Source organism: Arctopsyche grandis, chromosome 13 (genome assembly GCF_051622035.1).
Source record: "Arctopsyche grandis isolate Sample6627 chromosome 13, ASM5162203v2, whole genome shotgun sequence".
Taxonomy (NCBI): domain Eukaryota; kingdom Metazoa; phylum Arthropoda; class Insecta; order Trichoptera; family Hydropsychidae; genus Arctopsyche; species Arctopsyche grandis.
Genome location: NC_135367.1, coordinates 20,533,881 through 21,687,313, shown reverse-complemented (window position 1 = coordinate 21,687,313; position 1,153,433 = coordinate 20,533,881). Strand labels below are relative to the sequence as shown.

The following is a 1,153,433-nucleotide window of genomic DNA, read 5'->3' as shown; positions in this document are numbered from 1 at the left end:
ATTTGTAAATCAACACGCCAAGCAGTTATTATTTCCAACGATTCAAGTATCATGACCATACAAGAGACCATTTTATATTATAGGCGACATATTTTAACCGACCTTATCAGAACCTATCATACACATGAGACGAACTTAAATTGAAATCTACACATGAAACTGCCGTAAATTTCACGGGTCAAAAGCACGGCAGGTCAATCCGCAGGTCGATAAATTTGCATACACATTTCTGCAATTGCGAAAGTACTTTCGTATACCTACTTAACGCGATATGGCGTGTCGTTTTATTGCTCGCGCCATTTTACGGTTCGCCATAAATCCGTTGCACCGCGGAAAGGCGGAATTTATTGTCGAAAATTGCACGTGCGGCGGGGCCATGATTGGTTGAGTTTTAATTTGGAGGTGTGGTGGGCGAACACCTCATCATCAGCGTCATCGCAACAACACGGTAGCTCCACGGCGTCGGCCATCTTTTAACCCATAAACGTACCCACCCGCCAACCCGGTCCAGTTTCCTTTCGCGTCATCTTTCATATGACCGTTTGATTTTTTTTCGTTTCATCTCAAACGTGCGTGCAAGATATTGCATCTGCATCTATATATGGTACATTTCGATATGGCGGCCTCGAATGTATTATTATAGAAACGACGGGATCTTTAATGTGTGTATAAAATATAATACATACATGTGTAGGTATAAAATGTTCGAGCCGCTTCAATTAGCGATGTCGAACGCTATTAAATACGTATAAATCACTCTCTATCTCTCGCTCTTTCACGGTTCGGATGCTGAATTGAATGTGTATGTTGGTTTTTTTTTTAGTTCCATAACCGTATAATATTATGATGAAAAAGGGATTTAATATAGTTTGTCTTTTTAAGTGCAATTGCGCTCCTTTTAAGGATAATGTGATGAAAATCCGATGTAATTATGTTGAAGTAATGAGTGGTTTAACATTTTATAAAATAGTGAAATATAAGGTTCAGATTAAGGAATTGTAAAATCGCCCACATATTCATATTGTATATTTTGGATTTTTTACTTTATCTATGTACATACGTAGTAACAATATGTAGATGAAGTTTTGTGATCATGCGACATTTCAAACTCGAGATTTTGACTGATTCGAATTCGAAATCGATCACTGATCACGTTTTCATGGTCTAGAAAAAAATTGTGTGTGTGTGTGTGTGTCTGTTTAATTTGGGGATTTTTTGAACACCATTAATCCTATGGAACTGAAACTTAGTATTGGTTTCTTAAATGCTAATCGATACAATGTAAATTTTTTTCAACTTTTTAAGTTGACCGGAAATGGTACCTCCACTGGGTGGTACATAAGTGTCCTCTTGTTTAGGTTTTTTGATTCTTTTATCTCCAAGCCACTATAAAGATTCGAATTTTTTTACATGTAATAGAAATTATAAATTTTATACAATAATATTTTTTAACTATTTTTACCAAAACCGGAAGTGGTACTTCATTTATTAAATTTAATTAACCGGAAGTGGGATTTTTCCCTCATAGAAAAGTCAAAAATGTTGTGACCACACGATTTTTTCCACACCCCTGAACGTATCAAGCTGAAAATCTATAATTGTATTCTTTATGTACTAACTTAGAGTTGATAAAGTTTTAAGGTTGATAAGAAGTAGTACATAGTTTCTTTTAAAACAATATTTCATTATTTTATAAGTAGATAAGAAGTATTTGACCTTTTCAGTTATTTTTGTCTTCTTGATATTTCATGTCTATAATATACATACATATATGTATGTAAAGTGATTTTAAGCTATCAAAAAAATTGAACAAAATCCGACAACCGGAAGTGGAACTTTTCTCTTGTATAAGTTTCCCCACATTTTCGCTCAATTTGTATCGGAAATGGTATCATAGCCGGTATATGTGTACGTGTATATATGATTAATTATCGAATTTTGTTTTTTATCCTAAAGTCATTGGTTGGTCACATCCGAATTTTTTTAGTTAATTTTAATAAAACTGCCTACTTTTTATAATAAATGTATCTAAACCTTATCACAATACTTCTTCTTCTGTCTCGTATTGCTCGATGCTGAGCGTCGTGGTCATTTTCTGGGATTCGGTGGATGATCAGCCTCCACTTATCCTGGTCCTGTGTCAAGTTAAAAGCAGGTCGTTTAGAAACGATCCTGCCAGTTAATTGATCTGATCTGACCATTTTGTGGAAGACTGTCCTCTCGCTCGCCTTCCCTCTACTGTTTCGGTGATCAGCTTGAAATTCCCCACATTCTACCTGGAAATACGGTCAAAGTAGGAAAGAATCCATTTCTACAGGTTGTGGAGAGTATCTCTGAAACTGCCAGCTCTTTGAAGATGGAGACATTCGGGCGTCCATGGAATGCCCAACATCCGCCTACAGAACTACATTTCAAAGGCATCTAACACGTCCCTTTTTCTCTTTTTTAGCGTCCATGTTTTGACTCCATACAATGTAATGGGGATCACCCGAGATTGCACGAGACGGATTTTCGTTTTCCTCATCATAGAACGATTTTTCCACATATTTGTCAGAATTATCATCGCCCAATCCGTCATTCCCATTCTTCTGCGGATTTCTGATTGGCATCCTCTTTCTCTTAAGATCAAGGCACCTACATATGTAGGTAAATAAAATCATTAACTTCCTCATAATCTTTTAAAGTATTGGACTTCATGAGAGACTTGAATCTGTCAACGAAAAGGATTTTTGTTTTATTTTTGTTTATCTCTAGACTCAACTGTTTACTCTCTATTTCTATTGTACGAAGTAGTTACTTCATTTTATTTTATTTCATATAACATAAACACTCGTATTTACATATGGCTCCAAAGCGACGAATGCACTTATACAGATACAATACAATCAAACAATACAGTCAATATACATAAGCATTTATACAAATGCGAATTCATACAAGCATCCACAGTGACATATATGGAGAAATTTTTGCAGTATTTTTATAATAAAATTGGCGAACCTCAAGACGCTGAATAACTTGATATTAGCAAGAGATAGAAAAGGGGCTGCCAATTTTACAGAAACCGTTTCAATGAAAATCGGAAAAATTGGCAAACCTGATAAGAAACGATCGACCTGGAATCAAAAACCAAGATCTGGCCAGCAGTGGGATTTATTTATATAATATAATATACACTGGCCAGTCTAGTGGGACTGGACTCCATGACCCCTCTGCTCGAAAACATAATATATGTACACTAGTCCACGCCACTAGTTATGTATGTCATTTTATATCATTTCATTCCGATTTCTGACCATTAACTTCGAGTTGTCCGAGGATCTTATATTATATAGAAATCTTACTGTCGCCTTGTGGTTTAATATTCGATCATAATATTATACTAATAAATGGAAAATTTTAATCTTTGTATATATGTATATATATATATATATATGTATATATATATATATATATATATATATATATATATATATATATATATATATATATATATATATATATATATATATATATATATATAAATGAATGTCTGTGTGTGTGTGTCTCGAATAGGCTCCTAAACCACCGAACCGATTACGATGGAACTTTCAGGATTTGTTGTAGGCATGTCCGGAAAGATTACTGTGAAAAAAAATTCGGGAAAAAACGAGAACGGAAACGGGAAAAACGGGAATGAGTGTCATTGCAAACGCGATAATTTCAAATGTGTTCGCTGCCTGCGTTTTTCCGACAATTGGGAACGGGAACGGGAACGAGAACGGAAACGGGAACGGGAATCGCATGCGTTATTGTGGCATTGCAACGCATGCCGGGCTCAGCTAGTTTTAATTATAATTTATTTTTATATTATTATATTATATTTAAGTGTCCAAAGGTTTTTCACCAAATTTCTTCCATTTTTTTTTATTTCTGTTAAATTAGCATTATTGAAACGTATTTTTTAATCCCAATTTCATATTTAAATGAAAAGTTTGACATTTTTGCACGTACATACATACATACCAGTCGCGTTCGCTGAAATTCTCTCTCTTTTTGTCGCACAGCCTTACTTAATGTGCACGAACGGGATACAAGAGGAACAGCCTGTTCCTCTTGTATCCTGCTCATGCACATTAAGTAAGACTGTACGACAAAAAGAGAGAGAATTTCAGCGCACGCCACTGATACATACATATGTATATTCAAGTACAAATGCACCCCAAATAAAAATATTCTTTAAATTAAATATTCAATAATATTCCACGTATTATACATATGTATGCATGTTCATACGTACATACATACATACATACATAACATATACATATATGAATACTTTCTGACCGTTGCGTTGAGTAGATACGTCGCCGAGGGATTTGCGACTTTTCGCCAGGCAGTGTCGCAATCCATTCCGAAATCCGATTAGCTACCGAAAGAGAAAATGGAACGACTCGAAAAAAAGCAAAAAAAAAAATGAAAATAAATAAATAGAAAATCCTCAGTACTACTGCTGTTTTATCTCGCAGACGTGATTTGTTGGGTAGCAGTATTATACCTAATATATGTATGTACATATGTACCTATGTATATCAGAGGCTCTTTACCTTTTCTATTCAAACAATTACACAACGAACTATGTGTAAGAAAATCGTTATGGTGATTTTTTATTTTATTATTTTTTATTTTTACATAGATATATGTATGTATGAGAGTTCGGTCTTTCGTGTCATGCGGGGAAGACGTGCTTCTGCGTTCTTCCCGCTATTACTCGCTTAAACCCGGCTATTGCACGAAATTTAATCTAAAAACGTAACCATCTAATCACTTATTCTACTAATTGCATCCTAGTATAATTTAAGTGTAAAAATAAACAGCAAATCGGTCGTAAAAAGCGGTTTTATATCAGTTATTTCGAAAAATTTTGTGCTAATTTTTGTGTCAAATCTGAGCAAAAAAAAAAATATACGAACGAGATACATCTCCTTACCTGAATACAAAAAAAGGGTCCTTCAGTCGGTCCCACAGAAGCAATAAATCTTCCACATAATTGCTTCCAGCCAAAAATCTTTAACGAACTTTACTTAATAGAATAATAGCAAACAGAAACGGTGTTTCCCAACTGTCTATCAGTTCTTTTTTATATTTAAATTATATTAAAGTAATTCGTGTAATTTTATATTCTTTACTAAAGTTATTATTAAAATATTAAATTGCAAACCGCACTCACATATATAAATCCGTTGTCTCCAAAGAGGCGTCTCACGATAAAGATCTATAAAAAAGTAGTATAACAATTGCTAATCTATTATTATCATAACTAACTACTTTCACTTACAAAGTAACCCTGTTAAATGGCATGTAATAATTCATAAGTGATCCAAGTGATACCTAGGATGACTATCTGTCAAAGCTGACCACAGAGAAGAGTCTATGGCGGTAAGAACTCACTCCTTGAATGGAAATCTCTCTCAGGTACCGCCTTTTTCTCAACACATCTTGGATAAATGCGAGAAAAATAATATCCAAACCTCCAACAAGGTAAGAGTGACGATGGATGATAGCTTAGCTAATAGAAACCTGTATTTAGCCACGTACAATGTAAGAACGTTATCGAGTGAAGGAAGTGTGCTTGCATTAGAGAATGAATTAGAAAATATCAAATGGGATATAGTAGGACTTAGTGAAGTAAGACGAAAACAGCAAAACCAAATAATCCTAAAAAGTGGTAACTGTCTCTACTGGAGAGGGCTACCAAATGGTAGAATAGGAGGAGTAGGGTTTCTTATCAATAAGAGAATAGAAAGAAATATTATAGAAATAAGCGACATATCGGAACGTATATGCTATATAGTATTAAGAATCTCGAGCAGGTACACTTGTCAAATCTTCCAAGTGTACGCCCCCACATCTAGCCACCCAGACGAGGAAATAGAAGACTTCTACGAAAAAATACAGGACGCATACGATAATAGCCGTCACCACTTTAAAATAATCATGGGCGACTTTAACGCAAAAATAGGACAAAAGGCAAATACAGAAAGAGCAGTAGGCAATTTTGGTACCGGCCAAAGAAACGACAGAGGCGATCGCCTCATAGAATTCGCAGAACACAACAGGCTCTTTATCACTAATTCATTTTTCAGGAAAAACACCAACAATAAGTGGACTTGGGAGAGTCCTAAAGGAGACAGAAACGAGATCGATTTCATCCTAACAAATGCCCTGCACTCCGTTAAAGACGTTAGTGTTTTAAGTAAAGTAGATATAGGTAGCGATCACAGATTAGTCCGTGCCAAGATGGCCATTAATATAAATTGCGAACGAAGGAAATTAATAAAAGGATGCAGTAACTCTCCAGATTTCGCTCAACTAAGGTCTAGGAAAAAGGAATTCGAACTCGAACTTGGAAATCGATACGGGAAATTAAACCCAGAAGCAGACATCGAGGAATTGAACACTGTAATTAGTTCGGTTCTAACCTCAACAGGTAAGAAATTAGGTGGATTCAGGAAACAGATTAAATTAAGCAAAATTTCAGCGGAAACAAAAAACCTAATTAAGCATAAAAGGAATTTAGATAGGGATAATAATAAGCAAGAATACAATCTAGTAAATAAGGAAATTAAAAAGAGAATAGTCAGGGATGTCAGGGATTTTAACAGCAAGCTAATAGAAAATACCATTAAGAATAACCGTAGCCTGAAAAAGTGCAAACAGGATCTTTTCTTAGGCAAAAACCAAATGATCGCAATCAGATCAGAGAGCGGAGTAATAATTAGGAATAGAGAAGAAATCATAGACAGAGTTTACACGTTCTATGCAAAACTATACGAGAACGACAACGGCCAATTCCCCGCTCTGGAATCGACACACGGCCAAAGGGTTCCTGCAGTATTGCCTAGCGAAGTAGAGGCCGCGCTAAAAACTGCAAAGAACGGTAAAACCCCAGGGGAAGATAATATTCCCATTGACTTACTAAAATGTGGCGGCCCCCCCCTAATTAATATCTTAGCTAGGCTTTTCAGCAAATGCATCCAGAACCAAGCTATACCAGAAGGATGGAATAACGCAACTATCATTTTAATACACAAAAAAGGCGACAAAAGCGATATCAAGAACTACCGACCCATTAGTCTACTTTCAGCGGTCTACAAGCTCTTCACGAAGGTTATTACAGAAAGGCTGAAAAATATCCTCGACGAGAACCAACCTATAGAGCAGGCAGGGTTTAGGGCAAATTTCAGCACAATGGACCACCTCCAAGTAGTTGGCGAACTAATCGAGCGCGCCAACGAATATCAACGGCCATTGTGCCTAGGTTTCGTCGATTATGAGAAAGCCTTCGATACAGTTAGTCATAATGCAGTACTTAACGCTCTAAAAACACAGGGAGTGCCGGAACCCTATGTGGGACTGTTAGCTGCAATATATAAGAATGCCACAGCTTCGGTTAAAATTTTTTCAGGTACAGATAGATTTAGCATAGGAAAAGGAGTAAGACAAGGAGATACAATCTCGCCCAAGTTATTCAATGCGGTGCTTGAGGGAGTTTTCAGGAAATTGGATTGGGATACAGCCGGAGTAAGCATCAATGGTCGCTTTTTGAGTCACCTTCGGTTCGCAGACGATATAGTTTTAGTAGCTCGTGATTCAGCTGACCTACTTATCAGACTAACACAGCTGGACAGGGAAAGTAGAAAAGTAGGATTAAAAATTAACGTAGATAAGACTAAACTAATGTTCAATAGTTATTGCATGCCTGATAGCATCCCCTTAGATGATAAACCAGTAGAAGTAGTAAATAATTATTTATATTTAGGTCAAATAATTGACATGTCTGGTAGTAAAAATGAAGAGATAAAGAGACGTATGAAATTAGGGTGGAGTGCATTTGGACGGATGAATGCTGTTTTTAAATCAAAAATGCCACTCTGCCTGAAGAAAAGGATCTTTGATCAATGCGTTTTGCCAGTGATGACGTATGGATGTGAAACTTGGACACTGAACGCCAAGATGCAAAATAAAATCCAATGCACTCAAAGAAGTATGGAACGCTGTATGCTTGGCATAACGAGGAAAGACAGGAAGCGGAACACGTGGGTGAGAAATATGACAAGGGTAGTGGACATAGTGGATAGAGTGAAGAGATTGAAATGGCAATGGGCGGGTCACGTAGCTAGGAGGATGGACGAAAGGTGGACAAAAGAAGTGCTTGAATGGTACCCGAGAGAAGGCAAAAGAGTAAAAGGAAGACCGCAAGGAAGATGGGTGAACGAAATTAGGAAAATGTGCGGAATGAGATGGATGAGTGTTGCGCAAAACAGAGACGAGTGGAAGCGTGTTGGAGAGGCCTTCATCCAGCAGTGGATGGCGAATGGCTGTAAATGATGATGATGATGATATGTATGTATACCAGGAAGGCCCGACAGGAAGACCCCAATGCGCCTTCCTGGACAATTGATTACAAACAATGCAGCATTTTATTAGTACATAACACGAAATAACAATTAATCAATTAATTAATTAATTACAGAATTAATCCATTGAGACATTTATGAATTTAGATTTTGTACATAATTTTTACAAATTATACACACAAAAATACAGAAGATTTGTGACAACAGGAAAGATGATTTTTTGCCAATTTTGAGGGACCGTTTCAAAAATGATCAGATAAAATTGGCAAACTCTGATAAGAAACGATCGATTTGGAGTCACAAATACCCCCAAATCTAACCAACGGTATGGCGGATCGAACCCACTGATCACTTGGTGCTAAACATACATACACGCTACCATTAAGCCATACTGCTGGCTAATGTGTTAAGGTAGGAGTTGACGTTGAAGTAGATTTGAAAAGAATATAATTTTTTTAAATTTAATTATTTATTTTGGGTTTGGATTCAAGCTATTAGGATTAATTTACTACTAGTAGTACCAGTTTCTACCTGTATATCTATATTTTTTTAATTTCATTTTTATATATGTACCACCACAGGAATTATCCCAAGGCGACATATTTGGTTAGATATATTTTTGTAATACAAATAGTGAAATCAACAAAAATTTTGTTACAAGGTAAATTGGTGAGAAATGCACAATAATTTAGATAGGTAGCATTTTATAAGATTAAAAAAATTCGACATGCTAATAACTCGAATTTGCGAGAAACTGAGGGTGAGGATACCGATGTATTAGATCCGTCACAACTATTAAGCTAGAAAAATCAGAAAATTCTAGCAGAAGACGGTCGATCTGTGTTTTTACTAGACTCTTCTACGTTTCACTTCACTATCGATTCAGTCGCTACAGTCTTACAGTCTTCCAATCGTTTTTAATATCCTATTTTCAACAGCCTATTTGGCCGGGAATTGTTAGGTTAGGTTAAGTTAGGGTTGGTTTTATTTATTTAAGACTACATAGGTTGTTAGGGTTGGTAGGTCGTCGTAATTCGAATTCATACGTTGTACTTACATATATTACATATATATAGCCAGCAGCGTGGCTCGGTCGTTAAGCTTCTGCTTAACACTGAGAGGCGCCGAGTTCGATCCCTTGAGCTGACCTCGATTGAAAAGAATTTTTCTGAGTATATCTGTAATGCTGCTGGTCAGACCAGGATTTGTGACTCCTGGTTGATCGTTTCCTATCAGAGTTTGCCAATTTTCTCTGATTTCATTGTTGAAACGATTCCCGATTAAAAATTGGCTAAAAATCCTTCCTACCCACTATGTCACCACTATTTGAGTATGATTAATGTAAATATTACAATAAAAATGTATGTACAATTCATAGATGTCTCGTTAATTGTCGAGTTTAAGTCAGTGTCTCGTAATTTAGCGACTTATATAATAAAAAATGCTGTATTGTTTGTAATTTGGCCAGGAAGGCGCATTGGGGTTTACCTGTAATGCCTTCCTGGTATGAAATAAATAAATAAATAAATTAAATTAATAAATTAATATTGCTATGTATGTATACCCGTACTCATTGCTTGATAACACTGTCACTGTAACGTATACACACCTCTTACAATTTTTGAACATATTAACCCTCCCCTCCCCCCTGGAAAAAGCTTATATGTGAAAGGAAAGGCCGCAGAAGAAGAAGGACATCCTGGCTGAAGAATTTGAGGTAATAATTCAATCATAATACCACTGCACTGTTCCAAACACAATTGCCGAGTTTCAATAACGGATAAGTCATTAACTAGAAGAAGAAGTACCTTCAAGAAGTTCATGAACCGTAAGTTAAAATTTCTGACCTGTTTTTACATACATGTATATATATATTTTTTTGTTTTTTTTTTTCGGTGAGGGTGTTCGCGCACAATGGCACGACTTGAGTGGTCGGTTGTGCGGCCGACCTTCGCGGTGCCACGAAAGTCCGAACGCTCCCCGGCATCCCGAGAGCAAGATTGATGAACCCGTTGTCAACCCGGTGCGGTTGTGTTGACATGCCACCGTTGACAGCGACAGATACAGACACAATGGTGGATATATAATATATAGAGAGGATGAGCGGGCGAAGGGAGCGAGGCGGGAAGGGGGATGGTGGGCAGGGCTCGTTACAGCATCACGCTGTTTGTTATCCGCTCCCGAGGATGTCCTCAATATCCATCAGTCAAGAGACGGACGTCCGGTGAGGAGAGCACCTGTTTGCATCAGACCCTTCCGCGTGGAACGGTGCACCTTCGATTCGTCCTTGACCGAATTGGGGCTTCGATTCGTGAAATGTGATGGTGTTGGTGTGGATTGAGGTCAGCATGGTGTTCTCTGGACCGACTTCGTCAAATGAGTGAGGATCGCAAACTGTGTTATTCGATATGTACTTCCTGAAAAGCAGGTTAGCGTGTGATTCGATATGTATGTACTTCCTGAAGAGCTGCAGTGAGGTTACAGTCGATTAACTCTTTTATACATATTATGTTCACCTTTACTGTTTTCTACAAACCCATTGTCCATTTAAACTTTTTAAACAATTTTAATTCCTATCCTCGCACCTCTTTCAGAGTCAAAATCAAAAAAAATGCAGAACAATTTCATAATTGTCTTCCACTATTTTCATACAAATAATTTGATTTTTATTTGTAACTGTTTCTTACTTTTCAAATGCTCCACTAACCATTTTTTTATTATTAAATCTATTATATGATATTATAATTAAACTATAAAACACATTTTAGACATTACTTTTTTTATATAAAAAAATATTCATATGCAAATAAAAACAAAGGTTGCTAATTTAAACGCTTAAAGTCATTTCACTTATTGAATTTTCCTTTGGATTTAATAAAGCTGTATGTATGAAAATTAATAACTTTAAATATTAATAATGAAAAATTATGTATACAAGTAACTAATATTCGAATACTTTTTATACGAACTTATTTTAAATTTAGAGCTTATTTAATTCCATCTGACGTACCAGATTGGGATTCACTGAAAATTTTAATAATATCTTGAACTTCCTAAAGTTTCATCCAAATAATTTATAGCTACACATGTATGTACATACATATATACTACATACTATTCGATATTCGGTATACGAATATATTCGAATATTTGGTCGCCCTAATCATCATGCAATTTGAAATGTTCTGTAATGAACAAGAAGAAATATGCCGAAGTATTTTCAAATGTGTCTATTACGATTATTTTTCACCGTCGTAATGGCGGACGTCAATTCCACATACATATATTGATGACCAAACCGAGCAAAATGGCAAAGTTTGCAAACGATCGGATAAGAACCCAAATTTCTTCAGACTACAAATCGTAAGTGAAAGTAAGAAGAGCTTAGTAAAAACAACCCTTTTTTGCATTTCAAAGTAGAACCTATTTTTCATATTATCAGTAAGTAGGTATATCTACTGGTTACCTGACAACTCGTTCACAGATTTTCCGTAAACCGAGGATGCGCTTCAGGCATTACGTATACGGCCATCTCTTTCTCACCCCGTCTGCTCACCAAGATCTCGTTTACTATGCCATTGCGTATGCAGCCATCTCTTTCACAGACCGTCTGTTCACCGATAACAGACGGTCTGTGAAAGAGATGGCTGCATACGTAATGGCATAGTAAACGAGATCTCGTTGAACAGACGTGGTGAGAAAGAGATGGCCGTATACGTAATGCCTGGAGCGCATCCTCGGTTTACGGAAAATCTGTGAACGAGTTGTCGTGTCACCATATCTACAATACAAAAAAGTCCAAACTGAATCACATTTTACCAGAGCTTTGAAGTCAAAATTGTAGTCAAAGATCTTGGGTATTTTTTACCCAACTTGGAGAATTGCATTTGTTTTTTGCAGTCCTGATTTCAACATCCATTTTCCTATTATGTATCCATCCTCCTTCTTATCTACATATTAGTCATTAGCATTTTCCTGTGTGAAAAATCGTGCTATTATTGTAAGCACGATATTAAGTATCCTTATACACCACGATTCAATCAATCAAACGTGCGTATGTACATACATAGATACACATTCATACACACAAAGTGCATCTAAACTATCGTCTGTTGCCGTTCGGACTTTCTTCAGATGTTTCGCGGGATATATGTAGTATATATACAATGGGGGCACACATCGAATAACACGTCGGTTCGTCGGAACCGAGGAACCGAGAGCCACCACCGGTTTTCGAGATCAAACACAGACACACGGGGAAAACCTCTGACAGGAGGGATACCGATCGAGAGAGATACGCCCGTTACACCGCAGGCTTGACAGACGTAAACAGGCCGAACAGCGCGAGATAAAGCGAGAATTAAAACGGGATCCGTTTATTCTTAAAATGGCCTATCCTTATGTGCGTAAGTATACATGCATGTATGTTATGTGTGCGTGTTTGTTTATTTACAAAGTTTCAACGTCACTCGTCGTCGGCGAGTTTATTCGCGAGCGCATTCTACATATGGCCGCTATCGACGCGCGAAACTACTATCGGATGTGTATATTTGAGTTCAATTATAAATTCGCCAGTTTATAAGTAAATGACGCGATTTCGATTGTTTCGTGTTACAAGTTTCGACAGAATAATAATCACGTGTCATGCGATGTACATATGTATTGTATTTATTTATTTATTTATATACATTTTAGCTATCAAGCTAATTTAAAAATACATCTTAATTATTATACTTAACTCTAAAATTTATAATTAACTTATATGTACTGTCCCTCACAGAGGTGACTCTTCGCACCTCGCAGGAATGCATCCATGTTTTTAGCAGACCTGATGCACTCAGGGAGGGCATTATACATGAGCACACCCCTGTGAAAAACACCCCCAGCCGTTTTATTCTTTCTTACTCTACTCACAACTAGTTTGTCCTTATTTCTAGTATAAAAACTATGTTTATCTCTATCCCTTATTATATAATCATCAAAATACTTATCTAATCTAACTTATGAACAAAAGACAATGTACTAATATTTAGACTAATTCTAATACTCATCCATCCTAATTCATCTAACATACTTCCAATACTCTTATATCTACTCACATTCAAAATACATCTCATAGCTTTATTCTGTATTTTTCGCATTTTTTCTAAATCTTGGCCACTAAACAAATTAAGCACAGTGGCACAATAAATATGTATGTACATATATGTGTGGAATTCTGGGAAACTGTTGCAGATGCGTTCGAAAGTTCAAGCTTGGCCTAGATTTGAATAGGTGGATGGATTTATTTCACTGCTTCGACAAATTAAATTTGCGTCTTGTCATAGTTATGATATCATCATCATCTACAGCCACTCAGCATCTACTGCTGGATGAAGGCCTCTCCAACAGTCTCTGTTTTACGCAACTCTCATTCATCTCACCCCACACATTTTCCTAATTTCGTCTACCCGTCATCCCTGCGGTCTGACTTTCACCCTTTTGCATTCTAGCACTTCTTTTATCCACCTTTCGTCCATTCTTCTAGCCATGTGGCCTACCCATTGTCATTTCAATCTTTTTACTCTATCCACTATGTCCACTACCCTTGTCATACTTCTCACCCACGTATTCAGACTTCCTGTCTTTCCTCGTTATGCCTAGTATACAGCGTTCCATACTTCTTTGACTGCTTTGGATTTTGTGTAGCATGTTGCCGTTCAATGTCGAAGTTTCACAACTATACGTTATCCTTAGCAAAACGCATTGATCAAAGATCTTTTTCTTCAGACAGAGTGGCATTTTTGATTTAAAAACAACATTCATTCGTTCAAATGCACTCCATCCTAATTTCATACGTCTCTTTATTTCTTCTTCTAATAAATATGTATATACCTACTACTTTTGTCCGCCTTTCGTCCATTCTTCTAACCACATGGCCCATTTCAATCTCTTTACTCTATCCACTATGTCCACTAACTACCTTTGTCATACTTCTCACCACGTATTCCAAGAGATGATATATGCATAGCAAATTCCAAATTAAGTGATTTTTTCAATGATATAATGATTATAAAGTAGTATGTATTATTAAAAACGAAAATTTATAATACATACTACAAGATCTTCAAAATTTGGTTCAAATTATTTTTTAAATGTTATGACAGAATTTTATTTATTTTTATGGCTTACATTTAACAAAGATATAAATAAAAGTAAAATTAGTAAAAAACAGAAAAATTAGAAAGCAGAAAACATGGTAAAATAAAATAATAATAAAAAAGTAACAAAAGGAAAATAATAATACAATTAAATAGTACATAAAAATGTACAAAGGAGAAAGAAAAAGTAAAATAAAACAAAACAAAATATGAATAAAAAATAAAATCACAGCGAGACCCAAATGGATTTTAATTTCTTATAGGTATAATTTTCAATAAAAACTTCCTAAGGATAAAATATTATGCGTGATTCGTTTAGATATTATGTAGTATCATATAAGAAATTTAATACTGTCTTGTGTCTAAATATTTAAATATTAAATAAAGTTTGATACAAAATAAAAAAAGCTTTTGGCTATCAAAAATAAGCAATTTAATACTTTATCATCATCACCATTTACAGCCTTTCACCATACACTGCTGGATGGAGGCTTTTCCATTTGTCCATCCATTCGTTTTGCACAACGGTCATCCATCTCACCCCACACATTTTCCTAAATTCATCCACCCATCTCCCGTGTGGCCTCCCTTGCACCCTTTTACGTTCTCTCGGGTACTATTCGAGCAATTCTTTAATTCGTCTATTGCCCTTGTGACCAGCCCTTGTCACACTTCTCAACCAAGTATTCCGTTTTCTCTCCACGTTATGCTGAACATACAGCGTTTTATACTCATTTGAGTGCATTGAACTTAATTGGAGATGCAATATTCTGGGGTCTAATCTTCAAGTTTCGCATCTAAACGTCATCAAATATAAGAACCTAGTATCTTCCTTCCTATTATCTTCAGCACTTCTCTTGCCCACCTTTCGTGCAGTTTTCTAGTTCACCTTTCACCCATTGCCATTTCAATCTCTTCACTTTCTCCGCTATATCCACTATCCATACGTCACACCCACGTATTCCGTTTCCCATATATCCTCGTTATGCCGAACATACAGCGCTCCATACTTCTTTGGGTACATTGTACTAGATTTGTATGATATTTCACCACCAAAAAACCTGTCATATCTTAGTATGCATCTCATAGAATAGTGCAATAAATAAAATACGCACATATTTTACGCTCAGTGTTGAAATTTTAACACAACAATCATTGTCGATTTTACATTACATATGTACATATGTACTTGCAAAGTTGTAGTCAATTATTACGGGACGCATCAAAATGTTTTATGTACGAGTGCGTGTCTTATACATATTTATGCAATAAATTTATAAACAGTATAATATAATATCTTCGGTCGCATTTCATTTCATTGTTGTTTTTTTTTTATTATTTATTTATTTTCGCTGAAAATTTATATGAAAAGAAATGTCGTTTTTTACGACGCGTTCGCAATTGACATTAAGTCGAGTTAAATTGACATTTCTATGGTCGGCCGCGGTCACTTTGAAGAATGCTTTATACGTTACGATGTTACCGTATGACTTTCATAAATTTATGGAAATGTCTTGTGGAAATCGAGCCGAGGGAATGCCGTCGTCCGTGCGCCTCCATTTTGGCATTAATTCACATTTTTTCAAACGAAAATTACCGATAAATAACGCTGATTGGGTGCGGCATAGTGGCGGGCGATTATGGCACGTTCGATACAGCAATCGATCAAAAAATTTATGTAAATGGCTCAATTTTTACATGAATCAAATTCAAACACATACTATATTACGATCACTGTAATATGTAAGTAGTTTTAATGCTTTAATTAGATAAATAGAAAATATAATTAGCGAACTTTGTATGATAGCGTTACATTAGTTAATCAGCCATTGCAAATTTTCCGTATAATTATTAAAAACAAATAAAAAGACATACCTAAATATTAAATGGCATATTATCTTATTTCATAAAATTTGTTTCAATTCTTTAAAAACTATTATTTTAAAGCAATATTTTACATTTTAAAATCGCCTATTTCTATGCCGCACCATATTCGTTCGTACTTATTGATGCACCATCTATTGACTTGATAAGGAAATTTTTGTTTGACAGTAATTAAAATTAAGTCGATAAATCAGGTATCTGTTTTACCTTTTTTCATATTGTATGAAAGTTTTGAACTTTTTCTTATGATAAAACTATACAATATTGAATTATAAATTCAATAATTAATTTTAAATATTGTAAAATAAATTCAAAACTTAGCCCAGGCAGTATTGCATTTGAGTCAATTTTGATTGGTCTACTGTATAATTGAATCAACTTTTACCAGCTCACCAAATTAATCGGAATCTACTGGATTTTTTAGATTATTCAAATCTAACCTAATCTATTATATGATACACACATATGTATGTTACAGTTGAAGTGTACCTTCCAATTGTAATATATTTTGTCTAGTTGGAATATATTCCATCTAACCTGGTACCAACTACCATTTTAGTTAAAGTGTATTTTCAGTTGTAAGATACTTCGACTAGCTGGAATATATTCCATCTAACCCACGTAAGTTGATTCATATAGCGAATTACAGTCCAACTGATCAAAATATATTACAACTTAAAAAATAGTTCAACTATAAGTTGGTACCAGGTAAGATGGAGAGCTTAGGTTTTTGTGAAAATGTCACTTGACTAGTAAATTAAGTTAGAAAGTCACAATTTTGTTTTGAAAACATTCTTAGAGTTATCGTAAAACGATAGTCATTACTATGTATAATTCGTAATACCTAGCAAATATTAACGCATTATTGAATTCTAAAACAATCTTTAAAACATCAAAACTGTCAAAACTCAACTGTTTTATAACAACTGGCGTACATTGTTGAAAGTGTATATGCGCTTGTAGAGCTAAAATTTACTAGTTGAATTGTATTCGAATATGAATGACCTAAAACGGCAGTCAATATATATTACTACTGAAAATACACTTCGACTGTAACATATACACATTCATAAAATCATATCATGTATGTATGTAACTTTTACTTGCACAAACACTATGATCTGATTTTATAAACGTGTATATGTTACAGTTGAAGTGTATTTTCAGTTGTAATATATTTTGTCTAGTTGAAATATATTCCATTTAACCTGGTACCAACTACCATTTTAAATGAAGTGTATTTTCAGTTGTAATATACTTTGACTAGTTGGAATATATTCCATACAGTTCCATCGTTCATACAGTTAAAATGAACACTGATAGTCTCTCTTATTCTTTCAGATCAATTTTAAATATCTACATACTTGATACTTAAACCCTATTAAATGTGACCGATACTGTACAATATATGCGCATACATTGTACAGTATCGATCTCATTTAATACGGTTTAAGTATTAAGTATGTATATATTTAAAATTGATCTGAAAGAATAAGAGAGACTATCAGCGTCCATTTTACTTATCATTACTTCCGCAAAATGGCCGCCTCCCGTTCAAATTTATAAGTAAATCATAATCACCTGTCGAATGATTGATTTCTACGTATGTTTGGGGGCACTAGTGTCACCTTTCGTACATAATTCGATCGGGAATAGCCGAGCCGGTGTGTAGTACGACTTATTTATGTGAACGAGACCGTCGAATTGTAAGTCATGTGGAAGAATGGGGGCGCACTATAAATTTCAATACAATAAACTCTCTGCGTCAGAAAAAATGCGTCCATCGTCGGCGAGGGGACCCGGCAAAACACGACAAATAAAAAAAATAAAAAAAAACAGTGATACCAAACGCGCGGACCAACTCCAAAAAAGTCGCAGATGTCCGTAAGAATTTCGGGACTTCACAATGGTTCGGTGACTTTTTTCCCTCCCGATTCACCGGTAATGTATGCCGGGGAGTTGGAGAAAAAAATAAAAAATTGAGAGACACAAATGAATAAGCCGAAATCTCATTATGCGTATCCTTTTCGGGACGCATTATTCATACGATTATATCCCTCGTTCGATGATGATGAGTAAAAGCAGGCCATCGTCTCTTTTATAATAATAATAATAAGCGATTCAAAATGTGGCCATTATCCAATTTTGGGATTTAGTCGTATAAATCGCTCGGTTGTTTATTTTTATACATAAACATAATAAATACGGTGTTTAAGAATATGTACATTAATCATTCTACTTACATATTTAATTCATTGGAACGAAACTTTAGTACTGATAAAATTATTAAACTAAATTTTCAATATTCTTTTGTTGTTTTTTTTATTTGAAAATTTTTTTGTTGTATAATATAATACACTACTGTTTTGGCCAAAGAAATATCATCGCATGGGCTATGATATATGAAGTTATTAAATAAAATTAAAATTAAAATAAATTTGTCGGTGCTGTGATCGATCCGCTCGCGGTCTTATTTTTTTCAAATATATTTAATTATTGCATATGAAAACAAAGGTAAAAACTACCTACCTACCGACATATAAACCATATAAAACACCAATAGAAAAATTAATTAATTAAATAAATATTCAATAGATGGCGCTAAATGCTCAGAGACTTTTAATATAGCAAACAGTATATATAGAAGTTTTTTATTTTGTTATTATATTCGTACATTTTGTTGGCAGTGTTTTAGCTGTGACGTACATATGTATGTATGTCGAATCAAAACGACTATTATAGTACGGCGAGCGTTATCTTACACAGACACACAGAATAGCGATATTATATATGTATGTATATGATGATTGCATATATCATCATAATACAGCAATTTTCTGCAGAAATTGGGCCTAATAATTTTAATGAAATTAAAAAAAATCATTTATTATAAAAGAAATATTTCAAGGGTCTTATTTTGGTAAAAAAACAGTATTTTTTTTATTATGGCAGTGGCGGATCAAGTAAATGGGGACCCCAGGCGCATTTGAAATTTGAGGCCCCCACTTCAGTAAAAAGAATGCTATCATCGTTTTTTATCATGCTTTTCAGTATATGGTTTTTCATTAGGATTTTACAAAACCATATTTTTTTTATTTATGTACTGTGTACTTGAAACACTAACAGTTTTTGGAATAAAACAGGTACTATCTTAAAATACTATGTTAAATTAGGTATTAATTTCATTCATTCTTGGCTTACGAACGTATTGTAGACAACGATAATAATTTGTAAGTTGTAAATTTTGGTGGCAAAGGCGATTTCGGGGCCCCAAGCGCGCGCTTATTTTCAATGTATGATATGTATGACCGCTGCTGTATAACGGTATATATGTATATTTTCGGAATAATATTTTTGGCACGGCTGTAAAATAAATTACACGCCAAATGTCAAAACGACATTTAATGTCAAATTATGTAACATCTCTAAAATACACTCACCGAAACGTCAAATAAAATTCGACGTTTCAGTGAAATCATAATCAGTCTTTTTTAGTTTTTTTACTAGTTTTTTTGTTATAACATTTTCAGTGGGTATAGTTCAGTGAAATCAGGTCTACCTCACGGGACCGAAAGAGAAAAGGTCGAAAAAGCAAATATCGGAAGGCAAAGATTGAAAATCAAAAAAAAGATATAAAAAAGCAATGTCGAAAGATCAAAAAAAAGGGTGCATGGTAAACGGTACTATGTATATATAATATATATCAGTGGAATGCGGTGAAATTATATCTCTTTTTGTCATACAGCCTTGTTTAATGTGCGCGCGCAGGAAACGGTAGGAAAAGCCTGTTCCTCTTGTTCCTGTTGTATCCTGCTCGCGCAAATTAAGTGAGGATGTACGACGGGGGGAGAGAGACTTTTACCGTACGCCACTGATATATATGTATGTATACTAACCGTTTTTCATATGTATGCATGATAAACGAATATTTTCGACTTTTTCACAGTCACCCAGTGAAATCATATCCAATTACATTTTCACTGGCCCCCATCACTGAAATTATAATTTTTGACAGTTGGATGAAAGCGCGTCGCCCCGCTCCTGTCCATTCCCACTCTTCTCATGGTCCACACATCGTAATATCCATCCAAACACATAGTATCTTAGCAGCCAACACTTATATATTAAAGGGTTAGGTTAGGTTAGGTTAAGTTAGGGTTGGCCTTATACATTTGAGATTAGGTTGTAAGATTCGGTATTTGTTTTTGTTACTGGCAGCCCTTTTGAACGTTTGATTTTTCAGGCGAAAATCGAATCTGTCGTACTAGCTATTTTGGAGAGGGGCATTCTTTTTATTTGCCGTGCCGATAAATGGTACCCTATATTTGGAGCTACTTTAGTATGAGGTCTACCTTCACGTTTTTACTTTAATATGCGGTCTCACTGTCTCAGTTCTCGCGTGTGACACAGACTGAGTAATACCGACCCTTACAACCTAATCTTCAATGAATAGGGCCAACCTTAACTTAACCTAACTTATCCTGACCCTTGAATAAATAGGTGTTGGCTGCTAAGATATATTTTTTTTAAAGTTTTATTTCATCAATATTTTCACAAAAAAAACAATATATCTTAGCAGCCAAAACCTATTTATTTAAGGAAGAGGATAGGTTAGGTTAAGTTAAGGTTGGCCCTATTTATTTAAGATTTGGTTAAGAGAAGCTTCGACAACATTATGGGGCGGCAGGAAAAAACAAAAAAATTGTAATAAACATTTCGTTGCTACGTAACAAATAAAAAAAATAGTCGAATGCGATTCAAAGGTAGATCGCATGCTAAGTTAGACCGCATACTCAAGTAGCACCCTATATTTTTTATCAAAAACTAGTAACTTTATACTTAATTGAGTCAATAGCACTTTAAATGGAGACCACTTATTTTCAGGAATATCCTTTAGCATTTCCGCAAAATGTAAGATGTGTAGATCAATTACCACGCATTTCAGTGACAGCTTTGCAGCTGCCGTTGTATGTGCTAAAGGTGTTTCGGCATATTTTTTATATTATTTAATTAAACTTTCGAAATAAACATTATTAATTTGTCAACATTAAAGAATTTGTCAGAACATTAATATAATTTAAATAAACTATTCTTATACATTATGTATGAGAGAGCCGTAAACTTAATATCATTATGTAATTCATGCTTCGAGTCGGTTCGAATACACGTGAATTTTATCGTTTTGATTTAAATTATTTACATTATTGTTAGTCATTATTTAGGTTATGGAGTGGGTAATTTGAAAGACAAAACAATAGTGTCCATAGACGAAAGTTTAATAATTTATTGTCCATAATAATTTTTTTATCGATTAATATCGAACCTCATTGGAAACATTAACTAGGTTCTTCACATCATAATGCAATTTGTATAAAATAATTCTTTATCAACTAATCGTGTGATATTTTATCAAATAGACAAACATTGTAAATTTTATATAAAATTCACTTTTTTTTTCAACATCATTCTTTGTATCATTCCGTGTTTGTTCAATAAATTTTATACATAAATTAATCGTTAAGTACAAATACAAATAACTACAATAAAATGTCAAAAAACATTCGAATTTTTTAAACGTCTACGTTTCTAAATCACATCCTACGAATTGAAAATAGATTTATTCATTTTGTTTTAATCTCAACGTATAATAATAATAACATACACAATAACTAACGAAATTACGAAAATTTTAAATAACCATCAAAAATTATTTACAAACAAAGTACTTCACAATTTTTGATTAAGTTAAAACAAAATAATCAACAAGTAGCTATATTTGAGAAAATTGTAATATCAATGAATGACTCAAAACAGAAATTTTAGATTATTTGCCATTTTTTAAGACATGTTATTATTGTAAATAATATAAAAACACAGCATTTAAATTTATTTAAGATGATTATGATGATAAAGAATTAGGATCAACTATGAAAAGATAAAAATTCATTAAAACACAAATCGGAATGGCAAGACTACACATGAAAAAATACATGAGAAGCTACGAAGTTGTATCTTTGATTTAGTCTGTATGTATATTTGTACGAATCAATTTTCAATTTGATGAACATTCTATTGATTTCCATACAGTCAATATTAGTTATACATTGTTAATATATTATATATCTTTTCATGAACTGATGTATAATTTTTCACAGCTCTAATATGTTCTTTAAAGACTGGCATATTTTCAGATAGTACGATCACAAAAATCTAGTTAAAACAATGTATAAAATTCAATAACACGGTACTCAAGTGAAATAAATAAAATTATAAATAGTATTACACATATTCTTAAAATATTTCACATGTAAAAATTTGTTCGGCGAAATCTACACATTTCAAAATATAATATTTAATTATAATTTTCACTCCTTCCACAATATACATTTCAGTATAATATAAGAAATACATTTCAGTATAATAAACAAAGTTTTCTCTTCATTTCTAAGACCAAATTACTTACATTGTTAAACATTTATATAAAATATATTATTGTAAATGGCACAAAAATACTGTTTAAATAAATTCCAAATATAATCGAACGAGTAATTCAATGGCAATCAATGCTCAACGGAACAAATAAATAAAATGACAAAGAAAAGGCAATCGAAACCTGAGACTAGACAAATACATATACATATATATATAATACATATACACACATCAATATATATAGTTGTATATTACGGGACACCGCTACCTTCATCAAATTATATTTGCACTATATTGATCAATCAAACACACTAATGACTCAACCGTGAGACCATCATAAATAGACACACCTACGCCGATCAAGGAAAATCTCACGATTCAGCCACCGTTGCATAAACAACCACATGTGAGTAGTCGATATTAATCTCTGTCATTTATTAAACATTAAAAACTTAATTCAACGCGTATCATAGTACTAGTATAGTATACACACATAACACCAAGAGTATACACAGAACCAGTGTTTGATGAAAGTCCAGTCGAACTACATACAAAACACTGTGCTAAATTTTACATTTTCATATGTACATTATATAATAATATGTATAGTAACACTCACGATCAGATAACGATTTGCATTTGTAACACAAGCATGATAATCATTAGTAATATAATACTTTATATTTATTACATAATCCAAAAATTCCATTGAGATGTGAAACATGCACACATACATATATTTAATATAGGATATACTTTACATATGATACAAGTTGTAACCGTTAAGATATGTTAAAAGTTATCAGGCATTCATTCAATCTATGATATCTACACAATGATTTAACTATTCACGATTTACACATAATAGTAGCCTTCTTTTTGTGATTACATAAGTATATTATGATACATGATAAGTAACAATATTAGGATGCCTATACCATTCACTATGTATCCGAATTACGATAGTTCTACATACAAAAATACATTATATTTTGCTAAATTCAAAAAAATAGTATGATAAATAAAATTTGATGGCAACTGAGGAATGTAAGATTTTTTTAAATATAAAATTATATATATATATATATATATATATATATATATATATATATATATATATATATATATATATATATATATATATATATATATATATAAATAATAAAACATTAAAACTGTATACATATGTATATGCATATAGGATAATTCTTGTTGTTTATACTTTAAAATAACCCTCGGCAACCTATTCCAAGAATGTCAATAAATAGTATGCAAGAAAACTTCTTCAGGTCTCATTTTTACATACCTCCTTTACGTTTCACATGGCTTTCGTGTCATTAATACTTCACTTCTTCATCGTGAGTATGACTGAAGAAAATTATGACTTTAACTTCAATTATCAAAGCAAAATTGACCCTAAATACATTTGATTTTCACATATACATATGTAGGGTTGGAATTGAACGAAAGGCTGATGTATGGGCTATGGCTGAGAAAGGGTATGTTACGACTGATCGTGAGAAGGAGATGAAAAGGGGCAGAGATATAACGGTTAGTCGCAGTTGAACCTGTGCTCCGCGCGGTTGGTCGCTAAACCTCCGCACGTATCGTCTTAATAAACAACATGACTGAAAATTCACGTGTTTGATCTCCACCTCAACCGCCACATCCCAACCGTGGTCCTGAACAGCGTCATCTATCAGGATTCTCTACCACATATATGTATAACACTCTACTGTAAAAAGGTTGCCGACTAATACTTTAAAACAATACAAATGTTCTATAAATTTCGCCTTGTATCTTTTGACATAAATTTCTGGTCACTGAATTAGAAATACAATACAAATAATCCACAATCTTATCATACTTACATTCAATTGTCCGATACGTACATATGAGAGAAGTTCACTGACCCATTTTTTGAATAGAACAGTATAAAATAAATTCATTTAAAAAATCATACGCATATTATTGTATTTGAGTTACGTATATCAACCATTATGTATATATCCGGCAGTCTCAAAATGCATTCAATAAATAAAATATCAAATTTAGGCATCGTAAGCATTCGCAATTCATTACAGTGGTTTCACCATCAAACTATTAACAATACATAAATAACTTAATACGGCGACATTATATTAATTTACTATTCACAATATATTCAGATCGGCACATTTATTAAATAGAATACTTAAAAATGTAAGCTACAAACAGGCATTTTACTATTAGACACACATATATGTAATTAAAAAAAGTCACGGGCCTATGACGCATGTATTATGTTTATGAGAACAGTTGCGTGTAAATCAGTGTCAAAGTATCACTAATGTTTTGATAAACACACAGAATGTAAATGTGAAAGCGTTATCAGCTTCACATACAACGTTGCTATGAAGGCGTGGATAGGTCGTCCTTCAACCAATGAGGAATAGTCCTATTGCCAAACTTTTTCAACAGTTTAACGAGAGCTGTGTTGTGAGACATGTAATATCTTTGTAGGAATTTCGACGACTTTTCCTCCATGGCAGGGTAATTTCTGCCTTTCGATTTGCCAAGACATTTGGTATGATCGCCGTTGACGAGCTGGCAGAAGAAGCCTTTCTTCGGATCGTACCTGTAATATTCAAAACGTTACAACAAATTCACATTATGAGCACAGGGATGACGGTTACAATTCTCACTTTAACATTTTGGAATAATCAATGCATGGAGTGATCTTCAAAAATCGTTGCAAAGCGTTCATCACTTCGGCGGGATCAGAACGAAGAGCGGAACCGTCGATTATATGAAGCTGATTTGGAGCAAACTCCATCAGCCACCTGTCGAGATGATGGCTGTATTTTCCCGGATTTAAACACCGATTTCTGAAAAAAGAATTATTCAAAATGAAATTAAATCGTATATATTACAGTACTGTCGTATATATTCACTCCGGTTTGTTCACAAACATACTATTTTGTTCATACAAGTACTGGTTTTAATTTAAGTGTTAACAATCAAAAGCTATCTTCAAATATACTAATAAGGTGTCGCAAGAAACTTTTAGCCGTTAAAGACATTACAACATTACTATAATTACTGTTTCCGCTAGTATTAAAAATATTTCAACTCTGGATAAACATACATATGTTACAGTGAAAGCATATTTCAAGTGACAATATATTTTCACCAATTCAAGCAGTAACAATGTATCAAACAATGAATTTACAACGTTTAACTCTATAAATTTAACATTAACAACCCAATCTTAAATGAATAGGGCCAACCCTTACTTAACCTAACCTATCCAAACCCTTAAATAATATCAACCCTAACAATATAATCTTAAATGAATAAAACCAACCCTGAAAATGTAACTGGTTATGATTTCACTGAAACTGTGACACATACATATAGGATAGGACAAACGATTAAGAGCGAAATCACACAGAGAGGCACGCGTTTTTTTTAGATACTCTTTAGCATGCAAAAAAACCCAAGCATGCCTAGCCATCCCTGAAGCACGCAGTCCTAAAAATCACCCCCTGGAGTGTTTTCGGTGATATTTTATCCTTGTATTTTTATAAGCTTGACAGTGATTGATAACGGCTAAGCCCATATTTGAACAAAGGTAGGAGAAACTTGTCGAAATAATAAGATCGTACGAATTAACAATGAACTGACTCGAAACCAACACTTTCTTGACTCGAAACCAAGACGATGTTCCTTGCCTTTCATCTCAATCTGTTTTCGCCCTAAGAATACTCAAACTTATGCCTAATATAGGGCTGCCATAATCGTCGAGATGCTGACGGGGACTTTTGGAAATTGAATGATAGAATTGAAAAACTCATGATTTCAACTACAATCAACAAACTTGCAGTTTTATTTCAATATTCTTAGCTCACGAGCAATTTAGACTAAACTATGGGAGCACTTTTTGTATTTTAATTTTGGTATCATAGGAAAAGGAGTGCTGGAATGGTATTCGAGAAAATGTAAAAGGGTGAAAGGAAGGCGTCAAGGAAGATGGGTGGACGAAATTATAAAAATGTGTAAGGTGAGATGGATGGAAACCCTCTGAAATGGTTACACTGTGAAATAACCGAGCGCGGGGACGAGGATATGAAAAGCTCTGACAACTCGCATTCGCACTTATCCTTGGCTCCACGCCGCCTTCTCACCTTTTATTTTCACATTCACTTGTTTTTGTCTGACTAACTTATGACTAACTGACTGCTAGATAGAAAACCCGGACAACTGACTCATGGGCCAAGACACGGGAACACAGATCTATAAACCGGAACGTATGGCAGCCCTAGCCTTATAGTTTATGCATGAATAAACTAGTTAATTTGTCAATTTGTTCTTTTGTGTACACCATAACTGGTCAGATTGGTTCGTATATTTTATTATATTTTATATAGATATATACCAGGAAGGCCTAGCAATGCGCCTTCCTAGACAATTAATTACAAACATTTTTATTACATAAATCGCTGTATTTCGAGAGGCTAAAGAACACGATATTAAAAATAAATTAATCAATCCATAGAGACATCTTGGGATATAGACTTGTACATAAATTTTTACATATTGTAAATAAATCAAATTCAGATATTTGTGACATAGCGGGTAGAATGATTTTCGCCAATTTGATGGACGAACCGTTTCAACAAAGAAATCACATAAATTGGCAAACTCTGATAAGAAACGATCGACTTGGAGTCACAAACATCCACGTCTGACCAGCAATATTAAAGATTAGAATGGGATCGCACCTGGTAACCTCTCGGTGCTAAACATAAACGCATACTGCTGGCTAACAAACTGGTATGTTAATGAACGAACGAAACATACACTTGTAATGTAACATTTACGTGTATGTACTCTACTCATTCACAAATACATAAGATAGGCAATTATAACTGCGCAAAAACAAATTGAATACTACCTCAAGTCTCTGAGAGGTTTCGGCGCAGTGTCATTTGCAGTGATGACCTCATGAAAACTGTAATTGTTAGCCACAATATCTCCATGATATTTTATATGCTGATACCACGAATAAGCCCTAAATAATCAACAATAAAATATCAGCATTATAAAGATCGAAAACAACACGAAACTACATAGATATAACATGTAGATACCGTTTAGCAGGTGATATTAGTATAGTGACTAATTTTGCATTCGGCAACAAAGCATGAGCTCGCTTCGGCACTAGCTCACCGTCGAAATATGTAGCAGATTTTTCAAACGTGTACCGACTAGTGTTTCCTTGGATTGGTGGGAAGAAGTTCATATACCTGAAATTGATAAACATATAAATATTATGAAGCAACCAAACAAATACTTCCAATCAATGAGTCTCGTATACTAACCAATCTAAGCCTTTATAGTAATTATTGGCGTTGAAAAATTGAATTTCTTCAAAGGTCGTAGGACTAGGGATATTACTAGCTAAAGCAGGATGTAAACTAAGAAAAGAATACAGTGCTGTGGTTCCTGTTTTTTGAGGTCCAATTACCAAAAAGTGTGGCAGAGCCGAACACGATTTGTTACGAGACCAAATTCTTTGATGGCGAACGTCGTCACAAGGATTCTAGAAACAAAAGCAAAAACAATATAAACCATTAATTTCAATACTTAATACTATGCCATAACAAATATAAAGTATGATTACCCCCCATACAGGATCCATCTCTTCAGGATGTAACTTAAAATACTTCTCGGCAAGCTGTACGGGAGGTGAAGAACTCAGTCTTATGTTGGTCCAACATCGAAGAAATTTCAAAACTGATTCAAATGTATACAGAGCGAGACGATCGTTGCCATAGTTTGACATGTGAGTCATAAAAATATTGATCTAAAATTATAAAAAGTCCAGATTAGCGGTAAAATATATTAATTTTTTTTTTTTGTATAAATTTTGACTTACAGAATTATAGACAATGGTTTGAAACAATTCTCCTCCTTGGATGGATTCGTCAAGTTTATCTCTACCTCCAGGATAGCGATCAATCAACATCGTATGAGTGAATAATCCACAAGTTTGCCGGGGTAAGACCATTATGCTTCGGTGAATGAATCCTCGTCGTAATCTGAAATTTAAATTTGAATATGTATTCCAATCAAAGTATTATTAGAAGCGTAAGAAGTGTTATGAGCGTACCTGGCTGGCCGTAGATGAGGATATTCTTCAGTGCTCGTTACTCTCACTCCCCAGACTTTTTTCCATGCAGTATATAAAAGCTCATGAGCCGGATATACTCCAGAATGATGGGGAGATACTGAGTAGCCTGAATCTACTGGAATGCCGTGTGCTAATGCAAATTCTCTGTTCAGATTCATATCCAGTTCTAACTGGGTCAGATTGTCGTACAGATGCGGCTGCTGATGATTCCACATATGAGAGAACCTGAAGTAATATTCGGTTATTAATTCTGTATTTAATTTACAACTTGACTTTGCAAAAAGTACTAAATGCTTATTATATTTAGATACATAAAGACAACAATGAAACATACCACATAAACTTATCGACATTTTCTAAAATCATATCATCTCCTTTATTCTCTTCATCGATACCATGATGGAAATATTTTCCACTAAATCCAAGATTGAATTTAAATCCTGGTACATAATGACGAATCCTCGATTGAGTTGAAAGCAACGCTTGAACATCATCGGTACGTAATCGTGTACCTGAAAACGTTAAAAAATCAAATCAAACAAATGTTTAACTACATCATTAGCACTGTAAATTAATAACAAACCTCTCTCCCCAACAAAAATATCATCAATATCAACAAGAATCATCCTATCTAAGCTAAGACTCAGTTGACCATGACTGAGATAACTAAGGGCATCTAAAAATAACAGTCGGTGTAGCCAAAACCGAAGGCCAGATCCAAAAATCACTCTTTGTATGGAGTCCAGTCGGCCATGATCTTGAATAACCGTAGCCAATAATGTTTTATTGCCTGAGAAGAAAAAAATTAAAACATAATTACACACTCGACTATGTATTTCTTTTGAAGTTTGCGCGTAAAGATTCGACGATTACCTTCAGGGTAATCTGGTATGTATCTGGAAGCCCACTCGACAGGCTCATATGTAGAACTATTAGCTTGAAATATGGTCCAATCGTCTCCGGGAAGCGATCCCCACGCCGTTTCACCGGGCCGTGTCAATCTCAACACAGGACTAGCCGGATTCAACGTAGCATCCTAAAAATTAATACAAAATTATAATGCATATTTCAAAATAAATATAAACATATTGTAATTATTCGAACAATACCTTAAGCCTAAGATTTGTGTGAATAAACAAAGGAAACCCTTTGAGTTGAGCTCCGACGAGAGTATCTTCAGTAGGACTGACGAAGCCGACGATCCCCACCGAATACTCTCGACAGTATTTGTCCAAAAGTTCACGGTTCCATTTGTCCATCGTCAAGTATTTGGATAGGTTCTCAAAGACTATGACGCCGTAGCGACCTTTATCCAAATTGGTCAAAACGGGCAAACTCTTCCCGGATACTTCTACTTTGTATCTGGAAAAATTAATTTGAAAAAATTGTTTAATAATAATTATAAACATATTATACATACGTAGTGATAGAAATTTTCAAAAATTCAGTAATTTTTACAAATGGTATACCATACATATTATATTCCAAAAATTAATTAATATTAGTTGACTATTTCCTTCAATTATACGATTAATTAATGAGTAAATAAATTCTACTCAAATAAATGAAATTCCTTTCTTTTGTAGAAATAAAATAACTACATGTACATATAAATGAGTTTGAGGAATTCAGAGAGGGATAACGTTATATAACTTACATGTATGAGAATTCTTTTCCTGCTAAACACAAATGTGATAAAATTAAGGACAACTAAATTGTGATAACAGTTTTTTATATGAATCATTTGGGTCTACGTGACGAGCCAGAATGTTAAATTACAGAAAACACAAATATCGGAAGGCAAAGATCGAAAATCGAAAGATCTTCAGTCGAAAGATCAAAAAAAAGGGTGCATGGTAAACGGTACATACTCACGTACATACATACTCACTTAATTTGCGCGAGCAGGATACAACAGGAACAAGAGGGACAGGCTTTTTCTCCCGTATTAATGTGCGCGCGCAGAATACGGGAGGAAAAGCCTGTTCCTCTTGTTCCTGTTGTACCCTGCTCGCGCAAATTAAGTGAGTATGTACCGTTTACCATGCACCCTTTTTTTATCTTTTTGATCTTTCGATTTTCGATTTTTGCCTTCCGATATTTGTGTTTTCTGTAATTTAACATTCTGGCTCGTCACGGAGACCGGAATCATTTATCCAAATTTTTATCTAGACGCATTCATTAGAATTGTATAAATACTCCAAAAGTTTTATTTTATATAAAAAAAATAAATATTTTCTCATGATGCCATTAGGGTGTTGCTCCTTAGTGACACCTATAGTATTAATGTTGTAGAAATATAAATTTGAAATCATATTCAAATAGTGGTGATATTGTGGGTAGGATGGTTTTGCTAATTTGATGACAAACCGTTTCAACAATGAAATTAGATAAATTAGCAAACTCTGATAGGAAATGACCGACTTGAAGTCACAAATATCCAAGTCTGACCAGCAGTACTTCATAAATACTTCCAAATAAATCATTTTCAATCTAGGTCGACCCAGGGCTTGAACCAGAGAACTACTTGGTGGTTGGCATTAACACAACCACCGAGCTATACTGCTGACTAATTTTGATTTGTATGTTTAATTCTAAAAGTAAATTTTAAAGACGTTGAAATTAATACAATACGAGATCATGGGCAAACTTTAAATTTGGGTACTCTGATGATATACGTAGAATGGTTCGATTAAATTTGTATTATAATTATATTTTGGCAATAGGCGGGCCACGTGGGCTAGAAGAATGGACGAAAGGTGGACAAAAGAAGACGTGCTAGATTGATACCCGAGAGAATGCAAAAGGGTAAAATAAGATAGGTAGATAGGTAGACTAGAAAGATAGGTAGACTAAATTGGACATTGAACGCCAAGATTCTACACAAAGTCCAATGCACTCGAAGAAGTATGGAACGCTGTATGCTCGGTATAATAGGAAACGGAATACGTGGGTGAGAAGTATGACAAGGGTTGTGGATAGAGTGAAGAGATTGAAATGGCAATGGGCGGACCACGTGGGCTAGAAGAATGAAAGAAAGGTGGACAAAAGAAGTGCTAGATTGATACCCGAGAGAATGCAAAAGGGTAAAATAAGATAGGTAGATAGGTAGACTAGAAAGATAGGTAAACTAAATTGGACATTGAACGCCAAGATTCTACACCAAGTCCAATGCACTCGAAGAAGTATGGAACGCTGTATGCTCGGTATAATAGGAAGCGGAATACGTGGGTGAGAAGTATTACATAGTGGATAGAGTAAAGGAAGGTTTGAAATGGTAATGCGTGGGCCACGTGGCTAGAATAATGGACGACAGGTGTACAAAAATGTTAGAATGGTACTAGAGAGAATGCAAAAAGGAAAAAGGAAGATGGGTAGTCGGAGTTAGGAAAATGTGGGGTGAGATGGATGACAGTTGCGCAAAACAGAGACGAGTGGAAGCGTGTTGGAGAGGCCATCATCCAGCAGTGGATAGCGAATGGCTATAGATGATGATGATTTTACTTGGCCTAATTTTTACCTCGCGTTCTTTACAATTGTAAAACTCCTAAAATATTTTTAGTTTTGATTTTTAAAATTGTATTTATTGCATATTTGAGTTGTATTAAACGCGTCAATATTTATAAAACAAATATAACTCTTGTGAATACTGACTGACAAACGACACAACACACCCGGATAAGAATAAGCAAACGTTCATCGACAACTTTTAGCTCAACGTGATACACCATACAGAAAGTATAGGTATAATATATAAGCATATTTTTTTGTGTATTTTTACAAAACACATAAAGCGACATGAAAATAATATCTCCGTACATATATAACGTATAAAAAAGTTGAATAAAAATCTGACTGAAATGAATTGAACGAAACGCACAATTTTTTACATTTTCCTCCCTTCATTTATACGACATTTCTCCAGTTGAATAATGTCACATATAAATTCCCTTTCGCCGTTCTGTCCTTATCTTTATTTATGAGGAAAATAGACATGGGGGGGAGAGGGGAGACCGACGGTTAAAGTTATCCATCTTTCACCGTCCAATCACCGGTCAGGTCATGGTGATTAATACGACATTACACCACTCGAACAGAAACGAGCCCACTAAAAACCAGAGAGAGTGGACACCTTTATAACACTAACCCTACAGTCGGGCACAATTTGGCCATTGTTTGTTAAAAGCCCAACAACCCATTTCCTCCTTTTTGAGCAGTGGGTGGTGGTGGGGGGTTAGAAATCAAGACGGTAGTAAAAAGCCTGGTGACTAAGATGGATACGACGTCAGGTATTTGGCAGGGGTTGTGGGCGTCACAGACAGCTCGTCCCGTCAAACAAACGCTGGCTGGTGATTGATCGCTGCTTGATCGTCGCTTTAATACTCCTGTGTAATGGATTTTTAATGGTGAGACCGACAGGTGTCCAGGCGTCCTCGAAGATCACTTTCACAATGGAAACTCCGCGTTCTTATCGCGGGGAAAATTATCGGTCAGATCGTACTCACTTGATCCTGTTGTGGACCAGAAGCTCCGCTATGTCCCGGCATAGTTTCGTGTAGGCCGACTCGACGAAGACCAGCACTTTTGGGTCTATCCTGAGGCGAGCTTCTGATCGGTGATCTGGAGCTGGAACGTCAGGAGGTGAAGCACCCCCAGAACTCTCCCCCAGCCTGCAGTGAACCATAGGCATTGGTCTAGTGTCCCGGGGCATAAAGCTGAAATCAAAAATAAAAACGGTTTCACAAATTTGAAATTGATTTATTTGTTTACACATTTGCCACAGTGACATTAGAGAATACTCTAACGCAGTGGTTCTCGGGCGAAATTTAACGTGGCCGCACAGGTGATAATAGTGGTCCCATGGAAATGTCTGGTGGCCGCACCAAATTTAATCAAATAAATTAAAGTTACAAAAAAAGTGAATCAATTTATTAATAAAATGAAATAAATTTTAACATTTTGGTATCTATTTATTTAATAATAATGCAAATGGAAATTGCTCAATACTCCTTTCTTCCAATGCAAGCCGCATTGCTGCTTCTAAGTTTGCGTCTGTCAACTGGTTTCTAAATTTGTTTTTAATAAAGTGCATTACACTGAATGATCTTTCGCAATATACGGTAGTGGGAAAAATAGACAATATTAATAAAGCAATTGTTGCCAAATCTTTATATTGGTTTGTTTCATTCGTATATTTCCAACCAAAATTTTTGAACCGAAATATTATTAAAATGGTTATTAAGAGGGCTGGACAGCAGCGCCTTGTCCATACAAACTTACTAAACTTCTCCCTTCCTCAATTATGGCACTAGAGAAATTATTTTTTAATATGCTATGGATATCCACCATTGGGGTGCATCTATCGTTTTATTTTTTTGATTTATTATTTTTTGTAGGAGCTAGGAGCCGCCAAACATCTATAAAATCGCCTCTTTTTTACACCCACGAAAAGAGTCCAGCGTGCTTATTTAACGGTCGATTTTAAAAAAAATACGCTGATAGATGCACAGAAAATATCTTTCTCATACCGATGATGAAATTTTTTTTAAAATTGGTTCAGTTTTGGAGGAGAAAATAGTTGATTAGGAAAGCTGGATTTTGTAAATTTAAAAGAGGTAGAATCTGTTGGACGCGCATCTGTCCCTTTTACTCAATATATGTGCGGGGGTCGGGGGGGGTCCGAGGCTAGTACACGTACACGTACACTGTACACACACACTCGCACTCACATACGACTCCACTGTTCACATGACAAGTTCATACATACGATATACAATTCGCTCGAATCGTAACTACACAATATGTACGTATTACATATTTCGATACATAAGTACTATATTCGCGCACACCAAATTGCAACTTCTGACTTGTCGATTTCTTTTTATTTCTCCAGATTGGTGTGTCTATGTATGTACGTGACACTTTTATACGAACTTCTAAAATAAAACAATGTGTTATGTAAAGTAATTATTGAATTTATTCAAAATATTTTTTCATTTTGTTTGCGGAGAAAATGAAAATAAAATACTAAAATCTATTTTCTACATATATATTAGTGAAATATTCACATTTTTTAAAATACAGGAAAAGATTATAGTAATTAAACCCTTTCACGGGCAAATTATTTTAAATTGATATATACGATTTTTTTCTTCTTGAATATTGTTCACAGGTACAAACAGAAGGCAAATATATTTTTTATTAAAACAATTAGTAATAAAAGTGGGAAGTATATTTTCCAGGGATCTTTCCTTGGTGCAGTTTTGAAAAATGAAAATGCATTTACAGATAACAAATATACTGAACATAAAATAATAAATGAAAATAAAACACACATTATTAAATAAAACATAGATATATTTAAATAGACTTATCAGCTTCCATGACATTAGCGCTGTCACGCCAATTTTTAAAACACTTGTGCTCAGTTGCATCTATATTTAATTTTGTAGCTCTGGCACATATGCAGCGGTAAGGGCGGTTTCAGACTAGCGTTTTATTTCTGCGCGTATACGGTCATTTCGCCATACGCGCTTACACGCGCGCTACTTTTTGCGCTTCAAAAAACCGAACGCGCGTACACGGGCTTATTTCGGCGTTTTCGCTCGAACCGGTAGTGGTGATTTAGTATCAACATGGATAATACGAGCTTATAAGCGCGTCTACGCTCGTACGAGTTGCGCGTATGGAAAACGAAGCGCCTATACGTGCCTACATGCACTTCAAAAAACGAGATTATACGCGCGTATAAAACGCTAGTCTGAAACCGCCCTAAGAGTTTCGTACTCCGAGATATAAAACTTTTTTAGTTCGGAGCCCTACTATGCACGCTGCACCAGACAAGGAGTTAAACCCACTTTTATATGATCTCTTTGCCCAAGAACCGTCTGCAATGACTGTCAGTAAGGGATATCCTTCCTCGTCTATGTCACCATTTAAAATGGCGAGCCTTTTTTCTTCTTCACCAACGACAATCATTTCATCAAAGGCACATTCTTCGATTGTTGGCGCTAAATGTTGTTCTATGCTTGTGTAAGTTCCACGACTCAAATTTCATTTAATTGTGAATAGCCATTACCTGTACAAATAATTCCTTCTACGAAAGCAGTATTTGCGGAAACTTGCAGTTTCGGATCTTCGGAGTATACAGTTTCCTTTGCTAAGCACATTCTACACCGAAAAACATATTCGCTGAGAAAACCTTTTCTTATTTCTTTCACAAAATTTAAGTCAGATAATGTACAATTAGTGTGTTCATGCTAAATTTTTGAAAGCGCTGAAAATAAATATTTAATATCTACTATTCTGCGCCCTTCTAATTGTTCATGAATATCTGTTTCGTTGGGATTGTCTGCTTCTGCTTCTATAACTAAATCATCAAGCCTCGTTGATGACGTTGAACTAGCTGTTTCTGATAAATTTTGATCGAATAAATCTCGCGGAACTGTATACAAAGATGTCGGTCCAGAACTTGTGGAGGCTACAGCTAAGTTTCCAACAGCAGCAGCATTGGCGACATCGATGTTTATCTCTTTATCTCTTCATTTTTACTACCAGACATGTCAATTATTTGACCTAAATATAAATAATTATTTACTACTTCTACTGGTTTATCATCTAAGGGGATGCTATCAGGCATGCAATAACTATTGAACATTAGTTTAGTCTTATCTACGTTAATTTTTAATCCTACTTTTCTACTTTCCCTGTCCAGCTGTGTTAGTCTGATAAGTAGGTCAGCTGAATCACGAGCTACTAGAACTATATCGTCTGCGAACCGAAGGTGACTCAAAAAGCGACCATTGATGCTTACTCCGGCTGTATCCCAATCCAATTTCCTGAAAACTCCCTCAAGCACCGCATTGAATAACTTGGGCGAGATTGTATCTCCTTGTCTTACTCCTTTTCCTATGCTATGCTCACATCACTACATTTTGCATAATAAATAATAGTTACTAAGTCACAAGAAAGCATTATTACCTGGTGGTCGAATGTGTTGTAAGATGGATATTTCGTTTAAAATATCGTTTTTGTCTTTTAGTCGACTGGAACATACGTTATTTCTTCCCTTTTCTTCCATCCATTGTAAGTACTCAGTTCTTAGACTTTCGTACAAACAAACGCTGAACGATATGCATATGACACGACGGAAAGGAGAATTCAAAGAAGCGGGACGCGTAAATACATTCATAAGCGCGAGCGACCGAAACAGCATATTACGAAAGATGCATGTTCCCAAACGTTGCAAGTACAAATATTTCCCGCTCGCATCAATAATACATCAATAATATTCGATGTTTGGGAATTTGTGCTCGATGCAAAACGCGCGCGCACACACACACTCTCACTCACTTTCGTGGTAGTTCGGGCTGTAGCTCGAAGACAGAAACAAAAACAACATTTTTTATAAAGCGATATTCAAAAGTGACGCTGCTATCCAACCCTCTTAAGAGGGCTGTACACCCGAAACCTTAATTTTGTTACCGTTCCTTTCTTCGAGTGAATGCGACAATATATATCAATATATATATTGAGTGAATGCGACAGTTGCGCTTCGACCAGATAAAACGTGTTTTAAATTGACAAAATCGAGGTTTCGTATTCTACTATTTTCTCCTCCAAAACTGGACCAATTTTTAAAAAATTTCATCATCGGTATGAGAAAGATACTTTCTGTGCATCTATCGGCGTATTTTTTTTTAAATCGACCGTTAAATAAGCACGCTGGACTCGTTTCGTGGGTGTAAAAAAGAGGCGATTTTATAGATGTTTGGCGGCTCCTAGCTCATATAAAAAATAATTAATCAAAAAAATAAAACGATAGATGCACCCCAATGGTGGATATCCATAGCATATTAAAAAAATAATTTCTCTAGTGCCATAATTGAGGAAGGGAGAAGTATAGTACGTTTGTATGGACAAGGCGCTGCTGTCCAGCCCTCTTAAGTACTTGATCATGACTAATTTCTAATAATGCATATTTTAAGTTATTCCAGTTAATTAATCTCAATACTGAAAATGATTTTAATATATTTTGTAGTACTATGAAATTTTCATTTGTCATCATAATAAAAGGGGAAGATACAAAAAAACCAGTTTTAAAAAAATTCAATTCTTCAAACCTTTTATCAAGTTCCAGATTCAGAGATTTAAGAAACTCTATTATTATAAGTTTTAATTTTAATTTTGAAGTTGTGTCTGTCATCTTATCTATCAAATCACTAACAGAAGATAAAATTAAAAAATTGTTATATTCAACTTCTGTCACAAGGCTTTACGCTATATTTTTTAGTTTGTCAATGATGAGCATGGTTTCTATTATTGTTAAGTTACTTTTTTGCAGTTTTTAAAATATGTTTAATTTTTTTTAAATATTAGTATTATTTACTATTAAGTCGCTGGTGGCCGCAGTAAAATCCACTAGTGGCCGCACTTGAGAACCACTGCTCTAACGCGTCACTGTGACCAGACATATAGGCATAATAAAAATACTATATACCTATAAGAATACAGACATATAAACATAATAGAAATACTATTTTATATTTTATCTTTAATTTATGCCAGGAAGACAGCAGAACAGGTCACCCTAAAAAGCCATCTTAGCCAGAAACATTGTAAATTTTATGCAAATATTATTAGTATTATACAAAGTACATAAATCAGAGAAATGTTATAATAATACATAGAAGTGCCTTTACCAATGTTTTGCTTGTGTCAATAATACGCGGTACGTCTCCATAACTAAGCAACGACGCACGGCATATAATCAGGGTCATCACATATTCACTACAGAAATTAAAGTTTTATTTTGATATAGATTTATTTACAATTTGAGTATATGGTGGAGATGGGCGTTGGTGGCCACTTTTTTTGTATTTGTCCTATGTCCTTGGGAACTTTTCAATTAATGTGTAATGTATAGATTCAACAAAAATATGTATAATATAAAATGAACAATATTTATATTAATTAAACTTAAATAATTGGTTATTAATACAACCGAGTATTCGGCGCCACAAAGAGAAATGTTTTTACATTTATTTAAAAATAATTTTTACATTTCTCTGGTGCCACCCTTGAAATTTTATGTAGAATGCGGGCGATCGCCATGACACTTTTAAAAACTGTCAAACTACGATGTTAATTGAATAATATGTTACTTAAATGATCAATTTATTTATAAAAATGTATCCCATGTTGTTTATTGTATGTTTTAAAAATCATATTCAAATAGTGTTGACAGTGGGTAGGATGTTTTTTTTGCCAATTTGATAGAGGAACTGCTTCAAAAATGAAATCAGATCAATTGGAAAACTCTGATAGGAAACGATCGATCTGGAGTCGCCAGGTCTGACCAGCAGCGTTTTAAGATTATACTCGGAATAAATCCTTATCAATCGGGGTCAGCTCACGGGATCGAATCCGGCGACCTCTCGGTGCTTATTATCAACGCAACCACCGAGCCGTGCTGCTGGCTGAAATGTAACTTATTATAGGATTATTCTGTTCAAATAATCTCAAAATAATCTCAAACTAATGATCTATTCCACGTTATGTTTATCAAACGACTTGCTTCGTGCTTCATCTTCATCTCACCAGTTTGGGATGCGATGCTGATCAATAAACAGAACATAGCAAACACAATGCTCGATTGAAGTACAGAAATGAAATGGTTTTACTTTCACGCGCATACTTAAAATTCCGCTCGTCGACAAACCAAAACTACAGTCAGGATTCAGGATTAAAGCTAAGAAAGTTGGAAAGTTTCATAGTATAGAAACACGACTTAAATTGAGAGTAGGCAGTTTTACAGGTAGTTTGACTGTTTTAAAATATAATATGATCCTGCAGCGTAACTAAATGTAATGAGTGTAATGTTTTCAACTGAGGGGTCAAGGGTTCATTCCCTTTCCCGGTTTTGCTGCCAGATCTTGAATATATGTGACTTTAGGTCCTATCAGAGTTTGCCAATTTATCTGATTTATTGTAAAAAAGTTCCACCAAAATTTGAGTTAATAGAATCTCAAATTTGTTGATTATGATATAAATATGCTACATACTCTGTTAAAATGTATAGATTTCTCGAAATATTAACATGACCGAATTTTTCCATAGATGTCTCTATCATATTGTAAAGATATTATTTTTTATCGATGTTTATAACTGGCCAGGAAAGCGTGTTGGGTTTATCTGTTAAGCCTTCCTGGTATATTTTTATTTTATTTTTTTCTACACACATATCAGTAAGGCCTTACAGGCAACCCCAATGCACCTTCCTGGTCAATTAAAAATATTGCAGCATTTTTTATTCATTATATAAGTCGCAAATCAATGAGACATCTATGAAATTGTACACAAATTTATTTATTGCACATTAATGACTTTTAAGGACTTTTAAGCCAATTTTTACCGGGAACCATTTCAATAATGAAATCAGAGAAAATTGGCAAACTCTGATCAACCTGGAGTCACAAATCCAGGTCTGACCAGCAGCATACTCTTAAAAATTCATTTTCACTCGAGGTCAACTCACGGGATCGAACCCGGCACCTCATGACGCTAAGCAGAAGCTTAACGACCGAGCTATGCTGCTGGCTATATGAGCCGTTATATTTGAAAGTGGCAAAAATCAGTTAGTGGTTAGCATATTATGCTTTCGACCAGAGTGGTCACGGGTACGAGTCCCACTAGAGTCCCGCTGCTGGCCAGACCTTGGTTTGTGACTCCAGGTCGATCGTTTTTTATTTGAGTTTGCAAATTTTTCTGATTTTCATTGAAACGGCTCCTGTAAAATTGGCATCTCCTTTCCTATCTATCTTGCTAATCTCAAGTTATTCAGCGTCTTAAGGTTCGCCAATTTGATTACCAAATGCTGCAAAAATTTATCCATATATGTCACTGTGGATGTCTGTATGAATTCGCATCGTATAAAATGCTTATGTATTGATTGTATTGTATCTGTATAAGTGCACTCATCGCTTATATGAATAGAAGAAGTGTTCGTGATCTATGAAAATTAGTGAATTAATTCATACACAAATAGTTTTTTTGGAACTGAAAATTGGACTTCCACGACTTTCAAATATAACGGCTCATATATAAGTAAAAATAAAATATAAAAATAAGTAACCAAACGTTGAAAATTGATATAACGAAAAAAGTTTATTAAAAACTTTTGAAATTAGAGCATATAGAGACAAGAATTGTGTTCAAAATCGGTTTATAGTGCTAGTCTTGGCCTTAACAAGCTTCAAATTGAACTGCTGCTTGCTTTTATTTTCTGAGCTGGTTACATAATAAATTCAAAAATATGAGACTCTGATATAAATTTCCCATTTTCTTATGAAACGTTCGCCTTTCTGAGTGTGTTATATAAATTTGAGCTTGAATAAGTAAATTTAACTATGATGGTGAGGTATAAAAAGTCGTATTTTCTAGTTCACAAAATATCTCACACAAACCTTATCGTTGAAATTTACATAACGGAAAAATTTACTTACCATATTTCTATAAAAATGAAAAATGTAAATCGAAAAACATATAACTAGTCGTAGGTTCGATACGTTAATATTAAAACTAAAAATATAAAATCTACATTGACCCTTTATGTGCTGAAACAATATTAAAAATAAATCTATTTATTATTAATGGAAAGAACACAATCAAAAGTGCGACACGGAACGCGTGTGTGGACTCAAGCAGCCAGAGGGGTATCTTCCTGTCATTATTAATTCCTACAATCTTATTATTTCGACAAGTTTCTCCTACATTTCTTAAAATATGTGTATCGCCGATATCGATCACTGTTAAATCTATGTCAATACAATGATACAATATCACCGAAAACTCTCCAGGGGGTGAGTGAGGCGTGCGAAGGAACGCGACAGTATAAATTTGACGTACTGGGGTACGTCTAGCCTTTTTTTGCATGTACAAAACTATCTAAAAAACAAGTGTGTATTTATATTAGAAAAGACTATTTTGGATTAATTGTGAAATTAACTGGATTATAATCGGACTAATGGAAGTTGCGTTTTGCATGTTGTAAAGATCTCCATCTACGATATTTGTATCGATGTTAGCAATTTTACAACACAAAATCTCTCGACTTGATTGTTTGATTTATTACAAAAAAATTCTATCAAATGTAATATTGAGATCGCATTGACAAAAACTAGACCATAATAAAAAAAAAATAGAAAAAATAAAAGTGACTATAATAAAGCTGAAGCGTGCGGTACATCGATTAATAATAGTTTGAGTCCTTGCGAGACCTAGAACCTACTACGCTACTAGTCTTAGCGATAAATTTCCCAATTTATTGTAAGACATTTGGACATATGATTTTGCTATGCTGTGTAATCATATGTATTTCATCACACAATAATAGATCATTACGTGGATTTTTCACCTTTATAAATATAATAATAAACAAATATTCTAGTCGAAATAGACAAAACGTTTAGCGACACGTCTACGACAAAATGACTACGCGAAAAATTTTTTACGGATATTATTATACTCGCAGATAAAAAGCTCACGCGACATCATATTCACTGATAAAACGCTCACGAAATTATTCGTATGTACAAAAACGTTATTTTATACAAAAAAATTGTACCATTTTTTTAGTCATGCTCTAATTATCACTCCACACTCATATTGATTGAACTGACGAGTGAGTATATGTACATACTTCTGCTATTCGTCAGTTCAATTGTAAATAACAATAGACCGTTCCATCAGTGTTTAAAAAGCTTGTAAAAATATTTTTTTTCTAAGAATAGTCCCCGAACGACTAATCGACGTCTACTCGTGACTTGACAGTTGAGTAAAAGAATTTCACATTTGAATTCACTATTTTTTGGCAGTTTTTATTGCTCAGGGTAATATCTAACAAAATTTACGTCAACAATAACAACTCTTTTCGTCACGGTCGCTGTCATCACTGTAGTCACCGGAGCCTGAGGGGGCCGTGTATTGTTCAAAGGTTGTAAATGCATTGTTAAAGGTTTGCCGAACAATGGATAGCACTGTGACTATCCTACCTCTAGTCATCAGATTGACTAAAAATATAACAATCATTTGAAAAGCCAATGAAAGGGGATGTTTCTCGTTATATATTCTAGGAATGACATACTCAACCAGGCCCGACGAGAGGGGGTGGTAAAGTCCCAGGGCCCGGACTATTCGAGATATCCGACTGACCGATATTGATATTTTATATTTTTCTACATACATAAAAACACACGTATTTATTTAATGACTACGTTTATTATCGAAGCAAGCATTATTTTTGTCCATGTGAAATCGTACCTGTTATATCATTATTTATTTAAAAAAAATAGCAACCAACATATGCATAGGTATTTTTCTAATAGTTCTTATTGATTTTTCGCATATTAAAAATATATCTATATAGTTTTTTTTAGTTTGTCTTAGGGCCCGGGATTCCTGTCACAACTACCTGCAACTATTGTTTCTAATGTGTTGCAAAAGTGCATACAAATCTGGGGTGCTTATTGGTCGAGACTGTACAGTGAAGTGTTAATTTCGTTGAAACGACCGCACTCATACAAACATGGCAATTTTACATCCAATTAAAAACGAATATTACTAAAAACAATCGCGCTAATGTTTTTCGCTAGAATTAATGTTTAGTTTTAGGCATTATGCACATTACAACTTTAATCTAATACCTCGCTAACGAGTTGGGGCATTCCGCAGAATGCCGCAGATTACGTATGTTAATTTTCCCATAACACATGTAATGTTACGACAGTACTGTAATCACGTAGCGACGGGCAAATATAATATACATAACATAATACGTACCATATGTATGTAGGTATACGTATGTATGTACATACATATTAACGCACGTCAAAGCGGCTTTCACATTATATTATTATTATAATAATAAATAAAGTTGGAAGCGAACATTTGCGGCGCAAACTTTTAAAAGAGTTAAATTAATTTGAAACATCGCAGATGGCGTCGCTTGTACTTTGAATTAAATTAAGAGGAGACGACGGGAGGCTGGTGGGGGGGGAGGAGATTCTAGCGGGTGGAAAACGGGGACAAAACATTTGTCAAAGGCTTTGAAAGTCTTTCGCTCAAGTGTAATGATCAATTAACTAAACTGTACATGCGTATTGAGCTCACCGTGTAATTATTTATATTATACCCGGTGTGTGTGTGTGTGTGTGTGTGTGTGTGTGTGTGTGTGTGTGCACGCACGCAAATGAGCGGATCCCTAATGGGCGAATTAAAATCGAATCTTCAATTAAAACCTCAATTTTGGACCATCCCGTGTGTGGAATTGAGAATAAAAAGACAAGGCACACGTCTAATTACTCCCTGTGTTAGTATGTATGTATTTAAAATTTAATAGGACAGACATTTAGTAACATTTATTGTTTAATTATGCAATTCCATATGTATATAATATGTATAGGTACATACGTACTAGTAACAATAGATGAGGTTTTGGGATCATGTAAAAATTCAATCTTAAGAGGGCTGGACAGCAGCGCCTTGTCCATACAAACGTACTATACTTCTCCCTTCCTCAATTATGGCACTAGAGAAATTATTTTTTAATATGCTATGGATATCCACCATTGGGGTGCATCTATCGTTTTATTTTTTTGATTAATTATTTTTTATATGAGCTAGGAGCCGCCAAACATCTATAACATCGCCTCTTTTTTACACCCACGAAACGAGTCCAGCGTGATTATTTAACGGTCGATTTAAAAAAAAATACGCCGATAGATGCACAGAAAGTATCTTTCTCATACCGATGATGAAATTTTCTTAAAAATTGGTCCAGTTTTAGAGGAGAAAATATGAGAATACGAAACCTCGATTTTGTCAATTTAAAATACGTTTTATCTGGTCGAAGCGCAACTGTCGCATTCACTCAATATATATATCGAAGAAAGGAACGGTAACAAAATTAAGGTTTCGGGTGTACAGCCCTCTTAAGATTGTGAATGATTTGAACACGGAATCGGTCATTGATCATATTTTAAAAAAATGTACATTGGTTATACATACATATGTACATAGAACGTGTCTGTAAAATAATATGGTAATGTAGCCTATATAAATAAATTAAACGATCTCCACTTTACTAAAAGCTTTATCTCTTATACATATCTATACATAGCCAGCAGTATAGTTTAATGGTAGTGTGAATGTTTAGCATCAAGTAATCGGTGGGTTCGATCCGCCATACTGCTGGTTAGATTTGGGGGTATTTGTGACTCCAAATCCAGAGTTTGCCAATTTTATCTGATCATTGTTGAAACGGTTCCTCAAAATTGGCAAAAAATCATCTTGTCATAAATATTCTGTATTTATTGTGTGTATAATTTGTAAAAATTATGTACAAAATCAAAATCCATAGATGTCTCAATGGATTAATTCTGTTATTAATTAATTGTTCATAATTAATAATTTCGTGTTCTTCAGCTTCTGGAAATACAGTGATTTATGTAATAATAAAATGCTGCATTGTTTGTAATTAATTGTCCAGGAAGGCGCATTGGGGTCTTCCTGTCAAGCCTTCCTGGTATATATCTATGTAAAAATAAAATAAAATAAAATATGTATATAATGTAAACACTGTTTTTTTTTTCGGAATTTCTATATGTATTTCATTTCAGTTGTCTCAGCAGTAGGAATAAATTGCGCTACTTATATTATACAGCTCAAATGTTCTGACTAATAAGAATCGCGTATGGTAAAGAAGAAGCTCGTGGCAAAGCTCGTCGACCAATACGAATCCAAATCTAAAGTGTGGCCACAGCCAAATTAATTGAATTGAGGTAAGGTAATTTTTTCCTATTAAAATCATTTACTGTCCGAATTTGTACATTTAGATAAAAAAAAACATAGATAAAGATACAGAAATAATAAAAATAATTATTATGAAAATAGTGGAATATAAAACTGACCAAATAAATGCATAATAGCACAGGAAAAAAATGTGTATAGATATTTTTAACTCTTAAAATACACTTTTAAACGTATTTTAAAGCAATAAAAATCACAATCAATAGAAAAAATATATGACTATTGATTTCAATACTCATTTCGAGTACAGAAATAATATTTTTTGGGTTAAAGACCGCAAAAGCCAACAAACTGTAAAAATTGCGAATTTTTTTAAACGCTCATATTTCATAAGCGAGCTAAAAAAAATCATTATCATATTCGAATTTAATGGATCAAAATTAGTAAAGATTGTTTAGTCTCCGCTCTGGTAATTTAAAAACGTGATTTTTTAAATATAAAATCATTCGACAATCTAATTGCTAAATGTTTTCACTAGTTGCTAAATGTTTTCGTACAGAAGTTTACATAAAAGTGAGGCGAGAACACTATGTTGCATTGAAAGTGCAACTGGGTCAAGTGAGATAAAAAATCTATGAATTTTTCAGTGAATGGATCTCCACAAGAAAATTGAGTACTATCGAGTAACTATAGTACTCATCTCTACAAGAATATTGATAGCTATTGAGTGACGGATTATTCCCCACAATACACACGAGTATTGGATGTGGTTTCCATAGGTTTTATTCATATTTTTCGTTTTATTTTACTATGGTGTCAACTTTGTGTGTACATATGTACTATAAATAAATTAAAAAAAAGTTAAATTTTATAAATAAATATTATTATAAATGTGAAATAAAATTCAAACAATGGTGATGAAGGAGGGTAGATGGCCCGTTTAGTAGGAACCGTTTCAACAGTGAAATCAGATAAATTGACAAACTTAAATAGGAAACGATCGACCCGGAGACACATATGTATATCCAAGGTCTGGCCAACAACACTGAATCAGGATCGAACTCGTGACCCCTCAAATGTTAGCTAACCACTGAGATATGCTGCTGGTAATTGGTTTTATTTTTATTTATTATTTGTTTTCTATGTGAGCAATACTTACATGAACGGTACTTGTGTAGGCAATCCTTTTGCGAGGAATAATCATTTATAAATCAACAAATATGGCCATATCAAGGCGAACAGGTTGGAAGACACGTGACGAACGCTTATTAAACGTCAGGAAGGTTTACGGGCCCCGTTTTTAAAACGCGTTGTATACGATATTTTATCTCCAACATACATTAACGTGTATTGATGACCAAAATGAGCAATATGGCAAAGTATGAAAACGATCGGATAAGAGATAAAAATGACCACTAACACGAAAGCCATGTGAAATGTAAAGGAGGTATGTATGTAAAAATAGAAACAGCTACGCAAATACATAGTAAAGCGATGAGACGAGACACAATGCAATGTACGTATATACTAATATCAAGCAACGAACTGCTATCAACAAAATATGAGTTTTTCGCTTCCTTGCATTTAACATCGCGTCGCATCTACAGCATCCTTCTGAACATAAAGAACAATTTGGGTGACGTCGAGTCGCGTCGCGCCACTATCTATCCCGAACAAAAACGACGGATTCAACCACTCAGTAAGACTTGGGCAAGTATGACGCACATCAGGTGTAGGCTTCTATCGCGGGATTAAAATGAAATAAAGCAGGAAAGCTTAATAGTAACCCCAGAGAGATTAGCCGCAACCCCCAGGGTAAATATTCCGTATATATGTATGTATATATATATATATATATATGTACACATAACCGTATAATGTAGTCGTTTTCACACGAACAAGTATGCGATTTTTCGTTTGTATAATATTATATTTTATCGTAGACAAGACGTTGCCTAAGGCAATGGTATACCGTAGAAGTACATACAGACGCACATATGTAGTAGTCGAAGAGCTTTCATGCAAAAGCAAACATGCAGAAAAAAATGTGTTTTTCGCAAATGACGTTTGCTATGGTTATCTGAAACCGAACCAGTTTCCAGCGAGTAAAAAAAAGGGAAAAGGAGGGTCACGATAAACCCCTCTGATAAAGTCTGAAAAATGCGTATCGTACGCCGTACGCTCTTGAAATTCGAGTCTCTGAATAACACAGTGCGAAAGTACATAGTAGTGTAGTCAATTCGGCACTCACTACGAGGCATGTTTATACGAATATATAAAATCTAATAGTCACTTGTGTGTTATGTGAGTATATGAGAGCCGAGCTAAGCCGGTCGGACTATACTTCCGCCTGACAAAACACCACGATATGTGCACATTCAATAAGCTATGAACATATTCTCGTTACAGTATATATTTATGTTGGCTTTTACATATGTACTACACAACTTGTATAGTATGTATGTAAAAGCCATTCTACATGTATCGATATGAAGAAAAGGGGTCTACGTGACGAGCCAGAATGTTAAATTGCAGAAAACACAAATTCGAAAGGTAAAGATCGAAAATCGAAAGATCTTAAGTCGAAAGATCAAAAAAAAAGGGTGCATGGTAAACGGTACATACTAACGTATATACTCACTTAATTTGCGCGAGCAGGATACAACAGGAACAAGAGGAACAGGCTTTTCCTCCCGTATTCTGCGCGCGCACATTAATACGGGAGGAAAAGCCTGTTCCTCTTGTTCCTGTTGTATCCTGCTCGCGCAAATTAAGTGAGTATGTACCGTTTACCATGCACCCTTTTTTTATCTTTCGACTTAAGATTTTTCGATTTTCGATATTTGCCTTCCGATATTTGCGTTTTCTGTAATTTAACATTCTGGCTCGTCACGGAGACCGGAAGAAAAGATACACTTTTATGAGTCATACTATTGGAAAATTATTCAATAAAGAAAATTCAGGAGCTTCTCCGAAAAAATACCTAGTCAAGAGCCAAGAAAGATATTGTGAAAGCATATTCAATCCTAGAAAAAGAAAAACTACTAGTGGAATTAATCAATGTAGAAGTTTATTTTTGAAAATAAGTAATTTATCCAAAATATTATGTGACGACCGCAGCAAAATCGGAACGGTACTTTTCTTTATTAAGTAGAATAAGAACATTTTTAATTAAGATATACTAAGAATGAAGACAGTTTGACCATCTTGCTATGATTTCCATACAAGAAAATGATATTCATTATGAGTAATTTTAACGAGAATAATTGACTTATTTTCAATTTTTTGAATTATGTTTATATTTATAGCTCGTGCAACGAAAGCTGGCACGTACCAATACAAACACGTATATTGTATCCGTGAAGATATGAATAAGATTTTTTGTATCTGTTTTCTAGGACAATCAGTTGGTCCCTTTCATACGCACCCACTTTCCGAGCATGACAGAAACAACAATTATTTTTTGTATTGCTCGGTGATTTTTGCTCAGTGATCAAGTGTGCACTACAGGGTGATTTTTTCCAGTTTCACTGGTCAGTCACCGATCAACCCCCACAAACTGACGTAACGCGTTCTTATATTGTTTGCTAATTGGTTAATTGGAGTTAGTTCATTAGAATTAGTGGATATATGATAATAAAATGCTTTGTAATAAAATTGGATCTGGGAAAACACTAACGGGACAATCTCGCGAAATTGTGTATAATGTTTTCAACTATTTCATGGATTGTGTATTGAATAGTGAAAGTGACGAAAGAAATAGTTTTATGAAAAATTTATATGCTTCAACTGCGGAAGCAACTGGTGTTTCTAAAAGAAGTGTTCAGCGAATTGTTTGTGAAGTACGAAATCAATTTGTGGTGGCTAATAAACCGCCAACATCGCAACCTTCAATATCGGAGCCATCAACGACACAACCTATATCCTATAATAAAAAACAATAAACAAAATCATCAAGAGTTTGTACTTGATAAAATCTTGGAAGCTCACAAAATCTTGGAAACATGAAGAAAAATTTATTGAACTGGAACCAAAACTCGATAATTTAACGGACAATTTCATTGACATTATAAAAGTAGAATATTCTGATAGCGAATATATGGATTCTTCAAGTGATGGAGAATTAAGTGGCGTAGAAGAATTATGATACGACATTGTATAGAAACAGAAGACTATCCAAAACGAGCAAAGAAGTAACGAATTAAAGAAAATCAGAAAAGGTTAGTAAAACTAGAAGTACGTTTAGTAGTAGAGTAGTAAAAGTAAAGTCTTATAATAGAAAAGTTTGAAATTGAAATTCAAAAATAAGATTATAAAATGAACAATGTATTTATTTAGATTAGAAACACTTCCGGTTCGGGTAGACTTTCTGGGTGTAAATGTACTGCGGCATTATCCAAAGATCGCCGCAATATTTTTTTTGTAAGTTTATTTTATTATTATTTATGACAAGTTCTGACTTAGCTACAAAATTCTGAAGCCGACAAACAATTCTATGCAAAATAATGAAAAAATATTTTGATGGTCTAGGCACCCAACAGTAAACAAATTTGAAGTGAGCAAATAAACAACAAAGTGTAGCGCTTTCTTTGCGAATTTATTTTATTATATTTGTAACGGTCGGGACTTAATACTAGCCGACAAAGAAGAATGTCTATACATAATAATGAAAAGGACTGCATTATTATCAAAATTCGAACACTTTTAAAATCACTTATTTCCTGTTTAATATAATTTATATCCTATATTTTTTTCTCATTTTTTAATTCGTATTAATTTTTGCATACGTACGTTTGTTTTACTTATAATTTAAAAAAATGCTATTTATCATTTTATTCGTGGTACGTATTAAAATATTAAATAAATATGCCACCCAAATTATATCATAGATCTTAAAAACATTACACGATCGGTTGAAATAAAATATATAAATAACAGCCTGTATATGAAAAATGCATTTGTATGAGTACTGTGCACGCGCCTTCTGTAGCTAATAGACCTGTACCTAAATATTTATCTATATAATTTAAATTGGGTTGACTTTTGTTGATTTCATGCAAACGTCTTTATTTAAAGAGATTGAATTGGAAATGGGTGGGTCACGTAGCTAGAAGAACGTACGGAAGAAGTGCTTGAATAGTACCCGAGATAATAGTGAAAAAAAGGTGCAAGGGAGGCCAGAAGGGAGATGAGTGGTTGAAATTAGAATTATAAGATTAATAAATAAAAAAAATAGGCGTCTAAACAATTAAAATCTGAAAAAATGAAAGGATGGCGGAAAGGAAAATATGTATATAAGGTTACTTACCATAAGACGTCACATTGTAGCATATTTTAAACGTGTCAATTACGATTATTTTTCACCACCGTACTGGCGGAATTGATTTGAATATCTATTGTTGACAAAACCGCGCGAAATGGCAAAGTTTCAGAAAAATCGGAAGAATGTAAGATATAATAAACATATTTTTTCAGACCAATGAGCGAAGTGAAATATAGAAGAGCCTTGTAAAAATGTGTGGGATAAAGTGGTTGAAATTAGACCAAAGCAGAGACGAATGGAAGCGTGTTGGAGAGGTTTTGTTTAATTAGTTAGTAGTGGATGGCGAATGGTTGTCAATGATGATGATGATAATGACTTAACATTAAGATTTTATACACGATTTTTTCTAAATATTACAAAGAAATATTTTGTAATATTTCTTTAAGAATTTATATACATATAATACGAACATAAGTCAAAGCTTTATGACATACTATAAGCATATATGTATATACGACCGATTCCTAGTTTTTATCCCGTTTTCTTAGCGCTTCCTACGCATCCCATCACCCCATTCCTCGTTCGGGTTTCTTTGCAATATGTACGTGATTCAATTACGTATACATAACCATCAAAGTACACACAATACATACATACATAGGATACTCGCCGAATGCCAGGTAAGATGAAATAGATCTCTACATACGTACGTACATATGTATATGTGTATGTATATGCGAGTACATACGCATGTGCGTACGTACGCCTTTTTACAAGATGAAAGCCTCGCGAGAACATAATATGGTATTTTGGCGAAATAAAGGCACATACTGCGAATATCGTCACTCTAAATTTAACGCTCGAGCGGCACCGCAAAGTGCTCATTTCGGCAAAACGCGAAAATCATCTCGTCTCCGCCAAATTATTTTTATCGCACGCGCAATCACTTTATATACTTACGTGCTCGCTCTTCCATTTCGAAGGTACGATTACCCGCTAGAAATCGCAAATATGTGTGCCTACTTTATAGGTATGTCTGTGGCAAGTCTTGGGAAAAGTGACACATGGTCACAATCGGCAAATTGTCGAGTTTGCGTACTGAATTGAGTCTTGATCATGTCGTGTGTCGATGTTACAGTTGATGTGTATCAACCCCCAGTTGTAATATATTTTGACTAGTTGGAATATATTCCATCTAACCTGGAACCAACTACCGTTATAGTTGAAGTGTATTTTCAGTGGTAATATATTTTGACTAGTTGGGATATGTTCAGTCTAATCCACGTAAGTTTATTCATACGCCGAATTACATTCCAACTGGTCGAAATATATTACAACTGAAAATACAGTTCAACTATGAGTTGGTACCAAATTAGATGGAAAGGTAAGGTTTTCGTGAAAACGTCACTCGACTAGTAAATTGAGTTAGAAAGTCACGTTTTTGTTTTGAACACATTCTTAGAGTTATCGTAATACGGTACTCATTACTTTTATTCATAATACCTAGCAAATATTAACGCATTGTTGAATTCTTAAGCATTCGTAAAAAACTTCAGCTGTTATATTACAACTGGCGCACATTGTTAAAAGTTTATTTGCGGTTTTAGAGATATATGTAAGTTACTAGTTGAATTGTATTCGTATGTACATATATGAATGACCTAAAACGCCAATTGGAATATATTACAACTGAAAATACACTTCGACTGTATATAACATCGGTACTGATTTTTTTTTGTTTGAATCTTTTGATTGATACTTATTTCTTTCGATAGACAATAAAACTTGAATATTTTTCTTGAACCTTTTATGATATGTAGAAAGAATTTTTTTAGAATAAGTGAAGTTAGTCACCATTAAAAAAAGTGTTTTTGTTGTTATCATATTAAAAAGATAAAAAGATAAACTACTGAATTGATTCCTACATATATTTTCAATCAGCAAATATTTTGCCCGATAAAATTTTTATACCAAAAAGATTTCCAACAGATTTTCAAATATTTCTATAGACGACGCTATATCAAAGAAATGTAAAGTAATTCGCAGTGATTGGAAGTGATTCACAAAGTGTTGCAGTTATGAGAAATTGAAGAAAAAATCCAATCAATTTAAATGAAATTTCACGTTGTGCGGCAGCTGTTACGTTCTTTTTTTACAAAAATTGTGCAATTTAAGCTCAAAACGATCTAAAATAATTTGTAAAAATAAACGTGCCCTTAAATAGAAGAACTTTTTATTTTATTATTGTCTCGTAATTTTAATCAAATATCTACATACATACATATGTTAGAAAAACATATAAATTGGCGATTATAATTTAAAAAAATGAATATATATATAGACGATTTTACAATATTTTTTGGTTTTAATTTTTTTATTATGATATTTATATATATTTATAATAATCTTACGTCATTTTTCATAATTCAAAAGTATCATAGATATGTATGAACGATGTAATTCGTTATATCAAATAATTTATTATAAAGAAAACACTAACGAGAAGATGTAATAAATCATTAGTTTAATTTAGTTGACAGGTTTAAATACGTGTTTGGAAACATGAGGATTTATAACACGAAAAAAATATACGAAGATACGATCTTAATTGCCTATAAAGATAGAAACAGACACGGAGAACTTCGTCATTAAAAAACTTACCGAAGATAAATTTGCACGGAAAGTATGCACGCTTAAAACATTTTCCGTCAACGTTGACACTATGTTTCGGACTAGGAAAAAAATTAAGATGTGTCCATTTGCTCTAGAATTACCCACCATTAGATCCACGACATGAACCGAGCAGGAACGCCATAAAATGTACGTTAGATGCAAAACATTAGCACGAGGCGCGAACAAGGAGTGTAGACGAGGAAGAAGAGAGTGCAGAGGCCTCACAAAGCCGCCGGTAATGGGGTTCGAATCCCGCGAAAGCCTCTTAAATAATACAAGTTAACACTCCTGCCAGGGTCGTCGGATGCAAAATAAGGGAAAAGGAAGTCGTGGAGAGAGAGTGTGGGGACGACGGGGATGTTACGAGCTACGAAAGTGCTGGGGCATCAAAATGTACACGGACGCGAAAATGCAACACTATAATAATTATAAGACTCGTACATAGATGGGTGTATGCGATATGGTATTAGGAGAAGGTGTTTGATGTGTATGCATATACGTATTATATATGTACATATATTCATTTGAGACGTTGGAACAGAATGCAAAGCATATTAGCGTCGCGTTCAAAGAATTTCATTTCATGATGTTATTATGTAAAACAGCAATTTAGGATAAAATTGTATGCCCGGTTCCGGTTTTGAAATGAGCGAAATTTGTGAAGTTTCATACTAAGGTTGTAATAAACGCGCTGAAATGCTACGCTTTTGTTTGATAAAGTTCGACCGAAAAGATGGGCGAAATAGGGGAGGTATGTATAATATGTAGGTGTCTTTCCAAAGTTTTTTTAATTCGTTCAATATGTGAAAAAGAAAATTTTGTATTTAAATTGTGTACATTTTATTAAATTTAGTGCTAGTGTTTCATTTAACACATTCGATGCGGGACGGGTATTAATACCCTTTACGCCGACTGATACTTACTTGCGGGAAGGGTATTTTTACAAACCTCTTCTTACTTTCACTTACAAGCATTATTCAAGAGAAATTTTGGCTCCTATCCGATCGTTTTCATACTTTGCCATTTTGATCGGTTTGGTCATCAATATAATAGTGGAAGTGTCATCCATACATGGTGAAAAATAATCGTAATAGACACGTTTGAAAATACTGCATCGTATTACAAGGTGACGTTTATATTTCACATTCATCATTCACATCGGTAGTTTCAGCCTCTTCTTATTACTTTTCGCCTCGCCATCTTGCTGTCAGATTTTAATTGTTTAAACGCCTATAACTTTTTATTATAAAATTTGCTTTATTACTGATTACATAGTCTGGTGGTTATCGTCGGGTAAAGTATAAATACTCTTTTTTTTCTTTCTTTATTTTGTTAAGTTAATTGGATCTTGATGTTCGGCTGCTTCTGGGATTTGGTGAATTTGATATTGAAAAAAATATTGAAATATGTTAAATACTTTGAAATTTATGACATTTTATGTAATTGCAGGATTACGCTAATATGTAATTGCCCGCGGTAGGTCGCAAGCGATTAGTCACAGCTCCCCGCATACATGTGTTAATATTCAATAATATTTTTCATAAAAGTTCGCTTCTACATATATAGTGTAATGTTAAATACACAAACATTTTTATTATAGTATCTAAAGAGTGTCCTTATCTTTAAATGGTTCAAAACAATGCTGAAAAATATATATGTATGGTTTAAAATTCGTACCATTTTATTGACGAGTGATATTACATACATAAATTTTCATACCATAACAGGAGAATGAATAAAAGTGGAATACTGGACGAAAAAATACGATAGTTGAAGATGATAGTGAATTGCGATAAGTCTATCGGGGAAAATTGCGTGCCAATTTCGGTGGAATAATTTGAAAGTGCGAAACGCGCGTCTTCCTTCCGTATTGGCGGCAATAAAACGCGACGAAAGTTTCGTCAGGTAGGTATATGATATCTGTTTGAAAGTTACAGGGAAAACTTTACAGGAAATAGGCGTGTTTGTAAGCGGAATACCAAATAAAAGATGGGTAAGGGTCTCACGAATCTACCGCCATTGTTCCGCCAATGAGGGAAATTCTAAAACGACAATCGCTTTTCCGCAAAAATAAAGCGCACTAACGGCCAAACTGACGTGAAATGCAAACATTCAAAACTTACATCATAATTATCAACATTTTCTTTTATTATTTTAAGCTTTCTATTCGGGACTGTTTGCGCCATCCTTTCCGGAAAATGATAATAAATCATCTTAGTATATGTTTTCAAACTAATTCAATTATGACGTTAAATTCCGTCTATTCGTGAGATTATCTCTCATATAAAAATAAATAATACAATATATATATATATATATATATATATATATATATATATATATATATATATATATATATATATATATATATATATATATATATATATATATATATATATATATATATATATATATATATATATATATATATAAAAGAGTTAATTTAAGGAAATTTGCAGTACCACGTCAAAGTTAGATTCATATATGTAGCTGTTATTAGACTTGGACTATTCGTCAAGGCAATGATAAATAAAAATAGACTGTTACATTAGTGTTCAAAGCAAGACAAGCTTGTAAAAACATTTCTAAGAAAGTAACAAAAGTGCCCAGACCTCAAGCCTAGTTAGTCATTATCAGAAATCAGCGTTGGGTGGATGCTTTTCAAATAACAATAGATTGCACTATTAGTGTTCGAAGCAAGAGAGCAAAAAAGCATGAATTTTCAATTGTGAACTATTTTTCAAGAAATTGACAATTGTGAACTATTTTTTTGTGTGAAAAGCATCCATCGAACGTTAATCTTTGGCCATTATAGCAGGATTGAAAAGATAGTCACTTCGGGCGCCGAACTGGGCAATTGCTCTATATTTTATATTAATCAATAAAACAAAATAATTACAATCAATAAAATAAAAAAAATATATATTATAACCAGAAGCACAGACAAATGTACATATGTAATGAAAGCATAATGCTTTCGAAAAAAGTGGTCACGGGTTCAGTCCTACCGGTTGCTATTGACTAGACCTTAGATGTGTGACTCCAGGTCGATCGTTTCCTATCAGAGTTTGCCAATTTATCTAATTTAGATTTTATGAAAACTCGTAAGCCATTCATGATGCCATTACGACACATATCAACTTGTACATCGTATAAAAATTTATAGATTATAAATTTGAAAGCATATTAAAATAGTGGTGATATATTGGGTAGGGTGGTTTTTGCCAATTTAATAAGGAACTTTTTCAATAGTGAAATCAGATGAATTGGCAAAATCTGAAAGGAAATGATCGACTTTGAGTCACAAATATTCAAGTCTGACCAGCAGTCTTGCAGAATACTTCTTAATAAATTTTATTCAATCGAGGTCAACCCAGGGCTTGAACCTAATTTCCACAAATCAAACGTAACAACTATGAAATAAATGAATTTTTGTATCGTATGAAAGTATCAACTTTGGTACTTTCATTCCTGCAAGAAATCCTTTTATAAGGCATTTCTTCAAGAAATCCTATTATAATTCTAAATTCAGACATGGCAAACGAATCCAATTGTATTATTTAAAAGAAAGTGGCATGTAATTGAGTTGATTAGTCGGTCGCTTCAGGAAGACTTGAATTGAAACATTTAAAAATCAAATTGGCGAGCGGAATCAGTCCAGCGACAGGTATTCACTTAGAGAACATGGAGAGCTTTGCGAGCTAAGAGGGTTAACCGAAGGAAGCGTAAAACTGTGAATAAAATTACCGGTGAAGTAATTCGAGCGAATCAAACTGAATAAGAATCTGCGCATAATTTAATTTGCCGAAAGCGAAAGTAGAATTAATCGCCACCGCACGACCGCGCACGACAAAGCCGTAAATCAAACCATTAAAACGCATTTACGCAAAATAATTATTTTACGATTTGGACCGCAAATTAGCCCCGACGTGTGCAAAAATGTCGCGCTAAGATCTAATGTGGGAATGATAAGAATTAATCAGACACCGGAATACAAATTCGCAAGGTCGTAACAATTAGGGGATGTGCGATTGGTATCGTGGAAAGTTCAGCGAGACGGGAAAACCTGTAGTTTACGTAAGTCTCGAGTTGCGCCAGTCGGGAAAACAATACGAAACTCGAGATTCGTCTAATCGAAATTTCGCCACTCTTCGGATTATTTCGCGCGTGTTTCAGACTTTCAACGCACGTTCTCTAGCTATTATGGATAAACTGGAGAGATACCCAATGCCGTGATTCATATGTACGCATACATATGTATTTATCTATCTATATGTATTTTAAAAGTAGTTGCCTAATCTTAAATGAGGCGTGAAATTTTAATTTAAACTAGCCGAATTGCCCAGGGTTCGATCCATTCCAGTTTTAGGTCTAAATTGGGGTGCAAATAAGTTGCGTAGGGGTGAGTGGAGGATCCAAATGAAAAACCAAAGTCGCTTCACAGCATTTATTGGATGATTTAAGAGGTCCACGCACAGCCAGTGCGTCTTTCAGAATAATCTGATATGGCCTAAGTTCCTGCTTATAAAGGGCAGGCCGCTCATTGCATCTTCCACGTCCATTTGTTTATCTATTGTTTAGTCACGTACGGTCTCAGGGACGCATAGTCTCACGCTTTCATCAGGATTCTGGGAACTAGCGGAGATGCCGCTCGGTCTAATCCGGGGGTCTCCATTGTTCCCCTCGAATACACTTAAGGCGGCTTAACACTTAATAATCCCGATTGCACTTAACCGGCAGCGTGTTGAAACTATGTTGAAACTTGAGATACATATGTAAATACACATACATCTAATATATAATTTAGAAAGAGACTTTGCATGTAACTATTGTTGGTTCTTAGAAAAACAAATGAATATTCAAATAAATTTGAATAAAATAAAACTTTTCAAATAAATTTAATAAAATGTTTACTGTTAGATTGGCCATGTTTAAGCAGTTTATATTACAAATACCGAGCGAAGCCGGGTAAATATACTAGTATAATATAAGGTAGGTGATATATGTACCTAATAGGTACACTTTATTTTAGAATTTGATATTTGATATGAACTACTTAATAAATGCTACTACATACATATGTTTAAGTCAAGTTATTGAAATGGTTTATATCATTTTTAGTCTATCGTTGTGCTTTCCTTTGTTAGTACATACACTCGTCTGCTTTTAGATTATATAATATGTAATAGGATACTATTTGAAAGCATTTTTCCTAGAATGCTCAACATAGCAGACGTTAAAAAAACTGAGTAAACAATGTTTAAAATTAAATACGTGCGTCTCTTTGAGAAAAAGTTTCTTTGTCTTCACCGGATCATATTCATAAAAACATAAAATACTCATGAAAAACGTCTTATATAAAAATTTGAGAAAACAAAGTTTGAATGGAAGTTTATCTTCTCTCTCCATCCACTAACCTATCCTTCACTATTTCCTCTAGATAATGAAAAATGGTTACGTCGCTATGAAAATATATTTATTTATTTAAGTTTGGACCATTGTGACATTACAGGAATCCCTAATGCGCCACAATGGTCGAAAATATAAAAAGAGAAGTGAAAGGCAAAAAAATGTATACATATGTATATACTGACAAATTAAAAATATTAAATAACAGAATTTCTTGCATACACAGCCAGCACCAATATATAACCAGCAGCGTGGTCTAGTGGTGAATGTTGAATTATTTCGTACTTGATGTTACGAGTTCGATTCCCCGCTAAGTCTCGCTGTTGGCCAGACCTTGATTTGTCTAGGTCGATCGTTTCTTATCAGAATTTGCCAATTTTTCTGATTTTCATTGAAACGATTCTTGTTAAATTGGCGTTTCCTTCCCAATTTTCTGTTGCGAACCTTTAGTTATTGTTATATCTTAGGTTTCGCAATATTGCTCACCATAGATGTCTCTGTGGTTGTTTATCGAATATAAAATTCGTATTGTTACGTGAGAGTTATTCATCGTTATTTATCGTATTAATACGATGTTTGTAATATATGTATACTGACCATAGATGTCAGATATTGTATCTATGTAATATAATAATTATGTCGACCAGGAAGGCGCATTTGGGGTTTACCTGTTAAGCCTTCCTGGTATATTTGTAAAATAAATAAATAAATATTAAATAAGAACTAGTCGTTAATACAAAACATCCCTGCGAGGCCGAAATGAAAGAGAGAAGATGACAATTTCACTCATTCATCACATACAATTATAAAAATAATGATGAGCGCAGGCTACCAGACAGAGAGGTATTCCAATTAAATTAAATTAAATCTTTACACTACCGTTTTCCTACCTACGCCCATACTACTGTTCCCGATATTTTAAAAATCTTATCCTTAAACAATATTTGTCAGGCGACAACTCACTGATGCTACATTCTTTTTAAGATCCTAAGTGGTTTCCTAGATTGTTCCGATTTACTGAGTAAGGTTGGTTTCAGGATCCCATTTAGGAAATCTAGACACTTAATCCTTTCAAAACCAATTCCCTAAAATATACAGTGTGTTTATCGTATGCTTAACGGGGAGCTGAATGAGGTTGATCTATTCGGTATTTCCTTACATCAATTCAGGACTGCCATCAGGAGAGTTGATTATTTATGCTTGATTATTGATTATTGAGTTGATGATTGATTAATCCATTTCTATTATATATTATTTATTCAATTATATTATATTACCTTATGTTTATCGAATTATATTATATCGCTTTATGTTTAATTATGCATTGTCCTATTTAGTCATATTTTAGTTTTTATTATTTTCTTTTTCATTTGTTTGTCTATATCTACTAGATATATGTATTTTGTATTTTGTAAAAATATATAATTGGGCTCAGATGTTATTTTGTTATATTTATTCTTTATTTTTATGAATTTATAATGTTAATTTAAAATATTACATAATGCTTTCAGAGCATTGTGTAATATTTTGGCGTTTATTGTCCAAGTTTCACATCCATACGTCATCACTGGCAAAATTCATTGATCAAAGATTTTGGCATTTTTGATTTAAAAACGCGTTTATTCGTCCAAATGCACTCCATCCTTATTTCATACGTCTCTTTATTTCCACTGTACTACCGGACATGTCTACTATTTGTTTTAAATATAAATATAAATAATAGATGAGGTGCTCAATTCACAAATTACGTTCAAAATATAAGAACGAAATTCTCCCCGATGCGACATTGAATGGAAAAGATCATGTTTATGCAATGTGTACGATAGTATAGCAGAAACAAGAGGAAGAGGCAGATTCCCAACGCGCCCAGCCAATCGAAATCATTTCACGACACGATCGACTCTAATGATAACTTAACAATTTCACAAGCAGAGATAAGCCCTATCCAATCATAAGGGACTCGCTTGCATGACAAAACAACGCAACGCGACAAATCTTTCTCGTATATATTGAATACATACATGTACATATACTATCTGCCCATTGTGTTTTATATATGTACATACGAGTATATTGTAGTCGACGTACTTAATTTCAATACTCGAATAGGTAAATATATATATTTTGAAAGCCACACATTTGCGGCCGGTTTGTATGTGTGTGTTTTTGCATGCTCGGTGGCAATTTACATATTCATATCCGATACGAAACGCGCAAACTGAGGGAACAGCGCGAATAACGAGGGAGGAAAAAGTCGACTCGTAAACTGCCCGGTTTACGAATCCCCACCTCTGCCACCAAAAAAAAAAAAAAAAACGATTTGCATAAATTTCCAAAATAACATTATCTGCGCCACCCCCGACAAATAAGACCTCATTGTGTGAAATATTAAATATTGAACGAAATAATGATTTTCGCGTATTCTATAAAGGTAAATATATACTAGATAAATTACCCGGCGTTGCTTGGAAGAGTTAAAGGGGTAACCAACCCCTTTCAACAACCGGCTACGGTCTGATTTATAATGCCATAAGATAGTATATGTACTAAATTTGGCGGTTTTATATTGAAAATTGTAGGATTGCATAGCAAATAGATACTTTCCCGGCATTGCCAGGTATTGTATTGAAAGCTCAATCCCTAGTTCGAAACCATTTTGAAATCGATCTGGGTCTAATCTAGGGGATCTTGGGATAATTTAGTGAATACAGTTTTTGCACGGGAGTCTTTCGATCCAGGGCTCCGAGCCCTTGCATAACCCAATAAGGTTAAATTGGGGTACTATGATATATGTATGTATGTAAATATGTAATATACCGAGTCGAAAACTGTAGCCATGAAATGCCATTACATGTAGAAATATTCAGTACCTCAGTGGCAAGCGTGTAATTCTTTCAACTAAGAAGTCATGGATTCAATTCCTGGCCCGGTGTTGCTGGCCTGACCTTGGATATTTGTGACTCGATCGTTTTCTAACGGTGTTTGTCAATAAATATGATTTCATTATTCAAACGGTTCCTCGCCAAACAGGCCATTAGTCACCACAATTTGAATATGATTTTAACATTTATAATATGTATATCAAATTTGGTTCGGTGATTATTGCCCACAAAGCGCACGTCCAAAAGTCAATCCGAACGGAAAATCTGGCAGCCAAAAAGTTCATCATACTAACGAGAACTCGAGTGCCAAATATTCCGTATTCGCGATTTCCATGGCAAAAATTGTCTTTTTGGCGATCGCAATGTGCGTAATAATCCAATAACCATCAAATTTATATATGTACAATTTAAATTACATGTATGTACACTTTGGGGCAACCCCCAAAAAATGTAAGTTTTCAACAATAAAATGTATGTATGCAAACATTAATTTATCTATTTAAATATTTGTAGATACACGATCTGCCGATAGCAAAAAAATATACAAAACATAAAGTTTCCATTACACTTTTTCGAATGGAAAATATCGGGAAGCAGAGAGGAGCTGCGACGTTAATGACCAAAAGGGGGTGGAGTATGAAAGAGGAGAAATGCAAAATACGCCTTAATTACGAACCCCCTCTTCACGGTTAGAGGAAAGGGTGGATGAGTCCAAAAACATTTAGGAAAAGCGAATATACCGAAGGAGGATTACACCATCGGATTCTGATGTAAGCGGATTTCCTTTGATAACTTGTAGTCCCTCGTTACATCGCTCGTGACTCGCTCGCTTCTTTCATACTCCTATGTAGATATTTCGTGCGAGCGATAAAGAACAATATTTTGCAAAGTACAAACGAAAACATTTTTATCCAGAAGAAAAAAAAAGTGGAAAGAAAAAATCGAATAACAAAAGCACCCCCCTCGGGAGATCGTTCGAGATTCTTATTATGTTAAATTCGAGCACTTCAATGCGGATTATTTTAAATTTGTACAAAGAAACGGACAATCAACGCACAATAATACCCCACTTCTAAATGCAGAGATAAGGCGACAATACGCTAAGAGACGAAGGGAATTGAAAGGATCAGAGATCCCGCTCAAATTTTCCCGGCTTGAAGAAAACTGACCGAAATACGTTTTCTTCGCTGTCAAAATTTCTCTCTTGTGACTTGAGTGTAACACGTCCCTGACGAACAAGTCCTATTAAACTTATTATATTCATAAAAAGTTTCGTGATGAAATAAAAACTAATAATATCTATATTACCGCACATACATACATACGTCCGTAGTTCAATTACGGTTAGTTTTACTGAGCATTTAATTGTTTCAATTATTTAATAACCAGCCATATCAAGCAAACTAGAGAATAATAACGTATTTATAGACCAATTAGTATGATTACATATATTAATGTATATATGTATATACCACTTCTTAAAAAGGATAGACTACTTCGGTTTAAAAAAAAAAACGATTTAGTACCGAATTTTAACAAGGCAGCAACATACTAGTTACAAAAAAAAATAAAGCACACTTTTAAATACTTTCGACTGAATATTCATAGCTCTCAATTTAAACACAGTTGAAAGGAAGTCCTTACTTTTCATTTAAACTTAAATATACCGCACAATTAAAAAAAATACATTCAAACCCATTCACATTTCTAAAACGGAATATTTATGCTCAATTAGTTAACAATTTGCAAAATTCTACTCTATTGAAATTCATGAATGTGGAATTAAACAAAAAACACACAGATATCGACGAACAGTTTTACGTATGAAAAAAAATAAAATCGATCATGGATGCCAACTACGTCCGGCTCTAAGAGCCGGGCCACACCGGGTGACTTTTTTTCCTAAACCTATGTACATATGTACATACATACATACATATGTAGTTGCTCGTGATCACTCTTGTTCACCCAAATCAGGCAACCAGAAGCGACGTAGAATCCGCTAAGTAATACCTATAAAAGTTTTCAATACGTGACGATACAGTCACACGTGTTCATAGTTTTTCACTAATCACCAAGTGTGACACCCTTTAATACAACGCTATATGTATGTACATTTTGAGGGATCGAGAAGGTTGCTCAAGTAATAAAATTAACGTGACTACACCCAATGCCAGCAACCGATCTCAACGGCCAGATGACTTTACGACATGGGGAACCGGTGAGTTGCCTGATGTGACATACTCAATACAACTACATACATTTGATTTGGTCGCACAACAAAGTCAACCATCGAATCGCGTGCAAGTCGCTCGGTGTGGGCGGGTTTCTAACCCCCTCGGGTACTTGCACAACCCAGTCGATCCTTTCACGTATGTGTTTGTCCCTTTAGAATCACTATCTTTCGATTCCTTTCACAAAGCAAAGAGAAAACAAGTCTTTTACAAGAAATCAATGCCACTACTAGACTACAAATTCACCAAACATTCTTATTGAAGAGTATATTATTTTTATATCCAATCTCAATGATTTTATTATAATTTTCAATACGCTGTCTTCGATTTGAATACATTGTTGCGTAGGGGTGGCGGGTTCAGAGATCCAAATTCGATTCACAGCATTTATTCTACAATTCAAGAGATCCACACGAAACCGCCACTCGCTCAAAAGTGTCCTATCCAGCGTTTCCCTCCTTTTAAAGTAGATGAGTGTTCGGACACGCAGTAGTCCGAACAGACCCAGCATTCCCCATTATCGTTATTTCCCACAAACTCGAAATACCCTACAATTCTCCACTTTACATCGGTCCGGAAATCCTACGTTACAATATCTGCATCGTGATAGATATGTATTTATTTATACAAAACTAGCTGAACCCGGCATGCGTTGCAATGCCACAATAACGCCTGCAATTCCCGTTCCCGTTCCACAGATATTCAATTGTATATATATATAAATTTTCTAAAAATTTATTTTTCTAAAAATTCTAAGGGGTGAATGTCATCTTCCTGAAGTTCTGTGTAATCTTAAACTTAGAGTACCTGAGAAACTGAGAGAATCTCGCTCCAGAACTCTATTCCTGCCTATTCGGGCCAGAACTAATGTGCTTGATGACTCACCCCTTTCAAGAGCCATTCGACTATTTAACCTGCTTTCTGGGAGCCTTGATGTTTTTACTTCATCATACAGTTCTGTCAGGCAGCATATTTTAAATGACTTCTAGCTACATACATATTTACACATGTTGTTTTCATTTTGTAATTTTATTATTTAGCATAATGTGTATGTATGTTGGTTTTATCTTTATTTATATATGTATGCTATTTTTTATTTATATATGTATGAGTAATTTATCTTTATTTATGTGTATTTATGTGTTTGTGTATATGCATGTATAATGTTTGTATGTTTATGGATATATGTAATGTATGTGTATGTGTATGTGTATATGTATATGTATATGTGTATGTATGTATATGTGAATATATATATATATATATATATATATATATATATATATATATATATATATATATATATATATATATATATGTGTAGGTGTGTATGTATGTATATGTATATATGTGTATTTTTATATTTATGAATGTATGTATGTGTATTTGTGTATACGTGTAAGAATTTGTGTATATATGGATGGTGTACATATATGTTTATATAATTGTCTTTGGCCAGGAAGGTGCATTGGGTTTACCTGTTAGGCCTTCTTGGTGTAAATTAAATAAAAAAATAAATAAAATAAAATATAGGTATAGATATGTATATTTGTTGACGTGAGCCATCCGCTGTGTGTCTGTGGTACAGCCCTGAATGGTCAGTACATTCAAGTGCGAGGTAGGCGCGGCGCGATTATGGTCACACTCGCGGCGTGATGCGTTGAGGGCGGGAGGATAACTTAACATTCGCGTCAATAAAATCGTAATTCCGAATATTATTATTAAGAGGTTTTTTTCCCGTTTTTTTTTCACAGTAATCTTCCCGGATATGCATACCACAAATCCTGAAAGTTCAATCGTAATCGGTTCAGTGGTTTAAGAGCCTATTCGAGACACACACGCAGACATTCAATTTTGTATATATAGATAGACCGTAGTGGAATTATGGAGTTATCTAATGAGCCACTGCAGTTTTATAACATTTCCCCATACAATCAAATCGTATGATATTTGAGTACAAATGAAAAGATAAGACATACCTTGCAAACGTCGACGACGGCACCAAGTTGATGTAGACAATCATAAGTAGAAAGGACAGGAGTATGATGGCGATGACACACTTCTTGACGTTGACGTGCTTGAGCAGCCAAAGGCAACAGCACGGGATGAGGGTAGAGCTCCAGTTTCCAGTGTTTCCAGCCTCCACGTCTCTCCTGAGAGCACCCCTGCCCAATAGGGACCTGCTCAGGGACGACGCCTTGTACACAGACTCGGTCGACATTGTTCCATTCAAACGCGCATACAACTAGTCAAAAATTGGCACTGCCTCCACTTGCCGTGCTTCCACACCCCGTTCCTCCGATCAACGCGTCCCGGCAAGATGGCGGCGCGGCTGCTGATGGCGGCCATCTTGTTGCCGCCACTCTGTCAATCTGTCGGCCAGGCCGCGCCGCGCCGCCGAAATCGTCATCACGGCTTCAGCCTCGCGGAAGCATCCTCCTGGAGGTCCTCATCTCTGGAAACGAGCAAACAAATGTGGTTCATTAAGCAGAAATGTGTGTGTTACGGTTTAGACCTACACGATAGACCTGGCATTAGGACGCAATTAGTGTTCAACGAATGCTAAACAAGCGTGCCTCGGGCACATCGGGTTCATCCACCAAATAGCATCCCCTTTAATAATGGAAATATTTACATTCGGAAAGTTTGCATTAAGTATTTTCTTGGTAAATGCAACATTAAAGTATGTACAACAGAAATAGGTTTCATGACTATGAAATTTATAATACACTTTTGGTGCTACCTCGGTTTTGCTCGGTTCGACTTTTGACGATATATGTACATATATAAATACTACCATATATGTAAATAAGTCAATTATTACCAATCAATATCAATTAAATCATTCAATCCTTAACACGTCATCTTCTATTAAGGATCTTGGTGTAATACTCAATAATAAACTAGATTTCTCTGAACATATTTCTTTTATTACCAACAAAGCATTTAAATCTCTTGGATTCTTACTCCGCTCAACAAAACCCTTTAATGATCCTTATGTACAAAAATTACTTTATTTTTCCTTTGTAAGGTCTCACCTTGAATTTGCCTCAATTATCTGGTCACCTTTTTATTTATCCCATATTAATTGTATTGAGAAAGTTCAACTTAAATTTATTAAATCCTTACGCTACCTTTTTCCTACCTATACCCATTCTACTGTTTCCGACATTTTAAAAATCCTTTCTTTTAACAATCTTTCTGTCAGGCGACGACAAACTGATGCTATATTCGTCTTTAAGCTCATAAATGGTTTCCTTGATTGTTCTGATTTACTGAATAAGGTTAATTTCAGAATCCCAGTTCGGTACTCTAGACGCGTTGCACTCTTTTCACTTGATCCTTTCAATACTAATTCCCAAAAATATTTTTATCTGCAGCGCGTTTATCGTATGTTTAACGGAGAGCTGAATGAGGTTGATCTATTTGGTATTTCCCTACATCAATTCAGGTCTAACATCAAGAGAATCTTGACCGATTGATTCATTTCTTCTCCTATTCTATTATTCCAATATTTTTATACTTTAGTTTGGTTATGTAATGTGCTATTTAATCATATTATAGCTTTCATTCTTTTCCTTTTCATTTGTTTTATATTTGTAAATTTCAATTTCTTCTTATATTCTATTTTATAACCTTTTCCAAATATTTTAATACTATAGTTTAATTATGCAATGTTCTACATATTTTGTCATGCCTTTATTCTTTACTTTTTAATTTGTTTTCCTTATATTTATCTTTTTCATTTTTGTAAAAATCTATTATTGGACTCGGATGTTACATATATTATTTATTTACTATTTGTTTTTTTATACATATCTATGTACATCCTGACTGTTGATTTTTCAATTAATAAAATAAAATAAAATAAAAAATAAAATATGTAATTTCAACGACATATGTCGAAAGTGTCGTTTTCTAAGGACGTGTTCCGCCGACTGCCATGCATGCGTGCCATGAACGTCACATTTTTTTTATATACATACATATGTTTAAAACTAACTAAAAAAAAACAACGTGCCACATTCACCGCTGTGTGCTTTCGCTTTAGCACGGATATAATAAAGGTAGATTGGAATGGAAATGCAGTTTAGCAGTAAGAATAAGAAACCATGAAAAAAATCTTCATTTGTTTTTTTATTAAATTAATTTGAATCGAATTAAATTAATAATATTTGACGACCCAACAATCACAAACGTCTTTGACCAATCCAGCCAATTAGGAACGACTTTGATGACAGTCAATCAGAAACGAATTACAGACGCCCTTTCGATTTTATTTATAAGACATTATTCAAATATAAACCTATACGCAAAGTATACAAGAAAATCTCACAATAAAGTCGTGAACACACTGTATCGTACGGCACGGGCGCGTTTTTGACCTCCTACATTACTTCAAATGTGGGAATCACCGTTATCGATCACTGTCAAACCTATGTTGTATATCTACATATAACAAACTATGTCAATATATCTATAGGATTTTTGGCCTGCGTTTTTTTTTTGTACATTGCAAAACTATCTAAATCGAAAAAACCTCTCTGTGTGTCTTTTTTTATGCTTTTTAAACACAAGAGGCCAAGAACGCGCCCGTGCCGTACGATTCAGTGTGTTTGCATATTTTATTGCATTTTCTGGGTTGCTTATTATTATCTTCCGAAGAAAACTCACCAATAATAATAGAAATATTTTAAATCGAACATAACACCCGAACCTCTCTGTGTTGTCTGCGCCTTAATATTAAATATATGTAAGCTTGTAGCTATAAGAGTTATAAGAGTACAAAAATGCACTTTGCGATTCATCCTGTAAACATACCAAATAATAGACTGAAGAATTCTACAATACTTGTAATGTAGAATTCTACAGTACAGTATATGTAAGTACAACTCAATTACATATGTATGTAGGAGAATCATAATAGTGTTAGTGACGCGCTCGAACAGCAATCTGATTGGTCGTTGATAATGACATATATTAGATGACATCAATGGAATATATGTACATAAATAAGACTATTGATAGACACTCAGACTCATAGATAGACACTCACTCACACTATTATGATTTATCTACTTAAATGACTTACTAATACTCGACTTATAAGTCTTATCGTAGATATTGCAATTAAAATGTAGAATTATTAAAATGTAGATGTGTATTGCAATTTCATCGACAACACATTCAAGTCAATTTAAATTACATGAACCATTGTTCAAAATACATAAAATTATAAATTGGGACATATGTACGAAGACGGGTCAAATTAAACCTCTTCTACAATTACGCAAAGATATACACAAGTTAGGGAATTGCCTTTAATAAACAGCCCCGATTATCCGATGGTTCAATTAACCGAAATGTAGTACATGTTTCGATGTTTATAAAATACATATGTATGTATATTTCGATAGTGAACTATTTTATACAAGACCGTGTTGTGCTACTAACAGTATCCGATTTCGAATAATAAAAGTTATAAAAGAATTGCAAGTACCCGGCTCGGACGCACCCCCACCGATGTATAAATGGCTCTAATGACGCAAGCGACGAAATCAAATCGGTAGTGAAATCGCTCAACGCCAAAAAAGGCCGCTTTTTAGCTTTGCGTAGACGCAATGGCGGATCTCTCGCTTTTGGCCACACAGTCAAGACTAATCGCCTCAATTCCGACAGTTTTGCGGTCGCGACCTAATGAACGTTTCAGCCGAGCTATCTATCTTGCTTAAGAAGGGGGAGATATGGTAGAGGGGGGGGCGGGTCCAGGGAGGGTCCTTCGTATCTGCATTATTTAACTTCTTCGCTTTGCGCGATATCTTTCAATTAAGGATCTATGGAATTTCGACCATCAATGGGATATTGATATTGATGGTGATCTGTCGGAAGTTTGACCACTGTTTACCTGTTGGCTTAAATCGTCTATGTAAATTTCAAACAATACATTAAAATTTAACATACAACTAGCGGCGTAGACTAGTGGTTAGCATATTATATTACCATACTATAATCTGGAATCCTTACACTAAGTCTCTATCTGTGAAGTTTGAACTTGTCCACAGACGATTTCTCAGACTGCTCTATAAGGAACAATATGGGATCTACCCATACTTATTTCCTTCAAAATTCGTCATGGGTATGGTCAGCTACACTTCTCTTGACCACAGGAGGAGTGTTGCCCTCATCAAGTTCTTGTTTTCCATATTTAGAGGCTGTATCTCCTGTCCGTCTATCCTGGCTGAATTGGGCCTTCATGCTCCAGAGAGTGTGATATGGACCCGCCATCGTCCCCTTTTTCACACTCCTTTGGCTAGAACTGTGGCATTTAGTTATTCTCCCATTCCTCGCGGCCTCCGTTTCTTAAATTCACTGGATGGTGCCATTGACATTTGTCACGTCTCTCTTCATTCTCTGCACCAATTCCTAAGTAATGTAGGTCGCGACCATTAAGAAAGGTTGAGTTAGTGTTTTTAATTATGATTTTATTATGATTTCATGTTTTATTTAGTTATCCTTTCCTTATTTAATTTGTATATTTGTATATATAATTTGTTTATTTAACTTGTATTTTTTCCTATTGTACTTCTTAATCTTTTTAGCACACTCGTCGCTTTGGAGCAATCTGTTAGACGAGTGTGCTTGATTAATTGATTTTGAAAAATAAAATAAAAATAAAAATTATGCTTTCGAGCAGAGTAGTTGCGGGTTCGAGTCCCACTAGAGTCCCGCTGCTGGTCTGGTCTTGGTTTGTGACTCCAGGTCGATCGTTTCTCATCAGAGTTTGCCGATTTTCCCGATCTTCATTGAAACGATTCCTCTAAAGCTGACATGTATTTTCCTATTTCTCTAGCTAATCTTAAGTTATTCAGCGTCTTGAGATTCACCAATTTGATTAAAAAAGGCCGCAAAAATTTCTCCATAGATGTGGCTGTTTGTATGAATTCGTATTGTATAGAATACTAGTTGTTTTACCCGGCTTCGCTAAGTATTTGTAATATAAACAGCGTAAATATGGCGAATCTAATAGTAAATATTCATTTGTTTTTTTATTAAATTTATTTGAATTGAAAAAAAAAATCTACTAGTCATATAAATTTTAACTTTTTTACGAAATTCCTAACGAAAGATACATATACATATATTTACATACTTACATACAAAGTCTCTTTCGAAATTATAAAAATATATAAGATTGATTGTGTTATGCGAATTTGTTGGAACCGTTTCAATGAAATCAGATAAATTAGCACTCTTACTAGAAACGATCGATCTTCAAGTCACCGATTCAAGGTCTGGCCAGCAGCACATCCCAGGATTGAACCCACGACCACAAACCATTGAAAGCATTATACGCTAGCCATTGATCTATGCTGCTAGTAATTAAATTACACAAATAACTCTCCGATTCTTTGAAAAAAAATTCAACAAGAGGAAGAAGCCATCCACAGATATTGGATTTATGTATCAGATAAAGATTAATTTCAATAAAAAAAAATGAATTCATGAGGTTTAATGAAAATGATCATTGGTTTTCCACTATATGCTAAGTAAAAAACAATTAATTTGAATTTCAAGTAATGACTTTCAGTAACCGATACTAAGTTTCGGTTCGATAGGACTAACGGTGTTCAAAAAATCCCCAAAATACACAGACACACACACACATTTTTTTTTAGAACATGAAAACGTGATCCGTAATCGATTTTGAGTTCGAATCAGTCAAAATCTCGAGTTCGAATCAGTCAAAATCTCGAGTTCGAATCAGTCAAAATCTCGAGTTCGAATTTTCGCATGATCACAAAACTTCATCTATTGTTACTACGTACATAGATAAAGTAATAAAATTGCGTACTCAATTCTAAGCGTTAACTTGCTGATTTTAATTATTATTTTAAACAATTGTATTGATGTTTTCATGAAAAAAATATGCTATGGACATAAAAACATAATGGAAAGGAAAACGATCGTTTATATAAAAGTCTGTTATAGAAAAGCTTTCACAAAAGCCTGACTTTGAATATTTCAAAAGGCATTATATATATGTATATAAATATTTTCCGGTATTCTAGAAGGCTAAAAGGAAAATCAAATTATATATGTATATAGAAAACATTTCAAAAGAGATCAAATATATAAAATCAGAATATGTTGTGTCTAATTGTTTTGAAAAATTAAAGCTCCCAAAGCTTTTCCTGCTACACTAGAATATACATAAATCACATCAAACATATGTTTAATACAACCTAAACAGCGAGCCTGAGTGCAAATATCAATTCCGTGTAAAATTTTTGGACCACACAGCGCACATATGAAGGGATTAAGATCTAATTCGAGGTCACCGTCTCAGACACAGGTATGACACGTAACAGGCACGTAAGACGCGTACGCCAAAAGCATTTTGGGGTTGATTAAACTCCACGGGTATATCTCAAAAGGAAACCCCGCCCACCGAGAACCACATCTCAGAGTATTACATTCGAGAAAGAGGCACCCCATACGCAACCCTAAATTTCCAAAATTAGATCGCAAGCAGATTCAAAGATAGGTCAACGTTCGATAAATGGGGGGCGGGGGGGGGAACTTCGTACATATATAGGTATATAATGAGGATAAGTTTTGGGACAATTTTCACGGGTATGACTATGGGAGAGTCTCCTGACCTGACCGTAAATCATACGAATAACGGTCGCCCGGTAATTACGAAAACAATACTAACAAAATAAGGAGCCCTTTGCTTTACATAACCGTCGCACCCTCATAGTGCTAGACCTGCCGAAACGGGTTTACCCAATTTACTATAACCCAAAGTTTAATCAAGCGAGTATCTCGCAATTAACGCAAACGCAGCGATAGGAATCTTTTATGCTGTACCTGAGCGGAATCGAGGACCATTTTTGGCTATCGACTGACCGAACGAAATTCATTTTTACACCGTTGAATCAACACTATCGATGGTATCCGATTGAGCAGTTTTTGGCTCGATTTTGTAATTTATTCCATTTTTTTTTACAATAGTGTATAAATGTGTTGATTACATTGGCTTGTTATTAAAACAAGATAGGTCATTTCCTGTTAGTAAGTGCGAATTTTATCTCGATACACTTGACATAGTGTATGTAATTACTAATAACTCAATGAAAACATTTTTTACAATCCTTCTATATCTTGTATATCATATATCATATATATGTATAAAGACGGTAATCTGTGTGTGTGTATGTGTCTTACTCCCGACGAACATAATGAATGAATCGATAAAAATCGATAAATTCATTTTTCGACGAGACGACTTTGTCGCGACTCGAACCGATCACCCCAATAGCCTAAATATAGGTCTAAATTGAGCTAATGGTCACGGACATCACGCCAAATCCAATTCTTCATTTCGCCTTTTTTTTTTTAACATTAATTGAAATATTCTTTCTCGCCATATAAAAATACGTAGTTTTAATAATTTCATTTAGCGAGGTTTTGAACCATTTTTTTTATAGATTTATTTTCAATTAAATTAAAATTATAATTTAAATTTAAATTATTTATATTTTGACGATATTCGAGAAAAAAATTGATTTCATTCACCGCGGGCGCCGGGAATCGAACCTCGGACCCTCCGATCCAAACGCAATGTCCTCACGAGCTCGCGTCGCACACCATATCCTCGCCCAGAATACGTGTTGTAAATACACATCATATGTATATGCACGTAATTTGTTATGTGTAATAATAATATTCAACGTTACGAGGTCAATGACCGTTTGTGTATAATCGGAAAATATTACATTTTGTTAACGTTCACTTAAAGAATTGAAAATTATTACAAATAAAGAATTGAAAACTATCTATGAGAGTCTACGAAAATAATGATTCCGGTTCCGGATTTTTTTTTAGTTTTATACCCATGCGATGATATTTCATCGGGCTATTCACTAGTGTATAATAAAATCCGATCATATTTCATGAGCTTGAAAGAAGATTCATTATCATCATCATTTACAGCCATTCACAATCCACTACTGGATGAAAGCTTCTCCAACACACTTTTATTCGTCTCTGTTTTGGGCAACTCTCATCCATCTCACCCCACACATTTTTATAATTTTATCTACCCATCTTCCTTGTGCCCATTTTTCACTCTTTAAAATTCTCTCGGGTACCATTCCAGCGCTTCCTTTGTACACCATTCTTCTAGCTATGTACGTAACCAGCGGCATGAACTAATAATTAGCAAATTATACTTCCGAGCAGAGTGGTCACGGTTCGAGTCCAACTAGTCCCGTTGCTGGCTAGACCTATATATGTAGGTTAGTGACTCCAGGTCGATCGTTTCTTATCAGAGTTTGTCAATTTTTCTGATTGTATTTGAAACGGCTCCTGTAAAAATTGGCATCTCCTTCTTATCTGTCTTGCTAATCTCAAGCTATTCACCGACTTGAGGTTCGCTAATTTCATTATAAAAAAATGCTGCAAAAATGTCTCCATAGATTGCACTGTGGATGTTTGTATGAATTCTCATTGTATAAAAATACTTATGTAAGGTATATTAATTGTATTTTATCGGTATAAGTGCACTCGTCGCTTTGGAGCGACCTGTAAAGGCGAGTGTTCCTGTTCTGTGAAATAAAATAAAAATAAAACCCGTCCATTCCCATTTCAACCTCTTCACTCTTTCCACTATATCAACTACCTTTGTCATTTTTTTATTTAAAAACGACATTCATTCGCCCAAATGCACTCCATTCTAATTTCATTAAAGAAGATTGTATTTATATTTTTTAATCACATTAAAAAGCAAGTTCACACAAAATTCAAAAGGCATACAAACAACCTTTTAACCTGTAACCCTTCAGTTTTCATAGTTAGTAATAAGGTACATACATTTGGTAGAACACAAATTACTAGTTTTTTTACTGATTCGGCCACGAGCGTGTATAAATAGACAAAAATCAGTCTGTCCAGGAAAAGCGTATTACATATTCATAGCTGCATCCGTAACACGTTACGTAATTTGACTTTTTACTGGACGAAGTACGGATACAGCTATCAATATGTATAAATGAATCGATACACTGACATTGTAGTGATTATCTATTTTGAATATTCTTGTTTACATGTCGATAGCCATTAAAATATCATATATGTATATATAAAATGATACATAATAGCACGTTTCGAGAATGGAAAAGGAATACACATAAAAAATGTAACGATGTTAATAAATGCAAAATGTTTTACGAAAGTTTCTAAAAATTCACACTCATCCAGTGCCAAAAGATATTTACTTTTGGCACGGTATTTCCATGTACATATGTACATATTACACAAGAAGAAGCCTTACAGTTAAGTACTCAACCGTAAAAACATTTAATGAATAGATTCAAAATAATAGATTTATTATATTTTGTTCATAAAACGAGTATGCAAACACAGTGCGTAATATTAATCGAATATTTATTAACTTGGTAAATTTACATATGTATACACATATTCACTCAATTATTTCAGGCTTATTTCAATCTTAATTAGAGGCTTCTTTGATACGTTCCAAAGCACGTTTGAAATGAAAGTGTAATCACCCGCCAATCACTATTGACAAATTAACATATGTTACACATAACAATATGTACATAATAGCAACGTTACATAATAAATGAAATCGAGATTAAAACGGACGTATGTATGTACACACATGTGTATAATATATTTGTACGCATGGAAACTTAGAATAACCATTTTCACAATCTACGAAGTGGGAAAATTTTAAAAAGATTGGAAAAGTCGTGTGTACTTTTCACCTTTCCGTTTTCGCTCAAAATATTTTCAAGAAAAATCCATTTACCCGCGACAAAAAATCGAGGCTTTCAACGATGAAATATTTCGATGATTTCTATAATACATATTGAAGGTAAAATTTTAATTAATAATGAAATAATATATAACTGGAGGGGATTATGTTAAAGATAATTAATGGGCGGCGAGCGTTTTTGATTATCTTTACAAATCTTTCGATAAAATTTAATTTCTTAGCGAAACGTAATCCGGCGCTAATGGCATTTTAATGCTTTTTCCGCGAACGTTCATATTTTTAATGCGGACGATAAATCATTCGAATTTTGCACATACAAATCGCAATCGAACATTAACCGAGCCATTACAGTGGGTACAATTCATAGCTGATGTTATGACCTAGGCGTGAAACGTCGACTTGAGTAGTTCGTGTTTGAATATCACAAGCATTAAAGTCAGTTTTATTGAAGTTTTATCTTTTAATACATTATATAATTATAATGTCACATTTTTATTGCTAAATTAAGTCTCAGTTTAGTAGTAGTAGCGCAAATAATTTGTCGTAAACCGAATTGGGCTGTATTTATGCCAACGTAGCATGCAGATAATACCAGTAGTCATTAAGCATCAAATGAGCATGTTTTAATGTATGAAAAAAATATATATATTGGACAAACCCTATCTATTTATATGAAATTGAAACGGTTCGGTGATTACTGGTCACAAATCACTCGTCACAAAGTCACTAAAATCTCTATAACGGAACATCTGGCAGCCGAAAAGTCCATCATAGTAACGAGAACTTGAGTGCCAAATATTGTGTATCCGCGATTTTCATGGCAAAAATTGTCTTTGTGACCACCCCAATGTGACGAATAGTCCAATTACCATTGAAACAGTTAAATACATGCGATTTTGTAAATTTATTTTTATTTCTACATATACACCAGCAGTCACATAAAATGGAACGCTTGTGAATTTTACGACTTCGAGGTCATTAAAGGATAATCCCTTTATGTGTAGGGTTTTTAACGACCAAATATTCTAAATATGATTGTTTTCTAAGATTTGAGTTCAGTTTAGTGTGGGTTTTCGAGGAGAAAGCATCAAATTCGAATTTTAACACGTCAACATGAAAAAACGAGCTCAGTTATCATTGCAGAAGAGTGTAAAAATCGTGACATTGGCGAGTTCAGGATTTTCCTTTCGGTCAATTTCCAAGAAAATGGGATGTTCTATATCGACTGTTTCGAGAATACTGATAAAAAAAAAGAGAATCTGGAAGTTTTGATCGTAAGAAGGGGACCGAACTGAAAAGATGCACATCGGAGAGGCAAGACCGTGTAATAACCAGATTATCTTTACAGCAGCGATTCAAAACTGCTGTAGAAATAAGAACAGATGTATCTTCACAATTTTCCATAGAAATCAGCGACTCAACAGTAAGAAGGCGACTCAGAGAAGCTGGACTGTACGGTCGGAAAGCTGCAAAAAAACCACTACTAACCAAGAGAATGAAAAACAATCGATTGGAATGGGCGAAAGCACATGAAAATTGGAGTCCATCAGATTGGCAACGAGTGATACTTTCCGACAAATCAAAGTTTAACCTCTATAGTCCTGATGGTTTTCCGTATGTCCGAAGGAAAGTTGGCGAAAGGTATAATGAAAATTGTACCCTTAAAAATGTTAAGCATCCTCCAAGTCAAATGGTCTGGGGATGCTTTTCGTACCATAGCATTGGACAATTGGAGTTTCTACAAGGTGCCATCGATGGAAAAAAATATAAAAAAATTTCAGAAGAAAGCTTTGTCCCATCGATGGAAAACCACCTTTCATATACAGATGATATAATTTTTCAAGATGACTCTGCCCCTTGTCATCGAGCTAAATTGGTGAGAATTCATTTTATTTGATAGCATTGAATATAAATTATAAAATTTCAATCAAAAAACTGATTTTTTTTTTTTACTTTTTTTTTGGTTCGGGACTATTTACAAGAAATGGGTGTAAAGACACTACCATGGCCTGGCAATGGTCCCGATTTAAATCCAATCGAAAATTTATGGATGGGTATCAAGTACAGGATAAGGAAGAACAATGTTACTACTCTTAAATCGTTGAAAGAAATAATAGAAAAGATATGGTACGAAGACTTCCCAATCGAAAATTTAAAAACTTTAGTAGATTCCATGCCAAACCGAATAAAAGAAGTTATAAAATCGAAAGGAGCCGCTACAAAATATTAATTTCTTTTTTATAAGTTGTAAATAATAATATGTGACTGTAATAAAATTAAAAATGTATATGTATAGTGTTATTTTCATTACAAATTTCATTTAACCGTGAAGTCAACGCACGGTCGTAAAATCTGCCCTCCATTAAATTTCTCCCCAACTCATTTTTGTCAACTTTTTTTTTTCACGTTTGGTATTACACGAATGCACTATGGTACAACCTATCATTTAAATGACTTTCGGTTTTGGTTTTATATAAGATTACCGAAATTTCACGCAAAAACATGTTTCGCTTAAGCGTTCCGTTTTATGTGACTGCTGCTGTACATATATATAAACCAAGAAGGCTTCCTGGAAAATTAATTACAAACAATGCAGCATTTTTATTATTACATAAATCACTGTATTTCCAGAAGCTGAATAACACGAAATAACAATTAATTACAGGAATAATCAATTGAGACATCTATGGATTTTAGATTTGCACATAATTTTTACAAATTATAAACAGAATAAATACAGAAGATTTGTGACAACAGGAAAGATGATTTTTTGCCAATTTTGAGGAACCGTTTCAACAATGAAACGATCGATTTGGAGTACCCCCAAATCTAACCAGCAGTATAGCGGATTGAACCCACTGATTACTTGGTGCTAAACATACACGCTACCATTAAGCCACACTGCTGGCTAATACAGCGTAACTCACTGGAAGAGCTATTGTTTACCAATAGAGAGGTCGTGGGTTCAAGTTCTGGCCAAAATACGCTGCTGGCGATATATTCATAGTTATTAAAAACACAGGTCGACCGTCTCCAGTTATAATTTTCCAATTTGTCTGGCCTAATTGTTATTTATTTATTCTAAACAGACCATTGTGGCATAACAGGGATTCCTAAAGCGCCACAATGGTCAAAAAAATGACGGATACAATAAATTGGTATCCTCCCAAACATTATAAAAATATATTTCTCATAGATTTGCTGTATATAAAATTTGGATGATTGTACCATAGATGTCTCTATTGTATTCTATATATGAGCCGTTATATTTGAAAGTGGCGAAAGTCCAATTTTCAGTTACAAAAACACTATTTCTGTTTGACTTAATTCACAAATTGTTATCACTTTTTTTAATTCGATATGTCTAGAATCTCGGAAAAGCAGAACATATTCCAGGCCACCAGTATTTTTAAATATTGTTAAACCAAAGACATAACATTTAATGTTTTGGGAAATATTCGCGAAATAAAGAAACGTGGACTTACGCCGCTTTCAAATATGTATAACGGCTCATATAATTGTACTATAATTTTTGAAATTATTAGTACTTATGTACAAAATAATCTAACCTAATGTATCGCCTTGAGGTAATTCTTCTCATTGCACCTATGATAGAAATGTATGTAATAAAAAATAAATAAATAAAAAATTAGCTATCAATTCAAATGATAAATAATATACTGTTGTGACGCCAATAATTCAATCCATGGAAAAATAGCACCTTTCACAAGAATGGTAGACTTTTTCGTAGCCGATTAGTTAGTGAGGCAATATTACATACAATTATTCCATGAGTGTTTCAAAAAGTTTCTTAGTGAATATTCAACAATACGAGAACCACTCTACTGCATACAAACAAGATTGAATACTTTCATTATGGAGATTATGTACGTTATTGACCTATTTTTGAAAATCTATTCCAAAAGGGTTAAAATGAAGTCAAACGAGCCAAAAGTAAATTTAAAATAGGCACACGTAACAAAGTATGGCGACGAAATTCGGGGTAGAAAAATGGACGAAGGCCACTAGTCATCACTCACGCCAGGGAACAATCCATTCTAGCGTAAACAACAGAAATTAACGTTGAACTTGAGCTTAATTAATGATTCGTCCACTTGACGCAAGACTGGAGGGGAAAAAAACCAATCCGAAAAAAAACTACCCAAGGAAGAAAGACGAGCGAATAACTGTTGGGAAAATCTCAACTGCTCTGGCGACTAATATGTATGCGAGAGAGTGCAAGCGACAATTTAGTTGACAACAATTTCCATCGAAAGCGACACTGATCCCCCGAAACTGACTGGAATTTCAATTAAAAACATCTCCGAAGCATTCCGAGACGCCTCGGCGCAAAAACGGAGCTATCCCTGAATCAGATTTGGATCGATCAAAATTTAAATTCCGTAGTACGGACACGATCCCAATACTAATCTCGCGCTTAGTAATATATGTAAAAATTCTACCTCTCGTAGCATGAAATACGGGTTGCGTAACGTTATATCAGCGGCAATGGATATAATTTAGTATTTCCCATACCAAATGATACTCATGGCAGTCTAATTTGATTTTCCATGAGGGAGAAAAACCCCATCTTATATCTCGGCCGCGGATATTGCCGCGTGGAAGATAAGGTGTTGATTAATTCGTTCACATTGTACCTGCTGGTCATTTCGCAGAGCACAAAGGAAATGTGCCCCAGAGAAAAAAAAATACATAAAACCCATTCGTGAAGCAACAATTATTACCCATGATAAATAAAAGCATTCATAAACACACGAGGTATACAAAGCCTTAATATAAATCCATCAAAAGCATGTAGAGGAAAATATAAAAAGCTACCTCCGAGTCTAAAAATGTTATTAAATAAAATATTTTGCGATGCAACTGCATAAATAGAAAATTCAGCTGTACCGGGCTATTTAAAGCTTGTCCGTACAAAACAACAATAGTGTTCAAAACAATAACCCCGGAGAAAGTGTATATGTACAAACATTTCGGAAAATGAATGTGAATTTTTGACACGAATTGTTTATAAAAAGTGTTAAAATGCTCAATTTCACCCAGGTTAATATAGCTGATTCGATTTCAATTTATAAGTACATACAATTATACGTAAAAGTATAACATTATAAAAAGTGTGGTGTTCTATTCATTTTGGCACACCTCTATATGCATCATCGATCAAATAGATAAATTTGCAGATGATTACATTTCAAGGACACTTGAAATAATAATGAAAAAAATTAATAAACTCGTAATATTACGACGACTACAAACAGATTTCGATTTGATGAAATAATTTAAAAAACGCTCAAAACAACATGTTCTACGATGAAGTTTGCTCACGAAAGCTCACCCTATATGTATGTTGATTAGTTTGAATATAACGAAGTCTGTATTTACATAGTGTGATTTAAAAGGGTTGAAATAAAATAAACATATTAATTACTAGCTAATGTTGCCAGCGTTGTTCGGCAGATCCAAGCATTTCCGGGTTTCGCCCTGCGTTGCCCGAGCGAATGAATGCGAATAAATGAAACCCTGGAGTGTTATTTTTCGTGTACATATTCGGTGAAACTTGTTTACGATCTTAAGATCGTAGAAACTAACAATTACATGAAGATACACCTATGACATCTGAATTGCACCTATTTATCCCGTGCCGCACTTTTAAGTGTGTTCTTAAGAGTTGTGAGATAGTATATAAGTTAAAAAAGCGAATAAAACTTTAATTTATATATAGAAAGCCATGGTCAGGTTCTGTTTTGAAAAGTCCTTAGATTCATTTTGATTTTTTTATATTATGTCAAGACACAATCTTATTTCTTCCGAGTAAGCAATGTAGAAAAATGAAGGAATACCTTAAAAGTAATCTAAACTACCATTTAGTCAAAAGTACTCACCCAAGAGATCACGTCAACTACACCCAAGGCAATATAAGAACCTGCAGTTATAAAGTTTAGCATTTTAGTAACTTTATTTAAAGTATCCACTGTTAACCCTAATCGACTTACAATCACAATCTCCATACTCTTTTTGTCCTGATGATGAATAAATTCAACGGTTTTCAAACTGATAAATTATGATATCAGGCCCAGTCTAGACGGGCAACCCCTTGAAGCAAACAACACGCAAGCTGTCAACACGACCTTTATGCATACCCAAGAATTTAAAATAGGTTTGAAGTGAGATTTAAATGCAAATTCTAGCCAGAATGACTGTCATGCATATAAACATGGCGCCTACTATACCTCACAACTAAAATATTAATAGACCCACGTATGTATTCATTCTCCTATGTAAGTATTTATCTGGCCCCTTTGGCGTCCAAAAGAACCAAACATAAAATGAGATACGATGACAATAAACAAGGGAACGTTCATTTATTTTATTATCCTCGCACATATTGGGTTATAAATATGACTCGTATTATTACGAAATATTCCCAGTAATAAATTTTCGGTTCAATTTAATTAAAATATGTATAATTGCTGAGATTCGAATGCTTTTCGATTGCAGATAGCTGTCGTTAAATTTATGACGCTCAAGATAAAACGTAGGTATGGGATTAAATTTTCATCTGTAGTTGTGTATAATTCAATTATATTATATATTATTTGTATAGTTGTGGTTTGTGAAAATTATCCCCGAATACGAAGGGGAGGTGTGGGGTGTTCATTAAAATGAAGGGAGGACAAGCGTGGAAAAAATTAAATTGTCGGGTAAGAAAATTTTCGAAGACGTTTGCGATTTTCCGGTCGACGTGTTTTCCTAACGACCGACGCTTTTTATCGCTCGCTTTTTGTTTTCCACGAAAAACCGGATATCACCTCGTGTTTCCTTACAAATCGCATGTCGTTTTCCGCACAAAATCTACATAGATATTATATGTACAAAATGTATAATAATTATTATACTGAACTCGTTTTCCACCTCGTCCGAAAATGGTGATAAATTCGCTAAGGAATACTTACTAATATAAAATGATTAAACCCAAAAAAAAATTCCATATAAATTTCTATTTTTAATATTCATTTTTTACTTTGACGTGAATAAAATTGTAATTTTGTAATAATGTTTCACAAGGGAACGAAATAGCACCAGAGATTCTATTCTTACCACAAGATATGCATTACGCCGAAAACAACAATTTAAATATAATACACACATATTTTTTTTATTTTTTTTTTATTGTTACAAATCAATATACACTCGTCATTACAGATTTGCTCCAATGCGACGGGTGTACGTTAACGAAAAACAGAATACATAAACAATCAGAAATACAGTAATACATATACAATCAGAATATATAGCATATAACAATTAATCAGAAATAATAATCATAGAGACATCTATGGATTATTTTTAGATATTTTTTTTGTGTACAATTTTTATACATATAATAAATACGAAATTATAGAGATATCTATAGATTTCAGGTTACTGTGTATAATTATTACAAATTATACACAGGCAGATTTTGTGACAACAGGAATAGATCTAATACCAATTTTCAGGAACCGTTTCAGCAAATATCAGATAAAATTGGTAAACTCTGATAGAGAAACGATCGATTTGGAGTCACAAAACCCCCAAATCTAACCAGCAAATGGCGAGGACTCGAACCTTTGACCTCAGTGGTGCTAAATATATACGCTACCACTAAGCCAAACTGCTGGCTTTTGTGGAGATTTCATTTTTTTAATAACTTCATTGTCACACGTTTTTGTAGATATCTGTAGTGCTGCTGGTCAGACCTGGATATTTGTGATCCCAGGTCAAACGTTTCCTATCAGGGTTTGCCGATTTTCTCTGGTTTCATTTTTGAAATGGTTCCCGATTAAAAATTGGCTAAAAATTCTTCCTACCTACTATGTCACCACTATTTGAGTATGATTAATGTATAATAAAATTTATGTACAATTCGTAAATGTCTCGTAATTCAGCGACTTGTATAATAAAAATTCCGTATTGTTTGTAATTCGCCAGGAAGGCGCATTGGGGTTTACCTGTAAGGCCTTCCTGGTATAAAATGTAATAAAAATAAAATAAAATAAATATATGAAGTCAAACTGCAGTGAATAATTTTGTTAAATCATAGATCGTATTGTAACGTTACATAGAGAGACGCCCCGTAGACCGGTGACGTCATGGTGACGCCGACCAATGGTGGAGTCGGGCGTTGCGGCCAATGGCTGCACCCGACTCCTTGACCAATGATAATACGTGTATGCGCTGAGCGCTCTATGATATAAGAATGGTACGCTCTCGATCGGGGGTATTCGGATCCTGACCTCCACCGGACGAGCAGCAATAAAGACTTGGAACCTGCCTGCGTGTTTTCTTGTACCTCGACCTGACTCCACTTACCTTTGAATACTCTTCAGTATTGTTCTAGGAAGTCTTAGGACCGCCCACATCATGCTTTGTATTGACATGTAAAGTAACATCGGAAAAATTCTTACCTAGTGATGAAAAACGCCTGTCTAATCTACCGCAGTCATCGTAACCAAATTTTCCGGAATCCACAGGTTGGAACGACCGATCTACCCGTAGAAATTAACACTACAATAGAAAAGTGCTTATCTACAATCTGCGCCGTGTTATTATAAATTTTATTCCAAAGCAGGCGTAGTACACAACAATGATTATAATAGTGTAGCTTGCGTAAGTGAAAATTAATATAGTTAGGGTTTTTCGAGGGGGGGGGTGCTTTTGGCGTCGCGTTGGGTATGATTATGCCCATATCTAGTCGGGTTATGGCCTCTCCCCATGCAAGCTAGCCGGCCAATTTCATTTTTATGGCGCAATTAATAAACTCGGAATCGCTCACTCGGAATCTGCCGTATTCTTGGAACTTGGACCATTCGCTTTAAGGGGGGGGGGGGGTGGTTTCGACAACCCTCCCCCCACAAATTACCGCGTCAATTAATCCCCCTTGTTTGCAGATATGGATTTTTATTTTGCGCGTTACGTCATCGCAGATTTTAAATTTATGTATTCTGTTAAAATGTATCGATCGTGCGTGTAAACTATGCTGTGCTTTTGTGCCGTTGAATTATTAAATGCTACATTTTTCGCCGTGTTAAATTCAGCTAATGTGTTTTGTATGTTTTTATTATTGAAGCGATAACTATACAGACTAAGGCTAGGAATCGGGGCAGAAGTTTTGCTATTGTTATTTTCGTAGAAAGACCATTTATTTATAAGCTTTTTTGCTCTCTTGCTATGAAACTGTTGGAACGGTCTATTTTTATTTGCAATCGCCCTTTTTGTTTAGATTTAAATAGTACACAATTGATTAATACAATTTTTTATTTATTATTAGTTGCTTAATCAATTAAGCATTGATCTGAATTAGTAATGGAGCTCGCCATTTTAAATATAAAACTAAAATTTTCACTCGAATTAAGAAATGAAAATGTTATTATATCCTTGTTAAAACGGAAGAAATTGTCAAAGGTGGAACCGAGCAAAGCCGGGTACCACCACTAGTAGATTATAAATTTAAAATCATATTCAAATAGTGGTGACATGGTGGGTAGGATGTTTCTGCCAATTTGATGAGGAACCGTTTCAATAATGAAATCAAATAAATTTGCAAACTAATATATTAATAAGAAATAGCACACGTATTAAATAATAGGAAACGATCGACTTGCAGTCACAAACATCCCAGTTTGACCAGCAGTACTACAGAAATACTTCTATAGTAATTCTGCAAACACCGAGCTATACTGCGGGCTAATGTTGGTATGTTCGTTTATTAAAAAACAAATCAAGTTTTATACATAATATTAGAATTCATGTTTCCTAACTGGATGACTTCGCCGTGCGCCCACCGATGGGCGCTTGAGCTAGGTTCGAAATAGTCACGCGCTCATCTCTACAGAAACTTAAGCTACATCTTAAATTAAGCTGAAATTAATTTTGATTTATAATACGACATATATAAATAGTTTTTAAAACTTTGAAAAAATGTGTATATTTTTTCAACTCCGAATAAATTCCTTTCAAACCAGGAATCAAACCCGGTATCTCTAGTTGGTTAACATTAACGCAACCACCGAACTGGATAAGCAGTTTTTTTAAACAAATGGAGATACTTTGGTGACAGATGAATCGAAAAAGTGGTTACGAAAAAATTGCACGCCTCCTCCCCCACTCCCATCGTTATTTTTTCTTCATGCTGCAGCATAGACTAGTGGTTAGCATAAAATGCTTTCGAACGACGTGGTCACGGGTTCGAGTCCCACTGATTGCTGCTGGCCAGGCCCTGGTTTGTGACTCCAAGTCGATCGTGTCCTCTCAGAGTTTTCCAATTTATCTGATTTTAATTGAAACGATTCCTGCAAAATTGGAATCCCTGTCCATCTTTCTCGCAAAAATTTGAGTTATTCAAGATTTCGATTTTTCGCTGGTTTGCATAAATTCTGGAGCGATCCGTAAGACAAGTGTGTATGATTGATTGAATAAAAAAAATCCCGACTTCAACTTCTTTCATTTAAATCTGGCATACCCTTTTAATGTTATATTTCGGCTTAGTTTTCTGGATTCAAACACTTACAAGTGCAATTCGGATCAATACTTCGTGGAATGTTGACAGGTCAACCATTTATAACTACTTCCTTTTTCTGCTTCAGCTTTTTTTCTTTTTCTACTACATTTTCTGAAGATACGTATATATGTATGTACATATGTATGTCTTTAGGACGAAAACATTCCTGATTCAAATAAGACTTGATTTGTGAGCTTTTAACTGCTATTGAAGTCGAAAGTTTTCAATTATTGAATTATTTACTTGTGGACTGCTTTAGTCAGCACGTCTTTAATCTTTCGCGCCTGACAAACAATATTCGTTATGTAAATTTTAAACATTTCTAACCAAAAAATCTTATATATGTATGTATATCTTACATATCCTCGGAAACTAGTCTTATCTTGGGGTGCCGGTATTAAATAGAAATTAGCTCAAAATATATTTCAGAAACGGTTTTATACATTTTACTAAAGCATATCGCACTCCTGTCACAACTACGTATTAAACATAGAACAAAGGTTAAAATCCACTGATACTTCATATACAAACATATAGCTGAAAGATTATACGAGGGAGAAAGTGAGCTCGACGGTGGAATTTTAACCGCAAATCTTCAGGTTCAATGCCTTCAGCGCGAAATGCACGAAACAAACAACAAACAAGTTAATCAAATATTAATCGCACTTATACGTAGACAGATGGAGAGTGAAAGCGGAACCGCATTCTTCGCATACTTCCCAATCTTCCGGCATTAACCCCAGTGATTGGATAATGAAAGTATGGGATCGATAAGAGACAATACGGGCGATGGGGTAGGTGGATGACACCCTCGAGACATGATAAAAAAGGGTTCTCGGAGTGTGAACAACACGCAACATTCATTTTAATCAGAGAATCAATTTACAAACGTACATATGTTTGATCGTTTTATGTAGAAATATACAAACATATGTATGTATGGAGTTATAATGCCGCATAAAATAGAAAAATCCGAACCAAAAATTGTATTATTATGCTACCACATTTATTCAATGGAGACTAAATTGTGTGTAGTTAGTTACTCACTACGATTCTAATCCAGACCTTATCGTATAAATGAGGACTCTAACAGCATAACCAATTTAAACCTCAATCTTATCGATTTTGATAGTGTACATTAATACACACCAAAACAGATATGAGTTTATTCAAAATTTACTATCATATACATATGTATAAAATAGGTAAATACTTACTAGGGATTCCAAAAATAATGACATTTGTCACTACCGATATTACCGAAAAAATTACTCCCATTACCGGTGATTCCGATTTTTCCCTGGTATTGATTTATTTAAACAATTCTTTTTATTACACCAAATTCCTTCTTTTTAAAACAGCGCGAATGCAAAAAAAAAAATGTTTGTGCATAAAGGATAGTTTTAGCTCGTAAATATTATATACAAATGTATTAAATAATTGTCAAATTAAAAAAGATATTATCCAAAAAAATTGAACGGCGACGAGGCTTCTCATTGAACAGTTAGTTTTAAATAAATATATGTATTTGAAAATAGTCTCGGGTATAAGTATGCTATGTTTGGCATACTTTATCTTTGATTTTAAATTTATGATACACTTAGCGGCTCCTTTGAATAGCAGATCAAAAAGTTTGTTGACACATTCTTCGACCAATCCATACAAACCAGCCGAAACAACGTTTTCTTCAAAATTCAACCAACATAAAACACAGGACCTAGTAAATTGCTATTTATTAGATACTACAGGTAGTCTATTTTGTACTACTTGCAGTATTGGAGGTCAAATTTTGACTAAAAACCGGTAGAAACGGTTTCGATATTACCGGTATACGAATCCAAGTGTTTAAATTTTGTAGAATTGTTATCAACAATCCTATTTATGTACATATTGATTTTAGCTTTCAATTCATATCACTACCAATTCATATCACTAACTATTGGTTATATTGAATTACATATTTATAAAATTGATTTCAGGCAAAGTATCGAGCAAATTCAAAGACGCACATATTTTCTTCCAACATACAAATCAGATCAAAAATAAAATTTCAACAAAAAAAAAAATACACCGTAATATTAGAAGAGCCAAAATATATCAACTAATCAAGAAGTCTAAGATCAAAAAAATCAAAATGTAGAAGTCTTATTACAAGTGAATAAGCGTTAAGCGTGAATAGACACAGCCCTAGTATGAATAGACACGTTTTCACCATTTTGATCCTCTTTGTTTCGATCCTCCTAGTTTTGAATGTCTCCTAAAATTACGCATCCATGTGGGTTAGCCACTAGTGAGTTTAAGTTTGCGAAAAATATACAACAAAACATTTGACATAGACGGAGTACTTGAAACGATTCCAAAATAAAGCCTACCACGTCAACGTAAATTTTCATATTGGATAGTAAGCTCATAAAGCTGGCAGGAAAGCACATAAAACAAACTGTATGTACATAAAATATATAATAAAATACGTATACGGGCATAGTAGGTACACACGGTAAACTGATCACGTGCACGAGGAAAAAAAATAAACAAGGAAATTGTTGTTTGTATATCAGAATCTCCTCATAAATGCACAATACTGGGGCGGGTGGGAAAGGGTAGCAAACAAAACGTATAAGGGAAGCGATAACAGCTTTGTCGGTAAAAACGTACACCCTGATAACAATACGTCACGCGTCGGATCGAGGCCCTTTTTGAATACAGACGTTTATGTATAAAAATATACACCTACATATACATATATACATTTTATGATTAAGCTCATAACACGTTCCGTTGCGAGCGAAGCAATTCCTCTAACGTATGGAGGTGGGTTGAGAAAAGCTGACCCGACGATGTTAGTGTGTGTGTATGTTCCGCAAAGTGCTGAGATATCAGCTTCACTGTTGTTATGAATGGATACTACGTTATAATAATCTGTTAACAAGTATGCCTTTTATGCTACCGAGTACAATAGGGCACGTTGATTATACTTTCACATATTGGTATAGAAAGGTTGTAAATGGGTCAACGATTGAAATTTAATCACCATGTAGGAAATTCGTGCTATTACCGAATTATCGTCATGCCAAAATATATTCGTATAAGTCCCAAGAAGTAAAATATCAATATATGCAATTTCAGTCACATTTAGCCTTAAGCGAGAAATTGAATTAAATCGTCGACCTAAATTTCTTCAAAGTTCTCATCCTCCAGGGGATCCTCCATGCGTGGGTTTCAAGATTTCTATGTAAACTCGGGTATCTTTTTATTGTGTATCTTTTTTACGCAGTTTTGAAGTTATGCGCTTTGTATTTAAAAAAAAAGGTTTTTAAAAACAAGCTTTTATTAGTGTTAAGTAAAAATATAATAAACAATTAATATCTGATAAAATGAGTGGGGGGGCGGAAAGTCAAACAGTTACTAGCCATTGGCAGTGAATGAGCTGTCTCCAAAAAATTTTAAATTTTCTAAATCTAGATTGAAGAGTAGTGTGTTATACCTGTCTGTTTCAAATTTAAGATGGTCATCCACGTAGAAATTTGTGTTAACGAATTAGCAGACTCTGGTAGTTTGACCCTCGAAGCAGTTTCCAGAGACCAGCAACTTGTCTGCCAAAAAAATAAAGCACAGACGATTTCAGATATTTATTTATTTATTTATTAGTTACTAAAAAATAAATCGGACATTATAACAAAAATATTTATTAACAATAAATTAGCGTTTTTTTCTCACATAAATATAGCGATGTTTTCCAGCATTGATCGAAAAAAGCCTAAAGAAAGCTCTAACTCCCTCCAAAACTGTCAACAATATAAGTTACCATAACCAAATTCAGTGGTTCAAATTTTAAATTCAAAACTTCAAATTTACATATTAACAAACAAAGTAATTTTATATACATATGTACATACATGTGTATGAAAGAAAGACGAGAAAATTAAAAAGACGTACGAAATTAAGGTAGAGTTTTGCCAGTAATGACGTATGGAATCGTAAATATCAATTCGTTCAAAACAATCAAAGAAATATAGAACGCAGTAACGAATATATATAGAAAACGGAATACGCAAGTGAGAACTACGACATGGTTAGTTGACATAATGTAGAGAGTAATGACTAAAGGCCGGGCCCAGAGCGCGCCGTTCATTGTTCAAATGTTGTAAATGCATTGTTAAAGGTTTGCCGAACCTTTTTTACAAAGCATTTACAACAATTGAACAATGAGCGGCGCGCTTTGGGTCCGTACTCTAGTAATGACTAAAGGACGGAGGTCCAGCGTGCTTTTTCCAGGAAACAGGGCATTTTGGGTCTATTTTCCAGGAAACAGTGCAAACTACAAAGTTAGAGAACATAAAAAAAGGTTCATCATAAAAATGAACAATGGAACAATGAACGGCGCAAAGTGGGTCCGCTCTTTAAATGACTTGAGATTGAAATGACGATGGGCGGGTCACTTAGCTAGAAGAGTAGATATATGAAAGAAGTGCTCGAATAAAACCCGAGAGAATGTAAAAGGTTGCAAGGAAGGCCACACATGAGACGGGTAGAAAAATGTGTGATTGGATGAGAGTTTTCCAAAATAGAGACGAATAGAAACGTGTTGAAGAGGCCTTTATCTAGCAGTAGATGGCGAATGGCAGTAAATTATGATGATGATATATGCACATACAGTAACGGTCATTGAAAAAGTGTCCACTTTCAAATTGCGGTAAATGCAAGTATACTTTTTTTTGGGGGCTAGAGATTTATGCAAAGCCCTTTTATTTTATGAATATGATCCTTTGCTTTTATTTAAGTCAGCTTAGCCGTGACTTTCGGCTCATTCTCATCGTCCCCGTGATGTTTATTAAAATTATGCCATGCCAAATTATCCTAAACTGACCGCGGCACAAAAAACTAAAAAGTTCGGCTTTGGCTTTCAAACACGTCAGCTCCCTATCTATAGCTTGTCAGTTTGGATGCAACAAGACATCAGTGCTCAAATATATCAAGATGAAATCAAATCCTACATCTCCAGAACGAAAAAAACGTCCAGGAAGACCGAAAAAGACCACAATTGCTGAAGATCAACTTTTGAAGTGTCCCTGTCTTCAGAACGCTTCAAAACTATCGTCGATATCAAATCGGAGTTTATAGCGGCTAGTGGTTCTGAAATAAGTCTAGCAATAACGTGACATCACCTTCGTGAATGGGGTTTTTTTGCAAGAAGACCAACAACAAATCCATTTCTCACCAAAAAAATGCGTATGTAAAAGATATGTAAAATAAAAAAATTGAATGAATTTCATTCAAAGACTGATACTGTATAGTGCGTTATATAAATTAATAAAAAAAATGTAATAAATATACGAGGGTTTTATTTTGAAGCGAATTTTGTGATGAGGGAAGCAAGAAATACATTGGCAGAATGGACGTGTCGTTAAATTGGGGGGTCGGATAAACGAAAGTTTACCGTAATCGGTCGGTTGGTGATTTATTGCGAAAAGCGTTTTCTTTTTTTGCCAAATTTTAACGTTCCTGCGTTAGCAACAGGCGAATAAATCTCGAAGAGACCAAAGTTCGGTCCAGATACACCAGCAAATAGAAAGAAGTAAGCAGAGCAAGGTTAAGCCGCTACACACCGCGCCGTCGTCAATAACGAGATAAACTGCTGGGGTTTTCTTTTTTTTCTTTTTATTTTCTCCTTCACATTGAAAGGAATATATTTTCGTAGACTTTGCATTTGAATCGGAGTCTTTTCGGCCTGGACGAGAAAGCCACGACGGGTGAAAAAGAATATATGAAAGTAAATGGATACTGGACCATTGCGGGATGAAGATTTATCCGAAGGCCTTAAATAATACCGAAGTCCAAAGAAGGACAGGACGTATAAAAAGGATTAAACATATCCACATGACGCACGGGAAAGCTTCCGGTTTTTCCTTCGACGGTGACACAAAAGTGATAAGAAAAGTTCAAGAGATTAATCGAAACATGAAGGAAACATCTGTAAATATTACTACATCGTGTCTTATAAATAGAGTACATGACATTTATTTATATGTACATTACTCATTTTGTCATAAATTTGATAAGTTTTCATACGCACGTTACACATTGTTAAAAAGACAAAATAAACACGGTCTATTCATTAATTTTTGATGTTGAAACGACACACGTCTATTTCTTCTATACATCTACATATTTCTTGCTTATATGTAATATTATTATATTCAGTTAATTATAGTTTGAACCCTTACAGGTCAAATATATTTTCCCCCAATATACATACCACATATCATATGATATAAGTCGTTATATTCAAAAGTGGCATCTAAGAAAGTACAATTTTCAGTTCCAAAAACACTATTACTGTTTGACTTAATCCACAAATTGTAATCATTTATTTTAATTCGATATGACCAGAATCTCGGAAAAACAGAATAAACGTATTACAGGCCAACAGTATTTTTAAATGCTGTTAAACGTAAAACAGTATATTTGATATTTTGTGAAATATCCACTTTCACTCATTGTTTCATATCCTTATTTCTCTAAAATATAAGTTTCTACCATTTCGGATATATTGATCACTATAAATATGCTCACCTACATACTCTGTAAAAATGTGTTTATTAAAAGAATTTATCCATAGATGTCGCTATGGTAATGTATAAAAATATAATTGAATTTGTATTTAAAATGTTTGGAATTGTTAGTTTTTATAAAAATGGGTTTAGCTGTAATGAAATAAAATAAAAAATAAGATCTTGCAGATAAAATTGATGATAAAAATCTTGCAGAAACAACATTTAAAATAAAAAAAAGTGTAAGCATTACACATGTATGAGACATAAACCATCTTTCACACAAATAAATATAAATACACGCTATCAAACCGATTTGATCGAAAAAGTTCAATGCAAAGAAAACGATAAATCATCTTAAATTTTATTTGCAATAAATTTTTCGTCAAACTATTTCCATCCATTGAAATCATATTTCGTTTGTCTGAGTCCAACGCCAACAAGCAGAAAAACCAGACTAAATAAAATCGCGATAAAATATAAATTACAATAAAACCAAATCCTAATAGCGAACCGAGTCATCGTATATAATTTCATGACAAAACAAATCGTGAGGTAAATTCAAAATCGCACTAAAATCACAACGCTCCTTTTACGACCTTCTCATAATCATTAAAGGCGTTTAGGATTCAGAAGATAAATTCGCCGTCAGTTATTTGACATCATCGTCCATCGACAGTTTGTATAACAATGTATCGCATTACAGACAAATAATGAAACACCATCCGAAACGATCGGAAATTGGGGAAGAACGAACGAGCACAAGCAAATAAAATTCAGCAATAAAACTAAAAACACGAAACGACGATTGGAATTCTACAAAACACTCGAACCGACAGGCGATCGAAAAATATTCGAAGAACGCACCAACTTGTATACACGTATTGTATACGTATATATATATACATATATGTATGTATAGTACGTGTGAAGACGGTTCACATCGAAAGGCAAACGACCGGAATACGACAGTGGATGAATGCATCCGCATACTTCCTGCATACTGCACCCGAGTTCCTAGCTGCATTCCCATACAAATCGTCACACAATCATTCCCGACGACACCGAGCCAGACGAAAACAACCGGCTCCAATCTGCACTTATATATACGTATGTATGTACACGTATGCATGTTGATTAACCTTTTCCACTCTCGAAACTCCCCTGATACGCAATCACTCCCTGTTGGCACTGGGTCGTGTGTCTACATATAATACATACATACATTCGCTATTCCGCTAATTGGAATATGACGTAAATTTTCAAGCATTTCCCACGGCAATTGAACCGATTTTAATAGTAGCGAAATGATATGATCGTTAGTATAGTGAATTAAAATAAATTATTAAAAAATGTAATTTTTTATTGAAATAAAATAAAAAAATATATTTATTTATTAAAATATAAACAGGCCTCAGATGTAGAAATTCATAAAAATAACATCTGAGCCCAATTATAGATTTTTACAAAATACATAATATATCTAGTATATGGGTCTACGTGACGAGCCAGAATGTTAAATTACAGAAAACACAAATATCGGAAGGCAAAGATCGAAAATCGAAAGATCTTAAGTCGAAAGATAAAAAAAAGGGTGCATGGTAAGCAGTACATACTCACTTAATTTGCGCGAGCAGGGTACAACAGGAACAAGAGGAACAGACTTTTCCTCCCGTATTCTGCGCGCGCACATTAATACGGGAGGAATAGCCTGTTCCTCTTGTTCCTGTTGTATCCTGCTCGCGCAAATTAAGTGAGTATGTACGTGAGTATGTCAGCATCATTTTTATCGTTAAAAGTGGTTTTTTCGCAGGTCTCCGAGCGTAAAGTCCTGCTTCTCGAAGTCGATTTTTATAATTTGGGCACATATTTTGATCGAAAATTCACTGGAGAGGTCTCTTCTTATCTCTACAGCAGTTTTAAATCGCTGCTGTAAAGATAAACGATGACATTCTGAGAGTTTTGATAGATTCCATGCCTAGTAGAATAAAAGCTGTGATAAAAGCAAAAGGAGCCGCAACCAAATATTAATTTATTTTTTATTAATTTGTTAATAGTTTATATGACTGAAATAAAATGAAAAATGTACATTTAAACTGTTATTTTAATCCCAAATATCATTCTTGCGCGACACCGACACACTGTCGTTGAAACCAATCAGCCATAAAACTTTTCTCGCCCCCTTTCTGCAATATATTTTTAACACTTCTCTTTTTTAAATAGTGCACTATGATATTATCTACTATTTTAACGACTTTGTGTGTTGGTTTCAAACATTTAAAGCTGAAATTTTACGCATAATCTCCTTGTTCCACTTTCCATTTTCGTGACTGTATGTATGTACATATATCAACTGAAAATAATTCAATATATGAGCTGTTATATTTGAAAGTGGCGGAAATCCAATTTTCAGTTCCAAAAACACTATTTCTGTTTGCCGTAATGCACAAATCGTTATCACTACTTTTAATTCGATATGTCCAGAATCTTGGAAAAGCAAAATAAACGTACTATCATTAGGTTCTTGCTGAAATTACCACAATGGTCCAAAGCTATAGTTTAATAAATAAATTATTAATTAAATAATACATATCTGGTGGCATTCGATGTAAATTTGTGGTTGTAAAAACGATCAAAACGCGAAGCTAAGTTGTTCCAAATACCATATATCGATCGGTAATATAGTTTTGTAAAGTGTGTATACCAATCACATAGAACTTGTCAATTTCATGTCACAATTTTGGTAAGGATTGTAAATAGGTTTTTGAGCTCTTTTTCCTATTATGCTGTAGATTAAAATTAGAATAATATAATACGATGATTACTAACCGAATTAAATTAAATTTTAAAATAGAAAATGATCAGTAGATTAGCAGCTATTAAAATAGATATAAGATGTATTGTGAACATAATTTCGTAATAATAAAAAGCATTTAAAAAATGTCACAATTTTGGAGACGGTCTGTATCTGCCAAAATTTTTATCACTTCTTAATTTTAAATTAAAAGAGGAACGCACTTAAGACAAAATAAAGTAAAAATGTCTGGTGCAATATGATATACTCGAATGCCTGATGCCTGATTACAAAGTGAATTGAAATCGAATTTTTACTAATAAACACCAAATAATATGATTATCAATTCAGTATGAATTATAAAAATCGGCCAATTGGACAACTTACGATTCAATTCAGATTAACTTTTATCATTCTAAAACATTTCATCGTTCTAACACTTTCATCTTTCTTAAACATCAGCATAGACTAGTAGTTAGCATATAATGCTTTCGAAAATAGTGGACAAATTCAAGGTTTTTTAAATCACGCGATTTTTCAATATCTTAGTGTTGTTCGGTGGATGTCTCAAAATCCGTCAATTTCCTGTTCAAAATGAATATTGAAATCTATAGTCAGGTATTTTATCTTTCATTTGTAGTACTTTTCAGCATTCAAATCTCTCCAAGTAGTCGTCCAGTTCAAATCATAAGTCAAAACTACGTATTTTCACTTGGGATTTTTTCACACTGTTAATACTATTTTATATCGAGTATTTTCTATTGAAACAAGTTTATTGGGATAGTGTTCTGGCCACACTATTTTTTATTTTCGTTCAAAGGGGTTAATTGGAAGTGCGCTGCATTTTAAATCGGTAAAATTGCGAGCTAAAAACTCATATCTCGTCTCTAAGCCATTTTTAGTGTCGAACAGTGTAATTAGTACATGATGTTTTACACCCGATAGACATACATATACAAACATTATGTACAAAATATAATATGTATATAGTTTCATATTTCAAAATTATTTTAGCACATTCACCGCAGGTTAATCAATGTTTACTCATTTTCAGCGCAAATTTCCATCATCTGACAGATTAAATCACACCGGTGCAGTTCGGAATTATGCGAATTAATATAATCGCCGGTTAAAACTCTCGTTGTGAGTAAATCGGATCACTCACGTCGTTCACAATATAAAGCCACCCGCACACAAACGGCCGTTATTCAGAGCATCGACGGTGGCTGTTGTTGTTGTTGTTGTTGTTGCACGAGCGATTATCCTAATTTAATATATACGACACGGGCAGATGGTGTTTCAACGTTTCCACTTCGGGATATACGAGCTGATAAATTTACCGGATAATGTGACCGGCCGCATCCGTGTTACTAGTACTATACTGACGCATGGCTCGGCAGACAGCGGCGCACGAGCCGCATGCGGCGTTTTGCTTATATTATTACTAGTGAGTGTCGCAATGACCGATATATCACGGATGCATTATTGAACTGAGTTATCGGCATTATTGGGTTAATAATGTTCGCATATATATTCAGAGCACTAATACAGAGTGCCGCATATATGTACATATGTAGAAAGCTGGTGTGAATCATTAACTGTCGATTGGTATTTTTTGTCTTTCAGTATTTTGTATTTTATTTATGAATACATGCATGAAACAAATATAAGGTACGCATTTGATGCAGCGGATTTGTCAAATATCAGGCTTCTCCTTAATTTCAAAAAGCACTGCACTGTTAGTAATATGTATGTATATGTTACAATGAAAGCATATTTCAAGTGAAAATATATGTATATTTTCACCAATTCAAGCAGTGAAAATGTATCAAACAATGAATGTACAACGTTTAACTATATACATTTAACCCTAACAACCATTGATGTATAATACACTAGATCCGCCCTCACGTCTTATACTGGTCTCTCTTTTGGCGCATGCACAGTTTCTCTTAGTAGGTAGGTAGGTACCGCTACATCGTAGGGAAAAAAACATTTTTTTTCCCAACTTCCCCGCTAGTTAAACCCCCCGCACCCCTCAGTTAGTGAAGACAAGATCTCCGACCAAAATCACACGCCAGGGCCCATTTATTTGTATTATACATCAATGCTAACAACTCAATCTTAAATGAATAGGGCCAACCCTTACTTAACCTAACCTATCCTAACCCTTAAATAATACCAACCCTAACAATCTAATCTTAAATGAATAAAACCAACCCTGAAAATGTAACTGGTGAAATGATTTCACTGAAACGTCAGTGAAAATATATTTTCACTAGAAATATAATTTCACTGTGACGTATACATTATTAAGTAAAAAATAAGAGCGATATAAATGCAAAATCGCCTTGGAATATTCTGATATTCTCAAGTAAAATGAAAATTGAAAAAAATAATAAGATTTGCGCTACGCTTCATCCAATTTCTCGACTACGTCGACTTCTTGAAATAATCTAATAATAAGATGAAATGACGAGAGGAAACATAAGATGTACGCTATGATTTATCGAACTTCTTGACTTAGTCGATTTCGATAAATGTTTTAATATTTGTAAATCAAATGAAGAGAAAATATTCGTTACGCTTTATTGAACTTCTCAACTAAGCCAATTTCTTGGAACATTATAAAGTACGTATGTATTGTATATTATAAGATACATATTAACAAAAACGATTGAATACTGACAGAAATATTATATTGAACCAATCAAAATATCGCTTTCAAATTCAGGAAAGCTTAAAGATTTCTTTTATTATTTTACATACATATATGGACACGTAAATAGAAAAATGGACAAAAGGCAGACAAACTATAGGTAAATGCTAGAATGTTACCCGAGAGAATGCAAAAGGATAAAAGGGAGAACGCAGGAAAGAGAGTTGCGCAAAATAGAAACGAGTGGAAGCGTATTGAAGAGACTTTCATCCAGAAGCGGATGGTGAATGGCTGTAGATGGAGAGGACGATGATGATATACCAGGAAGGCCTAACAGGTAAACCCCAATGCTCCTTCCTGGTCAATGATAAACAATTAATAGATTAATTTTTACGGAGAATCGTAGACTATAGAGGCATCTATGGATAAATTTGATAATTTTTCATTTTTCATACAAATCAGCGAATTGGAGATGCTGAAAAACTCGAAATTTGCGAGAAATAGGTCAAGATTACCAATTTCCTGGAAATTAAATTAGCAAACTCGATAGGAAAGGATCGACCTGAAATCACATATCCAAGGTCGCAATCACAATCACAATCACCGAGTAGGGATTGAACCTGTAACTAAACACTAATCTACGCTGCTGGTTAAAAATGAACTAAAAAAACCTTATCTGGTAAACAAAATATCTCAAATTGTCGATATTTTGATTTGTTGTAACTTAAGCATGTTGGTTTTTCAGCATTAAACCTTAATAATAGTTTAAATATCAAGAAGTTTATATAAATATAGGGATGATTTTTAAACGAGCCGTATGTGTGGTTGGCCAAACTGCTAGGGATAAAGTGTGTGTGGTATGCATGGGAGAGACCGGATGCGTGTTGCTATGGTCACTTGTTGGAGAACAAGCCGGAGACATGGTTATAATAAATAGATCTGACTGAATCTGCGCTTTTCACTTGGAATCCTTCACATCCGGATCCTATATAAATTACATCAACAATCTAACTTTAAACAAATTCATATTTTGACATAATGGTGAATTAAATTTACAAAGTGTGGAACAAGGAGAGATCGAAAACGGAATAGGTGCCTGAAAAGAATGAAAAAAGTAGTTTTCATCAAAACATGTAACTTAATATCCAATACAGTTGACACATACATATTTCAAATTCATGGAATTAAATGATATAATCAGTGAAAAGAAGCGCACTTAATCATTTAAGCAGATCACTTCTAAAATACACAAAATGGAAAAAAACCCATTAAAAAAATTACACCAGCATCAAAATTAATTCAAGTCGATTAAAAAATTACTTTCACTTGAAAAAGGTAACCGACCCCTATATACCGGCGCACGGTGGTACATCTGTACAAAGCTATCTGCCAAAATTTACGCGCTCGACTTCAACACAAACGATACGCAACAAATCAAACAATTGCCATTGTTTGGAATAAACCTGTCAACGAGCATGAAAAACCCGGAAAATTCGATGAAAATCAGAGTGATAAATCGTCGCTCAACTTGGTTAGCAATGCAAATAGACTGTAAAAATTGTGCAATGTGCGATAATTGCACACACAACCAACTCACACACGATGCATTGTTCTTGAACCATACTAAACCAACCGCATGCATATTTCTAACGTACATAATAAATAAATAAATAAATAATTCATACGATGTAGCGTGTAGTAATCAAGCAAATTTTACCTTCGAACCAAAGTGCCAATGCGTTATTGCTATTCTGAGATGCCTTCTACTTATTTATTGCGAATACACTTGGAAATTTATAATTTTCGTACGATACAACAAGCATTCATTATTTCAGTTAAATATAATATTTAATAAGGCAAACAACCGAAATGATTATAATCCTAGCAACCGTCTGTTTGAATTCCGAGAATTCAATATTGATCATCGAACATATCGTAAGTACTCTTCATATTTATGATATACCGGAAAATATTACGCACACATTTATGTATTTACATATGAATATAATATAATAGGGAATGTATTTACCTTTTCCTTGCAAAATACGTACAACCATCAATATACATATATCAAAATCCTATTCAAGTGATTCAAATAATAATTCGACGAAGTTGAGATATTCATGTAAATGTGTATTTACTCCACAATATAATAAGTGGATCATTGATATATTTATTATATTGTTGTTGATATGAAAATGAAACTTTTAAATTTGAATGGCAAATGTCATTGAACGGGTGTATTTGAATAATGGATATTTTTACAATCAGTATACGATTTGCGCACGTAAATTTAGCATGCGAAGTAATGATTTGAATAGTCAGTCCGTCACAAGACTAATAATGATGATTTTGTTTTTTTTTGTAATTCGACATACCTTTGTATGTCATCGCCCAAACTTGTAAATTAACAATTGAACTTACGCACCACACTCACAGGTTTTGGGCTATTATGTAATTAAAATGCTTAATAATTATTGTGAATAAAATTTTTCTACAGAGAAAGTCAATAAATCGACGAGTAATCATATGATGAAATGGTACTCAGATACGAAATCATGTAATTAGGAGTTTTTGAGTCAAATTATTAAACTACTCTGTAATTCTGCACCAAACTAATACAGTCAAAGAAATGTTATAGTAATAGAAGTGGCTTTATGCGTCATATTGTTGTTAGGTTGGAGTATGTCCAGCGACATAATTAATTTCCGCCACAGTCGTATTTGGTGTTCGATGTATTATATGTCTGATAAACATTTTTCTATCCGTTCATATTACGCGCAAGATAGGGAAGTGCACCGCTAAAAGATGCACAATGCATTCAAATACACACAACAAACAACATGCAATATATGTTCATAAGTAAGTAAATCATTTAGGTAGCATATTATTCAATGAACATCGTAGTTTGACAGTTTTTATAGTGTCATGTGGACCACCGGTATTCTTCATACAATTTCAGGAGTGGCACCAGAGATATGTAATAATATTTTAAAATAAATGTAAAAACATTTCTAACTGATAATTAATAATTAAAGTTTAATTACGTAATAACAATTAGATACAACATAACTTCTCATTGAATACTTATCTCGCAGATACAACTCACTGAAGAGATATACAGTGAAATGTCAGATCTGACATATTTGGCCAAAAATCAATATATATCGTGTATTACATTACATGAAGCTAGACGCCAAATTTGAAATTTATATATACATATGAGAGTTAAAACTATAAATATTTAAATATTAGAGATTACGAGAACCTATAGAGCAAATTTTATAAAATATAGAATGAATTATAGGCGTTTAAAGAATTAAAATCTGATATGGCCATATCACGGCGAAAAGGTTGTAGATAGATTATAGTAGCTTGCCGTCATCGTCATAGACGTCACCGTACCCGAAGCTGTGGATAATTGATACGCATTGTATACGATATTTTATCTCCAACGTAATGGCAGGCGATACATAAACATATTGATGACCAAAATGAGCAATGTGGCAAAGTATGAAAACGATCGGATACGAGATAAGAGATATAAAAATTACCACTAACACGAAAACCATGTGAAATGCGAAGGAGGTATGTAAAAATCGTTCATTTTATATAATACATATTTTTATTGAAACTATACATTGCAAATTAATTTTATAAATCCTAGGGACAGACAATTACAAGAAAAGTGGATAAACATATACCGCAAATTGAAAAAAAACCCAATCGGCTACCAACGCGCAACACCATCATATACTCAAATATAAATCTAATATATAATTTCGAAAGAGACTTTGTATATAAATATGTATGTATGTAAAAAATGTTTCTATAACGACGACATCCATGTCGTTGAATATTATTTTCTTTGGATTCCAATAAATTTAATAAAGAAACAAATGAATGTTTAATATTAGATGGTTTTGCCATGTTTAAGCTGTTTATATTACAAATACCGAGCGAAGCCGGGTAAAACCACGAGTAAATGAATAATAAGCAAAAAAAAAAGTTTTTAATGCAAAAAATTTATTATTTGTATCAATTTTGTAATTGTAAATAAATCTGTATTAAAATAAAACATGTACGTATATTATATTATCAAGAAGGGCTTTTATTTATGTAGTGAATATGTGATGACCCTGATTCTAGACTGTGCGAGTAGTAGTAGTCTAGTACGCATATATGTGTAGTTATGGAAAGGGTGCGTGTATTAGTTTCTCTGAATACAGCTCAAAAACTAGACGATTCTTTCCATTCAATTAGTTGGACAATTTATCGTTACAAAAAAACGAGTAGGTAGTAAGTTAGACTATATGACGTATTTTTGCGAAGTTAATCAGGCTTTTTAGCAATATTTAAACACCTTTTAATTCTGATATGATCTTAAAATTTATTATTATTATTATTATTTATTATTTATTATTATTAGACTTATTTATTATTATTTATTTATTATAATTATAATTATTATTAATTATTATTATTATTTATTATTATTATTATTTATTATCAGTAATATTTATATATTTACTTATGTATTTATTTATTTATTTTTTGTTTACTATTTTTCAATACTTTTTTTTTATTATCTATATATTATTTATATGGGCGTTGGGGATTGCACTATTCTCCTCATCGTCTTGAATAAAAGCTATTATTATTATTATTATTATTATTATTATTATTAAAATTGCAATTGAAAAAAAATTGTCTAACTATTGAAAAATAATTGTCTAACTATTGAAAAATAATTGTCTAACTAATACTATAGAAAGATCGTACATAGGTAGTAATTTCTACGCCTGACATATTGGATAGTTTAATTGCTCCTATAATTCTTGTATTTTTAATGCTGGTAGTATTTTGTATATACAAATATACAAATTATTGTACCTATACAAACAAAAATTGATACACCTAAAAGCTTGACACCGACGAAAGTCTCCAAGAAGGAATGTCATGAATAAATTCGTATAAACAAACATCACTGTGCGAAATTCACACCTGAACATTCATCTTCAGCTGAAACACGGTAGACTGAGAAGGCTTTCGAGCTAAACGCGTATTGATATTGTACGAAAGTTACATACAATAACAGTATATTGAAAAGCATGCGAATACATAAAAGTGAAGTGGTTTGCAGTTTAATAGAAAATATCAAACTTTTGAATATCACACCAACTTCGACACGTTTCAGGATAGCGGTCAAAGCTCTTTGAAGGTTTTTATTTTCAACTTCACTCACCCGAGCAACACTAGTTGATCTAACTATTCAATTAGTCTATCTACCTATGTACATATAAAACCCTCCCAAAACTGTTTAAGGTAAGTTATAACATAATATAGACTCAATTTGGTGGTCGTAAGTTGAAAACAAACGTAAGTTGAAAAGTTTGGTGGTCGTAAGTTGAAAATTTCAGTACAAACATTAATTAATATTGTAGATAGATTGGTAAGAACACAATCAAAAGTGTGGCACGGGACGTGGTTTTCAGATTTTTATAGGCGTATCCTCATGTCATTGCTAATTCGTACACTCATTATTTTGACAAGTTTCTCCTACATTTCTTTAAATATGGAACTCACCGCTATCGATCAATTTTTTTGCATGTGAAAAACTATCCGAAATAAGCACGTACCGCGTACCACTCTGTGTGTCTGCGCCTTAACAGTAGCCTGGCGTTGCTCGAGCGAATGAAAGTAAAATTTTAAGGGCTTTGAGCCTTTGAGTCATTTAAAAAAATGAGAGTATAACAAATTTAGTGAATTTGTAGGGAATAATGTCTGTGGAGAATTCCCAGTTTATGGAAAATAACGTTTATGGGTAGAGTGACCATATTTCCCAGGATTCAAAACGGGATACACCGCAAGAAACTTGTCCCCCCCCCAAAGGGTCGTTTTGGTATCGATCGCTGTTAAGCAAGGATAGATACTACCATACAATTTCAACGAAATAGGTCGAATGTATCGTTTTGAAAGGACTATCCCATGTACGCGTCCCATGAACGCCACATTTTTTCTATATGTTTAAAACTATCTAAAAAAAACCACTCCTCACATTGAGGCAGCGAAATGCAAGGCGATGCGGGGTATATCCTCAATATATCCAATATTTAATCGCCATAGTTCTTTATCAACGCTAAATAAAATAAAATTATATCGCGCGCTCATATTACCATTATTAACCTATGCTTCACCTGTATGGAATAACGCCTCGAATACTAACCTTTCCAAGCTCCAAGTAATACAAAATAAATCCCTAAAAATAATTTATAATACACCCATATATACTAACCTGAAAAAACTGCATGCCATATATAATATTCCGTTTGTTACAGACATTACTAACAAACTAACCAGTAGATTCTATGACAGAATCACTAATAACCATACTAACACACTTGTGAAGAGTCTCGGTGATTACAACAAAATGTCTATACCCTTCAGGTATAAACATAGATTACCTAAACACAATCTGCTTTAGGTCATCGACTTTAGAGAGTCTTGAATTAATATTATGTATTAGATGTATTATGAACATTTATAAGGATTGTAAATAGGTTTTTGAGCTCTTTTTCCTATTATGCTTTAGATTAACATTAGAATAATATAATACTGTGATTACTAACCAAATTAAATGAAATTGTAAAATAGAAAATGATCAGTAGATCAGTAGCTATTAAAATAGATATAAGAACTATTGTGAACATAATTTCGTAATAATAAAAAGCATTTAAAAATCAAAATAAAAAATAAAAAAAAACCACGTCCCACATTCACCGCCGTCTGATTTCACCCTAAGGGTTCCTGAGTCGTAGAATAAATGCTGTGAACTGACTGCCTATAATTTGGATACCTGAACCCACCCCTACGCAACAATATTACACTGAATTACATAGCAAAGACAAACAAGCATTCACCTTTATATAGTAGAAAGACGTATTTGATCGCAAAGCATCCGCCTTCCACAGAATTGGAGAACTTACAGCACTATGGGGTAGTCCTCGGAATGAATCGAACAAATCAGAAGGCTTGCAAGTTTTCGCGCGTCCGCGATGAATACGGGGCCAGAATCGTCGACTGGGGAAAAATAAATAAAAATCGAGACTTCACCGAACCCGCAGATCAACGTCGAATCTCGACCTCCCAAACCTTATTATGTCTGAAGTTCGCCAAGCACCGAATGCACTTTGTAGAGAGAAATACGAGAGCAGTCAAAACCGACTGGAAATTGAAACCATGGTAAAACTGACTGGCGGTACTTTAGTTGTCAATGCGCTTTCGAGTAGATATCCATGTACAAAGTACGTGCATTCAAACGAGATGTGCATCGCTAACTTCTGGGTGTGGTACACAGGAAACCCGTAAATCGCATTACGTGTATAATACCATTTTCCGCTTGATATACTCCATACACGCATTTTTGGGTTACGGGGGTATCGCTCGGAAACAATTCATCGCAAGTGTGCACAACACCACTACTATGCAATGCTTCAAATATGCTATCTCCGAGACGTGTAACTGGGGGACTTCAGCTTCATATAGAATTTTACCGCTATTGACTTCCAAGGCAGTACCGTTAACCATTTATCAAACGAAATCGTATAAACTGCTATTATGTATATAAGAAGTGCTAATAAACATTGTACCATGTAATTCAAAATATTTCAATATAGAAACTGGAAAGTTAGCGTTCGCTACTTAATTCCTACATACTGTTATGTACCTCGCTTATCAATGTAGTTTCCACAATAATCAAATTCACTTTCTCATATTCACATACGTCTATTAAAATTCCTGTAAAGGGATTGTCAGATAAGACAGGAGTGTCGGACTTTGGCCAACCCGGGAATGCCGGAATTTGCCCCAACCAAAAGATAAAAATCATTTATAGAGATCACGATTCGATCACATAAGTTAGTCATCACTATCAAGACTCCGACAGTGGTATTCATTAATATCGAGCTCGCAAGTGGCGATCAGCACAGCAGCAGAACTAAGTGAACCAAAGTTCTACGAATCTCATTTTAAATTCATCATCGTTCCATAATTAAATCTGTAGTTTTCGAATATATCTACCAATAACATAAATGTAACGTTTTTATGATAGTAAAGAAATCTTGGTTTGTTAACCAAGTAATTTAAAAAATATATAAACCGCGTTTTGGAACATGACAATACATACATATACCCAGTGTTGTAGTTGGGCCAGGTCACCGCACTTTGATTGATATGAAAATTGTTTTTCGAGTACAATTAAGAAATATTTTGGGTAATCTGATCTATTAGTAATCTGAGCATACTCAAAGCTTAAAAAAGACAACTTAAAAGATGTTTTGATGAAATTCACAGGCTTTTTTTATCTAAAACCACCCAAAATTTCGAAAGAAAACATTGTTTGAACTATTGAATAAATAGTCATCTGTAAATTCGCATGTTAAAATTTGATAATTTTTTGACATATATATTTGTACATACATATATGGTTTTAGCATTGCTAAAAGCAAATGTTGCTGTTGACATATAAACATGGGTTTGCAAAATTAAAGATGTTAAAGAGGATGTAGTTCGGATGTTTTTATAAAATATAAAAAAAAAACATCATATTTTCAAGAAGAATATTTTTTAAATGCCATTTGATTTTTTTTATAAATATTTGAACTACCAATATTAGGATACATATTTTTTAAGTATCGAAAAAAACGGGGGGGGGGTCGTAAAAATTAAACACCATCCTGTTTCTTTTTTATTTAGCACTATACCACTGTATATACATACGTGATCTAAAAACTAAAACTTTACTCATCACTTAGTATAAAAAGTATACATTTGCTGTCGTACGAATTTATGCAACGCATTCACTGTACATGTAAAGTTTGGATCAATGGAATCGGAGTGTCGAACGTTGACAGAGCAGCTAGAAAATAAGAGATGAATTTTTATACTGCTATAGTTTTTTCATTATAAAATTGTATACATGTGTACATATTAGCCAGCAGCATAGCTCGGACGTTAAGCTTCTGCTTACCGTCAAGAAGGTGCCGGGTTCTATCCCTGAATGAAAATGAATTTTTCAGAGTATGCTGTTGGTCAGACCTGGATTTGTGACTCCAGATTGATCGTTTCCTATCAGAGTTTGCCAATTTTCTCTGATTTCATTGTTGAAACGGTTCCCGGAAAAAAAATTGGCTAAAAATCCTTCCTACCTACTATGTCACCACTATTTGAAATTTGATGGATGTACAATAAAAATTTATGTACAATTCATAGATGTCTCGTTAATTTGCGAGTTTTTTCAGTGTCTCGCAATTCAACGACTTATAATAAAAAAAAAATGCTGCATTTGTATTTGTAATTGGCCAGGAAGGCGCATTGGGATTTTCCTGTAAGGCCTTCCTGGTATATATGTAAAATAAAAAAATAAAAAAATAAAATATGTAGAACGACCACATATTCTTGGAGGAAAATGGACCCTAAAGCGGTCTGCAAAATAAGAAATGCAATAGCCATCTCGTTAAATTGGTCTCATTTGTACGATTAGGTACAACCATTCTGGAGGTCTTTCATAAGACTGATTAGCTACAAAAATGGCCAATTTGTACTTCAACGAAGATTGAATGATGTTCAGATATTAAAGCAAAATTCAACAAATATCTTCGATTTTCTAAATTTTCCGTCATTGTTAAGACCCTTCATGTGTATTCCTTTCATTGCAATGAGATCAATACCCATGATTTTTGCAAGGCTTTCTCCATTCGCAAATAAATCCTTTTAAATCAAGTCCGCAGGCCGTCGACATACAAATCTCTACTCTTGTCTAACCAATGCTATCAAAATAACAACCATCTACGAAATTATCATCCAATTTATTATACCATGATGGCATTACGAGTTTGATCCTTGTGGCATCAAACTTGTACATATATAAATAGATAGATTACTAGTGGTTTTACACGGCTTTAATATAAACCGATTAAACATCATATATATAAAGACGGTAATCTGTGTGTGTGTGTATCTTAACGCTAGCCGAACATAATGAATCGATATAAAGCCTAAACTTTGTATAAATTCATTCGCGGTATCGAAACGGTCACCCTCACAAATATCCTCTATATACATGGGTACATATGTACATATATTCGAGTTGGGAGTTAACCGATTACGCCATGGTCCGATTTCAAATTGTCCTTTTTTTTAAACATTAATTAAAAATTTTCATTCTAGCCATATAAAAAAACGTAATTACACTAATTTTATTTAGCGAGGTTTGGAACCATTTTTTTTTGTTTTCATATAAAATAATTAAATATATATTTTTAATTGAAATTATTGAAATTAATTTATATTTTAACGATATTTCGCTGACTAGTGTAGGCATAAAACTAGTGGCTAATATAATAGTAAACATTTGATTGAATTCATTTGAATACTTTTATTTTATTGAAATTTATTTGAATATTCATTTGATGTTTTAATAAATGCAACGTCACGGATTCTACGAACCAAAATTTACATCCATAGATAGCTCTTTCGAAATTATATATTAGATAAATTTGAAATCCTTTTCAAATAGCCAGCAGCATGGATCAATAGTAAGCGAGTAATGCTTTTATTTGTGTGGTCACGGGTTCAATCCCTGGCTGTGCTGCTGGCCAGACCTTGGATATGTGACATGAATTGGTCGGTCGTTTCCTATCAGAGTTTGACAATTTATCTGATTTCATTGAAACGTTCAAAAAATTGGCAACCCTGTCCTATTTCTCACAACATTTTAGTTTACAGCATCTCGAATTCGATGATTTATAAAATGATGCAAATTTTTCCATATACGTTCCGCAAATTTCGAGTTTTTCAGCATTTTGAAATTCAAATGCAAATTTATCTATATATGTATGACTCTATGATACTCTGTAAAATTACACCACAAATTGTTTAAGATGTTTGTAATTGGCCAGGAAGGCGCATTGAGGTTTACCAGTTAGACCTTCCTGGTACATATGTAAGTAAATAAATAAATAAAATAAAACAGTGGAGACAAATAGTAGATAAGATGGTTTTGTCAATTCAATGAGGAACTGTTTCAACAATTAAATCAGATATATTGACAATTATTGATAGGAAACGACCGACTAGGAGTATACATATATCCAAGTCTGACCAGCAGCAATACAGATACTACTCTGAATACATTATTTTTCAATCAAAGTCAACCTAGGGCCTGGTTAGCATTAACCCAACCACCTAGCTATAAGTTAACCCAACCACCGAGTTATTAGATACACTGTGTATATATGTATGTATATATGTATGTATATATGTATGCATGTATGAATAATATAATATATAGCATTCGAGTAAATGGTTTCATATAATTTTCCGGCCACGTTGTTTCTTTGTTAGGTTACACGTGCCGAGTGTTGAAAAGAAAATTGCAATCGTTGTTAGCACGTGGTCTGCGGCAAATCGGTTTGTTTACGGCCCCGCCTAATGCAAAACACATTGCCTAAGAAAAAATACAATTTCTCACACCCATACACGTGTTATACGCGGAGGGAAGAGACAATAACCGGCTATAAATCACCGGCTAGATGCGAGATGGAAAAAGGGAATATCGCTTAGAGTTTTCCCGGGGAAGAGCGTGTACGTGATGTTGCATCCCCTCAGGTCAATATTCTTTTTGATAATTGACCCGAACTTCGGGCGTGGCTTAATCGAGTTACGTGGCCAGGTAAGTATTTACGCGGCGAACTATCGATGGATTGTTGCGATGAAGCCCGAGGGGATAATTGGTTAATTGGAAGTTGTAATACCTTGCTAACATATTATACATCGAATCCCTGTCGATGGAACATCAAACATTCGCTCAATATTCTGAAATTAAATTAGTAAGTTTTGTCGGGATATATAACACAGGAAAAAAACACTTCATTATAATCTTCACATCATGAAATTACTCACAAAGGTTCAACAAAAACATTGAACAAAGCCGTTTATAACGATGTTTAATACTTAAATATAAAATTCTGACAACTTTATTCTTGCTTGTGTACTTCACTTGTATATTACATTATATTATATGTATATGTTACACCGAATCCGTGAAATTGTCTATGACACGCATTCGGCAAGAGAATTGCCGAATGCGTGAAAAATGCAAGCACGTTGCCCAGTTCACGCATTCGCCAAAGAATTTGCCGAATCCGTGGGCAACGTGCTTGCATTTTTCACGCATTCGGCAATTCTCTTCACGAATGCGGGTAAAAGACAATTTCACGGATTCGGTGTAACATATACACAGATTACCTAAACACAATCTGCTTTAGGTCATCGACTTTAGAGAGTCTTTAATTAATATTGTGTGTTAGATGTATTATGAGCATTTATAAAAATTGTAAATAGGTTTTTGAGCTCTTTTTCCTATTATGCTGTACATTAACATTAGAATAATATAATACAATGATTACTAACCAAATAAAATAAAATTGTAAAATAGAAAATGATCAGTAGATCAGTAGCTATTAAATTAGATATAAGAACTATTGTGAACATAATTTCGTAATAATAAAAAGCATTTAAAAATCAAAAAATATATATATATATATATATATATATATATATATATATATATATATATATATATATATATATATTATATATGTATGTACAATATAAAGACGCTATTTTGTGTGTGTGTATTAAATAATACCCGTATTTGCGAAATTTTGAAAATATTACAACCAATAATAGCCATACATATGTACATACGTACGGATTGAGGATTGAGAATATTTAAACTCATGCCTAATAGTTAAGCATGAACAAACCAGTTCGTTTGTCAATTTGTTTTTTTTTTTGTATCACCGGCTTTATTAGTTCGTGTATAAACAAACTAGTATGTTCATGATCAAATAAAATGTACACTTGGACGTACGTATATGAATTTATGTACTATTTACATATGTATGTAAGTTTTTAACTAGGCAATAAAGAGCGCATATAAAACATATCATACACGTGTACATTTGTATTCAGAGCAGTCGACGTGTGATACTAAAATTAATTAAATACAATTTTATCCCGTGCTAAGCCGGGCCTTTTCCTTAGTACCAAATAAATGAAATCCCCAATTTATTAACAAACACTCGGAAAATCTACGAAAATGAATTACACGGGCCGAAAAGCGCAATCATTACCCGGGTAATATTTCCCGGAACGACTCAACGACGACCCCGCCATTAAATCTAAAGTATTAAACGGGCGAACGGCGCCGAGCAAAGCCGGGTACTTACGATCTCGCCGCGATATATTCGCAGACATAAATTATAGTAGCAAACCGGGTTTAGGGGGTGGGGGGTTAGGTGGGCCACTCACTTTCTTAAATTTTCACAGAACGGCGCGGAAAATTATTTAATTGAGATTTTCGCGCCGAGATCGATGCTTAAGCTTTTCCGGCGCGTCGCGTCTTAACAGTTTAATTAAAATCTGCGAAAACCCGAGGCGTCGAAGAGCAAACGGGGCTAGAGATTCGCGAGAGAAATTCTCCGGATTTCTGTGTGCAACGATGATTGAAATTCTACACGCACAATGGTGTCGTAAGCTTCGTTTCGGTTGACCCGACAGGATTCGAGGGACATCGGCTTTGTTCTGTTTGTTTGAACACTTTGAACTCCGTGTCCGTTCTGATTCGGGAAGCCTATATAGATTTTATTTGTAGATACATATATATGTTGATTCGGTAGATAGTTCGATAAACGACAAATATATGTCTACATATGTATGTAGGTACTTGAAATTAAAGCAATATCGTTTCATTTTTGTACAAAAATTAGAATGCTTCACGAATACCAATCGCTTCATGATATGATCTGAATTTTCCAATCGAAGGGAGTCCAACCGTGAAGAGGTTTGTCGGCACATTGCTACTTGCGAAACTTAGCGAGAGACTATGACGGATAAAATTATAATTGCAACATGTTTTGCATCAAAAAATTTAAAAAAAATTAAATTCAAACTAGTATTTCAATCGACTTAAACTCAATTAGAAAAATTATCGCCTATTATATGTATGTATGTATATATGTAAGTTTCAGTCAATCCATTGAGCGCTTTATATAAGTGATACACGTGCAGAGATTAGTGTTTCTGATTTTCCGGACTTTCCGTTTCCCGGAACGGGACGGTGCTCGGGATCTTTTCCGTGATTCTTGGAATGCTGGATTATAAGATTTTTCGTCAAATTAATTTATTTTTTATTAATATACATATTAAAAATAATAGCTGGAAAAAATGTAGTTATAAAAGCGAATTTATATAGCTTCTTGAAATGGCTCCTTAAGAATACTAAAATATTTTCTAGATTTGGCACAAATATCGCCGACACTGGGAAAAAACTCTCTCAATTTCGGTTGAAATTGGTGGGGTTTCATAGTTAAAAGGGAGGAAAGCGATTTTATTTTGAATATCTGTTTGTATATATATATTTTCATTTCTTTTTTAAATTCAAGGATCTTTGTATTTCGTTATTTTGTAGATTAGTATTTTATATTTTACTCCTTATTTAATTCTTCATTCATCGTCAAACACAATAGTCTCATCTTCATAGGAATCTAAAAGAGTTTCTTCCATTGTGGAATCGTCAATACAAGAAGGATACCCTCGTTTCATCGTAGGATATATGTATGTACATTCGTCTTTAGTATATTTAAACATTTAAAAAACGTTTTGATTAAAATATCCCTGGATTCCAGATAACAATTCCCGGGAAAATGGCCATTAAAAATTCCGTGAATTAGTAGAAATCAGTCAAAATTTCGAGGTCTTATTCTTTTAGGTTAACAATCCATTGATATTTCGTAAATTGATGCAGTAAAAAATAGCGCAATCTAAAGGTATAGGAATTGCAAATTTTATAGAATACTTCAAGCGGCGCTTCTCAATGCTGTTAATTGAACGTTTACTTTTATTTAAGACAATTTTTCCATAGTGACAATATACATATGTGACATATAAATTTCATATAACATCCTTATACAAACATCCAATGTTTGCCAACATTGCCACATTGAGAGTTTGTTGCAATAGCAATGTCCAGTTTCTTTATGAAATTATTTCGATTTTATAATTCAATTTCGATGTTATATTTGAAATTTTGATAATATTTCAATTCATTGCGAACCGAGTATTGATTTGATTCCATATGATAATAGGAATAATTATGATTCAAAATATAACATTAAACACACATACATTCGGAGAGCTTTGAATCTTCATGTTTTTTTAAGACCATTTAATATATTTTATGTGTAATTAAAATCACAATATCCTATTTTGCGTAGTGGTGCCAAAAGATAAAACATTATTTATGCAAAATGTATTATTTTATGCGATAAAAGTCAACAAGACGATAAGACGTGAATTCCGCTTTCCCCGGTAGCTAGGGTGTTAATGATAAAAATGTACCTCGAAAATAAATAAACCGCACATTCATTAAACAAAACGACGATTAGCAGAAAAACATTCCAAAAAGAAACGAAAATTTTTATTACATAACAAACTCCATAGTTATTATCACATAAAACATACCTCAAATCATCACAACTACACGCACACGCCAGGAAAAGAGTCAGCGTATTGTTTCATTTATCACGTCAACCCCTAAATTGAGATAAATGCACTGAGAATGCGTCCACCGCCGAATAACTCACATACACACACAGATATATTACAACACCACGCAGTTAAGGGGATGAGAAAGTGAAGAAGAGGTGCACACACACCGGTATATACAAATATGATACGCGCGTCTGAAAAATGTGCGGTGATGAAGAGTGATGAGGGTCGAAAATTGGCCTGAACTTCATCCATCAATATCAGAAGCACAATTTTTGAATACTGTGTAATTCGAATACGTACGCAGAATTTGAATCTCTCATTCACAAACAGGCGTAATATATAATATATGTAGATCAGACGTCACTTTGCTCATTTCGGATGACGGGTATCTACGATAGAGAGGACTTTGAAATAGATCCTTAAATGTGGTATCTAAGATATGCCTATATGAATATATGTATGTATGTATATTGTGCAGACGCGGATTGAATAGCAATTGAACTTATATATATATATATATATATATATATATATATATATATATATATATATATATATATATATATATATATATATATATATATATATATATATATATATATATATATATATATATATATATATATATATATATATATATATATATATATATATATATATATATATATATATATATATATATATATATATATATATATATATATATATATATATATATATATATATATATATATATATATATATATATATATATATATATATATATATATATATATATATATATATATATATATATATATATATATATATATATATATATATATATATATATATATATATATATATATATATATATATATATATATATATATATATATATATATATATATATATATATATATATATATATATATATATATATATATATATATATATATATATATATATATATATATATATATATATATATATATATATATATATATATATATATATATATAGTATATGTAGGTGAGTGGAAAGCTTTGTATGACAAATCAAATCGACGTTGAATAAATAATCTATGGAAGTGCAACGAATGAATGCACTTTATTGTAACGTGCATTTCAAATACAACAATGTATTATCCAGATAAGATACGACGAATAATAAAATATTGGAAGTAGTATAATATTTATCTGTCGTTGAATATCGCGTTAAAACTAATTCGAAGAAATATAAAGAACATTTTTAATTTAATTTTTGATAACTTCGAAATATAATATAAGGTGTTTCAAAAAGATTGACCCAATTTGAAGTCCTATGATATCTTTGTAAGCGCGAAACGTCTATAATTTATGCATTTATCTACTGAAAGGATTGCAACGAGTTTCAAATTATTACCGCCAGGTGCCTTTCAGAATGGGTAGCATATTTGCATCATAATCAACAAATTCTAAATGATATAAACTCAAATGTGCAAAAGACGGGAAAGGTTGCACATTTGAATGGAACCGTTTCAATGAAATCAAATGAATTAATAAACTCAGGCAGGACACAATCGACATGGAGTCACATACAAGGACTGGCCAGCAACACCGGCCCAGGGAATAAACCCATGACCACTCAGTTAAAAGCATTACACGATAACAACGAGACTATTTTTCTAGATATACATACATATATCTATGTTGATTTCAAATATTTTTCCGTGTTTATTCGGTTTCATACAAAACCAAACGCGTGACAAAGATGCAATGATATAAAAAGGCGCATGACATAGAAATAAATAAATAAAATAAATTCGAATAAAGACATAAAGGCGCAAATTCACAGAGAGGTACGCAGCACGTTTCTTTTTAAATAGTTTTGCATATGTAAAAATACACTAGCACGACTGATCTACATATGTTATATCACCCAGGTCAAAGATCCTTGTATTGACACAGGTTTGACAGTGATAGATAGCGGTGATTACCATATGTCAAAAAGTGAAAGAGAAATTTGCTGAAATAATAAGATCGCACGAGTTAAAAATGACATTGAAAAAAGCGCATCACAGCTGAAAACCACGAGCACATCCCGTGCCACACTTTTGAGTGTGTTCTTACCATTAGGATACGATAATGGCAGGCGATAATGGTGATCCAGACTAAAACTCACTCCTGGAGAGTTTTTGGTGATATTTTATCCGCGTATTGGGAAAGATAAGAGGATACGCCCACCACAGCTGGAGCCTACCTAGGCATGCCGTGTCGTACGATTGAGTGTGTCCCGACATCATAATATTATAACTTATTAAATTCATCAAACGAAATCTGATTAAATTCAATACAAAAATACAAGACAGTATATCTAGGCACTGTGTAGATATTTACTAAAAGGGTACAGTCAAGAATTCAAACAGCTGACGTGACTTCATATAGTATTGGAGGTTATATTAAGAAACAAATACGGAAACGTGAAAATATGCCAAGAACATTTTACCGTCACTGTCGAGGCTTCTTGGAATAGTTTCGCACAAGTTTTTGACAAAATTCAAATTCGAAATACCTTTGATATCAGACCCACGTGTGCCTCGCCTCAACTGCTCAAGTAAAATTGCGTACAGAATAAAATTTCCAAGTCCCTATAAGCGCGTACGTAATCAAAGTGTCTCTCTCGTGCGAATGATTTATACCTTTTTTTTCAAACGGGAGACAAAAATAAAACAGCGACAAAAACGTTTACTTTTCGCACCTACGACGACACGGACGCAATAAAAAACGAAATTTAGCCTAAACAATCCGTATCAAAAAGGTCGTAAATCACAGCCAGTTTGGACGACTTGAACGTTTATTAAAATCTACACCCAAAGAAGACGTGCCCAAAAGCTTCGATTCCACATACGAACATAAACAGAAAGTACATTGTATGTACATATAAGGGGAAATTTTTGATATCAAATACGAAGGTTCGTTTGAGTTTGATTCGAGCGATAATTATATCGAAATGATTATTCCATATACGCATATATAGATTATATTATGCGTAAATTGGGTGGGGAATGGAAAAGTTGAGGTCGCTCACATCCGCATCTGAATTATATACGGTTATAATAATTCAAGTTCGTTATTTTGACGTAGATTTGGGTCGCTGCGATACTGGAGCTAAAATTTCACCTCTATAATATAATAGTGAGCAAAATGTTATACGCCGAGTTCACATTATTAGATATATATAATACCTACGCATTTAGAGCAGTAGTGGTGTCCTATTGTAATTTGCATTAAATGGAATGTAAGGCTTCGGGGAGAATTTACCTGCGCAATTCAGCGCAATCGCTAACATAAAATAATACGATTTTCCGGTGCGAGTTTGCATAAAATTTCCGACTAGCCGAAATCGCAGATATTTAATTTAATTAATGGACGACCCCGGTTTGGAAAAACAGCTTAATTGCTCGTCAGTCGTCGAACGAAAAAATAAACAACGAAACGTTGTAAAAATAGAGAATATTATATTATGCCGTGCGAGGTTGTTATGAGGGGAAAATTCAGATGAAAATCGACCGGGAAAAGCGGAAGCGTTTATAATTTGTATGTACATATATACGTTGAATGCTTTATATCGATGTAGGGACTCGGGCTACCTGAAAATACCGTTCTAAAAATTTACATCACTGAAATTCTAACTAGACTATTTCCAATGTTACAAATTCTGAAAAGATCGCTCATTGAAATAAAATGATCTTAACCCTTTGAAAGCTGGCGTCTTTTCTGTTACAAGGGTGCCACGCTGAAAATTTCGCCAACATTTCCAACATTTAGAAATCCAATAAAAAGCAAGTATTAATATTGTAGCCAACCCTAGATCACTACCCTAAAAACTACCGCCGAGGATTTCGAGTTTTATAAAGGCGTGTTTAGACTCTCTAATATATCTTACAACAATATAAAATAAATTAAAGGAGTCTATTAATGAATGCATTTTTCCAAAACTAGTTATGTACATCTTCTTCATTGTTGTTAAAATGTAATGCTCACAATCTGAAATATTCAGCAGTTAGGGATTTCTATCGGGTATATAATATATCTAATGTATAATATCGAAAGAAACTTATATATGTACATATACATATATAGGAAGTCCGCTGGGTAGTAGGGAGGATTGCAGGAGAGAGAGACAAGTAAAAGCGATCTCAATTCAATCTTATACGTTTATTTAGAACAATAGGTACTCGATGCGTATACGCATCCGGCGCGTCACAGCGCGACGCTACTACTGTCGCTACCGGACAAGGTTCGGTAGTACCAACCTTAACATTAATACATACAGTGCATAATACCAACTGTTCGGCATGAGCCACCTCATTATACATAATTATAATCATTTTATATTAATATCCTACATATATATGTATGTAAGTATTGTTCGTTGGGAAACGAAAACAAGAGATTCGATTTTTTTTTCGATTTATAGGCGCAGATTCAATTTTTTCCGATTAAAAGGATTCGAAGTCCCCGGGGGCAAAGACACCAAGGGCGAAGCCACCTTCGCGCTGGGGGCGGAGCCCTAGGGGGCGCAGGCGCCGGATTCTGGTATACATATATTTTCGAAAGAGAGTTTGTTTGTTCGTGACAGTCAATTTAATAATAAAAACAAATAAGTATTCAAATAAATTTGTATAAAATAAAACTATTCAAATAAATTTAATAAAATGTTTACTATTAGATTAGTGATGTTTAAGCGGTTTATATTATAAATACCGAGCGAAGCCGGGTAAAACCACTAGTTAGTTATAATATATTCTATAATATGTACTATGTATATGATAATATAGTATATATTATAGAACTACATATATTACTAGTTTATCACCGACACGTGCACAATGAGCCAACTAGCCTGTAGAAAAATGCGCGTACCTACTCATCGATCGAATGCAGCCGGAATAAGATATAAAGAGCACAAAACCCTTTCTACGATAACTACTTTGTATAATAGAAACCGTAGCACGTAGACACTACTCATAGAAAGCGTCATAAAGTCGAAAGCACAAGGACTAGAATCAAAGTGGTACGAAATTTGGTCCCAGGGCGTAACCGCTTGTAAACTTGTCCTGAAAAATGTACGGCATTACGGTCGTGGAGATTATTTTGCATTTGGGACACGTGTCGACGTCATTTAATGTCGTTTTTCAGTAACGTCTGACGGGAGTTCCGCTAGCGGTAGCTAATAGTGTCCCCTGTCAGACGACGCGTCAATCATCTCTCCTGACTTATATTCCCTTCAGTGGAATTCCACAAAAAAATAATATATATAATATATAAGTAAATATAGTATGTAACATCGCGGACGAGAGGGGCCAATCCACCAAAGGTCAACGGAAAATTCAATATTGATAAAGTCGGGCGCAAATCTGCCGGAAAATCCGGGCGTTCGTCGACTGAAATTGAGTTGCCGCTTCGGAATAATAATACAAAAAAAAAAAAAAATCTCCCGTCAGATTTTGCTTATTTGCGCGAAAATATAATAATAATTGCGGTCTAAACATTCCAAAGAGGAGGCGAAAATGAATCGGCGAATCGGAAATTGGACGATAGATTGGTTCGGAAGCTTAAAAAAGAAATAAATACACGTGGGAAAATGTAAACATATGTTTATATATAAATATATAGCAGTGGTTCTCAAACGGTGTTCGGTAAGACTTGACTCTAATTCGACGAATAATACTGTACACTAACAACACTTTGTATGTTAATTTAATCTATATAGGGCAAGTTCCGGCTGAAATGAACGCTGAAGCCACGGTTTAAATAGAGTCGGGGTAAAAACTATTACGAAAATGGATACATATAATACGGATAATGTATAAAAGTAATGCTCAAAATAGCCAAAAAGGTCTGTATATTTCAGTATATTAAATATTATGTCTGAAATATTTACATTTATAGAAATAGACATTAATAAAGTAATTCTGAGAATGATAAGTAATTTATTCAGACTCCGTAAAAAATTACCACCTCTCAAAGGAATATCTCATTTTTTTTTATTTCCACCTGTTTTGAATGTACATACGAGTACATTTTTTATAATATAAAATACTTATTTTTATATTTCAATTATTTCGCGACGTGAAACATCATCTGGGTTATCAAATAACGTTGATTTTTTTATTTAAAAAAATATACATACATTATAAACGTCGCGTATTCGCGTTACTTATTTATTCAATTGAGTCCCCAAGAGTTCTCTAAAATTATATTTACATAAAGAATGTAAATTGGAAAACAATACATCTCTAATAAACCTCTAGAGGAATCTTATTATAACATTTGTAACGGACGAAGCCGAGCACAGAAAGCTAGTTATAATTAAATTGGATAAGTTTGCGGTCTATTTATGTATACAATAATTGATTACCATAAAATCGGAAATTGAAGCTACAACGTTTAGCAAAAGTTTACACAGAAAATAAATTGTACGAATGGAAAAATATATAATTATACGTCCTGTAGAAAAAATATATCCTATTTACCATAATTCCTTAATTTCCACATCTACATACATGGTATCAAGATTGAATTATATTAAACAATACTCAATTTGATTTTATTATATATTTATTTAAATAAAATTGGTACCAAATAACATCCCTTAATTTATATGCAAAGATACACACATAGCAGTTGTGTCGCTTAACATCACTATGTACACTCGGTATTTGTAATATAAACCGCTTAAAACATGGCTAATCTAATAGTAAATATTTAATTTAATTTATTTGAATAGTTTTATTTTATTAAAATTTATTATATATTAAATAATTCTATATGTAGATATAGATTCTATAATATCCGTAAAGCTTAATTAAAAAAAACATCGAATATTTAATTTCGAATAAACATCGAATATTTAAGAGACCTATAAGTAACCTTGGTTGGGTGGTTCGTACACAACACATTCGATTTATTATTTCTTTCGATTCATAGGCGCCGATTCGATTTTTTTCAATTCAAAGGATTCGAAGTCCCCGGAGGCGCGGCGCCTGATTCTGGTATACATATAATTTCGAAAGAGATTTAGTATATATGTTTGTTTGTTCGTGACAGTCAATTTAATAAAAAAAAAACAAATAAGTATTCAAATAAATTTATATAAAATAAAACTAATCACATAAATTTAATAAAATGTTTACTATTAGATTAGTCATGTTTAAGCGGTTTATATTACAAATACCGAGCGAAGCCGGGTAAAAACACTAGTACACTATAAATCGAAAGGAAGCAGCCGAGACAATAAAATGCATAAAAATAGCAAGATAAGAAACCGGCAAATTACCGTCACAACTAACGAGCAAAAAAAAGTACAAGATTCGCGGATTTATAACCCAGCTTTCCATTATATTTAAAACGATTGTGACTTGCGATGTAAACACAACGAGAAAATTAAATGTTAATAATGATCGTTTAATTCCGGTGGTATTTTGCAGCTGGTCGTGACACTCCGAAACAGCCCCCTACCCTCACAACTGATTGATTACAACGCAAACCCTCCCACTTTCAAAAGCCCCCATCGAAATATTATTGTGACTGTTTTTTTTACCGTTCGTTTCAACCCTATAAATAAAAACCTGTAGACCCGCCCCTTAGGAAAATCACTTCCAGGTGTAAATAAACAAAAAGTCAAAGTTTTCGTTCGAAAGTGTAAAGCGACTGGGTGTTTCGCTCATTAATTGATATAAGACTTGTCGGTCTTGAGAGGTCGTCTGAAGTTAGTGGCGAAATTGCAAAAAGTTGAGAAGAACCAAAGTGTACCGAGAGGTTTGGGGGGCGGTAGATAGGGGCAGGGGAGGGTGCGATAAGAGCGTTATTTGAGTCGCTCCCTTGAGTTTCAGCCCCTTTGCAAGTTTCACCGCTGAAAAACGACTCAACGCACACCGACGATGACGCAAAATTGGTCCTTCGAGAGTCGCAGACGCGATTATAAAAATAATAATAAATTTTTACTGTCGAATTTCCCCTGATAGAATTAGTCGATTATGCGATGTTTTGAAGCTTTCGAAATTGTTTAAATTTTAATATTCAGGCGAGACTTCCGTATCGGTTTGAAGTTCCAAACTAATTTTCCAGTTGCGTATAAAACGGCCCTTTGAGGAGTATTTTAGGATGTTTCACTTTTCAAGACCACTTTTACACTAATGATCACATACTTAGCTATTCTTAAATATTATCATACCTTTTAAGGTCCGTTTATATTATCCAGCACTGCACGACAACAGCTCGACACAACACTGCACGAAAAAGACCACTTCTATTCATACTATACAGCACCGCACGTTTTCGGCACGTTCAAACTTGTTTGGAACGAGTGTTAGGCAAAACCGGCTTACATATACACTACAGAGCGCGACAATACGGCGCAATATTGCTTACGTTGTATCATCAAGTCAATATTGTCACAATATGACGAAAATTCCGAAAATATTCAAAAACTTTCGTTAGTACAAATGGACTCACAACTAAGACGACACGTCTTTTGTGAATATTTCCGCAGTAGCCAAAGAAAACCCGTTATGCTCGATGATAAGTTTCGGTGACATGTCCTGATGTATAATATGAATAGATCGTGTCGGTTACTGCTGTTACGCCACGTACACATTACAGCACATATGAATGTGTCCATATAGAATATACTAAGCAATATTTTTCGCACTGCAGTTGCCGGATTGAGTTGTACTGGTAAACAACGAACCTTAATAGGTAAAAATATTGCATAAAACTCATTCACATACATTTGTATATATGTATGTACATGATGCAAGTAACGAAACAAATCAAGTTGAGCACACAATTAAGGCAAGATAGGAACAGAAAGAATCTAGAATGTAATCAAGAAGTTTAAAACTTTAAAACCAGCAGCATGGACTAGTGGACTAGGGATTAGCATGTATGCTTTCGAACATATTCGAGTTCCACGGGGTAATTAATACTGGCCAGATCTTGGTTTGTGACACCAGTTCGATCGTTTTCTATCAGAGTTTGCCAATTTATCTGATATTCATTAAAACGGTTCCAACAAATTTGCAACCTTTATCCATTTCTTGCATTTCTTGCAATCTCGAATTTCGCTGATTCCTATAAAAATGCTGCAAATTTGACCATGAATTTCTCGCAAATTTCGAGTTTTACATCTCGTAATTTGACGATTTATATAAAAAATATAAATATGCTGCGAAAATGTAAGTCAGAAATTTTATCAATAGATGTCTCTATAATGCTTGGTTAAAAATTGTATATCAATGTTTGCAATTGGCCAGGAAGGCGCATTGGGGTTTACCAATTAGGCCTTTCTAGTACATATTTTTGATTTTTCAGAATTAACCTTATTTTATTTTATTTTTATTTTTCATTTTATCATTAATTTATACCAGGAAGGCCTAACAGGTAACCCCAATGCGCCTTCCTGGCCAGAAACATTATACATTTGATACAAATATTACTAGTATTACACAAAGTACGTGTCAATTAATATCCACACAGACATCTATGGTCAAATTTGTAAATTTGCAGCATTTTAAACAATTCAATGAAATTCAGTAAACACATATCAATTAACATCCACAGAGATATTTATGGTCAAATTTGTAAATTTGCAGCATTTTAAACAATTCAATGAAATTCAGTAAACACATATCAATTAACATCCACAGAGATATTTATGGTCAAATTTGTAAATTTGCAGCATTTTATACAATTCAGCGAAATTCGAGATTGCTAAAATCTCGAGATTTTGCGAGAAAATGGGTAAGGTTGCCAATTTGTTGGAACCGTTTTTTAATGAAAATCAGATAAATTGGCAAACTTCGATAGGAAACGATCGACCTAAAGTCACAAATCCAAGCTCTGGCCAACAGAAAACCAGTGGAATTTGAACCCGTGACCACTATGATCAAAGCATTATATGCTAATCACTAGTCAAAAAAGTCAAAACGAGGAATGTCGAGAATGCAGAAAATACCTTATGTGTGACGTCACCCCAGCAAGCAATTTTGTTTTACATTGATAGTACAGTAGATCTACTTGCACGAACTGCTCCATTACTTGCATCATGAACAGCAGCCTTAACTTCTACCGTAAAAATAATCACAATTCGGTTTTATAGTGGAAGATAAGCTCTCTATTTTCCTAACAGGAACTGAGAATAGACGTTGTAAAATGGACGTACGCTTATCGGTCTAATAAAAGCTGCCAAAAGCTTCTCATTCAACACGCAACTATGTATGTACATATATTTTATTCGAGCACTATATTAAATTAAACACAAACAACTCTCCACTATATGTGTATGTACGTATGTAGGTAAAGCATTCAAATATTACCTTACTGAAACAGCAATTAATTAATTCAAGAGAAGGAAACACCACTGAAGAATCTTACCTGAAACAAATAAAAATACATACCAATTAAATCAAGACCACAAATCTAATTAGCGTAAAATGCGTTGAATAGTGCAAAGCACTTAAAACAAGGGTCCAATCTAGGCACTACCTAGGGACCAAAACACACCAGAATTGTCCTATAAAATTACACATACGATACAACTAAAACTACTTTGTACACTTATGTTCGCACTAAACGCACCGAAATAACCCCATCGAAGATACGAACACGCACATACATACGAATGTATATTAGAATTAGACGCAAATGTACAATGAATCGCTTCAATGTACAATGGACCTCTCGATATATAAACATTATTTTTATTGCTTGCTTTATGTATTTTCCTCCGCGGGAACATTCCAATAAACAAACTGCTTCGCTAAAAATATAATACAGTCGCGAAAAACGTACGAATGTAAATCATATCGTCGGCGGAAAGATATCACTGTGCGGAACACGACGCTTTTGTATCGGCCGTACAATACAAGAAAAAGGCGATTTATCGTCTGAAAAGCGAGAATAAAAAAAACAGTAAAAAGATGAGAAAGGAGAGAAAGTGACAGAATCACGTTCGATCCTTCAACAATTTAATTAAGATTTCTGAACATAAGCAGTGCCGAACTAGGCTATATTCTGTGTATACGTGTGCGATCTATCTCGAGTGAAAAAATAATACATTTATTTGATAAAAAATACCAGGGCTCCAAATCCGAGTCGTAAAAAAAAATCAGCTGACTCCGACTCCTTTTTACTATACACTTTAATTAGGGTATGTGTCAACTAGTGTCCAATTTTATTGAAGTAAATTCACTAATAAATTTATTTATCAAAATTATGATTTTGAATTAAATTACTATAAATAAAATCGTTGAATTGCACGTATTTTGATATTTTGTGGACAAAATCGATTGTTTCCACCATCTTATACTTTTTTTTTATAGTATACACAATTTTAATATCAAGCCCGATAACGGCATCTTAGAAACATGTAAAATTAGGTCCATCGGCTATGACGCCTTTCTCAAGTATTAATAAATAAATAAATAATAACTTTTAATATTCTTATGTATTTTGTACTATTTTAAGTTACTAATATTTATTTAAAAAATTGTTATTTACACAAAGTTAATACAAATTGGTAAGCAGCGCATTTTTTATTTAAAAACAAGAAAATTCAGAAAAGGCGAGAGTATTTAATTATAAAGCTTCATAAACACGGGAAAGGGCTTAAATATTCTACAAATTCATGTACTCGACCCGCGCCTTTCACCTTTTCAGGATAGACCGGGATTTTTCACTAAGACTTCAGATTATAAGGACAACCTTGGGGGATATTTAAAAATAATTGCGGCTTAGAAACAACTTCAATAGAAGAACGTTTACAAAAAATAAAAATAAAAACATAATATTAAAAATATTACAAAGTTCTCTCCCAAAATACGTCATTTTATTAAGGCAATACACTTGAATATTGAATAGGGCGAGTTTACGCTTTATGCGGCCCTCAGTGTAGGGGGAAGGAGGGGGGGGGGGGGTGGTTCGGTGTTGTACACTCGGTTCGGTTCGCAACATTCTTTAGCAAATCTTTCCCGCAAAAACTCTCGCCAGACTTTGGAAAGTCATACAACGCTGAAAATCAAAGGGAGGACCGCAAACAATAGAGCGAGTCGTATTTAAACGAAACCAAGAAAACCCCCACCCGCCCACCCCACCCACCCTATCGTTGAAAGTTTCAGGATATAACCGACAGCCACGAACCGACCCGGCCGACCGACCAACCATACGCCAAACAGACCGGGGGGGTGAGCTTTTGTGAGCAAACGACAAAAAATATATGTGCACAGAGGTACGTTTGTACATACATAGCTGCATACTTGTGTGTATGCAGATTTATGCGAAATACGAAACGCGAATGCACCTCGCCTCGATGCACTTACGTAAATGAAGGGAGGAAGCACTGTGGAAAAATAACATGTAAACGCGCTCCTCATATAGGTAGGGTTGTTTTATACATACGATTATATAATACATCGTTTAAATTTAAGCTAACCAAATATACGTAACAAGTTCGTATAATTTTATCAGCATACAGACATTTTACAAAACTGAATATTATATTTATTTTTGAAATTATGAAAAATTACAATTGATAATCCATTATTTAAAAAAACAATGATAACGAATAAAAATAAATAAACAAAAAAGTAATTTTTGAAACAGACAACTGCAAGCTATTCGTGAAGAGTAAAGGCGCAGACACACAGCGGTTTGTTTTTTTTTTTAGATAGTTTTGCACATGTAAAAAATACTCGAGCACACCTGATCTATGTAATGGCATAGTATTGACATATGTACATAGGTTTGACAGTGATCGATGACGATGATTCCCACATTTGAAAAAATGTAGTAGAAACATGTCGAAAAAAAGGCCCTACAGTGTGGGGACATCCTTTTTCACCACAGGAGGCCAAGAGCGTGACCATGCCGTACGATTCAGTGTGCTTACGCCTTAAGAATGCGACTTTGTAATAATTAATTGGCCTGGTGACTTACAGTTAATCCACAGAATAGCATCAAAGTAATAATAAAAATGTATGAAAGTCCCGCAGTTGATTGTAATAAACAAAACGGCCTATATTTATTTGGTCAATAACTTTGTTTGATTTGGTCATTTGGTGATCATTTAGCTTATTATCGGTCACTGGCCGCTTAAATACTGTCTGTCAAAGAAGAATGGGCAATAGATGGACGAAAGAAGTGCTCGAACGGTACCCGAGAGAATTTAAAAGGGTGTAAGGAAGACCACATGGGAGAAGGATGGATGAAATCAGAAAAATGTGTGGAACGATATGGATGAAAGTTTCTCAAAACAGAGACGAATGGCGTAGGCGTGTAGGAAAGGTCTTCATCCAGCAGTGGATGGCGAATGACTGAATGATAATAATGATGACATACATAAATAGTACAATATTACAGTAAAATTTTCGTAAATAATACTGACCATTTAAATTTTTACCAAACAAAACTAATTTTGATTCCAATGCTATTCATAAAAGTCAATATATAAATGAATCTTTGTAAAACAACAACCCTACTATTGGCAAAGCCAATTCATCTCTAGTCATTTTTCCAGCTAAAATTATAAATCACTTAACTATGTAACCATACACGATTCACAATCAGGAATATTGAATTACAGAGTCCAATTCCGTTATATTTTTCCAGCAACCTAAACACACCCTTCATTACCAAACTATAAATACATACATATATAGACTTCAAACACAAACATACGACGGTAAAAAAACCAACAGAACTATCCGGAAACGTCATCAAAACTGACAAGCAAAATAAAAAACAAAACCGAGCACAAAGTCAGTGGACTCAAGTGATAAATTTGAACGAATCACTTACACAAAGGCATCGACAATCCGCATTAAGGTTTTTGTCGCAAATACCTTCACTAGGAAATGTGCACGTACAAACATACGTACAAGTATTGTATTATATGCAAAGCTAGATATATGTATACATATAATAAAAGTGAGCGAAAGTTGTCGGGTGACGGGGTAACAAAGTGAGGTCAGCTGAGTCGGGACACCGGACCGAGTTGCGTCCCTTAGTTTACACCGCGTAATAAATACGGGAAAACTCCCACCCCCACAACCCCTTATTCAACTCTGGAACAAAATTAATTTAACCCTAAAAACGTCGGGTATCTGAAAATGCGCGCTAACGACGCATTCGCCGCCCATGGACTTTTCGCCGAGGGGCATTTCATCTGCCGACTTTTCAAGGTAGGACTTCTGGTGACATATACAGTATTTATAGTAGTTTATATGCAACTATCGATTGAAGGAAATGATCGAATAGTATTCAAATAAATACGCACGGACATTGCAAAATAATTATAAAAGTGTGTTTATATACAATGTTAATGGAAAGTCTTCTATACATAAATGCATACATAAATACATTGAGCCAGCGGCATGGCTCGGTGGTTGGGCTTTTACCTAGTACCGAGAGGCGCCGGGTTTGATCCCGTGAGTTGACCTCGATTGAAAATAATTTGTATATCTGTAATGCTGCTGGTCAGACTTGGATATTCGTGACTACAGGTCGATCGTTTCCAATCAGAGTTTCGGTTCCTCGAGTAAATTGACTAAAAACCTTCCTACCTACTATGTCACCACTAATTGAGTATGATTAATGTACAATAAAATTTGTGTACAAATTAGAATGTGTCCTTAATTTCGAGTTTTCCGTGTCTCGTAATTTAGCGACTTGTGTAATAAAAAAAATGCTGCATTGTTTCTAATTGGCCAGGAAGGCGCATTGGGGTTTACCGGTTAGGGCTTCCTGGTATATATGAATATAATAAAAAAAATTTAAAATAAAATACAAAAAAGGTACTGGCAATGATGATTGATAACATCGAGCAACAAAAAATCATGTTTTTCTACTTACTGGAGCGGAAAAAAATCAATCTTTATTAAATTTGAATTAATGCATTCGAATACGACAATGATTTTAAAAAAATGCGCAATGTTTACAAATTTTCCGTTATTGCAGTCTTAACAATAAATTAGTAAAAATATTTCTGTGTCAAAAGACAGAATTGAAATCAATAGTCGGGTGTTTTTTTGTGATTTTTTATTGCTTTAAATATATGAAACGTATAATTAATTATCCAGCGACTTTTTCCAGCAAGTAAAAAATACAAATATTTTTTTACACATATTTTTCCCGAGCTTGCATTTACAATTGGATCAGTTTTATATTTCACTACGTTTACAAGGGTTTTTCTTCTCCAACGAGAAGAAAGCAACAAAAATTACCGCCACATTCAAATTCAATGGGCAAATTTAGTAAAGATTGAATAGTCTCCGCTCCGTTCATTTTTTTTGTTGCTCAATGTAATCAGTCCACGGTTCAAATTCTAGTGAATGTCAAAAAAAATCGAATCAATTTTCAGAAACGGGTGATTCAAAATTGTTTCAATAATTTTTTGAAGGAGCAGACACACAGATTGGGACACGGCACCTGTTTTTATAAACAAAAAAACACGCCTAACCTATGCCATCGGGATCCTTGTGTGAGCAAAACTCACACCTTGGAGTATTTTTGGTGACATTTTATCTTTGTATTGATACAGGTTTGACAGTGATCGATAACGATGATTCCCATATTTGAAGAAAAACAAGAGAAACTTCATCGAAATAATAAGATCGTACGAATTAACAATGAGATGAAAACACGCCTATTACACCTGGAGTCTACCTAGTTGGCCGTGCCGTACTTTTCAGTATTTTCTTACCATTAAAGTAAGAGTATACCTAAAGTAAGAGTAAAAAAATAAATATCGACTATATGTATGTACACACATGTGTACAAAAAAAATCACTTTAAAAAAGTAAACCGAAATTTCTGAAATAAATGCTTAAGTTTTTTAATATTTATTTCTATATACATAACGTAAGGTAAACACGAACAACGCATTTTATTTTCAAAAATAAGAAAATTTTGTAAATTTATAGACAAACTCGATTCACACTATGAAAACATTGATTGCCATACAAATAAACACAGAAATTTTAAATAATAATCTTCTAAAATTATCGCACTAATAATTCAGCAATTCAAAGCAAATAAAATTCCACGGGCAAAACTATCATAGTTTCAAAGGTTATCGGCAAAAAGTCGCTGACAATTTCTCCAATACAATTCATTATAAAAAAATTATAAAGAGCATAGCAAAATTATCATTCAAGCGAGGAATTCACTACGATTAGAAAAATTAAATTTATCAGATAAAATAATATGTGCAAAGTGGGTTCGTACTATGTAAATATGTACACACATGTAGTACGTACGCAGAGCATGTAAATATTATAGTATATTTACTCAATGTGACAAACAAACATCTTACATATCGTATCGTTATCGTTTTGAAATCCTATGAATTCTGACTACTATACAAATATACATATGTACTGAACATTGGTTTGTATTGAAATTTTACATTTCGCTAAGGTAGTGGGAGAGGCGAGCACCCCGTATTTAGATTCTGAGAGGGTAACAGATGTCGTGGGGTTTAGGATGAACATGTTATGAAAATTTTATAGATTTCTAAATTTAAATAATAAAAAAATGCTCCATATTGGAAACGCGGGCTCGAATCTAACTCGTTTGATTTATACTTGTTTGGAATTGTTCGATTTATCGGCCCCGACTTGTATTGCAAAATTTATATTACATTTCCGCATAGTATGCTAAAAGTTCTTTGTTTCGAAACTAGCGTTTTTATTTTGGAAGTAACGGTGCTTACTTTTATGATTTAGTGCGTTTTAAAAGAGAAATTTCTTCAATAAAACGTTATTGCAAATCCATGAATCGGGAATTTATATCGTTTACATTTTTAGAATCACGAAAGAATCACACTCGTTGGATGATGTATGTATGTATGTATGTTTATGATGATGTATGTAATGTTTAAAAGAACCTTAGTTTTACCAACCTAACTGTGATAAATGATGAGAAGTTTTGAAATGATTAAACAGGCATTTCATTTTTTACAAGGGTTGTCGAATCGGAGTCGGAGTTGTAGAGTCGGAGCATTTTAAGCGGAGTCGGAGTCGTAAAAAATCAACCGACTTATTATTTTCTTTAATTATTAGTATCACGGTGTAATTATTGGTATTACGGTAAACCCGACTTAATAATATCGAGTTTAAAAAATGTTCTTTATTGAATTTCTGTTATTTAGACCAGCGGTTCCCAACCCGTGGTACGCGGTTGACGGTTGGTGGTACGCGAAAAAATATCAGTAATGACGGGCATGCAGGAATGAATGATTTACAATTATAAAAATATAAATATTTTTTATGTAATTAATAAACTTTAGCTTAATTAAACATAGTCGATATCAATATGTGCAGTCGATGATTAAAAATCCGGCAATCGATACCGTTTTCCTCTGGTCTGGCATGGATTTTTAAATTTACCTCATTACGCTACAAAAAATAAATAACTTCGACACTTCTTAACAGTTCGATAACAATCGGATAAAATTGAAAGTATGATAAGAAAATTAGATTTTTGAAAGCTGTGTATCGAAAATGATCAACCTGAAGTATTTGAAACATTACATAACTTCTTATTCACTTCCCCAAACCTGAAGAGGCAAACAATCGGATTTCAAACCCCTTTGATAATGAAAATTTTCGAACAGCTACGTCATTATCAATGACGGAAAAGGAGAACTTGATTGACTTTCATGTGATAGCATTTTAAAAGCCGAATTAAAAAAATAAGGTTATTAATTTTTGGCTAGATATTAATGAAGAATATGAGCAGCTTGCTGACAAAGCGCTTAAATTTATGTTGCCATTTACTAGCACTGAACTGGTTGAGAGAGCTTTCTCTTCAAATATTTTTATAAGAGACAAATGCATATATCGAATCCAGCTCCAGACTTAAGGGTATATCTAGCATGATTTGAACCGAATTTTAAAAAATTAAGTTCTTCGAAACAAGCACAATGATCTCATTAAATTATTTTGTAAGGATCTCATTAAATTATTTTGTTCTTTGTAATTTTGTGTCTTTACTAAAACCATTTATCAGTAATAGAAGTATGACGAAATAGTAGATACATATATAATTGTGACTCCGCAAATAACATTTTTTTCCACAAAATTTCTTAACAAAACAGATCCATTGTGTCTACCCTGTCTTCACATTCCTTACCATGCAAATACTATATAATTACACTTGCAAATAACAAATTTCATGAAATATGTTTATATAGTGGTACAATTTAGCGTAATATACAGGTGGTACGAGAGCCAAAAAAGGTTGGGAACCGCTGTAATAAGTAGAAATACACTGAATACATGTACATACACTTAATCCTATAATATGAATAACCTTATATGTACATTTTAAAATGTGTAATACAAAAATTCAGTCGAGATTTTATTTTTTATTTTTTAATATATTCTGGCGCGGTTTTGTTGCCGCGCTGTAATGTCGGGGCGCTTTTCACTGGCGTGCAAAAGTCGGGGTACCTTCTCAACTATATTGTATGTAAAGTCTGCAATTTAATTGAAGTAAATCCATAAATAAATTTAAAGTTAATAATTTCCGTAAAAATAGCATGATTTTAAATTAAATCGTTGAATTGCACATATTTTGATGTTTTGTGGCCAAAATTAATTGTTTCCACCGTCTCATACTTTTTGTAATTCTCATTTTTAGCATTGATTTATTTGTGTATGAAATTCATACACATACATACATACACTATGAATCTACTAACTTTTTATTTAAACCTTTTTCATAATCAATAACTCCATAAAATGGGTTACTTGTCATTTTTTTTTTTTTGATTCCTTTGATTTTTACATACCTCTTCTTAGCTTGCAAACGATTTGGTCGTGAGACAAAGTTTGGGTTTTTATACGATCGATTTTTTTATATTTTAAAAATTGCTATTATTTTTACTATTAATAATTTTATACGTGGGCAATAAAAGTCGATCTTACTAAAATCGGTCGAATTGAAGCCGGAGTCCGAGTCGATTCATAAAATGAAGTCAAAGTCGAAATCGTTACTCCACAGCCTCCACAGCCCTGGTTTCAACGACAACCGTAAAAATGATTCAAAAACACAGTCACAAACTTTCAGAGCTTTCAGCTCGCAATTACAATGCCTCATCTGCCAGTCACAAATAGCATCTTGAAACCTGAAGACGCTTCGCTTAAGATAAGGTTGAACACCACGGTGCACATGAAATATGGTCGACCGCGCACCCGGCTAACAAGAGACAGTCGGCGCCATAGTGTTGGGAATAAATAAGAGCATCCTTGTCGGCGAAGCTTCAAAGCTGCCTCCGTACAGAAAGCACCAGCTGCTGCAGCAACATAATGGCACTACTACATAACCGTAAATTACAACAACAAACTCATACAGAGACACATAATAAATACACGTACGTCGGGATGCATGTAAGTATGTACCTACATATGTATGTACCTACCTACGTGCATAAGTGCCCGTCGTAAAGCGTATCAATTAACGTTTGATGTGTGCTCGAACACAAACGCCCTTTGAATTTTCGGATTCGAAGAATGCAATAAATAGCGAGAGGATGTGGAATTCCAGCGGAAAATATTTGTGTGTGTGTGTGAATTCCGAAGGAAATGCTCTAGCTGCCCGGAACCGTGCACTTCGATGTGACACTGTCTGCAATATAAAAGTTGGCGAACGGAAAAGCGGGAAAACAGTCTCAACAACGGTGCACACACCTGGCAAAAATTTCAATGCTAAAAAAAAAGCGTCGTATGTATGTACATATTGCAAATACTGAAAGCATTACATTCGAAGGATATACATATTGATTTTGAGGCAAATCGGCTTGTTCGTAACTGAAGCTATGTATGTATTATATGTAGGGTTGCCATAATTGTCAAGCATTGATACGGGACATTTAAGTGCTACATAAATAAAACATGGAAGAGTAGGTAGGTAATAGTTTATTTTAAAAAATTGGTCTTTTTTAGCCCAATCGTATTTTAACGATGATTTAACTTTTTTCAACTGCCAGCTTATTTCTTTCATCCGACCATTGTGTTGACATCAGGGAAAATATTCTCTCCACATTGGCATTGTGGGCTGGAATGGCAAATATATACTCACATAGTTTTATTAAACATGACTTCTGTTCAATATGCTTGGTATCTCTAAAAAAACTTCAGCCATTTCTCTTCCATACTCAATTTCAGCGTTGTATCCCACTTTTCGGTGGTATTATTTTTATTTAAATAATCTTTTAAATATACGAACTGGTTGAAAAGAAGCTCATTGTTTCCAACATCGATGTTCCTTACTTGCAAATATTCGACGGTTCGTTCTATTTCTCTCCATTCAGGAACTTGCTTGAGAGTCATCCAATCGAAAGCATTAAATTTTTCGAATGATTGGGACCACTTATCAATGTATTCCACAGCAGTGTTAAAGAAATCGACAGTCTTTTTGTCGAAAGTTTCCACTTTGGCACTGTTTCCAGAATCAAGCTTTAAGAGATTCAAGATTTTTTTTGTCGTCATTCCAATAAAATTGATTTTTTTCTCTCGATCATATGTCGTTTTGTATCTTAGGTATAAAGACTTTACTTCCAGGATTGTGATGTTTGATTTTTCTATTTTTTTTTATTTGAGATTCAAATGTATTGAGCTGTGAATGCAAGAAGCAATAAAAATAAGCTTCACTCATTGGATCATCAAAAAAATCTTTAAGGGCTTTTGGTGGTCTGTCTTCGTTAGCGAAAAAATCTTTAAATGGCTGCCACAGATTCAATATTCTTTCAACTGCAGGTAAAAGTGATAACCACCTAGTCCCTGCGTAGGATAATAAGTTTTGGTAGGCAACACCAATATATTCACAAAAGTCTTTGAGTTTTTCAGTCCTCACGGTGTAAATGTTAAAGTACTTGAATATCTTGACGACTATTGATTCAACATCGACAGTCAAAACATCAGCGGCTATTGATAGAGTGTTATGAACGAATCATGAAAAACGTGTGCTGGACATCCTATGCCTTCAATATCTCTTTCCAATTCAGAATTCAGTTTAAAAAACACATTATTTCTTCCAGCTCGGTTTAGACCTCCGAAGTTAGTGTTCGTATTATATCCACAAAAAGCGATAAGCTTATCCATGGAAATATTTAGATTTAGATCCTTGCCGCGCCGATTCTCCCACGCAGAGTTTAGGGAGAAAACGGGATAAATACGGGACCAAGTAGTGAAATACGGGACATGTCCCGTATATACGGGACGTATGGCAACCCTAATTATATGTCATGTCATGAACTCTATTCCCTGTATGATGTGAAAATTTTCCATGTCATCCTTGCATTAAACAATATATGACCATATGGTAGATCAAGCAAATTAGTGAGCACCCCAACAAATTCCACACCCCATGGTTAACCGAGAAAATTTTCGCAAAGTCACTCTCGATGAATATGCGAGTAACACTAGGTAATCATGTTCGACTGATTATGTCAATTAATTATCATTGCATTTCTAAAACAACTAATCATAGTATTGAACAATGACATATAAATAGTAAAAAGTCTTATTTTTACACTATCATTTGTTCCATCTCTTAAATGTTTGATTTTTATTATTTTGTATTTATTTTTATATTTTCCCATAATGCTATTACAACACCTATGGTATTAAACTTATACATATATAAATTTATAAATAATAAATTTGAAATCATATTCAAATACATAGTGGTGACATAGTAAGTTTGACCAATTTGATAAGGAATCATTTCAACAATTAAATCAGATAAATTGGCAAAATTTGATAGGAAACGATTGATTTGGAGTATACATATGTACATAGTATATCTAAGTGTGACCAGCCGTAAATACTACAGAAATACTTCCGAATAAATTATTTTCAATCGAGATCAACCCAGGACTTGAATCCTGGAACCTCTCAGCCATTAGCATGCTGGCTAATTGATATATGTAATCAAATAATCTAAGAATATGTTGTATTGGCAAAAATCGTCCTGAAGCTATTAGAATAATAAAATCAAGCTATTATAGTGAAGAATTAGAATTTTAGCACAGTAGAAACTTGAGACGACAAATAACAGATTAAACTTCTTTAAAATGTATATATGTATACTTAAACCGCAGATGTTGGGAATCCACTGAACAGATAAATTAATCCTTAAAAAATGCGAATGATGGAAATGTAATATGATCCATAAGGATTCTTACTCGTCAAGATTGGTGACGTGGAGAGAATAAGAAGATTAGTATGGATTCCCGACACGCTATGGACGGAACAGTACAGTTCAGAGACGTTCAATTCAATACAGTGAGAATTCATCGATAAACAATTTTTTCAGTAGAAAAATAAAAAAAATTACATTTCAATTTAATATTTTATACTTCAAATAAAGTTGTCGTGAAGAAAGTTGTAAATTCAAACCGAATATAGTCATACTAGAGATGCAATCAAATGATAACACTGCAGAGTGTTTACTTTGTCGAAAGCAGAGCCGAAACCTTATATTGCACAATAATTTTAGTTCGCTGAATTAATTTTACGTAACAATATCTGATTGAGTAAGCTTACAATGAAATACTATTTTTTTAACTACTTCCACGTATGTACATACTACAACTATTCGCGTTCTACACTCGTACGCACATCAAATTGAATGTTGAAAAAATATGCTTACAGGCTGCCATAATCGAACACCCACATGAAAACAAACAACAAAAGGCAAACGAAAAAAGTCTGAATATTTCACCATCTTCAGGCAAAAGGTCGTTGCAGACGGAAAAGACGGAGCTGCAGGAAAAAAATCGAGAAGGTAAAACGTAAGCAAATACCGAGCCGAGAAGAGGGCAAGGAGAGGCTGCGTTCAAAGATGGACGGAAAAAACGAGTGAGGAGGGGAATGAGTGGCGGCGCAGATAGCTTCAGCAAACAGCACTGAAATTAAGCAGTTTATCAAATTACGCCACCTTCTTGCGTAATGAAATTTAAATTTTCGCTGAAAACACAGCCCACTTGCCTCCCCCTAAGTTGGTTCGGCCACGTGGCCTGACACTGAAGCCACTTGGCACGCAAAAATTGGTGTAGAAACGAGCCTCTTCTCAAATTGCACCACTAGATAATTTGGTTACGAAGTGACTACCCTCATTATCACACTCACAACATAATATATACTGAATTGAATACCTGTTCATATACATATATATTTATCCTTATAATGAAATTCACATGAAGAAAAGAAGACCTCACTGTATGTACATACATATATACTTATTTAAATTTAAGACATGAGACAATTACCATATCCGATAATAAATAAGAGGATATAAAGAGACGTATGAAATTATGTAGAATGGAGTACATTTGGGCGAATGAATGCCATTTATTTTAATCAAAAATGCAACTTTGCCTGAAGAAAAAGATCTTCAATCAATGTGTATTTCCAATGTAGACGTATGGAAGTAAAACGTGAACATTGTTACACAAGATGCCATACAAAGTCCAATTCACTGAAATGATTATGAAATGCAGTATGCTCGGCATAAAGAGGAGAGATATGAAACAGAATACGTGGGTCAGAATTATAATAAGTGTAGTTGATATAGTAGAGAGAGAGTGAATAGATTGAAATGGCAATGGGCGGGTCACGTAGCTAGAAAATTGGACCAATGGTGGACAAAAGAAGCGCTGGAATGTTACCCGATAGCATGTATGTATGTATGTAAAAGGGTTAAAGGAAGGGTGCAAGGAATATGGGTGGACGAAATTCGAAAAATATATGGGGTGAATTCGATGAGACTTCCTCAAAGCAGAGATGAGAGGTAGCGTGTTGGAGAGGATGATAAATGGCTGTAAATGATGATATATGTAGCATAGTCACAGCGTCATGCAATTGCATACCAGTAGATAAGTCGTACATAGGTTCAAGTCCCGACAAAATACGCTGCTGGCGAGGTCTTGTGAATATTAAAAAAAAAAAACAGATCGACCATCTCCTGCTAGAATTTTCCAATTTTTCTAGCTTAATTGTTGTGACGGATCCAATAAATCGGTATCCCCCTCAGTTTCTCGCAAATTATAGTTATTAGCATCTCGAATCTGTTGAATCTTATAAAATGCTACCCACATAATATATTTCTCGCAAATTTGCTGTGTAGCAAAAATTTGTCGATTGTCCATAGATGTCTCTGTTGTATTTTTTGTTCTGTTATGTTTGAAAAATTGTTAGTATGTACTTATGTACAAAAATAGTCTTACCATATTTATCGTGTTTGGGGGAATTTCTGTCATAGCACATGTGACGTAGTATGTATAAGAAATAATAAAAAGGTTGTAATAAAGCAGATTGTCTTTATAATATCATGAGTAGACTCTCAAGAATCTTACCACAAGGAGATTCTTGACCTTTTGGTACCCACTTTTAACACATTTAAGGTTTTGAAGGTGTTTCAGGTAAAAATGCTTTCTTGTATAGTGGATAAGATGAATCAAAATACGTAACAACGTTTTTATCTGACGCAAAGCTTATATTACAAATTGTATTTTGAAGATGTCAAACGCAAAGAAAACAAATAAATTGAAGCTGTCATTGGTTGGATTGATGAAGAATTTTCGATAAAAAAAATACACTTCTTTTACTAGTACTAATTGAGAAGGAATGTACGTAGTCATAAAATGAAAACATTGCAATAGTCATACCTTGTATTGGGTCTAATGATTTCAGTTTATAAAATTTGCAGTTTAGCAGATTTCAAAACGGTTAACGAGTCAATATACATATGTAAGTGTTGACTGTGCAAACAAAACACTACTAATACATATTTATTTAGTAACATAGCAACAGTTATGTATATTCATTTTTTATTTGAAAATATATACCTTATGGAATTAATTTATATAGTGTTTAGATTTATTAGAAGGCAATATAAATTCTAAGAAAGGCTGAAGCTCGCCCTTAAAATGTTCATAAATCCTACCCAAAATTCTTCAGCACGTGCGAAACCGATAAACTTAACCCGAATGTTAATATAAATACAATATATTTTTAATTTAATTCAAGACCGAGATTCCACGGGAGACTTGAATGAAAATTGGCCGTTACAAGGGTCTGCGTAATCGTCACGGTGAGGGCCGGCTGGGGCGTTATTTATTTACACGGGCCCACTAATAACTTAAGGGCATTAAATTTAATCGCAAGCCATTTGAACACTTCCAGATGACCCAGTTTTTCAGCGGACCGCATATTTTTTTCCCCGTCCAACAATAAGAGAAAATTGCAATGCGCGAGTGAAAAAATCCTTTACGTGCCGAGACGATTAATACGAAGCAATAATAAGGTATGAAACGTGCTTTAAATTTTCTATACACCAGTTAGTTTCACGGCAGCATCATCTCGCATCACATTAGCAATTCAACGAGCAATAAAAATTACCCCTCGAGTCGAGCAGCTGGACGACGACGTGAAAAAAGCCGTATAATATATGCATAAGTATAAGTGTTTAAAGGTAGGAAAAAATGTTTTTTTATATAAAAAGAAACGCTCACATAAACAAGTGCTAAGTGTGAATAAATTGCTAAAAATAAGCCAGGACAAATTCGTAAAGGAAAAGCTCGTAATTCAGCGCTTTCCCAACGGCGCCCGTCCGCCCTGGGGCTGTGGCTTTTTATTTTAGTGAACGAAAACATAATCGAAAATAACGAAATACAACCCTGTGGCGTTTTATTTGTGGAGATAATTGGTCGTTTATATGCTCAAACATTCAAAAAGTCTAAAGAAAAGGGGAATACACAATGTATGAAAGTATAGAAACATTATATAAAGCGCGGTTGTTCAATAAAGCAATGTACATATGATATGTATGTGTGTATGTACATATATTATAAAAAACATTTTTTTATATGAATCGGAAAATTTGATATCCCGCATACTATATTTAAAATAACACGCGTATTGAATACTCGTCAATCTGAACACGTATTCCATATATGTACATATGTATGAATGATACTTTGAATACAACACAATTGTATTATATTGCAATTTTGATTTTGATTTTTAAATGCTTTTTATTATTACGAAATTATGTTCACAATACATCTTATATCTATTTTAATAGCTACTGATCTACTGATCATTTTCTATTTTACAATTTTAATTTAATTTGGTTAGTAATTACAGTATTATATTATTCTAATGTTAATCTAAAGCATAATAGGAAAAAGAGCTCAAAAACCTATTTACAATCCTTATAAATGTTCATAATACATCTAATACATAATATTAATTAAAGACTATCTAAAGTCGATGACCTAAAGCAGATTATGTTTAGGTAATCTGTGTTTATACCTGAAGGGTATAGACATTTTGTTGTAATCACCGAGACTCTTCACAAGTGTGTTAGTATGGTTATTAGTGATTCTTTCATAGAATCTACTGGTTAGTTTGTTAGTAATGTCTGTAACAAACGGAATATTATATATAGCATGCAGTTTTTTCAGGTTAGTATATATGGGTGTATTATAAATTATTTTAAGGGATTTATTTTGTATTACTTGGAGCTTGGAAAGGTTAGTATTCGAGGCGTTATTCCATACAGGTGAAGCATAGGTTAATAATGGTAATATGAGCGCGCGATATAATTTTATTTTATTTAGCGTTGATAAAGAACTATGGCGATTAAATATTGGATATATTGAGGATATACCCCGCATCGCCTTGCATTTCGCTGCCTCAATGTGAGGTGCCCATCTCATTCTTTTATCAAACGTTACTCCTAAATATTTTATTACTGACTGCCATTTCAGACTTTCTCCAGAGGGGATTTTCAGATCTGAACTTGGCTTATGTTTTCTAACACTAAAGAATATGGCGTCTGTTTTGGTTTGATTAATTTGAATTTTCCACTTAGTGAAGTGTTCAGTCATTGTTTTAATTGCAAATTCAAGATTTTTAAGAATAGTGTCTGGTTTTTTGCTACTTGTGAAGCAAGCTGTATCATCTGCATATAGGGCTATGTGACAGTTTTTTGGAATAGGTATGTCATTTATATATATGGAGAACAAGAGTGGGCCAAGCAAGCTCCCCTGCGGAACGCCAGCTGCGATTATTTTTGGAGACGATAATTCATTATTTACGCTAACCACTAGCTTTCTACGAGTTAAGTACGATTTGATGATGAGAATAAGGTAGTTTGGTATTTTGTTAATAAGGAGCTTATGAATGAGTCCATCGTGCCAAACCGTGTCGAAGGCCTTTTCTATGTCGAGACATACCATTCCGGTACTTCTCTTCATATTAAAGTTCTTCGTCACGTGTTCAGTTAGTCTTGTTAGTTGTTGGGTCGTGGAATGTCCAGTGCGAAATCCAAATTGTTCATTTATTAATTTCTTATTTACGACTTTAAGTAAACGTGTGTAGATTATTTTTTCCAGAATTTTTGAAAGCGTGCAAAGTAAGCTAATGGGTCGATAATTGGCCGGGTTTTTTGAGCTTTTATCGGGCTTAAGTATGGGAATTACGTTGGCTGTTTTCCAGTATTCTGGGAAATACCCGGTGAGTAAACATGCGTTGAATATTTTAGATAGTGAGACTAAAGCTTTAAATGGAAGTTGTTTGATTGTGATGTTATCTATTGAATCTCGCCCAGGTGCCTTTTTATTTTTTAAATTACGTATTATATTTTGGATTTCACACGGATGCACCAATTTTATATTTTTAGTACTGTTAGTGGGAGTTTTTGTGATGATTTTAATGGACCGGTTGACTTTATTATGCGTTGGTATGTGATTGTAATGTTGTGTGAGTGTGTGATGTTTTTGGAAGGATTTTGATAATAGTTCTGCTTTGTCGCAATCACGCGTCACTGAGATTCCTGCATCATCTAATGGAGGAATCGAGTTTTTTGTCCTGCGAATCGCTTTAGCTAATTTCCATAGAGAGCCATCAACTGAGCTCAATTTTTCTAATTTTTTAGACCAAGCTTCATTTTTGATTTCTTTGATTCTAATTTTAATTTGATATGTGAGCTTATTAATTAATGTTTTTAATGCTGGATTTTTTGATGTTTGCCAAATTTTACGGAGTTTATTTTTACTTTTAATTAGATTTGCAACAAAGTCAGTTATCTCTAATTTGTGTTCAATGTATTGTGTCTTAGGTATGTGAAGGTGTTTGGATCGAGTTATTGATTCCGTTAGGTGTTTTATGGAGCTGTCGATTTCGGTTTTGTTTGTGAGTGTGGTAGAAGTTAGAATGGTTTGGTCATTTATGTACGACTTGAACTCTCGCCAGTTAGCTCTCCCGTAATCCCAACTATGCTTGATGATTTCCTCGGGTTTCCCGTCGATTGAGAAGATTATCGGGAGATGATCAGACGACAGGGTTTGAAGGGCATTTGGTGTCGATATTTTTGGGCAGTTCTTGACGAGGACAAGATCTAGTGTGGATGGTTGTGAGTTATTTGTGGGATAGTGTGTGTATGTATCCGGATGAAGTAAGATTGTATCTGTTAGTTGAATGTATTTATAAAGAGTTGTGCCTTGTAGGTCAGTGTTTACGCAACTCCATAACGGATGTTTGGCATTAAAGTCACCAGCTACCACTACCGAACTACCAATGTTAAATATTTTGTTAAGATCGGATGCCAATAATCGTTTTTGGGGAGGATTGTAAGCGGATGCTACTATGTGACGGGTGTTGTTAATTGTTAGTTCGATGGCGGTTAGTTCTAAATTTTTTAGTGGCGGAGTTATTACGCGATAATGTTTAATTGACGATTTTATAAAAATGGCAACTCCCCCTCCATGCTGTTCTCGGTCTTCGCGATAGCAGTTAAAGTTAGGTAGGTTAATACGGATATGAGGTTTTAAGAAGGTCTCGGAGATTAAAACTATGTCAACACAGTACTCACCGATCGCCGACTCTAGTTCGTCAATCTTATTCTTAAGTCCACGAGCATTCCACGCTAGAATGTTCAGGCGCCTCCCGTTAATCAAAGACATCGAGATATTCGACAAGCATGAGTGCCAGCTCTAGTTTGTCGGTGCAACCGCTGGCCTTGGCACGAATCTCCTGGAGGATCTTCAACATCTTCGTCATAGACGCCATGGAAGTTAGGTCTGTTGTTGGTTGAATGTTGGGATTGGTTGGTTGGTGGGGTTTTTTAGGGATATTTGGGATATTTGGTGAAGGAGTTTTAATGGTCGGTAGCTTTGGGAAGTTATGATCGTTAACGACCGGGATATTTTGTGGCTGCGCCACTGGGAGTTTCCAAGGGTTGGCTTTGACAATTGATGCTCGATTCTTCCTCGATTCCAGCATTTTCAGATAGCTCTGTCTTTTTGGACAGTCTTTGAAGTTAGCGGGGTGAGATCCTGAACAGCCTGAGCAGACAGCAGGGGTAACTATTCCTTGATTGCATTGTGCGGTGAGGTGAGTGCCGGCACATTTGACGCACTTGGCCTGCCGATTGCAGTTTTTCGCAGCGTGTCCATATTCTTGGCATCTGAAACATTGAGTAATATTTTGTGATTTACTAGTATATTTAACGACACTGACCTTTGTGTAACAGATGTACCGGATTTCTTTAATCTTCTTTGCCGATACCGATGGCTCGAAGAACACCAAGTATAGCTCGGTGGCGTTGCTCCTAGGCTCCTTCGTCTTCATCTGTATGACTTTGGTTACAGGGAATCCCTGTCTGATGATGTCATCTTTAATATCAGCTTTCGGCAATTTCGGCAAGCCACGTACGACACTTTTTATTTCCTTTTCCTCCTTCCTGGAAAAGGTATGGAATTGTCGGTCTGGTGTCAATCCATCCCGAAGTTTTTTAAAGTCTTCAAGACTTTTACATTGTATCTTGACATTATTTTGACCAATGTAAGTCATTGTGAAGTCTTTTATAAACTTCTTGATCGACTCGATCATGCTGCCGTGAGTGCCAGTAGCTGTCATGATGATGGGCGGGATTCTTCCACCGCTTCTGGGGACATCGGAAACTTCCAAGAGCCCTTCAAATTTGTTTTTCTCCTGAATTTTAAATTCAGGAGCAACATCTTTCACGTTCTTTGCCGTATGTTTTGGAAACTGCCACTCGGTCTCCATCTGAGCGGTCTGAGAGCAGCCTGGTTGAGGAGCTTCGGTTGTAGTTATCAGTGTCTTCTTAATTCGCTTTTTCAGGTTGGATCCTCGCATGGTGCCAACATGTGTTCGTTTGGTGTTCGTTTTGTGGGGGGTGTTTGTTTTGTATGTTAAAAGGTGTGGGTTTTTTGACGGTATGGCGTATCGCTGTATTATGAGCGCTCGCACAGAGAGTACGTCTTCGGCACGTCCGTTCTCACGGAGCGTCGAGTGACGAGTATATTGCAATCAAAACTCTGCACTGTATGAAAAAGTTAAGTATAATAAATGGTTTTGTACTCAATTCCGATTTATTATGTTTACATATAAAGCAACTGATATCTATTGAAATGTATATATACACTAATTATATTGTAGCGTGGACGTGTAGAGGGGTTTCCGAGATCGGAGTGAACGACGCAGCGAGTAGTGGTAGAGGTAGTATATTGTTGTTCCGTCGACGAGCCAGCTCCGAATGAAACACGGAACAAAACCGCCGAATATTGTTACACAGCGTGTACTCTCAACACAGAAAGTCCATTGGTCGATGGGTCGCGAGATCTTATTGGCTGTTGTATAATCATCTGCTTGCGCGAACGCGCAAGCAGATGATTATATTTATATTATTTATAGTAGCAAAACTTTTCAAACTAGATTTGTGACAAACCTTTAATATAAGCTCATACATATGTACTCTCAATAGGAATCGCATATTTAAATGAAATACATATATTTATATGCATATATAATGTACAATTCTTCAAACAAAAAAACTTGACCCAAATTGAAGGAAACAATAATAAGATTTCAAAGTTTGACTTCGATTAAAATTAAAAAAGAAAACGCACTCATTTTCCTCTAATTTTGATGATACACGAAAATCTCCAGTATTAAATAAGATATTTTTAAACATCTCAATCGGTGGAAACGTGGTTTTCCATCGCTGATTCAGGCATTCAAAATCTGTTGTTAGCATAAGTTTACATGAAAAACAAAATTACACCAAAATGAATAATAATACAACATGTAAATATTCCATAAATAACTGTAATATTCCTATGTAAATTAAAAGGCAATAATGTTACATAAAAGCGTTTTCACAAATTATACAAGACAAGAAGCCTCCCTAATTATGGTAATTAAGCAACGTCAAACCCGAATATGGCAGTTTAAGGAAGAATAAATAATTTTGGACAACTACAAATACAACACAATAGAACACGAAAGATATGCTAACGTAACAATCGAATCAATGCAATTAATAATCAACACAACCGAACATACCAAGTTTCTTATGCAATTAAAATTGCACCAATGCAGATTTCAAAAAAAGCACACCTGTCAACAGAATCCTACATACCACGTCTCGTACATAATCCAGTAACGTATACAAATTAACTTAAAAACACATTTGACACATACCCGACTGCAATATTGACACATCTCATTTTCTACGCAAATGAAAAACACCCACACGAATGTATCATACCTTAACAACAACACTTTATATAATTTAATACCATTCAGAGAGAAGGAGATAGAGAGAAAGAGAGAGTTGGGTTTGGAAAACGGTGACGCTGTTTATTTATGGGCCGCGGCCTAGGAAAATTCGTACATTTTCACGTGCGAACGAATCCAGGTATTCACACGCACACCTGAACATATATAATTCAATAAATTTAATTCTCACACTGGAGCGAACGCAAAAGCGCGACAATAATATCCCACACCCGGGAAAAGCGAACAAAACGATGCGAAAAATTAAACGAGAGCGCTTTTCCAACAATTTAAAACGCCCTCTCTAATAATAATAATTTACAAAATATTTTTATTTCATTCTCATTTTTGCCATAACGCCACGATAGGTCATCCCAATATCAACACTATGGCTAACCGCGTACCTACATTTATATATTTATTAATTTTAATTATATTTCCCACAGTAACATTGCAGAATACTCTAACGCGTCACTGTGACCAGACATACATATAAGCATAATACAAATAATATAAAAACGGACGGGATGTATAGTTGTATGTGCGAGTGCGTGGACAAGTATGGAGATTTCAAAAAAATAAATTTTAAAATACCAGAAGTATACATTATGCATGTGGCGTGATGACCGATCGTGTCGAGGAAATGCGAGGAAGCGGGGTAGCGGGGAAGTGGGGACCTGAGCGTCTTACCAATGGTAAGTTACCATGTGCTAACATGGTAAGTTACCATGTGCTTACATGGTAAGTTACCATGTGCTTACATGGTAAGTTACCTTGTGCTTACATGGTAAGCTACCACGTGCTCTTGATATTGAGTGCCTGAGTTGGAACGGGTCGCGTCAGCGTCAGATGGGCGGGAGCGTACGCACATACATACATATACACACACACACACACACACATACACATAATTCATCATTTCGACGTGGGCGAATAGCGAGCATTTAATGAGCCACTCGACATTTTACTATTAATACTCGCGCGCGTCTATAAATTTGAGTTTAAGACTGCAAAAGTCAAAAAACTGTTAAAAATTTGCATTTTTTTAAACTGTCATAACCAGAGAAATTTTATATTAATATAAGTGGGTTTAGGCGTCATATTGTTGTCAAGTGACGATTGTCCACAGACAATCCTAAATAATTTTAGCATCAGTCGTATTTGACGCTTGGTGCTCGACGTATGTCCGATAAAAAGTTCTCTGTTTGTTTACATTACTCGCAAGATGGGCAAGCATCGGTAAAAATTGCACAATACATTCAAAACACACACAATAAACAAAATGGGATACATTTAATTGATCCGATTGTATTCCGTGCGTTGTAGCGTATTTATAGAGACGTACCGCGTAATATTGACAACAATTATTTATTCGTAAGGGCCCTTCTATTATTATTACATTTCTCTGGTCATAACTCATAAACGAGAGCAAACCAGCAAAAATCATTGTCACATTCGAATGCAGTGGGTCAACTTAATAAAGATTGATTAGTCTCAGCTCTGATCAATTTTTTTTTGTTGCTCAGTGTTATCAAAAAATGCAGATTAGCTGAATTTTGAGAATAATGGAAATGTAAGCAGAATTGATTCGGAACCGTCATTGAGAATATCAATTAAATTTTTCGATCTCAGCCGGGATTTGAATCCGCGACCTGGTGAATAATTGCTTTAGTAGTAGCTGTATTTAATAATAACCTTTCCGAAAAAAGAAAACATCGAGAGTAGAGCTCTAAGGGGTATTTTATTTCGAACGCACGAGTATTTGTCTTCATACGTCAGACATAGGGGCTTCAGTGTGTCTGATGGGGGTAATTAAGCTAATTAGTATGCAGGTTAATAGCCCATAACGGGCGATTTGGTGATCTCTTCCAGAACAAAGGGTTCACGTTCGTACATATATGACGCGTTTCGTTTTTAGCGTACCTAGTCAATATTTGTACGGGAATTCTGGAGCGGTGATAGGCAACCTTTCACATTTTATTTGTGCAAATAATAATGTTGATTTAGTCGAAAAAATAGGCTATGCATGCACAGTAAGCTAACTTTATCCAATCTGGAAAATAAACTTCTCAGAATAAACACAAAGAATTTCACCTGCATTCTCAACTTGCGTCCTTGCCTTACTAACCTACTATTACATAATAAGTTATTTCGCGTATTCGACCGCATTTATGAATTTCAATGTTTAACATTTATATATTCATTTTAGCCTTAATAATATAATATATAATAATACATAATAATAATACATATAATAATCTGAAATAATCTTTAAAATTGTATGTAAAAGCGAAAAATAAATAACACTAAATGACGTTTAATACATACTTACTTTGAAATGACGTTTGATACATTACTTAAGGCAACAAATATTCCAGCATAGAAAATTTATAATAAGGTAATTTAAAACAAAAAGTTAAACAAATTTTAAAACACGGTATATTTAAAACACTCCGATACTTTTCCAAAACATTTTAATTGATAAAAACGATTAAAATTTTCACCTTCAGCGTATTTTTTTTTATTATTAAAACATATCATATTTTGCTGATTTTGGTTTTTGGTTTGGACACATTTTTTCCACATTTTGGTTTATCTGAATTTATCTTATGACCGATAAAATCCCAGAGGTTATGTACATACATATGTATTATATGTATGTATATGCGAATTATTCCCATATTTCTTAATAGTTTTTGAACTTCTTCCCTAATATGCCTTAAAACTAACATAAATGAAATATAATATACATACGTGTATATATTAAAGGGATGTGTGTGAGAGTAGAATGAGGTCACAATCACCTACAACCAGGGTTGTGGAGTCGGAGTCAGAGTCGCGGAATCGGAGCATATCTAGCGTAATCGAGTCATAAGATAAATCAGATTCGGTAAATTTTCAACCTACATACTACACAGCCCTGTCTAAAACCACCCTCTGCAATATTAACAAAATAAATAAAAATCATTGGATCAATAGCTCTTATGAACATAATATAGGAACAATAAAAACCTTTTAAAAATAAAAATCGATTACCAAATTTTCTTGGAAATTTACGAATCACCAAATTTACCAAAAAGTGTGAAGCTACCAGAAAGTCATTGAAGAGTCAGTTCAAAACAAATAAAATATAAAGACTTGTGAAATCAGAGGGGGGTGTAAAATTTACACACCTACTAAAAATTGTATAAAAATTTTCATAGATTCCAATCTACAAAAAAGATTACTGACCCAATTTTAAAGTAGTTTGATGAAAATACACGAATCCTTTTATCGGTTTTGACATCCCATGACATTACTTTGATGGTCTGAAAGCCAAACATCGTCGTCTATTGTATCGTTTCCAAAATACAAATGATTGTTTGTGACCCAATGTCGAAAACATAATTCCAATTTGTTTCAAATTGCATCGATTGAATTCAACACCGACAACGTAGCCTACATACAACACTGTATACAGTTTGATTTACGGAAAATGATTATACATAGTTCGAACTAACAAACAAAATCACCCTTGTGAACGTAACTTGGCAACGCATAATTTAGAATGCGTACAACTTATGATAATGTTCAATTTCTAAACTTAGATTCATGTGACTTTGTGTCCTCCCGTATAACTTCTGACAATAATATATGATACCTCCCATGAGCGGTGAATCATTCTGTATAAATTATTTTGACAGTACAATCGCGCATATTAGATATAGCCCATACACTATCTATAATATACATTATGTACATATACATATTTCGACCACAAAACCCGCAAATTCGTCACAATTAAACGGCACATTGGATTTCAATGACGTTCCGCAAACCGCACACACCGTATTGCTAAAAATTTAAACGGACAATATTCTGTATGCAAATATGTATCTACATAGATAGATGCAAACGCCTAAAAACGTACGGACACATCTGTCATTAAAAGCGTGACATCGATTTTCCGACGAACGAACGAATAAACGACACTGACAGGAGATATGTGCGAAAAATCTGTCCGGAATTAAATGAAACGATTGACATTTGCAGCGCGTGTAATTTTCTAGAACGAAAGAACGATTTTTATTTGACGTAAAAAATGTTATAAAACGAGGATAAAGTTCAATGTGTGGTTTAATAAAACATCCACGTGAATTATTGCATTGACGAGTATTAATACCCCTTGTCATATGAATCGTTAATGTTAGTAAAGCGAAATTGAATTGCGAATAATTCAATTGTTCCAACGGCCAGCATTGCATGTGGTAAAAGTTGTTAGCAACAAAAGTTGTTGATTGTTCGAGTTACTTAAGTTTGGTAACAAAAGCTTTTGCTGTTAATGAAAGATTACTTTAATTACTAGGTAAAATTACGAGAGAATTAAATTCGCAAAAGTTGCGTATCAGTAAAGTTTAAAATTACTCGTAAAGTTACTAATTGTATGTGCTGAAAGTTGCCGGTCATTCAAACCTGTAACTAAATTCACGTGCCATTAGTTACAGATAATCCAATGCAACAGATTAGTACATACAATGTGATATTTATTTGTTTTTAAAAAAAGTGCTCAAGTAAGTATAATTTTTTTATATAAAACCATAAACAAAACTATGGACAAATTCTATATACATACATACATATAGCAAATGTTTGCGAGAAATACGTATATTTTAGAGTAGAGTGGCTAGCATATTTATATAATAATAATCAACAAATCCGAAATGCTAACAACTCAAATTTGCGAGAAACGGGAATAGGTTGCCAACTAAGCAGAACTGTTTCAACAATTAAATCAGATAAATTGGCAAACTGATACGACACGATCGACCTGGATTCACATACATATATAATTTTTTAGAGGTTTGTTTTTCGAATTGGAAAAACTTTTTGACAGCCAGTTTGCCATTTCACTATAAATAAACTTACATCAGAACAATTGTAAGCTTGCAAATTTATTTCGAAAGTTGTGATTCAGTTCGCGAATCGCGAGACGATGGATGACATGGAAGCTAATATTCGCCGCATTATTGCCGATATACGGCCCCAGCTGCTCAAAAATTGGACTTCCAGATTGTGCTTTATTCGTGCCAGCACCCATATGCCCAATATCATATTTAAACAATAGTGGCATAACATATGTAATCTTCCAATAAAGCCAATAACATGGCCTTTACCACGATTATTATACGTTTATTTTCATTTTCAAGTTCTATACCTCTGCTGGCGGATGCTCAAAAGACTCTTCACAATATGTAACCAGCATAATAGACTAGTGGTTAGCATATAATGCTTTGAACAGAGTGGTGACGGGTTCAAATGCCACTGGTTTCTGCTGGCCAGACCTTGGATTTGTGACTCCAGGTCGATCGTTTCCTATCAGAGTTTACCAATTTATCTGATTTTCATTGACACAGTTCCAACAAATTGGCACCTTACCCGTTTTCTTACAAATCTCGAGTGTTCAGCAATCTCGAATTTCGCTGAATTGTATAAAATGTTGCAAATTTCCAAATCTGGCCATTAATGTATATGTGAATGTGAATTGTTATGTATTTACTAAATTTCGCTGAATTACTTAAAAATGCACTGAGACGTCAAATTTACAAATTTGACGTCTCTGTGGGTGTTAATTGATATTTATTTCCTTTGTATAATACTTGTACATATCAAATGTACAATGTTTCTGGCCAGGAAGGCGCATTGGGGTTACCTGTTAGGCCTTCCTGGTACAGATTAAATATAAATAAATGTAGGAAAAGAGTTCTTTCATGCTTTGGCCATATGGTCAGGAAGAATGTGGAGAGTCTAGATAGGCTGGTATTTACCGAAAGGCTGGAAGGAAGGCGAACAAGAGGACAGTCTCCCAAAAGATGGTCTGACCAAATCAAGTAACTGGCGGGAGCGCCCCTTAACGATCGATGCCTTTAACTTGACACAGAACTGGGAGGAGTGGAGGATCATCAATCGTATCCAAAATGAAATCAAAGACCACAACGCTCAGCATTGAGCAAGCAAGAATGAAGAAGACCTCTCAAAAAACACCCTTTACGAGGTCTGGCCAGCAACACCGGTCAGGGATTGAACCCATAACCCCTCAGTAGAAAGCATTCAAATTGTTTGGATGTTGAAAATTATTTAAATGAAAAAATATTTCATTTATTACGATTATTAATGACGCAATAATTTGATTATAAGTCACTTGGCCAACTAATTGATAGAATCACGATGCACTATTTTTGCCCTATACAATTTCTAGTGATGTAAGAGATAATCTGGGATTTATATCGATTTTGAAGGCGACATCATTTCGTATCTATATTTTTTTCATATTGATTATATACATAAGCAATATCTGCAGTACATATATATTTATTTATTTATTTTAAACAGACCATTGTGGCATAACAGGAATTCCTAAAGCGCCACAATGGTCAAAAAATATAACACAAAAAAGAAAAAAAACAAAATAACAATTAAACATAAACATAAATACATCCATACATACATAAAAAATAGCATTTATAATAACAGATAAAGTAAAAATATCAAATAAAATATAGCATAAGGAATGCCTTGCACCTACAGCCAGTTTCAATAAATATGTAAGAAACAACTACAAATACAAAACATCCCTGTAAGGCCCAAATGGAAGAGAGTTAATCAAAATTTCACTCATAAATCACAATCAATCATGAAAACAATGATGAGCGCAGACTACCAGATAAATGGGTTAGAGTAATTTCCGACAATTTACGCTCACTAAGGTGGAAAATATCACATTCAGTCTCGGCAGCAACGATTTCATTAAGAAGTCGGATAGCTCTTGGAATAGGAGCCATTCGAAAAAGGACTGTGCGGGCAGGAGGTACAGCCAGCAAATGATGATGTCTACCACGCACATAGTGAATAGGGACATAAAGCCCCAACTGCTCCAGCAACAACGGGCATGACGTATTACCACGTAAGAGCAGGAGAACGAAACGAATTAATGAGAAGTTTCTCCGAAGTTCAAGGGAATTATACCCAAGCATGCCCAAAAGGAAAGGAGTGGGGTAGAGATATGGGTAATACCCATATTCTTTCCTATATAGGAAACGAAGAAATACTTTTTGCACTTTCTCAATCATCAGAGAGTAATTTGCTTCATGCGGATTCCACACAATCGCATTATACTCTAGCTTACTTCTCACAAGCGAATTGAAAAGCAAGCGAGAAGACAAAGGATTGGAGAATAATCTTGCATATCTCAAAACAAATCCAAGTCGACGAAAGGAAACGTCAGCGACTTTTTTGATATGGTTGTGAAAGGTGAGCTGAGGATCAAAAGTGATACCCAAATCGACAATAGATTCCACACGCTTCAACAAGACGGATCTAATGGAATATCCGTGACAATAGAGTGAATGTGCACGTCCATAGCTCATAATTGCACATTTGTTTAAATTAAGTTCAAGGCCTAAACTAGAACTGAACTCCAAGACAGCGTTAATATCAGCTTGAAGGAGAGAGGCTTGCCTCTCATCCTTGTCAGCAAAAAATAATTTAACGTAGTCAGCAAACAAGAGACATGATGCATTACATAAAACTCTAGGGAGGTTATTAATAAGAATTGTAAATAGTAATGGGCCTAAAGTGGACCCCTGAGTAACACCAGATCGAGTAAAAAATAAAGGAGATTCATAAAGACCATATCTAACAAATTGCTTCCTATCACTAAGATAAGAAGCAAAGAGTTTAAGAAGACGCGTTGAAAAACCCACTTCAGCTAACCTGATCAAAAGAGCGTCATTATTGACTTGATCAAAGGCTTTACGAAAGTCAAAGTAGGCTACATCAACTTGCTGACCAACGTCAACTTTAGACATGATCAAATGTGTGAAGCAGGCGAGATTAGTGGTAGTGGAACGACAGGGTGTAAAACCATGTTGCTCATCACACAATAATCTTTTAAACTGCGCAAGAATCAAACGATGAAGGATGATGTCAAAAATTTTGGGAATAGCCGAGATAATAGCAATAGGTCTATAATTTTCAACCTCATTTTTAGAGCCACTCTTATGAATAGGAATGACTCTAGATAATTTCCATTTTTCAGGATAATTACCAGAAGCAAGAATAAGGTTAAAAATAAACTGAAGAGGCTCTAAAAGCGAATTACAGCATACCTTTAATACATCAGGGGGCACACCGTCAGGCCCAACAGACCCCTTCAGCTTCATAATAGCCATCCTAACATCTCCCAGCGATACCCGCGGAATGTCTATACCGACACCCTCAGTACCAATTTTTGAAGCCAAACTAGCATTAAGGGATGGTTTTCTCTGGTCAAAGACAGAGCTAAAAAATGAAGCAAAAGCATTGGCGATCTCAGGACCGTCAAAACTTTTATTACCAAATGAGAATGAATGCTCAAGACCATGTGAAATATGCTTACTCTTAATAAATCTGAAAAAGTGGTTAGGATTAACCGCAATAGCACTCTCCATCTCATTAAGATAGACAGTATATCGCTCACTCACACCACGTTTCACGATCTTCCTAAGAGTCCGGAATTTCTCATAGTCACAAAATGATTGGCTACGTTTCCATCTTCTATGAGACAACCATTTTGCACGAACATCAGCTATAAGTTTGCACCCAAACCACGGCGGAAATACCCGCCGATGTTGTTCCGAATTAGGATAACTGATGAACCGAGGAACATGACTGTCAAAAATATTATAAAGTGTATAATACAAATATTCAACAGCATCACCAGTATTCATGAGGTACATTTGGCGCCAGTCAATTGAACGAACCTCATTATAAACCAATTCAGAATCAACACGAGCAAAATTCCATCGCAGTGAGGAAACCCCAACCGATGAACAAGCTGAAGCAGCTCTCACAGAAGAAATAAACAAAAGCTCAATATAAACTATATGTATATAAATTATATGTATATAAACTATAAATACTATACTGAGAGCTTGAGTATTTCACGGAATTTCACGATTATACGCATTGCCGGTAGCACACAAACACTATACAGAGATACTTTCAATCTGTGTTGTGTTTGTGCGAGACGACACAAAAGGTAGCAAAAACAAAGGGACACGGGGCTTGTTTCAGCCCTTATCCCCACGGTGATGATGGGAGCGAAACAAAAACGGAGACAATTTGCGTGAAACCAACGAGCCAATAAGCTTTCAGATAAGCCGACACACGCAATTGCACAATTTCGACAACGAAAACGCATTAGCGATTCACCTCGCTGCAAGACCCTCGATAACTAGCGAAAAATTTGCCAAAAAGTAAAGGCGAACTAAGCGGGCGAGGTCGTAAAATGCAGATATTCACATTGTCATTTTGTCAGCTGGCTTTTCTCCGCATGGTCCATTTTCCATTTTCATTTCTTTCTCTCGCTTCGCGTGTTACTTAATTCTGGCGCCATTAAAATGAGAATAAATTACGTGAGACGTGAGCTCTAGCGACGGACGGCACATAAAGGAAGTTGCCCTTTCTCGCCGAGACGGGAAAAAATGCCGGGGTAAAATAAAAAAATAAAAAATAAAAAAACACCCCCCGTGAAATAAGAAAAGTCTGAACTTGCGGAGGATGGCCTTTGTGCCATCATGACGTTTCATTAACCCTTTCTTTCTTGGCTTTGCGAAAATAAATCTGCGCTTCCTTGCTTGCTTACTTTGCCCGCGGGGCTATAATATGGCGAACGAATTTCGCATCGGCCGAAACAAAATCATGGAGAGTACGACGTAGCTTGGAGAAATTAATTTTAAATATAAATCGGCAATGTAAGTCGGCCCGTTTAAGAATTATGTCCGTTCGAGATGGAAAAACTATTACATTGAACACTCTCAAAGGAAAATGGAGGGGGGGGGGAGACTTCAATAAGCTATCGGTCTTGTCGTAAATCATCGAAATCGGCACTTTAGCGAGGTCAAATATGCCGTTTTATGGTGTTCAGTTTTGGACCCGATGTGTGTGCGATTATAATTGTTATAATATAAAAAAATATTAGTTGAATAAATTTTGTATAATATTTCAGAACAAATAAAAATGCAATGAATATACATATGTATATTCAGTGGATGTTTTAAATGAAAATAATCAATTTTGTATGTTGCCATTACAAAAGTTTTAGAACGATGTACATATGTATTTATGTTTAATTAAAGCCCTTTATTTGTAGACTATGGGCGAAAACACACGGCTGTGTCGAAAAATATGGGCCGTGCCTTGCACATATTCATGCAACGCCCAGAACGCCCCGCCTCAAAATGCCCCCTGGAGTGTTTTCGGTAAAATTGTATCCTTGTATTTATCTTTGCTTGACAGTGATCGATAACGGTGTATCCCATATTTGAAGAAATGAAGGAGACCACCCACAGCGGGGAGCCATGCACACGGTGTGCCGTTCATCGCTGTGTACTTTCGCCCATGTGTATGTATGCAGGACATATGCGCATAAAGGTTGTGGGTTGAAATCCTAGCAAGAACTTAAAATTTATAAATACGTCAAATAAGTCAATCACTAATGACAAGATCTAAATTATTAAATCTAGATCTAACTAATCTAATCTGTCAATTTTATCTAACTCGAGTTGTGTGACGATTATTTTTTACCAAATTAAATCTAACAAATTCAGCTCGTCTGTATTTTTAATCCAATTTTCAGCTCCAAAAGCACTATTTCTGTTTGACTTCATTTACAAATTGTTATCACTTATTTTTATTTCGATATGTCCAGAATATCGGAAAAGCAGAATAAACGTATTACAGGTCACGGGTATTTTTAAAAATTTTTAAACGCAAAACATTACATTAAATTTTTCTCGAAATGAAGAAAAATGGACTTATTTCAAATATAGACGGGTCGGGTCTACGTGACGAGCCAGAATGTTAAATTACAGTAAACACAAATATCGAAAATCGAAAGATCTTAAGTCGAAAGATCAAAAAAAGGGGTGCATGGTAAACGGTACATACTCACTTAATTTGCGCGAGCAGGGTACAACAGGAACAAGAGGAACAGGCTTTTCCTCCCGTATTCTGCGCGCGCACATTAATACGGGTGGAAAAGCCTGTTCCTCTTGTTCCTGTTGTATCCTGCTCGCGCAAATTAAGTAAGTATGTACCGTTTACCATGCACCCTTTTTTTTATCTTTCGACTTAAGATCTTTCGATTTTCGATCTTTGCCTTCCGATATTTGTGTTTTCTGTAATTTAAAATTCTAGCTCGTCACGGAGACCGAGTCGAAAGACACCACGATATAATTGTAACTGTAGACATTCAATTGCAGTTTCATAACTGCAATGGTATATAAACGAAGAGTCTATAATACAAAGTGGCGCATAAACCAGTTAAAGATAAATACTTAAGAAGATAAATAATAATTGAAATTATAAAGCAATATATACGATTCGATTATTAATCACGCGAATAATTATTTCTAGGCATTAATGCTGTATTAATAGTCGCCGTAGTGTTTCAATGGCGTGATATATTGGCTGTACAATGGGAAAAGGGGGGGCTTGAGGGTGGGAATGGGGAGGTCACGCTCAATAAAACCGATACGTAAATAACGCAAGGCAAAGTTGCAAATTTTCAAATAAAACACGAAACTCCCCAATAAATCCACCGTTTTCACTCGACTTCGGGATAAATTCGTCTTTTGTTGGCGCAAGAAGAGAAACGAGAGCCGAAAGAATAGAATAAGGAGGAGAAAAAATAAGGGGAAAAGTTAAAAAAGCAGACAACAACGATTGCGACACACACACATGCATAAAAAAGAAGCCTACGTGGACATATGTATAATATATTGAACATCAGACGAAACGTATCCCTTTTTCTAAATTCGCATAATGGAGTTCTATCCAACTTTGGATAAAATAGTAGACTGATCCGTCTAAAATGACGGGTGTAATTTTACACAAAATGTACATATTTACATACTACATACGTCTAGTCCTGAAGCGGTCCTATTTCATACTTCGTTTCCTGTCATGTTAACTTCTTTCATACACTCGCATGTACATATATATACACATACATATAACGTGTAAAATAATATGTTACATTTCGTTCGTTCATCAACATACTAGTTTGTTCACACACGAACCAAGTCAGTTTTAGTGTACACAAAATAACAAATTGACAAACGAACTATGTATTATAGTTTGTCCATGCACAAATTATGTACAATGTTTGACACGAAAAATGGTTCAGAGACGAGATATGACTTTTCTTATAGATATATGCCCAGTAAACACGAATCTGGTAATAAAATATGTTGATTGGCTCGAGATTCAGATATATATGTATGTGTTATTTAAATCGCGCAATTTTTGTATATCTTGGTGTTGTTCGGTCGATGTCTCAAAATCTGTCAATTTCCTGTTCAAAGTGAATATTGGAATCAATATTCAGGTATATTATCTTTCATTTGTAGTACTTTTCAGCTTTAAAATCTCTCTAAGTAGTCGTCCAATTCAAATCAAAAGTCAAAAGTACGTATTTTTACTTGGGATTTTTTCCCACTGTTAATACTATTTTATATTGAGTTTTTTCTATTGAAACATATTTATTGGGATGGTGTTCTGACCACACTATTTTTTGTTTTCGTTTAAAAGGGTTAATTGGAAGTGTGCTAAACTTTAAATCGGTAAAATTGCGGGCAAAAAGCTCGTACTCGTATTAACCCGAATCTGAATTGAATTAATAGGGATAATATATTAAATTATATTTATATGATAATTAAATAAAATTCCACTTAAAAAAATCACATTTCGACTATTCTTGTTGATTAATAACAAAAATTCGTTTATTTTATCGAGGTAAGTCAGTTATCAATAGAATTTTTGTTAAATACTTGGCATTTTGACATCTCAAAAGTTTCGACAGCTCAAAAGTTACATAACAGCTAAATGATTCATGCGATACCTGGTGAGTGTAGTAAAACCAATAGTTCGTGTATGAACAAACTAGTATGTTTAAGAACGAACCGGATTGAGCAATTGGACTGTAATATATGTAGATACATATATAATCATTTGACCATCGAAAATGTTTCTACCATAAAAAATAATGATCCTAATTCTGATACTTTGATTTGATTACAATAAATCAATTTTATAGCATTTACGTTTATAACATTGTAAATGAACAAAATAATAATGATATTGAATATGATTTCATTTCATTATATTCTATTGAAAAATGCACCAAATTTAATTAAATGACTATATTAAGCTTTGATCGCAATAAGTACCAACGGTGTACATTACATTAAACGCAAATGCTTCAAACGACGATGATTTCATTAAATACAAAACATATTGCGTCGATTCTGTTGAAATTGTGCCAATTTCATTAACACTGAACATATTAAATTCTGATTCGATATAAAGATGATTTCATAAAAATCAAACCGAAGCGCGTAAACTTGAATACTGACCATGTAATGTCAATTCCATTAAATTGTGATTAGATTACAATAAATGTCAAATTACTTCAATTTCGACTCAGGCACGCGAGTGAAGAAATTACAGGTCAAATCGTAGGTAAAAAAAAGGACTCATCGTAAAGTTTTTGCTCGACACGCATGCAAAGTGTCAATTTACCCCGAATTCGCGTTACATATGCATTATATTAGATTAGAAAGATCCAAGATCCGCACTAAAACTTTCCATACATAAGGGAAATTCGCACGGGCTGTGAAACGTGTGAAAAATTCACACGATAGATTTGTAAAACGTGAAAAAAAAAGCAACGGGGGACACATTGTCCCTGTTCGAGTGGACACCCTTCCCGGGGGAGTCCCTGATCTCGTGACCGAAATTAAATGTCGATTCCGATGCGGTGTGGTGACCCTTTCCCTTTTCCCACCGACAACACCATTCCCATTTTATACAATAAATATACAATCGATACAAGCCGTATAAAACCGACGACACGAATGGAATCCCCACGCGACTATTGTGCCCCTTCCTCGCTCATTATTACACATACAATTTTTATGCGTACCTCTACTTATCTATTACACAATAAATGTATACGAAAAATAAATTACGATCCTACATACGCATGTGTGTATATTTAGACATGCGTGGGGTGAAACTGTGTAATATAATATGTAGGGTTAATGCCGGACAAATGGTCACTCGGGAAAAGTTTCATTGTGTACTAACATAGATTTCAAACGTCGCTTTATTTTTTTATGCAAATTTTTAGTATTTTATCGTGTAGGTTTTAAGGAATATAATCTTATATGTGAAGCTGAGAAACTGGGCCGTATCAGTAGCTCACTGACGGTTAGATTTGTCGGCAGATAAATAACTAGCTACGAAAAACTTCTACAGCATTTTGCTTTTTGTATATACTTTTCAGCAACAAGCAATTTTTCTGTCAAATTACCGGGTTACCGGGTTCGATACCGGGCTAATCTTTAATACTGTTGGTCAGACTTGGATATTTGTGACTACAAGTAGATCGTTTACTATCAGAGTTTACCAATTTATCAAATTTCATTGTTGAAACGGTTCCTCTATCAAATTGACAAAAATCATCCTACACGCTATGTCACAAATATCTGAATTTGATTTATGTACAATATGTAAAAAAAAATATGTACAAGTCTAAATCAATAAATGGATTGATTCATTAATTCGCCTCTCGAAATACAGCGATTTGTGTAATAAAAAATGCTGCAATGTTCGTAATTAATTGTCTAGGAATGCGCATTGGGGTCTACCTGTTAGGCTTTCCTGGTATGGCTATATTTAGGCTTATCTGGTTACCTGACAACTCGTTCACAGATTTTCCGTAAACCGAGGATGCGCTCCAGGCATTACGTATACGGCCATCTCTTTCTCACCCCGTCTGTTCACCAAGATCTCGTTTACAATGCCATTACGTATGCAGCCATCTCTTTCACAGACCGTCTGTTATCGGTGAACAGACGGTCTGTGAAAGAGATGGCTGCATACGTAATGGCATAGTTAGTATACGAGATCTTGGTGAACAGACGGGATGAGAAAAGATATGGCCATATACGCAATGCCTGGAGCGCATCCTCGGTTTACGAAAAATCTGTGAACGAGTTGTTGTGTCACCTTCATATATATCTATGTAAAATAAAATAAAATAAAGTTGTAATTATGAACCATTCAGCTCATGAAACTAAATTATGTATGTTTTAATTTGTTGGGTTATCCCTTATGATCATGCATGAATTAAAGACTAGAATAATGTTCAAAGCTCCTAGCACTAGTTTATACTAGAAAAATAGTAAACATAATACAATTTATTTTAAATAAAAATAAGAGCAAAAGTAGGAAGAGTTGTGTTACCGTCGTTTCCAATCAGTTTCGACGTCCAAACATTTCCAGTGGATTACACGAGCGCCACACTCGACTTACTCCAGCATCAGATAAGACTAAAGTAAAACCTCGGAGATATCTTGAAGCGACACACAAAACCTGCACAAGAACACAAACACAATCATAAAACTAAAATAAACAAAAAAAAAACAATAAAAAAAGCATCGAAAAAACAATGTTTTACAACAAGGATGTTTTTTTCGGATTTAACACCGCACCGAATAATTAAGAAGAGTCTGAAACTATCATCTATACAGTTTAGCTCGTCAGTGTGAGGCTTCGTTTGCTTTGGTGATTAGCGTGTTTGACGGTAGGAGACGAAAGCGTGGGTTAAAGTTTACATAAACCCACAGTTTACTTTGGCCAACGTATGTACGTACGTTCCGCTTGTTAAAAAAGTCAACACATCATTGTAATTAAGTTTTTAATGTTTTAATTCCATTTTAGAACTACGCCGTGCATGGTTTGTTACGAGTAAAACCGGAAAATAAGTTCTTAAACTCTAGCAGAATATGTGAACTATTTCCCTACATATTGTTAAATATGATATGCGAAAACCAGTAACACGTGCTTGTGAAGAAGTATGAAACATGAGAACCTATTAAAAATGATCTTAACTAATTATTGTATATAAGAAATACAAAGTAGAGAATAACGTATCAACTTAAGAAATCATCACTTCATTATTACATTATTTCACTGCTTTTATCTCACAACGGCGTATTTTTATTTCATTCAATACTTTGGAAAGGCGGTTTAGCCGATAGATTTGATTTTATATTTTCCTTTGATGCCATTTTGGGGTTGCTTTTATTATTAAACTTGGACATCTATGTAGGACATAAATTTAATTTTGAAGTGGAATGGTTTTGTCAATTTGATGAAGAGCTGTTTTAACGATGAAATCAGATAAATTCGCAAACTCTGATAGGAAACGATTGACCTGGAGTCACATATCCGAGGTCTGGTCAGCAGCACCGGGCTAGGGAATGAACCCGTGACCACTCAGTTTAAAGCATTACACGCTAACCACCGAGCTATGCTGCTGGTTCTAAATTCGAATATTCTGCATTTGATATTTTTTGATACACACCCCTGGTACATATAATTTGTTTTGGTGTCCCCTTCATAGTTTTTAAACATCCAATGAACGTACGTACATACATACATACATATGTACGTATTTGGAGTAACAAATATCCAAATTTAACCAGCAACACTACAGTAACACTCGGAATAATTTATTTTCGATCGAGGTCAACCCACGGGACAACCTATCGACGGTTAGCATTAATAACGCAACCACCAAGATATGCTATTGGGTAAATTTTATATTAAATTTTGCATTACACGCAGCGTATTCAATGTACCAAATATATAAACCAGCGATGTGGACTAGTGGTTAGCATATTAAGCTTTCGATTCCCAACAGAGTCCCGCTGCTGGCCAGACCTTGGTTTGTGACTCGAGATCGATCGCTTCTTATCAGAGTTTGCCAATTTCTCTGATTTTCATTGAAACGGTTCCTGTAAAATTGGCATTATCTCGCCCTATTTCTTTCGCAAATCTTGAGTTATACAGCATCCCAAGGTTCGTCGTTTTGTATAAAAAAAAATCTGCAAAAAATTTCTCCATAGATGTCTCTGTAGATGATTATCGTATAAAATTCGTATTGTATATGTACATACATAAATAAACGTTTATTGGTCGTATCATATAATTAATAAGAGGTAAGTAAAAATGCTTTCATTGTTTAATGCCATATTTGACCGTCTATTTACCGTCATATTTGCCATATATAATGTAAAAATAAGTAATAATTATGGATTAATATATAATTTGGTATGTTTCTTGATCTGTATAGTACACTCGCCGCATTGAAGCGATCTGTAAGACGAGTCTACATGATTAATTGAATAAAAATAAAATAATATTCTTAAAATTATTAATTACTGAAATTATCTTACAATTTCAATAATTAAAACTGAAAGTTTAGTGTGATCAGAAAATTTATGTATTATCGTTCGCTTCCTTATACCCAGAACTTTTCCTGTTTTTAGTATTGCTGCTTTTTTCGATTCCCAGAACTTCAAGTGGCTGAATTGTTTTATATAATATTTCCAAAGTATTAGATACTAGTTGTTTTACCCGGCTTCGCTCAGTATTTGTAATATAAACAGCGTTAACATGGCGAATCTAATAGTAAATATTCATTTGTTTTTTTATTAAACTTATTTGAATCGAGAAAAATATAATATTCAACCAATTGAATTGTCGTCATAGAAAATTTGTATTGTTTACGAAGTTCCCAACTAATGGTACTTACATACAAAGTCGCTTTCGAAATTATATATTAGATACAAAAATTGGCACTGCCGATTACTATGTCACAAAGCCATCCTTTCAATTACCTTTTCAAAAAAAGTTATCAGAAACGACGACCTCGGAGAGTTCCAAGACTATATTCTTAAGATTGGTTGAACTAACACTATTAAGCTTGAGTATCTTTATAACTTCGACAAACATAACGTCGTTAAACGAAGGGGCAACCCTAGAAATGAAATACGACTTATTAGATAATACTGTTTAGATTAGGATTTAAAAACCTACGAGATAGTAGATTTATATAGTAGCTTGAGTCCTCGAAAGTGCTCACAAAGAGATAAAATATGCAATAAAAGACCCCACTTCTGGGACTAAACACCTGTCGAATAAAAAACGTCAATCGTACGAATTGCAATAAGGGAGATTCCAGATAGGAAAGTGGACATTCAAGGGCTAAAAGATCACGGATTCGTCGGATGTTTTATAACCCAGTCGAGAGAATTGCACTTTTTTCGGATACTGAGATGGCAATAAAAGTTAGCCGCTTTACTATAACGACCCCATTGACGGGGTGAACAATTCGAAAAGAATGGATGGACCGGAAAGGGGTTCAATGCAGGTTCGCCGATCGCCGTTTAAATAATTAAGGGGTGCCGAAATTAGATTGTCGAGAGACTATGTGTGTGTATGTGTGTACATATATCGACTGATGCCATTTTTCATTAAAAACTTTCAACGTTGAGTTTTTCCGAATCGAATGAGGAGAAATCTTTCATTGCGAGGTTCGACTAGAGCCACTTAAGAAAATCGTCGCTCGAGAACTTTCTTCATTAAATCTTCCCTTCTTTGTGAAAGTTGAGGGGTGTTCACTTCCGTAATATATTATACGTATCACACTGCATTGTATACAAATTCGATTTAAACTAATCTTCGCACATATGTATGTACATATAATATTTGTATAGAAATAAAAGATAAATAGACATGGCGTGACTTTGATTTGTATGTATGTATGTAGTACTGAGTGACTCATTTACTATATTATAACCTGCTGGACTATTTAACCTGCTTTCTGGGAGCCTTGATGTTTTTACTTCATCATACAGTTCTGTCAGGCAGCATATTTTAAATGACTTCTAGCTACATACATATTTACACATGTTGTTTTCATTTTGTAATGTTATTATTTAGCATAATGTGTATGTATGTTGGTTTTATCTATATTTATATATGTATGCTATTTTTTGTTTATATATATATATATATATGTATATATATATATATATGAGTAATTTATCTTTATTTATGTGTATTGATGTGTTTATGTGTATATGCATGTATAATGTTTGTATGTTTATGGATGTATGTAATGTATGTGTATATGTATATGTATATGTGTATGTATGTATATGTATGTATATATGTGTGGGTATATATATATATATATATATATATATATATGTATATGTATATATATATGTATATATATATATATATATATATATATATATGTATATGTATATGTATATATGTATGTATATGTATATATGTATATATATGTGTGTATGTATATGTATATATGTATATGTATGTGTGTATGTATATATATATATGTAGGTGTGTATGTATGTATATGTATATATGTGTATTTTTATATTTATGAATGTATGTATCTGTATTTGTGTATACGTGTAAGAATTTGTGTATATATGGATGGTATACATATATGTTTATATAATTGTCTTTGGCCAGGAAGGTGCATTGGGTTTACCTGTTAGGCCTTCTTGGTGTAAATTAAATGAAAAAATAAATAAAATAAAATAACTCATTTTGTATAGAAATTTATATAATATATTGTTGTTGGTTTGATATTTTCTAGTATTGTCGCTCCAATACACGTGGGCTTAAAAAATAATAACGTAAAATTAAAAATAAATGTATATTTCAATTATATCAATATTTTTACATTTTTTTAATAAATTAATCGTCCTTCCTATCGTCTGGAACAAAAATTATCATTTTTTCAAACTACATACCTATTTTAACACTAGCTTATCGACAATTAATTAAATTTGTCGAAACTCCTATCACATGAATATCAAGAAATGTCAATACATGTAATTAAGTCATCCAAACGCTGCAAATTAACATTTTTTCTCAATACTGAAAATTTAAGCGTCGACGAATCTAAAGATATGCAACCTATTATTAGTATAACTATTGTTGTGCCCATTGAAATTTCAACGGGTGGTTTCGGAAACTAATTGATATATGTATATATGATTTAAAATGAAGTTACAATACGTATAGTAAAAATTAATTGAAATCAGGAATGAAACAGGAATCGGAAACCTGGAATCGGAACTGAAACAGGGATCGGGAATCGGAACTGAAACAGGAATCGGAAATCGGAACTAAAATAGGAATCCGGAACCGGAATTGAAATAGGAATCGTGATTGGAACCGGAACTAAAACTGGAACCTGAATCAAAATCGAAATCGAAATCCATATAACTCTTGAAAATTCTAAAATTTATTTTTTTTGAAATCTCCATACTTGTCCACGCACTTGCCACATATATACCCACAAACATACATCGCGTCCGTTTTTATATACACATATTATAAGAGAAATCTACATATTTTCAAAACAAAGTACTCAAATAAATGTGCAGGGATAATTTTTATACTACACACAAACATATGTATCATCAACATTAAGAGCTATTCGCCATCCATGCTGGGTTAAGACCTCTCCAACAAGCTTCCATTCGTACCTATCATGGGCAACTCTCATCTCCTAAATATTCCTAATTTCATCTACCCACCTCCTCTGTAGCATTCCTTGCACCCTATTACATTATCTCAGGTACTATTCGAGCACTTCTTTCGTCCGGGTGACCGTGAAAAAGTCGAAGTGAAAAAGCCGAAAATATTCGTTTATCATGCATACATATGAAAAACGGTTAGTATACATATCAGTGGCGTGCGGTAAAAGTCTCTCTCCCCCCGTCGTACATCCTCACTTAATTTGCGCGACTAGGATACAACAGGAACAAGAAGAACAGGCTTTTCCTCCCGTTTCTGCGCGCGCACATTAAACAAGGCTGTATGACAAAAAGAGAGATAATTTCACCGCATGCCACTGATAAACATATATTATATATACATAGTACCGTTTACCATGCACTCTTTTTTTTTGATCTTTCGACTTAAGATCTTCCGATTTTCGATCTTTGCCTTCCGATATTTGCTTTTTCGACCTTTTCACTTTCGATCCCGTGAGGTAGACCCCTTTCGTCCATATACTGTCCGCTTTTCTATTTAAGTGACCCACTCATTTCCATTCCAATCTCATTGCTCTCTCCGTGATATCAACTACCATATACTCCGTTTTCTTTCTTTTTTCGTTATGCCGAGCATAGAGCGTTCCATACGTATTTCAGTGCATTGGACTATGCAGCATTCTGGCGCATCAATACGTCATCACTAGTAAGATACATTGACCGAAAATCATATAAACATGTATGTACATATGTATATTAGTAAAAATGTCTGCATTAACTTCCTATTGACTTTAGGTTTAGACATCTGAAAAGTCCATGACAAAACTTCACACAAAATATTATTTAATTTGTTTAACTATCTTCAATATAACTAAGTAATAAATAAATTGAATACGAATTTGAATAAAAAACCGCATATGTAACTGTAAGAAAAATACAAATTAATCCCATATCAATGACCTGAACTGTATACATAACACTCACATCACAACATTAATTGCAACAACAAGAAAAAAATTACAGCAGCCATCAAGTGAAAGTGTGCAGACGTTAAGCAGATATAACGCGCTGGCTTAATTTATTCATATAGGCTTTTATGTACACTTTGGCCTGGCAAAGTCGCACACTTTTCACCCCTTTTGTAAACACGCCCTTAATTAAAAGGCTCGTTATAATTTTAATCGCAGTTAAGCGTTACAGCCGGACCGAGGATGAAGTAATAATCTTCAGCGAACGATAAATCTTGAAAACGATATATACAATTACGATATAAATGCGAAACGAACTGCGTAAGTTTGAGGATTCAAAGCGCGCGCTTTATTTATGTAATATGTATTATTATTAGCGGCGTAAATATCGACGGGGTGTATAAAATATCTGTATATATAAACATACATTTAGGGAATAATTATTTCGAAACGTTCGGCCAATTTATTTGGGTCGTAATCAATATAAACGGAATTCTCGGAACGGAGAACTTTTGTTCGATGTTTAATATTTGTTAACTACTGTGGAGTTTCCGTTGTTGGGAGTATCAAAGTACTCGTATATTTTACAACGGAAAACTTGGAAAGAAAATTATTTATTATACTGTGTAGCGTTTAAAAAAAAACGGAAAAGTGTGCGTATAATTTTTCGGGAAGTTTCCCAGTCTCGAGTTGTTCAGTTAAAATGCGCCATGAATTTGTTTTGTTATTCAATATTGAATATTAAAAGTTGGGTGTGAATAACAAGCGACTTTCTCCGTTATTTAATATCTATATTATAATGTTGCGAGACATGTGCGAAGGTAATTTTTACTGTAATTTAACGATGAATATGCGGATGTATAAGAGATATCGTGTGACAAAGTTGATCGATTACAAACAAATTTTATTAAATTGTACATATAATAAACAATATTTTGAAAATCACTGTTCTTTGATATTTAGATATGCGTGTAAAAATCAGTTCAAAAAGGGGGGGTGGGCAAAATCGTTACCAAAAATTAGAATTTTGAATGCGACAAAAATTAGAATTTGAATGTGCATTATAAGCTAAGCCTTTGGTTGATTTTTTTTTTCAAAAAAATGTACAATTAAGAAAACCTTAATAGATTTAATTTAACAGCAAACTATTACAAATGATTTTAAGGGAGAGGGAGCAAATTCAAGCCCCGGGCGTAACTTCTTCTTCGTAAGGTTCTGTGCGTATATGTACATACATATATGGCTTAAGATATTTATATGATTTATATTTTTATTTATACTTGGGAAAGGCAGCATAGTAAATGGACCCAATTATATTTTTCCATGATTCCATTTTTTAGGTTGCCCCTGAGCGACATCTATGTTATTAATTCTGTACATACATATATACATATATATATATATATATATATATATATATATATATATATATATATATATATATATATATATATATATATATATATATATTTACACATTATAAATTTTGAAATCATATTCCATTAGTGATAACTAGGGATTGCAATTTACCGTCAAATCTCATAAACCAGTAAACGATAAATGATTTTTCCTACTACCCGTATACCAGTATTTACCGGTAAATGAAAAAATATATTTTCGTGGATTACTTAACTGTGTGTGGTTACTTTTCTAAAAAAAAGATATCCTAGATTAAATCGTAAATAATTCAAAATAAATCCCAGGTGAACAATGACATATGAATAGATAGATTTAAGTAAATTCGAAATAATAAATTTTATTTTTAGCCAATTGTATTTATTTAAAATTGGGATCATTTGAAAGTTTGGATCATAATTGAAACGACCGTCTGATCGCATTTATTTCGATTTGGTTGGTTTGTGTTGCTTGTGAATTTATCAATGTTAAATTGACACATTCAATGCTGAAAATAAACAAATTCCAGACAACCTAACCCACAATACGCCATTGGCATCGATTTTTTAAAGTAATATTATAAAAACCCGGTATAACGGTATAACGGTATTGCAATCACTGATGACATATGGGTCGGATGGTTTTTTTTCCAATTCGATGAGGAACTGTTTCAACTATGAAATCAGATAAATTGGCACTTTGAGTCACAAATATCCAGGTCAGACCAGCACTACAGATAATATTCGGATATAAATTATCATATAAATTATTTTCAATCTAAGTCAACCCACGGAATCAAACCCGGCAACCTCTCTGCGGTTAGCATTAACGCAACCACCAAGCTATGCTGCTGTATGTTTTATAAATACCGATTTAAAATAGATGGTTGGTTGTTCAAATATATTCATTATTCTTTGCCTCGTTATGATTACAGTCGAGTTTATGAATCTATTGTTGTTTACCCTGCTCTTTTGTTAAAATAATACGTTTATTAACCAATGTTTTTAGTCATAACGACAAATTGGAGATATTTACCTGTAATATGACCCAATATGAAATACAAATAAATAAATCTACCGAATTATTCTAGTCTCAATATGCCTTAAGCCGAAATATGTAGTATTTTATTTTAGTCTGGGTTCTCGACCTTTATATATCAACCCCCTTGTGTTTTTGAAAACGAATAGATCTTTGCTTTATTTTTATTCAAAAGTCAAATATGAAGACTTTTGGAAAAGTACATATGAATCCCTTTAAAGTTAAACTTCTACAATTAAAACGAATCAATATAAAACAAAAAACATATCTCGCTAACCTTCAACATGCAGTCCTTGAAAAAATGCATCGCAAACTTCCTTTCTAATTTTAATATCTAAAGTTGACAATCATTGCTGTTTTTACACATCACACAGAATACGTAATGCACTTCAATACTTAAGCATATGTATATAATTTGTAGCGCGAGCTTCAAAATTGTTTCAAGTCTCATATACATATAAGATATGTATGTATATCGTCAATTAAACCTCCATATGGCTCAAACTTACATAACACCTAAGCTGGAATGAGACGCTTATAATCCACACACATACGTGTACATATAATATGGCATCATATAAATAATATAATACGTACATGCATATACATCCAACGCCCGTGCCGTATATTAATGCATGACTATAATGATACAATTCTCAATGAGCAGACGATTTAAATTAGAAGCGGATTAATTTCTCAAGACCCAATTTTCTCCTCGACTTTATTATTCCACGGCGAAATAATCTCTGAATTGAATGCTCCCCTTCGAAAATTAATTTCCTGGACACGCTCTTTCAACTCCTTTTATGCGTGTATCTATCCTCGTTCATTTATTTGCGCGATTTGGGCTATTTATCCAGCACGGAAAAATTAAGAGACGTCCCTCTGCGGATTCGATATCGAACTCGAGGGAGAGAAAATGTGAAAAGAGGAGGAGACGTTCAATAACACTCTCTCTTACAAAAATTTTGGCTGCGAAGTTTGTGCCGTTGACAGGCTTGTCAGGACATAATTGTATTTTCACCACTTCGCCAACAACACCGAAAAAAAGTGCCTTGAAAAAAATTGTCCCCCACAAAATATTCGTATTATTTCAAAAATATACATATTTCGGTATGATAGGTATAAATAAACGTAGGTATAATATAATAAGGTCGACTGGCCATAAATATTTACATTGCTGCATGAACGATTCGGTCAAAATAAACACACCCATACACGTGCGAACAAAACGAATCGATCGCTCGGATTGCACGCAACGACCGCGACGGTAAGTTGAATTTCGTCAGTTTGGAATTTCATTAGAGATTTTTACCATAATTGTACAAATTTAGACGCGAGCAGCATTCCTCGTGCGTATTCTGGTGTCAGAGGTTCACGACTTTTTTTTAAGCCATTAACCAATTTTAAAATCATAAATAAAATCTAGAAAAAATTAAAGCGTGATCAGGGATCGATTCTAAGCACAAATCAGTCAAAATTTCAAAGTCGAATTCCATCACGGTCACAAAACTTCATCAATTTATACTTATAGTAAAGGTACATATATAAATATAATATGTACATCTTTATAATATCAACTCATAAAATTGGAGCTACAATTAATTGTCGTTTGTTTCATAAAATTATTCTAGTTTAGTACAGGTAGTCCTCGACTTACGATTACGACCGAAAAAAAATCAACGCTTTTCAGAATTATTTATTATACATTAAAGCATAGGCTGCTGTTACGCCACTGCCCTTTGTAAGAAGTTATATGGCGCATATTTTCGAGTAATTAGTCAATATAGATATTTTGAGGTGAATAAAATTGATAAATTTTCTTAATATTTTAACGTTTTGTTTGATATTCAACTTAGGACCGATTCGTCTTACGACCGAAGTGCAAGAATGTATCCCCGTTGTAAGTCGAGGAATACCTGTAATTTGCTTTTATACTACAGCCTGAAAAGGTAGACGTCAAAAATTTGTTGGTTCCTTTACGGAAAATTGCTTAAATTAAAACTGTGTCTCCCTATCTTAGGTAGAATCTTTATCTGAAGCCATATTTACTTTGTTAATACGAAGTTTTGTGATCATTAGAATTAGAGTTAGATTTGTACTCAATATTGATCCCTGGTCACGTTTTAATGTTTTTTAGAAAATGTGTGTCTGAATATTTTGAAGATAATTCAAAAATCATTAGGACGCAGACATTTATTATTAGCCTCTTCTTACTTCACTTATAAGATAAAAAACGGTAGCACGTCTGATCTATGTCGGGCCAAAATTTTCACCCCGGGAGCATTTTCAATTGTATTGACATATGTTTGACGGTGATTCCCATTTTTGACGAAATGTTAGAGAAACTTGGCGAAATAACAGGGACGTACGAATTAACAATGATATAAGACACGCCTATTAACAGCTAGAGTCTATCTAGGCATGCCGTGCCGTACGATTCAGTACGGTTGCACCTTTAACCTTATATCACTGATACTTGGTAATGGTTAATGAAATACTAAATTGTTACATTTTGATATTTTTCAAATTTATAAAAATAAAATAGTGCCTCCCTTATATGTTTTCTCTATTTATTTATTTTCATAAAACAATCAAGTTTTTAATATATTTTAAATAAAGTAAAAAAAAAGACCGAAAGCAATATTATGTTATGAAATTGAAACTGAAAAAATATACGCCTAAATAAATTTCTAAAAAATACAGCTTTTTAAAATCTATATACAGTATATAATTTAATTATATTATGCTTTTCACAACAAATTCATAATTGAGAGGTTCCAGCTTAAGTGTCTGGTTCTACAGATGAGTGGGAGCAGACTTCTGAGGCAAATTTTATCGATAATACGTAAAATAAAAAAGTCGATTTATAATAAAAAGAAGAAGGATTAATTAGCAAGACTTACGTACGCCCACTTAATTTAAATTAGCAGCATAAAAATACACGCGAACTCATTGATCAAAGATATTCTAATCAATAAGAATCACGTATAGAGATAGTAAGCTTAATGAAATGGAGTATAAATCTTGAGGTTGATACTTCAAATAATAAAATGAGAACTAGCATAACAGGCATTTAGAGGAGAAAGGTGGAATCATTCGAACCAGACTACAGTAGGATGTGAAATGGTGGATTGCTTGATAGACCCAGAGTTGAGAACCCATGTCGTGGAGGTAACGAGTTTGGTGCGATGCACCTCGTAAAAAATAAACACCGGTTTCGGTGAACTCATTGGGCTTGGCCCTAACTAGGCACACGTGTCCAAACACCTCGGTTGATAACATCTCACACCGATCTCGAGGGAAGAGAGTAGGTATCACGAGCGTCACATCATGCTCAACATTCTATGTACAATGCTCGGTGATGATGATTTAAATTGGATTTGTGGGATTTATTTTTTTTATTGTGTAGCGTGCCGAATCCTAACAAACGAGTCGGTCACTCGATCACTAGGACTGGCTATTCGATACCCCAAAGACCTGGTGTACTTTTTTATTTTCATTCTGAGTCACCCACATCAGACCGGTTTCTCCTGTGTGACATAACTAGTATGTGTTGTCTAGTGTGGGTATCGTATGTCTAGGAGCGGTCCCTAGCCATTTACGAAGGGGTCACACTAATTAAAGATAAATAATTCTCTAATGGCTGTTGCTCCTTAGGGGAAAGGTTCGATTAAGTACGTCGAAGATGTTTTATATCAATTCATTTTATTTTAAAAAAAATCATAGCGTATAAAATCATATATCACATATAAAAGTGCAGTGTCTTCATATTAAATATTTGGAACTATAAAATATACAGTACGGCGAGAAAAATTATGTTTGAAGAAGAAGCCTTTTAGCCAATGTGTATTTCTGGTAATGACGTATGAATCTATAATACATATGCATATAATCAATCAAATGCATACTAAAAAAAAACACAGAAAATTGACTAACAAAAGTGGCCGAAAATTAGATATGAAGTAAGGTAGGCCAAATTATATAATGCGAAGATTAGGAGAGTAAAGATAAGATAAGCAAGAATAGAAGAAGATTCTAGTGACTACCATTCGGAAATTTACAGTGAAATAAGTTTGATTTGATATGAGATTTAACAACCAACTGCACTAATGCATACATACATGTATATCAAAGCCATCACTACAAAACAGCATAAAATTCTACATAGATACATCAAATTAAATCAAGGTCATACAACTGATTCTCCATTTCATATCCCCTTCTTGCTCTTTCAAGATATGAAGAAATATTCCCACCTACCAATAATGAGTTTCTAAGGTTATCTCCTCACATTCTGTATTAGCGTTCGAAGCGACAAAAATATATCCACTGTCACGTTCCAGGGGCTGTTTATCTTTTTAAAAAGTTGATTGGGATGGTGACATCAACATTTCTTTATTATTTTTATTTAATTTAAAAGTTCTGATACAAGTTATAATGAAAGAGATTTAATCTTATTTTTATTATCCTGTACTTTATTTTTCATCGGGTACACTTTTTACTATCTCTAGTATATTCGAAAAACACTTTTGAACTTGTACTTAATAATGGAACGATGAACTTACGCACTGTACTGACTATTAAGAGCTGTTATGACTAACTATCGAACTTAGGGTACGGTATATACATATAGTGAATTTGATGATGTCAATGTTAAATCTTAAAAAACAATTATTTTATGTTATCGTTTTTATGGTTTTTATAATTCTTGCGTTTACTCAAAATAAAATCAAAGCGTACCACCTAGCAACCTTCGCGGTTTCATGTCATTCACTTATCCCTCACATATGTACATATATCTAAGCAAACTAATACAAAACAAATCTATAACTTTTCTTTTATTACTTTTTTAGCATATTAGGCAAGGGAAAAATTCCCACCTAGCGGCGGAGACGGTCGCAAGGTATGCCCAACCTTTTTACGTCGAGTTTTAAGTATTTCGATGAGCTTGCTTTTGCACACCCGCCTTAACGAGACACTTCAATACTATATTGCAGTAATAAAATCGCACAAGAGGACTACGAAATAGAATGACCCAGGATATTCAAGAGGAGTGAATAAATAAAAAAAAAGAAGAAAAAGCATAATAAAAGCTCAAGAACACATAAAAACTTTACAGGACAATCGAGGCCAGTTAAGTGTGCTGAACTAAACGTTTCGCCTGGAAAACGACAGCACCTGCTCGCTGCGTTTCGTCCTCGACAAAAGCTTTACAAGCTTAAAGCCTGAAATTAATTAAGCAAATTCTGCGCCCCGGTGCCTTAATTTACCGGGGCGCATTCTTCCTAGCAAAAAAAATCCGCATCATTGCCTAATTACGACGAACGTGCACGTAAAACGTAGGAACACTAGCCCCATTCCCAAAAGAGCTAATAGTCCTGGAGACTGGCGAGAGCATACCTAAGTATACAATATTATAATTTTTTACAGGGAATGTGACGCGAAAGAAATTGAAGACGAGGGACGGGAAATTCGTGTAGTTTTCTGAAACGTTAAATACGACCCACGAGACGCACATAACTCTTGCGGCAGTCCACGTGGGCCTGCAAAAATGTTTGGGACGGTCGTAAATTATTCGCAAACTTTGAAATTTGTTTTTTCGACTTTGGATACCAGTACAGGGGGAAATTTTCTGTTTCGAGATTAGATATTAGAATCTATCGGTGACGGTAAAAGTAAAGTCGTATATTCGTACCGTTACAGGTGTCATAACTGTGCGAGATCCGAGTGGAGTATATCGGTCGTGTACGTTCTTCGTCATAAAATCTAGCGAGTTTACGTTTGAAATCAATATAAAAATATATACTAACATTTTTTATCATAAACGAGTTGTATGTATAATATTTTATGATGATAAAACTTTTAATTTTATATATGTATATGTAGATAATTTTATGTGTAGCTATCATTATATCACACTATTTGATATAAAAGCAACCTCTATACGCCTTGAAAATAATCAATAATATTATATAGTAAAATAAAAAATAAAGAAATTATTTTACGTATTTTCAATGTTACAACACATTAAACGAATACGTCACGACAGCAAGCTCGATTCTCGTACCTCTTAAGTCTCACGCTACATCGAATATTAGTACAATACGGAAAATATCAATATACAATAAATACATAATCAATTCAATTTAGAATTGAGTATATATACATAGAAAGAATAATTAATCAAATGGGTATAAATAAATTATTCCAATTGATAAGTAGACTTCAGCCTGTTTGTGTGTTGTTCGCCTGGTCAAGCAAATATTATATCGAAAAAAAATGCCGCAATGTATGTACTTACAAAATGGCTTTCACGTCACCAATATCACTTATAAACAGCATAAATCAGTGATTAGCGTGTAATGCTTTGAACTTAGTAGTCGCGGGTTTAATCTATGGCCCAGTGCTTCTGGCCAAACCTTGGATATGTGATTCCAGGTCTATCGTTTCCTATCAGAGTTTGCCAATTTATCTGATTTTATTGAAACCTTTCTACCAAATTGGCAACCTTGTCCTATATATTTTTCGCAAAATTCGAATTTTCAGAATATCGAATTTAAAATGCTGCAAAAATCTATGTCACATTTATCCATAGATGTATGTATCTATAACATGTATGATACTCTATAAATTTATATTCGCCAGAAAGGCGCATTGTGGTTTGCGGTTAGGCCTTCCTGGTATATACATCCACATATGTATATGTATTTATAAAATAAGGTCAAGTTCTAAATTCTCATTATCGTCAATAACACTTATTTTTGTCATCTGCAAAGTAAGTGCCGATTAAGTCTCATACGTACCGAAAGCACGTGTCATCGCAAAATAATAAGCACTATATTGTATTAAGAGGCAGATCAACATCGAAAATTCCATTACATTATATATAATTAATTACTCATTACGCGACACATGAGTGTTGCGAAATAAATACAGATAGAGGTATTCTCGTGTTGTTCTTGTTATTCATCCGAGCATTTTCTCACAGTTAAAAGAGCCAATAAAAGTGAGGACAGGGAACTAATCCTGCGTCCTTATCCCTTCGAATTAGTTCATCCTGTGAATTCCGCTTTATATTCCGAAAGAATACAAGGGAAAAAGAAGAATTGAACTAACAACTATCGCAAAAGTTCTCCTTCGAAATTAACGCAGATATATCTGCCTCATATGTATATATATGTATATGTACATATGTATCTAATCTATACAAACGATTAGATGTTTCAAGAAAGTGATAGATAAAATGATTCGAAGAATTGTTCCATATATGTATGTATGTACTACATATTCTACTCCTGTATGCCGATAAAATGGGTCAGAAGAGACCCACCACTTTACATATTCAACGTAATATCAATAAAAGTCCTGTAAATTAAGAGTAAAGTACCTGCGACCAGTAATGCGGTGCACCACAGGCCATTACGACCTCAAAGGGTGTAAACACAATGTTCACCATGAATACGAACTTGAAACGGTTAGCGTATAAGGACACGGCTTAGAAATGTACTGAATCAATCCACCCAAAGAAAAGGTACCTATTTGTCAGTAATAAGCAAGCATACTTTAACCGTGACCTTATCACAGTTTGAAAAATTGCCTCGACTTGTGAACTACCATTAACGTAACGCAAGACGAGACGTAGGCAGACATGAATCTAAGACTGTAAATTGAAGGACCATTCATCAAAAGATTGTTCATAGTACTGATAGAGCATACCAGTAGATAGGTCGTGGGTTCATGTCCCGGCCAAATACGCTGCTGGCGAGATCTCGTAGTAGTTAAAAACGCAGATTGATCGTCTCCTGTTGGAATTTTCTAATGTTTCTAGCTTAATTGTTGTGACAGTTCCAATAAATCGAATTTGTGAATCGGATCCGTCTCGAATTTGTTGAATCTTATAATTGCTACCTACAAAATTAATAATCTCACAAATTTATTGTGTATCGAAAATTTGTTGGTTTTTTATAAATGTATCTATTTGAATTATATTTACTGTTATGTTTGAAAAATAATTAAATACATATATACAAAAATTAAACTTACCATATGTATTGGTAAAAATAAAGAAAAAATGTGGATTTATATCTACATATGTACGTATATATTTACATACATATTTACACTATTGCTTACATCACTATATGTAAATGAAAAATATTGTCTCACAGAGAAATGCATACATAACTAAATCAATAAAGGTGGCTTTCCATTGAGTTCAAGAGCAGGGGTCTGGGAATCAGGGTAAATTACCACCATGAACGTTCAAACCCATTGTAATCAATACATATGTACACTTCACATGGTTGTACTTTCCATACAAATGGATTTAATAAAATATAAATTATTTAAGAAAAAAGTAGTATCTTTGAACACATGTAATTTGAATAGTAACTAAAAAAGTTTCGAGATCGTCGTTTTAGAGATAATTAAGAGGAGAAATTTCAAATATTTCACAATTAAGTAAAACGAAGAATGTAATTAATCAAATATGTTTGGGATATATACATTCTTGTTCCACAAGTCTTCTCAGCTATGACGAATACACACGTAATATACTATCGAGGATCCAAACTACATAGATGTACCTACCTGTGCTATCAACTTACGTACTTGTTTAGTACAACTTGTATGAACAATTTCAGTACCGAATAACAGCCAAAAATAAAATAACAACCATTTTGGGTCCATTTCGCAAGAGGCACCTGACGCTAAATGTAAATTCCGGATCGTGCCGCTTATCTCGGGGTATACAACCTACCCCAGAGAGCTTAACGAGGATGTTTGATGGCTAAAAAAAAAACACATACACATACCCAAGTGAAAAATCCCCATGCGGTATGAGGGGTTAAAGCGCTCATATCCGGAACTAAATCGACTGGGACGTTGGTTCGTCGCACGACGAAAAATACAAATACACTTTTCCACGCGAAAAGCGGGGTGAGAAAATCGGCGGGAGGAAAACGAAGGGAAGAGACGTACACAAGTGTGTGTAGGAAATCGATACATTAACGACACTTAGATTTTCCCTCGCTCCTATGTATGACCCACTTCCAAGGAGGGAGACCGCGTAAATTGTTAAAGGCTTTTCATTGTCATGCTGGTCAATGTGCCGATGGGCCATTCATCCGCGATTTATGCGAGTGTCAACGCCGACAAAAACGTCTCCCAAGGTTGGGTTAGGTGTTACAATTGCGGAAAATTATCGCGACCGGTCGCCGGGGGTTTGGACCCAGTAGTCGAACCCGTTTTTTGTTTGCGGAAACCCTCCTCAGGCTTTGTATTCTAATTTTCGCGATATCGCACACGGTGGCAATTTCTGTGTACTCCCTTACCTTGGCACTAATTAAAAATGACAATGTGTAATATCAATCACGCGGTGAGCTTTGTTGTGTGGTGTGAAGAGGTTGGGTGGATCTAATGAGGGTCTTCAATAGACAGGTCGGCATCTTTTGTCAAATGAAGTGGCATTGTTGAAAGACCACATGCTAACTATACAGAGGTGGGGATCCGTGCCATGTATAAATAGATTGCAATATGTCTTTGTACGAAAGGTGTTGAAGTATGTTCGAACCAAAACAACAGACTAAAACTTTAATAAACTTGAGATCTAAAAGGATGGAGCCAAAAACAACAACTATGTAGACCCAAAAGCTACCGTAAAGCCAATAGCTAAAACTAAACTTAGCTACGCTAAGTAAAGCAACCCTTTAAAACTAGAACTAGCAACACCTGTCAGAGCTAGATCTAAAAGCTAGAACTTGATGCTTTTTCGATGCCTTCTCCTTTCAGAGGTCAGCAACCATCATCACCATTTTGTGCTGTTAAGACCAACTCTTCAAATCATAATCAAGACAGCTTTTTTCCACATAATAACAAGTGGCAACTCATTGAAAATGTTTTTGTAGGTAATGCAAGTGTCTGCAAAAATCTGCAGTTTATTCGTACAAAAACTGGTTAGGTTGGTGTGCTGCAGTACAGACGAGCGGTGCCTAATATTTGAGAAGCTCGGCAGTAAATAATGGTAAACTCCAAAATTATTACATTGAGGTTTTTAGTGTAAAAAAAGGGGCATGAAAGCTCTATTACAGAAATTCGTAATTTTTTTCAAAGTATCTCAAAAGATGGCATTGCTATCTCGGATTACTTATAGCGCCATTTACATCCAAATGCACGATAAATGTAAACAATTTTTTTTTTATATTTTCAAAAGTGACGAATGTCACTTACCATTATTTACGGTATCCATTTGATATATGCCTTTTATTTTTTTCTGTATTATTTCCAAGATTTAACTACTTCCGGCTTATGCCAAAAACTAGAGATAAATCTAGCTACGTACTACACAAAAGTATAATCTTTAGATACATGTAGCTAGAGACATTAGCCGTAGCCCAATACATAGATGAAAGAAGGTTTTTAATTCAATTTTAGACCTCAAATGCTCATGCTAATTTTAAATGAAGGCCAGAAGCTAAAGCTATTCAAGCCCAGGAGCTAAATATTTAAAACAATTTTAAATAAAAGTCTAAACAAATATTTTTACTCACATTTTAGTTTTAAAAGACTGCCGAAAGTCGGTCTGTGACAGCGAATGGTGCCGTAACCGTTACAAAGGACAAACGACGAAAGGATGAAATGTGGAAAAATTCTCACCAACTTCATCTCGAGCATGTCAAAAGGAACTGTCAAACACATTTTTATGTTCAAACTGGAACTACATACTAACTATTTCACAACCACCTTGAATAAGTCCTGAAGTTTTACACAGCAATTTAAAAGTAGCAACGTAAAAAGTTTTACAACTATGTGACAGCTAGGAGTTCAAAACAGCAAAAAGGCCGTATGCGACTCGCGAGCAGCTGCTTGTCAACTTCTCAACTAAGGGAAACTGAGCCCCTCCTCCATAATGAACAATCTTCGCAGATACGACCTGGAACACTATCTATGTAATTGTGCTATTCGATATGTACCCACTGTGGAAGCCTGGGGTTTACAGATAAGGACCCCGTTCACGTCGTCAATATTTATCGAACGTCACCGCGGAAGGCGATTTGCGACTCGGATAAGGAAATTTAACGAAGTTGAAAAGCATCAGCCAGGAGAATGGTAAGGGTGAGATTTTAATTTTAATCTAAGGGAGGGCGGCGTAACTTTGTTACCAGCCGCCCTCTGTCAACCAAATCGAATAAGCGTGTACGGGAGAAGCTATATTGAAATTCATGTCCTTCTGAAAAGACCTCTCTTTCTCTCGTCTGAAGAACAAAACAAAAGTTTTTTTCCTCTCTGCTCGGACACCGAAAGTAATGTGCGTTTATTTGTTGGCTTTGTGAGCTGTTCTTTTGAAGACTGACTATTGTGATCGTGATGGAAAAAATAACAATCTAAAAATTTTTACTCGAAAACACTTTTGCGACACAATTTTTAGCGGTCGTCATTTTTTAATTTTTTTTTATGTACAATAATATTGACATTTAATTTTTCTCTAGGATCGAAGAGTACCGGAGAGTGTCTGAACTGTTCGACGAAATATAAAAATGTATATGAAAACGACAGTCTAGTATCTATGTATATACATATGTCACAGTGAAATTATATTTCAAATTAAAATATATTTTCACTGACGTTTCAGTGAAATCATAACCAGTTACATTTTCAGGGTTGGTTTTATTAATTTAAGATTAGATTGTTAGGGTTGGTATTATTTAAGGGTTGGCCCTATTCATTTAAGATTGAGTTGTGTGGGTTAAATTTATACAGTTAAACGTTGTAAATTCATTGTTTGATACATTTTCACTGCTTGAATTGGTAAACATATATTTTCACTGGTGAAAATATATTTTCACATGAAATACGCTTTCACTGTAAAATATACAAAGTATGTGTTACAGTCGAAGTGCATTTTCAGTTGCAATATATTCCAACTGTCGTTTTAGCTCATTCATATTCGAATACAATTCAACTAGTAAATTATATCTCCACAAGCGCAAATAAATTTTCAACAATGTGCGCCAGTTGTAATATAACAGTTGAGTTTTGACAGCTCTGGTGTATAAAATCAATAATGCGTTAATATTTTCTAGATATTACGAATAAAGGTAATGAGTAAAGGCCGGATCCACAGCGCGCCGTTCATTGTTCAAATGTTGTAAATGCATGGTTAAAGGATTTCCGAACCTTTTTTACAAAGCATTTACAACAATTGAACAATGAGCGGCGCGCTATTTATCCGTACTCTAGTAATGAGTATCGTATAACGATAACTGTAAGAATGTGTTCAAAACAAGTGACGTCTTCATGAAAACCTAGCCTTACCATCTAACCTGGCACCAACTTATAGTTGGACTGTATTTTCAGTTGATATATATATTGTGACCGCTTGGAATGTAATTCTCCAAACGAATCAACTTACGTGATTTAGATGGAATATATTCTAACTAGTCAAAATTTATTACAACTGCAAGATACACTTCAACCGTAACATATATGTACAATACATACATACAAATGTTTGTTTAGACATAAGTCTTATAAGTAAAAGGTTCAGAAAAATCTTTTATACTAAGTTGTGAATTATGATTGATCGAGTCGAGAGCCGCATGCATATTGTATATTTGTTTAATCAAAACTACGAGTCATTTTTTATACCGGGCTAACACGATACGAGTGCACTCAGTATATACTGAATTTCGATGAATTGTTTAAAAAAGCTGCAAATTTACAAATTTGACCATAGTTGTCTCTGTGGATATTAATTGATATGTAGGTATTAATGAAAAAAATACGATACGCTATGAACATACTGGAGCAACCCAAAATGGACAGATAATACTTTTGACTAAATTTTGGTCAGAACGTGTGTCTTATTACTTTATTTTTTTTTATATTTTCGCAATATCCAATAACTCATAACTGGATATTGTAATACTAGTCCCTTTAGAGCCAAAGCAAACAAAATATTGAATTTATATATTGCGAGATGCTTAGAGAGCCTACACAAATACTCGACATGTGTTTGTCAAACACGACTGAACGTCTATCGGCCTCTTTAAATGTTAAACTAAACATAGACAGACTTAAAATATTGAGTAACACCACTTAATAAATAAACTTGAGCAGCGGAAAAATATCACCATACAGTTCGCACCAAAAACGAACTTCAACTCGAAACAAATTCAATTTTAATTGCAATAACGAGCACAAAGGGCAAACCCTAAATGGCCAAGCCGAAACTTCCATACATAATACAAACACCGCGAGGAAGCAAACTTAAACTCGGCAAATAAAATTCCCAAGAGTGTGTGGCCCAAGAATGAAAGTAATCCGGAAAGCGTACAAAAGCCCAGCATCGACAAAGAATGTGATGTATAATATATAAAATTATGAAACCGTAACATACCAGAGCCGCAAGCAAACAACATTCTTGTCCTTCGCATCACACACACACAGTGTGCGGTTCGGTAAATATTTGGGTACCGAAGCTGCGTTCTTCGGCGTCTTCTTGTTCCATATTAAAAACGCCATTACGCGAAATTTATAGTCCCGACAGAACAACGGGTCAATGAGATTCAAGTGTAAAATTGCATCAGGAATTCGGACCATTTGTAACGTTCACGGGCACTTCCTACATAGGAAATTGGTCCTGGGAGGCGCGGCTCATCCCACTGATCCTGCTGGCTCGGCCAGTTCAAAGGAAATATCCTCTCTGGAACACACGTCACCGGCGGAAACGTAGGACCAAGCCCGACAAACTTCCTGTCTAGGTACCACATGTGATCTCGCCGTATGCAAATCCACTTACAAAATTTTCCATATTAAACGAATAATACAAACAACTTCTCAAAGTGTCGTACAATCGGCTGACATGTTCCAGAACGCTTTCTCGACAGTTTCGAGTGAGTTCTCATCAGTGGCACACCTCATTACTATTGCATATGAGCAAATTATTTATTTATTTTACATAGATATATACCAGGAAGGCTAAACAGAAAGACCCCAATGCGCCTTCCTAGACAATTAATTACAAACAATGTAGCACTTTTATAAACCTCCTTTACGTTTTTATTACATAAATCACTGTATTTTGTCTGTATCACACATTAATTAATTAATTAATGAAATTGCTGAACAACAAATTAACAATTAATTTGGAGAACATGATATTAAAATTAATTAAATTAACAAGTAATAATTTAAATAGTTAATAATTGAAATTATATACCGCTGAGCCATACTGCAAATCTAGTCTGTCCAGAATTTCTGAGATACGACTCTTGCTCTAGTTTCTTCCACGCCATAAACTATAATATAAGTTAGCCAAGATCATCCCATTCAAGTAATAGAAAGCAGAAAAAATATTTTGTATGGAACCTTCAGACAAAATCAGCTTCTATCTTATCCTAGATTAAGAGTGGATATACATACATAAATAGCAGCAGTATAGCTCGGTGATTGCGTTAATGCTAACCACCGATAGAGGTTCCCGAGTTCAAGCCCTCGGGTGATCTTGGTTGCAGAAAATTTATAAAGAGTATTTCTGCAGTGCTGCTGTTCAAATTTAGATATTTGTGACTTCAAGTCGATCTTTTCTTATAAGGGATGGCCAATTTATCTGATTTCATTGTTGAAACAGTTATTCATAAAATTGGCAAAACCATCCAACCTACTATTTGCCACCACTATTTTAATGTACACTCAAAGTTATAATCTATAATACCATATGCATCGATCAGGGGTACAGACTGTAATGGTATCATGGTAAAATATAAATGTATGTATTATCTACATGGTAAAATATAAAAAAAAAAAAAATATATATATATATATATGTGTGTGTGTACATATGTATATATTAAGGCGGAAAAATACTTAATCGTACAGTACGGGCACGTTCTTGACTTCCTGTGGCGAATAATCCGGTTTTTTCCGATAAGTTTCTCCTTTCTCTCCTCATTTCTTCAAATATAGAAATCACGGTTATAGATCACTGTCAAACCTATCAATACAAGGATTATTGACATGGGTGCCATAGCATTGATCAGGCGTGAAAGCGTTTTTTTGCATGTGCTAAACAATTTAAAAAAAAAACACATTCCGCGTAACTCTGCCTTTTTTATGCTTTTTTAAAACCGGAGGCTAAAAACACGCCCGTGCCGTACGTTTCGGTGTATTGCGCCTTTAATCTGTTTATTATAGCTTCTTCTAAGTTTCCAAAGAAATATTGTAAATTTTACTATAATTTATATTCCGAAGATCTTCAATCTTGTTAGATTGACACCATCCATCCACAAAAATGACGGTTTGCGTCAATTTTGCGAAGTATTTCGCTGGATACATTCTCAAATTAGATTTAACGAAGCGGAAATATTAAAAATAGATGTAATAATACAAAAAATTCGTTGATAAACAACAGCTGAATAAAAAAAGAAGCAATCGCGCAAAAGTTCAAATTAAACGAATTCAAGTCAAATAAAGGTGATAAATTATTAACTGAAGAAAAATATCTGCGCGAGTTCGAGACGCGGCAAAATTGCTTTTCTTTTGCGTTTTCACTTCTGGAAAAGTGTTACAAGTGAAAAGCGCACACACACACACACACTTTTCAGATGAAAAACGCAAAGAGAAAATTACGGATGTATTTTCTCGTTGTTGGGTGTTCTTCGTAGACAAAGTGGGTACGCTTCGCTTCGTATAAATTGTATAAAGTCGCTCATATTGTGTGTGCATCCGAGCCACGAGCGCAACCTGAGATGGGAACACACATTACATACATACAACTGTCAAGTGGAAAATACCAACTGCGAACGCAAATTGGCCAGACAATCATCTTAATTTTGCAAAATAATTCGTCCATTCAATATCAATTTCAGCAAACGACTGTAACAGCTTAACCACGTGAAAATGGTTCCCTAAGATCTATGTACATACGTAGTGCGAATAGTTTCATTCATCTTTTAAACCAATAACGAACATTTTCATAGTGGTTTATATACTCTAATATAGTATACACAGTTCGTTATCTAATCAATAGAGTTATAGTAAAAGCTTTATAGTAAAGGTCAATAAGTTGACTTTTACTATAAAGTATTCATATAGCCAGCAGCGTGGGTCAGTGGTTGTGTTGATACAAAACACCGAGAGGTCACCGGGTTCGATCCCATGAGCTGACCGCGATTTAAAAGAATTTATTCTGAGTATAATATTTAATGCTGCAGACTTGGATATTTGTGACTCCAAGTCGATCGTTTCCTATTTAAGTTTGCCAATTTATCTGATTTCATTGTTGAAGCGGTTCCTATATCAAATTGGTAAAAACCATCCTAGCCACTATGTCACCACTATTTGAATATGATTTCAAAAATTTATTATCTATAACATAGATGTTTCGCTAATTTTCTAATATACATATGTATAGTATTTGTATTATACTTAAGTGTCTGGTCACAGTGACGCGTTAGAGTATTCTGTAATTGTGGCTAATATTATTATTATTTATTATTATTAGACTTATTTATTTATTTAGAGTATTCTGTAATGTCACTGTGGCTAATATTATTATTATTAGACTTATTTATTATTATTTATTTATTATCATAATTATTATTATTATTTATTATTATTATTATTTATTATCAGTAATATTTATATATTTACTTATGTATTTATTTATTTATTTTTTGTTTACTATTTTTCAATACTTTTTTTATTATCTATATATTATTTATATGGGCGTTGGGGATTGCACTATTCTCCTCATCGTCTGGAATAAAAGCTATTATTATTATTATTATTAATATGTAAATACATATGTAAAACTACATACGCAAGAAAGGAGAATGTACCAACTTTTAAAACAAAGACTCAAAAGATGAAACATTCGATCCAGGTTAATAATTCTCAAGCATTTCAAAGCAGCGACTTACTAAGCCTTCACTGAAGGCCCTTCAAAAAGTCAATTCTTGCGACTTACCAGTCCAACATTCGTCGCACAAGATATTGAATAAGCCCGGTTCAGACTACGTAAAACATACCCGATGTCAACTTTGATCTTATCCGAATAATCAATCTAAATATCAACAAGCTTCTTAAGAAGAGGTTAGTAAAAAAAGCATAAATTGAGCCCGGCATACTCAATAAGTCTAAAATAATTAAATAAAATTGGTTGGTTGGTTAAAATTGGTTAAAATTGGTTCAAACCAATAAGAATTTTGTTTGAAAAAATAATGTCATAAATGGACGTTTGACAAACACTGCTAAATCCAAAAACAAAGATTATCCGCATGGGAGTGCTACAAAAAATATATAAAAAAACGTATATCAAAACCGGTAAAAGTTAACATCGAAATATTGTCTATACCAACGCTAGATATCGATTAAATCTTTCCGCCATATAAGAACAATGAACATTCACTTTTTTATATGGAAATGAAACTTCTCAAAATACAGAATAAGCAAATGTGCAGACCTATTACATACATACATACATAAACTGATACGTTCCGAGAGAATTCAAACAGGCATGCAAACGGTCCATTTTCAGTGCTCGACTCTAATTTTCAACAAGCCTCGTGTCTGTGTGTGTGTGTGGGGTCTCTGTAAACGTCCGAGAGTTAATGAATACCTCGGTGGGACCAATCAGCGTGAAATTATGCAAACTGGAAGCGCAGTGCTTGCAGCATCCGCTCTAATTACAAACTACACCGGCCGTACCTTTTGACGCACTTCCGAGGGATGTGCATGTGCACGAGAAAAGTCGCCGCATCCTAACGGTACTCTCCGGCAGATAAAGTGTTAAGGTCAAATCATATACCAGTCAAATCAATTTGAACGCGAGTGCTACCTACCTAGTAGTTATTTATAGACTTTCTATTAAAACGCAGAACAAGCTATTTTAAGGCATATCTGTAAATAGTTACTTGTGTATAAATATATACATATGTATCATACATATAATATCACTATTCTGTCTGTCTGTGTGACTATCTGTCTGAGATAACGCTCGCCGTACTATAAGTGCGAAATCACACAGCGAGGGATGTGGGACGTAGGTTTTTTTTAGATAGTTTTAAACATACAGAAAAAAATATGGCGTTCATGGTACCATACCTGGTATTGTCTTTTCAAAACGAAACATTTGGGCTGTTTCGTTGAAGTTTTATAGTATTGTTTAGCCTTGCTTGACAGTGATTGATAACGTTGTATGCCATATTTGAAGAACTTGTCGATACACCGTTATCGATCACCGTCAAGCAAAGATAAAATTTTACCGAAAATGGTAAAAAGGGTCGTTTTGGTATATGGGGACGCGACAATTGGTTCAATTCCAAAAGGTTCAACGACAAAATGTACCCGACAATTAGTGCACTGACAAAATGTACCCGCGACAAAATGTCCATGGAAATAACGTTCAAGAGACAAAATGTTCAAAAGTCCTAAATTTTCCTATTTTAATGGAAAAAGTAACTTTTTATTGTATTATATATGTATGTATATCTATCGCGGATTTCACTGAATTAGTTTAAATGTCAGGGCTTCTCAACCGTCTCCAAAATTTTCTTAATTTCAAATGAATAATTGACTAATAATTACCATGAACGCCATATTTTTTCTATATGCTTAAAACCATCTATAAAAAACCCACGTAAAAAGCCCTAATAGTCGTTTCGATTCGACATACATATGTACGTCACAGTTAAATCACTGCCAAAACGTATATACGAATACAATAACAAAAGAAAAAACTTCTATATATACTGATCGCTACTAATGTTTCCTATAGGCTGAGAATTTACCGCCGTCTATTGAAAATTTATTTAATTAATTATTTTTTCTATCAGTGTTTTATATTGTTTATATGTAGGTTGTTTTTGCCATTTTTTTTTTCATATTAAACAAAAAATATAAATATTAAATTAAAAGATATTTGAAAAAAATTCGACCGCGTGCAGATTAAACACAAAGACCGACACATTTCTTTTAATTTTTTATTTATTTAATAACTTTATATACCAACAATCATGCGATGATATGACATCGGGTAAAACACTAGTTTCTTAGTATTGTTCAATTTATTTAACATAAATTTTTTTAACTCTAAGTTATTTCAATTATCAAAAACTACGTTTAAAAAGTATCGAAAATTATGAAGTTTTTGAAATCGTGCAGAGAGCGGAAATCGAATTTCAGAATTCAAATGTCAACCACATCAACCGAACGGCAGCCATGACATGTATGTACATACATAGTACCGGTACAATATTTTACATATGCACATACATATATGCCATTCGTCTTTTCGACTTGGCCGCACGTACTACAATTTTACATCCATCCTTACGAAACGCGAGCAAGAAAATATCGAAACGAAACGCAGGGACGTGTGTACAAGGCATTACATACATACATAGATCGTGGAATTCGGTTGCACGCATTTATGAGATAAATTTTTGAACGATTCCCCACGTTAGCCGTGGAATAGAGGGCCGTAAATAGCCGTCGTATCACCCGGTGAAACGATAGGGCCGTAAAAATAAGCAAAAACGTGACGACAGAGGATGAACATCCATCCGCCTTCATTATTGAGTGTCGCGTGAGCTGAACTAACCCTAAAACACACTGTTTGGTCGACTTGATGTGTGAGCATTGTGGTAAAAAAGCGAACGATTCTTGGTTCAAATCCCAAGGCGACCGTAAAAATTTAGCTCGCTCGTTGTCGTATTTCGTGATAACTTATCAACTCTCTATAGTAAAAATAGACCGTTCTCTAGTTACACTCGCGAGAAGCACGCAGGCTTAACCCTTTTCACGCGAATTTATTTTCAATTCAATGTAGGGTTTGTATTGTTAATTCAGCCTATGAGAATCATTTACAAGTAATTTTGATTCAGGCAAACCATTCAAATATCATATATAACTTCGAAAGAGACTTTGTATGTGTTTGTTTGTTTGGTTCGTAGAATCCGTGACGTTCAATTAAAAAAAAACAAATGAATATTCAAATAAATTTATATAAAATAAAACTATTCAAATAAATTTAATAAAATGTTTGCTATTAGATTAGTCATGTTTAAGCGGTTTATATTACAAATACCGGAGCGAAGCCGGGTAAAACCAGTAGTAAGTATATAATTTCGAAAGAGACTTTGTATGTATGTTTGTTTGGTTCGTAAAATCCCTGACGAAATCGAACGAATGAATATTCAAATAAATTTAAATAAAAACTATTTAAAATTTTTTTATAAAATGTTTACTATTAGATTAGCCATGTTTAAGCGGTTTATATTACAAATACCGAGCGAAGCCGGGTAAAACCACTAGTAAACAATAAACAACAAAAAAATAATTACAGTTTTTGTTCGTTGATATTACATATATTGGTAAGAAAAAACAAGATGTGTAATCTGAAATTTTGCTTTATTCAAATTTGACAAATGTAAATACAAAAAAATATTTAACATAATATATGAAATTAAGTTAAGTTGAGCATATAAAAATAACTGATGATAATTATTTTAATAATTCTTAAGGACAACTACATATGTACATATGTCGATTGTCCTTTTTATATAATTTTCATTTAAAGGCGGGAACATTTTTTATTTCATTAAAAAATACGGAAATTTGTCGCATTCAATTTTGTAGCCCGATGATGTCGTTTCCTTCCCCCGACCCTCCTTTTAATATCGCACGACTCTGAATAAAAATATATGTAAAATTCTTTATTTAAATAAATATAATTAAATAAAAATAATGAAAAAATACATGAATTGATCGACGTTTTGAAAAATTCGAAATCAAAAAAAGTTGTTTAGTATTTTAGTTGTAGCGTGGACGTGTAGGGTGGTTTCCGAAATCGGAGTGAAAGACGCAGCACTAGCACTAGGGGTAGTTTATTGTTCTTGGTCCGTCGGCCTGCCAACTCCGAATGAAGCACGAATCAAAACCACCGAATATTTATACCCATTGGGTACTCTCCAAACAGAGAGATCCATTGGTCAATGAGGCGCAAAATATTATTGGTTGTTTATACGTTCAGGCCTTTTTTGGCGCGAACGCAAAATCAGGTAATCAGCGCTAGTAAACCAGCAGTCACCGAACACCAATCCCCTAATCTCTACGTTATAGTATTATACAAAAAAAAGATTAAGTTGTGATCATCAAAAATTTATTCATTTAAGTTAGTTCTATTAAGAAAAACTACGTCCACTTTTCCCAACTAGATTGAAAAAAGAGTGACGGATTTTGGATGAAATCAAATTAGCAGTTCGAAGTTCGGCATTTCAAAACCAAAGTATTGCCTTTTTGTATCTAAAATTTAATAGATAAGAGATATAAAAAAATGACTTAAGCGAAAACCATGTGAAACGTTTAAGTGGTTAGTAATAAAAAATAACAAATAGTGGGCACTTATTGATCGTTCAGAGTGTTATAAATTATTTTTAATTAAAATTAAAGATTCATTCAATTTAGCACAAATGAAAAAAAAATTATCATACAAATTGTTAATATTATAATGTATTATATAGTTACTATAGCAGCGATACTCTTTTTACAGCATCAATTTACAATAATTTTATCTCATTTATAAAGATAAATGACTCATAAACGACGTGAACTTAAATATAATATGCCGACGTCGCATTAAATGTGAAAAATTTGAATAAATTAATGTGCACTAATGTGACTACGTTTTATTTAGACATTAATAAGGCTGATTATCAAAATATGAAAATTGGCAATAGAAACACCTTAAATCAATGCTATAATCCAATAACCAAAATGTTGAACCCCAAAAATCTAGCTGCAAGTAACAACGCGGAATTAAAACGAATCAAGCGCCCAACAAAGGGTTAATCAGAATAATGGCAACTTTACGAACGATTTATATTTTATAAGAATATTCCGGTTTATTTTTCTTTTCTTTTCTTTCTCTCCGTTCGTCCTCCCCTTCTTTTATATTATCTCGTTTTATATTTTATCACTTTTTATACATTTTTTGTGTCCAAATTTTTCTTTACTCATTATATTTATCTATATTTTATATAGCAGTAAGAATTGTACTTCCTTCTTTATTGCCCGTCAAAAAAATGTATTATAATAATTGCGTAGTGAAAAAAACAACGAGGTATGTATATAAATGCATATATAATATAATGTATGTTATTTTAAAAACAATTTTTTAATTTACATAAAAAGTGTATGTACATTTATAAGTATTTTAATAATATCGAAATACATCCAAATTATATCTTTACATCTACCCACATATCCTATCCGCCTATCGTTTAACTATGGCGATTCACGAACCTTTTTGAACTCACATATCCAAATATCTCGATACAATTAGTGTTTCAAAAACTAACTTGATGTGTTATCAATAGAGGTAGGATAGCCAAGGTGCCGCTCATTGTTCCATTGTTGTAAATCCTTTCTAAAAAAGGTTCGGCAAACCTTTAACAATGCATTTACAACATTTGAACAATACACGGCACCCTCTGGGTCCGGGCTTTAGTTATCAATCATTTTACATGTACGTATGTTAGATCAAATATGCTAACAAAACGATTTTACCACTCCAAAGTTACAAATACAATTATTTATGTCATTTTGTATTAACCTCTATACTGGAGAACTATAGAAGAAATACAAGCACGAGATAATGAAGAGGATTATGGTACAACAACTACTACCGTGTTCTTTTCAGGCTACCAAGGAGTTGCAGCGCATCGCAGATATTTGTAGGATACGTGTCTCAGTTTGAGGCCATTCTCAGGATGAGAGCGGCCTCCCTACGTCGTCGTATAATTGTATCACCAAATTGTATTCTTACTGTCGCGTCTTCTCATTTCCGCTCATCACCGTATGTTCGGTGGATGGAGCTACTTCACCGATCGCCATAAATTGACTTTCAATTAATCAATTAATTACTATTATCATTTATTTATTTTATATTTCATTTGTATTATCTACTAGTTGTTTTACCCGCCTTCGCTCACTATTTTTAATATAAACAGCGTAAACATGGCGAATCTAATAGTAAATATTAATTTGTTTTTTTATTAAATTAATTTGAATCGAAAAAAAATCGACTCCTCGACATATAAATTTTGATTTGTTTACGAAATTCCCAACCAAAGATATGTATATATATATATATATATATATATATATATATATATATATATATATATATATATATATATATATATATATATATATATATATAATACATACTTATGTACACACAAAGTCTCTTTCGAAATTATATATCAGATATATTATTTCGGTCTCCGTGACGAGCTAGAATGTTAAATTACAGAAAACGCAAATATCGGAAGGCAAAGATCGAAAATCGAAAGATCTTAAGTCGAAAGATCAAAAAAAAAAGGGTGCATGGTAAACGGTACATACTCACGTACATACTCACTTAATTTGCGCGAGGAGGATACAAGTATATGACCAAATAAAATCACCTTTAATTGTCTTTCTGCACATTGTCTGTGTCTGAAGTAGTGATGATAAACCAGGCCGTAGTTAGAGTATGAAAAAAAAAACAAATAAATTTTACAGGCAAGGATAAATCTCCATCAGAAAAACTAGCTCGGAATTGAATAGGCAAGTGTAACGACCACTAAAAGCGACAATGATTGTCCTCGATCCCGCTCACAATCCTTTATTTCCAAGTGGGTTGAGTCAAATCACTATTCCACGGGGAATATCAAACCAAAATTGGGTCACCGAGCTATTTCGGGAAGATCACCGTGCCTCTTTTGCAAATTAACTTTGCATTCGCGCGGCATCACAACAATTCGGATTTTGCCGAAAAGAAATTAAGAAAATAATAGGATCGATTCGAAAAGTTCAAGGATCCGATACGGTCGCGCGTTTGATATTCAGGACTCGTTCCTATTATACAATTTATGTCACATTTACGTCACATAAAGAATCGAACGACAGCCGCTTTCCTCTCTGCGCTATGAGCGTTCGGCTATAAATCAATCTCCAAGCTGTGCAGATTGAATTGAGCCATTCGCATGGTGCAAATTGGGCGGCAAGCGGACAAATTGATAAGTAATTATTTTAAGTGACTTCGCTGACATCGAGCTTCACAAAGAATCAGATTTGACATGATGATGACGCGTGTAATTCGAAAGAAGCGATCAAAAGTCAAGTTACTTCGGGACAAGTACATAGTATAACATGTTAACTGTTTAGATAAAGTGCAACTCGATATGATTTCAACGAACTAATTGCCGAATGAACTGAACCGATTGCATTATAAATATACGGTTTTGCGACATTCAATCGATGAATGTACATATTTAGTGGTAATTTTAATACTCTTTCTAGTTGAAACATTTGATCAAACATACGAAATTATCCCACAGCTTTGCTTCTCATATTAACCAGCAAAAAAGAACAGTGGTTAGCATATAATGCTTTGAATAAAGTGGTCACGGGTTCAAATCCCACTGGTTTCTGCTGAGCAGACCTTGGATTTGTGACTCCAGGTCGATCGTTTCCCATCAGAGTTTGCCAATTTATCTGATTTTCATTGAAACGGTTCCAATAAATTGGCAACCTTGTCCATTTTCTCGCAAATCTTGAATTTTCAGAATTCTCGAAATTCGCTGAATTGTATAAAATGCTGCAAATTTACAAATGTGACCATAGGCGTCTCTGATGTTAATTGATATGTACATATATACTTATACTTGTATCAAATGTACGATGTTTCTGACCAGGAAGGCGCATTGAGGTTACCTGTTAGGCCTTCCTGGTATAAATTGAAACGAAATATGCACTGAACTTCCCCACGGTGAATGGTTCTGTGACGAAAATCCAATCGGTAAAAGAGCCGTCGCTCAAAAGTCCAGATATAATCGCGAATACATAGTCATGCATTAAAATGCCAATAATGCATAATATTGACTGGAGTTTGATAATCCCTCGATGTGAACATTGGCTTTGAGCTGCTAATCTATTGTGTAATCCATAATACGGACAAATTCAATAGGGGCTACGCCGAGATCATCCCAGCCGGAGGATGGAAGAAGATGGGCGATTATTTCTGCCATACATAGCAGCAATGAGATAAGACCGAATAATACCCGCTCTTAAATGTCAACATCCGAGCTCTCGTTAATCGAGAATCGTTATCCTTAAAATATTGAACCTTAGAATCGCCTACTATAGGAAGAGTTTCGGCATCTAAGTCCCACTTAAATCAGTCAAGCAATAAACAAGCATATTATTGAATACGATGTACAATGTATATGTAGATCTATGTATTGTAAACGCAAACTAATTTACGAATAGAACAATTGCTTGCTTGCTAGTAATTTTATCTATTTAATAGTTCTAAAGATTTACTTAACTTTTAGAAGAGAATATATCATGAATATAAAATATATATATATATATATATATAGAATATATGCAATATTCGATGTCGGGTAGAATTTGATTATTCATGATATTAATACGAAACTTTACAAATTGTTGCCAAAGACTACATACATACATATGTACGTACATACATACGTTCAGTGGATGTTTCAAAACTATGAAGCGGACACCAAAAAACATTTTATATACCAGGGGTGTGTATCAAAAAATATAAAATGCATTATATTCGAATTTAGAACTATCAGCATAGCTCGGTGGTTAGCGTATAATGCTTTCAACTGAGTGGTCACGGGTTCATTCCCTGGCCCGGTGCTGCTGGCCAGACCTTGGATATGTGACTCCAGGTCAATCGTTTCCTATCATAGTTTGCCAATTCGTCTGATTTCATTTAAAACGATTCCAACAAATTGTCAACCTGCCCTATCCTTCGCAATCTTCGAATTTTCTGATTTATAAAAAGCTGTAAAAATGTTTGTCAAATTTCTCCATAGATGTCTCTTTGATACTCCAACTTTACTTTGCATTTTTATCGATATTTGTAAATGATTGGTCAGGAAGGCACATTGGGGGGTTACCCGTAAGGCCTCCCTGGTATCGTATATAATAATAGCTTAATGCGTGCCCACGTGCTGCGCGCGTGTGAAGTGCGTGTGAATGTTCGTCATGTACGCGGCATATAATAATAATATTTAAGATTTAATAATTTTTTTTGAAAAAAAAAAATACGTATTTATTCTTTTGTTTATGTCGGCCGATTTAATAGAGTGCACAATTATGTGCACACAGGCCACTAGTATATGTTTATGTACATATTATATATGTAAAAATGAATATACAAAAAATTAAGAAGATGTCAGAGGAGGACCAACTCTATCCAGTGGCTGATCTACCTTTTATTACGTTCTTATTATCTGATACCAGTGTGGTGCCCGTTGATATTTCAACGGGTGGTTTTAGAAAAAGGAATTGATACATAAATTAAAAATTCGTAATACACATATGTACATACATATAATAACAACATAAATGAATAAGACATATTTTTATGAGTCCAAACCAATCAACTGACGGTAAAGGTCGTCTGAAAATGTGTCAGGAACGGCATGAAAGGTGGGGGGTGAGTATTTGCCGTATCTCACGCTCGAGGCTATTGTCGCTACGGCCGGCCGCATACCCCCCGCGCTGACCGTCCATGTTTTTTTGTTCTAAATTCAAATATTATAGATTTGCACAATTCAAAATAATGAAATTCAATATTCTGACAGCCTACCGTACACAGAATACGAAGAAATGTTGGGAAAGAGGATCCTCTCAGCAATACCAATAAATGTAGAGATCGCTTCTTTTACGAAGGCCTAACCGCACTCCTCAAAAAACACTCAAATAGGTTTTTGAGCTCTTTTTCCTATTATGCTGTACATTAACATTTGAATAATATAATACTATGATTACTAAAAAAAAAAAATTGTAAAATAGAAAATTATCAGTAGATCAGTAGCTATTAAAACATATATAAGATGCATTTTGAGCATAATTTAGTAATAATAAAAAACATTTAAAAATCAAAAAACAAATGGACCATCTTTTGCGTGAATTGAAGACGGGCCTTCGAAAATGGTACGACCTTCAAATAGAATTGCAAGAAATAAACGAAATTTAACGTACCGCAGTGGATGCAAATTCTAGTATCAAAACCCGATTAAGACAAAAGACCACTTTTGAATAATAAAATTCTTGAAGTGCTCATGACGATAAGAGCCAGCATGCAACGCGATCCTGCTTTGAACGACGTTCAATTCGTTTATTCCCAGCACTCTGAAGCGGCGCAAAAACAATGGCGATGCAGATTCGAAATGCAGATGGAGCACATTTCAAAGACAAACCGCAGCCTCTTTCGCATGCAAATGTCTCCGGTGCATCTGAATTATTATCAGAGGATAAGCGTCCGCAACAGACCGCAATTGAAACAATGCTCCAGCACCGTTGGTATGTCACAACTATGTACATACATATCTGCCACAGCGTGGCTCGGAGATGCTCATTCCGCCAATCCGCAGATCAGCTTTGATCTGCTTTCGTTTATGCGGATTGGTTAATCAAAAGTCTCGGCATATGAAAGCTTTCAACCGCTTATCTGATTTTATGGTTTCATTAAGGACTTTATAGTTTATAGTGATCCGCGTTTGCGAGCTGAATTTGGCGTACAATTACATGCCTTCTGCTCATAATCTGAACATATTGCACATTCGACTCGACTATAAAACAGAACCAACATTAGTTCTGGTGTAAAAGACATTGATTGCATTGGTGTAATTCAACACTCGTATATTGGATACGCTTATTGGATAATGAAAATGAAATTGCTTTAATTAGTCGATTTATATTTAAATACAATTTTGGCGCATATACTTTTTTTTAAATATCAAAACTAAGAAAGTGACATTTTTAAAACAATTTTTAAAATATATAAAGAATTAATGACAATACAAATTCGGATGTGACCAACCCACGACTTTATCTAGGTATTTGAGGAATATAAGAAAATACAAAACAAAATTCGATAATTAAACATACATACACGTTCACATAAACCGGCTTTGAAAGCATTTTCGATACAAATTGAACGCAAATGTAGGGAAACTTACACGAGACAAAAGTTCTACTTCCAGTTGTCAGATTTTGTTCAAAGTTTTTTTATTACTTAAAATCACTATAAATATTATACACATTAAATATCAAGAAATTAAAAATAATTTTAAAGATCAAAATAACATTATGAAATATTGTTTTAAAAAAAAATACTACTTCCGGTTTACGAATTCCGACCAACACCTTATCAACTCTAAGTTAGTACATAAAGAATACAAATATTAATTTTCAGCTTGACACGTTCAGGGGTGTATAAAAAGTCGTATGGTCATCTATAAGGGGAGGTACCATTTCCGGTCAACTTAAAAATTAAAAAAAAAGTTACCGCCGTATGGATAAAAATGTTTGTAACCGATACTAAGTTTCAGTTCATTAGGGCGAACGGTGTTCAAAAAATCCACAAAATACACGAACACTACATTTTTTCTAGATCATGAAAACGTAATCAGTGATCGATTCTGAGTTCGAATCAGTTAAAATCTCGAGTTCGAATTTTCGCATGATCACAAAACTTCATCTATTGTTACTACGTACATATGTACATATATAAAGTAAAAATTGTAAAAATGGAGTATTAAACAGAGATAGAAGTAAACGCGTCAACAATATTTATCACGTATATGAAAAATGAAAAAAAAAACTAGAAGAGGTTCCGTTGAAAGCACGTTCCGTTTTTGTTCTGTTTAAAATTCTTAGACTTTAAGATGTTACACGTTCAAATTAAGTTTTAAAGTTCGTAAGATTTTATCTTTGCCCTTTATTTTATTTAAGCTTACGTTTCCAACCCCTGCGGAATATAATATCGACAAAAGCAAACATGACAATTACGAAGCGCTCGTTTTCAATACGTTTCAAATCATTATTTTTGGACAAAAAAGTCGAAATATCAATATGGCAGAGCGGTAGCTAGGGTAATTTGTGCCCAGGGAGGCAAACAAACACGCTCCTAGAGCCCCCCTTATTATTTATTTATATGGTTTTTCTTTCACAATTTTCGAATACGTCCATTAAGAAAAATATTAAAATTATGATTCTCTCATTTAATACCAGCAACAAATAAATTAAAATTCAATGTATTCAATTAAAAAGATAATATTATCATTTTCGTAAATAAGCAAGGCGAACGGCGCCTCCTCCTCGTAAAGCTCGTCTGAATAATTAAATTAATAAACATTAATTATAAAATTTCCGATAATATGTTATCAACATTTTAAAAATCACATTAAAAAAAACCCCCCATTCACCTACGCTACGGCCCTGCTAATATGTATACAAAATTTTCTAGATTTCTCTGAACATATTTCTTTTATTACCAACAAAGCATTTAAATCTCTTGGATTCCTACTCCGCTCAACAAAACCCTTTAATGATCCTTATGTACTAAAATTACTTTATTTTTCCTTTGTAAGGTCTCACCTTGAATTTGCCTCAATTATCTGGTCACCTTTTTATTTATCCCATATTAATTGTATTGAGAAAGTTCAACTTAAATTTATTAAATCCTTACGCTACCTTTTTCCTACCTATACCCATTCTACTGTTTCCGACATTTTAAAAATCCTTTCTTTTAACAATCTTTCTGTCAGGCGACGACATTCTGATGCTATATTCTTCTTTAAGCTCATAAATGGTTTCCTTGATTGTTCTGATTTACTGAATAAGGTTAATTTCAGAATCCCAGTTCGATACCCTAGACGCGTTACACTCTTTTCACTTGATCCTTTCAATACTAATTCCCAAAAATATTTTTATCTGCAGCGCGTTTATCGTATGTTTAACGGAGAGCTGAATGAGGTTGATCTGTTTGGTATTTCCCTACATCAATTCAGGTCTAACATCAAGAGAATCTTGACCGATTGATTCATTTTTTCTTCTATTCTATTTTTCCAATATTTCCATTATTTTTATACTTTAGTTTAGTTATGTAATGTGCTATTTAATCATATTATAGCTTTCATTCCTTTCCATTTCATTTGTTTATTTTGTATTTACCTTTTTCATTTGTTTTTTATATTTGTAAATTTCAATTTCTTCTTATATTCTATCTTATAACCTTTTCCAAATATTTTAATACTATAGTTTAATTATGCAATGTACTACATATTTTGTCATGCCTTTATTCTTTACTTTTTAATTTGTTTTCCTTATATTTATCTTTTTCATTTTTGTAAAAATCTATTATTGGACTCGGGTGTTACATATATTATTTATTTACTTTTTGTGTTTTTTATACCTATCTCTGTACATCCTGTCTGTTGATTTTTCAATTAATAAAATAAAAAATAAATAAAATAAAATAAAAATAAAATACATGCATAAATTTTTGGATAAATAGAAAGTTAATTTTATTAAACTCAACTTAATGATGTTTAATGATTTTAATAAATTCCGAAAACAAAGGTGCATTAATTTCAAGCAAAAGTATTAGGCCGAAATCACACAGGGAAGAACGGCACGTCGTGTGCTTGGCTCCCCGCTGTGGGGATTCTACATTTCTTAAAATATGGGACACACCGTTATCGATCATTGTCAAGCAAGGATAAATTACAAGGATAAAATTTTGCCGAAAACACTCCAGGGGGTTATTTTGGGACGGTTTGTGCTGGGCATGCCACATTTTTTTCGCATGTTTAAAATTTCGTTTTAGTATAAGATTTCAACCTTATTACAGTAGAAAAGAAATTGAAATATTATAGATATATTTTTATAAAATTATTTCGACCGAAACCAAAAAAATGTTTGATAGTAAAATTATGATTTTCTATTAAATAACGCCCCAATGGCTTTCAAACTTTTTTGAAACCTTTTACCTTATAATGAAGTTCTATTAATTAATTTAATTTTTAAAAAAATCAAAATGTTTCTACGAAAATTGCGCCCCACATACCTACTAATAATTTCATACTTTTTTATTTTTAATTATTTACCATATGTTTTTTTTTAAATTCATTATCAATAAAAATAAATCGATTGTACATATTACATATTAATAATAATTTAAATAATTTAAATTTAAAAAATAACAAACGAAAAATTGAAATAAAAATAAATATTAAACGGAATTTTTTAACTTTTCAGCGAATCTCCTTTTTCGAACAATTATATATGTATTTCTAATGTCAAAAAACTCTTATTATATCACACAATATAAGAAACATTAATCAACTGTACTTTTGTACCCATCGAAAAATCTTTACTATCTACTTTCGCACAATTTTACAATACGATAAGACAGTTATATACATACATATCAAATATAGTAATTTCCACACACACACACACTTTTATAAGATCAACAAAAAGTAGACGTAACAAATAGGTAAATTTCAAACACAACACTTATCAATAACACCGTTTGATAAAGTTCAAACAACTAATGGATACGAAAAGTAAATACAGAAATTATCGAAAGGTTATCGCAGTAATAATTTCACGCCAAATTATAAACATGATATGAAAACAATTCGTATCCAATTGACGATAGCAGTTTCCCGTCGACGATCTGTCAAACTCGTCGACCGGAAGTGGAAGTGACAGTGGGTGTTCGGTGGGTGGGCAGCTGGAGGTTATGCGTTAGGGTTAAGGCGAAGGGTGCTCACCTCGGGGACGAAGCAGCTCACGCCGAACCGGAACCGGAACCGGAAGCCAAGTCCAGCATCCGTCGGGAGAGCGGAGACCGTGGGCCGGGAGCGAGATGCGACAGCGACGACAGCCGCGACAACAACTGTGCCGATCGACGAACCAAACAATACACGCACAGCGATACTACCAGTACTCTGAACGGCCACTGGCTGACAGCCCACCAGGGATGCCAACGCTCACGTGTTTACCGATGTGGCCACTGTGAATAATTCACGTCGATCAAATTGACAGCTCCGATGAAAACGGGGTTCGGTGATTGTCGGTCACAAAGCGCTCACCCAAAAGTCACTAAAACCTCTATAACGGAACATCTAACCGCCAAAAAGTCCATCATACTAACGATAACTATCATACTAACGAAAACTCGTGTACCAAATATTCAAAATTGTCTTTTGGGCAATCGCAATGTGACTAAGAATCCAATTAACTTTTATATGATTGCGCACTGCGTCCTTTAGAACTTTGACATTAATATTTCCAATATATTTCCAATAATATTTCCATATTTCCAATATGTGCAATAAAGCTTCAAAGATGCTGGGTTTCGTTTTACGCAATGCTCACAATTTCAATAATTTAAGAGTTTTGCGTCTTCTTTATAACGCATTGGTCCGAAGCATTTTGGAATCTGATGCCATTATATGGAGTCCCAGTGAATTAACTTACTCTCTAAAAATTGAAAGAGTTCAAAGGAAGTTCCTCCGCTATCTATATATGAGGGAGTTTGGATACTACCCTCAACTGTTTCCTAGTGCTTTTGTACAAGGTTCTGTTGGCTATAGTTCCCTATCTCATCGGCGGGATATGCATCTTGTGTGTCATTTCTTCAAATTATTAAGAGGTGATATTTACAACCCAACTATATTGGAAGAAATGAAATTTTGGGTTCCATCTCGCCTCATTGATTATCGATTGCGTCCATTGTTCCAAACTATTAAAGCAAGAACTAATGTTCTTGCTTTTTCACCAATCGCTCGAGTCTTACGCTGCTTGAATTTGGTCAGCAATCACATTGATATTTTCAATATTTCACCGGATAATCTATCCGTATTTTTACTGTTTTTTACTTTTAATTCAATTTAAACTATTTATATATGTTTTTTTTTTGTGTATTATTTTCAATTTGTAATTTTTAATTTTTTTATTTTTTTTTAATTTTTGATTTTTCAATTTATTAATTCTCAATTTTTCAATTTTTAATTTTTATGTACAATTTTTTAAATGTTTTATTTTATTTGTTTTTCTATTATTGTTGTTTTATTTTTTCTTATGTATTTGATCTTTTATGTATTGTCTGGCCACAGTGTCATATTGGGGTGACCTGTAAAGACTCTGTGGTATACTTGTATATTAAAATAAATAAATAAATAAACAGCACGCGTGTTCGGGAATCGGAATGAAAATCTGTTCATACGTATCCAGCACGACCCGTATCCTGCAGGTGTTATGCAAGTACGGATAGTATTCTTTGGTACATTATATGGACGTGTAGGCGGGGTAGGAATGTGTTGACCGTATCCCAGCCTAACGAAACACTGTTGTGCTTGTTTTAATAAAGTTTTATTGTTTGCCTAAATAATGTACAAAGGTATTATAATATGTGGGCAAAAGTATGTCGTTCAGCGGTCTCTGGATATGGTAGAGTGTCGCTGGCTCGGCATTCGGCTATGTTCAGAAGGTCTCTGGATGCGGCAGTGTGTTGCTGGCTCGTTGTTCGACTATGTTCGGAAGGTCTCTGGATACGGCAGTGTGTTGCTGGCTCGTTCGGCTGGTTGATCTTCCAAGTCCGTGTAGTGTAGTGGTGGCAGGTCAGGAGCTGGATGTCGACTGGTCTGCTGCTGTGTGTCGACGCTTGCTGCTGTGGGTCGACTGGCGTTGTTTGGGTTGTACCTCATTTTATAGTGTTTCTGGTTGCTGGCTGTTGTTGATGCGTATGCGAGGAATGTGTTTTTGTCGATGGGGTAGACTTTTCTGGAACGATTGGCACCGTTCCGCTCGATGTAGTTTAATAGCTGCAGGTGTGCTTCGACTGGTTTGTTTCCGTTCGAGTGGTAGGGGTGGAGCTTTCTAGAAGGTTTTGGCACCGTTCCGCTTGGGTTTAGTTTATTGACTGCAGGTGTGCTTTGACCGGTTTGTTTCCGCTCGACTGGTAGGGTAGGAGCTTTCTAGAAGGTTTTGGGAATGTATTCTGCGTCGCAGTAAATGTCTTGATGGTGACGAGATTCCCACAGACGTATTCATACTCCATTCGCACATGCGCATTTATGAATTCATGCGCGTCCATATAGAATGTACCAAAGGCAGGACACCTGCAGGATACGGGTCGTGCTGGATAGGTATGAACAGACCTTCATTCGTAGAGGCCATTTTGGCGGGAACGAGAGATCAGGTGATCTGCGCTAGTAAACCATCGGTTCAAGAGCGCCACTCACCTAATCTTTACGTTACAATATCAAATATCGATTTCGATTTACAATAGCTGCATGGTGAACGGACTACTAGTCAAATGTGAACCGGTCACAGTGCAACTGGTCACTCTAGATCGGTCACACGTGATCGCCCGTCACACTAAAACTGGTCACGAAAAAACTGGTTGATCGATTTTAGGGTGTGACCAGTTTAAGTGTGACGGGTGATGACGTGTGACCGATCTAGAGCAACCGGTTCACATTTGACTAGTAATCACCGAATCAGCTGCATAGCCAACAATTTCAGCATTGCATCTAATTTATCCAATTTTTACAAATTACGCATTTTTTTTAAATTGATTGAATTACCTTGAGAGTTAATTAAATTGTTTTTGTATTGCACGCTTAATGTATTTAAATACATTAACCAATAGTAGAGAAATTAAATCAGATAATAAATTCGATGTAAGGTTGAATTTAGCTGAGTTTTGGCAGTACTGCGATCGACTGCGACCTGCAACCGACATAACCTATAATTTGACATTTGTGAATAATAACTATTAAATAAGCGAAATGTGGGCTGCAGTGACGGGGGCGGCGCTCCGATTGGCGAGGATCTGCCCCATCGCGGCTCCTGCCCGTGCGTATTCTTCATCAGCTCCTTCAATTCAGGATAAGCTGATGGCATTCTTCGACGACAAAAAAACCTGGGGCAAGCCAGAACAGAGGGTAGGACGAGCCTGGAAAACTGAAGAATTACGCATCAAAAGCAACACAGACCTACATAAGCTGTGGTACATTTTACTCAAAGAGCGCAATATGCTTTTCACTATGGAAAAAGAAGCAGATCGAGCGTGGAAACCGTTCCCCAACCCAGAACGTGTCGACAAGGTCCAAATCTCCATGCGAAACATTGAAGCTGTAGTAAAAGAGCGCAACTCTGCCTATCACTTATTAGAGACCGGTGAAAATGGAACCCGACCTGCTAAGAATGTCACAAGTCAGATTGGCAGGCGCTTCCATTATAGATTCTCCGAGCATCTCATTCCCAAGTCTTTAAATAAAAAATGGAAAGAGAACCACATCTTCTATTACAGGGGCCGCGCGGTTCGAAAATTCCTCAGGTTATCCCGAGAGATTGAACACAACAATGAACGAAAGTTTAGAAATAGGCAAAGGAATCATGTGCAATCATTCTTGAGAAATGTACCTAACGTTAACTTGGAAGCATTGAAGAAGCGTTATCCAGATGTCGACATTGAACATCAGAAACAGAGTGATAAATCTAGAGGCCACTACATACCTTCTGAATTCAAAGACTAGAATTTTTAAATTATAAATATCTTTGTATTGTTTCTTATATTAGTATGAAAAAAATGTTATGTATATTGAAATATAAAAAAAATACTTATAAACATTTTTCATTTAATAATATACACTTTGGTCCCATTACAATAGATACTTGTAAGCTAGGCTTTGCTGGCAGAATTATGTAATAGTGTGTCAGATTCTTGTGCATTCATATATACAACCACAAAACTTAGTCTGAAGCTGGTACGAAGCTTGGGAACGAGCGAAAGAGACAAATGACGGTGACGGACAAGACGAAGACAGATCGCTTAATGTTTGCTTTGTGTAAAATTACAAGTAAAACGCTTGGAACAGATAGGCGATGGGGACACGTTCAGACGTTAAGCGCAAAGCAACCTGTCTCCATCTCCTATTCTGTTCCGAGTCTCTTGTCTTGGCTGCCCATTCCCAAATGCCGCCGTAACAACAACTCAACAACAAGTTTACAAGCATGGGCAGTTTATAAAATACTAAATATATACAGATTTTGACCAAACAAACACAGGATTCCCCAAATCTACAAATTTTCAAGTTTTTGTCAAGAATTTGACGTGGTTGCAGTGTAAATATTCTCTACGCCAATTAAAAACTGACTTTTTAGCATGCTGCGGGTTAAAAATATATATATATATGTTTATGAATTCCCGGTTTCCAGAAAGATGATGAAGAAATTGCACCGAATAGTAGCACACTTTGGAGAAGTCATAATTTTCAAAGGCGTTCAATAAGAACTTACGCAATAGAATTCCACAAAAAAAAAGTTGGTTAACATACAAATACCCCTTGACGCTTTTTTGTGGAATTCTATTGCGTTAGTTATCATTGAGCTTCTTTGAAAGTTTGGATGCCTCGAGAGTGCAATTATCTCGAGTGCATTTTTCCGGTCACCGAATAATAGTCTCAATGACAAGATTGAACAACATTGTTTTTAATAATAGTAATATACATATGTAAGAATTTTATCATTTCGAATATAAACAATTTTTTTTTTAATAAAAACAAAAACAAACGATAAAAAGATCAATTTCAAGTTATATTGTCTGGAGTATTTTGAAAAAAGATCAATTTTAGGTTATATTGTCTGGAATGTTCTGAATAGCATTAATATTTTGAAAAAAGTAATTTATCCAGGGATATTTAAGTTTGACGTGTGAATAAACGATTCCTATTTGTTTTAGATGTTGAAATATGTTTCTGTAGTGCTTGGTACATTCATGGGTCCAATACGAACAAAACCGGACATCATCGGCCGCCGGAGATGCTCTGTTGAAATCCAAACGCAAATCGTACATGTGGTCATTCATTATAAATATTGGATTTAAAATCGGCTTTTCTTTTATCTCTTCGTTGATTTTTTGTACATATAAAACTCTAATATTTTCAATATTATACAGTTCTAAATAATATTTGAAAGAATGGTAAAAAAGCAACAAAAATTTCACATTACAGATTTTTCTCTTGCCGTTCCTGGAACCGTCTTTAAATGTATCGACTAGATGCTTATAAACTGTAGGTTTGCGATACTTTTTTTTGACCAGGTTCTTATCGGGAGCGTTTACAAATAAACTGTCTAATCTCATTGTAAATTCAGAATTTGCAATTTTCGCATTTCTAGTTGAAGACGGTTGTAAGTTTGATTTAGAAAATGATTCCCAAGCACTCTTTTCAAAAATATGTAATACTAAATTTAAAAACACTTCTTCTTCGGACTTCATAATACGCTTCAAAGCAATGCTGGTTAAAAAATATTTCATATATTTTGTCTTCACTTGCGTTGCAACTTCCAATATAATATCAATATTCTCATCTGTAAAATCAATATTAAATTTTAATAATACATATAATTAAACGTAAAATAATATAATTACAATCAAAAGTACCTTCCATCACTTTATACATATTTTCACCAAAAGCAGTACAATATTTTCCAATAGTAGGATAAACATCGGCGATATTTTCATCACAAGAATAGAATGCGTATGAAACTAGGTTAAACAATCTCTGCAATTTAAAATTCGAATCAATAAACATACTCAATAAAATATAAAATAATTCATATACAACGATATAAATTACCGAAACAGCATTAATAGTGTGGGAAGGAAATTGTAATTTTATCACATTTACAAGCAATTGAAAAATAACTTTACTATCTCTATTAATAGTTCCGGTAAGCAAATCATTTTGGTGCCAAATAATAGACGCTATTAAGGGTTTATGTCGTCCCATCATATATTTGCGCAAATTTAAAATATATCTAAAACAAAATGATTTTGAGTCAATTAAAATCATCACAATACTAATGTAACGTGTTATATTGACAAACCTAGACATCCAAATGGACAGATCTCTCTCCAAAAGATGTACAATCAAATCCAACACCATGAAGAGTCTAACAATTCTATCCCTCCTCGACAAATTTTGATGAGTTTCATATTGATTTTTCAATCGGTGCGCTTCGGTCAAATCCATCGAAGAATGCTTACTATCGAATTCGGGTAAATCAGTAATAGGACCATCCGGCGAATCGTCAGCCAGTTCTATTTCCAGTCTATTCAATATAAATTCAAAAAGGCCACATTTATCCCCCAAATCCTCTTTATCTTGAAACATACTATCCCACTTAAAAGGCATTGTTAGAAAGCTCAGATACGTTTTCCTGATAACGGACATACACGGTGGATGAGTCGAGAGAAAAAGTTTGAAAGTGCTTTGACACTTTTGAAGAACGAACGGTAAAGAATAACTTTTAAATGTATCTTCATGTAAATTCTAAAAAAAAGTATAAAACATTGGTTACAATCCAATTATTCTATTTGAATAATAAACTAGGGCTGTGGAGTCGTGGAGTTGTGATTTTATGCTAGAGTTGAAGTCGTTTAAAATTCAAAAAAATACAGCATTGAAAGAAATAAATATTTAATTAAAAGTAAATGATTTTCATCAACTCACTATATATAAGTATGTACATATGTAACACCTTGTATTAGTACTCTAATTGAATTTTATGTTATTAAAATCGAATTCACAGCCAAATCAAATCTACAGCCCTGTAATAAACAACAAAAAGTATTCTATACCAAGATAATTTTCATTATATTTTGCATCATTTTAATACTGGGATAATTGTTGCATTTCAGAGCTGATCGGCAAACGTTCAACGCTTCGATCCACATTCCGGCTTGCATATCTATACGGAACGGCTCATATGATAATTCACTCAATAATTCAACCTGAAAAAGTTTTAATAATTAGACAATCATAAAAAAATATCTATATTGTGTTAATAAAAACTTCTATACTTTATTTTGATGAATTTTGTGGCACAAATCTGTGTCCAGACAACAATCAGGTAGTAAAGTCATGTTGAGTCTCCAGCCAACATCGTTAAATTCTTTGGATAACACTTCCTTACACGCCTGAATGAAATGTCCACTCTTGGACATTTGACTGACGATAATAACATCCGTGTCTTCGGTACTGGTACTTGAAGCTTGGGATAGGATAATTGGAGTTCGTTGTTCGATCTTCAATCGTTTGAGAGGAGATAAGAGTTCAGATGCGGTTATAGGATCTAGTTTGTGTTTGTGTTTCGATTTTAGAGGTGAGTCTTTAGGTTTTGCACTTGTTGGGGTAGGTTTCAATCCACACAATCTTTTCGAGAAACGTTCACCGGAATCATTTCCTCGCTTGTCTTCCATTGTATGGTTGAATAGTCGGCGAATGTTTACTCACTATATCACCAATTTCGTAGTCTACATTTCAATACACTACGAACAGACAAAAACGTCAACATGGAAACGTCCAGCTGTCAATTTCGCGCCCCAATACTTGGCCTAAATGCATCATATGACGGCCATTGTCAAAGCTTGTCTTAACATATTTTATTTGCAATAACGTTAATTTGATGGCCTCATTTGGGGGAAATACTACAGTTGTAGACCATTTGGATTAAAGTAATAAATTATCGCCAATATTTTTCTTCTTATGCCAAATGTGTATTCGGACGTAGCCAACTACCGTGGGCAGACATTATTTATGGCCCGTGCGAATTATGTCCTATCATGGGCAAGCCGAAATAATTTTTCAAGTCCGAGTCCCATCCATGACCTTATGTTCCGAAGCTAAGAGAGCCTCTTTCTCCCAAGCCACCGCAAGCCTTCTATTTCCCTTCTATTATTGTTTGTAGAAGGTTATACTTCGAGCCACGATTAAAGGTCTGTTCATACCTATCCAGCACGACCCGTATCCTGTAGGTGTCCTGCAAGTGCGGATAGTATTCTTTGGTACAATGGTACATTATATGAACGTATTCATACTCCATTCGCGCATGCGCATTTACGCATTCATGCCCGTCCATATATAACGTACTAAAGAATACTGTCCGTACTTGCAGGATACTTGCAGGATTCGGGTCGTGCTGGATAGGTATGAACAGACCTTAGCGTGGCCAAAATATTCCTTTTTAAGGCACTTTACTGTGAGATCTTTAGCATCTTCCAGTAACACCACATTTCAAAGGACTACACTAAATTAATTAATTGAAAGTAATTTGTTAGCTTTAAAATCCAAACGGCCAACGATTTAGATTTTAGCATTGATGTTTACTTTAGGATCAATTCAGTAGAAGATCTACTTGTCCGAATTGAGCCAGCGATGAAATTGAGCCTTACTGAACTTTCATATATACGTCACCTAGACCAGTGCTACTCAAACTTTTTCAGCTGGCGGACCAGTATATATTTTTCAGTAATTCTCACGGACTGACATCATATTTTAAAATAAAAAGGTTATACATATATGGTTGAAAACTTGTAAACAAATAAAAATAAAATAAAATCTAAGTAATAAAATTTATTTTATTGAATTCAAAGAAGTACAATATGTATATTACTTAGACAAAGATAAAAAATTAAAAAAAAAAAAACTAATGAAACATACATATGAGCTTGTTTGTTATTAGATAACTTATCCAGTCGTAGTTTAATCGAAGATAGTGCCACACGCAATGGATCATAAATATTCACACTATTACGAAGTTTTGTTTTAATTATACTCATGGTTGAGAAACAAGTCTCGCAAAGGTAAGTTGATGCAAATGGTTAAAGAGTTTTCACTACAAGTTCATAAATATATGGGAATTCTACTTTTAATTTGATCCAAAAGCCTGCAAGTGAAGTTGTGGTTTCAAAACATTTTTTTTTTAATTCTTGATTTGCAGTCAGATCAATTAGTTTATCTTCCAAATTAGGTGATTTATCATCATTCCATGGCAAAAATGGATTTCGTATCCATCCTTTTTCTTTTCGTGGATCTTCATCTGGTGGAAAATAGAAATTGAATCGCTTTGATAAATTTGTCAAATGACAACTGATTATATTGCCCAAAGACATCATATTAAGCTCCTCTCCTCCTTGGGAAATAATATCAGCCAAATTGTTAAGCATCTCATAGCAATCTTTTGAAACACGAATCTTCCATGTTTTTAGTTTTCGTTTCAACCCATTTGTATTGTCTGCCATTGTGAGACAAGATGACATTCCTCCTTGCATGGATAAGTTAAGGTCATTCAAAATGCAAAAAATATCTGTCAAATAAGCTAGCTTGGCTATCCAGTCTATATTTTGAAATAATTCTGACATAAGCTATTGTTTTTTTTTTTAATTGCGTCTTTCTCCGTGGACCAATAATGGGCCGCGGACCATAGTTTGAGTAGCACTGACCTAGACAGATCTGAAAGAGGTTAATCTGATCCACGGTGGTCACACGAGGTAAATGGCCACCACCCTAGAGAACTACATAATATTATACATATTATACATATACATAATCATTAAAATTTGCATTCGGCGTTTAAAACACATTTCAAACTAATATATATGACAATAAATTAAAAATATAACTGAATATACGTCTTATTTTTTAAATAAAAGGTATGTATTAAAAATTAGAAATGGCCCCCACCCTGCAAATTTTACTGGATTTGCCACTGGCCGCTATAGATTGACCATCCACAAAGTTGGAAAACATCTATTCAAATACATATTTACTTTGAAACCTAAGGGCACTGAAATTTGAACATACATAGTTCTAAAAACATGACACCCAAAATATTAGTGATTTGATGCTATTTACTAGATGTTTATAAAATAAATATAGGACCTACCTTTAAAATTTATTTTAAGTCTAAAAAAACATTATCTCAAATTTAATTAGTCGTTGTGTATTTCTAAGCCCGCTTTAAAGGTCACGGAATTTGACCCTTAAAGCCCTCAACATGAGGGCTTTAAACTCCGACGAATACAGTCCAAGAGACCCTTTCGTCGGAGAACGAGACGGTTGTTCATGAATATCGCACAAGAACAACCGCACATCACTGTTCTAATAAAAAAACCACACTGTACATAACCAAGTACAAAATTAACAACAACGCATGAACACATAAAGCGCGCATATATATTATTAGTTGTGTATATATTATTATATAATATTTTGAAATGAACATATTCAGTGTTTGTCTGAGTATTTGCTTGCTGAAATGTGTAGGATATTTTGAGAGCCCGCTTAAAAATTAATAACAAGCTTGGTTGATTTGTATTTTTTGCGTTAAAATTTTCCGATTTGGTGAAACTTTTTGATCCTCGCTGAAAACATTTTCTACGTCCAAATCTGACCAGCAGCATTACAGATATACTCAAAATAAATTCTTTTCAATCGAGGTCAACTCACGGGATCGAACCCGGAGCCTCTTGGTGCTAGGCAAAAGCCCAACCACCAAGTTATGATGCTGGCTCGGTGTTTGGGCTTATGGTTATGTTGCCGAATTACTTTTCAGTTATTTTTTTTTTATTTCCGGATCCCGATTTCTTTTTCAGTTCTTGAATCCTGTTTCAGTTCCAGATCCCGGTTCCTTTTTCAATTCCGGACCAGGATTATTTTTTCAGTTCCGGTTCACTTAAAACCATTCATTTCTGATTAAATATTATTTTTTATGTCATTACATATTAATTTTCGGTCTCCGTCACGAGCCCGAATGTGAAACGCCCGAAAACGCAAATATCGGAAGGGAAAGATCGAAAATCGAAAGATCTTAAGTCGAAAGATAAAAAAAAAAGGGTTCATGGTAAACGGTACATACTCACTTAATTTGCGCGAGCAGGATACAACAGGAACAAGAGGAACAGGCTTTTCCTCTCGTATTAATGTGCGCGCGCAGAATACAGGAGGAAAAGCCTGCTCCTCTTGTTCCTGTTGTATCCTGCTCGCGCAAATTAAGTGAGTATGTACCATTTACCATGCACCCTTTTTTTATTTTTCGACTTAAGATCTTTCGATTTTCGATCTTTGCCTTCCGATATTTGCGTTTTCGGGCGTTTCACATTCGGACCCATTAATTTTATGCTGTCGTTAAATTTTTTTTTTTCGATTCAAATAAATTTATTAAAAAACAAATGAATGTTTACTGTAAAATTAACCACGTTTAAACGGTTTATATTATGGTTTTTCGAATGGCTCCTATTCCAAGAGCTATCCGACTTCTTAATGAAATCGTTGCTGCCGAGACTGAATGTGATATTTTCCACCTTAGTGAGCGTAAATTGTCGGAAATTACTCTAACCCATTTATCTGGTAGCCTGCGCTCATCATTATTTTCATGATTGATTGTGATTTATGAGTGAAATTTTGATTAACTCTCTTCCATTTGGGCCTTACAGGGATGTTTTGTATTTGTAGTTGTTTCTTACATATTTATTGAAACTGGCTGTACGTGCAAGGCATTCCTTATGCTATATTTTATTTGATATTTTTACTTTATCTGTTATTATTAAATGCTATTTTTTATGTTTATGTATGGATGTATTTATGTTTATGTTTAATTGTTATTTTGTTTTTTTCTTTTTTGTGTTATATTTTTTGACCATTGTGGCGCTTTAGGAATTCCTGTTATGCCACAATGGTCTGTTTAAAATAAATAAATAAATTATAAATACCGAGCGAAGCCGGGTAAAACCAGTAGTATATTATATTTACAGAAACGATATGTATGTATGTACTTGAATGCCCGTCTAATTATCCTTCAGTGAAAGATTTAAGATATCGCTTTTTTAACAGATTTTCTTTTCCGGAAGAGAAGACACGGACACAAGAACACATTTGCATTGCATTATTATTATAGAAATTTTAATGTTCGATATTGTAAGTATATTGCTAAGATTTCACAGAATTGGCACAAAGTTTACGGGCGAGCGATTACGCGGCCATACCTCGCTACGTGTCGAGTTTTTGCCTCAACCTGCGAACTACTATTGAATTATTATTATAAAATCGAATTCCTTGTTGATGTAATTACCGACCGGCCACTTCGACCATGGTAAGAATGCAATTTTGCAAGTGGTCAATCATGTATGGAACAGTTTACACAGTTAGATAACCGTCGATTTGTCCGTTTTCATATAAAAACGAATGTTTCAATCGACAATCCACCAGTACTTCCATTGTTGAGCTCCAATCGCATCCGATTCCTATTCAACATGGCTTTCATATTCACGGTGATTACAACGATTATAAATGGCTCTATCTTATTCAAGAGCTTTTTTTTAACCCTGTTCGTTTTCATAGGTGTTGTCTATTGTGGTGGTTGCCGCTGTTGCTGAGGAAGGACCCGGTGGATATTCCTACAACAGATTCAGTGGTCCAGTAAGTGGACAAATTCAGCAAATCCAAGTAGAAGCTCTTCATGGCCAAGCTGCTCAGCAACATGCCGATTATGGATATGATCACAAAACTGGACAGATCAATCCAGAGACCCAGAAATACGCTCACTACAAAACTGTCGACTATGTGGTACTGCTCTTTCTTTTTCAACATATTCAAAAGCAACATAGATGTATCCTAACTACGATTATTTCAGGCGAAACCCGACTACCAATACGCCTACGGAGTAGAAGATCCTCACACTGGAAACACTCAAAACCACAAAGAGACCAGAGACGGAGATACTGTTCGCGGAGAATACAGTTTAGTGGAAGCTGATGGTACATTGAGAGTAGTTAAATACACTGCCGACTCCAAAAATGGTTTCCAGGTACATACTTCTACTTACATATATGAAAATTTTAATTATGTATAGGGATGGTTCGATAATACTTAATGCAATTTTCAGGCCGTAGTCCACACTGAACCAGCAAGTGGTGCTCAACAACAGGAAAAATCACAACCCACTTACTACGGACACAACAGTCAAACCAAACAGATTGATTACGACCAAGGAAACAACAGACAAAATTATGACAACAAACAAAATTACGATAACAGACAAAACAACAATGGCAACAGGAACAACTACAATGAAAACAAAAATAACTACAATGAAAACAGAAACAACAACTACAATGGAAATCAAAATCAAAACCAAAACCAATATCAAGTTCACTCCGATGAAGGAGACTACTACTAGTCAATTATTCAATTTTTTTTAAAACATGTAAATATTATATAATGTTTATAACATTGTGTTTGGACGAGCTTTAAGCTTCTTCTTCTAACTGTGATGTGTTTGTACGTACATAAACTTCACTCATTTTGAAAGTCTTTGTGATATTGAATTATATATTTATTATTTATGTTAACATTTGTGTTCACACTTATTATACTTGTTATGCGAAAATAAATTTTATAAAAAAAAAAACAAACAATTTTTTGGTTTTTAAGTACTTCAATTGCAGATCTATATAAGCAAATCTATCAAATTATATTACATATATTACAAATAAGTACATAAATACTGATACTATATATATATTGAGATGAATAAAAATAAAATTATACTCACATAAATATGTAGAATAAATATTGGACACTCATTTAATAAAAACGTCACATTTAAAGAAAATAATATATTCGTTTCTACATAATTTATCTTTCATAAAATTGTCTTATGCAACTAACAAATAAAGTAGAGTGATTAAAAATAATAAAAAAACAATTATGCTTTTAATCAGTACATACATATGTACTTGGTGAATTTTGTCGACGAATTCGTCACCGCTGGGCAGACGGGATTTTGCAGGCTTCGCTTACCATTTCAGAAAGCTCTTAAAAACAGCCGGGCCACGGGAATTTTTACCATGTCCCACCCCTATTCTCAGCCCTGTGGACATTTGTTTTGATCATATTATGAATAAGTAAACTTATGAAGAAGAAGGAGTGAATAATGAGAAAAAGCTCTAGTTGTAATTTATTGTTTTGACAAAGCTTATAGTAGATTTATTTTAATTGACACAATTTACAAAACAATGAAATAAACGTAATTGCAATCTCGTTAACATGCATTTGTATCGAATTTCACGGTGGATGCATGTTGGTAATATTTACAGTTCGTAAACTTTATCATACACAAGTCTTTAGATTTTATCGATTTATCAATTCGTCGATCTTCTTTGAGTTTCAATTTAAATTTGAAGTTTTTTTTGATAATATTATTCTGATTTTAATTTCAAAATCTTACGATTTGTTATTATTTGACTTATGCTGTCTGTCGGGTAATATGCGATTGGCAACAATTTGAGAGCTACATCTCCACAAGTTCCAGGGTGTTGTTTCTCAACTAGTCTGACTATGAGCTGTCGAAACTATTTGCTCCAGTGAACGTGAACAATATTGATTTTCCGCAACTTTTCTGTCTCAACACAATATCGTTGCGATATGAGTTACAGAAACCTTGATCGGTTACGTATTTGACATATTTTACCTAGCACTACATAGCATATATGAGTATTTGTATTATATGATTTTTTTATATAAATATGAATTAAAAAAATAATATTTTATCTATAAATAGAGTGTACATTTAAGTTTTTATAATTTAGCTTGGTCGAGGATCATCTCGATATTTAGGCGTCAAAAATGGTCCCAAAATGTCCATAGGAAGTGGGAATATAATCGTGGAATTCTTTTCAGCTGCTATCGAATTCAACGTTTGTAAATATCTCAACTGAAATAAAAAATAACATCAATTAATTACATTCGGTTTCTGAATGGATTAAACTTGGTTGCTGGTGAACTTTTTAATTCTAGCTTTGGGTAAACCCTGGGTAAAGGTTAATTAAACGCAATAGAATTAAGGGATTCTTTACTTATCCTACTCGGGTCTTAAATTTTCAAGATTAACTGCCTCTAAAATATCATATTGAGGCTTTCCTCACTAAGTTTTGTCTTTTTTTTAAGTAATTCTGAATCAATCCACCCTTTTAGTACATCTGATTAGATTTATTTTGATGCTTTCTTTTATTCATAAAACAAACCCCAACCAACTCAATCAAAAATACTCAAAGAGAAAGAGAGTGAGATAGATAATAATTAAATTCCAAGGGGATCTCTCCAATTTCCTTTCTCCTCGTTACGAAATTAATTGCCTGATGAATTTCATCTCTTCTTTCAAAACATTTAACCTAATGCTCTTGAGTATCCAATTTTTTATCACTTTTCACAGTTATCTTAAAATAATATTGGGCTAGATATATTTCTGTCTTATATTTAATGTAAACCCTATTCGATAATTTCGTTAAAAAGTTGAATTAAAATTACTTCAATACATGTACGCAAGGGCGGCTCGTGACATTAAAAAAGGTGGGGAATGAGGAGGCTAAATCCGCCCTCCCCCTCCCTATATATTTATTTTTTTCCAAAAAAATTTACTTAATATATTTTTAAAAACATTTTATGTAATGAAAATTACTTTTTTTAACAAATTTTCGACTTGATTCATTACTTGTTCTTAAAAATCAATAATAAGATTAATAAAAAATATTCAATTATAAAAATGAAATAATTGACATATTGTGATTATCAATTTAACCAAACGTCTTGCAAAATATATGTAGTTGAAATGTCGAAAAGCATTGGGTATCTTGTAATTTTCGATTCGTATAGAGAATATATGTACATATGTATGTAGGACACCTGGGCTGGCGTATTCTGCCCCAAAGTGACCTTAACGCAGCCAACTAAAAGCGACCTTCTATATACGGAAATATGTATATTTTTTCACTGCCTCAACTGACTGTCTACACTCTATACACATTACCAGAATAGCAGGTAAACTGAAGCTGGCGACCACGGGACCACGGCAGATAATCGACTGCCCCGAACTGTATTACGTGGTGAGCTGGATAAAGAAATACTTGTTGACTATTGACGAGTCGTCAACAATTTGCAAAATTTCTTTTCTTTTTTGGTTAAAAGAAATGTGTGTGGGGCAGTGTCCCCGTTGCCCTTAACCCCTGCTTATATGTAATACTAAAATGACCTACCTGCAGAGCTATGGGATTATCAACCATGACTTCAGATGCTTCTTTCAACGCTCTAGATGCTTTCATTTCTCCTTCTGCGGCAATGACTTTGGCTCTGGCTTCTCGCGAAGCCTCAGCTTCAGCTGCCATCGCTTTCTGAAGCTGCACTGGCAAACTGACATCTTTTCTGCAATAGTTATAAGTGTGAGCCAAAAACTAATATAATAAGGAGTGTATATACTTTTTTACAAGATTTAACTTTTACATTTCAACCCGTTCTACTTTGACACCCCATGGTCCGGTGGCATCGTCCAATGTGGATTGCATCAACTGAGAAATAGCTTCACGATCGGACAAAAGTTGAGCCAGATTTCTCGTTCCGATAACATTTCGAAGAGTTGTAGCTGCCAATAGGCGTGTCGAATGGCTGAAATTTCAATTTGACGTGCATTACTGTTTTCAAATTGGATTATGATTGACGATCGGCTTCAATACCTATAATTTTCGACAGCTACCACTGCTTTCAGAGGATCATTGATTCTATAGTAGACGACGGCGTCCACGGATACTGTCACAGAATCTTTAGTTAATACCTTAGACAAATTTACAACGAAATTAAATACGAGACTAGTGACAGGCTGAAAATTTTCATTTTAGCTAACACTTACTTCTTGTGACGGCACATCAAAGGACACAGTACGCAGGTCAACTTTCCGGTATGTGTCTATACACGGCAGTACGAAGAATAATCCAGGTCCTCTGGCTCCACCTGTTCTTATCCGACCTAGTCTGAATATCACGGCTCGTTCGTACTCTTGAACCACCTACGTAAAAATCTAAACTATATTTTCGAAACGTAAACAATATTGGTGTACTTGAATAGAAATATAGTTACCTTGAAGCAGATGCATAGCGAAAATGGAAATGTGAAGACGAGAAGAATCGAGGATAGCAAAATTGCCAAGAATTCAATACAACCCATGGAATTTGGTTCTAAAATAACGAATTATGTATTTTTTATACTTGGGTAAAACAACGAGAGGAATTCCTTCACGTTGTTTGGTATGAACTGATACGACAATGAATGAACAATATAAACAAGCAGATAAAACGATAATCCGACGATAATATTTATTATCTTTCATGATAACAATAAATATTGTTTCCAACATTTACTCTTTGAGATACCCTTGTAATTGTTTTAGCTTATTACATAATAAATATTATACATACAACGTACATACATATGCATAAATCAAAGTTTATCGATTGATTAAATTTCCTAGTTGAGTTTTCTCCATTTAAATGATCATCAAAACAAAGAGACAAGTAACATCGATGACTTAAGTCTTGGAAAAAATTTATTTACTACAATTTTATCATAATCAAATGACAGTTTACTACAAAGTATCACTACAACCAACCGTTTATGTTAATCAAACCTCGGTATGAATTATTTACGATATAAAAGCTATTTTCAATGGAATATATGTGTAATAAATTAAAACACTAAATAAACACACTAAAAATTGCGGCACGGGATGCGTACGTAGACTCCAGCTGTGATAGTCGTATATTCACGTCATTGTTAATTTATACTTATTATCTTAAATTTCTCTTACATTTCTTCAAATATAGAAATCATTGCTATAGAAAGCTATGTCAATATTAGGGTAAAATATCACTGAAAACACTCCAGGGGGTGAGGTCTGTAAAGGGACGCGTCATTACAAATTTGGCATGCCGGATTTTTGTGTACAAACCCTTGTGAATATCGACCAAGTTACTGCAATAAGGCTACATATACGTATATTTTAAACATATTTTGAGTCTAATACAAAAAGATACATATTAGTAGTAGTTTAAAACATAAAGATCAATTTGTTTATATGATATTTGACTTTATATCACTCATCGGACATATATTATGTATGTATGTATATTAAGAAGCACTGATCGAAAGCAGCTGCTAACGAGCAATGAAAGGATCATTGTTATGATGCACAATTTCATACAATCAATCAAATTCGGATACATTCTGCGATATCAGATAAATTTAACCGATGACTCGTCCCGTTTGAATGGTGTATATTGCTCGTGCGGTTTCAATGAAGTTGTAAAATTCATTATATTTATAATCTACAATAAATAAACGAGCCCTGTCTGGAATCAATCGTGGCACTCGGAAACCACCATGGGTCTGTGCATATATGTACATATGTACATATGTTGAAAGAAGCGAGCTCTAATTTAAATAAACTAAAATTAAAACTGAGAAAATCGAGGTCGATTGACTTACCGAATTCTAGAAAACACTCGTAGTCACCAGATTCTGTGTCTCGCCATCCAAAATCCATTCATTTATTCGAATCTCATCGTATTATTTCTTATTTGATGTCAGTTCACAATATATATTAAATCGATTAGTGGCAGATAATCGGATTGGTTAAATTTACTAATTGTTTTGTTCCGTGTGGGGGAAATGTGCCTTTGGTGGTTAGCATCCGGAATTGAACTGTATCGAAAGAACCGTTTCGATCTATTTCAGTGGTCCCCTCTGGTTCACCGATATATTTTTGTGTTATGTCCAGTGTGGAGTGATGATGCACGCCTCATGATGAAGCATACAGACCAACTAACTGATCAATCCAAATCTTGGCAATCATGTGCTAAAGACTGTTCTTCCCAATCGAAGTTTCGCAAGGTTTTCATTTATTGGAAGAATCCTGAATTCACATATGTATGTAATGAAGGATTGTGGTTGAGTACCTGATGTGGTTATTATCAGAGGTTTCAAAGCCAATTAATTGACTTTTGAGCTACTTACTTTTGAGTATAAATTATAGTTCTGACGTCTTTTCTGTTGAAAGCCCGCCACGCTGAAAATTTCGACAACATTTCCAACTAGAATTATTTAAAAATCTAATAGACAGCAGGTATAAAAATTGTAGCTGATCCAAACAAACCCTAGATAAATACCGCCGAGGATTTCTAGTTTTGTAAAAGTGTGTTTAGACTAACTAATATATATTGCAACAATATAAAATAAACGAAAGAAGTATATTAATGAATGTATTTTTCCAAAACTTGTTCCATCTTCTTCGTTGTTGTTAAAATATAATGCTCACAATCTAAATGCCAAGCCACAATCTAATATACTCAGCAGTTAGGAATTTCCATCGGGTAATTCTGCTGTGGTTATAAATTCAGAAATTCCGGTGAAAACATGTCTTTATAAACGTTGACAAATGAATGACAAGGATAACACGACCCATATTCAATGCATTTTTTTTCAATACTACCTTTAAAGGCTTAGCAAGTAGTATTCTTGCTTACTTTGTACATGCTCAATATACAACGCCTATCGGTGTTTTTCAGTCCCATGGACTTGTCGGGAAAACGCCGATCGGCGTTGGTCAGCACTCAAAGGGTTAAAAAACACAATTTATTTCAATGAATATGCATTATAAAATAGGAAAAATTAATTAATCTTATAATAGTTACTCTGTGGGTGTTTTAACATATGAAATGTATTTTATAATTAATCAAATACATAGATTCAACTCACATATTGGCAATCATTGGTCGTAACCAATATACGGCATCCATCAATCAATCTTAAAACAATAACGAAATCAAATTTTCCAATCTTAAGTTTAAAATTAAAGAAAACTGAATTCCTTAAAACAAATAAACAAACAAGAGAGCATAAATCATATTAACACATTTCCATTTTGATTTATACTCATTGCAATTAAACTTCACAAAATGATGTCATTTTGTGTATTGTCTCTGATAGTTATTTTATTCTCAAAAACAAATCATCGACATGAATTAAAACAAAAAAAAATCACCATGGATTCTGTAGTTCGAGGTAATCGAGCAATTTATCGATCGTTAAAGTTATATCAATCATTTTCAATCAGCTTCTAAAAGCAATTCGACAGTGTGTAAACATTTCATGAAAACTTGGCACATTGACTAGCTCGCCGTAGTGTATTTCATACAAACGAAAATATTTATACCGTTCATATAGAAAGACTTCGTTGTGTTTACATTTAAACGAGTGACTTCCGATCTGTCCGACGCTGTATACTTATAGTACCGTCAATCGTAAAGGCTGAATCAGTTAATGTTTGTACTAAATTTTGCCATACAGAGCGATTCAATCATGAATGCACCGTGAGTTTGGCCCAACGTAAAAAAGAGACATAATTTCCATTATTTTTCTTTTAATATGTTGTGTTTAGTATTTATGAACATGAGCCGTTATATTTGAAAGTGTCTAATTTTCAAAAGTTAATTTTCTAAATCTAATATCTAATATTGGGATTCGTTTATTTTATCGAGGTAAGCCAGTTATCAATAGAATTTCTGTTATTAATCCACAAGTCGAAATATGAATTTTATTCAATTCTCATATACAGACAATTAAATATATTATCCCTATTAATTCAATTCAGATTCGTGCAAATACTAGTAAAAAATAGTAGCGAATTTTTAGCTCGCAATTTTACCGATTTTAAATTCAGCACACTTCCAATTAATCCTTTTAAACGAAAATAAAAAATAGTGTGGCCAAAACATTATCCCAATAAACATGTTTCAATAGAAAATACTCAATATAAAATAGTATTAACAGTGGAAAAAACTCCCAAGTGAAAATACGTACTTTTGACTTTTGATTTGAACTGGACGACTACTTAGAGAGATTTGAAAGCTGAAAAGTACTACAAAATGAAAGATAAAATACCCGACTATAGATTTCAACATTCATTTTGAACATAAAATTGACAGATTTTGAGACATCGACCGAACAACACCAAGATATTAAAAAAATCGTACGATTTAAAAAACACATATCTCCGAATCTCGAGCCAATCACCATTTTTTATTACCAGATTCGTGTTCACTAGGCATAAATCTATAATAAAAGTCATATCTTGTCTCTGAACCAAAAAAAGTCGTCATTTGTCGAACAGTGTATTCAGTTCCAAAATCGCTATTTCTGTTTGACTTCAATCACAAATTGTTAGCACTTATTTTAATTCGATATGTCCGAAATCTCGGAAAAGCAGAATAATAATAATAATAATAATAATAGTTTTTTATTCCAGACGATGAGGAGAATAGTGCAATCCCCAACGCCCATATAAATAATATATAGATAATAAAAAAATAAAAAAAAAAAAAAAAAAAGTATTGAAAAATAGTTAACAAAAAATAAATAAATAAATACATAAGTAAATATATAAATATTACTGATAATAAATAATAATAATAATAAATAATAATAATAATAATTATAATAAATAAATAATAATAAATAAGTCTAATAATAATAAATAATAATAATTTTATGTCTATTCAAGGCGGTCGGTGTAGCAGTTCCATCCATCGAACATACAATGAAGAATGCAAATGAGAAGATGCAGCAGCAAGAAGACAATTAGGCGATAAAAATATACGAAGACGTAGAGAGGCCGCTCTCATCCTGAGAATGGCTTCAAAATGAGGCACATGCCCTTCTACAAACATTTGCGACGCGCTACAGCTCCTAGGTAACCCGAAAAGAGCACGGTAACAGTTGTTGTATTGTACCTTTATCTTCCTCATCGTCTCCCGCTTGTATCTGGTCCATAATTCACCAGTATATAGGCTAGTATAAAAGGACATAAATAATTGTCTCTTAACCTCTACACTGGAGTGGAAAAATCGTCTAGCCAGCATATTTGCCCTTACACAAATGGCTCTTCTTTGTCTTTCGATGTCACGGTCATCAGATAGATCCTCCGTCAGCAAGTGTCCCAGATACTTGACTTCCCTAACAGTTTCAAGATTACGCCCATCTAAAATAATGTTGGGGACGAAATGAGGACCTCGACCGTATCGGAAAATCAATACCATGGATTTACTCGTATTATACCGCATATTATGTTCTGCAGCATAACTCGAGCAAACTTCCAGGAGGCGATTCAGAGCTGACGGAGAAGGCGCCAAGATCACCATGTCATCCGCATAGCTGATGTGGTTACTGCATATTCCTCCTATGTGGCAACCAACTCCAGTCTGTCGAAGGCGATGTGAAAGTTCATCCATGTAAAGGTTGAATAAGCCAGGAGACATTGACCCACCCTGTCTAACCCCGCACTTCAAAGAAGCGGGATCAGAGTATGAATTCCCCCAGCGTACATGGCTGAACTGATTCCGGTGCCAGGATGCTAAAAACCTCACGATTTGACTTGGAGCTCCCCTTTTTAAAAGTTTGGACCAAAGTAGATCATGATCCACTCGATCGAAGGCCTTGGATAAGTCTAGAAAACAGGCGTATACGGAAGTTTTTCGCGATGTATAAAAATCCACTACCTGTTTTAAAGTGTAGATGGCCATGTCCGTCGACGAGTGCTTCTTGAATCCAAACTGCTCATCAGCTGACAAAAGGTAGCCACTTAATCTGCAACTCAATATCTTCTCTAGAATTTTAGATAAAATGGTGGCTAGAGCAATAGGACGATAGCTGTCAATGACTGAAGCATCAAGCTTTGATGACTTGAGGACAGGAACAATAGTCGTCCTTGAAAACTCTTCAGGTACATGTTCATGCAAAATCATCACATTGAAAAGCCTTGCTAATATGATGAAGAAATTCTTACCACTATGCAGAACATGATCCGTACTAATGCTGTCCCAACCAGTTGCTTTCCCTCCAGACATTGACCTTAACGCAGTTTCAACTTCTTCGCCAGTTATGACGAAAAACGAATCTTCTGAGATAGACATAACCATATCAGCCCTGCCCATCAAATCCGACTCTTTGAAATGCTTGCTAAACATATTGGCAATACTCCGATGGTTGTAGATTCCATTAATATGTACCGGGATAGTACTGTTTACTGCTAAAATAGCATTTGTAGCATTCCAAAATTGCTTGAATTCTTTATTTCTATGATATAGGGCTATCTTGTCCATAATACTTTGATTAGCGTTGCGTTGACATACCTTCAGTGCAATTTTAAAAACATGCCTAGCATGACGACGTCGGTCGGCAATTTCTCCTGTAGAAGGGCGGCCCGCTGCGACCCATTCTATAAATGAGTTCCTCGAATCTAGGTAGCGTGCCGCTACCTGATCGTTCCAACCAGGAACCACCTTAAACCTCTTATCATTATACTGATGCGTTGGTGAAGAAAATGATGTCGAAGCGGCATTTCTCAACACATCTACAATCGAATGATAGAGGTAATTAATGGAAGTCCTATGCTCAGTATCAGTGCATTTTCTCAAATTGCAATTTTGAAGATTATTATCACATACAATACGATCCAAAGAGTTAATTACTTCTAGTGAATATGCAATTATGTCGGAAGGGTTGCGTGGCATCCAAGTTGCAATGTCGCGATGACGATAATTGTGATATGGTCTCGAACGATTCAGACCATTCGAAGCAATTATAACAAAAAGCGGACGATGATCTGACCATACTACGTCAGTGTGGACTTTAAAATCTTGAATGGATCCTAAAATTCCTTCAGATGTGATACAGTGATCCAACCACCGTAAGGAGCCGTGTGCGTCACTAACATATGTAAATGTATCAGATGGAAGACACGCATAATCATGAATCCTCAAATGATTTTCTTCACAGAAGGATAGTAGTTCGTTCCAAAATAAAGAGCCAGGATGAGCATTAAAATCACCCATGACAATAAAATTCGAGCGACTATGATCTTCGATAGCGGCATTAACAATGCCCAAGCAAGTAGTAAAATCTTCAAAGTTTTCTGGTTTTGCCGTCGGCATATATACATTAATAATTAACAATTCAATATCACCTTGCTGAATTTTAATGCAAAGTAATCTCGGATTATGAAGGTCAATTTGGGTGACTGTAAAAGTTTTTTTGTACAATATACCAACACCACCATAGGGACGTCCAACTAAAGGTCCATTACCGCTGTCCACTGCAGATGTACCAGTGCCTTCAAATGATGGATGGAATCTTCTCAAGTATACAGTTTCAAATTCTAAAAACCATGTTTCTTGTAACAAAATAACGTCGGCCTCATTACATAGTTTGGAAATGTAGGATTCTGTACGTCGAAAAGAGCGACAATTATAGCTGACGATTGTTATTGTTTTGTCCCCCATTAATATAGTTTTTTCGGAAACGTCGGAAAACAATTCCGGTCGGCCATAAATCTTGCACGAGCAGTTTTGTTGCATTCGTGGCTTCAGTTGCAACAATGAAAGACTTGAAACCACATTTTGTTCGAGATGGTAGTTCTTTTAAGGTGAATTTGAAATTTACTTTTTTCTTTAAATATCTACTAATTATTTCGACATTCGTCTCTAACGAGAATCTAGAGATGTAAATTTCAGATTCTGGAATTACAGCTTGCAATTCAGAATCCTTGCAAGTGCCTCTTAAGTTGGCACTTCGTCTAATGTTTTTTTTCGTTTTAACTAATTTGAAATTATCGTTGTTATCATTTTCAGCTAGTGGAGCGCCAGCACTGGTTGACACTCCCTGATTGTTTGCATCGTTCGATGTAACATTTTTCGAAGCGCCGCCACTGGTTGACGCTCTCTGCTTGTTTACATTATTCGATGTAACATTATTCGATGCGTTCGGCACAGGAGGTAGTTTCGATTGGCTATTATTTTTGTTGGTTTTATTAGTCTGCTTACGTACGGCATCCGCAAAGGTTCCGGTTTTTTTTAATATCTCTTCCACCAAGTTAGACGCATTCAAATCGCGATTTGAAACATCGGAAGTGATCTTGTTCATATCTTCGCGCAACTCAGCTATTGCATCCTTAATGAGAGAAATATCATTCGCCCCACCCTGAGACTTCAGAACTCTCACCTCTTCCTTCAAATCTTGAATGGCACTCAGTAGTGATGTAACATCAATCGAATCGAAAGAAACAGGAGGCAAACGTCGCAGGTTGACAGCGCCAAAATTTGGTAGAACAGACACATCTGTTTCTTTAAACATTTTAATAATGTCTTGAATACATCTTAACTTTTTTAGATCACCTTGTCGTCGTGTATCTCGCACATCAGGCAGAAGTGAAATGAGCACGTTTCTCGCCACCATCATTTCATCCTCAGTAAAGAAGTCGCATATTTGGACAAGTGATACTTCATCTAGGGTGTCTATCTTATTGCGTATGAACGCCAGAACTTCGTTAATCACCACTCTACAGGCACAAATCGTGGCCATATCGGTAGAAAGGTAGGTAAACACGTCCGTCTGTGTATACCACACAACGCGAATAAACGTATTACCAATATTTTTAAATATTGTTAAAAGCAAAACATTATATTTAATGTTTTGCGAGATATTTCTCGAAATGAAGAGAAGTGGACTTCCCAAATATATTGCCACTCTCAAATATATGTACATATTCTTTAAACTAATAAAATGTCCTCTCCTCGATTCTACTTAAGCGTGAGAACAATATAAATATAGAAATACTGTATGTCAGATCTGTATACATTGGGTATTGGTGAAACTCTCGTCGTAACTATCCCTAAACGATTTTCCGAAATTCAATATTCATATTTATTTATTTTTACTACAGGTAAGCTACATATAGTGACATTATAGATATACTGCAAGGCATCACTTATAGCTAGGATATATGTATGTACACATGAAAAAACAATTAAAAGATACAAAAAAATATTAATATCAAAATGAAAATAAAAATAAGCATGAAACTAATGTAAAGTAAAGAATAAAAATAATAGAAACGATGAAATATGAACAATTAAATGTGAGAACATTTACGATCTCAAACTGAACAATCCCTCAACCAGATCAGCTTATTTTAAATTGAACAAATCCAAGTTAACAGAAATCGGGCGACAAAACCATCAAATTGGTATGTGCCCCAGGATAAGAGAACAAATTGCGACATCTAATTTATGTAAATACCAGCAGAATAGAATAGTGGTTAACATATAATGCTTTGAACAAAGTGGTCACCTTGGTTTTTGACTCCAGGTCGATCGTTTCCTATCGGAGTTTGCAAATTTGTCCGATTTTCATTGAAACTGTTCCAAAAAATTGGCAACCTTACCCATTTTCTAGCAAATCTTGAGTTTTCAGTAATCTCGAATCTCGTGAAATTGTATAAAATGCTGCAAATTTACAAATTTGACCATAAATGTCTCTGTGGCAGTGGCATAGCTAGAAAAATTGTATCCGCCTGCAAATGTTAGAAAAAGGCCCCCTTTAGTATTATTGTTATTAAAATTAAATTGGTAATTAATTCACATAATTTAATGTTCTTTTTCCTCGTCTTCAAAGTGACAAATTATGCAATCATTTGAATAATTTTAAAATGACTTTCAAGATTTTTATTTGAAAAATGCCTAGTATTTTTTTATTTGAAAACATTTTGGGCCCCTACATCTAAAAGGCCCGCATGCACCGCATGCCCGTGCAGCATAGTAATTACGCGCCTGCTGTGGGTGTTAATTATTATGTATACTTTGATATTTGTTAATTGATACATATGTACATATATTTTGTATAATACTTACAATACTTGTATCAAATTTACAATGTTTCTGGCCAGAAAGGCGCATTGGGGTTACCTGTTAGGTTTTCCTGGTATAAATAAAAAAATGAAATATAAATAAATAAATGTTAATTTTAACCAAAGGCATAATCAAATATGTAGATTTGACACAATTTACCATTCACATATGTTTTCTTTTTCACCCCGAAAAAAATGCATTATTGGTCTTAAAACCTCTGATGCATCTATGCAGGGAATTATAAATTTGCACCCTTGTAGATTTTTTTCGTATTTATTTTTTTACCCTAATTACAATCAAATTATTCTTATTTAGTATTGTAGTTATGGACATCACAATCTCTTATTGTGAAATCATTAAAATGTTTGCGTAAAATAATGAACACTCAATTTTTAGCGACTCCGACTCCTCTCATAAAACCATGACTCCACGACTCCAACTCCAACTTCACAGTCTAGGAGCAACAGTTTCAAGCATCGTGTTCCGACCAAGTCTTCATGGTCAGCTTTCGTGGCGTTACGACCAAAGGAGCCGTTTTGGAGGGAGATCGGCGCAGAGCGCGCGTCCACGCCTCCTATTCGTTTTCCGCGTCGGTCGAGTGAACATCTCTGTTCGCTACCGAGTTGGTTCCCACCACCGAGTCCCGATCAGCTCAGCCTTGATCGGCAGACGATACTGGAAGTACAGCTTCAGTATACGTCCGGTGAGAAGTGAGGAATTCCTGGTCTCTCTTCGTCGAAGTCAGATCACGGAGCCACGTGGTTGAGTGAGGTTACCATAACCTCTTGAACACGTGCGCGCTAATTTCAAGTCGGACTCCCCCCCCCCCCTTTTCTGTCCCCCCTGCTTGATCTCTGTATATACATATATATATAAAATACAGTCACCATACAAACAGAATTATAACCTGTTTTCATTACTATTCACTTTCCCGCCTTTGTCCCGTATCACCCTCACTTACGCACACTGTACGAGAGAGAGAGAGATATACATCGAGCCGAGCCGACAGCAGCAGAGACCAGACCGCAGACGACGACCTGTAGATCCCTTGGAGGAGACCAGTCCCGCCCACGCTTACCACGAGCTTCTAAGAAACCGACTTCCGGGGTGCTCTCGAGTTGAACATCCCTGGAGTCTGTACATTTGGTCCTTCGAAAGAGCCGGATTTCTTCCAGAGCTGGTCTGTCAACGTCGTCTAAGCCAGGTTGGTCGTAATTAGCATTTTTCTGTTGTTGCTGTGATTTTTGGTCGCCAGCGTCCATTTTGTGTTTTCCGTGTCCATTGTCCTTTGTTTACCCTTTTCACCGCGTACAAGATGGCTGATGAGCATCGGAAAACGCGTAAAGGTATTCGCTCACGCTTAACAAAAAATGCAAACAAATTGGAGGGAGATCTGAGCATTTCCATGCTCAAAATCAGACTTGAGTTAATTAAACCGTTGTTGTCCGAGTTCGAATCGGTCCAAGCTCAGCTTGACGAGCTGGACGAAGCGGAGGCTCGGGCCTCTGAGTCCGTCATCGACAAATTTGAAACGGACTATTTTATCGCCCTCGAGCGATGTATGGAGATGCTCAGAGTGCGGGAGCCGCAATTGGGCATTCCGCCGGTAGATGTCGCTGCATCCGCCACTACACCTGTGCCGCAATCACCCATACCGCAATCAAATATAGCAATCAAATTGCCCCGGTTGGAGTTGCCCACGTTTGAGGGCAACATCCAAAATTGGCCCCTTTTTTCGCAACGCTTCTTGGTCGCGATGGCCGGCGAAACTTCTCAAATCGCCCGTTTCCAATACTTGTTGGCAGTCCTAAAGGGAGAACCCAATCGTGTAGTCAGTGGCTTAGAGTTAGCTGATGATTCCTTTTCCCGCGCTTGGTCCTTTCTGGAGCAGCGCTACAACAATAAAAAAATTGTTGTTCAGTCCCATATTAGAGCAATATTAGACGCGGAACAAGTTGCGTCTAATAGTTACGCAAGTTTGCATCGTTGCATAGACGATGCGAACATGCATGTCCGTGCACTGGCCAACTTAGGCGTCCCGGTCGAAACGTGGGACGACATTTTGGTCATGTGCATCACGAGGAAGCTCGATCGATACACGGTTCGACAATGGGAGCTTCAAGCGCCAAAATATGAGGATTGCACTTACCACAAACTCATCGAATTTTTGACGCTCCATTGCCAGTCGATGGCAAATGCCGACTACGTCTTAAAAGGCGAGTCAAATCTTCGACCAAGAACCGCTACTGGCCAAAGGGCGGCCGCTTTACATGTGGGAGGGGAAAGCCCCTCCTGCATCCACTGCAACGGAAGTCACTCGCTGCCAGTATGCACATCTTTCCGCAGTATGAGCGGTGATGAACGTAGGGCGGCCGCTATAAAACATAGGGTATGCCTGAACTGTCTGAGACCGGGGCACATGGTTCGAGCGTGCCGAACCAAACAAAGATGCGTGCGTTGCGGTCAGGCCCACCACACGCTTTTGCATGACGCAACGGCATACCAGGCTCCACATTCAAACAAGGTCAAAACTTCCCAGAGCCCCCAGAATTCGAAGTACGTCAAACCCGTAGAACCGGCGGCGGTTTTACATTCGGTGAGACACGCGACGCCTTCACATTCCCGCACCGTTTTGTTATGTACCGTAGAAGTACAAGCACGCGGCCGTGATGGGCAGTTGCATAAAGTGCGGGCGTTACTTGATAATGGCTCCGAGGTCAACATAATGTCCGAGGACTTAAGAAGGCGACTCGCCTTGAAGTCAAAAAAGATGGACGTCAACCTGCTGGGAGTAGGTTTAAATAGGACGTCCATCTCCTATGGCGCGGTAGTGCGCATACTACCGCGTCTCCTCAACCTAAGCGCCGGCATGGACATTGATTGCGCAATCATGTCCGACATTACGCATCAACTGCCATCGCGCAATGTGTCTGAGATACGGAGCCATTTGCCGCTTCATCTTCCCCTTGCTGATCCGTCATTTGATTCTCCCGGTACGGTTGATATGGTGATGGGTAGCGACATCTATCATGCCATATTGCGCAACGGAAGGCGCACCATTTCCATTCCCTCACGCGGTGACAGACAAGGAAGCATAACCATGCTAAACACCGCGTACGGTTGGATTTTAGGTGGTTCTATTGCCGCTCCCGCATCTTCGAACAATGCACATAGCTGCAACCTCTCACTCATGCGCTCCATCAGAGCATTCTGGGAGCTAGAAGAACCGCACCCCTCCAAGGTAGGGTTAGATGAGGGTCATCCCGCCGAGCAGTCATTCATACATGGAACTACTCGCGACTCGTCGGGTCGGTTTATGGTCAGACTGCCATTCAAAGCAGACAGTCACTTATTAGGCGATTCACGCACTGCGGCGGAAAAAAGATTCCGTGCGCTTAAGGGCAGATTTGCTCGTAACGAACAATTTCGCAATCGTTACGAGGCATTTCTGCAGGAATTTATCGATCTGGGGCATATGTCGGAGTGCAATTCAGAATCCGTCCCAAATTTCTATCTCCCTCACCACGCCGTCTCCAAAGAAAGCAGCCTCACTACAAAGCTACGCGTAGTGTTTGACGGGTCGGCAAAGTCATCTTCGGGAACATCTCTAAATGACGTTCTCCATGTCGGTCCACGAGTTCAGGACGACATATTCGACATTTTATTACGTTTTCGGCAGCACTCAGTTGCAGTGACTGCGGACATCGAAAAGATGTACCGACAAATCAGGGTACATCCAGATGACCAACCATTTCAACGCATTATCTGGGGTTTGGGTAAAGGGGCGCGAACGTATCAGCTAAACACTGTGACGTACGGCACTGCCTGTGCTTCATTCTTGGCAACCCGTTGTTTGAGGGCCTTAGCCGATGAACATAGGGCGGAATTTCCCGAAGCTTCCACAGTGTTAAGCAGAGACTTTTACGTCGATGACTTGCTCTCGGGTGCCAGTAGCGTCCAGGAACTCACAAAACTGGCCGAGCAAATTAACTATATTCTGGCTCGGGCTGGTCTCCCTCTTCGAAAATGGGCTTCCAACACCACTGAACCCATCTCCATAATACCCGCTTCCGATCAGGGCACCGATCACTGCCATGTGATCAGCAAGGACGAGACATCCACTCTCGGATTGAACTGGCACACCAAATGTGACACGTTCGCTTTCCCCATCAATCTGAATACAAATGCGCAATTCACGAAACGGAATATACTAGCCCAAATAGCGCGGTTGTTTGACCCACTGGGCTTATTGGGCCCTACCATCGTTCTTGCAAAACAGTTAATGCAAGAACTATTCCGCGGGGGCCTCAATTGGGACGAGGCTATTCCCGAGAGATTAGCGTCCCAATGGGAGATTTTCATATCACAATTGCCCAAATTGAGGGACATAATGATTCCCAGACATGTTTTATTACCTAACCCGGTGAGCATTACGCTACTCGGGTTTTGCGATGCATCGCAAAAGGCATACGGCGCATGCATTTATGCGCTGTCCACCGACCGATTGGGACATCGCGTCTGTAGATTGTTTTGCGCAAAATCTCGAGTCGCCCCCTTAAAGACTTTGACTATTCCCAGATTGGAACTGTGCGGCTCCCATTTACTTCACACATTGGTAGAGCGAGTTAGAGTCGCAATCACCGTTCCGATTGACGAGGTGATTTTATGGACTGATTCTACCATCGTGTTAGCTTGGCTCAAGGGTGAATCTTCACGTTGGACGACCTTTGTGTCCCATAGGGTAGCCAAAATCCAGTCAATGAGTGGAAAGCATTCCTGGAACCATATAAGTTCCCAGGACAATCCCGCTGATTCTTTGTCTCGAGGATTCATGCCCTCTGAATTACAAACCATGTCATTGTGGTGGAATGGACCCAAATGGATCCTCCAGGACAGGAACACATGGCCAAAGAGCCAGGTTCCCATTGAAGAGCCTCAAATAGAGGCTAAAGGGACGCGTGTAGCCCTAGTCGCTAGTACTAGTGACTGGGAGTTATTATCCCGATACTCTTCGTGGCACACGTTGACCAGAATTACTGCCTATTGCCTACGATTTATCGCGGCGTTGAGAAGAAGGGGGTCCATTAGTGGTCCACTATCGCGTACCGAACTAATCGCCGCGGAAACTAAAATCATCAAGCACGTTCAGTCGCGATTTTACAAAAGGGAAATTGCCCTACTCGAATCAGCGTTGCCAATTCCTAACAATCGCCTGAAGGCCTTAAGACCTTTTTTGGATCCAGAAGGTGCCCTACGGGTGGGAGGGCGATTGAGCCACACTCATTGGCAGTTTGAGCGCAAGCACCCTCTGATTGTTCCAGCTAAAGCCCATATTACGGAGTTGCTAGTTAGAGCCGCTCATGAACAATTACTCCATGCAGGCACACAATTGGTGTCCGCCCACCTTCGAGAAAGGTATTGGCTAATCGGGGGGAGAAACACCGTTAGTCGCGAAATTCGAAGGTGTGTACGGTGCTCCCGGGTCATACCGAGACTTCAACAACCCATAATGGGAGATTTGCCAGCATTACGCACTGCCCCGGCACGTCCGTTCCTTAATTGTGGCGTAGATTACGCCGGCCCGATCCTCATCAAGGAGAAAGCGTCCCGAAATCGGTCTTTCCTGAAAGCCTACATCTGCATATTCGTTTGCCTTGCTACCAAGGCTGTTCATTTAGAGGTAGTGCAGAGTTTAACGTCCAGGGCATTTATCGACGCACTGAAGAGATTCATATCTCGGAGGGGGCTCGTGGCTGAGATCTGGTCCGATAACGCCACTAACTTTATAGGAACCGATAGAATGCTCACTAAACTGCTAGCATCAACCGCTCATAAGCAATCGCTACATTCATTTTGTTCTGAAAAGGGAATGAACTGGCGCTTCATTCCACCACGGGCTCCGCACTTTGGTGGGCTGTGGGAGGCCGCCGTAAAGTCAATGAAGCGCCACTTAAAACGCGTCATGGGTAGTACAACCGTAACGTACGAGTCTTTGAATACTCTAATAACACAAATAGAAGCCGTATTGAACTCGCGACCTTTGACCCCGTTGTCATCTGACCCTTCCGACCTAATTCCCCTCACTCCTGGTCATTTCCTAGTTGGTGGGCCACTGATTGCGCTACCTCAGGAAGATCTGGTCGATCAACCCTTAGCGAGGGTGTCAACTTACAAGCACCTGCAGCAGATGTTGCAGCATTTCTGGAAGAGATGGGCCCGAGAGTACGTCACGCTACTGCAGCAGCGCCACAAGAGTGGCTCCAGGGAGTCACCCAACTTGCAGCCGGGGGATATGGTGATAGTCGCCGAAGAAAACGCACCTCCCTTGGAATGGCCCATGGGACGGATCCTAGCCGTTCATCCTGGCCACGACGGAGTGGTGCGAGTCATCACCATTCGCACAGTAAAGGGAGTTATCAAAAGAGCAGCTCGGCGAGTTGCTCGACTGCCTGTTGAGCAACATTCGGTTAATTTGTGCAACGGAGTGGCGAGCGTTCATAACGTCCCACATTAAAGTTGGCGCGTTGTTTGTATCTGTGTTGTGGATTCAGTTTATGTGTTTTAACTTAAGTTTTTGAGTTGCTTTTCTTTTATGCTTCTCTTGTTGGTTTGATTGGTGCTTTGTAATGGAGCTATCAGGATAGATTGGGACATATAACGGTTGAACAATATTGTTACCTAGCATTGGTGTTGGTTATTTGTTGGTGTTTTGGTTGTTTGTTTGTCTATTTTTTGTTTGTTTCTTGCCGGCTTAGTCAGCTGCTTATGTAGGATGGGAAACTGACGGTGGACTAATGTTATTTTGTTTGCTGACTGGGTTATTTTGTTGTGTTGTTTTTTATTTTGTTGTTATTTTTTTGCTTATTTGCTTGGTTTTTGTGTATTTCATTAGTCGCTTGTGCACCATTAATTCTTGTTTGTTTTGGAATTCGATCCTCTGACTTCCAACGGGGGGAGTATGTTCCGACCAAGTCTTCATGGTCAGCTTTCGTGGCGTTACGACCAAAGGAGCCGTTTTGGAGGGAGATCGGCGCAGAGCGCGCGTCCACGCCTCCTATTCGTTTTCCGCGTCGGTCGAGTGAACATCTCTGTTCGCTACCGAGTTGGTTCCCACCACCGAGTCCCGATCAGCTCAGCCTTGATCGGCAGACGATACTGGAAGTACAGCTTCAGTATACGTCCGGTGAGAAGTGAGGAATTCCTGGTCTCTCTTCGTCGAAGTCAGATCACGGAGCCACGTGGTTGAGTGAGGTTACCATAACCTCTTGAACACGTGCGCGCTAATTTCAAGTCGGACTCCCCCCCCCCCCCTTTTCTGTCCCCCCTGCTTGATCTCTGTATATACATATATATATAAAATACAGTCACCATACAAACAGAATTATAACCTGTTTTCATTACTATTCACTTTCCCGCCTTTGTCCCGTATCACCCTCACTTACGCACACTGTACGAGAGAGAGAGAGATATACATCGAGCCGAGCCGACAGCAGCAGAGACCAGACCGCAGACGACGACCTGTAGATCCCTTGGAGGAGACCAGTCCCGCCCACGCTTACCACGAGCTTCTAAGAAACCGACTTCCGGGGTGCTCTCGAGTTGAACATCCCTGGAGTCTGTACACATCGATAATTTCCCAAATACATATTTTATCCGACTGGCGGGAAAACCATCACGAGGGAAGATATAGACAACAATTAGAATATGAAATGGAATAATTGAGTCTACAAATTAAGGTCCGTTCATACCTAGTCAGCACGTACCGACTTCAGCAGGTATCCGGCCGTACGAAAAGTATTCTTTGATACATTTTGTATGGGTATATTCATACCAACCGTCACGGCAGGCTTACAGCAGTACCCGACATTTCCTGTTCATACCTTACAGCAACATCCGTCAACGTATCGTATCCGTTTTTTTGGCCATCGTGGAAATATACACGCGAATTACGTGCCATGAGTCTGCCGCTGTGCTGTTTTGGACCAATTATCGATAGTGACAGTTGACAGCTGTTCAATCTTTCGACATAGTTTTGGCGCAAATATTTAAAAAAAAAATTAAATTTTTTATGGAAATATTTAAAAAAAATTTGTCCATCATCCACAAGCTCCTTATACAGTGTCCAAAACTCTCCTTCGGTTTTTCTATTTTTTAACATGGGATGCACATCAAAACGCCTCCGTGCTTTTTTATTGCCTTCTTGAGCTTCTTCTTCCAACAAAAACGCGATTATACATAATTTTTCGTTCGATAAACGTCGAAACATTTTTATGACTTGTATTCTGACGCGTAGCTACGAATGCACGTGTATGCATTCATATTGTAAGTACTCGACAATACGACGTAAACAATATTGCGCCGTATTGTCATGGCCTGTAATGTATAAGTAAGCCGATTTTGCCTTGCACTCGGCCGAAGTGATGTAAGCGTGACGTGACCGCGACGTGTAGGTAGATATGAATAGAAATGTAATAAAATGACATATTTGAAACGGAGTCGTGCAATGCTGTTAAGTATGAACAGACCTTTATACTCTACTAAAAAATGAGCCGAAAACTGATTTATATACTTACCAAAATTGAATAAAACACTGGCCATTTTATTTGTTGCCATTCAAATACTAGCCATTTGTGATTCACAATTCAAGTTCAAGTTCGATTCAACGATATTTATTTAGAGTGGCAACACTATTAGCCTACCGGAACGTCAGATTTATCCCAGTTGACAGTTGTCAGTTGCATCTCGGTCAGGTGTGCATTTGTAGGTTATGTGGTCCCGATGCCCTGGCGTGGGCACTATACTCTCTGTACTAGCAGCCGTTTATGCAGTACATGCAGTTTGGTCTCTTGCTGAAGTATGGCTGCCTCCGGATTGTTCTCCTCCGAGAAGTTGCCTCAAGTCCACACTGGTCTCCCGGCCACACCAGGATCTGCTGCTCTTCACCCGAGCCTCGCACTCCAACTCACCCAGCAAAATTTTGGAGATTAAACAATTCGACTATCTCACACCGTTCAGCAAGTATGCACCGATCTTACTGTGATGTCAACTTTCAATGCCCATCCCACATAAAAAAATTATGACATTTTTTTACAGACATTTGAGTTTAGAAATTCCGTATTCTACCAGAAAAAATGGCACTATGTTTATGTACATTTACTTGGCGAATAATAAAAATGCTCCATGGACTTGGGACCAGTTGAGGTCTGATGCAGCAATTGAACAAATACCGATAGTCGTCTATAATATTCCTCAAGCGGCAACCTTCAACTTGCTGCGAGATAAGGTGTGCATATTCTATTCACATTCTAAATTTATTCACTTAAATTATAGGTACAAAACTTGACACTCGTGATATGTATTTTTTTGTAGTCATCGGAAAAGAAATCAAATTGGAACTCTATAAGGAGACCTGTCAGTCATTTGAAAAGTTTCGTCTCTTTCTCGATATTGACGGATCCGATCTTAATTCCAGCAGACGCTCCACCTCCAGAATTGGTTAACCATTTAAGGTATCATTCAAATTTTATTTTACTATTACATATTTTGTTCGTTTTTTTATTACACTCTTTTATATTTATTTCAGGGTAACCAAAAATAATCAGTATTTACCACTAATCCAATACAACTTCTTGAAAAGTAGATTGCAAGATTTAGTCGAAATCACGTCCAGTTCACATGAAATGAACATGACATTAGACTACTCGCCAGCTTCGATAGGAAAAATGAAATTTTTAGTTCACATTGAAATCGCCATGCAATCGTTGACTACGATGGGATTCACTCATAAAGACATCGATGATGTTAAAGGAATGTTTGCCGACACCAATTTGTACTTGCTTTGTGGAACAATTATTATTTCTAGCATACATGTAAGCCTTTTTATTCTGTAAAATATTAACATTTGAAAATATAATGTAAATTAAATGATTTTATACGGATATATTACAGCTGCTTTTCGATGTATTGGCATTTAAAAATGATATATCATTCTGGAAAGCTAAAAAATCGATGGCAGGCCTATCAGTTCGAACGGTGTTGTGGAGAGCATTTTCGCAAACAGTTGTCACACTCTACCTCTTTGATGAGAATACGTCTATGCTCGTACTTGTGCCGTCTGGTATAGCAGCAATTATCGAGGTTTTATTCCATTTACACGTCGTATTTATTAGTCGCGTTTGATTGTTTATCATAAAAGTTAATCATCGTTCTCTTTTAGTTGTGGAAAGTGAAAAAAATATTGCATATCGATATCGACTGGAGAGAGAGAAAGTTGCGTGTTGCAACAGTATCTGAAGACATTAACAAAGCTGAAATGAGGACAAGAGAAGTGGATGCTGAGGCTATGCAATATCTTAGTTACATTCTTTATCCTATTTGTGTGTGTGGTGCTGTGTATTCTTTGATCTATCAACCGCACAAGAGGTATTCATGAACCTGAACAATATTTCATATATGTAGCATAATACTAGTCATTTTATTTACAACACAAATAGTAGATAATATCACTGCTATTTTAACTAGGCATTACCAAATACCATAAATATATTATTAAAATGGTATAGGGAATCATCATTCATCAATCATCCCATCACACATATGCAGAATTTCGCACTTCTGGAGACACAACCTTAGTCCGAATTTGACACGACCAACAATAACCAAATGAAATACATGTTCTCCACAAAAAATGTGGAACAAAGGACCACCCGTGCACGTGTCACAACAACCTCTATGCACCAGATGCTCTTCTTGGTCAGTGTTAGTTCCTATTGAACCACCAGCTAACCAGTCGACCCAGAGAGCTACGAGATAGAAATCGAACGACCTTTCCGCATCGGGCGTGTCAAATTCATTCAAAAGTCATGTCTCTGGATGTGCATGTGTGATGGATGATTGATGAATGATCAATGGGTTCTCTCCATTGATTAAAACTAAAACTAACTACTTGCCGTTCAATAAATTGTCAATTTTTTTCAATTCCAGTTGGTACTCTTGGACTCTGCATAGCATGGTGAATGGAGTGTATGCTTTTGGCTTCATATTCATGTTGCCACAATTGTTTATTAATTATAGGCTTAAATCCGTCGCAGCCTTACCTTGGCGCGCGTTTATGTATAAAGCATTTAATACTTTCATAGATGACATATTTGCATTCATCATCACCATGCCGATCGCTCATAGAATGGCGTGCTTTAGAGATGATATAGTATTCCTAATATACCTCTATCAAAGATGGTAACGTATTGTTAATATTTTTACAGTGCATATCATTGTTCTTATGTTACTTTAATGAAAATTTTCCATTTTTTTTTAGGTTGTATCCTGTAGACAAGAATAGGGTTGACGATTCCTATAGTATAGAAGAAACTGTAAGCGAACCTCATCGTAAAAAGGAATAGACAATTTTTTTTATTTATTTGTTAAACCATGTTGACTGATATTAAAAAGATTTTATACATTTTTATACTGACAAATTGAGAATTTTAAATCCTCGTGACATGCAAGACTTTTCTTATGACGTTGTTATAACTCATCATGATAAAAGAGTTATTTGTTTCATTAATTTATTACTAATGAAATTTTTTTTAAACTTAGTTACTAAGTATTGAATATGAATTTTTATTAAATGCATTCCTTTATAGCGTTGATCTTGTATAATTTATTAAAACTAATAAACAAGGTGCTTAAATAACAACTGTTATCTATTTTTTATATATATATAAAACCTTCACAGTTAATGTTTTCTATTTCTATGTTGTATTTGGCAAATTCTGCCAAATTCCATAGACTGATTAAACTGATTAAACTTCCCTTACATATATGAACAAATAAATAATTATACTTAAATGTTCATATATTACGATAAACCTATCACGAAAATCACAATATTTTATGCCAAATGTAAAAGGCAACAAATTAAATGGCCAGAATTTTAATCAATTTCAGTAAGTATATACGTCGGTTTTCTACCATTATTTTACTAACAAAATGGTCATTATTATATTATTAAATGTCAATATAAATAACAAATGTACAGTGTGAAAATCTGACGTACATTCGCCAGAACGAATAGCAAAGCCTATTGGATGGAATTGTCTATCAAGATCGTATCAACTTTGTGGCGATACCAACCAAAAAGTAATTCTGACCATTCGACAAAATAAAACTTCATTTAACATTATTACTGGCCATTTATGTTTAAAAAAAATTGTAAAATATGTTAAAAGTGTCTTGCTATTATGTACAATTTAAAAATACATCAAGTGTAATTTCAGCAATTATGGATCACGAAAAAAAATATTATTGAACGGAAGTAATCTCTGATGATAATGTACATAAAATATAAAAGTAGTTAACTTAGATAAAATCAAATTACCAAATTTTAGTCGAGGCTATAAATTCATAGTTTACTGCAATATCATATCAGAACCTCGTATGTATATATATGATTAATAATCAACTTCTTTAATAAGCTATACAACACAGAGAATCGATGTTGTTAAATATTCACCTGTTTTGTTCTGGTATGATTTTTTTTTTTTAATTTTTCATTCATACATATCAATAAAGATTTCTTATGAAACATTTTATTTATTTAATTGGATTAAGTACATACATGTGTATATACATATTTATTTATTACGTATATATATATATATATATATATATATATATATATATATATATATATATATATATATATTTATATATATATATATATATATATATATATATATATATATATATATATATATATATATATATATATACATTAATAGAAAATACCATTAAGAATAACCGTAGCCTGAAAAAGTGCAAACAAGATCTTTTCTTAGGCAAAAACCAAATGATCGCAATCAGATCAGAGAGCGGAGTAATAATTAGGAATAGAGAAGAGATCATAGACAGTTTATACGTTCTATGCAAAACTTTACGAGAACAACAACGGTCAATTTCCCGCTCCGGAATCGACACACGGCCAAAGGGTTCCTGCAGTATTGCCTAGCGAAGTAGAGGCCGCGCTAAAAACTGCAAAGAACGGTAAAACCCCAGGGGAAGATAATATTCCCATTGACTTACTAAAATGTGGCGGCCCCCCCCTAATTAATATCTTAGCTAGGCTTTTCAGCAAATGCATCCAGAACCAAGCTATACCAGAAGGATGGAATAACGCAACTATCATTTTAATACACAAAAAAGGCGACAAAAGCGATATCAAGAACTACCGACCCATTAGTTTACTTTCAGCGGTCTACAAGCTCTTCACGAAGGTTATTACAGAAAGGCTGAAGAATATCCTCGACGAGAACCAACCTATAGAGCAGGCAGGGTTTAGGGCAAATTTCAGCACAATGGACCACCTCCAAGTAGTTGGCGAACTAATCGAGCGCGCCAACGAATATCAACGGCCATTGTGCCTAGGTTTCGTCGATTATGAGAAAGCCTTCGATACAATTAGTCATAATGCAGTACTTAACGCTCTACAAACACAGGGAGTGCCGGAACCCTATGTGGGACTGTTAGCTGCAATATATAAGAATGCCACAGCTTCGGTTAAAATTTTTTCAGGTACAGATAGATTTAGCATAGGAAAAGGGGTAAAACAAGGAGATACAATCTCGCCCAAGTTATTCAATGCGGTGCTTGAGGGAGTTTTCAGGAACTTGGATTGAGATACAGCCGGAGTAAGCATCAATGGTCGCTTCTTGAGTCACCTTCGGTTCGCAGATGATATAGTTTTAGTAGCTCGTGATTCAGCTGACCTACTTATCAGACTAACACAGCTGGACAGGGAAAGTAGAAAAGTAGGATTAAAAATTAACGTAGATAAGACTAAACTAATGTTCAATAGTTATTGCGTGCCTGATAGCATCCCCTTAGATGATAAACCAGTAGAAGTAGTAAATAATTATTTATATTGAGGTCAAATAATTGACATGTCTGGTAGTAAAGATGAAGAGATAAAGAGACGTATGAAATTAGGATGGAGTGCATTTGGACGGATGAACGCTGTTTTTAAATCAAAAATGCCACTCTGCCTGAAGAAAAGGATATTTGATCAATGCGTTTTGCCAGTGATGACGTATGGATGTGAAACTTGGACACTGAACGCCAAGATGCTAAATAAAATCCAATGCACTCAAAGAAGTATGGAACGCTGTATGCTTGGCATAACGAGGAAAGACAGAAAGCGGAACACGTGGGTGAGAAGTATGACAAGGGTAGTGGACATAGTGGATATAGTGAAGAGATTGAAATGGCAATGGGCGGGTCACGTAGCTAGGAGGATGGACGAAAGGTGGACAAAATAAGTGCTTGAATGGTACCCGAGAGAAGGCAAAAGAGTGAAAGGAAGACCGCAAGGAAGATGGGTGAACGAAATTAGGAAAATGTGCGGAATGAGATGGATGAGTGTTGCGCAAAACAGAGACGAGTGGAAGCGTGTTGGAGAGGCCTTCATCCAGCAGTGGATGGCGAATGGCTATAAATGATGATGATGATGATATATATATATACATATGTGAACTTTCAGTTTTAAACATTATTAAATACGATCATAAGTTTGTTAATTCACATTCACTTGCGAAACTTTCAAACGCACAATTATAAGTTTCTTGAATTTTTTTAATCTGTGTAATATCATACTTGATAAATGGAATAAGGTTAACATTGCACTTCAGCAGAAATAACAGGATATTTAATAATAATAATAATAATAGCTTTTATTCCAGACGATGAGGAGAATAGTGCAATTAATATCTTCTCTAGAATTTTAGATAAAATGGTGGCTAGAGCAATAGGACGATAGCTGTCAATGACTGAAGCATCAAGCTTTGATGACAGGAAAATAGTCGTCCTTGAAAACTCTTCAGGTACATGTTCATGCAAAATCATCACATTGAAAAGCCTTGCTAATATGATGAAGAAATTCTTACCACTATGCAGAACATGATCCGTACTGATGCTGTCCCAACCAGTTGCTTTCCCTCCAGACATTGACCTTAACGCAATTTCAACTTCATCGCCAGTTATGACGAAAAACGAATCTTCTGAGTTAGACATAACCACATCAGCCATGCCCATCAAATCCGAAACAGACACTTTGAAATGCTTGCTAAACATATTGGCAATACTCCGATGGTTGTAGATTCCATTAATATGTACCGGGATATTACTTTTTTCTGCTAAAATAGCATTTGTAGCATTCCAAAATTTCTTGAAGTCTTTATTTCTATGATATAGAGCTATCTTGTCCATAACACTTTGATTAGCGTTGCGTTGACATACCTTCAGTGCTATTTTAAAAACATGCCTAGCATGACGACGTCGGTCGGCAATTTCTCCTGTAGAAGGGCGGCCCGCTGCGACCCATTCTATGAATGAGTTCCTTGAATCTAGGTAGCGTGCCGCTACCTGATCGTTCCAACCAGGAACCACCTTAAACCTCTTATCATTAGAGGTCGGAATCTGAAGGGGCCGGAAACGTGCCGCCTATTGTTCCATTGTTGTAAATCCTTTGTAAAAAAGGTTCGGCAAACCTTTAACAATGCATTTACAATCTTTGAACAATAAACAGCCCCTTCAGATTCCGGGCTCTACTTATCATTATTCTGATGCGTTGGTGAAGAAAACGATGTCGAAGCAGCATTTCTCAACACATCTACAATCGAATGATAGAGGTAATTAATGGAAGTCCTATGCTCAGTATCAGTGCATTTTCTCAAATTGCAATTTTGAAGACTATTATCACATACAATACGATCCAAAGAGTTAATTATTTTAGTGAATATGCAATTATGTCGGAAGGGTTGCGTGGCATCCAAGTTGCAATATCGCGATGACGATAATTATGATATGGTCTCGAACGATTCAGACCATTCGAAGCAGTTATAAAAAAAAGCGGACGATGTATACTTCATACTTCGTCAGTGTGGACTTTAAAATCTTGAATGGATCCTAAAATTCATTCAGATGTGATACAGTGATCCAACCACCGTAAGGAGCCGTGTGCGTCACTAACATATGTAAATGTATCAGATGGAAGACACGCATAATCTTGAATCCTCAAATGATTTTCTTCACAGAAGGATAGTAGTTCGTTCCAAAATAAAGAGCCAGGATGAGCATTAAAATCACCCATGACAATAAAATTCGAGCGACCGATCTTCGATAGCGGCATTAACAATGCCCAAGCAAGTAGTAAAATCTTCAAAGTTTTCTGGTTTCGCCGTCGGCACATATACATTAATAACACTGAGCAACAAAAAAAATACCAGAGCGGAGACTAGCCAATCTTTACTAAGTTTGACCCACTGAATTCGAATATGATATTGATTTTTGTTGGTGGGTGATCGTTTACGAGATATGAGCGTTTAAAAAAATCAGCGATTTTTACAGTTTTTTGGCTTTTGCGGTTTTTAACTCAAAATTTAGGATTGTTACGCTCAAAGTGAGTATTGGAATCAATAGTCAGATATTTTTCCTATTAATTGTTATATTTTATTGCTTTAAACTACTTCTAATTAATTGTCTAGCGAATTTTTAAAGTCAAAAATATATTTTTTTTTACGGATTTTTTTCCCGTGCTATTTTTCATTTATTTGGCAAATTTTTTATTTCACCACGTTTATAAAGATTGGTTTTCTATCTCAATATTTTTTTTTTATCTAAACGTACTAACTAAAGCGGTAATTGCAATTTAAATGCTTTCGTTGTATATATGGTTGTATCGCGTAATATGTTAGGGCAAGCGAGATGGCATGTAGTCCACCTCACAGAGTACAGCGGTCGGACTACATGCCATCTCGCTTGCCCTAACATATTCGAATTCAGCAAAAATCAATATCATATTCGAATTCAGTGGGTCAAACTTAGTAAAGATTGGCTAGTCTCCGCTCTGGTAACTCAAAAACGTGATTTTTTGTTGCTCAGTGTAATTAACAATTCAATATCACCTTGCTGAAGTTTAATGCAAAGTAATCTCGGATTATGAAGGTCAATTTGGGTGACTGTAAAAGATTTTTTATACAATATACCAACACCACCATAGGGACGTCCAACTAAAGGTCCATTACCGCTGTCCACTGCAGATGTACCAGTGCCTTCAAATGATGGATTGAATCTTCTCAAGTATACAGTTTCAAATTCTAAAAACCATGTTTCTTGTAACATAATAACGTCGGCCTCATTATGTAATGACTTAATGAGTCATTACATAGTTTGGAAATGTAGGATTCAGTACGTCGAAAAGAGCGACAATTATAGCTGACGATTGTTATTGTTTTGTCCCCCATTAATATAGTTTTTTCGGAAACGTCGGAAAACAATTCCGGTCGGCCATAAATCTTGCACGAGCAGTTTTGTTGCATTCTTGGCTTCAGTTGCAACAATGAAAGACTTGAAACCACATTTTTTTCGAGATGGTAGTTCTTTTAAGGTAAATTTGAACTTTACTTTTTTCTTTAAATATGTACTAATTATTTCGACATTCGTCTCTAACGAGAATCTAGAGATGTAAATTTCAGATTCTGTAATTACAGCTTGCAATTCAGAATCCTTGCAAGTGCCTCTTAAGTTGGCACTTCGTCTAATGTTTTTTTTCGTTTTAACTAATTTGAAATTGTCGTTGTTATCATTTCCAGCTAGTGGAGCGCCAGCACTGGTTTACACTCCCTGATTGTTTGCATCGTTCGATGTAACATTATTCGATGCGTTCGGCACAGGAGGAAGTTTCGACTAGCTATTATTTTTACATACCTTCTTTACGTTTTTGTTGGTTTTATTAGTCTGCTTACGTACGGTATCCGCAAAGGTTCCGGTTTTTTTTAATATCTCTTCCACCAAGTTAGACGCATTCAAATCGCGATTTGAAACATCGGAAGTGATGTTGTTCATATCTTCGCGCAACTCAGCTATTGCATCCTTGATGAGAGAAATATCATTCGCCCCACCCTGAGACTTCAGAACTCTCACCTCTTCCTTCAAATCTTGAATGGCACTCAGAAGTGAAGTAACATCAATTGAATCGAAAGAAACAGGAGGCAAACGTCGCAGGTTGACAGCGCCAAAATTTGGTAGTACATACATACACATCTGTTTCTTTAAACATTTTAATAATGTCTTGAATACATCTTAACTTTTTTAGATCACCTTGTCGTCGTGTTTTTCGCACAAACTATAAACAAACTATTTGTTATAGTTTGGCGGATTTATTTATATATTTGTAATATGTGTTTAAAATGAATAAATTTCTTTAAAAAAAAAAAAAAAAAACATCAGGCAGAAGTGAAATGAGCACGTTTCTCGCCACCATCATTTCGTCCTCGGTAAAGAAGTCACAAATTTGCACAAGTGATACTTCATCTAGGGTGTCGATCTTATTTCGTATGAACGCCAGAACTTCGTTTATCACCACTCTACAGAACCAGTAGTGGTGATTTAGTATCAACATGGATAATACGAGCTTATAAGTGCGTCTACGCTCGTACGAGTTGCGCGTATGGAAAATGACGCGCCTATACGCGCCTACATGCACTTCAAAAAACGAGATTATACGCGCGTATAAAACGCTAGTCTGAAACCGCCCTAAACAAATTAGAAGTGAGCAAATAAACAACAAAGTGTAGCGCTTTCTTTACGAATTTATTTTATTATCTTTGTAGTGGTCGGGACTTAATACTAGCCGACAACGAAGAATGTCTATACATAATAATGAAAAGGACTGCATTATTATCAAAATTCGAACACTTTTAAAATGCTATTTATCATTTTATTCGTGGCACGTATTCAAATATTAAATAAATATGCCATCCAAACTATATCATAGATCTTAAAAACATTACACGATCGGTTGAAATAAAATATATAAATATTAGCGTGTTTCTTTCAACAGCCTGTATATGAAAAATGCATTTGTGTGAGTACTGTGCACGCGCCTTCTGTAGCTAATATACCTATATCATAGCCGATATATTTATGTGAACGTGTATGTATGCAGTGGCGGACTGGGACTGAAATCAGTGCATGCCAGGAGTCAAAGGGGGCCCCACCCAGGGTTAAAATAATTTGTCCCCCCCCCCCCCCCATATAACAAAATTTTCTTCTTTCCATCACGCTAAAAATCAAGGGAAATTTTTTTTTTTCAAAATTGGGAATAAACAAATTTAGGTACAAGAAAAATGGCAAAAGCAAAATAGATCCATAAATTATATTGTATATTTCGTTTTAACCCTTGTTCTAGGTAAATATAATGCATCATAAAAGAATGCGGCATAAAAGCGGCTTTTACTTTCGGTAGAAAACAATCAGGGACGTCATTTCAGCTTTTTCTTTGGGGGGCAGGGCAGGCAAAGATTGGTCAAATTGAATTTTTTTTCAAAAAATCTTTTTTATATCGGAATAAAAATGGAAAATATTCTTTACCTTATTGAGTTATAAAATATGAAAAAATAAGCTTATTTTTGAAAAAGTAATTATAAAATAATTTTATGTAAAAAGAGAAAAAAACGCCGCAGGCGAAAATTTTTTTCCACAAATCTTTACATAGTCAACATTAATCGACCATCAAACTGATTCTCCAAAAAACTATCAATTAACTTAATTTCTACCGACTGTCTTGTCACTTGTACATATGTACGTAATAACATTAGATAAAGTTTTGTTTTGTTTTTTTTCAAAGCACATAGCAGTGATTATTTTATTAGTTACCCAAAAGTAACATACATAAGAAATACACGTAGCATTCATAGATCCATAGTATCTCATTAATCATTAAATTCATAATATTTTCTAAATTCACACTATTCCTTAATTAAGGCGAGTGCCCCCCTATGGCCCCCCCAAATTACGTCCCTGAAAAAAATGCATAATATTTTCAATTAATGTTAATCGAAAATCGGGATTTTGGGGAGGGGGCCCCTATCCTATATTTCTATATACATGGATGTGTCTAGATTAGGAATAGATTTTATATTCGGAAACTGTTTAAAATTGTGTATTTAAATCTTACTATATCATCGAAGTATAATCAAATGTTATTTTGAAAGTATGAAGTAAATTTAAATCGCTGGTTGATGATGAATCATCCTATCAAAATTGTTTTAAGCAATTCAGTTTATATTATTCACGAAAATTTGTTTATTCCCATTTTTATTTCAGTAGTTAGTTGTTACATAGGTATTGGTATATACATAATCTTGAGGTTGGAATAGGCCCGGCAAAAGGTCCCACGCAAATGTTGAAACTTACATTTCAAGCCTAATAAAAAAAGTTAACCGATCCTTGGGCTGTTAAAGCAGGTATTAGTTATTTGTGTATATCGTAAGAAATTTGTTTTGTTGAAATACCCAAACTTTAGGTCCTAAAGTTGCAATATCCTATACATTTTTACACACGTGAAATAGTTAAAAAGTTATTTAATTTTACTCAGGGCCCATATTTTCTAACAGATAGTGGGGCCCACATGCCATCGGGCATGTTCGCTTGTATGGCCAGTCCGCCACTGTATGTATGTATATTTCATTATGGAACTTTGTTTCTTTATACTTCTTATATTCCTCAAAAACTATTTATCAATTCAACATAACAATTTAGAAACAAAATTCTACAATTAGATCAATCAATTTTAGGAAAAGCAAATCCAAAAAGGGGGGGGAAGGGTAATTTATTTCCCAACGTATTTTGTGTCGACCCAGATTTAACTCAAATCGGTCGTTACTTCGTAAAAAAAAACACCGCACGTATCTACGTGGTATTAATTCTAAAAACCAGCCTTGGGGAATTGTTACGAAACTTGTGTGAGTTCGACGATCGCTAGCTGGTCGATTACAGATGTCCTTAGACCAACTTCAAAAAACTCATATGTACAATTTAAAAATAGTTTTTTAACCCATAATAACTTATAATATGTATTTAAGGAATATAAGGACTTTTTTAATGATACATTATGTATCATTAAAAAAGTCTGTGTTCATATCAGATATAAACACATACGGAGAAATATATTTAAAAAATATACGGATAAAGCAATAAAAACACATCTATGTACTGTTGTATCACTTTTTGAAGTGCGTATGTATTATATGTATGTTGTACAATAGATATTTCACATACGAACTGACCAAATTTCAACAGTCCAATATCGTTATCATTTGATATAATAATGACAAAATGAGTTCATAATCACAGATCACGGTATATCAAAGTCACATTGATGGGATCATATCTGATGCTTAATCTTTGCCATAACTGTATTGTCAAAAAATAATACAGCACATTTTTGTGCAGCATAAAGATATATAAGTATAAAGATGTATTTTATTATAATGCATACCAGCAGTGGCGTCTCAAGGCAGATGTGGGGGGTATATACATACATATATGTATATCACCGGGTGACACCAAATTAAAAATAAAATTTTAATGAATTTATACGCAACCGAAACGACTCGTCGGTTAGAGGATATCTTTCTTTACCTGAATTTCGTAGAAATTCTAACACAATGCAAAAATAAAAAAACAACAAAGGAAATGGTATTTCAACTCAAGGGTGGCTAGAGGTGCCATTATTATAATTACTAGATGGTAGAAGATAACTAGAGAAGCGCAGTCACGCAGTCAACAGGTGCTTTTAAATTAGATGATCATGAAATCGCAATAGAGAGAAGATCTAGGATTAAAAAAAGGTTGGCAGGGAAGCAAACAGGAGAAGCTGAACTCACTTTACAAGAAGAAAACAAGAGGGCGATGTTTGAATCAGTGGCGTAACTATATGTAGAAAAATTCGGCCCGCATGCAAATGTTAGCAAAAGGCCCCCCTTTAATATTTTTCTCATTAAAATTAACTAACATTGTTTAAATGTTCTTTTTCCTCGCTTTCAAAGTCGCAAATTATGCAATTACATATATCAAAGACATTAATTTAGAAGCTTCTTCATGTTAAATCGATAATATTGCTCATTCAGTGAGCCAGAGTTGACTCATCGAATTTCTTTTATACTCTTTTATTAATTTGAGAAAAAAAGCACGATAGTAAATCTTGTTATCAAATATTTCATTTAAGATAAAATGGCTATCCGAAAATCTCGAACGATGTCTAGCGTTTCTGAAAGAAAACTGAAGATTCACAATACAAAATGAAACGAAAATATTTTATTATCCATTATTTTTTTTTAATTTAACATTTCAGTTTTATAGAGTTTATAGATCATTTCAGACAATTATTATTACTGTACCATAACGGAAAAATATTAAATGTCGTTAGAAGGAGTACAAAATCGTAAAAACCCGACACGAAATTTGGAGTATAAACTTTAACTAGTGGTTTAGTCTTATGAATAATTTTAAGAAAATTTTTACGACTTATTTTTATTTAAAAACCTTTAGGGCCCCTAAATTTAAAAGGCCCGCATGCACCGCATGCCCTTGCGGCATAGTAGTTACGCACCTGGTTTGAATGCATTAGGGTCTGTTCATACCCAGTGGCGTAACTAAGATCTTTGGGCCCGTAAGCAAAAAATCATCAAGGCTCCCCCTACTCGAATTTTTTAATCGAAATACCAAATTTTTGGTTTTTGCATCTCGAACTTTACTGTTCGAGATGCAAAATCATGAATTAATTATTTGAGATCCATTTTGGCTGCTTCTTTGTGCCCAATTGTAAGCAAAGATAGTTCATCGAGTCTGGTTTGACTGATCGAATTTATTAATTATTTTTAATTTATTGAATGTTCTTTCTATATTAGCTACAGTTACCGAAATAGAAAAAAATAACATGAATGTGGTATATACTTCTGAAAAATCACTCTCCAAACAACTGTACTTGGTAATAAGTAATTCTAAAAATTGCCTTATTGTTATTATTTCAGAAAGATATTTCTTAATTAATAAAAGTACATGTGTAAATTGAGATTCGAATTGATCTGAGAAAGTTTATCGATATTTTTTTCTGAGATTCAAACAATGGTCTGTAATATATTTTTCCGACATATTCATAATTTTCCTAGGTTCAAGAAAACCGAAATAATTTTTCACTACCTGCATTCCCGCAAAACGTGTCTTTATTTGAACAGTCATTTTGTCGATTTATGGCACCCTATCTCCGTGGGCCCGTAAGCATTGCTTACCAATATCAGCACTTAGTCAGCACTTAACGGCAGCAACAGGCAACCTGCAATAACGGAGAGTATTCTTCGGTACATTCTTTGAATGCGTGGATATTCGCATACGCGAATGGAGTATGAATGCGTCCATATAGAATGTACCAAAGAATATTGTCCGTACTTGCAGGTTGCCTGCTGCTACCGATACGTGCCGACTAGGTATGAACAGACCTTTAACCGTTTACATACATTCTGAACTCGGACCAAATCCAAGTAGCTACGATATTGCAGGCTATCCAAGCCAAGAGTCTTATATCTGCCACTGAAGAAGATTTTTTTTATTATTATTTCCTTTGTAAATTTATGACTTCGTGTTGGGGAGGTGACACCCTGACTCACCGCACCAAGTGACCCAACCATAGGGAGTCCCTAGGGCAGAGTTCCTATGCAGTGGCGTCTCTAGTAGGGATGCCACTGTATACCACTTATTTTTCTATAATTTGGTGTATGCGAAACATTCAAATTTTGACAATGTATACGAAACATTCAAAATACAAACATTCACTATCGCGTATGTCAAAAAAATGTGAGTGTGTACTACAAGTTTGCTGGCAAACTTAACGGCAGACAAGTTTACACAAATTTATCTATGTACAGTAAATGGTTTCTCAAAACAGATAAGGTGATATTCACAGAGCCCAATCCGATAAATTCCACTAGTTTGTATCTATACACAGTGGTCAATAACCATACATATATACATAATAATACAAACTTGACCCCTTTCAATATCAAATATGTTTAGAAAAGTTATTTATATATTTGTAAGAACATGTGCTTTCTAATACATTAACAATGAAGCGTCATTAATAAATGAATAAATGCTAATCAGTAGTTACAATCAAGAGCATTTATCTACTAGCATAATAAGTTTCCCAACTTGTCATTATAAAAAGTGTGAAGAGACTGCTATCGAGTTAAAGAATTCAGTATATTTGACATCTGATCTGATGTGTAGATTAACGGGTCAAAATATTTGTTTTTATCTCTAGTCAAATTTTGTCAATCCTACGATATTTACGCCGTACAAGCAGCCTCGATATTTTTTGCTGGTAAAAAAACAAACAAAACAAATATTCACTCATTAAACAAGTTTGATGTTTTATCATTTCAACATCTATTAATAAACCATTCAAATAATCTCCAAACGCAGCGCAATATGCAAATTATACACTTATTATATTTGACCCACAGAGTTTCACAATTTTTACTTGTAGCATTCATAAAAATATATGGCGTGAAGCTCCTCATACTCTCTTTAAAATTAAATTGAGAATACTTATCTATTTACGCAGATACCTTGTGTTCACTACAATGTGCAGTCAACCCTACTATAAAAAATGCGTAAGAAATGTAAGAAAAGAAAAGAAATAATTAAAAATGTAAGATAACCATACATATATCCTGTATCACGTTTTTTTTACAATTTCATTATTTTTTTATTTTCTTACTTTTTGTATGTTTTCCTTCGGATCAGATCTACAGTGTTATAGAAGGTTTTACTGCAGTGTTTATTTTAGCAAAAATGCAAGAAGAAACTTCACGTCCTTAGTCCATTTTTCGATGAAGTGACGTCTTACAAACATTCAATCCCCATTTCAACTTTTGCATAAATGACACTAAGATTTCGTCATATTCTCTTCTTTAAAAAAATATATTCTATTGATAAAAATTAATTAAAAATAATTTTATTAATTAAATTTCAAATAAACAAAAGAAACCATATTTTAATACAAAATTTGAAAGTGGTAAGTAATTAAATGAAAGTTTTCCAATCGTTTAATTGATTGTTATTTTCTGATTCTATATAATAGTTTATTTAAACTACTAGTGGTTTTACCCGGCTTCGCTCGGCATTTGTATATAAACCGCTTAAACATGGCTAATCTAATAGTAAACGTTTCGTTTGAATAGTAAATAAATTTATTTGAATAATTTTATTTTATTTAAATTTATTTGAATATTCATGTGTTTATTTGAATATTCATGTATTCATGTGTCACGGATTTTACGAACCAAACAAAGTCTCTTTCGAAATTATATATTAGATTAGATGATAAATTCCTTTAAATATATATTTCTATATTTTTCATATGAAAAATGCAATTCTGTAATTTAACAATTATCTCAATAATCTGAATATAAGAAACACTGAAAATATTTTTAATCTGTCTATGATAGTATATAGACAGATTAAAAAAAATATTAAAAAAAATATGTGATAAAAACCTTTAAAAATGTCCATCTCCAAATGCATTATCTCGCACTAGATAAACGTAAACGACTTTGTTTGTTGTACAGAAAAAAAAAAGTTGAAATTCTCTAATAATCACAGATAAAGCATGACCCACATACAAAAACAACCTGCCAAATATCGATTGGAATGCCCGCGACTAATATAACACCAACGCTTCCAGCAACTATAAATGCGATCGAAAATATAAATCGCCATAATATGTATGTATAATGAAACTCGTAGCATTTTAGAGTATATGCAATTTAATTGGAAATCATTTTTAATAATCACCATCACCATACACTACTGAATAAAGGCCTTTTCAACACGATACCACTCGTCTCTGGTTTTGCGCAACTCTCATCAATCTCATCACTAGAAGCCGGATAACCAAGGTGCAGTTTATTGTTCAAATGTATTGTAAATGCATTGTTAAAGGTTTGCCGAACCTTTTTTACAAAGCATTTACAACAATTGAACAATGAGCGGCGCGCTTTGGGTCCGTACTCTAGTAATGACTAAAGGACGGAGGTCCAGCGTGCTTTTTCCAGGAAACAGGGCATTTTGGGTCTATTTTCCAGGACACAGTGCAAACTACAAAGCTAGAGAGCATAGAAAAAGGTTCATCATAAAAATGAACAATGGAACAATGAACGGCGCAAAGTGGGTCCGCTCTTTAAATGACTTGAGATTGAAATAACGATGGGCGGGTCACTTAGCTAGAAGAGTAGATATATGAAAGAAGTGCTCGAATAAAACCCGAGAGAATGTAAAAGGTTGCAAGGAAGGCCACACATGAGACGGGTAGAAAAATGTGTGATTGGATGAGAGTTTTCCAAAATAGAGACGAATAGAAACGTGTTGAAGAGGCCTTTATCTAGCAGTAGATGGCGAATGGCGGACAATAAGCGGCACCTTGGCTATCCGGCCTCTACTCATCACTAGTCACCGGAGCCTGAGGGGGCCGTGTATTGTTCAAAGGTTGGAAATGCATTGTTAAAGGTTTGCCGAACAATGGATAGCACTGTGACTATCCTACCTCTACTCATCACACAATTTTTTCTTAATTACGTCTACGCATCTTCCCTGCGTTCTTCTATTTACCCTTTTGCATCCTCTCGGGTACCGTTCTAGCACTTATTTTGTCCATATTTCGTCCATTCTTCTAGCCACGTCCATTGCCATTTCAATCTCTTTACTCTATCCACTATATCCACTCCCTTGTTATAAATTTATAATTTTTAAGCTTTTTTTTCCCTAAACATAAAAGTTTAAGTTCGCCATTCAGATGTATATACAAAAAAAATACAAAAGTGTGCTTCTCCACGAACTCCAGATGTTTGGAGAATAGGGTAGATTTTTTTTCACATCATTTTGGACCAATGACGCTTGTAATAGGCTCAATTGTGATGTTTATTTTGAACGCCTGACCGAGTTTTGTCGTGGCCGGAGACCCATGAGACCAGTTGCTTGAAAGCAGCAGTTGGGTTAGGTCGTCTCTTCCACGGTTACTTAATGATTTTCACGTCCCATCGACTATTGAGATAAAAGTGATTTCCGGATAACGTTTATCACCAGACGGTCTACTGAAATAGTACAGTGTAATGTGGTGTTGAGTTGAAGAAACATCATCGCTATGGAGCTGAACGATCTTCTGTGGGCCCAAATTGGGCTGGTGCTGGTCACTGGCTTGTTCTACTTCATGATCGTCGCCAGAAGGTCATCCTCGAAAGCCAACGCTTATTATCCAAACAAAGGTAAAATGATCCGATGAAATCATACTGCACAATGTTGCACAAGTCATTGTGTAACTTAATTTACTAAGTTAATTGATTTTTTTTACGATTTTGATATTGGATCGATAAGATTGTGATCGAAGATTAAATTTTGTTATTTCATATTTTTATAATTGCAGCATTTGCAAGTCGATAAGACCTGGTCGTAGTTCAATAATGAGTTTCGACCGATACATTGTTTAGGCCAGTGGCGGAACTATGAATTTTAAGCTTATTCGTTGTATTAAAAAAAATAAAGTAATAATATTACTAATAGGCCTATCATCTGGATAGTTTTATTGTATGTAAAAATAACATTAAAGAAAGTAAACTTACATATGTAAATGTGAAATAACCGTCACACACATAAATACAATTTACATAATTGGGTATAAAAAAAACATGCACTTAACTTTTTTTCGAATATTTTTTTATATTCAAATATGTATACATTTGTCAAAATGTATTTTTAAATGCACAAACTAAAAAAAAATTTCGTATTCGCATTTTTCGCCTCATTGATTTATTACTAAAAAGTTTGGAAAATAACTTTGTTTGCAAAATAATAACTAAAGCCCGGATCCAGAGCGCGCCGTTCATTGTTCAAATGTTGTAAATGCATTGTTAAAGATTTGCCGAACCTTTTTTACAAAGCATTTACAACAATTGAACAATGAGCGGCGCGCTTTGGGTCCGTACTCTAATAATAACAATAACTATTTTGAAAATGTAGAGCGATTTCCTAGTTAGGCCCTCGCAGGTATAATTCTTCAGTCCAGCGGTTTGGGAATTTTCACGTAATAGTGCCTTGGACGAAAAAATATAAATAATCGGTAACCTGTTGTTCCAAAATTTAGATGACTGGTTTGGGATCCGTTTATTTTATCTTCTTTAATTTTTTAAATTAATTTTGGGCCCCCTTTCGCCAGGGGCGTCATTTGGAGGGGGGCAGCCACCCCCCCTAGATTTCAATGGGACTATCCACGTTGTTTGATGTATTATTAAGAATTGAGATACTAAACCAACAAACCAAAATTTAAAGAAATAGTTAAAATTCATACACACTCATTATTTTTAATATAATACACCCCTCCCCCCCCCCCTAGAAAGTCATTCCTTATTGGTCAAAAATTTCGTCCCCCCCCTGGGAATAGCAAAAAATGATTTGTAAAAAACGGTATAAACATAAAAATAATTAGTATTTAGTTAAATAAAACATATCAAATTAAAATTGTAGACTAAAACCTAATGAGGTTTGTAAAAAGGGCTGGATTTTAATTACATAAACATCAAAAATTAGAATTAAAAATATTAAAATCGTAAAACAGCTCTGAACTCGTCCCTCCCTCTTGGTTTCGCGCCCCTTAGTTACGCCACTGGATCAAACCATTTGCCCATCAAATCCGTTGAAGCAAATTAGATAGATCCGCCACGGAATTCAAATTTAGGTCATCTAGGTGCTATTTTTCATATTTTTTTCAATTATAAATTATGTACATAGTTTGTTTTTACCACTCAATCACCGTATAAATATCATCTAAGAATAAAAGCGAAAAGTAAATATTGAAAGCTACAATTTGTCATATTTTTCAACTTACATACATATGTACATACGTATTATTGTTTAGATAAAGCATATAAAAACGTTTTTTGCGCACAAACACTAATATTTGGACTGAGCATCTAACAAAATCCAAACGACTTAAAGACGTGTAGATCGTGGTAATTGAATTATTAGTCACATTGCGATCGCCCAAAAGACAATTTTTGCCATGTAAATCGTGAATACGGAATATTAGGCACTCAAGTTCTCGTTAGTATGATAGTTATCGTTAGTATGATGAACTTTTCGGCTGCCTGGTGTGCCGTTATAGAGATTTTAGTGACTTTTGGGCGAGCGCTTTGTGACCAATAATCACCGAACCGTAGATCGTGTATGCCAAGTGGTAAACGGATTATTCCGCAAAAAGCGATCTCGCACAAGTCACTAAAATCTCGATCACGAAACATCTGGCACTCATTCCCGTGTTTGACTTTCGATTGATGGAGTTTTTGGGTGCCAGATGTTTAATAATCACCGAAACATGCCGAGTACAATGAGAAGAAACAGAAAATGAAACACATGGGTGCGTCATTACTAGAGGTAGGACCGGAAGCGTGCTTTTTCCAGGAAACAGGGCGTTTTGGGTCTATTTTCCAGATAATACAAAGCTAGAGTGCAAAAAAAAGGTTCATCATAAAAATGGCGAACAATAAACAAAGAACGGCACGCTTCTGGTCCTACCTCTCGTCATTACTAGCTAAGGGCGTCTTGGACGCGGTCAAGAAAAGGCGTTCCCATTGTTAATTCGTACGATCTTATTATTTCGACAAATTTCTCCTACATTTCTTCAAATATGGAATTTGCCGTTATCAATAACTGTCAAGCTTATATCAATACAAGGACAAAATATCACCGAAAACACTCCAGGGAGTGATTTTAGGACGGTACGCCTTGAATATATGCTACGTGTGCCGCATTTTTTTTGCATGTTTAAAAGTATCTAAATAAAACCACATGCCGCGTTCTTTTCTGGGCGATTTCGCCCTAAGGCTTGGGATCGGGGTAAAAAATTTTGCTATTTTTAATTTCGTAGAAAAACCATTTTTAACAAGTTTTTTTGCTCTCATGTTTTGAACACTATTAGAACGGTGTTTTGTTATTTGCAATTGCTTTGACGACCATCCGATATGTAATCATTACAGCATTCATCCAACAATGGAGAATAATTATTGTTTGTCGACTCACATGTATGCCACGCAGTGTAAGTTGATCGAAAGGGCCAGATAAAAAATACATATGAAATTTTGAACTTGTTTTAAATATTTTTCAAGTTTATGAATGGTTGGAGTGAAAAATAAAATTCTCCTGACCAATTTCTTAAATTTAGATAATACGAAATGGTATGGCAAACGTACATTACATACATAAATTCAATATTCGACAGTAGTTTTTGGGCAACGCACGTATGATGACTCATCTGGGTCATCAATCTCATTTCAACAATGCATTGACAAACTAAACCGGCCCTTCGTAAAAATAACTTGTATTTAACTCGTTTTTTTTCTGCCTCATTATTACATACTATTCAGACCGTTTTCATGCTAAATGACTTGTTTTACTTAAATATTTAATTATTGTCATACATAGAAGTAAAATGCATAGAATCGCTCTCAGCCTCCAAAAATGTTGCTACAAAAACTCTGCGCGGCAGAGTTTGTTCATTGTTTGCTCATTGTTTGCTAAACTTCGTCTCTCTCTCTCTCTCTATCTCTTGTCTCTCTTCTGAATGTTCCGTCTCTCTCTTCGACGGCTCGCTTTTAGACGATACTTTTGTTAACAATGACCATTCTATGTTGTCATACCTATTTCCAACTAAAAAAATCTTTCTACTAAATTTATCGCCAGCAGAATAGACTAGTGTTTAGCATAAGATGCTTTAAACAGAGTGGTCACGGGTTCAAATCCCACTGGTTTCTGCTGGCCAGACCTTGGATTTGTGGCTCCAGGTCGATCGTTTCCTACCAGAGTTTACCAATTTATCTGATTTTCATTGAAACGGTTCCAACAAATTGGCACCTTACCCGTTTTCTTGCAAATCTCGAGTTTTCAGCAATCTCGAATTTCGCTGAATTATATGAAATGCTGCAAATTTACAAATCTGATCATTAATGTATCTGTGAATGTTAATTGATGGGTCTACCTCACGGGACCGAAAGTGAAACGCCCGAAAACGCAAATATCGGAAGGCAAAGATCGAAAATCAAAAGATCTTAAGTCCAAAGATAAAAAAAGGGTCTCTCCCCCCCCCGTCGTACATACTCACTTAATTTGCGCGAGCAGGATACAACAGGAACAAGAGGAACAGGCTTTTCCTCCTGTATGCTGCGTGCGCACATTAAACAAGGCTGTATTACAAAAAGAGAGATAATTTCACTGCATGCCACTCATATATATATTATATATACATACATATTACCGTTTACCATGCACCTTTTTTTTTTTGATCTTTCAACTTAAGATATAAAGATATTTGCGTTTTCGGGCGTTTCACTTTCGGTTCCGTGAGGGAGACCGTGTTAATTGATATGTACATATTTGCTTTGTAAAATACTTGTTCAAATGTACAATGTTTCTGGCCAGGAAGGCGCATTGGGGTTAGCTTTTAGGCCTTCCTGGTATAGATTAGAAAATAAATAAATAACATTTTACACTTATCTACATATGTATATATGTACATACTTACCACTCTATTGTGTAAAATTCAATTTTATCTGTAATAAATAGAATAACGTATTTAATGTACTTGAATTTTTCAACAGAATGGAACTTTCATTTGAAGAAATTATGGACCCTTTATATCATTAGTAAATGGAAAAAATCAAGAAAGTACAGTGAAATCAAGCTTGAAAATGCTACTGAAGAACCAATCGTTATATCCGATCAGGATAGCTTTGATTCACAATGCATTTGGGCTGCAAACGCTAAAGGATCATCTTTATACGTCGCCATTCATAGAAAAATGAATAGAATGTCTGAAGTATCAGTAATCTTGACGATGCCTGACGGAACAGTATATCGCTTACCGAGTAAAATGCACTCATTTAACGTCTTGCTTATAACTGTGTACATACTTTATTTTATTAAATGTGTAATGATCGTTTCAAGATCAACCAGACACCGTCGTCTTCGATGCATCTACGAAGACATGGAACGCTGGAAACTTGAAGATAATACTTTTGGAACCTTTCAAAAGGTGGCGTGTCATATATAATGGAATTTTAGCAAAAGGAAACAAAACTGAATTGAGCGAAATTCCAGAAGACGCACTCCATGTCAAATTGAATTTCATGTTAGTTGTTCAAATTTATTTATTTTTTATACTTCAGATTTTTTATTAATGTATTTATGTGCTGTAGATGGATAGCAGGATCAAAACCAATGAGGCTGTTTGATGATTCTTCTGAATCTTTGATAGCCGAAGCTGTCGCAACAGAACCTTGGAAATCTCCTAACTGGTTGGATGGAATGTAAAAAATGTTTCACTTACTAGCCTGGTTTATTGAGCAATTGGTTTTTAAAGCGAGGAATAAAATTACATTAGTGAGAAACTTTTGTAATCACAATAGTACTCTTGTTCATACATATATTACTTCCTTTCCTTTTTTTAATCTAAATGACTAATAAATTAATAGACCAGGCTAATTACATTGATCTCTCTTGCCTTTATATATATTGAATAAGTGCATTTCATAAATTAAATTGTTTATATTTTAGAAAACAGTATCCTGTAAAAGGTTATGATCAATATGGAAGTATGTCTGGAATAATTACAATTGATAATGCACCGGAACCAACTGAGATGTTTTTAGCTAGTGTCCGTGAACGGAGATGGGGTTCTGATTATTCTTTATTCATACGTCGTTCATTACAATTGACCGGAATGACGAAAGATGGCACATTATACAACATAATGGTTCAATCGTTAAAGAAAGACTTGTCACAGTGGGTTTATAATCAAAATAAATACAAAATTTGCATGTAATAAAATATTTTAAACTAAATGATACAATTTCTGATTACTTTCATAAAGGCTAGTACTCGGAAATATACGAATGCCTGATAGCCAAACTTTTCCAATCACATGGATTGACTTTGACATGTCTGAAATAGGCGAATATAAAACTAACATTCGAAAAGCTTTCACTGTTAAATTTACAGGTTTTTATATACATAATTGCAATGTCTTTAAATTCACAAAAAAAATGATATTAAAATAAAACTGTATAACTGTTTAAGCTGCGTCTAAACAATTCACCACACTCATTCACTTGGACGACACCAAAAAGAATGTGCTGAGAGGTGGAAGGCCTTGGAATTGGGAAAATGTCATCATTCCATTCCAAGGATCGATCAACGATTACCAAGGAGTTGGAATTTTGCAACTTTGGTATAACTATACAGGTGTTTATAAGTTTTGATTATTTTAAACTAACTTTGCCAAACCATTTGTTTTAATTACTTGGTTATTTTAGGCGACTGTCCTTTGAGGATGGTGAATGAAGCTAAGCAGTTGATTATGCTCGATATGCAAGATATAAAGACTGATAAAATATGTGTCTCGTTCAAAGATAAACCTTCTGCTTGTCCACAATTCGTCGGAGCTAAAGGTGCCTCTTTAGCCATGCTGTCTTCAGTCGAAACAGATGACGTAATTATCAGTGTCATTAGATTAATTATAAAGACTATAGTAATTGACCGGTCAATATTAGTTGGTTGTATAAGTCGTATATGTACTGCTAGAAAAGAAGAGAGAATGTTTACTTTTTAAAACAGGAAAAAAGTGTAAACAATGAATATTCTCTTATAAGGATAACAGCTCTTTTCATCCTGGATCCTTCAACCTTCTACCAAACGAATATATGTATATAACAGTATAACAATCGCCTGAAACTATGTTTTATTTTTAGTTTAAAGTTCCAAATGGATTCTGTCTTTCTATTAAAGCTCTTGAACAGCAGCTTGCTTTTAATGAACCTTTACTAGATGCAATTAAAGAAATTGAAGATGTTAATGTTAACTTTGATGAAAAATCACTGAAAGCTGCCTGTGAAAAGTATAGTTTTTCCACCATAAAATATATTTTAATATTATTAGATAATATATTAGATTGTAACTAAAAATTTAATTTTTTAATTCAGAACTACTTCCTTATTTACCAATACTCAACTATGTCGACCTGTTGAAGAAGCTGTCAGCGTTTACTTTCATGAACTTTTAAGTTCAGAAAAAGGATCTTCCTCTTCATCTGAAGATTTGTATTTTGCCGTTCGATCGTCAGGTATGGTTTCATGACGTTTATAATATCTTTGACTTCCGTTTCTTATTTTTACAGAATGATTTTTTTATGTAGGCATTGGAGAAGACTCTGAAGATTTATCAGCAGCTGGACAGAACGCTACAATACTAGGTTGCAAATCGGTGGACGATGTACTCAAAGCAGTTCAAATGTGTTGGGCTTCACTATTTACTCACCAAAGTATAGAATATAGAAGGTGGGTGTTTATAAAATTATAATGGTGAATCACAGTTTGCACAACTAGAGAAATTTTGAAATAAGTACCTAAACGAACATGAGTAATATTTCGACATCTGCAACTTGGTTTATTTATTTACTTTTTGAACAATATAAAAGCAAACGATGCGGTGCAAATGGTCGACAAGCGCCAGACAGACTGAACCACAGATTATCTGGATGGCTGATTTAAACGCAATTCTCGACTTCACGAATGATAGATTGCACATCAGATGACGAGTAACCTCTCGATGTGCACAGATGCAATTATTAAAATGGTAATTATTAAAATTTAGTTGGATCTTTCTGGCGAGTTTAATAAGGCAAAATTCGGAACTTAAGTATCAAAAGCACAGAACGTATACAGGGTAGGTATGTCGAGACTTCGGGTAGATTTCGCTTAGTGTAAGTGCGAGCAGTGCGCACGCATAAGGTACACGTACAGTTAATCTGTGGTTCAGTCTGTCTGGCGCTTGTCGATCGTTTGCACCAAACCCAAAAGCAAAATTATGGAAATTGTTAAAAACGCCCCTTTATATATGTATGTATGTTACAGACAACATGGAATGCGTGTCAATTGTGGAATGGGTGTAGTCGTGCAGACAATGATTGATGCTGAAGCAGCAGGTGTCATGTTCACCAGACATCCGATGACCGGCGATCCCTCTTGCATCCTCATAACATCAAATTACGGACTCGGAGAGAGCGTGGTCTCTGGTACCGTCGAACCTGACACAATCTACATCGACAAAGACCTGAAGAACAACATCAAAGTTAAAAATATCGATATCGGTTCTAAGTCACATAAGATGTCACTCGATAAATTGAACAACAATGTCGAAACCAGACTTAAAAAGACAGAGCTGACTATCGAATCTAATGAAGCTAGTTTGAGTAACGACCAATGTATTAGATTGGGCAACATAGCGATCAACCAAGAAGCACTGTGGGGTGCGCCGAGAGACATCGAATGGGCAGTATCTAAAGTGAGTTGATTTTTATTGAGGATTATTTTCCCTTGTAAGGTCTCACCTTGAATTTCCCTCAATTATCTGGTCACCTTTTTATATATCCCATATTAATTGTATTGAAAAAGTCGAACTAAAATTGATCAAATCCTTACGCTACCGTTTTCCTGTCTACGCCCATACTACTGTACCCGATATTTTAAAACTCCTATTCTTTAACAATCTTTCTGTCAGGCGACGACTCACTGATGCTACATTCCTTATTAAGCTCCTAAATGGTTTCCTTGATTGTCCCGATTTACTGGGTAAGGTTGGTTTCAGGATTCCAGTTAGGTATACTAAACACTTTGAACTTAATCCTTTCAAAACGAATTCCCTAAATTATTCCTATCTACAGTGTGTTTATCGTATGTTTGACAGGGAGCTGAATGACGTTAATCTATTCGGTATTGAACCGCCATCGGGAGAGTTTTGATTGTGTTACGGGGACGAGTAGGATATGGTAGAAGAATATTATAGTCACAGATTTTGTCAAATGATTATATTCTTTTAAAAAGCAGTAAGTATAAACGAGATTAATTTACAAGTTTGTATTACAAGTTACTAGTCTCGAAGTGCTACCACAAGTTACTAGTGAGGATGTTTAATAGCAAGTTAGTAGTTAGGCTGTTTAATAGCAAGTTCCTAGTAAGAAAGTTACATCGCAAGTGCCTTAACAAAGGGCTGGTGGTTGTATATATCAAATCTGCTGGGTGAAATCAACCAATCAGAGAACAGTGAAACATATGTCTAAATCCGAATATAGCAAGAGTTTAACTTTGAAACAAAGTATTTTAATAACAATCTGGGGGAAGAAGTAATAAAACTTAAGTCTTTACATATGTGTGAATTACAAGGGTTAAGTAATAATTATGCTAGGGGAGAAGTCAATAAATTGTAGTCGTAAGACCATGGCAAAGGTTAAAAGTGGAGTTAAAACAATATCTAGTAATTTTAGATCTGAAAAGAAACATGCGTTTGCAATAAAGAACGATGTGGGGTTGACAATTATCACTACTTTAAGATATAGAAAAACATTGAGAATTGTAAAGACGTGTGTTTCGAATAGACACATTGTTGCAATAAAGTGCGTGGGGTTAAGACAATAATAACTTAAAATCTGGATAGAAACATACGTTGGCAATAAAGACCTTTGTGGCGTTGACAATTATCATTAGTAGAAAAATAGAATAATGTTGAGATTTGTAAAGACGTGTGTTTCAAATAGACATATGCTAGCAATAATACGTGTGGGGTGAGTATTCGGGAGAGCATCCACATTACAATTGATTGATCCATTTATATTTCTATTATATAGTCTTTATCCAATATTATATCACTTTATGTTTAGTTATGCACTGTTCTATTTAGTCATGTTTTAGTTTTTATTCTTTTCTTTTTCATTTGTTTGTCTCTATGTACCACTTTATGTAATTTGTAAAAATCTATAATTGGGCTCAGATGTTATTTTGTCAAATTTATTCTTTATTTTTACTTACCTCTTCTTACCATGCCTTATTAAACAATTCTACATCTGTTGTCTGTTGATTTTTCAATAAATAAAAGATGAATCGGACTCAACTTGCCAAAATATTGATGTTGTCGTTCATAGCACTAAATATAGTGCTATGAACAACATAAAAAAACCATTTCAATTTACATAGTTATTGGTGTTGACGTTCATAGCACTAAATATAGTGCTATAAACATAAAAAAAACCATTTCAATGTACATAGTTAGCATAAGTCATTCATAGAATTATAAATTTGTTTATGCATATTTGACAATCATCTTCCGGATTGAGTTCAATTCATCACAAAATTCTAAACTGACTACTCCAGAGTGGGCCTACTATAGTTTTTTAATGCCTTATTCCATACATTTATCTTTCGATAATAATCTGGTTTCAACGAATTCTAATTAAATGTGATTTTATTTCTAGGGTGTTATATATTTAGTACAGGCAAGACCTATAACCACTTTGCAAACATGGAGTGAATTTGAGCTGTTACACGAATTCGATTCTCCTCTAATGTCTGATGATGAACTAACGACATTTGCCAATACAGGAGAAGTACTTATTATAATTCTGTTTGATCGCATACTAATTCATAATTAAAAATTCATAAATATTGATATATTTTAGGTATTACCCGATTGTCTATCACCCCTAAGCATTACTACCGTTGCAGAGATGCTTGATAAAAGTGTCACGTTAGCAACTGCAAAGGGTATGAACCAGTATTACTGGCACACATTAAGTACAACGCACTACCATGTCGGCCTGAATGTCATGAATGTGAATATCACATATTCAAATTTATTATGATTATACTTATATTGTGTACTTGAGCGATTTATTATTATTATAGGCAATTCTGATCAAAGTCTCAAAAGAAATAAACTTATCCAATAAAGTCATGGATATATCGATATTTGGACACAATGTGACCGATGAAAAGATGCATTCCGTTGCGTTGCATAGAAATGGTGTTTCTGGTGTATATTCCAATATTGTCGACACTTTAGGGATGATAAAAGTAATTCCTTATTGTATTATATTAATTGAGTTGTTGTTGTTGAATTAAAATTTAAACAGTTTTTTTATTTGTCTGTACAGAATTTATGGGATAATACTGCAACAGCAAACAACGCAACCAAGTTTTCACAAACAGTAAAAATAGATATTGATAAATACAATAGCTCTTTGGAAATGTATAATGAAATTGATAAGTGTTTGCCTTATTTGTTAGTAGCATCGAATTTCCACAATCATTGTTCATCGATTAGTTTTTTTACACAGTTTATATTTTTCACAATTCTTCTCGAGGGTAAAAGTGGTAAGTAAAATGATTTCTTTCAACTGTCAAATTTTTAATTTATTTAATATTAAATCATTTATCAATGATCTTACAGAGATAACTACTGAAAATTATACCGATATTGCAATGGTACTATCTTCATGTAGCAACATCGTATCAGCCGAGGTGCCAACCAGTTTAAATAACTTAGCCAAATCTATTCAAAAGTCTGATAAGGCAGACGAATTTTCTAAAGTTGAAGCTAAAAATGGTATGCAATGGCTTCAAGATAATTGTCCCGAATCATACTGTTTGTTTAAAGAGTTTCTCGAAAAACACGGTCATCGATGTATAAAAGAAGTGAGGACATTGTTCGTTGTGTGTTTTTATACATAAATTAATTTTTCATGGTTTTTTTAATAATTGTTAATATTTATTAGTTCGATATGTTGACTGATACGTGGGATTTATATCCCGATAATTTAATATTGGCGTTGCAATCGGCATTGAAAGCTCCCTTGAGAGAAGAGAAGAAAGCACAGGGTGGTGATGTTTTATCTAATTTGGCCTCAGATGTGAAAAATTCAACAAGGTACACTATTTATTTTATTTCAAAGAAATAATCCGAATATATTGTGAGAATTTCATAAAGCATTTTTAAATAATATATTTCCAGGAGAATTCTAAAGTTTGTCGTTCCTATTTGTCAAAAATCTGTAGCTAACCGAGAGCAAACCAAGGCGGCTCTCATTTACGCAATTCATAGATTCAGATTGGCTTATAGAAAATTGGCTCGCCAGATGATGAAAGAATGGAAAATTCCAGATGAAAAATTAATTTTCTTTATGTCGCATACAGAACTTGGACGATATCTTAAAAGTTGGGATCCAGATGTTATAAATAAGTATGAATTAACATTTTTTACGGTGATAACTTCCACTTAATAAAACTATGCATAATGTACTGTTCCTATTTGTCAATAAATTAGGGCAATGCTGAGAAGAAGATTCAACTCCAAATGGAATTCAATCAAATTCCCTGAATTATGTTGGGGATATCCACAACCGATTACAGCAGATCGTGTTTTATTAAGTATGAATGATAACGACCCAATAGTAAAAGGTACTCCAGTGAGTTCCGGGTCTATTGTTGGTCGGGCTTGTGTAGTGAATTCCCTCTCTGAGGTATATAAATTTCGTACACATTAATACAAAACTTCATACTTATATATTTAATTATAATGTGTATTAATTAATTGCAGATTTCTCAACTACAAAATGGTGATATTTTAATAGCACATTCCACTGATATTGGTTGGTCTCCATATTTCCCTCTTCTTGGAGGAGTCGTTACTGAATTGGGAGGTCTTATTTCGCATGGTAATTTCTAATTGTATTTTGGTTTTATCAGCAAAAAGGAAAGGCTTTCATTATTTTGTTTCATTTTCTTCTTAGGAGCCGTGGTAGCTAGAGAATATGGACTTCCGTGTATTGCTGGTACAGAAAATGCTACGTATGTATTCAAAACTGGCGACATTGTACTGCTAGATGCGACTAAAGGAATTTTACGCAAAGTAGATAAACCTCAAGAAGAGACTGAAATTAACAATCATTAAATGCATTGCATGTGTTATGATTTTATTTTAATTTACAAAATGTATTACTAACCAAAAAGATAGTTTTAATAGTTCAACCAATAACATTAAAATTTTAGCAATAAGTTCCTAATTTATTTATTTTATGCTTTTTGCCAATGATGAAATATTCTTTTAAGTATTGTACAAAACTGTACTTATAATTACAGAGACTATATTTTTTTGGAGAAAATAAAGAACATGTGAAGAATCGAAGAACTTGAAAAATGCTTTATAATTTTATAACATTTATTATAAAATAGAAGCATACAAAATTTAGAATTTTAAACAATCATATTTATAAAAAATGACATTAATTTTGTTTTTTTTCACAAGAATGAATTTTTTTAATAACACAGGTATATACATATGTGTTTTAAAAAATCATAAAATTGCATACAGCTCATTTCAAAATTGCATTTTGGTATAAATGCATGCTTCTAATGTGTCTATTTTTAATTGGGCTTTCATTAATAGTTCATTAGTCCACATATTGTTCATTAATGACAATAATTGTTCAATTGGAATTATATGTAAGGAAAATGTTGGCAGGGCTTGTCATTTGGTCGCTATTTGTTGACCTTTTCATTTGTGACATAACATTTTTACACGAAACTTCATCGAATAATTTCCTGCAAGTATATTTAGTGATTGCGTGATGCAAGCTGTTAATGTATCCGAAGTCTCTCCAAATAGATTTTTTTTATATCTAAACCTTTTACTTAGACGACGTAATTGGGTAACAAATACTTAGATAAATAGAAAACAGAACCATTTTCTTGTGGATTTGCCGTTGAGGGTCGACTTCACAAAGTAAAGGATAAAGGGGCAATTGTAGAAAATAAATAAATCTAAAAGACAGAGCAGAGAAATAAAGAACTGTCCTATTAAATAACGAATGTATGGTCAGCGTACTTATATATACATATGTGTTAAATATGGTTCGGTGATTACTGGTCACAAATTACTCGCCACAAAGTCACTAAAATCTCTATAACGGAACATCTGGCAGCCGAAAAGTCCATCATACTAACGATAACTATCATAGTAACGAGAACTTGAGTGCCAAATATTGTGTATTCGCGATTTTCATGGCAAAAATTGTCTTTGTGACCACCCCAATGTGACGAATAGTCCAATTACCGTTAAGGTTAGCATTTAATTTTTTAGTTATTATTTTATTTGCATTCATATAATTATATCTAAAGATGTAGAAATATTAAACATTATTATACACTTACATACGTTTTTTTGTGAAAAAGATCCAACCTACATACATGAGTAATGTTTTGGCATTATTTACCTTTCCTTTTTTAAATATATACTTATGTAGCTTTACCTATGAGCAGAGATTTTTTTTGTCAGGTAGTGCGTTGGAATGGGGTTTCAGCACATTTTCTCACGGTTTTTTTTTTTTTTTCAAAAGCAATTATATGAAACAATATTCCCGCATGTGGCAATCCATATTTATATAATTCGTCAGCAAAGCAAAATTCTGTATAAAAAAAGCTGCTATAAATTTTATTTAAATGATATTTGAATTTGCTGCTTTAGTAAAAAAACTTAATAAAAGTGAGATCCAGCACTATCTATCGTGTTGAATAAGATCAAATTCGCATTGATGAAGTGGTGCGTGCTTGCGGTTGCAAGCTGGAATGGTGTTTGGTGAAGTGGCTGGTTGACTGACACCAATGTTGCGTGGACATGAAGAGGGGGCTTCCAGAATCGGAGAGAAAGACGCAGGAGTATTGTAGGAGTCGTTTATTCGTCTGCTCTCGTCAGCGCTCCAGGTCGGAATGGAATCCAAGCCGAGAGCGCCCCTTATTTATACCCGTTTGGGCTCAAAAACTATTGGTCGATGAGTCTGGCGATCCCATTGACCGTCGCATACGGCTCATTCAAGGTCTGTTCATACCTATCCAGCACGACCCGTATCCTGCAGGTGTCATGCAAGTGCGGATAGTATTCTTTGGTACATTATATGGACGTATTCATACTCCATTCGCGCATGCGTATTTACACATTCATACGCGTCCATATAGAATGTGCCAAAGAATACTATCCGCACTTGCATGACACCTGCAGGATACGGGTCGTGCTGGATAGGTATGAACAGACCTTCATTCGTAGAGGCCATTTTGGCGGGAACGAGAGGTCAGGTGATCTGCGCTAGTAAACCATCGGTCCACGAGCGCCACTCACCTAATATCTACGTTACAATATCAAATATCGATATCGATTTATAGTTAATTACAGTGGCGGCTCGTGGATAAGATATAAGGGTGCTGCGGTTGATTAAAAATAAAAAAAAATGTTTATTTGGATTATATTTTACTATTAACAACAAAATTATCAAAATTAAACATTATATGTATTTTATTTCATTAAAAAATTGATTCTTCTGTCTTTTTTCCATGAAAAAAGGTCTATTACCTTTTTGTTAAATTTTTCACTGTTCATAATCATTTTTTTTTTTCAATTTTTATGGTCACTTGTTGGAGAACAAGCCCGACGACATGTGATAATAAATACTTCAGACTTAATCTGCGCGTTTCGCTTGGAATCCTTCACATCCGGATCCTATATATATGTATGTCTTTATTCTATTTATTGATGGAAAACACCGTTCTGGCTCAGAGGTAGTTTTTAACTTTTTAAGTTTTCTTTAATTGAAAATGCATCGATATTACTAGATTGCAGCTTCTCTTGATTTTGATACCATCTTAAATAGTGACGTGTAGAAGGAAGTGTAGAAACGTGGAAAGTGTAATAGGTGTAGAAAGAAACACAAAAGGTGCAGAAGAAATGAGGAAAAGTGAGGAGCGTGTTGAGCGCGCGGCGCGCACACGAACGCAAAAAGAAATGTGTACTGTTGGGAGTGCAGTACGGACCAAGCTTCTAGCTGCCCCCGCGCCCCTCCTTCGCCCACTCGGCATATTCCATTGAAAACCTACTGCACAAAATCATAAATGATGCCTCACTTTCTGATATTAGTACCGCGATGTATGATCATTATTGGATGTATCGGTGTACGGGCGAGCTTAATACACGCTTAAATAATGTAACGTACGCCGCGGATTAAGCGAATAGAATCCCAGAGACTGTGTGACCGTTCAAAGATTATCATTAACGGATTAACTAAATGCATATCGTGCGACTGGTATAAGTGGGTTTTAAGGATTAGCGACAAGCTAAGTGCATGAAACAATGATTGCACTTCTCATACCGTGGGAATACATATCCGAATACGTGACTATACAGTAGGTAAACAGATTAGGCGTCCTGAGAGATCTACCCCTTATAAGGCGGTACGTAAGCGATATCAGGTCATTCTGGACTTAGCAGTGACACTGCGTGTATCTCCTGAATCATCAATAAATGCCGTGATACGACTGTTGGCCTTTTACTTGGATCCTCCACCCACCCATACGCAACAATAATATTGATATTTTTATATAATATACATACTATGGAGGATGAACGAATGAGACGACTGGCATGTTAATGCACGTGTTTATTATATGACAGCTGAAGACAGAGTGAGTAGCAGCTCTCCGAACCCAGCCGGGTTGGTCCCCACTCGCAGGAAGGCAACCAAACTCGACCATGTCGTATAAGCGAGCCGCCACAATACATTTATGTATATAATAATATTTAATTTTTTCTCAATTTCCTTGGGGGTGCTGCAGTACCACAGTGCGTATGAACGAGCCGCCACTGGTTAATTAATATTTTACTAACTCCAACCACTTGATTTTATTAACTTGAAAAACAGATTTATTCAATGAATGCATTTATTAAACTAATATTTGTACAATTAAAATAATATATTTAAAACGATCTATTAATGCAACTTTTTAGGCAAGACCTAATTAAAAACGTCCATACTTGCCTAAAAAATGACGGACATAAAAAAAATTCGATCAATGGCCGTATTTAGTGGCATTAGAGCCTGAATCGGATCGACAGTTGCGCGCGGGCCGTGGCTGCTGCGGCTGCCAATAGTGAACCAGTCACGTCTTCACGTTTCGGCTTTTGACTGTCGCCTGTCATTCGCGCCGATCTATCCACCTGGTGGGGCTTCCCTCGCTCTCCATTCGCCACAACTGTCGTCGGAGACTCGACGACGACCAGCCAACAACACCAAAACTCCTCGGCTCTCGACTGAACGAAAATGTCTGACGAAGAACACTCTCTACCCGCCGGCTGGGAGAAACGCCTCAGCCGATCCACCGGTACAGATCAATCCATCTCAACTCCACTTTATTATTACATAAATCATCATACTTTTGCTGTCCATAATGAATACCAACAGATTCTATGAAATCAATGTAAGAATCATGCTTCAGAAATGCACACCCTCTTTGCATAGTGAAATTATAATAATTTGAAATATATTTCAACAGGCAAAAATATTGCGCAATCTTTTTTTTTTCTCACATTTAATTTAGCCTTGTACGTACATATACGAGGTGTGTCTGGAAGGTAATTGAACTTGTGCTGTATTGGAAGAAAGATTTCTTCCCGGTAAGTAGTAATGAAGAAAGCTACAACCTTCTTCCGGCGATTCGAAAGCATCCTTAAAATTGGCCTTCAGAATAGCCTTCTATTTCATGTCATGACCTTTACATCCTGAAACCTTTTTCTTTTTAGAGGATTGTTCAATTTGGGCAACATTACTCGGTGCGTGTACAAATTGGTAGATAAGTTAAAATCAACAGGCATTATCATAGTAAAGCATCCGAGGGACGATAGGTTTTAAATTCCAACCTCTTTGTATATATTGCTCATCACCACAAACTACGAATCATACTCTTCATTCAGTCACTTTGAAATGCGATTTTCAACGCTCAAGCAGCTGCTTACTGCTATCCAGTCTGTGCTGCTTGTTACATTTTATTTTTATTTATTTTTTATTTTTTTATTTAATTTACACCAAGAAGGCCCAACAGGTAAACCCAATGCACCTTCCTGGCCAAAGACAATTATATAAACATGTATGTACACCATCCATATATACACAAATTCTTACACATATACACAAATACACATACATACATTCATAAATATAAAAATACACATATATACATATACATACATACACACCTACACACTAGCACACTTGAATAGAAAAATACATCCACAGATCGATTATTTTGCAAACATGCCTCATGTATAGTTTCTCACTATACGCTGATGATCTAAATCTCTATTTGAGTCTCGATTCTGAACGTTCTTGTGAGCTTTTACAAGATGATCTTAATGCTCTTCATGATTGGTCGATAACCAACTGTTTGCCTCTTAATGTCTCCAAGTGCAAGGTTATGTGTTACTCCAGATCCAGATCCACCCCCGATCGTACCTTTCCATATCTTGTTGGTAACTCTTTATTGAACTGGATCGATTCTACTGTTGATCTTGGGGTTGCATTGCAGAGTGACCTAAATTTCTCTGATCATATCGACTCTGTGTTGCTCTGCCTCACGAATGCTTGGGTTTGTCTTTCGTAATTCTCGACACTACGATAATCCCGCTGTTTTGAGATTGCTGTACAATGCTCTAGTTAGGAGTATCCTGGAATACGCCTCTATGATCTGGAATCCTTACACTAAATCTCTATCTATGAAACTTGAACTTATCCAAAGACGATTTCTCAGACTGCTTTATAAGGAGCAATATGAGATTTACCCATACTTATTTCCTTCACAATTCGTCATGGGTATAGTCGGCTACACTTCTCTTGACCACAGGAGGAGTGTTGCCCTCATCAAGTTCTTGTTTTCCATATTTAGAGGCTATATCTCATGTCCGTCTATCCTGGCTGAGTTGGGCCTTCATGCTCCAGAGAGTGTGATATGGACCCGCCATCTTCCCCTTTTTCACACTCCTCTGGCTAGAACTGTGGCTTTTAGTTATTCTCCCATTCCTCGTGGCCTCCGTTTCTTAAATTCACTGGATGGTGCCATTGACATTTGTCACATCTCTCTTCATTCTCTGCACCACCTCCTAAGTTTCGGAAGTCGCGACCATTTAGAAAGGTTGAGTTAGTTTATTTAATTAATTTTCTATGTCATATTTTATTTAATTATCTTTTCTTTATTTAATTTGTATATTTGTATATCTAATTTGTTTATTTTAGATGTATTTCATGTACCCTTTCTTAATATTTTTAGCACACTCGTCACTTTGGAGCAATCTGTTAGACGAGTGTGTTTGATTAACCTTTCCACCGCGTACGACTACTATACATGTCCTAGCGAACATGCCCTCAGCGCGTGAGACACGCATAGATGTCTTGGAAGTTCCAACCTGTATAAGAGCCGTCTATTGTGTTAAAATTTTATAACTTGGTTGAAAATATTACTAAATGTATACTTAACCAAATTCAATAGATGGCAGTAGTCAAAAAAATTCAATATAGGCTAGAATAATTTATAAAATATTACAACCTATATTTATAGTCGAAAACGCGATAACAAAATCCGCAAAAAAGCAGCCGCGTACAGGGCATGTTCGCTAAATTTGGTGACGCGGGCAAAGGGTTAATTGATGTTGTATAATAAAATTAAATTAAATTAAAATAATATGCATTTGATTAATCATGATGATAATACAATTTCAGGCCAACACTACTATTTAAACATATATACGAAAGAGTCTCAATGGGACAGGCCCGAAAAGCCAGCCGAACCGTCTTCCACGGCAGGTCCTGGACAGGTTCAATGTAGTCATCTCCTTGTAAAGCATGAAGGATCTCGTCGGCCGTCCTCTTGGCGAGAGGAGAATATCACCCGTTCGAAAAAAGAAGCTTTAGAATTACTCAAAGGTATACTTTCACATTCGCCGTTACCGTGTGTGTGGAATTTGATTTACAATGAGCGTTGTTTGTTTCAGGCTATCGTGAGGATATAGTGTCTGGTAAATTCACGTTCTCCGAGTTGGCCCAAAAGTATTCGGACTGTTCGTCCGCTAAGAAGGGTGGTGATCTCGGTCCGTTCGCCAGAGGCGCCATGCAAAGGCCATTCGAGGAGGCTGCATTCGCTCTGAAGGTCGGAGAGCTGAGCATGCCCGTCGAGACCGACTCGGGTGTACATGTGATTCTTAGAACAGCATAATATAACGCTCGAGAGACCGCTAACAGCAATCGAAAAGTACAGAAGTTCATAGAGCCGCTTCACTTCGTCGAATTCTGATGGAAGCCTACTATGACATAAAACTTTTCGGCGGAATCAATTTCTCGAAACAAAGATTTTTTCTTTCAAAGATATATATATATATAAATATTATCTCATACTTTTCATTGGTAATTATTGCTTATTGCAATTACAAATACATTTAATAGTGAATTGAATTGAACACGTTTGATAGTTGAATCATTGATGCTTTCGAAATAAATTCTAAATGTGCAGTTTTCCAATAATTATTAAAATTGCACGTTTGACGAAGTTTGTCGTTAACGTCAATGTTTAGTTAAATTTAAATATTAATAGAGTAAGATGCACGCTCATTAATTAATATGCAGTGAAACTGGTAGTCGTAAAAAGTATTAAATGTAATTTATTATAAATAGTATGTTTTTGATGACACATTCATTAACATGTTGATCGCCATGGGGCTCACTGGCGACCAGCGAGGAAGATCAAGTGTTCTATGTAATTTCCTATTAACTCTTTGCCCGCGGCAATGAATATAGCGAATAAGCCCTGTACGCGGCACCTTTTTCGCAAATTTGGCAATCGAGTTTTCGACCTTAAATACAGATTTTAATATTTACTCAAGTAACCAGATATGTTAATTACCACATAAAGTATTATTTTAAACAATAAAATACATAATATATCTCGTAGTTTTGGATTAATTGTCAAATAATCATTCTTCATAATTGTATGAAGACGTGACGTCACATAAACGAGGTTTCAGTATTAAGCAAATTGAATAGATGGCATTCAACTCTCAGTAATATATTCAACCAATTTTGAACCTTAAAACAGTTGAAATAGGCGCATATAAGCCTCAAAATCCCGTGCAAAGTTCAGAAATTCTATGGAAGACAGCCGCGACTTTATAGCCAAAGCTTCCATAGAAGACGGCCGCGGGCTAAGAGAAGTCGGCATGGCTCTTCTATACAGCGTGACTTCAGAAGTAATTGAAACCTAGGAAAATACACGATCACACTCAGTGGAATCAATGGGTGACCAGCGCAATATAAATAAATAGCCAAAAACCATTGTTATGTTTAAAAAAATGTCGGCGATCAACGTGTTAATCAATTTTCATATCAGTTTAACTGTAAGATAGGAGAGATCTAATTTATATTTGAATGTATTTTACTCTTAAATTTTGACTGTGCATAAAGAATAATGCAATGTATGTATCCTGTTCGATGAATTCATAAATAATAAATAATCTCGACAGCATTTGAATTGTAGTAATATTACAAAGTAAATAATGTTGAAAACATGCGTTTCTTCTTTTCTTTGTTCTAATAATAAATAAATAAAATCTTCCTGTATTATTTCTTCTTATTTTTAAGATACGAATTGTGATATTTACTGTCCATATTTGATTCATAGTCAATTTGGATCATTTTAGTTTTATGTGTACTTGCTTGCCTTAGAAGTTATACTGCTATTCACATTTACATATAATCTCATTTTGTGGATTGTTCAGTAGCTAGAGTTTCATCGTCGTGCTATAATTTTAAATATTTAAGAAACTTTATGGATTAATAAAAAGGAATAATTACTTTTTTTGTTTTATTTTGCTTTGAGTTTGAGTTCAAAATTTTGAAATAGTGATGTAAGTGAAAATCTGCATTGGGTCGGTAGCTTAAATAAATTTTCGTTCATCTAATTTAAAAAATTGTAGTATAGAGCAATATCTTATCTATCTTTAATATATTATTTCGAAAGAGACTTTGTATGTTTGTTTGGTTCGTAAAATCCGTGACGTCATCGAACAAATGAATATTCAATCAAATGTTAACTATTAGATTAGCCATGTTTAAGCGGTTTATATTACAAATACCGAGCGAAGCCGGGTAAAATAACACTAGTATAACAATAATTTCAAGAACACTCCTAAGCCAGAGGCTTCAAAACTGGTTCTTCATATTGTTTTATCTTTTATAAATGTCTTGTAAGGAAAGCTACTATTAAAAAAAATTGAATAAGCAAATGACGTGTAGCATTTATCACAGCTTTTCACTGATATTTAATACTCTTGAGCGTTGAATAGGAGAATGATCCGAGATAATAGGGAATACATTATCTTTAGTATTATTCTGTACACATAAAAAGATTCGCTCCAATGTCATAATGAAGAATGTGCAAAATCAGCCATTTCCATATGTGTGTATGTACATATTTACAGGATGGTGAACGTTTTATCTATTTGTTATTATCTATTCAGTAGCGATGAATAGGTAGGAAATCTTCAAATGGGATATGATAACTGATTTTGCACATCCATAATTTTGGCATTGGACTGACTATCAGGGCCTTGAGAAGCTAAACTGGTTGCAAGTGAATGTTCTGGAATACTATTCAATGCTTAAGAGGGCTGGACACCAGCGCCTTGTCCATACAAACGTATTACACTTCTCCCTTCCTCAATTATGGCACTAGAGAAATTATTTTTTAATATGCTATTGATATCCGCCATAGGCATGTTTCTGTGGTTTTAATCTTTTCATTAGTTATTCTTTATAGGAGCTAGGATCCGCCAAACATCTATAAAATCGCCTCTTTTTTACACCCACGAAAAGAGTCCAGCGTGCTTATTTAACGGTTGATTTTTAAAAAAATACGACCATACCAACATAGAAAATATCTTTCTTATACCGATGATGAATTCTTTTTTTAAATTGGTCAGTTTTGGAGGAGAAAACTGGAGAATACGAAACCTCGATTTTGTCGATTTAAAATAGGTATTATCTGGTCGAAGCGCAAATGTCGCATTCACTCAATATATATATCGAAGAAAGGAACAGCAACAAAATTAAGGTTTCGGGTATCCAGTGGCCCTCTTAATAAAGAGAGGTGGGTATTACTCCTCGCTACAATGTCTTAAATGAAGTTTCTATCAAACATTTTTTTATTTATATTCATATCTTGACCACTACCTGAATCTAAAACTTTAAAAAGTTCAATTCATTCATTCTATAAGAATCATTTACAAGTAATTTCGATTCAGGCAAACCATTCAAATCTAATATATAATTTCGAAAGAGACTTTGTATGTATGTTTGTTTGTTTGGTTCGAAGAATCCGTGACGTTCAATTTAAAAAAAAAACAAATCCAAATAAATTTAATATTAGATTGGCCATGTTTAAGCGGTTTATATTACAAATACCGAGTGAAGCTGGGTAAAAACACTAGAAAGTTCTAAAAGAACTTTGTATGTATGTATGTATATCTGTCTAAAATAGATTAAATTATTTACTTCGTTGTGAATATGTCTTAATATTATAAAGAAAAAACGTATGTATGTGATTTGTTAATTTATTTGTGTGCAAGGCAATACAAATATTTTTTTTACACATATAATAATAAGATATAAATAAAAATAAAATTCATTGATTGTGTAAACATTTTGATTTGCAAAATATGAAAAAAATGCAAAAATATGTAAGCGACAATTAATTTTTTGTCCAGTCTTATGAAAGCTCTGTATACATTGTAAAAATTTGAGTATTCAAACAATGCGTGCAAACTACTGTGGGACCAAAACTTCATAGTCTCCAAAACCGAGCTCCTCTCCTCCATATGAAATGTAGCAGCAGCCGTGAGAAGGTTGTACCTTTCCGATGGTCATCGTGTCATTGTGTGGCACCCTTCCGATAAACAATGGCTCTCCGTCTTCAGATTCTCCACCAGGAAGAGCATTTTCGGGAATTGCGGCGCCACTTGTGGGAACCCAACGTGTAGAGCAACCGCAAAGAACCTGAACAAAACCCATACAAAATTAGTTTTTGATCAAAAATTAAATTTTAAACATCGTAATTAAAATCTTATTCACTTCATAATCGGCCTTTCCGTGTTCTTGTCCTCCCCATGCGATGTAGCATACTCCATGGGAACCGACAATCTTTCCGGGAATCAATGCTCCTTCGTGACTTGCCCTTCCAATGTAGAGCTCTTCACCGTCTTGTCCGCCAACAATAGCTCCGGGTGGAATTTGAGTTCCCTGACCTGCGACCCAGCAACTAGAATCGAATTCTCTTTGGGGAGCTGAAGCGTTCGATGGAGCTACTAAAAGTTCAAAGAAAATGAGATTAAGTATATAATTTATACATAAAATCGATCACACAAATGTACCCAAACAACATTAAGAAATAAAGTTAAAAAAAAAATCACCAACGAAGACGTATGTGTCATTGATAATGTGTATAGAGCATGCTGAAGAGTTATGTAAATGTGTAAAATTTGTTCAAAAGCATTATTTATATACTAAGCCCGCTTTAAAGGTCAAAAGCCCTCAACATGAGGCCCTCACCCCCCCAACGAATACAGTCTAAGAGACCCTTTCGTCGGAGAACGAGACGGTTGTTCATGAATATCGCACAAGAACAACCGCACATCAATGTTCTAATAAAAAAAACACACTGTACATAGACAAGTACAAAATAAACAACAACGCATGAACACATAAAGCGCGCATGCGTTAGGAAATAATACCTGAAATGTGCCGTGCGAATGCACGCAGACCTCAAGTATTTATATAAAAAAAATTATAATATATTATACATATATATATAAATTATAATGAACGGCACAAATAGCATGCATTTGTACTATACTGAGAGGGCTGCAGCCCGCAGCCCAAATAGATGAGCCGCCACTGGTTATTCCTAATATAGGAAAGCATTCTGAAATGTGTTGGCCAATTCCACATTACCCCATATTTATGGGTTACACGACAATTGGTGCAAGTCCAAAAGGTTCAACGACAAAATGTACCCGAAAATTAGTGCACTGACAAAATGTACCCGCGACAAAATGTTCACGCGACAAAATGTACCCGCGACAAAATGTTCACACGAAAAAATGTCCACGGAAATAATGTTCAAAAATCCTAAATTTTTTAAGTTAATTATAAATTATTATTATTTTTCAATTTAAATAAGTAAATATTGGATACGGTTGAGAACCCCTAACATTTAAACTAATTCAATGACATCTTAAAATGATATTCAATGAGACACAATGACATTCGCTTAAAATGTAATTGTTCAATTTAAATAAGAATATGTTGGTGCGGTTGAGAACACCTGTAATTTATTACTAATTTAATAACATCCGCGATCTATACTATAAAAAAGTACCACATACATCGATAAATATAATACAATAAAAAGTTACTTTTTCCATTAAAATAGGAAAATTTAGGATTTTTGAACATTTTGTCGCTTGAACATTATTTCTGTGGACATTTTGTCGCGTGAACATTTTGTCGCGTGAACATTTTGTCGCGGGTACATTTTGTCAGTGCACTAATTTTCGGGTACATTTTGTCGTTGAACCTTTTGGACTTGCACCAATTGTCGCGTCCCCATATTTATGTGCTTATATTACAAATGTTTTCATTCAATGGCATAACTAGGAATTTTGAAACATTGAATTTGAATTATAAAATCCCACACACCCTCCCCTACAATTTCCTTATTATGTCATTACTTCCTTCTCCAATTTAAAAATGTCTATTTTTGAGCCCTATTACTTATTAAAAATTATTAATTAATCCTTCGAGATACTTTTTCGATGTTGATTCATTATCGATTTTAATCAGAGGTTTGAGGTCCTCTCTTCACCCAATAAATCTATTGGAGTGGGTAATTATTTCCAGCCATTTTTTTATTACGGATGCTTATACATATATTCCATGCTCGCCTATTATACATATATTCCATGTTCAAACCTGATCTTGCAATCTGAGCACCCCTAGTTTGCAAATGCCAATTTCCAGTGGATCCCCAAGCTGTGCGTACACCGAAATGAGTGACTGGGAATGGATTCTCGTCTGTCCACTCCATAACGACGGGACCAGCTCCTAATCCAGATCTCACGATCACTCGTCCGGCTCTCCATTGTATTAAAAACTTTCTATATTCACCGGAGTCGACGATATTTGGAGTATCGCTGGTGACCTTTGGTGTAATAATTGTTTTCGGTTTTTTTTTTTTTTTTAAATAGCACATATAAGACAACATTAAAGTATTAAATGTGTATCAGTACCTTGTCGGGCTTTTGGCGACAGTGTCTGATGACTGATTTTTGGTTGTTCCAACCGCCAATGATAACTTCGTACATTGGATCGGCCTCGGCGCCGCCGTTTGTTAAAGCAATGTGACAATTGGAGGAACCTTTGAATTCAAACTCAAGCTCTCCAGATATCACGGGATGGAATGTGTATGTGAGACTATCATCAGTGGTGATCTCATCGCGGCCTAAACAAATTTTGAAAATAATGTCCAAAAAAATCTCCCGAGTCAAATCACATCAATGCGTTGAATATTAATGCTTATGGGTACATTTCTTATGCTCCTACTTAAATCTTAAATCTTAACTGACTAACCCTCAATAATCCACGTTCCGGTGGCTCCCCATCCAGTGCTGACTCCGACATGCTCAATGGGGAAGGCGTTTGGGTTGTCCCAAGAGATGAAGGCATCACCTTCTCCTTCCCTTCCTGCGCTGACAGAACCGCCATTCCAACGTACCCAAAAACCTCTGAATTCATCAGCATTCAAAATATCGGGAGTTTCAACTTCAACTTGGTCTGGCTTTTGACGATTGTATCTGATGACACTTTTTTTGTTGCTCCATCCTCCAATGAAGATCTGCAATTAAAAATCACACTTAACAATGGTTCTAGATACCCATTGTTGCAGATAATTGCACTATTGATGATTACTATTAATTACCTCAACCATGGGGTCAGATTCTCCTGGTCCGGTGGTGAGTGCAACATGAGCATCATTTGCAGCTCTGACTTTGAAGTTGATAAACCCACTAGTTACTGGGTAAAAGGTGTACTGGAGGTTATCCTCGGTGAATAGATCTGAAATTTAAACGTGCAATGAATATTTGAGTGAGTCAATTGAAATTCAACGTTGAACAAGCAATGAAAATTCTCGATTTGGCGTAGATTGCTATAAATGCATACTGTAAAAATACCAGCGACCAAATCATTAGGATTCAGTGGGCGATCACGGCCAAGCCGGTCATCAGACGACTTCCAAACAAGTGCGCTTAAGTCATCGATTACATTTTATTTATTTTTAATGGAGATTTATGCATAATATTGATGCAATATGAAATATTTTCATTCCATTTTTTTGGTGAATTGCAATACGCAACATAACTTTCAGCAGGATCTCAAAAGATTACATTTTCAATTCAGCCAGTTTTTTTTTAATAATTAAATAAAAGTTTTTAACTCTGCACTCGAACCCACCATAGTAGCGGCATTGAAGTTTGCCGTATTACTCAAGGTAATTGGATTATTAGTCACATCACGATCGCCCAAAAGACAATTTTTGCCATGAAAATCGCGAATACGGAATATTTGGCACTCGAATTCTCGTTAGTATGATGGACTTTTCGGCTGCCACATGTTCCGTTATAGAGATTTTAATGACTTTTGAGCGAGTGCTTTGTGACCAAAAATCACCGAACCATTACTCGAATGCCGCCACTGCGGCGACACTCGAGCATATTACGGTAGTGTCATTTATACTTTTATTAATTACTCTAAATCATTGAATTTCCATTATATATTAATAACAAAGATAGTTTTATCATGAATACATAATAATAAGTTAATAATTCGTTGAAGTATAAAAAATGTTGTCAATGTTGCAATGTTGCAACATTTTACAGGTCATGAAATTTGAAATTTGAGTCCATTCCATTCGCCATCAATACGCCCGACTGTGTCAAATAAGTAAGAGAGCCTTTTTTTAAATTAGAGCGCCAAAAGCCATACAAAATTTATATTTGAGCGCTAAAGGCGCAATTTTTTTCAAAAAATTTGCCCGAGGGCGCCATTAGGTGTAAGGCCGGCACTGTACAGGCATTAGATTATTTTTTTTGTGTTTCGAACTGGCAAGAAATTGTCATTATTTCAGACAGACATAAATTTTCAAATTATGGGAGTTATTTGGAAATATTTTCTACATTGTTCAATCATTTAAAAAAAAATTAAAAACTAATTTTTATGGCTATTCTATTAACCGTTTGTATGTGTTTTCGTCAATAAAATAAAAAATAAAAAACGTTTTCTTTATTTTTATTTTATAAACATTCCAAAAAAAAAAACAAAATTACTGAAAAACGTTTCGGGTTAACGGTATTAATACCAAAAAAATCTTCGAGTGCAAAAGTTTAACTAAAATAAGTAGGTTAGCTGTAACCGTGCAGAGAAAATTTAGAAATTTTCTTCATAAATTGATTGTTAGGGCGGTTAATTGACAACAGGACGTACATATGTATGAACATATACTTATATACGAGCCCCAAAATATCAACAAACAAAACAATGACTAAATGATTGACCATCACAGGAAGCTGTAATTTCAAGCCAGGTGCATTTACGAGTATGTTTTACTGACTTGTTTATCCAAAAACCGAACGTTGCAGGTGTAATATTTAATGTATACCCATTAGCGATTTTTTGGCAGGTGTACATTTCTTATTACTAAACAAGCACTAAAAATTTTGGAGAAGTAAGAAAACCATGTGTAATTAATTGTAAATATTTGGCGAGTTCGGCCCTAGCGTTCGCTATACAACTATGTATGTTGGCTTCAAATTGACCTATGATGTCATCGCCCGTTAAGCGCTTCTGACTTCACAGCATCAGTGAATACCAAACACATTTAAAAAAAAATAAACAAGTTTTTTGAGATGATATACATATAAACAGGTACAAAATCTGTTAACAAAATTTTATCATTTAAATTATGTACACATTTATAAGTCGACAAAGAGAAATTCTCGACCGGTTCTACATATCGAATATCGTATGCGTAATGTAATATGATGTTGCCAAGTGAGATTAATCCATATTTGATTGCGCAACTGTTAGGAGAATTGGGTCGCGAGCCATGGTTTGGGAAGAACTATTGATTATGTTTGGGCGCCACGGAAAAAAGGCCTTGGCCTTGCTAAAGCAGTCAACAGAATAGCAGCGAACCGTAAAACAACAACTATGTATGTGAAAAAAATACATACATATCTACAGTGTGAATCTTTGTGGCCCTAAATATGTATGAAGGTATAATAGTGAGGTGGTTATTCAATACCAAACCTCCAACGCAAAAAAATCTAAATTGTGCGCAATAAAATTGTATAAATACAATGTATCCTATTTTTTTTTCTAAAGGCAGTTGTATTGATTGAACTCGTACAATCAAAATGTTAAAACATAGATAATGATGGAAAGTGTTGGTGACAATACTCGCTATATAAATATTTCAGTCGATGACGAATAAATTGATAATCATAATATATCATTTGAATTTTGAACGGAGGTTAGATTGTTTTTTGCATCAAATGCTGCTCAGTGAGGCTCTATAAATAGCTCCTGAGATACTATCAAGATGCTTTCAAGCGTTACAATTATTTGAATCAAGAAGGAATTTTTAAAACGATTCTAGTGTATTTCTGCGAGCTGTAAAGAAGGGGACATATGTAGCAGTAGCGTGCGCTGAAATTCTCTCTCTTTTTGTCGTACAGTCATACTTAATGTGCGCGAGCAGGATACAAGAGGAACAGGCTGTTCCACTTGTATCCTGCTCGCGCACATTAAGTAAGACTGTACGACAAAAAGAGAGAATTTCAGCACACGCCACTGGTATGTAGTAATGTATTTGAATTTCAGATCTCAACTTTCAACTTTTCAGACTGGCAATTAAATTTTTCAGACTGGCAATTAAAATCTTATTACAACAAGTGAACGAGAGATGCCTAGATAAAAAATTGGAAAATTACTATAATTATAAGAAGAATTTTATGTATTTAATTTATAGTTTTATGCTTATGCTTGATACCGGTTTTTCATTTCGAATTGACCCCTTTTCAATGTCAAGAAAAACCTATGATATGAATATAAAATCAAATTTAACTAAAAGCTATCCAAAAAATTAGTACAATTTTCGGAGAAAACATTCATAATTCGAATTATGTTCTTTAAAATTAGAATAAATTTTTAATACACACACCTATGTATACATAGCCCTAAAAATCATAATGACGCTTACTACATACAATCATTGTATAAAAGGCCTTGTGCTGCATTTGATGAAAACAAACTTGATTCGTGTAATCCGTGTTGTTCGTCAGTCTATGTGACCATTTGACCGGTTAACGGGAATGCACATTCCACTCATCTCGACAACTTTTTACTAAAAAATGCAACAGCGCAAAAAAATGCGTTTATCCCCCCTTATAACACGAAAAATAAATTCAATTCTTATTTCTTACGATTTTTTCAGTAATAATCTACCGTGTTATAGGGGAGATAATGGGGGGGGGGGTTGCTTCTGAAATGCTTTTCAGAAGTATTTAGCCAGCAGCATAGCTCGGTCATTAAGCGTCTGCTTAGCGTCGTGAGGTGCTGGGTTCGATCCCATGAGCTAACCTCGAGTGAAAAATGAATTTTTCAGAGTATGCTGCTGGTCAGACCTGGATTTGCGACTCCAGGTTGATCGTTTCCTATCAGAGGTTGCCAATTTGCTCTGATTTCATTGTTGAAACGGTTCCCGGTAAAAATTGGCTAAAAATCCTTCCCGTATACAATATTTGATTAATGTGCAATAAATAAGTTTGTGTACAATTTCATAGATGTCTCACTGATTTGCGAATTTTTCAGTGTCTCGTAAATCAGTGATTTGTATAATGAATAAAAAATGCTGCAATATTTGTAATTGGCCAGAAAGGCGCATTGGGGTTGCCTGTAAGGCCTTCCTGTTATGTGTGTGTAGAAAAAATTGAATAAAATAAAATAAAATTTAAGAAGCAACTTCTGTAAGACCAAAATCGACTGAACATCACACTGATTCTGCTTTTAGACGGACACAAGACTAAATTCGGAAATGACGCGTGGGTAGAAAGCCGAAATCGGTTTGAAAAATTGCCGCAAAACGCCGAAACGAATCAATAGCATATTGCGCAATGCCGAAACACAGAAAGTAGTATAAAAAAAAACGGGAAAACATAAGACGGAAAAATGCAAGTGGAATCACCGGTCGTCAAGAGTATTTCTAGAAGACCACACCTCAAATTGGCTTAATTCCAGCCGATTGGACTTGAAAGTGGCTACGAATTCGCTGAAGGGTAATAGTATCGGAGTTCGAATCCGAGCACTCACCGACTGGAGACATGACGACGAGCTGATTGAAGAGTCGGAGCCGCACGAGTTCAACTGCTACGAGTCTGCTTGTGACTGAACGTTGCCGAGGAATGCGTTGTATAGCTATATTACTTGCTGTCGTGTTATACTCTAGCGCTGTCTCGCTCGAACCTATACAATTTAGAAGAGAGGAATCGAAGATACCAGACGATTCTAATGGTAGTGTAGTCATCGAAAATCAAGTATGTGTAAAAAGTTTCGAATGCTTTCGATGACAACACATCGTCGGCCATAGGACATGGACGTTGAAACAATGACTACATTCCCGCTATACAGAAATCCTTATTGAGCACTCAATAAGCACTAGAATTTTCGCGCGAATGACTCAAAATATGAGTCGAATTTTTAGATTTTAGCGATTTAACGTACACATTTCATTAATATGCAAAAGGTTTCTTATAAATCTTGGTTTTCAGATAAAATGTTCGCCTTATGGTGAAAATTATTAATAATCTGTTTAGCTTTTGAATATTTTAAGCTTGAATCATGTCTCTATATAATATCATAGGAAATCCTATGTCTGTGTCGTTAAGATTGAGTCGGTAGAATTCGACTATAACTCTAGTTTTGACTCCGAATTCACAACCCTGGATACAATTACCGGTCAACGCACTAAGCACATTCAATTGAGACTTTAATACTATTTTATTTTAAATCGACGACAAACTTAACAGGAATAATGGATAGTAAATATTTGGTAATTCATTTTGAGATATTTTTTTGAAAGTGACATTTTTAAATTTAAAATTTTTTATATATGTACGTATCCATAAAATTTAGCGAATCAGCTAAATAGCGCTCCAATAACGCTCTCTGTACTATAATAGTCGTTTCGATTCGACATAAATATGTACGTCACAGCTAAAACACTGCCAACAAAACGTACGAATAAAATAACGAAAAAAAAAACTTCTATATATACTGTTTGCTACCAATGTTTCCTCTAGGCAAGTCACTGAGCATTTAGCGCCATCTATTGAAAATTAATGTAATTAATTGATTTTTCTATTGGTTTTTTATATTGTTTATATATTGGTAGGTAGGTTTTTTTTTACCAGAAATCTGGAGCAACCACTTTTTTGAGTTGCTCCGCTCCGTGCTTCAAATAGTTTTAATAGGAATCATATTATTTATCATCTTTATTTACTAAATTCATTAATTTTATTCATATACATATGATAAAAAAATACAAAAGTTTATTTATAGACAATTTATTTATTATTAAAATATTTAATATTAAATATATATCATGAAAATACATATTTATATTAAATTATATATATTTAAAAGGTATTTGAAAAAAATTCGACCGCGTGCGGGTCGAACACTTGGACCAACACATTTCTTTTAATTATTTTAAATTTAATAACTTAATATGCCAACACCCATGCGATAATATTTCGTCGGTTACAAATACGGATATGACACAAATTATTAAATTGTCGGAATTTGAAAAAGCTTTCCTCATTTGCGGTATTTATAAGGGCTTAACAAAGCAATTAAAAAATCTGATTTTGAATCAATTCCTACATCTTACATAATTTGGAATTCAAATTCAAGGAATTATTATTTTTTGAATATTTATTTATTAGATCTACATATTTCTAAAATGCAGTTTCACAAATAATTTCATCATAAATAGATCTTCGAGATTTATTAAGATTTAATTATTTATTTATTAAGATTTAACTACTTAACAATAATATAATGAGATAAAATATAATAAAATATGAGATTGAAAAAATGTGTAGCGTCATTTGACACGTAAATTAAAAAACAAATATCTTGCTCTTGAAATACTATATGTATGTATGTATTAATGCTGAAACGATACTTTGATGATGCATTATTATAAACAAACCATACGATGACACATTATTATAAACATATTATAAAATCGAATGGATAAACATTGACATTGGATCGCCACATAAAACAGAATCGTGATAATAAACAGTTGTTACTGAAAATGTGATCTACATATGTCGACTATCAAACAAATGGAACGCTGCTTAAAATTAATATTTGCCATTTTTTTACGTTAGAACATTAGATAGCACATTAGATTTAGCCTTTTCTGCCTAATAATTTCATATTACTTAGATTTTATCTGAAAGACTTCGCACGAATTGTGCTGAACTACATAGTTAGGAATGACGTAACCGGTGACCGTATTTCAGGAAAAATCGATTCCTCGCTCTTTACGACATCCAATCCCATTTTCGAATTACAGAATAGTTAATAAACTCGTATACTTGCCCGTTTATGTTGGCATATATAATGCAAACATTACCACGGTATCGTTGAACTAACAATGACACATCGCAAGAAGCCCGTTGTGCAATGATAACCGTTAGTTGTTTGTCTTCCGGTTCAACGTTCGCAAATTTTCACTGCCCTCATGAATATTTTTTTTTATCTAGAAATAGCTTTGCTTTATAATTGGGTAATTTTTTAATTCAATGTCTCATCTAATATTTCATGTAAGTTTGAACTTGTCTCTTTTACTCTGTAAAAGTAAACATTGGCTCGGTTCCAAACATTTACTAGTTATTTTTGATATATCTTCGAACGCTGAGTGCACTCGCTACAAAGAGTTTCCATCGAAATGATATAATTTAATTTAAATACATACATATAAGCAGGAGCGTCATTGGGGGGGGGGGGGGGGCTGGGTTGGGCAGCCGCCCCCCCTAGATATGCAATATAATATATATTGAACATGAAAAAGCTTCAAAAATGTATTTGTAAGATGCAATTGCAGAATTTGTGACTTTGAAGGCGAGCAAATAGAACATTCAAATTATGTGAGTTAATTATCAATTTAATTAAAAAAAATAAATAAATAAAGAGGGCCTTTTGCTAACATTTGCATGCGGGTCCAATTTTTCTAGTTACGCCACTGCTCTGATTAAAGTAAAATCATGGCTAAAGAACGAACCAACTTTGCGCCGTTCATTGTTCATTGTTCATCGTGCTTTGTACATTTTTATGATGAACCTTTTTTTATGCTCTCTAGCTTTGTAGTTTGCCCTGTTTCCTGGAAAATAGACCCAAAACGCCCTGTTTCCTGGAAAAAGCACGCTTCCGGTCCTACCTCTAATCATGGCAATTTACCATATGTTTTAATCGGGTCTACCTCACGGCACCGAAAGTCAAAAGATCGAAAAAGCAAATATCGGAAGGCAAAGATCGAAAATCGAAAGATCTTAAGTCGAAAGGTCAAAAAAAAAATGGTGCATGATAAACGGTACTATGTATATTTTTATTTTATTTTATTTTATTGTCACAAATCAATACACACTCGCCATTACAGATTTGCTCCAATGCGACGGGTGTACGTTAATGAAATACATAAACAATCAGAAAATCAGAAATACAGTAATACATACATATACAATCAGAATATATAGAATATAACAATTAATCAGAAATAATAATCATAGTGACATCTATGGATTATTTTCAGATTTTTTTTGTATACAATTTTTATACATACAATAAATACGAAATTATAGAGATGTCGATAGAGATATCTATAGATTTCTTCTATAGATTATCTCTCTTTTATCTATAGATTATCTCTCTTTTGTCATACAGCCTTGTTTAATGTGCGCGCGCAGGATACGGGGGGAACAAAGCCTGTTCCTCTTGTTCCTCTTGTATCCTGTTCACACAAATTAAGTAAGGATGTATGACGGGGGGAGAGAGACTTTTACCGCACGCCACTGATATATATATATATATATATATATATATATATATATATATATATATATATATATATATATATATATATATATATATATACTAACCGTTTTTCATATGTATGTATGTATGGTAAACGAACATTTTCGATGTTTTGACTGTCGGTGCGTTGACGGTCACCCGTTTTAATCTGAGATCAGGCCTGATATTTTTATTCGAGTTCATTCGTCCAATTTGATGATAATTGAATCGGCTGAAAATGTCTAAAAATATTCGAAGTCAATCCGATAGTTTAGCAATCAAGCTTGTCTAGATGCTATAACAACAGTCACAATTTTTGCTCACCAAATTCTAGAAAATATGTATACCACAATAGTGCCAGCACATTGTTCACAGACCAAAATCGCCGAACGAAAATCTATTCATTTTTCAGTCATTGTAAAATAATAGCTGCATGAAATCTCGCCGGCAACAGCGTTTACTTAATATGCGTTTGCTTTGGCATGAAAATCTATGCATATGTAAATTAATAGCCTCCCGTTATACAAAACTTGTGTTTGCCACAAAATTCTAAAAAAAAAATATGGCAAATATCATTCGTCGAGTTTTAAAATATTCATTGGACAAAATATAACACAATTTAATCACGTCAATCGTCACCTTTTAAAGATCTGAAAGGTGGGACTGGACAGTGTGACTCTGCATCCTACATATTATTATAAATGTCTGCATGTCGTTGGCGACCAGTCGAGATTGTTGCTAATTATGTCCATGTGCTATATCAATTGTGATATGGACTGGCCGGCTATGGACGTAGTTCTTAACTGCCCATGAGTTGCATTAGATTTCTGAAGGGTCATTCGTCATTGGGTAACGATGGACTATTTGTAGGATCTCGACAGATAAAATATTTAACTAAAATAAGATGTTTAAGAGTCGAAACTATGATTGAGATGCAGTGGCGTAGCTACCGCGCCTGCAGTCCCCGCAATGCGAGGGGGCGCCGAGACTTGAGGGGCGCCTCAAAATTTCTGTAATTTCTTTGTAATAATTTTTTTAAAAACCTCTGTTATTTTTCAACCTATTTGCATCTCGTTTTATTGTATGTATACCTGAGAATTCTCTCTTATTCTTGTATATATATATTTTTTCGGTGTTAAAACAATAAAATAAAATTATATGAGGTGGAAAACCAATAAAATTTACAAATTTATAAATTTTTCGCTGTCAAAATTAGTAGGTGGGAAGTTTTTAAGGAAAATTCACCATCAGTTACTTTAAACACATTGTTCACTGCTTGTTGGTCGTCCAGATTAGAATCTATTAATGCACTTCGATATATAGGTACACATATGTACAGATGTTTTAAAATTTCTTACAGAAATAATTAAAAAAAAAAAAACAAATATATAAAAAAAAAGTTTTTTAAAAACTTACCTCTTCTATAATTTGTATATAAAATTATTATTTTGAATAAAAGCACCAATATTTTTTTTTACTATCGCCATCTATGTTTAAAACTAACAAACAAACGTCAACCGTAAACGTCAAATAGTATGTCGGCGGGCAAATTACAAACGCGTCTTACACGATATATTTGCACCATCGTAATGGCGGAGGCTCCATTTACTTATATTGATGACCAAAATGAGCAATATGGCAAAGTATGAAAACGATCGGATAAGAGATAAAAATGACCACTAACACGAAAGCCATGTGAAACGTAAAGGAGGTATGTAATAAAAAGTAAAAGGAATGATGAACAATCAGAAGAAAAGTGACTAAAAAAGAAAATGGAAGGTTTCGAATTATTCTCCTACTCGTGCTTCTTGAAAAATTCTTCGGTTTCCCAACTTTGTTTCAAAGCTCCTTCAATCGAAAAACCGTGATGTGATCAGTGCTTAGTCTATGATTAGAAATGAATATTGCGAGATCAGTAATTATAGAAATAAATTTGAAGAATTCGTAACAATTTCAACAATATTAGGGTCGAAGCCAAAATTGAAATTGAATCTTCAATCTCTTATCTAAAAGCATTTCGATGAACTAGTCATGATCATACACGATTCCAGGATCCATTAAAAGAATTTTTAAACAATTTTCAATGCGGCACTAAACGTAACCTTAGTGCAAATGAAGGTTCTTATCACGTTATTTAAACATTGTTTCAAAGTTCGGTTTCCTGCAAATCAATTATCAAATGACGATTTACATATATACATACATATGTATGTACATATGTATTGTTATGTGGTATGATCTTATAACCTTTGTATGGATTTATGTATACTCTTTAATCTCAAGTTTGAACATCCGTTTCATTTTTAACTACTTATGATGTTAAGTTATCCCTCATTATTTATGAGACTTTCAATATCTTTATTGCTTCCACCCTGTACAATCAACTATTCTGTTCAACTCTATCTACTTAACTTCTTATCTATTATAATTTATGCGAGTTTCTAACACGATTGCTATATAAGACGACACAGTTAATGACCTGTTGAAATACAAAGTATTACTTTTAATAATCTTTATTGCTATAGCTGCATTTTGTCCCACGATACGTGTAAACCCTAAAATATTATTATCTCTATTTATCTCTATGATAAATTGTGTTTCTACTCAAAAATGTCTCGATACTCTCAAAGGATACATAAATCAAATATTAAAACTGTCTTACACACGGATGTTGCTCTGTATCTTAATCACTTTGTTATTTACCAAAATTCTGTGATTGGTTAAAGCTTATCATTATTTAGTGTATAAATGCTCATGTTAGATCTATTGAACCTCACTTGCGATTAAACTGCCTTACTAGTAACTTGTGATTTAACTGTGTTACTACATAGTTACTTGCGATCAAACAGTCTTACAAGACACTTGTGGTAGGACATCGAGACTAGTAACTTTTAATACAAACTTGTATATTAGTCTTGTTTATATTTACTGCTAATTAAAGAATATAATCATTTGACAAAATCTGTGACTATAATATTCTACACCATCTCCTACTTGTCCCCGTAACAACATATATCGTGAAGCCAAATCTCTAGTCAACTAATATGTCTATGATTTTGACAAATCATTGCCTAAGCGGGTACTTGATTTCCGTTCGTGCTTAAAAGAAAATAAACGTTAATAAACGAAAATAAAAGTTCATAATTTGGTAAAGCTCTTCATTTGTCATTTTTATACTTTAAATTCGTCATTCCAATCATCTTGTTCCTCACGCTTTCGGTAACTGTAGCCACTACGGAGCGCTCGTTCACAAGTTGAAACTTATTAAAAATTACTTAAGGTCAGCTACATATGTCACAATATCGACTTAAAATATTACCAAAGATTACTATTAAATTTTAACAAAATAGTCGTGTTTGCCAATGAGAAGTCCAGAAAAAAAAAATTTTCTACGTAAAAATGGTATGAATTTTTAATTTGGAAAGTTATTTTGCTGTAAGGACATAATATGAATATATGGGGGGGGGGGGCTTAAAATATTTTGCAGGGGGGGGGCCTGGAATTCACGCTACGCCACTGTTGAGATGCATTGAGCTACGACATTCACCGAGTCATTTTGATTAGACCAGTAGTGTGGGTCGATCCGCCCCTGGTTTATGACTCATCATTTGTTGCACATTGGGCGTTACACAATTTGAATGGCAAATTGACTTTCGTCTCTCTTCGTTGACTGTTATTGTTAAAGAATGATTGGATTGCTCCTTACGATCTAGGCATCTCAGGACCTTTATTGAATTTAGCTGTAGTCTGTCTTCGTTAGAATTTTCCATCTGGAAGATTAAATGGGAAAGACGGAATGTGTGCAATTCTCCTATGGGCTTTGAAGACTGTTTTGATTTAAATTTTCTGAATGCGAGATGTTGTTCAAACTTAACTACATATTTGTTTTTACCTGCTATACAATCTGACTCGAATAGCAAGTTTGACTTTTTTAAGGAATGAATCATTGAACCGCAAAAAATGCAAATCGACCTCTAGCCTTTTGAGTAGTGAGTTAATTTTTACATGAGAAACGTCTCAGGAGTGAGTTTTTTTTTTTCAATTAGAAGATTTTAATTATATTTAATGTATGACATATAATCAACTTTAAATTAAATTTTAAAAATTCAGTTGTTCTCAACCTTTTTTAAGAAGTTCTGTGGTCCTCAACTTTTTTTATTGACATATCGAAAAACTTATTCTGGATTTATTTATAATATATTATACCAACTAGATTACAATTAATTTTAATTCTTATTATAATGAGATTATAATAAAAAATAAAAGTTCAGTGGTTTTCAACTTTTTTAGACGGTTTTGTGGTTCTCAACTTTTTATTTTTATCTTATAATGAATTTATTTAATATATATTTCATAAAATACAACATTTCTTCTGATTGGATTACAGAAAAAGAAATCAGTGGTTTTCAACTTTTTTTTTATTTTTATCTTGAAAAACTTATCTACATAGAATTTATTTATGATATATTTTATAAACTAAAACATAATTTTATTGTAATAGTTAGATTACAATCAAAGGTAAACATTTAGTGATTCTCAACTTTTTTTTTTATCTGAAAAACAGATTTTTATAAAAAGATATTTTACAAACTATAACTCAATTCTTACGGTTGATCATAGCAAAAAATTATATAGGTACAAAAAATAAAATAATATAGGTACATATGTAGCTTATTTATAATATCTTAGGAACAAAAAAATTTTCCAATAATTCTTGGTCTACTCAGTAGAATCTACTGCCACTGATTATCCGTGTTATAATATAGATATGTACATAGGTGGGGTTTGGTGACTATTCAATCACGGAGTCTTGAACGGGAACGAATCTGCAAATTTTTTATAACTTTAGTATTGAAAAGTTTGAAAATATGTAAGATAAGTTGATATAAAACTTACGTCAAAATTAATAATTTTTTCTCGTGTGGTAATCTTCAAAACAAGGATGTACACATAATGCAACATCACATGGAAGACACATCCATCGTGTGTCCTTTCTTGTTTTTGGGCGTCTTACGGAATGACTACACACGTGACATGCTCTCTGCGTTCTTGATCCTTGGGCAGCTGTTTCAGGCACTGGATGTGGAAAATGTCTAGCCGTAAGTCTCACAGGATTGTCTTGAGGTTTTCTACCTCCGGAAGGAGATGGTCTCACCTTATGATAGTTTTCTACTATTTGTTTTATTATATTTAGCCGAAAGTCGCTGAATTGAGGTTTCTCGCCTGTCTTTACTAAATATAAATTGTAGGCATTCAGGGTGGACACATCAATCAACCGGAAAAAAATCTTTTTGTACCATTTCAATGTTTTTCTGGAGGTATCCATGAAACTAATCATCATATCTGATTTATCGACAGTGCCCATATTCAAATTATACTCCACTACGGCTTCAGGTTTGTTGATATTTTCACCTGTCGTGTAATTGATTGCATCTGTTTCAACCATTTTCTTTTCATGAATATTTGTGAGCATGTGAACCTCCCGTTTGTCAATCCATTTTATTGCCAATAAATTGTTACAATGTAGAAATTCCACATACCCACGTTTATGTTTTCCTGCGGGAAATTTTGGAAATCCTTTCCTATTGCATCGTATGGTACCGCATGCATGGGTTTTATTTTCGTATAAATATTCAAAAAGTGCCGGACTGGAATACCAGTTGTCAATATACAATCTATGTCCATTTCCCAAGTAATCTTTTACCATTGTTTTCACAACAGACCCAGATACTCCAAGATCTGGGTCTGTTTCTATTTCTGTTTGTTTGCCGGTGTACACAATGATGTCCAAAACATACCCTGTTTCCACATCACAACAGACAAACAGCTTTATTCCAAAGCGATGTCGCTTGTTGGGAATGTAGATTCTAAATGATAACCGTCCTTTCCAAAGCAACAGACTTTCGTCTATGCATATGTTTTGGAAAGGATAAAATATCTCTTTATACGATCTTTTGATTGGATCCAATAATGGCCGGATTTTCCATAGTCTGTCGTTATTACGAACGGTGTTGTCTGTGAAATGAAGCGCTCGTAATAAAAGAAAAAATCGATCCTGTGAAAACAGAACACGGAAGAACGGAGTCGCAATGATTGGATTTGTGGACCAATAGTCCTTCATGGAATTTTTTCCAACTAGACTAGTCAACATAATTGTACCCAAAAATACATACATCTCCGAAACATTTGTATCAACCCATTTTTTTAGCTTCGACTTTTCACTTAGATTTCTACTGATTTGAGCGGCGTATCTATTTGTTTCTTTGACTATTGTGTTCATTGCATTGGCATTGAAATACAGTTGGAAAAAATCAAGTTCTGTCTGCATGCGATATCCTGGCTGAATTCCGGATAATGCATTATCGAATGGGTGTATTTGAGGAGTAAAGTCGCCATCTTCCCATTTTCTCTCGTCATTCCGACTGCGTTTGGGTGGTTGTGGTTGTTCGTCATCATCAGTATCTTCTTCGTCTGAAGAATTATTCAATTGGAGAATTAAGTCATCCAAGTTATCCACCATATCCTCATCTTCACTGTCAAAAAAAAAATTGTCTATTTCTTGATCATTTGATCTTTGAGACATTTTGAATTTAAAACGAGCAGATCACAATTTTTATTTACACTTGATCACAAAAAATATTATAATGCACTTCACAAAAAAAGTTTTTATGTACCGAGTCGACAAGACGCGAATGCGTTCGATAACGCTAATTGGATAACGCATCCAATATAAAACCGAGATCCGATTCTAGTGTATGTTCGGAATCAACTGACTCGAAAAATCTTGTCGAACACTCTTATTTTGTGGGAAGTTGTAAAATTGACATATTTCGCTCGATTATATGATTGATTTGTGGCCCGATGGCGACCCTTTGGACAAAGTTTCCCTTGCATTCCGGACAATTCTCTCGAAAATAAATAAAATTCTAATTTCACGCTAAATTATTTTTATTAGGGTCAAATGAAATAATGTTAGTCAGAGATGTCGATGTTATTCGTTCGGAACATATTTTATAGTGTTTACATGTGGAAAATATTACTTTAGAACAAAAAGTTGTCGTCATGTTCAGTCATCAAAATTTAACTGGCTTTCACGCCTCGTTAAATTTGGTTTCTTTATTCGAATACAAAAATATATATTCACAAGAGTGAAAGAGAAACCTCAGCAACACTTGAAAAAAAACGAGATGCAAATATGTCGAACAATGAGAGAGGTAGAGTATTTTGAGTGATTGAACGTGTCAAATCGTACAAGTACGGCCGTACTCTGGCGGGGCCATTTTTTTTGCCACGTACCCGTACGGCCGTACTCCTCAAAGGGCTAGGTCGTTCTAAAATGACGTCACAGATTTATCACTGATGACGTAGTGGTGTTATTAGGGTTACCATGTTTTTCAAATATATATGTATGTACATATGTAGAAACTTTCTCTCCGTTTTCAGAAGATCGTTTCAAACATTCACACTTGATTCATCTATTCCTCTCTCTGTGACTCTTTGACGGAAATATCTTGGTTGGTTGTATCGACACAGTCAATATCGGTTCATTAATAATCGTTTCAATTATGGTCCGTACGCACCAAACCAACGACGATTTTGGGCCAACTTTTAAAACCAGTAGCGTACAAAATATCGAAACAAAAATTAAATAAAAAAATTGAAATTAAATATCAAAATTAAGCTAACGAGCGAGATTGAGCTAAAATTAGATCATCGTTGATGTTTTGAATTACAACAATGTTTTGAATTACGACAAAACGCATTACAACCAGAGAAATATTATAATTACGAGCGAAAAAAACCTTGTTATTGTTTCTTATAAGTCGTCACAATACACCAATGTGTTTCGCCGTCGATGAAATATTTAACAAAAAAAATGTCGGTGATTTGTCAAAGGATTTTTTTCTTTCGTCGAAATAAAATTAATAATCACACATTATCCGATAAATTTTACCTCTGAGATGGATTTCATTATTTGATTTATTTCGACGAGAGAAACAATTGAAGACATTATCCGATAAAATTTACCTCTGAAATGATTTAATTAATTGATTTATTTCGACGAGAGAAACAATTGAAGACAAAAAAATTTCCTTTGATAAAACCGACAACGTCTCGAGTTGAAGCCATCATCTCGGTCACCCATACTTACACATGATATATGCTCAGTAACTGCGCATTACGGGGAAGTAAAAATAATAATTCTTTGATTTTTTTTTCGATCTTAGTGCGTATCTACGTAAGTCAAAACATCTTCGACAAACAAAAGTCGAGGATTATCTGTATGTGATTGTTGATGATCTAATTTTAGGTCAATCTCGAAAATTTATTTAAATTGGGCATGTTCTGTTTTAAATTTCAATATTTTATTTTAATTTTAATATATTGATTATAATTTTATTTTGATATTTGAATTTAATTTTAATATAATAATAATATTTTTAATTTTGATATTAAATTTCAATTTTTAAATTTAATTTTTATTTCGATATTTTGTACGCTACTGGTTTTATCCTGATGGTTAAATCGTTGGACCAAAATCGTCGTTGGTTTGGTCCGTACGCAGCATTACGAAGGCCTACCCCCACCCTTCGTAAAAGGTGCGCAAAAGCAACAATCAGTATACGACCCTAACGTGCGCATCTTTTCCGTGGAGTAGACATGAGCCTAAATGGAACGCCATATCAGTGACATTAAAATTTTACGAGCTATTCAACTTCTAGTTAAATAGTTGAATGTTTTTGAAACTGAAGGATGGTAATCCTAGTAGCCTAGCTGAGTAGTATGACTATCCTTTGAATTTTAAAAAGTTGCAGTCTCGTGATACATGACGTTTTTTGCCCAAGGCGAACACCATGAGTCCCACATTAAATAGATATGATGTCACCACGCCCCGCGAGGACAAGAAATACGTAGATAATCGTGTATTTATAAACATACGTATGCACAATGCAACCAATTACGTATGTATCCGACGATTTGCAAAGTGGGAGACAATTCTTTTTTGGTGATGATGAGCTAAAGTCTTCACAATTGGACCAGTTGACTCATAGCGCACAGACCCCTCACTTGGTTAAGTGCAATAAGAAACATAAGACGACCATTTATGTATTTGGAGATACGAAAATAGTACACAAAATGAAAACTGGGAATATGTAGTTAAAACTGAAACGGTGAAGATATGAAACAAATGAGAAATTCCTGGAAGAATTCAGTTGGACATCTTAAAATAAGTATAAGTCACAATGTATATTATTAATGCGTGTGAAGATGATCGTGTCACATGAGTAAGTTCCCGAGGATAAAACTATTTGAGATGACAAACGACCAATAATTGAAAACATCTTGACATTATACGATTTTCAGTATACATAACAATTCAACCACTTCACCGGTTATGAAATTGGATTGATGTAAACTTTGATTTGAGTTCTGAAATTCTCAAAAATTCCCCATTTTTGTTCTTATTTGACGAAATTAAAAAATAATGGAACAATAACCGTTTTCAAACTATGTCATACACACTTTTAGAAACCTTGACCTCTAAGATTGTCGCTATTCTTTTGACATTCTGAATGCAGTACTGTGCTATTTTTTGAAATTTACACGTTGTGAATTTAACAGGCATATGTTAATTAACTTCACAGCTACAATCTGACGAGAATACATTTTGTTTTCAGTCAATACTTTTTATTTGGTTTATTTTGCTTTAATACTGCCATCTGTTGGCGATTTGTAAAATTGCTAGCCAACAAAAATCTGGCACTAACAAACCTTGCAATAGAGAAATACAAGGTTTAACGTGTTTTTTTTAAAATGAAGTTGGAATGACGCAAAGCACAAATTTGTGCACACGGTCGCACAAGGAAGTTTCTGATGCTGCGTACGGACCAAACCAACGACGATTTTGGGCCAACGTTTTAACCAGCAGGATAACCAGTAGCGTACAAAATATCGAAATAAAAATTAAATTTAAAAATTGAAATTTAATATCAAAATTAAAAATATTATTATTATATTAAAATTAAATTCAAATATCAAAATAAAATTATAATCAATATATTAAAATTAAAATAAAATATTGAAAGTTAAAACAGAACATGCCGAATTTAAATAAATTTTCGAGATTGACCTAAAATTAGATCATCAACAATCACATACAGGTAATCCTCGACTTTTGTTTGTCGACGATGTTTTGACTTACGAAGATACGCACTAAGATCGAAAAAAAATCAAAGAATTATTATTTTTACTTCCCCGTAATGCACAGTTACTGAGAATATCTCATGTATTAGTAAGGGTGACCGAGTGATGGTCGCAATCCGGTGCGTTGTCGGTAGATCAATCGAAATTTTTTTAGTCTTCAATTGTTTCTCTCGTCGAAATAAATCAATTAATTAATCCATCTCAGAGGTAAAATTTATCGGATAATGTGTGATTATTAATTATTATTATTATTATTATTTCGACGAAAGAAAAAAAAACCCTTTGACAAATCACCGACATTTTTTTTGTTAAATTTTTCATCGACGGCGGAAACACAGATCGAATATCAGAATATCGTGACGACTTTTAATAAGAAATAACAACAAGGTTTTTTTCGCTCGTAATCAGAGAAATTATAATATTTCTCTGGTTGTAATGCGTATCGTCGTAATTCAAAACATTTTTGTAATTCAAAACATCAACGATGATCTAATTTTAGCTCAATCTCGCTCTTTAGCTTAATTTTGATATTTAATTTCAATTTTTTAATTTAATTTTTATTTCGATATTTTGTACGCTACTGGTTTTAAAAGATGGCCCAAAATCATCGTTGGTTTGGTGCGTACGGACCATGAAACGCACAAATTTGTGCACACGGTATTGTATGAGTTAAAAAAGAATCTTTTTTAATTTATATCTGTATATATTTTTTAATTTATATATGCACTAACGGCTTTTACCCGGCTTTGCTCGGGACTCTGTGAAGATAAGACTTTAAACGATTGTGGACTGATTACATGTTGTATAGTAATTGTAAAATAAATGAAATTCATGCATTCTTGTAGTAGTTTTCATCATTTCCACCTATGCCTATGCATCGTGGCATCAAACAGAATATTATAGGTTGCGGCTATTTGCAGGTACTATATCTGCGACAGGCGCAAAGCCTTCTGCGCATGCGCGGGAACTTTAATCCGATTATAATTTCTTACATTTAATGTATGCTAGACTTGTTTAATCAATCGTTCATTATACATGAGGCAAATAAATTTCGCACGTTATTATAATAGATTTATTTCATTTAGCTAGTTCGCGGCTTGAACTTGTATGTAGGTATTATACGTTGTATATGATAATAATTTTCTAACAATTAATAATATTTTGGGGGATGAACGAATGAGACGACTGGCATGTTGATGCACGTGTTTTATTTATGACAGCTGAAGGCAGAGTGAGTAGCTAACTTCGAACACAATCGAGTTGGTCCCCACTCACAGGAAGGTGACCAAACTCGACCATGTCGTATAGCGAGCCGCCACAATATTAACTAATTTGGATTATATTTTTTACTCTACGTAACGAGTTTCGAACTAAATTTTAAGAGGTTTAAAACAAAATTTTAACAGTAAACACGCTGACAGTGACAGTTCACGCGCATGCGCAGAAGGCTTTGCGCCTGTCGCAGATATAGTACCTGCAAATAGCCAAAACCAATATCATATAGATAAAATGTTTCAATAAAAAAACGTTTACACAACAATTTTTGTAACATTTTATTTCTATTTTTAAATTACAGCGATGATATTTTAAACTTATTTTATGATAATTTAATACTACATAACTTTATTATAAAAATTGTGGATTAAAAATAGTTAAATTTACATGCTCCTTTCCGCTTTGCTGCTTTCGATTTGAGAAAGTATCACCAATCCTAGGATGTAATACAACCCAATGAATGTAATTGGAAGATAGTCCATAACTTTGATGAAGTAAATCATGTTATCAATGTTGTACATGAAAAAGAACGATATGGCGAATCCGACGCAGATGAATCGCAAAATTCTCATCAGAATTAGAAACATCGTTAGAGTCTGAAAAATTTTCAATTTATTAAAGTAACTAATTTTAGAATACATGAATAAATTTAAAATGCGACTTATAATTACCCATCCATTTAAATGAGACGAAATCTTCCAATAATACCTTGATGTTACTACGCTCAAAGTTACATACAAGTACGAAGTGAAGTACGTCAATTCGATCCCATGCCATAATGCACCCACAAACATTGTAAAATACATTCTAAAATATAATTTAATAAATATAGAAAGTGCATCGCACTATACATACATATATACATATATGCATATGCATATCTAGATCTATACAAATTAACACAGGTACATATGTACGTACGGTTCGATGATTATTCCGCAAAAAGCGATCTCGCGCACGTCACTGAAATCTTGATCATGGAACATTTCGCACCCAAAAAACTCCATCAATCGAAAGTTATCTACGCGAAATATTGTATTAACGAGAACTCGAGTGCTAGATATTCCGTATTCGCGTATTTTATTCTGTATTTTTTTGCGATCGCAATTTGTGCAGTAATCCGTTTACCATTCGTACACATGTAAGTATTTCCATTAATTACCATCCTTGAAAATTTAAATATAAAACTATGGACTATTCTAAAAGATTAGTATTTTGCTAGTTTTGTATTTACACTGTCCATGTATTTGGATATACATAATCAAAGGATGCAAAGATAGATTAGCCGTTTGGAATAAAACTAACCCAAAAGTTTTTGAAGATGTTTTTGCAGAAGTAGTTTTGTATATGCTCGAATTGAGCCAGTATTGGAAAGTAAGATTCCAAGCTTTGACGCACTCAGATATCCATGGCGAGGCACATAAAGTATAAAAGTCTGCACAATCGACAGTTTTAAAATCGTACGTTTGATTTTGGCTCTCTTCTTTAGACCTGAAACCGATCGACACATATGTATATACAACCTTATATTGTAGCATGTTGTTAAATTTTAAATTTTGCGTACATATTTCTGAGTTTTTTGTAATCTTTCGACGGTCCGTAGCCGGTGATATTCTTTCCCTGAACTGGATAAGCACCGAATCCGTGGGATATCGAAGTCATTTCCGCTATCAAAAATGAATATGCCATTTGAAGAAACCAACAGATACCTTGCATAGTACTGTACAATAGTTTATACCATATTGTGCTATTTTGGAATTCTTCAGTTAGAATATACTGGAATTTTAAATGAAATATCAATAACATTAAAAACTAAAAAATAACTTAATAATAATGTTACGTATACTAAAATAACAGGTTAGTAAAGAGCCGCCGGTTAAGTGCAATCGGATTAATCCGAGGCGCATCCCTGACACTGTGCGACCGTTATAATTCGAGGTTTCGAGGATTATCTGCAAACTAAGTGCAAGTGAGCTAAACAATGGCGTAGTAGCGGCACTCGGTCGCATTCCCGTGGAGTTTTCAGAAGTGACCGATACCATGGGGCTGAGTGTCGTGGGAATACATATCCGAGTACGTGACCATACCAATAGGTAAACAAATCGGAAGTCGAAGATGTCCTGAGAGACCTGCCCCTTATAAGGCGGTACTTAGGCGATATCAAGACATTCTGGACTGAGCACTGCTAGTGCGTGTATCTCCTTAATCATCAATAAATGCTGTGACACGACTTTGGCCTTTTACTTGGATCCTCCACCCACCCCTACGTAACAATAATAAATAATTCAATTAGCTTAGGATTCGAACTATATTTCACTTCAGGTAGTAAGAAAACTAGTTCTGGATTCCTATTTGTGAAAAATCTTTATAATTAACAAATTTCATACGCAGACCCCTAATACGCTATTCCTATTGGTCAGAACATCTTGGCTGACCAATAGGAATCGCTCATTTTTCTCTCCACTATTAAAATCCATAAAATCTAATATATAATATTTCGAAACAGACTTTCTATGTAAGTTTTGGTTCGTAGAATCCGTAACGTTTTCGAAAAAAAATTATTTTCTTTGATATGATATGATATCGATTCCGTTTTTGATTTCGATTTCGGTACCGTTTTCAGTTCCAGATCCAAATTCCTTTTTCAGTTCCAGTTCAGGATTCCTGTTTCAGCTTCGGTTCCGGATTCCTATTTCAGTTCCAGATTCAAATAAATTTAATAAAAAAACAAGAATGTTTACTATAAGATTAGCCATGTTTAAGCGGTTTATATTACAAATACCGAGCGAAGCCGGGTAAAACCACTTGTAATATATAAGTTTTGCATTTTTCTTCTGACCATTCAGTCTTGTAATCAACTTTTCAAAATTAAACAAAAGAACTGCATTAATTGAATTAATAAATTTTATAAATTTCGTATAATCAATATATGTATTTAATTATTTAGTTCTGCTCTATTATAAATTTTAAACAAAATGCATGCATACCTTGATTGGAAACAAATGTCCATGTAAATAGAGGTAAGAACCGAAACATAAAAGGACAAAAACAGCTTTTAAAAGGAGGCCTTTGTTATCACTGGCTTGTCGAGAGTATGGAAGTTTTATGAAATCATCGTAGGTTCTATATCTGTAAAAAAATCCTTAAAATGAAACAAAATTAAAATATGTATGTTTTTTGATATTCCCAATTGTAAGCTTTCTTAGGTACCTTGAATTAGACCAATGTGGCAGAACATAAAGTTAAACAGGTCTCCGAATTTGGGATTTGTGACATAACCCCCATCATCGTCTACCTTTTCTTTTGAATTTTTCATTTTCGCTTCTCTTGCATTTTCACTATTGTTTATATCGTACACCAAGCCGATGATTTTGGCGACGAATCCCATCATGCACATTTGAGTAGCGTAATTGATGCCAGTATCCTGAACATCATAAGATAACCGATACCACGTCAGGTAGGTCAATGCTACAAAAAACACTGGCTTTTGGCAACGTCTATGTACATATAAAGTAAAATTACAATTCAATAAATAAAAATATGTATATGTAGAGATCAAGATTATAGATAAACTCACCTAGGACCAAGAGTGGATATTGCGATGATATTCAACATTACAAACGTTAATAAATGCATCGTTTTCTGTTTGAATATGAGTAGCAAGTAGATAAGGCCTAGAATGGTGCAAGTCCATTTCCTAAAATTGCCATCAACTATTTTTTTATGGAAGACTCCAAAGGATATCGTAATCAGAGGAAAATACACATAGTCCTTGTTGAAGAATACAGCGAATTCATAAAGATCGAACATCTTGTGAATACCTGAAATTTGTTTTTTTTTACTAATTTAGTCAGTTCTAAATTTAGAACTTCAGAAAGGTAAATAGTAAATATACGTACCATAAGCCTGAGATTTGAATATGGTATCTGCTCCTTGACTGCAGCGGCTGAACTGGGCTACAAAAAGTGCAAGATGCACTTTTTAAAAGTAAAAGCCGACCGGTTTTTGGTCCCTTGAAATTTCACATCCTCAAAAAATCCAGTTCATGAAGATATTTTCACTTTCAAGTTATATAATTTAAATGAAATTTCTACATAATCGGAATGTTTGTGTGTATTCAAATTTGTTTTATTTTAATTTATAATGTATATATTTATTGTTAAGTCATTGACAATCGAAATGATTTCTATTTAAATTTACCATATATTCAAGAATAAAATAAAAAAAAATTGCGTGGAAATATTAAAAGATATGTATAAGTGAATATGTATTTTGATTACTTCATATTGTCAATATTATGTCACTGACAACATGATAATACATGATAAGCAACGGTGGCCGTCACTGCAAGAAAAGTGACTTAATGGAAAGTCGAAAGATGGAAAAAATTAAAATCGATTCGTCGACTAGTCGTTAGCGTAGGTCGGGTTAGAGATTTGAAAGATTATAGGACGGGTTAAAGGTTTCGATCGTTTCCCGGCCTATGGAAACTCAGTTGAGTTTGAAAGAAGATCGTTTATTTTTGTTCAATTGTTACAATGGTTATTGTATGTATGAAGAGGTTGAGCTTCGGAGAAGTGAGCTGGTTGAACTCCAGAGGTTCACTCTAATGTGTTAGGAGCTGGTGCGTCACGAGAAAACTGGTTGACCGATTTTGGGGTGTGCCCAGTTTTCTCGTGACCAGTTTTAGGGTGTGACCAGTTTTCTCGTGACCAGTTTTAGTGTGACGGGTGATCACGTGTGACCGATCTAGAGCGACCGGTTGTCCTGTGACCGGTTCACATTTGACTAGTAATCACCGAACCAAATTAACAATTAATTAATCCATAGAGATATCTATGGATTTAGACTTGTACATACCTTTTTAAGGTCTGTTCATACCTTATCCGGCCGTACGAAAAGTATTCTTTGGTACATTTTGTATGGGTATATTCATACCAACCGTCACGTTTACGCCACGGCAGGCTTACAGCAGTACCCGACATATCCTGTTCATACCTTACAGCAACATCCGTCAACGTATCGTATCCGTTTTTTTGGCCATCGTGGAAATATACACGCGAATTACGTGCCATGAGTCTGCCGCTTTGCTGTTTTGGACCAATTATCGATAGTGACAGTTGACAGCTGTTCAATCTTTCGACATGGTTTTAGCACAAATATTATAAAAATATTTTAAAAAATTTTAAATTTTTTACGGAAATATTTAAAAAATTTTGTCCATCATCCACAAGCTCCTTATACAGTGTTCAAAACTCTCCTTCGGTTTTTCTATTTTTTAACATGGGATGCACATCAAAACGCCTCCGTGCTTTTTTATTGCCTTCTTGAGCTTCTTCTTCCAACAAAACCGGGTTAAACATAATTTTTCGTTCGATAAACGCCGAAACATTTTTGCTGACTTGTATTCTGACGCGTAGCTACGAATGCACGTGTATGCATTCATATTGTAAGTACTCGACAATACGACGTAAGCAATATTGCGCCGTATCGTCATGGCCTGTAATGTATAAGTAAGCCGATTTTGCCTTGCACTCGGCCAAATTGCTGTAAGCGTGACGTGACCGCGACGTGTAGGTAGATATGAATAGAAATGTAATAAAATGACATATTTTAAACGGAGTCGTGCAGTGCTGTTAAGTATGAACAGACCTTTACAGTGTACATAAATCAAATTCAGACATTTGTGACATAGCGGGTAGGACGATTTTTGTCAATTTGACGGAGGAACCGTTTCAACAATGAAATCAGATAAATTGGCACACTCTGATAAGAAAGACTAACACGGAATAGAACCCGGTAGCCCATCGGTGCTAACATTAACGTAAACACCGAGCTCCTACTGACTGTATTTTCATGTATCAATTTTAACGATTTTACGGCATTGCTCAATTATTTTTAAATAAATTTTTATTCGTGCGAAACAATTAAATTATACTTTTTAAATTATAATTAAATTATAGCTTTTCAACAAAATCCATCCATTTAATTTAAAAACGCTCACAAAGCTTTAAAAAAATAAAAAATAACGAACATGACATTAGCACTGATGGCCGTAATTGATTGTACATCACGACCAAAACGGTCTGTCCGCACTCGCAGTAGACTTGGTCGGCATCCGTGCATCGTTCGAGACGGTAATATATTCTAATCAGGTTTTCACATACTCGTTCGCGAATATCGTCATTTAAAATCAATCCACTCGAAGAACGAGCTGACGGTTTCAATCACGAGCACTTGCCACCAGAGCTGAACCCCTGGAAAAGACCCACAAACGCATATTAAAGGTTCGACTATTACCTACTTGCGACAAATAATTGTGCATATTTTAGACAGTCCATAGAAACTTTTACAATTTGGCGATTCTTCTTGTAACATTGATATATTCAAACACAATTGGTGATAAGATTCCTATGGGGCTGTAATTTTTTACAGTTGTAATTAAAAGATACATTAATTTAGTTTTTAATTATACTGCATAGCGTTGTCTCTTTCTAACATGTAATTTGCGAAAGAGACAAAAATAGTGGGTGTTAACCTTTCAAATAAATTGACCAATCACAAGCCTTTTATCAAATTAAATATTTCAATATACATGTAATTTATTTTTATCTGTCATACTTCATTTTTAACCGAATATATATAGATTTCAAATCGGTATTAAAAATACATATTTATATGCAGAAACTTTTCAACTTTTTAATGCAAATTATTAAAAATAAAGTTTTTATGTATTCATATTGTTGAAATAGAGAAGGTCATTTGACTGGGTTTCGACTTTTGTATATATTTTTTATGTCCCCAGCATCTTTTTACCAATCGGTCTACAAGATTTTATTATTATGCAAACAAAATTCTATATACTAATCAACTCAATTTAAACATATGATCATAGGAAAATTTTTAACTTCCAGCTCAAAAGTATTCAACATCGGGTATATCAACTAATTGTAAAATGTCGTACACTGTTTGGCGATTCGAATACAATGTTCAGGAGAGAATCGAGGCACTCCGAGACGTGTTAGTCCAAACCGATGCTTGCGTTCGACCTTCATACGTAAGACGAGAGTGGCTCTATCGAGCGCAGATCGTCCTGGAGCCGGCTGGCTGGTACGCCTTATGGAGACTGCCTAGAGAATCCTGTCAAAAATTTGGTACATGACACAACCTATTAAAACAATCCAAACATTCAATGGTGGTAATGAATTTCTGATTTTCATAAGGTGTTAGATTTCCGTGCATCGTATACGTTTTGATCGAAGGATTGGATCTGAACGAAGACGACCTCTTGGCTCAAGTCGAAGTCGTAGGCGTTCAAGACGAATCAGTTCATTTGCCCGAGCGATCAGTCGTACCTCTGCAAGATTTGTGGGCGACGAGAGCTCAACCGAACACCGCTCTTGAGATGCGTCCCACTGCCGAGTTCATAGATATGTATAGGTATGAAAAATCTAGCTTTAATACGTTTGTATTGGATTTATATTGATTGTATATTGCTTTTAGGTATTTTTACACTTTGATATGGATGCCGTGGGATCTGGAAGAGGACGAGCGGGACAGTGGGCGTTGTTGGTTCGAACATCACGTTCCGATGCGGTGCGAACTGTGGGCGTCTGCGTTGAACGGCCACGGTTGTGATCCGAACGCTATGCGAGCTCTGCGGAGCGAAGGCGAGCTGATCCTACAGCATATCGCACGAATCGAAGAAGGGATGTCTAGCGATAGTGAAGATCAATTAGGTTTATCATCGGAAACGTTGTAGTAGAGTATCTCATTGCTGGTTACCATGCTATATTTTGTGTGTAATGCTTGTAGAAATGAATTCCGATAATGTGTCAGCTTTGATGGGCTTACACGAGCGCTTGCAGACGGTCAGAGCTCGTTGGGAGATGCTCCAAAATCCCATATTGCAAAACGTGTGGACCTCTGCTATAAATCAAGGACACAATGTGCAAACTGAGGTATAGTACCATAAGCGCTCGAGGTGATATGTTGAGCTTTCATTACACAAATATACTGCCTTGAATGATACAATGAGTTACCAAAGCAAGTCTCATCTTCTATATCTTTGATGTGCGATAATCAAAGTGAATTTTGTTGAAGTTCATTCTAACTTAAAACTACCTTTTAACCGTTTGCCCGCGGCCGTTTTCTATGGAAGCTTTACGCGACAAGTCCGTAGAATTTCTGAACTTTGCACGGGATTTTGAGGCTTATATGCACCTATTTCAACTGTTTTAAGGTTCAAAATTGGTTGAATATATTACTGAGAGTTGAATGCCATCTATTCAATTTGCATACAATGAATATATACCAGTCAAAATTAGTTTTTTATGGAACCATACTGAAACCTCGTTTGTGTGACGTCACGTCTGTTGAACAATGGCGACGATCCGTCTCAATTGTATGAAGAATGATTATTTGACAATTAAGCCAAAACTACTAGATATATTATGTATTTTATTGTTTAAAATAATACTTTGTGTTAACATATCGGGTTACATGAGTAAATATTAAAATCTGTATTTAACCTTTCCACCGCGTACGACTACTATACATGTCCTAGCGAACATGCCCTCAGCGCGTAAGACACGCATAGATGTCTTGGAAGTTCCAACCTGTATAAGAGCCGTCTATTGTGTTAAAATTTTATAACTTGGTTGAAAATATTACTAAATGTATACTTAACCAAATTCAATAGATGGCAGTAGTCAAAAAAAATTCAGTATAGGCTAAAATAATTTATAAAATATTACAACCTATATTTATAGTCGAAAACGCGATAAAAAAAGCAGCCGCGTACAGGGCATGTTCGCTAAATTTGGTGACGCGGGCAAAGGGTTAAAGTCGAAAATTCGATTGCCAATTTCGCGAAAAAGGTGCCGCACACAGGGCTTGTTCGCTATATTTATTGCCGCGGGCAAAGGGTTAAATATATTTAATTTAATATTTATATTTTATTGTTTAGTATCAAAAAAAAATGGTAAAAACTACCTACCTGCCTAAATACAAATAATATAAAACACTAATAGAAAAATTAATTAAATACATTTTTAATAGATGGCGGGAAATGCCAAAATGGTTTCTTCTGCCAAGAGAAAACATTGGTAGCAAATAGTACATATAGAAATTTTTTCTTTTGTCATTGTATTCGTATATACGTTTTGGCGGTGGTTTAGCTGTGACGTACATATATATATCGAATCAAAACGACTATTATTGTACGACGACACAATAGCGATATCTAGATATATAAAAAAAATGACCACTTAAACGAAAACCATGTGAAACGTATAAGAGGTTAGTAATTATTAAAAATGAATGTCTGTCTATCTGTCTGTGTCTCGAATAGGCTCCTAAACCACTGAACCGATTACGGTGGAACTTTCAGGATTTGTTGTATGCATGTTTGGGACGATTACTGTGAAAAAAAAACGGGAATGAGTCATTGCAACGCAACAATTTCAAATGTGTTCGCTGCCTGCGTTTTTCCGACGAATGAGAACGGGAATTGCATGCGTTATTGTGGCATTGAAACGCATGCCGGGTTCAGCTAGTTATATATATGATTACTCAATACAAGGTTTCAGTTTAAAAACAGACACATTTTTTAAAAACCATGAAAACATGACCAGTGATCGATTCTGGTTCCAAATCAGTCAAAATCTAGAGTTAGAATTTCCGCACAATGACAAAACTCCCATCTATTGATAATTCGTACATATATAAGTTAAGTATAAATGGAAAAAAACGTAACACTCAAAAACGATAGTATTTTTGTATTTCAAACAATTTGTCATTCCGAGGATTTTGTCGATCGAAAAACGTGTCGTTTGAATGACTCGCGCTTCGATAAATTGCAATTGAATAACTCGCTGTCAACCAATTGATTTAGAAGAATTTACCTAGAATCCCTAAAACTACAAAAGATATATATAATATTTTATTACAAATTATTTATTATTGCAACCAGTACTCGGAAACAGGTTATGGAATAAGCTGAAACCTTCACAATCAGAAATGAGTACTTTCCATGCTTTGTCGACGTAACATGTATGCACTTACTTTACAGGTAACCGTTGTATGGACAGGCGGCGCAATACAAGCACACATTGCTTGCCTGAAAGCGGCTGACGAGTGGATGCTAGCTAGGAAAGTAGACAAAAAGAAACAAGTCGGATGTGCTTCGTCTCTGATAGCAGCTTTTAGTCCGAAACCAGTAGCCGGAGCCGTCGTACTATTATGCGAAGGCTCACACAACCTACCCAACGATATCGGCATCGGAAATAACTATACAGTAATACACACACTAACATATGTACATGCATTCAGATGTGAAGCATCTCAAAATGAACATTTTCGTTACGTTACATACTTCAGGTTGCTTCCGTATCTCCAAACATCAGCGCAACAGTATTGAAACCGTCCGAATTTTGCACAACGGCAATCTCCATCTCGGGCACCGTGGAAATTTCCGGACTGACGATAGATCCGGCCTTCAGCAGCACGACGATAGCCGTCAGACTAGGCAAGCTGATGGTGAAATCTTGTTCGATCACGGCAACGCCCGAGTCTCAAATGCAATCCTTAGTGGCGTATCCGAAGAGTGTCGTCACCATGAAGAAATGCACCGTGAACAAATTCTTCACCGGAATAATCGCACACAGCGAATCGAAAGTAAGTTAATATTGAAAACACAATGTATATGATGTTTCCAGTTGTATATTGATCGATGATTTCAGATCGAATTGCATGAATGCATATTTGATGGCTGTGGCGTTGCACTTCATGTGTACGAAGGTGCTCAGGTTTCGTTGGTCAGGTGCACTTTTAAGAACTACTCCGAAGTGGCTATCCGGTATGAGACGGCTCTGGCTCCAGGGACATCCGTCGGCGGATCGAACCTCTTGCAAAAGTATGATGATTTCCTTGCTCGGAAGCCGCTGATAATATAAATACTTTTTATATACTAATCATATTTTTTGTTTTGTTTTTAGTTATAACGATATAACACTGGTCGATTGTACGTTTTCGAGCAAGAATAAGAATGAAGTGTACGTGACTCACTTGGATGAGTTTGCTTGTCCTCAGTTGGAGGACGTTATAGCCCTTTAATTTGGGATGATGGTTTTTTTTTGTTGTTAATCGTGCAATTATTCTAAACAATGTTATTTTTTTTGTACATATATACGTGTTTGTATGCACGTTTACTATATGGATATTTTATTGAATATATTTTAACATACAATGCTATGAGTAAAACATATGATTTCATTACGTTATAATAATGAGCATAAGAGTCTTATGTTGCAAGATTAAAATATTTCATTTTCACATTAAATGTTTGTAAAAGCAGACAGTAGAAACTCTCTCCTCGAAATTATGAATTTTTATGTTAGGTATGTTAAATATTAGACTGATGAACGTTAAAGAGAATTTCTGCTGGATATATTATTTTATAAACTATTTTTATTACAGCTATGTATGTAAGTGTCAGATTGAATAAATATGTGTATATTTCTAAATACCGTGTTTGGTATTGATACAATAATACTTTTAATTTGAGGCTGCCGTTAAAGCGGGCCTGATTATAAAGCTGCCGTCACATACTGTGATTTTTCGCAGTTCAGTTCAAGTCTAATTCGACTTGCATAGTGTCGGGTAAGAATTTTTACTGTACGAGACAGTCTTGAATAGTTAGAAATTTTGAAAAAGTTCAATGTTAGTAATACTGCCAATAAAAAAGGTGTATTTCTTTTTTTTAATCTACTAAAACATTTATTTGAAAAATTGAAAATGTCTTAAAACAATATGTATGTAATAGTAAATAAATAACAATTCGGCAACCTAATCTCCGCACAGGTCATACATTATACATAAAACTGTGGTGTGTCAAAATTAAACTGGACTAATCATCGTCATTTATCATCAAGTGAAAAAAAACACAATCATATAAAACAATTAGCACACTTCTGACAGTTATCGAACAACAAACAAGATTTAAATAACAATTTGATTTCGGTAATAAAACGAGGAAAAATAATATAGCTTAAAATAAAAATTCACAATTGGGTTGCCTTGTTTGGAATATGACGAGATCTTTCTCCAAAAATCAACGCGTATAAAACTTATGGAGTCTGAAACGACAAAATAAAAACAATTATTAAATTATACATAAATATATGTGCATATATCAAAGACTTAGCGTTGACTCACATCATCATAGTCGTAGTCGTAATGACTGTGATCGTCCGTTTCTTCGTCATCACTATCGTCTTCTTCACCGCCGTGACCCTGATAAGCTTCAATAAACTCGGCAGGTGACACGCCAGTCACGACTATCTCTTCAGGCAATTTCTGAAAATTACACACAATTATACTTCTGATACACTTGCAATGAAATTTTTAATGAAAAAAATAAATCACTACCTCTAAAATTGAATCTACTTTGGATTTGAAACTCGCTGCGATATCTTCGGTGCGGAATCTGACAGCTAATTTCTCAACGACGCCTTTCTCATCATCAGTATAGTTCAAACCGACCCACATGAAAGCCTTGGGAGAGTTGGTCATCGGCATTAGATCTAACTCGGTCGTTATCAATTGATTTAACACCACTTTGTGAACCTACACGCACCAAGACAAATCCATTACACAATGATATAAACCAATATAAATTATAATATAAACCATCACACAATCAACTGACTTGTTCTTGCCGTAGCAGCATACGGAAACTGAACCGTTGGGGATGATGCAAAATTTTCAACTCTCCCGTTCCCCGTTCCCGCCATTCGTTATTGGAGTAACGGAAAAGCTTACACCTCTGGTTATACTCGACCACTTCGTCCTCTTCCCCGGTGACGACTTCGATTTTATCAGGTAATGGTACTATCGGATTGAAGTGAGGATCATGTTCTTCGGTGGTTCCGTCTTCAGAGGTGTCGTTCTTCGACGGGGTTTTCGACGCAGAGCTGAATAATGGCGTGCCTGCTCCTTCCCAGGTGAACGACTTAATTTCTTTACCTGTAAATATGAAGGTCAATTGAATGCATTCGCTAAAAATATGTAAAAGGTAATACAATTTGAACCGAACGTACTTATATTACTTGGTTTGATGACAGGATCGTCTTGTTTAGCAGCGAGCGTGAAGAAGTCTTCAGTGGCTGGCCACGTTTCTGGTGCTTTTCGATCGACGGCAGCCTCCTTCGCTATATTTTCAAACGTGATATTATTCGACGAGTTTAAAACAGTGCTGCCGAAGACGGTAGACAACGGGGTGTTGCTCGTCATCAAATTGCTGAAGATGGAATGCTTTTGCATGCCAAACACTGGCATAGTATTCACGGTGACGGTTTCCGTTTTTGGAACTTGACTGATGGAACTGGTGATGCCAAACACCGGCGTAGTATTCACAGTAACGGTTTCCGTTTTTGGAACTTGACTAATGGGACTAGTGAAAGTGTTCGACAGTGTTAATTTGGGAGCAGCGACCAAAGCCTTGGCGGCACTATCTTGAGTATTTCCAGGGGTTCCGTTCGATTCGCTGACAGTCTTTTCCTCCTCGACGGATTCGATCGTCTTTTCTTCGTCCGCTTGAACGTCCAGAGTGTCGTCAGTCGAATCGGGGTATTTAGCCCTGGCGTCGTTGATGGCGTTTAAGAACTCTTGAGCTATGTCTTTGTTCAGGAATCGGATGCAGAACTGCTGTGGCGTTATTTCGCCGGTGCTGAAATCGCAAGCGGAAAACAGCCACGATTTCTCGTCCTTAACGCTATATACTATGTCGTCGGTGAGCATGTGATTCAAACAGACTTTCATTATAGGCTCGCGTCGCATCAATACCCTAAATACATAAACGAAACATAAGCATATTGAAGACACAATGGTAAATATTGATATTATTATCTTGTACACTACCTAAGTCTATTCGTTTCAAAGTGATGAAGAATTTTAACGTCTCCCAGTCCGCACTCTTTCCACTCGGAACTGGCAAAACGGTATAATTTAGATCTATGACTGTAAAGGACTTCTTCTAGCTCTTCACCTGTCTTGACTTCAACCTTAATTATATTAAAAAGAAAATTATTAAAAGAAAAATAAGATTAAAAAAAAAATCAATACAATATGGGGACAATTTAAATGCGCATTTATCGTAAGCATTTCAAAAAATTCGTGTGAATTAAAAAATATATTATATCATTTAAATATATAAATGTACAGTTTAGAAATATTTTCTAATATATATTTTAATGTAAAACAACAATTGTGTTTCTTTGTTTATATAAAATTGTGTGATGTAATATTAGTAACACTTAAAAAAAAAAAAAGAAATAAGACAAACTCTTTAGTAAATAAAAAAAACGACTTGATCTTTTGAAAAACTACAAATCCATCGTTTTAATCAGCATTTTAATATCAAATGCGCATTTGATAAGTTACTTCTACAATAGAAAAATATAAAGCAACCTAAAATGAATGAAATGCGCATTAACGCATCTACATATGTGCGCATCTCGCATATATTCATTTTCGCGATGTTGAAGTCCTCGAGCGTTATAATGACCAAGCACCATATTTTTCATTTATCATTTCATGTTTTTTACCTGCGACCTTTTTCCTTAATTGTTAAATGATCAAAACATTTTTTTTAAATTTCATACTACAATTCAAACATTGCTCAATGTAACAGATTTGTTTAATGCGCAAATGATTCGTTATAAAGAGCAGTTATTTCTTAAATGCACCGTTAAATCGTACCCATACAAAATTTAATGCAATCAATAAATACCTCATCAGGTAACGGAATAGCAGGTTTGAAATATATATTATCACCATCGTCATTAGAAGGCTGTTCATCATCACTGACGTCATTGTAAGACTTGCTCAAATCAATAGCTAAAAAATAAAAATAATCAACACGGATCTAAAACAGGGATCCCGACATACATATACTGGTATGATGTAACAAATCTTTAATCAACATCAAAGGTTACTAGTTAGTTGTTGAAACTTTTAAAACAATATTAAATTTATACCTTTAGTTTCCATCAACGGCTTTCCAAATGTAAATGAAGACTTATTCGCCCAGAAGTTGAGGCTTTGGTTAGTGGCATCACCAGCAGGCTTATTGACATCATTGCCGAATATATTCGAATTAGCAGCTAAAAATCCTCCAAACAAACTAGGCGTAGTCGTCACTGCTTCGGTCTTTTTATTATCAGCAACAGCCACAGGATTAGTAGCAGCCAATAGAGAATTGGCGCCGGAAATACCTCCGAAAACATTGACTGGAGCATCTTTCTTTACGAGCGTTTCGAAAGGAATCGGTTTCTTGGTATCGGCAGCTCCGAACACGGGCGCAGAATTAAACGAGACCTGGGAATTGGGACCAAACAGCATTCCACCGCCGAACGCAGGAGTTGCTCCCGTTGAGAAGACGGGAGGATTCGCCGTAGGGATGATTGCGGATGTGGTGACGCTTGCGAAGTTTGAAACGCCTCCAAATATACTCTGGGTTGTCGTCTTTTGAATGGAGAAGTTACTGAAATTAAATGCGCCCGTTGAAACCTTCGAAGCTTCCTTATTTCCTTGCATCTGTACATTCAGCTTAGTGAGAGCTCCGGTATTGTGTTCCTCGTCTTTATCACAGCCTCTGCAGCCGGAGCATTGCGGCAATGTCTTATAAGCGTAGAATTTATCAGGCAGCATCAATTTTCTGGCCTTTAACAACTCCTCATTGGTGACGTGAGACTCGGCGACAAATTCGACATCATCTTTAGATTCAACGATGCTAGATTTATTGGAGTCAATTTTATTTGATGATGACACGACAGGTTTAAACAACGTCGATTGGTTTCCGTCTCCTAATTGCTTGCTTATTACTATAATAAAAATTATATTTAATATAATGTTTCAATAAATATATAGTTTTAATAAATGTATATAGAAAGATTTTCTTACCTGAAACTTCTTTTGAAGGAAACGAGAAAATATTTTGTTTTGGCACATTATTTTTAGTCTCGTCTTTTATCAAGTTCTCGGGTTTAGTTCCAATCAAACCTGGTGAATTTGTGGTGCTATTAAGAGCACCGAATCCACCAGATGATCCAAATATTCCACTATAAGAATTGAATGTAGTACCGATATTACTAGTTGGTATCATGCTCACATTCTTCTGATTATTAATATTGGTCATGATTACGGAGCTTATATTTGAAGGTTGGCTACTTTTCAATAAAGACTCTAAAGCGCTTTTGCCCTCGATGGTATTTCCAAATATAGACTGTGTTTGAGTCGTCGTGGACCCGTTGAATGGAGACTGAGCTTTAGTGCCGAAAATCATATTAGACCTGAAGTTCGGAGTCGATGTATCGGAGAAGATAGAATTGGCTGGTGTTTTCGGTAAAGCAAATCCGAAATCTAATGCAGGAGGTTTGTCTACGCTCGACATTGTCTCAGGGTCGACATTAAAACAAGCATCCTCATTATCGCAGCCTCTGCAGCCATTACACGGAGGCAAATTTTTATACGAGTAAAACTTATCTGGAAGCAATAGCTTTCTAGCATCTTCTACTTCACCATCGGTGACTTGCGATTCGGATATAAATTGTATTTCTTCTTTGGGTGTGCTTAGCAGTGCTTCACCGCCGGTTGATAAAGTTTTAGCATTATCGATGGCTGCTTTGAACTCACCGGCTACATCTTTGTTGACAAAACGTATGCAAAATTGTTGTGGGCATATTTCTCCCGTGCTGAAGTCGCAAGCTGAAAACAGCCACGTTTTTTCGTCTTTTGGCATATATTCAATATCGTCGGTGAGGTAGTGGTTTAAGCATATCTTAAAAATAGGCTCCCTGCGCATAAGCACTCTGATTTTCTTAGTTACATTATGCCGCAGAATTTTAATATCGCCCACGCCGCATTCCTTCCATTCAGCTTCGGCAAAACGGAATAATTTAGACCGATGGATGTATAAAACTTCTTCATCCTCCTCGCCTGTTTTTACGTCAACTTTATCCGGCATCGGAATAACAGGCTCGAAGAAAATATGACTGTCATCCTCCTCTTGCGTAACATCATTATCGTTATCGTTTGCACTTTCATTAAAAGACTTATTAGGACTCTTAGGTACAGACGGCTTCGGTGTGAAAGCGAATTCGTACTTTGTATTTTCCATTGAGCCTAATACAATCGGTTGATTATCATTTTTAGCAGGTGATTTGACAGTTTGAGGTGTTCCAAATGAGAACGAAGGTGGAGCTGTAGTTTGAATGTCAAAACCAAATTTAAAGGTAGATTTTGGAGTCTCAGTAGTGGCAATAGTAGTAACAGTGGCAGCGGGGATGACCGGAGTAGCTGCTGGAATTCCAAATGTGAATTTAGGCCCATCGAATTCAACTTTCTTTTCTTTCTTTGGCATTCCAGGATCTTTCGGACTGTCGCAAGCGACACAGTAATCATTTGAAGCATCGTTATTGATGTAGCAAGCTTTGCAATCCCATGAACCGACTTTCGGTTTGAATTTATCTCCCCAACCAGATGCCGTGACATTTTTATCAACATCTTGAACAGGCTTTACCGTGGGTGCTGTAGCTATTATAGGACTATTGACCGAAGCCGAAATGGCAGATGGAGCACTCGAGTTGGGAGATTTGGCGAAACTGAAGCCTGCAAAAGGATTAGGCTTAGTGGTATCAACAGTAGTGCTGGGCGTCGACGATACAGGATCCTTAATGACTTTGAAAGTCGGTGCTGCCGTGAAAGTAAAACCACCAACAGAACTAGTAGCTGTTTGATTTGGTTGTGAAGCAACAAAGCTATCAGTTTTAGTAGTTACAGTCGTTTCAGGAGCGGTCGGTTCGCTTGTACTAATAGCGTTATTTTTACTATTGTTGAACATTTCAAAGAACTTCTTACCAACTTCCACGGTTTTAAACCTGACGCATAATTTTTCCAACTTGACAGCTTCGTCGGCAAAATCATTAGCGACCCAAAAGTACGCCTTATCAGTACCTTTCATGGGAGATAGTTCCATTTCGGGAGTGATGATATGATTAGCGCAAACTGTGTGCACGGTGTCTCGTCGCATCAGCAACCTCACCTTATCGTTCTCATTCTTCAAAAGCTTCAACTGACCGAGACCACGCTCTTTCCATTCGCCGGTCACAAATCGGAATAGCTTAGCGCGTGCGTCGAATATAATAGCTTCATCTTCCTCGCCAGTCGTTGGCACGATTTCATCCGGCAATGGCACCATTGGTCTATAATCTGGCAACGGGTCGTAGCTCTCATTGCTTTTCTCAGACAGAGTACGAGATTTGTTCAATGAGGTATTTTCAACAGGTCTATCTTTAGTAAATTTGAAAGCGGCAGTAGGCGTATCAAAAATGGTAGGCTTAGACGCATCTACTGTTGGAGTTGCGTTGGATTTAGGCGGGTCGAACAGGTTGAATGGTTTAACACCCGCTGCATTATTGTATCGTAAATTATCAAATATGGACTTGTTGGGAGTGGAAGTAGTTTGCGAATTGAGCACAGATGGTGGTACCAGTTGAGTCTGCGTCGGAAGTGGAATATGATAGTCGTGGATAGCTTGTTGCACGGGTTGCGTTGGTGGAACTTGCGGTGGTACTAATAATTCGGAATAGAGTGCCTGTTCCGGCGGGAATACTTGAGTGGGGAACAATTGAGGTACAGGTGGATACTGACCGGCGTAAAGCGGATATAAATTAGGGGGATAAAGGGTGAAGGGGTGAGTAGGTATAGCAGGATTTGCACCAGGCATTCTCGGCAAGTATGACAACGCTGCAGAATTATTCCTGTAAGACTCTTCCAAGAGTAAAAGTTCGGCATCATCGTGTCTTTGTGACGTACCCGGAGAAATTTTCAATTTTTCTAACTCCTTGCGCAGGTCGGTTATTTCCCTCTTCACGTCCATTGTGTTAATTATATTTTCTTCACGCAATTCGTCTACTTTAGATCTGATATCGTCAACGTAGTTCACGAATTTGCGCTTATCACTGACCGATTCTGAATGTTGAGATTTCATATCGTTTAATGCGACTTTGAACTCTTGAACTTGTTCAGCGAGCATTTTATTTGATTCAACGAGTATTGTAATCTGTTGCAGCACAGATTCTGATATGTGATCCTTCTTTTTCAGTTCCCGCAACTGCGCTTTGACGGAACTAGATGTGCTGGATATATGTGGCGCTCGTTGATATTTGATAGGTGTAGAATCGTGGTGATGATTATCCTCAACTGATGATTGATGATCAGACAAATATTCAGCTTCAGACAAATTTTTAGAAATATTTGCATCAAGATCTACAGACGAAAGCAACATTTCTACATTCTCAATATGCTCATGCAGTACACTAGACAATGGATGCCGAGAATCGGCGCTCGATTCCTTCAATTTTTCAGAAGTTATATAGATATATTTACGAGCTTTGGATAATAAATTGAAACGCTTGAATCGCATTTCAGACGTTACATTTTCTTTCTGAAAATTGACTTCTTCATCCGCGAGCTTGAGATGAATTTTAAATAGATAGAAAGCAGCATATGGAGATTTGACACCGCTTAAAATTGAAATCGCCTTTGAATTATCATTATTATTCATGTAGTAATCTCCAAGGAATAGCTTGGTCTCTTCGATCAAAGTGTCGGTGCGTTCAGTGGAAATATCTGGAGATGTGAAGCTAAATATGCGCTTCTTCGGTTGATGACATGTGATACGTTCGCGAAGCTGTTCCAGCAAATGCAAAGCAGTCTGATAATAAAGAGCAGCACGTTCAATGAGCGCAGTTTTCTGATTGACATCAACCTCGGCGCGCTGACTAAATATCTTTCCCAGTGCTGTTAATATATATGGATCTAAACCATGAGTTGCCACGCAACGCACAGTCTCAATACCACGTATGAGCGTCGGTCTTAAGTCAGCTATTTGGGCATTGGAATCCCGCTTCGCCAAGCGTTCTACATACTCCCACCATTTAGCTTGCTCTGCACTGCACAATGGCTCCGTCAGGATCGCCGGTAGAACAGACGGACGATCAAGCTTACAAAAGTTGGGCTTTCGACTCATTTCTGTTGTCTTTTGAGCTATCAAAACCGTGCAGTATAGAAACGCGTCCACGTCGAATTTACACAATGTTTCTGGTCCACAATTGGTTATGTTGTCTATATGCGATGGTACGTCTTCCGTATCGAGCGACGATACTTTGGAAAGCTTGTCAAAGTTCATTCCTATCCACGTCTGCAGGTGGAGAGACTCTGCCATGAATACACGAGATGAAAGATCAGCTTGTTGCAATTCGATACCTAGACTAGGGAGTTTTAACTTTGGTTCAAAGAATGATTTTGAGTTTAAAATATAGGACTGGGTCGGTTTAGATTGCTCTTTATTTCCAAACAATTCCTTGTGGACTTTGTCTCGCCACGACTTTTCAGAGAAGTATTGAGAAATGTTATCTAAAGACAACTGCTTTTTATCTTTAGAAATCGCTAGTAGAGTGTGACCAGCTTGTGATTTTCGATGTGCTGATATAGTCGGCCACGATGCGCTTAAGTCTCGATTTTGAGTTTGCACAGATTCAGTCTGGTATGCTAATAAAAATAGCGGAGTCGCAGCACGAGTCGCTTCACGCCAACCGTATTGCTCATGCACGGCTTTCTTCAGGATCAAAGTGCCCCCGTGCAAGCTCAACTGTCCTCCGAAATGCTTCAATATGCTACTGGACGATTCCAACTTCTGGCAGTGACTTGCTTCATACAAAGCCGTATCGAAATTCCTCAAAGCATTAACGGCGTCTATTAAAGTTGTGCTCCAACCGAGCAGCAAATATGTTTTTCTTTCGAGCACCGTCAAACAAAGCAGCCAATAATTCCAAATCTGTGCATTCGTTCCGTTCAACGCTTCCAATTTATAGGAATCGATCACTTCGATGACGGCATCAAGCCACAAATAAGAGTTGTTGAAAGCTACATTGCTGGGCAAGTGGGTGGTGTAGGCATGGTTGAAAGCGTCTCCGACTCGTTTGCACTGCAACAGATGTCGCAGAAGTCGAGCATGCGAAGGTGGGTCTAAAGGACGCGCGGCTACCTGCTCCCGTAATAAAGACGTAACGGTGGAACAATCGGCGTGTTCCGTCTGAAGCAGACGTTCGCAGAGACGAAATAGAGTCGGATGTCGAGGGAAAGCATTTCCAGCGCGATCCACCCAATAACGCATACACCCTGCATCGGCGTTCACAGACTCTTCCGATAGTAGTTCACATACTGTAATAAATAATTCAAATTGAGTCCAGTTAAACGATTCTTTACGATTAGTATGAGATCATTTTAATATGTTAAATTACCTTTAAGTAAGAGATTGTTCTGATTGGGATCTAGTTCTAGCGATGTTTTAAATTCGGATAGCGCTTCCTCTTTTCGTCCCAATTTGTTGTAAGCTTGTCCCAAGAGGCTGTGCGCGGCCGCATTGTTATCTTTCACAGTCAAGTACTGTGTCAGATAACGAACGCAAGTCTCATACTCTCCAATATCAAAATACAATCTACCAATTGAAAATCCACGGTAACTTTTCTGAAAAATTTATTAAAAAAAAACATTACTTTTATATATACATAAGTGATTGTAAAGGATGTAATTACATGTATGCTGATAACAGTATGTTAGAGACATTATGGATAATCACAACTATCAACATTATCACCAGTATAAGATACGTTATTTCATCGGAATGGATAATCACAACTATCAACATTATCACCAGTATAAGATACGTTATTTCATCGGAATATAGTAAGTATTGGAATATAGTAAGTAGTTGTCTCAACCAACAGTTTTAACACAACATTCAGACAGCTTGTATTGTATTGATTAAAAATGGAATTTTGTCCATATTGGAATATAGTAAACTGTACAGCTGTTAGAATACCTTACTATTGAAAAATTTTGCATTGACATTGTACAAAAAGATTTACGAAATGCTGTTGTTAAAATATGGGTTGGTTCCATTGGCCAAAACTATGTAGGGTCATACATATGTATATCAGTTTCATGGAAGAAATTTAGAATATAGATAATCCTTCTTTATAAATAGAGTGGTTAAAGTTTGGGATAGTCTATCCGATGGCTACGTCCACACTACCGATATCCACGAATTTTTCCATAACCAGTTCCTAAATAGCAACTACAGGTTGCAATATGGGAACTGGATATGGAAAATTCGAGAATATCGGGTGTAGATATCGGTAGTGAGGACGTAGCCAATGAATTGTTAACTTCTAGTAACTAAAACCTTTTTAAAAACGAACTTTTAAAATAAATGGGTTTTTGTAGTTCATCCTTTTTTTTCTTCTTTAAGGTTAGGTTTATCATTCATATTTTCCCTTATTTCATTTTCGTATATTTTCTGTTGAAAAGGTTTTTGAGCTCTTTTTCCTATTATGCTGTAGATAAACATTAGAATAATATAATAATATGATTACTAACCAAATTAAATTAAATTGTAAAATATAAAATTATCAGTAGATCAGTAGCTATTAAAAAAGATATAAGATGTATTATGAACATAATTTCGTAATAATAAAAAGCATTTAAAAATCAAAAAAATTTCTGTTGTTTTTTTTTCCATTAATTTATTTAATATTTGTAATTCTGTACTACTGCATGATTAACAAACCCCTTGGGTTTACCTATCAGCTTTGCCAAATATTTTTAAATAAATAAATTTGTTCATGGAATTTTAGTGTATATTAACAACTCTCCTTGAAAATTTTCTAGGCTAATTCAAATATGCTTTTTTGTCTCGTAATTTATTAATTTTAGAATAATGATTTTTTACAAAACTACGTCGAAAGATTGAACGTTAATAGCTGAAAGTAGAAATCCATCAAAATCTACATATAAGTGGGTAGAGTTGCGGTTTGACCACATCGATTTTGGATTTTTCTCGAGTGAATTTCCCCCTGACGGTGCATGGCCGTTTTCGCGATCGATCCGGCGACCAAAACAGAAGTCGGCCAACTTCGCCGCCAGGTTGACCAATCGCACAGCACAATCGATCAATGAACGCGCGAAGGTTATGTTCTCGAACGTTCAAACGTCGAGCGTGGTCAACACTCGACACTCAACACTATGCAATCCACCGTGAGGGGGCTCGCATTTGGCGATGACAGTCATCAGTCAACGGTGGAAATAAGCGCGGGAAAGAGGTGGTGTCTGCGTGTACGTGTACGCATACGCGTGTAGGGGTCATGTGTGGTGTCGGTGTCGGTTGTGCAAAACGGAATGTACCTCTCTGTCAGTTCGCAATTTGACGAACGCCTTGGCCACGTGCCGGTCGACCTCAGGCTTGGTCCGCAGCATGGTCGGCGCTGTGGCGAGACGGCCGCAGCCGCAGCCTCGCCCCGCTTCTCTTCACTTCACTTCACTTCACTTCACTGAAACCGACTTTGGAGTCGCCCCTCTTTTGCAGCGCGGACGCCAAGGAAGTGGAGGCCTCCCGCAGCGACTGCCGGCTGCCGGCTGGGGCCAATCGGCTATCGGCTATCGGCTGTCGGCTGTCGGCTATCGGCGTTCGGCTTTCGGCTTTCGGCGTCACCGTCACCGCGCGGGAGCGAACCTCTTTCGAGCACGCCCTAACGTCGCTCTTCGCGGCCATGCACCCGACATACAGACACGCGTTGTCATTGCAATACGCGACCTATTTTCTACTTTTATCGAGCCCAATAATCATGTATGATTACTCAGGTTCATTCCATCGACTGAATGCTTGCTATATATTAACAGAAGGCACTCAAATGCGACGTAATAACTAGAGGTAGGATAGTCACAGTGCTATCAATTGTTCCATTGTTGTAAATCCTTTGTAAAAAAGGTTCGGCAAACCTTTAACAATGCATTTACAACCTTTGAACAATACGCGGCACCTTCTGAGTCCGGTCACTAGTAATAACATATGCGATAGAACAGTGGTTTCCGAATTCTTTTGGCTACGGAACCCTTTTTGGTTTACCATTTTTGGGCGGAACCCTAGCTTAAGTAAGAAGTAAACTGTAAGACAGTGAAGGTATGTTGACCGTATCCCGGTCTAACGAAACACGTGTTGTGTAGTTTGAAAGAGGATCGTTTATTTTTGTTCAATTTGGTACAATGGTTATTGTATGTACGAAGAGGTTTCTTCGGAGATGTGATCTAGTTGAACTCTAGAGGCTCACTCTGCCGGTGGAGGTTGCTGCGTTGCTTTATAAACGTTTTGGGTTGAAGTGTGTCGTGTGCACATCTTTTGTTCTTGGTACTCGCGCTGCCCTAGTTATGCTGCGAGCGTGGTTTTATGGGTTCATACGCCTGGACGTAGTTCGTGGTTTTTATGGGTTCAGTGTGTTCTTCCTTTGTTTCCCAGACACGTGTATAGAAACAAGTGTCGACCTTTTGACGAGGCGAGCGTGTGCCATGCGTTAATGACTTTCCTGGATATGTGTCGCAGTGACCTGATGAGATCATTTCAGTTGTACTATATGCCTACTAAACTAACTGTAACCTTGTTTTTTTACGTGAAATCACACCATACTGAGACTTTTTGGATTGGTGTCCGCATCTTCTAAGTATAGTTTGACTTTAAAAGAAAGACTTTTTAAGATAACAATATTTATTTAGGTGGAATAAAAAGATATTTATTTAATGTGATAAATGAAATCTTTTTATAGTTTTCCTTAAAATAACATTGAAGTCAGGTTTTATGTTTGACAATTGGATGCGGAGGTCTGGTGCAGCATTCAACTTACTCCTAAACTTATTTTTCGTGTAGGCGTAAGCTGAAAACCCGGCTTCGCATCTGTAAGTTGACACAAATGGGAAATCTTGAATGGAACCCCTGAGAGCCTCTTACGGAACCCCAAGGTTCCACGGAACACCATTCGGGAACCTACATTCAGTAGTGTAGTGTCGCAGTATGGCTTGTGGCGGCTCGCTTATACGACATGGTCGAGTTTGGTTGCCTTCCTGCGAGTGGGGACCAACCCGGCTGGGTTCGGAGAGCTACTACTCACTCTGTCTTCAGCTGTCATATAATAAACACGTGCATTAACATGCCAGTCGTCTCATTCGTTCATCCTCCATACTGGTGACCCCCGACATCGAGCCACGCAGCCTCGATCAATTTCAACATGCCGCTCATCCCTGCCTCGCCGAGTCAGACGGGAGAAGCTACCCGCCGCGCCCCCATCGCCATCAACAGAGCGCGTCGCGGCCCGCGGGTGACAATAAACGAGCAGACACGGCTACCTACCTACCTACCGACGTCCAGCCACAACGTCGATGACAGGTGCTTACAAAAATGGGGGAGCGAATGAGACGACGATCTTGACAGCTGGATGTGGAGTCATGCGCGATCCACTACACATAGAACGGTCATCCAGCACCACAAGACATACACCACCTCAGCACCATCATCATCATCAAGGCCCCGTCCGTCCCCACGAGCGTCGTCACGCCGAGACGGGCGGTAGTGCTACAACACCTCCACGAGCCACAACGACTCACAGTCCAGCTCGGAGTATCATCAACCACATCGATGCCCCTGCCGCCCCCGCCGCCCCACCAACCGACATCAGCCTCGGAAGAGCGGCGCCGCCGCAGCATCGCATCGCGCGACCATCGGACCACCCACCGTCCTGCTCGCGACGTCACCGCCCTCGAATCTACCGACCATTCAGGGCGGTACACCTATGTACACAGCGGATGACCCACGTCAACATTTTTTTTTCTCCCCACGTAATAATTTTTTCTCTTTGTGTAACAATAATTTTTTTTCTTTTGTAAAATTTGTTTCTTTGTAATTTTGGTATCGCTGATGCTGGGGGGGGAGTGATGTGGCGGCTCGCTTATACGACATGGTCGAGTTTGGTTGCCTTCCTGCGAGTGGGGACCAACCCGGCTGGGTTCGGAGAGCTACTACTCACTCTGTCTTCAGCTGTCATATAATAAACACGTGCATTAACATGCCAGTCGTCTCATTCGTTCATCCTCCATAGGCTCAATGGTAGCGTGTATGCTTAGCACCAAGTGATCAGTGGGTTCGGTCCACTATATTGCCAGTGGTGTCACCCTAATGGTTTCCATGGGTTTCCAGAAACCCGTTGTTAAAAATCAAAAGTTTCCGGAAACCCGTTATTTAATCTAAAAATTCATATAATTTTTGTCAATATTTATAAAAATCTTGAAAAATTTAATGAACTTACATGTAAGAGTACCTTGGACGAAAAAAAATGTATATATGTACATATGCATATGTATATGTATTTTTAAAATAATTCAATTGAAAAAAAAATGGAAAACCCGTTGTTCCAAAATTGGGGTGACACCACTGTATACTGCTAGTTAGATTTGGGGGTATTTGTGACTCCAAATCAATCGTTTGTTATCACAGTTTGCCAATTTTATCTAATCATTGTTGAAACGGTTCCTAAAAATTGGCAAAAAATTATCTTTCCTGTTGTCACAAATCTTCTGTATTTATTGTATGTACAATTTGTAAAAATTATATACAAAATCTAAATTCTTAGATGTCTGAATGGATTAATTATTTAATTAATTAATTTTTCTTCAACTTCTCAAAATACAGTGATTGACCATGGTTCACTCCGTCGAAGCAACTACATTACATATATACTTCGCCGTACATAAAAATACAACTGTATTAATCGAGCAATAAAGATCCTCTTCCACCCAAACACAACTACGTGTTTCTATACTCGACACGGTCAACATACCACTTATTATCACGCGCTACCTAAATAATTAATTTTTCTATTGGTGTTTTATATTGTTTACATGTATGTAGATAAGTAGGCAGCTTTTACAATTTTTGTGTTAAATTAAATGTAAATATATTTAAAAGGTATTTGAAAAAAGTTCGACAGCGTGCGGATCGATCACAGAACCGACACATTTCTTTTAATTTAATAACTTAATATGTCAACACCCATGGGATGATATTTCATCGGGTACAACACTAGTCGATATATAATAACCAGGGTTCGAGTCCCGCTGCTGGTTTGTGACTCCAGGTCGATCGTTTTTTACCAGAGTTTGCCAATTTTTCTGATTTTCATTGAAACGGTTCAGCGTCTTGAGGTTCACTAAAAAAAAAATTATAAAATCCTAAAAAAAAATCTCCATATATGTAACTGTGGATGTTTGTATGAATTCGCAGTGTATAAAAAAATGCTTATGTACTAATATTGATTTTATTGTATCTGTTTAAATCCACTCGTCGCTTTCGAGCGATCTGTTAAGGCGAATGTTCATGTTCTACGAAATAAAATAAAAATAATGTATAGATGCGCCTTTACTCGCCAAAAACGTTACCATGAAAATGATTTTCAAAGTAACAAAAATAAGGTGTTTGGTTTCAATAGTACCCGCACATTTAACCCTCCGAGCTCCTCAAATTCCCCCGCCGTATGCACGTTTTAGATCGACAAATTTCTATGGAAGGGCCTATCTATACATTCTATATCGATGGGTTCCACGGTTCGGTGATAATTCCGGACAAAGCGATCACGCACACGTCACTAAAATCTCGATCACGGAACATCTAGCATCCGAAAATTCCCTCCATCGAAAGCTATCCATTCGAACTATCATACTAATTTATTTATTTATTTTTGCCACAGTAACATTACAGAATACTCTAACGCATCACTATGACCAGACGGTTCGGTGATTACAGCCCAAATGTGAATCACTAACAGGATAACCACCCCTACGAAAGTCGCTCGCGCAGATCTCCTGTCGCAAGAAAATTGGTCGCGCAGGAAAATTCCCGTACTGAAAGCTGCCCAAATATTGGTCAGTAAATGCTTTTTTTTTTACAAGAATTGACCAATTTGGAGCAATATTTGAACAGTTTTCTGTACGGCAATTTTCCTGTGCGACTAATTTTCTTATGACAGGAGATCCGGGCGATCGATTTTCGTGGGGGCGGATATCCTGTTAACGATTCACATTTCGGCTGTAATCACCGAACCACAAATACATACATGATACTTATTTAGCGAGGAATAAATAAAAGAAAATGGCTTCGGAAATGATGTTATGACAAGCTTCTATTTCGGTTAAAATTTTTCTTTGATCAGTCTCGTTTTAATTTTAACGTCCTGGAAAGAACAAGAAAAAGACGCAGCACATCACAAATGGTTGGAGTTCTAGTATTTTTAAGCCAGGTTATTCTGTCTTTTGTGTTGAAGCAGAGAAATTCCATATCGTCTTTAGGCGACAATTTTGAAAAAAAAGCATTTCAAAGCTGGTTATGTATATAGTTGTTAAGTCCACTTTCAAGCGTTCATGGCCTATCCACGTGCGTAGCTGTCATTTGTCAACACACAACTAAAGGCAATATGGGGCGTCGCGGAGGCTCCAAAGGAGGAAAAGGGGCGACGAGCGCCGGGGCCGGGAGCGGAGTCTCGCTGGGACAACAGCTGGCTGCCGACAATGCACTTCGTCAAACCAGAAACAAAAAACGACCGCAGAAGAGAGAACACGACGAGGTTAGCTCACACGTCCAAACAATGTGTAATGTGACTTCAAAATTATTACTACACGATCGTTTAAACAGTTTATAGATGCCGGTTTAACCAAAAAGATCCTGTTAGCGGCCAGGGAACAGCAGCAAGAAGACGATGACGATTCACAGGTCGTACCTACAATAGAACAGTCCTCTTTACTTCGGTTGAGACCGTCAGGTATTGTGAACGTTTTCGATGTGTTTTTTCTGTGCATTTATACGTTTACTGAGACGATTTATTTTTAGATAGCGAAAGCGATGGCGAAGCCGACTATCCAGATGTGGATGACGATCGTGACTTTGAACCAGATAACTATTATGAAAATATCGAAGTCGACGAAGACGATGAGAGAGCTCTCGAGATGTTCATGTCGTCGAATCCACAAAAGACGAGAAACTTGGCAGACATAATTATGGATAAAATTAATGAAAAACAGACGGAATTGAAAACACAGTTTTCAGAAGCGGGCGAAATGCAATTGCAAGAAATTGATCCCAGGTCTGATTAATCTACGAATTGTTTTTTTAAGCCACATATGAGGTGCACAATTATAACACTTGATTTTACAATATTAGAGTTCGAGGTTTATACGAAGGAGTTCGTGACGTTCTGAAGAGATATCGATCGGGAAAATTACCAAAAGCTTTCAAGATGATTCCGAACTTGCGAAATTGGGAACAACTTCTACACATTACCGAACCAACCTCATGGTCTGCAGCTTCTATGTACCAGGTTAAGCATTTTTTTATTATTTTATATCATTATTATATTTATGTAAATGTTACAAATGTTTTTAACTTCCTCAGGCGACTAGAATATTTGCATCGAATTTAAAAGAAAAGATGGCTCAAAGATTTTACAATCTTGTTTTGCTTCCTAGAATACGGGATGATATTGCTGAATATAAAAAGATTAACTTCCATATATATCAAGTAAGTGAATGACCAAAATTGATACTTGCTTCTTAAACCATCAATATTAAATATTTTTATTTTCAGGCCATCAAAAAATCATTATATAAACCAGGGGCGTTCATGAAAGGCATTTTATTGCCACTTCTAGAGGTATTATATTATAAATTTTAAGTTATTTTCATATATACAATGTAGTTGATTCATATTGTATTAACATTTCATTATAATAGTCTGGAAATTGTACACTTCGTGAAGCTATAATTGTGGGCTCGGTTTTGGCTCGCAATTCAGTCCCAATATTGCATTCATGTGCCGCATTACTGAAAGTAGCTGAAATGCCATACACCGGTGCAAACTCAATAATCATCAGAATATTTCTGGATAAGAAGTATGCCCTCCCGTACAGAGTTGTCGACGCAACAGTATTTCACTTTTTAAGGCAAGAATGATCTAACTACAAACATACATAATAAATCTTATGAATTAAGCAGTATATATTAGTAATAATTCAATTTTAAAACTAGGTTTGAACGTGATAATAGAATGTTACCTGTTTTGTGGCATCAGGCTTTGTTAACATTCGCTCAACGATACAAAGCTGACATATCTATCGAACAACGAGAAGCACTTTTGATTTTACTTCGCAAACAATCTCATCCAACCATTACAGCTGAGGTATACTTTTATCGATTTGCTTATATAATAAATGTTTAGGCATAAATTTATTTTGTTATATCTGTTTCTATAGATACGGAGAGAATTGCAGAGTGCGAAATGTAGAGATGTTGAAATACCCAATGCAGCAGCAATGGCGATAGATTGATCGTAGAAGATATTAATTTTTAATATATGTATTTGTGTAAAATATATAACATGTTTCTCCTTTTATAAACGGTATTATTTATTATGTTCAAATGAGTAGAGCACCACGAAATTTGAATTAAGTTTATTGTATCGTTAACAATGTAATTATATCATACACGTGAACAATATTTAGAAAACAAATAACAAATTTAATGGTACAAAAAATACATGGACAGGAAAAATATTCAAATCACGGTGAATGCCTTTCAATATATCACTGCATGCATCGTTGCAACATATTCAAATCATACATGAACGATAATTCTGCGATAAATCAGTCTTGTTAGTTGGATTCATAGTAAACCAATATACACACTTGTAATAAAAACAATTTTTTAAAAGCGAACATTTCAATAAAAAAAAAAAAAGAGTCATTACAAATCGCTTTGCTGCATAATAGTAATTAAAGATGCATCGGCCAGCGTTTGTGTGTGTTTTAACATTTAATTCATTCACCATGGTTTAAGTTAGAACGTTAAGATAAATACATTCTTGAAGAAATGTGTCGAATATACATAAAATAATAATGTGTTAACAATATAAAATCAATTTGCATGCAGGATACATTTTTCACAAAATTTCGGTTCATAGCATCGTTTTCATTTCATACTTATGTACAGGTTTGAGTATTACATCACACAATGAATACGATCTTTCCTATACGAATAAAAAGAAACAATTACATTGTCTATGAATAGAATCTGTCAACGATAAACAATCTGAATGTGTTGCAAACTATTGTTTTTTGGGATACTCGCGTATGCGTAAATATAACGACACTTTGGGATATTCCATTTAAGTCTATAATAATAATAATACATATTAAATAAATTGAGAACCTAAGTTTTGGACTATACTATGCAGACATTTTTCAGAATGCCGTACTGACACTTCCAATACTAACATCTTTACGCCTCCTCAAGAACGATTCAACCATGCGAGAACTTTATAGATAATATAAGCAATGCCGAAAGCGCAAGCTAGTCGCTCTTTCTGTTGCCTCTGGAGGGCGTCTAATTCTATCGCCATTACACGGCGATTGATTCGAGCTACTTGTCGGCGCAAGTGGATCACCTCTTCGGCAGCACTCAAACCTTCAACCGGTGGAGTCGATTCTCTGTAACAGTTAAAAATGTTATGAGGAAATAGTTGTTTAATAACGCCGAGCAACAAAAAAATTACCCGAGTGGAGACTAAACAATCTTTAATAAGTTTAATCCGCTGAATTCGAATATGACAATGATTTTTGTTGGTTTCCTATCGTTTTTGAAAATGAGAAAAAATGCCCAATTTTAACAGATTTTTGGCTTTTGAACTCAAAATCTGGTATTGCTTTGTCAAAAGTGAGGATTGAAATCAATAGCGAACTCTAAAAGTTAAAATTTTTTTTTTCTCAAGCTATCATGCATTCATTGGGGTCAGGTGTGTATTTCATTAGATTACAAGGATTGGTTTACAATATCGATATCTTTTATATGAACATACTAATGCGAGCGGTAAATGATTTTAATTTCCTTATGAAATGTTCTAGGCGGGGTGATGCGCTAGACTAAGAATCTTCATTCTTCATCATGCAAAAGGTTATGAATAACAGCATTCTTTAATTTAATTTAAAATCATTTACCGCTAGAATTCGTACGTATACATACATAGATTTATTTATTTTATTCTAAACGGACCATTGTGGCATAACAGGAATTCCTAAAGCGTCACAATGGTCAAAAAATATAACACAAAAAAAAAACAAAATAACAATTAAACATAAATTAATACATAACGAAAATAATATACTCATCAATTATACATAAAAAAAATAAATACATCCATACATAAACATAAAAAATAGCATTTAATAATAACAGATAAAGTAAAAATATCAAATAAAAAATATAGCATAAGGAATGCCTTGCACCTACAGCCAGTTCCAATAAATATGTAAGAAACATATTTATTGGAACTGGCTGCAAATACAAAACATCCCTGTAAGGCCCAAATGGAAGAGAGTTAATCAAAATTTCACTCATAAATCACAATCACAATCAATCATAAAACAATGATGAGCGCAGACTACTAGATAAATGGGTTAGAGTAATTTCCGACAGTTTACGCTCACTAAGGCGGAAAATATCACATTCAGTCTCGGCAGCAACGATTTCATTAAGAAGTCGAATAGCTCTTGGAATAGGAGCCATTCAAAAAAGAACTGTGCGGGCAGGAGGTACAGCCAGCAAATGATGATGTCTACCACGCACATAGTGATTAGGGACATAAAGTCCCAACTGCTCCAGCAACAACGGGCATGACGTATTACCACGTAAGAGCAGGAGAACGTAATGAATTAATGAGAAGTTCAAGGGAATTATTTATTTATTCTAAACAGACCATTGTGGCATAACAGGAATTCCTAAAGCGCCACAATGGTCAAAAAATATAATATATTTAATTATACCCAAGCATGCCCAAAAGGAAAGGAGTGGGGTAGAGATATGGGTAATACCCATATTCTTTCCTATATAGAAACGAAGAAATGCTTTTTGCACTTTCTCAATCATCAGAGAGTAATTCGATTCATGCGAATTCCACACAATCGCATTATACTCTAGCTTACTTCTCACAAGCGAATTGAAAAGCAAGCGAGAAGACAAAGGATTGGAGAATAATCTTGCATATCTCAAAACAAATCCAAGTCGACGAAAGGAAACAACTTTCTTGATATGGTTGTGAAAGGTAAAACATCAATTCTTGCAAATGTAAAACTGGGCCAATAAATGCATGATAGCTTGAGAAAATTTTTTTTTTTTTTACTTAGAATTCGCTAAATAATTAATTATACGTATTTTAAAGCAATAAAAAAAAATCACAATCAATAGATAAAACATCTGACTATTGATTTCAATACTCAGTTTCGGCACAGCAATACCAGATTTTGAGTTAAACCTTTGAATGCTGACCAACGCCAATCGGCGTTTTGCCGACAGTCCATAGGCCTGAAAAATGCTGAAAGGCGTTTTATATTATGCATGTACAAAGTAAACAAGAAAACTACCTGCTAAACCATTCCGAGCATTGAAAAAAAAAGAAATGTTTACACCGGAGTTTCTGAATTTATAGCCAAAGCAGAATTACCCAATGGAATTCCCTAAATGCTTATATTGTAGCTTTTTCTGAGTATTCTAGATTATTGCACACATGGGAACGATCAGATTGAACTGAATTGGAAGCAGCATAACTTATTTAATATATCAGCATTTTCCTAATAAAAGTCACACAATCGATTTTTATTACTTTTAAGATCATTAAATTTTAACAACAATGAAGAAGATGGAACTAGTTTTAGAAAAATACTTTCATTAATATACTTGTTTTATTTTTATTTTATATTGTTTCAAATATATATTAATCTAACAAAACTCCAAATCCTCGGCGGTAGTTATCTAGGGTTTGTTTTGATTAGCTAAAATTTTTCTACCGGATTTCTATTTTGGATCTAAATAATTCTAATTGGAAATGTGGACGAAATTTTCAGCATGGTGGGTTTTCAGCACTCAAAGGATTAAAGACTGCAAAAGCCAAAAATCTGTTAAAATTGGTCATTTTTTAAACGCTCATATTTCATACATGAGAGAAAACCAACAAAAATCATTGTCATATTTAAATTCGGTGGTTCAAACTTAGTAAAGATTGATTGATCACTGTTCCGGTAAGTAAAAAACGTGATTGTTTTGTTGTTCAGTGGATTTGTACACCACTCTGTGTTTACCTGAACATGAGTCTGGAATCGTTGAAAGTATTGTTGTGAGATTTCGACATTGGAGTTGTCATCGGCAGTGAAGATCGGTGGACGATGGCCGGAGACGGCGGAGTGTCGGATGGAGTCATCGGTGTTGGTAAATCGACCGCGCTGGGAAAGCAATGTTGTTCGAGAGTGATAACACGCGGGGGCGTGTTCACCCGCACGTCTGAGAATGTCATGGTGTTGCCTAGAACAGAGTTTTCCAAGACTATTTCTCGAGGCGGAGCTCGTGTTCCTAAATAACATGTTAGTAAAAGATACTTCATCAAAACGAAAACGTGAGTGGGTGTTTGTATAAATATACGTAATAGAATAAGCGTATACCAATGTGTTGGTCTTGTCCAAGGAGCATTATTCGGTCGGGAACGTTCATGTCGAATTTCTCGCGGTAGTCCCAGTTGGTGAGACCGTTTGGCCCACCGTGCAAATCCTCCTCGACGATTTCTCCGTTGGCTTTAATTCGTTTCGGGACACGCATCCTCAGACTGATGTCTTCTGGAGGACTGCTGCCGTATATATATCCCCCGTTTTCCATTGTTCCGTTCCTTGTTGGACTAAATGTACCAGACATTGCTGAAAAAGAAAAAAACTTCACAATAATAATGCATATTATGTATGTACATATTATGGATGCGGTGCATCCGCTCTAAAATCGCCAGACAAATTGAACGACAGATTAACGGACGGGTGCTTTAAATGCAATTCTCGTCTTCTCGAATGATAGATTGCACATCAGATGACGGGTAACCTTTCGATGTGCACAGATGCAATTATTAAAATGGTAATTATTAAAATTGAGTTGGATCTTTCAGGCGAGTTTAATAAGGCAAGATTCGATTCGGAACTTATCGAATCTTGCCTTATTAAACTCGCCAGAAAGATCCAACTCAATTTTAATAATAATTGCATCTGTGCACATCGAAAGGTTACTCGTCATCTGATGTGCAATCTATCATTCGAGAAAACGAGAATTACGTTTAAAGCTGCCGTTCTGTTAATCTGTCGTTCGTTTGTCTGGCGATTTTAGAGCGGATGCACCAAACCCACATATTATAGATAATGTGAAAATATTTGATTTTAATATCGAAATTATCAATTAACCCTTTGCCCGCAGCAATAAATATAGCGAACAAGCCTTGTACCACATTTTTGGCAATCGAGTTTTCGACCTTAAATGCAGATTTTAATATTTACTCAAGTAACCAGATATGTTAATTAACACATAAAGTATTATTTTAAACAATAAAATACATAATATATCTCGTAGTTTTGGCTTAATTGTCAAATAATCATTCTTCATACAATTGAGACGTATCATCTCAATTGTATGAAGACGTGACGTCACATGAACGAGGTTTCAGTATGGTTCCACAAAAAACTAATTTTGACTGGTATATATGAATTTTAAGCAAATTGAATAGATGGCATTCAACTCTCAGTAATATATTCAACCAATTTTGAACCGTAGAACGGTTGAAATAGGCGCATATAATCCTCAAAATCCTGTGCAAAGTTCAGAAATTCTATGAAAGACAGCCGCGCCATAGACTTGTCGCCCAAAGCTTCCATAGAAGACGGCCGCGGGCAAACGGTTAATGTATGTGCATACATATACGAATCAAATATCCAACGGTAGTGAAACTTTTTAATCATTTTCTAGATTTAAGTGTACTTGAGAATCAAATTTATATGTGGATATGTTTTACTGGGCAAATCCTACTGTCAATCGAGTGCGAATACAATTAGTAAAAACAAAGGCATGAACGTTAGGCGACGCCCCATCAAGGCTGATGAATAAATTATAAATACTCTCGTTTCAACAAATCGACTGCTCAGACAAATTATAGGGGCCACGGTGTCACTTCAATCGATGATTGTATAAATGACATTTAATATAAGCCAATGATAGGTTGACATGTTAATAGGAATGTTTATATGGCGCCCATGTCGCTTTCACGAATTAGTCAATGGGGACGATACGGGGGGTTCGGATGATGAAGAAAGACCTGGACGTCAAGACAGGGATGAAGATTCGAGGCGAGGAATCTTACAAGACGTCGGGGTGGCTGATCAGGATCAGGATAATAAAAACGGGACGACAGCAGCCGTTACACAAGCGACATCACCGTCGCCATTGTGCCAACACAACCGACTGTCAAAAACATTCTCATCTGCATTCTACATTGGAAACATTTTTTGGCATTTCCATTTTGGAAAAAAAATCATTCGCATTCTAGAATTTCCATTCGATTATATTTAGATTAATTTTATTATACTTTGCTGTATTTTTTAATAAAATAATTAAATTGTTTTCCTCTTCATAAATTAAATTACCAATCATGTTTTCTATTGTCACTTGTTTGATTTTAACCATAGATATATAATACACATAGATGGGCCCTGACGCGTGATTTTGGTCGGAGATCTTGTCGTCACTAACTGAGGGGTGCGGGAAGTTTAACTAGCGGAGAATTTGGGAAAAAAAGGTTTTTTCCCCTACGACGCGGTGGTCGGCGTTTTTTTAACTTCCCCGCTAGTTAAACCCCCCGCACCCCTCAGTTAGTGACGACAAGATCTCCGCAATCGACTTTTCCTACTTAGATGCTAACTACCTACTGAGATAAAGTGTGCATGCGCCATGTATTTTACATGCGTCAAAAAGGAGACCAGTATAAAGCGTGAGGGCGGATCTATGTGTTATACATCTATGATTTTAACATATAAAATCCAGAAGTATAGCTCGGTATTTGTGTAATGCTAACTTTAGTACGCAGGACAGGTGTGTTAAGAAAACACCGTTTATTTTTGTTCAATTGTTACAATGGTTATTGTATGTACGAAGAGGTTGAGCTTCGGAGAAGTGAGCTGGTTGAACTCCAGAGGTTCACTTTGGCGTTTGGAGCTGGTGCGTCGCTTTATATACGTTCTGGGTTGAAGCGTGCCGTGTGCAGATGCTTTGTTTTCGGTTCCCGGACACGTATCTGAAGGTCTGTTCATACCTATCCAGCACGACCCGTATCCTGCAGGTGTCATGCAAGTGCGAATAGTATTCTTTGGTACATTCTATATGGACGCGCATGAATGCGTAAATGCGCATTCGCGAATGGAGTATGAATTCGTCCATATACTGTACCAAAGAATACTATCCGCACTTGCATGACACCTGCAGGATACGGGTCGTGCTGGATAGGTATGAATAGACCTTTATCCGTGTGTTGACCTGTTTTTGAGGCACGTTTGTTGATCTGTTTTCAGGGCGCGTGTTTTATAGCTATGGGGTCAGCGCCAGGACGTCGTTCGTTTGAAAATGCGGTCGTGTGCCACGTGTAAATGTCTTTTAGGACACGTGTTACGGTTTCCTGATGACATCACTGTTGGGTTTCGTTCGTTTTACGATCGAACGATGAACTCTTTCTTCTGGAATGGTCGAAGGGGACGTTGCCCTTGAGTTATGCATGTTTGTACAGGAACGATGATGATTGGTGTAAAATGTATGAGATCACTGGTTTTGATTCGTAATAGCACAAGTTGTGCTAGATTCCTACATAACCATTGAGAAGTTCTCGGGTTCAAACTCTAGGTTGACCTCGATTGAAAATAATTTATTCAGATTATTATACGTAGTGCTGCTGGTCAGACTTAGATATTTTTAACTCCAAGTCGATCGTTTCCTATCAGAGTTTTCAATTTATCCGATTTCATTATTGAAACGGTTCTTCATCAAATTGGCTAAACCATTCAACCTACTATTTGTCACCACTATATATTTGAATATGATTTCAGATTTATATATGTATTATGGGGGATGAACGAATGAGACGACTGGCATGTTAATGCACGTGTTTTATTTATGACAGCTGAAGGCAGAGTGAGTAGCTGCTCTCCGAACCCAGCCGAGTTGGTCCCCACTCGCAGGAAGGTAACCAAACTCGAGCATGTCGTATAGCGAGCCGCCACAGTATGTTCAAGTCTAATACCATAGGTGTCGCTCAGGGGGTAAAACCCATAGTGGCATCATGGTAAAATACAAGTAATAATAAAAAAATGCTACTTGTTTGGCAGTTGGGCTCACGCTTCACGCTCAAAAAGCAATCATTACGTTTCATACGACATCACAACATCACGTTTCGCACTCGATTTAACGTCACGTTTCGACGCGTTCTTGACATATAGCGTATTTACGTATAATTATAATTAATTGATGCGGGAATTAAGATATTGTGGCAGTCTCGACCGGCGACACCTCTGTGACCTCAACCACGTCTATTCATTCTAAGCAAACGTCGACTATCGTATTGGTTTTGTTTTTTGACTCTACCACTGACGTCCGTACCCCACAATATCCTTGAATAATAGTTTGGAAGGGATCGCGTTTATCCAAATTCGTTCGCCAGATATAAGTCCGTATAGTTTTGGTTCATTCCTCGTCTCCTTTTATTTCCGCATTTGACAGAGCCCCACATTTGTTTAATCTATTAGGTTTTTTTCAAGATTCATGGATGCCATTATGGAGGATGAACGAATGAGACGACTGGCATGTTAGGTAGGTAGGTAGGTAGGTAGCCGTGTCTGCTCGTTTATTGTCACCCGCGGGCCGCAGCGTGCTGTGTTGATGGCGATGGGGGCGCGGCGGGTAGCTTCCCCGCCTGGCTCGGCGAGGCAGGGATGAGCGGCATGTTGAAATTGATCGAGGCTGCGTGGCTCGATGTCGGGGGTCACCAGTATGGAGGATGAACGAATGAGACGACTGGCATGTTAATGCACGTGTTTATTATATGACAGCTGAAGACAGAGTGAGTAGTGGCTCTCCGAACCCAGCCGGGTTGGTCCCCACTCGCAGGAAGGCAACCAAACTCGACAATGTCGTATAAGCGAGCCGCCACACCATTATTATTAAATAAGTAAAAATGCACAAACGGTTTGAGAAATGTATTTATTTATTAGCTTTGGAATTTTAGATATGTTGATATATAGTTGAAACGTGATGTCGCCGCGAAGCGAAATAATTGGTTATTGACTGTTAAGTGTGGGCCTCACTACTAAACAAGTACCAAAATGAATTAAAACTGATTTTTTTTTAAATCAAATAAAGTGGTTGCAGATGAAAAGGTAAACTTAATAGAGCATATGGTCATCTTTCTACATTTTAGTTTCCGACCGGTGATCAGATGTCAGTTACATTTCCTTTTATATTTTTTACTAACCTCTTTTACGTTTCACTTACGATTATTAATCCAACGCAGTTTCTAAGCATTGTAATCTTTTTTATTGTATTTATATATATAGTTAACAGTTAATAAGCATTTAAAATGCCCTTATTTTATTTTATAACAATTTTTTAATTGGACTATTGATAACCTTTAGCACTTAACCTACACCTCTAATTTGTACAACATTTTATACAAGATTGTGTATTGAGATTACAAAATTTTATATAATTTTAATTTAAAAGGAAATACAGTTTTTTTATCGATTTAAATAAGCTCCAAAATAATCAAATAATCCATGTATGTATATCAAAGCCAACATTACATCGCTTTAATATTGTGTATAGTATTTAAACAAAAGCTTAAAATTTGTGTATGAAATCCAATTTATTAGTGTTTTTATTAACTACTTATTTTGGCTCAGTTAAATTGATATTTTACTACACCCATTTCGTTATGCGCAATTTCAGTACTTGTTACTTTTTATCACATCTCTGGCCATAGAAAAAATGACTAATTAAATTTTCACAGACTTGACCAGACATGTCAGGCATTACTTTGGTTTCATCCAACGCTTGCTTCGAAGGCTTTCAAAAAGTCTACAGCCATGATTCCGAAGAGTTGAAATGTAAAATGAATTTCGCAATATATCTTCCTCCACAAGCGGAAACTAGCGAAAATTTACCCATATTATACTGGTTGTCTGGACTCACTTGTAATGAGCAAAATTTCATCACAAAAGCTGGAGCGCAAAGGTATCACCCCTAACCATGTCTATTCAACACATTCTTACTTTGCGTTGCTTAACATATTATATTTTAGATATGCTGCTGAACATGGAATAGTAATTGTGTGCCCAGATACGTCTCCACGCAACGTGAATATTCCCGGTGAGGATGAATCTTATGATTTCGGCTCTGGTGCTGGGTTTTACGTAGACGCAACCCAAGAGCCATGGAAGACGAATTATAGGATGTTCAGCTATGTCACCAACGAGCTAGTCAATCTCATTGCTAAAGAATTTGGAAACACTGTTGATACAACTAGGCAAAGTATCATAGGTCACAGGTATAATAAATATATACTCATTACATATATGTTTAATTTGAATTATGAAATTCTGAAATAATATAATTATACCTTGCAGTATGGGCGGTCATGGTGCTTTAATTTGTGCGCTTAAAAAACCGGGTTTATATAAATCTGTTAGTGCGTTTGCTCCTATTTGTAATCCTATCGAGTGTCCCTGGGGAGTCAAAGCATTCACCGGATATTTGGGACCTAAAGAATCAGGAAAATGGGAAGAATGGGACGCTGTTGAACTAGTCAAGAGTTATAATGGACCACCTCTTACTTTGCTCATTCAGCAGGTTTGATTATTGTTCCAAATTTATGTTGCTATCGAAATTTTAAAGAATATTTGTTATATTTATGTATTTTATAGGGAAAAGCTGACAATTTTTTTAAAGAAAAGCAACTGCTACCCGGAAACTTGTTGAAAAGTTGCCAAGAGAATTCATTGCCTTGTATTTTAAAGATGAATGAAGATTACGACCACTCTTACTACTTCATAGCTAGCTACATAGGAGAACATATAGAATTTCATTCAAAAATATTAAAGGCTTCCAACTGATGTGTATATTATATTTTGAAAAATAAATACTCATTACTTTTTTAATTGTTATATTATTTGTATGGTAACTGTATTATAAACAAAATGAAATAACCTTTCAGCTATGGAATGATGGAGTGAATTAACAATATAACATTACACAGTATATGTAGGTATGATATTTCAAGAACAGGATTGCGCATGATATGCGTCCATGTATGATCCCGTGATCAAATCATCGGATGATACGCCCAACTTTTCCAACAGATCGTCAGCTATAGTTTGACCTTCTTCAATTGTCTGATCCGGCCGAAGTACGACTTCGAGTTCCATAAAGTGGCCCAAACCCTGTACATCGTCCAAATGTACCCTGGTTTGACCGACCATGTATAAATATCTACAAAAATTCATAGTGATTACCGAATGCGATTTAACAAAAGGTAGTTGAAGAGTGCGGTTAATACCTGGTTTTTTTGAGTTGTCCAGCCTTTCCTAAGCAGTCGGCGAGGAGCAGATCGAGCTTTTGCGCCTGTTCTTCGTCTTGCAAGAGGCAGAGTCTATATTTGCTCAGTTTGGGACCGGAAACGTCTTCTCTGGAATACCAGACTAGTTGTGGTTGTCTGCCAACTTCCCGTCGCAGTTTCAACCGATCACCGGCTTCTGCTGGTCTCTTGTAGAATTGGTCGTTTTGTTGTAACTCTACCAGGGGACTGTCGGCTAATTTTGCGGCTACTTCTCGCAATTTCTCTGGTTGACGTACCCGAGCTTTTACTTCTACGTTCCTCAGTGCAAATTCAGTGTTAGCCTCCATTTTCGCGCCGTTTCTTTTTGACATATTTGGCCCTAAGCTTACACCTGGCTAACTTTTAGAATGTGCAAATTTAGCTCTTTGAATACGATATAAATTAAAACAATAAAAATGACGAAAAATCGAATGCAAGGCAAATCTAAATAATTACTGCATAACAGAATAATAATTATTATTATACAACATCAATTAATCAAGCACACTCGTCTAACAGATTGCTCCAAAGCGACGAGTATGCTAAAAAGATTAAGAAAGGACAAAAGGAAAAAAAGTACATGAAATTTTACAATTAAAAATACTTAAATAAAGAAAAGATAAATAAATAATCATGACATAAAAAAAAATTCATAACTAAACAAACCACTTCCGTAACTTAGGAAGTGGTGCAGAGAATGAAGAGAGATGTGACATACGTCAATGGCACCCTCCAGTGAATTTAAGAAACGGAGACCACGAGGAATGGGAGAATAACTAAAAGCCACAGTTCTAGCCAGAGTTGTGTGAAAAAGGGGACGATGGCGGGTCCATATCACACTCTCCGGAGCATGAAGGCCCAACTCAGCCAGGATAGACGGACAGGAGATATAGCCTCTAAATATGGAAAACAAGAATTTGATGAGGCCAACACTCCTCCTGTGTTCAAGAGAAGTGTAGCCGGCCATACCCATGACGAATTGTGAAGGAAATAAATATGGGTAAATCCCATATTGCTCCTTATAAAGCAGTCGGAGAAAACGTCTTTGGATAAGTTCAAGTTTTATAGATAGAGATTTAGTGGAAGGATTCCAGATCATAGAGGCGTATTCCAAGATAATCCTAACTAGAGCATTGTACAAAATAGCATCATGAATTTAAAAAGCATAAAAAATATACTAACAAAATACTGTTCGAGAGAAAACTATGTATGTATGTACTTAAGTAAAATTACATTCGCCTAGTGCAATAAATTAAGGAACTTTTAATTTAGTACGTACATATGTAAATGTAATAACATTTTATTTAACATTTATCTTTCTCTTCATACTCCCTTTTTTTGTCTTTCTACTCCCTAATAAAAAGCGTAAACATGTAGGATAATTTTGACCGCTCATTGAAATTCTACGAATCATCTGGTGGGTCATACCAGTAGGATTCATCATAGCTACTATAGTTGTAGTTAGACTTGTCAAATGGCAAATCTTTAATGAAAGAGTTGATGAGCAATTCTGCCCTCTTTGGTTGATCCTTTGCTAACAAATGTCCAGCGTTACGTACCAAGACCTCAAATAAATTTCTAGCTTTTTTCGTATACCTGCAATTGAAATATGCAATTTTTTCATTTGTAATAAGTAATCAATCTTTTTTCAAATATTAAATACATTAATAAATTATAGCACCTACCCAATAATTACTTCGTCGACGTACCAAGGCTTCCTTTTAGCATTTAAATAGTCATTTGAACCGGACCAATTGAAGCTGCGGTAAGCTTTTATGGCCATTGGATACGCATCTATTATATCCAATTGTCCGCTGCAAAATATAATATATTAGTTGTTTTACCCGGCTTCGTTCAGTATTTATAATATAAACAGCTTAAATGTGGCGAATCTAATAGTTAATATTCATTTGTTTTTTTATTAAATTTATTTGAATCGAAAATCAAAATCGACTCGTAATCATAGAAATTTTGACTTGTTTACGAAGTTCCCAACCAATGTTTCTTACGGGTCTACCTCACGGGCCCGAAAGTGAAACGCCCGAAAACGCAAATATCGGAAGGCAAAGATCGAAAGATCTTAAGTCGAAAGATAAAAAAAGGGTCTCTCCCCCCCCGTCGTATAAACTCACTTAATTTGCGCGAGCAGGATACAACAGGAACAAAAGGAACAGGCTTTTCCTCCCGTATTCTGCGCGCGCACATTAAACAAGGCTGTATGACAAAAAGAGAGATAATTTCACCGCATGCCACTCATATATATTATATATACATAGTACCGTTTACCATGCACCCTTTTTTTTTATCTTTCGACTTAAGATCTTTCGATTTTCGATCTTTGCCTTCCGATATTTGCGTTTTCGGGCGTTTCACTTTCGGTACCATGAGGGAGACCGGTTTCTTACATACAAAGTCTCTTTCGAAATTATTTATAACCAGAATCCCCGTATATATAACCAGAATAACCAAAAGCCCCCGGGGCCTTCGCCCCCGTTCCCCACTGGGGCGCCCCCCACACCCCGCCCCCCGTCCCCATGTCATCATAGAAACTTTGTGTTGTTTACGATGTTCCCAACCAAAATACAAACTTATAAAGTTTCTTTCGAAATTATATATTAGATACAAAAAAATATTTTTAAGATATAGGAAATTGATATGTATATATTTAATATTTTTTAGATACTTAGATAATAGTACCAATAACTATATTTACCAAATCTTTACTAAAAGTTTTTATAATTAAAGTTTTTTTTAAACTTTTATTTATTTATTTTATTTTTATTAAAATGTTGAAGCTTTAGCTCTTATGCTTCATTTGAAAACTAACTATGTATGTATGTACGTTGCAACAAGTAGTTGTTGAAAGGAGCTAGACTAAAAATGACCACTTAAACGAAAACCATGTGAAACGTATAAGAGGTTAGTAAAAATTATCATATACAAACATATGTACATATGCATGCATGTATGTACATACATATTTATATTGAAACAGTATAATTTTGAAATTTTCACCTATATAGCATGACCCTATAATGTTCCAGCAATACTTCCACCATATATTTGACGCTTTTCATAAAATCAGGGATTAATTTCTTGTACACATCAATGTCAATAGATAAAAATTCTTTGTTAATTGTGTGTAATGCTTTTTTAACATCTGGTTGTTCTACGAATTTCACAAAAGGTCCACCAGTTTGAGCTCCACTCTCCGACATATAATTGTAATAGTTTCTTATGCCGGACATCTCCATAAAAGCACCCAATATTAGAGTGTCAAACTGCACGATAAACATAAGTTAAAAAGTTTTAATATTTTCGTCAAAAATCCTTTTCAATTATTTAGTACAATATACTCACATGGAAAGCATTTTTGTAATTCTTTTCTTCCAAAGCTGTCTTTGTCAAATTTTCCAAACGCCGTAACTTCGCCATCTGGTTATCATCAATAAGTCCCAATTGATAAAGATATTTACTGTAGTTTATCGTTGATTCAGGATCAATTAATCCATTACCAATTGCTACACCCTAAAATATACCAGGTTACAAAAATCACGTTGTATTTTACGGTTCGGTGATTACTCCGCGAAAAGCGATCTCGTGCAAGTCACTAATATCTCGATCACGGAACATCTGGCACCCAAAAACTCCATCAGTCGAAAGCTACCCACGCGAAATATTGTACAAACTAGAACTCGAGTGCCAGATGTTCCGTGATCGAGATATTAGTGAATTGCGCGAGATCGGTTTTTGCGGAATGATCCGTTTACCGTATTTTACATTGAGGCAAATTCATGGATACAACCTTAAGGTTCACTTTTAACTCTGCTGTTGGATTTTTTTTGTGAATAATGTAAGCAAATGATGGCACGTGTTTCCCGGCATAAGATTCGCCGGTAATATAAAGTGGAACATTTTGCAACTCGGGAAAAATGCGCAAAAACTGTATCAAAAATGTATATAGGTGCTCTGCTATCTGAAAATATTATTAGAAGTTTAATATTTACGTTTTGGAGTTGCGCAAAAAGTTTATCAAAAACGTGTTTCCACACTTCCATTAATTCTAGTATGATTAATCAACTTACAATCGTTTGGTTTTGAGCATATCCTTCTTCACTATTAGAAAAACTAAAACCAGTTCCGACCGGATTGTCGATGAAAAGTAATGAATTTTCGTTGTGCCAAGAATAAGGATTTTCTACAGAGTACAAATTAAATGTTATACAAATTTAAATAACACTTATATGTAAATATACTATTATCTGTAAGTGGTATATTTTACCTTTGAGCTCATTAGAATTTTCTTCGATCTTAAATGGACCCATTTCTTCGAACAAACCGAACAATGAAGTTGCTGCCGGGCCTCCTTGTAACCATATGACAAAAGGCGACTTTTCCACAGCGTAGTTTTTCACAGGAAAATACCAAAACCATAGGTTAGAATTGTGATTCTTATCCACGTTTATATATCCAGAATGGCTTGCGATGTTGCTGGACCATTTTCTCATGTCGACTCTGGAAAGTGTCCTGGCAGTTTCGGTATCATTATTTATTAAATAGTTTGAGAGTAGTAAAGGCTTGATCGATTCATTTGCGAATTGTTCACCACTGCTCGGACATGTCAGATATGGTATACTGTAAACCACAAGATATTTCAATCGTATTAAAAATTGTGATATGGTTTATTAGTAATTCAAAAGATTAAGACTTGCCATAAAAAAATATTTATGAAATAAGCGACGAAATATAAAGTTATCATAGTATAGGCTTATTTATGTTGTTTCTAAATACAATATTGTAGCTATTTTTTATACACAATATTACCAGAAGAGTAGAATTATAGTTCTAATGCATAATATTTTCATCTGTATAAATACAATGTTTATTGTGTTGAAATTAAAGTGAATTTCATTTATCAGACTCATAAAAAAACTGGAGTTAAGGAAAATTTTAAATCCGGAACCCAATCATCGACAGTTTTCTTTTATTAAAATGCGAGCAAATCCAATTTGTTTTCGACAATCAAAATTCCTGGATAAAAATCGTTTTTGCAAATGCCAACTACTTCGACTGCTGCCCAATTACATATTACACTGTAGCTAATCTCACAAATTTCAAAAATTAAAACTTTTATATATAACTAAAAGAAAATAAACTTGGAGGATTTCTTAAGACGCTTTTACTGATTGGAATAAAAATATTTTCCCATTAATTGTTATTCCTAATCATAATGTATCGTTCCAGTAACAGATTGTCTGTATTCAAAATATTTTTTTCTTTGTTTTAACATACTTTGCTATAAATTTTATCGACCGACTGACTATGATATTATATTATATGTTTATAAATGGGATTATTCGATGTTTAACGAGCGAACTCGTCGAAGGATTGATTGCGACTGTCCCATAGTTCAGAAACGGGGTTTGCAGAAAGCATGCGCGATGCCAATAATACAATATGTATAGAATAAAAAGGGATTCTGTTTGCTGGGTGTCGATTACTTTTTTTAATTAAGGATAAAGTTCCAATAGTCGATGATGCAAGAATACAATACATACACGTGCTCTAGTGCTGATGAAAAAATCTGTGATACACTGAATTAGACGATGAGTATCTTGAAAATAAAAACTTTATTTGAAACACAAATAAATAAAATAGTAAATAATAAGCGTAAATTACTTAAGTATGAAATTTTTAGAATAAATGTGCCTATTTTTTTTTGGTTGTGACTATTTGCAGGTACAATTATTGGCTATTTGCAGGTACTATATCTGCGACAGGCGCAAAGCCTTCTGCGCATGCGCGTGAACTGTCACTGTCAGCGTGTTTACTGTTAAAATTTTGTTTTAAGCCTCTTAAAATTTAGTTCGAACTCGTAAAGTGACGTAGAGTAAAAAATATAATCCAAATTAGTTAATATTATTAATTGTTAGACAATTATTATCATACCAGCAGCGTGGTCTAGTGGTGAATGTTGAATTATTTCGTACTTGATGTTACGAGTTCGATTCCCCGCTAAGTCTCGTTGTTGGCCAGACCTTGATTTGTCTAGGTCGATCGATTTTTCTGATTTTCATTGAAACGATTCCTGTAAAATTGGCATTTCCTTCCCAATTTTCTGTTGCGAACCTTTAGTTATTGTTATATCTTACATAGGTTTCGCCATATTGTTCACCATAGATGTCTCTGTGGTTGTTTATCGAATATAAAATTCGTATTGTTACATGAAAGTTATTCATCGTTATTTATCGTATTAATACGATGTTTGTAATATATGTATACTGACCATAGATGTCAGATATTTAGATTTACATGTATCTATGTAATAATTATGTGGACTGGGAAGGCGCATTTGGGGTTTACCTGTTAAGCCTTCCTGGTATATTTGTATATATGTATGTAAAATAAAAATAAATAAATAAATATACGACGTATAATACCTACATATAAGTACAAGCCGCGAACTACATAGCTAAACGATATGAATCTATTATAATAACGTGCGAAATTTATTTGCCTTATGTATAATGAACGATTGATTAAACAAGTCTAGCATACATTAAATGTAAGAAATTATAATCGGATTATAAGTTCACGCGCATGCGCAGAAGGCTTTGCGCCTGTCGCAGATATAGTACGTGCAAATAGCCTTTTTTTTTTGCCATTTCTTTTGGAAATGATCTCCGATGGTCCACTACCTCAATTTAGTACGTTACTAAGTTTCTGTTATGTACAGTAGAACATCGATTATCCGGACTAATTGGGGATGAAGATAGTCTGGATAATGAAAAATCAGGATAATCAAAAATATCATAATTCACAGGGAAAGACGTGTACATGCAGTATGAGTAATTTCTATTTGTGTAAAGTTACATCTTACAATATAATTTCGAAAGATACTTTGTATGTAAGTATATATGTATCTTTGGTAGAGAATTTCGTAAACAAGTCAAAATTTCTATGACGATGATTCGATTTTTTTTCGATTCAAATAAATTGAATGAATAAAAAATGAATACTTACTATTAGATTCGTCATGTTTACGCTGTGTATATTACAAATTCTGAGCGAAGCCGGGTAAAATAACTAGTATATAATAACGTGAAGATCAATTTTAAATTATTCATTATTTTTGCTTAAAGTTAGCTGTTCTTTTGGAAGCCGCCAAATCGCGAATACTTTTCATACAATAATCAAAGCCACGCCACCTCTTGATATTCGCGGCACACATTGTTTACAACTCGTAGAGTTTGTTAGCTACGTACATTAATATGCACTTCATCGGCAGTCGCTAGCTAGTCCCTACATACATAGGTGACAAAACGTTAACTAGCATCGGTTTTCTCTCTCACACGCTATCTCACTCACACGCGTTAGATCAAAAGTGGTGCCCGCAGTACAAAGAAGGCCGGGGCACTCGCGTTGCGATGTTCTGCAATAATGGACCAGATATTGGCTGTCCAGACGATCGTCTTTGAATGAACTACATAAAAATACACTCTTCGACTTTTTTATAACCTTACGCTCTGAGCTTCCATCTTCTGACATTAAAGAATCAGTAATCTTCATAATTCTTTTAATTTTTTTTTATATCCGAGATCTTTGACGTTCCAATACCATATTTATTTGACAAAAAACGCCTTAAGACACCGCTTTTAAAGCATCGATTCTAATGCCTCGAATACTAACCTTTCCAAGATCCAAATAATACAAAATAAATCCCTAAAAATAATTTATAATACACCCATATGTATATATTAACTTGAAAAAACTGCATGTCATAAATAGTATTCCGTCAGACATTATTAACAAACTAACCAGTAGATTCTATGATAGAATCACTAATAACCATACTAACACACTTGTGAAGAGTCTCGGTGATTACTAGTCTCCGGCACTGTGATGCGCCAGCTCGAAATAAATGGGTTCCTTTTGTCAATTTCTATTTTTAACAATAGAAATTGACAATAGGAACCCGTTTCAGCCCCCTCGTCCGCCTACCTTTGATGATTACCATAGGCCAGCGTGACCCTGCGCACCATTGTTCATTTTTATGGTGAACCTTTTTTTTTGTTCTCTAGCTTTGTAGTTTGCCCTGTTTCCTGGAAAATAGCCCCAAAACGCCCCCTTTCCTGGAAAAAGAACGCTCCACCGCCGAAGACTACTGATTACAACAAAATGTCTATACCCTTCAGATATAAACACAGATTACCTAAACACAATCTGCTTTAGGTCATCGACTTTAGAGAGTCTTTAATTAATATTATGTATTAGATGTATTTTGAGCATTTATAAGAATTTTAAATAGGTTTTGAGCTCTTTTTCCTATTATCCTGTACATTAACATTAGAATAATATAATACTATGATTATGAACATCATTTTGTAATAATAAAAAGCATTTAAAAATCAAAATCAAAAGCATTGATTTTATCGAATTTGTCTTTTAATGATAATACAACATGTTTTCTTTTCCATATTGGTATTAAAAGTAAATATTTAAATCGCGATCAAGTTTTCAAGAAACAAAAGTCCTTTGAGTATTGAATTTTGAAGACAACTGACTAATTTCTCGTTCTTATCTTCGAATTTTTATGATGTTATGCATTTCAAAGCAGCAAAATCGTAAAATTTTTGTTTGTTTTTAACAATCTAGATAATCGAGATTCCGGATAATCAAGGTTCTACTGTAATTGTTTCCCTATATCCTGCATTATAAAATAACTAAAGCGGGTAAAGGGATTACTAGACCAATTTATAAAAATACTGGAAAAAATGGGTCAAGTCAATTTATGTAATTTTCAGGTCACAAGTCATATTCAGTTACACGCATGGATGTTGTTCAGGCAGTTTCCGGAAACTGCTTGTTAATTATTCCAGGGCCTTGAACACAACTTGTTGAAATGCGTATGTTATTTTATACGTCAATATCCTCAACAATCTGTTCATGAGGGTCAAATAGATGAAATTTTAATTCATCCGTTCATTTAACTGAGCCATAATTAAATTTTGGCCCAGGACGTTCGATAGATTCATTAAAATATCTATAATATAGACCAGCGGCTTCCAAACTTTATGCTACTACGCCTCCCTAAAAAAAAATTTTTTTCCGCGCCTTCCTACCTTTTATTTTTTAATAGATATAATAATATAGACACGTTTTAAATAATAAACCTTTATTTAAAAAAAAAAAAATACTGACCACTACAATAGACAGAATAATACAAAGGTTTTACTATAACATAAATTTATACGAACACGTATATTTATTTTTATATTAAATTACTAATTAAACTACATCTAACACATATTGGCACAAAGTTTTTCAAATCTTGGGGGCAATATGGAGAGTGCCACGCGTAACTCCTTTTCGACTAGTAACCTGGCTCGATATTTGGTTTTCATTGCAGCTAGTGCCGAAAAGCCCGTTTCGCATCAATAAGACGTTACAAACGACGTCGAAAGATAAAAAAAATGGTGCATGGTAAACGGTACATACTCACGTACATACTCACTTAATTTGCGCGAGCAGGATACAACAGGAACAAGAGGAAAAGCCTGTTCCTGTTGTATCCTGCTCGCGCAAATTAAGTGAGTATGTACCGTTTACCATGCACCCTTTTTTTTGATTTTTCGACTTAAGATCTTTCGACTTTCGATATTTGCGTTTTCGGGCGTTTCACATTCGGGCCCGTGAGGTAGACCCATAATTAGTATTATGTTTTACCAACTAAGCGAGATGAACTCTCTTTAAAGCTAAACGGACCCAGCTCTTCAAACAAACCATACAAAGAAGATTTTCCCGGGCCATCCTGTAGCCATATGACCAAGGTGATTCTACAGAATGATTCTTCGCTGGAAAGTACCAAAAAAATAAATTATAATTGTAGCGTTTGTCTACGGTTATGAATCCAGAATGGCTAATGACGTCGCTGGACCACGGCTTCAAATCAACGATAGACAATGTCCTTGCAGATTTTGTATCATTATTTTCCAAATAATGTGAGAGTATTAAAGTTCCTCCCAGAGGATCCAATGAGAGTAGAATCGGTCCGCGATATCTTTTTGTTGAAATATGTACATTCGATCATGTCTTTACATTTAAGCGAATTTTCGTTGGTAAATTCTTCGAATGGATGACTATAATAATAATTATTAAAGCGGTTAAAGTATCTATCTATGATAATACGATAATTTACTTTAAAACAAATAATTACCAAAACGAAACAGTTGTGATTAAAAAGAGATAATTGATTATGTTCAGAAGAATCATTTTCTATGAAAATATATTGGTTGGAGCCAAGATATTATTATATAATGTATTGGAGTAATATTTCATTGATATAATGTTTAATTTGTATACTACCATATGAAACCTTGAATTTTCAGTGTATTATAGCAATAGTTATCATCTAAGTGCTGTTTCTTTGCTAGAATACCAAATAACTTTAACTGTTGTGCTATTTCTAAGAGACGAAGTACTGTACTGACGTACATTCGCCTTCTCTGTTCGGTTTTTATCACTAACAGGGTTGAACAAGTCATCTTACATAAATAGTCAGTTGAAAATACGACCAAAAAGTTAACAGTTGGGGAACTGAGAGTTGAATAGTTTTTTCCAATCCAATCCAAATACCAAATGAATTTTATGTTTGGAAACGACAGTGACATCAGAAGATAATCAGGTTTTCCCTTTCACAAAGATTAAGTACACGTGAGATGGTATTTTTCATAAAGGGATTAATAATCCCTTCAAAGGTAAATTTGAACAAATTTTAACTTTAAATACCGATTGATTATATTAGTGCTTCCCAATTACTTTCATGTCACGACCCCCTAAATCTGAAAGAATTAATTCCCGGCCCTAAAAATTTTTTTTTTCTAGTTAAAAGGTTTATTTGGCAGTAATTATTACAATTATAATACACATATTTATATTCAGCACAAAATTATAAGAACTTGCTTAAAAACATTTCTTTAAAATAAAAACTATACACACATGAAACAATTTAATGAGATAGATGAGGTCGCATGTTTTTACATAACAAATCGATATCGGGTTCAATGTCAGAAATGCTAACTCGCAAAGCATCTTCCAAAGTCTCCATGGAGAGACATGACCTTTGCATATTTTTTAATATAAGTAATGACGAAAATGCTGTTTCGCATAGGTACGTCACGAAAGGAATAAGAGTTACCAGGGCTTCTTTTCCAATAGCAGGATATTCTTGCTGTCGCCTTAACCAAAATTCTGAAATACTTTTTTCATTAAATTCCAATCAAATCCGCTCAGGCCAAACTGATTCAGTTTGGCCTTCTCGTGTGTGGTAGGCTTTATTGTGTTGTTTACTTATGTACATATTGTTTCTATAGAATTCTGAGAAAAAGTTACATATCAATCGTATCACCCATCATCATGTTAATTTATATTGCTAATACATGGATTTGCATAATGTAATAATGGAATACATTGAGTTATAAATTAAACTGGTAGGTGTTATTAATATCTTTTACACATTTAAAAACACAAAATTTCATTTTGTATATATGTACATATATTTTTTAAATTTTTTTTATTGTTACAATCAATATACACTCGTCATTACAGATCGCTCCAATGCGACGGGTGTACGATAACGAAATACAGAAAAGATAAACAATTAGAAATCAGAAATACAATAATACATATACAATCAGAATATATAGCATATAACAATTAATCAGAAACAATAATCATAGAGACATCTATGGATTATTTTTTAGATTTTTTTGTGCACAATTTTTATACATATAATAAATGCGAAATTATAGAGATGTCTATAGAGATATCTATAGATTTCAGATTACTGTGCATAATTATTACAAATTATACACAGACATATTTTTGTGACAACAGGAAAATGATTTAATACCAATTGTTCAGGAACCGTTTCAGCAATGATCAGATAAAATTGGCAAACTCTGATATAGAAACGATCGATTTAGAGTCACAAAATCCCCAAATCTAACCAGCAGTTTTGATGATTCGAACCTTGGTTCTCAGTGGTGCTAATTATATACGCTACCATTAAGCCAAACTGCTGGCTATGTTATTCATTTTGTATATACATACATATATATAGGCTTTTGATATATTTTTTCCTATTATCCTGTAGATTAACATTAGAATAATATAATACTATAATTACTAACCAAATTAAATTAAATTGTAAAATATAAAATGATCGGTAGATCAGTAGCTATTAAAATAGATATAAGATGTATTGTGAATATAATTTCGTAATAATAAAAATGTAACGGACGGTGAAGTGACTTGCTTGATCGTGCCCCACGTTGGGCGCCAATGTACCGAACGATCTTACGCGCGTCTTTATGCAGAGGGCGTGATATCTCGTTATTCTTCCAAAGAGTCAAGTTAGGTGGAAACGTGGACTAACCTTGGGATATTTGTATAACTGTATATAGTCGGGGAGATTCCTGACCGCAAGTCGTGTGCGTTGATAACAGCTTCTCCAGAAGCTGGCCCTGTGGTTTCGTCACAGCAGCGGGAGGGGGAGGCAGGAGACAAACTCCGTACTGCCTCGTGTGGACACAAGATGGCGACCTCTGGGCGTCTCTGAAGCGCTCGGCGGAGGTGCTGGAGGGAGGTCCTTCCCGGTTGGAAGCTGGCGAAGGAGAGAGCGCGTCTCGACCCTTATCGAGACGGGGTAGTGTGTTTGGCGCGGTAAAGTAGTTGGTGCCAACCTAAAGGTTACTACCGCTACCAACTTAAGGGACACTTGGGAGAATGTCGCGTTACATCCTCCCCCTCGAGTTCAGAGGGCAAGCGTCCGGTCTCTGAACTCGGATAGCGCCGAAGCCTATCATTGTGCAACGGGCTTCGTACGAGGTCTTCTTCTGCGTCGCTTCGGCACGACCGGTGCCGGAACGTCAGCCAGGTGTGGCATCCGCTCATCGGCCAACGTATTGACAGTTGTCTTGACGAATGTTGATGGTCTTCGCGGCCTTCCTTTTCTTCGCCTCGGCACGCTCGGCGCTGGAACGCCGACCAGGTGTGACATCCGCTGATCGACAGGCGTGTTGACAGCGGACATGAGGAAGGTGGTCGGACTCAGGGTCTCCCTGATCCAGAAGGGTCCCTCTCGTACGGGGACGAACGTAGCGCTCCCCCCCTCTTCAGCGGGGTTGACGTATGGCGGCAGCAGCACCAGATCGGCGGCTCGATATCTGGTGTGGGCTCTTCGGTCTTGGTCCGCGTATCGTCTGCTCTGGTCCGGGCGCTTCCTCCAATCGAGGATAGGAGTCTTCGCGGGAGCTGGTACCTTCGTGGCCTTCAGGACGGACGATAGGTGGGTCACCGGGGGGTTACAGGTGCGACAGTTCGCCGCTCTTCGGACTTGATCCGCGCGTTTTCTCTGTTCCGGGCGTTTTCTCCAGTCGAGGATAGGGGTCTTCGCGGGAGCTGGTGCCTTCGTCGCTCGGAGAACGGACGATAGGTGGGTCACCGGTATCTGGCGTGGACACGTCGCCAGGGCGATCGTTGACAACGTGGCCCCGGTCTTCGTCTTGCACGTGGGACAATTGCTCTTTATCACACCTGGAGCTCCGCAACCGTAACATGCGACAGGTGGTTTCGTAGGTGTCCCCTTTTTCTTGCGACATTCTTCAACCGAATGTCCTCGGTTGTGGCAGAACGAGCATGTTGGACGAAATCGCGGCCTTTGTTCGCCCATTCGGTCCGTTTTCGTGAATGTACGGTCACTTCCGGCCGCGGGCCTCGAACGGTGTGGAATGTCGGGGCACGCTATTGTTCTGGCCCCAGGTAGTCCCGTTGGGGTCTCAGCGTCCATATCGGCGATCGCGCGGGCTTGGAGAATCAATTCCTGGAAATTGTCTATCCGCTCTCGCCTCAAACGGGTTCGTAGAAAAGGAGATAATAGGCCGTATACAATGTCGAGTTGCATCGTTTCGGGAATGTCGTACGGCATTTTCGCGAATAACGCGCGTTTTCGATTTACGAAAAGGTCCGTTGATTCCCCTTCTAGTTGCCTAGTTGCGCTAACTTCGAGAAACAGACGGTAAGCCGGTCGACGTTCGCCGTAGCTGCTTCGTAGCGCCTCTAGCGCCATGGACCAGGTGGGGGTGGAAGGTTTCATTCCCACCCACCAAGTCGCCGCGTCTCGATCGAGCATCATGGGTAACCCTAGAAGCGCGTCCTCGTCGGGGATTCGGCAACAGTTTTTGAACGTCTCGATGGCATCAATGAACGCCTCGACTGATTCCGACGAGTCGCCGGCAAACCGAGATTTGCAATTCGCGAAATTTCCCGCCGCGACCGGGGCAGGTGAAATGACGGGGGAAGGAACAGATGCGGTTCGGGAAGCTATAAGCTGCTCCATCATCAGCTTCATCATTTGCAACAGCATTGCGCCGTCTACTGGAACTGGTGATGGGGGAGTCGACTGACCTTCCGGTGGGGAAGCCGACTGACCTTCCGGTGGGGAAGTCGCCTCTGAAGTAGACGCCTCTGGGTCTACGTCCCCCGCGGAGCGTAGATTGTACGCTGAGGCCATCTTCGTGATGACTTCGTGAACGCAAAAGTGACTTGCTGGTCAGGCCCACTCGTCGGGCGCCAATGTAACGGACGGTGAAGTGACTTGCTTGATCGTGCCCCACGTTGGGCGCCAATGTACCGAACGATCTTACGCGCGTCTTTATGCAGAGGGCGTGATATCTCGTTATTCTTCCAAAGAGTCAAGTTAGGTGGAAACGTGGACTAACCTTGGGATATTTGTATAACTGTATATAGTCGGGGAGATTCCTGACCGCAAGTCGTGTGCGTTGATAACAGCTTCTCCAGAAGCTGGCCCTGTGGTTTCGTCACAGCAGCGGGAGGGGGAGGCAGGAGACAAACTCCGTACTGCCTCGTGTGGACACAAGATGGCGACCTCTGGGCGTCTCTGAAGCGCTCGGCGGAGGTGCTGGAGGGAGGTCCTTCCCGGTTGGAAGCTGGCGAAGGAGAGAGCGCGTCTCGACCCTTATCGAGACGGGGTAGTGTGTTTGGCGCGGTAAAGTAGTTGGTGCCAACCTAAAGGTTACTACCGCTACCAACTTAAGGGACACTTGGGAGAATGTCGCGTTACAAAAAGCATTTAAAAATCAAAATCAAATATATGTACATATATTAACTATTTTCAGAAATAATACGAATTAAATTTTTAATTACGTGAATTTTAGAACGGCAAATCTTTTATGAAAGAATTAATCATTAGTTCAGCTATCTTCGGTTGATCTGATGGCACCATATGTCCAGCATTGCGCACGAAGACCGTTGCAAAAAAATTTCATAATCATCATTATTACTACTGTCCCCAGAAACATAATTGTAGTAATCAAAGATCCTCGAATATGCTCCAAAAGTTGATAATATTTGTAAATACATCTAGATAACACAAATATTTTTTTATATATAACAAATAATAGTTTAAGTGTTAAATCCATAATACAGGAAACATTTTTAAAACTGATGTACGTATTACACTTACGAAGTAAGCGTTTATATATGTAATTCCCTTTCTGCAATTCAATTTTAGTCTCATTTTCATAATGCTGAAGTTTTTTTATTTGAATATCATCCACTTGTCCTATTTGATATAAATATGCGCTGTAATCTAGCATTGATTCTGGATCAATATATGCATTGCCAATAGCGATACCCTAAATTGTGCACAAATACAAAGTTAGATGAAAAACTCCTCATTCCATTTTGACGCGTAATATTTCAATGAAATAAAATGTAACCTTAAGATTTATTTTCATATCAGCTGTTGGATTCTTTTTATGAATGAAATTAGCAAATGACGGCAGATGCTTACCGGCATAAGATTCACCGGTTATATACAATGGGACTTTTTGCAATTCGGGGAAAATTTCCAAGAATTGTAAGATAAATTTGTACAGATGATCTGTTATCTGGAAAATATGTGTAGGTATATTATTATTATTTTTAATTGTTCACTTGAATACAATTAAATCAGTCTTCGTCACGGGCCCGAATGTGAAACGCCCGAAAACGCAAATACCGGAAGGCAAAGATCGAAAATCGAAAGATCTTAAGTTGAAAGATCAAAAAAAAGGGTGCATGATAAACGGTACATACTCACTTAATTTGCGCGAGCAAGATACAACAGGAACAAGAGGAACAGGCTTTTCCTCCCGTATTAATGTGCGCGCGCAGAATACGGGAGGAAAAGCTTGTTCCTCTTGTTCCTGTTGTATCCTGCTTGCGCAAATTAAGTGAGTATGTACCGTTTACCATACACCCTTTTTTTATCTTTCGACTTAAGATCTTTCGATATTTGCGTTTTCGGGCGTTTCACGTTCGGGCCCGTGAGGTAGACCCCAATTAAACGGGTCTACGTGACGAGCCAGAATGTTAAATTACAGAAAACACAAATATCGGAAGGCAAAGATCGAAAATCGAAAGATCTTAAGTCGAAAGATAAAAAAGGGTGCATAGTAAACGGTACATACTCACTTAATTTGCGCGAGCAGGATACAACAGGAACAAGAGGAACAGGCTTTTCCTCCCGTATTAATGTGCGCGCGCAGGGAAAAGCCTGTTCCTCTTGTTCCTGTTGTATCCTGCTCGCACAAATTAAGTGAGTATGTACCGTTTACCATGCACCCTTTTTTTTGATCTTTCGACTTAAGATCTTTCGATTTTCGATCTTTGCCTTCCGATATTTGCGTTTTCGGGCGTTTCAGATTCGGGCCCGTGAGGTAGACCCCAATTAAACATATGGAACGGACCCGGACATAATAATTGAATAAGATCAGCAATATTATGTTAAATATATAAATATGTTAATACAGTTCAACATTGGTTAGCTTGAGAACTGTGCTTATGTATATGTAACTTACAATCGTTTGATTTCTAGCATATCCTTGATCACTATCGGTAAAACTGAAGCCAGTTCCAATGGGATTATCAATGAACAACAGCGAATTTTCCTTATGCCACGAATAAGGATTTTCTAAAATACGAACAATAAGATAAATAAATACATACATATATCAGCTATTAACAGACTGTATGCATGTATTATGTTTTACCGATTAAGCCATCTGAATTCTTGTTAATGCTAAAAGGACCCAATTCTTTGAACAGACCGAACAAAGAAGATGATCCTGGGCCACCCTGCAGCCAAATGACCAAAGGTGAATCTTTCACAGATTGGTTCTTTACAGGAAAGTACCAAAAAAAATAGATTCGAGTTGTATTGTTTGTTAACGGTTATGTATCCCGAATGGCTAACGACGTCGCTGGACCATGGCCTCATATCAACGATTGATAGATTTCTACCAAGTTCTGTTTCATTATTTTCCAAATTAATTGCTCTAATTGGTCAATGTGTAATTAATTAGTTACTCTAATTGGTCAAAGTGTAATTAATTAGTTGCTCTAATTGCTCAAAGGTTTTAGCCAGTGGTGGCTCGTCTATTTAGTTTAGGAGGAGAAAACTGGAGAATACGAAATCTCGATTTTGTCGATTTAAAATAAGTATTATCTGGTCGAAGCGCAACTGTCGTATTCACTCAATATATATATCGAAGAAAGGAACGGCAACAAAATTAAGGTTTTGGGTGTACAGCCCTCTTAATGACATTTCCAAAATAATTAAGTATTCAGACTATCTTTTATTCGCTGATGACCTCAAACTTTTTAAGACAGTTAAGTCTCATAGTGACGCAGCCCTTCTCCAGTTGGACTTAGATGCACTGTCAAGTTGGTCTGTCGAAAATAAATTATCTGTTAGCATTCAAAAATGCTGTGTCCTCACTCCTCAATGTGACAAGATCTACAAATTGCTTGATTTATCCCTATCGCCCAAGTGGTGTCGAATTAAAGTTTGTGGATGAATTTTGCGATTTGGGGGTCAGGTCATGCTGGGATTCTTACTACGAGTTAGTAAACCTTTCCAGAGTGCGTTGGTGCTTAAAATTCTTTATGAATCTAGAATTTTCTTCCATTATATGGAGTCCTACTCATATGACGCATTCATTGAAGATTGAGAGAATCCAAAAACGGTTTCTCAGATATCTTTATATGAGATTATATGGTTATCCTTGGCTATATCCTAGTGCATTCCTATGTATAAGGGGCGTTAGGCTTCAACTCACCGGAGTCTCGTCGTGTTATGTTTCTGGGAAAGCACTGTTTTAAGCTATTAAATGGGATAGTACACAATCCTCAGGTTCTAATTGAATTTAGGTTTTATGCACCTAGTAAATTAAGGGACCTGAGGAATCGTGACTTATTTTTTCCTCTTGTGGCTCGCACAAATATATTGGCAACGTCTCCAATATCTAGGGCGATATATCTGCTCAACCGGGTTGTTGGTGAAATTGACCTCTTCAATGTAAACTGTGTTAATCCGGTTGAGTGGTTGATTTTACCAATTATGAATGTGAGTGATTATTATTATTACTATGATGTTATGTTATATTATCATGATATTATATTATTATTATATTGTTATAATTGAATGACTGGCTACAGTGACGCGTTAGAGCTCTCTGTTAGGTCACTGTGGCTAATATGTTGAAATAAAATAAAATATAAATGCTATTTTTGTCTGCATTTGATCACCGGTATGGTCAACAAGCTACTACAGCTCGATTAATCTCTGCATCCCCCCCCACCCTCCGCTATGAATTCTCACGAGCCGCCACTGGTTTTAGTGCATGTGGATCACTTTACGCTGATTGGCTGTCCACCTTGTTCGCGTGTATTAATTTGTTTAAATATGTCTGGGTACAATTTTATGAATATTATTATATGCAGTGTAGATTTGGCGTACCAAAATAAGTCTAGCATTGTTTGCATGTGCAAAACTATCTAAAAAAACCGGTGACCGGAAAAGTGCACTCGAGATAGTTGCACTCTCGAGACATCCAAACTTTCAAAGATGCTCAAGAAGAACTACTGCAATATAATTCCTCAAAAATGCGTCAAGGGGTATTTGCAAGTTATCCGAGGGTGCTTACCTTTTTTTGTGGAATTCTATTGCGTAAGTTCTTTTTGAGCGCCTATGAAAACTTAGACTTCTCGAAACTGCACTACGATTCAGTGCAATTTAGTGCATCTTTCTAGGAACCAAAAGTGTCTTTGCCTTTAATAATATGACGGAAGTTCTGTTCGGTTGTTAGGAAATTCTATTGAATTTCTTATTCTACTTGTTCATTGGTAAGGAAGTATCAGTAACAAACATTTTTGTTTATAACAACCTAATTTTATTTACAATATTTAGTATTTTTTCATATAAAAAACTACATAAAAGTAAATTAAGATTACCACATTTCCAAAATCAGCGCAATTTAAAAGGAGAAAAAAACAAATTTAGAAATTTACAAACGATTTTAATAAAATAAATGTTTACTTTGTCAATCCACTTGAAAGAAAAATATATTTTCATGAAAGTTACATTGATAATTGTTATAGATACATGTATTATAAGTTGTGCATTCACATACATACACACAGACATAAGTATGAGTTTGTCTCTTTATTATGGCATTAAAAGTACATAGATGGATGTGCACATTCGTGTATTTGTGAGATATATATATATATATATGTACAAAGAGAGAAGCCGGAGTTTGGCTATCGTATATAATAGTCAAATTGAAAGCAAACACGCGCTTGAAATTATAACTGAAGCTTTAGTCTAATTAGGTCAAAATACCAGAAAAAAAATGAATGCGTAAAAATTGCAGAAACTTTATCCACGGCATTCTCAGTGTACAAAGGAAACTTATTTTATATGGCATTGATTGGTTTAGAATAGCGACAAAACTTTATTATTCGAGTGGAACATTTTCTTTATGAAGTAATTAAATTTCAATTTTTTACATGCATTTCAAATATATTTAATACACAATTCAAGTATTCGTTTAGAAATATTCGATCTAATTACTCACTAATTCGAAAATATAGTTTGTGATCATAGTTTTTCAATTTTTTTTTTAAATATATATTTAATTGCCATACGTATGCATATCTCAATGAACTACTAGAATACATATAAAAATAATAAAATATTATATCAACCTTTAAATCAACTACATACACAATTATAATAATTGCATACAATTTAAAGAATATGTATAATAATTCTTACAAATCATAAACTTTCTATATCCAAATATAAATTGTTTAATATTATGTGTTTTTAAATTATAATTAACAATTTATGAAAAATATTAAGTCACACAGTCTCAAATATTCAATTCAATCTTTCAAACAATTCACACAATGTATAATCAATATTTATTGCATAATGATTTTTAGCTCACAAGTCTTACTTATCTCAAATTTACACCCAATTCCAAAACAATAAGGACATGTATCATATAATGATTGTAGCCTCAAACCCTGCCCATGAGTGCAAAATACATACACAAAAACTGTGAGAAATACTAAAATCTAATTATCAAAAAATACACCTAAGCTTTATAGTTCTGATACCGAGTAAACTTAAATAACAATTTGGTAAGTAAAGTTTTAGTATAAATTTCCTTTTAACACAGCACTATTATTTTCAGGGACATAAGTGATAATGCCACTTGTATATATATCTAATCTACTTTTACGACACTATATATTTTACGTACAAACCAAAAGCATGCAAAGAAGCCAATGGTACCGGTTAAAAGGAAAAATAGGAATACCATAATGAGAGTGTAACCGAAATAGAGAAAAGTTGAAGCGGCATCCTCTATCGATAGTTTAGTTGCAAAATAGTGACAGCAGTAGACGAACAAATATCCAGCAGTGCTAGCCGAGCTGAGGAACGCTCTCCACCACCAATGGTAATCTTCGGCACATAGATGGAAATAGCACAGCAATATTGTCGTCTCAGAGCAAGTTATCACGAGAATGATAAACACCAAGAAAAGAAATCCGAACATGTAATACATCTGAAAATAAACAATTCAACATGTTTCAATTAATTTTACACCAATTATACAAGCATTTCCAACGCGAAAAATCACTGCTAACCTGACTAGACCACAGGGAATTCAAGATAAAGAAAAGTTGTATGAAAATACATCCGAACGGAAGCACACCACCCATTATAATACCAGGTATAGCTTGAGTATAAACAGACTGGTCGGGTATTTGCCTTGGGATCTGATTAGTTCGCACTGGATGTTCCAAGCACTGTAATAGACAAGAGTATTGTAGCATCAATTTTTGATATTCAAATACACGTAACGAAAATTAGTATCAAACTTACCCGCTTTCTAAAACCAAAGTAAGCTCCGATGAATGTGAGAGGTACTGATACTCCAAACCATAGAGCCAACAGGGCAACTAAAGTCGAGAATGGTACCGCTGCCGAACTGCCTTTACCCCACAAAACCAAATTCATTACGAAAAATAGACCAAACACAACCCTGAAAATAATAAAAACATTAAATTAACAAGTTCCTCTAATAAACCAATTATGAAATTTGGTAATAATTCATACCCAGGACACAACATAGACGTCAACAATACGTTTGATTTCCATTTTTCTCCACCGAAACTCTTGTAAACTCTAGCCGAGACGAAACCAGCTGGTGTGCCGAGCAAAACCCACACCACCATGGAGCAAGTCATCAAAGCGCCTCTATTTGCAGGCGATAAGAAACCGAGGCATGCAAAAGCCAGCGTTACTACCGTCATACCGAACACTTGAACTCCTGAACCCAACATAACAGCCAACAGCATGCCTTTACGAGGTGGACGAAAAACATCACCGTGCACCAATTTCCAACCAAACTCTTCCTATAAAATGTAACGATATATTAAAAAAAAAAGTACAATATTACGACACACATTAGTTGATAATTAAAATACCTGAGCGTCTTCTCCGCATTCCATCTGATTATATCTCGCTATATCTTTGTGCAAAGTCCTAAGGAGAATCATAGCTACCATTCCGCTCAAGAATAGTACAATGACCAGAGAGTTCAGAATCGAGAACCATTGGATATTCGTATGCGGCATAGAGTCTAAAATATAATCCCATCTAGACGACCACTTTATGGTATCGTTGTTTACAAATTTCAACGAATACGTGTACGTAACGTTGAGTGTTTGTCCAGTAGGTAATGAATTAGCTGGAATTTCAAGTGGCTCTTTACTATAGCAGTCGAGGTGATTCGGATCTGAATGTTTTATACTGGACGGAATAACCTAAAAAACAAATAAATTGTAATTTCCGTCACAGCATTTGTTTTGTAGTAGCACAAAGTCTATTATTCCACCTTGACGGATATTATTCGTCCCCCATTGTCGCCGAATCTACTAGAATGGTCTTCGCCACTACTACTGCCACTGTGATAAGTAACTGTTAAATCCACATGATTGTACGGATAGTAGACACCGGGTTTGTTGTAGTTTGGATTCAATCCACAGGAATCAGTCTGAAAATATTATTAATCCGAAATCATATCAATATGACATGCAAATTATACATAGATTCATAGATGTATTCCATACCTGAGGATTTCTCAACAAACAACCCATCGGGAAACCAGTACTACAATATTGTCGTCCGTCTTCGAGTAGATAGCACCAAGTTACAGGCATATTGTCAACGATCCAGTGATGTTGATAGTTCAAACCCATTCCTTTCTTCAGTAATGACAATTTCTTCTCCGATACGGGATCTCCGCCTTTGTACATCTTGGTGCATACTTTTTCGCATTGAAGATTTTTCATAAATTCAATTTTATATGGGCTAGGTCTGATCCTCTCGCCAAAGACGACCTGTCCCAAATTTTCAACGGGGGAATCGGACTCATCTACTGCACAAAAATCGAAATGATGATACTCATACGGAATCACCGACTCCTCTGTATTCAGACGATTGACGTAGAGTAAAACGTCAGACTGAAAAAAAAAAACACATTACACGTGACATTATCAGATAAAGTTTAATACAAATTTAACACGTGAAAAAAACTATACACAAAAATTATCAACATTATAGAAACAGGAAGTGCCCTAATTATTACATTATCAATATTCCCATGTAAAAAACGAATACATTCGAAGTTTAATATAAAAATATACCAAACAGAGCCAGATTAAGACGAAGAGAGGCACTTGTGAAGCCCCTTCAAGCCTCACATTATCACAAGTATGTAATTTGTATAATTTGATAAAGGTTTGTATGAGACAGAGATAAGGGCATCAGTGATATCACTTTTGCATTTGCTTGTATATTTAAGCACTTTCGACTGAGGTTCCAAATGTGATATTAGAACTACTAATCTCTGATTATACACTTTGGATGGAGACACCTTGCATTTTGAGACCTTAGACTTCAGCTTAGTTAGCTTATAGATAAATCCAGCCCTGGTACCAGATATGAGTGAGATCAGATATCGCTTGAAAATTATTTTAATTTGATATTTCTCTAGTCACATTAAATATGTACGGATACAAAAAAAAGTGGAATTATGTTTCAAGAATTAATTTGAGAATTTCGAATAATTCATAAAGAGAGTCAAATCGCATAACAATGAACTACTAAGGAATCAGTAAATGAATTTGTTATAACGAAACTGGAATTTGTTATAATGAAAACTGGAAATAAGCAATCTTGTTGTAATCTTGAAATAATTCATTATTTGAAAGTGGCGGAAGCCCCATTTTCAGTTCCCAAAACACTATTTCTGTTTGACTTGTTCGACGACATGTTCAGAATCTCGCAAAAACGGAATGATTAATTAGCAGTATTACAGACCACCAGTATTTTTAAATATTGTTAACCGTTTGCCCGCGGCCGTCTTCTATGGAAGCTTTGCGCGACAAGTCTGTAGCACGGCTGTCTTCCATAGAATTTCTGAACTTTGCACGGGATTTTGAGGCTTATATGTGCCTATTTCAACTGTTTTAAAGTTCAAAATTGGTTGAATATATTACTGAGAGTTGAATGCCATCCATTCAATTTGCTTAAAATGAATATATACCAGTCAAAATTAGAAACCTCTTTTATGTGACGTCACGTCTGTTGAACAATGGCGACGATACGTCTCAATTGTATGAAGAATGATTATTTGACAATTAAGCCAAAACTACGAGATATATTATGTATTTTATTGTTTAAAATAATAATTTATGTGTTAATTAGCATATCTGGTTACTTGAGTAAATATTAAAATCTGTATTTAAGATCTAAAACTCGATTGCCAAAAAGGTGCCGCGTACAGGGCTTGTTCGCTATATTTATTGCTGCGGGCAAAGGGTTAAACGCCAAACATTATATTTAATGTTTTGCGAAATATTTCTCGAAATGAAGAAAAGTGGACTTGTGCCATTTTCAAATACAATTTCTCATATAAAAAAAATTTCACATACATAATAGAAATTTCGTCATTCAGTATTTCAGTACAGATGTATGAATATTTTCGAAAATAATATAAATTTCATTATTTGATAGCTATAAATAAAATAAAATAAAATATCAATTCTGCTGGCAAAACTAGTCTCTCCTATTATATTAGGTTTTTTACATTTTGTAAAAATCTTTGCACAATGCTAGCAATGCATTTGATGGAAACAGAAACTACTTTATTGAACGTTTGCTTCTGTTTATTAAATTGATCTAATTTTCTTCAAAAAAATTCTATGGATTTACCAACTTATTCAGAATGCACAATCTCAAGGCACCGTGTTATAATTTACTTCATCTCATACTATCTGCTGACAAAACTTTCGTACAGAGCAAACACGTTGGTCTTTCCAAGCCATCTACATATAATAGCACTTGTGAATTCCAATGACAAATACGATGAATCTTATTTTCTCGTCTTGATATTTCTATTTCCTTGTTATTTGTCCTTACAGGGCAACTTAAACTTCCTTAAAGGGCAAAAGCATTGGTCTTTCCAAGCTATCTATGTACACAGTGGCGGATTAAACGTTTCGGAGACCACAGGCGTCTGGCGTTTCAGGAGTCTGTTCTTCAGACGTTGTAGGATGCTGCTCATTAATTTGTCCAAAGGAATCTTCATCAGTTCTTCTACAGGGCTGCTTTTCGGTCCTTTCAAGAGGTTGGTCTTCGTTTCTTTCAGTGAGCTGCTCTTCAGTTATTTCAGAAGACTGTTCTTCAAGTTGTTCCGATATGCTGCCATTTTTAATGTAATTAGTTTGCGAATTATTTAGTAGCGGTGAAATTTATCTAGAAAGGTCAAACAATCGACGACGGCGAGAGCAATTATCGCAAAGCTTTGTACTTTACATAAAAAAGTAGTCGTAAACTCCAATATTTTATGGCAAAATGCATAGGAATTTCCGAATTATAATTTTTCTCAGAACGATGTGAAGGCCCCTTAAATCTAGAGGCCACAGATATGCGCCAATTTTGCTGTTCGATATACATAATAGCACTTATGAATCCTATTGATAAATAGGATGAAGCGTATTTTCTTGTCTTGATATATCTACTTGTATTACCGTCAGCATCTTCATTATTAATGGATTTTCTCTTGTAACCAGTCAAATATTACGTACGATTCAGGAACAGATTTAAATATAATGTTTTGAAAGTTTATTTATATGTACAAATATATTATATGTCAAATATGTTGTTGCTGGAGCAGTTGGGACTTTATGTCCCTAATCATTATGTGCGTGGTAGACATCATCATTTGCTGGCTGTACTTCCTGCCCGCACAGTCCTTTTTCGAATGGCTCCTATTCCAAGAGCTATTCGACTTCTTAATGAAATCGTTGCTGCCGAGACTGAACGTGATATTTTCCACCTTAGTGAGCGTAAATTGTCGGAAATTACTCTAACCCATTTATCTGGTAGTCTGCGCTCATCATTGTTTTCATGATTGATTGTGATTTATGAGTGAAATTTGGATTAACTCTCTTCCATTTGGGCCTTACAGGGATGTTTTGTATTTGTAGTTGTTTCTTACATATTTATTGAAACTGCCTGTAGGTGCAAGGCATTCCTTATGCTATATATTTTTTTATTTGATATTTTCACTTTATCTGTTATTATTAAATGCTGTTTTTTATGTTATGTATGGATGTATTGATGTTTATGTTCAAATGTATTTTTTTTATGTATAATTGATGGGTGTATTATTTTCGTTGTGTATTGATTTGTGTTTAATTGTTATTTTGTGTTATGTTTTTGACCATTGTGGCGCTTTAGAAATTCCTGTTATGCCACAATGGTCTGTTTAGAATAAAATAAATAAATAAATTATAATGTTTCGCGCCCTCCTTTTTATATATTTTCAGTATGAAAATCGCTGCCTTAATGTAATATATAGCAAGTAAAATGATCGAAAGCAGATTGATTTTATCATTTTAATCGAAAAATAATTGAAAGAAATTAAAATAAAAACTGATGAAATAGTCACTAGGTGGCGGGCAGATAATAATGTTTCATTGATTATGTTGATTAAAATTCCAATATGTATGCATGTGTTTCCTAAAATATCATTTAATCTTCGATTTGAAAATGATAAGCACATAGCTCAAACTAATCCAAACAGTACGGAAGAAATTAAATAAAAAAAATTACACATACAAAACAGTACCACTACAATCAATACAAATAATAATAAAAAAAAAATTAACATAAAATTTTCACATATGACACGACCCACTTGCAAACAAGTTAAATTCCAAAACACATTCACTCTTCACCCACATACACCGATCATACAGCATCACCAAACTTGAAACGTCTAAACACATCGATATCTATATACATACGTAAATAATGTATGCAGTCATTGGCGGAAATACGAGCAAAATTGCGCAAACGGATCGCAAAGATGAATACATGCAAATGGACACGTCAGAAGAGGCGATTAGTGTGATATTTAGCGCAAAGTGAAGTGCAGTGTATCGTATCGTATCGTATACCTTGCAGGAGGAGGTGACGTCGCCCTGTTTGCAGTAGTTGACAGGTGCCAACCCTGGCAGATAGAAGGTGTCAGCCGGCGAGAGGAACGCGAAGAGGCAGAGGGCCAGGTGAAGGGCCGCCCTCATGGTGCAGCCGCACGCCACTGGAATAGCCGGTGAAAGAGGCCGCCCCCGCCCTAAGAACTCGGAACTCGAATTCCACGACCGGACGATCGCACGCCCCTGCCCTGCTCTGCTCCGTGCCGTTTGACGGCGACACGCGCCGCTCTGCAGGCTGGCAACACTTCTCGCCAATCGATAAGGGGCTGTCAACTTCGGTTCGGTGATTACTGGTCACAGATTACTCGTCACAAAGTCACTAAAATCTCTATAACGGAACATCTGGCAGCCGAAAAGTCCATCATACTATAAGGGGGTTGAAGGTTTTGGACCATTTCCCAGCCTATGGAAATTCAGTTGAATTTTGAAGAGGATCTTTATTACTCGATTGATACAGGTGTATTTGTGTGTAGAGCGAAGTAGGTAAAGGATTCACTGGGACGAGCTAGGTCGAGTTCCTGAAGCTCACTGGCATCTGGGGACGATGCACTGGTTTATAAAGCCAGCAGCGTGGCTCGGTCGTTAAGCTTCTGCTTAACACTGAGAGGCGCCGAGTTCGATCCCTTGAGCTGACCTCGATTGAAAAGAAATGTTCTGAGTATATCTGTAATGCTGCTGGTCAGACCAGGATTTGTGACTCCTGGTTGATCGTTTCCTATCAGAGTTTGCCAATTTTCTCTGATTTCATTGTTGAAACGATTCCCGATTAAAAATTGGCTAAAAATCCTTCCTACCCACTATGTCACCACTATTTGGGTATGATTAATGTAAATATTACAATAAAAATGTATGTACAATTCATAGATGTCTCGTTAATTGTCGAGTTTAAGTCAGTGTCTCGTAATTTAGCGACTTATGTATATAATAAAAAATGCTGTATTGTTTGTAATTTGGCCAGGAAGGCGCATTGGGGTTTACCTGTAATGCCTTCCTAGTATGAAATAAAATAAATAAATAAATAAATAAATTAAATAAAGGTGTTGCTTGAGCAACGCGTAGCTGGGCTGGTGAGATCACGTTCTGGAAGATTCCTACGGGGTCGAGGTCTTCCTTTGTGTTCGATGTTTGATGCGTAGTTGCGTAGCTCCTTGGGATTTCCCGTGTACTCGTGATTGCGTATCTGGAGCGAGTCGAATCGCCTTTATGGGTAAGCTGAACGAAGTATTTCGGCCACGGCTAACTTTCGTGTACGAGAAGAGGACACGATAATGTCATTTGTACAGATTAAGTTCGATGAGGGAAATAGGTGATATTACAAGTCGTGCTATATCTCTACAATACTAACAATAACTATCATAGTAACGAGAACTTGAGTGCCAAATATTGTGTATTCGCGATTTTCATGGCAAAAATTGTCTTTGTGACCACCCCAATGTGACGAATAGTCCAATTACCGTCAACTTCACCGCGCTAAATTTTTGGTAAACGGACTACTAGGCATATGTGAACCAGTCACAGGACAACCGGTCGCTCTGGATCGGTCACACGTGATCACCCGTCACACTAAAACTGGTCACACTCTAAAACTGGTCACAACCTAAAATCGGTCAACCAGTTTTAGAGTGTGACACCCTCACGAGAAAACTGGTTGACTGATTTTAGGTTGTGACCAGTTTTAGTGTGACGGGTGATCACGTGTGACCGATCCACAGCGACCGGTTGTCCTGTGACCGGTTTACATTTGACTAGTAATCACCGAACCTTTTTGGTAAACGGACTACTAGTCCGTTTTTTACTACTACTACTACTACTACTAGTCCAAATTTTTACTACTACTAGTCCAAATTTTTACGCGAATGTTTCCCCTTCGCATTTTTCCATGTCTTTATTTACAACGATCACGTGGATATTGGACTGTGGCAATGCTGCGACGTCTTTGGACCTGAGTTGCCATCCTGTGTGTTGAAGGGGCCTGTAAAGACCCGTATTTACCAAGTTGCGGCAACTTTGCAACCGCACCCGAGCTCATTAATGGTCTGACCACACTATACGGCCGTCGACTGCTGGAGCACGACACAACACGGCAAAGTTGATACAAAAGGCAACTCTGTCGCGTGACGCGTAGTGCGTTATATCCAGTGGTGGCTTGTCCATATGGGCTGCGGGGCTGCAGCCTCCCAATACAGTACAAATGCATGCTATTTTTGTCGTCCACGTGGGCTGTGGGCTGCAGACCTCCCAGTATAATACATATTCAAGTTGTTTTTGTTTTCATTCGATCACCGGTTTGGTTAACGAGCTACTACAGTCTGAATAGTCTCTGCAGCCCCCCCACTATTATGAAATCTCACGAGCCGCTACTGGTTATATCTCATACAAACAATATTTGGCCGCACGCTGCCGTTCGTGTTGCAGACGCATAGTGCGGTCAGACCTTAAGGGCCTCAGCACACAGGACGCTATAGACGCTCTGGAATATTGGAGAGGTCGACCGTGCGGCGACCGATGTTGACGCAGACCGTAACGTGTGCATTCACCGTCAGGTCGAAGCGCATTCAGTACGCCGCACGTTGAACCAAATTCTGTTCGTTCGCCGCACGGTCTACTGCAAGACATACCGCTCCGATATTCCAGAGCGTCTGTAGCGCCCTTAACCGGACCGTCCGGTGCGATTCTCCCGTTGCATACACCAGTACGTCCGTTTTCATACAAATGAGCGATAGCCGCCACACTATGCGGACCGCCCGCAAGCCCGTTCGTTTGACGTATAGTGCGGTCAGACCTTTAGGGCCGGGCCGCACCGTGCGACTTGGTTGAGGGCGACCAGACCAATATATGCAGGTAGATGGGACATGCCACACCCGTCAACGTGTTTGTCGCACACATTTCCATACATTTTTTCGTGTCGTGCAACTAGTCGGCCGACAAAGTTGCACGGTGCGGCCCGGCCCTAAGTTAGGCTCCATCCTCACCGAGTTGCGGCAACAGTTCAAGTTGTAGTTGCAAAGTGGTGAGGACGTCGCGAACCGAGTAACTGCAACCGCAACCTGCAACAGCCAGAGAAATGTTATAATAATAGAAGTGGCTTTAGGCGTTATATTGCTGTCAAGTGAGGATTGTCCACAGACATTCCTAAATAATTTTAGCATCAGTCGTATTTGACGCTTGGTGCTCGAGGTATGTCCGATAAAACTTCTCTGTTTACTTATATTACTCGCAAGATGGGCAAGCATCGTTAAAATTGCACAATGCATTCAAAAACACACAATAAACAACTTGGGATACATTTTTATAAGTACATTGATCCGATTGTATTCCGTGCGTTGTAGCGTATTTATAGAGAAGTACCGCGTAATATTGACATTAATTATTTATTCGTAAGGGCCCTTCTATTATTATTACATTTCTCTGCCTGCAAAGCCCCATATTCACCAAGTTGCGGTAACTTTGCAACCGCACCCGAGCCCATTAAGTTAGGCTCCGTACTCACCGAGTTGCGGCAACAGTTACAGCAACAGTTCAGATTGAAGTTGCAAAATACGACTGATGCTAAAAATATTTATGAATGTTTTTTATTACATTTTATTGTTGTAATAACAATAACAACAATAAAATGTAATAACAATAAAATGCCTAAAGCCACTTATATTATTATAACATTACTCGGTTCGCGACGTCCACACCGCTTTGTAACTGCAACTAGCACTGTTGCTGCAACTTGGTGTGTACGGGCAATATTGCTTGGCAACTATCCAGCAACATTTTTAAGGTCTGACCGCACTATACGGCCGTCGACTGCTGCAGCACGACACAACACGGCAAAGTTGATATAAAAGGCAACTTTGTCGCGTGACGCGTAGTGCGTTATATCTCATACAATTTCATACAAACAATATTTGGCCGCACGCTGCCGTTCGTGTCGCAGACGCATAGTGCGGTCAGACCTTTAGCAGCCAGCGGCGTGGACTAGTGGTTAGCATATTATACTTTCGAGCAATGGTCACAGGTTCGAGTCCCACTGCTGGTTTGTGACTCCAGGTCGATCATTTCTGATCAGAGTTTACCTTAAGGTTACTTAAGATTGATTAACAAATGTTTAAAGTTTAAAATTCAATTGGGTTATATTGCTGGATCACATATTTCTAATCAAAGATAAAAGTCGTTCAGCAGGTGCATTTATTCCTGAACAGAAATAATATTGGACTTATTTGCTAGTATGATTGTAGGAGACATAATTTTCGATGAAGACTTTGAATGGATTGAATCTGTTTTAGATAAAAAAAAGCTCTATTACATAAAAGTGTACTGCTTTTATTTCACGATTTATCAGGACAGATACCCAAAAGCCAGTATGAATGGTCACCGTAAGGATGCAACATGTATTTGAGTTATTCCATATGAAGTTGTTTGAACTATGTATATGTAAATATTTTTTTGCTCATCAGCGGACGTTGAACAGATGTAAATAAACAGCATGACGTGTTTCAAAATAGGAGTGAAATACGTCATCTGTGGCGATTGTTGATTTGTTGCTTGCCAGCCTGTGCAAATATACTTGGTCGTTTGTGTTTATGTATTAGAAAAAATACTTTAAAAATAAATTTATTTAAAATGGTTTTGCGGAAGTATAGATTGTTCACAAACGATGTTACACCCTGCTGGAAGAGGAGTCTAATATAATGTGATGATTTAAGATGAATGGGATAGGGAAATTTATGGATGACTCTTTATTGAATTTTTTTTACAATTGATTCAATTTTTACAAGCTCTTATTAGTTTTTATCAAATTGCAGTGAGCTTCGATTATTTTGAAGTATTTCTCAAAATTTGTCAATCAATTTTATTATAACTAAGCGAACTTCCCAAATTTGACTTAAATCCCATTTAATGTTTACAAAATGTTGACCAAAGCTAAGTAGAATCTATAAACTTAAATTACAAATAACAACACTTTTTACATTACCATTAAGTTCATGGCTATTTTAGAAAGGTTTCATTTTGTTTACCAATAATATTACGATGACTCACTAGGAAAAATAAAATAAATTTAAAACGAATAGTATATTATGTACTATTAAGATCTTTTAAAGACCACAAGTTAATTTATTTCGTTCACAAAATACAAAATTAATTTAAATACATTTTATACAAAGCTGATATAAGAAATATCTTTAAGATTTAACGTAGAGCATTTCCCTCAGTTTTTGTAGTAGAGTTTAATCAAGTCGTTTAAATGTCAGAAAATAAAACAGTTTCAAGAAAAGGATAATCATTATATTATAAATACAACTCACTTTGGTTTTCCAGAATGAAATTAATCAGGATAGTAAGTTATTTGAAAAAATTGAGTACCTGAAAGTATACAATACCTGACATTGCGTTATATATTTCAAACAAAATTCAGCACTTACGCCTAATTACACCTGTATATAAAAACAATTATACTATCACACCAATGTTACATTTTGAGAACATACGCTTTTACAATTTTAACATCGTCGACTGGCTTATCACTGACGTCGCATTCGACAAGTCCTATTCTTTTAACTACTCCCATTCCAGACTGAATTCTTCCAAAAATTGCATGTTTTCCGTCTAACCACTGTGTTGGAGCTAGTGTTATAAAAAATTGAGATCCATTACTGTCGGGTCCAGAATTAGCCATTGACAAAATGCCTGCGCCCGTGTGCTTCAAATCTTCATGTATCTCATCAGCAAACTTTTGACCATAGATAGACGATCCGCCTCTACCGGTTCCGGTCGGATCGCCACCTTGGATCATGAAATCTCGTATAACTCTGAAGTGACAATAAACAACATGAATAAATATTGAAGTGCAAGAAATAAGTACAGAAATCCAAAAAATTACCGGTGAAATTTTGTATTATTATAATATCCACGACGAATCAATTCCATAAAATTTCTACATGTGTTTGGAGCATGTTTCCAATATATCTCTACAGTGAATTCACCCATTCTGTAAATTGAAAAGAAATTATACGTTGCTAGACAGCTCTTATTGTGTTATTTCATGTCGACATTGATGATATATTAGCTGTTGTGTATACATTTGAATGTACATATACTCAGATAACCTAAAAGTTAAAACACCAATGTAAAGTGAAATTGAAGGATAAATACGTGGTTTCTATGACAGCTGCAGGCGGTTGCCATGATTTATCGGGAATTCCAGCATTTGCAGTGAAACCTATCATCTTATCGGTTTTATGTCACTATAAGCACAAATGACAGACGCTACTTGTTTGGCACATTGACAGTTGACGCCGGTTTTGTCTCTAGTAATCTACAATACGGCCATAGCTACAATTTGTACATTATGTTAAATAATTTCAAAACTAAATTGGTCTGTAACGCGACGTTCTCCCCATCGTCCCATAGGGCAACACTCGCCCTTTATTTCGAGTGGCCACACAGGAAAAAGCCTTATAGGCGCGCGCGCATGTAGAGCGACCCTCTCTCACCCGCCATCGACCGACGAAGAAAGATCTCTCCTGTGCACGTCTCCAGGGGGAGACAGGGCCCAGAGATCCACCATCAGTGCTGAAGAACCGCTGTGAGGTCGAGTGTAGCATCACTCCCTCCCCTGAGTTCCAGCACAACGTTCCCTGTATTCCTCACGCCGTTTCCGGAGAAACATCCAGCCGTGAGAGGACCGACCAGAGGACCGCAGAGCCAGCTCCCAACCACGAGGAAGCTGTTATCAACGAGACGATTTGCAGTCAGGAACCTCCCCGACTATATAACTGTATCCCAAGGTTAGTCCACGTTTCCATATAACCCGACCCTTGGAAGAAGAACGGAGTAAACGCCCTCTGGACCTCCCACCGCGAGATCAGATAAGCGCGCGTAAAACCATTCGTTACAGGTCTAAATTGAAAATTAATTGGCTACTATTTAAAATAGATCAAAACTCTAACATTTAAAGTGGAAGATTTAGCTGACAGACTTGAATCTGTGCCCACTCCAAAGATATGCCATTTGATGATTAAAAGCCAGCAGTAAGGCTCGGTGATTGCGTTTATGTTTAGTACCGAGAGGTTACTAAACATAAACTGAGAATACTGCTGGTCAGACTTGGATATTTGTGTCGATCGTATCTTATTAGAGTTTGCCAATTTATCTGATTTCATTGTTGAAACGGTTCCTCCATCTAATTGGCAAAAATCATTTTACCCGCTATGTTACAAATATGTGAATTTGATTTATGTACAATATGTTTCTATGAATGAATGAATTAATTGTTAATTTTGTGTTCTTCAGCCTCTCGAAATACAGCGATTTATATAATACAAATGCTGCAATTTTTGTAATTTGTGACCAGTAATCACTGAACCCTACCCTGTATACGTTCTGTGCTCCCAATACTTTAGTTCCGAATTTTGCCTTATTAAACTCGCCAGAAAGATCCAACTCAATTTTAATAATTGCATCTGTGCACATCGAAAGGTAGCTCGTCATCTGATGTGCAATCTATCATTCGTGAAGTCGAGAATTGCTTTTAAAGCAGCCATCCAGTTAATCTTTGGTTCAGTATGTCTGGCGCTTGTCGATCGTTTGCACCAAACCCCCACGCGTCATAGTAGTTACGCTACTGCCTCTCATTGCAATACATTACCCAAAACTGCATCAAATTTATTCCGAGAAGATGTCTGTAATATTTTTAGTGTATGGATAGTAAAGGGAAAAATTCAAAACCACAGCTGATCAATCACAACTAATTTATTAAGTTAAAAAATTGTAAAATTAAATTAATATGCACATATTAAAACATTTTCAATAGAATTTAAATTATCACAGTGAGGGTACTTTTCAACTACATTTGCAGTAAAAATCGATTAAATAATATTTCCAAGGTTATTTTATGAAAAATGGATTAATAATATAAAGCTTGTAAAAATACATGAAATATTAAAAATTAGTAAAAACACACATTAAGCACACACAATGCGATGTTCAATCACTGTTGCTGCTCTCGGATAATTCAGCTTCATCTTTAGGTTGTCTTACAGCAGCTTTTCTTTTATTTACAAATCCTGGACCTTTTTTTGATTTCCTAAATAGCTCGATTGCTTTCATTTTATTTTTTAAAATAATATTTCTATCGTTTTCTCTTTGCGGTATCGTTTCTCCTTTATTATTTTGTAGCTCGGGCAACACTTTAACGTTTACAGATTTTGCACTTTTATTATTTTGAAATAAATTATTTTTCTTCTGTAAATCAACAGGCTTTGCAACGCCTAATTTTAAAGGGACCATTTCTATATTTTGTTGTGAATCATATTCAAATGCGATATCTTTTGTAATATTTTCTATTTGAGGTACAATGCCTTCAATTTCATCACGAGCAATCAGATCAATGTTTTCAGGATTATCAATTTTCATTTTTTTCCCTTTGCCTTCCTTAGTTTTTCGAACTCGTTTATTTTCATTTGGTTGCTTTCTCTTTATTTGCTGTTCTTTTTGGATTGCTTCACTGTTTGATGGCTCACTATGCATGTTTTCAACTGCATTTTTAACACGCTTGCTCATTTTCTCAATGGCAACATCTAATTTAAATTCAGTATTGAAAAAAGATTTTATGGATCGTTGAGTTTCTTTAATATTCAACCTTTTCAACACTGGATTTAAAATCTCATCAGTTTTTTCACGAGACCAACCAAACTTTTCTTTCGTATAATCTCTCAAAGCAACAATATCGGGTGTTCCCCAACTAAAAGCCTCAGAACTTTTTTCAACTTCTGGACATAGATAAGCCTCAATAATCTGAAAAGTAATATGTTTTTGTGTTTTTGATTGAGAATGAAATTTAAAAACCTCATATTAATATTTTATTACTACCTTTGCACTTGGAAATTCTTCACCCAGTTTAACATTTTTCAATTTACTTCTAAGGGATGAATGAGTGAAATTTCTTTTGGTACAACTCCAATCACGAAATTTTTGAAGTCCTTGTAATAACGAGGTGTAAGGTGGTACCGCTTCTTGCTTACCTCGAGGAAAAGCTGCAAGTACTTCGAGTGCTGTAACGGGTCCAACACCAGTTACACCCATAGTGTAATCACTACCGACTAGTAAAGCAAATAATATCAGATCTTCTCTTTGTAGCTCTGTTAAGAAAATTCATAACATTAATGACAAGGATAATTAAATTTTATTCAGTAAGAACGACATTGAACATGCTCACTGAAAGATTGGCTTATGTTTGTATCAACGTATTGCATTACTGTTTTTTGTTGATTGAAAAAATTTCGGTAAACGTTTTTGCCACCAAACAACCATATATCACTGTCGTCAGTTATGGTTCCATCGGTTAGCTTTATTGACTCTAAATATGCGCATTGAGCCTCAGCTTCTGTTGGAGCAACTATGTATGGAATGCCAAATAATCTCAACAAATTTTGGGCATCTTTTGTCATTTCATCTGTAATATTCCTACCCATGCGATCAAGTTTATTTTGCTCTCTTTCGAGTAGATTTTGTTGATTTTCTAAATTTTCTTCTATTTCTGTAGCCATTTCACGCAATACTGCTTCATTTGGTGCTTTGTCTACTTTATTCGACGAAGTTTCAGGTATTATTACATCATCTAAATCCTGTAAAGTAATTTTTGATGGTTCTGTTCTTAAAGACGATGGTAAAATATTAGGTACAGCATTCTCAGTTTCAGTTTCCACTGCTGAATTGGTTTCACATACATTAGCTTTTTCAGTGGGTTTTTCCATTTCATGCAACTTGTCATTTGATAGAACTGGATTTTTTTCATTTTTATCACATTTTTCAATAGCTTCTATTTTATTTTTCAAATGTGATAAAATATTATTATCTAAAACGTGAAATTTCGATTTATCAATAAAAACGTCTGCAAAAATGTCATCCGCAGGCGTTTCTTCATTAATTTGCTCATTTTCAGGAACATCTTCAAAGCTTTCACTCGAACTGGAACTCAAAGCATCGTCATCAATATTTACATCTGATTTTTCGATACTCGGCTCTATTTCTTCTTCTATAAATCTTGTTAATTCGTTATCAGTAGTGTTTATACCTTCTGGTATTTCAGTATCCTCATCAATTATTATACATTCTTCAGTCTGTTCCTCTTCAATTATTATTATGTCTTTAATCTTTGGATTATCACTAATTTTAGGCAATTTTTTATCTATTTGTTGGATTTTAGACGAAGTTTTACTTGAAGTTGTTGCTTCATTTTTTAGAATTCGTTCTATTTCAAATTCAGATAAACCACTGTATTCCTTCATATAAGCTTTAGCAATACCCAAATCTCTTTCAGAAGTTGCATTGATTTTTGATAATTGACTTTCATCTCTAAAATCATCTTCGTCGCTCGAACTCAAATTATCTTTTTGCGAAGTTAAATCAACTATTTTGTCGTTTGTACATTCTAATGATAATTTAATTGCAGCTTCAAGGTCTTCATCAAAAACTTCATCTGATTGTTCACTATTTTGACAACTAGATGTACTAGTAGACGGTTCATTATTTTTTTCCGCAGCATTTTTAGCCACTTCTTTCTGCATTGCTTGATTCATAGCTTCTTTAACATTCTTTACCAAGAGAAAGTGCGAATTTTCATTGGAAGCTATTTGCCTAGTTGGAATGGAATGTATTTTAGTGTCGATTCCTTCTTCATTCAAAAGAATTTCCAATTCATTGATTGAAAGACAATGTCCACCAATTTCTTTTTCAGCTTCTTCTAAAGACACTTGAACTTGACGTCGTTTCAATAAACGCTTCATCTGTAAGAATTATATATAAGAGTGTAATTAATTTAATTTAATATAACAACATCCAATATAGCTAAAATAGTTTATATGTATATGTATGTATGTATGTACCTGATAATCTGAAAAATCATTACTTTGGGTGGGTAATTCGTTAATACGGCCCCAAGAATTAGCTTTGCGCGTTTCTTTTAGTTCTGTCAACAAATCGTGCTTTTCTTTCGCCGATAATGCTTTAAAATAATCTGAATTCACATCAAACGAATGTAAATCAATTTGATACTTTGACGAAATGGATTCTTTATCACTGAAAAAATAAAATACATAGTTTATAATGTATATAACTTGAGTAGAAAATAATCCATCGAAATTATACTATTAAAATAATTACTTACGTTACTTCTTCATCAGAACTGTCTGAAGCGACCTCAGAGGGTTCAGCAGATATAGATGGTAATTTAAACATATCCTCCTCATTTGCGACTGCCATTTTTTTTTTGGGAGAAATACTAATACTAGATATTTGATTAGGAGTTAAAGAATTTTTAACAGCGATATGTTTTGTAATCACTTCCATAAGCTGACGTTGCACTTTATCAACGTCATTTCGTGCCTGAGACTTTTTATTTTGTCTGTTAATCTGAAAATAATAAACACAACCGAATAAAAATTTAAACCTCTTTAAACGTAATGCAAATATTTGAAAATCGATGCTTACGATGGTTTGTTTTTTCAGAGCGGGAAACGCTCCATCAAAAACAAATATTGGACGAATTCCATAATACAACAGTTTGCAAAGTCTTTGGAATAATCCCAACAGGTGACTGTACGATACTGCAGCACCCTTGCCATCTTGATATCCTTTCACCATTTGATACAACCATATTGATATATCTGGAAAGAATCACCACCCTCGATTTATACTTCTAGGCATCAGAACCATATCTATAAATCATATTTTGTGAGAATATTCCCAAAAAGATTAGTTTAGCATTTTCGATATTTCAGTTTTATAGTTTTCGAGATAGGGTAAGACAAAAAAATATATAATTTCTAAAGAGACTTTGTATGTCTGTAAGTATGTAAGTATGTATGTATCTTTGGTTAGGAACTTCGTTCACAATACAAAGTTTCTATGACGACAATTCAATTGGTTGAATATTATATTTTTTTCGATTCAAATAAATTAAATAAAATAACACATGAATATTTACTATTAGATTCGCCATGTTTACGCTGTTTATATTACAAATACTGAGCGAAGCCGGATAAAACATCTAGTTATCCAATATTTTTCGCCGAAAACTTTCATATACGATGTTAATTGAATAATATGTTACTTAAATGATCAATTTACTTATAAAAATGTATCCCATGTCGTTTATTGTGTGTTTTTGAATGCATCGTGCAATTTTTAACGATGCACTTGCCCAGAGAAGTTTTTATCGACCACCAAGCTAATCAAATACGACCGATGCTAAAACTATTTAGGAATGTCTGTGGACAATCGTCACTTAACAACAATATAACGCCTAAAGCCACTTCTATTATTATAACATTTCTCTGATTGTACTGGTAAAAAAAAAAAATACGAATCAGAGATATGTAATAAGAATAGGGGCCCTTACGAATAAATAATTGTTGTCAATTTTACGCGGTACGTCTCTATAAATACGCTACATCGCACGGAATACAATCGGATCGATTTACTTATAAAAATGTATCCCATGTTGTTTGTGTGTTTTTGAATTTATCGTGCAATTTTTACCGATGCTTGCCCATCTTGCGAGTAACATAAACAAACAGAGAATTTTTTATCGGACATATGTCGAGCACCAAGCGTCAAATACAACTGATGCTAAAATTATTTAGATTTGTCCGTGGACAGAATGTCACTTGACAACAAAAGAACATCTAAAGCCACTTCTATTAATATTTATTTATTTATTTATTTAATAGTTTTGGACCATTGTGGCATTACAGGAAGAACCTAATGCGCCACAATGGCCTACATTTGAAAAAGATATAAAAACAAGTAAACTGTAAATAAAGGAAAAAAGCAAAAGCAGAAAACATGGTAAAAATAAAATAATAAAAAAAAAGTAACAAAAGGAAAATAATACATCATTCAGAGAGAAAAAAAAAATAACAAAAGTGTAAAAATTAAAAATAAAATCCATAAATCCCATTCTTTGTTTACACTGAACAAAATTAAAATAGTATATAAAAATATACAAAGGAGAAAGAAAAAGTAAAATAAAATAAACAAAATATGAATAAAAAATAAAATCACAGCGAGGCCCAAATGGAAGAGAGTAGATTAAGATTCCACTCATTCATCACATTCAAATTAAGAAAGTAATGATGAGCGCAGGTTACCAGATAAATATGTTAAGATAATATCCGATAATCTACGCTCACCAAGGTGGAAAATATCACATTCAGGGACAGCAGCAACGATTTCATTGAGAAGTCTAATAGCTCTTGGAATAGGAGCCATTCGAAAAAGAACTGTGCGAGCAGCAGGTACAACCATTAAATGATGATGTCTACCACGCACATAATTATTAGGGACATAAAGTCCTAACTGTTCCAGCAACAACGGGCATGACGTATTACCACGCGATAGCTGGAGAACGAAACGAATTAACGAGAAGTTTCTCCGAAGTTCAAGGGAATTATACCCAAGCATGCCCAAAAGCAAATGAGTAGGATAGAGATATGGGTAGTACCCATACTCTTTCTTATAAAGAAAACGAAGAAATGCTTTTTGCACTTTTTCTATAATAAGAGAGTAGTTTGCTTCATGCGGATTCCACACAATTGCATTATACTCTAGCTTACTTCTAACAAGCGAGTTAAAAAGCAAGCGAGAAGACAAGGGGCTGGAGAATAATCTAACATATCTCAAGACAAATCCAAGTCGACGAAAGGAAACGTCAGCGATTGTCTTGATGTGGTTGTGAAAGGTGAATTGAGGATCAAATGTGATACCCAAGTCGACCATTGATTCCACGCGCTTCAACAATACGGATCCAATGGAATATCCGTGACAATAGAGCGAATTCGTACGTCCATAACTCATAATGGCACATTTACTAGTATTCAGTTCAAGCCCTAAACTGGAACTGAACTCTAAAACAGCGTTAATATAATAATATATTGAAGGAGAGAGGCTTGCCTCTCATCCTTAACAGCAAAGAATAGTTTAACGTCGTCTGCAAACAAGAAACATGAAGCATTGCGTAGTACTTTAGGGAAGTTATTAATGACTAGTATAGACTAGAATAGTATGCTGTTATCGAGAAGACGCTGCCGCCGCTCAAGCTGCAAGTTATCATTACGCGATACATAAAGAGGTACAATCGTGAACCGTTGTCGGAACGGCGAGGTTGGAGGCATTGTAACAAAATCTGAATTGCATATTTGTATGTGAACGGGAGCAAAGGCTAATTGGCGCGGTTCAACGTTCTCAACGGAGACCTTCCGAAACAATAGCGCCGTCCCTGTCTAGGTCGAGGAGCGCGAGGGAGAGGGCGAGAGAGAGGTGACAGCGTGACTTTGACAGATGCAGGTTATATGTATCGTAACACTCGTCTCACCGACGGCCAGCACGCGCCCCCTGAGCGAGTCGAGATGCACGGCCCGGCCCGTGGAGTCCACCAGCCGCCACAGGCCGGTCACCCCCATCGCCGGCGACAGACGCCAAACGCCAAACGCCAAACGTCAAACGTCAAACGTCAAACTTCAAACGTCAGGTGTCAGGTGTCAGGTGGCGGTGGTGTGGTAGCCCTGGCGCGAGCGTGTTGATTTCGGTGCTCGGAGCGGAGTGGTGTGGCAGCCCTGCGAGCGAAGTTCCCACGCTGCGTGTTCCCACGCCCCCTCCTGACCCAACATCCTCTCGCGGTGGGGGGAGGGGGACCCACTTCACTTCACTTCAACCATGCCGTGTACAGTCGCCGCAATTGTTTGCGACTTTTGTTTGTGATTGCGATTGTTCAGCAGTAATTCAACAGTAAATATAATATGTGGGTCTACGTGACGAGCCAGATTGTTAAATTACAGAAAACACAAATATCGGAAGGCAAATATCGAAAATCGAAAGATCTTAAGTCGAAAGATCAAAAAAAAGGGTGCATGGTAAACGGTACATACTCACTTAATTTGCGCGAGCAGGGTACAACAGGAACGAGAGGAACAGGCTTTTCCTCCCGTATTCTGCGCGCGCACATTAAGAGGGCTGTACACCTGAAACCTTAATTTTGTTACCATTCCTTTCTTCGATATATATATTGAGTGTATGTATATATTGAGTGAATGCGACAATATATATTGAGTGAATGCGACAGTTGCGCTTCGACCAGATAAAACATAATTTAAATTGACAAAATCGAGGTTTCATATTCTACTATTTTCTCCTCCAAAACTGGACCAATTTTTAAAAAAATTTCATCATCGGTATGAGAAAGATACTTTCTGTGCATCTATCGGCGTATTTTTTTTTTAAATCGACCCTTAAATAAGCACGCTGGACTCGTTTCGTGGGTGTAAAAAAGAGGCGATTTTATAGATGTTTGGCGGCTCCTAGCTCATATAAAAAATAATTAATCAAAAAAATAAAACGATAGATTCACCCCAATGGTGGATATCCATGGCATATTAAAAAATAATTTCTCTAGTGCCATAATTGAGGAAGGGAGAAGTATAGTACGTTTGTATGGATATGGCGCTGCTGTCCAGCCCTCTTAAAGGTCTGTTCATACTTAATAGCACTGCACGGCTTCAGCACTGCACGACTCCATTTCAAATATGTCATTTTATTACATTTCTATTCATATCTACCTACACGTCGCGGTCACGTCACGCTTACAGCAATTTGGCCGAGTGCAAGGCAAAATCGGCTTACTTATACATTACAGGCCATGACGATACGGCGCAATATTGCTTACGTCGTATTGTTGAGTACTTACAATATGAATGCATACACGTGCATTCGTAGCCACGCGTCAGAATACAAGTCAGCAAAAATGTTTCGGCGTTTATCGAACGAAAAATTATGTATAATCGCGTTTTTGTTGGAAGAAGAAGCTCAAGAAGGCAATAAAAAAGCACGGAGGCGTTTTGATATGCATCTCATGTTAAAAAATAGAAAAACCGAAGGAGAGTTTTGGACACTATAAGGAGCTTGTGGATGATGGACAATTTTTTTTTAAATATTTCCGTATGAACCGATACCAATTTGAAACAATACTGGATAAAATAAAAACAAAAATCACCAAAAAATCTACAAAATTCAATGAAGCATTGTCAGCACCAAAACCATGTCGAAAGATTGAACAGCTGTCAACTGTCACTATCGATAATTGGTCCAAAACAGCAAAGCGGCAGACTCATGGCACGTAATTCGCGTGTATATTTCCACGATGGCCAAAAAAACGGATACGATACGTTGACGGATGTTGCTGTAAGGTATGAACAGGAAATGTTGGGTACTGCTGTAAGCCTGCCGTGGCGTAAACGTGATGGTTGGTATGAATATACCCATACAAAATGTACCAAAGAATACTTTTCGTATGGCCGGATACCTGCTGAAGTCGCTACGTGCCGACTAGGTATGAACAGACCTTAATACGGGAGGAAAAGCCTGTTCCTCTTGTTCCCGTTGTATCCTGCTTTTCAATTGATAACTATTCATTGCTAATAATATCAGATTTTGAATTCTCGGTGAGCTTAATTTGAAGATCGGTTCTTTCCAGTAGATTGTTTACAAAATAGAGAAACCCCCACATCTTTGAATATTCGTTTATCTGTTCAAATCTAAGATATATATTTTTAGGAATATAATTACACGTCATCAGTTAGAATCTTCCATAAATACATTAACGCAGAAAATTAATATGCGCGCGCAGAATACGGGAGGAAAAGTCTGTTCCTCTTGTTCTTGTTGTATCCTGCTTTTCAATCGATAACTTTTCATTGCTAATAATATCAGATTTTGAATTCTCGGTGAGCTTAATTTGAAGATCGGTGAAGATCTTTTCAGGAGATTGTTTACAAAATAGAGAAACCCCCACATCTTTGAATATTCGTTTAACTGTTCAAATCTAAGATATATATTTTTAGGAATATAATTACACGTCATCAGTTAGAATCTTCCATAAATACATTAAAGCAGAAAATTTATATGCGCGCGCAGAATACGGGAGGAAAAGCCTGTTCCTCTTGTTCCTGTTGTATCCTGCTTTTCAATTGATAACTATTCATTGGTAATAGTATCAGATTTTGAATTCTCGGTGAGCTTAATTTGAAGATCGGCTCTTTCCAGTAGATTTTTTTTACAAAATAGAGAAACCCCCACATCTTTGAATATTCGTTTAACTGTTCAAATCTAAGATATATATATTTTTAGGAATATAATTACACGTTATCAGTCAGAATCTTCCATAAATACATTAAAGCAGAAAATAGTGTAAAAAATCTTTGGAGAATATCGAAAAAAGTATGCGATGTTACAGAAGATTTCGCAGCGTCGTATAGCACAAGATTTAAATTGTGGCTGCCACTAGAAAACGTTTATTACACATAATACAAAAAGGATTCACCCAATGAATAAAATTTGTTGAGTTTAGAAAGTAGAGGTACCTTTGGCGCTATAATCTAAAATTTTGTAGGGCCTTTGGCACATCGAGCGGCGCCCCAAATAATTTGGCCACCCGACCCGACCCCACCCCCTAAAACCGGCACTGGTCGTATGAAGTAAAAAAAGTTCATCGATTAACCCTTTGAGTGCTGACGTCTTTTCTGTTGAAAGCCCGCCACGATGAAAATTTCACCGACATTTCCAAATAAAATTATTTAGAAATCCAATAGAAAGCCAATATAAAAATTGTAGCTAATCCAAACAAACCCTAGATCACTACCCTAGATAACTACCGCTGAGGATTTTGAGTTTTGTAAAGGTGTGTTTAGACTCTCTAATATATCTTGCAACAATATAAAATAAACAAAAGATTATTTAAAGTCTATTAATGAATGTATTTTTCCAAAACTAGTTGCATCTTCTTCATTCTACATACATTCATATATCTAAAGAATTGAAATGGATGGATGTTAGTGATATTTTAAAAGGGTGTAAAGCATTTATTAAAGTAAAGCACTTGTCAGGCTCATTCAAATGTATTTTCAGGATTTCAAGTTTCCTTTGGGGGGGGGGGGGGGGGGGACACACACACACACTTTTACACACACATTAGTATTATATCTAATATCAGTAATAAGAATACATTCACTCAGATCAGTGCAAGATTGGCGGCTTATTTTTGAATGACAAATTATTTATAGTAAAATATAAACAGAATATATATTTTTTATTATTCAATATAACATTATATTTTTACCTTTTCCAGTTTGTTGCACCCTAAAATGCCCCGTCCTTAGGCACTGTCTTATTTTATTATGCCTACTGAAAGTCCTTCCTCAAACTATCGTGGTCCACGGCACTCACAGTTTAACGAAAACACAACGAAGAATGTGATTTTAACATGTCTCATTCAGGTCCTGGTGAAAGTCTTTCAAAAATACTTTTATTCTTATATTTTCGAAGGCCTAAGCACTACCTGCTCTTCTCAGTTCTCTTGGGTGTTATTTGAGCTATTGTATTATCTAGTAATTAATGTTCTTATTGATTAGATAACATGATAATACTATGTATATAATATTCAAACGCATAATATTATCATTATTTTAGTTTAAATGAAAGGAATTAATGATTTATATATGGCACTAGTTTACACAAAACATTGAGCTTTTTTCGCATTTGTTAATCAATTGTGTGAATTTCGTAAGCCAGTGTAATACACAACCAAAGGAGTGCAAAAATTAATGAGAAGTACAAACAAGTTTTATGTGTGGCGTAAAATTACACATAATAGCTTCTCTCGAATTCATTGTAAAAATATGCAAATTGCAAGTTGTAAGATTTATTTTATTTATAATTGAATGTGTTTTTTCAAATGAGATTGCGGGGAATGCGTTATCGCCCTTTTCATCTATAATGTTTTAAGAAATGCACACATCCTTCTCACCGCGTGTGAACCTGTAAATCAAAGTATTCACCAGCACCTTGTTGCGTGGATTTTCAGACGAAGTCGCATTTTTAAGTTTCATTGATTCAATTATGTATGTATTAAGTTGCGTGACCTAACTGCATAAGTACATATGTATGTGAAGCATGACGATTATCGAAAATAAATACCCATTTAAAGAAAAACATCCATGGACGCAGAATACGTACAAATTGTTTTTTTTTTCTTTCTTCATTTTTGTTCACTTTTTTCATTGCCTTCATACATGGTACGTTTTATAAGATTTTGACAGATTCTTAAATTTTTCTTCAATGTGACGCTCGAGATGAATACAAATATGATATTATTAATTGGGCGCTTTTTACATAAAAAGCAAAGCCACGGTCGGATTCATCCGAGGATTGTGATAATGATAAATCCCGCGCTCATCATCACTTCTTTTTATTTCGCAGACGCGTTCCTATACGAAAGCGCTCGACTGCAGACCGTCATTTTTTGATTGATTTAGTATTTATTTTTATTATAAAAAGGTTTACGCGATAGATGTACTTTTATGCAAGTAATTTATTGAATTTGGTTCATCATAAATTGATGTCTCGCTAAAGAAACTACGAATGTATTGAATTTCAACCTATAATAATGGTATGTATTATGAATTATCTACATATGTAAGCATCCCTACCATACATATCACAAACGCTTTTTGTTGCTACTGTTGTAATGTCGTATTATGACTAAAGAGCGGATAGGAAGCGTGCTTTTTCCAGGAATCGGGCGTTTTGAGATTTTTTACAAAGCTACAGTGCAAGAAAAAAAGGTTCGGTGAACCTTTAACAAAGCACGGCCAATAATTAACAATGAACAGCACGCTTCCGTTCCGCTCACTAATTATGACCTTTATTAAATTTAAAAAGTAAGCAGTGTCGAATATGGACACTTTTTCAACATTTTAAAAATTCACAAAGGCTCCGTTTAATCCAACCGGTCCTTTATACAAAAGAAAAATTTAACACAAGTGTAACCCAACAATGTAGTGATATCTGAAAATCATAGTAGACTTTCTTAAATTTAAAGGTTTTTTATATGATTCTTTTCTTCCTATATCTTTATTTATTTTTATATTTTCGTTTTTTTTTCATTCACTTTATTGTTCTATTCTTTTACCTGTTTGTATTCTATTTTTCCTTTCTTATTTTAATTTTAATTTTATTATTGTTTTATTTTTTTCTCATTTAATTTATATACGTATTTGTATAAGTCAAGTTTAAATAACTAAATGTTAGAAGAGTTAATTTTAAGAAAAAAAAATGTTTATGTAAAAATATGACGGTACTTACGACTCAACTTAATATTACAAAAGCAAGTTATAAATGCGAGTTTTTCGTAATTTTTCGAGAGTGCTGTAGCGCCCTAGTTCCAGGCACGAGCCGCCACTGATTACAACCCTCCTTAGGATAGAAAGACATCAACCCTCAAACCGGTCAAAATATTTGCCCTCATTTGGAAAAAGTGAAATGACGTTTTCGTTTGGGTGCGCTTTTGATTTGTACATCCGAGTGAGTGGTACTTTTTTTTTTTGTTTTTTTTTTTTAGATATTTTTGTTTAAAATTATCTAAAAAAAAAAAAAAAGACTGTTTTCATCGCATGTTTATGCGAAAAAAAAAAACGCAGCACCCCTAGCTCATATACATGGTATATAGTCCCAAAAATAACCTCCCGGAGTGTTTTCGGTGATATTTTATCTTTGTATTTATCCTTGGATAACAGCGATCGATAACGGTGAATCCCATATTTGAAGAAATATATGCACCTTGTAGCACGTGCAACTACACCCGAATTTGATTTGGCCAACACCCACCGGTCACATCGGATAATTGGATTATTACAACGCACATTGCGATCGCCCAAAAGAAAATTTTTGTCATGAAAATCGCGAATACGGAATAGTTGGCATTCGAGTTCTCGTTAGCATGATGGACTTTGCGGCTGCCAGATGTTCCGTCATTGGCTACGTCCACACTACCGATATCTACAACCGAGTGGCACGACAAATCAGCGCAAACCAACTTAGCGCCGACTTTTCGGCGCAGACAACTCAGCGGATGACAATTAAGTGCATGGACTATTCAGCGCAAAATCAATTTTTTCAATAAGTTTCAAATGTGTTTTCAAAAATAATTAATGTATTGAAAGTGTCGGTCATATTTATTTTAAATTTATTTGGTACTACGTTTGTGCTCGGTTTAGAAACCCTGCTTAAAAATAAATTTTTGCGGCCTTAGTTGAGAAACCTTGCTTGCTTAATTTATTTTTATTTTATTTTACATATATACCAGGAAGGCCTTACAGGAAAATCCCAATGCGCCTTCCTGGCCAATTACAAATACAAATGCAGCATTTTTTTTTATTATAAGTCGTTGAATTGCGAGACACTGAAAAAACTCGCAAATTAACGAGACATCTATGAATTGTACATAAATTTTTATTGTACATCCATCAAATTTCAAATAGCGGTGACATAGTAGGTAGGAAGGATTTTTAGCCAATTTTTTTTTCCGGGAACCGTTTCAACAATGAAATCAGAGAAAATTGGCAAACTCTGATAGGAAACGATCAACCTGGAGTCACAAATCCAGGTCTGACCAACAGCATACTCTGAAAAATTCATTTTCATTCAGGGATAGAACCCGGCACCTTCTTGACGGTAAACAGAAGCTTAACGTCCGAGCTATGCTGCTGGCTAATATTTCAAGGCACAAAGATTATCAAATAAATTTATTCGCATTTGAGAAATTATCACGTAGATATGACCGACAATTTCAATACAGTAATTATTTTTGAAAACGCATTTGAAACTTATTGAAAAAAAAAATGATTTTGCGCTGAATAGTCCATGCGCTGAATTGTCATCTGCTCAGTTGTCGTTGCGCCCTACAACCGATACACCCGATATTTAGGAATTTTTCCATATCCAGTTCCCGTATTGCAACCTGTGGTTGCTATTTAGGAACTGGTAATGGAAAAAATCCTAAATATCGGGTGTAGATATCGGTAGTGTGGACGGACGTAGTAGCCATAGAGATTTTAGCGACCGTGGACAACAATCACCGAACACCGTCACAGCGTGTTTTCGCCCTTAGTTTTCCAATCGTTCACGTTCAATCGTGGCGCGTTTTGAAATTTGAAAACAAAAAAAACAACCACCGAATCGAACCGTGCAAACATATGTATATGAAAAAATGCATCTCGATAGAAATGAAGTGCTACTAGACGTATGTATGTATGTATGTATGTATGTACGCTAGATAACACGAGAAAATGTTTGTTTTGAATTAGGCGCGTGCGTGTGTATGTGTGTGTGTGTGTGTGTGTGTGTGTGAGAGTGGATGCAGGTGGTGTTTGGTGCGTGGTGGGGTGGTGGGTGGGGGGTGAGGTTGTCAGTGGTGGAGGTGGTGGTGGTGGTGGTGGTGGCGGTGGATCGCGGAGAGTCAGTGTGCGCCGGAGAGCGCGCGTGGCCGCATGCCGCACGGTTACGGCGGGGGGCCCATGGGCGGGGGCGGCGACTCTGCGGCGGCCGTGGCGTGTCGCGCGGGGGCGGGGGCGGGGGCGGGCGCGGGCGACGGCGGCCGGCTGACGCGCGCGGCGATGGAGCGCTACCTGCGCGAGCGCTCCGACATGGTGATGGTGATCCTGCACGCGAAGGTGGCGCAGAAGTCGTACGGCAACGAGAAGCGGTTCTTCTGCCCGCCGCCGTGCATATATTTGTTCGGCGAGGGTTGGCGGCTGCGGCACGAGCGGATGGTGCGCGACGGCGACTCGGACCAGGCGGCGCAGCTGTGCGCGTTCATCGGCATCGGCAACTCCGACCACGACATGCAGCAGCTGGACCTCAACAACGGCAAGCAGTACTGCGCCGCCAAGACGCTCTACATCTCCGACTCGGACAAGCGCAAGCACTTCATGCTGTCGGTGAAGATGTTCTACGGGTCGGGCCACGACATCGGCGTCTTCAACAGCAAGCGCATCAAGGTGATCTCGAAGCCCTCCAAGAAGAAGCAGTCGCTGAAGAACGCCGACCTGTGCATCGCGAGCGGCACCAAAGTGGCGCTCTTCAACCGACTGCGCTCGCAGACCGTCTCCACTCGATACCTGCACGTCGAGAACGGCAACTTCCACGCCTCGTCCACCCAGTGGGGCGCCTTCACCATCCACCTGCTCGACGACAACGAGAGCGAGTCCGAGGAGTTCCAAGTGCGCGAGGGCTACGTCCACTACGGCTCCACCGTCAAGCTCGTCTGCTCCGTCACCGGCATGGCACTCCCCAGGCTCATCATTCGCAAGGTCACACACACACACACCCACATAACCTCAAACGTACTATTCCTCTAATAAAAATAGTAATACTACTACAGTGAGAATAGCGCTGAACTATGAAACAATCTTCGTTTGTTTTTTTTTTTTTTTATTCAATTTATTATTTGAATCGAAAACATTTAATATTATTGTACGACCGACCAATCACAAACGTCTTTGATCAATGCAGCCAATCAGAAACGAATTACAGTGCTGTTTCGGTTTCATATATAAAATTTTATATATAGATAAAAAATTATATTAATAATAATCAGAAATTCGGCAGACAGGATTCTTTAATGCACGTAAAATGATTCACAATTTACTCTCTTGCTTTGTAGGACAATAGTAATTGACGATAGCGAGCCATATTTTGTGTGTTAAAGAATCTTCGAGGCCACCAATCTCTGACATAATAACAAATAATGATTTAACAATAAAACAAAACATGAAAGCGAGTAAAATAATTCAAAACAATTCAATCCCATTATTTATGAACACTGATGTATATTAAAAAATATATTCGCAATAATCATTCCAACTCGATTCGCCTTTGCATTGAAAATATCAAAATCACAAATAACAGTGTCAAGTGCATTAATGGTATTGTACAAAATAAGGTCACGAATTTGTATGAGACACATTACAAGAACACAAATTGTAGTATGAGTAGGTTCGATAACAAAAGTTATGTATGTATGTAAATAGACTAGAACTGTTATGCATCCCGGAAACTAAACCATAGGTGTTTAATCTTCTTAATGTCTTGTCCGCATCCATATCACCTTGTTGATTATTTGTAGATATCCACATCAATCTACAGAAGCTCAGAACAACTCTTCAGCGCTCATATCAGTTCACACGTGCATGTTTCTGAGCCAAAACAACTTATTCCTGCCAATCAATTTCCTTCCTCCTATTTTAAACAGAGAAATTTGTATTTGGGACCCCTTATCATGTGTCCGATATACTCTATCTTTCTCCACTTGAGGACAGAAACAACTTCCTTTGAATTAATTCACTTGTTTAATCTTAAATATGTAAATAAAATTTTTTGATTGTAGTTGAAATGATAAGTTTTTCAACTTCTCAGTCAGCATCTCGATGATTACAGCAGTCCTAATATAGACTAAACTTGCAAATATATATGTACATATGTATAGCATACAAGACGATCATATGTAATAATATGATGTATTAATTTATAAAAAATTTGATTCAAGATGCATTTGTTGAAATATAACATATGCAGATTAAAATTATGTATAGTTCCAAGATTTAAAAAATGCTGAAAATTTTATTTTCTTTCGATCAAATTTTACAAAAAAAAATAAGATTTTCATATGGAATCACTTTTAACAGTTTGATGAGTGATCTCACACTTCTTTCCAGTCTTTTTACTCATGTCTGAGGGTCATGACTTTCCTGTCTTCTAATTCCCGTCATGGTCCTCCAGCCCTCACGACACTCCGCAACTCACAGTGATTACAACTGTTTTCCCAGTGGCAGCCCTATCCTGGTCAATCCATCTTCTTGGGGATCGTCCTCTCCCTCTGTTTCCCTCAATGTTTCACAGAACGACCAATTTTTCCTGTCCTGGTCTCACCGTGCAAAGTGTCCAAAGAACTGGAGGATACGTCCAAAGCATACGAAAGATAGCCTATCACCACAGTGTTCTCACAAGGAGTATTAAGAATATATGAATATTTGAGAAATATGATTGAAAATATAGCAGAACATTTGTGGACGAGAGATTTTAAAAACGTATCACCAAAATGAAACTTTGAGTTATCTCAGCATTGACTATTGTCTAAATAGTAGATACTAATTTCGAAATTAAAGTATGGACAAAATTAATAATCAATCGTTGTTTTACTACACAAAAACGACGAAATCTTATACAAATTCAAATAGTAGTGCTAAAATGAGTACCGATTTATATGTATATGATATTTGCCGATCTCCGTGACGAGCCGGAATGTTAAATTACAGAAAACGCAAATATCGGAAGGCAAATATCAAAAGATAAAAAAAAGGGTGCATGGTAAAGGGTACATACTCACTTAATTTGCGTGAGCAGAGTACGACAGGAACAAGAGGAACAGGCTTTTCCTCCCGTATTAATGTGCGTGCGCAGAATACGGGAGGAAAAGCCTGTTCCTCTTGTTCCTGTTGTACCCTGCTCGCGCAAATTAAGTGAGTATGTATGTATGACTTAAGATCTTTCGATTTTCGATCTTTGCCTTCCGATATTTGTGTTTTCTGTAATTTAACATTCTGGCTCGTCACGTAGACCCGATATTTGCATATGTAAAAACTTATAAACTAATCTGATTAAATTATACTTTTAAGATTCTAGCTTTTTCATAATGAAAAACTTAATGGACATTATGCTGAACTTGCTGATAGCACTCTTTGCAAAAATTCAATAATAATGTTCCTCAAAATAGCAATATGGAACAGCAACGGTCTTGCTCAAAGAACGCAATAATTGAAAATGTTTCTTGTCACTCTAAAAACATTCAGATATATGTAGTATAATATAATGAATTGATAAGTTTGTTCACTAGACTATACGGTATAAAGATCGATGTCCTCTTCAGTAGTCTTAAAATGTTTGATTTACATATGTATATTAGTATATTATATTTGAAATGTTTCAACTTATTCATATAATCCAAAAGGAAATGGTATTATATAAAACATTTCATTCAATACATTAATGTCAATAGCCAAATTTTCAACAAGTATTTTTATAAACTAAGAACGTAACCGAGAAATTTATTTTATGAATACATACATATATTATTTCTGAAATGTATATGTAAACTTTTTTGAATTTTTAAAGAATGCAAATCACTCATATATTTAATGTGATAATCGGAAGATTAACGATTTTATCTCTAAAATTATATGCACAAGTATTCATTTTATTAGTATTAACTATTATTTCGCATGTATGTATGTACATATAACAGTAAAATGTATTGTTCTCATTTTCCGTACTGCGTATGCCTTAAATCCAAAAAAAAAAATGGTATCTCAAAGTTCTCACGGTTGTTTTGTTGATGTCTTTTTTCATTCGACAATTACTTTAAATAATTTAACACATGTGAATACTTGAATTTATTATAGTGCGCGATTATTAATTTTTTTTATTATATTTTATTGTTTCAGGTTGATAAACAAATGGCACTCTTAGAGGCGGACGATCCCGTATCACAGCTCCACAAATGTGCCTTTTATATGAAAGACACGGAAAGAATGTATCTGTGTCTGTCGCAAGAACGAATCATACAATTCCAAGCGACGCCCTGTCCGAAGGAACCGAACAAGGAAATGATCAACGACGGAGCCTGCTGGACGATCATCTCCACGGACAAGGCGGAGTACCAATTCTTCGAAGGAATGGGCCCCGTTCGGTAATATATGTCTTCATTGTAATGTCCGTATTCAATCCGGGCTGTGGTTTTCCCAAAGCTTCAGCTCTCCTATTAGCCATTTGGTGTTAAACGACCTCTTTGTTATTCAAACGCTCACACGGCGTCGAACAATCTGTTCTTAATTTCATTCGTGTAACCAATTAACTTCCGATGAATATATATAATGTGATTTTTAAACGCCAATTATAGATCTCCAGTGACGCCGGTGCCGTTAGTCCATTCTTTGAATCTCAACGGCGGCGGAGATGTGGCCATGTTGGAGCTGGCCGGCGACAATTTCACGCCGTCGCTCCAAGTCTGGTTCGGAGACGTCGAGGCCGAGACGATGTATCGATGCGCCGAATCAATGCTCTGCGTTGTACCCGACATCTCACAATTCCGAGGTGAATGGTTGTGGGTACGGCAGCCGACTCAGGTATGCATCTTCGATGCAATATTTCAATTGTGTTTCATCGTATGATTGATAAGAATTGTGTTTTGTATGTTGTTGTCAGGTTCCTGTTTCATTAGTTAGAAATGATGGTATAATATACGCTACCGGATTGACGTTCACGTATACTCCTGAACCGGGTCCCAGGCCTCACTGTACTCCCGTGGACGACGTGATGAGACCGGACCCCTTGCCTAACTGGACACAATCGACGAGCTTACGATAGTATTGTGAGAAATGTACACTTGGGACTTTTCGTATGTAGCCTGCGGCATTTTGCATATGCATTTTTCGCGGTTTATTAATAAACATTGCCTGAAAGATGTGTATGGCGAATGCGCACGCTCGCCGAGTATTTTTACCATATTTTAAATTCAAGTGTGTTGTGATTAAAATTTTTACGTCTTGGATTCTGATAAGTATCGAACTATTATATATATATATTTATGTACGTATATGGATGGTACACGATGAGTATAATTGCAAACTCTGGTATAGAGAACTTATTAGATTATTCGATGGTGCAACACATTCCTGGTCTACTACATCTGTATATGTAAGTTTTTTTCATAAATTTTATCATATTCATGTTTCTGTCGAGTATTCCGTTTTTCGAATATGAACGCAGCCAAAGTATTGCAGCGTAGAGCTTTTTACACTCTGTGCTACCTATTAAGAGGCATTACGCCATCCTATTTTTATGCTGTAGTGATGTAGCTTTTATTGAAATTCTCGTAAAGTATCATTCGTCGAGGTAGTTACGTACGTGTATGGTACAGCATTTTTTAGTGAAATTAATTAGACCTTGTATTGTATTTTAATGTTAAATGCCTGAAATTTGGGCATCTTTGTACAAATGAATGCGAATGATTTCTGTGTCGAATTTCTAGTATAATTTGTAAGTTTTTCCTTCTCCCGTTTTGATATGTTGTTTTTATTTTGTGAACGCTCAAAACATTCCAAAAAAAAAGACAAGAACGAAATCATAACTCTTCAGTAATTAAATTACTTTTTTTTTGTTTTTATTATCGTCACATTAGATTCGTATTAACATATTTATTACATGGACATGACAAAAAAAAGAACAAAAACAAACATCTCTTAATAATTTTAAGAAATTCATGCTATATATATATATAATAAAATATTTATTAAATATTATAAATTAATTCAGATCTTATTTTTCCACCAGCAAATGTAAAAATATATACGTGTATATACATAGTGTACAAATTGAAGCTTTTACATATATATTATGATTTCAACAAGGTATTTTATATTTATATTGAGCGAGTTGTGTCAGTGCTTTTTTTAAAAAGGGGATTTTTTTTATAAAATGAAATGTGTACGGTTCAATATTAGATGGCTCATTGCTTTTGCCGCTGTACGGGAAACACCTGTATTCTTATCAATGAATGAAATCAATTATGTATAATAAATCAAGTTTACGTCACTGGCTCTAGTTAAAGTGATGTGGGAACAACTGTGTGTATAGAGAAGTTTTATTTTGACTGTGAGAATAAGCATGAAAACAATGAACTCATTAGTGAACACGTTAATATATATATAGATGTACACGAGAGAATACACAAGCACTGTTATACAGACTTGTTTTTATGAATAAATTATATTTAAGTGATGTTCTCATGCTTAAAGGCTAAGGGAATGTAAATTATAAAGCTAACTAAAGTTTATTGAGATATGCTCTGGTGCACTCATCTTGAAGGCCAATTGGATAGTCTTATTTTTTTACCTTTAAATAAATAATCATACATAATATAGATCTTTATACGAAATTATTAAATAATAACAATTATATAAATATATTTTCATTTCAAATGTATTATAATATTATTTAATATATTTTACTTCTTTTTGTCTGAGAGTATTTCGTGATTTTTTTTATGATTTTCTTTTATTTTATTATTATTATGAACTTGTGTTTGTGTATGCAATATAATTTTAAGACTTGACATGTTCTTTTATGTTCATGAAAATAGTGTTTGGTGTTTTTTTTTTTCTGAAATACAATATAAAATATTTGAACATAAAATATATTTTCATTTTGCGTGTGCAAGTAAGAAATACACCATTGTCAGTGTGCTGTAAAAAATATGATGGGAACTCTTAGTCGAGATAACATTCCACATGGTGATGATTGTATGGACGACTTCCTGTCTTTTGAGCACAATAGAGGCCACAGCATTTTACTTGAGGAGAAGCAAGTGTGAGAAATTCTAATTAACCTACCCGTGGGAAGTTCTCACGGTGCTCTCGTACCCAGACAAACACTCAGTATAAAAATATGATTTTTACTGTTAAAAAAAAGTTTGGCAATGTACAGTCATTTTAATATTAGACAATTCTTCCGGATGTTCTGAAGGAAGTTTTCGTATCACAATTTCGGCTTTCGTAGACCACCGTCAATAAGAAAAACGCCATTATTTATATTTTTCCTTATGTATTTCTGTCATTTCACCTTGATTGTACGCTGTTTATTCATGTTGGTTAACATTAGTGAAATATAAGAAGTTAACAAATCATCCATTTTATAACCGAGGGACGTTTCGCACAGTAGCTTCGAACCCCTGACGAGGTTTCCGATCGTCATGTGGAAGTAGGTGTTGCCCGACGACCAGTTTGAAATCCGCGTGAACGGGTGCGTTACCAAAATGTCCTGAAATCAAACAAAAACAGGCTTATATATTATATACATATACAACTCACAATGAATTCTTTGAATGTGTGATTTGGATAAAAATTAGTCATTATACAAATCAAATTTAGTTTTTACGTATCTATACTTGACATTCATAGCCAGACTATTTCGATATTAAATTATAGTGGAGCTTAATACTATTTTAAATGGGTAGCAAATAAATAAATATCTTTGGAATTACACGCCTCAAGGCTGCGGCAGGTCAATAGCATTAGAAAATTCACATCATGATACGTTTTGTCACACGGGTATAAACTGGTATAGATTAATTATTTAATAAACATTTCGAGGAACTTGAATTTTTGTTCATTCACATTTGAGCTCAAGGTTAAATGATAATATCATATATAAAGTCTAGTTTCTTAGAAACTTTAGTCTGACAAATATTTAATTTTGATGATGAACATTTGACTTTTATTACAATGTTTTATCATTTGAATGCATATCTATTGAGCTTCAGGAAATATATAATCTACACATCGTTTTTAGGTTATGTAATGGACGAATGCACTTTTATTGGCATGACGATACACCGACGAAGAATTGGAATTGCATCTCTAATATATAATTTCGAAAGAGACTTTGTATGTAACCATTGTTGGTTCGTAGAAAGACAAATGAATATTCAAATAAATTTTAATACAATAAAACTATTCAAAAATTTTACTATTAGATTGGCCATGTTTAAGCGGTTTATATTACAAATACCGAGCGAAGCCGGGTAAAGACACTAGTATTGTATAAATGTAAATGTGTGCATACCTTGGATTGGGGATGTATCAAGCTGACACCGTGCTTGTTGATAGCGATGAGTAGCATTTCTGGATAGTTGGGCTCGGTCGTCTGCTTCACTTCGAAGAACGCTGAACCAAACGTCGGCCACCGGTATATGACTTTCAAGAAAGTTATTTTGGCGTCCTCGGGTGACATTCCGGCACCTTGATTGTAAGCCGCTACTATTGCTCTTTTCCAATCGGCCGAACTCTGAACTTTAATTAAATCCGATGGCACAAGCTCGCGTAGCATTTGCCTATAAAGAAAGATGAATATATTCAAAGAGTGTATTATTTTTTTAATTAGATTACTGTTATATTTGTAAATAGCTGTCGATTTGTTATATAAATTGGCATTTATTTTATGATCAATCACTGATATGTACGTATATGTTGATTTTTTTTATAATAAAATACATATATATATTTTTAGATGTGTGTTTTACTTTTCTTCGCTGAAATATTATATATTTATTTAGTTGGAAATGCTTACGGTATGGCTTGCAGCTCCTGCTTATTATCACCCCAACGTGCTCGATAAGCGAGCGCTGCAAGTCTTGCTGCTTCTTCCCTGGTACAGCGATGATACCCACGAAGTAGTTTAGGCAACTCTTGATGGAAGTGGAAAATAAGATCGGCAGCCTTATCTTTGCCTGGCACGGTGTTAGTCCAAAGTTTTTTCATAAAGAAAACCTTAAAAAATTGATATTATTAAATAAAACACGTTTTCGTTTGAAATCAGAAATCATTTAGTGTAAACTGACTTGATATGTGAATTGAGGAGTTGCTCCGTCTCTAGTCGGCCTTGCCTTTTTGATCCAATCTGTCAAATGTCTCACAAAATCAAAGAAGAAATCTCCTTCCGGCACCGATATGACCTTGTCTGCTATTTTAACGAATAAACTGAATCCCTCACTAGATCTAAGATTTAATCTTTGAGATATGTTATGACAGAAATCTTTAGCCCTCGTCGACGAATCTACTTCGAATGCTTCGTCTGTGTCATCCGGGAAGTAAACTTTGTGGAATATCTGCGTCGTTTTGTGTTGGATTGCTTCTACTTCGACTTGATGTGGCGGATACTTTCTTTGACCGTTCCGTAAAGTTTTTTGTAATCTCTGCAAAGAGTCTTGAGATATTGGATGTCGCCTCGTTCTCAAGAACAATGTCAATTCTCTCAACAGACTTTGGCTACATGCGAAAAGACCCGTGGCGAGCCACATCAACTCCCACCCTCGTTCTTCAGACATTCTATTTCTATTATCAGTGAGTTGTTTCATTACTTGACAGTATATTTCGTCTCTTAAAATCTCATGTTTCAATGGCCCATCAAAGATATGATCAGTGTATTCGTTACCGATGCGTGGCCGTTTCGAAGGCAAATCTCCCATGTATTTAAGTATAGCTGTAAAAGCAAAGCTGGCTTCCTCTGATAATTCTTCTTTAGCTAGTAATTTTTTCAATAGAGGTTGTTTTATTGGGTCTCTTGAATGTCTCCATAGTTCATCAGGTCCACCGCGACGTGCATTTGTGAGCGTCAACGCTTTGGAAACTGTTCTCTTCGGAGGCAACCTAAAGTGATCCAATCCATATTCAGCTAAGTTATGAGGTCTATCTCTTGTTTCGGTTCCATTTATTACAGCTGAAGATAGGCGTCTACCATGTGATGCAGCTTCCAAACTAAATAGTGCCAGTACGTCGGGTGGAGGTTTGGACAAGGCTGGAAGAACGTAAACAGTTTCAGCTGGAAAATCTCCCCTTTCTGTCGATCTCTCGCATCTTCCTATACACCAGCCATTGTTTAAAACAGTCTCCCCCGTACTATCTTCTTCTAGCGTGATAAGATCTCCTTTTAGGAAATTGAGAAAACTCGACCCTTCCCCCGGAGCTTTGTAGTCTTGCAACGCAATCACAAATTTCGATCGTTTTTTTAATCCCTCCAAGAAATAAACTACTAAATCTCTTATATCTTCTGCGTTTGGACTTTGGAATGTAAATTCTTCACCTCGAACGGTCGCTAAACTGAACGTTTGTGTAAATACTTTATTTGTTTTTTGACTAGAAACGGTTGTTATTTCCGGGAAAGATAACTCTAATAAAACTTGCTCTTGATCGTCGACTACATAAACCCCGGTCCAATTTACCGCGATGATGACATCGTTTTTGGGAAGATTTGGACCAGAATTTCTATATGCTTCATAAAATCTAGAGAACAGAAGTGGCCATTTAAACTTTGCATAACTTACTACATCCTCCTTCACTCTTAAAGCGGGGACTTTCTCTTTCAAATAATAACTCTTTTTATACGCTTGAACTACCAATGCTCCCCATCTATCAACTGCTTTCTCTACTCCAGTTAAACAGTAATCTGGGATGTAATTAGGTAGCAGAGTAAATAATCTCTCTGTATTCATATCTAAGGCATACTCGATGAAATATTGTTGAGCGGCTATCATAGCCAAATCTTCTTCCTTGTCGCAACGATACTCCCCAAATTTCACACCTCTGACTACTTGTTGGTAGATAAGATTAGTTGCCACTTGATCTTCTGTAGGTTCATGCCACGGAGCAAATATTTCTTTCCGGAAGAAAAGTCGCCACGGGGCGTTTCTCTCCTGTGCACCTTGCTCTTTAGCATATTGCTCGCATTGAGAAATAGCATCCATCACATGATCTCCACCGCTTCCAAGTGAACTTACTTTATCAAATAGAGCTATGTACAATGAAAAACCGAATTGATCTCGGAGGCCTATTTTTTCAGACAGTTGATTGCACAACTCTCGGGCTGTAGTAGCAGAATCGGCGAGTAAAGTTTTAGTATTCCCGTCCATAAATGTTATAGGTAACATTATAGGCTTTTTTGATTTTGTTGCTTGCAATTCTAGCCACGATGGAGGTTGATTTCTAGTGCCATTATTGAATGTCCTCTTGAGACGGTCTTCACAGTAGGGTGCATATCCTGGAGGACCTTCTCGAATAAATGCTCTCAAGTAATTCACAAATTTTTCACTCGGTGCAAAACAACCCACACACAATGAAAGAAGAATCCATCCTCTTGCGTGAGACGATTTTGAAGGATTATTAGATAGTTGTTTGCAAATTTGACAGTATATTTCATCACGCAGTTCAGCCCGTAAAATTCCATGGCCTATTATGAAATGCAATTTTTCTAGATTGGATGTTGGTCGAGACTCTAGCCACGATTGATAACTATCTGCGGTGTATTCTTCATCCTAAAATTAAATGAGTTTTAATATTTCATTAATAAACATTTGACAGAAATATGATAATACCGAAGTAAAATATTACCTGAAGTTTTCTTCTCACATCTTCACCTAATTTATTTTTTCGTTTCAATGTCAACGATACGAGTTTGTGTCTGATGGAACGTGGTTTTTGTTTATTCAAAAATGCTTCAGGATCTAAGCCCATCATTTGAGCTTCTTGAAATTCTTTTGAGCGAATAAAATTCCTTCCCAAAGTAGCCGTCACTTTAGACATTACAGATGTATTATCTCTATCCATTGTGTGATAGCGAGGTTCTGGCAAATCACCAGTAAAACGAAGAATTGTAACCCACAATGCTTGTGCAGCCTTAAAAAGAAACAAATAGTTTATTTGTATTTAAAAAATCAAAACTGTCCTTGATAAGTAGTTCCAATGAAACACTCACCAGCTGATCTCCTTGAGTATGCAGAGGAAGCAATGGATGTTTCAACGGCTTTCTGGAATATTGATGTGTAATATTGCCTTGGAAATATGTTGCAGCAAACTTTTGGAATTTAAATTCTGATAGATCTTCCTCATCTTCTGAAGCTGTTTGCATTGGAGTAATCATCTGAAATATTTTATGTTTTATTTTGAATTATTTATCTATGAAAAAATTCAAGAACACAATTATCCAAAATTTAAATAGTTTTGTTTATTTAATGTAAGGTGACCATTTTACATGTTTTTCGGTTATGTGACAAAACCAGGACACTTTTTTTCAAAAGACTGTTTCTAAATACTTGAATCATTAAAAGCGTTTATGAACATTACAAAATCATGTATTTTATAAACAGGCCCATCCCAAGGTTTCTGCCAGGACAGATACCCAAAAAACCAGTACTCTACTGGTAAAACCAGTACGAATGGTCACTTTAATTTAATGGAATATATGTATATATAAGATTTTTGATATTTATTCTATCTAAGCAATTTCAATCACATTCACCTCTTGTTGATCCGCTCTAGGTTGTGGTAAATCATTAAACACGGATGTTTCTCTAGGTGCTGGTGCTTCACTGCTGGAATCAGGTAAGAAATCGAACATAGCTTCAACTAATTTGGAATCATCGACAGGTTCGTCTTGTTTTCTTGCAGCATCTTGTATAAGAGTCTTTTTAACTTCAACTTGTCGTTTTTCTTCTATCACTAGTTCGGCTTCCTTGCGCTCCAATTCATGCATTCGGTCCTGAAAATTATCAAAAAATTCAATTTAGTCAATTACAATGCAAACGCAAATGATTAAATAAACTGGCAGTTTTCTTACTCTATAATTTTGCTCTGCAATCTCTTTAGCCCGTGTATTTCCTTGGTGTTTCAGTCTAAGTTCGTCCTGTTTTCTAAGTCTTAGAGCTTCTCTGTGTTGATTAGCTTCTATTTTGAGGCGCTTGTATTTCCTTATTGCAATTAGTCCTCGAACATGAGCTTGGATCTTAACGATAGCCCACATCTTGTGGCCGTAAGAACGTCGTACTAAATAACCACGTGCTGCCGCCTGTAAACAAGTTTAATTATCAAATAAATATATTTGTATTTATGAAGTTTAAGTCATACAATGAAGGATAAATAATTGATCACATACTTGCAATGAAACAATATGTCCTCTCAGATGCCTGAAACGATGTGCCAACACCCGAGCCCGTATAAGTCCTTGCAATCTGGCAAAACCGACTTTCATATGCTTGTATCTTATCCTCTGGAGTTTTCCTCGCCACTGTCGTTGAATTATTATGGCAGCACTTCTCATTCTGAGGAATCTCCTTCGATAAACCCATCCCCTTATTGAACGTTGCAGGATCAAAATCTTTCTAGTCAGCACACGATCCCTTTCCTGTTCCAGAAACAGATCGTGGGCATCCTTCAAAAATACTTTCGTATGACCCAGCTGATAGTCGGATCTGCCAAGTACAGACGCGCAGATTTTAGCCGTTGCTGCTCTGCAATCGGTCTTGTGAGAGGGGGGTACCCCGGAAATTAAAAATCTATATCTTTCAACGAATTCTTTAAAACTATGTCTAATTGGGTAACCGGCGCGTCTTATCCTAATGGTCTCCATCATTCCCGAATATCTCAACTGTCTACAACAGAGCCCCCTGTCGAATATCATGGGCTTCTTGAACTCGTTCGGTTTGATGCATCTGATGAAGAACGGCTGACAGCTGCACAACGTTTTCATCAACGAATCCAAACTTTTTTTGAACTGAGTCGAGAGAGTCGGAGTTCTCTTCCTCGTTTCAGAACCCATTCCTATATCCTCCGAGAATATTTGCTGAAGGAATTTATTATTTGAGATGTGAATTAGCTGGAGCAGATCGGCGTTGAATGTGTCTCGGTTTTTTTCCAAGAATCCTCGCGTATCGTAGAATACAACTCCTGCGAAGTGATTCAATCCGAAGCTCGTGTTTATGTCTGACTTAGGTTTGAGGTAGTTTCTGTGGGTACCGTGAGTTTTGTGCAGTTTCGCCAGCATCGTCTGATCGGTGCCTTTCGGGAATTTGGATTCTTCGTCGATCAGAGCCATGATGTTCAACTGTTTGATCGCTATCAGATCCAACGCGTCCTGATTGTCGACGAATTCAATATGTTGCCAGTTGATGGCCTCGTGGTTGTACTCCTCCTGCTCCAGTTTGAAGATGTGCTGCACGAAGAACTGTTGCAGATTTTCGTTGGCGTAATTTATGCAGAACTGTTCGAAGCTGTTGTGATTGAAATTTTCAAAGCCGAATATGTCCAACACACCTATTGCACTCCTAGCCGAACCTTTCGGTTTATAAATAGCGCTATTAATTTTTTTAACTATTAAAATAAATAATCTCCCATATATTCCCTTCACAAAAGCATCCCTAACGTCCACCGACTGGGCCCTGCTCAATGTGGAGACCACAGTTTCACCGTGAGCGAACAGAGTCTTTCTGGTCAGTGCATCTATCAATTGCTGAACGGGCAAACCCAGTAGATTTGCTACCCTCTTTACATTCACGTGCTCGGTGATTTCTGTCGCATCCAGATTGTCTATAACGGTCGCTTGGTATTTGATATTACCACAGTGCAAAAGTGCCGCTAGTAGTCTGAGAACCTCCCAAATTTCTTGTTCGGTAAACAGAAGCACTTTCATCGCCGATCGTATGTCGGCAAATTCTGCAGCGTCATCTCGGCCTTCGCAAGTTATACCTCCACCCTAAAAAAAACAAACAATTTATAAAACAGGTTCATAAATCAAACTATGCGAATCATACAGATTCAACTTCGTTACCCCAGTTAAATATTTATATTCGGAAGCGTCTCCTAAATCTAATTTTTGCTTGTCCTCCTTCGAGAGTCCCGCCAGAAGACAGTAGAATATGTGGTAGTTGCGCTCGTCCTTACTCTGAGAAACTATTCTAGACTTTTCCAAAAGGTATTGTTCTATTTTTGCGCCTTCAATCACACCACCACTATTGAAGTGTATGTCAATGTACTTGCCGAAACGAGACGAATTGTCGTTTCGAATCGTTTTGGCATTACCGAACGCTTCAAGAATCGGATTTGCTTCCAAGATCTGTAAATAAAGCGATAAATCATGAACAACAACTCACTTCATACACCATTCGAGTATTTTTATTACAAAACTAATGTTATGCCAGTTGATATTTCAACGGATGGTTTCGGAAAAATAATTGATACATGCATTAAAATAAAGTTAGATGTATGTATAATAATAATAACAAACAACAACTGTCATCGTAATTGTAATCGTAACTGAAGTTGGAACTGAATTGAGACTGAAATAGGGATCTAGAATTGGAACTGGAATCGGAAATCGGAACTGAAACAGGGATTGGAAATCGGAGCTGAAACAGGTATCAGGAATCGGAACTGAAATAGGAATCCAAAATCGGAACTGAAACAGGTATTGGGAATCGGAACTGAAAACGAGATTTGGAACCGGAACCGGAACTGAAATCGAAATCTCAGTCGACATCGATATAATAGATAACTAAAATTTATTTTTTTGAATTCTCCATCTTGGTCGATGCACTTGCACATACATACATACATACATACATTTCATCCGGTTTTATATATTTTAAATATGCAAAGTGAACTCAAAAAAAGGGTAGATATTTATTTACAATTTAAATAAAAACTACACAATATCATCATTCTGATGAATCCATATATTATTCACTACCTTTTTTTAGAATAATGTCTGAAACTCGTTAAATAATTTCTGATTTTTTTAAAATTCTTGTTTGATTCCAATTGGATGGATGCGTTTTTGGCAAAAAAGTCCAGGTGAGCTGTCTGAAAATTGGTCTCGCAATATGGTCTGGTCTCCACTAAGTATTCGCAGGAGAAAGTTTATCTTCATCGACATAAAAACTATCTAGAAATTGAATCATAACATTCGAGTAGAAATCCATCGAATTTCAGATATTGTGCTAAGAAGAGTGATGGACAATGTTTCGATTTCATTTGAGTGAAATTATCATCAAAAAACTACTCTATGGCATAATATTACACAATGTATTATAGTTTGGTTTTGTTTACTTGGTGAATTCTTACTTTTCACATGAAAGTGTTTATTTATATACAAATTGATATAGTCTATATAATGCATACCTGCTGTTCTATCCACGAGTGCTTCCCGCTGATGGCCGCTAAGTATTGCAATATCAATTTGGTTGATTCTGTTTTTCCAGCTCCCGATTCACCACTGATAACGATGCATTGATCTTGACCATACCTCCTCATATGGGCGTAAGAGTTGTCGCCAATGGCAAATATGTGCGGTGGTAACTCTCCAATTTTGCGCTCCTTGTACAACTTGATCTGATCCGCCGTATATATCGGCAATATTTGGTAAGGGTTTACGGCTACTAATATCGATCCAGTGTATGTCTGAAATTCCAATAAAAAATCCTCTATTATTTGAATATGAATTCACATTATAAGAATAGATCAAAGATCTGCCGCTCGTGAGATTATATCAGTTTGTACAAAAATTTTAATGTACATCATTTTGATCACATAATTGTTGTGTAGCCGAGATCATTTCAATCTGATTAGAATCTTATCTTTCAGTTGACGTTAAATTACAACCAAAAATAGTTGATTGTAGCAAGTGTAAATGATATTTATAGTACATGGTAAAATATATGTATAGAAATTTTAAAGTTTTATACAAAACAGATTCACAAATTTTACACTGTTAAATATCATAAAATACTAACTATTTCAAAATTTTAGCTTATATACATAAGTCCTTCAGTATTTTCCAGAACAGTTATATACATGTATGGTTTTCCATATAACAAACGACACCAGTAGAATTAAAAAAAAATTCATTCTTTCCCAGTGTTGTATTAAAATTAAGGGTTTGGTGCATCCGCTCTAAAATCGCCAGACAAACGAACGGCAGCTTTAAACGTAATTCTCGTTTTCTCGAATGATAGATTGCACATCAGATGACGAGTAACCTTTCGATGTGCACAGATGCAATTATTAAAATGGTAATTACTAAAATTGAGTTGGATCTTTCTGGTGAGTTTAATAAGGCAAGATTCGGAAATTATCGAATCTTGCCTTATTAAACTCGCCTGAAAGATCCAACTCAATTTTAATAATTGCATCTGTGCACATCGAAAGGTTACCCGTCATCTGCTGTGCAATCTATCATTCGAGAAGACGAGAATTGCATTTAAAGCAGCCGTCCGTTAATCTGTCGTTCAATTTATCTGGCGATTTTAGAGCGGATGCACCGCATCCTAAAATTAGACTGTTTTCAAATGCTATTCTATCAAATTTCGGTATAACAAAATAATAGAAATTGATTAAATTATTTCGTTATAGTAAAAATTCATTCAATTCACAAACTGGAAAAAATTGAAAATTTAAGTTTAGTGACAGTTCGGAATGGCTACCAGAAATATTTATTATACTTTATTTCCTTATATATAGGAATTTGACTCTATTTATGTATGTATGATACATATATATGTTACAGTCCAAGTTTTCAATTTGGCTCGTTCATGAACATACTAGATTGTTCATTGGTATTAGTTATAACACTCAAAATTTATCTTCAAATAAACTCAAAACGCCAAGTATTTAAAGAGGATTACGTTAGTATACTCATAATTTTATTTCTAAGAAAATTATATCATTTTAATAAATAAAAATAGCTTATATTCTATCAAATGCATTGCTAGCATCGTATAATTTTTTTTTTACAGGAGAGCAAAATATAAAAAAAGCCACATACAATAGGAGAGGCACTAGTTTTTTCAGCAGATATTGGTTGAAATAATGTTTGGTATAACGGTTACGACCAATATCCCTTGCTGATAATACTGTTGGAAGAATAATTTGATTGATGTTAACCCTTTGAGTGCTGACGTCTTTTCAGTTGACAGCCCGCCAAGCTGAAATTTTCGCAAACATTTCCAACTAGAATTATTTAGAAATCCAATAGAAAGCAGGTATAAAAATTGTAGCTAAACAAACCCTAGATAACTACCGCCGAGGATTTCCAGTTTTGTAATGGTGTGTTTAGACTCTCTAATACATATATCTTGCAACAATGTAAAATAAACAAAATAAATCTATTAATGAATATATTTTTCCAAAACTAGTTCCATCTTCTTCATTGTTGTTAAATTGTAATGCTCCCAATATAAATGCTAAGCCACAATCTAAAATACTCAGCAGTTAAAGATTTCCATCGGGTAAATAAATTCAGGAAAATTTCGGTGTAAACGAGTCTTTATAAACGTTGACAAATTAAAGAGACGGATTACACGACCCATGTTCAATGCTACCTGGAAAGGCTTAGTGGGTAGCATTCTTGTTTACTTTGTACATGCTCAAAATACAAAGCCTTTTGGCGTTTTTCAGGCCCATGGACTCGTTGGCAAAACGCCGATCGGCGTTGGTCAGCATTCAAAGGGTTAATTAAATTTGTATTACTCCATTTTTATCATTTAAAAATGTCTGTACTATTGAAATACAGAGGGAGGCATCAAGTTAAAATAAATTCAAAGGGGAGACCTAGTAGTATAATAAGTTTGGAAGCCATTGGTGTACACTATACTTGGCCAGATTGGTTCGTATATTAACACACTAGTTCATGAACCAACGAAATGTACACTTGGACTGTAACATATACACAGTTATTATGCCTTACTTCAATTAGTTTGGCAGTCGGTAAACTCAACATATCGAATCCTATTGGTTGACGAACAATATTCCAATAGGAATCACATCATCATCATCATCATCATTTACAGCCATTCGCCATCCACTGCTGGATGAAGGCCTCTCCAACACGCTTCCACTCGTCTCTGTTTTGCGCAACACTCATCCATCTCATTCCGCACATTTTCCTAATTTCGTTCACCCATCTTCCTTGCGGTCTTCCTTTTACTCTTTTGCCTTCTCTCGGGTACCATTCAAGCACTTCTTTTGTCCACCTTTCGTCCATCCTCCTAGCTACGTGACCCGCCCATTGCCATTTCAATCTCTTCACTCTATCCACTATGTCCACTACCCTTGTCATATTTCTCACCCACGTGTTCCGCTTTCTGTCTTTCCTCGTTATGCCAAGCATACAGCGTTCCATACTTCTTTGAGTGCATTGGATTTTATTTTGCATCTTGGCGTTCAGTGTCCAAGTTTCACATCCATACGTCATCACTGGCAAAACGCATTGATCAAAGATCCTTTTCTTCAGGCAGAGTGGCATTTTTGATTTAAAAACAGCATTCATCCGTCCAAATGCACTCCATCCTAATTTCATACGTCTCTTTATCTCTTCATTTTTACTACCAGACATGTCAATTATTTGACCTAAATATAAATAATTATTTACTACTTCTACTGGTTTATCATCTAAGGGGATGCTATCAGGCATGCAATAACTATTGAACATTAGTTTAGTCTTATCTACGTTAATTTTTAATCCTACTTTTCTACTTTCCCTGTCCAGCTGTGTTAGTCTGATAAGTAGGTCAGCTGAATCACGAGCTACTAAAACTATAATGGTCGCTTTTTGAGGAATCACATATTTTCACGTAAGTTATTTGAAACGATGCACAGTAAACGATTAATTGCAAAAATATCCTCTATAATATGTAGCCATTCGATAACTCTTTTCGCAAAACACTATACGAATTTATAATATGTACCGATACACGCATTTGTACTCTTATTCGAAGCACATATTCGCCATCACTAAACGGTTCATTTTACGGTGCATCACACAATGATCAACACACTTTTATATGTAGCTCGGACAAATTTTCCGATAGCTCAAACCACTCTCAAGTAAGCAAATGTATGTAAGTCATCATCGGCCTTGTCGAATCGAATCGAATAACGACGTTTGAAGTATGTATGTATGTATCTTACGTATATGAGATTCTCGTTGTATCTGATTAGTAGATTGCGCAATATTCCCGCTTCATGTAAGTCTCCCAAGGAGATCATATCTTCGACTCCATGGACGCTGGTGGCGTGCATCGCCTTGATGCGTCTCTCGGCGGCCAGCCACGCCTCGGAGCCATCATCATCTCGGACCTGGATCCGACGACCCTCAGCTGACACCACGCGAGCACCGATTGCCACATCGAACTCGCGTCCGGACACCGGCTCGATCCAGATGTAGTCGCCCTGGAAAAATATTACACAAACGTCAATTATGTAGGTGGTAAAGATAAAAAGTGTCGAAATTTATATTAAACTAGTGAATAGCCCGATGAAATATCATCGCATGGGTATAAAATTATTATATACCCGTATAAAACTAAAAAAAAAAAATCCGGAACCGGAACCGTTATTTTCGTAGACTCTCATAGATAGTTTTCAATTCTTTGTTTGTAATAATTTTCAATTCTTAAAGTTAACGTTAACAAAATGTAATATTTTCCGATTATACACAAACGGTCATTGACCTCGTAACGTTGAATATTATTATTACATATAACAAATTACGTGCATATACATATGTATGATGTGTATTTACAACACGTATTCTGGGCGAGGATATGGCATGCGACGCGAGCTCGTTAGCGCCAATGCGTTTGAATCGGAGGGTCCGAGGTTCGATTCCCGGCGCCCGCGGTGAATGTAATCAATTTTTTTCTCGAATATCGTCAAAAAATTAATAATTTAAATTATAATTATATAATTTAATTGAAAATAAATACATAAAAAATGGTTCAAAACCTCGCTAAATGAAATTATTAAAATTACGTATTTTTATATGGCGAGAAGGAATATTTCAATTAATGTTTAAAAAAAAAGGCGAAATGAAAAATTGGATTTTGCGTGATGTCCGAGACCATTAGCTCAATTTAGACCCATATTCAGGCTATTTGGGGTGATCGGTTCGAGTCGCGACAAAGTCGTCTCGTCGAAAAATGAATTAATCGATTTTTATCGATTCGTTTATTATGTTCGGCGAGAGTTAGGACACACACACACACACACACACATTTTATGAGATATAGCGTGAAAAAGTTGGGTCTACCTCACGACGAAAAAGCAAAGATCGAAAATCGAAAGATCTTTACATTTTATTTATTTATTTATTTATAGCCAGCAGCATAGCTCGGTCGTTAAGCTTCTGCTTAGCGTCAAGAAGGTGCCGGGTTTGAATCCCTAAATGAAAATGAATTTTTCAGAGTATGCTGTTGGTCAGACCTGGATTTGTGACTCCAGGTTGATCGTTTCCTATCAGAGTTTGCCAATTTTCTCTGATTTCATTGTTGAAACGGTTCCCGGAAAAAAAATGGCTAAAAATCCTTCCTACCTACTATGTCACCACTATTTGAAGTTTGATTGATGTACAATAAAATTTATGTACAATTCATAGATGTCTCGTTAATTTGCGAGTTTTTCAGTGTCTCGCAATTCAACGACTTGTAATAAAAATGCTGCATTTGTATTTGTAATTGTTATTGGCGCATTGGGATTTACCTGTAAGGCCTTCCTGGTATGTATGTAAAAATAAAAAAAATAAAAAAAAATATAGCAAACTGCTAATACATATAACACAAAATAACAACAAATAATTATAAATCATCTTCCACAAAGGTGTTAAAAAATTAACAAACACCCTTCAAGAAAGCATCAATGTTATTAGAACTTCTAATGCTTTCAGGAAGGGCATTATACATTTGAACACCTCTGTGAAAAACACCTCCTGCAGTTTTAGCTTTCTTAACTCTACCTATAATTAATTTATTTTTTTATTTCTCGTTATATAATTATGTATATCTCTATTCCTAACTATATGATTATTAAAATATTTGGGTAATAGATTCTTATCTAGCTTATATATAAACTTTAAAGTGCTTACTTTAAGACTATTTCTAATGTCCAACCATTTCAATTCATCTAACATACTTCTTACATTCTTACGCTTCCTCACATTCAAAATTGAATTTAATCGAAAGATCAAAAAAAAAGGATGCATGGTAAACGGTACTATTTTTATATACGGTCTCCGTGACGAGCCCGAATGTGAAACGCCGGAAAACGCAAATATCGGAAGGCAAAAATCGAAAATCGAAAGATCTTAAATCGAAAGATCAAAAAAAAGGGTGCATGGTAAACGGTACATACTCACTTCATTTGCGCGAGCAGGATACAACAGTAACAAGAGGAACAGGCTTTTCCTCCCGTATTCATGTGCGCGCGCAGAATACGGGAGGAAAAGCCTGTTCCTCTTGTTCCTGTTGTATCGTACGAGTATTTACCGTTTACCATGCACCTTTTTTTTTATCTTTCGACTTAAGATCTTTCGATTTTCGATCTTTGCCTTCCGATATTTGCATTTTCCGGCGTTTCACATTCGGGCCCGTGAGGTAGACCCGTTTATATAATATATATGTGAGAAATTATCTCTTTTTATGTCATACAGCCTTGTGTAATGTGCGCGCGCAAGACACGGGAGCAAAAGCCTGTTCCTCTTGTTCCTGTTGTATCCTGATCGCGCAAATTAAGTGAGGATGTACGACGGGGGGAGAGAGAGTTTTACCGCACGCCACTGATATAAGACTGATATTTTACGAAAAAAATAGTGGAAGAAAAATCGAACAATAGTAAACTGCCACTTCCGGTTGATGGATGCTTACCAAATTTTATGCATAACTTGGTATTAAGGTTAACAAACAGTTCAACAAACCAAAAGGTTTCTGATAAAAACATAAAAAAACCTCGATTCTCTAGAGTAAAAGTACTACTTCCAGTTCAGGTAAAAATATTCAAAAAATATTAGGGTATTAATTAAGTCACAAAAATATTTAATAAGTGTTTTGTTAAAAGTGGATAAAATTTGTTGCCTTGAATGATGTAACTTAACTGTAATGTTTTGATATAACAAAAAGTGTAACAAATATAAAATGTTGTTTATATTTGTATAGTCTGTTAAGCCGAGAATCAAACTCCAGCTAGTTTACTCCTATTAGTAATAGTGCAAAAAAAAGAACAAGGTTTTATTTTATATGTTGATGTATGTACATACTATTGGGGAGAGTCACTGATAATAATCTTCAACTGATAATGAATTAATCTTCTAAATTATTTTTTTCGACATCCATAATCCACAAAAAACCCCTCAATATTACACACTTCTACTGAAGTGCAATTGTAAATTAAAATTTTATCTGTAAATACATACGTATAGCCTTCAGGTTAATCAAATATCTAATATATGTATAATTTCGAAAGAGACTTTGTAAGTATTGTTGATTGGGAATCGAAAACAAGTCAGATTCGACGACAATTCGATTGGTTGAATATCATTTTTTTTCGATTCAAATAAATTTAATAAAAAAAACAAATGAATATTTACTTTTAGATTCGCCATGTTTAAGCTGTTTATATTACAAATACTGAGCGAAGCCGGGTAAAACAACTACATAGTATAGGTATAATTTCGAAAGAGACTTTGTATGTAACCAGTGGCGGCTCGTGCATAGGAACCAACCAGAAAAAATACAAAAAAATCACATTGTGAATATAATTTAAATAAGAATGATTAGATTTTTGACATAATCATTATTAATGAATATGTCAAATATATCTAAATACATGTTGTAAATGCAATTTTTTTGTAATTTTTCTGGGGGTGCTGCAGCGCCGCAGTTCCTATGCACGAGCCGCCACTGTATGTAACTATAATTGATAAATATTAAAATAAATTTAGTAAAATGTTTACTATTAGATTGGCCATGTTTAAGCGGTTTATGTTACAAATACCGAGAGAAGCCGGGTAAAAACACTAGTATGTAATATAATTACAGCACGTAAAACAACTTGTACTCGATTTCAACCAATCTCTTATAGAAAAATAAAAATATTTTTTATAGAAAAATTTACCAGTTTAATTTTTAAATTCTTTGGTAAAAAAAATGCAAATGTGAATTTCCATTGTTTTAAAACTGAACCGTATTTAAGAATAATCACAATCGAATTTTGTATATCAACAAACAGGATAAATTGGAAAAATTATAAAATTTGAATGAATTCAAACAAAATAAAAATAACATTGCATCTAAATTTTATAAACACAATCACATATGAAAGCGCATTTTCTACGTTTTTCTTTTTCTGAAACTTGATACAACACATACACACACACACACACATCATTTCTAAAGCAGTCTAGACGTGTTTAGTTAGCCGAGACGTACATACATACATATAATACATATGTATTATATGTATTACGAGTATTTAGTGCATAAGTACATACATACATACATATGCTTAACGTACGTTTACTTCGCTTATATTAGAAAACGCTCGTTTACAAATTTACATAAAATTTTCAGAATTTTCAGACACTCAATGAAAAATAAAACAACACGCAATTTAAACCAAGAACTGAACAGAAACACACATACACACACCATTTGGGTATTTTATAATGCCGCAAACTTAGAAATCGATCACATTTTGACCGCTCTTCACACGCGAGCGCGTAAACTTCCTCTTCTTCCGGTTAACCGTTTGTTGGCGGGCGAACACGAAACTGAATTAATTCGATTATTCGGCCAGATTCAGAAAAGAGAAGAAAGAGGGAGGGGACTAAGGTGGCTAACCGAGAGAGCAATTAAATGAATCGGAATAGGGGGACGTGGCCCGAAAAGTTCGCACACATACGAGCCGCGATGATGATGATGATGATGATATTGCGCAACGTGCGAGGTGTGATCAAAAAACAATGTGCATCAATGAATGACAGAACCGATGATTATATTATATATCACATCCTTATTAAAATGCACGATGAATTGTATTATTGTTACAAACGATTTTGTAACAAGTGGAAATTCGAAATGTATGTAAGATCAAAATATTTTTACATAAATATATATACCAGGAAGGCTTGACAGGAAGACCCCAATGCGCCTTCCTGGACAATTAATTACAAATAATGCAGCATTTTATTATTACATAAATCACTGTATTTCCAGAAGCTGAAGAACACGAAATAACAATTAATTAATTAATTAATTACAGAATTATTCCATTGAGACATCTATGGATTTAGATTTTGTACATAATTTTTACAAATTATACACACAATAAATACAGAAGGAAACATGATTTTTTGCCAATTTTTAGGAACCGTTTCAACAATGATTAGATAAAATTGGCAAACTCTGATAACAAACGATCGATTTGGAGTTACAAATACCCCCAAATCTAACCAGCAGTATGGCGGATCGAACCCACTGATCGCTTGGTGCTAAACATACATGCTACCATTAAGCCATACTGCTGGTTTAATGTGCTGCTGGAATGTACTTATTTTTATTTTTAACTGATTCAAATCGAATATTAAATTTATGATTTTTGTTTTTATACATACACCACCTATAAGCTTACATAGTCATCTGTCTTTTAATACAATAGAAAAATTACTCGCAGATAAGAGTAATTACTGTACGCCCACACTTAAAATATTCAACATATAAATATATTAGGAACTTTGCAGTTTCAGGCTATTTTAAAATTAAAGTAATCTATATAATAAACTTCTTTTCAGTCAACTTGCCAAATGTTTGGATGATATGAATTAAACTGAGCAACAAAATATCACATTTTTTGCTTACCAGAGCGGAGACTAATCAATTATAACTAAGTTTGATCCACTGAATTCGAATATGACAATGCTTTTTATTTACTCACGATTATGAGATATGAGCAGGGCTGTGGAGTCGGTTCAAAATTTACCGACTCCGATTCAACTTGAACGATTTTAGTAAGATCGACAGTTATTGCCAACGTATAAAATTATTAGTTATAAAAAAATAAAAGCGATTTTAAAAATATAAAAATTAAAGGAATTAAAAAAAAAACACTGAAAATTGATATGTAACCCAGTTTATTGGATTATTGGTAATGAAATAGGTACTCAAATAAAAAGAAAGTACATTCATAGTGTGCGTGTATGAATTTTATACATAAGCAAATCAATTTAACAAAGTAATGAGAGTAAAAAAAGAAATGAGACGGAAGACTCAATCGGCTTTGGCCAGAAAACATGAAAATATGTGCAATTCAACGATTTTATTTGTAATTTAATTAAATTCATGATTTTTATAAATAAACTATAATTTTCAATTTGTTAGTGGATTTACTTAAAATTGGAGACTCTAGTTGACGCATATCGTAATGCTATTAATTAAATAAAAATCATAAGAAGAAGTCGGAGTCGGTTTATTTTTTACGACTCCGACTCCGCTTGAAATGCTGCAACTCCACGATGGATATGACTGTTTAAAAAAATACGCAATTTTTACGAAATTTTGGCTATTGCAGTTTTTAGCTCTAAACCTAGTGAGTATTGGAATTAACATCAATTGTTTTTTATATTGATTATGATTTTTATTACTTTAAAATACGCATAATTAATTATCTAGCGAATTTTAAAAGCCAAAAATATTTTTTAAACATTTTTTTCCAAACTATCTTGCATTTATTCGGTCAGTTTTATATCTCACAAAGTTTACAAGGGTTAGTTTTCAATCTCAATATTAGCTGCCATAATAAATCATAACTCTAAGGTACGTGTTGTTTTTAGATAGTTTTGCACATGCAAAAAAACACTAGAAATACTCCGGTACGCCAAATCTGTACCACCGCGTTCTCTAGCAAACCTTACCCCCCGAAGTGTTTTCGGTGATATTTTATGCAGTGATCGATAATTTTGATTCCCATATTTGAAGAAATGTAGGAGAAACTTATACGATCGTTTGCATTAATAGGTAGACGGATTATTGCGCAAATTACGATCACGCACACGACAATCGTTGCAACAAAATTCTCAGTTCTCATTAATACAATATTTCGCGTGGTTAGCTTTCGATTGATGGAATTTTTGTGTGCCAGATGTTCCGTGATCGAGATTTTAGTGAAGTGCGCGAATAATCACCGAACCGAATTAATAATGACATGAAGATACGCCTGTCACCACTGGAGTCCGCATACGCGTCCCGTGCCGCACTTTTGCCCGTCTTCGAACCATAAATCTTGATTCTTAGCATATGATAATGTTTAAATATGATAAGACAAGAACATCTTAGATGATCAATCCTAACCAAGTTTACTGAAATGAGGCATAATTCATACTTACATTCACACTATTTTTTGATCACACCTTCTCAGAACACATTTATAATAATACGGCAAATCTGGTTTAAACATACATATGTATGTATGTACATATATACCAATACATCGGATGCAATTTTCATATCTAAATTATTTTCTAAATTCGACATATGTTGTGTAACAGATTTGTGAAACACATACGAGGCGATAGATTGCACGTAGATCAATGAACTTGGCCGGATTGTAACTAGGCACTGTACCCAAGTGCAGTGCTAGAGATCAGACTCGTTCTCGGCGAGAGCAACGAGTAGAGATGTCGCCCGAGGGCGGCATACCTTAACGGGCGGCAAAATAATAACATTAATTCAATCGTCGTGAATCCCCGTGGGTTTTGTAGCCAGTCGGACATTAAAAACAACAAACACATCCGATGCGTGATATATTAATACACATGTTATTCAGGTCGATTATAATCGCCCCTACCTACCTGTCTAAACGATTCGGCGGAAAGATAACGTTGATCTTTTAAGGGTCCGTCAGTAGATCAAGTAATAATCGTGGGCGTAATTTAGATAGGAGAGTGAGGCTGTTGCCATTTCGGGAATGTCGCAACACCGGTTTTAGAGCTGATATATGTATGTATGTATACAAATAAAAAAAATAAAAATAACATCACTTTGATGTCATCAGTGAAAACTTGAATATTGCCAATGTCCGAATTTAAAAAGTCAATCGTGACGCGTTCGTTCAAAAGCTCACGGCTAAACTTTTACGATTTTGCAAACAGAAAGTGAAATTATCTATTTGGCTCAAACTTATTATTGTAAAATTATGCATCAGAAACCTGATCTATGCATTCAGAAGCTTAGTGGAGTAAATGATAGAAATCGAATTACTATGAGAGCCGTGGCATTCAAGTTTTCTCAATTAAGTACTACTCAACTAAACGAATGGCCGTGCGAAGGCTAAGCCATGTACATATATAGAAAAATCGGTTTGGTGATTATTCCGCAAAAAGCAATCTCGTGCAAGTCACTAAAATCTCAATTACGAAACATCTGGCACCCAATAATTTCATCAATCGAAAGTTACCCACGCCAAATATTGTACTAACGAGAACTCAAGCGCCAGATATTCCGTGATCGAGATTTTAGTGACTTGCGCTAGATCGTTTTTTTTTAATAATCAATATCAATATCAATAATCAATATCAATAATAAACGAATAATCCGTTTACCAGAAAAATCCGAGCTACATATGTACATACGACTGGTAGAATCATTTATCATTTGTTTGGCTCTCGTTTCATTTGGAAATGTTTATATTACAAGATCTGTAAAGGCGCAAACACACTGAATCATACGGCATGCACGAGCTCGCGGTTTCCAGTTGGGGGGGGGGGGGGGCGTTGCTTCATGCCATTGTTAATTCGTATGATCTTATTATTTCGACAAGTTTTTCCTACATTTCTTCGAATATGGGAATCACCGTTATCGATCACTGTCAAACGTATGTCAATACAAGGATAAAATTACACCGAAAACACTTATTTTATGTGTTTTTATTAATTCACTAGTGGTGCTACACGGCTTCGCTCGGTTACACTTTTATTTTATTTTATTTTATTAATTGAAAAATCAACAGACAGGATGTACATAGATATGTATAAAAAAACAAATAGTAAATAAATAATATATGTAACATCCGAGTCCAATAATAGATTTTTACAAAAATGAAAAAGATAAATATGAGGAAAACAAATTAAAAAGTAAAGAATAAAGGCATGAAAAGAAATTAAAAAGTAAAGAATAAACACTTTTGACGATCTCTTCCGTTTTAATACGGATATAATAAAAATAGCTTGAAATGGAAATGCAATCTAGTAGTGAGAATACCGTCGAAGCATGAAAAAAATCTTCATTTGTTTTTTTATTAAATTTATTTGAATCGAAAAAATTAATATAATCAATCGTCTTTGACCAATCCAGCCAATCAGAAACGACTTTGACGTTTCGGTTTTATATCTAAAGTTTGTGGAGAATATTTAATTGGCTTTTTCACAACAAAACAACGAAAATAAGCATGGCTACCTGGAGCGGAGTGACCGGGTGGCGACATCGTGTACGAATTGACATATTACGTTATACGAATTGACTTTAATCGTTAACTACCAGCAACACAGCTCAGTAGTTAACCTATAATGCTTTTAACTGAGTGGTCATAGATTAATTCCCTGATCCGGAGTTAGTGGCCAGACCTTGGATACATATGACCCCAAGTCGATCGTTTCTTATCAGAGTTTGCCAATTTATCTGATTTCATTGAAACGGTTCCACCAAATTGGCAAAAAAATTTCCTGTCTCACGCAAAAACGAATCACTAGAATCAACTCGAATTTGCTGATATTTTAAATATACTACCCATTCTGTAAAATGTATTTCTCCAAATATTATTATTATCAAATAGATATCCGCTATGATACTGTATAAACACAATTGTTTATCGATGTTTGTAATTGGCTAAGAAAGTGCATTGGGGTTTGGCCTTTCTGGTAAAACATAATGACAGCATGACAACATTGACGAAATAATATAGTATATACTCTGATATACAAAAGTCCCGGTGAAAATAAATAAAAAATATTGCAATATGCACTAGGTCAAAAATATAGAACAGCACTGGCTCGTTCTTGGCCTCCCGTTGTGAAAAACCGCATGGGTTCTTTTTTCAACAAGTTTCTCCTACATTTCAAACCTATGTCAATGCAAGGGCTTAAACCTGGATGCCATAGCATAGATTATGCGTGCTAGCGTTTTTTACACGTGCAAAATAATCTAAAAAAAAAAAATACACGTACCGCGTGCCTCTCGTTGTGTCTGCGCCCTAATGCATTATTTTGAATGAAACATTAAATAGGTGGTGTATAAGACTTAAAACATTCAAGACTCTTCTTAAAAAAAGAAGAGTAGGTTGGCAACCAGCACTGTATAAGAAATGTTTTATTCGAATTGTATTTAATGAATATTAGTCACCACCACTGGTGGCTCATGGAAAATGTTTTAGGGGGTACTGCATCTATCCATAAGTAGTTTCCGAATACAAAAACTGGTTCAGATGGATGCTGCAGTACCGCATTTCCCCGTCTGATCGCAACTGTCGAATTAATGAGTGCCATGACAAGAAACCCACTAAATCATTAGACGCGTGCAGACCAAACCAAACAAAGTGCATTCGACGGCATTCGAACACCGTATGATTTTATGTGTTTATACAGAAAAAAAAAGTGAACGATTCGACACGCTACGAATGACACGTCGCACACTACATACATACGTACATTAAGCCACAATAAAAAAATTGAATCATACGACGATTTCAAATTGACGGCTAATTAGCAACAAGACGAGACGAATCCCATTACACGAGTGACACAGACCAGCAGACGAGTTTGGATCACACAAATAAAATCGTCTCGCCATCGCTTCGGCAATGAGCTATACCAGTACACAGTGGCCAGTGGCGAGATGACGCGCGAACGCACGAGCCGATGGACTTTCTGGTCATCAGCTCTGTAAAATATGGATTGTGCCCAACGGAGCGTGCGGTAAACGTAGTTTCCTGTTTTTCCAAACGTATGTATTTGAATTTATAATAAATAACAAAAGCGGGCCGGCATTCGCGGCGAAAGTCGCACAAAAGGCCCCCGGATCGACCGCCCCTGGAAACGACATTGACCAATAGGCCCTATTTCCTGTGCCACAAACCATCACTAATCGTCCCTTAATTGATACCCAATTAGATGATTTACCCTTTTATGAAAGATGTGAATTCCTCCACTGAGTCAAATGAAACATTTAATCCCTGTACAAAATTTTGCGTTATTATATGTACGGTTCGGTGATTACTGGTCACAAATTATTCGTCACAAAGTCACTAAAATCTCTATAACGGAACATCTGGCAGCCGAAAAGTCCATCATACTAACGATAACTATCATAGTAACGAGAACTTGAGTGCCAAATATTGTGTATTCGCGATTTTCATGGCAAAAGTTGTCTTTGTGACCACCCCAATGTGACGAATAGTCCAATTACCTATATGTACATACGTACTACAGCGTAGTGCACTGGTAGAGCTTTTGTACAGGTATACCAGTAGATAGGTCTTGGGATCAAATCTCGGCCAAATACACTGCTGGTGAGGTCTTGTAGATATTAAAAATTTTTTTTAAATATTAAAAAAAGACTTTATCTATGTATTTGAGGAATATAAGAAGGTCACAAAACAAAATTCGAAAATTAAACGTACACACACGTTCACACATCCTGGCTATGGGAGCATTTTCGATATACATAAATTGAAAAGCTTAAACTTCTAGATATGAAATTTCAGTTCAATAAACCAAAAAGGTTCTGAGAAAAACAAAAAAAAACCTCGATTCTCTGGGGTAAAAGTACTACTTCCGGTTCAGATAAACATATATATTCAAAAAATATAAGGTTATAAAGATTACATGCGAAAAATTTCAGTCCGATTTATGTAGTTAGCGGTTAGGGGAGATAATTGAATTCAAAAACATAAAAAGAGGACACCTATAAGGGGAGGTACCATTTCCGGTACACTTAAAAATATGAAAAAATATTGCGTCGTGTCGATAAGAATTTCAGTAACCGAGACTAAGTTTCAGTTCGATAGGATTAACTGTGTTCAAAATACACAGACACACACACACCTTTTTTTCTAGATCATGAAAACGTGAAACTGATCGATTCTGAGTTCGAATCAGTCATAATCTCGAGTTCGAATTTTCACATGATCACAATACTTCATCTATTGTTACTACGTACATAGATAAAGTAAAAAACAGATCAACTGTCTCCTGTTATAATTTTACAATTTTTCTAGCTTAATTATTGTGACTGATAAATCGGTATCCTCCCCTCAGTTTCGCGCAAAATCAAGTTATTAGCATTTCGGATTAGCTGAATCTTATAAAATGCTACATATGTATGTACATATATAATATATTTCTCGCAAATTAGCTCTGTATCAAAAATTTATCGACTGTCTGCCCATTAGCCTGAAAAATCCCGTCTGCCCAACGGTGATGAATTCGTCGATATAATTCGCCATAGAGAGTCAAGTACTGTACTTATTAAACGCATATTCATGTTTTATTTTAATCACTCTTTTTTTGGTCTGTAAAGTAAATCTTCCTCGGGCCTGAATTTAGTTTAATTTTGGCGCTTATGCCTACAACCAATAGACTCACGAAAAATTATAAAAGTTTCGATTCTTTAACTATTAAAAAAAAAAAACAATCAAACTGCAGTTTGATTAGGTCGATCATGATCAGAATTGACTGATTAATGAAAATGCAAAGTCGCCGTTTTGCCAGAAACTCTCATACAAAGCGCGAAACGTTCAAAACGGCCATTTGTATGGCGGAAGCGGTCTTTTCAGAAAATCGTCACTTTTTTCACAATCCCGTCGTTTATTTGAATATAAAAGCTGTTGAAAGCCTCCTTAGGTATACATGTTTATTTAAAATGCAACGAATATTATGAAATTTAAGTAGGTCAAAGTGTCATATTTTGACGTATTCGAGCTCCATAGCGAAACCAATACAATATATGTATGTAATTGTTTTCTTCATATTCTGAAATGTATAATATGTACATATGTACATATACAAAGCAACAAAATACATATACCGAGCATACCTGACTTGGATAGGTGTGAGATACATTTCGGAAAAACGAACATATATACAAAGCTCTACCTAATGGAACTAACATGGCTAATTATTCGACGTCCGTAACTTTACGAATCTTTTTTTGTATATGTATAATATAAAAAACAGTCATAAAATTTAATTATTGCAAACAACCGTAATTTGCTACCGTTGCTTACTGCTACCGAATTTACTTTTATAGTGCACAAAAAAGATTCTCAAAGTTGCAGACGTCTAAAAACGACTCCGCTATGAAGCCGAACGTTCTTAATTAGGTGTGCATTTATAGATAGGTAAATACATGATATTATAGACGGATAGATACGAGTATGAATAGAATAGGTACTTGCATTGAGCCTTTGGTGCGCGATACTTCCGTTAAAATGTCACATATATACATTTGTACATATGTATACGGTTGACCGGATGTGATGAAATCCGTAAAGTGCAGTGCAATCGCGAAGGCCGTTAAGCTGATGACGCATTTGTTTTTTGTAGGAACGTGTAAAAGTCAGGTTTTTATTATTTTAAAATACGCCTACAAACAGGACCTTCCACGGGACGAAAGAGGCCACAACCATTATTATTACATATATTTTTTTACAAAATACAAATTGTAGGTACATATGTACGTAGGCAATTTTTTCAATATATGTCATTTTTAGCGTTTTCAATATTATCATCAATAGTTGGGCGGAAATCGCATTCCAGATCCGGATCTGAAACAGGAATCCGGATACGAAATTGAATAAATAATCCGGAACAGGAACTGAAAAAGGAATCGTAATCAAAAACTGAATCGAAATAAATAGTCCGGAACAGGAACTGAAAAAGGAATCGAAATCAAAAACTGAATCGAAATAAATAGTTCGGAACAGGAACTGAAAAAGGAATCGAAATCGACAACTGAATCGAAATAAATAGTCCGGAACAGGAACTGAAAAAGGAATCGAAATCGACAACTGAATCGAAATCGATATTGATATCGTCGTCACAGAAAACTAGATTTTTTCGATACGTTACGGATTCTACCATCCAAACCTTATATTAAAACTTACATATAAAGTCTCTTTCGAAATGAATGTATATTAGATTGACTGCAATATGGAAATTCGAAAAAAATGCTTCAATATATTTTTGAGATGTATTAAATATGCGATGAAATATTGTATAAACTTAGTTTGGCGATTTTCACCTATATTAAAAATGTAATTAAATCGAAAAACGTCTCTCGTTTTACATATATGTACATATAAGCAGATGATTTTTTTAAGGTTTTATTATAATTAAAAGCATTTAGAAAAAAAAATGTAAATAAAAACAGACAGTATTATAATTGAATTTCAAATATTACCCACTGAAATTCGTAAAGAAGTGGCCTAAATTGTTTCGTCATTTACCTGACGAAAGACGATAAATATTGAGGAAATAATCGCGAAACATTTAATTAAAATTAATTTAAAAACAATATTATAACATAGGAATAAATTTAAAACGAAAAACAAAAAACAAGAATTGCAAACTCACTCTCGTGACGATCACCATTTTGGCGGCCGCTACGTGTGCATCACGTCAATGTGAAAAATCTGAAACAAAACAAATGAAAATTGATTTAAATAAATTATTTAACACAAAACAATAACAATACAGACATTATTTACATAACAGAATCGTTGGAAAATATCCGTATGCATTCGCCACAGGCACGCAGGCAACACTGAACGAATTGGCGGTTCGAAGATAAATGTCGCCCAAAAGAGGACGTGGAGATGCATCTCGCACGAGGATAATACACAATAATCGGATGCAGCTGTCACCAGTGACTGCACATAAATGCATAAATAATAAACGCAGAAGAAAACATTTGTGTGTTTAAAATTCGAAGCGCAGTTTTGCGAGACTGCACATTTGAGACGCAGCGTTGCGCAGAATCTGATATGCCGATTGAAAGTTGTATGTTAATTAATTAACGACGTGCTATCTGATTTTCATGATTATATTCTATATTTCGCGATATGGACTTCTAAGTCGAAAATGACTGGATTCAAACTGGAATCGTTTACAATATATGCAGTGTAATTTTCGATGAGTGATCCGAGTCGTTTAGTGGTCGGTCAACTTTGAACGTACGTAATTTAACAATGGACGCCGGTAAAAAAATTCAAAGTCAATTTAGAAAGCACACCCTAGGGCTATAAAACAAATCTTTTCAACGCTTCGAATCATTATCATCACCATCATATCATAATCATAATAAAAATTTTCAAGTGAGAGTTTTCGTTTGTTTTTTTTGCGGTAATTTGTATGTATCATGTCTAAACGTTTAGATTACTTTTTTTTTTTTTGATTCAACAAATAAAATTATTTTGTGAATGTACGTCACATTTCATTTATTGCGTAGGAGTGTTTCATTGTTTCACTGGTTCTATTGATCGTACAGTTCTGTATGTAACGGAAGTACGTAAATTACGTACTTATGCTATACGCATTATGTTGATTGTGAAAACTTTGTTTGGTTAACTGATGTACTAGTGGATTTAAATTGAACTAAACAGTCGACTGGCTATTTGTCGATATGTAAATAATTGAAGCCGAGAACCTATAAATCTATTTCGATTGAAAAAAAAAACGGCAAAAAGTAAATGATTGGATGTAATACGTCTTATTAAAATTATTAATGTTTGATTTGATTCAATGTCAATGAAAATTCATTCGTACGTTCCAAATTCAATAAGAAAGTAAAAATGAAATGGAGGTCACACAAGTGTTTGCGAGCGAATAGGGTTGCCAATCGATATTTTGATTATTCATTTAAAATTTATGTCAATGTGCTTTGATCAGGATGCTAATTAGGTGTGCATTGTGCAATATGTAATTTAAACAATAATATGTTTGTTCGTTCGATGGTTAGAAATCCTCATGCAGGAAAATATATATATTTTAATATACTTAGGAAAGCGGCAAAGCCGATAGACCTACGGGGTTTAACTTACACACATTGTATGTACATATCATCATCATCTACAGCCATTGAGCATCCACTACTGGATGAAGGCCTCTCCAACACGCTTCCATTCATCTCTGTTTTGCACCATACTCATCTATCTCACTCCACACATTTTCCTAATTTCGTCTAGCCATCTTCCCTGCGGTCTTCCTTTTACCCTTTTGCATTCTCTCGGGTACCATTCCAATTATATGAGAAAAAAAATCAAGATCAAGTTTAAGAAAGACATCTAGCTTGTTTTTAAAAATATTAAGGTGTTCAGAATTCACAACATTGTTGGAGAGACTGTTTCAAACTTTGACCACCCTGTTTAAGAAAAATATGTATAAGGAAATATGTAATAAATAAAATTCATATGAGATAGTGTGAAAAAAGTAACTGTTATAAATGTACATAGAATCTGGTTGTTATGAGACATATGTAGACTCGTTGAGAATTGTTTATGCGGTGGAGTGCCTCAACGGTCCAAGCGTCACATTACATGCTACCAACTTCATCGTTCATTCTAATCAAGCGTGCCAACTCAATCATTCATATGCAAATGCATTCTTCTAGGTTATATAATTAAATCCCACATAAATAAATATAAGATACTTATTAGGGCAATCCCAAATAAAAATACACGTAACAAAGAAAAAAACAAAAAAAAAGCTTGTAAAAAAAGTTTTTTCTAAGAATTCAACAATAGCAAAAGAGTTTTGCTCTGATGATTATTTGTAGTCTAGTTATGACTGTTCAGCTATTCAACATGTGAGATGCGTAGGGGCTGCAGAAAGACGCGTCCAGATAACGAACTGTCATCATATCGATCTGACAGATGTGTAATTTTTAATGATTTCGTTATTGATTAAATTCTTCTAGCGTCATGACGGATAAGTTTGTCAATTTCAAATTTCGAACGGTTAAAGTTTTCACCTAACAATAGTTACATAGTTATTTCACTTGAATACAAGTGAAATAAAATAAAAAGTTTGTAAAAGCAAGGAAGCTTTAGTTTAATGATGGGAAATATTTAAAATTGAATGATTTGTTTGATAGTATGCATGTACACTAAGCAATAATATGGGAAATCGGAATTGTCATACTTTTTACAAGGTTTGTTTCAAAAAAATTTTTCATATATATTTTAAGCATCACTGAATGATCATAGTAATTCACATTTATTTTGTCATTTTTAACCTATTTTGCCAAAGTTTTGTCTAATAATATACATACATATACATATCAAGTTTCATTAAAGAAAGTTAAATAAATAAATCGAAAGAGTTTCACTAATTTGCCAATCCCAATCACAATCAGACAAGTGAAATAACTAAGATAAATATGTAAATTTTCATTTCAAATGCACTTAAGCATTTTAGTTGAATATGTATGTATAAAACGAACTATGAATAATAATTGATTGTTTGAATTAATCCAAAATAATGAATGCGAGGGTCTCAGATTGGACCCCAACCGTATCAAATGTAATATTTTTGCACTAATGTGTAATTTGACGCAAGCAGTGTTCAGATTACAAATTGCAAACGGTTCTAGCGACTTCACACACCTGCCAACCCTGCTGACGAGGATACCTCGACCTAGACACAATGAACAGCCATTCGGAGATTAGAAATCATCATCTTCATCTCGGGGGCCTTTCCCACAGAGCGCGATGGTGCATATGGTCGGCTCCTCGTCGAATTCGCCAATTTGGTTAATTAATTAAATTCGAAAGGTGCTCGCCGACATGTGCTCGGCGCAGTGAAGGTAAATTTAACCGTACTTGGGTAAAGCAGTGTCTGGGAACTTTTTTTTCTTCTAAAATTTCTATCTTAAGTTTGTTTGGTTGCGGCGTAACCAAACACGTAACGCGTCTCATAAATCATCGGATTAATTTGTACTTTTTGCATCAACGCGCCTCTTTGATTGTTTCTTGATGTTGATTAAACCAAATAATAAAATTGTTGTGTAAATGTCAGTTTGAGTGAAATGGTTGATTTATGAATGACTGTAAACAAAAACACCGACTTTTAAATGCTAGGTTGTTTCCGCACGTTGTACGCAATGCGTCAAAATAGTACCAAACTTTTTTTTCGGATAGAAAGTTGCTTCATCGGTTTATACATATGTATATTGATAATATTTTTTCATTATTTTAAAAGTATGCTACTTGGTTACCCCTGTCTTGTGGCGGTCAAGGTAGACAGCAGCGGTCGGTGACCGGCGTTCTTCTTGTACTGTTGCAACAAGGCAGAATGAGGCTCATCGGTGCGGACACGGTGAAGGGAAAGAAGGAGAAGTAACACACCAAAACAATCGCAATTTCAAAAAGGTTGATGATCACTGTCTAAATATTTGTATGGAGTTTGGCCGCATTGCCGACCTAAATAGTATACAACATTTTTTTTACTATATGTACATATGTATATTTTGCCAAGATGCTACATAAAGCACTTAAAGAAGTATGGGACCCTGCATGCTTGGCATGATGAGGAAAAATAGGAAGCGGAATACTTGGGTGAGAAATATTACAAGGGTAGTGGATATGGTGGAGAGAGTGAAGAGATTAAAATAGCAATGGGCGGGTCACGTAGCTAGAAGAATGGACGAAAGGTGGACAAAAGAAGTGCTCAAATAGTACCAGAGAGAAATTAAAAGGGAGAAAGAAAATAAGGGTTAGAATGGTACCCAAGAGAATGTAAAAGGGTGAAATAAAAGCCACAGGGAAGGTGGATGTACGAAATTAAAAGAAATGTGTAGGGTCAGATGGATGAGAGTTGAGCAAATTAAAGACGGGTGAAAGATAGGAAGCGGAATACTTGGGTGAGAAATATGACAACGGTAGTGGATATAATGGAGAAAGTGCAGAGATTAAAATGGCATTGGGCGGGTCACTTATCTAGAATATTGGACGAAAGGTGGACAAAAGAAGTGCTAAAATAGTACCACAGAGAAAGTCAAAGGGAAAAAGAAAGGCCATATGGAAGATGGGTGGACGAAATAAGTGTTAGAATGTTACCCAAGAGAATGTAAAAGGGTGAAATAAAGGCCACAGGGAAGGTGGATGGACGAATTAAAAGAAATGTGTAGGGTCAGATGGATGAGAGTTGAGCAAATTAAAGACGAGTGAAAGATAGGAAGCGGAATACTTGGGTGAGAAATATGACAAGGGTAGTGGATATAATGGAGAAAGTGCAGAGATTAAAATGGCATTGGGCGGGTCACTTATCTAGAATATTGGACGAAAGGTAAGCAAAAGAAGTGCTAAAATGGTATCTGAGAGAAAGTAAAAGGGTAAAAGAAAGGCCGTGTGGAAGATGGGTGGACGAAATTAAAAAAAAAAATGAGATGGATGAAATTTGCGCAAAACAGTTCATAGCGAAAATGTTCCAAAACCTCTAGCTCTAAAGTTTTTATACAGTCTTGTTAGACGAAATGAGTCATAGAACGTATTGTGGCATTTTTTTCTAGAGCAATTTTATTATTTTTATTTTTATTTTATTTGAATCAATAATGCACATTCGTTTTAAAAGATTGCTCCAAAGCGACGGGTGTGGTATACAGATTAATAATTATTAATTATATATGTATATACAGGTATACGCCCATATATTTACATTAAACACGACATCCATGGTCAAACATTGTACATACTTATTGTAACTATACAAGGCAAATGCAAACATCTATTAAACATCAAACATCGATCCACAGAGACATCTATGGACAAATTTGCAGCATTTATACAAATCAGCGAAATTCGAGATGCCGAAAACTCGAAATTTTGCGAGAAACTGGTAAAAGTTGCCAATTAGTTGAAACTTTTTCAATGAAAATCAGATAAATTGGCAAACCGTGATAGGAAATGATCGACCTGGAGTCACATATCCAACCGGTGGGATGAAACCCAGCAACTACTGGTGGGATAGAACCCGTGATCATTATACACTAACCACTAGCATATGCTGCTGGTTTATGTCATCAACTCTAATAAATAATATATTTTATTGTATTTGTATAATCCTTACACTGTCCAAAATTTAACAAATGTACATTTAAAATGGATTTTGCATATATTTTTCCTTTTACAAATAAATATTCTATCATTCTCAACAGTAAGTAAGTAAGAAAAGAAACTGTACAATAAATCAATACTCAAAATGGCAATATGTACTTTACTTGACCTATCACGTTTCTTCTAATTTAATATTTCACATGTTGAACTATGACCTAATTTTGTAAAAGTACTTTTTTAATCCAAAATGATCATAATTACCGATTTCTTTTGAAAGAAAAAGTGTATGCGCCAAATTTGTTAACGTAAAGCAATATGTATAATATTATATATGCATGTTTGTATGTATATTTAATTTAATTTGGTTTAAAAGAAGTGTTAAACGTATTAAATTTTATAATTATGTAAAACTCAATCCGTTAAACGGTTTCATGCACTTGTTATCAAATGTGAGAATCGTGTCCCAAGATATCTCATAAATGAATTTTGAAATTTAATTATAATAAAATTTTTATGAAGCGATAAGTGCACATAAAAAATAAAATAAAAATGAAAATTGAACCGGTTGATAATTTTACTGGGGAAGGACATCTTTGGTTATCATCAATGTAATGAGTAATTCATCGACTTTTACAACCGGTCATTTGGAGTAATAAAATCGCAGGTAGAAGCGATTCTAGAAATTTACCTCTTCATTTCACAAAAGCAAAACAATACATTTTTACCACGTTATTGTTCGCTTTATAATATTATAACATTAAAAAAATATATAAACAATTAAAAATACCGAAATTACACACGCAGCAGATATTATCTGGATTTGTGTGTATTATAATAATTCTGACAGTGAACCGGTTTTGGCCGACATTGATTGCGTTACGATCGCGACACATAACCTCGTCAAATTTTTTTCATTATTGACATTGAAAATGCTCCATTTCGTAATTCACTACAAACACGTTTCAATGATTGATATGTTATTCGGCTTGTATAAATAATGGGATGGCATTTTATTTTGTTTATATTTCTGATAAACGAGAACGGTATTTTTAGGTTATGTTTATCATAATTATAAAGCAATTATATATAGTATATGATTCGTCATGTGAAATATGCGATTACATTGTTTTAGAATACATTTCCACCTAAATTTGTACAAATCTAATTTAACAGACAGAAGAATGATTAAAATATGCGATTAAGCGCTCGTATGACGCTTAATCGCACATTTTTGAAAAGGATCATTTATAAGTCAATACAATATGATTATTTAAGTCAATACATATTTCCAACTAATAGTTAGTCATATTGACGTAAACATTTTAATGAGAATTTAAGATAATAATAATACGAAGAAACACAGACATTTACTCACGTCTTTAATATAAAAGTAAATCTGCTCTACTGATAAGATTGCGGCTGTTTCAACTCACGTACAATATTAGGGTCAACCTATTTTAGATAATCTCATTCATTTCCTAAGAATGTCAAATGAAATATAATTATAACATATATTTTATATGTATATAATAGATATATTTTTTTAACCAAAGTTAAATGCTTAAAACCAAATCATTCAGTTCCAAATTGAAACCTTTGGAGGTCAAAATTTGGACTAAATAATAAAATATTTGATATAAAATATTCGATTACGTTCAAAGGTACTCATAATTTGCATTAATAAAAAAAATCTGTTTATTTTTTCCCTATAAGTAGTTATATGTATGTAGATTTCATTAAATATAGCATGAAAATGATTTTATCTGGATAATATTTTAGTTTTAATAGTTTCGTTATAATAGTTTAATAGTATTAGTCATATCGACTAACTATTTAATTTTCTTTTATCAAATTAGGATGAAGTGTATTTGGGGGAATGAATTCCGTTTTTAAATCAAAAATGCCACTTGAAGAAAAATATCTTCAATCAATGAATTTTGCCGTGTTTTGATGATGTTTGCATGTGAAACTTGAACATTAAACGCCAAAATATTACACAATATACTCAAAATAGTATGGAATGCTGTATGCTCGGCATAACGAGAAGAGATAGGAAGCGGAATATGTGGGTGAGAAGTAAGACAAGGGTAGTGGATATACAATGTATGTACATAGTGAATATATTGAAATGGCAAAGGGTGGGTCATGTAGCTAAAATGATGGACAAAAGAAATGCTAGAATGGTACCGAGAGAATGTAAGCGGAATACTTGGGTGAGAAATATGACAAAGGTAGTGGATATGGTGGAGAGAGTGAATAGATTAAAATGAAAATGGGCGGGTCACGTAGCTAGAAGAATGGACGAAAGGTGGACAAAATAAATGCTAAAATAGTACCAGAGAAAAAGTAAAAGGGATAAAGAAAGGCCATATGGAAGATGGGTGGACGAAATTAGTGCTAGAATGGTACCCGAGAGAATGTAAAAGGGTGAAATAAAGGCCACAGGGAATGTGGATGGACAACATTAAAAGAAATGTGCGGTATCGGATGGATGAGAGTTGCGCTAAACAAAGACGAATGGAATCATCTTGGAGAGACGGAGAGGCCTTCATCCATTAGTGGATGGCAATGAATGTTGATGATGATGTATGATATATTTTAATCTAAATTTGATATTACTCAATCATAGTTTCATTCTATATGCAATCATCCGTTTCCAGACAGCAAAGTAATCAGTGCCGTATAAAATTTTCATCATTTCATATTTCGTACGAAACGATAAAACTACCCATTGCAGAATGCCGAGTTCATTTCTTATTCATACATTCACCGCTAGACAATAAACCGATTCTCCACACCTGACTTGAGGTAAACGTAAAGGTCGTTTCTGACATAAACAAAACCGATTGGACAGTATTTTTGAAACCCCCTATCGTTACTGGACTGCGAAAATAATGATACGTATTACTATTATAGCATACTCAAAGTTTTGCCTAAATTGGACAGGAATTCTATAGACGGCATAGAAAATGGTGCGATAGAAATATTATATTAGATGCCACGATTGGTATTCACGCAATGTAACCAGTCAAGGAACAACGGTTAAGCGAAAATATTAACGGTATAAATAATGATAGTCATACATATACATATGTATGTATGTACTTGGGAGCTCATATAAAATGTTATCGGTGACTTATATGTGATATACATTCTAAATTCAGCATCCACTGTCGAGAATTTTCCACAGTTTTCCGACAAAAGTGCTCGGATACAGTTACAAATTACACACGTTAAACTAAAACATGTGCATCAAAGAAATCGTCTCTTTCGAAACGACAAAATGTTGTACGTATGTAAATTTGGATTTATGACTGTGATAATTGTCGGTTCGAAACGTATGCAAATATATGTATGTATGTATGTACGTGGTCGAAAGCGCGAATTTTCACAAGACGATAAATCTCTTCTATCTCGATCCAGTTTGAGAAGCTGTGGCCGGTTCCACGTGCGAGCTGATGGTGAAGCTTCGCTCTGAGGATTCCGTTACACAAACAGCCATTAGGTAAACTCTCGACCGGTCCACAATATCGGATTGTTTGAGCAACGACTTCTTGTCAATGCAAACACGACAACATCGTCATCGTTCTTATTAGAGAGAGACTTGCGGGAAATTGCAGTTTCCGGTAAAATTACAAATATTCATGTGAATATTTGAAGGAAATTAAATAGCAAAGGCTTTTGTGAAATCGAGACCTTCAGTTGCGAAGAACAATTCAATACAGAAATAGCGAAGACAGCAGAAAACTACGTATCTACCTTATGTGTAAAAAATACGTATATACCTTATATGTATGTACATACCAGCAGTATACTACTATGGATGCGGTAATGCTCACTGAGAGGTTCCCTGGTTCAAGCCCTAGGTTGACCTCGATGGAAGAGAATTATATAGTGTTTGTGCAGTGTTTTTAGTTAGACTTGGATATTTGTGATTCTGTTGATCGTTTCTTATAAGAGTTTGTCAATTTATCTGATTTTATTGTTGAAACGGCTCCTCTCCAAATTGGCAAAACCATCCTACCTTCGATTTTAATATAATTTCAAATTTATATATAATATATACAAGTTATGGATGCCATTCAGGAGTAAAACCCGTAATGACATCATAGCAAAATATAAATTTATATTTAAAAAAAAATGTATGTATGTATATGTGTGAATGATTTTTTCAAATATTAACTTTAATATTATATTAATTATATTAATAGATTTCATATATGTATAATAATAATGGAAAGTTTACGATTACATTCAAGAGGAAAGCAGGAAGAAACAGCGATTTTGTGACGGAATTAGAACCGTTTTAAAGTAAGGAATCTTTATCATGAAAAGAGCCAAACAGGGAAAAATTCGTGAAATTGGAACATTTTGACATATTATATTATTTAAATATTGGAAAATTTTGACATATATTTTTTTAAATATATATTGATTAGTTTTAAATTGAGTTTTGTAAATATTTTATTTGGATTTAATATAAATAAAGTTTCCTGATGCATCTGAAAATATTCGAATTTGAACAGCCATACAAAATTAGAATATATACTTTTTTTCAATCATGCAATTTAAATTTGACCTACATATGTACATAGTTTTTGGGACTTTTAAAATACAATAGATCCGAAATATGACTAATAATGTGACTACTCCTGAAATTTCAGAGAAAGCAATAAAATATACATATAAAATGTGGATGGAATTTGTGTTATTGTGACATCAACGAAAATAGTACATGCTTATATTTTGAAGCTAAACAAAATAAACTTTGAGAATTTAATATTGAGGCAATGTTGAGATCCACACTTTTTCGATTAAACCACCACCAGATTGAGTCACCAGTTCTCAACCACTGATTTAGACAATAAATATTTAAATTGTGGGTAAAGTGTTTTTGCGGTTAAGATTGTTGTGGAAAAGGTGTTGATCAATGGCTTCTGATTACCAATTGCTAAAATTTCGATTGGAATAATGGCTTAAGATTATTTACATACAAGCAGAAGAAAATGTGTGAAGAGTCAAATACATATGTACATACTCATGTATATAAAAGTGGCACAAGACAGGACGGAATCAAACAAATTAGAAAGGAACGTAAGTAGTTGCTATTGACACTGAAAATATGACTGTTTCTAAAGAGAATGTTGGATTTAGATATGTATAATATTATAGATCTAATACTGACGTAGTCGAAAATGAAAGTTTTCAAATATTACCGAAGATGATTAGTGTTCTTAAAAGAGTGAAACTCATTACAAACATATGCAAATCACTATAATATTCTCATTTCTGGTACATTTGATGTAAAATACATAGAATTATTGAACAAATATTTCAATAATTTACGGAGGTGTCACGAATCGACACGTTGGCCTTCAAATTCGCATAGGAATTTTGCATACATTTGCATTATTGCATCATCCGAAAACGGTGTGATGAACTAACTGTAGGTACATACATATGTACACAAATGAAGCAACGTTATAAATGAATTTTATTCATAGAACTCAAAAGTGAAACCACCGTTGCTGAAAGTGATCAAAGATATCCAAATACTTAGCGCTGAAATTTCACCAGTATGTACGACATTTTTAACAACCCATTGTTTCTCATCCACAGTGTGTATTAAAATCGTATACATAACGTGATTTAAAACAACAACAATGAATAGTTCTCATGAAAATTGGTGTTTATTAACGATCTTATATTAGTGAGGTGCCAAAGGTCGGTCATAACATAACGTAAATATAGTACGTCAATTTTCTAAACGCATACCTTCAAAATATTATTCTTATTCTACCGAAAAACAAAAACTAAATCCACTTAAACGATATGAAAGTCATCTTCGTCTGGACCATTCATTCGTTTAACCGACATTAGGAAAGAGCCGTCATTAGACATAAATTACATGGGAAAAGATGTTGGTATAGCGTGAGGAATGAACCTTGCAAGACGCTACTGAAAAATCTGGGCCAAGTGCTTAAAAATGCGAAATGTGCTGTTTTTATTTTATGTTTTATTCGTAATTGGGAAGAGGAACATATAAATATGACGGAGGTGCTATAGCGGCTTCCGCAGTGGAAGAGTTGAGTGGCAGGGGTTGTCGCCGTGTCTTAAATTCATGTTTTGTGTATAATCATTGTGTAATGTTGGTTTTTGGTACTTATGAATAAAAAGTTTGACAGTGACAAAAGTTATAGTGACGGCTATAGTCGACGTTAATATATAATAGATAAATAAATAAATAAATTAATATATTAATAAAAAGAGGTATTTATTTATTTATTTTTTACATATATACCAGGAAGGCCTTACAGGTAACCTCAATGCGCCTTCCTGGCCAATTAAAAACATTGCAGCATTTTTTATTATTAAACAAGTCGCTGAATTACGAGACACTGAAAAACTCGCAAATTAACGAGACATCTATGAATTGTACATAAACTTTATTGTACATTAATCAATCTCAAATAGTGGTGACATAGTAGGTAGGAAGGATATTTAGCTAATTTTACCGGGAACGGGAACGTTTCAACAATGAAATCAGAGAAAATTGGCAAACTCTGATAGAAAACGATCGACCTGGAGTCACAAATAACCAGGTCTGACCAGCAGCACTAAAGATATACTCAGAAATATTCTTTCCAATCGAGGTCAGCTCATGGGGTCGAACCCGGCGCCTCTCGAATATATGTAAAAACTATGTATTAAAAAAATAAATAAATACAGCATTTGAATATGTGTTATATTTCTTATATATTTATTCTATGTATTATTGTAAAATATCTTATTTATCTCTCGCCAATTGAAGTTTATAGCATCCCCAATTTGCTGATATTATATAATGCTACCCACTTTGTCTCAATTTTCCTGAATAAATATAATTGTTCATTGATGTTTGTAATTGGCCAGGAAAGCGCATTGGAGTTTACTTGTTAGGCCTTCCTGGTATACATATGTATATTTGTATAAACAAACAAAATAAAATATCAACAAACATACGCATATGTTTACTGAAATATCTGTTTAAAAACATTTTTTGATTAATTATTTAATTAAAGTTTGATATCAAAACTAATAAAAATGTATCGAAGTCAATGGAATATTTATGATATTAATTCTTATTCATGTTAATAGATGTTTAGTGATTAAAATATACATACGATTATGTAGGATGTGGTTTTGATCGTGCATGGTGCAGAGTGTGTATGGGCCGAGTGTTTGGAAACTATAGGGCACTTGACCTTTGGCAAGTTTGACCTAATAAACGCTGTTTGGTCTAATTTGTGTGCATCATATGAAATTCCTCAGATCCTAATCTTATATATGTTTACGTACATATCTGGTATATGTATGTAGATGATGACCATAAAACAATATTTTCCAATATCAAAACTGTCCAATTCACTTAAAAAAAAACTTTTCCTTTTCATAATTGTAAAAGTATGTACATATGTACGAGTATGTCTACAAATATTTATTCACTGTTTACATACGAGATTTTACTAAAGACATGTTATTAACTTGTAATAATTATTGGGCAGAATTAATTAACATTGATCTAATTTCGACCACAATTAGAACATCTTATAATATGTACGTAAAAGTAAGCAGTTAAAATGTTCACAGTTTAATTATACACAATTAAATTAAACGTCGAATTTTCACATATACATATATGAACATATGTAAGTGCGAAAGATATGAAAGTTTTCACTTGACCTGTAAACATCGGTAAAGAAAATATACTTATGTCAACGATTAGCGTTAAATATTCAAATAGATATAGCCTCAAAGTTAGAAACTACACATAAATAAGCGTTTTAATAGTTTTCTCTCGAAAGTTATCCGCACCTAAAATGACATTTGACGGACAAATATGAACAGAATAAAAGTGAAATTTATTTTAACAGGAATTTTCTTTTGAAGAAAAGCGCCTGTAATAGCATTATCTATAATTGATTACACTGTTCGACAAATGACGACTTTTTTTTGGTTCAGAGACGAGATATGACTTTTCTTATAGGTCTATGCCCAGTGAACACGAATCTGGTAATAAAAAATGTTGATTGACTCGAGATTCAGAAATATATGTATTTTTTAATGGCGCGATTTTTCTATATCTTGGTGTTGTTCGGTCGATGTCTCAAAATCTGTCAATTTCCTTTTCAAAATGAATATTGAAATCTATAGTCGAGTATTTTATCTTTCATTTGTAGTACTTTTCAGCTTTCAAATCTCTCTAAGTAGTCGTCCAATTCAAATCAAAAGTCAAAAGTACGTATTTTCACTTGGGATTTTTTCCCACTGTTAATACTATTTTATATTGAGTATTTTCTATTGAAACATGTTTATTGGGATAGTATTATGGCAACACTATTTTTTGTTTTCGTTTAAAAGGGTTAATTGGAAGTGTGCTGAATTTTAAATCGGTAAAATTGCGAGCTAAAAGCTCGTATATTTATTAATAGGTATTTTCGATTGGGATTTTTCCCACTTTTAATACTATTTATATTGAGTATTTTCATATGTTTATTGGGATATTTTTCTGGCCACACTATTTTTTGTTTTCAAAAAAAAAAAAACACATCTCCGAATCTCGAGCAACATTTTTAGATTCGTGTTAAATGGGCTTAGATCTATAAGAAAAGTCATATCTCGTCTCTGAACCATTTTTCGTGTCGAACAGTGTTATCGAACTGAAACATATGACAGTTGTTGACTAAACAATGTTTGACAGATCCGATAATGTGATAATGTGATACGATCGTTGCGTGAAGTGGATTGCACTCAAATATGACATTTTAGATTATCATCTATATACATATGTATGTACTCGGATAGTAGAGTTATTTATCAATTGCGTAACGATTCGTGTTATCTAATTTTGCAAACGTACAGCCGTGAGATTTCATATGTATATCCCATATAACCCATCCGTCGATAATTTGACCCAAAAAACATAATAGAAGGAAATCGAAAAAAATCTGCATATAATGAATTTTCATGTATGTACATATGTCTGTTGTATGGATATTTTCGGCAGAGTTGTATTCAACTAATCCAACGATGTGTGACGTTTAAAACATCCAGATGGTTTGCGTGTTGATCTCTTCAACTTAACGGTGTGGTATTATTACCCGATGGCGTTTATTTTTCGTTATTAACGAGGTTTCATAGTCTTTTTTTGCTGGTTGAAACGGCTGTCATTAAATTAACAATTCTTCGATAGCGTTTATTTAGACGTTGATGGAGATACGCCTATCGTGAAAATAACATTATGTTCGCGTTTATGTTTTAATGCTGTAACTAAGCGTAAAACAGTATTGATTTTTTATTTTATTATGAATCGAAGATTTGAAAGTAATAATTCACAGTTTGATACGCTTTCGAAAGATAATATTGACTTTGTAAGTGAATTAATTTGTGATTGACTGTGTATTATATGTTAAAATGAACGGAATATCTGAATTCAGCAAATTAAATTGGTTGATACTTCAGAGTAAGAATGTAGCCCAACTACATAATTTAGAAATCAACATTTATCATTCAACCTGAAAGACAATATTGAATATGTATTTATTAAGTAATATTCTGAATGGTTGCCGATTTTTTAGATTTCATAATAATACATACATACATACATATGTGTCTTCATTCTTTAAATATAAATATATGAATATTATTGAATCAGATTAGGTCACTTTAATTTACATACATGCGGACACTATTTTTGTTAATAAGAAATTTTCAATTCGACTTTTTTATGAATTTCGACTTCAATGACTGGAAAATTTTGTGAAAAGGTGCATTTTTCCGAATAAAAATTGATATACCGAACATTGGTAGTAGATAATAATATTATATACTAGTGGTTTTACCCAGTTTCGCTCGGTATTTGTAATATATACTGCTTAAACATGGCTAATCTAATAGTAAACATTTTATTAAATTTAAATTTACTGGAATATTCATTTGCTTTTTTTAAATTAAATTTAACGTCACAGATTCTACGAACCAAAACAAACATATATAGAAAGTCCCTTTCGAAATTATATATTAGATGTATGTATAGCCAGGAATATACATACATATATAGCTCGGTGGTTGCATTAATCCTAACCACCGAGAGGTGCCAGGTTCGGGCCCTGGTTCGACCTCGATTTAAAATAATTTATTCCGAGTATTTCTGCACTATTACTGGTCAAACTTGGATATTGTGACTCCAAGTCGATCGTTTCTCATCAGAGTTTGCAAATTTAAATCATTTCATCGTTGAAACGGTTCCTTATCAAATGGAAAAACCATCCTACCTATTTGAATATGATTTCAAATGTACTATAATCTATAAATTTAATAGCACTGATGTTGCTCAAGGATAAACCCGTTATTTTATCATAGTAAAATATAAATTTAATGTGAAAAATTGCCAGCCTTTTTCAATCAGTGGTCAGCAGTGGCGGCTCGTGCTCGTGGAGCTGAGGTGCTTCAGCACCTCCAGAAAAATTACAAAAACAATGCACTTACAACTTGCATTTAAATATTTGACATCCTCAAGTATGCTAAATATGTAATCATTATTATTTTAATTATATTCACAAGTAAACAAATGGGTGCTTTAGCGTCGCAGCTCCTATGAACGAGCCACTGGTGATCAGTAACTTTTACGAAAATATAGTGATGATAGTGTAATTAACAACGTATTTTTTGATAAACAGACAATATTCAAGCAGTCACTGTCCAATAATATAAATGACAATGGTGTAACTACTATGACTCAGGGGTATGCGGTGCATGCGAACCCTTGAGGTCGTGGGTCGTATCTCCAAACAATATTAAGAGGGCTGTACACCCGAAACCTTAATTTTGTTACCGTTCCTTTCTTCGATATATATATTGAGTGTATGTATATATTGAGTGAATGCGACAATATATATCAATATATATATTGAGTGAATGCGACAGTTGCGCTTCGACCAGATAAAACGTATTTTAAATTGACAAAATCGAGGTTTCGTATTCTCCTATTTTCTTCTCCAAAACTGGACCAATTTTTAAAAAAATTTCATCATCGGTATGAGAATGATACTTTATGTGCATCTATCGGCGTATTTTTTTTTAAATCGACCGTTAAATAAGCACGCTGGACTCATTTCGTGGGTGTAAAAAAGAGGCGATTTTATAGATGTTTGGTGGCTCCTAGCTCCTATAAAAAATAATTAATCAAAAAAATAAAACGATAGATGCACCCCAATGGGAGATATCCATAGCATATTAAAAAATAATTTCTCTAGTGCCATAATTGAGGAAGGGAGAAGTATAGTACGTTTGTATGGACAAGGCGCTGCTGTTCAGCCCTCTTAAGTATTTTTTAAACACTGAAAACCGTCTTAAATAAAAAGTAAAATAAATTTGGCGTCTAGTTCACCGACCTGTCAAAATTTGATAACGGTCGATTTTTAATGACCCATGTGACTTTTTTTTTCAAATTGACCTTATTTATCACCTTTCGAAAGCGTATCAAGAGCTGTGATTCATTCAAAGTGTAATATATATAATTTAATTTGAAAAAAATGCGAAATGTCATGCCACGGTAATCTCGTTAGAAACTTTGATTCGCGCGTCGCACGTAAGGTTAAAGTGCGTTAAACTCGACGAAGGAAGATCAAATTAGACACAATTTCAAGCCGTTTATTTTGTTTTCAAATATTTTTTGCCGCCATTAGTCGACCGTTTCACTAGAGAGCGAACAAAGGCAGTCGTCGGCACGTGTGCGCACTACCGTCAGTGCGGATTAATAGCCACAACTTTGTCTGGTGAATTGCTAAGACCAGAAAGAACCGAGGAAAGAGTATCGGAGGTTCGTGTTGGAATCCTCGAGCCGGTTCCTACAAACATTTACGGGTAACGAGTACATCTGTTCCGTTACTGCCAGGGTTACTGAGCACACACACACACACACAAAACATATGAGGAAGTTAAACGGTAATCGATACCGATATGATGAGTTGTTAATGCTACTAAAAGAATAAGATGTACTGTAAGCTTATTTAAATTTATTTGATAGCATACCTTTGTAAGGTCTACTAGAACTGCATATGTTCGTTATTGTATAGGTATATATATGTACATATGTACACGTCGATATATATACTTTCGAACAAATACAATAACTATGTTATCTTACAAGACAATGTTATCTTTTGACATATTTCAAATCCATCTACGTGAAAAAAGTCATAAATTTTGATACAATATAAAGCTACATATTATAAATATAGGGATTATTTCATATGAGTCCTGCAAGCTAGTGTAATGTAGTGTGTATTCATTATCTGTTATATATGTATAAATAACTAGCAGCGTGGACTAGTGGTTAGCATATATGCTTTCGAATATAATGGTCATGGGTTCGAATCCCACTAGTTGCTTGATGCTTCTGGCCAGATATTGATTTGCGTCTCCATGTCGATCATTTCCTATCATAGTTGGCCAATTTATCTGATTTTCAATAAAACGGTTCCAATAAATTGGCAACCATTGCCCATTTCTCGTAATTTTCAAGTATGTCGCAATTTTTGACTTATTCCAAATCCGTAAAGATAGTCGTAACATTTGATACAATATAAAGCTACATAAAATAGGAATTATTTCATAAGAGTCCTGCAAGCTAGTGTAATGAAGTGTGTCTTCAATCTGTTATATATGTATAAATAACTAGCAGCGTGGACTAGTGGTTAGCATATATGCTTTCGAATATAATGGTCATGGGTTCGAATCCCACTAGTTGCTTGATGCTTCTGGCCAGATCTTGATTTGTGACTCCAGGTCGATCGTTTCCTATCAGAGTTGGCCAATTTATCTGATTTTCATTGATACGGTTCCAATAAATTGGCAACCTTTGTCCATTTCTCGTTTTTTTTTCGAGAATGTCGCAATTTTTTACATATTCCAAATCCGTCTACGTGAAACTTTTAAAAACCGTAAAAATAGTCATAACATTTGATACAATGTAAAGCTACATGAAATAGAAATTACTTCATGAGTCCTGCAAGCTAGTGTAATGATGTGTGTATTTAATATGTTATATATGTATAAATAATTGGCAGCGTGGACTAGTGGTTAGCATATATGCTTTCGAATATAATGGTCATGGGTTCGAATCCCACTGGTTTCTGCTGGCCAGGTCTTGGTTTGTGACTCCAGGTCGATCATTTCCTATCAGAGTTGGTCAATTTATCTGATTTTCATTGATACGGTTCCAATAAATTGGCAACCTTTGCCAATTTCTCGTAATTTTCGAGTATTCCAAATCCGTCTACGTGAAACTTTTAAAAACCGTAAAAAAAGTCATAACAAATGTATATAAAGCTACATAAAATAGGAATTATTTCATAAGAGTCTTGCAAGCTAGTGTAATGAAGTGTGTATTTAATATGTTATATATGTATAAATAATCGGCAGCGTGGACTAGTGGTTAGCATATATGCTTTCGAATATAATGGTCACGGGTTCGAGTCCCACTGGTTGCTGCTGGCCAGATCTTGGTTTGTAACACCAGGTCGATCATTTCCTATCAGAGTTTGCCAATTTATCTGATTTTCGTATAAAAATTTCGGGTTTTTCAGCATCTTGAAATATGACGATTTATATAAAAAAAAATGCTCCGAAAATGTAAGTCTAACAAAGTTTATCCATAGGTGTCTCTATGATATTTTTTAAAAATATATTCTAAAATTGTATATCGATGTTTATAATTGTAACGCCTTCCTGGATATTTTTATCCTACATATGTACATGAGAAAAAAATGCAGAAAAATAATCAAAAAGCACTTTTCTTCGGTTAAAATTTTATCATTAAAGCTGATAGAATTCTAATATTATTTATATTACGAATACACATACATACATATGTATGTATTTAAGTGCCGAATTCTGGCAAATTAAAATTCGAAAAAAACTAAATGGATTTAATTAGATATAATTCAAGATTTTATTTCAGTAAATAAAATAATAATTAAAATTCAGTAGCAAAAACAAAAGAATATTTTTTAATCGTTTCAAAAATACCGTTCTTTTGTTGATAATATAATTATTCAAATAAAATGAAAAGTTTTCCATTCCAAAGGAATATTAATTATAAACCATAGTAATTAATTAAAAATGTCATAAAAAACATCGACTATTAATAATGGACCTAGTTGAAATTTAATCGTCGCCAACTAATCAACAATAGGGTGAATCGTGACGTTGAAATTTCACGAGCATTGTTTCGATTTACCGCCATGTTTTTTGTCAACGTCGTTACAAAATGACCGTCAATAATTCATTTACAAGTTCACGACATAAATTTTCACTTCTTCGTTTATGATATTGTTACTAATGCGCCGAATAACTGTACAATTGCGTTTAAATTTTCCACCGTTAATTGCAATCTAATCGAGAACAGTCTACCGGTGCATAGGAATGCAGTTTCAGACCGAGTTTACGTGTTACATCTTATTTGCAATAACAGCCAAACCGAAGAAGATGATGATATAAATCCACCGAATCGACGAACATCTCGGACACATCATGACACTTTTATATAATCGCTGATGATCAGATAGATCCTTTTCTACGCCTTCAAAATTGGATAAAACAATAAAAATGTCCACACATTTCGTTAGTGGAGTGCTATAGAAGATTTTAGATAAACTGAGCCAAATCAAGATTAGATTGGCTTTTTATAGACTTGCATCTAGTTGTTGGTAATGAAACTAGTTACATCATGACGCGCAAGAACGAAATAACTGTTTAATACGGCAACTCGTTATGGAAAACGTTTTTGAAGTTCACACACTAGTTTTTTCCCCTCCACGGAATATTTCTATACTTCATTACGCGTTCGCGTAAGCGACCTATGAAAATGGATAATACTCTAAAAATGGCGGGTAAAAATTACAGGTTTTTAAAGGTCGTTTCAGTGGATGAACATAAACCTATAAACAACCGAGTGTCAAAAAGAATTTGCTAAAAAAATTAACTATCGAATTGTATTGCTATTCATGATGACAATATGACTTCCTGAAACGATGAGGAATTTCGCATCTTTAGATTAAATTTTCGCACCATGACGTATATATTTAAGACACGTTTATTTATAAATAAATTTTCAAACATAAAAACTTCATTGCATAGTCACTGTTAATATTAATGACGCATGAGTAATATCGTCGATTTTAATTTCAATTTAAAACGTACTACTTAAACATACATTTTTTTATCATATCCTATAAAAATATATATAAAAACATCCAACAATATTTGAACGATGGTAAAAAGTAATAATTTTAAAAAGTGAAGGTCTTTTTTCAACGTTTTGCAAGTAAGAACCACGAAAAGGTAAGTACATATAACAATACTCGATCATTATCAACACCAAATACGAACGAATAAATTACGATTTACATTTGTTTCCCTATTATTGTAGGGCAAACACACCGTCGAATATTTTACACCATGCGACAAAAACCAAGAAGGGATTTTATTTGAAAAGTTTTTATACTGAAAATAGAATCCCTATTGTATTTTCGTCACATAACATAATATGTCCTTCAATGTGTTCGCCTCGTTGTTATCAATAACGACAACAAAGAGAGTTATTCGTATATTGCACTATTTTCTTTGAAAATTTAAAAGGGTTCTTTGCAATGGGTGAAAAATGAATAATGGTAAACACATTCAAAAGTAAAAAATAGCAAATTCCATTGCAAACATCGTATACAATACGATCAACAAACATTTATACAACAATCGTCCACGGAGACATCCATGGAGAGAAACCCGGCGAACCTTGAGATATAACATAATAACTGAAGATTTTGCGAGAGAAATGGGGAGGGAAAGCCAATTTTGCAGGAATTGCTTCAATAAAAATCAGAAAAATTGGCAAACTCTGATAGGAACCAAGGAACCGAACCAAGGTCTGGCCAGCAGCAACCAGCGTCACTCGAATTCATAACTACACTGACCATAGCAAGATATGCTAACTACTAATCCGTGTTGCTGGTTGTGAACCACTATAGCAAAATATGCTGGTCCATACAAATGTTATAATAATAGAAGTGGGTTTAGGCGTCATATTGTTGTCAAGTGAGGAATGTCCACAGACCTTTTCAAAATAATTTTGACGTCAGTCGTATTTGATGCTTGGTACTCGAAGTATGTCCGATAAAAACTTCTCTGTTTGTTTATATTACTCGCAAGATGGGCAAGTGCAAGTTAAAAATTGCAAAATGCATTTTAAAACACAAAATAAACAACATGGGATACATTTTTATAAGTAAATTGATCATTTAATTAACATATTATTCAATTAACATCGTAGTTTGACAGTTTTTAAAAGTGTCATGTCGATCGCCCGCATTCTACATAAAATTTCAGGGGTGGCATCAGAGAAATGTAAAAATTATTTTTAAATAAATGTAGACATTTCTCTTGGTGGCGCCGAATACTCAATTACATATATTAATAACCAATTATTTAAGTTTAATTAATATAAACATAGTTTATTTTATATTATATATATTTTTGTTGAAACTATACATTACAAGTTAATTAGAGTTCCCATGGACAGACAAATACAAAAAAGGGGATAAAAATAATCCGTCAACTGAGAAAAGAAACGGATTGGCAACCAACGCTCAACACCCAGAGAAATGTTATAATAATAGAAGTTGCTTTAGGCATTATATTATACTAGCTGTATTACCCGGCTTCGCTCAGTGTTTATAATATAAACCGCTTAAACATGACTAAGCTAATTTAATTAAAAAAAAAAAAAATTAAAAAAAAATTTAAAAATAAAAAAAAAAAATAAAAAAAAAATAAAAAAAAAATAAAAAAAAAATAAAAAAAAAATTTTTAAAAAATCAAAAAAAAAAATCAAAATTTTTTTTTGCCTTCTAGGGCTTCGCCCTCGGCGCCCCCCTGAGCCTTTGCCTTCTAGGGCTTCGCCCCTCCACGCCCCATGAGCAATTGCCGTTTAGGGCTTCGCCCCCCTTAGTTAATGCCTTTTAGGGCTTCGCCCCTCCGCACCCCCATGATTAAATGCCGTCTAGGGCTTCGCCCTCCTTAGTTAATGCCTTTTAGGGCTTCGCCCCCCGCGCCCCCAAGATTAATTGCCGTTTAGGGCTTCGCCCCCCTTAGTTAATGCCTTTTAGGGCTTCGCCCCTCCGCGCCCCCATGATTAAATGCCGTCTAAGGCTTCGCTCCCATGATCAGTTGCCTTTTAGGGCTTCGCCCCCCACGCCCCCAAGATTAATTGCCGTTTAGGGCTTCGCCCCCCTTAGTTAATGCCTTTTAGGGCTTCGCCCCTCCGCGCCCCCATGATTAAATGCCGTCTAAGGCTTCGCCCCCATGATCAGTTGCCTTTTAGGGCTTCGCCCCCCGCGCCCCCAAGATTAATTGCCGTTTAGGGCTTCGCCCCCCTTAGTTAATGCCTTTTAGGGCTTCGCCCCTCCGCGCCCCCATGATTAAATGCCGTCTAAGGCTTCGCCCCCATGATCAGTTGCCTTTTAGGGCTTCGCCCCCCGCGCCCCCAAGATTAATTGCCGTTTAGGGCTTCGCCCCCATGATCAGTTGCCTTTTAGGGCTTCGCCCCTCCGCGCCCCCATGATTAATTGCCGTCTAGGGCTTCGCCCCCCTTAGTTAATGCCTATTAGGGCTTGCGCCCCATGAGGCTGGGCCCCCCGGGCCCCCTTCGGGGCCCCACGGGGCTGCGCCCCTTGTGGCGCCCCCTTTTGAGCCCCATGTGGCGCCCCCTTTTGAGCCCCATGGGGCTGCGCCCCATGAGGCTGGGCCCCCCTGGGGCCCCACGGGGCTGCGCCCCTTGTGGCGCCCCCTTTTGAGCCCCATGGGGCTGCGCCCCATGAGGCTGGGCCCCCCGGGCCCCCTTCGGGGCCCCACGGGGCTGCGTCCCTTGTGGCGCCCCCTTTTGAGCCCCATGGGGCTGCGCCCCATGAGGCTGGGCCCCACGGGGCTGCGCCCCTTGTGGCGCCCCCTTTTGAGCCCCATGGGGCTGCGCCCCATGAGGCTGGGCCCCACGGGGCTGCGCCCCTTGTGGCGCCCCCTTTTGAGCCCCATGGGGCTGCGCCCCATGAGGCTGGGGCCCCACGGGGCTGCGCCCCTTGTGGCGCCCCTGGCGGGGCCCCATGAAGCTACTCGCCTTGCGCCCCCGCGGGGGTGAATCCATTGAAACGAAAAAAACAAATCGGCGCCCATGGATCGAAAAAAAAAAAATCGAATCACGTGTTCGATGACGTCACCGATCTACGGACGAAAACGACGAAAACGACGAAAACGACGACCAAGGATACATACAAAGTCTCTTTCCAAATTATAGATTAGATTGTGTGTTAAGTGACGATTGTCCACAAACATTCCTAAATAATTTTAGCATCAGTCGTATTTGATGCTTGGTGGTTGACGTATGTCCGATAAAAATTTGTCTGGGCAAGGGCGATGGGCAAGTGCATTGTTAAAAATTGCACGATGCATTCAAAAACACACAATAAACAACATGGGATTCATTTTCATAGCATACGCATACGCGTACAATATTGCGTAGTTATATGTAAACGGTACGCTAGTTATTGAAACAAGAAATGTATTCGAAAGGACGCTTCTATTATTATAACATTTCTCTGCCAACACCACCATATATTTTATTTATTTTATTTTATTTTATTTATTTGGAAAATTTACAGTTTACAGTTTATTAGATTGATAGTAAAAAAAATATAATTATGTTAAGTAAACCATTAATAATTTTCACATATAGGTAAAAAAAGAAAAGCTCAAACATTTAAAATAAGAAACAAAAATGATAATAGAGTAAGATAGTCAAAGAAAACAAAAAAAGAAAAAAAATAGAAATAACAGTATAATAAAAATATCAGAATAATAAGAATAATAATATGATAAAAATTATGAAATAATATAAAAAATATAATATATAACAAAAAACAAAAAGACAAAATAAATACATCAAAATAAAAATTCATAATCATAATCATAAACTTTCATTAAAATTAATCATCGAAAAACAAATTTGCAATAATTACTCTAGCTTGTATAGCATTAATATTAAATAAGTCAAACATAGAAATTGTTAAGATTAGTGTGTTGACGGTGGAGCTTGCACGCCAGATGAATGAGCTTCTTCCATAATTAGAAAAAGTATTAGGTATGTAAAGGAGCTCATTACATCTAGTCATTCTATTTGGTACACGCAATGATAGTCTGCTCAATAATTGAGGACAGTCAATCGAGCCGTTAAGGATGTTCAAAATTGTTGAGATGTCAGCTATCTCCCTTCTTTTGACAAGAGGAAGTAGATGCTGACACCTACAAGCATCTTCATAGGAAGTATAGGTTAATCCAAAACGGCTACTGACGTACCTCAGGAATCTCTTCTGAATGCGCTCCAATCTGTCTCTTGCACCAGAGTAATCTGGGTTCCAAACTTGGGATGCAAACTCAACAATACTTCTTACGTATGCACAATATAGTATTTTGTATGATTTTATAGAAGTAAAGCATTTGGAGGACCGGATGACGAACCCGAGGGCCTTCGACGCTCGAGCTACAACATTGTCAATATGTTTACTAAAGGATAGATCAGAGTTTAAAAAGACTCCCAAATCCCTAATTTCCGATACCCTTGTGAGTCTATGTCCGTTAATTGAATGAGGAAAGTCAACTGGACATAGTTTTCTGGTGAAGGTTATGCAGGAGCATTTTGCTACATTAATTTCCAACTTATTTATGCTGCAATAAGCCTCTAGTCTGAACAAATCATCTTGTAGGGCCAAAGCATCATTTCGGTTGTCTATTCTCTTGAAAATCTTCATATCATCAGCAAATAATAGTACATTTGAATTCTGAAAACATTTTTCAATATCGAAGATGAAAATATTGAATAATAGAGGTCCCAAGAGGGAGCCTTGTGGAACACCAGAAGGAATATTCATCCATTTCGATATAAATCCATTTAATGAGACAGCCTGTGATCGACGCGTAATGTATGAGGTGAACCATCTATAGAGATCACCATGAATACCGATCTGTAAAAGTTTTTCAAGGAGAATATCGTGATCAATCTTGTCAAATGCCTTACTATAATCTGTATATATAGTATCAACCTGAGACCGATCGTTCATGGCATTAGTAACGAAATCATTAAATAGTAGTAAATTTGTTGTAACTGAGCGTCCTTTCTGAAAACCATGTTGTTGCATACTAAGAGATTGCGAGATAGCTGGAAAAAGTTGGTCGTACACTAATTTTTCTAATATCTTAGCAAATATACATAGCTTTGATATAGGCCTGTAATTGGAAATTTCGTTTTTTTTTCCTTTCTTATGTACAGGAGATATGAATGCTGATTTCCAGATACAAGGTACAAGGCCCTCACTAATAGATCTTTTATAGATAATGGTTAGTGGTAAAGTTAGGCTTTCAGCACATTTTGAGATAAAAATTGGAGAAATTAAATCTGGGCCTGCTGTTTTATGAATATCAGTTGATTTCAAAATATTTAATACTTTTTCACTTCGAATTTCAATTGATCCAATTTCAGAGGAAGATGTGACAGAACAGACGTTGGTTGGTAAGGGATAAGAGGAAGTCGATTGATTAGAGACCGGTTTAAGGAACGTCGAGTAAAAGAAGGAAGAAAACAAAAATAACAAAAATATATACTCAAATTGTAAATAAATCTATATCAAAATAAAACTTTAAATTCTGTAGTGAATATGTGATGACCCTGACTATATTCGGTGCGTTGTAGCGTAGTTATGGAGACGTACCGCGTATTATTGACTCAATTTATTTATTCGTAAAGGCACTTATATTACACTGTTCGACACGAAAAATGTTTCAGAGACGAGATATGACTAGTCCTATACAAACATTAATTTATTTTATCGAGTTAAGCTAGTTATCAATAGAATTTTTGTTATTAATCCACAAAAATAGTCGAAATATAATTTTTCTAAGTGGAATTTTATTTAATTCTCATATAAAGACAATCTAATATATTATCCTTATTAATTCAATTCAGATTCGTATAAATACGAGTAAATACTAGTACGAGCTTTTAGCTCGCAATTTTATCGATTTAAAATTCAGCACACTTCTAATTAACCCTTTTAAACGAAAACAAAAAATAGTGTGGCTAGAGCACTATCCCAATAAACATGTTTCGATAGAAAATACTCAATATAAAATAGTATTAACAGTGGGAAAAAATCCCAATTGAAAATACGTACTTTTGACTTTTGATTTGAACTGGACGACTACTTAGAGAGATTTGAAAGCTGAAAAGTACTACAAATGAAAGATAAAATACCCGACTATAGATTCCAATATTCATTTTGTGCAGGAAATTGACAGATTTTGAGACATCGACCGAACAACACCAAGATATAGAAAAATCGCGCGATTTAAAAAACACATATATCTCCGAATCTCGAGCCAATCAACATTTTTTATTACCATATTCGTGTTTACTGGGCATAGATTCATAAGAAAAGTCATACATTTGTCGAACAGTGTTGTTATAACATTTCTCTGGGTCTATATGTATATGTAGGTAAGAGACTTGCGTGATTCCGTTTGCCGTATGGCGCATAGGAAGAAGTTTTGGATTGTTTTGGGATGCTTTGGGGTGTTCGTGCGTTTGAGGCTCGGCCTGATTGTTTTTGCCGTTGTCGCTTGGCTAATTCGAGCCCTCATCGACAACACATTGGCGGCATTACCAACGCAAGAGGTGCATTTCTTGTTGTGGCGGCATCCGGTTGGACGAGTCGGTGAGTAGAGGTTGCGTTGTTGCGTGAGCGATACGAATGGCTTCTCACAGGCAAACTCCGAAACGGTTCTTTGATCTCGAATGGTCGGTTCTGCTGCTTTTGGGAAGCAGTTCTGCACACACGTTCACGCCTACATCGACCGCCATTCATCACACCAAACTATCGATCGATTTCACGTCCATGAAAGTTTTCAATCGGACGACAATTGAACCCCACAAAGCCGCTCGTCGGAATTTGTGAATCGAGTCCAAAAGGGGTGTGAGCGACTTTCAAATTAGGGCAGCGGTTTCCAAACTTTATGCTACTACGCCTCCGTAAAAAAAATTTTTTTTCCGCGCCTCCCTACCTTTTATTTTGTAATAGATATAATAATATAGACACGTTTTAAATAATAAACCTTTATTTAAAAAAAAATACTGAACACTACAATAGACAGAATAATAAAAAGGTTTTGCTATAACAAAAATTTATACGAACACCTATATTTATTTTTATATTAAATTACTAATTAAACTACGTCTAACACATCAAAATTTAGTGCGAAGGATGTTGTTGTTTTTTTGGCACAAAGTTTATCAAATCTTGTGGGGCAATATGGAGAGTGCCACTCGTAACTCCTTTTCGACTATTAACCTGGCTCGATATTTGGTTTTCATTGCGGCTAGTGCCGAAAAGCCCGTTTCGAATAAATAAGACGTTACAAACGGTCGAAGCACTTGCATTGTTTTGTAATACAAAGATTCATACAATCCACTAAGATTCATCCAAAATTTAATTTTGGTTTAATTTTGAAACTTTTGTTTTAGTGACCTATCGCATGATAATTCTATCAATTTTTCTTTTTCGATGGTTGTCAGCTCGAATTCGTCTTCTTCATTGTAGTTTTAATAGTAAATGGATTCTGTATCCACAAAAATTTTGAGAAATCAAAGTCTTTGAAATAATTGGAAAAATGCAGCACTAAACCATTCAAGTGGTCATTAAAAAGATTTTTACTTCCTTCAATATTGGCTGTGGACAAGAAATCTTTGGAAAGTGAAAACATATCCAACTAATTCTTTTGTAAATTTGATTTCCATAACTTCAACTTTTTAATGAAAGCTTTTACTTTGTCTTTTTAAACAAGTGGATGTATTTGTGATCCCTGCATTGCTTTATTTAAACCGCTCAATTTTCCAAAAATTTCAACCAAATAGGCAAGTTCATGTCTCTTCATGTTGGTTTTCTTCGAGAAAGGTTGCTAATTAAAAATAAACATTCACGCATTCAATTTTTACTGCTAAGCTACGATATGAAGTTTTATTTATTTGTAGATATTATAGTATGAAAATTATTTTTTTATTAAAAAGTTTTGGCGCCTCCCCTGGCAATAGTCCGCGCCTCCCCAGGGAGGCGCGCCTCCCAGTTTGGAAACCGCTGAATTAGGGCAAAAGTACGTCCATGGATCAACCTTGTCCTGTTTTATCACGTGATGAATAAAAATCACTAAACTCTAACTAACGTTACTACGTATGTACATACAAACAAATAAAGTAAAAATAACAATCGAACATTTGCATATATATCATATGAACTATTTATTATTTATACTGGTTCATTTAGTATAAATAATAAACAGCAGCATGGCTAATGGTAGCGTGTATGTTTAGCACCAAGTGATCAGTGGGTTCGATCCGCCATACTGCTGGTTAGATTTGGGGGTATTTGTGACTCCAAATCGATCGTTTCTTATCAGAGATTTCCAATTGTATCTGATCACTGTTGAAACGGTTCCTCGAAATTGACAAAAAATCATCTTTGCTGTTGTCACAAATCTTCTGTATTTATTTTGTGTATAATTATGTACAAAATCTAAATCCATAGATGTCTCAATGGATTAATTCTGCAATTAATTAATTAATTCATTGTTATTTCGTGTTCTTCAGCTTCTGGAAATACAGTGATTTATGTAATAATAAAATGCTGCATTGTTTGTAATTAATTGTTCAGGACGGCGCATTGGGGTAATAATAAAATAATATAAATTAACGGCCGACCAATCAGAAACGTCTTTGACCAATCCAGCCAATCAGAAACGACTTTGACGACAACCAATCAGAAACAAATAAGACACAGTTTCGGTACATATGTAGATGTTATACTAATAGTTCTACACGGCTTCGCTCGGTATTTGTAATATAAACCGCTTAAACATGGCTTATCTTATAGTAAACATTCATTTGTTTTCTTTTTTATTAAATTTATTTGAATATTTAATGACAGCCATCAGAAACGAATTTGATGACAGCCAATCACAAACGAATTACATACACAATCAATGAACTATAACTGTTTTTCTATAACATTTCCTTATAAAACTAGATTTTGATGTGCTGTCTTTTTATTAGATTTTATGTTAAAATTATTTAAAATAACACTAATTATTAAAAAAAACAATTCCTGTTCCAAAGGAAAATTATTATATAAGACATACATACATATTATTTAAATGCAAATGTTTATCATGATGAAGCAACAAAGTTCAAGTTGAGTATACATTATTTGGTGTTTAATTATTTTTCTTCTTAAATCTTTTTAACAAAAAATCTTACATAGATTATAGACCGTACTGATTCATTTGATTATATTACTATTCTTGAAAAATATATGAAGCACACTCATATGTAAGTACATACATTCATTCACAGCCATTCGCCATACAGCTGGGTGATAGCCTCTAAAACACGTTTCCATTGGTCACTGTTTTGAGCAACTCTCATCCATCTCATTCCACACATTTTTTCTGATTTCGTCCACGCATATCCCCTGTGGCTTTCTAGCACCCCTTTAAACTCTCTCTGGTACCATTCGAGCACTTCTTTCGTCCGTTCTTCTACCTACGTGACCCACCCATTATAATTTCAAATTCTGTACTTTACTATTACATCAACCAACTTTATCGTACTTCTAAACCACGTATTCTGTTTTCTATCTCTCCTCGTTATGGTAAAGATACAGCCTTCCATACTTCTTTGACCACTCTGGACATTATGCAGCATTCTGGCGTTCAATGCCCTAGTTTTGCATCCATACATCTTCACTTACAAGACACATTGATCGATATATAATATAATATTATATCATATAGGTATAATATATTATAATATAATATATTTTATATACATGTTTATTTATTTATTTCATAGAGCATTAACACTCGCCTTTACAGATTGCTCCAAAGCGACGAGTGCACTTAAACAGATACAATACAACCAATCAATATACATAATCATTTTATACAATGCGAATTCATACAAACATCCACAGAGACATCTATGGAGAGATTTTTGTAGCACTTTATAATCAAATTGGCAAGTCTAAAGACGCTGAATAGCTTGATATTAGCAAGAAAGATAGGAAAGGATATGCCAATTTTTACAGCAACCATTTCGATGAAAAATATAAGAAACGATCGATCTGGAGCCACAAATCAAGGTCTGACCAGCAGCAGGACTCTAGTGGGACTTGAACCTGTGACCACTCTGCTCGAAAGTTTAATATACTAACTACTAGTCCACACTGCTGGTTAATTCCTACATATACAAAACTTTATAATTTATTTTATACATATATTTTATTTAATTTAAAAATCAATAATACGAAAATTCGCAGAATCAGTTTTCAGTATAATATCACAATTAATTATACTATAAAATTGCGAGCGAAAATATAAGTGTGAAACCAATTTATTTGCATAAATCAGCGCTTATGTATGTACATTGAATCTCAATAATAACCGTTAATTCAGTCTCGATACACTTGTCGCATAATAAACGGAGTAAGCACAGTTAATTACATGCAAATTTATAATATAATAATATTTACCGAAACATATGCGAGCCTTTCAATTAATAATAAGCAGGTGCGTGCGGAACACTTTCCTCGAATTTTCCTACACTTTCACGGAGTGCTCCCTTTTGAAACGTTTGCGGTGTGAACGAAAGTGAACGCCATTGAGACAAAAATACAATCGAAAATCAAGAGGAGGATGAACTTGAGATTCTGAAATTTCACGGCGAAACGTTAACAATTCCCCCGGACTTAATTGGATTTGTTATCTCAGATATGCATCCGATACGCGATCTCCAAACTCTAATACATAATATTATGGTATTTTTTTTATATCTAACACGAACCGCCTGTTTATTTGAAATATTAAGACGGAGTTAGAATCAACTGCAAATATTATTTATTGCTCGCAATAAAATGTGTGTTTGTTTTTAAGCTGATTAGACTCTTTTGATAAAATTCTTTTCGATACGGAATTCCGTTACGTTGAGCTGTCGTTACTCTTAATATTATAGTATACGCGACGTATCAGTCAAATGCCAATTCATCAACAATACATGTATATATTCGTCTCAAGGTCTATTCATAATATCTAGCACTGCAAGGTAACAGCAGGAAAATACAACTTCTATTCATACTATACAGCAGCGCATATTTCGACACGTTCAGACTTGTTTTTGGCCGAGTGCAAAACAAAGTCGGCTTATATATGCATTACAAAGCGCGACGATACGGTGCAATATTGCTTGCATCGTTTCGTCGAGTCAATATTGTCAAAGTTTCCGAAAATATTCATGTGCTCACTTTCATTATTATGCATGCACTGGCTACTATGACGTCACGACATGCGTGGATTTCTCTACAGTGGCTAACGAAAACTAGTTTTGCTACGCTACCATTTATACGCTAGTATTTTTGGGCGTAGTTTATATTTTGGGCGTGTTTATATTTATTTTTTCGACTAATAAAGGACGAATACCAGTCAAGAATTTGATATTGCTCTCGCATATTTTGAAAAGAAATACTTATGGAATATTAATACCGGCTATGCCCGTTCATTGAGACTATTTTTGTATGAAATTACTGTTAGCTAAATATTGTTTTCTCTTAGCAAGACATTAATTAGCTGTCCGCAGGGATGTTCATTTTATTTAAAACTAGCTGAACCCAGCATGCGTTGCAATGCTACAATAACGCATGCAATTCCCGCTACCGTTCCCATTTTTCGGAAAAACGCAGGTGGCGACAAGAAAACATTTGAAATTATTGCGTTGCAATGCCACTCATTCTCGTTCCCGTTTTTGGTCGATGTTTTTTACAGAAACCATTGCGGGCATACACACAATAACTCCTGTAAGTTTCACCGCAATCGGTTGAATGGTATAGGAATGCATACGTGAAAGACAGACACTGTTCGTCAACGTCTCCAAAAATAATTTGCACTATTCACTATCATCAAACTATCGGAAGCGATTTAAATTTCTATCGTTGACCAAACCACGCAAAATGGCAAATTTTAAAACCAATGAGAATGATGTGAGAATATTCCCTGAACCATTAGCGAAGTGAAATATATTACATGCCTTGTAATTAGGTATAAACCCCCCCGACAAATATTAACATTGGTATTGATTTATTTTATTACGCTACATATTACTTGTTTATTTATTTTATTACAATACATATTATATTTTATATTGAAAATTCTATAGAAAAACTGCATCTATAGAAAAAATAGGCCAATAGGATAATACTGGAAAAATGAATGATGTCCAAAATTGGCCCGCTTGGCCACCACTGCGTTACGGTGACATGAACTGCTGTGTGATATGAACAGATTTTATCGGCTACTGCTCCATATAGAATGTACCAAAGAATACTTTTCGTGCTGTTGTTTACTTGCAGTTGCCGGTCTCTACTGTGGCAGGATGAATCGACCATGCGAGTATGGGAGTATACATATGTATAGGTATGTACATATTTTTATTATTTTTTTATGATGTTTTTTTTTTTATTTATGATTTTTATTATTTTCTTATGTTTTTTTTTATTTATGATTTTTATTATTTTTTTTTATGATGTTTTTTTTGTAATTTTTATGATTTTTATTATTTGTATTAAAATCACATTGACGCTTTGGGGCAACCTGTCAAGTCTCTGTGGTATTGATTTTTTAAAATAAAATAAAATAAAATAAAATATATGTAATATGTAGTAAAAACTCGTCGCAAGTGAAAAATTTTAATCACAATGGAAAATGGACAGACGGCCATTTTCTTTAAACATTTTTTGCGTCTAATCCGTTTCCATTTGAGCGTACTATTTTGGAAAGGCAAAAAATATGTGAAAATTCAATACGGGTAAGAGTTTTTCGGTTTCATTCTACGTCGACATAATAGCTTCATTGTAGTACACAAATGTCTCATTGTTTTTGCGGTTATCCCAAAGCATTTCGGACCGAACAGATCAAATAAAGAAACCGTAATCTGATCAGAGTGCACTAACGACATTCTACGAAATTGTGCAACGGCTTTGAATACATTAACATAATCTTTAGATCAGATCGTAGAATCATTACGATCTATCGAATCTGACCCATTATTAATTATCAACTCCTTTCTACGTAATCTGTGCTATTGCGTGCCACAATGATGTTTATGATTAACACAGACGAGCTAATGAGTCTTCGTGTTTTAAAATACAACCACAATCGAGAAAAAATTACAGAATTGCATAAAAAAAACCTGTTGCCGGTGCTGAGCAACAGTAAATCTTATGAGAATATATTTAGCGACACAAATACACACAATTAACAAAAAACAATACGGTTGAAATTATGCATGAGCTATGGATTGTAGCAATATAAATAGTCAGAATTTACAAAACGACTTTTGTATTCAAATGCACATTCTAATATTTTATACGTATGAATATGTTACACTCAAAGTGTTCACTCCGGTTCGTTCGTGAACACACTAGTTTGTTCATACACGAACTATCGTTTTTAGTTTAATTGCTAACAGTCGAAAGTTATCTTCAAATAGACTCACCAGGTGTCAAACGAAACTTTTATATGTTTTTAACTTTTGAGCTGTCCGAACCTTTGAGGTGTTAAAAATTCCAAATATTGGAAACCCTATGTAAATCGCAGATACAACGTACATACATATATCAATGATGGAACAAACGATTGAGAATACTTATGCATGAATAAACTAGTTCGTTTGTCAATTTGTACTTTTGTGTACACTATATTAATAGGATTGGTTCGTGTATGAACAAACTAGCACGTCCATGTACGAATGAAATGTACACTTGGACTGTAACATATTTACATAACCTATTTACATATATAAACAAAACGTTGACTTGTAATCCGCAAGAGGCATTAATGGAAATCGTGCGCCCGTCATACACAATTCTCACAAAAAACAAACGATTTCATAAGGAATGATTTTCATATATGTATGTACTAAATATAATGATGAATTTTTTAATAAAAAAAAAAATAAGTCGATGATTGTACTCAAATGCATAATATGTCAATAAAGCGCTATAGCCATAACGTAGCTCACTGGAAGAGCTATTTCTTACCGGTAGAGAGGTTGTGGGTTCAAGTCCCGACCAAATACGCTGCTGGCTAGATCTTGGTGTTTATAAAAATAGAGATCAACCATCTCTTGTTGAAATTTTCCAATTTTTCTAGCTTAATTGTTGTGACTGGTCTTATAAATCGGCATCCTCCCCCAGTTTCTAGCAAATTCGAGTTTCTAATATCTCAAATTTGTTTTAATATCTCAAATAAAATATGCTACCTACATATAATATTATATTTCTCGCCAATTGGCTGTGTATTAAATTTTGTCTATAGATGTCTCGATTGTATTCTATACATATTTGGTTGTAATGTTTGATATTATTAGTAAGTAGGTACTTATGAACAAAAAATAGTCAAACCATACACATGTGTGTCATCTGGGCATAATTCCTGTTTTGGCACTTATGATAGTACGTAATGAAATAAGAACAATCAGTATATTTTACGTATATTGACAAGTTACATTACATGTAATACACGAAACTATCAAACGAAACGAGGTGAACTTTATTTTGAGTTATGAGATCTGTGTTCCAATTTTATGTATGTACATACATATATACATATGTAGATACATAGGTAATTTTAATATGATATATATAAACTATGCTCAAACGCATATGGAAAATGCATGTCGAATCAGATTGACATAATCGTCATAATCGATCGACCGGTGAGCCTTGCACTGGACGAAAGTGAATTTTCACTAATGATCATCCCACGCGTGCATTCAAAGTCGCCATAAAACATGTCTAGACTTTTAGAACACCCACTTGATTGTATTATACGCATGCAGCGGGAAAGTGGGTGAACTATAATATCAGCAGTGTTAGGCAACAAATGACGGCAGATCAAAATTAACGAGACATAAATAGTGCAATACGTGTAGGTACACATCTACATAGGTAGTCGACTATGATTAATTATAATCAGAGACATACATACTTTGGAAATGTGTCAATTGCAGTACGGTACATCGAAAACTAAAGTTCAAGTATCGGTCGTGCTCATAAAACTATTTACGGTTATGGCTTATATCTGGGATTTCCATACCTGCTATCGATCAGTACGTATTTTACGAATAGTTAGTAGAGTTATCCAAAGTTTATGATTATATGAGTAACACATTGTTCTTCACAAAAAGTCTATTTTATATTATTATGTATGTATACATCAATCAAAATATTGAGGCTTCAAATTATTTGTGACGTGTTTGTACAAAGATTAGGCTGGAAAGCCCATAGGGACAATTCTGGTTGAAGAGATGACGAGAGATAAGTCAGGATCAATTAAAGACGTTGCAAATCATTTGCATACTTAAATAGTTGAGGATTAAAAGACACACACGTTTTTTAAGGTGCGCTTGCAGAAAGATGTTTAAAATTCTGTCAACGATATTGCGACGTAAATAAAAACAATTTGTTTGAAGTATTCTAAGATATAATGCATTAAGAAGACAGAACGAACGAACTGCATAAGGACAGATCTTCGACTCAATCGATTAATATATAATAATGGATTCTCTATTATTGAAGACCTTGTTCTTTGACCAGCACTTCTTTGAAGTGGCTATGATCCTTAGTCGTTAGCATTATGATGATGGGAGAATAAATTGACCAAGATATATCGAATTGGGCATGCTTCAAATCAATAAGTCACACAAGTTTACAGAATAAACGATCACATATGTAATATACATATATTTAATGCATATATTTTTATTTTATTTCAATCAATAGTGCACTCTCGTCTTTACAGATGGCTCCAAAGCAACGAGTGTGGTCTACAGATTAGGAATTATTAATTATATATACAGGTATACACCCATATATTCACATTAAGAGGGCTGTACACCCGAAACCTTAATTTTGTTACCGTTCCTTTCTTCGATATATATATTGAGTGTATGTATATATTGAGTGAATGCGACAATATATATCAATATATATATTGAGTGAATGCGACAGTTGCGCTTCGACCAGATAAAACGTATTTTAAATTGACAAAATCGAGGTTTCATATTCTACTATTTTCTCCTCCAAAACTAGACCAATTTTTAAAAAAAATTCATCATCGGTATGAGAAAGATACTTTCTGTGCATCTATTGGCGTATTTTTTTAAAAATCGACCTTTAAATAAGCACGCTGGACTCGTTTCGTGGGTGTAAAAAAGAGGCGATTTTATAGATTTTTAGCGGCTCCTAGCTCCTTTAAAAAATAATTAATCAAAAAAATAAAACGATAGATGCACCCCAATGGTGGATATCGATAGCATATTAAAAAATAATTTCTCTAGTGCCATAATTGAGGAAGGGAGAAGTATAGTACGTTTGTATGGACAAGGTGCAGCTGTCCAGCCCTCTTAACCACGACATGTGTATATGGTCAAACATTGTACAGAAGTATTGTAACTACATATTATACAAGGAAAACACAAAAATTGATACACAGAGACATATATGGATAAATTTGCAGCATTTAAACAAATCATCTGAATTTGAAATGCCGAAAACTCGAAATTTTTCGAGAAAATGGGTAAAGTTTGCCAATTTGTTCGATTCCGTTTCAATGAAAATCAGATAAATTGGCACACTTTGATAGGAAACGATCGACCTGGAGTCACATATTCAAGGTCTGGTCAGTAGCAACCGGTGTGATTGAACCCGTGACCACTTTGTTCGAAAGCATTATATGCTAATCACTAATCTATGCTTCTGGTTAATATGTACATATATGCATACAACCTCTTTACACGAGATCCAACATGTCATTCGCTCTATGAGATAGCATTTTTATATATGAGAATCGACAGAAAAGTCGAACTATTTCTGTCGATTCGACATCCTATGAGTAAGTCAAATCTTTTCAATATAAAATTTTGATGCTTCCGCAATTTTAAACGATTTTCAAAAAAGCTTCTCAGAAAAGCCTATATAAAAGCATAGGTGGCGATTTATCTACAACGATGTTTCATTTGGCTCGTTAAAAATGCATTTATCTAATAATAAAGAACTTCGATCTATCTGGAGTCACATATTCAAGGTCTGGCCAGTAGCAACCGGTGTGATTGAACCCGTGACCACTTTATTCGAAAGCACTTGTCTATGCTGCTGGTTAATCTATCTATATATATGAAAACATTCGGGTCGAGTCACACCTTACAAAGGACCACAAAGTCAGATGATTGCTCAAATTATACAGGTATATAGCCTCCACGTAATAGCAGCACTTCGGTGTGAGTAATCAGTGACCAAGATCCTCAACGAGGTCATTCCGGCTGGGTAATCGTTCGTTCAACCGACCGTTCCAACTTCCAACTAATTATTATCGTCTAGAATGGTCGACCTCGGTGAAAATTTGCCAAAGACGACGACGAGATAGTCATCTTCTGAATTGTGTTCACTTTCTCCGTCGCACTTCCCCGACTCTTTGATCTGATAAACGGGGACCAATAAATCAGCAAATTTATACGCGGCCAAACTTCAACAACACTTTTTGTCCAGCCTCATACAGCTTTCTACACACAGATAGGATAGCTGATGTTAGCGAACTAGTGCTAATTTTTACAATGGAAAAAATCGGTTTGCTGTGAGTGTACATATGTACTTGCACACCATACAAATAATGCCAAAGTCGTAATTCGATCGTTGAACCAGCATCGTTTCAACGCAGATTCGAAAATTTCCAATAATTCTATCGAATCACGCATGATCGTACGTATGTACTTAAACAGTATGATTACATGATATAACGAACCAAGTCGGCACATTTTTCAGTGAATTAAAATTCTTCGCGCGCGACTTTCTTTGCTGATCTTGTGCGAATCTCGCCGACGGAAACAATGTATCAGTGAAACGCGATTTAAATATCAGTCGAATGATCGAACATTACTCGAAAAAACACCACGGCAAGCCCATTACCATATCGTGTTGCATGAACGGGTGAATTTTAATGAAATGTGATATCAACAACAAACTGTGCGTTATTATAACAAATCATGCACATCATATTTATAACGATGACTTGAACATTTGATGATATTAATACTCGTACATTCATAAGAGTTTTTCTGTAGTAAAATATACACACACGTCATGTTGGTAGATATAAGTCGTATTAGAAAACAAATTAAACAAAATAATTGATCAAATTCAAACGAGTTGATTCATGCAATACTTTGCTTTTAACAATTAGCTAAATGATCACACATTTTAGACTTATTTGAAACGTTTAAAACAGACGTATTTATAATATAAGTTGATCAATTACCAATTTGTATGTTTCATTATGAATGAGTGAGATCAAATATCAATATCATTTTTATGTTTAATCGATGGTTTCAAAGTATCAAAGTCTACTCAAAGTTCGAATGATCAACTTGTAAACGTTTACAAGGCTGCAATGGTTGTTTTTAATTATTACTTTATCTATTTATATTTTTTATTAAAGCTGAAACGGATAATTTATAAACGAGATTAAAATAACTGGTTTTTTATTGATGACTTTGAGCATCATCAAGGAAAACACGAATAAAAACAGTTAAAAACGCATCAAAGCTTCTTTCGCTCGACGTGAAGCCACACCTCCAATCCCACTACCTTTCAGAGAAGGGAGCGTTCTGAAATGTGTCCATCATATATTTATAATTTCGCATAATAAATTCACACACTCAATATATGTATAAAATAATCACAACTACATTTCAAATTTTGTTTAATAGAACAATTCTATCAAATTGGAATTTATACTATTATATGTAGTTTCACGATAAAACCAAACTAGCTCACTCGTCATGCCTCTCGGGCACATTCCTCTTCCCGTATAAATTACGAACGACCACTCCTTCAATCGGGACGATTACACACTCCCACTTTTCGCTAACCTGCTTTACATATTCATAACTTTGACACTCAATCACAATAACACAGAACAAGTATTTATAGTTCACTCATAAAACCTATTATATAAATGCGGACTTGGATCGTCACACATACACATACACAGGGGGCGTTAATTACGCGAAAAATCCCACAAAAAGCAAACAGAAACAGGCACGCCAAACTACATATGTACACCACTTACGAGCGAATAAATAGAGCGAATCAAATTTACATTTAATGCACACACTCATTGGTAACCGTCAAATTTTGAATCAACCCACACACATACATAATCGTCGAGTTCAAGCCGTGTGTGTACACGTGTACTTTGCGCGAGTAAACGAGGAAGCCGTACTAATACGGTTAAAAAAAATGTCGGACGCTCGAAATGAAACTCACATATGCAACAATTAAGCGGATCGATTAAATCAGTCGGAATTTCACGGTAGTTAATGTGGTCGATTGGCCGCTGTCGGGAATTTTCAGAGATCGGCGTTTTTTCGTCGGTATTTTGGATTTCGTCGGCGTGCGGAGAGGTCGACGAGTCGCGGAGAAGACTCGAACGGTCGGTCAGACGCGAAACCCGGTGTCGGTGTTGGTGTTGGTTATTGTTGCGTGATGGCTTACTTACGCGTGGCATGTCCCCTCCGATGTGCTGGGCCGGCGGCTTTTCCGCGATCTCGACGGGGTGGTGGGTGTCGAAGGGGGTGGCGAGTGGGTGGGTGGGTGGGTTTGTGGGTGGTCGAGTGGTCGAGTGGTCTGGAAAGGAACTCGGAGAGTGCAAGACGGCCGGCCGCCGCCGCGGACCGCCTGCGTGTCGACCGGCTGAACTGCTTTACCGACACACCTGTGACTGCGGTTTGCGCCACCTGTACAGGTGCGATTGTCGACTATTCTGGCTCTACGTACCTCTGAACACGGTGTAGGGCGGATTGCATAAGCGGCCGGAGTCGGGCGTTGCTTCCATATTACGTTTATGAAGTTATAATTCTGTATTTGGAGAGTTCAAATTCATCGGAAATGAATCGTATATGAATCCGGTCTCCGTGACGAGCCGGAATGTTAAATTACAGAAAACGCAAATATCGGAAGGCAAAGATCAAAAATCGAAAGATCTTAAGTCGAAAGATCAAAAAAAAAAAAAGGGTGCATGGTAAACCGGTGCGGTGCAAGCGGTCGACAATCACCAGACAGACTGAACGACAGCTAAACTGGATGGCAGCTTTAAGCGCAATTCTCGTATTTTCGAATGATAGATTGCACATCAGATGACGAGTAACCTTTCGATGTGCACAGATGCAATTATTAAAATGGTAGTTATTAAAATTGAGTTGGATCTATCTGGCGAGTTTAATAAGGCAAGATTCGACAAGTTCCGAATCTTGCGGTCCAACTCAATTTTAATAATTACCATTTTAATAATTGCATCTGTGCACATCGAAAGGTTACTCGTCATCTGATGTGCAATCTATCATTCGAGAAGACGAGAGTTGCGTTTAAAGCTGCCATCCAGTTTAGCTGTCGTTCAGTCTGTCGGGTGATTGTCGAGCGCTTGCACCAAACCCATGGTAAACGGTAAATACTCACGTACATACTCACTTAATTTGCGCGAGCAGGATACGACAGGAATAAGAGGAACAGGCTTTTCCTTCCGTATTAATGTGCGCGTGCAGAATACGGGAGGAAAAGCCTGTTCCTCTTGTTGCTGTTGTACCCTGCTCGCGCAAATTAAGTGAGTATGTACGTGAGTATTTATCGTTTACCATGGGTTTGGTGCAAGCGACTGAACGACAGCTAAACCAGATGGCAGCTTTAAACGCAATTCTCGTCTTCTCGAATGATAGATTGCACATCAGATGACGTACTAGTAACCTTTCGATGTGCACAGATGCAATTATTAAAATGGTAATTATTAAAATTGAGTTGGACCGCAAGATTCGGAACTTGTCGAATCTTGCCTTATTAAACTCGCCAGAAAGATCCAACTCAATTTTAATAATTGCCATTTTAATAATTGCATCTGTGCACATCGAAAGGTTACTCGTCATCTGATGTGCAATCTATCATTCGAAAATACGAGAATTGCGTTTAAAGCTGCCATCCAGTTTATCTGTCGTTCAGTCTGTATGGTGATTGTCGAGCGCTTGCACCGCACCGGTTTACCATGCACTCTTTTTTTTTTTGATCTTTCGACTTAAGATCTTTCGATTTTCGATCTTTGCCTTCCGATATTTGTGTTTTCTATAATTTAACATTCTGGCTCGTCACGTAGACCCTTAAAATATGAATCGTATCTAATATATTTATTTATTTTTTACATACATATATACCAGGAAGGTCTTACAGGTAAATCCCAATGCGCCTTCCTACAAATTACAATTACAAATACAAATGCAGCATCTTTATTACAAGTCGTTGAATTACAAGACACTGAAAAACTCGCAAATTAATGCGACATCTATGAATTGTACATAAATTTTATTGTACGTCAATCAAACTTCAAATAGTGGTGACATAGTAGGTAGGAAGGATTTTAGCCAATTTTTGTTCCGGGAACCGTTTCAACAATGAAATCATAGAAAATTGGCAAACTCTGATAGGAAATGATCAACCTGGCGTCACAAATCCAGGTCTGACCAACAGCATACTCCGAAAAATTCATTTTCAATCGAGGCCCGGGCACAGGGATCGAACCCGGCGCCTTCTTGACGCTAAGCAGAAGCTTAACGACCGAGCTATGCTGCTGGCTAATTTGGAAAGTGACTTTGTATATATGTATGTATGTATGTATCTCCGCCCTCCTAAGGGATGCCGAGAACGGAGCCCTAGGGGGCGCAGACGCCGCTGGGCGTACATATAATTTTTTATAAGATACTTACTATATATGTATATATGTTTGTTCGTGACAGTCAATTTAATAAAAAAAACAAATGAGTATTCAAATAAATTTATATAAAATAAAGCTAGTCAAATAAAATTTTACTATTAGATTAGTCATGTTTAAGCGGTTTATATTACAAATACCGAGCGAAGCCGGGTAATACAGCTAGTATAAAATAATACACTATTTCTTTTGAAATTTTCAAATATATGGTAAGGTAAATACATAATACTTTTTATCAGTTACTTGGTAGTACTGCTCAGCTTAGCCGAGCATTTCATCTGTTTTTATTTATTATTTTAAACTAGTGGTTTTACCCGGCTTCGCTCGGTATTTGGAACCGTGGCTTATAACTAGAGCCCGGATAACCAAGGTGCCGTTTATTGTTCAAATGTTGTAAATGCATTGTTAAAGGTTTGCCAAACCTTTTTTACAAAGCATTTACAACAATTTAACAATAAGTGGCTATCCGTACTCTACTTATAACAATTCTCCCATTCCTCATAGCCTCCGTTTCTTAAATTCACTGGATGGTGCCATTGACATTTGTCACATCGGCCGGCAACGGGTTCCATATGAGTTTTATGAAGTTTTAATTCTGTATTTGAAAAGTTCAAATTTATCGGAAATGAGTCGTATATAAAATAATGCACCATTTCGTTTGAAATTTTCAAATATATGGTAAGGTAAATACATAATACTTTTTATCACATACTTGGTAGAACAGCTTAGCTTAGCCGAGCATTTCATTTGTTTTTATTTTTTATTTTAAACTAGTGGTTTTACCCGGCTTCGCTCGGTATTTGTAACCAGGGCTTATAGCAATTCTCCCATTCCTGCCATTGACATTTGTCACATCTCTCGTCATTTTCTGCACCACTTCCTAGGTTACGGAGGTCGCGACCAATTAGAACTGTTGAGTTAGTTTGATGAGTTAAGAATTTTTATGTCATGTTTATTTATTTTTCTATTTTTTAGGCGATTTATTGGTAAAGACACTTCTATTATTATAATATTTTTTTTTATTCTGTGAAATATTATAATAATAGAAAAAAAATCTTCAAGGGTTTATTTATGAATACATTAATAACAGGTTAGGTTGAATAAATGTTTTCTATGTAGAAGCTCTTGAAAATTCACTGGTTATGAAGTAAAAATAGTCTGAATATAGAAGTCATCTATACATACATATATACATATGTACATACATACATGTCCAAAATCCTGATAAGATGTAATTTCTGACAACAGGTATAATAAGGAAAGAGACATTAATATGTGTTATATTTTGATGATAACTGATAAATTTGAAATAAAACAATCAATATTTTTCAACTATCATCCTTTTTGTTATTTGCTCTAGAAAAATTTAATTTTAATTAATTTTTTAATTTTAATTTAATTTAATTTTTCCTATTAGTGTTTTCTTATCGATGGAAGCAGGTAAATAGAAATGGCAGGCGATTGACAAATAAAATAAAATACTACAAAGATAGGATTACTTATCTGAATATTGTATTTGTTAAAAGGTACCAGTAATTGTTGCTTTAATACTATTATTATTACTTTAATACAAATAGTTTATATTATTTCCTGAAATAGTAAAAAAACTTCTAATCACTTTTTTTTTGATCGATTTTAGTAGCTGTTTCAAGTATCAATGTTTTCAATTTGGTTTTAAGAGATCATGCTAAATTTTTTTTAAATATTTTGATAAATAATTTTGAATAAAAAATATTCATATCATCAAAGATTACAATAGTTTTTATTGTTCAAACATAGATGTCATTATACTGAGAAAAATTAAATTTTCCAAGCCTTTTCTCTATAAATATTTTATATGATAAACATGTTTACGAATGCAGTAAATATCAACAGTGTCAAAATCTTTTCCTTAATTTAATATATTTTTGGTATTTTAAAAATGTCGAATTTGATTTATTATGCCATACGTATAAGTGTTATTAATCATTAACCGCTCTACGTAGAACCACAAATATGTAGACTTAATCAACCAATGAATCCGTGAATTATTCGCAGAAAATTAATTACCAATAAATATCGTTAATGTATAAACCCGATTTGGAATTTGGGGAATTTGGGTTTTTCTCATGGACCAATGGAAAAATTACGATTCACGCGATTTTATATGATAGATATAAGTAACTCGACGAGTTTTTTAACACATAATTATAATACACATCTAGCAAAACAAAACATATATGTATATAGTAACCCAATACTTTGTGGGGCATTCCACAAAAGCGAAATAAAATTTAAAGCATTTTTTATTTATATGAAACATGCGAATTGGTAAATTTCATAGAGGTGTGTTTAATAAAGGGGTCTCTCGGAATATTTTAATATCAGTAAATTTAAATCACGTTTCTGCAATAAGCACGCAATTATCCTTCGAATCGACATTACTACTGATTGAACCACGACCTTGTCAATTAGGTTTCATAAACAAACATCAACGTTTCCAGGAAGGTAATTTACCAGCAATGTGACGTTCGCCTCCTTTCTGGATTATAATAAAATGACTGTTCACCTTTTAATTGTTTAATTATATACATCATCATTCAACACAACAAATTCAGAAATATCGTATCACATACGAGCTATTTATTTGCATAAAAATGTACACATTCAATGTTCTTCTGCATTGATAAGATCACGACCGATCACATGTGTACATGTTTATATGTGCGACTAGTTTTAGGAACCACTTTTCACTTGATTATTCAAATGAATCATAGCGTACGTTGGAAAATCATTACAATTAATGATTGATTGATGTACCACTCAATATGATGTTGGAGTGTTAATTTATATGGGATTTGTACATCGACAATTTGTGGGATTTCCCGTGTGTTAATTATTATTTTTTTGATTTAAATGAATCGAGTGATGAAATTACTAGACGAAAGATTTTGAATAAATTTAGCATTTGTTTTAAAAACATAAGAACATTCCATAAGTTGAAATATTATACATGGGTATGAATTTTAATTCGTTTTTATATCCAATTAACAGCACGTGGACATTATTTGTCGAGCTAATAAAACAATTTATCACCATATTAGTTTAAGATTGACACGCCGCGTTTAAATACGGATGTTGTTAAGGTTGAACATTACTTTTGTAAACAAGATTATAAATAATACTCTTAAAGTTCCAGGGAAACGTGCAGGAAAGGGCTATAATTCCGATTCAGGACCACACACTGCGTTCGATTATCCCTACCTGGAAAGGGTTATTAATATAATATACGCCTTCGAACATGTTAATCAATTTGGTTAACAAAAAAAAAAAACAACAGGTTAATATTATACAAGACACTTCTCACCGATCATAATTTGATGCATATATAATAGCGATGGGTATTTATATTGTATAAATAATTTTTTTGTGTTTTTTTTTTTTTTTAAAAAACATTCATTCCTGTTTTCACCCGGACACGGTCATCTTACATAACAGTTTTTGATCATTGAAACTAAACTCGGGGTTTTTTGTCTGTTTCTGTAAACGCGTACAAAAAAGCCAGTTTATACACATATGTATAAGCATATGAGCGTTTGAAATTTACTATTGTATTGAATTTCAAATGGGGTTTTCATGGAGTTCAGTTCCGGTTCGATTTTCCGACTTGTACATAGATAGGTATACAGATCGGGTGTCAACTTTTTTATTCACTTATACATATACGGTGAGGTGAACGTGCAAATTTGCACGTAAACGGCACGCATGCATTACATTTTCTTTACGGATCATCAAATTTTGCGTTTAAAAAAACCGGTACCATAAACAAAAAATGACCTCTACCTTTTACGGCGAAGGACGTTCAAAAAAGACCCGTAAAGTTGATTACGAGTCAAAATCTTCTCCCTCGCGGGGTGAACGTCCCCCTCCAGGTCAATTTATTCTACGCAATTCGGCAAATTTATTTAAATGAATACATTCAATGCATATGGTAAATGATGAATATAATTTGACACGCTTAAAATTCAATTAAAACATTCGTGCGTTTATTTCGTATTCCTCCCTTTCGGTTGATGGGTGAATTTTTGCGCGTTACGGCCTCAAATGTCAAGTTGACGTTCGCCTGCGCGCCAATTATGAATATCGATCGACGAATACGAATTCGTTTCGTTCGTACACTTGCATAAGTATACGGTATGTCGATTCATTGTTTTGTGAAATTGCACGGTTAAAGCGAAATGTTATGTCACGACATAACCCAGATTGATTGTTAGTCTCAATAAATAATAGCCAGCTTTGCATAGGTTACTCTCAGACGAGTGGAAAAAAATGTGGCACACGTATGAGAATCCGGTTTAGTTACGTACATATAACTTTTAACGTAAAGCACGTTTGCGCGCACAGTGTAACAAAAAAAATCACGAATTTGTTACAACAAAAGGAATCTAAACTAAAAAATTAGGTTACGCGTGAATCGCAACGAGAATATGCACATTCCGAACGAATGGCGATCCTTTTGTTGCAGTTTAAAATTATCTCTGTCGTACACTTTGTAAATAGCTACATTATATAGATTGAGACGATAAACAAACCGTTTGCACAATGGCTATTCACACAACACGACAATTTAACAGTGATACTTTGTCCTATCTTTTGTTAGATAGTCTGCATGAATCATTGACCAGCTTCTGGCTGAGTCATTGGCTTCCTGTTCACACCTACTTTGAGCTTCTGTCGTTTCAGTAGCTATATAAGAAATACTGAAATTCCTACTGAAGAAATACTTAAATGCCTACTACTAAATGTACACTGCGACTTAGTCTATGTCTTCATAGAAATAGGTTTCAAAAGAAAGCTTCATTCATATCACCGGGTCATCAAATCAAGTATCTATCCCCTCCTCTCTGTTCATCTATAATTTTGTTCTAAACCTACATCTCCAGGATATCCTTATGTGAATGGAAGCTTACCTATGTATGTATCAGTGGCATGCCATGCCTTTTAAAAAAGTGGACATGGACAAAAAAATATTTTTCTTAATTATAATAATCTGTCTTGAAGTGGCGAGTATAATTTTGTGCTAGCAGAAATATCTTATACTCTTAATATAATAATCTTTCTTAACCTTTCCACCGCGTACGACTACTATACATGTCCTAGCGAACATGCCCTCAGCGCGCAAGACACGCATAGATTTCTTGGAAGTTCCAACCTGTATAAGAGCCGTCTATTGCGTTAAAATTTTATAACTTGGTTGAAAATATTACTAAATGTATACTTTACCAAATTCAATAGATGGCAGTAGTCAAAAAAAATAAATATAGGTTGTAAAATTCAAAAAAATATTACAACCTATATTTATAGTCGAAAACGAGATAACAAAATCCGCAAAAAAGCAGCCGCGTACAGGGCATGTTCGCTAAATTTGGTGACGCGGGCAAAGTGTTAATGACATATTATCTGTCTTCAAAAGTTCTTTTAAATGATTTGTCGAACAATTAATCGAGAATGCAACCTTCCAACGGTTCGTTATTTGTTTCCGCGCGCTTCTTACTGTTTTTACTTTATCTATCTTTTACTGAGGGAATCGTTTCGTTAGCCGAGTCCCTTGCAACATTTGTACTATGGACGTTATATCAATATGAGTTATTGTTATGTATAATCTTTGATATACACAAATCACAATATTTTTGTAAAAAATTTGTCTTCGACGGAATGCCAATTCGTAACAATTCGCCAGTGCCCTGAAGGGAATAGAATTGAGATGGCGAGTCCGTGCATGCGAACGACGCGGCGGACCATATCATAATAGGCCACTATCACTACCACTACCTCAAGTAGGGCTGATTTAGGTTTCGATCAATCATGCACTCTCGTCTTTACAGATTCCTCCAAATCGACGAGTCTGTATACAGATTAAGAATTATTAATTATATACCTATGTATATATACAGGCATACAACCATATATAAACATTAAACATGACAATGTATATGGTCAAACATTATATGTACAGAAGTATTGTAACTAGATATACATACACGGTAAATACAAACATCGATCCACAAATATGTACATCTATGGTCAAATTTGCATCATTTTACATACTAAATTAGCAAAATTCGAGATGCTGAAAGCTCGAAATTTGCGAGAAAATTGGTAAAGGTTGCTAATTTGTTGGAACTATTTCGATGAATATCAGATAAATTGGCAAAATTTGATAAGAAATGATCGACCTGTAGTCATATATACAAAATATGGCCAGCAGCAATCGGTGGGATTGAACCAGAGACCACTTTGTTCGAAAGCATTATATGCTAACCACTAATCTATGCTTCTGGTTAATATGTACATATATTCATACAACCTCTTTACACGAGATCCAACTTGTCATTCGGTCTATGAGAAAGTATTTTTTTTATATATGAGATTCCAGAAAAGTCGAACTATTTCTGTCGATTCGACATCCTATGAGTAAGTCAAACTCAAATGAAATCTTTTTAATATAAAATTTGACGCTTCCGCAATTTTAAACGATTTTCAGAAAAGCCTATATATGTATAAAAGCATAGGTGGCGATTTATCTACAACGATGTTTCATTCGGCTCGTTAAAAACGCATTTATCTAATAATAAAGAACTTCGACACTTTTAAAAAACAAATGGGCATATTTATGTCCATCGTAACATTTGTAAACGAGACGATTCTTTAATCTGAAAATTCACGGAAAAAAGCTCACCATTATGTATGTAAAATACAACGATCTTTGTATTTTACGAGAAGCATAAATTAAATTCAAATTATTATTAATACATCCACAAACGAGAGAGACAAATCTTTCAGTTGATTTATAGCCGTTTAATCGAAAACGATAGACTGCTTGACGACAGCTTTTCGGTCATTTTAACACGCGGTAGAGATACTCAAACTTTTATTCAGTACAATATAATTTAATTTAAAACTTTACCTATGGTATTTGACAGACGACGAAATCGCGAATTTTCACTTTGCATTGATATATCAACGTTTTTTATCGCTTTTGCGACACTTCGCCTTCGTAACAATAATTTACATACATTTTAAAGGATATAAAAACGTTCGAGCATACATATGTATGTATGTGCGGTTATTCGTATGAAACTTATCTCTTTTTTTAAATATATTTTTACGACTTATCCGACGATTCGGATGATTTATCGACGATATTGACGGAGACACACACCTGAAAGGATTGATGACACTTGTGTGTATTTTTATTTTGGAAATGTTCTCATATTTGCCGAGAAACAAATAACAGGATATATCTATTATATTTGAGTAAAACTATACAGTGAAATTTTTTACGCAGTTTACCCTAATTTGCGATATTAGAAGGGATTATTTTTTTTTAAGCTGAATTTTTAAACAATCGATGATTCAATGTGAGCTTCTCCAAAATTTTAAAACAAATTTACATGCCAAATTTAACAGCAAAGGGGTTGAGTTCGAAAATATTTCTATGTGCCTAATCATAGTATAGACATCGGTAATTTTTTACACATTTTAAATTAAATAGATCCGGTTGAAGATGGACCTCGAGGTCAATCAGTGTAACACAAATGACGTACGTACACTTTGATTAATCGAAAAAATTTGTACAAATGCCTAAAAACAGCTTTCGAAATTTTCCAGCGCGTGACGGCTGTAATTGTGAATCGACAGTCAGTCAATCACTTTAGTATTTAACTAATTAACCATAATATTTAACTAATTGACTACGGTCTTATCTAACATAATCATTTAACTAATATTAGATAAGGCAAACAGGAATATTTAAACATCCATTTTATTACGTACAGACAGTAGTAGGATCCGCCTTTTGTTGAAAATTGATCAAATTTTCCGGTTTTTTAACCCCAAATAAAACGATACAAAAACTTGGAAATACACACTTAATTGCGACAAACTACAAACTAGACAATATAAGAGGAATGACCACTTAAGATCACATTTTCATTGACAATGGCTACAAAGCATGTGAACAAAATTTATAAGCGAGTGTTGTTATGAGTGATTAATGACAATATGCATCGAGTGCATAAAGAATTCCCCCGATTTTTTCAAGTCATCAAGGTGACTCTGCACTATATCAAGGTCGGCAAAAGGAAATGAAAGTCATGCAGTTATATTTAACGGTCATGTGTGAAGCCTTCGCGTTTATTATTTATAATAGTTACGGGTGTACGACCGGCTTAAGGCGTAATTTATCCTTACAGCAGCGTCCGATGTCAATTTATCATCGATTTATACGCGACACATATTTCAATGTGGGGAAAAAATCAATTGCATATTGCGCTGAACTATTTTAAAAATATATGTAATATGTTATAAACCATCATATGCCATAATTAACTCGCTGAAGAATGTTTGAATGCAAGTGTGCGTGGTACGTGACTCAAAACTCATACATGTTTCTATTTAATGAATATGGGGGTTGCATTCCGATACATGGAATGTTTCAAGACGGTCATATTATTCGTATTGTATCATTAAAATGTGTATCTAGGAATGATACGTACGATCAAAATTCAATGCCTCATATAGGGGATATAATGATGGACGTCATTGGAAGACGAAAACTGCGTAAGAAAATTGGTTCAGGAAAATGTACCATTTTTTCACTATATCTGTATACTATATACATATATGTACTTTGCGAGCATTGATAAATTTATGTCGAGTATTAATTTAAATAAATTAAACATTTTGTTTGAATAACGTAGATACAATGTTAAACATATTTATAAGTCTGACTAAAAAGGTATAACAGGAAAATATGTACAATACAATACAACGGTTGGTTGGAAAATTTTTCATATTCTTTGCAAAAATGAATTTCCATACAGTAAAATTAATCATATTTAAGACTATTAATATTAATATACCTGTTAAAATATAGCATTTTTATTATACATATTTATATTTATTATTTATCTCGTTCAACCGTTCGAGGACCCCAAATGCATTTTTTTCATTTAATTCATCTCAATGCTTATGAAGTGGTGAACTACGACAAGTCCAAGTTTAGTTAATAATTTTAAATAGGCATGTTAAATTAATCTGCAACATAGATGTAATGCTTTCGATTATGTGGTCACGGGTTCGATTCCTGACTTTGTTGCTGGCCGGATCTTGGACGTGTGACTCCAATGTCGAACAAATTCCTTTCAGAATTTGCCAACTTTTCTGATTTCATTGGAAACAGTTTCAATAAATAGGCAATCCTGTTCTATTTCTTGCAAATTTTTAGTTTACAGCGTCTTATAATGTGTTTCTTTCGTCTTATAAAAATTTCTCCATAATGTTTGACCTTGACTATTGTAATGTAATTGGCCTTGAATATTACTTACATGTGTATGTACAATTTTGACCATATGTAGGTGTCGTGTTAATAAAAATGGGTGTATATAAATAAATATATGTACAAAATATGTAAATAAATGTAAATTTAATCGAAAAAAAATCTAATTTCAAACTGAAAACTTTAACAGAAAGTCATTACTATGAATAGATACGTTTCTGGGTAAGTATGTAATCACTTGAATTGAATGGAGGAATTAATCAACATTGGAATTACAAAAGTGGGTCATAAAAACAAAAATTTAAGAAATCTATTCCAAAAATAAACCAAATTTTGAGATCATTAACAAATCACATCACATTAGAATACAATCTGAATAGAACAAAGTTTTGTTCTATTCAGATTTTACTTATTATTTATTATTATATGAATATTAAAAAGATTTTAAATTTGATGACATACAATTAAAAATAAGACTTTGGTACTTAAATCTCACTATCCGTTAAAATCAATATACCATAAACGTCTTATTCTTCGCCTTTTATTTTTTTATAATATTATATAAGATTGGATCAGAGTAGTTCAGTTTGATGTAAGACAAAACTTACATCCTAGTCCTTGATTAATTTAATTAGCAACATTCAAAGAGACTTCCATAGTCAAAAAGTAGAAGCCGAGCCTGAAAGAAAAATTAGGTAATTTGGTACTATATAATATGTGAACATCAATTTTTTATTCTAATAACACTGTTCGACACGAAAAATGGTTCAGAGACGAGATATGACTTTTCTTATAGACATATGCCCAGTAAATGCGAATCTGGTAATAAAAAATGTTGATTGGCTCGACATTCGGAAATACATGTGTTTTTTAAATCGGGCGATTTTTCTATATCTCGGTGTTGTTCGGTCGATGTCTCAAAATCTGTCAATTTCCTGCACAAAATGAATATTGGAATCTATATTCGGGTATTTTATCTTTCATTTGTAGCACTTTTCAGCTTTCAAATCTCTCTAAGTAGTCGTCCAGTTCGAATCAAAAGTCAAAAGTACGTATTTTCACTTGGGATTTTTTCCCACTGTTAATAATATTTTATATTGAGTATTTTCTATTGAAACATGTTTATTGGGATAGTATTCTGGCAACACTATTTTTTGTTTTCGTTTAAAAGGGTTAATTGGAAGTGAGCTGAATTTTAAATCGGTAAAATTGCGAGCTAAAAACTCGTACTAGTATTTACTCGTATTTACACGAATTTGAATTGAATTAATAGGGATAATATCAGTGGCGGCTCGTGGATAAAATATCTGGGAGTGCTGCGGTTGATTAAAAATAAAAAAAATGTTTATTTGGATTATATTTTACTATTAACATCAAAATGATCGGTCTTTTTTCCTTGAAAAAAGGTCTATCACCTTTTCGTTAAATTTTTCACTGTTCATAATCATTTTTTTTCAATTGACAGCATAAACAAAGCCGTCAATCTTTCCTGAACCATTGTGTTTCTTATATATGTATGTTGAAATCGTTGCTGCCGAGACTGAATGTGATATTTTCCACCTTAGTGAGCGTAAATTGTCGGAAATTACTCTAACCCATTTATCTGGTAGTCTGCGCTCATCATTGTTTTCATGATTGATTGTGATTTATGAGTGAAATTTTGATTAACTCTCTTCCATTTGGGCCTTACAGGGATGTTTTGTATTTGTAGTTGTTTCTTACATATTTATTGAAACTGGCTGTAGGTGCAAGGCATTCCTTATGCTATATTTTATTTGATATTTTTACTTTATCTGTTATTATTAAATGCTATTTTTTATGTTTATGTATGGATGTATTTATGTTTATGTTTAATTGTTATTTTGTTTTTTTTTTTTTTTTTGTGTTATATTTTTTGACCATTGTGGCGCTTTAGGAATTCCTGTTATGCCACAATGGTCTGTTTAGAATAAATAAATAAATAAATAATTTAATAAATTATGTATGTCTTTATTTTATTTATTGATGAAAAACACCGTTCTGGCTCAGAGGTAGTTGAAATTGTAAGCAGAATTTGAATAAGTTTTGTTTGCAAAAATAAGTTTTAAAAATATTAATATATCATTAATACTATGCATTTCTTTCCTTGAGTAAAACACTTCTAATTTAGTTTGAAGTTTTTCTTTATCTAGCATTCGATATGATTCAGCGGTTAGTAGTAGATCTTCCATTGGCATTTTTTAAGTTTTCAAGCAAGTTTTCTTTAATTGAAAATGCATCGATATTACTAGATTGCATTTGGTTATAAATAATTTCTAGATGCGGCATTAACTTGTGAAAAAGTTCTGACCAAAATAAAAAATTGTATTCAGTAAATTGGTAGAATCTGTTATTGTTTTATCAGTATTTTCGGAACAATATTTAAGTTCTTGAAAACATTGGCTCAGCTTCTCTTGATTTTGATACCAACTTAAATACTTAAAGTGACTTGTAGAAGGAAGTGTAGAAAGGTAGAAAGTGTAAGAGGTGTAGAAGGAAAGTCAAAAGGTGCAGAAGAAATGACGAAAAGTGAGGAGCGTGTCGAGCGCACACGAACGCAACAAGAAATGTGTATAGCACTGTTGGGAGTGCAGTACGGACCAAGCTTCTAGCTGCCCCCGCGCCCCTCCTTCGCCCACTCGGCATATTCCATCGAAAACCGTACTGCACAAAATCATAAACGATGCCTCACTTTCTGATATTAGTACCGCGATGTATGATCATTATTGGATGTATCGGTGTGCGGGCGAGCTTAATACACGCTTAAATAATATTGATATTTTCATATAATATACATACATTTTTTCTCCTATTCTATTTTTCCAATATTTCCAATATTTTTATACTTTAGTTTAGTTATTTAATGTGCTATTTAATCATATTATAGCTTTCATTATTTTCCTTTTCATTTGTTTATTTTGTATTTACCTTTTTCATTTGTTTTATATTTGTAAATTTCAATTTCTTCTTATATTCTATTTTATAACCTTTTCCAAATATTTTAATACTATAGTTTAATTATGCAATGTTCTACATATTTTGTCATGCCTTTATTCTTTACTTTTTAATTTGTTGTCCTTATATTTATCTTTTTCATTTTTGTAAAAATCTATTATTGGACTCGGATGTTACATATATTATTTATTTACTTTTTGTTTTTTTTTATACATATCTATGTACATCCTGTCTGTTGATTTTTCAATTATTAAAATAAAATAAAATAAATACATTTATGTATATAATAATATTAAATTTTTCTCAATTTCCTTGGGGGTGCTGCATTACCGCAGTGCGTATGGACGAGCCGCCACTGGATAATATACTAAATTGTCTTTATATGAGAATTAAATAAAATTCCACTTAAAAAAATCATATTTCGACTACTCTTGTGAAATACCACGCTGCTGCTGGTTAAGATTGAGGAACATTGGCTATCATAATCAAGAAGTTTACTAAACACAAATAGGCTTTGACTTCCTGCATATCATACCCGCTACACATAAACCTGAAATTAAAAATCGCAACACGTATCGGAATTCACGACGACGCGGGTCATATTAAGCGCAAATTTATACGAAACGGAGACGCGGATAGAAGTGCGATCGTTTCATTCGATTTGCACATATGTTTGCTCTATTTGTTTTATTTAGCTTCGGTAATGAGCATATGTGTCGATCTGTATTCAGCGTTGACGATGACGCGTCCATTTGCATTGAGGTGGCGCCGCGGCTTGCACGTTTTCGCGGCATTTTTTGAATTCTTCGCCACCGGTGTTGAGAAAAACGTCAATCGACAGCTTCACCTGTCACCCGTCTCCGTGCTCGGAATGCACATCAATCGACGGTGATGATGGTCTGAGGAAAATCGAGTCGAGTGGGAAGTCGGGTGCGTGCAGAAGGTCGTCTTACCGAGAAAATCTGTGACGTCGACGACGAAAAGTTGGTCCAAATTCGGTTTCCGAGAACCATTCTGTTTACACGGTGAATGATTAATGCAGCAGGATCTTTTAAATGTCATCAACGATTAAATCTGATAGCACTCAAACTTAAGTACTGATTCTTATACCTACCATTAAGTGAATGAAAAACATGTTTTTGTTTCGTAGGTGGTTCCTAGAGTTGATGATACGTTGGTGGTTTTTGTGTTGTAAGTGTATGTGATTAATCCAAATCCTGATTGATCCTTTGTATCATGTCGTACATGGGTCCATTGTGGAATGTCTCTCCAAGCGACTGAAAACGAAATGATTGGTACTGCTTCGATTCATATGTATGTACCTATAGTATAAAATAATGATAAAAATTGCCTGCAAAATGTGGAAATCATGTAATGGCGGCTTTCAACAAACATGTCGGCCGTTATGTATGTAAATAAAAATCAATGAATGCACATAATATTTGATATTTTAAATATGTAGTACCAATATGGTTAAAAGCGACACTCTTCATAATTTAATGGGCACTTAATGAAATATGTAAATAAATAATAGTACGGTCAAGGAAAAATTGAGCAAAAATTAAAATACTCCTCAAGGATGATAGAAAAAATGCTTCCGGTTGGCAGACATAATTTAAATTTGTTTCTGTGCAGGTACATTGTACTCATTTAATCGTATTCTAGTATCCCTTTTTGTAAATCGATTTTAAAATAACTATATGTATAATATGATGTTATATTTTTGACATTTGGATGATCGAAGCGTAGGCGTAGGACATATGTACATATCTTCTATTCCTTAGAGTGCCCGTCATTTCAAGGTTCGTAAATATTTTATATTCTAACTATTTTATCACAAAAATAGTCTCATTAAATATACGTTTACATTAACCAAATTTAATTATGAAAAAAGCACTTTCTCATATATTCTCACAATATATATTAATAAGTGGCGTGCCGTCATTGAACTAGATAAACTAGGCTAGTGCTCTAAAATTTCAACAATTCAATTACAAGAAAATTATAATCGTTGTCCATATTGATATTTTTTACTCGGATTAGCGAAGTACAGAAACCGGAATCGGCCCTACTTGAGGTAGTGGTAGTGGCTTATTATGGTATGGTCCGCCGCGTCGTTCGCTTGTACGGACTAGCCGTCTCAATTCTGTTCCTTTCGTGGTACCGGGAAATTGTTATATGTAGGTGATCCGTCGAAGATGAAACATTTTTAATTTACTCGTTTCTTTAAATATTTATGGAATTTTCATTAATAATATTCTGATTTGTATCTATTCCACATCGTTCTGCACTTTTTTTGTTGTTGAAATCTAATATATAATTTCGAAAGAGACTTTGTATCTTTGATTGTGAACTTCGTAAACAATAAAGTTTCTATGAAGATTCAATATATATTTTTTCGATTCAAATAAATTTAATAAAAAAACAAATGAATATTTACTATTAGATTCGCCATGTTTAAGCTGTTTATATTACAAATACTGAACGAAGCCGGGTAAAACAACTAGTAACTTATATTTACACAGAACTTCTGAAGTAAAAAAATTTGGCAAGGGACTAAGCTCTTAAAACGATTCCCTTAGAATTTTGCATTCTTGATCGATTGTTCGACAAATCACTCAGAAGATTAGCTTTTGAAGATAAATAATGTGTTATTAAGAAAGACAGACTTCTTAGGATATTTCTGTTAGCACAAAAATGAAAAATTATACTCATCACTTCAAGATAGATTATTTTAATTCAAAAATCAAATATATTTTTTGTCCATGTCCCCTGTTTCAAAAGTCATGGCACGCCATTGATATGAATGTTGGTTTTTTTGTCCGATATTCAAATCTACACTTTCTAATTAAAACTATAAAATTTGGTGTACCATCTCATGTTACACTTACTTAAACCATAGCCGCCTTTTGAAATGGGTCGTAGACCGAGATCAAGGCAATACAGAATATCCTGAAAAAACTTCTTATTTCTCATCTATCTCATTCCACACATTTTTTTAATTTCATTCACCCATCTTCCTTGTGGCCTTCCTTGCATCCTTTTACGGGTACCTCTCGGGTACCATTCGAGCACTTTTTTTGTCCATCTTGTACGTTCTTCTAGCTACGTGACCCACTCATTGCTTTTTCATTTTATTTACTATCACCATTACATCAACCAACTTCACCATACTGCTAAGCCATGTATTCCTTTTTTTTATTTTTCTTCGTTACGCCAAGCATACAGCGTTCCGTAGTTGATCGAGTGCACTGGATCTTATACAGCATTCTGGCATTCAAAATAAACTTTTCAATATATATGATAGCATTTCAGAATTAATGTGATAAATTTTGAAAAATGTATTTTAAATTTTCTTTGGAAGTTTGTTGGATTTCATTAATGATGCGTTTTTTGAATGCATGACCAATGATGCGTTTTCCAATTTTTACTATATATATACATATGTACAATATTTCGTTGATTTTATTTGTAAATTCCATACCTATCCATTGTAGTGGTATATTTTCTTTATATTTTTTTCGCAATGCTCATGCATCGTAAGCAATTAATTCGTAAGTAGCAGACGAAAAAAATATGTATAGGTATAAACTGCTTATCCGTCGAAGTTAAGGTTGTCGACTTTAATAAAAAAAACTATAGATTTATAAATTAAAATATTTAGTTATAAAAACAATAATATTTTAAATCAAGAATATGATTCCTCATTGATATACATAACTACATATGTACATCAAATGAAATCTTATTCTTGTAGGCTAACATTCGATTACTTTTTTGCATATATGTAAATTGTCCGTGTTACCAATTTTAAGATTTTTTTTATTAATCACAATCCAAATACCGATTGATGTATTCTAAAAGATGGCATTTTTTTTGACTAGGCAGCAACCCTGATCTGATCTTGGACTCCCACTGTTATAAGAGTGCAGTGATTGTTTTACTATAAACCAGTATTGCGTTGCGCTTCGGTACGATTATCCGCTTGCGTTTTTCCACTCTTCTATTTTCTCGTATCGTCTTCAATAATAAATAAAAATAAAAATAAAAATAAAAGTGCTACGATACAATTAAAAAAAATAAAACAAATAAATTGAATAAAATTCACACGGTTAGTGATTTGATTTATTAAACGCTAAGCATTAATTGTAAGGGTCTGATTCGTTCAACGATGTTCGCTATTATAATGTAAAATACTAGCATTGTGAGTGTGCTACGTTGTAAATGAGAACTCGTATTGTAAGATTAAAACGTATAAAAGAATTGTGCATCTCGTAAATCATTTAACCTATTGTAGGTCAAACAATATGTTTATGCAAATTTCTCAACGTTGTTGTGAAACGAAATTGAATTAATTTGATTATTAAAAATAAAATGATACTTTTAATATTGAAATGAAAATAATATGAATCATAATTATAATATGAATCAATCGCGTTCATTATTAAAATATCTATGAATCAAAATTGGTTTAATTTCTTCAACTTTTTCACGGTGTTAATTGACTCGACTTCGGAAAGCTTCATCAAATTTCAATGAAAATAATTAAGATCAAATTTTTTAATAAAACCACGTCTTACATGTAGGATTCAAGGTTTTGTAAAATAGTTTTAAAATCATTAATATAAAACGTTTAATTGGTATAAAACAACATTCAAATAATGTTACGATTATTTCAAGGTATCAAACATTTTTGTTTGCTGCTACAAGCAAACGTTGCTTAGCAGCAAATACACATGCTAAGGATTTCCCTATATTGTAATTGAACATGTAATCACTTAGAGTATTATAGATTGAACTACAAATAGTATGCTATAGTCTTATTGATCCTAGAAATAATATGATATCGCAGAGATTGGTGTTTTTTTTTATGGTATCGACTGGATATCCAGATAGAGCTAGTTCGAAACAATCGATCAGAGGATTTGTCGACATTGTTACGTATGTACTGGGAAGTGTAACACGATATTTACAACACGGCCCTGACCTATAGTAGAGGAACCGTTCGTTCCTCGAGTTTGTCCTCGCAACAGTGAAGAGACGAAGAGCGAGAAGGAGGGCCACCTCTCAGCACGACCCAACCGCATTGTTAAATTCTTGACATAGCTTACACACTGTTCCGTATTGGTTTGTGGTATTTGTGGATACCGAATTATATTTATGGCATCACAGCATCCGGAAATTCTGCGAGATCAATATTAATATACGTGTTGAGTTAAATTTTGATCTGTTTTGTTAATTACTCTCAGTTACTGCAGAGGTACTCTTCTTGTAACCTAAATAGTGGCTAAATATATTTCAAAATTGTGAGTTGGTTGAACTTTTTGTGATACAGAAGCTATTGTGCTATACATTTTAATTGTTTATTATAAAATATCTAGATATATGTATGCCTATATACATTTTTTTAGAAATTTTCTGGGCGAAAATACACTACATATAATGGTATAGTTAAATAGTAGCTGTGAAGTAGAGTGAAACTAATAATAAAGTTCCAAAAAAAAAGATGCAATTTTTATGCCGAATCAAAACTTTAATTGTAAAGTTAATCAGCTAATTAAAGTTTAATTAAAGTTAAAGTTAATTGTAAAGTTAATCAAAAGTTAATTAAATTTATTACGTTGAAAAATGGGCCCGGCAAATAAAACGAATGCCCATATCTAAAATAGCTCGTACGTCAGATTCGGGTTTCGCCCGGAAAATCAAACGTCAAATGGGTTGCAAGTAACAAAAATAAATACCGACCCTAATAACCTAATCTTAAATGAATAGGGCCAACCCTAACTTAACCTAACCTAACCTAACCCTTAAATAAATAAGTATTGCCTGCTAAGATATTACGATTACCCAATAACCAAAATGTAATTGGTTATGATTTTACCGAAACGTCAAATTTTATTTTTGTTACTGTCAACCCGTTTGACGTTTGATTAGCCGGGCGAACACCGATTCTGTCGTGCGAGTTATTTTAGAGATGTTAATTTGACATTTGTCGTTTAATTTATTTTACAGTCAAAAATATTATCCCCCAAATTTAGTGCCAAAAATATTATCCCCCGTCAAATATGATGATAGGTTTGTAAAAAAATAAATTTTAGCTTTGATCTTAATTGGATGGTTAACTGGAAGCATTTTGATGTACATAAATACAAGAATTATATATTTATAATTTTTGAATTTATTTTCTCCAAATGCTTGCAATAGTAAAGCTTAAATTAATCATGTAAAAAAAGTCTTTATCAAAGCTCAAGTTCGTAACTGTGCAAAATAAATCTGTTGCACAAGCTAGTGCATTTGATATCTAATGCTAAGTAACATAAGTTGATTATACTTTATATACTCGTTTGATTTGGTCAGTAAATATAATAGGTGATCAGTTAGCAGTGGCGTAACTAGAAAATTTTGGACCGCATGCAGTTAACCACTGGTAACTTTTACATGCGGTTCAAAATTTGTAACTTAACTTAACTTAACGTCTTACAAAGACAATTTCTGAACTTTTTCATGCTCAATACGTTATACAGATAAACCTAACATGGTTTTTGCACACCTTTTTTTCTTTCTACTGTATTTATTTTATAAAAGTGAATAAAGAAAAAAAAAGTTAATAGTGCAAGTTCACTAAGTCTGGATTGGTCGATTGAATTTTTTCTATAGACGAATCCATATCATAACAAACAATATAGCAGCTAGGAGTTGGGGATATAAACGCTTAAGAACCGTGACTATTTATGAGAATTTTTTTGAACATATGTATATTTAAAGACTGTTTTCAGTCTTTAAATATATGTAAAATACATGTTGTAATATTTGGAGATCATCTTGGGGGCATTCACGAGGGCCTACATGCACCGCATACACCGGCGTCATAGTATTATAGTTACGCCATTGTGCTATATTATCGGACACTGATTGCTTGACTATTGTCATCTTATTGACTACTTATTAAAAATTACATCTGAATCACATATATTCAAAGTCTGGCCAGCAACATTAGGTCGGGGCTCGAACCCGTGACCACTCGGTTGTTGACGCTAACCACTGAGCTATGTCGCTGGTTATTTAAACTGTTGCCTTAAATTTAGCTTATTGACTTTGCAATTAGTCTAAAAAAATCAACTAAAACTGTTCGTGCAATTTTTCCAAGCATATTATCCAAGAAAGAAAGTAGGTTTTCTGCAAATTTTCAATTATAGACGCGTGCCATTTTTTTTAGTAAATATTATACATAGAAAGCAGTTGTCACGTTTCACTCTTTGATTAGTCAATTTCATGGCAAACGCATATATGTATATAATATTTTAGTAGTATGAAGAAAAAAAAAACGATGTAAAATCAAGTTTTGATCAGATCCGTCTTTATGAATAATTATGATGCCACTTTTGATTTAATTATAACTAATCAAAAATATCACAAGTAAAAATTTATATTAATTACAATATCTTATGGATGCGAAACTCGTTTCATCGCCAAGTAAACATTCGCGGTACACTCACATATCGGTTGTTTAAGCGATTTCACGGTTATTTCGATCCGTTAAGTGTCGACTCTACTAATATACCGGATGTTTAATAGCATTATTGTAAGGTCCGGTTGCGACCGCTCAAAATCGTATGCGAACATTTTCCGATAATGGCGTAAAAAGAGGAAAAAAAACAATCCAAACAAAAAAAAACCAGTGTCAACCGCCTTTATAATCGAACCGCACGAACTAGTTAACGATTGTCTCCATACGAGTACGTATACAGGAGTGTTTGATTTTCAATGGAATTCTTTCGACTTTTTTGTATTATTTACTTGCGTGAAGAGGGAGAAATTCTCGTGCTGTATATATTTGGTTACAGTTTCGTATTCGAAAACAATTTCACGAGGTTAATGTGGACAGCAGTACCCTGCGGCCAAACCAATTGGTCCGGGTTCGTTCGCGTTCATACTATGCATACATACTTACATATATAAAGTGTAATTTTGTGAAAACGAACAGTTTGTTTCGGCACACCGAACGTTTCAGACCCTTCTTAACCGTCTTGTGTTTCCATCTCGTTGAAAATCTTCGCTCTGTGCAGATGATAGAGCGGCTCTTGTGCCTAACTTTGTGTGACTTTTGATCTTGTTTTTGTGAATCCAACATATTTCGACTGTTGAAAAGTATCAAACACACACATATAAAATGATGAAATATGGTGGCATCTCACTGTCGGCGATATTGCTCGTTTACACAGGTATTTATTTCAATCAAAATATTTTTGAATCTATAAATTTATGTAAGCGATAAAAGTTTATGGATGGTTCGATATCATTGAATTATTTATAGGCATTTTTACAATACATCTACATTTCATTTTTATCGATTTGAACTTTAAAGTCTATTAAAAATATATCAACAAAATCAAATATTTAACTTAAGTTTATTCGTGTCAACTGGTATATGTTATATAAATATTTTAATGCACAATTCACATTCATATTGAATTCAATTTAAATTACGCTGAATTTGAATTCTTGTTAATTTTAAATTGACCGATGAAAATGCTGAATTGAAAAATTATTAAAACATATTTACATATATGAGCCGTTATACATATTTGAAATTGGTGAAAGTCTACTTTTCTTAATTTCGAGAAATATCTCGCAAAACATTACATATACATATGTAATGTTTTGCGTTTTGCAATATATAAAAATACTATAGGCCTATAATAAGTTTATTCTGCCTTTCTGAGATTCTGGACATATTGAATTAAAAGTATTGATAACAATTTATGAATTAAGTCAAACAGAAATAGTGTTTTTGGAACTGAAAATTGAACTTCCGCCACTTTTAAATATATGTAACAGCTCATATATGTATAGGTTGTGCATTTGCTTCGTGTTTTGCATTTTTAATGTATTCACCTATCCTTTAGTTGATGTTTTCTTGAAAAAAATATTATATTTATATGTGTAGTATGTCGTTTGCGACTTGACGTAATTATTTTCCGAACGAAAATGTTAAATAAGTAAATTCCAATAAATTCAAAGACCACCCTAGTTGAACTGAAATTAATCGGAAGACATTTTTGAACACTTGCTCACTCGCTTAAATTGGTTACATTACACGAAAAAGTCAGTTCCTTGCTGAATATCAATGCACGATCATCATTGGAACGGAAAGTGATCTAATCTCTGTAATGAATGTGAGATTAATTCACTTAGGCTAAGAACGACAACTGAATAACAATTGGAAAGTAAAACTGTTTTGCTTTGTAAATTTATTTTTTATATGTAGGTAATTTAAATATATATATATATATATATATATATATATATATATATATATATATATATATATATATATATATATATATATATATATATATATATATAATCCTCTCGCTTTTCATTTGACTCAGTTTGATAGTATCTACATACATATGTCAGTATAATAATATATTAGTACAGTTAGTTAATGTATTTATCATTGTATTAGATAGGAAATATAAATAATATTTGATGTTTACTCTTACATTGTTAAATAATATATTGTTAAAGCCAGGTCTTTGGAGACGGTTCAAAATTTAGCGACTCCGACTTTGACTTTTTGTTATGATTCAACTCCAACTCCGACTCCGAATCCAATTTGAACGATTTTAATAATATCAACTTTTCGTATAAAATTATTATTAATCAGCAATGAAAATAATAGCGATATTCAAAATATAAAAAATTAAAGGAATTAAAAAAATCATTAAAAATTCACATGTAACCCAATCTATTGAATTATTAGTAATGATATAGGTATAAATAATATTTAAGTACATTCATAATGTATGTGTATTAATATTATACACAAACAAATCAATGATGTTTAAAAAAAATGAGAGTAAAAAAAGAATGAGATGGAGAAAACACTAAATTTTGACTACAAACACATCAAAATACGTGCAATTCAACGATTCTATTTATGATGTGATTTAAATTCACGATTTTTATAAAGAAATTATTAAATTTCAATTTATTAGTGAATTTATGTACTTCAATAAAATTGGATTCGGAGTCGGGTGATTTTTTACGACTCCGACTCTGCTTGAAATGCTCCGACTCCGACTTGTTGAAACATTTAAATACAAAGAGTTATATGGTTTTAAATATTTTCATCTCTGAACATAACAAATTCAATGTTGAATATTGATTCATTGATATGGCAACCAAGTAAACAGATACCATTTTCTAACGTTCATGCATATCTTCTACCAGCTCAAAACTTACGAGTAGAGCCCGGAATCTGAAGGGGCTGTTTATTGTTCAAAGATTGTAAATGCATTGTTAAAGGTTTGCCGAACCTTTTTTACAAAGCATTTATAACAATTAAACAATAGGCGGCACGTTTCACCTTCAGATTCCGACCTCTACTTATGATGTCAAAGCGCCAAGTATTTATCAGGGAAATCCTATGGAAGCCGCATATCAACGTTGCTATAACTCCCGTTTCCACTAATATTAAAAATATTACAATTCAGGGCAGGCGTAAATACATAAATACATATGTAGAAGATGGGATATACAATTGAGAATACTTAAACTTATGCTTAATAATTTGTGCATGAACAAACTACATACATAGTTCGTTTGTCAATCTGTTCTTTGGTGTACACTACAACTTGCCAGATTGGTTCGTATATGAACATACATACTACTAGTATGTTCATGAAAGAACGAGATATACATACATACCTCGGACTGTAGCACATACACCTCTAATTTGAACGAATAAATACCGAATTTTATCCAGATTCCAATGTATTTTGACGCAAAATGTCAGGTTTTACTACAAAACAGATAATTTTCGCCTCCTTTTACATCCCATGAAATTCTTAAATTTTTCGAATTTTTTGGGTTCATATTAAAGGTAAGAAGCTTTCAACGACTTTTATTTTCAAAGTACTCACGGAAACTTGAAAAAAATAACGACTTTCTGAATATAACGCTTTCCCCATACCCTTTGCGAGCACGACGCGCTTTGTATGGGAACTTTCTAGCGAAAAGGCGACTTTGAATTCTCGTTAATCAGTCAAAACTAACCAAAATCGAAACAATTAAAATTCAATAAGTGACCATTAAGTGTTTACTTTTGTATTTTAATAGTAAAAAAATCTAAGCTTTTATCGAAAAAGAGATATATTAAAAAACAAAATTTTTGTCTAGTCAAATCGATTGGACAAATAGGTTGCCACAGGACATTGTTTAAAATTAATGATTTTTTATTATTTAACATTCTCTTGATGCGACAAAAGGCTTTCACCAGGTCCATCGATGAAAATCCAAAGTTTGCGTTTTTCGCTCCATACAAACACATACATATAATATACAATTATATGTAAGGCATTTGAAGAATGTAAACAACATTACCGTTGGAACGCAATTACGCATTATTTTTAAACTATACAATGTGCGTCACATTTTGCGAAACGCTTATCGTAGAACGTATTAAGTGCATTGCGCCATTAACCGAAATCGTTTAGTGCTAAATTTGAATTAAACTTTTCCACTGACCTGGTGAAATTAGACGACGAGCCCTCGAGGCTCTCAAGCGATTCACATTTGACGTCAAATGGTAATGTGTAATATAATAACACGATCAATTGTTCCAATTCTAGGAAAATCGCAGCTAATGTTATTGTCATTAGCGGTCTCGTGAGACCTTGTGACATTTAAACCAGAGGACTATAAATTGCGCGAACTGTGTAATATTGCACTTTCACCCCATCCTTAACTTTGACATTGACTGATTGATCAAGATGAGCGCATAAGGCTGGTGAACTATCATAGAACAAGACCATGGATACGACTTATCCGTTAATTCTACCGATTTTCAGCAGTGGGCGTTTAGAGGTTGTGATGATTATAATGATATATACATACATATGTGCCAGTATATCATATTATCAATTACCTAGGTATACGTATAATATTTATCTCAGTTTACATATGGGATTTTCCAAGACACGTTTGGAAATTCAAATCGTTTTAACAAATTATATACGACTATTCTCAATGTCGTTTTCAACGCGATTTTGATTTTTAAATATTTTATTTATAAATTGAGTATTTTTATTTTACACACGTATGTACTTTTTTTAAAGATTGATTAACACATCTTAATTACGTACGTACGTATAAATCTGTTACGTGCGAGTGTGCTAAATTTTATTTCGTCAGTTGTTGATAAATTTATTTAACTGGATTATTTATGGTAATACTTTCGCCGGTCGAATTCAATGAAATACTTTCAAGCCGATTCATATAAATTAAATATGTTGAAAAATCGTGTTTTCTTCGGTTTTTATGAGATAGTGAAATAGCAATATAATATAAAGGACGCGGCCTTTATGCGGATGATGGAAATGAACTTGTACTTAAAATTAACCGGATATATCGGATATGTCGATACTAAAATGACGCTACGGAAATCGAAAAATTAATAAAATACAATGCATATTTCCTTATTTTATCCTTTATCAGGCTGAATTTCCTCCACATGCATATTCAATATTTTCTTAATAAATTTCACCAATTGACCTAGTATGGATGAAAATTTTTATGCAAATCTTCTTCTATTAATGCCATAACCATTTATATGGTGTGTTTCTTCAGGTATTATTTCGTATAGTTTTTTTTTTTTTGATATCTGCATCAGAGGCCAATATAATTGGAACGCTGACTTCGCTGGGTTTTAAAAACGATAAACAAAACTTATCAAATCGAAATAAAACGATTTTTTGTATCTGTTCTCATCAACCCCACTTGAAAAATATCCTTAAATTCAGAAAATTAAATTAATAATCAATAATTAAGATCCGTAGAACGTTTTGCATAATGCTTGAGTTACTACGGTTAAACTGACTTCGAAATTCGACTTACATATATTAGCGAAGTTACATATGTATTTATAATGGTTTCACAAACAAAGCTCCATACTATTATATGTGTTGCCCTTATTCTTTTACTCAAGTTACTCTTCTGTCTTCTTGTAATTACATTCATATATATGTTTGTATATTTAGGTGTGTTTAAGTCCAATTAGTGTTCACTCCGGTTCGTTCATGAACATACTAAGTTGTTCGTATATGAACCATTGCTTCTAGTTTAAGTGTTAACATTTAACAGCTTTCTTCGGATAGAATCAACAGATGTCTGCCATGAAACTTTTAATTGTCAAAACTTTTGAGCTGTCAAAAACCTTGGAAATTTCAAAACGCCAAGTATTATTATAAGGGAAATTCTAAGGAAACCACATTACAATGTTGCTATAATTACCGTTTCCGCTAAATATTTAAACTTATGCCTAATAGTCTCTGGATGAACAAACTATGAAGTTCGTTTTACAATTTGTTCTTTTGTGTACACTATAACTGGCCAGATTGGTTCATGTATGATCAAACCAGTATGTTCATGAACGAACGAAATTACACTCGGACTGTTAAGTGTATACATACATATGTATATGCATTGCTTATTTAATGTACATATGGAAATTAATATTATATCGTTTTATACCTATGAGTATTTTATAGTGATTTCCATAGAACTGAAACTTATTATGATACGCTTTTATTTGGATATTTTTACATAGATATATGTAAAAATAAATAAAAAAAGTTTACCAGGAAGGCCTAACAGGTAAACCCCAATTCCTAATTGGCGCCTTCCTAACCAATTACAAACATTGCAGCATTTTTTATTACATACGTCGCTGGATTTCGAGGTACCGAAGAACACTAAATTAACTATTAATTAATTAATCCATAGAGACATCTATGGATTTAGACTTGTACATAATGTTTTTATATATTGTACATAAATCAAATTCAGATATTGGTGACATATTGGAATCGTTTCAACAATGAAATCAGATAAATTGGCAAACTCTGATAGGAAACGATCGACTTGGAGTCACAAATAACCAAGTCTGACTAGCAGCATTAAAGATTAGCATGGGATCGAACGCACTAACCTCTCGGTGCTTAACATAAACGCAACCACCGTGCCACACTCCTTTAAAAATGATTTATTTTGTTTCCGAAAAATATTAACATTCATTATTTTTTTTATTTAACAATTAGAGCGTATTAATTTCTCAATAATATATAACAATAATTGAGGTGAATGAAATAATTTGAGTTAGTTGATATATTGCCGATTTAGTAAAATATTTATCTAAAACATATCAATCATTCCCAGGGCCGCCGAGAGGAATCCCGGGCCCTGGAAAAGTAATTCCATACCATAAAAGTAATTCATATAGATATATTTTTAATATGCGAAAAATCTATCAGAACTATTAGTTACCTACGTATATGTTTGTGGCAACACCGAGGTACCGGCCGTAAAACCATCAGTTGACCAGTGCTTCACCAGAGTCTCACTCGCCCTACCCCCATATGTTAAATGCTATTTTTTGAAATAATCGAATAATATAGTATGATATAATTGGTACGAAATCCCATAGACACAAATTATGCGCGGATCGAAAAATAATAAACACTTAGCACTGAAGAAATATATGTATTTTTATGTAGAATAATATAAAATATCAATATCGATCAGTAGAACTTCCCAACACGGGGCCCCTCAAGCAGTCCGGGCCCCGGAACTTTAACACCAGCTTACCCCCCCCCCCTCTCAGTGGACCTGATGATTCCCAAGACAAATTATGCATAATTATGGGAAGGAATATGTGAAACATTTTTAATTACATAACATACTAGCTGAACCCGGCATGCGTTGCAACGCCACAATAACGCATGCAATTCCCGTTCCCGTTCCCGTTTCCGTCCTCGTTCCCGTTCCCATTTGTCGGAAAAACGCAGGCAGCGAACGCGATGGTTGCGACACGAAAACATTTGAAATTATAGCGTTGCAATGACACTCATTCCCGTGTTTACCATTTCCGTTCCCATTTATGGGCGATTTTTTTTCACAGAAATCTTCTAAATGAAGCAAACTACTCTCTTATTATAGAAAAAGTGCAAAAAGCATTTCTTTGTTTTCTTTATAAGAAAGAGTATGGGTACTACCCATATCTCTATCCTACTCCTTTCGTTTTGGGCATGCTTGGGTATAATTCCCTTGAACTTCGGAGAAACTTCTCGTTAATTCGTTTCGTTCTCCAGCTATTGCGTGGTAATACGTCATGCCCGTTGTTGCTGGAACAGTTGGGACTTTATGTCCCTAATAATTATGTGCGTGGTAGACATCATCGTTTGATGGTTGTACCTGTTGCTCGCACAGTTCTTTTTCGAATGGCTCCTATTCCAAGAGCTATTCGACTTCTCAATGAAATCGTTGCTGCTGTCCCTGAATGTGATATTTTCCACCTCGGGGAGCGTAGATTGTCGGATATTATCTTAACATATTTATCTGGTAACCTGCGCTCATCATTACTTTCTTAATTTGAATGTGATGAATGAGTGGAATCTTAATCTACTCTCTTCCATTTGGGCCTCGCTGTGATTTTATTTTTTATTCATATTTTGTTTTATTTTATTTTACTTTTTCTTTCTCCTTTGTACATTTTTATATACTATTTTAATTTTGCTCAGTGTAAACAAAGAATGGGATTTATGGATTTTATTTTTAATTTTTACACTTTTGTTATTTTTTTTTCTCTCTGAATGATGTATTATTTTCCTTTTGTTACTTTTTTTTATTATTTTATTTTACCATGTTTTCTGCTTTTGCTTTTTTCCTTTATTTACAGTTTACTTGTTTTTATATATTTTTCAAATGTAGGCCATTGTGGCGCATTAGGTTCTTCCTGTAATGCCACAATGGTCCAAAACTATTAAATAAATAAATAAATAAATATTATACATAATAATATGTAAATTAAACATGCTTATTCAGCTGTCACTTTGACACTTGGTTATAATATAACACGCTGTCCAGTTCACGCATTCGGCAAAGAATTTACGGAATCCGTGAACTGGGCAACGTGCTTGCATTTTTCACGCATTCGGCAATTCTCCTGCCGAATGCTTGTAATAGACAATTTCATGGATTCGGTGTAACATATGTATATAAGTATTTGTGTTGATTATTTCATGATTTAAAATTGATTGAATAAACTTTTGTGGTATGCCACATCAAAGCTTTGATTTTAAAATTTACTGTCAAATTATTCAAAATGTATATTAGTCATACAATCGAAATGGCGCCTATTGTATTTTCAACATTACGTTTTACAATCGACCACATTATTTACAATGCGTCCGTTGTAAAAGTCGGCCAAAGTCAGAAAAAGGAATTCGGAGGTCGTTCACGGGCCGTTAACCTTACGGAACTTTCAACTTTAAGGCTTTTGACCCTTACGTGCGAAAGTTTTACTTCAGTACCTTACATTTATTTATGTGAATTTACGGATACCTACCTACCCACTCAATTTTTTCATCGTCCATTTAACATTACTTAGAGTTGTTTGATCGATTTGCTTGACGAAGCAGTGTCAAGGAGAACTCGTAGTGCCTTAGCTGTCAGTCAGCCGGATTTGCCGTGTTTGCTTATCAGTTGCTCTGGCTGCACTGAGGATGGATGCTGGTGCTCCAAAACGAAGGTCGTATTGCCGAAATAAATGCTTCGAGATGTGCTCGACTCCAATAAGAGCTTTCCACTCTCGACCTGATTGACGCTAATGGATCCTGGAGCCTTCGGACCCTACTCAAAATCTTATCTAACCCTTCACGAATCCCCACTTTTCAATGCTGAATTTTATTTGCACCGTTTTTTTTTTTTTTAATATATTTCTCAGATGAAATCCTGTTGATATTGGGAACTTTTCGATACAAATATTCTATGTTCAAACTTATTATACCTAATTTAAAATTAATTCAACAATTTGATTATATATTTAAGACGGTATTTAATTAGCATCGTTTTGAATGAAACGAGTAGAAGTCAAATGAAAAAAAATAAACAATAACAAAGAGATGACACCGTTGCGGCATTGTGATCACATCCTGCTCATTTGTAAAAGGTGGTATCGGGTTACTGTACATACATACATATATGTATGTGGTGACCAATATTTTTGTAAAATATACATATTTATATACTAGTTTTGATATGATTTTAAATATAAAATATTTAAATATGAATATAATTTAGTAGGTACTTAAAGTCTTTACTTTGATGTTTGTATTAGCGAAAATTTTTTTTTTGTTATATAGTTTCCATAAAAGGAATAAATTTATAGCATATATGTATAATATATTAATTCGAAACTATGTTTGTATGCTTTTGGGGAGAACCTACATAGTATACATCATTTTAAATGCAACTGTAGTGTATGTATAGGTATTTTATTTATTTATTTTTATTTAATCAATCAATCTATGTACACTCGTCATTACAAATCGCTCCAATGCGACGCGTGTACTATACAGATCAAGAAATACACCAAATTATATATTATATTAATACATAATTATTACATAATTCTAAATTATACATGACATATATAGTCAAACATAGCAAAGTGCATTGCAAACATCGTATACAATACGATCAACAAATATTTATACAACAATACGAATTTTTATACAATAATCATCCGCAGAGACATCTATGGAGAGAAACCCGGCGAACCTTGAGATATAACGTAATAATTCAAGATTTTTCGAGAGAAATGGGGAGGGAAAGCCAATTTTGCAGGAATCGCTTCAATGAAAATCAGAAAAATTGGAAAACTTTGATAGGAAACGACCAACCTGGTCACAAACCAAGGTCTGGCCAGCAACAACCAGTGTGACTCGAACTCGTAACCACACTGACCATAGCAAGATATGTTAACAACTAGTCCATGCTGCTGGTTAAAATGTACCAATGATTTTGGCATTATTCTAGACATTTATGATTATTTAATATTATAGTTTAACACGAGAGTTTCATTACTTGTAACGTGTTATTATATAAAATAGCGACTAATAAACCGAGAATGTTAAAATCAATTTTTATATTTTATATTGAGACAGTTTTAACTAACTAGCATCAAAAAAGCGTACGATATGACATCCTTACATACAATATGGGTTTAGTTTATATTCTTTACATATTAAGTGGGTATGTATGGTTTGAGATTTTAGTGTCGGTTAAATAATGGGTTCTTTAGTAAGAGGAATGCATTCTCTTGAATCTGATGGTCACCCTTGTGTTCCAGTAGGCGATGATTTTATCAGCGGTGAAATATACACAATATATAAAATATTTGAAACACACTGAAGAATTTTTATGATAGCAGGAGCTGCGGGAGGTCGCTCTGTCGCGCATACGTAATCAATTGCTAAAGACAATACGGGGTGCTTTTTTTCTCACTTTATTGTTATTGATGTTAAGCGCATTATTTTTCTTTTTATTGATAATATGTTTGCTGTGAATATTATGAATTATGGTCGGAGCAACTTGTAAAATAATGACCTTATTAGGTGTGTAACATGAGAGCGAACCGTTCGACTCGAAACATCCTGTTCGGTGTGGAGTAGACTCGAGCGATTTTCGCTCTAACTTGAACTTTGGGATTTGATGATTTTGACAAATCGTTATCGGGTAAATAATGAAGTTTTTAAAAACAGATATATTTTAATATAATCCGCATTCGGACGTAACGATCCGTGATATACATATGTACATACATAAGCAAAATCGCATCTTTCATGCGTTACTAGATTCCGTTAAAGTAAATCTAAGATATTGCATTCAATATATGCAGTTTTCAACCTTAAAACATTTGAAATCGCTGTAATATACGTTTCGAATTGTCGTGCAACGCTCATGACCAGTATACACGCCATTCGCGATACAGGCATGTCGAGCATGACGTCTATATTGGTCATCAGCAGCGGATCACCGCCACATCGACTTGAATCGAATAACGTGATGTGAGAAGACTGAAAATGAGAAACTTTCATCTTTTAACTAGATATATTAGTGAGGTATAGGTGTGTCATATAAATGTAGCACAATAGTTATTGTAACAAGATACTGTCCTTCGTGAACAAAATATCTATGAGAAAAAAATGAAATTGCTCTAGTCTGAAGTATAGAATTCAAAATTGAACTAAAAAATAAAATATCAGATTAATTTGATTTTTTTAAGATGGTTCTTTTATAAAAATGTCCACATATTTTATATAATATTGTTGCGTAGGGGTGGGTTGAGGATCCAAATGAAATTCCAAAGTCGCTTCACAGCATTCATTGACTGATTCAGGAGGTCCACGCGCAGCCAGCGTTTGTTCCAGAATAATCTGATATGGCCTTAGTACCTCCTTATAAAAGGCAAGTCGCTCACTACAACTTCCCCGATTTTTCTTCATTGTCTATGCACGTACAGTTTTAAGTAAGTCTCTCACTCTCGCGCTCTCACGTTCTCAGGGTTCTAGGAATTCTACCGACCACTTAGAGTCCCGCTAGGCCAATTCGGGGGTTTCCATTGTTAGCCCCCGAATGCACTTTAGGCGGTGGATAATCCCCATAATGTTCCCACGTTACAATATATTGCTCTATCTTTCATTACTCTATTTTATCTCCTAAAGACTTTGTAACAATCATTTAATAAGTAGGTACCTTTCTCAAGACGACGTGTTAATATGGTGGAGCAGCTACACTTAACACGTTCAACCCGGCGTGTGCCACCGGTGGCCACGCGGCTAGTGCTATAACAGACTATAATTTTACGGTTCCACTTCATTGAGCACCCCAACACTATAATTCCTATAAAGCTCTAAAGATTTAGGGACAACTCATTATTAGAGGTAGGATAGTCACAGTGCTATCCATTGTTCCATTGTTGTAAATCCTTTGTAAAAATGGTTCGGCAAACCTTTAACAATGCATTTACAACCTTTGAATAATACGCGGCACCTTCTGGGTCCGGTGACTACTCATTATATAAAGTGATTTAATGCCGTCACGCGTAATTGGGTGCTGATACGCCTGACAGTGCCGCCACACGGGCAAATGTATGAAATCATGCGCCGGGCTGAATGTGTTAAGTATGGATTTATGAGTATTTTTGAATGAGGTTGAGTGGGAAATTTCAAACTCCTCGAGAGTCTCTATGTTGGCAAAGATTGGTGGTTAAGTAAGATCAAGTTGGGCTTTTCCAAACGGGAAGCGCCGATCGGTGGTCGTAGTCTGCGGCGTCCAGCTGCGAGCTTCGGCACTTGTAGCCAATTTATTGCCGACGTGGCAATTAAGCGGCCATCGGTGTGGTGGTCGAGGATGGATGGGCAAAGGTGGCGCCAAATAAATCTGATCTGGGTTGATTGGTGTCCGGGTCGGAGCCCCATTGTCTCGCTCGTGACTTGTCAAAGTTCAACGAGCACTCCACGACAACCGCTGAAGAGCCACCAAATGCCATAAAACCGCTTCTGCTGGTGCTACTTCCTTATGGCCATCGGCAAGGTGAGACCATCACCGTTGGGAAGGAGTTCCGCTTAAAAGTTTACAGTCGATAGCCCTCCACAATGTTGTCGGTTAGAGTTAGTTGTCTCTTCTTGGAGTGACTGGTGGGACAGTAGACAAGTCTATTTCAACATATGTATGAATATTTCGATACTTATTCTGAAAATAGTAACTTCTCATTTTCCAGTATTTATTTATTTTAATTCTAAATAATAGTGGCATTCTATTGAATTATGCAACATATTATAAGAAACGGAAACTTTCAGATTTTGTTTTTGTTATTTTTATTCGAAATAAAACTGAAACATTTTTCGATGACATCTTCAAGCCAAAATGAAGCATGGTTAAATTTTCAAATTAATTTAGATGGAATTTTAAATTATTTAGTTACGGCTTGTTAGTAAAGGATATTAATTAATTATTTATTTAAAGTTTGGACCATTGTAGCATTACAGGAATTCCTAATGCGCCAAAATGGTCAAAAATATAACAGAAAAGAAAAGAAACAAAATAATAACTAAAGAAATTAGACATAACAATAACAAAACATATATATAAACAAACAACTAATAATAATAATTACAAATTATAAAAAACAACAAAGAAGGGAATGTCTTATAAAAGAAAAAAGAGAAAGAAATATATTTATACATATTTTATTGAAGTCGATTTGGTTCAATTCTGCTGTGTATATATATTTTTTCATTTATCCTGACTTTAAGATAAGAGTTTAATTTTTGTATTATAATATTATGTTAAAATAATTCCCTAATTTAAAAAACTAAACAGGAGTCTACAATATACTATATTTAGTAAAAAGAGGCTTATTAATACAAAAAAAGATTTAAAAAAATTGTAAAAAAATATAATCAGAATTCGTAGAGGATAATAATTGATTTATTCCCTTTTAATTTTGTATACTATTTTGAAAATTTAATGTAAAATTATGTATAATTTCTCCAATTAGTATATTAATATAACATTATAATTTATTAGATAAATATAAATAAATGTAACAAAATCCGGTTGTAGCAATATGAGAGTGGTTTTTAATTTACCTAATTTATTGATTTTCAACATCGTAAACGATCATTGGTTTGTTTATATAATTTTATTCTGCATATATGATTATATATATACTATGCATGTGTATGTTATTTATTATTATTTAATTTATAATAAAATTATACGAAAATCATAATCGAAATTTAATGATAATAAAAATTATATATTTATTTGTAGGAATCTCCAGTGTTACCGGAGCATTAAACAATGAATGCCGTGGTGAGGGTTTGGTCGCAAATTACACCAGCGAATGTCAGGATTACTTCAAGTGCCAAGAGGGTGCTGTCACTGGATATTACTCTTGTCCAGAAGGATCCACTTTCAGCAGTGCAGCTCGGCAATGTCTTCCTAAAGGTAGCACACCATGTGTGCAACATTTCTGCCACTCGGAAGATACTTTATTCTACGCAGCTCCAGGGACCCAGTGCCACTTTTATTACAAATGTGAAAAGGGCACAGCCATCGAACTCGCTTGTCCTGGTGGATCTTGGTTCAACTTCACAAAGCAGGAGTGCACTCGTTCAGGAGGAGTTTGCTATGAACCAGTCTGCACGGGATTAACAGATGGCAAATATCCTGATAGTACACAAACTTGTCAGAGATTTCTTTTGTGCTCCGGAGGAAAGTTGAAGGCGGTCGAAAGTCCAGGTACTATCTCGACAGGAAAATGTCCAAGTCCCAGAACAACAGCTGTAGCATTTCCATTCGCTAGTAGTGATCGATGTTGGGCACTTCCGGACGGAACACACCCAATTCCTGGAGTCAATTGTAGGGATTATATACTCTGCAAAGATGGAGAAACCCAAGGAACTCTACAATGTCCACTTTCCATGCGTTTCGATGGACAGAAATGCTCGCCAGAAGATGTAACACCTTGCGTTGATGAATGTACTGCTTTGGCTGATGGTTTTCATGTAGATTTAGCATCTGGATGTAGGGAATATGTCTATTGTCAAAACCACAGTAGTTTATTGAGAACTGCATGCTTTGATGGAACCATTTTCGATGGACAGATGTGCGTATCTCCAGCATTTTATTCGTGTCCCGTTATGCTTAGGGAGAATCCTTGTTTGAATCGACGTGACGGATATCACAGGGATCCTAAAGATTGTCGCATTTTCTATTACTGCTCCTCTGGGGAAGTAATGTTAAAAGATTTTTGCCATGAAAGTCAGGTGTGGAATGGAACCACTTGTGTAAGCAAAGAAGAATTTCGCTGTGAAGGGCCTGTGCTATGGTCTGGTTGCACACAGAGGTCGTCAGGCTACCACCAGGACAGATCACGGGGATCCGATTGTAAAAATTACTATCATTGCTGGAAAGATATGCGCATTGACTTTTCATGTCCATCAAATCAAATATTCAATGGAGAGCAATGTGTGCATGAAGGTTTGTACACTTGTCCCAGCCTAGAAAAGGATTCTTGTGACTTTAAAGGAGACGGATTCTACCAGCAGACGAGTGGTGGTTGCAGAGGCTATTACATGTGCTCTGGAGGCAATAAGATAATCTACTTGTGTGACATTGGCCAAGCATTCGATGGCGAGAAGTGTGTAGATAAAGACAGTTACAAATGCCCGTATCACTCGGACGATTGTGAAGGAAAGTCTAATGGCTATCACCAAGATGTAAAAACAAACTGTAGGAAATACTTCTTCTGTGACAGCGATGAGAAATTAACTACACTTCAATGTTCCGGCAGTAAAATATTCAACGGACAAGGATGCGTTAACCCAAAAGAATATCAATGTCCGAATAGCAAGAGTGGAAATGTTTGCGCGTACAAGCCCGACGGCTATTACGTGAAAGATGCCACAAAATGCAGGCAATATTTCAAATGTACAAATTACAAAGTCTCGTCTTATCACACGTGTCCAACAAACAAAATATTCGATGGGTTAAATACTTGCATTGAGAAGAATTGCTCCACTAATGCTATCACTTGTGAAAGAAATGGATTCTTTTTAGATCTACCATCCCGGTGTAGGTCGTACCATTTATGCATAGAAAAAAGGAAGACAACTCTAGAGTGCGATGCTAATAAAGTGTTCAACGGACAATTGTGTGTTCCACAAGATACATTTTCATGTCCGGACGAATGCTCTCAACATCATTGCCACAATATAATTTGATAAAGGTATATGTTCTGACAACCAATTACCTCAGTGATTGCTTCCCCAAGTTTAGTTTTTATGTATATTTTTTAATCTAGTCATTCAATATTTACATGAAATGACAAAACTTATTGAAAATAAGTAAAATAATTTATTTATTAGTAGTTTAAGTAGACATGTTCCTAAAACTTAGGTTTGATATTGAAGCTCAATCAAATTCATATCAAATTTGCGGATTTGATTAAAATGTCCATGTTATTTATATGTATTGTGTATTATTATAATTTATTAACTTATTACAAGCATTTTCTATACAATAAAGGTATCGTTTATTAAATTCGTTGTTATAGGCATATCTTTATTTTATGCAAAAGAACATGACTTGACATTTAATATTATTTTAAAACTAGTATTGTATCCGATGAAATGTCCAATTTTTTTCAAATACCTTTTAAATATATGTGGGATTGGTATGACTGAGAATATTTTAAGTTGGTAAGACTGTGGCTGTCGACAATGGCCGAGCCCGAAGTGAGACATTAAACGAGTTGGTAAAACTTTGACTTTGAACATCGTCCCGCACACATTCATGGATCCCATATATATTTATATTTAATTGTTTAATATGAAAAAAAATTGTAAAAACTACCTACCTACCAACATATAAACAATGAGAAATTAATTAATTAATTGAATACATTTTCAATAGATGGCGTTAAATATTCTGATACTAATTTGCTTAGAGAAAACATTGGTAGCAAACAGTATATATAGAAGTTTTTTCTTTCGTAATTTCATTCAGTGGTTTAGCTGTGACGTATGTATATATACATATATATGTCGAATCGAAACGACTATTATAGTATGGCGAGCTTTATCTCAGATACACACAGCCACACAGAATAGCGATATTATATATGTGATTATGAAAATTCATTGGCAATTGTGTAAGAACTCAAAATATAACAGAATATAATAAGTTAAGTTATTATCAATATTGCGGTTATGAGATTTGTAATATATTATGTGTTTAATCACTTATAGAGAATTAGTTATCTATTTTAATTTTAATATTGAATTATGTTTCAATGAATGTTAACACAATGTGTTCAAATGTGTATACTTTAATTTTAAGTATTTTTGTATGAAAATGTCATGTTGATTTTGAAAATGGCGCTATTTTTGCATTTTAACAGTAAAACATACGTACAATTTTTGATCTCAATGATTCATGTTGTATAATTTGAGTCCAAATATTAACAAAAAAAAAAAAAATAATTACACTGTAATAATGCCATTTTTTAAATTAATATTTCAAATACTCCCATTTATGTTTAAAAAAAAGAAAAATAATAAATCAATTCTTTTAATAATTTGCGTTTATTGCAGACATAATTTGTTATAATACAATAAAAACAGTAATGCGATTTTACTTATATATTTTTTTAATAAAGCAGATGTTTAAAGCTTTTGATTTGCATATTGAATGAACGTAAAGAACTATTTTAGAATACACATATGCACTTAAGTGTCAAAAACAAATACCACATATTGTATACAAATTATTTTTATACAAAAATAAAAACATTAAGTGGATGCAACTCGAAATATTATATATATATATATATATATATATATATATATATATATATATAAACATATATGTATATATATATATATATATATATATATATATATATATATATATATATATATATATATATATATATATATATATATATATATATATATATATATATATATATATATATATACATATATATAATATTATACACATATAAAAAGATAAGGTGTTTAGTTTAAGTTGTTGATCGAGGGCAATTTAATTGGCAATATACAATATCAATGTAATTTTATTGTCAAATTACTATTTTAACAATACATCGAAACAAAAATAAGGCATCCAAGGTATGAAAAGTAATCGATCCGATTGTCAAAGGCTCTATAACGCCAACATCAAAAAACAAAAAAATACATATGCGCCCAAATTCATCGCAAAATTAAATTCATATAACCACACAATCATTGGAAAAGGAATGTACACATGTTAAATAACCAATATTCAATATGCATGAAAATTTAAATGCTAAAATTAAACATAAGACTTCAAAAAAATAATTTTTGTAAAATTTGACTATCAAAAACATCTTAAGCTTTATTTTATTGCATATATAATAAGTTTCAAAACTAAAAAAAAAATGATATGCTACAAAGTAATCTCATCCTAGCTAGTATTTGATGAATTCTGAATAGATTTCCTAAAAAAAGGCAAAATATCCGAAAGTTTAATTTTACACAATAGCAGTGAAATAGTTTAACTCATAAATATATAAATAATTAGATTACAATCTTGCACCGTAATACATATAAGAGTGAAAAGAATTCATTTTCTTTTTTTTTTGTTTAATAATATTTTCTTGTACATACGTATGTATGTACCAATAATACAATATTTAAAATATAGATATATAATATACAAACAGTCTTGTAAGATTAATTTTCGTATTCGGACATCACCCAAGATATTATTTACAGCTAATGAAGAGATATATTACACGAACTGTTTCATTTTTCAATGAAATTCTACAAATCCAATCGAATAATATACATAAAAATGTATGTATTCATGTTATTGTAAATTTGTTTATTGTGTAACATTTAAAATGATAACAATATATTTGTTAATGCAGATGCCAACTAGCGGCCAGGTTTAGAATTACACACTTAAATTATGAACAATTTTTCATGATTTCACAAATATGAAATTAAATAGAAACATGTGCTTACACTTAACTATTGTAAAAATAAAAATGCCACATAAAAAGAAAACCAAAAATTAGACATTCTCAGCACCTGAGACTAGGTAGGTATTTTTAAATCATTTTATACCGTATAATAATAGTAAAAATGACTAAGAAATAATGAGTAATTTTTAAATTTTTACATGTTTATAAAAAAAAATTATAAATCGAAAGGATAATTTTTTACAATAATATAATATTATGGAATTTTTGATAAATAATTCGTATGATTTTTTATATCAATTAACATTTGTGGCTAAGAGTGGCGAAACTTCCCAAAGTTTAATCACGCGGTCGTGTCCGGTTGTGCACAGTCTACCTGTAGATTCATCAAGGAACATGTGAACAACACTATGTTTTACATCGTGGAAGGTTGCAAGAGATTCGCGCCTAAAAATTCAAATACACACGAATAAGAATAATTTACCATAAAAGTAAACAGTTCAAAGCATAAAAAAAAAACAGCATACGGTTCGTCTTTCAACGTATTATAACATCCGTTGCAAATACGTTGGGGAAATTCAAATCCCATAATGGGAAGCGGCAGTCGACTGGGCGAACAAGTATCACACACAGCATTGCCACACCATCTGCAATGATGCTGGCGTAATCCTGGAAATCATTCAACAAAATTAAACCACCGAACGAGACGTTCTATTGATTTTGTAAACCAATGCATACCCAATTGTCGCTGATCCATCATGGCTCGCAAGTTCCAAAAGAACGGTTTATGACATAGACTGCAAGTGTCGGCTTCTTGCCAAGCGGGAGTTTCTCGTCTAGACGCAGTCATGTCCCAACATCCAATGGTCCCATCGGCGCTCGCTGATATCAATTTTCTCGAACCACCCGAATAGCACAATCCGGTGACTTTATTACTAAATACAATGAAATACATCTTGAACATACTATTAACCGTTGATTAAATATTCAGCAAATAGTCTATATTTATACCTATGTCCTTGTAATTCGTATGCTGTACCACGTTGTTCTCCAATATCCCATACTATTACCGATTGATCGAAAGATCCACTAAATAAAAGCTGAGGTAAAGGAGCCCACGTTAAAGCTCTTACAGATCTATCGTGAAAAAGTAGATATATTTTGTTCAAATATTTATATTCAAATAACATTTTATGCATATTATAATATATATAAATAATTTTATTTACCCTGAATGCCCCTTTAAAGTAGTGACTAAGCGTACACCATTGTTATCTAATTTCAACATACTTATTTGACCACTATAATCTCCAATGAAGGCTAATTTGGCTTGGGAATCAAATCTGAAGGCAAATGTTAAGGCGAAATATTTAAACTTACAATATGAACCTTATCTTAATACAACAAATTTTATAAAAACAAATAAACAAAGGATACTGTAGAGTTGTACACCAAGCTTCAAAAGTGTAACCTCCTAGTTTTCGTCCGGTTTCGCTGCAATAAATTGAAAACAGTTTATCTCTCCCGACGGAGAGTACCCACTCACAAGACAGGGCAAAAATGACTCCGGTGACGCGAGACGTGTGCGCCAAATATTCTTTAACCTGAAACGAAACACTTCCGAATGAGTCAACAACAACAACAACAACAACAACAACAACAAGGCAAACCGAAAGTCTAGTTTGAACCCGAGTGGAATCTTACCGGAGTGATTCTGTTACAGTCTGAAGCTAATAAGAACTCGGATACGGTGCCGTTCTCTTGGCCGATGAAGAGCTGGCGGGTTTCGGGGGTGTAAAACATAGAAGTGCAACCAGAAGGCATCGTTTGGCATATACTAGGCCAATACTGGCCAGAGTCCCGTTTCAACCACACTCTGACAGTTCTGCAATGCGCAAAGTTGTACAATGAATCATTTCACATGGGGATATAATAGTGTGAATACGTGGTGCGTGTGTGTGGGTGTGTGGGTGTGTGTACTTGTCGTCGCAGACGCTGATGAGCCCGTCTTCTCCTGGGATGATGGCAGCGGCGCTGATGTCGTCTTGGCAGCCTTCCAGTTTGTTGATGAGCTGAGGTCGAGCGCCCGCCGCCGCCGCCGCCCCCGAGCCGGAGCCTCCGCCCCCGCCGCGCCCCACCGGCTTTATCTCGGCCGCCATCGCACTCAGCTGGGCTTCCGGCAATGAACTTGAACTGCAATGCAGTGACAGTGACAGTGACAGTGATAGTGGTAGTGGTAGTAGTATTGGTAGTGGCAATGGCAGTATCGGTGACACGAACCGACTGTCAATGCACGACCCTCCCACCCTCAATGCAGCCAACGTAACATCGCATCATACAGGGACACTTCTAACAACTGTCCAAGATTACATTTGTATCATTATTTTCCGATATAAATGATCTCTATACGTTCATTTGTAGTGGGAAAATATTGCTTGTTTGCAGGGCCACGCCTAGAGTTTTTCTGCCTGTGTGAAAACTTAAATCACATTAATAAAAAAAACCTTCACATCCGTTAACCCTTTGCCCGCGTCACCAAATTTAGCGAACATGCCCTGTACGCGGCTTTTGTTATCGCGGATTTTTTATTTTTTGCGGATTTTGTTATCGCGTTTTCGACTATAAATATAGGTTGTTGTAGGCGGGGTAGGTATGTGTTGACCGTATCCCTGCCTAACGAAACACTGTTGTGCTTGTTTTAATAAAGTTTTATTGTTTGCCTAATTATTGTACAAAGGTATTATATTTGGGCAAAAGTATGTCGTTCAGCGGTCTCTGGATATTTTATTTTATTTTATTTTATTTAAAAAAATCAATACCACAGAGACTTGACAGGTTGCCCCAAAGCGTCAATGTGATTATAATACAAATAATAAAAATCATAAAAATTACAAAAAAAACCATAAATAAAAAAAAAACATAAAAAAATAATGTGGCGGCTCGCTTATACGACATGGTCGAGTTTGGTTGCCTTCCTGCGAGTGGGGACCAACCCGGCTGGGTTCGGAGAGCTGCTACTCACTCTGTCTTCAGCTGTCATATAATAAACACGTGCATTAACATGCCAGTCGTCTCATTCGTTCATCCTCCATACTGGTGACCCCCGACATCGAGCCACGCAGCCTCGATCAATTTCAACTGCCGCTCATCCCTGCCTCGCCGAGCCAGGCGGGAGAGCTACCCGCCGCGCCCCCATCGCCATCAACACAGCACGCCGCGGCCCGCGGGTGACAATAAACGAGCAGACACGGCTACCTACCTACCTACCGACGTCCAGCCACAACGTCGATGACAGGTGCTTACAAAATGGGGGAGCGAATGAGACGACGATCTTGACAGCTGGATGTGGAGTCATGCGCGATCCACTACACATAGAACGGTCATCCAGCACCACAAGACATACACCACCTCAGCACCATCATCATCATCATCATCAAGGCCCCGTCCGTCCCCACGAGCGTCGTCACGCCGAGACGGGCGGCAGCGCTACAACACCTCCACGAGCCACAACGACTCACAGTCCAGCTCGGAGTATCATCAACCACATCGATGCCCCTGCCGCCCCCGCCGCCCCACCAACCGACATCAGCCTCGGAAGAGCGGCGCCGCCGCAGCATCGCATCGGCGCGACCATCGGACCACCCACCGTCCTGCTCGCGACGTCACCGCCCTCGAATCTACCGACCATTCAGGGCGGTACACCTATGTACACAGCGGATGACCCACGTCAACAATTTTTTTTTTCTCCCCACGTAATAATTTTTTTCTTTTGTAAAATTTGTTTCTTTGTAATTTTGGTATCGCTGATGCTGGGGGGGGAGTGATGTGGCGGCTCGCTTATACGACATGGTCGAGTTTGGTTGCCTTCCTGCGAGTGGGGACCAACCCGGCTGGGTTCGGAGAGCTGCTACTCACTCTGTCTTCAGCTGTCATATAATAAACACGTGCATTAACATGCCAGTCGTCTCATTCGTTCATCCTCCATAATAATAAAAATCATAAATAAAAAAAAACATCATGAAAAATAATAAAAATCAAGTAAAAAATATGTACACAAAATAAAAACAAAGAAATAAGATTGAAAAATTTATATCGTGCTATTTAGGATGTGTTCCACCAACTCAACATAACTGGCATCGAATAGGTCCAAGTAATGTGCCAGTAAGTTAAGGAGTCGAACAGCTCTCGGGAGGGGGGAGTTCATGAGCACGTTTGATTTAGCCCTAATTGGCAAAAATATATCATGTTTTCTTAAAACTCTACGATTTTCCGAGGCCCAGAATTTTAGTTTCTCCAGGATAGTGGGATTGTGAATCTCTCCTCTAAGTAATTTTACGAAATGTTTCCCAAGAAATAAATCTCTTCTCTTTGCCAGGGAGTTGAAACCCAAAGATCCCAAGACAAAGGCACTAGGGAACAGATATGGATAAAATCCAAATGTCTTCAGATTTAAAAATCTAAGGAATTTCCTTTGGACTCGTTCCAACATTAGAGAGTAACGAAGTTGATAGGGAGACCATATAATGGAGCCAAACTCGAGCACACTGCGAACTAATGTACAATATAAGAGACGAATGGCAGTGAGCCCTAGTTCGGACGAATTACGGATTACGAATCCAAGGATTTTTGTTGCCCTATCACAGATATTCTCAATGTGAATGTTGAAACTCCAACTATTTTCGAAGACTATTCCCAGATCAGATATAAATAATTCTCTCTGAAGAAGAGAATCATGAAATTTATACGGATATTTAATAGGAGAACGAGAACGAGAGTAAGAAATGACCCGACACTTTAGGATATTGAAGGGAAGTTTATTAACATTAGCCCATTCATAAATAGAATTCAAATCCTCTTGCAAATAAAGAGCGTCAGGTAAATCAATTATTCTCTTATAGATTTTTAAGTCATCCACATATAATAAAAATTTAGAATGGTGAATAGAAGATTGAATATCGTTGATAAATATTAGGAATAATAAAGGGCCAAGATTTGATCCTTGGGGAATCCCAGTAGTGGCAACATACTCATAAGAAAAGCAACTCCCAAACTTAACGAATTGACGTCGATCCTGTAAATAAGAAATAAAAAGACTAACAAGATTATAAGTAAATCCAATAAAACTTAATTTACTAACTAAAATTTTATGATCAACTTTATCAAACGCCTTCTCAAAATCAGTATATATTACATCCATTTGATTATTACAATCCAAAGTGCTGGTTATGTCACTAGAGAAACATAACAAATTGGTAATAGCTGATCTGGCCGGACGAAAGCCATGCAGCTGATCAATGAGCGTATTTTGAAAGTGATTAAAAATGTATCTGTGTAATATTACCTCAAACATTTTGGCTGGCGCTGACAAGATAGTTATTGGTCTGTAGTTCCTTACACAAGATTTATCGTCCTTCTTATGAATAGGAGTTACTTTAGAGCATTTCCATAAATTGGGGAATGAAGAGTTCCTTAGAATTAAGATTCCTTAATTGGTAGAGTGTCGCTGGCTCGGCATTCGGCTATGTTCAGAAGGTCTCTGGATATGGTAGAGTGTCGCTGGCTCGGCATTCGGCTATGTTCAGAAGGTCTCTGGATGCGGCAGTGTGTTGCTGGCTCGGCGTTCGGCTATGTTCGGAAGGTCTCTGGATACGGCAGTGTGTTGCTGGCTCGTTCGGCTGGTTGATCTTCCAAGTCCGCGTAGTGTAGTGGTGGCAGGTCAGGAGCTGGATGTCGACTGGTCTGCTGCTGTGTGTCGACGCTTGCTGCTGTGGGTCGACTTGGTCTGGTGCTGTGTGTCGACGCTTGATGCTGTGGGTCGACTGGTCTGGTGCTGTGTGTCGACGCTTGCTGCTGTGGGTCGACTGGCGTTGTTTGGGTTGTACCTCCTTTTATAGTGTTTCTGGTATCGCCTGACCTGTGGTGGTGGTTGTTGATGCGTAAGCGAGGAATGTGCTTTTGTCGATGGGGTAGAATTTTCTGGAACGATTGGCGCCGTTCCGCTCGATGTAGTTTAATGGCTGCGGTGTGTTTCGACTGGCTTGTTTCCGCTCGACTGGTAGGGGCGTTCCGCTTGAGTTTAGTATAATGGCTGCAGGTGTGCTTCGACTGGTTTTGGGAATGTATTCTGCGTCGCAGTAAATGTTTTGATGAATGTGACGAGATTCCCACATTGTAATATTTTTTTGAATTTTACAACCTATATTTATTTTTTTTGACTACTGCCATCTATTGAATTTGGTAAAGTATACATTTAGTAATATTTTCAACCAAGTTATAAAATTTTAGCACAATAGATGGCTCTTAATACAGGTTGGAACTTCCAAGACATCTATGCGTGTCTCGCGCGCTGAGGGCATGTTCGCTAGGACATGTATAGTAGTCGTACGCGGTGGAAAGGTTAAGTAAAAAATTGTCGAGCAAATAAAAAAAAGTTTTAAAAACATACCTCTTCTATAATTTGTAGGGATATAGTACGACTTGTACTATACGAAACTAGGTCGATGATATTTCCCTCGTCGAACTTAATCTGTACAAATGACATCATCGCGTCCTGTTCTCGTACACGAAAGTTAGCCGTGGTCGAAATACTTCATCCAGCTTACCCATAAAAGCGATTTGACTCACTCCAGATATACAATCACGAGTACACGGGAAATCCCAAGGAGCTACGCATCAAACATAAAACACAAAGGAAGACCTCGACCCCGTTGGAATCTTCCAGAGCGCGATCTCACCAGCCCAGCTACACGTTGCTCAAGCAACACATTTATAAACCAGCGCATCGTCCCCAGATGCCAGTGAGCTACAGGAACTCGACCTGGCTCGTTCCAGCGAATCACCTACCTAATTCGCTGTACATACAAATACACCTGTATCAATCGAGTAATAAAGATCCTCTTCAAAATACAACTGAATTTCCATAGGCCGGGAAACGGTTCAAACCTTTAATCCGCCCTAAACTGGTGACCCCGACGTGATCTTTAACTCGCCCTATAATTTTTTTATATAAAATTATTATTTTGAATAAAAATACCAATAATTTTATTATACTACCGCCATCTATGTTTAAAATTAAGAACTGGATAGACGTCAGTCACTGTTCAGAAATTCAAATTTCAAACGCGTCTTACACGATATTTTTGCACCATCGTAATGGCGGAGGATCCATTTACTTATATTGATGACCAAAATGAGCAATATGGCAAAGTATGAAAACGATCGGATAAGAGGCAAACTTTTTCCTGAATTGTAATCGTAAGTGAAACGTAAAGGAGGTATGTAATAATAAAAAGAAAGAGTAGTGTTAAAATCTTACCTGGTGATAAATATTGTGTGAGAAATATATTTTTATGTGGGCGTTGGGGATTGCATTATTCTCCCTATCGCCTAGAAAAAAAATTATTATTATTATTATTATAGAAAATTAGATTGATAGTAAAAATTAACCAGAAAATTTTTTATCCTAAATGCACTTATAGTCCAGAAATAATCCTGGAAGTAAGTGCAAGCACTTAGTTAATCCGTTAACAGATATCCGTTGATCCTATGTGCAAGCACTTAGTTAATCCGTTAACAGATAACCCTCGAACGGTCACATAGTCTCTGGGATTCTATTCGCTTAATCCGCGGCGTACGTAACAGTATGATAGTGTTGCGTAAAGGTGGGTGGAGGATCCAAGTAAAAGGCCAAAGTCGTGTCACAGCATTTATTGATGATTAAGGAGATACACACACTGGCAGTGCTCCGTCCAGAATGTCTTGATATCGCCTAAGTACCGCCTTATAAGGGGCAGGTCTCTCAGGGCATCCGGTTACTTCCCTATTGTTTAGGCATGTACCCAAATATGTATTCCCACGACACCCAGTCCCACGCTACCGGTCACTTTTGCGAAGAGACCAAATAGCGGCCATTGTTTAGCCTACATGCACTTAGATTCTAGATATAATCCTTGAAATCAATTAAAACGGTCACACAGTGTCTGGGATGCTACTCGGCCTAATCCGATTGCAACTACTCGGCGGTGTACGTAACAATAGTTATCGTTAGTATGATGGACTTTTCGGCTGCCAGATGTTCCGTTATAGAGATTTTAGTGACGTTGTGACCAGTAATCACCGAACCAAATATTTTGATCGTATAAAACGATATATGAAACAATATTTTCAGAGCGTAAAAGTAAAACATGAAAGCCAACCAGCTGATGATTTCAGTCACATACACATCATTTTGACAGGAAAGCTCTAAAGTAGATTTGTATAATTCATTCAGTCTGATGGAAGCGTAGAAAAATCGAAAGTGAAGTATGAAGAGGCTAGTAAATATGAATAAATTGAATTGTATGCAAATATTTAATGCTGGTATCCCAACATATGTAACCTTTTGACATTGTATATTCGAAGCCGGTAATTCGTCAGTTGGCGACGATTCGCCTTGTCGTGTGGTCGTGATTGTTGTTATTTGTTAATTTGCAAATACATAGTTCAACATGTCAATGTCAGTGCGAGGATGTCGACTGTTGGGGCGCAGCACCCTCACCAACAACATTGCCGTCAGAGCCAGGTTTCCAAATTCAATTATAACTTTTAAAAAAAAAAAGCCGGCCGCCAATTAAACGTGCCACTATCATGCTTTGCTTTTACTCGATTGATAACATGACTACCTACGTCAAAAAGTATTTTATTTTTTTATGACTTTAAGCATTATTTTACTCATACTTGTCCTCTGCTTAATTTGAAGAATTATCCAACTTTTTTTCTAGCCAAAATGTTTTTTAATAGTATCAAAAGTTAATCTGCAAGTTGCGTGCAAACTTCCAAGGTCGTTTTTAATCAATGCATAATGAATCAAACTCGCATATTAGATGAAATAATTATAATTTAGTGTCATATGGATTCGGAAAAATGTTAATATATAACACAGTCGCCTGAAAAGCTATTCTATATAGTGTTTGGGAATGTTGCCAAAATTCTACATTTGAGTGTAGGCTGAAGTTTTATGTGATAACTTGTGTTCTAAAAATTTCCCATTTTTCCAATGCTATATATCAATTATTATATTACATTTCAGCTCCTGGTGGAGCCATGTGGAGATGGGTCCACCTGATGCCATCTTGGGTGTCACCGAGGCGTACAAAAAGGACACCAACTCGAAGAAAATTAACCTCGGAGTCGGAGCATATCGTGACGACAACGGAAAACCTTTCATCCTGCCCAGTGTTCTCAAGGTTGATTATATATAAACTCATTGTCATCGCACAACACTGTTCACAAACAATTCATCAATAGTAATCAAATAGCTGTCAATATAAATTGGGATTTATTAGTTGACAAAATTCGCTATAGCAAGTGGCACATACATAATTTACAAATTTTTACATGTATAATACATTTTCTATTTTTTTTTTTTTACTTATACTTCACAATAGGCTGAACATAATATAATATCTAAAGGATTGGATCACGAGTATGCGCCGATATCTGGCTCTGCTGAATTTTGCAAAGGGAGCATATCCCTAGCGCTCGGAGACAATAGTGAGCAAGTATCTTCCGGTCTTTCGTGCACCGTTCAGGTATAATGATTATATATTTACATAGCTTTTGTATATTATATTAATTAACAATGCAGGTTTTTTTACTACATTAATTATCATACATAGGCAATCTCAGGCACTGGTGCGTTGAGAATCGGCTTTGCATTTTTATCTGCATTCCACACGATCGACCGAGGAGTATATTTGCCGACACCTTCTTGGGGAAACCACACACCGATTATTAAACATTCCGGACTGGTACCGAAAGCCTATAGGTACTACGACCCAAAAACTTGTGGTTTTGATATGAAAGGGGCACTGGAAGACATCAATGTGAGCCTGTTATCTGTTATTAATAATGTTTATACATTGCATAATAATCTTATCAAGGCAACTTATTTATATAGAGATCGTTATTTGTGTAAAATTGACAACAACAAAACATTTACATCATAAAATAAACACATACAAACATTATTTTTTCAGCAAATGCCGACCGGTTCTATTATATTGCTTCATGCTTGTGCACACAACCCTACAGGAGTAGATCCAACTGCCGAACAATGGGCAGAATTATCTCAAGTTAGATTATAAGCGTTTTAAACATTATTGCTTTACGGTTACAGCTAAAATATTTCTATATATATATATACAATTTATAAAATCATTCACAGGTCATCAAGAAGCGAAGATTGTTCCCGTTCTTCGATATGGCCTATCAAGGATTCGCTAGCGGTGATGTCGCTAAGGACGCACAAGCAGTCCGAATGTTCCTCAAGGACGGCCACCACATTGGCTTGGCCCAAAGCTTTGCTAAAAATATGGGTACAAATTAAATAATCTAATAAAGTTTCTTAACACGCAAAAAACACGCAAAAAAAATACATCTAAACTTATGTTATTTGTACGTTAGGTCTGTACGGTGAACGCGCCGGAGCGTTCAGCTTGGTGACGGGTTCACCGGAGGAAGCCAAAAGGACGTTATCTCAAATAAAGATTATTATCAGGCCGATGTACTCCAACCCACCGATACACGGCGCCCGCATTGTCAGCGAAATCTTAGGAGACGCATCATTGAAAGCGCAATGGTATGGTAAACATGCCACAATTTGACGATGATAATTGCATCGAGTTGAAAACTTAACTTGATACTTATTTTATAGGTTGACTGACGTTAAAGGAATGGCCGATAGGATCATTTCAATGAGAGTGGCGCTTCAGAACAATTTGAAGAAAGAAGGCAGTCAAAGGGATTGGTCTCATATCACAGATCAAATCGGCATGTTCTGCTTCACCGGTCTCAACAAAGATCAGGTACGTAATGTAACTTTCAAATAATGATATAAACATTTAAAAATATGCGAACTCAAATTTTCTTTGTTTTAAGGTTGAGAAATTGACAAAGGATTTCAGCATTTATTTGACTAAAGACGGTCGCATATCGGTGGCTGGTGTTACGAGTAAAAATGTTGAATATTTGGCCCACGCTATGCATCAAGTGTCAAAGTAATTGCACAAAAGTTTGCTGATACGCCTAAAGTGAAAAAAAAAATACTGTCGCATATTGCAACATGTGTAATTAAAATGCACTTGATGCATTTAAAAATTTTGGTGTTCGAAATTGATACATTAATGTCGCTTTAGATTAAAAATTTAATTTCATTACTGTCCAACAGTTGCAAAATAAGAAATATTTCACTATATTATTATTATTATTATACAATTATTTTTCAAAATAATATATTTTCATACCCTTTACACAATATTTTGCATTTAAATGCATTTACATGTTATAATTTCGATTATTTTTTAAAAACATTTTCAAATGTAATCTAGCACAACTATGAATATTTTATATATATGTTTATGAAAAATAAAGATTATTTTATATTATACTTCTTCTTTAGAAATGAATCTCCTCCACCCATGATTTATAATTGTTGTAAAAAATAATTAAGTACATTTTCTTTTTTTTTTTTGAAGTTCCGCTTTTGGGCATCTTTATTTTCTTTTTTGAATTATATACATATTAACTCATTTAATTCATCTTCAATTAAAGTAGAGAAAAAGTAAATTTTAAAATTCTTATACAATTACACTCCGTGAACTAAATAATTTGATATGTAACAAAAACTTTTTAACAGATATATAATTCTTAATATTTAACCATTCAGAACTTCATTTGAACATCTATTTTACATTTTTTCTTACTAAGCAACAAACATATCAATCAAAAAGAGACAAAAAATATTGCTGGCAAAACATAGCGACAAATAAATTTCAATGATGTCAAATATAGTTGAAAAAAAAAGAAAAAATTCGATCACAGGTTTCATAAATCTTAAAATTTGAATTTTATTACCAATATAAACCAGGTTTTATAAAAAAGGTTTATTGATAAAATAAGTAGTTAAAAACAAGTATTATGTAAAAATACAGATATTGTTAGTACAAGTCGGAAACAGTGAAATATATACAAGAAAGTGAAATGATTCATTTCTTAACAAGTGTAATCGATGACAATTTTTTTGTTTTTGTTTTTTTTCTTTTAATTTTAATATGTCCTATGCGTTCTCAATATAAGACAACACCAAAAAGAAATTAAACTTTAATTTTAACAATTATATACAGAACACTCAAAAACCTAACATTAAAATTATTTTAAATGGGATAAATTATCGATTTGTCTACTAAAGAATTTTAAGTGACTGTCGCTCCTATCAGGGAGAAGTAATATTCTAATATTTACAAATGATATTTGTTAAAAATGAGTATCATTACTCCATGGCACTACTGCTCGTTTGAGATGTTTCCAGTAGCTCCAATCTCGCAGCATCTAGAAACACAACATCGACAATATTATTAAATATAAAAACAAAAATTACAACCGACCGCACAGGGCATCAAATAATAATACACTACATAAAACTTCACGGCTCAAAAAATAAAAAGAAGTGTGGATTGTAAAGCTACGACCTCGTTGAGCAGACGTTAGTTGTAGATTATGTTTTGTACAGCTGTATAAACACAAATTCAAGTAAATATATTGCGATAACTCAAATGCGATAAATTTTTTATGTCAGTAAAACAAAGATGGCTAACTATGTAATGATAATCCTAAATAAATAAATTAAAATAAAAAAAGTATTTGATTCAGTTGTTTACCTATACTATAATTTTAGTATGAAAAAATTTGAATATGCATATTTTAAGACACTCTTTTGTTTTATGTAAATGTATGATGTATGAAAAAATAAAATAAAAATTGTAATCGAGAATTATACATATGTACTTCAAACTACTATCATTTCATAGGTGTAGACGTTAAGATGATTTACCTAAATTTTTAGTCAATACAAACGGAGAATCATTACTAGATGAGCCATCATCTTGCAGTTGACTGAGCAAGGTTCTACGGGCCTGACTGATAGAACTATGTTGCACAAACATTTCGTTGGTGTCGTCTATAACAAAAAATTATCATTGTAAAAACAATATACAGTGCAACACAAGTAATTCTTGAATCAATAAAAAAAATGCATGCTATCTCAACATTTATATATATTCATATATAAATAGATTCCCGTTACCTTGTTCGGCATCTTGAGACCCGTCCTCGTGCAGTATTTCTTTTTGCTTACTTCTCTCTTGAGACGACACGGCAAAGTCGTCCGTTTCGCTATCGGTCGACATTTCCAATTCTAAATTGATCTCGTCGGTTTTATCCGACGTGTTCTGCTTCTCGGCAAGTTCGACCTCCCAATTGGAAAAGTTCTGCATGTTAGCCTCCGGATCCGACAGAATCTTACTATCCACCGTTGTCATTTTATGAATATCCCGTTCCTCGGCGAACGAATCGTTTGATTTCGCCGGGTCGTCGATGTGAGCCGTTTCAATCAAGCTGTCGGCAGTCGACTCCATCGAGTCGGCGTTGCACTCCTCTTCGGTGACTTGACTCGGAAAGAGGCCTACGGTTTCCTCCGTCATCAGCGAGTGCTCCGATTTGATGTCTGTACTGCTTTGCGTCATCGATTCATCGCCGCCCTCGTCCATGAACTCTTCGGTCAAAGGACGGTCCGTTTGCTCGATCATTTCAGACACGACTACGGAACTCGACTCGCCTTGCGATGCGGTTTCGTCGTGAGACGCCTCCGATATCGCAACTTCAGGTGTTATCGACATTTGACTCGCTTCGCTCAACGACACGTTTGATATATGCTTGTTGGCGTCGATTCCGCTTTTTGAAAATGAAATGGGGTTTTTAGACATTGTATTGCTTTTTTGTACGACTATTATATTTCCTTTACTTGCGGTTTGTTTGATCGATTGAATACTAGGCCTCGGAGCTATTGAAATGTTCTTCAAAACTTTAGGCAGCGAACTGTCATTGCTTGAATTGATTTTTACACCGGTTACGGAATCTTTCGTAACGTTTTTCCCCGACGTGGTTACATTTGTCGTTTTAGATACGACGGTTATGTTACTAGATTTCGACGGACTATTGATTGATTGTCCAGAGACGGGAACTAATTTCATGGTGGTCGGCTTCCCCGCAACGCCTTTCATCAACAAGGGTACAGACTGTCCCATAACCGAGGTTTGCTTCGCAGGTAATACCACCATTTTCTTCCCGCTTTTGGAATTGAAAAGGAAAGTTTTCGTCTGCAACTTAACGTCGGAGTTTCCGAGGATGACGCTTTTTGATAAAACATCGACATCGCTTACTTTCGAGCCCAAATTGCTAGCCTCGTTGGTTTGATTGGGATTCAACATAGGATTGATGGTATTTACAACTGGATTTATGACAGTGTTCATGATAGGATTGATGACGGTCGTCATGATTGGATTCATTACAGGAATCATAACAGGCGTCATACTAGGGTTAATAACTGGACTCATTATAGCGCTGTGAGTCGAGATGTACAGATTTTTGTAAGGCGTGTTGCTCAGACTTCGTTGGATATTGCTGGATTGCAAAGAGGTAGGGGCCTTCGGCATTATTATAACCTTATCCAAGCCCATTGTGTTCGTCACCGGTTGCTGGAGAATGTTTGCATTCATTTGTGCTTGGGATTTTTGCGGAATATGTTGTACGATTTTGGTCGTTATTAATTTACCGCTCGAGTTTAAAATCTTTTGCGGGTTGTTGTTGGATGGAGATATGACCACTTGGCGATTCTGTAAAACTTTAATGTCTTGCTTTGAAATAATTTGCTTATTCGTAACTTGTATTTTCTGTCCCATTTGTTGATTGTCAGTTGAGTTGTCAGATTTTTTCTTAATAATGAAATGACACGCTTTTCCCGACGCAGCCTGCACTTTCGGCGTGGACGTGTGCATCGTTACAGACATTGTGGATGAATTTAGATTCGGCGTTGCGACAATCGGATTGTCTTCGATGTGCGATGGCGACGAGACAATCTGAGAAGTGGGCGTCTGGGTGAGGAGTTGCATCGTGGGAGATTCTAAAATTGTGTTTCCTATATTTAATTTTATATCAGTGTTTGATTCGTCGGCGCCGACATTTTGAACGTTTGGTTGAGCGTAGTTTGCTTGAAAAGACGGAGTTTGGGACTTCATAGTGTGGCCGTCTACTTGAGTTTGGATGCAAAGAGCTTGAGACCCCGCTATGTGGGGATCCGTGGGAGATTTAATACCGCTACGCACTTGATGATGCGGTATGGTCACTTGACCACAATGTTTTGTAACTGATCCGTGCTTATTTTGCATAGATCTATGCTTTGATAAATTTGATTTCGATAAATTAGAATGGTTCGATTTATTCGACATTTTCCCACTCGGATTGTACAAACTTCTACCGTATTGATTGGGAGCTTTGCCTGCGAATAAAAATCGAAAATTAAGACACACATTCGCATCCTGAAATAATGTACAATACAATACGGAATATGAAATGTACCAGAGTGGGGTTTTGAATAGCAAGTGTAAATTGGCGCCAAATCGAGATGTTTCTGATGGGTGGTGCGATGAGGCACATTCGTTGCACAATCTGGTCGACTTCGTTTCCGAGGAGGTCCGTCGTCATTTAAAACCTAAAAGCCCACAGCGTTAGACAAATACGTCATCGTCGGCATATTAAATATTTTGGCGCCAAAAATACCTTTAACGATTGATCACAGGTAACGATCGGTGGATAGTTTGGATCGGTTTTGTCTTTCAGACTGGGTTTTAAATCCACATTGGATACTTCATTAGATTGAATATCTTCCTCCATGCTTTCTATTGCACTGACGGGAGACGCCGAAGCGACGTGCTGTTCGGCGTTGACTCTTTGTGCGATCAGATCATTCTCCTCGGACGCTTTGATAGCTGCCTTGTCCGCTATCGCCGTGTAAACAGTTTGTGGAACCCCACGGGGCATTATCGGAATTTTTCTCCTTCCTTCGCGCGCCCAATCCAAACCAGTATTCGGACCGCATAATCTGAAATTAAACAATGCTCAATTATACTAAACGTCGCACGATTCAGCAGATATTCGATTAGTCTCATTTGTATATGTGTGTGTGTGTGGGTGAGTTACGATTGCACAATGCAAATTTTTTGCGCAAATAGTATAAATAAAAATGTATAGTAAATTGCAGATACAATTTGCTAGTCAATGGATTTTTTTTTTTTATAACTTCCAGTCTTATAAAAAAATTGTAATTAGCGACGTTTTTCATTTTAGTTGATATATATATTGACAGCGTTATTTTTTGTGTATATTTCACTGACTTATTAATCAACTTTATAACAAGGGGTTTTTAATTGTATCTTCAGTGTTTATCTTCTAATATAGAATGAGCTTCATTAGACGTCTTTGAAAATATATAATTTTTAAAAAAAACTTTTATATAGTCTGCTAACCGGTTGTTTTCACTGAAAATATTCAAGAAATATAAAATAAAATAAACGTACTCTGTTATAGGAAGGTTATAAAATTATTACAATTAGTCAAATTTTGTTTTGCTAGATGGAACTAATCCACATGATGAACATTTTGATAATCTCGATTACACAATTTATATAAAATTGATAATTGTAACAGACGAAAAGAGTGAAATTATGAAAATACTTCGGAATGGAGAAGTCAATGTGTATTTTCATGAGGTTTTTCCTCCTGAACTGTATAGATTTTCATCATTTGACCTAGATTTCCTATAGGAATAATGGTATAATTTTAAGTTAACACAGATTTCTAAAGTTACAAACGCTGAAAAAAATCACCGATCGAGTCAGTGTTGTTAGGTAGTAAGTAGGTTTTTTGTTTCAGAGCGCTTCCATTAATAAATAGTTGCACATTTGAAGTGGTAGTGAACGAGAATAGGATAGAGTGCAAGAGTCGAGCGAAGATGCACTGCCATTGGACGATTAGAATCGTCCCTCCAGCGTCGACCAATGGCAGCGCGCTATTCAGAATGACCTTCGCTTGGGCAACGCATTTAGAACGAGGAGGAATGAATATACGTGGGAGGTCTAGCGTGGAGTGTGGAGAGTGAGTGAGAGAATGAATGAAAGAGAGAAAGAGAGAGACTGTTCGGCGATGGCGGCCAGCAGCTCGTCGTTGGAGACGCGCCTAGCCTCGGCCTGGTGGCGGTCGCTGCCGATGTGAAGCGCAGCTCTGACGGCCTCCAGCAGGCGGCGGCGCTCCTCGCGGAGGTGGCCCTGCGCCCTCAGCACCGACACCATACTCGCGTACGCCTCCAGCTCTGAAACCAAACCAACGCAACGCAACGCATCAGCACCGGACGGCTACATACCACTAGCGTCACTGTCACTGGGCCAATGAGCCAGTCGACAGAATATACATAGAATAGAGACCGAGTCGCCTGAGCGTGCGCCTGCAGTCGTCCCGGTTGAGCGAGAGGGGGCCGGCGCGCATCCTGACAGCGGGGGCGGAGGCCGAGGCGGAGGCGCCGCTTGTTTACGGGACGCGATTGAGTGACACTTGCGGGGGACCGCGCCAACCACCCGCACACCAAGCTGCACAACCACGACCATTACACACTCCCCTGCACGGCCAGGTCCGAAACGAGTTCGCGAACCGACGCCGACTCATAAATCACCCCTCTGCGACCTCTCCAAGCCTTTCTAAATCCACATCATATATTTTTACACTCGCTCCTACATCGCTCGTCCACATTTTATGACTTTCAGCTCAAAATATGACACTAAAAATTTTAAAAATTTCCTCAATAAATACAAACCGTGTCAAAATACCATTTTAAACTGTTCAAAAATATAAATCTTATCTTGAAAAAATACACAGCTGATAAATATTAATTTATTTAGCGTGAAAATCCATCGTTTTATTTGAACGCTGTTCGTTTTTGATAATTCGAAATTCGTAGATTCCAAATATACTTATATGTGGACTTAGCAGCTCAATCGACGTGCATTTACGTACCTTAAAAATAAAATAAAAATAAACACGTCTCAGTTATAAGCGGGGGCTGCAGAGATTTATTGGACTGTAGTAGCTTGTTGGCTATACCGGTGATCAAATGCAGACAAAAATAGCATGCATATGTACTATACTGGGAGGTATGCAACCTGCAGCCCATATGGACGGAAAAATAGTATGCATTTGTACTATACTGGGAAGGCTGTAGCCCCGCAGCTCATATAGACGAGCCGCCACTGATTATAAGCCATATGATAGTCTCTGATTAATTGAATAAATTTAAAAATAAATTTAGTTAAAATTATAAAATATATTTTTAGGTCGTTTGTCAAACAACAATAACTCACTACTTTAATATATTATTTTAATTAACGTCAATCAAAAGTAAATTACGGCTTAAGATAATGTGGCAAGTATCACTAATGTATGCAATAATAATTAGAAATATCATTGAAGGTACAAAATTCTTATTATTAAATTTTAAAATTCAAGTAGCTGTCGACTTTTACTTAACTGACAGTTGTTTCTCTTAATTTCAATGTTTATTTCATTGGTTACGTCCACACTACCGATATCTACACCCGATATTTAAGAACTTTTCCATATCCAGTTCCCATATTGCAACCTGTAGTTGCTATTTAGGAACTGGTTATGGAAAAATTTCTGAATATCGGGTGTAGATATCGGTAGTGTGGACGTAGACATTCAAGTAATAAATTATTAACTTACTAAAGGTCTGTTCATACCTATTCATCACGACCCGAATCCTGCAAGTATCCTCAGTGCCGACCTTACACCCAATGGCACCCTCGGGAATTTTTTTCTAAACGCCATTAGAAAAAAATTTTGCCTTTAGCGCTATAATCTAAAATTTTGTATGGCTTTTGGCGCTCTAATTTTAAATTTTAGAGCGCCTTTGGCGCATCGTGTGGCGCCCTAACTTATTTGGCGCCCTCGGGAGTCGCCCGACCCAGCCCTTCCCTAGAACCGGCACTGAGTATCCTGCAAGTATGGCCAGTATTCTTTAGTACATTCTATATGGACGCGCATGAATGCGTAAATGCGCATGCGTGAATGGAGTATGAATACGTCCATATAACGTACCAAAGAATACTATCCGCACTTGCATGACACCTGCAGGATACGGGTCGTGCTGGATAGGTATGAACAGACCTTAATTCGACTAGAATTAATATATTATTCTCAAGCAAATGGTTAATAAACATAGTGTGGCGGCTCGCTTATACGACATGGTCGAGTTTGGTTGCCTTCCTGCGAGTGGGAACCAACTCGGCTGGGTTCGGAGAGCCACTACCACTCTGCCTTTAGCTGTCATATAATAAACACGTGCATTGACATGTCAGTCGTCTCATTCGTTCATCCTCCATAATAGCATGGTGAATTTCTATATTTCTCGAACTTTCCCAATTGAAATTTTTATAATAATATAGGGGGATTGAAGGTTTTGGACCGTTTCCCGGCCTATGGAAATTCAGTTGAATTTTGAAGAGGATCTTTATTACTCGATTAATACAGGTTTATTTGTATGTACAGCGAAGTAGGTGAAGGATTCACTGGAACGAGCTAGGTCAAGTTCCTGAAGCTCATATGGAGGATGAACGAATGAGACGACTGGCATGTTAATGCACGTGTTTATTATATGACAGCTGAAGACAGAGTGAGTAGTGGCTCTCCGAACCCAGCCGAGTTGGTTCCCACTCGCAGGAAGGCAACCAAACTCGACCATGTCGTATAAGCGAGCCGCCACATCACTCCCCCCCCCAGCATCAGCGATACCAAAATTACAAAGAAACAAATTTTACAAAAGAAAAAAATTATTGTTACACAAAGAGAAAAAAAAATTATTGAGTGGGGAGAAAAAAATTGTTGACGTGGGTCATCCGCTGTGTAGGTGTACCGCCCTGAATGGTCGGTAGATTCGAGGGCGGTGACGTCGCGAGCAGGACGGTGGGTGGTCCGATGGTCGCGCCGATGCGATGCTGCGGCGGCGCCGCTCTTCCGAGGCTGATGTCGGTTGGTGGGGCGGCGGGGGCGGCAGGGGCATCGATGTGGTTGATGATACTCCGAGCTGGACTGTGAGTCGTTGTGGCTCGTGGAGGTGTTGTAGCGCTACCGCCCGTCTCGGCGTGACGACGCTCGTGGGGACGGACGGGGCCTTGATGATGATGATGTGTATGTCTTGTGGTGCTGGATGACCGTTCTATGTGTAGTGGATCGCGCATGACTCCACATCCAGCTGTCAAGATCGTCGTCTCATTCGCTCCCCCATTTTTTTAAGCACCTGTCATCAACGTTGTGGCTGGACTCCAGGTAGGTAGGTAGGTAGGTAGCCGTGTCTACTCGTTTACTCGTTTATCTACCCGCGGGCCGCGGCGTGCTGTGTTGACGGCGATGGGGGCGCGGCGGGTAGCTTTCCCGCCTGGCTCGGCGAGGCAGGGATGAGCGGCATGTTGAAATTGATCGAGGCTGCGTGGCTCGATGTCGGGGGTCACCAGTTATGGAGGATGAACGAATGAGACGACTGGCATGTTAATGCACGTGTTTATTATATGACAGCTGAAGACAGAGTGAGTAGTGGCTCTCCGAACCCAGCCGAGTTGGTTCCCACTCGCAGGAAGGCAACCAAACTCGACCATGTCGTATAAGCGAGCCGCCACACTCACTCGCATCTGGGGACGATGCACTGGTTTATAAAGGTGTTGCTTGAGCAACGCGTAGCTGGGCTGGTGAGATCACGTTCTGGAAGATTCCGACGGGGTCGAGGTCTTCCTTTGTGTTCTATGTTTGATGCGTAGGTGCGTAGCTCCTTGGGATTTCCCGTGTACTCGTGATTGCGTATCTGGAGCGAGTCGAATCGCCTTTATGAGTAAGCTGGACGAAGTATTTCGGCCACGGCTAACTTTCGTGTACGAGAAGAGGACGCGATGATGTCATTTGTACAGATTAAGTTCGATGAGGGAAATAGGTGATATCACAAGTCTCTACAATAAAATGATTAAATAAAATAAAATGTCATGGAACTTTTCATAAATTAAAATAAATGGCTAGGCTTGGTGTATTTTGTATAGTTTTGCCATTCTATTTTGAAAAGCCAGTTTGAAATAAGATTTTGTTTCAAGCGCGTTCCAAATTCCCAATTGACGTTTATTTGTTTTATTTATAATGGCAGCACTCGCCAACAGTATTATGAGAAACCGTTGAATTGCGCGATGACAACCCCGGCGCATCCGTCAGTTTGAATTTGAAAGGACACTGAGTGAGATATGTCGGCGGACGAGAGCATAAAGGGTGGTGAATGCGTGGAGTGGCTGCGAGACGCCGTGTTGGGGGGCGGCGGCTCTCGAGACTCGCGGGTGAAAGCGGTTCTGCAGAGAATGGAGCAACGCGCGGCCCTCGGCCTGCGCCTCCCGCTTTTGCGCGCTCTCGCCTCCTTCTGGCTCGAGAACCACCTCAGTGAGTATTCGTGTTACTCTACTCCACTCCACTCACTCCAGAATTATTTACAACCGAGTTCAATGTACTAAAAATATCTATCATTTCTTATATGTATATGAATCCACTGTTACAGCTCCGAAAAATTGGTCGTTCCTGGGAAACTGCATAATACCGGAGAAAAACATGCCAGACGATGTTGTTCGCAACGTCATCCATTGGATACAATGCAACTATTATAATGCTGAAAATACTTCCAAAGTTGTGTACGCTCTCAGTTGGTTGCAAGGTAATCAAAATAACAATAATAAAACTTTGTATTATGATTTATTTATTTTATATATACATATATAATACATTATCAAACTTTAGGTGTGATGGAATACAATTTAGTGAATATGGACATACTCGATATATATTATGAATTCTTCTTTTATTTATTGAATTTTGATAAATTTGTAAGTAAATTTCCATAGTTGAATATGTAAATTTGAATATAATACATTTCAACTTGGCACCATGATTGTTTACAGAGTGGAATATCCAGCAAGTTTGTATACATGCTTACAAAACCACAAGATGTTACTCGAACGCGAGTTTTGTTACTGTTGAAACTTACCAAAATAGAGCGGCTGTCAAGGGTAAAAATAGTTTTTAGTATGCTATGAATATTGCATATTCAGCTGTTCTAAAATTTAATTGTGTTGTTTTTAGCATTATAATTCCTTGATAGCTGTAATTAATCTATTCAAAGGATTTAAACCCGAGTATGTACCGGAAAATGTTCCGATCGTTTCTGTCAATACCGTCTTTCCCAAAATAAACAAAACCTTGGCTTTAGCGCTTCAACGAGCACAGGTTTGAACTGTGATCTTTGTTATAATATGTAATTATATACATACAATATATATGTTCAATTGCATAATGTTAATTTCAGGTTCGTTGTAACATTCAAACAGCCCTGGATTCAGAGACGAGATTAGTTTGGTGGAAACCAACATCATCGGTAAAATGATAGACAATAAATAATAACTCATCACTCTTTCAACTACACGTGTAAACTTATTGTTAAATTAAATTTCAGAATTCTGGTCAGTCGAAATCTTTTTTAATACCAAATGTTGAATACATTCATTTGGGTTCGTCTTTATATTCTAAGGACTCTAAAACCTGTATAGACTTTCAGAAGTAATAAATGTTTATTATTTGTTTTTAAATCATATTATTTCAACGTCACTTAACTGTTTTTACTTTATTTTTTAGCGCTAGAGATTTAATGGTGTACAATATTGGCCAAGCGATTGATATTCCAGCAAACATATTATCAGTCCTTATTAACGATGCCGGCATGCATTTATTAATGTTTGCTGACAAATCCCTACAGTCAAGATTTTCATATAATTTATATCAAATTTTATACAATAGTAAGAATTGATTTTTATTTTTGATAAAAGCTGGGAATAAAATATTCCTTATTTTTTATATGTATGTTTTTTTTTAGATTATTTAAAAAAGACTACATTTACGTATGAAGAAAAAAAAGTATTTTTAAGAAGAATAGTAACTTTGCAAAACTATTTGCTACAGGGTATTCCGATTGTATCCAGATTTTTAGCAATATTTATTTCAAATTGGAATGGACATGACTTTTTAGATGAGGTATTTATTTTAAATCATTGTTTTATTATATAAATATTATAGTTTTAATACTATTTATCATATGTTTTTGTTCGACAGATTCTATCTTTATTAGAATGGATTACTTTTGACACCTTTGAAGAATTATACGACTGTATTTTGGAAAATATTGAAACACTTTATTTGACAAATAATGTATATTATCAATGTTCTATCGTGAACATGTTGAAAAGGATGTATGTTAGGATTGTAAGTATTTATTTTATGTTGAAAAAAATGGGGACATTTATAAAGCAATTGTTATATTGTGAAATTCAATTTTTTTCAGCATCGAAGAATGACGTTAAATAGGAAACCATTCTTCCAATGTCGGGAAGTAAAATATGATAGTTTTGAAATACTGACAAATTTGACCGATTTTATGGCTGACCTTTGTGAAAAGTCTTCACAAAATATATATGGTAAGAATTTAGGTTGAAGTTTTATATGTAACGATTTCAACGTTGGTTTCGGAAAGGAATTGATACACGAATTAAAATAAAGTGAAATCATAACCATTTATATTTTCAGGGTTGGTTTTATTCATTTAAGATTAGATTGTTAGGGTTGGTATTATTTAAGGGTTAGGATAGGTTAGGTTAAGTAAGGGTTGACCTTATATATTTAAAATTGGGTTGTTCGGGTTAAATTTACAGAGTTAAACGTTGTAAATTCATTGTTTAATACCTTTTCATTGCTTGAATTGGTGAAAATATATTTTTATTAGTGAAATATATTTTCACTTGAAATATGCTTTCACTTTAACATATATAAATATAGTGTAAAGTTATTTATAGGCGCGCGCGCGCACGTATTAAAGAAAAAGTTGAGTGCGCGCATTACACGCTTACCGATCTAACCCATTCGAAATGATGAATGAATGTGTGTGTGTGTCTTCATAGATGTGTATGTGTACGCTCCAGCGCAGCGCATACGACGCTGACGTCACCCGTTGCTCTTCCTGACGTCGTTCAATATCAGGAGCACATATCGGACGCTCAGGTCCCCATTTCTCCGCCACCCCACTTCCCCACGTCTCCTGGTCACGCCACATCCCTATAGCGGATGCTTAAAATGTAAGAATGAAATGTAAGTTCCTCTAATCGGTCAAAGGTTTTAGTCCACGTGGGCCACTTCAAACTGATTGGTTGTGCGCCTCGTAAGCGTGTATTTATTTTATTTAATATCTCTAGGCGCAACATATACTCCTGGCATTTTAAAATTTGTTTTTTTTTTTTTAAATCTCTATACTGGTTGATGCACTCGCACATACAGACATACATAAATACATCCCGTCATTTTTTATATATATTATTATTATTATATACTATAAAGTTTTGTGCCCATTGATTTCAACGGGTGGCTCCGGAAAGGAATTGATACACGAATTAAAATAAAGTTACATGTCATATATAAATATAATGTAAGGTAATTTATAGGCACGCGCACGTATTAAGGTCTGTTCATACTTAACAGCACTGCACGGCTTCAGCACTGCACGACTCCGTTTCAAATATGTCATTTTATTACATTTCTATTCATATCTACCTACACGTCGCGGTCACGTCACGTTTACAGCAATTTGGCCGAGTGCAAGGCAAAATCGGCTTACTTATACATTAGAGGCCATGACGATACGGCGCAATATTGCTTACGTCGTATTGTCGAGTACTTGCAATATGAATGCATACACGTGCATTCGTAGCTACGCGTCAGAATACAAGTCAGCAAAAATGTTTCGACGTTTGTCGAACGAAAAATTATGTATAATCGCGCTGTTGTTGGAAGGAGAAGCTCAAGAAGGCAATAAAAAAGCACGGAGGCGTTTTGATGTGCATCCCATGTTAAAAAATGGAAAAACCGAAGGAGCCTGTATAAGGAGCTTGTGGATGATGGACAAATTTTTTTTAAATATTTCTGTAAAAATTTTTTTTTAATATTTGCGCCAAAACCATATCGAAAGATTGAACAGCTGTCAACTGTCACTATCAATAATTGGTCCAAAAAAGCAAAGCGGCAGACTCATGGTACGTAATTCGCGTGTATATTTCCACGATGGCCAAAAAAACGGATACGATAATTTGACGGATGTTGCTGTAAGGTATTAACAGGAAATGTCGGATACTGCTGTAAGCCTGCCGTGGCGTAAACGTGACGGTTGGTATGAATATACCCATACAAAATGTACCAAAGAATACTTTTCGTACGGCCGGATACCTGCTGAAGTCGGTACGTGCTGACTAGGTATGAACAGACCTTTAATAGTAAAATGTTGAGTGCGCGCATTACACGCTCGCCGATCTAATCTGTTCACCCGTTCGAAATGATGAATGAATGCGTGTATATCTTCGTAAATGTGTGTATGACGTGTATCTTCGTGGACGTCAGCGCATCTTACGCCGACGTCACCTGTTCCAAGTCAGGTGCTCAATATCAGGAGCACATGTCAGACGTTCAGTTCTCAACTTCCCCACTACCCGACATCCCCGCGTCTCCTCGACACGATAGGATCGGTCGTCATGCCACATCCCTATAGCGCAGAGCATCGTAACCTGTGCACCGCGGTAATATGTGTTCCCCGAACAGCAAGAGAAAACTGATGTTAGTTAGTGTTTTGCCCTTATGCATATACGGAATAACTAGCGACTGCCGATGAAGTACATAACTCTACGAGTCGTAAACAATGTATGCCGCGAATATCCATAGGTTATGATGCTCTGCTATAGCGGTGCTTAAAATGCACCCATTGATTAGAATGTATCGTCATTGCTCTAATTGATCAAACGTTTTAGTCCACGTGGACCGACCACTTCACGCTGATTAGTTAGCGCTTCGTTCACGTGTATTTATTTTATTAACCCTTTGCCCGCGGCAATAAATATAGCGAACAAGCCCTGTACGCAGCACCTTTTTCGCCAATTTGGCAATCGAGTTTTCGACCTTAAATTCAGATTTTTATATTTACTCAAGTAACCAGATATGTCAATTAACACAAAGTTTTATTTTAAACAATAAAATACATAATATATCTCGTAGTTTTGGCTTAATTGTCAAATAATCAATCTTCAATACAATTGAGACGTATCGTCGCCATTGTTCAACAGACGTGACGTCACATAAACGAGGTTTCAGTATGGTTCCACAAAAAACTAATTTCGACTGGTTTTTATAAATTTTAAGCAAATTGAATAGATGGCATTCAACTCTCAGTAATATATTCAACCAATTTTGAAACTTAAAACAGTTGAAATAGGCGCATATAAGGCTCAAAATCCCGTGCAAAGTTCAGAAATTCTATGGAAGACAGCCGCGGTACAGACTTGTCGCGCAAAGCTTCCATAAAAGACGGCCGCGGGCAAACGGTTAAATATTTCACATACAAACTACATACATATGTTGATGCATTCTCACATACATACATATATCCCATTCGTTTTTATATATGTTATTATTAATATTGTGTAATAGTATTTTATTGATTTCAGGAAGTGCAATATTAAGAAATGCTTTCTTAGACGCATATCTGAAGATAGGTGAGCTGCAGACGAATTGTAGTCAACCGTTGTGGTCAGTCGCACCACGAAGTTTGACGTATGGAATTTTATGTTCATTCAGCGGGTTTTCCATCAATAGAATGCTGGAACTTATTTTAAAGTAATGTCGTTGTCTATTTTGTTTTAATATTATATGTATGTATATGGTGTTGTTGACTTTTGTCCAATTATTATTTCAGATATGACACAATATATGAAAAAGTGAAGCTTCAACTTGAAAAGGATGAGATCGAAGATAGAATAGAACTGTCGAAGAGTTACAGTACTGATTATTGCAATTGTCTGTGGCTCGGCGAATCCATCAAATCTAGAAAGCAAGGTGTTCTATTGAACATGGTACCCATAGAGCTTATTGAAATAATGGAAAGTGATGTTGAAGAATGTGACGTTCTGCTTGATATAGGTCATCATGTAGCCTTCTCGACGTATACTTATATGCAATTTCCACATGATATGGCAGATTTGGATAAATCCTTGTTACTTGAAATGGCGATACCGTCATATTTTCCAAATATTTCGAAATTTATCGAAAAGGTTCCGAAAGGCACTGAATGGGTATAGTGTAGTTGTTAATATTGTAATATGTATTTATAATTGTTATTTATTTTTGTTTTAATAATCATTTAGCTGTATATAATTGTGATATAATATTTTATTTAATTATTAAATTTAAATTGTAAATATGTATTTGGACATAATGTTTGTATTTTGTTTTTTTTTTTTTGAAAATAGGATAATTGAAAGAAATGTTTTTATTTTTTTAAACACACTTTTATTACTTTCAAGTTTACACTTGAACAGAAATTTAAAAATGTTGTATTGTACAAATTTCAGATTATTATTATATACACGTAATGAGTACACAATTTGACTAGAAATTTTCTTTGGAAATAATTATGTATATAATAATGTAATAAACATTGATGTATTGTAAATATGTAGTCACACATTGATCAGTAAATAGTTTTAAAGTGTTAATTATGATAGAGCTGGGCTATGCATGAATTTTTGTACACAATGTATACTTTTTTTTAATAAATAACTCATACTTTGTAGTTGTTTCAAAAGTTAATATCTTTTATTTCTTTCTTATAATATGATAATTAAAAATAATAATTGTAAAAAAATTTGTTACATTGTAACATTGCACATCATCATTTTTCAATTTCATTTTGCCTATTCCTATTATAAATAATTTCACAGCCTTAACAAAACATACAGTAATTCTTATTTATATCTAACATAGTTATTATTCTGCGATCCGATACAAAGTACATAATTTAGTTTTCTATAAAATACATGTCATTTCAACCAATCGTACTATACAAAATCCTCGATTGTAATCATAGAGTACAATTTAGGCCCTCAAATCACATTATAATTACCTAGACTTCAAGTGTTTAGTGTTTATTATACAAAGCCTTTATTGTTCATTAATAGAATGTACACATGTGGTATGTATTAGGCATTTTCTTATTACAAAATTCAGTTGTAACTTTTAAAATTGAATATCGTTTTTTTGTAGCTATGAAACATATAAAATTGGATGAAGTTGGACAGTAAATTTTGTCAGTACAAAATACTTAATTTGAGCGTTATTTGCATTAAACTTACGCTTTGTTTATTTATTGTATTTATAATGCAGCGATATGTAATTTTAGAAAAATGCCTTTGGAAATATTTCAAAGTTTCTATCCCTCGTCGTCTTCATAGTGAATTATTTGTCTTTAACATTATAACACTTAAATTATAATTAAAACTTGCGTTTGGTCTAAACTTATCGGTTTTACCTTATAAATTACATACAAAACTTCACATTACAATTATGATGACAATAATTGATATCGCTTTCATGAAAATTCTTTAAGTTTTGCTCGCTTCTGTTTGTGAAAGGTAGAGGATGGGCTTTGAGCAAAACAAAACTTTGGAAAATTAGTAATCTCCACGTATTACACAAAACAAATTAAAGCTTCCATTAACAACTAATTCGCACATTATTTTATACATTTTAAATTATCGTACATACATACATATAACATTTGGAAAAGAGAATTAATTTACATATTTTTATACATTCGAGATCATTGAAAGTTTATACGTATAGTGCAAAAGTCTGGATTTGAACTACATATAATACATAATAACATTGGCATTGCGGACTCATTGCCGTTTACGACTAGAGTGCTGTATAAAACATATTCATGTGGTTCAACTGAATTAATTTGTATTTGATCTTTGATCATGATCCCGTTAACGCACAGTAGATCTCGGACGAGCGAGCCGTCGAACTAAAGACGCCGCCACAGAATACTCAATCCACTGTCGACGACGTTGTAAATATGAAAATACACTGTTGACGAGGTGTACCAATTCAGGGCACCGGGGTAGAGCAGTGTTCGGCACACCCTCTAGCTGGTAGTCACAGTGAAGCGGTGGCTGTGAAGTTCTGGCGACGCTTGAGCACGCGTGATCGGTGCAGGTCGGACTTGTGGCAGGCTACTACGGTGCCCCCGTGGGCTGCGGCTCCGGCGCCTCCGCCTCCTCGTCCTGCCGAGTTGTTGCCGATGAGGGTACCCAGCATTTTCGATACTGAGAATTTGCGGGTCTTCGTCGACGATTGCAACGCTCGACACTCCGTCACCAAGAACTCGAATGCTTGATATAGGTCGGAGCTGTTCTCCGCTACGCTCACTTCGTAAAAGGGACAACCATTTTGGACAGCTGTTGTTCTTCCTTCTATCTCTTCCACCTGTAAACAATCAAAATAAACAATAAATATTTTGGAATTTTTGCATTAATATGTATGTATTATCTCAGTAATATATGTATATATTTTTTTGGTGGAAATTGTTTTTGGATCAATGTGGAATGAAAATAAGAACTCTTTTCATGTTATTTTTAGCATACAAATGCTTTGTAGGTATGGAAAATTCCATTGATGTTTTTAATTAAAAAATAAATAATAAAAATATAAAAAAGTCGTTTATATCATTGTAGGGTAAATATTTTGCAGACTATTTATTTAAATAGAAAAATACTATTTATATATGTATGTAGTACAAGCTACATATGTATGTATGTAGATTATTGATTGGCGTTGTTCAAGAGCTTAATTTGAAAATTAAATAAGGGCGAAAACACACAGCGATGCACGTGGCACGTGGTTTTTTTTAGATACTTTGAAACATGCGAAAAAGATGGGCCGTGCCCATTGATGTATAATACACTAGATCCGCCCTCACGTCTTATACTGGCCTCCCTTTTGGCGCATGCAAAATACATGGCGCATGCACAGTTTCTCTTAGTAGGTAGGTAGGTACCGCTGAGTCGTAGGGAAAAAAACATTTTTTTCCCAACTTCCCTGCTAGTTAAACCCCCCCGCACCCCTCAGTTAGTGAAGACAATATCTCCGACCAAAATCACACGTCAGGGCCCATCTATGTGTATTATACATCAATGGCCGTGCCTTGCACAAATTCGTGGAACGCCCAGCATCCCAAAATGACCCTCTGGAGTGTTTTCGGTAAAATTGTATCCTTGCTTGACAGTGATCGATAACGATGTATCCCAAATTTGAAGAAATGTAAGGGTAAAATGTGTTTTCGCCCTAAATGTCTTTTGCATTCTTAAAACTTTTTTCAACAGATAGATAGATTCAAACAGATTCTGGTTTATATTTTAATTGAAATATAAACACATTATTTATGTACAAGTTTCATACATATATCAAATGATATTATTCGATTATTTACATAGTATTTGAAATCATAAATCATTTTTGTATAATATAAAAGTAAGTTCATAGAATTTAATCTACATATTTACATCGTGCATATATATATAAATATGCATATTGAAAATATTAAACAACAAACAAAAAGTGTGCCAAATAATATTTTTTATTATATGAATGTCAATATAAACATATAATATAATATGTATTAACAGTGAACCAATCCCAGAGCTGCCAACCCTTTCTAACGTCGCGTCGGTAAAAAAGGGAAACCCATACAAAATGTTGACGTAGGTTTTTTTTTATTTGGTTAGGACGTCGTGCCCATCGGATACAGATTGACCAGGGGCGGATGCGAGGGTCAACGGCCCGTCACCTCCGACTCCACAAATAATGTGTCGCATTCCGTACGGCTCGCATTCCCGACACATTCTTCAATACGTGGGGCGTTCTTTTACTACCTCTCCAACGAGACGAGCGTTGGAGACGAACCCCCCTCGGACCCGTTCCCAATAATTGAGATTTATCGTCAGCGCCAAACAGATACGCGCTTCGGGAATTCCGAGAACGAGGAAACGATCCCTAAATGTACTCTTACTTACATAATAATAGACATTCATAACAAGGAGTTATGTAGGCCGTGAAATTTCCACGCTTCGTACCAATAGGCCGCTTTTGCGGAAATGATAACTTTTAACAAGACAAAGGATAACTCGACATTGAAATTGGGGGTAATTAAAATAGACTGTGAGTCCACCCCCGTTGATGTTATTTAATATATTAATTTAATTCAATTAAAAACTATTATTCCATTATGTGGGAAGAGAAGCTATCAGAGGAATCCGAAATTATATATATTATAATGTATTCAAATTTTATAAATTAAATTGAAGGGGTTTGTATATATTGTAACGTACGCCACGGATTGAGCGAATTGCACTTAGACCAACGGATATCTGTTATCGGATTAACTAAGTGCATGCACTTACTTCCAAGGATTATATCTGGACTCTAAGTGCATTTAGGCTAAACAATGACCGTTATTAGTTATTTCTCAGAATCGGTACGGGGAGACCCAATGTCGTGGAAATACATATCCGAATACGTGACTATACAACAGGTAAACAGATTAGGCGTCCTGAGAGATCTACCCTTTATAAGGCGGTACGTAGGCGATATCATGTGATTCTGGACGGAGCAGTGACAGTGCGTGTATCTCCTGAATCATCAATAAATGCTGTGATACGACTATTGGCCTTTTACTTGGATCCTCCACCCACCCCTACGCAACAATATAAATAATAAAAAGTGCGTACGTAAATATTCAATATTACGTATATTTCAATCTAAGTAAGCACATATTACATTTCTGAAAGAGAATTGTGCGTTAAAGGGGCGCCAAGGACATATTAAATTTTGGTTCTGTGATTAGTCCGCAAAAACTTCATCAATCGAAAGCTTCCCACGCGAAATATTGTACTAACGAGAACTCGAGTGGCAGATCGAGATTTTAGTGACTTCCGCGAAATCACTTTTTGCAGAATAATCCGTTTACGAAAATTTTAAATGTCGTGGGGGTTATATATTTTATATAAAATTTAATAAATCATTAGGTGCGGAGTGGTGGGGGTAAAGTTACCGAGCTATATCGATTCCATTTAATTAATTTTATGTTTAATCTTACAAATCAACTCCCCAAATGTGAAGTTGAAACCTAGCGAAATCACTTTTTCAGACCCAAAAATGGTGATGGGATGGATGGAAAACACAGCGATGAACGTGCCACATGGTTTTTTTTAGATAGTTTTAAACATGCGAAAAAATGTGGAATGCCTTGCACACATTCATGGAACGCCCAGCACACACCGTTTCAAAACTACCCCCTGGAGTGTCGTATCCTTGTACTTGTCCTTGCTTGACAGTGATCGATAACGGTGTATCCCATATTTGAAGAAATGTAGGAGACCCCCACAGCGGGGAGCCGAGCACACGATGTGCCGTTCTTCCCTGTGGGATTTCGCCCTTATTGTATTATGATTTCATCGAATTCTTTCTTCACGACTAAATTCTTCGTTAAATGGTATATATTGGATATATAATGCTATCGGATATATAATAATGTATATATTATATTTTCATTGCTTTTAGAGGCATAATGCAATTAACACAGGTATCAACTCAATGGAGATAATGCATTTAGCACAGCACTGCTACCAACTTAATATTTAGTCTTAGCAATAATGGCGCTATTAATTTTCCACTTATTTATAAAATAATGCAGGATTTTGACAGCAGCTTTTATGATTTTGACAAGTAGCTAGCATACATATATGTACATATATAAAAAAAATTCTTAGATACCTTTATATGAAGAAATATATGTAAATATTACCTACATATATATATTTCCCACTGCCTTTTTACAAGGTATGCTAGACTTTGACTCACTATCTTCGAGAAGAATTATTGCCATTTCCAACTATTTCTTTGGAGTATTAAAGGGAAGAATCGACAACTCTTCGATTTTATTGGAATTAAAATTTTCGGCGCCTGAATGCGGTAGAGCTTTGCGTCATCATTTACTTTTCAAACCTATTCCTGCGAAAACGTCTGCTTTCAATAACTCGTCTCTTGTAAAGGCTATCTAGTTCCTTAATGTGATTGATGAGCATTTGCACCCGTTCAATTGTCATGTTGATGAGCTGGTTAGTTTCTTGAGATTCAACACGAGACTATTTCAATGAGATGAATGATTGGAATTTTTATTTTGTTATTTTCTTTCTTTTGTTTTGTATAACTGGTGTGACGCTTTGGGGCAACCTGTCAGGTCACACTGGTCATTTTATTGTTATTATTATTATAAATAATAAATTAAATAAATAAATAAATATGTTCTTGTCTGAGCATGTTTGAGGATTATGAAGGAAGGGATTGATTTTGTTTCGTGAATAATCGATTTCTAGGTATTGTTTTCGGGTGTTTATACATAATTTTGTGATGAATTACCTCTCTGAGATGTTCGAGATCGGCCTTGTTGGCCAAGAGGGCAAGTGGTCCAGCCCCTTGTCTCACTTTGTGAAGGGCTGCTAGGGTTTCAGCTGCGTGCAGGAAACTCTTCCGATCGGTGATGGCGTACACCACCAAGCACGCATCGGCCCATTGCACCTGATGAAGATCATAAAGCACGATGTCAACAAAAATAATTTATAACAAAATAATGTGTTGCGTCAGTTCGTTTTATGTTGCGTGAACCGGAAACAGAAGCTCGACCAATTCCCATACAATATTTTCACTTCTCACCCCAACTCCACCTTGAGTCAACGACCGAGTTGACTCTTTCGGCGGAAAATTGTTTTTTAATGAACTTAACAATGAAACCGCCAATTTGCAAAACCCAACCAAACCGAGACGTTCGTTAAGATTGCCGCAAACAAATTTTTTTTGGTTTCCTTTTGAGTCGAAAAACTCTCGGTTACATTATTTTTTTTTAATTGTACTTTCGCTTAAAATTTTATGCGAATGAAATTTACGACAAAAAATAAAAAAAAATTGCCATTTACCCGTAACAGGTAAATGCACTGTTATGAAACATGCCCTTAGCGAATTTTATTTTAATTACGAATATTCACGGCATGAACAATGCCTTCATTTCAATTTGATTCCGATTTTTATAAGCAATATACATATGTACATATGATGTGTTTTATAATGCATAGTAAATAAATAAATAAAATTTACCTGTTCTACTGGAAAGCAATCTTCTCCTTCACCAGAAACATCGATAATTTCAACTTCTAATGGGTTATTGTTCACTGTTATTGTCTGTCTGTAGAGTAAATCTGCAACAAAACGAAAATAAAATTAATGAAATGAGTCATAAAACATAATTAAATTGAACATTGAAACATCTATCGCAGTATATTTAAATTGTCCGACAGGAATTTAAACGACGACACGCTCAATATAACACGATGATGTTGATGACTTTACCGGTATGTTTTGTAAATTATTTGGCAAGTGTAATTCGCGTGCTTTGTCTGATAAAACTAATTGTCTATTAAAACGCACATTCATTAAAAAATAATCGACAAAATACTATCACCAGTTTTTCTTTTCGACTTTCAATGATTTTCCTACGAAATTTCACCAGCCCTTAAGGTGCGGTATTTTATTGAGTTCGTGAAGTTTCATCAGCGTGGAAGATTTGTTTTAATTATTAATCGACATAACGCAACAGCGAGGGCAAAGGTCAAAATAACGCTTAAGCTTGCGGGTAGTAACAGGGAAATTTTCCGATGTTGAAAAATAATGGCTGCCGTACATTATCTTTCATCGGAGCTATAATGGACTAACGTTGTAGTAAAACGTCAAAATTGAGTAAATAAATTGAATATACAATAAAATTTTATAGTTTTTCCACACGTTTTGGAGTAGATTAATATGTTTTTGATAGCATAATAGTGCAGATAAAAAAACAGCTATCGTTTTATTCAACACGAAATAACCGTTGCGTGTCTGTCGCAGATAGTTTCTATGCGAAGTTCCTCGAATCGAACGTGTATTTTCCGGAAAACTGAATTATAAATTAGTCGATTCTGCAAGTGTGTCAATGCTCTACGCTTCTCACACCACTGTGGAAGTTTTTCCGAGAAGTCCATGTCGATTTTTGGTGCGATATCTCGACGATACCCAACCCAGCGTTCCGATTCGTGATGAAAAATTGGCGACCGAAAGTTTTCGGTACGTCGACCCCGAAAATTAGCAGTATCGAAGAGAAAGCGTACGATGTAGAAGGAAATAAGATAAGGGATGGTCAATTTTGAAAATGTATTTACTGTCGGTTCATTTCGCAGATATTATCCGCAGAAACATTGTTCGCGGAATTTAGGAGTTCTTCGAAGACGATAATGTCTGTCTACGATTTGTTTTATGTGTCTGCGACGTGGTAACGACATTATTTACTGAAGTACTTCGTTAGTATATACATATGTATGTATGTAGTAATGTATTATCACAAATGGATAATTTTGAGAAAGGAAACAAATTTTTGGATGTCAAAACTTCCCGATGTAGTAAAAGACGATTTTTTAAACATTAATTATTTGAATAAAAAAAACAAAAGTTTTTTAAACGCGTCATGATACCATTTATAATATTGTCTTTTGTTTTGACAAACACTTTTTCTTTGGCAAATGGCAACAAACCAATGATTTGGAAATTTTAAGAATATTGAATACTAGTAGTTTTACCCGGCTTCGCTCGGTATTTGTAATATAAACCACTTAAACATGGCTAATCTAATAGTAAACATTTAATTAAATTTATTTGAATAGTTTTATATTATTTAGGTTTATTTGAATATTCATTTGTTTTTTTAATGAAATTTAACGTCACGGATTCTACGAACCAAAACTTATCCGGCTTCGCTCGATTATAAACCGATTAAATATGGCTGATCTAATAGTAAACCTTTTATTAAATTTATTTGAATATTTTTATTTTATTTAGGTTTATTTGAATATTCATTTGTTTTTTTTTTTTAATTAAATTTAACGTTACGAACCAAAACTTACATACATACAAAAATAAAGAGTCTTTTTAGATTTTATACAACATTATTACAGACGTTAATTTATTTTAATATTATTACGGAGCAATTGGGCACAAAGCGAATTTTTCATCATAAGCCGTAATTAAAAAACGTCGACACTTCGACCTATTTAACATACAAAAATAAATTAATTAGGAAATATTCAAGGCTTTCGAGCCTACCAAAGAGTATAAACTTTCCACTGTGTATACGTTAAAAATGTTACAAGGACACATATTAAATTACATAAAAGTCGAATTCGTAATAAGATACACGAAACAAAATGTTCACCTGTTATTTTGCCGTATCAGAAAAGCTCCATTCTAAACAGAACAAGAAATCAAAGCATGCAATGCGAGCATGCATTCCTTCATATCGTTCGAAGCGACAAAAGCACATTCTCATCGCATAATACATTCGCATCAATAAATGCGGGGAAAACTACATATGCGAAAATAATTTTCATATACATATGTATGTACATTTTCATTTTCGCTATAATCTTATGAAAGCATACACATATGTACCAATTTGATGGCTTCATCACCTGTCTCAAGGGGCATCCAACTGCTCAAGCACATTGCTATTAGCTTGGATTTATTCAATCTAAAATTGAGATTTTCGAGATTTTTTTAACAAAAATGCGACATTTTACTTTAAGTCAATTTATATTTTTCCCATGATTCCGTATTCGGGTTGCCCCCGAGCGACACCTTTGGTATTAAACTTGTAGATATATAAATTTATAGATTATAGATTTTTGAAATCATATTCAAATAATGGTGACATAGTGGGTAGGATTTGCCCATTTGAGTAGGTAGGCTTTGCCCATTTGATAAGGAACCGTTTCAACAATGAGATCAGATAAATTGGCAAATCCTGATAGGAATCGAGCTGGCTCAGTGGTTGCGTAGTACTTATTGTACTGCCCGTTTATTTCAACGGGTGGTTTCGGAAAGGAATTGATAGTTATAATATAAATATTAAGTAAGGCTAAAAAAAAACAATAGAAGGCGGCGAACACTTTTTAAATTATTCAATTGTTTGTTTATTTTACCCTAACAAAGTAGGTTGCGAGCTGATTGTAAATTATTTGCCTTGTAATGCCACTCATTCCCGTTTTCGTTCCCGTTTTCGGGCGATTATTTTTGGAGACCATCGCGGGCACACACACAATAACTCTTGTAAGTTTAGTAAACTATCATTGATTTTTATATATTTAGATGTCTAGTGTTTTTATCCGGCTTCGCTTAGTAAGCCAGCAGCATAGCTCGGACGTTAAGCTTCTGCTTACCGTCAAGAAGGTGCCGGGTTTGAATCCCTGAATGAAAATGAATTTTTCAGAGTATGCTGTTGGTCAGACCTGGATTTGTGACTCCAGGTTGATCGTTTCCTATCAGAGTTTGCCAATTTTCTCTGATTTCATTGTTGAAACGGTTCCCGGAAAAAAAAATTGGCTAAAAATCCTTCCTACCTACTATGTCACCACTATTTGAAATTTGATGGATGTACAATAAAAATTTATGTACAATTCATAGATGTCTCGTTAATTTGCGAGTTTTTTCAGTGTCTCGCAATTCAACGACTTATAATAAAAAAAAATGCTGCATTTGTATTTGTAATTGGCCAGGAAGGCGCATTGGGATTTACCTGTAAGGCCTTCCTGGTATATATGTAAAATAAAAAATAAAAATAAAATAAAATTTGTAATATAAACCGGTTTAAAATGGCCAATCTAATATTTATTTTTATTTACATACATATATACCAGGAAGGCCTTACACACCCAATGCGCCTTCCTGGCCTTCGAAATTATATGTATACCAGAATCCGGCTCCTGCGCCCCCACGGCTGCACCCCCTAGAGCTCCACCCCCTAGGGCTTCACCCTCGGTGCCTTTTCCCCCAAGGACTTCGAATCCTTTGAATCGAAAAAAATTGAATCGGCGCATATGAATCGAAAAAAAATAAATAAATCGAATTTGTCGTCTACGAACGAAGGTTACATACATATGTACATATATGCAAAGTCTCTTTCCAAATTATATATTAGATTATACTTGTATCGAATGTATAATACAATGTTTCTGTCCAGAAAGGTGTACTTGTTAGGCATTTCTGGTATGAATTAAAAATAAAAACAAAACAAACAAAAGATCGAATATTTCACTAGTGGCAGCAAACTGGTTGGAACCACTTTGTCTCGGTGGTTTTCTTTGTCGACTGCCTTTTGACAATATCCGATAGATATTATAAAGTTCGACGACGCCTCATCTTGGCGTCGCGACGCCACAGTTGGCGCCGGAAAAGACGCCATCGTCGGCCCGTAAATCGCGAAGAGTCGCTGACAAATTTATACACACGCAACTTCCAGAGGAAGTGAACGTGACGAAGAAAAAAGAAACACACGACACATACGCATATACATAAATTTATATAATTAGTCGGTGGCCGTGTAAAAATGTCCGCATCGGTTCGATCAGTTTTTCGCGGCGCCTGCATAAATTTCCGTCGACGATGGCGCCGGCCATTTAACGCCTATTAATTTACGATGACACTTTAAGTACCTGTGCGAGTTTGCGGACTAAATCCACGTGAGAGAGATATGTAGATATACGGGCTGCGTGATAATTTTAATGAAGATCAACGTTTTTACGATTCGAAAAAATATGGCGCGAAGTATCACATTTTGGAGGGATTAATCGGAAGCGAATGTTTGCTCAGCCCCAATTTATTCGTTACTTAATTTTCGTTTCAATATTCGTTTATATTTATAAATCAGTGTCTATATTTGGCCTGTTGTATAAAAATACGCCCTTGAAATTTAAGCGATCCCATGTCTTGTTTATTGGAAAAAAACATTAAAATTATATCAATTTGAATAATGAAAGGCGATATTTTGCGGTAGACATAAAAAGATTTTCTATAAAAAAATGAGATAATTCAAGATTTTATGAATTGGATCTTGATGGAATTTTTTTTTATTTATATACATTTTTTTTGATAAAATGTATGATATGTACGTTTAGTTTATTCGGTGGAACGAACGATAAATATATTCAAGTCTATAAATTTTAGGTTGAAGCCAATTTAAAATAAATTTGAAAGAATTTAAGCTATTTGGAAGTTTATCTATTGATTACATAACTTATTTTATATACATATGTATATACATTCTATATAAATCTTTCATACAATTTAGTATAAAACTTCTGGATCACGTACATATCTACATACTTCTATATAAAGATACATTATATAATGAGTAGAGCTTTTTATTTATTATTTGAGTCATTGTTAACCAGTGAAGAATTCTATGTAGGGTTCAAAGTATTTCTGCAATATTGCTTTCTGCAATATGTAACTTCAAGTCGATCTATCAGAGTTTGCCAATTTATCTGATTTCATTGTAGAAATGGTTCCTTATCAAATTAGCAAAATACCTATGTACTGTTTGTCGCAAATATTGAAATATGATTTAAAATTTATAATCTATAAATTCATATATGCACAAGTTAAAAACCATAGGTGTTGCTTGGGGCAACTGTGATGGCGCCATGGTAAAAATAAATTTAAAAATAAAATATAATCTCGTTCGGAATCGGATGATAATTTGATTTACATATATATGTACGCTGTTGGCAAGATCTGGATGGTTATTAAATGCAGATTGACTGACTTCTTAACAAGTTTTTCAATCTATCTACATTAATTTTTGTGACGGATTCAATAGAAATCGGCATCTCCACCCCCGTTTCTCACAAATTTATTCCAAAATCAAATTATTTGATTGTTAAATACACCCAAATGTGTTCAGTATTTGTGTAAAAGTTTGATCATACATACATAGGTGTCACTTGGGGGCAGCCTCTTTGGGCACCTATGGTAGAATACATGTACATATGTATTTTATGCCAACAATACACTGCTCATAAGGAATGAGACGTTTTATATAACGTCAATATTGTCAATGAAACACATAAACAAAAAATATTATCAATGAAACCGACAAAAGCCTGATCTATGCATAGTCTCAATTAAGTTAAAATCGTCCTTCATGTAAAAGAGCCAATCCACGTGTACACGTGCTAGCCAATTTGCGTGGTCGTATAAGTGATATACCTACGCAAATAATTTGTGGCGCGCAATTGCTAAGCCGGAAAATTGGGTAAATACAACTTAAGCAAAGAAACACTCGCAAACCCACACGTAATATGCGAAATCCTTGGAAATTGCGTTGAAAACGATGTGGACCTTGGACTAGATTGGATTGTTCAGTTGCGTTAACGACTGAAGCTCGTAAGTCGCACTTTATCCACGTGTCACTCTTTCCCCGAAGCCTATTGCGGAAAATTTAACCGGAGCTTAGAAGGTGAGCATGAAGATAGTATCGTAATTTTCATTCATCGCTCAGATCGTCTTGGGAAATCGCCCGAGAAGGCTGCCTTGCAGCGATCGAATTAAAAGGAAATTCGGGGAAATCCTAAGGAAAGGTGTCCCGTGGCGTGGACTCCGGCGGCCATGAAAAAACAATTAATGAAAGGTCATAAATAACGGTCAGATAAGATAGAGCTTAATCGATATAAACGTATTATGCATATTGAAACTTTTCGAGAAAAACATTCGCATTATCAAAAGGAGATAAGGCGCGTTATGCGAGGCTTTTCCAGAATGTGCAAGTTTGTACCGGATAATTCAATATTTATAAATCGTCGATCATAATTGGGCTAAGGATGATAAGTCCTTGATAAAGTACGTTCGTAATAATTGTATCGAGGAAATTATTTTTGATTACTTTGGCATTGAACTGATTTATTTGTACGTCGATTATTATGAACCGTTCACGCACGTATTTCGATTTAAAAAATGTTTATATAATTACTTTACAATGAAAAAATGATGAATATGTACATGTGTATATGTAATAGTCACATTGTTCATACACGAATCAATCTGACCAGTTATAGCGTACACTAAACAACAAATTAATTTGTTTGTTCATGCACAAACTATTAGGCAAACAATCACTCTCAATCATATTATTCTCTATGTATGTATACTTATTCTGGGATGCAATATTTTTAAAATTATCAGAAACGGGAATTATAGCAACGTTGTAATGTGGTTTCAATAAGATTTCTCAAAGGCTTCGACAGTCCAAAAGTTTTGACAAGTAAAAGTGATAATGTGACACCTGATGAGTCTATTTGAAGATGTATTTTGACTGTTAGCACTTCAACTGAAACCAATAGTCCGAGTATGAATAAACTAGTATGTTTATGAACGAACCGGAGTGAATACTTGGGCTGTAGCTAATACACCATTTATCCTGCACCATTCAATATCTCCAATAGATGTATCGTATTTTGAATTCGATCTTCACAAGTTCATTTAAATTTTTTCTAAAGCTAATTTGATACAAAATGCTACATCTGGGGAGTTTATTTGTAGATAGATTTTGACTGTTAGCACTTAAACTAAAACCAATAGTTCGTGCATGAACAAACTAGTATGTTAATGAAGGAACCAGAGCGAACACTTGGACTGTAACAAATAAATATATATAAGTGAATATGTACATTATTACGAAGTATATTTGTAAACAAACACATGTGTGTAGTATCTAAAGGATGTAAAGCATTTAAAATGATTCATACTCAAACTATTTCAGCTGAGAATTTCATATATGTATGATGTGAATTTCTATTGAAAACGATGCGAAGTTTATGTTTATGTAAGTGTTATATTTCCTTAAAAGGATACCTTCATAGGCGAAAGTTATTGAAAAGTGTCTTAAATTTGAGCCTTTTGGGAGTTTCAGCGCATTAATTTCTTAATAAAAATTTATTTGCAGGAAAGTTAACGTGCGCAATAAATTTTTCATTATAGACATATAGAATACGGTCCATAAAGCGTAACGAAAGTATTTCTAGATAAAGTCAGTTCTGAAATTGCACCCACTAAACGTTTTATATTCAATGTAAAAGCATAATAAATCGAGACACTTTGAAGATATATATAATATAATGTCTCGAACGTTTCTATAGCGGATATTGTATATATGAGTGTTAAAATGTTGTTTAATTCAGATATGGGAAACATTTATCGCGAAAACAGATTAACCCAAAATTTTCCACCTTGTTCACCAAATTCACGTTAAAAACGTCACATGCTAATTCCGCAATTGCGAAACCCGCTCCAGTATGACCTTAATCGAATAGAATACCTGGAACTAACGTATGTTAATAATGATATACATATATGTGGGTACATGACAGCAACCCGAGTTAATTGAACGAATATCTCGTCACACCGGAAAACTACGTATGAAAAAACACACACACATATGTAGGTCGGCGCAAATGGGAAAATAAATTCCAAGAGGAGTTTCAGATAGTTGAAACATAATCTGTGAAATTTCGCACGCCCGTACTATACATAATTACCGTTGTAAAGTTCGCGTGCAAAGTTCGAATTATTAAATTATCCTCAATCGAATTAAAAGCAAAAGCGTCGAAGTTTGTAAAGCGAGGTGTGAAATAACGACAATTTTCAACCCTTTCGATTTGCTCGACCTGTGGGGGGGGTGAGTTCAGCGAACTGGAAGAGTTCATCATTTCGTATATGGACAAAGTCATCGTCCCGATGAAACTTTCTCGCGAATGGAAGTTCATCGACACGTGGAACGAAGAGCAGATGTCGAAAATTAAAACGGCCAATCGGACATGTCGTATACAGTTTATAAATGCGACGAAACAAAACGACTCGTCGAAAATTGCCTAAAATGTGTTCAGTCGAAAGCTAATATCCAGAGCTGTCGCTGCATACAATGTTCGGATTATTAGGCAGACAACTCGTAAGCTTCCCAGCTTGTAAACACAGGAAATATTTGTAAAAACGTCAAATCGTGTATATAAAGGAGCGTTTCATTTCGAGACGACGACAAAATAAAACCGGAAAAGTGGTCGCCGGCGCCGAAACGGTTGACATATTGAAACGGCCATAATTCGTGGCGTTTCGTACCTTATCTATATGAATTTTCCAAGAGCGGTTTAATTTATGGACGCATCTGAATAATAAACATCAAAATTCGTCTGCGGCTCGAATTCCCACCGGGATCCAGTCTATATCTTTCATTCGACTGACACCAAAGTAAACTTTCAGGGTCTGATTTTTTTGAATCTTTTTGAGTGTGTAGGTTTGGTTGAAGTTAAACGTTCCGTCAAGGTTTTTCCTACTATCGAACCGCTCTCGATTGTGAAAAACCACACGTAGGAAATGGTTCTTATCGCGTTTGTGTGTATGTCGTTGCTATCCCATGGGACAATATACCGCTAAACGTATCCGTAGCGAAATTGCCACGGTTGCTAACCGACGAGCGAGAGAGTTTTCTTTGTGGAAGCTGTACGCGTGCAGAGCATACGTAACCGTTTTTAGGAAAAACAACTTGAAAGTGAAAAAAAAATAACGGAAAATTACAGGTTTCCGGTTTGAAACTTCAAAGAATAAATTTATACAACACTCAGTGACCTTTTTGACACTTGCATCACGGGTCAAAATACTCCAATTCAACGACCCCTAAAAAAACAGCATAAAAATATGTATGGGTACATTGAAAATAGCGAATTTTGGAATTTGGAAATACCTCGAGTTGGAAAAGACATTCTGTATCACGAAAAATCAGTGAAAAAAGAATATAACAATTTAAACAGAAATATTTGCACCCATTCAAGTTTAAATTTTAGTTGTTTATTTTTTTAATTCACTTCATCATATAATTGGAATAGTTTTACATTAAAAAATCCTCACACGGTATGTTTCTTCGCATTGATAAGGTACGAAAAAAAATTGAAACGTTTTCGCGCGTACATTAAACGGCAGTCTCTAGTGTATTATTGATTTTCCTTAAACATCGTTTCTCACGTCTACCAATTACTAAATATGATATTATCTTGAAATAATTTTATATTTTGATCTATCGATACGAACATACATACAACTTAAACATTACAGAGTTTTATTTAACACGTTTTATTATAAAAAAGTTAATTTTTATGAACTTTTAAATGGTACTGATTGTGGAAATTGCTCATCAATTAGAGATTTTTGGAAGTCGATTTACGCTTTTTCATATTTTGCGTACTCGGAATGAAAATTATTCAATGAAAAAAAAAGCTTCTCGAAATGTTAATAAGATTTAATTTGTTCACATATGATATTGACATTTTTCTTAGTGGAACACATCGTTTCCATTTAATTCAAAATACGGAATTTCTATTTGCGACCAACTTTTCAGCGATACATTTCTTCTGCAAAACGAGATATCATTTTTATATAAATGGAACAATATTGATTCCCGGAAAATCTATATACGAATAAAAAAGAACATAAAATTTGGTAATACATACAGATATTTTCATTCAAATGAATTATTCTTTTGTTTTTTTTTATATGAGTGAAGTTAAAAATATAAATGCTATTCTTTTTTTAAATTTAAATTTCAATCGAAAACTAACGTCCTAAAAAATAAAGTGCCATTTAACCTCATTAATTTATTATATTTGTATAATTGAAAATTTTTATAGTATAAATTAACCTTTCGGAACGAAGTTTCAGCAACAAAATTTTTATTTTCTTTCTCCGAAGCAGAGTTAGCGATGGAGAAAAGCTAAGAAAAACCCGACACAAATTGATGTATCACCCTATCCATAATTTTCGAGGTGATTCTGAGAAAAAATTTGCGCGTTTTACGAGATACATTTAATTTATAGCACACCTGCCACCACCACCGAGGTAATAAAAAAGCGAAAGCTTGAACTTAGATATTTATGTATACATTCATATATACATTAATTCGACCCAATTTTTTAAATCTACAATTCATCTTATTTAACATTATGAATGCGAATTGTAAATTGGTTGAAACTTGAAGAAGTCACAGTGAACTATATGTATTTTAGAGTAATATTAATCGAAATACAAGTCAGTTCACCATCATATTATAACTATGTACATATGTGTACACATGTTCAAGCTCATTACACGGTTTACCACATCGATCAATAAACGTTTACACATTCAAGGCAACGTGAAGATATCACTCATATCTTCAAGTCTTCTCTCGCACATAACGTAACATATGACGAGTAGATTAAGAGCACCGCCGTGAATACCAAATGAAGTCCTTCCAAAAGAGGGTTTCTTTCAAAAAAAAAAACCTCAATTTTATATAAAAGGCCCAATGTGCACCGCAGAATATGATGAATGTACGTAAAATACCCTAAATTCATTTGCCCGCAATGTACGTATACACGCAAGGCCATGAAATATTCAAGGATCGAGATACTTTCTTTCGGTTCGTTTTGTTCGACCTTGCAAATTCGCTATTTACCATAGAATATAACACAAATTTTAGGGATACACGTGCCCACCGTATTTTGGATAACTCGTTTAAACGGGACAAACTTAAATATTACATTAAATGAAAATAAGGAGGCCGCAGTAATCTCGAGACGTTTTCTACAATCGGTTACGCAGGTAGTCAGCCATGTTTGCTTGCAAAAAGTGTGTCCTCATTTAATCGAAACCACAAACTGGGTTATGTTTACACGAAATGTCGTGATAATAATATGAAATACAAAAACAAAAAGGCTCTCTAGTAATAATAACAACGGGAACATCCTTGAATCATAACATTTGAGATCATTTATATACGCATAACTGGTGCTGAAAAATCTTCAAAGCTTTGCTTTATACTTACATTTTATAAAAATAGAATATGTATTGTATTATATATAAAGATAATAATGTGTATATATAAAAACGGACGGGATATATGTACATACATATGTAATGCGGACGAGTATGAAGATTTCAAAAAAACAAATTTTAGAATTGTCCAGAGCTATTATATCGATCTTGATTGCGATGTCGATGACAACTATTGTTTGTTATTATTATTATATCTGCATTCATCTTTTATTTAATGCATGTATCAATTTTTTTCTGAAACCAGCCGTTGTAACCAACCAAACCAACGAAAAAAACCAACCAACCAGCCGTTGTAACCAACCAAATATCAACGGGCACAACACTAATTCCATGTACTGTTGAAGTTATCTGCCAATACATCACTTCTCAAATTTGATCAATTTAATTGAAATATGATCATGTTTAGTATATGTACGTAGTTGTAATTAATAATACTACTACTGAATATTTTGTCATACTTATGTGAACATGTATAAAGTGATGTTTTTAAAACTTCTTAATCATTATTAAAAACTGAATTGTAAGCAATAAATATTATCAAAACTAAAGACAATAGATTCGAAAATAATATGTATATCAAATAATTTCAATATTATAACTACAGATACGGAAAAATTCCAGTTTTCCACAACCTTTCACGCGAAAGTCAACGTTTGTATAAAATATTATATACGTACATATGTGTTTTTTTTTTCACAAGGCTTATATTAATATTCATTTGTTTTTGTTATATTCAAGGTTTATATTAATATTCATTTGTTTTTTTTAATTAAATTTAACGTCACGGATTCTGCGAACCAAAACGTACATACAAAGTCTCTTTCGAAATTATATATTTACATAACACTAGTGGTTTTATCCGGCTTAGCTCGGTTTTTTGTAATATAAACCGCTTAAACATGGCCAATCTGATAGTTAACATTTTTTTTTTAACTTTATTTAATTAGTTTTATTTTATTTAAATTTATTTAAATATTCATTTGTTTTTTTTTATTAAATTTAACGTCACGGATTCTACGAACTAACAATAGTCACATATATACGATGCTCCCACCCAAATATATTTATACACTTACATACATAGTTACAAAGTCTCTTTCGAAATTATATATTAGAGCAGTGCTACTCAAACTATGATCCGCGGCCCAGTACCGGTCCGTGCACAAAGAAGTAAATAAAAAATTAAAACAATAGCTTACTATAACGTATATATTAATTAATTTGGAAGATAAACTAATTAATCCGACTATAAACGAATAATTAAAAAACTGTTTTGAAACCACAACTTCACTTGCGTCCTTTTAGATCAAATTGAAAACAGAATTCTTCCCAGATATTTAAGAATATGCACTGAAACTCTTTTACCTTTACGAGACTGGTTTCTCAACCATTAGTTTAATAAAGACAAAATATCGTAATAGTGCAAATATTCATGATCCATCAGGTGTGGAATTAATTGTCTTCGATAAAACCACGACTGGATATGTTATCTAATAACAAAAAAACTCATGTCACGTCTCATTATTTTATTTTTCATCTATGTCTAAGTACATATATGATACATATATATATAGGATCCGGATGTGAAGGATTCCAAGTGAAACGCGCAGATTCAGTCAGAACTATTTATTATAATCTTACGTACGCCGCGGATTAAGCGAATAGAATCCCAGAGACTGTGACCGTTCAAGGGTTATCTGTTATCAGATTAACTATGTAAGTGCTTGCACTTACTTCCAGGATTATATCTGGACTCTAAGTGCATTTAGGCTAAACAATGACCGTTATTAGTTATTTCTCAGAATCGGTACGGGGAGACCCAATGTCGTGGAAATACATATCCGAATACGTGACTATACAACAGGTAAACAGATTAGGCGTCCTGAGAGATCTACCCTTTATAAGGCGGTACGTAGGTGATATCATGTCATTCTGGACTGAGCAGGGACAGTGCGTGTAACTCCTGAATCATCAATAAATGATGTGAAACGACTGTTGGCCTTTTACTTGGATCCTCCACCCACCCCTACGCAACAATAACATATCGTCCGGCCTGTTCTCCAACAAGTGACCATAACAACACGCATCCGGTCTCTCCCATGCATACCACACACACTTTTATCCCTAGCAGTTTGGCCAACCACACATACGGCTCGTTTAAAAATCATTCCTATATACATATATATATATATATATATATATATATATATATATATATATATATATATATATATATATATATATATATATATATATATATAATTTTACTATATGTACTTAAATTTAATATTATTTTTATTTGTTATATGAACAAATTTTCACTCATATCAAAAAGTTTGAGTAGCACTGTATTAGAGAGATAGACTTGTTATATTATGTACATGTGAGAAATTGCATTGTGATATACATACATATACAAAGCACGAATAGACCGTTCATAATGACAACCACCGATTGTTATGTCATTACAGATGTTAGTGTTTCACGAGTTGTTATTTTAGCGCAGCGTATACCTCGCACGTGAATCTATTGAAATACACGTGCCTTTTCAGTCAACTAGTAATTATTGTCTCGTACACCTAGCCGAGCGGTTTGTCTCGTGACGAAATTGTATAGAAGCATTGGGTCACGTGACGGGCATGTGCCCCTGAACATAGTGGCCCAGCAGCATCGGCAACATGGACCAGACGGCATTTCGCGTTTCGTAACGCAGAGAATCTAAATAGCACGGGCAACGAAGACCGTCTCTTTCACACTGCCGTTGTATCCCATACATCTGTCTTCTTTTGGCACCGGGCTATCCCATGTCGCCGGGATGCTGCGTGACACACGCGCTCCCAATTCCGAGAAACCGAGCGACGCTCAATGAATACGGAAATTTTGAACGTTGGACTTTTCATTTTTTCTCGGTATTGGAAAATCGTAATGCCGGTCGTGAGCGAAAATTGTAAATTGAGATGAGGCTTCGGCGCGGAAATTAAGCCGATGCGATAAATTCGATATGCGGTATCTGATGAAATATACGCTGATTAATCAGCGGAGTGATATTGAAAAGGTATTGGATTCGGTTCATAGGTCAATTAAATATCGATTCAATGAAAATGCATAGGTACTGTTTGACGGATCACGTTTCAAAAATGACAATTTTCACCGGGCTTTTCCATGTCTGGAAAATTTTCTCCTTGGAAATTATTAAACGGCATAGGGGAAATGCGGTCATTGGCCATGCTAAGGCCGTTGGCCAAGTGGTTAGAGCTAAAATTTAAAAAAATAAAAACCATTTGATAATATTTTTATAATTATTTATAATCATAATTATAATTTGTTCAATAATATTTTGTATTATTATTGTTCACTGCTTATTGTTTTTGATATACGATAATAATAATAAATAAATACGAAATAAAAGTTTAATTTTTTTAAATCATGAATATATTATGTAGAGTTGAATTCAGAGTTGTGAAATTTATTAAAATATATTGCAGTGCTTTTCTGTGTCTGGATTTTGTTTATTTACGTAAAGTTGAGTAATTAGCTTGTCTATCGAAGCGATGTATAGATGTATCTATGCTTAGACTTTATTTTAATCGTATAAATATATATATACATATACATATATATGTAATTTAAACAATCAAAATTTTAAATTTGATTGTTTAAACACTTGCAAATAAAATATTCTATTCTATATACTATATTTTAGGTAGATTTATATTTTCAAATAAAAAAAAAACGGTTTTATTTTCCTGGAATTTTCAATTTGAACTCTCAATTCAGGTCATTTTATCATAGAAAAAACTTCAATGCGAAAAAAATCGCTAGTTTGAGCGTAACGGTTTTGCATATGGATGAATATTGGATGCTTGCAATGAACGCCTCAATGCTAAAAATCAGTTTAAAATTTTTACCCAACGAGTTGAAAGACCTCCCCTTGCCCGTAGTGTATGCTCTATACAGAAAATTTCTATATAATAGGTTTTATATTTAACTGATGTCTATCGAATATTTCTGCATCACGAAATATTCAACTTAGTTGAATCGATTCGTCTCTAGTACTGTATGTACATATATGTGTACGAAAAAAAATGTAGCATGTTCAAAATTAAAACATTCGTTCGGTTGAATATAAATGACACTTTGAGAGTGCATTATCCCGACCTTCGCAAGATTGTACGAGTATTCCTATATTGAAAAATGCACTTTTTGTTCGGATCTCGACTTGATTTGTGGCGTGTCGTCGACGCTGGCGCCCGTTGCAATTAAACGAGGACGTTAAACTTTCCATGGGAAAAATGCGGAAACCCGCTGAAAGACACTTCAGTTTCTTTTTATAAGTTTTGCTTTAAAACAAATAGAGGACCAAGTCCATTCTACCGAAGGGAATTCAAATAAAACAATTCCAATATACTATACTTACTATTACCTATACATGTGTATATAAAATGGTATAATAATACCGATGTATGAGCATACAATCAAGTATGACTTTTAATTTCATTACATACATTTCTATCATAGAAGCGAAGAACATGGCTAGATTAATTTGTACAGAAGTACTAACAATTACAAATAATGCAGTAGAATTACATATATAAGGTACATAGCAGCATAGCTCGGACGTTAAGCTTCTGCTTACCGTCAAGTAGGTGCCGGGTTCTATCCCTGAATGAAAATTAATTTTTCAGAGTATGCTGTTGGTCAGACCTGGATTTGTGACTCCAGGTTGATCGTTTCCTATCAGAGTTTGCCAATTTTCTCTGATTTCATTGTTGAAACGGTTCCCGGAAAAAAAAAATTGGCTAAAAATCCTTCCTACCTACTATGTCACCACTATTTGAAAAATTTGATTGATGTACAATAAAAATTTATGTACAATTCATAGATGTCTCGTTAATTTGCGAGTTTTTTCAGTGTCTCGCAATTCAACGACTTATAATAAAAATGCTGTATTTGTATTTGTAATTGGCCAGGAAGGCGCATTGGGATTTACCTGTAAGGCCTTCCTGGTATATATGTAAAAAAATAAAAATAAAATAAAAAAATAATAAAATAGAGACATCTATGGTACAATAAAAAAAAAATTGATATGCAGCAAATTTGCAAGAAATACACTATGTATGTATGTATGTAGCATTTTATAAGATTCAACAAAATTTAAGATGCTAATAACTCGATTTTGCGAGAAACCGATTTATAGGATCCGTCACAACAATCAATAAATTGGAAAACTCTAACAGGAGATGGTCAATCTGTGTTTTAATAACCACCAGCAGCGTATTTGGCCGGGACTTGAACCCTGTGGCTGGTTGAATTAAATCAGTATGTGTTTTTATGAATAAAATAAAAATATATGACCTGCCACATAGATCAGTGGTCAGCGTGTAATGCTTTCAACTGAGTGGTCATGGGTTTGTTCCTTGGCCCGGTGATGCTGACCAGACCATATAAATTATGTGACTCCAGGTCGATCTTTTCCTATCCGAGTTTGCCAAATTATCTGATCTGATTTAATTGAAACTGTTCCACCAAATTGGCGACCTTTCTCGTATAGCATCTCGAATTTTGCTGATATATAAATATGCTACCCACGCTATACAATGTATGTATTTGTCGAAATATTGGTATTATTGAATTTGTTCATAGATGTCTCTATGAGACTGTATAAATATAATTGTTTATCGATTTTTATATACTAATTAGGGTTAACCTGTTAGGCTTTCCTGGTATATATATCCATATGTATAAATCAAGATGAAACCAATGAATTCAGAACGGATTGTTACAATGAGTAAAATGCAGTGAGAAGACTCAGTTTTGTAATAGAATTCGATCAGTTTTGTAATAACCGTCACAATAATGAGATCAAATGGAAAATTATGATGATAGATGGTCGATTTGGATTTTATTATCATGTATGTATTGATACAAGCAAATAGATATTGATAGAAGCAAATAGACTTGAAAAAAGTTTGATTTTGGTTGAGATTTGAATCCATTACTACTCGTAAACAATCGTCTGTCTAGTGAACCGCGCTTCAGTTTCGAATAGGAATTAGTCCACTGTTGGAGGAAGCATATATTTCATTAGAGAGATGAATTATAGCGACGACGAGTCGAAGAAAATACCGGAGCGGATTTTCAGTTCCGTAAACAGATATGCATTCCGGAATGCAAACATTCGGCACAATCCGACCACTCGACACTGACATTTTATTGCACAAGCGAATGTTGCAATATAGGCCGGGAAATTTAATTCGAAGCAGTAGTCGCTTACGAATTTCCCCCCTCAAGTGAATCACATGTATGTACGTCTGGTCGTAGCTTTTGGACAATATTTTTAGGGGTGCTGAAAGCACCCCTTTTACAGTTCGGTCATACGAAAACCGGCTTGGGTGAGGTGTTGCAATATTGCAGCTCCTGTGCCGTTGCATATTTGGAAAATCTCGGTTTGCAAAATTCCCGAATAATTTGGCAAAGTCTTTGAATCAATAGCGCTTCAGGCCTCGCAGTGTTTTGATTATAAACACGAGAATGTCACTAGATTAAGTGTCGCGTTGAAATATATATCTGGTGTGGCGCCGCCATTATGTGTTGTTGAATTTGCGAGAGCTCAAATCTCGCGTCTTATTTTTTATTTTTAAATTCCTAACTATATAAAATTATAATATATACATTCAAACGGCTACCTAATACGCTCGGGAATAAATAATTCATAATATTTTACATATAAATTTTTGTTAAAAATAATTTCACCAAGCAAAGGCGTTGTGAATTTAAGCGTGTTAATTATAAAATGTATACAACTTGTTAACCGCAAGAGACCTTACACGATATGAAACTGAACGTTTTCCAAAATTTAGATATTGTATGTCAAAGGTATTAGAATTTGAACTGTAATAGTTATCGTCAGGTCAAGGTCGGAAAGTAATGAGATTTTGAGACCAATTCCATCAGGTATTAGCGTACAAATATCGTGTTAATTCTATAACTTGAAACCACGAAACTTTGAAGGTTAATAATTGGTAAACTAACAAGAATTTCCCTTAAGAATATATTTCTCAATGGCTCTCGACTATTTTAGTATTATATTTGTGTGTGTATACATATGTACATATATTACGCATGCTCGACATTGCTTTAGTAATCATCTATCCTTTATGTGAATGCATATTACATGCATATGTATATGTATGTAATGATTAAATATGTGCACCAATTCACACACTTATAATATATGAAAAGTGACGATAGACACCTCTGGTTTAATTATTCTCAAAGGTTCATCTTGCCTAGTCATTCGAACGTGTTCAGTAGACGAGTCTAATATATTCTTTTGGCAATGGAGTTGCAACTTGTGCCAATTTCACACGAGTGTACCATATTAATTTGTACGAGCGTTTAAAGTTTTGAACTTTCGAAAGGGCATTGAATTGAATTTTTGAGAAAATTAATAATTACATTAAATACGTGTGCACATATTGTGTATGTGCGTACGTACGTCTCTATTGTGTAATTTAATGATTAGAAAATGTTCTCGGAAAGTTAATCAACGTCTCAAGTATAATATTAATCTCCCGCAGCGCTATGACTTATACGTTTCGTTGGTGTCAATTTTCGTTATATTCCATTTCTTACCATTATTAGGATGGATGTTTCGTCAGAATAAAAACCATATCGATTTCACTCCTGTTTTTTTCTGACAACAATGGCGAATGTCTCAATTCGCAAGACAGCTATGTATCAAGTCGACATTTCGCACTCTGGCGATTTGGTGCCAAGGCTTTTTGCACACAGAGTTTTATAATCTTCAATTTTGATATTTCAAGGCGTCTATTAATTGGCCGCCACATTTTGACTAATTGAGAAACATAATTCGTCAACCCTAATTACTATCATGCTTATTTCGAACAAATTTTACCGATGAAGTTTTATCGAGTGAGAAAATTGGGGTGTTAAAGTGTTTGAGATGTGATTCCTTGAATGGGAATTGGAGATGGAAAAAAATGTATGTAGGCCACGTTTCAATTTTTTTACATAAATAATCAATCACTTTTCCGAATCGAGAAGCTTTTCCACATAAAGTTTTTTATATTCGAAAACGTCTCATTTATTTTTCACCATAGAAAAGGTCTCTCTTTCAGACTTCTTTTTTTCATATTGAATCTAGTCAAGGTCTTCCTTGTTGCTGGGCGAACAAACAAAAAGGGGATTTAACACACCAATTGAATGAGGGAATCCTATATAATGTAATGATACCGAAAGCAATTTATAATAATATTTATTCAAGACTAATTTTTTCAATAAAGGCAATCACCATTTGTTAGTTCAACCTTATTGCAGCGTATACATTATCAAAATTCCAATAATATTATACCTACATATTGATTAGTTTATGACTAGAGGTCTGTTCATACTGGCACAGCACATATCGGCAACTGCACATAAACATTATTTTGTACATTCATATGTACATATGTTCCGTAATTTGTGCGTGGCGTAGACGTAATAGCAGTAGCTGACAAAATCTATTCATATTATACAACCGTACATTTCACCGTGACGTATCAAGCAAAACCGGTTTTCTTTGTCCACTGTAGAAACATTCACGCACGACGTGACGTCATAGCAGTGAGTGCACGCGTACTAATGAAAGTGCGCATGCGCATAACTCGACGATACAATGCAAGTAATATTGCGCTGTATCGTCGCACTTTTTAATGTATATACAAGTTGATTTTGCCTTGCACCCGGCCAAAATTTGTCTAAACGTGCGCTGCTGTAAAGTATGAATAGAAGTAGTCTTTTCCGTGCACTGCTGTTGCCTTGCAGTGTTGGATAGTATGAATACACCTTTATTATTTAACTGACTCAAACTCATAATAATATTCATATTAAAATAATTACATAAATATGTATATGTATGTTTTCGCCTTTGTTATATCTCAAATGACAGATACCTCAATTGATATATTTACCGATTATATTATAATATATTATATTTTATCATGCGTATATTTACCTGTAACCTATCTGATATTATAACTATATGTACATCGTTGGATAAGTCGTGAAATGTACGTCATACATAGGAGTTTGCTTATTTAATAATATTCACGAACAAGACAGAAGATATTATAATATTATATACACCACTGGAAATAATGTTAATTGATGCAGCATTAATGAGCAGACGTTAATTTGCGAAAAGGTGACTTTGTCCAGGCTACGAAATATGTAGTTATGTATCTTGCGGGGGCGGCCGCATATCGCGATCCTGCAAAAGGTCATCACATATCCCAAAGGATCCCTTTATTTTAGAATTTTGCAGATATACGACCAATCCATAATTTATACGCCCTCTGTCCTACATTTTTGCCGTGTGAAATATTTATATTAGTGAATTTTCCGAGGGAATATGAAAGTTCAGGCGAGTGTTTTCTCCATAATGTTTTCCATCCACCCACTTGGAAAAGTTGGTGATGTTTCGTTGCGCTCTGGAAGAGCCATTATCCTCCCACGTGTTTGTATAACCTCATTGAATTTTATTCAAATGAAAGTGGAACACTTTCAGAGGAAATTCTTTCTACCCACAAGTGGAAAATTGAAAATTTGTAGAAATACCCACATCACACACACACACACACACACACACACACACCCATGCACGAAGGAAAAGCGAAACTAACGTTAGTCGTTGTGTTGGATAATATTTCCAGACAATTTTTGTGACAAGCGTAGGAAAAACTCGACAGTGACACGGGCAAATGGAAAATTAAACCAAAAACAGGATATGATAAGAAAATTCGTCGAAACAGAAAAGGTTTTTTAGGTCAAAAAATCAAGGACAATTTGAGAGCTACTTTTCACAACGACCCAAATATGAACATATTTCTCACATTTATTACGTATAAAAAATTTATTTCAATCAAAGAGAAGTAACATATTTTCCGAAATTATTTAGGTATTAAAAAGGTATTTTTTATATTATATAACTTCCGTAAAATAATATATCGGTTAAGTTTAACTTTTACATTTACCGGTAAATCAACCAGAAGATACAATAATGAAAATAATAGTAGACATTATAGATTGGATTTACAAGGAAGATGTAGAAGATAATCAATCGGTTTCAGATTCCGATGATGACATCGCACCACATACTTAGTTATATTTATGACTAAATGTTTATTATTACTAAAAAAAGGCCTAAGATAGCTATTAGAAATAAGACTGAAGTCAGCTTATTTACTTAGTCAGGGAAAGGAACCAACCCAGAAGAAAATATAAAGAAATTGCGAGAAAGGAAATAAAACTGAAAAAACTCAATATCGGAATATCTATCGGACTAACGGGTGTGAATACATTTTATTTTCTCAAACGACTAATAAAAAATATATATAATTTTTAGTCCTTTATAAAATATTAATTTATAAAAAAATCATTACCACCACCTTTTTTGGCCAATATATCTTAGTTTATAATGAAAAATGCTTACTAGTGGCAATTTGCCGGTAAGACTGTAATTTGTAAAAAAGTTATTGGATGTGTGTACATACATACATACATATACATAGAAAATATGTGAATGTGAATTCAAACGTGGTGCGTTATGAAATATGATCCAATGCATTAACGATCATTCAAGGCGACCTTAAACTTGCTAAAATTTGGCAGTGCCAATTAAATGTCCACGAAGGCAACTCCGGGACAGCGTTCAAGTGCACATCCGCTTGATTTACATACATACATAAATACATGCATCATGATCCTTTATTGCAATTTGCATGCAGAAATTTATTCAAGGATCCAATTTGAAGCGGTCGCCGAACCATATACATATATCATGCTTCTTCGAGTTGAAATGGCCAGGTGTATATTATAATATACCTATATCTAATAAATGGCCGGCTGCCGGGGGACTTGAACGTCTCCCTGCCAGCTGAATCCAAATAAATATAACTTTGGACAAGTCTATTCTTCTGGCTTTCGCATTGGTACGGCCCGCGGCGGCGCTTTTTGGCGCCTATCGATTCTGAGAGGGGCGCCTAAAGACGAACTTCGGTTAACGTAGCGGTAACTTTAATTGAGGTCGAAACATTGTCAATTACGCGACCTAATTTAATTCGAAATAGCCTTGAAGTATCTACCGATACTATAGAAATTATCTAGAAACATCAAGAAGCAAACAAAAAAAAAACCATGTGAAATAGAGTGTGAGATTGAATGTTTAATAATAGAACGTGTAATAAGTTGATGTATTGAGAGGTAATAAAATCGAGTATATTAAAAGATGGTGAAATACTCTTATGGTACTCAAAAGGATAAGGAAAGCTGGATGAGATGTTAGCCAATTGAATACACATGATCCAATGAATGTCGTTCAACTCACAAATAGAATAGATAATAAAAGAGAGAGATGATGACAATGATGGTGATTACATACATATTATATATCTATTTATGTACATATATAAAAACGAATCTACAATTTTCAATTCAGAATGACCAAATATTTATTTATTTATTTAACTAACTTGGGGGAGGCGGCAAAGCCGATAAACCCAAGGTGTTTGACTTATGCATATACACATGTAAATTAAATGAGGAAAAAAAATCAATATAACAATAATAAAATAAAAATAATAGAGGAAAAAGAAATAACGAAATAAAAGAAAAATAATAAAACAGTAAAATGATAACTAAAAGAAAACGAAAATATGGAAAGAAATGAAGACATAGAAAACGAAGAAAAATAAAAAGACATCTAAATGTTACTACATTGTAGGGAAGTCTATTCTTATACATATATGCTATACTTCTTCATACTACCTACCTACTCTACATAGCTAAGATTATATGCATGTGGATGAATTTTTGTAATTAATTATTTTTTACCCGTTCGAATAACACCACGTTAAGAAAACACTCAAAAGTGCGGCACGGAACAAGTAGGTGGAATCAAATTGTGATAGGAGTTCACCTTCATGTAATTCGTTAATTCGTACGATCTCATTATTTCGACAAGTTTCTCGCACATTTCTTCAAATATGGGAATCACCGTTATCGATCACAATCAAACCTATGTCAATACAAGGATAAAATATCACCGGAAACACTCCAGGGGGTGAGGTTTGCGAAGAGACGCGACGGCACAGATTGAACCTAGCAGCAAAAAAAAATTTACGACTTGTACATCTTCACCCTAAGGGCTGGGCCGCACCGTGCAACTTTGTCGGCCGACTAGTTGCGCGATACGAAAAAATGTATGGAAATGTGTGCGACAAACAAGTTGACGGGTGTAGCATGTCCCATCTAGCTGCGTGCATTGGTCTGGTCGCCCTCAACCAAGTCGCTCGCAAGTCACACGGTGCGGCCCGGCCCTAATTCAGATCAGTATGATGAAGTTATATAATGCAATGATTTTGTTTACATTTAGTGTATGTACATATGTAAGATCAAATATGAAATCTGGGATATTTGAAATCAATGTACATTCTCGTATATGGTAATAACTGCCCACTAATGCAATTTTCTAACTATAATATAGTATAGTAATAAGACCTGCTATCCAATATTGAATATGAAAATAGTATGAAATTTAAAATGATTTTTTTTATACGACGAAGCCTCACTACCGTATCTTCCTGAGATAAACAGAGCCATATCGTTAAAACGTAAACAGAAGTCGTATAATTTGAAACGTTTCGCGAAATTTAAAATACAACCACCCATTATAATAGAATGCTATACGTTTTTAAAAAAATATAAATGTCTAACATTTCAAACATAAATGTGATACTGATCGGCACGTTTATTATTTCGTTTGGAATTTATTGACTGGTCGAACGAAAGCGTAAACTTCCGAGATGAGTTGTTCGCGGCGTATCTGCACAAACACATACATACAATGTACATATTTGAAATTTTTGGAATTCGTGCTAAATCAAAACACAGAGGGGGTTTATCAAACGTATCAGCTTTCTTTGTTTACTCACAGGTGTATTATTTTGGGGGATAATTTCGAACCGATTGTGGTATCTTGTGATTCACGATTCTATTTCCGACACTCCAAATCTGTAGATATACATAGATGATGGTGAGGAATGGGACGTGTCTGGCTCGGTTGTGTTTATTATTATTGCCGGCTCCGTTTCGGCTACGAGGGGCAAGCTTTAAATTATTATACACATACCTGTATAATAATTACGAAGAAGAAGATGCTTAGAGAAGTGGAACAAAAGTGAGGAAGAAAAATGAATCACTCACTACATACATACATATACTACTAAAGCAACATATAATAACTATATCGAAGCGTGTTTATTTATATACACCTCAGTCTTTATAAGATTTATAGAGTTCCTTGAAGTAGTTAAATTTTAATTAAACTAACAGGGGATGGTTTTAGCGCGGCTTTTACTTATTTTGGCAGTTCCTCGTGGAGAGTTGAACGACCGGCGCGTTTAACTTTGGCGAACTTTACTTTGATCGAAAGAACGGATAATCGTAAGTAATGAGTGTATGTTACTTTTCAAAGTAAAACTGTGGCTGAATGCGAATTTCTCAGATATGAACTTGTGTTCAAAATCAACGAAAACATCCACACAGAGACAGAGAGTAATGTTCTGTTACGCAACGACCGAGTTAGATCTGTCTGAAGTATGCATATATTCCAATTTAAATATCAAAAACGATCACACATATACTAAAAAAATATATAATATAAAAAGATTTTAGATACAAAGAACTAAGAATACGGTTGAATGGCTGAATTAGCACCGATGTCTTTTACTAACTATTTCTAGAGTCCTGCTATTGTATGTATTTGACACATTCGTCATTGAGTTTGCATCAATAATAATCACGTTTGCGTCATCGGATGCAGTGAATTTGTCACTTTGAGCATGTATGCAGTCGCGGAAATCATCATGTGCAAAATTTTCCAATCCGACTCAACCCTGAATCGTTTGAAGGTGTGTTGAAAGAGTCATCTTCGCAGAAAGCCCGCTAAACAATGACTCAGTGTAAACTCGCATATCTGTATATTTTTTAGCACGATCCATTGTTTACGTATGTATAATATATTTGAAAAAAAAGTTGAAGCTGTTGATAATAGTGGCGATTTAAAATTAAAGCATGTTCAATGCGAAATCTAAAATAGAACACAATTACTTTAAAAAATTAGCAGGCGTTAAATTCACCTTTTTTTTCAATGTAATTAGGTTCACTTAGGAGCGTGTGTAAATATTTGCGTTTGCGGATCGGTGGGTCTTAAAATTCTATTTAAATAATTACATCGCAAAAAGTGCTCGATTTAAAAGGGACATATATGTATATACATATGCATATACGTAGACTGGTACGTATTTAGAATTTAGCTGAAATGCTTTATAGTAATTTTTGTTGAAGAGCGGTGATTCGCAAGTTCGCGATGCGACTCCCAAGAGACGCGCAGAAAATTCTGAAAATTTGCTCACGCTGAAAGTTGCGGAATTTATTTTCATTGAAAGCGTAGGCCGGATAGTAGATGTTTGAAGCTGGCCAGCTCTTTTTCTTCTCGTGCCAGCTAACCGGTTAAAGTCGTTTGCATTCGAGCAATAAAAGTTCAATTGGATTAAACGAAAAGAGAGAGAGGAAAATTGGGATGCGAGTGGTAAGAAAAAAAAAGCACTCCGATGACGTCAAACTTGGTTCATTATTGCGTTGGGGACTTTGATATCGGATCATACTGTCGCTTTTTCAGCACTGGACCAACGGGTCAGGATCGTTGACACACATTCCCTTAGCAAAAAATTGGGAAACGAAAGTCATTAACCCGCTTTTGTCCCTGGAAACAAGACCAAATACAATTTATTCTAGCATAGGATTACGCATTTGTGAAATCTCCGATGCTTGGACGTTTTCATTCATTATTTTTGATCTTGCAAATGAGCCAAAACATTCCCGAGCCGTAGATCTTAACAGGGATACTAAATCATGCAAATCTTGTGAAATTAGAGCGTTTCACTTAAATTGAATGATCAAATCTGAGTCGACACGCAGTCAATCATAGCAATGCGAGCGATACAAATGTATCAATCATAGAGAGAACGGATATCGATCGCGTAAAATGAGACTAGAAACCGAAAGGGTTAACGACTTCAGCACAATGCGATACATACATATGTATGTATGTACATATACCGATCATGTACCGACGATACTCCTTTGATCAACCTCCTCCTTTGGGAATAAGTAAAGGAGTCGTTGACTCATTTATTCTCATACATTTTTATAGTACCATACGAAAAACAAGGTAAGCTTTCCCATTTTACCGGGAGAAATATTGCTATTATTTTGACACGGCTCTGTGAGCTGGTCGAAGACCTACCAAGGAAATTGTTTCCTCATTTATGATTCAATAAATATATTATTCAGAACATATATTTCATAACACACACACACACACACACACACACACACACACAAATTACAATAACGTCCAAGTGAACATTCGACTACAAAAGCGAATGCTTGTACGTTTTTAAATATTGATATACTAACTCACGGTACCCTAACTTATATGTTACTTGAATAGACAAGTTTTTCAACGTTTATTCACACGAGCCAAATTTAGTCTGACCTCAATAATGAATGAAATCCCAAGAGTAATAACACTATAACAATACAATGCTATGATATTATTATGTTAATATAGGGGACACTATTGGAAATTGGATATGGATTGGATCTGGAAAACCGATGCTATGTGACGGTTAATCAGTTGAATTCTAGCTTGCAAATCGAAGAGGAAGTATGCGAAATATGTCTAGATTGTAAACAATGTTGGTTAGTATTATAATTTTCATGCAATGTTGTTGTTTTGCCAGAATTTGCGACGCATCTTTCGCGTTTGTATACAAAAGTAGTAGGTTGTCTGAAAAAAAGTGTTCATTGTCAGAGTGCAATGTGATGGTCAAGTGCAAGTTTCGAAAATAAATTCGGGTGATTCCATGTTTGTCGACGTTGTAGTCGTAATGTGGACTTCCTGTTTGAAAGTATAATAATACTGATTTTAAAAATACAAATAACCGCAGACACAGAATTGGCAAGTGACTCGACTTTTCTTCCCCCGTGAACGATGTTTGTCCCAGTATTTCAATTTTTTCTTGTTGCTGCCAAAGCAATTACCATACAAAAATATCGAAATTTTAAAAAATATTTATTAACGTGCCTTTTTTTATTATTTTATTGTGAATTTTATCGTCTTATTTAATTTAATGCGTTTGCGATTCAGCGGTAAAACAATAAAACGCGGCTTGGCTTTTTTTTTTATTGATATTCTAAATAAAAATTTTAAGGAAAATTATATTTTAAAACTCAATTGAAAATTATCGATGTATTAACATACACATAAATAATAAAAAAAAATAATGAAATATTATAAACAATATAATCTATACAAAAACAAGTTGTTTTTTGCAAACAAACAGAAACACATGGCCTTTATATAGCGATATTAATGCGTACATTATCATCTTGAAAGAAATCTTGTGTTCTATGATAGATAAATGAAAAAATATGCTTTTATAAACATAAAAAAATCACAATGTAACATGTGAGTGACTTCGAAAATAATTCATGAAAAATTTCGGTACGAAATATTCGGGTCGTCTCCAAATAATTTCCAAATGTAATCCACAAAGTAAGACAACTCACTGTTTTTTGCACCTACTTACAATTATCAAAAAAAAAAAAAAAAAACACCAAGCGCTTAGTCTTAGCGATATATTTTTAAATTTCATATGTGAAACTTTTCAAACGACTGTGTTCGGCTATTTTGAGAATGTTTTGTATACATCAGTAATATCCAACCAGTGTTCTATTATCATAATTTGACTGCAACAACAACAAACATGTATCGAAAGTGAACAGTCATACTGAAGGCATAATACGCATAATATTAAAAAAATATATAAATATACGAACTCTACACATGTACATACTGTATATCACAGGTCGTATATCACTGTATTACAATAACATTGATATAAAAGTATTATGAATAGCTCACCTTCGATTTATAAAATGCGATAATATTACGCAACGTTATACATAGCTTTATTATTATTCAACTTAATATATTTACACAACACGAATCAAATTAAATATAGATTGTTAGAGCATGGCTTTTATGATTGCGCTACTATTCAGGTTAAGACAACACGTTTTTATTCGATTAATCGGAAAATAATATCTAGACTGCGTACTTATTGAACGTAATCAAACCACGCTATGAAGATCAAAAATACATTTTCGTTGTATTTCGAGAGGCTTACGCGTAAGTATGACCAAATGTAGACGTGCAAGAGTTTCGCAAACAAAATGATTCGTCAAAGCTCACAACGAAGCTTCCAAGAACTGAGCCAATGACTGAAAGCTGTCTATCGTACATACATATATCTTTATAGGCGTAACAACGGCCTTTGTGCGTTGTTTTTGCGGCATTCTATTTGCACATTTCAGCCGGGAAATTCCATTCAAGAATTCCAAAGTTTTCCGCGAAAAGCTTGGAAAATCCCAGCTTAACCCAAACGACGAGATTTCTAACCGAAACCAAACACAAGGTAGAGGCTGAAAATATGTATCTTGACGACAAATAAAAACAGAAAGAGCCAAGAGTCAAGAAAAATACAAAAGAAAAAATCGCTACGAAATAATATAGGGTTAATTTTAAAATAAACTCACCAGTATTTGATCTGTATTCTCCTATAAATCTTCTTGTCAGATATCGTACTGTTAAGGCTGAAAAATATAACAAATTAATTATATTTATATTAAAATGAATACATTAAAAACATAAAAGTAAACATATATTACATAGATTTTTTCAATTTAAATTCAAATAAATTCTTTAAAAACAACCAGATTTTTTATATTCTTACACTGGAGGGATATTTATTATCTTCAAAAACAAAATATGTTATGTTTATGAATTTTTTGTGTACTTTTAGGATAAAGGTTAACAACTTTAACATTTGAGTTTTAATTAAAATAAAAATATGTATTTCATATGAATTTCTGTCAGCTTGAAAATAAATACAAAACATTAATTACAAAATGAAATGAAAAAAAGGGGCAGAAACATCATCTAAATGAATTATTATAAATAGAAACTTTTTGTATGTATATTAGTGAAATTACCAGATTTTCCGACGTTGATGTTTCCCAAAACGGCTATCCTCACCCTTGGGATGTTAGCGCTTTTCTCTTCCGTCTTCATTGTTGATTCTGAAAAAAGCAGAAGGGGAAACCGTAAAATTTTACTGCCCTCAATAAAATTTAATTAAAATCGACATTCATAATATTAAAGCGGAAGGTAAAAGATTTTATATTTTCAAGCACTCTATATTATAATTTTATATTTCAAAACGCTTCATAGAACGTAGTGGTCGATATCGCAACCGTGATTAATTTGGGTCACTTGTTAATATAATGACACACTTAATTCATTCACGATAACAATAATATAATGTAGTGTATTAATCTATTCCATGAATTAAAGCTCCACTTGTTCATTCATTGACGATATAGATAATTTCATTACGAAGTGCAGTGCTTTTAAAATAATATCGGAATACTGAATATCACATTGTTTGTACTGAATATTACAAAGCTTTGTTACGAATATACATATGTAGCAATGAAAAGCCTATTAATAAATATTGCAATTCAAATTTTGAATTAAAATAAGTGGCACGAATATTTTCCAATTATGGGAAATGACGTATTTTTTTTTAAGACAGATTACTTAAAGCTGTATTATATTTATTTAAAAATATTTTCCGACTTTCGCTCGAACGAGTCCTCCTTTCATTCCTTTTCTTACGTACTTTTTTTCGCTTCAAACAATTTTCCGCACCAATTATATCTCAAAGGGAAAAAATCGTCTGTCACGACCCACGTTCCAATTGACAATTGCTATTATATACATACATACAGGTAGAGTGAACTTCTAATTTATAGTAAATGCCATGATCTAAATATAACCATTAGCCACAGCGTATTGCACTGGTAGAGCTATTTCACACCAGTAGATAGGTCGTGGGTTCAATTCCCAAGCAAATACGCCGCTGGCGAGATCTTGTTGTTATTAAAACACAAATAAACCGTCTCCTGTTCGATTTTTGGATTTTTCTAGCGTTATTGTTGTAACGGATCCAATAAATCTCAAATCGTTTTCCGCAAATTCTTATAAATGCTAACTACATAATACATTTGCTGTGTATCAATTTTTTTTATTGATTCTCCCAAGTGTCTATCTATTGTATTCTATGTACTGCCATGTTTGAAACATTATTAGTACTTATGTACAAACATTATTAACTATATGTGTCAACTGGGGGTAATTCCTGTCATGGCACATATGATGTATAATTACTTATTTATCCACTATAAAACTCTATAGTTTTCTTTTAAGAACTCCCAAATTTGGTATTCTGTCTTATGATGCACATATGATGTATGCATGCAATAAAATAATATATGGGTCTACTTTTTTATAATTTTCTAAATGCGTATTAGCTAATGATATCATTCACTACAACATTTCATCTTCAATTTTTATTTCAATAGTGCTTCAAATATCATTCTTCACATCATCGGCTCTGTTTTCTTAACTGACCAAAATTTGATGAGTAGAGAGTAATGATTGAGATTTGAAGTTCATCAAATATCCACCCTTAAATTTAATTCGAACATAATATATATAGAAATCGATACCTTAGAAAGGTAAATGGTATGCGAAATATGGATTGACGAAGAGGAATGAAACGATGAACCCACCAGGCTTAGAAAGCTACGACATTGTAAAAGCATTCCCACTTATATACATAATTATATTTCATTCACACTATTTTTTTATACAAATAAGAGCGTCAAATCGTCGATAATCGTATGCAAAAAATATTCGAGCGCTTTTAATATATACAGTGGGTATCATCTATCAAAATACCAAATTAGACTAATGTTTTACACACGAAATTGTTGTATGCCATATTAAATTGATACGTCTCATCTTGGCCGGGTGCACATGCATTTCGCAAGTATGCATATATGTATACCTACAAGAGTTAAAAGCCGAATTATTCATCTTCACCCACACCAGTTGAAGGTCGGTCGACTTATGTACTTCGACAAAAACAAACGTATATCAAAGGATCATTGTGCGAATAGTCCCTGCGGTAACCGCACAAATATACAACATACATAGTAAATGTTTCGTTGAAAATACACATACATACGTACACACACACACACACACGATGGAATCTTCAATAGCACAGATCAAAATCTGGTGAAAACCACAACCGGATGAATCCACCCGTTCACCTATCGGATCTCCATCTCGAGTTTCCGGTTATACACATAAAACCGATCGTCAACTGCGTGAACCTTGCGACCTTCGGTGTCAACGAACCGATATGAAAATCTGCACTTTCTACCCGGGGATAAAGTTGGTTCTTTTGATGGTATTTGAAATTTAGGCGCCATAATCGCCAGTTCGCCGACGACATACATAAATCTCAAGACAAATTGCCTGACTCGCGTCGAATTAGCGCCGGGAGTTTCGAAACAAACGCGAATAATATTGCGGAATTCGCGACAGAATACAATTAGGCACGCACTTAGCTCGAGGAATTCCAAAAAATCATGTTTTCACGTACGCTTGCATGTGCATATGTATATAGTGGGTAGTCTTTCATAACGCGATGTATTGATTTATCTCTATCTACATATCTGCGTACGTGCATATGTGCACACCTGTTATAAGGATTGAGTGGGATGATGAGTCTGGAATGGGGTAGAATATCATATTATTCTTTCTGAATATTGCATATTTTGTTTGTGGGATAATATCGTATGGTAAAGTACGGAGTATCGTATAATATAAAAGTAACCCAAAAGTGAGTTTGCCTGATACGAGGCAGCCAATAAAAGTTTCATAATAATAAAATTTTGATTTTATGTACAATTTTGCACAATGAAAGATATTGTATAACATTATTGATACACTGTATAAATACTGTAAATAAGTTGAAGAGATCTTATACCCATATTAATGCCCTTTAAAATATTGTTCTAACCATGGAAATTAAAGTGTCTATAGGCATTATAGTGTTGTAAGATTTCTGTATGGCTATCGTCATACTTAATTAGTTTCCACCACAGTCATCTTTATTGTGCATTTTGCAACTTTTAACGATGCACTTCCACATCTTGCGAGTAATATGATCAAATTTTTACCATAACATACATCGAACATCAAACATTACACACGACTGTGGTGGAAACTAATTAAGTATGGCGATAGCCATACCGCGCAATCTTACAACTTTATGATGCCCAGAGCCACTTATATTATTATGATTTTTTTTGTATCTTCTATTATTAATGCTATTGTTTTTAATGATTATTCGTTACTGTTTTTTTTTGTATATATATATATTTTTTTTCTATTATATTTTCAACCATTGTGGCGCATTAGGGATTCTTTTAATGCCACAATAGGCCAAACTTAAATAAATCAATTAAAATTCTCTGTTTATAACATTTTCAATGTATATTATACAATAAATATATAAATAAGGACAGATATAATTGTGAATAGTAATTATGATAGCCAGCAGTATAGCTCGGAGGTTGTATTAATGCTAACCACTGAGAGGTTCCCGGGCTCAAGTCCTGGGTTGACTTCGATTGAAAATAATTTATTCCGAGTATTTATGTAGTACTACTGGTCAAAATTGGATATTTGTGACTCCAAGTCGATCGTTTCCTATCAAAGTTTGGTCAATTTATCTGATTTCATTGTTGAAACGACTCATCATCAAATTGGCAAAACCATCCTACCTACTTTGTAACTATTTGAATATAATTAAAAATTTATATATGTACAAGTTTAATACTAGCTTTAAATATAATATTTTAATTACAATTTTAAATGTAATATTTTAAATACAATTTAAGTACTTAGATACATTTTTAAGTTTAATAATTGGTGTAGCTCAGGGGCAACCTGTAATGGCATCATGGGAAAATATAATAATTAAAAAAATAGAGGCACATTTAATTTTATTCGAAACATTAATCCATATACTGAAATTTAAAGCACAATCTTATACTTTGCGAAGATAAATGTAATCATTATTTTGAAAGAATAATTTGATTTTTTTTTTGCATAATTGATACAAATTTAAGTCACATAAATTATGTGATTATTTTGATCTTCACATATGTACGTACATGGCGATGTTAAATTGACTATGATTCATTTTAAACACCACGCGCATTTTTCGCCAGAAAAAGACAAATCGCATTTACAAATCGGACGACACGTTCGAAATGTGTCCTCTTCTTCTTAAATTATTTTTTTATTTCAGCAAATCTGAATAAAGAGCGTCTGAAATTTATCACATACCGCGAGTATTTCGGGACGAGCGGATTTATTCTGGAGTCGAATCCGCATACCGGACCCATCATTATGCTTTTACGCGGACGATATTAATATAACATTATATTTCACGTACACAATGAATAAATCGAGACTGGGCAATATATTTTCGGGAACAATAACAGATGCATCAGCCGCCTAAAGTGCAGTAAACATCTTAACGCGATACAAAGTGCATCAATCGAGCGAATCGCACTCGTTACGTAAGGTGAGATGAGTGTGTTTGTTGATTAAATTCAACATCTGGCTTTCAAATGAACTCGATTTATTACAACTATATCTAATTTAGCGTCAAATGCGAAAATACATTGATTGCTCAGGCATAAATATTATGCTAACAACCAACCCTGAACTTCGATATATTCGGTATCGATATGCCGAATATACCGTATGAAAAACTTTAAAGAGGAATCTGATTGATCGGTAATATGGCTCTTGGCACGAAAACCGCTCAATAAAACAGGAAGCGATCTGGATTGGTTCATCTCAATCAAACGAGCTATAAATTACCGAAAATTTTACCCGACTGTGAAATATTCAATTATTTTCATTGCGTCAAGTTCACACAAACGGAGAGTCTTCGATCATTTCAAACAGATTGAAACGAAATCAGGCCAGTTTATAATAGTTTATTTGTTAATTAATGTCAAGGGTGAAGTGGGTGTCTAACGAGATGTATAATCTCTCGCTGGGTTAAAATCGTTCGATCAACAAGTGGATCGTTAACATTGAAAAGCGTCGTTAACCTTTTGACCGTTGAAGCACGTGTCGGCGTAAACATGCCTGATCGATATTACACGAAATTCGATAAACAAACGTACAAAGAAATTGTTTTCACAAAGTGAACCTTTTTTCCCGATCGGATTACGAAATATCTAGCCAGATGATATTCGACGATAAGGGATTTTCGCTCCGTAATGCAAAATATTCTCGACAGTATGAAGCAAAAAGCTAATTAATATTCACCGGGGAAAAAAAAGCTACGAAATGTTCCAGAACATTTCGTAATATTGGCAACTGAGAATCCTTGAAAGGTTGTTAGACATTGTACATATAATAGTATAAAAAAATATATGTTATAATTTTCCAGCCGCTCGTAGCTACTCACAGTTCCTTGAATTTTCTTCACAAAAATGTTAAAAACTGAGAAATACGAACCTTATCCATTGTTCACTGAAATTAATGGAAAAATATCGGTATCCAACTCGAGAGGATAAAAGGTTACGAGAAGAGGAATAGAGAGTTTTTTTGTGAAGAATTGTTTATCCAGACGGTATTCAATATTTCATGAAAAAACCTTTAGTAAATTTTAATAGCATGGAATCGGATAGTACCCACTAGCTAATTTAAAATTCTTTATTATTTGAACCTTTTTTTTATATACATATGTTACAGTAGAAGTGTATTTTCAGTTATAATATATTCCAACTGGCGCTTTAGGTCATTCATATTCAAATACAATCCAACCAGTAAATAATATCTTTAAAAGTGCAAATACACTTTCAACAATGTGCGCCAGTTGAGCTTTGACAGCTCTGATGTATTTACAAATGCTTTAAAATTCAATAATGCGTTAATATTTGCTAGGCATTACGAATGAAGGTAATGACTACCGTATTAAGACATTTCCGAGAATGTGTTCAAAACAAAATTGTGACTTTCCAAGTCAATTCATTAATTGAGTGACGCTTTCACGAAAGCCTAACCTCTCCATCTTACCTGGTGCCAATTTATAGTTGAACTGAATTTTCAGTTGTAATATATTTTAACCAGATGGAATGTAATTCGCCATATGAATTGGGTTAGATGGAATATATTTCAACTATTCAAAATATATTACAACTGGAAGACAGACTTAAACTGTAATATATATATATATATATATATATATATATATATATATATGTAAGTTTAAACAAAGAAAAAAGTTAATAGACTATTGGCCGACGGACACTAGACCGATGGACAATTAGGCAAACGGATACTTGGCCGAACGGACAGGCGTTTGGCCGAATGAAATCTTTAATTGTTTAATTTTATCAAAAATATTACGTAATTTCGAATTAATGTGTCTGTTTCCAGTGAGTTTTGAGTAATTTCAATACACAATCGGCCAAATTTCCTTTCGACCAAGCGTTCATTGCCCTAAATTCGGCCAAAAATCCGCGCACGTAAAAAAACATTGTTTAAAAATTGGAATCATACACTTGTAGATATGTATAAAACAAGTACTGAATGATTAGTTGATACGGTAACCAAGTAAAAATATGCCATTTTCCAAAATAATTGGAAGTGGGTCAAATATTTATTACAATATTCGAACCACACAAATGAAGTGGTCAGAATAATAGTATACGCCTACATCCGTGGTAGGGTCTGTTAATTAATTCTCAATTAAAAAAAAAACCAATTATGTATATTATACAAACATTGATAATCTCCGTTTCACGTTTTTATCAAGTGGTCCTCGTTGAATGAAATTCCATTCATTTTATGTAATTGGGTCGAATTTCCATCATAACAATCTCGCTCCCCAGTAGGTACCTCGAGGGGTATTTCCAACGCGAATACGCCGATCGAATTAAGCCTCACAGTGTGTCCACTTTAACCAAGTGGGTCAAAACCGCCGAAACTCAATAGTGAAGACAGAGGTCGTCCATCGAAATCAGTCAAGACCGCGTCGACCTTCCGAGACCCGAGGGCGAACTCCTCGACATACCTTTGCATAACATCTTCGGCGAGTGTTAAGTAGCGGAGCGCGTCGACAATGACGTACAGGAAGTAGAGGTAGAAGTACGTCGTCGTCGTCGTTGTCGTCGTCGACGACGTGGTATTCGACTCGCTGGTTCTATTTTGGCACTGGATTTATTTCCAAGCTGTGTCACCGAGCCGCGGCTAGATGCGTCTGAGATGTTACACATCCTGGTGTGTAATGTTTTGTGTGACTCAAGTTCAGCGCTTTCGAATTTAAACATTTAGACAAACCTCCCTTCGACCGTTCCCTGTCGTATTTGATTATATTCTCTTTACCTTGAAAGGAGTTAGTTTTTCGAGGTGACGTTGACCTTTGCCTGTCTCCAGCCCTTACGACACGTTGATTTATAGACGTGTTTTATTAAGATGCTACCTTGGATCTCGTTGATTTAAGGAGAGGAAGTATGCACGTCGATGTACATACATACATACGGGACGTCAACCCTTGTCTGAATTTTTAAGCCTTGTCAAAGGCAAATGAAAAATATGTCAAAAAATACTTGAGAGATGATAAAATTTGAGTACTTGAGCTGCGTGGTGCTATGCAAAACATGTACACAGTTGTTTGGCGCGTATATTGAGTCATCTGTTTGGAAAAATATGTATTTATTACTAGCTGAACCCGGCATGCGCAATAACGCCACAATAACGCATATTCCGTTCCCGTTCCCGTTCTCGTTCCCGTTCCCATTTGTCGGAAAAACATAGGCAGCGAACACGTTGTTCGCGACGCGAAAACATTTGAAATTATAGCGTTGCAATGACACCCATTCCCGTTTTTCACGCTTCTGTTCCCGTTTTTTACCGTCATCTTCCCGGACATACATACAATAAATCCTGAAAGTTCCATCGTAATCGGTTCAGTGGTTTAGGAGCCTATTCCAGACACATACAGACATTCATTTATATGTATATATATATATATATATATATATATATATATATATATATATATATATATATATATATATATATATATATATACATTCCAAGCATTTTATTAAACTTACATATATATGTAATGACGTCATCTTCCACAGAGGTATTCATTAACAACCCTTAAGAAAGCTCGAATGTTACTAGCACCTCAAATGCTCTCAGGAAGGTCATTATATATTTGAATACCTCTGTGGAAAACACCTCCTGCAGTTTTTGCTTTATTAACTATACCTATAATTAATTTATTCATATTTCTAGTTTTATAATTATGTATATCTCTCTTTCTACCTGCATATTTATGGTTATTAAAATATTTGGGTAATAGATTCTTATCTAGCTTAAATTAAAAAAAAAAATTAAAGTGCTAAATTTAAGACTATTTCTAATATGCAAAAATTTCGAGTATTCTTTTAATTTATATAGTAAGCAGATTTGTTTTGTATACAATTTAATTAATTCTGCATGGGGATTGATATTTTTAGATGGATCATTAAAATAACCCAAACAAATTACAAGTTATTACAAAGGGGGACACACCCCTTTGTTTGAGATTTTTCTAGTATATTTTCAATTAAAATTTCCCCGAATAAAAGCCCATATTTTAAGTATTTCACGTTTAAGGTATAGATAATTGACTGGAGACACGCCCATACTAGAGTTTGAGGTAGGCGCGATAAAGTTTAGCAATGTGAAGAAACATTCCATGTCAGGTTTTTTTCATGTAAAATTATTCCGTCTATATGATTAAGTGAATAAAATAAAATCAACCACTAAAGCGGTGTTTAAATTTAAAGAAAAAACATCAAAAATCGGTACAAATCCCGATTTTCACTCACTTAAATGGGCTAATACTATTTTCGGAATTTTTTAATCATTTTTTACAGATTCACGACGATACAGAACGTCTTCTCCAACTTGAGTTGTTTCCAAATACAAAAATTTGCTGTTTTCATGTGACATACGACATTTCAATCGATGCGTTGTCAATTCTGAGAATGCTGTATGTATGTATGTATGATATATCGAAATTAGTCAAATATTATATTATTAAAATATACGCATAATTTTTTAATGATTGTAAAAATCATCAACGGCGTTTATTTATGTAGAAAAACGACGTTTATCATCCTGAATCAGTTGGCTCCGAAAGTGGATGCGGAATTTTCACCTGTGAGTTATGCGAAAGCTCTCGGCGGGAATCCGAGCTTTATTTTTGTCTCCACACAGTCGCAATAATAACCTCGGTGCGCTGCCATTTTTTGAGCTTTCTTGTTGTTAATTTTCTGAATTCTTGAGGCGTGTGTCGGCCCCAAGACGAATCGGCCTTCGCAGTTCACACTGCCCGAGTTAACTCGGCCAGATGGGGATCTGCCGTTCATGTGTTAACTCGCCAATAACAGGTAAACTATTCGTGCTCTCATAAACACAGAAATCAATCAGCCAAAGTGCAAACTATACTGGTATAAAATGCTCATACTGGACGCAGTCAAATTTCGACGCGGAAACAACATTAGTAAACACAACCAGAGCGTTGAACATCTGACATTCAAAATTTATGCATCTAAAGCTAAACGACCGTGGGATTGTTCGAATACAATAAAAACACCGCGAACATGCCTAGAGACACAAACAAGCAAGTGGAAATGGCGAATGTATTTTTAAAACATTTAAATCTTTTTTTAATTTGAAAAGTGTCAAGATTTCCACTAATTAATGGGCCGACACACTTTCCAAAAGCAACAAGAGTGACGCGAATTTGTCGACGGAACGAGCTGATGCCGTTCGATGATAAGTGGCTAGATTTCTTTGTGATTGAAAAAATTCAACCCTGATCTGAATATTTTTACTATTTGATTCGATATATTAAAATTCCTAACCTTATCCTTGATTTTCAAATAAATTACAGCGAGACGATTCGGGCCCTTTTCAAATGAACGCCTTGAGTTTATTTAGTCCGAATGCGATATAAAAATGTCATATTTATCAGTTCGTAATTTATGTTCCGTTGAAAGCTTTTAACACTCAATAAAGCTCAAATTAAATGTCCTAGAAAAGCTTTTATCGACGTATCGAAGCCAATTTTGAAAAATTTTAATACTATTTTATGCACATGAAAGTAGGATTGTGGAGCTTGTAATTTAATTCTTGCATTAAATTTTCATTCGAAATATCAGACTAAATTGAAGCCATCGATCGCTGTGTAATGTTATAATATAATAAACATCAATCCGTTTATTTATTTAATTTAAATTAATTTCAAATATGAAAGCAATAAGATTTCAACGATATTGAAAAATTTTAAACAATTCTATTTAATTCCAAATACGTACAATGTAGACATATATGTATTACATATATTAAAATACCTAACAATAGGATTTATACGATGATCTTGATTTTTATGATGAGCCATTATATTTGAAAGTGGGATATATAACGGCGGAAAGTACACTTTTCTTAATTTCGAGAAATATTTCGCAAAACATTAAATATAATCTTTTGCGTTAAAAAAAATATTTAAAAATACTGGTGGCCTGTAATACGTTTATGCTGCTTTTCCGAAATTCTGGACATATCGAATTAAATAAGGGATAACAAATTGTGAATTAAGTCAAACAGAAATAGTGTTTTTGCAACTGAAAATTGGACTAATATAAAGGCTCATATTATACATATTATATATGTATATATATTAATTTATATTTATATATACATATTTATTTAAGAATACTTGAATAAAGGGGGCAAAGCCGATATACTCGAGGGTTTAATACACACATGTATATATATTCAAATATATATATATTATAATATGTGAACATACATAATTATTCAGGTTGTAAATACATTATGAACATTTATAAGGATTGTAAATATATTTTTGAGCTCTTTTTCCTATTATGCTGTAGATTAACATTAGAATAATATAATACTTTGATTACTAACCAAATTAAATTAAATTGTAAAATAGAAAATGATCAGTAGATCAGTAGCTATTAAAATAGATATAAGATGTATTGTGAACATAATTTCGTAATAATAAAAAGCATTTAAAAATCAAAATCAGATTGTAAATACATTAATATGTAGTCCATTTGCAGAAGAAGTATTTGAAATTTGAAGAGAAATTAATTCAAATAATTAATTAGTATGAAAAAATATTGTTTTGTTTTGAATCGATAAAAAATAACAATTGAATAGCTACAAAAAAAAAATCATATTGAAGTTTTTCATTTAAAACTGCATATATTAACGAAGTTGCAAATTAAAATAAATAAATGTCAATGAAAATTTGCAAAAAATAATTCAACAAGGGAATTCAATAGTAACGTGTTCGACACGAGCGCAACAAATCAATAGGCGAATTCGTACGTACTGAATACATTTGAAAAAGCTCAAATGTATCCAACGAATCGGTATACAATCGTGAAAAGACTCACCTCAGATTCACCCGCAGATCAAACGAAACACAAATGAAAATTCAATAGTCTTTTATAGTTGGGGCACGTCAAGTCAATCAACTGTCAAAATCACAACGCGAAGGAAACACAAGACGAACGTTCCATTGTTTGTAACGTGGTTTAAATTAGACAATCGTCCAGGTTGGAGATGAACGACGGCGAAATGGCGAGGCCTCGTGGAGCGCGAGCGCGTTCTGCGAATTTTCACGCGTTTCCGTCCCACATAACGTAGCACCGGAAACGACTACACTGTCCCGCGGGACGCCTGCCTGCCGACTAACGTCTATCGGGAGTGTCCCGGGCTTTTATAGACGCTGCGAGACGGACGCCTGCGCGCTGAAACATCGGCGCCAAGGAGCGCCACTCAATCCACATTCCCGGCTTTATCCCTGCCAATTTGTCGCGGTAAATGTGAATATGTTATATGCAGCGGTGTTTTTCTTATGGATTCCATAGAATCGGAAAATAAAATTATACCGATTCGTGGATATGGTAATTCAAAAGTCAATAACTCGTTTCTAAGTACATACATACAGATCTACTGACATCTCTTACTTACATACATACATACTATCACACCATCATACTTTGTATTCAAATGAAAAAAAAAACACCTTTCTATGTATATATGATCAAATTCTGCCCTTTAACCAAATACAATACTGAGTATTACGGTGTTAAAACCTTAAGTAAGGCCATTTCCCGGAGCTTCTCGCCCACTAACGTACGTTCACAACTTGGAAAATTGCATTTTTCAGTCTGATCTGTATAATACCGGAAAACTTCTATAAATATCTTTGATTTTTGTCTTTCAATACATCTGAAAAAATAGCATTTTGTTCAGATAAAAACCCATTTCAGTACATCATCAAATATATAATTTCGAAAGATACTTTGTAACTATGTAAGGTTTAATTTGTGTAAGATTTGGTTGGGAGCATCGAAAACCGATATTTCCTCCGTTTGATCATTTTTACTTTCTCTATGTACGTAGTTTTTTATTAAATTGAATTTTTTTGTGCATGAAATTCATACACATATACTGCGAATTTACTTAATTTTTATTTATGTATACTTAGTTCATTACCAATAATTCAATATATTGCCTTACATGTCAATTTTTCGTGTTTTTTTTAATTCCGTTATTTTTTTATATTTTGAAAATCGCAATTATTTTGACTTATGATAAACTCCAATATGTACCTTACAAAAGAATTGTAGAGGAAAATCATTGAATTGAAATTAAATAACAGATAAGAATATCTGATTGAGAATGCTTAAGATTGGTTAGACTTACGTACTTATTCACAACATTGAAAATTTTCTTTTGAAACGTCAAATTATTATCAAAAAGTAGGTACAACAAGATCACGAATCATATAAATTGATTTACATAGAACAATTTCATCCATTGAATATTGAAAATATAGAAATTTTTCCAATTATTTGTAATATAATATAAGAAAAAAACTGCATTTCACCGCTTAATCTTACGAATTAAAAATTAAAAATGAAACACAGTGGTTTTTGAGTATAAAAATTGGATCAACTATTGCATATGATATGTATGTACAGTGTTCTCTCGATTATTCGGGTGCGGATTATACTGCTTGCTGATTACCCGTGCTTGAAGTAAATTTAATATATTTTTAAATTTCAACAAAAACGCTTGCTTCGTCTTAATAAAAAGTCCTACAAATCACCTAAAGAGCGTATTATGAAATGAAATTTTAGTAGTTGGGGAAGCAAAAAGGCCTACATAGATCATTTAAGGGACTGAAATAATAAAACCTTCCTGTTGATTATTATAACCCAAAAGGAGCATGGATGGGTAGAAGATAAATTTTTGAAGATTAGTTCAAGACCAAATGAGTTCCTGAAGTGACAGTTTTTTTTAAGTAAGGGGTTACCAGAGAAAGCAGTATTGTTAATAGACAACGCTGGAAAATATATTAAAGACGATAGACAACCTTATGATTGCTAAAATCTAATTCAACTATGTCATCAATGAAACGGATTTAACGTGCCGGTCTTTTCAAAACTCTTGTTGAGGAAGATGACGACTTCATCAATAAATGCTATATATGGAAAGTAAAAAGTAAAATCAATAACACCGGTTCGATCACGGAGAATGATTATTCTTAGCATGCAAATAGATTTCCTTGTTTTCAAAAGTTTTCTTGTTTTCAAAAAGACTCGATCGTATCCTTTCAACATTTTCCAGTTTTCTTTTGATTTTTAATTGTTATGATGACTTTTTACAGAATTGGTCTACCCTCCCCACTGTTTTGGATTCATTGTAACGCATCGCATAAATAACTCACTATGTGACGATGTCGACAAACATTGTATGTTTGAAGATAATATTTTGCATGTAAATAAAAATTCGAATGTATATATGCAATTTGTATGGAGTTTAAACATGGTGGGTGGATCTATTTCGATGCTGATATTTTTATATCTAGGAGTTTTCTCACTTTGCGTACAAAGTGAGAATAGATTTTGACGAGTATGTTGGATTTTTGACAGAACCGTAGTAATAATCAGCTAATTCTGATATGAAAATTTGACAATCACTTATACAGTGAGATACACTGCGGATATATGACGCTTTAGGTTTTCCGAATTTTCCTGTGTGGGTGGTTTTTTTTGCCTTATATGAATGTCATAGTATCTAGTAATGTTTGAATGAGTTATGCGGTGTGGTTTTCTTATTTTGATAATTTTTTTTTTGAGGGTGGGTAGTGAAAAATTGCTGAAGTATTTTTCCGACGAAATTCTCAATCCAATCAGCCACTAGTGAAAATATGCAAATAGATTCTTATAAACTTTGATTAAATTATATTCATGGAAAAACGATCGAAGTTTATGATTTTTAAACTGATATTTCATTAAATTTTTATTGGATATGTGCATATTTAATTATAAAGTTATTTTAAATTACTAACCTTTCGAATGAATCATCGACGATTTGATTAAAAGAAAGTTATATTATTATAATAACAATACTGTTGATCTTTTAATACATTGAACAGGGATTTTTAAAAAATAAATTTGCATTTATGCGGATTCGTACAAGAAAGTTCATTTATACATACATGCTTATGTATATCAATAATTTGACTTCTTTCAGAAGTCGAATTGAAACTTTGGTTTAACGATCTATATAAATTCACATGAATGTTTCGTAATTACATTTGGTTTCCCGATTTTCCAATTATTTAATAACAATCGAATAAATCCAATCAAAATTACATAAATTCAGAATTATAACTTACATTTAGAGTGACCATACGTCCCGCTTTGGAAGGGAAAGTCCCGGTTTTTACGTGCCATGCGTTTGATTTGTCCAGTTTGTCCACCTACTGATGCACAGGAGAATTTTTTGTCCCGTCTTCGTTTTACTTATAAGAATCATAACTAAAGATCGGATGCTGAACTGGGCTTTATGCTTTTCACACTATCGTAAAATAATGTTTGTTTTGCGGAAGCGTTTCCCTTAGCAACCGAAATAATTGTAAAGGATTGTATTTCAAAGGAATCAAAAAGTCAATGCTCATCCGGAAGCAATTATTAACAAATAGCAATGGTTAACAAATTTATTGAAAAAGGGGGAATTTCATATTGCGATCAAAATATCTTCAGTAAATAAACCCTTGACTTTGAACTTGTACATACGTACATACTTACATAATAATATTCCAAACATTACTCTATCTACAAATAAATTTCATTTTCATTTACCTGAAATGTTAATTAAATGTACTATTTCTTAGTCAGAGGTTGATAAGTTCACCATTTAAAAGAAACAGTACATATTCTTGAAAAATTTATAGTTCTTTGTAGTACACATTCAGACAAATCAGCCTAAAGACCAACAAAAAAATCAGCCTGAAGTGCATGAACTATTTTTCTTATACACAAGAATTGTACATTATGAAAATAAAGTAAAAATTTCATTAATACATTTTTTATATATGGGGAGGGGGGGGGGGGGGCTTTTTTTTGGGAGCATCCCGTTTTGGGTCCTGGGAAATTTGGTCACCTTAGTCATATTACATAAATGAATATTGTTAGGAATCATTTTACCGCTTATGATATAATTTGATTAGTATTCTCCAACAACTTCGATACGATTTGATTATAATATGCGTAACTATGTAGTACATACTATATACATATTTATGTAATTGCGTTTGACTTTAGGTCATCGACTTTAAACAGTCTTTAATTAATATTATATATTAGATGTACATATATACGCATTTATAAGAATTGTAAATATATTTTTGAGCTCTTTTTCCTATTATGGTGTACATTAACATCAGAATAATATAATACTATGATAACTGACAAAATTAAATTCAAATTGTAAAATAAAAAAAATGATCAGTAGATCAGTAGCTATTAAAATATATATAAGATGTATTGTGAACATAATTTAGTAATAATAAAAAGCATTTAAAAATCAAAAAACATGCGTTTGTTGGAACTAGTATGTATGTATATGTGTGTATGTATTTTATTAATTAATTACAAACATTGCAGCATTTTAATTACACAAATGACTGATTTAATCCATTCAGACATCTATGGATTTAGACTTGTACATTAATTTTTATATATTCTACATATATCAAATTCGGATATTTGAGAGAGCGGGTAGGATGATTGTTGCCAATTTGAGCAACCGTTTAAACAATGAAAATCAGATAAATTGGCAAACTCTGATAAGAAACGACCGACTTGGAGTCACAAATATTCAAGTCTAACCAGCAGTATTAAAGATTAGCACGGGATTGAACACAGTAATCTTTCGGTGCTTTACATAAACGCAGCCACCGAGCCATTATGTGCAAATATATGTACATACATACATACATGTATGTGTATAAATTGACTATATATTATTTTTATAATTTTGTATAATGAATGCATTATTGTATAATTTCATTTTAAAAAATAATGATACTCTGCACTAGTATGTTCTTTTGAAATTAACAACAAATTTATGTTTCAAAAATTGCCGAATAATTTTTTCTAGGAAAATTACTATTTCACATTCAAAGTGTTTCTATCAATGTCGATTTTCATGAATGAACCCACTGTTGCGATTCTGAGAAAGTGAAGTTTTATATCGGCACTTCGTCCCATCTTTTGGAAAAACGAATGAGTGCCGACACATTCAAGTGAAAATTCCGAGAATTTACGATGCGAAGAACTGTATAACTACATACATATGTAATACAATGAAAAAATCAAATTGTAAATACATATGTACATATTTAATTGGAATTCAAGTCGCAATAACATAACCTACATAACTGCGTATTGCGATTTTGTTATTACCGTAATAAGCCGAAAATAAGTCATCAGCATAATACGTTCTGTTTTTGGCAACTCGTTTAATATTCACATATATATATATATATATATATATATATATATATATATATATATATATATATATATATATATATATATATATATATATATATATATACATATATAAGACCTTTTTCGTGTATAATTTTTTGCCGCGTTATGAAATTCTATAGTGACATATGTAGATGCGTGTTTTTACCATTGGCTATTTATCTTTGTTTTTCACTATTCAAAAGAATAAATATTTGTAATGAAAGGTATCGATTGAGTCGAACACTCGATGATGACATGTATTTATCGCGAAAACAATGGCATCAGGACCCACGCTTTTCGCAAAATGTAATGTTGCCTTATTCTTCGCTGATATTGTTAGTAATATGAATTATTTCCTCGAGCGGGGAAACTTCTCGGAAAACTTAGCGCAACATAGCATTAAGTAGATTGGTTTCGTCGAAATTGCCAAACGTCAACTTTTTACATGAAGATTGATTTTTCTCTCGATTTTATTTGATTATGAAATTGACGAACTGGCGAGAAGACTATCGACTAGAAAATTCCTTTTTCGGAAATCGTTAGGTAAGAAAACTTACCGTTTTCCGACCTGAAATGTATTTATAAATGCAGCGAAAATACTTATCAGTTACATGAACGTTTTTACTATTATGATTATAAATAGAAGACTTTGACCGTACTTTTATAAGAACCTTTTTAGTATAAATGGTTTTATATAACATCTTGAACTGGAATCTAGTATTTTTTTTATATTTATCGATCGATATTAACAAATACTTGTATAAATATGTATATATCAGAAGTCAACCAAGTATTGCTTTTATCGCACACTTAGATCTAATTAAAAGTTTAATCCATTTAATATATTTTAGCCTGATTAAAAATACAGGGCAGTCCGAACAAAATTTACTGACTCTGACTCCGGATTTATTTTATCCCGTTGATTTAAATGGGTGGTTTCGGTAAAACATTGATACATGAATTAAAATAAAGTTATATATGTTATATATTAGCCAGCAGTGTGGCTCGGTGGTTGCGTTTATGTTTAGAACCAAGCTTTTATTGGGTTCGAATCCATGCTAATCTTTAATACTGCTGGTTAGACTTGGATATTTGTGACTCCAAGTCGATCGTTTCTTATCAGAGTTTGCCAATTTATATGATTTTCATTGTTCAAATAGTTCCTTAAATTGGAAAAAATCATCCTACCCGCTGTCACAAATATCTGAATTTGATTTATGTATGTACAATATGTAGAAAATGATGTATAAGTCTAAATTCATAGATGTCTCAATGGATTAATTAATTAATTGTTAATTTCGTGCCTTCAGCTTCTCGAAATATAGTGATTTATGTAATAAAAATGCTGCATTGTTTGTAATTAATTGTTTAGAAAGGCACATTGGCATTTTCCTGTCAAGCCTTCCTGGTATATACATACAATCTATGTAAAAATAAATTAAATAACATAAATATAATGTAAGGTAATTTATAGGCACGCTTTACACGCTCGAAATGATGAATGAATGTTTGTGTGTGTATTCGTGGATGTGTGTATGTGTGTATGCTCCCGCGCAACGCATCTGACGCTGACTTCACCCGTTCCAAGTCAAATGCTCAATATCAGGAGCACATGTCAGACGCTACACACCCCCCCCTCTTTACCGCTACTCCAATTTCCTGGTTAGCCTCAATACAATCCGACCCAACCGATCGTCTCCTCTACACGATCGGTCATCACGCCACATCCCTATGCATAATATGTATAACTAAAATTTGTTTCTTTTTTAAATCCACTTGTCGACGCATTCGTACAATACCCATATACATCGCATCCGTTTTTATATATGTAAATAGGTATATATTATATGTATATTCGACTCCAACTCCGACTCCAAAATCTGACTCCAACTTGTATAATTTTAGTAAGATAGATAGATAAAATTATTAATAGTAAAATAAATTGCAATTTACAAAATATAAAAAATTAATGGAATTAAAGAAAACCACTAAAAATTGACATGTAACCTAACATATTGAATTATTGGTAATGAAATAAGTATACATAAAAAATAAGTACATTCGTAGTATATGTGTATGAATTTCATGCATAAAAAAATCAATTTAATAAAAAAAATGACGAGACGGAGGAAATATCGGTTTTGGCCAACAATTCAACAGTTTTATTTAAATTCATGATTTTTATAATAATATTATTAGTCGATTTAATTCAATAAAATTAGAGACTATACTTAGAGACAATATTAATTAAAAAGATAATATGAAGGAATCAGAGTCAGTTGATTTTTTACGACTCCGACTGCACAGCCCTGAAAAATACACAAACACAATCACGTTCAATTTAAAATATGCTCGTGTACTGTACATACATATGTATGTTTGAAAAAGTTTTCAATGTTAATATAATATGAGGATGCTAATTTAACTTTTCCAATAGCAAATGAGAAACTTTTCTATTTAATACTTAAAATGGAAAATATGTATTACGCACGAATACTGGTACGTGATCGATTTCATTTTAATTCTATAAAAACTAGCTGAACTGTTGAACTAGATGGAATTTTGAATTTCATCTTGACCTCGAGTTCCTACCAAAAACCGTTTACAGTCAAAATTATTGTACCATAAGATAGAATACAAAATTTGGGAGTTCTTAAAAGAAAACTGTATACTTGTATAGTGGATAAACAAGCAATTATACATCATATGTGCCATAAAAGGAATTATCCCAAGGCGACACATATAGTTAGATTATTTTTATACATAAGTACTAACAATTTTGAAACATAACCGAACCTAGAATACAATAGACATCTATGGACAATTATCAAAATCTTTGATCAAATTTGTGGTGAATACATCATGTAGGTACCATTTATAAGATTCGGCAAATTCGAGATGAGAATTTACCGATATATATACTAAACAATATCTCGTCAGCAGCGTTTATGACCAGAACTTGAACCCACTACCTCTCTACTGGTATAAAATAGTTCTACCATTACATTACACTGTGGCTGTAGTTGCTAACTGAATTTTCGGATATCGCTCAGGCAGCTGAAATTCAGAATAAAAGGTAATGAAAATTTTCAGAAAAAATTGACACAGATATATCTTGACCTATAGTTTCAACCTCTTCCGAAAACCGTTTACGGTCCAAACTAAATAACAATTGGGAGCTTATGGCCTCCTTTGGTTGTACCTCCTGCCCGCACAGGTCTTTTTCGGATGACTCCAATAACAAGAACTATCCGAATTTTTAATTATATCTTTGCTGCCGTGCCTGAATGTGCTATTTTCCACCTCAGTAAGCATAGGTTATTAACCCATTTTTCTGGTAGCTTGCGCTCATCATTATTTTCACAGTTGGATATAATGTATTATCATACATCATACTCAAACATCATGTATGAGTGAATTTTGATTTTCTCTATTTCATTTGAGCCTCGTGGAGATGGTTTATATATAGGGCTGGTTCTTACATATAAATTGGTAGTGGCTGTAAATGCAAGACATTCCATACTATGTATTCCGTTTATTTGATATTTTTACTGTGTATATTATTATTAATGCTATTGTTTTAAATATATTTTTGTCTGTATAATTTTTTTATCTTCTCTGTTATATTTTCGATCATTGTGGCGCATTAGAGATTCCTGTAATGCAACAATGGTCCAAACTTAAATACATAAATAATATATTATGGTATTCACGGCTGGTTCTTGTATATATGTATGTATGTATGTACATATGATATATTAGTTCTGACTGTTGATGCAAGACTTTCCCAATTTTTATCCTTATATTTAACCATCATTGTGACTTCCTTCTTCTATTGATTGAACTTTTGCTGCTATTGTTTTTTGTATGTATTATATTTAAAATTTCTGTTTATATGTTTTCCTCTGTTATATTTTCGACCCAACTCACCCTTTTGCTATTGAATATGTCACGAACAGTTCCACGGTTGTTTTATTAAAAATATACAAAGACATGTACGAGTATGCACATCTTCAACAGTTTTTCCGTAGACTTTCCGGAATTTTAACAAAAATATATGTCTACGGATTTATGTATATGCGAACTTACTGCGTACTCATATTTACTTCATACACACGAGCTACTTCGAAAACAGTCACAATTAGCCTTGAATAAAAATTCGCCCAAATTATTACACGTGTTCGTCGGTTTTGATGGCTATTTGTACCGCAGGAAGGAGTCTTGGAGCCTTGATATATGTATGTATATTATAAGTAGCCAACACCCATGGCTTGTTTATCATAATATTTTCGTACTCGTTAGCTTTGATTTTTGTTTATATCTGGGGGAAACTAGAAATGCCACGCACTTAATAATATTTGTATGTTCAACATCGCCGTCTCCCCACCTACCCCTTATCTTTCACTTCATTTCCGGTCTCGAAATAAATGGAGAGGGTTTATTATTCACCGGACACGTGCATGACCGATATCGTGGACTCGCAGAGACCTCCAACTGGCTTCGGTTTTCCCAGTAAACAATGGGCATGTGGATTTTCCGCATTTCCATCGAGTATGATGTTTGATAAAAAAAGTCAAAGGAATGTTCTGATAACGCACGACGTAATTAACACAAAATTTTATTTTGATTTTTAAATGCTTTTTATTGTTACTAAATTATGTTCACAATACATCTTATATCAGTCTCCGTGACGGACCGGAATGTGAAATTACCGAAAACGCAAATATCGGAAGGCAAAGATCGAAAAATCGAAAGATCTTAAGTCGAAAGATCAAAAAAAAGGGTGCATGGTAAACGGTACATACTCACGTACATACTCACTTAATTTGCGCGAGCAGGGTACAACAGGAACAAGAGGAGTATGTACCGTTTACCATGCACCCTTTTTTTGTTGATCTTTCGACTTAACATCTTTCGATTTTCGATCTTTGCCTTCCGATATTTGCGTTTTCGGTAATTTCACATTCCGGCCCGTGAGGTAAACCCATCTTTATATATATATATATATATATATATATATATATATATATATATATATATATATATATATATATATATATATATTCATTTTCTATTTTACAATTTTAATTTAATTTTGTTAGTCATCATAGTATTATATTATTCTAAGTGTTAATGTGCAGCATAATAGGAAAAATATCGCAAAAACCCATTATGAACCCAAAATAAACCAACGATATTGTGTCCAAACTACATAAATACTATTAATAAGCCTGTCAATTTTAGACAGGATTCTGGTATAAGATTTCTGTTTTTCTGACATGTTTTCGTAAGAAATATGTAGCAAATGTGGCTATATTTACAAAATCTTATAATAAAGAGACGTTGTCGAAGACGATGTATTGATTAAAATACTACTTTAATATGTTTTGAAACTGTATTTGAATCCATTAGTCTAACAAGCAATATGATCTGCTGAAATGTTCGCTTTGCTAATATATATATGTATGTATAGGCACATACATACATATATGTATTTGTATTTATGTCCACTTTTCTGAGGAATTTTGGATTTGATGACTTTTTTTAGTGTTTATTTTAATATGTGTAATGTGTAGATTTTTTGTGCAAATAGTATTAAATATGTATGAAGAAATAAGTAGTATTTGTGTATTTTTTCACCAGCAGAATAGACCAGTGGTTAGCATTTAATGCTTTGAATATAGTGGTCACGGGTTCAAATCCCACTGGTTTCTACTGGCCAGACGTTGGATTTGTGACTACAGGTCGATCGTTTCCTATCAGAGTTTGCTTATTTATCTAATTATCATTGAAACAGTTCTAACAAATTGGCAACCTTACCCATTTTCTCGGAAAATCTCGAGTTTTCAGCAATCTTGAATTTCGCTGAATTGTATTAAATGCTGCAAATTTAAAAATTTTACCATAAATGTCTATGTGGATTAACAATTGATATGTATTTACTGAATTGTTTAAAATGCTGCAAATTTTTAAAGTTGCTCTGCGGGTATTAATCGATATGTATTTATGTATTTTGTTTGAAATGTTTCTGGCCAGGAAGGCGCAAATTATATAAATTTGTTTAAAAAATTGATTATAATTTTGAAAATGCTTTTAATTTTTAATGTAAGTTTATCAAAATTAAAATCGGAAGTCTCGATTTGATAAAATTATATTATTATAAGTTTCAAATATGATGTGGGAATGAATGTCGTATTTGTAAGTGACATGGTAAAATATATTTTTCAATAATTTCCAAAAGCGGACTTTCAGCGAAATCACACGTCTAGCTAAGGGTACAAAATCGAAGATGACTTACATATGTACCTACATATGTACACATATACCATATTTTTTTATCACATCTCGAACAATGTGAAATAATCGCTGTATTGGATGCTGCTGCATGCGATCGTTGCGCAATTCGAAAACGATACCTTTATCCAGGTAACCTGTCAGTATCATGTGAATGCTTTCGACAAGCTTTTCTTTTCCCGTCGGTGGAAAATATTCATCTATAGAACCATGACAAATCTTCGATGAGCAATAAAGCTGTCCGAAATGCGCAGTTCAAACGAGTGAAGTTGTTATGATCGTCTGGAAACACACGGCCTTGCAATTTAACTGTTCTGTAACAAATGTCGTCTTTTCGTACTAAAATGAAGTATGAAATTGGTAATTTACAGCACTTTTTCAACTCGGTGATAATGGATGATTTTCGCAGAAATAAGTTATTCGAATTGCATTAAAATAAACAGCGTATGTGTCCTTCAACGATGCACATGTCGACACGTACAAATGTGTGTTTGGTTTTCATTTTACGACCATTCATTTTTAACCTAACCTAACTAAAAACACGACATATTTGCGCCGATGTGAGACCAGATATTTCTCTTGATAAATTAAAACAAAAATCTTAACTGTATTCACTAAGTACATATGTTACAGTCGAAGTGTACCTATGCTTCACCTGTATGGAATAACGCCTCGAATACTAACCTTTCCAAGCTCCAAATAATACAAAATAAATCCCTAAAAATAATTTATAATACACCCATATATACAAACTTGAAAAATCTACATGCCATAAATAATATTCCGTTTGTTACAGACATTACTAACAAACTAACCAGTAGATTCTATGACAGAATCACTAATAACCATACTCACACACTTGTGAAGAGTCTCGGTGATTACAACAAAATGTCTATACCCTTCAGGTATAAACACAGATTACCTAAACACAATCTGCTTTAGGTCATCGTCTTTAGAGAGTCTTTAATTAATATGTATTAGATGTATTATGAGCATTTATAAGAATTGTAAATAGGTTTTTGAGCTCTTTTTCCTGTTATGCTGTACATTAACATTAAACTAATATAATACTATGATTTACTAGCAAAATTAAATTTAAATTGTAAAATAGAAAATGATCAGTAGATCAGTAGCTATTAAAATAGATATAAGATGTATTGTGAACATATGTAATTTAGTAATAATATAAAGCATTTAAAAATCAAGTGTATTTTCAGTTGTAATATATTCCAAATGGCGTTGCACATAGGCAATTCATATTCGATTACAAATCAACTAGTAAATTATATCTCTATATATAGTTCTAATGTTTTACGAATGCTTTAGAATTTAAAAATACGTTATTAGGTACTACGAATTATGGTAATGAATACCGTATAACGATAACTGTAAAAATGTGTTCAAAACAAAAATATGACTTTCCAACTCAATTTAACTAGTCGAGTGACGTTTTCACGAAAATCTAACCTTTCCGTCTGACCTGTTACCAACTTATAGTTAAAGTGTATTTACAGTTGTTATATATTTTGACCAGTTGTAATGTAATTCGCCATATGAATCAACTTAATTGGGTTAGACGGAATATATTCAAACTAGTCAAGATATATTACAACTGAAAATACACTTCAACTATGTATACCAGTAGTCGGTACCAGGTTAGATGTAATATATGTATATACCAACTAATCAAAATATATTACAACTGGAAGATACACTTCAACTTTAACACTTACACCAAAGCGTGCGTTGCTCATTAATGTGTCGTTGGGTGGTTTTTGAAAGGATACTAAATTTGAAATCAAAATGAAACTTATTGTACAATATATTGTCATCATTGTGGACGTTATGTACATAGAAAATAACTAGAAAATGAAAATAAGACTGTATCATAAATCATTATAGCCAAATTGTGAATTATTACAATCAAATAACAGTTCTGGATGATTTATATGTGTGTTAGAATATTCACAAATATAAATTTCACAGCATATAACTGTTTGATGAATTATTGATCTCGTTTCAATATATGTACATCGGATTCCAAGGTATTGTTTCATATTTAATTTAACGGTTAAGGTCGCACATCGGTCGCGTTATTTATAGGAACGCTAATTTTATTTTCAAGCTATAAATTAAAATTGGCTATAAATCGAAACCGAAGTCTGTAGTGTGCATACATACGCATAAATTTGTTCTGATACAGTTACGATTTTCGTTTGCGTTGTAAGGCTTGAGCTTGGCAAACAAATTTTCTATAATTGAGTACTGAAATAACGTGAAAGCACGTTATGAAGTCTGTTATATGCGAATGCTAGTGGAAAGCTTCGATAGCCTTATATAAAATGTTCTGTTAAAAAGTGAACTAATCAAATTTTCGTATGCTGACTTGATCAATGCATTGTTGAGGTTATTTCAGTCTTAATTAATATAAAACCGAGCTTTCCTGCGACATTAGTCAAAGTCTAATTGGAGATCAAATTTTCAATGATACATAAATATAGATTATTTCACAGAAACAAGGTTACATATTTGATGCATTCTGTAGTTGAAAATGTTTCATATGTATATGTATCAGTAAAACAAACAAAAAAATGAATATTGGAAATAATTCGAAAACAAAAGATATTGCAAATATTTTTTAAATATTGTACTAAAGAATATTTTTTATAAACTTGCATGTTAGTATGTATGATCAGAAGAGTAGAAGCAAAATTAAGAAAAAAAAGATTTAAGATTATAATTTCAGACATTATAATAAAACATTGTGTATATATACCTACAAATATCGATATTTGAAGAATATTTGAATACAAAATTAGATTAATTAAATAAAAAAAAAATAATTTAAAAAAAAATAATTTAAGAATAAATTGTAATATTTAGAAATTTTTTAAATTAAAATTAAATTAAATTTATACTATAAATTTTAAATGATTTAAGATTTTTATTTTAAATTATTTTATTTAAAACTTAATACAGTACAATTATATATTTTTAGAATCCAATAGAGACATCTATGGTGCAATCAACAAATTTTTGATATACAGCAAATTCGCGAGAAATACATTATGTAGGTAGCATTTATAAGATTCAACAAAGTCGAAGTGATAATAACTCGAATTTGGGAAAAACTGAGGGGGAGAATACCGATTTATTGAATGCACCCCAGCTAGAAAAATCGGAAAATTCTAACAGGAGACGATCGATCCGACGTTTAATAACAAAAAGCTAGCTCGTTAAGCTAGCTCAGTCGTTAAGCTTCTGCCTAACACCGAGAGGCACCGGGTTCGATCCCATGAGCTGATCTCGATTGGAAAGAATTTTTCTGAGTATATCTGTAGTGCTGCTGGTCAGACCTGGATATTTGTGACTCCAGGCCGGTTTGTTTCCTATCAGAGTTTGCCAATTTTCTCTGATTTCATTGTTGAAACGGTTCCCGATTAAAAATTGGCTAAAAACCTTCCTACCTACTATGTCACCACTATTTGATTAATGTACAATTCATAGATATTTTGTTAATTTGCGAGTTTTCAGTGTCTCGTAATTCAGCGACTTGTATAATAAAAATGCTGTTTGTTTGTAATTGGCTAGGAAGGCACACTGGGGTTTACCTGTAAGGCCTTCCTGGTATAAAATGTAAAAAAAAAGATATCACCAGCAGCGTGTTTGACCAGAACTTGAACCCACTACCTCTCTACTGGTATATTATAGCTCTACCGTTGCATTACGCTGTGGTTGTAGTGGTTAACCGAATCTTTGGATATTGCTCAGGCAGCTGAAAATTATAATGAAAATTTTCTTTGAGTTTCGACCTCTTCCGAAAACCGTTTACAGTCCAAACTAAAGAAATATGAAATAATATACTAGTATATTTAGAAGTTATACAACAGAAAAATTGCATAGCGAAATTGGGGATACCGATTTATTGGATCTGTCACAACAATTTTTGATAGAAAAATCGGAAAATTCAAACATCAGTCGATATGTGGCTGGGAATTGAGCCCATGACCTCTCTACTGGTAAACAGTAGCTAATTCAGATAGCTACACTGTGCGTGTATGAATATAAAATAAATTTCATAAAAAATAGGTGAACATTTTTTACAAATTACAGGTTACGAAAAGCTATAAATTTGACAGCTTTTCATAGTTTTACATAAAACACTGTCTCAAATGTGATGTTTTGTTGTTTGCAATGTTACCTGCTGTATACCACTGATATTTTATTTTACTTCAACTTCATACATATGTATATACATCATACCTTCATACATACATACTTCATATGTGACATCGATGTATGTATATGTATGTCATCGATGTCAAATTATGCATGCTTACTATTGTTTTTCAGAAATGTGTTCAACGAAACCTTTATATTTGTTTTCTCCGATTATGGAGGCGTTTGTTGAATAATCCATACAACCTTGATAGTTATATCAGCGTCTCCGTTATGCGGAAAAATCTTTAATTGAATAAAGATATACATAGAAAGACATAATATCTTACTGGAAGTTTCCAATGTTGTAACATTACCTACGGTTATTCCAATACGAAAATTAATTGAATTCTCATCGATCAGCGACTGTCATATCCATGATTGAAAGGTTTTTGAATTAATGCACCCGATCGATCATTTAACCAAGGCACAGACAGCCTTTTGAATATACATATGTATTAACCATATTAGAAATTTTTCACTAATTTAATTATCATTGATGATGTTTGTTTAAATGAAAATCCGACCCAATTACATATATCATTAGTACATGCATATGTTGCACATATTATATGAGATCAAAAATACATGTCGTGGGAAAATACCATTAAAATTTTTGTCTGCAGCCAAATTTGTACTCGAACAAAGACAAAAGATTATGTTATTTCTCTTGGAGTTTTTATTTTTTCAACTTTCGTCCTCCTGAGGAGCGCCGTGTACTTACTTACTATTAATAGTAATTTTAAACAGCAGATATCGTAGATAATAATAACACGTATAAATACCGATCGTCCATCATTGCACAACTTGACATTAGATCACGTCGTTATAAACAGTTCATTCTCGAGTCACGTAGGCCTCGGTTAACGCAACAACTGACGGACAGCGTCCTCGTCCCCATCATTCACGTCCGTAATTAACGTTTTGCAATATTTCTAAATTACATTTCCTACGGTTAAATAAACATTGTTGCATTGCGCATTTGCATCTGAAATAACCGAATTTATTATTTATTATTAGATTCCTAATTTCGCATCGGTGCAGCGGATGTGACCATACCAAATATTTAAATTTTGAATCAGAGTATGGATATCTGCATTAATTGCCAATATAAATATTATTACAAGTATTGGAACATTCTTAAGATGATGAATATGTCACCGGGATTGAATTTTGGAACGCTCACACGCGTCATAGTTGTTTCATATGGAGGATAAATCTAATATATAATTTCGAAAGAGACTTTGTAAGTATGTATATAAGAAAATATGTAATGTTGGTTCGTAAATTCGTGACGTCATCGAACAAATGAATATTCAAATAAATTTGAATAAAATAAAACTATTCAAATTAATGTTTAAGCGGTTTATATTACAAATACCGAGCGAAGCCGGGTAAAAACACTAGTATATGATAAACTTATTATATAAAAAGTACGAAAATTATGTTTATTATCCAATAATCGAATGGAAATATAACGAATTCTCAGTATTGAAATATGAAATGATGTTTGAAGCAATGCAACCGACGATCAAATAAATATTCACTTTCTGGAACGGGAAAACCAGTCAATTTATTATTGATTTCTTCAAAAGCTGACCGAAAGCGTTGAGTTAAATATTAAATCTGGAGCTATCTTTTTGTGATCGTTTGAGGATTTTCTTTTATTAACGGATAACTTATTGAACGTTTATATGATTTGAATCGTTTGAAGGAAGGAATTCCTCGAAGTTTTTGCGTCTAAATTTGGCTTAACTGTTTTCCGAGAAAACTGGGCCAATAAACAATCCAATACACATTATATACATATATATAGAAAGATACAAAAAATAATATCGAGCATTGTGTTTTGTAATTTACTGAAACGCAATGATGACACTGAACCGCAAGTTTCGTCAGAAAGATCCCTCTTTCCTCGTGTGTCAGATAAATATTAAGTCAGCCACGGTCATTTTCCAGCTGTTATCGTAAAATTCTTCAATAAAAGAAATTAAACCACGTAAATTATGAACGTGATTCGCTAACGAAAGAATTTGATTTTTAGTTGTTGACGTTCAAAAAATTCGCAAACAAATCTTACGAAGGTTTGATTTTATATAAATTAATATGGAAAACACATCGAAAAGAGTACGTTTGAGCAAATAAATTGCTTTATTAACGTCAAAACAAATGTACGGCTTTTAAAGGGCCGAGGCTAAGCTAAGCTATACGTAGACACAGAAAAAATTCAGTCACATAAAGGTTTGTATATATGTACATGTGTATTAACAGCTCGTCACAACATTGCACGGATAAGACTTCTAATCATACTATACAACACCACCCGTTACTTATTTGGATGAGTGTTAGGCAAAATGGGCTTACATATATGTACATACATTACAGAATGTGACAATATGGCGCAATATTGCGACGTATCGTCGAGTCAATATTGTCACAATATGACGTTTCCGAAAGTATCCATATGCACATGGCAGCACTTAGTACGGGTGCACTCGCCACTATCACGTCCCGTTTGCGTGAATATTTCCACAGTGGACAAAGCATACCGGTTCTGTTTGATAGGTTTCGATGATGTACTGCTGGATAATATGAATAGATTGTGTCGATTAATGCTGATTTTGATACATATTGTCTAAATTGTATGGCATCTTGACATTTAATTTTTGTTTTCGTATCTTTTAATTTTTTTTTTCGTGTATTATTTATTAATTTATTTACAAATATAACAGGAAGGCTTAACAGGTAAACCCCAAATGCGTCTTCCTAGTCCACATAATTATTACATAGATACATGTAAATCTAAACAATATCTGACATCTATGGTCAGATATTACAAACATCGTATTAATACGATACATAACGATGAATAACTTTCATTGAACAATACGAATTTATATTATACCTTTTATTAAGCCTGTTAAGCCTTCCTGGTATATTTGGAATTTATATTAAGCCTGTTAAGCCTTCCTGGTATATTTGTATGTAAATAAATAAATAAATAAAATAAATAAATATAATAATGAACACACATGTGTACCACTGCCTGCACACCACCCCTCAACATTACACTCATTACTAGTCACCGGAGCCTGAGGGGACCGTGTATTGTTCAAAGGTTGTAAATGCATTGTTAAAGGTTTGCCGAACAATGGATAGCACTGTGACTATCCTACCTCTACTCATTACACATCAATTCATTGGCTACGTCCACACTACCGATATCTACACCCGATATTCTCGAATTTACCATATCCAGTTCCCATATTGCAACCTGTGGTTGCTATTTAGGAACTGGTTATGGAAAAATTCACAAATATCGGGTGTAGATATCGGTAGTGTGAACGTAGCCATTGACACATCAAATCCTAGATTAGTTTACAATCTTCTAATAAGTTAGCCATAGTGACGATCTGGATCTGTAATGTCACTATGGCGAAATTATAAAAAATAAATAAATATAATAATATAACATTTGAAAACAGTTCATTCACATGATGCAATGACAATAACCGATTAATGATTATGTAACGGCCTAATCATATATACGTACATATGTACATTGCTAATCCCAAACAAACACAAGCTAGATAACTGTTTACGTTTGTTGGTCTAATCGGTTCATTGTGTCCACGGGCGCGTCTTCCGCGAATGCAGTGTTCCATACATACATACATACATACATACATACATGGTTCCACTGACCCAAATGTGTAAATATTATGATATCGCAACTGGTCACTTTCTCACTGTTTATTTTATATCACCGTCGGCCTCGACGCCTTGTTTTGACGGCCCTGCAAACATCTGCCGTCGAGTCAAAAGGGTGTCTTTTTCCCAGGGGATTCAAACTCGTCTCGCGTCTTCGAAGATCGTTTCGTATTTCCGCGTTCGACTTTTAATGCGAGAGCTTTTCCATTTTCCGGATGGGGCGTCGACGCGAAAGCGCATTCTGCATCGGTGCTCAAACCGGCCACCGGAAAGCTTTCAATGTCGACCTTAGACAAGAGAACTATTCATTTCGATACAAAACACACAGTGAAATGGTTTAAGGGTGGGTTTATAATTCGACGTCTGGCGGTCTTGTTGTTTGTTTTTGTTGTTCGAATTGCACGTTTTATGCCCGATTTTATATAAAGGCTTATAGTCGGTTACGGCGTTCACATTTCCATTATTGTTAATTTGATTGTGTCGAGAGCTCACCTGTGTATAAACGTGATGAGCACACGTTTTCGAACTACAATGCGTTTGACGAGTTAAAATTTTGGAACAAATACTAATTATGATTAAACAGGTACACGCTTATGTAAATATGTATATGAAGTGGTTCATCGCTTCACTTTTTTTTACTTTATGTATGTGGTAACAATAGATGAAGTTTTATTGATTATGCGAAAATTCAAACTCGATATTTTGACTGGTTCGATCACTGATCACGTTTTCATGATTGTGTAAATAGGTTTTTGAGCTCTTTTTATTACTTATTATTACTTACCTCCTTTACGTTTCACATGGCTTTCGTGTTAGTGGTCATTTTTATCTCTTATCCGATCGTTTTCATACTTTGCCATATTGCTCATTTTGGTCATCAATATACGTTAATGTATCGTCTGTCATTACGTTGGAGATAAAATATCGTATACAATGCGTAACAAATATCCAGAATCTCTGATACGGTGACGTTTATGACGGTACGTAAGGCTACCATAATATATCTTCAACCTTTTCGCCTTGATATGTCATTTCAGATTTTAATTGTTTAAACGCCTATAATTCACTCTATATTTTATAAAATTTGCTCTATAGGTTCTCTTTATCCCTAATATTTAAATATTTATAGTTTTAACTCTCATATGTATATATAAATTTTAAATTTGGCGTCTAGCTTCATGTAATGTAATACACGATATATATTGATTTTTGGCCAAATATGTCAGATCTGACATTTCACGGCTAAAAGTATATCTCTTCACGGAGTTTTATCTGCGAGATAAGTATTCAATAAGAAGTTATGTTGTATGTAATTGTTTATATGATTTATTCCTATTATGCTGTAGATTAACATTAGAATAAAATAATACTATGATTACTAACCAAATTAAATTAAATTGTAAAATAGAAAATGATCAGTAGATCAATAGCTATTAAAATATACATAAGATGTATTGTGAACATAATTTCGTAATAATAAAAAGCATTTAAAAATTAAAAACGTTTTCATGATTTAGAAAAAATGTGTGTATAATATTTTAATGTGTGTATAATATTAAATTTGTGTATAATAGTTTAATGTGTGTATAATATTTTTATGCATATAATATTTATGGCGATATTAAGTAATAAAAGTTTTTTTGAATAAAATCCTCCAGACACCAGAAGTAGAGCTTTTGTCTTGTGTGAGTTTCCATATATTAGCGCTCAAACTTACTTATATCGAAAATATTCTCATAGCCGGTATGTTATGTGTGAACATTTTTCGTTATTATACATCTTATTTTCCTTAAATACATATATGATAAATCATTGGTTGGTCACATTCCATTTTTCTTACTGTGTTTTAAAACATGTAAATTTATTTTTATTTACAATATTTTTAGAGTTATACATATATGTATGTATAAATGTTAAACACTTTTTTTTTTGTATTTACCATGGTGTCTTCATATGTTTCCCCAAGGTGACACCTATGACCAAATTAGTACATGTGTGCTATAGAGGTGACAAATAGAGGGTAGGTGACTAATTCGGTCAGGAGCCATTTCAACAATTAAATCAGATATATTGGTAAACTCTGATAGGAAATGATCGGTCTGGAGTCACATACATACATATATCCAAGGTCTAGCCAGCAGCATGAAAACATAAAAAACCATCAATATATACGATTCAAAATTTCGTTCAAATTTTTCCTCTAAATTACGAATTTACAAGATTATTGACTTATATGATTTTAGGCTTGTAAGGTTCTAATATTTCAATTAATTTTCGACTCTTGTTTCAATTTGTAAAACAATTTTATATAACAGACTAATATTTTATCAAAATACATACGAATAAAACCTCTCCCCATCCCCTCAATAAAGTCATTAATTAAAAGGTTATGTTCAATTGGTTACTATATCAATTAATCAACATTGAATTATATAAGTGTATGCTAGTAAATGTTTTCCATTAGTCGAGAAAATAAAAATATTCATTAAAAAGTATTTTTATACGGTTTTATTCAACTATGTCTAGAATTGTTATAATATTGATTAAATGTTATTTGCAGAAATTGGCAGCTTTAAACTTTTCTAGACGAAGTTTAACTAAATCGACATTAGTTAAGTATATCGATTGTTTATGATTTCATTAGTCATATCCTTCTATTTCATAGTATAAATGTACATACGTACATATGTATGTACAATATGTAGCTCTTAACCTCCAGTCTGCGGACAGTAAAGTGATTTGTAACTTAAAGAAGGTCGTATCATCCTGCTTGAAAGGGGATTAAAATATAATAAAGAGACAGGTCTATGGAAAAGCCTCCCTATTCTCAACCTCGACAATTCCTTTGGGTATTACGTAAGGACTTCATGTGTGCAAGGTTGCTCAGTGCCCTTCGAAACGTTCTGTTCTGTAGATATACATATGTACATAATACGCATATGTATATGCTATTGAGAAATGCAAAATCCAACTGTATTCCTTTTTATAGTGGGATGTTTTTGTCATTTTATCTTATTCGAAATATGTGTGTAATCTGCAGGTGACACGTTTCGCATCATGACGAAACGCTTGACGATAAGCAGACTTCGTGAAACGGATCCGATCATGGAAAAGGGTCACAGATTCGCATCCAATGTAAACAGTGCCAGTTTCTGGCTCACTCGTGTCGTCTCTTCAGATTTGAAATGCGCCTGAAACGAATAATAAAATAAAAAAAATACTTCATTCGACCAGCTAAGAAAACATTGGAGTAGGCCATGATTGTTTGGAATTTTTATTTATAATGTCTTTATTATAATATTTTGACGTTTGAAAGAAAGAGGCCAGTGTGTTACAATTCCAAATATCTTTTTGTGCATTTTTTTGATCACAGAAATATTTTCATATGGAATTTTTCAAATAATACCATAATACCTATATATTATGTATTTATTTAAGTTTGGACTATTCTGGCATTACAGGATACCCTAATGATCCACAATGGTCGAAAATATGTATAATAGAGAAGAGAAAAAAATAATAAATAGCACTGAGCAACAAAAAAAATTTACCAGAGCGGAGACTCACCAATCTTTACTAAGTTTGACCCACTGAATTCAAATATGATAATTATTTTTGTTGGTAGGGTTTCCTTTACGAGATATGATCGTTTAAAAAAATGCGCAATTTTACAGTGTTTTGGCTTTTGCGGTCTTTAATTCAAAATATAGTATTGCTGTGCTCAAACTGAGTATTGGAATCAATAGTCAGATGTTTTTTCTATTTATTGTTTTAAAATACTTATAATTAATTGTCTAGCGAATTTTAAAAGTCAAAAATATATTTTTTTTATGGATTTTTTCTTTGTGCTATTTTGCATTTGTTTGGTCAGTTTTTTATTCCACGTTCATAAGGATTGGTTTTCTATTTCAATATTTTTTATTTTTATCTAAGCGTACTAACTCGAGCGGTAATCGCGTCAGAAAGACTTTCGTTCAGTTTCCATGAGCGTACACCAGAAGCGTTGGTGTAAGCGAGATGGCAGGTCCGCCACTTATGCGCGTAAGCGGCGGACTTTCGCTGGTGAAAACTTCACAGCATTTATCGCGTGATTAAGGAGATCCACGCACAGCCAGCGCTCCGTCCAGAATGCCTTCATATGGCCTAAGTACCTGCTTATAAAAGGTCGCTCACTGCATCTTCCTCGACGCGTTTGTTTACCTATTGTTATAGTCACGTACCAGATACGCAGTCCCACGGTCTCGCGCTGTCAGTTCTGAGAACTCTAGCGAGAAGCGACCGAATGCCGTTACCGACCACTAAGTCTATTTGGGAGTCTCCGTTGTTAGCCGACAGCACTTAAGCCTGGAGATAATCCTCGAAAACCAATTATAACGGCGGCTCCTTTTAGCATATGCTACACAAGAATAAAACAGTCCAGGGGTGAGTTTTGCCAAGGATCGCGTTGATATAGATCAGGTCGGTCTCCGTGACGAGCCACAATGTTAAATTTACCATTTACCATGCACCCTTTTTTTTTTGATCTTTCGACTTAAGATCTTTCGATTTTCGATCTTTGCCTTCCGATATTTGTGTTTTCTGTAATTTAACATTCTGGCTCGTCACGTATGTAGACCCAGATCAGGTATGCTGGTGTTTTATTTTTGCTCAAGCAAAACTATTAAAAAAAATAACACCTGCAACGTACCACTTTGTGCTGGCACCTTAAATTGGTAAAAGGTACAAATCGTACCTGCAGGACACAGGTATCACACTTCACACTGTCCTCTTCCACCATGGATTGATGGCAGTCATTGTGTCACGACGCAGCGTAATGCAACACCTTGTAGTAGTAGCAGGGGAGAGGCTAAGGGTTGTGACCCTCCGTGACTGATCCCGTGTCTGACAGATTGAATTAGTCAGTTTCTGGGTTACGGTGTCACGGCTCGCCATCGGTTTCATCGGGGTTACTTTGCGATTTATTGCATTACGACCGCTTAATGACCGATCGATGTTCTACAAATTCACATTCGATTCGACCCAAGATCAAACTGACCGATATGGATTAAAAGCGTCGCCTTGTGATAAAGTTCACGCAAATAAATGTTGCGAAAGTGTGCCCTTTTATGGGTATTATAGTGTCACAGTTTGGTTTAAGCCAATTAAGTAGTTCACGGTTCGAATATTAATCAGATTTTGGGAAGGCTTTTACCATACGTGACGTCTTCTTCCTTAGGCAATTGGAAATTGATTTATATATTCCTGGATTTTTGTACTAGGTTTTAAGCGAGTTCACAGTTTCACTACTTTTACATACATTCAATATTATATATATTGTAACGTACGCCGCGGATTAAGCGAATAGAATCCCAGAGACTGTGACCGTTCAAAGATTATCTGTAACGGATATCTGTTAACGGATTAACTAAATGCATACCGTGCGACTGGTATAAGTGGGTTTTAAGGATTAGCGACAAGCTAAGTGCATGAAACAATGATTGCACTTCTCATACCGTGGGAATACATATCCGAATACGTGACTATACAGTAGGTAAACAGATTAGACGTCCTGAGAGACCGTGAGACCGGTGTAAGTGGTTTTAGGGATTAGCGACAAGCTAAGTGCATGAAAGCTAAACAATGATTGCACTTCTCATACCGTGGGAATACATATCCGAATACGTGACTATACTGTAGGTAAACAGATTAGACGTCCTGAGAGATCTACCCCTTATAAGGCGGTACGTAGGCGATATCATGTCATTCTGGACTGAACACTGGCAATACGTGTATCTCCTGAATCATCAATAAATGCTGTGAAACGACTGTTGGCCTTTTACTTGGATCCTCCACCCACCCCTACGCAACAATATGTATGTATGTACCTTCACTATCTTCATTTCACCTTATTATAAATTTTACAGTCCAAGTGTCTCATCTTGAACATCTTAAAGCAAAAATTAAAAAATCTTTTATCAAGGCTAGATTACCCAGCAGCGTGGTCTAGTGGTGATTATTGAATTATTTCGTGCTTGATGTCACGGGTTCGATTCCCACTAAGAGTCTCGTTGTTGGCCAGATCTTGGTTTGTCGAGGTCGATCGTTTCTTATCAGAATTTGTCAATTTTTCTGATTTTCATCGAAACGGTTCTGTAAAATAGACTTTTCCTTCCCAATTTTCCGTTGCAAACCTTGAGTTATTGTTATACCTCAGGTTTAACTTTAAGATTTCTCACCATAGATGTCTCTGTAGTTGTTAATCGAATCTAAAAATTAGTATTGTTACATTCGTATTTATACGATGTTCGTAATATCTGACCATAGATGTTAGGTATTGTTTCGATTTACATGTGTATGCATGTAATAATCATGTATTTAGATGTCTCGTTAATTATGAGTTTTCAATGCTTATCTGTAATGTCACTTTGGCTAGATTGTAAAAAATAAAGAAATAAATTAGAATATGCTTTTAGTACATAGATATAGGTATTTAAAAAAAGGCTCATTTAAAAAAATGTTATATATATTGAAAGGGTACAAAAGAGAATGACTAAGATACCTTCCGAACTTAAATCACTTTCTTATATATTTATAATTGGCTTTTTGACATCTCAAAGGTTTCATGCGATGCATGGTGAGTCTATATGAAAATAGCTTTTGATCGTTACCACTTAAACTAAGGCCAATAGTTTGTGTATGAACAGATTAGTATGTTGAACTTGAACTTTAACATACATATGTGTACATATGTACATATGTACTTAAATAACTTATTCTGAAACGGCCAAGGACTTAAAACTTTCACCACTTTCAAAATAGATGTAACAACGTTAGAATTTGAACTCTATAATTTCTTCTGTATTCGATATTGAAGGTTATCCATATTTATACTTCTCTATTTCTGTCTATGCATATTTATGTACATGTGTACATATATATTCATAGATAGAAATAGAATATGTACATATGTCGAAACTACTATGCAATGTACGAATAACTGAAGCATCAAATAATACAAAAATTTTTACTACAGCAGTTTCGTAACAAACCGTTCATACGCAGAAAATAAAATGACTGCATGGATTTTAATATTGCATTTGGTATTTATGTTTCTTTTATGACGCAAATGGGAAATCAATACCTTTATAATTTTCATATGAATAAGGAAAATGTATATATAAATTGTGTTATTGACTTCATTGGTTGTCAAATATCGATTTAGTCAATCGATGGCGGCTATTTTTACACTAAATAACAAACCCCTATATGTACCTATATTACATTTCATGCAGAATAATCACATGTATTTTTAAATACAACGTAAATTTATTATTCAACCGCAACCCATTTGGTAAAATGACCATGAATTTTTTAATAATATTTTCATGGCCCAGTTTTTGTACCGCTTCACATGTTCTGGAAGGTTTGCAAGGCTGTTTGCCTTAATAAGTGAAAAAAAAACTTCCATCTTGTTTACCAAAAATTTATTTATTCGAAAAAATGGGTTAGATAAAAGGATCTGATATGTAGAAATCGGGAATTTATAATCCTCAGGGGATAAAAAAATGGTTCGCATCACATTAAGTATTAACTGATCAGTTTGTTCAATGCCTATCTTGGCAAATAAAAATGTATAATAAGATCATTATTTTTTTTACCTAATTCATATTTTTGTTAAGCTCGTGATAGTAGGTATAATTTATATATATAATACCCACCAAACAAGCCAGATCGTTATCGTGATTAAAGTCTCCACAATAGAGTTGGAAAACGCGGGAAATGGTAGGAAAATCGTGAGGGCGGCTAGCAATGAACTTGAAATTAAGGCGATTGTTCGATTTGCACGTGAAATCGATTCGAACGAGTTCAAGATAAATATGTCAGCGAGATGATGTTGAACTCGTAACATTTATACACGTTTGCACGCGTGTAGAAATTTCCAATGCGACAATTTGTATTCATTACTGAAGCCACCCACATTTGCCCCGGTTAAATGAAGTGAAATTTACCACCCCCAATACGGTTGAGCAATATTTGCATTATTGAAATTTCCACCGTGTGGTGGAATATAATATGGAATCGTATTTCATTTCGTGGAAATTTTCAGCGGAAAAACACCGATAAATTTCCCAACGTGAAAAAATTGAATATTTTTAATTTTCAATTCGAATTCGAAAGGAATATTTGCATTTGTCGACATTTTTGATATTGATATTCGACACGTAAAATAATTCCAAAATTTTTATTTCATTTAAAAGAGGTAAATAAATTGAATTTTCATATCATTTTAATGTATTTGATTTATTTAAAAACATATTGAAAACTTGTCGTTTATTATTGTTTTTTAGTTTTGTGTTCAAATGTTTCATCTCTTTGTACAATATTCATTTTCTTTAAATTTACCAATACATTTTCGCAACACTGAACAATAACAGTGATCAAACATACGTTTTTTTTATCATCATTAGATTATTATTGAATGATAAAATACATACTTTTTATCATGATTAGAACATACTTGTTTTAATCACAATTAGATTATTATTGAATGAGGTTGATCTGTTCGGTATTTCTCTACATTAATTCAGGACTAACATCAAGAGAAGCTTGACCGATTGATTAATTTCTTCTTCTATTCTATTTTATAACCTTTTTCCAACATTTTAACACTTTCGTTTAGTTGAGTTATGCAATGTGCTATTTAGTCTTGTTATTGCTTTTATTCTCTTCCTTTTCATTTGTTTATCTTGAATTTATCTTTTTCATTTGTTTATCTTTGTAAATTTCCATTTCTTCTTCTATTCTATTTTATAAACTTTTTCCAATATTTTAACACTTTAGTTTAGTTATGCAATGTGCTATTTAGTCATGTTATAGCGTTTATTCTTTTCCTTTATATATTTACTCTTTATTTTTATGCATGTCTACATCTTGTTGTCTGTTGATTTTTCGGTAAATAAAATAAAATAAATCATTATTGTTATATAATCTAATTATGATAAAATTTCGGTTAAAAAAAAAATATATATCTATTTTTTTTATCTGACTTTTTATATATGTACATACTACATACATATGTATCATATTATGCGAAAAAACAATTTACAAAATTTAGAATGTCATAAAATAAATCATTTGGATTGATTCAAAGAGAACAACTAAATATCCATTTGATATTTTAGCATTTCGTTACCAAATTTAGAAAACTACACTGTAAAAATCAGGGCTGTAGATTAGGTTCAAAATTGAATCATTTCGACTCCGACTCCGACTCCAAACTCCGACTCTTTCTATTTTAAAGGTCTATTATGATGATAAAGATTCAGTCAACATCACAATCAACATTACTTTATTTTTATTTTATTAAAGTCCAATAAAATTAATATGAGACGTTCACTTAACACTGAATTCACTTTTAATCAGTTCTATTATGTAAGTTCAAAATTCACCGACTCCAACTCCAACTTAAATGATTACCAAGTTGAACGGCTTAGTAAGATCGAATTTTCTTGCAATCATGTAAAATTATTAGTAACGATAATAATAGCAATATTCAAAAGATAAAAAATTAAAGGAATTTTAAAAAAATCACAAAAAAATGACACGTTTCCCAGTTTATTAAACTATTGGTAAAGAAATAGGTGTAAATATAAAGTAAGTATATTCATAGTGTAGGTACGTATATAAATTTCATAACAAAAAAATCAATTTAATAAAAAAAATCGATTAAAAAAAAGTATGAGACGGAGGAAATGATCAGTTTTGGCAACAACACATTGTATAAGGAATTTATTTAATATCAATTTATTAGTTGATTTATTTCAATAAAATTGGAGACTCTAGTTGACACATACCGTAATAAATAAAATAGTTAACCCTTTTAAACGAAATCAAAAAATAGTGTGGCCAGAACACTATCCTAATAAACATGTTTCAATCAAAAATACTCAATATAATAAAGTGTTAACAGTGGGAAAAAATCCCAAGTGAAAATACCTAAGTTTGACTTTTGATTTGAACTGGACGACTACTTAGAGAGATTTAAAAGCTGAAAAGTACTAAAAATGCAAGATAAAATACCCGACTGTAGATTCATTTTGAACAGAAAATGAACAAATTTTGAGAAATCAACCGAACAACACCAAGATATAGAAAAATCGCGCGATTTAAAAAACACATATATCTCCGAATCTCGAGCCAATCAACACTTTTTATTACCAGATTCGTGTTTACTGGGCATAGATCTATAAGAAAAGTCATATCCCGTCTCTGAAACATTTTAAAAGTCGTCATTTGTCGAACAGTGTAATTGATTATTAAATATTGATTGTTCATTTAATGCCCAAACTATTGATATAATACTAGCTGAACTGAACTGTAAAATGGTAATTACGAATATTATTATTAAGAGGTTTTTTCCCGTTTTTTTGTCACAGTAAGCTTCCCGGACATGCATACAACAAATCCTGAAAGTTCCATCGTAATCGGTCAATTAGTTTAGGAGCCAATATATATATAAATAACTTACATACCTCCTTTACACTTCACATGGTTTTCGTTTAAGTCGTCATTTTTTATCTCTCTTATCTCTTATCCGATCGTTTTCATACTTTGCCATATTGCTCATTTTGGTCATCAATATACGTTAATGTATCGTCTGCCATTACGTTAGAGATAAAATATCGTATACAACGCGTATGTAAAATCGATGTTTTTGGATTCGGTGACGTTTATTAGCCTATTATAACCTCATTAATATTGGATTTTTCCATGCATTAGCGGATTATTGGATATTATATGTTACGTGTTAACTTTTGTCATGTATGTACTTGAATAAAATTCACCAAGGTGCAAACAATATTTGACATTTAATCGCCATAATATTATACATAATCCCAGTACAGCTCAACTGTATTTGTGTGAGTTTTTATTTAATACAACAACACACGTGCAAATGAAAGCGCATAGCAATGAATTCATGCCCCAATTATCACCGTCATGTTTTTGTAAATAAAAACGTCTGGGTTAAAATTAGCTCGTGACACAGTGAAAATGTATTATACGCGTATTATTTAAACCTGGCAATAATAAGGCTGAATTGTGAAACAGTTTCAGGTAGGGGGTCTTATTTACTTGCACGTGTTCCGAAGGAGGAGGTCGAGACGGGGGCGCGTGGGCGAGGGCGCAGCCCCATTTTGGAGTGTTGTCTGCGCCCTCGGCTTGACACAGATTCGGACACGTGGCTGCGCCCCCGGAAGCTAGAGACGGAAATCTTTTCATCCTCTTTTTACTAGTGGTTTATCGCGAGGGGAAATAATATAAAAAAGTGGTCTCTTGCGTCTAAGAAAATCGAGCAATTACGTTGGCTAATAATAACTTACACGTGGAACTGATTTTCCTGCTATTCCCGTAACGTGAATGATCCCAGAGTTACATATATTACTTATACTGAATTGTGTAACGAGCTGGAGAGGTGTTGAAATCAATTTTCTCAAAGTGGATTTGATGTACTCTGTATTGACTGTTGCATCATCGTCTATTATTACAATGATAATATCGGCTGAGTGGCTGCAACTACATATTGCATAAGCAAATTCGGCGTCAGTGTTTGGTAAGTAAATAGTCAATTTTACAATTTTTTGATATTGATATTTGTTTGCAGAATAAAAATATCTTCTACTATATACATATACATATAAGGGATGAATGCTTGTATGCTTTTCCACTTTGTAAATGTACCGTTTTTACGGGTCTACGTGACGAGACAGAATGTTAAATTACAGAAAACACAAATATCGGAAGGTAAAGATCGAAAATCGAAAGGTCTTAAGTCGAAAGATAAAAAAAAAATGGTGCATGGTAAACGGTACATACTCACTTAATTTTCGAGAGCAGGATACAACAGGAACAAGAGGAACATGCTTTTCCTCCCGTATTCTGCGCGCGCACATTAATACGGGAGGAAAAGCCTGTTCCTCTTGTTACTGTTGTTTCCTGCTCGCGCAAATTAAGTGTGTATGTACCGTTTACCGTGCACCATTTTTTGATCTTTCGATTTTCGATCTTTGCCTTCCGATATTTGCATTTTCTGTAATTTAACATTCTGTCTCGTCACGGAGACCGATTTTTTACATACCTCCTTTACGTTTCACTTACGATTACAATTCAGGAAAAAGTTTGCCTCTTATCCGATCGTTTTCATACGTTGTCATCTTGCTCATTTTGGTCATCAATATAAGTAAATGGAGCCTCCGCCATTACGATGGTGCAAAAATATCGTGTAAGATGCGTTTGAAATTTTAATTTCTGAAAAGTGACTGACGTCTATACAGTTTTTAATTTTAAAGATAGATGGCGGTAGTAAAATAAAATTATGGGTATTTTTATTCAAAATAATAATTTTATATACAAATTATAGAAGAGGTATATTTTTAAAAAACTTTTTTTAATTGGGAGAAAGGATAATAATGCGACCTCTCTTCAAAAAAGAATGGCTCAATTCCTTTGAAAACAAAAAATATTGAATCAATTTAACAAAAAGCTTTTTAAAAGCTTCATAAAATTTATTTACATACCTCTTCTTAGCTTGCAAACGATTTGGTCGTGTGACGAAGTTTGGGTTCTTATTTAAATTTTGAACTATTAAATTTGATACAATGTCTTATTGTACTGTAACCAGCAACGTAGATCAGTGGTTAGCATGTAATTCTTTTGAGTGTGTGGTCATGGGTTCTATTCCCGGCTTTGTTGCTGGCCAGATATTGGATATGTGGCTCTATCCAATATCTGATCGATCTGGTATCGATCGTTTCCGTTCAGAGTTTTCAAATTTATCTGACTTCATTAAAAACGGTTCACACCAGTTGGCAATCTTGCCCTATTTATCGCAAAATTTGAGTTTACAGCATCTCATGATTTGTTGACATTTAAAAATGTTGCAAAAATTTGTCCATAGATATAGTCTTGAATTATACTTATGTACAATGTTGACCAAATATGTCGTGTTAGTAAAAATGGGTGTACATATGTATACATAAATAAAAAACTGGACTTAAATTTTTTTGAAAAAGCTCAATTTTCAACTTGCAATCGCCCGGGCATTGCCGGGCAATTCGGCTAGTATTTTTAATGAAAATCAATACGATATTATTATATATTTAACTTCATGCTTTGATGTCTGACTAAAATGGATATTATTTTGTCTTCTAAAGTTTTTAATTATTTCAAACTAATTTTTCCAAATTTTTAAATATTAATATATATATTTTTAATGTCAATATAAAAGCATTCAAATGTTTTGTAATTGTTTTCCATTCTTCAACTATTGCGTTTGATATTTTTTCTACTGTATTTGTGTGTTTCTATAACCTTTAAAGTTCAAAAAGATTAAGTCTCGAGCACAATATTTTTTTCTTTATGTATGTACATATATTATACATACATAAATATAGTATACACAATGTTTTCATATAATATTATATTAGAATATTTTAAATTATATCGTTAAAATTTATAAAATAAAAACACTTTATATAATTAAGGATAATTACCAACTTATTTGGCAGTTAATTAAATGAAAACGGATGATTAAAAATAAATTTAAATTAATGTGCTAAAAACAATTACTTATATAAAATGGTGAAAGAGATACCATTACTTTGTTTTCACAAATAATATGCAATTCAAATGAAATTTTTTCAATTGAAAAATTAAAACGTTAATCGACAAAACATATGCAACTACACGTGTACAAGCATTTTTAATTCATAATATTCAAAACTATCAGATTCAAAACTAAATATTATTCTTGAATCAATGTGGCAGCTTCACGTGTTTAATATAATATCATTTTTATCGAGAATACTACAATCGACTTTCCTAGAGCAATGAGTAATATAGACAACAAAGTATCAATTTGTGAAAACATAATGCAATCGGGCATTCCGCTGAATCTCATTTCCGAGAAAATGTACTAGTTTTCCATTTCAAATATAATACATATACGGAACCAGTCGCATCCAGTTACGACAGGAAAGGTTTTAACCTCTTTGCCATCCCATTTCTCAGTATGACTTCACGTGTCTGTCCTGCTGACCCCAACAATGGTGTCACTGTGCAAAATAACGTTTGTTCCTTAATTGGCATTTAGAAAACTTCTCAGACGTGAAAACCTTCCCGACATTGTGCTCGTTGTTCAATGACCGAAAATTCACCACTATTCTCATAAGGAACAATTTCTTAATTAAGTGCAAATTTTATATATATATATATATATATATATATATATATATATATATATATATATATATATATATATATATACATATATATTGTATGTTTACCTATGATATATATTATTTTATAAATATACAATATGAAAATGTTTTTTGTTTGATATGCAAATCTATATATTTCAATTTAAAAGCACCAAACTTGATATAAATATGTAGTATCTACGTAACTAAAATTAATCTAGGAACAAGAGGAACAGGCTTTTCCTCCCGTATTCTGCGCGCGCACATTAATACGGGAGGAAAAGTCTGTTCCTCTTGTTCCTGTTGTATCGCAAATTAAGTGAGTATGTACCGTTTACCATGCACCCTTTTTTTTATCTTTCCACTTAAGATCTTTCTATTTTCGATCTTTGTCTTCCGATATTTGCGTTTTCTGTAATTTAACATTCTGGCTCGTCACGGAGACCGCTTTCATATATAGAATATATTTTTCGTAAATTTGAATTTGTTGATTTTACAAATTTGTCCAAAGATAACGCCGTTGTATTGTATAATAAGTTTTTTATGTTCAGTAATTACATACATATATGTATGTACAAAAATGTTAACATAGGTGTCGTTTTGAAAGAAGCTTTGTATGTATGTTTGTTTAGTTCGTAGAATCTGTGCCTTTCAATTTAATAAAAAAACAAATGAATATTCAAATAAATTTAAATAAAATAAAAATATTCGAATAAACTTTATCAAATGTTTACTATAAGATTAGCCATGTTTAAGCGGTTTATATTACAAATACCGAGCGAAACCGGTTAAACTACTAGTGTATGATAAATCAATAAATAAATTACATTTTATTTTATTACGAAAAAATATTTTACTCTTCCAAAATAATTTGAAATTATAAAAGCTGTAAATTATAAACTCTCACGAAGCAATTAGTTAATTTAATGACAGACTGTGTACTTCAAGGGCGATGCTAATTTGTGTTGAAAAAATGGTGTAATATTCGTTTGTTTTGATTTTTTAATGCTTTCTATTATTACTAAATTATATTCACAATATATCTTATATATATTTTAATAGCTACTGATATACTGATCATTTTCTATTTTACAATTTAAATTTAATTTTGTTAGTAATCATAGTATTATATTATTCTAATGTTAATGTACATACAGCATTACAGGGAAAAAAGAGCTCAAAAACCTATTTACAATTCTTTTAAATGCTCATAGTACATCTAATACATAATATTAATTAATTAATCTAAAGTCAACGATCTAAAGCAGATTGTGTTTAGGTAATCTGTGTTTATACCTGAAGGGTATAGACATTTTGTTGTAATCACCGAGACTCTTCACAAGTGTGTTAGTCTGGTTATTAGTGATTCTATCATAGAATCTACTGGTTAGTTCGTTAGTAATGTCTGTAACAAACGGAACATTATCTATGGCATGCAGTTTTTTCAAGTTAGTATATATGGTTGTGATATAAATTATTTTTAGGGATTTATTTTGTATTATTTGGAGCTTGGTAAGTATTCGAGGCGTTATTCCATGCAGGTGAAGCATAGGTTAATAATGGTAATATGAGCGCGCGATATAATTTTATTCTATTTTGAGTTGATAAAGAACTATGGCGATTAAATAATTGGGTATATTGAGGATATACTCCTTGCATTTCGCTGCCTCAATTTGCGGTGCCCATCTCATTCTTTTATCGAACGTTACTCCTAAATATTTTATTACAGATTGCCATTTCAGACTTTCTCCAGAGGGGATTTTCAGATCTAAAATTGGCTTATGCTTTAGATTTTTTGTTTAAAAAAAATCAATATTTGAAAAATGCATGTTCATCGTTGTTGTTTTTATGCTATACATCTTTTAGCATTAATATACTGCTGTTTAATGCCAATTAGGCAGTTTAAAGTGAGTCCCTTTACTAGTCCAACTTTATGTGAATACTCAAAGCTCTTATTTCATCCATTTATATGTATGTATAATACATTTATGTAGTTCAAACTAACGTTATCGCAAACAGGCTCTATATAAAATCGGTCAAACGGAAGTGGAAATTATTTTTTTTTCTTTCTAGCAAAAATTTTATCGGTAAATGTAAACTGTGATCATTTTAATATGCCTTTGTTGTAGATACAAGTGAGTAAAAATAATTAAATTGTATTAGGACGTATTGAATGTTGGTTTCATTCCAGGTATTTGTATTATATTATACACGTTGTATTTACATACATATGTACATGTTCTGTTTACGCGTTCGCAGAAAGTTGAAAGTCGCGTGTTAGTTTTATCGTATAATTATTTTTTCAATTAATTTGCAAACTCATTTAAGCCTAGACTAGACCGGCATTGTTTGGGATTTATTCACTTTTGCGTATAATTACTGAAAAATTTAGCGTATAATTACGATGTTATTTTTTTTCGCAGAATTGCCCTGAAAGCGTTTTACGTCCCGCGAGGGAGAGGGATTTTTTATTTTTCTTTGAATTACAACGGGGTTACAAGGCTGCCCTCAATTTTTCATTAATGTCAATAATTTGGTAACTGGATAAAAACTCGCTCTTGCTTTTTAAATTCTAAAATTTTATGTACATACATTTTCGTACAACGCGGTCCATTTATAGTACGTGACCTAAAACTCATTATGGCGCTTATAAGACATACCTGAAAATACTATTTTTAGTTCATTATGCATGTATATATTTAAATGATCGAAGAAAATATGCCTTATGTTGATGAAAATTTGCATGACCTTGTATAATTTTGTTTATTTTGGTCTCTTTTGCAATTTGTATCGAAATTATTTCATCAGATATTACACTATACTTTAATAATATCTATGTTTGTACAATTGTAATAAAATTTTAAAATAGTTTTCAATGCTGTAACTGTTATTATAGACCGCGTCTATTTCAACACCATGTATAAATGTTTATTTTGTGATAAATATAAGTTTTTGGAAAGGTTATTTACTCCATTGAAATCTAAAGAAGATAGAAAATGTAACGATTTGGCAACTAGTAAAAATCAGATATCAGAATAAAGTATCAGAATCATCCCATTCCATATAATGCTTTCGAACAAAGTAGTCACGGGTTCAAATCCTACCGGTTGCTGCTGGCCAGACTTTGAATTTGTGACTCCAGGTCGATGGTTTCCTATCACAGTTTGCTTATATGATGAAATAACTTTGTTTATATGATGAACTGAACAACTACTTAGAGCAGCGGTTTCCAAACTGGGAGGTGCGCCTCCCAGAGGAGGCGCGGACTATTGCCAGGGGAGGCGCCAAAACTTTTTAATAAAAAAATAATTTTCATACCATAATATCTACAAATAAATAAAACTTCATATCGTAGCTTAATAGTGAAAATTCAATGCATGAATGTTTATTTTTATTTTTCTTTCATTTTTATATATACATTTAATTCCTATAAAAAATTATCCGGTGAAGAAGATTTAAAAAATTGCGCCTAATTGCTCTGTTGTAGCTAAAGATGCCCATTTAATTGCATATGTTCGATATGTCGCGGATAATAATATATTAGAAAATATATTATTTTGCGAACACATTCTTGGGAAGACCACATCCATTGAAATTTTTAATATAATAGACAGTTTTTTTGAATAAAACGACATAAAGTGAAATAATTGCGTTGTGAACGACATAAAATAATAATTGGACTGTGTACCGACGGAGCTCACTCAATGTCCGGACACAAAGCAGGTCTTAAAGCATTGATCAAAAAGAAAGCACCACATGCTATCTGGACACACTATGATTCTCAGAGCAGCTCTATTGTCAAAAAATATGAGCGAGGAACCTAACAGCATTTTTACAAAGGTTATAAAAATTATAAACTACATTAAGAATAGTCCTTTGAGAGCAAGGCTGTTTGCAAAGCTGTGTGCTGATATGGAAGCTAATTATACCTCACTTTTGTATTATTGTGAAGTTCGCTGGCAATCTCGTGCAAAAATGATTCTAAAGGATGTTTGAACTCAAGGAAGAAATAGCAACCTTTCTCGAAGAAAACCAACATGAAGAGGCACATTTGTGGACGAACGATAATTTTATTGTTAAACTTGCCTATTTGGTTGAAATTTTTGGAAAATTGAGCGGTTTAAATAAATCAATGCAGGGATCACAAATACACCCACTTGTTCAAAAAGACAAAGTAAAAGCTTTCATTAAAAAATTAAAGTTATGGAAATCAAATTTACAAAAGAATGGGTTGGATAGGTTTTCACTTTCCAAAGATTTCTGGGCCACAGCCAATATTGAAGCAAGTAAAAATATTTTTACCGACCACTTGGATGTTTTAGTGCTGCATTTTTCCAATTATTTCAAAGACCTTGATTTCACAAAGTTTTTGTGGATACAGAATCCATTTAACTACAATGAAGAAGACGAATTCGAGCTGACAACCATCGAAAAATAAAAATTGATGGAATTATCATGCGATAGCTCACTAAAACAAAAGTTTCAAAATGAAACCATAATTAAATTTTGGATGAATCCTAGTGGAGAGTATGAATCTTTGTATTGCAAAGAAATGCAAGTGCTGCTACCGTTCGTAACGTCTTATTTATGCGAAACGGGCTTTTCGGCACTAGCTGCAATGAAAACCAAATATCGAGCCAGGTTAATAGTCGAAAAGGAGTTACGAGTGGCACTCTCCATATTGCCCCCAAGATTTGATAAACTTTGTGCCAATAAACAACAACATCCTTCGCATTCAATTTTGATGTGTTAGATGTAGTTTAATTAGTAATTTAATATAAAAATAAATATATGTACGTGTTCGTATAAATTTATGTTATAGCAAAACCTTTTTATTATTCTGTCTATTGTAGAGTTCAGTATTTTATTTTTAAATAAAGGTTAATTATTTAAAACGTGTCTATATTATTATATCTATTAAAAAATTAAAAGTAGGGAGGCGCGGAAAAAAAATTTCTTTTAGGGAGGCGTAGTAGCATAAAGTTTGGAAACCGCTGACTTAGAGAGATATGAAAGCTGAAAAGTACTACAAATGAAAGATAAAATACCCGACTATAGATTCCAATATTCATTTTGAACAGAAAATTGACATATTTTGAGAAATCGACCGAACAACACAAAGATATAGAAAAATCGCGCGATTTAAAAAAACACATATATCTCGGAACCTCGAACCAATCAACATTTGTTATTACCAGATTCGTATTTACTGGGCATAGATCTATAAGAAAAGTCATATCTCGTCTCTGAACCATTTTTCGTGTCGAACAGTGTTATTGGTCACAAAGCGCTCGCCCAACAGTCACTAAAATCTTTATAACGGAACATCTGGCAGCTGAAAAGTCCACCATACTAACGAGAACTTGAGTGCCAAATATTCCGTATTCGCGATTTTTATGGCAAAAATTGTCTTTTGGGCGATCGCAATGTGACTGATAATCCAACTACCCCCCCTCCCCCGTTTCATAGTAGTTACGCCACTTCATCTGATGATCTGATGTAGTGGCTTAATATGTGAACCGAAGCCAATGAGTAGATTGCTCTAATTCTAATGAAAAAGAATTTGAAATTAGCATGTTAAAAAATATTAATTATTTCACTCAAAGACTTGAATGTCGATTTTCTACTTAATTTCGAATCGAGGACCTACTTAATTTCGTATCTAGGACCATTTAAACACGCCATTGTGTTTGAACTTGGTAAAGGTTATTCTAACTACGCAGTGAGTATGGTCAAAAACGGGTAACGTGAGACTCGACATACATACATACATACATACATAAATAATCCCATATTGTTTGACGTCACGTGTCCAACACTGTTGAAATGTGTGGCGATAATCACCAGATATCTACGACCCTAATTTGCAGCCGAAACACTGGAAAATCACGTGGAAAATTCGGCGGTTGGATTGAATTGAAATGACGCGCAACGCCGACGTCAAAACTTAATATGACGCTGTGTTACTTATTTATTTACATATATTTTTATTTTTGTCGTACGCACATTCGGAATCTAATTGATTTTTCAGTGGTCGTGGAATATCGTGTTTCGGTTGATTGTGATTGATGTTATATAAACTGTTTTGATGGTTCACATTAGCTTATTCTTTCTATTAAAATTACTCAAAAGTGTTTTGTTAACGTTCTCATCGCTTTCATTGTAATGTGTGTATAGGTACATATGTATAATAGTGTTAGTGGGTTATGTTTATAGAAATGCAAAAAGCATTTCTTCGTTTTCTTTATAAGAAAGAGTATGGGTACTACCCATATCTCTATCCTACTCCTTTCCTTTTGGGCATGCTTGGGTATAATTCCCTTGAACTTCGGAGAAACTTCTCGTTAATTCGTTTCGTTCTCCAGCTATTGCGTGGTAATACGTCATGCCCGTTGTTGCTGGAACAGTTGGGACTTTATGTCCCTAATAATTATGTGCGTGGTAGACATCATCATTTGATGGTTGTACCTGCTGCTCGCAGTTCTTTTTCGAATGGCTCCTATTCCAAGAGCTATTCGACTTCTCAATGAAATCGTTGCTGCTGTCCCTGAATGTGATATTTTCCACCTTGGGGAGCGTAGATTATCGGATATTATTTTAACATATTTATCTGGTAACCTGCGCTCATCATTACTTTTTTAATTTGAATGTGATGAATGAGTGGAATCTTAATCTACTCTCTTCCATCGGGGCCTCGCTGTGATTTTATTTTTTATTCATATTTTGTTTTATTTTATTTTACTTTTTCTTTCTCCTTTGTACATTTTTATATACTATTTTAATTTTGCTCAGTGTAAACAAAGAATGGGATTTATGGATTTTATTTTTAATTTTTACACTTTTGTTATTTTTTTTTTCTCTCTTTATTACTTTTTTTTATTATTTTATTTTACCATGTTTTCTGCTTTTGCTTTTTTCCTTTATTTATTTTATTGTCACAAATCAATACACACTCGCCATTACAGATTTGCTCCAATGCGACGGGTGTACGTTAATGAAATATATAAACAATCAGAAATCAGAAATACAGTAATACATACATATACAATCAGAATATATAGAATATAACAATAATGAAATACATAAACAAATCAGAAATAATAATCATAGTGACATCTATGGATTTCAGATTACTGTGTATAATTAATACAAATTATACACAGGCAGATTTTTGTGACAACAGGATTAGATTTTTTTAATACCAATTTTCAGGAACCGTTTCAGCAATGATCAGATAAAATTGGCAAACTCTGATAGAGAAACGATCGATTTGGAGTCACAAAACCCCCAAACCTAACCAGCAGTGGCGAGGACACGAACCTATGACCTCAGTGATGCTAAATATATACGCTATCACTAAGCCAAACTGCTGGCTATTTATTTACAGTTTACTTGTTTTTATATCATGTTTTTATGCATATATTTTTCAAATGTAGGCCATTGTGGCGCATTAGGTTCTTCCTGTAATGCCACAATGGTCCAAAACTATTAAATAAATAAATAAATAAATGTTTACAAAAAAAAACCTGAAAATCTGAAATTGATTACAACGCATTCGCAGTATATATAATTGAATGTCTATTTGTCTGTCTGTCTCGTATAGGCTCCTAAACCACTGAACCTATTACGATGGAACTTTCAGGATTTGTTGTATGCATGTCCGGGAAGCTTAATATGAAAAAAAAACGGGAAAAAACCTCTTAATAATAATATTCGTAATTACGATTTTACCGATGCGAAAGTTTGAAGCGCCATTGTGTAGTCAATGAAATGTGTTCGTTGGTAACCACTTAACCAGTTGGTTTTTGACGATACAGCGTTGAAGAGAGGTTAGTAGAGCTAGTAGGTATATAAAATTGAATGTCTATTTGTCTGTCTGTCTCGTATAGGCTCCTAAACCACTAAACCGATTACGATGGAACCTTCAGGATTTGTTGTATGCATGTCCGGAAAGCTTAATATGAAAAAAAAACCTCTTAATAATAATATTCGTAATTACGATTTTACCGATGCGAAAGTTTGAAGCGCCATTGTGTAGTCAAGGAAATGTGTTCGTTGGTAAACACTTTACCAGTTGGTTTTTGACAATACGGGCTAGTAGAGCTCCAAGTATAATTTGAAACGGGAACAGGAACGGAAATTGCATACCTTTTTTTGGCCGAGTTCAGCTAGTATGTTATATAATACATATTCGTACATATGTATGTAATTTATTTTTTGACCGTGAACGTTTTTTTTCAAGTGATAAAGAACGAACACTAGTCAAGAATTTGATATTGTTCTTGCATCTTTTGAAAGTACTGCAATGAATACTTATGGTATATTAGTACCTGCTATACCTGTTCATTGAGACTTTTAAATTACTGTAAACTAAATACTTTTTCTCTAAGAAATGCATTATTTAGCTGCCAGCTAATAAATGTTCATTTTTTTACATATATACCAGGAAGGCCTAACAGGTAAACCACAATGCGCATTCCTGGTCAATAATTACTAACAGTGTAACATTTTTATTACACAAGTCGCTGAATTACAATACACTGAAAACTCGAAATTAACGTGACATCTATGAATTGTACATAAATTGTACACATTAATCATAATCAAATAGTGGTGACATAGTAGGTAGGATGGATTTTAGCCAATTTTTAATCGGGAACCGTTTCAACAATGAAATCAAAGAAAATTGGCAAACTGATAGGAAACGATCGACCTGGAGCCACAAATATCCAGGTCTGACCAGCAACTCTACAGATATACTCGGAAAATTCTTTTCAATCGAGGTCAGCTCATGGGATCGAACCCGACGCCTCTCGACGCTAAGCAGAAGCTTAACGACCGAGCTATGCTGCTGGCTATATGCTTATGAGGGTTCCTCGACGAAATGTGTACGGACAAAACGGCTAACGACACAGCGTCCAAGACAAAATGATTACGTGACTAAATGGTTATGGACAAAATGTTAACGCGACATAATCCTCATGGACAAAATGATAATGCAACATAATTTTTACATTACAAAATATTCATATGTTCAAAAACGATGTTTTTAACGACAAAAACGTATATGTAAATCTGCGTAACATTTCGTCGAGTAGTTATTTTGTCGCAGACTTTATGTCGTCAAACGTTTTGTCCGTGGACGTTTCGTCGTGACACCGTACAGAAAATGTATGTTAATTTATATGAAAGTGTATACATATAAAGATATAAGAAAGTTATAAAAGAAAAAAATGAATAATACGTCCATATTGTATTATGAAATGAATCATTAAATGGAAATTTAAAGAACGAGGTGGTTGATGGAAATAATATTTATTGATAATAATATTAACGAATCTTCAAGAATGGTTGCTACTATGAAGTCAGTAATATTATTCTTATGGCAATTTTAAGTATTCTTAATTGTTGCTAAACTATGGTGAAAAGTTTTGCTTACTCTAAGAAAAGTTTCTTAAAGTATGCACTGTTTATGAAATTTAATAATTAATTTATATCTTAGATATATTTAAAAATAATTCAAAACGATAGATTACCTAACACTTTAGAGATAGCAGATTGAAATATGATAATGGAAGCTGCTATATATTGTTCCCTTTATTTGGTGACCATATAAACTAATCAATATTTTTATTCCTGGAATTTCTTAGTGATAAAAATATACGGAAGATATTAAAATCTTCCATGTGCTGAGACGAAAATAGTTTCATCAGTACAAATACGAGTAATTTTATATTAACGTATTGTTGTAACCATTAGCATTTTTTCGAATGTGTTCAATGTCTACCCACTCGATACTGTTATCTCTCAGTTATTTTCAGATTATCGAATAAAATAAACATCACGTAAATACGTGCCAATTGCAAAGTATCAAACCGTCACGTTCACATATTAGAGCAGGTCAGTTAGGTACCCGATATCACGATCTGGGTGATCGATCACTTTATTTTTAACACGAGATCAAACTTCTCCAATGGAAAATTTTTGTATAAACATTGTTTGATGTGGTTTTACGTATCATAGATAGATAGTTTGAGCTTGGAAGTGTCTGCTTTTTTGTACTAAAGATTTGTACTTGGATGAATTACATGGTTTTGAATGCTGTATTATATAATATGGTAATTATACAACTATTATGTATACATATATTCGACGACTGCTCGAGTCACATACAATGTTCACGTGTTTGGATTACGGGAGCCCAGTTGTGGTTTCAAACCCAATCAAAGTGATTTGTCCCATACAAAACGTGACTGTCACGTGAGTGTTATCTGAAAGTGCAGTAATTAGGCCATCAGTCAGAATTATTGAATATTTAAATTAATTGCGATAGTATAAAATGTGTGCAAGTTACTATAATATATCAAATTATGAAACGACATGTGTAATGGTTAGTTTACATAGTAAATTTTTAAGTTGAACTTTTTTGTTTCAGAAAAAATCGAAATATTTTATGGTTACCTACTAGTGAGACACATACATATAACCAGCAGCGTGGACTAGTGGTTAGATTAGATTAGTTTAGGTCAATAGCGGATCCAGAAAATTGTCAAGGAGGGGGCCATTTTGGAATTGATATTGGCCTAATTAATCATATGTAAAAAAATATGTAGTTTTATATTAACATTGTTATGATAATCATAAATAATAGTAAAAATGATACATACTTATGCATTTTTTTAAGAGAAAACTATTCCGGTGTAAAACCCTTTTCAAAAAGGAAAAAAAGAAAATTTTCATCGTGTCTCGATTTTCGTTAACAAAAATACAACATATTATTTTTTACATACATATATCAGTTAGTTCTTGTATATTAGATAGATTCATATACACGTTATATTATAATTACGTAAAAAAGATTAGAATATAGTGAATACTCGGAGAAGAATTAACTGAAATGAAAATTTTTGCGAAAAATAATATTATCAATATTGATTATCATTTATAGATAGAATTAAATATTTTTGATAATAATACATACATACTAGGGCTTCCAAGCCGGTTTAAACCGAAAACGAAAAGCCGGCTTTTTGACCATTTTTCAAAAAACTGAAAACCGGCTTTTTAGCTCGATCAACCGGCTTTTTAAGGGTTTCTTTAATTAATGTTTTTTCCTCAAAATTAACAATTATGAATTTTAAATTTCTATGAAAGATCGAAATAAATGGGTATAAACGCTCTTAGGTAATAGGCGTATATTTCTTTGAACAAAAAAAAAGCTACATTACTTTCTTTCTTGAGCAGTTTCTTTGAGATTTAGTAATGGACCAGGTCATAAACCAATACAATATTATTTAAAGTATGTAGTTTCAATGACCTACCCAACTTCAGGTATAGAAAGCATCCTTATCTATCGCAAATCCCACACTATCGCAAATCCTTGTACTTGAAAACATCAAAAAAAGTAGTATGATTTATGGCAAAATGCATAGGAATTTCCGAAATATAATTGATTTTTCTTCGAAGGAATTGCCCTTTTAATATTGAGGCCACATACCTACTTTTATTATGGATTTAAAATGTTCGTGATCAAATGGAATTTGCCGTTTCAAATGAATTTGTTTCCGAAATTTGCAACGGTTGCTTTTGGATTTTTTAAGCTAAAACAGATGCGTAAAAACAACTTTGAAATCTCTTTATCTATAATATATCTTTGAATCTCAGCAGTTCTTAATATTAAGTTCACGATTCCACAATTATAGTTTTTCTGCGAGGTTACATATTATTTTTTAAATAATATATTCTTGATAGTAGCTTATTTAAATCATTTAATTATATGTGCGTATTGAGGATCTGCCATTTTACGACTGTGATATATGTAAATATAATACAAATTGTATTATTTGTAATATTTGTAATAATAATATAAAGTAATGATCTTATGAAAGTTCATAATGTTTATAACTTAATTTAATTTATGAAAAACTTTTTTTTGCATAATATAGATATATATTATGCATATTACATATTTATTTATTTTTTTCGATATAAAAATTTTAAACTTAAAACTCTAAAACCGGTGAAAGTCGGCCAACTGGCTTTTTATTTGTAAAAAAACTGAAAATTGGCTTTTTATTTCGGGCGGTTTTTTGGAATATATGCAAATTAAAAGCATTCATTGTGTCTTCGTTAAAAAGTAATTTCATAAGATATATGTACATATGTAAAAGAGAGCGACATGGTCTGAGTTTACTCGTATTGTGCTAACCCGGTATATACATAAGTCAATTCTCAATTTTCTTTCTATATAAATATACATATACATAATATAAAATTTGGTCTTAATAGTGGTGAATTTAAATTAAAATTTAAATGTATCAAATAACAAATTTGAAATAGATTTAACAGAAATAGTCCCGACAAGCTATAAAAGTACTGATTGTTCACATCGTTAGATGATAATAGGTGAAATCCGTCAGAAAATACCAAATCTATATTTGGTATTTTCTGAGCCCTATGGCTCAATCAGTTTTCATATTAATCGTTGTAATCTTCTCTACGCTTTTAAAAACACGATCGGTAACCGGAATAAAACGACATATCCAGTTTATTTCAAAATAATCGACAGTGCAGGGTATTAAATACGTACATAGATTCGTTGTATTGACATTCTGTAGACTATAAATTTCAATGCATGAAATTATACATCCATTGGATGGTGGCGATTGTGTGATTTTCCTATTGTGGAAAGGATTTTGATTCCGTTCGGTTACTATCAATAGAAATAGAGCGGATAATTTTATAGGGCAATGTTTGCATTAATGGATTTACACAAATCAGGGATAGCGAACCTAGAGCACGCGCGCCAAAGGTGACACGTACAAAAGAATTACCGGCTCCCGAATGATTTACAATTTGTCAGTTATGTATGTACGTATGTATATAGACTTCCATCGGAAAATGAAGAATAAAACGATGAAAAAATAATGAAAACTTAAAACATTATTTGAGAAACTTTAGCTGTTTAAAAAAACTAGTGATATAATCAATTTTCCCCTCTTCGTATACTTGTTAGTGGTTATTTTCTGAAAATTTTGAAGGCTTCTTTTTTTTCTTCATTAAAATTTCTTGGCACACCTGACGCTCAGTAAATAAATATTTGTAAACTTCGGTACGCGAACGTATAAAGGTTTGCTGCCGCAAGTATAGATAGCGCAAACAATCTATACATACATACTTTTTATTTATTTTTCTTATACTATTCGATGGATTTCAATATAATTATTGTAATAAATACTCATGGATCAGACGGATTAAGGTCTGTTCATACCTATCCAGCACGACCCGAATCCTGTAAGTATCCTGAAAATACGGACAGTATTCTTTGGTACATTCTATATGGACGCGCATGAATGCGTAAATGCGCATGCGCGAATGGAGTATGAATACGTCCATATAATGTACCAAAGAATACTATCCGCACTTGCAGGATACGGGTCGTGCTGGATAGGTATGAACAGACCTTTAAAAAGGTGATTTAAAGACGAAAAAAATAAACATGGGAAACCCGCGGAAACATTATATTTGAATGGATAAAAATTGACAAAATAAGGGGCAAGCTAAATGAATATTAAACAAGTAAATAAATGTGTGATATGCAATACGAACATAGCACAAAATATACGGAAATGGATTAGAATAAATTGTGAAGGTTTTTGTCCAGAAAGGGACGTTGAATAATTATGTGTAAATTATAATGACACGGAAGATGTTGAAACCCTGACCCAATATTGAATAAAATAAAAAGAATGTAAGGTTGATTATAATCAACTGATAAATAAACACATTGATTGAAAACACACGTTTATTCTCGAATAAATATTTTAACATATGTACATTTTATAAAATCAAAATTTTTGTATGTACGCCATCTTTTGTCCGATTACGACCAAATCTATACTCAACTGTCAAAGTTGACGTTTATACAGATGGCGGTTATATCGAAATGTGTTTTACAATATAAGGCTAGTTTTGTATACATATTTTAACTATTTTGATAAACTGATTTTTTATTTATTTCTCAATTTCAAAACTTCTACTATTTAAAAAAAAAAAACTATTATTTTATTTTTATAAAAAGATCAATATAATATATTTGACAATATTTACATTGTAATATCATACATATCATGTATAATCTTACGATAGAAATATTGGTTTATCGATTGCTATTAAATTTGAAAACAAGAGAAATAAACAAATTAAATCATAGTTGTTTAATTATAATATGAACATAAATATTATATTTAAAGAAATTTATTTCTTATTATCACAATATAAATGTATCACTTGGCAATATTGTGGAGACATTTAAATATTTCTATGAACAAAAAAAGTTGTTTATAGAAAACATTTTTTTTTTAAATAGTGTTACGAGTATAAAATTTATGTATGTATCTTCTAAGTACATTCATAGATAATCACATTTTTTTGTATTAATTTGTTATACAACAAATATAGTTATTTTTCATCATCATTAGGCATATCTTTCGGGTCGAGTTTGTATCCCAAAGATAACAGTTCTTTCACAATGATTTTGTTATGTTTTAGTGAGTCCAACCAGATTGTATATGGAAATTCTGGTTTTACTCCTCCATACTTTTTAGGCAAACATGTCGGATGGATGTGCTTTTGCAGGGATTCCATATCAGTTCCGTGGAAATATATTTTTTCTGACATTCTTTTGCTCAGCAGCGGCTTAAAAACAGCGTACATTGTTTCAAAAAGCCACGGTTGATTTATTATGTGGATTCCATTAATTTTCATTGGGAAACTTGTCTGAAATTTCGAAATACAGTTTAGTTTTCAGATTCTCACGCAATTTTACTTTTGCCATTATCCATGTACATACCACCATGACTTGCACCATGCGGGATGCAATCGACGGAGTCACTTGCCAGGTATGCTGCAAAGTAAGATTTTCCAAATCAAAGATAGCTACGCCTCCTAAAATTTGGCACCTGGGTTCGAGGATACCCAATTCCAAGACTGTTAAGGTAGCTTTGAATATTTCATCAATAGAATATGCATTAGGATCCCAATTACCTGAAATGTAATATAGTTATGTATACTATGTACATACATGCATAAAAATAGTGTGTTCTTATATCAATATATTATTTCAATATACCAATTCTGTATATCATCAGTCTTCTACCAGTTTGTTCTCTATATGGTGGCACTGATAGTACATCGTCATCTCCAATATGTCTTAATTTTAATGGTTCGACATCTAAATGGTATTGAGGATTGTCTTCTTTAAATAAATAATAATTTACTAGCTGGAAATATTTCATATGATAATACATTCTTTTTAGAGATATATACAATAATATGCAAATAAAATTGACATACTAAGCGATGAGATCTTTCTATGTTGAAGAACCTCGCTCTTAAAAATCTCAATAGGAAAGAGTCATCCATTCTATGCGGTGTACATTCACCTTTTTCTGAAATTATTGTTTTTTTATTAATTTAAAATATTTTTGTAGAATTTTTAACTTGTTATAAATTTACCATATATCATATCTTGAAGTTCTTGTAAACATTTTGTTCGAGTATCCGGATCTTCTCCTAAGTGTTCCCGAGCATATTTCAATACTTCCGGTGGTGGTTCTCCGATGTCAAGCTCGGCGGAGTATTCTTCTGGCATTGTTGTATCCTAAACAATAATAATAATATATAAAGTTTACAATACTAATACAATGTACTCTCGATTATCCGGGTGCGGATTATCTGTACTTGAAAGAAATTCTTTTTTTTTTAAATTTCAACGAAAACCCTTGATTCCTTAAAATAAAAGTCTACTCTTGGACACATGCGTTTTGTGGAAACGCATCAGGAACTCATAAAATTAAGCTTTTAGTAATTGGAAAAGCAAAAAACCTAGATCGTTTAATGGGACTGAAATAAAAAAATGTTCCCGTTGATTATTATAACCACAAAGAAGCATTAATGGATTAAGAGATCTTTGAAGATTGAATCAAGACTAAATGGCTTCCTGAAATAAGAGAGTTTAGACAAAAAGGGTTGCCATAGAAAGCAGTATTGTTAACAGATAATGCTTCTTCTCATCCAAATGAAGCTATAATATGTATATTAAAAACAAACGACAAGTCTAATTCAACATATGGAGAAAGATATCATATCATCGATGAAACGGCTTTACCGTGCTGGTCTTCTCAAAACTCTTACTGAAGATGATGATGACTTGATCAATTTCTGGAAAAAATGTGTATATTGGATGCTATACATATGTACATGGAATAGCAAAATCTTGGTCAAAAGTAAAACCAATAACACTGGTTCGATTCTAACACGAAGAAAGATTATATTTTTATTAAGAGATCGAGGCAAATATAAAAATGTATATGAAATATGCATATGTATATTAATAAATCTACATATTATAGTATAAATTGAAAATTGAAACTGTTGATAACACTGTGGACTGGTTTGATAGCGATTCAAATGATTTGGATTTTCAATGCATCAGTAATGCGGAGATTAGTTCTATATCAAAATTTGATAGTTCGAATTAATCGTTTTTTTCAATTGTCCGTGCCGTACTCGTCAACATTGGCCCTGATAACCTAGAGTACACTGTACATGGGTCTGGGTCACTGCATCCAAAGTCGAAAAGAATGTATGCATTGTAAACGGTACTACATATACTCTTGTACTATACTAGCAGCGTGGTCTAGTGGTGAGTGTTGAATTCTTTCGTGCATTATGTCACGGGTTCGATTCCCACTAGAGTCGTTGTTGGCCAGACCTTGGTTTGTCGAGGTCGACCGTTTCTTATCAGAATTTGCCAATTTTTCTGATGTTCATTGAAACGGTTCCTGTAAAATTGGCTTTTCCTTCCCAATTTTCCGTTGCAAACCTTGAGTTATTATTATATCTCAGATTTCGCCTGATTTCTCACCATATATGTCTCTGTGGTTGTTTATTGAATGTAAAAATTCGTATTGTTACATTAAAAATGTTATTGGACGTATTTATACGATGTTTGTAATATCTGAACATAGATGTCAGGTATTGTTTCGATTTACATGTGTATGTAATTGACCAGGAAGGCGCATTGGGGTTTACCTGTCAGACATTCCTGGTATAATATAAATAAAAATAAAAAATAAAATAATGTGTATGCACCATTGATGTATAATACACTAGATGGGCCCTGACGTGTAATTTTGATCGGAGATCTTGTCTTCACTAACTGAGGGGTGCGGCGGGTTTAACTAGCGGGGAAGTTGGGAAAAAAAAAGGTTTTTTCCCTACGACGCAGCGGTACCTACCTACCTACTGAGAGAAACTGTGCATGCGCCATGTATTTTGCATGCGCCAAAAGGGAGACCAGTATAAATCGTGAGGGCGGATCTAATGTATTATATATCTATGGTATGCACGGTAAACGGACTATTTCACATATTATCATAAAAATCGCGAAAAATCTTAGTTTTTCGACTTTCAATTAATTCACTTTCGTTGCAGTGACGGGCACCGAAAAACAATGTATGATAAATATTGCATGCCTGTCATAAGATAATGATCCAGTAGAATTTGTTATAGTTATAAACAAGTCCAGAAATAAAGAAGAGATAGAAGAGTTGAATGAAATTAGGATTCGGATTATCATAAATCATAAAATTGTAATTATTATATGTGTTAATTTACACTTTGACATACTATTAACGGCATTTGATGGTAATTGGATTATTAGTCACATTACGATTGCCCAAAAGACAATTTTTGCCATGAAAATCGCGAATACGGAATATTTGGCACTCGAGTTCTCGTTAGTATGATAGTTATCGTTAGTATGATGGACTTTTCGGCTGCCAGATGTTCCGTTATAGAGATTTTAGTGACTTGGGCGAGCCCTTTGTGACCAATAATCACCGAACCGCATGGATATAGCAATATAACTTTATTTTTACTCGACGAACTCACGATAAAACTTAATTGAAAGTACTGTTAATATAAATCAATTGGAAGTACCATGTTATATTCAAATCACAATATATAATATGCAGTTATTTTTCAATTCACACTGCTTTTTGCGGCGAATGCTCGACGAGTACTGCCGACATGATTATTATTAAACGTAATTAGATTGCATTACTTACTTATCACCACAATGAGATAATTTTTATCACTGTTATTAAACAAAGCTGAGCCAAATAATAATGCAATCTTATAGATATTCGATTAATTGTACAACATTTGTTAAAAATTATTCGCTTACATACATATACATACGTATATGAAGATGCAACATTCATACGAACATTTGAAGTTCACTTACACAAACCGTGGGATGTTGCACCATACAGTTGTGAAGCAAGTTGTTTATGTGAATAGAATATTCTTATTATTCCATTTAATACACGTTTTTTATGCAGATATTCATGAAATTGTGTATTTAAATAATACTTCTATTGTTATGTTTATTTTTAATGAAACAATAGCCAGCCTCAAGTTCTTTTATGAGAGATTTTAATTTCAATACTGTGGTGTCTTACTTAAAATGGTTGTAAAAAAATCAGTCTAATAGTATAATTTGACTGATTGTATGTCATAAGTCAAATTATATTATAATCAAATCGCTTATATTGAGCGCAGTTTTTTTTTTGTCAGGTAATAACAAAGCAATAAAAAATATGCCCCATTGAATTCAATGCAATTTTTTTTTTAATATTGCAACATTATTTTGTGCTTGTGAATACGTGTAGTTCTCGGAACAGAGACCGTGATCAAATGTACCAACGAGTAACAGAATTTGCAGTGAGCAAAGAATTGTTTTAGACAAATGAAACATTCTCACAACATGAACAAAATAAGTAAAGATACCTAATAGGTAGAGTCGGCACTATAATAACACAATTTTTTTTTAACTTATTATTTTCTTACATATGTTTCTTTTGTTCGAAACAGCATTTCCTATGATTAGCGTCTGAATTATTAAGTTAAACCTTTTCCATACAAAACGTGGAAATCGTTAACGGTGAAATTGAAAGGTTCATACTTAGAATTTAAGATTGTAATGAAATTTAGGTCAGTGACTGTATTATAACGAGCTATTGATTTGTGCAATTCTCTCATTGCATGCGTAATTCATTTCCATCTTTTTTTTGCTATTTAAATCATCAAATGACCGAGATGAGAATGTCAAAGTTAAACTATTAAGTAGCTCCATGTTCCATGCCAGTCGTATAATTGTTTTCAACCTTCCCTAACCTGATCAAGGTATCAATGTCGATATTTCCATAGTAGATATACAGCCAAGGCTTGTCATCTTATAGGTATGTTTTAGATTGTTGTGACTATTTTTTATATGTATGTATATGGCTGTTAAATTGGTCATACTCATTGCGAGACCTTGAACTCCATCAAGTTCGATTATTAACTGGAATTTATATTTTTTGTTTATTTTCAACATCACAATGGTGATGAAAATTACCCATCGGTCACTATTTCGTTGATAATTCTTTTTGTTACTCTACTTACCTTATGCAACGTAAATGGCGATTAAGTTCACAAGAAGCGAGAGTTAATTACGTATAACGCAATTATATACGTGTTTAAATTTGGTATATATAGACGTATGTATGTATGTATTATTCAAGTGCGTCGTTGGCCGTGACATAGAAAATCAACTCGCAATTTTCAATTTAATAATATTACGTTCGCTTTCGATTGATCGAGCCTACGCTGTACATGTAATATACAATCAGAGAGATGTAATAAGAATAGAGGGGCCCTTACGAATAAATAATTGTTGTCAATTTTACGCGGTACGTCTCTATACATAAATACGCTACATCGCATGGAATACAATAGGATCAATTTACTTACAAAAATGTATCCCATGTTGTTTATTGTGTGTTTTTGAATGTATTGTGTAATTTTTACCGATGCTTGCCCATCTTGCGAGTAATATAAACAAACAGAGAAGTTTTTATCGGAAATACGTCGAGCACCAAGCGTCAAATACGACTGATGCTAAAATTATTTAGATCTGTCCGTGGACAGAATGTCACTTGACAACAAACACCTAAAGCCACTTCTATTAATATTACATTTCTCTGTATACAATATATGGGTCTACCTCACGGGCCGTAATGTGAAATTACCGAAAACGCAAATATCGGAAGGCAAAGATCGAAAATCGAAAGATCTTAAGTCGAAAGATCAAAAAAAAAGGGTGCATGGTAAACGGTACATAATCACTTAATTTGCGCGGGCAGGATACAACAGGAACAAGAGGAACAGGATTTTCCTCCCGTATTAATGTGCGCGCGCAGAATACGGGAGGAAAAGCCTGTTCCTCTTGTTCCTGTTGTACCCTGCTCGCGAAAATTAAGTGAGTATGTACGTGAGTATGTTTCCCTTTTACCATGCACCCTTTTTTATCTTTCGATTTTCGATCTTTGCCTTCCGATATTTGCGTTTTCGGTAATTTCACATTCCGTCCCGTCAAAGAGACCGACAATATATATATGTGCACGTGTCTATACTTTAATTATTTCAAAATGTTATTGTGCGCAATAAAAGCATCGGATGTTCGTTTCAACACGGATTTGGCCATTGAAAGGAATTGGTACATTTAAAGCCAAATTGCAACCGGAGAATTCGCTGATTTCGAAAATTACTTATTACTCCAGAAGAGTATGATATTTTAGATTGTTTATCGTGTCGTACATCCAAAAGTTGATTCGTTGGCTACGTTTAAATGTAGAACGGATAGAACCGTTTTACTGTTCATATTACACCGAATCCGTGAAATTGCCTATTGCGTGAAATCGGCAAAAAATTGTCGAATTCGTGAAAAGTGTAAGCCAGTTGCTTTATTCATCAATTGGGCAAGTTAGCTGCCGAATGCGTGTGTAATTTTTTATTTTCAATCTACAGTACATTTGATTCGATTTGATGTATTAGATTATGTAGGATTCTTTTAAAATTTTAATAATATCTTAAACTTTGTAAAACTTGAATAATATAAATTTGAATAGTAATTCGATATTCGCATATTTGGTAAGGGCGAAAACACACAGCAATGCACGTGACACCTGGTTTTTTTAGATACTTTTAAACGTGCCTTATTTTTTATTTTCAATCTACAGCACATTTGATTCGATTTGATGTACCAGATTATGTAGAATTCTTTTAAAATTTTAATAATATCTTAACCTTTGTAAACCTTAAATAATTTAAAGCTATTAGATATTCGAATATTTAGTAAGGGCGTAAACACACAGAGATGCACGTGGCACGTGGTTTTTTTAGGTACTTTTAAACATGTGAAAAAAATGGGCCGTGCCTTGCACATATTCATGGAAAGCCCAGCACGTCCCGCCCCAAAATGACCCCTTGGACTGTTTTCGGTGAAATTCTATCCTTGTATTTATCCTTGCTTGACAGTGATCGATAACGGTGTATCCCATATTTGAAGAAATGTAGGAGACCACCTACAGTGGGGAGCCAAGCACACGATCTGCCATTCATCAATGTGTGTTTTCACCCTAAATGTCTTTTGCATTCTTAAAACTTTTTTCAACAGACAGATAGATTCAGACAGATTCTGGTTTACATTTTAATTGAAATATAAACACATTCTTTATGTACAAGCTACATACATATATCAAATGCTAGAACACTATGATCAAAGATCGTCGTTAGGACGATGTTTTTGGCATAAAATTTGTTCACTATTGTCAACCATGCTTTTTTGATCTCTTGTTTTGTATGATTTGTACGAGCACACAACCAACGCCGAAGACTAGTTATGAGTAGTCTTCGACGGTCGATGGATGCTTTTCAAATAACATTAGAACACACCATTAGTGTTCAAAGCAAGAGAGTAAAAAATTGGGGTTTTTCTAAGAAATTGACAACAGTGAACCATTTTTTGTGCAAAAAGCATCCATCCAACGCCGATCTTGACTTGATTCATTTATTTCTTGATTCATTTATTTCATCGTCAAAATCATTGAAATCAATATAGTAAACTGCCACTTCCGGTTGAGGGATGCTAACCAAACTTAATATATAACTTGGTATTACGTTTAAACTTTTAGATACGAAATTTCAGTTCAATTAACCAAAAGGTTTCTGAGAAAAACATAAAAAACCTCGATTCTCTAGAGTAAAAGTACTACTTCCGGTTCAGATAAAAATATTTAAAAAATATATAAGGTTATAAAGATTATTATTTCTATTACATTTAAAAAATTGAGATTCAGTTAGCGGTTTGGGAGACAATTGAATTCAAAAACTTAAAAAAGAGGACACATATAAGGGGAGGTCTCATTTTCAGTCGACTTAAAAATTTGAAAGAAATTTACGTCGTGTCAATAAGAATTTCAGTAACCGATACTAAGTTTCAGTTTGATATGACCAAGGGTGTTCAAAAAAACTCTAAAATACACAGATACACACACATACACATTTTTTATAGATCATGAAAACGTGATCAGTGATCGATTCTGAGTTCGAATCAGTCAAAATCTCAAGTTCGAATTTTCGGATGATCACAAAACTTCATCTATTGTTACTACGTACATAGATAAAGTAAAAATTTTTTATATAACCAACCGCGTTTTGGCGCCATGCCATTTGCACGATTTATTTTTATTATCAATAAAATGGTTTCCTTTTCATTGTTTTTCGATTATTATAAGACCCATATAATTTTTTAATAACACCTGCAACATAACTTTGACTCCAAAGGTTGACAGGTGTTATATAAAATTTGTTCACCATTGAGTTAAATTCAGAAAACGGTACTCGATACAATCGATTTACGGTCTCTGATCAGTGAAGTGTTACGATAGAATTTTGCGGTTTTTGCTTTTTTGAGTTAAGGTCAGTTTGAATATAATCATTGCTTAAAATACATCCATGTTTTCTTTGAAGTTAAAAAAAGCACGAACTAAAAAGCCTAAATTCTTCTAAAGAAAAATATATGAATATGTATTAATATTGCTAAAATTTTGCATATTAAACATGATGATAAACAATCATCTTGGTAAGCTTTTTCTAAAAATTCTAAGGGGTGAATGGCATATTCCTGAAGTTCTGTGTAATCTTAAACTTAGGGTACCTGAGAAACTGAGAGAATCTAGCTCCAGAACTCTATTCCTGCCTATTCGGGCCAGAACTAATGTGCTTGATGACTCCCCCCTTTCAAGAGCCATTCGATTATTTAACCTGCTTTCTGGGAGCCTTGATGTTTTTACTGCATCATACAGTTCTGTCAGGCAGCATATTTTAAATGACTTCTACATAGCTACATACATATTTACACATGTTGTTTTCATTTTGTAATTTTATTATTTTGCATAATGTGTGTGTAGGTGTGTATGTATGTATATGTATATATGTGTATTTTTTTATATTTATGTATGTATGTATGTGTATTTGTGTATACGTGTAAGTATTTGTGTATATATGGATGGTGTTCATATATGTTTATATAATTGTCTTTGGCCAGGAAGGCGCATTGGGTTCTTGGTGTAAATTAAATAAAAAATAAAATAAAATAATATATGTATCTATTATATTGGTAAAATTTTGCATTTATATTCTTATAAAATCATTATGTAAACATGATATTACTTTCATATTGCTTTCGCCTTAAGTCCACATAATATTTAATTATATAATTGAATCGTATGTATGTAAGTTAAATTTCTTCATATTTTTTTATTTATATCAGGAAGGCCTAACAGGTAAGCCCAATGCACCTTCCTGGCCAGAAACATTGTACATACATTTGATACTAATATTATTAGTATTATAAAAATGACCTAAACACATATCAATTAATATCCATGGGTAAGGCTGCCAATTTGTTGGAACCGTTTCAATGAAAACCGGATAAATTGGTAAACTCTGGTAGGAAACGATCGACCTGGAGTCACAAAGTCTGACCAGCAGAAGTCAGTGGGATTTGAACCCGTGACTACTCTGTTCAAAGCATAATATGCTATCCACTAACTAGTCTATTCTACTTTTTAAGCGTTGAAGTGGCAAAGGCATTGTTATTGTGAAAGCTTCAAATTCATCTTGCGATAAAAAAAAGTGTAGAAATTTAAAACTATTTTTAAATTTAGCAAATGATTTAAAAAAAAAAGAGCACCCGTCAAAAATTGCGTCATTATTTTTTGATCGAACACGTCATTAGTACTTAATGATTGTATGCAATATGTATACATAAATACACAAAAAATACAAGGTTAAATTTGTAATTGTTGCTCAGGGATACGTTTTAAATGGCAAAATATCTAATTACACTTATCATTGAATGTCTATATTTTTTAATACCTATACATTTTCTTTTCACTAAACTTAAATTAAAAAAATGTTGACCTTTCCTTACGTACATTCATATATTATCAAAACAATAAATAAACTTTTAGATTCACAATTGTAATTTTCAATGTATAAAAGCGCGATAGTGTGATATAATCTAGCGTGATAAAGTCTTGCAATGAATGATTGATCTATCAAAATCTATTTTGTTTTAGCGTTGCCGGCTTCATATTTTTGATACGGTTTATTGACATAAAATAATAAATTATCACCTTGAAAATAGACGAGCTTCTTTGTGTTCTTGTTGTTTTATTATATCACAATGGCTTTTAAAAGTGACTGAAATCGAAAGCGAACAAGCTTAAGACGCGACCGATCGCGCTCAAGTATTGTGTGAACTAACTACATACTATAAAGACCGACTCGTTTGTTGCATACTAAATAGATTTAGCCTCCAGTGGCGTTCGTAGGAATCGTGTAAATTAATGCTACCGGTAAAAAACTACTATATGAGCTGTTTTGTCTTGCATAAATATGTGTTGTTAATCCAATATTTTTTGCTGTTGCTTTTTGCTCTGCTGTTTGATAAGGAAAATGTGAAGGTGAAGGTGTTGTAAAAAATATTCCAAAGATGTAAAACAAGATTTTTCTTATACCATATGAAATTTTACAGTGACTTGGCAATACAACAAATTAGTAACTGACTTTTCGATCATTAGATTAATTTGCACTCAATTTAATTTGAGTACTGAATCGATTTACTTTAGTTGAATATATATTGAGGAATTTTTGTATTATAAATTAGAGATTATCAAAAACAGAGTAATCATTGAAGAAAGTCTGAAATTAAGTAGAAAATCATAATAAGACATACCACATGTTCTGGTTTGACCGGGACTTCTGTCCTTCAGCTTAAATTAAATTTAACTTTATTATACAGGTTTTTCACTCCAAATTCAATATTTTACAAATGGAATTCAATATTTTTCATTTCAAAAGTTGAATCAAATAATTGGATAGTTTTTCAATAAATTTATTTTCATGTTTCATTTTTAATTTGAAATTAAAAATATTAAATTTGATTTGTCAAATATTGAATATGGAATAAAAAACCTGTAATGTATTTTGGTCGTGAAAAATTTTGACTTTAAGAAGTTTTTGTTAATTATTTATTTTAATTATCATATTCCTGTTCAGTGGTTTTAAAATTTGTACATTTAACTGTTCTATGTATAACGTGCTAGATCTGTTATGCAAGAAAACTGTAAATAATGACATTGTAAGATATTGTGATACAAGATTTATCGCCGACTCAGGGCAGAGACACACTGAATCGTACGGCATGGCTTCCCCAGGTAAAATCCATCTATGGTGGGCGTATCCTCATGGCATTGTTAATTCGTAAGATCTTATTATTTCGACAATTTTCTCCTACATTTATTCAAATATGGAAATCACAAAGATAAAAATCACCGAAAACACTCTAGGGGGCTGAATTTTGACCAGGATTTCCATAGCATAGATCAGGTGCGCTAGCGTTTTTTTACGTGTACAAAACTGCGCGTAACACTCTGTGTGTGTCTGCACCCTTAAAATTTCACTTATTTTTTCTTTTCTTTTCTTAAGTATCGTACCCAGCACATCATAACTTATGATTCATAAAAGAGTGGACTGTGTACAAAATTAAAGATAGATTTTGTTTAACAGTAAAAACACAGTCAACGTTGTAGTTAAAGTTTTAGCTTTCTGTCCGACTATATGCACATATATCATCATCATCTATGTACAGTCATTCATGATCCACTGTTGGATGAAGACCTCTCCAACACGCTTCCATTCATCTCTGTTTTGCGCAACTCTGATCCATATCACCCCAGACATTTTTCTAAATCCGTCTATCCACCTTCCCTGCCGTCTTCCTTTTACCCTTTTGAATTCTCTCAGATACCATTCTAGTCCTTATTTTGTCCACCTGTCGTCCATTCTTCTAGCCATATGGCCCGCCCATTGTTATTTCAATATCTTCACTCTATTCACCACCCTTGTCATACTGGATATATTGGATAAAGCGAAGAGATTTGAATGGAAATGTACTATAATTCCGATTAAAAAAATATTTTGAAGGTTTTGTTAATGTAGTAAAAAACGCGTTGAGTTTGGTGTATCGATATTTTTATCGCAATTTTAGATATATACATATGCACGTACACAAACAATCCAATTAAATTGTATACAAAAAAATTAAAATTATGCTCGCTAAAAAATCTATTTGGGTCACCTTGATATTTTGTTTTCTCTTCTATTTAAATTCGTATAATATCGAGTGTTCCACACAAGCACGTTAAGTCTTATTAAGATTTTGACTGTGCTTCTAATGAAGCCTACCCAATAGTCTATTTAGGTAGGCTTCATTAGGCTCCGTTGAAAGTATATTAGTAATACATTTTTCAACGGGTTTTTCGATATCTATAATTAGCGGAATCACATTACAGCCGCTTGTACGTAGCAAAGAAAAGATCCAAATTTATTGCCTGTCATCACAAAAGCTCCACGAGCTAACTCTATAATGGTGCATTACGCCAGGAAGTTCTGTAGTGGAAGTGAGCACAAAGTGTCTATTGTCGGAGAAGCCGTGACGGTAAATGCGCTGGACAACAGTGGTTGAACAATGAATATTATGGCGAAGCTAGGTAAAAAAAGAAAGTTGTTCGGTGAACTCTTGCTTTTGCTGTTGACGATATTTGATAGTGCGACACTCGGTCTAGGCTCCAAGAGACCGGAAGTGCAACTTGGGTCAGTCGAAAAAAGTTGATTTTGGATAGGAGTGTGGGTAATCGATACCGTCGAAAGTTGCGTAAGAAATATGTCAATAGAAAATTTTGAATACGCCTCATTCTGATTTTGATATAACACGTTCTAAAGATATTGCAAGGATTGTTTTGATCTTCCGCGATCCAACTTGATCTGGAATCTTGGGATCTATGTGAAGATTTATGCATAAGTTATAGTCAAAGTGTTCACTCTAGTTCTTTCATGAACACACTAGTTTGTTCATAAACCAACTATTGGTATTAGTGCTCACAGTCAAAAGATATCTTCAAACAAACTCACCAGGTGTCGCATGAAACTTTTAGCTGTCATAACTAGACTGCGGATAGAGAGCGTGTCGTTCATTGTTCAATTGTTGTAAATGTTTTGTTAAAGGTTTTCCGAACCTTTTTTTTTGCACTCTAGCTTTGTAAATAGAGCCAAACCGCCCCGATTCCTGGAAAAAGCACGCTCTCTATCCGCAGTCTAGTCATAACCTTGAGATGTCGTTCCTATACGTTCCTATAACGTTCAACGTTCCTATAATTCCCGTTTTCACTATTTTTTTAAAATATTGCAATCTAGAGTAAGCATACATACACAGAGTATGTGAAAAAATATTGAGAATACTTTACCTAATAGTATGTGCATGATCAAACTAGTTCGTTTATCAATTTGTGTACACTAAAACTGACCAGATTGTTTCGTGTACGAATATACTAGTATGTACATGAATGAACAGAATTTACACTTGGACTGACTACAGTATTTAATGAAATGTATAAAAGCCTTGTAAAAAGGAAACGCATTACAAGTTTGCGCTAATATTAAAAAATATTGCCACCCACGGTAACCATATGTACATGCATAGATATGGGATTTAGAATACTTAAACTTATGCCTTATAGTTTGTGCATGAACAAACTATTATAGTACGTTTGTCAAATTGTTCTGTTGTGTACACTATAACTGGCCAGATTGATTCGTGTATGAACATACTAGTATGTACATGAATGAACAAAGTATACACTAAGACTGATCACAGTATTTAATGAAACGTATACAAACTCTGTGAGAAGGAATCCTATGTAAACCGCAAAACAACCTTGCGTGATAGTACTAAAAATATTGCAACCCAGGCTAAGCATATATACATGTATGGGATGAACGATTTAGAATACTTAAACTTATGCCTTATAGTTTGTGCATGAACAAACTATTATATTTAGTTCGTTTGTCAATTTGTTCTTTTGTGTACACTATAACTGGCCACATTGGTTCGTGTATGAAGAAACTAGTATCCATGTATGTAAACTAGAACGAACGAAATTTACATTTGGACTATAACAGCAATAGTTCGTGTATGAACTAACTAGTGTGTTCATGAACGAATGAAATGCCGATTTAGGCTGTAACTGACGAAAGAAAATTTTTATGCTATATTTTACAGTATAAATTGTACATATTTAAAATGAAAATATAGAACATATTTTTTTCGATTGTTAAGAGGGCTGGACAGCAGCGCCTTGTCCATACAAACGAACTATACTTCTCCCTCAATTATGGCACTAGAGAAATTATTTTTTAATATGCTATGGATATCCACCATTGGGGTGCATCTATCGTTTTATTTTTTTGATTAATTATTTTTTATAGGAGCTGAGAGCCACCAAACATTTATAAAATCGCCTCTTTTTTACACCCACAAAACGAGTCCAGCGTGCTTATTTAACGGTCGATTTAAAAAAAAATACGCCGATAGATGCACAGAAAGTATTTTTATCATACCGATGATGAATTTTTTTTAAAAATTGGTCCAGTTTTGGAGGAGAAAATAGGAGAATACGAAACCTCGATTTTGTCAATTTAAAATACGTTTTATCTGGTCGAAGCGCAACTGTCGCATTCACTCAATATATATATATATATATATATATATATATATATATATATATATATATATATATATATATATATATATATATATATATATATATATATATATATATATATATATATATATATATATATATATATATATATATATATATATATATATATATATATATATATATATATATATATATATATATATATATATATATATATATATATATATATATATATATATATATATATATATATATATATTGATATATATTGTCGCATTCACTCAATATATACATACACTCAATATATATATCGAAGAAAGGAACGGTAACAAAATTAAGGTTTCGGGTGTACAGCCCTCTTAACACGTGATTATGTTCCAAATTTACATAGTATGAACGTGTTATACTATTTTTGCATAATATGGCAATTCTTAATTGGAAAAATACTTAGCACTTAATATGAAAATTTATTAATAGCAATAAATTATATTTTAAAAAAATTACTTAAATAAATAAAAATTATTAAATAAATTTACTGAAATATTTTAATTTAAAAACATAATTTAAATATATAATATATTAAATATATATTAAAATTTTGTTTTTTAAATTGAAATATTTTAATTTAGATGTGTATATGACGAATTCTTAGAATGCCAAACATAAAGCATTCAAGTGCTTAAGTTAAAGTGTACTTGAAATCTTAGCTTATTTACATGGTTTTTTTGCGGTCAATGAATTTCCTTATACATATACGTATGTAGGTATTGTCATTGATGTTTCCTACGAACAATTTAAACATAATGAAGTTCACGGTTATGTAAACTTTTTATTGTTTGCGGAAGTATAATAAGCATATATGTATGTATGTACTTTGAATTTAAGTAGCATTCCAACCGATCAATGATAATATTGTAGTATAATTACCGTTTCGATATAAATAATTATTGTAAGCATACCTATAGATATTGCTCGCATCGCGCAAAATCAATCTTGCAGTGCATTAAAATCGAACGTCAGAAAGCAATCTCAAATCTGACAGAAAAAAAATCTTTTGGCCGGAGAAAGTTTGCAGCACGAAGTACATGCATATAAATAAAAGAAAATATATCACTACATAGATCCCACGATCTCAGAGTACATGTGTATATGTATGTAAATTGTACACAAAAACTAAAACCGGTACTGGCCTTTGCAATGTAAACTTTGATTTACTATGTAATTTGTTGGATTTGCCTGAAAACCAATTAGAAATCGATCGTCGAAGGTTACCAAATTTTTACGAGGTCAATTAATGTACTTTTGAAACAGATGAAAAAACCGCGCTCTCCACTGCACCGAAGGTTGTACATAATGTGAATAAAAATGTGTACAGTCGCTTGTAAATTGTCTTTAATTGCGTGACCATCAATTTGAAATGTTATTGCAGAGTCGTTAGTTAATTGTCATAGGTGTAGATAATAGTCGAGCAAAAAGTGCTGATGTTGCGTGAAATATTATGCGCTGTGGTTTGATATCTTAAAGATACGGACCGTTAATAACTTGTGTATCATAATTCCATTTTTTATTGGAAAAATGTAAAAAAGCCGGACAAAGTTCTCAACTAATAAAATCTTATAAAATCTACATATATTTTTAATGACAAGGTTATAATTCGCATTAATTTCCGGTTTACTGCAGTAAAATTTCCATTTTATGGCTATATAATTAAAGCAAGTTTCAAGGAAATAACAAGTGGACTTGAATTAATTATTAAAAAAAAACTGATATTTTGATTGAGTCTCATTTTTCGTATTGGAGGAACTGAACTTTTCTTTGGGGATAAATATATTGTTTGAGTTTGTAGTTATGTTCGAAAGATCATGTTCAGGAGTGTGTGGAGTTGATTGAAATGCATTCTTCTCTCTTTGTACATATATCATTTATTTTTAAAGAATATATAACTTTCCTGATTTGCTCAGTGAGGTGAACTGTCGATGACTTTATGCTTTCTCGGTCAAGAGGTCCGCTCCTTATCAGCGGATAAATTCGTCTTCATAGATGTGTCTATGAAGAGTACCTTTAGTGTATAGGTGTGTCATTGGAGACCACCTTCGTGTGTCTCGGTGTGTCACTGAAGACCACATTCACGTGTCTGATTCTACGTTCGTGAGCAATTCCCCTTATTGAGCATTACAATGGGTGGTGGAGGAACGTATGTATGTCATAACAGACGTAAACACAAGTCTGTCCATATGTCCTAATTAAATTTTAAGTTCATCTTTTTTTTTAATCGTAAGGTAAACCTTTATTTTACGTTCATTTTATTTATTTAACATTTATGGTTAATTTTATATTAATATTTTAAAAAATAGGCAATAATCAAACATTCCAGAATTCAATGGAAAAGTAGATGAGACAAACCCATTCTCTGACAAATTTGTCATTTTGAAAACTTCAACGTGGAATAAAATATGTTATTTATGTATATGTAACAGTCCAAATGCTCACTCCGGTTCATTCGTGATCGTACTAGTTTGTTAATACACGAACTATCGGTTTTATTTTAAGTATAACAATCAAAAATTATCTTCAAATAGACTCGGCACCCAAACCCATTCTCTGACAAATTTGTCATTTTGAAAACTTCAACGTGGAATAAAATATGTTATTTATGTATATGTAACAGTCCAAATGCTCACTCCGGTTCATTCGTGAACGTACTAGTTTGTTAATACACGAACTATCGGTTTTATTTTAAGTATAACAATAAAAAAATATCTTCAAATAGACTCGGCAGGTGTCGCATTAAACTTTTAGCTGTCAAAACGCCGAGTATTTTAAAGGGAAATCCTATGGAAACCACATTACAACGTTGCTATAATTTCCGATTCCGCTAATATTAAAAAATATTGCAAACTATGGTAAGCATGCATATGTATGTATGTACATGCATGGGTGCACCTCACGGGATCGAATGTGAAATGCACGAAAAACCAAATATCGGAAGGCAAAGATCGAAAATCGAAATATCTTAAGTCGAAAGATCAAAAAAAAGGATGCATGGTAAACGGTACATACTCACTTAATTTGCATGAGCAGGATACAACAGGAACAAGAGGAACAGGCTTTTCCTTCCGTATTAATGTGCGCGCGCAGAATACGGGAGGAAAAGCCTGTTCCTCTTGTTCCTGTTGTATCCTGCTCGCGCAAATTAAATGAGTTGTACCGTTTACCATGCACCCTTTTTTTTTGATCTTTCGACTTAAGATCTTTCGATTTTCGATCTTTGCCTTCCGATATTTGGTTTTTCGTGCATTTCACATTCGATCCCATGGGATAGACCCGTACATGCATACATAGAGGATGGTGCAGATTGGAAATACTAAAACTTATACCTAATAGTTAGTGCATGAACAAACTACTTTGTTTATCAATTTGTTCTTTGGTGTACACTGTAACTGGATAGATTGTCTCGTGTATGAACAAACTAGCACATCTATGAACGAACGAAATGTACACTTGGACAGTAACACATACAAAGAACTGAAAAAAAAAACATTTCTATTTTATATATACAGTATAAATTGTTAATCGAAAAATTATCATTTTTGTCATTACTTTATACTACCAAAAGATCTACAGTGTATATGCAATTTGTCAGTTGATCACTTCAATGACTGCAATAAAAAACTAGGCATACAAGTACATATGTAACGGTAAGCTGATTATTTCGCACATTGCGATCCCGCGCACGCCAATCGTTGCCACAAAAATCGCGAATACGGAATATCTGGCACTCGAGTTCTCGTTAGTACAATATTTCACGTGGATTGATGGAGTTTTTGTGTGCCAGATGTTCCATGATCGAGATTATAGTGTCGAGATCGTTTTTATTGCAGAATAATCACGGAACGTGTGTAGTATAATATTATAGAAAACATTATATCATATTATAATTATTACATCGAAGATATGATTAAAGGTTTACAGTTCATACTCAATATGATTGTGTCGTTAATTCAGATTTTTCAATATTATTTAATTAGTAGCTTTTGAATTAGTTCCAACTTGACATGACATGAAATATCAATCTTATTGCAGCAACCTAACGATTTTCGTTTCTGATTGCTGGGCTTACAATGAGTATCCCTGTCAAATGGCAATGATTATGGATGCACTGGTAGAAGTAAAGGCTGGACAAATATAGCAAAGATGTCATAGATTTAGGTATGCTATGCTTTCCTACCTTATTGAATTATCTTCTTGTTTAGTTTCTTGTATCATCTGCGTCAACAGAACGAGTTTACCACAGCTATTGAAGAAGTTTGTTTGCCTGTTCGAATGCTTCTCGAGCAATTGGCACACTGTAGTATGTTAGATTCAATTCACATACATACATACATATAATATTGTCCAGTTAATGCAGGTCGCTACGACAAGACCAACCGGTACCGGCGAAATGCCCTATAACTGGAAATGCTAGTACTTTTCCAATTGGCAAATCCACCAAGGACAAGAACTAGAAGACCGCAAATGAAAGGACTGCACGGTTGTTGCACTCGTATGCTATCTCAACACGGTGAATGCACTCACAATTCAATTTGGAGCTAAACAACAATGCCAGAGCAACTCTCACGATTGTTATTAATGTTAAAATTTTTGGATTTTTTGTTGAAAATGTGAACGCAATATGCTATCTAAGTACGTGTCTGCGAATGGCGTAACTTGAGCTCGTTAGGGTTTACAACAAAGGTCCATTTTGTAACACATATCTACATATTATACACATTGCTTTATAAAAATCCATAAAAAAATACTTTTGATGTTGCAAAATAGAAGAAAACTGTGTATTTGGTTGATTTGGCTTCTGAAAAGTTTATATTAAATTCAATATTCAATAAAGATTTTGTTACAATTCAATAGGCCTCCGGTGTTGTAGATTACATTGCATTTATATATGTGACTGTGATTGAATTAAAAAATATACATATTTAAAAGTACAACTTTCAAATTAGATGTGATGATGTAGATTTCTGGTTTGATTTTCTAGTCTTAGTCTTTTCTTTCCACTCCGATAAATTGATCAATCAATCCAATCATTCTAATACAAAAACAGAGATCATCATGTAATGAAAATTTATATTAAATTTGATTCAATAATCTTCTTACTTATTATTTTTAAATATAATGTGTGTATAATATTTACATACACTGAAAATTATATTATATTGATTGAGAAGTATTTTGATATTCAATTATTTCTCAAATTTGTATATGATTTTTTTGTTGTATATTATATTTTTAAGCTTAATTTGCTGAATATGTAAATATTTGTTTTGTATTAAAAATAAACATTGCCACTCTGTACTAGTACTGTAATGGTTTCAGTAAACATATGTAGATGCCTATTTTATTTCATATCGAGGTGAAAGTTTTATAGCAAATACGCTAGATGTCACTTTTTTTAATTTTCTTTTGATTTATAACCTTAATTTTAATCGTATTTTTAGAATTGTAATTTTTTATATTTGTTACTTATTAATATATTGTCAACTGCAAAAACTCTATCAGAGGTCATTAAGTCAATTTATAAATATATATGCACATTCATATATAAAAATATTGCGAAAAAATAAGTCATCTAGCTAATATGAATGTTATTATACATATGTAGTATAATTAAGACTTACCATAGTTTTTTTTCAAAACCGGGATAATTTATAGTTAGCTCAAAACCGAAAGTATTGTCTTTTAGGTTAATTTCTTATAATCGAAAAGGCTAAATAATGGAGTAATTAATAAAAACAGAAATTACGTAATAATCGTTTTTAATTACTCTTTACTGAGGATAATGTATTAATATATTTTTTTAAATATATATCACTAGCTTGAACTTTCTTTAAAACTGCTTACTATTATTTTTGATCGAGGTGAAATATTCACTACAATTTATTTCACTATTTTAAGCTATTTGCCATCACGCTTTCCCTCAAGTTTCTAAGTTCACTGAAAATATCAGTTGCACTCGATTTTTTACCTTATTATACTTTCCATAATCAAGATAGATTTTTTAAACAATATGAGTTGCCCTTGCACAAACCAAAAATTCATTTCAACCCAATCTTTATCAAAGAACTGTTTGATCATCACTTTACAGTGTTCTACTGTATTAAAATATAATTTTAGCCTTTTAAAGATTTCAAGTATTCTGTCAATAGCAGAAAATCGTTTCCTGATTCTGTCATTTTCGGCACTTTTTAATTTGTACCGAATAACAAGGACATTATATATTATGTATGTTACAGCAAATTCATACTATCTGTAAAAGTATACTTTCACTGGCGTTTTAAGGAATCGATTTTCCGAATATTCTACATTTGCTTTTGATACATCTAATACTGATGTGTATTCTTCTTCTACCTGCAACAAAAGTTTTTCGATATTTTATTATGGATTTTTATTTATTAAATACAGAAATGTTTGAAAAAAATCACTTTTCGATCGATAATAATCTCTACGAAATTTTAGAAAACATCAGAAAAATAAACCGAATATTTAAGAAGTCACCGGCGAAATATACATTTTTAGAAAAAATCATAATGAAAAAAGAAAATAAAAAATTGAAATTATTATTGGATGTAAAAACGAGGTGGAATTCAATGGCAACTATGATAAGACGATTTATTCAAGTTTACGAAAGTGTAAACATAGCACTAAAATAATATAATTTCAATACTGTTTCTAAGAAAGAGGGAAAAATTAGGAAAAAATTTCGGCGAGTGCGAAAAGTATTTCAGTTGAACTTTCAATGCTGTGTATACGGCGATAGGTGGGGATGGGCGATTGGGACAATAGTATTTCAGTAAAATTTGCTACCTGGGCATACGAGAGTTAGTGGGCATCGCAGTGGCGAGTTGTCCATAGTGGGTTGCGACAATAGCCAAATTTTCCCGTGTGGGTACCGCTTTCGAGCAACCTTTCCGGGAACCGTGACGTACATACATACATATGTATGTCGAATCGAAACGACTATTATAGTACGGCGAGCGTTATCGCACACAAACACACATACAGAATAGTGCTATTATATACATATGTACATATATGACAAATAATTATTTATTATGTGTACCTGCAGTATACGGTAGTGTATTGTTTTTATCTGAAATCTAGGGCAATTATAATTATAATAATAAAAAGGCAGACAGACAACACGACAGCGAATTAAAGTAATTATTCAATTTCCTTTAACAAACATATTTACTATGTAGTTATGTTTATTTATGTTATGAATTGGACTGATGTTACAAATTTAGTCGGATTCGTTTAAAAAGGTAAATTAAATTTTTGAACTATGAATTATTTTATGTGTAATTGAAATCGTACGTAATAAAACGGCCGTTTTGCTAATTCAAAACACATTTCAGTTGCTTAGTAAACCACACTTACCTGCTAAGGTCAATGCAATTTATTGTATTGAATACTACTACTATTATAATTGCCCAGGAATGTTTTCGATACCCAACAATACATATGTATACATATGTATGTGATCCGCGAACGTCTCGAGTAAAATCGAATTGCACAACATTACCGAAGGCTACACAACAAACCGATATTTCTGTTTAGACTCGAACCCGCCCAAATTATAAAATATCTAATTTAAATAAGTTTCCCAATTGCGAGAGAGCGAATCGTAGATGCGGCACATGTCCGGACCGATAGATCCGTGTCAATGTCGCAGTATCGGAAAATTCGTGACTTCTCCATTGTCACATCTTCGTTATTGACAGCCGTATTTTATTGCATGTTTTTCTCACGGGTAACGAACACTGTAACGATCACTCGAACTCGCCAAACACTTTTCCATTAAATAGTGATCGCATGTAAATTAAATTTGCATGTTTTTCGAATCGATTTCCTTATTTCGATGCGGTCGGACATCCTGCATTGTCGAGGAGAAATACATTTTCCACTGCACGTACATTGCTTTAGAATTTTTCCGACCATTTTCCGACCTGTTTGTAATACAGTAATACACGCGTATTATTACTACCTGATGGAGAAAAAATTCCCTGGCGTACGATAAAATTGTCGCTTGTAATTAAAGGCGATTTCACCATCGACGTAGCAGGTTATGTGTACTTATGTACATACATACATACTTAGATTGATAAACAAGTGAAATTTCATCATATTTCGATTACTATTTATTAATAGGTAGGTACCAATTACACTGTTCGACAAATGACGATTTTTTTTGGTTCAGAGACAATATATTACTTTTCTTATAGATCTATGCCCATTAAACACGAATCTGGTAATAAAAAATGTTGATTGGCTCGAGATTCGGAGATATATGTATGTATTTTTCAAATCGTGCGTTTTTTCTATATCTTGGTGTTGTTCGGTCGATGTCTCAAAATCTATTATCTTCCTGTTCAAAATGAATATTGGAAACTATATTCAGGTATTTTATCTTTCATTTTTAGTACTTTTAAGCTTTCAAATCTTTCTAAGTAGTCGTCCAGTTCAAATCAAAAGTCAAAAGTACGTATTTTCACTTGGGATTTTTTCCCACTGTTAATACTATTTTATATTGAGTATTTTCTATTGAAACATGTTTATTGAGATAGTGTTCTGGCCACACTATTTTTTGTTTTCGTTTAAAAGGGTTAATTGGAAGTGTGCTGAATTTTAAATCGGTAAAATTTCGAGCTAAATGCTAGTACTAGTATTTACTCGTATTTACACGAATCTGAATTGAATTAATAGGGATAATATATTAAATTGTCTTTATATGAGAATTAAATAAAATTCCATATATGATTTGAAATCATATATGGACTATTCTTGTGAATTCTTTTATTTTATCGAGGTTAAGCCAGTTATCAATAGAATTTTTGTTATTAATCCAAATCTAACCTAACCTAACCTTAAATAAATAAGTGTTGGCTGCTAAGATATTACGATGTGTTTTCTTCCGCATCCATTCCCACACATGCGACTTAAAATGAAGTCAAATCAAAACAGATAGTGGACCATGAGGAGAGTGGGAATGGACAGGAGCGGGGTGACGCGCTTTCATCCAACTGCCAAAAATTATAATTTCACTGATAGGAGCCAGTGAAAACGTAATCGAATATGATTTCACTGAACTATGTATACCCAGTAAAATGTAACTGGTTATGATTTCACTGAAACGTCAAATTTTATTTTTGTTACTGGCAGCCCATTTGACGTTTGATTTGCCGGGCGGAACCCTAATGGGTCGTGCGAGCTATTTTAGAGATGTTATTTTGACATTAAATGTCGTGTAATTTATTTTACAGCCGTGCAAAAAATATAATCCCTTTATTAATTTCTAGGTATTCTGCAGAAATTTTAGTAAGCTGGTAAGTTTATTCAGTGCTTGAAAATAGTATTGGATGTTTGCGATGTGAATCTTTCGATGCATTGATCGTATTTAATATTGCATTATATCATAAATCAAATTAATTTTCGTTTTGAATACTTTATTGGTATATTTTAAATGCGCCAATTTGACTTTCGACGTTTTTATCTCGCATTTAGAATTACTGATGCTGCAATTTGGACTTTGACAATTAAATATGAAGTAACAGATAAGTAACCACATATTTGTCATAATTTCAATTTATTTATTTAACACTGATATATATGTATGTGTGTATGTACATATACTTGGTATCGCCCTAATATATTACAATACATATGTATGTAATACATTGATCATGTCAAATAATACTCTCACATATTAATCAAATTTGTTTGTTAGTTGCTAAGAACAAATAATAAACAATTAAAACTTATTGTTCCATTATGTTTGTAACTATTGTATTATTAGATTTTTCTTTCACACTTTCAATGTGATAATATTAAGTACTAATAAACAGAAAAAAGTAACAGTAAAGGAAATAAGTGAAAGAAAAAATCACAAAACTTAATCAATATACATATAAGTATTGTTACTACATACATATGTACATATGCAGATAAAGTAATAAAAGATTATTCAAAACTGTTTTTCGAAAGTGAAAGTTGTATTATTTGATAAAAAAAATAATATAATTGAACTATCGTAAAATTCCATTTGAAGCAATTTCAATATTTTGCAATTCTGCGAAATAAATCATTTCACACGTATTAATATACTAAATAGTTTTGTAAACAAACTTATACATCTTTGAATTTACTAATAAAGAAAATCTAAAGATTTTCTAAATAAAATAACACTCTTCAGTTTTTTTATTTATTTTATAATTAATAACATTAATTTCTTTAAAAATGTGAAAATTTTATTGAACTTACATACATATACTGTAGTTTTTTTTTCTAAAAGATTAAATCTTTTTTTCAAAAACGACGACATGTTTTACGTTATAATAACGATTTAACTAAATTTTAGGTTTTTTTTAATTATCACTGATGCTATTAAACACTTTTTGAGCAATCTTTTTTATAAACACACTACCGGAAGATTTATATGCTATTTTGACTATTGTTGTGTCATTAATGCAAAATATTGATCATGATTTACGTAGTTGCTTCACCATTTTACTTTTCGCTTCGTATATATGTATATATGCAAGTAAAATATTGAAGCTTAGGTAAGGTCCATTAGTTTCACTTGACTTTAAAAAAAAAAACAATTTGAGTGAGTAAATTTTTGATAGATACAATCGTCTTGAAGATTTTTTTTTTTTGAATATCGGCACGGATTTTAACCCACGACCTTACCACGAACACGTATGCGAATAATCAGCATAAAATACCAAAAAAAAACCGTCTCATTTACCAACGCTTCATTTTGTTTTTAAAATATTATGTAATTTTATTTTGAAAAAGGAAATTTCACCATATATTTGTATTGTCGGTTAAATAATACATTTACTTTCGCTGTTCAATTTAAATATTCACCGACGCATGTGCACACATGTTTGCACATTTTTTCACACCTGATTGCCCTTGAACTCAAAATGCCATTCGCGATTCATCAAATCCAAATCACGTTCGAAATTATGCACATTTGCTATATTTATTTTATAAAAATTGGGGAGGTGGCATAGTTGATGAGCCCAAGTTAATTTTCTTGCATTTAGAAAACAATAATAACAAATGAGTAAATGATTATAACAATTAATAGAAAAAATAATGTGAAGAACTTTTTAAATTCAAACCATTGACATTCTTTTTTATCAACTTTATATTTTAAAAGGTTAACTTGGTAAATCCTTCTTATTATCTGTGGTATGTAGAACAACATATATGTAAGACCTAAAACTGAATCCTGAGGAATCTCAATTAGGACAAGAAAAGAGTCTGAAGGCAACGAACCTCAAATTGAATCTTTTCAATTAATTAAAACTCTCCTATCTAGTTTAAAAGGTGTCATTTTATGATTATTACTTTATCTATGCACGTAGTATCAATAGATGGAGTTTTGTGATCATGCGAAAATTTCAACCCGAGATTTTTTTCAATAGGCACTATATTAAAATTTAATGATACATAAATAAGGAGACAATTCATTAAGTGGCAACAAAAGGTTAATCGTACCCGATATTTCCATTATTACTTGCGAAATTATTTTTAACCACACATCATCAGTTCATAGGTCGCGTATCAGAAAGACATTTCGAACAATGCCCGGGAAAGTGTTATCACAAACACAAACAAACAATGCACTTCTCAATCTGTAAACGACAACATGACGGGGTGGGGTTTAATAAACGTAGAACAATGCATAAATTACTTGCAGAGTTGTTGTTTTACAAATCAACGATTACTTTTTTTTGGAATCACCAAAAATAAAAATCTCATTGAAGCTTAATTATGGAAATGAAAGAAATTACATTATGTATGAGCAGTATCTACATATGTAGGTATCATAACCCATTTACACACTTTCGCAAGCATCACCATCAGAGTTAAAAACATCTGAATCGGTTTCAGATTTTTCTGATTCTGCTGCATCGTCCTTTGTACCATCAAGGGCATTTCTCAAAAGAGTACACCACTTGATTCAGGAATTTTTCCAAGCAGGAGATACCTATTCTACAAGTTTTAATGACGGGTATTTTTTTAGCCTACCCGAAGGTGTCAATACATGGCTATCCATCCACAACCAGTCCTCATACTCCTTCCTTAACCCTTTGAGTGCTGACGTCTTTTCTGTGGAAAGCCCGCCACGCTAAAAATTTCGCCAACATTTCCAACTAGAATTATTTAGAAATTCAATAGAAAGCAGGTATAAAAATTGTAGCTAATCCAAACGAACCTTAGATAACTACCGCCGAGGATTTCAAGTTTTGTAAAGGTGTGCCTATTAGACCCTCTAATATAGTATCTTGCAACAATATAAAATAAACAAAATAAGTCTATTAATGAATGTATTTTTCCAAAACTAGTTCCATCTTCTTCATTGTTGTTCAAATATAATGCTCACAAACTAAATACCAACCCACAATCTAAAATACTCAGCAGTTAGGGATTTCCATCGGGGAATTCTGCCATGGTTATAAATTCAGAAATTCCGATGTAAACCAGTCTTTATAAACGTTGACAAATGAATGACACGGATTACACGACCCATTTCAATGCATTTTCTTTTCAATTCTACCTAGAAAGGCTTGTAAATATATTGGAAAGGCTTGTATATAGAAAGCAGATAGTATTCTTGTTTACTTTGTACATGCTCAAAATAGAACGCCTACCGGCGTTTTCAGGCCCATTGACTTGTTGACAAAACGCTGATTGGCATTGGTCAGCATTCAAAGGGTTAAATGGTTTGTCAATTGAAACGTCTATACGCTAAAAGACGAAATTTCAACGGCAACAGCATTTTTGGGCACCCTTTTCATTTATTACGGCCATTTACAGGATAATATAGACTAACTGTAATTCACAACAACTATTTTATTCCAGTACTAGCTGAACCCGACATGCGTTGCAATGCCACAATAACACATGCAATTCCCGTTCCCGTTCCCTAACGTCTCTTCAAAGCCGTGTCGTCATAAACCAACTGGTAACGTGGTTACCAACGAACACATTTCCTTGACTACACAATGGCGTTTCAAACTTTCGCGTCGGTAAAATCGTAATTACGAATATTATCAATAAGAGGTTTTTTCACAGTAATCTATACAATAAATCAGTTTCATTGTAATCGGTTCTTTAGTTTAGGAGCTTATCCGAGACAGACGGAAAGACAGACATTGATTTTTATATATATAGATAGATATATCTATGTTAGTACAATATAATTTAACCTCGGATTTATGCACATTACGTATCTTCACGAATAGAAGCAGTTGTGCATCAAAATTTAAAATTGACCGTCGATACCATCATATATTACGTGTGAGGGTCGTCTAATGACTATTGTAGAAGACGGCATGTACGCGTTAAGCGTAATGATACTGGATCGGACATACATTCAATGTACGCAATATGTGAATCGTGGGGGGATTGATTATTCATTATTTCATTTATGTATCCACTTGCACTCCTGGCTCCGGTCAGTAGTCAGTAGTCCAGGTCTGGTTGGGTCGGTCGTGTGCCTCGTCGTCGTCATCCCAGTGTGTCGGATTATTCCAGTCACGTCCCACAGTTTTGCAATCGGTGGTGAACCTGAGACCGCTATGAAACCAGAGGGAGATTGCACTTGGGTCAGTTGAAGAGAGCGTGCGCGCATCTCGACTGCACCTACGAGAACGACTGTCAAACTGCGGCTCGGATCTGTTTTCCACCCGAAAATATAATATTAAATTGGTTATATATAATATTACATTTCTACGGTGCTGAATTTTTGGTGAGAACCCTTTCAAAAGAATTCTGCAATATTTGTATGTAAGCTGTGCACTTTCGTTTCATCACCGGTCGTCGCACAGCTTACTAATTGCTTTTACCTTCGATTGGAAATTAGTATTGTGTGTGCGTTTAAGCTCGCACTTTCTAACTGATGGATACGTATTTTTATCATATTTGGATTTGATACTTTCATGTGTGATTCACTATTTTTGTAAATTTGGTACATTAATGTTACATAGATCCTAAGCTCGATTTTTTTTTACATATGCAAATAGCGGAATGGAATAATATTAGAATTTTAATTTTGACTCGTGGTCACATTCGATATTGCCCAAATTTATTTCACAATGGGTAATGATGACCCCTTCTTTTTATTTCAAATCAATTATGTATTTTCATTATATATGTACATATGTGTACTGAAACCTCTTTTTTTCACACCTCTCCCTACTTAACTATTTTTACCTTTTTTATTATTCACTTCTTGAAGTCGTTTCGTGATATTACACATATACATATGTAATGCTTTTAAAATTCTAAAAAAACTGTATTAGAATTAATTCAGTCATTCTCGACTTAAAAGGCTTCAGGAATCAAAACAAACAAATGAGCCGTTATATTTGATAGTGGCGAATGTCCAATAATCAGTTTCAAAAACACGATTTCTGTTTGACTTAATTCACAAATTGTTATCTCTTATTTTAATTCGATACGTCCAGAATATCGGAAAAGCAGTATAAAGGTAAAACAGGCCTCCAGTATTGTTAAATATTGTAAAATGCAAAACATTATATTTAAACGAGATATATTTCGAAATGAAGAAAAGTCGGCTTACGTCAATTTTAAATATAATATAACGACTCAAATGTTGCTTTTTAAATATATGCGATTTTGATATAAATAATGAAAAGATTTGTATTATTAAAAAAATGCGAATCTAAAAAAGGACTAATATTTTTCGCATTTTGTATATAATAAATACATATTGTAATTAATGCTCGAAATTTCATTTAATTGTACTTTATAACCGATAAAACGAAATATTTGGAGTCCAAAAGTGGATTTTATTTTTCCAGAATAAATTAATATACACATATGTATGTATGTAATAAAAGGACAAATTGCATTAATTTAAATACGGTATTAATTTTACCGTTTTGCAAGCTTGGAGAAAGCAGAATTGTAGCGACTGAAACCCGTTTTTTATTGTACTCACTTTATTGCAATTTTAAAATAGCTCCAACTGTATCTTGACTCGTAGGTTTTGCATAATTTAACTTAAATAATTGTAAAAAATATTACGCATTTACATTGTGAATATGAAAATGTTACGTATTATGTAATTAAATCACATCTCAAGGCCGTTTTCGATATGTTAATGTTTTTAATGAAAGTGCACATGAAGGTTTTTCGTATAATCTGTATATATTTTGTTTAAATGTGAATATGAATATATTTAATTGATTCTTTTGTTTTCGTAAAATTAATAATTCGATAGAAAATTGAAGACATTGTATGTCATTGGGCGCGTTTTAAGTAAAATAAATAAGTTTTAAATTCTTTTGGACAGTTTTTAGTTCAGTTCCGAACGATTTCTGTCATCAACTGAAATTTTCATCATTATGGTCCCTAAAGATATCTACCAGATTTCAATGAAAATTTAACTTACCTAAAACTTACGATTTTCATATTTTCGAAGTAAATTAGACTCTTCTATTTGGAAAGTCAATGACCCAACGTATTTCGGATCAAAATCTCTAAATTTTTTGTACTATTCATGAAATTAGTGTTGTACATGTAAGTGTGATGAATATTGTTTATATCATTTATTACCAGCATTTCAGCTCAATTCATACACCCAATTGGTACTTATGTATATTACAAAACTCAAAGCGATTATTTTCCACCTTATTTTCTTGCTGCCTTTGCTTTTGAATTGGGGCTGCAGGCTGTTAACATACAGGGCCGCGCCTAGGAGTTTGTATAAATCATTTTAATAAAATAAAATTTTAAAAATGAAGTGCATGCGAGTATTGCAAAAATCTTACCTTGTGATAAATATGTATAGTGTTGAAAATTTTAATCACCTTAAAAATTAGCCAGAAAAACACAGAAAACCAAAAGGTTTAGTTCTGAACAGGACCAGACGACAAGAGAGATTGAACGTTTTCAATTAATTCATGTTAATAGTGTTTTTACCCCCAATCCCACATCTAGGACATCATTCTTTCGATGACCAACCAATACTCAACATCCTTGAAGAAATACATCTGGCAGTTGCAAAAATAATAATTAAATATATAATATCGCTATTCTGTCTGTGTGTCTATCTGTATGTCTGTCTGTCTGAGATAACGCTCGCCATACTATAAAAGTCGTTTCGATTCGACATATTACATATGTACGTCACAGATAAACCACTGCCAAAACGTATATACGAATACAATAATAAAAGAAAAAAAACTTATATATATACTATTTGCTACCAATGTTTCCTCTTGGCAGATAATTTACCGCCATCTATTGAAAATGTATTTAATTAATTAATTTTTCTATTGGTATTTAATATTTTTTGCATGTAGGTAGGTAGGTAGTATTTACCTTTTTTTTAATTTTAAATAATTAAATATAAATATTTAACTAAATATATTTAAAAGGTATTTGAAAAAAATTGAGAAAAACCGAAACATTTATTTATTTTTATTTTTATTTGATAACTTAATATTCAAACACCCATGCGATGATATGTCATCGGGTACAACACTAGTAGAACATAAAAGACCTAGGGTCGTAATGCGGGCCGAAGCTATACCTGCTATCCCGTTATTTCGCCGAATTATAGTTCGGGTGTGTTACAAGTTGTACCTTGCAACAGCAATCCACAAGTGTACAACAAGACAAACTAAATGCATTTTAAAAAGTACGATGTCTCATTTCTTTCGGCCGCCTGTATGCGTTGCACACATTTTTACATATGGTAGGTGCGGCCCTGTTAACATAAACTTGATTCTTTTTATAAAACTTGTAATATATGATTCTGAGGTGTGCGTGATTCTCTTACTTGAGGTGTGCGTGCATTCGCACGGCACATCTCAGGTTTTGTTTCCTACCGCATGCGCGCTTTATGTGTTCATGCGTTGTTGTTAATTTTGTACTTGGTTATGTACAGTGTGGTTTTTTTATTAGAACAGTGATGTGCGGTTGTTCTTGTGCGATATTCATGAACAACCGTCTCGTTCTCCGACGAAAGGGTCTCTTGGACTGTATTCGTCGGGGGGGGGGGTGGCCTCATGTTGAGGGCTTTAAGGGTCAAATTCCGTGACCTTTAAAGCGGGCTTAGTATATGATTCTGAAGAATAAGTATTTTTTAGTTCTCCTTTTTAATACTCTAATCAAACTTTGAAAGAATGAATTTGTTTACGTTCGACCTAAACGACAGGCTGAGGGCCAAATCGTCCACCGTTCTAATCGTCAGGGCTGGATTGTGAAACACGAGATTATGACATACAAAGTATGGCCAGCAGCAACATTTAAAACGACCGTCAAAGTAGTAATTCGAACCGGCCTCAGACACGTTACACACGTTTATATTTCAAAGTATCAAACATAAGCATACTGTACCTACATTCATATGTAGGTACCCAATAGATTTGTATGTTACTTGCAAATTGAGTTTCATACACCTTTCGCGGCATATTTACGCAGTAATCTTTGAGAATTCTCAGAGTTGTTTTTGATTTTTGCAGACATGGCCATGGAGAGTCCACTCAGGGTGCAGATTCAGTATAAACACATCAAATGGGAAGACGGTGAGTCTATTTCGATATTGTTTACACTCATCTATCCAAAGCTGATTATCGATGTTTGGCTAATGAGCTGAGCGTTTGTGACGACCTTTGTTATTGTATTACATTATTTAAGTGACTCATTTGCGGCCTGCGGCTTATAGTTCGTTTATAATATGTATATATGTATATATGCATGTTATGTAGAATGAATTCAATCAACATATTATGTACATATTGAATGCTTAGATTTATCGTTTAAACTGTGATTAAGACACGTTTCATTTATTGTCATATATTGACGATACACATACATATGGCCAGCAGTATGGCTTAATTGTAGCGTGTATGCTTAGCACCAAGTGATCGGTGGGTTCGATCCGCCATACTGCTGGTAAGATTTGGGGGTATTTGTGACTCCAATTCGATCGTTTCTTATCAGAGTTTGTCGATTTTATATGATCATTGTTGAAACGGTTCCTCAAAATTGGCGAAAAATCATCTTTCCTGTTTGTCGCAAATCTTCTGTATTTGTTGTGTGTATAATTTGTAAAAATTATGTACAAAATCTAAAATCCATAGATGTCTCAATGGATTAATTCTGCAATTAATTGTTATTTCGTGTTCTTCAGCTTCTGGAAATACAGCGATTTATGTAATAATAAAATGATGTATTGTTTGTAATTAACTGTCCAGGAAGGCGCATTATAATTTGTAAAAATTATGTACAAAATCTAAAATCCATAGATGTCTCAATGGATTAATTATATAATTAATTAATTGCTATTTCGTGTTCTTCAGCTCCTGGAAATACAGCGATTTATGTGATAATAAAATGCTGTATTGTTTGTAATTAACTGTCCAGGAAGGCGCATTGGGGTCTTCCTGTCAAGTCTTCCTGGTATATATCTAATATATATGTACATACATATATAGTCAGCTACATAGCTCGGTGGTTACATTTATGCTAAGTGCCGAGAGGTCGCCGGGTTCCATCCCTTGAGCTGACCTTGATTGAAAATAATTTATTCTGAGTGTAATCTGTAATTCTGCTGGCCAGACTTGGATATTTGTGACTCCAAGTCGATCGTTTCCTGTCAGAGTTTTCCAATTTATTTTATTTCATTTTTGAAACGGTTCCTCCATCAAAATTGGCTAAAATCCACCCTACCCACTATGTCACCACTATTTGAATATGATTTATGCACAAGTTTAAATCCATAGATTCGTTTTATCGTTAATTTCGGGGCTTTCAGTGTCTCGAAATTTAGCGACTTACATATGTCATAAAAAATGCGAGATATCTGAATTTGATGTATTGAGAATATATAAAAATTTATGTCTAAATCCACAGATGTCTCTATGGATTTATTCATTAATTAATTCATTGTTAATTTCGTGTTCTTCAGTATCTGGAAATTCTGCGATTTATGTAATAAAAAAATGCTGCAATGTTTGTAATTGGCTAGGAAGGCGCAATGGGGTTTACCTGTTAGGCCTTCCTGGTATATATCTATGTTAAATAAAATACAATATAATTATATTATTGCTTGCGGATTGATTTCGCTTATTTGCTGTAGAACTGTCATATTAATCTAATATATAATTTCGAGTCTTTTTATCTAAGTATGTAATAATAATTTTGGTTGGTAACATCGAAAAAAAATCGAAGTTTTTATGACGATTTGATATTTTTTTCGCGATTCAAATAAATTTAATAAAAAAACAAATCAATATTTACTATTAGATTCGCCATGTTTAAGCTGTTTATATTACAAACACTGAGCGAAGCCGGGTAAAACAACTAGTATAGAATATTTGTGCTTTACGGGAAATTCAATAGTATGTAGATAAATCGTGTCTTTTTTCCTCACCGCCTTATAATTATAAGAGAATGTTTAAAGATTGATAAATCGAATATAATTTTTAAAAAACATATAATTAGGACTTACATGCTAGAAGAACGGACGATAGATGGACGAAAGAAGTGCTCGAATGGTCGAACCTACCCGATAGAATGTAAAAGGGTGCAAAGTGTGAGATGGGTATGAGATCTGATGAGATCTGATGAGAGTTGTCCAACACAGAGACGATTGAATGTCGAATGACTGTGAATGATAATGATGATGATATGCATAAACTTTTTCGCAGAAAACCACAGTTGGAGCTAAAAGTTGACGCAACTTTTCGACCCCATATTTTCCTCACCCACTTAAGATTTTACAAGTCATTTTCCTACGTGCGCAGCAAATCAAAGACTATACATATTAAAATCTTCAGACGTGAGTGAAAAATTCGTTCTTGAAGTGATACTGTCAACAGTCAACACTGACCTACATAATCACGCGCACGCGTTTCATTTTATGGTCCATTTTTTTTCGTTTCCGAAGTGGGAACAAGTTGGCCGGTTGTTGTGCTGCTTGTAACAATGGTGTCCTGATTATAAAATATAATGAGTGAATTTTCGCTGCACGATGACGATCAGCGACTACGTGGCGATGACGTGGTCCTAAGGGCAAAAGCCAATATCGGCTTTTAGGAGCGGAATAATCGAAACGGAATAATTTTGTATAATCATCAATAATGACGGTGAACTATTTAAAAACGTGCGATTAGTTGCGGCTCAGTGACCGATCGATTCGCTATATCCGTATTTAGTCTTCGAATGGATTGAAACTTTTGGAGTGTTCTTTCTTCTATTTTGGGTCGCTGCAAAGTCCCTGCATGACGTAGAGGTATGCGTAATGTATTATGGGTAGTAGATATGTATGTATGTATGTTCGACATACAATGATGATCCATTAAATATTGGTGTGTATTGTGACATTTGATACCATCAAGTGTAATTATTCACGGTCTGTATTCAGGTGGAACTCATTTTTTACTTTATCTACATATGTATGTAGTAACAACAGATGAAGTTTTGTGATCATGCGAAAATTTAAACTTGAGATTTTGACTGATTCAAACTCAGAATCGATTACTGATCATGTTTTCATGATCTGGAAAAAATGTGTGTCTGTGTTTTTTGGGGATTTTTTGAACATCGTTAGTCCTATCGAAATGAAACTTAGTATTGGTTACTGAAATTCTTATCGACACTACGTTAATTTTTTTCAAATTTTTAACTTGACCGGAAATGGTACCTCCCCTTATAGGTGTCCTCTTTTTTTAAGATTTTGAATTCAATTATCTCCCAAACCAATAACTGAATCTGAAATTTTTTACATGTAATAGAAATTATAATTTTCATAACCTAATATTTTTACCTGAATCGGAAGTAGTACTTTTACTTAAGAGAATTCAATTTTAATAATTCCTGTATCAATGTAATGAAAATAAAAAAAAAACATCACTAAATTTAATAAACCGGAAGTGGAATTTTTTCCTCTTAGAAAGGTCAAAAATGTTGTGACCACGATTCTGTCCACAACCCTGAACATATCAAACTGAAAATTTAAATTTGTATTTTTTATGTACTAACTTAGAGCTGATAAGGATTTGGTTAGAATACGTAAACCGGAAGTAGTATTTTTTTAAAAAACAATATTTCATTATTTTATTTCGACCTTTTAAATTATTTATATTTTCGTGATATTGAACTTTGTAAAGATGGATTAGTCTCCATTCCGATAAGTAAAAAAATGTGATTTTTTTTGTTTCTCGGTGTAATTGTATCGCCTTATCCAGAGAGAGTGTCATTAGTAGACATCGGATGATCATCGGGGCAAATAGCAACACAGCATTTCGTAGTAGGTTTTTCTATGAAATTAACAATAGCAAAACACTCTGCTCCGATCCCTATCCGATCCCTAGTCATTAGTAAATTTCGGATTTTGATCAAAGTAGAATATTTTTGAGGCGGGGCAAGTTGCCAATGGGCCGTATTGGTAACACATTATATAAATTTAATAATTTCGAAAAGCTAGCGAAAATTTAACAGGCAGCGTTCTCTTCTTCCACTATCAATCTAAACTTTTTTTAACTAGCCAAAGGGAGAATTTTGATCCTCGCGGTTCATAGAAAATATTCAACACTAATATTAGTTGTTCATAAATATGGCACTAATAACACTGAGCAACAAAAAATCACGTTTTTTACTAACCGGAGCGGAGACTAATCAATCATTACTAAGTTTGACCAATTGAATTCGAATATGACGATATTTTTGTTGGCTAAATCTCGTTTAAGAGATATTCAAAAATATATAAAAATTGCCCATTTTGCACATAGCCAATAAAAAATATTGGTCATATTCGAATTTAGTGGATCAAACTTTCGTGTAACTCCGGTATTTTTTTTGTTACTCAGTATAATTGCAATCAATATATCGTTCCATTCTTGTTTAAAAAATAATTTTTATTTTGTAAACTATAATAATTTTGTGGAAAAATTTAAAGCCCAGTTCGACCCGCGAAGTGCCAATTTTTTTCATTAGGCTCTCATTTGGATACGTATTGATTGTATAGTCATCCAGATCTTTAATGTGTGGTTATTTGTCGATAGTTTGGTTTGTCAACTTTTGAACTCTTACTTGTCGTGTTTAAAACAGCCAGTGATTATTAGAATAAGTCTAGTCATTAGCTAATTGTTAATTTCTTAGAAAAAAACGTGTTTTTACAAGCTTTTTTGCTCTCTTGCTGTTTGAATATTGATGGAACGGTCTATTGTTATTTTGCAATTAATTACCCCGATGAGAAACCTATCTCTAGTGATTATATCACACGTAACTACATCTATGTATATTGGATAAAATGTTGGTGATATTTTTAAATGCAGAGTATGAATATATGTACATATGTATGTATGTATGTACATATATACATAAATGTTTCATTTAAATCATTATTTAGGAAACGCTAGTAATTGCTTGAATTGCATGTGTCTAAATAATTTTGTATCTACATATGACTCAATGCAAATTTATTTTTATAAAAATCTTATTTTAAAAACTGTTGCTTTGGTGGAACCGGGCATTATCAAATATATAAATATAATACGGTTTAATATAGCCGTTCTGATTATTGATAACTTTTTCCGTCTGGGATTTTTTCAGGAATGAACAAGTGGACTAATTAAAACGTTCAGGTATTTATATCTATGTAGTATTGATGACACTGATAAAGCGCTAGTTTAGTATTTTATTAGTTCTAGTCGTAATTAAAATTAATTTTATGCATACTTTATTTTATAGGCACTGAAATTTTGTTTTTTTTTTGTAAATCATTACACATTCGGGTGTTTATTCATTGTGTATTTGCGAAAAACTAGTATGTATAATTAAATTTAAAATTATTATTATACATTGTCCGCATATATCGTACTATATTTGCACTAGCTGAATAAGTTCAACGCTCGTTATGATAAATTCATATCGCTTTTTGTTCCAAAGTCACATTACCGCTTGCGAAAATAAAATGCATGCAAATAAGTTTATTGACTCGAATTGGAAATCAATTTTTCGCACAATTACGAGTGATTAAAACAGGCGCAATTGAACTTTTACAATAGAAGTGTTGCATTATGATTTGAAACTTTCGTGTAACTTACTGGGTCGTGTACTCGCAACTTCAGTATTTGGACTTTGATTCGTGAGAAGAAAAAAGATAAAAAGCTTTGATCGTTTTCTAGGATTCGTCTCTTTCGACCTTTGTAATTGACACTTGAAATGCTGATCGCGATGAGAGTGATGTTCATAGCGCATGTCAACGTCAGCGCCAATTTCGCGGAAATGTCAAATTGACGCGTTTCATTAATATATATATATATATTTGACTATTTTTGTCTGCACGTTGAACGATGGACACGTATTATTTGAAGAGACGTGTAAAATGACCATTGCTCATTTTAGTTTGCCGTTTCAATTGTTGTGTTTTTACTTTATCTATGTTTTTTCTTCATCTTACGTGTAAATATGTACATGTTTATGTACGACTGATCTTTTTCCTCAATTCAATTTGATCGATCGATTTTTTGAACTTGTGATTTTAACCTTTGCCAATTTTTTGGGTTTTGATTTTTGACGTTTGCTAATTAGCTCGTGGTTCTTAATTCAGCATGAATTTATATTAACTTCATTTTAAATTTGGACTATCTCGGATTATCAGATTTAATCACTCACTGAAAATATTGATTAAAAATAAAAATAAAATAATTGTGGAAAAATGCACTCGAGATAGTTGCACGCTTGAGACATCCAAACTTTCGAAGATGCTCAAGGAGAACTAACGTAATAGAATTCCACAAAAAAGCGTCATGGGGTATTTGTATATAATATTATCCGAGGGTGGTAACCTTTTTTTGTGGAATTCTATTGCGTAAGTACTTTTTGAGCGCCTTTGAAAATTAGGACTTCTCGAAAGTTTAGGATTTAGGATTTAGTGCATTTTTCCGGGAACCTTACTTGACTGTCTATGGCGAATTTTGTCGACGAATTCGTCACCGCTGGGCAGACGGAAATATGCAGGCTTCGCTTATAGTCCAGGTCCTTAACAGTAGCTGGGCCCCAAGATCATTTTGCATCATTCCCCCCCCCCCCCCCTCGGCCCTGTGTATACTTTATCCGGTAATTGGACTATTCGTCACATTGCGGTGGTCACAAAGACAATTTTTTCCATGAAAATCGCGAATACACAATATTTGGCACTCAAGTTCTCGTTAGTATGATAGTTATCGTTAGTATGATGGACTTTTCGGCTGCCAGGTGTTCCGTTATAGAGATTTTAGTGACTTTGTGACCAGTAATCACCGAACCACTTTACCCTTCTTTCCGACCGTTTTCCTCATATCTGAGGGTCGTGACTTTCCTGTATTCTATCTTCCATAATGCGGCCCGTCATGGTTCTCCAGCCCTCTCGACACCCCGCAGCTCGCAGGGATTCGACAACCGTTTTCCCAGTAGCAACCCTGATCTGGTTACTCCATTTTGTTGGGGATCATTCTCTTCCTCTGTGACCAAATGAAAAATGAACTGAAAACTTCCTCCACTTTCTTCAACAGTTGAAGCCCGCTAACCACTAACAATATGTATATAGATCATTCGAATGTGCACATGTCTTCTATCGTCATCATTGATTCTGACTGTCAGTGATTACACTTCCATGTCGGATTTTCTATTTTTACGAACTAATTTACATTTTTATCGCTCATTACACTCAGTGGAAATACCCTAATTTTCGCAATACAATGCATATATTTTGGACGAGTGATTCTAGCAAGCAAATAGCGTCAAGACATCAAAGGAGACAAAATAGCGTCAAGATTTTTTTTTATTTATATACCTATATATTCACCATGGTTCCATTACGAGTTTTGCCCCAAGGCGATACATGACCAAATTTGTACATATACATACATACATATGTATATTTTATTTAAATTTATAACATTATTATTATTATAAATTTTAAATTATTTATTTTACATAAATATACCATATACATTTACATATACCAGGAAAGCCTAACAAGTAAACCCCAATGCGCCTTCCTGGCGAATTACAAACATTGCAGCATTTTTTATGACATAAGTCGCTAAATTTCGAGACACTAAGAAACCCGAAATAAACGAGACATATATGGATTTAATTTGTACATAAATCATATAAAAGTAGTGATGACATAGTGGGTAGGATGGTTTTTAGGCAATTTTGATGGAGGAACCGTTTCAACAATGAAATCAGATAAATTGGCAAACTCTGATAGGAAACTTGATATACTTGAAACTTGAAATAGACTTGGATTCATAAATGTCCAAGTCGGACCAGCAGCATTACAGATTATATTCAGAATAAATTATTTTCAATCGAGGTCAGCTCTCGGGATCGAACCCGACGACCTCTCGTGGCCATACTGCTGGCTAAATGGTAATATTTAAATAATGGTAACGAATTAGGATAGGTTAACAAATTGTTTCGAACCGTTTCAATAATGAAATCAGATAAATTGGAACCCTCAGATAAGAAACGATCAACCTGGAGTCCCACATATCCAAGGTCAGAGGTTGAACCCATGACCCCTCAGTTGCTAGCATTATACGCTAACCACTGAGCTATGTTATAGATGTTTTATTATCGTTTCTCATAGCTTAACCCCATTACATTATTTATTTCATATTTATATCACCGCCACCCTCTTTGGGCTGTCGTCATTGTTTGCGAAGTATTTCAGAATACACCTCAAACAATTTTGTTTGTCCTCTACCTCTATTTCTTTAAAGAAAGAAAATGTATGCAAAGTGGTCTTTAATTGAGACGCCACTACCGCTATTCTTTATGATGGATATTATAGAATAATATACGCTATTTATTTAATGTCCGTTTCGTCAATGCTCGTTCAACAATCATCGTTGTTGCTTCTTACGACCGTGATCTTGTGACGCCTTTGTTGCAATTAAATCCGCAATATTGCCGTTGTTAAATTTGACCTCAGTTCTACGATCGCAGGGAAAAATCGCGATATCTGCCTTGCTATTTTCAGACTCCAGCGAATAAATTAAAATCAACCGAAGGGTCAACTTTTAATTACACAACGCGAGCACTAACCGATTAACCAATTGAATCAATATTTAAATAATAATAATCATCATTTGTTGTTGTGGAGAGCGGCAGGTTAAATTTAATACAAAGCCATTGTCCGCGGGTGTGCGATAATGTGACAAATTGTCATTGTTTTATGTAGCTTCGTTTCTCATATTTATAAACATCACGTACAAGTACTTGCATACGATTTTAAATTTAAATATGATTTGGAAACGTGGCCAGAACAATAAAAGCTGACCATCTGCTAAAGCTCATCGCGCGCTTCCGATACGAATAGAGAATATTGTTTGCAAGGTCATCTTTTCTTTATATTATACATATTATACAGAATCATGTACAATTATGATGATCTTTCGAAATATGTCAATTAACAACGATGCTTACTAATACAATCGTTGGTGCAATTTACTATTGTATATCACTTTATATTCATGAATGGATCAACCTTTATCTGTAATCAAAAGGTTATACATATGTAGTTACTCGTTTATTTGAAATTTATGCAGACCATTAAATGGTTTTTAATATACCTATTTATTGCTTGTATATTTTACAGATATATAATATTATACTTTCGGTTATTATTATTTTGCAATTATTGATTTAATTATGCATATAAATTCATATATGAAATTTTAGAGCTAAGTAATTGAAAATGTATTTTTAAATTAACTAGATAGCTAAAATTATATAAATAAATAAAATAAATGTGTATTTTCCATTCACTTGTATTCACTTTAACATGATGATTGATTTGTTACTTTATCTGTATGTACGTAGTAATAATATATGAAGTTTTGTGATCAATTCAAACTCGGAATCGATCACTGATCACGTTTTTAAGTTTTTGGATTCAATTATCTTCCAAACCTCTCAACAGATCACACCGAATTTTTTACATCTCATAAAAATGATAAATTTTATACACTTAAATTTTTTTAATATTTGTACCTCAACCGGAAGTAGTACTTTTACTCTAGAGAATCGAGGTTTTTTATATTTTTCTATGAAACCTTTTGGTTTATTTTACCGAAATTTCATATCTAAAAATTTAAGCTTAATACAAAATCTTATATAAAATTTGGGGAAAACCTGTCAACCGGAAGTGGCAGTTTACTGATGTTTGATTTTTCTTCTACTATTTTATTTTTGAACCTTTAAATGTGTGTGTTCTTCACGAGAAAATGCAAGTATATGTAATTCTAGTATCAATGTGATTAAAATAAAAAATAATAATTAAATTGAATTAACCGGAAGTGGGATTTTTTCCTCTTAGAAACGTAAAAAATATTATGATCACTCGATTTTTTCCACACCACCAAACCTATCAAGCTGAAAATTTATATTTGTATTTTTTATATACTATTTACTATTTAAGTTGATTAGAACTTTTGTCTTTTATAAGTTTCCCTACATTTGGGATCAATTTGTATCGAAAATTCTCTCATAGCCGGTATGTGTGAATGTGTATGCATGTTTAATTAGTGAATTTTGTTTTGTCATCTTCTTATAATCCTCAAATATTATATTTATTAAACGTCGTGGTTGGTTACATCCGATTTTTTTTACTTTATCTATGTTTTTTTTTACGTTCAGTTCAATTGAAATGTATAAATTAGAAACACGTTTGGACGGCTTTGATTGTGCCTAAAAGTTAACTTTGTTTTAATTATTTAATAAATGAAAAGTTTCATTCAATTGTATTTCATTTTTACGATAATGCTATTTTATACTTCTAGTTGAAATTTACGCCTTGACGTGTAATGATGCTTTAAAAATGTGAGGTAAAATGTTATTAAATCGAAAAACTTGCGGCAAAAATTTAGCTCATCGTTAATCTTCATTTACTGAGCAATACGAGAAAATCAAATATTTGTTCCGTGTCATGTTTCATAATTTTCTCTGTTGAAAACAACAAAAAATATGTAAGGTAACAAAACGTTTGTCTAAAAATTCACACAATTTTATACAAACTTATGCTAGGGACATTTGCAGTATAAAAAAAGTAGGATCAAAAAACATATGTATGTGTATGTATATGTGATGCTGTATGAAACCAAAGCACATAAATCGTCTATGTGAAATGTATAATAATATATTTACATTTATTATAATATTATTTATATCTTCATAAATATTTTATTTTATTTAGTTGAATAGTTTTAAGTTTTGATCGTATGGATGAAATCACGTTTAAAATAATTTCAATATTCTTTTTGTACTATACATAGTGCATAATTCAATAGTGATTTAAAAATAAATAATGGCACACTCTTACTGAAGTCCAATACAAATAATCCAAATCATTTTTCTAATTGACATTGAGTGCCTTCTCAAAAAAAAAAAACTTGCCGCAAGTGTAATAGAATTTAACACGCTATAAAAATTCAAGCATATATTACCAATATAAAATTTGTATAAGTGTTGATATTTTTCCAGATAAAAATATGGTAAAAAATTGAAGTGATGGAAAATTTTGGTGGGAACATAGTTATTCTTAGAGAGCGTTTGTATTTGGTTCTTTGTATTCATTTGACAAATATGACAACTCTAACCTTATGTCAGACCAAAATTTGAAAGTAAAATAACATGTCACACATTATATTTTTCTTATGTTGAAATCGCGACAAATGTTTCAATCTTAAACATTGATTACTATAATATCAACCATATTAAGTATATCTTATATATAAAAAAACGCAAATGTAGGGAAACTTACACAAAACAAAAGGTCTACTTCCGGTTGTTGGATGTTGTTCAATTTTTTTTTATTACTTAAAATCACTATAAATATTATACCCATCAAATATCAAGAAGATAGAAATAATTTAAAAGGTCAAAATAAAATAATTAAATATTGTTTAAAAAAATAGATTACTTCCTTATCAACTCTAAGGAAGTATATGAAGAATACAAATATAAATTTTCAGCTTGATACGTTCACGGGTGTGAAAAAAATCGTGTGGTCACAACATTTTAGAATTTTCTAAGAGGAATCCTGTACTTTTTTAAACACAGGATCACATGAAAATGTGATCAGTGATCGATTCTCAGTTCAAATCAGTCAAAGCCTCGAGTTCAAATGATTACAAAACTTTATCCATTGTTACTACATACATACATAGATAAAGTATAAACTCGACATGTATCCACACAAAGGATTAATCCCTGGTTTTACGGAAAAGATCTATCCGTAAACAGTTTTTCGTCGGAATTCCGTATTTGTACCATTCTGCTCATAGTCCTTCGTTCATTTTAGTAAATTTCTACGTATTGGAAAATTATGCAAATCATTATTCTTCATCTGCATCGATAAAACATTTTCTTTTTTTATGTTATTTCTACGTTCTTTCAACCCACAATGGCGTATTTTATCTCACGATTCGTTCTAGTAAATGGGATGTACTTTCTTTTCTGAAAAATTCTCCATGAATGTCCCCAATGTATTTTAAAAGATTTTTAGAAAAAATGGTCAGTATAAACTTATTTGTTTCCTATACATTTAAAACCTACCCGATAAATATGCACTAAACTGCTGTTTTTGTTATCTTGTTTTACAACTTGTAAGAAGTTTGATATTGAAATACGAAAACAACACATCCACAAAGAACAAAAAAATTAAATACATTTCTAATTTATATGAGTGTTGTTTTTACCACCGGTGGTTACCAGGTGGTTTTACCCGGCTTCGCTCGGTATTTGTAATATAAACCGCTTAAACTTGGCTAATCTAATAATAAACATTTTATTAAATTTATTTGAATAGTTTTATTTTATATAAATTTACTTGAATAGTTTTATTTTATATAAATTTATTTGAATACTCATTTGTTTTTTTTATTAAATTAACATATATACTAAGTCTCTTTCGAAATTATATGTATATCAGAATCTAGCGCCTGCGCCCCCGGGGACTTCGAATCCTTTGAATCGAAAAAAGTCAAATCGGCGCCTATGAATCGAAAAAAAAACAAATCGAATGTGTTGTCTACGAACCAACCAACCAAGGTTACATACAATATGCAAAGTCTCTTTCGAAATTATATATTAGATTTATATGAGATATATACATACATATGTATGTACATCTGATTATAACTGAACAAAAAAAATATCTTCAGTATATATATGTACATATGTACATACATACATACATACAGAAATGAAATATTATACTGATCTAACATTATACAAGAGCTAACTATCTCCACACTATTATTTAAATTCTAATCATTCCCATCGGCTCCTCTCAACCCGTCTATCTTGTGGGTCTCATCTGCTCAGACGAGACCCACCTGCCAACTTCAAAACGGTAAACTGCGACTTGATGTTGCACTATAATCTGACGATGATGATGATGATGATGGTGATGATCGTGTGATGTAGAATACATAAAACGTGAGTGGTTGACGAAGAACCGGCAGTAGACCGGTGTCGGTCGTCCGAGGTGTACGCTGTCGTACCGGTTCGAGCAGTCGCGTTCCGGTTCCAATTCGCTGTCAATAAAATGCCTCAGTGTGAGTGTTAACTTGAATTAAAAGATCGAATGGGCGAGTGATGGAATTTTAACCGGGCCACGATCATAGTTCGACCCAATGTGTGGCCAAAGTAACGGTGTTTCGGCGAGAATGCTCCATATTTTTGTCATACCGCGTTGTCTCAGCATTTGAAGCTCTAAAAGTTGAAGTGTTGGTTGGGAGTTAATTGGATGAATGAATGGTTGTGTTGTGTTTAAATTTATTTGGGTTTTTTTTTCGGTGGTATTCTTTAAACGAGGATAAATTCCGATGGTTTGGCAGTATTTAATGGAAGGCAAATCAGGTTTTTATTCTTTACGTGTGTGTATATGCTTTAAAATAGATTTTGCGGTATTTGTGCGATATACATTTGGTATTTTGCATTTTAAAAGTCCTTTCAATTTTTATGCAAAATTTATATTTGTTTAAAAAACTTTTTGTTGCGATTGTCTACCTTGTTGGCGAAGGTAGAGATAAAAAATTAAAATTAACATTTTACAATCAAGATCAATATAAAATTATAAAAAAACTTAATCTCGACGCTCGTATTTTAATTAAAAAATTAATTCTGATGGTTATATACTAATAGAATATATGAAAACTTTGAAACCACATTTAGTGTGTATTGATTTTTAAATCATTTAAATTTGCTAGATTATTAGAAGTTTAGCGAAAATAAAAAAAAATGTTTAGGACCATACACATTTTCTATGGAGAATTTGTAAACAAAGAAATATTATGCAATGTTATATGTTATATAATGTATTACGCAATACATCTTAATAATGATCTCATATACCGTGTGTTTTTTTCACGGGTATTTTATGTCGATGTAGTTCAATAAGCAAAATTAAGTTTATCGATAAATCAAATATCGTATAAGAAGATCAGTTATTTCTAATGTAATTTCACATACCATTGTGCTAATCAAAATCAAACTTGACAAAGTTCATTCCAGTGACTGATTTTTCTTTAATCCATTTATATGTAATATAAATTTATCATAAATCATATTTTTTTTTTTTGATTTATCAATGTCTTGATAAATGTTAAACGTAAAAAAATTTTCTGATTCTAAAAGCTATTGTACAAGTAAATAATATTTTTCTATCAAAAGTTCTTTATACGTGTTCCATTTTTTGTGACACACATGTGTACATAAGTACAATAGATCACTTCGGTTTCACTTTTTCAAACTAGCAATGCGTATTATTAACATTTCTAGTCAACTTTCGTTTCTATCAATTATAGCACGATATATTGCGGTATGTAAATAATGCGAATAAATGACTATAATATACATACACACAAGTACCTATATGAGATTCGCTACTTGGAAATCGAAATGATTCGGATTCGTTTTAAACATCGAATCGAATGTGAGTAGACAAACAGACCTCGTGAAGTTATGACCAATTTCGTTACTTTGATGGAAAAACGGAATATTAAATGTACACATTGAGATGAGAAGGTTTGTGTGCATTTTGCAATGCAGAAATGTATGACTCTGCTTTTCTCGGAACGAGTGACACTTTGCTGTGGACACGTTCTTTACTCTTTCGTTCGAGAGTGTGCGAAGGAAAACGTGTTAAATTATTATTTTTTCGCAGTACGTACGTGGTTGAATCGAGTGTGTTTTCTTTTTATATTTATTGAATATAAATCATAGTCTCATCAGTCATTCGAACCTCGTCAAAGTCACATCACGTCATAATCTATTATATATTGTACAGGAGATTTACTGTCTCGTGCGTATCCGTAATGGTTCAAGGTAATTTTTTTTTTATACACACTTATGCGAGTTTTAATTTGTTTAATTAAGTTTTTGACGTTCCTTATGGCAAATATTTAATTTATATTGTTGTATGAATGCTGTGTGCGCTTCCGTTTACTTTATAATGAAGTGCACTTCAAATAAGCGATCTCAAAACTTGTTCATTAAACATCTTTTGTATGTTTGTTTTGGTTCATTTTTACATTTTTACCCATTCGAAGATGAACCTAGACAAGTTTAATTTAATAATACCCACTCATATATGTACATATGTATGTATAATATGAAAAATCTGACTATTCTTTTCAACTTACGATGTGTGAATGTATGGAGTCTTAGCATTTTTAAGATAATTCTTGTTTATTCCAAATTGTTTATTTTCTTTCATATAATATATAAACTTTTCTCAACTATCTAATTATAAGAAGATTCTAATATTTCCATTTGTATCAAATCATACATGCAAAATAAAACTACAAAATTTAATTAAATTAAATAATAAAACAGAAGTTCCTTTTAGTAGACAAAAGAACAGGAGAAAAAAGGTCTGTTTAAAAAAAAACTTGAGAAGCTCTGGTACGTAAGATTCGCTGTCTTTAACTTTATGCAACCGAATGCAACTATTTTAAGTAAAGATAGGCGTTGGATGGATGCTTTTCAAATAATAATAGACTCCATTAGGGTTTTCAAAGCAAGAGAACAAAAAAAGCATGATTTTGCTAAGAAATTGACAATAGTGAACCATTTTTTGTGCGAAAAGCATCCAATGACAGCTGATCTTTGATTTTAAGGATCCAAAATATTGATCAAAGTATCGGACGTACTAGGCTAAAACTACAACCGTCATAAAACTTTATGACCATCTTGCGAAAGTTTAATTTCTGCCTTTTGTCGTCATTTACTTTGCATTCGTAAAATGCAAGTTCATAGTTCGGCATTTTTGATACATTTGAAAAAAACTTTATTATTTGCATTGTAATCAGAAACTTCCACAAAACAAACATTATTTTATAGTTTTGTGAAATGTATGAAGCCCCCAATTAGGTTTTTGCAAATTGTTTGTAAACACTTGCCTTACTGTGCTAAAAAAAAACGGTTAAAAATGTGTGTTTTAAGTAAAAATAATGCAAAATCTGCGAGGTTTCATATTTTAATTAGCTATTAAAATCATTTTATCGTCGAATAATATAAAATATGTGCAAGAAATGAAAAAAAATAACAACTGAAGCAAAGCCGTCATTCCAAGGCGGATATCATTCGTATGTACATACACTGACCGATGAGGTCAGCGCGTACTGAATTCACCTTCTCTGTATCGCATCTCTGATACAAACGTACAAACGGTTTTCCGCGAAAATAATTATTACTGTTTTCATTCTAATGATGAAATTATTAAATTCAGTATATTTGTAGAAAAACAAGAGTAAAAAAGTCCTGCGCGGCTATGTCGGCGCGGTATTGTCGTGCACTGTTTTGTCAGGGTGCTGTTTCGACTAGATTCATCTCTTTGGGAAAATTTACTCAAATGATGTTATATTTGAAAGGAAAAAATTGCGGTTAATTAAGTCATAGCATTGAAAAGTAAAGCACGTTAAAATAATAAAAAAAACTTTCTAACTAGCTCATGATCAAGTGTGTCGGAATTTCAAATGACCGTCAATTACCATAATGTATTTCATGTGTAAAGCAAAGATCAATAGAAAAACCTTGACTATATAGTTAGGCCTAAGATTTACTAATTGTGCAGTTCAACTGTAATCGTGGATTTGAATAATAAGTTAACCACATATCGCTCGACACGTTCTGAGAGATTTTTTTGTAATGTTAATAGTTCAAGCATCATTATTTGGAATAGATAGTGATGAATTAGTACAGATTTTGTATTAATTATATAATATAATAAATCACGCCGAGCACGTTGTATGTATATTGTGTTCGTAGTATACTTCCTATGAATTGTTCAGTCGTGTTTCCGTGTTTTTCCGTTGATTTTTCTTTTCTCGGCACTGAATTATCCATGATCAATCCGTGGAAAACAATGCAATCGTTTAAAACATTGTATGAACAATGTTTTCGAATGTAGATTTATTCAACACATTAAATATCTCCTTGAAATGAACCACCTTCGATAATTTTCCATTACTTTTACCGGGATTTCTGCTGCACTTCGAGGAATAGTTAAGTTTTTCGTCATTAATACAGTTCAATTGATTTTATTTTATTTTAATATCATTGGAAAATTGTAGTAAAATGATGTTTTTTATATAATTACATATGTATAATATATAGAAACAAATTCTACGTGCTTTTTAAGATTTTATTTTTTTCTATGCGTTAATACGTGCTCTTGTATGCATATAATTATTGAAAGTGTCTATTCATGTTTGGTTGATTTTTTCACGTCAGAAATCTAGGACGAATGCGTCCATTTTATTACTAGATTATGAAGCTATTTTTTTCGAATCATTTAGACCAGTATTGTGTCGAGATGTAGGAAAAATTATGAGAAAATTGTATGCATCGTTTTCCTCGATCGATCACAAATATTGACCGGGCAAACATTTAAACAGCAAATTTGTCTTGCGATTGAAAATATGTATATTTTTTTAATTTGAATGTGAATTTATCTACATATGTTCGAACTTTTCATTAGATTCATTTTTTTTATATATATAATAGTACCATTAAATATTTATCCAAATCATTGGAACGGTGTTACTTTGAAACATCCTTGTACATGTTATTTAATTAGGTTTTACTAAAAAAAATGTTTATTTGACGCAAAAAATATGAAAATTGAATCAATGACTTTTGGATCTTTTCAAAATCCATCTGTGTGCGATTTGAATTATACAATGAGTTAGTATACGAAATTTGATTGATCTAAGTTGACACCTGTAGATGTAAAGAGACTGCATGTATTCGTTTTTATATGATAACTAGCTTTTTTATAGAAATCAAATTTGATATTTCCATTAATATAGGATACAATTGATTGAACACTCTTTTTGCATGTTTGATCAATTGAAAATTCCATTTACTTTTGCCTTGATCGAATGATGAATGTGAAGCTGAGACCTGGATGCTCACTCACCAGTAACGCATTCGCGATTTCTTTTTTCTAAGCACAATTATCCAAATCAGCGTTTTCCAAACTGCCGCAAAGTACTGACATCAAAGATTCCGCATTCCACTTATTAAGTCAAATGAAGGCCTCGTTGAAAATTTAATTATTAATAATAACCGAACGTTTTCAAAATTCAATGGCATGACACACGCCATTTTGACTTGACTATTGTGTAGGGCTAATATCATAGGACTTTATCAAGTAGATATCGTAACTGTGCACTTGACTCGGTCAATTCATCATAGTATTCGACCAAACTATTATATTATATATGAAATAATGTGTACATATATGTACATACGATCGATACAATATGCCGAACAATTGTTCGATTTATCGCTAGTCGGGTCAAGTGCCGATTTATACCCCACTTTTTTCCGGATATATCGGTTTTATTTTTGTTATTTTGATTGGAACTCGATACAGACTCTCTAAAGTCATTATTCGACCAGTCAAACTGCCCACACGATGTACGGGACATTTCTGAGAAGGAGGTCAAGTGTCGATGTAACCTCTAGTTCCTTTAATAATGCATTGAAAGAGTATCTTTATCAACCTATAATATATGTATGTGTGTATAATATACACAATACTAATCTACAAGTAAAAATAATGCTTTGAGAATTTTGTATTAGAATCATATTATTTTTCATTGCGGGTTTTTTTCCTTGCGGAAAATGTCACTTACTGTTATTACTGCTATAATATTATGTATTATTATTAAATAAAAGTACATAAAACGATTCATGTTTTACTATGCATTTAATATTTCATAATATTATTTTGGCATGCAATGTCCGATGACAATTTCGTAAAATGGAATACGAATTTTAATGCTAATTTCTTATCTGCTGCAATAATGTATGATTTGTTTTGGGAAAATATGCTAGATATGTACTCAATTATGTCTATGTACAATGTTGCAGTCTAAGTGTTCACTTCGGATCATTCATGAACGTACTAGTTTGTTCATGCAAGAACCAATCTGGCCAGTTATAGTGTACACAAAAGAACAAATTGCCAAACGAACTACGTATAATAGTTCATGCACAAACTATTAGACATTGGTTTAAGAGGGCTGGACAGCAGCACCTTGTCCATACAAACGTACTATACTTCTCCCTTCCTCAATTATGGCACTAGAGAAATTATTTTTTAATATGCTATGGTTATCCACCATTGGGGTGCATCTATCGTTTTATTTTTTTGATTAATTATTTTTTATAGGAGCTAGGAGCCGCCAAACATCTATAAAATCGCCTCTTTTTTACACCCACGAAACGAGTCCAGCGTGCTTATTTAACGGTCGATTTAAAAAAAAATAAGCCGATAGATGCACAGAAAGTATCTTTCTTATACCGATGATGAAATTTTTTTAAAAATTGGTTCAGTTTTGAAGGAGAAAATAGGAGAATACGAAACCTCGATTTTGTCAATTTAAAATACGTTTTATCTGGTCGAAGCGCAACTGTCGCATTCACTCAATATATATATATTGATATATATTGTCGCATTCACTCAATATATATATCGAAGAAAGGAACGGTAACAAAGTTAAGGTTTCAGGTGTACAGCCCTCTTAAGTATTCTCAATCGTTTGTTCCGTCCTCTATTTATTATATATGCCTTTTTCGGGTTGTAATATATATTTAATATTATCATAAATGGGAATTATAGCAACGTTATAGTGTGGTTTCCATAAGATTTCCCCTTTTAAATACTTAGCGTTTTGACAGCTTAAAGTTTAATGCTGTCTATTTGAAGACAGTTTTTGACTGTTAGCACATAAACTAAAACCAATAAGTCGGGTATGAATAAACTAGTATGTTCATGAACAAATCGGAGTGAACACTTAGATTGTAAAAAATATACTGGAAAATTACATCGTATTTTTTTTTATTTTTTTATTTTAAATGCTTTTTATTATTACGAAATTATGTTCACAATACATCTTATATCTATTTTAATAGCTACTGATCTACTGATAATTTTCTATTTTGCAATTTTAATTTAATTTTGTTAGTAATCATAGTATTATATTATTCTAATGCTAATGTACAGCATAATAGGAAAAAGAGCTCAAAAACCTATTTACAATTCTTACATCGTGTACAGATGTATGAAAATATTGCTTTGGTTGATACAATTAATATTTCGGTATATTCTATTGTAAAAGGAACTAGTGGTGATACCCGGCTTCGCTCCGTAATTGAAAATGAAATTAATACCATGCGAAAATCTTAATTTGTTTTATTAATAAAATCTATTTGAATAGAAAAAAATGTATATTATTTGAAAACCGACGAATCACAAATAGTCTTTGACCAATCCAGCCAATCAGAAACGAATTTCAGGCGACGTTTCGGTTTTATACATAAGATTTGCTTTGAAGGTATATAATAATTATATGTATTTACTTAATATAACTACACAGCAAAAAATTCACGCGTTTTACTTACCGGAGCGGAGATTAATCAATCTTCATTAAGTTTGACCTACTGAATTGGAATATGACAATGATTTTTGTTGGTTTCTTCTCTTTTATGAGATATTAGCAGTCTCAAAAGCTAATACAGTGAGTATTGAAATCAATAATCGGATGTTTTTTTGTATTGATTGTGATTTTTATTGGGTCAGTGAATTCAATAGGTCAAATTTAGTATACATACATAGATTGAATAGTCTCCGCTCCGTTTACTTTTTTTTTGTTGTTCGGTGTTATTATTGTTGGGCTCAATTTTTCTGTTTTCATTTTTTTCTATTCATCTACATTTAAGTTTAATCTCAAAGTTCAGCTCGTACTAAATGGTCGTGAAATACGATATCTATGTAATAATTGAGAATTTTTAATTAATTGAAAATTGTACATATGTGTGTGCATATTTATAAACTCTGCATGTTTTTCAAATACAAAATAGTTCAGTTTTTTTTTTTGTAATTTTGATCTGTTTTGTATGAACTTGTGACTAAAAAGAAATTGTTCGAATTATATAATTTAAATTTCAACGGTTCAATACAAATCGAATGAAATCCGAGTACTAAATTATAATCTATGTATGTACGTATTATATAATACGAAATTCGTTTAATATAATGACACATTAATGGATTTTTGAAAGTAATTTTACCTTCGGCGAAACTTTTCTGTGGCTACTGTAATCAGTGGCGGACTGGCCATACAAGCGAACATGCCCGATGGCATGTGGGCCCCACTATCTGTTGGGCCCTCAGTAAAATTAAATAACTTTTTAATTATTTCACGTGTGTAAAAATTTATAGGATATTGCACTTTGGGACCTAAAGTTTGGGCATTTCAACAAAACAAATTTCTTACGATATACACAAACAACTAATACCTGCTTTAATAGCCCAAGGATCGGTTAACTTTTTTTTATTAGGCTCGAAATGTAAGTTTCAACATTTGCGTGGGCCCTTTTGCCGGGCCTATTTCCAACCTCAAGATTATGCATATACCAATACCTATGTAATAACTACCTACTGAAATAAACAAATTTCCGTGAATAATATAAACTGAATTGCTTAAAACAATTTTGATAGGACGATTCATCATCAACCAGCGATTTAAATTTACTTCATACTTTCAAAATAACATTTGAATATGCTTCGACGATATAGAAAGATTTAAATACACAATTTTAAACAGTTTCCGAATATAAAATCTATTCCTAATCTAGATACATCCATGTATATAGAAATATAGGATAGGGGCCCCCTCCCCAAAATCCCGATTTTCGATTAACATTAATTGAAAATATTATGCATTTTTTTCAGGGACGTAATTTGGGGGGAGGCATATGGGGGCACTCGCCCCCCTAAATTAAGGAATAGTGTGAATATTATGAATTCAATTATTAATGAGATACTATGGATCTACGTTTATTTCTTAGAAAATAAAATTCAAAACAAGTATATTTTGGTTTTTAAGTGCGCCTTGGATAAAATTCTTAGAAATTGTTCATCCTTTAGAGCGAATCGTAAGAAAGGTCCCCTTTACTTTATTTTGTCTCAAAAATAGATGTGTAACGTTTATTTTTCTGAAAGTTCGTATATTAACGTGATCAGTGATCGATTCTGGTTCAAATTTTCGCATGATCACAAAACTTTATCTATTGTTATTACATACATATATATGTACATAGATAAAGTGAAAAGATATTCGGTAGAAATTAAGATAGTTTTTTAGTGACTCAGTTAGATGGTCGATTTTTGATGATCATGTGAAGATTTTTGGAAAAAAATTTTCGCCTGCGGCGCTTTTTTCGCTTTCTACATAATATTTTTTTAAAAATAAGCTTATTTTTTTCATATTTTATAACTCAATAAGGTGTATGGAAAGAATATTTTCCATTTTTATTCCGATATAAAAAATATTTTTTGAAAAAAAATTCAATTTGACCAATCTTTGCCTGCCCCCCAAGAAAGAGCTGAAATGACGTCCCTGAGTGTTTTCTACCGAAAGTAAAAGCCGCTTTTATGCCGCATTCTTTTATGATCCATTCTATTTACCTAGGACAAGAGTTAAAACGAAATATACAATGTAATTTATGGAACTATTCTGCTTTTGCCATTTTTCTTGTACCTAAATTTGTTTATTCCCATTTTTGAAAAGAAAATTTTGTTATATGGGGGGGGGGGGACAAATTTTTTTAACCCTGGGTGGGCCCCCTTTGACTCCTGGCATGCACTTATTTCAGTCCCAGTCCGCCACTGACTGTAATGATTAATATTTACTTAACGGCGTTAAAAACAGCTTTTACTCTTATTCAAAATTGCTTTTGGTACCTTTTGTCTTTCCCTTTCGCTGTCAAGTTAAAAACGACCGGTTTTCGTCATATATGTATATATGTAAACTTTAGCCGGAAACGAGTGAAAGTTTTTTCTTCGTAAAAATGTTTGTAAAGTCATACATTATCCCGTTCGAATACTCCACATATGTACATATGTATTCCAAAGGACAAACAGGATATGCGAGACAAGCAATCAGACAGACATTTTGATAAATTCTAACCCACACGCGTTAACCCACTTTAATGAGAAAATTAACATAAGACTTTGAATATATGTATGTAAATTGAATTTTTAATTTCTCTCATTTCCTCCATGCTAATCAGATGTTTGCATTGATTTTATCACGTGCTTTGTCAGTTCTTTAACGTTTATGTAAAGCTTATTCATTTTTCAATTGCGTAGGTTGTTAAAGTGTGCACCGATGCAAGGTTTAATAATTTGACCTCACAAATCAAAAGTTACTTCGAATGAATTTAAATATTGAATTTGAACGAGGTGACCCCGATCGTGCAGATCCTAGTTTGGAGTCGAATTCGCGAACGACACTTTTTTTTAATTAATTAAACTTTCCGGTGTGTGTTTGATTAAAGCCGGAACTTCATTGAACGGTGCTCCTCGACCGAAGGTCAAATTTCCTAATTTTATCGTATTCATCTCGTGTCAAATCTCGAATTTAAAATTTTTATAGAAATATTCACATGCATACATAAATAGGGACAAGTCTGATTTTATGCGTTAGAATTTTCTGATTTTATTGCTCGGGCTTATTTTCTAATTGAATCATTATCTTGTTTGTCATCTGCGGTAGGTATACATATATTGTATTGAAGATAAAATAAATTATGAAATTTAGTAGAAAATTTCACAAAATTTTTTTACGTCTAATATGCAAATTTCGTTATAAGATTTCGATGTAGTTAAATTTGAGATTTTGGGTATAAGAAATTGGGCTTAAGGTTAAATTTTTATTATTTTTTATATTACAGTGACATTCAGCATAAATTATATTTTAATTTATTCAGTTCAGATGTATGTATGTAAATAAAAAAATGCGATTTTATAAAACTAGTCATACATATTAAAGGTGGGTTTGGTGCAAACGATCGAAAAGCGCCAGATAGATTGAACCACAGATTAACTGGATGGCTGCTTTAAACGTAATTCTCGACTTCACGAATGAAAAATTGCATGATGTAAAAATTTCGAAAAAACCTTTCGATGTGCACAGATTCAATTATTAAAATTGAGATGGATCTTTCTGGCGAGTTTTTAATAATTTAATAAGGAAAAATTGGGAACTAAAGTATCAGAAGCACAGAACGTATACAGGGTAGGTATGTCGGGACTTCTGGTAGATTTCGCTTAGTGTAAGTGCGAACAGTGCGCACGCATAAGGTACACATGTCGTTAATTTTATTTTATTTTATTTTATTGTTGCAAATCAATATACACTCGCCATTACAGATTTGCTCCAATGCGACGGGTGTACGTTAACGAAATACAGAATACATAAACAATCAGAAATCAGAAATACAGTAATACATACATATACAATCAGAATATATAGCATATAACAATTAATCAGAAATAATAATCATAGAGACATCTATGGATTATTTTTAGATTTTATTTGTATACAATTTTTATACATATAATAAATACGAAATTATAGAGATGTCTATAGATTTCAGATTACTGTGTATAATTATTACAAATTATACACAGGCAGATTTTGTGACAACAGGATTAGATCTAATACCAATTTTCAGGAACCGTTTCAGCAATGATCATATAAAATTGGCAAACTCTGATAGAGAAACGTTCGATTTGGAGTCACAAAACCCCCAAATCTAACCAGCAGTGGCGAGGACTCGAACCTTTGACCTCAGTGGTGCTAAATGTAAACGCTACCACTAAGCCAAACTGCTGGCTTAATCTGTGGTTCTGTCTGTCTGGCGCTTTTAGATCGTTTGCACCGCATCGATTGAAGGCTGTTCATGCTAGCACAGCACAGACCGGCAACTACACGAAAACAGCACTACGAAAAGTATTATTTGGTACATTGTATATGGACACATTCATATGTTCAGTAATGTGTACGAATCGTAGACGCAACAGCAGTGACCGACACAATCTATTCATATTATACGGCAGTACGTGTCACCGTACCGTATCAAGTAAATTTTCACGCACGACGTGACGTCATATAAGTGAGTGCACGTGTAATTTTATTAATATATCGACTTGACAAACATATGTATAGGCATTGACATTAGAGACATTGAAATTGCTCGTCATATTGATGATGTACAACACTCGAAATCGATTACGCAACATGAAAAGTAAGGAAAACCGAGTGAGAAACATTGAAATCGTTTCAAGGACGCCGATCAATCAGAATAATCTTAGCCTAGCAAAGTTTCAATTAAAAATTTATCACGTTTTTGCGTCCGTCCACTTGTCCGTGTCCATCTTCGTTATGCAACGTGTAATTATATATGTAGGTATATTATTGTGTTTAATTCAACGCGAATCGCATCGACGCGTTCCTGAATTCACAATCGGCAATTGTGGCCGCCAAATGCGTTGTTCCATTTTCGATTGGATTTGAATATAAAATTCGGCGATTTTCCCGCGCTGTCATCGTCTCGGTTCGACGATGACTTTTGACAATGTTTGCCTGAAAATATATAAAAGTACTAAAAGTGTATCGGTTACATGTAAAACTCGATAGCGGTGAATTTCACACGACTTTTATCCAAATAGATTCTGGTATCGCATTACATATAATACATACATGTGTATTTTACTCGTATTAGATTAGTACTATGAGCTCTGAATCATTTTATATTTTATTTATTTTTTTATTTTTTATTTTACATATATACCAGGAAGGCCTTACAGGTAAATCCCAATGCGCCTTCCTGGCCAATTACAAATACAAATGCAGCATTTTTTATTATAAGTCGTTGAATTGCGAGACACTGAAAAAACTCGCAAATTAACGAGACATCTATGAATTGTACATACATTTTTATTGTACATCCATCAAATTTCAAATAGTGGTGACATAGTAGGTAGGAAGGATTTTTAGCCAATTTTTTTTTCCGGGAACCGTTTCAACAATGAAATCAGAGAAAATTGGCAAACTCTGATAGGAAACGATCAACCTGGAGTCACAAATCCAGGTCTGACCAACAGCATACTCTGAAAAATTCATTTTCATTCAGGGATAGAACCCGGCACCTTCTTGACGGTAAGCAGAAGCTTAACGTCCGAGCTATGCTGCTGGCTACATATGGATTTCTATGCATGTCTGTATGTACATATGTACTTATGATGCATACAACAGGATATGAAGTCAGTGTGTGTAAAAGTGATATATCATTGCATATTGAAATTGTGTTTATAATATGGATAAATTTAATATGTACATATGTACATATATGCTCAAAATGACAAAATGTCAGTGTGAATTTATTATTTAATTCACATGTTATACTAGCTGGAATTTATATGTATTGTGGAATGTGTTACATTCTGCTTAATATTTTGCATTATAAATTCTGTTTACTTTGTTGGTTAAATTATTTCGTATATTTTTTAACTCGATACATTACTGATGCAATTCACTGAGCAACAAAAAAAAAATACCGAAGGGGAAACTTATCAATCTTTACTAAGTTTGACTAAATTCGAATTTGACAATGATTTTCTCTCGTTTAAGATATTTATTTATTTATTTATTTTATTCTAAACAGACCATTGTGGCATAACTATTATTGGACTCGGATGTTACATATATTATTTATTTACTATTTGTTTTTTTATACATATCTATGTACATCCTGTGTGTTGATTTTTTAATTAATAAAATAAAATAAAATAAAATAACAGGAATTCCTAAAGCGCCACAATGGTCAAAAAATATAACACAAAAAAACAAAATAACAATTAAACATAAATTAATACATAAAAAAAATACATTTGAACATAAACATAAATACATCCACACATAAACATAAAAAATAGCATTTAATAATAACAGATAAAGTAAAAATATCAAATAAAATATAGCATAAGGAATGCCTTGCACCTACAGCCAGTTTCAATAAATATGTAAGAAACAACTACAAATACAAAACATCCCTGTAAGGCCCAAATGGAAGAGAGTTAATCAAAATTTCACTCATAAATCACAATCAATCATGAAAACAATGATGAGATATGTAAGCGTTTGAAAGAATGGGCAATTTTTATTACGGATTTTTTGCTTTTGCAGTCTTTAATTCAAAATCTAGTATTGCTGTGCCAAAAGTGAGTATTGGAATCAGTAGTACGATGTTTTTTCTATTGATTGTGATTTTTTATTGCTTTCAAATACTTATAATTAATTATCTAGCGAATTTGAAAAGTCAAAAGTACATATATGTATATACAAAAATAAAATCTGTAAAAATTGCACATATTTTTAAACGCTCATATCTCTTAAACGAGAGTAAGCCAACAAAAAATATTGTCATTCGAATTCAGCGGGTCAAACTTAGTAAAGATTGATTAGTGTCCGTTCCTGTAAGTAAAAAAAACGTGATTTTTTTGTTGCTCGGTGTTTTTGATTAAAAATTTGATCTTTATAACCCACCAGTGTATTATTAATACTACGTATTATGTGTTTTTAAGTGATTGTTCATTATTACTATCTATTATTTGTGTATTTCGTAAACGGTATTTAAAATTAGATAAAAAATTTGTCAATATTTTTCTGTATTTCTTTGTCTTAAATAAACTGAATCTGAATATTTTGTGTTATTTATATAAAATATATACATATATACATTCTTATGTTTTTCACATAAATTTTAAAATATATTAATCTATCCTAAAGTGGAGTCGGTCAATGTCAAGTATGACGGCCAAGTAGGAATTTTTGCATATGAATATAAATATGATCTTTGTAGTTTATTATTTATTTATTTGTTGTTATTATTAACAGCTTTGTTTTAAATAATTGAATATTTTAATTTGACATACATATGTATGTATTATACATATTTATAACGATCTTTTTATTACATTTTTTAGGTGCCAGCATCATGTTATCGGGTTTGGAGCAACTTCCCAGCATCCAATTTGGCGATTTCACTCTCCAGTTCGAGCTGGATGATTTGCCACCATCAGCTCGAGAGATCGCCCGCAAAGAGTTGAGAGAAACTCCGGAAGTGTCCAAAGATGCCGTAGCCACCCTCAGAGATATGCTCAAAGGTAAACAAATAGAACTGTGATTTCTTATATTCTGTGAAATTTTTAACGTTTCTTTTTCCTCTGTGTTGAATGAGCTTCTAAAAATATATAATAAAAAGAATAGTATGTTTGTATAGCTGACCTCTATTGAAAGCATAACATTGTTCAGGGAAATCCTAAGGCTCGATGACGGTCTGTTGGCATCTTGGACGTTAAACTGAGTATGCTAATTGATTATTAATTGTATGCCAATACAAAGCAGTTGTGTGCTTTGTGGCAATAAATTTCATATTCTCGTCTCTGTCGGGAAGCGTCATTACGGACATGTTCTAACTTCTTTGAATAATATTCCATGAATTCATACAATTAAAGCAATGTATTCAAGTGTTATTAATTGTTTAGGTCGTCTGACTTTTATTTTACAACCATATTTCTTTTTATGAAAAGCAACTTGTTTATTTGTATGATATTTACAAAGTATGTAATAATATATTCATATTTTGTTTATTTTTTAGATGAGAATGATCTTCACCTTCCTTTGGATAACGACGCATGGTTAGTTCGCTTCCTTCGGCCATGCAAATTTCATCCTCAAAGTGCATTTGAATTGGTATGAGATCATATAACATACTGCATTTATGTAAATACAATTTTTAAAAGAAGCAATAATAACATTTATAAATTGAATTTTAGGTTAAAAGATACTATGCTTTTAAAGTGAAGCACTTTGATATGTACAGAAATCTCTTGCCAAGTCGTGAACAAAATATTTTCAATCACAATATACTTACGGTTATGCCCAACAGAGACCAATATGGAAGAAGAATGCTGCTCATCGAATTAGGAAGTTAGTTTCATACATACATACATATATTGTTTTGAAATATTTTGATTTAAATGTTTTCTTACCGTTTATAAAATATGTTTTCAGAAAAATGGAAGCATAACAAGTGTTCGCTTGATGAAGTTTTCAAAGGTTGTGTTCTGTTTTTGGAGGCAGCCATGTTAGAACCGGAAACTCAAGTAGCCGGAGCGATAGTTATATTTGACATGGACGGTCTTTCGTTGCAACAAGTATGGCAATTTACTCCTCCTTTCGCGAAAAGAATCGTCGATTGGCTACAGGTAATACATGAGATTCATCTTCAAAGTTGAAAAACGCGAATATTATAAACTTGGATGTATTATTAATATTATAAACTTGGTTGACTTTCAGGAAAGTGTTCCTCTTAGAATTAAAGGAATTCACATCGTCAACCAGCCGTATATTTTCAATATGGTGTTCGCTTTATTCAAACCGTTCCTTAGAGAAAAATTAAGGAATCGTATTATATTCCACGGGTCCGACAGAAACTCTCTGCATCAACATGTTAGTGCTAAATGCTTACCGTTGAACTATGGAGGAACTCTAGAGATGCCACAGATCACGGGACCACAATGGTTGGAACTTTTGATTAAGTGTGATGCTGAATATGAAGGTGAGATACAGATATTAAAAAAAATTATAATGTCTAATGTATTAATAATGCTTATATTTGTGTGTGTTTCAGCAATCAACTCTTATGGCTATAAAAAAGTGTTAAACAAATGAGCAGTGCCAAAACTATACTATACTCTTCCTATATTATTAGATTGAAAGTGATTTTTTTACAAACTATTGTAGTTATATGATTATGTATGTATTGCAAGATAAATTAATGATTGTATGTCAAGTTTTCGAATGGTGTACGTTCAGTTTGACAAAAGTTTATCTGTATAGTTTAATACGTTCAAGCAATCTTTGTTACAAGATTCTAACAAAGCATTAAGGACATTGAATTTATTTTATACATGTATTTATTTTTAGGAATATTATATTATACCATAACCTTAATGTATGTACTTTAAATTTTTATGTGATTTTTTTTAATTTGTGATTTAATTTGAGTAGCTAAATGTAATTAAAAACATATGTTTAACCATCCCGCCTATTCAATTTATAAAAAAAGTCAAACTAATATGTTGACAAAAAAGATTAACTAAATAAAACAGAAATTAAATAATCATAATTCAATAGGAAAAAATACTAGCAGGTAAAGGTTATAGTTGTCACCTGAAGTCTTAGATAAAATACAATACTTGAACATTCATTATATTTATATTTAAATAATCATATTAAAATATTTAAACTGGTTGATACGACTGTCGTTCTATATTTAAAAACCATTGTATGTGATATGATATATTATATAATATTTTGTGAAACTCTCATGACCTTGTAAAGATGCAATGTTTTATACATTCCTTTTAATATAATATAAAATGTATGTATGTGATTTTTTTTGTTTTGTATACAATATTTGAATTGTAATGTGAAAAGAGAACAAAATTTATATGATAATGTTATTGAAATAAAATTTAAATATTACATTTTATTAAATAAATATTTTTATTATAACATTTCGAATGGTTTTCATTAAATTCCAACTATTTCATTCGCACATGTGTAAATTATTTTTATCATACATAACATACATACATACGTATGCATTGTATTTATATGCGGTATAAGAATTTTCGAACACGAATTCAATAGTTTGAGTATATTAAAGATCACTGCATTATAATAATAATGCCTTTCATTCACACATGTGTATTTCCAAAATGTTAAGATATACATTTTATTTTATAATATTATATTATGTATAACTATGTACATAGTGTTATTACTTTAAATCTCTAAAAAAAAACCTTGCAGTATAAAAATAAAAGTATACAAGTGCATTTTAAATCCATTTTCCATGTCAATACACAGCCAATGCATTTACAACCAATGTGCTTTCAAAACAGACATTTAAAAATACACATAAACCATATTCTCAAACTAAGTAAGTAGAACATTGACTCAATCAACAAATACATAGATTCAAATTAATTTATATACATACAAATATTCCTAACAATTTTTAATTATACTTATGTGTATATTATAATATCTATGTGTACACACTGCATATATAAAATGTATATTAATTTTAAGAGTGAGTATAATATAAAAAAAATAATAATGCAGAAAAAAATTATCACATTGTATAAATTCTATAGTTTCAAGTAATATCCAAATCTATCGAAATGTTTTACGATCCATTTTTCTTGTACCCATAGGAATCGGCGACTAAAAAAAATATTGTAACATTCAATATACAAATATTGTATTTAACTTTAAAATCATACATTTTTAAACTTACGAACAAATTCTTCTTTGTATTTGCAAAACAGGTCACACAAAAGTCCTCCGTCCATTTCTGGCATGATCATAGTACCTTTGAATCTAGGTTGAAGAGCCTCTTTAGGCACATGTTTTTGCAATGAATCATAATTTGTACCGTGAAAGTGTAATCTCTGCTTTAGCTTTTCTCTCATGAAAGGTTTAAATATTTGGAAGACCATATTGAAAACATAAGGTTGATTCACAATGTGTATAGCTTTCAATCTTATAGGGATACAATCCTGAAATATAAATAAAGTGCTTTAAATATAAATATAACTTTGTATGGACTGAATGTAAATAATAAATAAAAAGTAAACAAATTGTAAAACTTTACTTGAATCCAATCGACAACCATTTTCGCAAAACTTGGAGTTATTTGTACGACATGCGATAAAGAAAAACCAAGCATATTGAATATTACAACTACTCCTCCGACTTGGGTCTTTGGTTCTGCCATAGCTGCTTCTAGTGATAACTGAATAGAACGGAACAACTCCACCAAAGTACATTGACTTGGTTTCCACTTACCTATAAATATTATATATACAGATTTAATTAAAATTGAAATTATTGGTTATACCCTTCATTTATATAATACTTGTTTTTAATTTTACATTTATTACTCACCTCCAGCTTCTATGACCAAGATTCTAGAACCATTATTGTCCCGAATCTCTTGAAAACCAATTAATCCTTGTTTGAAAGCGTTTCTGTCATTTTCTGGTAACAAATTATAGCAGTAAATCGGATTTTTCTTTCTAAATGTGTAAAATCTTTTAATCTGTAATTAGTAATATACATAATATGCATTAACCTATACATAATATGTATTTATAGGTTGATATATATTAATATGTAACATAATATACATAATATGTATGTATTAAATCCCTAAAAATAATTTATAATACACCCATATAGTATACTAACTTGCATGCCATAAATAATATTCCGTTTGTTACAGACATTACCAACAAACTAACCAGTAGATTCTATGACAGAATCACTAATAACCATACTAACACACTTGTGAAGAGTCTCGGTGATTACAACAAAATGTCTATACCCTTCAGGTATAAACACAGATTACCTAAACACAATCTGCTTTAGGTCATCGACTTTAGAGAGTCTATAATTAATATTATGTATTAGATGTATTATGAGCATTTATAAGAATTCTAAATAGGTTTTTGAGCTCTTTTTCCTATTACGCAGTACATATTAACATTATAATAATATAATACTATTATTGCTAACAAAATTAATTTAAAATTGTAAAATAGAAAATGATCAGTAACTACAAAATAAATCCCTAAAGATAATTTAGAATACACCCATATATACTAACTTGAAAAAACTGCAACCCATAAATAATATTCCGTTAGTTAGACATTACTAACAAACTAACCAGTAGATTCTATGACAGAATCACTAATAACCATACTAACACATTTATGAAGAGTCTCGGTGATTACAACAAAATGTCTATACCCTTCAGGTATAAACACAGATTACCTAAACACAATCTGCTTTAGGTCATCGACTTTAAAGAGTCTTTAATTAATATTATATATTATATGTATTATGAGCATTTCTAAGAATTGTTAATAGGTTTTTGAGCTCTTTTTCCTATTATGCTATACATTAACATTAGAATAATATAATACTATGATTACTAACAAAATTAAATTAAAATTGTAAAATAGAAAATGATCAGTAGATCAGTAGCTATTAAAATAGATATAAAATGTATTGTGAATATAATTTAGTAATAATAATAAAAAGCATTTACAAATCAAAAATCAAATTAACCATATTGAGTAATATGTAATAATCCTTTTTAATAAAACGATTACCTGTTGAAGCGTACTCTCAGGATAAAACTTGCAAGGTCGCAAAAATTTTATTAAATATTCATCACAGTCTATCGGTATATATAAATCAGTTTCAGCTGAAATAAATAATAACATTACCTTTAGTATATGTAAACAAATTTAAAAAATTACAAGACTTGAATTTAAAATTTTCATACAATTTTTAAGTGCATATATACAACGTTTTTATTTTATGATATCGTATTTAACCTCACGATGTGCATTGGCCGTATTTTATTCCATTAATGTATTCAATGTATGTTTAAGACATTCATAATTATTACTAATGCAGTTTCAAAGCACCTACTAATGCAGTTTCATAGCACCTTTGTTTCCTATACATATATGTAATTATACAAAACTCGCCAATATTTGACTCATTTCATTAAAAATGAGTCAAATACACCTTCGTGAGATAAAAATCACCGTACAAACACATATGCGTATAATTATAAATAATTGAATAACGGATATATGTACATACATACATATATCCGTTACATTCTTTATGTATATGCGTGTATGTTCAATAAATGTACGTGTGCACATTTAAATATAAAACCTACAAACATACATTCGTATTACATAAATATATTTTACATGGCTTTGGTAATACATATGTACATCATAATATGATGGTAAAGTATTATGATTGTATGAAATATTATATGTACGTACATTTTTTCTTGTTTATTATATTGAATAATATGTAATCGACCAAATAATACATTGTTTAATGTTCTGTACACAGATCAATTAGTGATAACAAAAGCGGTACAAATTTATACATAATTCATTTTGTAAATGAATGTCGAAAATTATGATCTGTAATTCATTAGCTACATATGCACATACATATATCTGATCATTTACAACATATTTATTTACATACATCAACATATGCACGTATAACATTTGAGAGAGGATATTTTATTGTATACACATTATGCTGCTGATCAATTATGAGAATTGAAATCAATCAATTCATTTATTCAATTATACGAGTGCAATTATTTTTTCGGATTTTATGTGAGTGAGCCAACAACATTTGGAAACTTAATGTTGCTAAATTAATGTCTAATTTTGCAATATTAAAATTATGTTGGTCACTGTGTAAAGTTAATTATTACTTGCACATTAACTATTAAATAATGTATAACTATAATAAAATCATGAGTAACGTAAATTTCCAAAACGAGGAATCATTCATTCAAGGAAAATCACATTTGTTTAACATGTGAGTAATTTTTCACTAATAGACAGTTAAATACTCGATTTTAAGAGTATTGGCAAACTGATTCAAAGAAACATTGATCAAATATTTAATTTCTAATGACGTCACAATTTAAATTAAAAATAATATTTATTATATAAATCTTTAGTTTTACATTCAAATGGATGGATAGGCTAAGTAAAATATGTGAGGGTTTGTATAGGTATAGACAAGTGTTGCTCAAAACAGAGAAAACTGAAATCGGGTTGGAGAGGCCTTCGTCCAGCAACGGATGACAAACGATTTTAAATAAAGTTACATTATATTGTAGTGTATACTTAACGAATACATACATAGTTACATTACAAAATTAATATTAAGATTTTTTTCTTATAATAAAAACATTTTTGAAAATTATATTTAAATAAAACCAATTGGGATATATGTACGTGATGAACCCTTCATAAAAGCAAAATCAGGGTCTAATAAATATTGAATTATTATTTATTATTGTCCTTGGTCAATTGCCTTTGTATTTTAATTCATAGAAAAATATATAATATAATATTATTTTGGTTACAGACATTTGAAAAAAATTATCCTATTGCACATGTTTTTTTTTAATTCTTATCTCGTCTTAATTTAAAAATATAAATAATCTTTTTAATAGCAAAGGATGTTAAATAGTTGAAATCATATAAAAAAAAACTCGTGCATAGCTACATGTAGTTAAAAAAAACGAAAACATCGAACAATTGAAAGTGATGCGATTTCCATGCACGGTACTGTAATACTATTATAATAATAAAAACGCATAGTACAATTTATAAATTGTACACAATATTCTAAACAGTTCTTCATTCTGTAACAGACTACATATTATTAACAAGTTCTACACATAATTTAATCTACCAGTATGTAGTGGACTAAGCATGTGTTGCGACAAATCCAGTTGATTAATTCAACTATTTCATTATGTGTACAAACAATAAAGAAGGTTGATATTACTCCATCTATATATATATATATGTACTTAATATACGATAAATATTATAGTAACGTGTAAAAATCTAAGGTAAAATCGAATTAAGAATATCGAAAGTGGATTTCATCATTGCAACACGCAAGGCCGATTCTTGAACTGACTGTCTTCCACAGAATCCGTCTCAAGGCGATACTTTTACGATGATTTCGTTCGAAATTCGTTTGGCAACACCAACAATCAGTACTTCAAGTTTTTTAAATCTTTTTCAACAACACAAGTATGTACCTATACATACATATAGGTATATAGTGTTAGTTCAAGTTGTGAAGTGTGTACATTACACCAGTAGACGTGAACCGTCCATTGAAATCATCACTAAGTAATACAATATATGAACCTTCTATAAACCATACAATCTTAAACTAATACATATTCGTATACTTAAATATTATTTTAATTTGAATTAATACTTATTCTTATACTTAAAGTAATACGATCGTTTCTTATCAGAGTTTTCCAATTTATCTGATTTTCATTGTTGATACGGTTCCTCAAATTGGCAATTAGCGAAGTGAAAAGTCTAGTAAAAATCATCCTACCCACTGTCACAAATATCTGAATTTGATTTACGTACATTGTGTAAAAAAATTATGTACAGTTCGAAATCCATAGACAGCTCAATGGATTAAGTAATTAATTAATTGATTGTTAATTAAGTGTTCTTCAACCTCTCGAAATACATTGATTTATGTAATAAAAACAGTCATAATGCTGTGTTTGCTTGAGAGCGAGCGTAGTGAGTCATCGTGCGTACAGTGCGAGTTTTTAGCTCGAAATTTTACCGATTTAAAATTCAGCACACTTCCGATTAACCCTTTTAAACGAAAACAAAAAATAGTGCGGCCAGAACACTATCCCAATAAACATGTTTCAATAGAAAATACTCAATATAAAATAGTATTAACAGTGGGAAAAAATCACAAGTGAAAATACGTACTTTTGACTTTTGGTTTTAACTGGACGACTACTTAAAGAGATATGAAAGCTAAAAAGTACTACAAATGAAAGATAAAATACCCGACTATAGATTCCAATATTCATTTTGAACAGAAAATTGACAGATTTTGAGACATCGACCGACCAACACGAAGATATAGAAAAATCGCGCGATTTAAAAAACACATATCTCCGAATCTCGAGCCAATCAACATTTTGTATTACCAGATTCGTGTTTACTGGGTAGAGATCTATAAGAAAAGTCATAACTCGTCTCTGAACCATTTTTCGTGTCAAATAGTGTAATCGGACACCGCTTATGCAACTACCTTATGAATACTAATGAGCTAAAATCAAGATTAATTAAGAATATATACTAGTGAGTGAATAATGGAATATCATAATTTCATCATGTTGTGCACAATCAGTGCAAAATTGTATTATAGATACATACGTATAATGTATCAATGTGTGAACATTGATACAAGCTCAGCCATATCGTTAGATATCATTTAAATGTCGCATTGATTGATTGATTGATTACATGAATTACCCTACTCGGGTCTTACATGTATGTATATAATTTCAGAAATATTATTTCTTTCTGATAGATGAATCCATGTAAAAGTGCCGTAGCAACGCATTGGCAACGGGGCGGTTGCCAAGGGCGCCGAATCAGAGGGGCGCCCGGTTTTTATTGTTTAAAATTATCTATAACTATTAGCCAGCAGTATGGCTTAATAGCCAGCAGTATGGCTTAATAGCCAGCAGTATGGCTTAATGGTAGCGTGTATGTTTAGCACCAAGTGATCAGTGGGTTAGATCCGCCATACTACTGGTTAGATTTGGGGGTATTTGTGACTCCGAATCGATCGCTTCTTATCAGAGTTTCCCAATTTTATCTGATCATTGTTGAAACGGTTCCTCAAAATTGGCAAAAAATCATCTTTCCTGTTGTCACAAATCTTCTGTATTTATTGTGTGTATAATTTGTAAAAAATATGTACAAAATCTAAATCCATAGATGTCTCAATGGATTAATTATGTAATGTAATTAATTGTTATTTCGTGTTCTTCAGCTTCTGGAAATACAGTGATTTATGTAATAATAAAATTCTGCATTGTTTGTAATTACTTGTCCGGGAAGGCGCATAGGGGTCTTCCTGTCAAGCCTTCCTATATATCTAATATGTACATACATATACATATAGCCAGCTATATAGCTCGGTGGTTACATTTATGTTAAGTACCGAGAGGTCGCCGGGCTCCATCCCGTGAGCTGACCTTGATTGAAAATACTGGTATATATATGATATATCTATGTATGTAAAAATAAAATATAAGTATACATAAATAAGACCGACAAGCAGTCAAGATCGGACATCAAATTTACGCATATTTCCAATAGAATTTTGATAACACACATAATAAAAGACTTAGATAGGGACTATTCGTTAGAAACTTTCAAGTTACTATAATTCTTATAGAATAAGGAAAAATATTTTTGTTTTGTTTTTAAATCTTTCATGGAACTTCAGCATTAATTCAATGCTTTTGTTGTAGGTTTCTTGTACCTAGCTATAGTATTTTCCGAAACATTATTAAATTCGTGACGTTGTTTTAGTCCTCATAATTCAAAAATTGATAAATTTTTGTCTGCAGCGTATTTTTTTCTCGTGTTATACAAATAATAAACAAATTTAAATTAAATTATACCTTTGTATTATTTTTTGTTCTTGCAATTTTATTTTGGTTGTAATTTTTTTACTAAATACTACTTGCTTTACTCGGCTTCGCTCAGTATTTGTAATATAATTTAATCGAAAAAAAATAATATTCAACCAATCGAATCGTCGTGATGAAAACTTTGACTTGTTTTCGACGTTCCCAACCGAAAATACTTACATACATACAAAGTCTCTTTCGAAATTACATATTACACTTTTTTTTTATTTTATACAATAAAAAAAGGGGGCGCGAAATTAAATATTTGCCAAGGACGCCAAAACCATTGCTACGTCTCTGCCATGTAAGCACATCGTCTCATTTTTTCTATGACTTAAGTATTCTAAAAATTTTGAATGATATTTCTTTTTCAGATACAAAAATTGAACTCTGTCACGAGTATTTTTCAAAACTACAAATTTTAAGTATTATAATGACCATTTCCTGTGACATTACATGTTGATAGACAATATACAATTTTGAAAACATAACACACACACACACACGCATACATGTATGTACTTATTTAAAAAAAACGTTATATAGCTTAACGACTGTTACATAATGGCTTTACAATTTCAGTCAACATACATATTTTGCAACATCGATATTACGGTTCCATCAAAAATATCTCTTTGAAAACTTAAAATAATTATACGTGTGTACCGGAGCGTAAGTTGATGCAATGGTGATTAGATTTTTATACAAAAGACAAAAAATCTAGTGTGACCAACACACGAAATTATTTTCATGCAAGCAATTGTAGAAATGCAATATTACTGAATTGCAATTTTCTATTTGGCAAGAGCGGTCTCTAATTCCTTTGGTATATAACATTATACTTCCATCAAACCTGTTGAATATTTGTAACCTCTACTTTTCTACTTAATCATTTGTAAATTTTAAACAAATATAAGCCAATCACATGAGCCAAGGGCGCCTTGGACGCCCCTCTCCTATTTTTATTATTTTATCAAATTATCAAAAATTATTCAAGATTGACCAGCGGAAACAGACTATGAATTAGCGAATGCTATAAATATTGATAACATAATAAAAGACATTGAAAATGATTAAATGATTATTCCTTTGAAACTTTCGTGTTATAATAATTCTAATAGAATAAGGAAAACTATTTTCGTTTTGTTTTTAAATCTTTGATGAACTTCAGCATCAATTCGACGCTTTCTTTATACGTTTTTTGTACCTAGTAGCTATCATTTTTCGAAACATTTTTCAATTCTTGATGTTGTTAAATAAATAAATTTTATTGTATATATAATTTAAATTGATAAATTTTAAATTTATTGTAGATATTTGAATAAATTTTATTGTATATACATACATATGTATTTGAAAACAATTTTTTGACTGCTGCGCTTTTTCCTTACTTTAAATAATTGTAAATTGGATTTTGAGCTCTTTTCCCATTATGCTGAACATTAACATTAGAATAGTAAATTACTAACAAAAATAAAATAAAATTGTAAAATAGAAAATGATCAGTAGATCAGTAGCTATTAAAATAGAGATAATATGTATTGTGAAAATAATTTAGTAATAATAAAAATAAAAAAAATCAAGTACGCTAAAACGAAAATACGCTTTTATATTGTCTAATATACAATTTTTAATTTTCAAAATATTTCTAAGTACCTTCATCCACTGGGTGTAAGAGTACTGATAATTTTTAGTATAATATATGATAGCTATATACATAGCTATTGCGACATTGGCAATATGGGGTGTTTATAATTTTCAAAAAAAGTTTTATTTTTTAATTCTTGTAATTTCATTTTGACTGTTCATTTTTATATTTCAATAAATATAATTTTTTGTAACAATTTATTTATTTAATACAATTAATACCCGATTCACTAGATCTTACAAATCTTTTTTATCCACCAATTTGTCAAAGCAACACTTCTTTCAATAGTGCAATCGTTCGTATATGCCGTATTTACGATAGCTTAGATGATTGTTCCGACCTCTTTAGTGACTCTTTTAGTATTTTTAGGACAAAGGTGAAGAAAATAATCTGTGGTTGATTTGCTTCTTCACGTTCGTTGTCTATCTTTTTATTTTTTACTTTATCTGTTTTTTTTTTAAATCTTGATTTTTTTGTAATTTTACTTTTTTATATTACCATGTGGTAATGGAACTGTTAATGGAATATTATATATTTATTTGTGTTTATTATTATTTTTTGTCTCACTATACAACTTTCTTTTTATATTTTATTCTGTATGTATATCTATTTAAATAAATAAATAAATAAACAATTAAAAAAATAAAGGGGCGCCAAATTAGATATTTTCTAAGGGCACCAAAAGCATTTCTACAAATCTGTATACACAACGTTTAGCTACACAAGAATAAAGTAAAAATAAAAAACGTCTTTTTAAAAAATAAATACAAACTAAACTCAAGAATCAAAATCACTTTTACACATTATCAGTGTAATACGTATGATGTTTACTTTTAATAATTTCCATTGAGATGCGGATGTTGATAAATCTTGAGTTTTTTATGGCTTTTATTTTTATCTTAAACGAAATTGAGAGCGGGAAAACTTTAGAAAAATATCCATTAAATTGCAAATTATAAAATATTTTGTCATTGTACATAAAACAGCTTCTCTCAAAATCTCGAGTTATTTGCACGGCATATTTTGATTATCCTAACATCGTAAAGTAAAAATTGTGTTGTAAAATTTATTTCAAAAGGGAAAATATCGAAAAGTATCTTAAAGTATGACATTGTATAACATTTTTACATTGTATAACATTTTTTTTCGTTAAAAAGTACAATAAGTATACTTTTCATCGGTCGATCACGTGCATTTATTGGTTTACACAATTCTAAAAAGAATTAAATATTATCTATATAAAATATATTGCGAATATTTCCAGTGCCTTTTTGTTTTCACAACATCAATAATATTAGCATGTAATCGCACATTTAAATAAATACCTTTACATCGTCTATAATTTATCATTGGAGATTCATTTGGTTACTCGTATCTACTTTTCCAAAAAATCCACTTTTGTTCAATAAAAATGTATAAACCGGTATTTTCGGTTGCCAATTATATAAACGATTTCTTTGTATTAATCTATTATAAAAATATATAGTACGTGGACTGTCCAGATACCGTCGAGATGACATACATACATATGTATCTAAGATCCATTGCATGATCATGAATGTGTGATCCAATTTACATATTGCAATACATAAATGAACATAAAATTACTACACATTCACAATTACAATTAAATGTCATTATCTACTTGTACACGAGATACGGTCAAATTGTGCCAGTTTAGCTCACGAAAAATATCATACTCACAGGTCAAAAGTTTCCTCAATTCTTTTAGAGCACACTCCACGTTCTCGGGAGTCTCTCTCAGCTCCTCTCGCGCCTTTTTCTTCATATCTTCGTTGAGGTCCTCCTTTTCTAATTTGATCTTGTGCACGCCCACCTTGACGTACCACCCGAAGTTTTGATCCAATTCGAGAGACATGTTCACTGAACTGTTAAGAACAACAATGGCGAGGTAGTTGTGGTGTTATTCGCGACACGGTTTTGAAGGCACTGAATCGTGCTCGATCGCTACTCTAGTGTTTATAAACAAGCAGTGTTTGGGAACAACTCGCTGCACACAACAGCACGTCTGACGATCAGAGCAGATTCTGATCCAACCAGTGATCATCTGGCTTTGCAAGGAGTCGTTCATGTAGCGTGACCTCGTTGAGGAGATAATCAACCAATTTGACCGACAGTCGTTTATTTTTTTAATGACCAAGGAACGATTCATTTCATTTTTCCCATACGCCAAGTGTGATCAATTAAAAATAATAAAAGTGATAAGAATACAGTATCTAAAATAGAATTTGATAAAAGTCTGTCAGATATCGATCAATGCACACAATCAAATCTAATATATAATTTCGATAATATATCTAATATATATGGAATTTCGGTTCGGTGATTACTAGTCAAATGTGAACCGGTCACAGGATAACCGGTCGCTCTAGATCGGTCACACGTGATCACCCGTCACACTAAAACTGGTCACACCCGAAAATTGGTCACACCCAAAAATTCGACCAATTTTTAATTTTTGGGTGTGACCAGTTTTTTCGTGACCAATTTTAGTGTGACGGGTGATCACGTGTGACCGATCTAGAGCGACCGGTTGTCCTGTGACCGGTTCACATTTGACTAGTAATCACCGAACCATTATAATCATGACACACGACAATCGTTATTATTTTTTAATTTTTTTATATACATATATACCAGGAAGGCCTAACAGGTAAACTTCAATGTGCCTTCCTGGCCATTTACAAACAATGCAGCATTTTTTTTATTACACAAGTCATTGAATTACGAGACACTGAAAACTCGAAATTAACGAGATTTCTACGAATTTTAACTTGTATTTTATTGTATATTAATCATACTCAAATAGTGGTGACATAGTAGCTAGGAAGGTTTTTAGCCAATTGAATTGAGGAACCATTTCATCAATGAAATCAGAAAAATTGGCAAACTCTGTGTAAAAAAATATGAAATGGTCTTCGGCGGTGGAGCGTCCGTTTTCCAGGAGAGAGGGCGTTTTGAGGCTATTTTCCAGGAAACAGGGCAAACTATAAAGCTAGTAAATGAACAACGGTGCGCAAGATCGTGCCAGCCTATGGTTATGACTAGAGGTCGGAATCTGAAGGGGCCGGAAACGCGCCGCCTTTTGTTCCATTGTTGTAAATCCTTTGTAAATAAAAAAAAGAGGACACCTATAAGGGGAGGTACCATTTCCGGTCAACTTAAAAATTTGAAAAAAATTTACGTAGTGTCTATAAGAATTTCATTAACCGATACTAAGTTTCGGTTCGATAGGACTAACGGTGTTGAAAAAAATCCCCAAAGTACACAGACACACACACAGACACACACACAGACACACATACAGACACACACACATTTTTTCTAGATCATTAAAACGTGATCAGTAATCGATTCTGAGTTCGAATCAGTCAAAATCTCGAGTTCGAATTTTCGCATGATCACAAAACTTCATCTATTGTTACTACGTACATAGATAAAGTAAAAAGGTTCGGCAAACCTTTAACAATGCATTTACAATCTTTGAACAATAAACAGCCCCTTCAGATTCCGGTCTCTAGTTATGACATATGCTCCTGATATTAATCACCTGACTTGGAACGAGTGATGCCAGTGTCAGATGCGCTGCACGGTAGCGTACACACACACACACACATTCATTCATCATTTCAAATGGGTGAACGGGTTGGATCGGTGAGAGTGTAATGCGCGCACTCAAAATTTTACTATTAATACGTGCGCGTGCTTATACATAAATTACCTTACATTCTATTTAAATATATATTTTTTTTTAATTCGTAGGAGTACAGTCATTATTGAATACATTGTCAACCTACGCAACAATGACAAGTCGACCTCCAAACACAAGTGCAGGTGGCGACCTCCAGAGAAAGTCAACTCGACCGCTAAAAATCGCTACGGGACGGGACCTACAGAGAAAGACGATGACCCGTAAAGAAATGCAGGACACGACCTCCAGAGAAAAACAAGTCAAACTATAAACACAGCTGCAGGACGCCAACTCCAGACAAGGACATTTGGATCGTATATAAACCCCCCACAGTGGACTCGACAACACAGTTCGGTCAGACCTTCCACCGAAAACAAGCAACTAGCCTTTTTCGCTGCGATTACACTGTACTTGCTAAACACTTGTATTAACTATACAATAAAGATATTCTTCAAAACTCAACCAACTTTCCATAGGCTGGGAAACGGTCGAAACCTATCATATGAATCCCTTTCCGAAACACCCCGTTGAAATCAACGGGCACAAAACTAGTATCATATAACTATACGTAGGCGTGTATAAAAACTTTGTACCAAACTATAGTTGTTTATTAACAGTATAAAATATTAAAAAAAAACATGAAATAATGATACCCCATATAAAGTTATTGAAATTAATCAATCGACACCTGACTGCAATAATAAAATAAAACCAGTTAAAAAACAGAAAACTTTAGATTGATAATTAATGAATGTGCATATATTTTCATATCAAGAACGACAACGTAATATAGTTTTACATACATTGAATATATGTATGTATATTGCGCCATCCTTGCAATACACATATGAGCTATAAAGAAAATGTGAAAATATGTTTAATAATTATTGGCAATAATAATTTTATTCTGCCTTTCCGAGATTCTGAACATATCGAATAAAAAGTAGTGATAACAATTTGTGAATTAAGTCAAACTCCAATAATGTTTTGGAACTGGAAATTAGACTTTCAAATTTAACAGCTCATATGTACATACATATATTTACATACATGCATACATACTCAATGCCTAGGAATGCTATTTAAATACATAGAGATGTACATATATGGAGAGAGGCAGGGTTTAGTTACTAGTAGGTAATGGCGTGGAGAAAACAAGAGGAAGGGTTAAATCCCAGAAACACTGGACCTCTAAGATTTGTTAACATCGGGCACATATTTATGAGGAAAATTATGAAAAGTTGTGAAATAAATTTAATTAAAATTTTCAAACCATAATATTTAAAGTCGAGTGGTGGTCTCAACACAGTTTAAAAATGACCAAAGAGTTAATTTGAAATGAAAAAGGGTCAATTTGAAATGAATAAACCCGTATATTTCATAAGTGCAAATTTTTAAGTAAATAGAAATCATGATATTAAAAATTTTCTTTTACGAAATACATATCAATTCAATCAATTCAAACCTATCTCTCATCATTTACAAACAGTTAACCTTTACAGCCACGTTTTAAAGTTATAGGTCACGGCTACGTTACAAAGCCTTCGAACCGGATTTACAAACCTCTGGATTGTACTGCAGTTGTGCAATGTCAAAAAACCGGCTTTATAGATCCGACGAACGTCATCAGATAAATTTGTGTGGGTTTTGACTACATTTGGATGAATTTGATTAAGGCGTGCGATCTTAATTGACGACAATTGAAACCAAATTCGGTAAAACCGTGATGATTCGTTGTCAATTCTCTTTTCTGGAGTATTTTTCACGATTTTCCTAAATTTTTAATTTTTTTCTGTTAGTTTGATTTGCACAATTCAATTAAATACAACATTTTCAATTCATCAATAATGTATAATCATGATATTCACAATAATGGAAACGTATCGAACAATTTGAGACCCTCATCTATACATACATATGTAGCAAATATAAATATATGTATATGTATACAGCTATTTCAAAAGTTGTAGTCCTTAAGAAAATGCGTGATAAGTTTTACTAACCTTTTCTTATTAATATACTTAAAGTTGCTTGCCTTCTTGTCACTTCATCCAATTCCAATAAGTGGAAATCAAACTTGATACCAATAAATTAATAAATAAATAGCTGCTTACCTGCAAATATATTCTTTAAAACTAAGTTTCAGTTCGATAGGACTTACGGTGTTCAAAAAATCCCCAAAATACACAGCCACACACACATTTTTTCTAGATCATGAAAATGTGATCAGTGATCGATTCTGAGTTCGAATCAGTCAAAATTTCGCATGATCACAAAAATTAAAATTACATAGTACATAGATAAAGTAAAAATATAATATATCAAATATTGGAGTTTATCCAAAATATTTAAAAATAATGCTTTGAAACGGAATATTTTCATTATGTATGTATAAAAAAAAAAAAAATTTATATATATATATATATATATATATATATATATATATATATATATATATATATATATATATATATATATATATATATATATTTGTATTTATATAATTAAAATATCTTTTCTTATCCTTCGTATAATGAACAAAATTGCGACCTAAATCGATAACCATACTTATTCCCCATACGCATTTGCGTTTTTTTGTCGCGCGATCTTTTTCTTGCGCGACAGAAACTAAAGAAAGTGGCTGTGATTATTTGGTCGCAAATGCGTATTAATACTGTATGTTATATTTTTATAGACTAAGTGATCGCGCGACAGAAAATCACAAATGCGTATCGGGTCTTAATCATTACAATTAAATTAAAACAATTATTTCCACGCTATAAATGTTTTCCTTGATCTCAAAGACCTTGTACTGTGTTTATCGATATTTTTATTCCTATTTTATTATTATTACAAAAATAGTTATATAAGTGTTTAAAAAACCTTTTATCTGTGTGAGTCTGTCTGGTCAAACATATTTATTGATGTAAAATGATTTTTTTGGTTTATAATGTACATACATATATGTATTTTATATCTATCTGCATTATACATATAATGCAAATGTATTATTATAATTAATATTTGTTGAGAAAATTATTAATTATACAAACACAAGATACATGTGTAGTAGCCAGAGCGAAAAATACTAATTTCGGATTTTCATCGATGGGCCTAATGGAAAACTTTTGTCGTATTAAGGGAACGTTAAATAAAAAAAATCATTGATTTTAAACAATGTTTTCTTATTTTCAAAATAATCACGGAAATATGAAACAAACGACGATTTTCTGAAAATAGCGCTTTGTATGGGATCTTTCGTCAAAATCAAAACTTATCATAATCAAATATCAAGATATCAAAATCAAAGTAAAACTTATCATAATCGACCCAAATAAACTTCAAAAGGTTAATATTAATTGTTTATTTTTGTTAACCCTTTGCCCGCGGCAATAAATATAGCGAACAAGCCCTGCACGCGGCACCTTTTTCGCGAATTTGGCAATCAAGTTTTCGACCTTAAATACAGATTTTAATATTTACTCAAGTAACCACATATTTTAATTAACACATAAAGTATTATTTTAAACAATAAAATACATAATATATCTCGTAGTTTTCGATTAATTGTCAAATAATCATTCTTCATAATTATATGAAGACGTGACGTCACATAAACGAGGTTTCAGTATGGTTCCACAAAAAACTAATTTTGACTGGTATATATTTATTTTAAGCAAATTGAATAGATGGTATTCAACTCAGTAATATATTCAATCAATTTTGAACCTTAAAACAGTTGAAATAGGCGCATATAAGACTCAAAATCCCGTGCAAAGTTCAGAAATTCTATGGAAGACAGCCGCGCTACAAACTTGTCGCCCAAAACTTCCATAGAAGACGGCCGCGGGCAAACGGTTAAATAGTGAAAGAAAAAGAGATATATAAAAAAAACCTACTTTTTAGAAATGTTGGTCGAGACAAACCGACTGGTTGGAGGCACAGGACTAGGATTTCCAAATATTGAAATATATTCGAACTTTGAATATCGGATAGTAGCTTTAAATTATTTAGATTAAGTTTCGGAAAAGTAAAGATATCATTAAATTTTAAAAGAACCCTAATCTGGAACATCGGATAGAATCAAATCTGCTGTAGATTTGATTCTATCCGAAGAAATCCAAAATTCGTGCTTTTCGCTCCTGCTTAATGTGTAGGTAAATATTGAAAATACTTCATATCATTTAAAGTATCGTATATTAATATTTAGTAAATATTATTTACTAAGATTAATTAATGCACATATTAAAATAAATGAATATTATTTAAAAAAATAAATATTATTTAATTCGAAAATTGAACAGCTTTACTCTGATGGGTGAAAGTTTAAAAAAATGACCCATTTTTGGAATGTTTTGTATGGGCTCAGGTCAGGAGCCCTGTGTCAAGGCGCTCTCGTAAGTAGTGTCCTGGGCCAGGACATTGATCTTTTCCAAAAACTATCTGGGATTAGAATTCCATGAGATAGTATAAAAAATGTATATTACAGCGGACAAACAAACATACTATGTATATATGTATCATCATCATCATCATCATTTACAGCCATTCGCCATCCACTGCTGGATGAAGGCCTCTCCAACATGCTTCCACTCGTCTCTGTTTTGCGCAACACTCATCCATCTCATTCCGCACATTTTCCTAATTTCGTTCACCCATCTTCCTTGCGGTCTTCCTTTTACTCTTTTGCATTCTCTCGGGTACCATTCAAGCACTTCTTTTGTCCACCTTTCGTCCATCCTCCTAGCTACGTGACCCGCCCATTGCCATTTCAATCTCTTCACTCTATTCACTATGTCCACTACCCTTGTCATACTTCTCACCCACGTGTTCCGCTTTCTGTCTTTCCTCGTTATGCCAAGCATACAGCGTTCCATACTTCTTTGAGTGCATTGGATTTTATTTAGCATCTTGGCTTTCAGTGTCCAAGTTTCACATCCATACGTCATCACTGGCAATATGTATATAAAGATATTTATGTAGTTTACATGTAATGAATGCAGATTTATTTATTTTATGTATATAAATTACACTGCAGTAGTATTACAGAGTAATCTAGAGCGCTACTGCGGCCATAATTTTTATAAAATAAATTAAATTATCAGGCGCCTAAACTTATGCAACTTCTTACACTTCGAAAACGGAAATGAATTTTTCCGAATAATTTTCCTGTAACGTATATAGTAAATATGTTTAATGACACACAATAGGATCTTTTGTATTTGCAGTGGTGTTTTATGTATTTATTTTTGTGTGGTTACACCTGGGATTTTTCAGGTAAAGTTGGATTTTTTTTATATGCACTATAATGTAATGGTATAATACAAATATTAAAATAAGTAATAAATTTAAATACATATATAAATGCTTCTTTCCAGATACTGCTTTGCTTTGAAATTTTTTTTTCCAAAAGTTGTTGAGTTTCTGACATACAGTATACATAACTATTAATTAACTATACACATAATAATATCTGAAAAGACATTTTCTAAGAAAATTGCTATTAAGAACTACGACTACTGAATTATTAAAAAAAACATGATTTATTTATTATTTATTTAATGTATACTTAAAGTAGTTAAATTTCTTTTTCAGTTGAAATTATTTAATATAAAAAAGAATGAACACATATGTACATATGTATATATGTATTTGACTTTATTTGCTCTAAAGGTACATACAATATAAAATATTAAAAATGGCATGTTTAAAGGCACTAAAATTACATAAATATTTTTTAGTTAACGAACAGATCTCGTAGTCTTCTTAAAAATAATTTTTGTCAATTAAAATATAATCACTATAGCAATATACATATTAATGCTTGTCACAAAATATTTCTTCCAAGCTATTAAACAAATTGATTTAAATATAACATAAAAATTGACTAATTGCTATCACGGTTCACACATCTTTTATTTTATAGTAACTTTATACTAGATATTGATTTCAAATTGAAATTTTGTAAAAAATCATCTTGTATAACGATGCAAGACTAAATATCAAAGAACCTATATATAAATATGAACTATCACTATGCGGAATTCATTGTTTAACCTGATTATTTACAAATCCGTAAGAATTCCACTTTTGTATGTGGTCAAGATAAATTTCAACACATGGGAACCAATCGGCTGATGTGTAGTTCATTTCTGGCAGTTCACCTCCATAATTTGTTGGCAAAAATTTAGGATCTAGGTGCTTGTGGAGTGATGTCATATTTGCCTTGTGGAAGAACATCTATAGAAAAGAAAAACATTACATAAAAAATATTTGAATTATTTATTTCGCATTTTAATATATATGTATATAATGTCTTACCCTTCCCCTCAACTTGGTTCTCACTAGGGGCTTGAACAATTGCCATACCATATTGAATATCCATGGCTCATTGATAAAGTGCACTTCCTTCAGCCTTACAGGCATAGCATCTTGAATGAATGACAACAATCGTCTAGAAAATGTAGGACCCAATTCTTTAACCTGCAATTATCAAAGGTGTTCAATGTATAATAATTAAAATAATATTAAATTGTGTAGTTCAATATCTTTGACAATTTACCTGTTTCATGCCCATTCCATCGAAATTCATAATAACCACTACACCATTCACTTGAGTTTCAGGTTCTAAAATTGCAGCTTCGTGTATTAAATAAAATACTCTGAACAGCTGATCGGCACTCACTCTTTTTGTATCCCAAATACCTATATAATGTTTGCAAACATATTTAGTCAATTATTGATGCACACTAAATAATGTTTTAATAGCAATTCATTCAATTAAATTTGTATGTACCTCCAACATTTACAATTAAGACTCTTCGTCCTTTTTGATCTCTGTCTTTTAATATATTGACAACATCGTTTCCAACAAATGCATCCCTCTCATCTTCTGGCATCAAATTGGCCAATATATCTGAATTGTTTTTCTTGAATTCTGCTATTCTTCTCATCTGTTAAATAAAAACAAAAATATAAAACATGGAACCAATTTCAAACCAAAACCATATAACAATATATTATTATCTTATATGTAGTATAGATTATTATTGTCATAAAGGCAGAGATAGGATCTAAATTAATCAATGAATATTTGCGGAATGTACATACATACATATAACAGCAATTGATCGGCATCTAATATCTTAAATTAATCTTAAAAAAATATAATTGCTTGTACATATGTATAGAATATTCTAATGGTGGGAAATACCACTTCAAAAATATCAAGATGATCAACTTTTTTATATTTAATCATTAAAAACATTAGATGCATTCGAACAAATCTAATTAACAGAATATTTCCTGCTTTTGACAACAAAAAAATACTATGACGTAAATCGACGACGCAGATTTAGAAGTAACAATCGAATACATAAATACATTTTTCCTTAACTTTTTACCTTTTTTTCTGATATACACCATGAACTTTGTATTGTGAACTATATTATAACCATTAAAAAAGATCAAAGAGTACAACACTTCGGACTATTTCACCACGCGTTTTGTGTTTAAAGTTTAATGTAACAAATGCGTCAACACGCTAACAGGTCAGGGCATAGGTTATGCGAGTAATCAAAATGAATGGAAGGAAAATTATATTTATCATATAGAATAATTTGAGTTAATTAAAATAATCGAACTGTACATTTAAAGAAATCAGTGATAAAAATTAAGAATGTGTTTCATTTTGTGTATGTAATAACAATCCCGTTTGGATAAGATCGTTATTAATGACAAGAAAGATACCTACATACATATTTATACCATGGTGTAAAAGTAGAGAAAAAACTGAATTTTCATCAAATAGCACATGTTTTACTAAAATATATATGTACATATATTCGTAAATTCCTTTGTAAGGTACTATGTGTAACAGACGATATTGTTTATAAGGATTGTAAATAGGTTTTTGAGCTCTTTTTTCTATTATGCTGTAGATTAACATTAAAATAATATAATACTATGATTACTAACCAAATTAAATTAAATTGTAAAATAGAAAATGATCAGTATATCAGTAGCTATTAAAATAGATATAAGATGTATTGTGAACATAATTTCGTAATAATAAAAAGCATTTAAAAATCAAAATCAAATATTGTTTATGAATAATATAATATACTCGTATCTTTGTTCTGATTTATAATAATTATGACAGATTTGTTCATTTAATAATTCTATCATAATTCAAAAACAATAAAATTTTGCTATGATTGCGTAAACATATTTTATGTTCAATGTCCACTTGTGTCCTCTATGATAATTTGAATACAATAAAAATTGTCATAATGCCGCAAATCAAACGTAATCACGTCAAAAAACATGCAATAAATTGACTCATGACATGTGTATCCTCTTTTTTCAAAATACATAAGGTACATGTGTATATTTACATATATGTATACATACATATATATATAAGCCGATATATATATATATATATATATATATATATATATATATATATATATATATATATATATATATATATACATATATATATATATATATATATATATATATATATATATATATATATATATATATATATATATATATATATATATATATATATGTAATTATATACATACATTTGTATTTATATTTCGATTCATTATAAAATATTGAAGAATATAACTGAAATGAATCTATTAATATATTTATACCGAGATAAAATAGAGCGGATATAAAAAGAGTTCAACGATTTTAACCTTTACTCAACGTCACTTTTACTGATTGATGGAAAGAGAACAATTTTTCAACATTATTTATCTTATCAAACTTAAATTTTTGTTATTTCATATTACAAATTGAGAAATTGATCTCTACAAATGTACCTACAACATTTTGACTTATATTTTTAATACACACACGATAGAAACTATCCTTCAGTTTGTACTTGTGTTCTTATACATCGTACATGATAAATGAAATTTAAAACTTGTTTTTGACTTACGAATTCTAATGCGCTCTCCGGATAAAATTTGCAGGGTCTTAAAAATATTAGAAGGAATTCATCATCGTCGCGATAGTGGATGGTCCTGTCGGCGTGTAGAAGTTCTCTAAGTTTTTCTGTTGCTTCTTTGACCCTTTCAGGAGTTTCCCTGAGTTGTTCTTCGGCGATTTTCATTGTCTCCGGCCTCAAAGGGTCCGTCTCGATGCGCAATCCTTTCGACATCTTTGTTCTGAAATCAATATTCAATTCATACACCATTTAAATAGATTTAAAAGCTTCAAGCGTTATATAAGCTAATTAACCTCGATACTTGATCAGTGGTTTTAAGTGTAATCAAAATGCGGTTTTGCCAAGTTGTGTGTGAATGACCCAGTATCTTCTCGCGCAAGCAATATTCTATATCATGGTCCTTGAGTATGATCGTTAACGGGTCACAAAGTCAAAAACTGACAATGCAAATAAGATAATTTGCCGTACGTACGTTTTGGTAATTGTGCAGCTATTCAATTTTAGCATATCGCTATTAGGAAAATTTTATCTTTATTCTATTTTGAAAAATAAACTCCGAACAACAACTATAACACGATAAACATTTATATTGACTGCCATGTCGTAAAATTATTTGGGAACCCAAATTGCTCTAAATTACTCTTTGTTGGTAACAGAAAAAGAAAAGAGACTATTGTTTTTTTTAGTTATTAATATAAGTAAGATAAAAACTGACGGAAAAAAGTTCATCTAGATTTAAACATTGAAAATACGAGACCACTTTTCGAGAATTCAAGTCATTGTTTAACATATTATACATACATATATATATATATATATATATATATATATATATATATATATATATATATATATATATGTATGTATATATATATATATATATATATATATATATATATATATATATATATATATATATATATATATATATATATATATATATATATATATAATATATATTATTTTTATTTAACGATTGACTTATGCAATAATTTTACGATCGATATTTCCACTATATAAATAAATAAATAAATAAAGTCTTCAAAGATGAATGCTTATTTTTTTTTATTGTTTTTCCACTGTTTAAATATACAGGTTTCAATTTAGAAATATAAATTTTATTAAGTTTATTTTTCCACGATACTCTAGCTTGTATGCTGTATACTCAAAAGTATTCTGAAAAAGTTCAATTTTTATTTATTTTTTCCAAATTTCACCCGCCCGAATAACTTGGTAAGTAATCTAATATATAATTTCGAAAGAGACTTTGTATGTATGTATGTAAGGTTTGTGTGGTAGAATCCGAGACGTTAAATTTGATAAAAAAAAACAAATGAACATTCAAATAAAATAAAACTATTCAAATAAATTTAATAAAACGGTTACTATTAGATTAGCCATGTTTAAGCGGTTTATATTACAAATACCGAGCGAAGCCGGGTAAAACCACTAGTTTTACTATAAAAGGAGGAAATTATTTGTTTGAGAATAATTAACCACTGGAGTTTTGATACAAATAATAAATTCGTATGAAAAGTATGACAAAATCAACTTTTACTCTTTCTACGTAGTTTTTTTTTCTTCGACGTTATATGCGTAATTGTATATATGTACGAAGCATATAAACAGACTTCAGAATTACGCATCAAATAATAACATAAGTAAAAACAAAACCCAGCTAAAGATTCAAACTGTGTAAATACGACAAGGCTGTTGTTATGACCAAATGTGCGGACATCTCTTTCGCACGACATACAATCGAAAGAGATACACCTATGTATTCGCATATTTATTAAAAACATGTTGATTTGGTACATCAAAACAAAAACAAAATTTAAATTCAATTTTTTTTAATTAAAATGATTCTTGGTCTTATTTAAAATTCAAATGAAACGTTGTATTTTTATAAACGGCGCAAACACGAATAAATAAACGATCGATGCAAATTTCTCACCTTATTGTTATCGGCGGCCAAACGACAAGTCCAACTCCTTCAGTTGCACGAATGTTCTTCAGGTTACGGCACTGAGCACAATGACAAAATCCCAATGATCACTCGATAAATAAGCGTTGACATTCGTCATCATTTCATACTGAAATACTGATATCATTATCTCCCTCACTCTCCGTGTCGTTGGCTTCGTAAAACAAAAAGTATTAAACAAAGTGTGGATGCTTATCTGACACTTTGTACCATCGCAAAGTTCAATCCGTTACCCCTATGAGATCGTTATATATTCTGACCAATGTGATTCATCTGATACGTACAATTAGTTCTTATCTCCAAAAGGTCATAATAATCGGGTTAATGTGATCGAGTATAGCAGTTTTTAGTATAGCAAGATTCAGCAAGAAAATACTTCACGAAAAATTTTCCCAATATATGCACATACGAGGATGATTTTTACTTGGAAATTTGGAACCATACACATAAATTCGTATACTATAGGTACATACTACATACATATGAATAAGTATTAAAAAGTCAAGTATTTTTGCTGAATATTTATTACAAAAGATTTATGGAACTACCTATACCTACACAATGTTTGGTTCTTATGTTTATCTATGTACATATATTGTGCAATTTCTTATAAACAACGACATAAAATGCACTTTATCCACATTACTTATAAACTGTTCAATTTCAATCATCATATAATACTTAATACAAGGACTTATGTATAGAACAAAATAATATTAAAAGATTAGATATTACATATGTATGTATGTATGTGCATATGTACATACATATGTAGTTATCTCGTAATTTATTTCATTTGGAGATTATTCAAATTAATTGCTCAAAAAATCAGTTGTCTACGCTTTTTTATAATTATATACAAAAAATAAACGAAATTTAATTTATCAAAATTATTACTTACTAGTGTTATGCCCGATGAAATATCATCGCATAGGTTAGGGCATAGTAAGCTTTTAATTAAAAAAAAAATTAAAAGAAATGTGTTGGTCCTGTGTTCGATCCGCACGCACTCGTATTTGTTTCGAATACCTTTTAAATATATTTAATTTAATATTTATATTTAATTGTTTAATAAAAAAAAAATGGTAAAAACCACCTATCTGCCCACATATCTAATATATATGTAATTTCGAAAGAAACTTTGTATGTAAGTATGTATATATGTACATAAGTATCTTTGGTTGGGAACTTCTAAAACAAAACAAAGTTTATATGGCGACAATTCAATTGGTTGAATATTATATTTTGTTCGATTCAAATAAATTTAATAAAAAAACAAATGAATATTTACTATTAGATTCACCATGTTTAAGCTGTTTATATTACAAATCCTGAGCGAAGCCGGGTAAAACAACTAGTTAACAATATAAAACACCAATAGAAAAATTAATTAATTTAATAAATAAATTTTCGATAGATGGCGCTTAATGCTCGGAAACTAATTGCCCTAGCGCAAACATTGGTAGCAAATAGTATATATTTTATTGAAGTTTTTGTGTTGATCTTTTATTATGTTAATATTATATTTGTACGCTTTATTGGCAGTGTTTTAGCTGTGACGTACATCTTTCGAATCCAAACAACTATTTTAGTACGGCGAATGTTATCTGAAAACGACACACAGACACACAGAATAGCGCTATTATATATACATACGATGTGATTATGCATAAACTTTTACGATTTTCAGAAGACAATATTTCGATAGCTCATTAATCACTTACATTTTCAACAATACTTATTATTTTTATGAAAAATCAAGACGTCAAGGCCGCACTATTTATATGTTGATATTTGTACATAAATCATATTTAACCCGATATTGTTATACATAAATGTGATATCGCGAAGATCTACATATGTATTTGATTTAGAATAGATTTTACGTATTTTTGGTATCATGGCCATAGCACATATTTTAAATACAATATTCTTATCAGATCGATTTAAGTGATCTTTGCCTTGTCGGAATTTCAAAGGTGTCGTCACACACCTGAACTTTTGTATCGATTATTAAAAGTATCAAAGTTCATTGATTTTATCGCAATTTAAGACAATTATATCTGATATAAAATTTAATGATGATTTACTAATCAATAAATGATGGATACATATGTACATATGTAAGTACGCTTAATCCATACGCATTACTTACGAACAAAACAAATATCCCTGTACAATATAATTTTGACCCGAATAAAACTTTGTTATTGATATCGTATATAATAATTGTCTAATGCGTACTTATTATTAAATTTTATAATAGTTAAATTTTAAATTATTAATTCCGTTGATCCGAATTGCGATATTTTACCGATTGCACAATTATGTGCACACAGGCTATTAGTTTTATATAGTCGATTTTTAATATTCATTTTATTATAGTACTTACGTAATTTACTCAAGCTACACATGTATGCAATATGGGTCTACGTGACGAGACAGAATGTGAAATTACAGAAAACACAAATATCGGAAGGCAAAGATCAAAAATCGAAAGATCCTAAGTCGAAAGATCAAAAAAAATTGGTGCATGGTAAACGGTACATACTCACGTACATACTCACTTAATTTGCGCGAGCAGGATACAACAGGAACAAGAGGAACATGCTTTTCCTCCCGTATTCTGCGCGCGCACATTAATACGGGAGGAAAAGCCTGTTCCTCTTGTTCCTGTTGTATCCTGCTCGCGCAAATTAAGTGAGTATGTACCGTTTACCATGCACCCTTTTTTTTTGATCTTTCGACTTAAGATCTTTGGATTTTCGATTTTTGCCTTCCGATATTTGCGTTTTCTGTAATTTAACATTCTGTCTCGCCACGGAGACCGATGCAATATATGTAATGGTGATTGACGATCTATATACCATTTAATACCTTTCATGTATTTATAAAATACTAGTTGTTTTACGCGGCTTCGCTCAGTATTTGTAATATAAACAGCGTAAACATGGCGAATCTAATAGTAAATATTCATTTTTTTTTATTAAGTTTATTTGAATCGAAAAAAAAATATTCAACCAATTGAATCGTCGTCATATAAATTTTGATTTGTTTTCAATTCCCAACCAAAAATACTTACATACAAAGTCTCTTTCGAAATTATATATTAGATATGTTTATACTTTAAGTTTTATTTTATTACCTTTTATTGGGGATAATCTGGTCATAAATATTGATCTCGTAACGTTTTGACAAATATCCATAAAAAAATTAAAACAGTTGATAATTAGTTTCCAAACGTGTTGGTCAAAGTCTATGCTCAAAAGGTTAATACTGTATAACGCTTATCACTCCTTTTCTTCTATTTTTCATTCGTTAATTCTTATCAAATCTGGTTGAGTACCTTATCAAATCATGGTACAATGGTACCTAATGATCTCTTCGTTTATAGAAAGTAATTAGTAAGTGCAATCTTGTTTATCGTGATTTTAATCAATCATTTAAATTAATTGAGAAAAATACAATCGACATAAACTAATTTGTTAAAAAATAACTTCAACTCCTCTACTATGATTTTTCGTTTTTCGAATCTATATTTAAAAATCGATTTTTTATTATTGAAATGATAATTTTGAAATAAATATATAAGGGCGTTTTCAGAATCTTGGAATGGGACACAGCATCAATAAGTTCAATCAATATATTTTGCCAGCGATGGTTAGAAGAATGGACGAAAGATGGACAAAATAAGTGCTAGAATGGTACCCGAGAGAATGCTAAAGGGTAAAAGGAAGACCGCAGGGAAGATGGATAGACGAAATTAGGAAAATGTGCAGTGATGGTGAATAGCTGTAGATGATGATGATGATGATGATATAAGGCAACTCATTAAATAAAAAGTAAGTATTTTGCTTTGTCCCTGTTAAATAAATATTGTCGTTTCATAAAGAAACTAATAAAATAAAATCGATTAGTACAACGATAATAAATAAAATATGTAATAATGTACATATGTAGATTGATATAATAAAATACAATTAGGTGTACAAGTAGACAAGTAGACACCTGTATTTGTTTTTTTTTTATTTAAATTTGTTTATCTCACCTTTGTATTACTTATCACATTAAAAAAGCAAACATATTATGGATACTTATTAATATAACTCAACGAACGCGAGAAATAGATGTGAATTGTGAAATTTTCTTAAATCTTCATTAAAAATAATTTGAGTGATGCACTTTAAAACAGGAGTACAAATCAGATAAGTTAGTGGCAAGGAGCTTCTCAATATAAAATATTTGTACAATTTCAATGTACGTGTATTTGATTCCCAAAAAAATTAAACCTACCCGATTAAACTAATAATTTAAAAAAATACACTTTCGTCAGAAAAAAGTAATTACGAACTGAAAATTTCGTATCCATAACTCATATGTACGCACTTTTTTTAAGTTTCTAAAAAAACTCAATGACAGTTTAAATCCACTATAGTTTTTTGAATCCATTTATGTACATAGATATATCAGTATTCATTATCTTCAAATTTATTATTTGTACCCACTTGAGAATAATTTACTCGGATTCCTAGAACCCTGGATCAAATAGATCAGTGTTACTTATAACAGAGATTAATGAAATTAGTTGCAAACTGTAATGATAATTTAACTAGGTCATACAAAATAAATACATATTTGTAGTTAAATCAATATAATAGCAGGAAAATCACTGCAAGCATTGGCCATGCTAAAATTATTTACCATTAGTATATTAAAATTGAAAAATAAGAACACTGTCATTTCTGAACATATTTTGTACCCTCGATGATTGATTGACTACGACTCCGATTTCACATTTAATATTGAATAACTAACGAACGTGTACAGCGACTCACCAATACCCAACGTATGCAAATTTGAAACGCATTGTTACTATCTTTGTCTTTTTACAAGGCTTCACTTCCACTATTAGTCTGACACTATTTTTATTATTATTACATTATTATTACATACCTCCTTTACGTTTCACTTACGATTACAATTCAGGAAAAAGTTTGCCTCTTATCCGATCGTTTTCATACTTTGCCATATTGCTCATTTTGGTCATCAATATAAGTAAATGGATCCTCCGCCATTACAATGGTGCAAAAATATCGTATAAGACGCGTTTGATATCTGCCCGGAGAGATTGTCGTTGACGTTTATCCATCGTTTTTTTTATTAGTTTTAAACATAGATGGCGGTAGTAAAATAAAATTATTGTTTTTATTCAAAATAATAATTTTATATACAAATTATAGAAGAGGTATGTTTTTAAAAAACTTTTTTTATGTATATATTTTCTCGTGACTAGATCAAATTGAGTAGAGACCGATATTTGACAAATCAGTTACGCCAAACGGGTACATTTAATTATGTACATTAAAAAACACAAAATATTAAAATAAAAAATGTTAAATTCTTTTTTTATGATTTACATATGTATGTGCCAATCTGTATATGTACATATGTACGGTAGAAATATTCGAAAATTAAACAAATCGGTGCAATGAAACTACGGCTGTATTATATGTACATATGTATGTACCCCTAGAAATGGTCTTAATGGAGAAAGTGACTACATATATAGTGAGATATAAAAAAATCAGGACATTTATAATGGCTCAGCCTGAATGATTTAATGAGTAATAGTCGCTTTCTTAAAATATAAGTTGAAAAACATATTGCGGAGTGTGCTATGTAGTATGTATATGTATTTTTTTCTTCAAGTAAGATAATACAATAATAATAATAATAACTTTTGTATTCCAGATGATAGGGAAAATGGTGCAATTCCCATCGTCCATATATGTATGTAAATAATATACAGATAATACAAATATATTATGATATAATAATAATATATAATCAATAAAGTCTATTTATGGCGGTCGATGAAGTAGCTAGCTCCCATCCATCGTACATACAGAGATGAGCGGTAATGAGAAGACGCGGCAGCAAACAATTTGACGATGCAAATACTCGACGACGTAGAGAGGCCGCTCTCGTCCTGAGAATGGCCTCAAAATGAGGCGCGTGCCCTTCTACAAACATCTGCAAAGCGTTGTAACCTCTTGGTAGCACAAAGAAGCCCGGTAGCAGTTGTTGCATTCAGTGGTGTCACCCCAATTTTGGAACAACGGGTTTCCAAATGTTTTTCGTCCAAGGCACTATTACATGAAAGTTCATTAAATTTTCAGGATTTGTACAATTTTTGACAAAAATCATATGAATTTTTAGATTAAATAATGGGTTTCCGGAAACTTTTGATTTTTAACAACGGGTTTCCGAAAACCTATGGAAACCATTAGGGTGACACCACTGGTTGTATTGTACCTTTATCCTCTTCATTGTCTTTTACTTGTATTTCGTCCATAGTTCAACAGAACAGAGGCTAATACAAAATGACACAAACAATTATTATCTCTTTACCTCTGTACTGGAGTGATATAACCGCCTTGCTGACAATATTATCTCACACATATTGAACTTCACAATAAAATGAATTTTAGCCATATTATTTTGAAAGTAATTTTGAGTAAAAAACAAATATTTAATATGGGTAGACTATTACATATTTGATTGTACTGACGGTGAAAAGCGACGTCCTCGACTGATTTGTCGAGGACTAATGGTTTCGATCTTTTGATAAATTAATATTTTTTAATACTATGTACTAGTAATATCTTACGATCAACCAGACCAATGTTGGTGCAGTCACTTTATCTTATACGGCTCGGTGATTATTCCGCACAAAGTAACCTCACACACGTCACTGAAATCTCAATCACAGAACATCTGGAACCCGAAAATTCTATCCATCGAGAGTCACGGAACTATCATTCTATACTATGCCAGCAGCATAGCTCGGTGGTTGGGCTTATGCCAGCAGCATAGCTCGGTGGTTGGGCTTTTGCCTAGCACCGAGAGGTACCGGGGTCGATCCCGTGAGTTGACCTCGATTGAAAATAATTTATTCTGAGTATATCTTTAATGCTGCTGGTCAGATTTGAATATTTGTGGTCGGTCGTTTATTATCAGAGTTTGCCAATTTTTCTCATTTCATTGTTGAAACGGTTTCTCAATTAAATTGACTAAAAACCTTTTTACCTACTATGTCACAACTATTTGAGTATAATTAATGTACAATAAAATTTATATAAAAGTTAAAATTGGTAGAAATCTCGTTAATTTCGAATTTTCAGTGTCTCATTATTCAGCGACTTATAATAAAAAAAACGTGTAATAAAAAAAATGTTGCATTGTTTGTAATTGGCCAGGAAGCCGCATTGAAGTTTACCTGTTAGGCCTTCCTGGTATATATGAATGTAGGAATGATTTTTAAACGAGCCGAGCCGTATGTGTGGTTGGTCAAACTGCTAGGGATAAAGTATGTGTGTGGTATGCATGGGAGAGACCGGATGCGTGTTGTTATGGTCACTTGTTGGAGAACAGGCCGGAAGATATGTTATAATAAATAGTTCTGACTTAATCTGCGCGTTTCGCTTGGAATCCTTCACATCCGGATCCTATATGTATATAATAAAATAAAAAATAAAAAAATACTAACGATTGTCGTGTGTCATGTCATGATTATAATGGTTCGGTGATTACTAGTCAAATGTGAACCGGTCACAGGACAACCGGTCGCCCTAGATCAGTCACACGTGATCACCCGTCACACTAAAATTGGTCACGAGAAAACTGGTCAAACCCGAAAATTAGTCACGAAAAAACTGGCCACACCCAGAAATTAAAAATTGGTCGAATTTTTGGGTGTGACCAGTTTTTTCGTGACTAATTTTCGGGTGTGACCAGTTTTAGTGTGACGGGTGATCACGTGTGACCGATCTAGAGCGGCTGGTTGTCCTGTGACTGGTTCACATGTGACTAGTAGTCCATTTACCGATTATAATCATGGTCAACAATTGTCGTGTGCGCGACCACAATGTGCGAAATCGTCTGTAGGCGGGGTACGATGTGTTGACCGTATCCCGGCCTAACGAAACACTGTTGTGCTAGTTTTATAAAGTTTTATTGTTTGCCTAAGGTTGTACAAAGGTATGGTATTTGTGGGCAAAAGTATGTCGTTCAGAAGGTCTCTGGATGCGGCAGTGTGTTACTGGCTCGTTGTTCGGCTATGTTCGGAAGGTCTCTGGATACGGCAGTGTGTTGCTGGCTCGTCCGGCTGGTTGATCTTCCAAGTCCGCGTAGTGTAGTGGTGGCGGGTCAGGAGCTGTATGTCGACGCTTGCTGCTGTGGGTCGACTCGCGTTGTTTGGGTTGTACCTCCTTTTATAGTGTTTCTGGAATCGCCTGACCGATGGTGGTGGTTTGTTGATGCGTAAGAAAGGAATGCACTTTTGTCGAGGCGTAGAATTTTCTGGAACGCTTGATGGAAGTGGTTATTGATGCGTGCGAGCATTTAGTTGTTGATGCGTACAAGAGGAATGCACTTTTGTCGAGGCGTAGTATTTTCTGGAATGCTTGATGGAAGTGGTTGTACGAGCATTTAGTTATTGATGCGTACAAGGGGAATTTGCTTTCGTCGAGGCGTAGTATTTTCTGGAATGCTTGGCGCTGTTCCGCTCGATGTATTTTGTTGTTGCGGAATATTCTCGAAGGTTTCGATGACGATGACGACGACGAGATTCCTACATGGCTCTCCGGTGAGTGTTAGCGATGTGTGTGATTTTGTGGGAATCTTGATGTGTTGGAGTCTATTGACTCGATGGCGTCGTTGTTTGTCCGGTTGTGCTGGAGAAAGTTGTCTCAACAGCGGGTCTTGTGTTGCATGCCGGTCCAAGTCTTGTTCTCTACCAGGTTGCTTATTTTGGGCGAGCTGCGTTGGTAGTGAAGGTTTGTGATGGCTTGGATGGTGCTGTTGTGCAGGCTGTTGTGTTCTGCGTGGAGTCATTCGCGTGACTGTTTTGCTGGTTGTGCTGGAGTTAGTTGTCTCGGCAGCGGGTCTTGCGTGAAGAACGTTGGTTGACGAAGTGCGTTGAGTGCTGGTCTTCGTTGGTTGTGCTGGAGTTAGTTGTCTCGACAGCGGATCTTGCGTGAAGAACGTTGGTTGACGAAGTGCGTTGAGTGCTGGTCTTCGTTGGTTGTGCTGGAGTTAGTTGTCTCGACAGCGGATCTTGCGTGAAGAACGTTGGTTGACGAAGTGCGTTGAGTGCTGGTCTTCGTTGGTTGTGCTGGAGTTAGTTGTCTCGGCAGCGGGTCTTGCGTGAAGAACGTTGGTTGACGAAGTGCGTTGAGTGCTGGTCTTCGTTGGTTGTGCTGGAGTTAGTTGTCTCGGCAGCGGGTCTTGCGTGAAGAACGTTGTTTGACGAAGTGCGTTGAGTGCTGGTCTTCGTTGGTTGTGCTGGAGTTAGTTGTCTCGACAGCGGATCTTGCGTGAAGAACGTTGGTTGACGAAGTGCGTTGAGTGCTGGTCTTCGTTGGTTGTGCTGGAGTCGGTTGTCTCGACAGCGGGTCTCGTTTTGCGTACCAGTCCGAGTTGTTCTTTTCTACCATGTTGCTTATTCTGTCTAGGCTACGTTGATAGTCAAGGTTGGTGGTCTGGACGGTGTTGTTGTGCAGGCGTTGTGCTGATTGCTTGAAGCTTGCGGTTGCGTGAAGCTTGTGGTTGCTCGAAGCTTGCGGTTGCGTGAAGGCTTCTGGCTGTTGCCTTGTCGTGGCGTTTGTTGGCTGCTTTGTAGGCTGCGCTGTGGGCTGCTATGTAGGCTGCGCTGTGGGCTGCTATGTAGGCTGCGATGTGGGCTGCTATGTAGGCTGCGATGTGGGCTGCTGTCGTGGCGGCTGTTGGTTGTTGTGGAGGCTGCACTGTGGGCTGCCGTGTTGACTGCTTTGAAGGCTGCGTGGCTCTTAGTCGGGGGTCACCAGGTATGGTGAGGTTGGAAGTTGACTGCGCTGTGGGCTGCTTTGTTGACTGCTTTGAAGGCTGCGTGGCTCTTAGTCGGGGGTCACCAATGTAGGCGGGGTACGATGTGTTGACCGTATCCCGGCCCAACGAAACACGGTTGTGTGGTTCAAAGATGGGGTCACCAATGTAGGCGGGGTAGCGATGTGTTGACAGCGCTGTTGAATGATCAGAAGGTTGCGTAGATCACGTCGGGGTAGTACCAATGTAGGCGGGGTACTTATGTGTTGACCGTATCCCGGCCTAACGAAACACTGTTGTGCTAGTTTTATAAAGTTTTATTGTTTGCCTAAGGTTGTACAAAGGTATGGTATTTGTGGGCAAAAGTATGTCGTTCAGAAGGTCTCTGGATGCGGCAGTGTGTTACTGGCTCGTTGTTCGGCTATGTTCGGAAGGTCTCTGGATACGGCAGTGTGTTGCTGGCTCGTCCGGCTGGTTGATCTTCCAAGTCCGCGTAGTGTAGTGGTGGCGGGTCAGGAGCTGTATGTCGACGCTTGCTGCTGTGGGTCGACTCGCGTTGTTTGGGTTGTACCTCCTTTTATAGTGTTTCTGGAATCGCCTGACCGATGGTGGTGGTTTGTTGATGCGTAAGAAAGGAATGCACTTTTGTCGAGGCGTAGAATTTTCTGGAATGCTTGATGGAAGTGGTTATTGATGCGTGCGAGCATTTAGTTGTTGATGCGTACAAGAGGAATGCACTTTTGTCGAGGCGTAGTATTTTCTGGAATGCTTGATGGAAGTGGTTGTACGAGCATTTAGTTATTGATGCGTACAAGGGGAATTTGCTTTCGTCGAGGCGTAGTATTTTCTGGAATGCTTGGCGCTGTTCCGCTCGATGTATTTTGTTGTTGCGGAATATTCTCGAAGGTTTCGATGACGATGACGACGACGAGATTCCTACATGTCCATTTACCATCTTACACACATGGAAAGAAAAAATGGGAAAAAGTTAAATTTTTTATAATCGAAGTTGAAGTTGGAGTTGAATTATAAAAAAAATGCCCGAGCCAAAGTCTTGTTTTTTTTAACGACTCCACAGCCCTGATTTTAATTCAAATAGACAATGACCGTAGCGTGGTCGATGACTGTATTGTTCATCCTATTTTCATTATAAAATTTTAAAATGCAGATTTTATCAATAAATACATTGAAAATTAAAAGCAGCAATTTTAAAAGGAAGCAAAACCTAAATTGACTTTTTTCTGACAATTCACCATTACAATAGTTTTATGTACAGTGTCTTAGGCTGGCCAACCTGTAATAGCTTCGTGGCTGTCATCGCAGTCTGCGTTGTTTGCATAACGGACGTCGCTCTACTTGCCAGTTCTTTGCTTGTACACACTCTTTGCACACAATCGTTTCAAACATTCCAATCTGCACGCATGGCCCTCAAATTTCTATAAACAAAAACATTGTGTGACGACGCATCTACTGCATGTTTGTGTTGTCCTTTTGAAGGTTATCTCAAACAGGTCATCCGTTCCATATTGCTACTTCCTTCCTTCACAAACATACAATCCCATACATGCGCAATACATACATTCAATCCACATCACTATCCTCTACAATACAACACCACCTTGTATACATCGTTCACACGTCAACTATCCAGTAAACCCATTGGACTTAAATATATACATTTCGTATTACAGATTGTGTACAAATATGAGTGAATCAGAGGGCATCGATGACACGATTGAAAATTCTTCAATGACAAAAAAATTTAATTCTAAATTTAAATTTCCACCACCACCCAAAGTCAGCTTCTCAGGTAATTAGTCACGTTGTGTATGCTAATATTAAATCTATTTATAGTACCAGAAAATGAAAAGGCACGAGTACCTCAACAGTAAACAGATTCGCCTTGTAAAAGCACGGTTCTACTGTAGGGCTGCCATACGTCCCGGTTTATAGATCTGTCCACTAGTCAGTTGTCCCTGTATAATATTTATCTATAAACTAATAAGGAAAAACAAGTAAATGTGAGAATGAAAGGCGAAAGGACAGCAAGGGTTCAAGGAAAAGTGCGAATTTGGAATCTGCGGTTGGTTCACCGTATGACCTGCAATTACTTAATCGTATACACAACAACAGTCGCAGGGGCTAAAATCGTCATTACAAATTTCAATTTTTAAATGTATGCGACAAAATCCTGAATTTTTAAGACAAATAATAAATATAAAAATATCTTTCCCCCTATTGAATGAAAAAATTTACCATTTTGAAGTTAAGTTAATAATTGAAATATTTAATTTGACAGCAAATTACAAAAAAATTCATATATTTAGAATTTTTCAGTGAAACATCTTTCAGTAATCTTAAAATAATCAAAAGTTGTTTAATATTTTCAATGGTTCAAGCTTAGGATTTCAATTTTACCATTTATCGTTCAATTCCCATATGTCCCGGTCGACACCTCGACAATTATGGCAGTTCTGATTCTACTCTGATTTCCTTAAGTGCAGTTCTCATAACGGCTCCTCTTTCTGGTCGCTTTCCTCCTGTCTGAGGTTCGTGACTTTCCCATTTTTTAACTTCTATAATGCGGCCCATCATGATCCTCCAGCCCTCTTGACACTCAATAACCGTTTTCCCAGTGGTGGCCCTGACCTGATCACTCTATCTTGTTGGGGATCTTCCTCTTCATCTGCCTCCCTCACGCTTTCCAGAATGACCAATTTTTCCTGGTCTCGCCTCGTGATGGGCCCTAAGAACTGGAGGATACGCCTAAGACAACGGTTCCATATTGCAGAGCATCTTAACCTGAGTGCCCCGGTAGTATTTGTTCCGCGAGCAGCACTTTGATCTAACGCGTGCGAGTGAGATCGCGGTGAGGGAGAAAACCGATGTTAGTTAGCGTTTTGTCACCTATGCATATACAGAATAGCTGGCGACTGCCGATGAAGTACATATGTGTGTACGTAGCTGACAAACTCTACGAGTCGTAAACAATGTTTGCTGCGAATATACAGAGGTTACGATGCTCTACCATATTGGTTGAAATAGGAGTAATTTGTCTAGGGTAGCTTTTACATACTACTCACATGGTCACAGATGAGAAAGGATCTATTGAATAATCGAATCACCAACCAACAAACAAATAAAAAAGCATTATATATTTCACGCAATACAAATCGTTGATTCAGAAAGTCGACTTAGACTTAAGATGAACGAACATAAGTGTCACCATTGTGAGAACTGTACTCTCGAGAACCACAATTGGACGAAGTTAATAGTACCAATGGTGCTGAAGGTAAATGTTGAGAATCTCCTAGATGGAGATTCTCAAATAGAACCAACAAATGTATCCTTGAGTTGAAGATAAAAGATAAGATGTCTATCTGGACTGAATAGCTTTAAAATACTCTTAGTTTGGGTTACGTGGAATGGAAATGAGGAAGAGCGAAATCCTTAATATATTGAACTAATTAAGTTGAGGCAGTCACAAGATATTCTTGGTGACTGATCTTCGTATATACAAATCACAAGAATACTAAGAACTAATCATCAACAGTACCCCATCACAGTTTTAAGTATGCTAGATCTTGATCGGCAGTCTTGTAGAACGATTCAAGAAAGAAAGAGAAAATCTACTAAAGATATATAATACAACCTCAATTATCATAAAAATATCACTTTTCCTTTTAATAACGGAACAGACGTTGACTGTCCAGATGACCGCTTTTGAATGAACCACTCTTTGACTTAATTTCATAATTTTATGGACATATTCATTTTGTTATACATTATTCATAGAATCCGCTATTTTTGTGTACTATTTGTTTTGTTATATCAGGATAATTGAGGTTCTACTGCATATATTCATTTCCTTGGAGTTGAAATATTCAACTTATATGTAGTAAAAAATTTAATTTACAATATCTTAAGCAGAATTTAATATGTTATAAACAACAAACTTTGTTATAATATTTAAACATGCGTTTGTAAATTAATTTAAAAAAATGCAATCTCGGTGAAATGAGTATACGAAACGATTTAACAGCTCATTGATGATATTAAAAATATATTTACCATACTTGTAGATGAATCCAGTGGCTCGAGTGACGTTGAATTGGATGTATTACCAGAGACACCAAATCGGTCTAAATTATCCCATAGACATTATCAATCATCACAATCTTCGACTGATTTACCGCCTATTGGCTTCTTTTGGGATATCGAAAATTGCCAAGTAAACATCTGAAAATAACATAAAACATATGTATACATATATAAAAAGTAACACATTTATAAATGATTCATTTAAATAGGTACCAAAAAAATGTTCCGCCATAGCAGTAGTAGCCGCAATTAGAAATACTTTCTTAGTAGGAAGACGCGAAGTTGAGTTTGTCGTTGTTTGTGATACACGAAAGGAACAGCCGACACTACTTCAAGAATTGAACGATGCTCAGGTTTCATTCTTCGCTGCTATTTCAACTTGCAGAGTGATTTTTCAGTGAGTACAATGTGTTTCATTTGATTCAGATTAATCTACTTCATGTGTGCGGGACACAGAAAAATGCAGCTGATGAGAAATTACGACAATGCATGCGTCGCTATGCAGAACTTCACGCCAATGTCGTGCTCACTCCGAGAAAGTCGCAAACGCGCCCAGCTATACTCCTCATATCCGGAGATATAAATTTTGCTGCGGATCTCAGTGATTTTAGATACAGGTGTGAATTTAATGAAACAAATTGTAAATTGGTCGGATAATTTTATACGAATTGATGTGATGATGTGGCTTTTCAGGAAAAAAATGGAAGTGATTCTAGTACATATGACTAACACATCGCCAGCTTTAATGTCGTGCGCAACTCAACATCATTGTTTTACTAATCTTACAACGCGTCTTCCTAGAGTTAATATCAAGGTTATTTTTTATATCAATATTATTTTTATGAAATGTATCTACAAAATAAATATACTTTTTTTTTATTATATTAGCAAACTGATTCAACTTCGACTGATAGCCATAATGTAGATGTTAGTGGATTACCTGTTACTAACTGGACTTGGTCTACTTTGGCGAGACGACTAAAACAATTGGCCAGTAATCTTGGCGGGAAAGTTATTAGTATAAATCCTCCAAATGCTGTAGTACGCTTCCAGACAGTCCATCAAACTCTTAGGTTTGTATTTATAAATAAATATGTATGCCTCCTTAGAATTCATTGATGATATGTATATAATATGTCAGCCGATTTAGATAAATCTGGTAATAATACCAGGCTGTGGAGTCGCCCCAAAATTTACCAACTCTGACTTTATCTTATGATTTGATTCCGAATCCAACTTGAACAATTTTAGTAAGATCGACTTTACTTGCGAACGTATAAATTTGTTAATATTAAAAGTAGTAGCGATTTTCGAAATATAAAAAATTAAAGAATTTTAAAAAATCTCTAAAAATTGATATGCAACCCAATTTATTGAATTATTCGTAATGAAATAAAGTAAATACATTCATAGTGTATGTATAAATCAATTTAAGAGAATAATTATGAGAACAATCAATTTTGGCCGCAACACTTCAAAATGCGTGCAATTTAACGATTTTATTTATAATGTAATTTAAATTCATTATTTTTATAAAGAAATTATTAAATTTAAATTTATTAGTGGACTAGTTGACACACTGTTTGATTTTTAACGAATCTGACTTGTACTCTGCAGTCAGTGGCGTAACTATGGGGTGTCAAGACAAATCACTCACGGGCTTTACACTCAATGGCGTTACGCGCACGAAATTTCATTCACGCGACAACTGCCTCATGGCCATTACACTCACAGATAAATCACGCCCGTGACAGTTCACTCACGCGACATTTCGCTCACTGAATTATTAAAACAGCGTACAAAAACTTTATTTTTTTAGAATTTTTTAATTCTTCATATTAATAAGGATTTTCGTTCAGTTACAATTAATTTTTTAAATCAGGGAGTGAAATGCTATTTTAATAATTCAGCGATTGAAATTTCGCGTGAGTGATTTATCAGTGATTGTAATGACCGCGAGTGATTTGTCGCGTGAGTGATTTATCTGTGAGTGTAATGGCCGTGAGGCAGTTGTCGCTGAATTTCGTGCGTGTAACGCCATTGGGTGTAAAATCCGTGAGTGATTTGTCGCAGAACCGTAACTATGTACTATGACGAGGGGGTATGTGGTGCATGCGAGCCCTGAGGGTCGAGAGAAACTCTAATTATTAATACATATATTAAAAATATATAAGAAAATCAATTCACACAACTGAAAACAGTCAAAAAAATACTTGACGAACTTGCAATATTAACATGAAGAAGTTCAGAAAATGTCTTTAAAAGATGTGATTGCAGAATTTTAAAATTTGCATACAAGCTAGGAAGTTTATTTATTTCATTGAAAATAAAAATGGGGTAACTTTTGCATGTAGGCCAAATTTTTCTATTTACGCTACCGTCCACAGCACTGGTTATTACTACACTTTTATTTTTCAGTATTTTAATCAAGTTTATAACTTTTCAAATGTATAAAAGTTGTAAGTTTTGACTTTAATTTCAATTCCCGTATCAATTTCTTTCCAAAACCGTTAATTTAAATGTCAAATAGCAAAATATTAGTAAAAAATAAAACGTAAAGGAACTTGCAATTGAAAGACAGTAAAATGGAGTACAATTGTGAAGAATTATCATTTTTATAATCAAAGGAGTGTTTCGTAGAAGTACAAGCGCTCCTCGGAAATAATACTCACACACATGCGGCTATAGACTGTACGATAGAGATATAGCACCTGACCAGCCACCACTGGTGGTGGAGAATTTAAAGGGATGAAAGGAAAACCGCAAGGAAGATAGGTAGACGAAATTAGTAAAATGTGTGGGGTGAGATGGGTGAGAGTTCCGCAAAATGGAGATGTCTTCTTGAGAGATGATCATTATCAGTCACCGAATCGAACCAAATCAAACATTGCCCTGATTAATTTGATCTTGCGGACTTATCACCATATAGTGTCAAAATGATGCGTTATTAAAATTTTCATTTTCACTATTCACGCCACTTTTCCGAAAGCTTTATTTAAGTTGAACATATCTAGCTACACACGTTTGTCGAGTTCTGACTTGAGTGTGTATTGTTTATCAAAACTTACCTACTATTAAATTCAATAATATACATAGTCGTATTGTGATAATAATTTAAAATCAAATTTAATACTTTTTTATTATTGTATTGTTATTTCTCTCGATACTATTGGTATTATATTCAAGGGAATTTTTCGCTCTATGGATTAAAAAGTATACAATGCGATTTGAACTGGTTTATATTTGTGGAGTTCGTAATTCGATTTATTTTCGCCGTCGGTAGTATCTGTTGGATGTAGGATTTTATATATCGCCAATTTGCATTTGATATTTAGTTCCGGCAGCACGCATCACAGGTTAAAATAGTTCTGCTCACGGGTTTTTGAGCAGTACGTGATGCAGCCGCTTGGAAATTTAAATTCAAATCTATACCTCGATTTAGTTTATAATTGAAATTTATTTACCGCCGCATTGTGTTTGTTCAATATTAAATTATTATTGTAACTTTTTTTTTTTTCAATTGACTTTAAACGCTAAATTTTAAAATTACAATTTATCATCTAATTGTAAAATGATGTTAAACTTCAATTACTTCAAAGAAAGGTATGCTGTTTTTGTATATTTATTTTTATTTTATTTTTTTAATGATGTTTGTTAAATTCGCTTTTAACTTCTGATATATATTTTTTTGAATTTTCACAGGGCTATTAAAAGAATGAACGGAGAAGATGTCTTCGGACAGAAAATACGAGTGGTTCCCTCAATAAAAAGTTATTATAATGGTATTTTTAAATATAATTTTTTTAAATTGTCAAAATAATATACATACATACATATGAATTGAAAATTATTTCAGCAATCTGAAATATTTTTCCGTACAATGATGATGAAGTTTATATAGCAACAATAATTTTATAAATTATTTAAGATATGCTTATATATTTAGATTAAATTTTTCATTTAATTCAAATTGTAAAACTAATGGCGTAGTATTAAATTTGATACACTCTAAATTCATATTGAATTGTATACATAATTTAAACAACCTCCAATTTCAACTTGTGATAATATTCTTAATTGAGCTTTTATTAAATTTTGTAATGTAAGACGGTTTCAATTTATTTCAGGTGTTAGATCTTCAAGCGATGAAGGCTATCAGACCGGAAATGGACGATCGACGAGTGCTCCAATAGCTCCCATACACCCGATGCCTCCGATGCCGACATTTACTCCGCAAACTCAAAATTCTAACAAAGTAATGCGGGAACAACTTGCATTGTGTGGTTTAAATTAAAATTTTCTTTATTATAAATAAACTAAATATATTTCAGCCACTGTCCAATCGATCATGGAACGCCGGACACTTGGTCAACTTCCGCTCGGAAGACAATATAGACAATAAAAGCATTCAACGTCCCACACCGCGCACACCACTCGGCTATCGGAGTATCAGAGGAACACACGGAAATCGTAAATCATTCAGTAAGTACTTAACCCTTTGCCCGCGGCAATAAATATAGCGAACAAGCCCTGTACGCAGCACCTTTTTTACGAATTTGGCAATCGAGTTTTCGACCTTAAATACATATTTTAATATTTACTCAAGTAACCAGATATGTTAATTAACACATAAAGTATTATTTTAAACAATAAAATACAAAATATATCTCGTAGTTTTGGCTTAATTGTCAAATAATCATTCTTCATACAATTGAGACGTATCGTCGCCATTGTTCAACAGACGTGACGTCACATAAACGAGGTTTCAGTATGGTTCCACAAAAAACTAATTTTGACTGGTATATATTCATTTTAAGCAAATTGAATAGATGGCATTCAACTCTCAGTAATATATTCAACCAATTTTGAACCTTAAAACAGTTGAAATAGGCCCACATAAGGTTCAAAATCCCGTGCAAAGTTCAGAAATTCTATGGAAGACAGCCGCGCTACAGACTTGTCGCGCAAAGCTTCCATAGAAGACAGCCGCGGGCAAACGATTAAAAACATTTGAAAACATTAAATTCATTATCACACTTTTATTATTTCATTTGTTTCGAAGCTCGTAGTTACTTTATTTATTCAATTCGTTTTTTTTTTTTATTTCTCAGATGGCTACCCAGATCAATCTTCTATTCATCAAATATCACCATCACCCTCGCCAGTACCGTCCATATCACCCGCCGCATCCGTCACTCCATCACCATCACCCAGTCCCACCATGCTAGACGCGAATAATTGGAATGTATCCGAACATAGCACTAGTGAACATAGGTATGATACTTGCCGACAATTAAATCAATCCTTGTTCGAATCAAACCGCTACATTATATGCATATTTTTGCAGCGATGCTCGTTCAGGATCTCCACCCACCGGTCCCATGTATGTCGATATCACCGTTACGAATTTAGAACACTCTGCTGATCCGTTGGAAGTGCGCAATATGCTGCATCGTATCTTCAGCGAACATGTCCCAGTGAGTATTATTGATCACATTGTGTACACAAAGTGTAATGTGTTGCCTTTAAATTTAAACAATCAGCCGAGTGGACTAGTGATTAGCATAGTATGCTTTCTAGCATAGTCTTCACGGGTTGGAGTCCCGCTGCAAGCCAGACCTTGGTTTGTGACTCCAGGTCGATCGTTTCTTACCAGAGTTTGACAATTTTTCTGATGTACCCTTTATAAAGTTTTTATTTATACAAGTATACACCTATTTTTATTTTTAAATTATATGCAGCGATAAACAATTATGTTTATACCAGTATCGTAGAGACATGTGCATATATGGACGAATTCAATAGTATTAATATTCGAGAAATGCATATATTTTACAGAGTAGGTAGCATATATTTATAATATAACCAGCAGCGTGGAGTATTGGTTAGCAAAGTATGCTTTCGAGCATAGTGGTTACGGGTTCGAGTCCCACTAGAGTCCCGCTGCCTGCCAGACCGTAGTTTATGACTCCAGGTCGATCGTTTCTTATTAGAGTTTGCCAATTTTTCAGATTTTCGTTGAAACAGTTCTTATAAAATTGGCATCTCCTTCCCACCTCTCTTGCTAATCTCAAGCTATTCAGCGTCTTAAGGTTCGCTAATTTGATTATAAGAAAGCTGCAAAAATTTCTCCATAGATGTCACTGTGGATGTTTGTATGAGTTCGCGTTGTATAAAATGCTTATGTATATTGACTATTGTGTTTGTGTAAGTGCACTCGTCGCTTTGGAGCGATCTGTAAAGGCTAAATAAAATATAAAATTTTAGGTTCTGGATGTTAGCATCCGTGGAGCGGCTGAAACTCTGTGGGCTCGAGTGAGGGTGTGCGGAACTGGAGCCGCACAGTTAGCAGTCGCACGTTTACATCGCCGTCGAGTCGCTGGTCGACGCTTGCTCTTATCTCTTGCTCCACCGCCGGCTCCGACGTCGTTGCCGCTCCTTCGACTACAAGTGGCATCTTTGCTTCAGGTATTTTGACACGAGTCCAGCGCATTTTAAGTGTTAGATTACACTGAGCAACAAAAAGTTAGTACCGGAGCGAAGGCTAAACAATATTTACCAGGTTTTACCCATTGAATTCGAATATGACAACGAATTTTGTTGACCTGTTATCATATGAGATATGAGCGTTTAAAAATATAATTTGAAAATAGTTTTTACAGTTTTTTTTAGCTTTTGTGGTCTTTAACGCAAAATCTAGTATTGCTGTCACACATGTAAGTATTTAAATCAATAGTCAGATGTTTTTTCTATAGATTTTGATTTTCTATTTCTTTAAAATACGTATAATTAATTATCTAGCGAATTTTAAAAGTCAAAAATATATATTTTTTCGTAATACTATGATTTAATTTCGCTAGTTTTTCACTTTACCATGTTTATAAGGATTGTTTTTCAATCTCAATATTTTTTTATTTTATCTCAATGTAATAATTCGAGCAGTAAAGATTTTAAATTACAATATGTACTTTTCTAGGTTCATCGGTCGCTTGCCTATCCTTTGTGGGTGAGCGAGCGTAGTAAGATTTTTTTTCTATTAATTTTGATTTTTTATTGCTTTGAAATAATTATGTATTTATTTAGCTAATTTCAAAAATCAAAAATATACACTTTTTTTGTTTACACATTTTTTTCTCGTATTATTAGGCATTTATTAGGCCAGTTTTGTATTTTACTACGTTCACAATAATTTTTCTTCTATCTAAACATACTATTTTGCACAGTAAATGATTTTAAAATCGAGTTAAAAAAAATGCCATTTTGGAAGACCATATGCATGGTTAAAAATTCACTAAATAATTATTTTTGCAATGAAAGTATTTTAAAGCAATAAAAAATCAAAATCAATAGAAAAAACATCTGACTTTTGGGTAAGAGACCGCAAAAGCCAAAAACCTGTAAAAATTGCGCATTTCTTTAAACATTCATATCTCAAAAATAAGTGCAAATCAACAAAAATCATTATCATGTGAGCCGTTATATTTGAAAATGGCATAAGTCCACATTTCTTCATTTCGAGAAATATTTCGCAAAACATTAAATATAATTTTTTGCGTTCAACAAGATTAAAAAATACTTGTGGCCTGTAATATGTACGTTCATTTTGCATTTCCGACATTCTGGACATATCGAATTAAAAAAAGTGATTTTTGAATTAAGTCAAACAAAAATAGTGTTTTTGGAACTGAATTCCGCCACATTCAAATATAACAGCTCATATTCGAATTCAACGGGTCAAACTTAGTAAAGATTGTTTAGTCTCAGCTCTAGTAACTAAAAAACCGTGATTTTTGGTTGCTCAGAGTTATTAATTCATAGGAATCGGATCCTAAAAAGGATAGATTCTCTTCCGTCACAATTCAAAAATTCATACAATATTGTGACAATTAATTTGATCCGGTAATGTGATTTTAAAATTGAAATTTGCAGACTGCTCCTGACCAACAGTTGCCATTGTTTCGATTGCGTGAGCTGTACGCTACTAAACACGGACGAGCTTTGCCCGCCGCCGAAGTAGCTCGCCTCAGAGATACGTGTCAGCTTGTGGATAGCCCTCGAGGACGATCCGTCAAATTAATCAAACCACCGCCGGTTCATCCATATCCAACGCAACCTCAGTTCCAAAATCAAGAGGTTGTTTAATTGTTGCAAAAAGCTTCCGCTCTCGATACGACATTCATTTCATTTAATGTGTGTGAATTTCAGTGGTGGAACGATTCTGACGTGTGCAAAATACACGGTGGTCCGAACACGGAAGAAGGCGACGAGGTTGTCATCGGAGGTGCTGGTCTTCTCCCTGTGTATATCGAATTGCCGCTTTTATCTCACCGTTTGAATTTAATGTTGAACGAACACGGTGGAGGCTTACTCTTACATTGGTATGATAGTTTATGTTCGTTGTTTGTATGTAGTGTAGTTTCTATTGTGCTATTTCACCGATTGGTTCGTTTTATTTGCAGCTTTCCGCACTGTTACCAAGCTCAATTCGGGGAATCTCTAATTGTCGATCCAAACAGAGGTGTTCCGTTGGAGCATCTTATAGCTTGTATTCGGAATGTACTTCTGCGAAGCTTATCGCCGCCCAGAGCACGAAAAATAATCATAGGTTCACCGTCTACTTGTAACACTGATGGTAATTTTGTATTGATTTTTATAAACGCTATGCTTTTTGCAAGTGAAAATGTTATATTTATCGTTGTACTCTTTCGTTGGATTTAAACAGGTAGTAGTGAAGAAGAAGTGCCCAGTTCTTTGTTGTCATTGAGAACTCTTTTAGCGCGCGAGCTTCATGATCTGCTCCGAACGGTTCCACGTTGCCAAATGCCATTCAGCAGGTATGTTTTTCTACCCGCCTATCATAATTTTCATTTAAAACTTTTACTTACATTATTTTATTTTTTGTTAGATTAATACCTAGCTATCATTTACATTTTGGTCGTCAATGCCGAGTTGCTGATTATGGTTTTACACGCTTAGCAGATTTATTAGATTCTCTTAATCACACCGTACAAGTCAGTTCCATTATTTAACATTCGCATTAACCGATAATAGCATATGAAAGATTTTCTATTTATTTACTATTGTGAAATTCAGGTTATGGGAGAGGGCTCTACGCGTGTAATAACTCTGAGTCATTCGGCACAAATGAAAAGATTCACCGCCGATTTGTTGAAAGTTCTTCGCGCACAACCGGATAAATCTCTAATCCTGCAAAATCTTCCAGATCTATATCAACGTTGTCTCGGTCAGTTCCGTCCAGTATATATATATATATTTTCAGCAGTCAAATGCGTATATTTAAATGTGAAATATCTTCAGGTAGAGAATTCGAGGCCGTCGAATACGGCGCTTGCAGACTTGAAGATCTCATCAACAACGTCCCGCGATACTGTGTTGCGTTCGGGCCTGAAGAGGGACGTATAAATCTGCCGAGACACCGGCAGACTCCCGACGAAGTCGCTCGCATGCGACATTTCGCCTCTCAGGTTCAACTCTTAAATTATGACGCATTAAAAAAAAAAAATCACAATTCATAGTTTTAATTTGTTTCCAATATGTAAATAGGCTGCTGAGCTTTTGCGTCATGCACCAAACTGTAGACTTGAATTGTCTAGATTTGTTCCTGCGTATCATACGCATTTTGGTAGACAGCTTCGAGTCGCACATTACGGTCTCCCTAAAGTACAGGATTTGTTTCACGCAATTCCTGATACTGTTGAGGTGAGATGATTGATTATATATATGTATGTAACGACAAGTATGCTTGCGATGATGTGCTAATTTGTCTCGTCTTGTAGATGTGGGTTAACGAGGAAGGAGAGCGCGTCGTTGCTTTGCGTGCCGATGCAGCACGTCGAGTACTCGGAACACAGCTTGCAGCGCTTCCTCTTCCTCTGTCTCTTGCTAGCTTGCCTCACACTTATAAATCGGTATACGGGCATGCTTTGCTTCCGTCTGCTTATGGGTGCTCTGATTTGATAACCTTATTGCGAATAGTGCCAGATATACAAGTACTTTATCATCCTTTCTTTTTTATGTCATTTATCTATTATTGTATGTTTTATGATTGGCCAATTTGAATTTTTACTCGTTGTGAAGGTTATCGAAGGACGCGGAGAAGGTGGAGCATTGGTGGTTCACAATCCCAACTGGATGGGTGAACCCAAACAATCTAAGTTTGAACGCGATCAGCAATCCATGGATCTAAACACGGTTAAAATATTGCCGAAGGATGAGCAGTCGAAGAGTTGGGTGTCGTCGGCGTTGTTCGCTTACTCGGCATTGGCAAGCGATCGGTGCGTTTCCAACGGAGGTTCACAGTTGTTGCAGTTTCAAAAAGATTTCAACGATTCGGCAGGTTATGATCCTCCGCTCAAGTTACTCGAACAGAAAAATTGTATTAAGGTAATTGTGAATTGTTTTTTTTTTTTTTCTATTTTTTTTTTTTGTCGGTGTAACGAATGAGTGAGATTGAATATTGAGTATTGAATTTTAGCTTTCGAATGGATGTGTACTGCTTTCACCTCTGTGGCGTTGTATAGGCCGACTCGTTAGTCTTCAAAAGGAAAGTGCTCTATTGCCGATAGAGTTGGCTAATTTGTACCAACAGCATTTTATTCAGCAATTGCCTTACCAAGAATTAGGTATGAATTGTATTAAAAGGAAGACTTGAAATAATTTTTTAAAAATTAAATAACTTAAATCAAATTTTAGGATTTTCGACGGTTAAATCTTTAATTGACTTCTTTTATGAAATATGGGAAAAAACGCCAAACGGTCACATACGAGTTCGTCCAGAATTTTCAAACCTCATTTCAGCGGACAATAATTCGCAATTAGAATTACTGCCAAGCACTCCACCAGGGCAAAAGGTTATCTCTATAATTCTTTCAAAATTTCGCTACACACAACACAAATCTGATTTCGCCCGATACACATGTACAATAAATTTGTCTAATATTTAATTTAAATTTGCCACTTATGATGTATATTATGTTTTTATATCAGAGCGGCGTTTGGTCCACACCACCAGCAGTGCCTTGTGGTCCGTGGAAGATGTCACCAGCGCCACCAGCTCCCAGCATGCTTCCGCTACCGGCGCCACAATTATTAGGCCCAACAAAACGTAAGATGATTGAATATTATGTGTAAATAATTCTGAGTATTCATGTTTGTTTGTGTTGAAACTACCCTCATAGAAATCTGATGAGGTATGAATGTACATATTATCTAACGGGTGCATTAAATGTTTTTGTTTCACAGGCAGGGTACGTCTTGCAGCACAATTCGACTCGCCGACGTAAATATCCATCCAAAGATTCTAAAGCACAAATTATATACTTAATATATTGGGGTACACCAAATATTCAGACTGATCTCATTATAATATGCAGCTATTTCAATCATTTGGTCTCGCTGCATACATATATGTATGCCTGACTATTTATACTGCATGTTAGATTAATTGTTTGTTTTTTTTTTTTACCAGCTAGGTATAATCGTCGTGTATGAATTGTGTAATTGTTCAATTAATTTTACCAAATTCAACTGTGTGTTGTATAATTATTTCGGTATTCACCCCTCATGGTATTGTCGATGGAGACACTCTACTTATTTATTGTACAATGATTATATTGTGATAAACAGTTATGTCAGTGCGATAACAACCAAATTGTGTAAAATCTTTAGGCGGTAGTTAGTGTAATTTTAGAATTGTGTTCTTTTTCGGCTCAAAGCCAAATGTTTTAACATTTTTACCTCTGATAATTTCTGTGATCAAATAGCTGTGTAATATTGTATTTGTAATGTAATTGTAATGAATTTAAAATGTACTTAAGAGAAAAGTATTTTATACTAAATGTTATTTAAAAAAAAAAAAGTATAAATGCGAAACTCACAATTTTATAAATCGTGTGATGTTCATGAACAGAATAATAATTGTGTAATGTAGTAATGTACTTAAATTTGTTTTATAATGCTTTTAAGCAGATGACCAATACAATATTGATAATTAAACCAATTCTCTCGAAATAATTATATTCACAATGAGATTATAATATTCTCTATATTATGTTTTACATTCTTTTTGGTTTATTCTCCATCAGATAGTTATTTATTTATGAATAATAAAAAATAAAGACGTTTCGAAAATTCCCATAAGGAGAACATTGTATTATTACATTACATTCCTTAAAAGCACTTAAATTTATTTGTTCTTTCGTGTATTTTCTTTGTAAAGTATATATTTAGAAGAAACAAACTATTTTTGTAAAAAAATAATGTGGACTTCAAACAAAAGAAAAACAATCTCAGTAATGTTGCCATTACATTTCAATCAATTATACGAAAATGCATCTTTTATTTTATAAAATACATTTCCAATATTAACTTTAAGTAAATGTATTATGTGAGATATTATTTCAAATTGTAGTAATGTGTTTGTCTAATTGCATGTTTTAGTTAATAAGGAGTTTTATCAGTTTCACCAGCATTTCTTTATTTAAAATATGTAACAAATTTTACCCACAAAACTTATTACAAATTTTAAATTTTGTACTTTTTCTATATATATTCGTCAAAATAAAAATTGTTTTACAGGGAGTAAAAATATAGACTTATTTACAACACATTTCCCAGCATACTTCCTCTCGTAAAGGTTCAAATAAAAAATCCATTTCTTTTTAAATAATCTATTATTTACAACCAAGCTTTTTCAAAATGATTATTCTATATCAGTATAAAGAAAGTTATGTTTCATGAATCGTGAAATTAGAGCAAATTGAAAAGAAAAATCAATTATGTTCCAATGGAAAAATTTGAAACTATTCGAAACCCTCTTCTTTGGGTTTCTCGATCGGGAAACCATTATCATCGACTTTCATTCCTGTACCGACCGGTCCGTGGCGCCGTTCCCAGATCATTCGGTGCTTTTGTTTCATATAAGCTTTCGGGGCATCATAGTATGCGCCAAGATCTCCATCTGAACATATTGGATTATTTGAGAAAGTCCATTTATTTAATTACAATCGAAACTAGTTGATCTAAAATACACATTAAACTTACGTTTGGTAAACCAATTTTCTTCAGCTAACTTATATTGTTGAATAACATCAGAACAACGTTCCACATCAGGACTTTCATACATTGCGCAAGCTTCCATTCTCTGTCTTAGAATACTTAAAATCTCATTATCGACTAGCCTGTAAATTGAATAAAAATATGTATATGAAATAAATGATTACCAAAAAAAAAAAACATTAAAATGATGTACGTACTTATCTCTTTTGTATTGATAAGTAGCTTCAAATTCGCAAACTGGATCATCAGTATAACAATTGTCAACCGTGGGCACACGACGGTACTGACGATGATACCATGGATATTGTTGACGATTGGGTACTACCACTTTTTCTAAAAAATTAAATTTCATTTCACATTTCAAAACCGATTTGTATGAAAATAATAATAAACATTAGCGGTATTAGATATTTGTTTACGAAGATTTGAATTATGTAATAAGTGATGTTTAGAAAAAGGGTTAGATTTCACGTGTTGGTTGCTAGAGATTAATGAATTCTCATTTATGGAGTAAGGAATGTCTTGAGAAATTGCAGGGTCAGGAGGGGGCAGTTATATAGGCACGGTTCGGGAAATAGAAGTAATAAAACGAGAATAATTACCCCGGAACCATGTGACAGGGGCATCGATAGTCCTGTATAGAGCTGACGCGAATGCCTCGACGATATTTCTCGGGGGTTCTTCGGCCATTTTGACCAGATTCTTACGAATGAGCGATCGTCTACCCCTCACTAATGTACTGACACTCTTCACGGAGTGACAGATAGCGATAATCGCTCAGTATATGGCCATTATCCGTTGACCTGAAATGATTTCGTAAAATGAAACGCTGCCGTTGCTGGCCATTCTGTAGTTATTAACCACTTGAATTTGTGAAATACGGTAAAAACAAATGTCTAAATAAAACATTACTATCAGTAATAGCTAGAACTTCTGAATCAAAAGTATTCCTAAAAGGATCTTATTTTTAAAAGCTTTTTCAAATCCAATGGCCAATGTCTGCACGGTAAACAGATTATTCCGCAAAAAGCGATCTGGAGCAAGTCAGTAAAATCTCGATCACGGAGCACCTGGCACTCGAGTTCTCGTTGGTACAATATTTTGCATGGGTAACTTAGATTTTAGTGACTTGTGCGAGATCGTTTTTTGCGTACAAATCACCGAACCGTCTGCACACTGGTCAGTAACTGTGATGATTCCTTTTATTCTACAGCAGAATAATATATAAAAGATTGGATGATCAGTGAGCGACAAGCAATCGCATTCAAATAAAAGCCAGCAATCGGGGCTCAACGGGGCCTGCATCACAGTCAATAATACTAACAATATCGGGTGATACGGGTGATACTATGGATTTTATTGACTGTGTTGCAAGCCCCAACGGCCATCCGACTTAATTGACCATTGAAAAGGGTTAACGGAAAAGTCAGTAGATTCATTCGAAACCAACTATCCGAGATGTGAACAATAAACTATTTTTACAAGCTTCATATCATTATTACTACGAGTCACTGCGTCTTTTACTCGAATTTGGAATTTCGTCTTAACGTCCAATACAATAGTATTGTTGCATAATCGACGAATACTAACTGTCTATTTTTTATCGGCCTCCGTCACGGGCCCGAATGTGAAACGCCCGAAAACGCAAATATCGGAAGGCAAAGATCGAAAATCGAAAGATCTTAAGTCGAACGATAAAAAAAGGATACATGGTAAACGGTACATACTCACTTAATTAACAAGAGGAACAGGCTTTTCCTCCCGTATTAATGTGCGCGCGCAGTATACGGGAGGAAAAGCCTATTCCTCTTATAGGACGAGTGAAAGGTTTCGACCGTTTCCCGGCCTATGGAAATTCAGTTGAGTTTAAAAGAGGATCGTTTTATTTTCGTTCAATTGATACAATGGTTATTGTATGTACAAAGAGATTTCTTCGTAGAAGTGATCTGTTTGAACTCCAGAGTTGTACTATATGCCTACACTCCTGTTCCTGTTTTATCCTACTCGCGCAAATTAAGTGAGTATATACCGTTTACCATGCACCCTTTTTTTTGATCTTTCGACTTAAGATCTTTCGATTTTCGATCTTTGCCTTCCGATTATTGCGTTTTCGGTAATTTCACATTCCGGCCCGTGAGGTAGACCCATGTTTAGGAGGGGTGTCCGTGAAAAATTCGAAGTGAAAAAGTCGAAAATATTCGTTTATCATGCATACATATGAAAAACGGTTAGTATATATATATCAGTGGCGTGCGGTAAAACTCCTCCCCCCCCCCCCCCGTCGTACATCCTCACTTAATTTGCGCAAGCAGGATATAAGAGGAACAAGAGAAACAGGCTTTTCCTCCCGTATCCTGCGCGCGCATTTTACATTTGCGTTTTCGGGCGTTTCACATTCGGGCCCGTGACGGAGACCACTATTTTTTATGGGGACGCGACAATTGGTGCAAGTCCAAAAGGTTCAACGACAAAATGTACCCGAAAATTAGTGCACTGACAAAATGTACCCGCGACAAATATCATTATCACGACTCATTGAATATCATTTTAAGATGTCATTGAATTAGTTTAAATGTTAGGGGTTCTTAGCCGTATCCAATATTTACTTATTTAAATTGAAAAAAAAAAATACTTTCTAAGCGTATGAACTGCAGATTACATTGAATTAGTTTATATGGCAGGGCTTCTCAACCGTCTCCAAAATTTTCTTTATTTCAAATGAATAATTTACTTTTTATCGTATACAAAGCGGGCGTTATTAAATTAGTGTAAATGACAGGTGTTCTCAACCGTATCCAATATTTACTTATTTAAATTGAAAAATAATAATAATTTATAATAAATGTGCACTAATTTTAATTTACAATAATAATCAGTGCACTAATTTTCGGGTACATTTTGTCGTTGAACCTTTTGGACTTGCACCAATTGTCGTGTAACCATTTTTTATATACATAGAAAGTAGAATCACTACTACCGTCTGTCATATCAAAGTTTTTGATCAATCGAAATTTAAAGAAATTAAATTAAAACACTATAACAAAAGATAGAAGCCCTCGATGGGACTTCTGTCCATCTTCAACTGATGTACTGTCAATTAGTATCGATGTTTCATTTGTATTCAAGTGGCCAAAAATTATTTAATAGAAAAAATACTGTAATCCTATAATGTTTTCGGTAATTGGACTATTCGTCACATTGGGGTGGTCACAAAGACAATTTTTGCCATGAAAATCGCGAATACACAATATTTGGCACTCAAGTTCTCGTTACTATGATAGTTATCGTTAGTATGATGGACTTTTCGGCTGCCAGATGTTTCGTTATAGAGATTTTAGTGACTTTGTGACGAGTAATTTGTGACCAGTAATCACCGAACCAATGTTTTCGTAGCTTCAACTAAAATAAAATCGAGTAAAGTTCCGGTCGATAAGATTGTTGTTATGTGCACTTTAAATGCGCGTTGAGGTTATGTGGGTCGTCGTTGTGCCGGCATTCGTTCATTCGGTGCCGACTCGTCTCCGGGGCATTACGTCTTCCTGCTAACTCCCGAAGATCTTTGGACTTTGCGTCATGTCCACTCTCAGGTAACTAATTTACATCGATATCAAGCACCATGCGTGGTGGCCTCATTTCATTTCTGAAGCTTCCTCAATGTAAAATTCTGCACATTTTTCCACGTGGTCTATTTTCCGTTGACCACGTGCTCTAAATCCGCGCGCATCTTTGCCATCATTCAATACTAACACCTATCGACCAATTGGAAGCTCACACACTTGACTATAACCAGTAGATCGTCCACGTTTTTATTAATCCTGATATTTTCTGTTCCAGGATTTTGAAGAGTATGTTGTCTGAAGGATATGCCGACCGTTGAAGAACCACGCTTAAAAATGTGAAGAATTCAAAGCCCTTGAAATTGGGTAGCCATGCTTGCTAGAAGTTTTCCTTGATTCGACTTTCCACTACTAAATGGTAATTGAAATGTATATCTGTTTCCCGATTTAGAGTTACTTATATATGATGAACCATACATAGAGCCTATTATGTTGTTTGATACATATATGATACTTAATGATAGGTCTGAAATTTGCATTGTAGTCTGTTGTTGATTGCTCATTAGTTGTTTTATTTTAAATGTTTCGTTATTTTTTTTTATAGGTCTGGAATCTCAATGCGGTGACTGCAGTTTGGGACTGAACTAGAGGTGAATATTTCCTAAATTTAAATTTGAATGTATAGAACTTGTTAAAATGATGAATAGTTTGTCAATGGTTAGAACTCTGAAACTTAATGTGGACGAATACAGCTACAGCGGTCTGATTATCATGAATTAATTATATTTGCATTTTCTGTGTCATTTCGTTATTTAAAACGTGCTTCTTTTTTTTGCAGGTTACAATTTCGACTACGGCAACGTGTTTGCAGCTTGACCATGCCTCGTGTTCCGAAGGATTTCCAATATTTTGTATCCATTACTTAAATACTGTACAAGATCATCTCATTCTTTTTGTCGTGTTTTATTAAACTGGTTTAATAGAAAATGACAAATTATTACAATGTGTACTTAGATATGATAGAAATGATTTAATAAATATATTTTCTTAAACTTTTGTTTGATTTCTCTATTGTAAATGATGTTTTTATGCGCTTATGATTGATTTATTTTGATGAGTGGAGATCTTAAAAGCCTTGCTGAATAAATAGCATAATGCTATAAGACAAAGAATTTCCAAATATCTCATTGGAGATGTGCTACAATGGTTTCTACTATATGTTCTATTGTCAATTTCTTAGAAAGGGCATGTTTTTTTACAAGGCCTCTTCTAAGGTTTGCTTAAACGATTCAGTATCTTCCTGCAGTTTTCTGATCGTTTTAAAACTTGCTATTTTGCGTGGTTTGGTCAATGGTGAAAAATAATAGTAATAAACACTTGCAGATTTTCGTAACTTTTGAAGATGGTGACGTTTTTTGCGCTCTCGCTTTGAACACTGATAGTTTTTCTGAGAAAAATAACTACATGTATATTGGATCTCTAATAATAAAATATTTGTCTTATGGCATTATGCTATTTTATTCAGTGAGGCTTTTAAAGACGACAAGTTTCTATTTAGATGGGTTAAAATAAGCTCAAATGGATCTTGATTGTTGAGGGCTTGTCGAACGGATTTGCTATTTGGTGGGTTTAGTCGATAGAAAAAATGGCAAAGTCTCAAAATGATTTGAAGATGAGGAATTTTAGATCAATTTGTTGCGAAATGAAATGTAGAAGAGGCTTATGAACGATCGGATAAGATTTAAAAAGTCCTCTGAATTGTAATCGTAAGTGAAACGTAAAGGAGGTTTGTAAAAATAGGACTATAGCGTAAAGCACTGTTGGCATGATCCTACAATTTGGTTAATGTATGAGTTGGTCCTTCGTGAGAATCTACATACATATTTTTACAAAGCTTATATTAGTTTTGATCTATTACTAGACACATTTAAGTTTGTCCAATGCTCGTGGTGTGTTTTGGTTCATTTCTTCAAGTGTAGGGCCAAAAAAATGCAATCAAAATTATTTTACAGGATGTTTGTATGTAAATTGAGGTACAACAAATTTAGGATAGGGCTGAAGTTTGAAAAAGACGTTCTACATATATCTTGGCGAATTCGTAAAGATTAGAAAATAAAATAAATTAAAAATTTGTTACTAAATAAATTCAAAACTACCGTGAGCTAATCTAAGTTTGTGAAAATAGTATAAAAATGACTAATTTTAGTCGGGTTTTAATTTATGCACCTTATGTACATAGGCTTATCATACGTCCCAGTCATTTTGTCCCGGTTATTTAGTAAAAATTAAAAAGCGCCATACATATATACACGCCGTACAAAAAGTGGATCAGAATCTTAATTGGATAAACAACACTGAATTAACTTGGTCTGAAATTGTAGCTTAAGGTGAAATTAGCTCAATCGTTTGCGAAGTGAAACAGAAAAGCCTAGTAAAAAATGATTTGCAAATAATTAAACAAATATGGTTACAGTTTGATGAAATGATTTCAAAAGGTTTTTGCCTAGCAAAATGTGACACTTGGAAAAATAAAAGCTGGGAAGGAAAATTCATATAACTATTCAATCATTTTAATACTTAGCCTTTTCAATCATAACCTAGAAGGCGTCATTTTCTGCTATAAGCATACTCTCAAAATTATCCCGGCTTAAAAAAACATATTTTGGTAAGTCTATGCAGCATACATATGTGTATAAAAAAATGGTGACTATGGGATAAAAATATATATAGCAACGAATTATGTGTATTGACACTTTATTGACAATCTTATATACATTCACGATTATAAATAATAAAACAATATTTTCTTTATATAAAAAAATATATATACAAAAGTCAAAAAGCTCAGACAAAAGTTGGAAGAGCTCTTGTAAATTCTTTAACTTAATTTCTTAAAAGCTATCACTTATGTTTTATGTTATTTTTTTGATAAATCACCATAGAAAACATGATCAATATTTAATATAATTTGCTATACACAATGTAAATGGTACAATTTTGCATGCTTATGCAAGTAAGCTAACATGAACACTGGAATGTTAGAGAAATTAATTATTATTAAATTCATATTACTTACAAGAATTCGACAAAAATATATAATCAAAAGTGCAAAAGAGTCAAATATTTCTCAATTGTGTTCATTATATATAATACACATATACATATATTTCAATAAATTTACAATGAGAAAAATTGATCGTATTAAAACAATATTAATGTCGATGTTTTTCCAATATAATTTGTGAAGAAATTATATTGGAAAACTATCAACGAGTGGAAGTGAAAATAAAAAATGCACTTATGTATTTAAAACGATTGCAATATTTATGTTTCTATACTTATGAGATAGTCTTATAATACTTTTCAATACTGATTTTTCTTTGTAAACTTACACGAGCTTGCATTGACAACATTTATGATGCCTTTTGTATATGTTTTTGCTAGATTATGTTTTTATGTAGTATGTATATAGTAATAATTATATAATGAATGTATATATTTTTGCTAAACAACAACCATTAAATAGATTTTCATTATTATCACTAAAATTATTGTTTTTAACTAGCGTGAGTTTGAATATTTTGCGTTTAAAATAATTTATTTTACATTTATGGTTTATAAAAATCATTGCTTTGTATGAAATTCTCATGCTTTCATTAAAGTGAACACTTTGTTATCATATATAATATAAAGTTAGAATTAAAATAATCAAAATATACTGTGTCTGCCTTATTAGACATGAAATAAAGGCATATACGGAAAGTGTAATTTAGCAGTTTCAAAATAGTTTTGTATCATTCTTTCATACTTCAAACTTGTATACCAAATGTGAATGATTTTGATCCAAACTAAATGGTTTTGTTTGATTCTTCCATTGCATATGTATATTTCGAATAATTTTGTTGGACCACATATAAAATATTATATTGGAGCGTTGAAGAAAATATAAAATTTTATAATACATATATTATGTTTTTTAAATCTTTGATTTTTACTTAGTGTATTTCATCACCTGTTTTTATTTATTTTTAGGTATAATTTATGTATGTATGCATGTGTTCATAGACATTTTAATATTTATGAAAAAAATATGTATCCATGTATGTATGTGTAGTAAGTGAATACGTATGTATGTATATGCATACTGTAAATATGATATAATGTATCTACATATAAAAATATATTTGGAATGATCACACAGGGGGTGATAGTGGATGAGGCATCGGTGCCATCCGTAAAGACACGACTGGCAACGGAGGTAGATCTGGCAACGCACACGGCATACGAAGAGCATCATACTGTCGTTTGACACGTTCCACCAGCTCATTTTTATACTTGAGTGCCGTTCTATCAACGTACGATGGTGTTTTTATACAATCATCACCACCAAACTCACAAACCTGAAAAAATAACCAATTAGTATTGATGTCTCGGAGGAAAAATGTATAACATATATTCGGTAATTGGATTATTCGTCACATTGCGATCACCCAAAAGACAATTTTTGCCATGAAAATCGCGAATACGGAATATTTGGCACTCGAGTTCTCGTTAGTATGATGGACTTTTCGGTTGCCAGATGTTTTGTAATAGAGATTTATTTGACTTTTGGGCGAGCGCTTTGTGACTAATAATAACCGAACCCATATATTCAGTCAAGGTGGAAACAATTAGATATTTATGTAGTAATTTGTAAATTAAGACATTAAATTAAAAGTAAATTATATTAATTGGCCAAATAAAACCAAACTATATATATGCATATATGTATGTTTAGGCGGTCTCCGTGACGAGCCGAAATGTGAAATTACCGAAAACGCAAATATCAGAAGGCAAAGATCGAAAATCGAAAGATTTTAAGTCGAAAGATCAAAAAAAAGGGTGCATGGTAAACGGTACATACTCACTTAATTTGCGCGAGCAGGGTACAACAGGAACAAGAGGAACAGGCTTTTCCTCCCGTATTAATGTGCGCGCGCAGAATACAAGAGGAAAAAACTCTCTCCCCCCCCTCCCCCCGTCGTACATCCTCACTTAATTTGTGCGAGCAGGATATAAGGGGAACAGGCTTTTCCTCTCGTATCCTGCGCGCGCACATTAAACAAGGCTGTATGACCAAAAGAGAGATAATTTCACCGCATGCCACTGATGTATATTATATATACATAGTACCGTTTACCATGCACCCTTTGCCTTCCGATATTTGCTTTTTCGACCTTTTCACTTTCGGTTCCGTGAGGTAGACCCGTTTAGAATAGCATAATGTTATGGGGGCGAAAGGAATGAAATGACGGTATTGTTGTAAACACTCTGTTTAATACGATGGGTGGGAAGAAAGTAAAGTTGTAGCCACCAACATGGTCGAATTGGTCCCAACTCACAGAATGACGACCCAAACTCGACCATATCGTAGGGCCCCTAAAATGCTATCAACATTATGCCTTAAATTAAATTTTTGATTTACTCAAGTGATCTGAACATGTTACTGAACATTTTCCATTGCTTAATCAAAATAGTTAAACTTTATATTGGATAGTAATTTCTAACGTCTGGATAGTTTGGTGTCAAATAGCCCTATAGCAAAAAATCGTCCGCTGATTAATTAGGCAAGCAAGAATGTAGGCCGAGTCTTTCCCATTAGGAGAGAATTGATTATTTACTTCTTTTCCACCCCTTGTATACAGCGATTCCTAAAGGATACTTCGCTATTACAAAATAAGCCAAAACTGTTATTTAAGGCAGTTAGTTTTCTTTTATTTAGCTAGAGAATATTTATTTTCAATTAAAGTGTTAATTTTAAAATTACTGATCGCTCTCTAATTGTTTCCGTCTCACTCTACATAAAGAAAATCACATACTCTGTAGTGATGAAGAATCGCTTGATCTGGTGGAACACTCAGTGCCCCACTACCCGGTACAAATTCCCAAACGAAATGATTCCCTGCTTCGAACACTCTTTCTGGTCTGCATATGTATTTGCTGCGCTGCTTATGCGGATGCAACTTTTGTCTCCGACGTGTCTTTCTTTGTGTGATCAGTGCTCCAACTAATCTGGTGTCTTCAGGTTTAGGTCTTTCATCCGGCCATTGCAAATAAAAAAATGCATTTTGAAATGAATAAGCACCTGCTGCTTTCGAGTCTGATCTCTCGCTTAAGTTTTCTAGTAATGACGGGAGCGTATTTGTTTTGTGGGGAATTATAAACTCATCTAAATCCATTAGTGCTGTGTATGTAAAATGATACATGCTGCGATACAAGCAGTCATTCAATGCTGCAAATAAACCTTCAGTCCTGCAAATATATGAAATATTTTACTATTAGTAAACAGTATAATATATATTTGCATTAGTTTATTTATGGAATGTAAAGAAAGCGACAAATATTTCTATTCAAATTGACTATTGTCTATGAACACAATATTATTTGGTTATAGTCACAACAGTGGCGTAGCGTGAATTTCTGGTGTCCCCCCGCAACATATTTTAAGGCGCCCCCCCCCCCCCCCCCATATATTCATATTATTTACTTACAGCAAAATAACTTTCCAAATTAATAATTTATACCATTTTTACGTATCGGTATATGTACTTATATATCGAAGTGCATTAATAGTTTAATCTGGACGACCAACAAGCAGTGCACAATCTGTTTAAAGTAAGTGATGTTGAAATTTCCTTAAAAACTTCCCACCTGTTAATGGTGACAGCGAAAAATTTATAAATTTTATTGGTTTTTATCATATAATTTTTTTTTATTGTTTACACATTGAAAAACATTTTTTCTAGATCATGAAAACGTGATCAGTAATCGATTCTGAGTTCGAATCAGTCAAAATCTCGAGTTCGAATTTTCGCATGATCACAAAACTTCATCTATTGTTACTACGTACATAGATAAAGTAAATATATACAAGAATAAGAGAGAATTCTCAGCAAATAGTTTGAAAAGTGGCACTGACGTTCAAAAGATGGAAAAAGACGGCAGTCTTCTAGCCCAATTGGCGTAGATCGATTACACAATGAGGATGAATTCAAAATATGTATAATAATGTATGTACGTACATATAGTACATACACGTATATTACAAATAGTTTGAAAAATAAGAGAAGTTTTTAAAAAAGTTATTTCAAAAAAATTACGGAACAAATTAAAAAATCAGTGAAAAAGGTGCGCTTCGTGGCGCCCTCCAGGTCTCGGCGCCCCCCTGCATTGCGGGGTCTGCGGGCGCGGTAGCTACACCACTGGACAGTCACAATTGTAAAAATGTAAATGAAATGCTTTATTTATTTATTTCATTAAAATTTTACCTTATTTCTTTCTGAGAAATCATATTCAGTTGCCATGGAAATAGAGACAGAGTCCCTTGTTTTTGGTAATGATTTAAAATGCAGGCGACTTGTTTGCCTACTGTATGATTGTACATCATGAAATGTGTTGCGCCAAGCAAAGTGTTCAGTTCGATAAACTCCAGGAGCTGTAAAGGTCTATTGTAATAAAAGTGCAATGGCTTAATGCACACGGCCAAGCTTTCAGGCGACGGTGGCGTAATGTCACCACGGGGTCCAAGAACTCTGAGGAGATTAGTCAACGGTGCTCGAGGTCTTGCTACCACTGACACACTGTGAGGACATGTTTGGTTACGTCTTAGTGGACATACTATAAAACAGGCGCTATATTTTAAATTCCAGTTTTCACGGATCATCTAAAAAAAAAAAAATTATACCATGTACATATTTATAGAAAACCAACAAAATGGGTCTACGTGATGAGCCAGAATGTTAAATTACAGAAAACACAAATATCGGAAGGCAAAGATCGAAAATTGAAAGATCTTAAGTCGAAAGATAAAAAAAAGAGTGCATTGTAAACGGTACATACTCACTTAATTTGCGCGAGCAGGGTACAACAGGAACAAGAGGAACAGGCTTTTCCTCCCGTATTAATGTGCGCGCGCAGAATACGGGAGGAAAAGCCTGTTCCTCTTGTTCCTGTTGTATCCTGCTCGCGCAAATTAAGTGAGTATGTACCGATTACCATGCACCCTTTTTTTTCGGCTTTCGATCTTTCGATTATCGATCTTTGCCTTCCGAAATTTGTGTTTTCTGTAATTTAACATTCTGGCTCGTCACGGAGACCGCATCAAAATGTGCCATATGATTATATGTATGTATGTATATTTTCCCTACATACTGAATAATCTGCGGGTATTTTAGCATTCAAGGTTAATACTATACAATCAAAAGACTCTGTGAATCTATATTTTCTATATACATACATACACATCTATAACACGTTTATTCTTCTTTTATACTATCAATGTTAAGCTGACAGTAAGTATAAGTAGTTTGTTATAATATTCATTTGTAACATTGGAAATATAACTCATGTATTGGCCAGGAAAGTTTACTTGCTAGCAGTGCCGGTTTTAGGGGGGGGCTAGATCGGGCGGCGCCCGAGGGCGCCAAATAAATTAGGGCGGCGCTCGATGCGCCAAATGCGCTTTAAAATTGAAATGTTAAGAAAAAATTGCCCGAGTGCGCCATTGGGTTTAAGGCCGGCACTGCTTGCTAGGCCTTCATACATACATATATATGTATAATATATACATATATGTGTAGAGTAGTCCACAATAAAATGTAATATTTCCATTTTGAAACGCTAACTATAACTATACTAAAACGAAGTAATAATCATGCAGTATTGAAAAAGTAATAAAAACATATGACTGTGCATTCAGATAAAAAGTTAAGATTGCATATTTTTGCATTATTTCAACCGTTTGAAGATAGCTTTGTTATTGAGGTTTTGCCTACTTCCTTTGTGGCAAACATATTTCCACAATGAGAACAATATCATATTTACTTATTTATTTACTTATTTCTCTCAATTTGTATTTAATAATTTATCTTTTTAGTATGTAGTTTTAATGTATTTTTTGGGGTTATTGTTGTTTATCGGAAAAATTAAATTAAGCATTCATTCAATTTAACGATTAGATATAGAAATTGGATCACGTGGCTAGAAGAATGGACGCTAAGAAAAGTGCTAAAATGGTACCCAAGAGAAACTAAAGGACGCAAAGAAGGCCACGATTGTATGAAGTAAGGAAAACGTGTGAAATTTCAGAACAAAGATGAATTGTAGAAACTGGAGCGTCTTTCATCCAAATGGTTGAAAATGATGACGATTTTGATAACTCTGAGCATAATTTGTATTAGAGCGGAAACTTATCAATCTTTACTAAGTTTGACTCACTTAATTCGAACATGACGATGATTTTTTTTAGCTGTCTCTCATTTAAGAGATCCAAGCATTTTAAGAAATGGCAATATTTTACAGATTTTTGGCTTTTTTTAGTATTGCTGTTCCAAAAATCAATAGTTAAATGTTTTTTCGATTGATTGTAATTTTTTTATAGCCTTGAAATACTGACAATTAATTATGTAGAGAATTTAAAAAGTATTCGAATATAAGAGCAAACAAAAAATACTGCCATATTCGCATTTAGTGGGTCAAACTTAGTGAAGATTGATTAGTCTCCGCCATGGTAAGTAAAAAACGTGATTTTTTGTTGCTCGGTGTAATTAATCAACACGACAGTATAGATAACATACCTTAACTTTGGCTAGAACAGTTGCAGAGTGGTTTCCAGTGAACCAAAGTCTGCACCATACTCTTTCGGCGCCCCTAGTTTTGGTGGCGCCAATCAGTCTTACCGAACGTCCACCTCGATGCTCGTAAAATGCAGAGTACACCAAAAATTTATACCTGTAATTCGAATCAAACGGACACTATAATGGTGAGCAATTTTCATCATATATAAAGATTTCACGATTCAAATTAAACCGCAGTACGAATCGATTTTGTTGAAATATGCAAGGGGAGCTATACCTGGTGCCCCCGACTGGCTGCCACTGTGCATCGGGTGGTGTGGCATTTGGGGGTGGTGGTGGTAAACGTTCCTCAGACACCGGTGGTAAGGGTGCCCTTCCCTTGGATTCTGTGTGACTTCCAACCACGCGAACCACCCCTAATCGTACACCTAGATAGTCTTCACCCTGAAAACATATCACTTCATTAACATTCAAGTATGTAATCAAGGAACACGGCTAGAAGACTTAAGTAACATGTTATTAACTCGGCTTAGACTCCTTAGAGCACTAAAAATTACCTTGATGAGAGAGGTTTAGTGAATGCATAAATATATTACTTGGATTGAATTTAAGCACAGTAGGCACAGTACATATGTATATGCATAATAAGAGTTAATGATATGTCGGTGATTTCCTTAGATTTTTTAGGTAATTAAAATAAATTTTCTGGAATTAGACTAAAATTCGTTTCAAACATAATATGTAGGTACATATCGATGGCTTGGTGCACAGATATTGTATGTCAATTTTTGAATTTGTTTCGAATTTTAAGTTAGAATTTAAGGAGGAGAGTAGTCACGAGGTGAACCCTGGCGAGTACTCTTCGGGCCAGGCCGCACCGTGCAACTTTGTCGGCTGACTTGTTGCGCGACACGAAAAAATGTATGGAAATGTGTGCGACAAACAAGTTAACGAGTGTGGCATGTCCCATCTACCTGCATGCATTGGTCTGGTCGCCCTCAACCAAGTTGTTCGTGAGTTGAGCGGTGCGGCCCGGCCCTAAGGGTAGTTGGCACCCGGGTGCAAATCCAAAATTTGCACTACCTCCCCAAAAAATAAAAATAATAATAATAAAAAAAATCGAATCAAAAAGGCTCAGTCGACCCGTTCCTTCCTGTAATTGCCTACTCTTTGCGATGCCAATAGTATTGCCGTGCCCTGAATTAACTCGACTTTTACCTGATGAAATACTCCGACATATACTGCCTGATTCGCATATAATTTCGGACGGTTGGGTAGCGTACGGTAATATTCCACATATTGCGAATGGAATATACACGCATTCGTTTGTGGTTCAATACAAATGCATCTAAATATGAATCAAAACGGGTACGCGGTGTGCCAAATTGACACTTCATCTTTCTTTTTACACGCATCCACATTTTGCGTATGTATTTCACTATCATTTGGATCCACGAAATTATCCTGGTGAACCACTTTTACTGGAATTCGGAATATTTCCGTAAGCTTCCCAACCATTCGAAATTATATACGAACCTGGCAGTATATATCGGAGTATTTCATTAGGTAAAAGTCGAGTTAATTCAGGGCACGGCAATACTATTGGCATTGCAAAGAGTAGCAAATCACAGGAAGGAACGGGTCAACCGAGCCTCCCTTCCGACCGAGCGGTCTCCGTCCTGTCGAGTATTCAGACTTTACCCTTAATATTTTGCTTTTGCTTTTTGTTATTAAGAGGGCTGGACACCAGCGCCTAGTCCATACAAACGTATTAGACTTCTCCCTTCCTCAATTATGGCACTAGAGAAATTATTTTTTAATATGCTATGGATATCCACCATTGGGTTGCATCTATCGTTTTGTTTTTTTTGATTAGTTATTTTTTATAGGAGCTAGGAGCCACCAAACATCAATAAAATCGCCTCTTTTTTACACCCACGAAAAGAGTCCAGCGTGCTTATTTAACGGTCGATTTAAAAAAAAATATGCACATAGTTGCACAGAAAATATCTTTCTCATACCGATGATGAATTTTTTTTTAAAATTGGTCCAATTTCGGAGGAGAAAATATGAGAATACGAAACCTCGATTTTGTCAATTTAAAATACGTTTTATCCGGTCGAAGCGCAACTGTCACATTCACTCAATATATATATATTGATATATATTGTCGCATTCACTCAATATATACATTGACTCAATATATATATATCGAAGAAAGGAACGGCAACAAAATTAAGGTTTCGGGTGTACAGCCCTCTTAATTTCTATTATTTTTTATTATTTTTTGTTTTGTCCCTCTTATTTTATTTTATTATGTTGGCCATTGTGGCACGTTAGGTTCTTCCTGTAATGCCACAATGGTCCAAAATGTTAAATACAAATTATTCGTTTTAAATCGTTGGCCCAGTTTTAAAAAAATTAAACACTTTACCTGAAACTGTTCGTAGTCAGGTCTATCAGCAGAGCCTGACGAGGGAGTACGGGGCTCCCTTGGCTCCACCAGCAGAAGTTCTGTGAGGACAATCAGTCCGAAGACTGCGAAAAACATCACCACTATGAAGAAGCTGACACGGGCGCGCTCCCGGGCGCGCGCCCCGCCCGCCCCGAGACGCGCCCCCATCCCTCACATGGCCACCCACCAACCGCCCGACCACCACTCCAACATCTCCAACACCTAAAAACCAACACAACAATTAAACGAGCCTTTTACAGTCGTGATTAAGTTCTCTTGATCCAGAAGTTAAACTCCAACAACCGTTTTAAGCGGTCTAGAAACTTCCCCCAAAGACACGTATGTATGCAAGAGTAGATACTTGATTACATTGATGCAGATGATACCGCTTGCTTCACAAGTAGCAAAAATCCAGACACTATTCGTAAAAATCTCGAATTTGCAATTAAAACAATGAGGGAACACTTCACTAAGTGGAAAATTCAAATTAATCAAACCAAAACAGACTCGATATTCTTTAGCATTAGAAAGCATAAGCCAAGTTCAGATCTGAAAATCCCCTCTGGAAAAAGGTCTGAAATGGCAATCAGTAATAAAGTATTGTTGCGTAGGGGTGGGTGGAGGATCCAAGTAAAAGGCCAACAGTCGTTTCACAGCATTTATTGATGATTAAGGAGATACAGATACAGTCCAGAATGAATTATATCGCCTACGTACCGCCTTATAAAGGGTAGATCTCTCAGGACGCCTAATCTGTTTACCTGTTGTATAGTCACGTATTCGGATATGTATTTCCAAGACATTGGGTCTTCCCGTACCGATTCTGAGAAATAACTAATAACGGTCATTGTTTAGCCTAAATGCACTTAGAGTCCAGATATAATTCTTGGAAGTAAGTGCATGCCTTTAGTTAACCGATAACAGATATCCGTTGGTCTAAGTACAATTCGCTCAATCCACGGCGTACGTAACAGTATTTAGGAGTCACGTTCGGTAAAAGAATGAGATGGGCACCTCACATTGAGGCAGTGAAATGCAAAGCGATGCGGGGTATATCCTCAATATACCCAATATTTAATCGCCATAGTTCTATATCAACTCAAAATAAATTAAAAATATATTACCATTATTAACCTATGCTTCATTTGTATGGAATAGCGCCTCCAATACTAAACTTTCCAAGCTCCAAATAATACAAAATAAACCCTTTAAATAATCTATAACACACCCATATATACTAATTTGAAAAAACTGCATGCCATGAATAATATTCCGTTAGTCACAGACATTACAAACAAACTAACCAGTAGATTCTATGACAGATAATAACTTATAACTAGTCACCGGAGCCTGAGGGGGCCGTGTATTGTTCAAAGGTTGTAAATGCATGGTTTGCCGAATAATGGATAGCACTGTGACTATCCTACCTCTACTAATAACCATACTAATATACTTGTGAAGAGTCTTGGTGATTACAACAAAATGTCTATACACAGATTACCTAAACACAATCTGCTTTAGATCGTCGACTTTAGATTATTTAGTTAATATTATGTATTAGATGTATTATGAACATTTATAAGAATTGTAAATAGGTTTGTTAGGTATTTTTCCTATAATGCTGTACATTAACATTAGTATAATTTAATACTATGATTACTAACAAAATTAAATTAAAATTGTAAAATAGAAAATGATCAGTAGATCAGTAGCTATTAAAATATATATAAGATGCACTGTTAACATAATTTAGTAATAATAAAAAGCATTTAAAAATCAAAATACTGTTGCGTGGACGTAAAGAGGGGGCTTCCAGGATCGGAGGGAAAGACGCTGCTCTCATCGGCGCTCCCAGTCGGAATGGTTTTCAATTCGAGAGCGCCCTATATTTATACATATTTGGGCTCAACAACTATTGGTCGATGAGTCGGACGATCCCATTGGCCGTTACATACGGCTCATTCATACATAGAGGCCATTTTGGAGGGAACGAGAGATCAGGTGATCTGCGTTAGTAAACCATCGGTCCACGAGCGCCACTCACCTAACCTCTACGTTACAATACTTATAAAAGAGTCATGGAGTTAGAAATGTCAAAAAAATGGTGGATTGACAAATTTTTCGGAATCTCAAACTGTATCCCAACATAGGGTTAATTCTTGTTAAATTTAATAAAATAAATAGAAGGTGTAAAATAGGAAACAGCGCGATTAACATGGCTTTTTTCATAATAGCTAAAATTTAATTTAATTTTTAATTAAAAACATCAATCAACATAGTGATACCTGTCTGTAGGTATATATATATCCAGACAGATGAGTGCTAGCTAATCTTGCAAAATTATCTAACGTCAGCAAGTTATCGAACTCGCTTATATTAGTCCTAACAAATTTGACAATACGTCAGATATTAATCAGATGAACGAAACCACATGCCAATATCTAGTAATCCTTATTTGTGAACGAAATTCATTTTGATGCTGAAGCATTGCGGAACACTTTAAGGATAATTAGAGATTAGAATATTCTGATTTGACGTTATACGTGTGTATAATCATCTACCACTATCATTTTCCGTTATCATGTCGTTATGTTTCATCTTTAATACATATACATATGTAGGCAGGGCCGCCGAGAGTAATCCTAGGCCCTGGAAAAATATTTCCATACCCTATGACAAACCAAAAATAAAAATCTTATAGTTATATCTTTACTATGCGAAAAATCAATCAGAACTATTAGAAAAATACCTATATTTTAAATGTTATTTTTTGAAATAATCGAATAAGAAAGTATGATACGACAGGTACGATTTCACATGGACGCAAAGAATGCGCGGATCAAAAAATGATAAACATTTAGCCTTAAACAAATATATGTATTTTTACAATTAAGTAATCGAACGTCCCAACACAGGGCCCCTCAGGTAGTCCGGGCCCTGGAACTTAAACCCCAGCTTCTCCCCTCTCGGTAGCCCTGTATAAAGGGCTTTGTTTTGAAAAAAAAGGTGACGGAACTCACTTATTATCAAGTTTTTTATTGGAAAACATTATATTCAAATTATATTATATAGAATATTCGTTTGAAACATAAATAGTGAGACAAAAAGGTGCCAGAACGCCGTTCAACCGCGTTACATGGGAAAAAACCCTGCATGTATGTATATTCGTTGAATACGTTCAAGGGTAAAAAAAGTAATCCAAATTATACAATCTCTATTCTATGTACAATACGCATATCGATGGTTCATTGGAAGTTATCTGTGATCAAAAATATATTTCAGTATTGGAAAATTGTTGAACAATCGATCTATTTCCTGCTAGATTGTATTTACAAACTATTATCAGCCATCAGACGAATTTTTCAATCCATTTAGGTATTTTTCATGTGAATAATTTATAAAATAACGACGCGAACCTAAATGATCCTTAAGTAGGTAAATATTAGTATATTATATAACTGGTGTTTACAAAAGTCCGTAACTTGTCATTTTAAGTTTCGGATACGCTATATAATTTTTTTTTTTTTATTTAAGTGAATTTATAGTTTCATAACTTAGAAACTGAATTTTTTATTAAATGGTTACCTAATGCAACTATTTAAAAAAAATATATTTCTTATGTTTTAGAAATGTATTTTTTTAAATTCAATTGTTAAATTTACTCATTACATTTTTTTTTCTGAAAATGGAAATATGGAAATATTAAAATAACTGTATTTCATAGAATGCGCCATACCTAGGGAAAACGCACTTATGTGCATACCTTTACATAAAAAAAATACTCTAAAAAAACCCATTACTTTAAATTTTACCCTGTTATCTTATGATGGCATTATTCTAGATTTTTTTCTCGGAGAGAATCCTGCATGTGTCTGTACGTATCTAGACAAAAAAGATAACTCGTACGAAATAAAAATCCACCCTTTCAACAGGTGGTTCTCGCACTACGTCGTTAAAACGCTGGATATAAATTTTCAAAATAATATCCATATATTCGTCCATAGCGTTTTTTAAAAACAAATTTACAATATTAATATCCATAATGTAAAACGCCCCGTGGGTATCGTTGTGCACGTACACATTATCTCCCCTCTTCTCCGTCTACGAATTTTGCGGCTTTCGCAGGGTTTATCATGTCGCTAAAAATATATAAAAATGCCTTCATACTTTTTTTTTGGTCACCACCAAATTTTACGAAACTTCCCATGAACATCGTCAGGTATTCGTATCTATTAAGGTTGAAAGAGGCCAGACCAAAATAAATTGACCCGATTACATCTAATGGCTATAAATATTTATTTATGTATGTGTGCGGCAGATATTTTATAGCTTTCGCGTTGTGAAAACTCTTTGCAGATATAGCACGTAGAATGTCTCTTCGAGATAAGCGAGAGGAATCGAAAGAGTCAATGTGCCCAGTGTTCCTTGTCTGGTTATGTGCGAATTCACCCGAGTGCACTTTTTTCTCTTTGACTTTGCACGGTTTGTCAGCCTGGTTAAGTTTATAATTTTTTTTCACGTGCGACATAATTTTATCGCGTTAAAAATTTAAAAAGTTATCCACGCTTCAACCTGGCTCGAAAAGGGTGAAATTGCACATTTATGAAACAAGCGTGATTGAGATAGAAATCTCGATAAACTATTTTTATTCAAGTATCGCATGTAAAAAATAGCTTAATCTTTATTACTCTATACCAAAATTTACACACATCCTAAGAAAACAGAAGATTGGAAGGCTACGCTAGTAATTAATATTCAAATGTCTTAAATATCTAATATATAATTTCGAAATAGACTTTGTATGTAGGCTTTGGTTTGTAGAAATTAGAATCCGTAACGACGATATCGATATCGATTTCGATTCCGTTTTCGATTTCGATTCGTTTTTCAGTTCTGGTTCCTGATTTCTTTTTCAGTTCCGGATTCCCTTATATATAAAAAAAACCATTCGTTTCTGGTTGGTTGGATTTTTTTTCGATTCAAATAAATTTAATAAAAAAACAACTGAATGTTTACTATTATGTAGATTAGCCATGTTTAAGCGGTTTATATTATAAATACCGAACGAAGTCGGGTAAAACCACTAGTAATACTATAAGCAGAATGAATGTATACGTACATACATATACATATGTATTTGACATTGCACAAATGTGTAAACAATCTTAGCACAATGAAAATAACTACATAATAGTTTTGACTTAGCTCACGTACTAGTACATACGTTTGCTATTTTCGTCTGCTGTACAAAGCTTCTCTTCTATATGTATAATAGTCATGGTTGTACACTTGATTGCTTTAAAAAACTTGTAATTTTTGCTACCGCCTTAAAATAATATTACTAAAAGTTTATAAACCAGCACGGAGGAAAATTGTACTCCCTAAAAGTTCTGACTTAGTGCGGATTTTCCTTCAACTGTTGCAAAAATCCATCTCTATGACCATATCTCTATCTATATATGTTCGTATGTGTATATACAAGATAGATATATACATATGTTTAAATATAAATTACAACGTCTGTCTGTATGTGGTCATGAAACCTTATAATTGGAAAATGACTGAACTAACTATTTAAAGCAGTCTTTTACAGCAGCGGTCGCCAATCTTTCGAACCTCACCAACCACTCGATTCATAATTTTAAATCCCACGAACCCATTTTTTTTGTACTTTATAATTTGCTAAATAAATGAATAAAATAACGAGAAGAGAACTTTTATTTCTAACTCTCATATTCTGAGAGGAAAGACCCACGTTGGTAGCCAATATAACAATCGTCTCATCCTACATGGTGGTAAGGACGATATAAGAATTAGCGTGGCCCTCGTTTGTTGCTGGTATGAAGGGAAGCTTCCAGGAGGACGGGGGACGAGACGACGATGAGGACGACATTACAAATACTTAGGTGGGATCATCCTGCTTCATCGGCCAGGATTGGGATCATCGGCCAGTTGATCTCAACTGGTGGGAGAAGAGATAGAGACTAGTCACGAGGTGAACCCTGGCGAGTACTCTTCGGGCCAGGCCGCACCGTGCAACTTTGTCGGCCGACTTGTTGCGCGACACGAAAAAATTTATGGAAATGTGTGCGACAAACAAGTTGACGAGTGTGGAATGTCCCATCTACCTGCATGCATTGGTCTGGTCGCCCTCAACCAAGTTGTTCGCGAGTTGAGCGGTGCGGCCCGGCCCTTCTTCAACAGCGCGGTGTAGGAAGATGGGGAGATCTGTCTGGCTACAAACATTCTCGGCAAAGCTCTACTCAATTATGTGGCAAAGGAGACTCTTTGGTAGTCTCCCGTGCTGTAACCTATCATTTGATATTAACATATCAAAACAATAGTTAAGTTGGTATGGTAAACATGGCATGGCTACCAATAATGTTATGGACGATAAACAGGACGTGGCGTTACATCTTTTATTAGGTTCGGTGATTTTTCCGGACACGAACTTTGAACAGATTTTTCCAAACACTGACTTTTTCGGACACTGATTATTCCTTATACTGATTTTTCCGTACATGATTTTTGCGAGCATTGATCACGGACCATAAGGGCCGCGCCTAGGAGTTCTGCTGCCTGTGTGCAAACTTAAATCGGCCGGTCTTTAATTTTATCAGCATTTGTATCTAATATACAATTTCTAAAGAGATTTTCTAAGTTTGTATGTAAGTATTTTTGGTTGGGAACTTCGAAAACAAAACAAAGTCTCTATATATATATATATATATATATTTTATATTTTTATATATATTTTTTTCGATTCAAATAAATTTAATAAAAAAATAAATGAATATTTACTATAAGATTCGCCATGTCTAAGCTATTTATATTACAAATACTCAGCGAAGCCGGGTAAAACAACAAGTAAATAATATTAATAAAAAAAAAATGAAGTGCATGCGAGTAGTGAAAAAATCATACCTTGTGGTAAATATTGTGTTGAAAATACAATAAAAGTCAACCAGAAAGCAGACAGAAAGCCAAAAAGTTATGTTCTGAACTTCTGTTCAGAAACAGGACGACAGACGACAAGAAACAAGACGACAGACAACAAGAAACAGACGACAAAAGAGACTGAACGTTTTCAAGTTCATTAATGAAAATACAATAGTATTTTTACTCTCAATCCCACATCTAGGATATTGATCTCTTGATGACCAACCAATACTCAACATCCTTGAAAAAATACATCTGGCAGTCGCAAAGATAATAGAACATAAAAGACCTAGCTCTATGCGGACCGAAGCTATACCTACAATCCTATTATTTCCCCGAAGTGTGTTACAAATTGCAACTTGCACCAACAATCCAAAAGTATACAGCAATACAAACTAAATGCATTTTAAAAAGTGCGATGTCTCGTTTCGTATTTTTAAAAGAATACAATTTTTTCGACTTTCATTTCTTTTGAGCCGCCTTTAAATTTCGGCCGCCCGTGGGCGTTGCACACATTTGTGCATATGGTATGACGTTGGCGTTGGCGACCGCTGTCCTAGACATCTAGTATGAAATAAATTTCTGCAAACAATTTAAAGTAACTTTATGCAGATATAATGCGTTTAAATTTATGTTAATTATTTAAAAATAAATCTTAACCGAGGTACTACATGTTATAACACCATCGAAACACGCACTAGTTTCGCGCCCCGTCAACCCTTTATCAACGACACATTTTTGTTATACATCGTTAATAAAATTAGGGTAATTTTTCAAAGTACATACAATTATTCATCGCGTATGTAAATTTAATCTAGCAAGTACGATGCTTCTGCCAAATGTGAGGTACCTACATACATACCAAGTATAACGATTAATTGCTCGCAATTGATACTAATTTATTACTACTCCCAATTGTAATTAATCCCGACGTCTATATTTACTCTGTATCCATTTCCATTATCGCAACGCCATTATGTTACTTTGTCGTATTGTTTGAATGGAAAGGACGTCCTCCTAATTTGCGGTCGTTGTTGTATTTGAAATTTAAACTACTCAATGCCATTTTTATTTCCTGCGCCATTTCAGGCTTTATACCACTTTTTTTTATAGTTTTATCTTTAAATAATCAAAATTAATTAACATAAAGAAATACACACGCGATTTCGTGTTCCGAACTGTTTTTTTTCGTTTCGTATATAATAATATATTTTTAGAGATTAAATCTTTTCGTTGAATATTATATAAATGTATGAAATTTATTATCAATGATAAACGGTGTTACCAACACTGTATTTAGACGATTTTCTGCATTGAATTACTCAATTTATGTATACGTACATAGTTAACATGTAAATATTTACAATAAATTCTTGTTATCATAACTTTTATCTGTAATAGTAATAATGGAAATTGCTGTTAAACAATTCCTTATAACAGAATTCGATTGTAAATTGATCGTTCAATTTAATAATTATCTATATTGAATCAAATAATCGAATTAACAATTAATTTATTTAATGACTGCGACGTAATAAAAAACTGAATTAATATGGAAAAATTTAAAAGAAAATTCCAAATGGTGGAAAATCCGTTATGTACGTACGTCACTGATGCAATAATATTTTCATCTAATATACATAAGTAAATAGAGGGGTGAGTTTCCACATAGGTTTTCCCAAAGGATGTCAAATAAGTACATATAAATATAAACGTTCATATGTACATATATAAAACAAAGGTATTCGACGAATTCGCACTCACATTTTGCAGTATGCCGATTTTAATTTAATATTTGAAATATAATTCAAAAATTATTTATATATTTTGAAAGGCATGCTTAGAAATTGTTACAATAAACTGAAAGAATATGTATATGTAGTATTTATTACAATGAAAAAAATTTGATATACTTTTGCGACAGGTCAATTCCCACGGTGATGCTCTCTGCCGTTCCGGTTTTGTCCTTTTATCCCACTCGCACGTCCATTTCCCTGTCGATTTGTCGAATTTTTATTTGGCGAATCGATTTCTGCGTGTCGAAATGGGTTGATTTTGTGTTATGAATCGCTAAAATGTTTGTATTTTTGGTGATTTGTGCGATTTCGACGACGAGCTCGGTCTGGCGACGACTTGCGCGCGCTTACAATCGATCGCTACTAACCCTCTCGGTTTGAAATACACACACCAGACCTGTCGCTTAGCCGGGGTTGATCCACATAAGATATACATAAGCATACACAATGTTAAAAATTAAAAGAAAACATGTATTCATGTGAATATATGTCCATATCTCACGTAAAATTGGCTCAAAAAAAAAAAAAGCCGGATAAATCTGGTAAAATGATATCGAATAATTATTGTAACTTGGTTATTATTTTTGTTCGCGTGTATGTTTATCGTCTATTTTACATCTGTTGTGGTTTGTTTATCAAGGTAATTATGTCAAATGAAAACATTTAATTTTTCATATTTATTATTGCTGTTGACATTTTTCAAACAGCTGCAGTGACCTTTGGTGATAAAAATAATATTAATCTTAAACTCAACCTCATCAAAGAGATGATAAAATGAAATTCAGTATTATGTACATATATAAATAGGTGTGTATAAATTAAACATCGTTAAATTGAATTTCATTTGTAGCTGATTTAATGTTTAAATGTGAAATTTTATCTATTTTCCATTGAAATCATTGTTTCAAATTAAAAAAAAAACTATTAAAGTAAATTTAAGTGAGATAAAAATGAAAAAAAAAACATTAATGTTTTTTGATGACAAAATCCAAGGAAAACATTTGGATTTTGAAGCCAAAACATAAAAGTCATATGGCATTCATTATTAAATACATTTTGTGCTCTCGATGGTGTTCCTGTTCAATACTAAGTGATACATCCATATATCATCATCATCATCATCTACAGCCACTCACCATCCACTGCTGGATGAAGGCCTCTCCAACACGTTCCCACTCGTCTCTGTGTTGCACAACTCTCATCCATTTCATCCCACACATTTTCCTAATTTCGCCTACCCATCTTCCCTGCAGTTTTCCTTTTACCCTTTCATCACGGGCAAAACGCATTGATTGAAGATCTTTTTCTTCAGGCAGAGTGGCGTTTTTGATTTAAAAACAGCATTCATTCGTCCAAATGCACTACATCCTAATATCATGCGTTTCTTTATCTCTTCATCTTAACTACCGGATACGTCAATTATTTAACCTAAATATAAATAATTATTTACTACTTCTACTGGTTTATTTTCTAATGAGATGTGGCATGTAATAACTATTGAACATTAGTTTGGTCTTATCTACGTTAATTTTTAATCCTACTTTCCCTGTCCAGCTATGTTAGTATGTTAAGTAGGTCAGGTGGATCGCGAGCTATTAAAACTATATCGTCTGTAAACCGAAGATTCAGGAAGCGACCGATGATTTTTACTCCTGCTGTGTCCCATTCCAAATTCCTAAAAACTCCCTCAAGTACCGCATTGAATAACTTGGGTGAGATGGTATCACCTAATCTTACTTCTTTTCCTATGCTAAATTTATCAGTATTTTTTTACTTTTCCTATGCTTATTTATCAGTAGGCCGACATAAACAAAGAATTATTATATACGATACTCACTGCCCGAAGTGACATGCGCAAAGCCCATACTATGCCACGTCTCTTTCCATGGTTTACGATTCCGAGGGGATAAAAAGAGACGGTGCATGGTGTGAAAAGCGAGTACTTCGTACACACGCACGCACGCATTAGACAATTATGTATTATATACGAAATTATTTGCAATAGAATGCAAAATATATATGAATATAGTTGTTACACCGGTCTCCGTGACGGGCCGGAATGTGAAATGCCAGAAAACGCAAATATCGGAAGGCAAAGATCGAAAATCGAAAGATCTTAAGTCGAAAGATAAAAAAAGGGTGCATGGTAAACGGTACATACTCACTTAATTTGCGCGAGCAGGATACAACAGGAACAAGAGGAATAGGCTTTTCCTCCCGTATTCTGCGCGCGCACATTAATACGAGAGGAAAAGCCTGTTCCTCTTGTTCCTGTTGTATCCTGCTCGCGCAAATTAAGTGAGTATGTACCGTTTACCATGCACCCTTTTTTTTGATCTTTCGACTTAAGATCTTTCGATTTTCGATCTTTGCCTTCCGATATTTGCGTTTTCCGGCATTTCACATTCCGGACCGTGAGGTAGACCTTGTTACACATATACAGGTATTTCAGTCCAAATTGACCCATTTTCATTTAAAATTGACCCTTTTTCAATGTCAATTTGAAATGAATAAGGATCAATTTGAAATGAAAAACCTATAATAATAAGAAATGAACAGGGGATAATATTTTAATTTTAAAAATGTAAAATATTGAATATTCCAAAAATATATATTGGGTGTTGATATATTATAATAATATTAAACTTTTTTTGCATTATTTTATCTGAATTTATTACATTTAAAAATTAATTAGGAGTGACACCTTGTCTTGTTTGGTAATTGGACTATTCGTCACATTGGGGTGGTCACAAAGACAATTTTTGTCATGAAAATCGCGAATACACAATATTTGGCACTCAAGTTCTCGTTAGTATGATGGACTTTTCGGCTGCCAGATGTTCCGTTATAGAGATTTTAGTGACTTTGTGACGAGTAATTTGTGACCAGTAATCACCGAACCGTATTGTTTATTGAAAAGCGTATGACTGTTATTTAAGTTGTTAAGATCGCTGCGTGAGTAATGGGCGGGGTGCGGTTGCGGTGTGAGCTGTCAACAATGTTTGGCGCAGCCCCAGTTAGGGGTGCTTTGCCCCTCGTAATGTTACCATTACTGATATCTATACTCCTGTTGGAGACTACGCCTCCTGTTTCAGCCGCTTATGGTAATTTATCACATTCCTAACGTCAAATTCAAGTGACACGCCCCATTTGACAGTTGACGCATTTCGAAATGCCCGTTGAAAATACGGCTCGGAATTCATTCGAATAAAAATAAAATTGTAATTTCAGATGCTGAAACATTTTTGCGATCGAATTCGGTCACAGATAATATTATTTGGTGCACCGTTAACACTGAAGAGCAGTACAAATGCGGCAACCTCACAAAAGCCATCAAAAGGGATCAGCAACTCTTCGGCAGTTATCACTTTGAATTGGGTTGTAAGCAGGTAATAAATTTGAACAGTTGCTGTGATTTACTCCTATATGAGACGCTAAATACAACTAATCTCCAATCCCTTCTCCAATTGGACTTAGATGCGCTGTCAAGTTGGTCTGTCGATAATAAATTATTTTTTAGCATTCAAAAATGCTGTGTTCTCAATGTGACAAGATCTTCAAATCGCTTGATTTATCCATATCGCCCAAGTGGTGTTGAATTAAAGTTTGTGGATGAATATTGTGATTTGGGGGTCTTGTTCTCGAATAATTTTCAATTTAAACGACACATAGACAATATTTGTAATAACAAAAATGCTGGGATTCTTACTACGAGTTAGCAAACCTTTCCAGAGTACATTGGTGCTTAAAATTCTTTATGAATCTTTAGTACGTAGTATTCTAGAATTTTCTTCTATTATATGGAATCCTACCCATATAACTCATTCATTGAAGATTGAGAGAATCCAAAAACGGTTTCTCAGATATCTTTATATGAAACAGTATGGTTATTATCCTTGGCTATATCCTAGTGCATTCCTATTAGGGGCGTTAGGTTTCAACTCATTGGAGTCTCGTCGGAATATGTTACTGGGAAGGCACTTTTTTAAGCTGTTGAATGGGATAATACACAATCCTCAGGTTCTAAATGAATTTAGGTTTAATGCACCTAGTAAATTCAGGGACTTGAGAAATCGTGATTTGTTTGTTCCTCCTGTGGCTCGCACAAATATGTTGTCAACGGCTCCTATATCTAGGGCGATATATCTGCTTAACCGGATTTCTGGTGAAATTGACCTCTTCAATATAAAATATACTAATCTGGTTGAGTGGTTGTTGAGGAATACCAGTGGTTGATTTTGCCTATTACAAATATGAATGATTGTTATTACTTTATCTATGTTTTTTTTTTTTTTATGAATTTATGATTTTAATGATGTTGTGTTAATATTGTTATTATTATAAGTTATTATTACTGTTATCATGTTATTATTACTGAATGACCGGCCACAGTGACGCGTTGGAGATCTCTGTAATGTCACTGTGGCTAATATGTTAAATAAATAAATAATCATAATTTCAGGCATTTGACAAAGACGAATGTATGGTCTGGTTGGATGAAGAAAAAGTTGATATAACTAGTCTCGATTCAGGAGAACTTTTCGTAGCTGGAAGGTTTCATTCTCTTGTACCTATAATGCAGGTTTGTTATTGAGAATATTTAGATTAAAATTATATCTGAATGATATTTAAAATTTATTTTATTTTATAATATTTAGGAAGTACATATAGGAGGCCTACGAAACTCATATGCTGTTGCTGTAGTCAAGCGAGGAAGTAATATAGGAGCAGATGGATTGAAATCGTTGCGTAGTGTAAGGGCTTGCTTTCCTGCTGTAGGATCCTACGCTGGTTGGGTTTTACCTGTTCATACGGTAAAATAGAACCTATTTGTCAACTTTAATTAACTTTTATTATATACTTTCATATATACTGATTTGTAAATTTTTTAGCTTATGAACGAAGGCGGTCTGGAGATTGTAGATTGCAACAATCATGTTAAATCTGTTATAAACTATTTTGGTCCATCTTGTGCACCGAGTTCTTTATTGGACAAGAATAACCCCATCGGAGATAATTCAGACAAGTAAACATCGTTATGTAAAATATATTTAAATTGAATTTTATTTTCTATATAAAATTATGACTTTTTGTTTTCATTTTAAGATTGTGTGAGCTTTGTATTGGTCGTCTTGGTCATCGTTGCTCATTGGGTGATCCTTATGCTGGTTTTACTGGTGCGTTAAGATGCCTTTTAGAAGCTGGAGATATTGCTTTCTTAAAACATTCAACTATCCCTTTTGCGCTGAAGACACATGCCGAATTCAGTAAGTAAAGACAATATGTATATTACTGTATTTAACCCTTTGCCCGCGTCAGTTAATATAGCGAACAAGCCCTGTATGCGGCACCTTTTTCGCGAATTTGGCAATCGAGTTTTTGACCTTAAATATAGATTTTAATATTTACTCAAGTAACCAGATATGTTAATTAACACATAAAGTATTATTTTAAACAATAAAATACATAATATATCTCGTAGTTTTGGATTGATTGTCAAATAATCATTCTTCATAATTGTATGAAGACGTGACGTCACATAAACGAGGTTTCAGTCTGGTTCCACAAAAAACTAATTTTGACTGGTATATATTCATTTTAAGCAGATTGAATAGATGGCATTCAACTCTCAGTAATATATTCAACCAATTTTGAACCTTAAAACAGTTGTAATAGGCGCAAATAAGCCTCAAAATCCCGTGCATAGTTCAGAAATTCTATGGAAGACATCCGCGCTACAGACTAGTCGCCCAAAGCTTCCATAGAAGACAGCCGCGGGCAAACGCTCAAGACAAATTTATTACAATGGTTTATTGGAATTTTAGGTCAAATTCAACCGGAAAAGTTTGAGTTGCTGTGCAAAGACGGGTCTCGACGACAAATAGACGATTACAAATCGTGTAACTGGGGACAAGCACCGGCAAATACTATAGTTACGACTACAGCAAAAAATGAAGATTTAAGAAAAAGGTATAATTGGATCTGGATGGAAAAACACACTCCTATGAAAATGATGTACATATAGAATTGAATAAAACTTTTTCAAATATTTTTAGATATCAGAAGTTTCTTCAAAAAATGATTCAAATGTATTCACATAAAGTAGATAACAGCTCTATCGTTGACAATAATAGAAACTCGGACGGTAGGAGCTTTGAAAAGGATCAATATGGCAATCCAATTGAAAGAGATCAGTTTGGAAACCCTATTCAAAATCGGGATCAATACGGCAATCCTATAAGCAATAATAATCCATATGGAAACGATTATAGTAGTTCACGGTGGAATAGCACGTATCGTGGGTAAGAATAGATTAAATAATTTCAATTGTATGACTGATTTTATTCAAAATAAGCTAACTCTTGATATTTTTCTCAGTTACAGTACATCAACAAGTACAGAAAACTACGGCAACAATAATAATAATAACAATCTTGGTTTAGTGGAGACGTTTGAAATATTTGAATCAGCTCGGTACGGAGTTCGCACTGATCTACTTCTCGATGTATGTACGGCTTGAATAAATCTAACCTAAAAGTTATATTTCATTTTCAATTCGTTCGTTTTTATTATTCGGTAGGATTCGTCTCGCAATTTGGATAGTATACCCGAAGAGAAACAAATTATTAAGAGGTTTTTGGGATCAGCAGAGAAGCCAGTATTGGCGATTCGCGACTGCCCAGTGAGACGCTTTACACTTTGCGTCACCTCCGATCCTGAAATGGACAAGTGTGTCAAAATGAGGGTTAGCAACGGGTGTTTCTGATACTTGGGTGTAAATTATATTGAATATTTTAATGTGTGAACGTATGTATTTAATTTTACAGACTGCTATGAAAGCTCAATTGTTGAAACCAGATATGGGATGCTACAGAGGACGTTCCCAAATCAACTGTATGCAGGTATAATCGTGAACGAATTCAAGTCTATATATTTCGCAGTGTACTGTTTGTGCAACTGAATTTTTGTTTTAATACAGGCTATCAGTTCTGGCACTGCAGACGGTATCATGTTAGACGCGGCAGACGTGTGGGAAGCCGCTAGACATTTTTCATTGGAACCTTTCCTTTCCGAAGTGTACGGATTGGGCGAGACGAGTTATTATGCCGTAGCAGTAGCTAAAGAGCAAGATCCCGACACTGAAATCACTTATCTAAAAGGTGTGTTCATTTATTAGGTGTGCTACTCAATACTTTTTAATAATTATCCTTTTCGGTCAGGGACGAGAGGCCTACTTCCCTTCATCAAGCTGATATCAGTTCTATTTTAGGTCTAGAACTTAATATTAATAAATGTGCAATCATGAACTATGGACGTGTACATCCGCTCTATTATCGTGCATATTTCATTGGATCTGTCTTGTTGAAGCGTGTGGAATCTATGGTTGATTTGAGTATCACTTTTGATCCTCAACTTACCTTTCACAAACACATCAAGACAGTCCTTGTCCTTATCCTTTGTCTTCTCGCTTGTGAGAAGCAAGCTAGAGTCTAATGCTATTGTGTGGAAAGCACAAATAGCAACTCTCTAGGGGTTGAGAAAGTGAAACAGCATTTCTTATAGGAGTTTCTATATATGAAAGAGTATGGGTATTACCCATATCTCTACCCTATTCCTTTCCTTTTGGGTAAACTTGGATATAATTCCCTTGAACTTTTCATTAATTCGTTTTGTTCTCCAGCTTCTACGTGGTAATACATTGCTGGAACAGTTGGGGCTTTACATATGTTCCTAATAATGGTAGACATCATCATTTGATGGTTGTATCGCCTGCCCACAGTTATATATCGGATGGCTCCTATTTCAAGAGGTATCCAGCTTCTTAATAAGAATGTTGCTGCTATGTGATGTTTTCCGCCTCATTGAGCATAGTTTATTTTAGCCTATTTGTCTGGTAGCTTGCGCTCATCATTATTTTCATAATTAGATGTGATGTATGAGTGGGATTTTGATCTTGTCTCTTGTATTTGGGCCTTGTAGGGATATTTTGTATTTACGGCTGGTTCTTATACAATATATTGGTGCTGGCTGTGGATGCAAGACATTCCCCACTATGTATTCTATTTATTTGCTTTTTTTCCTCTTGTTTTCTTATGTAGACTATTGCGGCCAGAGAGATGTAATAAGAATAGAGGGGCCCTTACAAATAAATAATTGTTGTCAATTTTACATGGTACGTCTCTATAAATACGCTACATCGCACGGAATACAATCGGATCAATTTACTTATAAAAATGTATCCCATGTTGTTTATTGTGTGTTTTTGAATGTATTGTGCTATTTTTACCGATGCTTGCCCATCTTGCGAGTAATATAAACAAACAGAGAAGTTTTTATCGGACATACGTCGAGCACCAAGCGTCAAATACGACTGATACTGAAATTATTTAGATCTTTCCGTGGACAGAATGTCACTTGACAACAAAAGAACACCTAAAGCCACTTCTATTAATATTACATTTCTCTGATTGCGGCGCATTAGGTTCTTCCTGTAATGCCACAATGGTCCAATAATATACATGCATACAAATAAATAATATGCTATATATGAATATTTCAGGAAAAAACACTTGTCATTCAGGCATTGGCACAGCTGCTGGTTGGATGTATCCTTTGGCGTATTTGATTGCTAACGGATGGATAAGGTTATTATAAAACGAAATATATTTACGTGTAAAATTCAACATAATGTTAAGTGTTTGTTTTATTTCAGGCCTTACGGATGTGATGCTGCAAAAGCGGCAGCAGAATGGTTCTCCCGTTCGTGTGCTCCCGGTGCTATGTCACCGGAGTATAATATGGGCGTGCCTCATGCACCGTTGTGTCGTCTTTGTCACGGTTCATCGTTCAGTTTTTGTCGTAGAGACGCATCGGAATCTTATTACGGCAATATAGGTATGCTTTCATTCAATTCTATACAAATCTTCATTCATCTCGATGATCCTTTTCGATTGAATCATTAACGGTTGTAGGCGCTCTTCGTTGCCTCATCGAGGGAGGAGGCGATGTTGCATTTGTGCGACATTTAACAGTAGCAGAAGCCGCTGGTGGAAGAAAAAGGGAATGGTGGGCACGCAACACGCTTAAAGACGATTTCCAACTATTGTGCCCGGATGGTATTTATTATATATTTATTTATATTACATGTATAACTATCGGGTGCGTTGTTTTAAACTGTGTTTACATTTCTAAGGTACGCGCGGATTGATGAAAGATTATAAGAAATGCAACTTGGGAGAAGTGCCGGCAAATGCTATGGTCACACGAGGTGGTCTAGGTCATAACGAAACGGAAATTGCAGCTTATACCAATTTATTTTTGTACGCTCAACAATTTTATGGAACGTACACGTTGGATGAATTTAGGTGATCATTAAATACTGAATTTACATGTTTATGTGTATGGTTTTGATTTGTCTCATCAATGGGCTGTTGTTTTTTTTTTCTGTTTTAGTTTCAGCATGTTTACGTCTCCGGCTCCTTATTTCGATTTGATCTTCTCTGATAGTACACGTCAGCTTCGGCCGCTCAAGGGTAAACTACGCAGTGCGTCTCAATATTTGGGACACACCTTCATGAGGGCGCATCGTCTGACCGATTGTTCACCGTCTACGTCGGCGGCAGTTTGTTTAACTATTCCAAATGTAGTCTACGCGACATTAGTCATATTGTCATTGTTGAAACATTTTTGTTAGTTTTCGTTTTTAAAAAAAATTCATTGCCGTCCAAATTCAAATCAAATCGCCGTGTTTAAATTTTGATATTATTTTTTTTTTTAATTAATCGAATCTCAGAAAAATGTAATGTATTATTACATTATTATGAATGAATGGCGGGATTTATAAATATAAATTTCTAGCATATTACTACAGTTGTAGTAGCAAGAAAAGTTGTGTTTAAGATATTAAAGTTTTAAGTATTATACCAAACGTTTTTGAATCTTATATAATTAATATGTGTATTCGTTTGTTTTGGTTTTTATAAAACATTCCATTTTTTTTGTACTGAAACTCATTTTATATTTCTATATCTTGACTGTATATAGTTTATACTCATAATTATAATACAATGCACAATTCGTTGATGAATTATTTAATTTAGTACAAAAATATAGGATACAAATATAATTATATATATATATTTTTAAATAATTTGTTTTAGTAGAAGAAATTGAATGTCATAAGAATATTTTCATCTATATATATAATGTATTTTTTCGTGTGTGATTCTGTCCATTTTATACGCCACTATTGTGGAATTAGTTTTTATTTTATTATACAAAGTATTTTTAATGTGAATAATTATGTAATGTTAATTCATGCAATTCTCATATTTTCTTCTCCGTCCATTTTTGCATGAAGAATTTTTTATTATTAAGTATTCTTTTGTTTTTTAATCTGATCTTTTATTATAAAATGAATACCACTTGGTGAGTCTTATAGTATTTATATATAATGTAATATATGTATTTTTTATGACGGCTATGCCAAATTTCAAATACATAAGAGTACATTTGAAATTTTGTATATTTAGTTTTCAAACTGTCTTATTATTTGTGATATGATAGCTGCCTTAATACACGTATGAAATATAAATGTTGTGCCTTTTTAAATTTGAATAAAAATTATGTGGTTTTATTCTTAAGAATTTTGTTGACAATTTATTGTTAAAATATGCATCTTTATTTTTTTTACATATAAATATATATATATATATAAAAGACAAATTTATTTTATTCATTGTACAAATTGTTAAAAATCATCACTTACATACATATTGTTAATCAATTAGTTATGGGTCTTGATACAAGTTAGGCTTCCACTATCGACTGCAACTAATCTTTATATGTAAGATTTGCTTTCGAAATACTTGAAAAAAAAAGAGAAAGGAAATTGTTGAGATCTTTTATTTTGAATGTAAACAATATGATTGCATTTTATATTACATTATTCCAGTCATCTTGTGGTAATCTGTACGTGTTGTTATCGCTACGTATGACTTGCACGCCGGCTCCAAAATACGGTATAATATATGCCGACCCGTCAGCTGGACCGACAACCTATTGAATAAATTTTATGTAGTGTTAAATGCTAAATGAGCAAGTCAAATGAATTGCGAAAGATATAAAGTACCTGCGAGGCTATGAGTAAAATATCCAACAATTGTCCGACGAACATGAAACCGAGGGTGCAAAGTTTCGCCAGGCCTAGGGCTGGATAGCCTAAATAAAATCGATCCAATCCAAACATACCGAGAAATACCGACAGCAACAATGCAGTTTCCAATGTTTTACCATTTCTGCAATGAGTAAATTTGGCATATGAAAATCTGATCAAGTTTTTATAAGTGTTTTGAATCAACGAAATATAATACAGACGTCCACTTGCAAGGCATTTCTTTTTTGAAATTTGAAGTATTTGTCTTCTCACATATTAGCCCCGTTGCAGCCAAGCACACAACTAAAAAAGTAAAAATATTGATATATCACTGTCAATGGGAATGTTTGTGTACATAAAATGGTGAGAATTATACCTTCAGCCTTATTGTCACGCGTACATCCGATCAATTGCTGTGTAGTCGGATCGATGTGAGGTATTTTGGGATCCGGGCAAATGTACTGACCCAATCTCAAAGTGCTACAATCCACGCGATATGTTTTAGTGGTGGGACTAATATTTGCCAGCACAGGTAAAAGCCAGGTGATGTAAAGCAATATGTATAAGGATTTCATTGTTCTAGGAAAAAAAAATAGTATCTTTTATAATACTCAAACAGTAGAATATCGATTTGAGTTGCCATGCTTACATTTCTTATATGTTATATTTATGTATGTATTAAAATAATTTGTTTTTTACAATTCGGAAAAATTGTGGTACTATTGTTATATAAAAAATGGGGCGGACAACAATTAAGCTGTTAATAACTTGGAAATTAACATTTTAATTTTTAAAAATGTATACATTCAATAGCTAAATGTAAACCATACAGAAAGTCTTAATCAAAATGAGGAAAACAATGTAGTCTAGCGAAGTATACCTAAACTACACTGCTTAAAAAAAGACTTTGTGGTACAAAGTCTTATGTAGTTTGCTTTTATTTAATTGCTCGTTTTCAAGATACCTGTCGTCTAATTGTTTCCACCCTACAACATAGTCGGATCATAGTGACATATTGAAGAAAATCTGTAATATCACTAGCAAAAAATAAAATATATTATGTTGAAATATAATTTATCAAATGATCAAAATTTAAATATAAAATTTATAAATTAAATTAATCTTAAAAAAAATTATGATGACGAACTTATTTGTTAACTCTCACACATGTCAAAGTAAACAGCGACGACCAGCTCAACTGACGTTTATTTTCATCTAAACATATCTAAAGTTGACCATATGCTAATTATAAAAACATTTTTAGTTATTATAATATTATGCAGATTGTATGCTGCCAATTGTATGTAGATAGAGGAGGAATGTATGTGTACTAGAGAAGATTATCAACTCAGTGCAATGTAGACGAAGTTGAAGAATGTGGGAACATGAGAGAGAGAGAGAGAGAGAGTATTGAAAAAAAATTGGAAGCCCGTTATTCCAAAATTGGGGTGACACCACTGCCTCTGGGATCGTTGAATAAATTCTGTGAAGCTATTTTGGTCTTTAATTTGGATCCTGAACTCACCCCTACGCAACAATGTATGTATGTTGAGCAAAGGAGCGTGGCGCGAATGGATATAATTGTGCACGGTTCCCGGAAAAAATGCACTAAATTGCATTGAACAATAGCGCAGTTTCAAGAAATCTCAATTTTCAAATGCGCTCAAAAAGAATTTACGCAATAGAATTAAAAAAAGGTTAGCACCTTCGGATAACATACATATACCTCTTGACGCTTTTTTGTGGAATTCTATTGCGTCAGTTCTCTTTGAGCATGTTTAAAAGTTCGTATGTCTCGAGAGTGCAAGTATCTCGAGTGCATTTTTCTGGTCACCAATTGTGCATGTGTGTAATAGTTCGATGCGGTGCAAACGATCGAAAAGCGCCAGACAGACTGAACCACAGATTAACGACACGTGTACCTTATACGTGCGCACTGCTCGCACTTACACTAAGCGAAATCTACCCGAAGTCCCGACATACCTACCCTGTATACGTTCTGTGCTTCTGATACTTTAGTTCCGAATTTTTCCATATTAAATTATTAAAAACTCGCCAGAAAGATCCAACTCAATTTTAATAATTACCATTTTAATAATTGCATCTGTAGAGATATAGCACGACTTGTGATATCACCTATTTCCTTCATCGAACTTAATCTGTACAAATGACATCATCGTACATTGTATGATACGCAATGGCCGCGATATTCGCTGCTAATAGCCGAATGCGCATAGCAATCGGCAAGTGTAGTGGTTTGCGGTTGCGGTAGTAGTAGTAGTCTAGCAGCGGTCGTCGCTGTTGCTGTCTTCGCCCCTCGCCTCCGCCCCCACCCCACCCTTCCGCTACAATGCCCAGAGGTGAGACTCGCGACTCCTGACTCCTGACTCGCGACTGTTGACTCTTCGCCCATCGTCTCGTATGATAGATCGCACCGACACCGACACCAACACCGCATGTGTCGCCCCCTTACTCCTCCACATCAGCATTCGCACTCATTCGACGACAGCCTACCGCCCCCACCACCTCCACCCCCCACCCCACCCCCACCTGGTCTCCAAGTCTTCGTCTCGAGCACTCGGCCTCTCCGATATACTTCCACTGCCTCCACGAATCCGATTCGTAGCGTTTAGTATATGTATTCATTGTGCATATGCACAATAAATATTCACCGGCCATAACCTCAAAATTTGTGCCTAGTCAAGCTTTGTTTTGGTCGGTACGATTTTGATGTAATGCCAAATAATTGTGCAATTCTTGTACCGTTCACTGTTTCATCTATCGTTTGACAATTTCATCGAATTGTTGACCTAAATACAGATGCTTCGATTTGTCTTGTTCTATTGACCATCAAAAAGAGAATAGAAAAAAAAAAAACGATACATTATTGGCTCTCATACTCTCAAATGTTTATGTATAGTTTTATATATAATCATCACTTACTTTTTTCATATAAGTAGACATATTTGCGTTGAAAATGTATTAAAAATTGCATGATGCCTTTCTTATATGTAAAATAAAATGCTTTTATAGAGGTTATAAATATAAAATGTTTTAAAAAGTGTAAATCGACTTATTTTATACATATTCAAGTGTTTTGATTGAAATAAATTTGTTTTTATTCATAGGAAAGTTCTTAAATCACAAAGGTAGGAATCGTAAGTTTACGAATCCTGAAGAATTAGAAGAACAACGTAAACAAGACGAAGAGAAACGACGGTAGGTAATTTTTACATCGTTCGATTGTTGTCAATTTGTAGAGCATTCATAAATTAAATGTTATTTCAGACGAAAAGCTCAACAAGGTGACGTTAGCGGTAGTGATGATGAGGAAGCTGCCGCAAAGGGTAGCGGATCCGATTCAGATGAATCTTCGTCAGAAGATGAGGTATTTTATAAACTTTCATTGTATGAATTTGGTCGAAGATAAACTTGTATTATGATATATATATATATACAAATTTGATTATTGTTTTACAGCCTGGAAAAGCTAAAGGAGTATCTGGACTAATTGAAGTCGAGAATCCAAACAGGGTTGTAAAGAAAGCAAAAAAACTTAGCACATTAAATGAAACAATTAAAGATACACCAAAACCTGAATTATCTAGGTAACGTATTGGTTTTGTATAATTTGTTTCATCGTTTTAGTATAATTTGTAGAACAAAATATTTATTCGTATATTTCTTAGGCGGGAACGTGAAGAATTGGAGAGACAACGTGGTGCCGCAGCATATCAAAAGTTACATGCTGCAGGAGCTACCGAAGAGGCTCGATCTGATTTAGCTCGTCTTGCGCTCGTTCGTCAGCAACGAGAGGAAGCTGCCAAGCGCAGAGAACTCGAAAAACAAACTAAAGAAGCCAAGTCAAAGCCCGCCGCCAGGTAGAGCTGCTCGTAGCCGACAGAAGGAAACTACAACAATTTTGTATATTTAAAAATTTGTATTGAATGTTGGATGTAATTTGATAAATACGTATTCTGAAATTTATACTCAATGCAGCTTTTTTTACAATTTTGTAAGTTTTTAAATTCATAATGTTCAGTTACATATACAAATAATAAGTCAAACGACTTTTTAGTATATATTAATTTGTACGTTCGTACGTTCTTTTAAAGATACTCAATTTTGGTAAAGTCCTTGTATACTTGCATATTCTGTACGTACGAGTTTTTTTCTAAATACACTCTGGACGATTGATCAATTCTAAAAAATTTGTTAATGGTATTTTGGTTTCAAACTCAATTATAGTGCTCTCGACAATTGTGCTCCAACGAGTGCATCATAGATTTAATTTATTTCTCAGACTTTTATGTTTGGTATGTGATGTGATATGCAGAGTGTATTGTTGATTATATATCACAAGGTAAATATTGTAAAAAGATACTTAAGTATATTTCCAATGTTGGAGTATTAAATTTGTACGTTTTCAAAGTAATTACAATAAACTCTGTCCATTGTCATGCGAAACATTATAATGAATATTTTTTTATTTTCCATTATATATAATAATGTATAATTTTACTCTCTATGATCAATGTTGATTTAAATTGTAAGAATAATTTAGATGCAATAAATATTTAAAATAATATTTTACTATCCTTTCGTACGAGAATACATATTTTCCCAGTCAAAGTTCTTCAAAATTTTAGAATTTGTGTTTGGTGAATGAATAAAATGCTTTAAATTTTTATAAATATATTTTGGTTCTATGATTTTTTCCATAAAGTCTATTGAATAGAGGCGATAACATTATTTACATAATTATAATATTAGACTTAACACAAAATTATATGCACCGGATCTGTATCGTATCAAAATAATTCACGCTAGATTTGTCTCTCGACGCACACCCAACATTCTGATACAATTTACCAATCAATTTGTTACTAAAATTGCAACGGCACTATTCGTTTCAGTCGTTTGACACAGATGCGATGCATATAGACAAACTGACCTATATTATAAATATATTCTATATTAACTTTATTACACTTAGGGGTCACAAATGAAAATATTAATTACAAAAGAAACAAACAGAATACACAGTTGAAAAATGCAAACAACATATAGTACATACATACATACATAGCTGTAAAGTAACATAAATTATATTAATATATTCAGGAGATGTCAACAACCCTTTGGTTTTAGTACGATTCCGTTTGTTATTTTTATTCAAAAATAATAAAAAGAACTTCATTTACATTCGTTTATAGCAGTTATGTACACCTTCGTACGGGGAACAGTCTTTGACATGAAACATTTGTGACATCAATATGTGCAATATTGTGATGGCACTCTGTGTTTTCGTACAATTGCATATTGTTCGGTTGAAAATATCGTCGTGGATTAGTCACAGGACTTGACAGTGTCCCACATTCCCGTATACGACAGAAAAATCATTAATATACACTTTGGAATCATTTGTATGAAGAGAAATAGTATTTGAAGAGAATACGGTTATATAAATCTTTTTTAAATGCGATAAGATCTTTGCAGTATAAATCTTTGGGCACGTATCAATTCCTGATTTGAATTCGAGTACAGTAAACTGACAGTAGACGAGATATATCTGCATCCAAACGTCAATTGCATTATCAGAGCATGTCTGCAGGCATTTGAAATTTATATATTCAGCCGATATACATCAAGTGTCTTTGGTTTGGGTCCAAAGAAATGAGCTTCGATGTATACCGCTGAAAAATACATAGATAAAAGTACTATGCTTATAAAGTTTCGTCTGTACAATTAACAAATAGTGTTCTGTACAAGTTGTAGAATTATTCATCTAGTGTTTTAATGCTGTTGAAAGGAATAAAGATGATGTTGCCCCAAATGGGAAATTCATGGAACAGATAATACTGGAGAATTATTTCTATTATATATCACAAAATATACTTAAATCACTCTTGTATGTGTTTTGAAGACAGAAAAAGTCGTACGTTACATTTTGAATCAACAAGTTTTATCTACGTCGATTTACATACATACATAGTTTCAGATGGAGGCACACTTTGAACATGATTAATGAAAATTTAATGAATGGCAACACGGAATTGTTCAATGAATAATATAAGTGCTGGTAACATAAGTTTGAAATGTTGATTATCAAAGTCAAAAAAGACGTAAAGTTATGGTCCATTCGATAAATATAAATAATACAGATTTACATTTAACATTTTAGTAGTAGATCGGTTGAGGTCGTTCAAATGCAAATGTTAAAAAAATTTATTTACAAGTACGTTTATATTATTTAACATGTATAACCGATTACAAATGGGCTAGAATGTCTATTTCAGACGTGTGAACTTGCGACGTCCTCTCTTCGGGCATTGAGCCGGAGACGGTCACGATCACAGGACTGCTGTCTTCGCCCGTCTGAACGATCGTAACGAGATTGCCTTCTTTGTTCTCCGGCTGCACATCATCCTTACAATCACTAACAATATGTGGTTCGATTTCAGGCCCGTCGTCGTATTTTATATCATCATACGATTCCAAGCCGATGTTTTGTATCACAACTGCTGAAAGAGACGACGGCGGCGGCTGCTGCTCCGGTCGACGTCTCCCTCTAGTTCCTCGTCCCGCTGCATACTGAGTTCCAGCAATGGCCAAGCGTCTGAAATAATCATAAACAGTCGCGTTAGAATAACACAAATTCAAAATGAATAATTTATAAGGATGTTTACGAGATTGAAACCTGGGTCTATACGCTGGAGGAGGACACGCTACAGGCGGAGGTGATGTTGTACGATCCAGTAGTAGTAACCTGAAGTTCGATAATACAATGTGATTAAATAAAATATTGAAAAGTGTGATACTTTTTGATGTGTTATTGAGATGAAGTTCATAAATGATTTGTTACCTGAGTCGGTAATCGTGCATAGAAGCTTGATAGGAAGGTGGTGGTGGACGACAGTGAAATTCTGGATAGAGCATCGCCGCATAAGGATGATGGGCTCTAGCGCACGTTAGAGCCGTCCGTCTTGGACCTGAAGATCCCGTTCTGTTTGCGGCACCTCCGGTTACACTGTTGGCTCGTCGGCCAGCTGCCCGCCATGCTACACCGCTAACAGTCACCAATACCAAACCCACACCTGAAACAAATTATGATTATGATTAGTAAATATATATTGGAATCACATAATATATAGATAAATTCAAAGTACGATAAATGTATGAATGCAATGAATGTTTGTTGCTTTAGCTCAGAGTTCATACTACATTTTATTTTTTTTATTTAATTTACACCAAGAAGGCCTAACAGGTAAACCCAATGCGCCTTCCTGGCCAAAGACAATTATATATAGCCAGCAGTTTGGCTTAGTGGTAGCGTATATATTTAGCATCACTGAGGTCAAAGGTTCGAGTCTTCGCCACTGCTGGTTAGATTTGGGGGTTTTGTGACTCCAAATCGATCGTTTCTCTATCAGAGTTTGCCAATTTTATCTGATCATTGCTGAAACGGTTCCTGAAAATTGGTATTAGATCTAATCCTGTTATCACAAAATCTGCCTGTGTATAATTTGTAATAATTATACACAGTAATCTGAAATCTATAGATATCTCTATCGACATCTCTATAATTTCGTATTTCTTGTATGTATAAAAATTGTATACAAAAAAAATCTAAAAATAATCCATAGATGTCACTATGATTATTATTTCTGATTAATTGTTATATGCTATATATTCTGATTGTATATGTATGTATTACTGTATTTCTGATTTCTGATTGTTTATCTATTCTGTATTTCGTTAACGTACACCCGTCGCATTGGAGCAAATCTGTAATGGCGAGTGTGTATTGATTTGTGACAATAAAAATAAATAAATAAAAATAAATATAAACATATATGTACACCATCCATATATACACAAATACTTACACGTATACACAAATACACATACATACATACATAAATATAAAAATACACATATATACATATACATACATACACACCTACACACATATATATATATATATATATATATATATATATATATATATATATATATATATATATATATATTCACATATACATACATACACATATACATATACATATACACATACATTACATACATCCATAAACATACAAACATTATACATGCATATACACATAAATACACATAAATAAAGATAAATTACTCATATATATATAAAAATAAAAAATAGCATACATATATAAATAAAAACCAACATACATACACATTATGCTAAATAATAAAATTACAAAATGAAAACAACATGTGTAAATATGTATGTATGTAGCTAGAAGTCATTTAAAATATGCTGCCTGACAGAACTGTATGATGAAGTAAAAACATCAAGGCTCCCAGAAAGCAGGTTAAATAGTCGAATGGCTCTTGAAAGGGGTGAGTCATCAAGCACATTAGTTCTGGTCCGAATAGGCAGGAATAGAGTTCTGGAGCGAGATTCTCTCAGTTTCTCAGGTACTCTAAGTTTAAGATTACACAGAACTTCAGGAATATGACATTCACCCCTTAGAATTTTTAGAAAAAGCTTACCAAGATGATTGTTTCTACGTGAAGCTAAGGAGTCAAAGCCCAAGGAGCCCATGACAAACTTACTGGGAAATAAGTAGGGATAGCGCCCAAACTCTCTCATGTAGAGATAGCGAAGAAATTTTCTTTGCACCCTCTCTAACATTAGCGTGTACCTTAAATGATTAGGACTCCATATGGCCGAACATATTTACATATAAAATATAGGTTTTTGAGCTCTTTTTCCTATTATGCTGTACATTAGCATTAGAATAATATAATACTATGATTACTAACAAAATTAACTTAAAATCGTAAAATAGAAAATGATCAGTAGATCAGTAGCTATTAAAATAGATATACGATGTACATATTGTGAACATAATTTAGTAATAATAAAAAGCATTTAAAAATCAAAAACATATTATATTAATAAACTATATTTACAATACATTTAGAGCAACGTTCTTCGGCCCAGGTTCTGGGGAACATTTCGAGTATTCCATGAATTTATCTGTGTGAAACATTATAAGAATGTTTTAACTGCAGAAACACGTTAGATATCGAAGATGATGTGTTAGAAAATTTTAACAATTGCTCTAAATGTAATAATGGCGGATGACACGTCCACTTATATTGATGAACAAACCGAGCAAAATGGCAAGTATGAAAACGATCGGATAGGAGGCAAAATTATTCGAATAGTGATCGTAAGTGAAAGTAAGAAGGGGTTTGTAAAAAATAGTATTAGTCTAGTCATCGATGCCATTGTTTGTAACTAATTTTTAATTCTTGTCCTAGATAGTATATGTACATGCATGTCAAATTTAGTATAAATCTTATGTATTTACGTACAGTCCAAGTGTTCACTCCGGATCGTTCATGAACACACTAGTTAGTTCATACAAAACTTTGAGATGTCAAAACGTCAAGTATTTAAAAGGGAAATCCTATGGACCGCATTCAAACGTTGCTATAATTCATGTTTCCGCTAAATTTGAATAATTACAACCCAGAGTATGCATACATATGTATATACATAGAGGATAGGAAGACGATTGAAAATACTTATGCCTAATAGTTTGTGCATGAAAAAACTATGTAGTTCATTTGTCAATTTGTTATTTTGTGTACACTATAACTGGCCAGATTGGTTCGTGTATGAAAAAACTAGTACGTTCATGAACAGACAAAATGTACATTTGGACTGTAACATACATTTTTGGGTTGACACCAAATTGCTCAAATTGAAAAAAACTAATTTGACATATTTATTGTATGGCGATCCTCGAGCAGCTACACGCTTCATTGCAATTTCTGTATATATATACAGCCTTCTGTATTTATACGGCTACCGCGAAATCCGTCCGGTGCAGCTATATACATACAATATAGTATCAAATATGGGCCATAACTGATTTTTTTTCGAATTTCTGAGAAATCAGTGTATGTACCTAAAGGTAAGAAGGTTAACTGATTTAGTCAGACGGAGACGCAATCCTGAAACAACGTGTGAACTTAGCTTCTCTTTTGCCGCTTCTCTCTCGTAAGTCATAACAATTAACAAATATTAATAATCAATAAAAAATATTTTTTAGGTGACACCACCCCTAGCGACGCTATTGAATATATATAACTGTTTCAATTGTTAGAATTATCATTTTTATATCTAATCAACACTGATTAATTGGGTCTTGTGGATATGTTATGAACAGAGTTAGGCGTTCGGTCAATGATTTTCGCCCAAAAAATGGTTTACTATTGTTGATCATGTTTTTTTGCTCTCTTGCTTTGAACACCAATGGAGTGGTCTATTGCTATTTGAAAAGCATCTAGCCAACGCCGAAGAATAGTTATGAATAGAGATGGGCGGTTGAGTTGCCGCCATAAAATAGCAATAGACCTCTCTATTGTCCGAGAAAGCGGGAGAGCAAAAAATAAAAGATTGACAAAAAAAAAATTGACAATAGTGAACTCATTTTTTTAGCCGTCGAGTGTCTTGTCCGCCGGTCCATATTTACGAACCTTGTGTCCTAAAGACGCAATATTTCGGATTGAAAATGAATCGTGTAATAAATTTTGTAAAAGAAATAAATTAAGCAATAACGATTGTTGGAATTAGTTATGCAGATTGGGCATTCGTGTAAACAGATAATGTGTTAGCTCTGAAATAGCAAATGTATTATTATTGGATATTGGGCTAAGCCCCTCGATAATCAGTAGCTGGGTGTATGGCCCGCGTCATTTATCAGGATTTCGGGATTTAAGCTGCTCGTTTCGCCGAACTGTCAGGATACGAAAGGGATGCGATGCGGGCCTTTAGGGGTTTCAAACCTCGGTACAAACACGGAGCGAGAAGAGTGTGGAAAGGGGGTTGAGGTGGCCCGCACTACGCCACCCATCACTACTACCCCGCAAATAAAGATTTAATCTCGATGCTGGTCATGCTGGTCAAAAATGAAAATGTACACAGATCGGAACGAAGAATCGGCAGTGTTGTTTTTAGACAAGAAGCGTATCTGGGTGTAAACATCAAAGGCGTCGATGCTAAAGAGGAGACGAGGGTCGAGGGTCGAGGGGCGTATCTGGGTTAAGTGCAGCTCTTATGTATGTGAAAAATATGAAGCGTTTGGTTCTAGTGTATAAAGGTGATTGAATTTTTAGATAAAATTGTAGGTGCATAGGCATTCGCTATAAATACATACATGTAAAATTTCCTTATTGGCAGAGCATGTTCTAGTAAAATAAAAAAAGGGTACTTTTATGCTTAGCGGCCAGCAGTTGGTAACAGCTAAAATGGCTATCGAAGTGCGAATCTCACTCAATTTTTTTAATATTCAATAAGTGAAACAAGTCCAAAATATTAGTAACTGTCAAAATGAATATTACATACACGTGTACATATTTATTTTAGCTGTATTGAGGGTTAAGTTAAGCTTTAAATTCAAAAAATACATTTAATTTGGAAAATGGTATTATAGTGACTACCAGTGGCCGATTTACTTCCATAAGAACCCAAGGCGTTACAAAAAAGGGCCGGGTTTTAAACTCCCCTCCCCCCTATCAAACGGTTGGGCTTAACCAAATGAAGACGAAACCGCGCTAAATGTATTTTCGGAAATACGTACGTGTGCGCATAAACGCCCCATTGAATTTTATTATCGTCTGCGATATCTTGAGAAAATAATAAAAGTAAAATGTTATTTTCACGCCAAGTTCAAGGCAAGGATGCTGAAATTATCGCTAAAATTAAGTTCTAGCCAATAATTGCAAATATAGAGCTTCTCGGAAATGTGATGCATGTATTAAAATAACAAACGTTTTTTCTTCAGGAAGTGATTCTACTTTCATGATGTTGTATTGAATTGGTATAGAAAATTAAAGTATTAAAATATAGTTTATGACCTGAGAAAGATAGTTGGCAACAATGGTTTTGTGTTGGCTTTCAGAGCGAATTGAAATCGTGACAAATTTTTAACACTGTGTTTTTTATTCTTTATAAAAATGTGAAAGAGAGACATTGTACAGAAGCAGATGTTTGTTGTGTTATGTGCGGCCGTTTTTACAGCCTTTCCATCCGCGTCGTAAAATTTAGGATAAAAAGCGGGAACATAAAACGGAAACGGCCACGCGGCGGCCACGGGAGACCGAAACGGATCATATTCCGGGCATGTCCGGGGGCGCACATCTCGCGCCAAAGTTCCATCGTTTGTCTCCGAAATGTGCAATAAAGCCGGATTAAAAATGACGCAAATACACAGATGGGTAATGAAGACATTGTCGCGCACGAAGGGAGGCAACCCCCGACGGGAAGTGGGAAACGCCATTTTTTTTTAATCATCAAATTAATTAAAAATTATTCCAATTTAGGTACGACGTTTCATAGCTGCCAAACGAAATTTTTTAACATCGGGTAACATATGTAACATATGGAAATAATAATCTTATAATTGAAGTTGTTGAATTATAGGATTATGTCCCCGCCCAGCTAAAGATTTAAGAGAAATATTTACCTATCATGACGAGTAGGACTGTGAGATGAGCCCTTCCTTGGGCACGCACCGCGCCCAGCACGGTACCGACGAGGACACAGCAGACTCCAGCGAGGGCCACAACGGCGATGAACCATCGGAGGCCGAGAGCGCGCGCCCCCATCCCCCCGCAACATGTCTTCGGACCTTCTGACTCCTCGCCATATTGACACCTGCAATGCAAAAAATATTATATAAATTAATGAAATAATGTATGTATGTAAGTGGAGGGTAATTAAAATTAATTTCGACACGCGTGACATTCGGACATGGCCGATATGAATGACGTTACGTGCGATTGTTGCAGCTGCCAACTGTCGAAATGAAAATAGTAATATTGAAGACTTTCTTTTCAACAGTCAAATATGTTGTATGCATTATATTTATAGCGTGGGTTATTATTTTGACCTGGCAGCCATAATTTTTTTGAGTAGGGTCGATGATTATACACCCCATCATATTTTTTGTAATTTTGTAATTATAAATGATGAAAACAGAGTAGGTACATATTTGAATCTTTTTAAGAAATAGATCTTATTTGAATTTTTTTTTCATTTTCAAAGTCAATTTTTAGAAGAAGAGAAAGTTTTTGTATTGATTATGTACAAATGTAAATTAAACAAATGTCAATGTACATACATACATACATACGAAAAACGGACTATTTCGCACATGCCAATCTCGCAAACGACACTTTTTGCCACGAAAATTGCGGATAAGGAATATCTGGCACTCGAACTATCGTTAGCGTGATAGTTCGCGTGGATGAATCTCGGTGGGTGGAATTTCGAGTGCCATATATGTTGTGTCCGAGATTTCGCGACATTGTCATGTGCGAAACTGTCACCGAACTATACATACACGTGGGATCATGATACAAGGAGTTCCAAATTATGCAGGTGGACTGTGTTTTATTGTACGTCTTTAGGTCAAGTGTCTCATCTATGCTTACAAGCTAGCCGCTAGGTAGTACACAAACACTCCACCCGTACACGCTCTGTACTATGCACCCTGCACATTCGAAACCAAATCCTACATACGTACATTTTATTTTATTTTATTTTTTTACATACATATATACAAATATACCAGGAAGGCTTAACAGGTAAACCCCAAATACGCCTTCCTGGTCCACATAATTATCACATAGATACATGTAAATCTAAACAATATCTGACATCTATCGTCAGATATTACAAATATCGTATTAATACGATAAATAACGATGAATAACTTTCATGAAACAATACGAATTTTATATTCGATAAACAACCACAGAGACATCTATGGTGAGCAATATGGCGAAACCTAAGATATAACAATAACTAAAGGTTCGCAACAGAAAATTGGGAAGGAAACGCCAATTTTACAGGAATCGTTTCAATGAAAATCAGAAAAATTGGCAAATTCTGATAAGAAACGATCGACCTTGACAAACCAAGGTCTGGCCAATAGCGAGACTTAGCGGGAATCGAACTCGTAACATCAAGTACGAGATAATTCAACATTCACCACTAGACCACGCTACTGGTTAATATGTAGGTATAATACATATGTAGGTATAGCACAGAAAAGATTCAAAATTTATGTAGAGAAAGTTCATATATTGGATCCTTTTAGCAGATATACACACATATGTATATATGTACATCCAAATATCATATAGCACAGCTTCAACGAATCACTAAATCAAACAAAACTCAAAAAGAAGAAAAATGAAAGTGTGCCACGGAAAATTCACCAGCGCAATATAACACCGCGCTGCGAAATAAAATAATTGCTCTGTTGAAACAATTGATTTTTCGTTCTCCCCAATTTTTCACCTGATTGTAATCCGGTTAAGCTCCATCCAATTTACGAGAAGTTCTCCTCTCGAATTCGTCAAATCTAAATCTAAAGAATCAACGCAACGAGAGCGTGGCTAATTTTGAATTTGGTAACATCCACCGATCCAAAAGGTTGTTAAGACAACTCACTCTTACTGGGTATATAATATAACACACAATACAACTCCTCGGGGCTAGTTCGGGTTTTTGCCCACGCGCCGTGAACTATCCAACATGGCACATACTACCTATGTACATACATATACACCCAACAATATAATATAATATAATATATATATATATATATATATATATATATATATGTGTATGTGTATTTCGCAACGCAATCTTGCGTATATTCGAATAAATCAGCATCGACACGACCGGCCGAAAGAACTGTTTATCTGTCTGTCGGTGGCACACCCAAGTGAACGATTCTTAATCTGGTCAGTTTTGAGTTTTGACGGTGTCTTTGATAGCGAAAGCCGTCGTTGAAGTTATTATCTCAAAGGCGATCGAATGCGTTTTGTTCGCTGTATTGTCGATTTCGCAATAACTAATTCGCGGTTGTCCAAATATGGCCGGCATTCGTGTCGAAGATCGAAAATTTTCACTGGGGTAACCTTTCGCTGATTAGTATTTTTAAAATTAAATTTGTTCTAATAAGGAAATTCTCAGCAACCCAAATGATGCACGAGTATGTACTTTTATTCAAAAACTAGTGGCCCCGTGCACGCATTCGTGCGCTTGGGGGAAAGGGTGTGTCATCTCCAATGCGTGTTTTTTTGCTAATGGTGAATGGATTATTCCCCACGCAAGTATTGCTCAGAATAATAATTAATAAGTAGATGAAATAAAATAGAAAATTTCACAACCCATTTGAGTATCAAATATGTCGAAGTTTATTAATTTCATAACACGGTTGTTTCAATTGAGTTGGTTTCAAATGAACCTTTATATAAGCCTGCCTAATTATGTAAATCATGAGACGTGCCGAGTATTTTGGGTCATTCTTATTTACTATATAAAGATATATAAATGCTTTTATACTATGCAAATCTACATTTTTCAATTTATAACCGCCAAATTTGGTAAAATATCTCATGATTACTCATGAGCCCAGTCAAGCCCCAATATAAGATTTTCTAAAATAATTCCGTTTTACACTTTTTATTTCCAATTTTCACCCAACCGAATAGCACCAGACAATATTTATAAAAATACACTTGAACCAAGTGCGACAAATCGATAATTTTAAATCTAAATCCTACATACCAGTGGCGTGTCGACATTGGACTAAAGGGACTATGCTAGTCCCCTAAAATCTTTTGCCTAAAATTTTAAAATATCAACAATTCCATTACAATAAATTCAAATCGTTGTCCATATTGATTTTGTTCAATCGGATTAGCGAAGTTCAGGAATGGGAATCGGCTCGACTTGAGGTAGTGGTACTGGATTGTTATGGTATGGTCCGCCGCGTCGTTCGCTTGCATGGACTATCCGTATCAATTCTGTTCCCTTTGCGGTACTGGAGAATTGTTATGTATAGGCGTTCGGTCGAAAACATATATTTTTTTAATTTACTCTCTCATGCATTTAAGTAATATTCTATGTGTGTGTGTCATTTTGGGTGTGAAGTATACAAGTACAAGGGTAATGGACATTGTGGGTAGATTAAAGAGTTTGAAATGGCAATGGACGGCATATGTGACTAGAGTAATGGTGGACAAAAGCAATGCTAGAATGGTACCCGAGAGAATGTAAAAGGGTAAAAATAATACTGCAGGGAAGATGAGTAGACGAAATTAAGAAAATGTGTGGGTGAGTTAGATGATGATTTGCGCAAAACAGAGACGAGTGGAAGCGTGTTGGAGAGGCCTTCATCCAGTAGTGGATGGGGAGTGGCAGTAGATGACGATGATGATAAAACATCGTAAAAATATGGCAAGGGACTCGGCTCCCGAAACGATTCCCTCAGAGCAAGGAACGCGCGCTAACAAATAACAAGGCCTTGGAATGTTGCATTCTCCATCGATTCTTCGACAAATCATTTAGGAGTTTTGAAGACAGATTATATGTTGTTAAGAAACGTATGCTTCTTAGGATATATTTCTTAGTACATAAATGAAAAATTATACTCATCACTTTAAGACAGATTATTATAATTCAAAAATTAAAAATATATTTTTTTGTCCATACCTAGTCCCCTGTTTTAAGTCACGGAACGCCACTGCTACATAAATACATATGTACATATAAACTAAAGACTGTATGGCTTATACAAACACATATAAAACACTATTTTTGCCTCACGTCATAAATTCGAATGTTCGACACGATCAGTATGCGGTCGTCCCATATATCTTCTGGAGCAATCAGTAGATAAAAGGACCTCTATGTATGTACCTATATAGTATAGCAATGCGAGAGTTTCTATAATGAAAAATGCCACATGAAAGAATCACTATAATGAAAAAACAGTCGCAGTCCGAAACTGTTACGAGAGCAATGATTATTTTCAATCTGTGCTGTCAACACTCATGCATGCAATCGCATTGATCAAAATACATTCGTAGTATATTTTGTTTTCATATACAAACAGCTTTAGTTTGTGGAGTCACAGTTTTCCAATCGCTGTTCTAGTATAAAAAATATATGCACTTATATAGAATGGCTTTTTTATTTATAGCCTCTATGTAGTGTTTGATAAAAAATATCCAAACCTTTACTTTTCATTCTGGGTGAAGTTTCGCACTCGAGAAAAGTTCGGAAAATTCTGCTTGCTCTACGTTATGAATGTCATTTTTAGTCCAGAGCGATTGTTGTGCGCTATTTTATGACGGGCAATCTCCAAAAATGAGATACTATTTTGAGGTCGTAATGTTGAAAAATGGACGGGCGTCGCTATGCATATTCGGGGGGTGAGGGATGAGAGAGGAGAATCGAGTTTTCCGCCGTGAAGAGAGGAGGGAAAGAGAGAGAGATGGGGATGGTATGTTGATACCTCGTCATAAAATCGCGTCGAATTACGTTATAAATTCTTCAAATCACCGCGGCAATGTAATTTGTCACCGCTCTCGCACCTGCAGCAGGTGATTCCGGTGAAAAATGTGTCCGACTAATTCCGGGTAGCTCGGTATCGCTGTACACCTTCAGGGGGTTTAAAACAGGGGAGGATTTAATTTTGACATAAAAAAAAAGAATAATATACGATATTACAAAAATTTATCTCTTGACAAATTTTCAAATGGAGATTGATCGCAGCTTGTGCGAAAGTTTTGGTTCGACGACCCAACTTTGACATGGAGATTGGTTTGCAGACAAGTCCTTATTCGTTTTTCTGTTGTAGCAGTTTCACAGCGATTAGCAACTTGTCTGCTAACAGATAAGGCTTTTGTTTAAAACACAAACACAACCAGTTAGTTGATTCTAGTCGTGTACGTCACTGTCTTTTAAGGATTCAAATTTTTATTAAACAAGAAGCGGACAGAAGATTTTCATAAATTGGGGGATTTATCTCGTGGTTTTGTTACGAGAGACTTGTCTTCAGACAATGGCAACATCTTTGCACGTGCATGTGTATACATATACTCTCCTGGAGACAAAAATGTGCGCGTGGGAGTATGTAGGAGTTGGTAATTACGTGGGGGTGGGGGTGGGGATGAGCTCTGAGCAGGCTTTCAATATATCCCGAGGGGATGTCTTCGACCTGAACCAACATGTTAATGAAGGTCAAAACTGTTACCAGGGGAAATTAAAAGTTGTCGTGTCCCGCACACCAACCTCGGTGACGCGAGCTGATGATGAATTATGAACTGGTCCATGCATACATATCATCGGTGCTGATGCGAGTGCAACGCTACACGGAGTACCTATTTGGAAAATGCATTTTGCAAAATAACTTTTACTATATAAAACAGTCTTGCTCAGTACAAAGAAGAATATGTGTAAAAATGTTTCTCGTGTGAGTTGAATCCTTTATGTTGCGTAGGGGTGTGTTCAATATCCAAATAAGAGGCCAAAATCGGTTCACGGCATTTTTTATACGACTCAGGAGGTCCACACGGAACCGTCACTAGCTCGGAGTGTCCAGTCCACTTTTTAAAGGCACGTAGCCGAGTGTTCGGACATGCAGTAGTCCGAACAAGCCTGGCATTCTCTATAAACGTTATTTCCCACAAACTACTTCTAATGTCAAATCCGTATTCGGAAGTAGACGACTACCATGGGCAGACATTGTTTATGGCCCGTGCGAATTCTACCATATCATGGGCAAGTCGAAACAATTTTTCGAGTCCGAGTCCCATCCATGACCTGATGTTCCGGAGTAGAGGTTCTTTCTACCAAGCAACCGTTTGCCTTTTATTTTTCCCTCTATTATTGTTTATATAATGCAATAGTTGGGGCCATTTTACGTCACTGTCAATAAGCTCCTTCTTTATATTATTTTATTTTACATACATATACCAGGAAGGCCTAACAGGTAAATCCCAATTCGCCTTCTTGGCCAATTACAGACATCGATATAAATTTTTTAGATAAATTTAACAAAGCATCATAGCTTAAATCATCTATGGATAAATTTTTGGAGTATTTTTTATATAAATCGTCAAATTTCGGAATGCTTAGAAACTCGAAATTTTCGACAAATTTGCAGCATTTTTATACGAATCAACGAAATTGGAGATGCTGAAAAGTCGAAAATTGCGAGAAATGGGTCAAGGTTGCCAATTTGTTGGAACCATTTCAATCAAAATCAAATAAATGGGCAAACATATACATATGGAGAGATTTTTATAACATTTTATTATAGAAATTGGCTTAACTTCAAGACGCTGAATAACTTGAGATTTGCAAAATAGATTGGAAAGGAAATGGCAATTTACAGGAACTGTTTTAATGAAAATCAGATAAATTGGCAAACTCTGATAGGAAACAATCGACCTGGAGTCACAAACCGAGGTCTGGCCAGTAGCAGCCAGTGGGACTCGAACCCGTGACCACTATGTTCGAAAGAATATATGCTAACCATTAGTTCACGCTGCTGGTTAGCATATATTAAGAAGCAGGAGGACCGTTTATGTAGTTCCATGATATTTTTTGAGATCGAGAAATTTCCTGTAACCTTAGAATTCTCTATTTTACATTGGTTCGGAATTCCTACGTTACAATCTGTTTAAATTGCACAATATAAAATTTGAAAGCAATGAAACCAATACTTTAACTAATTTTGTGCATATGTTCCACTTTTGTATAAGTGTTTCGGAAATCGATTTTTCCTAATCGGCGAGGGCGTTAGTTACGCCACAGCATCGATGCGAATTTAATCTAACACAATAGGATCCGAATCGAAGGATATGTTGTATTCGCATTTGTAGCATTTTCACGTTTGACATTTCACGATATTGCAAAAGTACGACGAGTAGGTTAAATCCGACGAACGAGCGGCCGGCCGGTTAAAGGTTAACGAATTAATTTTAATGAAGTAGTATCCCGACAGGAACGATTACACTCCGACAGTACCGTTTCAAAGTCTCATTCGACGGTTTTCATTAATAAATGATTTCTCTGAAATTAAGCAAAGGCGACTCGAAACAAACACGAGACTTTGAATTTTGAATATTTAAACATGTTAGCGTTTGAAATATTGCGATAGCTCATCGTCATTCATTACTGTCTATTGGGTATGTTTGAATTAAGTTTACTCCAAGTTGGCTAATATGGAAGGAAAGTAAAAAATATATATGTATGTATGTATATGCAGGGGAATTGTAACGAACGAGACGGTCGCATTCCTTCGGGAATAGTTCAACTTGTGGGGTTACACGTTATTTCGCTCAATCTGACCAAGCAGAAATGTCTGCAGGCAGACAGAACCACTAATGGCATTCCGTCAAATCTGACGGCCACTCACTCAATGTGGTATATGTATGTATATTGCACATACATGTGCGTATAATATGGTTGAATAATTTGAATATATCTATTTTTATTAAATATGCACATATTCAATTTTGGGTGTTGCTTTGGCAGTTTTCATCAGTTTTGGAAAAAAATATGGTGATAAATGTTGTATGAAACAGTTTCAAAAACAAATAATTCGCGTATTTATACTAAATGACTGATTTGTATACTGATCAGGGCCGCCGAGAGAGGGAGGGGGAAGCCGAGGTTAAAGTTCCAGGGCCCGGACTACTTGAGGGACCCCGTGTCGGGACATTCGACTGATCGATATTGATATTTTTATTATTTTTTGATCCGCGCATTCTTTTTGTACATGTAAAATCGTACCTGTTATATCATACATTTTTATTAGATTATTTCAAAAAATAGCATTTAACATATAGGCATTTTTCTAATAGTTCTGATAGATTTTTTACATATTAAAAATATATCAATAAGATTTTTTTTTGGTTTCTCAGGGAGTATGGAATTATTTTTCCAGGGTCCGGAATCCCTATCGGCGGCCTTGATACTGATGACTAGACATCGGTTGATTATCAGGGCAATGGCAAATAATGGTTTTTAATGATGTTATTAGCAAAAGTTTTTGCCCAGATCCCTATCCTATGTCTACTGATGACTAGTCACCGGACCCAGAATTTAAAGGTTTGCCGAACCTTTTTTACAAAAGATTTACAACAATGGAACAATGGATAGCACTGTGACTATCCTACCTCTACTGATGACATCTAAATCTTGCTGACCCTTTGCCCGCGGATGACCGCTATAGGAGTCATGCGTAAAATGCCAGCAGCGAGAATGGTGAGACTTACCGTGTAAACAAAATACTTCAGGTGTTAATTGACTTATTTGGTCACTTGAATAAACCTTACAATATATGTACATATACTTATGCTGGAAAATTTGATTCACAAATTAGCTAAAAAAGTACGCGGGCAAAGGGTTGAAGAAATGCTGTTTGTCATGAAGACAATGAAGACAAAATCTGATATCAATTGAAATATTACTTTCCAATCATTTTTGAATCATAAAATAACAGTACTCTTTGGAAGAGATCTAAGATGTATTGGGAATATAATGTATGAACAATAAAAAGCATTTAAAAATAATAATAAAACCCAACTAATTGTAGCGACTAATCATTGCGTTTATGGCAATATTATAACAAGCGAAATTAGATGAATTTGATAAGTGATCATACGGTTAGTCGGATTTTATTTAGTGCCTGAAAGTTGACGCTTTGGGAGTCTTCTTTTAAAATTAAAATAAAAAAAAATACATTTTTTAAATATGTTATATACATATGTATGAAGTAAATAATGTTGGGTACTTTTCAAATAATTATAACGAACTGTACGTACATATATATGTACATACATAGGTACCTACAGCACTCTCATTTTGCCAAGTCAGACGGAAGTATTCCCTGGAGGGGTGTCTCCTCGTTATTACACGGCGTTTAATACTCTTAGGTTATTACGGGAAGTATTGCGGTCAAAGGGATTTTTTATCCGGTTCAAAATTAAACGTTTTCGAGATTGAAATACGCGAGGTGAGCGGTATACTTTTGACGCACTGCGACACGGAGCAGCAAAGAAAGAGACAAGATTTTAACGAAAAATTAGTATGAAAAGCGAGTTTTGGGAACGCATGTCGGTGTTGTCCCGACAAAGAGGCCGCAACGCATGGAGTGCTCACTCAATTGTCCCTCTGGGATTTGAACCAGTGCGCTGCGGTCACACTTCGTCACGCTTTCAGCTTGCTACACTCTCACACATGATTCGATACAAAAGCCAATGAAATTTTATATGCATAAACAAACTAGATCGACAAGGTTGGTTTAGGGTTAACGTTTAATCGTATGAATCGGTCCGTTCGGTGCAATTCGATTTGGGGTGATTGATAGATGTTCCAGAGAGTGCAGTTCTATAATGCATGTGCAGAGGCAATACTCATATAGTATATGTGTATATGTATAAAACGGAAGGAAAATGAATACAATTAGCAGTAGTTATGCACGAGATCGCAATGTGATTACTAAAGAGCGGACCAAGTTTGCACCGTTATTTGTTTATTGTTCCTTTTTTTTTTGCACTCCAGCTTCGTAGTTTGCTCTATTTCCTGGAAAATAGACCCAAAACGCCCTGTTTCCTGGAAAAAGCACGCTTCCGGTCCTACCTCTAGTGATTACTGACAAAAATACATAAGGCGCAGACACACTAAATCGTACGGCACGCCATGTCTAGGTAGTCTTCATTTGTGATGGGCGTATCCTAATGTCATTGTTAATTAGTACCATCTTATTTTTTTGACAAGTTTTTCCTACATTTCTTCAAATATGGGAATCACTGTTATCGATCACTGCCAAATCTATGTCAATACAAGGATGAAATATCACTGAAAGCTCTCCAGGGGGTGAATTTTGGCACGATCAATTCGCATTGCCCATTACTCCTGCACTATCCCTGATTACATCCCCATATACTCGCCCGGCTGTCCACATACAGATGAGCATGTGTATGGGCGCAGACACGTATTGGTATGCAGCACGTGTTTTTTTAAAGATAGTTTTGCACATGTAAAAAAATGCTAGCACGCCTGATCTATGCCAGGCCAACGCTCATCCCCTTAAGTGTTTTCCGTCTATTGACATATGTTCGATGACGGTGATCCCCATATTTGAAGAAATAGTTCGTACGAATTAACAATGACATAAGACTCACCCATTCACAACTGGAGTCTACCTAGGCATGCTGTGCCGTACGATTCTTGGTGTATGCGTTCTCTCCAAGTCTATCTGTATGTGCTTTAAGGATTTATGGCATATACATATGTATGTTATGTAGTTCTAACAAAAAAGTCCACAACACATGAGTGAAAGTTTATTTAGTATCCGGGAAAAGTATTTTATATATGATTGATACAGTTTGAAAGTTCATTCATACTACGTATTTTAAAAATATGCTAGTAATAGTACAATAGAATAGTTGCAAATTTTTAATTATGTCAATATTTTGGGTTATTTGCAGTGAATAAATAGTGTCACAAGTTCAATGTCCGATAATGTATTTTTTTTTTTAAATAAAACGATGTATTGTTTTATTTGTATAATAGAGAATTCTATCTGTAGATTAATTAAAATTTAAAAAAAAATTAAACAAGCAATTAGCATAAGCGATAGTAGACCACTGTCTGATCTTTCATATTGTTTTTAATGTAATTATGCAAAACGCCTATCATTTCAAAGCGTCATTGTTGAAAATAATGATAATTTTCAAGTAATTATACATTAATTGCCATTCAAATGGAGCGAGTTTAAACTTGCGTTTGCAATTTGGTCGAAACGAATGGTCTGTAGGTAACTCGATGCATTTCGCGATGCAAATCAAATTAAACACTTATCCGACGGTTGCACACATTTATCCGGCAGTCTACCCGGTTCGAAATTTCCTCGGTCTCTCGTGTATCGTTTAAACCGATCAAAATCGTGCCTAAAATCGACTTCCGGTTAATTCAATCTGGCACACGAGGCAACTTTGATACATTCGATTTGTGTGAATGAAAGCAGTGGAACTGCTAGATCCAGATTTTAATTATACAGATACTGTGTAGGTCGAAAACTGAAATTAAATTTTGTTATCTGCAATATCAGGTTACTTTCTGTATACTACACAATGTAGGAAAAGATCATTGGCCGTTCATATATTGGAACCCATAGATTCGAAGAGAACACTTCACTAAGTGGAAAATTCAAATTAATCAAACCAAAACAGACGCCATATTCTTTAGTGTTAGAAAACATAAGCCAAGTTCATATCTGAAAATCCCCTCTGGAGAAAGTCTGAAATGGCAGTCAGTAATAAAATATTTAGGAGTAACGTTTGATAAAAGAATGAGATGGGCACCTCACATTGAGGCAGCGAAATGCAAGGCGATGCGGGGTATATCCTCAATATATCCAATATTTAATCGCCATAGTTCTTTATCAACGCTAAATAAAATAAAATTATATCGCGCGCTCATATTACCATTATTAACCTATGCTTCACCTGTATGGAATAACGCCTCGAATACTAACCTTTCCAAGCTCCAAGTAATACAAAATAAATCCCTTAAAATAATTTATAATACACCCATATATACTAACCTGAAAAAACTGCATGCTATATATAATATTCCGTTTGTTACAGACATTACTAACAAACTAACCAGTAGATTCTATGAAAGAATCACTAATAACCATACTAACACACTTGTGAAGAGTCTCGGTGATTACAACAAAATGTCTATACCCTTCAGGTATAAACACAGATTACCTAAACACAATCTGCTTTAGGTCATCGACTTTAGATAGTCTTTAATTAATATTATGTATTAGATGTATTATGAACATTTATAAGGATTGTAAATAGGTTTTTTGAGCTATTTTTCCTATTATGCTTTAGATTAACATTAGAATAATATAATACTGTAATTAATAACCAAATTAAATTAAAATTGTAAAATAGAAAATTATCAGTAGATCAGTAGCTATTAAAATAGATATAAGATGTATTGTGAACATAATTTCGTAATAATAAAAAGCATTTAAAAATCAAAAATCAAAATTCGAAGAGAATCTAAAGCTTGCGAGACTAGGACTTTGTTTGGGGTTACATAAGGAAAATTGTAAAAGACTAGACGTTGGAGTTTGAGTCATCTTATATATGTATGTTACAGTAAATCTGTATTCTCCAGTGAAATTATACTTTCGCCAACTGAGTCGGTGAAAGAATATCACACAAATCAGGACATTGAAAACATGCCATCAACGTGGATGCTAGATCATAACAGCACCAATCGGAAGAAATGATTGATGACTGTCCTTATTTATGAAAAATAAGGTATTCCATTCAGGAATCAAACAGGTGAAGATGTATTTAGACAAACTCCAAAAGTTGGTCTAACATCATCAAGTTTTCCTTTTGATGTAATTAAACATCGTATACACTGAAGAAGATATCAAAAAACTTATATTGTAGCTTGGAAGTACATAGAAGAAGAGTACACAAAATTAATAGAAGCATTCGGAATATGAATTCCTTAAAACCAGCAGTCGGTGGTTGCGTCAATGATTACCACCGAGAGGTTGTCGGGTTTGATCCCGTGGGTTTGACCTCGATTGAAAAGAATTTATTCCGAGGTTAATCTGTAGTGCTGCTGGTCGATGTTTTCCTATCAGAGTTTGCCAATTTATCTGATTTCATTTTTTAAACGGTTTCTCATCAAATTGACAACAACCATCCTACCCACTACGCATGTCACCACTATTTGAATATGATTTCAAAATTTATAATCTATAAATTCATATATAATATTATATATACCAGTTTCATACCATTGATGTCGCTTAGGGGCAACCCGAAATTACATGGGAAATATAAATAAAAAAACCCAGTGAAAGTATACTCACAGTATTTTTTGTAAGTATCTCAGAATAGTATTCTCTACCACTACTTCCAGGTAACAAAAAGGCATTGATAACTGTTTTTAAGTCACTGGTAAAATACTGCAACCCAAAAACTGATTGATCGAATGTCAGTGAAGGCAGTGCATGACTTTCTATTAAAAATAAAATAAAATTAAACATCGCTGAAGAATGCTTATATAACTTGGACCGTGCATAGTGGAGTGATGAAGTTGGAAGATTGTAGAATCGGTACAGTATGCACTAAAGTCTAAAGAGGACTTCACATAAAATTTATTCTAATGAATTGTTTGTTTGAAGAATTGTCTTTAGATCAAAGTGTACTATTTTCAAGTCGCAAGTGATTGATGTGACGTTTTATGTAGTAAGGACCTCTTATAGATTGACTTACCTGTATAGATACTCCGAATTGATTCAAATGCGATGTGAATTTAAAATCGCCTCATTCAAATTGTCAGTTTGAGGGATCGATTGTCCACTTTGACCCGGCCAAAGACTCTGAAGGCACATTGTACTAATGCGGATTAGGGTCCTCTGGGTCGAATTAACCCGACAATCCCCCGGTCCTGGAATTAGTTACAAGACCGTTCCCGTGTACAATAATATATACCTTCGTAAGGTCGACTTTTGACAGGTCTACATTTCGAATTTCAATTAATAATCGACAGTGTCTAATAAAATTTACATATTACGAGCAATGTTAGCATATTAATGCACTGTTATTACCTAACAGCTAGGATTTACATATAAATTTTCAGCTCGATGCCAAAAGTTTGATCGTATATTACCTACGTACATACTTGGTGGGACGTGATGTGCATTAATTAATTATCATCAAAGTTTTGCCGAAACATACACGATTTCAAGCATCGTTATCGGTTGTTATTAGTTGATGAATTTAATTGCTTTCATCAAATGAATGTGTGCATGTTCTATTAAAAGCGCAACAGTGGAACAAGGAAACTCAAAATAGTATTTGTCAAATTTTAAAAATCACCTCTAGGTATATAAATTCACATACTATCGTTATATTCCGAAATCCATCAAGGTAAAGTTATATGTCTGTTAAGGAAAGATTTGTCGGGGGAAGTATCTTGTAGTCTCTCTACAAAATTAAAACTAATTCGCATCAATATCTCATTTTGCAAGGGCTGCAGAGTGCAGTTTGATAATCATCCATGGAATATTTGCAAGACTGGACCTTCCTGGTTGAATCATTACAGCACTGTAATACATTATTTAATTTTGCTTAATTAATTGGGAAAAGGAATATTTGCATACAAGAGAGCTGCTACAGTGTCTTCCGCAGTGGAAGAGTTGAGTGGCAGGGGTTGTCGCAGTGTTTTCAACTCATGTTTTGTGTATAATCACTATGTAATGATGTATTTGGTACTTATGTGCAAAAGTTTGACCATTGGTGGTTTGACCATTAATGGTTTCTAATACTCAAATAATGTTAATTGGTAACTTCATGAAATAATGTGATACGATATTTTGGGAAATGATAGGTGTGGTTGTGACAGGATGTTGTACTTGCTCCGACCTCATTCGTCAGGTAAACGTCCTGGTTCACCGGAACGACAAGGATAGTCCAGGACTTGGTATGAGGAGGAAGTCGTCAGTCACGCTGGTGGAGATCTATTCGACCAGATCGTAGCAAGCGATACACATCCATTGTTTACTTCCTGATGATGGAGTCCGGACGTCCACAGGTAATCGGATACGCAGCAGTCCAAGTGTTCAAACATATGTATGTATATACCTCAAGCCAAACATGACGATTATCTATCTCTATTGATTGCATTGCGAAGGTACACGAATGCTAATTTCGCAATGGAAAATCGCAAAATACCTACTTGAAATACTTAACGAGCTTCTGCTCTCATTCGAGACCGTAAAGTTTGACAAACTTTTGCTTATTAAAGACATCGAAAACCGCACGTTTCAGTCCCTTCAGGTTGTTTGAGGAATGCCTCAGTGGGTATTCGTAAAGGGAATTATATAATATATAAGCGCGTACCGTGAAGAGGTAAATCTGTCTGAAATAAATGGTCTCCGATGCATCTAATTTATATTTTCGATTTCTCTCATCCAATAAAGTACTGTCTGGGTTGCTGGAGTAGAAGGGTTGAAAGAGCATCCCCTGTCTGGGAGGTCACTCTGTTTACCCTCAGTCTGGGTTCGGACATTCGTTTAACCCCACAAGTCCCCCCTTTTGCTCAATCTGTAGCCACCACCATATTGGTTCACCGATAGATGCTTCTCAATTGCAATTTGCCCTATACGACAAAATTAAAACGAAAACGTCGATTCGAACTTACACGTACGAGTATACGAATAAAATAAAAATACGTAATATGTGTGAATAAAACACGATTTTAATCAAACGAAATACATTGGAGCTTCCGGTTTATGCTTCAATTAATGAATCAAATAGATGCGGGTCGGAAATATATACGATTATGGATACTAGTCAGCATAATTTTGTTTTCACGCATGAATGATGAAAAAGAAGACATTTAAGTAGCGGAAAAAGATAAATCTTACTCATTAATAAGATAAAATAAACTTTTTTGAGCTATACATTTTATTTTATTTATTTAATCAATCATGCATACTCGTTAAACATACTGCTCCAACGCGACGAGTTATTAATTATTTAAACAAGTATACACCCATTTATAAAACACGACATTTATGGTCAAACGATTAACAGCAACAGAGACATATGTACATGGACAAACTTTTGCAGCATTTTCTAATCAGCGAAAATCTAGATGCATGAATAACTAGAATTTTTGCGAAAGGGATAGGACAAGATTGCCAATTTGTTGTAACCGTTTTAATGAAATTAGATAAATTGGCAAACTCTGATAGGAAACGATCGACCTTGTAGTCACATATCCCAGATCTGGCCAACAGCACACACCGGGGTAGAACCTGTAACCACACAATTGAAAGCATTGCATGCTAACCATTGATCAATGCTGCTGGTTAAAGGTGTGAAAAATATAGTTTTGTAAAGTGAGGATTTGACGATCAGTGGTTTTCGACCAGTCATCAACATTCATCGTCCAATCAGCGATTGGAATTCAACGACCTATAAGCGAGCAGATATCAACAGCCAATGAGATCTCGCGACTTATTAAACAATTAACTACTTCCACTATTCGCTACGTCTTTCATTCCGATCTGGAAATCCCTCACCATGTCAACGCAACAGTTTTGATGACATATAACTGACAATTTTGATAATTTCTACAAAACTGCGCATGTATTTTTTTTTAGCTAAGGAATGATTCGTCTTTCATACGAAAAATGTTTATATATAGGATTTAACTGTTTATTTAGGAAGAATTCGTACAAAGTTAGTTACAGACACGTTTGAGCTGTGCATGCACTTCGCCTTGATGCAATGTGCACACAAAATGCAGAGGAGCATTGCCTCGGCAAAAGGAACGAGTAGATCGAACGTGTCAACACAGACAGGTCAATATAGGGAGAAAGAGAGTCAATATAGACGGACGTGGGTCAATTGCTGTTATGGGTACGTCATTAGATTCATTCAGTCTAGTCTTAATGAATGAAATTCTGAAAGTAAAAATGGTAGGTACCTTCGATCTTTGCATTGGCATTATGACGATCGATCGACTGGAACCAGAGTTCCGGTCCATTTATGGGGTTTGGCCATTGCTGATTTAGCTACATAGATGATCCATCGCGGATGCTCAGCCTACTTTTGCTCCGCGATGATGGCCCGAGGTGTTGTGTCGGCGACCGATCATCACCTTCGAAGCAACACCGAATCGAATTCTATCGTTCTCCAAATGAAAGAAAGTAAGTGTTAGAAAGCAGTTTTACAATAAAGACTATTATTCTAAAAAGGGGGAACTAATTTTTCACTTTAGTCATCAACGAAAAGGCTGCTCGGCCATAAAAGCGATATGGACAAAGAAGGAGAATGTAGTTATCATGAGATTGACATTTACGGGCGCAATAAAATGATTAGTTTATCTTAAGCACGGAAAGTGTTTCGGATATTGAAAAGACAAAGAAATGTTCAACAATGAAGAACTTATTAGTAAATGTTCTCATTGTGCATTCATTATTTATCAGTTTGGCTCTCAGAAGCACTTTTCCTCCAGTGATTTAGCTTTTACCTCGACCGTGTTAATTATCAAGAATAATTAGCATACTACACTTAAATATTTAAACGACTAGCATTCTAAACTTCGATTTAGACTACGTATTGATAGGGGCGAAAACACACTGAATGGTATGGGACGTCACGTGTCCTTGGGTTCCCGCTGTGCACGTGCAGAATGCATAACTTTAGGAGGTCGCACGTATATGCATATCCACATGCAACCGACAAGTTTCTCCTAGATTTCTTCAAATATGGGATTAACCGTTATCGATCACTGTCAAGCAAGGTTAAAATATCACCAAAAGCACTCCAGGGGTTGATTTTTGGGACTGTGTCCATGTATGTATATGGGCTATGGGTGCTGCGTTTTTTTCGCATGTTTAAAAGTATCTAAAAAACACGTACCACGTCCCACTCAGTGTGTTTTCGTCCAAGTCTTACCTATATGTACATGCATACATAGTTCTGGAAGCACTGTTACATAAAACTGCAAACGAAACGAGATCCACCAATGCATGAAGATGTTCAAAGAGGGCTTAAGCAAATTCTATTTTGCAGGGTGGAAAATAAGAGCTGAGAGAGCACATGCTCACACACATACAGGAGGAAGAGGAAAAAAAGAAGACGATCAGTATTGATTGAAAGCGAGGCGTGTCAATGGAAACCAGTTTGGGGATTTTAGACGTGCAGGGCCGCCACATCTTCCGAGGATGTCGTCATAATGGGGGCCCGGTTGGCGCCTTAGAAAGTGGCTCACAGTCAGTTAGTGACGAGCGGCCTTGCACACTGGGACACTGGGTCAGCCACCCACCCGCCCACCCAGTCGAATTCGGATCCGGACTGGTTGCAAACAGTGAAAGTGCCACCGACGAGCGATAAAAAGGAAGAGATGAGATCTAATCAATGTTGACACAATTCAAAGGGATGTGGAAGCAGTTTTACAATCGTGAACACACTTTGGAAAGTAGACTCCTTAGCCAGAGGGCTCGTCTTGGGTATATTATGTAGAATTGGTGTTAATTTATTGAGCGTGTGCATAGTTAAAGAGTCATTATATCAGAGTGTTTCACGAATAAGTGTAAGTAATATGGCTGTTCGTTACGCTTCCGAATTACGCTTGCGGAATGAATGTTTTGAAATGGGATTTGTCAATATTGTTCATGACTGAAATTTTTCTTGCAATAAGCATAATACGAGTGAAATACACAGATATAATAGCTGTAAAATATTATATTTCCTGTAATATAAGTTAATATGTGCATACATGGCCAATATGACCAATGTGCATAGACCAGTGCTACTCATATATTTTTCAGTAATTCTCACGGAACAGCATCATATTTTTAAATTAAAAAGTTATATATGAATATGACTGAAAATTTTTTCAAATAACAAATAAAAACAATATTAAATATAAGTAGTAAAATTTATTTTGTTGAATTCAAAGAAGTACAATATCTATATATCATATATGTACTTAGACAAAGATGAAAAATGAATATGAAAAAAAAAACTAATGAGACATGAGCTTGTTTGTTATTAGATAACTCATCCAGTCGTGGTTTTATCGAAGACAATTAATTCCACACGTAATGGATCATGAATATTTATGTACACTATTACGATATTTTGTCTTTATTAAACTAATGGTTGAGAAACCAGTCTCGTAATGGTAAAAGAGTTTCAGTGCATATTCTTAAATATCTGGGAAGAATTTTGCTTTCAATTTGATCTAAAAGGACGCAAGTGAAGTTGTGGTTTTAAAACACTTTTTTAATTCTTCATTTGAAGTCAGATCAATTAGTTTATTTTCCAAATTCATTAATATATACGTTATAATAAGCTATTGTTTTAATTTTTTATTTACTTCTTTGAGCACGGACCGGCTACCCCCGGTACACGGACCAGTACTGGGCCGCGGACCATAGTTTGAGTAGCACTGGCATAGACCAATTTGGTTTATTTTTTTAAAAAATTAATTGTATAAGAGATACAAGTTGAAGTAGAACAAAAAATTAAATTCACAATTTTTTATTTGAAACAGGCAAGTTTTATAGTTCAAGATATTAAAATAAAATAAAATATGGGTTGCTTTTAATATTTTCGTTGAATTCATACTAAATATTTTGTTTTATCTTACGTTTCAACAATATTTTACTAAAATACAATTCCAAGCAAGGAGCTGTACCAATGGAAGTTTATTGTTTGACATGTTTTATTCGTCGTTGATATTTAACGGTTAACTTTCTGCGTTCCGCGTAAATAACAATATTTTAGTCGGTATTGTTACTTAAAAATAAAACAAAATAAAGTTAAAAGTTTTTTTTCCGCCCTTCAACCATGGTGCCCAGCCCAAATATTAGCCAGCAGTATAGGTTGCGTTAACGCTAACCACCGAGAGGTTCCGAGTTCAATCTCTGGTTTGACCTGGATTGAATATAATTTGTTCTGAATATTTCTGCAGTGCTGTTGGTCAGACTTGGATATTTAAGACCAAATCTATCGTTTCCTATCTGATTTCTTTGTTGAAATGGTTGCTCATCAAATACTACATACATATTTGTCACCACAATTTGAATATATGTAATTTCAAATTTATGTATGTACCAGTTTATAACCATAGGTGTCGCTTATGACAACTGTATTGGCACCATGGTAAAATATATTTTTTTACAAATAAATAAAGAAACTACATATGTACATAGGTACTAGGTAGGCAATTTTTTGAAGTGTAAACTTTTTTAACGAAGCGAATAACGAAATGCTTTAGCCTAGTGAGTCACATTGGCGACGTCTGTCGGTTGTTTTGAAAAGTTTGGCAATTTCCGCTTGACCTCTGACGTTTGGTTGACTTGTCCTTTGGTCGTGTCATGCTGGGTGGGGTGAGGAGTATAGTAGAGAGGAAAAGGGAGTGGAATGTGTAATCAGTTGTCAGTGATTTTCATGATAATGACGTACGATAATCTGACGGAAAACACTTTCAGTATACAAATAATACTTACACTTTCAGTATAGAAATAATAATTCGACCCCTAGCAGTAAATCAGAAAGTTTTCGATATAAATATTATATATTGAAAAGTGACTATGCAACTATTCAATATGAAGTACGGATGGAGATCTTCAAATGCAATTACATTAATTTACATCTAGCGAAAAGAGATTTTTGAATATGTATGTCTATATAATTAGATGTAAATAAGTTAGTTATTGTGAGTAATTTTTTAGATGTTGTTTGTCATTACAGAAAAAGATTATTTTATATCTGGAACACGTATTAACTCATTTATTATTGAAACAAATGGTCCTAGTTATGGCCCGATGTATTATATACTTAAGATAATGTGATTAGTTAATACAGTATAATAACAACTAATAGATTATAATGGAGTTGTTCTACTTTTCCACGTTTATATGCATGCACCAGAAGAAGAAAAAAAAACGAAGTTGAAAAGTGGAATAAAAAAAATAAAAATAATTGAGTTAAAATAAAAAGAAGTTAAGACGAGATGCAAACTTTAGCCCGTTTCGGCGCAAAGCTGATTAAATTAATGAAAAAGTTTGGAAAGTAGAAGATGGAAAATTTTCTAATTAAATAACGACAAGATTGAATTCGAATAACAGGTTTAAAAAAAAAACAAATAAACGAAGACGACCTGATTAACGAAGATTAAAAATTAAACACGTTCATTATCGAAAGCGGCGAACATCATCACTTTGTTGAATACGGATAATCAGCAAATACGAGAACACCTCTATTGACTGTTCAATCCATAGTTTGCGACAAACGAACGAAAGTGTGCGGAAAAAAAATTTGGATTTGTACAATGCGAAAGGGGAGGATAGTCAGCGAATATCAGTAATATTCGCACATACACCGAATCGAGAGTACAATAGATCTCGTTAGTCGATGCAAGTAGCCGGTTAGTGCCGAGTCATCGTTTTCGCCCACCCCTATATATACAATATAATACTATCATATGTCTGTGCATTTGCGATTCCCACATTTGGCCAAAACTTTCATCGAACACCATGATTTCTATTATATAACATGAAAATCGGATATGCAACAAGTAAACTATTATAGGTATATCGAAAATTCATGGTACGTGGATATGATTTTCAATTGAAATGTTTACTACAATACAAATTCTCGTATGTATGTACATACATATGTATAATGGAGTGAGGCTGAGGTCCTTACAGTGTATTCAAGGAGGCGAGAGTATTCGATTACGTGAATCGACCAATAGAAACGCAGACGGCGTCTAATGGAATACTCTCGGCTCAGTGAATGGAGTATAATGATTATATACTGACTACAAATAATGCGTGTTTTGTTTTGCTTCTGTACTTTTATGTGTAGGTACATAGGTTATGTATGTAGTTTTAATAAAAATAAATAAAAATTATGGCAGGAAAAACTATTGAACGGAATGAAATGGATCGCTCAACATTTGACGTGGTCGTATTAATCATGATAATCTCGTCGGATCATTTTATACGAATTTATATGTAACTAGTAGGATTTATTTGAAAGAAAAGGCAAGACGAAGGAAAATTGATGATAGTTTCCAGAACGGATGGTAGTTTGGATAAGGAAAAATTAATGGTTTGCAATGTCAAAGATCACTGTAGTGAGAGTTGATTGCAAGTAAGAAAAACGATTAGCAATTTCGATCAACTTTCTGTCTTTTGGTAAAAAAGTAAAATGATTTTATTTTAAAACCAAATATGTAAAAATTATTTGTTATTCATTTATTATTATTTACTAATTACTAATTATAGTTTTGATAATTTTATTTTTGATAAGTATGTTAGAATATAATTGTTAATTGTAAAATTGTGAAATAATTCATTAGCAATTTGCTATATATATAATAAATAATAAATTCAATTTACTACACTATGATTTGAGACACGTATTTTTAGCATTTAGTGATATATGCTAATAAATGGAAATTCGTAAAATATGCGAATACATGCTAAAATCACAAATATTGAATGAACATTGGCAAACATTGGCGAATATATGCCAAAATACCAAAATGTATACTTCCCAACATTGGGTATACTATTCAATTCATCATTGGCAAATTCAAAATCCAACATTGATATAAAAACCAGCGGTTTTATTTTTTAAAAATTGACCGTTGTTTAACGCTTTGACATAGGCTCAATGTTTGGAAGGGGATGAGAACTATTAAGTAATATAAAAAAGGCTCGTCAAAAGTGGATCCACCCCAAGATATATTACTATTAATTATTGACGGCAACAAAAATTCAATATGAAAAGTTTGGTTGTGCTGCTCTAAGATCAATTTGGGGTCCGATTAATAATGTGGATGCTGAAAGATATTTCAATAAATGTAATTTAATTGTAACTGATCGTTGCGCAAATCTTAAGAAGCATCTGTGGCAACATACATATGCTCCGTGCTTAGTTTTAATAAATTTTACATAATTTGATATTGCATTTTTATATTCATGTATTTTGTCTTACATTTTAATTACAAAACATTTTTGTAATTTTCTATTATTTTTTAATTGTTGTGTTACCTTTAAATTGTTAAAATAAGTTATGTTAAAAATCATCAAAATTGTTTATTAGTTGAAATTGAAGTATAATAAAAATATATGCTAAAATTAAAAAAAAAATAATGCTAAAATTGACAAAAAATATGTCTCTAGAGGTAATTGGATTATAAGTCACATTACGGTGGTCACAAAGACAATTTTTGACAAGCTTCATTCTTCACTAACTGAGGGGTGCGGGGGGTTTAACTAGCGGGGAAGTTGGGAAAAAAATGGTTTTTTCCCTACGACGCAGCGGTACCTACCTATGTACATACTAAGAGAAACTGTGCATGCGCCATGTATTTTGCATGAGCCAAAAGGGAGACCAGTATAATACGTGAGGGCGGATCTAGTGTATTATACATCAATGCTTAAGCCAAGAGGTAATTGGATTATAAGTCACATTACGGTGGTCACAAAGACAATTTTTGCCATAAAATCACGAATACGCAATATTTGGCACTCAAGTTCTCGTTAGTATGATAGTAATCGTTAGTATGATGGATTTTTCGGCTGCCAGATGTTTCGTTATAGATATTTTAGTGACTTTGTGACCAGTAATCACCGAACCGTCTCTAGATATTAATTACACTCAAAAAATCCAGACTAGTCGAATTTGCGAAAGAGGGAGGCGATGCCAATTTTAGCGAACCGTCACAACAATGGAGCTAGATAATCAAAAAACTCTAACAGCAGACGTCCGTTTTGGATTTAATATCCAATCAGATCTGGCCAGCAGCGATAAAAGTACTAGGATTTGAATCCACGACCTCTCTACTGGTAAACAATCGTCTAGCCAGCGAACTATGTACATACATACGCTGTGGCTTATACTTATCCTACTCACAAACTCCTTGTCACTAGCTTCATTCTTTATTTTTATTTTTGTATGACCCAAGCGGCTTAATATTATATTATACGATAGAAAATGAAGTCTGAATAATCGATTTATTTTGAAGGTGTGCGTGCGCATAATGCGATCCGAATCGGAAGCGGCGATGTACGAGCGACGATATAATTTGCATAATATACGACAGGGCCGGCGTTAGGTACGGAAATGAGTGCAATTTATTCCTAGAGACGGCCCACATATCGCCGAGTTGAGGATGGCGTGCATGCACAGCAAGGCCGAAAGTCACGCTCGCCAATTTCGACTCACGATTTTGATTAAATCCGACGCCCATCACGATTTGCCACTCCTGGCTTTGTTCTGACGATTCGACTGTTGTTCTTGCCTGGGACCAGTGGGACCATAAGTTTAGTTTTGGACAAAAACGGACATCAAATGATGGACGTAAGCTTGGACTGACATGAGACGAAAAAGAAACATGTCGAAAGTGATGTACATATACTGTGAAGAGTAAATAAATAACAGATACAGAAAATTAGTGGTACCCAAGAGAATACATAAGCCAGCAGCATGGCACGGGTTCGATCCTGTGAGCTGATTTCGATTGAAAATAATTTACTCCGATTATAATAATAACTGGAGGTAGGATAGTCACAGTGTTATCCATTGTTCCATTGTTGTAAATCCTTTGTAAAAAAGGTTCGGCAAACCTTTAACAATGCATTTACAACCTTTGAACAATACGCGGCACCTTCTGGGTCCGGTGACTAATAATAACACTGTTCGACACTGAAAATAGTTCAGAGACGAGATATGACTTTTCTTATAGATCTATGCCCAGTAAACACGAATCTGGTAATAAAAATTCGGAGATAGTCGAAATATGATTTTTTCTTAATTCTCATATAAAGACAATTTAATATATTATCCCTATTAATTCAATCCAGATTCGTGTAAATACGAGTAAATACTGGTACGAGTGTTTGGCTCGCAATTTTACCGATTTAAAATTCAGCACACTTCCAACTAACCCTTTTAAACGAAAATAAAAAATAGTGTGGCCAGAACACTATCTCAATAAACATCTTTTAATAGAAAATACTAGATATAAAATAGTATTGTTAGGTACGCCGCGGATTGAGCGAATTGCACTTAAACCAACGGATATCTGTTATCGGATTAAGTAAATGCATACACTTACTTCCAAAGATTATATCTGGACTCTAAGTGCATTTAGGCTAAACAATGACCGTTATTAGTTATTTCTCAGAATCGGTACGGGGAGACCCAATGTCGTGGAAAATACATATCCGAATACGTGACTATACAACAGGTAAACAGATTAGGCGTCCTGAGAGATCTACCCTTTATAAGGCGGTACGTAGGCGATATCTTGTCATTCTGGACTGAGCGGTGACAGTGCGTGTAACTCCTGAATCATCAATAAATGCTGTGAAACGACTGTTGGCCTTTTACTTGGATCCTCCACCCACCCCTACGCAACAGTATTTTAACACCATAGATGTCGACGTTATGGAGAATATATTTTTTTTTATTTAATTATAAAACATAAAAGGAAGCAAGTTGGATGGGTTAACTAAATTATGTTTTTTGATATTGGAGAGGATTTCTAATATACTGGAGTGGACGAAAGACATCAGTTATTAATTTTATCTCAATTGAGACTATTGGAGAATCATGTCATTTCAAGGCCTACCCCTACCCTTGGAAAAAGGTGCGCGAAAGTATACAATTAGACCGTGCGCATCTTTTTGTGGGGTGGGGGTGAGCCATTATAAATGTAATGATATATTTTTGTTTGAATACTAATGGATCTATCAATCTTATGCTTTATTTTTTCGATTTTATCAGGATTGAACTCTGCAGCTTTTAGGCTGCAAGTATTTGTTTTACCGTTTGAGTTGTCTTTGCGACTTTATTCAGTGCTGTTTTTTATTTTATTTTTATAAGTCGGTCAAGTCGTCGGCAGCCGAGGGAGACCGGTCACGCGCTTGTTGTTATTGTTGACAAAGCGGAAGATATTCGACTGGACATAGTCGGTGGAAGTTGAAATTTTATTTGTGCGGGTCAGATTGCCGGGCGGAAGGACGGACATGACGTGAAAGTGTAAATAAATTGGGTACCACTTCCCACCTTCCCACCCCCCCACATCTCGATATCGAACATACATATATATTAGCATTGACGTTGGGTATATAAAAAAGGCCCGACCCAAATTGCCAGCATGGATTTCACACATCAAAAGGAAGATTCTTTTGTGTTAGAAATATAAAAAGCGACAACGAAGGGATATTGTTCAGTATAAAGGTACGACAAACTAAAAAAAATATTCTTAAAGAAAAATCTCGGATGGTAAATGAAAAATCGAGCGTTTCAAACAACTCAATATTCTATAACCGTACGTTACGCATCGATTGATTCCAATTTTATATTTTATTTATTTTAATTTATACCAGGAAGGCCTGACAGGTAATCTCAATGCGTCTTCCTGGCCAGAAACATTGTACATTTGATACAAGTATTATTAGTATTAAACAAAGAGAATATATAATCGTTTCGATTTTACATACATATGTACGTTAAGTAAAACGTACGACGTATTTATTTATTTATTTTTTTATTTAATTTACACCAAGAAGGCCTAACAGGTAAACCCAATGCGCCTTCTTGGCCAAAGACAATTATATAAACATATATGTACACCATCCATATATACACAAATACTTCCACGTATACACAAATACTTCCACGTATACACAAATACACATACATACATAAATATAAAAATACACATATATACATATACATATACATATACACAAACACATACAATACATACATCCATATACATACAAACATTATACATGCATATACACATAAACACATAAATCATTACAATTAGTTATTGAGTTCAATTGACTCATATTAAATAGTTCTGACATAAAAATTAATTCATTGGGAACAAAATTCAAACTCCTAGGATTAAAATCACCCAAGATCATGACTTTCCTGCCAGCCAAAACATTAAAATTATTTTGCAAATTTGAAAAAAAATGAATTTATAATAAGAGGAGATTCATTCGGTTTTATGTGACGTATATTCGTACGTCACATAAAACGTACGAATATAATAACAAAAGAAAAAAACTTCTATATATACTGTTTCCTCTCTGAGCATCTGTCAAGTCAGAGTATTTACCGAAATCTATTGAAAATTTATTTAATTAATTAATTGTTCTATTGGTGTTTTATATTGTTAACATGTAGGTATTTTTTACCATTTTATTTCATATTAAACAATTAAATGTATTTAAAAGGCATTTGAAAAAATTCGACCGCGTGCGGATCGACACATTTCTTTTAATTTTTTTTATTTAATAACTTAATATGCCAACACCATGCGATGATATTTAACTGGGTACAACCAGTGGTGTAGTGCTAAATAAACGAAAACCATGTGAACTGTATAAGAGGTATGTAATAAAAAAGAACCAGGGCGGTGTTTAATTTTTATGACCCCCCTCCCTCTTTTTCCATCACTTAAAAATATGTATCTTAATAATGGTAATACAAATATTAAAAAAAAAATCAAATGCTAATTAACAAATATTCTTGTTGAAATGATGATGTTTTTTTTTATATATTCTAAAAACTTCATAATAATAAGTAACATATTAACTAAAATAAAACAAAAATGTTTAAAAGATATTGGTAAAGAAGAATTACAAAAAATTTAAAAGTTTGAGAAAGACTTCTTTCTAGCTTGTTTTTAAAAATATTATGGTTTTCAGAATTTACTAAATTGTTGGGAAGATTATTCCAAACTTAAACCCATTGATGTATAATACACATAGATGGGCCCTGACGTGTAATTTGGTCGGAGATCTTGTCTTCACTAACTGAGGGGTGCGGGGGGTTTAACTAGCGGGGAAGTTGGGAAAAAAATGGTTTTTTCCCTACGACGCAGCGGTACCTACCTATGTACATACTAAGAGAAACTGTGCATGCGCCATGTATTTTGCATGCGCCAAAAGGGAGACCAGTATAATACGTGAGGGCGGATCTAGTGTATTATACATCAATGCTTAAACCACTTTGTTTGAAAAGAAGGAATCTCTGATCAATTTATTCGATTTTTCTTTTTGGAGTTTGAGAGTGAGACCTCTAAGATGAGTGTTTTCATTGAACGTAATGAGTTTGGACATAAGACAATTATGATGATTATTTATTATTTTAAAGACTTAAAACAATTTTCATATCAATCAAATTGCCAGGGCGGCGACCTGGCTCAAAAAGACGTACCAGGGTGGCGACCTGCCCCGACTACACGACTGGGTAAAACACTAGTATAATATCATATATACTAGATCACATTTGCAGTTGTATGTGCATTTCGACTGACTCGGTTCAGTCGACCGTCTATGGTGACTTGAAATTGGGAATTCGTCAATGATATCGACACGTCCAGCTTTGTCTGTTTGTGCTATCAGTATGAGCGTCAGAATTGTTGAGCTAAGCCAGTTGAATTGTGAACAAGGTAATATACAAAAGGTTTAACTCTCTAGTGACCAACTTGTATGGCGCCGAACTAAGCCAAGAATTATGTACGGAGGATATGAATATTTTGTAGTACACACCGGGCATGGCGGCTGAGCGTAAATTGAACGTGAATGGTCGTTGTTTATGTTACGAAAACACGACGAAGAAGCACCGAAGAGTGGTCAGGTTTCGTAAAACGGGTTTGGTAACTCCAGAAGAACACCATCTGTCCAAGAGAAGTGGTAGGTAGGGTCTCTCCGGTAACGGGTGAGTGTACGCTGACGAAACGTGTCCGGTACAAACCGTACCGTTTCGATGCAAAACCAGTGTGCTAACCCACACGCGAGATTAGGACCGGATTCGGTACACTTTTTTTTTCCACCGAACCATTTAACGATTAATGTCCATTTTGGATTTAAATCACACACGAGTACAATCGGAAAAAATGGGTCACGAAGTTCAAGCCCATTAACCCGTCCGCGACCGGCCGGAGACGTACTTCATTCACGCTTTCTCTCTCTCCCTTTGTTCGGATTTTTAAAGATGCCGTAAAACTGCTAGCTGTAATACCCGTAGAGATTAAGTTCGAGCGCTAAGAGTTAAATTCCGCCAGCGAGAGCTTTTTCCATCCACTTTTTTTTATGCTCGTTTAGAACATTAATCTCCCCAGACTCGGACAAACAACGTTTTTATGTTCGCTTTGGATTTTGGATGTTTTAATTTGGAGTATTGGATTACGAATGCTTTGGAATTGTACGTAGTACATGTTTGAAAAGCAGAAAGCTTCGCCAAGAGGAAGAATGGTGGGTGCGACCTGATAAGATAGATATGTTTGCAGTGTAAACGAAATGTAGAGCTTAATGTCTATTTGTCTTGAATTTCGCTCGACCCAGAATGACGATTTCACGAGTGAAAGTTCATCGCCGAAGCGAGACGATAAGGGAGGAGAAAAAATATTTACACAAAAGCGAAAACAAAATAAAGGGTGGAAAAAAAAAGACAAAAAGGCGGCGGACTGAGAGGCAGAGAGGAAATTGCAGGAGGGGTTAAAAAATATTGACAATGGAAAAACAAAATATATACGCGTATATAAATCGAGGATGAATATTATGGCAATCAACACCGGCCAACGCCCGAAAGATCTGTGCATTATTACTGAAGTGACACTGATTGATACAAGTAGAGGATTTAACTGGCGTTATGAAAAGCCGGATACACGGGGGGATATAAAAAGCGGACGATAATAATGGGAATCCGATAAATCGAGATCGTTATTATGTGTACACGATACAAACAGGGCTGTCAAAATGTAATGTGTATAATTTTCGTCCCGCATAAAAACCAAGTGGATGATAAATAATAGAATATAGCGGTGTGACGTTTTGATCGGAAAGCAGTGTCGCAAAGTGTACCTTGGCTAGGCTTATGGACCACTTAGGATACTGCAATCTTGCTAACAGAATAATGAGTTAACCCCAGATTGCTGTAAATATGAGGATACGGTTGGTGAGATATTAAAATACAGTTGAATAGTTGTTTAAATTTAATTAATCAATTTAAATGATATAATAAAAAAAAATCGCCACGTAAACATACATACATACTACATATAAAACTCAAAAGTTCAATATTACATTTTTTTCCAGGAGAGATTGAATGTTTAATATCGTATCACTTACAGGGCTGACTAGAGGGGGGTGAAGGAGGATAAAATTGCTATTTGAATGATCCTGATTTTGGAGAACATCATATTAAGATTACTAAAAAAAACGAATTAAAATCGACCTCAAATAACGAATCTACATATTTATATCTATGTCATGTTAGAAAGGGTTTCGTTTTTTAAATCAAAAAATGAAATATATTTAAATAATTTTGTGTGCGGCGCAACTGAATTGTATTTGGATAGTGTTGATTCTGACATTTAAATACTACATATGTATGTTAAGGGTAAATAATACGTATATTCGTTAATTATACTATGTTATTAATTTCGAAAGTCTAAAATAAACCCCCTCCAAAAAAAAACTGAATTATTGTCATACGTGGGCTCGGGTTTGTCTAGATGGCCTTGATCACCTATACAGCTTTTATTTAATTTTTCCAAAAGAGGATTTATGAGATTTGTGAGAATTTCTTATGTGGTTTATAAATTTTGAGTAACGATATAAAGAAGTACATAGTCTTCAGTTTAAAAAATTGCTAAAAACGATCGGATAAGAGGCAAAATTTTTACTTTATAGTAATCGTAAGTGAAACGTAAAAGAGGTATGTAAAAAAATGAATAGGAAATCATTTATTATCCTATGAAAATTTGATGTAACTATTGTAAGCGAAAGTTGATATTAAACGGAATGGAAATCGGTTGTCATGATAACATTTTAAAGAACATCATCAGTCATCAATTTAAATGACAGTATCAGCTACCAATTTAAAGTTCAGGATCAGTCATCATTGATGAGTCGCCAACTGTGATGTCCTTTATTATTTTATTATAAGCGAATGTTGATATTAAACGACAATCGGTTTTCATAATAAATAATAACAATTTAAAGGACATCACAGTCATCATTGACGACTGATCCTGCACTTTAAATTGGTGACTATTCTGTCATTTAAATTGCTGACTGATGAATGATGATGTTGTAATCATGACAACCGATTTCTATTGCGTTAAATATCACCTTTCGCTTATAATAGTTTTTCATAGTCAAATTTATATAGGATAATTTTATAACATGAAAACAAACAAACAAAATGTATATATGTAGGTATAGGTATACAGTAAGTACCAAAAAAAACATAATAAGGTCTGTTGAATTATAGAGAGTGACTATGCTAAGTTGGATTCCACTTTGAAACGCACACGGAAAACGCATTTTGACATTTAAAATGTGAGATAAATAGATTAGAATATGTATAACAAAAAATCGAATTGATTCACAATAGGAACCGAAACCGGAACCGAGCATTTGCAATAAATCTCGCTGGCAAATAACAAGATTTATTATCATTAAAATGATAAAAAAAAGCATAAACGGTTAGAAATGAAAACAAAACGATTACGTTTAAAAAGTTCACCTGAGAAATTGGAAAAGTTAGCAACCCTGGCCAAAACTAGCCGCCATTATTAAAACGATCTATCCGCGCGGTATAAAATCCCTTATCCCCTTTTGTACGTATTACGGGATAGAGTTGTGAATCGAAATAACGACATTACCATATAAAAACGTCAGCTTTGATTAATGATGGTCTGTGAAACGACCGCGCAGACTAGCAAAATGTATGTACATATTATGTTATAGATTATACTTTCGAATACATTTTTCATATTGTACATGTACGTAATATGCGGAATAAAATTGTACCGATTTATTTATTAGGATGTTACATTTTTACGTTTCGCCGAGATGCGATGATGATGATAATAATAATGAAGCTCAAATAGGAAAAATGTCGACGGGAGAATAAAGCAAAATCGGCGATTTATTTATTGCGAATTAATGAACTGCGGCAAAATGCCCGAGGGAAGCGAAAGGGAAATTTATTCGCTCCGTACACATACATATATAAGATACAATTGGATATTATCGTAACGTTTATATGTATATTATATGCGAATACTGTTATGAAATTGTTAATTAATAAAATTGAGAATTTTAATATCATTATCAACTGTAGTAAGGCCTGTACATATTTTTTATTGATCAAAAGCAGCATAGATTAGTGGTTAGTGAGTGTATAATGCTATAAACCGAGGGGTCATGGGTTCGATCTCTAGACAGATCATGGATATATGTGACTCCAGATCAATTCTTTCCTATTAGTTTGGCAATTTATCTGATTTCATTGTTGAAACGGTTCCCAAAAAAATTGGCAGCCTCAAATTTATTTAGTAATGCTAAAATTTTATATAAATTACATATGTACAAATTTGGCCATGTTGTTATCACATTGGGGCAAAAAAGATGAAATTTGTTCCGAAAATGATGAAGCTTAAGGCGAAAACACATCAAACCGTACGTCATGCACGTGCTCGTGGTTTACAGCTCGGAAGGGCGTTTCTTCAGGTAATGTTAGTTTGTACGATCTTATTATTTCAACAAGTTTCCCCTACATTTCTTCACATATGGGAATTACTAATATCGATCACTGCCAAACCTATGTCAATACAGAGATAAAATACCACCGAATACACTCTAGGGGGTGATTTTTAGCTAGAGTGTCATAGCACAGATCAAGCATGCTAGCGTTTTTACAAGTGCAAAACTATCTAAAAAAAAAACACTTTTCTATGCGCCTAAGGAGATTGTTGAGGAAGCAATTTTATAGCATAATAAGTTGCCTGTTATGATATTTTTCTTAACGAGCAACTTGGGAGCGACACATCGCTCGACATTTTGGAAGAAAGGTTGCTCGTCATCAAAAGTGGTTTATGAGTAACTAACTGGAAAATTCATTGAGCAATTTAATGCTCAATTAATCAAGTAATTTGTAATAAATTGACAAAGTGCAATGTCAATGGACTATATTAGGTATTTTCATTCAACAATAGGTATTTACTGTGGGAATAAAAATTCGTCCATGAAACTTAGGATAATCTAAATAAAATATGACTTTTGACAATTTTTGATTTTGTACTGCTTATGTACATATATGCGAATTCCTGAAGAAAAACATCTTCGATCTTGGACATTGAACTCCAATTTGCTACACAAAGTTCAATGCACTCAAAAAAGTATGGAACGTTGTATGCTTGGCATAACGAGGAAAGATGGGAAACGGAATAAGTAGGTGAGAAGTATGACAAGGGTAGTGGATGTAGTGAAGAGATTGAAATGGTAGTGGGCGGGCCACATGGTTTGAAGGTGGACAAAAGAAGTGCTAGAATGGTAATCGAGAGAATGCAAAACGGCAAAAGGAAGACCGCGGGGAAGATGGGTAGACAAAACTAGGAAAATGTGTGGGGCGAGATGGATGAGACTTGTGCAAAACAGAGACGAGTGGAAGCGTTTTGGAAAGGCTTTCGACCAGCAGTGGATGATGATGATATGCAAATTATTTTCGTATGAAAAATTATAAATAGTAACATTTTTTCATATCATATTTTGAAAGGACACACATACATACGATTCATGTCCTTTTTTTAGGAATTGGACATGTTCCAAAGCTTCTATTCAAATGAAATTCTAGTATTTCGGGCCAGGTAAATGTGTGGTTGTGAATCTGTTAGCTTTTCAACGATTATTCATAGCTATTGTGAATGCATTTCGCTCCTGTATGAATTCTGTCCCAGTTTCGCCTTTTGTATTGTTTATTTATTACAATATAATATATTGCATGGTGAACTAGGCGTGTGCAAAAAATAAAAATCGAGTATTTGATTTCGACCGAATTGTTTTCGTACACAATTTACGTACGGCGAGATGAATCGAAATTGTTAGACCATCGGATGTTGCGACATTCGAAAGTCACGTTTACGTTATAACATTCAGTACAATCTATGTATGTATCACTGCAAATTGCAGACGGTAGGTTTGCACCGTTGACCCTACTTACAATTTAATTTTGATGAAGTGTCCGCAGAATCGGGTCCCTATTAGCGAGGCAGTGTGAATGCATTGCGAATAGCAATTTCGCAATGTACAATATTATTTATGTAGTACGCAATACAATGTACGGACGAAATTTTATTGCATTCAGAATTGTAAATTTTACAGTTATGCTTTTCTTTTAATGGACGTTTGTGCAATAAAAGGTCGATCGTAAATTTCCGTATAAAGTACCTACAGCGGAAAATGGGAAGCGTGGGTAGAAACTGTTTGCATCCTATCAAAAGCAATTATAGAATTATCATGAATTTTGATACGAATCAAATACATGTACGTATGAATTATTTAGATGAAAAAATAAAAGGTTTACATATAATACATATTCATTGACATGAAGTTCAATTTGGTTGAGGTTTGAGGTATGGTTTTGAAAAGTGTGTTTCTGAATATTTGAATATCATACATATTGTATAAGTTATATTGAGGAATTTAAGATTCTCTCCTAATCAAATGAATACTCAAGAAAAGGCGATTTAAATAAAAGCTAACGAATGTCACGTAGTTTTCTATATATGAAAGGAGTCATCGAAATAAAAATTTCCATAGTATCTGATGGATCAGGGGTAGAAAACTTTTATATTTATATGCATTTTTAAAAAAATGATACGAACTATGGAAATACATTGTGCTTTGTAAATAATTTAATAAAGGAAAATCACATATTTCAATAGAAAATAATTAAATTATTTTATGACAAGTGACTCTACAAGTTACATTTATGTCGAGTAAGATTTATTCCTTATTAAATGTGATGAAGAGGGGGTTGGAAGATTTAAAATCAAATTATGAAAAATGTCCATGAACACAAAAAATGTATAACTTGCGGGAAAAATACGTCCTCAAAGGACACTACTACATACATAGCAACATAGATTAGTGGTTAGCATGTAATGCTTTCGATTGTGTGGTCACGGGTTCTATCCCTGGTCAGACCTTGGATATGTGACTCTAAGGTCGATCGTTTCCTTTCAGAGTTTGACACTTTATCTAATTTTGGAAACGGTTTCAATAAATTGGCAATCCTGTCTTATTTTTTCGAAAAATTTATGATCGATATTTGTAATTGGCCTTGAATAATGTTTATTATAGATGTCATGTTAATAAAAAAAAAGAGTATACATATACCAGTATAAATAGATACATATATTGTATGCAGAAAAAAGTCAAACTTGCAAAATGAACAATTTAAAAGTAAGCACTTACTGACATATTTGATGTGGGTATTTACTTTTTTACTCTAAAATGGATTTATGAAAATATCTAGCTGTGTTTGAAAAGCTCTGCATCGGAGAGTTCGCCTCAGCGAGATGAGTTCGAAAGCGAGCGAAATTGCGTCCCATTTCCCCATAAACACATCAACTTCTATTTTATTTTCCGAACCTTTCGTTCTCGACAACGACCTGCATACATTTTCACAAAACGAAACTCAGGTACACAATGAACGAAGCCTTGCACACACACCCACACGATGCAATTCGACAAAGGGCAAAAAAATACCGCATAGAAGGGAAGACTTTATTCGTACGGGGAGATTTATTAGTTCTTATTATGCAGTGCGACAAAACACCGAATAGTGTGCTTATCGATTTCAAAAACGTCCTTTCATTATATCACTTTTTTTTCGGGACCTTTTTTATTATTTCTTTGTAGTCGGCTGTCGCTGGGTCTCACCCAGCTGTCGTTCAAGGCTCGACTGGGCTTTGTGCTGGAAGTCTGATTGTTTCTCAGCATCAAAGACTGAACAAAACCGTGCATAGTTGTGGGACGAGGGAGAGGACCCGCAACTAAGTCCTGATGAATGTCATTCGAAGCCTTTTTGTGCCGCATTAAAACTGGGCCACTCTTTGACTCTTTCATCCGAACGGTAGTGATATTCAAATTAGGTCGTTTTATTCAACAATTGGTAGGATTCAAAATGCGTAAATATATACAATATGTACGTTTCAGATAAGTATGTATATTTTCATCTCCATTCTCGGCGAAAGATAAATATATTACGTGTATGACGGGGAGATACGAAATAGAGCACTAACCGGATTTACCATATTGAACTGACAGTTAAACGAACAATATTGACAGGCCACGACAGTAAACAGGAGCTGGGTACGTTATAACTAGATAAGCTTTTGGTATTATAAAAATATGGATGCGACATGGAAAAGGCTAAACGACGAGGGACAGATGTTGTAATACTTATTTGATCAATATTTAATTGAAAGAATATATTTATCTATAGAACTTCTGTTATTTATATATTTTAAATATTTGTGTGCATGTATGTATGTATGTATGTATTGCACAAGATCAAAACGTAGTGTTTTCATTGATATACGAGAGCCTTGCATAATTAACGTTCAAAGACAGTCTCGCCAAGCTTTCTCAACGTAATGTTCACGTGAATATATTAATTCATGCCATATTGACTGGTCGGGGTGGGTTGGGTAGTGCAGGAGAGAGTACAGGTAAATTGATAAAAGCCCAAAGCGCAGGTACTAAAACTTGAACGTGGCTTAAGCTGGATCGGTCGGGCTCGTTACCTGGCACAGGTGGGTTTGGCTCGAGGTAGAAGTACCAAACACAACCCGTATCGACCCAGTGTGGCATAAGAAAATATGACGTGGTGTTAGGACAATGGCGAAGAAGCTCCATTGTCGAAGGAGAAGGCAGAGGGGAAAAAAATAGCAAAAAGTAAAAGAATGATCGATCAAACTTATGGATACAATTCGTAGGCCGGCAGTACCGGCACCGAACATTGAAAATAACAAAACGATGAATCGGAACGAGGTTCAGTATGGTACGACCAGGACAATGTACCTTTTTGAGCAATGATTCATTGCATTTTGGAGCCGACAATATTACAAAACAAGATAAGCCAGAAGATAGTGTGCGAAAATTACGTGCACGTACGAACGTGAACTTTGTAGGTCAAATTTGGTCATTTTTTTACTCAGTGTCGAACTAGAAACAGTGAACCACAGTACTATAAATCGAATGCTTATATCCGATTATGTTTTTTTTTTTATCAATGTTGGTTTTAGTTTTGTAATTGAGTATTTCAGTCTGGATAACGTGACGGTGCAGCTTGCGCAAGGTTTGCGGTCAGTATAAGGTTTCCTAATGCGATTTCCTTAATTGTACTATTTACTTGGTGTATAACTGATTTTTTTCTCTATTTAAAGATCATTGTAAATGATCAATAGTTCGTTGATACACGACTAGGCGAAGCGATTGCCTCGAGCGATGCTAGAAAAGGAGGCTGTTAACTATCTCGGATACAATATATTATGTATTTCAATCATTTTTTTTTTTTGTTAATTTGACTAAACCTACATCACCTTGAATTCAGGATATGCTTATTTTCTATTAATTTGAATTTTAAGATTGTAATTTATGTAGTATTGAAATAAATTATGTTTAATTTACTTTATTTAATATGTAAAATAGTTTTTATGAAAATGATAATGGGCACAGTCTGTTTGTTTGTAGGTATTTATATACCTACATAAAAATATGATTTGAATTTTGCAATATTATATATTTTGAAATATTAATTCGGATTACTTAATCAAAAATGATGCGTAAAACCAATGTTGCTTTTACATAAATTATATTGAAATAATACAGACACAAAACAAAATATAGACACATTGTATTGATTTTTTTATTCACATGAAGGAAAAATATTTTATAATAAGATTTTAAACTTTTTTTAAAGATTTGTACCATGGATTTAAACTTGTACATATATAAATTTGAAATTATATATAGGTACGATAATTTCCAATTTGACGAGGAACTATTTTAACGATGCAGTCAGATAAATTAGCAAATTCTGAATTCGGAAATAATCGGCTTTGAGTCAAAAATATCCAAGTCTGACAAGTAGCACTGCAGAAATACTCCCAATAATAAAAAAATAGGGTTGCCAATTTGTTGGAACCGTTTCAATGAAATCAGAAAAATCGGCACTCTGATAAGAAACGATCGACCTTGGAGTCACATATCTAACACAGCTAGGGATTGAGCCCGAGACCAGACAATTTAAAGCATTACACTCCAACTATTGATCTATGCTGCTAATGAATTATTTTCAGTCGAGGGTCAACCCAGGGCTTGAACTTGGGACCATTAGCATTAACGCAACCACCGAGCTAAACTACTAGATTTAACTTGAAATCAAGCAACTTCGTGGATTACGCGAGCCGGAGCTATACTGTTGTAGGTTTCACGAACCGGATTCGATTTACTACGGTCCATGTTGATTTGCCTTGGAATACATATAGTTTACTAAAGTAAATCGTTATGTTTAATGAAATTGTAAAAGTGAGTTCTTACGCAATAGTTATAATCTCCCTTCTCTCTGGCGCACTCTTTGATGGCCACTAAAAACGCAATAGCCACATTTCATCTACGCTTTTAATATGATACAACATACAAAACAACAGTTGATTATAATGGATAAAGGGTGTTTTCGTGCCGATAATAAAAAGGTAGGCTTTTAGAGAAGTGTGGGCGTTCCAAGGCCGCTGATATCACCTATGTATGTATGGTTCGAGACAGAGCAATGGGTACTATGCGCGGGGTACCTGAGAATCTCAACACGTGTGACTGGTTCCAAGCATCCGAAACGAAAACAACAAAAAAATAGAAGGGTCCTCGCGGGTGAAACCACGTGGAGATAGACGAGATAGGTCTACGCATCTCGTCGAAGAAGAGAAGAGCTGGCAACATTGCTCTCGACGAAGAAGCGGTGTGTGCGCTTATAGAGTATGTTGTGAAAAGGTTTGGTCGTGTTTGTACAAAAAATAAGGTGAGGCCTAACGACCTCGGAGGATCTCTCTAAATGCCGTGCAATTTGGACCGCCGAAGGCTAATGGGGTTATGAAATTCGTCCGTGTGTGCGGACAGATAAAAAAAAATAAAACATTGAAAAACTACTACATAATTCCGAGCTGGCGAAACGTATGATTAAATTTGAATGCGTAATGCTAATAAAAGGAGAATCGATTAATCTTTGATGCAAGCAAACATGAAACTCAAAGAGCGATGACGTTTGATTATGGCTAAAAACAATTAAACGAGAAAGAGGGGAGGAGTGTTATTGGAACGTTAAATTACACAACTTTTTAATAAGCGAACCATTCTTTCGATGAACTGTGGGTCATCTGTGGGGTTTTTTTAACAGATGAGATAAAATATATCGATAATGGACATATGTACATATTAGATCTTGAACTCAATTACATATATGCATTTCTACGAAAAAGATCTAATGCACTCAAAATATTGTTAGACATATACCTGTATGTTACAGTCGAAGTGTATCTTCCAGTTGTAATATATTTGAACCATTAATGCTAGTCCGTCCATTAAATTACTTTATTCTTATTACTAGTCACCGGAGCCTGAGGCGGCCGTGTATTGTTCAAAGATTGTAAATGCATTGTTAAAGGTTTGCCGAACAATGGATAGCACTCTGACTATCCTACCTCTACTTATTACAATTGAAGATTTTTAGTACAGTTGAAGTGTATGTTCCGGTTGTAATATATTTTGACTATTTGGAATATATTCCAACTAACCTTGAACCAACTGTCGTTATAGTTGCAGTGTATTTTCAGCTGTAATATATTCCGTCTAAGCCACGTAAGTTGAATCAAATGGTAAATTACATCCCAATTGGTTAAAATGTATTAAAACTAAAAATCTACTTCAACTATAAGTTGGCATCAGGTTAGATAAATTGAGTTGGAAAGTCACATTTTTATTTTGAACACATTCTTAGAGTTATCGTAATACGATAATCATTACCATAATTCGAAATACCAACAACATATGAACGCATCATTTAATTCTAAAGCATTCGTAAAAACATCAGAATTGTCAAAGATATAATGTATATTACAAATGGAGCACATTTTTGAATGTGTATTTTTGCTTGTGGAGTTATAATTTACTAGTTGATTTGTATTCGATTATGAATAACCTAAAACGCTAGTTGAAATATATTAAAACTGAAAATATACTTCTACTGTTGCATTTATGTAAGTACTTATACAATCAAATGTTAGCGTGTAATGCTATTAACTGAGGGGTCATAGATTCAATCACTGGCTCGGTATTGCTGGTCAGACCTTGGTTATATGTATCAGAGTTTGCCAATTGATTTGATTTCATCGTTGAAACGGTTCCAAACAAATTGACAACCTATCCTGATTAATCGCCATTGTTTGAATATAATTTCAAATTTATAATAATAATGAAGTAAATTTACGTAAAAGTACATATGTACAAATATGCACATATGTGTCGCCTTGGGAAAAGCCCGTAACGACACAATTGTAAATATAAATTTTATTTACATTTTACATATGTATACATTCAAGTTTTATTTTTCAAATATTTAGATTTTTTTGTTAAAGTTTGTAAATAGTTGGGTATCATTTTTGAAACTGATGTAGATACAATGTTAAAAGTAGATTTTTTGTAAACACAAATCATACCAATTATTAATAGGAACACTCCAATTATAGAATAAAATTTTCAACTTCAGGATTTGAATATTCAGAATTGGAACATCATAATTAGAAGAAGTTTTACTTCTGTGGCTTAATTGGATTCGTGAAGTAAAGTTGAAATAATGAAAACAGGGGTTGAACGGAAAAGACGTATTAGACGTCATTTATTACACGCACACAGGAGCCAGAAATTGTCGACGGAGAAGAAACAAATATTAGGAGGGATGTTCTACGAAAATCCCTTTGAATTTAGGGTGGCAATTTAAAATTTCACACGCTGTGGTGGGCATGTGCAATCGAGGGTGTTGCTCCATAGCATTCAACACCGATGTTAACCACATGTGCAAGAATGCGACTCTGAGGGTGCATTTGCAAGGGGTTGAAAACCTCACCATGTCACTGTCGAAACGTTTCGAAAACACTCGAAAGTCGGGGGTGTTCAACGAGCGAGATAATTAAATTTCCCTTTAATCGTTATAAGAGTCTTTTGAACCGTCTACCACCTACTTAATTAATTTAAAATTAAAATGTACACTTTCACTTACGATATACAGGATTGTTAAAAGTTGAGTTCTATTTACCTGAAACAAAAATAAAATAATTTAATTATAAAGCGAGGGTGAAAAAAATTAAGCAAAGGGTTGTTGTCCCTTTGTAGGGTGCCAAATAAGTATGGATGGCTTTGCTTTGTGAAATCTGTATGCGGGTCGTTTACATGTGAGCAGTTTATAATACAATTATTTAACCATCTCGGAAAATTAAATAAACGTTTTATCCAGATTAAAGAGTACTCTGATTAAATCGCTTCTTAAATTACGTCCAATTGACCAATTTCTCTAGCAGTGTTTGCCTTAAAAATTTACTGCGTATTAAAACGGAAAGCCTTCTTGTTTTTACGGCACTTTGTAACAATTGAAGTCGATAAATACCTAAAGTAGGCACTTAAACCGGTTTGTTCAGCGGCAGCGATTCGAATATTGAAAATTGATATTAACGAGTCGAATGGCGAAAAACTTGAGCACTTCTCGCATGGTTAATAGGCTTTTGCGAGAAAACATTCAACGCCCTTCGGCTGAATGGAAGCCGTATAAATCCCGTCGAATTAGGGTCAAATTATGAAAATTAGGACGCGACAACTTAGAACTGCTCTGTGAGATTAATTTTACGTAAATATCGCAGTATTATAATTCAAAAAGTTGTTTGGAACATCATTAACGTCAACAAACTCCGAATTTAATAGATATCGGCATCGTTCATGACAATTAAAAGCTTCACATTTATTATTCACTGGCTTTAAGCTGTTGATTAGATTTGACAACGGTTTTTGGAATTATTTACGTAAATCAATGAATAATTAACGCGTCTAGAGCTTTACTTACATAACGCAAAATTTCCATACATTGAGCATAATATAATATCTACACTCGTATGTTATTTTAAAACATTTGACATCTCCGAAAATATAAACAATATACATATGTATATCATATCCTAGACATCTTGAATTGTTACTTTACATACATATTATATATGATATACGTATGTAAAGTAACAATAACAATTCAAAATTTCTACGATACTTTTATATACAAAAAGGTACGCTGCTGCTTATTTCAGGTGGTACGCCTAGATAATTAAGAAAATTACAAGATGCTACTGTCATCTTGAAGGCGAGTCGCTTCTTCCAAATATGTTGTCATTTTAAACACAATTTCACTAACTAAAATATTAAGTATTAAGAAACATACATACTAAATAAGATCGACGTATTCTATGTATGTATCTGTGAAGTCGCCCGGACCGAGTAATATGCAAATAGGTAAACCCATTTTTTTGTACTTAAGTACTAACAATCCCAATCATAACAAATATAATTATATTTATACAATACCAGAGACATCTAAATTCGGTATACAGTAATTTTTTTCGAGAAATATATATGCACGTACATTTTTGCAGAGTATATGGGCGAAAACACACTTTTAAACATGTTTAAAACCACTCAGTGTGATTTCGCCCTATTAGGTATTTATAATAATCAACAAATTCGATATGCCAGAAATTCAATTTGCGAGAAACGGGGTTGGTTGCCAATTTTGGTGGAACCGTTTCAACAATTAATCACATGGAGTCACATACATACATACAAACATATTTCCAAGGTTTGGCCAGAATCACCGGGATAGCGAATGAATCCATGACCCCTCAATTGAAAGTATTATACACTAACTACTGAGGTAATATTGCTGTTAAGTCGCAAACTTATTTAAAAAAAGTGCCCTTGAGCAATTTGTAGATGGGGTTTGGTCATTTTTGCGAGCATTGATTATTTCAGACAAAAATATTTATAATGTTATACGAAAAGAAAATAACACAAACGATTGGACTGTTCGATCTCCGAGTAAATCAGTTAGTAAGCGAATAGTCGGCTTCCGTAAAATCATATATGGATAAACCAGTGTATGGAAAGATCGCGTCAGCGAAAATCTTTCTGCAAAGTTAGTGTCCTGAAAATCGTGAAAATGTAAGGGAAAATCCGCGCGCGGACTTTTGGCTGAATGGACACTTGATCGACGGACGCTTGAGCGAACGAACACTAGGTCGACGGACTTTTCGCCGAACGGACATTTGGACAGTGTGTCAAAATTACTCAAAACTGACTGAAAACATTATTCAGAAATCACTTCGATTTTGATAAATTTAAATGATTAAAAATCTCATTTGGCTAAATGTCTGTCGGCCTAATGTCGGTTCAGCCAAATGTCCATTCAATCAATAGTCCGAATCAACCGAAAAATCTGAGCACTGTTAGATTTTATTAAAAGAAAAGATCCAACTTCAAATGTCTATAAATCGAAACAAATCGACGGACCTCTGCTCTCTCCCCGGATTTCCTGCACGAAAATCCGCTGGTTTGTCGCACAATGGTATTGTTGTTCCGTCTAATACCACCACCTCCCACAACCCTCCCACCGTGTCTTTCGTCAAAGGGAAGGTGTCACCCTTGCTCCTTTCGCCGAAATATATTGCGTTATTGTTGTTGCGTTTAAATGCGGCAAAATGAAAAGCTTTGTTCGGGGGTGGTTGTGGTCTGGCGGCCGGGGGGAGTTTCAGGGTGGAACAATAAACACAGGTAGACGGCACACCCTTTGACGATTTCAATTAATATTCCGCGGTAAAGCCGCCCCCGCAGCTACCCATTCATCTGACGACAATGCAAGCACGACCGGTTATCTTGGCCCGGGACATTTAACGCTCCAGCTACGGTCGTGGAAGTGGTTCAGGTTCAGATCCTCACGACGACAGATGTTCCGACGCGTTTGAAGACGACTTCGAACCGGCTTTATTGTGCGAGTTAGATCGAGAAGAGATGACATAGATTGCATATCGTTTTGGAAGTTTTACGATCAAAATTTTGGTACGACTCGTCTCATATGACTGAAGAATAATGGGGAGGAGATGTAAGGAAGAGATACGGAAGAAATGCGGGGGCGAGTTATGTAGTTGGATATAAGAAAGGAGAGAAAAGCTATAAATAAACCTTTGCCTTGTAGGATGGTAGAGAGTTGACTTGTATGCTTCTGAAAGCTTCCATATCTAAGGGTTGAGGTTATGGGGTTAGGCCATACTTTAAATATTCAATGCTACGTTAAAGTAACCGAAGCTTGGGTGCTGAATGCAGCGTAGACTTATTTTATTGCATACTTATTTTATTATAACAAGTACATAGATACATATGTAAGCATTCCAAAACCAGGATCAACAAAGAGAAGAGATTGCAGGGGCAATATGATTGATATGTAGCTAAACGGTTAACACTTGCCTTACTGTGCCAAAAAAAAAAAATCCTCTGGCCACTGTACTGGACGTGTATCTGTAAAAATGTGTTAATAATGCAAAATCTGCGAGGTTAATTATTGTAATTACCTCATTAAAATCATTTTATCATGTATTAAACGATAAAATGATTTTAATCGAATAATATGAAATAAGTGTAAGAAATTAAAAAAATAACGATCTCATCATTCTCACACTGACCTTTGAGCGCGCTGAATCTTTCTCTTACCGGTGAGGCACGTGTATACATATATTTAGGTATATTCATTTCAATTAATATTGATCAATGTTTTTATTTCGCAATGACATAATTCAAATCATATAGGTTTTGATGAGGAATAGATAAAATATGAAAACCCTGCGAAGTCAAGAATAGGGTAGAATGGAAAAACGTATTGGAAAAACTAAATGATCTACTTTTTCAGACATAATTGAGACGTTGAAAACAATACATAGAGATCACTTTGATTTTGTGAATGTAACATAAAAATATGATTTCAATTAAAACAATATATGAAAAGACATTATATAATAATTACTATAAAATAAATTAGATTTTTTTTACTTTTATATTACAGACAATCAAAAATTAATGAAAAGCTAAATGATTAAAATTTATTTTCCATTCCTCGAAAAACATCGAAAATTCCCGTCATATAATTAGAGTGAAGTCTTTGTAATGTAGAAGACTATTCTATTAAAATGTTTATAGCTCGGCAGTATTAATTTTAAGTCTTTTTATGTACATGTTACAGTGAAAGCATATTTCAAGTGAAAATATATTTTCACCAATTCAAGCAGTGAAAATGTATCGAACAATGAATTTACAACGTTTAACTCTATAAATTTAACCCTAACAACCCAAGCTTAAATGAATAGGGCCAACACTTACTTAACCTAACCTATCCTAACCCTAACAATCTAATCTTAAATGAATACAACCAACCCTGAAATGTAACTGGTTATTTAACTTAAACGTCACTGAAAATATATTTTCACTGTGACATACATACATATAAACACAAACGAAGTAAAAGAAAAACGAAACGGATACACTACGAGAAGACTGAATGAACAGTATATTTGTTTATATGACGTTTTTACTACGAATTACTCAAATCAAACAATACCTCATCAATTCCATCTTAGCAACTGCACATAACGAATAAATTAAACGCAAATACAATAATTTCACACCGATTCACCCACATAGCTCGATTCGACTTGGTTCACTTTCTGAATATGAAATCTCCCAGAAGAAGAAAATGCAACCGCATCGAGAACAGAATCGTGTACGTAGAAAAGCTTTTCGCTCGCTAATTTGCCCAGTCACGTATACGTGTATGTATAGGTCGAAGCCTATATATCCTGGCGAATGGTAATCCTGCCAAATCCTCGCCAGCCAGGGATTTTGTTTTCGTGGGCCGCAGACCGCGGTCGGGGCGTTTGCATAAAACGTCGAACTAGGCACTGGTTTGCATGCAAAGTTGTTCATTTCGGTGGGCCGCAAATCAGACCCGGATGCGTTCTCTTTCGGTGTTCCCTTTTTTTTTCGGCTCGGTTCTGCGGTGCAGTGGATGCGATTTGCATGTGCAAATAAATTTCACGGTGCACGACCGTGCCCCCGTGACTCTCTTGTGACATAACGGTGTAAAATGCGGTTGCGACACACCGGTCTCCTACATTGAACTTCGCCTACGTTCACATCTTCCGACGTGAGCTGAGTTTTTACGATCTCCGACACCGTACTTTCCTGTTCGAGTGTAAAGTGAGGAAGACTGTGGAGTGTGTTGTTATTCTGTGAGACATTGTCGATAGTGCGCCAATGTTTAACGGGTATTTCAATCTTGAGGATAAGGGCGAAAAACACTGGGTGGGACGTAGTACGTGTTTTTTTTTAGATACTTTTAAACATGCGGAAATAAACGCAGCACCCCTAGCCAGGGCCGCCGAGAGAAAGCCCGGGCCCTGGGAAAAATAATTCCGGGTCTTATGACTAGAGGTAGGATAGTCACAGTGCTATACATTGTTCCATTGTTGTAAATCCTTTGTAAAAAAGGTTCGGCAAACCTTTAACAATGCATTTACAACATTTGAACAATACGCGGCACCTTCTGGGTCCGGTGACTACTTATGACTAGAGACCGGAATCTGAAGGGGCTGTTTATTGTTCAAAGATTGTAAATGCATTGTTAAAGGTTTGCCGAACCTTTTTTACGAAGGATTTACAACAATGGAACAATAGGCGGCGCGTTTCCGGCCCCTTCAGATTCCGACCTCTACTTATGACTAGAGGTAGGACCGGAAGCGTGCCGTTATTTGTTAATTGTTCGCCGTACATTGTTCATTTTTATGATGAACCTTTTTTTGCACTCTAGTCTTGTAGTCTTGTAGTTTCCTGGAAAAAGCACGCTTCTAGTCCTACCTTTACTTATGACAAACTAAAAAAAGATCTTCTAGATACATTTTAAATATGTGAAAAATATATCAGATCTATTAGAAAAATAAATATATGAGCCGTTATAATTGAAAGTGGTGGAAAAGACTTCGATAATGGTTTGATGTAGTTTATTGAAATGTAAAATTTGCACGTGGTGGTTCAGCGGAGCGTACGGAACACAAGTTGTCCGTACGCCGTCTGCTCGAACTCTCTCGACCGTCGCGTATTTCCGCTTGGGCCGACACTAATGCCAACTCGTCAATAATGCCAATCGACAATCAGTTAATAAGACTGTTTGCCACACGTCATTACAAAAGTCGGAACATAGTCCCACATAGGAAAACTGTTGAACAATACAGTTATTCTACAGAGTTACAGCATTACTGACGAGTCGTTTACAATAAATCATAGCTCTTAAAATAATTAAATAGAGGGTGAATAATGAAACCTTTGCCTCATCCAGTGTGAGGATAAAATCAATTTATTGGTTCAGTAATATTTCAACTTATAGGTATACCTCTGGTGAATGTTGTTTCTATTTACATTAAAATTTTTGAAATCTCCTTTGAAGCTGTGAATAAGCATTACAAGATAAGTTTACTTTAAAGAAGAGAGAGTGGACTGTATATGGTTTAAAACTTAAGCATTCCTCATCTTGATGTTAACTTAGACAATACAATGTTGACACTGTTACAGTTGTCAAGACAGATCAGCTATTACCGATCAACTAAACTTGATTAGTGAGTGTAATGCTCCTAAGTTAACTTGATTTCATCAACAAGTAGCACAAACATTGCTAAATTAAAAGTAAATTGGAAAGTCATTCATTCATTCCTACAAGCAGGAAATGAAGGCGAACTATGATTATAGATGTCTCTACGTTAAACATCGAAATGTTCATTATTATAATATTTACTTATTCTATGATTCACATAAATACTATAAACAGTAAGAGTTAACTTATGTTTTCATAACAAGAAACATAAGACCTGCGGATGACTCCCGGCAGGTTATAATTAAGTAGACATGAAATAATTTAAGATGCTCCATTAAGTGTGGCTTGGAGACTAACATTAACAAATCATGAATCTAATTTTAACTGTCAAATTTGAACAGTTTATTTTAAACTCGGATATAATCCTTCCGAGTGATGACATGAGACAAGTCTTATATTATAAAGACAAAATGATTAGATTAAATTCGGAGATATATACTGCCGAATGTTAAAATGAAAATAGCTTAAATTATACACACAACACAATTAAAGTGAATTACGGAGTACTACTATTAACATTGAATGATTTAAACTCATGATTACATCTAATAAGTAATATGAGTTGGGGGTAGTGTCTTCGGGTTAAACTAAGCTACCGAAGTTGACGGAATTGAAGCTGCTGTTTCTCCTCCCTCTTGCTGATCTTCCTTCCTGTCAAGTGGTCCTTGTGGTAGAATCGGCAATGGCGCCACTAGATGACTGGACCGACGAAACTCTCCGCTGGCAGTAAAGACGTCGACGACTCGAACTCTGCCATCTGGTCCGGGATACAATTTAGTGACTCGACCCAAGACCCATCGGGTTGGCAGCATGTGTTCCTCCTTTAACAGGACCATTTGACCCACACTCAGATTGTTGCTCGAGTCCTTCTTCCATTTGTGTCGTAACTGCAAAGAATGTAAATATTCCGCCGACCAACGTTTCCAAAATGCTGCTGTGGTCAATTGTATCTGAAGCAGATTGGCATGGACATTAGTGTTATATTTAACCTCCATTGGAAGAGCGAGTAAGGATCTGCCAATTAAGAAATGTCCAGGTGTGAGGGGTAAAAGGTCTAGTGGATCCGAAGACAAGGGACTAAGAGGACGGGAATTCATGCAAGCTTCTATTTGAGTCAATACCGTACAAAATGATTCGAAATTTAAGGTGGTGGCCTTTAACACCTTGTTTAAATGAATCTTCATGGATTTAACCGCTGCTTCCCACAGCCCTCCCATGTGAGGCGCCCTTGGCGGGTTAAACTTCCAACGAATCCCTTCGGAGGCTACATACCGTAGTAGCTTCTCCTCATGAGGACGTTCGTAAATTAATTTTACTAAATTAACGAGTTCACGACTTGCACCGACAAAATTAGTAGCATTGTCGGAATATATCGTATTGGGCCTGCCACGTCTGGCTACGAATCTTCTTAAACAATTTAAGAAATTTGAACTCGTTAAGTCTCCGACAAGTTCCAAGTGAACTGCCTTACTGGAAAAACACACAAAGACACAAACGTAACCCTTAATTATCTTAGAATTCTTATTGCAACCACTCTTCACAGGAAAAGGTCCTGCGAAATCTATCCCCACATGACTGAAAGGAAAATTCGCAGTGGTACGTTCAAGCGGGAGTAATCCCATTAATCTATTGTGTGACAGTGGTTTATTTCTGAAACAAATGACACATGAACGCACCACTCCTTTGACAGTATTATGTCCGGCCAATGGCCAATAGGTCTGCCGCAATAACGACAGTAAGGCTTGAGTACCCAAGTGAATATATTTCAAGTGCGCATCTCGGACAATCATGTGTGTAAGTTTATGCTTATTTGACAAGATAATGGGTGACGTTGATAGAGTTGTTCCCAGAGGAAGTCTACTTCCAACACAAATTAAATTCTCGTGGAATAGAGGGGACAATTTAGCTAATTTACTGCTACTGGGAATTGGATGTCCCTTGCTCAGCAAACGATATTCCAATGGAAATGATTCCATTTGCGATAACCTTATCAAATTATTTAAAGCATCTTTTAATTCTAAAGCGGACGGTTCGTTATTTTCTTTAACGTTTAATTGTTTATTCCTTAGTGGCCGACGAACATATGATAAAACTCGAAGGAGTCTTGGAAGATGAGAATGTTTATCTATCCAATTATTTTCCCTCACAAGGGTAGCGTTAGTGACTACCCTTCTCTCTGGAAGATCTATTGTGATCTCAGGAGGTCTTCGAGGCCATCGTGATTCGTCTAATTTCAACCAACTAGGGCCGTCCCACCATAACGAATTATGATTTAATTCTGATGGTTGAGTCCCTCGAGAAATTAAATCTGCTGGATTGTCTGTAGAGGAGACATGGTACCACTCAATGGGTTGAGATATTGATTGGATTTCGGCCACTCGATTGGCAACGAAGGTGGTCCATTTACATGACTCTCCTCTAATCCAATGCAATGCGACGGTTGAATCCGTCCAATAATATTTTTCATTAATATGAATTGTTAATTGGTCTATTGTTGACTTCATTAACTTTGATAATAACATAGCGGAGCACAGCTCTAAACGCGGAATAGTTACAAAACTGAGCGGAGCGACTCTCGAACGAGAACACACAAGATGACATTTGGAATTTCCCAATTGATCAGTACATTTTACATAAATACAAGCACCATAAGCTTTCTCGGATGCGTCACAAAATCCGTGTGCCTGTATATTAATGGCATTATTTAGTATTATCAATCTAGGAATTTTATAAAGTTTCATGACTGTATTGGATAATTGACAATCCTTCCATTTTTTGAAGATTGTCTGAGGAATGAGTTCAATAAGTTTTAATAAAAATAAATTTAACCAATCTGATTGGACACTAGGTCCCACCATCAAAATATTATTTAGTGAGATATTGGACGTTGTCTTTGCGGACGCATCAAAAACTACACGATATTTAGTGGTAAGGCTAGACTCCTTAACCACGACGTGATGAGGTAAATAACAATGAACCTCATGTGCCTCCGGAGGTTCACACTCTGACATGTGTCCTAAATTTATGTACTCTTCTAAAACTTTATTGTATTCCATTTTTAAATTATTATTGGCTAAAAAACGTCTTTCCAAAGTTTTGTGTCTTTTCTCCGCAATGTGCAATGAACTTCCTAATACTACCGGGGAATTTTTATATGGTAAAGCTACACAAAATCTACCGTTTTTATCTCGTGATGTGTGTGCTTGGAAATGTTCCTCACATCTTTTCTCCTCAAGAGATTGATGTTTTACCATAGGAACCTGGTCTATCATCCAAAAGTTTTGAATGTGACTGTCTAATTGACTTAAGCCTATGTGGCTCTTCCCTGGAGCATTATTTACTTCGGGATATGGACCAACTATTGTCCATCCGAATTCGGTATCCTTTAAGATAGGCATACCTTTTCCTAACTGGATGGTTCCTGCTTTCATAGCATGAACGCAAATCTCGGCGCCGAGCAATAAATCGATTGGCGTCGGTTTATTCCAAAGGGGATCTGATAACTTGATTCCCGCTGGTATTGAAATTAACTGTTGATCCAGTTTCACAGTTGGAATTTCGCCAGTAATTTCTGGTAATACCAAACACAACACTTTGGTTGAGTAATTAGTGGTTGAAGACCTTATGGTCACCTTGGTGATGTGACGAATGCTACTTTCTTGATTAGCGATACCTACAATTTTTTGAGAGATTTTCTCTAATTTGAAGTTATTCTTCTTAGCGAAAGATGTGGTAACATAGTTGACTTGTGAGCCGGAATCTAATAATGTGCGGCCCTTAACGACCGTTCCATTGGACGTTATAATGTCTACTTGTACCGTGGGTAAAATTATCTCCCTTTGAGAGAAATGAGTAGAATGAGCATTAATTGACTTCCTTCCCGTATTATTTGAACTAAATGTATCGTCCTGATGCAACAAAGTATGATGGTTTTGTTTGCACCTTAAGCAATTAAAGTTAGACCTGCAATTTGTTATCTTATGCGATGAATTTAAACATTTAAAACACATGTTATTAGATTTAACGAATTCATTTCTTTCCAAACTGGATTTTGCTTTGAATTTATCACATTTGCCTATGAAATGATTATTTCGACAAAATGCACATGCGTTTACCTTACTTGATGGGTTTTTATTCGCGACATGAGTTCTCCTGATTCGTTGACGGTTATGAGGGAATTCTTTCACCGTAATTACAGATGCAGTAGATTGTAATACGTTACATCTATTCTGCAGAAACGTTTCTAACTTCTCGTACGGTGGCATTTCTCTGTCAACCAGAGATGTTTCCCAGTCCTTTAATAAACTAAATGGTAATTTCCTTAGAACTAAACATGTTACCCATGGATCTAAAATTTCTCTCGCGTAACCCAATGATTCAATGTTTTTAATACACACCGTTACCTTATTTAATAGATCTCTCAATTCGATATGTGATTCCTTTGTGATTAATTTTAAGTCACAAAGTGAGTTGATCCTAGTTTTAAGATTAAGTCTTGGTAAATTGTATTGCTTGTCTAAAATACTCCACGTTATTTCATAATTGTCTGAGCTAATATCTAACCCTGATACAGCTGCTAAAGCGGGACCGAGTAATGATTGATGCAAATATAGTAATTTCGTGACATTCGAATATTCCGTTTTGTTTCCTATTATATTCTTAAAAGCTTGTTGAAATGATTGCCATTCAGATGGATCTCCCTGAAATGTGGGAATAGTCAACGTCGGTAACTTATCTCTAGCAAATTTAATTGTTGCTTGCTCTACCTTTAGTTTACTATCTTGAAAGGATTGGCAATCTAATGCTGCTTTAAGATTTTTAACTGTTATTGTAATTGCATCGTACTCTTCGTCTATTTTGGCCGCTTTCGATATGTCTGTAAGGTTATCTAAATACTCGTAATGGAGTTTTCGGACATAATCGTATGCTTCTTTAATGGTTTGATACTGTCCTTCATCTAATTCGGAGGATTTATCTATTTTTCCTTTTAGTCTTTGTACCGCGCCTGAATACCTTAATTCTATTGACGTCATTATAACTTCTACTTTATTTTCCTTCGCTAATATTTCTATCGATTGAGTCTGACTTCGAGTCTGATGTATTCTAGAGCTTGACCTGTCTCTAATAGGTTCTACGTCCCTAGTTGGATTTCGACCTTTATGCGACTTGGAAGTCGAAGCTTCTATTTCCTCGTTTTCAGCACTTGACATTTGTTTCAGAAAGTTGCACTATTTCGTCTCATAAATACAGTTATTCTCTACTATAGCTGTCAATTGAACTATTCGTAGAGATAAGGTAATAATATTCAATGATTAACCGTGAATCTTAATATTCTACTTTAACTATTATCACCAGAATCTATCCAACATATTTTGGAAGAAATAACAACCCTAAATTGGTGGGTGCTTGATTTAAACCACTTTGGGGCTACAAGTCTTGTGATTTATTTTAAATCACCACTGTTTCATCACACATTATGAAACAAAGAGATCTACCGATGTATGAATATGCCGGTATGTACTTGATTTAAGCCACTTTGGGGCTACAAGTATAATTCCACATTTATCGTGGAAGGGGGGGGGGGGGGAGGGTGTTTCTACACACATTAAGAAACAAAGATCTACCGATGTATGAATATGCCGGTATGTACTTGATTTAATCCACTTTGGGGCTACAAGTGTAATTCCACATTTATCGTGGAAGGGGGGGGGGGGGAGGGTGTTTCTACACACATTAAGAAACAAAGATCTACCGATATGAATATACCGGTATGTACTTGGTTTAAGCCACTTTGGGGCTACAAGTATAATTCCACATTTATCGTGGAAGGGGGGGGGGGGAGGGTGTTTCTACACACATTAAGAAACAAAGATCTACCGATATGAATATACCGGTATGTACTTGATTTAATCCACTTTGGGGCTACAAGTATAATTCTCCACGTGCTTTGCTAATTTTACACTACATCTGATTTTACACTTTTAATACGAAATTCGATGCGACCGATGAAACATTCCTTCGTAGCGCGATATTATTTTATACAATCGCGTTAATTAATTGTTATACTTTAAAACATATTTTAAAAACTGACCTACCCACATGATTGCCTTTTGAACAGATTGCCTGAGATTGAATACATTCACTTACTTGAATATCCTTTACGATGTTTATGTGATCGTTCCGATAATTTTGGATTACCTCTGTGTCCCATGCGTCTTTGTAGGTTATGTTTTTATTTATATATTTTCTGCGTCAATCACGCGGTCATGTACCTCTGTACATCAATCAATATATTGCTGAAATAGAAGCAAACATGTTATTAGTATTGGAAAGGTATGGATAGTAACAAAGGAACGATACCGATTTCTTAATTGACATCCATTTTTTCTCGACCACGTTTTTTCCTATTGGTTTGTCCGTTTGGTGTTGTGGCCTAGGTTACTGGTGTCCGGTTCGAAGTGACCATCATGGAAAAGACTTCGATAATGGTTTGATGTAGTTTATTGAAATGTAAAATTTGCACGTGGTGGTTCAGCGGAGCGTACGGAACACAAGTTGTCCGTACGCCGTCTGCTCGAACTCTCTCGACCGTCGCGTATTTCCGCTTGGGCCGACACTAATGCCAACTCGTCAATAATGCCAATCGACAATCAGTTAATAAGACTGTTTGCCACACGTCATTACAAAAGTCGGAACAAGTGGCATAGTCCACTTTTCTTCATATCGAGAAATATTAAATATAATGATGTTTTGTATGTAATAAATAAAAATAGAATACCCATTATGGTAACCCCAAATAACAATACATGTAAAAATAACAATACATAAAAAAGCAAAAAGTGCTTTTAAAAATAGATTTTTCTACGAAGCTAACATTAGGAAAAGAATTTTGCCGTGATGAATAGAGAGAGGTAGGACTGGAAGCGTGCCGTTTTTATTTTATGTTCGTTGTGCATTGTTCATTTTTATGATGAACCTTAAAGGTTCGTCGAACCTTTTTTTTTTGCACTCTAGCTTTGTGAATAGACCCAAAACGCCGTGATTCCTGGAAAAAGCACGCTCTATATCCGCCCTTTAGTGATGAGTATCCGTAGTCTACTTATGTTATTCTACAATTTTTGAAAGGGGTCAAGGGAATATAAAGTAAATGTTAGACAACTGAAATGCGTCTAAATTTGAACTGAATGTTCATATAATCAAAATGGAAGTGATTATAAATCTTTTCCAAGAATTTTCAAATAAAAAGTAACCTTCATAAGAATACAAACAAATAATTATAAATATTTATAATGCACAATGCATGCATGGATTTCCGAGAAAACATTTACAACGCTTTTGCCATGTTTGTTTATTTGATTTAGGTCTGTTTGTTTTACACATGTGTACATATGTTTGTACGATGCATATAAGTCAAAGAATAACGTTTATGCACTTTTTCACACAATGCAGTTTCGAGTTAAGCGGTCAGTTGTGCTCGAATCTGAAAGGAGGAAAAAGCGCACGAATGAATGACGAGGAGCATCAGAGTCGTCGCTTCTACGCGGAAAACACTCTCGTGGAAATTGTTTGTTTTCTTTTTTGTGGAAATCTATACGAGATGCATTTTTCTTTTCGTTTCCTCCGCCACGTCGAGACGTGGCTATTCATCACGGAGGCAGTGGGATTTATCACTTACAGCCTTCCCTTATCGCCTGGCAATTTACCTCCGACACCATTTCTTATGTCCCCCATCAGTTGGCCACAAGAAAACGTTTACATTTCCAACCGCAAACCACCAGAAGCGAAAACAGAACAAAACGGACGCAGCCTCCCCAGATGGTGGAAAATCCCCCACAGAGTTTCAACTTATCTGTTTCTTTCCCGTTCCGTTCAACTATCGAAGGATATCAATTGCGGACACATAAAATCGTACAACGTTGATAACTATAAAACGTTTTACAATGTAAACTATAATTCTATATACAGTGTTGCAAGCGTTTTCCGCAACAATGAAAATCGCATAACACTCACCCCTACTGTACAAATTCAATGTTTTTAACATTGAAAGCGTCATAATCCGTAAGTGCAAAAAAGCTTTTATACGTAGTACTGGACCGTTTTTGGAATTATGTTCATTAGTAGGCACTTAACCGTTAAATGTATCAAAGTGAATATTAAAATTAATAGTGCTGATGAAAGGGATTTTGCCAATTTCCCTACAACCGTAAATGATGAATATACATATGTATGTAGTTGGTTAAAATGTGAACAAATTTAAAGCAAACGTTTTAATTTTTACCCGAATCAAAATTTATGTATAATTAACAACAATGGACTGCAAAGTTAGTACGATATAGAATAAAACGTATTTAAACGAAAATGGCTAAATAAATTAACAAATTCAATGGAAAATAAAGAAGCGGAATTGAACAAATATTTCGACATGAAAAATTGGGTTATATAATTGGCTATAAAAAACGGTATCGAAAAATTGTGTGATAGATGGAAGGTTATGAAAAATGATGAAAATTACTTTTTCAAATAAATTACTATATAACATTTTTTTTTTAATTTACTTTTGCCATGGTGTCATTACTGAAATGCCAAAGGGTGTCACTAGTAGGAAATTTTGCACATATGGATAATGTTTAAATTTATAATATTATTACAAATTTGAAATTATGGTGACAAATGATAGTAGAAGGCCAATTTGATAGAAACTGTTTCAACAATGAAATCAGATAAATTGGCAAACTCTGATAGTAATCTATTGACCTGGAGTTGCATATTTTAGGGCTCGAACTCGTGACCCTTTAGTTCCATTGGTAAAAAAAATACTTATTCCATTTTTTTAAGGATGTGGCCGAATTTAATAATTCGTCGATACTGTATGTACAGATAGCCAATAATTTGTCGATATTGTATGTACAAATACCCAATAATCCATCGATACTGTATGTACAAATAGCCACATCCTTTTTTTAATAACACTAAGCAAACAACATTGCACTGGAGCTGATACTAATCAATCTTAACTAAGTTTGACCCATTAGAGATTTTTGGCTTTGCAGTCTTTAACTCAAAATATAGTATTGCTATGCCTAAAGTTAGTATTGGAAACCACAGTCACATGTTTTTTCCATTGATTATGGTTTTTATTGCTTTAAAATCTAACGAATTTTAAAAGTCAAAAAAATATACCTTTTCCTACACATTTTTTTCTCGGGGTGGGTATTTACATTTCACAACGTTTAAAAGGATTGGTTTTTAACCGCAATATATATATATATATATATATATATATATATATATATATATATATATATATATATAAATATATATATATATATATAGAAACATATATATATATATATATATATATATATATATATATATATATATATATATATATTTTATGTTAATTATCTAAACGAACTAATTCAAGCGGTAAATTATTATATATAATAAGATTAATAAGTTAAAATTATTTTAATTTTAAATTTTATTTTATATAAACACATGAAAGGCAATAATACTGAAAAATAATAAGAATAATATTATATAAAGATAATTTTTCTTTCTCGATATAATTGGCAGTACTTCAAATTTATGAACATACATAAATTCAACGCCAATACGTTGAAAAGATCAATAGTCTTAGATGAGTTAATGTAAGGTGAAATATCCGCTTAATATTTTGCGTAAATATCATTGAATCAATTTTATTCCGAGTAGAGTATTTTACTTTAAAATGTGTGTATGTATGTATTCTATGAAAATTTTTTTAATATTGGGAAAGTGTGGAGTCAGATCACGAGACCAGATTTATTTTTTTGAACGGTCGCGAAGATTCTTTTATGTCGAATAAAAATGTTTTCGCAGTGTTCCAGGCAATTTCCTCACACATAAAGATACGATCTAATGCAACGTTTTACTCTCCCCCTTTTCCTGATGCATATCCACGACGAAAACGGGCACGAAAGATAACACAAAAGGGTTAATGGCCGACGCGCTGAGACCTGAAAGCGAAATAATTTTAATTCGCGCGCAATATAATACAACGATAATTGAGATATCACACCGAGTTATTATTGTTCGGTAGCAAATTGGAAGTTTGGGGAAGTTCACGGACCTGCGGGAAGGAAACCCCGAGCGAAAACGGAGCCAAGGAACACGATAACGGGTCCAGAGTCACGGATGAATCCACCACCATAAATGATAATTAATTTGGAAAATTAGCTCAGGATATGGAGATAGCTGTGCAAGCACCGTTATAAATCCGAGCAGTTTCCAGAGCCGGATGCATTGATAATGCAAAATCGGGATACCGACCCAGATTTATAGTGTTGCCGTTTGCGAATACGTAATAATAACACGTCGGTAAATCACATCTCAATATATCGTGACGCGTTGCCAAATCTCGACGTTTGCACCTAAGTGAATTTGTATTTTTAGATGTAAAAGTCCACAAATGTTTTGGATGTAGGTGATTTTCTGTACGCCTGCAAGTAATGGCTGTAATGAGATTCAAATTGAATTTTTATTACACAAACACATTTTCATGCCCTAATAAGAAATGCGATTCAATAATTTGTCTACAAAACAGTTGAAAAGAAAAAATATTCAATTATGCTGAAGAGAAAACGTTTTTTAATTCAATTATGTACTTTATAAACGCTAGTTATTGCCCACTTAAGCGGAATTAGAATTCGGCAATAAAAACAAACTTGATGTGGTTGTTTTCGAATTAAATTTCATCCTAATAAAAATATGGTAATATGCGTAAGCCGAACGTAAAAGTAAAGTATTCGAAATATGTAGATAAATAAATGTTTTAGAAAAATTATTCAGTTGTGTTTGGGATAAAATTGGTAAATAATGAATAAATATTGAGAGCTTTTACGTATCAATCGTCAATTTAGATCTAAAGCCGCAGTCGTATACATTGAATAAATAAATCATGTATACATAAACATCGGCAAGTGTGACATAAGATATTCAAGCAATCTTAAGTATACATTACATCCGGACGTTGAGAAATGAGATCAAATTTTTCAGCATGTATGTATTTATTTAGCGGCAATGACTTAACACAAAGTGTAAACAAATGTAAACCAATGTCTATACGCTTTTTAAGTAAACATTTTAATTGGAATATTGACATTTGCAATGAATCAAACATTTACTCCACTTAAAAGCTGTCAAATTGTAATTGAAGTCAAACTGACAAACTGCACTACTATTAGTTAAGAAAACATGGACAAGTGCGGTATGGGACGTGCTAGTGGTGAAGGGCGTATCTTCATGTCATTATTAGTTCGTAAGATCTTATCATTTTTACAAGTTTCTCCGACATTTATTAAAATATGATAAACACCTTTATCGATCATTGTCAATCCTATATCAATAGAAGGATAAGGATCCGCACGCGGTCGAATTTTTTTCAAATACCTTTTAAATATATTTATATTTAATTGTATAATACATTGATGTATAATACACTAGATCCGCCCTCACGCTTTATACTGGTCTCCCTTTTGGCGCATGCACAGTTTCTCTCAGGAGGGAAGGGAGGTACCGCTGCGTCATAGGGAAAAACCATTTTTTTTCCCAACTTCCCCGCTAGTTAAACCCCCCGCACCCCTCAATTAGTGAAGACAAGATCTCCGACCAAAATCACACGTCAGGGCCCATCTAGTGTATTATACATCAATGATATAATACGAAGAAAAAAAATCGTAAAAAAAATTTTTTTTAAAAACATACCTCTTCTATAATTTGCATATAAAATTATTATTTTGAATAAAAACACCAATATTTTTTTTACTATCGCCATCTATGTTTAAAACTAACAAACAAACGTCAACCGTAAACGTCAAATAGAATGTCGGCGGGCAAATTACAAACGCATCTTACACGATATATTTGCACCATCGTAATGGCGGAGGCTCCATTTACTTATATTGATGACCAAAATGACCACTAACACGAAAGCCATGTGAAACGTAAAAGAGGTATGTAAAAAGGTTAAAACTACCGATCTACCTTCATGTAAACTATATAAAACACAAATAGAAAAATTAATTAAATAAATTTTCAATAGATGGCCATAAATTCTCTGCTAAGAAGAAACATTGGTAGCAAATAGTATATACAGAAGTTTTTGTTGTTGTTATTGTATTCGTATATACGTTTTGGCAGTGGTTTAGTTGTGACGTACAAATGTACATAAGTAGAATCGAAATGACTATTGTAGAACGGCAAGCGTTATCTCAGACATATGAATAGCGATATTATATAAAAAAATAATAATACCAACAATTTATTTGTATTTTACATTAAAATTTTAAAAATATATACGAAACACGAACTCAAAACTAACAAAAAACAAAAGTCAAATTCTACCGACCGCTATATGCACGAACAATGTTGCATTTCTTGACCGGAACTGAAACGAAATGTGTTTGGTAATTGCGGGCCGAGTGGGGGGTGAATGCAATAGAATGTATGTATATGTATCTTATGCTACATAGATCGGTTCGATTGTAGAATATACCTAAGATGTATTGTGAATAGCACTGAGCAACAAAAAATCACGTTTTTGAGTTACCAGAGCGGAGACTAGCCAATCTTTACTAAGTTTGACCCACTGAATTCGAATATGATATTGATTTTTGTTGGTGGGTGATCGTTTACTAGATATGAGCGTTTAAAAAAATCCGCGATTTTTACAGTTTTTTGCCTTTTGCGGTCTTTAACTCAAAATTTAGGATTGTTACGCTCAAAGTGAGTATTGAAATCAATAGTCAGATATTTTTCCTATTAATTTTTATATTTCATTGCTTTAAAATACTTCTAATTAATTGTCTAGCGAATTTTAAAAGTCAAAATATATTTTTTTTACGGATTTTTTTTCCGTGCTATTTTTCATTTATTTGGCAAATTTTTTATTTCACCACGTTTATAAGGATTAGTTTTATCTAAACGTACTAACTCAAGCGGTAATTGCAATTTAAATGCTTTCGTTGTGTATATGGTTGTAGCGCGTAATATTTGGGTGCAAGCGAGATGGCATGTAGTTCGACCGCTGTACTCTGTGAGGTGGATTACATGTCATTACTAGACAATTAATTAGAAGTATTTTAAAGCAATGAAATATAACAATTAATAGGAAAAGTATCTGACTATTGATTCCAATACTCACTTTGAGCGTAACAATCCTAAATTTTGAGTTAAAGACCGCAAAAGGCAAAAAACTGTAAAAATTGCGGATTTTTTTAAACGCTCATATCTCGTAAACGATCACCCACCAACAAAAATCAATATCATATTCGAATTCAGTGGGTCAAACTTAGTAAAGATTGGCTAGTCTCCGCTCTGGTATTTTTTTTTGTTGCTCAGTGTAATTAATAATAAAATTGTAAAAAAATATATTCATTTGTTATAAAAATCTTCAAACATCATTAAAATATAAACCATATTTTCGTACAAGGGTTTATAAGTGGAACCTGTAGAATTTGGATCAAATTCGCACGTGTCGTCAGCACTTATCCAGAGCCGGGTGTGACTAAAAAAGGAAAAGCATATTTTCCGCTGAGGACAGTGGCGTCGAGGCGATTTTTCACGGGGGCGCATAATCCCACTTTAGTGCCGCCTTTATGGTGTCAATGCGTGGCGCCATCGCTACCAAGGGCTTGGGTCTTTAATGGCCGTAATTTGGTGGTTACAACTTGCGAGCTTCAACCGCAAAACTATTCAGCACTGGTAAGCTGAGCTGTGCGCCACCTTCTGGCCTGAATAATAATCCCGAATAAAGTACGAAAAATTCCACAGACGAAATAAATGAAAATACAAATTGGAGTCATAGGCGTATAGATAACACAATTACGTGCTGAAAAATTATGTTGATATACATATGTACATGCAGTATATGCGGGTACGTTTCGGAACGAAACATGATTTTCAATTGAATAAAAAACGTGTTTTGAATTTGAAAAAATGGTATACAATGAACGAATGAAATAAAAAAATCATCACGAATATCGTACGTGCTATATTACGAGATGAATCGACCTTATGCGTAAAAAAATTGCGACATATAACATACATGTGTATTTGGAATCATAAAGTGGTAGTGGTGTTTGTAAGTAAAAGTCAATAAACATCTTTAGTTTATAAACTAGTGGTTTTACCCGGCTTTGCTCGGTATTTGTAATATAAACAGCTTAAACATGGCTAATATAATAGTAAACATTTATTTGTTTTTTTATTAAAATTATTTGAATCGAAAAAAAATAACATTCAACGATATCGATATCGGCGTCATAAACTTTGATTTGTTTTCGATGCTCCCAACCAAACCTTGCATACATAGTTACATTAAAACTTACATACAAAATTTCCTTCGAAATTATATATTAGGTAGAATATAGAATATGACGTAGAACTACATATATAAGCGGCGGTTGCGATACAAAAAAGCCGCCTTTAAAATGAAGCCTTTTTGTAATAATAATTATTTGTTGACTTGTAAAGGTCTATTCATACTTGGTCGGCACGAACCGGCAACTGCACCAAACATGCAAGTACGTACTGTATTATTTGGTACATTATACATATAAATGGACGCGTATGAATACGTGAATGGTCTATGTATGTATAGACCTTTAAACGTTACATGAATTACATAATTTAATATAGACCTTTAACGTTACATGAATTACATAATGTAATATAGACCTTTAAACGTTACATGAATCTGATTGTAAGCATGTAAAATGTGTACACGCACTAACAATACCAGCTTCGCGCCTGAGAGGTTTTTAGTTTAAGGCCGATTGAATCTTTTTCCTGAAGCTGGAAGCCCTCCAGTTCCTTAAAATTATTATTAAGCGGGAAGAAAGCATTCATATTTAAAAAAATAACGTATAATAAGTTTTGTTAGTATGGCGTCGTTTCAAATAAGGGTGGAAAAAAATTCCTTCAATGGTAAAGAGCGAAAATATTGTTAATTCTAATTTTATTTTATATTTACATATGTATATATGTACATCATATGTATGTGCCATGACTAAAGCACGGACCCAGAGGGTGCCGCGTATTGTTCAAATGTTGTAAATGCATTGTTAAAGGTTTGCCGAACAAAGGATTTACAACAATGGAACAATGAGCGGAACCTTGGCTATCCTACCTCTAGCCATGACAGAAATTATTCTAAGGTGACAAATATGGTTAGATTATTTTTTGTACATAAATACTAAAAAAAAATTCAAACATAACAGTACAAAACAAATAGAGACATCTACATATAGACAATCAACAATTTTTTGATACACAGAAAATTTGCGAGAAATACATTATGTAGGTGGCATTTATAAGATTCAAAAAAATTCGAGATGATAATAACTCGAATTTGTGAAATTGATAAATGGGACCTGTCACAACAATTAAGCTACAAAAATCGGAAAATTCTAACAGAAGATGGATTTTCATTTGATTTGCTTGAATTTTTTAACGATTTTCACAGGGAAAACGTACTAGACAATAATGAAATAAATGAATTGTAGTAAAACAGAAACCTGGATATTTTTTAACGATTTTCACACAGGAATACGTACTAGACAATAATGGAATAAATGAGTTGTAGTAAAACAGAAACCTGGATATTGTTATATGATATTATATGATCCATATCCGTAAGAAATCCTAGTTGGGACGTACATAGTTTTAAGTTTAAACGTACAGTACAGATTCATCTTAACTCCTTACAAATGAAAACAGACATAAAAGGCCAGGATGGACGCAAAAGGCTTTCCATTTAGTTCTGCAGGTGATTTTCGTTTATGAGTGCTTTGCCTTTCCATGTTCGTCTGTGAGCGTTGGGGTCATAATTTAGACAGAAACAAAATAAAATACGACTCGAATCATATCAGTAATGAAACTCAAGTCCGTTGAAATTTTCAAAACATAATTAAATAAATTTAATTTGTAAATTGAGAATATTCTGCATTATAAATAGGGACACAGAGCGTATTATCCTTTCGTGTAAAATTTCCAGTGGCAAAAAAGCGACGCCAGATCAGATAACCGCAAAAGCGGCGAGCATTAACGACTTTCTCTCTCAGGTCGCCGGACGGGGGTGAAAAATGCCCTAGAAGCGTTCGCCCTGCACGCTGAAGGGTGCTTTTTGGCGACATGGTCCTGCCGGGATTTATGGTGAACAATAAGGACAGTCGTCCTCAATTAGAGGCTGTGTGTGCCGCCGGCGAAAGGGACAAATAGCGAGATGGCTTATCTGACCGACACGTTTGTACAACTTTTTTATAGCATTGTTCAAAAATAAAGAGACAGAAAGGGTTATACATCAAGGATAACACTGTCTAAAGCAACTGGCGACGCACATTGCACCTATATATACATATATTATATTTGTATAAATTCACTAAATGTTAAGAGCTCCTTGACGATATATTATACATACATATATTCACATCGAAGCAATAATAAAAAGAATCGTAAAGATTCGCAATGAAAATAATTGTAATATTTTTTTATCGCTTCTGGCTCTTCGTCCATAACCTGCTATATTTTGATACGCCCAAATTCGTAATGATAATCATATCGGTGTTTCCCATCTGGCGAACACAAATATAATATGTATTATATATTACAATACGTAGATATGTATGTATGTATGTGTGTTTATACTTGGTTCAACATAATGGATCGCATAATTTTCCATTACACGATTTTAGCCATGCAAATTGTAAACAAACTTTGGCCATTGAAACGCACTCAACGTCCATAATTTTCATTTTGTATGGAAATGTTCAAATGATAGAAACGCTTTCTCGCCAATGAGACGCCTCCGCCGCGAAAGCCTCCAAATCCCCTAATATTGAATAATAAATCGAATCAACCGCAAAGAGAGAAGTTAAACGAGAAAGTATTTTTGTAACAAATGTCAAGAGGCGTTGAATTTTTCGCTTTTTACCAAAGAACAAGGCAATTTATGTCTAAAATAAAAAAAAAATCTGACACAAAAATAAGTGTCGTTTCATTTCGTTCGGCAAAAAGTGATGATTAGATCAAACAGAGCGTGAAATTTGAAAATATTCGTTCATACAGCCGATTCGAAAGGAGACTAGCTGTAAACGAATATTTGAAGTGTAATAGAACCAAATTATATATTTGCAGAAATAATTTTTAATTATTTTACGGGCAGTATATATGTACATATGAATGTAAATGTGCATACATACATACATCGATTAGTCAATATTTGAATTATTGGTTTGTTATTTATAAAATTAAAATGAAATTTATTTTATTTTAGACATACGAATAATATGTACCAAGAAGGCCTAACGGGTAAACATCAATGCGTCTTCCTGGCCAATTATAAACATCAATACACAATTTATAGGGCATCATGTAGACATCTATAATTAAATTTTACAAACGTTTTAGAATTTTTGCAGCATTTTATAAATCAGCAAATCCGAGATGCTGAAAACTCAAATTTTGCGAGAAATAAGACAATTTTTCCAATTTTTTGGAACCGTTTAAATGAAATCGACAAACTCTGATTGGAAACGATTGAACTGGAGCCACATATCCAAGGTGTGGCCAGCAACACCGGGCCAAGGATCGAATCCTTGACCACTCAGTTGAAAGCATTACACGCTAACCACTGATCTATGCTGCATATTAACTTACCAAATAGAAATAACGGTATTCAATAACTGACCAAAAATTTTGTTTCCAATATATAATTTTATAATTTTATAATTTGTTATATATATATATATATATATATATATATATATATATATATATATTTATGTGTTTATGTGTATATGCATGTATAATGTTTGTATGTTTATGGATGTATGTAATGTATGTGTATGTGTATATGTATATGTATATGTGTATGTATGTATATGTGAATATATATATATATATATATATATATATATATATATATATATATATATATATATATATATATATATATATATATATGTGTAGGTGTGTATGTATGTATATGTATATATGTGTATTTTTATATTTATGAATGTATGTATGTGCATTTGTGTATACGTGTAAGAATTTGTGTATATATGGATGGTGTACATATATGTTTATATAATTGTCTTTGGCCAGGAAGGTGCATTGGGTTTACCTGTTAGGCCTTCTTGGTGTAAATTAAATAAAAAAATAAAAAAAATAAAAAATAAATAAATATATATATATATATATATATATATATATATATATATATATATATATAATTTTGTTTCCAATATTGAGTGTACCTACATATATAATTCTAAAACTTTTAGACAGTAAAATTTTAATAAAAATATATGTATGTATATCTTGGTTGATAAGAAGAAAAAAATTTATATATGAGACGATGGATAAAGTTAAACGAATGGGAGTGGATTGGAGAGGCTGTCATTAAGGAAAGTAAAATTATGATGAAATGAGGATTAGCGTAGAATAAATTCGCAATTATCCTAATAGTCGAAAATAACAAACAAATTTCGCACAGGGTTTATTGCGAAAACCTCTCAAACATAATCGCACCTGAAAGTCCATCACATTATGGACAGTTCGGTGGGTATGCAAAGCCCGCGTTTCATCTAGTCATTTCCGCTCAGAATCCTTGACTCGTGGAAAATCCTGCTCTAATTTCAAGCATATTTCTCGCGATTTGTCATAATCTAACTTTCAAGAGCCACCCACCCGCCCACCCACGTACACATACATAAATTTAAAATATCAAACCGAAAAATCTGGGCAAACAATCCATTAGTATGCCCGCAGTGACCGCGCCAAATTAGTGGAGCGCAGCATAATAAAATGAAGGGAAAATAGTTTTTTTTTGGCCGGAGCGAAAAAAAGAAAGGAAAAAAGGCTATTTTCGGATGGGGTTATTCCCTCGGGTATTTGCTTACAAAGGAGTTCCGAGTGAGAGGGTGGAATCGGGAGGGTCTGCGAAAATCCAGACAACACTCAGCATGTGAGGACGCGCTTTGATCACATCTAGGCGAAAGCCCCGAGGCTTGACGGTCTGCGAATTAAATTGAGTAGTGATACCGAATCGGTTCCCACACAAAGAGATTCCGGATTTGACCGAATTAGCGAAAAATTGGACCCGATCATCCCCCGAACAAGAGGATTGCAAATCGGGACAAATTTCGCCAGAAATGCAACGCGATGACAAGCTACAAATCCAGGAATCGCATTTACATGAACGTGCAGTTTTTTAGATCAATATTTTATCACGTTATAGAAATCAACACGAAAAAGCATGCGTCAAAAGAATTTGAGTGCAACTACTAATGAAAAGTATTGGCTAAATAATAAGTTGCAAGTACATAGTCAATTGGCGATTTTGAAAATAAATTTAGGGTAGTTATGGTAATTTATTTATTTTTATTTTTACATACATATATACAAATATACCAGGAAGGCTTAACAGGTAAACCCCAAATGCGCCTTCCTGGTCCACATAATTATTACATAGATACATGTAAATCTCAACAATATCTGACATCTATGGTCAGATATTACAAACATCGTATTAATACGATAAATAACGATGAATAACTTTCATGTAACAATACGAATTTTTTTATATTCGATAAACAACCACAGAGACATCTAAGTTGAGCAATATGGCGAGACCTAATATATAAAAATAACTAAAGGTTCGCAACAGAAAATTGGGAAGGAAACGCCAATTTTACAGGAATCTTTTCAATGAAAATCAGAAAAATTGGAAAATTCTGATAAGAAACGATCGACCTCGACAAACCAAGGTCTGGCCAACAGCGAGAATTGGCGGGAATCGAACTCGTAACATTTTTTTTATCAATCAAATTTTTTTTATAATACCTCATTTAATATGATTTGACGTTTTATGACGTTAGATGATTGCTCTGATTTATCTCTATCAGTACTTTTAAGGCTAAAGTGAAGAAGAAAATCCGTGGTTAATTCATTGTTTTATTTTTTTATTACCATGCAGTGCTCACATTAATAGGGATTTAAATATTTTTATTCTGTATGTGTGCCATTATATTTAAAATAAATTTTGTATAAAAATATTCTCAGTTAGCAAATATGTGCGGAATTGAATTTTATGCATGGTAGACGAATACTTAGCGGAAATAAAACAAAAACGAACCAACGAATAGACAGACAGACAGACAGATAGAACAGAGGCATTAAAAAGTTAAAACAAATGGGGTTTTTTCGAATGAAAATAAAAAAAACAAAACAAAAAAAATGGCTTGAATGTACAACGAAGTCGGAAACTCGCGTGTCATTTACGATACTGAATGCAACGTACACTTTTAACCCTGCACAAATAAAAACAATTAAATTATTTTCATTTTATTTATACGCAATGATATTCATTTTATATTGAACACAAAAAGGATGAGTAATGCCAGATACGTATGTATAAATATAATAGAGGAAAACTTTCTTATTCTGAGAGCTTTTTTCCCCCGATCGAACCTTTTTTTTTCAGCTGAGTTCGATATATTCTTTTAACAAGTTGAATCACTTTTTATGTGCTTTTATTTTATTATAAAGGTATATTGAAATGCATTTTTTATCTGAAAACTTTATAAAGTAAATTATTTTGAGAAGCTTATTCACTATATGTATTGTAAATTTAAAAGTTGCAAAACTAGATTCATCCATTAGTAAAAAGAAAGCTGAATTTTCCATAAGATTACTTGAATATATTGTATTTAGACATAGAATAGAACAAGGCGAGCCGAATTCGACGAAGCGAAAGCGTTTTAATATAATATTATTTTATTAGTGTTTCGTTCGAGTCGCGAAACTTAATCAAAAAACAATGTCGCTTTAAAGTTTTCAAAAGTTCTCGTCCGACTTTACGACGGTCTATTTAATGAAATGAATAAATTAAGGGCGTTTTCGTGTTAAATATCCCAAAGTTGGTCCATTCTTTGGTTCTGCGCGTTTTTGCGTCGTACTCGCCGGTCTCGTTACGGAGCCGTGCACTTTTAAAAAGTTTTAAACCCGTTTGTTATTTCACCATTTGACTGTCTATAGACTATTTTGAAAATAATAATCCGAATACCGGGACAAAGAAGAGTTCAACCTTTTGTCATGAAATATTTAATGTCGCTTGGCAAATCTACAGCACATTTAATACTGCCTAAAATATAACAATACATTCAGAAAGCAAAATCGATCCCCGTACCTTAAATAGTATTAGTAAAAAAATTATAGTTAACATCCACAGACAGAGTTTTCTTATTTGTTCCGACAATTTGGGTTGTCATAATATATACATAGGTACATAAAAACGGACGCGATGTATGTATGTATGTGGCAAATGCGTGTGGAGTAGTTTGGAGTATGGAGATTTAAAAAAAAAACAAAATTTTAGCATATTTATTGGGTATACGTTATGCATAGGGATGTGATGTGTCGACCGATTGTGTCGAGGAGACGCGGGATAGCGGGAAAGGGGTGACCTAAGCATTCGACATGTGCTCCTGATATTGAGCGCTTGAGTTGGAATGGGCGATGTCAGCGCCAAATGCGTGGAAGCGTGCACACATAAACCCACACACACATTCATTCATCATTTCGAAGAGGGCCAATGGCGAGCGTATAATAAGCGCACTCGACTTCTTACAAGGATCTTTTATTACTATTAATACGCGCGCTCGCCTATAAATTACCTTACTTTATATTTCGTTTATATTATCCAGCACTGGACAGAAAAGCACGGAAAAGAATAGTTCTGTTCATACTATACAGTACCGATCGTTTTTGGTACATTCATGCTTGTTTTGGATGAGTGCAAGACAAAATCGGTGTATGTATGTACGTTTCCGAAAATATTCGTACGCGTGCACTCGCTACTATGACGGCACGCCATGCGTGAACATTTCCACAATGGCTAAAAAAACCGGTTCTGTTTGATAAGTTTCGATGACATGTTCTGCTGTATAGCATGGATAGACCGTGTCGGTTGTTGCTGTTTGGTACGTCACATAGATATTACGGAAGATATGAATGTGTCCATATATAATGTATAATACTGTTGCGTAGGGGTGGATGGAGGATCCAAGTAAAAGGCCAACAGTCGTTTCACAGCATTTATTGATGATTAAGGAGATACACGCAGTGTCACTGCTAAGTCTAGAATGCCCTGATATCGCCTACGTACCGCCTTATAAAGGGTAGATCTCTCAGGACGCCTAATCTGTTTACCTGTTGTATAGTCCCGTATTCGGATATGTGTTTCCACGACATTGGGTCTCCCCGTACCGATTCTGAGAAATAACTAATAACGGTCATTGTTTAGCCTAAATGCACTTAGAGTCCAGATATAATCTTTGGAAGTAAGTGCATGCATTTAGTTAATCTGATAACAGATATCCGTTGGTCTAAGTGCAATTCGCTCAATCCGCGGCGTACGTAACAATACTAAAGAATAATTTTCGTACTGCTGTTTACGTGCAGTTGCCGGCTTGACCTGTATGTGCTGGTATAAACGAATCTTAATAAACCTTCATGTTCAATTTGGTCTGAACCGAATGGATCCATCCGAGCTCGTCAGTTCAGGCGACCTTCAAACGAACGGTTTGTTATTGTGTGTTTTAAAACATGGTTCGTCAATTTGAGTTTGCTCAAGAGTTCGATTCACATTTACGAGTGATCTGGCGGGTTCGCCAGCTGCGAAAAACACTACGCATTTATTTTCATACCATGTATTTAAGATACATTTTAAAAGCAAAAATCCATCGACGGGTGATGCAGTAACAATACAACGGATACAGCCTTTCACGGTGCACTAGCAGCTGGTCATGTCAGTACCCAATGAGCACTTTTCATCAGGGAATCTGTGCGTGCGTACGAGCAAACCCAACAATGACTGCATCGGACAGTCATCGAAACTCAGATGACGAGAAAAATTACAGACTATATATGTATGTATATCATAAACGAGAATTGAACCGGAACGGAAGAGCCCTGAACCGTTCCTGTTAACCAACTCTCAACTTGGCAGAGTTAATTTTGACCCGACTCCACTCCCGACGGTGATAATCGCACTAATTTAAATGCCAAGTAAAAGTTTGTGCACAGCTAGTCGAGATTATCAATTTAATTTATCGACGCTGAAGTATATACGTTTCCGTTGGAGAATTTGTCTGGAAACCGGATCGGGCGAAAGATCATATTTTATATATCGGAGAGAGTTTATGATGTGTTAAATGACATGCGGTGGACAGAATTAATTGGAAACGACGATAAAATCGATTGTATTAATAAGTTATAACCGATTGAGTATATACGTGGAATGAATTGGTGCAGGTTTGATTCAACGTAAAGATTGAAAGATTGTATCAATTTTTCAGTGTAATTATTGATTGCTTATTTTACTACCGATTCAATTCAGATGTACTATATTAAAATGGGCCTCCTCTTTTATATACAAATTATAATATGATATGTATTAGGTATGTATACAAAATACATAAGATATGTATTAGCTATGTATATAGGAGGAGTCGGTGGAATTCGTATGCACACAGTAAAATCATATTTTGTAAAGAAATGTTTTCCATGAAATTCCTGCTCGTCGAAAATTTGTAATCAGATTTTGAACCAATCTCGCTCTTTGGATCGCTTTGATATTTTACCGACATACGGGGGGGTTAGCTAGCATTAAAGTAAGCTAATATCTTCGATATGAAGCTAGAGGAGTTTAATCATTAACGAAACTATATCGGAATCTTGTGCCAAATTGAAGCGATGACAGCTCCCTATCCAAACGTAGCTTTCTTCTGCTCCTTCGCAACTTACATGTTAATTAATATTATTTTTTGCTATTATGCATAGTACGAATCGTTTGAATAATTCGGAAAATATTGTTTGTATTTAGCGTACTTTATTAAACAATTATAAAATAAGCATTGCTAACAGTGTTTCATACATCATTACTAGAAATCGACAAAAAATACTCGTACTCCTTATTGCTTGTCTCTCTAAGAACGCTAATTCCGAGCAATATGCGAAATATTTGAAAGTATTATATGTATTCATTTTGAAATGTTCAATTGAAACATTTTAATCAAAAATGATGCGTCAAACCAATGAAGCTTTTCTATAATTTAGATCTTCGATCAATGTGTTTTTCCAGCGGTGAGGTAAGGATGTGAAACTTCAACATTAACCGCCAATATGCTACAAGAAATGCAAAGCACTCAAATAAGTATGGAACGATTTATACTCGACATAGAGAGGAAAGATAGGAAGCAGAATACGTGGGTGAGAAGTATGATAAGGGTAGTTAATGGATATATTAGAGATTGAGTGGTACCCAAGAGAATGTAAAATGTTAAAAGGAAGACCGCAAGGAAAATGGGCAGTGGGAATTAGGCAAATGGGTGTATCACCCACATATTCCACATGGGTGAGAAGTATGACAAAGGTAGTTGATGTAATGGAGAGAATACGGAGATTGAATTGGCAATGGGTGGATCACGTAACGAAAGAAGTGCTCGAATGATACCCGTGAGGATGAAAAACGATGCAATGAAAGCTACGGGGAGATTGGTGTATGAAATTAGAAATAATGTGTGACATGATATTGATGAGAGTTGTTCAAAACAGAGACGAATGGAAGCTTGTTGGAAAGGATTTCATCCAGTAGTGGATGTGTGAATGGCTGTTAATGATATGTAATTATTTAAAATCAAATGCATCAAACAAATTAAATGTACATACGTATGAATAACAATGGAAAATATATTTTAAATATCAATTCTTAGGTAGTGCTATATTTCATTATATGGTGAAAGCGGCAGCGTTCGCAAAGAGTGTATTCGAAGATTTTTCCGGAAACGGTTGGTCGCACACGATCGCCGGTGAATAGAGCAGCCGGAAAATGAATATGTCCGTTGCAGTTCTCCAGCGGAAAATTCAAGAAAAGGCAACCGAAGAAAGCACAATGCGAATAAAGAGAGGGGTATTCGTATCGTGGAAAAGTCATCGTTTTTCTTTACGCTCTCGGAAATCTTATTTACGGACCAAGTGCACACACCCCAATTTGGATTATTTACCCGTCCGATTCGCGGGATGGCATTTCAAAATATTCGAGTTTATTTTCGCAACATTCGGATCGATCAAATTTGAAACATTACGTACGACTAAGTATTACATGTTTATTTTTTTTTTAGAAGGGACACTTGTTTATTTAGTTGAATATTATTGAAAATTCACACAAGCGGAAACTTTCTTCATAATCAGCGTCCATTATGCATGAATAATTTTCGTGGAAAGTGAAAAGACCGCTTTTCCAAAATCGACACAATGACAAAAGTCGAACGCCTCGACTTTCATTACGCTTAAATTCGGACTTGTTCGTGTCAAGGTCAGCTTTTCTAAACCTCACTCTACCTAGGTTTGGCCGTTTTATTTCGAAGTAAACAAGATTATCGCGGATCGTTTGAGCCGTGCCTTTGAAACGTTCAGAAGAGTGTGAAATTTATTCATGGACGCCGATCCGTCGTAGAAGACAAAACGAAAATATACAATAATAATAAAGACAACACAGTAACGATTCTTTGTAATTAACGAAAAGCGGCTTCCATTAACGCGATTTGGGTTTATTTTCACTGACGAACTAACGCAACAAACAAAGCAATAACTCGCCGAATAGTTCCGAGCATTTATCGCGCGACAGTTTCAAATTTTAGCCCTCTCGAGCACGTCAAAACATATTATCTTTTAATGCTAGCTCACTTAACGTAATTATCCTCGTATTATGTTTGATAATTAACGCGCGTTTGCCGGATATAATTATGTTACGGAGAAAATAAAGATGGTTGGTTTTATTATCCGTAAAACACGCACAAGTTGAATTAATTATTAAATTGAAAATCCTCCAAACATACGCTCGCCGAACTAAACGGAGATTTTTGTAAGTGTATATATTTATGTATATATATATATATATATATATATATATATATATATATATATATATATATATATATATATATATATACATATATATTTATATACGTATGTATGTTGGTTGCTCGGAGCTCTATTGAATAATGAGCATACTTTTACGTGGCCCGAGGGATACGAATATGAAAGTTTCACTATAGCACGAAATATGTAACAACAAAGGTTAGCGAAACTTATAACAATACTGTACAGATATCACGTATTTTAGTGGATCGGAAGTGTGGACCGTGAATTATATGTATGTACATATATATTGTAAAACAATAAAGAAAAGTATTGAAATAATTTATTTACATATATGTAGATAATGTGGACATTACTGCTTACACTATGTACATATTAGTATCGTATTTATAGATTTTTTTTTAATTTGGAAGGTAATTTGTTGAAGAGACAAATAAATTATGTATAATGCATGTAATTTTCAGATAATAAAAAAACAAATCTACAGTTAGCAGAAAGACTGATGACTTGATATATGTAGTCATCAGTCTTTCACGACATATATGTAGTCATCAGTCTTTCAGTCATCTCAATCACGACAGTGTCGTGTCGTATTGGTAACAAATTATATAAATTTAAAAGCTTCTAAAGGTTAGTGGAAATCTAAAATATAACGTTATCTTCTTCCACGAACAATTTATGCGAGTGGTTTTTTTATTTAATTAAGTCAGAAGAAGAATGTTAGTCCCCGCGGTTTATAGAAAATATTCAACGCTAATATTACATGTCCATTGATTTATTACTAATAATTACAACCAACATAATGTTCCCTAGTTGTTAAAAACAATTTTAATTTTATAAATTATAATAATTCTGCGAAAAATATAGAGCAGTTGCCTAGTTCGGCCCCCCAAATTCCCATTTTTTTTGTGACCATAGCACCAATGAGTGGCCGACATCTACTGAAAGATTTTCACATATTTTCGCTAGCATTTAGCTATTATTTCATTTTTATAATGTGTTACCAGTGCGGCTCATTGGTTCTAGTCAAAATCCGATGTATACGGATTACTAGACGGCTAGGGATCAGTGCAATGTTGTTAATTTCTTAGAAAACTCATTCTTTTTTGCTCTATGTGTTGGTTTCAAAACTGATGGAACGGTATATTGTTATTTGAAATTGCACCAATCCCTAACCCAAGTCTACTGATGACTGCAGATAACCAGTTTGTTGATTCGATAAATTTTCCAACCGAATGCCCGACATATTAAGTGTAAAGTTTTTAGAACTAAACCACTGAAAGTATTTAGCTTCTTACTAATACGAAACAGGAAATTTTCTTCTGAAGTCAAAACCACATTCTCGCATAATTCATAGCTTCGATTTTTTTATAGTTTATTATCTTTCCATGGATATGAGAACTTTTAGACGGACTTGTACACAAATATTTTAAACACTACAATTTTATTAATAATTCGACATTGTTGTTCAATGTGAAAAGTTAATAAAATACGTTATGCAAAAATTGTTGTTACAGTTGTTTAGAATATTATTCAAGCTTCAAGTTCGATTTTATAAAACATTCAAAAAACCTGTATGTTGGGAAAATATATGAGTTGGGTAAATATGTATATAATAGAAAAAATAAACATAATATTAAATTGTAACAACAATTTCAAGCAGGATTTAATGCAAAACAAACACATTATAAAAAATTATATATCCGAAAATATTTTATTTTGGGGTATATATTTCAACGAAAAAAAGTCCCATTCACATTTCCTAGAGACACGCTCTTGGCACGTATTCTCGAGTAAAAACACACGCGCCTACTTTTACTATTGCACATTTGCAAAATAGAGCGTACGAGCGAAAACAGTGGCGTAAATTACTTGAGCCGTTTTCAGTCGTTACGCGATACATGCCGCTTTTATTATTACTTTTATTTATATTCATATTATTATCCGTCTTTCTCCGTCGGTGCATATGAACCAGCATATATGTATGTACGTATAAAAAAACGAATACGATGACAGAATGCGTGAAAGTAAATCCGGAGAAAGTAGGCGAGATAGTGCACCGTCTTATTGTGCAATAGTCATTAGCGATGAATAATTGTTACGCTTTGAGGATTTCGCGAGATCATACGCATTGGAGACTAATTGAATTATGTACGCGAGATTTGGAGGCAAGAAAGTGCCTAAAAAGTGAGAGAAAGTGATGCCTGAATTTGAGGATGAAGTATAAGGAAATATTCAAGAGTTTTGAGCATGGGAGCGCACAGGGAGGTTTTTTAGGGCTTGGACCGTTACTAGAATTTGAAAATACAAGTATGCACATATGTATATGAATATACATATATTGAAATTTTGATAATCTTTACAGTAGAAAGAAAAGATCCATATTAATTATCCTGTTTTATCACCGAAAAACAAGCTACGCCTCAGAATTTTTTTATCGGCTGGACGACTCAAAAAGTAAAAAAAACCCATGTGCGCCCATGGTATAAAGTTATCTTTTATTGAATTAATGTAGCCTATGAGGGAAAACACACGGAATAGTACGGAACGTCACGTCCTTGGCTCCACTATGTGACAGTGGGTGTTCTCAAAACGAATTCGGGTGTAGTTGCACGTGCAGAGTGCATATGTTTCTCCTACATTTATTCAAATATGGGATTCACCGTTATCGATCACTGTCAAGCAAGGATAAATACAAGGATAAAATATCACCGAAATATTCCAGGGGGTGATTTTTGGGACTTACATGGGATGTACATGGGCTAGGGGTGCTGTGATATTACTAACCTCTTCTTATTTCGCATGTTTAAAAGTCTCGTTGTGTTTTCGCCCTATATCTTGTTGGAATGTATTTTTTCTAAATAGTGCCGCTTATAACAGAAAAATGAAATAATTAGAAGAGTAGTGGCGATCTATGTGTAATGTGTAAGGTCTTGTTGAATTGAAAATCTACATATGTGCTATTTATGGTTAAGGTCAGTTTATAATAGAATTGTCAAATAAACTAATCATTTAGAGAATGTATTGCATACTTTTATTGGCAGAAATGTATATTATAAATGGACCAAATATCAATATATGTATGTATACGAAATCCAAGCATGGAAAAGTAATTATTAAAAAATCAAGATTGCCTTGAAATATTAAAATCAAATCGACTATGAAAGGTAAGTTCATGTCAAAATATTAATTAAACGTTATCAATAGAATCTTTCATATTAAAAAAAAGTAATATTATTACTCAACCATTTTTTTATATACGTATTTTGATGTGGTATTTGTTAAAAATCTCTAGAAATTTTTCCGAACGAATGGACGTGAGCCTGTAATTTTAATTGATTAAATTAAAATAGCTTTTTAGGCGAGTTGACGGAAGTACGTACAGCGCAGGAAACTTAATGGAAAGGACTCCATTAAAACGTTTCCCAGGTGGAAAAGCCGGTTAAAGTAGTTAAAGCAGATAATTCGAGTAAAATTTTCACTTTCGGAGTTTCAGCAAACTTTCGAGATCGATCAATTTTAATACGCGTTGAAAGGAAGCGTATAAAAAAGTAAGAAAAAACTCACCAAGGACTTGACTAAGCGCAAAAATGACAACAGATAAAGCTCGTTCTTACCTGAAACAATAAAAATAGGAACAATTATTAATTTGACACCATAGCAAATATAACACGTATATCGTGCAATAACTGGTCTTCAATGTCGGAAAAATTGCAACGACCCACGAGACAATTGACCCTACTTCACTATATTGACCCAAATTGAGACATCACCATGAATTACACATCACTGGAGACCTGTTACATAAACGACAGGTAATTTCGGTATACGTAACCTAAATTGTAACTGTTTTGCACTCATCGATAATACGAACGTGAGAATTTAAGGAACTTTGGACCGATCGAGCAGAAAAATTGTGTACAATTTTTTTTTCTGAATTAGGTTTCAAAATTGCTGAGTGTGTCACGTAAGTTTCGCTCCATCGAATTTGTGTATCAAGAACGTGGAATATTCTCATTGCACGAGTGCACCCAAAAAGGATGCATTCGTGATAGAAGCTAACTACTACCAATCGATACCATCCTCTGTTATATTATATAATACCGTTATACGTATATAGTAAATATTTCGCAAAATAAATTGAAATTTTTATGCTGTATACAGAGTTGATTCATAGTGTATAGCGTAGTTGTGCTGAGAATCGTTCGCAATTTTTTTTCAAAGGATTTTCACATATCCAAGAACAGATTAATGGCAAATACAAATGGCAGAAATGCGAAGTTCAAGGTCGAGAAGCCACTTCCACGAATTCCACGGTAGTATGAGAATCGTCAAAAAAATTTGTTGTTATCGTTTCTTTTATAAGCACGCCATAAGCTTTGATGTCGTACTCACGGAGTAAGATGTTCATATTTGGCTGAGGTTAAATCGTAAAAACATATTTTCATGTCGAGGTTCGCACGAGTGTGTGATTGCTTTCGTTAAAGTGGTACATATGAATAATTATAGTGTTCGAGGTTGAAAAGGGTCTTCGACATTGACTATGGATCAGTTTTCGCAGAAAAGATAAATCAAAAGCGACACTCTATTTAATTGAACGGTGATTCTAAAGCTTCTCATATTTTCCAATCTGACCAAATGGAAATTGATAATTTTTATTTCAAAGCGAAAATGTTTCTTAAGTAGGAAAATAAATTGAATTAAAAAAAAGTAATTGCAAAAGTAAGCAATTTGAGGTCAAATGTTTATTTTATAATGCTCCGAGGACGAAAATCTTATTATTAAGCTTTTCATACATATATGTACATATAACTATTTGGTGGAAAATATGAAATAACCATCTTTAGAGGTGTAGTTATAGTAGATCATTATTAGCAGTCGTGTGCCATCCAGTACTGGATCATTTCCATTCATCTTCATTCTGAGCAAAATTTATCTACATTTTCCTTGTTTCGTTCACCCATGTGTCTTGCGTTTATTTTTTGCATCCTTTTACACTCTCTTGTGTACAATTCGAGTACTTCTTTTATCGACATGACCCATCTTTGTACTCACTTCATCATTTCAGCTAATATAGCTACACGTGATTTGTCTATTCTCATTAAATCTAAGCATATAATGTTTTATACTTCTTTTAATGATAATTTTTTTCAATTTAATTTGTGCCATAGTCATGGTCACCTTAAATTACCAGTCAGGTCACCCTAAACCGACAGAATTGTAAATAGTTTTTAATTTTTTTTTCATATTATGCTGTGTATTAAAATAAAATAAGATGAGATGAAATCGTAGTTATACAAATATTTTTATAAAAAATCGTAGGCATATAATGCTAGCAACAATCAGTAGAGTGTGAGACGGAAGGAGTGTTCATTTTATAGGAACCGTAACAACAATTTACTTGTATAAATTGGCAAAATAGCCGTTCTGATTTTACCGAAGACCGATATGGATTTAATAACTCTTATATCCAACCCATGATTTTTCTACTGGTAAACGATCGTTTAACATGTGGGTTAAGGCGCAAATACACTAAATCGTACGGCATATACATACGTGCCTATGGTTTCCAGTTAAGGACAGACACACGAGTGCTATGAATCTATGCTATCACCTAGGCTTAAATCACACGGCACGGACACGTTCTTGGCCTTCCGCTGAGAAAAATACGCACGGGTTCTTTTTTTTCGACAAGTGTCTCCTACATTTCTTCAAATATGGGAATTACTGTATGGATACAAGGATAAAATATCACCGAAAACGCATTAAGGGGTGAGATTTTTTTGCATATGCAAAACTATCTAAAAAAAATCACGTACCGTGTACGATTCTGTGCCTGCGCCTTGACGCTTGTGTAAAATATAAAATTAGAACGAAAATAAAGCTCACTTTCAATATTATAATTTAATTAATACAAAGACTTTTAGTTTGGAATTAAAATTACGAGGAATATACACAATTTGATTAATTTTCACGCAACCGCAAATACAGTAGTGATCAATGAAGCCAATTTCGCACAATTCTATCCAGCGGCGTCTGCGCGGCGATTTCACCCTTAATTCAATTACAAGACGACGAACGAAAGATAGGCTTTTGTTGTAGAACCCTTTGCGGTAAGTAGGCTGACAGGATAGGAGAGGAGTTGGGTGGGCATTTCTCGTCGAGAAATGTTGCGAATCACTGGTCATTGTATGGGAACGCGCCATTGTCAGATTGACGCCAATAATATTTCGCGATACAAAAGCTGGATTACAAACGTAACCAAATCCATCATAGCCGCGACAAAACAATGCCACGACTAATGGACAAGGAAGTCGCCGAGGTGCTCCGCGAAATAAAGCCTTTTGTCTAAGTGAGAGACGGTCGAGATATACTTTTTGGCAAGCTGGCAAGTATGGTGCCAAGAGAGTGAGAGAGTGAGAGAGAGAGAGAGAGAGAGAGAAATCGGTCCGGAAGGGGTTAACGTGTACTACCCTTAATTCATATCCGTCTCGGGGGATATTAATTATACACTCGTCGAAATAACGGTATAATATATCAAACGACAGTAAAGCTTTGACAAAGCGGTATTTCACTCGCGGTGCGTTTGCTAGTTTGAGTTATTAAAATTTGGTCGGTGTGTGTGTGTGTGATGATTAATTAAAATGTGTGAAAATTTATGGCTTTACTCGAAAATCGAATGTGAACGTTTAATGAAGTAAAATAATGTATCTGTGCGGGTACAAATAACGCTGTCGTCTAAGGGTTAAGGCCTAATTGTTACAATGGTATTATAATATTACAGAACCATGTCTCATGTTAATACCAGTACGGTGTAAAAGGAGAATAGGTGGATTAGGCGACATGTTGGGTTTCGTTCTCGTAATCCTTTACCGTCGCAAAGAAATTTAAATAATATTATAAAATTGCGGGCATTTTTTTTTAAATAAATTATAAATAAATATTAATAATTATACAGATTTTATTGTTGTATATTTATTTTTGTATGAGTGTCGATGATGAATGAAAAATCTATTGGTTTTTCTTTCTACCGGGAATTCTTTATGTAAGTTACACTTTAATTTATGGCTTGTATCTATTTATTCAGAAGCTACGTTTAAATTGGTGGGTAAATAGATTATCAGTAAGGTATATTATCGATCACTAATTGCTTGACTATTGTCTATTTGTCAAAAAAAAATACTTTTTATTTTATTTTATTTATATATTTATACCATAAAGGCTTAACAGGTAAACCCAAAGCACCTTTCAGGCCAAAACAATGAGCGTTATACTACTCGTTCATTTTTATCTACATATAATATTACATTATTATCACTAAATTTTCGTAAAAGTTACTAACCATTTATTGAAAAAAACTGACCCATTTAAATTGTTGTCTTAAAAACGTATTATTTATTGACAAAATAAAACCGTTTAGTGTTTTTGAAAAAGGAATACCGTGGATAAATATGAAACAAAAATTTGAAGTACATACCAGTAAATTTCCCTATTGGTAATTTGAATTTCCCAATTGTAAAATAATTATCTTTCCAATTTTACTATTTAAAAGCTTATTAGCTTCACTCTGTTAGTTCATTTACATTACCGTCATAAATTTGTGATCTGATTTTGAGCCACTTCCACTCTTTAGATAGCTTTGATATTTTTCCGAAATACGGGTGTTAGCTAACATTGAAGTAAGATGCCGAGTTTAGTCATTAACGAACTTATTAAAAATTACATTTGAATTATGTGACAGATCGAAGCGAAGACAGCTAGCTATCCAAACGCGGCTTTCTACCGTTCCTTCACAATTCACTTAAGCAGTGGTAAAAGATACTATTTTATCAATATAATTTTTCATTATTTTCATAAAAGTATGTGAAAACAAATGTTGCACTTCGGATACTTGATAGTCACATTTAAAGTTATTCATGACTCTAATCAGGTCAATAAGGTAAAACCAAACAGATTAATTCGTCGTTTTATTATATAAAAAAAAAAACTAATAAAAAGCTTGTAACAAGCAGATTATACATAGACATCGCTGAGACATTAATTTCATTAGATTAGTTAGACGTGCACTCTGTAACGAATTGTTAATCCTCCACGACAACTACAGTGGAAATTCGATGTCAACCCATCCAGCATTATCGGTTTGTGCCTTAATTCTACAGAATCCGATGTCAATAATCCAATAAGCACTACAGAATGCAAACAATGCTTTCAATTTTTAAACAAAACATTCTTCAGTACCGACGAAAATAATGAAAAAAATTGATATTGTTCCATTTCGACAATAGAAAATCAGTCTACATTTACAACATTCATATGCTTACACAAACGAGAGGCGTATGTACATACATAGTATGTATGTAGAGTGTGTGAATTGAGAGTCAAGGGTCTTGACATGATTCAACAACGTATTCAACGCTAATCATCAAACCCTGAATGTGCTATACGGCGCCAGTAGATTTCACATACACCCAAACAGCGTCAAAAACAGAATCAATCTTCTATCAATTTCATTACGACCCATTGTCGAATTGAATTTCGAAAATACATACATACATACGCACAGTGCGTTTCGCACTCAAGGACTGCGAGAGAACGACTCTGGGTCGTTTGTCATATTTTTTTCCCTCATCTCATCCGTGCTTTGTTGAACATTTGAAAAATGGCAGACGATAGTCATCAGCCCGGGGGGGGGGGAGGGGGGGGGGGCTCAGCAAGGGCGACAGTAGTGGAAAAATCTTCACGTTCGATCGGTTTTTTTTTATTATTTTTTCCTTCTCGTCAAAATTTAATAAGAGTCGTGAGCGACCTTTGCGCGTTTTTCGTTGGTTTAACTCGCAAAACAATTGCCGGGCGTGCCCTCAGCCTCGGGGGGAGATATCCACAGAATCGGCCATGAAAAGTTTTCTTACTCGAAGCGAGGATGCTGAGTGTGTGAGAGAGACATCCAAGTATGAGTATAACTCGTTTTCTAAGCCGCCCAAATGAGGCTTTTTCAACGCGGCTTACCGCATTATCTGCTATCCGCAAAAGCCGTATGTATGTCGCTCGCAATTAATCTGTTAAAGCGCTAATTTGCTCTCTTTCGAACTGGCTCCGCCACTAACCGCACCGAATTATACACAAAACGTAAAGCTCATTGTGAATAATCCACATAGAGGTTTGTTTTGAATGTGGGGGATATGACAGAACATACACCCATGTCATTTTTAGTTCCAAAATTACACACACACACACATTAGTATGTACTTACGTTTGTGAAAATTCATAAAGGAAAAGCCCCCACGTAATCATTTGAGGCAATTTTGTGGTATAATTAAAAGAAATTGGCCAATTTAAAGGAAAATTTTAAGTATACTTACAAATATGAGACGATTGTGTTATATAGAATTTATATGTGGCCTTTCGTTTCATGTATAATATTAGACATACTGAATCAATAACACAAGAGTATGATGAATTTGTCTTATTGTTGTTGAGTTTTCGACGTCCTGTTTATCTTCGAGGCACCTTGAAAAATTGCATATTTGCCATAAATTTAGATTTTTCATTTAAATTTTTGATGCAAGTTTGTAATTTTATCTTTCTTTTTTCAGAAAAGGGTTAGTTTCAAAAGGAAAAACGCCAAGTATATGGTGATGGTAAATTTCATCGATACGTTTCAATAATAAAATCAAATATGAAAATTCTAATTGGAGATGAAGGATTTAAGTTGTTATCTGGAATGAGATCTTACAACCTATGACTTGTGTATATCATTAACCCCACGTATTGTCTAATCTTAACTATCTGTAAGTACATTTTATTTTTAAACACTGTTTAATATTTATATCTGTTATGATTTATTAGATTTTTCAACTACCAAACATCCTGTTCAAACTCCAAAACATTATTTATCATAAATTATTAGGGTTTTCAATGATTGTTATTAAAAGACGATACAGTCAACGACCTGTTCAAATCTAAAGTATTATTTTTCATAATCTTTATTGCTGCAGCTGCATTTGTTTCATGACCCGTGTGCCCTCAAATATTATTATCATTTTTCTTTAGAGTTGGACAGTAAAGAAGGTGCATAATACTTTATCTACCCAATTCTTGTGATGTCTCGATATACATACATATGTTATACATACACTTAAGGGCCATACATAAATCATGTGATAAAATTGTCGTATATACGGATGCTGCTTTGTATCTTAATTACTTTGTTGTTTAACCAAAGTTCTGTGATTGATTGAAATTATAATTATTTTTATATAAATATTCTCGTTAGTAATATCAAACTATGTACAAACTTTGAGACTCGCAACTTGTACATTAATATCGTTTATACTAATTGCTATTAATAGCAGGTTGACACGATGCGAGTAGCTTGAGCGAAGTAACTTGCACCGTGGCAACAGGTTATATAATATAACCGTTTTGAACATTTTGGACGTACAAGTTTCTCGTCCAAGCTACTCTCATGTCAACCCGATTTTAAAGAATATAATCATTTGATAAAATCTGCGACTATAATTCTTAAACCATATCTTACTCGTCCCCGTAACAAAGATTAAGCAATTATGTAAATGTAATCGTTTTTGTACTTTGATTGTATTAAATATTTTTTATTACATAGGTTAGTTTGGATTTGATTTTTAGTTTATTTTAGTTTTGATTACATAGTTTAATATACTAAAATATGTATAGTTTAATATGTAATAAAAAAATTGGAAAAAATTCAAGTCCTATCGGTAAAAATTTCAGTAACCAATACTAAGTTTCAGTTCGATAGGACTCAAATGGTGGTCAAAAAATCCCCAAAATACACAGACACACACACATTTTTTCTAGATCATGAAAACGTGACCAGTGATCGATTCTGAGTTTGAATCAGTCAAAATCTCGAGTTCGAATTTTCGCATGATCACAAAACTTCATATATTGTTACTAAATACATACATACATAGATAAAGTGAAAACTTAACATTAACAATAAAACATTTAACACTTAACAATAAAGTTAAACATTATAGTTCAGTGGTTGCGTTAATACTAACTACCTAAAGGTTTACGGGTTCAAGCCCTGTATTGATCTCGATTGAAAATAATTTATTTGCAAGTATTTATGTAGTACTGCTGCTCAGATTTGGATATTTGTTACTCCAGGTCGATCGTTCCTTATCAGAGTTTGCCAATTTATCTGATTTCATTGTTGAAACGGTTTCTCATCAAATTGGTAGAACCATCCTACCCACTATTTGAATATGATTTCAAATCTATGATCCAGAAATTTAATGCTAAATAATATACAAGTTTAATACCATAGTTGTCGTTTAGGGGAAACCCGTAATGGTATGATTTAAATAAATGATATGTAAAATTTAATATAAAAGAAATGAATTACGAATCCCGATGTCATAGGCTTCATATTCTTCCCTTCGCAACGTAGCTGATATAACTTTTCTTTCACGGATAATACGAGGTGACATCGACTGCTCTGCTATCCTAAGTAAGTTTTATTTATATGTACCAAATCGGTACCTACGCAAATGGCCCCTTTTGCGTGCTTCCATTGCCTCCACTAATTATCGTCGAAACTCTTATATCGTCAGAGTGTGCAATTTTTACAATGGCTTACATGTGAATATTGACCTATTTCATGATAGTTCAATTACTATTAGGAACTTATTTGCAAGATGGTTTTTTTAACCCGTTATTTCTTTTTTTTGTTTTGTTTTTTTATACCTTAATCCTTTTTGATTAATTTTCTACTGTTATTCACCATAATCTATTATTATTTTCTACTATTATTTACAAATTTGTCACTATTTTCTTTTTGTATTGTTATTTTTTTTCTTTTTTATTGGCCTTCATAGCAAGTTCCATTTTTCATTTTTATGCTATTTGAAGAAACTTTTAATTGGCTTATGTTTAACTATTTATTTTATTATCTTGGTTTTAGCTGTAAGTTTCTCTCTGATAATTAAATAAATAAATGTATCATATCGATAGCATATGTACTTCAGACTATGACGAAACGTTTGAATAATCGATTTAGGAACCCATCCACAAGCTCATCAACTACACCACGCCTTATAATCACGCATGAATACGTTTTTCAAGGATACCCACCCAAAGTCGAGCCCAGGCGCCAGTCTCGGTCAATCTACGCCGGCGTAGACTAGCAAATTAAATCCGGCGCTACGCACAATTAGTCGTCGTCGCAAACCAATTGATTACATCCCGGGGTAATGGAGAATGGAGAAGGAGAGGATAGCTATTGAATTTCCTGGGTACGTGACTGGTGTTGAGGACCTCCCCGAGTTGGCGGAGCGGAGCCACCTTAACGCCCCATTGAGTGCGTATCCGATATCTTGAGGGCAATTGTAGCAGAAATTTAATTTGTCGCTACGTGGGGCACACCATCGCTACTGTTGGATGCACGTGAAATCGTACCACCACTGCTACGATTTATGAACGCCACTGGTGCCTAGCCGTGCTTAAAAAATACGCTACGCGAGTCCCGTATCGGGATTTAAATGGTTAGGGGGTGGGAGGGAAGCTTTCGGGGATTAAATCTGCCTCTTTGAATTCTAAGGTGTGCACTCCAATTTATTCCGGATTCCGTCTTGGAATAACCTTCACTACGATTTTGACTTTAGAAAGACGACCATATTGATAAAGATCGGTGACCGTCACCGCAGCGAAAGTCGAAAAATCGAAAATGTTCGTTTACCATGCATACATATGAAGAGCGGGTAGTATATGTATATATTAGTGGTGTGCGGTAAAACTTTCTCTCCCCCCCCCCCCCCGTCGTACAGCCTCACTTAATTTGCGCGAGCAGGATACAAGAGGAACGGGTCTACGTGACGAGCCAGAATGCTAAATTACAGAAAACACAAATATCGGAAGGCAAAGATCGAAAAATCTTAAGTCGAAAGATCAAAAAAAGGGTGCATGGTAAACGGTACATACTCACATAATTTGCGCGAGCAGGGTACAACAGGAACAAGGGGAACAGGCTTTTCCTCCCGTATTCTGCGCGCGCACATTTCGATTTTCGATCTTTGCCTTCCGATATTTGTGTTTTCTGTAATTTAACATTCTGGCTCGTCACGGATACCGAAGAGGAACAGGCTTTTCCTCCCCTATCCTGCCCGCGCACATTAATCAAGGCTGTACCACAAAACGAGTGAGCATTTCACTGCACGCCACCCAGACACGATAGAGATATATGTCAAACGCTCAAGATTTAATTTGACTATACATATTGTTATGTACCTCGCTTATCAATGACAGGAGTGCCGGACTTTTCCCAACCCAGTGTTGTGTACTTCGCATATCAATGTAGTAGACTAACCAGTAGGGATAAGACACACCATTGATTTGTGGCACACCTAATTTAATAAGTAGCACCATTCATCATTTGTGGCATACCTAATTTAATAAGTAGCACCGTTGATTTGTGGCACACCTAATTTAATAAGTAACAACATTGATTTATAGCACACCTTAAACACTGAATAACCGAAATTGTACGACACGTGTTTTCAACACTTCATTGTTTTAAAGAAGAGTATATAAACTCATTACTGTTAGAATTTAAGTTAGTCATCAAATCGACTCCGAGAGTGAAAGTCATAACCATCGACTCCGAGATTGACAGTCATCACCATAAAGACTCCGAGAGTGGTAGTCGATACCATCGAGACTCCGAGAGTGGCAGTAAACACATCAGCAGCAGAACAAAGTTACATAAATAGTGAAGCAAAGTTAAAGTGAAACAGTTCTACGTATCTCATTTAAATTCTATAATTAAGATAAATAAAATAATAAAGAAATCTTGGTTAGTTTTAAAAAGAAAAATTATTTAATCTGGCATTGGAACGTGACAATATGAACGATTAGTGACCTGATAGGTTACTCCAATGTGTTACAGCAGTCTTATATCATTTTTTTTTATATTTTACCATAGTGCCAATATGGGTTGCCCCTGAGCGTCATCTATGGAATTAAACTTGTGGATATATAAATTTGAAATCATATTCAAATATGTAGTAGGTAGGATGGTTTTGTCCATTTTGATGAGGAACCGTTTCAACAAAGAAATCAGATAGATTGGTAAACCTTGATAATAAGCGATCGATTTGGAGTCACAAATATCCAAGTGCGTCTATAAGCGGATGCTTAAAATGGACTCATTGGTCAGAATGTATCGTCGTTGCTCTAATTGGTCAAACGTTTGAGTCCACGTGGACTACTTCATGTTGATTGATTGTGCGCCTCGTTTGCTTGTATTTATTTTAGCTTCTGGTATTCTAAAATTTGTTTTTTGTTTTTTATATCTCCTTACTTATCGATGCACCGCACATACGCACAAACAGACATCGCGTCCGTTTTTATATATATGTATATATATATATATATATATATATATATATATATATATATATATATATATATATATATATATATATATTATTATTTTAACAAATAATGATAGATTTATTGTGAAAATAAAAATCCCATTCAAACAAACCAGTGTTGATCTTATAAAGACCTATTCCTCAACACGACAATCAAACAGGTCCAGATGCTCTTCCACCACGTTGAGTAACTGGACAGCCTCTATGTATGTACATACAAACATACAAGAGTTATTGACAGCAGACGTTCTCGCCACAATACATTTTGAATTACTTTGGTCGTAGTTTTTTGGAAAAAACTTTTGAAATATTTCAGATTTCTATGCACATACGCTCGCAAAAATGCGCGAATACATTATGACGGCAAGTTCTTGGTTAAATCAAACCTTAAAACAGATTATTATTTACAATGGTGACGAAATTGATGATTTGAACCAAATAATAAGAAAAAGTTCAGGTTGTTTTAATGAAACTTAATGAATGAATTTCCCTTAACAAAGTGAAAAAAAAAATCTTGGAACTTTTACATATTAATCGCTTTGGGGTGGAAGCTCATAATTAGTGTAAGTTTCAGAATAAATTTCGTATATATGTAGGTATAATAAAGCTGGGTTAATAAATATGGGCCACGCTGTGGAATAACAAATGTAATCTGTTTGATATAAATTTTCAACGAAAGATAAGCCGCAGGATTAGTTCAAGTAGAAGGAGGATGTTATTATATCAAAATTTTGTAAGGGATACGACGTCTTTATATGTATATATAATATAATGACATGACACGCTATTGTATTTGTTTGATTACACTGTTCGACAGGAAAAATGGTTCAGAGACGAGATATGACTTTTATTATAGATCTATGCCCAGTAAACACGAATCTGGTAATAAAAAATGTTGATTGGCTCAAGATTCGGAGATGTGTTTTTTAAATCGCGCGATTTTTCTATATGTGTGTGTTGTTCGGTCGATGTCTCAAAATATGTCAATTTCCTGTTCAAAATGAATATTGGAATCTATAGTCGGGTATTTTATCTTCCATTTGTAGTACTTTTCAGCTTTCAAATCTCGTAGTCTCGTAGTAGTCGTCCAGTTCAAATCAAAAGTCAAAAGTACGTATTTTCACTTGAGATTTTTTCCCACTGTTAATACTATTTTATATCGAGTTTTTTTCTATCGAAAAATGTTTATTGGGATAGTTTTCTAACCACACTATTTTTTGTTTTCGTTTAAAAGGGTTAATTGGAAGTGTGCTGAACTTTAAATCGGTAAAATTGCGAGCAAAAAGGTCGTTCTAGTATTTACACGAATCTTAATTGAATTAATATAGATAATATATTAAATTATCTTTATATGAGAATTCAATAAAATTCCACTTACAAAAATCATATTTCGACTATTCTTGTGAATAAATAACAACAATTTGTTTATTTTATCGAGATAACTCAGTTATCAAATATGTATGTAAGTCTTAAGTTTAACTTTCAATTTTATTTAACATTGTTATTATTTTTTTTACATTTTAACATAAATTTTGATGTATGTAAGTAGTAAGATAGTATTGATTTAAAAGCAAACGAATGTGTGTATATCTATGTACATATAAGATGTTTCAATGTGATACAAGAGAATTTATCGGTTGAGCTAAATTCGAGTGAATCAAAGGTAAGGTACATACATAGCTCTACATATAAAATCTTGCAGTTCTATACATTCGATTGATTGAGTTAAAGCAAGGAATTGAAGGTAAATTCGGCATGCGGTCTCTGCCAGTGAAAGATTGGAATGCACTTTCGTAAGATAACCACAATTAAATATAATTGGCGTTAATTGAAACTAATAAAAGTTTTTATGACAGTAGATTACATTAAAATAGAATGTTCTACAAAATTGGCATAGCCATGCGAAAATATTAAATCGGGCTTCCTTTTTTTTTCATCCGATACGTTCTATTGTAATGTTGCGATAACAAAGCCTTGTTATTATTTGCGTCTGATATTTTTCGAGATTCACTAGACGAACCGATCATGGAAAAAGCTCGAGAGAAACATCGCGTATTCATTAAATTTGCATCAGAAAAAACACACGGGGCAATCTAATATATCCGTTTTGCGTACGATATTTGAGGATGGGGTGGGGAAATCGAGTGATGTTTCTACGATGGTGGAAAATTGTTGAAAAAAAAAATTTGATAAAGCGGGAGTGGGAATACAAAAAAAAAAGAGAAAGATCTTTAATATCCGCACACGCAAGACACACTGAAAAGCGACTTTACAATATTCCGCGAAAATAAATCACACGACTTCGCACTGGATCGTGTTCAAGCGGTGGCTTCTGAAAGGTATTTCCCGAAAAAGGGAATATATGTTTCCTTTTTATACGCGTTCGCTTTCACAGCCATATAAATATTAAAACATAAATAAAATCTTATAGGGCGAGAGTTAAAAACGCAAGTAAATACTATAAAGCGAGTTAATTTCGAAGTAACGTTAAACAGTGTCGCATAAAAGAAAAACTAAAACGCCGACTCGTCCGCTTTACGACGCTTTTCTCGGGGAAAACTATTATTTTCCCGTCGCCTTAAAAGAAAATTGCGGTCGTCGGTGATTATGCGGTTTACGACGCGTAGATTGGTAAACCACCCCCTCCCTCCCCGTCGCCATGCGAACAGTTTGAGAAGCGCCGTATTTCGATGCTTTACGAGCCGCAGGGTGAAATTATTTTTCGAGTTTTCGCCTTCGGATTTTACGATTACACGTTATGGGAAATTCCCGGGCATACATACCAACGGTTTCGGTTTCAGGGGTCGCCGAAGTTGATAGTGGCCGTTAGATTATATCTACGTGGACCTAATTGTGTTCGATGGATACGACGATGAGACTAATCTGACGGTAATTGAATTTTACTTCGGTAATTTGGCGATGCCGATATAAAATGGTTTGCAGATATATCCAACGTATATCCAAGCTTATTTATGTAGGGGTAAATGGGAATATTCCGGTTGATGTTAAATGCACAGTGAAGCAGCTAGACAGAAAGGGGCCGACGAACTTTTATCGAGTTACCAATGCTTCTTATCGTTTCCCTTTACTGTGCACTCGAATGATTTATATCTTTATAAAAGTACGAGATTTCATATGCCGGTTGGTTATGTCAAATATTATATACATATCATCTACAGCCTAATCCAAAACTGAATAATTATTTTTATAAGATGCTTCTTAGTTTCAGATTAATAGTAGAAACTAATTTATCATACGTAAATTTAGTAGTGCATTGCTAAAGCTATTGCATACTAGTAGAGAGGTCATGAATTCAAGTCACGGCCAAACACGCTGCTGGCGAGATCTTGTGGTTAATAAAAAACACAAATCGACCGTCTCCTGTTGGACTTTTCCGATTTTTTTTAGATTAAACAATGTGAAGGATCCGATAAATCAGTATCCTCTCCCTCAGATTCTCGGAAATTCGAGTTATTAGCATCTTGAATTTTTTGAATCTTATAAAAAAATGCTACTAACGTTTCTCGCAAATTTGCTGTGTAAAAATTTTTATTGTCCATAGATGTCTTAATTATATGTATACTGAATTCAAAATATGTATGTAGGTATATATCATCATAATCATCATCATCTACAGCCGCTCACCATCCACTGCTGGATGAAAGCCTCTCCAACACGCTTCCACTCGTCTATGTTTTGCGCAACTCTCATCCATCTCACCCCACACATTTTCCTAATTTCGTCTACCCGTCTTCTCTGCGGTCTTACTTTTAACATTTGCATTATTTCGGGTACCATTCTGGCGGTTCTTTTGTTCCGCTTTCGTCCTTTCTTCTAGCCACGTGGCCCGCCCATTGCCATTTCAATCTTTTTACTCTATCCAATATGTCCACTACCCTTGTCATACTTCTCACCCTCGTATTCCGCTTCCCGTCTTTTCTCGTTATGTCGAGCATACAGCGTTCCATACTTCTTGGAGTGCATTGGACTTTGTGTAGCATCTGGGCGTTCATGTCCAAATTTCACATCAATACGTCATCACTGGTAAAACGTATGTAGATATGTATGTACATATTGTATAATATATATATGTGTATGTACATCTACTCGTTTAAGATCATTAAAATCGTTATAAAATCTCTTGGTATTTCTTATCATTTAAGCATCTCACAAAAGATGTTTTTCTAATGTTCACATATGTAGTAGTAAGTAGGATCATGGACCATGGATGGATCAAGCGGTCAGAATCCCATGAAAATTTTTCCTACTTTTAATGGAATAGATTGTTAGATTGCACTGGAGTATTGCAAATATACGTATATTAAAAATCCATAAAAAAATTTATGCATTTACCAACAGGTCGAATCAAACATCTCATCAACATACTTTAATTTATAGTTGATAATTAGCAGTATAAATTTATTGTGCAATAAATACATAATGAATAGGAACGAGTTCAGGTACCGATAGTGATTAAAACGGGCATCAATCATGCGATTATGTAACGTATAAAGGGCGATCGTCAACGGGTCGACTAAAAATTAGCAAAGCGCCGACGATGATAGTGCGATTTCGTCCCTTTTGCAAGGCTTCGGCCCCTTTCGATGACTGTGCGCAAAATCCTTTGGAAATTTAATTCGCGTCAGGATCGATCAACCCGTTCTGACCGGGTCCGTCCATCAGCAATATTTTCGAATTAATTCCCCGACCGCCCTACTTTTTGGTCCATTTGACTCCCACACCGACATCCCTCCACCCACCCATCCGTCCTATCACATTTCGCGCACACAGCAGAGGTAATTTTTGAACTTGAAACATTAAACCGCACCGCTCTCCCCAATCACCGCCAAGGTAACTAAATAAAATTAATATACCAAATATTAATAGCGAGAGTTTCAGGAAAGGGGTGGCGCGTCAGGGGGTGAAGCCTCGAAATCGACGATCGGTGATACCGAGGGGATGAAATATCGGGAGCGGCGGTCCTAAGCAAACAAGCCGCAAAACGTAAGTACTTCGTTTATATAAATTTCAAGAGTAATATAATTTTCGATGTAGTTGTGAGTTTTCCAGTGTGGGAAGGATGGCCTGATGCTACAGCGCGTCCCGTTCGCGAGTGGCCGCTCGTCGTGAAAATCTCGTGAAATTTTTGCAAGGAAAAGTGGAAAAGTTGGACGCTGAAAGAGTGGAGGAGTCAGTGAGTGAGAGGGGGTTGTATGTTGGTTCAGCACCCTCCTTCCCACCCCCCAATATCCCAGTCAACCTTTCCGGTGAAAGTTTGGCGAAAATTACTTTGGCTTACGTGTGCGGAACGAGTTCGTCAACACGGACTTCGATTATTAATATTGTATGTATGTACGTACATATATACGTACATATATAATACATATAATAGCAATTCATAAGATATTATGATGATGACAAAAATTCGATCTCTTCTAAACATATTCTTGTATCTACTTATGTGCAAGATTTGAATGATTAAATCGAAATAATCTGTAACAAATTGACGATTTTGACTAACAATGTTTTCATGCTGTCAATTTTGTATGGAAACTTCATGGAAATATATATTTCCATGAAGGTTCCGTACAAAATTGACAGCATGAAATCACTGACTGTTCTTCATTTCTAAAAATATATTTCTACATTAGAAGTGCATACATTTATTAAAAAAAAAACACTATTTTGTACAAAAAGATTATTCACGATGATAAAATAACTACAAGGCATAGAGATTTGTTCTGATAATTTATCAAAAAAAGAATGCTCTATTAATTTCAAAACAAATTACAATCAGATTTTTCGTAGTATTCAGAAGGAATATGATAAAAATACAATTAAAACTGTGGCACGGCACCTTATAGGTGACTTCAGTTGGAATAGTCGTGTTTCCATGCCATTGTTAATTTGTACAACCTTACCATTTGGACAGGTTTTTCCTACATTTCTTTAAATATGGGATCCCCATTTCTGATCACTGTCAAACCTGTCAATACAAAGATAAAATATCACCGAAAACACTCCAGTGGGTGAGTTTTGAGAAGATCACGACGGCACAGATAAGGCATGCCGACTCTTTTTGCAAGTGAAAAACTATTGCAAGAAATAACACGTGCTGCGTACTTTTTTTACATACCTCTTATTAACTAGAAGTTTTGCAAAAATGATCATAACCACAAGAGAAAAAATTTCATAATCTTTTTTAGACATATTTATATACATACAAAAAAAACTAATGACGGTGACAATACTACGCATATAAATATCATGGATTCAGATCTAAAGAAATGTCTTTCAATTGAATGTCACCTTGAACTTCCTGATGCAATGCTTAAACATTACACTTAATCGACTTTTAATATCTTACATTTTATCTAATGGGTTATTAACGAACATTACAATAAGTAAAAATAATTACGAAAAATTCATGAATATTTCAGATAGTGAATGTCCCGTTCAGATTATGAATAGCGCATTAAACATATCATTAAAAAAAACCCTCATAACAAATATACCTATAAATGAGGCCATCGATAATACGATAATACATATATAGAGCTAACCTGATAATAATAAATTTTATAATATAAAATACCCCTACATACATGCAGCAGGGTAAGTTTGAAGCAAATCAAAGAAAAATATGAAACTTTTTATGGAGTTCAGAGCTAGTCGCTTGATTCTAAGTTACTGCGAAACTTTCTTTAGCCGTTAAACGCCGAAATTGCATACTTTCAGAAACTTTCTCGTTTTGCCGAGATTTATTTTCTAGTTCGGATTGAGCGGCGTTTAGCAATGACCCAGTAAAAGACCCGACACAACGGTGTCACAACACTCCACCGCCATTATGTCGCATTTTGTACACACAGCGCCAATAATAATAATGGTTATTGAGACGTGTTGAAATACTGACAGGGATAAGTACACCTTGTTGTAAGCACGAACGTCACGGACGACGTGTCTTCTTCTAAGGGCGTTTGCCCTGACACGTGTGCGCGTCCACAACTAGACCGCGAGCCGTGCCGTGTCAGCGCTTTGCACGTAGAAAATAAATAATATGTGAAAAATTGACACGTGTGAGATGACCTTTTGTGGGCGAAACGAGTGCAGACGTTTCACCAAACACGACGTGAATTGTCGACATTGTTGTTGTGTCGACAAGAAAAAAACCACAATGTTCAACAATGACACCGTCGAACGAATTTCACTCGGGTATACTTTTTGACAGCGCTGTTTATTCGGGCACCTGTGAATGATTTTTTGAAAATTACAAAAAAAAGTACATACACATTCGAATGCCTATTCAAATGTTATGTGAATGTCGCGGTGTCATAGTGTCGCATGGGAAAAAATTACGATTACTATCTTAAAAATTTTATTAAATTGCACAAGAGTCAAGTTTAGGTCATCTTTGTGTTGCTCATTCTAGATATAAAAAGAAACGAACATCATCATGCATTATAACGTTATATTTTCAGTATACAAATGAAAATTCAATGGTTAGCATACATACGTATATGCTTTCGAACATAGTGGTCACGGGTTGGGTCGCACTGGTTGTTGCTGGCAGACCTTGGTTTGTGACTTCAGGTCGATCGCTTCCTATCAGAGTTTGCCAATTTATTTGATTTTCATTGAAACAGATCTGATGTAATGCTTTCGAATTCAATAATGCGTTAATATTTGCTAGATATTACGAATAAAGGTAATGAACATCGTATTACGATAACATGTGTAATATAATAACATGGATAATAATGTGCTCAAAACAAATGTGTGACTTTCCAAGTCAATTTAATAGTCGAGTGACGTTTTCACGAAATTGAAACCTCTCCATCTAACCCGGTACCAACTTATACTTAACTGTATTTTCAGTTGTAATATATTTTGACTAGTTGGAATGTAATTCGTTATATGCATCAACTTACGTGGATTAGACGGAATATATTCCAAGTAGTGAAAATATATAATATTACAACCGGAAGATACACTTCAACTGTACATGTACATAAATACGCACAGAAATAAAAATCGAGTATGAGGAAATTGAATGAATGGACTAGCATTATTAAAATTAAGTTTACTTTCGATGTTTCGACAATTTTAGAGTAGTGATAGTCATTAGCCAAAATTATGTATGACGAATTGTATTGTATTGATTTATCTAATTACAATGCAAGAATTGTAAATAGGTTTTTTAACTATTTTTCTTATTATGCTGTACATTAATATTAGGGTAAACGGACTACTAGTCATATGTGAACCAGTCACAGGACAACCGGTCGCTCTAGATCGGTCACACGTGATCATCCGTCACACTAAAACTGGTCACACCCGAAAATTGGTCACGAAAAAACTGGTCACACCCAAAAATTCGACCAATTTTTAATTTTTGGGTGTGACCAGTTTTTTCGTGACCAATTTTCTGGTGTGACCAGTTTTAGTGTGACGGGTGATCATGTGTGACCGATCTAGAGCGACCGGTTCACATTTGACTAGTAATCACCGAACCAATATTAGAATAATATAATACTATGATTAATAACAAAATTGTAAAATAGAAAATGATCAGTAGATCAGTAACTATTAAAATAGATATAAGACGTACTGTGAACATAATTTAGTAATAATAAAAAGAATTTAAAAATTAAAAATTACAATGCATCTTTTGCGAATTATGTATCGATAGTATAATATGTAAGCAAATCCTTTAAAACAGCCAACGAATACCATTATCGGAAGGTCAACTCGCTTTTAATTATAAATAGGTAATTTGAAAATATCGAGATGGATATTGCGCGCCGTGGGAAAACAATATTGAAATTACCCACCAATCGATTATCGCCACGGAACAGTTATTTAAAATCAACACTCTAACGACCGGCGATAGCAAATCGACGAATATTTCGACGTGTACGGTAAATGCATAATATCGTCGTTCAGGAATGCCGTCATTATCTGCCACTAATTACGACAGTGGCACACAGTTTTCCCTTTCACAGGGTCACGGGGTACAGGTAGGGGAAAGCGAGACGCTAGGGAGTGAGGGGCGGGAAACCAAAGGATAATCCGCGTTCGTGCGACATTAATGCCCCCTATGTGTCCGAGGCATAATGGTTTGATATGGGGAGGAAGAGGGGAGGTCGGTCGACTATCAAACAATGAAGCGTGCCATAACGATGTTTGCGCAAACCGAAACCATTAGACTGCTATTGTGCTATACCTACATATGTATTGTACGTACCGCAGACACTAAAACTTTGGTCGACTATTGCATTTTCACGTGTTGTGTCAACGCCATAACCATGAATTCCAAACTAGCACGTAACTAGAAAATGTTTTTGTGGGTATATTTCATTTCATCAGTCTTTGCAGCAGGCAAACTCTACATCTCGATTCCTATTGGTCAGAACATTTATGATGACCAATAAGAATCGCGAATTGTTCTCACTATTACAAATAGCCGTGAAATGGAATATAGGCAGTTTTTTCATGATAGGCCACCCTAAATGGATACTATGGCTAAATGTGTACTACATATCCAAACTTATTATACAACGAAGGTATATAGAAATTGAAACCGCTAGCATATGTATACTTGCAAAAATCAAATTAAGGTTAGAAAAGCTGGAAAACTCGGTCGATTTGGATATAAGGTTACATTATAACAATTCAGATCATGGAATAAATCCAATAAACTTTTCGATTCCGGCCTGATTTAAGTCCGCGACCATTCTACTGGTAAATAATAGCATAACCAGTAGCGTGGTCTAGTGGTGAATGTTGAATTATCTCGTACTTGATGTTACGAGTTCGATTCCCGCTAAGTCTCGCTATTGGCCAGACCTTGGTTTGTCAAGGTCGATCGTTTCTTATCAGAATTTGCCAATATTTCTGATTTTCATTGAAACGATTCCTGTAAAATTGGCGTTTCCTTCCCAATTTTCTGTTGCGAACCTTTAGTTATTGTTATATCTTAGGTTTCGCCATATTGCTCACCATAGATGTCTCTGTGGTTGTTTATCGAATATAAAATTCGTATTGTTACATGAAAGTTATTCATCGTTATTTATCGTATTAATACGATGTTTGTAATATCTGACCATAGATGTCAGATATTGTTTAGATTTACATGTATCTATGTGATAATTATGTGGACCAGGAAGGCGTATTTGGGGTTTACCTGTTAAGCCTTCCTGGTATATTTGTATACATGTATGTAAATATAAAATAAAATAAATAAAATAAATAAACAACCAGTGGGATACGCTGTAGATCAAGTTTGCTTATAGACAGTAGAAATAAGAAAATTTCGTATTTGAAATGTCGTAGTATTTAGACGCGTATTAATTTATAAATTTACGATTTGATTGAATTTATTTTATAATTATATAAATTGTTAAATTTATTTGTTTGTATAATTCAGACGACGGTGCATCGCTTTTGCTGATCGGTTCAAATATGCACCCAGTTTTACGCATTGTACACAATACGATTATAAATGAGAGGTTTGGTAAGTTAGAAAAAAGGTCATAAAATTTATGTTTCTGTGCTGGTCAGACTTGGGTAATTGTGACTTGTGTTTTTTAATCAGAGAGGCAATTTATCTGATTTTTTTTACTTTATCTATGTACGTAGTTAGTAAAAATATATGAAGTTTTGTGATCATGCGAAAATTCGAACTCGAGATTATGACTGATTCGAACTCAGAATCGATTACTGATCACGTTTTCATGATCTAGAAAAAAAATGTGTGTGTGTGTGTGTCTGTGTATTTTGGGGATTTTTTTTTATTTTTGAAACAGATTCCCAATACCTACCCACTATTGTCTGATAATTTTCAATTTATATTTGTGTATACATACATATGTATGTACAAAATGCATATGTACACGTTTAACTATTTTGGACAACCTGTCATTTGGTTATTTATTTATCAATTTCGTTAATTTTTTTTCGAAATATCAAAATATTGAAATACTACATATGTAAATAAATAGTACTGTGTAAATGACCAAATTTAAAAGTAACCAAATCTACTCCAACAGATCGAGTTCGTTGGAGCATTTCAACGTAGCATCATTGTGACAATGTGCATGCCATATCTTTGTGGATGTCTCAGTTCACAGTGAGAACATTGTGTAGTGTGGCTAATATTTCTATGTTCGTCCCGCAACACAGTTTGAGAGTCGCCAGATACGATTTCAATACAAGACAACGACCCAGTTCGGTATAGTGTCACGGAGCGTTGTGTAAACGCACCACAAGTGATATAATAATAACAACCTCGTGGGTACAAACGACAAAGTGATCCGTACAACAACAACAACAATCCAACAATACCTCCCAACTTCTACCTTTTTCATTAGAGGGCATGTTTGCAAATTAACATTTGTCGAATTTGCACGGATGTACATCGTAAATATGTGTGTATGAAACATATCCGAAGTCAAATTAATCACATTGTGCATTTTTTTGTATAAAACAGGCAATACGTATATTTTCATGTAATACATTACATAGCCCTCAAGGTATCGGAATGTATGGCCAAGAGCAGAAAACTTGTCAATGTCATCGAGATGGAGAAGCTTGGTCATTTTGGTCATGTTACAGCAGGGGTGTATCAATCAATCACAATCCAATTTAAGAATACTATAATTCAATTTTATAAAATACTAGGTGAACCCGGCTCGTTCCTAGGCATTCCCGTTCCCGTTCCCACTTGTCGGAAAAATGGAGGCAGCGAACACATTTGAAATTATTCAATTGTTTGTTTATTTTAACCTAACAACGCAGGTTGCGACGTGAAAACATTTGGTTTCCGTTTCCGTTTTTGGGCGATTTGTTTTTACGGTAAGCTTCCCGGGGACATGCATACAACAAATCCTGAAAGTTCCATCGTAATCGATTGAGTAGTTTAGGAGCCTATACGAGACAGACAGACAGACATTCATTTATATATTATATATAGATTGTAATTTACTTGTAAATAATTTCTCCCAATACCGATATATTGGTTTTTATCGGTAAATGAAAAAAATTAACATGGTTCAAAAACGTTAACCTACATAGATTAAACCGTAAATAATTAAAAATAAATCTCAGGTGAATAATATCATATAAATACATAAAGTTCATTCGTAATAATATATAATCATAATTGAAACAACCGTCTGATCGTATTTATTACGGCTTGGTTGGTCTGTGTTGCCACAATTATGTAAGCATGCATGAGTGTAGCCACTCCTAAGAATGCATCAGCGGTGGTGTTACAAGAGAACTGTCAAACGGACAGAAGGCTCGCTACTCACTACAACTTCAATGAGTTACTATTAAGTTGCAATATATGAGTTACTTTATCATATTGGTATCAGAGCGAGCGTAGGGAATCAGGAAAGCAGTTATGTCGTAATAAATGTTGTTTAGAAAAAAAGCTACATCCCGCTCAAAATTTTAGTCATTTTGCACATTTAATACTGAAAATAAAGGAGGTATGTAATAAACCAATTCCAGACTACCTAATCCACAATACGCCACTTCCATCGATTTTTAATATTATGCAATAATATACATACCTGTATACCTACATACATACATATGCACTCATAATTCGCGATAAAATAATTTTCGACAATTGCCGATAGATTGAATGATTTACCGGTAATTACTGTTGGTAAAATTTTACTGATTTACCCGTAATTGCCGATGGGAAAATTTTGCTGATTTATCAGGAAATTCCTATTAGGTTTGTATTTAATTAACGCGCTCGTTAATATCCAAAAATCCTAGAATTACGCAACTTTCTAAATCAATCACTATTATAAATTCTTATAAAATAATCGTAAATGCTAATCAAAAAAGAATATCGGATAAACACAAAAAGAGAGTGCATTTCGAGTATATTATGGCAAAAAAAGAAAACAAAATAATTTATTCAAAAAATAGGACATGGTCTCCTGAAAAGAGACCTGTTGGAAATTCTTCTATAATAAAATTTAATAAAATTTCAAATCATATACTTCATGATAATGAGTGATGATCATTACACCGAGCCGGGGTAAAGTTCCAGGGCCCGGAATACTCAAGGAGCCCCGTGTCGGAAATCATACCTGTTATATCATACTTTCTTATTTAATTATTTAAAAAAAAACCAACATAGAGGTATTTTTATAATAGTTCTGACCATAATATATCCATAAGATCTTTTTTTTTAATTTGTCATAAAGCCCGGAATTATATTTTCCAAGGTGAGGGATTCCTCTCGGCGGCCCTAATCTTTCTACATACATATGTATGTACATAATTCATTTCATTCAATATACATTTTAAGAACAAAATTGAACATAAAAAATGTTTGATAAGTACTTACTACTTCTTTTGGGATTGTTTAAATATTTAACAACAATCAATACTAAATTCAAAGCGCCTAAATAAATAAATTAAAAAAGCATCCGTCCACAAATGGTTAGTATGTCAATGCAGTGTTAATGCAAACAAATCAAAGAATTAACATTTACAACGCATGACCGTATTATGTAAGACGGTTAATTAATTAACTTTGTCAAGGTGAGGACGTTAAACCATTGATTATGACAAGTTACGTGTCCGACCGCGGCAAAACCTTGATTCTTACAACGCCAATACATATGCACATATTCATACACGTTTAATATTACGTATCGAACCAAAACAAACCTTCAAATCGGACTACGTAGTAATTACACAATTCGACGAGGATGGACACGCACTGTTATTACGAGAGAAGAGCAAATTCTCAAATGGTCAACGATGTCAAGTTGACGAAATATCAAACGCAATGAATTTTACCTTCAGACCGAAGAGGTTAATTAATACAATGCACATTATGTATGTCTTTTATACAAAATTTTCGAATAAAACACAAAGTCGAAATTTAACTATGACAAAAATATAATACAACAATTAACAATAAGAATAACCGTGATAGTTTCGGAAGGTTTTTCCGGCCTGTAATCGACACTCGAGTGAGCACGCTGTTCTTGAATCAATGCCGTATTATATTATATAAATTAGTTATACTTATCCTAAAATTTGAAGGTTGTTAGTATTTAGTATGCCGATGAAAAAAAAATGAAAATATACACATTAGTTTGTGCTGTGTTTAGACAGTGCGCTCGCACGTGTCCGAGATTGCGCGGTGTTGTTTTATTACGCGCTTTCACGCGCGATAAATCTACGAAAAAATATCATGCGTCGAAATAGAACAAGATAAGGGTCATATTTTTAGTATACGTGTAGTATGTGCTATACTTCAACCTGACGAGAACAGTCGGGGTACGTTACTAATTGGATACACTCTGGAAGCGTTTGTATGTATGTGCAATATGTACGGGATGAATGAAAGTTAAATTTATGGGGGCGAAAGATTTATTTTACGTGTGTGTGTGTGTATTGATTGTGTAAATAGCTTACTGAAGCTGTCTGAAGTGTGTAATTCAATATTACTGCTACAGTTTTGCAAAAGAGATTCTTAATATTTTAATAATTCGAAGTTAATAGAGGAATACATACGTAAGGAATAATTATTTTATTTTGATTTTTCTTTTATAAAAAATTATATTTTACCTTGATGCCATTACGAGTGTTACCCCCTAAGCTACATATATGGTGTTAAACTTGAATATATTATAAATCATGTAAAAATAGAGGCGACAAATAGTAGGTAGGATATAATCAGAACCATTTCAACAACTAAATTAGATATATTGGCGAATTCTGGTAGGATACGGTCGACTTGAGAGTTGACTAGCAGCACTGCAGAAATACTGATAGTAAATTCTCTTCAATGGTTTAATGTTGTGCAATGTTTCAGTGTTGAAATTTTCGTGACACCTTTATTATTATTATTATCATTATATTTATTTATTTTATCATTCATTTGTATTATATATGTATTATTTATATGAACGATGGCGATTACTATTACTATTTTCTCTATGGCCTAGAATAAAAATTATAATTTTTAATTAGCCACACGAAGACTATACCGTCTGAAAATAAGTTTTACTAAAAAATAAAATCTATTGACGATTAAAATATACATTAAATACGATTAAAAATATAATATATTGATGCGGCACGTATTTTATTTAGATAGTCTTGACATCGCATCCTTGGCAGAATTCATCCCCTGGAGTGTTTTCGGTGATCCTTGTATTGACAGTGATTTCCATATTTGAAGAAATGTATAAGAAACTTCTCTACATATTGTACCAATTAACAATGACAGCCTGTTAACCAAGAGCATTCTTTACGGTGTGTTCTTACTATAAAGAAGGCATTTTTTGATTATATATTTTTATAATTGTTCTCCAAAACGAGAGTAAAAGAGATTTATGTGGAAAAACAACAATTTAATATAAAAACATGTTAAATATAATCTCGATTTTAATTTACAAATTACTAGCATGTCTACCTATACATATATTTGCATATTGCGAGGCATTACACTCGCTTTTCAATTATATTTACATAAGTCTATTGAGTGATAGAAATAATCACTTAATAAATCAAAATGAATCATCAGTATGTGAAAGTAAAAAAAAGGCATATAATCTTAAATCGACAAAAAAATGCATTAGTTCCGGTCTACCAAATGTGACCAATATATGAGAATTACATATTATGAAAATCGTAAATACATAAGAGGCAATTTGAAAACGATCAGATAAGGCATGATATAATTTTAAGATAGGCGGTGGTAGAATATTCATTAAATAATCCGGTGTTATCATAGAGCGTCGTGTGAATGAATTCCATTGTAATCACGAATCAATTTTATGTCGAAATAAGGGGAAATTTAACGCGAGCTTTTACTTTGAGTTTTCGGGAACGCAGCGCGAAATTCACTATTCCCTCGGAGACGAAGATTCACGCTATACTAATTAATCACTTTGTTGGTTTATTCAAACAACTTGATATGCAATACATGTATTTCGCCACGGCGCTCATGAATATTAATCACATTGTAAATACGAGGGAAATGCTCTCAATAAGAATTTCGGAGTTACGAGTTAGATAAAAGCTCTCGTGTATAGGGACCTGAAGGTAGTACTTTGGCGGTGTACCCGAAGTTGGTAAACGCCTACCTCTCATCCCTTAAAATCCGACGTTTCCAAAGAGCACAAACCGAATTCGGTCAACGTCGACCGACATAATCGAATCTCTTAATAATAAATTATGCCTATATAGAGGCTCGTTCGAGTTCTGCCCACCTGTTGACAGGTCTTTCAAAAGCGTTTTTGATAAGAAACTTTTGTTGAGATCGTATCGATAGGAAATGAATGAGCACGTGAAGTTTCTCTCTATCAATCATTGTCATCATTGTTGATGAAGGTCTTCGGTTCTCCAGAGAAATTTATCAAAAATTAAAAATAAATTCGAACAAATCAAGGCGAGCTTTGTCTGTTTGTTTTAAAATAAAAAGTCATATTATTTATTGGTTGTAAAAGTCGATGCAAATCTACAGATTCGAATTCAGCCACCGGCTATTTGATATAATTAGTGAGGGAAAGTTATTAGAGTTGAGAGCGCTTGAGTATCCCTGGTCGGAGAAATACCGGCTGAAGTCATTAGGCTGCGGTTCAGATTCCTCAGGAGTCATTATCTAAATTGCGCACAACAAACAATGAGAAAACTATAAATGCACAAAGCGAAGTTCGTCTAGGTATGTATATAAAACCTTTTCTTCACTTCCTTCTTAATGATCAAAATTTACTTTCGCTTCATACTTTTTAAATTGTTTCAAAATAATTAAACAAATAACGAGGTTGAATATCCCGAATCGGCGCAACATACATATTTTTATTTTGCGTAATGACAATTGAAACATGGGTCAATGGTAATGTTCGATATGGAAATGAGACGTTATGGGCATGAATGAAAAAGGACATGCATATTAAATACGAATCCTCTTACGTTACACAATTGAACAAAAGTGGAAAAAGTATTCGATCAATAATAGCATACATAACCTTTTAAGCGATTGCTGTATGCTGATAAATTATCATTATGCAATTCTTATTAAATAACATAATAAGATTCAATTGCAATAATTAATTAATTGAATTAGTCATATTTGAAAAGCACAACTGCTTGTTTTATAATGCACGCACATACATATCTGTATGAATTATGATAAAAGTGAAAGCCAACAATGAATCATTTGTAACGAGTGTACATATTTGAGTATTTGAAATTCCGGAAAAAAGTATGTCATAAGTAAACATTCAAATAACTTACGAAAAATGTACTGAAGTAGCTTTGTGAGTTCTTACCTGAAACAAAAATAACAATATAAATTTATTTTTCAAACATTACAAAAAGTTTAGCTTTATATTAAAGTACTAACGAGAACGTTTGTGCTTAATTTAAATCATAGGAACGATTGATTTTCGTCGAAAACATATTCATCAACTTTTTATTATATTTGTTTATATCTCGATATGGATTTCATTTCCTTCTAGCATTAAAAATCCATACATATTATGTATGATTCTGTACGAGATGTACCATATGTACACATATGCTGGCGTATCAATATGCTAATGTAGCGCAGAAAGAGCATAGAAACTTTTACTACATGTTGTTTTCGCTAAAGAAAAAAAGTATATTTTTCTTTCGTAAAGCCCCTCACTACGGAATGCAAATACGCCATTGATATGGCGAATTTAAAATTCCCTTTTTCCCACCGAAAGACACGGGATATTGAGATGTTTCTCCTTAGCCTTGATCCTCTTAGAAATGAAGGTGGATAAAAACGGAGAAAAAAGTATACGCGAGCCGAAATAATTTATTCAGCGAAATCCTTTTGTAAACGGTAATATTGATGGTATAATAGAGGAAAAGCGATCGCTTTTTCCGATGAAAATCTTCGAAAATGTAAGGAAAAAATTTACACAAATACATACGACCTTGCAAAAAAGCGTAGGCACGTATTCAAACTCATATTTTTGATACACGATATGTAGCATATTATATACCTACGGTAATTTAAAATAACCATGCAGCAGCTCACTACTATTTCCGGTCGTTGAAAATCTTACAAAAACGTACAAAAAACATAATCATAAATTGTCAAATGCGGTGTATGCTCGTTAGTAATAAAATAACGTACAAGTATAAACAGTTACAAAAATGGACAAAAGATATCAAAAAACGAATTGTATGCATTTAATTCTCATATTACACTTTTACATAAGAGTGTAATAAAACTGCCGTTTACACGATTACTTTAAAGTGTTTTATCTTACGTATGTAGTTTCGTGGAACCGGTCGCTGTTCTTAGATGTATATATAACTATAATATATAAAAATAAATGTACTAGTTAGCGTTGAGATTTACACGGGCGAAATGAAAACGGTGGAAAATTCGCATTACCGAGACGATTTAATAAACGACGCGAAATTTTCCAAAAATAGCGCGGGACGAATGTCGCGGAAAATTTATCGCTCGCGTTCAAACCGTTAAATAACAAAACTTAATTCGAACAACAAACGTAATTAATGGCCATCGCGGCGAAATTGCGAAAATTGCCTTTTTATCGCATTTACTTATATTGTATGTATAGACAAAAAGCACCAATCTATGTATATTTTAAAATGAGTTTTCCGCAAATGCGATTTCAATGGCCATTGTTTTTCGTATGAATAATTTCGATTTGATTCAGTGTCAAGTTTTGCCTTTTCATTGTCTTTTTTCTCTGAACGTGCGGGACCCGTACACGGCCATTGCGCAATTTTAATTAAGTTAACAGTTTCGGTGCCACGATCTCAAGGTCACCAGTTATCGGACCAATTAAAATACAGTGCATTTGCATACATATTACATACTGCGACATACTTACTACATAAAGGAAAATCTGAATATTATAGGTAAATAAATATTAATATATGTATGTATGTACATATATGCCATTTTATGAAATAACATGGCGCCAATTCCAAAAGAAAGCGTTCGTTATTAGGTTCTTTATGATCACCACAAGCAATATGAAATATGCAAGTAGACTTTTCGTCACTAGCTTTAAATGTTTTTACTCAGTTATTATAATAAATGGTTAGTACATTTGGGTCAGTAAATAAAATAAATAAAATAAATAAAATAAATAAAATAAATAAAATAAATAAAATAAATAAAATAAATAAAATAAATAAAATAAATAAAATAAATAAAATAAATAAAATAAGATAACAGCAGTCAAAATGAAATAAAATAATACAATCAACAGATAAATAAGAACTAAAAAAATCCACATTTTTTTGGGAAATCAACAAGCCTATTTTATAGAGGTTTGATTAAGTTATTAGAAGTTACTAATACATTTGGTAGAATATTCCAAATGTTAATCACTCCATTTCAAAAGAAGGAATCTTTAATTATTTTTGGAGTCAGATGGTATGACTTCTCAGATGATTGTTTTTGACTTTGGGAGGCTTAATCATAAGCCAAATGTGTTGGTTATTTATATAATTTTTTAAATTTCGATTCGATCGCATCTCATTCATCAAGATTCAGATCGGTCAGTTCAGATTTAATGGTCAATACAATGATAAATTTATTTTGACAGTTTTAAAGACGAAACACTCGATTAAATTCTGATATTGCTAAGCGGAATTTGTCGAACTTTACAAAGTTACCGTAAAGGTTTTGCCCATGCAAAAATTACGATGGTAGATCAAGTCTGTACCGTGGCGTCTCTTCGCAAACCTCACCTCCTGGAGTGTTTTCGGCGATATTTTACTCTTGCATTGACATAGTTTTCACAATGATCGAAATGCAGGAGAAACTTTTTGAAATAAAAAGATCGTACGATTTAATAATTACTTGAAAACACGCCCATCATAGCTAGAGTCCACCCACGTGTCCCGTGCCTCAGTGAGTTTTTACCATTATTGTATGCGTTTCGAATTGTGACGTACGTTTATCGAAATTGCAGAAGTTTATACTTCAAAATATGTACTTACTCATAGAAAACCAACTAACTAAATTTGTATACATATAGTAATTGAACATTTGATACAAAAATTACTGACTAAAAATGTTGTTGGCAAATACGTTTACATTGCGAACAATCATACAAAAAATTGCGAACAAATCAACCGGTACTCCGTTTGTAAACCCCTGAATTAGGACGCAAACGCGATAAATTCTAAAATTATAGTCCGTTTCACATCAAAGCGCACGTCACAGTACGTTTCGCATAAATCTAATGGAACTAGAGATCCAATTGAATGCATTGACCTTCTAATAAGATAAATCGATTTTACTACATACATATGTACATACATGCACGCGTGCATTCAATATTCAGAATCGGAAATGACCAAGCATTGACGTACAATATGGCTTTGTTAGGTTTGAAATATGTAATGTATAACAATAGCATTATTGTAATCGTACACGTCGACCCTACCCTACCCTACCATTCCCGTCTTTTTAGGTATGAACCATTGAATCTCAGATCTTACACTCCATATCATTTTACGGTGTCATTTTTACAGAACATGCCTTTCTTTCTTTAGACGTAATTTTGTTGAGCACAAACGATCTGTGCAAATTTAGCGTTTTTTTTTTTTGTAATATATTTTTGTTTCATGCGTAACATTGTAGAATTTCTCCGGGTCGTTTGCGATTCATTCGAAGAACAAGTCTGTTCGGTAAAGTTGAACTGCTGAAAGCGTAGGTCAGGTCAAATTTCGCCAGCCATAACCACAAAACAAGACGGTTAAGTATGTGTTAACGGACACTGAGATTACGCGGTGAAACGTGAAGAGAGAGAGATTTTCGCGTCGGTAAAATGGCCACCGAAGCTTGAAACGGAATAAAGCGAGCAAATCGACTGAAAACAATATACTATTCAATTTTTCCCATTAATATCGTAGTAAATTTTAGTTTTGATACAGTTTACCAAACCGGATGAAATATGTTTTATAAATTTTATTAATCGAATATTCAGAGAATTTCACGGAAAAAAGCTAGGGAAAGCTATAGTAATTTTAAACATGTGCTCACTCCGTTGCGTCATACAAATACAAGTGGTCCGTCCGGTGTCACGACGAAGCGTCTACAGACAAAACGTCCAACGACAAAATGTTGACGCAGATTTGTACGTTTTTTTCGTTAAGAATATATTTTTGTACGTAAAAATGAATGTTTTGTATATGAACAATATGTCGCATGATCATTCTGACAGTTAACATTATGTTGAAAAACCATTTTGTCTGTGAGCATTACGTCGCGTTAGCATTTTGTCTGTAAACATTTAGTCGCGTTGTCATTTTGTTGTGGACGTTGTGTCGTTAGACGTTTTGTCCGTAGACGTTTAGTCGTGGAACCATGTGATCCATAGATGAAGCGGTTAAAATATCAATAAAAACCTACAAAATTTGAATCGTATTTCGATATTATGTACTTTGTTTTGATAAGACTAAATAAGCCATTCATCAATTGAAATTTTAATATCTCATTGAAAAAGAACTGTGGGCTGTGTTGTCGCTTCTAAAAAATAATTATCGACTTAACTTGAATGATTTTAGTAAGATTGACTTTTCTTTTCAACGTACATATACAATTGTAACGATTTTCAAAATATAAAAAATTGAGGAATTAAAAAATATATTAAATTATTTGCTAATGAAATAGGTATCAATACAGAGTAAATATGTACATTCAGTGTATTTGTATGAATTTTATACGTAAAAAATAATCTAATAAAAAAATGAGAGTATAAATAAGAATAAAAAAGTATAATACGGAGGAAACAATCGGTTTTGGCCACAACACATCAAAATACGCACAATGCAACGATTTTATTTATACATAATTATTTCATTAAAATTCGCGATTTTTAAATTTTAATTTGTTTATTGCATTTAATTCAGTAAAATTGGAGACTGTAGACTTTCCGTAATACTATTAAATAAAAAAGTCGGTTAATTTTTTATGACTCCGACTCAACAGCCCTGCAAAAAATGTATAGTTAATACAGGTAGTTGAGACTAATTGCCCAATCGATCTGCACATGAGCGCCCTTAAGACAATACCGGCTTTCCAAAGACAAAGCCAATGTTTGTCGATCATTCGCTGGTACATAAACCCAGCATAACGATCTCGAAGAATAAACGAACGAGCTTTCCTTTGAACATGCACACACAAAAATGAGTCCTTTAGTAATATTTATTCTACGAATTTTCAACAATTCAGTTTATCCACGTTTGCTGCGAGCACGCGACGCGAACCATAGCACGCGCTTAAATATATGTATTATTCATATAATATAATAATATATGTATACCTACTAACTAGGGTCCCATGTGTCCGGTACTTACTCTACATATATAACAATATGTTACTAAATCAAAAGTTTTCCACGTGTAACGAAGGGATCAACGCCAAATTATTTCTAGGTCTACCCGTATGTAATATATTATACCCACATACGTGTGTATTCGCATTATAGACATTTTATACATACGAGAGGGCAGATGTTATCCGTTCCCGTTATTTTTGTAGGCTCCTTCCTCTCTCTAGGGTCGTTCGCAATATCGACTCGGGACCGAAATAATGAAAACCCTCTTTACCGTGATTTATAACAGAGTCTCCTCTTCGTTCGGCGGCTTTATCCCCGGCCTCGTTACCGACGAGTCGGCTTATTAAGACCAGATTTACACTGTCGTACATCCATCATTGACAAATATGGTATGACCGATCCTCGAGGCGAACATCAGCTACTAAGAACCAACGACTGGCAGATCAAAACCTTTTTGCTCCGAGCGCAAATCTCTATGTGACCCTTCTATTTTTTTGTCGAACGCCTAATATTTCCTCAGAGCGACACGCATTGCCCTTTTTTCTACTTACATATATCCTCCAGGCATATATAATATGTTATATCTAAAGACATATAACAAAGGAACTGTTAAAAGGTACATACAACTAAGTCGAACTAAATAATTGACGATATAATAACTAATGAGTATAATAATACACTTGTGAAGTCTCGTTGATTACAAAAATATGTAAATACCTTCAGTTATTAACGCAGATTACCTAAACACAATATTTGGTTCATATTGACAACTTTAATCAGTCTTTGGTTAAAAATTATCATTTATAAGAATAATAAATAGGTTTTTAAGTTTTTTTTTCTGTTATATTGTATATATTCACACTGAAATAAGAATGTATAAAATAGATAATGATCTCTTGGATTAGTAACTATTATAATACAATATTTAAAATGCCACTGTATCTGAAGAAAAAGATCTTCGATCAGTGTATCTTGCCAGTGATGACGTATGAGTGCAAAAATTAGGCATTGAACGCCAGGATTCTGCATTCAAGTGTACTCAAAGAAGTACGGAACGCTGTAGCTTGGCATAACGAGCAGAAATATAAAACGGAATACGTGGGTTAAAAGTATGACAAAGGTGGTTGATATAATGGTGAGGGTAAACATATTGAAACGGCAATGGGCGGGTCACGTAGCTAGAAGAACGAATGAAACAAGAGCTCGAACGGTACCCGAGAGAATTTAAAAGGGTGCAAGGAAGGCCGCAGGGGAGATGAATCGATGAAATCAGAAAAATATGTGGAATGAGATAGATGAGAGTAACCCAAAACAGAGACGGGTGGAAGTATTTTGGAGAGGCGAATGGCTGTGAATGATGATGATGATAGTCCGAAATTTCGCTATTTATCTGAATGGGATCAGCACAAATACAATCTGTGTTATATAAGTTACGGCTACGATATGTGATAATAATAAATTTGACGTAGATATATCTATAATTATCCGTCAATCAGAAATAAAGTACAAATTTTCTCAATTTCAACAATGAAAACTCATACATATTACATTCATTTTTATTTTTCTTATAGTAGACTTGAAGAAGAACTGTTAACGTCACTATTTTAAAAGAAATATTACCAACATCCGGCAAGGATTGGTATAATGTATGATGTCGAGAAGATATGTATCTAATTAATGTCCTACCTCACTTCGTTTGTAATGAACCATAATAGACCACACAACAATAATGTAGAGTGGACAATCGATCAATTCCTTTCGAGCTTGTTTAAATGCACTTTTTCAAAGATCCGCATTTATATTTTGGTCGTGATGCTGACTGTTGTGTGGAACTTGACAGATGCGTCGTAACTAGCGGGCATGTAGTAAAGTTAACAAACCCAACCATTACATTACAATGTCTAGAACGTGAAGCACGAATCCGAGCTCTAACAGATAGACGTAGCCATAACAGAACTTTAAAAAAGCAACTTGACATAATTGAAGAATAACTTTATAATAATAAGAAACCATTGAAACAAAGGTACATCGGTGTACTAGAACTGCATATACCCAATGCTTTATTGCGAGGTATGAAGCATACACAGCCTGACCGTGACGCGCCATCACAATACCATAAGACCCAACAACTATCTGTGTATCCCGAAAGTGCAATGGGGTTCTTCCGCTTTCGGTCCAATAATAAAGGGGTGGAATTCTGCTCGTGTGCGACCGGTAATGACCCACTGTTAAGACCGGGTGGTAGTAGTAGTATTCGTCGCGGGTGGATGAGACCAGCTGCCATTGCCAGCTGTGTTTAACAATCGTACCATTAGACCTTTTGATAGCATTTGTCTATCGCCATATTGTTCACTTAATGTATAAACACACACACAAAAGCTTCTGGACAGAGGTGTGTAATATTAATTAACCGCAAGCACTTACCGATTTGCACACGACCCCGTGTAATTAGATTACCATCAACTGAATGGGCTGAGTTAAAGCCATGTCCACACGCTTCAGCCAAAAGTACCAGTAGACACGCCAAAATTATATGGGTGATGATTACGCCATAGAAAAATGAAACATGTGTATGTTTACATGGATGAAGACCCAACCCATAGCAACTATTTATATGAATCTACATACATACATTGAACAATGCAAAAAGTGAGTTTGGAAAACTTGATAATGTAGTATAGTAGTTTACATAGCTATTTATGTTCATATATGACTTTATTATCGCAGTACAATATGACTTTAATATCGCAGTACAGAATTTTGCAAAAAGCTTCAATCAGCGTAACCTTAAATAAGATCGTTCGATCTTGCATATGAATAAAAATTTCATAATGCAGTTCAATAAAACATAATGAAAAAAAAACATGTATCAAATAACTTGACTAACACTTTCTATGCGGCAAATGATACAATGGTAATAAAATCCCAACGAACTAATATTTATTTAAGAAAGCACGAATCGAATTTAAACCAAAGCAATGAAGGATTTATTATAAGATATCCGGTCTTGGATATGAAGTTACACTCTAGAACTATTCTAAGAATATATTCTAAAATCAAGCATAAACACACTCCGCTAGCAGTTGCACTAAAATAAATGAGGGAAAACATCTAAGATAGAATAACACGCCGTAAGAACCCCACGAATTATTATGTAGGAACACACACGTTTCAAATAGTAAATTTGCACATTTAAAATATATGGATGTAATAAAACAGATTTTTTATGTATTTATGTGAGCAGGTGTGAGTTGACTGACCACCGCATATACGTACACTCGTCACAAAAAAAAATACAATTACGTATTCATCGGAGTTATTTATCTTTATTTATTTATATTTATCTTTATTTATCTGAAGATATAATATCTTCAGAAAAATAAATAAAGAAGCAAGGAAAGCAAAGTACACTGTTAATATTGTAATGTAGAAATTGGGTGATTGGTGCTCGTCGACCACTGGTTTACGAGCGCTGATCATTTGATCTCGCATTCGCGCCAAAAAGGCTTCGGCGAATAAACGAGGCGTATAAAACAACCGATAAGGTCTCGCCAATGATATCTCTGTGCGGGGAGTACTCGATGGGTATAAATATTCGGAGATTTTGGTACGCGCTTCATTCGGAGCCGGCAGGTCGATGGATCAAGAACAATAAACTACCTCTACCATTACTACGGCGTCTTTCACTCCGATCTCGGAAACTTCCACGCTACATTACATACAAAAAATTATAATTGAAATTTTTAATTTAATTAATCAACCATTGTTATTTAATTTCTTATGAAATCACCAAATTTGAAGATGTATTGAAAGTGGGTCCTCTGCGAAACATCAATTCTCCTTAAACGAACTCACTGTTTCTATATGTTTCTCGTCGACTTTATACCAAAATCAGCATAGTAATATTCCAGAAACATTTTTCAATATCTCTATACTATGTTACGACTTATCTTAACCTTGAGTTCAATATTTACAAAATGCAAAGTAATTACTTTAAATACAATTATTAATCTAGAATTTTCAATTCAAAAGGTTTTGGTTTCATTGCATGCATATGCATGTAGCTATAATAAACATAAAATTATTAATCTTATTCAAAATTGGTGACTAATTATATTCAAGTATAGAAACGAAGAGTTCATTTAACGAGAATTGGTGAAACCAGGCCCACCGGTTGAAAGTCTACTGAAAACAACAAACTAAACTAATAGTGAATAACATTCTTCTGAGATAAAATTTATTACCATTTCATTACAGGCCAGATGCACTTTCCATGTTTGTCCAATACAGCTTCGACCAATTCCGATTTTATTCTTTAGTCCCCCTCTCGAAAGCAAAGAGCATTGACCCTCCGCCGTGATATACCGATTTCCCCTCTTCCCCCCTTATAAATAATAATAAACGTAATATATACATATACATAAAAAATGACCATAAAAATGACTACAATAAAGTGGGGCGGATGCGCCTCCCCGAGCCCAGATCCTGTTACGAGGCACAAAATGCACCACCCCCTTTTTCTCCCTTCAGGTTGCTAAGTGGACGCATCCAACCATATAGGCAAGGATCGAATGGCCACTACTGCTGCATTCGGAGTTTCTCCAACTTTTAAAAGACCAAATAAAAATAAAAAAATCAAGCGGATTGGAGTGCCTTTGCAGAGCCGTTGCCTTATCGGTAATTGTGAGATCAATCGGAAAATTTAAATTCGAATACAATATTTCAATCGAATTGAATTTTCACATAATCGTATTAATACTGCACAGAGTGGAAACGATATCCGTCAGAGTGGAAACGATAGCTGTGACAATTAAACAATTTGAAGCGAACAGACGTGGAATGATTGATATTTTGTTGTGTGCGAATTCAAAGAATAATAACAAAATTTTCTCAAGTAAAACGACCCTGAACTTTTTGACTGTGCATATAAAAAATGCGATAATTTGTTACTACAATAGTACATATACATTTACCAGCTTCTAACTAAATGCATGCGAGATGTTTCAGTGCCTGGTAAATGTATGTACAATAAATACATACGTGTGAAGAGTACAATAGAGGAGTTACAAATCATCAATCAAATTCAATTCAACTCGCAAATTAGCGCAAAAAAATTCCAGATAATAATCAAACATGATAATATATAACAGTAGCACAATAGAATCTTGCTCAAGAAAATTATACATTATTTGCGAAGCTCATTATGTTATGGGAAACTTGCAACGAATAGGTTCAACTTGAAAATGTCGTGAAAACACGTTTGCATCACATCGCGAATGCATTTCTTGCAATTATCAATGCTAGGTATGTTCCATACATTACTGAATTATGCATACTACGATAGGAAGTATATTGTACAATGGTATTACTTCATTGTTGGGTATGATTATGTTTATGACAAGACAAAGTCGAATTATCACCGGGCGCGCAGACAGATTTCATATGTTACAATGAGCAATAAAAAATATCTTTATTGTTTTTTCGACGTCAATGGTTCAATCAAGCGAAGAGCAAACAATGAGAACGATTAGCATTATAATCGAACGATCAAACGTTAGTTTATTATTATTCGAATAATAAAAAAATCAAATAGCAAACATTGAAATGGACAAACTTAAGTGTATGCGAGCATGTTTTGCGCAATTGAAGAGGCATTGTTTATACATTTTTTTCGGTCGTTGTTATTTTTCACGCTCGAAATATTGACAGCGGTCTTCAACATTTATTTTGTCGACGGCGTCGACAAATCGACGGCATTATTCCGCTCGATTCGGCGGACGTTTGACAAATGGAAGTGTTCGTTAAAAAAAAAAGAAACACGCAAATTCGTTTTAAAAGTTACCCATTACGTGCGAGTTAACTTGACTGTTTACAATGCACGTCCGCGTTTACATATGTACGTTACATATGTATGTTGTTTGTAAGAGCACACAATTTGAGAGCACTGGTCATCAAAAAATGATGTAATTTTAATATTTACTTGTTACGTTGCGAGCGAATGAAACATTGATGGCGTTTGGCGGAAATCGCACAACCGGAAGTGTTTGTTTAATCAACGGCTATTATTTGGAAATTGTTCGATTTAATTGAAAAGTTCACTGATACTGAAATAAATGAAAGTAAATTATACATCAAATTGTGAAACTACGTAATACAGTTACAATTATTTCGTTGTGTAAAAGTCGTAAATTTCATATGATGCTATTTATCAAAATTGTGAATTAAAGCTTGAAAAAACCTATAAAAGTTTTTAGTACGTCATTTTTATTGATCGAACGAGGTTACGAAGATGAAAAGCTCATTAAGATAATTGAATATATATTTTATTCTAAGTTGAACAAACAATCGATTCATTGTAGCTATTATGTATTTTACTTTCCATTCCATTTGTTATGTTTAGATTTTTAACTTCTTTTTCTCATTATGCTGTATACACTAAGATGAAAATAAATTACTATAAACACTAACAAGAAAAATAATGGGTAAAACGATCACCGGATCAGTAGTTATTAAAATGGACCCTAGATGTATGTGAACAATAAGAAAAAAACCATTTATTATGTGTAAAATCATTGAGGAAGACGACTCAAATAATTTAATGAAACTAACATATGTAATGCATGTACTATTTTTAAATTGACAAATGGAATAGTGAAATTGTGAATTTAAACTTATTGCATGTATGTACATATGTATGTAGGTGAGAAGAAAACAATAATCTCGGTGAGATTTTCTACAATACTAAAATTTAAATCATTTATATGACAAAAAATGTAATTTAAACACTACATAGATAAAAACTTCAACAGGAGTTGCAGTATGGAATAGAGCAGGAGATTGCTACTTTTTTAAAAATTAAATTTATATTGCGCCACGATGCTATTATAACGTTGCCTTAAGCGACACATGTGGTTTTAAACTTGTACATATAAATTTACAGATTATGAATTTTTGAGATCATATTCAAATAGTGGTGACATAGTGGGCGGTTTTGTCAATAGGAAGGAGGAACCGTTTAAATAATAAAATAAAATTAGATAAACTCTGATAGGAAACGATCGACTCTGAGTCACAGATATCCAAGTCAACCAGCAGCAATACAGATGATACAATATAGTAAATTATTTTCAATCAAGGTCAAGTCAGGGCTTGTCAGCAAGGTCAAGTCAGCCCGGGAACCTCTCGGTGGTTAGTATTAACGTAACCACTGAGGGAGATCTACAATTTCGTTCAAAAACAAATCTAGTAGATAGTAGGTACCTACGACCTACACACATAAGAACAAATGTTTGCAAAACAGATTCATCTTGGTTGTATTTCCATTTTTTTTTTAATAATAAAAGCAAACTTATGTAATTAAAATAATCATATGTTGTAAATTTCAAGTCACTATCACATGGACTATCGGATTTTGCATGATCATTTGATGAAGCATTGGAATTGAATTACGATACACATTTTAAATTATTATTTCTAATAGCACGCCACGACTACATATGTATGTACTACCAAAATCTCATATATGCACATACAGAAGTAAAACTATGACCCACAAATCACACAATAATGTAATTCACAATAGAAAATTCATAGGCCAACAAGTAAGCAGATACACTCATCCACACACTATGTACAATGTTCAGAGCGTTGTTACACCACAGTGTCTTTTGGATATGACAAGGGGGGAGAGTGTAAAGAGATAGCCACTCCCTTCGCAATAAAATTCACCGATGAAATCGTTCACGGCGAGGCGCTCGTAAAAGCCATTACTTCGACGATGCCGCGTAATATATTCGATTGGAAAGAGTGAGGAGGGAGGGCCGGGAAAATGGTGACCAAGGGAGGAAAAGAAGGGCTTGTGCGTCTATACATCCATATTCATCCACCCCGGAGAAAAATGCAAGGGAGGGTATTGCACCGCTCTCGTCACGGATGGAGTCACACGCCTCGACTAACTTCATTAAGGATGCTAATGCCGTGTGTGGATGACACGGCTTTTGAGCGAGAAACAGGCCGAGTCGACACTCCTCGATCCCCGGTGTGGTAGGCACAATTAGTGCGCCATTTGTGAGAACTGTACGTTGGAAATGCCAGTGGGGACACGAGTGCTTAACTCGACTATACGACTGCGGTGAATAAAATTGCATATGAAGTAAACCGCAGCGTAACCAATTAATGCACTGTTTGCAAGTAAAGCACGAAAGAGATGTTTATTTAATTTTCTTTACAGTCGGTAGTCGGCGCCAAGTTTCGGATGCTTGCTATTGAAAATTTAAATTAGTCCGAATGTGTACATTTACTTACATACATGTGTATATATGTGGAGTTTACAGTAAAATTTATATTGAAATCAAACGCGGCTCAACATTTTTCAAATTCAATGTAAATAGAGTTCATACATATATTAACTTAAGTATCGGTCTCCCTCACGGGCCGGAATGTGAAACGCCCGAAAACGCAAATATCGGAAGGCAAAGATCGAAAATCGAAAGATCTTAAGTCGAAAGATCAAAAAAAAAAAAAAAGGGTGCATGATAAACGGTACTATGTATATATAATATATATGAGTGGCAAGCGGTGAAATTATCTCTCTTTTTGTCATACAGCCTTGTGTGCGCGCAGAATACGGGAGGAAAAGCCTGTTCCTCTTGTTCCTGTTGTATTCTGCTCGCGCAATTTAAGTGAGTATGTACGCCGGGGGGGGAGACCCTTTTTTTATCTTTCGATTTTCGATCTTTGCCTTCCGATATTTGCGTTTTCGGGCGTTTCACATTCGGGCCCGTGAGGTAGACCCATTAAGTATATATAACTTGGCATTGCGTCTGTTTACTCAATAAGTAAATGTCAATAAATTCATATTTATCCTCTTTAGAAAGCATTTGTATTGTAATTGAAAATATACAAAATATATAAACCAGCAGAATAAATAGTGCTTTAAACAGAATGGTCACGGGTTCAAATCCCACTGGTTTCTGTTGGACAGGATGTGTGACTCCAAGTCGATCGTTTCCTATCAGAGTTTGACAATTTATTTGATTGTCATTGAAACGGTTCCAACAAATTGGCAATCTTATCCGTTTTATCGCTAAATCTCGAATTGTAGTTGCAAATTAACAAATTTGGCCATAAATGAGGGTGCTAATTTACTGAATTACGCTGAATTGTATTTACTGAACTACGCTGAATTGTTTAAACTGTTGCAAAATTACAAATTTGACCATATACATATGTCTCTGTGGATATTAATTGATATGTATTTATGTACATATGTTAATAATTTTTGTATCAAATGTACAATGTTTCTGGCCAGGAAGGCGCATTGGGGTTACCTTTTCGGCCTTCCTGGTATAAATTAAAAAGATAAAATAAAATACTACTTAATCTTACGATATTTTGATATTTTGATTTTTGATATAATAGAGAGAGTGAAGATATTGAAATGGCAGTGGGTGAGTCACGTGGCTAGAAGAATGAAAAAAATAAGTACTAGAATGGTACTCGAGAGAGTGTAAAAGGGTGCAAGGAAGGCTACAAGAGAGATGGGTGGTTGAAATTAGAAAAAATGTGTGGGGTGAGATGGGTGAGAGTTGCGCAAAACAGAAATTAATGGAACTGGTTTGTAGAGGCTATCATCCAGCAGTGGATGGTGAATGACCGAAATGATGGCTAAACCGGTGCAATTGCAAATAACAATAGCCCGTTCCATTAGCATTCAAAGCAAGAAAGCAAAAAAGTATGGTTTTTCTAATTAACAATAGCGCACCGATCCCTAGCCTAGTCTAATGAAGACAGTTAAATTCTTCTAAAGTGCATCCTTGACGTATGCACATAAAATTTTCTACAAGATTTATTTGTATTTACTTTCACGGCTTTGCAGCGAGACAGTGAAAAAAGTGACCCCCCTTTTATCACTGACTCTCCTTTGCAACTCACAGTTTTTAACCTGTGAGTTGCAAAGGGGAGGTAGAAAGCCGCGTTTTAGATAGCTACATAGTTGTAATCGCTACAATCTGACACAAGATTCCGATGTAATTTTAATGAGTTCGTTAATGATTAAACTCATCTAGCTTCATATTGGAGACATAAGCTTACTTCAATGCACCGACAACTCCCGTATGTCGGTAAAATATCAAAGCGATCTTAAGAGTGGAAGTGGTCCAAAATCAGATCATAAATTTTTGACGGGTAGGAATGTCACTGAACGAACAGAGCCAATAAAAAGTTTTAAAATACACGATTCTTAAGATGTTCTGATAAATAGGAATTGCGTATTGTGTGGTTCTCGTGTATTAGAGACAGACACAGTTCGTACATATTGACTGAGGTACTGCAGTACCTCTAATTAAACCGGTTTTCGTAGGAAAACCTGTCTAACAGACACATTTAGTACCCACGAAAACATTTTCACGACATTTCGTAATAAAAATTGGGATTTTAATTTGGGACTGAAAATACTACTGAAATGAAATCTACATACATACATCGATGTGTAATGTCTAATATGTATAACTTTCAACAAAAAAGCCAGGGTAAAAGCAAATCAGAAAATTACAAAATAAATATGTAAAAATTTCATACACACGTTGGTTATCCTGTACGTGGGTACACCATAATGAAAATTATGCCTACTCTAATTATAAAAGCAATTTAGGGACGCATAGTAACTACCACAGTTACTAGCATTCGCGTTAATTAATTGGATGTAAAGGTAACGAGTATGCAGGGTCACATTTCGGCAAGTTCAAGTGTAAAATTAAAACTAATAGGAAGTGACTAACAAGCACTTCGTATAATATTCGCATTGAATCGTAATAATGTCGGCGATTACAATCGACGGACAATGCCTATAAAATTTGTGACGACGATAGAAAAAAAAAATCAAACCGGTTCTAATATTGAGTTTAAGATTCCAACTACCGTTTATTTTCCAACACAGTTTACATATTGATTGCCAAAACTTTCAAAGTGACCCAAATCATTGCAGCAGTGCGCCATATACACATTCAACGCGTGAAAAATAAACACTGACAATCTGAGATTTATCTACGATGCAATATATTCCGCTGACAAATATTCAGTGCGCGAATAATTTATGTGAGATACGCACCTTTTTACAAACCCACTTTGACCAAAAACGTAATATTTTGTCGAAAATTTATTTCCCCATACTTTCAGAATAAGAAGAAAAAAAAAGGGTCGCGTCGCATAAGTAGTAGATAGACGCCTTTACGAGGGAATATTGTCCTTCTCGTCCTGTCAAATACAGAAAATTCCTTTATTTACGATACACGCGACAAAAGGACCAGACGACGCGCTAACCTTTTCGTCCCCATTTTCGGTCGTATTTTTTACGGCGCATCCATCCTCTTTTCTATGCCCTTTATGTATGTGTGTATGTATTTTTTCCACTTTTCATGTATTCCGCTGCAACGAGAACACACCGTGTGTTTGTTGTGTATCTCTATTGAATAATGCGAAACGATGTGAACTAGTTGCGTCGAATTCGCACGCATGGTTGGTCCATAGCCACGACCGTCCTTATGATAAAAATGGTACGCGAACATTTCTAAAGCATTTCGAAACTATATAATGTGATTTGTACGTGTTCGTCCTTGCAGCACGCCACACGCTTTATTAGGAAGTGTTGCTGTTGTTTCGACAGTGCATTAATAATAATACATACATAATATATTAATATTAGATGTGCCCACTGATTTTTATGCGCAATCTACCTGTCGATCGCAATTATTGTTTTAAAGTATGAAATGAACGCCGATGTATTTCCTGAACATTTTCACGTATGTATTTTAGCTAATTGGGAACAAACTTTATATTACTTTACGAAGTACATGCTTAACATACTTGGCTAAGATCGAACATTTTCCTTTGAGAAGTTAGACCTAGAAACGTACTGTATATATTTGGAAATTTAATAGTATAATATAACAATAAGAAATATAATATGATTTTTCTCTGATTAAATATCAAATAAATAATACTGAGCAATAAGAATGTTCCTAATATAAATTATTAAATTCATAATTTTCCCATTATGCCACACATGGCATAATGGGAAAATTACATACAATACATAAAATTTAGATTATAAATTTTTGAAATCATATTAAAATAGTGGTCACATAGTGGATATGATGGTTTTTGGCAATTTGATTGAGAAAGCTTTTCTACAATAACATCAGGAACTATCGCCTGGTTGCTATTATTTCTTTTTCGGCGAAACTTATGAAAATTATGTATATTTCATAGATATATTTATAATAATTGCCAAAATATGATAATTGATCAGCAACATGGATTTTGTCAACAACGTTCAACGATCACGAATTTGTTGTCATTATCTGGTATTGTAGCAGACCAAACTGATGTTATTTACACGGATTTTGAAAAGGGTCCATCCTTATTCATAAACGAATTGGTTATGGTTTTTTAGATGATCTGTCTCATTTATTTACAAATTATCTAAAGGGTCGGCGTCAGTTGAGAAATATGGCATTTATTCTTCTGTTGAGTACCCAACCTGCTCTGGTGTTCCACAGGGTTCAAGTCTCGGGCCCTTGCTATTCATTTAATTTATTAATGATAGTAGGGAAATATTTCACAACTGCAACTTATTATTATATGCACACGAACTGAAACTTTTTAGTTTCGTAAATCAAATCATTGCGAGATAGGACAGGAGATGCAAATTTGTAAGAACCGTTTCAATGAAAATCAGATAAATTGGCAAACACTGATTGGAAATCATTGACTCAAAAATATCCAAGTATATCCATATTATATTCGGAATAAATCGTTTCCAATTGAAGCCAACTTTGAGCTGGAACCCGGGAATACTGCTGGCTATGAGATGGCTGAGGATGTAGAAACATAACTTATTGAAGACTTGAGAATAAGAAAATTCTCAATACAGATGATCTATATGAATGATCTCAAATGAATGAACTATGATCTCAAATGAATTAACTATAAGATAGGAACATATGATCTCATATATAAGATTTCAACTATAAGAACATATGATCTCAAATTAATGAACTATAAGATAGGAAAGCATTGAAGTGGGGCGTCTCACAAAAAAGGTTGCTGTAGAATTTGAGACTAAAAAAATTTCACTTCACAAATAGAGCAAACAAATATATTTTTGAAAAGTACCATAAAATGGAATGTTTGAAATTTCAGTACATATGTATGTGTGTACTGCAACAGTTTGCATTTACTTAAAATGACATCATATTTATGGTTAAACCCAATACAATTTTAGTATGACAAAATGCAGAACAGCAAAATATGTTTATTGCATTCTCACAATATTAAAATTTCAAAGGTCCAATTAATCGAAGAGTCAATTTTTTCATTGCCTATAAGGTCCAAACTTTACGAAATATCAGGATACAGACTAATCAGGACCAAATGTATCGTCTTTCAATAATGCAACAGGTGTTGCGGTATATTTGCATGCGGTCAGATATGATTCAAGAAAAAACTCAATATATTGCATGTTCAAGATACTTGCATATAATCGTCTGAAATCTAAAAACATTATAGAGGAATATAACAAAATTCCATAATCGAGGAATGCTTTACATTCGTCCGTGACTTTAAAGCATGAAATTCAATGCACAACAAAAACGTCGAATCCTTTATCATCTACGACACCGCACTGCACTTACAATAATGACAGGTAGTTGTGAAACGGCGGCTTCGAGAGGTCATCATCAAAGAAGAAATCGACCGATGATAGTTATGTATGCGTGCGATTGCTCGCGTGGAGCTAATAGAACGATTGTTAAAATTTGTTACAATGCACGTGAAAAAAAATCAATCCAATCAATAATGCACAAGGAAACGCGTCGACCGGTAATTTGATCTACATACATACATACATACATATAGTATAGACAAAATCAATTAATAATATTTGTGCTGAATATTAACTGGACGTTTTCTCAAGTGATTGATGATCGTTTACTTGAACTAGAAAGGTTTTAACGTCCCGTTCGATAGCGATCGCTACTTTTTTTGTGGGCAACAATGGCATTAAAAGCATCTGAAGATCACAGTGTCATTCATTGTATTCAAATTTGTCGAATTTAAAACAGGTTAATAGCCAACTACTGCGTTAATCACCTGTCCTCGTGGATGCTACACCCGTGTCCAATTTAAAAATAGCACGAAACAATAATCTAAGAGCCTGTTAAATATGCACCACGTGTATTAAATAACCAGTGGGCGTAGAACCAAGACAGTCTGGGATCAAATCCCAAGTTTTCCCCTGTGGCACCCCAACTTTCTACTCGTTTTCTCTTCTTTGGGACTCTTTTCGGTGTCTCTTCTTCGTCGCACAAAACGGAAAGGTAATATGGGGGTCATCTCGAGCGGATAATTTTAATGAGTGGAGTCGGCCATTAGCCTCGTTAGAGCCGGGTTGCTTAATTCCCGATATCTATCTCTCCTCCTTCGAATTCGTATGTGTGTGTGTATGTATATATGTTCCGGGTAGTAATTACTCATTACGAATGAATGAACACGGTCATTGTGTGGAAGATCCGAAGATAGAGGTCTTTGGGTCGCTTATCGAAGGTCGTTGCGTGTCCGACACAGGGACCAGATAACGAAAAAAAAACAATGTAAATTTGTCTAAACATAAACAACTCCGAAACAAGCATTGTTCCTAATTCGTAAGTGTATTCTATTGAAACATTACTAATGTATGTACATATGTACCAAAGATGTTCATAAGATTGTAGGGACTGATTAGAATCAAATTGTCTAGAACGTGTACTTAACGTAGAAGTTGTTGTGTTAATTCAATTATTAAAAATCTTAAATCCTAAATACGTTTCTTAAATGCACATTTGTTTAGAAATTTGTCTACAAGATAAATAGTAAAATAGCCTAGTCATTTTCCTGTCGTAGCGATTTCTTAGGGACCCAACGACTTGTCTGCCAACAGATAAAACTTCATCTCTTCGGGCAAAAAAACAGTGAATTGTACGTCCTGCACATTCTCGGGACTTCCAGCTGGGAAGGGTGTTTCTTCAGGTCATTTTTAATTCGTACGATCTTTTTATATAGTTTTGCTCTTCAAATATAGGAATTACCATTATCGACCACTGTTAAACCCATGTATGACAATACAAGGGTAAAATATCACCGAAAACATTCATGGGGATGATTTATGGACTGAGATCAACTTTCAGAATCAAAATATTATTAAATAAGTGGTGTGCCCATCGATAATTTAACAGGTGGTTTTGGAAAGGAATTGTTAAATGAACCGCACCCGAGGCTATTGTCGCTAGCAATTTTAGCATGCGCAGTCCTTGCGGTCGATTCGTATAGCCCCCTTCTTCCATCCCCGCACGCTCGCCCAGTCGTTCGGGTACAAATGTACATGTGTACGTGTCTTCGTCAATGGTCACAGCGCGATATACATATATAATATTATAATGGACCAAACATTAAAATCAGAAGAAATTTATTGATGTAACGATGAAGTATTTATGGTTGTTATGATCCCAAATTGCATTTGATAAGAGAATTTTTGGTTGACAAGATTCAAAGAAAGACGTCGAGAGATTTGTCTCTCGTGAGTTGTAACATCTCAGTTATGACAAATGTCGAGCTACAAGAGAATTTCCTGAATACAAAGTGAATGGTCACCTTTGACCATGACAGTCAGGTTCCTCATAATACTCAAAATATCATACGGTCAAAACAAACATTCTGCGAAAAAAATTTCGACCAAAAAGCTTGATAAAAATCATTAGACATTCATGTAAAGCATACAAAAATCAAAGGGCGAATATTTTCACTAACGTAAATGAAGCTCAAAGGGGAATCAAAACGGTTATTAAGCGAAAAATTTGCGGTAATTTGTGTCGCTAGGTGAAGTGACCCCGTTTCGCAGAGCACCAACATCAACAACCCTCAATGTGAGGAGAGGGCTTCAAAGTAACGGATAGGGGAGGCCCACAAGAAGCCTTCAAAGAGCCCAGGGGTGAAAGAGGAGGGCCTCGATAATAACACTTGCAGGTTAAATTTACTCAACACAATGAGGCAATTAGAGACGACGGTATTAATGGCGCGCGGTGCACAAAAGGCCCCCCTGATTTGTTTTGGAATCCTTTCGAAACTATATAAAGTAAATCAATGGCGGTTTCAATTAGCGTCCACTCAAACTGAAAACATTATCCACGCACTTGTGGTCAAGTACTTTGAAATTACTTTGTGCGTAATGTGATGAATGTGCGAGAGCACTTGTGTTAATGACGATACAGTCGACAGTTGATACGGTTCATCAGTGGTTGATTGATTTTGAAATAAACAATGGAAAGAAAAACACGTATCAGTGCGCAGATATACAGAGTGGTACGCTGCACGTGTTTTTTTTAAAAGATAGTTTGGCACATGAAAAAATGGTAAGCATGATATATGACAGGCCAAAACTCACCCCCTGGAATGTTTTCGGTGATATATTTTCCTAACGGTGATTCCCATATTTGAAGAAATGTAAGAGAAACTTGCCGAAATAATAAGATCATACGAATTAGTAATGTTACATGACACGCCTATTCACAGCTGAAGTCTAGTCGAAGTCTACTGAAACAGCTGAAACTACTGCCGTGCCATACGATTCTGCGTGTCTGTACCTGCATTCAACTGATACGAAAATTACGTCACAAATACTGATTATTGAATTTGTATCTTCTAATATATAATTTCGAAGGAAACTTTTTAATTTTGGCGTTTTGGTTCATAATCGAAAAAATCTAATTTTAAATGACCACGTTATTGATTACGGTTCTCGATTCCTGTATCAGTTCCGATTCCGAATTCCTGTTTCCGTTCCGAATCCGACAACTGTTATCGTTTATTATTATTATACATATAACTTTAATTTAAAGTTTTTTAACTTTTAGTTTAATTTATATCTATTAAATTTTGTTTAATTTTAATTTTAGCACGAACAGAATGTATATTTTTTCGATCGTCCACGTAAACGTGATATTTTATACATGATATTTTCCATTCGCGTTGACAGTGATCGATACCGGTGGTAAATTTTGCATGTACACGTGTGCACTCTGACCGACTCGGATCTGATCCGTCTTGCACATCTGATCCGTCTTTCGCAGTCTAAGTTTTCCACCCGTTCAGCCTTATCTGTTTGTGCGTTTGACTAAATAATTGTTTACGAGATTACTACTATACATACAAATTTTATTTTATTTTATATATAATACATATGTACATATATACCAGGAAAGCTTAATAGGTAAAACACAATGCGCTTTCCTGGCCAATTACCAACATCATACAGTATCATAGAGACAGAGTGGGTAAGCATCTAATAATATCAGCTAATTCAAGATGATATAAACTCGAAATTGAAAATTATAATCTCGAAAATGAAAACATTTGTCAATGATTTACGCGATATGTTCCGTGTCTCAACAGTCGCCTACCGTTATCATACTTTTTCGCTTTATGTACATAATAACAAAGTGTGTGTGAATCTCACATCGACCGTGATAAATTATGCTAATTTTGAATTACTCGACACATATTTTCGAGGAATCGTATGAATTATACATATGTACATACATAACTGCAACAAAAGGTTTTATTAACGCGAGGACAAGACCAGATTCCAATTTGTCCGAAAAAATCGTATCACGCATGGGAAAAGTATCATCTAAATTGCTATGCGAAATTATGCTAATCTGCCGTGTGAATGGGAAGTGGAAAAATAAGAAGAAGCACACAAAGCGGTCTTTCGATTTGGAGCACGCGGCGGATATTCGAACCGAACCGGTTCCCGGCGACTAGATCGTTCATCTGTCAAGCCGCTACTCTACTACGATACCGTGCCTCAGGGTTGTCATCAAAGTGCTTCTTCTTCTTTTTATTATTACTTCTACAAATAGAAGACGTCTCGACGCGACGCTGGCGGTAAAGCCCGTGTAGATTCTCATCCGACGGGACTCATAAAATACGGGAATTGTCTTCTATTCCCTGACGATTTACCGACGTTGTGCAATATACGTATTATATGTACATGCGAGTCGGTACTAGTCTGTAAAACTTTGCAGCCGTGAAAGGAAAGTCTTGTAGCGTGCACTTCAAGTGCATTAAACACGCCTTTATAGCCAACATCCTGCAGGAAGGATATCGGGAACGATGTTGGCACACAGCGTAAAAGCCGATGCGTCGGAAACTATGAACAGCCTTCAGACAGGTAAGAAATACTGGCGCATGAAATGGGAACGTCAACTTCATTGAAAATTTTACAAGCCAATTGCGATGTCGAAGAAGCTAGATAGATATAAACCAGCTGAATAGACTAGTGGTTAGCATATAATGCTTTGAACAAAGTGGTTACGGGAACAAATCCCATTGGTTTCTGCTGGCCAGACCTTGGATTTGTGACTCCAGGTCGATGTCTCTGTGTATGTTAAATAATGTGTATCAAATGTACAATGTTTCTGACCAGGAAGGCGAATTGGGGTTACCTGTAAGGCCTTCCTGGCATAAATTTAAAAAATAAATAAAAGCAAAAAAATCTACAGTATCGTCTAGTTCTATCACGAGGGAACGTTTCAACATCAATTCAAAATATTTACGAGATATGTCGGTAGAGCAAAACAAGCAATAATTCTGCCTTGTATAAATACATATAGCTTACAAATGTCGACATAATGTGTGGGATATGAAATATATGCCTCATTTAAGTTATCTTGGAAAAATCAATATTTACTGAATTTAATGATCAACGACCTTTCTTATGAAACTTTAGTGCATATAAGCAATTTCTATTAGTCAGAATATCTTAGCTGATCAATAAGTTTAGCGTTTTTTTCCTATTGCTAAGTTTACTAGAATGAAACATACATATAGTGTTGTTTCAAATTTAGTTAGAATGGATAGAAACAGTAACAAAATTCAATAAACAATCTTAAAAAATTCAGACGAAAAAATGGGAGTGAAAAAGTAACTTTCACCATTGATAAAGTTTTTAGCCTGTGAGTTGCAAAGGGGCGGTAGAAAGCCGCGTTTGGATAGCTAGTCATCGCATCGATCTGACACAAGATTCCGATGTAATTAGTAATGAGTTCATTAATGATTAAATTCCTCTAGCTGTATGTCGGAAGCATTAGCTTATTTCAATGTTAGCTAGCCCGCATGTGAGTAAAATATCAAAGCGATCTATGTATGTAAATATTGGAAGTGGTTCAAAATCAGATCAAAATATTTTGACGGAATTTCATTGAACTAACAAAAAACTTGTAATAATAAAAATTAGTTCACTTACTGGATGTATAATAAAATATAGCGTCAAATGTGAACTAACCTGCAACAAACAAAAAAAATCATTAGTATTTTATCTTATATATGCTTACATATAGAAGAGATAGTGTGAATATTTGATATAATATACCGTTATATTAATAAATTGTTAGTAAATAAATTTTTGACCGTTTTCCACATCATGCCTTAAAAATTTATGTACATTGTAAAAATAATATATTATTATAAATGCTAGCAAGAAAAATAATGCGTAATGATAATGCTCACTTGATCAGTGGCTATTATAATATACTTGAGGCGTACCTATGTATTGTAAACATAATATATGAACAGTAAAAAGCTTTTAAAAGCTATTATATCTTTAAAATCGTTGACAATAGTGTTGCAATGCAGTGTCACTTATCGAAAGGAAATTTACAAATATGTACATATGTATAAACTTCCCCAGGTTGCAATTTCCTGTCATGATACGTATATTGGTAGTATACATATATGTATAATATAATATATGTTTTATTTTTAAATTTTTAAACTGATAATTAAGTTGAGCTATCGTTTTGTTAACCATTTACAATTTGTACCCACTTCTATACCAAAGTACACTTGTCGAATTTTATGTGTTGGCCCTAGTTTTATGCATACTAACATTTGGCATTTGCATGACACACTCACACATACCCACAACGTATACATACATACTCATTATCAAGCTGAATGATCTTCCGCTCGCTCTTCGAATGCATTCAAAACCGGGTGGGTACAACTTTCGCTGAGCAAGGTCAGGTTTTGGAAGTGGCGTTATAATCGGCTTATTAACACATTGAAACCGTAAAGTCAAAGTCCTGCAAGCCTTTATTAAATTTCAGCACCGAGTGGAAGTTTCAGCGGCAAAGTTTATATACGCCAGCGTTTAAGTCCCAACGTAAGTATCCGGGTTTTGATACAGCATTGCACAAAAGTAAAGTAAATAAGATACGACGTTTTCACACTCGTAAACGCCAAGATCGGATTCAGTTTATGTCCTTTACTTTAAAAGAGTGTACGCTCTCTGCGGAAACTAAAAATAACTACGATATACAGATCCAGACGAGTACTGTAAAAAAAAAGTTAGTGCGAAAAAATTCAAGGCATTTTGTATTCCGAAGATGTCTAGCATGGCTCCAATCCCTGAAAAGGGTCTAAAATTGTTTATCAAATTATTCATGATAAGGGGCCAAGATTGGGTCGGTTTTTCTCGAATTTGGTCTGAACGAGTAGCTAGCTCTCTACCTTGACCTTTCTTTTTTTCGTACTCATCTGCAACGTTGATCGCTCACTGCAGTGAACGCAATTTTGCAACACGAAATCTCCATTAGCCGTACGTTTTGCATATTTATATATTAGAAGTAAAACTTTTGGCGGAACGCGTTCGGCCATTATTATTATTCGCGCATGACGTTACAGTAAAAGGTCTTTAAAATCTGGTCGAATTTTTAATGCATAATTCAATCAAAATCGTTAGCATAAACACAAAGGAATCATATGCACAAAATTCGAAATTTCGTATTTCGAACAACTCTAATTGTTTTTTTTTTATTTTATAATACGAATTAAAAATTAATTTGAATGTTTAAATTCTTACAATTAATACAATTCTATTGCTTATACAATATGTTTGTACGTAGTATGTGGTCTACCGACGTTATTTACGCCCACAAATACATATTATACTTCACGATAATTTGTGTATGGCAATTATATTTAAACTCAAATTATTGTTTCATTAATATTGAAATTATTTTATTGCCCAATTAATGAAAGCATACGTGTAGATTTCCCAATTTAATTTGAAAACTGAATCCGTTTATTACGGACAAAATGATTCTAAATTAAACAAATTTAAAATAAGCTATTAAGAAGTGATAAAAATTCAAGGACAAATATGTATTTATACATAAATGTAATTTTTTCAATATAAAGCAGCTTCAATTTTTGGCCCTCATCATGAGCATTTTTTTTTAAATTAAATAAGCAATTTACAGTTACATGAAATATAAATTAAATTAAAGTACATACATATAATCAATTGAACCTAAATTTGTATTTTAAATTAAATTTCATAAAAGTAATTTACAGTCATAACAAATACATATATCAATTTAAAATATTGATAATATGACAAAATTATCTGAATTTAAATTAGAAAGTATTCGAAATATTCAGTTGCCAAGTGAATAGTATCTCATTTTAAGTGTAAATTAATTGAATTAAAGCTATATGTATTTAGTGAATATTATCAAATATAAATTTCAATTATATAGGTATATTCCTTTTTGTAATATCACGGTTTTCGTCAATGAAACTCCATCAGTGTATTCAAACGGATGCAGTTTTGCCAAACGGAACTAACTAAATTTTGGTTGCAACTTTTGACACAATGCAAAAGCATGTATATAGAAACATATATTTCAAATTATAAAATTTTATGTGTGAACTTGAAACATTTATAAATGAATTTACACATATAAAAAACATTGAATTAATGGAAAAATCGAATTGACACAACACCACTTACTTGTATACGTATGTAAGCACGACATGCTAGAAACACGTGTAAAGAAAACGAATACAATAGCAATCATTCTCAAACGACAACTGTCAAATACACAGTTGATGGGAAATGGCGTGTAGCCTAAAAAATCGTATACATACAATAAACAATAAAAAATAAAAATCACATTTACCGAACTTCGCAGTAGTTCTATTTAACATACATACATAGATAGATAAATGTGTACAGATAAGTGGGAAGCGATATGTTGTTTGTAAATAATGATACGTTGAAAAAATAAACAACTAGTAGGAAAATTTATGAACACACGTCGATTTCTCCACAATCAATTACGAGTGAACCAAACAGTTAATAAGTAAGTACGCGCATGACCGGTCTAGACCGAAAAGTAAATATTTATATGCATGATGTGCTAAACAAAACGGAAAATCGAAAAATCACGATCTCGAACATAGGCAAATTGTTGTTATTATTACGATATTCGGTTAGATTTTCACGGGGGCATGAAAGTGTTTAGACGAATCAGAGCACGCTTTGCGTAAATAAAATTACGAGGCGAAAATTATCGACATATGGCGTATAGTACATACATACGCGTTTTAATTAAGCATCATATTCGCACTTTCGATCAGTTTCTATTTTTTAGACATTTGGTCATTGAGTATTGAGCGATTGAAATAATTCAATAGAGGTGTATTAAAAATATAAACAAAAAAAAATGTTTTGTAATTGTTTAGTTCAATTTGCACACCTATACTTAACTCGTTATTTAGGAATTTGTAACAATGCTATCGAATACAATCAGTACACATCTCGAATATGTTAATTTAACAAGAATTTAAATTTGGTCGATACGCTGAGAAGCGATGTCCATTAGTGAGGAATCTCATACCTGAAAACGACACACGAAGTAACCTATACACGATCGCTCTAGATATGTAAGTTAAAATATTCATTATTTCGATCTTTTATGTAAGCGTAAATGACGAAGAATTTAGCGTACATAATTAAATATTTCGTAAAAAAATTGGCGATGTAAAATTGGACAAACAATTAACTGTCGTATATAAATTTTCACACTTTTTATAAGCATTGCGGTACTACTAACAGTACTACAAAATAATTTCATCGTGTATTCAATGAGTTTTTAAGTAAAAATGTATTAGTAGGGACAGATGGTAGTAAAAAAATGAGGCATAGAACATTAAATTTTAATTAAAAATTATATTCCTATTTTTTCAAATACGTATTTTACGTTAAATTATTCTATGAATTTCACTAAATTGTATATATGTTACGGTCGAAGTGTACTTTCAATTGTGATACATTTCAATTGGCGTTTTAGGTCATTCATGTTCGAATACAATTCAACTAGTAAATTAAATCTTCACAAGCGCAAAATACTTTCAACAATGTGCGCCAGTATTACAAATAAAGATAACGAATACCGTATTACGATAACTCTAAGAATGTGTTCAAAACAAAAATGTGACTTTCCAACTCAATTTACCAGTAGAGTGAGGTTTTCACGAAAATCTAACTCCCCCTGGTACCAACTTATAGTTGAGCTATATTTTCATTTGTAGTATATTTTGACCAGTTGGAACGTAATTCGCCATATGAATCAACTTACGTGGGTTAGACGGAATATATTCCAACTAGTCAAAATACATATATTACAATCGAAAATACACTTCAATTATAACGATAGTTGGAATATACTCTAACTAGTCAAAATATATTACAAATGGAAAATACACTTCACTTAAAATGATTTAGAGCAATGTTTCAGAATTGTTTTAGCCCCTATAAAACATATTTATATCGTATATGAGCGTGTTTGTGTACATTTATGTGACTAAGATTTTATAGCGTGTTCAGCCTGCATTTTTTCGTCCAAAGCAAGATTACGAGGACTCGACGATTACCATAATTCGATGAGACCCGAAGAAGTTAGCTCGGAAAAAATAAATTAGCACCTCGTATAATAAAACAACCGAAGTGGGAAAACCGATCATATTTAAAGACTTCGATCGAATCGCACACGTTGAAATACGTAGACCAGATGTCGTAAATCAGCGAGTAGAAAACACAAAAGCTTCGACCAAAGACAGAATAATGTTATCCATGTGTCGCCGAACCAGCAAAGACCAAAATAAAGTAAGCGAGTTAAGTGGCGATGGCTACCACCGTATCTTTTCTTTTGGGAAGTGCTCTCTTTAGTACGTGCGCGCTCAGCTCTAGGATAGTCGAGAAGACTAAAAAGAAATCGAAAGATACGAGGACCAGATGCTTCTACTTCGATTTTGACATCTTAAAGACCAAATACCGGAATAGAACAAAGCGAATGAGACGACAGCGGAGAAAAAAATGCGGGAAATTTAATAACATCGTCAACCTCTCGACCGATTGTATTACGCGAGTGAGACAAACGAAACCAAGGATATGAATGTTAATTTACACGTCCCAAAACTTTTGCAAGCCATAGCTAACATACATAGCTGTGTGACGTGCTCTACTAACAACGCCACAATGATTTGGGAAACGTAATGTATACATGTGTGTGGTACACACGGGTCGGAAACATAAGCATAATCCTGTTGAATTACACGACAGCAGCCTCCGGGGAGTTGGAATATGTAATCCCGGATTGTAAAAGTCAAATTTATATTTAAAATGAGGCAAGAGCATACACACACGCACTCAGTTCTAAAGCTTACATGTAACATTTGACGAATGAAAAAATATATATATACAAGGAATATTTTGAGTAACACTTCATATTAAAATAAGTGGTAGTGAAAGGTTTATTCAATAGATTGAATTGTCAACATGTTCACTCATTACGGCATGGGGGCGCTACATTTTGTCAATGGTACAGGGAAGACTACAGACTATGAAAAAATGCTATTAAATTTGATTGATAAGATCAAACAAATTTAATAGCATTTTATAAAGTTTGCAAACAAAGAGAAGTAGGTATTCGTCACTACAATGGCCAGACAATAGTCCTGACTTACACCCTATCGCAAAATTTATGGGCCATTATGTATAGCTACATGTAATTAAAAAAAACGAAAACATCGAACAATTGAAAGTGATGCGATTTCCATGCACGGTACTATACATATATGGACTAAGGGTGCTGCGTTTTTATCGTATGTTTAAAAGTATCTAAAAAAACACGTACCACGTTCTACTCAGTGTATTTTCACCCTAAGTATCATATCTAATTTACGACAGAAATCCACGTTTAAAAAAGACAAGAAATAGTATTGCGTCTAAATTGAACCAATCTGATGGAGAGAAGTTGAGCAAATTTTATTGTTCGCAGACCATTGGATGTTTAAATTATTACAAACATACCCGACAGGTGAACATCCTATGGTAAAAATTATAGTTGCATAATGTAGGATGTTCAGTTGAATATTTGTGAAATCGTTTATTAAATTTGAGGATTTTAAATGTTTATCAATTCTTATTACATGGTGAGAAAAATAGTAGGAGAGGTCTTACCCAGGAAGCATTGCTGTATAATTAATGGGCAATATGTTTATCTATTAGCTTACGAAAGGAATGTTACCAGCTGATCAATACAGCCATTAATCTACGGAGCCACGCGAAACCAGATACTTTTATTGCCTTTCTAGTTTATAAGGAAGCTGCGGTAGCTTCTCGGTGCTGGCTCGCCTATATTTAGCGCCCTCTTCACGTTGACCCTAGCTTGCTCCACACTCAGGGTAGACAAGCGACGATATACTTACTTAATTTATATGTGTGTATGTACATAGCGAGGGAGAAAGGCGAGAACAAAAAAAAAAATAGAAAAAAAGAGGAGATACTGCAGGGAGTCACTTAATGGATCCATCCAGCTTGAATGACACAGGGAGAGGAAAAGAGTGGCGTCGAGTTCAGCGCCGAGAAAATTTATAGTGGTCGCGTGCTTTTGTATGAAAACATAAGAAAATTACACAATACGATGACACTTGTGAGTGATTCTGACCCGTAATTTATTTTCTTGCGTCGTATCATTAAATTTTAAACCGCGGAAGAGCATCGTGAGAAGACTAGGCCTATTAGATGCGGATTAATGTAATGAATAAAAAAATCAGGGACCGTTTGAGGGTTTCGGGTCGAAGGAGATCGGAGAAGAGGGGGCGTTGCATCGGCTGATTGCAGCTCGACGATAATTGATAGGAAAGAAAGTGCATCGAGATATCTCAGCGTTTTGTTTTATGGCTTCATCCGTGGTAATCATTAGAAAGTGGTTCGTTTACAGTGGTGTGCGCCCACAACGAAAACCATCGGTTGTCGATACCGACAAAACTAATCAATCGATCCGCCGAAGAAATTACCAGATGAGAAAGTCGGAAAGGTGACGTTGTTCAGTGATACTGTGTCTTTAATTACAACGTTTCGACGCGAGCTTTCTACGACGGCAGCTACCTGTAAGTAGATGATTTTATTAAGATTGGATAATGTTCATAAGAAGTGACGTCATTAAAAAATAAAACTATGCAGCAAACATACCCTACTTTAATAAACTTAGCAACATGTAAACTTTATATGTAGATTTCTATTAGTGGATGAGCTTTGTTATGAACCTTTAGCATTAGCTTGCATTTACATATATGCAATTTCTATTGAACAAAACATCCGAGCTAAATTTCGTATTTTTTTCAATTATGGTGTTCAAAAACATAGTTGCACTTATTATGATAGAAGTATTAGTTGGTCGATTTTTGCCATATAATAATCGTTTCAAATAAACTTTTACACAGTGATAGATATATTTGTTAAACACTATATATGTATCTGTATATCTATATGTATGCTTAACCCAATTCGCAAAATTTCTTACTTTGTCAAAAAAAGCTTAGTTCATGAATAGTGCAAGTATGTTGCTTTGGTCTGAGGACATACATATAGTATTCTTTTAAAAACTCATTACATGTCATTTTGATATTTCGTCAAACAAATGTCAAAACTTCATTTATTGCGGTTGATATTATCCACCTCAGTGAACGTAGGTTACCAGATGTTATTTTTTTTTTGATTAATTAAAATTTATTTATTTATTTATTTATAAAGTCAAAAAATGACCATAACATTTAGAATAATTTGACTGGTAGCCTGCGCCCAACATTATTTTCATAAATAGATGGTGATGTATTAGTGAATTTTGATTTTATCTTTATTCTATTTGGGCCTCACGGGGAAGTTTTGTATTCACGGCTGGTTCTTGTACATGTGAATTTATACGGAGTGTTGACGCAAGGCATTCTCAAGTTTTCTCCTTATATTTGACCATTATTATGTTTTGTAGATACTTCTATTATTGTTTGAATTTTTGCTGCTATTAATTTTTATGTATATTATTTCTGTGTAATTAATTTATTTGTTTCTTCTCTGTTATATTTTTCGACCATTTTGGCATTACTTCCTGTGATGCCACAATGGTCCAAACTTTATATAAATAAATATTTATTTAAAATTAAAATCAACGTATTCGTCATTATTATTTCAGATTTTTTTGGAAACGCAAGTTGAAATAAACATTCCTATGGTTGATAAGAAAGACGTTTTTAAAAGCTTTTTATAAATGTAGTTTGGTTTAAATAAAAATCACAAGGGACACCAGTATACGCTTTGCTCAACTATTATATCTACATATGTAAGCATTGACAATTCATAAAAAAGACAATCGTTAATGAATTAAGCATTTTTGTTATTTTCATGAAACAAGCAATTTCACGGATTGGGAGTAATATTATATATGTATATATTTTATATAAAATTAAAATGATGATAAAGTGTGTACTTAAATCAATGATTTATTAACTTAATAAACCACTGATTTAAGTACATACACACTTTATAGAAGTGGATCACGTCAAAAAGAACACCGAAAACAATAGTATTTTATATGACCGCCACATGAGCATTATCTAATCCGCGCACGTTACTGATGTAGTATTTGTGATTTTATTTTCCACACCAAAAACTGTCCACAATCTTTCGTGGTCAAATATAATAACAGGCCATTAAAAGAATATGCGGCGAGGTAAAGGTTGGCAATTACTGGCATATTCATAACGGTACAACGACAGACGCTATGAGCTTGCGTGTGCCATTCACTATTGACACTTGGAAACGAGAAAAATTATGTATTACATAATATATTCACAAATTTATCTAAAATAAATTGCCCATGCATAAAACCTGTCACAGGCAAGATTTAAAACGCGCAAAAACCATAAAAGTCGGATTAGTTCAACGCGGAATTAACAAACGTCTGCAATAAGGCAATTAATTGTTCTTTGATCACAATAAACTTGAGTAATAACGATGACCTTTTGCGTTTGAAACGCGTGTGGGCGAATCGAAATGAAAAACGCGGGAAGGTCACACTTTTTTTTTAGTTTTATATTGTTTTTATAAATCATTTTAGCTCAAGGATGAGGAGACACTGTGCAGATCCGGAATCATGGCGATTATTTAATTTTTAAACGAACAATCACAGATCTTTCATGCCACCATGACCTCCAAGTCCTAGCCTGAAAAAATCTTCACAAACAATAACAAAGCAATGCTATAATGAAGTATAGCGTCCATCATACACACATATGTAGGTGCTAGTGGATTACGGTATACGATCTTGTCGTACATAAGATGACCCTGTTTAGCGATCGCGGGTCTTCTACAGATACATATGTGGGTCACCGAAAAAGGATACTTTGTTGCGTTGAGGATGATAAATAAGAAACTTTCAACTACTGTGCGTGTCAAATTATTATATTTACCCACATATAAGGCAAATGCAATATGATACAGAGGGGAATTATTACGATGACTTTTGCTAATTGGCAAACGCGGCTTTGTTTGAATTTCAAATGACCAAGAAGTGTCGGTTCGCAGACTGTGAGTTATGCGAGTCGCTTTTGTTTATATTGTTCATTAGCGTCATTGTCTGGTTTAGTGTTTCGATTAACAGTTAGTAGGACAGGTTCAAGTGCTGCTCTCTTGAGACGTTCGAGCGCAAATAGAAGTTGCGGATTCGATTCGTTTCGAATAAAAATTCAATATTGCATGACTGACGACGACATATTCGAAAATATGTACGATCGTTATGTACATAAGTGAGTTGAGTATATTATAGATTCGACATGAGAACATTTTTACTTCCGTTTATTCAATCGGGCTTACATTTTTTCGGCAATTATCTTCTATATCATTATTGAAAGGCCTACCAAACACGTAACGCGAAGACGATTTAGTCGCACAATGGTTATTATACGAAAAAATCATTCGCAAGACTCAAATACAAAGTCGAATTACCGGCAATTTTAAATAATCAGAGGAAAACAATACTTTTCGTTGTGCATTGCGTTGTATGTATGTATGTACAATATACAAAATAAAGCAAGCAATAATAAAATGTATGTAAGTATTAATCAATTAGACACTCAAAAGGACCAAATACTAAGGAATAAAGGTCTATTCATACTCTACAGCAGTTCATGGCTACAGCACAGCACAACACAACAGTTTCTATTCACGTTATATGCAGAACCTCACGAGTGCAAGGCAAAATCGGCTGACATATAAGCAATGTTACTTGCGTCGTATCATCTGGTCAATATTGACGCATTATTTTCATATGCGTATTTCTATAGTACGCGTATACTCATTATTATGACGTCACGTCAAGGAAAAGGCGGCATGTACTGCTGTATAGTATGTATAGATTTCGTCGGCTACTGCTGTTACGTGAATGTGTCCATACAACATTTACCAAATAATACTTTTCGTACTGCTGGTTACGTACAGTTGCTGGTACGTGCTATGCTAGTATTAATATACCATAGAACATCGGAAAATAAAGTATTTACATTGGTGGTGGCTCGTGAGAATTCACAATGGAGACGGGCTGTAGCAGCTCGTTGACCATACCAGCGACCAAATACAAACAAAAATGGCAGGCATATGTACTATTCCGGGAGGGCTGCAGCCCGCAGCTTGTACGGACGACAAAATAGCAGGCATGTGCACTATACTGAGAGAGCTGCAGCCCATGTGGACGAGCTGCCGTAAAGTAGTAAATGATATTTCAATGAATGAAATATAATATAATAGTATCTGAAAATCATTACAACTTTATTTTATCACCGTAAATATCAAGTACTAGAGTTATAAATAAAAAATAAAAATAGTTGCCAGTTTTATTACGTATAAGTAATAAATATCAACAGTATGCATTTCATTCAAAAATAAGAATGAAGCGTTATTTTAAATAATATGAACTTTGGGCCTAGAAAAAATATATAATCTAAAAATTGAATACATAAATATTTGTGAATCAGATAAGTTCAACATTTTGGCGGAACTGTGATTATCTAATATATAATTTCAAAAGAGACTTCGTATGTATGTAAGTATCTTAGTATGGTTGGGAACTTCGTAAACAAAACAAAGTTTCTATGACGACAATTCAATTGGTTGAACATTATATTTGTTTCGATTCAAATAAGTTTAATAAAAAAACAAATGAATATTTAATATTAGATTCGCCATGTTTACGCTGTTTATATTAAAAATACTGAGCGAAGCCAGGTAAAACAACTAGTAACAGATAAAGAAAAAATAATGTAAAAATAAAAACACCACTTGACATGAAAAGAATATTGCAATGTAAATTTAATAATAAAACAAAGTGTAAACATCTGATGTGTGGAAATTTAATACCATCTCATCTCTTAATAGAAAGATTGTTTACATGCGATAAGATAAGCGATGCACATTTTACGACACACGATAAAAACACATGAAAATTACAACGATAATAAAAAAATGTCGCAAATTTTTTAAGTGTTGCAATTGGAGACATCAACGCGTGGGTAAGCGCAATAATGTAAAAATTGGCGACAATAAAAAAAATAAATCACATTTATCATAATACACAAGTTTAAAATTTGTTTGAATTTCAGCCTTTGCGCTTATCTCCGCTAGAATTAGTTTCATTTCGCAAGACTTCGTAACCAGTCTCATTATAACAGTATTTACGCGATGTGCATTGTGTCACGATTCGTATGAAATAACGTCCATAAAATACTGCGGAAAAAATAAATAATACCGAAATTATATACAACTAACACAACCAACGCACTGCGAAAACGTAACGACATCGAAAATAATGGTCGATAACTAAAAAAAGAGCAAAGAAAAAACTGCAAAATTTGCCGCGACTCGATCGCTCGTACAAAGAAAATAAAACGGCGATCAAAGTCTATGATGTTGTGTTTTCATAAACGCGATAAGAGCTTACTGTAAATCATCTTTAATTAAACGGTATATAATGATAATTAAATGCACGATACCTTCGCGTCGACTATTTGAATTTATATAATAAAATTTTTTGTGAAGTATTTGTAGTACAAATAAAGCTAAAAAGAAACACGGTATGGGAGGGGGGATAAAAGGAGAAAAGAAAGTCATAAAAGCGGAAGCTACTTCGCGAAAAGGGTCCGGATTATATTTCTCGATAGACTGGAGAAAGTAAACATATAAATTGTGGTGTTGAGAAGCGTCGCTTGCATCCCCCCCCGACAAAATACATAATAAAACTGAAACTATCCAGGATTTGCCAATAAATAAATTTTCGACTGAGTGTGTGGTGTTTACAAACACGACTAGCTTATAGTAAGGCTACATTTACAATCTACAACGCTACTTACGAAATATTATTCGACTATAAATACACAATAAAAATGAAGGTATTATGGTCTTTATATACCATAATAATTTCCCATGTCATTTCGGGTCTGCCCTGAGCGACATCTACGGTATTAAACTTGTAAATACATATGTATATACATACATTTATATAGGCAGATTATACATTTTGAAATAATATTCAAATAGTCGTTAATATCCAAGTCTGTCCACAAGCACTGCAGAAATACTCAGAATAAATTATTCAATAATTCAATCGAAGTCAACCCGGGGCTTGAACCCTGAAACCTCTCGGTGGTTAAAATTAATGCAACCACCTATCTTTTTTAAAGGTTTTCTATTATTTTTTTTAATCATTACATGTACGAAATGGGCTATCTATAGAATCAATGTACATTTAATATATACATAAATGTATGGATGTATATGTACTTATACTTAATTAAGAAAATCCGAATCAATTGATATATCCAAATATTTAAATATATACATATGTATATACGAACATATCAATAGGGTAGTGATTTGTCAACGTAGGGTAAAATAAATAGATTTGTAGAGTAGAGGTTTCTCAAAGTGTTTCTAAATATGATATTTATTGTAGTTAGAAATGCTGCGACTGAAAAATGTCTCGATAACGTTGTTGAACAAAACATTAATTTGGTATCATATGATTAAGATAAAAAAAAAACATTGGAAGAATTCTTTTCTATTTTGGGCAACTCTCATCCACACATTTTTTTAATTTCATACCATGTGGCCACTTATTACATTTATTCTCACAGGTACCATTCGAGCACTTCTATATAATTCGTTCATCTATTGACTGTTCTTTTAGCTACGTGACCCACCTATTGTTATTTCAATCTCTTCATTCTCTCAGTAATATTAACTAAACTTCTCATACTTCTCACCCACGTATTCCGTTTTCAATCTCTCCTCGTTATGCTTAGCATACAGCGTTTCATGCCACTTAGACTTGTTGCATATTATATTTTTTATTTATTTAATATACTCGGGGAAGGCAGCAAAGCCGATAGACCCAAGTAGTTTGATTTATACATACATATATTTAAATTAAATGAGAAAACCAGTAAAACACATTCAAAATAACAATATTAAAATAAAAATAAGAGAGAAAAAAGATAAACAAGAAACAGAAATAAGAAATTGGGAAAGAAGAATTACAGAAATCCTTTAAGTTTAAGAAATGCATCAAGCTTATTCTTAAAAATGTGTACAAATAAAAAAGTTCATGGCCAAATAGGGTTATTTAACACAATTTCTTTGAAAAAAACTACACTTCATAAAATTACTCGACTGATTGATTATACATGTTGTTCAGGAAAATCTGTCGGCAGAGAGTTGCTGATCTCTAAGAAGCCGCTACGACAGACAGGTTGCCATAGACATGTCTGTCGACTTCTCCGTGTGAATCATCACATTTAAAACAATTTGAGTGCTAAAATTCAGAATATACATTAGTATGCAAATACCACTTGCCAAATCGAAATGACCCATTACGCATTCATACAATACATGTACCGATTAATAAAATAGCACATATTTATACCTATGTATGTACATAATAATTAACAATATCTTTGATTATCGACGCTTACTATTTGAAATCCGCATCCTGTTCACACGAGTCTTTTATTTTTGACAGATAACAGAACCTTCGTGCAACACGTAGACAAACTATGTATGTATGTATTTAAATAACAGCAATTCCACGAAGCAATCTTATCATACGAGACGGGCGATCGCGAGCGCACTTTGAAAGGGCACGGTCATCGATTGCACTATTGCATTATCAAACGGAGATTCGGAGTTGGCGCACTTTTGACACGGATGCTGCAAACCGGCGAGAGAAAGGGAAGTAACGATACGAGCGAAAAAGATAGAAGTAAAAACAACGGCAACGGCGCATTCGTGTTAAACGAAGTAGAACACGCCGCCGCATACACGCATTTGTTGTAACAATTTTCGACAAAAGTTGGATGCTTTTTACTTTACTCTATGTGTAATTTATTTATTATACATTTTCCGGATACTATTATAATAACGCTGCGACGTTTTCACTTTTTTCTTTGTCCCGCCGAATCGGCGTCTTTCTTTCACGATCGTGATTCACTTACGACCTTATGCCCTCGTCGTAATGTAGTCAGATAGCATTCTATTTATTTTACGGCGATGTATTAACACACAAGCGGTTTAAGGTAAAAGTGGATCAAGACAATAGATTTGGAAATCGTTGTCAAAGTTCATTAATGTTTGTATGTAGATGTTTATGCGGTCAAATGCGTAAAACAATACGGGTCGAACTTCACTTAAGTGTGTGATAACTTTTCATTATACGGAAAACATGTATACATATACATACATACATATGCCAAATATTAAATTCAATAAAAAAAATACAAACTCATTAAGGACCGCCTGAATTTTCTGAAAATGCTATGAGAGTTCATGTATTTCCCAATTTTTTTCAAGGTTTCGTAAATTAAACTTAAAATTTAAATTAATTAAATTGAAAATTGGAGAACAGCTTTTTATTTAACGTTGTCTCGACCGTATGATTTATCACATCAGTGTTTCTCAAACTTTGGTGACTGATGTATGCAATTTTGTATAAAATTTACATTTCAATATATTTTCACGTTATCTAATATCAACGATATCTGTCTTATAGATTACTGTACTATTCATTTGAATGAAATATTCAATTTGAGATGTTTGTATGTATGCTACGCGAAAAAAAACCAGTCAATATTATCGAAAAAAAGTCGAGATTAAACCATATAAACATATGCATATATACTTTTATTTATCAGTATTTTGGCTAAAGATGTGCTAGTATGATATCTATGAACGGAAGTTTGAAACTAAATCTTCTAATTATTTTTTTTTGTATAAAGTTTGGAGGATTTAAAATTATAGTTTAGCAAAATCGAAAATTGAAAGTGTATTCATATCAAGACGGCGTATTGTATTAATTTTATAATTTTTTTAAAAAAACATCGAAATTGTATTAATGATACAATTTCGATGTTTGGACTGTACATCGAAATTGTACCAGTACATCGAAATGATTACATTAATGAATTTCAAAAAATCTATATTGTGGACTTTTTGATGGGAGAAACAATATCAGTGCGAATCGTATGATAAAACATTTCGTCGTGAGATTAAATGCATGTATCGAGTATTCTCGAAGAAAACGTATTGAAATTCTTATGAGAATTAGTACATAATTTTATCAACTCTAATTTATAATTTATCACTATAGCTTCATATAATATTAATCATGAAAATGTAAGCCGAGCTTTATAGTCGGTAAACCGCGCCTTTGTTTCTACTTTAAAAGAATAAAAGCGAGATTAGTGAATTAATCACCCTCCCCTTCCCTCCCCACCCAGTTTAATCCAAAGAAAGACTAATTAAAATATGGTATTTCAAATCGCCTTTTGCTTCAGATAAAAACTTCAACGTAATGAACGAGGGATTCAGTTTCCAACCACACACGTACCTCTCGGCTAATCTCGCATCCAAGAAAATTTAAATAATACAATCAAAATCGGTCATCTGTAATGAAATCTACAGCTATAAAACAATACTTTCTTTCAAATCTGACAACTCAATCAGAAACAAAAAACAAAAAAACACCAATACAGTAGTAATTTTTGATATTCGAAAAACACGATTCGATTACAGTACACAATCAATTTCGAATCTGATTATATAGCATACGTAAGTAGGAACAGCATTGTCTGGGTTAGATCAAACGGTGTTACAGTTCGCTTCGGTTTTCGAATAAATTAACATAGTGATCTCACGACAAAGATAAAATCGACGTATCGTGTTGCTTTTTTTTTTGTCTTCTTTCGAAGTGGTTACGGACTTTCACCAAAAAATTAGAGGTCAAATGCGATACGATGAGACCGCTACGTCACGAGTCGTTGTTGTTGGACAAGGAAACGAGAAATCGCGAGAACCGGATTGAAAATTTGGGTACACTGCCCGAAATTGTGACCTCCTAATGTGCTTTCGCGAATAATAATAACAATAAAAAAAAACAACACATTCTAAAAACGACTAAATTCAATGAAACTGATAGTAAAATGAAGAGTAGCTAATCTTAGTGTATTTCCCTATACATTGTATAAAAATGGTATACAGGTGCAATTAAGTCATGCACTGACTATTACAGAATGATGTATCTATACTGAGAGTACCGTGTTAAAAGACAGTGGTCGTATATGTACCTGGCCGTGAGTACCTTTCACCTATGTGTATATTACCTGTATAACAACCCACTCTTCTAAACCAACGCTTCACAAATTGCATTATCGGATATTAATAGCCTCAGAGTTGCGCTAAACGAGTGCTCAATTTATAATATATTTTGCAATGCAGAATAAATTATGCACGTAATTAATATATTATTTCAGTGTTTGCCGTTTCGTTTTTCAAGCGGTGCTCCAAAGAAAGTGAAGCATTTTGGAACAAGTTAGTTGAGCGTAAAGCGGTGATAAAGGTTATTGAACTTTTACTACACCAAGTTTATACTGGATGAGCTATTCTTCGTTTGTTCAAATCTCGAGTTATAAATTATGATTGTCATCGACTATACTATACATATCTACAGCGTAATGCTGGTAGAGCTATTGCATACCAGTAGATAGGTCGTGGGTTCAAGTCCCGACCAAATACGCTGCTAGCGAGGTCTTGTGGTTATTAAAAAAACAGATCGGCCGTCTACTGTTAGAATTTTCCGATTTTTCTAGCTTAATAAAGACGGATCCAATAAATCGGTATCGTATCCCTCAATTTCTTGCAAATTTGAGATATTAGCATCCCGAATAGGTTGAATCTCATAAAAAGCTACCTAAATAATGAATTTCTCGCAAATATGCTGGATATCAAAATTTTGTTGACTGTTCACATATGCCTCGATTTTGTATTACGTATATGTTTAAAAAATTGATATTTTTTAAACTTATACGTAATTATACTTTGGTAATTCCTGTCATGGCACATATGATGTGCGTATGTATAATAAAATTAACATAGTGTTGAAAGATTAAGAGACTGGGATTTGAATGATAGTTAGAAAAATATTAAAGCGGTCCGTTTATAATACTCACTAATCAGTGATTCAAAAGAGCAACCATGTAACGAAGAAATTTGCATCAGTAGTTTTTAATTATCATCTAAAGGGCACGTAAAAGAAAGTAGAAAAATATAACAATTATGTAAATTGATTATAATATGTATTTCAGGTTGTCAATTTTAATAAAAACAAAGTAGAATAAAATTTGGAAATGCTGATCTGGATGTATTGATATTAGAGCCTAATCATGAGGATACTCGAAAATATGATCATATTCACATGATGGAGGAGAGTTTGGGGCTCAATACCATAGCTTAAATTTTTAAAGTTTTGAACAATGGATAGCACTGTGACTATCCTACCTCTAATCATCACATTTAAAACAATTTGAGTGCTACAATTCAGAATATACATTAGTATGCAAATACCACTTGCCAAATCGAAATGACCCATTACGCATTCATACAATACATGTACCGATTAATAAAATAACACATATTTATACCTATGTACATAATAATTAACAATATCTTTGATTAGTTAGAAAAATATTAAAGCGGTCCGTTTATAATACTCACTAATCAGTGATTCAAAAGAGCAACCATGTAACGAAGAAATTTGCATCAGTAGTTTTTAATTATCATCTGGGCACGTAAAAGAAAGTAGAAAAATATAACAATTATGTAAATTGATTATAATATGTATTTCAGGTTGTCAATTTTAATAAAAACAAAGTAGAATAAAATTTGGAAATGCTGATCTGGATGTATTGATATTAGAGCCTAATCATGAGGATACTCGAAAATATGATCATATTCACATGATGGAGGAGAGTTTGGGGCTCAATACCATAGCTTAAATTTTTAAAGTTTTGATTTTAATTAGCTGCTCCACATATGTATCTCTATATTATATGAATTCAATTATACACAACCTTTTAAATTGACGGGTCAAAATGTCTGCTTGCTAGAAAAATGTCTAGAGGAGTCCTCAAACAACTAGGACCCGAATAAAGTGATTAATAATTAATTAATGGAGCAGTGTGAATTTGAGAAAAAGATCGACGATCGCTGTTTAGGATTGCTGTCCACCCACGTGAGCAGCCGGTCCAAACCTGTGCCGTGTGAACGTTCCTCGGCAACCATTGTACCGAACGGATTATCTCCGCAAGAGCAAAACTGATGTATTCAAAACATCTTAAATTGGTCTTACGCCGCGTCTCGGTCGGAAGATTGAAAGTGACAGGCAATCTCGTATCGGTTAAGTTTTTTCCCCCCTCTATTCGTCTTCTCGTAAACTCCAGCCCGTACCTACTCGAAGAACTTCATTATGTTCCGCGGACGGAAATTGCTTATTCGACTATTTTACGGATAATGTGTGGATCACGTCTCGGCTTTTTTCTCTTACGAATCACAAAATTTTAAAGCGATTGATGTGCCAAAAAAAGCCAAAACGACTCAAAACCACTAATACAAGATTTTAAAATAGATTTAGAATGATTTTCTGTGCACACCGGGCTTCAATTCAGATTATGCGGAAAAAGAACGAACCAAAGGAGAATGGAGAATTGTACAAAAAAGAGCCATTAGAAATTATATAATAAAAAAAAACACATTCCGACAAATAAGTAAACGATCAAAAAAGATCCACATAAATAGTAATTTTGATTTAGATCTTGGCGAGGACTAGGATTTTTCTTAGTAGCGATAGCTATAAAATATGTACATTGTAGTTCATGATAAATTGATAAGTAGTTCCCATATTTTTAGAAACTATTTTTTTTCAGATACATACATATATACATATAATAATTTTCAAAATAAATATCCTGACACAATTTATGAAATGACATTTTACAGTTAATGTGACAAATGAAAAAATAGTATAAAATCGCACAAATTAGCATGCTTTGCAAAATACTAAAAATACCTCTAATGATAAGGGAAGCTTTTGCAATACATGCACTGAAACAATTTTAATACAATTTACCGCTAGTTAAATAATTTTGAAAAATAACAAAAATATAACACGAGACATGTATGACATATAAAAATATAAGATACGATACATGGATGTTGAATGAGTATTTGAATTGATAAGACTTGAAAATATATTTTAAGTAAGAAAAAGATTGTCATTTTTTTTTAAAAAGATTGCCCAAATAGTAAACGGAAAGAAGATTGAGACAATTTGTGCAAAAATAACTAATATTTATACAGTATATGATATTTTGATTGCGAAACAGGTAAACGCCGTTATATTATGGATTAAGATGAATTACAAACACCTGAAGGATGAATAAAAGCATTGCAAATAAAATTACAGCTCGTTTTCTTGCAACGCGAATATAATAGCTATCGCGCGACTTTCATCAAAATTGCATAAATAAAAAAAGTAATAAACGTAATTATACGCGGATTTCTAGATTTATTGTAGAAAATAAATCACGGCCGGAGACTAACTACCTGGCGTCAATTAACATCGTATCAAGACAACGTTTCCGGTAGGCCGATGTGAATGAAACAACAACCGAAAACAAAGAGAACGAAAGTAAAAATGACAATGTCACAGGTACGTATTATATTATATGTACCCAGCTATGTTAGTGAGATAGATAGATAGCAAACACCAAAGAAATTATCATCACAATCGTCTTCTTCACGGCTTCAGACGAACGTCTCGTGGATACTGAGAGTGCATTGAAAATTGGGGATATTCGTTGGCGCATAGAGGACAATAGATTTTCCAGTTATGTCATAAATTGGCAACTTTGCCTTGCTCGTGGCTGACAGTGTTGAAAAACGACTGTTGGTTGGGCAAGAAACAAGAAGAAGTAGGCAAGTCGACGGTTTCACAACGAACGTCGGCGAAAGCGATGCTCAATTGTAACAATCGTTGCTAAATGTTAAACTACAATATCGATCAGATACACAGGAAGTAGATCTTCCAGATGTGACGGACCTGGATAGTACAACGTCCAGCCAAACAAAGGCGTGTCGGATTTGAATACGCCGATGGAGAAATTACGAAGTCAAGAGTGGGTTCGATTGTAAAACGATAAAGAACCGACCTTTGTGGATAAAATGATTCGCATACATAATTGCGAAATTGATCTATCGTAATACCGAGCCATTTTTTTATCGTGATAGTGTTGCGTCACACGTGTTATCGATCTGCGATTGGATAATAGTGCATGGAGATCACTGTTCAATGTGAGAACGATTACCAAGGCTTGGACATTCACGGTTGGACGAAGCAAGGTTGAACTGTTAGACCAAATCTTGTTATTATCATATTGATCATGAATATTAATGAACGAACATATTAAATTTATACAGCGTAAAAAATGTATGGAATATTGGTCAAGACTCTTTTAAATATTGACAATATCTTGCAAAGGCATGGATGCGCTTTTTATACTCGTTGCAGACATAGATTATCAAAGTAAAAAATTTTTTTTTTTAAATGAGTGAAGCAGTGTGTGAAGGATAATAGTGTTTTAACTTCATGAAGGCGTATTTTAAAAATTATATTTTAATCAACAAATGCGTGTTCATTGGAACTGCATTAGTTGCAAATATTTTATATATATATATACAGAGTACATTTTTGAAGGCTTATTTCAATGGAAGAAAATACGCCGCTTTTATTAGTGTAGATTGATATATAAAATACGCTTCGTGATATAAATACAGCAAACTTTGGGTTTTCTAGCGTTTGTCGAGCAATAAAACAAGAATTACCAAAATTTTAAAGTGCAGGGACAAGATTTGCTAATGATCATTTACCGCTTCTTAGGAAAATATTAATCAATTATTAGTAGAACCAAACCAAAAACCAAAAATTCAATCAAAATTTTTTTATGATGGATCTACATATGTATATGGATCAAAATTTTTTGTATGTATTTAATAACATCTAAAGACTAGCGAAAATATATCAAAAACCGTTCTCATTTTTTATGTATTTAAAAGCAGAGCCGACAAGAGGGGGGGGGGGGGACCGGGGTAAAGTCCCAGGGCCCGGACTACTTGAGGGCGCCGTGTCGGAAATTGTACCTGTTATAACATATTTTCTTATTCATTTATTTTAAAAAATTTCTAACAAAATATAGAAATTTTTCTAATAGTTTGATAAATTTTTCACTTATTAAAAATATATTCCTCTCGGCGGCCCTGCTTAAAAGAGTGTTTAAAACATGTTTTTTTAAATGAGTCAGTGGTAGAATTTTGATTCTTGCGGTTCATAGAAAATATTCACCGCCAATAGCCTTGGACCACTTCTGTTTATTATTTTTATTAATGACCTAATCCCCCTACTGAAGTGTCAATGCTTACTTTATGCCGATGATCTTAAGGTTTTCCATCCTATCAATAGCGAGTCGGATTGCTTAAAATTACAATCCGACATTGATATAATATCTGAATGGTGTAATGTAAACCTTATGCATCTCAATATTTCTAAATGCTTCTCAATGACACTTTCCAGAAATCGTAACCTAATTGACTTTACTTACAATATTAATAACGTAGATCTTACAGCAAAAAATTGTGCCAGAGACTTAGGTATACTTATAGATTCCAAACTATCATTTAATGAACATATTAATCATATTGTTACTAAATCTTATAAACTATTGGGATTTATTTGCCGAGTTGCGAAGCCCTTTAAGAATCCCCATACTCTGATTCTACTCTATTACAGTTTAGTTCGTAGTAATATGGAGTATGCCTCAATCATATGGTCTCCCTATTACCAAACTCACATTGAGCACTTAGAAACAATCCAGAAGCGTTTTTTGCGCCATTTATCCTATAAGACTGGTCTTAAAAAACTGTTACCATCTTATAATGACAGACTTTCTTTTTATATTGCAAGTTTGTCTCAGCGTAGAAGGGTTTCTGATTTGTTAATTTTATATAAGATTGCTAATGGTATTCTTGACACGTCTGTTTTAAGCGAGATTAATTTTAACGTTAATGCCCGATTCACCAGATGCACAAATCTTTTTTATCCACCTATTTGTCAAAGCAACACCTCTTTCAATAGTGCAATCGTTCGTATATGCCGTATTTACGATAGCTTAGATGATTGTCCTGACCTCTTTAGAGACTCTTTTAGTATTTTTAGGACAAAGGTGAAGAAAATAATATGTGGTTGATTTGCTTCTTCACCCTTATAGTCTTTCTTTTTCTTTTTTACTTTATCTGTATCTTTTTCTTTATCTGTTTCTTTTCTTTTTTTTAAAATCTTGATGTTTTTGTAATTTTACTTTTTTATATCACCATGTGGTGCTCACTGTAAATGGAATATTATATTTTTATTTATGTTTATTATTATTTTTTGTCTCATTATACAACTTTCTTTTTATATTTTATTCTGTATGCCTATTTAAATAAAATAAATAAATAAATATCAGATTATTAGCTGAGCCTATTTTTACCATAGTACCAACGTTTATCTGACCTCTGATATTGATTACTAGAATACTGCAGTATGTAGAATTATGTATTTCCAAGGAAGTACCTGGGAATCCATTATCATATTTGCAGTTTAGCGTAAGACAATAGTATTTCAAACATACCGCTATGAATGAATATTATCTCACATCTCATCAAGCTTGCACAAATGCATAATACTAGGACACCAACCACACCAGGAAGTTTTGCGAAAAATAAAAGAATTACCACGAATATCAACAGCGTATAGTCAGTCTCGTTCAGCGAACTATCATTCTTTTGTGCCAGAGAATGACATGTAAGTGGATGGGAAACAACTTTTAGGGACGCGCGCACAATGAATGGCCGAACAATAGACTTTCTTGTACGCACACAAGACCGATAGAAAACGAGAAGGAAAATCGACCGAAAAAAAGAGCAGAAAAGAGCGAAAGAAAACGGGCGACATACGGCAAGAAATTGTAAATCCCATCGGCTTTTCCGAAATCCATTACCCGTACGTTTCGTATCGCGGTAATCCCGATTCTTCCCGTGTTCCTTCCTGGCCTGCCGTACAAAACCCGTGTGATGTTCTGTATCGTTTACGTCTACCAGTTTCTGATGAATGTTTTGCGGCCATGTTTTTTATTCTGTTTCGACTGCCAACCAAGAAGACGCCTAACGCAGAGGCATCTCCCCAAAGACCTTCCTCCTTTCTATCCCAGAAGATAGACCGAAAAAAAGAAAGAAGAAAAAAAAACGGAACATCCAAACGAAAACGTAGAAGATGATGCGTAAAAAATGGCCGAGAACGGTCTGTGTGACGAATCGTAACGAGATTTGTTCAATTGAAAACTGATTTGTACTGAGTATTTCGATACGAATTCGATCTAGCGAGCAAAATCGGAACAGAGAGATACACAGTTTGAATAAAAAAATTAAATTTCATTTCAACAATTCAAATACAACACGATATTAGACTTGGGTGCAGTGTGAAACGAAGCGACTTACTATCATCGAGTACCTCGATGACAAACTGTCATATCTGTAGTGGCGCATCATTTCACTATGAAATCAGAACAGTTGTATGATGTAAAACAGATGTAGTCATTCAAATCCTAGCCAATGTTGCTACTGTTTGCCTAAAAAGCAAATTTCAAAAATATAAATAGCAAATAATATAAATTTTATACATTCAATTGCCAATAATAACGAAAAAAATTATATAGATAAAGTAAAAATGGCTATAATTTTAGAACTAGATCATGTGTGCAGAGGTAGCCCCGCTTTAGAATTGATTTAGTGTGTGCATTGGCAGATTTAAAAGTAGGTTATGTGCAGTTCTGATAGTGTTTACGCTAAGAATGTTGATATTAACGCACGTTCTAAAGCTTTATATATTTCGCATAGCAAAATAAACACGAAGGTAAAATTTCAAAGTTCGATAATAAATATTATACATTTGAAATTGGAGCAAATGCTGATTTTTTCGGTCAGCATCAGCTATTTGGCCAATAGCCACTACTTTCATAATATAAACAATATTGCTGCAGCAATATTTGATTCTAAACGCCGATCATATAAATAAAGTTGAACCTTGAAACTACTATTTATTTTCTTAATCATTACTGTCGATTTTCCAAACAAGAAATAAGCATATTCAATATGTTATCAAACTTTCTATCGCGTTTAAAATTATGACGTTTATCTACTACGGAAACGAGTTGTTGAATCACTGTTTCAATTAGAGAACAACACATGCGTTGCAAAAAATATATAATATTCAAATCAATTGCTACAATTAATTATATTGATACGCGATAACCTAATTATGAATCGAAAAAATGGTCTATGATTGACGTTGCTCAATTCATACACATGTATATACATACATATGTACACTGACGAGCATATCGAGTTTCATTTAGTTATTAGAAAGTATAGAATGATTTGCTCGCATGTGATGGACTGAAATAAAACAACGTTCATAGACTGATTAAAAAGGTCCAGAGTTCAACTTGCAACGAAAGTTGAAAAAGTTATTATATTTTTTAAAGTAATAAACAAACAGAACTGGTTCGGTTAAATCTAATGTTGATTTAAGGTCTATTCATACTATCCTACACTGAAAGACAACAGTTCACGGAAAAGACTACTTTTATTCATACTATACGGCAGCGCAAGTTTAAACAAGGTGTAACCATAATCGGCTTACATATGCATTATAGAGGGCGACGACACGGCGCAATATTGCTTGCGTCGTACGCGCGCACTTTCGTTAGTACGCGTGCACTCGCTACTATGACGTCACTTCGTGCGTGAATATTTCCAGATAAAATAAAACCGGTTTTGCTTGATACGTTACGGTGACATGTACTGCTGTATTATATGAATTGATTATGTCGGCTACTGCCGTTACATCTACGCCACGTACACATTACGGAACATATGAATGTAACAAAGAATACTTTTTGTACAGTTGCCGGTCTGTACTGTGCCAGCATAAATATACCTTAAAGGTCTATTTATACCTAGTCGGCACGTATAGGCAGCAGCAGGTAACCTGCAAGTACGGACAGTATTCTTTGATACATTCTATATGCGCATGCGCGAATGGAGTATGAATGCGTCCACATAGAATGTACTAAATAATACTGTCCGTACTTGCATGTTAGCTACTGCTGCCGATACATGCCGACTAAGTATGTACAGACCTTTAGTGCGAAATCACATAGGGAAGAACGGCGCGTAGTGTGCTTGGCTCCCCTCTGTGGAGGGTTCTCGTACATTTTTCCAAATATGGGATTCACCGTTATCGATCACTTTCGAGCATGGATAAATACAAGAATAATTTTTTTACCGAAAACACTCCAGGGGGTGATTTTGGGACGGTGTGTGCTGGGCGTGCCATGAATATGAGCAAGGCATGCCATATTTTATTCGCATGTTTAAAAGTATCTAAATTTAAAAGCCTTCCTGTGTGATTTCGCCCTTAATCTTTGATTGAAACAATCAATTCCCATATCCATCAAATCATTTCCACAGCCCGTAAAATAAATGTGAGAAGTTTAAAAATGCTCCATGCTGATAAGCATAATTTGAAATGAAATAAACAATACCGAGCCAAATTAGGAAAAGTGTACGTATCATATCAATTGTAAACGTTCGTATAGAAACGAAGTTACATCTGATAAATGCTCGCATTCGTAACGTAATCATCATTCGCGGCAAGTTGTGGGAATCGATTATATGAGATAAAAGTGAAAATGTGCGGGAATGGACCGTATTTTGTTTTTAATGTTCTTTTTGCGGTTGAAATATATGCGGTTTTATATAACGGTTCGCGTGTTCTCCGATACGAGACAACGAACATTCAACCAGAGAGAGAGTACGACACGACGAGCACACAGACTCTCTTCGAATACAACCGAGTTTCGCTCGTAGTGTGCACAGAAGGTATACATACATACATTTAAATGCATGCAGATAGATAGTCAGCAGTAAAAGTGTAATTGCGAGGTGGATCTAGTGTCGAGATGACGATGAGATGCTGAAGAAAACGGCGTGGGACGAAGACATCGAAACGACGACGCAGAAAGCGTTTGGAAAAGTGATGGCATCGAAAGTGGCACAAATTTGCAGGGTAGCTCGAATGAATGAGTGACTTGAGATTAGTCTGTGAATACGAGACGAGTCTCAGATTTGATTGCTTTGCTTCCATTGTCAATATTATGATTGATCACAAAATGTATTATACAAATCCTCCAATGCAATATATGTACAGAAACATGTAAAGTACGGGATATCCAGAGGATTACAGTCATATAAAAATATTCAAAATAAGCACATTGATATATGTATGGAAGGGATTTCCTGTTTTATTTTTAAAATAATGAAATGTACCTATACTAATAATAGTGATACGAGTAGACGTTAGCAGTGAATGGGAAATAGAAATGTATGGTGCATTTTTGTTCAATCTTTCCTACACATATACATAGATATAAAGCACAGGGATGCGAAATAAGAAATACTTATCGGTGTGTTAATAAAACTAGGGTTTGAGTATTAGATTTTGACCGCAAAACCAAGCAATAAAAAAAATTCGTCGTGTCCTGTTCGTTATAATTACAACACTTGACAAATATGATAACGAACAGTTCCATATCTGGAATTTCTCAATACAGCACACACAATGTTCATTCAACATCATACAAAAACATCCAAGAGCGTTGCAAGTGTAATTAACGACTTCTTTGTTTACTCTACAATACTCCTGATTGTTTACATGAAGAAATTGAGAAACACACACGATAATTTTAACAAATCGAACATCAAAACGGAAAAATCCCAGCAGAGATTTCAACGCGCCAAAACTAGAAATTTTACAAAACCACGTAGTACATACATACATACAATCTTTCAATGCAACGTTTTCTTTGGACCAACATTTCTATAAATGCACGCAACAATTGTCATTTCTCTACCTGACAAAAAGGTTACTCAGATCCATAGAAGAAATTCTATAGAAAATCTTTCGACCTTTTTTCAGTGTACGGTCATTTTGGATGTACAATGTAGGTGAGATAACAATATAAGGCAACAGTGCAAAAATTTTTCAAAACGATTTATATTATACATTTTTAAACCAAATAGTTAATATCTCAGAATTGATGCATGTTACAGTCTAATCCTAACTTCATATATAGATGTACATACATAGATAAACTGATAGAATCACTTCATAGGGGTGCTGGTTATTTAATTCTCCACACGAATTCGGCTAAATAAGAACAAAAAAAAAATCAATTTGTCCCTCTATTCTTCTGGAAGATCCCCACATTATCTCTACTTGAAAGCTGAAGCTAAAACAAATCTAAAACACCGTTAAAAAAATAAAAAAGGAGGCGGCACAGCACGTGTTTAATCTAGGAATGACAACCACTATTGACTATCGTGATACGCGAAATTAGCTTCGCAAAAACATCTACTACAGTTTTGTACCGACACGGCAGGGCAGACAAGTGCCAAACTTAAAAAGTTTTACGATACGTGTACCTGAGATTTACATCAAGTATCATCAAAACAACATACACACGGAGACCGAATCACGAGCCATCAGTTTATAAACACGAAACCAAAATGTTCTCCAATTAGTGTTTAGTAGTCACACTACAACGAGAAACCCATACAAATATACTACAAAGCAAAATTTCAATCAATCGATGAAAAGTGAGCATCGTTTAAAAAACTGCGCATTGTTGTTACGATACGTGAACAATCGGTGTGATATCAGTTGACAGATTGCGTACGCGCAGTGTCGGCTTACATTCTGTACGAACGAACGGTGTGACGAAATAAGAACTTTATATATGTACATATACTAGTAGCCTGGTGCACACATTAGTGCACTTGATAACAAGATAATGAACGAATTTGATTTGTGCCGCTGCCTCTTCTTATTTCATCTCTGAAGAGAGGACGAACTGCCCAATTTGGTGACGAAGAAAATTTACAAAAAAGCTTGTAAAAACAAAATACACATTACGTCAGCGCATACGCATTATTACGAACAATCAGTGTCATATATACGTAAATAAGAAGCGCTCAATGGTACCCGAGAGAATGTACGGTGCAAGGAAGGCCCACAAGAGAGATGGGTGGATAAAATCAGAAAAAAATCGAAAGCAAGCTGTAAAGAGGCTAGTAAAAATGTGTGGGATGAGATGGATGAAGTTGCTCAAAACAGTGTTGGCGAGGCCTCCATCCAGGAATGGATGATGTTACATATATGAGCCGTTATATTTACGTAGATGTACACACTGGGGGGGGAGGGGGGGTATAGCACTATCAATACGGATACACAATGAATCATTAGTCTACTATACAGTCTGGTGACAATCATTAGTAATGATTATCACCAGAATTAGGCGATTATTAGATTATTAGAGCGATTATTCCGCATAAAGCGATCTCACCCACATCAGTAAAATCTCGATCACGGAACATCTGGCACCCGAAAACTCCATACATCGAGAGTAACTCATGCATACTATCGAAAACTATAGTGGCAGATATTCCGTAATCGCGGCAACGATTGTCGTGCGTGCGATCGCAATGTGCGAAATAATCCGTTTACCGTATCGATCTCACCCCAACATATCAGAGTACCAAACAGCGGAGTACCTACGCAAGAGGTGACATGCAACAACAACAACAACCGACGTTCAAGTTTCGACAAGATCAAAAGTGCACTTGTTCGCGAACTACCCCAACACAGTTACGCTGTAAACAAATACGCACTAGTGCGTGCACAAAAACACCAACGGAATAGGGCGAAAACACAGAGATGAACGAACGGCACGTCAAGTTTCTCCTACATTTCGTACGATCTTATTATTGCGACAAATTCTTCAAATATGGGATTTGCCGTCATCAATCACTGTCAAGCTTATCTACATAATACAAGGACAAAACATCACCAAAAAAAAAAAACACTCCAGGGGTTGATTTTGGGACGGTGTGCCTTGGATATGTATGTATGTGCTAGGCGTGTGTCGCGTTCTTTTCTTTGTGATTTCGCCCTAATCTTTCTCGACAACAATGTATATAATTGTGACAATCATCTGGTACCTTCTGAGACTGATCGGCTGAAAGGGATAGCCGTGAGGTTGCACCGGCAAGGGTAGAGGATGATGCGTGTGAGGTGGAGGCGGCGGCAGCGTACTGTACGGCGGCGGCAACAATTGCGGTGCCGCCGCCGAAGAAGATTGATGTTGATGCTGCTGCGGCACTACGACGGTCTGCGACGCGGATGCAGGTTGATGCTGCTGCTGGTGCTGTTGTTGTTGTTGTTGTTGTTGGTGTTGGGGTTGGGGTTGGTGTTGAAGCGGGAGTTGCGCGTGCGCATGCGCATGCGTGTGCGTGTGCGTGCGCGCCGCAGTCCGGCACGCGCTCATCACCTCACCATTGACACTCACTGAACTGCACTGTCGGTCACAGTGGACACTGCACTTGGCTTCGGCGGTCACAAGATTTGCGGATTGCGCGGGCGCAGGCACTTGTATGCGCATCTCGGTTGCGCACCACGTCTCCCCATCACGGCCGGCCGGCGGCGAGTGCGCCAGCGAGCCATCCCCCCCACCACCGCCACCACACTCGTCCCAAGGTAGTGGAACTCGGACGGGTGGTGGGGGCGAGCCGCGGCACTCGTACGGCTGCCACAACAGCGACGACAGCGCCTCCTCCGCGTTGCGGTGGCGGACGGCGACTCTGCCGCCGTATTCGTAGCAGCTTCTCGACTTGGGTACTCGTTGAAGGGTTGGCAAGCCTTCCGCCGCGAGAGGCGCCGAGTACCGCTTCGTGAGGTCGCCGCGGACGCCATTCGAGATCGTGGCGATGCGGATGACGTTGTCGTTGTCGTTGTTGTTGTTGTTGTTGTTGTTGTTGTTGGATGAGCTGGTGGTGGTGGTGGTGGTGGTGGTGGCGCCCTCGTCGGGGCCATCGGCCCGCATTGGCTGAAGAGCGCTACATTCCACCCGAATGTGCGGGGGTTGGTGATTGCCGTTGCCGATTGTCGGGATTGGTGCTCTTCATCGTTTATGTCTGAAACGAAAAAAAAAAGATTAAATATAAAACTAGCTTAAGACTGTCTAATGTCGCCGAATCCAGAGGAAACACCCAACCATTCTGAAAGAGGAACTAATCGAGCATTAAGAGGGCTGTACACCCGAAACCTTAATTTTGTTACCGTTCCTTTCTTCGATATATATATTGAGTGAATGCGACAATATATATATCAATATATATATATTGAGTGAATGCGACAGTTGCGCTCCGACCAGATAAAACGTGTTTTAAATTGACAAAATCGAGGTTTCGTATTCTACTATTTTCTCCTCCAAAACTGGACCAATTTTTAAAAAAATTTCACCATCGGTATGAGAAAGATATTTTCTGTGCATCTATTGGCGTATTTTTTTAAAAATCGACCGTTAAATAACCACGCTAAACTCTTTTCGTGGGTGTAAAAAAGAGGCGATTTTATAGATGTTAATAACAAAATTTACTGCAACATAGTTTAAAATTCGAATGATCCAATCTGACGTCTAATATACGCAATGCGAATTGACAGTATTTTTATTTGAGATTCAAATACTATATAGCTTGCGTATATAAATTCATCTCCATGTGATGTAATTATGATTATTTAAATTCGAATTTTTGAATCGTATATACATTAAGAGGGCTGTACACCCGAAACCTTAATTTTGTTACCGTTCCTTTCTTCGATATATATATTGAGTGTATGTATATATTGAGTGAATGCGACAATATATATCAATATATATATTGAGTGAATGCGACAGTTGCGCTCCGACCAGATAAAACGTGTTTTAAATTGACAAAATCGAAGTTTCGTATTCTACTATTTTCTCCTCCAAAACTGGACCAATTTTTAAAAAAATTTCACCATCGGTATGAGAAAGATATTTTCTGTGCATCTATCGGCGTATTTTTTTAAAAATCGACCGTTAAATAACCACGCTAGACTCTTTTCGTGGGTGTAAAAAAGAGGCGATTTTATTGATGTTTGGCGGCTCCTAGCTCCTATAAAAAATAATTAATTAAAAAAAATAAAACGATAGATGCACCCCAATGGTGGATATCCATAGCATATTAAAAAATAATTTCTCTAGTGCCATAATTGAGGTAGGGAGAAGTATAGTACGTTTGTATGGACAAGGCGCTGCTGTCCAGCCTAAATTTATAAAAAACCAAATCAACAATCTACAGTCCACAAAGCCATTAAAAACCATCACGAGCTACGAAGACCAATCTGGAAGTTAAAGGAACGAAAAATTTTGTCTCTTTTTACAAACCTCTTTGGTTCACTTACGATTACAATTCAGAGGACAATTTTTGTCATACAGCCTTACTTAATGTGCGCGAGTAGGATACAAGAGGAACAGGCTGTTCCCCTTTAAATAAGGCTGTACGACGAAAAGAGAGAGAATTTCACTGCATGGTGAGGAATGTGAAAACAGTAGAGACGCAATGGATCTGTTTTGTTAAGAAATTTTGTGGAAAAAAAGCGATTTGCAGAGTCACAATTATAATATGCTCAAAGTTTAATATATTAATATACTATTTCGTCATACTTCTATCTAATATATAATTTCGAAAGAGACTTTGTATATACATATGCATACATTGTTACGATGTATACATATATACTTTGTATATATGTATACATCGTAACTTTGTAAACAAGTCAAAATTTCCATGACGACGTGGGGACGGGGGACGGGTCTTCGCCCCCGGGGCGCACCGGGGGCGAAGGTCTGGAGCGCGCCGGGGGCGAAGGCCCGAGGCGCGCCAGGGGCGAAGGCCCGAGGCGCGCCAGGGGCGAAGGCCCGGGGGACACCGGGGGGGCGAATCGTGACGTTAAATTTAATAAAACAAAAACAAATGAATATTCAAATAAATTTGAATATAACAAAACTATTCAAATATTTTTTTTACTATGATATTGGCCATTTTTAAGCGGTTTACATATACGTATGTATTACAAATACCGAACAAAGCCGGGTAAAACCACTAGTTACCTATAAATAGTTTTAGTAAAACAAATTACAAAGTACATATAATATATTTTCTTTTCTTGATTAAATCCTTACAAAATAAATTTAATTTGATTTATTAAATTTGTCGATACGTCGACTATGATTAATTATGATATTGTTTAGTAATTAGTATAAGACGAAATTAGGAAAATGTGTGGGGTAAGATGGATGAGAGTTACGCTAAACAGAGATGAGTGGAAACGTGTTGGAGAGACTTTCATCTAGTAGTGGATAGTCAATGGCCGTAGATGATGATATAAATTTTAAAATTTAGTTACCAGAAACTATTTTATCACTAATTTAGTACATATATTCGCATTTAATTGCATAATATTACATTAAAAATCGATGCAAATGGCGTATTGTGGATTTGGTTGTCTGGATTTTCTTTATTTTTGGTATTAAATTTATTTTGAATATTAATGACGTTCTATAGAACAAATTATGTGATGCTTTGAAGATTTTATCCTAATATGGAAAAAGCATGCTCTTGGGAAGGTTAGAAATACTCGTAAATGTGACAGCACAGAATAGAGCTAATAGACAATATCTCATTGGATCAAAAATACGATAAAAGCTCAAGTTTTAAGTAAATGGATGAAGGAAAAGTTGAAGGCATAACAAATCTCAAATTTCAGACATTGGCTGATATGGTATTCTCAGATACAGATCTTTGATACAAGTGTCACAATTTGTATTGATACATGTACCGCTACAGACATTGTAGCCTAATACATTTGTCCACGGCTATATTTCTGCTGTCAGATTCTCATATTTGTGACTCCAAGTCTCATTTATCATATTTAATTGTTGAAACGGTTCCTCACAAAATTGCCTACCTTCACCACTACTACTGAATGTTTTAAAACATGTAACCAACTACCATATGTCCGACCCCATTAATTTCCTTTCCATCCCTAAAATCAAGAATATAGTAATTTCGGTTATTTGATTAGTCCAGTGACAAAACCAGATGAAGCAGGGAGATTTTGTATTATAATTTTAGGGGATGCTGTGATATAAAGGGAAATTCTCGTATTTCTCCCTCGTATTTTGTCCACCACAACTTGCTACTAACCGAATTTACCGAAATAAAATAGAAATTCAAATTAAAAAATCAGAAAATATCCAATTACTTACAATTTTAATCTCATAGAACATTTTTTTCCACTGACCTAAATATCAAATATCGTAATTGAATATAAATGAAAAAAATATACACAGATAGTTGTGTACATAAGCTGGCCGTCTTTTATGCATATTTGCTCATATCATATTACATGTTTTTCTTTAAATAAATATTCTAAGCTAAAATTTCATTTCAGACTCTTTATTTATATTATAAATAAACCTATGTACATATGTAGCAAACATAAACCTATGTACATATGTATGTCCTGAAATGGCATTCTGAAACCATCAAAAGCTTCAGAATTCACTTCAAGCGCAAGAGATAAGAACCACGATTCATTATTACGATAATGCAGCTTTAGCTGCTCACATTATCGTTTAGGGCAGCGGTTCCCTACCTTTTTTGACTCACATACCATTTGATAGTACGTTACGCTAAATTGTACCACCATATAAAAATGATTGTAATTGCATATTGTATAGTATTTGCATTGTAAGGAATTTGAAGATAGGGTAGACGCAATGGATCTGTTTTGTAAAGAAATTTTGTGAAGAAAAAGTTATTTGAGTCAAAATTACTAATTGCGGACTTAAGAGTATATCTCGCAACATTTGAATCGAATTAAAAAAAACTATTTTCCTCGAAACAAGCACAGGGATCTCATTAAATTTATTTTGTAAGGAGATTTAATTAAGAAAACAAAATATATGATATGTACTTTGTAATTTTGTGTTTTTATTAAAACCATTTATCAGCAATAGAAGTATAATGAAATAGTAGATAAATATATTAAACTTTGAGCATTTTCTAATTGTGACTACTGCAAATAACTTTTTTTCCAAAAAAAATCTTGACAAAACAGATACATTGCATCTAATCTGTTAATTCCTAATTCCTTACCATGTAAATACTGTATGCCGGATTTTCGATCATCGACTGTACATATTGACATCGACTATGATTAATTACGATAATGTTAAGATAATGTTAATTATATAAAAATATTTCTATTTTTATGATTGTAAATCATTCATTCCTGAATGTCTGCTATTATTGATTTTTTCTCGCGTACCACAGGTTGGGAGCCGCTGGTTTAGAGAGTTTAACTGCATCAACCAACTCCAGCCTCAATTTATAGTCCTCTCATCTTACACATGGAAAATGTAAATTATCATTTAAGCGCAAAAATCTTTTCACACATATGAAACAAGTTCGATTTTTCGCACGATCACAAAACTTCATCTATTGTTACTACGTACATAAATATAGATAAAATAAAAATTCAAAGTCTAATTTTCACTAATCTCCAATTTCTATTCCGCATCGAATAGAACGGTGCGGTTGAAACGAGAATGCGTAATCAGAATTATAATTAAAACTAGTCTGTATAAAACAGGCCCCTCCTAGAGAAATTGCGGTCGAATCCCCGAGCCCCCAGAAAATAATTACCGAAAGTGGCAAAGTGATGAGTCATCTTGATATCGCGGGGAGAGGTGACGGGTTCGAATTAAATTTTAACTCCATTCAATTTGAGCTGCCCTCCCCTGTGCGAAATTTTAATCCGATTAAAAGTTAAACGACCCGCCCGTCCGTATTTATGACAGGGTCGTTCCGTCACTATCGCCGAGAGCGAACAACCAACCCCTCGTCCTGTATTTGCTCGAGTACGAATTTGATGAAAGGCTGCGCAAACAAAGGTAGACACAATCGACAGCTTCTTTCCTCACTTTCCGAATGTTCCGAAATCGAAAAGTGAATTTCGGTCATTTATCCGAGTGTTTGAAGACTGGGGGGGCGCAAGCGGGCTCTTTGTCGAGTGTCTTGCTACGCGCGCTAATTTCAAAAGGTTTACTCTCGCCAGTTCATTTCACAAGTTCGCAATTTAAGTTTGAAAGCTATCTCTCTAGCTTGTGCAAATTCCACCTCTGTTCAATTCGTTTTTGTTCTCTATTACCACTCGCTTCTACTGATTAGTTTCGTTGGATACAAGAACAACGTAATAGCAAGAATAATTTCTTACATTGTTGAAGAGATTGACAGCTTTCGTTTTCATAAACAAATTCTTTTTTGAGATAAAACTATGCCACGAACATAGTTGTCCTTAAAATCGCTTAAAATTCGAGATTTTCACTCGCATAGTTCAAAAAGAACAAAACCGGGAACAATATATGTGCCGCTTTTTTTTTCAAATATGAAAAAAACCAATGGACTTCCGTGACGTTTCTCCGTATCTGTATTTTGATTTTTTTATTTTATTTATTTATTCAATCAATTAATGTACACTCGTCATTACAGATCGCTCCAATGCGACGAGTGTACTATACACATCAAGAAATTATAGATGTATATTGTATTTAATACATAATCATTACATAATTCGAAACCATACATGACATCTGTGGTCAGACATCGCAAACGTCGTATACAATACGATCATATGTAAATCAATATGAAAAGTCATTTGCTTATTGATTTACATACATATCTTGTCGAAAGAAAAACGAAATTCAGCGGATTTTTGATATTATGGCTTCTTTAGTAATGGCTCTTTAGTAGTGGGAATAATTAAGCAAATCTATAAATATTTTTTTTTGGCTATTTTCCTTTTAGAACCAAATTTAAATTAAATTTTTGTTACCAAATGCATTTTATTTGACAATATGAAATAAACTGGCCTTTTATTTATTCACTTAAAACTTTTAATGGAATATTTTAATACAAAAGTTAAATTGAAGCAAATGCATACTTAAATAAAAAGATAAGCTTTTTCATTAATAAACTTAATAAAAGTTCAATAAAATAATTCATTCCATGAATCAGGTGTTTGGCCCCCGTGTGCGGCGTGAATATCATAGCAATATTGCCTCCCGCGTTGATCTCTATGGTTTGGCCCTGAATATTTATTACTGAATAGAGGAAAAATGGCGCTTTGCTTAGTTGATTTGATGATTCATAGTCAATCCACAGTATTGCGTCTTAAATTTCGTAAACGATCGTAATAAATGAAAGAACCTATTGCTTATTAAAAAAATTAACACAAATCAAATGTATGTAAATACATATTCAATGACAACGATGATATAAATTAATTTTATAAGAAATCCTAAGCTAATGATTGTGCGTAGTTCTACTTTGACCCCGTTGTTTTTAATTTTATTTTTAGTGAAATTCGAAACGAAAACGTCATATGAGCAAACTGTTCGACAAAAAAGGAAATTTAAATATAGAGGAATATTCAACTGAAAAAAATAGATAGGCTTTAAATTTCATCCCCTTATGGCCTATTTTTTGAACCCTCCATTCCAGAATTACAAATCGCTCGAAATGCGTGCGTGCAATATATGTACATACATATGTACGTATGTTTTATACGACCGATCGTTAGTATGTGACGCTTTTGATTGATGGTGCATTTTATTGAATTCGTTTCGAATATTTTACGTAACTTAAAATTAATCACACGCGTATGTACCGTATTGAAAATGCTACTTTTTCATTTTACTTTTTTTCTTTTGCAGATTGTGTGTGTTTGTAACCGTTGCCACAGTGACACGCATACAAATCGCACATGAGAAAAACTTGAACGCAATTCGTTAACAAAAGCCGAGTCGCTCGTAACGGTATGATCGTCTCCAGCAGCTACGTAGTACGAGTACCTACTTACATACATATGTAGTTGCATAGATGCAGTTCTTCCCACTGCACTTTGTCGGTGTAATGCAGCGACCCGTGGAAGCTGATATTTATTGCATGTCCACAACGGTCAAAATCAGCATCAACAAAATTGTTATTGTTTACTTTCGTTTGTGACACACTACAGTTTTAGCAATGTAATTGTATAATGAAATGTAGCTTAATGTATATAATGAAATTAATAATAATAGAACATTATTTAAACAGGCCAGCAGAATGTATAAGATAATATAAATATATAATACTAGGAAAATGTGATCCCATGGCTCTTCAAAATCATTTGATGAGAAGAAAATCTCACTGCTTAGCAACTTGTCGAATTAAACTGGCCCAACTATACAGAAAACTTCTTAATCAAACAAAAGTTAAATTAAAAATAAAAATACCTACATTTAAATAGATAGCACGGCAATTACTCAAATATTTCTATTGAATAAAAATGATAGAATCATTGACTATAATTAATCGCTCCACTTATGTTACCTTGATTTTAGATCGCTTTCATACACAAATTAAACGTAAATAAAAAAGTGATGGCGATGATTTTGCACAAAAGAATAAAAAACCTAGAACGTTTTCATTTTAATGTATCTATAGTGAAATTGTATCCACGTTTTGTATTTCATTTTGCTGATGAAGAGAGCCATTTGTTTACTAAAAATGGGCACATGTTGGTGGAAAAAAATGCGTTGATTAAAATTATACATATCTACATATAAGCGATACAGAAGATACGCATGAAAAAATTCAGTTTCTATTTCAGAACAATCAGAATGTAATGCATATTAAAATTCGTATACAATACACAAATATTCATCTCTCGGGGTTGGAAAAAACAAAACAGTATAATAAACATTCGCATCGTATCCATTACTCGAATTGCTTTGTCATACCATACACACATACTGGGCGAAGATGACACGCATATACATATTGCAGACAATTTTCGAATAAAATTCTTCCATCATTTTTTTATTGCGCGAATTAGAAATGGAAAACAACGAGCTAAAATATAGGGAAAGACATTAAGCAAAATATGGAGAGGAGGAGAAAGAGAGCGCGTTGAATTAAAAGGTTTGAACACAAACGACAATTAGATGAAATTCGGCGAAGATCACGCGATTTCAAAAACGCAAAAATATTCTTATGAATTATATTCGAATCGCACGATAATAACCTTCTTCTTTTTGTGCGACGAAATTCGTGCAAGTGAAATGCGAACGCCATGACAAAATTAATGATGATGGCGCAAACACTCAACGGCGATTAATTTCTTTTAAAAGATAACATGAAAAAAGAAAATTCTAATAAATAAGGATAGTGCAGAGGACATCAGACAATTTTGAGGCACATTTGGGTCGAAACGATTAAATGCTCAACTAGAACTATGTATAATTTATTCTGTAAAGGGATTTTTAGAGTTCAAACACAAATCACTTAAATATTATTGCCAATTTAGAACAATATAACCACGTTAAGTTATATATTATATTAAATTTTGTTTTGTTTTATTTACATATATCCATGTATATTGAAAAAATAACTATAGAAGGTACTTAAGAAATTTCATATGCTTTTGAAACTTTGTATTAGCACTTGTCATACTGTGCTAAAACGCTCCGCTAGCTACTGCGCTGGACGCTAAAGGTCCAGTTAAAAAAGTGTGTTTTAAGTTAAAATAATGCAAAATACACAAGGTTGATTATTGTAATTAGCTATAAAAATCACTTAGCATGTATTAACAGTCGAATAATATAAAATAGGTGCAATAAATGAAAAAAAACCGGTGAAGCATAGCCGTCATTCAAAGGCTGATATCATTCGCACACTGACCATTGAACGCGGCGCGTACTGAATTCCTTCTTTTTTTGTTTTGATCAATATTTTTATTTCGTTTTGACACAATTCGAATCATAGAAGTTTTGATGAAAAATAAATAAAATAAAAGGATGCGTTCAGTATATTTGGAGAAATAAAGTCCTGGTCCTTGGCTCGGTCCTCCATCACAGTGCGGCAAATGTTAAAGGAGGATCTTAAAGATTCAAACGTTTGGGATAAATATTATATGTACATATGTATATTCTGCTATTCTTTAAAATTTTTAATGCATTATTCCTAGAATTGGAGACTTTGTAAAATGTGGGAGAACGGAGAAGGTTTTTGATTAAAAAAAATGGATTAAAAATACCCTTGTACCGCTGGTTTCATGAACGTGGAAAAAAAATTGTTTGATTATAAGGTAATAAAGGTTTAAAAATTAAATCAAATATGAAAAAAGTATGGAATATATTGACATCACCAAAATCGTAATTCATTCTCGTTCCAAAACAAAACATTTGTTTCATATAATGATTCCGAATTACGCGAAATCGATAGCACATTATATTAATAGATATATTAGGTCAAGAACATCATTGTACATATAATTATGATTCAAATGTCGTCTCCTTCCTAAACGCATACACGCATACAAAGTTCTGGCTACTTTTGCGCAACGGCTAATGGCCGAATAATACTTGTATTAAATTTTGATTTGACGTGAGAAAATTTCCTGCTAGCCGAGCCGATAGGCCGCCCTTCCGTTTCCGCCGAATGAGAAGAGGCACTTCCGGTTACCTTCGAGCTCACCGGAACGGGTCGCATGCAAAGGATCACTATCGGATCCATCGAAACGATCGTTAAAAACCCATTTCGAGCACGACACCCGTAAAGTGCTCATTTTTTACATTTTCTTTTTTTTTTTTTTTTCGGTTTTTTTTCGTCTATCCGAGCGAAAATAATATAATTTTTCTTAGAGTTTCACCGTTTAACCGACTGCACACACTTCGACCTGTTAATGAACTTTCTAATGCCCGTGAGGAGGTGTCGACTGAATTCGTATGCTGATTTTGCATTGTTAGCTAACCGTGTCGTTAATTTGGATTCGCTCTCTTTGCCAGAATTCCATTTCATTAGTCACGAGCGATTGTCTTCGGAATCTTGTGAGACTTTTCAATTTTGCGAGTAAAAGCAATACTCATTAATGTTTTTCTCACTGTACATATGTACGTATGAATGTATCAAGTATCAATGACATGAGCTACGCACCCAAGATGACACGTGTTTTAATCGAGTCATCTGTTAATCATTATCGATAAGATTAAACCATATTATTAAGTACAATTAACGCGTTTATGTAACACTTTGCCCCACCCAAATTATGAAGCAAATTATTTTGAACTATTTGTTTTATTAAAATAACACATATTTTTTTAGTACAATATGGCAAGGGACTCCTCAGTTTTCCTCAGAACAAATCAGGAATGTTGCATTCTCGATCGATTGTTCGACAAACCATTCAGCAGATCAAGTTTTGAAGACAAACGAGATGTTATTATGAAAGGTAGGCTACTTAGCATAATTATGATAGCACAAAAATTAAATATTATACTCATCACCTCAAGACAGATTATTATAATTCAAAATTTATCCTATTTTAAAAGTCACGGCACGCTTCTGGTTGCTTTTCTACAAGTGTTCAGAAGTCTAATTAATATTAGTAAGTTGCAAAAGTTCAAGTTGTGATCATATCTCCTTTCGTCTTGATTTTTGTACGTAGTAAGAACATCGAGTATGTATAATAGTAAGAACATCGAGTTGAAAATAAATAGTTTGATAAAAGCTCTTACAACCTCACCCAGACCTCCCATGCGTACATATGTATCTCCTACTATATAAAAATTGTTTGTTCGCTATGCAATTTAATAATTTAGTATACAAATACATACATATAATATAATGTTTCAAACTTCCATACATACATAAACGGTTCAGAGCTTGGAATCAAAGGACTCCCATACAAAATTCACTTTCATCTTCCTGCGCTCGAGGAACGCCCGATGAGTTGATGAATATAATATTCCAAGACCTTTTGTTTGAAAATAATAAAGCTTGAACCTATTAATCTTGAGTAATGAAAGCAATGACAGTAGATATTGTACCGGTGGTGGTTCAAAAACAAAAATACATGTAACCTTGCCACTGTTCTTAAAAAGGTTTCCTCTTGATCAAAAGTTGAGACTCTCCATTACGTGTGTGCCGGGCTTAAGATTAGTCTGAGTAGTGTGTGTAAGTGTTTGATGAATAATGTGTTGGACATCCGGCATCTGATGTGTCGTCTTGAATTCGAAATTGCTGCATTTAATTCGCTTATGCGCGAAATCTTGTGTGCAGATAGATCGACAAAGGAAACCCGCTGCTTTCACACGACGAAAGCACCCCTCTCTTCATTGGTCCATAAATCATGCTCGAGTGGCAATTGTCAACTGGTGTTGTGACGTCTTCTACCAATTCGTTTTAAAACGGATTGACCCCTCGGCTCGAACTCTTGCTGCCCACCGTTGACCTCAACCGATGCAATTGGTGCAATACTGCGTCGTCGTTGAGAGACACATACATATGTACATATTTGAATAATTATGATAGATGCTCGACACGTATGTACATGCATATTTGCAAGACAATTGTCGCATGCACCATTCGTAGAATTTAATTAGTTCAAGGCTTTAACACTGATTAGATCACATTATAATACGTACATATATACATATACCCAAGTATGGCGTGTTTCCTTCGTCGGTCTTTAATAAAATTACACCAGTTTTGATTTATAAATCACAAGTATGAAAGTTCATATTTACGAGCACATGGGAAGGTGGAAAATCGGATGGACCCGAAAGGTCACTCGTTACAAAACAGAACGAAAGTGCAAGAAAACAACAGTGACAAAAATATACCATTCTAAAAACTACGATTTTTACATGTTTCATTTAATATCCTTTTCATTCAACTCATCATACTCCTATGCGAAGGTGATCCTTTAATAATCCGTTAAAGCGGCCAAAGTGAGTCAAAGCGGGGGAGCAAAAAAGCATGGTTTTTCTAAAAATTTAACAATAGTGAATCATTTTTGTGAGAAAAGTAACTGCGCTTAGCCGATACATACATACTTATGTATGCTTTCATACATATGTATGTATGCAAGTACTTATGTGTAACTGGAAGCTGACTGGGATTATCCGAGAACCGAGAAAAGTGCAAGAGCTAACTGGAAACCGGAAGTGCGTAATTCGATATTACATACATACATAGATGTTAGTCGCGAATTTCAGTCTTACATTTGTCCGTACCAAAATTTAGGTACGTATAATTTGATAGAAATTCGATCCATTATATCTCCGAACATTTATAATAGTAACAAATCGGCACAAGATTTAAAATTTCAATACAAAATTCGATAATGAGATGCTTAAGCGACCGAAATACATTTTAGGCGCATACCACGTATATTTTGTAACTTGTTTTGTCCAATTTATGCTAATTCGCGCGTGTGTGTGTAATTGGACGAAGAATAATTGGTTCGAGGCGTTCGTTAACTGTACCGCTTTTTTTTTGTATTTTTTCCTATCTCTCTCATCACTCGACAATAACATTTCCGAGCTAGCCCTGCGTAATTCCGTACGCTCAATTACCGCTATGGAAAAAAATATCAAATTACAGGGCCCCATACTTACCAATCAAAACAGAAAAAAATTCAGATCAATTAACGACACTTTATAGTATTTAAAATAATTAACGTACATACAATTGTATCCGAACGATGCGACGATTAACACTTTTTTGTGTGTGTGTGTGTCTTAATAATAACGCGAGTTAACAAATTCGCATAAATCGAGAGCAGAATGCGCGCAGAGATTAATGCCCGCAATAAATTACAAAGTTAGTGCAGATTGTGATTTGTTTGCGAGATTTTGTCAGAGGCGAATAAATTAAAAAGTTTCGCGCGAGTGCTCAGCGACAGTAAGTTTTCGGTGTTGCCAACGCTCATACCGAAACAATATTGCACAAAATGTTGCAACGGAACATGCAAAGTTTCGCGCCTCGCATTCGATCACCGGAACGTACGCCAACCCCTCCCCCCTCCCACTCACACCCCACGAGCAATACGTAAACGCGAATTCAATTATACAACTTTAACTTTGATATCAGGGATATTTACAATGATTAAAAAGTCCTGCGAACAAACACATAACTCATCGTTCAAATTGAGTCTAACATTCTATCCAAACAAACACATGTATATAAACAAAATACAAACATGAGTACATATGTATGTTAGCGAACTTTTCACCACGGATGATTTTGCACATAGTTACAAATTCTGTTTACGATTGATGAGAATGTAGTAAAATAAGTTGACGCTAGCTAGTCACTAGAGATCGGTGAATAGGTGCTGTCATATATGACTTCCGTTAACGTATTTCACTTAGGGTTCGTTGACGTATTTCATACTATTTACATAATATGTACTATGTATTTACATATGATCTGTACTTTACATATATAAAAAGTTTACTTGAAAAACGTTTCTCCTTAAAAAATCTCTAGAAATCTATAGAAAATAAAATCTCTAAAAATCTAAAAAACCTTAGAAAATCTCTTTAACCCTTTGAATGCTGACCAACGCCGATCGGCGTTTTGCCAATTAGTACACGGAACTGAAAAACGCCGATTTTTTTTATGGGCGAATACTACCCACTAAGCCTTTCCAGGTAGCATTGAAAAAAATGCATTGAACATGGGTCGTGAAATGTTTATAAAAACTGGTTTACACTGGAATTTCGGAATTTATAACCATTGCAGAATTTCTCGATGGAAACATTTTTTTAACATGTAGTTTCTTTTTTTGTCTTTCTTTATATTTTTCTAAATTTTTATTACTAACATTATTTGTATTGATTGTATTTTTTTACCGTATAAATAAATAAATAATCTGTAGTGCTGCTAGTTAGACTTGGATATTTGTGACTCCAATTCAATCGTTCCCTATCAGAGTTTGCCAATTTATCTGATTTTATTGTTGAAACAGTTCCTCCATTAAAATACCCACTATGTCACAACTATTTAAATATGATTTCAAAATTTGTAATCTATAAATTTATGTATATACAAGTTTAATACCGTAGATGTCGTTCAGGAGAGACCCGTAATGACATCATGAGAAAATATAAATAAATTTAAAAAATGGAGGCAATAACACTATAAGAAATCTCACCTCACAACAATACATATGTATATACATACAATTTATAGGCACGTTGACGCCCTGAAGTTTATCTGTAATTTCACTACGGCTTAATTATAGTAAAACGAGCAGCATAGATTAGCGTGTAATGCTTTCAACTGAGTGGTTACGGGCTTAACCCCTGGCCCGGAGCTGCTGGCCTGACATTGGATATGTAACTCCCGTTCCATCATTTTCTATCAGAGTTTGCCAATTTATCTAATTTTATTAAAACTGTTCCAAAAAATTGGCAACCTTGTCCTATTTCCCACAAAATTTGAGTTTTCCGCATATCGAATTTGCTGATTTATAAAATTCTACAAAAATGTTTGTCAAATTTATCCATAGATGTCTCTATGATGTTTTGTAAGATTAAATGTTTAAAAAAAGCCAGAAACTCGCATTGGGGTTTACTTGTAGGGCCTTCCTGGTATATGTATGAATAAAAATAAATAAATATGTATGTACATATGTACTATAAAAATCCAAGAAGCTAAAATCTTTTATGAACTAAAGTGGCCCTTACCCTAATATATTGAAGACTCAACGACCCAAAGTGGCGAATATTCCATAAAAATTCCGGTGCAAGAACGAATTTTGCGAAAGAAATATTATATAGTTGTCAAAATTGAGCTCACTGAAGCAGACTAGACTAAGTATTATTACTAGTAGGATGATGTCATTTTGTATGTGTATATGATAATAAAAATGCAAATTTTAAATTTTAATATGAACTAAAATTCCTTATTATAAAAAATATAATATATGGACCGTTATATTTGAAAGTGGCGGAAGTCCAAATTTCAGTTCCAAAAACACTTTTTGTGTTACTTAATTTTCAAAATGTTATCACTTATTTTAATTCGATATGTCCAGAATCTCGGAAAAGCAGAATAAACGTATTAGAGGCCACAAGTATTTTTAAATATTGTTAAGCGCAAAACAATATAATTATTTTTTGCGAGATACTTCTCGAAATGAAGAAAAGTGAACTTATGCCACTTTCAATTATTTATTTATTTATTTATTAATTATAACGGCTTATATGTTGAAATTTTAAGTGAAAATGCTTAAAAACCAATGCAATGTAAGTTTAGTATGTCAACTGAATATGTGTAAGCTCGTTTTTGTCAAATCGGTACAAAAAGTAGTAAAGCCTTTTCTTCAGTGACTTGTTTATGAAAAGACAAATATAATAGAAGTGATAAATTATTATATAAAATTTATATTTCGGAATCTTTTATACATTGTTACGACAAATATTCTAATTGGTTTGTTTGTTTTTTATGCGAAATACAATTCGCTTGTGAGTTACGATCGTTAAGAGTAACTGAAAATCGCTGAAATTGCTGATAAATAAGTGCTAACGAGCGCTCTACCGAGAATTGAATTAACTTATTTCCGCGGAAAACGGGTAAACTCTCCACCCTCATTACCCCCCATATTGAACCCCCCTCCCAACTTCTTGTTGGCAAGAGAAGACTTGTAATCTCTTAACTGATTGAAACACGGAACGGGACGGAACTTTTCTTCACTCGGTAATTATCTATTTAACGTTCAGATAGACACCAGTTTTACGTAGAATTCTAAAGTTTCAAGTGTTAATTTGAAAGCTGTCCCTTGTACGCAGATAGCGAAGGTCCACCTAACCACCCCTTCTATTTTACACTTTTTTTCAACATCCTATTTTTAACTCGGACTTATTATCACCACTACTACTGCTGCTGCTATCCGAGATTATCTCGTTCGAGTGGACGCTTTGACTCGGTTCAACCGAGCGAAATAAATTATGTTTGTCGGTAAAAGAATTTCGAATTTCCTTCGTGGACAATAATTAATATGGACACGGTATAAATTGAGTTTTAAAAATAAAATACACAATTTCGAAAGTTCATAGGAAATAAAATAGACACGAATAGTCGTCCCTTGGAAGCAGCATTTAGCTTCAGATTCTTTTGTTTCGGAAAATTCCAGTCATCGTTAAAAATAACATAAAAATCTAGAATTAATTAGACTCTATAAGTGACTGCATATTAAATATATAATATTAGTATAGTGCATATATTGATTATATGTATGTATGTATGTATATAAGAAGCCATCTGTTTTCATTAACCATAACCACACGGTACGTTTATATCGCAACGTTCAACAGATGGCAACGTTTTTTTTATATACATATGTATACACATTGTACATGTGTTTATCTATATTTTGTACAAACAGTTCTTTCTAAGCAGATTGAGTAAGTTTTTGATATTAAACATTGATTAAGTATAATATATACCATTCAGTCATTAAAAATATAAATCAAATTCACTTGTAAAACTCTATTGGAAATTATTTAAAAAAAAAAAACACATTTATCACGTATTCATAGACTCAAAAAGCATTGTATTTTGTTCTAATTAAGAAAATAAAATTGGCAATGCGTAAAAAGTCGATAGTTTTAAAGGTGGACGAACGCGAATCGGACGATTTATTGCGTTCACTTTTAGGGATTACTGCCACCCAAATGTGTAAAGGATGGGACGAAAGTGTCGTCTCTTGTGGGGTGAGGGGAGGTGGGCACAAGCCACAAGTGACTTCATCAATATTTATTGCATTCCAATAGCGTGGTCGTCCATCTTAATTCAAAGATAGCCGTTGGTATACCGCACGCATTCAATTTTTCTTTCGGGAAAATCGAGAATTTTCCGATCGTATTTATCTATTTCGACGATGATTTAATGATATAAATGATTGTTTTCGGTTATCGAAAACACCAAACATATAAAAAGTGAACAAGATTAATTGTCACAGACTCGAATTTCAACGGCGTATTTTTTACGTCGACTGCTCCGAATTCTTATCTATGCCTACTCGAGTGTACATAAATTCAATTGAAAAATGAGAACCCATACATCTTGACAAAGCTTAAAAGCATTGAATTTAAGCGATCCTTGACATTTCTATGTAATATAATAATAAAAAAACTACCGAGCACTTTGTCGTCTTCTCAAAAAGCCATAAGAAATCAATGCCGACTGAAAGTATGAAACATTTCTATCTATTCTACACGTAAAAAAATGTTTTAAATTCCATCATGAATATATTTGGATAGTAAAATATAACAGTATGAAAAAAATATATAATATAAACGACATCAATAGTTGAAAAATACTGAAACCAAATCATATGGAGATTTCAATTTATGTTTAATAATCATGTTTCTTAAATCAAAATCAAATACACCGGCCATATATTAATTCAATAGCACGTGAAATTGGCAGTAAATCAAAAATCATTAGAAATAAAATTTGTTCAAAACTTCACCAGATGAAGTTCGCCTTCAGGCTTGTTAGCTACGCAAACACAATTTACTCGAACTTATCGAGTCCAACGGCGCTGTTCTCTTTGCCTTTCACCGATTTTCCGGCATTTTCCACGATATGGAATATCTATGCACTTCCATAATGACCACATTGAATTACAAATGCCATATCTGCGACGCATTAAAAACCGTTCGAGCGAGAATGATTAATCCCCCCCCCCCCTTCATCTTGTCTAAATTTCCTATTCCATTCGAGCGAACATCTCCCCCATATCTCCGACACCACGACGGAATATCGGAAATGGTCAATTGTTAAATATTTATAAAGATACGAATTCGTCACGCAATACCCCCATCTTCTAGACGGTGAATTGGGCACGAATAATGGAACATTCCCCAGGCTGAATAATAAATAAAAAATGGGATGGAATCTCGGTGATAATTAGCTCGCTCAATAGTTAAACAGGCTGCTTCCTTCTCCTGCTGAGTGCTTTTTAAATCGAAAGAACGGATTTGCACAAAAGTGATTACGCTACGGAGTGTGAAATATATAGCAATATATAGTACGTTGCTTTTGCGAAGTCTGTACATTTCTCCGTCATAAAAGATTAATTGCGTCATCAGAGTGTCGTGTTCCGCCATTTGGAAAATGGATGAGATTTTCCGATACAAGTATTTATATACATACATATGTATGTATGGAGCATTTGCATCCGTTTAAGGTACGGTGGAGTTCATAGCTTCACGTAAATTCATAAATTCTGGTGTCGGTCGCGTGGCTTTAATTTAAAATTTTATGACTAGTGTGGGCCAGTTTTTTTGAGCTGTTCATTAAGAGCGACCCCCCTGAAATATTTTCATATTAAAACGGCACCTGCTTGAATCCGTGGAGATTTTTATGGTTTTTAAGTAAGAAAACGTGGGGTGAATTAATAAAGGGAACAGTTGGTCTACGGTTCCATATTTCAATCTTAACATTCTGAATATTAAATTCTTTTGAACGCTTCTAATGAACGATGCGTTGGATTCTTCCACGCCCGAATCGTACATCATACATACATATAATATACGAAGAAAAACATTTGTTTGGATATCTGGTGAATATTGACTTAACATTAGAATATCTTGGGATTCAAAATGCTAGCCGTCTAGAATAGGTTATTTGACTTTATGTTATAATACATATGTATATATGTATATATTGTGTGAGCGTATTAGTTTCATCTCACATAGAGATCTGTAGCGGTACATGTATCAATTCAAATGGTGACACTTGTATCAAAGATCTGTATCTGGGAATACCTTATCAGCCAATATCTGACAATTGAGATTTGTCATGCCTTTAACTGTCGAAACAGTTTTATAACGTATATAAGTAACGAAATAATTTTCACACACTTGTCATTACCTAATATTTTACTTTTACCTCATCCGTTTCTTTAAAATTAAGCTTCTTTTATATTTTTGATCCATTGAGCTATTGTCTATTAGTTCCATTCTGTCCTGTAACATTTACGAGTATTTCTAACTTTTCTAAGTACATGCTTTTTACATATTTTAATTAAATCTTCAATGCATCAAATCATTCGTTTTATAGAACGTCATGATATTCAACTATGTATTTACATAATTTATTAACGACTATTATATTTTAACGAATTCTTAATGAAATCGTTGCTGCCGAGACTGAATGTGATATTTTCCACCTTAGTGAGCGTAAATTGTCGGAAATTACTCTAACCCATTTATCTGGTAGTCTGCGCTCATCATTGTTTTCATGATTGATTGTGATTTATGAGTGAAATTTTGATTAACTCTCTTCCATTTGGGCTTTACAGGGATGTTTTGTATTTGTAGTTTTTTCTTACATATTTATTGAAACTGGCTGTAGGTGCAAGGCATTCCTTATGCTATATTTTTTATTTGATATTTTTACTTTATCTGTTATTATTAAATGCTAGTTTTTATGTTTATGTATGGATGTATTTATGTTTATGTTCAAATGTATTTTTTTTTATGTATAATTGATGAGTATATTATTTTCGTTATGTATTAATTTATGTTTAATTGCTATTTTGTTTTTTTTTTGTGTTTTAGACCATTGTGACGCTTTAGGAATTCCTGTTATGCCACAATGGTCTGTTTAGAATAAAACAAATAAATCATGATCAAAGATCGGCGTTGGATGGCTTCTTTCATCTTATTGATCTATTGAGGTATTGTCTATCAGTTCCACTCTGTCCTGTTACATTTAGTATTTTGAAGTGCATGCTTCCCAAGTGCAAGCTTTTTACATAATTTAATTACATCTTGAAAGCATCACATCAATAATTTTAAAGAACGTCATTGATATACATATGTATAACTATTGACCTCATTTATCAGAATCAAAGATCGGCGTAGAATGGATGCTGTTCTCACAAAAAAATGGTTCACTATTGTCAATATCTTAGAAAAACCATGCTTTTTTATATCTTGCTTTGAACACTAATAGAGCGGTCTATTTTTATTTGAAAAGCATCCATCGACCGCCAGATACTTATTATAATATAGAACTAAAAATACTCAGGTATTTAAAATAGCCACTAATAATATATAATTTCACTATTGCATTGTATAAACCCTGTTTTATCTTATTTGGGTTGCTTATTATTTAAAAAAATATATGTAAACCTGCCTATTTCATTCAAATTATTTTTTTTAATGATGTGCATCTTCTTTAATTGAATAATGCCAAACAAATAGAATCGAGGGAAGGGAACAGGACTCAGATTATTTTTATATACAAATTTTCAAGGGTCTGGATAGAAAAAAATTTCAAACATTTTAAATTATCGCGATGTGCTGTCCAAAGAACATTAAAAAGATACGATAATATTGGTTCTATAAAAAAACAATCAAAAAAGGGAAGAATAAGGGAGAGAACACTGTCAAGATCTCATTTTAACTACATACAATGTCTCTAATCCCATAAATTGACCTTCTAAGCTAGCTGGAGAAGTGAAAAAATAATGAAATATAAAATTTTCATCGCGAATCGTTTTTCGAACCATTTTTTACAAGTGGCCCAATACCAGTCTACGGCTCTATATAGTTATATATGTAGGTACAAACTGAGTTAATCTAATCGTATCAAAGAACTTCTGGATTTTTTCCTTGTCGTATACTATAGGCAAAATTGAAGTTAAATAGTCGTCTGTCACGTCAAGTCGATCGGGAGACGAATGAGCTTTTTACCCGTGAAGCTTTGTTGTCTATTCATTAGATGGAAGCATTATCAATAAAGCTCGCCAAGACAAAGGCTGATTGATGAAGTCAACACGCTTCAGACGTCTCGACACTTCTTCAGGTGCTGCCATTGTTTTCAGCACTTCCGTCACACACTCACGTGCTTATACATGATTAATTATCGCGCTTGTACGACACGTGCGAGCGCACATATCTTGCAGATTCCTCAAAGTCAGATTTATCAGTAAAACACACCGAGGAATAGTGGGACGAGCGTGTTTTCCGAATGTCCTATGCAAACATTTGCGTTTTCCTCTCTTACTCTCCCTCTCTCTCCCACCGGTTTCAATTTTTCACTTTCGCTTTCCTTCATCCATCATCCTTTCAGTAGATTTGCACCGATTCCCCTTTTGCAAAACGTCTTCTGCCAGAACAGGGGTGTGTAAACTTTCTTTTCGAACTTGACCGCGTATGAAACTTTGTCATATATTTATTTTATTATTCTAATGAAAATTTTCCATGATGAAAAAAAAAAATTGATCACATATGATTTACATGCATAAATGCCTTCTATGTTATATGTAGTACAGAGAATTTTTAGATTCTTTTAATTCAATAAAAGTTAAATTAATTAGTTAAACAATACTGTCTTGTCTGTAGATTGTCAATGATAGAAAATATCAGAAATGCTATTTTCCAAATATTCATATATTTAATCACCATCACCATTTTAGTATAAATGCATTTTGTCATTAACGGAATTACATACTAGATTTCGCCTATTTTTCATATAATTTTGACGTAATATTACAGATTGACTGTTAGTTACTAATCATTTTTGACATTCTATCATCCATATAATTTTTATATACATATGTGAGAAATGATTTTAAAACTATTACAATTTGAAAAGGGACATTTTATAATATTTAGTTTTAAATATGTATTAAGTTTTCACATTTAAATATGTTTGGTTCGTGCAGCTTGCATACCCCTGTTCTAGGAAATGCCATGAGCCTTTCGCCTGAAAAAACAATGTCAGAGTTTGTCAAACCTCCACATGCCCCCCCCCCCATTCCCGCTTATCGAAATAAATATATTTTTATTATTCATTGTCACGATTTTATAATTCGTTGTGCAAATATTCGACGGTGAATTGATTAGGCAATTTTCACCACCCCATTTTCGCATGTTTTATTCATGAGTTGTCGGAAAACCATATACGGCTACTTGTTGAGCTGCGTTCAAGTATCCATTTGAGCGGTTTTCTTCTTTTTTTTTAAGGAACGACCGCACTTATTCTGAACGGTAACAAATCGGAAAACATTAAGCACATCCATTGGAAGAAAATGGTTATTTCCTTACTAAGTAACCGAATTTATATAAATCTATATACGAAGATCAAACGTAATGTTCCACGATAATTTTACCGCGAGTTAATATTTATTTCACGGTTCGTTTGAACGCAGGTAGAAATTTATTTTATGAAGCTCACTGATTTACAACTACGAACACTTTAACTTTCGTAATGTGAATGAATCTGAGCAATATCGTTATGGGTTTTATTCAGACTTATTCAATTTGGAACAATGCTGATTCACCATGAAAATATATTATACTGTCTACTACATATTTCAGATTCAAAAATGAGCTTGTTATTCTATTTTCGCAGTTAAATTATTTTGCTGTATGATGAGAATAAATTTTATACAAATTTTTTATCGAATTTTTTTTTCTCAAATTTTCAATTTCGTGGTCGGATTCCACTTTTGTATTGTTGCATTAATTGAACTCGCCCTCATCTCGTCGGCCACAAAGAAGGAAGTTTTCCCCAAGTGCGGTTCCGAGGAATTCGCCTGTTCACACTCGAAGTGTTTCAGATTTTCTCGAAAGTTTTCCGTTACGCATTATCAATTCCGGTGCTTTTCTTCAGCTCCAAAAGAGAAGGGAGCGAGTAGCGGGATTCATTTTCCGGAGGGTGAGAATTCTTTATGAATAGACCGGACCGTTGCGGGAAGGAAGAAAACATTCCGGAAAAAAATGTCATTGCTTGGTGGTACCATCCACCAAAATTAGATATCGATTCTTTTTGAAAACCGGAGGGTTTCACTTATGGATACCTAGTAACCTTAAAAAATAGATAGTACCTTAATTTTTAATTCACTAAAATGCCACTTCTAAGGTACAATTTCAGAATCGAAATATTTGGGGTTCAAATATTAATAAAAGTTGGTTGAATTTTCTCGATTATTTCTAATATGATTTTTGAAAGCACGCTCATAATTCAATAATTTTGCATTTTGAAAAATGAAATAAATCAATTATTATATATGTATAATATGTACATTTAAACATAACATATTATTCGATTAATTATCATATTAAATTGTATTATATATAGCCAGCAGTATGGATTGGTGGTTGCGTTTATGTTTACCACCAATAGGTTACCGGGTTCGATCCCGTGCTAATCTTTAATGCGACTTGGATATTTGTGACTCCAAGTCAAACGTTTCCTATCAGAATTTGCCAATTCATCTGATTACATTATTTAAACGGTTCCTCCATCAAATTAGCAAATGTTTGATTTATGTACAATTTATAAAAATGTATTTACAAGTCTAATTAATTAATCAATTAATTAATTGTTAATTTCGTGCTCTTCGGAATCACGAAATGCAGCGATTTATGCTATAAAAAATGCTGCAATGTTTGCAATTAATTGTCTAGGACGGCGCATTGGGGTTTACTAGTTAGTGAAAATATCTATGTAAAAATAAAAAAATAAAATAATATTTCGAAAAAAAATTCAGTACAAAACTAATTTATTACCCCACATGATTTGGATGAACTTAAATAAATATTTCAACTTCTGATATTAAAATTTCGTAGCAATGATTGCCTCAAAATACTGGAAAAAATTTAATTCCTCGTTTCAGTGCCCACTCTCAAACGTATCAAGGCAAATTAATATTTTTGCGACTTTCCTCGGACATTTTATGTCATTGCATCAAAGGGAGCCCTTTATACCTATAGAGAGGCTAAATAGGACATGTGACGAGTACGATGATCCTTCCCCCGACCGTACACGTTTCTGAAAACGTCAACATGCTTTGAAATATTTTCCAGGTCGGTGTTGGGATTCGGTATCCCTCGGGGGAAAAAAAACCTTAAAGCACATATTTGCCGAAGCGTGGGAGAGTTCCAAAAAAATGCACAAAAATATATGTATAAGAAAAACGACCAACGTTCATTATGTATTTTGACGCATGACCTTCATTAAGTACGCTCGCGCGACAAAACGTCGCAACCTTCAATAAGAACGGGATTTATCATTAAAAAATAAATATATTTTGTGTTATTTTTAGCTGTGACGCATAAAGAGACTGGTCAGTGCGAGTGGCTTCAATGGGATAAATAGGGCATTGTGGGCGATTATAGAAGTCCCACGTTCCCTTGGGCGTCGCGACGCTGACAAATAGACGACGTAAGTCAGGACTGACTTAGGAAAAGCGGTTGCCTGATAAATCCAAAGCGGTTTTGCAAATTTAACCCCTCATTTCGAGGATTCAACTTTCAGACTCCGAGCTCGTGAGTATAATTTGAATTATTGCCCTAGACGACTAGACTGTGCATATAGTAAAATTTGAATTATTATAATATTTTTCAACCATATTTTCTATGCATTAAAAATAAGATTATTATTATTATTATAAACTAATTTACATATGAAATTATACTACATATGTATAACATGACTCGAAATGAAAATTTTCACGAATAGCCCTCGATAATTTTCAAAATATGATTTTGATTTTTTATTGTACCTATTATGATACACTATATGTTACTAGACATTTTGTCATGGAGGAAAAGGAAAAATTTGCGCCCTTATGCTATTTTTATTGCGCCTATATTTTTTTTGTTTATTTTCAATATTTCTAAATCAAAAATAAAATATTATCCTTATTCAATATGCTGAAAAGCATGCATCGCAGGCGAAAACTTTTGCAAGTGTTTCAAGCTCAAGGGCCACTGTTCGAAGAAGAGTGTCTTCAAAAATCTTCATACATATTGTAGTGTGGGAACAAAAGAGAGAGAGAGAGAGAGAGAGATGTAAGTACATTCGGGAGCTAACAAGGGAGACCCCCAAATTGGCCTAACGGGACTCTGTAAGTACCCGCTAGAATTCTCAGAACCCGGGCGAGACCGTGAGACTCACTTAAAACTGTACGTGCTTAAGACAATAGATACATAAATGGATCGGGGAAACTGTGGTGAGCAACTTGTCGTTTATAAGCACACGCTATATCAAGATTTTTCTGGAGGTGGACCTCCTGAATCATTAAATAAATTGTGTGAAGTGACTTTGGTCTTTCACTTGGATCCTGTACGCACCCCTACGCAACAATATTATATGTATTTATAATAGATTGACATTTTGATGAGTCAGGGATTATCAATTTAATCATTACTGATTTACTTGATTCGTTCGCTAAATTCAAGTTTTTTCACGATTTTTAAATTTACGAAAGAGTACGAGAATATTGAATTTTTCACAAAAGGGAGCGCTACGTTTCTGGATTTCACGAAAGAGAGCGGCGTTCCCATGCGCTCAAGTGCATTTCGAGCCCTGATACATATAATATATGTACATTGTATGTATGTAGGTATACGCTCCGTGCAAAACGAAGCGCATCAGGCATCAACTTGATCGAAACTTTCCATTGTTCTCCAGAATTCTTGGAATTATCTATAAAATGTTTACAATTGTCTTCAATATACCCCAAACTTCTATTCCCAAAAACTCTCTGACTTTGTACATATATTAAGTTAGCACTTGGGACAATAGATTTTTTTTTATTTATTTGAGCACAAAATTTATTACAGATTTGAAAGCATTAGTAATTAATAAATATTATCAACTTAATCATTTATCCAACTTCGGGAATTTCAAGATTAAAGAATGAGATAAATTATAACAAAATTTTATAGTACTGACGTCATTAATATTTTAGAGGCAGCGGCGACTCATATTTACATACCTGTTCTTACTTCGCCTTATAATTTCAATTCTGTAATTAGATTATTGAAATACATTTTCATTCAATAAAGACCAAATTTATAATACACAACCTACATATATATTATAAATTTGATTTGAATGATATGATCAGTAAGTGCAAAGGCACAGGGCACAGAAAAAACGGAGACTTTAAAATTAAATAATAACAAAATTATTTATAATTAGTTGTTGAAAAAATTAAGACGGTTATAAAATAATATATATTGTAGAAAGTTTTATGATAAAAATTATTCAAAAAATTGCTAACAAACGTAATATCTTTAAAAAGCAAGTTCTTAATTATGTTGTATGCATTTATCATATTATTTAAAGTAAAAATAAAAATGAGACCTTTAAAGGGTTGATTCTTCGATATACATATAAATATAAGACACGTACATACATTAGATAATAAATTTATTGATCCTTCTAAGGGTTCACTCAAGACTGTAACAAAAAGTGATGAGTTATCGCGGTTCAATTTTTTGATTTTAATAAATCGCTCGCCGATCAAGCGTACAACGTTGGCATGTCTGCGTTACATAAATTAGATTTGACATAATGCGATAACGTTAATCTGCCCAGATGGGTCTATTTCGGCTAAGAAGTGTTTGCGGGTTATTATCCGTAGACACACCCTAAAGACTTCAGCGCACAGACCAATCTGTCTTTAATCCCATTAGGGGTGAACGCAGCCCCTCTCAAGCCACTTTATGACTAGGTTTGCGATAGGAAAAATGGAAAATCAATACCTTTCATATAGATTAGAAAAATACTATGTATAACCATGCAAAAATAATAAAATAAAATAATAATGTCTCAAGTTTTCATTTTTTTCAAGTTTTGAGTGGTTAGGTTCGCTACAACATTATTAGGACGTGAATTGAGAGGACTTGAAATCAATCCAATTTTGTAATGGAGAAATAAATCGTAATATTGCTTTTAAGCGGCGAACGTCAAAGGGATGCGGCGGGAATGCGCGGTGCCCTTTACCCCCGATAATGCGTCATTATTGAGTGAATTTTCGACATCAATGAAATCGGTAATGCCTGAGTCATCGGCCCGGATTTAACGATCCTCATTAGACACGGTGAAAAAGGTTATTGCGAAATTTAGCGGAAAATTTGTTTGAGCAAAGAGAGAAAATTGTGTAAGAAGAAAATTCCCTTTAAGGGCGCGCGCACGGTCGTCTCTCGTGTGAACGACGAAAAGGTTATTCAGCGCAAACAAAGCACGCCGATTCTATATACATAATTTATTTTTATTCAATTTGCTCCTCACTCTTGCAAGATAAATTTATTTAACGCTAAAGATCAAACCGGCACAAAGAGGTAAACGGCTTCCGGTCTGGCCAGCGGAGGAAAGTTTACTTGATTGCTTTGGGTCTACCCTGAAAACGTGTACAGCATTTAAATAATATAATAGGTACAGGCACACGTTCACATGCCACTATCAATTAGTTCGAATACCGCTTTTAAATCCTGAATAATTCCACCTAACTGGAATAAATCTCTTTTAATTAACGCGTGCAAAATTTTAATATGATTTAACGAGGTAACAGTATCTGCGTAATAGAGGACTTCCTGATTAAATGTGCGCACTGAAAATAGCTGACTATTGAATAATTTTATAAAAAGAATACAATAAAAATTAATAGGATTAAGATTTAGTCTTATATGTACATATGTACATACATACATACATACATACATATGTATATGTATTTACACATACATATAATTAAAGCACAGTATTTATAAAACTTCAATTTCTATCAAAATATTGTTTTTATATTTATTACATACTTACATATATGAAACATTAATATATTTATCTGCAATATGTATGTATGTGCAAATATATTTCTACCTCAAAAAAAAATCACACGATTTTTGAATTACATTTGACTTTTTAAAATCGGAATCGGATTGTTGAAATAATATCAGAGTCATCTTTTTATAAGCAACTTCACAGCCTTGGTTCACATATACATATAAACATAGTAAATTTAAAACCATGTAATAAAATATTATAAAATCCAGATGCTATATATAAATTGGCACTCCTAAAAATCTCTCACCGGAACAAATCATTCTAAAGAAATCTACGCTGGTGGAAAATATTAAAACTATTTAATACGATGAAGTACAATAGTTACACTGGAAATTAAGGACGTTGTTAAAAAAGGAATCATACATAAGGCCATGCGTGGGAATAACAAAGCTATAATAAATAAATATTTGCAATAAGATAGGAATGTCACACATTGGTTGATAAAAATCGACTATATAAACTGCACCTTCGATGCGACAGTTAGTCTTATGACTTTGGTTATCCAAAGATCGGCGTTGCGACGATGCTTTTTGCAAAAAAATGGTTCACTTTCGTTAATTATTATTGTCAACCGCGCGTTTTATCTCTCTTGCTTTGTTAACTAATGGAGAGTCTATTGTTATTTAAAGAGCACCAAGCCAATGCCGAATTCTAGTTTTAACATGAAGTTCAACGAGTACAGTATAGTCACAACATCAGACCAAATCAGTCACTGCAATAAATAATAAACAGTTCAACACGTCTCTCAAGTTCATCTTTCCAACCTCAAATTCGAATTAAAGTAGTCTTGGGATATATATGTATACTAAATATAATTAAAACCATATATTTTAAAATATAATATACCAGTTGTTTTACCCGGCTTCATGGTAAAACAACAGCTTAACTCATAAACAGCTTAAACATGGCAAATCTAATAGTAAATATTCATTTATTTTGTTATTAAATTTATTTTAATCGATATATGTATGTCGAAACGAAACCATATTGAATCGTCGTCATAGAAACTTTGATTTGTTTTCGATGTTACCAACCAACATTACATAGTTACAAAGTCTCTTTCGAAATTATATATTGATTCAGTGTTAAAAGAATCTCTTTCATTACGCTTGTATCGGAAGATTAAATTGATAAAAATGGCAAAGTTTGAAAACGATCGGATAAGAACCCAAATTTCGTCAGACGATAAAATCGTAAGTGAAGTAAGAATAGGCTAGTAAAAATAATAAAGAGATATTGATAGTGATGTTGACTGAAGCGACATCATCCTAATCAACTTTTTAAAAACAAAAACTACCCCTAGAACGTGATATACCTACATACGTACAATATTCACCAATCAATGCATAATTTGGCTGCCTGAAACCTAGAGAGCGTAGCCTAATTTCAATTTCAATCGAATCATTCGTTTTTTGAAATCCCCGCTTTCCATTTCCAATCGTCAATTTTGACCTTAAATATAATGAAATTGAGCACAGAAGTGCGTACGTTGAAGTGGCGTGCGGCATGAAAGACTCTTGTCGGGCAATTGAAGGTGAAATTTCGTGTGTGGCCGTCCCCCTTAACTCAATATGTCCCTCAATGGGCCTTTTATTTAGGGGTGCCTTTAGAAAATGCCTTTCTTGGCGATCGAGTGATTTATTTTTCCTATGACCACGCACTAGAGCGGAGCACCTGGGTCATTAATCAAATACCCGCGTCCGCCGAATTTATTCGATCGTGGCGATGTGCGATATATGTATGTATTTCCTTCGTTGGATATACACCATACATAACATATACACACATTTATTAATAATATGTATTTCGTTTCGCGTATTTTTAAAAGTAATCTATATATTTATTATATATTACATGCACAATATAAATATTTATTATATATTACACACACACAGTATGTATGTATATGGTGTATATGGTGGCGCGCGTTCGTGAAGTGAATTATGTCCGTAGTGAAAATTTCCTCTGAGAAATTTTGATTGCAATATAGTGGAGCGGGGAGAATTGTTCGTTGAAACGTACAACTACATACATAGCGTGGCTCACTGTAATCACCGACTTATTATTCACAATTTACCCTAGTTTACCCTACTAGAATCCACGGTAAAACTTTCGTCATTAAATGATACTGAAAAATGTTTTGTGCAATTCATATCCCTAAATTTATAGCAATGCTTTTTCAACTGTGTACGCCTAAGTAAGAAAAATTTCTGTAGCTCTCCATAAACTAGTTTTTCGAGCGGAAAACTTCATATGTTTATTTGTATTTATTGGAAATATTTTAATGTAATATTTTCTTAGTAAATTGTAGCATTTTATAAACATATTTTGATAGATTTTTTTACAATTACTATACACTAGTGGTTGTACCCAGCTTTGTTCGTTATTTATTATATAAACCGCTTAAACATGGCTAATCTAATAGTAAACATTCGTTTGTTTTTTTATTAGATTTATTTGAATTGAAAAAAATAAAATTTAATGACAGCTAATCATAAATTACACACACAACGAATGTTTTTTTTTTCGCTGGTTGCAAACCAGCGAAAATCGTTTCATACTTTTGTCTCGGCTGTTTCCATTTTAAACTTGCCAGAAAGATCCAACTCAATTATAAGAATTGCCAATCATCAATGTAAATCGAAATGTCATCCGCGCAACCCCATGAATATCTCGTCTTTCGTACATGCTGAAATTCAAACAGTCAAAATTCAATCGAAATGAGCATGCAGCCGCGTGGTTTGCAACTATTTGTAGTAAACCTTTTTTTATGTAAGGTAACCAGAACTGAAAAAAAATCCTGATCCGGAACTGTAAAAGGAATCTGGGTCCGGAACTGTAAAAGGAATTCGGATCCGGAACTGAACAAGGAATTCGGATCCGGAACTGAAAAATGAATCCGGATCCGAAACTGAAAAAGAAATCCAAATCCATAATTGAAAAATGAATCGGTATCCGGAATTGAAGCATGAATCGGAATGAAATCTGAACAGAAAATAATCGAAATCGGTATCGTCATCATAAAAAATTATATTTTTTCGATTACGTCACGGATTCTACCACCCAAACCTTATATATTTACATTAAACCTTACAAAGTCTCTTTAGAAATTATTTAATATAACTAGCTGCTATAGTGATGCGAAACGTGTACTCTGAAGACCAGGATGATCAGCCGCATCGAAGCTTTTGAGATGTGGGTCTACAGGTGTATACTGAAGATCCCATGGACCAAAAAAGTCACAAATGTAGCTGTCCTCAGCATGATCTGTCATCAAGCGGAGAAAGATAGAATACCTCGGACATACGATACGGGGTCCAAAATACGAATTTCTCCGTTTGATAACTATGGGAAAGTTTAAGGTAGAAAATTAATTGACAGAAGTTGTCTTGGCTTCGAAAGCTGCGCATTTTTTTGTATATAAAAATTGGCTGAGTTCAACTCGTCTAAGGGGTTTCAGGAGCTTAAATAAAGAAACGTTACCTTTTATATCTATGTTTGTATGTACGATAAATAAATATATAAATAGGTAGGTGTGGGTCATTAAACCAATTGTATTGTATCTTTCGCTAATTGCATTTTCGAGTGACACCCGTCTACTTCTGCACTCTAGTTTATGTACATATGTATGTACATATATAATCTACCTTAAGACACACAGTAACTCGAGACAAGCATAAACTCTCAGCTTTTTATATCAGCTTAAATACATTAAAACGCCAACTCACTTAACAGGTGAAAAAATATTTTTTCAGCACAGCATTCACAAAAGAAACAATTCAAGACCGGTCGTTTTTGTTTGACGGGTGAATGAACGAAATTTTAATTACGAAACCTCAAACTTCATGACTTCCCCTCGCTTCTTATCCTTTGTTTTCGAAGCGAAGTAAATTTTTAAGCATTCGAAATTCATTTTCGAAATAAACTTTATAATATAATGACAACACCACTAACGGAATCGATCTATTCCGAATAATAGATTAACGAACTGTCAAAAAGAAATTTGTCGTCGGCTTCAAAATTTCCATTGCCCGTATTAATTACAGTATTATAAAATTCAATTTTCATAATCTATACGAAACGAACTTACAGACTAGTATTGGAATGTGTGTAATGGTTAGAGACACGTATTTTGGGCATTTTGCTATTAATGCTTAATTGATCCTAAAATTAGGAATAGATGCTAAATTAACAAACAAAAGTGAAATTTGCATAAAATTTATAAAATCAATAGACAATTTAGAAGGGTCTTTCTATTCCTTTGCTTATTTATTATGTGAAGAAATTGAGGGGATAAAACAGAGCTTGCAGTTAACCATAGACGGTGTTTTTCCTGTCAAAACCAAGCAACTGCCTTTGTCTACTACTGTAAACAAAAGACAGTTGGAGCTGTGTCTCCAAAAGGCTGCTCAAAAAAGCGTCTTAAACCATTCAATTCATCTGTGGCAGGCACAAAATCTTATGTTAATGTTAAAGAAGCAGTTTTATTTTTTAGATACCTGCCATTGTTTATTGTATTAATAGAGGCTCAGTGTTTGGAAGGATATCAGCACTTTTTAAAAAAAGTGAATCCACGCCGGATATATTGCTATTATTGATGGCAACAAAAATTAAATATGAAGAGTTAGGTTGTGCAGCTCTAAAATTTATTTGGTGTTAAAAAAGAATCTGTAGAAATATGCTCCATGTTGAGTTTAATAAATTTTTATTGGTATTATATTTTTATATTCATATTTTTTGTCTTTGTATTTTTATATTCATGTTTGTTTCATTGTAATTTTAATTCCAAAACATTTTTGAATTTTTCTATTATTTTTTAATTGTTGTGTTGTCTTTAAATTATTTAAATTATATGTATATAAATTTGACTAAAATTCATCGAAATTTTTTATTATTTAAAATTAAAATCTTCATAAAAATAGATGCTAAAATTCAACATTTTTAATGCCCTGAAACGTTAAAATGCAAAATGAAAATGCTTAAATTGACAAAAATAGATGCCCAAAATACGTATCTCTAGTAATGATGTTTCGGTATAATACCAAAGCTTCAAAGGTATCGATTGGGATGCTGCGTAGGTGATGTTTTTCCGGAAATGCTAACCGACGCAACGAGGGATTTTCGCTAATTTGGCGTGTGCGAACATTCCTACCTCCGTCTGTATATCTCCCTGTCTCTTTCTCTCTCTGGTACGTCATTTCCGTTGATTTACGGCTTGAGGAAAAGCTCAAAGGCCTCGCAACCGGACGCTGGCGACTTTCGCACACAGAAGTTGGCGACCTCACCCACTCGCCACTCACCGCAGACGTGAGGTGTGCCCGACTCACTTCTACGATTGTTTTCCCCGAAGCAAAGTTTGGACAGCGGACAGCTCGACAAATCGCATTTCCATTACTGCGATTGTTCCCAAGTGCGCTATATATTATATCCGTGTATATTATAATACATACAGGGACGCCTTGACTGGGTCACCGAAAATTTGTGAATTTTCCAGCTTAGCAGCGAAGTTTGTTGAGGTCGGGTTGATAGCGCAGGTATGGCCGACAAAGACTTTGAACGCCATTCAATTACTGAAAAATATACATATGTATATAAAGTCTGGAGAGAGTATTGATTAAGCCATGTGATAAGTTAGTTGGACGATTACTAGAGCCAAAGTGTTTGACAAAACTTTGTTACAAAAATCCTATTATATCACCATCATCACTGCATCTAATGTGATTAATTAGCAAAAGTCATATAGTGGAAAAAAATCATCAATTTTAAAATAGCTTTGAACACTGGATTCCATTACCGGAAAATGGCTCCAAAAATAGCTCGGTAAATTACTAATTTTACCAGTAAATCAATAAAACAGTTATCACATTATTCTTTTGGCAACAATCGCCCAGCCCTGTGCTTTATCTGAGAGAAAAAAATGTGCAATTATGAATATAATAAAAGTTATAAAACGGATTAACAAGGAAGATGTAGGCTTCAGTTAGCTATTAGAAATAAAACTAGTCAACTTGGGAAAGGCACCTACCCAGAAGAAAGATACCTTTGAAAAATTAAATCACAAGTTGTGATTCAGAATATCGGACAATAGTGTGAATGTATTTTTATTATTACTTAGGTTTTTCTTGTCATTTTCTTAAACGATCAATCAAAAAATAAACATTTCTAACAATTTATAAAATATTGATATATAAAGAATTTCATTACTACTCATACCATTATTTTGGGCAATAAACATACATACATATCTAAGTATATAATAAATAATGTTTATTAGCGTTTGGTTAAATATAATATGTTAAATACAAAAAAGTACTTAATTTTTAAAGTAGAAAAATCATTGAATTACCAGTAAATGGAAATTACGGTAAATTAGACACCCTACTATTGACTGATTACAAGTCAACAGACTAACTAATTAGTTAGTTATCACAGATAGTCCTCTTCATGTTCTATTCAATGATATAAATATGCGAGACATAAAAAAGACAATTATGTGAATTCGAACAGCCATTCTCTTTTTGCCTACGAAAATTCATGTACCTATAACATTATTGAACACGATCAAAGTAGCTCGAAAATCAATTTTTTGTCGCGAAAGTAACAAGCGCGTGGCGAAATCTTGTTATCTGTAAGTTTCAGCCAAAAGTTTTCCCCACTCGCGCCTATTTCAGCAAAACTAGCGTTTTGTTGCCGTTCGCCAAAAGCTACGCTCACATTGTGTGCCTGTTTTATCATTGCAATTTTTCACACCCAATAGAATAGTACCGCGGCTCCAAATTAAATCAGATCCTCGCACGAAGAGATATTCTCACAGGACGCGAGTAAATAAACAAAAAAAAAAAAACAACAAGTATACACACTAGCACGTAATAATTTCGAGATGAAAACGTGTCAAAGAAAGAGCGGGGCGTTTGACAATCTGATATCAAATGGAAAAGTTGGGGCAGATTAAAATATCAGAGACTGAATGGATATAATAAACCCGAAAATTGTATATTAAATTTCACTGTGAACAATATCTTTCTTAGTGCATATGTATTATGTAGATATGTATATGTATACTTATATTTTATATAATCAATATTGTTCAATATTGTTCAAATAAATAAATTGGAACAATATATTACGTAAATTGAAACAATATATTACGTAAAAAGTATTAGACAGTTTATGAAATATTAATAACACTATTGAAAACGATTTTCTAGATGAGTTATAAATAACGTTTTTGTTCGATGTTTTTCTTGCCACGATCGGGTGCGTGTCGATGTTTTTTTTTCAACGGGAAATTTCCCGATTTTAACTGTAGGAAGGGTACTCTGAAGAAAAACACGCCAGCTTTCACGCTATGCTAAACGTTGAGCAAAAACAAGCGGGAAAAGCTCCGACGAGACTTTCGCTATTGACAGGGGATTGACGTTCCGGGGCGGGGCCGGAAATGAGAGCGCAGTTCCGGTTTTGGTCTTATACCGAGCGGCTTTCAAGATGATTGCATTGTTTTCGGGTAATTGCGTGAAAGCATAGTCATAAAATCTATTTACAACACGCCTTATAAAGTAAATTATCTTCTTCAAACTTTCAAAATACACCAAAACAGAAATGAACACGAAAAGACGACGCATTTTCCTTAGGAAATATAATATAATATAGGTATATATAAAAAAATCTTTTTATATATATTGAAATGGAGATTAAATTAAGATAAATTTACGTATTGCAGTGACGTATTCAGAATGGCAAAAGATTATTTGGTTAGTTTATAATTCTAAAAGTGGTCAGTAAAAAATGAAAAATTTATCAGTAATTTATTATAAACTTGATCAGTAACTTATTATAAGTGATCAGTAGAATATAATAAACGATCAGTAAATTATTAATTTTTTTCAGTAAATTATTTTTTTATTTATTTTGTTGGGAAAATTAACAGTTTATTAAATTACATTAATTGATAAAAGAACATAATTATTTTAAGAAAAACCATTTAGAATTTTTGCATATAGGATTATTTTAAGAAAAACCATTAAGAATTTTCACATATAGGATAGAATTTTCGCATATAATATTTTTTTTCAATTTTGATCAGTATTTTATTGAAATACTGATCAAAAAGGATTTTCTATCAATGAAATTGTGATTTTTGACAATTGGATGATAGCGTGTCGCCCCGCTACTGTCCATTTCCACTCTCCTCATGGTCCACACAACGTAATATCCATCCAAACACATCGTAATGTCTTTTTTTTAAGTTTTATTTCTTCAATAATTTCACAGAAAAAAACATATCTTAACAGCCAGCACTTATTTATTTAAAGGTTAGGTTAGGTTAAGTTAGGATTGGCAATATTCAAGATTAGGTTGTTAGGGTCGGTATTTATTCATTTAAGATTAGGTTAGGCTATTAATGCGCGCGTGTGTGTGTACACCCAGCGCAGCGCATATGACGCCGATCATACCTGTTCCAAGTCAGGCGCCCAATACCAGGAGCACATACATACATGAGCCCAGGAGCACATGTATAAGCCCAGGAGCCCTTACTGTTCCACGTTCAGTCACATATATACATATATATGTACATCGCGTCGGTTTTTATATATATTATTACTGATCATCTTATAATAATCATCGACCGTTTCATTTTATTATCTGATAATTTTGGTTTAATAACTGATTATTAAGTTAAATAACTGAGTATACGTCAACTGATCACTGATCATTTAGAATACTCAGTGATAATTTCGAAATATTTACTGACAATTTAGTTATTTTTGTTGATCAAAAGCTGAATAAATTACTGATCAATTAAATACACGCCATTCAGAATTGATTGATTGAACATATATACATATATATGTATGTCGATCTAAGCCCGTCCTTTCACTCCAACAAGCATCCAACGCATTCACAGACAAAGCTAAGCGATTCAGCGCAATCTGGTATGATAGATTGACCACTAATTGTCCACCATGATTGATCGATAGTGATTATGCACACGTGTGAACCTACAAACATATATACATGCATACGTATACGAGTGTCACAATGATACCATGGGCCCGAAAACGGATTCAAAGAGGAAATGCAATTTTTCAGCGGTACCTGAAGGTTTCCTTTGCCAGTTTCCTTTCCAACAGCAATAACGCTAAAACGATTTCCACATTTCGCGAACGTACAAGTTTCGAGAGTGCAAGCCTCCGCGTTGCGGAACGAATAATATTTCAGGAAAATCGGTCCCGGAAAACCGTTGCACTCTTTTTTTTAGTCACGTTCGCTCCACTCAGATATATTGCACAATTCTAAATAAAAAATCGCAGCGAATTAAGGAGTCGTTAGTCGCAAAAGTACCTATGTAAGAGTACGGAAACGAACTGTCTCGGCGAGGAGAGCTCGCCGGTAGTTTTAAGTCTCGATGTAATTTATCATATTAAACGTACGTTTGTTTGTGAAGTGTACAAATTGTATTTTAAAACTCTGCGACTGTTTGTGATGCACATTTTTATAATTATATATATAAGTGTTTACAAGTCATTAAATTGACATTTAAATATGCTTCAATACTACATAATAAAAAGTATAAACAATAAAATTTATAAATTGAAAGAAATACCCATAGATTGCAAATAATAATATTTATAACAAAAGAGACAACGTTGAGTGATTTCTTTGAATTATGTATGTTATTTCTGTGCCTGACAGGTGTATTAAATAAAAGAATAATAATACGGCAGAGAGCGATTTCTATAGACCAATTCAAGATTACTTCACAATGAAAGCTTTATTATCTAACAACTCGAAAATGTAAATAAATGTATATTATATATGAAAACATTTTATAATATGTAATACATATTTATACATTTCCTATGTATTATGTTCAAATTTTGAAGTCAATTGTTGACCAATTTATGTACATCTAGCTTATTTTCATTGAAAATTTTACACTCTTTTGATCTCTTATAACACATATCAACAAAAAAATAATTAATGAAGCAGACTATTTAATTTTTACTAAATTTGACCCCTTTAAATTCGAATATAACAATGATGTTTGTTGTTTTCTTCATGTTTATGAGATAAGCGCGCTTAAAAAAAATGCACGATTTTTGGCTTTTGCAGACTTTTACTCAAAATCTTGTATAACTATGCCAAAAGTGAATATTAAAATATTAAAAAATTGAATCAATTGAATTAAAATTTGTTGATTTTCATCAGGGTGCGAAAAGCATGCAATTTTTACATGAGCCAAGACATCCTTGGAGATGAATAAGTATCATTGGATCAGAAGGCGTATGGCACTTTAAAGTACGTTTTAGCCTTGGAAGCAAGAATCTGGATCCTTGGAGCTTGCCCGTGAGGATATCTAGAATCCTTTCTGCGGCAAGCGGACCATGAAGCCACAATGTTCACACACGTAGCAGCAAACGAACTTACCGAGAGAGAGAACTTTATGCTCCACTCTCGTGGAAAACGTTCGCCCGATAACCAATTCTTGAGCGTTTTCTTTCGAATGCCCATAAATATGGGAATCTCGAATTCGACTGGATAAATTCCCCAATCTTTATACGAGTGCGATCGCATAAAATCGGCCAGCGTATGCGAAGAGACGTCTTTTATATTACACGTAATAAATATCGAATCCGCCTCGATATTGAAATATTAAATTCAAGCTTTAATTCGGAGCAGATCTTGTACACTCACTCGTACCTGACATGATGGAGTTGAGAATACATTAAGATGACGGTGGAGGGGGATCGCATTAAATTCGGCGTGAGAAGGCCTGCAGGTGACCGGAATATCCATTAACGTTCATTATGGAATCAGCTCGCGATGAGGGGCCCCAGGACGATAATGACCAGAAAAAATATCCTCGGAAAGGATGAGCAATGCTGCAAATGTCTTACAGAACCCCGCGGGGGTTGCGGGATGCTGTTCGCAAGGCGTCAAATCGTTACATTTATTATTTCTCATTTTGTCGGGTCGTAAATTTCGCAAATATTGCGTATAAAAAAGCAGTCTTGGAGGGTCTCAGATCGTCGACTAAACCAACCCTTAATGAGCTACTATCATATTAGTGATGTTTCTTATGGTTTCGCAATGTACTTGGAAGTAGTACAAAATTTTACAATATATAATTACATATGTACATGTATTTATTTTTCGTTCAGATCATATACATACATATATCATTCAGATGACGAATACGGTACCTTGACTTATGCGCGACAGACGAAAGTGCCCCACCGTAACCACCCGACATTACCACGTGGGGACAAAACCGCCCCGGCAAAAAGCGCTTGAAGTTGAAATCGAAATTAATATTTTAATTTTTTTTTTAAATCTGGCGTGGTTTTATTACCAAGCGCTTTTTATTGGGGAGTTTTGTCTCTCACGGTTTTGTTGCCGCGCGGTAATGTCGGGGATGCTATGTCGGGGCGCTTATTTACCAAGCGGTTTGGAATGAATCCAAATATGAATACAACTACAATGAATACTCTATCAACACTCATAAACATATTTACATACATATAATTCAATTACTTTCCAAAAACCTGTTGAAATATCAACGGACACGAGATATGGATACAGTTGTACACATTGTGTATTTGAAATTTAGAAACAACAAATTGAATAGCTGAAATTTAATATGAGCTGAACTTTTCTCAGTTGAAAATAGTAAAGGTGAAAAAAAAAACAACGTCTGTCGATGAGATTCAAAGCACAATATCACTAGACTGGAAAAAACAATTAAATATATGTATGTACTATCAATTATGTATATTTTCGACTTGTTGATTTTCTTTTGTGCAAGAAATGAGTAAAAAATAAAACGATTCAATTCAGTACATATACATATATTATATATATGTAGTATACGAGTATAAATGTGCAGATTCGCATCGTCGATTTTATTATGTTATATTATAATACGTGTATACATCTCTCTCGTAGCTTCGAAAACATAATTCGGTGTGTATTTTTTATGCGAAAAGGAAGTTTTTAGAGAAAGGGCATCCTGAAATTGTAATTCGCCCGAACAAATAATAGCCTTTTTCGCAAACGAAATCTGAATATAAATGTTTTAGAAATGATTAACTGTTGAAAGCTTCCTGCGCGCAGCGCGCTTAGATATTTCACCGAGGAAAACAGGCTTTTATTATTACTACTTTGTTGTGTACGAGTATTTATACAACTAGACTGACCCTGACTTTATGATAATAATAATTTAATTTCACGGTATGAACAATTCTTATATAAGCAATTTATCAAAAATGTACCTTATAATATTATCCTTTCATTTCACAACGGGCCTCTTCAGTTGACGATTTATGTATGTATGGTTTATCTGAAACAAAATGTAATTTCTCAATTTATTACAATGAAAATTTAATTAATAATTCAAGCAACGAGATCTCCTTTGTTATTGAAATAAGTTTAATACACCAAAATATAATACGCTGATAAAATTAATAAGTTTCAATTTTATGTCAAAATTTGTCTCCAAATTGTAGACGAGAAAAAATATGATCTAAAACAAAATTAAATAAAAAAAATGCCATTGTGATGATGCTCTAAAAAAACACTCGTATGAGAGGTCATATTCTCAGACTTTTCTTACAAAAACATCTTTACAAATAGAGTGGTAAAAAATTGGAACATTCGAATAAATGAATTAGTAGCTTTTAGAAACCTAAGCCTCTTTAAAAATAAACGATATCCGAAAAATTAATGGGTTTTTGTGGTTCTTCTTTGGTTTTTCCTTATTGTGTATTTTTTCTTTTAAATTTGATTTTCTCTAGTTTTTTTTTGCGTTTTTTCTTTTGACTCTTGTTTTTATCATATTTTATTTTATATTTTTTTGTTATGATAATTGAGAAACCTCTTGGGTCCATCGGCTACGCCTCATAATAATTTAAATAATAAATTAATCAACAGAAAGATTGAAGTTTTCCCCAAAAGTACATATATCTGGTTATTAGACAACATATTTATATAGAAATTTGTGTAAATTAATATAACAATAAATTAAATAAATAACTGTGTTGTAAAATAAATACCTATGTATACATATTATATATAATATAAACGGACTCAAATTAATTTATTTGCAAAAAATATTTTGTTATTTCCATACCTTATTATATTATATTATACTAAACATATCTAAGGTAAAATAATATTTGCCCATTTTTTTTTCTTTGCTTTATATAAGTCTAGACTATAATAAAAAATAATAATAAAAATACTGACACGAACATGATACATTTTTTCATATTTTTTTTGTATTTTTTTTTCAGACCTTTATTAGCCCGTAAATAAACAATGAAAAAACAACAAAATGAACGTTCATTATATGCTTTGTATAAAAAAACATCGCCGAAGGGTTTATAGCGGATCAATTTTCCACTTAAAAATAAGCACCCAAGTATGTATGTATGTATTATATTTGAATTATATTTATGTGAATACATGCATATATATGTATGTATGTATGTATGTACATATGTTGGGATACGAGGTGAGCCATTAGGGCTTGACGTGTGTAAGTCGCGCATTCTTCCCTATCCAAATCGGGGTTTTTCACCCATAAAACGTTTTTCTGCGGAAAATTGAACCGACTCTGGTGGTTCTGATGAATTATTTATAGGGCAGGTTCGCCAGGTCGTCCCAAGATGCCGTCCATCATCAGCACGCCCCATCTCCCTCTCATCCCCCCCTCCCCCTCGAGCTCCCCGCAGCCCATTCTGATGATAAGGTGCCCCTACAGCGCCGTCGGATCGTTATGGTAATGACCATGGAAATCCGACGTTTTATGGACGAAACGTCGAAAAAAGAAACACGCACAAAACTATATCTAAAACTATCAAATGTAATAAAAATAAAATAAAAAAAACTCATTCTATATTACCATTTTCTCTTTTATGCTTCCCTTTATCTTTTTTTTTTTTTGTTTCGCGTTATTATTTCCTCTTATATAACTCTGTCGTAAAAATTAACGAGCTTTAAATAATGACATGGTATTCAATTTGCGTTTCGTTTTTGTGTAATACTAGCTTAAAGTGTCCTACTTCTTGTAAGCTCTTACATTCTTTTAAATTATGCTTTCGGCTACAAAATTGTTTCGTAGCAAAACAAGTCAAATAAAAAATCTGTGATTGTATTCGCCACAAAATATATATAATTCGATAATGCTTACCGATTTAAATTAAATGTCAATTTAAATAAAAAAAATACTTAAAATCCATCAAATAATATTAGAATATACATACATACATACAAATGTAAAATATTTTTTATTTTATCCGTAACAAATAAATATATGAGAAATAGTTAATAACACTTTTAATAATATATATGTATTTATATAATATTCTAGTTGTTTTACCCGGCTTCGCTCAGTATTTGTAATATAAACAGCGTAAACATTGGGAATCTAATAGTAAATATTCATTTGTGTTTTTATTAAATTTATTTGAATTGAAAAAAAAAATCTACTCGTCGTCATAGAAATTTTGTCTTGTTTACGAAATTCCCAACCAAAGATACATACATACATACATATATACATAATTACATACAAAGTCTCTTTCTAAATTATATATTAGATAATTTGTATCTGTACACATAGTATCTACATATACACAAGTATATATCACAGTGAAATCATTACCAGCTACATTTTCACTGTGTATAGTTCAGTGAAATCATATCCAATGACATTTTCACTGGCTGCCAGTGATATCATAATTTTTGATAGCTGGATGATAGTGCGTGGCCGACACGAGTCGCGCCACCCCGCGTCACAACCCCCGCTTCTCTCCATCCCTACTTCGATGCCAAACTTGTGTTCGCACGCCCTCCCCGCAACCCCGCTCCCATCCATTCCCACTCTCTTCATGGTCTACTATATGCATGGTCCACTGTCTACTATCCGCATATGTGAAACTGGATGCGGAAGCTTACACATAATAGCAGCCAACACTTATTTATTTAAGGCCGGGCAAAGTTAGGGTTGGTTTTATTTATTTAAGGTTCGGTTAAGTTAGGTTTGGTTTTATTTATGTATTTACGGTTAGGTTAGGTAAGGTTCAGTAAGGTGTTGGTTTTATTTATTTAACATTAGGATGCTAGGATTGGTAGTACGTCGTAGTTCGAATTCCAAATTCACTGACATTGATTTGTAATATTTTATAATTCTATATCCGTACTCACTGCTTGAGTCAGTGACATTATAATCTCACTAGTGAAATTATAATGTCCGTGATAAAAACAGTTTCACTGTAACATATATACAATATACTTTCGAAATTCCAGAATCCATCGCCTGCGCCCCCTGGGGCTTCGCCATTGCCGCCTTCGCCCCCCGGCGCGAAGGCGGCTTCGTCCTCGGCGCCTATGAATCGAAAAAAAACTACGAACCAACGAACGAAGGTTACATCCATATGCGCAAAGTCTCTTTCAAAATTATATATTAGATATAATTTTGCGATCTAGCAAATGGTATACCGTATAGGAAAAAATTTAATACACTAGGAATTTTCATTACAATGAATCGAATGATACAATCCGTTTAGTTTTTTTAATCAATGATGGTTTCTAAAAAAGTACAAAGGCAATTAAAAATTCCAATCTAGAAGCTCGCTGTGTGGAAAATTCGGAATTTTCCACGAAACTTTTCAAATGTATTATCATTTTATGTATAATTAATAATATTACCGATTAAACTACACAATATTTTTGCATAATATAATATAAAGAAATTTTTTAAAATCCTTTGATTTATTATCATATTCCTGTACATATGTATGTACATAGATATATACAAGACTGAAGCGAAATTCACATCCTCCGAAATGTAATATTCCGCGATTGTTTATACTGGGAAATTGCCTAAAAAAGCGTGTATCGCCCGCCGGAAGTGAGATTAAAATGTTTCGTGTTTTTTTCCATTTCAACGAAGCGACGAAAAAACAAAATTTCACCCCTGTTTGAACGCGAGACGAATCTCGACGAGCGGACGAAACCGATAAATCGCTCCACAGGTTAGGTTATGTAGCGCCAAAGTAACGCAGCAGCAACAACAATAATAGTATGCGGCGCGTCGGAAACGATGCATACATACATACATAAAGTTATGTACATGCGGGAAAACCGCAACCGGAAATCCGGTGCAAAAAATAAATTGATATTTGGACCGGAGCGGTTGAACCCCGAGATAACACCATCCCTCCTCCTATATACTCGTACAAATACATCGAGAGCATGCAAATAGATTTTTTGTAGAGTACGAAACCTAGAGGGTTGCCAAAACAGCGGTTCCCAAAAACCAAGCCGCAGCAGACACACATATTGATCAAAGGGAAACTCTAGGCGATATGCATTTTTATACATTCCATTACGTGCATCGAATATTTTCGTGTAGCCTACTTGGATAAATCAATGAACAGCATTGAGCCAATATATAAAATGTGAACGTGTGTACATGCTTACACGAAATATATGTACGTACTATTTCCTCGTAGTCGATATTATATCCGGTGAATGTAAGTAAATTTTAGAAGTCATATACCCTTTTAGAGGTCCCACGGGAGGGGGTGTATATTTTGGGTGCAGTAATATGTGTAGATTATTTGACAGCGGCGTTGTCGGCCCGGGGGGGTCCCATGAGGGTGCTCCGCCCCCTGCGGTCGCACCCGAGGCGACGGTCAGGTCGACCCCCCCCCCAACAACTAGATTTACAGTGGGTCATCCTGTGCAACGAATGAGAAAATGCTATGCTAGTTTTTCCGTCGGAATTGCCTCTGCTGCAGCGAGAAATTTGCACCTCTCGAAACGCAAATTTATTTATCGCGATACTACAAGGAAAATACATTCCGGTCGCTTGGGGATTCTCGAAACTCACTCAATGTTTTTTGTGAATATAAAAGGTATATTCTATTGGAAAATAAATCACTTTCATGATATACATGTACATAAATTGCACCAAAATGATTTGGAGGTCATCTGATTATTGGGAAATTTAATAATTTATTTGTAAAATCATGAATTTAAATTACATTATAAATAATATCACTTAATTGAACGTTTTTATGTAAATATTTTTTACATAAATAAACTTGAAAGAAAAATCCAGAATTATTCCAGCATCTACAAACTTAAGATTCGATACAAATTCATAAATATACATACACTAGTGTAGGGCCCGTTGATTTCAACGGGTGGTTTCGAAAAGAAATTGAAACTCGAATAAAAATAAAGTTAAAGATATGGAATCGACTGGTTTCGGAAAGACAAAGGCACAAAAAAATGAAAATTATGAAAAAAATGAAAAATATGAAAATAATGAAAAATATGAAAAAAATGAAAAAAATGAAAAAAAAATGAAAAACTGAAAATAATGAAAAAAAAAATGAAAAAAATGGAAATAATGAAAAAGATGAAAAATTTGAAAAAAATGAAAAAACTGAAAATAATAAAAATATGAAAAATATGAAAAAAAAAAATTTGTTCCCCACACTGGTTGATGGTTGATCATAAGAAATCGGAAATCGAAAAAGATTGTCGACGAAAGCCGAAGATACGCGAATGATTGGTTCCCCATACTTCTATAGGATAATCGAATATTAAGTAATTTTAGAGCGTTTTTTCTGTCGAGGCTGTAGTCTAATGGCTAGCGACCTGTTCTGGTCGAGGGGGCCTTAGTTCGATTCCGTGATTTGGAATTAATTTTATTTTTCAAATATCGCTAAAATATAAATTAATTTCAATAATTTCAATTAAAAATATATATTTAATTTTTTTATATGAAAAGAAAAAAAATGGTTCAAAACCTCGCGAAATGAAATTATTAAAATTACGTATTTTTATATGGCGAGAAGAAATATTTCAATTAATGTTTAAAAAAAAGGCGAAATGAAAAATTGGATTTGGCGTGATGTCCGAGACCATTAGCTCAATTAGACCCATATTCAGGCTATTTGGGGTGATTGGTTCGAGTCGCGACAAAGTCGTCTCGTCGAAAAATGAATTAATCAATTTTTATCGATTCGTTCATTATGTTCCGCGAGAGTTAGGACACACACACAGATTACCGTCTTTAATTATATGATACAATATCTGTGCACCAAGCCATCGATATACATACATAGTACCCTAACCTTCTACTTTCATCTGTGCGTGCAACGCTGGGCACCTTAACACTATGTAGTTGCGGTTAACTCTGCATATGTATAACATACATGTATGTATGTATATATGTACATATGTATAAAAAAATGTAGTTTTTTTTTAATAAATTATTCATAATGTTATAAGTGTTGTTTTTTCTGGAACAACACAACCTTAGACGCCAACAAAGTTTGAAAACTCAGTTAAGAAGTTTCGAAACTGTACATAATTTTTAAAACGGCTGAATGTTTAAGGCTAATGTTACAACCTAAGGTTGTAGTTTTTTTAAAACATGTTTGTTTTATATTAAATATCATACACACTTAATACATATGTATATTACTAAAATATTTTTATGTATAAAATAATATTGTGTACATATGTTCTACATATCCCAAGAATTATATTAAATATTAAAAATTAGTAAGGAAACATTACTAAAAATGCATTTAAATATTGTATATAATAATTATACATATTTAACATAATTTTTTTTTTTCAAGATACGCACACACTACATACATATGTATGTATGTATGTACCACAAAGTTACATATTCTGATGGATGTACGGCGTATTTGCGCTCGTGAGTATCTTTTTTTAAAACCATGCATACACTTTTCCGTGAAAATAAACGGACGGCGATCAATCAACCGGAATTTTCCTTTGATAAAATCTCATTTCGGCGCGTATTCGTTTTCCGACGGCCAAAATTTAAATTTCGTATTCATAATTCCCCGCCGTTTGGAGCCCGAATCCGATGGAAAGACTTTCGGCACCGCAGGCTCGTCCCCGACGAACGCAAAGTGTTTCGAAGACCATTATTTTATTTTATTTCCCTTCACCACCCGGAAAACTCTCAAAAGTGAAATTCGCCGATGTATAGCCACGCGCTCCGCGCCCGTGTCAGTTTTTCCGGGCGCCCGTCCGCCGCGGGCTGTTTGTGCGCCATTTCCCCGTTCAAAGCGGAATTTTCCCAGATTTTATTTTCATATTCGTGACTGTCCCTTGTGGCGGTATCCCGAAAAGCGGGACGCGCTACGGCCAATCGGGACGCCGAAGTTGCGCTTATTAATGAACACGCCGAAAAAGGGTCGCATGAGCCGATATCGATATTTGTACGTCCGACTTAATTTATGTTTATAACCCTTTCGGTTAATGGTCACATACGAAACAAACCGAAATATCATAAATTTTAATTTACACACTCGTACGATACGGACCAATGTATCCGTACACTACTTACATAGTCGTACCTATCTATGTAAGTATTGTTTGTATACCATGAATATTCTCGAAAGTGATAACATATTTTATTTGTATTTTCAATTGTGCAATAGTGACATTACTAAATTGAATTCGTCACTATGGCTACAAAATATGGATACAAAAGACGAGATAAAATATGAAACAAATAAATCAATGTATAAAAACAAGTCAATATTAGAACACAGATCAACATATTTTAATTGAACAAATCCAAGTTAACAGAAATCTGGCTGAGCAGTTTGACGCCCTTTGCAACAGGCAATGAAACCATCAAATTGGTACGAGTCACAGGAGAAAAGAACAAACTGCGGCATCTAATGTACCAGAATTGTCTGAGAACATTAAAACTCAATTCTGCAAGAATTTAAGGATTGCTCACCAAACCAACCAGTAATCTTTAAAAGTGTTTCCCCAAATATTCTTAACGTAATGGAGGAATTATAATCTAGCTCTTCTAGCAGGTAGGCACTAAGTTTGAGACAAGAATAGCGACCGTAAACTACATATCATATAAAAATATCTGAGAAATATTCGAACCATATAAGATTCAAAATGCTAATCACTCTGGAATGGTTTATTTAAACGCAGTATAAAAACCAACGTTTTTGAAGCATTTAAGAAAATGTCATCAACGTGTTGTCCAAAACCGAAATTGCCCAAAATAAGATTCCCATATCACTGGAAACTCTCAAATTAATTTAGATCATTGCCATTTTAATGGTAAGAGTATTCAACACGATTTAGCGATCTGGTGAAGCTTAAAGAGCGACACTTCTCAATGTTGAACGATAATATGTTTACCATGTGGTATTATTATTTTTTTGTCTCACTATACAAATTTCTTTTTATATTTTATTCTGTATGTGTGCCTATTTAAATAAATAAATTGAAAATAGCATCCAAATCAGATTGAAGGTCAACCTAATCACAAAGGGCATCAATAGATTTAAATTATTTCAGATCGTCAGCAAACAATTGGAGTTGAGTGCATAATGACTTTAAAGATATCATTTATACATTATAATTTGACAATTTATATGACCGTCTTTATGTAAGTTCATACATATGTTCATTAAAAGTTTTGAAGGAAATAAATGTAATGGAATTGAATTAACAGCAAGATACATATTTTAGCAAGTTGCGATATAATACGAGAATGTATTAGGATGTGTGTGTATGGGGGAATTGCATTTTAAAAATGCACTTCAAAATGAATAAAAAGCAAATTGTATAATAACAGAGTTTTAAGTGCACTCTCAATTCAGCGGTCGGGTTTGTTTCAGTCAATCCCAAAGAAAATAACGAGGAGAATACAAAGTGGAAATTCACGGATCAAAGCTCTCTTTGTCTCGATATGACGTCGAATCGTTTTATTGTCATCATTTATTAATACAAAACTATACAGTTATAATAAATAGTCTCTCATTTTATTCGCTCGGAACAAACACTTTATATACATATTTATGTACGTACATATGTACATATGGATGTACACTTGTAACTCAGTATCAAACGGGAAAAATTTGAAATAAAACAAAAAAAAGAAAAATAAAACGACCAAGGACTGCTCTTCGCTTTGCAATTGTGAAACTCGTTCAGCTTTGAAAATGCATTCGAATTGGTTGCATAAGAAGATCTTTGTTTGGGAACTTCGCTGCAACCGAGTTTAAGTTTCAAATTGCGACAAAACTTGCAAAACGTTCTGTTAGAAACGAAACAGATTTTAGAGCAAACTTAACCGGACAAAACAAACCGTACAAACCCGTGAACTTTTCGACAAAAAGCGACTTGCAGAGTAATGCAGCAGAAGCTTTTAAAACAACCTTAAAAAATATCTATTACAAACAATACTTAATACGATTACAAAAAACATGATATGAAAACAATCGATAATTTGTTTCATTTAGTTGGCTAAACAATACATTCGACGGATCATTTCCTGTATATATGTATACATAAGTTTGTTTTCGCAAAGTCCCAAGTAAGAGTTTGATTAAAAACCCAAGATGAAGTTAAACCGCAAGTTCAATCGATTTCAATCATCTTAGAGATTGCGATATTAAGCTCGCGCGCGCGCGCGCACGCTCGCGCCAAAGCTTTTAAGCTCCGTTTAAAATTTGTTTCGTTAAGTCTAAATAGAGAGCTTTCATTTGCATATAAATTTTCAATTAAAATTAACGACACTTTCGTCGCTTAATGCGCCGTGAAAATTTAAATGCGCGATTTAAACCGCTCAATTCCCCCCCCCCCCCCACCCCCCCGACAGGACCGTCGCGCCCTTCTGCCTCATTCGTCGATTTATTATTGCCTTTGAGCAATTAACCATAGGATGCTCGATATTCAATTTAAACGAACAGGTGCACAATCAATGCATACTTCACTCTACTCAAAGGAATACACACAAGGAACGGAATGGAAATGAAAAAATGTTATCACTCACTAAAACTAAAATTATACATATGTATAGGTATATATGTACATATGTATATGTACACCTACATACATACGTATTATCACATGCTATTGAATTCAGACCAGACAATGGATTGCATCCCAAAAGTTTTAATTCTCCTGTGGCTAACGATGTCGTCTTCTGTACGCTGATATACCCAACGTACACGCATTACCGAATTCCTAATACTCTTCTCAATGTTATTCTACATAGGTAGAGGAGATTACGAAGTTCGTGGTAATCAAATGATCTACCGGACGGGTCTCGTCGTGAAATACTTAACTACTTTTCCTTTCCTTTCCTTTCTCTTCTCCAAGCCCTCATTATATTCGAGCTGTAGGTGCAAATATCTCTACATTAAAAATATATGTTCATAAGATTTTCAACCTTCATCAATGTTATTAATTATCTACAAATACATATGTAGGTACAAAAGAGTTTGTCATTACATCATTGTTTTGATAATTTTCTCTGTAGACAGCACTGAAATTACTAAACTTGATTTATTTATTTATTTGTACAAGTAAAAGCCCATTTAAGTAAATCACATAATATAAAACATATAATATAAAAATTAACATTAAAAGAAAACAATAGAAAAAGTAGTGAAAATCAATAATATGTGTTTAACCGACTAAAATCAATACTAAATATGTCGATGTCCTTCATTTCAGCTATATAGTTAAATAGCCCTACGGTTGTGCATATAGGAGTATTTAAAAGAATGTTATTTTTCGCTATAATTGGTGGAAACAGAACATGCTTACGTATTCTAAAATAATTTCCTGGCGCATAGAATTAGTGAATTCACTAAGAATTGGTGAATTATAAATATTGCCACGAAGAACAAAGGACATGCGTCATAATAATAAAATACGACGACGAGATTCAAGACTGACTAAGCCCGTCATTCCCCAAATAAATTTGCTTGGATATAACTAAGGGTAGTATCCATACAATTTATAATAGAGAAACCGACAGAATTTTTTGTGATTTTTTTCTAATAAATTAATATACAATTTTATATAAGTGACCAAATTATGCAGCTAAACTCCAAAATGGACCCGACAAATAATATTGTCTGATTACAAATGCTAATGATTGATTAGACTTATTGACAACATTTAAAATATGGTTTTTAAATGTCAAATTACCGTCAAAACGTACACCAAGATCACGAATCATATACACTCGATTCAGAACAATATCTTCCATTGTATGTACATATGTATATTGGAAACATGAAAATTTTTGCGATCTAGTGAAAGTGATCATTTTGCATTTGCTTGAGGAAAAGGACAGTGAAAGGGCATCCAAATATTTTTGCAAGGAAAGATGATCGTCATAGGTTATGATTTCCTTGTATATTTTTATGTCATTATTTCCCATGCTAGGATTTCCTTGTATATTTTATGCAATACTGTTAATTATAAGTGATCAATCCAGTTAACTGATTGCTATTGTCACAAATCATAATTTGTGCTTTACGCTAGTATGAAGGTAATCTTAGATTTATATCAATTTTAAAAACGGATCGTATGTATGTACCTCTCACCAATAGACAAAGTTATGCATCAAAAATGATTTATAAATTTCCAACTTCCTGTTTTGGCCTCGTTATTTGCTAACCATATAAAAAGAGGAGAAAATTCAACATACAACTTAGTTGGATCCGTCTCATCAATTTATCGATTAAATGTGCCGAAGAGTGCTTGTCTCCGCTGCAGCTTCGCGAAAATTCTCCAGGGTTTTTCAAAATGTTCTTCGGCTGTGTCCACAAACGTTTCCGTTTCTTAATGACGTTTCAGAGCCCTTCGCACTTAGCATAAATAATCGCCGGCAAATTTCCCTCCGGCCGTGAGAGAAGGCCGGAAGGGCGGGCATAAGGAGAGATAGGGGGTGGGGTCGGGAGGCGACGCGTATAAACCAGATTGGGGTTGCGGATTTAATTTGTAAATGAATTAATCCCCGGTCCGCGTGCGAGGACCGACGGGGGATGGGCGGGTTGGGGGGGGGGCTATTTTTTCGTTTCGTTTCGTTTTGTCAGTGGGGCGGGGTAAGGGGAGGGGGATGGTTATGGTTAGGGCTTGCTGAATTTCCCGTTTAGTGGTGGGTCCCCGCAGGGGCGCCGAACGGAACACGAGAGTTTGTAAAGTATGAAGATGGATGGCGACAACGCCTCGCTTGTTTTTGCAAGTAGAAAGATTTATATAAACACGCTCTGCTAGTTATGTACTCCCTTTTTTTAGGCCATTTTAGTTCCTCCTTGTGAGCGCCATTGATTCCGGCTTTTAATGGGATTTGCACCCCAGCGAAAACTAAAACTAAGATTGAACATTGAAACAACGAGTTTTACTACTAAAAAAGTATTTAATTACAAGATGCACTTCTTCGTACATATATGTACAATGTTTTGAAATGGAAAGTTTTCAATTTTTGATCACAAATTCAAATGAAATATTTAAAACGAATACGGTCCAGAAGAAGTACAAAAAAGACTACAAATTTAAATTTGTTGAGTCAGAAAAGATTACATATTTTCAATATGGTCAATAATTAAATCAATGAGAACTGAATTCTCCACAACCTAATTCGAAGAAGCACGAAAAAATTGGCACTAGCATTATTGTACTTGTAAATTGTATAATACAACAAGAATAAAATTATAACCCTTCGAATTTGCAAAATCATCTGCAATACAACAAGCTCATGACACGTTTCATATAAAAAAAATTCCACAATCATACAAAATTAAAAAAAATCCTTCGACCATTTCTAATGTACAACATTAACGATGTAAACCACAAACATCCGAAAACAACCACCCACAATAAATTATTCTGACAACTTACTTACTAATTTGACACGTTTCACTTTTTGTACATACATACATACATAGGTGTAAATATAAAACAGAAAAAAATGTAAAAAATGTTAACGACAAAACACGCACGCGGGTAGAGGCAGATTAAATAACGCTGACACGGCGTCGACGAGCGAAGAATTTTTCGCACACTTTCATGAAAATATACCTACACACTCAAGTCACACTATCTCAATTCGCCTCTAGCATTGCGCATCTTTATACATACACCCTAGTTATTTATATACGAGATCAGTCAAAAATAAAACAAGATTTCTGTCGTAAATTTAATTATTCCGAGCGCACAAAAGCAAACGTGGCAGAAGGGGGGTGGGGGGAGGAATTAAATTAAAAAAGTGTCAAGGAAAACTAGGACACGCCGACTATAATTATAGTTGATTCATATGTGCATGAAAAATGGTATTGTCCAGGGGCGAGTGCACCTGTCGCGACCCACCCCTTTTCCACCCACATAATTGTGTGATTTATCGGGGGGTCGGACTCGGACGCTGGCATTATTTTTCAATTAGGCAACGCGACTGAAAAACCGTTAGTTATGCCGGCCTCGTTGTGTTTGTTTGGCCTTTCGGCAAATTACCGAATAATTTTAATGCACTGAACATTAGTACTGTGATTTTATTTCAAAACGAAATTACTGTTCACAACGTACGATACATTTATATACATACATATCTACATGTACTATAATAGGATTATATTGAAAATTTTAATTAAGAGGATTAAAATGATCAATCAAATGTTTATTTGACGAACCCTCGAAAATATGATTTTAATTTTATATATACATAAATAATCGTATGTATTGAATAAAAGCAAGTAACCACAGATCGCAGCATTCAATTTTTTTACATAAATACATACATATATACCAGCAGTATGGCTCGGTGTTTGCGTTTTAGCACCGAGAGGCTACTGGGTTAGATCCAGTGCTAATCTTGCTGCTGGTCAGACTTGGATGATTGACTCCAAGTCAATCGTTTCCTACCAGAGTTTGCCAATTTATCTGATTTCATTGTTTAAACGGTTCCTCCATAAAATTAGCAAAAACCATGTACAAGTCAAATCATTAATGAATTAATTGTTAATTTCATGATCTTCAGCCTATCGAAATACAGCGATTTATGTATTATAATAAAAAAAAATGTTGGAATCTTTGTAATTAATTGTCTAGGAACGCGCATTGGGGTTTACCTGTTAGGCTTCCTAGTATATATCTATATAAAAAAATAAAAATATGTAAAATGACTATGGAATGCAATGGATGAGAAGTATGCCATGGGTAGTTGAAGTGATTGAGAGAGTAAAGAGATCGAAATGGCATTGGGCTTAGATGGATGAAATGAGTGCTCGAATGGTACGCGAGAAGGTGCAATTAAATTCACGGGGGAGATAGGTAGATGAAATTAGAAAAATGTGTAGGTTGAGAAGAACGGGAGTTGTCCAAAACAGAGACGACTAAGATATTATTAAAAGGTACATACAACTATGTAAGTCGAACGTATCATTGGTGAATTTCTTTCCTATGCCTTGTAAATATTATCAGCCAATATTATATACATACATACACAATATGTGGGTTAGAAGTATGACAAAAGGTGGTTGATGTAATCGTGATGGTAAATATATTGAAATGACAATAGGCGGGTCACGTACATACATAGCTAGAAGAGCGGACGAAAAAAATTGCTCGAACGGTATCCGATAAAATGTAAGAGGGTGTAAAGAAGGCCGCAGAGGAGATGGGTGGAAAATTTTTAGGATTAGATGGATGAGAGTTGCCCAAAACAGAGACGAGCGGAAGCGTTTTGGAGAGGCCTTTATCCAGCAATGGATGTCGAATGACTCTTAATGATGATGAATTCAGAATGTCTTTAGGACATGCCAGTGGACAAAAAATCTGTGGATACCCCAGAATGGGTTCAAAAAAGTAGATGATCTAAATTTGGGAAAGGAATCGCATGCAATGAACATTTATATATTTAGAATCCTGAAGGAATCTCACCATAATAATGGTGGAACCTCGAACCAACTAGACGTAATAAATTTGAATTGAAAGTAGTATACAATACTACTGATAGAGATAATTATCCTAATAAACAGACCTAAATAGGTTTTTTTAAGTTATACTAGGAAGGCCTGACAGGTAACCCCAATGCGCCTTCTTGGCCAGAAACATTATACATACATTTGATACAAGTATAATTAGTACTATACAAAGTAAATACATATCAATTAGTACCCATAGAGACATTTATGGTCAAATTTGTAAATTTGAAGCATTTTATACTATTCAGTGAAATTTAGAAACTCGAGATTTAGCGATAAAATGGGTAAGATTGCCAATTTTTTGGAACCGTTTCAATGAAAATCGGACAAATTGATAAACTCTGATAGGAAACGATATACCTGGAGTCACAAGTCCAAGGTCTGGACAGCAGAAACCAGTGGGATTTGAAGCCGTGACCACTTTACTCAAAGCATAATATGCTAAATACCAGCCTATTATGGCTAAATACTAGTCATAAGCATTACATACATAGTTAGCTAGATCAATGAATAACTTTATGATTACTTTGAATCGATTAAATTATTAAAACACCATACAAGTATTCTGACAGCTTACACTGTTCATTCCTTTTTCAATTTTTCTCCCCTCCAAAAGAGAACACAACAACCCCACGACAATTCACTAGATGTTTGCAGACGATACAAAAATTCAACTGTGAGAGGACAACACTCATATCACACACATACACAAAATACAAGTAATAAAAAATTGACCTATCCTCTTCAGCGTACGAATATAAAATAACATATTCAGTTGGCATACATACTAGGTATAAAAAAATAATAAAACACGCATTGAATGATCGTAAAGTCTATTCGGATGTGTGTGTGTGCGTGTGTGTGTGTGGTTTATTTGAAATTCTGGTAACGTTTGATTTACTACGTCACCGACACCGTTGTATGCTTTGAATAAATTCCGACGTTTCTCGGTGTCTTTGAAGGGCCTTTAAAGATTTATTTAAACCCTTCGGCCACGTGCGACCTATACGTGCTTAGGGCTAAAGCCTCCAGAGGACTGTCACGTGGCGGTACCCGTCTGCGAGCATCATTAAAGGGTAAACAGACCCAACACGGAAAACCCCATCCGTGCCCCCACAATTTCGTCGAACCCGACACAATTATACCACCAATGGACCGTGGGGAATATTTTGCCTCTCGAAAAGGCATCAGATAGATACCGTGCGAATTGAGCTAAGCCACTTCAAAATAATTTGTATATCTATGTATGTACATATGTATGTATATATTTTATTCTATTTATATACATATGTATTTGAAAATTTGCATATAAAGACACATTTAAATCATTCAATGACTAATTAAGCCCTTGATATATTCCTTAATACTATTGATTATTTGGTTATAAATAATATAATATATATAGTTTTGCACTTTAGCATAGTCATGCATATATTTTAATAACCGTGCATGCAAACTCACAATATGATGAAAAAATCAATCTGATTTAATCTACCGAATAACAAACAACAACTCGAATTAGTTAATTATTATTTTTTTGTTTCATTCGCAATGAAAAATGTCACAACTATGATTGATATATGTATGCGTATATGGAAAATATAATACTACGTTTTCGAATTCCATCAATCATAAATTTAACATTATTTGGAACAATATTATAATCGAATGAAAAAAGTTACATACCAATAATTTTTAAACAAGATAAGACAATGTTTTATATGAAAGCTTCTAATAAATATGATCTGTTGATTTTGCGACGTAATATAAAATAATTGGATTTACAAATTATATATGTAATTTGAACGAATCGTTTCCTAATCTAAATATAATACAAGCATACACATGTATGCTTGTTCGTGACGAACGTTGATTACATCGCAAAAACAACGAAAAAAAAACATGCTACATACTACGACGATTGCCTCGAACAAGTTTATAACATTAAGTTATAAAAATTTTCCACAAAAAGAAACAACGTATTGAATGACGGAAAAGCGAACAAAATAAAGTGAAAAGAACACAACAAAGAAATGGAACAAACGAAGTCTAATAATATTCCGAGCGAATAAAATGAAAAAGTTTCCGCGAAACGACTCAACTACGAATAGTCACAAGAAAATACATAAATTAAGCGATTTAATATCATAAACGTACATTTATATAATATTAACAACATAACAGCAAATTTACAAACGCGATGTAACCACCATTTTTGCACATAGGATACCCGGAGGATTTATTTCATTCGAATATATTCCGCGAAATAATTATATTATATAAAACCAACGACTATATTATATTTTCCGTGTACATAAGAGCATAATATAATATCATAATACACATCCGAAGGATGTTCGCTTTGATCTGCCGTAATTTTTTTTTTTAATTAGTAATTTAAGTCGAACAAACAAACGTTCATAAAGTGAAGAAGAAGAAGAAGACTAAGGGGAAAAAACCCGCTTTTGTTACGCGTCGCATCTAAGCGTTCACGGCGTGGAAAAACTCGAATTTTCAAGGATGGAGAAAAGTCTACCGGATTTTCGTAATTGAATGGGAAACGTAATCCTTCTCCCCGTGAAAGTGGTGGGAGGTCGGGTGTGCGGCCCAGAAGACAAGAAGGAAAAATGATATATTATATACACATCTATATATATATACATTTTTTTTTTTTGTAAGTACCGAGGCGAATTTCACTCGATGTAATACTCGAGAGTATTAAAAGCTTGAGCCTCTTCGGATCATAATTTCCATTTGTTTATTTATTTCCTTTTGCTGCCGATGAATATTTAAGTTATTGTACGGGCGGGTGTATATTAGGAAGCGTTTGATGGAAGTGTTTCGGCGTTGGCCTCTCCGTCTCCCCGGGCGGGTATGCGAGTGGCATATCAAAAGCAATTAGTACAAGGAGTGGTGATGAGAGTATCTGATAGAAAGTGGGGTGAAACGGTGATGGGTGGGCCGTTCGAATATGGGGGAGGAGGGGAGGGGGGGGGGCAGAATGGGATGAAGGCGATGTGGGAGAGTGAGGGGGTTGTTTTAAAGGGACGGTGGCACTAAAACCTTTCAGGGTACCTGGTACAACCTTCCGCGACAGGGTTGGTGACACGCGAACGCTTTTTGAGAAGTCAATTTTATACGTTCGCGTCTTGTTGAAATTGTGACGTCGACTTCGGTATGAAATATTTGCGATAATAATATGGCTCGTATGTTATTCAAAGAACTTCGAATTGCGACAACTTTGCCGTAAGCCGACGTTTCTCAAACTTTTTTCCGTCGCGGAACAATTCTTACTTTTGGATATACATACATATGTATAGAAATACACACGCCATTGAATGTTTTTAAAATATTTACTCCAACACGCTTCCATTCATCTTTCTTCACTTTTGGCTATTTATATTCTCTTACATAGTTATCAATCAAAAATTTACCTTGTACATTATTATCGTTATATATATGAATTTCCCATTGTCATTTCAATTTTGTCAATCGTTCCAGTGTCAGCTACTCTAATAATAGCTCGCCACCCACTATTTTCGTTTTCTGTATCTGGTCGTTTTATAAAGCACTAGTTGTTTTACCCGGCTTCGCTCAGTATTTTTAATATAAACAGCTTAAACATGGCGAATCTAATAGTAAATATTCATTTGTTTTTTTATTAAATTTATTTGAATCGAAAAAAATAATTTAATTTTCATAATTATTATGAATGGATTTTAAATATAGATAACGATACAAAAATTAATGATACGTCGAGTGCATCTGTAAAAAGTTGAGTCACGTACTTTCAGGTTGTGAAATAAATCAAATAAATCATTAATCAAAATTATGTACTATATATAAAAAAAAACCCCAAAGTACACAGACACACACACAGACACACACACAGACACACACACACAGACACACACACAGACACACACACACACATTTTTTCTAGATCATTAAAACGTGATCAGTAATCGATTCTGAGTTCGAATCAGTCAAAATCTCGAGTTCGAATTTTCGCATGATCACAAAACTTCATCTATTGTTACTACGTACATAGATAAAGTAAAAATCATGTAAAACCAATTGGTTATAAATATTTTTATTCAGATCAAGGCGACATATTCGAAAAATTTAAATAAATACTGCTATTAATAATTAAAAATAAAATTTATATATTATACCGTCAAAAATATGTCCAATATTTTACAACTATAAAAAAAAACATTTGAAATAGCTTGGTAGACGCTGATCTATGGAAAAGCTTTTTGTAGACCAACATGAAAATTGAGTGCAATATGAACGACTTAATATTACTTTGAGAACGTCAAGACGACCCTTGACAAATATTGCGACTTGAATATTGTTTTAAACTGAAAACTCAAATTAAATGTTACCCTGTATGATTACAAATAGTCTCCCGCCTCCAAGTGAACCAAATATATATATGTACATTCAATATTTTCTAAACAGCCCTAATAGATAAAAATATATATATATATATATTAGGATATTTATTTATTTATTTATTTTAAACAGACCATTGTGGCATAACAGGAATTCCTAAAGCGCCACAATGGTCAAAAAATATAACACAAAAAAGAAAAAAAACAAAATAACAATTAAACATAAACATAAATACATCCATACATACATAAAAAATAGCATTTATAATAACAGATAAAGTAAAAATATCAAATAAAATATAGCATAAGGAATGCCTTGCACCTACAGCCAGTTTCAATAAATATGTAAGAAACAACTACAAATACAAAACATCCCTGTAAGGCCCAAATGGAAGAGAGTTAATCAAAATTTCACTCATAAATCACAATCAATCATGAAAACAATGATGAGCGCAGACTACCAGATAAATGGGTTAGAGTAATTTCCGACAATTTACGCTCACTAAGGTGGAAAATATCACATATATATATATATATATATATATATATATATATATATATATATATATATATATATATATATATATATATATATATATATATATATATGTAGCTTACATATTATACCTATGTATAAATAGGTATATCGCGTGTCAGCACTACAGATATTTTTCCCGTCGACTTGGTTCATTTTGGCGCCAAAAAAGTAAAACTTTTCCATATCGCAGGCGTTTGCGATGTGCAGACAAATGAAGCGTATATTTCTAGGTGATATATTGAGGGTGCTGCAAAGGCTACCCCTTTGTATCGACGACGCGACGTTTCGACCGGAAGTTTCGAACCCTCAACGGTCGGATTCAACCGCGAAACGAGAACGAAACAAAAGTCATCTATTGCGGATTCGAGACTTGTTATGAATGTACCCAAGTCGAACTTCCAAATTGAAAAACTTCATCATGTTTGGAAGGGAAGGGCCGACAAACCGGGCGATATTTAATCTTTGGCTTAAAACGTCCTTCCCCCAACACTGCATCTCACCCCCCCCCTCCCCCCGGCAAGTGGATTATTAACAAATTATTAATTTACGGGATATTCCGGTAAGCTGGGTGTAACTTTCAGGGATTTTTTCCATCCAATTATGAATAATCTAAGGGATATAAAAAAGTTATGGCTTTTTTTCATGACGACGAACGCGTTTCAGTTATGGCTACGCATACAAACAGAACCATTATTTTTATATACATAAATGGCCATATTCCATATTTGACCGAACAAAGTAGATTTACATTTATACGATTTCTTTTGTTAAATTAAATTAATTCATTAAAAATAAAATTCACATAATTTAATTATTTATATACATATGTATGTACATATCTATCTGTCTACTATGTATGAATTGATAAAAATGAATAATATCATGTTTTATTTAAAATGAAAGACAGTGGAATGAACAAGATACCTATCATTATTTTGTTGGAAAAATACAATATACATACAAAATCACAAAATTTGGCAGTTAACTGTTCGTAAATATTTGATATAACGAACTATTGTTTATTTGAAATACAATGTTATTTAAATACGTGAAATAGAATACTTTTACGTATATAATAATACATACATACATACAAATGTATGTATGTATGTACATTGGCACACGCGTTATGTCATAACGAAGAGCGTCGTCTCAATAACGAGACTCGATCGAATTTCATTTTCAGATCGTATCGCAGGATGAATGCAAATGAAAAACGATTTTCCTTTCGTATTTTTCGTATTTTTTTTTTATGAAATCAAAGCGTCACACTGCCGATTGTGATGCAAATAAGGCATTGTGTTAGTCCCTGGGAACACAGAGCCGTGTCAACGAGCTCTATACTGGCGCAGACCCACTAAAATAAAAGTACATATACTACATATACATATGTAAATATACGTATATAATAAAAATTGCAATCGATAGACTAATCGAAAATAATAGTTTACCGTATGAACGAGTGTCGCATAATCAAAATGGCGGCTTGTGTTATGATTGCGATGAACAAGGATTTAAGAAATTAAAGGTTCGTCATTGGCTGACAGTAATGGATGCTTGATGACAAGGGAAGGGAGGTTGACAAATGTTCAAGGGGAGTTTCCTAGTAAGATTAATGAACATCGTCTTACTTTAAAGTATTCAGTTTTCCTTTAAGGCTTGACAGCTTCTACCCGACCTACATACATACATACACGCCTACATAAAAGCGACGTACAGGGGGTGCATTATGTATATATTCGAGGGAAAGAAGGGTGGCGGTCCAATGACTGCAAAAGTCAATTTTATTGAACATTGAAAAACATGGATAAATGTATCTTTTTTTGAACATTAAAAATATACATTATCGGAAAACACTAGTTGTGAACACTTAAAAACTCAAGTATAAAAGTTTACCTAAAAAGCTCCTACGCTTTAATTGAAATCTTTTGTATGATAAGTAAAATAAACGTAATGTTCAATATAATACTCTGTACGCCACTGGTATATATGTAAATATTTTTTACATATTTTTCCACAGTGACATTAGAGCATACTACAATGCGTCACTGTGACCAGACATATATTATATACATATTAAGTATAATGCAAATACTATATATAAGAATACAGACATATAAGAATAATACAAACACTATATATATAAGAATGAGCGAGTCATCTATGTATGTATGATAATAAATTTTGAAAATATTCAATCATTCAAATAGTGGTAACATGGTTAGAATGGTTTTTTGCCAATTTGAAGGAGGAACCGCTTCAACAATGAAATCAGACAAATTGGCAAACTCTGATACTAAACGATCGACTTGGATCACAAATAGCCAAGTCTGACCAGCAGCATTTAGATTATACTCAGAATAAATTCTTTTCAATGAAGGTCAGCTCACGGGATCGAACCTGGCGACTTCTTGGTGCTGTAGTATCAACACAACTACCCAGCCATGGCTTTATGATGACGACATACATATATACATATGTATGTATGTATGTATATATGTGTGTCATCATCATTCACATCCATTTGCTATCCACTTCAGGATGAACGCTTCTCTTTTGGGCAACACTCATCCATCTCATCCCACATTTTTTTCTAATTTCATACCCCCATCTTCCCCGTGGTCTTCCTTGCATACTTTTATATACAAACATTCTATCATGTGCCATTCGAACACTTCTTTCACCCATTCTATGTACTTGCTGCGTGACCCGCCCATTGCCATTTGAATCTCTTTACTCTCTTCATTATATCAGCTACCCTTGTCATACTTTTCACCCACGTATTCCGCCTTCGATCTCTTCTCGTTATGCCGAACATACAACGTTCCATAATTCTTTGAATTGTTCATACCAGGTGTCTCTTTCAGAATGGGTACGAACAAATTCCAAAATACATTCCATAATAAAATCCAATACTCTCGAGAAAATCGGCTCGGCCGACTTTCAAGGCATTGAAAATATAAGCAGACAGACAAAAGTTGCTTTTTACGTAATATTACACTCACATAAACCACTAACTATCTAACTGATTGAATCAACTCTCTCAGGTATATAGCGCCATTACATGTGTAGTTTCAGTTAAATTTCCTAGGGGAACAATCCGTACGACACAATTCAAACAAATCTAAAACCATTTATATAATCATCTAGCAGAAGTTCATACGGCATACGAGAGCCGCTCGTAACCAACTTAACGAACTAAAAGGCCGAGAAAATCAACAATTTGTATGAAACACACAATACACTCTACAGAACGGCGCAAATTATATGTACATATGTACTTTCAATAAAATGAGGCATTAGCTGATGTGTGAGAAAGACTCGCACTCAAAATTGATTATCCCATAATAATTGCATACAATAATTACGTTACATCCGACAAATCAACGTCGCAGCACACAACCGCCTATCATACGCGACAGTGATGTATGTAGTACCCGTACATATGTATGTACATACATATGTAGATACAAGCAAAGTCGTAAATACGGAAACACCTACGTACATACGCACATACTTAGGAAATTTAATACGCAAAGTAATATCCAAGGTAGGCAGGTATGTATTATATATTTATTATGCATACTGGTTAATTAAGACCGCGCTCCGCGGTGGCTCATCCGAGAGATGGCGCATCCCGGGTGTGCATTCGCGACAAACTTATTCATTGCACGTGGATGCATCGCGGGCAACTTTTGTCGGTGCATTAGCTCTATTAAAGTTTACGGTAACTCTTTAGACCGAGGCTCGGTGCAGAAATGCTTAATCTTGTTAATAATTCGCGATACTTACTGTGAACGGGCCCGTGTGCACGCGCGTCGATGCACTTTGGACGCGTCGATGCACTTCAGACGCGTCGATGAGAATATATTGCTCAGTTTCGCTCGGCGGAACTAACCGGCAAAGCTTACAGACGTATTAACACCGCGGTGAGAAAATAATCGCAATCAGAACATTGGACGTGGGAGGAGAACCTAGTCGTTTTGAAGTGTAAACTTTTACATATAACGAGGGGTTGTATAAACGGGTGTGACGTTATGTAATGGAATGCTTATGGAAAATTATATTTTCAAAATATAAAACATTGAGCAAAGTCCCTTGCAAATAGCCTTTATTTTTTATTTATATTATATGTATGTATAGTAGTACTAATTTTTATTCCAGGCGATAGGGAGAATCGTTTAATTCCTATCATTCATAAAAAATATATATAGACAATACAAATGAAAAAATAAATATAATAATAATGATGACGATAATAATACATACATATATAATAATAATACTTTTACGAAAGCATGATATCTTGTTGACAATTAGGGCTTAAGCAAACGTGCTCATGAACTCTCCCCTCTCGATAGCTGTTCGACTCCTTAACTCACTGGCACATTCCTTAGATTCCTTCAATGCCAGTTATGTTGAGTTAGTCGAACACATCGTATGTACATAGCACAATATAATTATCATTATTATGAATTTGTTTTTTTACTATATGTACATATTTCTTGCTTTTTGACATGCTTTTTAACGCGCTTTTTATTTTTGTTATTCTCGTTTTATGTAAACTTATATTTGTGTTATAACCACAGTGACGCTTTGGAGCTACCTGTCAAGTTTCTGCAGTATTGATTTTTTCAAATAAAATAATATTAAATTAATAAATCATTTGAATAATTATTTTAATTTATAAGAAATAATTTATGGTGGCTGGTGTATAAGTTCCATCCATCGAATATATGTACATACCAGTGGCGTGGGGTAAAATTCTCTCTCTTTTTGTCGTACAGCCTTAATTAATTTGCGCGAGCAGGATACAAGAGGAACAGGCTGTTCCTCTTGTATCCTGCCCGTGCACATTAAGTAAGGCTGTACGACAAAAATAGTGAGAATTTCACCGCACGCCACTTGTACATACATATATAGTGATGAATGGAAATATGTTCAATAACGTAGGGAGGCCGCTCTAATCCTAAGAATGGCCCCAAAGTACGTACCCTTCCACCAACATATGCGACGCGCTGCAACCATTCATTTTTACAAATCTCTTCTTACTTTCACATACGATCACTATCCAAGAAAAATTTTTGCTCTTATCCGATCGCTTTCACACTTTGCCAGTTTGCTCGGTTTGGTCATCAATATTTACCATAGTTGCAATAACAGATTAATTCGGATTTGCGACGATTTTACGAGAAATGCAGAGTGGGGGGATGCCGATTTTTTTAGATCTTATTGAAACATGTTATTAAATGTAGCACCGGAAATTATAATAACGACGCATTTCTGACGGTAAATGGATTATTTCGCACATTGCGATCGCGCACACAACAATCGTGAATACGGAATATCTGGCACTCGAGTTCTCGTTAGATCGCGCGGATTGCTCTCGTGGATGGAAATTTCGAGTGCCAGATGTTCCATCTTTATCTAAGATGAAGTTCATAGCAAGGACTGATTTCCACTAATTTCAGACAAATTTCTTCGTAAAATGGGTGCCTAAGTATATTTTATAATTCATTAAATAACCGATTGAAATTAATGTTTATTTATATGATGTCAAAATAGTAATGATTCCGTGTAGCTAGACTACTATTTTATGTCGCGCGTTGTTGTATTATAAAAAGCTGAAAAGTAAATAAATGAATCATGGGATTTTTCCATCCATTTTGTGTCAAGAGATTATCAAACTCTAATCCGTTAAATCCGCTTTTAACTTTAGCGACGACGAAAAATCAATATTTTCCCTTTTTAACGGCATACCATTCTGTTGATACGCGCATTTCATTAAATATTTTCGCAATTCAGAATATTTTTTAATTAATGTATAATATTTCGTATACTGAAATGTATTGACTTTGGGCCAAATGATTGAGCGGTCTTCGACATGGCGTCCAAAACAAATGAACGGCGCTTTATTAAATTTGAATAAAAAATAATGGAAAACAAAATTAATTACATCAACAATTTTTCCAATAATTGTATATTGATTAAAATTTTATCACAATTTATAATATCAACATTATTTATTTATTGAACTTTGTATTATCCATTAAATCAATGAAAATATTCAAATATAAAGCAAAATAATTCAACTCAATAATATTCAACTGGGTGATAAAAATAGACTAGTGGTTAACATATAATGCTTTGAACAGAGTGGTCACGGGTTAAAATCCCACTGGTTTCTGCCGGCCAGACCTTGGATTTGTGACTACAGGTCGATCGATTCCTATCAGAGTTTGCCAATTTATCTGATTTTCATTGAAAAGTTTCCAACAAATCGGCAACCTTACCCATTTTCTCGCAAATCTCGACTTTTCAGCAATCTCGAATTCCGCTGAATTGTATAAAATGCTGCAAATTTACAGATATGACCATTAATGTTAATTGATATGTATTTACTGAATTTCGCTGAATTGTTTAAAAATGCTGCAAATTTACGAATTTGGCCATAGATATCTCTGTGGGTGTTAATTGATATGTAAATACATAGATACATATATAGATACTTTGTATAATACTTGTATCAAATATTTCTGGCCAGGAAAGTGCATTGGAGTTACCTGATAAGCCTTCGTGGTATTGATTAAAATAAATAAATAAATAATAATTAAAAAATCCCCAAAATACACAGACACAAAAATCGATTCTGAGTTCGAATCAGTCAAAATCACGAGTTCGAATTTTCGCATGATCACAAAACTTCATCTATTGTTACTACGTACATATGTAGATATAGTAAAATTTGAAATACATAAATATATGATGTATAGAAACATTCTGAGAAATCAATTACATATATAAATTTTAAAAAATCATTATTATATACTAATTATGAAAATTAACTTGAAAAATACAGACATCATCAGTTTATATGCGATTAAAATTTAAATAAAATACATACGATGTAAAGAACAAATGAACTTAACTTTTTTCATATAAATTATCTACACACCGTTATATTATTATTTTTTTTCTCCTATTCTATTTTTTCAATATTTCCATTATTTTTATACTTTAGTTTAGTTATGTAATGTGCTATTTAATCATATTATAGCTTTCATTCTTTTCCTTTTCATTTGTTTATTTTGTATTTACCTTTTTCATTTGTTTTTTATATTTGTAAATTTCAATTTCTTCTTATATTCTATCTTATAACCTTTTCCAAATATTTTAATACTATAGTTTAATTATGCAATGTACTACATATTTTGTCATGCCTTTATTCTTTACTTTTTAATTTGGTTTCCTTATATTTATCTTTTTCATTTTTGTAAAAATCTATTATTGGACTCGGATGTTACATATATTATTTATTTACTTTTTGTTTTTTTTATACCTATCTCTGTACATCCTGTCTGTTGATTTTTCAATTAATAAAATAAAATAAAATAAAATAAAATATTAAGATGCTGTGAAGATACTAAAGGTTTGATCTTATCATTGTAGTATTTTTGATTATATGTATGTTCTTTAAAGTAGATTTTATGTAATAATGAAAATCATCTATTGATACTTCGTACTATATAAATTTCTAACAAATTATAATGGACTATTATTAATATGAGGTTGCAAAATGTTCTGCTATGTATATATTTTTTGAAAATTTAATGCGTGGAATATAAATAAGAACTAATTGATTCAAAATGAAGTACTTTGTGCATTGATAATAATAAATACCTTGATATTTTCACAACAAGAAGTCGATAAAATGTATATCGTAGAATGCGTGTAAACTGATTAAAAGAAAAAAAACAACAAATGAATATTATTTCAATGTCGTTTTTTTTTCATTTGTTATTTCATATACATATGTAGTTTTAAAAATTTTGATATTAATTAGTTTGTACGAAAAATTCAAGCATTGTGTCGGCATAGGCACGTTTCGTTGGGTGTTATATTATATATATATATTTGAAGGGAAAAAATTCAAAACGTGCGCGTATATAATAAGGGCATTTTAACTTATTTATGTAGGCACAAAACGGGGCACAAAAAACTGGCACTCTTTTAAGTGTAATATATGGAATAAATTTTGTCGGTTTATTTTTCGCAAAGGTTCAAATGCCCCCCCGCCTCCGCGGAATTTTCGAACCGGTTCGTAAAATAAAAAAAAATATGTAGAAGGGGGGATAAGGGTGGAAAAACCGTGCTCGTGACACACACACGAGGCGAGAAATAATTCTCATTATGCGAGAGGAGCAGGCACACTCTTCATAACGGGAAAATCCTCGACGCCCATTATTCGCGGATAAAGTTGCCGAACTCGCCCACCAAGTGCAATCGTATTAATAACATCCACAAGCGGGCGGAATTTCCCATTTAGAATGCGCAAACTTCGCCGGAAAATCGCGGAAAAGGCTTCGGCAAACTTTTCCGCGGTGCGGGAGTTCCGCGTTGGGGGCGCCACCGTTGCTTCCGGCGCTCGTATTAATTCGCGATGTCGGAAAAAAAAAACGATAGGGGAAAATATTTTTCCCCTCGTCGGAGAGACCGCATTTTCGCGCGCGGAAAATTCAATTTTTTCTTTGATTTCGACCCCCGCCGAAAATTAATATTTCGACGCCTTGCCCGAGAAAATTTTCAAAGCGATGACAATTTTTTTTTTCACATCGCTTGTAAAGCGGCGATTCTCCAACTGCGATAAGTGTGATGGAAAATTCATTGAAAGATTGTCGGGTATGTCAGATCTCATTTAAATGTCTTTGCTGTTTATTTACCACAGTTTCTCATTTAAAAATAACACTAAATTATTTGTATTATAAGTTAGCAGCATGGCTCTGTGGTTTTTGCCTAGTACTGAGAAGTCTCTGGGTTCGATCTCATGAGTTGAGCTCGATTGAAAAGAATTTATTCCGAGTACATTATCTGTAATACTGCAGGTCAGACATGGATATTTGAGACTCCAAGTTGATCGTTTCCTATCAGAATTTGCCAATTTTTCTGATTTCATTGTTGAAACGGTTCCCCCATTAAATTGGCTAAAAACTCATCCTATCCACTATGTCACCACTATTTGAGTATGATTTATGTACAAGTATAAAATTCACAGAGTTTATTTTTATTTTACATATTATTTATTTATTTATTTATTTACATTTATACCAGGAAGGCCTTACAGGTAAATCCCAATACGCCTTCCTGGCCAATTACAAATACAAATGCAGCATTTTTATTACAAGTCGTTAAATTGCCAGACACTGAAAAACTCGCAAATTAACGAGACATCTATGAATTGTACATAAATTTTATTGTACATCCATCAAACTTCAAATAGTGGTGACATAGTAGGTAGGAAGGATTTTTTTTAGCCAATTTTTTTTCCGGGAACCGTTTCAACAATGAAATAAGAGAAAATTGGCAAACTCTGATAGGCAACGATCAAAACCTGGAGTCACAAATCCAGGTCTGACCAACAGCATACTCTGAAAAATTAATTTTCATTCAGGGATTGAACCCGGCACCTTCTTGACGCTAAGCAGAAGCTTAAAGACCGAGCTATGCTGCTGGCACTGGTATATATCTATATGGGTATAGATATATACCAGGAAGGCTTGACAGGAAGACTCTAATCTTAGACAATTAATTACAAATAATGCAGCATTTTTATTTCATAAATCACTAAATTTCGAGAAGCTGAATAACACAAAATTAACAATTAATTAATTAATTAATCCATTGAGACATCTATGGGCTTAGATTTTTACAAATTTTACATACATTAAATAGAGAAGATTTGTGACAGCAGGTACGATGATTTTTTTTTGCCTATTTTGAGGAACCGTTTCAAAGTTGATCAGATAAAATTGGCAAACTCCGATAAGAAACGATCGGTTTGGAGTCACAAATATCCAAGTCTAATCAGCAGTATTAAAGATCGAACCCCGGGATCGAACCCAATAATCTCGTGTTGCTAAACATAAACGCAACCACTGAGCCACACTGCTAGGTATGTCTCGTTAATTTCAAGCTTTTCAGTGTCTCGTAGTTCAGCGACTTATTTACCGAAAATAAATACAGCTTTGTTTGTAATTGGCCAGGAAGGCGCATTGTGGTTTACCTGTTAGGCCTTCCTGGTGTATATGTGTATGCGGATGTATGTAAAATGAATGAATAAATAAATATACCAGTAGAGAGAGGACATGGGTTCAAGTTCCAGTCAAATACGCTGCTGGCGAGATCTTGGTGTTAATTAAAACACAGATCAACCGTCTCCTATTAGAATTTTCCAGGTTTTCTAGCTTAATTATTGTTTATCGCAAATTCACATTATAAGCAACTCGAAAATGTTGATTTTTATAAAAAATATGCTACCTATGTACATATCCTGTAAAAATGTATTCTTCGCAAATTCGCTGTAAATCAATTTTGTTGATTATACCAGTTTTTCCATAGATGTCTCTATTGTATTTTACATATATCCAATTGTAATGTAATGTTTGAAGTTACAAGTATTTATGAACATAGGTGTCGCCTTGGAGTAATTTCTGTCATTGCACCGATAAAAATGTATCTAATAAAATAATAAAATAAATAAATTTGTATCACAACGTGTGGAAATTTGTTTTGAATGGCAGACGTTTGAATTCCGTTAACGTCTAACATTATAGTACAGGTTTTGTTCAGCAACATATGTATAATAAATAAACATATGATTATGATTAAAATTTAAAAAACAAAGTTAACTTTATTATGTTGAGGCTTGTATTTAGTGTTGTAAAATTATTGAGTCACAATATTATTATTATTTAGCAATGAAAATTGAGAACCTTTGCTGTAAAGTATTGGTGTTTCGATTTTGGGTTGTATTTTGAAGGGTGTCCCCATAAATCACGTTATAAAATCGTTAGTGAAAAAATTTATCACATTTATAATACATTCGTAGGTACGGATTGAAATTCTGCAGTATAAAGTAAATCATGGCGATTTAGTTAAAAAAAAAGCCCGAAATTAAACTGTTCAAATGGGTGTTCTTAACCTTTAAAGATTTGGGTTATCGATCAAAACTTTGGCAATATTGTGAAATCTTTTCCGTGTGAGTTCCCTCAGCGGAAAAATTGCAAACTTCAAAAGCTATCGGAAAATTTCCGCGATGATGTTTATAGCTTTTGGCTTTCACCCAGCGGCCACGATATTATGACGTAAAATATTATACTTATAAAATAATAATAATAAAAAGATTATATGTAATAAATTTGCGTTAATTTGTATGTTGAGCGAGTAGGAGATGGAAAAAATCCACTCGGAGAAAATCTAGTCGAATGCCGCAATTTCTCAGTTTTCACTGCAAAAGTCTTTGCCAAATTGACAAGTTTTCATATTTCGCATAAGTTTTCCCATTTTCCGTTTGTTTGTGCTCGACATACGCGATACAAGCAAAGCCTCGCATATCTTCAGAGTTTGGTTATTAAACTCAAAGCGTAAACAACATTAATTTCAGCACCGCAAAGCTGTTAAAAGAAGACAAAATGGGGAAATATGATAAACCGATATTTTGAATATTAAAGCATTATATGTATAACATGGCGACTGAGTTTCATTTCAAATACAATATATGCACACATTAGTTATCTAGTTATGTACATACATATTTATATTACAATCAAAGTATTCACTCCGGTACGTTCATGAATATATGTACTTGCTTGTTCATACACAAACAAGTTTTAGTTTTAGTTTAAGTGCTAACACTCAAAAAATATCTTCCTGCTTATGTATTTTCTATTTTCCTATTTCCTTATATATATTTTTGTCCGGAAATTTTTTAATATATTATTTATTGTGAACTAGTGGTTTTACTCAGCTTCGCTCGGTATTTGTATTATAAACCGCTTAAACATAACTAATCTAATAGTAAACAGATTATTAAAATTATTTGAATAGCTTTATTTTATATAAGTTTTACATTTGTTTTTTTTTTATTAAATTGACTGTCACGAACAAACAAACATATTTAGTAACTCTCTTTCAAAATTATATGTATACCAGAATCCATCGCCTGCGCCCCCTAGGGCTTCGCCTCGGCGCCTATGAATCGAAAAAAAAAACTACGAACCAACGAACGAAGGTTACATACATATGTGCAAAGTCTCTTTCAAAATTATATATTAGATATACTTTTGTGATCTAGCAAATCGTATACCGAATAGGAAAAAAGTTAATACACTAGGAATTTTCATTACAATGAATCAAATGATACAGTCCTTTTAGTTTTTTTTAATCAATGATGGGTTCTAAAAAAGCGCATAGGCGATTAAGATTTCCAATCTAGAAGTTCACTGTGTGGAAAATTCGGAATTTTCCACGAAACTTTTCAAATGTATTATCACCGTCGTCTCCACTGGTATACTGTTTACAATTGCTTTTGCGACAGTGGCAGATAGCAAAAAACTGCTTGAGACTAGCATGTGTACACACACGAAAGTTGGATTGCGAACTTTATCTACCATTTTAAAGCAGAATCAAATCCATAATTAATTGTTTAGTGAGTCAAGCCCGAATAGGATATAATGATCACACAAACACAAAGAATTTTCTCGCAAAATTTTGAAGTACATATTATTATTATTTTATACGTTCTTTCCAATTATTATTTGATCGCAGTAAACCCCGCCATGTCAAAACGTCAGTGGAAAGACGATTATGTTGGTTACGGATTCACTTGTACAACAGAAAAATATGGTACACAACGACCTCAATGCATCAAATGTTCCAAGAAGTTTTCAAACTCCAATCTAAAGCCATCAAATTTGTTAGAACATTTTAAGAATGTGAGTGGTGGTGAAGGTGCAGGTCATAGTCTGAACATCTTGAAGTCAAAGAAGGCTCGATTAATTTGATGCCAGTGGTACAATCACAAAATTATGTGGCGCAACAATTCAAAAGCCCTTGTTAAAAGTATCCTACCAAGTGGCATATCTGTGCGCTAAGAAAAAAAAGCTTTCAATAAATGTATTTTTCTAAATTAAAGATTCCAAAACTCATTTTTCAAGGGGGTGCGGGAACATATTTTCAGATTCAAAGGGGTGCGGCTTACTGAAAAGGTTAAGAACCACTGCTGTAAAGTATTAAAAAAGTGCTCAAATACGTATAACTTATTAATGTATTATAAACTTGTTTATTTAAATTTATAAACGTTATAAATCCTTTATATTATAAATCTACGTAATATATAATTTGAAAAGAGACTTTGTATGTATATAACCTTCGTTCGTTGTTCGTTGGTTCGTAGACAACAAATTCAATTTTTTTATTAAAACTATTCAAATAAATTTAATAAAATGTTTACTATTAGATTAGTCATGTTTAAGCGGTTTATATTACAAATACCGAGCGAAGCCGGGTAAAACCACTTGTATGATATATTTTACAAATAATATTATATTTGTACAAAGTATCACGTGCAGAGACCAACTTCTATGAATTCGCGTGAATTTTCGATTATCCCGTTACTCACCGAAGCGGTGAAACCCACCCGAATATAACCCAATAACACACTATCCATCCCGCACGAAAACGGCGGGAAATACAAAATATGATATCAAAGGGCGTCCTAAGTCAATAGCCGGCGGGAAATTGCACCTGAACCGCCCGTTTTAATTGGGCATAATTAATTCCACGTAAAGCGGCCCGTTTGCTCGCCGGAAACGTGGGCTAATTATTATTGATTCCCACCCTTGTTTTGTGCACGGGGGGAGGGGTGGGAGGGCTCGGCCTGGGCGGCAAAAGGGCCCGTTTGCGAGCCCTGAATGTTTTGGGTCCCAATTAGTCAAAATAACGGCCATGGAGCGCGTTAACGCCAACGCTTTTGAATGCCAAAGACGCCTAGGTTATTCATGTCGGAATAATTTTTGTGCACGGTCATAAACTGCCATATACGACGTTGTGTGCTTTGTCGTGGCACCGAATGCGATAAATCTGTGAAAAGGGGATGGTATGTAGTATGTACGTCCGGCCTAACCGAGGTCCATTGAAAGTCGACTGGTCTGTGTAGTATAATAAACACGCAGGTCTAAAATGAAATGTCGCATTTGAAATGGTACTAAATTTTGAAATAATCAATTAAAATAATGGCTCTTCATTGTGTTATTGTAATTTAAATCGTTGATTTTATGATGATGCAAATTATCGTTCGTTTTACGGAGGCTGGTACGGAGAAGAGCGAATTTAATCGATGGTATGCCGGAAAATTCTTGGCTTCCATGTATAAGTATGTTTTAATGGAAAACAACATATTTAATGGTAGAAGAAATTTCTCTGTATATATATTTATTTTTATTTTACATAGATTTAAAGCTCTATTTGAGTCTCGATTCTGAACGTTCTTGTGAGTTTTTACAAGATGATCTTAATGCTCTTCATGATTGGTCGTTAACCAACTGTTTGCCTCTTAATGTCTCCAAGTGCAAGGTTATGTGTTACTCCAGATCCAGATCCACCCCCGATCGTACCTTTCCATATCTTGTTGGTAACTCATTATTGAACTGGATCGATTCAAATGTTGATCTTGGGGTTGCATTCCAGAGTGACCTAAATTTCTCTGTTCATATCGACTGTGTGTGTTGCTCTGCCTCACGAATGCTTGGGTTTGTCTTTCGTTATTCTCGACACTACCATAATCCCGCTGTTTTGAGATTGCTGTACAATGCTCTAGTTAGGAGTATCTTGGAATACGCCTCTATGATCTGGAAGCTCTATCTGTGATGCTTGAACTTGTCCAAAGACGATTTATCAGACTGCTTTATAAGGAGCAATATGGGATTTACCCATACTTATTTCCTTCAAAATTCGTCATGGGTATGGTCGGCTACACTTCGCTTGACCACAGGAGGAGTGTTGCCCTCATCAAGTTCTTGTTTTCCATATTTAGAGGCTGTATCTCCTGTCCGTCTATCCTGGCTGAGTTGGGCCTTCATGCTCCAGAGAGTGTGAGATGGACCCGCCATCGTCCCCTTTTTCACACTCCTTTGGCTAGAACTGTGGCTTTCAGTTATTCTCCCATTCCTTGCGGCCTCCGTTTTTTAAATTCACTGGATGGTGTCATTGACATTTGTCACGTCTCTCTTCATTCTCTGCACCACTTCCTAAGTTATGGAAGTCGCGACCATTTAGAAAGGTTGAGTTAGTGTTTTTATTATGATTTCATGTTTTATTTAGTTATCTTTTCTTTATTTTGTATATTTGTATATATATAATTTGTTTATTCAACTTGTATTTTTTCCTTTTGTACTTCTTAACCTTTTTAGCACACTCGTCGCTTTGGAGCAATCTGTTAGACGAGTGTGCTTAATTAATTGATGTTGTGAAAATAAAAAAAAAATAATATACCAAGAAGTCCTGGTAGGTAGACCCCAATGCGCCTTCCTAGACAATTAATTACAAACATTGCAGCATTTTTATTGCATACAACAGTGCTTCCCAATTAATTTCATGCCACGACCCCCTAAATCTGAAAGAATTAATTCCCGGCGCCCTAAAAAAATTTATTTTCTAGTTAAAAGGTTTATTTGGCGGTAATTATTACAATTATAATACACTTATTTATATAGGAACTTGCTTAAAAACATTTTTTTTAAATAAAAACTATACACACATGAAACAATGTAATGCGATAGATGAGGTCGCATGTTTTTACATAAAAAAACGAAATCGGGCTAAATTTCAGAATCTTCTAAAGTCTCCGTGGAAAGCCATGACCTTTGCTTATTTTTTTATATAAGTAATGACGAAAATGCTGTTTCGCATAGGTACGTAGTCGCGAAAGGAATAAGAGTTACCAGGGCTTCTTTTCCAATAACAGGATATTCTTAACCAAAATTTTGAAATACTTTTTTCATTAAATTCCACTTCAAGCAAATTATCTGATCTGATATCGATCAACTCTTCTTGGGCTGTCCACGTAATATGATCATATTTTAAGGACTTGGCAAATGTTTTTATTATCCAATTGTTCTTTTCATCCTCATTCAAGTTTGGGAAATATTTCCTTAAATATATACATTCCCTAAATATGTAACGTGGAAAAATACTTTCTATTGAATATTTTCGCAGCCCCCGCGACAAATCCTACGGCCCCCCAGGGGGTCGCGACCCCCAATTTGGGAAGCACTGGCATACAATACTGTATTTTTATTACATACAACACAATTAATTAATTAATTAATCCATTGAGACACACATGGATTTAGATTTGTACATAAATTTTTACATGTTGTACATTGTATATCAAATTCGGATATTTGTGACAGCAGGTAGGATGATTTTTTCCAATTTGAAGAACCGTTTCAACAATGAAAATCAGATAAATTGGCAAAATCTGATAAAAACCGATCGACTTGGAGTCACAAATATCCAAATCTAACCAGCAGTATTAAAGATTAGCACGGGATCGAAGATCGGAGATTACCCAGTAATCTCTCGATGCTAAACATAAACGCAACCCCCTAGCCATACTGCTGGCTAATGTGTATATGTATGTATATTTAACTTTAACTTTGTTTGTATATGTAAATATGTACATATGTTATGCTTTCGATTGTATGGTCACGGATTTTACCCTTGGTTTTGTGGCAAGGTCGATCGTTTATTTTCAGATTTTGCCAATTTATCTGATTTAATTGGCAGCGGTTCCAACAAATTGGCAATATTTTCCTATTTCTCACAAAATTGAAGTTTATAGCATCTCATGATTTGTTAATATTTAAAAATGCTGCATAAATTAGATGTTTCTATGATGATTGTAATGTTTAATGATCGATGTTTGTAATTGGCCTTGAATACTACTTATGTATAATGTTGAACATAGATGGCGTGTTAATAAAAATGGGCTTATACCTTTATAAATAAATATGTTACAGTTCAAGTATACATTTCGTTTGTTCATGAACATACTAGTTTTTTATGCACAAACTATCTGACCTATTACAGTTTACACCAAAGAACAGATTATACAAAATAATTAGTTTTGTTTATATGAAAACTATTAGGCGTAAATATAAGGTATTCTCAATCCTTTGTCCCATCTTCTATGTACATATGTATGCTTACCCTGGGTTCAATTTTTTTTTTAATTAGCAAAAACGGGAATTATAGCAATGTCGTAATGTGGTTTCTATATGGTTTCCTTTATACATACTTGACGTTTTCACATCTCAAAGGTTTTAACTCCTAAAAGTGTCATGCGAGTCTATTAGAAGATAGCTTTTGACTGTTAGCATTTAACTAAAACGTTCGTATGTGAACAGAATAGTATATTCATGAACGAACGAATTTAACATTTGAACTGCAACATATACATCGTCAAAGATCTTTATATTACTGGATGAAGACAATTGTACATTTCTACTTATTTTTACTTACATATATGAAATATTTGTAAATTTAAACTTATTTTTCCAAATTTTCCAATTCTATAGATTACATTTCATTAATCTCCTCAACAACCATTCGATATTTCTTGCATATCGATATAATAGTAACAACTGTATATTACACTTTCATTCTATCAAATATATAATTAATCTAAAACGTGACATCAACGTAATATGACGTAGAATCAATTTGTGATTGCGTTGCAACATGAAAATTGTAATTTTTGAAATCGCTATAAATCCGAGATTATCTCTCGCATAGCAATAATGCTTAAATCATTTAGTAAAGCCAGAATGGCTTAATGGCAGTATGGCTTAAGGGTAGCGTATATATTTAGCACCAAGTGATCAGTGGGTTCGATCCGCTATACTGCTGGTTAGATTTGGGGGTTTTGTGACTCCAAATCGATCGTTTCTTATCAGAGTTTGCCAATTTTATCTGATCATTGTTGAAACGGTTCCTTAAAATTCCCAAAAAATCATCTTTCCTGTTGCCACAAATCTTCTATTTATTTTATTTTTTATTTATTTTTTTTATTTTACATATATACCAGGAAGGCCTTACAGGTAAATCCCAATGCGCCTTCCTGGCCAATTACAGATACAAATGCAGCATTTTTTTATTATAAGTCGTTGAATTGCGAGACACTGAAAAAACTCGCAAATTAACGAGACATCTATGAATTGTACATAAATTTTTATTGTACATCCATCAAATTTCAAATAGTGGTGACATAGTAGGTAGGAAGGGTTTTTAGCCAATTTTATTTCCGGGAACCGTTTCAACAATGAAATCAGAGAAAATTGGCAAACTCTGATAGGAAACGATCAACCTGGAGTCACAAATCCAGGTCTGACCAACAGCGTACTCTGAAAAATTCAGTTTTCATTCAGGGATTGAACCCGGCACCTTCTTGACGGTAAGCAGAAGCTTAACGTCCGAGCTATGCTGCTGGCTATGTACAATTTATGTACAATTTATAAAAATTATGTACAAAATTTAAATCCATAGATGTCTCAATGGATTAATTCTGTAATTGATTAATTAATTGTTATTTCGTGTTCTTCAACTTTTGGAAATACAGTGATTTATGTAATAATAAAATGCTGCATTATTTGTAATTAATTGTCCAGGAAGGCGTGATGAAAACGATAAATTAAATGCATGTTTGGCATCTTTCAGTACTTCATGTATGAAAAGTGGAAAAATGATTTTCCAACCACTTCAACTGTCAACAATCAACTGTTGAAGAAAAAAAGATACATTTCAAATGCCCCAACTATTCTTTAATGGTGTCGAAATATTTAAAGCTAGCCTCTATGTATATATAAAATATATAATATGTATATGATATGTACTTTTATACGTGTAAACAAAAATCCAACTTTTACATAGTTGAATGTAGACGTTCAACTGGAGCATAAAGCGCTCGATAGTTTTTGAACTACTTTCATTTCCGTAATGTCCAAGTCTCTCGAGTTATAAAGTAGAACTTAGGGCAGACGTTGGGGCCCCCTTAAGACACGGGGGAAGTTTCCTCTTAAATATCATATTCAGCCTGGCAAACTTTCCTCGCCGATACTGTGAAGATTTCAAGTGGGCCGCTGCGCAGCCTCGGTTCGAAATATAGGCATCAATCTTGGAATAACTATGTAGAGTAAGGTGAACGTCAATCACGTCGGAAAATTCCGAGTCGACAGAGTGAAACTTGCGATTTTTCACACAGCGTGCAAAGATAGCGTGACTTGGCTGTAAAAATGAACGAGTAGGTTTTGTATTTAAATAAAAATACATGCGTAAGCGAAATCAATATTTTTAATGGATTTTTTTGTTTTTTATTTAATTTTACGATTATGCGTATATGTAATTTTTTTAATTAGACCAAATGCTCTTAGGAGCATTTAAGTTCGTAGCAATGTTTTTGATGGTTTTTTTAACGATTTCTTATTAATTAAGCGATGTAAGAACACACTGAATTGTACGGCATGGACATGCGCGTGGTTTCCAGCTACGATGCGCGTATCTCCATGTCATCATTAATTCAAACGATCACATTATTTCAACAAGTTTTTTTTTAATTTAATACTTGGGAAAGGTGATGGACCCAATTTTATATTTTACGATGATGCCATTTTCGGGTTGGCCCTGACCGACATAATGGTATTAAATTTTTTCATATATAAATTTTGAAATCATATTCAAACAGTGATTATTAAGGGTAATAAGTGATTATTGGCAAATTTTCAAGCGTTTCAACAATGAAATCAGATAAATTGGCAAATTCTGATAGGAAACGATTGATCTGGAGTTACAAATATCTAAGCTTGACCAGCAGAACTACAAAATTACTCGGAATAAATCCTTTTCAATGCAAAGATCAAATATCACTGAAAACACTCAAGGGGCTAAATTTTGCCGTGAATCGCGACAGTATATATTAGACGTGCTAAAGTTTCTAAATCTAAAAAAAAAACACGTACCACGTAGGTACCACTCTGTGTGTCTGTTTTTTGTAATATTATTTTATGTGAGATAAAAAACCATTAGTGCCAACATTTTATTACTTTTTGACACCTTATAAATGGGTCTACGTGACGAGCCATAATGTTTAATTACAGAAAACACAAATATCGGAAGGCAAAGATCGAAAATCGAAAGATCTTAAGTCGAAAAATCAAAAAAAAGGGTGCATGGTAAACGGTACATACTCACTTAATTTGCGCGAGCAGGATACAACAGGAACAAGAGGCACAGGCTTTTCCTCCCGTATTCTGCGTGCACACATTAATACGTGAGGAAAAGCCTGTATGTACGTGAGTATGTACCGTTTACCATGCACCCTTTTTTTTATCTTTCGACTTAAGATCTTTCGATTTTCGATCTTTGCCTTCCGATATTTGCGTTTTCGGTAATTTCACATTCCGGCCCGTCACGGAGACCGTGCTAATCCATGTGAAAAGTAATTGGTAGGATTGTTATTATGTATTCAAAATGGGCATCTACTAGTTCATTTTACAGAAAATGAGTTAAATGGTGATTGTTAACAACCAATTTTATGGTACAATAAGGAAAAAATAAAATAATCAAGTGGCAGAGGTTCCTATAAGGTCATTAATTAGGAGTCGTTTCCTCAACGTCTCAGACCCCTTATAAATACATCATAGTTTTTTCTTGATTTTCACAATAGTTCGTTGATTGATAGTATTGAAAACCTTTGATCTTATTCAATGTAATTAATATCATTTCGAAATTTTTAATGAGTTTTAATGGAATCTAGGCTATTACGTATTTGACATTTGTATTGATTTTATATTGAACATACATATGTTAACTTTGCTTGTACTATCTTTTACTTTATATAATGATTTTTTTTATTCAAAATTGAACTGCATATTGAATCATTGACTAATATTTTTCTTACAAATTGGTTACTGTTTCGGTCCTTGGTTCGGTCCTTAAAAATTTACGACTGCTGTCTTTGGATGTTATTAAATTTTTCATAATTAAATTGAGGGATAGCGCCAGAACGAATTGCCGCGAATCATAAAAATGCAAATAAAAAATATAATTTGCAAGAGAAATCGGGCATTTTTATAGTACAGTGTCAAGGGGGAAGGAAAAAACAGACACACATAACTCGACGAAGTTTAGTGTTAAATATTCTTTTATGTGTAAACATTAGGAGCTCTGGGGGTTCGACGAATACGATGAAAGGGAGAAAGGGGGACGAAAAAAAAAAAGAAGTGAAAAAAAGAAGTCGAGTGAAGAATATTAACGTTCGAGTTAATGGCATAAACACTTTCAGCTATCTTGGACTCACCCTCGAGGTCCTAGCGAGCATTCATTGCCCCACCTCATTATGCACCAAGTTTGCCAACTTCCTTTTCCGAGTTCAACTCTCGCTCGGAAAACTCCCACACCACACTTTTCATATTTCCATTTATGCGCTTGTACGGGAATACTTTTCGAATCTCATTTTGGTGCGTCGTAAATTGAAATATTATTTAAATCATTTCTGGAATTTGACAAATTGTTGTATTGTCTAAATCTATGTATATCTAAATCTACATAAATATAAACGTACGCATTTTTAAAATATTATTTTTACATATATGAATGTATTGCAACTTATAATCTCTATTAAGTGAAACAATTATAAATTTCATTAAAGATCATTAATGTAATATTTTTTTATTGTCGAAAAAATGGATTTATGCTTCTTCTTTCTACTTATTTTTTTTTTTAATATTTCAAAAAATAAATCTAGACGATATTCCAGACAAATTGATAATTTAAATTCGATACATGTACATACATATGTGTGTTGAAAAAGGAAACGTAGAAGAAATGCTACGGATTCTAATGCAAACGAAAATGTTTACTCTCGGAATTGAATTTCGGTGTTTGTATGCGTATACAAACTTTGACAAATCGAGAAAATTACGAATCCAATCAAAAGAAAAGCGATCGGGATGATTTCTTATACATATATTTATGTGCACATTTCAATGAAAATTAAATTGATTCAATGCATTTACATATATTATATATTAGATTGAATGAAATTTTTATTACAACTTTCGTAAACTGAAAGCCTATAAAATTGAATAAAACATGTGCAACTTTTCTAACTTTATATAAGTTTATAAGTTTTCCAATGTATTTTTTTGGCTGTAAGTGTGATGAATTTTCCGCGCTGAACTTTTCACATTACAGTGAATAAGTAGTTTTTAAACTTAGACAATAAAAACGCTGTTATAAAACTATATAAAACAATGTCAAATTATATTTTGTTCTTATTATAGTTATTATAAAATTATTTTAAAAAACTCACCTTCAAGTTGAACAGGAATCAATGGAAAAGTTCGCAAAATTACTTCAGAGCGAATGGTCGAAGGAAAGTCAGTCCGCACAAAAATTTTCAACTGCGAAACTTTCGCGATGTTTTCCGAGATTTTCCACGAGATCGAAAGATGAAGGGGCGGCGTGCGCCTCGCGTCGCCCCAGGGCGGCTACTGGCGTCGGTTAGGGGATTTGGGGCGCCGGCGTCGAGAGGGGGCGTAGCACCCCTTGCCTCCCCCGCAAACAAACCCCCAAAAACCACCCCCGAAAACACTTTAATTGCTCAACGCCCGTGCCTAGTACAAGCAGACAAATGGGACGTCGCCAACGAGTCTAGATTTACCAGATCAAATAGTTACAATAGCTCTCGGTAAAACCGCGGTTAAGAAGACTAACATCTTGGTTAAAAGACTACGTCAAAACATGGACAACACAATCGAGAATAATATTTCATTTAAAGCCATTAAATTAAAACTTTTCATTTACGTTCACTTAATATTCAAACTTAGTTTAGAAGCAAAAACAAAAGCATTTACATATATTTTTAAAAACAATAATCTTGTTTTGTTTATAAATATTTTGCTTAAATATCAAAGTTGAAGCAAACAGTTTGCATAGAAGTTTACAGTGATTTTTATAATCATAACGAAGTATAAAATATACGTTATATGTATGTACTTTATAAATAATAATTTACATACCTTTATTATTTATACAATCGTCTAATTGGTTCAATATTATTCAATAAGGTAATATTAATATTATAGTGGTTATTGCTTTAATATTTATTTACTAAATGAGAGAGCTCATATTGACGAGGCCTTATTAATTTATACGTACATCCTGTGTATAGTTTTATGATTATTATAATATTATTACCATTATTATGGTTCATATTATTATATTTATTAATGTATAAATATGGATGTTTAATTGCGATTAATTTATTACAGCAAATCATATTTAGTTCGTTGCTTATTATTTATATCTACTTGTGGATTTATTACTACTTTTATTATACCATATTATTTTTTTTATATTTCGGTGAATAGAATTATAATATGTATTTATAAATCATTATCATCGTGATGAATATTTTTTGTATGTATGTCATATGTACTGTAATATCAAAAGTTTTGAATTAGAGAATTCAATAAAGAAAATGTTGGGTTTGCGTCTAAAATAAATTAATATTTTCCCTTTGTGTTAGAAAGAGCCAACGATAGATGTCTCAAATTAAAATGACTTTTTAATGAAATATATATATATATATATATATATATATATATATATATATATATATATATATATATATATATATATATATATATAGAAAAAACTTTATATAAATACAAATAAAATAGATTATATAATACTAATGCTTAAAAATATGTATCGAAAAGTGATTTTTTGATTTGATTTTTCATTTTTTGCACATAAGTACATATGGATTTTTATTTATTTATTTATTTTACATATATGTATATATATTTACATATATACCAGGAAGACCTAACAGGTAAACCCCAATGCGTCTTCCTGGCCAATTACAAACAATGCAGTATTTTTTTTACAAGCCTCTTTTTAGTTTGCCTTCACTCATTCGTCTGACAACATTTGGATTTGATATCCTACATTCTTTCGGTCGTTTTGAAACTTTGCCATTTTGCGCGGTTTGGACAACAATATATATTCAAATCAAATCCGCCAATACGATGGTGAAAAATAATCGTAATAGAAAAGTTTAAAAATTGCTACAATTTTGCCGTATTTTTATTACATAAGTCGTTGAATTACTGAATGATAAAAACGAAATTCACTACTACTCATAGATGTCTCGAAATTAACGAGAAATCTATGAGTGGTAGCATGGGTTTTTAGTCAATTTTAATGGAGGAATCGTTTCATAATGAAATCATAAAAATTGTCACAAGTATCCAAGTCTGACCAGTAGCATTACAGATAACTCTTTTCAATCGAGGTCAACTCACGGGATCGGCGCTAGGCAAAAGTCCAACCACCGAGCCATGCTGCTGGTTATATAGACTTTATATTGAAAATATTCTGATATAGTTATTGACAAAACATTCTCCACTTTGCTAACCCTCCTTCACGGAAGTGGGGGTATGCAAGTGCCCCAATTTTTACGTTTTTCGTAATAACTATGTGGTTTTCAAAGCTATACACCCTTTATTTATTGCATTCCTAGAATGAACTACAAGAAATTTATTTTAATAGATTTCGAATGATTTAGAAAAGGGGTACATCGTAAAAAAATACATTTATACATTTCTACGTTCCAAAGTATGATTTAAAGGCGGTCATGTTTTTGACTGTTCGCTTGTATATTCTTGTTGATCGATGAATCAATGTGAGAGAAAGAAACAGCTTTATTTTCGTAAGCTATTGTTTTCGTCGCTTTTGGCTCGTGGCTATTGAATCATTCAGTCGCCTGTTGGCCTTACCTATGTGCGTTTGCGTGTTCATGTCGTTATTTTTTAATAAAAAAATAGTCAAAAACATGCTATAGGACTAAAACTTTTTTTATGTTGATGATTAATAAGATACATATTGAACCCATTTGTATTGAGAAAAGCTGCATTTTGATTAAAAAATACTGGGGCCTTACTCGACTCCGGTTCGGGACACTCATTCGATCTCGAAGGTGAAGATTCCTTCAAAGGTGAAGATTTAATTAAGTCCTTTGATTTTAGGTTTGGCGATCTTTGCACCTAATTTATATATATTTTATTTTTTTATTTTAAATATATACCAGGAAGGCCTTACAGGTAGATCCCAATGCGCCTTCCTGGCCAATTACAAATACAAATGCAGCATTTTTATTATAAGTCGTTGAATTGCGAGACACTGAAAAAACTCGCAAATTAACGAGACATCTATGAATTGTACATAAATTTTTATTGTACATCAATCAAATTTCAAATAGTGGTGACATAGTAGGTAGGAAGGTTTTTTAGCCAATTTTTTTTCCGGGAACCGTTTCAACAATGAAATCAGAGAAAATTGGCAAACTCTGATAGGAAACGATCAACCTGGAGTCACAAATCCAGGTCTGACCAACAGCATACTCTGAAAAATTCATTTTCATTCAGGGATAGATCCCGGCACCTTCTTGACGGTAAGCAGAAGCTTAACGTCCGAGCTATGCTGCTGGCTTATATGTATATTTTGCTTTATCAATTTGAGTGTATTATATATTTTTTTATAATTTTCCCGCGAATACTGTGCTACGTGAAGGGGCCGTGCGTATTTTGTTCAAAGAAGACTTGTTCTGTTCGCTTTTTATATGATTTACACTCAAACGAATGGGAAAGTCAAGGTTTAAAGAGCACGCCTATGTTAGTCGGATTCACAGCAATCGTTCAATATCCCAGATTTACAATTGTGGCTAAACATGTGAGCTGAGACAGCCTGAGGCCCCAGCAAATCCGGGTTGCCGCAACAACAACGATCTACCAGTTCTTCGAACCATTAAGTTGGAATCCGTTCGCGCACTCGCTGGCAACTCGCGCTCCACTTTTTTATTATTATTTATCATTATGTACGTTTTGATTTTCAAACTAGGCGGTCAAGTGAAACTGTGCGATGCGTACGCGCAATATAAAATTGATCGACGATAACATTTTCGATAGGAAAGTAACGGAAGAACCGTTCGTTGTGTTACGCCAATAGCTGCGCACGATCGGCACTGTTAACTTTTTATTTTGCGTTCGATTTACCGTGTCTGCTTTTGTTGTTCGATTTCTTCAAATATTTGACGGATGGTTTACTCTGCTTTAACGGACGTGTCAAATTTTGGCATGAAAAAATGCGGCGAAAAGTTGATTCTTGATCTAGCCGACTAGGCGACATGTTGAGTGCGGCATAAAAACGGGAGTTTGTCATCATTCGATAACTGATTTAAATTTATAATCAAATTAATATTTAACACCAGTCTTTTATGAACTGTATTAAGCATAATATTTTATCATTTAAAAAAGTGACACAAAGTCGACTCGTACGTTTCAAATAGATCTTCCATCTTAATGGTACGAGTTATGAAACATAAATAGCTGTACTCCAATCGACAGACGAATCAACGGTGTTTTATTGCAATTTGATTTTTTTTTTAGTTGTGCAAAAGCATGAGAATTGAGGTCTTATGAGTATCTTTTCACTTTGTAATTTCAATGTACATAAATACGTTGTAATTAAATATATGTATTTAATAGCGGCATAAATCGCCAACTAATGTCTTTCGGAGGTTCAAACTGTGCCAGGGATTTAAGTTAACTTTAACTCTTTTAAACATTTCAAAACCAACAAAGACCAAGATGTTTTGAACTGTGTATAAATAAAAAAAATAAATAAAAAGGGTATACACTCTTCTATAAACGCCACACCCTTCAGAAAGTTGAAGGCTATGAATTATATAATCCAATATATACTTATATATATCGTCATTCGTGATTCAGAATGATCTCTTAACTACCTGCAAAAACTAGATGCGATCTTTCAATATTTTGCAAAACGTACGTTGTATATCACTTTCAATTGGCAAACCAGCAGTATCATCATGTTCTTTCGTGTTTACGGCTAACACTAACGCCCAATACAAATACAAAAATAAAATGTAATAATAATTTAATACGCATACAAATATAGGCATACAAAAACATTAAAAGTAATGGCGCACCGACATCTCAGTTTTTAGTTAATGTGTATCTCTGATAGTTTGATTATTTTTTACTGATGATGCTTGATGAGTCTCTCGATATCTTCAGGATATCAAAATTTAATTTATGACAAAAAACGAAAAAAGGTTATTTTTTTATAATTTTGTTTTGTGCGCTTTTGTCGATGTACTTAACTGCGAGCTCTAGTCTTACGCGCTAATGTTGGCGCGCTTATGTCGCGGTGCTATTTATTTTGTTTTGTTTTGTTTTTTATTTTTTTATTATTATATCCAGGGCCGGCTCAAATTGGCAGCAGACTGGGCACGTGCCTACAGGCGCCATAGATAAGGGGCGCTGCGAGGAGCCCCCATTTTTCTTTTTTTGATTATTAAATTGAAAAAATATAAATAATAATTTGGATTTCTTTGAACTTAATTTTTTCTACTCGAAGTAACAATACTGATTGTAAAATATATTTTACGAAGAACGCAGGAAGTTGACTGTCAAATATCAACGACTCACGAATAAAATTTGTAAAACAACAAACTGTAATTTGCAATTTATTTTATATAAAATACCGCTGAAACATATATATTGTACATATATGTATGTATATCAGGGATGGATTTGTTTCACGAAATTAAATATCGAAATAATAAATGTCACTTTATAAAATTCTTCAATTCATTGTTAAATATATAAATTAATGTCTTCATTTACGAATATATTAATAGTTATCCGTATTTTATTTTATTTTATTCATTTTTATGCATAAAACGTGCCTATTTTGAATAAAAATTTTAAATTATTTTTGTCTTAATATATTTTTCTTCAACTTATAACTTCAAGAACTTTCATGAAATTTATTGTTTAAAAATTTAAGGGGGGGGGGAGGGCGCTGAAACCAATCTGCCAAGGGGCGCCAATACCCTTGGATCAGGCCTGATTGTATCATTTTTTTGATTAGTCATAGTGACGACTTACGACTATGAACTATTCTGCAATCTGACTTTGGAAAAATTGTAAAAAATAAAAAATAAATTTGGCTGGAGTCGGAGTCGTTAAAAATCCGTGTATTCATAAATAAAAAAAAAGAAAAGATTAATCAAAAGTTAATGAAAAATAGTCGACTACACAGCCCTGATATCAATATGAAAAAGTTCCAATAGAAAGGTTTTACGGTGAAATTCGTTACATACGTGACTCCCATAGTAATGTGCATGCAACATAAAGCAAAATCACATTTGGAAGTGAAAATCTGTCACCCACACGAGCATAGGCCAACTCGAGCGTATCCACAGTTGCGACACAGCGAGCTCGTACAATGGGCGTCCGATCATTCGATTAGCGAAGCGATGAGCAACCAATTTCGCATTCCGAGAATCGAACGTGTAACGACTTCCACAGCGAAATCCATGTGTGTGTTGTTCTTCGAGGGACCGTTAGTTAGTTGTTGTGACGGGCTTGCGTGTCCCACATGTCGGTCTCGGGTCAAACGCTTAATCGCTCGGACAAATGGTGACCTCCACAGCTACGTGATTGGAATTACGCAGAGAAAATCTACGGGGATCAACCTTATACGTCAGTGATGAAAATCTCCTATTTTCAACTCTCAATTGCTTGTAACAAAGCGAAGAAGTGAGGACGAGCCATTTAAAGAAAATCGTTCATTCAAATCTTTTGTGATTTAAATATTTCGTTTTTCATTTGTTTAATATTTAAATTATCATTTTATTTTAATCTATATATATATATATATATATATATATATATATATATATATATATATATATATATATTTTTTTTTTTTTTAATCAAAAATGCCACTCTGCCTGAAGAAAAGGATCTTTGATCAATGCGTTTGGCCAGTGATGACGTATGGATGTGAAACTTGGACACTGAACGCCAAGATGCAAAATAAAATCAAATGCACTCAAAGAAGTATGGAACGCTCTATGCTTGGCATAACGAGGAAAGACAGGAAGCGGAACACGTGGGTGAGAAATATGACAAGGGTAGTGGACATAGTGGATAGAGTGAAGAGATTGAAATGGCAATGGGCGGGTCACGTAGCTAGGAGGATGGACGAAAGGTGGACAAAATAAGTGCTTGAATGGTACCCGAGAGAAGGCAAAAGAGTAAAAGGAAGACCGCAAGGAAGATGGGTGAACGAAATTAGGAAAATGTGCGGAATGAGATGGATGAGTGTTGCGCAAAACAGAGACGAGTGGAAGCGTGTTGGAGAGGCCTTCATCCAGCAGTGGATGGCGAATGGCTGTAAATGATGATGATATATATATATATATATATATATATATATATATATATATATATATATATATATATATATATATATATATTTGTGACTCCTGGTTGATAGTTTCCTATCAGAGTTTGCCAATTTTCTTTGATTTCAATGTTGAAACGGTTCCCGATTAAAAATTGGCTAAAATCCTTCCTACCTACTATGTCACCACTATTTGAGTATGATAAATGTACAATAAAATGTACGTACAATTCATAGATGTCTCGTTAATTTGCGAGTTTTCAGTGTCTCGTAATTCAGCCACTTGTGTAATAAAAATGCTGTATTGTTTGTAATTGGCCAGGAAGGCGCATTGGGGTTTACCTGTAAGGCCTTCATTGTATAAAATGTAATAAAATAAATAAATAAATATATCCAATATATAATTTCGAAAGAGACTTTGTATGTAAGTATTGTTGGTTGGGAATTTCGTAAACAAGTCAAAATTTCTATAACGACGAGTCGATTTTTTTTCGATTCATATAAATTTAATGAAAAAACAAATGAATATTTACTATTAGGTTGGCCATGTTTACGCTGTTTATATTACAAAAACTGAGCGAAGCCGGGTAAAACAACTATTTATGTATAAAAATCAATGTTTGTCTGTCACGTATGCGTTCCTATACCATTCAACCGATTGCGATGAAACTTACAAGAGTTATTGTGTGCATGTCCGCGATGGTTTCTGTAAAAAAATCCGCCAAAAACGGGAACGGAAAAGGGGAAAACGGGAATGAGTGGCATTGTATGGCAAATAATTTCAAATCAGTTCGCAACCTACGTTGTTAGGGTAAAATACACAAACAATTGAATAATTGAAAAAGTGTTTGCCGCCTTCTAATGTTTTTTTTAGTCATGTCAAGTCAAGTGTGTTTTTCCGACAAATGGGAACAAGAACGGGAATGGGAACGGGAACGGGAATTGCAGCGTTATTGTGGCATTGTTTGCATATAAAATCTACTTCTAAGGGGTACGTGATTCACGTATTGTCTTTAAACCTAAATTAAACTACGTATGTATGTACAACTTTTCGAATTGAATTTTGCGAAAATAAAGATATCAGAATTGATGCTTTCGTTTTGCACATTTGGACAAAATTATGCGACTTCATACAAGTTTTTACATATTTTTCCATACAAAGAGGTTACGCGGTACGTGTTCTGTAGATACAAAGTTTTATATATTTTAACAATTTGAAAATTAAAGGATTTCTAATAATTTGATTGGATTAAATGTTAAGTGAGGTATTTAACACTGGTTGATCTATGCATATTTGAGCATCAAATAGAAAGTGTTACTCGTTCAATAAGTTGTACTTAATTTCAGTGGGAAGGAGAGGGGCGATAGTTTATGTACATATGTAATTAATTTTACCATCAAATAATGTTTCATAAAGCCACAATTTTGGACCAAAACCACGCGATTGTACAAGTTATCACAGAAAAGTGGATAGTAGTCATCGGTAACACATTATTTTCAAATAAATCGTGTCACTGTTAGAGCTCTTAGCATGTTTATTGCTCGTTATATTTAACAAATGAATGGAATATGAATAAAAAGCGAAAACTTTTCACACGGCAATCCATATATAACTTGCAATTGTTATGTAAAACGAGAAATACGGTGCAATTACTGCAACTTCGAACAGTCCCATTCACCGGATCGCCTTCGATTTTTCTACAATTTTTAATTATCAACCACAGAACGACTCCTAAAGCATCTCAAAATAGAAGCACAAGTGTTATCGGTCCAACTTCACCGATTGAAATAAAACAAAAATGCCAAACGGGAGGTGAACGGCCATCGCGATCGTGGCATAAATTAGCCATACAAAAGTTCTCATCCATACTTACGTATGTAGTATGTAGTTATGTATTCCTTTTTTGATGTTATGTCGCATTGTTTCTTTGGTAGTTTGGCTTCGTTTTGGGAACCTGTGCTCAGAGATATATATATATTTCATGTTTTGATGTGTGTTCTTTCAATGTTACGCCATAGTTTTCACCTTTCTTTGATGGAGCCAGTCGTGGTGAATCACTATACAAATACAAGAGTGGGTCAAACAAGATTCGTCGTACATTCTATGGCCACTTATAACACTTATAACGAGTGTTTTGCATTTTTCGACTGCTTTTGCGATGAGTCGATGTTATATTTGATCGAAAATTTATTGCTGAATATTGATTTCGATCACCTTGATTTGAGTATTTTACTGTTTTTGCATTACAACGGTTAATTACATCGCTTTAAGTTAAATAAATTGAATTTTGAAGAGCTTCATCTATTTTGGGAGGATTATCTTTAATATCGCTAGTATTATATTTCAATGAACATTGAAATTCGCAGAATGTTTGACTGCAAGTGTAATGTTTCTATTTACATAAATCCTTCAAGAAACCCTTTTTGGAGTTGGAGAATCAATCGCAGATAAAATTACCTGAAATATTTATATATGTATATATTTCGTTGTAATAAGCATGAGAATGGATTATAAAACAGGTAGTAGGATTATTGCTATCTTACTCTATGACTGTGAGAAATCTAGGTATATTTTAACTCCCGTACAAATTCGTAAAGTAAGAATAGCATGTTAATTTTGGTTTGAAACACTGCATGTTTTGTCATTCTCGTTATAAACATATCTTAAATAAATTCTAAATCATAAGTATTTATGTACATACAATTAGGAATAAATGTTGAACATCGTTTTAAGTAAATTGAGTGGATTGAATGAAGCGATTCTTAAACGTTTTCTAACATAATTTTTGGTTTTATATCGATGTAAATATATTCTGACACTTTCAAATTATATATTTAATACAATTAATCTAATGATATTAGTGCTGAAGGGCATGTTTAGATTTATGCCAAAAATTTGAACCTACCGACGCTCGGTTTTAGTAGTGCTTCTTTAATATAACGATTTTTCAAAAACGTCAAACATTTTTCCCGTCAAATAATAGACGAATAGTTCGCAATTACATCGCAGTTTTAGAATCACTGAACATTTACTTCTTTTCGTGTCTGACAACGCCTGTTCTGGTAACCTAGTCAGTGTTGAGTCGTACTTCACGGTGTTCGCTCGCGGTCGTTCGTTCGCTCTTCCGGTTACATCAAAATTTCTAATAAAAATTCTACAAAGTTTTCGCAACAATAACCAAATAGTATAAATCGATATCATTCCGATTAAAAAATATGTAAAAAAAAATAACCGAATCGTCAGCGCGACGCGACTCTAAAAAACCGAGACCGAATTAGAAAGTTGTTTTCTCGGTGAATGTGACAATCAATTTGTTATCATACAAAGTTGAGAGTGTGCGTACGAGTGGTATGTCGTGTTAATTCGATGTTCTCATCTGTAATATTATAAACCACTTATTCAATTTGGTGAACCCCCCTTAAAAAGGCGCGTGCCCCGCTCCCCACTATCGTATAAATGTCGTATAAATATTCAACGAGGCAATAAACAAACACCATAATCAATTATTTATTTAAATTTATTCAAAATGTTGCGTTTTAATGATCTAGCACGTCGCGGTGTCATTGATAAAAATTTGAATTTTTAATAACAAAATTTACTGCAACATAGTTTAAAATTCGAATGATCCAATCTGACGTCTAATATACGCAATGCGAATTGACAGTATTTTTATTTGAGATTCAAATACTATATAGCTTGCGTATATAAATTCATCTCTATGTGATGTAATTATGATTATTTAAATTCGAATTTTTGAATCGTATATACATTAAGAGGGCTGTACACCCGAAACCTTAATTTTGTTACCGTTCCTTTCTTCGATATATATATTGAGTGTATGTATATATTGAGTGAATGCGACAATATATATCAATATATATATTGAGTGAATGCGACAGTTGCGCTTTGACCAGATAAAACGTGTTTTAAATTGACAAAATCGAGGGTTCATATTCTACTATTTTCTCCTCCAAAACTGGACCAATTTTTAAAAAAATTTCATCATCGGTATGAGAAAGATATTTTCTGTGCATCTATTGGCGTATTTTTTTAAAAATCGACCGTTAAATAACCACGCTAAACTCTTTTCGTGGGTGTAAAAAAGAGGCGATTTTATAGATGTTTGGTGGCTCCTAGCTCCTATAAAAAATAATTAATTAAAAAAAATAAAACGATAGATGCACCCCAATGGTGGATATCCATAGCATATTAAAAAATAATTTCTCTAGTGCCATAATTGAGGTAGGGAGAAGTATAGTACGTTTGTATGGACAAGGCGCTGCTGTCCAGCCCTCTTAAGGACGTAATGTATATATGCGGTCTCCGTGACGAGACAGAATGTTACATTACAGAAAACACAAATATCGGAAGGCAAAGATCGAAAATCGAAAGATCCTTAGTCGAAAGATAAAAAAAAAAATGGTGCATGGTAAACAGTACATACTCACTTAATTTGCGCGAGCAGGATACAACAGGAACAAGAGGAACAGGCTTTTCCTCCCGTATTAATGTGCGCGCGCAGAATACGGGAGGAAAAGCATGTTCCTCTTGTTCCTGTTTTATCCTGCTCGCGCAAATTAAGTGAGTATGTACGTGAGTATGTACCGTTTACCATGCACTATTTTTTTTTTTGATCTTTCGACTTAAGATCTTTCGATTTTCGATCTTTGCCTTCCGATATATGTGTTTTCTGTAATTTAACATTCTGTCTCGTCACGTAGACCCGTATATATGGTATCACGAAAAATCACTCACGGGCTTTACACTCAATATAAAGTATTGTCAAAAATTTTCAATATAAAGCATTGTCAAAAAAACGAATATGGGTAATACACTCTGTTGTCGTCACTAGGGATTATAATACCGCAATTATAATACGAATTATAATACGAAAGTACCGATACCGTTGGTATCGGTATTTGACCGGAAACAAGTTTTTGGTACTACCGGTACTATAAACTAAATAAAAGCTTTTGAAAATCCGCAGATTTATCAAAATAATTGATCTGACTTTTACAAACGATTGCAGTGATCATAATGTACACGTTAATTTGAACTCTATATGATTCGATACATGTGTCATTGCATCGATCAAAAACTATAAAGCGTTGAGTGTAAAGTCCGTGAGTGATTTGTCGCGGAACCATTAGAATTCGTTTAAATATAATATATCCATAATTTTGCAAGCTTTAAATCGATAAAGACGAATTTTTAAAATCGATGAGCTAAGTTAAAGAAATTTTTTTTTTGTAGTATTATTATACTGTGTAAAATATATATCATATATATATCAACAAACAATTTGAATTATTTTATCTCATATTTAAAAAAATCACGTTAAGGGATGGGGAGGGGGGGGTCTTAGATAAATTTTGCAAATAGGCCCGAAATTTCTAGCTACGCCACTGTTCTCAAATTGGATTTTGTAGTAATTGAAAAAAAATCATCGAATGAAATCAACCGTTTCTAAAATATCGTTTCCGTTTACATAACAAAAAAGTAAAACTAAAATTGACATTGAGCACACTACCACTTCCTGTATTACGATTTCCTTTAAAATTGAACAATCTCTCAATATTTTTAATGCAAATAAATTTGAAATTTATCCCACAGATAAATTTCAAAACTGTATCGAATTAGACAACATTGGATTGGATTTAGCTAAAACTCCCTTTGTATTACCTATACATATGTATATCTACTACGTTTTACCGGTTTTCCAGAATGAATCTGCTTAATGTCATTATAAAGAATAACGACCATCATATTAAATGTTGATTCAAAATTGAAACTATCACTATAATCATATTTTCAATAATGCAATTAACGTCAATGTTTAATTCATGTCTGCACTAGGGATTCCAATGCCAATACTACCGGAACTGTTTTAAAGGTTTTTTGTCAAAATTTGACTTTCGGTATAATATAACGTTTTTTTATAATATAATTAGTATATTTCGGTAGTCTTTTTGCATTACCAGTAGTAGACATTGGAATCCCTAGTGCTGACATGATTAAGATAATGAGTCAACATCCTTTTTGATCTGCTATTCAAAGGAGACGCTAAGTGTAACATCGGTTTGGTGATTATTGCCCATCAAGTGCTCGCCCAAAAGTCACTAAAATCTCTATAACGGAATATCTGGCAGCCGAAAAGTCCTTCATACTAACAATACTAACGAGAACTCGAGTGCCAAATATTCCGTATTCGCGATTTTCATGGTAAAAATTGTCTTTTTGTCGATCAGAATGTGCGTAATAATCCAATTACCGGAACATGGTACTTATAACTGACTGTTATTTTAACAATGAGAAGCCTCGTCGCCTTTTTCGGAAACCTATTGATTTTTCACTAGACAATTATTTGTATACATATATATTATTTAAAAGCTAAAACCATTCCTCCCACACAAAAATTCTTTAAAGCAGGGAGCACGCAAATATTTATTATATTTTTTTTAACACTCGCTGATTGATAATTCGTTAATTAATTGATAATTGATAATTCTCAACACATTATTTTGTAAATTAATAGAATAATTAAAATAATTAATTGATGATTAACTGACAATTAACCTACAGTTTACTTATCAATATTTTATTGATAATTAATTAAATTTGATTGCATTAATTGCTTAAATAAATCAGTACCGGTACTATTGGTAGCGGAAAATTTATTTTCGTTAGAACCGATATTGATAAATATCGGCATTTTTGGAATCTCTAGTCAGCACCTGTCATTGACATATAGACATATGTATGTACATATGTATATTTCACCTCCTACGACTACATGTTTAAGCACAATTTGTTTGTGTACAACTTTATGAATTCATAATTTAGTGCTTCTACATCTAATATATATTTTGGAAAGGGACTTTTTATGTATGTTTATTTGTTTGGTTCGTGGAATCCGTGACGTTCTATTTTATAAAAAAAAAAAACAAATAAACATTCAAATAAATATAAATAAAGGTTGTGGCTACTTTCAGGTACTATATTTGCGAATTATTGGCTATTTGTAGGCACTATATCTGCGATAGGCGCAAAGCCTTCTACGCATGCGCGTGAACTTATAATCCGATTATAATTTCTTACATTTAATGTATGCTAGACTTGTTTAATCAATCGTTCATTATACATGAGGCAAATAAATTTCGCACGTTATTATAATAGATTTATATCATTTAGCTAGTAGGCGGCTTGTACTTGTATGTAGGTATTATACGTTGTATATGATAATAATTTTCTAACAAATAAATAATATTAACTAATTTGGATTACATATTTTACTCTACGTCACTTTACGAGTTCGAACTAAATTTTAAGAGGTTTAAAACAAAATTTTAACAGTAAACACGCTGACAGTGACAGTTCACGCGCATGCTCAGAAGCCTTTGCGCCTGTCGCAGATATAGTACCTGCAAATAGCCAATAATTTTCAGATATAGTAACAGCAAATACTCATGGTGTGAAGAGGCGATTAGCAGAGAGCAGTTTGGGTTCAGACAAGGTTTGGGTACCCGAGAGGCCCTTTTCTGTATGAAAACACTACTCCAAAGATGCAGAGAAGTCCGTAAACCTGTGTACATCTGCTTTATAGACTTTGAAAAGGCCTTTGACCGTGTCCAACACGCTCGCCTGATGGAAACATTAAAAAATATTGGCCTGGATGACAGAGATGTCAGATTGCTACGAAATATTTATTGGAATCAGACTGCAGTAGTACGTTTCGATAATCAATTCACTGATGAGATTCCTATAGAACGGGGCGTCAGGCAAGGATGCATCCTATCACCTACTCTTTTTAACACCTACACCGAATCCATCTTCCACGATGCTCTCCAAGAAGCGGAGGGCATCAAGGTGGGCGGCGAGACGATCACCAATATAAGATATGCTGATGACACGGCACTAGTCGCTGAAAATTTAGCAGACCTGCAAAGATCTCTAGACCGTGTACATCAAGAAAGCAATCGAAGAGGTCTGCGCATAAATCTAAAGAAGACAAAATTGATGATAGTAGATAGAATGCAAACAGACACTTGGATGGAGAGGTGATAGAAAGAGTAAAAAGATTCAAATACCTGGGTACCTGGCTGAATGAAGAGATGGACCCAGATGAAGATCTAAGAATCCGCATCGAGATGGCTAGAACAGCATTTGTAAAAATGAAGGCGGCGCTTACAAACAAGCATCTCAATCTTCATACGCGGTTGAGATTCGCGAAGAGCTACGTCTGGACAGTATTACTACACGGATGTGAGACGTGGACTCTGAAAACCAAGATGATCAGCCGCATTGAAGCTTTTGAGATGTGGGTCTATAGGCGTATGCTGAAGATTCCGTGGACCAAAAAGATATCAAACGAAGCTGTCCTCGGCATGATGGGGAGAGGCAGGGAACTTGTTTCTGTCATCAAGCGGAGAAAGATGGAGTACCTCGGACACATGATACGGGGTCCAAAATACGAATTTCTCCGTTTGATAACCATGGGGAAAATAGAAGGAAAAAATGGATTGGCAGGAAAAAGTTATCTTGGCTTCGAAACATGCGCATGTGGACCGATATGAGCGCCGAAGAGTTGTTCCGAGCCGCTGAAGACCGATGCGGATATATTCAAATAATCGACGAGGTGGTCGCCAACCTCCGGATGCGGACAAGGCATTAATGCTGCGTACGGACCAAACCAACGACGATTTTGGTCCAACGTTTTAACCAGCAGGATAAAACCAGTAACGTACAAAATATCGAAATAAAAATTAAATTTAAAAATTGAAATCAAATATCAAAATTAAAAATATTATTATAATATTAAAATTAAATTCAAATATCAAAATAAAATTATAATCAATATATTAAATTTAAAATAAAATATTGAAAGTTAAAACAGAACATGCCCAATTTAAATAAATTTTCGAGATTGACCTAAAATTAGATCATCAACAATCACATACAGGTAATCCTCGACTTTTGTTTGTCGAAGATGTTTTGACTTACGTAGATACGCACTAAGATCGAAAAAAAAATCAAAGAATTATTATTTTTACTTCCCCGTAATGCGCAGTTACTGAGAATATATCATGTGTTAGTATGGGTGACCGAGCGATGGTCCCAACCCGACACGTTGTCGGTTTATCAAACGAATTTTTTTTAGTCTTCAATTGTTTCTCTCGTCGAAATAAATCAATTAATTAAATCATTTCAGAGGTAAATTTTATCGGATAAGTCTTCAATTGTTTCTCTCGTCGAAATAAATCAAATAATTAAATCCATCTCAGAGGTAAAATTTATCGGATAATGTGTGATTATTAATTTTATTTCGACGAAAGAAAAAAAAACCCTTTGACAAATCACCGACATTTTTTTTGTTAAATATTTCATCGACGGCGAAACACAGTAGTTATCGTGACGACTTATAAGAAACAATAACAAGGTTTTTTTCGCTCGTAATTATAATATTTCTCTGGTTGTAATGCGTATCGTCGTAATTCAAAACATCAACGATGATCTAATTTTAGCTCAATCTCGCTCGTTAGCTTAATTTTGATATTTAATTTCAATTTTTTTATTTAATTTTTATTTCGATATTTTGTACGCTACTGGTTTTAAAAGTTGGCCCAAAATCGTCATTGGTTTGGTGCGTACGGACCATAACAAGAAGAAGAACAGCAAATAGCCAATAATTTGAAGATATAGTACCTGCAAATAGCCACAACCTTGAATAAAATAAAACTGTTCAAATAAATTTAATAAAATGTTTAAGCGGTTTATATTACAAATACCGAACGACGCCGGGTAAAAACACTAGTATTTCTATAAAATTCAAATACATTTGATAATGTTGTGGAAGTCATGTTTGAATCGTGGGGGGCGCTAATTACTCCACGTTTAACTCAATAAATACACAATTGAGAGGGTCGAAATTGAGTTCGTTGAATCCGAAATGCACATTTCGAGACGCTACGATAACGAATGATTCGGAAAAATCTATTCGTTCGGTATTGTACAATGTTGCGACAGATTTAGGAATTTGTGAACGCATTAGATTAAGGTGAACGCTAACGACTCGGTGTACAAAGAATTGTGCAACCAAACACTGTGGTACCTGTTCTAATTATCCCGTCAGTGAAAACCTTGTAAAATGTTCGTTCGATCTTAACCGCCGTCATTAAAATAACATTTAGTTGACAAAAGACGCGTGTGTGTTTCGTAAAGGCAAACTATCATTTTTCTCTTTGTAAGAGCTCGTATAAACGTGATCCACGTGCTTGCGGTAATTGCTACCATATTATGTTTCTCTATCGCACTTATATCACACAAAATTACAAACGCGTTGTATATACAAAAAAATCTTCCGAGACAAATTTATAATTATAGTTTTTGCCCGTATTGTTCTTTGAGCATTTACTGCGTATTGTTTTAATTAATTGAATTCGTGAGAAATTTAACTAAATATGTGTTTGCATGTACATATATGTTACAGTCCAAGTGGACATTTCGTTCTTTCATGAAAATACTAGCTTGTTCATATGTTACAGTGAAAGCATATTTCAAGTGAAAATATATTTTCACCAAATTCAAGCAGTGAAAATGTATCTAACAATGAATTTACAGCGATTAACTCATTTACAAATTTAACCCTGACAACCCCTATCTTAAATGAATAGGGCCAACTCTTACTTAACCTAACCTATCCTAAACCTTAAATAACACCAACCCTAACAATCTAATCTTAAATTAATAAAACCAAACCTGAAAATGTAAATGGTTATGATTTCACTGAAACGTCAGTTAAAATATAATCAGATGAAACATATTATCAGATGCATGTTTTTTACAACAACATATTGTAGTCCTACGTAATTCATATAATATAACATACATATGTATAAAATCAGGATAGTTCTGCATTAAGGAACCAGTTGACATGAATAATATTTCATGATTTTTTTACAGTGTAAAATAATTCATTGAGTAAGCAATAGTATTTTTTTCTTACTTTCGGTCTCCGTCACGGGCCCGAATGTGAAACGCCTGAAAACGCAAATATCGGAAGGCAAAGATCGAAAATCGAAAGATCTTAAGTCGATAGATCAAAAAAAAGGGTGCATGGTAAACGGTACATACTCACTTAATTTGCGCGAGTAGGATACAATAGGAACAAGAGGAACAGGCTTTTCCTCCCGTATTCTGCGCGCGCATATTAATACGGGAGGAAAAGCCTGTTCCTCTTGTTCCTGTTGTTTCCTGCTCGCGCAAATTAAGTGAGTATGTACCGTTTACCATGCATCCTTTTTTTTGATCTTTCGATTTTCGATCTTTGCCTTCCGATATTTGCGTTTTCGGGCGTTTCACATTCGGGCTCGTGACGGAGACCGCATACATACATATACATATTATATTAATATCATATTTGCGTACGAGGCCTACTTCGTGTGTATATCATCTGCATACAATCGCAATCAAATTTCATTTTTATGATAAGTCGGTAGTTTTGCATATTTATATTCAAATGTTCAACGTTCCGAAGGCTTGTTTTCCATCACGCTTTCCCAGATCCGCCAAAACGGCGTTTGGACGATTTCCACACACCGTTAACAATCGTGAACCGTCAATTTCTAATTGGACCCATTTTCCTACTCCACTTTGGCCACACCGCTACGTCTTCTTCATAGTCGAATTCAATACGTCCATTATTAAATTTCGACGTTCCCAAGACGGAGATATTCGAGCGCGGTCGTATCTAATTGATTGCGGTTCGTCCGCTAGAAAACGCTCGTTGGAAGAAGTACATAATTGCACTTCCTCCTCCCTAAGAGCGGTAGATCGGCTTTGATTGTTGCTAAATTGATGTCACGTTTCACCGCACCGGTGCAATTGCGAAAATTCATAACGCGCACTAAATTTTTGCATAGGAAACCATTTGGATCTGCTCAAAACGGCTGGCGTAATGTGAACGTGCAGGTTCTAACAAAAAAGTGAAAATGAACAATGTAGTGAATGGGCTATCGAATACTGTTGTGTAAATTGATCTATAAAGAAATATAAAAGGGTATGGAACTATCGTGGCTACTCATCTTCTTCTTTGTGATCTGCTATCCTCAAGAATCTAAATCTGATAACTCAACAGGTAAATCAACAAGATACATATGTACATACAGAATACAAATCACAATGTTTCTAAGTTAATTTCCCATGATAATGCTAGTCCGGGTCTACCTCACGGGCCGGAATGTGAAATTACCGAAAACCAAATATCGGAAGGCATAGATCGAAAATCGAAAGATCTTAAGTTAAAAGATCAAAAAAAAGGGTGTATGGTAAAGGTGCATACTCACGTACATACTCACTTAATTTGCGCGAGCAGGATACAACAGGAAAAAGAGGAACAGGCTTTTCCTCCCGTATTAATGTGCGCGCGCAGAATACGGGAGGAAAAACCTGTTCCTCTTGTTCCTGTTGTATTCTGCTCGCGCAAATTAAGTGAGTATGTACCGTTTACCATGCACCCTTTTTTTGATCTTTCGACTTAAGATCTTTCGATTTTCGATCTTTGCCTTCCGATATTTGGTTTTTCGTGCATTTCACATTAGATCCCGTGGGGTTACGGTTGCCAGATGATAATTTGATAAAGGAGGGCAGATGGGACTAAAAAGGAGGATTTTCTGTAAAAAAGGAGGACATTCAGAAATTCAACGAATTTTTTATATTATTTTGCTGCCAATTTTGGAAATAAGTTCTTGGTTTTTTAACAAATAATTATAAAAATCTTCACATGTCATGTTTTTGAAGTTGTATTGAGTAAGAATTAAAGATTTAACTGACTGCACACTTAGTCTATTCCTCTCTTTGCTCCACTGAGTATTAATCAGTGAAAAAACTCTTTCCATATTTGCATTATGTGCGCTTATACAAAAATAAAACTCGCAGATCTTGAGCAGTTCTGAGAAACATTCAACGTTTTTAACACTTTTGAAGTAGATTGTCCACTGCTCGTGCAACTTCAAATCATAATATGCTTCATCATCATCTGATTTTGATTTAAGAAATGAAATCAAGTTACAAAATTGATCGTGTAGCTTAATATCATCAATCTCTACACCTCTGATGCTCAAGAACTCAATGCATGAAACTAAATCATCATAAATAAGTCCCGCCCGATGTTTAGCAAAAAGGAGGACTTACAGTAGGTAAGGGAGGACGGGAGGACAAAACATGGAAAAAAGGAGGACATGTCCTCCTTTTGGATACCATCTGGCAACCCTACGTGGGGTAGACTCACAAGATACATATGTACATACAGCAAGAATTCAAATCACAATGTTTCCAAGTTAAATTCCCATTATAATGCTAATCCATGTGAAAAGTAATTGATAGGATTGTTATTAGGTATTCAAAATGGGCATCTACTAGTTCATTTTACAGAAAATGAGTTAAATGGTGATTGTTAACAACCAATTTTATGGTACAATAAGGAAAAAATAAAATAATCAAGTGGCAGAGGTTCCTATAAGGTCATTAATTAGGAGTCGTTTCCTCAACGTCTCCATCCTACGCTTCTTTTAATTGTTTCAACGAGTTGCTTAATTTTCACCAACCCACGTTCAGTAATAATATAAAATTTATGCAATTGTGCAAACCATGTACACCAATGTATCTATTTTGAGAATACAATCTTTCAAATATTATACAACAATATGTCTTTTTTTTAAGATTGCAAATCAGTGTGCAAAACATGTAAAGAGGACATTTTCAATGGACAGTGTATGAAATATTGTCTCACACTTCAAAATTTTCACAATACATGCTATAGAACTCCGAAATATAACGAGGTAATATTATAATTATATACTATTTCATGTTAGCATTTTGTTTACATCATATTGCTTAACATGTTGATTTGATTACAGCTGGTAATAGGAGTTTCAGTCGGAGTAGTTTTGTGCATTCTGCTAGCGATGGGAGGTTTGCTTTGTGTCCGCCTCAGAAAGAAAAAGAATAAAAAAGAACGTCTTCCAAAAAACAGTGTCAAAGAATTGAAGAATTTTCACAGGGAACTTGATCGATTACGTGTAAATATAATCATATCTATATTATGATGGGTCTACCTCACGGGCCCGAATGTGAAACGCCCGAAAACGCAAAGATCGAAAATCGAAAGATCAAAAAAAAGGGTGCATGGTAAACGGTACATACTCACTTAATTTGCGCGAGCAGGATACAACAGGTACAAGAGGAACAGGCTTTTCCTCCCGTATTCTGCGCGCGAACATTAATACGGGAGGAAAAACCTGTTCCTCTTGTTCCTGTTGTATCCTGCTCGCGCAAATTAAGTGAGTATGTACCGTTTACCATGCACCCTTTTTTTTATCTTTCGACTTAAGATCTTTCGATTTTCGATCTTTGCCTTCCGATATTTGCGTTTTCGGGCGTTTCATATTCGGGCCCGTGACGGAGACCGCGATATTATAAATGAGTTTTAACTTGATTTTATTTAATATGTTTTATTTTGTAGCCGCACGCTTATACATTCTTAGCAATACTGAATAATGTAAGACGACAGGTGAGGGACATGCACAGAGCTGGTAATTCTGATGCTGCAGTTGTTTGTGGGTAAATAGTAAAATATTACCTTGATTTATTCAACACTTGCCTTTGAAATACTTTCTAATTATAAATTAACTATATCAATTTACTTATTGTTGTTGTTTATGGTTTTTTTTAGACGATCTCTCAGTGATTTAGCAAAAATTTTAATGCTCCTAAATAGACAAGACATTCCAGTAATACCTCCAGATTGGCCCAGATTATCGAGTTGGGCTGAAAGGTAAATTTTGTACAATTTAATGTAATTTTAAAGTTAAGATAAACCAAAATTATATTATCTCTTTATTTACAGACTTTTGGAAAGGACAACTTTGGCCAATCCTCAATTACAAACGCAAGTTGGACCATTAATACAATTTCTGCAAACACCAACTCCCAAACCAAGACAATATTTAGATAATAATTCTACTCCAATGTCCACTCTAAAGCCACCAGCTTACGGAGACTACATTGCTCTCCAAGATCAAACGCAGTCTGATTTCCAATATGGTAGAACGGAATGGGCACAACAGTGGGAATTTCCGAGGGAAAATCCACCTAATTGTAGTCCTCAAAATGATGCTTGGCAAAGTAGACATCAAGTAGTACAAGAAAATTTGTGGATCGATGATGACTTCTTAGTGATGTCATCATTTAGGCCGCAAGATGAAATTGTTACAGTCTTGTAGTTTTTCGTATGAAAATTTTATAAAATTTGTTCACAATAATTCTCATATAAGTTTTGGAAAATGTGAATATATTTAAGGAAAGTGTGTTTAATGAATAATATTACCTGTATCTTTGTTGCTTTGCACTGTATAATAATACAAATAGTTGTTGTATTCAAAACGATATGCAGTTAACAATAGGTTAATACTAGGCTGTGTGTACATACTATAATGATTACTTAAGATTCTAGTTTTATAGAAACTGAGTATTGTCTTTATTTCTCTATAAAATTTGTGCAAATATTATTGTATTTATCATCTATTTTAAAAGTTGAAAAAAATTTACACATACATCGTACATCTAAATCATAATTATTTATTTTAAATTATATTTTATGACTTTACGTAGCAAAATTGTTGTGTCCGTTGAAAATTTTGTACGCTTTCTATTGTCATGTATTTATATCATGTAAAATTTATCTCAATAAGAACACCAAATATATCACGCTAGTCAAATTAGATTTTTGTATATATTTGATACTTTAAGCATGTGAAATTGTTTTAATAAAATAATACACACTGTAGTTTTTTTTTTAATTTTTACTTTTTTTTTAGTATGTATGTAAGTGATTACTTCATGTGTTCCCCATTACAAAAAACTGATTATACTTACACAACCTTTTTTCACGTTTAAATACTACTTAAATCAATCAATATTAGTGAATTAGACAATATTCACATTAATATGGATATTTATATTAATCTTCATAAAGGAATACTCACATTAATAAAAAAAATTCGTGGTAATAGATCTAAAGATTCGCCTTGAATATTTCACTATCAAATAAAAGATAAGAAAAAAAGGTAGAACAGAGAATTGAAGTGAAATACTAAAAAATGTTACCTAATTGAAATAATTATAGTGTATTGTAAAAAAATTCAAGAAAGAACATAACTTTTTATAAGGTTCTTTATAGTTTTTAATAGAAGTTTCAGTTAATTAAATGGGAAAAGCAATAAGAATTGAATTAGTCATATTACCAGACTGAGCGATAATATTCTAGAAATGACAAACTGACACAATTCAACGCATACAAAAAAAATGTTTCGGTGATTATTCGGCAAAAAGTTAAAAGCTGAAGTCACTAAAATCTCGATCATGGAATATCTGGCACCCAAAAACTCCATCAACATACGCGAAATATTGTACTAACGAGAACTCAAGTGCCAGATATTCCGTATTCGCGATTTTTGTGATCTTGTGATGCGCGATCTCAATTTGCGCATTAATCCGTTTATCAAAAAAAAAAGTCAACGACATCGACAAACAGTATTCTCTCTTTTTATTTAATTAGAATATTCTACTAAAATGGACTATTTTTTTTATCTTTCAGTATAATATTGTTGCGTAGGGGTGGGTAGAGCATCCAAATGAAATACCAAAGTCGCGTCACAGAATTTATTGAATGATTCAGGAGGTACAATCCATGTATCAAGTGTACCTCCTTTTAAAGGGCGAGTTGCTCACCACAGCTCCCCCGATCCGTTTGTTTATCCACTGTTTAAGCACGTACAGTTTAACAGTCTGACGCACTCGTTCGGATTCTGAGAATTAGTGGGAATTGCCGTTCAGCCTAATCCGAGGGTATCTTTTGTCCACCCCCGAATGCACTTTAGGCAGTGGATAATCCCCATAATGTTCCCACGGTACATCCCCTTATTAATATTAAATCCCCATATTTACTAGTGGTAAAATATAAATTTAGCGTTCTTTCTTATCGCATAGTTTTAAGTTGGCAGTACTGGGTACTCACACATATATTGGGGCCTTCAACACAGTCAATATTACCACATGTAGTGGCTATATGGGAGCTGGATACGAATGATACTGTTGCTAATATTAGCTGTGTTGAGGGCCCCATTCAATAACTTGACGTTTAAATTTTCGCATCTGTTATGTAATTTCGTAAGTATGTAATAGATGCGAAACTTTAAACGTTAAAATGAATTAAAACAAAGAACAATTAGGACATATTATACTTGGATATATTTTTATCAATGACGACCACACCATTACGAGTAGATTCGTTATCATTACAATGTCATAAGCCATCTTCGTTTCGGTAAACGGACTACTAGTCATATGTGAACCAGTCACAGGACAACCGATCGCCCTAGATCGGTCACACGTGATCACCCGTCACACTAAAACTGGTCACACCCTAAAACTGGTCCGATAAAACTGGTCACACCCTAAAATCAGTCACGAGAAAACTGGTTGACCGATTTTAGGGTGTGACCAGTTTTAGGGTGTGACCAGTTTTCTCGTGACCAGTTTTAGTGTGACGGGTGATCACGTGTGACCTATCTAGAGCGACCGGTTTACATTTGAGTAGTAATCACCGAACCAAAAATAATAGCCATTTTCATAATATTAAAAATTGAGGAATTAAAAATATCACTAAAAATTGACATGTATCCCGATTTATTGAATTATTGGTAATGAAATAGATATAAATAAAACGTAAGTAGATACATTCATGGTGAATCTGTATGATTTTATCTAGCGAAACTGGTCCCACCCTAAAACTGGTCACACCCTAAAATCGGTCAATCAGTTTTCTCGTGACCGATTTAAGGGTGTGACCAGTTTTCTCGTGACCAATTTTGGTGTGACGGGTGATCACGTGTGACCGATCTAGAGCGACCGGTTGTCCTGTGACTGGTTCACATTTGACTAGTAATCACCGAACCCTTCGTTTCTTACTTCACCTGGAGTTATTGCCAAATCCGAAGGTGTTAAGATGTCTGTCGTGCGTGAGTACCCGGTTGCTGCCAACTTGCAATCCATGCAATTATAAAGAATACTAAATTCGGTTCGGTGATTACTAGTCAAATGTGAACCGGTCACAGGACAACCGGTCGCTCTAGATCGGTCACACGTGATCACCCATCACACTAAAACTGGTCACACCCGAAAATTGGTCACGAAAAAACCGGTCACATCCAAAAATTAAAAATTTGTCGAATTTTTGGGTGTTACCAGTTTTTTCGTGACTAATTTTCGGGTGTGACCAGTTTTAGTGTAACGGGTGATCACGTGTGACCGATCTAGAGCGAGCGCTTGTCCTGTGACTGGTTCGGTAATTGGACTATTCGTCACATTGGGGTGGTCACAGACAATTTTTGCCATGAAAATCGCGAATACACAATATTTAGCACTCAAGTTCTCGTTACTATGATAGTTATCGTTAGTATGATGGACTTTTCGGCTGCCAGATGTTCCGTTATAGAGATTTTAGTGACTTTGTGACCAGTAATCACCGAACCGACTGGTTCACATATGACTAGTAGTCCGTTTACCACTAAATTCATATTTTACCAATGAAGTGAGGTTAGGTTGGTACTGTTCTGTCATTATTAGTGTGGCTCGAATTGTCGACGACGATCAGTCGTGATGTCAGCTGGAGTGGTGAAGGGGGCGCGGGGGGCACCAGATGGGGGCGCAGGCCTAACTCGTGTTCGAGCAAAGCTGTCTGCCTGTCTCGACCAAGGAAACTATTATGAAGCTCATCAAATGTACCGCACCTTACACTTCAGGTATATCCCATTCAATTTCACCAGTCATTTATGTACGTATGTTACAAGTGCATACCATTAACCTTTATACCATCGCTTCAATTTTAAAATGCATATATTGTTTTTGCCAGTTTAGAATCTTATGGACCCTTCCAAATATATGTATCGATCTTGAATGCAAATTTTTAACATTTCATCATTCCAGGTTATTATCCAAGAAGTCGTACAATGAGCTGTTGGATTTGTTATATTCTGGAGCAATAGAATTCTTGAAGCGAGGTCAGCAGCAGAGTGGGGTGGATATTGGGATTTTGTATGTCGACGTATTGTCTACGTCTAAATCCCCCGTTGACGTAAAGACTGTAGAGAAAATATCTGATATATTTATGCTAATCAATGCTTCCGTTGTCGAAAGGGAAACGTTTTTATCTAATTCTATACGATGGTCAATGGGAGAAACTTCCATTGGCGATCCTTTATTACATAAGGTAATAATTTCAATTTTTAGTTTGTAGTTTCTATGTAGTATGTAAGATTTTCTACAAATGTTGTTCACTAATACAGTTTATATAAATTAGAGAAAATCATAGACGTGTCCGGTTGCAAGGAAGAGAAAATAAGGAGACTTATGAAATTTGCATTTGGGCGAATGAACGCCGTTTTTAAATCCAAAATGCATCTTTGTCTGAAGGAAAAAATCTTTGTTCAATGTCTTTTCCTTGTGATGATGTATGTATTTGAAACTTGGACATTGGAACAAAATGTTACCTAAAGTCCAATGCATTCATAGAAGTATGGCCGGCATAATGTAGAGGTATAGGAAACGGAATACGAGGGTGAGAAGTATTAAAAGGGTAGTTGATATAATGGAGAGAGTTAAAGAGATCGAAATGGCAATGGACGAAAGAAGTGCTGGATTGGTATCTGAGATCATATAAAAGGGTGAAAGGAAGACTGCAAAGAAGATGGGTAGATGAAATTAGAGAAATGTGTGGGATGAGATAGATGAGAGTTGCCCAAAATAGAAACCAATGGAAGTATGTTCATCTAGCAGTGGATGGTTAATAGTTATAAATTATGAGGAATACAGTTTCAATATACATATTTGTTTCATACACATTTATGTAAAACCTCCATAATATAATGATATAAATATTTTAGTTTTATTTTGTGTGAATTGTTGCATTTTATCAAAAATAATAATGAGCAACAAAATATCACGTTTTTACTTACGGAGTATTAATTAATTAATTAGTCTTAGAGATTAATTATTCAATGTGTAAAAAAATGTATATTTTGACTTAAAATTCGCTAGATAATTAATTATTAGTAATAAAAAATCACAATCAATAGAAAAAACATCTGTCTACTGATTCCAATACTCAATTTTGGCACAGCAATACTAGATTTTGAGTTAAAGACTGCAAAACCCAAAAATCTGTATAATTGCGCATTTTTTTAAACGCTCATATCACATAAATGAGAATAAACCTACAAAAATCATTATCATATTCGAATTCAGTGAGTCAAAATTAGTAAAGATTGATTAGTCTCCTCCCCGGTATTTCTTTTGTTGATCAGTGAAATTCAACAGTCTGAAATTGAACAACTTTTTACAATCAGATACACATTAAACGGGGACGCGACAATTGGTGCAAGTCCAAAAGGTTCAACGACAAATGTACCCGAAAATTAGTGCACTGACAAAATGTACCCGCGACAAAATGTCCACGGAAATAATGTTCAAGCGACAAAATGTTCAAAAATCCAAAATTTTCCTATTTTATTGGAAAAAGTAACTTTTTATTGTATTATATGTTATATATCTATCGATGTATATGGTGCTTTTTATCGTATAGATCGCAGATGTTATTAAATTAGTATAAATTACAGATGTTCTCAACCGCACCAACATATTCTTGAACAATTACATTTATAGCGAATGTCATTGTGACCCATTGAATATCATTTTAAGATGTCATTGAATTAGTTTAAGTGACAGGTGTTCTCAACCGTATCCAATATTTACTTATTTAAATTGAAAAAAAATACTTTTTATGCGTATTGCAGATGTCAATGAATTAGTTAAATGTCAGGGGTTCTAAACCGTATCCAATGTTTACTTATTAAAATTGAAAAAATTACTTTTTAAGCGTATGTCATTGAATTAGTTTAACACCCTCACTAATTTAATAACATTCGCGATGTATACGATAAAAAGTAAATTATTCATTTCAAATAAAGAAAATTTTGGAGACGGTTGAGAAGCCCTGCCATATAAACTAATTCAATGTAATCTGCAGTTCATATGCTTGGAAAGTTTTTTTTTTTTCAATTTAAATAAGTAAATATTGGATACGGCTAAGAACCCCTAACATTTAAACTTAATTCAATGACATCTTAAAATAAGTAATGATATTTAATGAGTCACAATGACATTCGCTTAGAATGTAATTGTTCAATTTAAATAAGAATATGTTGGTGCGGTTGAGAACACCTATAATTTATACTAATTTGATAACATTCGCGATCTATACGAGAAAAAGTACCATATATATCGATAGATATATAACATATAATACAATAAAAAGTTACTTTTTCCATTAAAATAGCAAAATTTTGGATTTTTGAACATTTTGTCCCTTGAACATTATTTCCGTGGACATTTTGTCGCGTGAACATTTTGTCGCGGGTACAATTTGTCAGTGCACTAATTTTCGGGTACATTTTGTCGTTGAACCTTTTGGACTTGCACCAATTGTCGTGTAACCACATTAAACTTAAACTTTACAATGATAAATAAGCGTGACTAAAATAACCTTCACTTCACTTCGATATACATATTATAATTATACATTACTAAATATATTTATTGTACTGTTTCAGAATATTGCCTTAGCTTTGTGGAAAGAAAAAAATTATCCAAGTGCTCAGCAACACTTCTTCCATTCAAATGATGGTCTTTCATTTGCCGCCATGCTTGTGGAGATGCATAAAAATCAAGGATCTGAAAGCGACATCGACATATACATAGCCAGCGCAGTATTACAAGTATTATGTCGGAAAAAGCAACAACTAGCTCGTGATACGTTCTTATACTATGTTGGACTACATCCTACTATATTGAACGAAACCGGACCTCCGTTCATGACGGAATTGTTGAATTTCATTTGGTTCCTCCTTCAAGCGGTAGAAACGTAAGCTTGAATTCTATTCGTTGTCCCATTTTCAATTATATGTGTATTTATACATTGTTACATTTCACGTGTAGGAAAAAGGCCAACGTTTTCAACGAGCTGTTGGTTACTTACGATGAAAGTATAAATCAGGATCCGTCGTATTCAATCTTCCTCAGAAGGATTGGGAAAATATGGTTCGACATCATGCCTCAAAAAACGGGCATGCATAACGGTATACTTGGAAATCTGTTTCAGTTCCTTTCCAACATGGAAGCCGATGATAATCTTTACGAAGAGGAACCAGTGGTTCCCGCTGCTCAAAATAGAATGCTAGCTGAAGATGTCGAATAATTATATCTATCTAAATATGGTATAGGTACATTTTATCCATCACCATCGTGATGTTTATCAAATTAAAGTATATATACTACTTCCTTTCTATTTATAATACACAGGTTATCAAGGAATTTTTTTTTTTAATAAAATCAAGTAACATTCATACAATAAACTTTCAATCATTTTTAGGCTATCGAATTACGTACTTAAGTAAGGTATCAATGATTAGAGCTGTGACTATAAAAATGTGAAATTTTAACCAAACACCATTAAAATAATTGTGTGCAATAAGATAAATTCACAAATATACATACATATATTTTATATAGAAAGTAGTATTTGACTCGGCATTGCGAAAAGTTTATCTATTTGAAAATAATATACATTATATTTATCATAGTACATATTTCGCAATTTTTGCTCACAACGTTGAATTTTTTATGATAATGTATCAATTTAAGATTTAATAATTACTCAACTCTAACTCTGCACCTCATTTAATGAAATTTTATAATAACAAATATAAAGTTAATCTTCAGGTACAAATAGTAATAAGTAAAGTTGTATATATTTTGCTTTTACTATTGTGATAATGTATCAATTTTTAAAGAGAGCATGGAGAAGTTCCACAATGTAGTTGTTTCCGCTAGCGATTGTTATTTTTAATGATTAAAGTTATTTAGATTTGTACACTTGTAGATACTTATGTATATCTATGAAGTTTTGGAGCTTGTAAGATTTCATGGTTAGCTGAATAACTGGGTTGTATTATAATGATCGTTAAAATTTGAAAATCTTCCAGATGGTTTATTGTCTGACATGGAACGAAGCTTTGACATTCGCATGTTTGTATTAATAGCAGACATGGGAAGCAAAAGAATGAGCTAAAGCGCACTGAGACAAGTCAATAATTACCAACAACGCAATTGTGTATTATCAATAGAAATCATTGATTGCTATTGATAATATGAGCAATTAAAATGCAACAAATTAATTATTAAACGATATATTATATTAGTGATACTAGGACATACAGCAATATTTTCTGCAAGTAGAAAATTGAAAAATTTTAAATTTAGAATTTTTCTTTTGAACTTTGTGTTGGAGTTGTATGTGTACTTTTAAGGATAAAATATTTAAAAATGTTTGCATTCACCTTACAGAATTATTATAACACTAGCTTCCCTTACGTGCTTAATTGTTAATAGAAATTGCCTAAACATTGCCCATGTCATACAATATTTGTTACTATAATAGAATAGTTAAAGCAAAGTTTATATTTTCGAAATGTAATTTTAACTTAAAAGTTGATGATTTGAAGGTTTAAATATGAAATAACTTTTTTAATAAAATCCAATGTTACTTCTTTGACATTCGACTTTTTTTTACTATTGCAACATCCAAAATGAATTTTTTAGAACTTACATACACACATACATATGTTGTAAGTATTCAACTGATGAGTGTCTGTATAAAACTATTCGTTCATTGATCTTTACAATCAACTATGATAGACTTCCATTTCAGTTGGTATTGTTAATTATTTTTCCGAACAGGAAAAACATTAAAAAAAAAATGATACGCATATTTGATTTGATAAACTATGTATTTGCTTTCAATTTAATGTTATAATAATATAAATATAAAATTTCAATCACACACTTGCATCCCCGATTGATGTCATGACGACTCATACATTCCCACGGCTAAAAGTAGATTTCTTCTTGTGAAATGTAATGAAATAATAGGAGAGTTTTTGGTAGCGTACGATCTCAAGAAATAGCGATCGCCCGTCCTGACTTCCGGATTGTGAGGTCCATTACTCTCTTCGTTTGTAATTTCATCATTTAGTATATTGAAATCCCATAGTTTCAAAGTACAATCTAACGCACCTATAATGTTAAAATTACAATCAACAATCATACACTTGATATCAAAACAAAAGTCGATGAAGAAAATGTAACGTACCGGAAGCGAGCATCGTTCCATCTCTGCTAAAGGCTAAGGAATGAATCGGAGCAGAATGATTCGAAAATTCAGCGACGAGGAATCCTAAAGGAATGTCCCATATCAAAATTTGACCGCCGGCACTTCCAGACGCGATGAATCGTCCACAAGCGGAGAACGTCACAGTGTTGACATTCGTCTATTGAGCAGATTCAAATTATTGTTATGTTTACGGCAGACTTATATGAAACTGTTGTGATGAAATGATACTCACTTTGTGGCCAGTTAACACTCGGACTTGGCTTCCAGTCACGCAATCCCACATTCTCACCGTACGATCGCTGGAGCCCGTCACTATGTAGTTCGAATTCGGATGAAATTGTAAACACTGAAATTCAAAAACAAATTCGTTGAAACATTACTTATTTGCTATGGAATTCCACAATGCAGAAAATATGCAGTATAGAGAATGAATTCACACAAGCAAGAACATATTCATTCTTTAATATCAATAATAACTGGCAATCTAACAGTGCAACTGGCATCTTAAAATATGCGACTTAAAGAGGCACACATTACAGATAACGGAATATGTAAGTACATATAAACCTTGTTTTATTTTAATTTGACCTATAATTTCCCTTTCAATCTTACTATAAAATAAAAATAAATCACGATTATTAAAACACAATCATACATTGTTTTATTTGCTGTGTAAATACATCTCTCATATAACGTTTAGTAATATGTTTATTCTTTACTTTTTAATTTGTTTTCCTTATATTTATCTTTTTCATTTTTGTAAAAATCTATTATTGGACTCGGATGTTACATATATTATTTATTTACTTTTTGTTTTTTTTATACCTATCTCTGTACATCCTGTCTGTTGATTTTTCAATTAATAAAATAAAAATAAAAATAAAATAAAATGAAGAAGGCATTCATTCGCCTTATATGTTACATACATATACAAAACGATAACTTACATCCACACTCGACAAATGCCCGTTGAAGATTCGAAGAGGAGAATAATGATCGGTGGCCCAAAGGCGTGCTGTTCTTTCATGAGATGCAGTGGCGAAATAATAACCATGAGGCGAAAACTGTACATCCCACACGGGGAAAATATGTCCACGATAACAAACTATACACTTCCAGGCATGAAGCGACCAAAGCCGCACTGAAACAATCAAAGATATTAAACAGATAGTTCATAATAAACATTACAAGACGATCCATATCAAACTTACCGGTTCCGTCTTCCGAGCAAGACAGTAGGAGCGATCTGAACGGATCAAATGTCACGCGATACACAGGACCTGAATGTCCTAGTAAAGTTCTGCTCGTTTCACCCATGCGTTCATCCATCATACGCACATGCACATCCACTGTAAAAATAAATATCAATTAAAGTAAGTAAAATAAAACACTTCAATGTTTGGAATACACCAACTTACCGGCTTCTCTATCTATGTCGGCTAATTTTTCAGCAGGTTTCATAGAACGAAGCTTATTTGCGGTAAGAGAAAACACCTGTAATTGCATATTCAATATAATAATTATGTATATACCGTGTAGTATTTCTCATGAGGGTTCCGAAGTATGTCCGGAAGTTTTAGCTTACTTTAATGAGTTTTACCTTAATAGACGAATTGCTAAATCCTACGGCGACAAGGCTTGAATCTTCACAAAAGTCGGCACAAATAACGCCATGTGCCGAATTCAACATTGTATAAAAACAAATAGACGGTAAACAGTCGGGGCCCAAAACCACTCGTCGAGAAGCTTCTCGGAGAGCCTTGCACTTTTCTAATTTATATATTTCTTTTCTGTAAATAGAATCGACATTGAATAGGCGAAATAAACAACAATATTCAATAAAACGTTGACGGTTTGAAGCTATCGTACAATTCTGGTAAAGGCATTCTGTCATAAGGCGGTGCGTTAGGATCCGATTTTGCTTTCTTCGATAGGAATGGATCTTTTCGAGCTTTCTTTTTCTTTGGTTTATCAGGCGCTTCTTCGACTTCTTCATCGTCTTCAGGCACAGTCAGACCTTGAAATTCAGGTTCTTTAAACAACCCGTAATAAACTCTGGAACGATTTTCTGCAACAAACAAGACGAATAAATATAATTTAAAGCAACTATTATACAGTATTCTTACATTTACTATTTAGAACTGCCAACTGAAGCTGCCAACTACTCACCGTACTTAGCAGCTTCTCCAAGATAGCCTCCTGCGGTGGCGATCATTTGATTTCGATTCCGAGTAGCTCCTTCGTAAACTTCCAATTGCAACTTATTATTTATGATGTTAGTTAATATATTTGAATTTTTCATCTCGTTGAGAAATCGCTTGATCAATATTGATGCATCGCGCGATATTTGAATGAGGTATTTATTTGAACTGAAAAGGTAAATGAAATAAATTCCAAGTCTGTGTTGTCGTAGAATAAAGATTGATAAAAATTTGGGTAGTTAAAAAACTAACTTGAAAGCCGCCGTGAGTTCATTCTGGGCAACTTGCATTTGATTAATAACTTGGGAAATCTTAGTAATATCTTCTAGGAAGAACACTTCTTGTTCAGGTCCGAATTTATCCAACAGCGTTTTAGCATGTTCATGGTTGCCGTTGCACACTAATTCTATATACATATATATTAAAACGGGATACAGCAGCGACGATAGCTCGTGCTGCAAAACACAAACGCATAAATTGAACGAAGCAGTTTGCGCCAATATGTGTACAAACGAAGAACACACAATATACGAACCTTGTACATGTCTAACGAAACTTCGACGAACTTTTTTAAGTTTTCGTAGGCATTTGTATAGACCAACAGGTCTCTCTCGGAATGAAAGGACGAGAAAGTGTGGGTGAGGTTCAGATCCGCCTGAGTGTCCAATTGGGACAGATTTAAATCGGTGAGGTTCGCTTCTTTTTTGAGGAGTTCTTCAGTACCCTGAAAAGAAAGCGACGAAGTGATCGAGAGGAGTTCGAAACAATTGATACCGCAGTGTGGAGGGAGAACCGCGAGAGACGCCGAACCTTCAGGTTGTACTTCCTCAGGAGCTGCAGCACCGGAATCAGCTGCGACGACTCCATGCTGAACCGCGCGCGATCGCGACCGACAACAACGACAACGACAACGACAACGACGACCGCTTCCCTCGAATAGCGTCCAACGACTGGCCCTCAACTGACAACTGACAACTGACGCCGCCAACGCCGACGCTCACCCTCTGCACGCCATAGCACCTTCGCTTACGACCATCAACCTAATGAAAATCCATTTTTTATTTTATCTCCACACGCCGATTTAGTCATACAACCACAATTTAAGGATTTTGTTAAAGAATTAAGAAACAATTGCATGTACTTTTTACTTTTTTTCCAAAATAAAAAGTTTTTTTTTAAAATCAATATCCATTACTTTTTCTACGGTACCACAAAAATATGTTGCCGGATACAACGCTCAAAGTAAACGGGCGTAACCGGAAGTAATAGTAAGCGGAAAATTTCGCACATTGAGATCTCGCACATAACATTCGTTGCCACGAAAATTGCGAATACGGAATATTTGGCACTCGAATTATTTATAGTGTAATAGTTCACGTGGGTGACTCTTGGTGGGTGAAATTATTGAGTGTCAGATATTATGTGATCGAGATGGCCATTTACGAAATGATCACCGAACCACATATGTATATATATTGAGCTATAGGACGCGACGAAAATGTGTTGACCAATGTCCCGGCTTATGGAAACTCGATCAAGTTTTTAAGAGGATCGTTTATTATTGTACAGTATACAAGTTTATTACAAGTATAAAATATTCACGGAAAAGTGGGCTAGTTGCCCACTTCAGCGTGGCTGGCTGAATTGACGTTTGAGTCTGCTGCTCTGGTTGAGTGATGTCATTCTGCTTTCCGAAGCTCGAGGTTGTCCTTTGTTTCCGGGTAACGATATCATACTTCTAGAAGTTTCCACGGACATAGTCAGGTCAGTATGCAGATGTGCTTTAAAGTTGCTCGGTGTATGATCGAGTGATGAAATCTTAGTGATGAATTGGATCGTTGCCCTCGGTATCGAAGATAATTCCAGGCGAGGTTAGCTCTGCATGTTTGTACAGGAACGCGATGATGACATTGTAACACTTGTGTATTGTTGTGAAATATATGAGATCACTGGCTTTGATTCGGGATAGCACAAGTTGTACTATATTCCTGCAGAACAAAGAAAAATATATATGAGTAGGGATATATCGCATCGCGTACTTATTCATTATCGATGTCAATACACATGCATACTCCAACGTCACACAGATGTCCGCACCCCTCTGGAATGCACTTCTAATCAAGCAGAACAACCCTAGACAAGGACAACCGCACGCAACCGCGTGTATAACTGAAACAGAAACTGTCGCACTGCCAGATCAACAGAATCAACGCCAGTGAGCTTCAGCACCTCGAACATGGCTCACTCCGCGAAGCAACTTCATAACATTTATACTTCGTCGTCAATACAATAACAAATGTATTTATCGACCAATAAAGATCTTCTTACAAACTAAACAACATGTGATTCGTTAGGCCGGGATACGGTCAACATACCTTCCCTGCCTTACAGATGTCATTTTAGTTTTTTCCAGGAGGTAACAAAAGTTGGCCAATTAGTGAGTATTTAAAAAAGCTTTTTTTTTAAGAAGAAGCTTCTGATCGACATGCTGAACTCTCACTTTTTAAAGTGTTCTAAACTTTTAGTAACGAATAACCGATTCAGATTCATAGTATTTCATCAAATGACATATGTACATGTTCCTGACCTTTTAGTAGCCTTAATGGTGTAGGCATATAGTACAACTGAAATGATCTCATCAGGTCACAGCGACACATATCCAGGAAAGTCATTAACGCATGGCACACGCTCGCCTCGTCAAAAGGTCGACACGTGTTTCTATACACGTGTCTGGGAAACAAAGGAAGAACACACTGAACCCATAAAAACCACGAACTACGTCCAGGCGTATGAACCCATAAAACCACGCTCGCAGCATAACTAGGGCAGCGCGAGTACCAAGAACAAAATATGTGCACACGACACACTTCAACCCAAAACGTTTATAAAGCAACGCAGCAACCTCCACCGGCAGAGTGAGCCTCAAGAGTTCAACTAGATCACATCTCCGAAGAAACCTCTTCGTACATACAATAACCATTGTACCAAATTGAACAAAAATAAACGATCCTCTTTCAAACTACACAACACGTGTTTCGTTAGACCGGGATACGGTCAACATACTATGGAGGATGAACGAATGAGACGACTGGCATGTTAATGCACGTGTTTATTATATGACAGCTGAAGACAGAGTGAGTAGCGGCTCTCCGAACCCAGCCGGGTTGGTCCCCACTCGCAGGAAGGCAACCAAACTCGACCATGTCGTATAAGTGAGCCGCCACATCACTCCCCCCCCAGCATCAGCGATACCAAAATTACAAAGAAACAAATTTTACAAAAGAAAAAAATTATTGTTACACAAAGAGAAAAAAAAATTATTGAGTGGGGAGAAAAAAATTGTTGACGTGGGTCATCCGCTGTGTAGGTGTACCGCCCTGAATGGTCGGTAGATTCGAGGGCGGTGACGTCGCGAGCAGGACGGTGGCTGGTCCGATGGTCGCGCCGATGCGATGCTGCGACGGCGCCGCTCTTCCGAGGCTGATGTCGGTCGGCGCGATCTACTACACATAGAACGGTCATCCAGCACCACAAGACATACACCACCTCAGCACCATCATCATCATCAAGGCCCCGTCCGTCCCCACGAGCGTCGTCACGCCGAGACGGGCGGTAGCGCTACAACACCTCCACGAGCCACAACGACTCACAGTCCAGCTCGGAGTATCATCAACCACATCGATGCCCCTGCCGCCCCCGCCGCCCCACCAACCGACATCAGCCTCGGAAGAGCGGCGCCGCCGCAGCATCGCATCGCGCGACCATCGGACCACCCACCGTCCTGCTCGCGACGTCACCGCCCTCGAATCTACCGACCATTCAGGGCGGTACACCTATGTACACAGCGGATGACCCACGTCAACATTTTTTTTTCTCCCCACGTAATAATTTTTTCTCTTTGTGTAACAATAATTTTTTTCTTTTGTAAAATTTGTTTCTTTGTAATTTTGGTATCGCTGATGCTGGGGGGGGAGTGATGTGGCGGCTCGCTTATACGACATGGTCGAGTTTGGTTGCCTTCCTGCGAGTGGGGACCAACCCGGCTGGGTTCGGAGAGCTGCTACTCACTCTGTCTTCAGCTGTCATATAATAAACACGTGCATTAACATGCCAGTCGTCTCATTCGTTCATCCTCCATAACTTTCCTGGATATGTGTCGCAATGACCTGATGAGATCATTTCAGTTGTACTATATGCCTACAACCTAAAAACCATTTTTGCATATCGATGTCTCTATTAAAAGATTTGTATGCGTTTGCAAAAAGTTTGTAATAATTTCAGCTTGTGTGTACCTGATGTAAAAGAACCAAATTTACTTGTGATTTGAATCGGAGAGTATCTAGACTTGATTCGAGTCCAGATTCTAGTTCGCACTTGAAAGTGCCAACGACGATGATTTGTGAAAACGGCAGTGGGAGAATGAGTTGGCAGTGGTGAGTGGAGTGGAGTGGAGTGGAGTGTGTTGGCGACGATTCGCTGCAGTTGGTGCGACCGAACGGGCGATAATTCTCAGTGGTAGTGTTGTCGGCGTGTGGCCGGTTGTCATCGCGAGCGCGCAGCGGATCAATCGCCGGCTGAAATGGTAAGGCTGCGCCTGTCAACCTGTCAATCTATCCAATTCACACTGATTAGTGGGGAATTTTAACGTTGATTTATATGCGTTGCGTTGCAGTCGTTCGCGGAGCGCGTGTCTGGTCTTCTGGCTCGACCTGGTCAAGATGCTGTCCCCAAAGACGACGTGCCCTGGTGGATGCGCACGGCCGGCCGCGGACTCGGCACGGTCGGAGGCGGACGTCAGTACCCCTCAAATAAACCCTTCCCCCTTCATAAGCCCCTCATATTGCTCGTATATGATGCAAGCATATTGCCATTTGATTCCACGTACGCACTCGACAGCTCCTTATGGATCGAAACCCTTCACATTTGACAGCTGTCAAATAGTTCTATTTGCCGCCCACAGGTGGCGACGTGTCGCTCTTATCATTTAATTAAAAAAAATTATCAATGCTGCTGATGGACATTTGCAAAAAGCTTCACTCTGATGAAAATTATGTAGATTGATTTTAGTTTCACGATTGGTTTCATTCATGCTATGATCCAATGGGCTTCTAAGATTTTCCAGATACCCTTGTTCAAAATTTAAAATTTTGGCCAAATTATCTTCATAAATGAACATTGTCATTGAATAATTTTGGAAAGAGGTCTTTGGTTTGAATGGTCATAGATATATTGAACCCGATGAGAAAACCATCGAGCCTCATTCGTGAAAGTCTTAATGTTCAAATAATATGCAATTTGGTTGAAAAAATGTAACGTATGGTAGAAGAAATGGTTTTTTTATAACTACAGTGCGTGTTGAAAGAATTTTATTTCTATTTTATTTGGTAACCTTTTGTAACGTAAATTAGATAACACACTTATGTGGATTGAGTGAACTATGACACTTATGCAGTGGTGCTAATTATCAAGATTGGACTTGTGATTTTGAATTGATATAGAGAGATTTTCCTTTGTGTATAAGTATTGACGTGGACTTATTGGGATCGAAATCTTTTACATGAAAATAAAATGGAATTGATATAAATTTAAGAAATAAAATGCCTCCCAGACGAAAATTATTTGAAATTTTTTTTTATGCATATCTAGCTTATTATTTTTTGCTGTCAACCAACACTTGCTGCACTGTGATGGATAGCGAGTGTCCAGGATTTATATTTTATTTTATTTCTCCAAATATACTGAATGTAGAGTCTTCATATGTTATGTATTCCTCATCAAAACCTCTTATGATTCGAATTATCTATTATGAAATGAAAATATTGACCAATATCAATAGAAATAATTATTTTCGCGGGAAGTAGCTTGTACATGTGCCTCACAGATGCGAGAGGTAGGGGGAATTCTCAACGGTCAGTATGAGAATGATATCCGCCTTGGAATGATGTCTCTGCTTCAGCCGTTATTTTATTAATATCTTGCACTTAATTTAATACATGATAAAATGATTTTTGTAGCAAATTTTAAAGATTTTGCATTATTTTAACTTAAAACATTTTTAACATTTAAAACATTTTTAACCGGACGCTTTGACGTACGACACAGTGGCTAGCGGATTATTTTAACACAGTAAGACAAGTGTTAAAAGTTAGCAGAACCGTCAAAAATTTGGATCACTTATTCCAAAGATTTCTGGGCTCTTACTATGGCTATTTGTACTATTCTGTTATACTCATTCTATTCTACCTTCATAAGTAAAGCCCGGATAACCAGGGTGCCGTTCATTGTTCAAATGTTGTAAATGCATTGGTTAAAGGTTTGCCGAACCTCTTTTACAAAGCATTTACAACAATTGAACAATGGGCAGGGCGTTTTGGGTCCCTACTCTATTCATAAGACCTTTTGTCATTAAGTTTTGTCCTTTACATCAGGGGGTTCCAACCTTTTTTGTTCCATTCTTCTTTTCAGCATTGCTTAGAATATAATTCCCCCCCTTTCTTTTCTTTTTCTTCAATCCATTTCCCAACACCATGTTTCCACCATTTTGAGAGCACCGGGTTTGATCAAAGTTTTCCCAATTGTATGTAGTTTTTTTTTATTTCGAGTGCTATTATGTACTTAAAACGTTTCAAATTCATTTAAATTTTTAATTATATTAATTAAATTAGATGAAGAAATAGTTTCAATATTTTTTTGATTTTTAAATGATAATAAAAAATTATTACGAAATTATGTTCACAATACATCTTATATCTATTTTAATAGCTACTGATCTACTGATCATTTTCTATTTTACAATTTAATTTAATTAGTGTTATCATAGTATTATATTATTCTAATGTTAATCTACAGCATAATAGGAAAAAGAGCTCAAAAACCTATTTACAATCTATTACAATAGTTTCAATATGAAGTTTGAAAAATGTTTTAAATTTAAAAATTCTAGGATAATAATAATTTTTATATAAAATAATTGATTTGCATTTATATAATATGGATGAACATTCAGCAAATGTTGCTTCAATTTTGCTAGTTCCAAGAATCATTTGGCAAAACTTTAATGCAAGCACATTGAGACTTTTCTTACCCATTGATAATGGTAGACGTGAATCCATATTGAATACACCGAGAGAAGTTTTTCATTAAAAAAATAATAGTAATAAACTGGAACGCCCTGAAAAATCCTCACCGGTTGGAAACCCTTGATCTGCGTAAATGAATTCAAACTTAATAGGTATCAGAAGTATCTCTCATTTCAACATTAAGCTGATCGTCAGATTCTGCACATGTTATGTGGTTGTAAGAGTTACATAACTTAAATTGTTTTTCGCCGTTTGATGCTAACAAACCACAATCTCAAATATTTCTTGTTAATTTTATTAGTATTTCTTTCATTTCAACAAATAAAGTATTTTTTTTGTTAAAATGAAAGCACTTTTAAACACACGAAGACTCCACGTGCTTTCAATTTAAGTTTAACCATTCATAAGCTTAGACATATGTTAAGTGGGTCATGCGAATAAAATGTAATTAACATTTTGACTGATATGTATATTTTGCTTTGAAATAATATAAAAATAAAGTAAACAGCAAATCGTTTTAACAGTCGACCAATTTTAAAGAATTATTTGTGTCAAAACTAGTGGATGTTGACCGTCCGTGTTTTTATATGTATGTAATTTGGACCGATTATTTTTCACGCCTTTTATTCTTTGCATTTTAATTTTACTCACGCTTTTGTTTGTGTTGTATCAGCTGCTTTATGAAGTCGTAAAAGTTTCTCCGCATCTACTCGTGCTATCTGATATGCAACTACAGATTATTTGTAACAATTAAACAATGAGTTGAAGAAATCGTTTGTTTATATTTGACAACATTGAACGTTGCTTGGCAACATTTTCATGGATAAAAGTCCTCGGAATTTGTATTAAAAGCTGACCATTATCAACTATATATATGGTCAAACAAAAAAATCATATTAAATACATATGTTGATATTTCTTAAAATTAGATATATCAAATTGAGGTCATTTGCCTTATGATTATAATAATAATGGTATGATTATATAATTCAATTGGATCCGTCTTTTTGAAGCGTGTGGAATCTATGGTCGATTAGGGTATCACTTTTGATCCTCAACTCGCCTTTCACAATCACATCAAGAAAGTCGCTGATGTTTCCTTTCGTCGACTCTGATTTGTCTTGAAATATGCTAGGTTATTCTCCAACCCTTTGTCTTCTCGCTTGCTTTTCAACTCCCTTGTGAGAAGCAGGCTAGAGTATAATGCGATTGTGTGGAATCCGCATGAAGCAAATTACTCCCTAATGATTGAGAAAGTGCAAAAAGCATTTCTTCGTTTTCTATATAAGAAAGAGTATGGGTACTACCCATATCTCTACCCTACTCCTTTCCTTTTGGGCATGCTTGGGTATAATACCCTTGAACTTCGGAGAAACTTCTCATTAATTAATTTTGTTCTCGAGATTCTACATGGTAATAAGTCATGCCCATTGTTGCTGGAACAGTTGGGACTTTATGTTCCTAATAATTATGTGCGTAGTAGATATCATCATTTGATGGTTCTACCTCCTGCGCTCACAGTTCTTTATCGAATGGCTCCTATTCCAAGATCTATCTGACTTCTCGATGAAATCGTCGCTGCTGAGCCTGAATGTGATATTTTCCACCCCAGTGAGCGTAGGTTATCAGAGATTATTTTAACCTATCCGTCTGGTAGCCTGCGCTCATCCTTATTTTTACATACCTCCTTTACGTTTCACTTACGATTACAATTCAGGAAAAAGTTTGCCTCTTATCTGATAAAGAACTGTGAGAGCTTTGTTCGAAAGTGTTTGAAAGATTCATACTTTGCCATATTGCTCATTTTGGTCATTAATATAAGTAAATGGATCCTCCGCCATTACGATGGTGCAAAAATATCGTGTAAGACGCGTTTTAAATCTGCCCGGCGAGATAGTCGTTGACGTCAATCCGTTTGTTTATTAGTTTTAAACATAGATGGCGGTAGTAAAATAAAAATTTTATATACAAATTATAGAAGAGGTATGTTTTTAAAAAACTTTTTTTTATTATAATTGTATGTGATGTATGAGTGGAATTTTGATCTTCTTCCATTTGGGCCTCGAAAGGATGTTTTGTATTTACGGTGGGTTCTTATATATTGGTGCTTGCTGTAAATGCAAGACATTCCATACTATATATTCTGTTTATTTGATATTTTTATTGCATCTACTATTATTAATGCTATTGTTTTTAATGAGTATTTATTGATGTATTTTTGTCTGTGTAAATTTATTTATTTATATTTTCGACCATTGTGGCGCATTAGGGCATCCTGTAATGCCACAATGGTCCATACTTAAATAAATAACCGATCGCATCATTAAAATGTTATTTATTTGGAGTAGACATGGATTTGATGGTGATTGTAACGATTTTTTTGATCAAATTCACAGTGGCTATATTTTTGGGAGTATGGAACTGTATCTCCATCATGCTAGGCAATGTCAGTTGTCTTATCTCCGGCCTGTGGCAGATGATAGCAGGATTTTTCGTGATCGTATGCGAAGCTCCGTGCTGTTGCATGTTCGTCGATTTCGTGCAAAATCTTTCCGACTGGGTGGAAAACCGACCCCATTGGAATAAAGCAGCTATTTACGTCGGGTAAGATTCGACGTTCAAACGACGTTCAAACATCGCCTAGTGTTGATTTTATATTGTTTATTTTATTATTAATTTGTAGAATATCGATTCCCCCCATACTGTTGTGCTTCGGCATGAGCAGTTTATTCGGCAGTGGTCTTATATTCGCCACCGGTGTTGTGTATGGTATGATGTCATTAGGAAAGAAGTGAGTATCAATTTGATTTATCATTACATACATACATACATTTAAGTGCTTTTGATAATATTTGTGTTTGAAAGTTTAAATAATACTGAATAAACTTGCGTTTGCATTATTTTCTTGACTAACTTTGCTTCTGGATCGTTTGCTAACAAGCATCATTTATGAATCTTATATGAAAACTTTTGTGTGTGATTACGGTGTGGCATAAGCTTTGATGTAAATGTAGGGGTTCTCGCGATGACATGGCTGCCATGGCAGAGGGAGGTGTGGGTGGTTCCACTCCTCAAGGAGTGGTTGGTGCAGACCACGGTCACGCCACTCTCATGGAGGACCCTGATGTGTGGCGTCCAAACTAAATCACAATAACATAATCAAGGCAAATTAACAATATGTATTAATGTGTATTGCTGTTGTCACAATTTAATTTGCTTCATTTTCAATGTCTGGTTTTTTTCTGTTCTGGTTTTTCTCTGGTGCTTATTTTATTTCGCCTTAATAATAAACACAAGTGGGATATTGGTAGCTTAAGAATTTGTTTTATCAATATTATTACTAGGTGTGAATTCAAATGGAGTTTCTATTTCAATGCATTTCCTGTAACAATTTAATTTTTAAAGCTGTTTTTTTTTTATCATGAAAAGTGGCAGATTTTTTTCATTATTTAATGGCGGCATATAGGTGGACCCAATTTTATATTTTTCCATGATGTCATTTCAGGTTGCCCCTAGCGACACTTATTGTTAAACTTTTACATACATATATAAATTATAATTTTTTGAAATTGTATTGAAATAGTGGTCGAATGGTTTTTGCCGATTTGATGAGGAGCTGTTTCAACAATGAAATCAGATTAATGGTTACCTGACAACTCGTTCACAGATTTTCAGGGTTCAGGGTTCTAGGGTTCTAGGAATTCTAACGACCACTTCCCGTCCCGCAAGGCCAATTCGGGGGTCTCTATTGTTAACTCCCGAATGCACTTCAGGCGGTGGTTAATCTCCATAATGTTCCCACGTTACACTATTTTACATGACTTTTTTTAGGGCTTGAATTTATTTGGTCAGTAATTTCGTTTGATCGGGAAAGCTGTAGTGAACGACTTGCCCTCTATAAGGAGGTATTTAGGCCACATCAGATCATTCTGGATCGAGCGCTAGCTGCGAGTGGATCTCCCGAATCATTTAATAAATGCTGTGAAGCGACTTTGGCCGTTCATTTGGATCCTCCACCCACCCCTACGCAACAATAGTATACACTTTCGTATACTTTAGCCTTCCAGTTCTTAAAACATTAAGTGAATTTTGTAAGAATATTTATCTACAAAGTCCACATCAATATAGCTCGGTGGTAGTCTTAATACTAACCACCGAGAGGTGGCCGAGTTCGACCTCAATTAAATAAATTTATTCCGATTATTTCTGTAGTGCTGCTGTTCAAACTTATTTATTTGATATTTTTGACTCCAAGTCGATCGTTTCCTATCAGAGTTTGCCAATTAATCTGGGTGACACGACAACTCGTTCACAGATTTTCCGTAAACCGAGGATGCGCTCCAGGCATTACGTATACGGTCATCTCTTTCTCACCCCGTCTGTTCACCAATATCTCGTTTACTATGCCATTACGTATGCAGCCATCTCTTTCACAGACCGTCTGTTATCGGTGAACAGACGGTCTGTGAAAGAGATTTTAGGGCTTAAATTTATTTGGTCAGTAATTTCGTTTGATTTCATCAATAGATGGTCAGTAAGTTATTTTATCAGTTACTGACTGCCTTATTATTGTCTGTTTGACAAATAATACTCAAAAACAATTTAATGATCATTATATAGTACACAATTATCACTAAATTTTTTGTAAAAGTTACTGACCATGTATTGAAAAAAACCGTAGTTAGGCCATAGTTCCACTTAGTGCGTTACGCTCAAATTGTTCAGTTCAACAACATAGCTCAGTGTTTAGCATACAATGCTAACTACGGAGGGGTCACAGGTTCGATCTCTAGTCCAGTGCTGCTGGCCGGACTTTGGATATATGTGACTACAGCTCGATCTTTTCTTGTCAAAGTTTTCTAATTTATCTGATTCCATTGTTGAAGTGGTTCCTACCAAATTGTCCGCCTACCCTCATTTGTCACCATTATTTGAATTCAATTTCAAATTTATTATAATATTATATACAGTGCATATGTACAAATTTGGCAATCCCGTAATGACACCATTGTAAAATACACGATTGATTGGCCAAAAGATCTATCATTAAATTTAAAGAGTATATTAGAATATTCTATGAACCAAGTATTTCCGTTGCTCGTCACCCACTTGTTTTTAATTATATTGGGTTAATTAGTTCATTATTGATTTCAAATATTTTTTATTCAATTTAGTTCCGTTTTATTTATTGTATTATATTATCAAGTTTTGCTTAAGTATCCTATGTCACTGCCTTTTCATTTATATAATGATTGTCTAGAATTTGAGGTGCTAGTTTGTTGTTTACTTCTATCAGCGTTATTTGAGTGCAAAGGCAGTGCTAATAGAACATTTATATTTTTAATATGTTCATTTTAATGGTTGTGGTTATTGTAATTTGTGCATGTATACATATTATATGTATTTTTAATACTATGGAATTTTATAATTTTTAATACTTTTTTTTACAATTTATTTTGATGGATTGTTCAATATAATGTGTGAATTTTTAGAGCGTCGCTTGAAGAGATGTCTGCTTCAGCATCACAGCCAGCTCCAAGCGCGCTGCCACCTAAACTACCACCATCATCTAGTTTAAGATCTAATCTAGTAGAAAATGCAGCACCGATGAGTTTTACTGGAGTACCAGGATTTGATAGCAATGTGTGACATTCACAAATATTTATTTAATTATTAATTTTCGGCCGAAGCAATTGTGACATTTTTAAATATATTATGTATCTATCATGTCTATGGTTTACTTAGTCATTCATATTATATAAAATGTATATAAGACATTGATTTTATAAAATCTTATGAAAGCTTTTAAACAAACATATGTTACTTTGTATATCAACTTTTATATATATATAATATTATACAATTTTTTTAAAGCTTTTTTATATGGGTTTTGATTACGAGTGTGTTAACCGATTATTTGGTTTCTAATTTAAATTTAAATAATTCAATTAAAAAAAATTGTTATCAAATTATACAAATAAAAAATAATATTTTAATTGAAAGAACTATATTTCATATATGTATGTAAAATTTTGTATACTAATAATGATATCTTCCAAACAGTCCAGTTTTCATTATATGTGTAACTCTTATGAATTTATTTTTAAAATTTTAATCATTACATTTTATGATTAATTCTATTATGCGAAAATATATAGTTTTTTTTTGTATTATTTTTATTTAGTTGTGAATTTATCTTGGGTAAATGTATGTATACATTTTACTAAATAAATATATTTCTTGGCTGTGTGCTCATTAAATGTATTTTTCAAATTTTATTAATACATAATGTTAGATTATTTAATATGCATATTTACTTTTTTAACGAGGTATCGTATTTGGCCTTTCAATCTTTGTATTATAATTGTTGTTCACGAACAAACATGGTTTTTGAAAATTTTTACACATTATGTATTTCTCATTTTTATTCATATTGTACGTATTTTGGACTTTAGAGATTCACTTACATATATATTTTTATATTTTTTTTAAAAATCAATACTAAAATATTTTCTCTTTTGAAAGTTTATACATACATTTAAAAATTGTAAATTTGATAGGTACATTCAGATTTAATCGTATCTGCATTTTGTATTTCAATTCTTGAACGTAGTAACATTTGACATGGTTAAAGCGAAACTGTCCGAGTATTGCAAACTACCATATTGTATTTTTATTCAGCCTCAGTTCTTTATATAGAGGACAAATCTAGGTCAAGAGTATCATCAAATCTTTGCACCGGAAAGTTGCATTTTTTTTATTACATCTTGTACTGATCTTGTTTTGTGAAATTCTACCGTAACTATTGCATTACCTATCGAGTTTATAATCAATGACCAAATGAGTAATCATCCATTTTATAATAACGAACAAAGTACTATCCTATTTGCACTACATTTGCTTTCATAGTAAAATCCTGTCGAACGTCCGGCAAAGTTCACTTATCTGGTTGATGGTCGAAGATTAGAGTCAATTACGGCAAATTGAAGTTGACAATTATTTATTTAAATATGCAAATTAAATTGATATTTTTCTGTATACGTTATAAAATCCACGGTAGCGAATATACATGTTTGACGCTTTAATAAAAACGCTAGTGAATGTAATGATTTCACTTTGTATTCGTTAAAACCAAGATATATCATAATGGAAGTAAATTATAGTTAAGTATTGAAAGTTTTACTGATGTGTTAGAATTAGCGATTTAAAGTAATTTAGTTTATCGGTGTCATTGATTATATAATATATACATATATCTGATGGAAATAAGACGGATAGCAAATATTTCCAAATTATGAACGTTCAGTATTAAGACATTCATATTAGACATCAGTGGTGGCTCGTGAGAATTCAAAGTGGAAGGGCTGTAGTAGCTTGTTGACCATACCGGTGATCAAATGCAAACAAAATAGCATGTATATATACTATGCTGGGAGGGCTGCAGCCCTCCAGTCCATATGGACGTCAACAATAGCATGAATATGTACTATACTCGGAGGCTGCAGCCCATTTGGACGAGCCGCCACTATTTTAGACATTCAAATCACATTTGTTACAAATTGTAATACATATCCAGTGTGTATTATTTCCGTCATGTTTACTTTCATACTTTTTTTTTTTTTCTTTTTCTCCTGACTCAACTCACACTTTAGTTCATTTTGATTCAATCAAATGTTTGTATTAATTTCATATAGATTATATATTCATTTGTTTAAATTAAAATTGGTGTAATGTTTTGAGTGCACGTAAACACGTTCGCACACAAGACACGTATATTTATAGCCATATAATTAGTCACTAAATAATCGTAAGAATTATTTAATAATTAATGTGTTATTAAATAGTTAGATAACAATATATCCAAACGTGCAAGTGTTATCGGACCGTTGTTAATTATCCATTGATGTTTGAATTCTCTCCACGTAACGTTGTCGTTCATCCATCTCTGAGTATTTGAATTTTTTTTGTAAAATGCAATGAACGTTTCAACAATCTCAATCGTTCCGTTCGTTTCGCAACATTGTCCAAAGGTTAAAATCGATCGCATTGTGTGTGTGTGTGTTTGAAATTTGTTGAGATGTTTTCGACCGCGAGCGATTTATGTACATTCATTGGATGTTGTTAGATTAGTATTGTTGTTGGATTAGTGCAAAACTATGATTCCTGTTATATAGACTTAAACTTTTTTGTGTATTATATAGTCATTATTCGTGATATTTATTCTCATTCCACATTGTTTTGTAAAAGGAGATGCACAAAATATTACATAAATACTGAAAAGTGTTCACATTTAGAATGTATGAAGTTACGATTTGATGCAACCGAGATTATTATGTAGAAATGTGATATTTCCATTCGTAGTTTAGTTTCAAATGTATTGTAATTTTTTTTTTAATATTATTTGTAAGTTCCAAATAAACAATACTGCCTTTTCTAATACTGAAATTACCGCGTTGAAATTTTTCAATCTCTGCTTGATATTATTTCGACATGAAACAATGAGATTCCCTTACATTTTTCAAACTGTGCCAAATCGCATGAAATTTATTTTATTTTATAAATTTACTAACACTTCAGTGCTTCGGAAACATATATTATATTTCTCCCATTTTAATTTAAACATGTATTCTTCCACATATGCGTGCACACTTAAAGGTTCGCTTATACTAGCACGTAAACAGGCTTACAAAAAATATTCTTTAGTATAGATACATTCATATGTTCCGTAATATGTATGTACGTGTACGAAACAGCAGCAACCGACACGATGTATTCATATTATACAGCAGCACATCACTGAAACTTATCAAACAGAACTGGTTGTAGAAATATTCACACATGATGTGACGTCATAGTGGCGAGTGCACCCGTATAGCGCTCTGTTATGTATATGTAAGCTGTTTTTCCTTTGCATTAATTCAAAACAAGCACAAACGTGCTGAAAATGAGCGGTGCTGTATGGCATGAATAGAACTAGTCTTTTCCGTGCAGTGCTGGTTAATATAAACGAACCTTACTTCAGAATTTTTTAGTGAACGTACATATGTTTGTATGTTAGGAAAAAAATCTTATGATTGTTAGAGCTTTATTTTGAAAATACATAATTTGTGCATCTCCAATTAAGAATTGTGTGGGTTTTCTTTTTATTATAAATGTATCATTATCATCATTATCAGTTGAAGGGCTCAATGTTTATATGCATGGTTTTTTTTTTGTATATTTTGAAATATATACATTGTAATATGTACTGTGATTATTATCATTTAGCGAAAGGCAGTCGATTTTAAATATATATGTATGCCTGTAACTTGGTATGTGTTCGATGTTTAGTTAGATGCAGTTTTATAAAGGATCCGCTTTATATTTGTCTCGATACCATCACCAAAAACAACGTAAAAAAATATGTAATACATATGCATGTATGTATAATACTATGCATAAACCATTTGGGTGATTGTGTATGCTTTGTTCAATTATTTTCTAAGATAAAATTATGCTTAACATACACATAAATTTAATCAATAGTTGTTTTGTGTATAATCTATAAGAGTTAAATACAATATTGAACTACATATATCAATTTATTAAATAAATGTAAGGTGTATATACAATTTACATTGCACTTTTTATTTCATCCAAATCAATACTCATTTCATATATGTATGTATGTATGTGTAATATAATATATATATACATCCAAATGCAAATTTTTTTCATATCGTTATCAATAGATTAAACAGCTCTCGTGGTTTTATCTGCATGTGACGTATTAGTGCAATACTTGCATCACTCTTTCCCTGAAAGTATGCATGCTTATAATTCACAAGAATAAAATCTAACAATGGTATCTACAGGATGTCTCCATACATATTTAAGTTTTTTTTATAACAGATCTCTAAAATTAGTAATATTAGATAAGAAAAAAGTTAAACTAACCTAAAAATATTTAATTTTTGTTCCTATGCAAACATTTCATACAAATATTACGGAAAATGATTTCACAGGATTTGAAAATAATCTGTTTTGTACACATATTATTAATCGATACATTTTGCCTGTTGCATTTTAATTAAAGCAAATCCAAATCAGTTGGAATTCCCAATAGATATGCGTACCTGGAAATTCTGAAAATTTAATTACGTACTCGTCACTAAAATTATGCACTAAGGTTTTTTTTAATGGCTTTACAATATAGTGTAGTGAAAAAATGCACACTAATAATCACATCCGTCAGTATTTCCTTTTTAGAAAGACAAATCTTGATTTTTTTCTATTTGCTGACTTATTGATAATTAAAATTGCTATTTGTAGATTTTATTTTGATATTATACATATATAGCTATCTATTTTTGATATGTGGAAATTCCGTTATTTGACTCATTGGCGAAATCACACTTCAATCACATTCGAAAGTTTATGAAATTACCCCAAATTCTTAGTATTTTTAAAATTAAAACAGCTTAAGATTACTTATGAATTCCAATGTGGTGCAAAATATGTCAACTTGTAAAAAGTATAAAGTATGTTTAGTATCACGCACATTATTGTTTATATTATATCTACACGCATATTAGTACTAATTTTAGTTATGAATTGATTATGAGTAACGGCTGTTGCGGGGAAATAATATCGGTCCATTGAATCTTTGTAGTAATTTAATTTCTCAGTATATATGTAATATTATCATTAGACATTGGATTTTGATTAGAGCAATATGCTTTGGGGGCGGTTCAAGCTGCCGATAGACTGTATTGGAATTATACAAATTAAATAATATCTAAAAGCTAGCAGAAATACATATAACAAACAACGTTCTATTCTTTCACTATCAAGCTAAACATGTCCTTGTGCACATTTTTATTTTTAATTAGTCAGAGGAAGAATTTTGGTTTGCGTAGTTCAGAGAAAATATTCAACGATAATATTAGATGTCCATTGATTTGGTATAATAATAATTATAATCAATACAACGCTACTTTCTTGCAGGGCTATGGAGTTGGATCAAAATTTACCGACTTTATTTTATGATTTGACTCCTTGAAAGATTTTAGTAAGATTAGGTTTTCTTGTCTACGTTTTGATTTTGATTTTCAATTGCTTTTTATTATTACGAAATTATGTTCACAATACATCTTATATCTATTTTATAATAGCTACTGATCTACTGATCATTTTCTATTTTACAATTTTATTTAATTTGGTTAGTAATCATAGTATTATATTATTCTAATGTTAATGTACAGCATAATAGGAAAAAGAGCTCAAAAACCTAAAAACCTGTGCAATACAATAATATTACATTATATTTAATTTTTTATCTTTTTTTATTTTCTTTTAAATAAATTAACGTTCTGGTAAAAATTATTTAACTTAACAAAAAAAGAAATGAAAATGAACTTTTTATACATATAGAGGGGGGGGGGAAGGACATTTTTTTTGCGGAGCGGCCCGTTTCGAGTCCTTACAAATATGGTCACTCTATTTATGTGGTTAACTCTTTGAATGCTGACCAAGGCCGATCGGCGTCCATGGGCCTGAAAAACTCCGATAGGCGTTGTATTTTGAGCATGTACAAAGTAAACAAGAATACTAGCCGCTAAGCCTTTCCAGGTAGCATTGGAAAAAAATGCATTGAACATGGGTCGTGTAATCCGTGTCAATGTTTATAAAGACTGGTTTACACTGGAATTTCTTGATGGAAATCCCTAAGTGCTAAGTATTTTAGATTGTGACTTGGCATTTAGATTGTGAGCATTACATTTTAACAACAATAAAGAAGATGGAACTAGTTTTGGAAAAATACATTCATCAATAGACTTATTTTGTTTATTTTATATTGTTGCAAGACATATCAGAGAGTCTAAACACACCTTTACAAAACTCAAAATCCTCGGCGGTAGATATCTAGGGTTTGTTTGTAATTGCTACAATTCTTATACCTGCTTTCTATTGGATTTCTAAATAACTCTAGTTGGAAATGTTGGCGAAATTTCCAGCGTGGCGGGCATTTAACAGATAAGACGTCAGCATTCAAAGAGTTAATAGACTTCTTTTATTTATTTTATACTAGCTGAACCCGGCATGTGTTGCAATGCCACAATAACGTATGCAATTCCCGTTCCCATTTATCGGAAAAACGCAGGCGGCGAACACATTAGAAATTATTCAATTCTTTGTTTATTTTACCCTAACAACGCAGGTGGCGATATGAACACATTTGAAATTATTGCGTTGCATTGCCACTCGTTCCCGTTTTTGGGCGATTTTTTTTACAGAAACCACCGCGGGCACACACAATAACTCATGTAAGTTTCATCGCAATCAGTTGAATAGTATAGGACCGCTTATGCGACAGACAAACAAACATTGATTTTTACATACCTCCTTTACGTTTCACTTACGATTACAATTCAGGAAAAAGTTTGCCTCTTATCTGATCGTTTTCATACTTTGCCATATTGCTCATTTCGGTCATCAATATAAGTAAATGGATCCTCCGCCATTACATATCGTGTAAGACGCGTTTGATATCTGCCCGGCGAGATAGTCGTTGACGTTTATCCATCGTTTGTTTATTAATTTTAAACATAGATGGCGGTAGTAAAATAAAATTATTGTTTTTATTCAAAATAATAATTTTATATACAAATTATAGAAGAGGTATGTTTTTAAAAAACTTTTTTTTATTGTATCTATTTATCTTTCTTCTATTCTATATATGTCTATAATGAATGTCAGTCTGTCTGTGTGTTTCGAATAGGCTCCTAAACCTCTGAACCGAATACGATGGAGCTTTCTGTGAAAAAAAATCGCCCAAAAACGGGAATGAGTGTCATTGCAACGCTATAATTTTAAATGTTTTCGCGACGCGACTAACGTGTTCGCTGCTTGCGTTTTTTTTGACAAATAGGAACGAGAACGAGAACGGGAACGGGAATTGTATGCGTTATTGTGGCATTGCAACGCATGCCAAATTCAGCTAGTATATAATATATAGATTGTTGCAAAATACATATATTAGAGTCTAAACACACCTTTAAGGTCTGATCGCATTATGCGTCTGCGACACGAACGGCAGCGTACGGCCAAATATTGTTTGTATGAGATATAACCATAGAAGTAGAATGCATAAAATCACTCTCAGCCTCCAAAACTGTTGCTCCAAAAACTCTGCGTGGCAGAGTTTGTTCATTGTTTGCTAAACTTCGTCTCTTTCTCTCTTGTCTCTCTTTTGATTTTCCGTCTCTCTCTTCGATGGCTCGCTTTTAGACGATACTTTTGTTAACAATGACCATTCTATGCATTCTACTTCTATGGATATAACGCACTACGCGTCACGCGACAGAGTTGCCTTTTGTATCAACTTTGCCGTGTTGTGTCGTGCCGCAGCAGTCGACGGCCGCACAGTGCGGTCAGACCTTTACAAAACTCGAAATCCTCAGCGGTAGTGATCTATAGATTTGTTTGGATTGGCTACAATTTTTATACCTGCTTTCTATTGGATTTCTAAATAATTCTAGTTGGAAATGTTGGCGAAATTTTCAGCGTGGCAGGCTTTCAACAGAAAAGACGTCAGTACTCAAAGGGTCAAACGTGATATTGCACAACTCCTATTATAATATACACAAATCTAAAAAAATCACATTCTCTTTGATAAAACAGATGCATATGTATGTACGTATGTATACGACACAACTCGACAATGTCGACACGACAATATAACACCAAACTCAACAATTCTCCCAAACAACATCAATTCAAGATTCAATACATCCAAGAAAAAGTTTGTGACACATTACCCACCCTTATGAATAAGCAATGGGGTTCGTAGATACCTGACCTTGTCACTAGATCAGCTGTGAGTAGGTATATAACTTGCACCATACCCCCACCGAGAGCTCAGTCAGCGGAAAAACCTCGATCAGTACGTACGCGTTCGCAGCTAGTGTTTACGAATTCGATAACAAAACGAATTACTTGTACCTAGAGTGCGGACAGAGAACTCGAAAACGACAGTGCATAATCGCTGAATTGCTTTTATGTCATGAGCAAGACATAAAACACCGAATTTAGAACGAGATGTTCAAGATGACCGAGTCGATGATCGTGATACAAGTTCCCGGCGAGTCGGAAATGGAATCATTCCCTCACAACATCACCTTGGTGGTGACCGAAATCGAAGAGAGCATCCTGAAGGGTGATCCAGCTCTGGAGGAGAAGCTGATCACAGACGTTTGGGTTGGGATCGTGTTGACTCTTCTCGTGCTTTCGTGTGTGGCTTGCATGTGCTCATGCATCATCTATCATAGGTTTCAAGTTTGGAAGAGAAATGGTTAGTATTTTTATTGTTTGTTTCTTTCGTGTTTCGGCTTCATTATGATATGATGTTGTGTTGTATTCATTATTTTAATTATATTTTAATGTTCTTTTTGCAAATTTTCGACAAACACGCAAGTCAGACCGTGTTAGATAGGTCGTTAGTATATTTATTTACACCAGCGAATACATAAACGTTCTGTCTCAATGTCAGAATATTGGCAAGTTATTATATTACTAGTGAATAGCCCGATGAAATATCATCGCATGGGTATAAAATTATTATATACTCGTATAAAACTAAAAAAAAAATCCGTAACCGGAACCGTTATTTTCGTAGACTCTCATAGATAGTTTTCGATTTTTTATTTGTAATAATTTTCAATTCTTAAAGTTAACGTTAACAAAATGTTAATTAAAGTTAACAAAATGTAATATTTTCCGATTACACACAAACGGTCATTGACCTCGTAACGTTGAATATTATTATTACACATAACAAATTACGTGCATATACATATGATGTGTATTTACAACACGTATTCTGGGCGAGGATATGGCGTGCGGCGCGGGCTCGTGAAGCACATCGCTTTGGAACGGAGGGTCCGTGAATGAAATCAATTTTTTTCTCGAATATCGTCAAAATATAAATAATTTAAATTTAAATTTAATTAAAAATAAATCTATAAAAAAATGGTTCAAAACCTCGCTAAATTAAATGATTAAAATTACGTATTTTTATATGGCGAGAAGGAATATTTCAATTAATATTAAAAAAAAAATGAAGAATTGGATTTGGCGTGATGTACGTGACCATTAGCTCAATTTAGACCTATATTCCGGCTATTTGGGGTGATCGGTTCGAGTCGCGACAAAGTCGAAAAATGAATTTATCGATTTTTATCGATTCGTTCATTATGCTCGGCGAGAGTTAGGACACACACACACACACACACAGATTACCGTCTTTATATATATATGATTTGGAATTTTCATTTTGTATTGAACCTATCAATACACTGCATATTTTATACTAGATCTATATGTAAATGTTTTTAAGAGAGTTGACTATTTTATAGTGCCTTATCAACAACCAATTCATACCTATGTATATTATATTTATATTTTTTATTTTCCTTACATACATACATGGCTAATTTTAGCAACATTTACCGGAAATTATATGTCATGTCGTTTTCCTGACTCGATAAGATCATTTGGAATTTTTTGATGAAAGTTGTTATTCAAAATATATGATATACGAGTATATATACATACATATATCCTTTTGTGCAAATTCTCATAAGCCGGAAGCGGAAGCTATTACAACATATTTACATGCATTCATTTGTGTTATTTTTTAAAGCTTTTACTTTCACGTCGTTGTCGTGATTGTCGTTGATTTATTACGTCAAGGATGTCTGCTTAACACGGCCAGACTGGATCATCGGAAAACCGGGAATTTATCGTCATTGAAAGGGTTGAAATTTACGGTGGGATTGAATTAGTTGCAAATTATTGAACAATTCAATTTAGTTTATGCCTCATTTTCGTTAACTTGACAGTAGACATACTCTGAATCTTGATTCCTCGTGGTCAGAATTAGTTATTCTAAAAATACCGACTTTTCTCACTATCGGTACTACTGAAAAATACCGGTAGTGCCGATATTGATATATTTAAGCAATTTTTGCAATAAAATTTAAATAATTACCAATAAAATATTAACTAATTAATTTTTGGGTAATAAGTAATTATTTTAATTAATTTGTTTTTAATTATAAAATAATATGTTGATTCCTTCTATATCCAGCGAGTGTCAAAAAATAATTAAATACATTTTTGCGTGCTCCTTAGTTTGAAGTATTTTTGTGTGGAAGATATGGCTTAGATTCTAGTTATTATATAATATATGTGTTCAGATAATTGTCAAGTGAAAAAATAGGTTTCTGAAAAAATCAGAAAGCGGAGAGCTTCATAATTATTGTCAACGAACAGTCAGTTATAAATCAATATTCGTATGTAATCGAACATGGTCTCAGAAAACAGTACAATATTTTTAGCATACAATATCTTTGATTTAAAATTTATGATACACTTAGTGGCTCCTTTGAATAGCAGGTCAAAATTGTATTAATTAATATATATTACATACATATACAATAATTAACTCTTAACTACAATCTATACATATGTAAACATATGTGACCATTCTATTGATTCAACTTTAAATATTCCGTTAAATTCAAACAAAATTTAATTGTAATACTCATTAGTTCATTCATCATATGTCATAATATCAACAATGAGCAATTTATTTTTATTTTAAAAAGTATCAATTATAATGAAGATATTTTCGGCATACTTTATATTTGATTTTAAATTTATGATACAATTAGCGGCTTCTATGAATAGCAGGTCAATGAGGATGTTGTGTGGCGACTCATTATTCGACTAATCCAAACGAACTAGCCTATACAACGTTTTTTTTTCTGAATTCAAAACAATCCAACTAAAATAAAATCGAAATTAATATATTTCGGTACTACTGGTAGTCTTTTCTGCAATATTGGTAGTACCAAATGTCGGTAATATCGGTTCCGGTATTACCTGTATTGGAATCCCTAGTCAGAACATCTTAGTTAATCTACAGGTATCGGGTATTTTATTATTAATGTTAAGTTATCTGGAACGAAGTATATGTAGTTACATATTAACGAGTTTGTTTGGTTAAATGATTTTAACATACCATTATTTCATTACTCAATAAGTTAAGTTATCTGGAACGAAGTATATGTAGTTACATATTAACGAGTTTGTTTGGTGAAATGATTTTAACATACCATTATTTCATACTCAATAATGTGGATATAGTGGATTTTGCAGAAATGGTCAATATCTAAAAAACTTATTAAAAGAGTATTCTTATTATGAATAGAGAATTTTTCACGAGAAAAAGATCTGTTGGTGACAGCAAAAAATTCAAGTTTTTAAGGCTTAATGTGCACTGAATATATAAAATTACCTCTTTTACGGAAGTGATGATAATTTCCTGTCACTTTCAAAATAATCCTGTCACTTTCAAATTTATCAATCATAAATTTCCGCTATAATCTTCGATAATCTCCACTTATTTTGTTTTTTTGTATTTCAAGTGAGTATTTAATCAAACGATAAATATGTATTTATACTGTATCTATACGTACTTCTAAATAAAATATAAACATACTATTAGCCTTTTACGTAAACAAGTTTACATTGCAGTATACCTGTGTATTGTATTGCGCAGAAAATACTGGTTTTCATCACTGACAAATCATTCCAATGCCAAGAAAAGTCTTAAGACTGATCGCATCATTAGAGATCTCCAACGTAGCCGTTTGAAATCGATTCGAGGAAAATTACGAGATTTTCCTTTTGCGCACCTGCGTAAAATCTCGTAGGTGCACCCCAGCTTGATAAACTTCAATGTTTTTATCTGGAAATGCGCCAATGTGTTGGTTCTTGGTAAATATTTGATTTTGACGTATTTTAAACGTCATCTTCGCTCGATAATACACAGTCGTTTTGCTTATATATTTACATATTCAATCATCGTATGCCATTATAGCCATAAAAAGTGATAATTGATCGCTTTTTAAAAGCAACGTACATATGTGCATAGAAACATTACACCTGAGTTGTTGGTGTTGTTTTTTTTCGCTGCAGTATAGTATTTTTGTACTGCTTTTAACTCGATAATAATCGAAAATTTATCCGAAGTATAATTTTTTATGAAATATAATAACATACTGATTGATATCAGCCGCTTCTCAAAAAATTAAATCAATTTCTGATAAGAACTTGAAATCTGCTCTTATTGGAATGCAGCTTCTTTTGAACTTACATATCTGTTTCTTCCAAATAAATGCATAAATATTTAACTTACTGCTGAAATGATCCCTTTTAGCAAAAATTTAATTACAGTATGTGCCCCAGATGATTAAACTTTGACTTTTCTGAGATTACTTCAAAATAATTCGTATTCAATTGCATATGTGTATGTACATATGTATATATATAGCATAGATCAATGGTTAACATGTAATGCTTTCAATTGTGTGGTCACGGGTTCTATCCCGTATGCTGCTGGCCAGGCCTCAGATATGTAACTCCAAGTTTGATCGTTTCCTATCAGCGATTGCCAATTTATCTGATTTCATTGAAACGGTTCCAAAAAATTGGCAACCCTGTCCTGTCCCTTTCGCAAAAATTTGATTTATTCAGCATCTCGATTTTCGCTGATTAGAAAATGCTGCAAAAATTTGTCCATAGACGTCCCTGTGGCTGCTAATCGTTTGATCATAGATGTCGTGTTTGATAAATAAGTGTATACCTGTTAAAATAGTTCTTAATCTGTATAGCACACTCGTCGCGTTGGAGAAATCTGTTAGACGAGTGTGCATGATTGATTGAATACATGAAGTAAAATAAAATATGTTTAAGTCAAAGTGTTCACTCCGCTTCGATCATGAACATACTAGTTTATTCATATGCGAACAATTGGCTTTAGTTTAAGTACTAACAGTCAAAAGCTATCTTCAAATAGACTCACTAGGTGTCGCATAAAACTTTTAACTGTCAAATCGTTTAATATTCAAAACGGAACTCCTATGGAAACCACATTATGTGTATAATTCCCGTTTCTGGTTATTTTTAAAATATTGCAACTCAGAGTAAACATGGGTATACATAGAGGACGGGAAAAATGATTGAGAATACTTAAATTTATGCCCGATAGTTTGTACATGATTAGTTCATTTTTCTAGAACTAAATAGTTCATTTTTCAATTTGTTTTTTGTATATTTGTGTATTTAGTACACTATAACTGGCTAGATTGGTTCGTATATGAACAAACGGTTCATGAACGAACTAAATTTACACTTGGACTGTAATTTACATACATAAATATATACAATTAATGAAACATATATGTAATTGTAATTATAAATAGTCATTTGAATTCAGAGAGCAATCGGTTAATACACTTAAAATACGACGCAACTTCTTGTATTCATTTATTAATGAAGACTGTAAACAATGTCGAGAAATTATCTGCATAGAATGCGGTATTCTTTCAAATGGAGCAAATATTTGATGTACAATAAAATACGCAATGTAGTGGTTCTGGTGACAGCTGCTATACTTTTGACGATTACACTATTCTCTTAAATCTCATTAACGTATACATTAAGAGGGCTGTACACCCGAAACCTTAATTTTGTTACCGTTCCTTTTTTATATATATATATATATTGAGTGTATTTATATATTGAGTGAATGCGACAATATATATATCAATATATATATTGAGTGAATGCGACAGTTGCGCTTCGACCAGATAAAACGTATTTTAAATTGACAAAATCGAGGTTTCGTATTCTCCTATTTTCTTCTCCAAAACTGGACCAATTTTTAAAAAAAATTCATCATCGGTTTGAGATAGATACTTTCTGTGCATCTATTGGCGTATTTTTTTTTAAATCAACCGTTAAATAAGCACGCTGGACTCGTTTCGTGGGTGTAAAAAAGAGGCGATTTTATAGATGTTTGGCGGCTCCTAGATCCTATAAAAAATAATTAATCAAAAAAAATAAAACGATAGATGCACCCCAATGGTGGATATCCATAGCATATTAAAAAATAATTTCTCTAGTGCCATAATTGAGGAAGGGAGAAGTATAGTACGTTTGTATGGACAAGGCGCTGCTGTCCAGCCCTCTTAAGCAGAAAATTTAAATCGGCATCATTAATTCAAACGGCCATCATGGTGGAAAACCCCATCACAGATTTATTGCTTTTCATTCGACGCAATCGTTTGTTTACATCGTTGAATTGTATGTACATAATATAAATAAACAATGTGCTAAATAACTTATAAGTGATTATATGTAGATTTGATTTTAAATGTTTTCGATAAGAACACGTCTGATGGTAAATGGTGGGTGCGTGTTTGTAGAGTTCTTTCATTGTTACTTTATCTATAACAATAGATGAAGTTTTGTGATCATGCGAAAATTCGAACTCGAGATTTTTACTGATTCGAACTAAGAATCGATTACTAATCACGTTTTCATGATCTAGAAAAAAATGTGTGTGTGTGTGTGTGTCTGTGTATGTGTCTGTGTATGTGTTTGGGGATTTTTTGAACAACGTTAGTCCTATCGAACTAAAACTTAGTATCGGTTCCTGAAATTCTTATCGACACAACGTAATTTTTTTTCAAATTTTAAAGTTGACTGGAAATGGTACCTCCCCTTATAGTTGTCCTCTTTTTTTTTTAAGTTTTTGAATTCAATTATCTCTAAACTAAATCGGACTGAATTTTTTTTAAATGTAATATAAATAATAATCTTTATAACCTTATATTTTAAAATATTTTTATCTGAACCGGAAGTAGTACTTTTTTTCTAGAGAATCGAGGTATTTTATGTTTTTCTCAGAAACGTTTTGGTTTATTGAATTGAAATTTCATATCTAGAAGTTTAAGCGTAATACCAAGTTATGTATAAAATTTGGTAAGCATCCCTCAACCGGAAGTGGTAGTTTACTCTTGTTCGATTTGTCTTCCACTATTTTTTTCGACCCCTTAAACATGTGTGTTCTTCACGAAAAAATTCAAGTATAATTATTGTATCAATATAATGAAAATAATAAATTTAATGAACCGGAAGTGGGATTATTTCCTCTGAGAAAGGTCAAAAATGTTGTCGCCTGGATTCTGTCCACACCCCTGAACGTATTAACGTGAAAATTTATATTTGTATTCTTTATGTACTAACTTAGTGCTGCTAACGTTTTGGTCAGAATTTGTAAACCGGAAGTACTATTTTTTTTTTAAACAATATTTCATTGTTTTATTTTGACCTTTTAAATTATTTTAATCTTCTTGATATTTATTGTGTATAATAAAGATATTGATTTTAAGTAAAAATAAATAAAAATCACTTAATTTAATGAACCGGAAGTGGGATTTTTGCCTCTTAGAAAGGTCAAAAATGTTGTACCCACTACTCTGTCCACACCCCTGAACGTATCAAGTTGAAAATTTATATTTGTACTCTTTATGTACTAACTTAGAGCTGATAAGGTTTTGGTCAGAATTCGTATTCCGGAAGTAGTAATTTTTTTTTTTAATATTTCATTATTTTATTTTGACCTTTTAAATTGTTTTAACCCTCTTGATATTTATTGTGAATAATACTATTATTGGTCTTAATAAATAAAAAAAATTTGAACAAAATCCGACAACCGGAAGTAGAACTTTTGTCTTGTGCAAGTTTCCATACATTTGCGCTCAATTTGTATTGAAAATGCTGTCATAGTTATTGGTACTTTAAAATCTGTACGGTTCAATATCGAATTTTGTTTTGTAACCTTTTTATATTCCTCAAATACATAAATAAAGACAGAGGTTGGTCACATCCGAATTTTTTTTAACGTATTATCTGAATAAAATCACTCGTGCTCAATTTATATTAAAATATTTTTGTTATCATCATCACCATTATCATTTACAGCCATTCACCATTCACTGCTGGATAAACACCTCTCCATCACGCTTTCAACATCAACACCATTTCATCCACCCATCTCCCTTGTGACCTTCCTTGCACCCTTTTACATTCTATCGGGTACCGTTCGGGCACTTCTTACGTCCGACCTTCTAGCTACGTGACCCGCTCATTGCCATTTCATTTCCCTTTATTATCACCACTGTTTCAACCACTTTTGCTATACTTTTCACCCACGAATTAAATGAAATTTCCATTTGAATCGTTTCTTTCTTTTTTCGTTTCATTATTTTATTTATTTTAATGCGTAATAGGTTAACCTCAATGCTGTTTATAACTGGCCAGGAAGACACTGGCCAATTATAAACAGCATCATATAGTCATATATGAATTGTCAGCAAATTCGAAATACTATAAACTTAAATTTTGCGAGAGATATGGCAGGTTGCCAATTTGTTGGAACTGTTTCAATGAAATCAGATAAATTGGCAAACTCTGGTAGGAAAAGATTGTCCCGGAATCACATATTCAAGTTCTGGCCAGCGGCACTGGGCCAGATAATGAACCCGTGACCACTCAGTTGAAAGCATTATACGCTAACCACTGAGCTTCTGGTTATTATTGTATCATATTGAATTCTTGCCCATTTATGTATTCAATATAATACAATAATTTCGGAATTTCTAGTCTGATCCATTAGGAGAACTATGTAGTAGACTATTCCAACATTTCTGTACAATTTTATTTACGACTACTTGGATGTAGAACATTAAATAATATAATGCAGTGGTCCATTACTGCGTTATATTATTTAAATTCGATCAATAAATTATGCACCTGATATGAAAGTTGTGTGTTACAATACTAATGTTATTTTAATGCGTGTTTTTCTTTAGTTAATCATTTTTTTTCGCTATCCATCGATCTCGTATTGCTTACTTATGGCTTTGAAATTACAATTTGACAAACACTGAGTTTCAGAGTATGATATTTACTTAAATATTTTTAATTTTGCTAGACATCATATATACATATTTTCATTTCAACGCTTCCATTTTGATATATTCATGCATTGGCAACTGAGTGATATTCTTTTGTTTCTATTTTCGTTTAATTTGAATAATTTATTCATATTGTTGTTTAGTTGTTTACTAGACCACAGATTTGTCAAGAATATATTCCTAAAAATTGATTTACTATCTTCCAGTATATATGTATAAAAAGGGTCAACTCGACTTTTGTGAGATGATTAAAATTTTCGCACAAAATCGATTTGTTTGAATATCGTAAAACGGTCGTAAAATGTTTGATGCCTGCCTATTTTATCGGTTTCCCAACATCCAATATTCGCAATTTTACTGTGTTTGGTCGTTCAGGGTAATTGCTATCGTCACTTCGATGGGTTCGACTTTTTGCGACTGCAAAAAAGTGCACCCCACGTTCTAGTTTATTTTATTTTTTCAATATTTTCTATCTAGCTTGTAGATGATATCGATCAGATTTGATCTCGGGATGGACTAATTTTAAACGTGTCGAAAGACGTGCGTATCATCAGGCGATGATGATAAATGATAGATATCGAACTGCTAATTAATTATTACAGTTGTAAATATGAATAATCTAATAAATGCATCTTAGTAATTGTGCAATAAATAATTAAGCCTGTATCGTGCAGCTTTTGCAATTATGTATATTGATAGAGTTTACACTTTGCGAAATGATCAAAGTAATTCAATAAGCTTTATAACGGGCAATAAACTGTCATTATTTATCGTATGTATGTTTGGAATTTTTTTAAACGAATTAAGGTCTTTTGTTCGTACTTTGACGTAATGCTATTATTATAAACTTTTATGATGGTTTCACTGTCGCAATATTGTGACTACGACATTCATCGCATACGTAGTATAATTTATATCGCAACCTCCATATTCTATAGTATTTTCTTTTCATATCTAAAAATATGTTATATTACGTATATTTAAATTCACACGTAAATATTGTATCGTACGATACACTTTCTCAGATTATATTGTTACGTACGTGAAAAACAATGGCTTTATGTGATGAGAAAGGCACGTCGCTTAAGATAGATCAAACTGTAAAGCTTATTAAGTTATTACGAAAGGAAAATTAGCGTAGAATATAGTGTGAAGTTATGATTACAACATTGAAAATGTGCGCATTTCTAAACTCATTTCATTTTGTTTACTTCAATTTATATGGATCAAGTTAAAGTAGCCGATGTGTAAGCATGGACTGAGATACTAACACTTTAAAGTACACATGTGCGTATTAGAAAAGAACACACTCAAAGTGCGGCATGGGACGCGTTCATGGACTTCAGCTGTGAGAGGCGTATCTTCATGTCATTATTAATTCGATCTTATAGCCGGGCCAAACCTTGCGAGTGATTTTGTTGCCCAAGCGTAGTTGCTCGTGGTCACTCTTGGTCACCCAATTCCGGCAATCAGAAGCGACCAAGAATCTGCTCACCTATATGTTTTCATTACGTGACACGTATTCATAGTTTTTTTTAATTATTTTTATTTATATTATACTAGGAAGGCCTGACAGGTAAACCCCAATGCGCCTTCCTGGCCAATTACATACACATGTAAATCGAAACAATACCTGACATCTATGGTCAGATATTACAAACATCGTATAAATACGTTCAATAACATTTTTCATGTAATAATACGAATTTTTACATTCAATAAACAACCACAGAGACATCTATGGTGAGAGATCAGGCGAAACCTGAGATATAACAATAAGTCAAGGTTTGCAACGGAAAATTGGGAAGGAAAAGCCAATTTTACATGAACCGTTTTAATGAAAATCTGAAAAATTGGCAAATTCTGATAAAAATCGATCGACCTCGACAAACCAAGGTCTGGCCAACAACGACTCTAGTGGGAATCGAACCCGTGACATAATGCACGAAGTAATTCAATACTCACCACTAGACCACGTTGCTGGTTAATGAAGTCGCCGGCAACTAATCACCGAGTGTGGCACTCTTCAAAACCACGCTATACATTTTGAGGGATTGCGACGGTTGCTCAATTCATAAAGTCACCGTGACCAGACCCAACGACGGCAAATAATCCATCTGGTCGGGTGTCTTTATGACTTGGGCAACTGGTGAGTTGACTTGAGTGGCATGCTCCATACAACTGCATATATTTGATCTGGTCACGCAACAAAATCACCAACAGAGTTGCCCGCAAGTCACACGGTGTGGCCGGGCTCTTATTATTTCTACAAGTTTCTCCTAAATTTCTTCAAATATAGGAATCATCGTTATCGATCACTGTCAATGCAAAGATAAAATATTACCGAAAACATTTCAGGGGGTGAGACAGATTTGGTGGACGGGCGTTTTTAAAATGATCTAAAAAAACACGTGCCGCATATCTTTTTGTTTATCTTTACCTTTAAGTCGCTGTAGAAACTTAAGTAATATGAAATTTGACCTTATACTCGTATCGTATTTAAATTCAGACATGTAGTAATAATCAAATTGATCAACAGGTGATTGTGAAATGTATACCTTTAAACACAACGACTAGCGTTCATATGTAAATGTATGTAAATCGATAATGGGATCATAAAAATCAGAATCAATTCCATTTTTACGTTCATATTAATATAATACTAGGTATTCTCCTACCGGTTCTACCGTCTTTTGGCCAGCCTTCGATACTATCGGTAGTACCGAAATATAATAATTTCAATTATACATATCTTGGTGCACAGATATTGTATGTCCATTATTTGAATTTGTATCGAATTTTAAGTTTGTATGTAGATGCTGGAATAATTCAAGTATGTATATTTATTTATTTATTTTATTTTATTTTATTAATTGAAAAATCAACAGACAGGATGTACAGAGATAGGTATAAAAAAAACAAAAAGTAAATAAATAATATATGTAACATCCGAGTCCAATAATAGATTTTTACAAAAATGAAAAAGATAAATATAAGGAAAACAAATTAAAAAGTAAAGAATAAAGGCATGACAAAATATGTAGTACATTGCATAATTAAACTATAGTATTAAAATATTTGGAAAAGGTTACAAGATAGAATATAAGAAGAAATTGAAATTTACAAATATAAAAAACAAATGAAAAAGGTAAATACAAAATAAACAAATGAAAAGGAAAAGAATGAAAGCTATAATATGATTAAATAGCACATTACATAACTAAACTAAAGTATAAAAATAATGGAAATATTGAAAAAATAGAATAGGAGAAAAAATGAATCAATCGGTCAAGATTCTCTTGATGTTAGACCTGAATTGATGTAGGGAAATACCAAACAGATCAACCTCATTCAGCTCTCCGTTAAACATACGATAAACGCGCTGCAGATAAAAATATTTTTTACCTTGAAAGGAAAATCCTGAACTATTCCAGCATCTACAAACTTAAAATTCGATTCAAATTCAAAAATGGACATACAAAATCTGTGGACTAAGCCATCGATATGTTAGTTGAATTGTTTTGAATTTATAATAAAAAGGTTGTATAGACTAGTTTGTATGGATTAGTCGAAGAATGAGTCAACTCTCGATATCCTTTTTGACCTGCTATTCAAAGGAGCCGCTAAGCGTCTCATAAATTTAAAATCAAAGATGCGGAAAATATTGTACTTGTTAAATTATTAAAATGTAATTAAAAATATTTCATTATTATTGATATTAGTCATGAACTTTACAATGAAATGTTGTTCGAATTTATCGGAATATTTAAAGTTGAATCATTTGAATAATCATCTATAATCATATTTTACTTGTAAAGAGTTAATGATTGTACATATATAATCAATTAATAAAATTTTCTTATCAACATGAAAATATCTTTAAAAAAAATTTTTTTATCTTCGACGGTGATTATTCTTGACGTGATCCTGCTTACAATTTGTACTAATCCTCACGTTATATAATTTATAGTGATTGCTTAGAATAATCACGCACGTCATTCCGCTTAAGAATTCTTTGATGTCAAAATCATCAACATCCTTTTTGTTTTGTACGTGAAATGACTAATTCATATTATTATTGCATGTACAACTCACAATCGAGTGGGTGTATGTTTTGTTTTTTACCTGACGAATCCAAAATCCATTCATTATTAAGGTGCAATTTAGCAATTCGCTTCCGGCGTGTGCAAATTCAACTTCCGCTGCAGTAAAATGCAGAGAATGCAACTTTCGTAAAATTCGGCCTCATTTATAAGTTGCATCGGCGAAATGATAAATTAATTTTGGATGCTAAATCAATTTATATTTTACATAATATTTTCACAGTAAAAATGTGGGTTAAAGTATTTTTTCAAATGACGTTTTGTTTGATGTTTGATCAAATGCTAGTTGCTTTTTTATTTATTTAAGATTTTTCGTATGAATACTCATTACATCTTCGTTACTTTATTTTATACTTTCAATTGTTAATAATAATAATAATAAGATGTCGTTGTAGTTTATCATTGCACGAAAGGTCATTTTACGTTTTGTTGTTTGTCATAATTAATATTGCATTAAAAAATTGTGCGAAATCATAATAATAAAATATGTTTAAATAAAATAAAGTCGAATCCTGTACTTTATATTGCAGATAATTTGAAATTAAATTGCATAATAATCATAAATAAAATAAAAACTGATAAATGTCAAAGTCAAGTATGAAGTACATATGTATATACGAGTACATATACATATGTATAATGTTTCAAGTACATAGTACAAAAAAGCACTTCATGTAATAAAAATCTTTGAATCCTTCTTTTTTTTGGAAGTTGCTCTAAAAATCTTATGTAAATCTTAAGAGGGCTGTACACCCGAAACCTTAATTTTGTTACCTTTCCTTTCTTCGATATATATATTGAGTGTATGTATATATTGAGTGAATGCGACAATATATATATATATATATATACATATATATATATATATATATATATATATATATATATATATATATATATATATATATATATATATATTGAGTGAATGCGACAATATATATCAATATATATATTGAGTGAATGCGACAGTTGCGCTTCGACCAGATAAAACGTGTTTTAAATTGACAAAATCGAGGTTTCGTATTCTACTATTTTCTCCTCAAAAAATGGACCAATTTTTAAAGAAATTTCATCATCGGTAGGAGAAAGATATTTTCTTTGCATCTATCGGCGTATTTTTTTTAAAATCGACCGTTAAATAACCACGCTAGACTCTTTTCTTGGGTGTAAAAAAGAGGCGATTTTATAGATGTTTGGCGGCTCCTAGATCCTATAAAAAATAAGTAATCAAAAAAATAAAACGATAGATGCACCCCAATGGTGGATATCCATAGCATATTAAAAAATAATTTCTCTAGTGCCATAATTGAGGACGGGAGAAGTATAGTACGTTTGTATGGACAAGGCGCTGCTGTCCAGCCCTCTTAATATTAGTTCTAATGAATAGAATAAAAACCTTGTAAAAATACTTTGTTATTACATCTGATGAGTGTTGTGGTTTTTTTAAAACGAATTTATCAGTTCTACATATTCAATTATTACAACTTTGCAATAATGACATTATAGATTTACTCCAGGGCATCACTATGATTAACATCATTATTTACGGCCATCTACTACTGGACGAAGGCCTCGCCAATACGCTTCTATTTGTCTCTGTTTTGCGCAACTCTCATCCATTTCATACCGGGCTGACACGATGCGAGTAACTTGAACGGGTATTCCAACTGGTTTTGAACTTTTTGGACGCCTAAGTTATTCGTCCAAGCTACTTGCATTGTGTCAACCTGGTATCACCCCACACATTTTTCTAATTTCATCCATCCATCTTTCTTTCCAATACTTATTTTATCTGATACCTTTCTTCTTGTCTTCTAGCCATATGACCCACCCATTATCATTTCAATCTCTTCACTCTCTTCACTATATCAACTACACTTGTCATATGTACTTCTCACCCCCGCTTATTCCAATTCCAATTTCTCCTCGTTATAACGAGCATACAGCGTTCTAAACTTATTTGAGTGCATGGGACTAAGGCTAACCATATACACATAATAAAATACAATAGATCTACGATACCAAATTCAACTATCTCCCAACCAGATCAGCATATTTTAGATTAAACAAATTCCAAAGTTAAAAGTAATTTGGGTGAACAGCTTGATACTCTTAGCGATAGGTACATACATACATATTATATATTATATAAGTGTTTTAAGCAGGGCTGTGGAGCTGGAGCATTTCAAGCAGAGTCGGAGTTGGAGTCGTAATGAAACATAGAATAGTCGTAATGAAACATAGAATATTATGTATATTATAAATAAAATCGTTGAATTGTACGTATTTTGACGTGTTGTGACCAAAACCGATTGCTTCCTCCGTATCATACTTTTTTTATTGATGTATTTGTGTATGAAATTCATACACATACATATACTATTAATGTACTTAGTTTTTATTTATACCTATTCAATGACCAATAATTGGGTTACATGTCAATTTTTAGTGATTTTTTTATTTTAAAAGTCGTATTATTTTTATTACCAACAATTTTATACGTTGGCAAAATTCAATCTAAAATCATTCAATTTCGAATCGACTCGACTGGTTTGAAGTCATTAAAAAAATTTCAAGTTGCTTAGTAACCACTTTTACTCTCATCCAGAGGAATTGCAGAATATCTTCTGTTATATTGAATGAATTTGCCTAATCTTAACTGAAGTGAGTCGATAACAACTTTTTGTATACATTACCGATTCACTTGGATTCGAACCAGTGACTGGCAACTTACAAGTTTGCGGAACTCTTGGAAGGTCAAGTTTAACGACTGTTTGTCAATAATTTGATAGCAAAGCAATCAATAAATTTTAAACATTAGATATGTATATGTGCATACATATTCCATACTAAATAGTTATTCGCGTGCACGTACTTGCTGTGGCTTCCATTACGAATGCCAAACTACTTTTTGAGATTCGTTAAATATTTAATAGTATACCGATACTCGATTTGTTGCCATCGATTTGAATAACATAAACAGTCTTTGTTTTGAACGAAAATAATCGACCTTGTCGTACGCATTGTTCGATTCGCATAGGTTTGATTTTGCGACGCATTCGACAGCGAATACTCATTAAGATACGAGTCAAATATCACGGTTAAATACCCATGGGTTGTTTTGGAAGTTTGTATGTACGTATTGTAAATGATCGAGTGACCTGTTGACGTATTTCCTGATGTGTCCTTTGGGATTTTGCACGCTGGGGTTTGAATTTCCGGTCGTAAATCAAATGTGACGATACGATTTGTGCTAAAATCTTTCTGATGTAAATTCTATGCGATGCGCTAAACCCAGCTAAACAAACACTTCCTTATTACTTAATAAGTGCTTTATGTGTTGTACGTCAAGTATTACATGTGGCTCTTTTGATTTTGTCGGTTTAGATAATGTTCAAGTGATATTGTTATTCGATTTCTACGATTTATTACGTACTTGATGTGAACATTTAAATTAGTGTATTGTTATATTATATAAAAAGAAAACGTTTATCATTTCCCTTTGCAGTAAATCTAATCGGTTTGGAATGGGGGTGTTTTATTTTTTCAAGATTTTCAAATTTTAATTTATACATTGATAAAATCAAATTAAGCCATGAAACAACTTGTTCTGTCCGCTTGATTTACGCACACTATACATAAAATGAGAAAATTTTTCTAAAAGCAAATGTTAATTTATTTTTTTAAACCTATTCATTATTTTGATAAAGATCGGTATCGTTGTTATTGTTAATAAATTACATAATTTTTCTTGCATAAAATACAACACCAAGAATTGTTATTTAATACCTTGTGATATTTTATCCCACAGGTTTACTAAACAATATTTTTTTTGCACAAAACTATTTTGACAAGAATTCTTAGAATGCCCTCGGATAACGTATAGCCGTCAGATAACAGGGCTTGGCCAACTTTCTCTGCATATATAATATTATTAAAAAATGCACAATGCGTAACAAAACACTCATACGAAATTCATACATAAAATGATAGCTCAGTTGTTAGCATATAATGCTAACAACCGATTGGTCACGAGTTCGATCCCTGATCCAGTGTTTCTGATCAGGCTTTGGATCGATCTGAATTCGTTTTGAAACGGTTCCTATCAAATTGGCCAACGTTAAATATTTGAATTTATTTTTTAATTTATAATATTATTTATATACATATGTATGTAGTAGATATGTACATATGTATGTACAAAGTTGGCCATAGATGTCTCGTAATGATACCATGGTAAAAAAATAACTGTAAGAACACACTCAAAAGTTCGGCAGAGGGCGCGCTCTTAGGCTCTAGCTGTGGTAGGCTTATATTTATGTCATTGTTAATTCGTACGATCTTATTACTAGAGATCGGCGGTCAAGTTGCTGCCATAAAATAACAATAAACCGAGAAGTTGTTCGAGAAAGCAGGAGAGCAAAAAAAAGGTTGACAATAGAAATTTACAATAATGAACCATTTTTTTAGCCGTCGAGCATCTTATCCACCGGTCCTTATTAAAATTGAAATTTGAAATGTGAGCATTTCTAACTCATTTAATTTTGTTCACTTCAATTTATGTGGATCAAGTTTAAGTCGCCGTTTTGCAAGTATTGGGTGATTTGTCAAAATTTTAAACTATGCACGTGTGGATTAGATCAGAACACACACAAAAGTGCAGCACGGGACGCGTTCGTGGACTCCAGTTGTGAGAGGCGTATCTACATGTCATTATTAATTCGTACGATGTTAGAGCAGGGCCACACTTTTCGAGTGAATTTTTTGCTAAAGCGTAGTTGCTCGTGGTCACTTTCGGTCACCCAATTCGGGCAACCAGAAGCGACCAAGAATCCGCCTACTAATACCTGATACAGTCACACGTGTTCATAGTTTTTTCACTATGTAGTCACCGGCAACTAATCGCCGATTGTGACACTTCAAAACAACACTATACATTTTGAAGCATTGCAACGGTTGCTCAAGTTATAAAGTCATCGGGATCAGATCCAAAGCCGGCAACCGATCTAGCTGGTCGACTTGGGCAACCGGTGATTTGTCAGGTGTGGCATGCTCTATACAACTGCATATATTTGATCTGGTCGCGCAACAATGACACCCACCGACTTTCCCGCAAGTCACCCGGTGTGGCCGGGCTCTTATTATTTCGACAAGTTTCTCCCACATTTCTTCAAATTTGCAATCACCGTTATCGATCACTGTCAATACAAGAATAAAATATCACCGAAAATTCTCCAGGGGGTGAAGTTTCCGAAGGGACGCAACGGTACAGATTTGGTTAACCAGCGTCTTTTTTGCTTGTACATGTGTACAAAACTATCTAAAAAACGATCTTTACGTAAATTTTTACACCATATTAAAATATTTTTCATTATTGTTTGTTATAATATAATACAACAGAAACTGTTGATAATGAAACATCGTTTTGATATATTCAATTTTTCATTTTAGACACGTTTTGTAAGGGTTTGTATATATTTAAATTGCATTTTAATAAATATATCAACATATAAATTAAATTTTCGAGGTTTCACACAAGTTTTTTGCTTCATTTTGTGGAGCCGCATACCCTTCGTCCTTTTGAGGGCAAAAAATTCAAATCGAAGGGTCGGTCGACCTTTTCTCGGTCTAAACTTGACAGCTCTTATTTGTGCCAGTTTTGGGCGTGGAAAAAAAGCACCCACTTTCGAAATATTCATCCCCTTTGCCTACACTTGTAATTTTATCCGTTTTTTTTTCTTCACGCAGTTTCTCTTATTCTAAAGTTCGTTGCGCACACGTGACGGATTGTGTCATCAGTCGGAAGTTTATCCAAATGCTTTTACTTTTAAAAACTTGTTTAGCTAACCTTTTGCCTTTACGGAAAAAAGTCTTCCTGTTTGAACGTCACCTTAAAACATCACAATTTTTTTTACCAGAAACTTGTTTTGGTCGACTACATATATATATACATATGTACTTTATATTCATATTTTTACATGATAAAAATAGTGAATCACTTTGACGTGCAAACCATCACAAGATTAATCAGAAGTAGGTCAAATGCTATGTGAAATGGGTCGAGATCAGATTTGCATTGATTATTGTTATATACACGTAATCAATTATTATTTTATTATATAATAAACAATAACAATGAATCGCATGTCAATCGTATTTCAGCATTATCCTTGCTATAAATTTTAATGTATACAATACAATATTGCACTGTATAGGTATAACTTTAAATCCGATGGATTTGTTATCGGAAACTGTTTCTATGGTAGTTAATGATAAAATAATAAGCGTTGAATAATTAATGTAAGCCATAGCAATATATTACTGTAGTAAAGCTTTCGTTGAAAAACATTTTTGAGGAAAAGCATTTTGTAGCCAAAAACGAAGAAAGCAAAAAGTACGGTGGCTGAGTCACGTATTCTATTCCCATCGAAGGATTCTTTGTTCAAAAATTTGAAAAGATCAATGTCTATCCGCCATCAATCATTGTGCAGAACCGTTCAATGGAAGCTGCCACGTTATTTTGTTCCTAGTTTTTAGTTCCGAAAATGAACAACAAATAAATTACTTCAAAAATACTGTGAAAGGTTAAATGTTTGTTAATACCAATACGGTTCAAGCCCGGACTGCATATAAAGGCAGTACGAAAAGTATTCTTTGGTACTTCTATTTAGACACATTCATATCTTCCGTAATGTGTACGAAACAACAGCAACCTACACGATCTATTCATATTATACAGAAGTACGGGTCTACCTCGTTTCACCAAGTTGCAATATCTCAAGAGGGAGTACATACATATGTATACAGTGCATATATGTCACCAAAACGTATCAAGCAGAACAGGTTTTCTTTGGGTAAAATTTAACGGTGCATTTAGAAGAATAGCTTTGCTCCTACGAACGAATGATTTGCGCATTAGAATAAAACAAATTACGTAATAAATAAATATATTTCAGTTAATAAAAAAATGTTACATTGAGTTTTTTTTTTACGAAATTATTTTCACAATACATCTTATATCTATTTTAATAGCTACTGATCTACTATCATTTTCTATTTTACAATTTAATTTAATTTGGTTAGTAATCATAGTATTATATTATTCTAATGTTAATCTACAGCATAATAGGAAAAAGAGCTTAAAAACCTATTTACAATCCTTATAAATGCTCATAATACATCTAATACATAAAATTAATTTAAGACTCACGAAAGTCGATGACCTAAAGCAGATTGTGTTTAGGTAATCTGTGTTTATACTTGAAGGGTATAGACATTTTGTTGTAATCACCGAGACTCTTCACAAGTGTGTTAGTATGGTTATTAGTGATACTGTCATAGCATGCAGTTTTTTCAAGTTAGTATATATGAGTGTATTATAGATTATTTTTACGGATTTATTTAGTATTGAGTAATATTTTATTTTAGTATGAAATAAAGAAAAATGTTTTGATCATTTAACAATTAAAAAGTGTGCAGTTAAAAAACATGAAATGATAATTGAAAAATATGGTATGCTTTTTTGTCTTTCTTTATCTTTTTCTAATTTTTTATTATTAATTCTATTTGTATTGAATTGTATTTTTTTCTTTTTTCTTTTATTTGTGTAAAATGGCCATTTTATTGACCGTATAAATAAATACGGGCTTTAGTATTATTTCTTACCAACGGTTTTCCCGGCTTCGCTCGGTATTTGTAATAGAAACAGCTTAACACTTTGCTAATCTAATAGTAAACATTATCTTGTTTTTTTATTAAATTTATTATAATATAAACAGACCTAAATTGATACATCTAAAAATATTCTTGACATGTGAAACAAAACATTTGTATTGTCAAATTGAGACCAACTTAACTTTGCACATGCTAAAAATATGTAGTTTACTTTTAAAGTGTGAAGTACAAATAAAGCGACTTTTTTTTGCTAATTATCGTGTCAATATTGCCCGCGTCTACATATGTATGATCAAAGTCGCAAATTTTCAGAAACTTTTTAACACGTCCAAAATAGTTATATTTCTACTTAACTAGTTATGGAATATTTACATTAAAAAAATGAACACAAATATTTATCAAAAATAAATGCTTTTTACCATCGTTAACCAAACAAACACCTGTGTAGATAATCAAGGTTGAAATAATACGTTTTGCCTTCAATGTGGATCAATGTTGAGTTCAAACACATTAAAATATATATGTACGTAGAAAATCAATAAGATACTATTGCACTTTTTTTATGATATTTTATATTTCAGTTTAAAAATAAATTAAATATCATTTCGATAGCGTTAATTGAGTTGTTTGTGCATGCGTGATGAAAGCAATATACTAAAATAATTTATTTTGTAAATAGTGACGTATTATAGTCTCGTGTTAACGATTAAAAGTTTTACACAAAATTTAAGTTTAATATTATCGAATTAGTCCAATTGAAATATGTGTCATTCTCATTCCTTCCAACACAATCTACGTTCATATGTATGTACAAAGTGCGTACATTACTGCGGATATTACTTTAATCCATTTATATACAATTTGTTTTATGATGATCGTTGTCTATTTTCGTAAAATGAGTACAAACGTACTATAATCATAGGATAATCTTTCTAACACAGCTGAAAAAAACTATTTCTGGGTAATCGCTCGGAACTTTTGTTGATTTAGTCGAGTCACATACGTAACTATGAAAATTTATTCAGTAAAAAGTTGATAAATATTAACATTTTAGATATCCATTGTTTTTTTGGTAGAGTGTGCGCTAGCATCTGAGTAAATCATAGTCTCTCAAAGTTTTGTTATGTAGTATTTTTTGTTACTGAGAAGTTGGCTGTTTAGTATTCGGCTCGTTTCCACATTACGTGAAAATCATATTGGACCGCGTGAAAGTTACTTTTCACCATTAAACACAAGAAAGTGAAAACTCCAACACTTTTCCTCGTTATTTTTACTTCTTCGTAATATAATAAATCTTCATGACTTTTCCCTCCCTTCCGTTGTGTTATTTTATCGACTTTGTTTCATTTCAATACAATTTTGGACTTCAAGGATAATTGGAAATAAATTAAATACGGAAAATTTATTATCATATACCGTTCAATCGACTTACATAACTGTGTAAACGTTCTACATATGTATGTACATAAATTGAGATCAATATGCAAATTAAATCAATCGTTTAGTTTACTTTGGATGTTGCAATGCATACATACATCTAGTATACATAATATCCATGTATATAGAAAAATTCTGATCTTGATTTCACCGGTCATATTCACGGCCAACAAGTGCACGGTTGCCTTTTCATTTAAAAGATTTTTATACAAAAAAAAAGAAGGTTGTATTTAATAATAATGTGTCAAGATACTATGACGAAAACGATTTTATTGTGTTACATTATATACAATATTATTACATACATACACACAGGTGCTTAATTTTGTATCTGTACTTTTTCTAATCATATAATATCTACCTATATTCGTATATGTGTTAAAATTGTCATATGTGATGACTTTTTTTTCAATTTTATGAAAATTTACTATGCACACATAATGTTTGATTGTACGCATTACAAATCTATATATTATATGTATGTATGTTCATTCTTCAATTTAAAACCATAAAATAAACTGAAAACGAGCTTTCATTCCTCTAAATAACTAGGGTAATATATTCAAAATAAATTTATATCATTATCATTTACAGCCATTCGCCATATACTGCTGTATGAAGGCCTGTTTAAGGGCGAAAACACACAGTGGTGCACGTGGCACGTGGCTTACGCACGTGGTATACTTTTAAACATGCGGAAAAAATGGGCCGTACCCAGAGAGATGTGATAAGAATAGAGGGACCCTTACGAATAAATAATTGTTGTCAATTTTACGCGGTACGTCTCTATAAATACGCTACATCGCACGGAATACAATCGGATCAATTTACTCAATAAAAATGTATCCCATGTTGTTTATTGTGTGTTTTTGAATGTATTGTGCAATTTTTACCGATGCTTGCCCATCTTGCGAGTGATATAAACAAACACAGAAGTTTTTATCGGACATGCGTCGAGCATCAAGCGTCAAATACGACTGATGCTAAAATTATTTAGTGTTCTTTTGTTGTCACTTGACAACAAAAGAACACCTAAAGCCACTTCTATTAATATGACATTTCTCTGGCCGTACCTTGCACATATTCACGGAACGGACACACATATCTCCGAATCTCGAGCCAATGAACATTTTTTATTACCGGATTCGTGTTCACTGGGCATAGATCTAGGGCTTCCAAACCGGTTTAAACCAAAACCGAAAAGCCGGCTTTTTGACCATTTTTCAAAAAACCGAAAACCGGCTTTTTGGCTCGATCAACCGGCTTTTTGAGGTTTTCTATAATTATTGTTTTTTTCCTCAAAATTAACAATTATGAATTTTAAATTTCTATGAAAGATCAAAATAAATGTGTATAAACGCTCTTAGGTAATAGGCGTATATTTCTTTGAACAAAAAAAAAGCTACATTACTTTCTTTCTTGAGCGGTTTCTTTGAGATTTAGTAATGGACCAGGTCATAAACCAATAAAATATTATTGAAAGTATGTTGTTTCAATGACCTACCCAACTTCAGGTATAGAAAGTATCCTTATCTATCGCAAATCCCACACTATCGCAAATCCTTGTACTTGAAAACATAAAAAAAAATTGTCAAATGATTTATGGCAAAATGCATAGGAATTTCCGAAATATAATTGATTTTTCTTCGAAGGAATTGCCCTTTAAATATTGAGGCCACATACCTACTTTTATTATGGATTTTAAAATGTTCGTGATCAAATGAATTTGCCGTTTCAGATGAATTTGTTTCCGAAATTTGCAACGGTTGCTTTTGGATTTTTTAAGCTAAAACAGATGCGTAAAAACAACTTTGAAATCTCTTTATCTATAATATATCTAGCTTATTTAAATCATTTAATTATATGTGCGTATTTAGGATCTGCCATTTTACGATTGTGATATATGTACATATAATACAAATTTTATTATTTGTAATATTTGTAATAATAATATAAAGTAATGATCTTATGAAAGTTCATAATGTTTATAACTTAATTTAATTTATAAAAACTATTTTTTTTGCATATCATAGATATATATTATGCAAATATATACATATTTACATTTTTTTTTCGATATAAAAATTTTAAACTTAAAAAAAATCGTATTTTTCTAAAACCGGTGAAAGCCGGCCAACCGGCTTTTTATTTAAAAAAAAAACGAAAACCGGCTTTTTATTTCGGGCGGTTTTTTGGAACCCCTAGCATAGATCTATAAGAAAAGTCATATCTCGTCTCTGAACCAAAAAAAAGTCGTCATTTGTCGAACAGTGTTATCGTCCGTTCCCCTAGCTACATGACACACCCGTTGCCATTTCAATCTCTGTACTCTCACCATTATATCAACCATCTTTGTCATTCTCATCACTAGTCACCGGACCCAGAAGGTGCCGCGTATTGTTCAAAGGTTGTAAATGCATTGTTAAAGGTTTGCCGAACCTTTTTTACAAAGGATTTACAACAATGGAACAATGGATAGCACTGTGACTATCCTACCTCTACTCATCACCCACGTATTCCATTTTCTATCTTTTCTCGTTATGCTAAGCATACAGCATTCCATACTTCTATGAGTACACTGGAACGTAATGCAGCATTCTAGCGTTCAATGCCCAAATTTAGCATCTATATATATCTACATAATATTTGGCAAGACACATTGATTGAAAATCTTTTTCTTCATAATAATATGAAATGTATTTAAAACTTAATTTTATCATTGCACCACTACAATTAACCCAATTAACCGGAAACTACTATATGTTTTTAAATACAGTTGTCTATAGATATGTACTTTACATATACATAATATGTATGTATGTATGTATACATATACATATTTTGTTAACTTACACTACCGATTGCAATTTTCATATTATATCTTCAAATCAATAAATAGGTATACACGGAACTCGAAATGGTGTGGGTCGAACCGCGTCATAGGATGCATATTAATATGCAATTATTTAACACAATCGTGTAATTATTTTAGTATTATATTATCGTTAATCTTTTGTGTAAATCGATAACGATAATAACTATTCATTTATTGCAGTGCTCGAGTTTTAACTGTATATAGTATGAATGTTTTGTTCTTTGATATTTAAACTTGAATGTGTCATTCGCAGAAGAGAAGACACGTTGGTGACTTAAAAAGTTGGAAATTTTAGATGAATCATTGTTATGCACGTTGACTCACCTTGATGAGGTCGAAAACGCGGGATAAAAAGCGAGAGCAATCATAAAATAAAGGCTTTGTGAATGAGGAAAGATAACGCAATGCGTTCGTAAGTGTATCTCAAACAAATTTACGATGAACTTGAAGTGAGCGCATATTGTTGAATTTTTATATTAAACCATTTTATAGTAAATTTACAGGGACGTTCAATAACATTATCAACTTCGATATTTCACGTAATTCCTTGTTTACTTTTCAAGGCGATCAGGAAATGTTAATTGAATTCGTATCGAGTCGTTCTTGATCCCACTCGATTTTGTTTCGGAAGGCTTGTCAATTTTATTTTAGCATTTAGATAAAAAAAAAATTAGTTGCATAATTACCTGCCTAGCTATTAATCAGTGAAACGATTGCCATTGACTGAGGTCATGATTTGATGAGCAGTTTGTGCTGCAATCAAAGAAAAATTCGATACGAAACTATGTAATTGTCAAATATTTAGTGATTTTTTGCAGATACGAATCGGAACATCCATCATGTCCAAACGAAAACAAGATTCGAATACAGCTGGTTATTCTTGAAACAAGTTTACAACATTGGAGCCCATTCTTAAAACTGTTTTTGTAAATTTATATAAAATTGTCTGATCATTAGTTCCATTTCGTAAATATTGCTCAATATTTGGTATAAAACAATGATATTCGTTTTCTATTGTACATAAAAGTGTCGTATGTAAGAATCAGAACTAATGATGCAATTCTCCGAGTATTGAATTATGGGAAATTTGAAGATTTTATCTTGCATAATGATGCATAAAAGTTTTATTTGGATTTATAAAAAAAAATATTCCATATCAAGTACAAGGGTCTACCTCACGGGCCGGAATGTGAAATTGCCGAAAATGCAAATATCGGAAGGCAAAGATCGAAAATCGAAAGATCGTAAGTCGAAAGATCAACAAAAAAAGGGTGCATGGTAAACGGTACATACTCACTTAATTTGCGCGAGCAGGATATAACAGGAACAAGAGGAACAGGCTTTTCCTCCCGTATTCTGCGCGCGCACATTAATACGGGAGGAAAAGCCTGTTCCTCTTGTTCCTGTTGTATCCTGCTCGCGCAAATTAAGTGCGTATGTACCGTTTACCATGCACCCTTTTTTTATCTTTCGACTTAAGATCTTTCGATCTTTGCCTTCCGATATTTGCGTTTTCGGGCGTTTCACATTCGGGCCCGTGATATAGACCCAAAAGTGTCATATGTAAGAATCAGAACTAATGATGCAATTCTCCGAGTATTGAATAACACGAATCTATAGGATTATTTATAGGAAATTTGAAGATTTTATCTTGCATAATGATGCATAAAAGTTTTATTTGGATTTATAAAAAAAATATTCCATATCAAATACGAATCTACAATATATTATGAAATGTGTTGTAATATGAAATGTTCGTACTCATGCCCTATCGTGGGAATTGATGACTAGTTTGACGTAAGAAAATACTCACACACATATCTGATAGTGACTAAAGAATATTTAGGAAATGATAATTCATAATAAGATCCAAAGATTCAAATGACTATCACTATGAAAGATTAGATGTTATGTCATCTGCTAAATAATTGACGTGACATTTTTGAAGGGACTGTGAATTTTATTTTTACAATTTTCACAACAGACATATTGTATCTACACATGTCTGTTTGTTATCATGACTATAATTGATTAAGCACGACCCACGATCGACCTTCAACAAAAGGCTCGTGACAGTATATTTATATTTTATTTTAACAAGAAAACATATCGACTTTGTAGGAAATCGATTCTATTGAATTAGCTTTTTACATATAATGTGGTTTTTCTATAAACGAAATAATACCCTTCAGGTATAAACACAGATTTCCTAAACACAATCTGCTTTAGGTCATCGACTTTAGAGAGTCTTTAATTAATATTATGTATTAGATGTATTATGATTCATAATTTATGAGCATTTATAAGAATTGTAAATAGGTTTTTGAGGTTCTTTTTCCTATTACACTGTACATATTAACATTATAATAATATAATACTATGATTACTAACAAAATTAATTTAAAATTGTAAAATAGAAAATGATCAGTAGATCGGTAACTATTAAAATAGATATAAGATGTATTGTGAATATAATTTAGTAATAATAAAAAGCATTAAAATAAAATAAAAAAATAAACGAAATAAAATAGCAGGACTAATTTTCTTTTAATATGTATTTCAGTATTGAGAACATCGGCCAACGGTAATGCAGCAAATATTGAAAATGGCAATGCAGACACAGAATCCCTGCCTAGTTATACAATAGTGTCTGGTCTGCCGAGCTACGACGAAGCCTTGCAGCAGTTGAAAGTGGTGAAGCAAGCCCTCGCAGATGGCGCAGTGACGGAGACTCCGACGCCTACAACTCCTCCTGCTCCGTCGCTGGCGAAACTCTCCGTATCCGAGCTCCTGCAGATATATAGACAACCTCAACAGGCACTCGAATCCAAAGACGACGACAAATCATAACTTTATTGCGTTTGAACGTACCTGTGAATTATAAACATGCATTGCAGTGCACGAGTGTTACCGCAAACTACCGCAGAAGCAATGTGTTGTGTATTAGAAACTATTTATTCAATGATTTTAAAAATTGAAAACGACTGTGATCATGATGTAAAAATTGTAAATAAATGTGCTGATAAGTGTGCTAGATGAGGATGAATATTTGACATAATTTCGTTGTATTATATGTATGTATATGTTTGTGATTGCACACAGTTTGTCAATGTTGCATTTCTTAGGATAAGAGATTAAAAGTGTGAATACGCACATATTTATAAAATAAACATACCCAAGACTAATATTTTAATTGCTATAATAAATCAATTAAGGAAGAACATTAAGAATTTGATATTTTTAATTAAATGTGCAAACAATGAAAAGTAGCTTATAAGATGTCAGAGAATCTCCGTAGGTTAAGGTTTGAGGATATTTTTTGGATTTGCACAGTATTATAATACAAAAGTAACATTACAGATTATTAATAAATATAATCATCGTCAATAGTAGTCAGCAAATCCTAAATTTTCTATACCACACCATTTCTTATTTTGATTTTGTTGTCTTCCTTACTAAGTGTATATGTGCATAGTACCATAGCAATTAATTTAATCTTAATTGTGTGTTACATTCTTACGTCAACAAATCAGGAATTTAACAATAAATTATTATTTGAAAGAATTAATAAAAATTATTAATATAAATGCCATTAAATGTAAATGGTTTGCATTTGTGCAAATTGTGCGATGCTGAAATACCTAGGAGTCTGCCATTAATTCTACCTGGATTGTTTGATAACCCATTCACATTACTAAATAAAATCGAAACCTTGAAGTGCAATGGGTATAATGTGTTGTTATGTAAATTCAATATAAACATGTACCCAGGTGACTTGTAAACAAGCCAATATCATTGTACAACTAGTGATTATTACTATATTTACTTTGCCTACCTAAATTGTTATACGAAAGGCTTAAAAATCTTATCATATGTGTATTATATTTGTATAATATCTCTCAATAAAAATATACTTTATTTATATTGTGTATTATGTATGTATGGTAAGCTTTTTAAAAAAAGGAAAATAAATATGTAAAAATGCACATATGTATGTAGATATCTACGTATATTTAAATTCAAGTATGACGTCACCAATGTGCCTATTAAAGCATAAAATTGTATTTGAAAAACATGTAATGTATGACAAAAAATATACATACATTTTGAAACACACAAATCGGATTTTATTTTTTTCTGTAAAATTGATCTCAGGCTATGAATGTAATTTAAAATCAGAATACAATTTATTTGAAATGTTATTCTTAAATACAGTGAAATGCGTGTCTGGACATTTCATCCATTTTTATCACGGGGACAACTCACTGATAGAATTCATGCAATTATTTTTATGTTGAATACTTTTTAAATTGTGTATTAAAACCGTCTTTTTTTTTAAAGTTTTCTTGTATCACACATAATGTAGTTACCCTTTTTTAATAAAATTAATTGAAAACTTTTTAGCTTTTTTTAATCAACAAAACAATAAATAACATATATATTTTGATCGAAAAATTTTATTGCCCTATAATAATTAATAAAAGTTAATTAAAAAATAGTAGCATGATGTCTGTTGGTGAATTGTCCCCGCAATGAAATTGTCGTGCGATGAAATGTCCTAAAACCAGTGAAATGATATTATTATATGTATATTAAATAAATTGTGGCTATTTTTTATAATGAAATAATTTTAAATGTATGGGATATTTAAAAAAATATCTTAATAAAAAAGATACCACAATAATTAATTGATCTGATAATTTTTGATAACTTGAATTTTATGAAATAAGAGACAAATTGTGAAAGGTTTTATTTTATAGAACCATAATGACAACGATGGTGAATAAGACTAATTTTAAAACAACTTCTTTATTATTTCTTAGCATTCTTACCAGGCTGTGGAATCATTAAAAAATAAGACTGTGACTCTTAAATTTTTCCACAATCCCTAGTCTGATTTTAAAAATTTAGAAACACAATTTTTTTAATTTTTCTCATTGGATTAATTTCCGAATATCTTTGGGATAATAATACAGAGTGCCGCATTTATAATGAGCTGACGTATATAATTAACTTTTAATCAAACCTTTTTTTCTTTCAATATTTTAAATTTATTTATGGATACACATGTAGAATAATAAAATGTACACACCTGGCCTGATGGATTTGTCAAATATTTTCTTAAATTGATATAAACATGAAAATAATAATTAAATAAAATAAAAAAGTACCTAAAATGTAGGTTTGATATTTATTATATGCAATAAATATTATTGAAATTAGTACTCTTCAACATCTGCTACAGCATTTGTGTAGATCCTGGGTCAGAAATCGCTAATCAATAAAAATAAATCAACAATTTAAATCTTCATTTCTAATTTTGACAAATTACATGATTGATTCGTCAAACTGAACATGTCGATTTACAAAAAAGGTGAACATTTTTCCGTCTCACTTCACTTTCATTCTTTTAATTTATGCAAAACGCTGACTTTCGCACAGAGCGTAGAGTATAGGCTGATAAGTTTGATAAAGAACATTTTCAAACAGCTACACCATTATCAATCAAAGAAAAAAAAACTTGTTTGCACTTTCAAGTGACAACTAAAGGGCAGCGTTCGGACGATGCTTTATGCAAAAAAGCAATGGTTCACTATTGTCAACTATGTTTTTTTATTCTCTTGCTTTGTACGGTAATGGAGAGATCTATTGTTATTTGACGAGCACCAAGCCAACGCCGAAGATAGATGATAGCCACACTTCAGCGGCCAGGATGATTTTTTTCCCACAAAAAATGGTTCACTATTGTCAACTACTATTATCAACCTTTTTTTTGCTCTCTTGCTTTATATGACAATAGTCATTGATAATAACCTTTTTTCCACAATCACCAAGCAGAGTATATAAAGCCTGTTTTTTAGGAGGGGGGGGGGAACAATATAATAAAATGGACTGTCAAGGGGTATGTAAGTCAAAATAGCTTGGGAGCCGCTGATGTAGATATATGAAGTTTGTATTGTCAATATTTATTAATTCATTTTTGAAAATACTTCTGAATATTTTTATTTTATTTTACTTATTGAAAAATCAACAACAACAAGATGTAGACATGTATAAAAAAACAAATAGTAAATATATAATATATGTAACATCCGAGTCCAATAACAGATTTTACGAAGATAATTAAAAAAATGAAAAAGATAAATATAAGAAAACAAATGAAAAAGAAAAGAATAAAGGCTATAAAATGACAAAATAGTACATTGCATAATTAAACTATAGTATTAAAATATTGGAAAAAGGTTATAAAATAGAATATAAGAAGAAGTTGAAATTTACAAAATAAACAAATGAAAATAAATATGTTGAATATGTTAAAAGGTAATATGTTGAAAGGTAAATACAAAATAAAAAGTTTTAATATGAATATGTTGCTGATTCATATTAAAACTTTTTACATGGAGCAACGGAAGCTAGTAAAGTAAAATAAGTAAAAAAAGTTTGCTTCGACTCAGTTTTTAGTAATGTTACAGGGGCCTAATTTTTAAATTAAATAATTGTAAAGCGAAGTAATAAGAGATATGTAAAAATCCAAATGGTCAATAAATGAACACTCTTCAACAACTATAGCACTTCTTGCATCGAACAATCATAAATTTTGATTTGTAATCACAACTGATTTTTGGTCATGACAACATTGTTATCACACACATTTAACACGGTGGCAACACTACGCAAACGTCACTTGCGTGTTGCGGCTATTTTTGAACGGCAGTAGCCAGCAGGAAGCAGGCAGTGGAAGTGGACAAGTTGTCTTCGCACTCGCAATGTCCGGCGACTGGCGACCCTTCCTTTATGGCGGGGTGGCTTCCATCACGGCCGAGTTTGGTTCGTTTTCACACATTAATTGCACTTGCAATAAATTAACCTCATACCTTATCATTCCACTGAAACTATATTCGCACTATACATAACCTAAATCACTCACTATAGAAGCTCAAGTTCAACACATTTTTTACGCGCCAAATTTTACTCTACCAACTTTGACCAATCACTTGCATTATCAACATTTGAATTATAACCTCACAAAGTATTAGATTTATTGAATCAAACCTGTGCAACTGCATTGAGCATTTGGCAAATATTACTGTATTTTTTTTTTTAAATTTTTATGAAATATAAAATAATCTGTAAATCTGAAAAATAATAAATAATGTAAGTCAAATATCATATGTATATATATAGCGCTTGCTACCAATGTTTCTTCTAGGGAAATATGTAAGTCTCTTTAGCGTCATTTATTGAAAATTTATTTATTTAATTAATTAATTTTTATATTGTTTATATGTAGGAAGGTGGGTATTTTTTTACTATTTTTTTTCATATTAAACAATTAAATATAAATGTTAAATTAAATATATTTAAAATGTATTTGAAAAAAATACGAACACGGGAGCGAGACATTTCTTTTAATTTTTTATTTATTTAATAACTCGATTTGCCAAAACCCATGCGATGATATTTCATCGGGCACAACACTAGTTTATAATTAAAAATCAATGATGATTGCAAATTTCCAAATGGCTCAATTATGAGAATGTGCATTAAAATATCTCATTACTGTAATAATCGGTTACAAGAAATTCTTTTCTAATTATTTACATTATGCATTAAATTGGCAGACATTGCATTAAACATGTTAATGAATCATCATTAATTGATGGAAAATGAAACATTCCCCATACATAATATATTATATAAGTGAATCGTAAACGTTTTATCAATATATCGTGTTTCCATGGTTTTATGTTGCAATTCAATACGCAAATTAAACTTTATACATATTTTATATTGTTGTATTATTCAATAAGTAATGATTGCGTATTTTATATATCACTCGCTATAGTCGTGCGTTTAGTAAATGCATAACTATTATATTGTATGTGTGTATATTCAAACAAAATATTTACGAATAGTTGTGCCAAAAGTTCGATTTTTTTGTAATAATAATCCGATTCACTTTTTGGCAAGGACACTTAACTCAACAACGGTTTATATATATACATATGTAAGTGCTAAATAGATTCAATTATTCTATAACAATGAAACGTTTCTTTAATGTATAATGAGTCTGTGGTTTTGAATTTGCATCATCATCATCGCAGTAAAAACCATTATCTTTCATTTACATGTACATATAAGATAGTGCGAAAAAAAAAACCACATAATTACCGGTCATTTTTACTGTCTAATACTGGTTTTTGTTTTGTAAACAATTTCATTCAAACCAGTTCATTCAGATAATGAAATTTGGTCATACGAAAATTTTAGGTACCTTTCCGATAGACACGACCAAAACAAGACTACAAATACAAGGCCAGGCATTGGATTCAAGACATGTGAAACTTAAGTACAGCGGAATGACCGATGCCTTCGTTCAAATATCCCGGCAAGAGGGTGTCATAGCTCTATATTCAGGGTATTTAATGGTTTATAATCTCACTTTTATCTAAATTGAATCTAAAAATTGTATATATATGTATGTTTTCTTTTTAGAATATGGCCTGCTGTTCTTCGCCAAGCCACGTACGGAACTATAAAATTCGGAACATATTATACTCTGAAGAAAATTCTGGCCAATCATACCAATGCAGGTGCTAAAGAGTCGGTGTGGGTAAATGTAGGGTGTGCCGTGTTTGCAGGTGCATTTTCTAGTGCAATTGCTAATCCGACTGATGTGTTAAAAGTTCGCATGCAGGTGAATATAATTTAATAGTTCATTCTTGGATATATATTAGCCAGCAGTATATTTTTAATTAATACCAGGAACGCCTAACAGGTAGCCTCAGTGTGCTTTCCTTGCCAGAAACATTGTACATTTGATACAAATATCATACAAAGTACATAAATACATATCAATTAATATCCACAGAGACATCTATGGTTTCATTTGAAAATTTGCACCATTTTATACAATTCAGCAAAATTCGAGATTGCTGAAAATTTGCGAGTTTGCGAGAAAATGTGTAAGGTTGCCAATTTTTTGGAACTGTTTCAATGAAAATCAGACAAATTGACAAATTCTGATAGGAGACGATCGACTTGGAGTCACAAATCCAAGATCTGGCCGGCAGAAACCAGTGGGATATGAACCTGTGACTACTCTGTTCAAAGCATTATATGCTAACCACTAGTCTATTCTGCTGGTTTATGTTTAGAACTGAGAGGTTACCGGGTTCGATCCCGTGCTAATCTTTAAAGCTGCTGGTTAGATTTGGATATTTGTGACTCCAAGTCGGTTTCCTATCAGAGTTTGCCAATTTATCTGATTTCATTGTTGAAAGGTGCATTGGGGTTTACCTGTGAGGACTTCCTAGTATATGTATATCAATAAAATAATAATAATATGAATCGCTCGTATGATTTGACGTCATATTGTCTAGTGGGATTATTTTCTTGTGATGAATTTAATATGCATGATTATTTCACGATGCAAACATGACTCTCTGATTGTATTGTTATTGTAAACTTGCACTCCACGATAGGATGTTTTTAATAATTACTATATTTGCATTATCTGTTTATTTGTTTTGAAATTGTATTTAGCGTCATATGAATGTATTTCAAAAGCAATTCTTAATATTGTCGCCTGATAAGCTGATCGTTATTTACTTGGAGACTTAATTTTTGATGGATGTGATGCAATTTATTATCTAATGACTGCTTGTTTTGATGTCTATTTCTCAACTGTGTTCTGTTTATGTACTATGTTTTAGATTCATGGCAAGGGATCTGATAAAAGTTTAGCCAAGTGTTTTCAAGAAATTTATCGGAATGAAGGCATTCGTGGCTTATGGAGAGTGAGTATTTTCTAATATTTATATTTATTTATTAATTTTTATTATTATGAATAAATTAAAAATTGATTACCTAAATATCGCGTTTAGAGAATTGAATATAAAAATGATTTTAGAAGTTTTTGATTTCACTCCAGCTAATTGCCTTTCAATACCTACATATAGTACGTATGTTATGTTCCTTTGATTTTCTATTTTTTATTATTACAAGTTTTTTTCCCATCGACGTTTGAATTAGTGGTTTCGAATAAGAATTGATTCTTGCTTTGAAATTAATGTTAAAACTAAAAAATTAAAAACCTATGTGCTCTCATAGAATAGAAAAACAAGAACAAAACTGCATGTAGGTTCATTTAAGACGCGATACATATATGTATGTTACATTACAACCAGCGGCGTGGACTAGTGGTTAGCATATTATGCTTTCGAGCAGTGGTCATGGGTTCGAGTCCCACTAGAATCCCGCTGCTGGCCAGACCTTAGTTTGTGACTCCAGGTTGATCGTTTCTTATCAGAAGTTACCGATCTGTTTTTCGTTGAAATGGTTTCTGTAAAATTGGCATCTCATTTCCTATCTCTCTTGCTAATCTCAAGTTATTCAGCGTCTTGAGGTTCGCCAATTTGATTGTAAAATGCTGCAAAAATTTCTCCATAGATGTCACTGTGGATGTTTGTATGAATTCGCATTGTATAATATGCTTATTTATATGGATTGTATTGTATCTGTATAAGTTCACTTGTCGCTTTGGAGTGATTTGTAAAAGCGAGTGTTCATGATCTATGAAAAAAAAAAAAAATTAAAGTGTCAAATCTTGTTAATGTACATGTTACGGTGCAAACACACTGAATCGTACGGCACGGGCCCGTTCTTGACCTCCTGTGGTGAAAAAGTATGTCTCAGATTGCAGGGATTGCAAGTTATTCTTACATTTCTTCAAATATGGGAATCGCCGTTCTCGACCACAGTCAAACCTATGTCAATTCAAGGATTCTTGGCCTTGGGAGCCATAGCATATATCAGGCGTTCTAGCGTTTTTTTACATGTGCAAAACTATATTAAAAAAATGTGCGTCTGTGTGTCTGTGAGTCCAAATGTTCACTCCGTCACGTTCATGAACATACTAGTTTGTTCATACATGAACTATTGGTTTTATTTTAAGTGCCAACAGTCAAAAGCTATCTTCAAATAGACTCACCAGGAAACTTTTAGCAGTCAAAACCTTAGAGATGTCAAAATACCAATTATTTAAAATGGATATCCTATTGAAACCACAGTACAAGGTTGCTTTAATTTCCGTTTCCGCTCATTTTAAAAATATTGTAACCCAGGACAAGCATATATACCTAGAGGATGGGACAAACGATTGAGAATACTTATTAAGTCTAATAGTTTGTGCATAAACAAACTAGTTTGTTTGTCAATTTGTTCTTTTGTGTACACTATTACTAGCAAGAACGTTTTAGTATGTTCGTGAACGAATGAAATGTACACGGGCCGTAACATGCATACATTGGCTAGTTAGTTTATGCATTAACATTGTCTGTAACACATGTACATTATAAGTCACACATTTTTTGTATTACATATATACAAATATGCATTGTAATATTAACATGACAATTTTTAGGGAGTGGGTCCGACAGCTCAACGAGCTGCTGTGATTGCAGCTGTAGAACTTCCTGTTTACGATCTCTGCAAACAAAGATTAATGGGTTTGTTGGGAGATAGCGTCACAAACCATTTTACGTCTAGTTTTATCGCCAGCTTAGGTAGTGCGATTGCTTCTACTCCAATTGATGTGATTAGGGTTTGTATTCATTATCTCTATACGTTTGTATGTTTGTGTTTTAATTTAAATTGAAATTTATACTCGAATGAAATTTTAGACGAGACTGATGAATCAACGCAAATTGAAAATTATTAGCAGTATATCTCCCGGTGAATTGGTCTACAAAGGAACACTGGATTGTGCTACTCAGGTGACGTATCTACATATTTATGAACGTGGTATTACTTTGCATTGTGTTATATGAAAGTTTTAATTTTTATGTTGCAGACAATTCGCAATGAAGGCTTTGCCGCGTTGTACAAAGGATTTATACCCGCATGGCTACGCATGGGTCCATGGAATATAATATTTTTCATATCCTATGAACAGTTAAAAAAATTTTATTGATGCATTTTCTAATGTCACTTTTATACGTGCACCAAAGATGTAATTGATCTATTAGATTATTTATTTGTACTGTGATGATTTTGGGTATTATGAGATCTGGCTTTGAATTATGTCAGCAGTATTTTTCACCGATTAATTTTAGATGTACGTATTAGTAAACGCGAAATTGATGAATTTGCATTTTTATTGCTTTTATATGATTTTCGAATAGATTGATTTTGCCTTTCTCAACACTGGATTCGAATATTGTTCAACATCAAATTAAAATCAATTTAACTTTACGGTTGATGCTCCAAAGATTTTATTTTATTGATGTTTATGATACATAAATATTATACATTAACTTTCAATCAAACTTTTCATGCTGTGCATGATTTATTGTATTTATTTAAAATATTTATATTTTAGGACTTATTTTTGGGTATGTTTTCTAGGAAAAATTTCAACATAATTACAAACATCTCGCAGTGATTGATTTCAAAACTAAAACAGTTAATCAATCTAAAATTATATCAAATACTGCAGTTTCCTATTGTTTTCATACTCTTTTTATTATTTTCATAGTGAAAATGTGTTTTTTTAGAAAATATTTTACTAATGTACCTGTTGTTGCATACTTTTTGGTGAATATAATTATTTTTTAGTTATAATTGTGGTATTTTTAAAATATATAAAAGCACTTGGAGTGGCTAGATGAATACAAATACAGTGCATGTAGTTTTTGAGTAAACATCAATGTTTTGCATGCATCGGTTGTCTTGTATTTCCATATTTAATCAAACAGTCAAATTTAATTATTGATTTTTAAAGTACTGATATAAATTTCAAATGACTTTTATTGAATATTTTATGTATGATTTTGACTTATTGATAGTATTTTTTGTCCGGATCTCAATTTGAATCTTGTACTTTGTACTTTGATAGAAAGAGTATTTTTGAAAGTATTAAAATTCACACATTAAAAATATATTGATAAAGTACATCTACATATGTATGTAATATGAAAATCTAATTTCGATCAATACCATCTTTTTAGTTTAGTGGAAATTTTTTTAGTTTTATGCGCATTAGTCAGATGCTTCGTTCATTGCATTCTGATATTATAATGTTTATCATGTAATGATCGTTGCACCCGACGTAGTCTGTTCCTAGCATTAGTCATTTGTGCCAACGTTTTGATCATTTTTTTCTAGTTTTTATATGATTTTTCTCTTTTTATTATAATAACATTATTAATCTCATATAATATCATATGTATTTAATTTCTATGTACCGACTATTGGTTTAGAACTGAAGCCATTGCCTTTCTCTCTTATTGTTTATTTTTACAATTTGCATAAATGTATGTAGAAAGCATTATTAAGGCATGGCTGCTTACGGTTCTTCATTTATTAATTTATTTTAAATTAGATTATTTTATATATGTATGTATATACAACTTTTTCATTATGTGAATTCCCAACGAGTGATTGATTATTCATGTTTGAGTTAGTTCAACGTTAAAAGTGGCAAAAGTTATCTTGTTATGAGATTTCAACTTTGTATATGTATTAGGAAATTTAAATTATATAATGCTATTGTTAATGTTGTACACCAAAAAATATAGTTTATTACATTTTACTATGCTGTTTTTTTTATTTCACACTCCTAGTATTATATTCATAGGTGAAAGTTTGAATTTTTAAATTGTTTTGCTGAAGAATACATAGATTTCCCTGCTGTATACTTAAGTCCATTTTGTCTTTTGTATTTTTGACGGCGTTCCATGCTGATGGGAATAATCTCACCGGCTAGGATTAAATAAAATAGAAATAAGAGTTCTTTGCCTTTTCTTCATACAAAACTACGGAATCCTAATTAACTTAAAATTATTTTAATTTGAAGACTAAAATTATTTTTTTAAAACATACATACACTCAAATTTCGGTAGAGATATGTTTGAGCTTCAAGAGTAAGTATAATAAATAAATATGTATGTTTTAGTTCTACTTCCGGGTCCTATGCTATTAAATGTGATGATGTAATTATTGTAATGGTAATCTTTCACTTTTTAAATATGATTACATTTCTTGTATTATAAGTGAAAAGCGCTCTTAAAGCGTTGACCTTTTACTTTGCAATGATAAATTTTTCGTCCATCTGAACGGATTTTTTTTAATCTCGGGAGATTTCCTCGGATTTCTTCTTTGGCAGACGGGTTTTAATAAAATTTGAATATGCTGATGGATCATCCTTTCAGCTTGTTTTTTTTTATTCTACTGTAAAGGCATTGAAGGGGACGCGTGATTAATTTAAAATTGAAAAAAATAATCCTTCAACGGAACAATTCGGCGAGTCGTTTTCGCTTTTATTTCGGACTTCAAAAGTAAAACACGCTTTGAATAACGAGCGGGACTGAATAATAATGGAAAAAAAAATAAAACAAATCAAAGAGAAAATTCTCCCTGGCGTACGAATATAAATGTACATATAGTTGCAATTTTTCTTTCGTACTGTGCTAGTTGGGTATAATTGCGTGCATTTCTCAACATGTACGACTGACAGGAAGTGAGTTAATTAAGAATTTTGAGCCAATTAAAACTTTTTTAATTATAATACTGCCTTCCTTTCTAAAAAGTTGAAATGCCACTCGGCTAAGTAGTGAACACTTGAGTTGGTCGACTTGTTTGTGAAGATTGTACGATATTTAAAACAGTCAAATGCGCAGTACTCCCTTTATTCACGAAAGTTGATCCTTTATTCACGAAAGTCCACAAAAACGTATGCTTGATTCTAAAGATTTCAGCCATGGAGTTAATTTAAAGTTTGATTAGAAATTTAGTAAAAAGTGATGAGAACGTATACAAAATATTTTTATCACAATCTTTAGTTCGAGGACTGAATTTTTCCACTTCAGAAATGTAAATAACATAATATAAAATCATAATAGAAGATGATAGTTTTTGTTTTCCAGAAAACTTTTCATCTTCGTACTGTGTTTGATATACATAATATTAATGTTCTTTATTCAAAACTTTGTTTCGAAGTCGTCTAGCGTGGATATGGTGATTTTTCTATGGAAATACCCCATACATATGCCACTCATTGTAATATACGAATCTTATAAATCTCGCAGATGTATACATTGTCTAGTAAGTGCATACACCAGCTTTGGTTTTAAGTAAAGCTCACAACTCTAGTTTTCACAGATACTCTTACTAGACAAGGTATACACCGGCAACCAAATTCGTGCACTTTCCGCTGTACACACTTAAATTTTCTGATCAAAGACAGCTGATCAAAGTTTGACAGATAAAAACGATCGGATAAGAGGCAAAATTTTTCCTTAATAGTAATCGTAAGTGAAAGTGAGAAGAGGTATGTAAAAACGATCGGATAAGAGGCAAAATTTTCCCTGAATTTATAATCGTAAGTGAAACGTAAAGGAGGTATGTAAAAAAAGAGATGATTTCTCTGCATACACTGGTTTCGAAATTACTTTTTCAATGAATTTTATGCTCAAGAATTATTTTCGTTTTGATACGAAATATATAATAATTAACAAGATTCAATCTACATATGTATGTACATATATACATACATACATCAGATGATCCCGTGTACATACTAGACGATTTTGACGATACTGTTACTAGACGATTTTGACGATGCATACACATACTAGACAATGTATACATCAGCGAGATTTATACTCTTACTGTAACATATACATATGTACATACATGCATGTGTAGATTATAACATACATATCAAGTGTTGTGAAGGAAAATTTAGCTGCGGTTAGGAAAATAAGCATTGTTTTTGAATCTTGTGATATATAAATATTTTACTTTGATTTTTAAATGCTTTTTATTATTACGAAATTATGTTCACAGTACATCTTATATCTATGTATTTTAATAGCTACTGATCTACTGATCATTTTCTATTTTACAATTTAATTTAATTTGGTTAGTAATCATAGTATTATATTATTCTAATGTTAATCTACAGCATAATAGGAAAAAGAGCTCAAAAACCTATTTACAATCCTTATAAATGCTCATAATACATCTAATACATAATATTAATTAAAGACTCGCTAAAGTCGATGACCTAAAGCAGATTGTATTTAGGTAATCTGTGTTTATACCTGAAGGGTATAGACATTTTGTTGTTATCACCGAGACTCTTCACAAGTGTATTAGTATGGTTATTAGTGATTCTGTCATAGAATCTACTGGTTAGTTTGTTAGTAATGTCTGTAACAAACGGAATATTATATATGGCATGCAGTTTTTTCAAGTTAGTATATATGGGTGTATTATAAATTATTTTTAGGGATTTATTTTGTATTACTTGGAGCTTGGAAAGGTTAGTATTCGAGGCATTATTCCATACAGGTGAAGCATAGGTTAATAAGGGTAATATGAGCGCGCGATATAATTTTATTTTATTTTGAGTTGATAAAGAACTATGGCGATTGAATATTGGATATATTGAGGATATACCCCGCATAGCCTTGCATTTCGCTCCCTCGATGTGAGGTGCCCATCTCATTCTTTTATCGAACGTTACTCCTAAATATTGTTATATGATTTTTATATTTTTAATTATGACAAAATTTTTATATGATTTCTCTTATATCAATGCAAATCAATCCCACGGCAACAATAAAGCAGGCCTACATAAAAGTTAATCATATCTCAAATCAGACAAATGAATAAAACGCTAAGCTAAAACAAGAACATCGTTACTATATAAATGATCAAAATTGATATTAATAATTTTTCATATTAAAGAATTTTTTGAATTTGAAGATAAAATTTGTCAGTTTTTTTCCAATATCCAACAGACAGAAGGTTTTCTTTTGATTTTCATATATTTTTATACTAAAATTGCATTTATTTGATCGTCCAGATCAGATAAAAAGTTGAAAAATATGTATTTTTATGTAATTCGAGTTTTATAATACTGTTGCGTAGGGGTGGGTGGAGGATCCAAGTAAAAGGCCTTAGTCGTTTCACAGCATTTATTGATGATTAAGGAGATACACGCACTGGTATCGCCTACGTACCGCTTTATAAGGGGTAGATCTCTTAGGACGTCTAATCTGTTTACCTATTGTATAGTCACGTATTCAGATATGTATTCCCACGACATTCTGTCCCACAGTACGGGTCAGTCGTTCTGAGAAGTTCAATCATTGTTTAGCTTACTTGAACTTAGCCTGTCGCTAATCCTTGAAACCACTTATACCGGTCGCACGGTATGCACTTAGTTAATCCGTTAACAGATAATCCTTGAACGGTCACACAGTCTCTGGGATTCTATTCGCTTAATCCGCGGTGTACGTAACAATATTTTAATATAAAAATATAAGAATTGATGCTTAAACTAAAAGAGTGAAACTTTTTTCACTACTGCTGTTTCTAAATTTACAGTCTACACTGAAATCTTCTCGAGTTATTTCAATCTTTTTCATACACTGTGAAAGTGAGATTTTCTTCTCGGAGTGTATACATGATAATAAAATTCACCTTTGCACTACCTTTTCGCTTTTCTTTTCAGTGCCACCCCGCTAAGCGGACTTCGCGGTTAAATAAAATATGAGCTCTCCCGGAATTGAGCGCCGCTTCGAGCGCGCCCGTACTAAAGGGTCATTTTTCCCGGCAACTTTCCCCGGAGTAGGGAGCACCTCATTAATTTCGAATCTTTGCAGTCAATACGTAATGCATTCCTGTTGATATTCGCCTCGTGGAAATAATAATATCGCTCAGCAATCAATCTTCCTTTGAACGGCGCCGAGTGGCAGATGGCTCTATCGATCCCGCTCCGAAAAACACTTTTCTTCTCAACCTTTTGTTTTCCCTCCTCTCCCCATTTTCCACCATCCTCTGCTCGACATGTGAGGGAACAAACCCCGTCCCCGTACACTATCACATGCGGTTGATTTAGCACAAAAATATTCACTTGTTCGCGTATACTTCTGCGAGCTCGTGACAATGGAAGCGTCGCCGTAATTGTTTGTAAACCGAGTTCAACGTAGCGTGCCTTTGTTTTTCCCGGGAAAAATACTCCACCTTTGTCGAATCGAGTATTTCAAGCATAGCTTTCTCACATTTCAACGTTTAATTATCACTAGTTGATTGTCGAATACGTCAGGCGCAATCAAATTAAAATCTCCCAATAAAATACTTTTGAAATTGAAAGCATCTAATATATTTATTTAAAGTTTGGACCATTGTAGCATTACAGGAATTCCTAATGCGCCACATTGGTCAAAAATATAACAGAAAAAAATAATAACTAAAGAAATTAGACATAACAAAAACAAAACATATTTTATTTTATTTTATTTTATTGTCACAAATCAATACACACTCGCCATTACAGATTTGCTCCAATGCGACGGGTGTACGTTAATGAAATACATAAACAATCAGAAATCAGAAATACATACATATACAATCAGAATATATAGAATATAACAATTAATCAGAAATAATAATCATAGTGACATCTATGGATTACAGATTACTGTGTATAATTAATACAAATTATACACAGGCAGATTTTTTGTGACAACAGGATTAGATTTTTTAATACCAATTTTCAGGAACCGTTTCAGCAATGATCAGATAAAATTGGCAATCTCTGATAGAGAAACGATCGATTTGGAGTCACAAAACCCCCAAATCTAACCAGCAGTGGCGAGGACACGAACCTATGACCTCAGTGATGCTAAATATATACGCTATCACTAAGCCAAACTGCTGGCTGTTGTATACACAAACAACCAATAATAATAATAATTACAAATTATAAAAAACAACAAAGAAGAGAATGTCTTATAAAAGAAAAAAGATAAACATATGTATATACACAGACAAAAATACATACATAATCATAAAAAAAACAATAGCAGATACGTAAAAATATCAAATATAAAATATCGGTCTCCGTGACGAGCCGGAATGTTAAATTACCGAAAACGCAAATATCGGAAGGCAAAGATCAAAAAACGAACGATTTTAAGTCGAAAGATAAAAAAAGGGTACATGGTAAACGGTACATACTCACTTAATTTGCGCGAACAGGATATAACAGGAACAAGAGGAACAGGCTTTTCCTCCCGTATTAATGTGCGCGCGCAGAATACGGGAGGAAAAGCCTGTTCCTCTTATTCCTGTTGTATCCTGCTCGCTCAAATTAAGTGAGTATGTACGTGAGTATGAACCGTTTACCATGCACCCTTTTTTTATCTTTCGACTTAGTTTCGATAATTTAACATTCCGGCTCGTCACGTAGACCGATAAAATATAACATAAGGAATGCCCTGCACCTACAGCCAGTTCCAATAAATAAGAACCAACTGCAAATACAAAACATCCCTGTGAGGCCCATATGGAAGAGAGTTAATCAAAATTCCACTCATAAATCACAATCAATCATGAAAACAATGATGAGCGCAGACTACCAGATAAATGGGTTAGATTAATATGCAAAAATTTACGCATAATAATAATATAATATATAATTTCGAAAGAGACTTATGTGTATGTATGTTTTGGTTCGTACAATCCATGACACTAATCAAATATTCTATGACGACGATATCGATATCGATTTCGATTCCTTTTTCCGTTCCAGATCCCGATTCCTTTTTCAGTTTTGGATCCAGATTCCTTTTTCAGTTCCGAATCTGGATTGTTGTTTCAGTTTCAGATCTGGATTACATCTTCAGTTCCGGTTCCTGATTCCTGTTTCAGTTCCGGATCCGAATTCTTGTTTCAGTTCCAATTCCGATTTCAGTTCCGATTCCCGGTTCGAATTTCAGTTCCGATTTCCATATATATAAAAAACCATTCGTTTCTTATGAGCCTTAGCACGTCCGTACAGAATTATTAAATAAAAAAATGAGTTCAAAAGAAAATAAGATTGATTGGTTTCATCGTTTTCACCATTGCTTTATACATTTGTATATCTTTGAGGCAATACTATGGACTGATTGTAAATCATCAAGTCAACTGTTTATTGTCTCTACAACGTCTCGTTCTTTTTCTAATCAATGACATAAGGATTATTGTAATGCGAAAGATAATGTCGAATTTATACCCATTTAAAAGATGACATATTTTCAAGTCGCTGCTACGGCTATTACCCTCGTATAGATTTAGTTCTACATCAAAATACCGATAAAATTTAATTTTAGAAGCCACCTATTATCACCGGAAGTTATAATATGCGGTTCCAATTTTCCCATAATCGGTATATTTCGAAGTGGAGTGGGAAAGAAGGGAGAAGTGGGGGGAGAGGGGTGACGAAGGCTATTTTTCCCCATTATATCCTATGGGTTTTTCCGGACAATATTCTACGCTTGACTACCTCCAATCCAGTGCGAGCGTAAAAATTTATACGTCCCGTAAGTAACCGCTTACTATGGGGATCAAAAAATTGTCCCAAGGTGACACATACAATTTCTCTCCTCTCCCGTAATCCCTATCAGATCCCTTGGATCGGTGGTCTTCGAGCTTTTTCCACACAAAGCGCTGTCCTCGCTTTGTGTAAAATTTCAATTTATCCAAATATGCAAAAGTATATTTATGTGTACGATTCTAGGTATAATAATTTCGCCACTACGGTCCTTTGAGCGCTTAATTGAAAAATGTACCCGCTATGTTTTATCAAAGCCAATTTGATGAATTTCGTTCGGATTAAATGGCTTACATAATTTTCATCTACACTGACAACTGTATATAAATAGCTGATTTTAAATCAGTAATGTTTGTTACATTTTATTCAGGATTTAATTTGATCAATTTTACAATATAAGATCCTTTTATATTATCCAGCACTGCATGTGAACAGCCCGGCACAACACAGCACAGCACTGCACGGAAAAGACTAGTCCTGTTCACATACTATACAGCACCACTCTTATAAAGTGCAACGTTTTTAAGACTATGAGCAAGTCGACAACTTAATCTACCTAGGTGCTTTGATTTCAAGGGAAGGAGGATGCCAATTGGAAATCCGTAGAAGAGTAGGAATGGTGAAAACGGCGATGATCAGTCTAATAACACTGAGCAACAAAAAATCACGTTTTTGAGTTACCAGAGCGGAGACTAGCCAATCTTTACTAAGTTTGACCCACTGAATTCTCTAGACAATTAATTAGAAGTATTTTAAAGCAATGAAATATAACAATTAATAGGAAAAATATCTGACTATTGATTCCAATACTCACTTTGAACATATATATATATATATATATATATATATATATATATATATATATATATATATATATATATATATATATATACATATATATATATATATATATATATATATATATATATATATATATATATATATATATATATATATATATAAATTATTACAAACAATACAAAACATTAGAATCAATACCTTTACAATGACAGGTTAAATCTTTACATCGGAAACAATCACATTTTAAAACATTACTAGAATTAGCAATAACACATTAAAATCAATACCTTTACAATGACAAGTTAAATCTTTACATCGGAAACAAACACATTTTAAAACATTATTCAATGTACAAAGCACTTCCCAAAAAATACTATCCAATGCCAGCGGCGATTCTCCTTGACCGTCCGATGAACCTGTCGTCACCCCACAGATTTTCTGCTAGTAATTTACCATAAATGAAGTCAACACATATTGGTTCTGGCTCACTGATACATCCAGTAAGTCTTTTCTCAATCCATGGTTCTATTTTCTTTTCCATTGAATTAACATCAATCCGACTACGACCGAGCTTGAAAGTGAATATAGTGTCCTTCGGTGTTGAAATTTTGACTGGGTCTCTTATTCCTTCTTGTGATTTAGCCATATCTTTCTCTTTGTCTTTATGTTTCTCCTTTTCTTTATTCTCATCTTCAGAATTCTTCAAATGACTATAATCCTTAGATCCTTTTCTAAATTGATCATCGGGTGGTTCATCTGTATTTGAAGACGGTATGTCTCCGTAGTCCTAAAGTCTTCTTCTTTGCAATCCATCACCGTCCATACTTCCATCAGCCAGGTTCACAACTCCATCAGCCATGTTCGCATCGTCCTGTTCATTATTGGAAACAATGAGTTCTCTTTGAGCAGACATCTCTCGTGAAGCCCGTTGCTGCAAAGGTCTTTTGTGACATTTAAATTGTCTTTTACATGCCTGTTGCCACACTTCCTTACGATCCCTCATCTTTTGCTCTTTTTTCCTCCTCGGCAGACTCCGTTCTAAGTTAACCTCCATCAAAACACACGGTTTATTAACAAATTTCACTTTGTTGCCGTCAATGCACATAAGAACGGATTCTGTTATAGGGCTACCCAACAGGGCGGCACCCGGGATACTGACTTCTTTTCTTATTTCTTCTTGTATTGTCAAGACAGTCTTTGTTTTGGTGCTGTTACATTGAGCTGATATGTGCCCAAACTCGTTACAATTGAAACAACGAGTTCCTCTCTTCTTAAACCTACAGTCGGCTGCTAAATAACCCCGCCCACCACAATTGTAGCATTGTGAACTTTGTCTTTCTCGGTTTTCACGGTTTCTCACGGGCCCCGTCACCCTGGGTTCGTCGTCCTCTCTAATTTTCTCGCACTGCGTAACTCGCGTCTTCAGGTCCTTAATAGATCCAGCCCCGCTCAGCATCATTTTTTCATACTTGTCAAACCCAAGTCCACCAATTATATACGTGATAATCGCTTCCTCCTCAATAAAGCTACACTTGGCTGCGATCCCTTTCATCCTGTAGATATAGCTTAAGCTATCTTCCGATCTTCCCCTTTTCTCCAATCTTAGCTCCCTGTGCACGTCCGAACTATTCACCTGATGGTCAAACTCTCTGGTCAATCGTTCTTTTAGTATCGCCCACGTGATTATGCCCGTTTCCGAGTCTAAGAAATTTTTGGCAGTCCCCTCACACAGCATCCGCCCATACACCAACTGTTGTGTCTCCGTCCAGCCGAGGATTTGCGCGTTTTCTTCGAGGCGCTCAATCCACACTGCAATAGGGCTATTTCTGCCGTTATATTTCGGCAGACCGAAACCAACCTCCAGATCTCGGAAATTGAACTGTGGTATCTCCCTCGTCGTCGTTGCCACTGGCGTCGTCTTTCTCGTCGTGGATATCATCATCGTAGCGTGGCGTGACGTCATCGGTGTCGTCTTTATGCTCGTACGCGTTCTCGCTGTCATCGCGCGCGCGTCCTTAACCTCAACTGTCACAATTCCGCGTCGTCGTCTGACCGCACCTGGCTGTCACTGGAATGTCTTCGGGCATCCCGGACAAAGCCCCCAAATATAGGATCCGGATGTGAAGGATTCCAAGTGAAACGCAGATTAAGTCAGAACTATGTATTTATTGTACATGTCTTCGGGCTTGCTCTCCAACAAGTGACCATAACAACACGCATCCGGTCTTTCCCATGCATACCACACTCATACTTAATCCCTTGCAGTTTGACCAACCACAATTACGGCTCGGCTCGTTTAAAAATCATTCCTACACATATATATATATATATATATATATATATATATATATATATATATATATATATATATATATATATATATATATATATATATATATATATATATATATATATATATATATATATATATATATATATATATATATATTGTTACGTACGCCGCGGATTAAGCGAATCGAATCCCAGAGACTGTGTGACCGAACATGGGACAGGATTATCTGTAACGGATATCTGTTAACGGATTAACTAAATGCATACCGTGAGACCGGTGTAAGTGGTTTTAGGGATTAGCGACAAGCTAAGTGCATGAAAGCTAAACAATGATTGCACTTCTCATACCGTGGGAATACATATCCGATATATATATATGGGATTTTATGTGTGTGAGCGAATTATGTAATTAGTAATGTTGAGGAGTGATGTACAAACAGTGGTACACATGAGTGTACACTGTTTGTGAGTTGGCAGAAGTGTGACGCCAACTGAGAGTGAGTAGTCGAACCGTTGGCCGGGCGGCCACCGGTGGTGCGTACGCGCACGTGTGTATACTCAATGTACAATAAACGTACATTGATGGACCAACTTCGTCTTTGATTATCTCTCCTGCAATCCTCCCTATATCTTTGGATCCTACATATATATATATATATATATATATATATATATATATATATATATATATATATATATATATATATATATATATATATATATATATATATATATATATATTAGAGGATATATATATATATATATATATATATATATATATATATTTATTTATTTATTTATTTATTTAACATATTAGCCAAAGTGACATTACAGAGATCTCCAACGCGTCACTGTGGCCGGTCATTCAGTAAAAATAACATCATAACAGTAATAATAACTTATAAAAATAACAATATTGACACAACATCATTAAAATCATAAAATCATAAAAAAAAAACATAGATAAAGTAATAACAATCATTCATATTTAATAGGCAAAATCAACCACTGGCATTCCTCAACAACCACTCAACCAGATTAGTATATTTTATATTGAAGAGGTCAATTTCACCAGAAATCCGGTTGAGCAGATATATAGCCCTAGATATAGGAGCCGTTGACAACATATTTGTGCGAGCCACAGGAGGAACAAACAAATCACGATATCTCAAGTCCCTGAATTTGCTAGGTATATATATATATATATATATATATATATGGGATAATCCCATATATATATATATATGGGATTTTATGTGTGTGAGCGAATTATGTAATTAGTAATGTTGAGGAGTGATGTACAAACAGTGGTACACATGAGTGTACACTGTTTGTGAGTTGGCAGAAGTGTGACGCCAACTGAGAGTGAGTAGTCGAACCGTTGGCCGGGCGTATATATATATATATATATATATATATATATATATATATATATATATATATATATATATATATATATAATTGAATATCTGTTTGTCTGTATCTGTCTCGTATTGGCTCCCAAACCACTCAACCGATTACGATAGAACTTTCAGGATTCGTCCGGGAAGCCTATTGTGAAAAAACTGGGAAAAGTCCTCTTAATAATAATATTCGTAATTATGATTTTACCGACGCGAAAGTTTGAAGCAGCATTGTGTAGTCAAGGAAATGTGATCGTTGGTAACCACGTTACCAGTTGGTTTATGACAACACGGCGTTGAAAAGACGTTAGTAGAGCTGCAACCATCATTTGAAACGGGAACGAGAATTGTATGCTTATTCTGGCATTGAAATGCATGCCGTAATAATGCATGCAGTAAATAATAAGTAGGATGGTTTGAAAATTTTATGAGGAACCGTTTCAACACTGAAACCAGTTAAATTGTACAAACTCTTATTGGAAGCGATCGACTTGAATCAATCACAAACATCCAAGTCTGACCAGCAGCACTGCAGAAATACTACGAATAATTTTTTTCCTGGAGCTTAAACCCGGAAACCTCTCGCTGATTATCATTAATACAACCATCGAGCTATAATATTGTTACGTACACTCGGATTAGGCCAAGTAAGTGCAATCAGATTAGGCCGAGTAGCATCCCAGAGACCGTTATAATTGGTTTCGAGGATTATCTGCCCCGAATGCATTTAGCGGCGATAGCGGTACTCGGTCGCATTCCCGTGGAGTTCTTAGAACTAACAGCGGTAGCGTGGGACCGACTTCCGTGGCACATCTAATACGTGACCATAACAATAGGTAAACAAACCGGACGTTAAAGATGCCCTGAGAGTCCTGCCCTTTATAAGGCGGTACTTAGGCGATATCAAGACATTCTGGACGGAGCACTGCCAGTGCGTGTATCTCCTTAATCATCAATAAATGCTGTGACACGACTAAGGCCTTTTACTTGGATCCTCCACCCACGCAACAATATTATATTCTTTAAAACAAAAAAAAAATGATAAAAGGTACAAAAATGTCTTTGAAAAAAAAAACGTGGTGATATTTTATCACGAAAATTTTCATCCGGCGATAATATATGGCAACACTTAAATAAAATTTATCCCTTTTTTTCAACCCCATCGACCGAATTCGGAAAAAGTTTGTCCCCTTGGAGTGCGCGTGGCTCGTCATTCATTAGGAACATTTATTTGGAGTAGCATGAAATCGCACGTGGTGCCAAAACGTTAAATGATTGCGACGCCCCCTCTGGAAAGTGGCGCTTGTGGCGCCCCCTGAGGCCATACCACGTGCCTGAAAACGAGAAGGGGGGGGGGGCGGCACTGGGCGAACCGTGGGGGCGGCATGGGGCGCCGAGGAATGTTGTAATATCACAACGCGCGGAGATTAATGACCGTACTCTGACCTTAGTTACAGTAACCCGGAATGCTGCATAATAAATTTACCCGAATGTTGTTTTTATTCATGGCCGACATTTTTGTGTGTATGTAAATTTTATATTCGAGCAGAGCTCGCGTCACACCTCGTGGCGTGCGCCTCGCCGCGACGTTTGACGGCGCTCCGGCCGCAAAAGGGGTTCGAAGGAACGGTCGCTTTTTATTGTTTTCTAAAGTCGTTTTGTGGATGTTTCGGGGTTTTAATAAAGTTTAATGCGACAATAGATCGGGGCACGCGTTCGAACGACGCTCTCGGGGTTACGCAGACCCCATCTGCTTTGCTATTTTGCGGTGGAAGTTTGGCGAATAAAATTTGACGGTATATTTGTACTTCTCATACTAATGTTGTTGTAATAGAGACATCTGAAAGATACAACAGCGCAACTATAATATTAGATTTAAAATGCAATTTTGTGTTGGAGGTAGAATAGGGATTTTCCCCTACTATGAAACAAATATCCCTAATTAGTAAGCACTAGCTGAATGACATGGCATTATATTATCATCCAATAGTGGAATACATTCGGTGGTTTTGAATTCTGAAACTAGATTTTCAAACAAACACTTCTTCATCTTTATATACGTATGTATGTACATGCCATAGGTTGATTGTGACAGAAATGAAGGACTTTACATAATAAGAAATAACAATTATGAAACTGACTGAGGCACGTTCTTAAAATGTCTGAGGAAAGGTTTGATTTTTGGAGTAAAGCAAAGAAGATGTGTGGCGAAAACATATAATTCAAATCACAAGTGAACTATGTTTGTAGGTTAGGTTTGGCTTAACATATGAAGTACTGGTAAGGAAGATGTATGATAAAAACAATGATATCAATTCTCAAGTGAACTAGGTTAGGTTGGGTTAGGTTTTGGTTTATAAAGTATTGGTAGAAAAGAATATGTATGATTAAAACTTTGATCTCAATTCTCAACCATGTAGGTTAGGTAATTTTGACATTCATAGGCAATGAAATGTCTGAGGAAAGGTTTGAATTATGAAGTGGTAAAAAAAAATTGATCTAAACTCTCATGTACACTGTTAGGTTAGGCTTAACATGTGCATAACATGTAAATAAGATGTGTGATTTCTCTTTTGATCTTTGATCTTAACTCTAGAAAAACTATGATCTTAACTTTTAAGTGAACTATGTATGTACATACATAGGTTAGGTTATGTTAGGTTTGACTTATGAAGTGCTGGTAGTAAGGAAGATGTGTGATAAAAGCTTTGATCTGAACTTTTAATGTAATGTAATTTTAGTAATGGTTAGACTAGATTTGATATTTATAACCATTGAAACTGTTTGAGGCATGTTCTCAATATGTCTGAGGAAAGGTTTGACTTATAGAAGAAGATGTGTGACTAAAACTTTGATTTCAAATCTCAAGTGAATTAGATTAGGATTGGTTATTTATTGGTTACTTATGAAATATTGTTAATAAGAAAGATGTGTGACAAAAGCTTTGATCTTAACTCTCAAGTGAACTATAGATGAAGTGAGGTTAGGTTTGATTTATAAAGTACTGGTAGCAGAGAAATGTTTATTATAATATTTCTGTGACTGGTATTAAGGAAGATCTGTGGCAAAAAAAAATTGATCTCAACTCTGACGTGAACTGGATAGGTTTAAGTGAGTTGAGATTGTGAATAAAAAACTTGGTTGTTGATTTGAGATTGTGAATTTTTTAAATGTGATTTAATTTGCATTAAATTGAAATAGAAGTAGTGAAAAATATCCGTTGCTAAGTGTGACTTGTAAATAAAAACATATTAGCGACACGTATGTCGTTGTATTAATATTTGGTGCTTTTATAATAGGACTGGTCTTTTATTATGTGTGTATTTTAATTTAAAATATGTTTACAGTTATTATTAAAACTGTATGCAATTATTTACATATTTGTAATTGACTGTGGAATTGATCAATGTGTATCATGGTAAAATGGTTCATTATCAAATTTCAGTGTGGTGTTAATAATTATGGGCAAACAGAAGAAAAAAAACAAGCAATATTCAATTCATTTTAATATTTATTTTTGGTACAATATTTAAAGATCGGGTGAATGCTGCGCAATTTCACGAACAATAATTTATTTCTAATTCATATCGTTTTTCATTTTGATTTTCTTCCTCCTTTTCTGGCTTTGGATTTGCTTCTATTCTTGGAAGCAACTCTTGAGACGCTCTTGGATCTGGATCGAGACTTTGATCTTTCTCTTTGAACCTTAGATCTGGCACTGTTGGGAGAGGCTGCTGCTCCTTCCTGTTGCTTCTTGGGTTGCATGTTTAGTATTTGAAGTAGTTGAGTGTAGAAATTTAGAAAAGATGTCTACTCGTGTACGTCTGAAGTCGGAATGAGAGTGGAAAAAAAAAGACAAAGGAATATTAATAAAAACAAAACACAAATCTATTAAAAATATTTGAATATTCTAATTCAAATCAAATGACTTTTTTCTTTTTATATATATAATACGTTGTTTAATAGTATCTTATGTATTCAATGAGGGGAATATTTTGCTTAGTAAATAAATACCCAGCTCACCACTACGACGGTTTTCGAAGAAAATACTGTAGCACTTATCGAAGTCCTCCAGATTCAACCATACTGTTTGTATATGTTTCTGTAGGCGTATTTGAATAGTATAGTGTACGCCGATAAGCATCGGACACTTACATATACTGAAATTCAGATCAACGTGTATAATAATATCAAGAGCCTATTTGTATAGTTTGGGGTGGTATTGCGCGGCGTTAGAGAATTCGTGCGATCCGACAAACTTGGAATCGAACAATTGTTAATTTCCCGCAGAAGTTGTCGGTGTGTTTTCCGGCTGATTTAGTGCCGGCAACCCTAATTGTTCAGGGCTGGCTCCCATAACTCACATCGCCACCTATTCTCTTGCGCGGCCGCCAAAAGTCGACAAAAATCCCGGTTGTTGGCGAACGCGAAACCGAAAAGCCGCAAACTCGAGTCGACCGCAGATTCTGCAAACGTCGGAGGCAGGCAACGCGTGCCACCAGTTCCAAATTACTGCTGGAATTAAATTGAAATCTTAAAAAATCAACCTATTTATTTATGTACTTCCGTACGTTTCTGGAAGAAACATTTCATAATTTCCGAAATTTTTCTATATAATATATTATTTATTTATTTTATTTTTTATTTAATTTACACCAAGAAGGCCTAACAGGTAAACCCAATGCGCCTTCCTGGCCAAAGACAATTATATAAACATGTATGTACACCATCCATATATACACAAATACTTACACGTATACACAAATACACATACATACATACATAAATATAAAAATACACATATATACATATACATACATACACACCTATACATATATATATTCACATATACATACATATACATATACACATACATTACATACATCCATAAACATACAAACATTATACATGCATATACACATAAACACATAAATACACATAAATAAAGATAAATTACTCATATATATAAAAATAAAAAATAGCATATATATATATATAAATAAAGACAAAACCAACATATATACACATTATGCTAAATAATAAAATTACAAAATGAAAACATGTGTAAATATGTATGTATGTAGCTAGAAGTTATTTAAAATATGCTGCCTGACAGAACTGTATGATGCAGTAAAAACATCAAGGCTCCCAGAAAGCAGGTTAAATAGTCGAATGGCTCTTGAAAGGGGTGAGTCATCAAGCACATTAGTTCTGGCCCGAATAGGCAGGAATAGAGTTCTGGAGCGAGATTCTCTCAGTTTCTCAGGTACCCTAAGCTTAAGATTACACAGAACTTCAGGAAGATGACATTCACCCCTTAGAATTTTTAGAAAAAGCTTACCAAGATGATTGTTTCTACGTGAAGCTAAGGAGTCAAAGCCCAAGGAGCCCATGACAAACTTACTGGGAAATAATTATATGTAATTGTATGTATGTAATTGAGAAGTGAAACTTTCTATGTGCAAAACAAAATACAATGAATTGTTGTTTAAATTAATAAAAATCATAAAATGGAAATGTTTTCCGGTTTATATATAATTGTCATATATATGTAAGTTTGTATTTTTGATTTTTAAATGCTTTTTATTATCACTAAATTATGTTCAAAATGCATCTTATATATATTTTAATAGCTACTGATCATTTTCTATTTTACAATTTAATTTAATTTTTGTTAGTAATCATAGTATTATATTATTCTAATGTTAATGTACAGCATAATAGGAGAAAGAGCTCAAAAACCTATTTACAATTCATGAATAAGTATGTATGTATGTATGTATAGATATGTACATTTTCCTTGAAAGTACATAATTTGAAATTCAAAAAGTGACTTTTGCATAAGTTTGTATAATACCCAAGGAAAGGAAGGAAAATAAATAGATAGTTTTAAAGTGCATATACAAAAACACATGCAAATTGCAGATTATTATACATATATGTATGTAGTAGTAGGTAAACTTATGTACATATATTGAATTATTTAGATACAACTAGAAAAAGTTGTTATCTACGGTCTAGTATAAGATAGAAAACTAAATTTGGTTCTTTTAAAATGAAAACTGTAGTTTTGTGCACGGACGAATTAAAAACATTAAACTTAATTTATTTTAATTTTAATTTTAATTTTATGTTTACAAATATATGCATATATGTACATATGTATGTATATACCAAGGAAGGCCTAACAGGTTAACCCCAATGCGACTTTCTATCAAATTATAAACATCGATAAACAATGTATATAAAGTAATTATTACACAGCATCATGAGACATCTATGGATTTCAATGAAAATCAGAAAAATTGCCAACCTCTGATAGGAAACGATCGTCCTGGTGTCACATATTAATGGTTAGTCCAGCAACACCGGGAAGGGATTGAATTTGTTATCTGTCGTGTCTTGAAAACAATAGATGCTAACCACTAATCTATGCAGCTGGTATCTATTTATATTTACATTTGATTTTAAATTTTAAAATATTTGTATTGTTTATTTATGTATACAACTTAGGTATATTTTAACAGCTACTGATCCAGTGGCTATTGTTTATTTTATACATTATTAATTCTATATGTGTAAGTCACAGTTACAAGTGTACATTTCGTGCGTTCATGAATATACTAGTTAGTCCATACACGAACCAATCTAGCCAGTTTTAGTGTACACAAATGAAAAAAATTGACAAATTAACTAGTTTGTTCATGCACAAACTATGAAGTATTCTAAATCGTTTGTCCCATCTGCATATGTATGTATGCTTAAGAGGGCTGTACACCCGAAACCTTAATTTTGTTACCGTTCCTTTCTTCGATATATGTATATATTGAGTGAATCTATATATTGAGTGAATGCGACAATATATATCAATATATATATTGAGTGAATGCGACAGTTGCGCTTCGAACAGATAAAACATATTTTAAATTGACAAAATCGAGGTTTCGTATTGTTCTATTTTCTCCTCCGAAACTAGACCAATTTTTAAAAAAATTTCATCATCGGTATGAGAAGGATATTTTCTGTGCAACTATGTGCGTATTTTTTTTAAAATCGACTGTTAAATAAGCACACTGGACTCTTTTCGTGGGTGTAAAAAAGAGGCGATTTTATTGATGTTTGCGGCTCCTAGCTCCTATAAAAAATAGCTAATCAAAAAAATAAAACGATAGATGCAACCCAATGGTGGATATCCATAGCATATTAACAAATAATTTCTCTAGTGCCATAATTGAAGAAGGGAGAAGTCTAATACGTTTGTATGGACAACGCGCTGGTGTCCAGCCCTCTTAATATGGGTTGCAATTTTTTTTAAATTAGCGGAAATGAGAATTATAACAATGTTGTGATGCAGTTTCCATAGGATTTCCATTTTAATAACTGAACATTTTGACATATCAAAGGCTTTGTGAGTTTATTTGAACTTTTTAACTGTAGTACTTAAACGAAAGCCAATAGTTCGTGTTTGAACAAATTAGTATGTTCATGAACGAACCGGAATTAGCATGTGGACTGTAACGTATGTATATATTGTAATACTATATTAGACGTAATAGAAAAAAATGCTCAAAAGTCGATAAATTGTAACTAGTTAAAGTTTTTTTTATAAAATAAACAAAGCTTCTCAACAAAAGCCAGTCAAAATCCGTACGCTGATTACTAATTGAATAGCTTTGAAATCAGACTAAAGTTTGCTTTGTGCTCGTATTGGGGTATAATTGAATTTTCTCTTGTTAAAAACTCGGGATTAAACGAGCTCTTTCTCGTAATGAAAAATATTTTGTATACATACATATAAAAGGTATGCCTTGACGAGCGTAAAAAGGCATAAAATAAGCATCCTTTGGTAAGTTTTCGTTTTGGTAATAGCTTGATAAATATTTGTACGATTTATTTCATTGCAAAGTTTTCGATGATCGAGTTATGAAATATTAATCAGAGTGTAAAAACGTTGCTTTTTCAGGGCTGTGCTCAACAACGATCGGGAATAAATTTAAATCTGTACCCGAATTGGGGTGCACGAGGCGAACCCTATTCCGGGATAATGGCGTTATTGAATTTTTTACGAGTTATAAAAGGATTTTTAGTAGTTTTGAGCCGTGAAAAAGGTGAGCCTCTTTCTACATACATACATAGGTACGCCGCAGATAAAATATGCATATGGGAAAAGCGCTGAAAAATCGAATCGATGAAATTCAATTTTCCTTCATATCGCAAACATCCACATACTTGGCCAGCAATTTTAATTCGGCGAATATTGAAAATGAAACCAGAATTGCCAAAATCAAAAGTAATGCATATTTAGACTAGATCAATTTCATTTGAAATATACACACACATGTACATACATATGTAGTGTTACGTATCCCGTGCCGATATAGCACCTTGATTTAAATTTGAATAAATACATTAATTATATATTGAGATTACAAAACCACGAGCCTTAAAATAAAATAAAGAGCCTTAAGATAAGATAAATTGCTATAAGATAAACATTGACATTATCAGATTCACTATATTTATAAACCGTATCCAAAGTACGTGAGTCAGTTATATTTAAGCCAGTCAGAATATCAGACCCCTCAGTATAGTCATAAAATCCGATTCAACGAGTCAATATATGTATGTACATATACATATGTACATCGATTCAACCAGCATGAGCATAAGCTCTTACTAAGTCTACGTTCTAAGTCTAAGCTTTTCCTTACTCTCCATTAGGTCTACGCATCTCTCAATTTCATTGTTCCGATATTAAGTTCGTCTTCCATAATTAAGTCTAAAAGTGCTTTTCGAATATGATAGTATACCTTGTGAAAAATAAAAGATTCAGTGTTAAATGAATCTGTTTCATGATAACTTGTATCAGAAATTATTGACTGAATCATTATCATCTCAATTTAGTTTTTAAAAAGATTAAGAACTCCTGCAAAATAACAGTGCATATCAAGGCTCCCAAGCCGACTTAAACCGAAACCGAAAAACTGTCTTTTTAAACATTTTTCAAAAAATCGAAAAGGTCTTCTTTAATTATTCTTTTTAAGGTTTTCTGTAATTCATGTTTTTTTTCCCCTCAAAACTAACAATTATGAATTTCGAATTTCTATGAAAGATCAAAAAAAAAAAAAGTGTATTTTCAAACTTTCAATATTTCTTTGAACAACAAAAAAAAGTACAGCACCTAGCGGTGGCTTTGAAATTTAATAATAGACATAGACTAGGCCATAACCAATAAAATATTATTGAAAGTAGTTTCAATAACATACACAAGGCCTTTCAGAATTTAGGCAAATTGGGCTGTCCATAATTTGTAGATTTTGCGCGTTCAGGTATAAAAGTATAGAAAACGATATCGTATATAATACAAATTCTATTATTTGTAATACATAATAATATATAATAATGATCATATGAAAGTTCATAATGTTGATAACTCAATTTAATTTATAAGCAATTATTTTCTTGCATTATATAATGTATTTACGATTTTTTTTCCACATAAAAATTTAAAACTTTAAATTTTCTGAGAGCAGTGAAAGCCGGTCAACCGGTTCTTTCTTTCGGGCAGTTTTTCGGAACCCCTATATATGTACATATACAACACTTATTCTATATCTATGCACGTCTTTATGTAGCATGTGTAGAGATGATCAAACAAGTCATGTTTAAGTCTCAACTAATTGGACGTAGAACTACGCTATTCGTCTTTAGAATACCCCCTTTTGAATGACTCTCTGTGCCCAGGAACATCTCTTGGATAGAAATATTACTAATATCGTTGAATGGGCACACTATTCTATTTTATAGACATGTATAATAGTGAACATAATACGCATAGTCAATTTTGAATTGTATTGTAATTTCGTTTAAGCATTTTTAGCAAACAGTAAAAATGTATGCATGCTGAAGTGGCAGTTCTCTAAATCGAGTATGCATTATCAAATTACATATTTATTCCACATAGATCAATATAAGAAGTGTGGCTAAATGTAATTTGTACAAATTGAGCTTGAAAAGCATCCAGCAGGCATGCCTGAAAGGATTGCCCCAACTGAAAGCTTATTACGTTAAAATGATAAGTGGCGTAGAGTTTCGAATATGTCCTCCAACAAAAGGGCAATTAAGGGTCTCTCTCTCTCTATATCTGTTCCACTCACCACCTAAAGGAAAAGGGCCCCACCCACCCTTTAACTCCCCTCGGTTTCAACGTCGTCTTTCAGACCGAGGACACCTTTGATCGCAAGCTAATTTTGCGCAGCCCCACCGATTCGTGCGAGTTCAATTACCCGCCAATTTGACTCGGCAAACAATGGCTGGTTTCGCGCTCGATCGAGCCTCGGGCTTACGTTGTTTTAAGTGGTGTTAAATGATGTATGAGGCTAGTGTAGGAGGCTTTTGCGATTACGTGCCAAATACTTTTCCTCGCAGGATGCTTACCGGTGCAACGGCGAGAGCTTTTAGTTTTAGAGCGAGCTTTCTGATTGTTGGTTGTATTCGAGATGCATTTGTAACTACAAATGTATGGTAAAACATTCACATTCGTAATGTAAAAATACGAGTTGTATAAAAGTCGACTCCTGATTTAATGTTTATTTAATTTTTTTTTATTCAATCAATCAATGTACACTTTTCATTACTGATCGCTCCAATGAGACGGGTGTACTATATATATTAAGAAATTATATATATATATATATTTTTTTAATACATAATCATTACATAATTAGAAACCATACATGACATCTATTGTCAGACATCGTTTACAATACGATCAATAAACATCGAGTATAAATACGATTAATAAACATTTTTATACAACACTACAGAGGTATACAATAAACATCCACACAGACATCTATGGAGAGAAACCCGGTGAATCCTGAGATATAACAATAACTCAAGATTTCGCGAGAGAAATGGGTAGGGAGAGCCAATTTTGCAGGAATCGTTTCAATGAAAATCAGAAAAATTGGCAAACTATGATAAGAAACGACCGACCTAGTTACAAACCAATGTCTGGCCAGCAGCAAGCAGTGTGAGTCGAGCTCATAACCACATTGACCATAGCAAGATATGATAACCACTAGTCTATGCTGCTGGTTTTATCATTTTATTATCGAAGTGAAACTTATTTGCTCACGAAATAGTGAATTGGATTTATGTCGCTGAATATGTTACGAAAGTTTGTTCTCAATACGCTAGGAATAAGCACAATGCTTCCCATTCTATCTTTATCTTCGCTTTTTTTTATTTTTATAATAAAATGTGTATTTTTTTTTAAATTTATTTTCCCATGATGTAATTACGGGTTGCTCCTAAGCGACAAATATGGTATTAAAATTGTATATACATATATAAATTTGAAATCATATTCAAATAGAGGTGGCATAGTGGGTAAGATGGTTTTTGTCAATTTGATAAGGAACCGTTTTAGCAACGAAATCAGATAAATTGGCTAAATCAGATAGGGAACGATCGTATTGAATGCACAAATATTCAAGTATGACCAGCAGCAGCGCAGAAATAGTCTGAGTAAATTATTTTCAATCTAGGTCAAACCAGGGCTCGAACCCGGGAACCTTTTGCTGGTAAGAATTATTGCAACACCTAGCTTTGCTGCTGGAGATTTATGGTCAAATTATAAAAAAAACTACTGGAATCTTCAAATGTTAATTTTTAATGCTTGATATTAAGGTCGTTTAAAAAAAACTGCACAATCAATTTTAATTAAATACTGTTTAGATTTGTAAATACAATTTCAAATCTTGTTTAAACATTTTTAATTATATGTATGTATGTACATATATTATAAGGAGTTCAATTATATATTTAGGATGCTGCAAAATTTATCGATAATTCAGAAGTTTTTTACGAATTTTTATTTTATTCAATCAATCAAGCACATTCCTCCAACAGATTACTCCAACACAACGAGTGTGCTGTACAGATTAAGAATTATTATTTATATATTTACATTAAACACGACTATAGTCATTGTACAGGGAAATTATACAAGGAAAAAGTATTATACAAGAAAAACAAAAACAACGATTTCTCATCCACAGAGACATCTATGGACAAATTTGCAGTATTTTATACAAATGAGTGAAAATCGAGATGCTGAATTACACTAAAGAATTATTATTAAAGAATATGTAAAAGTTTAGCTTTTGGTTATTTATTTATTATTTTTCTGTATGAGAAATAAATGAAATCAATATTTTCAAATAAAAAACACGTCACAATATTTTTTTGTTTTTTTTTCGAATTATGAATTGGCGAATGAAAACACACATTGAACAGTTTATATTTATAGTAAGAAATATATTTTCATATTTTTATTCTAAATGAACATTGAATTTTTATGTAGAGGCGAATTTTATTTATTTATTTTATATTTTTGGACCATAGTGGCATTACAAGAAGAACCTAATGCACACAATAGCCTATACTATGTACATACGAAAATAAGAGAATAAAATTAGTACGTAGAATAAAAAGTAATAAAAATCAAAAGCAGAAAAATATGATAAAAATAATACAAAAGAAAAATAGAACTTCTGTATAAATGAACATAAGGAAAAAAATCATAATAAAAAATATCAAATAACAGAATACATAGTAGGTAATGTCTTTGATCTACAGCCAGCACTGGTATACATACATATGTACGTAGATATATACATAGTTGTATCATTTATACAACATATATGTATGTATGTAAAGATATAAAACTTCCCTGTATGTCCCAAATGGAAGAGAGAAGATCAAAACTCCACTCATACCTACATCACACTTAATTATAAAAAAAATACCAGAAAATAGGTCAGTATAATATCCAATAATCTACACTCACTAAGGTGGAAAACATAAAATTCAGATTTCATTGAGAAGTCGAATAGCTCTTGGAATAGGAGGCATTCGAAAAAGAACTGTGCGAGCTGGTGGTACAACTATTAATTAATTATTAGGGACATAAAGTCCCAACTGTTCCAGCAACGACGGACATGACGCGTTACCACGTAGTAGCTGAGGAACAAAACGAATTAATGAGAAGTTTCTCCGAAGTTCAAGAGAAATATACCCAAGCATGCCCAAAAGGAAAGGAGTAGGGTAAAGATATGGGTGATACCCATACTTCCTATATAAGACACGAAGAAATGCTTTTTGGACTTTTTCAATAACACTGTTCGACAAATGTCGACTTTTTTTGGTTCAGTGACAAGATACGACGTTTCTTTATTTTATCGAGGTAAATTTCGTTTATTTTATCGAGGTAAGCCAGTTATCAATAGAATTTTTGTTATTAATCCACAAGAATAGTCGAAATATGATTTTTATAAGTGGAATTTTATTTAATTCTCATATAAAGACAATTTAATATATCATCCCTATTAATTCAATTCAAATTCGTGTAAATACGAGTAAATACTAGTACGAGCTTTTAGCTCACAATTTTACCGATTTAAAATTCAGCACACTTCCAATTAACCTTTTTAAACAAAAACAAAAAATAGTTTAGCAAGAAAACTATCCTAATAAACATGTTTCAATAGAAAATACTCAATTTGAAATAGTATTAACAGTGGGGAAAAAATCCCAAGTGAAAATACGTACTTTTGACTTTGATTTCAACTGGACGACTACTTAGAGAGGTTTGAAAAATAAATAGTACTACAAATGAAAGATAAAATACCCGACTATAGATTCCAATATTCATTTTGAGCTGGAAATTAACAGATTTTGAGACATCGACCGAACAACACCAAGATATAGAAAAATCGCGCCATTTAAAAAACACATATATCTCCGAATCTCGAGCAAATCAACATTTTTTATTAGCAGATTCGTATGTATTTAAAAATATGTGTATACCTGTATAATATAATATAAATAAATATAACCAATACGTGATGAAATCAATATATATTTTGAAAGAAACATTAGTACTATAATAGCTTTATATTTGTTGTTTTATTTTTTTCTTATGTTTTTGATCCTTTATGTATTGTCTGGCCACAGTGTCATATTGGGGTGACCTGTAAAGACACTGTGGTATACTTGTATATTAAAATAAATATGTATTATATGAATACTAATTGATCGTGAATATAAAATTTGTTCTAAGCCGTCCCTCAAAGCCTAAACCACAACCCGAAATACAAATCGAAATAAAATTACGCACAAAGCGTATCCATAATAATTTAAATACAAAGCTGGATTTTATGACGGTATACGTCCGAAATTCCCGATCCAGGTTAACATATGTACGATTCAGGAGACTTAGAGATGTACATGTATACGGTATTTATGTTAGAAGGGACCATTTCGCTTAAAATCCAACACGACCTAAAAGCTTTCTGATTGCCGCGGCCCGGCAATGTTTCCCCGTGTCCAAACGTTACACCTGCCGCCGCCGTGGGGAAAAGTTTGTAGCTTTTAATTCGGAAAAGCGGGAAAACACCTCCACACTCGAGACGTCTGCAA

At 34.2% G+C, this 1,153,433-nt stretch overlaps 47 protein-coding genes and 3 long non-coding RNA genes across 107 annotated transcripts; 25 read left to right on the top strand and 25 right to left on the bottom strand.

Moving 5' to 3' along the window:
* Nucleotides 1-24,409: 24,409 nt before the first annotated feature.
* On the top strand, nt 24,410-30,588 carry LOC143920966 (uncharacterized). Its single transcript, XR_013261383.1, has 3 exons — nt 24,410-24,600; nt 28,532-28,682; nt 28,778-30,588. It is a non-coding gene; the product is annotated as an uncharacterized LOC143920966 (long non-coding RNA).
* sfl (N-deacetylase and N-sulfotransferase sfl) lies at nt 24,909-201,630 on the bottom strand. 3 transcript variants are annotated; one of them, XM_077444023.1, is made up of 17 exons: nt 201,420-201,630; nt 161,223-161,351; nt 90,146-90,254; nt 66,277-66,752; nt 33,536-33,745; nt 30,140-30,392; nt 29,898-30,066; nt 29,614-29,820; nt 29,365-29,542; nt 29,166-29,255; nt 28,776-28,908; nt 28,521-28,703; nt 28,219-28,439; nt 27,988-28,143; nt 27,792-27,908; nt 25,540-25,722; nt 24,909-25,472 (listed from the first exon to the last, which is right to left on the bottom strand). In XM_077444023.1, exons 4-17 carry the CDS (start codon nt 66,516-66,518, stop codon nt 25,247-25,249), a joined length of 2,568 nt encoding a protein of 855 aa, XP_077300149.1. In that variant the 5' UTR covers nt 66,519-66,752; nt 90,146-90,254; nt 161,223-161,351; nt 201,420-201,630; the 3' UTR covers nt 24,909-25,246. The 3 variants fall into 3 exon arrangements, with proteins under 3 accessions (XP_077300149.1, XP_077300147.1, XP_077300148.1); XM_077444021.1 differs by having other exon boundaries at nt 28,776-28,938; nt 29,010-29,255; nt 29,904-30,066; XM_077444022.1 differs by lacking the exon at nt 161,223-161,351 and having other exon boundaries at nt 28,776-28,938; nt 29,010-29,255; nt 29,904-30,066; nt 201,420-201,616.
* Nucleotides 34,987-37,474, top strand: LOC143920965 (uncharacterized). Its single transcript, XR_013261382.1, has 2 exons — nt 34,987-35,510; nt 35,807-37,474. It is a non-coding gene; the product is annotated as an uncharacterized LOC143920965 (long non-coding RNA).
* Nucleotides 201,631-204,355: 2,725 nt separating the features above from the next.
* Nucleotides 204,356-205,255, top strand: mRpL47 (mitochondrial ribosomal protein L47). The gene has a single exon (XM_077444026.1). It carries the CDS (start codon nt 204,444-204,446, stop codon nt 205,191-205,193), a length of 750 nt encoding a protein of 249 aa, XP_077300152.1. The 5' UTR covers nt 204,356-204,443; the 3' UTR covers nt 205,194-205,255.
* A 21-nt stretch (nt 205,256-205,276) lies between these two features.
* Nucleotides 205,277-209,064, bottom strand: LOC143920962 (uncharacterized). The gene is made up of 6 exons (XM_077444024.1): nt 208,523-209,064; nt 208,301-208,453; nt 207,547-207,992; nt 207,297-207,477; nt 207,101-207,221; nt 205,277-207,027 (listed from the first exon to the last, which is right to left on the bottom strand). Exons 1-6 carry the CDS (start codon nt 208,919-208,921, stop codon nt 206,288-206,290), a joined length of 2,040 nt encoding a protein of 679 aa, XP_077300150.1. The 5' UTR covers nt 208,922-209,064; the 3' UTR covers nt 205,277-206,287.
* A 4,561-nt stretch (nt 209,065-213,625) lies between these two features.
* On the top strand, nt 213,626-214,897 carry LOC143921638 (uncharacterized). Its single transcript, XM_077444992.1, has 4 exons — nt 213,626-213,769; nt 213,840-214,064; nt 214,132-214,305; nt 214,384-214,897. The coding sequence occupies exons 1-4, from the start codon at nt 213,626-213,628 to the stop codon at nt 214,675-214,677; spliced, it is 837 nt and encodes a 278-aa protein (XP_077301118.1). The 3' UTR covers nt 214,678-214,897.
* A 1,130-nt stretch (nt 214,898-216,027) lies between these two features.
* Nucleotides 216,028-218,611, bottom strand: LOC143920963 (band 7 protein AGAP004871-like). Its single transcript, XM_077444025.1, has 6 exons — nt 218,406-218,611; nt 218,179-218,334; nt 218,006-218,103; nt 217,776-217,937; nt 217,532-217,697; nt 216,028-216,213 (listed from the first exon to the last, which is right to left on the bottom strand). Exons 1-6 carry the CDS (start codon nt 218,490-218,492, stop codon nt 216,085-216,087), a joined length of 798 nt encoding a protein of 265 aa, XP_077300151.1. The 5' UTR covers nt 218,493-218,611; the 3' UTR covers nt 216,028-216,084.
* Nucleotides 218,612-226,116: 7,505 nt separating this feature from the next.
* LOC143920852 (uncharacterized) lies at nt 226,117-228,963 on the top strand. 2 transcript variants are annotated; one of them, XM_077443842.1, is made up of 3 exons: nt 226,117-226,457; nt 226,545-226,748; nt 228,458-228,963. In XM_077443842.1, the coding sequence occupies exons 1-3, from the start codon at nt 226,396-226,398 to the stop codon at nt 228,825-228,827; spliced, it is 636 nt and encodes a 211-aa protein (XP_077299968.1). In that variant the 5' UTR covers nt 226,117-226,395; the 3' UTR covers nt 228,828-228,963. The 2 variants fall into 2 exon arrangements, with proteins under 2 accessions (XP_077299968.1, XP_077299969.1); XM_077443843.1 differs by having other exon boundaries at nt 226,188-226,477; nt 228,458-228,953.
* A 413-nt stretch (nt 228,964-229,376) lies between these two features.
* On the top strand, nt 229,377-234,575 carry LOC143921637 (uncharacterized). The gene has a single exon (XM_077444991.1). The coding sequence runs from the start codon at nt 229,377-229,379 to the stop codon at nt 234,573-234,575; it is 5,199 nt and encodes a 1,732-aa protein (XP_077301117.1).
* A 1,814-nt stretch (nt 234,576-236,389) lies between these two features.
* LOC143920851 (lipid scramblase CLPTM1L) lies at nt 236,390-239,762 on the top strand. The gene is made up of 8 exons (XM_077443841.1): nt 236,390-237,079; nt 237,155-237,344; nt 237,431-237,570; nt 237,645-237,930; nt 238,010-238,198; nt 238,278-238,483; nt 239,045-239,296; nt 239,376-239,762. The coding sequence occupies exons 1-8, from the start codon at nt 236,829-236,831 to the stop codon at nt 239,458-239,460; spliced, it is 1,599 nt and encodes a 532-aa protein (XP_077299967.1). The 5' UTR covers nt 236,390-236,828; the 3' UTR covers nt 239,461-239,762.
* Nucleotides 239,763-254,919: 15,157 nt separating this feature from the next.
* Nucleotides 254,920-269,026, top strand: LOC143920882 (rifampicin phosphotransferase-like). The gene is made up of 22 exons (XM_077443886.1): nt 254,920-255,213; nt 259,594-259,860; nt 259,940-260,123; nt 260,191-260,301; nt 260,549-260,776; nt 260,865-260,992; nt 261,071-261,235; nt 261,307-261,482; nt 261,742-261,887; nt 261,973-262,112; nt 262,185-262,326; nt 262,903-263,332; nt 265,296-265,427; nt 265,500-265,652; nt 265,726-265,893; nt 265,974-266,193; nt 266,270-266,514; nt 266,595-266,746; nt 266,831-267,058; nt 267,143-267,338; nt 267,416-267,533; nt 267,609-269,026. Exons 1-22 carry the CDS (start codon nt 255,093-255,095, stop codon nt 267,767-267,769), a joined length of 4,011 nt encoding a protein of 1,336 aa, XP_077300012.1. The 5' UTR covers nt 254,920-255,092; the 3' UTR covers nt 267,770-269,026.
* Nucleotides 269,027-271,725: 2,699 nt separating this feature from the next.
* LOC143920960 (putative peptidyl-prolyl cis-trans isomerase dodo) lies at nt 271,726-276,531 on the top strand. Its single transcript, XM_077444020.1, has 3 exons — nt 271,726-272,022; nt 274,410-274,613; nt 274,682-276,531. Exons 1-3 carry the CDS (start codon nt 271,962-271,964, stop codon nt 274,900-274,902), a joined length of 486 nt encoding a protein of 161 aa, XP_077300146.1. The 5' UTR covers nt 271,726-271,961; the 3' UTR covers nt 274,903-276,531.
* Nucleotides 276,532-278,271: 1,740 nt separating this feature from the next.
* On the bottom strand, nt 278,272-286,524 carry LOC143920947 (uncharacterized). Of its 3 annotated transcripts, XM_077443989.1 has the most exons (7): nt 286,161-286,524; nt 281,713-281,849; nt 281,364-281,628; nt 281,024-281,235; nt 280,707-280,935; nt 278,808-279,040; nt 278,272-278,732 (listed from the first exon to the last, which is right to left on the bottom strand). In XM_077443989.1, exons 1-7 carry the CDS (start codon nt 286,372-286,374, stop codon nt 278,502-278,504), a joined length of 1,521 nt encoding a protein of 506 aa, XP_077300115.1. In that variant the 5' UTR covers nt 286,375-286,524; the 3' UTR covers nt 278,272-278,501. The 3 variants fall into 3 exon arrangements, with proteins under 3 accessions (XP_077300115.1, XP_077300116.1, XP_077300117.1); XM_077443990.1 differs by lacking the exons at nt 280,707-280,935; nt 281,024-281,235 and having other exon boundaries at nt 286,161-286,507; XM_077443991.1 differs by lacking the exons at nt 280,707-280,935; nt 281,024-281,235 and having other exon boundaries at nt 278,274-278,732; nt 278,808-279,037; nt 286,161-286,376.
* Nucleotides 283,950-609,006, top strand: nesd (SHC binding and spindle associated nessun dorma). 3 transcript variants are annotated; one of them, XM_077443988.1, is made up of 10 exons: nt 307,507-307,699; nt 308,327-308,566; nt 308,636-308,852; nt 308,916-309,151; nt 309,228-309,373; nt 311,485-311,709; nt 311,793-312,089; nt 312,155-312,327; nt 312,410-312,559; nt 608,997-609,006. In XM_077443988.1, exons 2-9 carry the CDS (start codon nt 308,368-308,370, stop codon nt 312,525-312,527), a joined length of 1,611 nt encoding a protein of 536 aa, XP_077300114.1. In that variant the 5' UTR covers nt 307,507-307,699; nt 308,327-308,367; the 3' UTR covers nt 312,528-312,559; nt 608,997-609,006. The 3 variants fall into 3 exon arrangements, with proteins under 3 accessions (XP_077300112.1, XP_077300113.1, XP_077300114.1); XM_077443986.1 differs by lacking the exons at nt 307,507-307,699; nt 608,997-609,006 and adding an exon at nt 283,950-284,066 and having other exon boundaries at nt 312,410-312,954; XM_077443987.1 differs by lacking the exon at nt 608,997-609,006 and having other exon boundaries at nt 307,484-307,549; nt 312,410-312,954.
* Nucleotides 312,556-325,075, bottom strand: LOC143920941 (ranBP2-like and GRIP domain-containing protein 3). The gene is made up of 11 exons (XM_077443982.1): nt 324,720-325,075; nt 322,778-323,003; nt 317,376-322,697; nt 316,451-317,296; nt 316,204-316,310; nt 315,333-315,475; nt 314,513-315,258; nt 314,122-314,438; nt 313,842-314,039; nt 313,629-313,769; nt 312,556-313,549 (listed from the first exon to the last, which is right to left on the bottom strand). Exons 1-11 carry the CDS (start codon nt 324,789-324,791, stop codon nt 313,541-313,543), a joined length of 8,127 nt encoding a protein of 2,708 aa, XP_077300108.1. The 5' UTR covers nt 324,792-325,075; the 3' UTR covers nt 312,556-313,540.
* On the top strand, nt 329,317-332,122 carry bys (Bystin). Its single transcript, XM_077443994.1, has 9 exons — nt 329,317-329,974; nt 330,043-330,169; nt 330,238-330,490; nt 330,568-330,724; nt 330,799-330,924; nt 330,991-331,056; nt 331,137-331,345; nt 331,431-331,581; nt 331,655-332,122. The coding sequence occupies exons 1-9, from the start codon at nt 329,825-329,827 to the stop codon at nt 331,727-331,729; spliced, it is 1,314 nt and encodes a 437-aa protein (XP_077300120.1). The 5' UTR covers nt 329,317-329,824; the 3' UTR covers nt 331,730-332,122.
* Tango11 (transport and golgi organization 11) lies at nt 331,786-337,754 on the bottom strand. Of its 7 annotated transcripts, none has more exons than XM_077444013.1 (5): nt 337,570-337,720; nt 335,888-336,136; nt 335,531-335,798; nt 332,675-332,887; nt 331,786-332,571 (listed from the first exon to the last, which is right to left on the bottom strand). In XM_077444013.1, the coding sequence occupies exons 2-4, from the start codon at nt 336,132-336,134 to the stop codon at nt 332,689-332,691; spliced, it is 714 nt and encodes a 237-aa protein (XP_077300139.1). In that variant the 5' UTR covers nt 336,135-336,136; nt 337,570-337,720; the 3' UTR covers nt 331,786-332,571; nt 332,675-332,688. The 7 variants fall into 7 exon arrangements, with proteins under 7 accessions (XP_077300139.1, XP_077300137.1, XP_077300138.1 ...); XM_077444014.1 differs by having other exon boundaries at nt 331,837-332,571; nt 337,615-337,707; XM_077444011.1 differs by having other exon boundaries at nt 331,786-332,887; nt 337,570-337,736.
* Nucleotides 340,697-342,453, top strand: LOC143920955 (S-formylglutathione hydrolase). 3 transcript variants are annotated; one of them, XM_077444008.1, is made up of 5 exons: nt 340,697-340,733; nt 341,302-341,525; nt 341,593-341,838; nt 341,918-342,140; nt 342,215-342,447. In XM_077444008.1, exons 2-5 carry the CDS (start codon nt 341,314-341,316, stop codon nt 342,401-342,403), a joined length of 870 nt encoding a protein of 289 aa, XP_077300134.1. In that variant the 5' UTR covers nt 340,697-340,733; nt 341,302-341,313; the 3' UTR covers nt 342,404-342,447. The 3 variants fall into 3 exon arrangements, with proteins under 3 accessions (XP_077300134.1, XP_077300133.1, XP_077300135.1); XM_077444007.1 differs by having other exon boundaries at nt 340,703-340,818; nt 342,215-342,453; XM_077444009.1 differs by having other exon boundaries at nt 340,705-341,070.
* LOC143920957 (uncharacterized) lies at nt 342,447-343,842 on the bottom strand. Its single transcript, XM_077444018.1, has 2 exons — nt 342,847-343,842; nt 342,447-342,779 (listed from the first exon to the last, which is right to left on the bottom strand). Exons 1-2 carry the CDS (start codon nt 343,215-343,217, stop codon nt 342,566-342,568), a joined length of 585 nt encoding a protein of 194 aa, XP_077300144.1. The 5' UTR covers nt 343,218-343,842; the 3' UTR covers nt 342,447-342,565.
* LOC143920948 (venom serine carboxypeptidase-like) lies at nt 343,343-348,288 on the bottom strand. The gene is made up of 9 exons (XM_077443992.1): nt 348,178-348,288; nt 347,598-347,750; nt 347,168-347,520; nt 346,971-347,083; nt 346,691-346,861; nt 346,246-346,413; nt 345,901-346,166; nt 344,571-344,699; nt 343,343-344,481 (listed from the first exon to the last, which is right to left on the bottom strand). Exons 2-9 carry the CDS (start codon nt 347,642-347,644, stop codon nt 344,289-344,291), a joined length of 1,440 nt encoding a protein of 479 aa, XP_077300118.1. The 5' UTR covers nt 347,645-347,750; nt 348,178-348,288; the 3' UTR covers nt 343,343-344,288.
* On the bottom strand, nt 358,118-360,226 carry LOC143921636 (putative serine carboxypeptidase CPVL). Its single transcript, XM_077444990.1, is given in 6 exon segments — nt 358,118-358,218; nt 358,430-358,601; nt 358,686-358,856; nt 359,808-359,920; nt 360,000-360,150; nt 360,152-360,226. Coding segments are annotated over 6 exon segments (783 nt in total).
* TM9SF2 (transmembrane 9 superfamily protein member 2) lies at nt 362,163-370,142 on the bottom strand. The gene is made up of 8 exons (XM_077443658.1): nt 369,835-370,142; nt 365,437-365,829; nt 365,202-365,360; nt 364,792-365,130; nt 364,421-364,719; nt 364,187-364,346; nt 363,949-364,110; nt 362,163-363,866 (listed from the first exon to the last, which is right to left on the bottom strand). Exons 1-8 carry the CDS (start codon nt 369,958-369,960, stop codon nt 363,525-363,527), a joined length of 1,980 nt encoding a protein of 659 aa, XP_077299784.1. The 5' UTR covers nt 369,961-370,142; the 3' UTR covers nt 362,163-363,524.
* Cypl (peptidyl-prolyl cis-trans isomerase-like 1 Cypl) lies at nt 374,918-376,278 on the bottom strand. Its single transcript, XM_077444445.1, has 3 exons — nt 376,015-376,278; nt 375,743-375,850; nt 374,918-375,671 (listed from the first exon to the last, which is right to left on the bottom strand). Exons 1-3 carry the CDS (start codon nt 376,086-376,088, stop codon nt 375,332-375,334), a joined length of 522 nt encoding a protein of 173 aa, XP_077300571.1. The 5' UTR covers nt 376,089-376,278; the 3' UTR covers nt 374,918-375,331.
* Nucleotides 377,595-384,591, bottom strand: mus201 (rad2 superfamily protein mus201). The gene is made up of 7 exons (XM_077443984.1): nt 384,236-384,591; nt 381,352-381,527; nt 381,029-381,273; nt 380,748-380,940; nt 379,079-380,648; nt 378,733-379,001; nt 377,595-378,657 (listed from the first exon to the last, which is right to left on the bottom strand). The coding sequence occupies exons 1-7, from the start codon at nt 384,321-384,323 to the stop codon at nt 377,848-377,850; spliced, it is 3,351 nt and encodes a 1,116-aa protein (XP_077300110.1). The 5' UTR covers nt 384,324-384,591; the 3' UTR covers nt 377,595-377,847.
* Nucleotides 392,238-398,018, top strand: Su(H) (recombining binding protein suppressor of hairless). Its single transcript, XM_077444989.1, has 4 exons — nt 392,238-393,059; nt 396,249-396,493; nt 396,704-396,929; nt 397,009-398,018. Exons 1-4 carry the CDS (start codon nt 392,238-392,240, stop codon nt 397,168-397,170), a joined length of 1,455 nt encoding a protein of 484 aa, XP_077301115.1. The 3' UTR covers nt 397,171-398,018.
* On the bottom strand, nt 398,822-467,085 carry ck (unconventional myosin-VIIa ck). The gene is made up of 14 exons (XM_077443983.1): nt 466,839-467,085; nt 426,571-426,629; nt 412,092-412,352; nt 408,306-408,584; nt 406,957-407,241; nt 405,286-406,881; nt 404,971-405,198; nt 404,653-404,892; nt 404,110-404,274; nt 403,746-404,030; nt 401,201-403,669; nt 400,930-401,129; nt 400,426-400,693; nt 398,822-399,621 (listed from the first exon to the last, which is right to left on the bottom strand). Exons 2-14 carry the CDS (start codon nt 426,586-426,588, stop codon nt 399,415-399,417), a joined length of 6,501 nt encoding a protein of 2,166 aa, XP_077300109.1. The 5' UTR covers nt 426,589-426,629; nt 466,839-467,085; the 3' UTR covers nt 398,822-399,414.
* On the top strand, nt 489,229-505,060 carry LOC143921241 (chitin-binding domain protein cbd-1-like). Its single transcript, XM_077444450.1, has 2 exons — nt 489,229-489,605; nt 503,065-505,060. Exons 1-2 carry the CDS (start codon nt 489,554-489,556, stop codon nt 505,017-505,019), a joined length of 2,007 nt encoding a protein of 668 aa, XP_077300576.1. The 5' UTR covers nt 489,229-489,553; the 3' UTR covers nt 505,020-505,060.
* Nucleotides 507,428-510,084, bottom strand: Wdfy2 (WD repeat and FYVE domain containing 2). The gene is made up of 8 exons (XM_077443687.1): nt 509,747-510,084; nt 509,471-509,651; nt 509,204-509,370; nt 508,996-509,109; nt 508,778-508,903; nt 508,505-508,701; nt 508,294-508,435; nt 507,428-508,213 (listed from the first exon to the last, which is right to left on the bottom strand). The coding sequence occupies exons 1-8, from the start codon at nt 509,923-509,925 to the stop codon at nt 508,063-508,065; spliced, it is 1,257 nt and encodes a 418-aa protein (XP_077299813.1). The 5' UTR covers nt 509,926-510,084; the 3' UTR covers nt 507,428-508,062.
* LOC143920959 (uncharacterized) lies at nt 510,732-1,072,126 on the bottom strand. Its single transcript, XR_013261380.1, has 2 exons — nt 1,071,856-1,072,126; nt 510,732-511,468 (listed from the first exon to the last, which is right to left on the bottom strand). It is a non-coding gene; the product is annotated as an uncharacterized LOC143920959 (long non-coding RNA).
* On the top strand, nt 516,177-519,190 carry Got2 (glutamate oxaloacetate transaminase 2). Its single transcript, XM_077444676.1, has 9 exons — nt 516,177-516,326; nt 516,834-516,990; nt 517,192-517,335; nt 517,423-517,629; nt 517,783-517,878; nt 517,971-518,121; nt 518,210-518,384; nt 518,460-518,610; nt 518,684-519,190. The coding sequence occupies exons 1-9, from the start codon at nt 516,253-516,255 to the stop codon at nt 518,804-518,806; spliced, it is 1,278 nt and encodes a 425-aa protein (XP_077300802.1). The 5' UTR covers nt 516,177-516,252; the 3' UTR covers nt 518,807-519,190.
* On the bottom strand, nt 519,028-525,329 carry LOC143921393 (uncharacterized). 2 transcript variants are annotated; one of them, XM_077444674.1, is made up of 7 exons: nt 525,118-525,329; nt 524,831-525,005; nt 523,418-523,739; nt 523,217-523,349; nt 520,887-523,136; nt 520,635-520,760; nt 519,028-520,132 (listed from the first exon to the last, which is right to left on the bottom strand). In XM_077444674.1, exons 1-7 carry the CDS (start codon nt 525,176-525,178, stop codon nt 520,074-520,076), a joined length of 3,126 nt encoding a protein of 1,041 aa, XP_077300800.1. In that variant the 5' UTR covers nt 525,179-525,329; the 3' UTR covers nt 519,028-520,073. The 2 variants fall into 2 exon arrangements, with proteins under 2 accessions (XP_077300800.1, XP_077300801.1); XM_077444675.1 differs by having other exon boundaries at nt 523,418-524,175; nt 524,245-525,005; nt 525,118-525,310.
* LOC143921634 (centromere protein I-like) lies at nt 528,951-534,975 on the top strand. The gene is made up of 13 exons (XM_077444988.1): nt 528,951-529,174; nt 529,290-529,442; nt 529,526-529,611; nt 529,687-529,794; nt 529,868-530,011; nt 530,091-530,159; nt 530,238-530,341; nt 530,417-530,577; nt 530,655-530,812; nt 530,891-531,040; nt 531,120-531,252; nt 534,316-534,484; nt 534,564-534,975. The coding sequence occupies exons 1-13, from the start codon at nt 528,985-528,987 to the stop codon at nt 534,943-534,945; spliced, it is 2,007 nt and encodes a 668-aa protein (XP_077301114.1). The 5' UTR covers nt 528,951-528,984; the 3' UTR covers nt 534,946-534,975.
* Nucleotides 535,147-583,401, bottom strand: LOC143921243 (ras-related and estrogen-regulated growth inhibitor-like protein). Of its 2 annotated transcripts, none has more exons than XM_077444452.1 (6): nt 583,103-583,401; nt 571,661-571,747; nt 571,205-571,261; nt 541,856-541,956; nt 541,124-541,282; nt 535,147-537,133 (listed from the first exon to the last, which is right to left on the bottom strand). In XM_077444452.1, exons 2-6 carry the CDS (start codon nt 571,737-571,739, stop codon nt 536,804-536,806), a joined length of 726 nt encoding a protein of 241 aa, XP_077300578.1. In that variant the 5' UTR covers nt 571,740-571,747; nt 583,103-583,401; the 3' UTR covers nt 535,147-536,803. The 2 variants fall into 2 exon arrangements, with proteins under 2 accessions (XP_077300578.1, XP_077300577.1); XM_077444451.1 differs by lacking the exon at nt 583,103-583,401 and adding an exon at nt 578,689-578,900.
* LOC143920954 (alpha-tocopherol transfer protein-like) lies at nt 630,787-641,752 on the bottom strand. Of its 3 annotated transcripts, none has more exons than XM_077444004.1 (6): nt 641,589-641,752; nt 632,515-632,659; nt 632,353-632,447; nt 632,129-632,279; nt 631,850-632,043; nt 630,787-631,776 (listed from the first exon to the last, which is right to left on the bottom strand). In XM_077444004.1, exons 2-6 carry the CDS (start codon nt 632,648-632,650, stop codon nt 631,459-631,461), a joined length of 894 nt encoding a protein of 297 aa, XP_077300130.1. In that variant the 5' UTR covers nt 632,651-632,659; nt 641,589-641,752; the 3' UTR covers nt 630,787-631,458. The 3 variants fall into 3 exon arrangements, with proteins under 3 accessions (XP_077300130.1, XP_077300131.1, XP_077300129.1); XM_077444005.1 differs by lacking the exon at nt 641,589-641,752 and adding an exon at nt 636,511-636,613 and having other exon boundaries at nt 630,797-631,776; XM_077444003.1 differs by lacking the exon at nt 641,589-641,752 and adding an exon at nt 635,002-635,088 and having other exon boundaries at nt 630,797-631,776.
* LOC143920952 (clavesin-1) lies at nt 639,746-693,226 on the top strand. 5 transcript variants are annotated; one of them, XM_077443999.1, is made up of 8 exons: nt 639,746-639,867; nt 663,578-663,640; nt 691,465-691,644; nt 692,139-692,233; nt 692,317-692,470; nt 692,555-692,748; nt 692,840-693,101; nt 693,174-693,226. In XM_077443999.1, exons 2-8 carry the CDS (start codon nt 663,580-663,582, stop codon nt 693,212-693,214), a joined length of 987 nt encoding a protein of 328 aa, XP_077300125.1. In that variant the 5' UTR covers nt 639,746-639,867; nt 663,578-663,579; the 3' UTR covers nt 693,215-693,226. The 5 variants fall into 5 exon arrangements, with proteins under 5 accessions (XP_077300125.1, XP_077300124.1, XP_077300127.1 ...); XM_077443998.1 differs by lacking the exon at nt 639,746-639,867 and adding an exon at nt 659,542-659,832; XM_077444001.1 differs by lacking the exons at nt 639,746-639,867; nt 663,578-663,640 and adding an exon at nt 676,581-676,672.
* On the bottom strand, nt 694,365-705,342 carry LOC143921093 (alpha-tocopherol transfer protein). Its single transcript, XM_077444219.1, has 6 exons — nt 705,019-705,342; nt 696,730-696,824; nt 695,501-695,654; nt 695,208-695,401; nt 694,851-695,112; nt 694,365-694,777 (listed from the first exon to the last, which is right to left on the bottom strand). Exons 1-6 carry the CDS (start codon nt 705,191-705,193, stop codon nt 694,740-694,742), a joined length of 918 nt encoding a protein of 305 aa, XP_077300345.1. The 5' UTR covers nt 705,194-705,342; the 3' UTR covers nt 694,365-694,739.
* On the bottom strand, nt 711,679-718,769 carry LOC143921557 (clavesin-1-like). The gene is made up of 6 exons (XM_077444904.1): nt 717,949-718,769; nt 715,986-716,214; nt 713,823-713,979; nt 713,589-713,731; nt 713,348-713,509; nt 711,679-713,266 (listed from the first exon to the last, which is right to left on the bottom strand). Exons 2-6 carry the CDS (start codon nt 716,205-716,207, stop codon nt 713,072-713,074), a joined length of 879 nt encoding a protein of 292 aa, XP_077301030.1. The 5' UTR covers nt 716,208-716,214; nt 717,949-718,769; the 3' UTR covers nt 711,679-713,071.
* Nucleotides 729,115-744,545, top strand: Marf1 (meiosis regulator and mRNA stability factor 1-like protein). 22 transcript variants are annotated; one of them, XM_077444677.1, is made up of 27 exons: nt 729,115-729,215; nt 729,534-729,652; nt 731,925-732,073; nt 732,153-732,296; nt 732,370-732,560; nt 732,637-732,757; nt 732,832-733,016; nt 735,646-735,725; nt 736,071-736,198; nt 736,275-736,425; nt 737,055-737,217; nt 737,291-737,420; nt 738,211-738,411; nt 739,873-740,076; nt 740,149-740,321; nt 740,403-740,575; nt 740,666-740,777; nt 740,849-740,954; nt 741,037-741,187; nt 741,262-741,428; nt 741,508-741,663; nt 741,741-741,953; nt 742,042-742,347; nt 742,439-742,586; nt 742,657-742,814; nt 742,951-743,068; nt 743,206-744,545. In XM_077444677.1, exons 2-27 carry the CDS (start codon nt 729,547-729,549, stop codon nt 743,244-743,246), a joined length of 3,975 nt encoding a protein of 1,324 aa, XP_077300803.1. In that variant the 5' UTR covers nt 729,115-729,215; nt 729,534-729,546; the 3' UTR covers nt 743,247-744,545. The 22 variants fall into 22 exon arrangements, with proteins under 22 accessions (XP_077300803.1, XP_077300808.1, XP_077300814.1 ...); XM_077444681.1 differs by having other exon boundaries at nt 729,125-729,215; nt 735,646-735,713; XM_077444679.1 differs by having other exon boundaries at nt 729,139-729,353.
* ND-PDSW (NADH dehydrogenase (ubiquinone) PDSW subunit) lies at nt 744,538-745,830 on the bottom strand. Its single transcript, XM_077444699.1, has 4 exons — nt 745,623-745,830; nt 745,218-745,353; nt 745,006-745,142; nt 744,538-744,922 (listed from the first exon to the last, which is right to left on the bottom strand). The coding sequence occupies exons 1-4, from the start codon at nt 745,708-745,710 to the stop codon at nt 744,765-744,767; spliced, it is 519 nt and encodes a 172-aa protein (XP_077300825.1). The 5' UTR covers nt 745,711-745,830; the 3' UTR covers nt 744,538-744,764.
* Nucleotides 748,277-1,065,389, top strand: LOC143920951 (Golgi to ER traffic protein 4 homolog). 2 transcript variants are annotated; one of them, XM_077443997.1, is made up of 5 exons: nt 748,277-748,386; nt 1,060,056-1,060,338; nt 1,060,523-1,060,805; nt 1,063,204-1,063,514; nt 1,063,589-1,065,389. In XM_077443997.1, the coding sequence occupies exons 2-5, from the start codon at nt 1,060,196-1,060,198 to the stop codon at nt 1,063,845-1,063,847; spliced, it is 996 nt and encodes a 331-aa protein (XP_077300123.1). In that variant the 5' UTR covers nt 748,277-748,386; nt 1,060,056-1,060,195; the 3' UTR covers nt 1,063,848-1,065,389. The 2 variants fall into 2 exon arrangements, with proteins under 2 accessions (XP_077300123.1, XP_077300122.1); XM_077443996.1 differs by lacking the exon at nt 748,277-748,386 and having other exon boundaries at nt 1,059,829-1,060,338.
* LOC143920919 (uncharacterized) lies at nt 751,319-769,746 on the bottom strand. The gene is made up of 7 exons (XM_077443955.1): nt 769,499-769,746; nt 760,626-760,868; nt 758,469-758,635; nt 758,192-758,345; nt 755,885-756,279; nt 754,436-754,868; nt 751,319-752,977 (listed from the first exon to the last, which is right to left on the bottom strand). Exons 2-7 carry the CDS (start codon nt 760,812-760,814, stop codon nt 752,771-752,773), a joined length of 1,545 nt encoding a protein of 514 aa, XP_077300081.1. The 5' UTR covers nt 760,815-760,868; nt 769,499-769,746; the 3' UTR covers nt 751,319-752,770.
* On the top strand, nt 772,326-779,499 carry Tsf2 (transferrin 2). The gene is made up of 17 exons (XM_077443882.1): nt 772,326-772,485; nt 772,613-772,770; nt 773,844-773,963; nt 774,040-774,195; nt 774,274-774,407; nt 774,488-774,648; nt 775,207-775,351; nt 775,438-775,683; nt 775,760-775,886; nt 775,962-776,126; nt 776,209-776,283; nt 776,361-776,541; nt 777,942-778,026; nt 778,095-778,276; nt 778,354-778,497; nt 778,575-778,746; nt 778,835-779,499. The coding sequence occupies exons 1-17, from the start codon at nt 772,344-772,346 to the stop codon at nt 779,073-779,075; spliced, it is 2,634 nt and encodes an 877-aa protein (XP_077300008.1). The 5' UTR covers nt 772,326-772,343; the 3' UTR covers nt 779,076-779,499.
* On the bottom strand, nt 780,023-781,763 carry bisc (TM2 domain-containing protein 1 biscotti). Of its 10 annotated transcripts, none has more exons than XM_077443901.1 (7): nt 781,684-781,753; nt 781,501-781,562; nt 780,913-781,115; nt 780,758-780,839; nt 780,513-780,678; nt 780,326-780,439; nt 780,023-780,248 (listed from the first exon to the last, which is right to left on the bottom strand). In XM_077443901.1, the coding sequence occupies exons 3-7, from the start codon at nt 781,109-781,111 to the stop codon at nt 780,222-780,224; spliced, it is 588 nt and encodes a 195-aa protein (XP_077300027.1). In that variant the 5' UTR covers nt 781,112-781,115; nt 781,501-781,562; nt 781,684-781,753; the 3' UTR covers nt 780,023-780,221. The 10 variants fall into 10 exon arrangements, with proteins under 10 accessions (XP_077300027.1, XP_077300026.1, XP_077300028.1 ...); XM_077443900.1 differs by having other exon boundaries at nt 781,501-781,573; nt 781,684-781,720; XM_077443902.1 differs by having other exon boundaries at nt 781,186-781,522; nt 781,684-781,720.
* LOC143920958 (uncharacterized) lies at nt 782,706-785,233 on the top strand. The gene is made up of 5 exons (XM_077444019.1): nt 782,706-782,896; nt 783,665-783,755; nt 783,825-783,924; nt 784,017-784,144; nt 784,226-785,233. The coding sequence occupies exons 1-5, from the start codon at nt 782,887-782,889 to the stop codon at nt 784,419-784,421; spliced, it is 525 nt and encodes a 174-aa protein (XP_077300145.1). The 5' UTR covers nt 782,706-782,886; the 3' UTR covers nt 784,422-785,233.
* Nucleotides 785,582-952,701, bottom strand: LOC143920950 (uncharacterized). The gene is made up of 5 exons (XM_077443995.1): nt 952,199-952,701; nt 793,058-793,248; nt 787,402-787,633; nt 787,237-787,305; nt 785,582-787,155 (listed from the first exon to the last, which is right to left on the bottom strand). The coding sequence occupies exons 1-5, from the start codon at nt 952,636-952,638 to the stop codon at nt 786,807-786,809; spliced, it is 1,281 nt and encodes a 426-aa protein (XP_077300121.1). The 5' UTR covers nt 952,639-952,701; the 3' UTR covers nt 785,582-786,806.
* Nucleotides 1,044,551-1,057,333, top strand: T48 (FU domain-containing protein T48). Of its 4 annotated transcripts, XM_077443840.1 has the most exons (8): nt 1,044,551-1,044,608; nt 1,052,383-1,052,458; nt 1,053,400-1,053,614; nt 1,055,198-1,055,316; nt 1,055,395-1,055,556; nt 1,056,000-1,056,097; nt 1,056,210-1,056,311; nt 1,056,384-1,057,321. In XM_077443840.1, the coding sequence occupies exons 3-8, from the start codon at nt 1,053,539-1,053,541 to the stop codon at nt 1,056,757-1,056,759; spliced, it is 933 nt and encodes a 310-aa protein (XP_077299966.1). In that variant the 5' UTR covers nt 1,044,551-1,044,608; nt 1,052,383-1,052,458; nt 1,053,400-1,053,538; the 3' UTR covers nt 1,056,760-1,057,321. The 4 variants fall into 4 exon arrangements, with proteins under 4 accessions (XP_077299966.1, XP_077299963.1, XP_077299964.1 ...); XM_077443837.1 differs by lacking the exon at nt 1,052,383-1,052,458 and having other exon boundaries at nt 1,044,552-1,044,608; XM_077443838.1 differs by lacking the exon at nt 1,052,383-1,052,458 and having other exon boundaries at nt 1,044,555-1,044,665; nt 1,056,384-1,057,333.
* Nucleotides 1,065,418-1,069,037, bottom strand: Taf5 (TATA-box binding protein associated factor 5). Its single transcript, XM_077443985.1, has 12 exons — nt 1,068,833-1,069,037; nt 1,068,558-1,068,746; nt 1,068,275-1,068,477; nt 1,067,991-1,068,190; nt 1,067,691-1,067,889; nt 1,067,422-1,067,611; nt 1,067,240-1,067,315; nt 1,067,033-1,067,170; nt 1,066,769-1,066,962; nt 1,066,054-1,066,167; nt 1,065,801-1,065,978; nt 1,065,418-1,065,724 (listed from the first exon to the last, which is right to left on the bottom strand). The coding sequence occupies exons 1-12, from the start codon at nt 1,068,887-1,068,889 to the stop codon at nt 1,065,513-1,065,515; spliced, it is 1,950 nt and encodes a 649-aa protein (XP_077300111.1). The 5' UTR covers nt 1,068,890-1,069,037; the 3' UTR covers nt 1,065,418-1,065,512.
* Nucleotides 1,072,127-1,072,526: 400 nt separating the features above from the next.
* fwe (calcium channel flower) lies at nt 1,072,527-1,084,799 on the top strand. Its single transcript, XM_077443981.1, has 5 exons — nt 1,072,527-1,072,604; nt 1,072,695-1,072,815; nt 1,077,498-1,077,705; nt 1,077,785-1,077,892; nt 1,080,594-1,084,799. Exons 1-5 carry the CDS (start codon nt 1,072,602-1,072,604, stop codon nt 1,080,748-1,080,750), a joined length of 597 nt encoding a protein of 198 aa, XP_077300107.1. The 5' UTR covers nt 1,072,527-1,072,601; the 3' UTR covers nt 1,080,751-1,084,799.
* A 4,197-nt stretch (nt 1,084,800-1,088,996) lies between these two features.
* Nucleotides 1,088,997-1,118,178, top strand: LOC143920939 (protein commissureless 2 homolog). The gene is made up of 2 exons (XM_077443979.1): nt 1,088,997-1,089,433; nt 1,116,625-1,118,178. The coding sequence occupies exons 1-2, from the start codon at nt 1,089,181-1,089,183 to the stop codon at nt 1,116,909-1,116,911; spliced, it is 540 nt and encodes a 179-aa protein (XP_077300105.1). The 5' UTR covers nt 1,088,997-1,089,180; the 3' UTR covers nt 1,116,912-1,118,178.
* Nucleotides 1,118,179-1,120,747: 2,569 nt separating this feature from the next.
* Bmcp (uncoupling protein Bmcp mitochondrial) lies at nt 1,120,748-1,127,654 on the top strand. The gene is made up of 7 exons (XM_077444200.1): nt 1,120,748-1,120,889; nt 1,122,333-1,122,480; nt 1,122,558-1,122,759; nt 1,123,778-1,123,861; nt 1,125,487-1,125,666; nt 1,125,746-1,125,838; nt 1,125,916-1,127,654. The coding sequence occupies exons 1-7, from the start codon at nt 1,120,829-1,120,831 to the stop codon at nt 1,126,033-1,126,035; spliced, it is 888 nt and encodes a 295-aa protein (XP_077300326.1). The 5' UTR covers nt 1,120,748-1,120,828; the 3' UTR covers nt 1,126,036-1,127,654.
* Nucleotides 1,127,655-1,153,433: the final 25,779 nt, after the last annotated feature.

Coding starts and splice junctions, on each gene's coding strand:
- LOC143921393 (XM_077444674.1), bottom strand. CDS start 525,178: ATGCGCGCCGGCCCCCTCTCGCTCAACCGGGACGACTGCAGGCGCACG. Junction 523,350..523,417: donor CCTGTGATCAATCGTTAAAG/GTATTTTTGGCG, acceptor GTGGGCTTTTAG/GTTTTAAATGACGACGGACC. Junction 523,137..523,216: donor CTATTCAAAACCCCACTCTG/GTACATTTCATA, acceptor TTTTATTCGCAG/GCAAAGCTCCCAATCAATAC.
- ND-PDSW (XM_077444699.1), bottom strand. CDS start 745,710: ATGGCCGAAGAACCCCCGAGAAATATCGTCGAGGCATTCGCGTCAGCT. Junction 745,354..745,622: donor CCCTGTCACATGGTTCCGGG/GTAATTATTCTC, acceptor TTAATTTTTTAG/AAAAAGTGGTAGTACCCAAT. Junction 745,143..745,217: donor TATCAATACAAAAGAGATAA/GTACGTACATCA, acceptor TTCAATTTACAG/GCTAGTCGATAATGAGATTT.
- LOC143920919 (XM_077443955.1), bottom strand. CDS start 760,814: ATGGGGGCGCGTCTCGGGGCGGGCGGGGCGCGCGCCCGGGAGCGCGCC. Junction 754,869..755,884: donor ATTTCTCAGAAAGAAATAAG/GTAAAATTTTAA, acceptor ATATATTTGCAG/GACTGAAGGTTTATTTGCAG. Junction 752,978..754,435: donor CGATTCTTCATCACTACAGA/GTATGTGATTTT, acceptor TTATTTTTTCAG/GTTTGTGAGTTTGGTGGTGA.
- Cypl (XM_077444445.1), bottom strand. CDS start 376,088: ATGATAGGTTTCACTGCAAATGCTGGAATTCCCGATAAATCATGGCAA. Junction 375,851..376,014: donor GCAGCTGTCATAGAAACCAC/GTATTTATCCTT, acceptor TTCAATTTACAG/AATGGGTGAATTCACTGTAG. Junction 375,672..375,742: donor AATAATACAAAATTTCACCG/GTAATTTTTTGG, acceptor TTGTCACTTCAG/AGTTATACGAGATTTCATGA.
- Wdfy2 (XM_077443687.1), bottom strand. CDS start 509,925: ATGGCGGCCGAGATAAAGCCGGTGGGGCGCGGCGGGGGCGGAGGCTCC. Junction 509,652..509,746: donor ATCAGCGTCTGCGACGACAA/GTACACACACCC, acceptor TGCGCATTGCAG/AACTGTCAGAGTGTGGTTGA. Junction 508,436..508,504: donor GATGGATCAGCGACAATTGG/GTATGCATTGGT, acceptor AATGATTTCCAG/GATTACGCCAGCATCATTGC.
- sfl (XM_077444021.1), bottom strand. CDS start 66,518: ATGTCGACCGAGTCTGTGTACAAGGCGTCGTCCCTGAGCAGGTCCCTA. Junction 30,067..30,139: donor ACACAAATCTTAGGCTTAAG/GTATTGTTCGAA, acceptor ATTAATTTTTAG/GATGCTACGTTGAATCCGGC. Junction 28,704..28,775: donor AAACCATTGTCTATAATTCT/GTAAGTCAAAAT, acceptor TTATAATTTTAG/ATCAATATTTTTATGACTCA.
- Bmcp (XM_077444200.1), top strand. CDS start 1,120,829: ATGTCCGGCGACTGGCGACCCTTCCTTTATGGCGGGGTGGCTTCCATC. Junction 1,122,481..1,122,557: donor GTCATAGCTCTATATTCAGG/GTATTTAATGGT, acceptor TTTTCTTTTTAG/AATATGGCCTGCTGTTCTTC. Junction 1,122,760..1,123,777: donor TGTTAAAAGTTCGCATGCAG/GTGAATATAATT, acceptor ACTATGTTTTAG/ATTCATGGCAAGGGATCTGA.
- LOC143920950 (XM_077443995.1), bottom strand. CDS start 952,638: ATGCGCATACAAGTGCCTGCGCCCGCGCAATCCGCAAATCTTGTGACC. Junction 793,249..952,198: donor CAGCCGATCAGTCTCAGAAG/GTACCAGATGAT, acceptor TTTGCATTGCAG/GTGTCAATATGGCGAGGAGT. Junction 787,306..787,401: donor ATGCACGATTACCGACTCAG/GTAACAAATCAT, acceptor ATCGAACTTCAG/GTTACTACTACTGGATCGTA.
- LOC143920958 (XM_077444019.1), top strand. Junction 783,756..783,824: donor CAAGACGAAGAGAAACGACG/GTAGGTAATTTT, acceptor ATGTTATTTCAG/ACGAAAAGCTCAACAAGGTG. Junction 783,925..784,016: donor AATCTTCGTCAGAAGATGAG/GTATTTTATAAA, acceptor ATTGTTTTACAG/CCTGGAAAAGCTAAAGGAGT.
- Tango11 (XM_077444010.1), bottom strand. CDS start 336,134: ATGTCTGGTACATTTAGTCCAACAAGGAACGGAACAATGGAAAACGGG. Junction 335,799..335,887: donor TGGACAAGACCAACACATTG/GTATACGCTTAT, acceptor CATGTTATTTAG/GAACACGAGCTCCGCCTCGA. Junction 332,888..335,530: donor GATTCCAGACTCATGTTCAG/GTAAACACAGAG, acceptor TAACTGTTACAG/AGAATCGACTCCACCGGTTG.
- LOC143921557 (XM_077444904.1), bottom strand. CDS start 716,207: ATGTCGAAAGGATTGCGCATCGAGACGGACCCTTTGAGGCCGGAGACA. Junction 713,980..715,985: donor CGGAGAGCGCATTAGAATTC/GTAAGTCAAAAA, acceptor TTTATTTAACAG/ATGAGAAGAATAGCAGAATT. Junction 713,732..713,822: donor CTTAATTGTAAATGTTGGAG/GTACATACAAAT, acceptor AACATTATATAG/GTATTTGGGATACAAAAAGA.
- LOC143921634 (XM_077444988.1), top strand. CDS start 528,985: ATGTCGGCGGACGAGAGCATAAAGGGTGGTGAATGCGTGGAGTGGCTG. Junction 529,443..529,525: donor CGCTCTCAGTTGGTTGCAAG/GTAATCAAAATA, acceptor ATCAAACTTTAG/GTGTGATGGAATACAATTTA. Junction 529,612..529,686: donor TATTGAATTTTGATAAATTT/GTAAGTAAATTT, acceptor GATTGTTTACAG/AGTGGAATATCCAGCAAGTT.
- LOC143921243 (XM_077444451.1), bottom strand. Junction 571,262..571,660: donor CATCAACGTCGGAAAATCTG/GTAATTTCACTA, acceptor TATATTTTTCAG/CCTTAACAGTACGATATCTG. Junction 541,957..571,204: donor AGAATACAGATCAAATACTG/GTGAGTTTATTT, acceptor GTTTTGTTGCAG/ATTTACTCTACAGACAGACA.
- Taf5 (XM_077443985.1), bottom strand. CDS start 1,068,889: ATGGAGTCGTCGCAGCTGATTCCGGTGCTGCAGCTCCTGAGGAAGTAC. Junction 1,068,747..1,068,832: donor TGAGGAAGTACAACCTGAAG/GTTCGGCGTCTC, acceptor CTTTCTTTTCAG/GGTACTGAAGAACTCCTCAA. Junction 1,067,890..1,067,990: donor TGGAGAAGCTGCTAAGTACG/GTGAGTAGTTGG, acceptor TGTTTGTTGCAG/AAAATCGTTCCAGAGTTTAT.
- bisc (XM_077443898.1), bottom strand. CDS start 781,111: ATGAAATCCTTATACATATTGCTTTACATCACCTGGCTTTTACCTGTG. Junction 780,440..780,512: donor TTTTACTCATAGCCTCGCAG/GTACTTTATATC, acceptor TTTATTCAATAG/GTTGTCGGTCCAGCTGACGG. Junction 780,249..780,325: donor CACAAGATGACTGGAATAAT/GTAATATAAAAT, acceptor TTTTTTTTCAAG/TATTTCGAAAGCAAATCTTA.
- Got2 (XM_077444676.1), top strand. CDS start 516,253: ATGTCAATGTCAGTGCGAGGATGTCGACTGTTGGGGCGCAGCACCCTC. Junction 517,336..517,422: donor GTCTTTCGTGCACCGTTCAG/GTATAATGATTA, acceptor TATCATACATAG/GCAATCTCAGGCACTGGTGC. Junction 518,385..518,459: donor GCATCATTGAAAGCGCAATG/GTATGGTAAACA, acceptor CTTATTTTATAG/GTTGACTGACGTTAAAGGAA.
- LOC143920960 (XM_077444020.1), top strand. CDS start 271,962: ATGTCTGACGAAGAACACTCTCTACCCGCCGGCTGGGAGAAACGCCTC. Junction 272,023..274,409: donor ACGCCTCAGCCGATCCACCG/GTACAGATCAAT, acceptor ATACAATTTCAG/GCCAACACTACTATTTAAAC. Junction 274,614..274,681: donor AGCTTTAGAATTACTCAAAG/GTATACTTTCAC, acceptor TGTTTGTTTCAG/GCTATCGTGAGGATATAGTG.
- LOC143920948 (XM_077443992.1), bottom strand. CDS start 347,644: ATGATAACTTTATATTTCGTCGCTTATTTCATAAATATTTTTTTATG. Junction 347,521..347,597: donor TTCATAAATATTTTTTTATG/GCAAGTCTTAAT, acceptor TGTGGTTTACAG/TATACCATATCTGACATGTC. Junction 346,414..346,690: donor AGTTAAAAGTGAACCTTAAG/GTTGTATCCATG, acceptor GGTATATTTTAG/GGTGTAGCAATTGGTAATGG.
- LOC143921638 (XM_077444992.1), top strand. CDS start 213,626: ATGGAACAGTTTACACAGTTAGATAACCGTCGATTTGTCCGTTTTCAT. Junction 213,770..213,839: donor ACATGGCTTTCATATTCACG/GTGATTACAACG, acceptor TCGTTTTCATAG/GTGTTGTCTATTGTGGTGGT. Junction 214,306..214,383: donor ACTCCAAAAATGGTTTCCAG/GTACATACTTCT, acceptor TGCAATTTTCAG/GCCGTAGTCCACACTGAACC.
- LOC143920882 (XM_077443886.1), top strand. CDS start 255,093: ATGGAGCTGAACGATCTTCTGTGGGCCCAAATTGGGCTGGTGCTGGTC. Junction 260,777..260,864: donor TTAAAGAAAGACTTGTCACA/GTGGGTTTATAA, acceptor ACTTTCATAAAG/GCTAGTACTCGGAAATATAC. Junction 265,428..265,499: donor CATTTGCCAATACAGGAGAA/GTACTTATTATA, acceptor GATATATTTTAG/GTATTACCCGATTGTCTATC.
- LOC143920852 (XM_077443842.1), top strand. CDS start 226,396: ATGGCACTCAGTAGTGATGTAACATCAATCGAATCGAAAGAAACAGGA. Junction 226,458..226,544: donor ACAGGAGGCAAACGTCGCAG/GTTGACAGCGCC, acceptor TAACTTTTTTAG/ATCACCTTGTCGTCGTGTAT. Junction 226,749..228,457: donor GTGGCCATATCGGTAGAAAG/GTAGGTAAACAC, acceptor CTCAATTTTTAG/CGACTCCGACTCCTCTCATA.
- LOC143920951 (XM_077443997.1), top strand. CDS start 1,060,196: ATGTCAGCTGGAGTGGTGAAGGGGGCGCGGGGGGCACCAGATGGGGGC. Junction 1,060,806..1,063,203: donor GCGATCCTTTATTACATAAG/GTAATAATTTCA, acceptor GTACTGTTTCAG/AATATTGCCTTAGCTTTGTG. Junction 1,063,515..1,063,588: donor CTCCTTCAAGCGGTAGAAAC/GTAAGCTTGAAT, acceptor TTTCACGTGTAG/GAAAAAGGCCAACGTTTTCA.
- fwe (XM_077443981.1), top strand. Junction 1,077,706..1,077,784: donor AAAGCAGCTATTTACGTCGG/GTAAGATTCGAC, acceptor ATTAATTTGTAG/AATATCGATTCCCCCCATAC. Junction 1,077,893..1,080,593: donor ATGATGTCATTAGGAAAGAA/GTGAGTATCAAT, acceptor GTGAATTTTTAG/AGCGTCGCTTGAAGAGATGT.
- bys (XM_077443994.1), top strand. CDS start 329,825: ATGGGGCGTCGCGGAGGCTCCAAAGGAGGAAAAGGGGCGACGAGCGCC. Junction 329,975..330,042: donor AGAAGAGAGAACACGACGAG/GTTAGCTCACAC, acceptor TCGTTTAAACAG/TTTATAGATGCCGGTTTAAC. Junction 331,346..331,430: donor ACAGTATTTCACTTTTTAAG/GCAAGAATGATC, acceptor TTTTAAAACTAG/GTTTGAACGTGATAATAGAA.
- LOC143921093 (XM_077444219.1), bottom strand. CDS start 705,193: ATGTCTCTCGAATTGGATCAAAACTTCGGGTGGTACGTCAAGGTGGGC. Junction 695,655..696,729: donor CTGAGAGTACGCTTCAACAG/GTAATCGTTTTA, acceptor TACTAATTACAG/ATTAAAAGATTTTACACATT. Junction 694,778..694,850: donor ATACAAAGAAGAATTTGTTC/GTAAGTTTAAAA, acceptor TATTTTTTTTAG/TCGCCGATTCCTATGGGTAC.
- LOC143920954 (XM_077444003.1), bottom strand. Junction 632,448..632,514: donor ACTTCAAGATATGATATATG/GTAAATTTATAA, acceptor CAATAATTTCAG/AAAAAGGTGAATGTACACCG. Junction 631,777..631,849: donor GCATGGTGCAAGTCATGGTG/GTATGTACATGG, acceptor TCGAAATTTCAG/ACAAGTTTCCCAATGAAAAT.
- LOC143920939 (XM_077443979.1), top strand. CDS start 1,089,181: ATGTTCAAGATGACCGAGTCGATGATCGTGATACAAGTTCCCGGCGAG. Junction 1,089,434..1,116,624: donor TCAAGTTTGGAAGAGAAATG/GTTAGTATTTTT, acceptor TATGTATTTCAG/TATTGAGAACATCGGCCAAC.
- mRpL47 (XM_077444026.1), top strand. CDS start 204,444: ATGTGGGCTGCAGTGACGGGGGCGGCGCTCCGATTGGCGAGGATCTGC.
- Tsf2 (XM_077443882.1), top strand. CDS start 772,344: ATGGGCGGGGTGCGGTTGCGGTGTGAGCTGTCAACAATGTTTGGCGCA. Junction 775,352..775,437: donor AATGAAGATTTAAGAAAAAG/GTATAATTGGAT, acceptor AAATATTTTTAG/ATATCAGAAGTTTCTTCAAA. Junction 775,684..775,759: donor TGGAATAGCACGTATCGTGG/GTAAGAATAGAT, acceptor TATTTTTCTCAG/TTACAGTACATCAACAAGTA.
- LOC143921637 (XM_077444991.1), top strand. CDS start 229,377: ATGGCTGATGAGCATCGGAAAACGCGTAAAGGTATTCGCTCACGCTTA.
- LOC143920955 (XM_077444007.1), top strand. CDS start 341,314: ATGTCAGGCATTACTTTGGTTTCATCCAACGCTTGCTTCGAAGGCTTT. Junction 341,526..341,592: donor ACAAAAGCTGGAGCGCAAAG/GTATCACCCCTA, acceptor ATTATATTTTAG/ATATGCTGCTGAACATGGAA. Junction 342,141..342,214: donor TTACTTTGCTCATTCAGCAG/GTTTGATTATTG, acceptor TGTATTTTATAG/GGAAAAGCTGACAATTTTTT.
- LOC143920963 (XM_077444025.1), bottom strand. CDS start 218,492: ATGGGTTGTATTGAATTCTTGGCAATTTTGCTATCCTCGATTCTTCTC. Junction 218,335..218,405: donor CGCTATGCATCTGCTTCAAG/GTAACTATATTT, acceptor ATTTTTACGTAG/GTGGTTCAAGAGTACGAACG. Junction 217,938..218,005: donor GTAGCTGTCGAAAATTATAG/GTATTGAAGCCG, acceptor TTGAAATTTCAG/CCATTCGACACGCCTATTGG.
- LOC143920947 (XM_077443989.1), bottom strand. CDS start 286,374: ATGACTACACTACCATTAGAATCGTCTGGTATCTTCGATTCCTCTCTT. Junction 281,850..286,160: donor CGTCGTCATGTCTCCAGTCG/GTGAGTGCTCGG, acceptor TTTAAATTTCAG/ATCTATTCACCGAGGATAAC. Junction 280,936..281,023: donor GTCGCCAAAAGCCCGACAAG/GTACTGATACAC, acceptor ATTACACCAAAG/GTCACCAGCGATACTCCAAA.
- LOC143920851 (XM_077443841.1), top strand. CDS start 236,829: ATGTGGTCCCGATGCCCTGGCGTGGGCACTATACTCTCTGTACTAGCA. Junction 237,080..237,154: donor TATCTCACACCGTTCAGCAA/GTATGCACCGAT, acceptor ATTTTTTTACAG/ACATTTGAGTTTAGAAATTC. Junction 237,931..238,009: donor TTATTATTTCTAGCATACAT/GTAAGCCTTTTT, acceptor GATATATTACAG/CTGCTTTTCGATGTATTGGC.
- LOC143920952 (XM_077443999.1), top strand. CDS start 663,580: ATGGCCATGGAGAGTCCACTCAGGGTGCAGATTCAGTATAAACACATC. Junction 692,749..692,839: donor GAATCGTCGATTGGCTACAG/GTAATACATGAG, acceptor GTTGACTTTCAG/GAAAGTGTTCCTCTTAGAAT. Junction 693,102..693,173: donor GTGTGATGCTGAATATGAAG/GTGAGATACAGA, acceptor TGTGTGTTTCAG/CAATCAACTCTTATGGCTAT.
- Marf1 (XM_077444677.1), top strand. CDS start 729,547: ATGAGTGAATCAGAGGGCATCGATGACACGATTGAAAATTCTTCAATG. Junction 732,074..732,152: donor GGGATATCGAAAATTGCCAA/GTAAACATCTGA, acceptor TCATTTAAATAG/GTACCAAAAAAATGTTCCGC. Junction 733,017..735,645: donor ACAGTCCATCAAACTCTTAG/GTTTGTATTTAT, acceptor GAATTTTCACAG/GGCTATTAAAAGAATGAACG.
- T48 (XM_077443838.1), top strand. CDS start 1,053,539: ATGGAACTATCGTGGCTACTCATCTTCTTCTTTGTGATCTGCTATCCT. Junction 1,055,317..1,055,394: donor GAACTCCGAAATATAACGAG/GTAATATTATAA, acceptor ATTTGATTACAG/CTGGTAATAGGAGTTTCAGT. Junction 1,055,557..1,055,999: donor GGGAACTTGATCGATTACGT/GTAAATATAATC, acceptor TTTATTTTGTAG/CCGCACGCTTATACATTCTT.
- LOC143921241 (XM_077444450.1), top strand. CDS start 489,554: ATGATGAAATATGGTGGCATCTCACTGTCGGCGATATTGCTCGTTTAC. Junction 489,606..503,064: donor GATATTGCTCGTTTACACAG/GTATTTATTTCA, acceptor ATTTATTTGTAG/GAATCTCCAGTGTTACCGGA.
- nesd (XM_077443986.1), top strand. Junction 309,152..309,227: donor CGATAGTGAAGATCAATTAG/GTTTATCATCGG, acceptor TAATGCTTGTAG/AAATGAATTCCGATAATGTG. Junction 312,090..312,154: donor TCGCACACAGCGAATCGAAA/GTAAGTTAATAT, acceptor CGATGATTTCAG/ATCGAATTGCATGAATGCAT.
- LOC143920962 (XM_077444024.1), bottom strand. CDS start 208,921: ATGGAAGACAAGCGAGGAAATGATTCCGGTGAACGTTTCTCGAAAAGA. Junction 207,478..207,546: donor CTGTCCATTTGGATGTCTAG/GTTTGTCAATAT, acceptor ATTTTGTTTTAG/ATATATTTTAAATTTGCGCA. Junction 207,028..207,100: donor TATGTATAAAGTGATGGAAG/GTACTTTTGATT, acceptor TTGATTTTACAG/ATGAGAATATTGATATTATA.
- TM9SF2 (XM_077443658.1), bottom strand. CDS start 369,960: ATGAGGGCGGCCCTTCACCTGGCCCTCTGCCTCTTCGCGTTCCTCTCG. Junction 364,111..364,186: donor ACTTTGGTTTTAGAAAGCGG/GTAAGTTTGATA, acceptor TGTCTATTACAG/TGCTTGGAACATCCAGTGCG. Junction 363,867..363,948: donor ATTCCCTGTGGTCTAGTCAG/GTTAGCAGTGAT, acceptor GTTTATTTTCAG/ATGTATTACATGTTCGGATT.
- mus201 (XM_077443984.1), bottom strand. CDS start 384,323: ATGGGGGTGACCGGCCTGTGGCGGCTGGTGGACTCCACGGGCCGGGCC. Junction 381,528..384,235: donor GGGGCGCGTGCTGGCCGTCG/GTGAGACGAGTG, acceptor GATTCTTTCCAG/ATATATCAATATGGTTGTAT. Junction 379,002..379,078: donor AAACATAAGCCAATCTTTCA/GTGAGCATGTTC, acceptor TTTTCTTAACAG/AGCTACAAAGAGAAGATCTG.
- ck (XM_077443983.1), bottom strand. Junction 404,275..404,652: donor CTAGAGCGGATCAACAAGAG/GTGAATGTGATT, acceptor AAAATATTTCAG/ATGATTACTCCAATGCAAAC. Junction 404,031..404,109: donor ATACTCAAGGAGATCAGCTG/GTGAGTGTTTCA, acceptor TTTCTTTTTAAG/GCTGCACAAGCATTGTGGGT.
- LOC143920957 (XM_077444018.1), bottom strand. CDS start 343,217: ATGTCAAAAAGAAACGGCGCGAAAATGGAGGCTAACACTGAATTTGCA. Junction 342,780..342,846: donor GGACAACTCAAAAAAACCAG/GTATTAACCGCA, acceptor GAATTTTTGTAG/ATATTTATACATGGTCGGTC.
- LOC143920941 (XM_077443982.1), bottom strand. CDS start 324,791: ATGCTGCGGACCAAGCCTGAGGTCGACCGGCACGTGGCCAAGGCGTTC. Junction 322,698..322,777: donor GAACAATCTCTTACTTAAAG/GTAATTTAACAT, acceptor TATTTATTACAG/TATGTGAACTACTATCGGAA. Junction 317,297..317,375: donor TCCTTCAAAAGAAGTTTCAG/GTAAGAAAATCT, acceptor TTTTTATTATAG/TAATAAGCAAGCAATTAGGA.